The 1,153,433-nt window shown below is 45.2% G+C and overlaps 15 protein-coding genes and 3 long non-coding RNA genes across 39 annotated transcripts; 6 read left to right on the top strand and 12 right to left on the bottom strand.

Annotated features, from left to right (window-relative positions):
* Nucleotides 1-235,609: 235,609 nt before the first annotated feature.
* Nucleotides 235,610-276,594, bottom strand: MN1 (MN1 proto-oncogene, transcriptional regulator). The gene is made up of 2 exons (XM_055722931.1): nt 273,004-276,594; nt 235,610-241,148 (listed from the first exon to the last, which is right to left on the bottom strand). Exons 1-2 carry the CDS (start codon nt 276,443-276,445, stop codon nt 240,964-240,966), a joined length of 3,627 nt encoding a protein of 1,208 aa, XP_055578906.1. The 5' UTR covers nt 276,446-276,594; the 3' UTR covers nt 235,610-240,963.
* A 7,587-nt stretch (nt 276,595-284,181) lies between these two features.
* On the bottom strand, nt 284,182-296,242 carry LOC129735257 (uncharacterized). 2 transcript variants are annotated; one of them, XR_008730674.1, is made up of 4 exons: nt 294,987-296,242; nt 287,154-293,875; nt 285,289-285,369; nt 284,182-284,900 (listed from the first exon to the last, which is right to left on the bottom strand). It is a non-coding gene; the product is annotated as an uncharacterized LOC129735257 (long non-coding RNA). The 2 variants fall into 2 exon arrangements; XR_008730673.1 differs by having other exon boundaries at nt 287,154-296,242.
* A 1,081-nt stretch (nt 296,243-297,323) lies between these two features.
* On the bottom strand, nt 297,324-333,223 carry PITPNB (phosphatidylinositol transfer protein beta). Of its 2 annotated transcripts, XM_055711432.1 has the most exons (12): nt 333,098-333,223; nt 330,343-330,373; nt 329,340-329,485; nt 327,371-327,462; nt 326,926-326,933; nt 325,608-325,682; nt 324,338-324,421; nt 310,497-310,574; nt 305,703-305,813; nt 303,387-303,509; nt 300,154-300,238; nt 299,198-299,261 (listed from the first exon to the last, which is right to left on the bottom strand). In XM_055711432.1, exons 1-11 carry the CDS (start codon nt 333,115-333,117, stop codon nt 300,191-300,193), a joined length of 816 nt encoding a protein of 271 aa, XP_055567407.1. In that variant the 5' UTR covers nt 333,118-333,223; the 3' UTR covers nt 299,198-299,261; nt 300,154-300,190. The 2 variants fall into 2 exon arrangements, with proteins under 2 accessions (XP_055567401.1, XP_055567407.1); XM_055711426.1 differs by lacking the exon at nt 300,154-300,238 and having other exon boundaries at nt 297,324-299,261.
* A 6,053-nt stretch (nt 333,224-339,276) lies between these two features.
* TTC28 (tetratricopeptide repeat domain 28) lies at nt 339,277-530,788 on the bottom strand. 4 transcript variants are annotated; one of them, XM_055711377.1, is made up of 23 exons: nt 530,647-530,768; nt 518,195-518,473; nt 418,651-418,798; nt 415,710-415,982; nt 414,543-414,673; nt 393,099-393,606; nt 382,751-384,092; nt 381,843-382,366; nt 380,126-380,235; nt 379,717-379,846; nt 379,069-379,287; nt 376,881-377,046; nt 368,661-368,801; nt 359,964-360,108; nt 355,345-355,524; nt 353,500-354,220; nt 351,642-351,766; nt 350,183-350,414; nt 349,663-349,739; nt 347,518-347,541; nt 346,568-346,697; nt 345,356-345,463; nt 339,277-344,843 (listed from the first exon to the last, which is right to left on the bottom strand). In XM_055711377.1, the coding sequence occupies exons 1-23, from the start codon at nt 530,737-530,739 to the stop codon at nt 343,219-343,221; spliced, it is 7,431 nt and encodes a 2,476-aa protein (XP_055567352.1). In that variant the 5' UTR covers nt 530,740-530,768; the 3' UTR covers nt 339,277-343,218. The 4 variants fall into 4 exon arrangements, with proteins under 4 accessions (XP_055567352.1, XP_055567362.1, XP_055567366.1 ...); XM_055711387.1 differs by lacking the exon at nt 347,518-347,541 and having other exon boundaries at nt 530,647-530,788; XM_055711391.1 differs by lacking the exons at nt 518,195-518,473; nt 530,647-530,768 and adding an exon at nt 468,396-468,797.
* On the top strand, nt 469,149-473,223 carry LOC114015979 (uncharacterized). Its single transcript, XR_003560201.2, has 2 exons — nt 469,149-469,262; nt 470,032-473,223. It is a non-coding gene; the product is annotated as an uncharacterized LOC114015979 (long non-coding RNA).
* A 2,232-nt stretch (nt 530,789-533,020) lies between the features above and the next one.
* On the bottom strand, nt 533,021-557,651 carry CHEK2 (checkpoint kinase 2). Of its 4 annotated transcripts, none has more exons than XM_055711279.1 (16): nt 557,559-557,651; nt 552,753-553,007; nt 552,087-552,211; nt 551,659-551,806; nt 550,789-550,879; nt 549,718-549,826; nt 547,847-547,900; nt 546,997-547,058; nt 546,392-546,491; nt 544,605-544,691; nt 543,642-543,805; nt 543,308-543,423; nt 541,916-542,001; nt 534,575-534,655; nt 533,875-533,960; nt 533,021-533,247 (listed from the first exon to the last, which is right to left on the bottom strand). In XM_055711279.1, exons 2-16 carry the CDS (start codon nt 553,000-553,002, stop codon nt 533,238-533,240), a joined length of 1,569 nt encoding a protein of 522 aa, XP_055567254.1. In that variant the 5' UTR covers nt 553,003-553,007; nt 557,559-557,651; the 3' UTR covers nt 533,021-533,237. The 4 variants fall into 4 exon arrangements, 1 of the variants encoding a protein (XP_055567254.1); XR_003560192.2 differs by lacking the exons at nt 533,021-533,247; nt 557,559-557,651 and adding exons at nt 537,089-537,143; nt 538,284-538,437 and having other exon boundaries at nt 533,942-533,960; nt 552,753-554,273; XR_003560193.2 differs by lacking the exons at nt 533,021-533,247; nt 557,559-557,651 and adding an exon at nt 538,284-538,437 and having other exon boundaries at nt 533,806-533,960; nt 552,753-554,273.
* A 42-nt stretch (nt 557,652-557,693) lies between these two features.
* HSCB (HscB mitochondrial iron-sulfur cluster cochaperone) lies at nt 557,694-561,499 on the top strand. Of its 2 annotated transcripts, XM_055711355.1 has the most exons (6): nt 557,694-558,043; nt 558,111-558,207; nt 558,605-558,694; nt 559,233-559,377; nt 560,233-560,280; nt 561,354-561,499. In XM_055711355.1, exons 1-6 carry the CDS (start codon nt 557,829-557,831, stop codon nt 561,443-561,445), a joined length of 687 nt encoding a protein of 228 aa, XP_055567330.1. In that variant the 5' UTR covers nt 557,694-557,828; the 3' UTR covers nt 561,446-561,499. The 2 variants fall into 2 exon arrangements, with proteins under 2 accessions (XP_055567330.1, XP_055567338.1); XM_055711363.1 differs by lacking the exon at nt 560,233-560,280.
* Nucleotides 559,384-575,909, bottom strand: LOC102047910 (solute carrier family 2, facilitated glucose transporter member 11-like). 4 transcript variants are annotated; one of them, XM_055711313.1, is made up of 13 exons: nt 575,432-575,552; nt 573,636-573,734; nt 571,886-572,046; nt 571,130-571,254; nt 570,738-570,867; nt 569,371-569,519; nt 566,982-567,169; nt 566,355-566,465; nt 566,141-566,242; nt 564,538-564,613; nt 563,894-564,021; nt 562,795-562,896; nt 561,480-561,600 (listed from the first exon to the last, which is right to left on the bottom strand). In XM_055711313.1, the coding sequence occupies exons 1-13, from the start codon at nt 575,474-575,476 to the stop codon at nt 561,598-561,600; spliced, it is 1,419 nt and encodes a 472-aa protein (XP_055567288.1). In that variant the 5' UTR covers nt 575,477-575,552; the 3' UTR covers nt 561,480-561,597. The 4 variants fall into 4 exon arrangements, with proteins under 4 accessions (XP_055567291.1, XP_055567288.1, XP_027661761.1 ...); XM_055711316.1 differs by lacking the exons at nt 561,480-561,600; nt 562,795-562,896 and adding an exon at nt 559,384-559,862; XM_027805960.2 differs by lacking the exons at nt 561,480-561,600; nt 575,432-575,552 and adding an exon at nt 575,807-575,909 and having other exon boundaries at nt 562,484-562,896.
* Nucleotides 575,910-576,141: 232 nt separating this feature from the next.
* CCDC117 (coiled-coil domain containing 117) lies at nt 576,142-583,564 on the top strand. Of its 3 annotated transcripts, none has more exons than XM_055711326.1 (6): nt 576,142-576,416; nt 576,704-577,062; nt 577,787-577,837; nt 578,206-578,439; nt 579,889-580,026; nt 580,558-583,564. In XM_055711326.1, the coding sequence occupies exons 1-6, from the start codon at nt 576,147-576,149 to the stop codon at nt 580,808-580,810; spliced, it is 1,305 nt and encodes a 434-aa protein (XP_055567301.1). In that variant the 5' UTR covers nt 576,142-576,146; the 3' UTR covers nt 580,811-583,564. The 3 variants fall into 3 exon arrangements, with proteins under 3 accessions (XP_055567301.1, XP_055567298.1, XP_055567310.1); XM_055711323.1 differs by having other exon boundaries at nt 576,701-577,062; XM_055711335.1 differs by lacking the exon at nt 579,889-580,026 and having other exon boundaries at nt 576,701-577,062.
* Nucleotides 583,565-587,550: 3,986 nt separating this feature from the next.
* XBP1 (X-box binding protein 1) lies at nt 587,551-590,683 on the bottom strand. Its single transcript, XM_055711348.1, is given in 6 exon segments — nt 587,551-588,608; nt 589,441-589,545; nt 589,548-589,601; nt 590,026-590,154; nt 590,243-590,339; nt 590,408-590,683. Coding segments are annotated over 6 exon segments (1,140 nt in total). The 5' UTR covers nt 590,605-590,683; the 3' UTR covers nt 587,551-588,050.
* Nucleotides 590,684-596,637: 5,954 nt separating this feature from the next.
* LOC114015975 (uncharacterized) lies at nt 596,638-608,036 on the top strand. Of its 2 annotated transcripts, none has more exons than XR_008730623.1 (2): nt 596,638-597,503; nt 598,951-608,036. It is a non-coding gene; the product is annotated as an uncharacterized LOC114015975 (long non-coding RNA). The 2 variants fall into 2 exon arrangements; XR_008730622.1 differs by lacking the exon at nt 596,638-597,503 and adding an exon at nt 597,518-598,342.
* LOC114015976 (uncharacterized) lies at nt 599,971-608,862 on the bottom strand. Of its 4 annotated transcripts, none has more exons than XR_008730619.1 (3): nt 607,594-608,862; nt 606,398-606,465; nt 599,971-605,492 (listed from the first exon to the last, which is right to left on the bottom strand). XR_008730619.1 is itself a non-coding variant. In XM_055700618.1 (3 exons), exons 1-3 carry the CDS (start codon nt 608,615-608,617, stop codon nt 606,840-606,842), a joined length of 1,110 nt encoding a protein of 369 aa, XP_055556593.1. In that variant the 5' UTR covers nt 608,618-608,862; the 3' UTR covers nt 606,601-606,839. The 4 variants fall into 4 exon arrangements, 1 of the variants encoding a protein (XP_055556593.1); XR_008730621.1 differs by having other exon boundaries at nt 599,971-600,339; XR_008730620.1 differs by having other exon boundaries at nt 599,971-606,465; nt 607,594-607,678; nt 608,172-608,862.
* A 130-nt stretch (nt 608,863-608,992) lies between these two features.
* On the top strand, nt 608,993-705,189 carry ZNRF3 (zinc and ring finger 3). 2 transcript variants are annotated; one of them, XM_055718681.1, is made up of 10 exons: nt 609,247-609,386; nt 657,009-657,119; nt 669,290-669,415; nt 690,514-690,588; nt 693,948-694,079; nt 695,026-695,136; nt 696,364-696,531; nt 698,457-698,559; nt 699,384-701,132; nt 702,288-705,189. In XM_055718681.1, the coding sequence occupies exons 3-10, from the start codon at nt 669,290-669,292 to the stop codon at nt 702,329-702,331; spliced, it is 2,508 nt and encodes an 835-aa protein (XP_055574656.1). In that variant the 5' UTR covers nt 609,247-609,386; nt 657,009-657,119; the 3' UTR covers nt 702,332-705,189. The 2 variants fall into 2 exon arrangements, with proteins under 2 accessions (XP_055574647.1, XP_055574656.1); XM_055718672.1 differs by lacking the exon at nt 657,009-657,119 and having other exon boundaries at nt 608,993-609,386.
* Nucleotides 705,190-711,700: 6,511 nt separating this feature from the next.
* Nucleotides 711,701-743,140, bottom strand: KREMEN1 (kringle containing transmembrane protein 1). 2 transcript variants are annotated; one of them, XM_055700616.1, is made up of 9 exons: nt 742,725-743,140; nt 732,422-732,584; nt 728,307-728,398; nt 721,343-721,467; nt 720,731-720,884; nt 717,121-717,453; nt 716,351-716,509; nt 714,460-714,544; nt 711,701-713,519 (listed from the first exon to the last, which is right to left on the bottom strand). In XM_055700616.1, exons 1-9 carry the CDS (start codon nt 742,801-742,803, stop codon nt 713,357-713,359), a joined length of 1,353 nt encoding a protein of 450 aa, XP_055556591.1. In that variant the 5' UTR covers nt 742,804-743,140; the 3' UTR covers nt 711,701-713,356. The 2 variants fall into 2 exon arrangements, with proteins under 2 accessions (XP_055556591.1, XP_027661810.1); XM_027806009.2 differs by lacking the exon at nt 742,725-743,140 and adding an exon at nt 733,871-741,854.
* A 3,760-nt stretch (nt 743,141-746,900) lies between these two features.
* Nucleotides 746,901-774,942, bottom strand: SUSD2 (sushi domain containing 2). The gene is given in 16 exon segments (XM_027805942.2): nt 746,901-746,962; nt 746,965-747,014; nt 749,567-749,657; nt 754,794-754,976; nt 755,430-755,702; nt 756,782-757,030; nt 758,747-758,902; nt 760,418-760,561; nt 762,704-762,972; nt 763,580-763,665; nt 764,758-764,959; nt 766,489-766,663; nt 766,892-767,059; nt 767,554-767,705; nt 769,053-769,257; nt 771,517-774,942. Coding segments are annotated over 16 exon segments (2,532 nt in total). The 5' UTR covers nt 771,584-774,942.
* Nucleotides 774,943-775,121: 179 nt separating this feature from the next.
* On the bottom strand, nt 775,122-833,238 carry GLT1D1 (glycosyltransferase 1 domain containing 1). 2 transcript variants are annotated; one of them, XM_055711265.1, is made up of 13 exons: nt 832,756-833,238; nt 825,378-825,526; nt 821,782-821,887; nt 816,422-816,473; nt 811,529-811,565; nt 810,319-810,375; nt 804,426-804,482; nt 800,567-800,662; nt 799,508-799,557; nt 792,409-792,452; nt 790,778-790,898; nt 783,491-783,589; nt 775,122-776,594 (listed from the first exon to the last, which is right to left on the bottom strand). In XM_055711265.1, exons 1-13 carry the CDS (start codon nt 832,821-832,823, stop codon nt 776,448-776,450), a joined length of 1,083 nt encoding a protein of 360 aa, XP_055567240.1. In that variant the 5' UTR covers nt 832,824-833,238; the 3' UTR covers nt 775,122-776,447. The 2 variants fall into 2 exon arrangements, with proteins under 2 accessions (XP_055567240.1, XP_055567247.1); XM_055711272.1 differs by lacking the exon at nt 804,426-804,482 and having other exon boundaries at nt 832,756-833,227.
* A 4,642-nt stretch (nt 833,239-837,880) lies between these two features.
* Nucleotides 837,881-868,656, top strand: SLC15A4 (solute carrier family 15 member 4). The gene is made up of 8 exons (XM_005439575.4): nt 837,881-838,595; nt 846,671-846,966; nt 847,839-848,007; nt 849,070-849,147; nt 854,049-854,217; nt 858,527-858,682; nt 863,753-863,911; nt 867,259-868,656. The coding sequence occupies exons 1-8, from the start codon at nt 838,026-838,028 to the stop codon at nt 867,405-867,407; spliced, it is 1,746 nt and encodes a 581-aa protein (XP_005439632.3). The 5' UTR covers nt 837,881-838,025; the 3' UTR covers nt 867,408-868,656.
* Nucleotides 868,657-905,792: 37,136 nt separating this feature from the next.
* Nucleotides 905,793-1,127,383, bottom strand: TMEM132C (transmembrane protein 132C). The gene is made up of 9 exons (XM_055700710.1): nt 1,126,853-1,127,383; nt 1,064,224-1,065,112; nt 1,003,752-1,003,898; nt 961,419-961,602; nt 935,257-935,400; nt 919,831-920,036; nt 919,071-919,344; nt 917,816-918,007; nt 905,793-908,804 (listed from the first exon to the last, which is right to left on the bottom strand). Exons 1-9 carry the CDS (start codon nt 1,126,926-1,126,928, stop codon nt 907,608-907,610), a joined length of 3,309 nt encoding a protein of 1,102 aa, XP_055556685.1. The 5' UTR covers nt 1,126,929-1,127,383; the 3' UTR covers nt 905,793-907,607.
* Between the last annotated feature and the right edge of the window lie 26,050 nt (nt 1,127,384-1,153,433).

The following is a 1,153,433-nucleotide window of genomic DNA, read 5'->3' as shown; positions in this document are numbered from 1 at the left end:
ATGACAGAGAGCCCAGAGCCCAGCAAACACCCGCTGCAGCCCCAGGGCTGCTGCAGCCCCCCAGCCCTGCCCGTCTGTCTCTTGAGATCTGCATCCGAGCCTCAGCAGCGCAGATATCCAGCAGAGACGGTCCTGGAGATCTAAATATTCACCAGCCCCCCCTGAGCTACACAGTCAGCTGTATATGGACAACTATTTTACTTTTTTGAATGACATAAATCATAGAATTAAGAGAAAGAATCAACCCAGATGCTTAGAAGCTAACCAAAAATCTGACAAATGGGTATTCACCAGAAAACAGCTACTGAGACCTTGTAAAGGAGAGAATTTCTGTAAATGTCACAAACTTCTTGTGACTACCTTGTAAGGAGACGATATCTGGCTGTAAATTATCCACTCCATGCTAAAAGATGTGCCTTCCATTTCCAGAAAAGATACTTTTTCCAGAAGTCTCTTATTTTGTAATACAAAACAAAAATAACAGAACTTGAATGATGAAATTTGAGGTTGCTGTTAGGTGACAGAAGATGGTCAAACTCTCAGGGTTACAGAAATGAAGTGAGTGCCCTGGCTCTGGGGTGAAAGGAGGATGGACCTCAGTGGCTGGGTTTCCCCACCTTGTCTTCTCGGGGCTCAGCCCGTGACGCTGGATGTCTTCCATCCCATTTCCCCTCTCATAGAGAGTAAGAATCCTTCAAGTATTCCTGAAAATGCAAATGATACTGTATTTTACTAATAGTCTCCTCATCCACCCTGCTCTTGAGAAACAGAGAAAGTGTCAAGGTCTATCATGCCTCTTTAAAACACTCTTCAGTTTGGGGCTGATGGAGAAGGGTGAATGTCTGTATTGTGCACACAAGCAATTTCTGCAGCTCGGGAGCCTCCTCATTTCTTTTAAAATACAACCTTCGAGTATTCTCTTCATCGTTTTTCAAATCCTTTTGTAACTGTCTATTGTTCAGCACAAGAAGCTCTTAGGAGCTGAGGCTGTTTCATTTAATTACTGAAAGACAGAGTGAGTGGTGACGAACGCTGCCCGTGCCAGCTCCCCTGCCCTGCCTGGCGCACTGCTCGGTGCCTGCCCGGCAGGACCGCTGCTCAGAGAGAGGACATTCTGCAGAATGGGACAGCCCTGCCCCAGAGGCGCCTCCAGGACCTCTGAGCCCAAGTCCCGTGTTCAAAAGTGACCTTGCTGTCCTTGAAAATCGATGGCATTTACACCCCTGTGAGCCAAACCAATTTTTGACTGTGGTTTGAGCTTTTGCATCACTTAGGTGGTTTTGAAAAGGTATCTTAAGAGCTAAAAAGTGGCATCAGCTTGCGGGTTCCTGGGTGCTGGCTGAGCTCAGCAACTGCATCTGTAGGGAGAAGGTCAGAGGAACAGCCTGGGGTTTTTTAGCGGGGAGAGGGATGAGTGCTGTGGGCTCTGAGCACAGGGCAGATATACAGATATACAGTAAAGCGCCCTGCCACGCAGAGCTGCTGAGCATAGAAGCCGCTCTGCATCTCAACAGAATGGAGATGAAGCAAAGCAGCCCTGGAGCAACCATGTGCTTTCATTTACCCTTTGCAAATCTTTGTCCAGCAATTCCAGTATCAGAGCTGATTGCAGGGAAACCTGAGAGGGAGGAGTTAAGCAAAAAAACAGCAGAAAAATCAGTTTATTTTACTCCAGAGTGACAAATGTATTTTGAAATGAAATCCAGAAGTGTTGCCAATGAGCCTTTGTTTGCTCTCGCACAAAAGTCCCCCCTGGCCGGGAGCTGAGGAGCAGCAGGCGGGAGGAGGAGGAGAAGGAGGAGGAGGAGGAGAAGGAGAAGGAGGAGGAGGAGGAGGAGGAGGAGGAGGAGGAGGAGGGCAGCACTGCTGAGGCCCTTCTCAGCTGCATTCCAAGGGGCTTTCTGAAAAGAATGAAGTGTTGAGCGTTTGCCAAATAAAAGAGTGGGGCAAAGGTTGCTATTTATCCCAGAAAAGTAGCCAACATTATGTCTATTGATGGGAAGGAACCTGAAGAATTGTGGGAAGGAAGAAAGTTACTTCAGCTGCCAATCAAGGGCCCAAATTTCCATGAGCTGCCAATCATAATTAAAAGGAATGTGGCAGTTCAGGAAGGTCGCGGCAGCAAGGATCTCCCTGAATAAACACCAGGTCCCAACTGAAAACCACTCCAAAGGCTTCGAGTGATGAAACCACCAACATCTACATCGATAATTGTTGTTGTTAGTCTCTCAGAGAGACTACTATTTTTCCATGATGCCAGGGATCATCCCTGGACCTGAGCAGTTTATTTACACTGACACAGGGTAATTTACAGGGACACAGACCTGCGGTGCAGGTGGGCTCCGCGCTGCAGAGGAGCTGCGCTTGCTGCAGGCACCTGCTGCCCCAGCGGCATTCCCATGGGAATGGGGGCTGTGGGAAGGGCAGGGACTGGGGGCATTGCTCACACAACGCTGGGTACCCAGCAAGGGAAGACCTGGCACAGCCCTGCACTGAGAGCAGCACCATGTGCAGCACCTAGAGGGGCTCTGCCTGCTCTCTGGGACAAAATGGATGCTCCAGCAGCCCCACCATGCCGCGTGGGTCATGCTTTGGCCTATGCATAGCATAGCGTGGCGTCCCCTGGTCCCTCTGCCTGCCTTTCCTCAGCAGAGCCAGGCTCCCCTTCGCCACATCTCCCATGCCTCCCTAATCATCAAATCATAAAATCATAGAAACATAGAATCACAGAAGGATTGGGGTTGGAAGGAACCACAAAGATCACCTAGTTCCAACCCCCTGCCACGGGCAGGGACACCCCCTGCAGCCCAGGCTGCTCCCAGCCCCGTCCAGCCTGGCCTTGAGCCCAGCCAGGGATGGGGCACCCACAGCTGCCCTGGGCAGCCTGGGCCAGTGCCTCGCCGCCTGCACAGCTCGCAGCAGCCCAGCCCAGCTGGTCCCTTCCCAGCAGGATTTTGGAGTGGTTTTCCCACAAAGCTGCAAAGCAGGAAAACACTTGTATCGTATAGCTAATGGAAAGCTTTCCTAAAAGTGGCTGTGCCTGGTGCTGGCAGTGTCTGAACTGCTCGCATCCTCGGTCAGCCCAGCCCGTCAGCCCTCTGTGTCATCTTAGGCTATTTTTGAAAACAAGTGTAAATCCTCTCACCTCCTCTGTTCAGCACCAAGGGTGACTTTCATCATGAGAAAAAGTGCAGATGGACACAACACAGGGACTGCACAGCCCAGCAGGGCACTGCAAGATTCAGGCTATTTAGGCTTTGCTTGATAAACTTAACTTTTCTAGCTGACACTACAATTAACTGGAACAAAGACAGCTCAGTATCCCAGGCAAGATAAGGCTAAAAGCCACTGAGAAAGGCAGCTCTGCGGAAGGTCTGAGGCCACAGTGGGGTGGGAGCTCTGCAAGGGGCTGTGCTGCGGGCACAGCAAGCGGGCAGGACCAGGCTGACCCCACGCCCACCCATGGGGTGACACAGGCCCCAAGGATAAGCCAGTGTCCTGCCCTGGGGGGACAGGCAGGCTTTCCCAACGTGCCATGGAGCTCCTCTGTGAGCCAGCCCACATCCCACCAGCAGTTTGCCACCTTGCACCGTTTGCATGCACTGAGGTGAGGTGACCACCCTGCTCTGCTCTCAATATTGGACTGCAGTGGCCTGACAGCAGCTTTTCGACCAGGAGATGTTTCCCACCCTGCTAATAAGGAAGCCAGTAATTTGGGATGTGATAGGAGAAGTACCAGAAATAAGCAGTGAAGAAGCTTCCACCCCAAGAAAGGTTTAAAAGAAGACATCGGGAGCATGACACCAGCTGCCAAAGCTGCAAGCTCCTGCCCAGAAGAGCAGCCCCATGCATGCAGCCAAGACTGGGAGCACAGGCAGCCCTCAGCTGGCACACCAGCTCTCCAGGAGCTGTTCTCTTCCTACCACAGACTGGTAAAGAGAAAATTGTTTCTGGGCAAAGAACCAGCAAAGGGCCCCGAGGCTGAAGTGGGCAGGCACAGACGTGGGCAGGCCCCCCTGCCATGAGTAATTCCATCCTCACCAGAAAAATTCTCTTACACATTCAGGCTTTTTTTCGATACCAGCCTCACACTTTTCCCCCAGGATGCTGCTCAGCACCTAGCGATGACAAAGAAAATCTCTTTTGCACCCAGCCAAACTCTTTTATTCTTTTATTCTGGTCTGCTCTAACATGCCTGACAGTAAAGCAATGCAATGGGTGCTGCTGATGTTTAAATATTGCTTCCAATATGCACGCAGCCACCCAGTTCCGGTGTATGCACATCTACAAAAGCCACCAAATACCAACGGAATGGGCGGAAAGGCAGTATGCACGCTGTAAGTTAGGCACTGTGCAAGACATACCAATGCTTGTCTAACATAGCTGACAGTAATTCCCTGTGCTTGCAGACATAATGGACAGGCAACTCATATACAGACAGTGACATTCACAGCAGAGAGGAAAGCTCCTTTCTGTGTTTCTCCTGTGGGCTCTTCCAGCCTCCACATCCCCTAAGGTGAAATTCAGTGCTGGACATGACTTCTCCTGGTGCGGTAAACTGGGTTTAGTGAGCACAGCCTGCGGAGTACCGTGTCCAGCTGCTTCTAGCACAGGCATTTGTATGCAGGCTGTGCGTGGGTGTGCACGGCTTCTTTGGGTCTTCCCTGGGCTGCTGGAAGCACTTGACACGTGGTGATAATGCAATGTGACTTCCAGCTCCGCGCTGCCTGCTGCAACATGCTCCCCTTCAGACTGGCACAGATGCATGATATTTCACTCAATGCCTTTGGAGTCTTTTTGTTCTAAATGTATTTAAGAATTAGATGTTTAACTGCCTCTATGGAGATGGGGCTTTAGAGGCAAAAATGAAACCTTTAACATGTCTTTAACAGAAACAGTGATAAAATGCAACTGTGAGCTTGATTGAAAAAATATACTGTACAGTAATTTCCTCTGCAGCCGTAATCATTCAAATAGCCTGGCACTGGCATGATAATATTTAAAATAAATTGAAACAAACAAAATATTTTTTATGCCCACTCCTATCTTCAGCTGTGCATTTTCATGTGTGAAGGCACCTGGCAGAAATGTCACTAGAGAAAAGGACTTTAGGACCATTTATTGTATTGCAAAATTGTTGAGCAAAAGCCCTAGAATTGAACTTAGTGCCCCCCCCCGACTTGTCAGTGTGAGCATCCCCGGTGCTGTGCAAGGGGCTTTCACTGGGCAGGAGGCTGTGCTTCCCAGGGGCTGTGTCAGGCCCATCTCATCTGCCCTTGGTCCACGTCTCAGTCCCAGAAGCTTCCTTGGGATGTTAGCAGGTGCAGGGGATGGACGGGCATCTTTTGAGGGCAATGCACGTGACATCTTCGCACCCCCCACCACCAAGGCTCCTGTCTCCCTCTGTGGGGATGCAGAAATGCTGTCCCTGGGCCAGGGGTGCCTCTCAAGGCAGTTGTGCTGGTGGAGGGGTGGGGGGCTGGCCTCATCCCCCACAGTTGGCAGCACCACCGACCGGGTGCCTCCACCAGTGCCCAACTAACGCTGCGTGCAGGGCTCATCCGTCATGCCCTTGATGTTTAATTAGGAGGAAAGTCCGCTCCGTCTTACCGCTCGGCTTGCACCTCTGCGGGGCCGGGGAAGATAAGCTCTATGACATGCACATGATAGAGTACAAATAGTGTCTGTCGCATGATGTATAGAGCCATCTGCGCAGAGCGCGCTCCGCTCCCGCTCTCCCTCCCTCTCATTCACTCCCCTTCCTCTTTCTCCTTTTACGTTCATTTACTCTGTGGTCAGGTGCCGAGTGCATGTCTGGAGATGTCTCATTTGTCCAGGTGTCAGTGCCATTCATTGTGCAGGGGAGCACGGGGCGGGGGGGGCTGTGGCTGTGCACCCGTGTCTGTCCCACTCCCTGGGTTCACCACTTCCCCACCAAGATGGGGGCAGCCCCACGGGGACAGGGAGCTGCTGGGCACAGCTCTGCGGAGAGATGCCCAAACCCCAAGGCAGAAACTGTTCTTCATGCGGGTCTGGGGGTGTCCCTCTGTCACACCCCCCCTGGGGCCATCCTGGGGACTGCATCCTGCCCACAGGTCACCGTGACTGTGCCCTGACAAGGGGCACAATGTGTCCCCAGAATGTGCAGGGCCTTTGCAGCACCCCCAGATCATCAGACAGGGTTTTAGACACCATTTTCCAGTGCAGGTGGAGAGCTGGTCTTGACACCCATGGCCAAGCTGGACAGGTCAGTGCAGAGACCCTGGTTATAGATAAGCTATATAAATCTAAGGCCACGTAATACAAGAGTGGAGAAGGAGCACATCTCAAATGCATGATCATCTGAGTGGTGTTAACCCCAGCCTGTCCTGAGTGCAAACCTGGGCCCTGAGAAGCACGGACCGTGCTGGCGTGGAGAGGCCAGCCCTGCACCCACTGTTGCGCAGCCGCTGGTGCTGCTCCCAACCTGCGCAAACCCCCTCCAGCACGCACATTTTCGGGGGATGCTGTAATCTCACAGGCTGCCCTCCCTGATCCCTGGGGAGGTTTCGCTTTGCTCCTCCCTTCAGCAAGTCGGTAACAGCCCTCCCCATCCTCAGCTTCCACAGATGTGAGCTTTTAGGAACATGTAGCAGTATCGCATCGCCGCCAGCCTCGCGTGGGAGCGTGGGTCAGGGCTGGAGGCAGAAGCATCCCTATGTCCCAGCTGTGCCTGCTCGCCACGGGGTCACCCCCTCATGCACACCCACACAGGGACACCCATGTGCTCGCACCACAAGGGCATCAAATCTACACAAGTCTGCGCTGCAATGGGGTCTGTTCTCCCCCCAAGGTGCCAGAAATGGCTTCAGATAATCAATACCAGCAGTGGTCGGATTTACAAATTGCATATCATTCATGCAAATAGGAAATGATGAAAAATAACACTTAACTGCCCTTTGTGCATAGACAGCTGGAAAAGTTTGCCCTTTTCTTAGTGTTAGTTAAGGCTAACATTAAAATACTCTCTACATTCTTGGTGCCTGTTCAATATATTTTATATAAGTTTAATAAAAAAATTGCTAAGATCATTGGAAGGGTAAATAACTGCCATGCTGACATTGCTTCTATTTAAATCAGCTACACACTGCGTGCGTACATCATTTGCATAAAACAATATTCAAGTAGGGTGATTTTAATGTTCTGTGCTATTTCTGACTCTCTCTGGATTGCTGTTTGCATATATTTGCATACCCTAGGAGAATTAAACTAGGAGTATGTAAATGAGCTAGCAGGCTCTGTGGTAGAGGAGTTTCTTCAGTCCTACAAAGCAGCTCCTCCAGCCTCCCCTGCCGCTGGGCTGCCCTCGCCCCACGGCCAGGGCAGGGGCTGGAGCTGAGGGACCCCGCAGGCAGACCGTAGGCGTTGGGGAGGCTCAGGCAAGCCCAGCCAAGGTGGAGGCAGGAGCTGAACAGGGGACGTGCAGGGTAATCACCACCCTCAAGTTTCTCCCTCCTCCTGTGCTCGCCCCCCCCAGCCCCAAAGGCTCTCAGGTCTGCCGCACGGGGCCCCCGCTCTGCGCCTCGCCTGTCCCCTTGGGACCCAGCTCTCATTCCCAGCAAGGGCTCTGGACAAAAGGGCAGGCACGCACTGGAGAGTGGCAGAGCACACCCGCTCCTCGGCATTATCCCAAGGGGGAAGCAGGGAAAAGGAGTGATGATAGTTGCTCCTACAGGGACTAAGCAAACCATTCCTATCAGAATAACTCCACAACCCCCCTGCTGGACTGGGCTGCTCTGCACCCCACCACCCTTGCCGTACAGCACAGCCGTACAAACCACCGGGGCATCCCTGCAGTTCCTGGTTCCTGCTGAGACACTGAGGTCCAAAAATCCTAAACAAAGGCTCTTCTGGTGCTCCCTGCCCTTCCAAGGGGAGCGAGGATGGTGGAAACAATTTTCAGTGCTGTGTGATGAATCTCCAAGAGGCCACATGGGGGCTTAATTAAGCAGCCTGGTGAAGTCTCAAATTTTCCTACTGACAATTGCTGAGCAGCCTTTATACAGTCTGCCTTTCCCCACCAGCATGACTGAGAAAACATAGCAAGGGTCTTGGCCACAGCAGGGTCACCTCTTCAGTGTCAACAGCTGGATGCCCATCTCCCCCGGTAACACCTACAGAGCATCCCAGCATAAAGCACCGCACCCGGGCTGCACTGCTGAACTGAAGGAAGATCGTGCCCCTAGTGACAGCTATGCATTTGGGGAGATGCCTCTCCCCCTTGCTCTAAGACCAGGAACCTGGCGAGGGGACCCTTGTACACACCCTTTTCAGCTTCTGTCCCCTGGGCATTCTGGGATTCATCCCAAAGAATTAAGCTTCTGACTCCAGTGATAATTTAGAGGACATTCAATTATTTGCAGCAGTTTCCTGCTGGTCATAGAAAGCTGTGCCATAGCACAGCCCACACCGGGCACACCACTGGCAGGCAGCTGGGTGCTTTTGGGGAAACACCTGGCTTTTATGGACAAACCCACAGATTTGCTGGTATCTAAAACAATGAAGTGCTGTTACTTGCATGGAGAAGGGAACAGGGCAGGCACTCTGTCAGTGCTGCTCTGCACTCCTGCTGTAGCTGCAGAAGGGACAGGCAGTGGATGAGAGGAGGATTTGTTACTGCCTGGGAGCACCCTGGGGACGAGGCACATCTTGGGCAAAGTGGGTGTGTACAGGTGCCATGGAACCAGGGCATGGACAGATGGGCACAGACAGATGTGCGCAGACCAGGGCGAAGTGCCCAGGAGCAGGTCCGTGAGGACTGCCCAGCTTAAGGGCTGAGTCTGCCCCTCCTGTGTCCCAGTGAGACTGATGGAGATCCTGGGATTTGCAGATGGACCCTAAACTGTTCTTGCACTTGCACACAGGTGAGCAGCAGTGGGATGCCCTGCATTATGCACCACATATCATTCTTCTGTCCCTCATAATGGCCAAATACAGAGCAGCAGCTGCTGGCCAGGAGGCACATGAGAAATGCAACAACCTCTCCGTAAAGGAGAAGCTCCTCTGAAGCATGCAGTGGAGCGATGACCACAGGCCGCCCTGCTCAGCCCTGCACGCCAGTGTTTCACAGAAGGTGATCCTATGACTGCCATTCCCGTAGCCTGGTAACTCCACATCCTCTTGCTGAAGACTTCTTTTCAATAATTAAAGAGGTATTGGCTTGCTGAGCTGGAGAGATCATCACCGTGGAGGGAGTGGTAATAACTTTTCACCACAGAAGGACTTTTTCATTCTCCTGCTGATCATGACTTGGCTTTACTGTAAATTAAACACATCCTCACCGACACCTGAAGGTTAAGGGGGATTTTCCTGCACTAAATCAAAGCGGACACTGGTTTCTTCTGCAGGAAGAATCTGAACTGGCTTAAAAGGTCAAACAGTTCGACACAGGATTTGGGTGGCTGTTTAAGGTCATCAGGCATCCCACTCTTGTCAATACATCAATTATTAACAAGTCATTGGAGTTAAAGTGAATTAGTCTTTTCTTTTCCCATTCCGTTAACAGGATTAGCAAACAGTAAATAAAAATAATTGTGGAGGTAAGCAAATCAGGCACTCAGAGAAGCTTGTGCAGCTCAAAGGTGTGTGCCAAGGCAAGGTCCCTGCGTTCACCCATTTAGCATCCTGTGTGCTGTGTGCCTGCCCAGGGCTGGGTCCGACCAGGGCTCTCGAGCCTCTTCTCACCTGCTTACACCTCGGCACAGCTCACAGCACCCCGGCTTGCCACCAGCTGTGAAATACTTGCCAGCCTTTGTGGCCAGGGTGGCCTCTAAGCCCTGGTCCCTCAGCAAGGACGGATGCTTGCCACAGGAGCCATCACCCCTCAGAGCCCCGGGCCACCCTGGTGCCAGGCAGAGCCCCTCTCAGAGCTGCTGAGTGACTCTTAGGAAGGGGGTCTGCAGTGACATGCTGCCTGCACCTTGCACTTCACCCAAGACAAGCCACTGTTTTTCCAGAGACCACACAAAGTAGAGAGGGCTGCGGCAGAAATTTGGCGTTGGATAATGACCACCAGCTAACACAGGAGACAGAACGTATCTCCAGTGTGTGGGCTCAGCCCAAGCTGCAACAGCAAAAAGTAATTAAAAGGGCAAGAGGAGTGAGGCTGTGTGAGGGATTGATCACATGTTTAGCAAAACATGAAAATACATTTTCTTTCCTGTGCCCAGTTGCTGCAATAGCACTAGCATTACATTAAAATCTCCGGGTGGGATGGTGGGAGAGGGCAGCAATCCGCGGAACGCATCCATCGGGCCGGCGGGCCAGGCTCTTGGCTGTCTGCAGAGCTGGCGCTGGGATGGGCTCAGCTGACTCCGACACCCGGTGCTGGGTTTTGGATCCTCGTGCTGGGATTCTCTTTTTTTGGTGCCACCAAGCAAATTTACCTTTTTTCATGACATTTTTAATTTTTCATATCCAGTTCAGACCAAAATTTTGAAAACCACCAAAGAATTTACCTCTTCCCTTCTTCTCGGTGGCAGAGTAGGAGCACAAGGGGCTGAAGCAAATGGGAAAAGAAAAAAAGGAAAAGAGGAAAAAAATAAAAAGAATTATTCTTTCACAGGATTTGTGACATGCTTAAAAGAAAAAAAAAAACTACAGGGAAACTTTTTAATGTTTTAACAGTCTTTTTATCACATCAAAATTTTAAGATATATTTTTGTCTTGCATTAGTTTTAATAAATGTGTCTTAGTGGTTCATATTATCACTGTTCCTGGACTAATTAAATGTACACATACATTTTTAAATGTTCGCTTTACTTCAGCACTTTCTGTTTCAATTTTATTTAAGAGCTTATTTAACACCTTGCACAAAGCCCTTTGAAATTCCTTCCAGAAAATGTCACACCTTGCAGAGAGAATATAGCCTTTCAAGAACATAAAACTACATTTGTACTAACATGCAAATGCATAAATAGACGCGGGGGCGGGTGCCCAGATGCTCTGGGAAGGCTGCGGGTTCAATTCTTTCCCAGGTCCGGGTTGGTGAATTCTGCAGCCCCTGGGGGCACAGGGTTGCTCATTGCTCCCCAAAATCTGCTCGAGTGCCCTGACAGATGAGCCGGGGGCTGCGGGCAGTGCAGAACGTGGCGAGGTTCCTCCTGAGGACCAGGGCTTGGCCCCAGCACCCAGGGATGTGGGGATCCCGCTCAGCAGCCCTGCACCTCCTGGCACAACTGTGGCAGAGAGGAATTGTCCATCCAGCGGCACCACAACCATCCTGCTGCCCTGCTCCAGCCTTGAAGGGACCAGCACAGGCAGGGCAGCAGCAAACTGAGTGCGTATTAAAGCAGCAAAGTTAAAAACGAGGTCCTCTCTGTGGCTTTAGCATGAATTAAAGCATTTCTCCCCTACACCAGACTTTTCAAAAGCATCAGCCTGAACATGTTTACCAGTGCTTTCCAGCATCAGACAGCAAGTACCATTTGTCCACAGCCTAAAATGCCCCCTCTCTTCTCGAGATACCCCCCCTCACCCAAATCCCTGGTACTATTTGTTTAAAATAAGACACTGGAACTTGTCAGGAGACTTTTTGCAGCATATTGTTTTAAAGAAGACATTCAATTACCTCAGCTGCAATGCTTCACTGTGCTCTGATGATCTACTAAGGGAAAAATAACTAATATGTAGCATGTTGTGTCATAGACAATTATAGAGAACATCGCTTTTAAGGAAACAAGACTTGTGCCCAATTGTGCGGGATTTATTAAGTTTGCTGTTTTACAGCAACATGGCAAACTAAGGGAGGGGAACATATTTGCATTCCCTTCTGCAAAACCCTTGCTACAGGAGGGGAGGACTATTTTTTCCTCCCCTCATTAAAAGCCAAAGAGCTGGTAGGACTGCAAATGATTGAGATAAACATCTCAACAGACACAGGATAATTTCCTCCTTTAGTTTTACACAGCATGAGATTCTTATGTGGAAACAAAGTGATTTGGCTATAGATTTATGGAAGGAGCAAATGATTTGGTCCTACATGATGGAGCATATCATGCATATTTTGTGCCTTCGCTCGTGGGCATACTCAGCTCTGCACACAAGACTGATGGAAGGGAGGCAAGAGGGAGAAGAGCTTGGGAAATGTGACATTATGCACAAGAGGAAATGCTGCTAGGATTTCACAGCTCCTTTGGCGAACAATGTGACTGAGAAATGCACTTACCGGAAAGGATAACTTAATTCATCTACCATACAGCAAGCATCTAGGAACCCATACAACAGGCAGAGGGGCCAGGAAAGCACCAGGAACAGCAATAAACAGGATAGCGGTGCAGAGAAGCCCCTGACAGGCATACAATCCTTCCTGCCCCTGCTGCCTCCTACTCTAATACCCATTGACTGTGTTTCCTCAAAGACCAGGGTATTATCGTGACTGTTTGGGCAGTTCTTAGTAATGTTTTTTATTTGAATGCTAATCTCTACACACACAATGAAAGACCCTGCTCCAAGGATCTTACAGTTTAAGACCTTGATCCTGCAGACTTACGAAAGTGCTTCATTTTAAGCGCATGATTAACGCTGTTGACTCTGGTGCTTAAAATTCAGCATGCACATAACTGTTTGGGGCTTTAGCTGACAACTAGAGTTCTCTGGAGATGTTATTGTGCTTTAGCAGAAAACATAACAGTGCATCCATGGGAGGTGCCTACAGAGTCACCCAGAAATAGCACAAGGAACAGCTATTTTTTCCCCAAAAGAGGAGCCTGGGAGCAGTGATGAATGCTTTCTGTTGGAAGAGGCTGAATTTGATAGGCTTTGGGGTGGTGGGCATTTTTGCAAGCATTTGGATGCGAGACATGAAGAAGCTTATGGGGTATGATTGACGGGTGATTTGCAGTCTTCACTAAGAAAGCAAGTGAGGACTAAAAACAATGAATAAGTCTTTATGGAATTCAAAATTCCCACCAAACGCATTTATCTTTTCCGTTTGCTATAAATGGGCCGGGAGTGGGATAGCATTATTTCTCCATTGCTGGAAAGCGAAGGGCAGCCTTCACACCACCCACCACAGTGATAAACAATGTTCTCATGAGCCCACTGCTATTTATAGAAGCAATCCTATTTCTCACATATTTGCCTCTCGGTTACTGAGCAAGGGCACTTTCATGGCCCTGATAGATCTGAGCACATTCAAACGCTAATCCCAGGGGAGGGGTGCCATTCCAGGGATGCATTGCTCTGTGGCTGCATAAACCATCACCTGTTATAAGCAGGCTTTTCCCAAGTGCTGTGCAACGCGGGGTGTAATTCTGTAGCCAAAGCACATTAATAGCACAGGTACAATACACACATCTCTGTTCACTTCCCACCCATGCTGGAGAGACAGGAAGGGAGAAGGGAGGGGGGAAAGGGATTTTAAAGGATGAATGATCTGCTTTCTGCTGAGAACTCAGGCACATCCAATAACCTCAAGCAGAGAAAATCTCAGCCTGAATTAAAGGCTCTACTGGTCTGAATTCTCCTAAATATTCCACACTGGTTGCAAACACTCCAATTTCAGTTTCATCTGCTATCTCATTGTAACATCTCATGAGTTAGTGTCCTCACTTGCTCTGAAATGCTGTAGCCAGAAACCAGCTAATGTTTGGGGGAAGATGTGCCAGCAAAGAATAGACAAAACAGCTAACCGTCACTAGCAATGGAAACACTGATTGCTCAGAAAGCAATGGTTGATCTGCTGCCTCTCCCTGGGGAACTGGAACCTCTGGCACTCAGCTCCAACACCTTTGCAGGGCAACACAGGACAAGTGTCCCTTCCCCACGCCCCAGGTCCCAGCTGTTTCCTGAGCACAGGGATCAAGTCATCACCACCTCCCCTTTACAGGACCACATGGTGAGAGGGAAAAAATGAGTCAAAAGCCAGACCCAAGAAAAGCTTTAAACTGCTCACCATCACCATAACACCATGGCAGAGCGGCATGAGCACAACCCAAACAAGGCTTCATACAGCTCTTGGCTTTTCTTCTGTGTTTACTTATAAAAATCTCCTGCCTGGGACAGGAACAAAGTACACCCTTCTGGCCTGGGTGATTTATATCTGTGCTTTGCTTATCTTGTTATCCTCAATGTGATATGCAAATCCCCGCACAAGGGAATGCAGTGTACTCTTCCCTCCATAAATTTATGCTGCCCAGACCAAGAACACCCTCCTCAGCAGACAGCCCAGGAGACCCCTTTAATTAAAGCTGCCAGGCAAAGGAAGCCATTGCAGTATCTCCCTGGGATGTGGGCAGCTCTGCAGTGACACTGCCTCATGTTTTGCAGGTTGGGTTGTCTTGCACAAGATGTTTGAGCATTATTGGTTAATGTGATTTTGATGCAAGAAGATATTTTGCCCTGGGTAAAATCAATGTCCTACTATTTCATCTGTGGAGGTGGCTGTTTGAGAGAAACCAGCAACAAAAAAGGTCTGCAGCTGCACTACAGCTGGCCAGGAAACAGAAGGACGGCAGCATGGTCAGCCCCTCCTCAGGTACATGGCTGGGACTGGAACTGGACGGGAAAGAGCAGCTCCAAAGAGCTGTAGGCTTAAGGGCATGATCTGCTGATATCAAACCTCAGTGACCCCAGGGCCAGCTTCGTGCTGCGTGTGCTCCTGGCCCTGGGAGATGCTCAGCCGCAAGAGATGCTCAGCCCTGAGAGATTCTCAGCCGCAAGAGATGCTCAGCCCTGAGCCTGGCTGTGAGGACACGAGCCCCACATTCAGGTCGGTGTGTGGCCAGGTGCTTAAAATTTCTGCTGCCTTTCTGCATGGGAATGGAAAAGGGGACTCCAGAAGTGTCAGATCCATCTGACACTAGGAAAATTCTTATAAATAAAATAGTTCACATAAAATCTGTATGAGATCTCTACAGTCCATCTAATATAGACTGTAATAAAGGAGAGACATAGTAACGACAGCCAGAGACACCATCTTGTAGCAAGAACTCTTATTTTAAGAAGTATAAAAAGAAAAGTAATTTACTTGCTATTAACATTTTAAAAGTGTGCTAGCAACGAGGGCCAATGCATTACTGACACTTCTGGCTATCCAGAGAGCTCTAAGAAGCTCAGCTGGTGCAGAAAGCATTCCCATGCTGCTGGCAGGGCTGGGAACCAGCACATGCACTCCCGGGATGCAGTGACAGCAAACTGTGCTGGGCGGATCACTGCCACCACCCCAGTCACCATCCTGTTTTCTATCAAAGCCTGAGATGTCTTGCTTAAACTAACCCTCCTGATCAACCCGAGAACTAGCCAATACAACTATGGGTGAAAGTCAAAATCCAAACGTGCTCCTTGTTTTCTATCATCTTTTGCAAATCCGAGGCATTGCTCTGTCAACCCAAGCTACTCCTCAATTTCTCTTTCATAATGTCTGGAAGGGACAGTGGGTAATTACTCTCAATGCTACACAGATATTTATTCAACTCTTATAAGGCATGCCTCACCTGTTCAAACCTTTGTCATCAAAGCATTTAGAGCATGAAACCCAATTAAAGATAAACCTCTTGCTGTTACAATGGAATAGCTACAAGAATTAGCACTTAAGCTGCATTAGCAGGAGGCATTGCTAATGATGATGTACCCAAATTTGTCTTTGGTGATTACTCAGGGCATGCAAAGGGTAGCTCTCATTTCTGGGTGCGTTATCTATCAGGCAGCAATTTTTTCCTGCATCCCTGTACTGCACTGAACACTGTGCCTGCTGTTCACCTCACTACAGGGTCAGATGTTCAAAGTCATCCCTTGGGAGAAAGGAAGACACGGCACGAGAGGTGCCTGCAAGAGATCTGCTGAGGGATCTCTCCAGAGAAGCAAAAGGAAATGGGTGCAACAGCTGAGAGGGCTCAGAAAAGCTGAGCCCAGAGCACATTTGACCAAGATAGATTGGGAGTGATGCAGCAGAAAACGCAGAATAAAGGCTGGGTGGGAGCCCTTGCATGGAGGCAGCGCTGCCAGAGCACAGCTGGGGTGGCTGCTGCTGCCCTCTGAGCTGCCCCACACAGGGAGAGGGGAGCAGACGCAGGGGCAGCAGCGCTCATAAGAGATGGGAACTGCAGGTGCCAGTGACTCTGTGCTGAGTGTGTGTCTTAATAATAAAAATAATTCTCAGCACCACTGCTTCATCTCCAAAGCACTCTGTAAGCAGTGATTGAGCCATTCTGCCCTCTAGCAAAAGAGGTTAATATTATTCACTCTGGTCTGCAGAGAAGGATGCAGAACCATGGAAAGGTTATGGGCCAGATAACCAAAAATGGCTTTTAGTTCTGGGCACTTTCATTTTGCAGTGTCTGACCTCTGAGGTACTATCAGTCTGATTTTCAAAGGCATTGAGCAGATCCTGCTTTCATTGACCTTAAACATGGACGCACACAAAATTAAAGGCAACTATACAAAGTCTTGGCCAAAGCGCGCCACCTGCAAATCACCGGTCAGAGGGAGGAAGAAAGGAAGGAGCTGGAGGTCGCTGGAGCTGAGCCCCGTGTACATCCCTAGCCTTTTCGAGTTTCTTTTGCAAAATCAAAGGCCAGCACTGGTGTGGGAAAAGACAGGCATGAGTTGCCCATTAGTTTATTTGAACTGAAAATAGGAAGGAAGTTTTCTGCCATCAGTGTGCAGAGGTGCAGGAGCAGTGCTCCCACCTGCCAGCCCATCTCCTGGATGTCTTTCAACATGTGTCAAACAATGGTTGATAATAGGTTCGATGTGTGCAATGGGATGACAAAGGTGACTAAGGCCTTTTCCTCCTGCTGCCCACCCCAAAAAGGAGCACCCCACCTCCCCGTCTACCTGCGGTGCACAGCAGGCATCCTACCTGCTGAGCAGCCCCCAGGCATCACTGCCGCTCGGCAGGGAGGCTAGGCAGAGCATTTTTATTTAAGAGTTAAATAATATTACATGTATATTACAAAAGTTAGGTAAATTCTTCCTCTCAACTGTCATTACCTAAAAAGCTTCCCAACTCCTAGATTGTAATTATGTACATGAATAATGAAATTAACATATCCATCACCTAGCTCCCTGCTCACTGTAGATACAGGAGGCCTTTGTGGGAAGTCCTCTGTGCTCAGATTCCAGATCAGCCACAGCCTCCGAGTCCACTGTGAGATCTGCCATGGTTGGTTCTGGCTCCTGCAACTCATGGAAATCCAAAGTTTAATTGGGATGCACCGAGAAAACGGTGAAGCGGGGGGGCAGCAGCCTTGCAGTATCCGCGTTGCTTCCCACCACCCCAAGCATCCCTATGCCCCAGCAGCCGGGCAGGGTGCAAGGGGGCACGGGGCCAGTGAGGGATGCCAGAGGGCAGCTGCTGCCGGGATGGCACGGTGTGCCACGGCTGAACCAACAAAACCCTGCAGCTGATGCAGTGCCTGCATTCAGCGATGGGCGCAGATGGAGCGACCGCCCAAGCAGCAGCGATGTGAGTGCAGCACTGGCTCCATCTGCACCACACGCTGCCTGGGAAGGGCTGGGGAGCAGCCGATGAGCGAGGTACCCACACCCACATGAACCGGCACTGGCTCATTTGAAAACCTGTTAGAGTTTCAGGAATGCGTTAAGGGAAACATATATGTAGAAATCTCTTACATTGGGAACAACCTTCCCGTGCGCCAAGCTACGGAGACTGCTCCTTGACTGTAATTGGGGACCTGGTAATTAGATGATGGCAAAATGTACCAGAAGCTCAGTTTTCATTCTGTGGTCCAAATTACAAACCATCATATTTTGAAAGTGATGCTGACATTCCTCAGCCAGGAGGCTTTGCCAAAAACAACTCGAGCAAGGCTTGTCTTGGCACAAAATCAAACTCAGGGCCTCAGCAGCGAAACTGAAAACATTTACACAGCTGGACCCAAATCACCCTATTTTCTAAAGAGTTTGTCAGAGCCTGAAGCTCTTGGTATATTTCTGCCTTTTTTAAAGGGTCCTGTGTTCTTGCAATCTACCAGCTATCCACATATAGAAAATAAAATACACTAGAAAAAGTGGGTGGTCTTTCTATTACAGTCCAAAAAAAAAATCTAGAAAAACCTCATGGGGATAATGAGAACTAGCCCGGTATTTACTGGGTCCATCAATATATGTGCCAGACATATTTTATTTGCATATATAGATATGGAAACCTCATCATTTTGCTGTATGTATGTAATGGCTAATAAATGCATTAGCAAACCACTAATGAAAACAAATTGAAGCCAATGTCACAAATTACGACAGCGTGAGGAATTACCTTTCTGCATTTTTTCCTATCTAAATTTCCTGACTATATTTTTTTATTACATCAGTCATACCCATTGCATATGCATTATACATCAGTCACTATTACCAGGGTAAATATCATTCGGTCTCTTTAGCATCGCATGCGCCAGCAGCGCGTGCACGGGTGCAGGCAGAGGCAGGCAGAGCCACCCCAGCACCCGTGCCAGTGCTGAGCCTGCGGCTCGGATCCTGCCGGCACGGTCAGAGCAGAGACAGGGGTGCCACCCTGCCCGCCGAGAGCCCCCAGGCCACCAGCAGCACCATCCTCTCTGCCGGCATCAGGGGCCAAGCAACAAATTTTCATTTTGTGCCGGTTTCTGTGTTTGCCCATGGAAATTGCATTCAGCGTCACCTGATTAAGGGTACGGACCGCAGCAAACAGGGAGAGATGGCAACTCTCTGTACCACCCCTGCAAGAGGGCTCAACCCCTGCCCAGGTCTGTGGTGCAGGCTTCGGCTGCCTATGCCTCTGTCTCCCCTTCCCACCTCTAGAAACAAGTTTGGCATTGGACGTTTGCCCCTTTTCCTTTCCTTTCCTGCATGCTGCTTGATTTATTTTTTTTTCCCTACTCATAAAAGTAATGAAAGCAAATCCTCTTATGCACCCAGAGATAGCACAGAGCTGGCTTTGGCCAGGACGGGATTTCTGTAAGACATTGTAGCAGCAGCCCTCGACTTCATGTTGCCTTCGCAACAGAAAGTGGGATATGACAATTAGTGAACTTAGCTAGTTCGCTTATTCTGAAGGCATCATATTGATTATTTACAATTCTGTAGCACCCAGCAGTGGACTTGGTCACCACTCTCCAAATGCTGTACAAACACAGCACAAAAAAACCCCAGTCCCTGCCCCAGGAAATTTGTTTCTTCTTACAGCTGAGATAATTAACAGACTGTTTGACAGGAATCCTTCTTAAAAGCCCCTCCTATGCTCAGCTGTGATTGCTACCAGAAGACATGGAGGAGCCATTTTTTATAGCTTAACTTAAATTTTTGTGGCTATGTGGGGACCTCAAAATCTTGCAAAATTAATTTTTTTTTAATGCAAAACCTTTTAAGTAAAAATAGTTGTAATTGCAACCTAAAGCGATGTGGGATCTTTGAATGGCTCTCTGATTAATTCTTCTGCTAGGCTAGTCCTTTCTCTCTGTTCTACTGAACAAGCGTACACATATTATTGGGATTAATGCTGCATAATACATAATTAATGAAACTGCATAAATATGCAGATTTGCAATTGCAGATTGACTGCCATGGCTATATCCCCGAACACTATGGTAACTGATTGGATGTTCATTATTACCATATTTAAAACTGTTTCCCTGTGAACATGTGCAAACAAATAACTCCAGAAGGGCAGACTGCATTGTTTCAGGCATTAAGATGACTGTCTCCAAAATCACAGGGAAGGGTTGGCATATCTGCCAGGTACAGCCCCTTGGGATTGCGGAGAGCTCACATTCCCTGCAGAGGGTCTGGGGCACCAAAGTGAAATTATGCTTTCAATGCAAAATGAAAATAATGCTCCTTAACTGCTCACATTTACCACAGCCCTGCATTTCTGCAGGTGACTAGGATCCAGGATGGAAGTCGCATCCTCTGAACAAGGACTCCTCACACTCGTGCTCCTTAACAGAGCAGAGCTGGAGCAACCCACTGCACCTGGGGCTACAAACCTCCCCACGCCTCGACAGCACCTGGGAGAGCCCAGCTCTCCCCAGCCCAGGGAGAGGGGTGCAGGGGCACTCCCCTGCAGCCCACTGCCCACCGCAGGCAACTCCAGGTCAATGGTCTAAAAAGCTGTAAAATGGGTATATCTGGTGCTAGGAGGTCAGGATGCTGAGCAGCAGTGTCATAAAAAAGACAGAGAGGCCAGCCATGGAGGAGGGAGGGGAAAGCTCACTGGGGATCAGAGTCCAATAGCAGCCACAGGCACCAGAGTCCTGAAAGGTTGTGGAAATCTAGAGGTTTCTGGGCATTTCCTTAGACTGTTGGGATGGGGCATCAGCAGGAGACTTTCAACAAACATTTTCCCATCAGTTCTCAAATGTCCTCCATAACACCTCGACAGCCTCACCATTAATGACTCACTGAAGCTGATAAACATGCCATGCAGAACAAAGGAAGATGGCAACCAGTTGTTTTGGTTGGCACGGCAAAGGCTGCATCCTCCAGGATCAGTCTGTGTCCTCCTGCTGTGCTTTGCTAAGGAATAGAGAGAGATTTCCTTGGGTGGCTTCCAGTTCATGCAGCAGCCATCAGCTGTTGGGCTTTAATGCAGTGCTAGTGAAGGGACAGTCACGGGCAGAACCACAGAAGCTCCATGTCGGTGATGGATGTCCCCTGAAGTGGAATGCAGGAGCTTGGGATTTGCTGGTGGATGGAGGCAACTTAGAGCAGTCAGTGGGTAGGTTTCAGGTGTCTCTGAAGCAGTGGCAGATGGCTTGCTTCCTTCCGTGCTGTCTGTTTGCACTGTTGAGAATGTCAAGATTTATTGCATGCTGATTTGGATATTCAGATCTCACACAGGGAGTTTAATCTGTAGATCTCAGAGCCCAAGGAGGACTGCAAGCATCGTTCCCCTTCCTCACATTTACAGGATCAAATTCTTACTTGGAGAAAAGGAAAAGCTTCCCCAAGAGTTATTTGGGAAATGTTTTTACTTTAAAGTACAAGTTTCCTACGGATATCTTCAGATGTTTATTGAGGTGGAATAAATGAAAATGTAAGTACGTGCTGTCTTAGGAAAGATGAGAATTGCAGCTCTGTACCAGAACCACTCAAAAGCACAGCTAGGCACCTGATCCTGCCTGAGGTGACTTCTGCGCAGGAGACAACTTCCCTGAACAGCCAGGGCTCACAGAGAAACACAGCACTCTGCTTCCTTCAGCCACAAGACCTCGCTGCTCAGCATCGACGCACAGAGCAGCCACGCAGGCTGGGACACCTCCTGCCTGTCCCCTTCCTCCCCACCTCCAGAAGTGCAGAGCATTTATCCAGCAGTTTAGCCACTGCTGAGGGGGTATTCTGACCTCCCAACCGTACCTACTACATTTTTGGGCTGCCCTAAAAATGAGGGGAGCATCAGAGAGGCTCTGTGCCCAGCCGCAGCACTTTCCCTCGGCCCGCCGAGCTCCCCAGCTCCATTAGCTGCATGGCCAGTGCTGCTCCTCTATGGGTGGCTCCCAGTGCACCCCAGCTGCTCCAGCCCAGGAGCAAGTGGGAAGCAGGGGGGAGAAAATGTGGGGGGTTTACCTAAGTCAGGCTTAATTCTTTGAATGCAGAGCAACCTGTACTCAGTAATGAATTTAGCCCGATCATATTTCATGATGAAATATTAATATGTTAGCTGGATGTTTCAACTTCTTCTTTTGCTCTTTTCTCAAGGAATGTCTGCATCCTTCTTTGCAAAAGGACTTCCACTGCAAGTGCTGCAACTAACCCCTTTCTTCTGAGAAACATCATACAGCAAAACTGAAGCGGCAGCTTGGCCCAGGCTTTGGTCACGTGCCTGTGAGTTGGCTCAGAGATGGAAAGCTGGAAGCAGGTCTCCCGCAAACCCATCAATCACAACACTCGATCAAGGTGAAGACATGCAAGTGAGAGATGAGACCCTCAGAAAGAGAGGAGGGGACAGGTGACCTTAATTGGTCTACTGTTATTGATAGGCCAACTTGTCTTCATGATGCAAATTACCCTATAAATAAAAGTAAAACAACTACAGGAAACAATTTGCCACTTTGTTAGAGCCAAAGTAGACTGAAAATTAAATCAAGACATAGCATTGCTAATTCATGGGGTTCTCTGTAGGGCCTCGACAGGCAAGGCCAGAAGCATGGGCCTTGGAAGCAAAGGGTTGTAGCTGCTCCCATGAGGAAGAACAGGGCGATGCCCCACGCTGGCATCCAGCCCTGCGAGCCGATGGGAGAGGCATGGGCATCGCCCCGTTCGTGCTGCTGGCTCTTGCCTCGGCAATCGGGGGGGTATCTCTGCTACGTGGTAAACCCCCCAGAGAAGGCTGAGCTCTCCCAGCTCCCAGAGAAGGCAGGGGCTGTACCCTGCACCAGTGTGACCGACCAGACGCAGTGCTGGTGGCAGCCACCTGCACCCTCTGCGCTTTCTCCCCTGGCTCCAGGCACAGCCTCTGTGCCCAGCAGCTGTGGCTGCTGGTTTGCTGGTTTGTTCATGAGGTTTCCACTAAGCACCAGAGGTGACCTGGCCTGTGCCCCCCCAGGGACGATGTAATGGATGATTTTAACTGGCTTAACCACGCAGGAATACTGTCACGCAGAGAAGACCTCACCTCAGCTGCTCGTTATTGCTAATGGAAGAAACACACCCAAGTCACGAACACTTTGCTAAAAGCATCTTCTCTGACACCTTAAGTGGGTACTAACTCTTGCCTTACATTTCTAAAACACCTTTTAACTTACAGATCATTATTTCCAATATTAATTTGTCCATTGAAGGAGCAAGAGCCATGCCCAAAGGCTTCTCTGGAGAGGTCCTCTAGCTCTCTGATGACCACAGCCTGGCCTCTCTGCTGTAATGGGAACCAATCTAGTGCCACTGCTTCCTCATCCCTCTGCTTACTGTGCTTTCTACCTCCCAAAAGTGCCTGTGCTCACCTTAGTATGAATGGATGCTCTGTCATATCCCTTGCTCCCAGGGCCAGGGAAGGACCTGACAAGGACAGAGCAAAGGGAGCAAACGGAAGGAAATGAGAAGTTTGTTAGTTAGCTTTTGCCGGGGAAATGAAAATGCATTACTTTGTCACTAAGTTGCAGCTTTTCTGAAAATACTGGAAGTCACAGAGATTTTCTGCAGCCCCAAAGGAGCACTTTTAAGTGCTTCATTTTAAGGAGGTACTTCTTTCCCTACTTTTTAGGTATTTTTTTTCTTTTTTGTGTTTGTTTTCAAACCTGTCGGAAAGCAGTAATATTTCCAAGCTTTTTTGTTGTTTTTGTTTTCTTCCTCATCCTTATGTTTTTTCATTTTTGAACATCCTTGCTGGTTTTGAATGAGCTCCCTGGAGGCTGCACAAGCAGCAGGACTCGATCACGAATCTGGCTGCCTTGCTGGGTGAGCTTCTCCTCTCCTCTGAAGCTTTGAAGCTGCCACTTTAAATTCATGCAGATGGATTATGCTTTTGTTTCTTCAGGAAATTATTAAACACTTTGTGAAGCGACATCAATAGGAATAATAAGGACAGTGACTGCAAACCTTTGCAAACTGCAAACCCCCGGGTCCAGCCTGTCCCAGAAATGGTGCTGCCCACAGTTGGTGGGTGTTGGTTTAAGGGCCAGAAGAAGCCATCGCATCACACACCATGGCTTCTCCAGCACAGGCCGTGTCATTTCAGCTCTTTCCCCCTACCCTTAGCCAAACAACTTGTATAGCTCTCACCTAGCTCCCCGAAGGCCATGTTGCCTGTCTTGAATGTGCAAGGAGATGGAAAATACACAGCTTTCATGGGTAGTTTTTTCCAGTCAGTCATCACTTTCCCTCCCAGCAGACTGAACCTTATTGCCATGTTGAACATCTTGCTTCTGCCTGTAGTCTTTGGCTCCTGTTCGGCCTCTTCTCCTAGACTTGGGGCCCTCAGTCCCTGGTACTTTCTCTCTGAGAAGGTACTTCAGGATTTCATGAAGGCATTCACTCTTCTTCTTGATCTTGTTTGAGCTCCTCAGTCTTTTTTTCTGTAACTCATTTTCTTCATCTCATAAATAATTTTGTGGCTTGCTTTGACACCCCCAACATCCCTTTAAAAACGTTGACACCAGAGCCACAGGCAATATCCTAGTGTCCGTCTCACCAACACCATACAAGTTTACTATGCCATAAAATCGTTTCACCACTCCTGCTTACTAATCCTTTTCATATATCCACTGAATGAATTAGCTCTTTATCACAAGGTCAGGGAAATATGCCTATGTCCTCTGTCCATTGCAACCCTCAGATGCTTTGCAAAGGCATTAAGGAATGTGATAACACCTCCTGCTCTGGCAACAAAAGCATCTTTCTTATCCTTTATGATATGTACAGGTTTGTATTTATTTATATTAAAATACATTTTATTTCAAAGAATGCATTTATCTTTAGTAAATGCTCTTGAGTGGTGCCAGTTCTATCCCATTCCTTCAATTCTTCAAGTTGGTCCCACATCAACTTCCCCATTATTCTGCCCAGGACTGATGTCCAGTCTACCATTGCCCAGGTGGGGTATTGCACTCACCTTGCACACTCTCATAACACAGCCACTGGCCTTACACACTTTTAGCCCCTATTCCATGACGCATTAAATGTGAGCACTAGCAGCCCAGCGATCTCAGCCAGGTGTTTAGCACACTCCACGGCTAAGTAACAGGTAGCAATGACAAATTGCTCATCTGCGTCTTGGGCTTCTGCTCGTTCCAGTTCCCTCCACTTCAACTCAGGAGCAATTCATGAACACAAGTTCACTGGGGAAATACCAGGTATAGCTATTCAGTTACCCCTTCTTGTGCATAAAAAGGGATTATTCATCAGTAATTTCAGACTCGGGCACCCAAGAGAAAAGCCACATGTTCTCCTAAGCGATGGACAAACAAGCTTCTTGCCTCTTGCCAGGGTAGGCACCCAAACCCACCCACGTGGGAGCAGCCAGCAAACAGCCAGGCTAAACATGCAGCCTGCCAAGCCCCTTTATCTGCAGTTATGGGACATGGAGGATTTCCTTCTGAGCAAGCCTTTTCCTTCAGAGTTTTTCTTTCAAACATAAAAGTTCAGTGCACTTCATAAATAGTTACTTTCTCTGTAATTAAAACTCTTTTTGTGTGTCTGTCACAGGGGTTCAGTTCTTTTTTTAAAACAAACTAACAATATCTTTTTCCACAGAAGGAGCAGCATGGACTCTGTAAAAGGATTAGGAAAACAGCTCATGCAAATCTGTGCTAGACAGAGGTGTAGTTATGGAGTAAAGATAGTATGTGTGCCTGTTACCTTTTCCACCGGTGGAACGTAGGAAGAAAAGCAGAGACAGCATACCAGAGGAATAGCTCCTGCAGAGCCTGAAGTCAATAGCTCTCCAGACCTAGCCGTATTTTCACTGTCAGTATTTGATTTTTATTCGTTTCTATTAGATGGATGCCTTGTGGCATCAATAAGGGATCAATTCCCCCGCACCAGGCACCGTTCAAGTTGTACTACAAGGTAACGCATGCTGTAAACTGCTTACGGTGCAGGAGCAGGGGAGAAGGAGCATGTTGACACCGTGGTTCACATTGTGCCCAACACCTCCCGGCAGCAGAAGAGATGAGACCAGCTGAATTTAAAGATGCTGAAGCCAAAGTTGCCCATGGCTCATCCTGCCCATGCCCCCACTGCCACAGGGATGTGGTGACTGTGTCAGGGATGCCAGTGGCTGCTGGCTGTGGGTTTTCGAAGGGAGATGTGGAGGCAAGGCATGCAGTCAGGCAGGGCTTCCAGTGGGAAAACTGACGCTCTGCAGCAGCTTTCTACAAGGAAGAGCAAGTGTGAAACCTTGACTGCTTTTGAAAGGGAGACTGATTAGCTGATCACAGCCATCACAACAGCAGCAACTCTGATAGCACAGGACCTTGTGGGAGGGCCGAACTGACCGCAGTCATCTCCAGCTCCTCTGGTCCTGCAGCACTACCAATGGGACACAAGCACAGTTGGGATGTTTGCTGTGACCATCTCATGGCTGAAGGGAGCCCTGTTCTTTTCCTCCCCATGCTTGATGACCTTTGGTGCAGATTGCATGTGTTTGGGAAAGGGACTTCCTCGCGCCCAACACTTGCTGGGTGCCAGCCCCAGCGAGGCCCCCATCTCTGTAATGAACATTAGGAAATTACTTGCATGCAACACCCATACAACCTCTGCTCTCAGGTTTCCACCTCACGGAACAGATTTTTCTTCCTGCATTTGGGAATTCTCAGCGCTGGTCACCATCCATTATTTGTCGTCACAAGATTCAGTGCCGAGGAGCAGGAGGAGCTGGCAGCAGCCAGGCAAGCTGTCATCAGGGCTTCCACCGGGGATGTGTGTGGTGGAGTGGCTTTTGCATCAGTGAGAGGAGGAGTTGTGTCCAGGTCATATAGCAATAGGGCAGCAAATTATGACAACTTTGAGTATAGGGTGTGCTGTCATGTGAAATATGTGCGGTTTGTAGCCAAAGTATCAGTACGACCAGGGATAAGGGAAAAGGAAAACTAAAAACCGAGGAAATCCCTTACATGAGTAGAAACACAGCATCGTTTCAAGAGTGTTACAGCTTGTCTCCAGAAACAGCTCACCCAAAATCCTTCAGAGCAGGGCACGATGCTGCCCATCCCAGGTCTTCCCCCAGCACCAGCCCTGGCAGTGCAGGCTGCACCCTGGGACCACTGCAGAGATCCCAGTTAGCTCGGGGCCCATCTCAAAGCTCACCCTGCAGGGCAGCAGCACAAAAGTCTCACCACGCACCACCCATCCAACCACTGCGATCCAGTCCTACCCTTACAAGTCACAAGTTGTGCCAGTGCATTTAAAAGGGGATGTAAAAGGAAAGAGGAATATGACAGAAAAGGTGCACGTGAGGCCAAGAGTGGCTATGCCAGAGGAGACCTCGATGCTGAGCTGGCCTGGGGCTGGGGGCTGGGTGGAACCTCCTTTCTGAGACCAGAAAGCTGCCATCACACTAAAACCACTAGTAAGAGAAAGGAGATAAAACCGGAGGGGAAGGAGGGACACACACACGACACAATTACAATAACTCAAACATTGTGTTATATTTTAAATATTTTAAATATTTTTTTAACATTTAAACATATATTTTCAAATCTTATGAGTCTACATGGCAAGTACCTGATGCAGCAAAGGAGGAGAAGGGAAACTGAAGCAATAGTTAAACAATGCACAAGGCAGTCTGCAGGGTCTGTTTTGTATTAAATCCATTTGGAGGCTGAGTTTGCTCCTTTGACAGCTGGCCACACTCGCTCAAAGAGAATAAGAAAGTTTTTGTTTTTCAAAAAAGATGTGTAATGGGTTTCTTATGTACTAGAAAAGAAAAGCTCTCTGAGCTGTATCACCTATTTTCTTGTCAAAAGACTTTGGACAAAACCTAATCATGAATAAAATGCCTCGTGATTTTTCAAAGAGCTCTTTTATTTGAAGTCAGCTTTTCTGAAATGGGAGGCAGGACCTGGGTAATGCGGAGCAGGGCGGGAGGCAGCTCGCATGCCAAGCCTCCACACGGGGCTCCCCGGCCGTCCCAGCGCTGCCCATGGGAGCGTCCCGCCCCGTGCCAGCCCCGAGTACTGGCCCCATGGACTTGCTTCGGCCCCCCGATGAGGAACATCTTGCCCCAGCTCCAGGAGACTCGTGGCCAGCACGAAACACTGTCCCCACTCAGCCACTTCCAGGGCAAGCCCCAGCAGCATCATGGCTGTCTTGTTCATCCCCTACCACAGGGTCTTACCTCCATGGCTACATGAGCATCAGTCCCCGCACACAGAAATGGGGACATTAATTATGTCTTGGTCTGTCCTGGCTGTGTGCAGAGCTGAGCTGTGTCTGGGGACAAAGAGCAAAAGCCGCTTTCTCTTCTACACATACCACATGCCAAGAGCACAAAATACTAGCTCAGCCACTGCAGAAGGTACCAAAAGAGCAGACACATCTCCTGGGTATTGCTTCCCAGAGAACTTTTACATGCCATTTCAACTTCTGCTGTGCCAGGGCTCCAGCCCACCTCCAGCAGCATGGGCAAGACCTGATGCCAACCACAGGTGAGCAAGGAGGGCAGCACAGATGGACAGACCTGTGTCCGCTCTCCTGGCACTCCCATACCTGTTGCTGTAAACATGCCAAGCCCATGGGAGAAGGATGCACCATTCCTGGTCATGACCATGGCTGGACACCCAAACCAGTGTCGTGTCCATGTCATCGCATGGTGCTTGCCCTCCTTGCCCCTGCCTTGCCTGTCCTCACCAAGGACTGCTCCTGTTTCACCCCAGCCACTCACCCCATACACCCTGCCCTGCCCAGCGAGGCTCATCCAGACTGCCCACCTGTTAGCACCTGCTCTGCAGGCCTGGAAACCTGCCAGGAGAGGCAGCCCATCACCTGAGCAGCGCCTCTCACAATTAGATGCCAACCACTGGTACCTCCGCTTCATCATTTTAAAGGCAATAAACAAGCAACCTCTGCACAGGGCTGGGGGAACGGAGCTAACCCACAGACCAAACATACTACAAGTCAGTGCAGGGGAGGTATCAAATAGTCATGTACCAGCCACACATTGCATCTACACAGTCAATACACCAGGCAGTGAAGTGGTGGATTTACCTCAGCAGCGCAGCCTGGAGCCGGCATGTCCCTGAGCTCACTGGTGGTGACGGCTGTGATGTGTGAGGTATCACCCAGAGCAGCACTGGGGCTCTGGTAAGCTTCAGCCTCCGAGGACCAAATCTGAGCTGGAAACATCTCAAGAACAAGCTTTCTCACAAAGTTTTATTGATTCCTGGTTTCTCATGAGTTTTCCTGTTCAAGTGCTGGTCAAATCCAGGAAGAGCAGAGATGTAGGGGATGCAAGGGCAAACACCTTGAAAGCTGAACAGCGTAATTACACCAGCATCCACATCCCAGAACAGCAGCCCTTATGTGACTAATGGAAATGACACTTGAACTAAATTTGAAAGGCAATGGTCCAGGGGCGTAGGAACCGTGGCTATTTGGAAATGGGAGAGCCACGGTTTCCTTGCTCTCCCCCAGCAAACCCAGCTGGGATTTACAGGACTGTCGATGATTTAAAGCCTGCTGTTAATCATTCTGCCATTGCTCCAGCCGTCGCCCTCTCAGTCCTGCCACAGCTCCCACCGGACGCTGCAGCACTCAGAGGGAGTAAGAGGTAATGTAAAGAGACTGGAGGATGCGACCTGCTTTCGCCAGCTCCTCGGGGCAAACATCTCACACTCTGACTGATGCTGGGTAGTAAGACACTCACAATTACTTTCATAAATTGAGGTAAACCTGAGAACTGTTTTCTGGCTGTTGGTTTGCTGTGGTTTTTTTCTTGGCCTTTGCCAGTTTTTTATGGACAGAGAAGGTTGTCAGCCCTTTGTCATGGACACCCGTTGGTAGAGAGGACCACTGGAATTTTAATTGTCCAAGAGCTCTAATAGGTGTAATAGCCTTGTGTGTTACATATGCATTAATTAAGTAACACTGCATTTAACCCCAAATCATGCGGAAGGCGCGTGCTGTGTTTGCACAGACATAAATATCTTCTCAGTTAGAGTGCAGACTAACAGCTTTGCTCTCTTTGCATTGCAGTATTTCCATTCTGGTGAAAATGGGAGCCTCAGAAAAGCTTACCCCTGGGTAGTCCTGGTTCACTGGGTAAAGAGCTCAGCACTTCCACATGTTCTTCTCACACATGAGCTTGGGGAAATGATATGGCTTGGCGAATCTGAGTAGCTCTTTGATGCCTGCGGGTTCCAGCACAGGGCAAGCCCTCTGCAGCGATTCGCAAGTTACCGATTACCCCACTGAACAAACAAACTGCCTGGCAACCTGCTCAGGTGTCCCTCATTACCCAAATTCTTCAGCCCTTCTGTTTCACTGCAAATACCATCACTGCAGCAATCTGTAAGCTGCAAATACAGTGTTGTGTGCGACTGCAAGGGGAAAGGGGAAACAAAAGGATACAGCACAGTGAATATAATATATTCTCATCTTGATCCACAGGGAACTTCTGTGCTTTAGATGAGAATATAACACCAGGTTATCAATGGACAGCTGCTTGTTTTACACCCCAGTATTGCTGCTTTAGTCCAACCTCATTCTGAAACAAAATGAGAAGTTGGAATAACACATGTTGGATGTGCTCTGACACACTAGCTGGACAAATATTTGGAAGAGTATTCACTTTCACCAGGCAACATTATGCTCTGTGGATTAATTATACGGAATATGGTCCTGGCTTGGGTTTGGATGATTAAAGCTGTGCTGGAATTCCAGAGGATTACTTAAATGTGCAGCATTAGTGAAGGTAAAACATCTTCCATATCCCTTTCCTGCAGCCTCCATTTCCTTTATAGAAATATGCAGATTAGTGCTAAGTATTAATCTGCAGAGGCTCCCGGAGCAGGGCTCCTTCCCCTGAAGAGCATTGTGAGGTTTTGGGGAGAGTAGGGGGAGGGGTCTTTCAAAGGGAAATAAAAAAGCCAGAGAAATTTCATATGTTTGTAAAACAATAACAAGGAATGAGTGACTTACTCCACATGTTTTAGTCTGGGAGGAAGGAGCCTGGATGTAGGCAAAGTAAGTGCAATATGTATGTGTAATTAAGAAATGATTTCCTGAGATCTTCCTTAAAACATATCTGAATACAGATCTCAAATTTGCATAAATAACTTATGCCTTTCACTTTTTCCTTGTGGAAAACACATAACATTGCCTCTCGCTTTCTGATTTTCAGACCCTCCCCGGCTCGGGAGGAGGATTTGCCATATTACGCTATTCTTTCCAATTGTAATCAGCCTTAAATCTGAATAAAAGCAGCAAATGGCTGACTGGCACTCAGGGCTTCCCTCCCTCCCCCTGCCCCCCATGGAAGCGGCAGCAGCAACAGCATTGAGTCAGACCTGGAAAGACATGACTGCAGCTCTCAGTTTTCATTAGTATTCATGGAGCATCCGACTCCAGAGAGGATTAATAGACTCTGATGCCTAATATCCTGGAGAACAATTAATTTGCCCACAGTTTTGTCATGGTTGAAAGTCAAATGCTGGAACAGATCGATGCACTGAGCTGCAAGTTGAACACTGCAACCTTCTGCTGGAGCTGAATTTTAATTTTCCCATCATCATTTCCCTCCATTCCCAGCACACCAGTTTTCTAATAGATCTAAAAGCCTCTTACCTTCTTCCATCACATGTTGGTCTTCATAACAAAAGTCCATGTTGATTGTTCAAATATTAGAGCCTTGTATTGCTCTCCATTATGGGATTAGAGACGTTCAAGGCCCCTTGTGTTTTGACCTTTTCCTGTCTCATTTCTCTTTAAATTGCATGAAAAATGCTAACCTTTAGTAATTAAAATCAAAATAGAATGGAGGAATAAACCTTTTTTCCTAACAATGACTCAATATTTAGGTTTCCATTTTGGTAGAAGTGTTAGTGCAGAAATTAAGGCTGGGTGTTTATAAAAGCCCAGTCAACAGACCTGTTAGGAGCGGCCAGGGGTGCTGCGTCCATCCCTGTAACCTGCTGTAGCCAGAGCCGTTGCCCTGGGCTTGCACCAGCCCGGAGCTCAGCCCGGGAGCTCGCTTCCCTCTCCCACCACATCACCTGTCAAGTTTGTGCAAGCCCACTAAATTCCATACACACAGGGGGAAAAAAAAAACCACCCTATCAATAAATAGGCTTAGACAGTTGTGGGAAAGTAGTGCAAGTATTGGAAAAAAATACTGCTTATATTTAAAAAAAAAAAAAAAAGTCATAGATGGGAGTTAATTCTGGCAATGCCCAGAATCCACATTCCTGCATGGGTGAAGGGCGGTGTGCTTGGGACGAACCTTGCTGTGAGGGAGATGGCTTGGCAGCCCATGCAGCCTCCCTGGCCTTACCTTCCAGGAGTTGGTCTTCTCTGCTGGCCATCTGCTCAGAAAGCTTTGGGCAAATGGGAGAGGTGATGCAGAAGACATCGCAGAGCTACCAGGAACAGGGACCAGTCAGCTGGATGTACTGCCCCACTGGCTCCGTGAGCTGTGTCCCAGTTCTCCCAGTGGAAATAAAAAAGTGTTGCCAGTGGCAGATTTAAGGACCAACATGAAACAAGTCTGTGACACTGGAAACAGACTGAGACCCGCCAAGCACAGGCTCATACCCACTGTTTACTGCAGCCTCGGCTGGGAGCCCGGCGTAAACAGTCACCTGGGACTGGACTTCCCTGTCTTGGCTGGGAAAAAAACTGGGAGACACCGGCACCCGCTCTGATTTCATCGGTCCCTGAAAACAGGGCAACTGCTTTTAGCTGAAATCCTGAAGAGTGGAAGGCAGGAGAGTGTCCTGTCCTACCTCCCACTGGGCTGTGAAGTGTTGCTGGGAAAATGCCTTCCCTGGCACACTGGATTGGGGGGGCATGTCCTGGCATTGCCCCCCCACACACACACACACCCCGAGTGCTGTTAGGGAAGCTGCCAAAATAGAATATGCTTCTTTCCAGAAAAAAAAAAGGGTTTAATGGGTTAAGTCTAGGACTGTGAGACTCTCTCCTCCTCGCTATTGTGCGGTTCCCTCAGCATTTCTGGTGTCCAGGCTTTTGGGGTTTAATTACAGTCTGCTCCAAATGGTCTTAGCCAACAGATCAATAGATCAGGAACATTAGAATTGTTAATTTGAATGGCTGATTTGAATTTAAGTGCAACTTCAATTTAATCATTTTAAAAATGAAACAGTGTGTGAGGGCCCTCCTTCTCCTTCTCCTCTACCAGTGAAGCAGCTCCAGTGCCCCGTAGGGATCACAAAACTCTCTGACATGCACATTTCCCTTCAGTCAGGAGTTAAGCCCTATGAGCTGCTGGATCATAACAAAAGTGGGGGTTTTAGCAGCCTTTCCTACAAGCACAGTAATCCCAAATCCAACAGTGATTAACTTGGACTCAAAGCTCCACTGCAGAAATTAATTCTAAATCAGGGTCCCGGACCCTTGTCTCGCCAAACACTTTACAATGCTAATTGGCGATGACTATATGAGCAGGCATAAAACATCCCAGTTGTCTCAACTTTCCCAATTCATCCAGAAATTCCACAGGCTGCAGGGGTTGCCCCACTGCCGGCCTGGAGCATGCGGATCCTGGCCCGTTCCTCTGGGCAGCTGCCTGCAGCCACTGGAGCTGCCAGCCATGGGCTGCTGGAGACATGGGAAATGCAGGGATTTCGGAGTGCTGCCAACGTTGGCTCCTGCGGCTTCTGGCCAGGAGATGAGCTGGGTTCTGCTCTGAGTAGTGGTGCTGGTGCCTCAGGTGCAGGAATGGTAGCGTGCCCCCGCATCTGTATATTCACCCTTAGTGAACAAAATAAAATAGAAGCACGTAAGAAAATTTGAAAGGTAGAGTGTCTGGGGTGTAGTTTTTGCAAGTAAGGCTTCATAAAGATGTTAGTAAACAAAAACGAAAGGCATGCTCCAATCTCCTATAACAACAGTCATCAACTGGGTCCAAAACTCTGCTCCCGCTACACATGATGCTTTCCAACTATCACATATTTCATTTCATTTAGCAACCATGAAGTGCCAAGTGGGAGGAATTATTTTTCAATATATTTGTTAACCAGTGGAACTCACTGCCCCAAGATACTTGTCGTGTTGGAAGCACAGTACAGGCCAGGCAGGAGGAGGAGCAGCTGAGGCAGATGAAAGCACAAACAGCTACCATCAAAAGGGCAATAACTCATAAAGGGCCGTGGATGCTCCATGTGTCAGCTGTTAAATGCAAGGCAGCAGAACAGAACTTGTTCTTTTTGAGTGCATTCATGGGGAGTTCTTTCAGTTTGTGTCCCTGCCAAGCACAGGTCACAAGACTAGACAAACCTCGGTCCAATACAGCCTGGTAAGGTTTGTGCTCCTTTTTACTGCTGTGCGCCAGTCAAGTCAAAAAAGACATGTAAGCCCATACTTTTCCTGAAATGCTCAATAGTTCCTTTACCCCTGCACACCGAGTAAGCCAAAAGCTTTGTTTTCCTTTTGTCACATTCACAATTGCAATGTAGCTGTCCTGTCTAATTGCCATCATTACTGAATATAGCATTTGTGCTCAGAGCCTGAGCACGTGGAAAATGAGGGACAGAAAGGCATTTCTTTTTCACCTGTATTTCAGCACTGGTTTAGCATCGATACAAACAGGAGGATGCGGTTGTTCACCATGACACTGTTCAAATATAAAGTCGATGTAGCTCCTAAATGCAGGTTTCTTCCCCACAGTCATGTCAGAGTGACAAAATTTCAGCAAAAAAAGCCTGAAACAAATTTACTGTGCAGTGCCTTCAAGAGAATGATGTTTTAGTACCTGGGAAAGTGCAGTTGTTTATCCATGATGACCAGCACTTCCAGGGACTGAGATCACCCGAGCCCGCATGGCAGAGGGCACGGTCCTGCCCCTCACCTCCATCCTGGGGTGTGTAGCCCCGAGGAGGACATGGCTGCAAGGGGCCAGGGCAGGCCCAGGGATGCTGGATGCCTCCTGCTACAATAATACCTCTGCAGATCAGCAAAGCAATATCGGCCGTATCCAGTCAAAGGATGGGAAGTTTCTAATGCACCTTGTGCTGCTCTGGCAGCTGAGGTGGGTGAAGAGCTATTCACAGCTGCACCCACGCTGACCTGCACATTACTTCTGCCTTGGTGAATTCACTGTCCTTGGAGCTGTGACTACTTGTAACATCCCACTACTGACCCTTCTGATACCAACATAAATTCAAAGTCTCATTTCAAATGTTTAATTTTAAAGGTACTTCTGAGCTGATACAAACATGTTTATATTCCCTTTCCATGTTTCCCTTCATTGCTAAAAGCCCAGGCAGTGATACCTTGTGAATCAAACAAACTGTCTTGCCCTTGTGCAATGGTAACAAACAGGCTTCGTCACCAGGAGTCCTGGCTGAAGGGCTGCTCCTGCTCACAGGCAGGGGGGCTGTGCACCGTGCAGGCAGGAGGGCTGTGCACCTTGCAGGCAGGAGGGCTGTGTACCACATAGGCAGGAGGGCTGTGCACCACACACACAGGAGGGCTGTGCACCGTGCAGGCAGGAGGGCTGTGCACCATGCAGTGCTACCAAAACAGCCCACAGACGGGAAGCAAAAGGTCCCATTGACAACCTGCTTGCTTTGTGTGCTGCATTCAGCCCTTTCCCCAGTTCTGTGAAGTGCCTCTCTGAGCCTCCCGGCAGTGATGCTTACCCAGGGCAGCACATGCCTGGCTCACACCTGGCCAGCACACAGCAGGCACTGGCAGCTGTATGCAGATTTCCGTTGTCCTGCAGGCAGATGCTCAAGAGGCCTCTCTGCCTGTTCTGGGCCACCAGCATCCCACAGGCAGCTCCAGGTTTCTTTCCAGCAAAGGAAACATTCAACCAGCTTGTGCAAGAAAGCTGGGGAGCCTCACTGGGCAGGAGCTCTGCGCTGGAAACCTGAAAAATATTGGAAAATAAGTCTTCTGAAGATGGAAAAATGGGGAGGAAAGAACTCCTGGTTCTCTTATTTGCCACCCAGTATCAGCCCACTGACTTCAGCAGCACTGGGTCCAATTCAGGCAGCCAGGCTTGTGTCCAGGGAGCAAACATTTGAAAAGGTGAAAGACAGACCGAGTGCCCAAAGCCCAGCTCTCAAACTGAGTTTCTTCTTTCTTTCTTTGACAGATTAAACCAAAACATTATTCTCGTTGTTATTTTGTTGGCCTATGCATCAGCCTGAATGACAAGCACCGACTGCATCCTGAGAACAATCTGAAGGCAACCCAGGGAACCCACCCAGATGGTGTTCAAAAGCGTCTCGGAGCAGAATGGGCTCTGCTCGACGCAGGAATTTCACAGCAGGAACAAAGGGAACTTTGCAAACAGAGCTTTGAAACGGAAGTCATTTTATCCAGCATGCCTGCAGGAAATGTGAATCCATCTTCCAGCACAATCAAACGCAGAGCTGTGCATGGGCATAATTATTAGGGGAATGATGGCAACAGTAAAGGAGCTCATCAGTCAGAAAGCCACATAATTTCTAAACTGTCTCTTATGCTGAACCACCTGGATTTAAAGTAACATTTGCAGACAAGATGAATGAATCTGCTTACCGAACATGCCCGTATTAACACATGCAAGAGAAAGGGTCACTGCAGGCATCAAATGGGACTGCCTTGCTCCTGCGCTTTGACCGACATGTCTGTCTAACACCTCTGCAGAGCACCAGTGCCGGTGGCTCCCCTTCCCCTCCTTGCTGGTTCTTGCTTGTAGGGACAGATAAAGCCAGAGAAATTCTTTGTTTGAGGTGGGGTTTTTTTCAGAATCAGTGTCTCTTGATTCAAAATGCAGAGCAGTAGCTGCGGGCACGCAGAGGCTGGCTGTCACTGTGAGGGTCCGGGGGTGTGATTGTCTTTCCACCATCCTAAAGATGCCCCACGTCATACACAGCTCGGCATTTCTCTCCAAAGAAGGGACGGCTCACGGGTGGGCCTTCCTGCCTGTGACAAACAGGTTCGTTTAAATGACAAAACAAGGCTCTTGGCTCTGCTGGAAGTCATTAAAATGGACACAAGGAAAGGCTTGATCTGATGGGACTCCCACCGACACTTGTGCCAAGGCCAGAATGAATGCTGTGTCGTGACTGTGCCAGCCCCTCCCCAGGCTCTGCTCCGGCGGGATAGCATCCCAACATCCACCTGAGCTCTAGCACCAAAGGACAAGTGAGGTCTGCCATGCACAGCTACCAGGATGCCAGATTGCCTATAACCATAAAGAAAAACTCAGAATCTGCCAAAAAGGCCAACTCTAGCCTCCTCACCAAGCCTTCCTGTAGAAACAGCCCTAACCAGGGAGGGAGCTCAGAGCCACTGGTTACGGGTTTGTTGCAGATGTTTGGATGCCTGCTCTCAGCTACATGGGAACCGCACGTCTGTGGTGGTTTCTTCTGTTTCACACTGTTTCCTCAAAAACAGTGCAAGAATCTCCATTAATATTTAAGGCTTTCCTTTTTCAAGTGTTTCAGTTTTGTGGAGAACGGAGAGCTCTCTGTCCTGGGGACCTCATTCAGTGGGAAGAGTGGGATTAAGAACTTCAAAGTGGAGTTCTCCCCTGTGACAAGTTCTTTAGAAGAGACCCTGTCCAAGAGTTATCACATCTTTCCAGCAAGGGAAAAAATTTGCCATGAGAATCCTTCTGGGCTTGCGGACTTCTGCAGAGGAAGAGATTTCTGCCAGCAGCGGCTGCTCTCTGATGGGAAGCACACCCTCCTCCTGGAGGTGTGAAATCTCTGAAGAGGGTAGGCTTTCTTCCCACGTGGCAGCCGGGGAAAATGCCAGCAGAAGCATGTGCTATTTCAGGAAGGCAGAAAAGGAATGAAAAGGCTTTCAGGGGACTAAAAAGTCAATGTGGGATGTATGGAAGGATGACAACTGGCTCCAACTGAGAAAGAAAAACTGCAGGCCTTCAGAAGAGAAAAAGGGAATGCAGCCTCTGAGTGTGGGAAAAGGTTCCTGTCCCACCATGCTTCTGCCTCTGGGGCTCACGCCGAGGGTCAGGACATTACAGTCCACTTTTTCAGCTGCTGAGCTGGCCCCTGCCCCTGCAGCATCCCACAGGATGCCACACCTTGTGGTAAGCAGGCAGCTGCAGAGGAAAGATGAAGGTGCTAGTGCTAGCTGCGGAGGGGAGTGGGCAGGTTTTGTGCTCTTTGCCCACACTTGCTTGTTAGGAGGCCACCCAGAGCAGGTGACGTGTGAGCCAGCCAGGTATGTAGCCTGGGTCGGAATAGCTGCACAAATGCCCACAGGGAAAGGACCTTCTGTTCCCTCTGGTTCAGCAATAGCTCAAAGCCTTCTCACAGAACCCTTCGTGCAGGAGAATTAGGAGACCTTCTTACTTTGTTATATTTTGTTATGACTACACGGCATCATCCTTGGTCTCCTCCCTTTTGCATCCACCCCTGAGATCATGCTGCTTTTCAGCACAGTCTCTAAAGCACTCTCAGATCTGACAGGGTCCTCAAAAACGGTTCCCTTTCCTGCAAACAAAGACGATCCATGGCGATGAGACTCCAGTGGCAGACAGGGTGAGTGTAAGCCAGTCTTGCTCAGGGAACCCTCTCAGGAGGCCTCAACGCTGGTCTAGAGACCCCACTGGGTCAAGAGGCAAGGCATGGCACCTGCTGGCAAGGCCTTTCCTCCCAGGCATCTCTGCCTTCATCTGATCTCCTCGCACCCAGGGCAGGCCAAAGAGGAAAGAGAAGGCCTGTACATTGAATATTGAACACAAAGCTGCAGAAGTTTTGTGCCTGGTTTGACATGACCATCTCTATTGGCAGAGCTGAACAAATAATCTGCCATGAATGTTTTATCCTTTCTTTCCATGACCAGATTGTGGCTTCCTCAGATCCAGCCATTATTTAGCAGGATTTATGCAGCATTTGTAAGCTCATTTTAGTGCTAGGGTTTGGCAATGACCAGGGCTCAGCGAGAAGTCACTGTTCGGGCTTTGCAAGTGGCAAGTGCTGCTGCTGGGGGGCTCGGGGACAGGCATGGCACAGGCGGATCTGCCTGCACTGAGGAGCGATGCCTTTGCTGGCACCACTTTAGGAAAGGAGCGTATCCCAGTGCGTGAGCTTTGGGTGAGCACACGTAGCAGTAGCCTCTAAGAACAACATTATTAGCTGTTTAGTTCACTGATTAATCAAAGAAAACAATGTCAGCTCCTAATGGCTGATTGTGGATAAATGTTTGACTGTGGGTAAGTGTTTATTGCCTTATGGTGACTACTGCATATGTGAGCTTCTACACATTTAATGTCCCTGTGGTAAGTAGATTGTGGAGGGGGAAATGTTGAGATGCAAATATCCCACACCAGGCTCCAAGGGGCTTTTCTGCGGGTAGTGGCTTTCTGGCAAAGTCTCCTACATCCTAGGTGGGACAAATAATGATGCACTTGAATGATGAACTCTCTTTGACATCTTTGCTTTTACTCTTTCGCAGGAAAATGAAAGCAAATCCATTCTGACTTCTGCTGAATTCACTCCTCACCTCTGGGTTGTGCTTTAGAAATCAAAAGTAAATCCATTATTTTCCTTCTTGTCTAAGGACTCAGAATCTTTCAAAGATGTTAAGGTCACTTATAAGTTAACTGATTTGTATTTAAACCTCCTGGCTGTGTATTTTTCATGCATTTTAAGTACTGACAATAGGATAGGTAAATGCATGAAGTAAGCAAGCATGTTCACATCCTCCCAGATTATAAAAGGAACAGAAAGGAAAATGTATGTGTCCCTGTGTCCTGGTCATCCCAACCAAGGCAACTTCTCTCCAAAATACTGTCTTAAAAATCTTCTGGTGTATCTGGTGCTGCTTACAGCCCCCTTTCTTCCCTGCAAGTGGAAGAACCTTCATAAATTTCACCTGCATCTCATTTGTTGAGGCTGGATAAGAGGAAAGAAGAGATGCTCCTCTTCCACCCAGTGTGACATTCAACCACACTCTGGGCTTAGTCTTCATTCATGGTGTAATTCCGTTTCCCCTCTGAATTATGTACTCTTCGTAGCCTGCTTTGTGCATAAAAGATCCATGACGGGGAGCCGCATCATTCATTTTTTTTCCATGAGCAGGTGCAAAATATAATGTCCCCGATTTTCAAGATCTGATTAAACTGTCATAGATGTGGAGCAACCTCAATAACTCCTAGCATCTGGGAGGGACTGCTTATTACAACACTGCACCCTCTGATGCTGTCAATAAGAATCTCTCAGCATTTCAATCACAAACACCATTTTCAGGATTTGTTTATTTAAACTGGATGAATTCGGTGCTCCTGAAAGTCAGTGCCTATAATCCACAGGCTATAGTCCAGCAGCCAGTGTCCTGACATCCATGTGGGCCACTGGTCCAGAACGAGGATGTCCAAGCCATGCAGGGCAGCTTCTGGCAGTGGAAGCGCTGGGCACAATTATGCAGGTCACAGGTCCCAACCCTCTGGTGCACCCAGCTCTGCCTTTTGTCCTAGGCTCTCCAGTACGTCTGCTTTTGTGCTCAGTCATCCAGTTCCAGCTTCTCTCCCCAGATTCTCTCCCTCCTCTGATGCCAGAGCTGCCTGGGGGTGCATTTCCAGCAGCAGCTTTCTGTCTCCTCCTCACCTTTGCTGAATTTGCTCAGTGTTCACCTGTCTCAAAACCAACTTTATTTCTGTTCTCCAGGTTATTGGAGCACCAGGATAAGAAGGGAAAGGTGGGAAACATCTGGAGTTCTGCAAGAACTTGGACTATGAAGTGAGCAATTTGTGAAGCTGCTTCCCAGGGTGGGAGAAGTGGGAGCACCGGCGGGAGATTTCCCTCTAATGGAAATGGCAACAGGAACCACCTCTGTGTTTTGGGGAGAAAACCCTGTGTCAGAAGGTGTGTGACAGCTGGCCCCTGTAGCTAGTGAGCCACCAGGAGGGACGAGCTCGCGGGGCAGGGGCAGTCTGGCTTAGCAGTGACAGACATGCACAGCACCACTGAGCTCAGCAAGCCCTCCCTGCTTTTCCTATGCTGTTCTTTTGCAAAGCTGTTTCCAATATTGTAATTGAATGCTTAACTGTTACACTGATGGAATAAATTAGACCGAACCTTTTATCCCGAAATCTTCTCTGTAAGAAAGAGACATCTGAGGGCTCTGGCACACTGACAGGTATTCCCTTCCCTCAGGGCTGGCAGGGGGGTCACAGATGTCTTTGGCTGACGCCAGCCGGCACAGGGTGTCAGCGCTCCGGCGCTCCAGCACATCCCTCGCTCGTGGGAAGGGCTAGTCTGGCATGGGCATGGCCTGGCTGCGGGAGGGATTGCCTTTGGCAAGGGATCACTAACATTTCTCTGGCAAGTGCAAGCGTGATGCAAAGCAGCCTGCGCGGCGTTGCGCCCGATTTGCAACACGATGGGAATTAGCTGAATAATTGCTCTGGGACTCGGCATGCCCTGGCCACCCAAAGGTGTGGTGTCAGGCAGGAGATCTGCTCCAGCCACACCCAGGATGCTCTGGCACATCCCCACTGGCAGCACAGGCAGGTGAGGGCAGGCAGAGCTGCCTGCAGCAGCAGACCAGCTGTCTGCCACTGGGATGGGATGGGCTGGATCCCAGACTCACCTGTGCTGAGACTGGCTTTGCCAGTCCAAACTAAGGTGCAGCACTGGTGTCAAAATACGCAGGCAAGCTGACATGCCATGTCCTTGTTTCATATTGAAAGGTAGATCTGCTGATGCCAGAGCTAAAAAAAAAAAAAAATTGAAAAAAAAGTAATCAAATTAGCAATCAGTGCAAATGATTGCTCTTCCATTCCTGTCCCTGTTCTGAAAGAGGAGCTACAGTCTCTCTGCACATAAACAGCAAGCACACGCTCAGCATCTGATACCAAAGAAGGCTCCCGACACCATGAAAAGAACAGGGAAAAGGTACTGCAGAGTGGGAGCTGCCATCTGGGCTTGCATCTGTGAGTGTTTGGCAAGGCGCATATGGAGGATCCTTTTTTCTGCCTCGTATTTGGCCCTGGAAATGCAGGGATGATGGAATGAAGAAGCTCTGCCTGGGGTCTGGTCAGTATTTACAACTCACTGTTAATCCCAAGCCCACAGATGTTCCTGCTGGCCAGCGCTGAGTAAGGTGTCAGGTCAGACACCATGAGGACGTTGGCTGGTAATGCAGCTCCTCTGCTGTCGCTGGCAAACATTGCCGTGCACACCTGCTGCGGGGATGGTGGGGCAAGGATGGTACAGGGCGAGCCATCCCGCTTGTGAGTGCTCCTGACGGATGCAGCCCTGATGCTCAAAACCTCACAGTGTGCGGGATGAATTATGCACTTCACTGTGGCGTATCAGCATTAGGCTGTGCATCCTCACCTTCAGGTTCTCCTGAGTCTGTGAGGTGACAACTGACTTCCAAGTGACAAGAATGTGTCTGCCTGGAAAGGACAAGGATGTTATAAGAATAAGGAAACTTGATGCCAATGGCAGGAGGAGCTTAAACTCCTCAGAAGAAATACAGGGAGTTGATTGAAGCAAGTCCCTGCAAGCAGTGAGGTCTTTTCTCCAGGTCACAAGCTGGAGCCAAGCAACAGGCTGAATGTCCATGTGCTGGTTACAGGGGAGGTCTGTGCACAAGCCAAATGTGTCTTGAAACATATATAGGAAATAACAACGGCACAAAAATACTTGAGAGTTCTTTCCTTCTCCAAGAATGACATTTTTGGCTCTCTTTGTATAAATCGCACATAACCTAAATTCCTCCCTTTTCTCTTACCCTATTCATCCCTGATGAGGTTGGGATCTTGGGTCCTTTTTTACAGTTATTCTCTGGCACTGAAGAGAAATGCTTTTGAAGTGGAAAAGAATGAAGGACCGTCAAGGGTCGAGACTAGACAGCATGGGCAGGCACTCCTGCAGACACCAACTGCTCCCAGGACCTAGCACCTACCTTTCCAGAGAACAGCCATGGGGCTGATTCAATGATACCAAGATATAATTGGAATTAGTCTCCACTATCTCCTTTTGCCCCATCAACAAGAGAGAGAGTAGGAACAGCTCTGGGGAAAGAGCAGGAGAATATTTTCTGGTTTAATGTACAATATTCTGTGGCTATCCAGCACTCAGGGCTTCCACAAACACATATGATTATTCCCTTGCATAGGAAGGCACGTGTTTGACTGTCATTGTTTGAATTTAGCTCCTGCCGTTTCAGCGCATGGGTTTTGGTAGCCCGGCTAACTTCCCAGCATGAGGAGCTGATTTCCCCAGCTTTCTCCAGCTGAACTTCCAGGACTTATGTCTTCTCCTTCAGAGCTCACTCCTCAGTGTAAGGGCAGGGAAATGGGGAGAAACCCATTACATCCAATCTACAGCATCCTCAGAATCAAAAAACCAATTCAAAACATGAAGCCCTGGGGAGGCAGAAGCCTGAATAGGCAGAGCAGAAGACCGAGAGGCAACAGTGAGACAAATCAGAGAGGGAGTTTGAGCCTTTTTGGTGCCGGGCTAAACTGAGCAAGGAAATCAGCCCCCAGACAAGAAAGCAGTGTATATGCGGGGCCATGTGCTTGGGGAACAGAGGAGAATGCCTCGCTCAGCCAAGCAAAACTGCAGCACCTTGACACATCTCCTATATCCGCAGCGTTCCGTGACTCTAATTAAGTGCAGAAGCAGAAATGATGGAGTACAACTGAGGGCTTAGAGGCTGGCTGTCCACAAAAGCTTCCTCAGAGCTGGATTGTTCAGACGGAGGAATGATCTCATGAGCAGATGGGAGAGAGGCTTTGCTTGTTCCACAGAAATCTGGGCTAGAGCAGACATGAGAAAATGCAGCACAGAAAACTATTGTGCTCGAGTGTGAGAATGGAGCCAGCAGCCGACCAAGTGAAGGTGGTGGTGGGTATCTGCTCCCCCGCTCACCGGCAACAGCCACAGAAGTGGTCAGGTAGTGGAGCCCACAGCCTTCAACTTGGCTTTGAATCTGGCACGTCCATGTGGAGGGGGATCTCCCCTGGGCGCCGTGTCCACTTGGTGACAAGTGCTGGTAAAGGAAAGCATCCATGGTGCCAGCTCCTGACCCACAGGGCACATTCAAGGGAGGCTCAGGGACGCTGCTGTGCCCAACAGACAGGGAAAAGGATGTCTGTAGACAGCAAAAAGGGGTTTTTTTCCTTCTTTTAAATAAGGTTAATTATTTATTCATGCACAAAACACAGGTTATTGTTTGCTAAACAAATCTGTGCACCAGTCTGTGTTCATCATTCCTTATGTGCCAAACGCCCTGTTTCAAAATAAATTGTGTCTCAGTTACTTCATAACTCTCCTCTGCACCAGGCTGGGCTCTCTCAGGCCCTTGGAAGGTCAGAGCCCACCCCGAGGGGCGACAGGCAAGGAGACCTGAGTGGGGAGGGAAGAGACCCATGGCCCAGGCCCAGGGACAAGCAAGGACCTGGCAGCTGTTGTGTCACAGCCGCCACCATCCCTGCAACACCCAAGACCAGCCCATGGCAGAAGCACCGGGGCGGGAAGCGTCTGCAGGGAGAACTCTGCCTTTCCAGCTCAGGCTGCTCTGACCCATGAAACCATTTCAGAAACAAATTCAGGAACACCGGCATTAAGAGACTGCATCTCTGCAGGAGCCCAGGCATAAAACTAAAGCCTCACAGGGTTTTGTTATCACAACACCACACCGTTAAATGTCCTAAGCAATCTTTTTTTAAGGAAAACAAGTCTTTAGAAACAGAGGTGACCCTAGAAGTGATAAGTGAAGAGGTGCACCTGAAAGTCTGTTATCAGCTATTTGTGCCTGGCTCTGCCTCAGATTTCTCATTTCGATGTGACGGCAGCTGAAAATTGGATAGATACTGACTTCACCTCAAACAAGACTTTCTCTTTTTGTCTTCAAGGGCAACTTAAGTGCTTTACCCTCTGAGGTCGTAGAGAATCGCAGGAGGCTAGAAAAGGAGCATTCTGGAGAGGGAATTGTAGTGCTCTGTGCAACATATTTTGATAATTAAACCACACAGTAAAGTAAGTGTGAGGGAGGCTGGAAAAGCACAGATTCTAGGAGGCTTATTTGTTCTTAAAATTGGGTGTTGATGAGGTTTTCCTTGCAAACAGAAAGGCAAGTTTAATTTCCAGCACTGGTGACTGCTTCAAAATTATGTTCTACCACCACCACTGCCACCAGCCCAGGCCCCGTGCCCACAGATGGACACCAGCTCAGGGACACAATGCCTGGGGCTGGCTTGTGGGGCTGTCTCTGGCACCACCAAAGGCCCATCCTTGGGAGATGCTTGCCAGGAAAGGGAAGGGAGGAAAAGGCAAAATGCAGAGAGTCACTGGGGTCTCAGGCCCAAGAGCCCACTCCTCCATCCACAAGCGGGCGAGGAATGAACTGGGAGCTGTTCCCACTGCAAAGAGCAAGGGTGGAGGAGCCAGTGTGAGGGAGGGACCAGAGGGATGTTGGGATGAGGGGACATGGCTACTTCTAAAGGGGAAAAGCTCTGAGGCAGGCTCCACAGGAGAGGCAGTTAGAGAAGTGGAGAAGCATCTAACGATGCAAGGAGCTGCTGGAGATGAGATTTACACACTGGCAGAGACACTACTGGGTTAGCTGGGTCCCAGAGTGGTCTTTCAATTCCCAGGGGAAAACCCTGAAGCTGGGATGCTGTGGCACACAGTTTTATCAGCATCATCTTATTTTAGAAGCAGTTCTCAATACAAATGGACAAAGGCAAGAATGGCCTTCTGACTGCTACAGCAGAGCTCTGCAACGTGGCCAGGTAAAACATGAAAATAATCATTAGCAACTGTTTGCTGTACCCCTGTGTGCGGCTGGCGTGTGCCTACTGGGTCTAGTGGGTCCAGCATGTGTCAAAGCAAGTTGCGTGTGAGCAAACTGATCTGTTCACATGTAGTACATCTGCCTGCAGAAACGCAGAAATCTGGCAAACTCAACTGTCTCACCAAGTCAGCCAGACAACAGTAAATCCAGCTGGGCTCTCTGAATTAACAGTTTAATTCTTTAGGAAGCAGTACAATAAATACTTCAAAGAGTTCCTAAACACAAGCATCTTTTACTTTGACTCACATAAGCAGTATGATAATTCAGATTAAATCATGCAGACACCTATGCACATTCATCTTTCTTATTTCTGCTTTACAAACAGTTTGCACGTAAGCAGTGTTCTCTAGAACACCAGTACCCCAAGCCTGCTCACATTTTTTTTCTGAAGCACTGAGCTTTGACTTTCCTAGGACAACCTGTTTCCTTATCTCCTGACTGTTCTTGGTATTTCCCAGGACCTCCTTGCTGCGATCATGAGCCTTTCCCTCCCTGTCTGCTCCTGCCACTGTTCTGCACTCACACCCCAGCACCAGGCTCTTGCTCAGCCCCAGGGAAGCTCAGCACCGCAGTCCCTGCAGGAAGGTTCAGTTTGCCCAAGACATCTGGAAAAGTGACAACCACAAATAAAAGTTCAGCCTGACAGAAGCAGTCAGAGGGAAAGAGAGTCCCTGACACCAGGTAGAGCTGGTAAAGCTGTGTATTCTGCTCAAACTGTTGCATCCCCTGAAAGCAAGTGCAGGTGACAATCTAAGAAGCCCTTAGAAACTCCCTTAGCCTGAGAGTTGGAGTGCTCTCCCAACACAAAAACACCTCGTGTCTTGTTTAATCCTGAGCAGGTTATATTGAACAGGCTTCCCAGCACCCAGTGACAAAGTAATCTGCCTCACATTCTTCGTTTCCCAGTGTTCTTACTAATAGCAAGTGAATTTTATCCATTCAGGAACAGGGGAGGAAGGCTGTCACACATCTTTGACAGCAAGTGCCTGGGCACACTGCTGTTGAAGAGGCAAGTTGCAGAGGAGCAAAGGAACCATAAACAAAGCAGAAACCCCAGACAACTCCATGACAGAGAATGCAGCCAGCATGGTGGGAACACACCTTCACTTTGCTTCATTTCCACATCTTTCCAGAGCAAACCTTGTCCTTGTCTATCCTGGTCTTGGAAAAAAGCATGGGCAGTTGATTAGGAGGGAGAGAGCGATGCAGTGGGCAACCCAGGCACCTTCAGCCCTGCAGCTGCCAACAAGGTCCCTTTCCAGAGCCAGCCCAAGTGGGACCCGGTAAGCTGCTGTGGTTCCTGGGGAGGAGGAGAGCCAGGAGCACCCATCAGGTGGTAAACACAGCAACTGCTTTATCAGCTGAGCTAAAACATTCGCCCAGGCTGCCAGCTTCCCTTGATTTTTAATATTTCATTGGGGAAATTCTCGGTTAGGGGAGTTCATTTGTTGCTGGAATGTCAATATTTTCAAGAGGAGAACATCAATAGAGGCAGGTTTGATTCAGTTTTTATCTGTGCCAGGGCAAAGCTGGGTAAACAGGATGCACTTCCCAGCCCACTCCAGCCACAGGGAAGAGCAAGAGGGAGGGTCAGGAGCAGCAACGTGTGGGGAGGGAGCAGGACCCCTTGCACAGGCACCCAAGACTGGGCTCTTTTGGGACCCTGAGCTTCGCATCCAGCTTCAAGTCCTGCAAGGCACCTTCTTGGCTCCCAGAAAAGGGTCCATGGTCTCCACCACCACCTCCTCCTCCTCCTCCTCCTCCTCCTCCTCTTAAGTCCGCTGCATCCCTGGGATGCAAAAGGCAGAAAGCATCGTGCATAGAGGAACAGTCTTTCCCCAGAAACATGTTTATTTTTCAAACTCCAGTTACCACAGCAACACAATACAACTATTTAGCTGAAATTTTTTTCTCCCCCTTTCTCAGCTTAAGCTCTGTAGTAAGAGCGCACGTTGTGAATCAACACATTTTTTTCAGTCAATGTTTTTGTCTGTTTTTTTCCTATAAACACACATCAAATACAATGTGCGAAACTCAGACGTGCTAAGTGGGAAAGCTGAGTTTTATAGACTCATCCTGTGCTGGCGTAAATGGTGAAAACTTCCTGCGGGAGCAGCAGCTGGGAAGCAGCACAGTTACAGATGTGCTCTGCCACAGGCTCCTGGACGTCTCATGGGTGGAGCAAGCCCTACCAAAGCAGGGTCCTGAGTAAACCCCAAAAGCCTTGGGCTGGCTCCAGCAAAGCAGACACAGCTGCTTTTCTGCCTGGATCTTGGGCTGTGACTGGGAACTGGGGCTGGCTCCTGCAGCCGGAGGAAGGTGATCCCACCTAGAGAATCCCAGCATTGCCGGAGAACCAAAACACATGGTTTCCACTGGTAGCCACAGGAATCAGAGGTGGGAGGCATGCGTGGAGACTGCAGCCACCTTGGGATGGATGGACACCCATGTGTCCTGCCCAGGGGACAGCCCTGGCACCAGCTCACTGGCCAGCATGCTCGGTAGCATCCAACACCTCCCTGATTCTCCAGGAGACCTCAGTTCTCCCAAAGCCAAACCACCAGCAGGGACACAACCTCACTTACCGCATTACTTGAGCAGGGGATGCAGAAGGGAAAACAAACCACTGCAGGACACGACCCCACAGCGCTCACCCAAATGCCCTTTCTCCCAGGAGAGCAGCTCCCTTTCTCTCAGCAAAGTCCCCTCTCCCCAGCAAGCCCTACGAGTCACCTCCCATCGCAGCATCTAAAACGCTGCCCATGTTCACGATGCAGAGAGAGATGAGCAGTAAGCGATACTTCAGGATACTTAAGGAATGTTTCCCAAATACATGCTGAGCTTGAAAGACTGTCAGCTCGGCTCCACCACTTTCTGTAAGGCTGGTTTCAAACCAGACCAAAGGCCCCCTGGTCTCACTTCACTTTATAATGAGTTGTCTATTTTTACCATTACTTCAGTGGGATTTTTTTTTCCTTTAATACCAACAGCTGACACATTACTAGTAAAAGGAAGAGTTCACAGAATAAACTTCAGTGCATTAATTATTGAGGGATATAATCCAAATTTATTTAATGAATTAATAATAAGTCATAGGGGTATTTTAATAATGAAATACTTCTAGTTGTGTTTCAATAATTATGGCTGGCTTTCATAATTACACTGCTGCAATGAAAATAAAATCAAAATCAATTAGGTGGTAGCAATTTTGTCCCAAGAGAGTGCCCTGTGCAACTCTATGTAGATCAGGTTTAAAGGGACACAATGAAAATCGATGTCGGTTTAAACCTGAAGTATGCAAGTAGTTCTCTGCTTTGTCATTAGAAAGAAGTTAGGGCTTCCCTACATATAGCCGCTTCAGGAGGAGAGGAACAGCTCTCCTCAGAAGAACGTGGGAGCAGACTCAGGCTTCACACACTCCCTCCAGAGCAGCTCCTCTCCCCGCTGCAGCACAGCGCGGGGGGCGGTTTGGGCAGTGTCCCTGGGCAGCCAGGCTCCATCCTCACCTGCCCCTACCCTGGCAGGATCCCCTGCAGTGCCAGTCTCCCTCTCCCTATTCCCTCCAAAGTAACATCATTGGATTTTGTTTAATTTTATGCCTTCAGAGGTTATGTTTGCCAGGTTTCTTTTCTGCAAGCAGGAGGATTAGAAGCTTCCTTTTAACGAAAACCTACAGCTTCTCATAGCCATTGATGTCAGGAACTGAAGCTGGTAATTCTGTCGGGACCATTGCCCTCTGGCTTTGGCAAGCACTTAGACCCCAGGGCGCTGGAAGGAGAGAGCTGAAGAGAGACCACGCAGCTTGTTCCCACACCGGTTTTGTTTGTTTAGAGATAACACTCCCAGAGCATTCTTCCAAAAGGGCAGATGAAGTGTTTGTATCTTCTTCCCATCCCAGGGAACCTTTATCCCACCCTCCAGCTCAGCTGCTGAGCTAAGAAACCAGCTGGCTTGCTTTAACCTTTTTCATCTCAAGAAAGAGTGTTTAGAACGGGAAAGAGCTCCCAATTCAGCTTGATGAGTCAAGCTGTCACTTCCAGCAGCTGGGACCCTTCCCAAAGGCTGCTGAGCACCACAGCTGGGCTGGAGGGAAAATGCAGCCTTCCCTTCAGCTGCTCCAGCCGCCCCGGCAGCTGAGCTCCACAAAGAAACCTCCCTGTTTCTCCCCGGATCTGGCTACAAGGCTCTGCAGGCAGCTGGGATCCTGGTCTCTCGGTTGGGGTAGATGACACCCACATCACAGCACCCCAATGCCCCCATGAGCCCAGCCACCTTTCAAGGCACTGAGTGGGTCCTGCTCCAGCAAAGCCCAGCCGCAGAGTGCAGGCTGGGGTCCACCACCAGCACCCCCGCACAGCTGGCACACCTGGATCTGCTCCAGGGAGACAGCACGGAGCCCCCTGAGCAGCACAGCTGCGCTGCGGAGGGGGGCTTCAGCACAGACAGAGCAAACTGATGGAATTGAAAAGGTTACCAGGAAAGAAAGGGCTGGGCAACACTTCTTTTTGCATTTTTCTCATATTTCTAAGTGACTGTGCTCAGGTGAGCCTTTTCTGCCTAATGCAGTTGGCTTGTCTCTGCTGCTCTGAGTAGAGCTCCACAGTTCCCTCACGGAAGAGCAGTGCACCCTGTGTCTGCCTGCCTTCCCCTTGCACCAGGTGAGGATGCAGCTTCTGACCTCCCTCTCTTTGTAGGGAGAAAGCTCCCTTGGCAGCTGCCAGTCCTGTTTATGGTTCTCGCATCTTTAAACATGTACCTGCTAGACATCTGGCTGGTCCCCACTGAGGACATTTGAAGAATATCCGCTTCCCCAAAACAGGCTGCAGGCAGGGGGTTCTGTGACCCAGAGGTCACACAGAAATAGCCCAGAAGCAGAGTAATAGGGGGCTGCCCAAAATTAGAAGGGACAGAGATTTTCAGCATCAAAGATGAAGAGCCTTAAAATAGAAAATGAAAAATTCAAGTAAAACATTAAGGCAAGGCATTCATAAGCAGGAGGTCAATCAGGCAATAGAATAATTTTTCCAGAGAGATGTCCTCACCAGAGGTTTGAGCACAAATGAGATTTGACACTTGGAGAAACAGGAATGAGGGGCTCCAGTGCTGGTGTGAAAAATGGGTTTGTGCCTAAGGAAATCTGCAAGCCAGTGATGGGAAAGCTTCGGGTGTTGGTGCTCGCCCTGATGTCTGTGACATTTCTGTGCTGCTTTAGCACCCTTGCAGGCTGGACTTAGCTCTGGAAAGTCGCAGATATGGCTTCATTGAAATTAATGACACATTGGTATTTGTGTCCTGTGCAATTTAAGAGGAGACCAATGTTACCTGTGAGTTAATTACTGTGTAATTATGCATTCAGTATGCAAATTCCCATCATATGCAAAACCACCGCAGCTTTGTACCTTGATGCCACAGTAACGCTACTTGTGAGAGCTCGTATTTTGGATCATAAATGGAATACAATGCACTGTGCATTATGGCAGTGATCATTACTGAACAAATACCCATAATTCTGTCCTCTAAACAGTGGCGCAGGTCACCCTTGTTCTTTAGCTACAGTAGCAGCCAGGAATGCCTGTCAGTAGGGAGGCTTGATTGTAATCCTGTGAGAAAATGCGTATGAAGTCAACCTAAACCAGCTTAAATGTGGGGTTTGCTTTACCATAGCTTTCGCAATTATACTCAGAGGATACAAAATATTCACACTGAAGAACTCACGTACTTCCATGAGCAAAAATAGCGGCTAGTTAGGTAGAAACGGGCTTCAATTCCTGAGCTTATATTTGTCACTTAAAAAACAGTCCCCAGGATTGTACTCCAGCACATCAGTTATTACTTCACCATGCGCTGCTTTGAGCTGTTATTCAAACCATGTAGACTATCCTTTAAATTACATAGTACTTCTTCTAGCTCCTTAATTAAGACTAAGTCCCATAAGAAGATCTGAAGCAAGAACACATCATATAGAAATACTCTGCAGCTACGTATTCACAAATGCTTATTCAGCCCATGGATGCAGCTGTGAGAGGTGGGAAGGCTCCTGCCCTGAACCAAATCCAGAGATGCTCAGCACTTGTCGTCAGCCCCAAAAATGGGTAAATAATTCTGCACCATTTGCAGAGTTCTCAGGCTGCCCAGCCTCATGCAAGAGCCTGTAAGTATTCAGAAGGTACAAGATGTTCATCAATAAACCCTGCTGACAGGGAGGAACTTACAAAAGGAGCAAAGAGCAGCTGTGGCATCCCAAAGGTCCCCTCACCACAGGAAGGGCAGGAGGTGGCCCCAGGCTGGAAAGCCTTTCATGCTGCTCACAGCCAGCCCTCAGCACTCCCTCCACAAGCACCAAGGCCACTCCAGTGGACAGCGGGGACTGAGAAACTCCACAAAATCATTTCTTGCTGAAATGCCTCCAGCCAGCTGAATGTGTGCTGCCTGCCACGGGAGACTCAGACCAGGTTAGCTTTGCTGCAAGCACTTTCCAAGATGACATCAGTCACGTTTGCTGCCAGAAAAACAGGGTCCTGTCTCTGCAGCCACCACCACTACCTGGGTCCAACAGCCCCAGTCCCACAGCCCCTCAGCCCATTTTCTCAGCTCATGCCATTTCAGAAGCAGGCACATGCTGTTAATGACATGGCACGCAGCACTGTAAATCACACGCAGCATTCCCGATTTTATGTTGCCCTGCAGGTACTGGAGAGGACAAGCATCTCCGCTGATACCAGGAGAACAATATGCAAAATGAGAGTTGGTTCCCTCACAGGTTTCTGTAGACAGAAACAGCACAGACCCAAGGCAGAGCAGGGAAAAGCCTGTAAGGACTGAGCACAGCCCCAGCACTGGGGCTGCTCTGTGGTGCCTGACAGCACATGGTTTGGTGCATGCTGGCTCCATTTGCAAATCCACCCCACGCCAGATAATCCAGGGGTAGAAAACAGGGGGTGGGGGGGGGGGTGGGGGGGGTGTATGGGGTGTGCCGATTTTCTCCCTTCATCTAGCTCAGCTTCTCCATTTTGTCTTGCTGCAATTGGTTGTCCTCAAATAGACTCAAGTGCTGTTCAGTAGGTCAATCCATTTCATCAAGTCATTCAGCTTGACCTTTCACAATGCACAGCAGTGCAATTTATACTGCAAGTTAGAGTGCCGCTAAGCATCACACTCATCCAATTCCTAGCTGGGAGAAAATGAGGGGGGGTAAGAGCACGCCGCGGATTGTTCTAACTGCTGATTAGCAGGGGGGGTCCTTGTCACAGACCCAGCAACGAAGTGCCCTCAGTACTCGCAGCATAGCAGGAAAGAATGAGCAACAGGACTATGTAACCCTGCCCTCACTCCTGTGAGAAGTGACTCCCAGAAGAGGCCCTTACCCCAGGGACGCTGAGAGTCCTCCAGGCTCTGGCACATGGCAGGGAGGCTCTGAGTTTGCTGTTCTGCTCACACAGCAGAAGCACTGGCCACGGGTAGGAGCTGCCACCACCAAGGGGATCAGGGCACAAGAGAAACATGGCAAAGCCCTGAGCTTCACTGCATATTGGTGGTCCCCGGCTCCACCAAACCCACACACACTGTTGAAACCCAGCTGGTGAAAGACAGGCAGGGGAAGCTCCTTCTCATCATTTTTTCTAAGTAACACATAGGACAAACATTGTGCCTCAAAACATGAATTGCTCCTCTGTCAGTGCAGTCTTTGCACGAGAAGCAGAATACCACTTGGATGTAGGAAGCAGTCCTCAGCAGTGAGAGCGGTTCCAGTGCCGGAGCAAGGGCCATGGAATCTCCATCCCTGGAAATATTCACAATTTATCTAGAAAAAGACAGGAACAACCTGACTTAGCTGTGAAGCTGGATTTAACTTCAAAACCAATCCTCCTTTTAGCAGAGAGTGGGATGATGCATCTCAGCCTGGGATAAAGTATGCCATGGTGCCACCTGCAAGCAAGCAGCTTCTGTTGGTGGTGGGTCCTCCAAAGGCACCAGCTCTGCTCCTCCTTCACCATCACACTGGAAGGGGTCTGTGTACAGATAATTGATGCATTTTTAACTTGTAAATGTGACACAAACTTCCCTCAGGAATATCTAATTCACATTTTAAGTAACAAAAGGGCTCAAATCCCTTTCTTGCCTATTTAGTCATGCTGCATTTAATGTACGCGAGATGAAATGCTAAGCTCGAGGAAGATCAGAGAGAAATTGTATGATTTCCACATTATAGGATAATTCCATGGCTGACTTACCCAAATGTGTGTGATGAGACGCCACACTCAGACAACGTTCACTGTGCAGAGCTGAACTCTGGGTCTGAGAGTCAAAGGAGAATGGAGCAAGGCGGGGAGCAGGATGAGCAGGAGAATAATGGATGGGGCCTTAGAGCATCAAGGCACAAATGAGAGCAGTGGAAAGGCACCGAGACACAGGAGCCTGGCTGCAGCACCAACAGAGCAGTGCTTTGTGCAGCGCAGAGAAATGCTTTGGAGGGACAAGAGGAGGCACGGGCCAGGTCTCGGAGAAGTGACCCCTCCAAGGTGAGCTCACGTGTGGAGCACCCTTACTAGCCCCGGCCACCCACACTACCTACCAGGCATCACCCATGATGGTGCAGGCAGAGACCGGCAGAGCAAGGCAGCACAGCTGCAGCCCACTGGCAACCACAGCTTTATTTTTAAAGTGCATCTAGTCAGTGCCCTATTCATGTCCTCCCAACCAACCACTCAAGGGATTTACCTGCTCTGCCATGTCTAGACACTACTTTTCCTTCCCACCCCTTTCATTTTCTTTTGTTAATCAAACTGAGTTTTACCTCAAAACAGAGCATCTTTCCAGAACAGAAGGCTCAAATGCTTCATTTTGACAAAGTTGAAACCGAGCCTTTGTTCTGCCAAAAATATCCCTTTCACTTTTTATTTGTCCCACTAGTCACCAAATTAAATCCTGATTAACAAATATTGTCACTCATCCCAGAACTGTATTTTTTGGAAAGCCATCTATTTATTACAAAAATATCATCCTCTTGCCAGTCAGCCACACACACGAGGAGTGACTGGGAGTCTTTCCCAGCCCCTTACTCACCCCCTCACTGGGGCACACCTCTGCCTGTTCTCCCAGGCAGGGAAAACTCTAGTGAGCTCCTGCAAGCCTTCCCCTCTCAGACAGCATCTCGTGCTGCTCCCCAGTCACTGCTATTTATCTTACAACTCTATCAGTGGCAATAGCGTATTTATTACAGCTGTCTCCTGTGATTCTTAGGTGTGGTTATCTCTCTAGGAGAGCTCCTACAGCCCCACCACCACCAGAGCTGCTTCTCCAAACCAAGACTGGCTGTGGTGAGCCTAGCAGGAAGCACTTTCTACCTGAGAAGACCCCAGGAGGACCCAGCTGCACAGGGACAGACACAACAGGGAGAAAGCTTGATCCCACGGAGAAGCAGCTCATGGGGCTCCTGGCCAGGGAACAGTGCCTGTACTACTGGCCATCAGCCTCTGAAGACTCTGTACAAGAGACACTTGTAGCCACTTATCTTGCAGCCCAGCGCAATTTAATTACCAACTTGGAAGCTATCCAGCAAAGCATAAAAAGTCAACCCATTCCAGTTGTTTAGGTATATCATTGCCCTGCTAATTGAGTTTGATGGGAATTTCAAGAGGACTTTACAATATTTTCTTTAAGTGCTGTTACGTTTAAGTCTTCCTCATTCTGTGTGCTGCTGATGGCAAAGGAGGGGTGGGAGGGAGACCTCCCTTAGCGCTCAGACTTGGAACAGGAGGTAATATCGAGGGAGAAGAGTCCTTACTGAGCCACGTCTCCCTCCCTGAGAGCCAATTCCCATTTAAAGAGCATCGCTGTGGGCATTAACTCATGCCGAACTACAACCACCACCTCCCATTTGTGTCCGCAGTGGAGGAGGCTGCGCGTGAGGATTTCCACTAGTGCCAGGCGCTGAGGCCAGCCTCAGCAATGCAGAGGAGCCAGGGGATGTGACAAAGAACTCCCAGCAATGTTCTTCTACCTCACCCCAAATCATTTCGTCTCCCGGAAAAGTTCACCCTTCTACAATACTCAGATCGACGCTGAGAGCCCCAGCTGTAACCAGAGAGCCCAGATCCTTATCTCCACAAGCCAGAAGCCATGAGAAGCAGCAGTATAAAGGGGGCTTTGTCAGGGTGGCACTGTTCCCACAGCGCCTGCACAGCCCTGGATGTGGCCTCGCAGCACCTGCACCCTCCCCAGCTTGGGGGTCCGGCTCTCAGTGCGGCCAGCAAACAAGGAGGCAAGTCAGCCCCCAGCGGGGACAGGTGTGGGGGATGCCCCCCTGGGAAAGGGGTGTAGGGTTTCTGGAAAACAGAATCTGTAACACAGAGAGTCTGTAAATATTCTCCGTGCTGCTGTTGTTATTTAAACTCTTAAGGTGTTATAAGTCTAAGAAAATAAGCAGAATTACCAAATTTTTATGCAAAAACCTTTGGGAACTCTGGACAGCCTACAATATACATTGTGCAGGAGTCATTTTGGCTCAGCTGAAGAGGCTTTCATTAACCAAAACTCTCAGCTGTGACCGATGTGCCAGTAAGGTCAATGGGACAAAACAATATCTATTTCTTCCTGTAAATTCTGCAGAGCCTCGCTGGCCAGTTCCAGCTCTCCCGCTCTGGCTGTAGGCAGAGCAGGAACAGCATCGCTGCAGCTTAGCAAACTCCCAGTGTTCCCATTTTCTGTACAGGGATATTCCCCCCCCATACTCCAGCACTCCTCCCAGCCAGGCAGCGTGCTCTTAACTCTGCTCATTTCCATCCTTTTTAACAAAACCAGCACTATCTGGGAAATCCTAAGCTTTTTGCTCTCACCTGTGTCTGTCTAACACTGCTCTTCATCCATCTCTTCAGGTTTTCAGAACCTCCAGCCTTAGCTCCGGCCGACACTGCTGCCCCACGCTCATGCCTGCAGGGTCTGGCACACGCTGGAAGCTCACATTCAACACGATCTTGCTGCTCATCCTCACAGCTCTGGGAACTGCTGGGTCTCATACAACTGCCCCAGGCTCTGCTATCCCTGCACTTTCTGGGGATGCAGCTCTGCCTGCCAGTCCAAACTGCATCACTAGCACAGAGGCATCATGTCATTTCATCGGTGAAAAGCTGTCTGGAGCTTAGTCACCTGAGAACTGCTCCAAATGCCCAGTTCATCCCAGTACTACCGGAGAGCACTTTGGACAGGAATCCAGGCTTGGGATGTGATATGTTGTTCTAATACCAGAAACAATGTCATAACCAACAGGTGCAGCTGCAAAACTAGGTGCCGCTTTTCCCCTGGAAGGAGAGGGGGAAATGGTGTCCTCTGAGATGTCCATGAGCAGAAAGCATAGCTGAGAAGCTGGCTTAACCTACAGGATGCTGCTCAGAGAAACCTGCTCTTTGCTTCAGGGCAGGTCCCCTCTCTGGTCCCCAGAAGCCTGGTCTCACCTCAGGCTTTATCCCCATACTTCACCCTTGGGAGGCTCACCTATAAATCAAACAGCCTCCTGCAAATGCACGCAGTGCTGGAGCAAAAGGGAAGTTTTGAAAAAACACCAAGTCATTTCTGGCTGGGGGGCTTCCTCTGGGCCCGCAGTGAGGGGAGGGCTGACACAGCGGCTCCGCTCGCCTCAGGGTGCCTGTGTGCTGGGACGAAGCCAGGCTGACAGCAAGCATCTGCAGCCACCAACCTAGGTCCAGCCTTTGCTGGTCAGTCCCTCGCTTTGATTTTTTCAGCTAAATACAACGCAGTTTCAGGTCTTCCCAGCTATCAGTTGTTGGTCCTTGATTCGCGTTGCTTGCCCTGTGTGCAGGCCACATCACCCTGCATGCCAGGCACCTGCAGAAATGCTGGGAGCATCCCCCTGCGTGGGCAGCAGCTGGTCCAGCATCCCTCCCTGTCACTTGGTTGCTGGGCCCAGGAATGGTGCCAGGCTGATGGTATTTGCTGTGACGTCTGCTCTCCATCCACACCAGTTCCCAGACACAGGAGGAAGAGACACTTTTCTTTTCACATCAGGAGCGATGGCAGAGGCACACGTAATCCTCACTGGCACCAGATTCTCCATTTCTTGTTTGAATGATGCTGCCACAAACATTTATTGTCACAAAAGAGGTTATTCAAACACAAGCAATTAGGCAACTATATTAGCATATTTTTCATTGTAATATTACAACAAAGGGTATATTCCTCCCAGTGAATGTATTTATAGGCTTTCGGAGCTAATATTTGTTTAAATGATTAATATGTTTTTCAAATACATGTGACAAGTATGGCAGAAATATTTTTATCTCCACAAACAATGTTCTGAAAGGCAAGAGCTCACAAGTCTCCAGGAGGGCTGTTTTCCAGGTTCAGCCGAGTTTTTCAAGACATACAAATTAAATTTTTATCATAATGAATTCCAAGAGAAGGGCTTTCTGCGAGGAATGTTTAGAAATAGATTGAGGCTGCAAGACCTCCGCCCCAGCCTGGGTACCTTCCTGTACAGCACGTTTCCAAAGAGCCCCCAGATTATCTCTGCAGTTAGATTGCTGTCTTCATTCAAAGTGCATACGGTGCTCTTACTTTGATAAGAAAATCCCAATATACTGATGGTTAAGAGCAAGGCTCGGGGCAGCCCTGTGTGTCACAATTTTTTAACCAACACTTTACTCTTACTGAGCACCCTTCACACAAAGGGATGCAGGATTTTAATTGAAATTCTGGTGTGTGGTTGGTAGGAGTCAACTTCCCACACCCAAGTTATGTGTTCCTTTCACTGGTCATTACCTTGGGTAAGCGCATCCCTCGAACCTGAGTGATCTGCAAACTGCTTCTCTCTGTCTTTGCTTGAAAAACCAAAGGAAAAGAACAGAAAGAAGGAAATTCAAAAAGCTTAATTTTGGCATGCCTGAAGCTGAGAGGCTACTGCTGGAGGGAGCAGAGCTGAGCAAGCCTGGACCTGACATTAGAGCTGGACCAGCGACCCCCTCACTGCCCTCCCTGGACAGGGTGAGCTGATCATCTCTGCCCAAACCACCCTTCTGCCACTGGTATTTCCCCCTAATGAGTTGATGTTAAAACTCGTCAGACCCTGCTCCCTGATTTTAGGTGAGAAGGGGCAGGGCAAGAGCACGGCATCTTGAAATGCTGTTGGTTTTTTAATGCCCTTCACAAAAGCTTGGAAGAGATGTGAAGAAGCCCCACGGGCAGCTCCCTGACAATGCTATTTATTGACTCACATGTCTGCCCCATCATCTCGCATCCTGCTTCTCCGAAGCATGCTGTTTTCAGCAATGGGCTGGCTACAGCAGACCCATCTGGGACAACAACTTCATGTACCTGCAGTGTCTTTCCAAAAATTAAAAGCTGTGTTTTTTTACCTGAAAATCCATGTGTCCTCAGCAGCTTTCTAGAGCTGGAGGAATAAAGCTGACATTAACAGAAGAGTGTAATATGTCTATGATCAATACTGCGAGTGAAATCTTAGCCTGTGATTTTTCTGCCAATTCTAGTCATCTCCCCTCTTTCCTTTTAAATGACAACTGAGATGTTATTTACATTGTACTCAGCTGTACGAGGAAATGGAGTTTAAAGAGGAATATATTAACACCACCTGCGGAACCAAAATAGCAATCATCTGCAGAGGAAGCCAGGCTGTGGGGCTTCAGCCTGATGTTTCTGTTCAGGAATGGCGAACGTCAGCTCTACCACGGCTCCAGAGCTGGGTCCTGCATTTGGGGGATAAACGCTCTGTGATGCGCAGGAAACTGGCCAGGGAAGCTCTCTGGTGGCAAAGCCTGCAGCCAGGACCTCGCCCTGCATGGGGGTGCTGGTACCCCAGGCTGGACATTGCAGGTGACGTGGTCTGTTGCATGGTCTATCCAAACTGTGCCACAGACAGACATTTTCTCTGCTTTGAACCAAGCTTTAACCCACAGGGCTCCAGCTCAGCCCCCCGAGCTGCCTCCAGGCCCTCCTGAGACATGGCCCAGAGCATCTCGGGCAGGTCCAGCCACGTCTGACCCGCGGTCCCTTGGAATCTCCCAACCCCAGCAGGTACTTGATCTCTGCACCAAGGGCTGACCCAAAACTCAGCAGTGCTGCTGGCACAGGGGACACCACTTCATCCTCCCCAGGACTGCTCCACTGCTCCCAGACAGGCAGCCAGCAAGGGTCAGTGTCTCTGCGATTCAGAGAGGAGCTCAAAGGGCTTTCCAGCCAGGATCCTTCTCACAGCATTCTCTGAGACCCCCGTGAGCCACCACCATGGTCTTCGTGTCAGGAATCCTCCTGGCAGTGGGCAGGTCCCAGCAGGATGCAGCTTTTGGCAGAGCAGTTCATCCATCTAGATGACAGAGGAGGTAGGGAAGAGGAACCTCTTGGAAGCAGCAAGTGGAGATACCAGCACTGGGGAGCAATTCCTGCCCCTGGCTGAGCCCATCTGCAACTCCCTCACCTTTCCAACTAACCAGTTTCAGTTTCCAATGCTGCAGAACCTCCCTTGCAAAGAACAACTGTAAATGTTGATGAAATCCTTACAACAACAGACACCTTGCAACACGCTGGAAATGTGGTTTTCCACCATTTCTGCTATCTGCAGCAAGAATAAACTCACAGACAAATTCACGACCCTGGATTCTTTTGAAAATTCTCCAAACAGAGACTTAAAAATGCATGGCTTTGCTCAAGATCACCCTGTTTGTGTTGGTATGGGGCCAAAATCCATGAAAAATAGCATGTATGCCAAAAAAATCAATTTTATATAATAAATACAGATCATTTGGATACTTCTTGCCAAAAACAATGCAAACATATAGATCCTTCATGATTCTTATCAGAGCACAGCTGAATCTTTAATACACTCTACTGACAAGCTACTAAAAGGCAAGAACACGCAGTTCAATTGTTAAAGTTTCCTCATTTCCATCCACTACATTGGTTTTGAACAGTGAAAACTACGAAATCCAGGTTAATGCAAAAATTAATAAACCAAACCCCAAAGATTCATTCTAATTAAAAACCTAATTTTAATGAAGAAGGATCCAGTAGCAAAATATCTACATATTTGGCAGCACTAAGATTGTTTTATGTCGCTGCAAAAATGTTTACCAAGGAGTAGCTGATCTGAGCTCCATGTTCCAAATGATCTCTTGTACTTAAGGCACACAAGCATGTCAGGGCACTCTGTAGCATCCTATGCCATGTTCTGGAACGCAAACATGTTGCCACAAATAATTTAAATTCTCTATTACAACCTAGGTGGAATAAATAAAAAATTCCATCTGCCTAATGTGACATGCAGATCAGACCCCTGTGGGTAATACTGGAGTTTGCAAAGATGCGTATGGGATGCTCCAGCAAATTTAATATATGTAAAGAAGGTTGTTTTATTTTTTAAAATAACCTTTATGTTATCCTTGCTATAAATTATGTAAGAAGATGCTATTGAAAATGTGACACACATGCTCGCACATATGCACAGAGGAAAGCCAGCACTCGGCCCCGCAGCATTGCCCAGGCACTGCAGAAGATCCCACTGTTTGCAGTGGCTCAGGCCTGGCTGCAGCAGAAACAGGATCAGTGCTCTGGGCACCCGGCTCTGCAAGGACCGTGTCTCCCCCCGCTCTGCAAGGCTGTGTTAGGAGACGCTTTGTTTAAGGTATGAAACGTGCTGTTTCCTTTCACGGCTGGCATTTGTCAGCTGTGGCAGGGACACAGCCTCCGAGGACTGCAAAGCTGCTCGCTATGGCCCCTCTAATGCTGGAGCGACTCCTATTTATAGCTCTCCTTCAGTAAAACATTCCTTGGGCCGTCGTTCAGACTCAGCATTTGCTGTGCCCCCCACCACTCCTTTCCCCTCCGGAGGTGGCCGACCCCCTGGTCCCAGGCTGTTCACACTCTTGCTGTCACTTGAACTTCGCATGAGGACAGAGGCTGCTGCATGCCGGCTTGCACCGGGGACGGTGCAGGTGCACGACCTGGCTCTGCACCATTCCAACACTGTTCAGCCATCATCTGCATGCATCACTGTACTCTCTGGGTATGAATTACGGGTCTCAGAAATGTACACACCAAACTTAGGGACTGTTTGGAAATAGAGGCTTCTCCACTCCATTTAAAATGCCCAAATCATCATCTTTAATACCAAACAAAACCCCTTTTCAGCGCCTCAGTGCCTATAGGGCTGTGCCTGTGTTGTACGGAGGAGCTGAATGTACAGAATATAATTTCAGTTCATCCCCAGAAACTCAGATAAAATACAAACATGTAACTATATTAAGCAGCACCTTTTGACTGTGCTTACAGAAAGCAGCCTCTGGTGCAGTTCAAGTCTGACAGTGTACACATGCAGAAAGCAAGAGACCCTGCTCCATCCTGAAAGCCCCCTGCTCACCACCACGTACCCTGTCATGAAGGGGGCTTCTCCCAAAGCATCCTGTTGCCATTACACAGCAATTAAAGAAAGCAGCAGTAATGAAGGCCCCAGAGCTTGCCCTGGTCAATGTCCATGCAGTGCTTTCCCCAGAGCTGCGAGGCGGGGAGCTCAGGGGCACAGCCTGAACTGACACTGCTCCTGCTGTTTCCCAGAGGTTCACAAACCCAAGTTTTCTGAAGCATTTCACATGCTGCTGATTCCTCACCTGAGAAGCTGGCAATGCTAAAAGAGCCTGGCTGTTTAATTCACCTGCAGAGGATGTCCATCAAGGTCCAAGCACTGGAGCTATGCCCTGCCCCAGCTCGGGCGGGTGTTTTCCCCATCTCTCCCACTCCTGGTAACTCCCTGTGTCAGGAACATGCACAGGGACCAGGGCATCTCAGGTACTAACTTCCTCCAGCTTTCTGGGAAGCAAGTGCATAAATAAATAAATCAGAATTATTTTTCCAGAGTTGAAAATATTGTACTGAGAAATTATTTCCTTCTCAACATGGGAAAAGTAAATGCTTGGACCCACCACCGCCCGGCCAGGCAGTGCTGTCCCCACACCACTGACCACTGTGTAGCTCCTTCTGTGAAAGCAGAGCTGAAAAGCTTTTTTGAACATGGGTCTGGGTAGTTTGAGTCCTTTTTTTTTCCTTCTTTTTTAAAGCATCACTAATAGTTGGAGAGGCAGCATTTCACAGCAAAGTTTGCAAGAACTATAAGGGAGCATGTAACTGCTGGTGGTGGTGCCTAATGAAGTGTGTTTGAGATATTGAAGTATATGATAAACCATTATGTAAATTAAATTCATTGATAGCTCTGCTATGAAATCGCTCTGGTAGCAGAATAGTAGATAAACATGGAGCTTAGAAGGTGTCATTTATTCATCCTTAAAATGGATCCAAGTTTCTAGTGATTCATTATCATTCAGCAGAAAACAAAGAGAACATTAGTTTCACAACTAAACCCAAAAGAAAGACTCTCAGATTCTGCAAACATCCATGCCATGCTGAGGTTTTCAGATGCTGTGACTCTTGGTAAGCCAGGTCTTCTGCTTCTTCTCTGCAGGTCCCTCCTTCTCCAGCTGCAAAGGAAAATTCATTCTAGGGCTGACTGAGCCCAGAAGGGAATAGAGGAGTCTTGCGGGAAGAGGATGAAGTACAAGACCAAAGGTTCCTGCTGCTGCCCATTGCTGGCATTTGCTTTTTGGCAACCGGCACAGTCACCACCTAATGATGGAAATGGCACTTGCTGTGCTCCCTCTTCTGTCACCCACTGCGCTTCTCGCAGGCAGGGACTGTGCAGCGTCAATGCTGATCAGCTTCTTGCCTCTGGCATGGACACGGGAAGGAAAGCTGGGTCAGCCCTTTCTGCTGCAGCCATGGTAGCTTATAGCTTCACTGTTTCTGGCATTACCTACTTCTTTGAAAAGAATTGCAGGTGGAGATGTTCCTGCAGGGCTCTGCTGCAGAACAGTGGCTGGGGGCATGGGTCAGGGCATCCCACCGGGGAGCCTGGGGTAAGCTGCTGGGGCCACAGGGAGGACATCACCACCATGACTGTCCCCATGGCCCTGTAAGCCCAGTGTGGGCACACATGGCCCCTGGCCACAGGAGTAAGGTAGACACCGGTGTCCTCATGGTGCAGGGTGGGAGCGGGTGGGCGTGAGGGGTTAATGCTCCTGCAGCCGCCAGCCAAGCGTGCTGGGAAGGAGACAACCCGCTGCTCTGAAACTAATTTTACAGCTTAACTCCTATCAAATATCCTGGGCCCCCCTCAAAAACCCTCTTTGAGAGGAGTGCTCCTAACCCGTTGGAAAACCCGTGGCGTGTTTTGATTGGCAAGGTTTCTGCCAGACGGTGGGAGTTATAAATGAACATCTCAGCGGGGCCTGGAAAAGTCCAGCTCATTTTGCCAGCCCGAGACAGTGTGAGTGCCTCTCCACGGGGTCGGTCCCTCGCTGGAGCCCCTCCATCCCATTACATAAGCCCCAAACAGGACATTACTACATGTGTGTGAACAACTCATGTTACAGGAACAGCAACTCCTATTCACCGGGAAAATTGCTGTAGCTCTCAAAAGGCCCCTTTTCTTGCAGCTTTTCAGCCTGAAAAGCTGAGGGAGCTGCCATTTGCATGACCAGGGACAAAATACGGCTCAAACCCTTGCACCCGTTGCTCCTTGCTGGAAGCTCTGGGCAGGAGCCGAAGCTGCAGCATGCAGAATAAGGGGTGTCCTGCCTGCCCACACAGCCCCAGCCAGCAGCCGTCCTGCTCAGGGCTGCACAGCCTCAGTGTGAGCCCCAGAGAGCCAGTCAGCCCCTCCGCCAGGAGCAACAGTGGGGCTGCGTGCTGACCAGTGGCACCCCTCCATCCCAGCCCTGTTGCCCCGATGGGCAGCCAGCCCACTCAACCGATGGCCATCCATGGGTCACTCCTTAGGGATCGTCCCCATGCTGGCATTCAGCTGCCAGTCAGATTTATGGGGTGAGCATTGCAGCATGGGGACTGTACTGAGCACTGGGTCTCTTGCGATGGATGGAGACCCAGCTCAGTGCAGTGCCTGCCTTGGCAATCCTGGAATGATGTGCCCCCTCAGGGAGACTGATGGGGGCAGGGACACAGTCATACGCAGAGGTGTGCTCCTCCTTTCTGCCAGAACTAGGTGCCCTGGCTCATGGAGGTGGCCAGCAGACCCCCAGGATATTCCCCACAGGCTGGGCAGGGACACTGTGTTTGGTCTAGCAGAGCTGCACTGGGATGGGGATGTTCCCATGGTGACATACCCCAGCCCCTTGCTGCCTTCCCTGCCTCATATACCCAGCGTCCCTGGCCAAGCCAGGCCACAGGAGCCACGCTGCACCCAGAGGCAAGCTCCCCTGCCTGCTCTGCCCAGTCTGGTCCTGCCTGTGCCGGTGTTCACTGCGGTGTGCTGGAGCTTTGCTGATGTATGGTGCAAGCAGCGCTGGTCCAGTGATCGATTGCAGCCATACTTCACCAAATGCCGTTGCTGCCATGATGTGTTATTGCAATACATCACTGACATGACGGGTGGCAGGACCACGAATCCAGCAGGTGCCCTTCATCAGGGCATTTAAATCTCCAGCTCTCAACTTTTCTTCTTTCCCCAGAAAATAAAGACTGTGTTTACAGCGCGTGGGCTGGGAGGTTCCCAAGTCATTCCATCATAGGGCAGGGAAGTGATAGCAGCAAGTTTCAGAGCAGAAGCACAAACCCCTCTACATGACGAGTAGATTGGACCATCTCTCTGGCTGAGACCTCTCCCCACAGTTTAAAAGTCACCACTGGTTTATCAATCCCACTTTACCTTCCCTGGCACAGGAGAGGAAGCTATGCCTTAAAGAGGCCGTTTCTTTTGTAAGACAAGTTCTCCCTAAGTCCCACATCTAACACTGACCCCAGCCTGCATCAGTCCATGCTACTTGCCACGTGCAAGCAGAGACTGTGCATGACGGCTCTGCAGAAGGCAGTGTGCACATCCCTGCTGCTCAACATCCACAGTGCTGGACTACAGCTGCTCTCCCACCCACCTGCAGCTGGGCAGGTAGTCTCTGAGCACCCTGCAAAGCAGAGGCTATCAATAACTTTGGTTGTACAGAGTTAATCTTGTAATCATCTGCTGCAACTGCTTCTGTTCTTGTCCCTGGGACCACTTCAGCCAGGCGGGTCCCAGAGCTCTCCAGGATCTTTCCCGGTAGCATCCCTCCTGTGGGGGTTACCATTCCCCCACGAGCCCTGTTGCGACAGTTGCCACAACACAGACACCTCTGAGTCAAAAGTACTGTGTGACTCCAGGGCACACGGGGTCAGTCTGCAACCGCTTTAAAAAGAAGCTGAAAATACATTTCTCCACCTGAATTTCAGGTTGAATTCAGGTTTCATGTGTTATTGTTAAGGGTCCCCGGCTCCTCATGTCATTGCCGAGTAAACAGGAAGGGCTGGTGCCATGCAGTAACAATTCAATTACTTTCCGGGGATGCTGGGGAGAGCTGTTCTCATTTTCATGCTGTGGAGTAACTCATTTCATGCTGGAATTGCAAAGCACTCAGTAGTCCTGCACACACACGGCCCCTGGAGAGCCTTTTCCAATTAATAATCATTAACATTCACTGCTTCAATAAGTAAAATGATTTCTGCATCATCAAAGCGGGCTGGCTTTTTTTGTAAGTCAGGCAGCGTATTCCAGGCACTGGCACTCCGTCAGCCATGCGAGTCTACGGGGCACGTGCAGAAATAAACAGTCTCCTCAAATGAGCTGCGGAAGCGTGGAACCTACAGATACTCATCTATTTAATCTCCACTTGCTCTTGTATTTATCTTTTACCTACTCAGTATCATTCTTGCAGTGAGAAATTTTGGCCAAGTAGATTATCTTACTATGAATATATGGCTTTGGGAATGATCACTGTGACTAGAGTGGCAGATTCGGAAACTGCAGCTTCTCTGGTAAGAGGATTTGCTGCTCAGTATTTTTAACTGCAATTAGCTTGCTTTTGTAACATGCAGCAGAAACTGAAAACTGGCACAAGAACCATCCTTGTATGTTTATTCTCTGGGAAAATTTTATCGTGCATCTGTTGGCATCCAAATTTTGAAAGTTCATCCAATATTAATCATACGGCCATTTATATTTGTGCATGACCTGTTGTTCATCTGCTGTTGGCACTTAGATAGAAAATCGCACTTCTAATTTTAGGAGGTGGAGTCTGCCAGGTGTATTTCTGCAAACGAATTTTTGTTCTATTTTTCAGAGGGTGGAAGCTTCAGACACTCAAACCCTCACAGCACTAATGCTCAGCCAGCATCATGGACATCTCTTGTGGTATCTCTAGTAAACCCAGCCTGGGTTTCCCAGAGCAGCCATGCTGAGCAGGGATCTGGAATAGATTCACTGAGATCTGGAGCAAACAGAGATCCCGAGGCACCCCCAGCTCCACATGGTGCTTATCTACAATGATCTTCTTACAGAGCCACCGACTGCTGTCACCTTCCTGCTGAAGCTTGGTGTCCCATGGCCTTGTCCGCACATGGCAGCTGTGCAGTCAGGGATGTCTGGGCACAAGGGTGAAAATGCCCAGCTAGGTGGAATGGAGCTGGGCCACCAGCAGCCACTCTGCTAATCTGGGACCCAGAGCATTAGCTGTGAACCCACCAAAGCCTTGGCAAAAAAGGACTTGCTCCTGTCCCTTTTTTTCCCCACTGGAATCAATTTTCTCTTAGAAGCTGGAAAGAAATTTCATATAATCTGAATACCTCATCCTGGTCTGTGAGTCCAGTGGAGGAACTGGTGCCTCTTGCTCTGCTCCAGGCTGAACCAGCTGCACCCAGAGGTTCATTAAGTGGAAGACCATCCCCATCATCAGGTCCTTCCAGGTGGCAGAAAGAGGGAGAGGGGATGACTGTGTGTCCACCTCCTTGGCCAAACCCCCCTGAGCCTCCAGGCTGCTTTTCAGCACAGTCACCACGTGCCCAGCTGTCCCACATCCACTGTCCAATGGCTTGATGCTGTAGCCCTGCATGAGTCCTCTTCTGCTTCACCATCGCTGCAGAGCAGCATCACCTGCGGTGACAAAAGTGGTGATCTGTGACCAGTGCAGAGGGGACACAGAGCTGCCTGTGGCTCCGGGCACAGACCTGGGAAGGAGCCCCCGGGCTGGGACAGCCTTGGCACTGCCACCAGTGCTGCTGCTCCTGCTCCTGGCTGCCTGCACAGAAATAGGACAGAAACCTGGGGCTTTACAGACACCTGGGGTTTCACAGACACCCACCCCAAGACACTCATTGCAAAGCCTCAGTTCACATATTCTCCTGAGAAGTGATGAGGAAAGCCAGGAGGAATGCCCCAGCCGTGGACAGTGATAGACGGAGGCATGTTGCAGCTAAGCAGCTCACTCGTCCATTGGGACCCCGTCCTTCAGCTTCTGACTTTGTACAGCCCCTCTGGCACCCAGCACACCAGGCAAGCAGAAGCATGCATGAAAGCCTTCCCTGGAGACCAGCGAAGCCCCGACCTCCAGGCCCAGCAGGGAATGAAGCTCCCAGCTAAACAAAGCTCATTTCCACAGACTCATCCTGGTCCCAGAAGGCAGCAAAGCAGCACCAGCCTGGGGGCTGGGTGGCAAATGGGAATCTCATGCTCAGTGCTCATAGCACCAAGGGCGCAGGAAGAAGGGACGCAGCAACAGATAGCTTGTGAGGTCAGGCTTGGTGCCAGCTGGGCAGGCTGTAGATGCTCAGCATCAGGGTATGCCTCCCAGCATGCTTTGTCCGTGAGCAGCCCTCATGCCAAGTGCCACGGCTAGCTGGGAATAGGTCATTCACGCTTGAGCTGAAATCCCAGTCACATTATATCACTTACAGCTAATTAGCAGGCTCCAGGCACAATGCAGCAAGACACTGTTTCTTGCAGAAATGGATAACTCGGGACAGCCCTCAACACAGTGTTTGCTGAATCCTGCAGAAGCAGAGACCACATTCATCTCCCTTCCGCCCCTCTCGGCACGTAACCGCAAGCAGCGTTTGGGTATGAGCTACCTAGTGCAGGCTTAACCCAACAAGTGACAGGTTATGCTAGAAGACTGCAGGAAACCATTCCCAGAAGAAAGGCTGCATTGATCTGCAGGGGCAGGGTACCTTTTCTCACCCACATTCACAAAGTTGGGTTCCTCAGGACTTCTGGATGTCCAGGCAGCAGCATGAGCCGAATCAGCTTTGCCATCACCTCGAGGTCTGCAGCCGCGGTGCTGCCGTAGCATCGCTGTGTCCAAATGCCACTTGAGGGGCTGCGACGGCGAAGTCCCTCTGCTGCGGAGACGGCAGCCAGACTCCGTGACGCAGAGCAGACTCCATGGCCATGCCCTGCTGCCAGGGGCCATATGGAAATGCATTGTACACCCTGCTCCTTGCCAGTGTACTTAACTCCCCTGCTGGCACGCAGAGGGGCTGGGGGAGCATCTCTAGACCTGCAGAGTCTGCAGGATACACCAGAAGCATCTGAAACTCAGAGGGCAGGTAGAAGCAGAGGAAAAGCCTGCTGGTCACCCACCTGCAGACCCTGAGAAGGCAGGGCTTCAGCTGCCCAAACCAAGCCTGAATGCACATCAAGCTACTGAAACCACCAAAAAAGCAAAGGATTCCCCTGCTTCCCCTTTAGCACCTCTCTCTGCCTGGCTTGGCACTCGTAACGTCCTCTCATGACAGTGCTTTCCCTGGCTCAGGCTCAGAGGAGGATCCTCCTGTTCATGGAGGAGCCAGTGCAGACAGTGCAGGGTTGCATCCAGCAGTGGCAGGAGGGAGCTGAGGACCAGAGGCCCCTGGGGGGCTGAGCAAGGACTTCTCCAGCAAAGGATGGGCAACTTCAGTATAATTAGGGCCAAAGATTGATGCCATCTAATCCATGGGAGACCTCAAGCTCATTAATATCTGCTGATTTTCTGCTAACTTGCCCAGTTGAGCCATCAGGTGTCTGACCTTTACTTATGAGAGAACTAGAAGAGCTCCAGTGGAAATGGACCCAAGCCCTTCCGACAGAATGTACATCCCCACTTTTGTTTCAAAACATATTCTTTCTGAAGGTGCTCAAAGGGGATGGAAATGAGAATGTGGGAAGCATGCAAGTATTTTGCCTTCCATCATGACACACTCACGTAACTTGCCTATGCAACAGACTCCGGGTGATGTCCGATGGGGGCAATTAAACCAGTTTCTGCATTAGGAGCCACACTGCTCTGGGTCTGGAGAAGGGAGCCAGCTTTCCCACCATAGCCAGGGTCCCCGGGCCCTGCTGCCCCGTGCTGTGCAGTCTGTGCAGAGGAGCTAACAGCAGTTGTTCTTCTCTCCAACCACCGTTGTAATTCTGGAATTAAAGCATTTGTGTCCAGTCTTTCTGGAAGGTGATTAATTTAACCACACTCACCCCAAAGAGAAGCACTGGTGCAGGGTCACCGCCGTGCAGTCGCCCTGCTCTCCCACCACACGCTGGGTCAGCCGCCCAGCAGCGGCAGAGACTCCCGCTTGCACCCCAGCCTGCCTGGCCGCCCTGCTGAGGTCCCCGCTCCAGCCAGCAGCCCCCAGCAGCAGCAGCCACAGAGCAGGCAGGTTGGGCGTGAGGAGCAGATTAAAAGGTCCATCTTGCTACCCCTGTAAACACTTTAAAAAACCTTTCCACAGGTTTCCCGACTGTGTTTTCCTGCCGAGGAGCCGAGGAAATAACACACTCTGACAGGCTTTTCTTAATTCAGGTAGTATTGATCAAGACTTTTTCTTCCTTCATTTTATATTTTCTATTATTGCTATTGCTTTTGTCAGTCTGGATTATTTGCTAGAAACAAAGGAATTGTTTCCTTTTAGCCAAACATAGCAGTTGTGTAGACAGCTCAGTTCTAGCAGTGCTTCTTGGAGGATATTTCAGAACAGATTTACCTTGCTTTACTGCACGTTAGTGCACACTGAGCAGTCACATCTCAGTGAATTTTTTCTGTGCATTTAAGAGGGTATTTCTTTGGAGAGATGCTGGCTGAGCAATTTAACTAATTACTTGCAAAATCATTCTTTTACTTGACATAACAGCTACCACCTGTTCTAGTGCTGGCCTGTTTTTTGGTCAAGCAGTTCACTCAGTTGTTCATTTCCCCGTCTGGGAAAGTGAGAAATGCTCTATTTTTATACCAGTTATTTCTACGCTGACCGCTCTTAATACATGAATAAAGAGAGCACTCCTGCAGAAGCCAAGGATGTTGGAAACTTTTGAAATGCAGTTTTATTGGCCTTGCATGGAAGCAGAAATTGCAGGATTCAAACCCTGGACTTGAGGAGCATGGACATCTCCCTTGCTGCCGAGGCAGAAGCCTCACCTGTGTGCTTCTCTGGGGAAATTTTCTGATGGCCTGAACCTCAAACTGCTTCAGTTTCTTCATTAACTGTGTCAAGCCATTACCTAAAACATCCTGAAGAAACATTAGCAGTTAACTGCATCTCCGTGAGCCCCATAGACATTCCCCACACTGACCCAAAGTGCTTATGCTCATGAACTTGGTAAAAAAGTGCAACTCAAGTCACGCACCAAACAATGGTTATTACAGAAGCTGGCAAAGGGGGAGACAAAACTTCAGGGGCAATGAGCATGTCCAAGCACGTGAACTACCCAGCCTCCACAGCTGATGCTCAGCACCATGTCCCACCAGGAAGGGCTACGAGCAGTCATCGCTGGGGAGCCACACGTGTCCTCTGCAACCAGGGCAGCCGCGGAGTAGCCAGGGCAGGAGCAGATTGCTGCTGGCTTCTCAGGTCATAGTGGCTTCCAAGGACCTGATCCAGACAGGGACACAGGCATTCACAGCCACCTAACCCCGACACTTCCCAGGTCTCACTACACAGAGCTCTCTGTCCTAACATGGGGCTCTGGGAAAAGCCAAAGAAATGAGAAAAAAAGCCATTTTTGAGGCTGAGGCTATTTTGAGTGCTAGTGGATTATATTGTAATGCAGCCCAAGTGCCAAAATACACTCTGCTTGGGGGTATGTAAACTAATTCCCAAAAAAATCTTGGGACTTTATTCCACTGTCCTGTCCCTCCATCTGACACAGAGCCAAGCCCTGCACAACCCAAGTACCACAGCCTATTAGAGATTTTGCTCTAAGCAGCTTGAGAGTGTTTATTTGGTGTGCAAAGAAGATTGGAGCTGGGAAAAGCACAAAAAGGATTATTCTGTTTATCACTCAGCTTTCCCTGGCCAATCTCTATTCATGGAAAAAGTCATTTACTCGGGTTATCCACAGGCTTTGCTTGCCAGAAAGTGTTGAAAGCCCTGAAAATTAGAGAGATGCAGAATGGATTGGCAAAATGTAAGGCACTTAGGAGCATCTGACACCCAGAAATACACAAGCCGAGCGCAAGGCTTTTTCAATCCCAACTTTCCCCCACTGCTAATAAAAAACTGTCCAAGTCCCAGCACGTGCCAGTCAAACCCCTCCATAGGCCAAGCAATAATTAGATGGATTGTCACACCTGGCAGGTTGATTTTGAGAAGAAAATTAGAAACCAAAACATCAGATTGAGATAATGAGTTCTTCATTAATTCTTTTCTTTAACTTTCTGCTTTTTATATGGTCTACAATTGCCATTTGATTTTATTTCTATTGTAGCAAACATGAACCAGAAATCCACTGGGCTCATGCAATAACTACAGACAGAAAAAAAAGAATCAGACAAGCAGGATGGCTGCAGCCCTGGTTCTCAGCCCCTGGCACACAGCATCACCTCTGAGCACACGACCTGCCTCTGGCCTTGTTGTAATGGGAGAGACGCGCAGATATGCCATGAGATGCAAAACGCCTCATTGAGACACACTGTAATATACCACGGAGACAGACTGTTAGGATGGGGTTTTAAATCAGGAATGAAAATAAAACTTGAAACTAAGTCTTCCCCCTTTCCACTGCCCAAAAAAGCAAAACCCATCATCAGACTTTGTGCAGACGGACAACCACCATGCTGCGCTCACTGCGTGCTGCCAGGTCTGGGGCACCGCATGCTCCTCGTGTCCCGACGCAGCCACACCCCGCTGGCAGCTGTCCTTGGGGTAACCTTCCCTGGGAGCCGTTGCATCAGTGTGTGCTAAGGATGCACGACTGCGACAGCGTGGGTTTTCTGGGCCTGGTTCTGCACATTTGGTAGAACTGGGTAATGCTGAGACCGCTCAGCCCGGTCCTTCCCAGTGCCCATCCAAAAGCAGAGTTGGCTGTCCGTTACAGACTGCTTTGCACTGGTTTTGTTAAGAAAACTAATTTGGGGAGACATGTTACCAAGCCAGCTTATGCAGGGCCTGAGGATCTGCGTTGCATTGATGGTACACTTGAAGACAGAGAAATCCCAGCCTGTGATTGTGTGCGCAGCGGCCGCCTTTCCAGTGGGCAGCAGGAGCCTTGTGGCATGGGGCTGGTTTGTAACACCCATGGTGGCTGCTCGTCCCCCTCCAACCACTTCCAGCCCCTCCGCTGGGTTACAGCCGAAAACTCATGACTGTTAAATGCTGAAAAGCAGCAACGACAGAGCCATGGTAGAGCTGGCTAATGTTGATGCCAGCTCCTGCCTGCTGCTGGCTGCATGCCTGCGCAGCCCCAAGCACTTCCACCTCGCCCTGTGGGCAGCACCCTGGTTTGCACCAGGTCTGGGGGGGCCAGCAGCCCCCTGGGCTGCCAGGCTGCTAGTCCTCCCTCACTGGAGCGATGTCTGGGGATGCCCAGGGGCCGCACATCGCAGAGCGCCCACCACAGTGCCTCCCGCCGGCCCCGTGCCTCGGGGAGTGGGACCCCCGCTCAGCCCCACGGCCCCCTCATGCCCCAGAGCTCTCTGGAGCTGGCCAGACGGCTGGTCTGACACCACGAGGCCTCCCTGAAAAGAGAGATTGTTTCTCAAAAATAAATATTAAATAACTCTAAAATTTCAAATAATTCAGAGCTCTGCTATTTTCCATGCATTATGAAAATAAAATTGAGGGGAAAAGGTATGTAATACGTTTCCTATTTCCTGTTTCTGCAGCCCTGCATGTGCCCCGGGGGATCAGCGCAAGTGGAATTATCTATCCTCTGGCTGGGAGCGTTCATTTCGGGCCAAAAACACCAAAAAAGTATGAACTAATCCCTACATAGAGCTAGGGAAGTGTGGGATCGCAGGCCAAAGGCTGAAAAATGAGGCAATTTTCCCCATTTCAAGAAGTGACTAAAATCCCTCTGCTGTTTTCAGCACAAGCGCATGCTGTTCCACCCCAAACCACTTCAAGAGCCGATCGCCTCTCCCGAGAGCAGACAGCGAAGAGAAACTGGTGCACAATGCAAATACTGTCTCTCTCACCAGAGTTTCTGGATGGAGAAGGGGGCACTTCTCAGATATTGTTTCATTTTCTCTGTAATGCTTGGAGCAGCTGGAAGAGTGGCATTAAATACACTTAAAAGCACAGAAGAACCAAAGCAAGATCTTTTGGAAACTGATAAACTCATCACTGGAAGTGGGATTAGAGCAGCACAAAAGCACCCCTTCCTCGGGGTGGGGGGTGGGGGGGGGGGGGGGGGAGGATGCACTGGAGACACAGAGCTGGACCCTTCCTCAGTGCCACAAGCAGGATCAGCTGGATCAGGGCTGGGAAGGAGCTTCCCCACCTCTGTGAAAGGCTGACTTGACAGAGATGTCCATGGAAGATGCAGCCAGGCTGGGCAGTCAGCAGGGTCCCAGCAGCCTCGCACTCCCATAGCCCTGTTCACCCGAGGTTTTGCCCAAGCAGTTCGTATCAGAGCAGGGCAGGATTGGGCACGTCTTCAGAATCCCCCTGTGCAGGACAAGCAACAGCCAGCTCTCATGGCCACCACACCTGCAGTGAGAGGCAGAGCAGAACATGTGGCTGCTGGAACAGGGAGGATGGGGCGGGGGGCGGAAGGCAGAAATCACCTATCCTTCAAGAAAACACATGCCAGCCAAATGCAGGAGCCTGCACAAGATGCAAAAATTACAGGAATGTGGTGCTTTGGTTGCATAACTTTAAAAAAGTCAAGAAACACGGAAGTCAATACTCACACGTTGCACCCAGCAACAGCTCATGAACATTGTGCAATGAGTATTTTAACAGTTTGTACTAAGTAGTTCAGGGTAAATCCAAGACTTTGGATACATGCGTCTGCAGCGACTACACACCTGTGAGTCCTGTGTGTACCTATTCTGCTCTAATCACATATCCACAGCCAGGCTGGCCACACATCCAGCAGGTCTTTCAATTTGAAATGCATGTTTCGTATTTCCAAAGACTAGGAAACATGTACAAGGATATGCATGTTAATACATGATTTTCTGTCTGGTCCAGTTTACTGAACTGCACTTTTAACCAGAAAAATGTATCTTTTTAAAAAACTTTGTGAGCACCACAGAGGCAAAAGTCAGTGTAAGAATCCACCTTTTTTGTATTTCCTTCATTTAAAGGTGCAACTTCAATACCTCACCAACAAAGATCCTGCTTGTAACTTGCCTACTTTAAAAAAGAAGCAACCAACTTTAAAAGAAGCTGCCCAAGCATGAAAATTTTCAAAGTGCTTATCAGAGTTCTTTCCTCTGATTAACTATACATTTTAGGGAAGGGGGAAGTTCCCACCCTTTGGTTTTATCATTCTTACAGATGCCTTTTAATAAAACTTTACAGCATGGAAAGATGGTTAGAGAAATGGACTCTTGGTTTCCTGAGCATGTAACGAAACACACACCTCCTGGCTTTGCTGCATGGGTTTTTTTCCCTGATCTGGGGCTGCTGCCCCGCCGTAGCACCAGCCACCAGCCCTGCCTGCCCACCCTGCCCAAATGCACCCCTGACTGCTTGGCACCAGAGCAGAACCTGCACCTCCATCCACACTGCGACTGCAGAGCTCATGAAGCCGTACTAGGCAACACCAAAAAAAAAAGAAAAAGAGAGAAATCGTGGAAACGTAGAACATGCTCAAACAGAGTTACACCCTCCCCCAGCCCATTTTGCCCAGTCTCCCATTTTCTTATCCCTTTTTTCCTTCACTTTAATCTTCCCACTGAGGTACTTGGCTTGGAAAAAAGCTAGGTCCAGGCCAAGTTTTGAGGCTTTTCAGACTCCAGACTTTTTTCTGAAGCCCAGTCTGAAGAAGAAGGGGGGGGAAAAAGTAGCTAAAGATTTTCCAGTGGGAAGAGAGTATTTTCTCTTCTCCCATAACTCAGACACAGCCAAAGGAATTTTTCTCAAGCTTGGAAACAATTCACCTTCAGGCAAACAACAAGCATGGAAAATTTAAGCCCAGCAGGTGAATGTTTGGGAAAATTTTTAGCCTATAGAAATTCTCATGTAACCTTAACTATAGGGGTCGCTATATGGCATTGAACCATTATGATCCTCCACGCTGCCGGCTGTCATCAGCTTTCCCAGAGACAGCTACAAGTCTTGGCATGAGAAAATATGATCCTGAAAAAAATATGCACCCAACCCCTTGAAAGCACTGCACATTGACTGAGACTCTTCTCAGCATGTCGGTTCCCCTGCCGAGGGTCTCCTGCCAGCTCGCTGCTGGCTGCCATCGCCTGCCCTGGCTGGGCAGGGAGGGATTGCAGGCAGGCAGGGATCACGGGCAGGCAGGGATCACAGGCAGGCAGGGATCAGGGGCAGGCAGGGATCCTGGGCAGGCAGCCGTGGGGCTTGGCAGCCACCGTGCCTGGGACCACACAGGAATGCGCACGGGCCACAAATTCAGCTTTGCTTAGCAGCCTGGACTCAGTGTATATATTTAAGTTAATCAGAAACAACTGAACCACCAAGAGACTAATTTCACTGTAGTTAACTAGCCACTGCGGGACCATTGCAGGGAAGGCTGAAACACGTCCTCCCAGCCTGGTGATGTGAGCTACCGTCTAAGCAAACATCCCTGGGAAAAGCAAGCAAGCTAAGTATCTCCTTGGCAGAACAGTAACTCTGTGCCCACATGGCAGATCCACCATGTCCCCTTCCAGCTACGTGCCGCTGCTGCTCAGCTGATCATGAAAATTTGAGCTAAGATAAAGCTTCTTTCTTCCCCCACACTCCTTCCTCATGACATTCCTTTGGAAACACTCATCATTTTTAGCAGAGAGTATCCAGCTTCTGCTTAGCTGACCATACACCAGAATGGCAAGGCCAGCTTCATATGGAGATGTTCTGGTGCACCAACCAAGAGGAAAGAGTGCAGATCTTGCACCCCAGACCTTGTCTGACAGTCCCAGGCAGGGAGAACTATTTAATTAGCAACATGGCTTTGAGCCCCTCTAACAACGATCCCTTCCTCTGTGCAGGAGCAGCTGCAGTGAACAACAATGGCCAAAAAGAGAGGGGATTGTTCCACTGCTCAGAATTAACACTAATGAGTCATCTCTATACCACTGCTTTAGGGTGCAGAGTCACTTTGGAGGTGCAGGGGTACCTGCGCAGAAAGGACCACGTGTGTTGGGTCCCAGCCGGAGCACCCATGGAGAAGCAGCAGCAGTGTGCTCACATCTGCCTGTGGTGAACGAGTCAGCTTGTCCAGAGGTCCCAGCTCTGGCCACAGGGCAGCCTGCGGGTGTGGACTTACCAGAGCATCCCTGCTGCACAGCCCAGGGAGCGAATCATGCCACTCGGCTGCTGGCCAGATCCGTATCTAGGCACAGGCACAGTGTCCTTTGGGAGTGAAGATGCACAGCAATGTGCTGCTTGGCACAGCAGCCCACCAGACCATGGATCCCACACCCACAAGCAGGCCGGCTGGTCTGCTGGAGAATAAACAAACACAAGAGGTGATCGATGGTTCCCTTTGGAAAACACTAATCACCTGGCTGTAGCACATTTAGCAAGGCAGAGTGTGCATCAATCCCAGCAGCTGCCTTCAATCACAGGTGAGTTTAACTCAACCAGTTTAGGGGACTGCCATTAACCATCATCTGGTAGACAACGTACCCTTATTGTAGTAAACATTCATTTACAGCTGAAGGACAGCAGCACTTCTCATTGTCTCCATGTATTTGTGGTGCTCCAGCTGGTCTGGAGATGACTCGCTGAGCAGCAGTTGAAACGGTGGCTGAAGCACTGGTTGGGTGTAGTTACTGTTGGAAGAGGGAGATATTTTTAAAATACCATGGCTGATATTTTTATACAATAGAGACATCATGTACGTAGGAGGCCTTTTTATATTTTAAAACATAAACTGAATCACCAAAGATAGAAGATGAACAAACCTACAAGCATATGAGCGTTTACAAGCTCACAGATTTCTCCCCTCAGCGGCCCGGGGAGCCAACAGGCAGTGTTTGCAGGCAGCTCGCGGGCAGGAGCATCACCTCATCTCAGCAGGGAAGGATGGGGAGACAGAGACAGAAGCCCCTGGTTTCTGCCTTCCTCTTTCACTTGAGCTCATCCTCACACCAGGGCACCAGAGCAGCTGCCAGCACAATGAGAGAGGAAGCCTTTCCAAAGGAGCTAAAACATCAGGTGTTACCATCTGGATCTGGCAGCACATCCTGCTCTCCAAGCAGGCAAGTCAACCCAGCGAGCAGCCAGAGTAAGGGCAGACACAGGCGGGGTAGACAGAGCATGTCTGCAGCCAAAGAGCTCATGGCAGACCCGAAGGATGCCCAGGCAACAGCAGCCTCCATGCTTGGATCCTCTGTGCCCACCACGCTGGGGATGCAACAGCTCCATCCAGCCCCCACACACGGGAGCTGCCCCAGTAGATGCCACATCCAGCACCAGCTGCTAAAGATGCCCAGCAAGGTCCAGGCGAGGTTGTGTTTGGAGAGGCAAATAAATGAGAACCAAATGGAGGGCTGGCTACATGGAGCGGACCAGACTAGTGCTCCAAGAGGTTGAAATACATTGCACTTTAATTACAGCTCTTACCAATCAGGCGGTAATTACTGATATCCTTCCTGTAGCCTACAATTGCCTAATCTTGTTACTTGAGAGCCATCAAGATTTAAACAGCTGGCGAGCTGTGCCTGCTTCTCAAAAAGTCATCACTTGGCCCCGACACTGTTTAATCTGAAAACTGTGTGTGGCAGTGTGTGTTGTTGTCCCCTCTGCAGCTCCTCAAGTCTTTTGGGGGTGGCACCCTTTGCCACTGCCCTGCTGCCCCTTTCCAGGCCATCTGTGCCAGGTTTCACCCCAGCTCAGCTGTACAGCAGGCAGCTTGCCCCTCTGCTGAGTCTGCAGCTTCTCTGTGGGAAATCCCACCCCAGGACCCAGTGAGGAGAGGGGGTCTGGGCCGCAGGCTCCAGGGGCTCCTCTGCCCCCTCACCAGCAGCCCCAGGCAGCCAACACAGGGCACAGCCAGCCCTGGCTGGACCTGTGGGCCAGGAGGTGCAGAGCTCTGCCCAGTGTCCCCAAGCCCACTGGAGCTCATCTGGCATGCGCAGGGCTGTCCCAGCCGGCTCCCCTCTGGAGCAGGCACCAGAACAACCCAACAGCAGCATCCTCGTCTGCTGGAGCAGGCAAAGCAAAGGTAAAAAACATGCTACGTGGAAATGACATTTTGTGGGATGGTTTGGGAGGTTTCCCTGTGGGAACACTGCATCTCCCTCTGCTCACCTGGCTAGGGCTGTTCCCAGAGGGGACACTCGTCTTTGGGTATCTCCAGCAGTGAGCAGCTTCTGTATGTGTGATAGAGGCTTGGGCAGCAGATCATCTAAGAAGTCCAAAATCCAACTTTCACCATGTAAGGACAGATCAAGTATTCATATCAAACAATTTATTTTCCTCTCAGTATCAGACACTCCTGTTATTAGAACGATACCAGCTAAGCACAGTTATCCCCAGAGGTGACTTGTCCCCAGATCCATACTGCATTTGGGTCTCCTCAGGGAGGAGGTGCCATGGTGCAGGGCTGGTACAAATGCCCCACACAGCCCCACAGACCCTGTTCTGCTGCACCTCAAGGCTCACAGGGAGCAGACCTGACTTGCTATGGTTGTTGGTGAGCCCACAAAGTGAAGCCAAGCACAAACAGTCCTAACAGCTCTTAACATGACTCTGCTGAAAGCTGCAGCAAGTGGGAGTTCTGGAAAATGGTCCTTTCCCTTTGGTCATATTTAAGAATTAGTGCTTCATGGAAATGCTGATTATGTCTCCCCACCATTCTTCCTTGTATACTTGTGTGACTTATCAGCATGGGAAGTGGCTAAGGAGATGCTGTCAGTGGCATCCGTCTCCAAAGAAAGCCTGACATGACTGTGGCAATACTGCAAATACTTCGGGCTTTTATTTCCTGAGCATTAGTAATCACAGGGGAATACAGAAGTCTCTTGGCTAGAAACCTCAGCTTGAGAGGAGAACAGGGTTTGGGTGGTGCTGGGGCAGACAGGGAAGGCTGCGGTGAGTGTTAGCTTTTCCCCGGTGCTGTACAATCCCTGAGGTGGCATTGCACCGGGGACCCCTCGGCAGCCCAGCCCCTGGGTTTGAGCAGTAGTTCTGTGCAAGCCTCTGAATGACACGGGGGCCTCCAACAGCCCTTCCCGCTCCTTCAGCAGCTGCCCAGAGACACCACTGCTTTCACCTCTGCCTGGCCAGAAAGTGAGAGCAGCAGAGCGGGTGCCTGGGCATGCTCAGGGGTGTTGATTTTAGGGTTGCCTCCCTGGACATCTAAAAGGGCAAGTTCAACTGAGGGCAGACCTGGCCGCGAAGGGGGAGGATCAGGAAGGTTGAGCTTGTAGCCTCGGTGCCTGCTCCATCCCTGCCCTGCACCGGCAGAGACGGGCTGGTGCACAGGCTGGCCCAGGCAGTATCTGATTGCACCATCCTGCTAAGGGACGGCAACCTCTGACAGCTGAGCACAGTAACCCTTTAATCCGTTGCAGAGCTCGTCTGTCAGAGCTCCAATGCCCATGGGGAGGTATCAGTAACAAAATGCAGGAAAGAGAAATGAGAGTGGAAAATGTTTGGCTTTTTGTCTCCTTACTCACTAGAAACACAACTGCTTTTGTTTTGCTGGTGGGAGCATTTCTCCAAGGCAGTGCTCGGTGCCCCCATTGCTGCAGCTCACCCTGCCTGTGCAGAGGGTGCGGGTGGGAGGTCCCGTCCCTGCAGGACCCTGCACAGCAGCTGTAACTGCATTGAGTCTGCACCCATGGGTAAACAGCTTGGTTCGCTTCACCCGCTGTCTTCAACGCTGCACCCCAGCACGGGGCAGCCCCGCTCACAGGCAGGAGCCTGTGCTGCCTGCCCTGCCTGCACTGCCTGTGCTACCTGCCCTGCCTGTGCTGCCTACCCCGCCTGCCCTGCCTGTCTGCCAGTGCATGCAGTGGTGCTGGCATGAAGGCCCAGGTAGCAGATGGGTCCAACCTCCTGCTCCGGGGGGGGCTAGGGAGCTGCCCCCCCCACGGCTGCCCCAGAGTCACAGAAATCAGAGAGGAAGGAAGCGATAAAGCTGAGGGGAAGGCAAAGGGAGGGGAGGGGACCTTATTTCTGAGCAATTTAAAGGAGCAATTGACATTCCCATTTGGCCAGCGCATCCCTCTGCCCAGCTCCTCACCTAAACCAAGGCGAAACGTGCAACTGTGAGGGGGCGAGCGGAGGCTGTGTGCTTCCCCCGCTTGTAATCTGCGGATTATGGCTTGTATAACGGGATTACTGGAGGCTGAGGAACGGCAGCGAGCGGGATCCAAATCACACAGCGAAACAGCAGAGGAACCTGAAAGAATGTCTCGCACAGTACGAGTGCAAATACGTCCTTGCGAGACCACATTTATATTTTAATATCAAGTTTTCTGTAATGCAGAACATACTTATGGCCCAGCTCCCTTGCTGGGCAGCTGCTGGGTTTCAGTGTGGAGGAATTGGCAAGATCTTTTCACCAGGTGAAATAAATAGAGTGCTGGGCCCCAGATAGGATTACGGTTTGTTTTCTTTAGGTGTATAGAATCCGCGGGAAAGCTGAGCCCAAACGGAAACTCAACTCCTAAAGAATTTGGCCTATACCGGCCAGCTCCTGTCTGCCTGCCAGGCATGCTCTCCTTGCCTTGTATTTTGCTCTTTATCTTTTAAGAGGCTTTGTTAGCAAGGTATCAAGCTATTCTTTGTGTGCCTAGAGGACAGGGGGCTTCTTTTCAAATTATTTGAGGATGATAAAGTTACAAGGTATTACCTGGAAAGCTGTGATGAGAAAGTTCTCCTGGGCATTTCCAGGAACACACCTCCCTCCCCCAGCCAACCCCCCCAAACCCGATTCCCAGTGTTTTCAGAGCAAGCTGGGGGGGCTGAGCTCGGCTGGGGAGAGAAGCACAACCTGGCAGAACCTCACCCGTCTCTGAATCATATTTTCTGTTGCTAACATGTTTTTCTCCTTGTTGATTTTTATCTTTTGTCCCAAAAGGCTTGTCAAAATCCTGCAGTATCTCACAAAGGGAGAAAGTGCACGAGGTGCATATTGCACAGCAGCTTCAAGTTAGTGCTGCGTTCTGCCCCAAAAGAGCCGCGATGCAGGGGATCTGGACGAGGATGCTGACTCAAATTAACACCAGAAACAGAGACAAACACGGCCCCAACAAGCCCAAGGCTTACATTCAGGTGTTTGCTGCACGTCTCTGCTCTCTTGCTTCCCTTTGTTTCTCTGGTGAGCAGTGTTTGGAGGAAAAGCCTTGGCTAGCATAGGATGGAGCAGCTGCCTCCTCCCAGTTCCCTGTGCTGGTGGCAGCACACACCTCTAAAAGCTGGGCTAGGTGGGAGCAGCCCCATGGTGGGGCAGCCCTGGGATAGACCTGTTTGAACAGTCAGCTGTGGCCATGTGGCAGGAGGAGATGCAGGACCAGCATCGCTTCCACCAGTTCTAAGTGGAGAGTCTGGCTGGAGTAAGTCTAACTGCAATTAGACTTGGTGCAATAAGTGTGTTTTGGGGACCCAGAACAAAGGGGACAGATAGATGTGCCCTGGAACGGGCATGGGTGTGTTCAGTCAGTGCCCAGCACAATGTGAAATCTCCTTCAAACTCAAAGGAGAGCTATCGCCGGGGTCTTGACCCGCCCACTGCCCTCCAGGTCTGGGTGCCAACAGCCCTGCTCAGCCCCGCTCAGGCACTTCAGGCAGCACTGCCTGCATCCCAGTGCGTGCCACACGGGAAACCAGGATCCAACCCTTGAGATTAACACATACTAAAAATTCTGGGCTGCAGGACTTCTAAATCTACCAGTCCAATAAGATAGCAACATGCATTTTAAAGCATGAAAAAATGTTTAGTCGTGCGTTCCTCTCGACTGGATGAAAGACCTTGTGCCTGCAGTTCAGTCCGAGGGGCAATGCTGGGCACAGAGGACGTGCAGCTGCCTCTTCCGTTCTCACAGCCCGCAGCAGCCTTTGCTCTTCTTGATTAAAATACAGTTTTAAAAATTCTTGGGGGAATACGGAGGGGAATCTTGCACTGAAAGTATATACAGCTCACTGTAGCACTGCTTGCATTTTGATAGTTATTGCAAAGCTTTTTTTTTTCTCCTTGTGCATGACATTCTTTACCCAGATACCTTTAATTTGGATGTAGGAGGCAGCGCCTTATTTAGTTTGAGAAAATAGAGGAGGCAGAGTCACCTAACCCCTATCTAGTCCAATGTAAGTCTCCAACAGTAGACCACAGTGGTCTGAATTTTCTTCAGATGTTGACTACAGGAGTAATAATATGCATCAGCCCCCACCAAAACCACCCCATGGGGGTTGGTTGTCTCTCCAGGTGCTGCAACAGCAGATGAAAATGGGGCTGCAACTCCAGCAATCCAGGTCTCCACTATGGTAAGACTTGGGTGAAAGGAGGCTCTGAAGAGCAATTTAGGGCTTATTTTAGATTTTTCTGTGTCTTTCCTCCCACTGTGAAGTTGAGGCGGCTCCGTGTGCTGCCCTGACAGCATGCAGCCTGGCTGGGAGCAGCAGACGTTCCTGAAGGCGAGGAGGGGACGGTGGAAGCAGAGCTCATCCATCTGTACCACCGCCCTCGGCTTCACCACCTGGGCAAAAAATTTCAAGAGCTGCATAGACATGATCAGAGCTGCCTTAGGGAGGACGAGCATGGCCGAGCTCCTGTTGCTAATTACACACACCCGGAGCCGTAGGACTCCTCAGGTGAGCCCTTTGCAGGAACAAAGGAGCCCTTGTAAGGAGCATGCTCCGCGTGTGATCCTCAGACGTGTGGGACCCCAGGTTCCTCAGGGACTCCCCCTGCGCTCCCAGGGGAGGCTGTGCAGGGCTTCTGTCTTCCACCATGCAGCCCGCAGGGCTGGAGCCCCGGTCAGGAGGGGGCTGTTTGGAATGGGAAAGCAAATGTTTCTGATGTCCCTTTGCCCATAAATTGCTGTTTCACTTTTGCTGAAAAAAAATCACAGAAATCTGAACATGACCCAGCTTAAAAGCTATCAAGTCAGGAGCAGTTGATTCACAGCTTTAGGAACATCTGCAATCAGCAGATAATAAGAGGAACTGGCTTCGTACCATCAAGAGAGAGCGAGGGAGGCGGCTGTTTCCAAGCCAAGGCCAGCTGGCTAGTTTGCCACGAGTTACCTGGCTGGCAGGGAGAGGGGGAGTTCTCTATGAAATTAAAAGATTAGAGTTTGTTTGACATTCAGAAAATTCTCCCAGCCTCTGCCTGCTGCAGTTACAAGTCAGGACAATTGCTCATGTGAGCACTGTGAGTGCACTTCTCTGTGGAAGACTGTTTTTTGCAATAAGACTACCCACCTTCAAGTGTCAGAGTCAGACATGTGCATTAACAGGGAAAATACCAGGTCCGGACCCATGACAACTGCTCACCTAAGGCCATGCAAGTGTGGTCTCCACTGCCACAGCGACCACTCAAAACAGTACTCCCAACTGGTAAACATTGGTGGGCAACCAGTGTAGGAAACTGTTCCCCCAGCAGCTTGTGATGGAAAAACAGCCCGCTTTGGACTGGCACGCTGCATTTCCCCACACAGTGTGCGTTCATTGCGCTCTACCAGACCCACGGGCAGCTGGAAATGCAATTTGTAGGACTTCAGTGACGGGGGCTGCGAGAGCTGTGAGACTTTTAGTGCCTCAGCACACCAAATCCACAAAGAAATGGTCGGATCATGATATCACAGGGAACTCTCGCCAAACCAGCTGAAATCATTCAAACATTCAGAGCGTGCTTATGGGGAGTGGGGGGGTGGGGAGAACCCTCTGTTCTAAATATATTCCTTTGAAAGCAGCTTGTTATTTAAACTGCTATTGCAAAACAGGGTTTGCGTAAAGCTGCTCTAAACTGAGGAGGGAGGCAAAGCTGGTTGTGGGCACACAGTCACCACCCAGGTATTTTAATTGCAAATCCAAGCATGTTTTATAGATGTCTAGAGAGTATCTTTTTGCACAGGCTCCGAGGATTACAATAAGATCAGTCATGTTTTATATGAACCTAGTGACAGTACGTAAGTCCCACCCTGATGATGCTGAAGATGGGAGGATACCATGTAACAGCCCATCCACGGAGCCAGGAATAGTATCTCCACATAGTCTGAGGCTCCCAGGAGAGTTTATCTGAGTAGAGCAGCTGCAGGGCAGTGCCTCTGTCCTGCACGATGGAGACGTCCCACGATGTCTTCCCACCTGCCTCTGCTCAGCACCTGAGGTCCTGGGAGCATACGGTGCAGCAGCCCCAGCCGCTGTGGAGCCTGCCAGGGCAGAGGAGCCTGCAGCAGCCCAGCCTCCAGATCCTGAAGTGAAAGTAGGAACTGCACCTCCATTCCCAAGGGGCTCAAATGCCAGCAGTCAGTGTGGTAAGGTAATGTGGGATTTCCATGGCTTTCCTGGTGGGCTGCACCGCTCTGCACCACGTTGGCGGCAGGAGCTGGCAGAGAGCTGGAGCAGCTGGGCAGTGTCTGTTGTCCCTTCTTGCGGGCACTGCGTCTGTCCTCCGGGCACAAGTGCAGGACTGAGCCCACACCCAAGGCTTCCCCCAGTACACCAGAGCCTAACAGCTAGAGCAGAGAGGTGTGCTGGAGCTGAGCCCCTGAGGCAGCCCACTCACTGCCCCTGCCCTCCAGGAGCCCTCGACCTCCCCGCACCACTACAGAGACATGCGTTTGGCTGCCTTGTTTTCCTACACCCTCTCGGTACCGCAGCAGCAGACAGGACCGGCCCTGGGAATGAGCCAGCACAGCCAGCTCTGCGGTGGCTTTTCACTCTTGCAGCTGTGATGGGGCTCCTGTTCCTGCTATCACAATGCTCCCGCGAAAGGCAATGCTGCCAGTCTGTGCAACACCCTGATTCCTCCAAACCCTGCAGCATCCCAGCCTCAGCTCCTCGGTCCTACTAAGAGGCCATGGTTCTGTGGCTTGCTCCTTTTAGGCTGAAAAGCTCCAGTATATAAGGAAAAAACAAGGGCAGGACTCAGAGATGGTCTGCAGCAGGCGCACAGGCAGGTTTTCCCCACACGCCTGCACAACTTCCCAGCAGGCACAATGGGAACTGCTCCTGCGAGCCTCTGGCCATCGCCTCTCCAGCCCTGCAAGAGTGTTGTTTGTGCACTCCAGTTTTTTTGTTGTTAGTACAAACAGGGGAGTCCCAAGTGTGCCTGCAACCCAAATGCGAGATTCCCAATGGCAACCAGCCCAGCAGTCAGCAGGGGCAGCATGTCCCATTTGGCCTGACATGACCAGTGCATAAATGCTGCAACCTGCTACAACGCTTATTCCAGCAATCCCAGGGGTGCAATCTTTCTGAAAAGTATGTCAGTCTGTGCTTAGACAAAGGTTTTGCTTCCTGCATTAGAAAGCTTAAACAGAGATGATGGCAGGTCCACCGTGCCTCTGCTGGTCTAGGTAGCGATGCACAGTGTTGCTCTTTGGAGGAAGGCTGTGCCCTTTGTAGATGCATACCTCCATAAATTCCCACTTGAGGGTACCTAACTCTGCTTTTCAAGTACAGCACCACCAAGGGGAGAGAAACCCCTCCAAAGCGTGCAGGGTGAGAGCTGTGGCATTAGCCATCACTGACACCCAGCAGCACAGGCACAGGGACACAAAGGCACTCAACTGCCAGCATCAGTGTGATGGCTGTGTATGTGACATGAGTGTTAAAGGAAGATGTCTCTGTTGCTCCTCTGAAAACACTGGCCTGCGTATTCCCCTTTCCTGATGACCTCTGTCCTGACACAAGGGGCAACATTTGGGCAAATTCAAAACTAAGCTTCCATTCACCGAGCTCTGCCTACACTCTCCGTCCTCATGAGTGCTCATTGGAGCTGACGTTTGCTGTTAGAAATGCCCACATCAAATGACCTGCTGGCCCCTCACTGAGCTCAGCTCCTGATGGCCTGGAATTGGCTTTGGTGGAAACAGGTAACAGGCAACCTCAGCCAGCGCTGTGAGGGAAACCTTAGTGCAACCAAATGCAGCCAGAGGGAGGGCAGAGGGGATCACCCTGCCCAGCCATCCCTGATGATGCTGGCACCAGCCACCATCACTGAGCCAGGATGGGCATCATGGGTTCCTCTGGCAGCCAGGTAGCAGGACATGGGCATTTCACGGGAGCCTGCCCTGTGAAGCAGGGATTGACTGCCACTCCTGCAGTGCTGGAAAAGCAAGCATGAGAAAGCCAAGCTTCAGCCAGCAAGCGAGACGCCAGTCCTCCCCAAACCTTATGCAGGGTATCTCCTGCCCCTGGGGATGGACCATGGACCCCTGCAGCTCTTTGCCAGGCCAGGGACTCTTAACTAGCAGTTTTCCTATCTGTCACCTTTGCAGTGAAGTGCCCGAGGACAGGACGGCTGGAAAAGCCCCAAACCTCCCTGGCACCTGTGTATATAAAGTACTAATAAACAAGGACACAGCCTCCAGGGCAGCCACAAACACAGGCAAAACAAGAAAGTGTTCATGTACCAGTACAAAAGCATCATAAATACTCTCCCACTGCCAAAAGACCTCTTCAGTCTTTTACTAAATCTCATCACAGGAACAATTTACAAGCCAATAATGCTGAACAACTCCATTCTAAACTCTGTGTTAAGCTTTATTTCAGGCTTTCACACTTTATCATGTTAGCACCTCCCGGGCTGGCACTGGACTAATGCATGCCAAGTTGAGAGAGTAATGAAATGGGGCTTGTCTCTGCTCCTGAAGGGCTTCCAGTCAGGAAAAACTGCATTTTCATATGCACCCAGCTTGCAGGGTGGGCTTTGCATCCCCTTCCCAAACAAGTGCCTCGTGATGGAGACTTTAAGCCACACAAACCTTAATTGTTTTTCCCTAAAATGCAGCTCTTCAGTGAAAACTCTATCCTGGACAGCATCTCTTCCTGCAGGTATACCCAGGCCCTAGCTTCTGTGAGTGCTGGAGGCCAAGCACATTCAGGAAAAGCTGGATATTCTGGGCTCTGGGCTCTGATGATCACTGCACTAGGCAGATCTCCCTGTGTGCTTCCAGCCCTGCCAACAGAACCCACCCCACCGAAAGCCCCACATCTCCCTTTGGAGACACCTCTAACCCCATGCTCACAGCTACAATAGCCGTTGACCAAGAATCTAAAAGAACTACATGGGAACTGGCATGCTGTAGATCATGGAAAAACACCCTCATAGACTGAGTTTGAGAAGGGAACTTAATGTAATTATCTTAAATTAATAAGAGGAGAACATTCCTCTTTGGAGGTCATCTCCATTAACTAATGCAATCCTATTCTGTTGTAATGTAATTGTGTAAGCATTGTGTCTCCCATCCGAGAGCTGGGGCTCATTACAAGAACAATACAACTCTGTTACGTTCAGTGTCAAGGCATCAGTGTCCTTCTTAGCTTGCACGTTGATACCTAAGAGCTGGAAGACAGCTTGCAAATTTTCAGTAAACAATGAGGAGATGTAAAAGGAGATGGCTGCTGGAAGATCACCTGGGGGGCACTGGCAGGGTCTTTCCGAGAGCTGAGCAGTGAGGTGTGTACATCTCCCAAAGCTGGCTGCTCACTGGTTTTCCCTGACTTCAAAATATAGCAATGCTCTGCCACCCCCTGTACTGCCAGGTCTGCTTTTAGATTACACGACTGCTAGCGCACAGCAAATGTATACAGCAATCTCCGGTGGCTTGCCCTGGGAGAACATGTTACCAATAGCTGCTTAATTCAAATTGCAGCTTCTTTAGAAAATACTTCTACAAGCATTGACACTCCAAAAAAAAGCTCTCTTTAGCCTTTTATAAGCTAGGAGTTTATTTTGTTAATATTTTTCTGCATGGCGTGTTTCAAATGAGAACATTCTGAAAGTAAATTGGCAGAGTATTTATTGCTGTTTATTTCTAAGCAGCTATAAGCCAATAATAATAGAGAATCCTCTTCAAGTGAAAACTAAATTCCTTTTGGTTAAAATGCTCAGCGCAAAGTCTGAAGCTGCGTTTTGTCAAGCGGATGCAGAGTGTCACCTTATAACGCCCATGCTAATGGAATAATGGGATTGGAGCTGCGGCTAGCTACCCAGATCATTACGATAATCCTGGCCTAGAGAAAACAATTCTGCATTAAGCATTACTGCTCTGGAGAGAGTCCATTCCCCGGCTGGCCCAGCCGCTTCTGCTGCAGGCACACGCACACTCATATACACAAACACGCTGGGGTTAGCACTTAATCCTCTAACTGCCCACGAATGCCACAAGTATTCAGCGAAAGAGAGGTCTGGATCCCCCCACCGAGTCCTGACTCGCTAGGAAAACCCAGGCATGGTTCTGCTCGATTGCTCCTTGTTAGCAGGGGATGCTGCATGGTGGCACCTACTGGGGATGCTGATGGGGACGTGTGGACCAGCATGGCACAGGCTGTGGCTGGGCACTGCTGCAGTGCCCTGCCTCCAGAGCCTGTGTGGCAGGGCTGAGCAAAGACTGGGTTTTGCCCCAGGTGGCATGGAAGGAGTTAAGCTGGGTGGCAATCAGAGACCAGCTGAACCTGGACCAAGCAGCAGAGGAAAAAGGCAGTAGAAGCCTTTTTTTTTTTTTTTTTTTTGGGGGGGGCGGGGGTGGCGTGGTGTGTCATGGCGTGGTGTGGTGTGGCGTGCGGCAGGTGGGTAAGGGACCTTGGAGCTCAGGGTGCTCTGGACTGGGACTGTTGGCTACAGCAGAGGTGAGAGGAGTGCTTGAGCATGGTCTGTGAATTTGTCCCTAGGAGCTGAGACCTTGACTGCAGGCAGAAGGACCTTTCAGGTACAAACTGCCACCTTCAGGGCTGCCACTCAAAGGCAGCAGTCTTAGGAGCAAAGACCAGGCCATAAAGTGAAAGAGAACTGTTGAGGATTTTGTTTGTTCCTCCTGGAAAGTTACCAATTCCTGAGGCTCATGGCAAGCAGTGATGAGTCTGGGATCCCAAGGGCAGTACTTCTCAATCCCTTGGGAGGTTTCTCTGTCCCCATAGGCAGTGCAGCCAGTCCATGCTCCCTGGGAGAGTGCCGGGTGCTTCTACAGGGCCTCTTGTGTCAGTCCCCTTGCTTCTGCAGTGTGGCTGGAGGCCAGCAAGGCAGCCAGACTCACTACAGAGGGGTCTGGAAAGCCATGTCAGTTGGACACCTCTGCGTGCTTGGAGTTGTTCTTGTCTTGTTTCACCAGGGACTGAAGTGCATCCAATGCAGAGATCCTCAACTGCAGTGCTAGAGCCTAGAGAAAGAATGGAGCTCTTGCCTGCAGGGATGCCGGGACCTTTATGATTCCATTCAGTTCTGGTGACCAGCATGGTGCTCCGCACTGAGCAGCTGCCAGCTAACAAGAGTGTCCCCAGACCTGGTGAAGGAGCCTCTCGCTATCTCCCTGCGTGCCAGCAGGAGTGATTGGTGCTACCTCGTTTGGGCTTGCCCTCAGCAGCACCCTGCTACCAGGCTGTGAAACCTGGCTCTACTGCAGGTGGAGACAGGCCGGTCCTGTGCCCTGGCTGGGCCATTGTGGTTACCGTGCTTGCTAGATGGCAGGGCCAGAGGGTTTCTGCCTGGCTGTTTGCTCATCAGCTGCATATTCCTACAGACTTGGAGCTCTGACATTCCTGGGATCATTTCTACTAACTGCAATAGGCGTGCAGCAAAATCTCCTCCAGCAAGAGTTAGATACTGGTGGTCCTGCCTGTGCTGGGTGCAGGAGGTATCTCAGAGACATCCACCCACTTGACTGGCAGTAGTTTTCCTCCCGAAGTGTGACCAGATCCTGGATTTGCTAATGGCTTATACTGGGTGTTTCCTTGAGCTGAGCAGCACTGTGTGCACCTGTGACATCTCTGCACTGATACACCAGCACAAGTCACTGTGCTTCAGTGGGAAAGGTGCTGAGCAGGGTGCACAGGGCTACAAGAACTGCAGTGGAGACTTTCCCACCTCAGTGGGCAGCAAGGCAGAGCCTGGATGGTTCCAGGCAGCAGAGGACAGGACAACAAGCAGCCCCACGCTGGCTGGCTGGCTGGCAGGCCAGGTCCTGCAGGGCAGCTCTGCCCCAGCCTGCAAAGAGAAGTGACCCCTTCCCAGCCACACCGAGTTAAACAAACAGACAGCTAAACCACAGGCTTCAGCTTGGTTTGACCTGCAATGATTAAGAACAGGGCTGATGATAGTGGTTTGAATGCAGAGGAAGGAGGAAAATAATTCGTGAGCATGCTGGAGAGTCTGGCAGCTGCTGGCACTAGCTGGTGAGATGCAAAGTGCTGCTCTGTGCTTTCCCAGTCATGCACCCAGCAAGGCTGCTTCTACACAACACGAAGGTTAAGAAAGGAAGGATGCCAAACCGCTAACAAAACAAACCCTGCTGATGCAAGGAATCCCAGAAGCGTCTGGAATTTGCTTGTGAAGCTGGGCAGCCCCTGCTGCCCATCTGCTCTTCTGGTCTCTCCATTCACACACTCCTTTTCTCATTATTTTACAAATTAAATATTGCAACAGTTTCTCCCCAGGTTTGAAGCGAGTACATGGAGGCGGTTGGTGACTGATGTGACTCCCCCTGGCTCTGAACAGAGCCTGGTCTGTGCTTCCCACATCTCTCACCCAGACCAACCCATTGCCCTTGGAAGGTTGTCTTTCTCCAGAGGTACAAATGAACCTACCTGCTGGGTGAAACCTTGCTCAGCATAGGATTCAAGGTTGATCCAGATCCTCATTCTTTTGAACGGGTCACATTTGGATCCCAGGATCCACCTGGGATCTGACAGCAGTCTGGTACCTCTCCGAGGATGTGGCTTTAAACCCTAGAGGTGCAGGGATGATCCTGGGGCCCTGTGTGGTTACAGGCACTACCTGCACCACGCTGTGCACGTGGGCTGGCCAGGGTGAGCACCTGCTCCCCAGCCTGCCTTTGGGTCCCCTTGGTGCATGCCATGGGGCAATTACTAAAGGAGAATTCCTTTTATCCAGAATACAATACTCTGTTACCTGATTACTTGTTAATTGCTTCAATATAACTGGAAGTGGGTAACCTGTACATTTTAACCATTGGTATGCTGTTACTGAGTCAGTGACTTGCTTTGATAAGAGGTTCACTCAGCCTTCCTGGAAGATGCCTCATCACTGCATCTCTGAACACTGCCAGTGTGAGCAAAGCCCAGAGTGAAAATATCTCCCACACCAGCCCTGGGTGTTCGGGACTGGTGGAATTCACCATCTTCAAGTTCAGGCTCTGAGTGAGCATCTACTATGTGTTACCCATGGACCAATGCTGGGGGCACAGCTCTACACAGGGCTGTTTATGCAAGCCCCTTTTTTAAGAGGAGAAAAAAAAAAAAGAAAAGGTAAGTTTCTATGAAGAATGCATTCCAGCTGCTGACACACAATGCTATTACTAAAACTGGAAAATGTAGTGCTTGTATGATCAGCCTTTATCTTTAATGCTTCCTGAAAGAGTGAAGAAACTTGATTAAACTAATTTTTAATGTTGCCAATGGAGTCTGTGGGAGTCTTCCCCACTCCTGACAGACTGGGCTAATTGCTCATTGCAATGAACTGCAGTTTCCTTCACATCCAAGGGAAGAAAGGCTTCAAGACCAGACTTCCATGCCAGTGGAATTCACTCAGCTCTCTGCGTGGCCAGGGCCTCCAGCTGCTGAGCTAGACAACGCCAGCTCTACCGGGTTTGTCTAACCGCTTTGTGCTGGAGGATCAGCAGATGCCAGGGTTCCTGTGAACACCATTGCATCCCCAAAGTGCCATCTGGCCTTGGCGGGTGCTGGCCCTGTGCCTGCACCCTGCCAGTCCCGCTGGGAGCACCCCTGGCTCTGTTCCACTGCGGGGCTGCCGTGCATTCGGCAGAGGCAAGCCAGCCCACGTCCTGCACCCCTGTGCCTGTGCCTGAACCGGGCTCCTTGCGTGGCCTGAGGACTCCCCTTGGCACAGCAAAGTGAGTATGTACTGGTCACGTGTAGGTGTTGGAGCGTGACACATGTAGGGTTGGGAGCTTTCCAAGTGTGATGCTCCAATTGCTGTGCTGGGGGGAGGGCAGGCAGCAGCATCAGCGAGGGTCTCCTTGGGCCTGTGGAACATCAAACCCCCTACAAAACACTTCCATGTGCGCCTTCCCGCTCCCTGCATGTCAGTCATGCTTTATTAATCCATTGGCCGGCATGAACGTTGCTGTCCCCACAAGTGTTCTTTCATGTTTGCCTACAATCTCAATGTCATCGCACAAAATCAAGAGTAATTATGAACAGATACCAGTTCGTCACTCTCCCTCCCCCTCATGACTGCTCCTCAACATCTGGTTTCCACAACCGCTCTCGGGGGTACTCTGAGCTGCAGCTTCAGCACACAGACCCTTGGAGCAGCTCTGTTGGGAATTAAACTCCACTCCCCCTTTCCTACATCCCTCCCTTAATTTTTCATTTTGATTGGTGATCAGCATCGAACAGATCTTAATTCCCCAGCCCACCATTCCTGATGGGCTCATCCCAGGTATCCTGGCAGCACAGAGACACAGTGCACCAGCCCTTCAGAGGGACCAAATCTGCCCTGTCCTGCAGCAAAGCCCTTCCGTCCTGTCTCTGTCCTGACATCCTTTTGCCATCCCCATTTTCCATTCCAAATTCTGTTTTTAGAGTACCTGTGCAGCCTGCTGGCTGCAGAGCTCTGGGGAAAATAAATACTGCTGTGCCCATGTGCAGAGAATTCATCCATTGTCCTTCCACTGAGCCCTTCCATTTGGATTGACCTGTTGTCCCACCGAGACAGAAATAGGTTTCAGATTGGAGCACCTTGTTTGCTCTCCGCGCCACTTGTCGCTTCCATCTTCCTGCAAAAAAAAAGTCCCCTGAAATGTCTGCACAGTTGGTTATAATCTCCCTCCTTGGGCTTCTCCAGGGGTACACAAGAGCAGGTCCGAGTCTGTTCCAGTCCCACCCTGGGCAGCGTCCCTCTCCCACCACCGGCAACTATCAAACGCAAACTGGAAAACGCTGAATGCACTGAACACTTCTCAAGTTGTTTGAAACTGTTCATGTTTATGTTTGCAATCAAAGATGAACAGGTGCTGGCAATTTAACTAATCAGGTACCATCTACATCTCCTCTGAACTGATTCCTTTGCAATACGCTCCAATGGCTGCTTGGCCATCCGACAGCCTGCAATTATGCAAACATCCCGATTCACATGGTCCTTATTACGGGCGCAAGATGTGCCATAATCCTGTAATTTTTGCTGGGGCCTGGAACTTGCTGCATCAGCTTTTTGGGCCCCTTGTGCAGATGATTTTCCTTTACTGCCCTTTTAGGTGGGAAGGGGCTCTGAGGGGTCCCTGCAGCAGCAGGGCGGTGGGTGCATTCACAAAGGCGTCACCAAGAGCCCCAAGCATTTTCCTGACAATGCTCAGCCTGGGGTCAGTATGCCAAGCCACCTGTGGGGAGCGAGGTGGGGGTCTTGGTCATCATAGTCCTGGCTGCCACTGCAACTGTCCCACTGTCCCACCTTCTGAGCTCGCAGCTGCTCCCACCACCCACTGGTCCAGGCTTAACTTGCCGCCAGCAGAGGGGACGTTGCAGTTTGGCCAAGCGATATGCCGGGCGTGCTGTGCACACTGGTGTTTCCCCACTTGCCTGCATGGCTATGTTAATGGCCGGGTCAGAGCAACATGCACAGCGATCCTGCTGCAACATGGGAGCTGCCTCAGAAAAAGAAAAAAGTCAGATAATTACAACTTTTGTAAAGAAAGCAACTTGCTCCACCTCTCAGCAGCTCTGACCCAGCAGCAAGGTTATTATTTCACCAGTACATGAATTCCTCTTGCCAACTAGAGGATGCTCCCACTGCCAGCTTCTCTTCCAGGAAAGGGCTTTTGGGCTCCCCCACCTGCACAGTTCAGAGGGGCGGCTGCAGTGACAGGTGACATGCCCTGTGCTTGCTTCTCTCCACAGGCACCACTGTCTTCCACTGGACTGGGAAATACAGGTTATGTTTGAAATGAAGGAAGGAAAGGGAAAAAAATCTACTAGACATCATACATTTAACCAATTCTGACTTGACCAGAATCCAATAAAATGCAGTTCATACAACATTTTTATTGCTAATTGGTTTGACTGTTAAAATTTAAATGCATGAAGTTACTTTAATGACAGACAGAGTGGACCTTGTTAACCTTTAAAAGGGTCTTAATTAATTTATATACCTCCTAAAATGCTTTGCACTTCTCCCTCTGGTGCATGGCCCTTGCTGTCTTGGCCAGTCTCCTGCACAGCCCCTGGAGTTCTGCCTGCTGAGCGTGTCTGGAGAGCAGCTCCCAGAAGAGGTTATTAAATGCAAAACGAGGCAGAGATGGTGGCCAGCAAAGCGTGGCCAGTGCTGGCCAGGGGCAGAGGCATCACCGCAGGTGAGGACCCAGCACAGGGACGGGCTGAGACTCCCCGGGTGCATGTATGGAGATGGGCTGTTAAAACAGTTGGTGTATAACTTTGGTCGTCAATGTTACCACCCTAGAGAGGGGCAGAGGGTGGCCAGGGAGCCCCAGGCCGGTGCATGACCCGCAGCGAGCGGAGGCGTTGGGCGGGTGCTGCAGCCCAGCAGGCACAGAAGAGGCAGACGTGGCTCTGGTGCAGTGCAAGCTGGTGCAGCCCATCTTGCTGCTTGGTGGTCTGCTTCCCGAGACCCTGGTGTTGCCACCACTGGTGTTTTTCACAAGGGCCCGATGACCCCTGCCGCACACAGGTCCTGGTGTGTTCCACGCTGCCAAACGTTTTCTATTTAAATGCAAATTTTGACTTTTCACTCAGCAGCTCGAGAAAGTTTTTCACACTGGAATGAGGGTCACGATAATAATTTATCCACAGGCCTCGTTCTACAATTACTATTTGTACAAGAGAAGTGTTGATACTTGGGTGGCTGGGAGAAGACTCCCACAGCAGAGTCAGATGGCTGAGAGAAGGGAAGGAACATGGCCACGTCAGCGTCTGGCCATGTTTGTTTCCTTGGAATAATCTCAATGTATGACGTCTCTGGGCAAAGAACACTGTGATCCCCAGGACTCACACAGCTAACCGTGCTGTTTACTGTTGATGGGGTCCAGTTGCTGCATCTCTGGCTTTGGCAGAGCTGCCAGGCAGGGGCAACACTGCACTGAAGCCCACAGACAGGCTCGGCAGACCACACGCATGTGGGGGGAAATTCGTCTTGTTGAGGCTTGGTGAGGTACCTGTCCTCTTGCCTCGGCACAGACTGATGCACATGCAGTCGGATACCTGAACTGCAGCATGCTATGTTTGTCAGTCCCTAGGAGTCTGTCTGACATCCCTTTATAATTAATTACTTAATCCCTGGCACAAGTGGGCATCTTATGTTCCTCAGTGCCATAATGAGAAGCCACGGTCAAGAAGAGACTAGATGGGAGATAGTGCCCCAGGGAGGGTTAAGCTGACTGGAGACCTGGACTGGCAAATTACCTCTCTGCAACCTGAATTCCACCATGCTCTCCAGCCCATTAAATCGGCATGGCTCATCCCATGTCACCAGCACAGCTTGCCTAGGCCATGCAAAGAGTCCCAAACCTCCCACACCCACCACCCTTCAGAGATCCATGGCTCCCCGGGTGGCACAGACATCAGCATGCCATGGATTTGCTGGTCCAGGCACCCTGGCTCAGCTCCTGAGAGCCACCAACAGGCACAGAGGACAGATGGGCACTGAAAACTGCCTGCATCCTGTGGCTTTTTGCTTCTGAGCACCCCAGGCTCTCTGTTTTGAGGCATGCCTGGCTGGAGATCCAGCACTTCTCCATGCTCACCCCATCCTGTCTTCTGGATCTGAGGCTGCAGGAGCAGTTTTTCTTCTGGTTCTTGTCACCCTCTGGTAAAACACAATGAGTGCTGTGCAAACAGTTGGCTTTCAGATGTCTTCTCCATTGCAGGCCAGCACACAACATACAGTGCACTGAGTGAGCTCCCAGCACGGTCCCACCGGGATGCTAGGAGATGCCCTCAGCAGGTCCTGCTTTAAAGGTGTGCAGGTTTGTCATGAGTCTTAATTAGCAACAAGGGGTCTGAGCCTCAGGATGTTTTGCAGACTGTGGGAGCACGTTCACGTCTACAGATGTGAGTGAACTGTGCACGCTTCTATTTCTTCATGGGAAGAGCCACTGCAAGAGGCAGACACGGTGGTTCCTCTCTCCATGCCATGTACGATACCTTTCCAGAGCAGAGTCCACCACTGGCCTTGGGTTTGATTCATGTCTCCATGGTGCTGAAGCATAGGGGTCAACCAAAGCCCTTGGGAAGAGGGGGAAGAAGGCATGGAGCCAGCTCTGATGGCAGGATGGAGCTGTGTTGAGCAATTGTTCACCTGCCACAGACAAGCGCTTTGCACTGGGGTGAGCTGTGCCAAGGCAAAAATCACTCTGTGTTTATCTTTCCCGGGCCCACCTGGGCAAAAGGCTGCACAGCCCATGAGAACAAGCTGTCCCTTTGAAATGTGCAAAATGCAGCATAATTAAAATCACACAGAAGTTGCATCATTAAATAATGTTGTTGTTTCAAAGCCAAGCACACAAAACTTAAGAAATGTTAAAATTGTCTATCACAATCTTAATTCTGATTGTTCGCTCAGATGCAGTAAGAGGGAGATCCTAACTGTGGGATGCACAGGAAACTTCCTACAGTGCAACTCTTCTTCGATATTTGCCTTACTCTCGTTCCTCAGTACATGGCCCCTGCCAGAGTTACCATGTTTAAAACTGCTTGGAAGACAGAGTGTTTATTTGATGCGCCAGGGAGGCTTTTCTACAAGGCACATCATCACAGTGTTTAATATACACACAAACATATCTTCATTTATCTCACAGCCTTCTTACAAGGAACCAGGGATGGTATTTCACAGCATCATAAAAAAGGGCAGAGATGCAAGAAGATTAAATTCAAGTTTCCACTAATTTTGGATATCCAGTAAGTAGCACCTGTTCTTTCCAAACACTGAGCATTCACAGCAGCCTTTTTACTCGCTATCGAAGGGCAGATCTGGGCTGACTCTGGCCATGCGCTGTGAGCCCTCAACAGTCGCAGCCCACAGCCCCAGCAGCAGCCTCTGTGCACAGCCCATCTCCCAGAACAGACCAGAGACATAGAAGCCATGTCTCCTGAGACGGGCTGCACCTCCAAAACATCAGCCCCCCTTTCTGTTACTGCTCCACAAAGCATCAGGGCCAAACCACGTTACTGCAGGGAATTAAGAGAAATAGAAAATGCAGAAAGCCCATCACACGGCATTATCTCACCCCCTCCCTGGTTCATTAACAGGACAGGGATTATTGTAACTCCCACAGGGATCAGCTGGCACCTCGTGCAAGGACCTGTGTGAGCTGTGGCCCCGCGACTGTGCGCTGCATTTCCCTGCACTGCTCGCTGTCGGGACGGGGGAAGCAGCACGGCTGCCTCCCTCATCCCACCACCATGAAACACAAGGAGGAAGAGCCGTAGAAAAGGGATCTGGAGCCGAGGTCACATCCTTTTTCTAATGTGAATTAGTCTGAGCACTAAATGAGTTCAGACTTAATTGTAAGCATTTTCTGTTAACTAAGCAAGAAATCTTATAATAACACAATAAGGTGCCATTTCACAGCATCCAAATGGAGCAATAAGCTAGTGCCTCATTTGTATGTATTTTTTTTTTCACAGTGATTGCTGACGCTGCTGCTTTTAATATATTCACATTGGCACAGCCATTTGCATTCAGATGCAATTATGAGTTAGAAACTCCCTCTTTTCTGCAAGCTCCAGAAAGGGAGAATTTCAGCCCAGAGACACGTTACTGTTCATTTTGTGGGGCCTAATTAAGGAGTCTGCTCTGGCAGGAATCGAATTCCTATTGTTACCAAAGGGAGCGTCCTGCAAAGAAATAGATTAAATTAAGCCAAGCCTTTAAAATTCTTCCTTTTTCTCCACAAAATCTTATTGATCTTGAGCAGAAATAGTTATTTCCTATGGAAATAATGACCCTTTGGGGACAGAGGCCAAAAAGATGCATGAAGCGCAGCCATTCCTAAGGAGTGTGATCAGATTGCAGCTGTGCCACACACAGTCTGCCACTGGACAACCAGCACTGAGACCCTCTGTGCCTGGAGGGCTTGAGGTTGACGGCAAACCTGCTGCAGACCCACCAGACCTCACTCAAGACTGGGACCAGCAACAGGGTATCCTGAGTCCCATCGGCAAAGGCAGGGGACGAGGCTCTCAGGGGCAAGGCGGTGCAGACTTGCAAGAGCAGCTGAGCTGGGTGGCCTCCCAGCTCTGGGCTACATCTGCGAAGAGATCCCAGATCAGAGCAGAGAGCGCCTGGGAAAAGCTGGCATCTGTAACTTTCTGATATTAACACACCACAGCATGAGGCTCCAGAGTGTGAGCCGCTCTGGGACCGGAGGTATTCTTCACCTTCACTTATAAAGATGCTGCAGGCAGGCCAGCTGTATGAAAAACTGCAAATACAAATTCTGGCACTCTGCCTGGAACAAGGGCCTTCCCATATCCCCACAAGTTGCAGCTGTCCCTTGACCCCTCCTGGTCAGCTCATCTCCTTCCCCCAGTCTACGAATCCAGTGAGATTCTCACAGTTCCAAGGGCAGCCTGCCATCTCCTAAATGACCCTCCCCAAGACAAAGCCCCAACTTTTGGGCTTGAAGAGGTGAATATCTCCCAACCTGATGCCTGCAGCCTACACCTCTGCCCAGGAGACCAGAGGACACCCCTCAACCTGTATGCCTGTGCTGCTTCAGAGCATGCACTGGCCCTGGGGGTGGTTCGGGCAGGTCCCAGCTGCCTGTGGAGATGCAGCACCCTCCAACATCACACACGCATCCCCATCACTCCCTTTCTCTTTGCCATGGGCTCTATTGATAAGATGCCACAGAAGAGCAATTAGAAGTCAGCACATCCCTCCAAACCTTCCGCTTTCCACCTGAGGAACTAAAGCAACAAATGAATGAGGGAAGAGAAAAAAAAAGAAACCAAGAGACATTCAAGCTCCAGCACAGGATTTAGCTCCCTTCCTGCAGGGCATCGAGGCACCAAGGCTGCCCCGGCATGAGCCAGCACCATCCATGATGTCTGGCTGTGATGCCTGAGAGCAGCAAAGAGCCAGGAGTTTAGAAACACCCTGCAAAGATGTGGGGGGAGATGGAGTGTCTGTGCGCCTGGCACGGCTTTGCATCCCTCCCAATGAAAGGACCACATTGTGCTGTGCCAGGCGCTCACCACCCTGCTACTTCCACCTCCATTTCCAGGAATTGCACTAGGATTCTGGGAAGGCACGCACTGCAGAGCAGCCCAAGGGCCCAGCCATGCCAAAATCCCACCCTCCCTGGGGACACCTTAGTGTGACCGTGGAAGTCAGTGAAAGCAGGAGCCTCAGATGGTCCCTCAAGCTGGGTACCTGCCTCTTCTGCCACAGCAGGGTCAGAGCTGGACTCCTCAGGTGCTGGCCGATGGCAAGCAGCCTTTTCCTCCTCCTCCTCCTCCTCCTCCTCCTCCTCCTCCTCCTCCTCCTCCTCTCACCAGGAGGCAGAAGTAGCAGAGGGAGGAGGAGGAGGAGAAGACGGTGTAATTACTGCAGCACCTGAGATCTCATAAAGAGTGCCATGTAGATTACCTCCTCCCGACAGGCTGGAGCTTTGGTTTATAGTTTACACCAGCATATATCGAATTAACCTCAGAGAAAAAGGTTAAACTATCAATCACGAACTGCAGTTTAAAGAACTGCATTCCCTGTGATATATGGCACTGGCAGGCATGTCAGAACTAAGCCAAAGACTGCTTAAAAGTAACTGGGGATAATGGGCCTGGCTCCTTATGGAGATAGATGTGCAGTGTGTTGACTTTAATATGCTGCATAAATGAGACCCCGGTGTGGAAATATTGCATCACAATGTAAAACAATTTCCTCTATTCAAACAACCTCTAAGTAGATTTCTCCTATTTAATATTCGCTGGGCGGCTCCGCCAGCTCCGGACTGCCCTCAGCGATGGCAGAGGTACTGGTGGGGTGTGGGAGGGCATGCTGGTGGCAGGGGGGACCCAGAGCAGCACCAAGGCCAGTGGGGACCCGGGACAGGGAGCACCGGACAGTTGCTGGTACTTGCCTGGACCAGGGCCTCCTCTAGCAGAGGGCTTCTATTAGCTGCACATGTGTAGAGCAGCAGGGCTGTAATTTGAAGACATGTAACACAGACTGTTTACATTTTTGCAATCCTGGATAGTTATGTGCTGAATTTCCCTACTGGAAAGAAAAACTGCATGAGTGGGGAATGCAGAGAAGGAGGAGGCTTCTCCCCTCCGGAGCAAGGGGGTTGCATCGCATCTGGGAGCAGACTTAGGAGCGGACACGCATCCTCGCTGCCCCAGGCTGAGGGGCCCCTCACATCCCTGCTTGGCCGAGGTGATCTGCAGCCCATGGTGGTCGTGCTGGGCAGCCCAGACCGTGGGACTGCTCAAGACTTCTGGTTGCCCATGCCCTGTCGAAGAGGCCAGCAGCTCACTATGGGGACCTGCAGGGCTGATGGCATGCTGGCAGACATGCAGAGGTGGGGGTCTTAGACTGGGGTGGAGCTGGGACCCCTGCTCCAGCCACACTCCAGTGCTGTGGAGCCTCTCGCTGGGATCAGCTGGAGGCTGCTGTGCCCCTGGAGCCAGACCGAGGGGCAGCCCCTGCAAACCTCTGCACAGAGCCCGGCCACTGTCACCACCAGCCCTGTTTGAGATGGCATGTGTCTGCAGTCACGAACAGGGGACGGGCTACAAAGTTGATTTTTAATTGTAGTAACTATAATTGCTAGGTTTGGGCAAAGCTACGCATTACTGTTTCAGGAACTTAGGCAGAAGGATTGTTTGATACTCTCAGCCAAGGATAACACTGTCCGGTTTTCATTATGCACTTTCTTCTAATTGCAACAACTGCATAAAAGTCGGTGTTTTGGCCAAGGAATGGGAACAGTCACACTGACACCAGCACCTGCGAGGCCGGGTGGCTTGCGAAGCTTTTCCTGAGCCAGGACCAGCCACCCACACACCGGGAATGTGGCTCCCACCGCCGAGGGCAGGGAGCAAGGGCAAGCAAGGGCGAGCTCCCCTCCTCTCTGGGCATGGTGTCCCTGCCGTTCCTCTGGCCACTGTCCTGTCATCCCTGGCCCTGGAGAGGTCTGAAGTGTCAGGGAACACCCACATCCCCTCCAGCCTGGCCCTTCAGATCAGTGCTCGTTTGGGATGAGCTGAGACCAGATCCACTCCTTGTAACTCTTTGAGCCTTCCAAAAAAGGCTCGTCTGAGGTTAGTGCTTTACCTAACACGCTGTCTTGAGGAGAAGAAAAGGTCAGTGAGACTTTTGAAATAAAAATGTTTCCATCTCAGTTGAGAAAAAGCCCAGATGGGTGAGCAAAGTTTAGAAAAGGGAAAGAATTGAGCAAGCAAGCAATACTGTGAGAAGCTGATAAGAGGAGCTCTAGCAGGAGAATAGGGGAGCCTTGTCTATCAGCCTATTAAAGGCTATTCTTACAAGTTTTTTTTCTTTTCATTAATACGCAGGGTGAATAGAACATTGAATAAAAATCAGTACTTACTGCACAATTGTAGGATTGAAAGGTAACTGTCAACAGAAGGATTGGGGTGACAAAAGGGGCCATTTCAGTGCTTAGCAAATGATTTTCGGCTTGTCATTTCAATAGGCCGTGTTTTTCAGAGATTGTGTTTTTTTGAATAGCGTTTATTACCATGCTTTTTAAAAATTTCATGTTGTCTCTTTGCAGGCACCATTCATTTGCAGATGCAGTATTCCTTTTTGGTTGTCAGAGGGATACTGCTTTAGAAAAATAAAGTACAGTCGTCCAGTGAGAAAAAGGATTCTCTTGTGAAGCTAATGGCTGGGAGAAAAACAATCGGGGCAGCTCCTACCTTCTTGCCAGCCTGACCCAGTTTCTCCCACTGTTCTTTATTCATGATGGCGTGGGCCACCAGTTCTCTCCATTTCAAATTACAAGTACGATGCTGAGTAAGATAAAACTTTTTTAACAGAAAGCCATCTTCCTTAATGCTCCAGTTTTGCAGCGGGAGACCCTGAAATACAAATAGGTCTCCTATCTCTGCCTACAGACAAGAGGTCCAATTTTGCAGTCTTTATTCAGACAAAATCCCATTTACCTCAATGGGGTCTTTGCTTGAATAAGCAGTGGGCAATTAATGCTCAGACTTTACAAAAGAGATACGTGGGGTGTTTAACGCATTGTGAGTATGCCCAAGAGGAGAAGCTAAGTGACAAAGTTTTACGGTTATCTGCTTTAAATAAAATCTTTGAAAACATGTGTTGGTTTAATCGAAGTGATCATGTTCATTGCAACATAATTGCTCACATAGGTCCAGAATTTGCATGACACTGTATACTATGCAATAGTGGTTAAAAGGACTTGCATTAGGATTTCATATCATTTTAACAAAAACCACCATTTTTGGCACCCTGGGCTCCTAAGTAGAAAGTAATCTAGAATTAGTGAGAAATAGATTTCATGGCTTTAAGTCACTTTATAGTGTGCAGGTCTTGAACCCTGATCTTTTGTAAATTGAACCACTTGTGAAAAAACAAAGGGCTCTAATCCTTTTAAACTGCCACTGCACATCCCTGGCCCAGTGCCCTTGAGAAGTGATTTAAATGGCATTGAGTATGGCAGTTCAAAACATACTAAAATCTGTTAAGAGGCTGATATCTATGAAGGGAATGGAAGCGGGGTAAAAAAAAGCTAATTAAAAGTATTGATGAGTCTGCCAGAGAGAATAATATCCTTCAGACCACTGAAAATCACCCGGAGCAAGACCGGGATCCTCCTGAAACAGCTGCAACAACGAGAAGAGGGATGGTTGGAGGAGGAGGGTGCCAGGCGGCTGGTTTAAGTGTTTGCAGGGGCTGGAGAGGGGCAGGTCGAGCTCCCCAGGGGCAGGTCAGTGCCTCCTGTGGCACTGGCACTGGCCGGGGCCGAGCACTGGCACGCATTGCCACCTCTCCAAGGGATTCAGCTGGATCCCATTTCCTCAGTGGATCCCAGACCACGTCCCCAGCACTGGCATCCAGGACATAACTTGCTGCTTTTCCTCTTCCACAACAGCCTCTGTCGGAGGCAATTCAGGGCAGCCCCAGCTGAAACCCCAGCGGGGCCGGCAGCAGCGACCGGGGATGCTGGGGCAGCCGAGAGCCCTGGCCAGCCCCTTCCATGGAGCACAGGCTTCGGCATGGCTCCCAGCCCAGGTGGGCAGTGAGTGAGCTGCCCCCCGTCCTGAGGCTGCTTTCATCTCTGCTCTGCGTGGGGCCTCTCCTGCACATTAACAGCCCACGTGTTCAGAAAAATCTGTGCTTGCCATTTGAGACGCTGCTTAGAAGATCTCTGCCTGCTCTGCAGTTCTGTAGCTTGCACAGTCTTGTAGCCTCCGACCCAGCTCATGGGAGGGTTTTGCCTCTTGAAACCCTTTTTTCCCTTTCCTCCAAAACACAAGACACCACTTGTGAACTATCCCAGGTGACCCGGAGTTTTCTGTGTTAGATAAACATTACTAATTCAAAAGCACTTTTCTTTTCAACAGCTAGAATTAAATCAGAACTCTTTCCCGAGGAGCTGCAGCAATAATGGGTGTGTTAATGAGGATTATCCTTCCTGCCAGCCCCAAGGAACAGCTGATAAATCAATAGACCCATCATACAAGCACTCCTCCCCATCTCTGCAGTCCCTGGCCGGGTGTGCAGCAGCGGCGGTGGGGAAGTCTGAAGTCCCCCACCATGGCCACCGTGCCCAGAGGGTGCTGACCATGGGGTGGAGGGCAGGGGTCCACCCATGCTGTACAGCCCCGCATGCTGGGCAGAGATCTTGCCACTGCCAGCCACTTTGCCTGGCCATATCCTCCTCGTCTCGGCCAGCACGGCTCCTGAAACCAAACATGCCAGGCTGGCAAAGCATTGGCTGGTGTCACGCTCAGCCATCCTGCCTCTCCTCTGCATGCGCAGGGAAGGATGCTCAGGGAAGGATGTTTGGCCTATTCTTTTTTTTTTTTTTTTTCACCACCAGTTTGCACATCACCTTTTGCCATCCCCCTCTCAGTGCCCCTTGGGAGTTCTCATTACTCCAGGTACCTGCAGGGCTGTCCTGCCACCACTGCCACGTGCCGGGAGCGAGTGCACTTGTCAGCATCCCTGACCTCCTGCATGGACGCTGAGCCGTGTGTGGAGCTTTTTCCACCACAGCAGTAAGAACTGGAGCTAAAGGGCCAGCAAGGACAAAATGTTCAGTTTCCTCAGCAATAGTAGAAAAACAAGAATTTCACTTTGAAAAAGTTTTTTTTTAAAAAAAAAAAAAAAAGCACTGTTCTCTAACAAACCTGCTGTCTGCTCTTCTCCCAGGGGAAAGGCTGAGACAAAGATCTCTGCAATAGAAATGCCTGACTCGGTGTTTAAAGTGCCCTTGTTAGCCCTGCCTTGATGGCTGTCTCGAGAATCACAGATCCCATAGATATTTAAGGCCACATAATTTGCTTATCTCCTTGTACAGTCTTAAGCAGCCTCTGAAGAAAAAGACAGGCTGTTCCCTTGCAAACACTTTTGTTTCCAGCTGATATTCAGGTCACAGCAGAGGCACCCAGTTACAGTACAGGGGACCCCCAAGCAAAGCATCCCCCCTGCATCAGTTCCCTGTCCTCAAGCAACCCCATGGCACACACAGTGCAGCCACCACCAGGCACCAGCTGAGACCACCGGTGGCTGCTGGTGGCCAGAGGACCTCTCTGGCACGGGGCTGAGCCACAGCCTCGTGAGTGCCATGGCAGGGGCTGTCGGGGGTGCTTGCTGCAGGATTCAGCCTCTTATCCCATCAGAGAGATGCTCTGCCCTCCTTCCACACCGGAGCCATGTTCAGGCACCCAGCACCCTTCCCCTCGAGCCGTGCCCGTCCCACGTCAGCCCTTGCCACACAGCAGTCAGCGGTGGCTTCCCCAAGGCCTCGCACCGTAAATATTGTTGGAGAACCAGAATGAAAGGCCAAAGAGCCCATGTTAGAGCATTCTCTGGACATTAGTCAGACCAAAGACTTTAAAACAAAGTTCAATTAGGTGTGAAGGAAATTATGGGCTATGCAAGCAACAGCTCCACTGTGTGAATTAGAGAGATGTTAGAGCAGGAGACAACATGCAGCCCATCATAAACGCATTTGTCTTTGCTCCACACCAGCCTTCACTGCCAGCTTATGCTTCAAGCCATGCAAACAGAAGCCTCCTGGCATATTTGGAAGATAGTCAACATTTCCAGCTATAATATTTTAATTATAAAGCATGCTGTTGAGTCAGTTCTATGAAGTGACCGGCTCAGCAAACAGCCCCACGCTGGCAGGTGTGGGCTTTAAACAGAATGCTGGGATAATGTTTCTCAAAAAGAGCAAACGGTCTCCTCCCCACAGCCAAGGGCAGATCTTCCCCACCACTGCTGGCTGTGCTGCTCTGCCGACTCCAGACACAGTGCCACCGTTTCTGCCCAGGAACAAAGCTTCTTGCAGCAGACACAGCCACCTTACATCTTCTGGAAACCCCAGGAAGGGCAGCAGATGAGGATCTGCAATGTCTCCAGCACAGACAGAGTCTCTTGGGCAAAAGTCAGCTGAAGCATCCGCAGACTCTCTGGAGGCAGAAGTGGTTCCTGCTGCACCACTGTAAACCTTTGGCTGGAATTTTTTGAGGACTTTTCCAGCTGCCAGGGTACCTCCTAGATCCCTGATCTCTCACCTCCTCTGTGCCATCCATCCTTCCTTCCCAAGTATGCCTCTCTCGTAGCCTTTCCACAAGCACCAGCAGTAGCTCTGGTTGCAGAGCCATGGTACCTCAGACAAGGGCTGAGCAGCGCTGAAAGGCTGTCGTGTCCCTTGGCACCACTACTGGGAAACAGAACAGAGAAATATGAATTCTACAAGGATATACTAAAAAACCAGTCATTGTTAAATGCAACAGATGCTGAGTGCCCAGGGATAACATAAAAGGAACCTGAGAGCTAGAGAAATGATGTCCCAAAGTCCTGGGAGATTAAACAGGAATGCCATGTTGCAGTGCAAGGATTTTGCTTCGAGTCTGCCTTGACACTAAATCAAAGCTTGCAGAGTTCTCATCTGAATTTGTACTTGAGCCCTGGCAAAGGTGTCAGCAGTGAGCGTGCCGTGTTAAACCGTGGATGCCTCAAATGCCGCTTGGGCATGTATAGGAATCTGGGCTGCACAAATGCTATCCAGGGGCTGGACAGGGACAACTGATTATATTTTAATTGCAGGCCCAGTATGAAACAAGGTGTGGGCCAAAGTGCAGCTACAAAAGGTGCAGCGCCAAGAAGGATTTTGTGCCAGCAATAGATACTCTGGCAAACTCAGCCCTACAGCTCCAATTATGAGACTTCTCTTATACCACTGTCTCTAAACATTGGCTTCTGACTGCAGTGCCTTATGCCAAATTGTAATCACCCTCATTCTACTAATGGTCAAAACGCTTGGAGTCCAAACGGGATATAATAATCAACGAGGAGGAGAAAGCTCACTTCAGAGATTATGCTCAGCATAGCGTGTGGCAGTATATAGGGAATTGCAACATATGTCATTGCACTGTGATTACCTCACAGGATCTGGAAAAACACGCTTCTCCTGCTTGGACTCCAAAATGATCATAAATTCAAATGGGTTTTGCAGCTTTCTGTGAGGAAGACTCTCCAACAAACTCCACCAGCCAGTGAAACGCCAGAAAGGTACTGGCAGTGCAGCGTCATTCCTGGGAGTGCTAAGAGGGCCCATTGACACTGTTCACACCATCATAATAAGCCCTGATTTATGGCTTATTAAAATAGAGTGAGTTGAGATAAAATGCCAGGAATAAAAAAAAATATGACTGGATTGAGTGTGACTTGGCTTATTGAGTTTGTTTCCTATCTTTTTATAAGGGCTATAAAAACAAACAGCTCTCACTTGACTAAAGAAATCATTCATTAAGTTCCTCCACTTGCTTCAGCACATCCAGACACAGGCAAATAAATCCTGGGTGCCCCTTTCAGGAGCTCGTCGCAAGAACACTGGTGGAGCCTGCCCGGAGAGGCTGGCAGAGGCATGGCCTGCAGCCACAGCGGGGGTCCCGAGCTCTGCGGGGCTGCCCCCCAGCAGGGCTGTCTGCCCGGGTTGGTCACAGCCAGCCCGCTGAGACCTGGCGATAAAGAAGGGCGGGGCGGGGCGGGGCGGGGCGGGGCGGGGCAGGGAAGGGAAGGGCAGGGCAGGGCAGGGCAGGGCAGGGAAGGGAAGGGAAGGGCAGGGAAGGGCAGGGCAGGGCAGGGCAGGGCAGGGCAGGGCAGGGCAGGGCAGGGCAGGGCAGGGCAGGGAAGGGAAGGGAAGGGCAGGGAAGGGAAGGGAAGGGAAGGGCAGGGAAGGGAAGGGAAGGGAAGGGAAGGGCAGGGCAGGGCAGGGCAGGGCAGGGCAGGGCAGGGCAGGGAAGGGAAGGGAAGGGCAGGGAAGGGCAGGGCAGGGCAGGGCAGGGCAGGGCAGGGCAGGGCAGGGCAGGGAAGGGAAGGGCAGGGAAGGGCAGGGAAGGGCAGGGAAGGGAAGGGAAGGGAAGGGAAGGGAAGGGAAGGGAAGGGAAGGGAAGGGAAGGGAAGGGAAGGGAAGGGAAGGGAAGGGAAGGGAAGGGAAGGGAAGGGAAGGGAAGGGAAGGGTGAGCCTGAGCAGCAGGGGAAGAGAAGGAGGAGCCTGAGGCAAAATTTATTTCTGTCAACTGGTGGTCTATTTCCCTGATACCATTTCCTTGTATACAGATAAGGAGTTATCTTAAATGACCATGTCTTTTTCAATTTGTACTTAACAGTCAGTCCCATTTTCCTTATATGATACTATCACAGCAGGATGAAAAATGCATTACAATAATCCCTGAGGATCTTCATATATCAATATCAAATGGTCTGAAATTGACCTGTTATAAAAACCAGCCTTTCAAGTCAGAAAAAACTTAAATAAAAAAAGCAAATTTCAGAGCTTGCAGTATGCTCCATAACCCAAATACTCAGGCACAAAGAGCAACGTTTCCAGAATACTTAATGAAAACAAACCTTCAATATCCATGAAAAAAATATTCTTACTATTGATACATCTGCTTAATGTTTGCTGCACCTTGGAGGAATGCTAACCCTGGGTCGAACTGATGTATAAGCACCCAAATTATGTTAAGCCACTGATTTCAGGTCCAGAGATTTAGCGCCGGGAATTTCTCCCCCGCCTGCACAAGCTGAGAGTGGATGGCAGCTGGAGAAGAGGAAGAGAAAGCAGCTGAAGCCGACAGCACCTCAGCTCTGCCCTGGTCAAGTGCCTCAGTGCGTGGGGCTGCTGATACCCAGCTCTGCTGGGGCATCAGCAGGGGCAGAGGGAACCCTGGCACCAGGGGTTCAGGAACAAGCTTGTTGGCCCCAAGATCCCTCCAGCTTCCCTCTAGGCTGGAGGATCGAGGAGCACAGGAGACACGGCATTCAAGCCATGAACGTTTTTCCTGCAGCCTTTTAAAATGAAAATGTACCTCCAGGCTTTTCCACACAACGCTATGGGAGGATGGGGCACTTCTCTGGGATAACACCTGTAGCTGCACCGCAGGCTCCAGCTGGGTTTGCCCCTCGCTCCCTTGTAAACACTCACAGCAAGAGGAGTGGAGAGCAGCCTGGGGTTGCTTGGAGGCAAAGAGACTCTCTCCATTCAGCACATCTTTGCAATAAGTACAAACACCACATTATCACACCACTTTATTCTAGCTTAACTATCGGTATACATTTCCCTTCTCCCTATCACAGCTATTGGGGATTTGTCATCCAAATTAGAGCTAAAGATACAAAAATACCTGAACAGATCCTAATCAGAAGAAGCTGTTTCTGTTGTGAGTTATTGGCCCACCACAAGCTAGTAGGAAAAAAAAATAATAAAAAAAAAAAAGAGAGAGAAAAGGCTGCAAAGGGGACGTGCACCAGCAGAGCAGCCTGCGCCTAAAGTGAGTCTGAGGCAAGTTCCAACCACAGCCAACGCAGACGACGTCTGCTGCTGAAGGAGGTGCAGAGATATCTCTCACCATGAGGGAGGACGCAAAACTCCAGACCCCAACACCACAGACTTGGGGCATGTTGAAAATCCAGCAAGGGGCCGTGTGGTACCAAGTTCAGTGCTAGGGCCAGCATTCCCTGAAGCCACATCCCCTGCCATATCCTTGGGGCCAGATCTCACAGACCCCAGCACCAGCACCTGTCCTTAACGTTGAGAGCTGCTGGAGTCCCAGAGCAAAGTCCTGGAGGACCAGGCAGAATCGACGGAGGTGAGCACAGACAGGATAGGAAATCACTGCTCAAAATAACACCATTGAACGAGTTGGGACTCAGCAGCACTTTGTCCAGAGTTCAGGCATCTCTTCCTTTACTGCCATTTTTACTCTCCCGCTCCAAAGACTCTCCCACGTGGGGGATTAGGAGCCGCAGGGTTTACACAGCACCGGCTTTGCCAGCTCTGCCCCAGCACGGTGCTCAACCTGCTGCTTCAGCTCCCAGGCACTGCCCCTCTCTCACGCCCACCTCTGATTCATGTCCCGCTTTGGCACACGCGCCCTGCACCATATGGCTGCGGGATGCTTAGCACCGGTTTTAAATCTTCCATCCCTGCAGGATGCTGGAGCTACCACGAAGGAGACAAATCATGACTGCTGGAAAGAGCCTCAGCCTTGCTGTGCACAGGACAGTCCTGGAGACAAGGGCTTGCTTTGTGCCAAGCAGGGCTGTGGCTTTGGCTTTGCCCAGCTGCCCGTGTGCAGCATCCCTCCCACCCTGTGCCAACTGCAAAAACTGAGCTGACAAGGGGTCCTGGAGGAGAGTCTGCCAAAGAGGAGACAGCAGTGTGAATCCTGGCACGCGTCTGAAAGGAAGGCCGCCAGCTTTAAGTGAATTTCATGAGAAGTGCATTGGGCTACTTATCATTTTAAATGAGACCTGCATCTAAAATGAGAGACACGGGAGGACGTAAGTAATGTAAGAACAGAGCCCTTTATTAATTAATAAACAGGAGTGCAAGCTAAAAGCTTTACATCTACCACTGCTAAATGCACAGTTAAAAGCCCTATAATAACCTGTGTTCATAATATATTCCAAGCATTCTGCCTCGCTCTGAAGTGCATGTGATATGACACCATCTACCTGCTGCAGCATGCAATTAAAATTAAGAAGCGGTTCAGCCTGTGATGAATACGAAGTGAAACGCTGCACAGCAATATCACCTGGCAGATCAGCCTAATTGTCACGGCATCGGCAATGCCAGAGTTCAGCTGGAATGTATGTGTTCATTACAAATCCTGGCTTTGCTGGGATTTCTGACAGGGCGTTGTGCTCGCACACGCTAACTGAAGCTTGCTGGTGTGATATAGCTCTCAGCTGATCTTTTTTTAAAATAATACCTAAGGCTTCCCAAATCTTTTTAAAATCAAGGCACATTTTGATTTACTTGGGTTTCTTCTGCCGTCATAAAGAGCATGCCATGGTCATTACGCACAAATTCACATGCTCTTGTTCACCAAGCACAGTTACGGTAAGCAAACATGCAAAGTAGATATTAGCAGGCACACATGGCCACTTAGATGCCTGCTCATTTGCATATGCAAATACTCCTTTTTGCAGGCAAAATGTGATTTACAGAAAATGGACATCTAAATCGAAGTCCCAACACATCTACTAGCCCTGGCCGTGGTAATGGCTTTGCCACCGCTGCGGACAATATTGACATATACACTAAATTATTATGAGTACTGTTCATGAAAAGTGCTGTAAAATGGCCAGGCATTATTATTATTTTTACAGCTAGGGGGATTCATTAGCATTCATTAATTTTTAAAAGACACCTTTGGAGTGGGTCAGTACTATTAACTCCTCTGCCCTGGTCTCCCCTCCGTACAGCAGGAATACACGGCCTGCGCAGTGCCAGAGGAGGGGAGGCTGTGAGCCGTCAGAACTGCCCCCCTTCCCTTTCACTGTGCAGAACAGCTGATTTCCAACACATCCACCCTGTTCAGAGCAACACCAGGGAAACCTTTGAAAGGATTATGAGGACGGTATCTCTAACACTGACTTCAGGAGAGACCCTGGGAGCTTCCAGCAAGCGGTGTGTTTGGCAGATTCCCCGAGCATCACTGAGGCACGGCATTGCCCACAGCCCCTCTCACTGCGTGTGCTGCCCCAGCCACCAACGGGATGATGGTTTTGGTGTAGCCGTGCCAGTGGTGCTCTGTGGATCAGGGGCTTGGGAAGCACCGAGCACCTCTTTGTAAAAACAGCAAATAGGCAAAAGATGAGCCCTCCAAGCCTGAGGGAGGGGAATTCTCAGCCGCAGCTGAAGGCAGAGCCCATAAGACTAGTGGGAACCTCCCCGGTGACACCAGTGGGAACCTCCCCGGTGACACCAGGAGACCCACACCCCAGTGTCACCAGCAGCTCCACAGCCCAGTCATGTCCAGCCTGTGCTCCTGGAAGACAGCTCCTACATCCATGCCTCCACCACAAGGTTTTCCTGCCTTCCCAGACCTGGTCTTCTGCTTAACTCTTTGGCAGCCTGCTGAACACACGCTCTGGTGCTCTGCCGCACACAAAGAAATCATTCTGGGAAAGCCTGGCTTTCAGCATGACTGAGGTTTATAGCAAAAAGTGATCCCATTTTCAGGCAGATTTCCACTAATGAGTAGAGACTTGATGACCATATGCTCTCCACAGCCTCTCCTGCTTACTGCTAGCTCCTTCCACTTTCTTCTTCATAATGGGGAAGAGACATGATAAATTTCTGTGCCGTTTCAGTATTATATTAGGTCTGTTAAGCTTACCCACGTTAAATCAAAGAAATTAAAAATAACAGCAGGATATCAAACTTAATTACTTCTTTAAGACTGTGCTGTATAGCTTGATGGGCCAGCCTCCTGCACACTGGAGACCAGAGATCCCTTCCCTCCGACTACATGGCATTAATACAGTGCACATGCCGCAGGTGTGAGTGGAATTCAAGACCCTTTGTATATGTAACATCACACAATTATTTACAAATACATGTGGACAGAAATACAAAACAGTATTTCTATACAGCTGTATGTACAAAAATAGATACATCCTCTTACAAAATTTTTCAAGATATTGCAAGTCTCTGCATCCTATAAAAAAATACAGAATTACTCTTGCCTTTAGTGCATCTGATTCTATCTCTCTCAATCTCAGGGCAAGTGATAACTCTGCAAAGCTGGAAAAACTTCTTTGCCCTTGGCAACCTCATAAGTAATGTACTGGAGAGCCAGAGAGGTCTTTTACCTTACCACATGGATATAGTATCGCAGAGGTGCAATTTGCATTTCCCTCTCTTTGGCTAGGTATTATCATTCCTCTTTTAGGTTATATTTAGAAAATATGTGTTGGCAGTTAGACTTGGAATGCTTGTTTAAAAGCTTTAATAACAAGGTAATGGGAAATATTTCTTTGAAAAGGAACCGGGGTGTTTGTGTGAAATTCTGGAATTGATGAAATGCAGCAAAGGTGATCACGTTACATTTACAGGCAAAATTGCAGCGATGCTGTTGATTGCACACTCGGGTTGCTTACTGCAGGCAACAACAGCGCCGGGAGGGCAGGGGAGGCCAGCGGCCATTGGTCACGGCTGGCAGGTCCCTGGGGTGCTGCTTGCTCTCAGGGGGTCACACAAGCATAACGCCGTGTTTGTGCTTATCCTTTCCCGTGTCTCCAGCTGAGTTGAGCTGAACGGAGCACCCCAATATTCAAAGTGATGAATTAGATGAGGACGTGTGATTTACAAACAGGCTCTCTGGCTCCCAGGCTGGTGTGATGGTCAGAGCCAGATCACAGCTGGCAGCTTCACAAAAGGAAAGAAACAGATTCAGGACAAAGTTTGAAACAGTTCTTACAGTTTGTGCAACTGCTAAAGGCAAACAAAAAGTCAGAGAAATGCTCGCATGCAGTATGACACACTTTGGTTTATATTATAATAAAAGCATGATTTGACATTAATTCTCCACTTTCTGCAGAAAATCCCTGTGCAAAGCTTCTTAGTCACTAGCCCGGTTTGATGTGCAGAGCAGCCAGGCTTCACACAGAAAGGGTTAAAAGAAAATGTTATACTAAAAGAAATCTTTCTACAAGTATAAAAAAGCAAAATGATTGTAAATTCCACCAGGGGAATTCTGCCATGAATATGCTTCACCTTTCACAGAATCTCCCACCCTGCCTCAGAGGATAACTGACCTTTGGAGAAAAATAATGAAAAGAAGAAATTCCTTGGAGAAAATAATGTGGCCAGGCCTCAGTAATGAGATCTGCTCCCTTTATGTTGCCATGACAACCGCAGTCATTTTATAATACAAAATACATGAATGGGAAAGAGGGCCATCTCCTCTCACCGGAGCCGGCGCCTCGGCACCCTTTAGCCCTCGCACTTCTCGCAGGACAGCAACATGTTTGATTTGATTCGTGCTCTGCTTCATTTCCCTTTAATGCACACATGATCAAGAAATCCTACTCCTTTGAATGCTCTAATTACCGCTCATTAACTTGTTTCTGGGGCTGCAGGTGCTGGGGAGGGAGTGGGCACCCCAGCCCGGTAGGGCTGTGCCCGTGGTGCCCAGCCTGCCTCCCTCGCGAGGCACCTGGGCACGTGCCCCCTGCTCCCTCCCACAGCCAGCTGGAAACTGCAGGCCAGAGATGGTTCTTGGAAAAAGTCTCCTGCTCTCAACTTAAACCCGCAGGTTTCCTGCCAGCCTGGCTGAGTGGTGACACCCTGTCCTGGTGCATCAACCTCTGCCCGGGCTCGGGCTCCCATCTGCAGATGCTTCCCTCACCAATGGCCACGGGGCCATCTGTGGGCTCTAACATCCCAGTCCTATTTTTGTGACCTTCATTCCTGGTCCCCCTGCCTCCCTGCTGCCTTCCTGCACAGTGCCCATCAAGGCAGAGCACCGTAACTGAGCCTCCCAAAGCTGCAGCAGCTCGTGGCAGCAGCCAGCTCCATCACGTAACAATCAGTAGAAACACATCCATGATGTACACCCAGAGGATATGTGCCACAGCAGGAGCTGCAGACATCTCACCCCAGTCCTTCCCTCCTACAGCTTGAATTTTCCCCTCATCTCAGCTAGAAACCCATTATCTCTGTGTCTGAGTCTTTGCCTTCCTTGCCCGGTCTGGTGGGGTAGCTGGAAGAGGGCAGGGTGGCTGGGTGCAAGCAGGCAGCTGGGTGCAGGCAAAGCTGCTGGGTGCAGGCAGGGCAGCCGGGTGCAGGCAGGGTGGCCGGGTGCAGGCAGGGTGGCCGGGTGCAGGCAGGGCAGGTGGGTGCAGGCAGGGCAGGTTGGTGCAGGCAGGGAGTCCGGGTGCAGGCAGGGTTGGCCGGGTGCAGGCAGGGAGGATGGGTGCAGGCAGGGTGGATGGGTGCAGGCAGGGACACTGGGTGCAGGTAGGGAGGCTGGGTGCAGACAAAGCTGCTGGGTGCAGGCAGAGCTGCTGGGTGCAGGCAGGGAGGATGGGTGCAGGCAGGGCAGCAATGGCTGCGTAAGTCAGAAGGCACAGGTCCAAAACTCTGACAGGCTGAGCCAAGGAAATCGGGAGGTCAGGGGGAGAGGGGTATTTATTTCCCGAGAGCTATTTTTGGATTCACTTTCTGAGTGACCCACTTCTCCGAGAAATCCTGTGGTGGCTGAGCTGGACCTCCTGGGCAGCTGGGATGGGCCCCAGGGCCACCTCCACGGCACCACTGGGTGCTTTGCCACCCAGTGCTGCTGGCCAGGGGCAGCAACGGGGCTGAGAAAAGAGAAAATATGAAAACAACAGGAGCAGATATTTGTCAGGATCACGTCCAGAACTGCACCGGCAAAGAAGACACTTCTGCAGACGCCTGCATGTGGCCCATGCATTCCTCCCTGTCCCCCACTTTTAGTTTAAATTACACTTCATTTTGTACGCTGCTTGTAGGCTGGAGCTGTGCACTTCCAGCCACTGCACAGGGAGGGTAGTATTTCAAAAGCAGCGCAAGCAGCTCCATGCTGCAGACACAAAGGCAATTCCCCGATACCTCTCAGCCATGCAGAGGGAAGGGGTTTGCTCTTGCAGCTCAGGCAGCTGTGACAGAGGCGCATACACGTGCCGGGGACAGGGATGCGCAGCAGCCAAGCACCCAGCTCAGGTCAGAGGACGAGCAGCTACAGGGAGGTCTCACAAGTTGGTGGCTGCCAGCTGGTGCCCACACCCATTCACCTCTCAGGCCAGAGGCTCCTGTCTACAGAAGGATGTGGCACCAGAAGTGTTTCATCAGATCCTCCGCATATGCAAAATCCTGGTTTCATATTTTGAGATTTTGTGAAGAGGTTGCTGATACAATCTCTGTTCCTTACTTGGGACTTGGGAGATTTTCCCAGGTCTACAGACACACTGTGTTTGTGCAGGACCTTACTCCTCACCCAGCTGAGCAAAACATCACAAGCAAAATAAAGTAGCTTGTGAGAATGAGGAATGAGGGGCCAGACGGTGCCAGTCCCAGAGCAGGTTCGAAGCAACCAGAAGCTGCCTCGTGAGCACTCACCCTGCTCTGCAGGGCCTCAGAAAGCTGAGCTTTTGTCAAATCAGACATCAGAAAAGTGGGGTGCTGTGCTCGACAGCTTGAATGTACATCCCAGGCTTTTCCAGAGGAAGATACACTTACTCCTTGGCGTGCGGGGCTCTCCAGCTCGCCTCAAGCCACTTTTGTCTGAGCATGATTATGACTGCTAGGACTAAAGGCCCAAACTCAGACCAGGAGATGGAAATGGAGAAGTCAAGGGGGAACTAAATATGGTCTTTCAGTTAATCCAGAGCTTCAGAGCGTTTCCTGTTTCCCAGGTGGTCTGCTGGGAGACCTGAGCTTGCCTGCACAGTCAGCAGAATTGCCAGGCAAACTGGAAGAGTGCTGGGAAAAACTGCAAACCCAAGGTTAAAATGAAAAAAAAAAACCCAGCCAGAAAAATGAGGGAAACAAAGAGGATGGAGAAAAAGGAGGTCAAGAAGCAGGAGGGTCCAGTCCCTGCTTTTGTATAGCTCAGGCAAGCAGCAGCATGGAGGAAGGTGCTGGGGCTGTCTGATGGGATGGGGCCATGAGGAAGACAACGGTTACTTTCATCTCCCTCTCTGCTGTCCTTTCACGGTGACTTTTCCCAAAAAACAGAGGTTAGCAGGAAAGGGTGAAAAGCTGAGGGAACCAGAGTCACAGGCAGCCAAAATCCAGACTGCTAAAATCAACTGGTATTTTCCAGCCATTTCCAGGATGGTGACAGATGTTTCCAGGACAGGTTTTTGGGTCAACACCTCTGAGGATGGAAGCTGAAGTGGGATCTGCCTCTTCTCCAGGACCTGAGGCAAGCAGCACCACTAGCCAGATCTCTGAATCTCCTTTTTCCACTACAAAACACTTTTACTTGCCTCTGGTGACAAAGCCTGGGGACTCCAGAGTGATTTCTGTGGCCATCTAAGTATCCGAGCAAGCCAGAAAGGTGTCAGGAGTAGCCACTGCATCAGGACAGTTCTGAACCACAGTGATGCAGAGAGCCAAGGTATTTCCAAAGCCAGAGTAAAATTTAAGTTACCCTCTGACTGGTGCCCTCTTTGCATATGAAATTTGAATGTGACAGCAAGATCCTCCTTATATCAAATACCAATGCAAAGGCTAATTTAAATTCTTTTTATGCAAATGTTCAGTAGTATGGAACAGTAATAAATCTGGGAAACCACTGGAAAGATGTTTAAGAGGACATACAAATTCCAGTCACACATCAGCAATTAGGAATCCCAAGAAGGAGAAAGCACCTGTCTTGGCCTTTATTGAATATTATTCTCAATTAGAATATTCATCATATACACAAGACAATTCCTTCATTCAAACTTCCATAGACATGTTCAAATTACATCATACCTGCAAAACAGAGAGATGGAAGTTATCATAACCTGTCTCTGAATAAAGCATTATTGAAACTATAAATGGTCCTGTCTGAAGCTTGCTGAAGTGCAAAAGCCTGACAGATGCTGCACAAAAATATGACTGGCTGGATGATGTCTTCTGAAACAGCTTGCAGGAAAATGATCCCATTACACTGAGGCTTTCCCAGCAGCCACCGTGAATATCTAACATGAAGCAGGTTCTGCTGCAGGGAGGGCCACGCACAGCACAGCCAGCGAGGTGATCCTGAGGATGCTGCTGGCCCGTGGGAGTGCAGTCCCACCTGGAAGGCTGTCTAAGCATGTCACTGCGAGATTTCCCAGTTCAGGAACCAGGTAAAGCCACCAGGTGGGCAGCCACAAGTTCATGCTGGCTGGAACCAAAAATGTGAGCTTACCCTGTTGCTATTCATCGCTCGAAAAGCTGTGCCCTGGGCACAGTACGTGCCTCTGTCTGTGAGGTTAGTAAACTCTGAGGTTACTCTTTGCCTGGGGCTACCCCTGTGCTCACACTGGGAGCAGAGCTTCAGTTCAGAAATGTTCCTACCCCTGTCCCTTCCCAGTGATGCCAGTCAAGCTGCCAGGTGTTTTCTAATAACAGATCATACATTTAAGGCCAGAGGGATCCTCACGCTCATCTGGCCTGTGTTAAGCAGGAGATCAGACCTGAGGGCTTTTCTGTGTCGGTTCCTGATATAAATCCCATGCCTGTGCTTGAAGTTTCAACAGGAATCCTCTGTGATAAGGGCTGTTCCCCAGGAAGCAACCTGGAGACTCCCCACCTGCCCCTGCACGCCTTTTTCCAAGCAGTCGAACCAGACAGAGCTGCTGACTTCTCTCCTTATTGTGCACATCTGCCGCAGCCTGAATTAAATCCAGTGCCTCTCCTGTGGACCCTGCTGAGCTTCCCACAGCCTCTTGATGTCCAGACACCAGCCCCACACGCAGCTCTCACTTTACATCCTACTCGGTACCACCACGTTTATGTCTCAGCAGTCATGTTCCTGCCCTGCTCTCCATCACCTCAATGGCTCCGTTGTGGACCAACCAGACATAAACCCTCAATGAAATGTGAAGTTCAGGCTGCTTCCTCAAAAGCTTTTTTTTAACGCCTTTCATTCAGTCTGTCAATAATTTTGTCTGAGACTGTCAGCCAACAAACCTGTAACAGTTCAGTTCACCCTCCTCATCTTTTGCAAAATCTTGCACAAACTTTTGTCCTCTGGAATGTCCTCAGTGCACCAAACAGTATGCAAAGCTACTGTTAACAGTCTAGGAAGGATCTCATCCCGCTCTTCTAAAATGCTTGAGCACATATGTTAGCTGGTGCTTTAAAAGGTCCAATCTCAGTGATCTTTCCAAGGTCTGTCAGTGAACGTCCTCCTCAGCGAGGTCGTATTTTGTGCTGTATGGTAATGAAATATTTTCAGAACTACAGTGAAAATGAGAAGCATTTACTGAACACTTCCAAGGCTGTTCACAGCCAAATGATCTTTCTCTGCAAGATCTTTGCTTGACCCCCGGGAGCCAGTGGCACCAGCTTTTCTCACTGCTTGGTGTACTTGCAAATGCTTCCTTACATTTTCCTCTGCTGCTTTTCCTGCAGGTAGAACCTCCTGGTTACCACTGGAAAAGCCATGGGAACATTCTTTTTTTGATTTCTGCAATTTTTTTGTGAAATTCTCCACAAGTGCAGCAGCAAGGTTGAACACACAGCCTGACACCATGACCCCATGCTTCCTTGCACTTTCTGCTCACTCTTTGTCATTCCTACTACACAGCCCTTGTCCCTACAACGTCAGCTCTCCGAATGAGGACCACTGTAGTGGTACATGTGAATGCAGCTGGGGTACGACCCATGGCTGTGGTCTGCAGGTGCATGGACAATGTGAATAAATACTGATACTGCTAGGCACTACAGTTTGGCAATCAAATCCTATCACTGGTGGAAGGAATCAGATGGACAGATTAATCACCAGGCTTAGTCCTTGAAATGGGGCACAGCATCTCTAAAATATCCGGGTCCCTCCCTGGTACTTCATCCATTAAATTTTGGTCAAACTAGCAGAGGTAGAAGAATAAACAAGGAAGAGTTTGGAAGGACACAGCTATAATAAGAAGCAGTATTGATTGCCACCAAAAAGGCTTTATAAATCTTTCACGATCTCCATCCATCTGGACTTGCCCCACTGAATTTCCCAACGCTGCTTGTTTCTAAGGTGAGCTTTGAATAAACAATGGTTGATATGGACCAGTGGCTCAAAGAAATCCCATCTCTCCTTTCCATGCTGTAGTCGAGCTCGCTTCAGCCTGATCACCAGCAGTGCCTCTCCACACGCTCAGAACATGGGGTCCCTATGACTGGCTATGCTGCCCTCCCTGAGATGCCTCTTGGTGCCAGTTTGGAGGGGAGCAGCCTAACAGGGTCTCACCCAGACAGGCACTGTGTTTTCAGGTGCCGCAGGGTGGGTTTATGGGGTGACTGTGTCTCCAGCCCCACACAGCGGGTGTCCTCTACAAAGCAGAGGACAGGTCTGGGCTGAGCCTCTGCAGCGGGGTGACTTATCACCAGCCACAACTGGAAAGCCCTGGGATGATAATTCAGTTGCCATAGCAGCAGTGTTCGTTTCTGGATCGATAAAACCAGACCCCAGCATGGGGATGCTGCACAGCGATGGTGTTTGGTGGAGCCAGCAGCAGGACCCTCTTGCAGATCTGGACACAACCAGCTGCCGAGTCCCCTGCCCTGGCATGTCCAGGTCGGGACAGGTCACTGCACATGCTGTCCATCCCCACGTCATGCCCACAAATGCCATCCCCATGCAATTGTCTGGGGCTTGCCCACAGAAACCCAGCCTGCATTGGCATGATGGTCTGGGGAGGGTGGCAACACCATGGCAGTGGGGGACAACAGCAGCAAAGGGGTCCAAGCTCCCAGCCCTGCTCCCCCATCCCTAAGGCAGTCAGAGCAGAGGGACCCCCTGCCCTGGCAGCTTTTGGGTCTTGTGGGACCCAGGGCCAGGCAGCTGGTGCAGGTTCCATCCTGCCCACAGGGCTGTGGCTCTGGAGGCGCACAGCACACATGGGGGGGGAAACACAGTGCTTCCAACTCTGTCCTACACCAGCTCCAGGAGAAGTCATATTGCCCACCAAAACCTCAGTTTTAGGATAAAAAAATAAAGCTGAGATGTTGTGCTTTGAACAGAAGTCATCACCCTGGAGAGGGCTGCCCGACTTCTTGGACCAGCCAAAGGTGACGTAAATCCGCAATGTCCTCCCATCCCAATCGAGGCGGCAGCCGCACTGCGAGCGAGGTGCCACAGCGGCTGCCCAGTGCCGAACGCCGGGGCGGTGTGTCCAAGCAGCCGGGCAGGCCCAGCGGGGACACAGCTCTGCCACACGATCTGCTGTACCGCCGAGGGAGCCGGGGCCCTGGGGTGATGTCTGTGATCCTGCCCACCTCATAGATCTCCCGAGTCCCTTTGAACCATCACCTCTGGCTGCAATTTATCTGGCTTCTGGAGAAATAAAAGGTATTGAGAAAAATCAATGATAATTCATTGTATCCTATGATTTTTAAAGGCAATTAAGGCAAAGACAAGGTAAGAGGTTAGCAAAATCTCTCATTCTTTAATATATTGTATTTTCTCATTAATTCTTTAATCTTGTGACAAATTCTCCTAGGCAGAGGGCCAGCTTCCTGCCCACTTGAACTCTGGCTGAGTTATGAATGAAGCAGGTAAAGCCTCAGCCCCAGCTGCTGGGCTGGAGTGAACCGGCGGCACCGGCCACGTCCAGCGCTTCGCCTTCCCCACACTCCCCAGTTACATCTTGGGAGGTATGGGGGGCCCTATGTGGAATTTCCCCCGGCACAGGGAAGCACCAGCCTGCAAGCAGCTTGTCCCTCTCACCCTCTGCCTGCACAAGGCGAGGGGTTTTTCTGCAAACTGCCGCAGCAAACCAGGGATCTGGGCAGACGAAGTTCCGTGGGGATATGAGACCTGAAAGCAGTGGACAAAACGCTCCCATGCAAAAAAGAAGTCAACACTCCCCAGTTCCATCCCAGCTCATCTGCACCAAAGAGTTAATAACTAAATTACTGCTAATTAGGGATACTATGAATGAGAACACATCACACTTCTGCTAATCACCACTGTTTCTGTGTAATGTCTGGAAAATCAAAATTATTAATGAGGAAGTTATTTTGGAATTCAGAATTTAATTCTGCAAATTCTGGTTAATGGCAGTCTGGTTTGCCAGCTAATTTTCACATCATAACATCAGAACCCCTTAATTAATAGTGAACTAATTAGAAAACGCTAACTTAAAAGACAGCAGTAGAAGTTCCTTTCGTAATGAAAGATGGGTCAGAGCAAGGCAGCAGTGAGCCCTCCTGGTCCAGAAGGCGCAGAAATGGAGGAGGCAGCTGCAGGACACACGTAGATGATGATGGGGGTCATCTGGGCACCCTCACAATGCCAGGCTTCCTACGCAGAAGGTGAAGGTCACTGCCAAGTCCCTGGGGCACCAGCACTCCCAGCTGCAATCCAGCGAGCACCCACCCCTCAGGGCAGACCTTGCTCCAGGGGTCTGCCGTCAGAGACACCCCGTGGCAACCACCTTGGCCTTTGAGCACCCACCCCTCAGGGCAGACCTTGCTCCAGGGGTCTGCCGTCAGAGACACCCCGTGGCAACCACCTTGGCCTTTGAGCACCCACCCCTCAGGGCAGACCTTGCTCCAGGGGTCTGCCGTCAGAGACACCCCGTGGCAACCACCTTGGCCTTTTGGCAGGGCCGTACTGCAGGGACCGCCGCTGGTCTCCATACTTGTATGCCACAGCAGCCACAGCCGCCTGACCACGCTGTGTGGGGTGCAAGGCTTCCTCACCCGCCACATCTTGTTTCCACAGCCTAGGTTTGCTCTGCCTCCCACCCTCCCACCTCCAGGCTTTGCTCTTCTCACCAGCTTCCTTCCTTGCAAATAAAGAGCTGGATTGAGCTCAGCACTAAAATTCAGCTAAACACACCAAGTAGAATGTTTGATTGAAAACTCCCTGTTGCAGTTGTGCAATCGAAAACTGCAGACATTTTGCCCGGCCCGTCCTGTACTGATGGGTTATGGGCAAGGGGCAAGAGGAAATTCTCAGTCTCATTTTAGGCAAGTTTAAAATCGGGTGCTCTTTGGATGCCTCGCCACGCAGCCTCGCGTTGGATGCGCTGGGAAATGCCTCCTTCCCTCCTTCAAATTAAGGGTGAGGGCTCTAGCCCTGTGTAAGGCAGACACAATGTTAACACCCTAAATATTTACCTCCTTCATTCTGTGTCCTATTTATTAGGAATATTTTCCATTTCTCCACCTAACTAAGCAGAGTTTCCCCTAAAAACAGCAAATATTATGGCCCTTCATTCTACAGAAATTTATTACTACGGAGTAAAAAATGCTACTGTATTCCAAACATTGGCAAGAAAGCCAGGAGGCTCCGTTCCTGCCAGCTTTTAATAAGATACACATTTAAGCTGCATGTTGCTTGCAAGTTGCATGTTTATTTAAACAAGAATTTCCAAGTGTTTAGGGACAGAGGTTGCTACAACAAGTTCTTATCATTAAAAACAATGGTGCTGAAACTTTCAGGAAGGAGGATTACAAATGGAGTCACTCTGCAGAATAAATCACTGATAAACTTTCAGCACAACTAATTTTAACCCAGGAAGAAGTACTGCTGCATCTTAACTTTCTCCTAATGGATATGCACACACCTAGGATGGTTTGGGACCTATTATGAAATGAAATGATTTATTTAGGGATTTCAAATGCTTTAAATAAATCTTGCTTTTAGTCTCTGAATTATGTATTTTTCTAGCAGAGCCAGAGAGATGACACTTTCTCAAGGTAATTCTACAAGGCCAGGATTACCCAAACCTTTCCATTTGCCTGACAACAGAAAGCTCTTCTGTGACTTCCAAAAAATTAAGCGCAGAAAAGGGTGCTCAGGGGCTGACATTCGCCTTCAGTAGCGATGATAAATGAGGCTTCTCAGTTTAATTGTGCCAGGGGGCATTGTCACACCCAATTAAAACATTACAGGCACCACGCTTGCCAAAGAAACACTGTTTGGGCCACAGGGTCATGCTCTCCCGGCTGAGGAAACATCACTTCACAGCTGCCCATTCCAGCCTTACCCCAGCTCCTGAGCACCACCCGCGCGCCGGGTGTGAGTTGTGGGGAGAGGGGTTGCTACACAAGCTTGTCAACATTAATGAGCGGCTACCGAAGACCTTACACGGGGCCGGCTGGCCAGTGGGGTGATGAGCCTGGCCATGGAGGCTGCAGTTGTCATCAGCTCCTCAGTGCCCAGCACTGACTCGAGTCACCTGGGGAGCATCACAAGAGCACCAGCACTAATTCTGCTGTCGCAGCTTTGCACAGCCCAGCACAACCAGCTGCTTTAGCCTCTGTAACTGTAGACATAAACCATTGACAAGGGGACACACCACACTGGAGATGTAAGGCCACGTGGCTGGGGATCCACTGATGTCCCAAACACCCCAGCTGACCCTCTGCATGTCCTGAGGCAGCACAATGGTTTAGCCTTTGCCCCCCTCACCAGAGGAAGGACATGGGTCCTGGGCTCCTGGTCTGGACCCACAGGGCACGCTGCCAGCTGTCGGCTCCAGGGTCCCCAGCTGGTGCCTGGGTCGGTTTTGCTTTTTACACCTGAACCCTGTGCACCCTGCCTCAGTGCTTCCAGGAGCCGGCTCAGGGCAGAGGCACACGCCAGAGCAGCCCTGTGCCCAGTCCCGGCAGCGCTGGCTGTCACAGCTGGGTTCGAGAGCACCCGTGGGGCTTGTGGAGACCCTCGCGGGTGTCCCGGCGGGAGGGAGCCACACACCCCAGCAGCCCAGGGCGAAGGTGGGAGCGTGGCCCTGACGGGTACTGTCCCCGGGACCAGCCCTGACCCTGCGGCAGGAACCATGAAGGGCCCGGTTTAATGAGAACTGAAAGCTGCAGGAGCCGCATGTTGGTCTTGCGGGATCGCCGGCCAGTCTGCTGTGTGGGAAATCAGCAAAGATGTCAAAGGCGATCGGATCTCAACCCGCTCGCGTGTCAGAAAAGTGCTTGCAGACGTGAAACCTTCAAGTTTACAGCTCTGTAGTCTAAATGCACCCATATGCCTTCCACGTCCAAATTACCATCAATTGCCAACCAAATTGCAGGGGCGAGGGATAAAGTCTGCTCTCCCCTGACCTACTTCTGGTATCCACCATCGCTCGCTGACACCCCAGAGACAGAGGGGTAATGGTTTTAATTCACTTCCCTCTTACTAATCTTAATCAGGCTCCAAATGTGATGACCACTCATGTAGCAAAGCAGGACAGCAATGCAGGCTCCAGAGCTGCTCCCACAGCATGAGCATCACTCCTCTCCTTTCACAGCCCTGCTGCAAGTGCTGCACCACGGGCCACATCCAGCTATTGGCTCCAGACCGGCTGCTGAGGAACTAAAGAAAGATAAGTGATCCACTGCCACGGTGCCTACAGAAAACTGCTGGGGCTCAGTAAATAAAAGGAGGCTCTAAATATTATTTTTGGTAGGGATTTTCATATGAAAAAGTAAAATCGCATAAATCAGGCACAATGCTACAATCAGCACATACTTGTGAATAAATGCATCCTGTAGTACATTTCAGCATAAATTATAGCCATTTGATTTAGGCTTTGCTGCACAAAGCCGTATTATTTAAATTCAGCCAGAATTGAGTCCACTCACATTGCTACACATTTATAAAACATATTCATGATTATTGTCATAAACTCCTGAGAACTGCTGGTGAGTTATTTTGCCACATCATCATCTATAGTAAACAAGACTTATTTTACATTTCTCTTTTCTTTCCTGACTATCTGCTACAAAACGCTCTGCGGAATTAATGCCGAAGTTATGACCAGATTTTCTCCAGCGAGTACCTATACCCTGTACGACAAAGCCAAACCTGTGCACAGCCAGAAGCTTTAAGCTCGGCTGCCGAACCTGTGCAAGGTTTCCCACGCCTGCTCCCTCCCTCCCTCTCCTTTTCTCTTAAAAATAACCCAAGCTGGTACAAGCACAAAGTCCTGGAGCACTGGAGGAAAGGAGGGGCCCCCTCCCTTCCTGGCAGGTAGTTCTCTAGTCAAAAAGGGGGTTATCTGTAACATGGAGAAGGGTGACCAGGAAGTAAAAGAGAAAAGTCAGGATCCTACATAGGCAAAGTCACATTTCCTGGGGTCCTCTGTCAGGGTGGGGAGTCCCATGGGGAGCTGGCTCTCTTGGTCCCTGCAATAATTTGCAACTATTCTCAGCAGTAGCCTGCTGCATCCTGGCAAGCAAGCCTCTGGTTCATGAGTCAGCAGAGCCACCCCCGAGGAGCAGATCAGCTGGTGCCTCCGGCCGGCACACCTTGGGCACCCACCTTGGGAGTCCCAGCCACCTGGCCTGAGCACCTGAACACCGCTCAGATCTGCTCGGCGCTTTGATCTCCCACCTCAGAAGGGCAGGCTGGCTTCAGGAGGGAAAAATCAAATGAAAAGGTAAGGCTGTGGGGGGTGTTCCCGTGTAAGACTTGTGGGGAGGTGGCCCAGCGGTGCGCAATTGTAGAGGAATGAAGCTGGGTTAATTAGCATTGATAACATACAGCTGTGGGCTGGCTTCAGGGGCGGTGGGTTGGCCGATGTAGACAAGGTGCAGCTGTGGCTGGTTCTGTTAAGGATTTGGGCAGCCGAGGAAGAGAAAGAAGCAGAGAGAAGAGAGGGTACACCTTGGATGAGGAGAGACAAGGAGAAGGCAGCAGAGGGACTGGCATAAAGAGTGTGCTGGTATGAGATGGTAAAAGACCTTGTTGCAGCTTGATAGTTTGGAGAGTGCTGCGACACGCAATGGCACCCCGTAACAGCGGTGCCAGCAGTGTCCCCATGCCCTGCCTGCCACCCACGGGTAAAGCAGCTCCGTGCTGGGCTGTCCTTCCACCCGCCAGGCAGCCACGGTGTCTGGCCTGGAGATGAAGGGCTGGGATTATGGCGTCAATGCGTTCCTTTTGGTAGCAAAAGCATCTAATTTAGATACAGAGGTTTTGATTTGTGAAGCACTTTTTGTTTGCCACACAGAACCCATGATTTCTTCAGTAGGAACGGTAGAGACAGCAGTGAGAAACGAAGTGCACTGCTGGTTTAAGATTTTCTGAGTTCACCAGAGAAAGTCAGAGTATCTGGTCTGAATAACAAAAACTCCCACAATTATAAAACTGTCCGGTGCCGCTTTTCCCCCCCACTGCCGTGACAGCAGTGTTCCTCCGCTGGCCGGGGAGGATCAGTCACTTGCTGGCTTGCTTGTCTAACTAAATTAATGTTTTATATTTCTCCTCTAGTTTGCAAACTTTTAAAAATTAATCCCATCATTTCAACAAGTGTAACAACTAAATTATCATCTTTACATGATTAAAGTCTCGCTGCGTCTTTTCTTGGCAAACATTACATGCACATAATTTTACTAAATGTAATAAACCAACCATAGAACTATTAATTTTAGCATGGTATTCATAACAATTAGAAACGCATGAACCTTAAAATGATAAAAACCGAAATGAATACCAAAATAGCATGAAACACAAGAATCCAGCTCCTCAAACCAGAGAAATGGATATTACTGTGTGGTGTCACAATATCCATTTCAAGGGATAACCCAAGCACCACCAGGGGTGCCACCCTGCTTCCCAAGAAGGACGCCAGCAGTGCCAGGGACAGGGGCATCACCTTCTCTCTGCCACGTCCCGGCCACCCATGGTCCAGCTGAGCCCCCTGCCCACTGTGCACCAGCAGCAATGGGAGAAACCCCTTTTTCTCCAGGGTCTCACATGCTGGTGGGACTGGCACCAGCAGCACAGCACTCCCCAGCCCAGCTCAGCAGGCAGGGTGCATGGGCTGCAGCAATGAGCATGTCTGTCCTCAGTCCGGGAACCCTGGGGGCTTCAGTCTGAAACTGTCTTGGCTTCAGAACTGCTACAAGTAATCCCCACCCCACCCCCGGCTTCTCTTTGCAGGTGGGCTGGGTGCTCACAAGGAGCTCAAGCTCTCCTTGCATCAGGGGGCTGCCTTTCCCCAAGGCCCCCCCTCCACGCTGCTGGTTCCCCACACCTCCACAAGCCACCAGCCTTGCTCCTTCCAAAGACGTGGAAATTTTTCCTCTTAACTCAAAGAATCACATGAGTGAGAAGCTTCACAGTTTTCTTTTCTTTTACTCACTTTCAGCAGCTGACCTCTTTTTTTTAAAAAAAAAAAAAAAACAAAAACAAAAAAAAAAACCCACTAAAAAGAAAAAGCTAAAAACTACACATTAAGTATTTGATCAAAAGCCAAAAACAACCTTTGGTATCAAGGCATTCTTGAGCTGCTTTGTTTATAGATACCAAAATACACACACCATCCCACACTGCTGTAACCACTTAGAGCATAAAACACTTCCATAAAGAGCAGCCCGTCGTTACAAATCACACGCTGCTGCACTTCCGAGGCAATAAACACCCAGCAGCACGCGGCCGGGCCGGAGCAAGGCTTTCTGCGGATGGCACGGGAAAAGCCACTGCCACAGGGACGGCAAGGGCCGAGCCAAGTCCCAGTGCTCGCCGGCTTGCTCTGCTCGGAGTGTCCTAGTTTAGAGAATTCCTGACGGACTGGACGTTTCTGCATTTCCTTTTCCATTATCTCTGATTGCCAAAATATTTGTGCAGTGATGGAATTTGCCTGCCAGAACTAGAGCAGGAGGAGGGAGCTCTGCTTTCGTCTGACCTCAAGTCATGAGAGGTTCTGGGTCCCTGGATTGAACTACTGGAGCTGAGCTCTGGCAGGAGCCCAGAGCTCCTCATGAGAAGAGCCCAGCTGGGCTCTGCCTCCCCGGTGTCTGGGAGGGGACAGCAAGAGGGTTCCTGCCTCCTCGGGGACAGAGGGAGCCCATTGAAGCCACCAGAATGTTTCCACTTTGCCTGAGCGCACTAGGAAACTTTTGGAGAGAGGCTATTTTAGCAAAATATGCTAAGTGCCTCCAGATCGATGCCTGTGAGTAGGAAAAATCAGATAGCTTTGCCATCGTAAACAGCAGAAGGATGGCAAACAGAGGACTCCAGTGAGCAGTGGGACAAACAGGAAAGACTTGGAAATTTCCAGGGTATTGTTTGAAACTCAAGACAGAACATTCTGATCTACTTTTACTGTTTTGATGTTACATTTCATGTTTTAAAACACTCCGTGCTTTTACGGAAACTGCAAAGACGTCGAAAGAATTCAAACACATCAACTGCTCTTTATTTGGCTCTCTTTAGTTATTTCTGATCAGCAGCATTTTCATCGGAATGGGAATGAGACATTTAAAGACAGACACACGATGCCACTTTGCTTGCTACGTGGCCCACCAGAAGGACGGGGCAGCTCTCCTCTCGCAGGAGACACTGCAGCTTCCAGCTCTGGCTGCACCACACAGGAGGGCACCGCGCCCCAGGTTGGAGGCAGGTATCCCCCAAGCACTGCAGCAACACGCTGGGGCACAATGTTTTGTTTATGAGAACAAGCATGAACTTCCCAGCTGAGCAGTGACTCATTTTCCATAGAAGGGGCATGAGACAGATCAGCTGTTGCTGACTTGTGGGATGCCGGGAAGAAGAGACACGGCACACCCGCTGCCTCCTTACCAAAGGGATTTGTACCCAACGGTACAAGTGCATTCCTCAAGGCACCGAGCAGCTGCCCCATGCACCGTCGCTGGCTTCTCCTGCTGCCTCTGCATAACCATGGGCAGCCTGCTGCACTCGCTCCTGCTCGCCAGGCTGGTTGTGCAGCACCACGCTGCCAGTGCTGCAGACCACTCCTGGCATCTCGGCCGCGCAATTTCCATACTCCCAGCATTTTGAGTGCATAATACAAGCTTCACTCCTGGCTCAAACTTTAAGCAAATGGGCATTTCACTGTGACAAACTGTTTCGGGAGACGGATCAGGTGGCAGCAGCACCCTGACCTTCCCCATGGGTGGGGGCAACAGACTGACAGGAGACTGACGGTAGCCCCCCAGCAGTCACTCCCAGGCTCACACGTAAAATCTTAACCACAACATGCCATTCCCAGTGCCACCACTCTGCACAGGGAGACCCCATGTCCTTCCCTGATGGGCACATGGCTCGGCTGGTCCCAGTGAGGCTTTGAGCCGCTCGCCGAGGGCTTTAGATCTGAGGACACCATGGGTCATGGCTCCATTGCAAACATGTGTCCTGGACGCTTGTGATGATTTTGGCAACAGAAATGTCCTAAATATTTGTTCAAGAGTAGTGAGTGTCTTTGTCTGTCAGGCACAGAGAGACTTTTCTTCTGTGTCTGCTTAGCCATTTATACTTCTTTGTTGCTGCCAGTTGGAAGCTGCAGTTTGCAAACCAGGCCCTCCCAGAGCAGAATGAATTTTAATTCAGGCAGAGGAGTGTGCTGCCGAGCCCAAGCCCTCAGATTTGCTTTTACAATAAACGCTCACCGCTTTGTCCCGCAGCATACCTTGGCAGCAAGGCAGGCTCAGAGCCCGAACGCAGGCTGTGCTCCCCAGAGCCTCCTGGTGCACTGTGCCCTCCCTGGGGGGCTGCCCTCCAGCAGCGGATGCTCTGCGCCCCCTCCAAGGAACAAAGCCATTCCTCTGCACTCAGGACTGCTGCAGAGCACTCCTGGCATCGCAGCCGCGCAATTTCCATACTCACAGCATTTTGAGTGCATAATAAAAGCTTCACTCCTGGCTCAAATTTTAATTAAATGGGCATTTCACTGTGACAAACTGTTTAGGGAGACAGATCAGATTTGTTCACCTACCTAGTTAGTCATAGTATTTGAAACTATTATTATGCTCCCAGGAACATGCTCTAGTAGCTTACCACCAGGCTCAGGAGAAAGGTGGGAGAGTGTAAAAATCCTCTAATACGGTCACTGCACATGATTCACTGCCTCAGGCTGGAGAACAGGATGCTAGAAAGACAGAAGTGGCAGATCAGGCCATCTTACAAGGCATCTCATCACAACAGGCTTTACCCAGCTTTCCTATAACAGGCTTTTCAAAGATCGATGCAGTCCCGAAGATGACATCCCACCACCAACCAGCCAGTGCTCTCCCTTTAAGTGACGTGCTGTCAATGGATGAGCTTCTCCCACAGCCAGCGCAGGCAGGGAGGGCAGTGGGAGGCTGGAGCCAGGCAGGACATGACAATTATTTGTACATTCTACACTCTGGAGAGTTTTACTTTTTATTGTCTAGCCCTTCAAACACATATCGGAGCTGTCAAAATATAAAATCTCCTGACAATAAAAATACTTTGCAGAGGAGGTCCTGAGGCATTCCTGTGCGAAACGCTGTGGGAGTTGCAGCGGGCTGAGGGTCAGACCTGTCCTCGGTCCCTCCCCAGAGCTGCGCTGAACAATTAGTCTCGAGTGAAAATCAACCACAGAAGTTCAGGGTTTTTTTTTCTTCCACTTCCACAGATCACCTTCTGCTCTGAACATGGAAACCATATGGCAGACAGGTCCTATCCCCTGCCAAGAAATTCCTGCTTGATGAGATCCCTGTAGCTATCACTGAGGCTACATGGGCTTCCAGCAAGGGAGTTCACTTTCTGCTTCAGACAAACTCTCCAAGCAACCCGGGGAGGAAGAGCAGGGTCTGAGGTGCCAGAATTTGTGCTGTAGCTGTTGCCTGTTGAGAGTAATTGCCCTCAGAGGGAATATTGTCATGCTTAGATCTTCTCTGGCCCTCCAGCTGATGGAGACTCTGAAGCTAGCCCTGCTCTACTCCGCTGCAGGCAACAAGGGACACCTAGGATGGAGGCAGGGATCCAGCTTCAGACCCTCTTCTCCATCCAAGGGGCACGGGTGAGAATGCACAGAAAATGCTTCCCCCTGCACTAGGGAGCTCATACTGCAAAAGGCAAGTATTTTACCTATGTACATTGTCCAGGCTTTGGAAATACTGAGAATTTCACCATCCTTGACTAGCAAAGGAGTCACGTTTGTAGTGGAATAAAATTCAAAAATTCAGCCACATGTTGGGAAGCTTCATCTAAATACCATACAAATCCAGAGTACAGCCCAAGACAGGGAGGGATGATTGTGAGAGGTGGGGAAGTATATACCAAACACCCACAGTCACGTTTGGTCAGGGCAGAGCACCCACACAGCCTGTGTTTACGGAGACTGAAGCCTGCAATGCCAGCACTACCCCAGCTCCAGTTCCTCCTGTGGTGCAAGTACTGTTTCTCATGCTGGGTGTTCTGAAACAAGTGCTGATGTGGGCAGGAGTGATGTGGGTGGAGTAATCATTGGCTTGAGCAATTGCCTTGTGAAAAGGAAGGGTCTGGTGCATGGAAAGGCTGGTATCAGGGGATCAGTGTCTCTGCACATGGTACTGGCTCTTATCTGCATCCACGTCTTGTTTGCGGGGTGTTGGTGATGTGCATCCATTTGTCAGCAAGAAAATGATTTGCAAATACAAGTGCTGGCAAGAAGGAATCATGAACAAAAGCGATAACAAAGGAAGACACGGCCTTTCCTCAGACACATCCTCAGTCTGAGCCTGAGTCCTGTCTTGCTCCCAACAGCCTGGGCTGCTGGCACAGGCGACGGCTGAGCCCTGCCTTGGGAAGCGCGGCAAGACTCGGGTAGCCAGGAGCCTGCGGGAAGGGGGCTGCCTTGGAACTGGGGAACGAGAGGTGCAGACGCCCCTGGGGGAGGGGGTGGGCAGCGGGTCTGGGGAACCCCATGGGAGCCTGCAGCCATAGCCCGTCTCTGAAGCCAGGCTGAAGTAGGGTTCCTTGTCCTAAGGCCCCCCAGTCTGACAGGGCTTCCCCCGAGGCCAGATACCCACCCCCAGCTCCAGCCCCCTTGGGGACACCCAGCACACCAAACCGAGCAGCAATGCCTCCCGAGAGCAAAAACAGAGGGGAGCGGCGCCTGGCCCCCACAGCAGCAACACCAGGCTCTGGCCCAAGACCCCCCCCAGTGGCAGCTGGACCCAGCACAGAGCCAGGGCAGAGCCCCAGTCACCACCAAGCCCCTGCCCATGCCCTTGCCCACCACCTCTCCGGTGTCACCCTCCTGCCTGCTCTGGGAGGCAGCCCCGTGGCAAGTGTCCACAGGCAGACAGCTGACATGACCCCACACTTTTTGGTGACTCAGAGCTTTGTGGTAACATCCCGTCCCCAGGGGTGGGGGATCCCCACTTCGCTTTCTGGGGGGTTAACCTTGCATTTAGCTCCTTGGTGATGCATCGCGATGGCTTGTGACCATTGAACCAAGAGATTCACAGCTCTGCCCTCACTGCTTACAACAACACCGATCTGCATGTCATCTGCAGATGCTACCAGCAAAGGTTTTTATCATCACTGTTGTTAAATCACATATTAAATCATGTCAGAATGCTCCTTGGGAACACTGCGGGAAGCGACACTGCCACTAATGACCATACTTTGAAAGCTGTCATTAAGCCAATTCTTAATCCACATAATATGTGCTATTAGCTACAGGTTCTCTGGGCAAAATGTCAAACGCCTTCAAAAAAATTGAAATACACAGCACCAGCTGCATTATGCTTCCTAACCAGTCCCATAATTTGATCCTACTGGACTATTCGTACGTTTTTCCCCATCAAGAACTACCTGTCCCCACTTTGCACAGCACTGTCAGATCAGCATGAAAAGCGTGCCTGATGTCCAACCATTGCTGTAGTTAACGGTTTGTTTCTGCAAGGAACTCCTGAGTTTCTGCTCCTGGGCTGCCCTCTGCTTTCCTGAGCCGACGGAATCTCCCCAGGGTGTGGGACTTGCTCACTCCGTGTGCCCCGCTCCAGCACAGCACAGTGTGCCAGACACGGCTGTAAAACAGTATAAAATAGCCCCAGAATGGTTAACAGCAGGGAAAACCTGCCAGCAGCCAGATCCTAAATAAAATATATAGAACCACAGCGAACCTTGCACTAATCTGGTGAGTGTGCTATAAAATCCAACTTATTAGTCGATCATAGGTGATCGATAGTCTTCCCAGATGCCTGTGGCTTTTGGCCAGTGAAGGCAGTGGCTGCCAGGTCAGAGATCGCAGGGCAGCTGGGGTAGTGCCAAGCCCAGAGCACAGGCAACCGTGCTGGGGAGATACTGCGCGACTGCAGCAAGCAACCCAGAAAGGCAAAACACTCAGGGGACCCCGTGGTGCGAAGGCAGCAGGCTCTGAGCAGCATACAGTACTTTGCACTCATAAACCCCCAGTTTTAGTGGTCCTGTTACTTACTCACAGGTCTAACGCAGCTCGAGACTTTTTGCCTTCCCAGAGCCCTGCTGCACTACTTCAGCCAGTGCAAATGAGGTTAACAGTATGGATGGAAAACTATTTTAAGAATATAACCTCTACAGAAGCTATCAGGCTGGATCAAACCCTGCTCCTCTTGCCCCAAGCTCCCCACCAGCAGCACCAGTGCCAGCGGTCCCAGGGCAGGCCAGGAGCCATGCAGAAGGGAGCAGCAGGGCAGCCTGGCAAAAGGGAAATAAGCTCTTTACCCCAGAATCCTGAGGCTCTTCTCTGTCCTGAAGGTGCAGTTATTCACTCTGCCAGAAGTCCTGTTTTTATTTGCACCAATACCTCGGGTACAGCTTTCCTTGTTCTTTATGAAGGCACAGCTTTCCCCCCCTCTCCCCCAGCACAGGGTGGTAAGTGCTGCTGGCTGTCCAGGAGCAGCAGATCCCTGCTCTGTGCCGATGTACAGGGAGCCAGCAAACACCACACTCCGCAGATTAATTACCATAACTCCAAACACCAATTCTGTCAGCTGGGGACAACAGCAGGTGCCGGGAATGGGGGTGTCCCCACATCCTCCACTTCATGGGGTAAAGGTGACATTTTGCATTGTACAAGTGACTCACATTTTAACTGGAGGAAGCTGCTTCTCTTCCAGAATTTCCCACATATATTTGCTGTCATTTGCCATGGTCTAAGCTGTCACCTTTCCGGCCTCCAGCGGGACACCAGCTTGCTTTCCTTGCCCTGCCTCAGGCAGCGCCCGGACCCCCAGTGCCATTCAGTTGCTCTCCCCAACAGCGTCTTGCTGCTCTGTGGTGCACACACCAAACCACACCGGGCCAGTGCTTTCGGCAGAGGCTCTGGAGCACCTCCTGCCTCCCCTCCCTCACCCAGCCGAGGCTGTGCTGGTTTTTTCGGGGGGTTCTGTGCTGGCAGGGATCTGTGGCAGCTCCTGGGGGTCCCATGCTGGCAGCTGTGGTGCAGGGCACAGCCGCCCATCCCAGCTCTCCCAAGGGGGCCGGCAGGACCACGTTAGCTGAAGAGCTGGGAAGAAAATCAATGAAAGTGGTGCAGTCAAAACAGATCCTGGCGGAGCCCAAGCCATCCTGAAGTGAATATTACTTGGGACTAAATTGTTTTCCTTATCTAGCAGTTTGTCCTAAGGAGCTGGACTTAGCCTTCCAGCGAACCCAATAAGTCTTTCGGTTTGACTGGAAACTCCACATTTTTCCTTTTTAGAAAAATGTCACAGACATTCCTCTGTTTCATTACTCTCTGTTGCTTCTCCTTTCTCTCCTATTAAAGCTCCAGCAAGAGGAGGCTGAGCCGAGCGCCAGCTCAGAGCTGGACACAGGCCCAGACTGTCTGGACGTGGCTCAACAGTGGAAAGACCTATTGTTTTGCTTGGCAGGCTACTGGTATTTTTCCTTATGCCCAGAAAGGCTGCGCCAATTTACAGCCCGTGACCTGGGGAGGGGGAGGAAGAGCCAGACTTGCGTCCCACCCTTTTCCCCTCCAGTAATCTCAGTCCACAGAGGCACCGCACACCCTCCCGCTGGGCAGGGAGCATCGTCCTGAAAATTAACTCCTATATCCAGAGCAGCAGTCCTCCCCCCCAGGTATCCTGTGTCCCTCACTCGGGTTTATCATCTGGCCAGGATCTGATCCCGAACATAACCCCAGGGAGAGGGTCACCTCCTCGGCTCCAGAGCAGCCTCCCCAAGCCCTTCCCATGCTCATGGGACGCCCCGGGGGATGGCTGGCACGTCCTGCTGCTGCCCGGACAGAAATCCCACCAGTATGGCCCCCCGATGCTATCTTGGTCTTTCCAGTGCCGGGGTGAGCAGGAAGCACAGGGCTGTGGGAAAACTAAACAAGGAAGTTAGCTGAGGTTTCTCACACCACCGAGCAGGTTCGCTCCCTTCTTGCTGAAATTGCTGGGGACAAGTTCAGGTCAGGACTTGCCTTATCACGAATTGTTTCTTCCAGGCCTTGATACCATCAGCAACTTCCACCGTCCTGCTCCTGCAGCATCCCAGGCTGAGCTGCAGTCCCATGCTGGGGCAGCTGCAGCAAGGTTCCCTCAAGCCCTGCATCGGGGTAAGAAGCAAGGCTTGTCCCTAACCATCACACCACAGTGTGCTGCAGCACCCTTTCTCACCCGGTGTGTGCAGTGCATTGAAGCCTGGGGGATCTGGAGGCAGTTTCTGTGACAGGACCAGCACATGAGCTTTTCCCCTTCTCATCACTTGAGCCAGCACCATCAATCTGCTTGGCTGGCTGTCAGCAGAAGGAGCTGGGAGAAGCAATCCGCATGCCATTGCCAGCATCAGCCTGAGCCGCAACACCCTGCCACCAGCCATGGCCCTGGCACCAAGAGCAGCATTGACCAAGCTCACCTTCTGGAGGCAGAGCCAGTTCCCGCGGCACACGGTGCCCAGTGCTGTCCCCGAGCAGGGATCCGCGTGTTGGCAGCTCCCCGACCAGCTGCACACACCAGGCCAGCCAAGCCAAAGCTGAAGCCAGCCCTTGCCCCATGAGGAGTAGTGGTGGCGCAGGGAGTACAGCACAGGGTGCTGGCTGGTTCTCCCTGCATTTGGCAGCGGGAAAGAAACCATAATTCCACATCCACAGAGTTTACTGATACACAGAGTCTGCCCCAGGAAAGCTCCTTCTGCACCACCAGAACGCGGAAAAACTCATCAAAACACTTTGTCAAGGACTTGCTCCCCAGCCCTTTAAGACTCTCCCCACCCCAACTCCTGAATTGCCATTTACCTTCCTTAGACAGGCATTGCTGCAGTCCTTTAGAAAACTGAAAAGCCCTGCACTTCAGCAGCAAATCCCCTCCCCAGGGCTGGGGGAGGTTTGCGGGCCTGCCCTTTCATCCATCAGCAGGAGCAATGCTCAAAAAAAAAAGGAAAAAAAGAGATGAGTAAAGCAGAGGGCTTATTTAGTTTGTGCATCCCTCCAGCTTTCCACATTAATTACTCTTTCCTCCCAGGCCTCCACTTGCCAAACACTTTGCACCACAAGTCAGGCTGTGGAGACGCAAAGCCCCACGAGCCCAAACTGCCGCGTCCCCACTGTCCTGCAGCATGCGCTGGTAGCTGTTTGCAAAATCTGGGTTTAAAGGTGAACTGAAGAGCAAGTGTGAACCCAAGCCAAGCCCCACCATCTGCGCTGGTTTCTTAGTCCCAGGTTGTCCCGTGCCCCTGGCTCACACCACACATCGCGCCTGTCGCAGCTTCTGCAGCATGTCCAGCATGGCAGGGAGCATCACCTGGGAGCCAATGGACCCACGTAGAAGAAGGTTGGGTTTGGACCTTGCCCTGGAGAAGCCCATCTGTCCTCACTGCCTACAGCCAGAGCCTGAGGAGATGAGACCCCTCGCAGCACAGCAGGGCAGCAGAGACATGCCCGCTCCTCGGGAGCAAGGCAGGTGGCTGCAGCCTGGTCCCCATCCAGCGCAGGGTGCACAGTGCTGCAGCCAGAGCCAGCGGCTGGCCTTGCTCAGCTCTGGAACCGCTGAGCGTGCACATCAGGGAATCCGTGTTCCTCTGGTCCTCTCTGGTTTTTCAAGGACAGAGTGGGAGTAGGTAATCCAGACTAGGAGATGGCAGAGCAGTTGTAAAGACAAAGCTTATCTTGCAAGTGTTCTGTTTGATTTTATACTGGAAATGGTCCCAGAATCTCACAAATGCAAACTTAACTACGGCAAAGCAGCACTGGCAGACAGAGCTGACCACCCCAAGGCTTCAGCCGAGGGCTGGTTCCAAATCTGTCTGTGGTTGCATCCAGCAGTCATCCTCATCCTCAGAAGCTGCATCTGAATGCCCTGATCCTCGGGAAACTCTCTTGGAGACCACTTTCCACCACACAAAGGCAAATGTGGCAGGTCTTTGAAACCTGCCAGATATTTAGCAGGATGATGACAACAAACACTTATTACTGCTCAGGTCCTGCACTCCATCTACCAGATTTCTACAAGCTGCACAAAACACCCTAAAAGATCTCAGACAGGGACTTCCATGACCACAGATATGGATGGAAAGGAAGGGAAGCTGAGCGACAACGGGGCTAATCAGAAAGGAAATGGCCCTTGTAACTCAGCCAAGTCAAACTCTGATTGTCTCTTGGATTTAAAGTGCTGCTGAAGCAGGAAAGCTTTTTAAGAGGGCACACACAGTAATTGTATTGCAAATAGGACAGTGCTGGGCTTTCCTCCTCAGCTTTGGAAAGGACATAGCAGGATGCAATACATGGCCATCATCAAAGGTCACAGAGCAGTGATTCGGCATCCAGCAGAAAGCTCATTTGTCACCTCCAATAGCTGAGAGACCCTCCTGAGGCCCCTGAAGTACCTGCCCACCATGTCCTGAGCCCCAGCAACGCGCCCCAGGCAGGACAGGGCACCCCAGCAGGGCTGGGTGTCTGTTCTGAGGGGCTGCATCTCCTCCAGTTTGCAGAAGCAAAGTCCTTTAAGAGGTGATTATTCATCTTTCCGGACTCTCCGTCACACCTCATGGCAGCAGGACTGCAAAGCTGCTCTTGGCATTTCCATCTGTATTATTGCTGGCCAGGAGCGCAGCTTCCAGTCTGGCCCCTGCCCCTGCCTTTGACTCCTGCGAGAGTGGAGGCTCCTGCTGGGGACTGCTCCAGCTGTGGTGAAGAAAATACTTTGGAGGGATTGTTTTCTCAAACCTTTCTGTTGCCAGTTATTTTGATACTGTAAGTCATCCCTGCAATGGGGAGGGAGAGGCCTCCCTTCCCCTTCAAAGGATATCCACGCTTTGTCGGGAGGCTGCTGGGTGCCAAAGCAGACCTCATGGAAAGCTGGTCGAGGGCTGCTCCTCTAATCAGGGAGGTCCTTCCCGACTCCTTTTCAAAGCATTTTCCAAGGAAACTGGATGCAGTGGCGGCAATCTAGACAACTCACACAAGAAATCTCACTGGCTATGGAGGCAGACAGCTCCGCAAGATGGAAGGTGCGGGACATTTCTCGTTCTCGTAGCAAACTCCCTTCAAATTATTCAGTTCTGCCTACAGACAAGGCAAGAAGAGTTGAGGATGCTTTCAGCTGCAAGCCCCAAAACTTTCATCACCATTGCAGGTGAAATTATGCCACCAAGCCCCCAGCAGCTGGAGGGCTGCCCAGAGACCCTGCTGCCCAACAAGCCCTGAGCCCAGGCAGCACATTGGGCATCAAACAGGAGGCAGCACCTGGGAGGACCCAGGGATCATCCTCATCTGTGCTCTCCTGGGTGGCCATGGAGTTCGGCGAGCAGGGCTCTGCAGGAGAGGATGCAGGGATTCCATCTAAGGCGATGACAAGCTTAAGCACTTTGAAACAGGGAAAGAAAAAGTCCCATGTTATGCCAGATTTCCAGCTCAAGCCTTGCTTTGCCACAGCTTTTGGTCTGCTCAGCAGAGGCAGGAGGGAGAGGGGAGCTGGGGCCATATGGGGCTGGAGGTGGCTGCTGAACACTCAGCCGTGGGGCCAGGGCATGGTGCCTTCAACCCGGGCAAGCCCAGAGCCAGAAGCCCACCCTCCTGTATCTCAGGGCTGCTTGTGCTTGAGAATGCCTCCAAGTGGTCTGGGTGGTCTGCTGATCCAGGTCACGGCACAGCCTTTCTCCCCCGTGGGAGCACCCTGCCCAGCACAGCCTACTTTTTGCACAGCACCCTCCGCCTCACTTGGCTTGGGGACCATGGGGCGCACACAGCATCCTGCTGTCTTTACCCCAGGCCACAGGGGCAGGAAGAAACCAGGCAGCCCCTGAGCCATCGGCACCCGGAGCTGCCATCCCCTGAGCTCCCAGCTCCCTGCCAAGTAAAGAGTTAAGGGGCTGGGAGGAGAGCATCCAGCCGAAACACGCCTAGCAGTGCTGGAGGAGCATGACTAACCCCGCACAGCCGCTGGTAATGCAAGCTGGGACCTCGTACACCCCAACACAGGGGAAGGCGCCAGCAGCACCCAGCCAGTGTGAACACGCTAAGCTGGTGTAATTGCTTCAGAAATGGAATAAATAAGGAAGTGGCAGAGAAGCCAGTGACACCAGGCATGAGTAAACCCCAGTCTCACACATCAGCTAACTTTATTACCCATAATGGTTTGCCCTGCAGCTGGTATTTCAGATGTTCCAAGGGGGACACATCCGGGGCTGGGCTCTTCCCAGCTGAACCCCACGATCCCACCTGCTGCAGCCACCACGGAGCTTCCCCAGGGACCCCTGGTTTGGCCAGTTACAGAGGATTTCACCCCACTTTGGGAGAGGCAGGAAAACCCACAGAGTTTTCTCTCTCAACCGTGTGCTCACCCCCCAGCTGAGCTTCACACATCTCCAAGGGGCAAGACCACCATGCTCAGCCACAGGGCTCTGCCCCGGGCTGATGTCCCAGTGCGGTGCCCCACACGGGAACACCCCAAAGGGCTGAACTGCTGCAGGGACAGGTCTGCTACAGAGCAGGCTGGGTGCTGGCGTCGAATGCCTCCATTACCTGCCAAACCCAGCTCTCCTGTTCATCACACCAAAGCAGAACCTCTCTCAGGAACAAAGGATCTTTCCATTTGTGTATGTGCAGCCCCAGGTTTTTTGTCTGGGTGTTCTAGGAGGTCAGCTGTAGCTTTCAGAAAAGCTAGCACAAAGAAATGCTCTAAGTATATTCATATGCACACATAGGAAAACAAATTGTGATTTTTCAACACTTTAGATCAAATAATACTCCTTTTACAGTTAATTACACACCCCACAAGTACATCAAAGGGACCGGTGTTGTTCCAAAAGCCTTTTTCCTTGATTTATAGTGTGCATAGGGATTTCACACCCGACTTTGTCATACATTGCATTATCTTCTTGCCATTATTTAAAGGTATTCTGTACTGGGTGTGACTTCAGTGTCTGAGGAAAAACAATGACAAGGGTGAACTCAGCCACCTACGTGGCACCAACCAGAGGCCAGCCAGCTAATGGTTTTGAACACTGATGTGAGATGCTCTTTCACAGGCTCCTAGAAATTTATGCTGGAAGGCACCAGTAGATCACACTGTCTCATTTCCAATATAGCACAGGCTTTTCTGTTTTTACCAGTTTGCCCTGTATTGAGCCAAATAGCTTCTTTGGCCAAGACACCTTTCAGAGAAGCATTAATCTTCGTTTGAAGATGTTAGTTTAGAGCATCTGCCACTTTCCTTGGGCTTTTCCAGCAGTTAATCCCCACCACTGTGGAAGCACTTCCCTCCAACTAAATCAGCTCTCAGTTTGCTTTAAGATAAGCTAAGCAGCCTGAACTTTGCAAACTGCACTGAAAGACGTTTTTCCCCGGCAGGTCCCCCAGTCTAGAGGCATTTTCCATCACCATCCTCAGACTCCTTCATCACTACACTGTTTGGACTATAAGGTGTCTCGATCTTCCCAGCCAGCATGGCTGCAGGTGCTCCCCAGAAGCAACAGACCAAGGTCAATATCAACAGAAAGATCTCACTTACAGCAGGGAGTGCAAATCAACCACCAAAACCAAGTTAGTCTCAGCCTCGAAGCCATCGGCAGACCTTGCCTGAGGCACCAGGGACCACATTTCCCCCTGTGGCTTTGGAAACCAGCATCAACCCTCAACTAACGTGAGCAACAGTAATATAACAGCATTGGCCAGCATCAGTGTTACAAGACTCTGGGGCTGGAAAGAGCAACACGAGGGCATCAGGTGAGTTTCCCGTGCCAGGGTAAGCAAGGGCAGCACTGCACAGCCCTCACTGTGGCCATTCCAGAGACATGAAAACAGGCTGGTCAGAAAAACCACACTCTTTCTCCCTTGTCTCCATTGTCTGCCCTGCTGCCTCTGTACTCTCGTGGCGCTGGCAACTGGCTCCACAGTGCCCACTTCTCTGTGGAGGGTCTACCCTGCTCAGCCCCGCCCCCCCATCAGTGTGGCTGAGCTCCCATAAACAAAAGTGCAAAGCAAGAGACAGCAAAAGACTGAGGCAGGACTCTGCACCCATGCCATCATGTATTTCTAAGCCCACATGGGCAGCAAGCAAAGGTTTGTACAGCAGTCACAGCGCTCATCCCTGCCTGGCTGCCGGGGACATCGCAGAAGCCGGAGCACACGCAGCCAGGGCAGGCACCAGCCCCTTTTGCCCAGCTCCTGCAGCCCTGCTTGGCAGCTCACACGCAGTCCCACAGGAAGGCTGAACTGATTGATTTAAAAGAATTACAAGGGCTCTGTGGAAATGATTTGTTACCAATTAAGGCGGAAGTCAATTAAGGCAATTGGTACAGGTTAAAGAAGAGATGGCCTAAGAAATTCCTAATTGACAGGGGGAAAAAGTACAAAGAACAGCTTTCCAGAAGCACTGCATTAACCAAAGACTGAGGATGCTGTGAGGTTTCATGGGCTTATTGCATTTATGATCAGGTGGAATACAGAAATCCAGAGGCTTGCTGTCCAGATGAATGGACAAGAGGAGGATATTGCGTATCAACACTTGACTCTCAACTGCTTTAATTTTCCTCTATTTCCATTTTCTCCCACTCATTGTGTAAGCTCTATCTGGACTCTGACACTCACAGGTGAGTTTTCAAGCAACATAAAACAGCACGCAACCTTTCACATCCACCTACCCAAACAAGCAACATCTGTCATTACAATTCCAGACACATTATATCCAGCTCAGGAAACCCCCAAGCTAAAAATATTTGGAGGCTGGAAATATCCTGACATCAGTCATCTTTGCTCACCCTGGTCCTGCTTTCCTGGAACAGGCTTCTGGCCATGGCTCTCACCATTGCTCCCTCAGGGAGGAGCATCAGCCCACTCTACCCAGACCAAGCGCCCTTCAGTGGAGCCAGGAGCTACAGAGGCACCGGGCAGTCCCAGGGAATAAAGGGGTGAGGGCTGAAGTGTCAAAAAAATAAATAAATATGCAAAGACAAAAAGATGGAGGTAGTGCTGAGGAGACCTCCTGACCACTCCCAGAAGAGTTGCAAGGAAGGGCTGGAGAACCCAGGGTGGCGTGACCATGACGCTGCACACACTTCCAGGATCAGACCCCTCTGGAGCCAGGGACAGCAGATGGGCAGAGAGGAAAGCAAAGCCATCCCACATGCCAGCAGGGCAATGTTTTGAAGAAATCACTCCCTGGTGAAGGATGAGCTCCTGGTGCAACCCAGCCTTCGTCCTGGGGGAGAGGGTGGCAATGCTGTCCATGTGTGACCAGGAGCACCTCTGTCACCAGTGCCCTAGGGCTGAACAGCCACCCCATGTACCCTCCAGGAACAAACTGCCTTTGTCCCACCAGCGTGATGCCAAGCTTTGATGACCAGCAGAAGCATTTGTACCTTACCAACTGCTGTGTGAGCAGGTGATTGTACCTCAGCCTCCCCTATGACCCCTACAAACCATCTGCTGAACACCTCTGGCCTCCACCTCCTAGCCTGAGGAGGTCTGTTCCCACAGGTGCCAGCACATACATCCATTACAGGATCCTGTGGTCCTTTGCAAGAATAACTCTCATGTACTGCAGACTTCAGATGGGACTAAATCACTTGCCTAGTATGAAGGATGCCTTCCTTGGTGACATTTTTAACACTGTTTTTAAGGAGCATATTGCCCAGCTGGAAATGAGAATCCATCAGGCAATAGCATGTCTCGTAGGTCCTGGTCAGTAAGTGGAAAGAATTGGGGTTTATGGCTCAATAAATCATAGAACTTTCAATTAGATGAGTAGCTTAATTACTTCACTGGATTTAGCATCCTACCTCTTTTGTAAGATCATATTCTTTTAATGGCAACACAGCAGTTACACAAGAGCCTGACAAATTACACTTCATTCCTTTCCATTCAGCATCCGAACTAAAGCAGATGGGACACTACATCTTAAATTCATGACATAACTCCTAACATACAACTTCCTTTGACTTTCTGTAGATTATTCAAAATAAACGGCATCCCAGGAACCCCCTCTTCCACTGGGCAGAGGATTTGCTTCACTCTCATGATTCTCTCTAAACAGAAATGCACACGGAAAAAAAGAAGTGCACATTTACTAATGGACTTTGGGGTGCCTCAGTGGGACTGGACTCCTAATGCTTAGGCTCCTGGCCAGAGCCTCCAGGAGGTGCCCTGGCTGGCCCAGGGACAGTGCATGTGTCCCTGCCATCTCCTTACACAAGTCTCCTCCAAAGCCTGAGCCTCTTGGGACAGGCAAACGGGGCATGCTGTGGGTGAGCTAAATCAGAGGGAAGGCTGAAGAGATCACCAAGTACTGTCACCCAAAGTGTCTGCTTGCAAGGAGTTCAGGACACTTCCAAACGCAGTGTCATGTCAGAATGATAAATGACATAATTCAAAACACAGCGCTAGGACACAGTGCTAAACAGCTAGCTCCTTAAAAACATCTGAATGTCAGATTCAGCTGTTAGTGCGGCCGAGTCCCTATTGATCATCAATACAGATGGCATCCGAGCTGGCAGGGATAGATGAAGATGCACCTGATGCTGTGGTCCTAGTCTCACCCCCAGAGAGGGCTGGCAGCCACAGGCACCAGTGCCGGGGTCACAGCAGAGCATGCAATCACAGCCCCTGAGCATGCCAGCCCCAGCAGACTGCGTGCCAGCAGCCCAGCCGCTCCTCCAAAGGCTGGTTTTCTTAAGAAGTCATCCAGGTTTGGTCCAGGCTTGGCTTTGAATGTGGTTGAGGAATGCAAATGCAAGTACAAGAGTAGACATGAGGGAACAAAGTAGAAGAGGAGCTGTGTGAGGGGTTGTGGAGAGCCCAGAGCCCAAGGTTTGGGCAAGGCTGAAGGCAGTTCAGTTTGCAAGGAACTGGTCTAGTTTCATTTATTTTCCACATACCTCAATGCAAGAACACAAAGCTCTTGAAATAGGAAAATTAGTATCCAGCCAGGAGGAAAAAGCATTCCCAACAGCAAACTACCTTTTCCATTAGGAAGCATTTCTCTAGACTTTGACTGCATGTCACAGAACAGCCAGGACAGCCTTTGTCACCTTGTGTCCCTTAGGCTGCCCCTTGTGCTGTCAGGGGCTCTCTGCCCATCCCGGCAGCTGTGGGAGGGCAGGGGTGGCCGGAGCAGCAGAGCGCAGCCCTGCAGGGTGATACCATCCAGCCTCAGCAGGGCAAGAGCAGCAGCTTGCAGGTTGTCCCCAGCACCCACAGCCACACAGGTCTGAGAACAGCCACTGCCGATCCCACTATCTGCAGCAAATACCGTGGTTTAGTTTCTGATTTACCCGAGCTTGCACTGTACAAGCCCTTAATAGGTTTACAATACGAGGTGCTCATTCTGAGGACGTTCCCCTGTGTTACATAAAGGTTATAGCTCAGGTGAGGCTGGAAGCATGTCTTTCCTAAGCAAGTCAGGGCTGGCAGCTGGCAGCAAGCTCTGCTGTGCCGTAAGCAGCACACTGGCAATTCCCTCTCCAGCACCCGTCGTGCAGAGTGGGCGAAGAGAGGGGACAGGCCACCCACCACAGCATGGAGGAAGGCACCCACGGCCTCTGCAGAGCAGCCTCCTGCCCACAGGGTCTGACCGCTCCTTCCCTCCCCGCGACAGCACAAACCCAGCCCTGCACCAGCCCAAGCTGCCCCCAGGCTGCAGCCCTGCAGCCCCTGGGACCAGACCCCATGGGGGAGGCCGCGCACTCGGCCTCCGCTCCCGTGCCTCATCCAGAGCAGCCCTCCCAGCAAGGCAGCTCCCAGCACCCACGCAGCATCCCCCAGCCAGGGAGCAGAGGCTATGCCATCCTGCAGCCCTTGGCAGAAAGGGTCAAACCACACTTAGCTGCTGCCACACAGCTGCAAACTCCTCGCTGAGGAGCCCATACCACAAGTAACACTAAGAATTTGTAACTCTTCCCTGGATTTTAAGCATGGCTGAGAAGGTATGACCAATATATACACATTTCAAACACCTGAAAACTCCCTCTACCAGTTTCTGGTTTAGCTGTCCCATCTCTTTCCAGTTAGGTGCCAGTGCAGCACAGGCTGCCTGCACTGTAGCTGCTCTCAAAGATTAAATTTTTAACATCATCTAGGGGCTGAGCAGCTCCCAAGTGCTGCCATCACCACATCTCAGGGCAGGTTACTGGCACTTCTACCCATGGTGGGTGATCATCTCCTGCTGTTATCCAGCACACTTTGCATGGGATCAGGACGCTTCATAAGGCATAAGTGGAGATATCTGAGATCTTGGAGAGATCAAGCCTCACATAACTTTAGCAGTCTTCCAAAAAACGAAAGAAAGAAAAAAAATATCTCTGCGAACCATTAGCAGAGTACCAAACATGAATGGCATCCCTCCTATCCAAAGGAAAGCAGAGCTGCGCTTCCATCAAGGAACGTGGACATTTAGATCACCTCAGTTAAGGGCCCAAGGAGAGGTACCACGGACCTGCACAGCTCCCAGCAGCCCTCAAAACAACCTGGATGCATTTGGCTGAGAAGGTGTTTGCCAGCACACATATTCATCATTTACATACACATAAATACTGCTAAAAAGCTGGAGATAAACAAACACAGCTTTCGATACAAAATAGACCAGACACTTCTCACCCAGTCTGAGTGCTAAAGGCCTGACAGGCAGCAAGTGGCAGCGGGACCCACCAGCAAACCCAGTTCAGCCCCGGCACTGCAGGCTGAGCACACCACAGGCGAGAACTTCAGGAAAAAATCAGCAAGGTGTTTGGGGAAAAGACTGTCATAAATTTTCCAAAAGGATCTGCTGGCAGCCATCCTGCTCAGCTCTTCGAAGCTATAAAATTTTACTGGGGGGAAAGCTCTTGACTGTTAGCAGAGTCTGCCTGGATTAGGGCTGCAGAGCACACCCCGGGTGCAGGGAAGGGCTGTGCCAGCAAATGCTGCCTGGTCCTATCACCCTTCCCAGCCCAGCACCCTGCCTCTCTCCAGGGACCCTCACCCCACAGCATTCCCTGCACACCGCTGCCCTGTTACAGCCAATTTAATTGCTGCTCCCTGCCAGGGCTGTATCCCTGGCACAAACAAGGCTGCAAGGTCCCACTTGACTTTACATGCCCTGCTCTGGGGTGCCAGAACGCGCGGAGCGCCAAGGGCTGGGCACATGGCAAAGCAAACAGCGAGGGGCAATCACCAGAAGAGCAGCAAGAGGAGCCCCTGTCAGCACCCTGCAGGAGCAAAGAGTGCCTGAACCTGGTAACAGCAAGTGATAGCAAGCTGGAGGGATGTAAATCAGCCAAGTAATGCTGGCAGACAGGTGCACAGTGCCTAGAGGAGCCCAAACCTTGCATCTGGGCACCCAGAACCACCTGCCACATCTGAACATCTTGACCCATGGTTGTATCTCATCCCTCAACACCATCAGCCCAGAGGAGCAGCCCAGGAACATCTGTGGGGTGCACCAACCCCAGAGGAAGCTTTGGCAACTGGTGCCAAATGCATCTTTATCTCATTTTCACTTCTGAAAAGTCCGGGTTTTAATTAAAAGCAAGCCCTTCCCATATACTAAACAGACTATCTGATCCATGCAGAGTGACTCCCCTCCTCTCCTCACTTTCTTCCCATTGCACCTCATGAGTTATAGATCTTTCACACTCATAAAAGATAATCACCCTTCATGGGTGAAGTAGCCTCTATTTATACTACAGCAGCAGGATTGATAGACTGCAATTAAAACAGGAGCTGCAGCAGAAGGGCTGGGCACAGTTCTTATTAAAGGGAAAATCCAGTATTTAGGTATTATTTTAACCCCAGGGTAGAAGCCCAAGAGTCCAAGATTTCATCCCAAAGGTTAGCCTGCCGCTTCCCAAGATCAGCACTGCAGGAGGTGAGCACGATTCCCTCACATGCCCTCCTGCTGCCGCGCAGAGCCCCGTGCCCAGCAGCGCTCAGGTTCCTGCAGACACTCCGGCTTCTCCAGGGCTGCTCCCAGCGCCAGGAAAACCTCAGGCTTTCTGCCCCGTTTCCCACACACGGCGCCCTGCCCACACAGGGACAGGTTTTGCACGAGCAGCAGCACACTTCACACGCTGCAGACACACGTGTGCACGGCAGCTGCGCTGGGGCTGCACCACAGCGCCCGTCCGGGAGCCGCAGCCACATCCCTGGGCTCCCACCCAGTGGGACCAGGGGGGTGGGCGTCATCCCTGCCCAGCCGAGGCCTCCCCGGGAGCCTCAGCCCTCCGGGGGATCTCCGCCACATGCAGCTCCATGGGGGCATTATTTACCTTGTTAATTTCTGAGGGAGGCGTTTTAATTGCTCTAAATTACTGCTGGAAAAACTGGAGTGGTCAACAATCAATCAGGCTGATTTACCACCCCATGCCCACCCGCTGCGAGCCGGCAATCAGCTGCCGCCACAAGATCTATTATTGATGAACTTTGCAGGACTGCTAATTAGCTGTGAGCGCATGTCCCCGGCATCGCTGTGCCAGCGGCGGGTGCCCCAGCACAGTGTCAGTCGCCACTGCCCAGGACCGGGACCCACACAGCACGGGCAGCGTGTGGGGGGCACAGGGAGCGATCAGCCCCCGCCCCAGTGCCATGGGGCCATCCCACCCAGCCGGCCCCAGCGAGGGGCAGCCGCACAAGCCCACGCTGGCTCAGCCTCCCGGGGCCAGGCTCCCACAGGCTCTGCAGGCGGCAAGCCTGCCTGGTAAACAGTATTTATCACTGCCATTATTAGATTACTTAAGAAATCTTCTTTTGAATGGGGCTACGAAGCAAGAAACTCCCTTTGTGCATTGGGCATTTATCTCCTATACCATTAAGTGGAACAGCATTAGCGTTACCACAAATGCCTTAATTACTGCTAGTGCAAGTTGCTCCCAGGGCTGGTGACGTGCAGGGGCACAGGGGCTGCTCCACACTCAGAAGCATGCTCCAGCCCCTCGAGCATTTGGGGACCACAGGCTCCAGGGGCTGATGGGTCACTCAGATCCATATCCACTCAGGGCTGAGTGAAATGCCTCCAGGGACCACGGAGCATCCCTGGGGCCAGGAGCCAGTAGAAGGTCTGTGGGCAGGACCAAGGAAGACCCTGCCAAGCCAGCACAGTTTTCCTTCCCCATCTGGGCCAGGGGGAACCCAGTTCATAGAAGCAGCAAGGCACAGGCCAGCACGAGGGTGAAGGAGGCTCCACCACAGCCCAGCCAGCAATTGCAATTCTGCACAGGAAACCTAAAGTTCCCATCCCCTGCCAAGAGCACCTCAGCAGCGACAGGTGCTCGCGTGCCAGTCATCCATCAGCCCACTGATCTCATCCTTGATTTTCATGGACATCTTTGATTTTTCATCATAAATTCTCCTTGTTCCTCATTGGAGACTGACAGGGATTTTAAGTACAGAATGAAATGGAGAATATTATAGTGGCTGCTATTCTATTGTGCCTGTCAGCTGTTTCACTTTAAATGCTGTCCTTATTAATGATAACAACATAACACTTTAAGACCCTCAGCTAAGACCTTCAAGGACATTGATTAAATGCAACTTCCCCTGGAAGGCCCTTCCTTTTCCCTAAGTTCCCCCTGTTTAAAAAGGGATCAATGGAGGCACAAGGGTGCTGTTCAAGGTTGGGTGGGAGTGGAGCAGCCCCAGAGCAGCCATCAGCTGCCCTCAGCCCTCACTGGCTCCTCCTGCCAGACTGCTGCTGGGTGCCCCCGCCGTGCTGGTGACACCCATGGCCATGCTGGCCCAGCTCCCCCACCACCACCACGGTCAAGGACTGGACAGGCACTGTTGGCATGGGTCACGGCAGGGCAGATGCTGGCAGGGACATGACCAAGGCCAGGTAATTTTTCCCGAGCTGCAAGAGGCGGTGTGGGGCCGGCCAGGGCTGTGCAGCTCTGGCCATGTATTTCCCAACCCATGGGATGTTCCCCAGCACATCCCACACACCCCCCACCATGGGGACAAGGGCCTTGCCCCACAGAACCCCTCGTAGGACCAGTCCTGATGGGAGCTCCTTGCCGTGGTTCCAGGAGCCCGAAGAGCAGGGCCAGCCCTTGGGGTGCCTGAGCAGAGCAGCAGCACCATTCATGGATGCCCAAGCACAGGGAGCCCTGCCTGCAGACCAAAGCAGTCCCCATCCTCGCTGCCAGGGGTGTCAGCTCCCTTTCCACACCAAGGAGAAGGCTGCTTTATCATCCTCTCCTTGTCATAATCCCACCAAAGTATTGCTGGCCAGCGGCTCCCTCTCTGCGTGCTCTGTGCCTCTTCTGCAGGTATCCATGCAGCACCTGCGCCAGCCACCTCTCCAGGCAAACCCATCCGCAATTTTTTATCTCTAGACACAAAGCAGCAGTGCCCTGCAGCTTCTCCACTAACAGGTGATTAAAAGTGCATAAAGATTTACTCATTTCCCCTTCCTGGTGTCAGTAAGCAACATGAAAAATAAATATTCCAAGTACTCAGATATTAAGACTCCAGGTTCACAGAGGGAAATGACAACTCCAGGCTACAAGGCAGAGGTTTCCAGCCAGCTGCAGGAAGGGATTGTTTGCTAATTCTGGTCCACAACCACTTACTTGATGCTGCCATGCGTTTCTCAGCAAAGGTGCTCAACCTACCAGCTGTCAGCAAGGCAGAGCCACTGCATGCAGGGGAGGGTCCCTAGAGCGGGTCTGGCCTGTGCTCCCACGGCCCCCAGCCCCTCCAGCCACCCCCCACCCACACAGACACCGTGGTCTATCAGGGCACAAATACCAGTGGACCGAGCACACTGCTGCTTCCTGGGACAGAGCTGGACATGGAGAGGTGCCCTCCCAGGAGACAGGATCTCTGATCCAGGTACACAGACCAAGAGGTTCCAGCTGCAGTCCCCAGCCACAGCATCATGCCAGGATACCCTGGCAAGCGTGCCGGAGGTGGCCAGGCTGCAGGCATGTTGTTCTGGGTGAAGCAGCTTGGATGGGCGAGAACTACTCCCGTCTGTGCCTTTACAGGCAGGAGCATTGCTGATGTTCGAGTTTGCACAGCATTCCTGACCTGCCTTCAGCACTGCTTATCTCCACTGCGCATCTCACTCTGCTCCCAGGGCAGGAAACAGCCACAGTCCCAGGAGCAAGTGGGAGATTTTGCTCACACTGCATTTACACCTGAAAGATCTGTTGTTTATCCAAAGCTGTGCAAACTTTGTAGGCCTGGAAACAGGGCTGAAACCCTTATGCAACCACCCATCTGAGCCAGAAACAGCCCAACAGCAGCTGACACCATTATTCCCAGCAGTCTAAGGCTTGCATTGTTTGGCCTGGAGCAAGGAGGGTGTAAAAACTGGAACAGAGCCAAGAGCAGGTCCCTATGCTGAGCATCCCTGTGCCTCCAGGAGACCACAGCCTTCTAGATGGTGCTGAGGTGGCACTTCTGGGCTCCCAGCATACATGCCTACACAGCCAGGAGACTTCCTGGAGGCTGGAGAAGGGGAATCCCACGCGGAACAGCACCTCCAGCCTGTGCCCAGGTCTGGTGCTGCATGAGATCTCCCTGTGTACAGCTGCCCTCTGCACAGCCCCTACCCAAGGGGAATAAGCTGCAGGAGTCCCAGGTTTGAGCTCTCCATAAACCACTGCAGCCACTGCTGGACCACCCAAAACATTACCACACCAGTTCTTCCAAACACAGAGCATGGCACAACCACAGCATTTGGGCCGCGTGTCACGTGCCAGGAGGAAGATGTGACCATGTCCTCCTCACTGCTGCCAGTTTGTTTCCACCCTAAGAAAAATGCCGGTCAGTAGTCAAACACACCAAGATCCCCCAGCATAACATCTCTGCTCCCCTGGTCTCAGCCAGGCGAGTCACACCAGCCAGAGGGTCAGATACATCCATCCCCTGCAGCACAGAGGCGGGGAGCTGGGGGTACAGAGCCCCCAGTGCAGCCCCTCATGGGGGGACGGGGGGTGGGGGGGCTCCTTCACCAGCCCCAGGCAGGGGGACCAGCACCTTCCCCCAGTCGGGGCACAGCACTGCATTCAGACCTGACCCCGGCTTTCATCCTTAGCTACACAGCAGCATCAGCGATAGACGCAACTACTGCACTGATCCCTAGCAGTTTATCATCATCGCTATATTAACCTCCATAAAAATTACAATTTGATTTGTCTATTGATTTTTAAATTTTCAAATCAGCACAAACTCACTTCTTACCTGCTTCCTCCTTATCACTGCCTCTTGCCCCCAGCACTGCACCAGAGCCACCACCACCAGCTCCCTGGGATTTGCCTTCCCCTTCCCTGGCTCCTCTGTATAAAACACACCCCTGAAAGCAACACTGCACCATTTAGCACATTAGGGCTTCCTACTCCAGTAAGAACCCATTGGTTCCAGGGCACAGCTGCTGCCAATTACCACTACTTAACTGGCACATTAAACACATAGTAAGGAATTAGGAGTTTCAGTCTGCTCTCTACTTAACAATAACAAAGTCACTTGACCTTTTTTCAGCCACCACAATGGCTGTGTAAGTGACTGTTTGACAAATGCGCTTTGTAATGGTCTCTGTTCTTTCTCATGCGACTGGTGGAACAGTTAATATCTTGAGTCACAGCATTAAGACGAGTGCTCGTGATTAATTTAAGATGTCAATTAATCACCCCAAATGGACTGGTTTGTCATCGCTTCCTAATGGGAAGATGTTGATTTGTCCCACAGAATTTGTAATAGGAACCGAGGCTGAAGCCCCGGCTTGGGGCGGCGGGAGCAGCCGGGCTGCGTGCACCATGACCTGGCCGGAGCTGCTGCGAGAAATAAAGAAAGAAAGGAAATAAATGCTTCCACATACGACTGTTCAATTTTCTTCCCATTTTAAAATGACACCGTCCTGGGAAGAGCTCTCATGTATTTTTTTGATTTTTACTTTAGACAGCTTCTCCGAGCTATCTGACGTGCATCACCCACAGGCACCCTGCGCTCGCTCAGCGGAGTGACACCGTCCCCAGCCCAACGGGCAGCACAAGGTGCATGTCTCCGGCCCCACGCTCCATATCCAGAGCACGCGGTAACAGCTCAACAAGGGAAAAGGGAGGAGGCAGCTGAGCAGGTTCACGCTGTGCTGGAGGCCCATGGGCATGGCCAGAGATGGTCCAGGGCAGCCCCAGCCCTCTCCTCACTGGGATCCCTCAGAGGGAGAGGGGGCTGAGCATCGCTGCCTGCCCGCCTGGTCCTCCTCCATGCCCTTTCCTGCCCTTCTCAGGTCACCTTGTTGTTACTATCTGAGTGTGAAATCAAATGGGTTTCCAGCCAGCTCTTGTAGAACAACCCCGGTCCCACGTTCTCTTTGCTGGAAGCCTTAGCTGAAGTGAGAGGTCCTTTCTAATGTCAACTAATGCCTTATTCCTATACACAGATGAATGGGTTCAGGTGGGATTTTCAGAAGCGTCCAAGCCTCATGAATATAAATGAGACTTGTGCTTCTAGGTCACACACTTGGAAATCCTCTGTAAGTCCTTGCCTTACACAGGTTCTCATTAGGAGGGTCCTGCACGGCAGCTCATGCTGCAGCCACCCCAGTTCACACGAGAAGAGCAGGTGGGATGCCAGGGAAGGAAGGCATACCCTGTGCTTCAGACACTGCCCATCAGTGGCGGGTCAGCATTCACCCTAAGCCAAAGGAGTTCAGAGGTGCAATGCTGGTGCAATTCTCATAGCCGTGCTTTCTCACCTGTGTATAAAATTCTCTCCTGTTTAAGGTGTCCAGTGCATACCACACTCCAATTTTATATTGTACTGTTTGGAGACAAAAAATCCAGGTCCATTCTTTAGGAACCCTACACAACCCTGCTCTCTAGAGTAGACAGCAAGGATGGGGAAAATCTTCGATTTCAGCTGGACAAAGAAGACATTGACAATTTCAGATCCATCCTTGGTTTCTTTTTATAGAAACAAGACATGTGCAGCGATGATTCAGAAACGTAGCTCAAAAGAGTGCCAGTGCTGCTTCGTACCAGTTCCTCTGAGCTAAACCACAATCTCTTGCAGCCCCCTCCTCGCTCACAGCCGCCTGCCAGAGGGGGTCACGGGGAAGGAGCTGATCTGGGTCTCATCTCTCACCTAGTTGGATGCAGCCAGTAGCCCCGTTTCTGGAGGGCCAGCAAAAGCCCATCAGTCACTGAGAGCATTGCAGTGCTCGGCACTGACAGTCAAAACATGTCAGTCGATGTGACACAGAGTACGGTTGTTGTGGACAGGCGCTGCCGAGCCCTGTAGTTTTGTTCCATTTCTTAAAAATATGTTGTTTACTATATCTGCAGCGATTGCTGAACCAATGCCACTGTGACCAGCCAGCACTGCCTCCAGAAAGTCCACCCCTGACTTTAGATTTTATAAGAGCATCCTCCATTGGGAAATGCAAATGTCCAAAACACCTCTGCATTGGCCCTCACACTAGGAACGGGCTTCAAGTTTCCCTGTGCTCTAGATTAGGTAAGCAGGCTTTGTTTGAAAAAAAAAATCATATGCACTAGTGTGGCAACTGTGGCAAAAAGGAACTGCACCTTTCTGGATTTCAAGTGGAGAAGTTTGTACTCGATCTGCATCTCTTGACTTTCTGCAGCATAATGTTGATGGTGCAAAATCAGATCTGTGCCCTGCCCCACACTGCCCTCTGACCATGGTGGGTGAGGGGTTTCTGTGTCCCTCTGGCTGCCCACAAAAGCTGGAGAGGCCTGTGTGTGTGCTGGAGCGGAGGTTCACACCTGCGCAGGGCTGCGTGCAGCCATGTGTTCATTGTCACTCCGGGGGCAGGGCTGGCTGGACAGGGCAGAGCTGCCACATCACCGCACGACGCAGCAACAGCGGGTGACCCTGCCACACACCACCAGCCCTTCCCGCACTGCTCCCAGTCGGCAGGCAGCTGGCAGCAGGGCTGCGCTGTGGATGTTCACGGCAAACTGGCTTCAGAGGACCTGGAGCAGGGGGGGAGCCTCCCACCCCATCGCCCTCACTGAGGGCACTGGCAGAAACGACTTTGTAAAGAGGTACGGTGATGCGTGCGGTTACGGTTACACAGCTCCACCTGAGCAGCGGCACCGGGAGCTGAGCATCCTCCTCCCAGTGCTATGAGCTCGGTGCCAAGCCCTGGCCCTGGAAGTCTCTGCTCAGCCGGTGCGTGTGGGGCCAGGGGCTCTGCCTGCCGAGGGCTGGCTGGTGGCACCGCGGGGACAGCAGAGCCCTCAGGAAAGCTGTGGCCGGGCACCCAAGCTGGTGGCACCCAAGCTGGTTTTTATCTTTGCCTTTTACAAACGGCTCTGCTTTACACTCTGTCCGAGAGCACTGAGCTTTCTCTAACCAGCACGAAATGCCCTTTTTATGCACGTTACCAGCTGTAGGAGCGTCTGCTGTTTGAGTGTTGACATGGATGGATGTGTTGACAAACTTTCACCCACGACTAGTTGTTAGTACAACACAAACCTGTCTGCTGGGCCTGCTGATGGGATGTAAAATGTAAGGAGTGCTTTCCACAGACAACTGATTGACAAGTTTACAGAAAGGAGGGAAAAAGCGCTGGTTTGTTGGCTTTTTTTTTTTTTTTTTTTTTTTTGATGGAAATAGGAAGCAGGGGCCAAGCGCTGCAGCTTCCTCTTTCTGCTGGAGGAACCGGGCTCAGAGAGCCTCCAGCCAGCAGTGCATGTTTGCAGATACCGCCTGCTCCTGAATTGCCTCCTTGTCTACAATCTCCTGCACACTGCGAGGATGTGTATTAAAGCGAGTGTTATCGCAGTGGTAGGGCTTAATGAGCTCAGTGTGCCGGGAAGGCAGCGTGCCGTGCATCAGTGCGTGCAAGCCCCCCCCCCCGCGCGCCGCCGTGCCCCCCGTCTCCTCTGGTACCAGCCTTTAACTTTTATTGACAATTAATACCACAGGAAGGAGCCCTGCCACTGAGGCAAAGAAAAACCCAGGGCTGTTTTACAGTACCATCATTTAAATAGTTGTGAAACAGCTAAACAAAAATGCCAGCTTCTTGCAGATACAAAAAAAGATATTTCAGACTCTTCAACAGATCTGCTCCATGAGGCTGCCCATGACCAGACTTCACAGTTGCTGACGTTGCCTAAGACCAAACTGCCAGGGAAGCAATCCTCCCCTCCCCGATCACAGCAGGCACTGCGACTCAAGAGACAGCTAATGCCTGCAAACACCCTGACTTACTCCAAGGGGCTATTTCTTTGGCTGCACTTTTCCAGGATGTTTCTGGATCACTTGCTACCGTATGAGGCATTACCTGGACTCATGTGAGCTGTGTCACCCTTAATCAGTCTCACACTGTGGCCATAAATAGAGTCCAAGTAGAGACAGATTTTTTTTTCCACCCCAAAGTCTGTGAGAGGAAGAGCTGCTGGAGTCGGAGACAGAGCATCACCTGCGTCTGGCTCCCGTGCAGCTCCCAGCAATGCATAAAACTCCTGGCTTTAAGTTCACAAGGCACATTAATCACATAACAAAGAAGTCGCATGGGATGTTAGAAAATAAAAGCAAGGATGGAAAAACAAACTAGAAGTGGGCTGCAGGTGAAAAACCCCAGAGAAGGTGTAACAGAGATGTGTAATTGGGCTTTATCACACTGCCTCAATGTCTAGTAATGCCAGCCATGAAAACAGACTCATCTTTCCCTTTTCACTTGTTTTTTCATCCCACAGTCGTAGAGAGATGTGGGGGCTGGCTGGCACATGGACCCTCAGCCCCAGACAGCACAGCCCCCAGCTCACGTCGGCTCTGCTGGACCTGCAGATTGCTGTAAGGGTGTTCAGTACGCTCCAGCTCCAAATACAGAGACCTGGGGTGTAAGCATGCTCCAGAGGTTTCCTCTGGCTCACTCCTCGCGTTGCTGCTGGCACCGCCACATGGGCAGCCAGCTGCAGGTCTAACAGGGCTTCCTCACCCTCACACTGGCATGTGCTTTTCTTTAGCGTCTTTGTAGTGAGCCATATTTCCCACCCACCCCTCCCCGTGCAGGCAGGTGCCTCTCCAGGAGCAGAACCTGGCTCATTGCACGCCCAGGGGCCCATGAAATCCTGCTCTCCTGTCAAACCCTGTGAACCGTGCTCCTCTTCCCAGAGCTGCGGGAAACACGTACTCTTTCCCTACGAGTTCCCATGAAATCACAAAAATGTTGGGGGGCCTGTGGGGAGGAAGGACTGCCTTTCCTGTCCATTCACTGCCTCCCGTGGAGGAGGTTTTAAAACAACTGTCCTTCTGTCTGTGTGCGATTCGCTGCACAGCAGCCATGGGACGGGTCCTACTCGCTGGGCTGTGCGGGGCTGCCAGCGCTCGCCCCCCGTGGGGAGGCCACATCCAGGACCCCACGGTAAGTGTTAGGAGCCTGTTTCTAATGGGGTGACCCCAAGCAAGTTGAACGAACTCCCCTGTGCACACGAGATGAGCCCAGCTCAGGCCAGAGCAGGCACAGCATGGCACCCAGCATGAGCTCACTGGGATTTCTCCACGGCTTTCGCTGGCCAAAGCTCCATGACAAAAATGTCAAATCTGGAATTTTAACCCGTAACAAACCCATGAAATCTCATCTGCATTTCCATGAAAACATCCAGCTCCTTTCCTAGACACACATGGGCTCACGCTGCGGGATGCCGATGCTTTGGTGCCAGCACCAGTACCTCCAGCAGGGTCACAGTGTTGTAGCAACTGGTGCCAATGGGGAAACCAGTCTTACTGGGCAGTCAGGTCCCAGGGAAGAAGGTGCAGGTGGCACAACCCTTCCCACCACTCAGGAGCCTTCCCAAGGGTCTTCTCCAGCCATCACATACACTCACACACATATGCATGTTGGTCCCTTTGCCTGTAGAATTATTTCTCCTGCACACCAGCAGAGAAGTGAACCATGAGGTGGGACATGCTTCCCATCCTCACAGCCTCTGTGGCCAAACCCACTGCAGGAGGCGGGCAGAGACCCTGCATCAGGGCAAGGCCACTCCGCAGATCCTCCTCTCACACTGACAAGGAAGGATTTCAGCATGAAATCACAGAGTGTGAGACTACACTGCAGACAGTCGTATAAATTAGGGAATAAAACCTCCAATAATTAATTCTCTTTCTTTAAATTCACTCTTGCAATTGATTCAGAAAAAGCAAAGTTGTAATAATAAAAGAAAATATTAAACTTTTCATTATATGTCAAGCCCCTTAGAATAAAAGAAATTGCACAAAAGAGCATCTGGAGAGGGCCCAGGGAGTGGCAGTACCTGGTGGGACAGCAGAAATCAAGGTGAGCTAAGCCACAAACTCAGAAAAGTTCCTGCTTTATTCAGACTTTGAAGCGGCTGGAGCCGCTTGGCTCGCTGCTCCCAGCTCAGGAAGCAGCAGAGCCATCACCCACCGGCCCGAGCCTCAGCCCCCGCTGCTGGCCCACCCACTGCCTGCCCAGCTAGACGGTCCCCATGTGGGACACAGACACACCGACCCCACCATCAGCACCGAGCTGCTGTGCGAGCCTCCAGCTGCTCACGCAGGCACACAACCTCATGGAGAGACCTTTCTCTGTGAAAACACCAAGAAAAAGAGCATGTCTGTCCTTTGTGGCAGGCAGGATGCAGCCCTGCTCTCGGTCCTGCGCCGGGTGTGGGGCAGAGCTCGCCTGATGCTGCCCATTGGGTGCACTCACCTCACCCATTCCAGAGCCACTCTGCTTTTTATTTATTAGTTTCCATAAGGCAGACGCTGGAGCTGTAGCATGTCATCTCCAGCAGTGTCCTGGGAAGCGGCGGAGAAGCATGGCCCTGGGAGGAGGCAGCTCTGCTGCTCAGCGGCACTGCTCTGATCTAACTGGGAGTGACACGGTGGCTCAGGGTGCTCATCGGCACCCACCCCTCTTTCCGTGCTTCTGGAGGTTTTATTTGCAGCGCTGCAACAAGAAAAGTAGTTACAGCCCAACCCTAACCCCGGCTATCGTGGGCAGCCAGGCAGTTTGCAGGAGAAGGCTCTTTTGTGGCCAGAGCCCCACGGCACAAAGCAGAAGAGTGGTAACCCAAAAGATAATTTCCTTATTCTGATCGGGGATCAATTGACCACTTGCTCTTGTTTGTTCCCCCCTGGGACCGGCAGCCTCCAGCTCTGAATGCAAAGCAGTCACTCCTTATTTCCAAATGCAAATGAGGTCTGTGAAAGGCCTTCCTTTGAAACCAGTATTATTCCCTAGGGTCCCGACCCTCCCCGCCATGTCCCTCACCCCAGCCTCTATCTCTGACTCTAGGCTCTGCCTTCCCAGAGTAACAAAGGTTACGGGAAATAAAAGCAGAGCGATTACCATCTGGGAATCATCAAGCAGGAGCCCCGAGGGGAAGCAGCAGGCTGCAGAGACCGGGCTGACCCCGTGGCCCACCACCCGTGCATGCCTCAGCCCAACTGAACCCCAACAGCTTGGCAAGGGATGCAGGGACCCGGCCCTGCCAGCACCCACTGGGGCACGGCACGAGGGGCGCCGAGCCGAGCCACAGAGCCTGAGCAGCGCGGACGCACACGCTGCATCTCGCTTAGCAGGGCTGGAGGGAAGCGTGGATGCCACTTGCCTCCTCGCACCCCGGTGCAGCATCCTGCGCACCCAGGGCCGGGCACAGTCTGGGATGGCAGCGTATGGCAATGGCTACGGCAGGGCCACAAAGTGCCTGGCAGCTCTGTCACCCCGTCCACATCACACAAGAGGCTGCCTCCCTGGGGTCACGCACCTCGGCGCTGGGGGTCCCCTGGGCATGGTGGGGACAGGGCTGGGAACGGTAGGGCTGAGGCTGGGGACATCCCACAGCTCCACCCTCCCCGTGTCCCCTCGCAGGCGGCCGTCGCCCTCAATGGGTCGGCTGCTCCTCCCGCTCATCAATCAATTCCTGCTCTGTCCACTTTGGAGCCTGGAAATAAAACCTCCCTGTAAATCTCCACCACTGCTGCTCTGTTTTGGTGGCGGAGGGCCCCGCATTCCTGAGTTGCAGGCTGCAGCCACGTCTTCAAGAGCAGAGCCACAAGAGCTTTCTGATGGTTAATTGCTGGCACACTCTCACTGAAAACATGAAACACCCCCTGACAAGCCGTGTGATTTATTACTGCCCACTGCAAAACGGAACAAAATCAATTGGCTATTACCTCACTTAGCAAAGGCTTGTCACCGCCTGGGAGCAGGGTGTTAAAAATAAAAGCCAGGCACAGCCCCGGCAGCGAGCCCCGGCATTGGGGCTGCTCCACCTGCTCCGCAGCAGATAACACCAGGGCTGTGCCAGAGACAGGCTCTGCTTTTCCTAATTGTTGCCACACTGGTGCCACACCAGCTCATTCCTGCTTTGCAGTTATTAATTATACAGATGTTATCGTGAGTGCCACATACAGTAAATTTCACAAGAGATGCAGAGCAATGACAGAATATTGGTTTATGACAGAAATTTATCCAGTAAGTAATTAAATTCATGCGACCCTTCCCTGCAGAGGCAGAGCGGGCCATCCGTGCCCAGGAATCTACCCTGCGCTGGCCGTGGCACCAGCGGCTGGGACCGGCAGCAGCCTGGCAAGGGCAGGTTGCCTTTACTGGCAGGTGGAAAATGGCTACTACGAGCACCAGGGAAAGGGACCATTCACCTGCGTGCCTGTGTGCGACGGCAGTGGTCTTCCTTGGCTGTTTGCGTGTCTCAGAGCAGACAGCCTCGGTGTGTCCAGCGAAGGCTGCTGAACACCCACACTGTGGCAATGCTGATGCAGCCCGCCTCCACCTGGCATTTCCAACAAAAACTGGCGGCTTCCAAACACACAGGGAAACCCACACATTGCCCTAGAAAACCTACCAGACAGAAAGCTTCTTTTAACAGAAAACCACCTTTATTTCCCCATTGCCAGCTCTTTGCCTTAGCTGGAAAAGGGCACCGCCACAGAAGCAGCTGAGGTCAGGGAGCGCTTGCTACGGCCACCCACGGGAGAGCTCACAAGCTGAGGCTGACACAGCTGGAGACACTGCCGCTCACTTGGCAAGTGCAACTGGTGCCAGCGAGAATGTGCCGCACCCGAGCAGCCCCAGTGCCGTTGTATAAGAAGCAGAGCCACAGGAGGGTTGGCAGAGGCTCCGCTCCTGCAGACGTTTTTATGGTCAGTTAGTGCAGGTCAGTGTCAGGGGCCATGCTCTGGTGCATGCAGGCACAGCCTGTAGGGCGCTGGTGACAGCGCAGAGCTGGCCAGAAGCGGCTGAGGCACATGTGCAGGGTATTTCAGAAACTGGATGGTCCCTCTTTTTGCATTTCATCGCCTTTGTTTCATTCCCAAATCACTTACAGGCTCTTCCAGTCATAGCGGGGAGATGCTCCTCCCATGAAGCTCCGAAATGTGCAAAGCATAAAGAAGCTGCATTATTTATAGACTCTGGATAGATATTTCACACGCGGTCCGGCCCATTCCCAGCATTCCCTCCATTCACAGATCATTAAGTAGCACTTGCTGACATATAAGGCAATGCAAGTGGAGTGGTTAACTTTGAATATTGCCATCCAGCCCAGTGTTAAATGAGATTCAGGAAGTAATTGTCCAAAGAGGGGGACAGCTTTTGCCCTGCCAAGTAAAGCTTAGCTCAGAGCATCCATGGAAACACCCAGCAATAATGTTATCACAGGGGTGCTGGGCTGCAGGACCAGCGTGCTGTCCTGCACTGCCTGGTCACCGCTGTGGTGCCTAAGGTGACACAAAGGCCACCCAGGGCCCACTACCATCATTATTAAGCCCAAAAGGGTCTTTCCTCCCCAGTGGCCTCACCCTGGCAAGGTGATCCTCCTTGGGCAACAAAAATCCTCCAAGACCCTTGGAGCAGCACAGCACAGAGCAGCCTGTCCCGAAGAGCCTTAAGGGCAAAAGCAGACCCCAACTGGCTTAGCACAGAGCCCGGCAGGTACAAGAAGGGTCTCTGATGCGAGCAGCATGAGTAGATGGCTGTGTTGAGGGACGTGTGCCTCGGCAGTGCAGCAGCATACCTCTGATGGCCACTGAGGGTTTTGTGCCCCTGTGACTGCCCCAGCCCCAGCCCAGGCACCTGGAGCAGCCCGTGGCTCTGCTGCCAGCCCCCAGACCCCACTCTGTGCAGCTGGACACTCCCTGCCCAGAGCTCATGACCGCACATCCCCGCCTATGGTTACAGGGAAATACAGCGGGCACGTCTGCCTCTGCCTCTGTGGGCAGTTTCGAGTAGCCGCACAGAGACAATGGCAGGACGTGACTGTGGGGACATCTGTGTCTGATCCAGGAAACGTTTTGGCATCAAAATAGAAGTGGTGGGTTGTTAAAAAGAAAAAAAGAATAAGGATATGTGAGTGTGCAAAGATCTGGGATACATTCACAGGCTGAAGTGGAGCATTTTAGAAGAGGACAAGGCTGAGATTTAGGTTCCCAGGTAGCCTGCCGCTGTGTTCCATGGACTGTGCTGCTGCCGGGAGCCGGTCGATGCATGGGCAGCTCATGTCACCTCTCAAGGACTTGTCCCTTTGCCCAGGGGCAAAGCGGAGTGGTGGCTCACGCTCCTGCCCGGTACACGGCTGCTGTGCCTGCATCGCAGACTTGTGCCTCTCAGCAGGCACGACAGATTCGTGTCTCCTCTTGCTGCTGAAGGCCTGCCAAGGAGCGACACAGGGAGGTTCTGAGGTCTGCAGCAAACCTACATCCCCATCTCGAGGGTGGGTGCTACCACCAGTGTGGCCTTGCCACATGTGCCTCCCTGGGCAGAGCAACCTCCTGCTGATTCACAGGGTGTTTCATTTACCTGAAGGTTGGGGACCAGACACCATCCCACAGCTCTGTACCCTGCTCTCAGACGCAAGCCTCCCCTGCTGAGGCCAACACTGCTGGTCAGGGAAACTGTCCAGGTTATGCAAACTAACTGGTTAAGCACAGAGCACAAGGTTTTGTTGGTGCACGAGGTTTGCAGCAGCTTCTGCTCCAAGGAGAGCTGCAGCCTGCCCCATTCCCAGCTAAAAGCCACCCCACACTGCAGCACTTCCATTTCAGTCCATAGCGTGGTGTGCTGCAGCGACGGGAACTGTGGGGCCAGTGGAAAATGGGGCTCTGAGCTCATGCATCTTATTTTAGCTCCCCATCCTCTCTGGAAGCTATCTCAGGCATGTTTTGGGAATACAGCAGGTATTTTTATGAGTGGGATTTGCAAGGGTATTTTCATCTTAAACTTGGAGACAGCTGGGCCTGCTGCCAGGTTTAGGAAGCGCAGAGGCAGAGGCAAGAAACATAAAACTAGCAAGAGGTAGGCTTCCTACTGGGGCTTATATTTAGCTGAGAGGAGCAGGAGCACTTGAAAATGTTCTGCCAGTGCTCCCTGTGCCAGACAGTCCCTCAGCCAGTTCACGGAGGCCAACCTTGACCCGAGCCAGGAAAGGCAAGGGGAACATGTCCTGGACGATGGCACTTGTCCGGCCCGGCCCACCTGGCACCACCGAGACCCCGGCTGCCCTTGGGATCAACTGACACCGGTACAGTGGGTGCGGTACAAGGCGGCCATCACAGGCATGGCGGGGGGAGAGCTGCTGCCGGGAAGTGCTGAGCTGGGCTCACCGCACACTCTCACGGACAAGGAAAAGATGGGAGGGAGGCACACCGGCAGGACTGGTGTGCTCCAGGCATGATCGCCTCTGCATCAGTTTCAGACACGCTCTTGCCGAGCCGGCCGGCTGCAGCACTGAAGCGGTACCGTGCCATACGCCACGCGTGGGCTGTCGCACTGAGCTAATCGCACCGCTTCTGTGTGCTGCGTGCACTTGCTGTGCACATCTGCCATGGGCAGGGGACACTCGGCACGGCAGCGGGCAGGGGCTGAGGGTACAGTGACCTGCTGGCAGCCAGCAGTGGAAAGCCTTCCAAGGGGCCCTCTAGGCAAACCCTGCACCGCATGTCAGCCTGGTCTTCACCCCGCACCGCGGCCAAGCCGCTGGCCGGGACTCAGCATTGGCCCAGGGACGTTGCTGCTGCCTGGGCAAGCAGAGCCCAGCTGCCCCAGGCAGGCCGGCGTGGTGGAGGGGCAGGTTCAGCCCAGCATTGGCCCCCTCAGACCAGGCTCAGCCCCAGGGCCGGTGGCAGGGCAGCACGCAGAGCACAGCCCTGAGGCTGAACTAGTGTGCGATGTGCAGGGTCCCCCAGCCAGCGCGGGGTCCCCTGGGTGCCACGGGGCAGCAAGGTTGCCAGCCTGGCAGGGGACAACAGCTGATGGCAGAGCCGGAGGGGCCGGGGGCTGCACAGCCAGGGAAAAGCACGACCTTGCAGTGACACAGGGAGCACCATGCCGAGCCGGGCCAGGCCGTGGCAGGGGAACATGAGCGGAGCAGCTGCACAGCACTTGGCGGGGGGCCGAGGGGCATGGGCTGCTGGCTGCCAGCATGCAGGGCTGCTCTGCACCACCCCGCGAAGACCCTCCCCAGCAAGCATGGCCGGTTCGCTCCAAAAACAAAATACCTTCCTAGGGGGTGGTAAAAAAAAAAGAAGAAAAAAAACCCAGCACAGCTTCAACCAAGAAATAGCCACAGGCAGGTTTTGTTTTTAAAGCATTTTTATTTTATTCATTTTGAATTGAATTTTTATGTGATCTGTTTCACTGAAAATGGACACATTTTGAAATACCATGTGTTCCCTCCTGTCTGCCCAGAGGGAGGCTGGCTGCTGACCCAGAGCAGTGAGCTGGAGGGCTGTGCCTGCTGAGGAGGGACGTGCCACAAGATCTTCATTTTCCGTAGTAGCTTTGCACCTTTTCCAAAGTAAAGACAGTTGTCAGAAAGGGGGAAGCCTCAAGCGAAATACCCACCCCTCTCCTGCACCCAGTATTGATTTTATTGCACCTGGCAAAGGGGAGGGACAGTAGGTGGGTGAGGCAGAAGAAGAAAAACAAGATTTGTTCCCACCTTTTTTTTTTTTTTTTTAATAAAACTAAGTATAATGTCATGCCCACAAGGCAACCTAGCACCCTGCGAGGGTCTCAGGCCAGCACTCCCTGTGTCTTCCCAAGATTCTCCTGAACAACCAGCACCTGGGACCCCGCCAAGCCCCAGCTCCATCAGGGTGGCTCGGAGCAGGTCGCTATTCCTGCAGCATTCCCAGCCACCTCCCTGAGTGGGCTGCAAAAATAAACACCCACCTGCTGGTGGTCAGCACTGTGTACCGGGTCTGCCCCACCATCCTGCAGCCGTGCAGCACCAAGGGGACTTTGTCCCTCGAGCATGAGCACATGATGCTCCACCATTTTGGTGGCCATCCTCTGCACGTGAAATGGTGGCAGGCACAGCTGCACCCATCAGTGGCTGCCATCCTGTGCAGATCTACTGATTACATCTCAGTTGTCATGCCACTCAGTGAGAAGCGAAGCTAAATTAGAGCAACTAATTGCACGTCTCTTTGAAACAATCAGGATGACAAATCAGTGGTAATCTCTTCAGTTCTAGAGGGAAGCTATTGCGGCTCGCTTACAAGGATTAATCAGCTTTTCATCAGTGTTATTATACCAGCGCTGCCTTAGGAGGAGCCCTGAGGCCATACTGGCTGGGCTCACACCATGGGGACACCAAGGCTTGCGGCCACTGGTGGAAAAGGCAAGCACCACCAGGTTGCTCACTCCCAGCCCTTGTCCGCATCAGCAAGGCTGCCAGCTTGCAGGCTGTTGCAAGTTTTGCTGAGCGAGGTGAAGGTTCTGCCTGGTGGGCTGCTCCACGGGCATCTGAACGCTGCACTGCGCCAGGCAGGAGGATCAGGATTGGGCTCTAGGAGCTAATGCAGCTCCATGCTCAGCACAGAAGGCCCAGGTGAGATGGCCAACCTGCAGGAGACACCAGGCCAAGGAACAGCAAGTGGGGTGTCACAAGAGGGGCACCAAGGCCACCCAGCTGCCACCAGACCCACACTGACTGACCCTGCCAGCTCGGCCAAGGGCCCCAAGGTCCTGCCAGGACCTGACCAGTGGAGGACTGGGAGCAAGGTGGCACCCTGGAGCCAGGGAGAGATGGGCACAGCAGAGGGACAATGGGACAGCCATGACAGGAAGGAAACCAGCACCGCCACAGGGTTTCTGTTACAGCAGGTGACCGCTTTGTTTCCCACAGTCATTTAAACTATTTGTTAGATTTATGTGACCTAAAGGGAAGCCTAGAGGCTCAAGTCTTGAATGCACCCCTATCAGAGTGACTCTCTGATACACCATCTTAATTACTACAGTGGCATGTTAGAGATCAAACAAGGAGAAATAACTGCACAGTATCTCTCTTCTATGTAATGAGTTGCAGGAGATACCCTGGTACACCCTGCCCAGAGCACAGTGAAGGTTTGCTCCATGTGTCCTGGGGTTTGCACTGCTCTGTGTCCATTGTTTGGGGCTGCTCCAGGGAAGTCCCACACACCCTGTTGAGCTGGAGCTGTCAGCAAGCAGTGCTGGTGCCTTTCAACTCCTCTTCACCACCTGCAGTCAGTGGAAAAGCACTCGGCAGCATCCCTCTTTGGCTGATGCGCAACATCCAGAGGACACAGGCTGCTACGGATGAAGGACCTAGGCTGGGTTCTCCCACCCTCACCACTGCTCCACAGCATGACTATGCCCAATCGAGCCACTTTCTGCTCAACAAAAGCTGAAAGAGTAGCTCTACAGTCTCTCATGGGAACAGATTCATCAGCTTCTGCACTTCCACTGCACTTTGTGGCAATCCCAGAGTGCTTTGCATGTTAAGACCAATGGTGGCAGAGAACTTTTACTGAAAATGCCTGAGACCTTGTGCTACACCAAGTGGTGGTGCCCCTTGGCCAAGGCCCAGGAGGGAAGGACCCCTGAGGGAATATAAGCAATTCATGATACAACTCTATGGACAAAACTAACCCGTTTGCTTTTTGTGGATTCATTTTTTGACTACCAGAGGCCCTCCCATGGTCCACAATGGTCCCTCTGCCTAGTCAAGCAGGATCTAAACACACAAGCATGAGTGTGGGGTACACGAGGAGGAGAGGGGAAGGCCACAGTGCAAAAGCCCCCGGAGACAAATTCTTGCTCTTCCAGGCACTCAGACCAAGAGCCCTCGGAGCCCCAGACAAGAGGGCTGAAGCCCTGCACGTGGCTCTGCTGTGTCCTGGAAAAACTCTGCAGAGGGCATGTGGCATTTCAGTCCCCTGTTTCAGTTTACACAAGTACAGATCACTCCATTCCCTTCCCAGCACAGCCCTGCTCTCTCCGGTGAAGGGCTTGATGCAGGGCTAGGCAGAAGCCCCTGTCTGGCCTTTCTCAGTGAGTTGCACAGGGATGGATTTGCAGCACCTGGACACTGGACCTTGCCTCAGCAAGTATCTGTCTTATAAACCCCAGCCCACTATTACCCTGGAAGCTGAGGAGGAGGGGAAGCAGAGCCCAGGGAGACCTTTCCTGCTGCTGCCCCAGCTGCATCCCCTCTGTGGCTGAGGAGAGGGTTCTTCCCGCAGGAAGGGCTGGTAAGCATCTCCAGCCAGAGCCGAGTCCTACATTTTGCACCCTCATTCCAGAAAACAAGTTTGGGAGGCAGTCTCTGTGAAAGCAACTGGCTGGTGGCATTCATGCAATTAGGTTAGCCCTCCCAAAGTGGTACCGGCCCCTAGCATACCCCCACAAACCTATGTACACCCCACCTCGCTCTCTCCACCAGTGTGACCCTGGTACACCTGCCTGTGGGCAAAGGCTGGCTGAAACTCCCGTCCGTCCTGCCTCCCGCTGGGAGCCTACCAGATCTACCAGGCACAGGGCACGGCGCTCACTTAGGTGCAGGTCAGTGCTGCTGCCAGGGACCCTGCCCAGTATGGCAGCTCCGAGTGGGAAGCTGCCCAGCCATGCAGTGGAAGATGGTCTTTGGAGTCCAGAAGATGGTTGGCAACAAGGCTGGCATGGTGCTGTGTCGGGGCACTGTCCAAGCGGGTGTCCGTGTGGCTCTGGGACAAATCACCACCTGCAAGGGATGGAGAGCAGACAGGATTAGCAAAACTCAGCCGTGGTTATGGAAGCTCATTTCCCAGCAGCTCCACTGGGCTTCAGACTAAGTCCCTGCTCAGTCAGGAGAGAGGCTGACATTAAGGGGTCCTGGATCGGGGCCTGTTGCAGCATCTTCCATGGGAAAAATATCAGACTGCAGCCCATTGCTAGAGGCCCGTGAAGGGCCTCCAGACCACGCTGGGATCCTAAGGCATGCACGCCAACACACCAGCACCCGGAGCAGTTTAGCACAGCTCTCCTGTCACAAACTTGTGCACAGCAGCTTTGTGCCAGCTCTGCTATGTTACAGCACTTGGATTGCACCATAAAAATGCAATGATGCACTTGAGTTACATAAAGATCCAACTCTTGGAGGAGAAAGGGCTCTTGATGTTTCCCCACGGCAAGCTTTGTAGGGTACGTTATGAATACTATAACCATGGATGGAAAGTGCACAGAAGGGTGAAGCCAGGCATCAGGGCCCTCCAAAATAAAGTAAAATTGCTGAAAAACATACAAGGTTACATGCCTGCAACTGAAAGAACTCTAGAACATGTTTATATATTGTAAATGTACACTATACAGCATACATAATTATAATTTCACTTTCCCACTAGCATGTGTGTGGGCACACACCAAGTATAACATGCACATAAAATACTACAGAGATATATTTAAGTCATCTTCATGTGAACGTAAAGAAAGCATCCAGGCAACAAATTTCTCCCAGTGAATTCAAAATGCTCAACCAGGAGCTGTCCTTAAAAACAGCAGAGCCCTCTTTAACTCATTGTCTCTCACACCATAACAAGTACATCTGAATCCTTACGTTTTCTTCCCTTCTCAATACCAAATTCTCTCCTGCCTGAGTTATTAGAATTTGCCTTTCTGCTGCCAGGGCTTTGATGCACACAGTTTACCCTGTGGCACATTAAACTGCCCACAAAAGACAGTCCAATAAAGAAGCTGCGTTACAAAGCTGTATCTGCTCTTCTCCAGATGGATTCTCTGCAGATCCCCGCTCTCAGCTTTACTAGGGCCAAGTCAATTAGAAACGTCTGAAAGTCAAAGCATCATTTTTGCTTGTGTCTCAGGGATTTTCCCAGTGTCTTCCATGATTGGGGCTCACAAACACAACTCTTCCCTCGTGCATTGCTGTTGTTGTCCATAACAAAGACATTTCGAATCAAAGGAAAGGGTTAACCCCCATGCAGTCATCGCATTGAGTCTTGGAGGTCTGAGTGCTGCCAACTCCTGAAAAATGGCCACCAGGCAAGCTGCTGAGAATAATCAGAATAAGATTGGAAGGTGTCCACATCAATCAATCACTTGTTGACAGATGACTGGAAACCCCCACTGTGACCGTGGACAGCTGACCAACTCTCGGCTTAACCTGAAGTCTAACATTAGCCTGTTTGTTTCGTGTGGGTGGCTTCTGCGTTATGACCTTAATAGTCAATCAATCTTGCAATGAGTAGTCTGTCTGGCAGAAACATTAATTATCCATACTATTCACGCATTGAAAAGCTTTATCTTCAAAAACTCAGCATCACTTATGGAGGAATAACAGAACCCAGAGCAAGAAAATAAGCCTAGCCTCAGTTCCAATGGAGAGAACCGGACAGCAGGGGTGAGCTCCTGGGGCTGCTGCAGCCCCGACCACAGCCCAGGATCAGGGGATCAGGGGCACTCGGGGAAGGGCTTGGCCTTGCCTTTATTCCTGGTACCTATTCAGGCAACTTAGAGGCTGCTGCTCTTGCACCAGCAACTGCTAGAATCAGTGCCAAGAGGAAGACGAGGGGGAGAGATATAAAAGGACAACAAACACACATCAATTAAACCTTGCAAGCTGTTAGTCACACTAGTTAATAAGTTCTTTCTATCTGTAAAGTGCTCTTAGTGACAAATCCTTTAACTGGCACTCAGAGCATTATTATGGCTTTCAAGATGCCTCTGTCTTTCATGTGCAGCTTCTTGTACACATGTGAGTGCTCCCCGTTGCGCAGTCTGTTTACACTGGTTGTGAGAAGACATCATCAAAGCAAACTGAAAGCAACACTAAATGCTTGAGAAAAACAGAATTCATTCACTGCCGCCTGCTCTGAAATCGCCTTTCAGTTTGTTTAGAGGCAGCGGTCGCTGTGAACCACAGCAGCAGTGGGGAGGAGATGCAGAGCCAGGCTGGCACAGCCAGTGATTGGCCTCTCCAGGGCATTGTCACTAAAAGCACCCAGTTCTGGGGGCACCAGGCAGAGACCAGAGCCTCTTCCCACCAGCTATGACACAGCGGTCACATCTCCAGCAATGAGGAGTGCAGAGCTGCCCACCCCCTTCTGTGGTCAGGGCTCCAGAGCATGGTGGTCTGCTCACCAGAGCTGTGCTCAGCATGGCCAAGGGCAGCCCCTGCACCTGGGTGGTGGGAGCAGGAGCGATGCCCTGGGGCCATCTCCCCAGGGAGTCCTCTGGGGGTGCTGGGCAGGACAGATGCCCACTTTCCTGCTGCCATCCCGTTCCACAGCCTCTTCTACTCCTGATCATCGTCCTCCTGTCCTTCCCCACCATCACACCTGGGCACATTCATCCTGGCTGTCCCTGTGCCATGGGGGACCCAGAGGATGGTACAGGCTTTCTTTCAAAGAGCTAAACCCAGACAGAGCAAGCAAGGTGAAGGATGGAGAAGAGGCACCATGCTCAGGAGGGGTGCTCCCACCTTGCTCACCACCCCCAATGGCTGGAGCAGCCAGCCTGCCCAGTGCTCCGGCATGACTTCAGGGGAGAGGTCTGTGGGAGCAGCACAGGGTAGACTCGCTGAACCGTCAGAGGACATCATGCCTGTGCAAGGCCACTGTCAAGGCTCTGCAAGGATGCCCCTTTTCCAAACTTTCAAATTCCTCCCACATCAGAGGGCACTTGTCTCTGCTGCCCTGGGCACAGAGGTGGCTGGGGCAGAGTCCCCAAGACCAGCAAGTGCTCAGCAGGGCAAGGCCACAGGAACTCTCCAAGGACCAGTAAATTCAGTGCCAGCCCCGGAGGTCCTGTATTGTGGAGATCTGGCACAGCAGGAAGGGAGCCAGGCTGTGGTGCAACCCCACTGGTGCAGGCAGATAGCCGGTCCTGCCCAGTGTTCTCCCCTCTCCTAATGCTGCAAATGAATTACACTTTTCACCCAGCACTGACGGGTGTGGGCCAGGTTCTCACTCCAGAGGCTGTGGCATTGGCATGGCCATTTCAGAGCAAAATGTTCCTACAGACCTGTCAGGAGCCAGCTGGGCACCAGGAGACATCACATCCAGTGTCCCTCACAGCAGAGTCACACTGCCCTTCTCCTTCTCCCCAGGAAAACGCCCTCCAGCACTGGGCTGGTCTATCACAGGCCCATGTGAATGCCATGCCGTGTGTGCAGGCAGGGGGATTCCTCATCAGCCCCTTGTAATCAAGGAGGGGTCCAAGCACTACAAAAACACCACCATAGGCTAAAGATCTGCCTATTCTGTCCAGATATAGGAATGTGGAGACACTACTGCGTGCATGTTCTGCATCTTATCCTGCTGCCAAATGCTCTTGCAAAGGTGGCCCAGTCTCCATGACTTGCACTGGGTGGACAGTACATGGTGAACACCAGTGAGCTCCCCACAGGGCAGGATGCAGACACCCTTTCAATACCAGCTGGTCCCTGTTCAGATGAGGAGCAACAAGAAGTTGGGTCCACCAGCAGGCTATGTAGCACAAAAGCCAACCAGCATCCCAACAGAGCAATATGGAATGTGCAACAGCAGGTAAATGCACTGGCACAGGGGAGGCTGGGGACCCAAGCCCGACCGCTGTGCCCAAGGCCAGCAGCTGCACAGACAGAGCACAGCTCCGTGGGACACACTTACAGAAACCATCTTCTCTTTAGTCAAAGTCAAAGCAATTAGGCCCCTGCAATGTTAGATTAAAAAAAGAGACAGCTAATCGGAGACCGCCCATAATCTTTCACACTTGGGCTGCCAAAGCAGGGCACAATTCAGCAGCCCTTGTCTAGACTGATTATATTTCCTGAAAAATGAACAGTAACTCTTGTGTAGAAGCAAGTTATGTTTCTGCAAACTCTCTTCCACACAAATTAAAGTATTAATCACCTTAATAAACATTAATGTGGAATGGTCATTCATTAAATTCAGGAAAACACACGGCCTCAAAGCAATCGTTTCATGATTTCAGTACCTTGTACACTCACAACACAGCTCTTGTGCTCCTCTGTGCACAGCATGCCCTGAGCCAGCAGGCACCCAACGCCCACCCAGCTCCACCCTGCACCCACTCGCCAGCAGGCAGCGCAGCCATGCACCAAGAGCTGCATGGCCAAGCCCAAGCACAGCCTTCGCCATCACCACTTCAGCGCCGTACCATAACCTAACCGTGCAAAGAGAACAGCACAACACACCAGCACAGCCAAGGAAGTGGAAAAAAAGGGGTACAAAAGTAACAGCAGAAGTTCCATTAAGCTTCTCGTTTAAGCCCAAGCCCAACGATTTCCAGCTCTGCTGGTAACCGCGACTAGCGCAGCCCGAGAGCATGAAGCAGGCCTGCCAGGAGACCAGCCAGCCCCGTCTGCACAGCACAAGTGCTGTCCCCAGCAGCCTCCCAGGAAGCCCTGCCTGTGTGTGGCAGAGGGGCTGACCTGGCTCTGGCTCTGCTCTGCCCCTGCTGCAGCCAGGGCTTGCTCCCAGGCACCCTGCAAAGGGGGTCTAGAAAGTGGTGTCCACACTCGCCTTCAGATCGCACAGCTTGTGACGTACAGCAAGGAGGCAAGAGAAAGGGAGATCTCTAATGCCCAAAGGCCCCCACACCTCCAAAAGCCAGGGCTGCGAACAGCTCTCCACCAAATGTCTTCCACGGCTGCGTTGCTGCCTTCCTGTGTCACCAATTACCCATTGCAGCTGGGGCAACCCCCCCCCGCACACTGTGGTGCAAGGCACACTCATGGCCCCCATCTCTGCTCCATCCTGAGCAGCTGCTCCTGGAACCGAGGCCCCACCAACCTGAATGTGCAGCGTGAGCGAGGAGTGGTCCAGAGAGCTCTGCCCAGGGATGTGACCAGCACAAACCTGGAGCAGGACTGCTGTGGCAGCCAACAGCTCGTGAGTCAGGCTGCGACCCCAGCTCAGCTGTGCCATGCCCTGTTTCTGGCCAGCTCTGCTCAGCCACAACACGCCGGCTTGGCAGCCCACGCTCACAGCTCCAAACCTATGTTTAAGCATCTGTACACAGCGCGCACGTCATGGCCACAGCACCGGGTACCACACATGCAAGTGGCACTAGTAAGGCCACATTAACGGTAGATGTGGCCTGGACTCTCCCAAAATGCGGAGCACTGCTGGAGGCCAGCCTCTCATCACATCTCTTTCATTGCTGAGTGGCATGACTCAGTGCCTTGCTCCACACGGCATCTATCTCTGTGGCTCCTCCAGCAGCATGCCCTCTCCAGCAGTGTGCCCCAGGGACAGAGGGGGGCCGTGCAGTGGAGGAGCGGGGCGGCAGCATTTGGGAGGCCTCCAGGCTATCAGTTGCACACGATAGTGTTAGATCTCCTGCCCCAGAAGGTCCTCAGTGCAACCTGGCCTCCTCCGGCTGGCTCAGGGCTTCACGGCTGGTGTCAAGTGGCAACTTTCTGGATTCTGACCTTGTTGGAATTTGCTCCTGGGGGGTATACACCAGTCCATAAAGTTCCCATTAGCGTAAAAGCAGATGTAAGCACTTTGTTGGCAGAGTTCAGCAGCAGGGAAGCCTGCAGTTGATCAGTTCTGCCTCGCTGGTCACTGCAGTCAACAGGAATTACTACAGAGGATTTCTGTGCCCCCTCTCTAAAAGCCCACCCCTCTCCAAAAAAGATTTAAAGAAACCAGCCAAGCCCAGGCACCACTCCAATATAACGCAATAAATCTGTATGATGCATGCCGAGGGGAGTTGGCCCCATCCAGGAACAGCCAGCAGGAGAGCAGCATGAATTTGTTTATTGTATGAAACAAATCTGAGCGTGGGGGCTGGATGCCGCTCAACACAAGGAGCGAGTGGCTCTGGGGCATTTGTGCCAAGCAACTTGATGCAGGACCAAGGCGCAGGTGGGTGGCAGCTGGGACTGGCCTTTGCCGTTGGCTCCCCACGAGGACAGCAGACGCCTGGCACCCCCGGATCTTCCATAGCCAGGGAGCGTCACCTTCCCCTTCCCACAGGCACCGAGGACACGAGGGGATGGCCAGGCCCTGTGACGCTGCCGCAGGCTGGGGACCTGAGCACAGCCCTGTCCAGGACCCCGGCCCACCCTGCGGGGTCTGTGGGCCACAGGGCTCAGCTGGAGGGAGAAGAAAAGGCAGCAGTTAAGATGCTGCGCTGCTGCTGCCAGCTGTTTGGGGCCATGGCGCTTCCCATTGCAGGCATTACCAGTACCGCAGGGTGCTGGGGTTCACAGCACTCCCTCCTCAGCCCCCCACGCTCCCTCTCCATTGCGTCGCACTGAGAACCAGCACCAGCTGACCTGGTTTCAGCCAGTTTTCCTTCATGATTAACACTCTCTGGGCCCCTGCTCACTCTGTTATTCTCACCAAATTAAAGAGCAGTCCTGGATCCTCGTTAGATTTGCTCACATTTGAGCAGTGTCATGTGGTCAGTAGCCCATGGCAATACACTAAATTAAAGGCCTAATGCAGAATCCACCTACGAGCCTGACAACTAATGAATCGAGGGCTTCAGGCCCCAGAGGACCTGCGCTGGGATGAAGCCACTTCACACCAAGCCAGAGCAGAAGTGCAGTCCCTGGGCTGTCATTCAGAAATAAAGAGTTGTTTAATTTTATTCACCGCAGGACACAGAAACAACAGCATCTCTGTAACTAACAGCTGGTTTGCTGGAGAACCAGGCAGCGACGACCCCTCTCGGTGCCGATCCCTGGAGCACGGCAGCTGCAGCCTGCACACCATAGGTGTGGACAAATAGACTCCGACTTCGTTTCAATGAACTGGGTTTGAGTCCCAGATACAGAAAAGCTGACTCTCTTGCCTATGGTCAAATACCTCTGCCCATACCTCCAAACCAACACTGGCTGCTCCAGAGCACGCAACACAGCACCTCGCCATGTCCATGGCCCTGCACAGCTCTTCCTTCACACTGGCACCCTCTGCTCCCCAAAAAAAGGGCCCAAGAGAGCACAGCTACCCACGGTGCAGCACCCAGCCCTCACGAGTAAGCATTGCTGCCCACAGGCATCAGTCAACACCGATTGAGCTATGCATGAGAAAAACAGAGGCTATGGCTCCCATTTTGGGCTTTTAGACCCCTCTCTCCATGCTCTGACAGTGGCTGGGTGAGGAGTGGATGTAAACACCGGGTCCAGTGTAGCAGCCATCAATTTTGCTCTGAAGCATTTCAAGTTGGAGCTGGAGTCTGGAAAGGTTCAGCCTGTTGCATCAGACAGCTCCAGCCCTGCAAAGGTCAGGGCTGTTTTGGTAAGGAAATGTTTGCTGAATCCTTCCCCTCCCCCAGATCCCTGCTCTCGGCTTCACGCTCACACACTCATGCACACACACTCACGCTCTGCTCCAGCCTACAGAAACGAAGAAACTACACGAAGTGATGCTACTCTCCACAGAAAACACATGCATGCCCTAAAGCTGTAAATGCCGCAGCAGCTGTGCAGCATTCCCAAAGCACAGTGCATGGAATGGATTATCATGTTAGGGTTAGTGGTATTTTTTCAATCTCCCTCATACCAAAGAGACCCTGTCCCTCTTTCAGTGAACAGCCAAGTTAGCCCAGGGCAAAACTGGTGGTGAAGGACAATTCATGTTCCTAGCTGGCCCTCTGGTCCCCCTCTGCATGCCAGCAGCACTGGGAATCACTGCTCCCCCAGCAGCATGCCAAAGGGCTGCATGCATCGGGGGCAAATTCAAACCCCAGCAGACTAGGCCCATCAGAGGCCATGTAAGAGGATGGTTAGAAATACCTGTCCAGAGGAGACCTCTCTCCCATGATGAAGCCACCTCCTTATGGGTAATCCATGATCTCTTCTGCTTTTGTGCATGTCATCCCAAAGCCAGGAGGCTTCACGGCAAAAGGCACTCTGACTCCTAGCAGAAGGGTGACCCTGGCAGGCTTCACCTGCAGCTCACCTATCGCAGTGCTGCGCAGGGATGCTCTCCTCCTGTATCGGGAAACAGCCGGCCATGGACTACCTTGGCACAGCCACCAAAAGGCAGAAAAGCTGAGAGCAGCAGAGCCACCAGTGGTGGGTCAGACTGAGGGGGCAACCTCACACCAGTGGCTCTCAAGGTAGGCATAGTGGTGCCTAGTCAGGGCAGGGGAGGCAGAGAGGCAGCAATCCAGTGGTAGGCAGCGGTAAGCAGCCTGACCAGGCGCTGCTCCACCCTAGCACAGCCAGGCGCACAGGCACAGGATCTGTAAAGTTGGCTATTCAAGTTCAGCCTGGTTTAAAATACTGAAATAGTTTTAAATGCTGACACTGTACATAAAACACCTCAGAGGATCCCTTTCCCACCCCTGGAGCTCACCCAAGCCTGGGCCTCTGTCATGCCCCTAGCACCAGACACGCCAGCTTCCCTGGAGCCCCGCTCAGCCACAGCTCCCGTGCTGGACCTGGTCCTCTGAAAGGGGGACGCCAGTGAGCAGTCACTGCTGGAAGTGACTGTTTCCTAATTGCTGAGAAGTCTCTGATGTCCAAAGATCCAAACGCAATTTTACAACAGGCGGCTCTACTTAAGGTTCCTCATTGACAAATGCAGCTATTTATATGACACTTATAAATGTGCACACACAATGGACTCAGGAAAGCCTTGTGCCTAAATACTGTCAACACTCCGACAACATTTTTATTATACTAGTAAATAATTTGTTTTGTTGCTGCTTAATTTGGAATCAATACAGGGCCTATGTTTAATTACATTCCCTATTTCAGAATGGTTGGGATCAGTTGGTCTTTTTTTCTCCCTACAGAGATTAGGGACTTTGTATTTAGGATGCAGAGAGCACAGAGACTGTCTACAGGAGAGTACAGCCCCCGTAAAGAATTAGCAGGATCATTATTAACTATAAACAACCCACAGGAAGAAAGGTCAAAAGCACACTTACCCTTTCCCATCTGTAAACAACCAATTATTCATCTCATCAAACAAAATAATGCACAAGTATTTACATATGTGTGGTGGTCGTGCATGTGCGCATGTCTGATCAGGTGCATCTGGCGTAGCTATAGGAAGCCTACGACATGAGTGTGTGCAAAATCCGGACAGGGTAACTCAGCACAGGAGTGACGGATGAACCCCCTTCCTCCGGAGGCAGACCCCCTCCCACCCAGGGAAGAGGGCCGCTGCCCTGCTCTGCGGCTCGGCCAGGTACCATGAGAACGTGGTGCTCACCGGCAGGCACAGCACTGCTGCTCTGCCTGGGGGCAGGGACGCGTGTTTGAGCAGCATGAGAACGGTGGGGATATAAATAACAATATCCTGTGCTGTCTCAGAGACAGCTGTGTGGTAACTCTTGCAATTACTTGCTTGTAAATGGCAACCTTTACATGTGCTTGACTCCTGACATCTTTACGCGCTCCATCTCCAGAGAGCTCCCTGCACGGCTTTGCGGAGCTGCCTCCCACCGCAGTGCTGCTGCTCCTGCTGCCCACCCCACCAACACTCCAGCCAGGATGTGTGGCACTGAGGGACCCCACGTCCCTGCTCCACCCTGGGGCTGGCAGCTCTGTGCCCACCCCCCATGCCCCTGCTCCAGTTGGGAGCCCAGACAAGTCCCTGCCCAGGGAGTGGTGATCTCCAGCCAGGTGTGTGCTGCCACCACCACCATGCCTGTTTCAGATGGGCATGCTCATGGACCTAAAGCTCCCACCTCATCTCTGGAGTGCTGGCAGAACTGTGGCACAAGGAGAAAGCAACATACTATGTGTCTGTGGATGGTGCGAAATGGCTCAGTGCATCCCTACAAAGAAGTGGCCTTCCGAGAACCCCCTCCCCAGAAAGCACCACGCTGTGGACACAGGATACAAAAAGTATGGCCTTTGAGGGACAGGAGAATGCTCCCCAGTGACCCTCCAAAATACCGTAATGGGGGTGGGGTGGGGGTGGGGGGACTTGGTCACTCAGAGAGGGTGTGCAGTGCTGGGAACAGCCAGCAGGAACTGGGGAGGAAGAAGGCTGGCAAAACCAGCATTGGGCTCTATCATGGCCACCCCTCCCAGCCAGGCACGGGTGAAATCTTCCCTCTGCTCTGCTGCTGGCAATCGATTCATCCCCCACACATGAGGACGGCAGGGCAGAGGAGCACTTAAGGCTGAGACGTGTTTATTTGATGCTGTACACAGCCTACCCGCCCCACGTTTCTCCATCTGGACAAAGCATGACCACTTCTCTAGAGCAATTTTTTCATCCCTAATGCAAGAACTGCATTATAGCATTAATTTTTTTTCCTAGACAGACTTCAATCTCATTAATTTTAAGACACTCTAAGCTCTCTTTAGCGGTCTCTAACATAATTCTCCTAACTTAAGATACACTAGATAGAAGTAGCCAATCCCGTTCATAATTGTATATATGACCAGCAATTCAAATTCACTTCCCCTGATTTAATGTCCTATTTGTATTCTATCAATAAATGAAGTTCTCAGGACCGTACTTAAATGGAAACAGCACTATGCTCTGATAGCCGAAGCCAGTAAAAAAAAAATTTCATCACTAAACCAAAATGTCTTGTAGTATATGATTCCTTGACTTATTGTTCTCTCCTCTTCACTGCACTTGAATATTAAATGTTGTATTAATAGCTCACTCTTAATTATCCATGAGTAATGTACTACAACCAGAAAATTAATGGAGGGAAGCACCACAAAAATGGAAAAAAATTCTCACTATCCCTGATACATTTTCAAACAGCCTGTGAGAGGAAGGGAGACACACACACTGCCTCGAACACAGCCAGACAAAAGACCAGCACTGGAGAGGGGTCCACCGCTGAACCCTTGTGAACACAGCTCCTCATCCCTCTGGACATTGCACACTGTGGGAAGGAGATCATGAGCAGTGGTACAATAATCATCATATAAATCCGAGGGTGGCCTAGAGAGGGGAGGGCAGGGGCAACCGCTGCCTCTGTTCTGAAGCCCAAGATGGAGGAGATGATGAGTGAGACTGGAGTGAGAAATTCAAGATTGTTAAGGAAGACTTTTCCATAAACACATAATTCAGCTCTGGAGTTCACTGCTGCAGGAAGGTGTTGAGATCTGAACTTGAAAAGGCTGACAAAGGATTGGGTGTTTTTATGGATAATGTAGATTCTCAGAGGACAGGTGTGGGAGGAGATGCTACACCCCTCATCTCATCACCATTGTTTAAAGTGCTCTCTGAAGGGCACTGAGAGGGGGGACCCCTTGTCTCTGCCAGGACATCTTCCCCTCCCCAGCACCAAAGGTTCAGCTCAGACCCTGAGCTCAGTGGGTGGCAGAACAGACCCATGGCACTCATCAATTCCCAGGTTTCACGAGGGTTTGCATCCTGTGGACATAGGCCCATGGGCTGGATCAGCCAGGCATGTTTTGACCTGGTGATGCAGCTTGCCACTCACCCACCTAAATCCTACCCTGGGTGCCTGGCTGCTATCAGCCTCCTGTCAGCTCACCCATGCTGGGAAACTGAGCCCTGTGAGATGTCACAACTGACCTGCTTATATGGTGTGACTGTATATATCACCACTCTCAACGTACTGCCCTACTTCGAGTGCCTTTGTCTCCGTAGGTCCAAACACATCTGTCACACCAGCTGAATGCCATGCAGAAGGCAACACACCTATTCCTCTCCCACCACCAGCATGACCTCCGTTCACTGGAGCATCTCAGGTCTGTGGAAGCACAACCAAGGTTCCTAAATCACAGTCCTGGCAATACCACTGCCAGTGGCAGACACCGTGAGGACAGACAGAGCCAGCAGACAGACAGACTGACCCACAAGCAGAAAGCCCGCTTTATAAGTAAAACCAACAGCCTGCTTTCTGGAGCAGCACTCTCTAGGTGGGCTGTGATGCAGCCCCATGACAGCAGATGACAATTGGCACTGAAGAGGAAACAGGCAATAATATTCCTTTAACTCCACCACTAGAAATACTGCCTGAGGGAGGGAAACGCTGCAGAAGTAGTCTATATCTTAAATGCAAAGCACAGGAATCTTTGTGCTTTGGTACCCTGATCAGCTCTGAACTTTGTAAAGCTAGTTTATTGAACAGTTCAGCACAGGGAAGGGAATTAGTTACTTTGTCTCTTACTCAATACAGGCATTAAAAAATTAACAGGCCATTACTAAGTTTTCTTTGCATTTCTGCCTATTACAGTGTTATTTAACAACTTGGGGCTCTGCTCTGAGCTCATTCAGTACCATTGGTGTGAGAAACCTGCTGCCCTGGAGAGAGGAGGCAGAGAGGCAGCCCTGGGGAAACCCCCATCTCCCGCAGACCTTTTTGCTCTGAAACTGTGCGACGCTTTGGAGCCCTGCGCAGCACAAGGCTCCCAGGGTCCCCCCCCGCGAGCTGTGTGGTGGGCACCCCAGCACAAGCACCCTGGGACATGCCACCTTGCATCCTGGCAGAGAGTCTGTGGCACACCAGCCAGCCACAGCAGCACACTTCACTTTAGCTGATGGGCATGTAAAGTTTTCTTCTGCATAGAGAGCTGGCACAGTTGGTCATGCAACAGGGCCAGGCATCAATCCCTGCTGCAATTTGCAGGCAGGGCACAGTGGCACAGAGGTGAAGTGCAACAGGCCCCTAACAAGGTCACCCCAAGGACAGCATGGACTGAGGAGACTTGCTCCCCCACAGCAGCCCGCACAGAGTATTCCTGAATCCGGCACTCCTCCAAGGACAGCACAGGCTGAACTGCTCTGCAGCAGGCTATGCCATCCTGCGCTCTGACGTGGACCGTGTCACCCAGAGGGCTATGCTGTCAGACGTCCCTGAATTGCACTGCACCATGAAGCCACAACACACTGCCTCTGCCCCCGAGCCAGGATGCTGGGGGCTGCAGCAGGCAGGCCCACCGCAGCATCCACCTCCGTGGGTGCGATCCCGGGGCTGTTCCAGAAGAGTGAAACGGCGAGGTGTCTAATTAAATATGTGCCTCCCATTGCCAGAGCCCTGCAGCAGCCATGAATTATGCAGCGGCTCACTTACATGTCAGCAGGATCACAATATTGATGAGTTATCCCGTGTGTAATCTGATAAAAACCAAGATAAACTCAGCAAAAATTGAGTGTAATATGATCCTTTCCTTTCAATAAACAATTTCCAGCCCAGTGTTGGGAGCATCTCCATGCTCCCCTCTCTCCCTGGGCTCTCTCCTCACCTCAGGCAGCTCAACCCAGCAGCTCCTCAATATGGCCTAACACCGGCACAAATAAGCAGCCAAGCTGGCGGCATTAACCTACAAGCTGCGAGACAGCACTGGGTGTCTGTGAAGCGCTACCTGGGGGATATTTCCATGCCATATGGAATTAGAGGCTGGTGCTCTCCACAGCGCCGGCGCATTCCACAAGGTCTGTGTTTTGGCATTTAGATTAATGCTGGAGACAGGGAGGAAGAAGTTGCCATGTCTCACGCTGACTCCCTCCTCTCCGTCTGAGCAAATGACGGATGACAGAGTGCAACTCCCACTCAGAAATGCTTTCCAGTGCTCGCACAGACCCAGGTCCGACTCTGGCTCCCATGACAAGCTGACTGCTTTATAATCCTGGCCCAGATGCTTTTGGTACCCTGGGAACAGCCAGCGGCACAGGCTCCCACCCTCAGCCAAAATGCGTCCCACAAGAAACGCCATGAGGAGAGGGGAGATACTTGGTGCTTCTGGCCACGTCTGGTCACCAGGCCTGAACAGAAGGCTGAGGGCTGCGAGACAAGGATGGAGAACCCTTGGATGGAGAACACTCTTTGCCCTGGCAGTTCCCCAGTGCAGCAGGGACTGGTGCTGCTTGCCCCGAACTCAACTAGACCTTCAGAGAGACCCTGAGCCCCCAAGGGAAGGCAGTGCCCATCTGCACGGCTGCTCCTCAAGGCAGGGAGAGCCAAGTCCGCCCTTCTTCTGGACAGAGCCAGAGCCGATGAACAGCGAGCAAAGTGACTGTCCTCACCTTGGGGACAGGCACCTGTCTCTCCTCAGCACAGCCTCAGTCACAGTGGACTTGTACCATTGGCTGCAGGAACATAACAGAGCAATCACTTCATTGACAAGAAACAATAGGTGAAGTATGGACATGCAGGTTACACCAGCTGCCAGGTTTGCCACCCTCAGGAGGTGGCATGGGAATACCACATGGCAAAGCAGAAGCCAGCAGAAAAGGGGACCCCTGAGCCTGCCAGACACTGCTGGGAGCTGCATCCACCCATAAACCCCACCACCAGCCCCAGTGTTGGCAGGTTCTTGCAGAAGAGGTGATCACAAGTAGGCTTGTTTGACCTTCTCCTGAGGGATGTTCACTACAGAGTACAAGAGCAAAGCTTCAAAAGCAGAGCAGTGCTATTTTTCTTTTAAAATAATATTTCAAATCAATAACGCTGTTAAATAAAGAGAGACATGAAAACAGAAAGACAGAGAAAGAATCAAACTGGTAAGACAAGTGAAAGGAGGAAGGGAATCTTCCCAAGAGAACCAAGAAACTGCAGAAGAAAACCCAGTAAACCTTAATAACTTTAATATATGCAAAGGCCCCAGTATCAGAGCAAGTGCCCAGCTTCCAGCCCTGCTGCTTTTCTCTCCAGACCTCTCTAGCATGCTGGAGGGCATTATCAGGGTGAACCCCCGGCTGGAATAGCTCCCAACAGCAGTGGGGTGACAGCACTGCACAGCCAGCACCACGTGCCCAGCCGAGCACAGGTAGCCCCCAAGCTCTCCACAGCCACAAGTTCCTCCGGTTTAGCCCCGGTCATTGCAGGAGGGGTCTGGACGTGGTCATGTCCTCCCTGCCCCGAAGGCTGCTCTCCCCTGTGCCCAGGGGCTCTCAGAGGAATCAGGCCCAGCGGGCGTGGAGAACTGTGGTGGGCCAGGGCGGCTCGGGGTGGCCCAGTGCTTTCACAGGGGTCTTCAGCCCTGCTGGTGAGCCTACAGGGAGAGACAGGAATGGTGCTGCCTGGAGACACTTCACTTCACAGATGTGTCTGTCTGTGCGCGAGAGGAACTTTCACAGTTTTACTGCTTTTCAAATATTTTAATGCAAGCCATTTGGTGTAATTTTGAAAAAATGGATACCAGCATGAGCTACACACGCATTAGCAAATGTCTCTATATTAGTATAAATACAAGAAGCAGAAAAGCACTGTCTGACTCCTAATCCATATGGTTATTCCAAATAGATTGCATGGTCTTAAACTTTGGCTTATTAGACTGGATCTTACATATGGAAAGAATTAAAATGCTGGATTTACAGTGCAGGCTAATCAGAACATGTTTAACTTATGATGCCCCAGAAGACCCAGAAGGTCACAGCAACCCAGACACCTGGTGCAGAATCTGATTCTGCTCACACTGGTGTAAACCTCACAAAACACAGTGTTACACAGGCTTTACCACAGTGTAAGGCAGGGCAGGATCTGGCCCCCAGCAGTCTAATACAAGCAAGCTGCAAAAAGGAAATACCTCATTTCCCACTGACTAGTCCATACAAGCGCAGAGACAATAGGGCCAAGTGTACGCTGCCGGCAGCAATCCCATATAGGAGTGTTGGCCAGCGTTTGGGCTGCTTTGCCATGACTCTTTGTATCTGAAAAAGCCATCAGCCTGCCTGTTCCTTCACTTAGAATAAAAGGTCACTTCAGGGCTTTTAGTTTTGGGGTGTTTTTTTTCCAAACAAAAGAATTATCCTGATTTTTTTTTTTTAAATACTTTGCCCGGAGATCACAAAAGCTGTTAAAAGCAAGGCATGATATCACACCACTGTTAATGAAGCCAGAACTCATGGGACGGTGGATGTATGTTATTTACTTAAGCTAATTTATTTCTGGACAAGGCTAGACTCATCTCAGGTTCTTTAATACACGCATTTCCGCTACCACCGATGTAAGCGCATTGAACTCCCCCAACAAAAAGTCTCTCTTGCAGCAGTCTGAGCCTCACCCTCTTTGTTTTTGCATGTATTTATTCCACTGATGTTGTTCCCATGTGAGTCAGTTGCCTTTTTATTACTCCTCTAAATACAACTTTCTTCAGAGTTGTTGAATTTCTGGTCTTGGAGTGATGACAAAAGAATACACTGATTCACCCACTTTCACACTGCTCTGTCGGCTCTCGCTGTCTGACATCTCCCTACAGGGATCATTTCATATGTTGTCTCCAGTTTGCTTGTTTTTCCAGTGTTGTTTTTTCTATTACAAGCTAAATTGTTTGATTACAAGCACATTTTTAAGTAAAAGGCTTTAGGAGAAGCATTCTGCTTTAGCTTCAAATTGGCTCTCTTCCAAAAGCTACCTTTGCTTCATCTTTTACATGTAAGGAAATTGTTTATTACCAGCTTGAACAAACAGGCGCGCTGCTAAAATGCTTCAGCAAGGCTGTCCTAAAACCATGCAGCTTTCATGATGAGGTATTAACAACTGATGAAAAAAAAATATCCATTTTAACAACCTGTCTGCACACACACATCACATAGGGGCTAAAAAAACGCAGGGAAACTTTCAGTCCAATGGGTCACTGTTTTCAAAGTTGGTACAAAAGCATGAAGCAGTCAGGCTTTGGAAGAGCTGCTTCGTTCATATCAGCAGCATCTCTGCTGCAGCACTACAGAACTTGAGTTCTGAAGAGAGAAATTAGAAAAGAAAGCTTTCACTAAGCACCTCTTATCCTGGTGCTCTGGAATCTGCACAAAGCTGCAGAGTCTGGGAGCATTCAACCCTGCCACATGAGGTTATTTTCATCATCCTACTAAAAAAATAAGATGCGGTTGCTAGTCCCTGGCGGTGCTTTGCTAAAGGAAAAAATGCAGACTGTGTTCAGAAGTATCACTTAGAAAATCTTAAAACTGTGTGTTTCTTTTCCTTACTTTGACCAAATTGAGGCAAAACTGGCTTACCAGACCATCTCAAAAGAACAGAAGAATTTGTTGAGAAAAACACTTTCAGTGATGTCACCCAAGTTCACAGTTCACCTGCGTCCTGATGGCACAGCTCCAGTCTCAGTGCATTCCGTGTCTAGTTTTAATCACCACACCTGACAGTTACAGAAAACACTTGGTAACAGCACAGGGCAAAGGGAAGCTCTGAGGCAAAGCTGCAGCTGGCAGAGCCGGGTTGATGGTGCTGTGCTTATGTTGCAGCCAGAAAACCACACCAAAAACCACACCAGAGTGGCTCCCACCCAAACCGCAGCAGAAAACACACAGCTTCCCTCCACAGGTCCCCAGGCTCAGGTGCTCTCACCCCAGACAGCAGGAGCAGACTGTGCCTGAAGCTGCTGGAGATGCCTCACCTCAGGGAGGGTGGCGAGTATGAACTAGTATAAATCCAGCGAAGGACATGTGGACTGGGGAACTGGAACAGCCCTGTGTGCAGGCAGCCTCGAGTGTACTAATCCTCCTGCACCCAGCTGTGTCTCCAGCCCTCCTCCAATCCACCTCTCGGCTGACCCAGACAATAAACCCCAGCCCCACCACCAGGCCCAGCACTGGTCCCGCAGTGCCGCACCACCTGAACTCAGTTCCATGTGCCAGAGCCGATACCGTCCACATGAGTCCGGCTTCCTCAGCTCCATCCCGCACTTCACATTGTTAATCAGTGACGCTCTCTTTCCTGGAGGGTCACTGGAGGCTGTGCAGAGGCAGGAGGGGAGAGGGTTTTAAACAGCACAGCAGATCCCATAATGATTACATCAAGTGGCAAGTCATTTATTAGTCTCCTTAACTGCCAGAAAACACCAGCTCTGAGAGACCCGAGTGCAGCATTTAGCGTCTCCTCATCTCTCTCCGGTGCCAGGACATGCACAGCATGCTGAAGGACAGCCAATGGCCAGGGTAGCCGAGGAGCAGAAGCACACCCTCAGGCCACCCCTGCCCCCTCCCCACTCCTCAGCCCTGGCACAGGCCAAGGACTAAAGCCTGGGGTTGTAGAAAGCCACGTGCGAGGCTTCTGATGAGCACCTGTGATTAGGAGCAGAAGATAGCACCTCCGTGGAGTTGCACAGGGATAGCTCAGCAGCAGGAGCAGCAGCCAGGCCAGCCAGCAGCACTGCAGCCACTTGCAGGCTCCTGGGCACAGGGCATCTTCCTGGGCAAGTCCTGGGAGCGCAACTGAAACCCAGAACGGTTTCCCCATGTGGTCCGTGCTGCCAGCTGCCACAGAGGAGCACCTTACCTTTGCTGAAACCATAATCAGCTTTTGCTGTCGAAAGATGCAGTGAAATTTGGAAAGGCCATAGATGAATAACCATGCTCAAGCCATTCACTTTGGTACTGAAAGTGGTTCTGCAAAAGTACACGTTAACTCTGCACTATGGCCTAACAGGCTCTTCCTCTCTCCAGCCTCTCATTACTGAGGACCAGAAAAAGATAAGGAGCATGTTCTCCTTTTGGTTTTTAAGGAAATGATTAAATTGGGATCAACTTTTCATCTTTCCCACAAAAAAAGTGCTCTGTCATCTCATGCCCATTCACCTACGCAAAGACGAGATGACATCTCTGGCTACAGGCCGACAGTTCTGCACCTCCTTGTCACTTTTAACAAGAAAATAATCCTACAGAAACACTTGAAAAACAAATCGGTGTTGACACTCCTCATCTGCTAGGTACGTTTTATGAAAGGAAAGAAATACTGCATTAGCGTTTGACCTCCTCACCTTTTTGACATTGGAAGAAAATGAAGAGGGAGAGGCTCAGGAAAGCTGATGCTGGAGTAACAGAATAATGAGAGCAGGCAGCGCTCTGAAGGCAGCAGCCCACCTGCCAGACAGCGAGACCAGGCAGGGCAGGAGCCAGCCCAGGCAGAGGGAAGATGCGAGCCAAGAGCATGGAGGAGCCAGTGCACACCACTGCAGGCACCTCACAAGCCTTCGCCAGGGCACCGAGGGAGCTGCAAGGGGCACACAGGAGTTCCAGGGACCGATGCCAACCCTCACACTCCCTGCCACCCACCACTGACAGCTCCTGGCTTGCACCAGTGGCACCTTGTAGCTTGTGCTGGAGGCTGGGCCTGACTCAGAAGAGCACTGGAAACACAGAGCAACAAATGACTGTAGGGAGGTACCACCACATCTCTGCCTGCTCAGCAGCAAGCCCGGCACCCACTTGGCTCATTTGGAAAGAGCAGTTCATTACAAAATGAGCTTGCCCTGCCAAGAGCTGCTTCTGCAGGTGAGGGCATGAGGCCTGGAATCCCACTTCTTACAGAAGGGTCATACAGGTCATCGCCAGAAAGCTCTTCAGTCCTACAAAGCTCTGGGGCTCTGCACGTGGGCTGGAGTCCCTTCGTGTGAGCAAGCTGATGTCCTCCCACCATGCCTCATCCTTCCCCCACAGGAGCCCTGCTCCAGCTCCATCCTTGCACAATTACATGGCTGTGCAATGCCGAGGGGCTGCTTGCACTCACAAGAGAAGACTGCTCTGTCCTGCTCTAAATGCTTGTGAACCACTCAGCACGCTTCCAGCTTCTGATCTCTGTAGCCCATAGGCAGGAACAAGAGGGCTTCCTCAGCTCCCAGCGCCGCCAGCTGCAGCCTTCAGTCTGGGCATGGTGGATTTCACCATGTCCTCTCCCCCAAGCAGAGGTTACCAAGAAATAACTGAGCTTTGTCTTCTAAACAGCCAGCCACTTTCTCCATGAATGTACTACCAGCACAGGGAGGCTTGCCCTTTGGACACAACACTTGGACAGCTTATCCACGCACACGGGCACCAGATGGTCTCACTGCTTCCCCAGTATGGCTGGGTATAGTTTTGCTGCTGCCTTGACAGGCACAAGTCCTTGCCTGTAGGAGGTGGGGGCACTCCGAGGAACTCGGAGAAATATTTTCCCACTGGTAGCTGTCGGCCTGAGCTAATGCAACATGACACATATCTCGCTATGAACAATGCGCTGACATTCAGAGCCTGCTCGCCATGTTCCAGACCACGCCATTGTCACCGCAGTGTGATCGCAGGCAGGGGGATACGTGTCCCCTCTGAGCTCATTTCAAGCACCCCTTTGAGCAGCTGGTGCTGCGGAAGACCTGGCATTCCCCCTGCAAGACAGCTTTGTAACAGGTAGCGTGGTGTCCCTGGTAATGTCAGCTGGAAACAGGAGGGCAGAGAGCAAGGCAGTGCTGCCTGTACAAGGAGACTCCTGCAAAGCTGCTCTCGTTAACATCCAGGCACACCACCAGCTTCACATCCTGCAAAGACCAAAGACAGCCCAGCCCCTAACACAGCTACAGCTGGCCCTGGAAAAGGTGCTGCTGAACACAGGAGCAAGAGCCAGCCCCATGTGCCAGCCAGCCCCAGCCTAAAGACAACCTTTGCACCAACAGCGTGTCCTGAGAAACAACTCCGGTTACCACCCGCGATGCCACCAGGAAAACTGACAAGAAGTTCCTGGGACAGATCTCCTCCAGGCTGCACATAGGGAAATGCAGGGAGCACAATGCAGAGAGTGGCTGGGGTGCTGAAACCCTGACACCCGCCCAAGCCCTGCTTACACAACAGCGTTACACAACACAGCACTCCAGCAGATTGCATAAGGACAGGATGGGCACACCTCGAAACCCCAGAGCCGGCGGCATGCTGGGACGGCAAACCCCACTGCCAGTCACCCAAAGGCATGTTCCCCACCACGCTGCCTCCCCACTGATGCTTTCAGGCAGTTCCTGAGGGGAGGCAGCCTGGCACGGCATAGCCTGGCTCGCCTGGACACCAGGAGGCAAGAGAAGGAGATCTAACACCATGTGCTGGGAAGAGGCTGGTCTGACCCCAAATCACAGGACAGGGGAACTCCTTCTTGTTGGATAAAGAAAATGTTTTAACTTTTAGAAAATGTAAAGTCATTTTTGTTAGAGATCAGTGGAGGGGCAAGCAGCAGTTTTACACAATCTGCAGATTTCTGCTTGGTGGTAATGGTAGCACCGTGGTCATCAGCAATTCCTAACTACTCTGAACTGCTGTGAGAAGCACTGCCAGGACTGCCATATAGCAGATGTGAAGTACTGATCTCTGTTTCAACAAAAACCATCCAGTACATCCCGATGTGTAAAAAAACCAAGCAACTGCCACATGGCACCCAGAGAAGGCTGTTTGGAAGGATGAGGCTTGAGTTTCTCCCTAACTTCTAAAGTTTCTGGTTTTTGCACCTGAGCAAGATGCCTGCAGCCTGAGCAAGGATTTACAATGGAGTAGGCTTCAGAGTCCCTCTGCTTCTCAAGAAAGTATCAGGAAATAAAAGGGCAACTGCATTAGTCAGTCATCAGGAGTTCAGGGTTTCTGCTTGGTTTCAGATGACAGCAGGTAAAAAAATTGCTTAGCTGCCTGACTGCAGCCAGCAGTATCTGCGCAAGGCAGGAAAGTCCGCTTTGCAATGTGCTGCACACACCACACACTGTTTAGTAACTGAGCGGCCACACAGCAACACAACAGAAACATGCCCGGTTTCTGATAACCACCAAGACCAAGTTCAGGTAATTATGACAGCGCTGTGCCTCCCCCAGCATGGCAGGCAGGTCCTGGCACGTGCCAGTGCCTCACCCCAGGCTCTGCTCTGCTCCAGCGACTGCTGTCTGTGCAGGGGGTGGATGGAGCAAAACACAGCCCCTGAAGGGTGTGAGCATGCCCATGGAGGTCCTCCCCATCTGCAGGTTGGTGTGGGCCCAGCTACATCTCTACTGAAAACTCACAGTAAGATGAGATTTGCCTTTCACAGCTGCAGCCCTCCAGCAGCTCTGAAGCCCTCACCCTCTCACCAAGCAGTAACACCAAGCCCTCCTCTCCCCAGCTCCTCAGTCCGTGTTCTCAGCTGTGGCAGAAACGCCCATCAGCAAGGCCACATTCTTCGGAGTCCCAGCCCCTGCCTGGTACTCTACAGCCTGCTCATCAGGATGGCCATCTGTATCTGTCAAGAATGCCTTTCAAGGTTAGGTTATCATCAGATTTCATAGTCAAACTCTATGTTTTCCTTGCAACATGACTAACCAAACACTGCTATCCAGACCCAAGACTAATCCTTGAAAACCTCACTAACATTTGCCCTTCATCTTTCTCATGCCACCCTCCATACAGCTCTAGGTTGGTGACCACACAGCCAGTTTCACCCACAGTACTGTCCCCACTAATATGTTTCTTATCTCATATGACAACCCCTAAAAGGCCACTGCAAACTCTTTCAACAAAAACTGAGGTAGCCAAATCCAGCTCCTACTAGCCTCTTTTCCTCTCCTCCCCCCAGATATAAATTTTATACTTGAAACTACTAAAGTTGGCTGAAAATAATGATAACTGACAGATGCTGGGTTAAATAGGCCACAGTCTTTCCCTCGGGCCTAATTTAGACCGGATATCAAAATGATATAAAATATCATTGCTTGCCTTCACTCCATCAGGACATCTGCAGACAGACCGATATTAACTCTTTCCTAGGAGTGTTTTGTTTGCACTGTCACCTTGGAAGAAAAATCATGTTTTATCTAACCTCTTCCTGCCCTAAAACCCAAGCTCCAAGGTAGCTCCTCAGCAAAGTCACTGAAGTTAAAGCTCACTGCCAGGTGTTGGGCAAGCTGCACAGGCCTGAACCTTGAAAGGTATCTGAGTACCTTGCCACAATGCTGTCAAGGTGAGATGTTCAGCATACGTAGGGCTGCATGCCAACAAATAGCCTACAGCAGGAATAACAGACCTTGAGAAGGGTTTCAAAATAATAAAATATGAAGAAGAGGAAAATGGGGTGTTTTGCACCCTTTTCTAGACAGATGTTTTATCATTACACTTCTTTAAAGTAAACATTGCTACATCACTACACTTCAGCAGGAGTGGGCACCACTTCTGCACACTACCACCTTGTGCTACACTATCTAAGTGTTAACATCAGTCTTGCACCTGCCTTGGTTTTAAAGGCAGGTTGAATGTAAGCTGATGCTGGACACGGGGCAATCTGGCAGCCTGACGACAGAGCCCAGAGCTGCTCTTGCTCTTACCAGCAAAGCTGATGCTCATGTCTGGCCTATTACCTCTCAACTAACTAGAATCAGACATCCAAAAGCTGTCCTCAGAAATGGGTAAGTCACCTACCTCTCCTTGGAGTCCAGGCTTTGACTAACACCCGGTTTGAACTTAATCAGGAAGAGGCCCCACCCGTAATATCAAAGTGTCAGCACCATTAACCCTCTTACTGCTGGTCCCAGACAGACTGGAGAAGCAAGACAGCCATCACACAGCCATTGCAGTCTACTCTGAGTAATGTTTCATCCAGGTACTCCTGCGAGAAAGACCACTAGTGCCTGGTTGCACGTGACAGATGTTCCTGTTCTGATTTTCAGTGTGACTCTCCATATACCAGGAGCTATCATAACTTCTAAACCTAAGGAAAAGCCTCTTCATTGCACTAGTAAGTTCAAAATCCTGGTTGCGTGGATCAGCTGCATGCAACGATGCTGCAAGAAATATTACTGGAGCTTTAATTTATCAGCCCATTAAAGAGACAGTTGAAGGAGGCATCAAGATAAAACCCAACTAACACCAGCAAGAGCTCCAGAGCTATGGGTAACTAATAGCAACTGTCTGCTGGGTCACTAACTATGCCTTGCATGGATAGAAACTCCACTTGTGGGCAGCAGTGAAGAGGTGCAAGCCCTCACCACACTAAGGCAGCATCCAGAGGCCTTCTTTCCAAAGGCTATACAAGTTTTCTCTCAACAGACTTCATCCCCTATCAGCTGCATGGAGATGCTGGGCAGGGCAAAGAGCTCAGGTGAGCTCGTAACAGAGGAGCAAAGATGCCACTGAGATACCATACACTTCAGACTGGCTTTAAATAGGCTTAAGCAGCATATAAATTCAGTGCAGGCGCTCTATGAGAATAGGGATCACTGCTGGAGCAAAGATGCGGTGTGGAGGGCACAGGCAGGAAATCAGAAATGAAAAAGTCAATATAGTTCTGATGGTTCTAGGAGATCACCAAAGCTATTTCTTCCCATTTTTGTCTTATGTGCTATTTCTAATCAGAGAGGGATATTTTGAACAGCAGCAAAAAATTATTTTAAAAATCCTCTCAATCCATTTTCTGAGGCCAAGAAAGTTCAGCTGAGGACGCATTGCTGCATTCTGATGGCACTTCTTGGGTGGCTGAGCCTGCAAGGCACGTGTGGCAAGGGACTATGGCTCAGCTCAGAGCCCTTTGGGCCTCCTCATTCAGCTTAAGTCCATCATTCTGTGTTTGCACCACAGAAGGGAGGTGGGCATGGGCTGGAATTCCCCCATTTCAGTGGCTGAGGCAGCATAAAGGTCTGTCACCAGTCTGACCCCCAGTCTGTCTCAGGATGGGGGCAGAGCACACAGGTGGGCTCCTGTCCAACCCACCAGCTCACTTTGGGTACACACTGCCTTCAGTTCAGTTGCTCCGGGTTTGTTATAGCACCAAAAGAGTCAGAATTAAAAAACCAAATCTTAAAAGTGAACGTCCATGGGTATTGGACAGATGCAAGCAGCATCCCTGTCAACGTGCACCAGCAAAGTCACAGTACAGGAGTCAGACCTACCTGTGGCCACACAAAGGCAGAGCAGCACGTGGCTGCACAGCGAGGCACTCACATGTCTGACTTGGCAGAGCTCACGCATGTTGCAGCAGCAACCTTTAACTTAGCAGCCTCGTGGCCTCAAACCGATAACTCACCCACAGCATCACAGCATACAGTACAACGGAATATTCACTTCTGTACTTAAGGACACATGCAGCTCAGACAACTTAGGACATGTAATTAGAGACTGTATTTTAATGAATATGCACAAGGGGGCAGAGTCAGAGTTGTGCACCTGAGGTTAAGTTTTGCATATTTTAACTTTTCAACACTTAGCAGTGCAGTCTCACTTCATTAACTTGACCTACTGCATCACATTTCCTAGGAGGCTTGTTGGTTTTGTTTCCCTTAAAAGGAAAAAGAAACATTACGGGAGAGCTTGTTTCCATCAGGCACCCCTGGAGCCCTACCCCAGCCTTCCCAGCACTCACACCCTCGCCAGGCTCCTGCCAGGTCTGACCGAGCTGCACGCAGCACCCCCACCCAGCACCTGCCCGTACCAGAGGCAATGGTCCTACCCGCTAATAAGATTGTCTGAAATCTAGCTAGAAATCCTCATTTTCAGTTGCTTATAAATTTGCCGAGGGTTAACTGATCAGATCCCAGTTTTTCATGGCAAATACATCAGCCAGACAGAATATATTGATTTGAAGAGTTAATTCAGAACTTTGGTTATTTCTGAGAAATATTTCTAAGGTAAACTCTCCATCTCTCCCACTCTCTTTAATTTACACCGCAAAGGATCCAAGAGGACTGAGAATCCTGGCAGGTTTAATACCAGTAATGGCCTTTTTCTGTCACCCCATGAGAAACTGCATAAACTTGCCCACTTAGTCTTCCAAAAGCTCTTTCACTTTCCTTGCCAGCTCTCAGATTTTAGCAGCCAAACTCCCCCAAGACCAATCCCGCTTTGAGACGCCCAAAGCAAAGCATAAGCAGGGCTTGCCCTGCGCTTCTGCCCCAAGATGCTGGAAGCATCCAGAGCACCACATTCACACCCTGACAGACGATGGCTGGGGAGATGCAGACCAGTGCTGGTACCCAACACCCTGGCGAGGAAGCCATTCTGCTGCTGGTGAGGGACGTGAGTCAGCCCAGAATCAGCTGCCAGCAGGCAAGCTGCCCAGCTGACTTTCACCACCTTGACCACTTGCAAGCACATGCTGATGACTTTCTCAGCCAGTCCATCCTGGACTGACTGGTGAATCTGTGATGCTGGCAGAGATGAAAAAATAACTTCTTCTAACCTTGGGCACATTGAGTCAAAAGCAGGTAGGGGAGGTCCTTGCTCCCTACAAACCTAGCTATGGTGTGTCAAACAAGACTTCAGTAAAGATGGTTGCAATGTAAGAGGAAAAAAAGAGCTATGATCTTTGATCATTTTGAAAATAGGAGTTTGATTTACAAAGATATCACTGCCAGATAGTTACTGCACTAAACAGCATGCAGTAAATGACAGCTCAAAGTAGCATCATTACAGCCACCTCTACTCCACCTGCAGCTGCCTGCATGCTTGCAGTCCTTGGAGCTCTCCATCTCCAAAGCCTCAGAACTCCTGAGGTCTCAGCAGCACCCACAGAGCTGGCCAAGACTGAAGAAAATAATCGGTGCTTTAAAGTGAAGCTGAACTCGAAGAAAATCAGTTCATCAGTTTTGAAGTTCTTAAGTGTCAAACTTAGCAAGCGGACCATTTGTACTCCTGTAGATGCATAAAACTGTATTACACATTAAGCAGTATGTTAAAAGGACATTATTTCTATGTTTCAAATCCAGCATTCAGAAGTTAGGAATGCCTCTGCAACCTGAATTTGACCTTCTTGTTTCTTTCGATTGCAACAGACTGAGGTTACACTGGTTTTCCTCCTAGAAGCTGGGTGCAGCCAGTGTACTGGGTGCTGGAGCTGCTCTGTGAATGAACTGGAGATGCAGAGTGGTGGATGCTGGTGCCATTAAAATCCAGCTTTACCTGCTGGAGCTGGAACGTGCATGTATGGAATTAAAAAAAAGCTTGGTTGGTTAAGGGAAGACCGCATGCCTTCCCCGAGTGCTACTTGCTGTACTCACTGCTGGTGGATCTTGTGCATGGTGCTAGCTAGGCACTGCTGCCATGTTTGAGAACCCCATGGGGCTGGAGAGCAAGGCGCACCCCAATAGCAGAAGGGGGGATGCCACAGGCTGGCAGCACCCAGCAGCCAGGGAAGCAGCTTGTTCCCTGCAGGGCTTCACTGTGAGGCAGAGTGCGGCGGCCCTGCAGACCCAGCGTCTCTTCCCAACCCCACAGAAACTCTGCCCAGGGCTGGATGAACCCTCCTGCGCATCTGACCCACTTTGTAGGGCTGCAGGAAGACGCAGAGCTGCAGGGCGCAGGCCAAGCCTGTCAGCAGGCAGCACACACGCGGGAGCAGCAGGAGTGGCTGCACTCATCATGTGCTGACGAATTGCACACTTAACTGGACACCGAACAAGGCCAACCTGTCAGCGTGTCAGCACAGGGACTCCTAATCCGAGTCTGTGTCAGGGACAGCCAACGGCCTAAATATAATTGCAGGGAGGCACATGCTCACGATCTGGCAGCAAAGATGCTGCTACTGATCTGACATGATGGAGCAGGGGGAAGGTGGCAGCAGCCACCGGTGCTGGGCACCAGATCCTCCAACCTGCAGCACAGAGAGAAACCCCACAGCCCACAGAGCTGCCCCGTCTGCCCGCCAGCCCCACACCGCCCTGTGGCCCCCCACTGCAGGCTGCCAGGGGACAGGTCGCACCCCAGCAGAGCCATGGCTCTTGCTATAATTAAGCTCTTTCTCTTTCAGAGGGCAGGGAAACCAGGGATGCCACAGAAAAGGGATTGCCTCAGCCTGTGGGCAGCCAAGCAGTATTTATACCTATTTTAAAGCAACAGCGGGGTGTGCAGTACCCACTGCTCTGCCAGACGGAGCTCAAGGCTGCCCATGCAGAGATGTCATGTTAAAGAGCCAAAGTGTGTCATAGCCCCCAACAGCAGCTATGGTGGTTTTACTCACATTATTAATAATTACACTTTGAGATTTGGAGAAGAAAATGACACGGGTATTTACTGGCACTGCCGAGTGATTGCACCTTGTCCCCATGACAGAACGTAAAATGTACAAGACCAGGACTGCCTCCATTCTCACAGCAAAATGCAGCCTCCCCCGAGACATCACATGGGAAACACCACTCAGGGCCAGCTGCAACAGCAGGGAGAGGCAAGAGAGCAGAGATGAGTGTCCCAGGTTCTTCAGACCATGTGGATGGTTGCTGGGATTCCTAACATCCACAAGCAGGAACACAATTTGCCATCTTATACTCCAAATGAGAAACCCAGTTTTCCGTGAATGGTATTAACTGCAGACAATTATTATGAGGTGAATTGCATGGAACAAGGCGCTCACCCTGCTCCCCAGCCTCACATCACAGGGCTCCATCCAGGGCACGCTGAAGGGCGAGCACTAAGCTGACAAGACAGCCCACGGTCCTGAAAGGCACTGCTACCGAGCACCTTCCTGGCAGGAGAGCTTGGGGCCTGGATTTGTGCTTCCTACCAGGTGAGGCAGAGGCTCAGGTTGCACTAAAGCACAAGGAATAAATCTCCCCTGCAAAATGAAGCACTGCGCATTGCACAGCGGGATGTGCCACTGAGCTGACATCACCACCAGCTCTCAGACAGCACATCCATATGGCAGGCCGGCAGCGTGCATGTTCTTTCACTTACATTTCCCTAAAGTTTTGATATTATACCAGGAGCTACAGGAAAGCAGTTTAATGCCTAGGCTGATCATGTAGCAGGGTCGTGGTGAGAGGGTTTTCCCCAACAGCAGTACTAGCGGTGATGAGAGACAGAATTGCCCATTAACGAGGCTGTGCTAGGCTCAATCCAGAAACAGATGTCTGAGCAAAACCTCTCTCGACTTGCTCCAGCCGGTGCACTGATGGGCACCCACACGTATCTCTGCCCTCCCGCACATACATATTGCACCCTCCCAGCAAAAGCAAACACAAGTCCTTTAGCAAAGCCACAAGCAAGTTGGCTGTGTGAATGGCTGCACCTCCCTCCCCACCAGCAACGCCCAGGGTGCAGGCAGCCATTGTGTGTTAAGCAGCCCAGGGGTGTTCCCTGGAACAGATCCCACAGGGTCCTAGAGGGGCAGACCCAGACGGTGGGGTGCAGAGGGCAGGCTGAGGGGGCAGCCTTTCCCCAGACAGACACCTACAGGAGCTGCGTGCGTCTCACCTCCATGCTTGGCATGGCTCTCTTGCTGCCCACTTTGACTCAGCCCAAGCCAGGCAGCCCCATCCCTGCCTCTAGCCGCGCTCCAGAGAGAGTGAAGCACCATCTCTTCTCCTAGGCTGAGTGGTCTCTCCTCTGAGTAGACAGAAGGCAACAAACTATTTCATTTTTACTATTTGTATTTGACCTTTTTATATTGTTTGCTTTTTCCAGCATAATCTCTTAAGAACATGACTCCAATGATTTATAACAAAAGAATATCTCTATAGTGGGTGCCTTGCAAGACCTCTCTCCTGCTGCTTTAGAGTGATTTACTTCTGGATTAGCCCCTGATAGAGAAGGGCTTGGCTGACGGTTTGCCCTCGTATATCAAAAGGGAAATCCTTAAGACATCACTATAAAACAGCAGGAAAGAGCACCTGCCTGACTCATAAACTTATATGATGTGGTTTAGTCAGATAGGCCATCTGCTTCCCTTACATACCCATATGTCCTTCGCTGTTCCCTGCTACCTCACTGTTAACTTCAGTGATTTTCCTCTTCACTTCTGCAAAGCTAAAGAGAAATGAATCGAATGATAAACTTTCATGCAGATGGGAACAAGTGAAGTGGCCACTGTCTCTGCCTTCTAGTTAATGCAATAAATAACAACAGTGAAGTTGAGGAAACACACATCTTCTTTTAATTATATCCACATTATAAAATTAATGTGCCAAATCCTACCCTAGCTTACACCCACATAGCTCAGCTGACTCAGGTGAAGAGAGAAAAGACCTATTCTTTAAGTGCCAAACCCCGGGTGTTGACAGAGGGACAAGGTATGTCCCCTGGCATGGCCACACTCCTGCGCTGAAGCTTCTGCCCTACAGCTGATGGAAGGTTGCCCAGCCTGGGTTTGCCTAACCATGCCCTGTCCCAATGCTTAGAGAAAAAATACAAGAAACTGGACCCAGAAGACTGCCCCTTTCCCAGGATGGGGTAACACCCTCCTGCCTCGTTATTACCTACTTAGGGACTGACTGAACCAAACCATGTATCAAACTATCATCACTAATAACCACAAATGGACTTGTCCCATGAACTCACCCATTTCCCTTTTGAATCCATTTCTGCTTTGGCTTCTATAATAATCCATAACCATTAACTTCAGTAACATAATTAAACACCATGATACGAAAGGTACTTCAGTTTCAAAACTGCTGGCTAACTTCATTATGTAACCCTAGCTCCGGCTCTATAAGAAAGCAATTAATTGTTTTCTAATGAACCTTTGCTTTCTACCCATAACTATACATGGCTGGCTAGCACCCCCAGAACCAATGCAACAGTTCTTTCCCAGCTGGACAGGCCTGCTCTTCTAGCCTTCCTTGCACAGAAGCTGTTTCACACCACCTTCTCCTCTCACCGTCTTCAGAGATTTATTCTGCTTTTTTGTAAGACAGGGCTTGAATATAACAGCACTCACTAGATTTAAAATGCACATTCAAAGATCACTGCAACTTCTTAACAGTATAATTAATTTTGTCTGGTCCTCTATCCTCTTTGGCCATGCATGTGTCAAGCACTACAGTCCCATTAATGCCTCTCATGAGGAGAAAACCAATAGATCCTGACCCCAGCCACCATCCCAAGGAGATACCAGCGTCTTCCCCCAGTCCTGGCTGGTCACTCACCAGCTAGACCAACCTGAGGCTGAGAAAGGCAACTGGCGGAGTGGGACAGGACCTCCAAATCTTTCCCATGATCGGCACTGGGGTCCACAGGCCTCCTGGAGAGAGGAAGCTTTGAAAAGTGCACAGGAATCTGGATGAACACCATGGGGCCAGTCCCACACAACAATGCAGAAGTTCACAGAAGGGCTGGAAGTGAACAGTGCTGGTGCGTGCTGCTGGGCTGACTCATGCCACACCCTGTGCAATCATTTCAAATGATAAATGCATTTGAAGCAATCGTTGTCTGCTGGCAGATAATGCGTGGCCAGCAAAAGAGGCAGCATTCCCCAAGCAGGCTGCTTGCTCTGCCAGGCCCCTTGCAGGCAGGACCCAACGAGCTTTTCAGCTCGTGTCTCTGGAGGGTTGGGTAGCGGAGTATCTGCAAACAGCTCTGGGAAGTTGGAAAGTGTCCTCTGTGGAGGTGGCGGGAGCCATTGGTGAGCCTGGAGCAGGGTGCTTGTTCTGCAAGAGGATGTCAGCATCCACCCAGCCTCACCAGGCTGCTGCAGTGCAGGGAGAAGTGGGCTCAGACACAGACATCCTCTGCAGGCATGGAGAAATCAACCCCTCCATGGCTCAGTGGGGATGAAAAGCCTCCCATTATTTACATTCATTTTTTATGTTCATCTTGCTTTTTAATTTCCCAAAACCAAGACTCTGGGAATTCATTTTTTCCCCTCTGCAACAGAGTAAAGCAAGCAGAGGTTTTTCCAGCTCTCTGGAGAGCTGCCTATAGCCTACCACAGAGTGGATAAAAACCTACATAAAAAGACCACCCAAGGGACTGGGAAAAGTGGTCCTCACAGGAAAGAAAGAGGCATTTTGTTTAGAAAGGCTGAAGTGCAAACAATTACCAGAAGCAGAAAAACAACAGCATGAAATCTCCTGCTCGGCTTTCCCCTCCGCGCGCCCTGCCCAGGCGTGCCGGCCAGCACCACGCTGTGTGTGCCGCAGGTGAAGGAGCCACCTGCACAGAACAGGCACCAGGGAGTGTACGTGTGTGTGTGCGTGCACGTGTGTGTGCGCACCAGCATGTGTCCTTACAGAAAAGACAGGGAGCATCTCGGGCACAGGAAACACTTCCCTGCCCAAACACTTTACACACCACTTTCCCCCCTCAGAGACCCTAAATTAGTGCTCATTAACACCGTTGGGCAAATGACCCCAGTCAAGCAGCTGATCTCTAAAGACATCCAGCTATTGCAACACTCAAAGCAAGTTTACCCACAACATGTCCTCTCCGTCTGCTCTTACACTCCCGGCAACAATGGTCTTGCACAACCGTGAGGGCAACAGCCTTCCTGAGCACTGCACACCTCCCAGCCCTGCCACCCAGTCAGCCGGTGACACAGCCAGGGCGAGTGCCTGGCTGTCCTGCCCAGAGGGGCAGCAGAAGCCAGGCTCGGGAACGGAGCTTCCTGCCCTGCTCCCCACCAGCCTCCAAGGACATCCTGGAATTCGAAGAAATTAAAAGTGAAAAAGGCACCACATTAACCTCCTTAATTTTTCATTTCTGACACAGATTGTTTTCTCCTCATTTCAAAGAATTTCAAGTTAATGTCTGGAGGGCAGAAAAAATCCATTTCCCAATACGCCTGCTGCAGCTTTTTCACCAATCGACTGCCCTTCCTGGTACAATCACTGGGACATTGATTTTTTTTTTTGCTAGAGCATCATCCGAAAATCTATCAATGCAAACAGCATCTTTGAAAAAATACCAGCAATCTAAGACAAGCTGCTTTCTCCACCCTTTTAACCCCAGCACTGCGGAAAAAAACCCTGCCCAGTACCTGTTCCAGCAGCATCTAACTGTGCATGGCAGCGCAGCGGGGACCAGAGGCAGGGCCACGAAGCACACATCGGCAGCGTCTGTGGACCACGTCTCCTGCTCAGTGGGGTCAGTGCCTGCGGGAGGGCATCCCACCCAGGGGCAGCGGGCGAGGGAGGCATGCCAGGGCCTGGCTGAGAGGAGTCAGCGAGGCTGCTCCATGCCTGTGCACTGCAAGGGGCAGCACCAAAGGCTGGTATCTGGGGAAGACCACCGCAGGCAGCCCCCGGCTTGCCGCCTGCCCCCTGCCTGCAGACACACCAAGGGACAGACGCGGCCATCGCCCCAGGGCCACAGCCCAGTCCCAGGGCTGCTGCCTGCGATGCTGGGCTCACACTGAGACCGAGCACCTGCAGCCACCCTCCCCGGGGACAGAGCACTTCATCCTCCACCTCACTTTGGGGAAGCGGCAGCAATGTGAGCAGGTGACAAGCAGGCAGGAGGCTTTTCTGTCAGTGCATTGCCCTCGATGGGGCAGAGCCTGCAGCACACACTACACGAGGTTACATATACAATAGAGGCTTGGTTCTGGTGAGCCTGGCGATAACTGCCTCCTATTACTATGCTAAATAAACACTTCACTCAACAGTCTTGGCACTTATTAAGCACCTGGGAGAGAGACTGCCTCGTGTTGTCCAAAACACTCTTAATTACTGTTTAATCAAGATCTCTTCCCCTCTAGAAAAAAGAGGCAGCTAAACATTTGCATGTATTTTCCACTGCAATCACATTACACATCTCTGTGACAAGCAAATTCTTGGCAGTGCTTAGGAAGAACACACTGCCTGTGCAGGAGCATCGCAGCACAGCGTGCTAATCCAAATAGCCTTAGGTCTCCCCTTCTTTAGGTAAGAAAAAGAACCAGGAGGATTTCCTGGCACATGGACTAATGCTATCAAATGCTTCTTTTATTTGTTGTTGACACATGTATAACAGTTGAAGAATCACTAAATAACCTTGTAATATCTTGATTTATGGATTATTCTTCCATACGAATGGCACATGGTAAGGACAACATACATTCAGTTCTGCGTTGTATCTCTGCTGGTACAGGAACATTTGATTTCTGCTATTAAGCACCCGCAAATCCCAGGCAGCACAGGGCTGAGCTGCAGCGCTGTTCAGATGGGATGCCCAATCCCCCGCTATCAGAGTGGGTGAATGCACAAAACGCTGCGTGGGTGTTTAGGCAATCTTTCTTTTTCCTTTTCGTAAACCAACTCCTGGAGCTGGATTTTCTCTGAGCGACTCCTGCACACAGCTTTATAAGTGTGCCTGGTGATTTTCAGCTGTGTTTCTGGAGGCCAAAGGCCCAAGGCCAAAGCTCTGCAGTGTAGAGTGGGCAGAACCCGTACAGCCCCTCTGTCCTGACCTCCCCAGCCAATGCACAGAATGGGCCTGGGGTGTGAGACCCCACACAAGCAGAACCTCCCTTTTCCTCCACTTTACATCCAGCCCAGGCTCAGCTCTTCCTCAAGATAAAGGGGATTTGTCTCAATTGATTTAACTGGCAGTCACAGTGATCAGACAGCTCCAGCAAAAATGAATTTACATCTGAGTAGCGTGAGGAAGAGAAGGGCCTTTGAAACAGCATCACCACACTGCTTTGCGCTGAGGGCCAGGTCCCAAGTTAGTTGGACAGACAGGGCTCAGTCTGGGTTGCACCACCCCGGTATGTCTCCATCACAGCTAGAAATGCATCCAGCAGCACTAGTCAGCAAAGCAGGTGCAGCAGGAACATGTCCAGGGCACGTGCTCCCTCCCGGCAGAGCTGCCAGTGGCACCCATGTTCTGTTCTGCACCTGACACATTACGTTGAGTAAGTGACAATTACCCAGGAATCGCTGCTGGTGATAGATTATCAATGGCATATGTCTTTGCATTTTAACAGCTGCTAATCTTCCTGCTAAACTCAGAATATCAGGTTACATCACCTAATGTGATCTTTTGGGTAAGGTAAAGCAGAGTTCTATGTTGGTAGCATTTAAACATAGTTGCTAGTAAAATCATTCAAAGAAACCCAGCTGCAATATTTCAATACAGATGTCCACACTTTGTGCAAAGGGGACATCTGCACTGGAGAGTGGACAAACTGGCTCCCCAGTACCTTTTACTCTGTGACTTCATTCAGAAGATCCAAAGCTCTTCATAGCAACAGGCTTTGGGATAAAAGCAAGAGTTTTCAGAGGGGCTGGGCACAGAGGTTTGTTCCTCTCGGACACGAGCAAGATGTAGGTATAAGGATCTCAGAGTACACATTAAACACGGATTTATTTATTTTTATGAATGACTGAATTCCTGCCATTTCTCCTCCCCATCCCTGGTACAAGGGTCATCCTCATGCAGACAACAGGCAATCAGATACGTGCTGCGCATCCATGTTCCTGTGACAGCTATCTGACCAGGAGCTGCATGACTGAACCTAACAGCAGACTTCAGCTCCGAAGTAGTATTCAAATATGAACTGAGCCTGTGTCAGTCCTCATGTGCAAACCAGACTAGTCTAAGATTATCTCTGTTTTCAACCCGTTTACCAAATAGGTCTCGTGGTGAGCATGTGCTGACTCTTGATCTAGGGAACATATCCAGGGAAAACAGCTGCCAGAGGCTTCACTACGAATGAACGCTGTGTGCTAAAGGAGTCCTGCGCCTGACACGGAGCTGGAAAGCTGGCTAGGAGGTTTAAGTGGGGACAGATGAAAAGCCAAAGCTCACTCCCTCCTGTGCTATCACTGAAGGAAGCCACATATGGACACAAAGAACAGGGGTACCAGTTTGCAGCAAACCCCAGCCTAGAAGAGTCCTCTGCAGTCTGCACAAACTACTTCTGCTGTCCCTGGAGAAGCCCCTTCAGCCCAGCCAAACACACCTGCCATGCACCAAAGCCTGCCAGATGCCCTGCACTAGCTGTGTAGCACTGCCCCTGCCCCCGCCTTCCCTGCTTCAGCTCAGGGGAAAGATGGATGGCTCTCCATCACTGGTCCAACCCCTCCAGCCCCTGGGCAGCAGAGCCATGACCACCCTCTGAGCATCCTCCAGCCTGGGCAGAGTTTAAGGACAGCACTGTTCCATCTCTGCAGCGGGAAGGAGGGGAGCCTGAACCAGCACTAACAAACCTACTAATTAAAAACCTTGAAAGGGCTTAAAATTAACTTTCCTAGGGAATAGGAACAATTTGAAAAACAAAACAAACTTAAAGCTTTATGTCATGAACAGAGAGAGGAGCCAAGATATCAGCATGCTGCAGCCAGGAAAACCAACCCAGAGAAGGGGCTAGTGCCCTGCACTTCTCAGGCCCCCACCTGATGCTCTCCATTGCTGCACTGCAAAGCTTTATCACCATGGGCAGAAACACACCAAGGGAAATGGGCCTGCTGCTGCTCTGCCATTTAAATGAGACATATTTCACATGTTTCCAATAGAGAAATTAGCATCTGATTTCATTGATTTCTCCCACCCCCACCCTTCAAAACTCCATTTTCTCCAAGATTTTGAGAACCTACAACAAGGAAGATGGAAAGCAGTTCGGGGTACACAAAAGAAAGGCCAGCAAGTACATCTGGAGAGCTTTTAAAAGATAATTACTCATTTTCATATCCTACTTCCATTCTTCTGGCTTGGAGCACCAGACACCATGCAAACAGCCTTTCTTGGAGTATTTTCTTGGCGCACCAGGGTACCAAGGGTCTTCAGAGGAAGCTCTGAAAGAATTCAGACCTGGGCTGTGATACCCTTGCATCTCATCAACATGCATGTCCCTGTCAAAAGCCAAAGTCTGGTGTAGAAGGCATACATCCATTTCCCGCTGAACTCACATGAGGATTACTCCAGGCCTGTTTAGTGAAGTCCTAGCACAATAGTGTTGTAAGGCCCTTAATCACGCTGTGCTTTAGCAGCATTCCTTGGCCCAGAAGAGCACACCAGCAGTATGAGACATGAACGCTGGCCAAGCTTTGTTTCCATGTTCCTGTCTCCTGAGCCCATGAGGAACATCTGGTTGCCTTCCTTCCATTGCAGAGGGTGGGCATGGGTGGGTCTCCACTGACAGCAGCAAGGCTACAGCTAGCAGCACACCCCAAGCAGCCTATTGATCAACACAAGATGAGGCAAGACGAAGGACGTGCTTGGAGAGGTGCCTGCAAGACTTTTGCCATGCTGGCAGCAGAAGCAAGGGACACAGAAATTAGCATCTGCATGAATGTCAGCACTGCAAAAAAAAAAAACAAACCACCAGCATAATGCGAGATAAAAGACATTTGACCATGGCCTGCAGAGAAAGTAGCCAGCATTTCCTTGTCTCTACAGACTAAAGCAGGAACCATGGCACTTCACTGCAAGATGCTTCCTGGTCCCTGCCAGGACACCAGCATCGGCTCAGAGGGGCTTTAACCACATCAGAAAGGCACTTGGGCTCACAGTTGATTTGAATGAGAATGCAGGACCATAAACCAGGAGTCAGCAACCCAACATCCTGAAGTCTGTGCTTGGTCTTTGAAGGGTTCAGGAGGTCTCTTTCACAGAAATTTCACAAAAAACCTGCCTGTGCAAACCAGACACCCAGTCTTGTTTCTGAGGGACACTCACCATGTGGGACTCACATCACCCAAGGCAGGTAAGAACACCCCTCTTTCACCCAGGAACACAGCAGCAGCCAGGGCTTGCTCTGCTTTGAGGGGTTTTAAGCTCCAGGTTCACTCCTCCTCTTTGCGGGGGTTAGGTAGGTGCTCCCTAGGACAGGCATACAGGAAGGCTGCACACGCTTCTGTCTTTGAGAAAAAAAAAAATTCTAGAAAAAAAAAATCTCTATCCTGGGTTGTTCTACAAATAATTAATATAAAGTAACTCCATATAGTCAGCTTGCCTGTTTTGAAAGCCAAGGTGTAATTCAGAGAGAGGTCTGGGGGCTACGAGATCTTAGTGGGAGACGTCAAGTCCCAAAGAGATTTCAAACACATGCCTGCCCCACAGTTTTCTGCTGAGGAACTTGGGTGGTTCCCCTACCACACTGGCTTTTGCATGCCACATCTGCAGAGGCCCTTGACTGCAGAGCCGCTGTGACTGGGACTGGGTGTGCGAATGCAAAAGCCTGTCCATTAGGTATGCCATGCTCGGGGCAGAGATCTGGCCCGCTGGCACAGGATGGTGATGGAAAGGCACTGCCTTGGCATGCCTCTCCACCGACGTGACCGAGCAGTCTGTCCCAGGTCCTCGGGGGCAAGGGCCCTGCCAGCAAGTGACACGCTGGCTGCAGGCTCAGCAGCTCCATGCAGCCTAGAGTCCAGCACAGAGGGAAGCCTGGATTAGCTCCTGGCACTGTAGGAAGTGCGATAATAGCAGAAGCAGAGCAGCAGGCAGCAATTGTGGAGCCTGAGCAAAATCCCTTGTTTTCACTGGCTAGTTCTGGTTTCATGTTTCTGATCTTTTAAACATCAGGCACTCCCCGAGCCTGGCCAAGAGCTCTCAGCACTCCACTCTCTGCCAGTAGCCTGACCTGTGCCAATAGGTTTCCTGCAAACTGCCAGCTCCAGGCTGGAGACGGAGCTCTAGCCCCACTGTGTATGGACTGGCAGCATCCCTCAACAGCAAGAGCAGCTGGGCTCAGCTCCCTGGACCAAAGCGGCACCATCGTACTCTCCTCCAGCCAAGGTTCACAACAGGCAAAGCTACTTTTCCCAGCCCATCTCTACAAGCGAACCTGCAAGTATCCCAAACCAAGGCAGTCAAAGCATAGAGAGCACTCTGCAATGGCGAGACACAAGACCAATATAAACCAGTGCCAGTCATGGGCATTTACACATGCTCTGCTTTCAGCCCAGCCACTTAACCACACTGTTTTTTCCTGGCTGTTAAGGCAGCCACTAACACAGACCTGCCTGTCTCCCCTTTCAAAGGAAGAAGAGAGAAGGGAGCTTGTGGAAAATAAAATCACCCTCTACAGCCTGGAAAAGGCTGGGTGTTATGAGACCGCAGAAATTATGAGAGGTCATGTGGGCAGGTGAAGGGTTAACAGGTGGAAGTCAATGCCCCTCTACCAGGCAGCCAATATTTCTATCAATAAATTATGCATCAGCATCTAGTAATAATGACCTAGCAGCCAGAGCTATTTAAAACAAACCAATCAATGGTATTAACGTAATCCCCAGGAGAAAACAAGACACCACACACAGAGCTGGGACAGGGGCAGATCAGGCCAAGGAGAAAGGGACCTTTGGCTGAGAGAGCAGTCAGCCGCAGGGGAAGGCGAGGTCCCCAAGCTGAAAGGCCAGGCAGGGGCTCAGGCCAGGCCAAGAGCACAGAATAGAAAGCACCTCCCTGGCCCCTGTACCACAGCCACCACAGCCCTAGAAAGGGCTGGCACTGAGACCACCAGCCTGGCTCACACATGTGGCAGCTGCTGCAGCCCAACTCGATCTCCCAGGCCAGACCCTCCCCAAGCATGGAGACAAACAGGCACTGCACAGCACTGGCTGCTGCCCAAAGGTCTGGGCCACACCACATCCCAGCACATCAGCCACCAAGGCTTGGCCCCTTTGCAAGGACACAGAGCTCCCCTTAATACTGAGGCTTCACTCTGTATTCCCCATTCTATTCCTGTTCTTCCAAAACAGACATCTCTGGTGCTCACCTGCATGAAGAGATGCTGATAAACAGCCGCCCATGTCCTACAGGTGCTGGCTCATTCAGTGACACATGCCAACCGGTGGGCAAAGGACAGCAAGCTATAGACCTCTCCATGAGCAGGCAGTGACCGGGCAGGAGCTGGCCAAGCACAGCTTCCAGAACTGCTGCGAGCACCACGCTGCCCACCCAGCACCAGCCCTGCACAGAGGGCTCAAGCACTGCAGTGATGGTGGGGGGTCCTGAGAGAGGGAGGGCAGCCACAGCTCCAACCAGCCCCAGCAGAGCACGGGGAAGAACCATGCTCACCACCAGCCTTTCTCACTCCTCCACAGCCAGAGGCCTGCCCTCGCCTGTCGCTATGGCTACACACTGTCCTGGCACAGAGAGGTGCTAAGAGGCAGCACAGCAGGGTGACAAAGGCAGCTGAGCTGGAGGGAGCTGATCCAGGACCTCCCAAACATCCCTTGGGATGCCACAAGCCAGGAAGATTTACATTTGCTCAGATCTGAACGCTCATCCCTGACATTTACTGCTACTGAACACTAAAAATCTTATTTTCTGCATTCACTGTATAAGTAAAAGCATTCTTGGCTGTTGTTTGTTTTATCCTTTTCAGTAACTGGCCCAGATCTTTTACCCTATCTGATCAGCAGGTAAGTATCACAGGTGACTCCTTTAAACATCTAAAAAAGAAATCCTTAGATAAGACCAGCACACAGGATTGCTTCCCATTTCCTTGCATCATCACTGTACTGTCCCAAGAGCACATCCCACCCAGGGACACAGAGCCATGCAGAGAGAATAGGTATCGCTGCTGTTAAGGCAGGGGTTGTGCTGCCTGGAGATAAGGCAAGGAGCTCGCCTGTAAACACTGAGAAAAAGGTATCTAGAAATTGATATTCCAGGATCCTGACCTACAGTTCAAAAGGTGAAATAATTGGGGAAATTACATTAGTTTGCACCATTTTCTTCCGTTCTTGAAAGCTGCCAAATCTTATGCCCTACCCGCTCAGCAAGAGGACAGTTGGGCACTGAGTCTGCTTGCTGCTTATCTATAATGAGCATCTTTACCAGCAATCGGAAGCAGAACGGTTTAGTTTTGCTGTAGCCCTCTTGAATACTGCCCAGCTCACAAGTGCAAGAACATCCTGAAGGATTTGCCAACAGCACCAAGGCAGATGAAAGGACAGCCATCCCAACTGAGACAGCATCAGCACTGGGCAGAGCCAAGTCCCACATCACAGGGCTGATATGTCCACACACAAAGCTAATTCAGAGCAACACGGTAGGGGCATGGTGCTGGCCATCTCCGTTTCTTCTCCTGATGAAGGGGCTATGGCAGAACTTTGCTTTGAACAAGCAGTTCCTTTTCACCTGGCATAATTAAACTAAATCAGTTCCCAAGTAACCCTACAATAGCGAGACGAGAATCAGACATACAGTCCTGCATAATCAAAATGTGCAACTCAGTGTCCAGAACACTGGCACGTGGCAACAAGCGGTTTGCAGCTGAACTCCCACCAGCCACCGCACAGCACATGGTGTTTGCAAACAGCAGGTCTGGCAAGGCTGTGTCATGAAGAGCAACTCCAGCCCCTCCGCCTGGGGCAGGCTCAGACCACTCTCTGGAACAGACAGCTTCCATCTCACACTCCTTAATGCAGCATGTCTCCTCCCTTTCCCTGGGACTTGCACCTCTTTCCCCTTTGGGCCCACAGGACACCCTGCCTGGGTGCACACTGAACATCCCCCATGCCATACTGGCCCTTACTGCAGGGCAGAGGCCACAGTCTACCCATGACAAGCTGGATGTATTTAATACTGCTCATCCTCAGTGCTGCTCGCCATGCAGAGACACCAGAACCTGGAGGGACAACAGGGATGGAGGAGCCATCGCACCCCAGCAGTCCCACCCCACCCTCTGCTCACTTCCACCCTTGCTGTGGCCCAGCCCCAGGAGCACGGCACCCATGCACGAACACAAGGGCTCACCAGCCCATACATATAACACACTTCATGTGCATTCTCTGTATTAATAAATGGGGAAAGAAGGAACCATAAATCTATGAACTGCCAATTTGCACAGGACTAGCTCTTTTACTGGCTACGCACTAGCACCTTTTACAGCCCATTAATTACTTTCTCTAATAAAGTTTGACAAAATGATAACTTGCCCATGAAAAGTGTTGTAATAAATACATTTTCTCTAACTTTGGACCATTCTTGCATGTCTGGCTCATAAACCCCTCCCACGGTTCAGTAACTTAGAGGCTACCTGTACTTTTCAGGCAAGGAGGGGGCCCCGGCGTGACAGCACTGTGCATGTCCACCAGTGCCACAACCAGAGAGCAGGGCTCCTCCTGCAAACCTAGCAGGAGCCAGCCCTGGTTTGGTGAACACAGCCCCCACCAGCCCAGGCTGAGCAGTGGAGAGCGCTTCCCACGCTTCACACTGCACTTCCACTGCACACTGTAGCCCCTGCTTGCCTGGCCGGTCCTAGGTACTCCATAAAGCCCATGCCCAGGGCACCCCCCTTCACTTCCCGCTTCTCAGATCACGCAGAAAACACCTCTCAGCTCAAACCCCAGCAATGCCCATGGCAGGTTTAACCAGCTGCATCCACATCAGCACTAGCTCTCAGCTGCAGAGGGTCAGGGTATCCAGAAGCCCAGAGCGCCATTACCACCTCCAAGATGCCAGATACCTCGCTCCCACGCACGTGCAGCACCTGCGCTGCTTCTGCACACTCCTCGTTCCGCCTCTCAGACAATGCACCAGGAGGCATTACACTATCCAGCCTGATGCTCACAGCTTGGGGTGTTCACTGCTCATGGTCTTTCTTTATTTACATAAAGCCAGTTGAGCTCAGCAGAAGATACAATGGCTGAAGCTGTTCCTTCCTAATACAGAAACAAAAATCAATAGGTATGTTTTAGTCTTAATTTCAAATTATAAACTGTTTAAAGACTTTCTTTTATTATGATTCAGAGGAGCACTACGCAACACGACTCACCTCCTGACCCAGAAATTCAGATCTCTTGGTCAGCACAGCTGGGCATCACTGCATCCAAAGCACGCAGCACATCTGCCCTTGGTCCCTCTGCCTGCCTTTTGCCCTCATCCACAGCCAGAGACACTCTCAGCCCCAGCACTCTGCTGCTCACTCTTGCCTGGACACAGGCAGTGCTTGTAGAGCTACCACCACCACCTCTGCAGAGCACCAGAGCAAGTGCAGCAACTTCTAACAAAGGCCCGAGCAGGCTTGTGCCACAATGCCCTGGCATGCCCTGGCACACACCCGCGCTGCGAGCCAACCGCATGTACGCTGGGCAGGCTGTGCTGCACCCCAGGCAGATGAAGGTTTCTTTCCCTGTTTAATTAGTTGAGTGACTCTGCTCTGCCCAATAAAATCATCACCCCCCTCAGCAGTGCCATGCCGTGGAAATTTATGATCATAATTTAGAGTCTGAATTACCACTGTCAGTACCTGTGCCATATGAATTACTCAGTCATATTAAATTCAACTGTTGATTTTGCAGGGTTATATGAAGCGGGAACACTTAGAGCCAATGAAATAATGGTGGAGAAAGAATTATGGTCAGGGAAGTTACATTAGCTGTTCAAAGCATCCTATGCAGAGCCCACCTGCGCGGCCCTGGCCGAGGGCTGTCTGCCTGCAGCAGCGTGCTATGCCAGCAGCGCAGGGGCTCCCCTGGGACCAAGCAGCACTGGGACCTGCAGCTGGTCCCCTCCCCACTCCAACCTCCCGGCTGGCAGCAGACCCTGCAGTCAGGGCCCTGGCCATGCATGGCTCCACTGTCAGAGGATCAGAAGCAGGATCTGACCCTAACAAAGAGTTAAGGAACTCCATCAGAGGCCTGTGTTGGCATGAAGAAGTCCTTCCATTTTTGAAAATAGTGTTCCCCAGGGTACATGCTATGATAGGACTTTTATGGCCATAAACACACAGAATTTACTGGTCTGTAAAGCCCCAGCAGGCAGCTCAGGGACACTCAGTGCAGTCCTGTCTGCACAACACCAGGGACCTCAAATCCCAATATGACGATCTGAATCCAGCACTGACCTTACTTTCACAGGCAGATACTTTAAGAGAGTCACTCAGCCACTGGTGTCCCTACAAAATCAGATCAATGAACTTGAATTCTAGCCAGCCTAGACACACTCGGTCCAAAACTTCATGTCCTGGCAGCGCATTCTGACAGTACAGCTTGACTTGCATAGAGAAGACTAACAACCCTGAGCCCTGCAATGCCACAAATTGGAATTTAGCATTAGAAACAAATGAAAACTCTTTGACTTAAAAGCCTAAATATAAAGCAAGCTGATTTTGGAGTGATGACTTTAACAGTATGTCCAGCTTACAGGTAGGCAGGATTTCTAATGCACAGACAAAAGGAGAAATGTGCTTTGTATACGGAGCAAGTATTAAGCAACTGCTGCAGAAAAAAAGGCCCATCGACAAAAAAAGGAAGCATAAACATTCTCACTTATCTCCACTCACAGGCAGCTGGAGCTCTAATTCAGAACGATGGAGTATAAGGATGTGTTTTCTCTTATTTACAGGCAAGCTTAATTTACAATTTACAGTGGGTAGCGCTGCAGGGGAGAGTAGATGAGCCAACTGCCACAGAGAAAATGCAACATCAGAGCTCCCACTAACCGAAGGCTTGTCATTTTGTCCAGCCTTTCCTAGGTCCTCAAACTGCTCAGATCTCCAGCACCGTCCTTACCATTCCCAGCATGTCAGAGGGATGCTCCTCTCCCACCCCACCACAAGCACTTGCTGACCTCATGTCAAGGCACAGGAGCTGCTCTGCATGGGAGCTTGGCAATGCCCAGAGCAGCATGCTCACCCTCTGCCCTGTGGCCTCCCCAGGAAAAGTGTGGGATCTTGAATATTTGTGTTTCTAGGGCAAAAGGTGTGAAACTTCTGAGGCTCGGCACAGTGGGAACTCCCTGACCCACACAGAGGACCTCCTTTTCCACCCACAGGCATGGCCCTGAGCCTGTGACACTCCATTATAATCCTGAGGTTATTGGTATTGGCAAAGTAAGTTCCTTAAGTAAAAATCATGCAGGGCCTTCCTCCCAAGATTGCAAATTGCATTTGTTACAAAGCCTCATTTTATACAGATCTCCTAATGTCCATCCAAGACCTCTCTAATCATGGGGAAAAGCGTGTATAAAAATTCACATGCATGATTCTGATCAAGTGCATTTATCTGTATAGATAGCCTTTTTTTTTTTTTTTTTTTTTTTGCCAAGATAATGTCAGAAACTCTACACAAATCATCACAATTTACACTCTTCTCCTCTTTAGTATAAGGCAGACTCCGCCAAATCAAGGGCTGATATATCACATTATTTCTAGTAATCCAAGGGCTGCCTCCTGCCACATGCTTTATGAAATACCTATGTCTTTGATTCATTGATTCCTGCCTCACCTTGTGGATAGAAAAGCTTTTCTCCCTTCTTGTACAACTTTGTTTAACACACTGTGTACCATGCTGCTTGGCCAACACCAGCCCTCTGCCCTTCAAGCCAGGATTAACCCTGCCTGCGCTCATATAGGACCACATGTACTGTGGAAAGCTTGCTAAGGATTTATTTCTTAGAAAAGAAATAGAGTTTTTTCTTCTTCCAGGAGAAAGCGCAAACACATTTCCCCATTGCCACAGCTAATGCAGTCAATTATACATTTGAGAAAATAGCAGAGATGAGGATAGCTGGAGGGTGCCCCATCACTGTGGTGTCTCCCCTGCTGCCACAGCTTGCCTGCTGCAGCCCCACCCTGTCCAGCACCTCTCTTTTTGCCTAGTAAGAGCATACAGAGCTCAGGACAGAAATCCCTTTCTGGCCACGCAACACTGAGCATGGCAACAGCAGCTGTCACAAAAAACTTCATTTTTTATAAGCCTTCTTCTCCAGTTTACACATAGGCAGTCACAGAGGTTGCCTCCATGAACACAAAAACACCAAGCAAAAGCAACTTCCAGAGAGTCACGCTGAAAAACAAGAAATAAATTCAGTTTACCTGAGCACCTAAATCCCTGCTTTGGAAACTCTGCAGAGTTCCCAAGCCTCACAGTAATGCCAGGCAGAGCACGAGCAGAAGCGTGGGCATGGACTGTGGTGGCACACCAAAGAGATGGCTGATAGACACCCCATTTCTGTGCACTCACCAACCCCATCTCCTGGATGGATAGAGGGAACCTCAGTCACCCAGCCAGTGACCCCCATGCCTCCTACAGCCACTGGATGGATGGTCATACCCAAAAGCATTTGGAAACAGGATTTAACAGTTCTTTGCCTCTGCCAGAAGGGTTTGCAGAAGTGGTACTCATGCTGTTGAGAAGCAGGGCCTCCTGCAAGAATCAGCCATGTGATGGAGACAAGTTAGTATTCCAGCTGTGCATCTCAGCACCACACAGTAGATCGAATATGCACTGGTAAATACCACTTTTGGTGCAAGAGTCCACAGAGAAGTTATCAAGAGGAAAAGCAAATGTGTACAGCAAACAGTAAGTGCACCAGAGAACACAACTGCAATACAAAGCATGTCCTTCTCCTTCTGACGCCAGTTCCAGGATGACTAATTCTGTGCAAGGATGCCAGTCACTGAAAGACCTTAGATGCCCTCTTTCCACAACTCTGAAAACTGAAATAAAAGTACGAGACTGTCACTGTCTTGCAAATCTGACGCCTGCAGACCCAGGTGCTCCTGTGTATCCCCCCTCCCCATACAAACAGACCTGTCACTGCTCTTCATGCTAACTCAGAACTCTACCATCTCCAGTACAAGCACTCACCAGCTCTCATGAAGCCCCACTCCCCACCCCCTGTCACACCGCTGGGCTGGGAACAGCCTCACCTGTGCCCCACGTGCTCACAATGGCTCCTTGTCCAGACAGACTGGTCCTTCTCCAGGCTGCCACTTAATCCCCAGCTTTTTGAGTGAAAATCCAGGGTCAGTAGGGGACAGATACTGAGGTCAGTTCCTGGCCAGGTAGGTACTTTGCACTTTGTGTGTATTTGTCCTAGTTGCCAACAGCAGCCTAAAGCTCTGCACATGGACAGTAGTATCTAAGAGAACATCAGGGAGATGCACCAAAACATATACCAGTGATGCCTTGCAAGGAATGGCAGGGTTTCCAAAGTCAACCTGGATGGAAAGCATCCTCAGGTGCTGGCAGACTCCCACCCCTCCACCAGCTATGCTCACAGCTCCTAGAGATTCTAGATATTTGCTGCCAAGAGCCCACATCAGGCTTGCAGTCACTTTAAGCTTTGCCAGAGTCCAGCTTCCACAAGGCCTCACTGGCTCTTGCGAGGACTTGGCCACACAGACTTATCAGACCACGCTGCCTCGTCCACTGCTATAACCAGCAAGAGCTGTTGCTTGTCCAGAACTGGATTTCAGATGGCCCAGTACTGGGGAAGATCCCAATCATGCAGGCTCCTTAGTGTCTCCTGGTTCTCTGTGGCCTCATCATGGTTGTGCTCATCACCATTGTGCTCATCACAGTTGTGCTCTGCACCTGGGGTAGCCCAGAGGGTGGTCCTTGGCTGTGACCACTGCTGCACAGCACACCTGTTCCCACCACCTGGGCTGAAAGTATCTGCTTGCAGGGCCCTACCCAGCCACAGCCTGAGACTATCCTCCTTTTGGCACACCTAAGTGACCGGGAGTCTACAAAGGGGCATTTTACATATCAATAACGAAGTACATGACAATGCAAGCTGCAGGGAAAGGGGGAAAGGATGCAAGGTGGAGCATCCCCCAGTAGACAAGGGAGGCTAAGGCAAAATCCTAGGGATGTGAGAAGTGAATCCTTCCCCTCCAGAACTCAGGCTGGCCTCCACGCAGCCTTCCTGCCCAGAGAAGGCAAAGACAGCTTCCCCTCCCAGAGGGGTGAGGGTTCCTAGGTAAGAGGAGTGTGGAGGAGAGAGCCCCAAGAGAGGCCTTTGGCACTGAAGAGCATGCACCAGCCCACCTTACCTCATCCTTGTTCACCAGCGCCAGGGCACTACCCAATGCACACTCCTTCTGGCTGCATCTTGCCCACCAGCACCCCACCCCCCCCGCACCATGCTGGAGCAGGAGCTCAGCCCCTCACCTGCCCATTCCCTGTACCTGGCCAGGACCTGCTGGCCAGCCGAGGGCAGACACTGGGACACAGCATGCTCCTCCACCCACCAGCCACCAGCCTGATCCTCTTTCAGCCTTCCAGCCCCTCTTCCTCCATGGATTGGGTTGCAACCTGGCAACAGGGCTCCCACGCTAGCAGGTGAAGAACAGATAGCAAGCTCAGTATGGTTATTTCCTCAGGAAACAAGGCTAAAAACCCCTCAGTAGTTTCCAAGCCTCTTCAAGAGCCCCCTAGCAGGACCCTCCTCACTGTTAAGGATGTCACGGAAAGGAACCCAGCCTAAGCCCAGCCACAAAGGACCAGCTTTCTCACCTCCTGCTCTTTCACAGATGTCTCTGGTCCCTTTCAGCTAAAAATCTTACCCAAGTTTCTCTCTGGTTTTTCTAAAAAGGCTACAGCCCCACACCTAACAGCTTGCTGGCAAGCTTTTTCCTTGTGTTTTTTGATCTAAATGCACTCTTCTGCCCATGGCCATGCAGCACCCTGGGGAGCAAGGGTGGCTGCTGTCACACTGAGCCCAACGTGAAGGCACTCTGGGGCTGGGAGAGTGCATGAAGGGTGCACTTTGTCCACTTACAGTCTTTATCAAGGGCATAATTTCAGACATTTTTTGCAGATTAGAAAAAAAGGGGATTTATTTTACAGGAAGCAAGTCCAGGGTTAAAATCTTCCCTCACATCTTATGTCCAGGAGCAAGGTCTCCTCTGTTCATTATAATCTTCAGTGTAACTTCTGCTCTGCAGCTCCTTTAATCACATCAGATATGGGAACAGAAAAATGTCATTGTTCCTTGGCCATGAACAATGCCATTTGTGGAGCCATGAGAAAGCGCAAGATGGATATAAAAAAGGCAGGCTCTTGTCTCCCCATAATCTCTTCTACAAACTGACAAAAGAGGGTTTTGTATGGAGAAAATTGTCACATACAGAAACAAAACAAAAATAGAGCATGCGAGCTGGGACCACTTTTATCTGGAGAGGCACCACAGGGAGATATGCCAAATGTGATTCATTTTAACAAGTTTAGCCCTTGAGAGACAAGAGCAGAGCCCCCAGTTAAGAATGAGGAGGTTAGCCAGGAGGGTCAGGGGCGAACAAGGCCTGGCACAGCCAGGGAGAGTAAGTGACCCTGAAGACTGCTTCTTCCCCCATTACAGGGGCAAGGAGCTCTGGCATGGGACAACCACATAGGAAAAACAGACCAGGGTGGGAATGGGGGTGTTCAGGGTATTTTGCTGTTATTAATTTTGTCAGGTTAGCCTGTGCATTGGCTCATTTACAGTGGAGTAATTAAAGTATATAAACAGATACCAAGGTTCTTGCTGGCCCATCCATAATGGGCAACTAGCAATGATTAACTACATAACTCTTTGGGGAGACCCTTCCTCTACACAGGCACCTGAGCAAACACCCCAGAGCTGCCGAGCAGCTGTGTGCAAAGCACTAGAGGCTTTGCTAAAATAGCATACATGGACTCACATGTGTTTGGGACCAGCCCTCCCACTCCCCAGGCTCTGCAGGTAACAGAAAGACCCAGATCAATACAACTGCAAGACCCTTTGAATGAAATCAATGCAGCTGAACAAGCGTATAAGTCCTGGTGTCATCACATTATTTATTCCCCAAAGTCCCCATCCCGCTTCAGTCAGAGGAAGCGCTCGAGCACATTCCCTCCCTTTGCTCCGCAGTATGCAAATAAATCAGAGGCTCAGGTTCTGCTTTACAATATACAACGGGATTACAAACCGCTGGCACTAAGCACCCTGCTAACCGCCACCAGTTCAGAATGAGTAGGGATAATGGGGGGACAGTGGCACTGGAGCTCTCAACCCGAGAAGGTGAAGCCAGCACCCTCCTGCAAGCAGCTTTATGTCTATACTCCTCACAGGTTCTCCTCCTCCAGCTTTTCACTGCCTTCCCTGGGATGTCTCTTTGTTCACTGCCTCCTTTCAAGCCATTGTTAGTTTATTAAATGCTTTTTAAGACATGCAATTTTTGCCCCAGGAGAATGAGCTGCAGAGAAAGAGCTCCACAGTCCTGGTGGCCTTGCAGCACCAGCCAAACGTCACATCCAGGCCCAGCAGGCAGCAGCATGGAAGCAACCAGGGCCATTCCCCGCCGTGCCTCCAAAGAATGGGTGAAATGGGCACAGCCCCACCGCTGCGTTGCCCGCCCTCCATGGAGGAGCCAGAGCCGTGCTGCAGCACCAATAAAACTGTGTGGCATGACAGGAGATGGCCACGGGGCCGGGTGGCTGAGCCTCCTCTGGAGCAGGAAGGAGAGACACAGAGGTACAGCATGCCCAGCCCTGGCCCCATCCCACCCTGCCCCCTGAGCCGACGGGAGTGCAGCGTTCCAGCAGCTCCAGACTGCTGCCTTCTCTCCCAGCCATCGGCAAGGGCCCCATGCAAGAGGAGGCCTCCCCCAAAAAATCCACCAAGAGCAGCCACCACCTCTGACCTTCCCTCCTCTCACCTGCAACAGCACAGCCCACACTGGGAAAGGACTGACAGGGCCCCTGGGTGTGACTGCAGGAGCGAACACACACCAGCTCTCCTCGACACCAGCCCTGGTACCAGCACAGCACCTGGGGAGCCCCCAGCCAGGCGCTGCAGAGCTGTGGGGGAAGAGGAGACCCCTCTGGAGCACTGGCTCCATGGACAGGGATGGGGAGCTCATATACTCCTGGCCTGAGATGCTGCAGGAGCCCAGAAACACCAACAAGGTCCTCCTTTGCTCTGCTTTCACATACGTTAAAGTGCAGTTTAAGTGACTTGTTATGTAATTGTTACACTAGACCACAAACATTTTCCAGGTCCAACAATGCAGGGGAGCTAGTTCTTGACAGCTGTGGGCTGCACAGTAATTCATAAGCAGCCCATCGTCCGAAGGCCCTTCCACCAGCAAGGTAGCAGCTCAGGGCTCAGCAAAGGCTGTTGAAGGTAAGTTGCTGGGCTGGGGCAATGCAGGACAGCTGTGCAGGCACTGCCATCCCCAAGCCTGCCTCAGCCAGTGGCTCTGTTCCCCCCTGCAGCCCAACACCCCAGGGAAGGGAAAGCAATGGCTCCTCCAGCACAACGTCACAGCACTCTGCTTTGCCCCAGTGTCAGCTTGGACATTCCTTGTTCACCCTCCTGCAGCCTGCAGGCCATCAGCACCCACAGACTGCAGGTGGAAGGAAGGCCTGGAAATGCCTACTTGCTGCCAAGGATCATCATCAAATCAAGAAATTGTCCACAACTTGCACAACATAAATAACCACAGATTCTACGTGTGGTTATTTATCTACAGGTTTTAATCTCATTGCCCAAAGGCTCTGAAGGTGATTCACACCTCAAAGCCTCCTGTACTAGCAGCATCTCGCACACACTTCACACACGTTTGCTTTTTTCAGGTTAATCCATATTCCCACCCATGAACAAGTGACAAGTGTCTCACTTGCTACTTTCACCTGATCAAGTCAGCCAAATCCCTAGTCAAAAGCCACGTCACAAATTAGGTTATTTAGGATTCCTAACCGACACTATTAGCTAAATCCCTAACACTGTTAATTATGTTTCCTATCACCAATTTACAAAGTGACTCTATTGATCTTGCCCCTACTCTGCAAATTACAAAGAAATGACCAGAATTAAAAACCAAACATTCAGGAAGATTTCCCCCCTCCAGTAGACAGGAGGGCTGGCTGGGTCCCTGCACACAAAGAACCAAAGACGGGTTTGTCTGCAGGCACCAGCTCCCATGGGAGGCTGTCTGCCGGCCACCCTGGGGAACTGCAACACAGAGCCAAGAAGGAAGCTAAGAAACCAAGTCTGAACCAGTTGAAGAAATTATTTCAAATAAAAGGACGAGTCAGAAAAAACACAGCAACTATGCCTGCTCCATCAAGGCACCAGCCACATTCCCACAGCTACCACTGAAACCAGCCAAGCTGCAGGTCCAACTCACCTCAGCACCGCACTCCCCTGCTATAAGTCTCCCTGGAAGAAAGTCTGCATGTTGCCATTTTTTATTTGGGCAACGAAGCGGAGGTCTAAGAAGCAATATAATTTTTAGCTGTGGTTATAGCTTGAAATTAATGATCTTCCCACAAGCACGAATCAAACCTGAGGTAGAAGCAGCATTTTCCATTATCTCATTGAGAAAAACACCACAGAAAACATCGCTTTAAGTACACAGTGCAAGCAGATAGCCTGGGAATATGAGGGAAATCATGATTAGTTGTTCAGAAAATGTAGAGGTTCAATCTGAAATCGGGCAGTTTCCTCCTTCCTCAAGTAGGCAAATCCCCACCACAATCCCCCGTGACCCTCTAAGGACCCAGCAGCATCCCTGAGGCAGGTGGATGGGCCACGTGGCCAAGGTCAGCCCTCCCCTTGCTTCGCTTTGTGTCCGTAGCTCCACGTGGCACCAGGGCTGCAGACCTGGCTCCCACCACTGCCTGCCAGGAGCTGAAGTCAGCCCTAAAATCTAACACTCTCATGTCGTTTGCTCTGGTAGGAAAAGGTATTCTTTGTGATTAGCTCTATCAAACCCTTGTGCACACTGATCTCATTACAGCCAGAAAGCTCATTTAGACCTTCAACAACAACGGAAAATGAACAGTAATTCTGAGCACAACCCACCAGCAGACCACAAATCCTCTTACTCTGAGGATACAGTTCATATTATATCCAAGCAAGAAATCTACTGAGTCACTTCAATTAATTCCCCTCCTCTAAAACAAAGCAGGTGTGTGCACACTGGAAAGGTAACACCCTCCTGTGAGGAAGCACTGCCTACTCACCTGCCTCATCCCAAAATGTGGAAGCCATCCAGCCACAGACAGGACAGCTAAGGGCAGTGAAGGTTCCCACATCTGCACCACCAGGACAGCACCACATACCTGCAAAGGTCGATGACGGTGTCCCCGCCATGTTAGGCAAAGCATTGCCAGCAGGAGGGTGAGCACTGCCACATGGCTCACACCAGGTCCCTGGCCAGCAGCTGCTGGCCACAGGGTGACTGGGCACACGCACCCTGTTCTATCACTGCCTTGGCCACAGGGACCATTTCAGGCTGGTGAAGACTGAAGTGAGGTGAAGGGTCTCACACACGTCTTACATTGGGGATGCCTGCAGGAATGTGTCAGGGCAGAGCATGTGGCACTGAAGAACACCTACAGAGCATCACTCCTCCCTTTACTAGATTGTACAGAAATTTGCCTGCACTCCTTTCACACACACACACACACAAAAATGTATTAAAAAAAATATTAGTATTTCCTCATCTATTTATAGCTGCAGGTAGCAAAGCTCACAAAACACCAGAGGACACTCACCCAGAGCTGAGAAAGATGAGCCCAACCAGAACAGGGGCCAAGCAACCAGGATTGAGAAAGCACTGCAGAACCAACCCCACGAGAGATGCTAGCATCACCCAGCCTTAAAATAAGTGTGTTTGGATGCTTCACTGACAGTACAGAAAAAGAAAACCACTGGGAAAGAGAAGACTTATGGAAACTGAAGGGATGGGAAACTGTCATGGGAACACAGAAGGAGGAGCAGGCCAGGAATAAACCCAGGCTAGAGATCAGCAGGAAGCTTCTAGCAACTAGAACGAGAATGTTCCATAACAGAATATCATTTTGGCCCCTTCTTTCCACACATACTCCGTGCCATTTGTCAGTGGAGGCTACAAACCTGTGGCAGCGCACAGGGGCCGGTGGGCCTAAGGACCCTCTGAACCTGTTCTCCCCACAGCGCTCCGTCCCCACCACCTCCGCCCTCCCCGCTCCTCAGCCCCATCCACCTTCCTCCCCAGCCCCTCAGCCTCACGAGGGAGCGCACCCCTTCCCTCTCCCGCCCGTGTCCTGGCCTGCCCACGGCCCACACCAGCCCAGCAGCCCAGCCCAGCACGCCGCTCTCCCCCAGAAGGCTACCAGTGGAGCCAAAGCCAGCTCCACCGCTGCCTCACCACCTCCAGCAGCCCCGCAGCCACGCCGCCCACCGCAGCCCCCGCAGGGCCTGACCTCAGTGCCTTCACACCTCTGACCCCGACCCACCACACGTGGGGCGGCCTGGCAGAGCCCGGCCCTCCTCACACAGCCTGTCACCAGCCCTGACAGGGGAACCACAGCAAGTGCTTACCTGCGTGGGCATCTACACCATGGCAGCCCAGGAGCCCGCTCCTGCCTCCCCGGTGCCACCGCTCCCTTGGGCCTAGGCGCTGGCCAGGCCAGGTCCCCGCCGTGTGTGCCCAGCCAGGGCCCCTTGGCACGGCAGCCACCAGGCTGGGCGGTGCATGGCGGGCCCGCGCTGTCAGTGACGCAGCCCCACGGATGGTCTGTGGTCAGGCACCTGGGGAGCCAGGGGCAGGGTCCCCATGGTCACTGCCGAGACCCCCCCCGCCACCGCCTGCCCCACCAGCCGCCCCTCAGCCCGCCGGTGCTGGTGCCGTGCCCTTGGCGTGGTGGCTCTGAGGGGCGGCTGCGGCAGCCCTGGGAGGCACGCTAGCCCTGAAGGTGCTCGGCTGGCCGGGCCAGGCCTTCTTCTCCAGGAGGGAACTCAAAGTGCTGGCTGGTGTGCAGGGAGACCCCCGGAGGCAGGGGAGAGGGGCAGGAGGGCTCCCTGCTTTGGGCCCGCCACAGTGGGTTACACTGGCTGTAACTGGGCTCAAACCTCCATGGAAAAGGCAAGCACGGCAATAACAAGCCAAGTACGAGACCCCTGTAACACTGAAAAGCACTGCTCCTTTATCCGGAGTGTCCAAAGCTCAACTGAACGAGGACTTCAGAAAGGGAAGCATGCAGCACGGTCTTTAGAGCCAAGAGGACTGGAAAACTAAACGCAGACAAGATAAACATGGACATCTCTAGAGAATGTGAGGGGGTGGTGAGGTGAATGACAACAGAACAGCCTAGGAGAGGAATTCAACCCCACCACCTTCTCCTTCAAAAATTGTATGCCTTCATTAGCACATCTATCTTATGGGCATCCACTAAACGCCATACTCTAAGAGGGCAGATAGGGCGGAGAGAAACACCTCTGATTTCACAAAGGAGAATTGCTACAGTAAATCTGTCTGTCTGGCCATACAGACCAGACAGCACTGTAATATTCAAACAAATTCCCAAGCGTCTCCAATTAATATTGACTGATCCCAAAAGGCTGACAGATATTGTACAGGAAGAAGCCTGGGAGATGTTTTGGGAGATTTTATTGAAACAAAACTTTCCTAAATATCCTGAAACATTAAAAAAATCTTCATGGCTGCTAACATATTTGCAAAGCAGAAAGATTACAGCAGCCAGTGTACTGCCACCCCGCACACTCAGCCAGTTGAGTTTTCATTACAAATCCATTCAGCATCTCATTACTGTCCATCATGAGGGCTCCAACACCAAGACCAGATTCACTTAAGCAGTGTGAGTCTTGCACTGCACTTCCTAATGCGGCTGGATTAATGGGGAAAACATCTTAGGGGACATCCTCACCAAACAGAGGAAAACAGTAACATCCTCTGACAGTTCTTAGGCAGCAAAGCACAGATCCCCAAAGGGAGAGAAGTTCAAAGAATCTCAAGAGCTGATGGGGCAGGGACCTCGTGAAAGGCTGTTCATGACATGCCTTCCTCTCTGCAAAAAGATCTCACAGCTTGAGCTGCAAGAACAGGAGGTGAATTTCCACTCTGCAGACATGATTCCACATGAAAAGAAGATGGTACAATGTCAAACTCTCAGCACTGCAGAGTGGGAACAAAAGTAAGATGGAAAAAATACAAGTGTAAAATACAAATACAAGAACTAAATTACAGTAATCCAGTATGCTAGAAATTTTTAAGAAAACAAACCTCTGTTAGCTGAAGGACAAACATTTACTGTCATTAAGAAAAGCATTCACAACACAGATGAAAGAGACAGACTGCTATCACTACATTACCATCTACCTTGACATTATGCTTTCTCAGAGCCATGACAGGGACTTTGGGCGCTCAAATCAGCTGTGTTAACCATAAGAGATGCAATTTTTAAAGTTGTTGCCTTGCCTTACTGGGCATCTTCTCAGAAAATATGAAAAGAAACAATTAACTGCTAAAGCACAGGGTTTGGAGCCAGAGCTTCCAGCTCCCAGTCTTCTGCAAAGGCTATCAGTAAAAGTCTTAGATTTCAATGGCTATTTATGACAAGGTATGTCAAACTCACACCTTACTACTTCATTACTGGCGAGAACAGCAGGGGTGGAGGGGCAGATTTGCTCCATTGTTCATTGCCTTTCCCATGATGTTTGCAGTACAGTCTGGCTCTGGTACAAGACACCCGTGTCTGGTACTGGGAACATCCAGCTCTGATCCCTCCTTTTCCTGAAGGCACTTTGCAGCTCAGAAGCAGTCCCTCTCTCCATACCTGCATTGTCCTGCTTTCCAAATGGAAAATTCCTCGTTCAAGATGGGCATTTTGGAAGACTGATCCCCTGCTTTGCCTTCTCCAAAACTAATGAATGATATTCTAAGTATTAACATTTATGATGGAAGAACCAGGCATTAAGATGGCAAGTGATGGACAGGCAGCCTATGCATGCAGAGTGTAACAGCACAAGCAATGCTACTGCACAGACAATCCACCTAGGTGAGTCACTGCAGAGTTTTGTATGTGATTTCCTTAGATACATGTGCAGCCTTTAGCTGCGTGCCTCCCACATTCTTCCCAGATAAGTTTCCTCTGCACTTTTTGGACCTTCTTATCAGCCACATGATCCACCAGGTCTTACTTGCAGGATGTGAGCCAGACTGCCTGCTGATTCCCTTCCCGGAGAAGGCATGACCCTGCCTGAGGGATGCAAAGCAGAGCAGTCAGCCACACATAGCGGGAGTGCACCGAATCTGCTCCAAGGGTGGCAGCTCTGAAGGTGCATTTCCATAGCTTGCATTTCCATAGTGTCGTGCCGGCAAAGAAAGGAGAGCGCTGGGGAAAGATCGGCTCAGCAAGGTTGAGAAGAAGGCTCCTCTCCACCAGCCTTTCAGATACAGAGGTCGCAGGCTTGCAAGGGTCAGCAACCCCTCTTAATATTCACCAAAGTAGCAACAACAAAGGCAAGCTGGGGAAAGGGAAGCGTTCCTGTGGAGTCCCATCTTCACTCTGGATACCACTCTACAATGAAGTTATTTCAAACCGCCCATAGGTTAAGCTACGGCTTTCATCCCAATAGCAAAGTTCCCGCTGAGCTCTGCCTGCAAAGGCACATCAAGCAGAGACATTGAGATGACATCTAACCTCACCCAGCTCACTACAGCAGCCACCTTTCTCAGCCAGGCTGGTAATTTAGATAACAGAAGAGAGTGTGTCAAATGCATAACATTTAATAAGACCAGAAGAAGGTCAGCAGCCCTGTCTAAGCAGAACTTAAAAGCTCCCATCTGATATAAATGCTATTTTGGACATCAGCAGTGCTTGGTAAATAAAAAGGCAAGTTCCACCTTCCAAATTACATGAATGAAGCTTGCCTTTGATGATGATTCCAGGGAGGCAACTCTCTCTTATTTTCCCTTCACACACCTGGGCATTAACCAGAAAGCCAAGGTCACTTACTGCTCTCTCATTCAAGCAATCTGGATTATGTCTCCCTGAAATCATTACCGCGTTGTGACAGCAGCTGGGAAGCCCAGTGAAAGCACTTCCCTCTGCCATTGTACAGCTGCCAGGAGCACTCCTGTGATCCGAGTAACAGAGTGGCCCAGCCACAGCCACGAGCAGCCCACTGGAATGCAGTGGCAAGCAGTGATTATCCCAGCAAAATGACTGAATCCTCTCTTTTAGGTGTGTTGCTTTCATGATGTCCAAAGCTCTTCCGTATCTTGACACCACATAACACCTGCACTTTAAAGCCTGGGTGTCAACAAACCTACAGAGGACTGGCACCCAAAAGTACTCCCCTCCCAAATCATGTTTCTCTAGAACCAAGGATGTTGGCTGTCACTAGAACAGGTCACCTACCAGTTTTCTTCCCTTGGGTTTCCATTGTGCATCCAGCACTGGAGAGAGGCATGTGGCCAGCCCTCCACAGCCCCAACCCATGCCAGCCCCGACAGAGAGCAGTGGAAGGGCCAGCACTCCTGCCCCTGCACCCTCTGCTCCACCATGCCTCATGTCACCCACGTGGGCAGTGCACTAGCAGCAAGGTCTGTCAGCAGCAAGCACTTTGTATCACCCTCGTGCTTCACTGAGGCCGGCAGAGCTGTAAAAGCACATGAGGAGTTAAGCTTTTTCTTACAAACTGTGTAAAGATGTGGTCTGCACACTTGGTGAGCTGAAGCATTTGTGGGCCAAAACATCTTGCCGCATATTTCTGAAATTATTTGTCAGAAAAGAACGTCAATGACATAGAAAATGAGTTGCAGATGTAACCTTTTCAAGCATCAATAATAACTTAAGACATTTGAAACTAAATCTTAACTCACAAGTGACTACATCACACAGGGTAGTTTCTGAGGCAAGGACTAGCAGATCAGATGCAGAACTGTAACAGACCCCAGCAATTGTGCCCCCCCTCCAGCTCTCCCACTTAGCAAAGAACAATTAAATTCTTGCATTTGCCAAAGCTGCTTCCCTTCCTGGGACCTTTTTTCCTGATTCCCAGGCTGCTCCTGGACCCAGCAGGCACTCTTGGGTGGGAAAAGAGGCTGCCAGACCAGGTCCAATAGCCAAGTCCCACCATGCGCTGAAATTAGGATGGCCAGAGTCCTTTCTCTGGGGTCCAACATAAAGGCAAAGGCATTCAGCAAGAAAGCTACTGTTTTAACACTTCCTCATTCACACACACACTCCACTGCCACAGTGGCCAGTCCACAACCCAGACTCCTTGAGCTTGGCAAGTATGGCTTCTCAGACACACAAAGGATGAGGACACCCCCTAAAATACAGATGTGCACGCTGCAGCAGTGCTACCGACAGCGAAGGCCATTGGTGTGTTTCAGTACATGCAGCAGCATCCTCAGTTCTGCATGCTTGTGGTGTGGGCACACCTGCAGCCTGCATGAGCTTTCCTGTTGGCTCAAGGTCTGATGGACCGTCACTGCTACAGATCTTCTGAAATGGCCAGATAGCCAGCACTGCCACCACACTGATAGTTCTGTAATGAATATCACCACTGTATGCTCAGAGGCACATGCTTAAGGAATTTAACTACTTTAATACAATGGGCTCAAATTGCCAAAGAATGTTTGTGCATCAGTGTGAAATCAGAAATTCGGGGAGGGGGTGCTTTATCTGTCAAAGGCCAACATCAGGGGGCTGACAGAGCAGACAGTGGGAAGCTGGATTGCATTTGATACGCATCAGCCCATCAAACACAAACAGTCTTTAAAGTGCTGAAAGGCCGAGCCAGCCCTGTCACAGGCTGTAACGGCCCCACTGGGGCCCGACCAGGAACGCTCCCTCCGAGCTGTGCTGGACCAGCGTGAGTCTCCTGGCCTGATCTTGAGCCATAAATCACAGAAAAAGGGATACTTCTTAACAGCTCAAATTAAGATAAAATGCCTTCATTGTCAGGTCAGCAGCTACCTGTGCCATCCCTTGGCCACATGTTACTTCTGAGTGGAGTGCACAGGATGCCCTGCCTGGGCATGTGCTGGCCATGCGGGTGGCAGAACTGCTGCAGCCACATGTGGATGGACCAGCGAGCTGGGAGGCAGCGTCAGGACTGATCTCCCTCCCAACCAGGCCAGCAACCATCAGTTCAACAATAGCCTGCTCAGGATGGAAAGAAACAACACCCTAGAACAGACTGGGGGTGGGCTACTGGCACTAGCACATGCTGCCAGTCCATGAGAAAGGCCGACCTGAGATCCTGCTGGGATGAGCAGACATCAGCCAAGCATGGTCATCACCTGCATGGGCACCAGTCTTGCAGGCAGCACCCACATTCAGCTCAGCAGGGCTCAGCAGACCTGGGGCTGGCTGGGGAGCGGTGAGCATGCTCCCACTGCCTCACCAGTATCCCTCTGCAGTCCTGCTGGACAATGCCTGAAAAGAGCTGAACTTAAGTTATTCCAGGGGGGGAAAAAACACAAAACTTTGCCTTCAGATTAATCCTCAGACCTCCACCTTGAAAAGACCATTTCTGCAGTCCCCTGCTACCAAGGCCAGCCCTGGCAAATGGGCCCTGGCCCTCCGGCACAGGCTGCCCTCCGGGATTTTCCAAGGGGCTCTGCAGCCCTCTGCAGAGCATGAACACAGTTGAGGGGAATAAATAACATAGCCCCAACATATAAAAAAATAGCCTTTTCTTACAAAGCAAAGTCTCAAATAATAAGTGAAGGAAAAGGAAGGGGAGGAACATGCCTGCGTGACCCCTCCTAACCACCTCCAGCATGGCACAGCATCACTCAGCCGAGCAGGGTGCACGGCAAATAATACCCACTCTGCTGTTGCCCCTGCCCCAGCACCGAGACCCCACGCACCAGGCAATTCAGGTGAACAGATGGATTTTCCATGGGAAGGAGCTGCAACTGCTCCTTCCAGTCAAACATGTCAGCCGCGCAGAACCATATGTGCAAAACATTAAACCCACTCCCTTCACTAGGACAGCATCACCAGGAGAGGGCTTTGGGGGATTTTCAGAAGGAAAAGCTCCTCAGCCTGGCACAAGGCAAACAGGCAGCAATTCACAGGGGTCCGCAGCCAGAGCCTGAGCCCATTGTTTCTACGTTCCCAAACCACCAGGATTTTCCTCTTCCAGGTGCTTCTTGTTGATGAGATGCAGCAATGGTAAAATATTAAATTGCATTGAAGCAGCAGTAATCTCTCAACACAACAAGCTGCCTTCACTAGGGCTTGTAAGCAAAAGCCTTGATAAGGTGTATCAAGCTTCCATAGCAAACACGTTTAGGAGGTTATCCACACGCAGCGCAAGCCACTGGGGTTATTTCAGGCCAAAATCCATGCAGTGCTAGACGCAAGGAGACCTCAGAGCTAGGGGTATCAGCCGTTAATTAGGAAAACTGGCAAGTCCGAATCTCACTGCATCAAGAATAAGGAACCTTGAGGGTCCATGAATTGAGATAGTTTGATTTAAATACAAATAAAATAGATGTGTCTCTATTTTTATTAACTTTGGAAATCTAAATAGGGGCTGAAAAGCAGCCCCTGCCACTTTTGCTCACAGTGCTGCTGGGAGGGAAGGTCACAGCAGACATGGCATTTGTTTATAAGGGATTTCAGGCTCAAATCATCAACTGTTTCAGCAGTATTGCCACAGAGCTGCCAGCAGAGCTGGTGAGCAGTGGAGCACAAAGCCTGAGGCTGTACCAGGCACATGCAGAGGTACAGATAGTGCTGTGATCCAAATCCAGCATCACCTAGACCCACCACGACACACGGGAGGCCAAGATCTCCCTGACCCAAAATGCTCATGCCTCAAACAGCCTTGCCACCCACTGGTCCTCCTTGCAGCTAGGCTGGCTTCTCTGGAGCTGCAGGAACAGCTCTTGTTCGTGGGACCTGCCCATGGGCAGGGCAGGGAGCTTGCAAGAAAGGATAACTCATTCCTCACTCTTCTCCCTAGGAAGGTTCAACCAAGTATGCATGTGGTGTTTCCTTGCATTTACAAGAGGAGATGCAGTGCCAATGGGGCCAGGAGCACAGTCAGGTCTAGAACACCTTCAGTTCCTCTAAAAGAGAGGAATTCTTTTCCATGGGAATTAACAAAATGCTTCTTTAGCAGCAATGGGAAATAATTTCGAACTCTTAACTTCCATCACAGGTAAATGAAATTGCACACCAAAAAAGCAGCGTTAGAAGAAGATTAGGTCTGTAAAGTCAGAGGGCAGGAGCTGCCAGGGCTGATGCTGCCAGCAGCCTCCAGCCTTTGGTGATGCAGATCCCTTGTGCAGAAGTGCTGTCTCCAGCGGCTGGCAGGACATGCAAGTGCCCATCATCTGCAGGAGGCCCGTTCCATACGCAGGTATGCCGGGGTCCATGCAGAACACCTGGTTTTAGTCCCAAAGGACAGGATCCAATTGACTTGTGCATGAGCCATATTGCAAAAGGCTTGGAGTTTATTAATTGGGCACATTACCTCTCAGGGAGATGGGCAGTCTCACGCAACGGCTCCCTGAGAAAGGCACAGCATTATTGCTGTCAGGCAGCAGGAACCTGAGACAAACTCACAGTTTTTCTGGGTTTCATCTCAAAACACATTTCTTTGGGCTGAGTGATATGCTGAGTTGCTTGCCAGACCAAGACTGGGGAGCACAGGCCACAGAATTCAGACCATTTGAAATGTAAATATTCTAATAAAGAACCCAGAAGATCTTCCTAGTGTGGGAGGGAGGCATTTTTGGGGATAGGTCTCTAAAAGCAAAACATTTCCTGAGTAAGCTTTCCACCCAGAAACAAGAACAAATAAGGTTTCAAAGCTTAAACATTGCAAAAGGCGCAACTCCTGCTGCTGCAGACACATAGCACATGCATCCCTCTAACACCTCTCTCCACCCCAGTGTGCTGCAGAGCACAGGGTGGCTGGCCAGGACACCAGATGTAGCTGGGCCACTCTTGGGGTGCCTCCGAGGCACAGCAGGTGCAAAGAGGGGTGCCGGGGGCACAGGGCTGGCCTGTGTGCAGGGGCTAACAGCCCAGCTCACCTTGTGCCCTGCAGCATGGCTGAGAAGTGACACAGCTCTTCCATACAAATGCATTGGATGGATGAATGTGGGGAAGAACAGGGAGTCATTCAAGCAAAAGGGTAGTCCCAGAGCAGGAGCAAATGGATGAAAGCTTGCTCAAGCATTCCTAGGGAGGGAGCAGGACTGCCAGCAACGGGGAGTAGAGGACCTGACCATCTTCCAGCAGGAGCAGGGACACCAGCCTGGCTCGCTGCATGGTGCTTGCAGGCGACACAAAGATCTGCGTGGGCAGGAGGTGGCGAGCCCTGCCAGCCCTCCGCCATGTGAACATGCAGCACTGGACCTGCACCCTCACAGCTTGGAGGCTGCCAGAGGTTAAACGGCCTGTTGCAAAAGAATGAACTCGGCTTTGCAGCCCGGAGTGGTGTGTGGATGCAAAGGGACAGGAAGGGATGTGTCGGTGCTGTAGCAGCCCTGGCCAGCGGTGCCAGGCCACATGCCTGGTGCTGTGCACAGGTTATCACAGGAGTCCCACACATGTTCAAGCCTCCAAGTGTCCCTGCACACCACATAATAACCACGCTGAGCATGTCCAGCTTTGTTGTTTTAGCCATACTGTAGAGGCGTCTATTTACTTGGGAATCATATGTTTTCTGCCCTGGTCCTCACTGTATTCAGAACAGTTACTTAGCTTCAATAAACCCCTTGTTAAAGCCTTTTCCCTTCTGTAATCTCATCAAACTAACCAAAAGGAGTTTGTTCTGAAATAGAGTCCCATTTTGTAACCTGGCTTCCTATAGGAGATCTCCCCATGTGCACTCAGCCCCTCAGCCACAAAAGGGGTCTGCTTGTCCTAGCACACTAACAAAACACTGCCGTCTGTTTGGGTTAGTCAGCAGGGGGTTAATGAAAAGCCCGGCCCTGGGGACTCCCACCTTATCTGCAATCATGAATTTATTGAAGAATGTGTTAATGTGCTGGATTTTATTCATCAGGGGTCAGGGCTTTTCAAATTCTTCCTCCCAGCTCCCCCTCTTTCCATCCCTCCCCAGCAAGCTCACAATGCTGTTTAAACAAAGGGCTCCCAACACAAAGAGCAAATTTACACAGTAAAGTTTTCTTGCAAGCCCAGAGCAGAGTCTGGAAGAATTCCAGCTTTATAAAGAGAAAAGGGGGTGGGGGGAAGAAAGGGGGAAGGGAGAGAGGGGCATTTTGCAGAGGATAAAAGGAAATTGAGAAAAGTTCCCACCTCCTGAAGCTCAGCACTGAATATTCTCCGCCAGTTAACCCCAATGCATTACCAACCCTTGAGGGTATTTCAGCAGGACAGGAGCCCTCATAACACCAAACTTTCCAGCCTCCTTCTTGAAGAAGATTGACATTAATGTTTTAACATCAAATCTAGGGTGACATTTCAACAGCTTCTTTGTCTGTGGATTAATAACATTAGCCCCTAAAAGGACACAGCAAACATTAACCAGGGCTCACAGTTTTTTGCTTGTGCCAGTTTTACAGGTGGTGATACAAGCGAGATGTAGCAGGCAATAATGAGCCTCAGCGATGGCTTACAGGCTTTGCAGTGATTACGTGTCCAAGGCCAAGTGAGAACATGAAGGAGCCTCTGTTCCCACCTCCCGCATCCCACCCGTGCGCCACGCACCGTCCCAGGACCGGAGGCCATGGGAGCCCTGCTGGCAGCTTCCCTGCGCACCACCCGCCTGGGTTCTGCAGATGCACAAACCCGCCACTGTCTGCAAGTGCTAGAAAAAAGGGTGGTGTAATTCCAACACAGCTCATACGGCCGGCGAGCTCTTTTCCCCTTCCATCACTTGAACATTATCCCCACTCGACAGCTGGGGATAAAGGGTTGGTCGGTTTGGTTGTTTTTATTTTTTTTAACTAAAAGGTTAAGACCCCCCCCACTGCTCTGTCAATTTTAGTTGTGCTGGTCAGAGCTCTGGGAATTAGAGAACAGGGAGCAGTCCTGCACTAATTAACCAAAGATGACCTAAATGATTTTCTTCAGGTCTTGTCACCTCCACTTTCTGCACTATCATTAATAAGCTCTGGCAATGTCTCAGAAAGAAGGACAGCTCAGAACAGACATCACCTCTATTTCCACCTCTGCCCAGCAGGCACAGTATTACGGGCTTCACCTGAGCAAAGAGTTTTCAGACATTTTTACAAGCAAAATAAATGTGATGGTATTGGCCATAAAGCTAAAACTGCTGGGGAGGCTACAAATTCTGGTCACCATGCAGGAAAGTAACTGCTTCAGGCATGTAGCTTGGAGACTTTTGGAACTACTCAATTAATATTAAAAGAATCTCATCAAAATTCCATTTTCTAACAAGTTTCTCAGCCAAAAGGATGTAATCAACCCCAATTTTCATTCCTGTGTTTATTTACTTTGCTTTGCAGGGAAAGCAATGCCTTCTCCCATACTCTCATAAAACCAGCAGCAGTCTGTAATAGACAACAACCTGGGAAAAAGGGGTTTAAATGACTCTGGACTTACACACAGAAGCCCACAAAGAGCAACGCAGCACACGTTTCTGCCCGTCTTTGCTGTGCGTGGCTCTGCCCTGGCTCACACATGCATCTTCCTGCCACAGCCGGAGAGGTTGGGAGGGGATGCTCTGCAGGCAAAGGGTTTCTAACACCTAATGACCAAACCCATCTGAGAGCCGTGCTGAGCGCTGTGCCACGCTCGCAGCCGCCCGGCAGAACATCAGGCAGGCTGGGATGCAGGGCCAGAGCTGCCCAGAGCCGCACGGCTTCTTGTCTTCCCGGCTGTTGGTGCTGCTGGGCCGCGGGGGGGCCGGGCAGATCTCAGCACATGGGATCCAGCTGCGCTGCTGATGGATCCCTGACTGCTGAACATACAATACATATTAATAGGGTCTCCTTTGTGACAGGAATGCCAAAGCCTCGTGCAGAAAATAACTCAAAGGATATAATTAAATCAGTTAAATGGCTTGGGAATAAGAGACATGGCTACAGCCAGATTTCAACTCTCAGTACAGTCTCAGGGCACAGGGAACAACGATTACAAAAGCAAGAACTATAAAAGCTCTCTGACCAACTACTTGCTTTTCTTCAGTTAATAAACTATAATCCCTGCTTAACACTGACACAGACCAGAAATGAGCCTCTAGCACAGAGCATCAGGATGAAGGCAAGTCTTTGGTGTAAGCAAATGCAGTGCCAGCATCACTGGGGGTCATGACTGTTACCAGACAACAAGTAAAGCCAGTACAGAGAGTAGGAAATCAAAGATCAGCCAGTTTGTTTTCATCGGTTAACATGATGTGCAGCAACCAGCCAGCTCGTGCCACTTTTCGGAGCTGGGAGCTCAGAGAGGAGCACTGCTGGTACAGGAGGGGCAGCTCCGGCTGCTGGCAGCACCAAAAGGAGCCTTTGCACAGAAGATCTGGTTGTCGAGAAACAGCTGTGGCGCACCGGAGAAGCCATGTGAACCCAACTAACAGAGCTCATGGCCAGTTTTGATGGGACAACTAACCACTAAAAGGAGCAGCGCTGTGTTACACAAGCTGGGGTGTGTGTGTGTGTGTGTGTGTGAAGCTCCCTGTGGCCAGTCTCACCTCCCAGCCACTTGCCAGGCAGCACCAAGGTGGCTCCAACCATGGCCACGCTGTGGGAAGGTCTGTCCCCTCCAAGCTCCGGAGCCACAGGTGATAAGAGGAGAAAGAGAAATGCTGTGAGAGAGGGAGGGCACACCGAGATGAGCAAGATGTCCTGGAGAACTCCCCAGGGCAGCGTTTGGGCAAAGTGGCTGGGACTGACACTGCACCAAATACCTCGAATGCCCAGCAGCTGGGACGGTCCCAATGGTCTCAACACATGGGGTCACCACCTCACAAGCGACTCTGGGGATGGGCTGGAGAGAGGTTGGGAGCCACCAGTGGGAATGAGGAACACCCAGAGCTCCCTGCTGCCAAACCCAGCACCGGTCCCACAGGGGAGCTGGCAGCTGTACGGGGAAAGCGGAAGGTCTCCTCTTCCGTGGGTTTCCACTGTGAAGAAGGAACTGTGCAGCTGCCAGGAACACTGCTGACATTTCTCTCTCAGGATCAAAAAGAAGTCCAAACGTAAAAAACCCACCAATACTGAAAAAGTAATTTCAATAATTTCAATGGGTTTGAGCTGAAAGTTGAGGGGGAAAACGTGTACTACTTACACAGCAAGGAGCAAAAAGCTGTGAAAATAGATTCACTTCTCAGAAGGGTCACATACAGAAAAAAAGTAAGCAATTTATTTGTAAAGCTAATGTTACAAAGTATCTAACATATAGTTACCAGATTTAATAAGAGAGAATGTTTCAAAACAAAATAGCCTTTTATAGCCAAAGTTAACAAATTTCTGTCTGCTCTGTACCCAGCCACCATTACAAGAGGTGAGGTTTACATCTTTAAAGCAAATTACACTTCTCTGCCATGCATTGCTTTCTCCCTTCAAGAATATTAAAATCGGGGTTTGAAAATTAAGCAAAGCTTTCTCCCTCAATGGACTTGAAATGAATCTCAAGATAGTTTCATTTTTCCATGTGTGCTTTTCATGTTAAAGAACAACGTAGAGGGACGAGACCGAATACGTGTCTCAGACACAGAAAAGCTGGTGAGATGCGGGCAGAGCTCACAGGCTGTGCAGGAGATGCAGCGGCTCATCCTGTTACGCTGCACACCAGAACGTGCGGAGCAGCGCTGTGAGCACTGCACAGCTTTCTGCACCTCAGCACATGCCAAACAAATGGAAAAAAATACGTGAGGCTGAGCACTGCTTCTGTGTTTCCTGCAAGCATGAAAGTACAGAAGGTTGTTTCTTCAGTTCAAAGATGACGTGTTTGAACAGCGCCTGGGCTATTGCGCATTTGGGGTTTTTTCCCCCTTGGAAAATATCATACATTTCTCTTGCAGCCCTCCTTGGAAAACTCGTAGGAATGTGAAAGGATGAAGAGTTTGAAATCTGAGTAACAGAGATGAATGGATTTTTAAGAATCTTGGTAAAAAGCTCTAGCCTGTTTACCGTTTATTCACAGAATTCGGCTCAAAAATCTTACCAGAAGAAGTGCTATGGAAGACCCAGTGTTCCGGCTTACAATAAGGCCAGGAGGAACCTCCTCTTGTAGCTGGGATCCTCCGAACTCAGGAGGAACCTCCTCAAGGTTCAGCTCCTGAGGAGGTTTATCTTTGCTCATCCAGCCCCATTTACTAGACAGGGGCTCAGCAAACCTCATGGATTTGCTGTTCATCAGAGAAATGACTTCAGCTAAAAAGTAATTTCTGATCGCGCCGGTTAGTTCCAACCTTTGCGATCTCTGGGTCAGCCAGCATCTGAGCCAGGAGCAAGGGGCTGGACCTGGCTGCGGGGCTGCACCACGAGCTGCCGGGGCAGGTGGTCACCCTACTGCAGGTAGAGAGGAACCTGCAGAGCCCAGGAGCACCAGGAACGAACCGCGTCCCCACGCCTTCCTGTGGCCAGCGGCTCTGTGGGACAGCCCTGCCGGCGAGGGAAGCCAGCTGGAGTGAGGATTTCCCCAGATCACAGGCAAAAGTCGTACCAACCATCACAAGGGCCAGGGTTTACCTGTATGTGAACAGTATTGCTTCACTTCTTCATGTCTCAGGGGAAAAAGGACCTACTACAAAAATTAACAAACATGGTATGAAATATACAATAGCCACCATTAACATCATATTTATTGTTATTTAGTTGCTCAGTAAAACATATACAGATATGTACAATATGCATGAATACAGAAGACTGCACTTTACATATTTAAAAAAAAGGAAGAAAAATAACACTCAATTTCATGAGCTATTGTCACAGTCTTCCAACCAAGCATTTCAGAAATGAATTGAACAAGAATAAAAAAAAAAACAAAGAAAAAAAAAAGAAAAAAAAGAAAAAGATTACAGGATTGCTTAACACACAGCAGAGTCAAGTTTTCATATTTTACATGTGCAATAACATTTTTCAGAAGAGTTTGCTATGCAGTACGGATTACCAGTGTTTTGAGTATTTTTTTTTTCTTTTCCAGGAACCAAATTTAGTACAAAGAAATAACATTCTTTTGCTTAAGGCTGTTTTAAAGCTGTTATATTCTTGGGTAGCAAATAGTGATAAAGTTGTAACTGCCGGAAATCACAGCCTGCAGTTTCATCAGTCAGGATCTATGAGCGGATGGACTCAAACCAACAATTCTAATAGAGAATTTCTAAGACAAAATTAGACTATTTCCTCCATTAGCCTTAAGCAATAAAGGAGAAACAATTCTATAAAAATGGGTTATGCTCTTACACACCATCCATTGAACAGCTGTGAATCTAGTAGTTGAGAAAACCTTACACTGCAGCTTAACAAAAATAATCAAAATTCACCAGTTTTGTTTCTGTCTGCACCTCCCCCCACCTCCTCCAGCCCTCCTAGCAGCAGACGCGTTTCGCTGACCTGTGCTCACCTTACCCCTTCCTCCGTTTGCCTTACCAGTGGTGCCTGGAAGCCCAACACAGATTCCTGGTGTGGGAAGGCCAGCCAGCCTCAGAATGACCACGCAGACATACAGTATCTGAAACAGTCCCTAAATGACCCAGATGACGTGATTCTGATGCTCATTCCCTTCCACCATAACCACACAATGAAATCCTTAACTAAATAAAAATGAGTCTAAACCCTCTCCCACTGATGCTCTAAAAACCGAGCTAGAATAGCAGAGAACTAGTAACCCTAGGGAAAAGTGATCTGGAAAAAAATCGTAAGAGTATTTAATAAATAAAGCCTATTCTTTCCTTTTTTTTTTAATTTTTTTTTGGCAAAGAGATATTTTTATCACTCCTCCCAATTTAAATGCAAGAGAGATTTTCCTCAGTTTGCCACTACATTTTAACTTGAAGACTAAGTGCAGAGTTTCTTTCAGCAAACACCAAAGGAGTCAGCGAGCTGGGTCGGGAGGCCAGGGATGTCCACGCTCCCCGGCACCTGGGCACAGGGCTGCACGGGAAAGCCGAAGCCAGGCGAGGCAGGGAGACAGCTCCAAAACAAATGTGAAGCCCCATTTTTGCTGTTGTTCACAATACGAAGATTGTGCACCCCTTAATGGCACATCTACCACAGGTCCTTGACTTTTTGGTACAACACCCCTGCTATCTGGAAGCCCTATAGGACAAGCAGGTGTGAGTTTACGTTATTCTGGCTTTACCCACTCATTTGGGGAATATGTAGTTCTTCAAATTCCATCCTCTGCTGCCCCAGCTCACCCTCTGAAGGAAGCAAGCCTCGAGCCGTGCGGCTCAGCAACAAGCGCTGCGAGCAGAGGTCAGACCTCGGGTTCGGCTCAGCTCTGCCACCAACGTGCCCCTGACCCAGCTCGGGCTGACACTCTCTGTGCCTCTGTTTCCCTCTCCACTCTTGTGTGCAACTTACCTCTTGCACAACAGGCTTTTAACTACAGCTCTCAAACATGCCTCAGTTAGAAGTATTATTAATATTCTGAAAATTAACTCATTTCAATTCTTACCACGTAGGGCTATGCTGATATTTTATATATGTTAAAAAAAAAAAAATCAGTGCATTCAGTGCCAAATTAATAGAAAAAAATGAGCACAATGAAATTACTACAGGTGACACGAGCTTTGCAACAAAGTTGTAGCCTTCAGCATATGCTGCCAGTACCAAATACACCAGGTTATGAGCATGAAGTGATGCTCCTCCTGGTCAGTCATATGTACCGTTTCTGTTCTGATCTTTGGCAAAAAGCAAAGGAACCATGAAAACACAGGTTGGTCGTGGCATTGCTCACAGCTGCCCCAGTAGAGCTCCCAACCTCTCCTTTTGTTCAGTTGATAATGTTACTTAAATTACGCAAGACCAAATGGGCAGGAGGTTGGCAGGACGGCATGTGACCATGCTATTCAGCAAAACTACACAGCGAATTAAGGTCCAGCAGACAGCCAACCACTGTTTTTAACTCCTCACAATCTAAAAATCCTGTCCTACTGCTGCAGCCACCTGGGGCCAGCAGCGCCAGCCACGCAGGATGACCAGGGGCAGCCGTGTGCTGCAGCCCCGCACTTCCATGCTGTACAGCTCAGCAGCTGAACACGTGGCCCTGGCTTCAGTACAGCCCGTCCGCCTCATTTCATAGGATTCAAAACTGTTAGAGGACTCCACCGGTTTTTAAGGAATTGCTTGCACTTTATTTTTTTTAAGCAAGGAAAAAAGTTAAATTCCAAGTGGAGGGGAACAGCAGCTCCAGCAGAGGAGCACATGCTGCAGAGAGCAAAACAGAAGAAAAGGGTGGGTGAGACCAACAGAGTCACCACATTTCTACTTAAAGGAGGATTTCTCTTTAAAAGCGATCTGAAATCTCTAATGCAGTGTTCACTGAAAGGTCTCTCCCTGGTAGCACAGGGTGTGCATCCCTGACCTCAGGAAGCCTGAAAAACCTGTTCTCTTGAATACAGCAGGAAAAACTAAAAACAAAGAGGCAAGCCATCAGGGTTGCACTGCTGTGGGACAGGAACGTGCCACCCAGACCATGAACTCTTCCTAATTTTCCAGCTGTAAGTGCTGAAACACGGTATTGTATGTCTAGGCATGAGTTTCGCTAGGGTTACTCCAAGACTCACCCAGCTGGGATGGGTGGGAGCTGCCGGGACAGGGTGGGAGCTGCGGCTGAAGCCACCTCAGCAGTGCTCACCCCTGGCAGGCACAGCCGCCCCAGCCCTCAAGTGCTTTCCTAGGCAAGATTTAAAATTAATCACATATATGGGTGAACCGGGACTTAAGAAATCACAGGCACAGAGGCACCTTGCAGAGTGGGGGTTGACAACTATTCTACCAGGAGGTATTTTACTGGGGACGGTGCTGTTTTATTGCAGGGACAGGGAGGAGCTCTGAGCTTTCGGTGGCGCACGCGCCTGCAGAAGGTACAAAGCATCCCATCTTTTTGTTCCAAACCAAGCGGGTGCGAGGCATCTCCACAGCCAATTGCCCCAGGAGGAGCAAAAATCCTCATCCTCGTGGCAGCTCCAGCTTCAATAAAAAGTAAAATAATATTGAACATCAAGGTTCAAAACTATCCAAATTTATCCAAAGTCAAGTCACTGACCAGACCCGTAAGAGGAAATCAATCCATGCACGGTTAATAAGAGCACATTCAAATAACATTTCCAAACACTGCGAGTCTCTCTGAAGCCACACACAACCGAGTGAGGATTTCAGACCATCCCGTGCCATTGGCATTTTAGGCAGAAATTCCTCTCCATTGGTGTCTACTGAGAACATCACTTCAAAATAATTAAAGGCCCAGCACAATCATCGAAGATAAAATACAAAGCAGTCTTCAAACTCCATCCCTTGAGGAGGGACACATTTTGTGAATTCATGACAGGAGTAATAAATAACCCTAGAGAGGCCGACCTTTATTTCACAGCTAAAACCTAAATCTCCCGTGGTGGTATTAAGCTTCAGGGAGCAGAGGAAAGCGAGCTGGCCTGCGCGGGGCGGGACGGCTCGCGCTCCTGTACACAGAGGATACACAAATAATGCACAGCGTTACGTAAAACCACAGTAGTGTCGGCTCATCGTGTCAGTCGTGTATTTATCTGGTCTGCTTCCAACTTTCTTCTCGAATGAGTATTATCTATCACCAGCAGGGAAGTATGGTTTTCCTTTTATCGTATGCATCTATAACGCTGTTCTTCAATGCGTGGCAAAAACGGGGCCTCAAAGTTCAGGAGGGTCTAACGTGGGGTCTCCCTGCCCTGGCAGATCAGGCAATGCTGACCCTGGGAATACAGACCCCTGGGTGTCCCTCCCCGGGCTGTCCCCCAGCTGCTGCCACCGCAGTGGGACGGCCGTGGCAGGAGCCGGGGTGCCCTGCAGAGAAGCACATGGGACGCTGGACCCCGCTTCCCATTGACAGCATCTTCCTTCAGCTAAAAAGGGGTGACAAATGGGCAGGGTGCAGCTGTGCCACCTGGCAGGGCTTTGGGGACACCGGCCACAGCTGGCGATGGACCCAGCCGCACTGTGGGTGCCAGCTCCTGCCCTGGGACACCGTGACACCATGCCACAGCACAGTGCACACAGGAGGCATGCGGTGCCTCCGGGAGATTTTTCTTCTCTGGCAGTGATAAAGTGGGAACTGTGGGAGCATCACCAGGACCAGGAGGCTACAGCCACGCTGGGGAGCACAGCCCGCCCCTGCTCGCAAGCGGAGAGGGAGCCCGGCCATTCCGTGGGGGAGACAATGACTCTTAATTATTAAGCAAACTTCCTGTTAGACTTATTTAGAGAAACTTCTCTACACCTTCCCCAGCTGTGCCTGAACCAGCCCATTCATGACAGCTCTGTCTCTGGGCTTCAGCAGGGTAAATACAGGAACGAGCGTCCTCACCTCGCTGGGGAAGGCGGAGAGCAAACAAGGCTGAACATTATTAATAACAGAACATCATTTTCTCAGGAAAGGGCAGGCTCGTTGCCTGAATATTCAACAGAGCATTAACTGTTTGGTTTGTATGTGACTGGCAAAAGCTGGGTATCAATATAATATATAACATAATGATGACCATTTTACTTTAACCGGCGTTTATTCCTGAACTGCTGTTCTTCAGGATCACCATTGTAATAAGCACTGAACAAAGCAAAACAAAAGGAAAAAAAAAAAAAAGAAGAAACACAAAGCAAATGAGGAAGGAGGAGGAGGAGGATCTTTGTCTTATTATGACATACGTGACTTGGACATACGCTGAGATGAAAAAGGAAAAGGCCTCATCTATAAATGTATGCCAAAGTTACAGAATAATGGGAAAAAGTGGTCTAGCAGGAAAATCTTAAGCAAAAGTGTGCTAACTGCAGAAGGGTTAACACTGGTAACATACTGTGGCAGAAGATTAAAAAAAAGTTGAGGTTTACTTTAAATTAACCCTTTCCAGTCCATATGCCACTAAGCAGGTACCAACCTAGAAAAATAGTCCACCTAGCAGTAGCGGCCCTTTAAAATTAAAAAGAGAAAAAAAATAATTTCTTTTGTTCAAGTCAGGGCGGCCACAAAAGTCCCAAATCTGTTGGAGATGTCCGAGTGCAGGGACCTCCACGTCGGCACCGCAGTCCGGCCCTTCGCCTCGCCCACGTCGTCCGTGCAGTGGACCGAGAGGCACTGCAGGTGGCTGCCAGTCTGCGCCGTGGCCGAGGTCTTGCTCGGGGGAAGGTCGTGGGCTGGAAAGGGTTCACAGAGAGAGCGTTAGGAGAAGTGCAATGCAACCACAGCAACTCACACAACCGGCAGCATGTGGGAAGCATCTCAGCACCTGCCTCTGCCCCGTCAGCTCGCACCCCAGCTCTGGCACCCACAGTGTCCCCCGGCTTGGGGACACAGCATCCCCGCCACTCGTACAGCTCCCTCTTACCCCGCAGTGAGCTTCTCGGCTGAATTTTTCACTGTGCCAGAAAACCACCAGAAATATTCTCTTTCACATGCACTTGCTTTAAAGTAAACCAGCAGTATGTCTGAACTCTGGGGATGCACACACGGCTGATCATGTCTGTCCTGGATGGCAGCACAATGGGGAGTTTTCACGCCCTGCACACCCTCCACTATTTGAAACTGATACTGAAACCTCCCCAAACCAGCCCCGAACCCTCCAGGTCATTCCTATCATCAGGCTCTTACAGGCACAGGCCTCCCTGTTTACCTCTTTTAATGCAGCATCATGGTAACACTTTTCTTATAATTTCTTTGTTTTAGGACTTCGTATGATTTTTAGCCAACATTAGTTTCTGCTAACCACTGAAAGAGTTTAACTTGAACACCCTAAAGAATGTCCCTAGCTTTTTTCCTATGGATTTTACAGTTCACATGAAAAGTAGCTAAAACTGTTCCTTCCAAACTATACTACCACGTACTCGTGACTCGTTCCCACTGTCACTCCACTATTTTTCCTTGCTTCCATACTTTCAAGTAATCTGCTGCAAATACATTTTTCTCATCTTCAAAGTCTGCCTTGGTGCCCGTGCCCTCTCCCTGCCTGGCACAGCCAGGGACATCTTTTTTTGATAGAATCATAGAATCTTTTAGGTTGGAAAAGATCTTTAAGATCATCAAGTCCAATCGTTAACCCAGGACTGCCAAGTCCACCATGCCTCTAAGCACCACATCTACATGTTTTTTAAACACCTCCAGAGACGGCAATTCCACCACCTCCCTGGGCAGCCTGTTCCAATGCCTGACCACCCTTTCCATGAAGAAATTTTTCCTAACATCCAATCTAAACCTCTCCTGGCACAACTTGAGGCCGTTTCCTCTTGTCCTATCACTTGCTGTCTGGGAGAAGAGACCATCACTTTCTTCCTCTCTGAAATCAATCACTTCTTCAGTTCTTCTACCACTCTTAATCAAATCACACAAAAAAGCCAAAATGCAAATCACACCCCAAACTCCATCCCTCACCCTGTAGCTCCTCACGTTATCAACAACCCCTCCACGGGGTCCCTCTCACAGACCCTCAGGAAGGGCATGGCAGTGACTGGTGTCCACCCTGGCTGGGACTGGGCAGTCCAGCGGCCGATGCAGGCTGGGGCTTGCTCCTCTCTTCCTGCTTGGAGCCAGCCTGCCAGCCCCATAACACAGAAAACTCTCCTGGAGCTATTGCACCCCCAGGAACGCCGCTGCTTCTGCCAGGGAGGATGCCTGAGCCCATGCAGACAGCCCCCCCAGCCCTGAAAGAAGGGCTTTTTGTAGGACAAAAACAGTGAGTAAATAGAAGAACAGTGCAAGGCAAGAACAAAAAGCCAATAACATCTTGACAGCCAGCCTGTATTTCTTCCCATCCACCATTTCGTTCACATTCACCCAGAGCACAAGAGCAGACGTGCTGCAGCACTAGCAAATGTAGGGACCATAATTTCTGATAGACCCTGAGAGTTCCCGTGGCGCAGGGCTGAGCGTGATGCTGGAGTGTGCCAAAGATACCAAAAAATGGCTGTGAATGTTTAACCATGTTAAGACTCTACTTCACATCGTCTTTCTCATGTTCCACAAAGCTGAGCAGTGCGGATTTACCACACTTCATGGGGCAAGTTGTATTTCTTTCACTTAACCAGCTGCTACACCAGATACAAAACAGGAACTGAACAGCTTGTTACACGATCACAGTGACACTAAAAAATAATCTTAAACTAGTCTGCAAGTCCCTGATCTAAACTGGAAAATGCTTTTAATGCTTCATTATAGAATGTCAGAGATGCTCGTATTCAAAACAGTATCATCACACCATACAGAGAAACTAATTAGAACCTGGGGACACGATGCTATAAACGATGGGAGAAGGCACATGGCTCCAGGGCAGTGCCGCTGCCTGCTCAGCCATGCGCTGCATTAGTGCAACCACATGCAAAATCAACACAAAGCTCTGTTACACACCTCAGCCTAGCACAGCCGCGCTCTGGGTTTGCATTTCTGTAAGATACCCTCCTCCACTGCTCGAATAAAGAATCCAACATCAGCAGGTCAAAGACGCTCATGTTCTCTAAACTCCAAAGTCGATTACAGTCCCTGTAGCTGGTGTTGGGGTTTTTTAGGCAGTTTGGATAAATACGCAGTACTGAGCAGAGCTGAAGCACAGTTCGCTGCATGATACCCAAGCGCAGAGTTTTGGCAGCAGAGATGGCATTAGCACAGCCTGCCTCTGCGCCCATGTGGGGAGCTTCTACCTTTCCTTCCTGCTACCCCCGAGCCCCATCACATATCCATGTCAGCATTTCAGCTCAGCCCTTCACAAGAGGGCCATGGCCGTGCTGCGGAGCTGCCCCACTGGCAGCGCAGGGCAGGGCCACCAACGCCACACTGACATCATGGTGTCACTGTGGGACAATCACAGGGCAAAAAAACCTCTCTAAATAAATGCCATTTGATGAAGCGTTCGATTTAAACTTACTGTCCTGAATGTAAATACACCCGAATAACTTCACATTTATAAAATGTTTTAAACTCAAATGGGATTGTACAGAGAACTGAGAAAGGGAAACATTTTTCTTATTTGTATTTGTTCACGTCCCTTGCAATGCACACAGTACCCGATATTTTTTATTCTTGGGTCTCCCTGACTGTACAGGACATGCTGGTCTCGGTACAGGAAAAGCCAGCGCCTTGAGATTAGTCTCTGTGACAGCAGTTTTCTTCCTCTGTTGCAGAGAAAGAGGAAAGTGTCCCACTGTTGAACTGCTGCCACAAGGGGCCCAGAGATCTTGGTGGTGCTTCTGCAAGGAGTGTCAACCATCAGGCTGCAGGAGACCAGCCGCTGGGCTGAGGACACTGGCAGAAGAAACAGAGAGAGCACATTCCCGGCACAGGACCTGGCGCCCGGCTACACGTGCCCAGGCACACAGCCGGGATCAGAGCCAGAGCTCTGCCGGCACGGGCAGCAGCATCTCCATCGGCCATGCAGATGCCACCGACACCCGGAATGGATCAGGTCCTCAGCCAACAATGAAGTGAGGAAGTTCAAAAGCCACAAGCATCTCAAGAATAAAAAATCAGGCTTATTTACTTGTAAACCAGCAAATTATTCCTAAAACATTTGCTGTGGATAAAATTCAAAAGCAAACAACTGACAACAGAATCAATGCAAAATCTATCCTGCAGTGCTGGATTCGTTACCTCAGAGGAAAACCCAAGCAAACAAGGTAAGCAGGATCTGATTCTAGGTTTGCCAAGTCAATGCTGATTGCCACTGTCCACACGACGCCTAACTCAACATCACTGTGCAGGAGCTCAAGCTCTCTTGGTCTGCTGTTAAGGAGCACAGAAAATGATGCATTCAAATCCAAAACAAAAAGACTTGCATTGGCACAAGTGTTCTCAAAGCCAATCTAGAGGGAAACACTCAGTGCAATTTACTTTTTTTCAATACTTCTGTCTTAACAAAGCTATGATGCTTCTCTGAAAAAACCTTTGTATTAAAAAATTAAAGGTGTGCTGATCCACCTGATGAGAACTGTCCTTAAGCACAAGATACTGCCTGATGGTTGTCCAAAACAGTAACACTCTCCCTTCCCTGCTGTCTCTCTGCCTCCTTCAAACCAGCAGTGCCTCAGCAGGTTAAAATTAGTCAGGTAATGCAAGATGGTGTCATCACGTCATTGCCTCGCAGTTGCCAAGTTTCAGATAAATCACTGTCAGTTATGAAGGACACCTAATTGGAAGCAAGGAATTTTCAAACAAATTATGTTTAAACTGCACAACTGCCTTTATTAGCAACTACTGGAAGAAATCCACGTTATTAATAAAAGCAATTACCCTTCTAATAAGAGCCATCCTCCACACCCAAGACCTCGAGATGGTCTGGGTGGAGACTTCCTCTCCAAACCGAAGGATGTGACACAACAGAACCTGGGACAAATGCAAGTAAAAAAGACCCAGCTGGGATAGCGTGTGCTGCTTGAAAACAGCAAATGTTGAAGTACAGATAAGAGATAAACCGTCACACGTAAGTACACAATGTGTTCACATGGAAGGCATGAAACTCAAAGCAATAAAGCGACCAAAGACCAAAAGGAGTCTGTCTGGGAACAGCTCAGCCGTGACGGTACCGTCACCCCGAAGGGCGGTGGTTAAAGCACGTCCTGGCTGTGGCAGCCTGTGCCTCCCATATGTGATGGTGGGTGCTGAGCCGGGGAGGACTGTCAGCCTGCGACTGCAGCGGGGCTCCTCCACCCGGCGCAGCTAGCACCCCCTCGGCCGCAGCACCTTCTCACACACTGCAGCCGGGCAAAGTCGTGGTGGTCCCAAAAGTCAGTTACTGCACAGATCCAGCTTAAGTTTCTAGCACAGGAAACTATTTCTTCCTTTTACTTTGATTATACTGGCCCATCCTACCGTACCCTGCCCAGAGCAGCAAACCCATCCTCTGTATTTCAGAGGAAGATAAAGATGAGGAAAATCCGGCCCCGTGTACCCCAGCCAACTGTGCAAAATTGCTCACAGCAGAGAAAATTCCTGCAATAATCACTGAATGCCCTGGAAGTTAACATGGGGTTTGATTAGTATTATTAGCTCAGCTTGCGCACAGGCACTTCCAAGAGCCAGCCACAACATCGGGAAGAGCTGTGTGGCTATGGCGAAAAAATATTTGCAAACATTCATTGGAACATGAAAGTGAATAAAGTCCAGCCATTTTCACAGCCCTTACACGCTTCTGTACAGCTACTATTCCAGCAAGTTTGTTTATTGCAGTTCAAACTGCATGTTTTAGGTAAATACTTCAAAATATCCTCTGAATAGCTTGTAACATTCATCAGTTACAACAACATACAAAAGCAATGTTAAGAACCGTTTCAAGCAGTTTGGAGGAAAAAAATGCCAGGCTGCTCTCCTTTAGAGGGACAGACGCACACAGACAGCTTCACATTCCCAAAAGACTAAAAGAGCTTTTTTTTTTTTTTTAGAAAAACAATATTAAAGTTTGCTTTTAGGTAAAAGCCACACATTAAGCTTTTGAAGAGGCTTTACTCACACAAACACATTTCAATCATGAAGTCCCGAACAAACGAGCTGACAGACAGAAAAGCACAGCCCATGAAAGACTCACCCAGCCTTTCTCCCATGCCCCGTATCCTCTGCTCTGACCCTGCACATTTCCGAAGCTGCTCTTTCGTTCCGCTCTACTTTGCAAAGGTATGCATGCCTTCAGAAAATAAAAGGTTGCTGTTTGTTTGTTTACACGGCATTAATGGCAGCAGGGCAACTAACACAGGAGCCTGGCCAGTAGCAAGCAGTGGGGACACAGGGAGAAGACAAGGAGTTCTGCTCCACCAAAAAATCCAATAGACACACCACAGACTGCTTTTTTCACATCAGCTCAGGAAAACCACATTTCTCTCCAGTGAGATTAGATCCTGACACTCTCCTCCCTCCTGAAGACACCATGTATACATAGACACCTTCAATCCCTCCAGTTTCCTTCTCACTCCCTCTTTTTCCTTAGCCCACATCAAGCTGCTATGTAAAACCTCTTCCCCCATGTAACATCTTCTTAGGCACTTTATAAAAATAGGTGTTCTCTTAACTGTGACGACTCCATCAAGCATGTGCAAACCCCGATGTGTCCCGATTTTTAGGTAAGCTAATCCCAATAAAAATGAGTTCACCTGCAATGCTAGCACGGATTACGTGCATCGTCTTGTGACAGAGGAGATTAAATGAGGGAGGGATGGTGTGTAGTCAAGGCAACTGCGGATGCTACATGGAGGCACGGGAGTTTATGCTGCTCTTCAGGTGTTGCTCATGCTGTTCCTCTCATTTTTGCCAAAGCCACCACCAACAAAAGGAATGGGAGGCAGTGACAAGCAGGAGCAAGAGCGCAGTCACAGTCTGGTAGGGGTCTGGTTGGGAATGGGTTCCACTCCACATTTCAGCGTTCCTGTGAGATTGAAGTGACAAACAGGAGGTGAAGATCCCTGGAACGGCTCCTTGCCCCAGGGCTCATCCCTTACACTTCCTCACTGGCTCTGACAAAGCCTCGGCCGCCCGCGCTGCCCAGGGTCCGGCCGCCCAGCACAGCACGGCCCTGCCACCGCCGCCCTCGATGGCCAGCCGAGCGTGAAGCCCCTGGATTGCTACTGATCTTGTTAAGGCTAAATCACAGGATTTGGCCAAAAACACTATATTCCCTGATCAGAGATCAGTTTCCCCTCTACCATCTGATAAGCACTCCGAAAGGATGCGTTAATAGGCTTCTGTTCACTCTGCACCCGTTAAGCAGAGGCCGAGCTACCATAAGAGGGAATAGATTTGAGTAATGATCTCTTATGAGGCAGCAAACCTACATATAGTGTTTAAAATTATTCCCTTAGGACAAGATGTTTTTCACCAAATCTCCCACATGACAGTTTGACATATTGGTTCAGGCACATAGCTCCGCATTTGTACACAGTACAGAATCATCTTTTTCAGTTTTCAAGAAAAATAAGGTCTGAAAACATTTCATGTCTCCCTGCACACTGGACCTAGTCTCCACAGCTTAATTTACTCCTAAAATGGTACTTTTAAATACAACTAGTTCATTTGTGTTGATAAACAAATAAGCCACCTCTTCCCTCACCTCTGTAGCACTGACAAAACCCCAAACAAAGGCATTTTCTTGACCCAGGAGTACCAGTAAGCACATGTTTTGCATTTGTTTATAAACACAAACATGGCACCTGCCACCTGCTTACTCCATAAATTTGCACCACTTTCACCTCTGGCAACCTGTACCCTGCTATGGACTGGGTCTGTCTCTTTTTATTTTAAATGCCTCGGGCAAAGGCTGTCTCTGGCTTCGGATCCTGCAGCACCAAGCACTCCGCTGACACTCAATGCAAAGCCCCATCCGCTCCATTACCAAAAACAACTTCTTACTCTGATTTTACTCCTTCATTTATTTTGTGTAACCTGTGCAATTTTTAAAGCCCATAAGATGTTAAAGTCACTACCCTCCCCAAGATGAACAGAATTAACAGAAGCTGGAAGCATTCACGGTTAAGATGAACAGCTGATGCCAAGGACTCGTAATGGTGAGCACAGGTGAAATGGGAACCAGGCGATTCCCCTCTCCGCCAACCAGGAGGGCTGTGCAGAGACCCCCCCAACTCCCCAGCATCGGCCACATCTCACTCATTAACATTTCAAGAAGTCATTTGGCTTGGCCAGCCCGTCGATTTATTGCTGAGACCCAGCCAGCTGAGCTGCACTGTGAAAGCCTTTCTCACAAAGGAGGGAAGGCTCTTTAGCCAAAAACGTGTGCACAGCACCGAGCACCGTCCCACACCACTAGTATATCCCACAAACCAGGAATAAAGCATTTGGCTTTGCTGCAGCTAGGTAAGACACCGCTCACCTTAAAGACAAGGCAAGGCAAGGCATGGCCATCCCCACTTGCCGGGGCTGGGAACACGGCACATTTACCCTTAACGTCGAGTGGTGCCCATCCCTCCGTCAGCCCATCAGGTCTGGCGACGTCCTCCCACCCTCAAAGCCTCTTCCTCCACAGACAGCATGATTAATTAGAGGTGCCCGTGACTCTAAAGGGAGCATGTATCAGCCTATGCTGCAAAGATGTTTATTTTGCTTTCAGTGGTCTCAGAGCTGGCATGGAGCTCCATCAGTGCTCGCTGTTTGCACAGAATTTACATAACAGGAGACACAGAGTGCTTGCTGAGAATACATATTTTTCTTTTTTTCTCCCTTGACCTCCTTTCATGCTACTCTTTTCACCAGGAGCAACAAAAGGATGAGCACACCATGACAGGGAGGCTGCCCAAACCCACAGCAGTGTTAAGGGTTTGCTGTTAATGCTGTAGGTTTACAGCCAGACTGCTGCATCCTACCCTACAGCTCCAACAGCAAGCTGGGGCAGATATCACTCCAGGACAAACTCAAGACTGTTGGCCACATGCCGATGTCTGAAGAAAATGGTGAAAATACTATTAAGTAGGGAAAATGCAAACCCTATCAGTGGAAAAGGTGGCAGTCATCTTACACGTAGCATGACCTTGAAGACGCAGAATGAATGATGTGCGGATGAGGAGAGCGACATTGCTGTTTTAAAAAAAGCGTTCCCTACACGCTTCCAGGAGGAGACGATAACAGGGGAACCCGCAGCTCCCCATGGTGCTGCCCACTGCCCAGCAGGAGAGCAACACGCGTCCGTGGCTTTACAGGGAAGTGTGAAACTGCCTACATCTATTGATTTCCCTGGAACCTACTGCTGAATTGCTGCTTTCCAACTCTACAGCTCTCCGAGAAGAAATACAAGTCCTGTGTCCAAGGGGGAAGCCAGAAGCTCCACACCTTCGGACAGCACCAGCTCCTGTGCCCTGCTAGACAGCCATGGGGACAACAGACTGTTTTTAACTCATATCCTTCCTTTCTTTTGGCTACCTTCAGTTCCTCTTTTTGGTTTAACACATTAACTCTCAGGCTGGCTTCACTGCAAAATACGCAAACGGCAGGGGGCCATGTGCCTGCCCCCCTTGCAAAGAGGCCGATGTTGGGGGTTTGGCTCTCAGATAAAAGACCATTCTTGCAAACCAGGTCCCATCATAACTACAGTGCTGTGGTGCCGCTTTCTGCCAGCCTGCTCCTGCCATGCCCCACGCAGGCAAACCATAGCTCATGTGGAACGGCCACTAAAGCTGAGGTTCAGACGGCCAAGCTTTCAACCATAGCCTAAAGCCCACCCAACACACCTCATGGCCCTGAACCGCTGCTTGGGCTCCCCAGAGCCATCACCAGCACCATGCTCTCCTAAGCTCTGCACAGTATGAGAAGCTACAACCCTGCTCAAGTGAGGAAAACTGGCTTTAAAAATCAAACCAAACCAACTGCCACCAACAGTCAAACCATTTCTGAATGCTTCCAGGAGAAAAGAAACACGAGTCTGGCAACTGCAACCCATCCCAGCATAGTTGAATCAACACTCCCAACATTCATACACTGCCATCCAAGACCAGCAAATCCTCTGGGAGCTCCGAGTTATTTTCCAGGGCTTATTCTTCTACCACCACCACCCACCCCCCCTAAAAAAAAAAAACCAAAACCAAACACTTCTGCTCATCTCGGAAAGGAGTTACCTAATTCTCCATCAAATTTACACTCAGGCCTGGCACTGGGAGAAGGCTACAAACAGCTTCTCCTGACCCTCCCTCCCAAAGGACTGCAGCAGTCTCAGTCATGTCCCTACCTCTGCATCCAGCTTGTAATGCAAAAAGGAGAACTCCACGGTAGGAGTGAATATTGGCTGACTGATCCCATGTTTTCTCTGCTGTTGCCGTACATCACTCACTTGCGCTAACTAAATGCGGTGAGCCTATTTTCACCGAGGGTAATAACCCACACACCCCCGATGAGTAGGGAAATGCTGGGGTTTGCACCCAATACTTTCAAATTTATTTCATATGTGTGCTAATTATCACATGGCAGCTTTACGCACAACTTCAGCCCATGTGAAATCCATCTCTTGACAGCCAGAATGTGCGAGCAAATAAAAGGTATTTCATAAAATCCAAAGTGGAATTTTCTGCATGTACAGAAGTCATATGAAATTGTCCAATACTCCCTCATTTAACTAAAAGCAGTTCCTGGACAATGTCTAGTATTATTTCAGGATAGGCCGAATTGAAAAAAAGATGTTACTTAAATGTTCTGCATTAAATTGCCACCTAGACATTTAACAAGGAGCTAAGCTGATTAATGGTGACTAATGCCTGCCATTTCCCTCGTGGGATCCCCTCACAGACCTGCCCTCTCCTGTGGGCACCGCACCAGTGGCCACCACCAGTCCACACCGCCAAGTGCTCACTGTCAGCCTCTGAGCACATCAGGCTGCCTTCAGATGCATCCCGTTTCATCCATCCCCAAGCAGTTTTTTCCCCATTATGACGCAACCTTTTAATGCGTGTTGAATACTGAGAAATGGCTTGAGCTGGCCTGAGCTTCACTGCTGCTGCACCGCCACCACCTGCTTCACTCTTCACCAGGGGATGGTGCCTGAAAGAGCAATATTTACTTGAGCTGTCTGCTGATTCCGTAACCTGTCATATCATTTTGGTAAGTTTTGCAACTACTCGTTTCTTCTTGAGGACACACAGGTCAAAACCAGCAGTATCACCTTCAGCCTTTTGCGAGTTTCCATGCACAGGCCTCCAAAAATAGCACGAAAATGCCCACTCACACTGGCAAGGCAAGTGGGTGTATTAATGGAGTTTGTAAAGGCAATGAATAGCTGGTGATTATGCACAGAGCGCACCAGAGGAAGAAACATGTAAATTCCAGCTTTCTCTCATCAGATTTGTGCAAGAGCTTCTACATAATTGCTGGGGAAAAAATAGAAACGACAACAATAAGTACGATATTTAAGCCCTGCATATTATGCATGGAAATCTCTATTTTCCTTAAATGAAGTGAAAACAGAAATGAAAGAAGAAGATTCCCTTCAAAGAACTTTGTGGTCGCATAGTTTCAGGATGCAAATTAAATAAGTACTTGTTAGCCACATGTAAAAAAGGGAATTTGTCTCTCAAATAGTATTGGTCTCTTGTGAGGTGAAGGCTTGGATAGAGCTGGCCAAAGACTTTTATGTGTCCAGTCGCCTTGTTCCCTACAAAATCAACAGGAGCCATGTCCTCGTATCCCAAAGACAGATCTGCATCCAGCTTGGCAGCCTGGGCTGGGAATGGAGGCTCGCCCAGCTGCCCACCTCTTCCCTCCCCTCTCCCCCCCAGCCCCGCCGGCAGCTCCTGGAGGTGCCTCTGCCCTATCTATAACTCACAATTACGAGAGACCGTAACACAAAACTGCCACAGGCAAAGTCAATCTCTCCCAGGGGCCTCACACATCTGAGGCTCTTGCACACCAAGAAATGGTGATCATGTGCTTAATGCTCTGGGTTAAACCACACGAGTTCAAGGATACTCGTGAAAATACAACTGGAGTTTACCAAAGGCTAACAGCAACCAAGAAGAAACAGCATCCAGGATCTTTAGCTCTTTTATCCGGTTTATTTATAGAATTACCTTGAAATACATCCCATTCCTCTTTAGGATACTTCCAACTGCAGTTTTGTGTCTCAGAAGTAGCAGCTTATATGAGGGGACCTGGGGGAACAGCCTCCCTGAAACCAAAAGCCACTCAAACAACTTCACCGGTCACAGAGCGAGAGGAAGGGGAGAGCAAAGACCCCAGGACAAAGCCGGGTCTCACCAAGGCACCTGCAGAGACACGGTTCAGAGACAGACACCCCGGCCCGAGGAGCACAGAAGGCAGAGGTGTGACACTCCAGAAACAACCGTTTTCCAGTCATGGTTTCCAAGTCCCTAGTAATTCATGGACAATTTCTAAAGAGTCTACAAAAAGTAACTTAAAAAAGGAGAATTCTCAGGAAGCCTGAGTTTGTTGAATAAGGGTCAAAATCTGCAGGAAAACATTCCAGTGTTTGCAAATCGGACTGATACCTGATGCTATCAACCCAAAACACACTTTCTGGATAAATTCTTGCTAGGTCTTTTCTGTTACAGAAAAATCCCAAATTCTTGTATATCCCAACATTTATTTTGGCTACAGAAAGAGATGGAAATTTTGTTGTCACATAATGGATTTGGCATGTTCAGAAACATCCCATAAAACAGCAGCAAAGTGTGGTGATTAGCTGGGGGTCATAAATCTGATTGAGGACCAGGGTTTGTTTGAACAGCATGTTTTAAAACTAAATCTATCTCAAGGAAAAGCAAAGAAATCATGAGAAGAAATATGTAACTATGTGAAGGAGGAATGGCAGCAAGGGAAATGCATCTTAAAAAAAAACAACACACACAAAGAAACCTGGCTTTCTTAGGTACGTAAGTGCCACTATTACGAAAAGAAAAATATAAGCTCATCTTTTTCTTCCAATTGTCACATCACTGTGGAGAGTCTTCACGAAATTCTCAGAATAGCAACGAATCAGCAGCAAACAGCTGTTCAAGCAAGGAAGTCAGGGGTAGACAGACTTTCACTGCTTCACCAAAAAATTAACTCTAAAGTTTCACAGGCCAGTAAATCAACAAAACGGGCCAGTACAAGACAGGACAGACAGTCTCATCTTCAAACCCAAAGCTAAAATACAGGCCTGTGTTCCCTTTCTAGCCATATGCTCATGTGATTTATGACCCACAACAATTTCAATATCCCTGGAAAATGAGTAGGTGGCAGACAATTAGCTCGCCCCGCTGTGCTGGCAGTTGTGGGCTCTGCCCTGCGGCGCTCGGGGAGGGGATGCCCAGGAGCACCTGCTCCCCCGGCAAGGGCAGGGGCACAGGGCTGAGCAGTGCCGACACGCCGGCACACAGGAGCACAGCGTGTCCCTGGGGACCTCGCCGTGGGGGGCACTCTGGATAGAGAGACTGGACTTTATTCCTGTCCCATACACAACTACAGCTGCTTGTGCCAATGCTGTTAACCCGGCTGAGACTCGTTCAGCGCAGCAGCACAGGCTGCCCGGCCAGAAGGGCAGGTCCCTCTGACCACCCGGCCCATCAAAGAAGGGTCTCCAGCAGCAGCGACGCTCTCCCCTGCTGCACCACTCTCGGTCAGCAAGTTAACAGGGGATGGTGGAGGAAGGCAAGTTTAAAGCAAATACTGCACAGGTGCAGCGCTAAGCGAGAGGAGCGCAGGGTGCACAGGGAGGTGGGGAGCCCCTCGCCAAGCCCCGGCCCCACTGGGTGCAGCAGGAGGGGCGACAGGCAGCGCCCTCGTCCCCCTGCCCTGAGGGGCTATCCACCCGGCAGGGCTGTCGGGGGGAACGCTGGCACAGATGGCCTCATCCTCCCGGACACAGACGACACAAGTCCTTTACTCACGCAAGTTACAACAGAGAATCGTGCTGTGGCACATCCGCCGCCCCTATACAAAGCGGTTGTGTAGCACAGAACACCGCTGTTGGAGTGAGCTGATCAGGCAACAGCTAAATAACCTTCCCAAGCACGGGGTCTGCAAGGCCTTTAAAGCTCACGAACACATCCATAAAATCAGGCACAAAGCAGTGAGACCGAGACCCCTTTGTGAAAGGACTTTGCAAACACAACCCTGATGCTCACGGGGGGGAACTGCCATCGCGTGACCCCCACCCCGTCCTGCCCCTGCAGAAGGGACCATTAGTGCAGGCAACTTCCACACAAGCACCTCACTACTGAAATAAAGCCACATACAAGGAAGCTACCAGGTGGCAGCGTAAGGGCTACCTTGTGATCTCCACCTGCAACTGTCCCAAGCAGGGCACTGTTTGCACTTCGAGCTCTGTCCAACCAGCAGGACTTGGCCCCTCCGCACCTGCTGCACCGCTGCACCCCCCATGCAAAGGCGGCACCAAACAAACAAAATCCTCCACCCCACCGCTGAATCATACCTGTCCTGCACGCAGGTGGGGCGAGACACAGGTACTACAGCTGGAGGCATGCAACCAACACTCACCAAACCCCAGCTATCACCATGGCACCAGCCAGGGCTGCTGCACATGTAAACCACCGCACTACACACATCTTAAAGCCGGTGAGATACTCAGTCAGTCAGCCCAGCATCAAAACTGGTTATCCTGAAGGTAAGGGCATTCAGACTGGTCTTAGGTATCTTCTGAGTGGCAAACCCCGAGTCACGCCGCTGCTCAAAAACACACCTCTGAACAGCAGCATCGCGCCCTTTGAGGATGAACGCTCTGTTTATTGGAAAACACACCGAGAAATACAGGTATCGGTAATAGCAGTGCAACAAATCATGCTGCCCGCCATCCTTCTCAGAAGTTTGGATCCACGCAGCCGCATCCTCCAGCTGCATAGCTGCCAAGGCAGATGAAATGTTGGGCCTGCTGGGCTCAGATAAGAGGGTGAGTGCAATGACAGCAGGAACACCCAACAACAGGACCGCAAGGATATATGCATGAACAGAGACTCAGTGCCTTCACGTACCCACCTTGCCTCCAGTCCTCCAGGTTTTCCTGAGCAGAAGGCAGCTGTGCTGAAAGAGTTAATCTCGCCTGGAACCAGTGTATCTCCGGTTTCTCGGAAAGTCAAAGGCTGCACCATGGAGCTGGGCTGCCTGCTCCCTGCCTGACCGGCCTGCAGCCTGACCCCTGACATTTCCACTCTGCTTCTCCCTGGCATGGAGAACTTAACCATACACAAACAAACAGGTTGGGAGGACAGATAAATGGAAGACAGAGGAGGAGAAAGAGAGGATTTCTCAGATTCCTCATAATAGCCCTGATTAAATAATAGCAGCCACCACCAGGCGTGGGTGAGGGGCTGGCGTTTATCAGTAAACCCTGAAGTCTACAGCAAGACATCTCTGTTTAATTAATACTGAAAGGGTCCCTTCCCCCTTCTACTTCCCAGGGAGGTTTTAAGGATCCGCCAGTTTAAAGATACAGCAAGTCCTTTTTAGCTCTTTTCCTGACAAAACAGAAGGGCAGAAAGAGCCTGTTTCAAACCACAGCCAGGATTTACAAACTCTACGGCAAAGACTTCCATCACGTGGAACCACGGAGGCGAAGCCCACTGAGAAGGTACCTTTAATTCAATCGCACTTAACCCTCTGAAGCAACAAACTCATCAAGTAATACAATTTTACAACAACCTGCTGGAAGTGTGCACACATATCATGACTAGATGTGGGTCTGCAGATTTTACCTGGGCTGGGGTCTCCTGCCCCTCGCACAGCATACCCATTTTCCCAGGGATAACTCTGTTCAGTGCTTGATGCAGTGCTACTGTCCCCCATTTTTGTCCAGTTTCCCCCTTATACTGGTGGCATCAGCATCATTCAGTGATGGAAATGATTGCACATACACACGGCGCAAGACAATTGCAGATGCTCTGGGCTTCCACTTAGCTCAGGCGGACCTTCTAAGGCACCTTCCATTTCAGAAGGACCCCTGCCCTTTGATCCAAGGTGAACATCGTACTAGTGCAGCACCACAATTCAAGCCATTGACCATGAAAAGCCACAAAGCTGGCACATCCCTCCATTACTCAGCAGCAGTGGGAGAGGAGCTCTGCTTCTAGGGCACCTTCATCCCACCACTGTGCTCAGAGAGCCACAACATGCCAGCGAGCACCCATCACAGCAGTGGCAGAAACTCTTGTCCCTGGAAAGTGGTCAGACCACCAGTACACATCATATAAACTAAAAAACAGCTCCTGATGGAAGTGGCCTAGATGCATGCTTGCCAGGCTTTGAACAAGTCCTCAAAAGACAGCAGGGCAGGGAGGGTCTGGCAGCAGAGTGCTCAATCCCCAGGTCAGATAGCCACCTCAAAGGCACCCACCCAACCAAACGACCAACCTCCACATCAGCCCACCACCCAGCCAACCAACTGACCAACCTCCACACCAGCCAACTACCCATCCAACCAACTGACCAACCTCCACGCCAACCAGCCACCCACCCACCCACCCAACTGACCTCTACACCAGCCAACTGACTGACCTCCACAGCAGTCAACTACGCAACCAACCAACCAGCTGCCAACCAACTGACTGACTGACCTCCACAACAGCCAACCAACCACCCACCCATCCATCCAACTGACTGATATCCACCCTGTTGGACGGCATGCTGGAGCCATGCCTCCTCGACTCCTGCACAGCCACCTCCTCACCTAGGAGCAGGGATGTTAGACCACAGAGCTGGCCAACAGAATGGCATCACCAACACAGCACCAGCCTACTCATTTTTACAAATGTTTTTTCATTTTCATGGTATTTTTTTTAGAAGTTGGCCTCCTTTCCTCTCTCCCCTTTCCTCAGTAACCATAAAAATGAGTGTTAATGTTTATTTAATCACTTATCTCCCCCCATTTTCTTTTCCAACATTCCTTTTCTAAAGCTTTCCCAGCTTCAGAGAATAGTGACACACGAAATGGAAAAACCTAATTTTTCACATTCTTTTTTTGGTAAAAGAATAAGCATTATTTAATTTTCTAAACCCCCTTTTCCATTCTCTTTGGGGTTTTTTTCTCCAAAAACTTGTTTAAAGCTGAATAAACTGGTGGTGGAATTACAGAGATTCAGTCTTTTTGTGTAGTGTAAGCTGCAAAAACAGCAAATGAAAAAGTGGAAGAAAATTTCTGAAATAATGACTTCTGGTGCAATCAAAAGCAAAAAGAAGAGTGGGAGAAAAGGGAGATTTTGAAAGTCTAAGTTCAAATTGTAAAAGAAAGCTATACTTCACATCAGCTTTACAAAATTCCCAGGAAAATAAAGTCAAAACCAGTTATTTTCTTGAAGATCTATAGTCTTAAATACCTGTTTTCAACATAAGTCTCTTTTTTAAAGAAGTACTGGGATGGGGGATGCACTGTGATGAACTGAAAAATGTCTCCGTCTACCCAAAAAAATCATTATGCAATGACAAGAGACAATCCAGTATATAATCAAAGACAGAATCCTGACATGTTCAAAGAGAAAATTATTGTAACAGCAGTGACTTTGAAGATGAGAAGGGTGTTTTTTTTTGGTAGAAACAATGGCCATCAAGATTTTTACTGTAGCAACCAATGCTTAAATGCACAACTTAGTATGCAGTGTGCCTGCCAGGTACACAGCACCAAAAGGGAAAAAAAAAATAATTAAAAAATAAACCAGCGATGCATAGGAAATTTCTATCTAGAGTGGAATCAAGCAGCACCCTTTGAACAGCTAACCGCTCACACGGGGCAGCAAACACCTCCCGTGACAGGCACTCCTGTCCTAGGGCATGAAACCGCCAGCACAGAATCGGGCAGCAGCCCATGGCTTGCCTAGCTGTCTTGCATTTTCCTTCTCAGGCACCGAGTTTTCCATTCCCTGACGGTAAGATGGCTGCACAAGACCTAGACACCCAGGTTGAGCAGCACCTTTTCACCTGAGGAGCAGGGGAAGAGCCAGCGCTGCCTGATGACATGTCCTGCCCAGCAGGTGACCAGCGAGGCCTCTGCACCTGCCCGGGGTTTTGCCCTGCAGAGGCCTCTGTATCGGTCAGGATGGCAGAGCACGCTGAGTAATAATAAAAAATAGCACTCGGTGTAACACTATACACTACACCACCGAGTATATATATACTATAAGTAGCACCGATGAAAAAGCAAACTGTAACTATTCAGAAACGTTTGTCTTCCAGAGTTACTTGGAGCAATCATTTCTGTGGGCTTTTTAAAATTTCATTTTACACGAAATCTCAAGAGCCAATGTCCCATTAATCCAAGACTTGCAAGTTACAAAGAACTAGACCGAAATATTTAAATTCTCAACATTTGCTTCCAGGGGGATTGCATATTTGGCTGTAAAAGTCGCGATTTGCAATCTCTGCTGAACTCCTCTGATTCACAAAAAGTGAATCACAAAAGGGAAATTTTGTGACTGAATAAATAGCTGTTGCGTAACCCACCTGATGAGGGGTAGAGTATTTTTCTGTTCTTTGATTGGAAGAGTATTGGAAGACAACTGTAAGTAGTCAAAGCCTCACTGACTATAAACACCCCTTTTTCCAAACAGAATTTGGATTAAGCTCAGTGTTAGTTCGGAGTGAGAGTCAGAAAGAAAACAAACGGGTGCCAAGCCTCTGAAGTAAGGTGTCAACACGAACGGAAAGTCACCAATGCACAGCACCGATAGCTACGCGCTGCGGGAGCTCGGGAACACGTTTTGAATAACGAGCTGCAGAACTCTGCAATCCATTTCCCGGGAATCTGCAAATCGGCAGGTGGGGGAATCCGCTGAAGCTGTTCGTTTCCTTGCAAACGCTGCGCAGGGAGGAGTGACCAGGCAGTGGCGGAGCCACCGCGTGCCCAGCGGCGGAGCCACACGTGCCCAGCGGCAGAGCCCCGAGCAGGCGGCAGCGGAGGCACCGGCTGAGGGCTGTCCTGGCCCTGCAGCATGTGCACGGCTCCTACCTATCGAGTCTGAAAGACACGCAGTTTTAAACAGGGATCGCTGCTGTCCTCCCCAAAGGAAAAATCTGTCAGAACACCAGCTGCCTGTGCCCCGCGCCGAGCCTTGCCGTCTGGCTGCCACGTGCACACAAGCGGGGCCGGGCACAGCACCGGGTCACAAGCACGTAAGGGGATCTTCAAGAGTGTTTATTTGGCAATTCTTCCCCCAGTTCCCAAACACACACACGTGGACCTTCACAAACACCGTCTCCTGTACTTGCCTGGGCTCACGCTACAGTGAAGGCAGCAGCAGTACCCCCACTGACCACACTCACACAGCTGTGCAGGAGCAGACCCATTGAACGCAGGCAGGGAAGCAACAGCTGGGTAAAAAAGCCACTAAAACCCTGATGCAGGATGCCTGCAATAGCCCAGCCAGATTTTGAGTTCAACTAAGGTGTCCAAAAAAGAGAGTATTACAGAGAAGAGCTCCAGAGTAGCTTCTACAGGCACCAGAACTGCTTTGAGAAAAGGCCTTACATTTTTCCTGTATTTCATGTTTTGGGGGATATTCCAAGCACAGAGTCCCTTGAAGAGTAATCTGTCACAAAAGCGATGCAAAAGGCTGCTCAGCATTACTGCTGAAGTAATTTTTATTTTGCAAATGGAGACTTTGAGTTGCAACAACTAATATCCGTGTCTCCATCGTTACGAGTATTGCTTATATGTGGGAACCATTTTGCTAACACTATGAAAACACCAAACAATTTATTTAATAAAAGCATTTTCCCCACTGCAACTCAAAAGTAAATAGCTGCTTAAAGCAGGAATCTTTCTATTAGCCCTATTCCTACAGTACAGTTTTGTTCTCACTGTTACATTAAAACCCTTTAATGAAACGGAAACCATTAAAAAGCATGAATATATGTTTTGGGTTTCTGTTGGCTGGGACTGGCCTCTGCTCCAGGTGTGCAACAAACGCATGATGGGGTGACGCTGGCAAAGGCCACGATAGGCTTGACCACTCTCCTTTTTGGAGTATTTCTGACAAAAAATGACCTGCTAGGTGACTTATTCATGTCTCCATCACCTGGTGGCCACACGCCAAGTAGCAGAGCCAGGAAGAGCACAGCTGGCACGCTCACCACGTACCACCCCATCAGAAAGCACAAATCCAGACATGAAGCCACAGGGGTAAGAGCAGCCCCATGACGTGCGCCCTGCAAAGGGATGCAGAGCCAACCGGGATGCTGACCTTTAAGCCCAACATCTATTTTCTGTAAAGTACGCAGAGAGCCCTCAGTAGTCGTTCCAGTGAGATTTAACTAAAGTGGGGGGAGCACAGAGGATAAAGACAGATCAATTTTGCTCAAAAATTTTAAATGAAACACTCCTGTTTTGGAAAGAATTTCATTAAGGTGAAAATATAATATAGAAGTACCCATTTAGGAAGAATGTGCCATTAATTCTTAGCAGTGTATGCAGACGGGAAAATTGCATTTTTATCTAAATGGTTTTTCCTGCATAACCCATTTACAGTATTCTTTTACAGCTCAGTAATGGGAACTTTTCACATTTCTATTCGGGCCAGACCACGGTAGAAGGCAGAACATTTCAAATATAACCCCTTAAAACAGATTCCAAGAGAAGCTCCACAAAAAGGAAGAGAAAGGCCAGTACAGCACATCTTAAAAGGTGGTAGGAAAAGGAAAGGAAAAAACCCTCCACCTTAAAGATATAAGCCAAATTTTTGAGGCCAAGAGGAAAAAGGAGGTGGTTTAGGTGGGTTTTTTTTTTCCCCTAAGGGGCAAGAAAAGGTTTGGTCTTTTCCCCTCTTCTTCCTGGCGTGAAGCAGAAACAGCTCCTCTTCAGTGTAGTCCACAGTCCCAAACGCACACAAAGAGCACAACGGTGCCGCCGTTACCACTTTGAAAAAACACACAGATATTCTGAGCTGTAACAGTTGCTATTACATACAATGAAAAAAAATGTAGGCTATGAAAAACTATTTTTATCATCATAAACAAATGCTCATTTCTCACTACAAATAGTTTCACACCATTTGAAACTGAACATAATCTAAACAATAATTTCAAACAATTGATGCTGTGATCCAAGTTTGCCTGATATACTGCCATCAGGCAATGAGAATGAAGTCAAGTAAAAGCAAAAGCAAACTTGGAACTGACTGAACCATGTGTTACTGGGTTCACCTAGTCTAGCACAAATAAAAGCAAACATGAAATTCAAAGCTTTTTAAAGTCTTGATTTCATCACCACATATCTCAAACTCAAGTAAACACAAACCAAAACAGTACACTGGCCTTGTGCTTAATAAACAAATCGACTGATTCTCCAAATAATGTAGCAGGGCTCACAAAAGAAGTTAAAGCTGTGTGTTTTCTAAGCATTGTTCTTTTGACATTCTTCACCTCTTTTTTTTTTTTTTTACCCCTCCCGTGTTGGCTTATTAGCTTACTTCCAAAAATTAGTATAACAGAAAATTTTATCTTTCAAAACAGATGTTTAAAAGTGCAGCAGTTATGGAAATACAATTGGACAATGAATAGTTTTTATTCCCTTTACCTAGCCATACTCCTCACTGCAAAGCAGTAATTACAGGAATATACTTCTGTTTTAAGCTTTACTGTAAGCTCTTTCCAAATTTAAGGCCAGCAACCAACCCTTCATTATGCTTAATAGGTAGACATAAAAATGTAATTGTATCACAATCTCTCCAACTGCATGCTTCTCCAGCTCCTGAAGCTCACACTTGTCTGAAAGGAAGAGAGTTTTTATTCTTCTCTGTAACTGAAATGTTTCAGCACCATTGGCGCAAACCACTCTAGAGAAAAAGCTACACCAAATACGAATGGATTTGGACAATTATTTGGAGTAAAACTCCATTGCTTTGTTAAATACCCCACCTTTCCCAAGTGGTGTTTGTCAGCCCACCGCAGGCAGGCTCCTGGGCCACCCCAGCAGCCAGGCATCCACTGAGCCAGGGTGGCAGCACCCACATTACAGCAGCAGCACCCACATCACGGTGGCAGCACCCACACCAGGGCAGCAGCACCGCCTCACGGCGGCAGCACCCACACCAGGGCGGCAGCACCTGCATCACGGCGGCAACACCCGCACCAGGGCGGCAGCACCCGCACCAGGGCGGCAGCCCCAGGGAGCCCGCAGCATCCAGGAGCCCTGCAGCTGCCAGCAGCAAATTTGTTTCTGCAATTCCTGTAAGCACCCCAGCTGAAGTAAAATCAGGACGCAGTATACTAACTTGATTCATCTACATGACAAATCACTTTATCATGTAATATAGAATATTACTTTGCATGCACGAAGTCTGGAAGTAAAGATAACCCACATAACTGAGGCCACTCCCAGGCTCCCTGTGGCTTCTGCGGCCGCTGCCCCGTCCCCCAGCAGTTCCAGAGCCATCGCCACTCCTCCCCATTTTGCAGACAGCTACAACATATTAACAGACGATGGTACAAAACTTCCTATCGACAGCAAATAATAATAATAATTAAAAAGTACCGGAATGAAGAAATGCTTTGGTATTCTCTCTTTTTTTTGGTGATCTGCCTATCTTAAAATAGCTCATACGAGATTTTAATTATACTTTGAGACAGTCCTATTTTTTCCTCTGCCTCTAGAACGACAGCGTAGTGGAGAGAGCACAGGGAGTTGGGATGCTAGCTGTTTCTCCCAGCATAAAAAGAACAGCATGTGCCTATATTTAGAGGTAGAGAAGGGAACTACAGCATCCAGGGGGGGTGGGGGGGTGGATGAAAATCACACTGATTTTATCTTCAGAAAAGCACTTGTGTTTTTGGTTTGTTTAAATCAAGAATGCGTTGCAAGTGTTTGACCCTATATCCAGTAACAATAAAATCTGCTCCATCATAAAATACCAGCTGCTTTGCACTCTGAATGGTAACACTATTTTTAAAGTGTTTCAGAATTATTGTCTCATAGATTGTGGTAATTTTTATTATGATTACTGGGGAATTCCTTTGTTGTTGTTGTTGTTGTTGTAGAATACAAGCAACAGGGACATTTATTACTTTCTTGCTTTTAAAACTGGCATTTGGTCTGAAATTTGGGCTATGCTTCAGACCAGGCAAAAGAAGTTTTTCAGCCTAACATTTTGGCACTAAAAAAAAATACCAAAACAAGCGAGTCAGATCAAAAATACCTGTAACATCAGATGCAAAAAGTTACCTGACTGCCTTACGGGCCTAAGGGATGCCCTGTTTCTAGCAACGCTCCGTCAGTACCACCCTAGGTTTAGGTGATCCCGGAGCGCTGTGCCGTACCGGAGAGCTCCAACCTCGGGGTCGGGTCCTGGCCGGGCAGGATCCCCCTCACCCAGAGGAGAGGAGAATCCCACCCATGGTGATGCCTCCACCCCCAGATACCTGACGCATCTCACATCAAACTATTTCCACATCATTTTGGTTTCTTTTCCTGTTGCTCAGTCTAAGAAATTCATTTAGAAATTCACTCACATACTAGGTCAGAAGTGCCGTAACGGAGGGTTTGAGGGTTTTTTTCCAGGAGAGGAGAAATGCTGCAGCAGGGAGGGCAGTATGGCTGCACCATCCCCACCAAACACACCAGAGGAAGAAGTAAACAATGCAGAAATGAGATTACCAAGTGGGACGAGACGCTCTCAGCTCTTCATTCCCCATGCCTACACGCATTTCCCAAGCACCGCAGCTGGGCCCCCAGCTGCACGCTCCATTCCAGCACCGTTCAGTCCCAGCATGCCAGCCTTTGTCGGGCACCCAAGCGCCGAGACTCATCCCCAGGGTCCCTCCGGCTCCACCAGCGCGCGACCCCATCGCGCACCCCGCCAGCATCTTCTGCCACAGCCACAGTGGCACTGCGGTCATTGGGCCACACGGCTGCCAGCTTACCCATCCCCGGTAAAACAGCTGCGTGGCCAAACGACGCCTGTTTTATCTCATTTGGACGGTTAATCTTTTAGCAGTGGGAACATCTCCCAGGTTTCTAAAGCACCGTGTCAATTTATGGTGCAATAAATATGATCTTAAATAATAAAAATAATAATAGAGTGAGACCTGAATATGGACTCCACTGCGTTCTAAATCAAACATAAACCCAAGTATCCGTAAGTGCAATGGTAATGACTTGACCAACTGTGCCATCTAGCCAGAAGACTGGAACACTCAGGCAGACGCTCCCTCTCCGCCTGTTTCACCAGACAATCGAGCATCACCTCCAGCAGCGGATGGGAGGGAACACTCGGTCCTGATCCCCAGGGACCGGCCCTGCTTGCAATGCACTCACATCTGCGTCTCTTCGACAGCCTTCATCTACAGCATCCTCTGCTTTCCGTGACTTCTCTCACCCAAAACCAAAAGGCTTTAAAATGTCATTATAGAGGAAGACTATACCCACCCCCCCAAAAAAAATTAGTTGAAGATTTTTCTAGGAAAGAGATCCTAAAATTCTGACCAGATAATAACCCCAGTCCAGCCTTCATTTCCTATGTTAATAGATCAATTTACATCTTTCTAGCAAAATGGTTTCAGGCTACATTTAAAAAAAAAAAAAAAAAAAGTCATGCCTTTCTTCTTAAACTGCATTTTGGGAGAAGATTAAGAGGAGGAAGGAAGGATATGACTGTTTCCAGGGTTTTTTAGTGTATTTGCTTCACACAGCGAATTAATATTCCCAATTTTAAATCGGGAGTATATTCTTAATTAGGGTATGAAATGTTTTAAAATTTTCTTCACTTTACAAATGGCTGCTTTTTCAATTAACTGTGCTTCCTCAGCCTCAGGATGATCTTTCTATTAGCAATACAAATTCTTTCTAATATTTTGTGAATACTAATTCACAAAATTAATTAAATGCAGACTTAACTCCGCAAATATACATTTTACCACAAAAAAACCCGCTGTCTCCCAACTACTGACTGATTACAGGCTTGTCTGTGATCAAGAGTATCACGTCCTAAAGGCCCAGCAGTCGGAACTGAAGGTAAGAGAGTTAAAACAAAAAAAGGTAGCAACTCAGTTGCCTCATCTCGCTTTTCAAATGCTCCAAGCCAGGGGGAGGGGGGGAGCAAATACAAATATCCAGAAGTTCAGGCAAAGTGGCCATGAGAGCGCGGCTGCAGCGCTGCCCCTGCCACAACACTGCAGCCGGCGCAGCCCTTCGAGCTCACGCATGTGTTGTTTGTGTTTAAACTCAAATAAACTGTATTTATTTTAATGTAAAAAAAACCCCAAAATCCAACCCCCAACTATCAAAGCAGCACTTAAACATAACCAGATTTCTGCTTACCAAACAAAAAAAAGCTTCTTTAGACAAATCTTAAAAGCTAATAAAAATTGAGACAGCACAATGTCATGCACTGTGTTGTTACGTTCACATACTAAACAGACACAAACAGATTTCCTAAAATTTAAAATAAACAGACATAAACTGCACAACTAAAGGCTCCCAGCAGAAGCTAAATAAGCAGACAAGAAACAGTTCATTCTCAGGAGCTTCCCCTGACTGATACGTATGTGCATCCTGGGGAGTGAAATCATAAGATGTGATTAAACAGTTACTGTCTAACAGGGGCCAGACAAAACTTGGAAAAACTTTATTTAAAAATGGCCAGCATGGGTCAGACCCAGCCCTCTGGGAAAGGGATGCACCTAGCTTTGAGTCAGGTGGCTTGAAAGGGCACAAGCCCAGGATACGTGGCTGCTGAACACAAATACTCTTACGAATACGCTTGCACCATTACAAAAAATAACTCAAGTATGGGGGAGAAGACTACTAGAAAAACAGCAACCTCAGTATTTTTGCATCAGCATATAGATAAAAAGTGCAATGCTAGGAGAGGACATCTTTAGAGCATCAAGGCTTACAACTTATTACATCAACTAAGGAAAATGCATTCACTGCATACATATGGTTTTGTCATTTGCCAGGAGATGAGCAGAACATGAAGACTTAGAAGAGAGGGCATTGCCGGGGGGGGGGGGGGGGGGGGGGGGGCGGGCAGAAGAGGGGTTCTGATGAGGGGGGTAGCAAAGCAGTATCATCTAAAACGTTCTCTTTGAAGTATTAAGAAAGTCAGCTTGTAAAAATTAATGGATTAGACCTCCAGCTGTTCAATTCTCAGCTTTAAATTTAAAAGGCATTTCACTTTGGAACACTGGCACATAATCCACAAAATAATTTAAATTTGTAAAAAAAAAAGCTTTAAAAAAATGTTTGCACTAAAAAAGACTTCTAATATTTCCTAATGTTTTAACTGCACCTACACAAAAGTATTTGCAAAGGAAAAGCAGCTAACTACAAAGAATGTCAGTACCTTTACAAAAGCTAGTCGTGTCATCACTATGTGCAAACTGGCTCTATCTACAGAATAGCAAAAATTCAGATTTACATTTTCAAAGTTGAGAAATCGAACCAAGACCAGAAAAGCCAGAGCAGACCTTAAATTTCCTGGAAGATTCCACAGCCTCACCTATTTAATTTCCATAGGGGGTTCCCTGCCCTGCGTCCCTCACCCAAGAACCAGTGCTGAGGAAGTGCACAAGCAAGCCCCGTTCTAAATATACCTCATTAATGGAAGCTCTCCTTTTAAAAACATCCCTCGAACAAATGAAACAAGGATAATTCTGTATTTAAATAAACACCACATCAATCTTGAAAATGTCCTGCAAACCATAAGCGTGTCTTTACGGGTGCAAAATTGTTCTTTTCAAGGACTTAAGATTTGTCAGTGAGGGGTCTGACAGCAAGCGGCCGTGCTGGGCAGGCAGAGCCCGGCGCCCAACGCCCGCTATCCGTGCCACCTGCATTACCCGTGCCGCCTGCGTACAAAGCGCTCCAGCCTAAAACATGTTAAGGACGATCTATTTCATGCTAGTGATAAATCAGGGATGGGTCCCACTAGCCACAACTGGACCGGTCTCATTTAATATCCTCAATGTGTTCTAGGAAATATGTAATTAAAACTGTTTATGGTATTTCGGTAAATGTAGCATTCAAAAAGCCTATGTGTTAGGCCACCTGAAGATTCATTTCAGAGCTGGCTTTACACTTTTTGTGGATACTCTACTCTCGCTTGTCTTTAATAGAAATACACAAGAAACCACAGACTAAAACTGTACAGTAATTTGTCTAGTACTAAAATTTTATATGGTCACATAAAGAGGTTTTGCTGTACCAAAACCTCTCCCTGGTACAGAACATTGCGGAAGCTGGGAGTCAGCTGTTACAAATAAAAAGCAGCCCACATATTTTCAGGTCAGACTTTTGTTTAATGCCTTATCCTTTGCTCTATACAACTAACAATAAACTGTGTCTGTAGGTACTGTGGGTTAATAATGTTTTTTAGGAAAAAATTATTTGCAGTTCTATGGCAGAGCATTCCACTAGGTCATTGGTAAAAAAAACAGGTATTGCACATTAAAAATTAAGAGCAGACATGGTGTAATACATCACAGATCAGAATAAATCTATGCTGTCATCTAAGCTCATATATTAAGTCTAATTCATTTCCTTTTACATCACATGTAAAGATCTGAAGCACATTCACATACCAGTTTCAAGAAATATATCCCCCAAAGTCTGTCTCATGCACTCTCTCACAGCACGCATGTACAAAACAACCCAGTTAAAACTTACCTCACAACTAAACATGCCGTTATAAAATGGGCCGTGACATTCACAAAAGCAAGCATCACGATGCAAACCAAATTTGTGATCTGCATTAACTTGAATACAGCTAGACTCTCTGCTAAAATGAGCGGAACAGGTAAATGTAAAGATCAAAAATTAAGACAGACAGACAGACGAATGGATGCGAAGGCAAACAGAGGGACTATGGTAGTTACTGAAATGCCAATAAATTCACACACTTTCTGCATTCAACATCTTAGTGCATTATAGCAGCAGCATCAAACACTACTGAAAGCTCTGCCCCTTGCCTTCTCTAGTATTTGCCACAAAGGTCTACAAACACACTGCTGCAGGACGTTTATAAAACAAAGGAAAACATTTCTAAACAGGACTATTTTCTAGTAGAAAATACTAAAAATTATAGTCGGTCAAAGTAAACAATAGAGTGTCACTGTAATTTACATGAAGCCAAGCCAAGCAGGGGCAACTTCTCAGTAATTATATTTTTTTTTAACAGGTCGGAAGAGTTTAAAGGATCATATTAAACCCAAACCTAATGCCCACTGAACTCTCTCCTGCGATACGCAACAGGAGCATTCCTCCCTCATAAATCTGCATGCTAATCCAGATCATTTATTAAAGATGTGTATTTCATATCTGTGGAGTATATCGCATAACTTCTTGGCAAAGGCAACAGCATTTTTTCCCACTAACTGTTAAAATACCTCGTGTAAGTTTAAACAGCCCTTTCAAGCAAACAAAGCAGCACCGGGAATCACAGATCCATGGCTGCAAAGTGCGCTGAGCTTCGTCACTGAACTCATTTCCAGCAGCCCTTACTACAGCGCAAACCTGTTCCGAATCACATACTGCCTTCAGTGATATTGTTTGAAATGCCTCACCAGAGGTCTGACAAACTCGGTCTCGGTAAACAAACCTAGTCCCTTGGTAAAGCCTCCAAAAGAATTCAGCAGTATTTAAAATAAAAGCACGCAGCAGAACATACGAGGAAGAGAAAGAAAACAAAGGCTCCCAGCTGCATCTGGACCAAATTTGACCTTTGTTAATGTTATTTGGTAGTCATTTACCGATGTTACGTACTGCTTCGTCAAGAGTTCTGGCCTGCTGGCTCATTCAAATGATAGGTTCAGTGTTACGATGAAATATTAACAAAAACTCAAAGATGAAAACTAACCGTGCTGCACTGCATGTGCCCACCAGCGCGGACGGACGAGTCCAGCGGCCACCGAGCAGCTGAATATATTCTCAGTTTTTCCAATCAACGCTCGCACAGTTCTAGGTTACATATTGATGTCTTCACCTGACATCTGCAGCGTGGGACCTTCACAATTTCAATTAAAAACTAAAACAAAACCCCACCAGCACTTAATTACTGGGTTTCTAGAGAATACTAATCAACATTTCACTGAAAGGGAAATCATCCCGGTTCAGTCAAACCAGGCAAAGCAAAACCCCACCGAACTGGCCCTGCGTTTTAAAGTGAATTTGATCTGGTTATTCTTTGTTAGCTAGGGCCGCGGTGCTGGAAGTCAACACGACCTCTCCAGACTCAGTATTATTATACCTCACTCCCAGCTCTAGCTGCACGGCAGAGGAAAATATGAAATTCTAGAAAGCATTTGGGGGGGGACATGACACACCAAACCATCACCCACTTCACATCAAACATGGTAGCACAAGAAATGATGTATTGGAGAATACTCCTTATGGAAAATCACATTTCAGCGAAGATCAACATCCAGCCAGCCCTGACAATGTTAAATTCAGAAACAAAATGCAAACACATGCACAGAACTCGTAAAGGCTATCACCAAAGGATGTAGGTGTGTACTTGTTACACGGGCACCTACAGCTCAGGTGTCTGAAACAACATTATCTGCTCCCATCTACCTTTAAAATTCACAGCTCACACAGATTGCTAGATACTAGCAAATCATTTTTATGGCATTATGAGAAAAAAAAAAAGCAAAAAAAAAAGCAGTAAGTCTTGAGGAATCCGACCAGCCGTTAAAACAACTCAAACAAGTTGTTTCACCCAGTAATCCCAGCATTAACAGAGTATTTGAAAAGTTCCCAATTCTGTTGCGTTTTGGGGAGCCTATCCGTTCCCAAGCTGCCCCTCCACGGCCGGCAGCAAAGCTGGAGCCTGCGGTCCCTGGCGCAGGAGGAGCAGCGGGAAGGCAGCTGCCGTGCCCAGCACTCTGCTGAGGGGCAACCTGCCCTCTGACACCCGCCACCCCCTCCTCCATCCTGCCCCGGACCCGCTGAGCAGCCGATGCGGATCGCGGCAGTGCCACAATAGGAATAAATCACCGAATGCCTTCCCTCCCACCACGGCAGGTGTAATTAAGAAGCCCACCAACAATGCCTATGTGTTGGTGAGGGAACTGGGGTCTAACGACTAATCTCACCCTTAACAATACAGCACAGTAATGTGAAATGGTGAGCACTCCCCCAGCGCAGAACTGCAGCGCATTTAGGAACCGCTTGAAATTTGGAGGAGTGCTGTCTGAAGGCTGCGCGTTCAGCCTGCACGCATACACCAGGGAACTGCTGGAACAGACACCACGAATGCAAATCCCAGCCGACCAAAAAGGTTTAAAATCTCACTCGCTGGATAAATAAAGCCTTTTCTTAAACACAGTCTCAAACACTCGGGGGTATGCCAATGGAAAGCTAAATCATTTCTACTAACCGAGGAGAACAGCCTGTTTTGTTTCACCTATTGTATCTTTACCACTTCCAACAACAGTTAAAGTAAATTCTCCACTGGTCTGTATGAATTTCCTCATCTGAAGAACCAGCCCATTCAAATCCTTCAAGTGACTAAAGTGTGAAACAAAACGAGTGCCTCTATGCATTGTTGTAAAACTGCTTTGCTATTTTACGTTAAGCCTCCGAAATACTAAAACATATCCTTATATAGGAACACTGATTAAATGGTTTTCCTTCCAAGTGATGAACTGTTTCAACAGCAACATTGTGGTTATCGCAACCAGAAAGCAATTACTTATTTCACTAGATGTTACTAAGTATAGCGGTGATCAAAGTGAACGTAGGAGTGCTTAAAGGACATTAAAGCAAGCATTGCTCCATATGACACATATACACAAAATATACGTAATTTTAAGCCAGATTATGCTTTTAATAAATGTGCTGCTCAAGATTAAATCCCTGCTGAGGACTTTTTTTTTTTTTTTAAACCCATGAAATTAAGATCTATGGAGTAAGTTACTCTTAAAATCTAATTCTAAATAGCGCATGGTGTTGAGATCTGCATGTCTGTATGCGTGTGTGAGAGTGCACACATAACGGGGGGTGGTGGTGGTACGTGTGTGTGTGTGTGCGTGTGTTGTGAGAGAACGTATATATGTGTGTGAGTCTGCCAAGGTAGAAGTGACAGGAACTGTGATTTGTGCTAACTAGCTATTGATCCAGTCAGATCTAGATGTTGTGTACAAGAAACAATAAAAGAGAAGGGGCCAGGAAGGATGCTGTGTGCAACTCCATTTAAAAATGGAAAAGAAGGGCCCCAAACAAACCAATTTATGTCCTTGCCTGGGTGAAGCATGGAGAATGCTGATGGGCTTCCTAGAGTCTGCTGTGCATGCTAAACACTCCCGCTTGAAATGAGTCTCCTGCGCTGGGCATTAAACATGAACAAAGAGACAAACCATGGGGGCTAGGATTCACGCTTCAGAAACCCAAAGCTGGAAAGCCAACCAGAACTGGGGGTAGGAAATTGCCCAGTTTTCAAACCATCTCCCTTTTGATTTTCCTAACACCTTTCTCAGCAAAATTACTAAATGTGGAAGACTGTAAAAAGTCACTCTGCAACCACCAAACGTAATGAAAACAATTTCAAACTACACCAGCAGTAGCAAAACATCAACTTTCCTAGGCACAAATAATGAGGTTATATTGCGTAAATTACGCACGTGCACTTAGAGCACATCAAAAAATTGCCTGCGAGCATTCATACAGCAGGTACACGCACGTGCATCTATTGTAATATTCACGCACACCATCAGGCAGTTTGTAAAATATGGCTTTGATAAGAGAAAATAGAAACCAATTGAAGGTATAATCATCTTTATCTTAAACAGCGTTTATAATAGAGGGCTTTCCATTAAAATATTTTTTCCCTGAGCTTGGGGAATAATGGTGCCCTCTGGACACAGGGAAGGACCAAAAATTACAACTAATGTTGAAATTAAACATCTGTCAACTAAGCAAGTTTTATACCAGCAGACCCAGAGCTTTATTTTAAATTGCCTTTCTATTAAAGAAAAAAAAAAATAAAAATCTCAAGAGCTTTTCAGTCCAGTATTGCGCTGCTGGCAGGCTCTTATTGCAAGCGGGGAAATACCTGGAAGCGGAGGGACAGCACCGCAAACAAACGCCTGTGTTCACGGTTTAGGAAAATCACTTTGGGAGAAAAGGCTGGAAGGTTCAGCCAGCACGGGGCTCTGCGAGAGCCCCCTCCTCAGCACTCCGTGCCCAGCAGGGCTCTGCGGGAGCCCCCTCCTCAGCACCCTATGCCCCGCGGGGAGCCCCTTCCACAGCACCACCCTCTGTGGCCCCCTCCGCAACACCCCAGGCCCATCATCACAGCCGGGGCTCTGCCGGGAGCCCCTCTGCTCAGCACCCCGCGAGCCCCCCGAGCCGTGGCCGCCGCAGCCCTCGGGGGGCCGCTCCCCAGGTGTGATGGGGACGGGGCTGGCAGTCCAGCCGTCACCCGGGCCGGTCGGGCAGCGGGCACTTCGTCCCTGCCACTGGCCACCCGGCAGAGCCAGCCAGCATCCCACAGCCCGTTCCCAGCATCTGCCGAGGTCCCCACCGGGGATGGAGCGGGCCTGGGGCTGGCGTATGCCCAGCATCCCGGTGCTGCAGCCCCACCGCTGCCCCTTCCCCAGGCAGCCCCCCACGCCCTCCCCCAGGGGCCAGCACCCGCGCGGGACAGCCAATACCTTCTTTGCTGGGGTTCGGAGGCTTGGGCTTCTCCCAGGGCGCCATGGCCTTGTCCTCCTCCTGCCCCTCCATCAGGGCCTTCTCACCAGGCAGGTACCAGGTGGAGTTGTGCTCCGCCATCAGGGAGTCCAGGTCGATGGTGCTCATGGCGCCCTTGACGCCCTCTGAGCAGCAGCTGCCCAGGTCGCTGTCCCCGTTCTGCCCCGCGCACTCCCCCTTCTTGCTCTTCAGCCCCAAGGGCTGATCTTCCGAGATGCTGAACTGCTGCCGCTGCAGCTGGATCTGCGCCTGCAGGATCTCCAGGGGGTGGATCTCGTCCTGGGCCGAGGTGCTCGTGGGGGTCCGCACCTGCTCCATGCTTGGGGTGCCGGGGTGGGCGCCTGCCGTGGTGCTGAGCCCATAGCTGTCAGGGGTCGAGGTAGACGTACTGAGGAGGCTGAGGGCCAGGGGCTTCTGTCCGTTGAGAAGTGCGTGCTCCCCGCGGGGCAGCTTGGGCGAGCCGCTCAGCAGCGGGCTGCGGGTGGGCTTGGAGGCGGCGTTGTCGGAGCTGGAGGACACCTCGTCCTCGTTGCCGTAGCTGGTGCTGACCTCGTCGGGAAAGTCCACGTGCGGGGAGCTGCCATCCGACTTGGTCACGCTCTGGATGCCGCTGTCCAGGGAGGACATCAGGTCGGGCTGCTCCCCCAGCAGCAGCTCACCACCCTTGCCCCAGGAGGGTGAGGTCAGGGGCTTGTCATGCGGGGTGCCCCCACCACGCTCCGCACCCGGAGCCCCCGGTGGGCCCCCCGCCACCGCCGGCACTGCCGGCTGCCCCGGGCTGACACCGGCCCCGCCGCCCTCCGTGGCCGAGAACTTCTCGAAGAAGGTGCCGGGGCTGACGTGCCCGCTGTCCCGTTTCCGGCGGCCCCGCCCCCGCCCGCCGCCCGCCTTCCCCTCGCCACCGGCCGCCGGCTCCAGCGCGTAGCCGGGCGAGAGGCTGCTCTCGGCAGGCAGCAGCGGGGCAGCACCCGACGCCTTGCCCGCGCCGCCCCCGCCTGCCGGCGGCCCTGCTGGAAAGTAGTCTGGGGCGGCGGGTGGCGGTGGGTCGGGCTCAGCCTGGCTGAGCTTGCGCTTGGCCTCGGCTGGGCTCTTCTTGTTGAAGGTGACGTTGAGGTTGGGGGCACCCAGGCTGGCGATCATGTTCTGGCAGGCAGTGGAGAGGGCGGCCAGGCAGCTCTGCCCGAAGACGTTGTCCTTGCTGGCCGGCTTGCTGAAGGAGCCCAGCGAGAGGGCGCCCAGCTTGCTGGCGGCGGGCCGCGGCGGCGGTGGCGGCGGGAACTCAGGCGGGGGTGGCGGATAGGCGCCCGGCGAGGCGCTGAGGGCAGGTGCAGCCCCATGGGCCGTCGGCTGCCGCGCTGCCGCCGCAAAGGGGAAACTGGGCTGGGCGGCAAAGTCGGCGGGGCCGCGGCGCTCAGCGGGGGCGCTGGGCAGCGCCACACCACCGCCCGGCGACTGCAGCTGTGAGAGGCCACCCATGGCGGGCGCAAATGGCGGGTGGACACCCGGCGAGGGCAGAGCCTGCGCCGGCCCCTCGCCCGCCATCCGCAGCGGCTCCTGCAGCCCTAGCCCTCCAGCACCCGGCCGGAAGAGCACGGCGGTGCCGCCCGGCTGCAGGCCCAGCTCGTGGGGGGCCGCCTCGGCCGGCAGCCCTGGCGCCGCCATGCGCCGCGGCAGCAGCTCCCCGGGCGGTGGCGGCCCCGCAAACCAGGCGCTGTCAGGGGCCAGATGCGGCGCCGGTGCGTCGAAGCCGCGGCTGCTGCCGCCAGCCTCCCGCTCAAAGGCAGGCGGGGGTAGGCCGCCGGGCGGGCCCACCTCACCATGGTGCCCCAGCTGCTGCAGGCTGGGCGGCCGCAGGCGCTGCTGGCTGCGGGAGGCCATCTGCTTCATCACCAGGGCTGCGTTCTGGCGCTGCGCCAGCGCCGGGTGCTCGGGGCCGCCATGTGGCAACGGCCCCCCAAAGGCCTCGGGCGCCGGTGGGGTGAACTCGCCCGGCAGGCCAGAGTAGGCCGTCGGGGAGAGGTGGCTCTCCATGGTGGGGCCGTGCATGCCGCTGCCCCAGGAGGCGCAGCGCTCGACGCCGGGGTTGCCAGGGAAGTCGAACCGCGGCCTCTTGGCGACGCTCACGTAGGGGGCATCGAAGTGCTGCAGTCTTTGATTTGGTGGCTGTTGCGGAGGAGGGTGCTGCATATTAAACACGGGGTCGGTGTAGGGATGCATATTCCTGTTCTCCAGTCTGTGAATAGGGTATTCAAACTGTGCATGCTGGTTCTGCATTATGGGCCCATTGTCCTGCAGGTTGGGGTTGGGAGCGTTGGCTTCTGTTTGCTGTTGCCTAGGGATGGCTGGCGGGCAGGAGTTCTGTCTGGCCAGCAAGCCCGGCGGCTGCTGCGGCGGTTGCGGCGGCGGTGGCTGCTGCTGCTGCTGCATCAGCGGGTGCCTGGCGCTGGCCCCTGGTTCCAGGCCGGCCGACATCTTCCGCGCCCCCCCGAAGCGCTCAAAGAAGACGCCGTGCTGCTGTGGCGGGTGCGCCTTGGCCACGGCCATGCCCGGCGCTCGGGGCAGGGCAGGCGCCCCCGCGAAGCTGCCGCCCGCTGGCACCTGCCGCCCGCCGCCGTAGTGCGGCAGCTGCCCCTCGGGCTCCGACGGGGAGAAGACGGGCAGCTCGAAGTGGCCGGCGGGGCCGTCGCCGGGGTAATTGTATTCCAGCGAGTCCACGCCACCCTGTGCGGGCAGCCGCCGCTGCTCCAGGCCGTGGGGCTCGGAGGAGCCGGCCGCCGGCAGCCCGTGGAAGGAGGCGGCGCGGTTGGGGGACTGGTCGAGGGGCAGGCAGGGCGCCGGCACGGCGTGGCTGGAGGCGCCGGCGCTGTGGTGCTGGAAGTCGGGCAGGTTCCCGGGGCGCTGCTGCCCGAAGCCCTCGCCGCCCTGGCTCTCGGCCATGTGCTCGTAGCCGTCGGCGAACGCCGTCTGCCCGCCCAGCGCGCCGCTGTAGCCCAGGAGCCGGCCGCCGTGCACGCAGGAGGCGCCGGGGTCGGGCCCGAAGTTGCCGCCGAAGTGCGGGGGGTGCTGGTGGGGGTGGTGGGCGCCGCCGTGGCCGCCGTGCGGCTGCTGCCCGCCGAAGAAGCCGTGCACCGGGGGCTGCATGCCGCCGCCGTGCAGCTCGGCGGGGCCGCGGCCCGGGAAGCCGTAGGCGTCCCCGGCCAGGCTCATGTTCATGCCCAGGAGGGGCGGCTCGCCCAGCGCGCCCAGGGCCGGGTCCACCGCCGCCGCCGCCGGGCCGCCGCCGGGGAAGGCCGGCGCCTTGAAGTGCGCGCTCATGCTCAGTCCGGGCTGGCCGAAGCCCCGCTCCGCCTGCCCGCCGCTCCGGCCGCTGCTCTGCGGCTCGAACTGCTCCAGCCCGAACATCCTGCGCGGCTCCTCAGAAGGGCATGGCCGCTCCGCGCCGCGCCGCTCCGCTCCGCCGTCCCGCGTCCCCCGCCGCCCCGCTCGGCCGCCCCCGCTCACATCCTGCCGCGCCGCCGCGCCGCTGCCACCGGCCGCCCGCCCGCTCTCACCCCGGCGGCGGCTCGCCGCTCGCTGCCGCCCGGCACCGGCCGCGCTGCGTTGCCCGAGAGCCGACGGGGCGGCGCGCCGCCGCTCATAGGCTCCGGCGCCCGGGAGCTGCGCGCCGCATCGCCGGCCCGCCGTGCGCTGCCCGCGGCTCGCAGGGCTCCGGCGGCGGCGGGGCGGCGGGGCCGGTGCGGGCGGCGGGGCCGGCGCTGCGTGCGGGCGCTGGGAGGGCTGCGCCGCGCTCCCCGGCGCGCTCCCTCGCTCTCACCCGGCGCTGGCGGAGCAGCAACAAGTTTTGCATTTCAGCGATGAATTTCAGCCATCGGGGCTGCGCCAATGAGCGCCGCGCGGCCCGGGGCGGGGCTCGCCGTTAAGGTGGCTCCGCCGCCCCGCCCGCCCTCCCGCCGCGCCGCTCCCCGCGGCCCCTGCGCGCAGCCCCGGGGTGCTGGCGGCCCGGCCCCGCCGCGCGGCTGGCAACGGCCGGGGGGGCTCCCCGCGCCGCCCGCCCGGGGGACACCGCCCGGGGGACACCGCCCGGCGGCCGCGGGCTGGGTACGGAGCGGTGCCGCCGTCCCGCCCAGAGGAGCCCGGCGGCGGGGGCCGAGCGGCGCGCCCCGTCGGGCCCGCCCGGGCGGGCAGCCGGAGCCGCGGGCTATGTGGGGGGGAGCGGGACACCCGCCTGCGCCCGGCCGTTACCGGGAGCGGGGCCGGCAGCGGCCGGCCCCCCCGCGGGGCAGGGCACCCTTCGGGCGGGCGGCGCTCCGGGTGCCGGCGGCTCGCACGTGTCGATGGTTTAAAAAAAATCAAAATGAACATGACTCCCACCAAAAAAATGAGACCTATAAATAAGCGGCCGAGAAGTATTTGTATATGGCAGGAGAGTTTTAAAGGGATTTTTTTTCTGCAGGATCAGGATGCTGCGCTGTGATTAAATATTGATTTTGTGTAATTAGTTTTCATGTGAACTATCCTCCTTGCTGATGGCTTGGAGATTTCAGAACTGGAGAAGAAATGGAATTGGACATGGAAATTATTACTTAGCCAAGTGACGGGGGGGGGCGCGGGGTGCGGGGCTGGCACCGGGGCAGAAAATGAAGTGCGCGCGGCCCGGCAGCGGCACAAAGGAATAGGGGGGGGGGGGGGGGGGGCTCGGGAACGGCGCCCACGGCGGCGGGGTGTGGGGGTAGGGAGCCGCCGGCCCCTGCACCCTTGTGGCCCCGCAGAGCGGCAGCGGGCCGGGCCCACAGCGGCTCCGCAGCCCCCCGGGTCAGGGCAGGGCAGGAGCCCCCCCTCCGGGCAGGGCAGGGTCCCGCCCGGGCCCGGGGCTCCCGCCGCTGCCGCCGCGCACCCTCTGCGCCTGCGTGCGCGCCGTCGGAGCCGGCTCTTGCGAACGGGCACAGCGCCCCCTGGCGCCCGCCCCCCCCCCGCCGCCGCCCGGCCGCCCCCCCCCCCTCCTGGCTGGCAGGCAGCCGCGCCCCCGGGCCCCCCGACGGCGGGCAGGAGGGACGGGGCAGGGCCCCGGCGGGGACCGCCTCGGGGCATCGGCCCCTCCACCCTCCCCGGCCTGTCCTGCCGCGCTCGTCGGGCGGCCCAGCGCCCCGGGGTACGGCCCGGTCACCGCCCGGCCCGCTCTCCACCGGGGCCGCTCGGGGCTGGGGGTGAGGGGGGTGGGGGTGGGGGGGGGGGTGTGCTGGGGACAGCCCCCGGGGCCCGCCGGTGGGCGCAGAGCGGCGGCATCCCCGGAGGGCAGCACCTGTCCCTTGGGGCAGCGTTTAACGTAGCCGGGGGCATCCCAATGGCTCACACACACACACACACACACACACACACACCACCCACCCCCAGCCCCCCCAAGCCCCTCTTCCCATGCTCAGAACAGCTTTCTGGCTTTCGTGGGAGCCAGATCCTAGCCCAGCAGAGAAACTGGCTTCTGAAGCGCATGGGGACCTTCACTGCACTGAGCTCCAGGAAGCCTGCCCACCATGTGCCCACCGTGTGCCCACCACATGCCCACTGCGTGCCCACTGTGTGCCCACCAGGCCTCCTTCCACCTGCACACACGCCGGGCTGTGAGACGTGCTGCCGGCAGCGTGTTAGGTGTGGGGCACGCATGCCCTGCGCCCAGGTGGGCTTCGGCAGCAGCAAGGCAGGCACATGCCGGACACAAAGCCCACGGCAGACATAGCACTGCTTCCCGAACTTGGGAAAAGGGGGATGCTTTTGTTGAGGAGATACATCTATTAGTGCGGAAGCGATGTCTCTGTCACACAGCGGATCGTTCTGAAGTTTGTTCCTTGCAGGAGCGGCATTAACGACGTGCTTTGGCTTTTGCTCCCAAGGAGGTGGTGTCTCAGCAGTGAGAGCAGCAGGCCTGCCCAGCGCTGGGCTGTGGCTGCCAAGGCTGAGCCTGCAGGGCTCGAAGGAACAGCACGGCACGGCACGGCACGGCACAGCATGGCGGTACCTCTGCTCATCCCATGTACATACGTGGAGTGCACTGGGCTCTTCACTTTAATTTGTTACTGCCTCAAAATGGTAATAATTAGTTGTGTAAACTAGCATTCGCTTATTAGCTGGTATTTCACCGGCCAAAATGGCATCTGATTTAAATCTGGATTATATATAAAAAAAAAAAACCCACAAAAAAAGCTGGATTATATTTTAAGAGTGCCAGTCAAAAAACTGCAACAGAACAAGTAAAAGCATTGCAAGCCAAAACAACATTGGCGTTTTACTGCATGTCCTGCCAGTACAGAATTGCCCAGTGGGGCTGAGGCTCTCCGGCTGGTCAGTCTTTAACATGGGCAAGGAACGTGGTCAGCTCTTGCTGGGACAGATCGGCAAGCAGAGCGTCTACCTCAGAGGAGTAACACCACTTTTACTACAGCTAGAACCCTTTTTTTTCTTTCCTTTTGGTGTGTCTGCTCTACAGTGGCCTAAAAAGATACTTCGTATGTAAAGTGCTACGTGCCAGGTGGACAATATATCTGTCTGGAGTATTATTGGAGGGAATTACTGTTGTAATCATGGTGGGTTTTATTTGCAGTTGACCCTTTTTATCATGGCTTCATTGTCATGTTTATGTACAGGTGTTTCTCTGGGGAAACAGTCTGATCGCTCCGCACAGCGGGTGCCATGAGAGGTGTATCACAAGTGGCGTGGAAGAAAGTCGCTCATGTAAGGTGACTAGAATTCTGCTGGGAAGAATTATTTCTAGTGATGTAAAAGGACCTCAGGCCTCTCTGAAAACGCAGCTCTTTCCTAAGGCCGGGAGTTGTGCCTTTCATAGATACCTCCTGTAATGCTGCCTTCCATGGAAGACACCCAACGCTTCAGAAAAGACAGATTTTTACTCATTTAGAAGATTGACTTTGCATTTTCTAGGCAATTCAGACTCGGTTTGTTCCTCAAGTGGAGCAAGCATGGTCTACCTGAAAAGCAGAACGATGCTGAGAAGGAGGATACACTTAGGACAGCGACTTCCTTGGGCCGTGGGCTGACCAGCTTAAATGCTTCCAGGCAAGTGTTGATCCTCCTCTCTCCTCCTTCCTGTCTGTGCCCAGCGGCCGGAGCTGCAGGTGTCCCTGCCAGGGCCAGCGGCGAGGCTGGCCACTGGGTTCTCCAAGCAGCTGCTAGTGACTTTCCCGGGCTGCTTCACCCAAAGGCTCTTCTGCTCCTCCACTGCCAGCCCAGGCAACACCGACTGCCCGGAGCAAATTCCCAGGCTGGAGGTTTCGGCACAGTAATTCACCGGCAGCGCTGCCCAGATCCAGCTGCAGCTCAGCAGCGGCATATAACTGGCCGATGGCAAATATGGAGATAGTATCAACCTAAATATTTTGACAGTAAAAATAGTGATTAAAATGGCAAGGTCCTATACTAGCTGCAGCGTTCTACAGGCCCGTGGTGTAAACCTTCACTGTTTGTTAAATGTCAGAAGGCGGCTTAACCCTGCTTTCTAACTTGGAACATGTTCTGGCTAAAGGCGCCCTGGGGCTGGCAACCTGCCGTGCACCTCCTGGCTTCCCAGTGTTGGGGAGCACTGGCCGGAGGCTGCCCCTGGACCGTGACCAGCACCATCAGGAGCACTTTGGTCGCAACGGGTCACAGTCACCCAGCCGAGTAGAAGGGAGCCTCTCTCAAATTGTACCGAGTACTGAAAAGTGTATTTTACAAAATATATTTTTACTTTCAGTCTTTGGTCATCTTGGGGGAAGCAGGGAAAGGCATTATTTAAATAGTTGTAGCTGCAGGGGATTATATTCTAAATTAACAATAGTAATCACTCCTGCCAAATCCAAAGTTGAGGGGATTCATTTATTTCGACTTTCAAGACAATAGCACAATTTGGGGTTTCATACTGCAAGCTCTGAACACCAAATGGTGGGGCTGAGTTTTTTTAAAAAAATAATTCAAACAACATCAATTCATCAGACTTGAATTCAGTTCTTTCCACTGTGCCAGTTTAACTTGCACTGAGAAAAGTTGCTGCTCAGCAAAAAAAAAAAAAATAAAATAATTCCTTTTTAACAAAATGAATGCATCATACATAAAACATCACGAACCATACAATTAGTAAGCAAATGTAAGAGTTCAGCTCAGTTCATAATTATTCAGCAAACCTATTCAGAATGATTTTTTTCTCCCTGCAGCAATCAACTGTGTGGGCTCATTACCACTGAGAATCTAACGAAGAAACCACCACATAAACTGTACAAAACAAGCCCATATGCTAGCAAAACTTCAGCCCGGCTAGCCATTAGCGACAAGCCTTTTAAAGCCTTCCATGGAGCAAAACCACAGCTTACTTTCGGTGGTGTTTATACCCCCAGCTCTGTAAGGATACTTTTTCATTCATATGTCAGGCTTCAGGTGTATATAAATTTTAGCTACCAAATAGCCTGTGCAGTGTTTGGTAGTGCAGCCATCTGGAACAATACAAAAAAGCATTTGGTTGCTGCTACACGTTGTGTACCAGCCAAAGTGATGACTCCTGTCTTTAGAGCATGGGCTCCCAACAGTTACTTTGCAAAAAAAGCCGATAGTTGTTTCTTGGCAGTGTTTGCTGCTCCTAGCAGGGATATTCAATGAAAAGACTTTGAATATTTTGAAGGGCAGGTCTCTGCGCCTGGTGGCTGACATTATCAGAAAGGTTTTCAACATTTCTGTCTGCAAGTTAGGGAAACTATTGCATCTCCTCTCTCTCAAAGTTATAGCAAACATGGTGACTGGACCAACTCGGGGGGGAAATATATGAAATAATGAGATGAGCGTGACAGCATGGCGAAGGCGGAGCAGCAGCACGAGGACAGGCATTCCTGCAGAGGAGACGATGTTTACTTGTGTGCACTTGCTTTAGTTCCCAAAAACGGCCGAGTTTTGGGTACGGCAGTGCTCTTCCCCGGCAGGGGCTCCCTGGGCCCTGTGTGGCACAGGCTGTGCCCGCAGCGGGCAAAGGGCTGTGTCACACGGGGGTCTGGCGGCTCCGGGGGGGGTTTGCTCAGGGGCAGCCACCTTGCTGGCCTCCAGAGCTGGGAGGCACTGGGGAGTGCACTGAAAGGTGGAAACCTGTCCGGGAGTCCAGCCTCCTCTGTTGCTTTGTGTCCTTCCCTGCTTGAATGGCTGGAGGTGACTATTTAGTAATTGAGATTAAAGACAATTTCATCTGTAAAACCTGCTTTGCATTCAGTTTCTGAAAAGTTTGCCTCACTGATGTGAATATTTTATGCTTAGTTTTGCCAACCATGTTGTTTTCTGGAAAGTTTGAACCAAATTCCTTCAGACACTTGACTGCTTCCCATTTTAAAAAATGCATAACTGAATAATAAGAGTTAAGGGACTAAAACTGTTCCAGTCGTTTCCTGCGGAGCCGACAGCAATTTCAGAACTCAGCCCTTCAGAAGGATTTTCCCGTTTGTTTTCTCTGCAAGGTTGGTTTAGTTTCTTTGCATCTCTGCAACCTTAAGCTGTGTATTTTCCCTGTTTGATTCTTCAGGCAGATCAGTATGGATCATGGTATTTTCACAATATTGGTATGTTTTTCCATTGCTGCAAACAGCTTTTTTTACATCGAGTATATTAGGTCCCATTTATGTCATTTAGGTGAAAACCTTTACAGCACATGGGGCACTTGGGTGTACATGCTGGACACATTTAGATTTTTCCAATTTAGATCATTAAGAAACAGGCTAGTGCTAAAATTTTACAAAATTGAGATTACAGTTAGTAAAACCACTAGGAAACACTAAAGCAAATTTCCCCATGTATGACGATTGTACTACAGTATATGTACCTTGTGGGCTTTTTTTCCCCCCTTCAAATTCCCATCTCTAAAACACACACCGTAGGGTTACACACTTGGTTGCAGTGGGCAGAAAAAAGAAATTAGATCACATGTGTAGCACAAAATAATTAGTTTGGCTGCAGGAACACTAGAAGTTTTATATTTCCTAAAATAACTCAGTGAAACATAAATAAAAAATAGTACCTCTCTATACGGATAATCGGTATTTAACTCTCCTCAGTATTTTATGATGGAGTTTGCATGATCGACTTTGTTCTGTTGTTTTCTTAAACTTAAACCAGGTGGGAATTTATGTAAGCTTGGTGGAGCAGGAATGATCTTTGAGCATCTGGAAAGTCTAGCTCACTGTGGGTGATGCCAGCAAACCACTAAAATTAATTCATTTTTCATCGTCTTACAAATTGTGCTATTGTGAAAGCAGAGAAGCAGAGGCTGTTTTGTAAAGTCCTGATGACTTCATTTTCCCCAAGTGTTAACTTCATGAGAGCGTTCACCTTAGCACTTCCTTTTTACATCCCAAAATCCCGTGGCATTTTACACGTTGCCTTTGCAAGTCCTTCCCTTCTGTCACTCGCATGACAGTGTCCTCCTGCCCAGGCAGAGCAGGACCGCGCTGGGGGAGCAGCTGGGGCTGTCAGATGCAGTTTCAGATGTCGCTGTTTTGCAGAACTCACCTAGCATGGACCAGATTGGTGTCTCCCGGAGAACCTCCCACGGGGACCCACAGCGGAGCATCCCCACTTTTCACTGTCACCTAACGCCCACTGAACCGCCCAGCCTCGGCTGAGGAGCAAGCTGCGGGCAAGAGGAACGCTTGAGAACGTGGTGCCCAGAATGCAAAGCCACCGGCAAGTAGACCCTCCTGTATCTATTGTTTATCACGCTACTCCACGAGATTTCACAGAATGACTCGCGATGGTGAGCCTTGGCTTGTCGTCCTGTTTTGTCCAGGTTAAACCCCCCAGTGCCTCTGCCCAGGCGCAGGGTGAAGAGCCGTGCCAATGCAGCAGGCTCTCGGTGGGCAGCACGGCAGGGCAGGCAGCGGGCTGAGGGGGTCTGTGGCTGTGGGGAGATGCCCTGACACCCCCTGGACAGGGATCCCAGCTCCTCCTGGGCCTTCGCACGGGGCTGGATTCCATCCACGCCAGGTAAGGCGTTATTTGCCTTTTTGACAGGAATTACTGACGAGTGGCACACGCAGTAGCCCCGGGTACCCCTGCGCCAGCCACCACCTCCCCCGCAAGGACTCGAAGCACCAACCCCCCCCTGGCTCCCCGCCACAGGCACAAAGGGTTAAACATCTCCTGCCATCCATAACCCATCCTTCTCCAGGATCACATGGCCCCTCAGCATCCCTCTACAAAAGGCCTGATTTAATCCCGAAGCAGACTCACATTGTACTCCAGCCTTGCAGCGCTGTCAGGCTATCGGGTTTCCAACTCATATCCAAGGCACAGCCCAAGCACAGAGCAGGAACAAAGACTTCTTTGTTACTGGGGGGGGGGGCGGGAAATCCCCTGAAGATATTAGCAGTGCAGTAGAGTTCAAACTGTTAAATGATTCAAATATTATTTAATGAATATATTTGAAATGAGGTCTCACAACCCATAACACTTTTTAGATCATCATTTACAAAGAGCCCGCCTCTTCGTTTACTTCTTTACGAAGTCGTTGCTTTCAGTTTTTAATTATAGCAATTTTGCTTCCAAGCTTTTTCAGGGACTTCGGTTCTTTTTATGATACAGTTTAGCTGGTGACTACCGGATCTTTCACAAGTCCTTGTAATCACTTTCCCTTAATTTACCTCGCACCACATTTCTGTGGCCACAAGAACCGAGGGAGATGGAGAAGCAACAGCATTAGGTACTGTTCCAGAGGGTGTCAAACCCAAGCATTTAAAATTAGAAAATTTGTTGAATTAGTGTATCAGGATTTTAACTGGGATTGGAGAAGCACTGCAAAGTTCAAATACCTTGAGTTTCTTGTTCAGGCCTTGGATACACAATTCTAAAAGAGAAAGCCATAGAATTTTAAACAGAAAAATTAAAGAAACCAGGTAGAATGGGTGCTAGAAAGAAACGTGTCTCCAACCTGAGGACATAAAGTTTCAGAACTAAATTTGAGTTTACTGTGCTTATAGCAATGAGAAATCCAAGGCTGCCGTGAAGCACGGAAGGCAGATCCTGACCTGCAGGGTAACACGCTGGTGCATCCAGGCTGTGCTGATGCACGCCGAGACTGGCGTTTTGAAAAAATACAACACATCCAGGATAAGTGGGGGGAAGGAGCAACAAAGCAGAGTAAGTACAAGAACAAGTATCAAAACAAGTAGAAGAACACTACTTCCAGGTTCTGTCAGCAGAGTGCATTGTAAAGCAAAACGTAAAATACATACCCTCGGCACTAGCAGATCCTTCTCGTCTCTGTTGCCTGGGGGTGTGTGTGTTACATTCAAACAGCCACTTCAGGTGCATCTCTGTGGAGGGAAGGGGAGGAACATCAGAACCATAACCCACTACTCAAACAGAGGCAGCCTAAGTGAGACAAGATCCCGCATAGCCTTGAACTCAAGACAAATTAAGTGTCCAGCCTGTCCTCATGTAGGCAATGCTCAGGTGGAAGTTATTGAAAGCATGCCTCCAAAAGCTGGGTTTGACATATCCTTCTTTTAAATCATGGCAAGTGCCAGAACTTTGCTCTTGGCGTGGTTTGGCAGCAGGTAACGAGAAGGGGAGGAGGCTATCCAGGGTAGCAGTGGATAAAATATCCCCAGTGGCTACATGCCCCGGTAAGAGGCATGAGGCATGGCAGTCACCGTCCTCTAGATAATGTCTGTCTCATTTCCCACCCTCCTCAGATCTTAGAGACACTCTTTTTTCCTCATGCAAAGAATGCTTTCCCTCCTTTGGCAAGTTCCCTTTAAACTGTTCATTTCCAGCCCAAGTGTGAATAAGGCTGAGTCAAACCTTGCCAGGCAACACTATGGTCTTAACAATTAGTTGCTCTTGATTAAAATTAATTTTCCATATAAATTCAAGCCAGTAAAAAGTCTTTAGTAAAAAGAGTTACAAAACTACAAAGATATTATTTTTCTGATGTCTCTGTTGAGACATAATTCAATAGAGAAGACTATTGAATTGTATGCACTGAATGAAAAAAGAAAAAAAATCACAGTTACAGCCCCAAGTTTCAGACTTTGCTCTAAAACCACGGCACCATCCCAGGCACTCTCTCTTTTTTTTTTTATTTCTCCCCGCTGCCAGTGGCCCATGTAAGAAATATCATTCCCCAAAGGAAACTCGTAGAAAGATTAATTAATGACAGAGGCATAAATAGTGAATGTGCCTGCAGTTTTGCAATCGCCACCGCAAGCCCTGCCTGGGGCCGGGGAGTGGGGGGCAGAGCGCTCTGGGGGCAGGGGTGGAAAACGGGCAGAGCAGAGAACGGGAGCACCTCCGAGAGCCTTCAGTCGCCCGGCAGCACTAGCTCGAGCTGTCTTTGCAGAGAGCTATTCATTTTCTCCAGCCACTGTGTTGGTTGGGACCAAGTCCTTTGTGCATGACCTCAGAACAACCCTGGGTTTTGAAGAATCATTACAAAACAATTAAATTTCTCGGTCAGATTAATATAAAAACACTGATAGCAGCCACTGAAATTTTTGCAGTGGTCAACAAAAGGGTAGCAATCATTACCACTATGTTTTATTGAAAAATTTTGTTAAAATAAAAATATGAAAATAGAAAAAGTCTTTCAAGTAATTGTAGCAGAGTTCCTCAGAAAAAAGACCCTTGGGAAAAATGTCATTGCTACAAAATGTGAGCTTATAGAAAATGACACATTTCTACATCAGAAGAAACAAAGATGTCCCATAAAATTATCCAGAGCCTCTCCATAGATCATTTGATCCCAACCACAAAATCAGTAGGTTCTCCTGCCATGTGAGCCATCCGTAGGGCAGTGGTGCCTCCAGCAGAGCCCCCGGTCGCTGCCGCCTGCTGCACGGAGCTGGGCTCGCCCCTGCGGCACCCAGGGGGCACAGGCCAGAGCCCCCACCAGGAAGGCTGGCAGCCGGGGGACACCCCCCATCCTGGTGGGACACAGCACTGCCTGACCTGACCCTGCTTCAGAGCTGGTCCTCCTCCGAGCGGGGCTGGAGCCCTCGGCCGCCGCCTGAGGCATTTGGTGTGTGCATTTTTCCGGAGTAAAAGCTCCAGAAGCTGCCAAAATATTGGCTCCTCTTCCAAGTGAGAAAATACTCACTTGGTTGAGATGGGGTTTCTTGTCTGTGTGGCCACTGCCACTTCAAACCCACTGAAACATCCAAACGTGTCCAACAGCTGCTTGCTGCAGCGCAGCTGCAAACAGGATGGTCCTTCCTTCACTTGATTCTGCAAGCAGAGATGACCCCGGGACGTCAAGGCTGGACCTAAAAAAGGGATAGGATGGCTTGGGCTTTCACAATGCATCACCATTTCCTACAGCTAACATTAATTTAGGGAGACGCAATTATCTACAAATTAATGGAAAGCGAAAATAAATGTCTGCTTTAGCTAATTGCCCAACACAGATACTGCATAATAGAGCACAAGACGCTATAGATAAGGCTTTATTGGAATTTGAAGACTGTGTAACAAATGCTCAGTTATTTTTCCTCATCTAGCAGAAGTTGCAGAGTAACAGCCCGTATTTCATTTTGTCAGCCCTGACTATTTGGAAATGCTGGAGTCTGTCCCCATGAGATACTTGTTCCTAAAACCTACATCTGAAAGGGTTTTAAAATGTTTTCTAGCAATTAGGAATGTATTACGTGCAGTGAGCTAATATTTCCCAGTTACAATGTAAATGCTTTCGAGATAAGAAGATCCTCTAATCGACTGAATACTATTTATATTTCTGTTGTGCTAAAAGTTTATGATGCAGTCTCAAAATTGGAACAGCCTGGCTTCTGCCTGCTCTGACTTCTGATACAAACACGCACAGAGAGGGAAAGTTACAACACAAAACTAATGACAGATGCTGTATTCAGAAATGTAACTTAGCTAGAAACGTACAAAGGCAAGTCAGAAAAACTGCGAGTAACTTCGCCGAGTGGTGTGTGTGCATGCACACATATATATATACAGACACACACCTCATTTTCATAATTCTGTATCAGCAAATCCATTTCACCAATTTCACCAGTTTGTTTGTTTTTTTTTTAAATAAAGGCAAGTTAGTCCATCAGAAAAGAACATTAATGTCAATGGAAATTTAGAAGCAATAGATAATGCTTGTTTATTTGTATGACATATGCTGAATCCTGAGGTACTCAAAAGTATCTGCCATATATGACTGTTTCAGCAGTCATATTAGGAAATTGTCTAATGCTTACGTTTAAATCTTACTTATCTTGCTTCTTTCATCTGCTGGAAACTCATGGAATATATCACATTTGTTCCTACCTCAAATGGAGCAGGAGTATTTTTTGCATAAACAGAACAGCATAAATTGCAAAAAATACTGTAAATACTGATTCTGCTACCAAGAGCTTCAAATCAAAGACTATTTACTAGTATAAAGTTTCAGGAATCAAATTTTTAAAGAAGATACATTTCTGTGCAGTGACAAAACAAATACACACTACAAAAGCTCCTGGGAGCGATACACCACCACATGCTGCTGTACCCACAGTGCTTCAGCTAGAACTCTGCCTCCTCTTTTGCTTCCACAGGTATATCTGTATTTATTTTAAAGCAGAAGCAATTAGCAAACATTCCATGCTGATTAATGTCAGCTGCAGATCCTTTTTGAGGAAGCTGGCTAATCATCAGACACATGAGGAAAAGGTTTTGCTGATGGGCTTGTGGTGATCAGAGACATGTTCTGATTTTCTTCTCACCAGGTACTATGCACCAGGTGTGACCTGTTAGTGCTTTATAACAGAGGCTGGGGAGGGAGGTATTTACTGCAGGAACCACAGGACCAAAACTGAAGTTTACACTGTGTGTGTGAATGATATAAAATAAAGATTTTGTGCCTTTTAACAAGCTGCCCTACTAAAGCTTGATTTAGAGTATGTTGACTGTAAGAGAATATTTCGCATTGCAGAGATTCTGGCACTGGCAGGAAACGTTGCAAGAACAAAATACCCCCGTCACCGCTGAGGTATTTCATTTTCACTGCAGCAAGTTTTGCCAGATCGCAAAGGAAGCTGCAGGCTGGCGGGGCCCTGCAGCTGTAGCAATGCCGTTAGTGGTGTGGTTACAAAACCAAGAAGTGAGTGGACCTTGGTGGTCTTTGTTCCGGGAGGAAGCCAGCAAGGGGCAGCTGCATCTGCAAAACAAACACGTTAGAACTTTTCAAAAAGGAAATACCTTTGAAAAATCTCATGAACATTGCAAACTAAGCTAATCAAATGCTTTTTTTTTTTTTTTTTTTTTTAGAAAGCTTTGCCCTAGCAAAACTACAGGTGGGTAGTGACACCTGACAGTGGCAAAGGACAAACAAGCCCCAAAAGCAACAGAGGTTTCACTCTTGGCTGCTGCACCTGAACCCGGCAAGTCACGGGCAGCCGGTGGCTGCTGCAGAACTGCCTCGAGCACTTCTGGCCACCTCCAGCCTTTTTTTCCTTTGGACTGGTCACTGTAGGAGGGAGGTGCTGGCAGTTTTCCAGTTCCCAGCTTCGCCGTCGCTCAGTGCAGCTCCTGATGCACCTCTGCAGCACGTCACCTGCGCCCACCTAAGGAGCTCTGTGCGCCGTAACCTAGAAAAGAGCTAAACCCTCCACATTTGTGTGAAAGGCATTAATATTCATACACCACAGGTCTGCCAGGGAAGAGCAAATAAAAGCTATTAGACCTTATCCACCAATACACAATGTAACAAAACACAGTTTTAACATCACCAGGCTTTTCCACGTATCAACCGTCTCCAAACCCTCCCACGCCTCTGCAGGGATGAACACCAGCCACGTGTGGGGAGGTGCTGTCCCCCAGCGTAACCCACATAGGCATTTAATTTTTAATGTTCTATCATTTCCAACCCAGCAATTATGATTTAGCGATACACAGAAACGTCAACTGCTCTAACCACAGATCAGCCACAACTTCTTCCTCTCAGCCAAAAATATGACGAGAGCACCTGAGAGCAGGATGTGCAGGGGCAGAAAGCCTCACAGGGCTGGCACCAGCACCCACACATGCCTGCATCTACCTGCAGGTAGGGCAGAGCTGCAGCAGCAACCCCCAGGATGGCCCTGGGGACAAGGGCTCCAGCCACATGCAATATTTCCAGCTTTCTGCAAACCTGCAGGGTCTGCGCTGTGCGTCCCTGCCCACCCAGGGGCTCTGCAGAGCCCTCTGCACCTCTGCTGGCCACGACACACGAAGTGGTATTTCTAGGGTTTGGTTAGAAGGGAAGCAGAGAGAGGAGCGAGATGCCCAAGTGTGCACTGAGGTCTTGGGGAAGCAGAGGTGTCTGCAAGAAATACAGGTCCCTGCAGTGGGAAAGGGCTGTGGGTGTCTTGGTGCTGCTCATACATTGAGCAGGCCGACACAGAAGGAAGACGCTGAAATCAGTTGATGATCAGCTGAAAACAGCAATGGTGAACAAAAGGAACCGAGACCGGAGGAATCTGGCACCTGCTGATAGGCCGTTCCGGCTGTTCATAGCAGGACGGAGCCCGACTGGCAGCCACGGCCACCGCACACCCACCTGGTGCTCAAACCTCACCCCAGCACACCAGCCAGCACCAGCCTTTCTCCTAAAATCACAGCTCTCAGGTGAGGATGACAGCACCTAAAGGCACCACGTGGTGGTCAGTGTCGCTGAAGACTGGTTTGGGTCGCACCTGCATCCTTCGGGCACTGCTGACCATGACGTGCCACGTGCGTGCCCTCAGCCCGCCATGCCAGCTGCTCTGGCAGACGACGGAGCTCTCTCTCCGCTTCCCAACACAAACAAGGCGCTATTCCCATGGAGCCTCAGCAGCAGCTCGTTCTGCAGGAGCCCACCCTCGTGCCAATGTGCCCCGCACAGCCCAGTGCCTCTGGGGCTGCAGCCCCCCAAGGCACAAACCACCAGGGACCTCCCCGCTGTGCCAGCTCCGTTCTGGGTCCCTGCAGACCTCAGGCTTTAGCCAGCACCCAGCGCCCTGCCTTGATTAACCCCGAGCGACATCCTCCTTTAACACGGAGCTGCTGCGCTGCTGCCAGCGCCTGCAGAGCTAAGTGCTGAGGGAAACACGGTGCAAGCTTCTGCTAAGTTACAAAGCTATTTTATTCTTCCTGACAAGCATAGACATACTATTTCAACATTTCAAGCGAAGCACACACTTAGTCCAGCTCTTTGGGGAGGGGTCACGATGTTAAAATCCATCTGTCAGGCGCGCTTCAGACCAGAGCAGGAGTCAGGCCTTAAGGCAACGCTGCTCCAGGGTTCAAGGGGGGCAAAGCAAAGAGGTGGAAGCGCTTGTACAGCCCCACCACACCTGACACAGGATTATCTGCCCATGCAACACTCCGTGACCATCCTGAGGCGTGCGCCCGCCGGTGCCAGCCTTCTGCCGGTCACAAGCTCAGGTGCTGCAAACATGAAGGTGTGGGGTGACAGGAGCAGCATTCATCCTCCGCTTTTGCCGGTGGATGTTGGCAGATAATAGCAGCGTGCTGAGGTGTTACAACTACAGACCCACCAAGAGCTCAGAAAGCAGAAGCTGCACGCGGCAGGGTAACATTTTAGACTGATACCACCCGATGCTGCAGGAGCAGCCCCAAGGCAGGAACAGGGCTGGCCATGCAGGAGCCTTCACCTTGGCTTGCCAACAGCCCATCACCTGCCCTGACGTTCATCCCTCTGGCTTACCAGACCCAGACGCATTTTTCATGATCGCAGCCCAGCTGCTGATGGCAAGCGCTGAGCCTGTGGCACCGGCTGGGCTGGACCCCCACAGCCCAGAGCCAACTGCTTGCTCCTGGAGCTGCTGGTGCGGACACGAGTGCTCTCAGCACTGTGCTCGCCAGTACCGGTGGGAACCACACGCACCTCTGCGGAAAGCTGGTCCAGTCCCAGTGAGGGGGACAGGAGCAGGATTTGGGCTTTCAGTCTTGCAAAACTGTTCCGGAGCAGGATTTTGCCCTGTGGAGGGGTAGCCTAAGCACAGCAGGAACTGAATCCATTTCACTTTTTAGAAGCGCTATGGAAATACAACACAAATCCTTCACAGCCATTTTTCTCCCCCTCTTACTGTTTCACACGGTCAGTGAGAGTCCAGCCAGAACAACTGCTTTTCAGCAGGTGGTTAAATAATCCTCAATAAATCGTCAAAGAGATTTGTGCCATCGCAGCAAACTGTAAGGGCAGGCCCTTGCAATTCCAGCGTTCCCTGTGCCCATGCTCCCACTCTGGCACATGCCCACATGTGGAAACCTCCTCCCATCCCCCTTCCCTATTGTGCATCTCTCAGAGGCATTTATTTGTACACTTCCATGTGGTCTGGTGTCCTAAGAGAAACAAAGGTGTTGAACTTCTATCGATAGGCACCTTGTTGAGTTATATGTAGTTCTTTTAGCATGTTTCCATTTTCTTCCTTGTAGCCCAAATCAGCACAGAGGTTAAGGACAGTTTAAAAAGCATTTACAGTTGCTCCAAGACTCTGTCGCTGGTTCAGGAGACTGGGAAAAGGTCCTCGAGACACAAACTGGTGACCTGACAGACGAAAGGGCTCTAATACCTATCCTCAGCTCACAGGGGTTTTGCTACATCAAAACAAAAACTTTGCAGGAGGCTGCATCCTCCAGAGGTGAGGAGGCCAGGAGCCTTGCCTCGTACTTGAAAATTTCTGAGTTTTCCTCTGAAACACAAATTTCCAGCGCCTGGGGAAAAAGCTTTATGAAATACATTTTTTAAGGGAGACTGACGGGCAGGGAAGTGCCGGCGGCTGCTCACGGCCCCTTGTCCCTCTGGAGCCCCAGGACAGCAGGAACCTTCGCCGTGGCTGCTCTCCCCGTCTGACGCCAATGCACCTGCTGGGTTCAGCCACGACGGCCCCCAGCAGGCCCCGGTGCTGGTGTCGGTGCCGTGGGCTTGGCTCATGCCTGGGCGCCCGAGGCAGGTCGGGCGGTGAGTGGGCACGCTGTCTCGGTGGAAGCGCAGTCCCTCCATTCCTCAGGCACACGCAGGCAGCCCCGCTCAAATGCCTGCGCTGCCCCGTGACTGTGGGATCAACCGTCCCGTGCAGACGGACCCCGGGAGGGCAGGGAATGAGGTGGGAGATACGGGGAGGGGGAAGCTCCCCCGGGACCCACCACACATGGGCAGCGGCTCATTTGGAGCCATTTTCTCCTCAAGTTTAATTAAATGCTGGGGGGGTTCTTTCTTGCTTAGACTTTGTCAGCTTGGTGCTTCACACCCGCATCCCTGCCCATCCCGTGCCAATTTTTCACGGTGGTGCCAGAGGGCCAAGGCCGGTGCTGCAGGCACAGGCAGCGTGCGGGTGGCGGTTCCGCAAGGGCCCAGCAGACAGTGTCACCGCTCCTGCCACAGCACTTGTGTACACCGAGGAGTGACACCACCGAAGTAATGTTCAGAGGGGCTCGGCTTTTTTTTTTCTTTTAAAGAAGCTAAAAACAGGGGGAGAAACAACAAGTAACCAAGTGACCTGGCACTAAGCCCCACCGGTCCTGCCGGGAGATCATCTCGGTGCCCTCGGCACCTTCACCCAAAGGGGAAACAGGCAGTGCAGCCTGCCCCGCTTGTTCACAAAAATGGTGGAATAGTTGCTCCAAAGAGTGAAGAGGAGGAATAATTATACTTTAAGTACAGATGCTCACCTCTGGAAATGCAGATTTGGTGGTGATGGACCCATCAAAACGGGTGGCGCCAGAGTCAGAAATCCCCAAGCGGTGGGAAGGGTGACTCTGCTCACCCCTGCCGGTGGCGTGCGACACAGAGGAGCCAGAGCACCGCCAAGTAGATGATGGAGCTCCTAAATACAGCTGAATCAACTGAGTTTGGGGAAATTCATAGTAAGTTGTCTTACTGGAGACGTTTTCAGACTGCTCAGAGAGTGCTTACAAAGGCGTTAGGCTGGAAAACCCAACACACCCAAAATCCCAAAACACAAATCTCAGATTTTTTTTTTCCTGACGTTTCCCAGTCCACACATTAAGGCAAAAGATGGAAAACACTCCCCTTTCTTTTCAATGATTAAAAAAAATCCTCCAGAAAAAAACAAATCCCTTAGAAGTCCCTTTTAGACCACACTTATGTGCAGCCAAGTGATGGATTTAAAAGGTTACTGCTGGAATATGGTTCACAGCAGTCTATTGCAGTGAATAAATATCACGTTTACATATCCATTATAACAAAACTATGTTGCACTTCCATTACTTCATGTTGGTTTGCCATCTGGAAGCTAAACAAGCTGTGTAGTAAAAATAAAATAATTCCATTTTGCATTTACCAAAAGGAGCCATACAAGTTTCAATTTATAGCAGGCGATTACGGAACCTTAGCAGGCAGAAATCTGCCCACCGAGAGTGGAGCCGTGCCCATGTGGGAGGGCAGTTAACAGAGCCACGAGGGCTCCGCCGTGCCAAACAGCCCTTTGGAGAACCCATCTCACATGGGAGCATCGGTCCGGAGACCGGCCTGGAAACATGTTTGTGGGAAACTCGCCCCGCTCACCCTGAGCAGGCTGCACACAGAGCCAAACGCTGTCGGAGCCACCAAGCACTGCTCAGCTTGTGTCATGTTCAGGCTTTGTGTTACATATTCAGAAACTCCCCGAGGAAGGGGCACTTCCTTGCTCTGAGCCTTCCACCAAGAAAAAACCCCATGTGAACAGCGCTGCCCATCACCATGTGCCTGCCCAAACCCCAGGTCCCTGAAGGCAGGGGTTGGGGTGTCACCAAGCCCAGAGCACGCAGGGCTCTTCCCAGCCAGGCTGGGGCTCGGTGCCTCCCTCCTGCTGCCCCCCGCGGGACCAAACACCCCAACTTTACACGCTCCTGCTCCCCCGACACTGAGCGGCAGCTGTGAATTGCCCAGGCACCCAGATGGAGGGGGTCTCCGTGCACCCGCTCCTGCCTCAGTGCCACCCGCAAGGAGCTTTACCTGCTGCTGGCTGCAGGTTGCCAGTGCCAGACCAGGGATGGAGGCACCTGCATCCTCCTTCCTATCTGACATCCAGCCCTTTGACTTCTGTTCAGGTAGAACAAGCATCCTTCCTGCTGACACACTCACTGCTGAAAGCAGAAAACCAACAGTCAATTCTGAACCATTTTCTTGCCGCAGCTGCCAGCCAGCCCGCTCCCCACACGGACCGAGCATCAGGGCGAGACCCTCTGCCCCCTTCACCCATGGCTGCAGAGAGATGCTGTGCCTCTGCGATACCTCTCTGGACTAACGCATCACTCCCAGCATCCCGTAACACGCACCCACCGTATGTCCCAGAGCTTAGGGGGGACAGCAGCTCCTGCTCCAGCTGCCCCCACCATGCTCCGCATCCCTCGGCCGTTCTGCAGCCAAGCAGCAGCCTCTGCGGTCGGGGGGGCAAACCCCCAGCGCTGCTGCTCAGCAGGGACAGGCAGCAAACCCAGTGCCAGCAACCTTGACAGCAAGAGCTCATGTGCAACGAGTGCTGAGAAGAGGGGGAAAGAAGACAGGAGTAAAGCCTTGTTGCAGGCAATGCCGAGCAGCAATGCCGATGCCGGTTTAACTCAAACTTTCATCAAAAAAGGCTGAAAGCTGGGACCCGAGAGGAAAAGTTACTGTTGTAAAGTAAAAAGTAAAGCTGTTGTAAAAACTGCAAAGTGCCTTGCAATCTCCAGCCGCTGCTCTTAAGCCTTTCTGTAATTTATCAGTTCCATGATTGCACAGACTGCTTTTTTCCTGCCACAATTCTGATCGTTTCTCCCTCACTACAGCAGTTATATTATTTTAAAATACTTGACAAAAAGACCAGGTCGTTCCTGGGATGCTCCGTTACAAGAAGACTGAAGCCAGGGAGGGGAGGCCAGAGCCAGCTTCCAACGGGACACCGAGGCAAGCTTCAGTCCTGTACGTACCAAACACAAAGGCTCCTCCTGTTCCACCCTGCAGCTATCGCAGCACTTTCTGGGGCCTGATCAGGGAGCGAGAGGACCTCGCGCTACCCAACAATGACTATGTCTTTTCAAAAAAGCTTTTAAAAATCACAGATGCTCTCTGAAATCCAGCACCTTCAGCAGACCAGCAGCACGTGATCCATTTCTCATTTTCTCCTCCCCTGGGACGATGGTTTTAATCAGCATTAGCGAGCTCCTGCTCCTCGTCTTGAGGCCTTACCGGGAGACGTAGCCCATTGGAGATGCATCCCATCAGCAATGCAGCTGGGGAAGGCCAGCGCTGCTGGGCAGCAACCCCAACCCCAACACCCACCCCCGCCGGCAGCCCCTTCCCCACCCAGCTGCCCTGCTGCCCTCCCCGTGCTGGCCTGGGAGCCACCAGCCTGCGAAGCAAGGGCAGCCTGCCGGCGGGAGCCAACAGGGCAGAGAATGGGATCAGCTGGGCAGGGACCCCCGCATCAGCACCCACTGCCCGCAACCCTTTCTCCCATCCAGACTCCAGCTCGGGCGCACTGAGTGGCTTCACGTCCTGCCTGGGACTACCGCAAGCACTCTGGTACCCAACAGCCACCCGGTGCCACCCGATGAGGCAGCTGCCTATGTTAATTTTACATTACTTAATCCGTTTCTAATTATTTCTCCAAAAGTCTGTTCTGAAGCCTTGCGCATCACCGACACCAGACTGAACGTGCCGCCTGGAATTGCGCAGCCGTTCCCCCACACGCCATACATACATATTCCATACTCACATGATCTTACCCCAGCTTGAAAGGTTTCTCAGCCATCCTTGCCAAGAGACCCACAAATTTATGTGCTGCTCCCTCAGGTTCTGCCAGAGCGGCTGTTCGCTCCGGAGGAAACTGTGCTCAGACAGCCGCCTCCACACCGGGCAAGGTGAGCTCCGCGCCTCCATCCTGTCCTCTCCGCACAGCAGGACCATCCTCTCAGCGCAGGGGCAAGATGCAGAATCAGCAGCAGCTGTAACAGACGAAGACGGCCACAGGCAGAGAGCTGCTGCAGACTGAGAGCATCAAACGCCAAGTGTCTGCAAAACTGTCAGCCTGGCACGTTAAGGTAGGCAGTCATGATACACAACAAAAGCAAAAGGAACTCATCCTCCTCTAGATAGTGGCACGGTTCCAGCTAAATACGCATTGCTCAGCTTGGAGTCCTGAAACAAAAGAAAAATCACAAGCAGCCCTTCCCTCCCCCCGCCAGGTTTGAGCTCACGGCCGCCAGAGCGCATCCTTAGAGGACTTCCAAGCTTCTCACACAGCTCAATAAAACTAAATGCCAGCTCATTAGCGAACTGCAAATACTAATACCTAAGACAAGAGACAGAGCATTTTATGATCAAATTTATTTAATTAAATTTCATTGACTGTTTTACTGTAGGTCACACCAGAGACTGCCAAAGTAAACTAAACATTTTACATTCACTACAAGATTCTCTCAAGTTTTCACTAGTCCAAAAACATGAAAGTTGTAGGGTCCCTTTCCCTCAGTTTGCGTTATGACTCACATCAACGGCAGCGGGATTCGCATTCCAGCGCTGAAGAGAGAACCGAGCCCTTGGGTTCCAGGTGTGCAACAGCCCTCCTGGCTGCTCACACTTGTCAAATGGTACGTGTGCATGTATGCGTGCGCATCTCTCTATGTACATTTACAAAACCAACCTCCTGATGGTACAGAGGACAAAACCATTTAACTACCAATCCAGAAAGGAAAAAAAAAAAAATTAATTTCGCAACACAGAGGGTGGGAGGGTGCAATTACACCGGAGAGGGACAGATGCCCGCGTGCTGGCAGACACATCAGTGCCTGGCACTCACAGCAGACAGGCGTGCAGGCAGGGCAAGTTGCACGGCAGACCTGGCCCACCCTGGAAGTTTAGGAAGATTTTGTCACTGACTGTAATGAAAATCAGATCACTCCTCTTGTAAGCAAAGTAGGTCCAAAATGATGTCAAAGTACTTGGAGGTATGTGAGATGATGAAGATGGAAGCTTAAGCAAGGTTCACCCCACCGAGGCTTCTGGGGATGCTGGGAGGAAACCAGGCATTAATATAACTTTATCTAACTAGTGTTTTTAAAATAATCGTTTCTGATCTAGCAAGCATTTTGATAATATACATCTATGATATGCTCTGAATAGTTCCTTAAAAAATGCTGAAGACATTTCCCCTATTTGAGAATTATCTACAGGAGGTCTTTATTATACCATCTTTTCTTTTACGTGTCTACTCCTAACAAATATCAGAGAAATATGTCAGATGCTACAATTTAAACTTTCATCATATCTGAAAGTATACATCTCTTTTAAAGTGTATTTTCAACATGAAAAGAGCTAAAATCACAATTATATCCCATTGCGTAATGTGTGTGAAATCAAGACCATTTGCATAGCTTCCAAAGTGAAACTCTGGAGAACAGCGATTTCATTAACAGGAAGCATCACTTGAGGGAAGGGCTACCATCGCCCTCCACGTCCACAGATACACTTGAAATAGTCTACAAGTATTGCCAGTATCTTTGTCTAAAAAAGCCAGCTTCTGGAAAATTTCAAGTTGCATTTATTTTATAAATCACAAGCCATTTTTCCTTAATCTTGCCAATTTTAATGAAGAAAAAACATTAGCAATTCAATGTACAAAAGTCCAATAAAACACGATTTTTTTTCCTTTTAAATCAGTGAATGGGTAAAGTTTGGGTTAAACTTACTCAACAGTAAAAGTCTTCCAATTTCCACTAATAGAAATTTTTTTTTTCTGATTCGACTATAGGATAATGACAACCCAGAAATAAATAGCTATAAATACATTCATTGTTCCTATTCCAAAAATAACCACATAGGGAAGACACAAAACTGAAATTAACTTATTTGAATCTGTTTCTTTACAATGAGATATGGGGCAAGTTATAGCAGAGTGACTCAAGACAGGAAAAAAACACAAGTAGGGAATAAATTGGTCCAGTATTGACATTCATGAAACATACCAGTTAGCATAATTCATCCTTTAAATGACATTACTCAGTTGATTTTTATTTGCTTCGGGTATACATAATGAAAGCAGTTTCCTTTGAATCTTTGCTGAGGACAGGTATAGTACCCTGGAGACACTGTAACAACCCCCTTCAGTATGCATGTGCGTATATATAATTATATACAAATAATCATGCATCCACACACACATTTGTATATCAACACTGCATGTGACGGTTAAATCCATCATCATTCATCATTGGCAGCACTTGTTCCTCTGACTTGGCCTTGATTACGTAACTGTGGAGAGAGAAAATACATAATTAAGCATTAATAGTTTCCTCAAACGGCAAATTCCAAACAGGCAGTTTTATTAATCTCCAAGAAAAGTAGGGCAGAGCAGTCAAAACATCACCAGGACTGAGCAAATCACACCAAAGCAATGCAAGACTCGTTAGGGAATCTTAATTTGGGTGCTGTGCTCAGTGGCGGACAGCAGCTCCAGTCTCCGAGGAGCCCCACACTAATCAGCAGGATTTTAAAAACGCTTTGGCTGGGGACCCCATCTGCAGCATTAAAACAGTCACGGCGGGAAACACCCCCAGCAAAGTACTGGACACGCGCACTCAAAAGCTGGCAACTCAGGGACAACCCGTTTCCTGCAGTAACAGTTTTAACACAATTTAGTAACAATTTGTAAGTATCTGGGTGGAACTGAATTTCAGGGACTTAACAGGCTTTGACGACTACAGCCCATGGTTTCCCTAAATTACATGGACCAAGTCCACGTATCACTTTGCTGCTGGGTGTGCAGCAGAATGATGCTCGCGACTTCTCTGATCTGTGCCCAGAAGACTACCTGTGGGCTTCAGAGCTCAGTGCCAGCAGTGACACCAACAGGTCACGCACAGCGGGCTTCTGCGCTGGGTAAGCAGGCAGGACCAGGGGAGGTGGCCAACACCGCAGGCGTCCTGCCACCGCAGCGAGCGCCCCCAGCACAGGAGGTCTCTTGTGCACCCTGGACACCAAGGGTCATCTCCACATGTTGATCACCACAAGGTTATCAAACAGGAGGGAGGTAAGGCCCAGAAGTGTTATATGGATAATGTCCATTCAGGTGATTTCTGCCAGCAATTCCCATCCATCAGAACATTAATCACTTTTCTCCTTTTCCATCCAGCAGTTGACTTACACAGCTTGATTTGCCTCAGAACCTACAGAGAACTCCTCTAGACGTCAGCAGCCAAAGTGCCTCGAACGGAACCCTTCTTACGCATCTAAACGTAAAATAAAACTGTGAGCTACCACATAAAGAACCTATCACGCTGTTGGTTAGTCAGAGAGAAGTAATAACCTACATGACCAGGACCGCCTTTCCCTGGCCAGGACCAGAACCAGCCTCAAGCTACAGCTGAGGGTTTGTCTGGAGATGGGGGACACAGTGTTTCTTTTTGGGAAGGAACACTGGGAACTGTATAGCAGCTGTAAATGACACTTTTTAAATTTTTTAACAGCCCATGATGCTTCAGCATGGAGCCTCCCTGCTTGAAATACCCAATGTGGTGTTTCTACCCTCACAAAGACATGCAGTAGGTCGGTCACAGTGCTCTGGCAGGGTCAGATGCTTTTCTACTATGTACTGATTAGCTGATGTGTATTTAATGAAGCACACAGGTGCTCCTCATCTCCAGGAGTCAGACACATAAACCACAAAGTAAAAGATAAAGAAAATCAGTGAGAAAAGGATGGGCTGGGCTAGAGAAAGTCTGGAAGAACACTGATGACTATTCAGAAAGCAACAAAAGAAGTAACAAAAGCAGATATCCCGACCATCAAAAAAAAAAAAAAGTCAACTTAATATGAAGAACAGGACCAACAAAAGAACTGAAATGTGCACAGAAGCCAAAGCGAAAGATTAGCTCAAACCAGGAAGAAGAAAGGGTGTTAATGAGAAAGCAAACAGGAACAGAAAGCATCGTGTGTAAGAAAGTGTAATGCTGCCAATATTATCAGGTTTGCTTCCTGCAGGTGTGTTGGTTTTTTAAGCATCACAGAACTGCATAGTGCAATACTGTCAAAAAAGCCAACTACTCTGCAGGGATGGAAGCAGGAAGATACTCTTGTCATATTAAGCACCTTATCACTAAGTGTTCTCACTTCCCAGAGGTCCTGGCCATAAACAAAAGATGATGAAAAAAATAAGGTTTTGTGGTACATTTGGGATTTAGTGGAAGTTACTGTTTAGCACAACAGATGAAGTAGTTAAATCTGAAACAAACACGAATTATTTGGGATAAAATTGGCATTTGTATTTTATTTGGCAGTGACATTTTTGCCTTTAGGTTATTCTCCAATAATGCACTTCACCACAAAAACCTTGAAATTGCATCATTTACAGGCGTTTGTAGATAACTATTATAACAGTTGAGAAAAACCTCAAAATTTTAACAGTAGGTCCCCACTCCTCTCACATTTCACAGTGCACACAGAAAAGCTGTGTTAGTATAACTCATCAATACATTTCTCTTGCAAAAAGCTGACTTTTTCAACAAGTAATACACTTAAGTTCCTGATGGTAATGTCTTACACAACAAGTTATTCGAAATAAAATATTTGCATTGCTTTGCAAAACAAGAAAACAGTAAACAAACATGGTTGATATTTAAGAATGAGGCTAAGTGTGACACCCAGAAACATGTGATCTGGGTTTGGCTTAAGGTAAGAACTAAAAAGCAGCAAATATTTTGCAAAAAAAAAAAATACTAAAAGATTACTTACCAGCAAAAAATGTGAAACAGAACTTTCTCTACAAGAAGACAAACATCCACAGCGCACAGAAACACGAAAGGGAAATTTTCTCATGCACACAGATGTGCCAAGTGCTGCTTGCTCTCTCCAATACCACCTTGTATGCATCCCTCACACTGCCACTATCCTTTGGCACAGAAATTGGATTAAGTCGGTTTCATTCCAAATAAAGAACTATGGGTGTGCCAAAGAGAACCCCTCTGGCAAAAATCAGTTGGAGAGAGGAAAGTGGTTACTCTTCCTCCTTCACAGACACCTAGGAATAGGTTCTACTATAAAGTAGAATTAAAGGAATCCATGTCAGACAACTCTTCCCGTAACCAAAAATATCCAAATGCCAATGAAAGAGCACAACGTTTGCAAGAGCAAGTGAGTATCATTCTCTTCCAAAGCATATTCTGGGAACTGCCAAAGCAGACAAACCCTTCTGCTTATTTGAAAGGAAAAGTTTGGTTTTACCAGCTTAGAACATCAACCTATTAACACAAAGCACAACGAAGAACCACGTCTTCTAAATCCAGAAAACAACTCTACCCAATGCAAGATGGTTCCACGCAGTTTGTAAAGCCCAAACATGGAGAGCGCAACAAGTGGGGATGGAGGAGCTACAGGTAGTTTTGAAACTAAAAGATGTGCTAGGCACAAACCACAAAATGCGCTTCAGAACCACTGTCAACAGCAGGTCTAAAGCACCAGGCAATCTGGTTACAGATGTCTGGCGGCTGAAATGAGTTAAACCATGCAAAAAAGCAAGTTATAGCTGAAGACACATCGTGTCTTGAATGAACCAAGACAATGAAAGGAAAGTGACAAGCTGAATGGGTTTGGGGCATAAGGCAACTGGCAAAGACTGCCAGAAACTCAAAAAACCAGCAGGACTTACAATGAGAAAGGTCATGCTCTGGAATGGCACTACAGAAGGCGGGTGCCTGCCTAGCCTGGGATGCTCCTCTGCCTCGTAAAGGAAAGAGTAGAGAAAGTGCCCTATGGATGAGTTTCCTTCTAGACATCAGTCCAAAGACAGACCAGGCTATACGTTTTTGGTCCTCACAGCCACTAGAGCACGAACACTGACACTATCTCAAGCCTGTTAATTATCACTGACTTCCTTTTTGCAAGAACAATTCTCAGTTTTGGTGTGCTAATTGGGATGAGTGGAACAGCTGAAGTGACACATAGAAGCTTTCTTGAAGACACGTTTGAAGAGAAAAAGTAAAAAGATCTAATGATGATTAGAAAGGAAACAAAACAAGACATAGGATGGAAAAGCAAGATGACAACTGAATTCTAACTGACAAGTGACAAAAAGGCCCCAAATGGAACTTTGTCAATGGGTATGGCACCATAAGTAAAGGGGTCGTCAGGGCAGACATTCTGGATTTAGTGACATCAGAAATATTTACCTTACAGCCACTTCCAGCTTGACACAACACAGTATGCAGAAGCTTGAGGTGCACAGGTCTGCACAGGAGAACCACTAAAGGGCCTGTCATGTTCATCAGCACTTGCCCAAACACACAAACGGGAATGGACACAACGTAACTTGCGCCAATTCCCGAACAGATAAATCTACGGGTAGATAGCACACACACCTCAGCCTCAAAAAAGCATCCTTACCGCTTCCAGCTCCTTTTGGGTTTCATCCTCCATCCTCCTAATGTCTTCCATTGTCAGATCAATCCACTTGTCAATCCAACAGAACAGCTGGCGATGAAAGTTGGTAAATATCCTTTTTTCTTGCTTTAAGAAGATAAACAAGCATTAGATAATAGGCCTACATTTTGCCAAAGACTGGTGAAGTGACTGCAGCTGTTCAATTTGAGAAGTTATGATCTTTAGGTGCATGCTGTTTCACACTGCTACAGGTTCAGCCCCCTCATATTCCTGGATCCAATTTTAACTCATCTCATTTCTCACATGCTTTAACATGGAAATAAATTAACAAATTTCACTATAAAAAAATAAAGTTTTAAGAAAGTTCAGCAATTCATGTCACTTGAAAATGCTGAAGAATCCTTTCAAAATCTGTTCCAGCTCCAAGATAGCACTAAAGAAAATAAAAGCAGCATTGCAACAGCTAGAACATTTAGCATGAACTGTACAAAAAATCTACAACAGAACTGTTGCAGGTTCTGTGCTCACTGTTAAAAGAAACAAGAGCAGCCAATTCCTAAAGCCAGAATGAAGCAAAAAGGGAAGTAATTCTGACTCCAAAGATGGCATGCTTGTAATTTGTACCAAATCAGCATCCCAGTAATATCTGCCATGCAATTTCAGAGGTACAAAACCTTGACAGTATAAATATTCAAGCTAAGGCTTCCACAGCCTTTTCATTGAAGTACACCTCTCTGTGTTCTGAATCGATGACAGTAGGAATATTTTCACTGTACCTCTCCTACTTAAATTGGTAGGTTTCACATTTCAAAACACTCTCCATCTTCAAAACCACGCTGTGTTGTGCCAAAGAACTGCAACTTGCCAGCTCAGCCCATCTCTAGTGCCCTGAAATCTCAGCTTTTATAACAGCAACTTGGATGATGAAAGATGTATCATACAAATGATTTGATCTGCAAGATTTCCAGTACGGCTTCCGACTGCTCGGATAAAAGTAGTCACGTATATACAACACTGGCATCTATTTTAGTACTAAAACTCATGACTTCTGCATGCATTCAGCTACCCAGGCTGCCACCTGAAGTTCTCGTCTTGTTCATCTGCTCCCAGACGTTGCATCACTCAAGCTGCTGGCTGTCCTCAAAACCAATGCTGACCATATCTAGCATACCGTTCTTGACAACTAGCAGACAGAGATAACTTCCTCTAAACAGTAAGCTTCAAGTAAAGCAAGGAAAAAAAGAAGAAGTTGTATCTTCAAATACTCCTCATCAGACCACAGAATCGGTCTTGGCTCTTCCACTCAGCTTATTTCCTAACAGTGTTCAGTTTGAAATGCATGACAGGCAACTCCTTCCCAAACCCACCATGCTAAATGTGGTCTCCAATGTCTCTTTACCCTTACTTTATACTGTCGCCATCACAAACTTCCTTCTCCATCACATTTTTCAGTTACTATTGTTTGAAACTTTTTTCTTTTGCTATCACATTTATTGAAATCCATAAGAAGCACTTAATGCAGTTAGCTGTGTGGTCCACTGGGAGCTGAAAGCCCTGGTCACCACAAGGAAAAAGGTCTGGCGCTGGCTGTCCATGAGGAAACACGACGGCCAGCCGCTACTGGATGATCACATTCTGGTTAACCCACTGTTACAGCGTATTTACTCTGGACTGGAAAGAACTGGCATGATGGTCTAGATTAAACACTCTAGCTACACCTAAGTTCACATTCTAAATATTTCATTGTACTTTAGAAAATATTTTACTATTCATATGCTGGTGATACAGCAGTAACGAAATAAGACATAATCGTAAACTGACCAAACACCACGATCGCCAGCTACACCCTAGTGCACTGGATTCTACCGGTGTCATACCTGGTTTTGCAAGCACTCAATTCCAAAAAAAATCAAATAGTTTAGAATTAGCAGAAACACAAGAGTTTCATAAGAAAACTAGAACATAAAATACTAGAGAAACACCAGCACGTTTTATGCAACTTTCAACTTAGGAGAGAAAAAAAACCAAAAAGAACCACAGACCTCTCTCCCTGCCAAGTGTCGGTGCGTACCAAATCAAGTGCTAAACCTGCATGAGACAGGCTCTTTGCCTATACCTTCGCTTTTTTAACCTGGAAAGTTATTCTAGTGCCACCAATGAAACACCATCACTAGTAGATTAAGACACCAATGGTTGTACTTGCTGAAGAAATGAACAGAAAGTCAGCAACAGGAAATTTCATCACTCTTCCTCCTCAACCCCCCCCACCGCCACAGACCCACCTCCCCAGCCGCCTCCCAACAAGGCAGAGGCACTTACCTTTTGTATAAAGTTTTCAACTTTGTTCTGCAGTCCCCACCATTTAAATTTGATAGTCACCAACTTGTAAGCACACATTTTAGGACACTCTTCATCAGTTGCTAGCTCTTTCTGTTCATGGATAATGGGAAGGAATTTTTAATTTTATAAAACTTTACTTCAGTCAAATTCATTATTAGAAATTATAATTCCAAGTATTCTATTAGGATTACATTGTTAATTTATAGTAAATTAAATAATTGTTACAATTATAACTCTAAGTATTACTAGAATTATGATAGTACTTGGAATTCCAAGTATTAGTAAATACTTAGCACTGTACTCTGAACACAGGGCATTAACAATCTATCAGGTTAAATCTGTAAAACAATTCTATCCATGCTGCAGACATCTTAGTCTTGCCACGGATTTAATTTTCATGATTTCCACTGTAATATACTTTCTGACATTTTGAAATGACAATGAAGCTAGATTACAACAGCTAGCACCAAATTATTTTTACTTTTGGGTCTACTGTGCAAAGGCAATTATAATCAGAGTTGTACCAAGTTGCTCAGCAGTGGCAGAAACCCGCCCATCAGGTCTGCCTCTCGCAAAAGTACAAAACTTCATCTCCTTGCGGTTCTGCTCTGCCCACACAGACGCTGGCGTGCTCCCCCTTCTTCCTCCCTCCATCACATCCCTCTCCTGCAGACAGTGCCAGAAGGGTACGTCTGTACCCAGGGGCAGAGATAATTTCTAGTTTTAAGGTGTAATTTACATATTTATTTTTGCATACTGAATTGCAGACCTTCTGACTACTACCCTGAGAAAAACAGGGAGAGAATTTGTTTATCATCAATGTCAACAGGTGGTTGTAAAAGCAACTAAAGCTCCACTTAGAACTGCTTGGAAGCAGGTCCAGCTTAAGGACTTCGTGCAGAGGACAGATTCCCCAGAGGAATGAACGGAGGGAAATTCATGAGACGCCCACAACCATTTTGTCTAATTCCCAGGTTTCTTACAGTTCCTACATCCAAACAATTTTCAAGTACCTGTAACATCATACACAGTGATTTTCCTACAATTCGTGTGGTCCAATTTACATAATACAAGAGCCCATATCATGTTTTCAGTTCAACAAAGTGTGTTAGGTTATGCCAAGCCTTGTAAAAGAGGAAGGAAAAATAAGAAAGGAAACAAAAAAACCAAACCAAAAACGGAAGTTGACAGTAGCTTAAAAAAAACCTAAAAATCTGTGTGTGTGGCTTGAACAACAAACAATTACTAGAAGTCCACAGATTTTTATTCTTTGTATCTGCAACAAACTTCTAAGTAGGAATACTTTACATAACTTTAAAGCTAGATTTCTTTCAACCATGAAAAGGACAACTCCTGTTGGTCATGTACACAATAAAAAGATTACTGTGAGACATATCTAACGTATAAAAAAATTAGGTACGTAATAAATATTTAAGACAGATTTTTATTCACAAATACTCACCACCAGAGAGCACTTAAAGGAAAACCAGTTATAATCAGAAGACTGATGGTCTATTCACGAGCAAAAAACAAAGTGCAGCTGTTGTTTGGTGTTCCCAAACAGCACCAGCCTATGTCCAGGCGTCAGTAACAGGGCAGAACTAAATGGCACATGCAAATTCAGTGCCACCAGTTCCAGGCATTTAAAGTTCTCCTTATCATTCTACAGCTGTTTTTAAAAAACAAACCAGTAACTGCCTGCTTTCTTTAGGTCACGCAGGCTATTCCTGCATCAGCCTCCTCCTTCCTTCCTGAGCAGGAAGGAACAACGAGCTTCTAAGGCAGGATACACATTCTCAGCCCAGTTCACAAAAAAAACCCCTGTGACAATTTTACCCTGCTAGCAAGAGTACTTAGCCCAGGTAGAATGAGCTTACAATAATGGGAGTTCGAATACATGCCTCCCCTCGCCATCATTTTGGTACACGCAATACGCTTGTTTTATCATGAGATGCCAGCTAATGCTTGGGCCTAGGACAAACCCCACCGCTCAGACGCAAAGTCTACCTGGCTCAGTATTTCGACAGCAACTAATGGTAGAAACCTACGTAAAAAAGTAAAACGCAAAGAAGAAAATATTGATAATTCACTTAGAAACTCAATCAATCTCCAGCTACTCATAAGCTCAGAAACTTTCTGAAGCAGAGCTGTTTTCTGTCTTTGGACACACAAAGCGTGTAGGTATGTGTAGACTGCAAAATCATGGCATGGCTGAGTTGGAAAGGACTGTCCCTGCCCACCAGGTGCAGGAGCCTTGCTCAAGAAGGGTCATCAAGAGCAGGCTGCCAAGACTGTGTCCAGTCAGGTTTTGAGTATCTCCATGGATGGAGACTCCACAGCCTCCCTGGGGAACCTGGTCCAGTGTTTAATCGCCTTCATAGTAAAAAAGTGCTTTCTGGTGTTCAGATGGAATTTTACATTATTTTTGTGTCTGTACAGTCAGACTATCACAGGATCTTTCATCGTGTTGAAAAGACGACATTAGGAACAGCTATGGTGACAGCAAACAGGTCCATGGCATACACTGACTGCATCCCCAGCTCTCACCAAGACAAACTGAAGTACGTGGAGGACCCAGGAGGTACCTTTGCAAGCTTTTCTTCTGATAATACAGCATTAGTGGCAGCGACATGCCAGCTTTAGTTGCCCAAACCCTTTCTGATCTGTTGAAAATCTCAATGGTCCTGTTATGGCTCCCTGTGTTGCCACATAGCTTCCCATCCTCTCACAAAAACCTGGTTTGCTACTTTTCCCCCTAGGTTAATTACCACACAGCATTAAAATCACCGTAGCAGCAGGTACTAAAGTAGAGGAGTGACCAGTCAGCGCTGCACAGTGGTGCCCCTGAACCACAGCCTCACGCCACAGTGGGACAAGAGACACCTTACGTCCTTGAATTCAGACTGCGCCTATTAGTGATCTCAGGCCAGCTGGGAACGAGCGTGGTCCTGTGTGCTGGGACACGGGGCCTCCGCTCTGTCAGACACACCGGGCAGTTATCGGACATTTAAGACACAGGCCAAGCCTCGGACAGCAGAAGGGTGGTGTGCCTTCTGCCCACTTCAGCTCGCACAGCCACCTTGTAGCACTGGAAATCAGACGGACAGCTTGCTGGTCCAAATGCATCCCACTCTAATATCTGACGCTTATCTTGCTGCTTTGCAAAAGCCAGTGGTAAAATAACTAATGGTGACATCTAAAGTAATGAACTACAAGAAAATTCACACCTCTCGGAGAAAGTCCTCCACACTGTATTTTGACAGAAACATTCATGGTGCAGTCAGAACGTTTTTGGGTAATGAGAGACAATACTTTTACAAGAAAATTTCAGGAACTGGGGCACCTTTTGTAATATATTAAAAAACCCCTCAGCACAGACTTCAGCATAATTCATCACAATACACACTAAACATAAGAAGTAAAATTATGCTCTGTCGATGAAATATTTCATTTACAGTAACAACAAAAGTGAAAACCTATATCATAATTGGTAACTGAGGGCCTATTCCTGACAGACTGCCTGCATATTCCTTCCAGTATACACCAGTTAGCTTCTCAGTTTCTATGAGGATATGTGGTGTAGCAGACAGTGTATTTCTTTCTGGGATGGGCATATATACATGAATTTGGATGGCTGTCTGTGGAAGGGTGTGCTTTGTGACTGGGGCAGGGATGTGCTGGCAAGTTTTGCATTGCTGTTAGGTGTCGTTGGGTTCCATGTGGTATGTGCTGGTCCACAGGAAATGTGTTCCTGAGTTGAGTCAAGCAAGGTTCTGGAGGAAATGGAAGCGGACCCCAGGCAAGAGACTCTACAAAAAGTTATTTCAAGATAAGATCATATTTACGTATGCAGTAACTGTTTAGGCTAAATTGTTAAGAGAAGTACAGAGGCATTACAAAGGGTGGCACATACATATTCTGGCACTGCACCAGTACACACGCTACCTACGAAAGACTTTGTTCTCAAGCATGACTTTCCTGTAGTTGAATATATAAGCAGAACAAATTCACATTGGATGTGACTAAGTGCTAAGCTTTCACACTGCAGTCATACTGACAGCCACATAGGAACTGCTAAATGACCAAAGAATGTAGAAAACTGATTTCCCAAATCAACTCACATTACATATGCCAGACTGAAAATGTCAAGAACATGGTAGATGCATCTGTGCATGCATGTACACAAACATGCACAAATGCAAGCACGGTGCATTATCTCACTGAGGGAAAGTATGATGAATTACTGGAGGTTCATAGCATTTTGTACACACTCCATACAAATGAAAAATACCTAGATACTCAGTATGGTAAGGTGAAGACAGGGTTAGATTTAGTTGCCAGTCTTTTCTGCTAATTGTTTGGTAACTAAATAAAACATACACAGGTAGTAACTATTAGCCTGCTCTAATACACTGATATCCATTTAAACACAAGGAAATTTCCAACTAATTTTTTTTTCATTTTCAGTCACCTCCAGCGCACTGATGACTTCCATGGAATTCATCGCAGTGTATATTCACATATCAAACCTGAGTAAGCATAAAGTTCATCCAATTTAAATTTGCATAGCTTTGGTTATAGTAGTGATGTTAAACAAGTAGCAGACAGTACTTTTGCTTACTAACACATTTGGAATTTTAGCTGAATACAAAAAAGTATTCATTTCCTGCCCTTTGTTTTAAGACTAACAGTACTAGTGCTAGTCTCTAAGGAACCATGACTTTTTTTCTGCTGATAAAGACTTCACAAGGTTGTAACATCAGTTCTTAGTACCTTCCAATTTGGCCCCAAAGGTCCTCTCTTCGTCTTAACCGACTGGAATAATGCAGGGTCTTCATCAGCTTTGTAGTCCTATAACATAAAAAACCCGTGAGAGTCAGAAAACAAACCCAAACAGATTCAATACTCCACTATATTAAGCTTCTGTTGAGGACTACCAAACTGCTTCTCCTGAGTGATGTGCAGCAGAACAGGTGGAACACGTGTTAGGTTGATTTACATTTGTGTTGAATACTCCATCACACTCACCCATTCACTGTGTTATCACCAGTGGTGCTCATTACCAGTTCATACTACGACAGCACACCTGGGCTGCCTTCTAGCTCAGGATTTTTTTTGTGCTGCACACTGTGTGACATCAGCATTATCTATCAGTTTTGTGAACTTCTGAGGGGAAGAGATAGCAGTAATACAGAACCCAGTGATACAGAAATCAGTGCGCTAACATTTTTCCAAGCTGTAACATGTGTCCACTCCTGAGAACCCCAAAATGAAAGGGAAGAAGGCATAAGTGAGCTAACTTGCAAAATTAGAAACTGCATAATCTCAATCTGCGAGACATCAGCAGGCTAAGCACAGAGAGGGAAGGCAGCAGTCTGAGTGGCACTGCTTCACAACAGACATCCCTGCTTACCTAGTCATACACAATGGGACAAAACTATTACCCACAGAGTCAAAAGTGACAAATGCTTCCAACGTAGAGATTTACTTAAATTTTCCTAATGAGGGGCATGAAAATGATTACCTGATAAAGATGCTACCTTGGAAATTAGGAAAGGATTAAAAACTCTGACCTTAGTAATTGAAAACACCTAAGGTTTACACAATGCATGAAAAACATCAACCCTAAGAATAACACTACACCCACGCAACCGTGGAGAACCGTAAAAGTTTAAGTTGCTTTAAAGCAGAACAAATGCTTGATGGGTCCTACTGAAAAGCCCCAAGGAAGTTTAGCAGAGTTTAAGGTCTCATTTTGAAAAACAAGTTTCAATGAGGACAAAATTTGCAGAACATGGAGTGAAAGTAATACCACCAGAAAAGTAGCTACTGGCATCCCCCCACTCCTGCACCTGAGAGTTGTCAACAAGGAATCACGTTTGTAAACTGCTTCTAAGATTAATTAAAACTAGACCTTCACCCCTGTATTCAAAATTACATGCCATCAGCAGCAAGATAGATGTGAATTAAAAAAATGGCTCTCTGAATATTACCCACTGAAATCGTGATGTCTCTTCTGAAGCATACTGAAACCATCTAACTACAACCCTGCTGCAGAAGCAGTGTGTTTTGGAGAACTGGTTTCCCTAGATGACCAAGTTAATTCTTGTAGACAAAAGCATGAACATAAGCACACATGAAAAACCCGAACACCGTAACATGATCGAGCAGGAATTGTCAGACGGAGTTGTACAAGAGACCACTCTAATCTAATATTCTGTCTCAGTGGCCAGTAACAGATGCTTCATGGAAGGATGCAAACACCCAAGACAGAGCTGTCACTCCAAGCAATGAACAGTTTAGTCTTCCCTATTCTGTGTTGGGTTTGGGTTTTTTTTCCCAGAAAGGATATAAACTCCTCAGTTACAGACCATCATATAACTGGGTATTCCTCTCCACTTTTATTCTTGGCCTCAGTTCCCACCCTATGATAATTAGCACCTGATGAATTATCACCTGTGCAAAAGCATTTCCCTCTCATTGTTCTGAAGGGATTTCACATTTATTCACCAGGACAATCCCAAACGAACATGGGAAAACCAATCCACACAAAAGAATTCCCATCAACTTTCCTCAGCCCTCCCAAAACAGCTCCATTTCCCTACTTTTCACATTTAACTCATGTAACTTGAATTCAACAGATGGTGCTAGTGCATATACAATGGGGGAGCCATTACAGGAATTCATTGTTTCAGCCATCAGAAGTTTTTAAGATCCCGTGTAACACGCCAGTTTTCAAATCTACATTTTTCCATTAGCACAGAGGAATGAAGGCTACTTCTAGGCTGAAATTCCAGATCCACTGAGCAAGGCTACACAAATTAGCTATTAATGCTTTCATAACGATTTTGACATTTACAATGCACTTTTTGCAAGCTAGATGGAACTGGAATATCCAGGAGATCCTCTCAGAGGAATCTGATTTCACTTACAGAAAATCAGCTGTTATTCTCTGATACATTCTTCTCCCCAGTTTTTTCCTCATTGTTCCCAGTTCTTCTAATGTAGCTACCTACACTATGTATTAAAGTAGGCTGAAGAAACCTTTTAACAGATTTTTTCCAGCCTCTGTAATTAATATATCTAGAAAGCATTAATAGGTATTCAGATAAACTTCCACATTGAGTATTCAAACGTGCACTTTTAAGAATTGAGCAAGAATTTCCTAGAAACATCTGAGTCAAGACATTCAATCACATTGCTCACCAGTATTTTTTTATGAACTTCTACAAGTAGTATTTTCCTCTAAACTGAAACAGTATGTTTATTTAAAGAACGGATATCATGGCCAGACAACTTTAGCAGGGTGGTCCCACAGGTGCTAAGATAATACTTTGTCTACCTCAGGGACAATCAGAGGAATCAGCATAAGCACTGTATATAACATTTAAATTCAGCAACACTTAAATGTAATTTTTTTTATTACTCAGTATTATTATAATTGGAGAAAGACTAATAGCAGTATTTGTCACCTGAACTTTAGTAAAACCCTGCTTATTTATTATTTTACTGGACATGCCCTTTTTACAGACATCAAAAAGAGCAAGTAAGTGTGTGATGGCTTCAGCACCCAACACGCAGCCGTAGCTCCCAATTACTGCTGTACGGGAGCGCGCACCAAGCGAGCGTGCCTGCTGCCTTTGTGCGCAGCCTGTCTCCTCCAGGAAGCCAAGGAAGCCAAGGGGGAGGCGAGCTGAGGGCACACAATTTACAGTGCTCGCCACCAGCTGCAGACTTCTCATTCATTAGTTATTTCCAAATACTGTGGCTGAAGACAGCTGCAACCTACTCGAAACCCCAGGTCCTGCATATTCTGGAGGCTGAATGATGCGCACGACTTGTTTTTTTAACAATCCTTGGGTGGGGAAAAAAAAAAGAAGCATTTTCTTCACAAGTAAATCACGTTTTAAAAATATATGTAAATACTACGGCAGAATATTTTTACAGAAATATATTTAATGTTTTAAATTACTGATGATAACTGCGTTTAACAATTTCACTCAAACACTGGATGGAAGACACTAAGAAAAGGACCAAGCTATAGTAACGGATAAACAATTTTCCAATAAACATGTTGTTCTAGAGAACTAATTCCTGGCATAAATATTGCTGCTGTTCTGAGGTAGCGCTGTGCTAAACAGAACCACAGAATACAAAAGCTTCCATATTTTCATGCCAGTTTTGTAAATAAAGCCAGGTACTGGATCGAGACAACCCTGAATTTCTTAGTCTGATTGTCTGAATACTCTACCAAGGCAGAGCTCGCACCGCAGCGGTGCAGGGCACAGGGACATCCATACCATAAACTTCATTTGCACTAGTGATACCCGGAGGATGCTGCCTGGCCTGCTGTCCCAGCTGTAAGCAGTGTCTCACAGCACTGCGTGATGATACCATATTCAGGATGTTCTTAAGAGTATCTCCATGCTTTCTTTAAAGGAAAAAAGAAGAAACTGCAATAATTATAATGAGATTGCTGTTGTGCTTTCATGGATCGCTACGGAGCGCAACAGACCAAACCTAAAAGCAACAGAAAGGCAATATCAAAATGAGCCCAACATCTGAAATACATTGGGATATTAGGAAACCAGGCAAGAACATAACACAAAATACCTTATGAGACTACAATTCTGAGGTACATTTGTATTTTGAATATTACATTGATTTTTGGTATCCTTTTCTCTAAAAGAATACATTAGAAGTGGAAGAGATACAGAAGACAGCAAGAATGATTAATTATGGAACTAATTCCATTCAAATAACAAGGCAGACCATGAATCTTCAGCCTGGAAAAAACATGATTGAGAGGAATAAAAAATTGAAATCTGCAAAACCAGAAAGGGAATATATGTAGGTAGGGGCTGGAGCTAGTAGAAACTGAAAACCCCAACCAGGTAAAATTGCCAGCGATTTAAAACAAAAATTTTAAGTTACTTTCAACACAAATACAGGCAGAATACTGCTAACTCCATCAGAGGTCAATAATGATAAAGAAAGAAAGAAGGCACAGAAATCTTTTAGAGATTTTTGCTGAAAGAGAATTAATTGCCTTCTGATAGGCAGTGCTTGGCTGGGCCCAGGTGTCTGTGCTGCCACAGTGACACGTTTCTAGGCTGTAAAACATTTTTTCCAAACTGTTCACTAGAAGGACAGATAAGCTGCAGTTCCGACTCCTTACTAAAGCTACAGGAGTGCATTCTCATGAAGAACAGGATGTAATTTGGACTGTTCCTTTACAACGGCACACTCTGCAGAGATTTCTCTACATAACTGTCAAAGAGAAAGATTACATCAGACAACACAGCTCATCAGCACTGGATTTACCATGGAAAGCCCCAAGATAGAGAATGCAGCAAACCACTTCATTTTAACGACAAATATCTCAAATTAAGTGCAGCCCTTCTCATTAAACAGAAAAATAAAACACAATTTATTTGTCAACGTTATACTTGAGGAAAGGAAGTACAGGGAATTAGACTATTTTGAACAATTTTCTGACCCATGAAACAATTTAGGCTGCAATAACATGTGGAAGCCCCACGATGCAGAAAAAGATAGAAAACAGTACATCTCTTCCCCAATAATATCAATACAATATTGCAGAGATTATGTATTTGTAATATTGTTTATGTTTACACAATTTAAATTTAATTATACAGTTATTATTTTACATGATTACATATAAATAAAAACATGTATTTACATACCACAATTGTTACATTTATATTGTTTGTCTTGCTTTTGGTTCCAATTAGACAACGCTGAATATAATTTCTGCCTAACCAGCCCTTCCTACACCCATTCCACTTGGGAAGCAGGGGGAGTAAGCAGCACAGCGGAGGTTTCTACCTTCCTTAACATCCAGTGTTGATCACTACTGGAAAACGCACACTGTTGTGGTCCAATCTAAAAATGTCAATAGCAGTAAGAAAAATCCACAGGAGACTGCATGAATCACCCTGCATCAGATTATAAAGCACACATATTTTGACTAGGTGACATGACTTGTTACTAGACTGTACCTTTGTACTAGCTTGGAAGACCCAGGTCAAAATCATTTTCAAAGACAAAAACCCCTTCACTCAAATTGTCACCAAAGTAACCGCCATCACTCTTCACAGCCCTGTAGCATCCAGGAACCAGCACAGACGGGAAGAATCGATGTACTCCGAGAAGCTTACAAGGGACTAATACATGCCTCACAACACCAGCAAGATAGCCAGTGTTAAACACACACCAAAGATGAAATGCCTCAACTTGCTACAAGTTGCTGCAAAGCACTGTCAAAAACCTGCAAGCATGCTTATAGATACAGATATTTAACTGAGCTACTTTCCTTTGTAAGCACTACAATGTGAAATCTACATAAATATTAAAAACTTAAGAAGTCAGCATCCTTGCTTGAAGAAAGCTAAACGAACTTCAGAAAACAAGGCTTTTTCTCCACCAGAAAGACAGCTTCCACGTTCCATACAATGCAGAAATGTAAACGATCTTGACACGTGACTAAAGTGAAATATATTTGGCAACTTCTACATCTGCATTGCAAACCCCTTCCTGACAAAAAATAGTAAAAAGAAATAAAGCAAAAATACCAACAAACATCACTATTTCCAAGTAATAGACTGTTCATTCAAAATCCTCCAAAAATTTAATATTAAAAATTGCATTCGCTAACAAACCCTGTGGTATCTTGCATCATCAGTACTTCAGACCCGCACGTTATGGTATATACCACACAAGCTTATAGAAATGAACAGTAGGATGCAAATTTTCAAATATACAGTGATGAGAAAACTTGCTAAGGTAAGAACTTTGCTTACATATGCAATCTTTGTTTCGTCATTTAAACTAACCTATACATGCAACCTTGACCTGCCTCTTATATGTTGTGGAATTATTTGACTGGATACCAGAGGGACACCCAAGTCCACGTGACACCATGTAATTTGCCATCATACCTCTCCCTGCACAGGGACACTGGTAAAAAGCAACTGTGCTCTTGCATTTAGGACCCACATATAAACACAGTTGGAAACACTGGGAGGGGAAAAAAAAAATGTTACCTACAAGTAAAATACAGGAGTGAAAACAAAAATTTGAAGAAAAATAATCTAAGTCATGGTAAAGTTTTCTGTGCTAGAGACCACATACAGAGGCTTTGAACCAAGACCTTTCAGGACTCAGTTAACACAAATGCTGCTAAGGACAAAGAAAAAACTCTGTCTAACTTAAAGACGAGATGGACAAGAGAGCATTGTAGGAACTCTTCTCAATACACAAACCCTAACAGCATGGAAGGAAGAAGACTGGACTAGAGCCAAAGTACAAATAAACAACAGTTCTTTGCAGAGTTTAAGGAAAATATCTGTGCAGCAAGAGCTTAACTCCTGACAGCAACAAGTCCTTCTTAGGAAGAAAAACAGGCAGCTGTTGGAACAAATATTATGGTGAAAAAACCCTGAAGCCCTCTTGAAAGCTAGACAGGCAAAACATCATTACACAGCAGCATAACAATACAGAGGAGCCAAAAAACATTTCAAAGAAATATACAGATACCATTTCATAGGCAGTTTCTGCTCAAATCTCAATGTAATATGCATGAATGCAACAAACTGTTGTAAAGATTTGTTTAGAGAGACTGTGAGTCCTATACAATAAAGTAGTAATTGCAACAAACCTGGGATCTGGGTGCTTCTTTACAATTCTAATTTATAAGACCTGCTAGAAGTAGTAACAGTACTCCAGATAGCTCATAATTTACTCTATCAAGTAATATAAAACTTGAAAACATACATACAGGACAGAACGTATCATTTTTATGTTCAGTTCTAAAAGTTTTCAAGTCTGATGTCATGCCTGTAAATTCATGAAAAAAGCTTCCTGAACACAGAGTGCCGTAAGACCAACTAGGCAGGTGGACACAGTTTCTGGCTTTTCAACTCAATATGGCATTAGCTTTTTAAAAGGGAGAACATACATAATAGTGTTATTTTGCAGAAAACACAAAGTTGACTGGGGCAGGAAACGTATACTAGCACTTTTCCCCAAAATGATCCAGAGCTCTGTGAATACTTGTCCACAGCACAATAAAGATCAAGATCAGGTTAATCAAAGTATGTCATATTCCCAAGTCTCATAACTGAAAATCACTAGCACTACTGTCCACTTAACTGATATGCAAAAAAACATTCAAGTATTTTGGGTAGGTTTAGCTACATGGCTTTTAGTAACAGATACCTTACAGTCATCCCCATCTCCTGAAGAGTCCTGTATCTACAGGACAGCTATCAGGTGAACTACTCCCTGAAATTCCCTTTGAAAGAATGCCAAGGTTCAAATTTAAAATAAAGCCAGTCTTGTTCCATTAGCACAGATGTATGCTGCAGTGTTGTGCCGTGTCCTAGAAGTCAAAGGTCCCATGAAAGAGACTGAAGGACATGAAGATTTACAAGCACCCAGGACAGTATGAAAAAAGCCTTAGTTAGGGGATAGAAAACAGGGGAGGGAAAAAACCAGTTGACTAGAAATAAGCCCTATTTATACATACATAGGTTGTTCCATGGAATGCGCAGTTTTAGACGCATACTTGTAAAAGAAGCCAGAGGTACTAGTGAAGGGATTAAGCAAAATTCAAAGTGTGTACAGGTTATTCTACTTTCTATACCAGTAAATAACATCCCAATATGAAGAAAGGCTGATTCTGGAAGCAGGCTGAAGATTGGGAGAAAGTACCAGGGCCCTCTAAGAATCACATGAGCAAACAATCCTTTGCATTTTTATTCTAAAGTAGTACTGATGGAGGCTGAACAGTCATCTATTCAAACTCAGTAATTCAGACAAGCCTTTTTTGATAATACAAATGTCCAAGGCAAAGCAGAACACACACTTTGGGGCAAAAGTCAAGTCTGTAGCAGTCAGTATTTTCCATGCATTTCTGGATCTGACACTTCAAGGAGCCCTGGTGACCAGAGACACAGCCACAGGGTCACTTTCAGGCAGTACTCTGAGCACCAGACTGCCAATTTTGGCGCCTGAATCCTGACCACTAACGTATTTTTAAACAGGATCCACAATCCCCTGGATCTCTCAAGTCTCGTAAGTCACTGGGGCTCTCCTCAGCAGCAGGTCAATAAAAACTGACCACTCCAGACCTGTAGCCATTGTAGCATCCTTCTGCACATGGTGATTTTATAGACTAGACTGCAAACACCTACGGCAGCGTGACAGTGGAGCTTCACAAGGCTTGAGAAACAACTGCTGAATAAAGATAGGACTATGTGATCCAAAGTCAACTAGTTATCATCCACCTGCTGAGCACCAGTAGCGGTCCATACATCCACACACCTGCCTCACCTGGACACCAAAATGAAATAGCCCCGCTGAACTGAAGTCCAACAAAAAACAAGTTTAAAACAAGAGGGTTTTCTCATGCTTCTCCAAAAAGAAATGTTCTTGATTTTTTCAAAGAAACTAAGAGGTATATTTTGATCATTTTGCTAATACATAGTCAAGTCTATCACCCAGATAAGGTGTTCCAAGACTGTTACCAATAAAACGCATGATGATACTAAGCTTCTGGACTAGTAATATGGACTTTTTAGATGCCTATCACATGATAAGTTAGGTCCAAAATGGAAGAGATCCACCTATGAGAATAACAGCTCTGTCACTCAAGAATCTTTTAACACTCTTTACAGACTACAAACGAAGAGCATATCCTAGATGCCGTTATATTTCTTCAAATTGTAGGGCAAGGAATAATACTTACCGCACAGCACATAGACATCCTATCCCTTAAGGCACGCATTAAGTAATTTGACTGATTTGTATAAAACTGTATTTTTAGGTCTTTGTTTTAAGTAACATAACGAAGATCCACTACGACCTAGAACAAGATATTTAATTTCTTCATTTACAAAAATATCTACAAACCTGATTTCAATTTCTTTGTTTTCACTACACTCTACTTTCTTACAAATTGTTTCCAAAAGTGTAGTCTCTTCTGATGTTAATTGAGTGTTCTCTTCTGCTTACACTTTAGAAAGTCTTATTCTCCTGGGAAGTGATTTTTGTATACAAATCACATAAAGCTACATAGATTGTATGCTGGAGATGATTAAGAGAGGGCAGGGTTAAATTTATATCTAAAGAAAGCCACAGATGTCAGCCAAATTATTTCTATACATACTTAAATGAGCATGAATTAGCATATGCATGCCATTAGTATCTTAAAGAAATTTACTATTTTTATATTTATGCTGACTGTAGTTCTGGAACTAACATGATTGCTACACTATGATGGGTTGGACAAGGTTCAGTGACTGAATGAAATGATAAATCTTAAATATATGAAAACTTTTATCAAAATTGCTGGATTTGATAAATTAGATAGTTCCATTCTTTCAGTCATACTGTTACCCAAGATAGTACATTTGAGTTGCTTTTCCAGGCAAAACTGAGACCGAGAAAATAAATGTACAAATAAAACTTTCCTTTGGCCACACTGACTATCCCTCTTCCCTAACAAAAGGGGCACACCAAAAAACCCACCAGCCACTAAGAATGATAATTCCCAAACAACAAGCATCAAACCAAACCAAACGCCATACAACGCACATGATTTCAGAAACTACTCAGAGTAAACTAGCAACTGCTCTAATATTACTGAACAAAGATGAAGAAACTGTAGGAAAAGAACCTCTGGACTAACAGAATACACAGAAAACAGCTAATGCTTTCATAGGGGACATTTACTTTCCAAAACCAGCAGCCTTCTCTGAAGACATAAAGTAAGTAGATCAGGGCAATTTTGTTACTATGATGTAGCTGATCTTCCCCCAAAAAATTCCTCAAGTTCCATTACCTGAACTTCATAAAAGTATCTGCACGAATGAAAAGTCTCTCTCATGGAGTCATAAGCAGTAAAGACAGAGAAAACAAAGGCCAGAAACTGCAAATTTTCGTAACAAAAGAAACTACAAGAGTGGGTCCCAGAGAATTTCGGCTTAACTGTCTAGGAAAGGGTCCAACGAGTGGAGCGGGAAGGGCATCTGCCAATAGATAACTCAAGAGTTACTGAGGTCCGTGTAAGTGTTTGAATACACAGTCATCTGTTCAATGAAATCAGGACTTTGCAAAACAACTTCTGGGAGATGAAATGGAAATGAAAATCTGAATCACATGGTGAAAATTAGTCCCAAGTATTCCTACGCAATGAGGGGCTACACTGTGAGTTTAAATTTGAAGATATCTACTAAAAGCACAAATAGCGTTAAATGGTACTAAAAAAGAAAGAATGTAGAAACATCAGAAGAGATTTCAGACTCTGGATTAAACCACTCTGCATTTAGTTTTGATACTCTGTAGGTCAAATGTAAAAAAAGATAAAAAGAGGATAACGGACTGAAAATAGTTCCAAGGACTTCTACACATGAAATGGCTTCTACATGAAGATGGACTTAAAAGATAAGGACCCTCAGCTTGGAAAGGTATGCTAAAGAGAAGGTGGGGGAAGAAAAAGAAAATATGATCAAAATCTGTAAAATAAATTGTGCAGAAAATATAAACAAGTAACATTCCTCCACCCCCACCCCCCCCCAGTTAATTAATCAGGCAAAAAGGAAGTATTTTTCTCCTCCATAGCATCTAACACTCTACAGAATACATGATGCCATAAAGGTCAAAAGTATAAATGGGTTAAAAAAATGAATTAGATGTGCTCATGGGCATGTAAGTGGATAATGAATGCAATAGGACAGATAAAACCACTAGCTCTGAAGTCCTTTAAATACAGATTGATCTTTCAGAGATATGCACCTCCCAGCTTCCAGTATATACCTCCCAAGTTTCTTATCCTTCCACAAGTATCTGCTACTGGCCACTAACAGGATACTGGGTTAGATGGATCTTTGCCCTGAGCCAAAAATACAACTTCTTTTAGCACAGCACCATCTGTCAGTCTTCAGTACAAAGGAAACTGGCAATATCAAAGGCAGGCCATGTAATCTAATGGTGCAAGAGGGCATACAGCATGAGCAGTGCTGTTCACTGAAAGTACTTCAAACAGAATAAATACTGAAGTTCAACACACAGTAATAAGCACAACCCTTTGTTTACACATACTGTGATCAAGCAAGCACTCTGACAGATGACAGCATTGTAGTTGTCTGCCACAATTCCAGGCATGTAATAGGGAATGCACAACATACATTTACCTGCCAGTTCAGCTCTAAGGTCATATGGAATGTCTGAAAGAACAAGGGGCAGCAAAACGATTCCTCGCTGCATTAAAATAGGCAAGACACATTTAATTTGGTTTACAGGGAGGTTCTCCATACAATGTATTTTCACACATGTAAATCCACAGATCATCTGTTAACATCAATTAAGCAACAGTGCAATGTTGGTAATGCAAATGGAAATTTATGAAGCAGTAACCTTTCTCCTTCACACGACACAGCCTTTCCCCTTGTTCCCTGCAAAGGAGTCCTCTCCCACAATGCAGGATATCCAAGTATTTATTTTCATAAAATAACAATTAAATAGTATAAAGAATGTCTCCTTGCACAAAACTGAGAAAATCAAATTATTGTGTAAAAAAAATTGGTGTTGGTATTAGTGCATACCATTTTCCTACTATCCAAAAATTAATGATTACACACAGACCAGTCCAGCTGTTACAACTGAACAAACCAGACAACAATCCCAATAGATACAGAAGTGTAGAAAGCAACAGCAGTAAAAACAGGGAAGTAAGGCTGGCACATAAGTATGGTGAAGCTGCTCTCTAAAGCTGCAGAAACCAGCATCTACAATCAACATATCCTACCTTCTTACTCACATTAACCATATGCACTATGAAAAACCAGACATGAGCTGGCAACGTGTGCTCGCAGCCCAGAAAGCCAGCTGTGGGCTGCACCGAAATCAGCACGGCCAGCAGGTGGAGGGACGTGATTCCGCCTCTCCGCTCTGGTGAGACCCCCCCTCCAGAGCATCCAGCTCTGCGGTCCCCAGCAAGAGACAGACAGGGACCTGTTGGAGCGGGTCCAGAGAAGGGACACGGAGATGGTCAGGGGCTGGAGCCCCTCTGCTGTGTGGACAGGCTGAGAGAGGTGGGGTTGTCCAGCCTGGAGACGTGACAGTTCTGGGGAGACCTCACTGCAGCCTGTTAATATACAGGGGGCTTATAAGAAAGATGGAGAAACACTTTTTACCCAGGTCTGTAGTGACAGGACAAGAGGCAACAGTTCTGAATTGAGAACAGATTTAAGTTAGATATTAGGAAGAAATTCTTCCCTGTGAGGGTGGCGCGCTGGCCCAGGCTGCCCAGGGCAGCTGTGGGTGCCCCATCCCTGGCTGGGCTCAAGGCCAGGCTGGATGGGGCTGGGAGCAGCCTGGGCTGGGGGGGGGGTGTCCTTGCCCGTGGCAGTGGGCTGGAGCTAGGTGATATTTGAAAAACTCTTCCAACCCAAACATACGACTATGAGCTGGTTAACAAAATATTGGTAACAGAAGGGAAAAGAACAGAAACTGTTACAAATATTTAGTGTTAACCCTGTCAGCAAAATTTCAATATGGCAGATAAAGCTTAACTAGAAATCCCTTCATGTATTTACTTCAGTAGCATTTGATACAATCGCCATTCACAGTACCACTGTCTTCTCTGTGCAAAGGGCTATTGAAAAGGCAAGTTGAAGGTGCGCGTGCCCAGCACTAAACTTTGCCACACTCACTTCTTCATCTAGCTGCCTCCTTCCAGCACACATCTAGGCAAGCTAACACAGACTCCACACAACCTGGTATGGACACTCCTTCCAAATTTACACCTGTGCTCAACGTACAAATTCTCTGAGTAACCATGCACTCTTACTAATAAAATCTGTCCAAAATTTTTGCTTCTTCTATCATGATATTAAGCTTCAAGTTCTCAAGGAAAAGACCACAGGCTCCTATTGACAGACTTCTGAGTGTATCCAGGACACTTACGCTTGCCAAAGCAATCATTAAAGACAAAACTGAAGAAGTAATCCCACAGCTTTCAGAAGAGATGAGCAGTTCATGTCTTGAGAACTACCCTGATGAACAAAAGTTTAAAAAAACTAAACAACAAACAAGGTCTAGATTTCAATGGCAAAACCTGACTGATCCTCTTGAGATTGCCATAACCCCAGAATGCAGGATGTGTGGAGGAACAGAATGTAATTTAAAGAATTTGTAACCCAGAAGTAGCAGCAGAAGCATGGAAGTAGCTTGGCAGAGCCACTGTGCTCTGTCCCAGATGTCCTGCATGACCGATTCTGGTCTCACGCACTAAGACGCACACATAAATGCTTGCTTGACCAAATCAACTACTTTATCTACAGTTAAAAGTGAAAACTACACCTGTGCCACAAGTCTGTTGCCCTTCGTGTCCTGTGCAACCAGAAGTCAAATTGAGTAGACTGAAGTTGTAAATGCATTTACCAAGTGTGAAACTTTGGAAAGAACAATTCTATTCAAGACAATATTCATTTATCTGTTGGGTAAAACATGATCAACACCAAGCATCAATGTCATTAGCTGCATGCTACATGCCACATCCATACCCCAATAGCAGAGCATTTACTTACTCCTGGTTCTACTTGAGTTCTATCTGCAATGTCAATATGGACAATTTCAACACTCTTCCATGTGTTTGGATCTAAATTGTGCACCTGCAAGAAGAGAAAAAGGAATGATTTCCATGCTGCCACCTTACACAGTAGTGCATCTTACACAGTACATATATGCATGTCATGGATTTTTTTCTGGATTTATCAAGGCAGTGTTCTCAAAATCTGTGCTTTCGTCCTCTGCCTTTCAGTTACAGTTTAATTCACTCATTAACCAATTTTAAACCAGCACAAAGCCTTCACTTCTTGTGCATTCAGGAAACCTGGATTTAAGATTAAGCTGTATTCTTCTGTCACATTCATTAGTGCTAATGAAATCAAGCTCTAATTAGAAACATTACCTATTCAGTAATCTGCACGAGCTTTTTGATCTAGAAAGAAGCTGCACAAATTCCAAAGTGCAAATATGGCAGGTTTCAATAACCTGACTAATCTACAATAACCTGACTAATCTATAGGTACCCTAAATCATAGGGCTGCCTTTAATATGGACCAGATGAAGTGTGTGTGGTATGAAGATATATAAAGGTCTGAAGATGTAATCAGCTTCACACCTGCAGTCTGCTAGGCACACCTAAACTTATAATTATAGCAAGCAGAGCTGTCCAGGAAATACTCATCTTCTCTGTAGTACGTCTAGTGCTACAGTTCATCCAAGCACTGAAAACACTCTGACCATTATTCCTTTGTGGATGAGTTATAAATATGTTTGTCACTATAGATTAAAAAAATAAAAATCTCCTGAGACCTGTCAACCAAACCAACTGCCTAGGGAGGAAAGCAAGAGTATGGCCAGCCTGGGAAACTTACAGAAGCAGCTTCAATACATAACTCTACAGAAGCTGTACACAGATAAACTCCAACAGCCTCGGGAAACCTGTTTTCAGACAAACTTGTCAGCCCAAGTAGCACAGCATGCCTAAGGTGAGAGAACATGAAATTAAAAAGAACTTACTCAAAATCTATTTAAAGATTTGAGGGAGAATCAAGTATCTGCATTGACCTCAATATAGAAAATAAGTTTCTCTTGTTCTTACACCTTGTATAGGTAAGACAGCTTGACCACCTTAGAAAGATCTGAATAACGCTTTTCTTGTTTTACATTAAACACTGGTAGGGCTTTGCCTTTATCCAGTAATTATCCACCATTATCAGGTATAGAATGCTTTATCTGGATGACTATGTGGTGAAAGTAATACTAATGCCCGGTATACAAATCCCAACTCACGTTCTCCGATGTCCCCAAATCTGGTTTATGCCAGGTCTCAATTTTTATAAAGAAATCGTCTTTCATGTATTCATTCTGTAAGAATTAAAATCAAAAAGCATAGGGCTGATTACCTTCTCTGCTTAAAGTTTAGATAAATGGTATTCACATATTAGTCCCTACTAAGCCTTGACTAGCAACACATTTTATTTAAATTATACAAGAAATAGCCCCCTTACCCACATACAGAAATAGGTAAAACGAGATAACTAGTATCTAAATCTTAAGTATCAGCTGCAGCAGCAAGTACTAAATTAAAACCGGCCATGTTTGAGAAATCCAACTCTGACTCTGTGCATACAAATAGAAATAATACTGTCATTTACCATCCTTCTTCCTCAACCATGAAATTCTTTACCTCTATGTTCAAGTAATTTTCAAATTATTAATACTGCAGTTATGACAAAACAACTAAAATACATTTGCATGAAATTTTTAATAAATGATACTATTCTGAGAGGCAGGGTAATAGCTTATAAACATTAGATGCTACTGTATAGCACAACCTCAATCATAAAGGTCCAGCTACCTCTAAATTGCATCTCTGAAGACTAGCACAGAACATTTCTAATTTCAGAAGAAAGGTGTGCACACTGGTGTACGCTATCACAATGAGTCAAGTTAACAGTTCACAAACTCATTTGTTACTGCTTATGTTGCATCCACCTAGTGACAATCTAAATCGAGTTTCCAAGTGAGCAGATAAACCAATTTAACATTAAATTTATGAGCTTCCTAGGTCACCAAAATAAATACACAGGGAAACAGCCTTAATGATCTCTTTCCTATGCAACTTAAATAAAAAACAAAAAAACCCAACCCACCCAGCTATGATGGTCCATTTAGATTCTCAGTTAACCTGTTCTAACCTTACAGAAACAGGTTCTCAGACAGTCAGGGACTACTTGTATTTCATTGCTCTTCCTGCATTCAAGAGAATAGAAACCTCCAATTTGGCTTTTTTGTTTTTCTCTTTTTTAGCATTATATCTTACCAGGACAAACATTATGCAGCTGTAATGGTAAGTAAAGACATAAAAAGATGATGTAAAAAATGAAAGCATTTCTCTGACAAATTACAGTTCTTTCTAATTATAGCCATGTGTAGACAAATAAAGTAACAAGGAGGTCTATGCCAGGAACCCTGGCGAGGCACATATGCATATATAAAAGGTTGGAGCTAGCTTGCTAGAGTCAGAGTCAACTGCAGCAGTAATAAGAGAAAAAATATATTTAAAAAAAAAAACCAACAAAGGACTGATAGCAATTTAAATACTCACTGTCACAACTGGCCGTCGAAAACACATGCAAAGAAAATGAAAAGGAAAAACAAAGTGTTATTAGATACAATCGTTTTTGAGAAGTCTCACATCTAATGATTGCTTCACAGCATAAGAAAAATTCAAAATTACTCTAAGAGCATTTGTGTGTGTCAAGTCAGCAGAGTTCAGCAAACTCTGACTTGCTTGCCTTAGCCTCAGAAGTTCATTATAAGATACTTCAAATACTGAACAGAAACACAAAAGACATAGGGCCTACTCTTAGAACTTACTTCAATACTTAGAATTGAAAGTATTAAAACAAAGCAGTCACCTTATTCTAATGGACCATGAAGAGCTTTCAAACAGGCTCTGTTCTAGACCTTAAGAGAATCATTTCTCCCAAACCGTGTAAGACCATCCCTTGACTGAACACTGACAGCAAAACACACAGCAGGAGACCTACTTGTTCTACAGTAGGGATATGCGTTCCAAGCCTTCTCATGGAACACCAGGGAGCCTTCTGGAGCAATCATCCTTACAAAACCAGGAACTTTACTGTGAAAAACAAACATTGACAATGTTTTCAAAATTTCTGCCAGCTGAAGTTCCTCACTGATTTCTTCCACTCTAGTAAGAAAGGCACATTCTACCTAAGCACTTTAAAGGCAATGATGTACAAGTTATCCACAGGTAAACATGCAGGAACTCCAACATTGTTACTGATCACAAAATAATAAAGAAAAAAAATGGGGAAGGTAATAATAAGATAATGCAGAGTGACCTAGAAATATTTTTGGAAAAAAACTACAACAACAATGAAAGCTGTGCTTTCTTTTCTCTTCAAGAACAGCAAAGATAATTGTAGAGGGAGAGCACTGCATCAGGGATCCTGACTCCAAACTCTCTAGCAAAACTGGAGGCTGATCAGTGAGCAAGCTGTAACTTGGCTGGCCCACAACACAGATGGAAGGCCATTCAGCTATTCCAGCCACGCCTGAAGAGGAAAACTGCAGCTCACCATGAGCAGCAGAATTACCAGCTCTGGAACTGCCCTGTAGTCCAACAGAGGGCTTGTGACAGTTGCCCAAACCTGGATGCTTGGAAAAAAAGTAACAAAACCCGATACAAAGAAAATTTGGTATTACCTAGGAGAGTATTTGAGACTGGTGCCTTTAAGTCAGCAAGAAGTGTGTAAGGAACAGCCAGAGTTCAATCTGTGTAAGTGTTCCATCCTCAGTTTTCCTCCAAGGATGGTGAGTGAGTTCCTGTCCTTTTTTCTTTTAGATTTAAGGAAAAAAAGCCTACTGATGATTCCTTTTTTACGTTGCAGGAACCTTAAGTCCCACCCATCTGGGACTTTTTCTAGAATAACCAAACACAATTCTTACAGCTCTTCCACACCAGTCACGCTGCCCACACTTCTCTCTACCCTCCAGTTCATGCACATCTGAAAGTCCCATGCCCAAAGCCAACCAAAAGGAATTACGATTCATACCTTGTGTGCAGCAATCCCACACAACACCGCCCTGCAGTGAGCTCGCCTTCCTGTTTACTTTCACAGAGCTGAGACACTAAACACTCAGATGCTTTGGAACAGTACTGCTGTACAGTATTTTTTTCCCACGTCATCGTTGTGCCTCCCCCAGGGGAAGCCAACCGTAACTGTATTCAGTTCTTCAACTTTTAATTTAGATCTTTTTTCCCCCATTTATAAACATCTGGAACACTAATCCTCACAACTTGACAACATATTACAAACCCTAATGACATGGCTACCTTTACAGTACTGCAGCCCCCTGGAGTAACATCCACTGTTAATCCCTACATGTTCAGACCCCAGGTTGGTCAGATTTCCAAATAACCCTGGTTTTACCTGCTCTGAAACGCAGGTAACTTCTGAAAATATTCTTTAACTTACTCATTCTCTCTGAGAAAAAACTACCCTACCACACCACAAGACTTTGTGTGATTCCTTACAGAGTGTTTTTAAGGAGCAGTCAGGCCATAAGAACTCTTTCTTAAATACCAGATCATATAAAAACATTCTTCCTTTATAACACAGTAACCACTCATTTTCTCTATCCTTCTATATCAACATTCCTGTCCTTCAGGCTACCCTACAAAGCATCCGTGATACTAACCCATTATTTTGGCGATATACTAAGAATTCAAATTATTCCTACTTAGAGATGCATTTGTCTATTAACAAATGGGACATTTTGCACGGTTCTCTATTACTCTATCCCACATATTTAAAATCCACTGTATTTCACATTTTCCCACTCACCAGAACATTCATGCACAATTCAGCAAATTACAGAATGTAGAAAAATACAAGTACCCCCGAACAGTAAAGAATGGAAGGCTGCCCTCACTTTTACACATTTCTCACTCAACATCAGGTGACCATGATACATATCAGTTTTTCTCACCTCTTTAAGTGATAGATTTTGTGAGTATATTGTCCCTTCTCGCCATCCTTTTCATAAGGCTCATTTTTTAAGACTTGAATTCCTTCACCACCTCCTGTTTCATTTTTGCTAGCTTCTGCCACAGAATAAAGTTGCCCAACTTGATACTGAAAAATTAAGAGAAGTAAAATTTCTGTATTAAAGTTAGCCAAAACTTTTAATGTATAAAAAAATTAGCTCTTTCCAGTGAAAATTAGGTGTACAAACAAAATTATCAGGAAAGTAAAATACACCATGTAAAAAATACTTAGTAAAGTATGACAAGCTACTGGCAAAATTTATACATAGCTCACAAGTACCAGGTCTATAATCGGTTTGTTTCACATTAATGCAACACTTTGGTACAGCATAGCAAATATGCTGTTATTAATCTTTCCCACCCTAAAAGCAAAGTATATATGTTGTTCTTAATTGTATAAGAGAAATATGATTTTTAGTTTACAGATTTTGAAATGACTGATTTCCAGCACTCAGCCCCCCCAGATTCATACTTTTAACTAGATACTGCTCTCACAGGACCCATAAAATACACACTGTAGGGGAAAAAGTGTAACACTTTCACGATAGAATGTCTGAACATATTTCTGAGGGACAATCATTTAAACATATCTCAGTGCCACTTAAATTGCAGGCTTCAGATCTTGGAAGGCGATTCCTACCAGTGCCTTTAGGAAAAGGCTTGGAGTCACTCAGTGCCTTGATCAGCTGAAAAATTCTGCTGCCGTGCAGAATTGCACAAGTAAAGGTTCTCTGCCGGCAGGCATGTGCCTCCTTTGAAATTCACTGATCTACAAGAGGTTAACTCTGCTCACTGGTGGCTTACACATCTGGTAACTTACCTGCGCAGCCTGGTGGGTGTACAGCACAGGAACCACTTGGATCCAGGCTAGTCAGATTTAAATAAGACACTAACATCCTCCCACCCATCACCCCGAAAAAAAAAGCAGGTAGGATGAGGACATACCTCTTGCACTGAGCAAGGTAAAACCACTCGGCTGAAAGAAGAAAAGAGCAAATTCAACAAAATGAGTAATTATACTTCATCTGCAAGTAACAGACAAACTGTAACAAAGACATTCAAGAAGGAAGTGCCAAAATTCCAGTTTTCGTTTTAGAAATGCTCTGTGACAGTAAGGCTGCATGGATATAATGCAACAAACCCAAGTAAAAACCAACAATAGATACATTACAAAAGGAAAAGAAAAAAAAAAAAAAAGAGGGTTAAGAATGTTAGAACCTGCACAGAAGAGCCAGGAAATCTAGGATCTGCTTCCAGCTCTGCCATAACTTTGTATTGTGCTGAATTTGTTTAAACTTTGAGGTGTGAGCTTTTTTCACATGTTACACAGTAAGAAGTCCCATCTATACAATTTAAAAAGGCAAATGCATAGGCCCTCAGAGCCTACGAATTATTTTTGGCAATTACAGCTGTTATGCATTGTTTAAAAACCAACCACAGCTCATACCCCATGTAGGTGGCAGAAGCAAGTGCATTCTAGGCAAACTGTTTCGCTGTACAGTTAAAAGCAGCGTCAGGGACACAGAAGTTGATTTTTCACAGCAACAGTACGCTGCACAGACAGTATTTTCCAGTTTCACCTTACATTATAAAATGGACAGAGACGATGTAAATCACTATTATTGCAAAGCAACATCACAGAACATTGTTCCTAGTGCTTTTAAGTGATGTTACCTCCCTTAGTGACAACCTTATAGCCATTAAGATTCAATTGCAACATAATCATCCCAAAAGCATGAATATAAATTAAGCCTGCCCACTGTTCTAGAGAGGAAGAAAGTTACAGTTAGCTGATTCAACTATTGCTACCTGCTACTGTGTCTGCACTTTGTGAACAGTGAGTTTGATATGCTTTTGTTTAGGTACTGCTGTGAAAATGACTTCAGCAGCTAAAGTGCTCTGCTCAACCCCCACCCCCGGCAGAAAACGCCGCAACCTTGACAAGATAGAAATTATCATCCCTGCGGGTCAAACTCAGTCTTGCAATTTCCAAGTAACTTCTTCTTTATCCCTGACTGGACAAAGATTTTTCTATTTTAGCCTACTATGTGCCTCACTGAAACAATTTTATTTAAACTGTGAAACCTTCAGAGAGAAACTGAGAAAAACATAATCAGCCTCAAATGCTGGCAAGTGTCTGGCTGAAAGCAGAGCTTGCATCCAAACACAGAACGGCCAAATGGCAATCAAAATAAAATTCCCACAAGAAGCCCTAGTGTATCTTATTTTACCTGACAGAAAAGTCCTTAAACTATTTTTAAAGCTGGCTATCAAGACCAATACAGACAGAAGACAGCTGTCTTGGCACCAGCAGATGCTGACTCAATACCTAGACAGGACACATATGTGGCTTGCAAGACAGTACAGGAGATTTTTGGGCAACTTCAGTTTAGTCTTCAACATGACAATACGTAAAATAGGGGTATAATTAGGAAAACAGCAAACGTACAAGGGAAAGCAAGGGATTAAAGGGAAGAATTTGTAAGGAACAGGTTTTTTTGAACTTAAGAACGATGACACATTGTGATAATTCAAAAGAGCTGAGTAGCAAAGGAATCTGATGAGACCTTACCTTACAAATAAACACACAACCCACCGTTATCTTGCAGGAAATGCAAGACAGACAGACAGCTTCTCCTGTGAGGGCTGGTGTAAGCTTTTGCTAAAACGCAGGATGAGCGGGACACCTGGATCTCACACCACGCTGCCAGCTACAGCCCTGGTACCTCAGTGCTGCCCATTCGCACCTACTCTCCTGAAGTTTAGGTAAATCTTTGAAGTGTCTTTGGAAGCCCGTTTGGAACCTAACACACACATTTGCTACTATCCATCATTTTGAACATACACATCATCTTTACTGCTACAGCAGACACTACATATTACTAGACTTTGAGGTAATTTAAAGCCAAAGGGGTGGGAGGGAGGAAGGAACCAGTCGATGGCTGGCTGGCAGAAGACCTTAGGGGAAGATCTACCAAACGTGGAGCTCCCAGCACGACCAGGACAGATAACTGCAGCATGCTGCAGGGCCGTCACCACTGCCACTCCAGCTCCTTCCCAAGCGGAATGAGGTTCCAGCCCGACAGCTCTCCAGACACAGCTCTGCCTGCGGCGCCTGCTGGGACACGTCGGCACGGCCGGCTCAGCAGAGCCTCAGCCGCGAAGGGACGAGTCCGGGATTCATCGCGCGGGGACACGGCCCGTCCGCCCCGGGCAGTACCGCCTCGCCGGGGACCGCACACTCGGGGGCCTGTAAAGCCGAACGGACCCTCGCTCGGTGCCCTGCGGCGACCGCGGCCTGAAGCCCGGGGGGAAGCGGTGCGTGGGCGCACGGCGGGGCAGGGAAACATACAGCGGCCCCGCGCCCCGGCCGGCAGCGCTCCCGGCCCCGCCGCCCCCCGAGCCCCACGGCGGCCCGGCCCGATGGGTGCGGCCCCGCCGGGCCGCCAGACACTCGGCGCCCCCCAGGGCGCCGCCCGGCAGGAGGAGCGGCCGAGGCGGCGGGCCAGGCGCTGCCGGGCCCCGCGCAGCGGAACCCAGGGAGGCCCAGCGGGGCGCGGGCCGGAGCGGGCCCTGCCCCACCCAGCGGCGGCCGGGCCCAGCGGGGAGAGCCGCGGAGGGCTCCCGCCGCGCCGTGCCCCACCGTACAGCACCGGGCCGTGCCCCGGGGCCACCCCCCCCGCCACCGGCCCCGACTCACAATTCCTTGATCAGCACCATCTTCCCCTCGCAGGCCCACACTGCGCACGCGCCACCGGCACCGCCTGCCCATGCTGCACCGCGCGCTTCCGGGGAAGTCCCCGCCCCCGCAGGCCGCCGCGCCCAATCCCGCCGCGCCGTGCGGCCCCGCTCCTGACCCCAGCGCACCCTGGGCAAGGCGCGCGTGCGCCGGCCGTCACCAATCCGAGGGCGCGCAGCTCCCGCGAGCGCCCCACCTCACGCGTAGGCAGCCAATCGGAGTGCGCTGCCAGGCTGGCTCGCTCCCGGCGCCGCCCGCGTCTCGCGTGCTGGCGCGGTGACGTCACCGGCGGGCGCTCCCCGCCGTGAGGCAGGGCCGGGGCCCCGCGGCGCCGTGAGGCGGGGCCGGTCGGAGGGTCCTGGCCGGGAGCAGCCGCCCCCGATCGCCCGGACCGGGGCATTTCCGGCTGCCGGTGTCCGGGCTGCAGCGGCTTACCGGGCAGCACCCCTCCTGCTCTTGGCCTCTGGCGGCCCCGGAAAAACCGCAGCCGGTAATCAGAGCCCCGCTTGGGTCCCGCCTACTGACCGTGGCGAGCCGCACCCGCGGGGCGGCCGGCGCGCACGGCCCGGCCCGGCTCGCCGCCGCCTGCCGTAGGCCGGGCAGGGAGCGGGGCTGCGCGGGCGCCTCCCGAAGGTGCGCGGCGGCCGGAGCCAGCTCCCGGCCCGGGGGAACGGCCCGGCCGCGGGGGGCAACCCGGGGTGTGTATCGATGTCATTCCTCCCGCAGCCAGGGTCCCGGGGGGGCCTGTCCGCGCCCCCGGCGCCGTGCGCGCCCCCGCCTGCGCAGCCGGCCCGGGCACCTCTGCTGGACTCGCCGCCGGACCGCGCTGTGCTTTTTGCCTTTTTTTTTAAATTTTTTTGGGGAGGGGGGAAGCTAGAATGTCTTTCCGCGGTGTGTTGCAGGCAGAGTCCTTTCCTGGTGGATTGCTGTGGCCTTACCTCGGGGCTGCCCCCCTTTTGCCGCAGAAATGGAAACACGGTAAATCAGACACAGAGTTGCTAATGCCGCCACAAAGGGAGAGACGCTCTCACAGATGTAAAGGCTGTAACACAAGGACCCGCGATCGCTGCGTCCAATGCTGCCCTCTTGTGAGATAATTTATTTTATCCTGTATCACATTCAGAGGTAACACCACCACCAGAAGTTAAGCGACACGCTGACATACATAAGACGAGACAGCCGTTGCTGGGCTCAGACCCACCTGCACCCTCTGGTCCCACAGACCTGCTGGTGATATGAGACCATCAACTTTCATCAAAAGTGAAAAAACGAAAGCAGCTTCTAAGGCTCAGAGGCACTGAAAGCTGGCTGAAATAGCCTCAAGGGCAGAATACCCAGTGAAGTTCCTTGAGCCTGTAAAGAACCTGAAACTCGAGTCCTTGAGGAGAGAAACTGCCTTCATATCTCAGGGGGGTGCTGGTGCCCAGTCCCTCCACACCAGGCAGTGGACACCACTCAATTTACGAGTGTGTGTGGCAGGAGATGAGTTTTACTGAGGTACCTCACTGGGAGGCAGAGGGGTGGGACATGCTTTCACTGTACAGTGAAAAAGCGTCGACTCCCTTCTCATCCAACACATTTCTATTAACACAACAATCAAACAACAGAGCGGGGGCAAGAGAAATGGGGGGAGGGGGGGCAGGGCAGAGCAAACTAACTAAACTTTTACTCTAGGCATTTAATCCAAAAAGGAAAATATGCTGAGTTTCCTTGAGTCCAAATAAGGATTTCTCTAGTAGCAACAAATCTTTACGCAGGAGTCTCTCATGTACTGTGGAGACATGCAGCATTGAATTCCACAGCAAAAAACTGAAAATGAAGGTGCAGCTTAGAGACCTGGAATGAGGAAGGAATTATAACAATTGGTTCCAACTTGGCTGTTCAGAGCTCAAGCACAGCAGAACTAAGAGAATCCAAGACCGTATCTTGCAGTGACCTTATCCCTGGAATGAGGACCCAGCCCTGTTAATGCTTAAAGCTGCTGATAAACCACTGGGATATACCTGGCTCTTCCACACAGGGCGCATGAAGGACAACACATGTCAGCTTCTCCCAGGTTGCTTCTGGATGTTGTATTTGGCTTTATCGTTGTTTCTATGGTGATTAAAGTTTATCCTGTGGCAAAATGATGCTCCAAGAACAAAGCAGCCGGGTAATGACATTTCCATTTTGGGGTGCTCAAAAATCATAATTCAGGTACAACTATAGGATTTACTTAAAATAATGTACTGTAAATACATTTATTTGCTTTCCAGTTTCTGAGTGTTAGTTTTCGTTTTTTTCCAGATTTTTCTTCACAGCTATGCAGACTAGCCACTTCTGCTTTACTCTGAAACGTTCACAAGAGTGTAAGACATGGTAAACTGGAAAGAAAAAAAACCCCACAACGTTTCAAGATCTGACAAAGGCGAGGGTAAAACTCTGCAGTTTGGCACTGCAGAAAGATGATGATTCCTCCTCAAAAAATGGGAATATGTCTGGCTGTGGAACAGTTCACAGCATTTACACTTGCAGAGATCTTCATTGTGAATAATGCCACCCTATTGCTGACAAGAGAAAGGTGTCGTTTTAAATAGATGTTTGTGTCAGCTGTCAACCCATAAGAAGCTTACCTGCACAATTTTTATTTATGAGTAGCTACTGCATTTTAATTCTTCTGTGTAGTAACTCTTGATGTCCAAAACTGGCTAAAACAGTTTTTGCAGCTTGTTGAATTGTGGTCTCCTGTTTGGGTGTCAGTCTCCACACAATGCCCGTGCTCCCGTGCTTTTGAATTGCATCCTCTTCCCCAGAAGTGGCTACAGACCCCACTTCCAGGCTCACTCTTGCCTACCCGTTCCCTTGAGAAGCAGTCTTCCCCACGCCCCATTTGACAGTAGCTAAAACTAATACATTTACGTATCAACTCCACTAAAGGAGAGCAGAAATTCACGGATAGGAAAAATAAATGCTGCCAAACAACGCTCCCACAGATAAATGGCTTTAAAGAAAATCCTCAATAGGCTCTGCCTTAGAAAACATATTTTCATTCAAGTCTCTTGCGACGTGAAAGACTGATGCTATGGAAACGGCTGCTCACACTTATGCCTGCACTGGCTTAGTCTACAAGGCAAAGAAATTACAAAGGGCTGTGCCAGGGCACAGTGGTGGGGCTTTAAGTGTCTGCTTCCCAAAGTTCTCAAGCATTCACTATTTTCCTTTACTTAGTTTTTCAAAATCCTGGCCGAGTACAGTCCCCTGCTGCTGCTCCTTCCCCATATGGACAACATTTGTCTTTTGTTTACTCAGCCAGCTGCAATGTGTGCTCTCCCCAAAACCCTTACTCCCTTTGTTTATATCTAGATTATACCACACACGATAGTCTCATCGGAGTAGCTGCATCCTGCCGAGTCCAGAGCCCGTGTACAGACAAACCAATTCAGACCAGCCCATACAGTTCCACCATGGTCTCCACTTGTGGAAGGGATGCTACCCCAGTGAGCTTTCCTCACGGGAGTCCTCCAGCCTAGCCTTGCTCTGCGTGGGGAGCTAACGCTGCCCGTGTGGCTGCACATCAGCGGCTCCTGGCTTTTGTCAGAGGCTCAGCCTGCTGAGACATCCTGCTGCTTGAACACAGGTTTGCATGCACATGAAGTGGCATGGTGGCCTTAAAACACGAGGCCACCATTTCAGGAACTCTGCAAGGGGATATGCTGGAGGCATAGAGGGCCATGCTCCGTCCCACCACGTCCCTGGGCAGGTCCGTGCTATCCCTAACTTTGTGTAGAGTCATTAGGAGACTGCTCTAGGTCTGCGTGTGATGTCTAAGGCACCTTGGGACCATGCCTGCCTCTGAGGTTCCTTTGACCCTCTCCTGGTCTCCAGCACTGTGCTGTAGCACGGGCTTTGCTCTTGCTCCCACACCTTCCCACCGCTGGCAGCAGGACATCAGCAGCAGCCGGCCAGTGGGGTAAGAAGGCAGAAGCCGCAGCACTGTGCCACCAGTGCCAGAGGTGTCACTGGTTCTCTGAGACAAACTACTCCCTTCCTTCGAGTTCCCAGGCCCTTATTCCTCCTCCTGTGAGAGAAGAGGGATTTGTAACCATGGCAAACTTTTCCATATAATGAACTGAAAATGGGAATGTGTTTTTTAGTATTTGAATACCCTCTCTTTTATGCTAAAAGATCACAGTTGTGCACTTTAGCAGACAGGTTGTATTGCTGTGTGATTTAAGAACAGCAGAGGAGGTCAGTATACCCCAGCTCTGACACGTCCAAGGCTGCCAGCTCCTTTGCAGAATGGGTGCCCACATGCCTAACCCCAAGAGTTGGCTGTTTTCCGCTTACACCTCATAGTATCTTTTTAGGTATACCTGCATATTTTGGTCACGTGTGGGAGCAGCAAGGCATGTGTTCCTTCACCAGCTCACTCTCAGCCCCAAAGAACAGGAAGTCTGAGGACTGTGCAAGAGCAGAGATGTTTGTGATGGATACTTCCCAGGACTGCTGCCAGCCACTGGAAAACCAACATCCCTCTCCAAGGGCTTCTCAGAGGAGGATACGGGAGAGACCTAAGGAGAACGCAATTCCCCTGCGCACTTCTCGTTTGTACAAGTGGCAGCTGCTGCAGTTCCCTGTGTAACAGCTTACTTGGGAGTCCACTGAAATACCAGCCACAGACATTTACCAATAAAACCACATGCAAATGATGTCATCATGTAATAGAAGGCGGCTGGTACTTTTTTCTGACAGGGATAAACATTTAAGTTCTTCTCTTTGGAAAGTACATTAAAAAAACAATGAGAAAGCAAGGCTGTATGGGAAAAGTAATATGACAGAACTAGAGCTGGAGTGTTTGAGAGAATTGGAGAGAAGTCCACGACCATTCTCAGTAAGAAGCAAGGGCTGCCTGCGCGCTGAGATCACCAGGGCTGCAGGAAAGGGCACACACAGGTTTATGCTACTGGTCGCGTACATCAACGCACAGTATGAACGTGCGTATCAACACTCACAGAATGCTCCAGCCTGTACCTGACACAAATTTGCTTATTAAGTATTTGATACACAAATGTTCAAGGTCAGGCTTTAAGACACACACACACATATCCCCCTCATTTTTGCAGTGCTGAACTGACTTCATCCCACACTTGCTGTTCTAGAAGCATCTCTCTGAAAGGAAAAGGACTTTCTTGCATCCTTGCGATACAGTGGCAGTACCTTAATAACAAGGACAGAAGCCAAGGCACCCACACCAGCTGCCTGCCGATTCACACCGCACATGTCACCAGGCTGCAGGTAACTGTAAGGGCATGGCCAAGCCGCGGCAGCCACCTGTCAGACCTTTGCTGGGGGGGCTGCACCATCCACGCCTTCACACACAGAACTAGCTACTTCAGATGCACACCAGGGAGACTGCAGTGATTTACGTGGTTCAGATCACCTCATTCTCAGCAGATCGAGGATCTGGAGGCTGGAGACTGTAGGCCAGTAAGAGCCTGCTGCACCATGACTGAGGACCTGGTTTGTGTCTTCTGTCAGCATGGCCAGAGGCTGCACTTACGCAACCGGGGATGGGACTGGTGTCAACGGACACATCCAAGACCATAAAAAAGCTCAAATTCTGTTTAGTTTCATCTGGTCACCAACACTTTCCCTAAGCACAAGGGCACCTTTCACATGGGGGAAGAAGGAAGATTTAAGTCAGCAAGTTCCAGCTGGCATCGGTATGGGAAAATAGATCGTACCTGCGGCGCTCGGTTCTTCCACAGTGGAGGGATGGGGCTGGGCGATCCCTGAAGCTCCTTCCAACCCTGCATGTCCTTTTGCTGCTGACTACAAGACAGACATCGAGCACATGCTGACACTCCCACCACCTGCTAGAAAAAGGAAAAGCAATTTCCAATCATCATTTTTAAAGGAACACTCCAGTCCGCCACCAAAAGAGGAGGAAGTTCTCGATGACCCCTCGCTTCCACAGGGGACGCTGAGGACAGCTGCTGTAGGTTAGTCACACTTGGACAGAGAATGCGGATTTATACGTGACCTCTTTGCTTCTCCGGAGCAGGCTAGAGGAACAGTCTAGCAACCAGGTGGGTGCCCGGACAGAGAGCAGCGTGCTAACGCATTCCTTCCCAACACCCTCCTAGACCAAGAGACTGAAGTACTGAGAGAACTCATGCTTTAATAGACACTGAAATCACAAAGAAAGAAGGCCAAATGCCTTAGCAATTTCAATAAAAATATGAAAATCTTTTTACATGGTAAATTTCATAATATAAAAAGTTTAATGCTGTCTGGAAACAGAGTTTTAATTTACAAAGAAAGTCCGTATAGGCCAAACATGGCTAACACTGCATACAAGGAGAGCAAGTGCTAAAGGGCTGCTGCTTGGAAGAGTCTTTGCTGACAGTCCTCTCTCAGTTACCATCTTCAACGCTCTTTTGAAGGAGTTCTGCAACCAAGGGGCCAAGTTTTCCACACACATTTTGCAGCCTTTCTGGACAGCACGGCAATGCAACAAACCCGAAACTGCTCAAACCCATTATTACCATCTCGCCTGAAACTACCAGTGTTTCTTAACAGATTCACAAAGATTTCTGTGCACCTGGATCTGTTCTGCAACTTGAAAGAGATGTTCACAGAACGAGCCTGACTTAATGAAAGGAAATATGGCCTAGAGTGATATATGTGGGTGAAGCACCCCTTCAATGCTTTTTCCTTGTTTAAGTATGGTACAATTAAAAAGAAGGAAAATAGTACCAGGCCAGAGCACAGGCTAACCAACACAATCAAATTAAACAGGATTTTGATCAGAGAGATTGTTTACTGTTCCCATTTAGCTGAAGCTAAAGACAATAAAAAAAAAAAATAAAATCTGTAATCCCACACAGTAAAACGTACTGGGCAAAACCAAACTAAAATACATTCTATGGCCTTGGGGAATGGTTGAATGTGGCAGGTTTAATGTGAAAATGGATAATACCTAGTTCTTATTGCTCACTGTATTAAGCAGTGTTGTCACTTGTACCATGCACAAATACAACAACGACAAATGCATTTAAACTCCACAGAAGGAATTCTAATATCAAACGGAGAACATGTTATTTTCATTTCCTGAATTTCTCCACATATTGGGCAAACCTGATAAAACTCTTTTTTTTTTCCTCACAAAGGGGTTGTTTCTCATTCAGGGGGTGGAGGAGTGAGGCACAAGGTGTGTGAAGTGTCTCCCAGCCATGAGTAAGCATGCATCTTCATGGCTTTCATTAAGCCAATGGAAGTGCCCTGTGTCAAGTCAATGGAAACACATTTCCCAAAGGACTTGTTCTAGTGACACTCACCTTCCATATTTATACAACACCAATTTCCCAAATACTGAACTTCCTCTACATCTGAACCCTTCCCTGTTTCTAATGCTCCCCCCTTAAAAAAACAACAGAAGAATCCCCCCCACCCCCCCCACCCCCCTTGCCCCAGCCCCGATCTAGCTCTTTCTGAAAACTTTAAGCCAGTATGAAACTTGCTGGCAGCATGAAAATGGGTTGTACCAAAATGGCAATATGTAATTTCTACAGATTAAAAGATCCTTTAGTTATGGAAGTACACTACAAGTAAAGAGGCTTATTTCTGGCATGTTATGCAGCACTACAGGGAGTATTTGCTGTTGCTATAAACAAAAAGCTGCCCACTTCCATCCTGGATGTTCCTGGGATGTCGTTTTGAAACAGTTATGCTGGTTAGAAACAGAGTAGGTCACATGAAGTCTCTCAGCAGTCCTGTGACCGCAGCAAGCTGCACTGTCAGCAGTATCACCATCTACATGACGGGTAGACGCTGTACTGACTCATTTTGGCCCACTATTCCGATTTTTCCTGCCAAATGAGGAGAAGATGGTATCTAGCACCAAACCATCACAGAAAGATGTAATGTATAAATAACTTGCATCATATGAGTTGAGCAGATTTACTCAACTCTTTCGCTACATTGCTTAATACGAGTAGATGAATCACTACTCTTTTTGTGTTTCTGCACTGAAACTGTTGTGATCATCCGTCCCTTGTGAGTTGACTGTAACAACACAGCCCTATATTCTTTGCCTTTAGTACTTGTTTTAAGCTCTTGCAATGGCAAAAAGGAAAACATTCTCCCAAAACCAGTGGATTCTAGAATATACTCAAAGCAAGCACTTGATATATGCACCAAGAGTAAGCTGAGCCTAAGTAATTTTATATCCCGGTATCAGAACTGAATCCTCTGTCCTGCTATCATGCTTTTCCTCCAAGATCCCTAAGAAAATCACAAATTATCAGATCCGTATTTTCAAGAAGAGCATCCAGACATGGTAAGTGCAACAATTACCTGCATCAGCAATGTGCCCCTCATACATTTACAGAGCTGACTGCACTCACCGCTCAGGTAGTCAGTTGCAAGACTGGAAGTTGACTTAAGATCCAGCTAAAACTCAGGGCCTAATTAATTAAGCCTCACTACACCTCTGTGAGGTAGGTAGGTAAATATTACTATCCCCATTTAGATAGAAAGGGAAGACGAGGCACAGAGAGGTGAAGTGATTAGCCTTCAGTCGCTCAGCGAATTTTGGGAGTGCAGAATAGAAACCAAAAGCCTTGGTGATCCAGTGCTCCGACTTCATAGCACATGGCCTTGCTTGGACCTAAGTGTGCAGTGTGGCCAAGTTAATGCTACCACACGCCCACAGTTTTCAGTGCATGTAAATTATCATTTTGATTCTGATTACATCACTGCATTCAACAGCCGCTTAAAAGAAATAACCTCCACTTGATCCATAACACCTAAACGCCACCTAGCCTAGGAAAGCTTACTTTACACATCCCCCCTGGGGTGCTCTTGGTTCTCTTTTCTCCACGGATCAGAGGGCACACAGGTTCTGCATACAGCCACTCTGCTTGCTGCCTCATGTACGGGCTCTGACTGCACTGACATCTGCTTAGACTGGTATACTCGCTCCAAAAGAAACTTGCCTCCACAGCAGGGAAAAGTATTGCAGGCCTGCCCGCGACGAGCTGTGTGGAATGATTTAGCAGGATCAGTGAAGGGTTTATTTGGTCGGGTGATTTCTAAATCACATATACTGATGTCACATTCCTGCCTGCTGTGGAACTGTAAAACAACGTTCTGAGCTTCAGTGTCTGTAACCCTCTCCTGTGCATGCTTAGCAGACAGAAGACACCTGTGCTGCACAAACACTTGGCAAGACGAAAATTTCACCTTCACAACGCTGTGTGCCAGAAAGATCAGAGCATTCAATAAAACCAGAGCTTGTCTGTCTGACACACGCTTGCTACCTCATGCTGAGGCTCCCCTTGCTCATTATGCCCCAAACATGCTTTTTGAGCTGACCAACCAGCAAAATATCACCTGAAAGGCTTCCCTCCAGGAAAGAGTTACCCGAGAAGCAGGTTTTAGAATGGGGCACCTCTGTCCTCTAGTCTTTGTTTCACCAGCCTCTAAATGATGCAAGAGAACTGCCAGTATCATGCTGCTATGGAGTTTTACTGCCAGCGATTTCTTGTGTTTGGCTAACTTGGCAGAGGTATCTAGAGGTACGCTATCTCGTCCTCTCTGTCAGCCTTTGCAAGCAATCAAATAAATGGCTTGTACTTCTCCAGGCAGAAACCTGTGCATACTTCCTTTGTGGTATACACGTGAAAGTCTGCCTGCTCTCACCTCCCTCTCCAATCCCTGATATGTACGATTTCTGTATAAAAAGCCAGCTGGAAAACCTCCCGTTAGGTTAAGAAATACAAGTAGGTGGCTGAAAAGCTGGTATTTATGAACAGACAACTAGATTCATTGGACCTGTTGCTGCAAATACTGAGCGCTACGTAGAACCTGTTACCAAGTGAGTCTGGCCAAGGTCCTGAAAATGGAAACTAAACCCCATCTGTGTAAGGCCCGTGTTCCTACGCAGTGACAGACAGGGCCAATCTGTCACATCCCTGTGCGTTGCCAACTGTGGGTACGACTACGGCTTCTCAGATAATGGTTCTGTACTGATAAAGGCAAGTGGGCAGAAGCAAATACTTAAACATGACTGTAAGTCATCAGCTGGTACGCAAGACATTTCAACATTTGGAGGAAGGAAAAAATCTTCCCGGTGACAAAAATTTATAACCGTTCCCAGATGGCAGCCTCAAGGGGCGTGTGGTTCCTGGAGCGCTACTGGAGGGCGGAGAATGAGTTGATGTCACTGCATTTGTAGTTTCAGGGCGCCTGTGTCCATTGGGAGGGTTCTTTTGTGGAGAAGCAAGGTGCTGCTCAATAGACAGGTCCTTTAGTTCCAGCTTATCTGCACTTTCTTCTTTGCTGTGCCGCGGAGATAAATTGAGCAAGCTGAGGACATCTTTCTTAGAAGTCATTGTTCCAGGAGCTCCTCGGAGTATCTTTATCGGGCCAGTGGAGTGATGGGGAGTGCTCTGCCAGAACATCTTTAGGTTGTGAATTGCTTGCACTTTTTCATCAATGGCAGCCATTTTTAATTTGTCTATGTCTGGGGCATCAGCTGGACTTGAGCGAGCAGAACCAGCTGAGGAGTAAGAAAGAGCAGGAGATGGAGTGCTGCCACCAGGAGACTGATGCCCTGAGCTTGGGGAGATATTTCTGGGTGATTTAGAAATATGAGCGCTGTAGGGAGAGCTGGGGTACTTGAGTTTGAAGTGAGGCTGCTCAGTTAAGGACCCATGTGAATCACAACTTGGAGATGGCTGCCCGCTGTACTGGCCTGTGCCTTCTTTGTTTGACATCTCCGATGTCGTAGGGCTATTATAGCCAGAACTCACTTTCTGAAGGGACGAACTCCTTGTTGGAGGCTTTGGTTTCATTGCAAGAGGCGAAGACTGATTCTTCTGACTAGAGCTGACTGGGCGACTGAATGCACTGGTCTCGGAAGATCTGAACGCAGACACACCTGCCGGGGTGGAAGCCCCATCGTCTGAACTGTTGCTCTTGTTTATTTGGCTGCTGCTTCTCTGAAGACGTTCAACAGCAATGAGGTGACTCTGAGTTTCCTCTAGAATTTTTTGGGCCAACTCTTGCGGATCAAGCTTTGGATTACTGTCCTCCTGGGATTTGACAGTGCTGTCCGTCTCAGTGCTAGACTGGTCAGATTCCCCAGTATCAGAACTTGCAAGCTTCCCAACTTTTTGGAAAGGTGAATTTGGACTGGGAATAAGAGTCATTTTAACAGGAGAATTTGGGGTACTCATGCTCCCTTTGGAGTTGGCAGACTCTTTAATGCCTCCAGCCTGACCAGTTTTGGGTTGTTTGTGATCAGGGGAAAATCTTGGTTTTACATTTTCTTGGTAACTGGCCAAAGGCTCATTGCTTATTATAGAAAAACCTTCATACTCTTCCTCATCTTTGCTGGCTACAGTGCTGGTCTGTGGTGACAACTGGCTCTGCACTGCAGACCTATGTGGATAGATGTTCTTGGGCCTCTCATAGTCCTGGCGTCCTCTGTGCCCCACACCATCTGGCATGCTCTCTGGCTTGGAAACAAAACTCATGGAAGAAGCAATGGAGCTCAGGCTATACACAGAAATGGCATCTGACGCAATGCTGTCTGGACAAGTAGGAGAGAATGGAGGGTTTTGATACTGGGGTAACGGGTTGGAAATAGACTGAGCAGAAGCCAGTGACTCTAGCGATGAGGAACTGTCCAGGCTAAGGCGCTTAGGCAGCTCTGTAGAATCTAAAAAAGAAAAAAAAAAAAAAAGTACAAACATGCCCCCAGATACACAGTAAAATCAAACAAAACCAGGTAATGTTCTATCAGAATCAAGAGGAAAGGCTACAAAACATGCACTCAGACCCTATACTACTTCAAAAACCCCAACTACTATTTAGGTGAGAAAAAAAATGCGCACAACCCAGGAAATGCACAGGCAGGAACCTCAGTCCAGACATCGTAGATGAAACTTGTCAATTTGCTATCATTTTATATCTCAAAAACAAGAGAGAGTTACACATCTTCCAGTTGCTGGACTCTATTCCCACTTTTGGCCATAGCCAAGTCTTAATGTTTGTTTCCCATATAAAAATAACATTTGCTGCACCTGTTGTACGATGTATGGTCTGTATGACACGTGTGTGATGATGTATGTATGATCTCTGCAAAAGGTAAGAGTGCAAGATTTCAATAGAAGCCATTCTAATCAAATCATCAGATGATACAGGAGCAGAAAGTACTGGAAGTAGCTTTACCAAAAAGTGCCAGCAAGGATTGCAGAGCAAAGTGCATGGTCCTCCTATTAGCTTGTTTCCCAGTTTTCAGAATCACCTCCTCTTGGCCAACTTCACAAAGGTCGAAACCTGTAGTGGAATATGGAGAGAAAATGACACCTCAAAGAAAGATCCCATGTCTTAAACAAGCATGGCCCCATCTACAACACAAATGGAAAAAAGAGAAATGAGATCCTGCGGTGTCCTGGAGTGATGGCTCTTCACCTACAATGTACGGTTCTGCTGGTTTGTTTTCATTACTATTTAGCATGGCTTCTCCAGCAGGTATCGGGACCTTCATGGTGCTGGACTGTGAGCACGTACACAGAAACAACTCACTCCTGTCCAAACTGACAGACAAAACGCACTAGTCAGTAGTTTTTTAGTTGCAAATTCCTTGGCATTGTCACAGAATGATATACTAACCACATCTCAGGGAACGGTGTCCCACATGCCCCTACCATTCATCATTAATTCAAAGGTTTCTCACAGAAATGGGTCTGAAGAAGGGCACAGACCTTGGGATTCAGCAAATGAGGGCTGGGCTGCAGGAGGCATGACTGTGTGTGAGAAGATGCCTGGCTTTTAACAGCCCCTCCAGCAGTCTTCTTGAATGTTTGGAGTTTTTTTCCAGCGTTGCCTCTTCCCTGCAATGCCTTTTAATTAATTCTAAGCAAGGTCCAAGCTAGAATAAAATTTAGTTTGGTATTTATTTCTCATCTGTCTTTTCCACAGGATATAGACCCTGGTACATACTATCACCCTGGTATGTCCTACGGGTCTCCCTCTCAAAGGAATGACTGGTCAACTTCAGGTAGAAGGCCAGAAGTAAACTCAAAAGTATGTATTACAAACAAGAGGGGAACAGGATCCTGAAATAAAAACCGGGGTTAAACCAACTTCACAGTACCAAGCTGCTATCAACCCTGAAATCCATGTTCTGCTGACTGAGGAGGTGTTTTGGTGGATGAGACAAAAAGGCACCTTCGCACGGGCTTCCGAGCGAGCCAGAGCTCCGTGCGTGTGAGCCGGCAGAGATGTACTGAGCTGTCAGGGGTCACATCCAGAGATGCAAAGACCAAAGAGTACCCAGACAAACAAATCTAAAGCTGTGAGTCTCGTCACTACTTCAAGACACCGTACAAGACACTAGTAATAGTTTTAGAAAGACAAGGGAAGGAAGTGTTTTCCTACCTAGAGCTGCCAGAAACTCATGGCAGCCAGGCAGCCTCCAGAGTTGGACACTGATGGAAACCTGGATTGGTGCTGAGGAGAAATCTTGCTCCTTCTCGCCTGCCTGAAGTTGAACCAGGACTTGATGCAGCTGAAGATAACAACACAAACATTAGCCACTTCTTACAAATCACATCACTGCTTTCCCAACAGTCACAGCTAAGGAAACTCACTGCAAACTTTCCCAGTACACCCATTTATTCATCTGCTGCTCCGGAACGGAACAGTGAGATGAAAAGGTCTGGGCAGAGGGACAGTCCAGGGACAGCAGCAGTGGACAAACCTGAGCAGCAGCAAAAGGTAAGGACAGAACAGGGGTGAGGGTTGGGGGTGTGGGCCAGTGGAAACTGAGCAAGAAGGAAGCACAGCAGGAACATCTGTGAAGTGACAGAAAAGGAAAGAGATACTTTGGGGCTGCTCACAGAAATATACTAAAGCCCATTCCGTGACTGAGCCGTACGCCCTATGCAAATCCCAAGAAACTCATTCTCAGCATTTAACTGGGCAGAACAAGTCATATGAAACCACAGAAGACTTTCCTAATACCTCCGTGGCCTCCAGGAAAGAAGTTTCTCAACTGTGCCCAAGGGACGGGAGTAGCAAAGTAGAGAAAAAATGTGTTTATGAAGATCTGACACAAATTAAGGTGCCAGGATCCCATGTATTCAAAAACATAGCCAGGGCAGGAAGGATGGAAAGCCATTAATCAGGGCCCAGCTAACCTCAGGACCACCCATCTCTCACAACCCACAAAAGCTTACACAGTCTTTTTTCCACAGTAGCACTACGGAGCAAATTTCAGGCCTGAAAGCGGGTTGAAGACACTACACGGCACAGGGAAATGGGTCTGCAGTGACCAAGGCATTTTATCCTGCACAGCAGTGTCATTCCCCAGTGCATGTAATACTCACCATTCCCACCATATTTTTAACAGCCTTCGGGCAGCAGATAACAAGAAAGGAAAAGAGAAGGAGAAAAGAAAGAAAGAACACAGGTTATTCTGTGCTACAAAATGCCTGTGATCGGGAACCCTGCAGTGACACATCCACATGCAAACCAGCATCCTGACTGCAACGGTGCTCAATCCAGAGAAAGAAGGGAGCAATGGACACGGCCTGAGCTGTGAACCAGGAGTCCCACGGCGTGGGAACAGGCGGCTGGAATCTGGGAGTGCCCGGCTCATTACAATCAACTCAGACACTCGGCAGGCAGATACTCAGGCCAACCCACGTTCCCTCAGAAGGCTGAGAATAAAACAAGCCCTTCTCTTGTCTTCTCTGGGATGCATTATCGGCACGTAATGCAGTCAGCAATCCCTAACTTTTCCTTGCACATGTAGTAGTACTGATGTTCTCTCTTCTGTGGTTCCTGCTTTCTGGTTTGCACTGAAAATCAGCACTTGCTATCCGGAGCAAAAGATCAGGCTCCCTGCCTCACAGCTTCACTGAAGCCAAGTGCCAAGAGCACCTGCTCCCTTACGATGCCTACCACTCATATGGAAAAAACAGCTGGCAACACCCGCTGACTGAACTGTCAGTCTTTACACTTCAGGTTTGAACAAAGTCTTCTCTGCTTTGGGACAGGCAGGGCTCTAGCTGCTCACCAACTGACCTGCTGAGAGGAAGGAGGGGAAAAAAGCAAGTAACCACAGAGGAAGGGCGAGCTAAGCTGAAAACCCCTAACTTGTAACTGGATAGACTCTTGTGCAAAAGGGAATTCTGGGGTGTGGGCTATAGAAGAACATATGCAAAACCAATGCAAAATCCCTGACAATATTTATTGCAAGGGGCAGCTGAGGAAATGGCGAGTGCATCTTCTGTCAGTTGTGTACAGCCATCTGAATGTTCTTCCTTGGGTGATTTAACTGTCTGAGACAAGAAGACAATTGCGAAGTAATCTCATAGACCCTGTAAACACATTCCCATCTATCCCACGCTGTCTTGTGCTCATCCCCAGGCCCTTCATCCCCAGGCCTCCCTCTGGTGGCAATGAGGGAAAAAATAATCCTGCTATTCAACCACAGGAGTCTCGGGCCCTGAGAAGAGCCAAGGCAAGAAAGCAAAATGCCATAAAGGACAAGCCATTAGAGATATCTCATGTGCTACTGTAGATCATCACAAGAAACCCTTTCCTTGGAGCATACTCGGCCTAGTGGATTGACAAAGCAGGCTTCTTAGTGGGTAACAGCAAAGCTGGGGCTCTTATTTTGCATTTTGTGCAGAGACTCTACACGACAGAACACAGGGGAGCCCACTGAAGCTATGCAGAGATAATCCCAGCTACCCACCACGGTACTTCCCTAGAACACCTTTGCATGGGGAAAGGGGAGAAGAAAGTGAGCAATATGCCCATTCACTACGTGCAGCATGTTCATTTACTAAAGCAGGCAAATGACCAAGATAAACCTCAGTTTATCAGGACAGTAAGAAGCAGGTAATGGAAAGGCAGCTGGGCTGATGGCACAGAGAAAGCTTAGGTTAGGCCAGGCATGCTAGAAAGACTAGGGAGGGAGAGGAACGTGAAGGAGATTGGGGCGAGCAGGGAGGAGTCCCATAGCCATAGCCTTCCTCTTAAAGACCGTGAATCCTTTCAGCAGAGCTATGAGCACGCACACCAGGAAAAGCACAGGCTCAGCAAGTTTTCTGAGAGACCTTGCATTGTCCAAAGTCAGCTATACCCTGGGACTTTGGTAATCACAGCGGACAAAGACCAGCCAACATGGGCCCTACGTAGGATGGCGAAAAGCAATTAGTGGTTCTGCCACCCATTTCCCGTACTTTGCTTCCCCCTCACTGCAGCAGGCATCGCGTTCTCACTTCTGTCACTGAACAGGGAGACCCAAGGCCATGCAGCCCAGTACCATACCTGCATTTTTCTCTTCTGGACACACACTTTCATTTACACAAAGAGGCAAGCTTTAGAATTTCAACCCTAAAGCTTCCTAGCAAGCGCTGGGTTGATAAACCAGGGCATAAATCATTCTGCACACTTCTGAATTTACTGACCTGGGAAGAACCATTTGGAAACTGGTACTGGAGGAAAACCTCCCAACTCACCCTGTTGATAAGCTGTTCTCCTGTTTCTGAAGCTGTGATAAGCTTACAAAGTGCCTGAAGTGCAGGGTTAGGCAAACCTGAAAAACAGCAGCAGAAACATGGATTGTTCAGTATCTGTTTCTTGACTGCTAGAAAGGCAACAACCTGAACAGAATACAAACTTGCCTCATTCCTAAAACCTCTCCCCCACAGCACTGAACAGTTCTGGAAGCAGCAGCAACTCCCAGAAAGCAAAAGGTTTTGCCGCTTTGCAGGTAATTTCAGGTAATTATACCTTCGCTGGCTGAGAGCTGGGAGAAAGGAACAGTCACATCAAGCTGCTCAGGTATTAGACCCAGTAGTAAGTGATTCCCCTCTATGACAAGATTTTCAGTAAATATTTACTTTTACAACTTCTACCCTGTTAAATACTTGTATTTCATTGATGTAAAACATCACCAGTTTACAGGCTTGCATCAAAGAAGGGCAGGGAAAGGCAGATGCCTGCTTGGACAGAGCCGGTGGCTGAGCTGCCCCTTACCTAGGAGGGACTGTATGGTGGTGCTGCACTGCTGCAGCCGGTCCCCGGGGTCGGAGGTTGGGAAGAACACCGCTGCTGGGAGGCCACTGGCTGGAGGGTCCAGCCGAAATCCTACTGCAGTAAGTAGTGCCTGCCAGCCTGGAATGCCACCGACTTTATTCTCCACGCTTTGTTGGGAGGTATACATGGAGTTGTGCTGCCCATTCTGGATGCGCTGCAATGATTTTTCCACCTTTAGGGAAAATAATAACGTTAGCTCATTTTAGAAGAGATTTTTACTGACTGCCTCTTTTTACACAGTGAAGAGACGGGAACGGCAGGTTGAGCGACAGCAAACCCAGCGCTGAATCTGGCCTGTCTCACACAGAAGGATGTTAGCGTCCTTGGAAACAGAGGCTCTAGTAATTCGGCACTCACAGCTGCAAAATCACTGCAACGAGTGCCAGTATGCTCTGAGATGCTGGGGAAAGCAATACCACAGGAAAATAAGTGCCACTTTGTTTGTGACAGTTTCCTATAAGCCTGGCAGCTGCCTTTCTCCCCAAAATATGACTCAGGTTCAGGTTCCAGTCTCTCACGTACACTGCTTATTACCAGGCAACAGTTTGCAGCTACATGAGAAGTAACAAGATGTGTGTCCACAAAACCCAGCAACTGGGATGACTAGCAATATTCACAGGTTTTCCTGATGCTATGGATACTCCACGTTCCTGTGGGACCACAGAAAACACACGGGAAAGGAAAGTATTAAAAGTCAGGAGATTATTCTAGTCGCCTGGCAGTTTGGCATCAGTCCTGCGGCTCCCCACAACAGGCTACTGGCACGTACGGGGACCACAGCGCCTCTTACCTTCCACGTACGCAAAGAGACAGCAGTCACTGTGCTCTGCATTTCCATGACTGCGATGTTCCTGGCTGTTTTCTTGTAGGAACAATGAACCCCAACGATTATCTCAGTTTTAAAGCAGAGACCCAATTCAACAGCACATGCAAACCAGATGGTTTTGCATCTGGTACATTTATATACATGTTTTTTGTTTTTTTTTAAATATATATATTTTATATTTGCAGGATTTTGCACAATACAATGAAAGACTTCACTTCTTGCCTCTTTTTGCTCTGGACACTTCATCAGGTGTCCCAACAGTCTTCTTATACTGACCCACAGTTTTCACATGGTATGGTGAGGTAAGGGAGAAGGGTTGAAAGTATATATTATGTAATATATATATATAAATATACATAAATATATACAACACACTATATATAATTATATATAATAATGTGTATACTTATTATATATAATAAGTACATATTCTTATTATATAGGATATAACACATCAGAGTGTTTCTCTTCCCATTCATCACTTACAGATGCACACCCACAGGTAACATTATCTCACAGTTACAATGGCCCTCCGGGTGCCTGCTGGGTGTGGTAGCGTTTCCTTGATCTTACCAGATGTAGCAGGACACGCAGAGCATCTCGTGCCCTTTCAGGGTGCTGCAGAATCTCAGTCAGGGCCTGTCCTACTAGTGAAGAGGGGCTGTTCAGCTTCATATCACTCCCAATAAGCATGAAGCCTGCAGGTTTCAGAATAAGAGACAGTCAATCTCCTTCTGTTATGGAAAATGTTCAAAACAGCAGCAATATCCTCTCCCCTCTCAGACTAACGGAATGATGGTTTACTGCACCCTGCAGAGTGAGTCTTTTCCCAGAGCAGCTGCCCAGTCCCATAGACTGAACTTCCAGAAAGCTTCTAGATGCTTCTTACTGTCTTCCTCTATTAAATCAATAGTATTTTCCTGTTCAAGCAAGTGGAAAAAACACTGTATTGCAGCTAAACTTGTCCTAGCATGCGCCAGGTCTCCCTTACAGCAGTGGAAATCAATAGATGCTCGCAGAAACAGAACTCAAAACTGAGAGCTTTCCCTGTCTCAGTGAGAAACCTGTCTTGGCTTATGCACCATCTAAATACTAGATTCTCCAGATGGCAGCCCAAGGAGCCCTGCCTGCCCCTTCTCCAACACTGCGGAGAGGTACGCGGCTGCCCATCCTCGCCCTGGTTCTCCATCTGAGACTCACCGTCAAGAATCAAAGATGGAAGTCAGGGACTGTGTGTCACATACTACGGAAGGCGCAGTACTAAGGCAGCTTGAGCAGCTGGAAGCCTCTGCTTGGTGGTGATGCCACACACCCATGGCCATGCGCATTCTGTTTTGCCTAGGAAGCAGTGACTTTTTTTTATTTTATTTTAATGCCCTTGCCTTTTGAGACAGAAAAATCTTGGAAGGAAAATAAAATACAAACTGAACTGTGGACTGTAACCTAAACTCAGCATCCACCTGGTATTGTCTGAATCACGTTCTAACGCTGGACTCTGCATGCCTGAGATCGCTCTGTCAGACTAACTCCAAGTGTTCACATTAACAAGCTCTGGTGAGTTTCGCACTCCTCCAGCTACACAGAGTTTACATCAGAACCATACTCACAGCACCTTCCTGATCTAAAAACCATGGTACTGCTGCCTGTGCAAAAAAGAAAAAAAGCCATTTGGGGAATGCCTGCAGTTTTCAAAAACCAGGACTTGTGCCAGGGAAAAAAAAAAAGCAGGTTATTTGTACATATCCCTGTAACGGCACCGTTGAACTCCAAGACTTTGCCTTTCTGAATCTCAGCTCACTCATCTAATTGAGAGGGAGCAAGCCCCAGCCCTCCATCAGGAGCTCACACTGCTGAGAAATTTCCAGTGGAAGCAAGGGAAAACTTTCTCCTGAAAGGATCAAAGGAGTAAGCCCTACAAGGTTTATGTCACAGAAATCATAGCTACTGATTGCTGCTGCAACTTCCAGAAGTCCTACTCTTGGCTCTTTGTTGAGAATTCCCCTAAATACTCAGTGAGAAGGTTCTGAATATTTGCTCCAACTAACTCCATTCCAAGTACACAGGAAACGTGACCCTACAGGTTACAAACACAGGGAAGGAGTTATTGTATTGCATGTTTTTTTCTTTCCAGTCACGAAACCATTGTGATGAAACACACTTCACCACCTTGCAATTGCTTTAAATTATATCAAATTCATAACACATTTACTATACACAATGAAATACTGATGTGTTCCATGATGCTGATATTCAGCCACACTCAGCTGAGTAACAGGGTCTGAAGCATGCGGGCTGAATTCTGGGAGAGCACAGGGCACATGCTGCTCCCAACTACCTGCTAGCACTGCTCCTTGCTTAACTCAACCAACCTGGCATTAGAACACTGCCTAGAAACCCCTCCTCATTTGCCAAAAAGCAGAATTCTTCCTACCTGCCCAGTTGGATGGATGGGAGAACTGCTTGCTGTTCTGTACAGTTTTCATCGCTTCTCCAAGGGCTGCACTGGCTTTCATCCCATTTAAGAGGGAGGAATAGAAGGCATGCACAAACATTTTGGAGGCAGCCACAGGAACAGGCCAGAGTGACACCAGGACACACTGAGCCCCAGCAGCCAGGAATGCTCTTGTCAAGCCAATAACTCCATCAGCAGTGACTTTGCTGTTGGATTCTTGGTAAGAGCCAAGAACCACTAATTTGACAGGAAGCCGCAGATCCAGGACATCAGCTGCTGTAAGCAGAAACTCCTGAAGAGGAGGGCAGTCTGAGATGCTCTCCACATCACTGGCATCATCCTGCATCCGAAGGGATTCTGGGATTGTGTAGGGGTTCCCAAAGGAACTCTTGCTGCTGGCTGGATTGCTGTCAGTATTGGGTGTCAGGACCAAAGCAGCCAGTTTCCAGGAGACATGGGTTGCAAAATGGACACATTCTGCCTGAGTGAGGGCACTCATGACCCTCTCTTTTGTTGCTGCGCTGCCAACTAAGGGCTGGCAGCCAAGTAACTCAGATACCATATATGCTTCCTCTTCTGCAGAGGGCATAGGTCCCCAGAGCCACCTGTCCATAACTGCTGAAGGGAGCTTGGGATTTCCTATGACAGCTGCCATTGAGGTAGAACTGGAGTAAGCAGGGGTATTCTTCCTTGCATGGGACTACAAAGAGAAAGAGAAAATGGTGTTCAAAGACATGTTTGTTATAGTGCTGGTAATAAAACACCCTGACTCTTTGGCTCTAACCAGAAGCCTGGTTGTCATAATTACCAAAAAAAAAAAAAAAAAAAAAAAGCTATCTGCATTTCTTTAGTTTCTTCCACCTGACTATTCCAAGGAACACTTCTGCTTGAGTCCAATCAGGATTTCTATCCCCACATCTGGGATGAACAGATAGGTAAAAACAGAAAGCAACAGACTTAGCCCAGCTCCTTTTGAGGGCTGCAGCAGAGCTAGAAACATAAAGAAGATTACAGCTCTCCATTTTATGGGAAGACTACTCGTACTCACTCACTGAGTGGTTTCTTGCAGCTGTATTTCAAGGATCAGCATCATCACTGCCGGCGGCATGGTGCTGCACGCACCTGATTACTGGGGCCTGGTACTGAACAGAAAAGCCTAATTCCCACAGCGGTAACGCTGAGAAGGTTCAGACTCTTTCGCTGTTTCAGTGACTGTTTAACCCAGCACAAGCCAAGCCACACAGCAGCACACTGCTCAGCAAAAGCAGATGTGACTTAGGGCATTCTCCCTGGGGCTTAGAAATGCTGATGCCAAACTTCAGCATGAAGACACTTCTGCATGATTTGCCTGTGGCATTTGCTTTGCCTTTAGCTTCAGTGTCATGAGATATCAGCAGCCTTCTCCACACGGAAAGCTAAAATGTAGACGAACATACCAGAAACGTGATAGGACAGACAGCTTGGCAAGGAAGCTCAATATAGATCACCAACTCCTACATTTCTGCAGTCTGCCACCTAGTTCCACACCCTAGGACATGCTACCCCTCACATGAGGACATCCAAATGATCCATTCCCCTTGTCCTTCCTGGCACACCTGGGGCTGTGTTTTTGTGCTTCAGGAACTACATCAGAATCTACTTCACAGCTGTGGTGCTTAACGTGCTCATCAGAACTGGGAGTGCCTCGGCAGGGGGGTACATTTCTGTTTCTATTCTTGTGTCTGGCATAGCAGGGCAGAGCCGCCGCTTTTCTAGCAGGTGTAAGAACCCGCACCCCACAGGAGAGGTTCTGTGAGAGAGAGGTTTTATAAGGCAATGTCAGACCTTGGAGCTGGGATTCAGTGACTGGATGGACGGCACTGCAATGAGGCTGAAGCGCTCATAGAGGTACTCGTTGGAGGAACTGCCCTTCAGGAGAGCAAAAGGAATGAGGTACAGTTCCCCCTCCAGAACCAGTATCAGCTGGCGATGGCGGCCAACAGGCCCACTGGAATGCATCAAACCCTGAAAAGAAAAGAGAGAGCATCAGTTCGGCCCTTTCACTCCAGCAGGTGCCCCAGCTTGCACTTCCCAAGCATCAGGCTCTAGTCTGACCCCACGCCAGGTTTGGAAATATCCGTATCAGAGTTATGCTCCGTGTGAGCACAGGTGCGGCGCCAGGCGAACACACGCTGGCATTGGGCAGGTCTGCACGGCCGGACTGCTGCTCCCCTGTGCACCAGCGATCCCACCGAGCCAAACGAGCCTCGAGCGCACCGACACGCTGCGACCTCGGTCATCACCCCCAGCCCCAGCAAGTGCGCTGGGACGCAGCCTCACCGCAGCACAGCAGCTCCTCCCGCTCCACCATAACGTCTCCGCGACCCCAACCACCTACGCCTTGTCAATGTTATCACCTTATCCCTTGAAAGAGAATATTCTTTCTGATACTGAATTTCAAACTAGTCATTTCCTACATAAAAGCAAAAAATCTACAGGCTGTGCCCATGATCTGCGCTTCAAGACACTTGACACTGTCATTACCCAGAGCCTCAAGCAGGGCTAAACAGAAAGTACCCTACGGGGTAGCTGGGGCACCTTATGGGCCTTGCCAAGCAGGGAGAGTAATAAATAGGGAACATGCAGCTGGGCACAAAAGTGGCAACTGCTCCTGGTCCAATCTAACTGGAGGAATTTCACTAATTTATCAAAGCATATCATAAAAATAATTAGTTAGCACCCCAGGAAAGAGTAACTTCAAAGCACTGAAATTTGCTCCTGCTTAAACACTTGCAGCACACACCAAAAAAGTCTAAAGGACTCATGCAAAACAGCAGTAAATTTCTAAGCAATTCTACACCTTTAAGCTAGCGTAGCAGCCGTAGCTTGGCATGGCAAATAAACCATTCATTAGAAGATGAAACTTTTAGCACAAGCCTGGATGAGACCAAATCCCCAACCTGACATATTTTTGCTGATAACCAGTTCAACTAGTGTTGTTCTGTTGCTGTCCAGACTGCTCGATGTTCCCAAAGGCAAGCGAACTCTTCACTGTCCACTGCAGGATGGAGACAAGGATCCAGTACGCAGGACTAGATTCTTGTCCTTAGATTCTCAATTCTTTTGAGAATTTTCATTCTGGGCTATTTTAATTGCCATCAGATGTAGCAAACATCTGTTTTGACAGGAGACGAACAGCTACTCGGGCTGCTCAGCATATTAAGACAAAACTGCCTGACTCCATTCCAAGTGGATTTCTGAACTAGCTTCCAATGCCTCCAAACATTACCTCTTCCTGATGCAAATTCTGGAGCTTTAACAGAACAGCAGTAAAGGAAGAGTATTTTTCAAACATATGGCTTACATTTCATAAATAATAACCGCCAAAACCTCTGAGGTGCTAGCTAGTTACATTATTATCTGAAGAAATAACATCCATGTTCATCATTCTGTTATTTATCAAACATTGCTCCCTTTAACATCTGTGCTTTAGAGCACGCTTATTTCAGTCAAGTCCCCATTTAAGTCAGGGAAAGAATAATATTCCTTCTTTCACTGCCAGCAGTGAACTACTACTATGAAACGTCTAACAGGAACGCAGACTTGTGAAACGAGAGGGATGCAGGAGTAACGTCAGAAAATCTTGAAGCGTGGACATGTCAAACAACCAGACAGTGCAACAGAAAAGAAAGGGATTTTGTGAATTTTGAGGGTGAGTATTACTACTTGTGTGAAGCTTTATATAGAGAGCTCAGACAAATGCACCCTGGTCCTAACACACAACTCTTCCCCTCCGCCTTGCTCAGGGTCTGTCTGGAGCAGACTTCCAGACTGCACTGTGATGCACTGACAGCTGACAATTAATTTGAGACACACTGACCCCATCTCACTAGCAATCAAAGAATAACAGGAATTTGCAGTCAGTCTCAAGCTTTAGTTCTCAGGCAGCAGCAAAGATGAATGAACATCGCTAAAGAAACAGAAAAATCAGTCTGGCGTTCTCCTCCAAAGGGAGTCTGGGGCGAGTCAGAAGTACCAGAAAACAGGTCAGCTATGAGGGAGAACGTCAAACAGTAGAAGGTTGAAGAGAGACAGCAAGATGCTTTTAAAGGCTTCTTGCCATTTGAAGTGGGAACAAAACTGCTGAACGATAAGAAAATTTTCATTTAAAAGGAGTTAAAAATAGTTGCCGACCTCTTGCTGTTTCTCGTGTCCTCCTTACAGCTCTGGAGCTCACCCTGCCCCACAGACCGCAGAGATGCCAGGCAGCTGCTGACACACAGCAGGCTGGGGAGCCGTCCTGCCCGCCACCTCCGCTCCAGCCTGACATGCTGCCTACCAGCCCAGCAGCCTCGAGGGAGGCGTCCCTGGCATCGCTGCCTGGGGTGAACCAGGCGGCTGCACTTACCCGCCTCCCTTTCAGCCCTGCCTCCTTCTGCAGAGCCCAAGCTGACAAGCAGCAGCTTCCCACCAGGGCAGTTGTTGCTTTCCAGAAATGCTTTTGGAGTTTTTTTGGTTGTTTTGTTTGTTTTATTAATATATAATCCATTTTACTTACTGCTTCAGGAGCTTTAGCTGTCAGCAACACAATCAGAGAGCATCTAAGCCATAGTGACATGTGCCTAGCAGAATTTTTAGTTTGTATGTAAAACCCCTAGAGTTTTATTTTTTTTTCCTCGTGAGGTCTCTGTGTGCATTGCAGAAACAGAAATAAAACTATAAGGATAATTTGTGTTTCATTATGTCTCCAAGAATTAATTCTATGGTGCGTTCTACAAAAAAAACCCTCTTCAACAAGAAAAAGGAGACAAGCATGAACTTGCCGAGCACAGAACACGTGCTCTACTTCACAGCAACAATACCGGCTACACTGGTGATTTGTCACGAAGGTGAGAAAGGCGCTGGTCCACCCCTTGTGGGGCACGTGGCTGTGCAGGGTTAGGCTGGCTGACAGCTGCTGGCTTGGATGGGTCCCTCGCAGCTCGTGTAGCTGTAATTGGGAGTCTCCTTATCTTGGGATTGCCAAACCACACACAAACCTGAACTGCAACTTCTTAGAAAGCAGCTAGTAAGGACCCTGTAACAGCCAATTCTGCACTCTGAAAGCCCTGCCAAGCCCCACCGTACCCTGCTGGTGCCAAATTCGGGCCCCCGACACCCAAACCGACCAAGCAGTGCCCAGCCACAGTGTGTCCTCACCAGGAAGGAGAAGCAGCCTCCTGGGGTTCCCCACGAGGATTTTCTCCCAGCCTGTCTTACCTATTCACACTAGGGGCAGGCAGGCATCTAAGTCCCAGGTGAAGCTTTCTCAAGAATGTTGCAGAAGATGGAACAGAAAAGCCTTAAGCAGGGCTGATCTCGCCCTGCAGAGAGGACAGACGTGCCACCTCTGTAGCAGAAGGCCCCGCTCCAAGATGCACGGCGTGACCGCGGGATGGCAGGCTGACAGAGCTAACAAAAGCTCAGGCTCACACAGGTTATGCCTCCACAGCGGAGGTGACTTCTGCAGACAAGATTAAAGTGTCCAAACAGCCTTTAAAGTAACCCAGGGTAGAGCTGGTTTACCCTCTCACATGACAGAAACATGACATTTTGATTTGTTCGTTCAGCTGGATACAAACTGAGAAAAGACTAATTCTTGACTCAGCAACTTTACCTCCTCAAGCTAGGGATACGGTGCGACAGAGACAGGACTTGTTAATCTATCCTGCCACTGCTCCGTGAGACTGGAACCTGCCCCTGGCCTCCTGCATGGCCTGGCAGAACGCCGTGCCACGCAGCTCCCCTTGGCTTCTGCATTCGCCCCATGACCCACCGACACGGGACCCTGCTGGCAGGTGCACACCGCTGCAGCACTGCCGGGTCCCGAATGGCCCGAGTGCCAGGACAGTGGCAGCGAACCAAGCAGGCTGCCGAGCGCCTGACCAGCCCCAGCAGCAGCTCCCACCCACTGCTGCTGGCACCCACCAGGAAACGTCCACCTCCGTGCAAAAGCACCAAGCCCTGGGATGAAGAGGGAGCAAGGTCCAGCTTGCCTGGCTGTGGCTGGCTGCCAGCGTGGCACTGCAGGGCAGTGGGAGGCGCAGGGTAGGGCAGTGGGAGGCGCAGGGTGGGCCAGCGGTGCTGCCAGGCTCCCAGTACTGCTTCTTCCGTCCCCTGACCCAGACAAGAGCTCTGTCCGTAGACTGAGCTGCTGAGTTTGCCAATTAGCATCAGTGAACTAAGAATATGCTTCCTGCTTAGGTTCATCAAAAGCGTCATTACTGTGGCAGCTCACTGGAAGTGGTATCAACCACAGCATCCCTTGTGTCCACTTCCCAACACACCCAGCCTCACCATCTGGAAAGACCAAGTGAAAACCACCACGCTTCAGACACAGTCCCCAAGCTGCCTGTTCTTGCTTTCCCACACTGACAGAGGATTTTGTACGTGAATCTCTACATTTGTCCATGCCAAAGGCTTACTCCTTCCATAGGTCCTATCAGCAAGTCGTAGAGCGCACGGAGTGGGGGTTTGGTGAAGGATGTCTGCCTCCTTGGAAGAGATGATGTTCCATCCTTAACAGGAGACATGGTACTGCTGAACAGACTGGTCATGCTCTGACAGCTCCTGTGGGCAAAAGGCAAGTGAGAGGTTACTTGCAGAAACCTGAGGTCAACTACAGGTTGCCCTGACTTCGTAACACTGACCAACACGCCAGTTCCTGTCCATCCAGAGGACTCTCTTCTGTAACAGGCTTCACGGCAGGGCTTTACTCTCCCATTCAGCTTCACACCACAATGAACAATAACACTAATGGCAGGCTGAACCAGCTGCAAACAGCACACTAATTGCTACGGAGTTTCTCTACAAACTCAAGTGCCTGAAGTGCTGTTCACAGTTGTTACTCATACGTATCTATAGCAGGCAAACGGAGACGCATTAAGTATTGACTATAATCACAGGAAGACGTGTACTGGGGTTTTATACCAACTAATCTAGCATAGTACCAAAAGAAACTATGACAACAGGCAAACAACAAGACATGAAAGTTACGCTTGTGCTTGCTGCCACTCCTCTGAACGGCTCCATGAAGTCAGATGCGAGAGCTGACCTGGAGCCCCTTTCTGATAACCCCTCCAGACAGAGCTCTGCACGTGCTCTTCTGGCATCACCAGCCCCAAACACCGTCATGCTGAGGAGACCGAGATGGCATGGCTACAAAAAGTTACTGCCCTGCTGAGGAAATGATGTTGCCCCATTCCAGTCTCACTAATCCAGCAGCTGCGCTCCCCAGAAACATTATCCTTGGCTTGGTGCCATGAACAACCATTTTATGTGAAAAGGATAACTTTCCAGAAAGTTTTAACAGGTGGGCCTTGAAGAAAAGGCAGGGAGGGAAACAAGACATTGAACAGTAACGGTAGTGCAAGGTCTGAAGTGTAACCAGAGTAACCACTGGGGCTGTCCAGTAACAAAACAATCTCAAACATAAAAGGCCACCCATGAGGCAACACATGCCGCGTTGTCCTCAAGGTGCCAAATGCATTGGATGGAGGGTTCCATGAAATCCCAGTCCAGATCATGCTCTGATGGTGCCGGGCAGAGAAAGCCGCCCTCCATTCCTGGTCTCTGTGAAGCACAGCGCTGTTTTGCCTCTCAGACACCTTCCAACGCTATATGCCTTTGCCAATTTACACAACAGGAAAGCAGCTAGAGTTTCCTGATTCATGACCAAACTCATGCGCTTTATCAGGACGTTAGTCTGCAATGTCCATTTTTTAAGAATGCTCACTCTGATGAAATGCCTGTCTCTGTTCTTCACTTTTACCTCTTGCCTGAATCTATTTTGGGCTATCAACGGAGAAAAGAAAAGCAGAAAGCATCTGCACATCCAGAAAACCAAAAAGAAAACTCAGCATCCAACAGACACAATAATCAATGAGACATATTAACAGTTGATTGTGTATTTACTATAGGCATATATATTCATATGTATATGCATACACATATGCCTATAGCAGACACATACACACACACACAGGCACAGTGTCTCTTTGCACTACCAGATTAAGCCAACATGCAGGAAAAGACAAGGAGAGCAGAAGTATTGCACTCCAGTGCACTCCCTTACCACTGACAAACCACGGGCCTGAGACACCCCTGACCTTTTCTGACACAGACCAGACAGAGATTAAAAAAATTTCTCTCTTCCCTCACTTGCTGCAATGTCACCAGAACCAGCCCACATCATGTCTAAAACCTGTTCTCTAAAGAAAAAAACAATGCTATCACCCATGCTCCCCACTAACAATGAATTTCATCTTGTGAGCCAACAGGAGTCATTTAAGAATGTGGACCGAAGCCCAGTGTCCAACTGCCCCGCTCCCTGACACAGAGATTCTGGTGAAAGCGTGAGTGTGCTGCTGCAAACTTGACTGGGTGACTGCTGCAACACCAAGTTCACTGCAGGACCAGCATGGACTCAGCGCTGTCTGCTCCCCCCCGGACCCCTCTGCCTAGCTTCACTGCAGCAGCTGATGAGCCAAGCACACTCTGCAGCGCTCAGCTGCTTCTGTACTTTACGTAGCACAGATTTTAAAATCAGATCGGGAAATCAAACCTGTGCTTTCCCAATCTCACACGTTTCTAGTGCCCCGAACCCTGTGCTCAAAGTCCATCCCTCTTGTATCTCCTGCCTGATAAGCCAGCCTGGAAAGGCAGGGATACCCACCCCACTGCTCACCCAGGATCCAGCGAGCGCACAGAGCTTTAGCCCCAGCACAACAGCCCTGACCTTTCCAAGCAGCAGCTACTTGCCAGCAGGCGGCACTCGCCAGCCTCCCCTGCTGTATTAAGTTAATTTATTGCAGGGAACAGGGGCTTGATTACTCTAATCAGCAGAGCCTCCTTCATCTTAGTTTCACAGCCAAGCAGCTCTAGATTTATTCCTTCGCCACTTGGATTGCTTTTTATTAGAACAAAACCAAGGGAGTAACATAAATCTTTCGCATCTCTTGCCTGTGTGTTTGCGTACACAAAGAAGAGTAAGAAAATCCATACGGGGAGGATGGACAAATATCTTCTGCAGCAGGCAGAGCAGACCTGGAGCACTGGCCAGCCCGCTCCCTTCCAAAGCAGAGCAGCCCAAGGGCTCTCCAGGTGGCCTGTCAGGCACCTGAGTCCAGGTGATTTCAGTGTGACAACAGACTTCTGGCCAAACGCCCCTTCTACAAGGCACCAGTGCTGGCTTCTGGGATGCTGCACTGATCATTTTTACCTTGCTCTTGCAATGTAGAGGGGTCCCCTGATTTCTGGAAGAGTGAAATCTCTCCCCTGGAAGTCCCTGCACAGACTCCGCAGTGCTCTTTATTTATAACCCTTTGTGTAAGGCAGCCCGACCTGCGGCAAGCAGAGGAAACAGCACGAACTGGGGCTGGGGCTGCCTGCATGGAGCAGCGTGAACTCTGCTTCCGCCCTTTGTCTTGGAGATGCAGGAACAAAGCAATGGTCCCATGGCAATCTCGGAGAAAGGGGGAAAAAGCCCGTGTCATGCAAGCGTTGAGCTCAGCCTGGTCTGGCCAGCCACAAGCCCCACAGGGCCTGGCTCGGCTTGCTGAGGGTGAACATGGCCAGGCGCGGGCAGGAAGGGATTCCTACCAGAACCAGCAGAGAGCTGCTCTTGCCTTGGCACTCATGGGGACACACCAGGCACTATGGACAACTGAAATACTACCCATGACCAAGCACGGCTGTTTGGTTGGGCTGTGAGTCAGACTTACTGCCACAGTGATCTGGCAGCCTCAAGACAGTGGATGTCCATCAGGCCTCTCATTCTGCAAGCCTTCCTCAAAAAGACTCTTCCTAGAGATGCAGCCCAATATCCACATTCGGGGCCTTGACACGCTCCCAACAGCAAGCTGTGGGAAGCTCCAGAAAACATTCAGATATGGGCTCCCTGTGGATGCTTTCAAGGATCCGCAATTATCTCCAGAACCCACCAGTGGTTGCACAAAACCCACAGACCACCCAGCACTCTCTGCTTGTGTGGTCTGTACTGGGGCAGCTACAGCACTGCACCCCGCGTGACAGAGAACCAGGGAGATAGGGGACTCCAGCCGCTGTTCCCATCTGCCTTCCAAAGAATTCACTGTGTCCCAGACCAGCCAGCACCCCCGGTGCACCCCCACCCCTCTGCTCCACAGGGTCAACAGCACAGTTCTCCAGGGCAAGCTCTCCGGCTCCTGAGGACATTAATAGGCTTTTAATGAGCAGCGAAGCTGGGGCCCCCACCAGCATGCCCTGCCCATGGGCCCAGGAGCTCCATGGGAGCTGGGGCCCAGTCTCTGCTTCAGCTACGCCGCAGGTGTGCCTGTCCCCAGCTGCACCAGAGCCCTGCCCGCACCTGCCCATGAACCCTGCCCATCCCCAGCCCAACCCACCGACTAACACCCCCCGCGCTGCCCACTCCGATGGACCCACGCAGCCGTCAGCGGGCTGAGCCTGACCCCACGACTGCCACCAGACCTGATCCTGCACGCCTGGCTTGACCTCGGACCCACCTCAGCACCAGGCACCCCCCCGACCATGCGGAGTCCTGGCTGGCTCCGGCTGCCAGCCCCAGGTCTGCCCTGCTGGCTTCACTGGGCACTGTGGGACGGGGTCCTGCGGCGTGGCCCCTGCCCCGCAGGCGCTGCTGCGCCATAAGCACAGCCAACAGGGCCAAAATCAACACAAAGGCAGGGTCCCACACCAAAAGGAGAGGGGAGATATGCTCAGACATCGCATGATGGTCACCAGGATGAAACCACGAGCAAAAAAAATAATGAAATATCTTGGCAATAGTCACGTTGTTACTGCTGCTGAAGCTCCATGTGAATTGTAGCCACCTTGTGCTAGATTCCTCTGGCTGGATTTATAGAGACTTTACTCTTACCGGGGCACTGAGCTTGTTCTAGAAATTTCCAACAATGCTTGTAGGACTGGTCATAGACCCTGTGCATGCCAACTGTGCTGGCAAAAAACAAGCTCTTTGCAGCTGTAAGGGGGGCTGGGCAATGGCCCTGGCAGAAGTGAATTCTAATCTCAAGTTATACTGCTCCTTACTTCCCAATTTGCCTTTTACAAAATTCTCACCATGCTGCCTTGCAGAAATTGCCCTCAAGGAGGTGTATTTTACCCTTTGAGCAATGTCAGAGCTGATTCTCATACCTTCGGCAGGTACATGGAAGGAGGACAAACTGTGTCCCCATGATAGCGGAGAGGCCAAAGAAAAGGAGGAGGAGCTCTGTTCAGGTATGGGCAGGGATCAAGTCCTTTTCTGGAGCAGAAGACAACTAGCAGGGAGGAAATGAGATTTTAATCTGGAAACCCAGTGAAAGTCTAAGAGTCCCAAGGAGCACAGAAAACAGAAGCTGTATAAGGAATGAGCAACTGGGACTACCTTGGGGGCTGTACCAGTGCCACCCACAGCTTAGACAGCTATTGCCCAGTACTGAGATCGCTGCAGCATCCCCTCAGTGCTCCTTTCTCCTCCAAATGCCCATTTCTTCTCAGAAGTTCCCTAAGCTAATTGCCAAACCCCCACGTTCTTGCTTTTCTAAGCAGAACTGCTGAAAAAATCACATTATTCTCTGCTTAAAAGCCAGGTTACCTGATGACAGCAGCCAGAGGGCACCCATCCCAAACCAAGGGCTCCCTTTCCGTCACCCGCTTGTCGCCAGACACGGAGACTGGATGGCTCCAAACAGCCCCAGCATCTTCAGAGCCTCATTTTCTAACATGGGACCTTAACAGCATGTGCCACTCCTCTGCGTGAGGGAAGCTGCACTGGCCCCCAGCCATGAAAACTCCCTTGAGGATCTCCAACATTCAAGCACAAGATGTAAACATGCACTCAGGCCCAACATGAGGAATGCAGGGCTGCCTTGGCAGTAGGGGAGAGCAGCTCTTATTCTTCGCTCCAAGCAGGCCCTACTTCTCTTTATCCCCTGCAGTGCAGAAGCCAAAGCAAACACGCCATACCTTCAGTCACTGCTTGTGAGCTACAGTTCTACCGTCCTTTGAAGCACTACAGCAGCACCAACCCACTCAACGCTGACCGACGGCTGCATGACCTCACTCCAGCACTGGCTGGCAGAAAAGCCATTGCAAAGGAGGTGAGCTGGGGTCTAGAGCTGCAAGATCGCTTGTGCTCTAGCTGAACATTCGATTACGTTGCTTAACCAAAGTCTAAGAGCTCACAGCTCCCAGTTAGAGCTCCAGGCCAGTGCACAGAAATGCTGCCTGCTCCCATTTTATTTATTCATCTGCTCTCTTCCGTGCAGATTTTCATCTGCTTCCTTCCTGAAGCTTCAGGGCTCTTGGAAGGTTGTCCCCTTGTTGTCCCAAGCTCAGTGTGCTACGTGCCGTGAGCCACACCACTCTCTACACAGCTTAATTATAAAGAACCACACAGTATAGCAAGAGACCAGCTACACTCTGTAGCCTCCAGTTTGACCACCTACGGGACTGGAGCAGATGTTAAGTACAGGACGCACTCAAAGGCTTGGGCAGGACCACAGCATCTATCCTGAATTCAGGGCTCAGCAAACCTGGTGCAAAACAGCTGTGGCAGTGTTAGCAAAGCCACCAGAGCCCCCTGGTATGTCCCATCTGCAGGCAAAGGTGGGCAAGCAGGCCAGATAGCAGTGTCTTCTCATTCTCTTCATCTCAGTGCTCATGGTGAGAACATCAAAGACACAGCTACTTCTAGTGCTCCTCCTGATGCTCTTGTGAGGGTGCTTTAATGAAGTGCCCAAGTTGCCCCACCCCTGAGCTTCTCCTAAAAGCTGCAAACCAGTTACCTGACAAGGCACCTGAGATAAGCTCCCGGATGTGGGTTCAAGGTAATGCACTTGGCTCCTATGGAGCAGAAAGGCATAGATGCTGTATGGTTGGCCTCTGCAGTGTTCCTGAGGATTAGCATTCCCTGGAGCAGAACTGGACCATATTTTTCTCCTGTCATCAGAGGGCCATTCTCCTGTCCTTCTAAGCCTGATTGAAGCAGCAAAACATCTCAGCAATTCTGGGGATCTGCCTGTTTGATCCAAAACTAGCAAGTACTCACAGCTCATCATCAATGCAGCAGCTTGAACAGATACACACGTGGATTCTGGAAAGAAAACACAGGCCAGTTGTTGGTGCCACCAGGCAGCTCCCAGTTTCATGGGGATGCTGTTACAGCTCACAAGCTCCATGTGATGGCTCACAGCACTGCAGGCTGATGGCATTTTCTTTTCCGGCTGAGAAGGGCCTGGGGTATCCTGTACTCACAATCCATGCTGGAGCACAGATCTAGCCAGAAACCCCTGGTTACATCATGCAGCCCCTCATCACTGGGGCAGTGGTAGCACTGGAAAAATCCTGTCTTAAAATTTCATTTTGATTGCTTGCCCTATGTCCTGGTTTCAGCTGGGATAGAGTTAATTTTCTTCTTAGTGGCTAGTGCAGTGCTGTGTTTTGGCTCTGGTGTGAGAACAATGTTGATAGCACGCTGATGGGTTTGGTTGTTGCTGGGTGATGTTCATAGTAAGTCAAGGGCTTTTCAGTTTCTCAGGCCCTGCCAGCCAGAGGGCTGGAGGGGCATGGAATATTGGGAGGGGACACATCCAGGACAGCTGACCCAAACTAGCCAAAGAGGTATTCCATACCATACATCATGCTCAGTATATAAACCTGGGGGGTTGGCCAGGGCCTGCTGAACGTTGCTTGGGGACTGGCTGGGCATCGGTCAGCAGGTGGTGAGCAGCTGTATCGTGCATCACTTGTTTTCTTTCTTCCTTTCCCTTTGGATTTTATTCTCCTCCTCTGCCTCCTTTTTCATGATCCCCAGTCATTACTATTATTGTTGTTGTTCTTTCATTTTTATTCTATTTCAAAATTGCTCATATCTCAACCCTCCAGTTTTACCTCCCTTTCTGGTTCTCCTCCCCATCCCTCTGGGTGATGGGCAAGTGAGCAAGCGGCTGCATGGTGTTTAATTACCAGCCAGGGTTAAACCACGACACCCTACTCAGCACAGCAGCGTGAAAGACTGAGACCTGAGCAAGTTCTAAGAGGCAGAAAATGAGTGGAGACTGTGTGGCTAGTGCATAGCCCTGTAACTCTGGAAATGCAGCATATTCCCAGCTAATTAGTACAGCAGTTAAAATCAACAGAAACAAGTATTTCTGTAAGTGTGTAGCAAAGAGCTCCAAGCTCCGCACCTCACAGACAGCAGGGACAAAAGAGAGTTCTCCTGCAGTTGTTCAGAGCGCCAAAAGCAGTGCTTGGCCGGGTGAAGAACAAATTGGAAATGGCTGCCCCTCAGGACGGAGCTATCAGTTAATAATTGATGCCAAGTCCTTGCTGGCTATCACCCTAAGATATCAAATTCACCCAGACACGCAATGAAGATACCACCCCCTACATCTTCCAAACCAAGCTACTGAGCTCTTAAGTGAAATGCATAGTCCTGCCTAGGTCTCTGCCTGTGCCTGGGGTCCCCCGTCCCACAAGAGGCACAGTGATGCTTTCAGTCCCTGTCCTGCCTCATTCTGACTGAAAATTCCTATTTCTAAGGAAGGAAGCAATAAGGACCCCGTGGCCTTCCAGGGCCTGGCAGGGCTGCGTTTTCCCTCACATTCAACACTTGTGTATGTAGAACAAAACCAACCCCCACCAGGTCACCTATCCGTGGAAGACCACCAGGCCCCCAAGGCTCCTGGGCTGGATGCACATGCAACACACAAGGCAGTAATGGATTCCCAATCCCATCAGAAGCAAGATGCAGAGCTCTCCTGAGGGAGGGAGGAATTCTCACTGAACATGAACACAAAAGAAAAGGACAGAAGGGAAATGCCTACGGGCCCCTCTGCTCAGCAGGCGAAGTGCTGCACAGTACTAACACACAGACCTTATTGCCAAAAGGCATTAATGTTAATGCTTAATGTCCCCCGTACATCCATGCTGCGAGGAATGGATGCTTACTGCACCCATAAAGGACAGTATCGGTTTGCTGCTCTGTATCCCCTCAACCTGGGGCAACAAAGAGACCACGAGCAACGGCATCGGCCACACAATCCTGCCATTTAGAGAGAAACCCACCACCAAGATGCTTCATGCTGCTCGCTGATGCCCACAGTGCAGCGCTGTAGCCTCACCTGTTCAAGAGGTTGTTTCTGCTGACCATCCTCAGGAAGCCCGTCGGATCAGTCATTGAGTTCAGCTTGTTATTCATCTCCTCAAACTGCTGATCCATGATATCCCCAGCTTCGCTCTCAGTCTCGCTACTGGCACAGGCTCTGCAGGGGGAACAGCAGGGTGAAGGAGTCATTGACGCAAGACAGAGCAACAGCTTTGTGACAAATGCTCAGCCAGTTTGAGAGAAAAATGTCTTTCAGACACAACCTCAACCAAATGCTGAAGTCCTGTTTTCCCTGGATTGCATCGCCTCCTCCTGTTAGGCATACAAGAGAGTAACAACCCCATTCCCCTCCTCTTCTCCTGGGCATTCTTCAAGGTTTAAAGAGTGACACACGCTAATGGAAATACAGGACCCCAATTCCCATGCTCTGCAGGCATGGACTTTAGAAGCTGCAGCACAACAGAAAAGCTGAGGTCTGCAGGAAAAACCAACTCGGCCCTTGATTTGCCTAAGAACATGTGTTAGTGCATCCTTTTCAGATTTCCGCAATAACAGCTCCAAGCTCTGTATGCTTCCTTCACTGGCAAAGCACAACATAAAAAAGGGAGCTGTGCTGCTGCTCCTGTTATACAAACAGGGAACACACAGGGAGAGAAATTACCAATGCCACTAGGACAGCAGCAATAGAGACACAGAGATCTCCAAATCTCTGAATTTTCCATATCCTGACATTAATATCTAAATTATCGTCTCAGTGTAGATTTTCTGTCAAAATGCTGTATTTTGTCTTCTTTCTAAAAGCAGAAGGGAAACACAACTATTGTACGTGCATTTTTAACAACTCCTCCCTTTAATAAATAATTTGCATATTAGATGGTGCATCACAAACCTTGGAATTTGGACACTTATTAGCTAAACTGGACACATAGCTAAAACTGCTATGCTACCTGCTGAAGCTGCCTTGCACCTCATTTCTGTTTCCTTTTGGGCTCCTGACAACTTGCAGTCTTTCCTCAAGGGCACATTTTCCAACAAAGAGGACATGAATTAAATTAATGCACAACACGCACTTGTGCTGGCAACTAGGGCCATCCCTATGTTGCTGTATGCACCACAGGATATCTTGTAAGCATACTTCCAGGTCAATATAATTTAACAACCTGAAGGAATAAGTCCTGACAAAAGCCAATCACTTCATGAACACTGAAATGGGGCTAGCTGAGCAACAGCCATGGCAGGGGGAGGGAAAAAAGGCAAAGAAAAGGTTGTCAGCAGCTGCCTCCTGCCTGTTTTTCCTCCAGCTGCAGGCATGCTCGGTTTTGAGTCCTGGCACAGTTTTGAGTAACAATGACAATGAGTATTCAGAGCTCCTTAAAGAGGCAAAAATCTTGAGTTCATGAACCCAAGAGAGCAAGCCACATGCTCTCCCTGAAGAGCAAGGACTCTGTCCCAACACAAGTTCAAGCAGACTTTGAAGTCCCTCCCACTGCTTTTTGCAAGTATGCGCTATTTGTCAGCTTAATTAGACCAGCTGAATGGAACCATTTCTAGCTGAAAGCGAAGGCTGCAGTGTGGAACTGAGCACCACCACAGCAAAAATCTGATGACACATCCCGTGACAGCATCTCTTCCTCTCCAGGAGCAGAAAATGGGAAGATGTGCCACTCTGGAGACGCAACAGTACCTACATGCATGCTCACAGCATTATGGCAGGCAACGGCACTTTAATTTGAACACAAAAGCACACAACTACAGCACAGTTAAGCAAACGATGAACTGAGAACTCAGAGGTAAACAGAAGTTTTCATATGTGTGCTGTACATATTTAAATCCCTCTGTTCTTTGTTGGTAGGCAGAGAACAGGTTCCAGGGACTGCAGATGACAGCTTCTCCTGGGGGTCTGGCGTGCTGGAGCACGGTGGCAGTCTGCGATGCTGTAGGAAAGCACTTGATCCATGTGGGGAAGAAGTTTCAAAGTACAAAATGACGTTCACCCACATGGAACAGACAAGATTTGTTTGTTTAATTCCCTGCGTATAATTTTGAAGTGGGGAAAGAGCTTCTGCCTGTGATCATACCACACCAGCCCAATGATCTCAGAGACAAGCATTAAGCCCAGAATCCTTAACCAAAAACATACCACTACCATCACCCCGAAGAGAGGAGGAAGCTGACATCACAGTAAACTAAAAACTCATCCCAGAACCTAAAGACCAAAGGATTCCCTTTGCCAGTAGGAGAACCTGTGGTGACAAATGATTAATGGAACTGAAAACAGTATCTGCAAATCTGTTACACAAGGTGTAACTGCAGGTTGCAGTTGTGTATACACGTATCTACAGGGTAAGATTCAACCATCAACACGTGGAGATGTAATCTGAACCACACCACCCTGGTGCTTTAAGAGAAGGGTAGATGGAACCAATTCAGTCTGGGTTTTTCCCCTCTTGTCCTTCCCGTCAGTATACACACCTTGGAGGGAGCGACTCAGTTCTCCCAGAAAGAACAGAACGCTCATGGGCCACGTGCACATACAAGACAGAACGGGATGAAGCGCCAACATCCGGAACACATTTGCAAAACCCAGGCAACATGAAGGCTGGAGGGAGTAACTTTTGACATTTCCTTTAATGGGAATCATGCAACTCATTTTCAAGCAGAACCCGAAACAAATAGTTCAGAAGGTGTGACTGAAGCTAACAGAAGCAGAAGTCTCAGAACAGATTTTGTGTAAGAACTCAAAAACCCTAGACACCACCAAGGATAAGCCATTTCATAAATGCACCATTTATAAATTAAATTAGCAATAATTTCATAATAATATTTGGATAGCAGCGCTTATGTGCTTGTAGCTTCTCAGGGCTTTAATATGAAGGAAGCTACTCCTCTGTGCATGTCTGTTCCCTTATGTTTCGAGTACTCAGCTGGCTGAGAGCCCCTTTGCTCTTTCTCAGAGTACTTAAAAATCCCAGACTAACAAGCAGTTTGTTACTGCTTACAGTGAAATGAATAATGTGACTGGCTGTGAAAAATGTTTCCCTTCAGAAAGTCACTTCTACCATCATAAAAGGTTGTGCGCCTTTTCAGAAAGTACCAACCCAAAACGCACCCAAGTGAGATACAACTGTGAATCCAAACCAGGCAGATGTGGGGATTGCTTGAGATGAGTCGGCTGTCACTCCTTTTGGTTTCCAACTGTCTCAGCGTTATGAGCTAAGCACATACCCATCTCAGCAGCACACGCTGTTTATAGCACGCAGCGAACACAATCCTGCCAGTGCCCTTGTGAGATCAGTGGGTAACTTCACAAAATGGCAAGCTCAGACTGAGCTCAGGACAAAGAACGGGTCCTCATGTTAAGTTCACCCTGACTGCAGGCTCACTGTGCCAGATCCATCATTTCGGCTACCGAGAGCAGCAACTCACCTGTTCATGCTCAAAACCCATCACAGATACTGCCAGTATTTCAGTAACACTTACAAGGTCAGCATTAGCGAGGCTGCATCCCTGAACCCCTCCTCTCCCCGGATGCCTAAAGCTTGTCCTCCCTAACGGCAACACAAAATGCTCAGTGATGCTCCAAAGGAACTTCCAGATTCCAATGTCATGCTCAGATAAACAGGATCAAACACCATGTTCACCAGAAGTTTTCTGAATAGTAGTATGGATTTTTTCCAAATCGCTTTGTATCTTGTGCTTATGGATAATCGGTGTTGTAGTTACAAAACTGTTTATAGATAGCAGTAGAAGAACCAGAAGGGAAAAGAAAATCACTGTGCAGCTACTTCAAGGGAATGAAAACCCTCAGTAGAGGTATTAAACATCAGACCCCACGCCTTTATCGATCTTCTAGGTGCAGAACCACATGGATTACTCTGACATCGCTTCCCTCCTTGGAGAGCAGGGCTGTGAAGCAGATAAATTTTCTTCTAGATACACACTGTCCATCTCAGTATCTTTCGCCTCTTTCTTACTAAGTTTCCTCTCACCTGGGAGACCAGTGCGTGGCTCATTTTAGGTTTTTCTGGTCTGGGGAGAGGTTTACTTTCCTTCTTTGCAACCTGGCCAGGTCAAATATGGTCACAAATCTGCTTTTATTTGGCTGCTCACACCTCTTAAGAAAACACTATGGGTTATAGAGTGCAAGATTTTAGTGCTCTGAAGCAGCGTCTTATAGATTTTGGTCTGTCTTCAGTTTGTCTGCATGAAAACTCCGGGACTGTACAACTTGTTTAGCTCTTAGAAGATCAAGTTAATTTCAATAATAACAGCAGTGTGTCTAAAACAATCTCCAGGGATTGCAGAAACCCCCAAGTTAATTCATGTAGCAGGTGACTGGCAGTTTTGGGGGCAGATTTCCACTAAAAGAAGGGGAAAAAGCACCTTGTGTTCTTTAGGGGACTGACACAACAGCCATCATGTTAAAGCAAAACACCAACAAATCTAACCGCCCCAAAACACAGCAAAAATTCCTGAGATCCCCTCTCAAGCTGGCAGTGTTACGGACAGGCTTGTCTCTGGTAGCGCAGGTGACAAACTTCTTTATCCACGTTGGCTACAACACCAGTAACAGCTCTCGGGCCTGAAGGCATTATGTAAATATAGACAATTATTGGGAAATGAATTCCATTCACAGATTGCATATAAATGCCTAGCCAGCTGCCAAGAATCTTCCAAGCAGCGCACCAATATACAGATCCTTCTTTTTTTTTGTCTTTTTTTTTTTTTTTTTTACTTTAATGAGCTTTCTTGGCCAACGACTCTGAGCTGAAATCATGCGAGGCCCAGCCAGTGTCATTCTGCAGATTTTTTTCTTGACAGTTTTAAAAGTGTGACAATTCTTTTATCTCAGCTGTTCCTGGACCAGCAGGAAGAGTGGCTGCTTTTCAGCATTTTCTACGGTTGAACAGGAAGACGTTATTTCTGCTCGAACTCTCTGCTGTTTAAGCCCTTGTGCAGCCAGCGCGGGATGGCCGGCCGCGCTGCCCTTGCACAGCCTCAGCGTCCTGCCCGGCAGCACAGAGAAGGTGCACGCAGCCGCCTGCGGCCCCGTGTCACGCTGCCCTGTCCCCACACCCGAACCCCAGAGGTCCCAAAGCCTTCATGGTCTCGCCAGGGAAGCGGGGTACTGCAGAAGGGAACGTTTCCAGCCCAAGAGCAGGGTGGACAGCCCCATGGCGGACACCTCAAGCAGTCCCCTCGATGGACGGCAAGCCAGAGAGGCAGCGCCATTTTGTTGCTGCTCACATTTGCAGCAGTGGGCCAAGGCGGGAGAGCTGCCTTCTCCTTCGGAGAAGCTGGACAACAGCAGCAAGGCTCGGCCAGGCCTCCGAGGTCGCACACGAAGTATGCAGTGCTGATTCCTGACTCGCAATCCAGGGCTCGTACTAAGCAGCTTGGCAGTGGCTCTTTGAAACAATTCCTCAAGCTGGCCCAAGCCCAGAAACAGGCTCCAGGAGCAGGAGGCCAGGCTGGGGACCCCAGCACGTGCATTCCCCGGACTAGCAATGCCAGAGCACCGGGAAGCAAAGATATGCCTGGCTCTGTACACCACTGATTTATTAGACACAGTCACTTTTCCCCAAACCTTCAGAAATCCAGTATTTTTTTCTGGTTGTACCGGGTCTGGCTGAGCCCCGCAGCAGCCCACAGAGCACTGTGCTTTGCACTGGCAGCTAGCAAGGTGGTGATAACGCACCAGTGCTTTGGCTACAGCTGAGCAGGGCTGGCACAGCACCAGGGCTGTCCCTCCAACCTTCCCCCCTCACCGCTGGGCTGAGGGGCGGGCAGGAGCTTGGCAGGGGACACAGCCAAGACAGCTGACCCAAAGTGACCAAAGGGATATTCCACACCATATGACGTCTGCTCAGATATGAAAGTTAAGAGAGAGGAGGAGGAGGAAGCAGGAGGCACTCGTAATTTCTAATGTTTATCTTCCAGAGCGATCGCTACATGCACTGAACCCTGTTTCCCGGGAAGTGGGCGAACATCGCTTGCTGATGGGAGGTAGAGAATAACATCTTCTGTTTTCCTTTGCTTCTGCACACACAACTTTTGCTATTGCTCAATTAAACTGCCTTTATCTTGACCCATAAGGGTTCCGTCTTATTTTCTCCCCCACCCCACCCCCTGTTCTACTGAGGAGATGAGTGATAGGGGGCAGGGGGAAGAATCTTAGGCAGAGCTTTCTCTTCAGTTCCCTGAAGAAAAGTAAAACCATGAGAATGTGTCACCACAGCCTGAGCCCATCCTGCCCTGCAAAACTTTCAGGACACACTCAGCATCCCAGCAGACACACATTCTTTAGTTTACTTTGAAATCAGTGAAAAAGGACAAAAGCAATCTACTAGGCCTGAGCCCAGAACCTCTGATGGCTTCCAACTCCCTTCCAGCATCCGATGCTCCCATGAAGGAAAAAAACTGGAGGGACTCACTGTTTGTGCTGAGCACATGTGTCCACAGCCCTCTCAGAGCTTCAAACCCAGCCAGCTGACTGCAACCGATTTCATTACTGGTACTGGGGACGTAACATAAGCAAGTGTCATGTCCCCCCTACCCCAAAGGGAGAATTAATTTGTCAGTGAGAGACTGCAGCAAGCCCTGGGGAAAAGCAGTCGGGAAATCTGGTACCATTCTGCATAGTTGAAACACGTAATGGGAAACTTGAGGCCTGGGGTTATGTTCTTATTTTGATCTGATCGAAAATTCCTTTCCTGTCAGATTAAGGTGTGAGCGTCACGGGGCGGAAGCCAAGGACACTGCTTGTGAGCAGACTGCAAAGCGCAGCTCAGTTTTACTGCTGCCTCCTGCACAGCAATGCCCTAAGCGACACCACTGCAGCGTCAGCTGTGCCACTGCACTTGCTGCCTAAGGTGGCTGTAACAAAAGATGAACAAGGATTAATTAGGAGAGCTGAATGGCTTCCCAATTGCCCACACAACCCTGAGCACAACTGATCCGAGGGTCAATGCCATCATTTCGTCTCTCTTGGCCAACATCATTAGGTAGAACACCAGGCTTGGGTGTGCACTGCCTGTGGGACTGTGGGTCACGCACCCAGAGCGGTCTACAGGGTGGTTGCCTCTAACACGGCCTGCTAACAGCTCGTGGGGCTGCGGCGGCACCGGTAGCACTTTCACCATCAAAAGTGGGCAAGGAAAATGGCATTTGTCCACAGCCTCGGGAAGTCAAGAGTGTTTCACTCACAAATCTCGGTGCTGCAGAAAAACACACAACAGTCTGGGGGAAGAAAAAGAAAAAAAAAAAAACAAAACCTAAAACACAGTACAACCTAAAAGAGCCAGCGCCTCCACTCACACCGGTTTTGAGGGATGGTTAGCAAGTCAGCCAACACATACATTTTAAGTCCTCTTCACACTAGTAGTAAACAAGACCTGTAAACTGCTGGTGTGTCACTAACCCACCTGAAGTAAAGCCATTTATGACTACATAGCAAGGTTCACTTACAACAGCAAGCTGAACTGTCACCAAATCCTTTGCCCTGTATGCCTCACCCACAAAGAACATACGAGGACAGGAACATCCCCAATTCTGCTTTTCAGACAAAAGCATTCAGAGAAAAACTACTTGTAAATATCAGCATAGAAACTACATTCATATTCATCCAATCAATAAATCAAACCAAATACCATGAGAGATCATGAGACTGAGTATAAATAAGCAAAAAACCCTGATGTGATAAATCCATAGGATGAAAAAAATGAGGAAACATAGTTGTGGGACCTATCTGAAAAACTGCTTGGAGTAAGGTTCCTCCCTCTGCTGAAATTCATCAGACTGATTAATTAACTGTAAATTATTTACTCAGCTATAGCCACAAGGGAATATATTTGGAGGGGGAGTGGAATTCCTATGGTATTTGAAGTTTTTCATAAGTAAACCTTTGAAAGGGAATTAATTACACTGGAAGCTGTAAGTAGGATGGAATCTGCCCATACACAGTCAGACATGGCACTTGCCTCCTCATCCAATCTACAGATTCACTACCCAGTGTGTGGGTTCAAACCTTATTTGCATGTGCATCTAGAGTTACTTGGCAGAAAAATAGCCATGGATACAAAAATAAAGCATTTTTTTTTCGTTGCTGCAATGAAAATTTGCCCCTCCCTACTCTTGACTCTCAGTTCTCAGACAATGAGATCATCCTGAACTGCTATAAATTGCTTTCAGGTGGGAGAGCAGGAACCAGGATGCTGGACCCCCCTCGCCAACTTACCGGGTATAGTAGGAATCCACACCCAGAGCCTCCCGCACACTGGAGATGTACTGTTCCAGCGCAGAGTTTGTTATTGTTTGCAGGGTCACGCTGTTGGCTTCATGGAAGTCCCCGGCATTTTCTGTCAGGCTATCACCCAGGTAATACTCATGGAATTTCAGAATTCCTGCAAGGCACCAGAATCATGAGGTTATTTCTGCAGGGCAGGAACAATGCTGCCAGCAACTGCCTAGGAAGATGGCACAGCATTTGGCATTTCCAGTACAACTGGGGCAAAGCATTTTATGCCATGTCTCCACAGGGCTTTTCCAGCAGTCTGTAACAGCTTTGCTTTTAAAATCTGGTTTTGTACTTCGCAGATGATTGCTCAAAGGTACAAAGGCAGAGCAGTGCCTTTATGTGATGCTCAGAATGCATTTGCTATTGCAGCATTCTCATATAAATTATAAAACAGATCCTTCATACAAGCACCTACCAGAGTAATTCGCATTTCAATAGATGCATATGAAAAATACCTATTAACAGCCTCTGATCACATAAATTGAATACACAAGGCTCAAATGCTGAACAAGAGTGTTATTACTACAGCAGAACCTTCTCACATCACACAAAGATTTCTCATTTCACTCATATGCATGAAAATACATTCTATACAAAGAAAGAAAATTATGGATTAATGCATAGTAAAATATAAAGACAGCATTTCACAATGGGTAAACCAGACAAAGGACACTCGCTGTTTTGTTAAGAATATAACTATTACAGCAGATAAAACCTTACTCCACTCAGACTGGCATATCCTTCCTGATATAATTAATTCTACAGCCTGTGATCAACAGTAAAAGGCTGCTCTGGATGCCCTGTTTGCCTTGACAGCATAAATTATTAAACCAGTTAAGAAGAGTGGAGGAATAAAGCAACTCCTTCTGTAGCAACAGCAGCAAATACAGAATCGGCGAAGAGGGTCTGAAAGTACCATCTCACTGGGATAAATGAGGATCCTGGCCAGCCAGTGAAGCTACTCTCTCCGACAGCACTAATTAAACAAGAGGAGGTCACCGTGGCTGGGCTGGAGTCACTACTGAAGAGCTCCTCAGCGAAGCTGCTCAAGTGGAACCCTTGAAGCACCATAGCCCCTCTTCTTTCTGACACCTGGCAGTGCCTTCAAGGAGGGGGTCACAAACCCATGTACTTGAAGAATGCAACTGCTTTTCTACCAGACCCAGTTTCAGCAAGGAGGAGACTGGTCATGAAGCCTAGTGGCAAACCCTACACTTCTGATCCATATAATTTTAATTATTATTAATTGTGTTAATATTATAGCTTATTGTGCAAACTGCAGGCCTGAAGAGCCAATTAGTGACTAGATGCGTAGCACGACAACACCATCTCACACCTACACATGCAACATTGCAAAAAGCCCCCAAACAGCGTCTCTTTCAGTCACTGCCATCCCATCTGAAGTCAGAAATGTGTGAATGTTTGCTTCCCTTCCCAAGGAATTTTTGGTGCAGTCTAAATAGTGCTTTTTATCTCTTTAGCTTTGTCATGGTGAAGGGCTGCAATTATTACATTATATCCAGAAAGAACTCATGAAAATTTACAGTCATCACTTTATTAGATAATGAACAACAGCTGCCTGCAAAAAGCAATCCTCTGCAAATTAATCCTCCTTGCTCCTCTGTGATAAGTGTTTCCACATTCATATGAGGAGAACTCAGAAGATCAGGCAGTTCAATGGCATATCAGGAAGTGGGGACGCCCTTCTGTTTTCTGCAATCCACTTCAGTGAATAAATGTCAAAAGCTTTTGGAAGGATAAAGCACAGAAATATAATTAAAGTAGGGATTCTTGTGCCTAGAAGATTCTCACAGAGCCAACATACTCGGAATCTCATTACTGCTCTGCCCTGTGGGAAATATATACAGATTGGAGGTTGAAAAATGGAAATATTAAACGTGTGAAACATCTCCATCTCCAGGTGAACATCAAAGCCCTGAACAAGCACTTCTAAGTCATTACTGCTGTGGCTATGACAGTTTTCAGTCTATTCAGCTTTAAGGTACTAGATGGAAAGGATTCCCTCATACATTCACTCTGGTCTCCGGTTAATTCCTAGCTACAAATGACAACAACCCGCCCTTTGTAAGGCTTGCTCACAGGCTCTCATCTCCAAAAAGGACCTCACCTGCCCCAGGAGCCAGCAGCCAGCTGTACAGATAACCTGCTGCCAGTGAGTAGTAGAGAACAAGTCCCCTTTGGCCATTCACTGTCTCCAGGACCTGGTCAATGGTCACTGGAGAATAGGGATCAGAGTCCTGCTGCCCAGTCTGACGTTCCACAAGCAGGTCAGCAAATGCCCTCGTTCGTCCTCTCTCTGCTACTGCCAATGCTTCATCGTGGTGACCTGAAAAGACAAAGCCATCTGTCAGACCTGACACTAACGTGGCCTGCAGTGCAACGTGCAGGAGCAGGGACAGCTGCTATCCCAACCCAAACTAAAACCTGGGGAAGCAGGGTCACAGCACTTATTTCTGGAAAGAGTAGCCTCCGAGCTGGCATACAGTCCCACAGATCATCTTGGCTGCAGGCAATAACACAATGTATGGGAAAACAAGCCACAGCAAGGCAAACAAATGGAAGAAGCAAGAGAGACGATCCAAAGGTGCCTCAGACCCGACGCAGAACACCATTATTTCTGTCCCAGCAAGGAAATGCTGTGCTGTGTCAGACAGATGGGGAGTGAAGGATGTATCATGAACTCCCTCCTTGCAACTTCAGCTGAACTCGTTGTATGAGTTTGGAGTTCAGACTCACATATGACAGCATCTCTTACCGAGACTGACAAGTACTCGCTGCAGGGCCTGGTAGGAGGATGTCTGCAGGTCGAAGAGTGACAGCTTGTAATCTGTGCTCAGCTGCACCTCGTGTCGGATGGTTTCAAACAGTGCCGAGGCCCGGTACAGCTGGGGGGAGAAAACAGCTACGGTGACTTCCTTACAGACACAGCACTGCTGGGAGGGCAGGAGTACCCAGAGAAACATACCCTCAGGCAGGGGGTCTGCCTCAGACAGCCCCCCGGGATGGCAGCATCCCTGGCAGAGGGAAGGTGACTTTGGATGGAGCAGGGAGGCACACGGGCCTGGGTCAGCTCAGCACCTCACACGCACCACACATTTCCTCCCAAGGACAGGAACAACCCGAAGGGCTCAGAGAACACAAGCCCCCCAGCATGGAGCTTATACCTGGTGCTGAGACTCCTCCAGGTTCCCACTCGCCCAGAGGGAGAGGCCGAGGCCGTGGCGGATCTTGGCTTCATCTTCCCTGCGTCCCAGCTGCTCTGCCAGCCTCAGTCCTGCAAGGCAGTCAGAGTGAGAGAGAGGAAGGGGCTCTGGCAGCCCACTGCAGCACTTCTGCCCCAGCGGGCTGGGGGCTCAAGCAGGCCCTGGGGGCTTCGGCGGCAGGCAGAGGCAGCCGGGGAGCTGCCGAGTGGAGGGATGCCGAGCAGGGCAGTGCCAGCGCTGCTGACACTGGAACTGGCACTGGTGAGAGGTGCCTCAGCAGGACAGACGTGTGCATGGACCAAGACCCCCCTAAGTGAGGTGAAGATGCAGTCCCCTGAGTAAGTAAGCCCCTTCCGGGCAGTTCAACTTCTAAACCTTGAAAGCCACACAGACAAACAAAATCACACTGAGCTGCCAAACTTCCAGAAAATACACCTCCTGCCACATTACTGGCTCACTTCCCACCAGCTCTCCCCAGCCTTCTGGCAGGCTCCGCATGGTTTATGTACTGAGCCAGAGCAGAGGGCAGGGTCCCGGAGTGAACAATCTGGAGCTTGTTTCACTTCCAGAAGCACCTTCTGTGTTGTCCCCACTGCCACCACGCTCCAAACCTCTCGCCTCCGTGGGCTGGGCTGACAACAGGGACACCTCCGTCCTCTTTAGGCACCTCAGGTTTCCCATGGACTAGGGAGCGGGGGCCCAGGCCGTGACCACGCAGCTCAGCAGCAGCTAGTACTTACAGGCTTTTCAGGAATGCTGTGTCACACCAGGAGAAGGAGCTGTATTTAATTTCTCCCCTTCCAACTTAATTGAATTCCCTCAGCATTCTGGAATCCTGCCAAGGTCAGTTTCAGGAAAACCAGACTAACTGATGTAATTAATCCTTCGGCTTCCAGCTTCATACACTACAGTTACACTGCTCATCCACTCCATCACAGAGCTACCACCTTGAGCAGATGCTGCTTGCATGCAGGAATCCCTTGCAGCAGCACAACTCACAAGCCAGCACTGGCCCCTGCACTCAGCAGTGGCAGATGGCTTCCACACACCGAGGGCTGCACCTCCCTCACCTCCCTATCAAACACAACTTATTTTCACTCACAGCTTAGAGGACACTCACCCACCTGGTCTCACTCCCACTTGAACACAGAAGGACAAGCCAGGTGGCTATCGGCAAGGCACACAGCAAGGCGCACACAAAGGTTTGAGACCTGCTCTCAGGATCAGAGAGATCTATCACAACCTGCTGTGGTTTTCCCAGAGCCAGTTCCTGGCATGCAATGCTATTTATACAGAAGGTTTACAGCTTCTAGGCTCAGGCACAGAAGAGCTTTATAAAGAGCCTCTGCCAGATGCAGCCTGGACTCAGGCTCAGAGCTAGCCGAGATGCCCCCAGGAAGGCACAGATTGAGCTTTGCAATGCTTTGTCTACAGTACGCCAGGAAGGCTCCGAGTGACGTGGCAGGCTGACCATAACAGCCCGCTTGGGCAGCTACTCACACAGGTGCTCAACAGTAGCTATGGATGCCTGCAAGAGCTCTTGCATCAAAGGCTACTGTCAAACACATCCTCTTAGTGCCACGCTCACAGGACCTCGCATGTCTCCATGCCTTCAGGCCTCCCTCCTACCCCACCGCACGTCCCACTACATGCTGCATTGCACAATTCAGCCTCTTACCTTCCTGCAGGTACATCACAGCCTGAGAGTAGTTCTGCAAGGCGTGATGAGTCCTCCCCAGACTGCTGTAAGACACAGTTTTGGCTACAAGGTCATTCATTTGTGCTGCAATGCTGAGGTGCTGCTCCTGATAAACCACCGCCCTCTCGTAGGTGCCCAAGGACTCGTAGGTCAGGCCCAGGTTGCCGTACGCCCGGCCCTGGCAAGTGGGGTTGTTGGTCTCCTCCGCAATCTGCAGGTCGAGCTGGTGATACTGCAGGGCTGTGTCGTACTCCCCCATCTGCTGGTAGACCCCACCGAGGCCGCAGGCAGCATCACTCTCCAGAGCTCGGTCCTTCATCTCTCGAGCAATGTTGAGTTGGCGCTCCAGGCAAGAAATGGCTTGCTCGTAGTTCCCCAGCTGGCTGTGCAGGCTCCCCAGCTCCCCGTAAGCCTGGGCTTTGTTAAATGCCTCCCCCAGCTCATGTGCCACCACAAGCCTCTTCTCAAAGCACACCAAAGCCTGCTGCAAACTTCCCATAGCCCTACAAGGGAAGAAAACGGCAGCATTTATTTTGCCAGTATTTTCTTGGAAGGAGATGTCTTGCCATTTCCTCTAGAGACCAGCTCAAAGCTTTGAGGCAGAAACAAATCTCCCCCCAAGAGACAACCCTGGTACCTCTGAATCAATCTCCTTCTTCTGCTACCCTATAAACTTCTCTTCCTCTCAGGGCAGAGCAACACCGCTTCGTTATTTTTGCTGGTAGCACAGTCCCCAGCACCCAGAGGACTCTACTACTCGCTCCTGGGCCACATCCCCGTGCACGTGTACAGTAGCCACACAAACACCCCCCATCAGTAACACAACACATCCATTTGTACTTGTACTCCACTGTCTGTCATTAGAATACAGACGGAGCGCTCCTTACCTGTGCCCATTGCCCAAGCCCCGGTAGGCCTTTGCCTGGTCTTGCATACGGTTCAAGCTTTGAGCCACAGACAGGTACTGTTCGTAATACTTTATAGCTTCCTCAAAATCTCCCAGAGCCTCGTAACAATCTCCCAGGTTCCCATATGCTCGGCCCCGATCTAACACGGATTCATTTCCACTGAGCTGCTGCAGCATGGCCAGCTGCTGCTCAAAGTAGCCGATAGCTTCCTCCATGACATTCATGTTCATCTTGGTAATGCCCATGTTACCATAGACTTGAGCTTCTATGCTGGGGTCCTTCAACTTCTGCCCAAGCTCCAGCTGTTCTTCGTAACACTTGAAGGCCATGGTGTACTTCCCAAGTGACATATATACTGCAGCAAGGTGACCGTGTGCTCTGCATTCACCCGGCATATCTCCCAGCTCCTGGTACACCTCCAGCTCCTGTGTGTGGTAACCTAAAGCCTTGTCACATTTCTGTACCATTCTGTATGCAGAGCCCAAGGCTGCATACGCACTGGCTTCCAGTCTCCTGTCTTTAACATGATGGGCTAAGCTCAACTGCTGCTCATAAAATTTTATTGCACCATTTACGTCTTTTTTACAGACAAAAATATCCCCCAAGTTTCCCAGAGCTCGGAATTTGGCCTGGGAATTGTTCAGAGACTGGGCCAGTGACAACAGGTACTTCTGACACTCCTCTGCTTTGCTGAAGTCCATCAAGGCTTTGAAGGCCAGGCCCAGGTTGCAATAGGCTTTGGCTTGGCTCAGCTTGTCATGAAGATCCTTTGCTAAGGCAAGATCCTGCTCGTAGTACTTGACGGCTTCCTCGTAGTTCCCAAGGCAGTAATGGGCATAGCCAAGGTTGTGGCAAACCTTCCCCTCCCCCTCCATGTCCTGCAGCTCTGGGGACAAGCGCAGGTACTGCTCGTAGTAAGGGGCTGCCTGCACGTACTCTCCTCGTGAGCAGTGGAAGTTGCCTAAGTTGCTGAGGGCGCGCGCTTCGCTCTGGATGTCCCGCAGCTCCCGCGCGATGTTGAGATGATTCTGGTAGTGCTGCAGCGCGCGGTCATGGGCACCCAGCGCTTGATAGGCAACTGCCAAGTTCCCGTGCGTAGATGCCTGAGAGGCACGGTCATTTACTTCCATCGAAATCTGCAGCTCCTGCCGATGGTACTTGACAGCCTGGTCATACATGCCGAGAGCGTTGTAAGCGTTGCCCATGTTGCCGTAGGCCCGGCCCTGGGCCGCGTAATCGCTGAGCTCCTGAGCTATGGACAGGTGGGTCTTGTGCAGCCGCAGCGCAGTGTCATAGTCGCCCTTCATCTGGTGAATGATTCCTGAAAAATACAGAAACGGGCTCAACAAAAACACTCCTCCACAACACCCTGCCAGGCCAGGATGCTCGTGCAGCCGGCCCTCAGCAGCTCACGACGCAGCCCCTTCCTCAGGCCCCCCCTGCCCCGCACCCATCCCTTCCCCTCAGCACCCCGACACGGCCCTTCTCAAACAAACTGCCTCCTCGCTCCTGACGGGCAAATCCCAGAGAAGGGTTCATAATACACATGAAGCATCCCTTCACCACAACAACTGGGTGGTCTGGCCTTACAAAATGCCCATTTTCTTTTTAAATTATGCTATTTTTTTCCCCCATCCGTGATATCTGGTGACTCCAGTGCTCACACCCAAGAGGCTCAGCAAGAAAGCACTCCCACTCACTTTTCCATCCCAGTCACACCATCTTGTACTTGTTACGAGACATGGAACCAGAGCTCTGAATCTCCTAATGTCCCAACTTATCCTTCAATTAGCTCTGTGCTAATACATGTGGCTCCTTTGCAAACAATCCTGAAGAAGCCACCAGAGGCGGCCCTGGAAGCACAGACCCTGCAGGTTCGCCACAGTTACTCGATACCTGAAGACAACGTCAGGTCTTTCTCTGCCCCTAAAAGAAAACAACTTCCAATTTCCAACTCCATATCGCAACCAGTGTGTGGGAAGGAAGAGATGTAGAGGGTCAGGAAGCAACTGCCTGCCCCGGCCACTGGCAAGCACAGCATGCTGTCATTGGCCCTGCGCATCAGCCTACTTTTTGTCAGTACTTTTAAAGAGAAATTTGTAGACAGAGGCTTTCCAAGTGAGCCTGGAACATGACAGCCAAGATTTGCTTTCCTGAGGCAATTTGGACCTCGCAGATTCATTTTTTAAACTCATGCAGGACTGAAAACCTAAGTTCCATTACCTCAGCGTGAGGCACTCTGGCTGGATTACTTGTCTTTCTATCAAAGTCAGTCATTCAAAAATTCTGCTCATTTTCCAACTAACATGAGGCTTCAGGAGAAGGCAATTTAGAAAACACGGGCAGAACAAAACAGGATGAAAATGGCAAATGCTTGGTTGCTGCTGACAGTTCGTTTCCCTCCCCCTGCACGGCAATTGTGATCAAAGCCAGCGCTCATGGCAGGAGGGACTGGCTCCCTGGTGCCTTAGTCCAGCTCCTGGCCAAATCCTTCCTCAGCTCCAACGAGCCTGTGGCTTTAACTGATGAGCGTTAGCTATTGCGTCCCTGGCTGACGCATGCTGATGTTTCTCTCCAGCATGGCGAGGGAAGGTGGTGGCAGCACGGACAGGATGAGCCAAGCTAAGTGACCCCACGTGGATACTCTGGCCCCCCACCTCTGATCTGCAGGCAGAGGCAGAGCCGGGGCTCAGCGCACAGCCACAGTGCCACGCACGGCACAGCGCTCGCCAGACAGACCGCCCCGTTCTGCGGAAAAAGCACAAAGTCATTACTGGGGGTGGACTGGGACGGGGCACAAAGTGATGTAACTTAGAAACTGCAAAAAACAGTCTCTTTGAAAGCATCTCATTGCTTCACAAACTAAGAATTTGCTCAATCTTTCTCCTGGAACAGCAAGAGGTGTCTGAGCTGGATGCAGGCAGAACCAGTGCTGCCCAGGGAGCCCGCGCTCCCAGCCTGCCTCCCCAGCACGGCATCCCTCCCAGCCAGCACCCCGGGGTGCCTGGACCCCAGCACCGGCAGCCAACGCAGTGGGCTCCCCCTCTGAGAGCTAACACACGCTCATCGGAAACACCCCGAAATCCCGGCATGTCCAGATTAAGGGAGCGAGCAAGCTTTTCCTAATCACTTACTGCTAAACGGACAGATTCCTCATGGAGACCAGACATGCCGCTGCTCTCCACCAGCACCGCTGCTCCTCCTCGGAGGAACCAGGTGCGGGGAAGCACTCAGTTTGAAGTGACCGTAAAAGGGAGAGAGAGGACAGAAAACAGGTTAAAAGCAAATCTTTTTTGTTGTGATGTTCTTGTTCTGTGGTGAGGTGGTTCTTAATTACGAGTCAGAGAGCAGAAATGAAGACAAACCTTATCAAAAATTTTTAGTGGTGACTTTGGCACAAAGGAAGGGAGCGTTATTCAAGATATGCTGTGAAACCCGTTAAGAAGCACTGCTGACACAGAGAAGGATGGGATTATTATGGAGGAAGGACTGGATAGCCTTACGTACCACAGCAACAAGAATGGGGTGATGAAAATTAGCAGTAAACTATGCAAAGACATGCACTCCAGGACTACAAGGCCAGGGAGTCATCACATGGAAATGAGACAGAGTGATCCAGTGAACTGATGTATTTCCAGTACAAGAAATCCAAATGTGATTCCTGTTGGACACTGAAGAGTTAACTGATTCACAGACCGATGCTGGTGTAAACAAAGAGGGGCATCAGCCCTAGAAATTGTTTTCACCCTCAGAGTGCCAAGGCTCCAGAGCAGCCAAGCAAACAGTACATTACCATTGCAATGGCTCGTGGTCAGTTTACGAATCCTGGTATTTGTGTGACTTGGCATGTGCAGTACCAGCAGACTGGATGCAGCACCCCAGGAGGCATCCTTCACTTCTCTCGGTTTAACCACCGATTCCCCTGGTAACTCTTGTGTTTCTACAGCTTTTCTGGGAGAGTACCTGAGGCCAGCTGCAACCACTCACGGGCCAAAGAATTACACCAAGAACATGGACATCCCTTACTGCTGAAGCACACGCTGCCTCAAAAACACGCTGTTTGCCTCCCAGTTGCTGCTTGCACTGGCACGGTGCTGCAAGCACGCAGACTCTTGGCTTTTAGGCCACCTTCCCAAAAACGCTTACCACCCTCTCAAAAACACTCACACCACCCAGTCACAACTTCATCAACAGCATCCCAGGCAGAAGTGGCTGCTGCAGGATGTGAAGGAGCTCCTCAGCAAGCCTCTCTAAAAGCACATTCATAGCCCTAATTTCTAAGCATCCTCCTGTCTCCCTCCCATTGAATGGCCACTGTGTTTTCCTAACCTCAGGCTCTCCTCAGCTACACACTTAAACAAAATTCCTGCCAAAACCAGAGACAACCGTGGCCCTGGACTGCAGACACTGGCTGGCTCAGAGGGGATGCTGACTCCACACCTTTCTACTAGTTTCATGTATGTTTTATCTGTGAGCCATGTGAAGCCTGGTTGTTTCACATTCTTTCCCATGTCCTGCAGGACAAGCTCCTTCACTGCAATCTTTGGCAACAAAATAACTGCAAGAAACAGACCAGATGTCTCTTAGGAAAAAAGAGAGGCTCATTTTGGGCTGCAAGGGATTCTGCTGGTCTGGAACATGCAATAGTTACTTTCTTCAATACCCATCTCCCCAAAACTAGATCAGCTTCCACGCTGATACCTTAGAAACCAAGATGACACCCAGGCAGGTCTGGCCTGCCATTTGCTGTTTCTGTTGTCCACATGGCATTTGACATTGGAAAATTTAGGTCAACAGAAACAGCTGCAAAGCTGCCTGCCCGCAAGAGGTGTTGGAGCAGCATGGAACGCAAGTTCCTGCTTTTAGCAGCTAGTACATTAAAAAAAGTATTAAGAGATAACATCAGGAGCTTGGTGTTAAATCCGTACTTTAGCTTACAATTTCTCTTGTGCCCAAAAAATCCTTCTAAACAGCTCTTGTACCAGTGTATCCATTAGCCAATACGGTCCTCAGGCCAGAGCACTGCCGTGTGCAGAGCACAAGATGCTCGATCAGACAGGGGCTCCTCTGGCCACACGTGGATCACCAGCCTTAAGACACGAATCCCACTCCTGTCACAAAGTTCCTCTCCTTATTCTTCCATCTCAGCTCTCTTACCCTCCACAGATCAACATCTCTGGTAGTACTGGAGATTATTTTGGCAAATACTCAGCTAACTTGACAGAGAAGGAAACATCTCCAGTTTCCCAGGTCATGGAAGAGGCCCTAGTGAGCAGACAGAATGCCACAGCTCAGCCTCAAAGCCTAGGCACCCTGAAGAAACTCCCCTTCACTGTGAGGAACAAGAGAAGTCAGTGCACAGTGGTGACCATTAAAATGCCATTGACAGCTCAGGTGGTGTGTCCACAGGCGTGGTGGATGCTAGCGAGACGTCCTACACTCACAGTAATTACCTTTCTCTCTCAACATGGAGCAACTCACAATGGAGAAAGAGGCTGACCCAACCCGGACTCTCCCACTTCATACTGGAGGACAGGCAAGAAAAGGAGTCCCTGGCGCTGGAGATACTAGGAATTCCTGCGCCAGGACACCAACCTCTCCTGTCCTGCATGAAGGAGAAGGAAAGTGGGAGAAGAAGATGGCAAGTCAGACACAGAGCATGGCTTTGAAAGGCAAATGGCAGCCAGAGAAGTAAAATTCATCCTAGAGATCAGGGCAACAAGTTACTGCAACAGCTTATGGTGCTGCTCTCTGGAGAGGCTGTGGATGGAATTTCACCCTGGACACTATGTCCACCAGAAAGGCTGCTCTCTGTCAGGAGCCCTGCTCGAGCAAATTCCCAGAATTTCATCTAAAAAATTCAAGTTGCTTTTAGGAAAAAAGGAACCTGATAAGAGACCCCACACAGCACGTCCTGGTATGTTTCCAGCATTTGCCAGGGGTAGTTACAAAGGATGGCCCACGAAGGAAATGTTCTGACTCAGACTCCAAAATCATCACCTACCAAATATATTCTCTCTTTGTGCATTCCTCAACAGACAAAAATGAGGTTCGTAGATGGATGGGAGATGAAGCCTTCACAGTTCTAAATGATTTAGTCAGCCTCTTTACTGCCAAGAAAGGAGAAAAACAGTGAGCAAATGTTTACCAGGAGATACCCAGGACAAAACCAAGCAGCATAACAGAGAACAAAGCTGTGCTCTCTTCACCCATGGAGCCTGCTATCGTATTAGTTTGCTCAAGCTGTCACCCATCTGTTGTGGCACTTAAGGAAGAAGGATCCAGAAACACACTGTCACTTCAAAACATCAGCGTTCTGACTCATTCTTACAGCTACAATTATTGATTTCAAAGTACAAGATAGCCTTCTGGTCAAGCAGCTAGGCTACACTCCGGAAAAGCACACGAAGGATACAGTAGAACAGACCCAAGACAAGAACCCAGCAGACATGAGGGGAGATGGCCAGAGATGGCCTTTACTGCCTTATACAGCGTAAAGCACCAAACCCAGCACAAATTACGTTAACTCCCAAGTTTTCTTTCCTTAATGATGAATACAGTTAGAACCATGTAGCAACCTGTATAAGACATCAGCAAAATAATCATAAAAGTTACATTCTGCCTGCGCAAATCACCGATTTTTCCAATTCAGGCAACAAATCAGCAATGTGAGAGAGAAATTGTCAGCCTAACTTTGGAACAAAGAGCCTTTGCAGCTCCTGCGCTGGAGCCTGGCGGGTGGTTACAGCAGAAGTCAAAGGGACCTCCAGCCTCCTGCTAGCATCAGCCAACAGTGCAGAACAAAGCTCTGCGTCGTGCCGGGGTCACTGCTGCACCACAGCTTTCACCTCACACCGAGCTAACACCGGTCTTGACTGAACCTGCTCTTTCTGAATGAAATATGAACATGCTGAAAGCTGAAACAGAGCAGAAGTGGTTCTGAAGCTCACCCATGTGGTGGGAGAACCATGTCCCAGCCCCTCCTTGGTGCGGACAGGAGAGCCTAATGGCACCCATCGTCTGACGCGCGCTCCACTGCAACGCTGCTGGCTGGATGAGTGCACCTGTGAGCGGGCAGGGATAAGGGAAAGGAGTCCTGGGCGAGTTAGCCAGTTCTTCAGCCATCGGGGAAGACACGACCAAACGTAACCATTTTTTTATCCCAATTGCAAAAATGCTTCAAGAGAAAATACCTCGCACCGTTGGGCAACACACCCAAGCACGTGAAGACAGGCACAGAAGTTCTCTTGGAACTGTGAAGATGCTAAGCACCAAGGGAGAGACTGAGTTTTACTAATAATCTGAAGTGTCCCCTTCTCTTTGAGGGAGCAAAGGGAACCCTCACGAGCTGCAGAGGCTGAAAAGCCAGCTCTCTACATGGAGCCTTGGCATTTGGAAACACCATCTGCTTTGCAAAAGTTGACAATCTGAGACTTCTGGTTAAACTCCACATCCCCTTGTTGTGAAGGGCTTGATAACTTGTGACTTGCCCTCAGTCCATTACCTTCTGCTTACTGAGTCACAGAGCGCATTATATCTCCCTGCAGAGCACTGCAGCAGCTGGGCTATGTTATATTCCGTGCCTGTCTTGCTCAGCATTAGATAGTACACTTAAGAGAGTCTTCCATCTAAATCAGTGAAATGCAAACAGAAAATGTCTGTTGCTTCAGCAAAGAGGCCAACTCTAACATTCTGGCTTGGAAACACACATTTAGACACATTTTTTTGCCTGTCAGCATGGTTATTTTGACGAGGTTTTGTTTTGCATGTGGATTAGATGAAAGAGACAATTAAGACTTGACTTTTTAATTGGTACTGGATGCATTTTAAACAACAGTAATAGGCTTCCTCAACAAGAACTGCATGTTCTCTTTCTCCAGTATAACTTAACTCTGACAGAGGAGACATAAAACTATAGCCAAATAACGGCTGAAACGTGAGATCCTGCACTCAGAAGCTAGGAAAACTATTCTAATATGGAGTGTAGGGCGGCTGAGTCAGCATACCAACTGAAAGTTATATTTAGGCTTATATCCAACACAAGAAAAACATTCTCCGTTGCACCAAAACTCTTGCCCTCTTTTTTTTAAACAAAAATCCCTGGAATCACTAAATCCAAAGCTGCTGTAAGATTAATAATGATATTAAGATGAATTTTTCTAGGCCCAACTTGACTGATTCTGAGACTGCAAAAGGGTAAGAGAATTTAAACCACAAGCACCATGAAGGCTGAGGAACAAGAGCAAGTTGCTTCCTTTTGCAGTAGCGCTTGTTTTATTCTAAGATGATGCAAAGCACCTACAGCAAGTATTAGCACTTGCAGTGACCTGCTAAGCCCACTTTGCCTCAACATTTGTGTTCAGTTTGTTGGGTTTTCTTTTTTATGATGCAGAGTAGCACAAGAAAGCCTACTTTGAACATACAAGCAATTAGAAGAAATACCACAGAACTGAATCAAGCTTCCTCCTCGCAAAAGAGCTGTGGTCTGCCCAATGGCAAAGGGCTCACAAAAACAGCAGGAGACAATACGGAAAACCCAAGATGGCTCATCACTACGCCGACACAGGGAAGAAAACCAAAACCAAGTGACAGCTTCCATTTGCCCAGATTGCATCTCCTCAGTTTCCTGGATTTGCTCAGAGAGAATCGGGGCAATTCTCCAGGAAGCAGCAAGTGCTTCGGAGGGGAAGCAAATCAAATGGGTTCTATCCCTTTGATCGGAAAGGACCCTGAGCGGGGCTGCTCAGGGCACATCCACCTCACTTTATAGGCACTCACGGCTGAACACAGCTGTGCCACCTCCCCGTGACTGCGCCATCAGAACAGCCTGCACACCCTCTGCTCAGCTTTCACTGGAAACAAAACACATCAAGTTAAACTTCTCAGCAAGAGGAACTTTCCCTCAGTCCTGACCATGAGCTGGGAAGCCCGTGTGTTCCCCAAGCACAACCAAGGACATCTCCATCTCCTCCACCAAGGACCCAGAGTTCACCCCTCATCCTGCTCCCTGCCTGGACAACATGAGGTCCTGCTCCTCCACAGGGGCCCGTCTACCCCTGCCCCAGACCGGTGGATCCATCACGTCTCTGCATCTCCCTGGGACCAGCACCATGCTGGCAGCAGAGATGGAGGATATAGTTTGTGCTTTGCTAGAGGCATCTGCTGTTGTTCCGCACAAAAGCATAAACGTTACAGCAAGCCAGATGCAAGGCTTCATCCCCCCAAACCCTCTTGCCTGTTGGGTGCTCTGTCACACTAAAAGAAATGTTATCAATGCTCACTGTTCTTTAACGCTAAGTACCCCGCAAGTGCTTTTGCCTCACAAACCTATTTTGCCTCACACATTTACCCTAATTTGTGTAAAGGAGGAGATTTGCAACAGTAATTAGAAAGCTAGGACTGTTTTGTTTTCTCCAGCTCACCTTATCTCCTTCATTCAGCTTCTGAAGACTCAGCTATTAAGAGAAATTAAGTAATTCATCAAGCCCTTTTCAATTACCTGCTGTTGATAACATCAGAGTACAATTAGCATCTACAAATGAACCAAGTGCCAACTGCCAAGCAGAAACAGAAGCTAATTTACAGCGTGGGGCAGCCTGCAAGAGCTGAGATTCAGGGGCTGCCAGCAAAAACATGTTTTGTTATACCAGCAACGGCCCTGTTCTGCCACTCCCAGCCAGCTGAGAACACAGCCTTAACGACAGCTGGAACGTCAGCAGCACAAACAGCACATCCCACGGCAGAGATGGAAATGAATCTTTGGTTGCTTCCACATCTGGTGCTGTGAAGAAGCAGCAGGAACGGACTTCACTTTGATGTAATTCAGACCTTCCCAGCCTGCCAGAAGGATGCCAATGTCTCTCCTTAGAAGAACAAGACTCCTACACTCTACTATTTTAACATGTACATTCTGAAAACAAACTTAGTTAGGATTTGACCCATGTGTCTCCCAGCTTCCAAGACAGCAGCACATTGACATAATCCAGGTGACAAGCTCCCAAAGAAACGGCCAGGTCACTTCTGGCCTTATAGTACAAGACTCAATGTTTATTTCTGACACCTGAATAGCTCTTCAAATGCACTTCACCTTTTCATTCCCCTTCTGCCATGAGCTTGTGCTTTCTGGTGCCCTTCTGAGCAGGTTAATAATTGAACACGGGATACATTACGCTACACCACCACACATCTGCCTGTTTAATTTATGATGACAGTCTGGTGAAACTGGGGTAACTAAGAAGATAGTGCACAGCAAACCTCCTGCGTCCTGGCAGCAGCTCTGAGAGTCACGGCATTCCCTGACAAATTCTGCTCCATGTCAGGACCTTACCTAGGTTGGAGGAGGCTCTGCCTTCAGCAGCTCGGTCCTGCAGGCTCTCAGCGATGTGCAACTGCTCTTCATGGTACTGCTTAGCCCTCTCCAGGTCCTGCATACACCTAGCTGCATGGCCCAAGCCAGCATAAGCTCGCATCTCAATGGCCTTCTCAGCCAGCTCCTGGGCCAACTCCAACACGTAGTTGTGGTAGGACATAGCTTTGTCGAAGTTCCTCCGGTAGTGGTAAGCACTGCCTAGGTTGCTGTAGGCTCGAGCTTCCTCCCGCTTGTTCCCCAGCTCCTTGGCGATCTTAAGATGTTGTTCATGGCACTGCACTGCATTTTCAAAATCCCCCATTGCAATGTACACTGCTCCCATGTTGCCCAGCTCCCGTGCCTCAGAGAGCTCATCTTTGGACTGCTTTGCAAGGAGGACACACTGCTTGTGGCTAGCCAGTGCATTTGGGTAGTCCCCGATGGCTGTGTACACGTGACCCAGACTGCTCAGAGCTGAGGACGCTGCCTGCAGAGATAAAAGAGAAAAAGTAAGTACAAGTATTCATGGAAACAAGTCAGATGGGCCCAGTCCTAGAAATCAAAGCCACAAAAGGCCATTCTAGAGAAAAAAAATGTGGCTACCAGCTAGAAAAGCTGCTCTGCAGTTCTTCTACACCCTCAGGGCAGCTCAGGTGGAGGCAGCAGGAATGAGGTTGACTCAGGAGAACAGGGCTAGGATTACCTCTTTCTCTGAAGCGTACACACGGTGTGTATGTGTATCTGGTAGAGGGGAAGGACAGCACTGCAAAGACACAGAGACCACTGGGGAAACAGGGAGGGATCACTGCAGAAAACTGCTCTCCAGGACCAGCCTGAGCTGTCTCACAGAGCAGCGCTTCCCCTGCAGGCAGCTGGTCACCTCTCAGGACAACTTTAACTTCCACACCAAGTCCCGCTAACAGAAACCATCCTGTGTATGGTAGTTCTTAAGAAAGCTGACAATGATAAGCACCTGCGGAGAGCTGCAAACGAACGCTTGCTCTGTTCCAGCCTCCGCCAAGCAAGCTCAAGTCAAAGCAACAGACTCCTGAGACCCCACAGGCTGATGCCAAAAGCGCCGTCAGTGACCAGCAGCAGAACGTGTAACCTGACATAACCACACTGCAGGCTCAGCCATCATGCAGACTCTGCGGTCCCTTCTTTCCAGACTGAACAGCAGCTGAATACTGCTGCTGGAAAAGGTACACCCTTGCAGCCAGCCCTCAGCCGGGAGAAGGGAGCCGCTGCTGCTGTTTGCCTTCTGATACCAGCAGGCCAGAGAGAGCCACCAACATCTTCACGTGCTTCTGCTCGGCCACTCGCACCACGTTCCAAAGAGCGCAGTTCTTACTGCACAGCATCAGGGTCCTGCGACCACAACGTTGTTTGTTACTGAGCCCCAAACAACCTTGAGACTACAACAAAGACAATAGAATTTCAGCAGCTGGAGCCTCTGTGCCCTGGGGACATCTTAAATAAATATAGCTATCTGAAAACCTGAGTTCTTACCACCGAAAACCAGCTGTATTTAACAAGACAAATTATCTGAGAATCAGATTCTTTTGCCCACTGTGTTTACCAGGACGCAGCCCCTCCTTCCACCTGGCAAAGCCAGAGCGCTCACAGCCAGACAGCGGGGCAAGGAGCCAAGAGCAGGGATGTGCTCCTTCTGCCCAACACACATCTGCTGCCTCAGCGTGGCTGCTCACTCCAAAGCCCTGACCCCTCGTCCTCCATGCTCCCTGCACGTGCGTTTCCTTCCCTGCCCAGCTGCTGCTGTGACCCAATTCCACAGCAGCCATCTTCTCCAAAACTCCAGAAAGGAGCGGCCAGGGTGAGCAACTGCACAGAGATCACTCCCACCATTCCCTAGCACCCTAGCTCAGGAAAGATCCCGTCCAGCCTTCCACCGAGATGGTGACAGCATCTCAGGACACTTGTCCTTGCTATACGAAATGGCATAACCCTGTGCTACCAATGAAGGGGCCGCCTCACCCTTGTCCTGGCCTTAGCTGCGCGCTCGCAGAGGTTGGCACTCCTGCTCACGCAGCAAATTCTGCATTTCCTAACAGGAACAATCTCTGCACTGAGCAGTGGCGGGGGGAAGCAGTTCAACCGCACCACCAAGCTACGAGTAGGTGCGGCCCCTTCAGCTGTTGCTGTCAGGAAGAAAGGCATGCTCCCTCTGCTCTTGCTTTCTGAGCTCTGCCACCGGAGCCACCCGTGTGGCCATTACTTCCATCTCATTTTGCTGCCCCCCTCTTGCCATGACTTGCGTGGCCCCCCGGCACAGCCGATACCGGTGCTTTTTGTTTAAGGAGCCAGCATGCTTTACCATCCCAGGCGCAACAGCCTGAGGCACCACACCAAGAGCTCCCCCAGAAAAACGGGATCCCGTACGAGCGCACAAGGAACGCAAGGGAAAGTGCCTCACGGGTCGTGCCAACCAGCTCTCTCCAACATGAACACCACGGAGCCAGAGAAAGGCTTCAGTGCGATACTACTGATAAAAGACACCAGACTGCAAGACAAGCTGTAAAAACTGAGCTTCTTGCTCTGCAGGCATGAGACATGACTCAGAGCACAGCTCCGCAGCAAGGCTCAGCCAGCCAGCGGCCTGCGGGGGATCAACTCACCTGAGACTTTGCAGGTCCAAGCCCACCTCTTTCAGCTGTTGTAAGCAGCTGCCTCTTCCGCACTACAAGCGCACAGAAACGCACTCTGACATCAGGGTGGGAAAGAAACAAGTTTGGGAAGAAAACACTCACTCTAATTAAGCAGCTGGAGTAGCTAAGGGATGGTGGTGGCTCCCTGTGAGTGGCCATGACGAACCTCTCTAACCCACTCAGCATCAGCCCAGGGAGCCCTGGCACTTCTCCCCGGCAAAGCCATACATCTGGCCCAGGAGCAATGCGAGTCAGAGAGCTTTCCCTCTTCCTGGACATTCCCTTGGGACACTCCCCTCAATAAATGGGTACATCCCTGCTTGCCTCCCACCTGCAGACTGGCTATACCCCACAGATGCAGAGCTGTAATTCCTTTCCCCAAGGCAAATGAATAACCTCTTCTTGGATACGCTATCTAGAGACCAGATATAAAAAGAAAGCAGATCAGAAAAATCTCTTCTACAGGAGGAGAGTTGTGTCAGCCCCTCTCAACTGGAACCACATTTTGCTATTGAAATTGTGTCCCTGAAGAAATGAGCCTTTCATGACTTTAAAAAATGGTAGCAGGAGAAACCTTCCTAAAGATTATTTTTACTAAAATTATATCACAATTGGAAGAGTAATGCAAAGTCAGAAAGATCTATGGGCCAGAGCAAGAGGCAGAGAGCCAGAGGCAGCAGCATTAACAGAGCAGTACTTCCACACTGAGGAACTGTAAACATGCTGTGCTGATTCAAATTAATAGGGAAATCATCTTTTCTGATACAAGAACCTGAGGTGACAGATTAGCTATTAAACACAAATTACAGGTCATAAGATAGAAAAGTTATAAGGAAGCTCTCCCTTGGCCAGCTCCGTAAATAGCCAAGCTGCATTTGTTCTCCCTGCGGCATCCTTTCAGGCAGCTTAATTATAACGGAAGAACTGCCAGAATTCAAAATGTCTTAATTTTTTTCACTTAGCGTTGCAGACGAACTTCATTCAACGCAAGGGACAAGGCAAGAACAGCAGCGGCAGCCCGGCAGCATCCCTGCGCGGCTGTGGGACTGCTCCGCGTGACAGCGGAGGGGAAAGCCTTGGGCTCAGTCCCACAGATGGGGAGAGCGGCACTGCATTTCACGCTGCCAATACCCAACATAACCAACTGTAAGAAAGTCGCTTTTGCTGCTGTAATTACCACAGATCAAGGAGGGGAGCAGCTAGCACATCTCGGTGACATAGCGACAGGCTGGGGACAAAGCTACTGAACATGCTGCCAATGGACAAATGGTTTCTTGTGCTTGGGAGGTGTTTCTCCAACAGCCAGCACCACAGGCGGTGTGAAAACCAGCTAAACCCTCCAGAAATAAATAATTTACAGCCTCTGCAGAAGCACAGGCACTTGGCTCAGAATATCAGGGACCAAAGCCATACCCACTCCAAAAGCCACCTCCGCAGGACACCCCGCGATGCGCCGCTACCTTCACTCCACTCCCACCTCCCACAGCTCCTACTCCCAGTGGAAAACCCCCACATCACCAGCTGGAGCTGGGACCCAGCCGGCCACCACAAGACGGGTGCCCAACGGGACAAGCACGTCTCGGGAAGGGACCTGGACCTGCCCCTCACCGGTGCTGCCACAACCACACCGGCTGCCCCCGCGCCTGCAGGAGACCCTGCTCCACCTTGGCTGGACACACTGCGGTTTGGCCCTGGATGGGCTCTCAAGCAGCTCAGTGAAGTAACTCCTTGGCAGACATCAGTGAGGAAAAGCTCTTATCTAAAGGAGGGTCCGAGGCTGCTACAAAACCCACATGAATATTTCTGCTCTGGATTTTTATCCATTTTTACACAAATCTTCATGAAGATTAATATATACATAGTATTGAGTCATTTGCAATCTCGCTAATAAAAAAAAAAAGGGGGGGGAAAAAAGATAGTTGCGTGCAGACATCTTGCACAAGCCCAGACCAAAATACTGCGTGGGGCCCGTTATAGGCTTCAGGGTGCACGGGAGCTCCCTGCGCCTTGCTGGTGCGCAGCATGCTTGCTGCTGCACAGAACAAACTGGCTGGCTGTCCTGGGCAAAGTTAAAACTCAGCACAACACAATCAACAGAAGTGATTCAGCAGCCTCAATTAATCCTGAAAGGCAGGCCACCACCACCAGCAGCACTTCTGAGAGAACTGGGAAGAGAATGGAAATGTCTTTCTGGAAAACAAGGAGTCAGTGAAAACTGGTGTCTCTTGGGGCTATTAAAAAAAAAAAAAAAGTGGACATTTATGCGTGCAGATTGCTGAGTAAGATGAGCTATGGCAAAGAGCCATCTAGATGGAGCCCCAGATGATGTTATTGGGCTATGGCTAAGGAAAAGGCATAAACGGAAAGCAGCACATCTCGGACTTTCTGTGCAGCAGAAAAACTTGACAGCTGCAGAGACTGCTCATACTGTACATGGGAAGAAATCTTTAGGAGGTCTCCTAGACTGGGAATCAGATCATAGGAAGTGAAATTGATGTGGCTGGAGACGTTTATTCTCAGGGCTCCTAATCCCTTTGCCCAACAGCATTTCCAGGCTCACAGTAAAGCTCAAGAATGAAGGGGACAAGCTTGGCAACCGTTCCCAAGGCACGCAGAAAGGCTTGGCTTACACATCCGAGTGCCCAGGGCCAGACTGTCCAAACCAGGACGTGGGAGGAAGACAACAGAAAAGGTAAATAAGCAGAAGGAGACAAAAAGAGAAGTGGAAGACAAAGGGTAAAGGGCTGACAACAAATAGCCTGACCTGATTAAAAAGATAGGGCTGTTTCCAGAGGCTCAGCTGCTGCTCCCAGGGCCAGCCAGCCAAAGGCAGGAAGGCTGCCTCTACCCTCTGACTTGGCCGTCACACCAACACTCCCCACCAGTTTTGTTCTGCAGCAGCCCCCGCTGTTAACTCATCCAAGTGGTCTGAGAGAAGCACTTCTCAACCACGGCAGAGCCTGCCTGAGCAGAGCCTGCGGCACTTCTGGCTTCCCCGGGGCTGACTCCGTGCAGCATCTCTCCAGCAAGACCACTATCAGGACTTGATGTGCTTGCGGGGGCAATCAGTGGCAAGACCCTGGAGTTTGACACTAAAGCAGTGTTCAGGAACAATTTGGTGATTACATCTGCTGGGGGACACCAATGACTTACATCAGGGGGTTAGGATTCCAGAAGATAAATTCATCACTGTATACTTAGTAAAATCTTCCGCATAATGGGATCCACCACGAACTCTAAGTGGCTTGTGCACTGGGCCAACAAGATAGAGGTATTCCCAGACGCGCTGGCAGGAGAGTCAAAACGTTGCAGTGAGAGCACCAAGGCTGACACGTGAAACAGGCTCCAGCTGTGCTAGCACAAACCTCTGCTGGGTAGCAGGGCGATGGGAGACTGCAGCTTCACACCAGTGGGGTTTTGCATCAGCAAACAAAGAAAATCAATGCTTTATGTATCTGACAAAGATAAATTTTACAGTGGGGCTTGCTTACACCTCCAATTATGCAATTTATCACTTTAATAGAAGGCAGATTCTTCTGCCACTGAGATGAGGCACAGAAGGGAGTTCGGAAAAAGGTTTCTAATTGCTCTCTTTTTCTTGGATGCAACAGCCAGCTTACATTTTTCAGCTGAATAAGGTAGAGTCTGATGTTAAGCAGATGTGCATCACAGAATGACAACTAATAGGGACCTGGTGCTTCGGAGAGATGCGTTTCTTAGATATTTCAGCCTCGCCAGATAACGGTCATTTCCCAATTATGTTACATTTAAACAATTATTTGACTGATTGCACAGCTCCCTTAAATGAGAACACCATACAATAATTCTAAAATGGGCAAAGTGAAAATGCTCTGCCTGGTATCTCACTATAAAGTAGCCTTAACCCCCAAACACAGAGACCAATTTGGATTGATCACAGATCGGCTTTTACAGCCAAGGTGGGGAAATCACTGGCACGGACTAAGCATTTGTGCATTTCAAAAGCCTGGCTGCAGCGTGCTCTCACATGCTGTTTCTCTCCACTCCATTCTCCCTCTGGGCACGCGGTAACAGCAGCGCCTGATCCTACACGATGCAGTGGAGCTGTATCCAAAAAATCAGCCACGCATATTCCTAACATTTGCCCCCAAGACAGCCAGCAGTACACTCTTTTCAAGAACCAGTGTACCTCCTTATATGCAGGGTCTTGCTCTTGAATGCAAGCAAAGGTTTCCTGGTTCACCGAGTGTATTTTGGGGGTAGTGAGGGGAAGGCAGCTTCTACAGATTGTTTCTGAACACCTACACACATGCACGCACACACACACACAGAAGAAATACTTCAATTTGAAAGCATTAACAGGATGAGTTCTGCTGGCTTCACCATGAGGAGTAAAATCTCACCGTATCTTATATCAGTGCAACTTTTCTGTGTAGGAAGTACAGAGTTTGGCTTACAGTCATGCAACGCTGTGTAAGCACTTAAGCTTTCTGTATGTAAGCTCTGCTTCACAGGTATGGACTATGTAACTGCTGTGCCCACAGGCAGGACAATATCGTAACAGGGATGAGTACTTTCAGAACTCAGCAAAATGATCCAGTGGCTGTAAATTGCACTTTACCTCCACTTCCATTAAACCCATTCATCATTTCCTCAAAATCCACCAGTATTCCAGCTAGGCTTTGAGATCTATTGAAGCGTGCACTAATGCAAGTTTCACACCCAAATACAGTAGGTGCCCCACCACCATTCAAAGTTGCCCTTCCCTCCTCTCTCAACAAGCCAGGCTGATGTGCCAGTACCACATCCAGCTTTTTCCTTTGTGTGGCATGCTTTTGAAAATAAGAAAGGAAGCAGCAGGCAATCTTATCCTCCTGTACATTATCTGTACACAGAAAGAATGAACAGATTTGCTTTTAGGTAATTATTTCCTGGGGGAAAAAAAATAATCATGCTGGAATCAATATCCCTGTCAAATTCAATTTATTTGTAGAAGGTCTCAGTCTTTTACATAGAAACTACCAAGAAGCAAATCCCAAAGAAGCCAAAGCCATGGATCAGAAGCACTAGTATCTGAATGGCTGGAGGGAGCTCTGTAACTACCGCTAACTGAACGGGAATAACCAGGAATTAATGACACAATAGAAAAACTCAAAATACACAGCAGGAAGAGATAGCTCCAGTCCCCTCTTGATTAATGGATTAAATGCACAGCTCTGCAGGTGTCAAGGACTTGCTGGTCTTGACAGAGGCTGCCATGAGCTGTGCTTACGATCCACCCCACTTGCTTCCTTACTTATTCAGGGAAATGACAATGTCCTAGAGGACTGATCATTCTTCCAGTTTCATGGCAAAAGAATCACACCAATTATGTGAATCCAGGCAAACCTGATCAGCACCACGGCTCGACTGTCAGGTTATACACCATCGGTCACTTTCCTGAAATCAAAGGCTTCAGAGGGAACGCTGACCTTCAGCTGCTCATTTGAAGATCAAAGTAATGCTGCTCCAATGGAAAAATCCATTTACTGTATCTCCTCCGTTATCATTTAGGAGCTAGGTGTCCAGTTCTGCTGAGAAAACTTGTAAAACCAAACCTGAGTTACTCCCTTAACAGACCTGCAAATATTTTTGACCAAGTTAGCAGGGTTTTGCTGGAAAGCAGAAGCAGCAACTAGTCCACACCAATGCCCGTTTCCGAAGAGTAAAACCACTCGTGACTCAGTACTGAAAGGGCTGTTCACATTCACTGTGCGAGCTGGCACAGAACCGCTCACGGTGCGAAGGCCGGGCACCCCGGGGGAGCATGCTTCTTTTCTGGGGCAGGCTCTGCACCACTGAAATCTCATTCCACAAAGAAGAGGAAATCACACAAAATGCACCAGCCCAGGAACACAAAGCAGACCTCAGCATCAAGTTTAAGCATCACCTGGGGCTCACTTACCTTCACTCTAAGTAGCCAAAACTTGGTAGCTTTTTCTAAAAGGCTTCTGTGTGAAATCACTTTAGGGAGGATGGCTGACTTGACATTTTTAGTGATGATGTAAGAAAAGATACCCTCATTTAAAACCACAAGCTCCTCTGAGACAGTGACTCTGAGCAGTGACTCATGCCCTGGTCAAAGTCAGTCCTGGAAGAATAAGCCAGCGTGTTACAATCTTGGACCCCACAGAACCCAGAGAAGTTCTTTGTGCAGGCAAAGAAATCTCCAGCTCCCACAGTGGCATGCTCACCTGTGCCAACCCTAACACTACTCCTGCTCGTAAAGCTGGATACCGCTTCACTGCAAAGTCCACGCAGGAAAGCCTTGGCTGAGGTGGGCTTTCGGAAAACCCAAAGTGTGCTGCCCTCTGCGTTGCTGCTCTTACACATATTTTCTGCTTCATTTCTTTTACTGCAATCAGGTACAAGCCTCAGCAGAGTGCTAGGTTTTGCAGATACTGTGAGGGGTAAGTAAAACCAGAAGACTGCATTTCTTTCAGCTAAAACCCCGTGTGCTGTGGAGGTCAAGTGGGGACATTTAAAGGAGATCCTCAGGAAGTATTACATTTCCCTTTTGAGTCACAAGTCCAAAGAAAACAAAGCATATGGCCTTTTAGTGCATTCCCAAATTTCCTGCCCTGGTCAGATTTCCCTTTGTTTTGCTTAATCCTATCACATTTGAACCGGACAAACCTGTACGAATCCAGTCAAGCTGACTTTCTCTAAAAAGAGCTGCTGAAGACAGAAAGAGAAGGGCAAAGAATTCACACTTTCTTACACAAATCCACCTACTCGATGCTCAGGCACTGTGGTTGCTCACATCACTTGAACTCCTCTCAGCCACGCAGGTAATTCAGTCTAAGATGTAATGCAGCAATAGTGCCCTGGAAGACCCAGAATCCTCAAACCAACCCATGTGGCAAGTGTTTTCCTAGCAGCTGGTACTTGGCCTTCCTCCAGGGTATGAGGGAGATTGCCCCGGATCCCTAATGAGAGGCTGAAATCAATGAGGCAAAGGAAAGCACCGCACTTTTTAATGAAGGTTTCAATGTATACCTACACCACAGGTCAGGGGTTTGAGTCCCAGAGGCCCCTCAAAGACCAGCTGTTTGAAGTGTAACTATACACGGGAACAATATGAACTGGGAAATGCATATCTGTAACTTTGCTCGCCCAACAACAGAGCCAAACATCTGGGCCAGACAAAGGCTGAACTTCAGTGAACTGAACAATGCTGCAAAAAGCGTCCAGGAAAACATTCTGCAGATGGAGTCAAATCTCTTACAAGTCCTCATTAGGCTGAAATCACACCACCTGCGGAACCTGAGACTTCAAAGGCAGTACGGGTAAAAAGAAAGCTTCTGTACCATTAGGAAGCCTGGAAAACCAATCTACCCCATCCCCACTTAACTCTGTACTGGCTGCTTCACACCCCTTCCTCAGGTGCCCTCCGCAGAGGGATCCAGCACCGTGCTACCCTGATCGGCCAGCCAGGCCTCCCAGTAAGCGGCCAGTGTTGAAGCTTCAGTTCTATAAACCGGATCACCCTCAAAGTCTAGTAAAAATCAGCAATGATTCCAGAAGACATGGACCAGGATCTGCAAATGCCTCCTCAAAAAGCCAGGAAAGTGTTAGTGCCTGTCTCCTGGTAAAGGAAACAAACTCTTCGGTCCTGGGATGCCAGGGGCTGAAGCTGCACGCTGGGCAGGGAGCGACTCGGCAGCTTCCCCCGGAGTAATAATGAAAATACATATAAGAACCAGCTTGAGATCAGCAAGAAAGCTCTGTGATGACAGGCTCCATGCTAGGGCTTGGATTAGACAACAACATTCAAAGGAAAAGTGACCCTTTCTCTCTGCGAGTATCCAGTCCAAGCACTGCAAGGGCCTGATATTTTTACCAGTTTCTGGTTTCTGCGGGTAATTTCCCATGGAGTTCCTAGGAACTGACGCTGGTCTCTCACCTCTTTGGAGAGCAGAGATTGGGAGCAGTCTTTTGCTTGAGTGGTTAGCAGCCTGATCAACCATTCTGTTGTTTGTCAATCCTGTGTAAAGTGTCGTGGGATTTGGAAAGCTGTTTCTCATGCAGAGGCTGAATCAAAACCCAGCTTGTTTCAATTTCTTGAAAGTACCTCCAGGACTCAAAAGATCCCCTAAAAGTACCCCAGAGAAAAACAGAAAGCATAATGGAGAAACAAGAGTGAAGAGGTAACCCCACGCACTAAAAATGTTTATGAATACAGACGCACCACAGTCACCTATTTATCTTCTCGGTGCTTGACCTTTTTGATAAAATACTGGTGGGTTTTTGACAAGAGACCAGGAGGACACTCCTGCAAAGTTACTATCTCTGCAATACATACACATGGGGCTGATGCAACGGGCTGTTGTCTCTTGGTGTTCTTGTGGTACCTGTAACAAAGACATACTAATTTCATAACTAAAGCTCTCACGTTGTTTCCCATCTCTTCTCTTGAAAAAGCTCAAGAAGTGAAAGCTAATTGCTGTTTAACACAGTAGCAGTGGTCACACCCTAATGTTGTCATTCCTGCACTTCTATTAGCAGTGGCTGCATTAACTGCCAATATAGATTATCAATTAGCAAAGCCCTCCTCAGCCTGTTCCTTACTTCTGGAACTCCAGTCAGATGTGATAAAGCTATAAGGAGTAAGGTGTGTTCTCCTCGTAGTCTTTCCTGCTCATGTTGCTACAGGCAGCAGATAATCCACTTCCAGCAGACAACTACGCAGTAAATTATTTTGAAGCAGTGGCTTCACTACGGAAAAGGGGTCAGAAAATAGAAAAGCAGTGAAACAAATACCTTCTCTGCTCGTTTTCTGCAAAGCTCTGTTGCTTACTGCAGCAACTACTACTTTCCCACTTTTGCCTCCACAGCCCGTTTCTGACATCTTAGTCAATGTTTTCATGCATGACAAATTGCTTTAGCCTGAAGACTCTTTCCAGTTCTCATTTGTGAGGTATTTATATCCTGTCCTCATTTTCCAGACTGTTTGCAAACATAAGAAAATAACTGTGGTCATAAGATTTTCAGATTTTTCCTTTCTGAAAAACCTGCGGGCCCAGGGACAGACCACGTCTTCGTATGGCTGAGCCCCGCACAAACGCCAGGGGCAGAGGAACTGCTGCGGGCTTCCTCAAGCTGCAGTTAATGAATGAATTTAATTCCTAGCGTGCCATCTGAGACTGACGATAATTAAGCACAAACAAGGAAGCAAGTGACCAGGTGATGATCACTTCAGGATTCTCAGTGAGAAAGAGACAAAGCTGGCCCTCTAAGAAATTGTATTTTAAAACACCTGAAAGCCACTCGAATGCAATGGAGAAGGATCACTGCTATGAACAACCAGCCATGCAAAGCTAAATTCTGCACAGAACAGGAGCAGCACCCAGCCTGCTGCCGTGCACCCCAGTAACTAACGATACAGGAGCAGAAAGGTAACCAGAAGAGGTTTCTTGGCAGCAGTTAAGATCCTGCTCAGAAGAAGATGCAGGCACAGAGTGAGCCTGTGTCACTACGCAGTATGGAAGGTCTTGGCGTGCCTTCTATTTTCCCAAAGCTGGGCTACAGAAACCAGAACCTAACATCAATGAGATTTTCCAAACACGTTAGCTAACCAGAAGAGCCTTTACCTCACTGCATACATTTCTCAAACTCTCTTTATCAACAACGGTAAGAAAAACCACACATGCACACCACGTCTCATGCACGCTGAGCTCAGGCTGTGGCTGGGAAGCGCGATGGGGTAGTGACAGACCAGCCCATCGCACAAGACGGGCTACAGGACTCAGCCAGTCTGCAACAAGCTGGTATCTCATGAAGCCTTCCAGGATGGCATGAACCCAGCCAAGAGAAGGGACAGCACAGTGCACTGCCACGCCACAGAAGCCAAACAGCTCAGATATGACTGCAGGGGCTAAATCAGTAACAACAAACAGCCTTCCACCTCCTTCTCCACATCACCTCTCCAGCCTATACAGGTAAGAGACACGGAGGTTCAGCACCCTCTCTGGAAGCAAGGGACCATTGTTCCTGGCTGCTCTGTTGTCCCCACAGCCCCTTTTTAGCAAGATTATGCTCTTACTAGTTGTTCTCCTGGCCTTCTCCACAAAATACAGGATGTAGCACATGCAACAAGACATTTTTCTCAACAGATCACTGCCCCACGTAGCTAGGGACAGAAGTGCCACATAACCCATTAGCAGAGTTTAAATCAGCCCCAACCACCACTTAACACATGTCCATCACATAACTGAACATTTACGTTACAAACGCGCTGGACTGATTACAAGCAGTATGGAGAATGAAGACCAAGAAACTGAGAAGACATTCTGTACCACAGAAATACCATTCTTTGCTTCCTGAACATACGTGGCAGTACAGAGCCGAGTGCGCCTCTGTTTGCTATATGACTGCCAGCCCAGGTTTTTGGTACAGGCATGGAAACCTTTACCAGTACCGTGTCAGAAAAGTCCTTTTTCCAAACCTCATCTCACAGTTGGAACAGTTCCTGCTCAACACATGTGCCCTTAGCAGCCACGTGTCTCCTGGGGCCTGGCTCGCACCAGGATGCCAGCGGTGCCTGCCCTGAAGGAATCGACTGACCCCTGCGTGCTCCGAGAAGGCGATGCACAGGTTCCTCGCTCTCGGGGCCAAGCAGCTGCAGCGGGGCTGAGGAAGCCGTTCACAGCTGGAAGAGCAAAGCTCTGTGAAGCGACTTGGCTTGCTCCAGGGAGAACAGCAATGGCAGAGCTGGGCGAGAGGAGAGCAGCACCACTGACTCTGTGAAGACGTGGCACAGCACACGGAACGTGCCGGCTGCTTGCATCCTGGCTGCCAGCTCAGCACCAGCACTGTGGGGAGGAAAAGCTGTGCTGGCTATTGAGCGTGAGCTCTACTCTAGCCTCATCTCTGTGACAGGCTGCAACAGTATGACCCCGGGGGAAGCCTACGCAGCTGTGGAGGGACTGTGGATGCTTGACAAGGTAAGCAGGAGGGGAAACTGGCCCACAACTAATCAGCTGCACATGTTCTGGTGAGCTCACTCCACACTGACATGCCCCATGATGGCTTCTCCAGAGAGGAAGGGTTGCACAGATTCAACGCTTCCAGCCAAATCCGCAGCACAACTGAAGCACAAACAGTTGTAACTTCACCTCTGGCAGGCCTGTGGCTGCCAGCACAGTCCGAACACAGAAATCATTCTGGGCCAGGAAGGGATGCGGGCAGCAGCCAGGGAGGCACCCCACGTGTGGGAAGAGCTCCTGTGCCATTCATTCAGAAGGAAGTTCAGCCAGGGGCACGCACCTTGCTCAAGAGTGACTCAGAGCTGATACCACCCTGACACATCTGCTTGGAGCCGGGCAGCTTGCAGTGCTGAGGGTGACCAGTTTAGGGCACTGGCAGCACCCCGGGCTCAGCACAACCACCCTGGAGCAGGGCAGCTCAGAGCACGGCAGGCAAGGTTCAGATCGCACTGGAAAGCCCCTCGGCTTGTATTTCAGGAAGAACGAAGCCAGAATTGTTCCTGAAGGACAGTTGTGACACTAACTCAGACTGTGTTCCAGTCTTTTTCCTTATCCAACTTAGCAGAATAGATATTTCTAAAATGATTGGCAAAGAACAGGAAGAAAATCTCTTTTCTTTTACCCTGCACCATAATGCACGCAAGAAGTTGAGGCAAAAGGCTAAATACTTACAGCTTTGTTATTTGCTGAAGATGTGGCTTGTATAGACAAAGCACGGCAGGAAGGACACCTGGAAAGCATTTCCCCTTCCCTTCAGGAAGGGGCAGAAAACCTTGGCTTTACAGAATTTACAGATTTCAGTAGAAAGGAATGATCTATCTTTCCTTCTGCATCTCCTTCTGGAAATAAGAAAGTGAAATTTGATATTTGACTTGCACAGCCTGACAGTAAGTAGCTGTAGTTTACAAAATGTAGGAGCTTTATGCTGTGTTTGATTGCTGGCTCAGGCATGCTTTAAAGAGGACTGGGAAAAAACTCCTAGAAATGCAAATCTCAGTAACCACCAGCAGCTGAGCTGCACACAAAGTACGTTCAGACAGTTGCAGAATCTGCAAATTCCCAAGTGAATCCAGACACTGATTATGTCTGTCACAGCAATCATATTTCACTAACGCTCCTCCTCTGGAGATGCACAGCAGCCGGTTACCCGTCAGCCGTCCATCGAGGCAGTCCTCTGCTGCCAGCAACGGCCCCTCACTGCAGCCAGCCCCGCGGCAATGCTGCCGCTGCAGTACAAAGAGCAGCACCTAACCGGCTTCTTGAGTCTCCTGGGCTTCGAGCCCGCAGTTTCTCCTTATAATGGGAATTTCTGCATTCTAATGTTTCCCCCCAGCACACAGGAACTCAAGCCACATACGCACATGGAGACATCCAAGTGCAGCAGCCAGTGGCCATAGAAACGAACAGTCAGTAGCAAGAGGGCATTGAGCCCTACCCAGTTCTGCATCTATTCCTTCCAGAAATAGCTGCTTCTGGAGGGGAGGTGGGGGGAAACCCCTTCAAAGCCAGGCCAAGAATGACTGCTGCAAGCTGTTGGGCATCCTGAGTCAACACGAGGTCTGTCAATCTGTCCTCAGCTCTCCCCCGTGACCCACCGCCCTCCCTGTGGTCACACGCCCCGAGAAAAGGGGCAGCAGGAAACAGACACGAGTCGTTCAGCTGCACCCTCATGCCAGCCCTGGGAAGAGCTCAGGGGTGCACACAATCCTCCTCACCCAGCGCCTTCTGCCCATTCCTGCCTAGTGAAGAGGGTGCTGCATCTCTAACAACAGGCGCAGTGCAGCCCCGAGCGTGCCGGACAGCCAGCACGCAGGAGCTGCCAGCACCCAGTGGCTTTCTGGCAACTTCATCCTTCCCAAAAGCTCTGTGCTAGCAATGCACTTTCACACAAGCATTAATTTTATTATGGTTAGTTTATGATTTTGCCTTACTGCCCTGCTATTTTTGAATGTGGGGCTGTAATAGAAGGCGTCTGACGGCCCAGGAGAGAGGGGAGCTATTACACTGCTGCGTCCCTGCGGTATCAGTGGTCTCTGCAAGTCATGATGCAAGCACAGCCGACATGAGGGCTTGGACTCTAAACCCGAGGGGTCCACAGCTTTTCTTTCCCTTTCCATTTCTGCTCGTCAGCCCTCACAGCTTCAAAAAACTCCCTCAAGTAGTACTTTTCCAGATGAAATGCTTTGGAAGGAAAACAGGTCCTTTCAAACAGTCATCAAAAAGGGCCACTCCAACCTGTCCTGAGACATCACCCACGGTGAGCTCTACCTCTGCACTCTGCCTTACAGAAGGTGTAACACAACAGTTCTGCACACCTGGGGAGCAGCTAGCAATTAAGAGGAGATTAAGAGGAATAGGGACACAGGAGACTAGAGCCACAGGCATCGAAAGCTTTCGCTTTTACTTTTAGACTCCAGTCTTCCCTCTGACCCTGCCAGAGCTCATCGGTTGCGTTTCCCTTGTCTAAATCACAGCTTATGATGAGGCATCAACACACGTTACGTGGGTTATTGGATGGCTTTCAGAAAGTCAGGTTACCTAGTGTTAAAAACAAATTAGTAACTTCAAAAATATAGTACAGACATAACATTCTGCATATCCGTTTATTAAAAATAGATAGATTTGCAGTGCAAGACAACTGACATGCACTAGCTATCCTACAAACCCCAACAGAGGCCAGACACAAACTGCTTTTGCCCTGAGGCAGTGAAGCGAACTCTTGGTCTTCCATCTGCCTTACAGCGGCACGGACATACCCATACGAGCCAAAACTCTGCATGGGAGCCAACATCTGACTCGACCCTCAGTGTCACCTGGCCAGTTTCTTGCAGCAAAGACAGGGTCAGACCAAGTATTCAGCCGTCATGCCTTGAAGCCTACCATCAAGGAACCAGGCCAATGAATTTGGCAAAGGAATTCGTGACTTCTGCAATTTATGATTTGAAGGCCATGGCTTCTCTGGCATCCTTAGGTTCTTGAAAGACAAATTACCTTGTAGTACTATTCCCAAGATGTAATAATGTCTTGCATTGATCTTGTAACAGGCAGTCTAAGAGACTGAATTCACCACCTATTTTTCCTGGGAGGTGATCACAGGACACACATTTTACGTTCAGCATCAAGTTCAACTCAGCAAGTTACACTAAAGGTTAACTTCACCCTCCAAGTGAAACCTTGCCTTGCAACCCTGCTCCACTCTAACTCACACATACAAAGTATTTATATATGAAGACACAGCAATTCATTAGAGTTTATTTTCTATCTGGACTTTAAATAATTACTGAATCTGATCTTCTGCCCCCCACCATCCCTCCCTCAAAGCATCAGTTTGAGTTATCCTGTTTTGAGAACTCTGTTAGCTGGAAGAAAAATAACTCTTCTATCAGAAATCCTGTACTAGCATAACCGCAGGCCTTAGTCCTCTCTGAAGAAAAACTCAGAGGCTGCAAGCTTCTGATGCTCAGAGCCAGCTTCTGTGATGGGCAAAGGACAATGAGCAAGATAATGTAACCCCAGCCTTCCCTCTTAACACGGTCTGTCACTCTTCCTCCTGCACATCACGAGTTCCTTGGCTGCTGGCTTAGGGAACTTCTCTTTGTAGAACTCCCAGACCTTTCATGGGCACTGTGCAAAGACTGGAACCAAGACCAGCAGCCCAAGATACCAGATCTTCCTCTGCAAGTTAACAACAACGTGCACTCACATTTTAGTAACAGAAAGTACAGAATAAGTCACAAGAAGGTGAGGCGACTGCCGGTGCAGTACAGGGCTCTAACCCCTCAACCACACCTCATCAAGCAGCAAGGAAAGAAAGTCAACATTCTGCTCCACCGTAGCCTGGCGGGCTTAGAGTGTGAATTCCTCTCACCCCTGTTCAGAAACAGTGACCCCCGAGCAGGACAGCACACCTTCATTTCCAGACAGGAGTGGTTGAATTCTAACAGCCTGCAGCTGGCTCTGAGAGCAAGCAAGGAAGAGATAAGCCTGTGGCCCCACCATCCTAAGAGTGTTTTATTTCCACCTCTGTGAGTGAATTAAGGGGGTCTTGGTTGGTGCTAGTGCTAATGGAGCTGCCCAAAGGTAGGCTCCCCAGGGCACGCACGTTGCTATGGTCCCCCTAGCCACCAGTCCCTGCAGTCGCCCCTTGTTCAACCGAGCTGCGCAGCATCCCCCGCCACCTCGGGAGGCATGGTGACACTGTGCTGCGACCTCGGGACTGTAAAGGCACCATTCAGTGATGTCCACCCAGCCACCGGTGGCACGGCTGAAGCACAGGTAGGTATATCCACATCAGCTTCACTCTGGTACAGGAGACAACTGTTAAAAGAAAATCTATTTTGAATTAAGAAATTGAAAATGCTGAAGCTGCTAACTGGCAGGCCTCAGCACTTGAACAGCCCTAATCCAAGGCTGGTTTAAAACCCAGTCAAGTTAATCAGTGGGAGAACAGAGAAACAATAGATGGTCAATTGTATACACAGGTGCTCTCAGAAACACAGGTGTTTCTAGAAAAATTAGTATATGTGAATAGGAATTGCTTGTTCAAAGTGTGCTTGAAGGATTGTGTGAGTTAAAGCAGGCAGAAAGAAGATCAAGATCCAAGGAGGAGCATGGAACCAAGGCAAAGACTGGAACTGAATCGATGAATCACCTGGGACAGTCAGGTGATGGATTCGCAGAACTGACAGGACCAAAGGGAACTTCTAAAAACTTTGGACATTGACCAACGATTTGGTAAGTGTATATAAGCTGTGCTGTATCCCTTTGTTCTCAGCCATCCACTGAGGTGGTGGCCCAGCTCTGAGCTGCGATTAAAACAAACCTTGTGGTACCCACGTCTGTGTGAATTTTTCCTTTAACACACCGTTGCAAGCAGAGCGGCAGCACAGGCTTCATCAGGATTCTCAACTTGAGCACATTGCCAGGGCCTGCAGCAGGCCAAGACAGCCCACGCTGAAATCTGCTCTGCTTCATCTTCGCAGAGAAATGACAGACTACCAAGCTGTGCTGCTATTTCCTCTTTAACTACATCCAAACAGGCTCAGAGCTGAACTCCTGCGCTCGCCTCCATCAGAAGAGAGGCAACTGCCCCTCTAGACGGTCCTGCCTACCTTCCACCCCTGCATGTCCCTTCGGTTGTCACCCTTTTCCAGATGGCATCCTACTGACCACAGTGACCATCTGCAAAGCGCCACAGGAACCAAAGAATGCACGGAAAGAAAGACCGAGTCCCTCATGATTTCTAGTTTCCTGAATCAACTGTACTTTTAAGTCTGCTAATTCTTTCAGAAACAATCTCACAGAATTAGCTCATCTGAATTTCTTGACCAGCCACTGCAGCTGGTCGAAAAATCCAAACCATCACTTAACTGTGATTGGAAGCATTGACATGGCACTAGAGGCGGCTATTTCACGGTGCCCATCGCAGTATCTTGCTATGCACCAGTCTTCTTGCCCGTCTGCTTAGCCCAGAACCACACGTACGTTCAACAATACCCCAAGGCATCTCTCCAAGATGCAAGAGGTATGCCAGCTACTTCTGCTCCGCTCTTTCTCTGGGCACAAGTATCACAAAGAGCCTGAACCTTTCCCCACGTTGTGACTGCAAAGAGCAGATGACCTGTCCGGCCATACAGACCGTGCTCGGTACGATACGGTGCCTGTAGCAGAAGCTGCACAGACTCCCTCTGAGGGAGAGAAAAACATTGAAAGTATTCAGTCCACCTGAGCAGCTGACATGACTCCCTGCTCAGCCGACAAAATTTCCCTTCTCCAGGCTCAGGGGGGGAGGACAGACCCGAGCGCTCCAGCCAGACCCTCCGCAGCTTCCTCCTGGCTTCACAGGTGATGCAGCCCAGCAGAAGCTGCCGGTACAAACGTTTTCGCTCCCACAGCCTCCGACCCCAGCGCAGCCTCTGAGGGCAGCAGTGTCCCGTACAAAGCAGTGCTTTTCACCTTCCCTGCCAGCTTTCCGTATGGTCGGAGGTAAAACAATTACCTCATTACAGCCGCACACCGAATTCCCTTCTGGTGGAATTCACATCAGCATTACTGCAACTTTATAACATTTGCATTATAAAAATGTCTGCAAAGGAGGCCAAGAAAAACAGCTTTTTGTTCAGAGGAAGCTCTGTGGTCAAGATGATGTCATCAGAAAGCGCCAAATTAATTTCCTGTGGTTACATCCTACAGGAAATCCAGGCAGCTCAGCTTTCTTGCTAAACCAAGTAGTCATTTGTTGTCAATAACTGTTAATTATGTGCCCAGATGTGTCAAACTAAGAACAATCACGATTAGCCTTCATTCCCTGGATTCCTCCCAGATCGATGGTTGGGATCTGTTTAGATCAGCAGCCTGCAGCCTGTGACATGCACCAGCACCCGCGTCCCGGGGCCAGCTCGGGGCTCTGGGGCGCGGGGGCTGCTGTGCTCACACCACGCACCAGCACGGTGATGGTGACCTGCCGGCTCCTTCAGCCCCCTCCCCGCAAAGGGGCTCTGCTGCTTAAACACCACACAGCAGAAGCAGCTAGGGAGGTTAGACTCCTAGCAGGAACAGAGACCCTTAATCAAGAAAACTATAAAAACGATGAGTAACAGCTTTTCTGCTCTGCGTGAACAGAAACAAGGAAATCAGGAGTGATTCAGGAGGTTTTCCAGCTGGTAAAATCACCGTGAGGATGCCTAGCAGGTCCTCGCCCAGTCACAGTCCTTCCACAACCTACGGAAAGATTCACCTCTGCAAGGCTCACTTGGATTTAACTCATAAAATTAACGCTTCAGTAAAGCACTTAGCTACTTCAAATGGATTTTTCAATGACTTATCAGTGGGAAATTGATCTCCCCCAGTCATCAGATCTCCCCAGACTGGTATTTACATGAGGTCACACCTGCCCTGCTGCCTCCAGCCACTCCACCTGCTGTGCAACCCACCCCTCCGCCTTCCCATGAGCAGCACAGGGGAATCCACTGCGGGGCAGGAGGAAGAGCTTTTGCATCTGTAACTTGCACTAAAATTATGATCCTGTCCTCACAGTGAACTTTCAGTAGAAACCTCTTGGGACAGACTCTTCGTTCCATGCAGCACGCTTCCCTGGACTGGCGGGGAGCCCAGCATAACTTCTCAAAAGCTGAATGGTGAATGGTCAAGCCAAATCAGATCTAGTCCAAGCAACCCCTACACTTTACACAATGTTGTATTTTCAGGTTTGCACGGATTCTTTTTCTTTTCCCTACTTTATTTTACGTGAACGCTGGGGACAGGGAGCTAGCTCATTACTTGTCCAGAAAAGGCACAACAGAGGATGCACCCTAACAGAGCTCCAGTTGGTAGCACCTGCATCACAGGGTACAGCAGAGCGGGTGACAGCCAGGGCTGAGCTGCAGAGGTGTTGTACCGACACCTGCTCAGCAGCAGCTCCCACCCTCGGACCCCAGAGCCTGTGCGCTGTGGGCAGAACAGACGGAAAGGGTAAGGGAGGCGGAATGACTTGCCCAAAGCCACACGGACTAGAGACAGGGGGAGGCCAAAGGACAAACCAAGCACCCTGCCACTTGCACTCACAGACTGTATCTACTGTACCAACAATTTCCTTAACACAGTAAGTGAACGGCTGGGAAAAGAAATCGCGTCGCTTCCAAACTCTCAGGATAACATGGGGCAGACAGACAAGGCTTCTTGACATGTTCACATCTCTCCAGAAAACCATGCAGTGCTGACTCCCAATTCAGTCCATTGAATAAGCTTCCTACCTCTCTGTCCTTGAGTTTCATGGCGAGCACCAGCTGATGTCTGTGGTTAGTAAGGGCCTCCCGGTAATTTCCTTTGGAGAAGAATGCGGAGCCCAGATTTCCATGAGCTCGGCATTCTCCCGTCTGGTCACCTGAGTCACATGCAAACAAAACAAAGGTTAGCTAACAAAGGCATTGCTGGAAGCATCCAGCAGAAGCACTGGGACACACTATACAAGCAATGCTCCAGTATGAGAACCAGCATCAGCACAAACTCATCTTTATGTTTAATACACAGCCAAAACTCCTCTTTGCTGGACTTCAGAAACCTCTACAATAGCCATCAACCTTATTTTTAGAATTGTTTTAACTTCTTTGGCCTAACACTTGGCAATTTCCCATTCTCCCATGTTTATTCCTTGGCTGACATCAGCAATTTGTTTGTGAAAGTCAATGGGCCAGGATTAAAACAAGCAAAGAGCATGCGAGCTTTCTCCAGGAAGCAATTCCACAGCACAGCTCAGCTCAGACACAAAGCACATCCACTCCTGTCTTCAAGACCGTAGTCCCTATACTTTCAGAGAACTCTCCTAGCTAGAGCCCTCAGTCACTATCTTCTCCACTTCTGCAAGGTCATGCCTTACTGCCTCACACTCTGTCTCCTCTCCCAGCGCGCCCCAAAACCCTGAAAATCTCAGTGTCGTGCAAGGTATACGAAACACGAGAGGGATTTTCCAATCTGCTTATTTTTAGACCCTCTTGTTCATCCATTGTCTCACTCCCGATTTGTTCCTTCCCTGGCTCACTGCCTCAGAAACTCAGACTGAGAACCTTTTTCCATCAAATTCTTGAAAAAAACAGATTGCTTCATTTGAGACTCGTTTAAGGTTTGGAGCCCAAGTCTACACAGAGGATAAGACCAGTTCCCGCACACGACACCATAAAATTACAGGACCCTGTAAAACCTTGGCACGTTCACTGATCATCTGCCCCTGCAGGTACACAGGAAAACAGGGCTGCACAAGCCTGTCAGTTTGCACATTTCAGAAATTTCAGATTTGGGTTAGCAGCTTATGAAATCCCACAGAAACCTGAGCGTTCTGGAGGGATGTTGACCATTAACACAGCTATTAATTGGTTCCATCTGAACCAATCCAGCACTCAAGCAAGTGAAATGAGGACCCTTACCTAAAGTCTTGGCTACATCCAAGTCCTGCTGCATGTATCCAGTGCTTTTCTCCGTATTCCCGAGGGACCAGTACGCACTGCTCAGTGCCGAGAACACTGATCCCCGCAGCTTTAGGCTGCAAGTGCCGATCTTCAGGGCAGCCTCTAGCACCACCACCGAGGCTCCATGGTGGCCCGCAGTCAGGAGTTCCTGGCCAATCACCGACACCACAACAAAGGGGCTCTTGTCCAGCTTCATCTTCTGCAGTTGTTGATAGGTGGGCTCCAGGGACTCTGAGACACAAAGCCAAAAGCAGAAGTTATTTACATCTAGACATCACCTTCACAACTCATCTTCCTTCTCTGGTAACCAAATGACAGGCGAGTTAAGGACCAGAGTGTCCAAATCAAACCAAGATTTATTACAGAGCTCAAATGCACCATCTAATACCTACTACATCAAGACAGATCAACTAGGAAGCTTCTGTTTTCCTTGCAGAAAGCACTTCAGGAAGACAGCACAAGCATGCTGAGTAGTCTCATAGTGAGCTCTGAAAACTGGCCTAATGGCAGAAGGAATAGAGAAAACATGTGTAGGGTTTTGTAGGGAACTGGAAATGGGCCGCCAGCAGTGTGTAAGAGCACTGCAGTTTCTGCTTCTTCAGCACAAACTGCAGAATCTGTGCCTGTCCAGACGCCACAGCACACAATGTACTCCAAGAGAGGTGACGGAAACCGCAGCAAGAAGCTCCCCCTTATTCTGCAGGAGGTGGTACTCCTGCAGAATGACAGCACTGGACCTGCCAGACTACTTATAACTGGTCTAACTGCCTCCATCATTCAGATGATAAAACATCTTGGCCACGTGTTTCAGTCATGACATCAATATAACAGGACTCCAGAATCTCCTGACCAAGTGTCATTTCTTGATTAGATGTTCTCATCCAAATCAACACTACCACAGCAACCTCAGAAAGCCACTTGTTCCCCGTTTTCATCACTTCTGCCTCTCTACGATCAGCAAGTATATGAACAACAAAAGAGGATTTCAACGCTTCTTTGAAGATGCAACCAGTGTGAACATGATGCCTGTTACTGACATCCGAGTAGATCCTGGGATTAAAGGCAGACCTAAGAGGACAGAAATAGTTGCTGTAACGTGCCACCAGTTATGTTTATCACTGCAAGAGCAGGTATGAACTCAGTTCTTGTCCTAAGGGGCTTACGACCCCAGCCAGGCAATCCAGGCAAACATAGGGAGAGAGGGGTACAGACAATGAGAAAGGACAAAAAAGGAAAACACAAGGGAAGTACTCCTGGCAACCCTGAAGTCCAGTACGAAAGGGAGAACCAGCATGGTAACAGAAGGGCAGACATGGAGCTCACTACTGCTCTTGTGTAATTGCAAATGGTAAGGCAAGAAACACAGCCACAGCTGGGTGAAAGATGCAGCAACAGTGATTCAGTTATTGGAGAAGGGAGTTTCATCTTCACCTCTACTTACTGTGGACCCGTGCTCCCCAAATCCCTCACTGACTGCGCTTAGTGATCTGTAGCGCGCCAATGACACTTACAGCCTTCTTCCCTGCACAGTTGCTCCTCTTCTTTCTCTGAATGCAAGTATCCTGGAAGCTACCACTCACATCAGCCTATCATGGCTTCAAGCAATCTGTTATCCTGGTGGAATCAAGCCACAAAGGACTGGCTTTACACCACAGAGAGTACCCGGGGAGGGGGCCAGAACATCAGACTCTGAATAGTCATTACAGTGGTACAGCATACACACACTCTCAAACTAAAACTAGTACTTTATAAGCAAGGCTGATCTAAACTCTGCCAAAGCGGTCAGTGGGAGGGTAACAACTGGAAGGCAGCAACACTGAGAAGCACAGCAGGGAGCAGCAGCACAAGTGCACAGCCGCAGTGCAACAGGCCAGCCAGATCAGCCAGCCAGACTTGGGGATGCTTACACAGAAATACTGTATCACCTGCATTCTAAGCAGCAGCCACAGCACCGCTGGGTATCAAATGAAATTACCTTCACAAGGTAACTGCTATATAGGACAGAAACTTCCAGATGAATTAATTTTAAAGGATGAAGAAAAACAGTGTAAAAAATGAAACCTACAGGGACATTTTTTCATTTCAGCGCTTCTTGGCCCCTAAGCCCTGGGGCCCCCAGCAGCATCTGCTGAGGATGAGAACTGCTGTGTTCCCTCCCGGGTAATGCCATTAGGACACCGCAACACAAAGCTTGCTAAAGAAGGAGAGCAACAGAGAAACAGAGCAGAGACTACCTCCTTCGTCTAGAGCAGAAAATCCTGGAAATGGGGACGTTATGAAAGAGGCAAAATGTTGTACAGCTAATATGGCTTCAAGGTCTGTGTGATTTCAACACTGTTTCTGAATATAAGTGAATGAGCAGAGTAGACTTTTCTGCTTTCTGGAACAGTGTTTTGAGAGATGTTAGTACCAGGCAAAAGCTGCTGACGTGCTCTTCTGGGCAAACACTGGCCTGGAGCACTTAAGACTCCCTGTTCCTGATGGTCCAGCACCAGAGCAGTGTGGGAAGTTGTTCCAAGTAATAATAAAGCCAGGGCCTCAGCAGCGCACACCTCTCTGTCTGCACTGATAACTGACAAGAGACAAACGAGCAAGGTCTTCATTGGAACTGCTGCACAACACCAGTCTGATTCATCTCCAGCACCTCTCGAGCTGGGTATCACCACCCTGCAGTTCCACTGAATCAGGAGAATAGTTTTTTGTTTGTGCTCCAACTTTGGGGTCCTTTCTCAGCACCTGTTGACTCAGCACGGAAGCCAAATCCTGAAATCTTTCCCTTCAAGGCCTCCAGCTTCTCCCCCCTGTCAGATGCTGACAGAGTCACCCACGGAGTGAAACTACTGCTCCTAAGTATCTCAGCAGCAGGTCACCATCCTCAGGAGGACCTCCTGGTGCTTACCTCGCATGGGAGATTTCATGGCGGCCTCGACCATGCCAACCAGAAGCTGAAGGCTCTTGGGATCCTGAGCCAGTCCCGACGCGAACGCTGCCAGTGCATCTGCATGACGTCCGAGATACTGCAGGGCTACACCCTGTCGGAAGTATGCCTGCAAAGCCAAAGGGAAGAAGAGATGCCAGTTACTGACTTGGTACAAGTCACAAATCAGGAATCCGGCCGTGACCTTGTGTTGGTGGGTGCTGGGCTACACGCTCACACCCTGGCTGCTCCGGTCACACTGGCTATCATCAAAAGACTCCCAACACCACAGTCTGGTTTGTGACTGCCACCCAGTCGCTATCCCTTGGGCGAGATGGCTTTCTCAACTTTTGCAAGGCCTCAACTGTTCTGGAGACCAGGGATGGTAATTACCATGAAGGCAAAGCTTTCCCCTGGGACTTGGCCAATTACTTATTCTTAATTACTTATAATCAAATGCTCATTCTCAAGACCTCCACTGCTGCTCTCTCGGCTCCCACAGCACACAAATAACTTGCTTCCTTTCCCATCAGCTCTTGCCAATGAGTCCAATATAAACACCCAGTGCCAGGGGAGACCAAAATGCACGGAAAGCTCAAGGTGCAATGAAACACAATGCAAAGATCCAGGCAGGAGCCAAACCTTCTTTCTCCACACTCATCCCCTAACGTGGACACCACTCAGCACTGTCCCACCTGTCGGGTACACCATACACACACACACATAGAGATATATATATGCACTTCTTCAATTGAGGCAAAACACTTGTAACTTTGAACATGTTTAGAAAAGCATTTTTCTTTGTGTTTTCCTTTCCAAGGAAACCATTCACAGGCATGTACAACACCTTCAAAGTAACTTAAATCTCTTGTCACCATGTATTTCCATTTCCACATCAGCAACAACACCGGCACGCAGCTGCAAAGCATTCCCAAAGAAAGCTCCCGCATCTCCCTGAACGGGAATACCAGGAACCGACACAGAACGCAAGAAAAGCAGAAACATGTTTGCTCACACATGAAGCAATGGCAAAGCCCCAGCTCAAAGGGCACCCAGAACTTACTTAGGAGCTACTGAGTAAGAGATCAAAGAAACTATAATCCCATCTTCACTCAAAGTACTCGCGTATATTTGTAGTCCATACATCTGGACATTATGTTATAAAAAGCTTTTGAATCTTCAAGCACCTTTGATGCCCATTGTTCAGGTTTTATCTTCACGTCCAGCTAGTACCACTCTGACAAAAACTTTGCTGCACTTTCGGTTCATTCAAAGCTACTTTGACAGCACAAATAAAGCTGTCAGAACAGAAGATAAAACATTATTTGTATTTCTTAAAAAGTGCTTTAAGAACATACTACTGGTCCTTCAGACGGGGTCCTAATACCGCTTTCAAGGACAAGACCTCACCACTATTTCTCTCCATCTGTAATAGAAACCTGTCCTGAAGACACATTAAGTATACATCTGTGGAAGTCTTTTTACTTAAACAGGATAAATCTCCAATTAATACCCAAACTGGTATTTCATTAGAGCTTTCAGACACTTTTGGAATCCAATCCAGGGAGGCAGAGATTAAGTAAAATCAGAAATGACATGAGAAATTTATAGACATGAATATTTAATCTCTTTTCCATTAGTAAGCCTTGATTGTAGAACCACTTTTAATGAATTCGATGAAAGCAAAATTCTTTTCATTAACCTTTAGTATAAATGTGTTCTTATTGAACCAAACAAGCTACTGTACTGGAAACCCAATTCAACGTTAATTAGATTACTAGCATGAAGCTTTAAATCAAAGAAAATACAAAGATCTAACAACGAGCAGTGGCCATCAAGCATGAGCTCTCCCAGCAGTGAAAAAGCTGTCACCTAAATCACGGCATACACTTTTAAGTCCTTTTTTCCCCCCGATTTATCATTTAACTACTTTCTTTGCCACCTGATGACAGAGGCAGTCTGAGGCAGCGTGTCTCTGACGGGGACCTTTCCAGCCCACAAGGCTGGTCCAGGACAAACGTGCCTGCCTGATTCGTTATCAAGGATGAGGGCACGGACACGCAGCAGCCAGCAATGGAGGCATCCCCGACACCTCGCGCTTCGCAGGAAGGCAGCAGCCTGCCATCCCCCGCCTCGAAACGTGCTACCAGGGCAGGTGGTCCAACAGGGAACACGCAGCTTCCTTGCCACTGCAGCAGGTCAGCTAACCCAGAAACCCCAACCCACTTCGCCACAGGGTTTCAAGGAAAAGGCAGGAGGGAGACGGGTGCTACGGGCAATGCAGACAGGCCTCCCACAGCCGGCAGGAATATCACAGCATCCGGTCCCAAGGTTTAGGAGGGACCCCACAGTGCGATCCTCTCTCGCAACCTGTCCTATACGCACAACGGTTGTAGGACAAGAAGTAACACACTCCTCAGGTATAGGTACAGCAACAACTAGTTCTCATGTCTCCCGGGAAGGAAAACAGCCCCTGCGAGGAAAACTGAGCTAAACCACACGAGGTGAAGCCTCTGCCCTGCTTCCAGTTCTCATACGGAAATCCAAGGGCACGTCCATTCCCAGCAGGAGAACACACACCGCAGGTGCAACATCACAAAAAGTGGAAGATAAAAAAAAGGAAAAAGGAAAGAAAAAAACCCAAGTCTGGCCACGGGTCTCGGAGCACCCCGCAAAGCAGCGCTGCCCAAGAACCCCAGTGCCTCCAGTGCAGGAGGACCCTGCCCAGCGGGGATGCACCGTGGCCGTGGGGGACACTGGCCTCTGCACTGCCTGGCCACCGCTGCCCCGAGCAGCAGCATCCTCACCCCCGAGCAGGCGCCGCCGGTTCCAGGTGACAGCAGCAAACAAGGCAGGGATGAGATTCACAAACAGCATGCAATTCAGTACCGCACATTTCCAGCGGCCTTTCTGGAATGTGTTTTTATCCCCTCCCCACATCTATTCCTGGAACTCCCCCCCACCCTGGAAACCGCTTAATTTGAATAGAAACACAGCATTCAGAGCTCAAAAGAAAAACCTATTAATCATAACTGAAAGAAAGATTTTGGCTGGTTTTTCTCCTGCAAAAAACCCTTCCTTCCTTTCTCCTCCAGTTTCCAGCATATACACAACCCGCCCCACACACTGTGTTCCACGGAGACCTTTAACAAAACAAATAAGAAGCATTTACATCACCTATTTCCTCCCCAAGAGGCATTCACAAGTTAGTTTAGCATTGGAACGAAGACACCATATCAAGGGGAAAAAATCTACAAAGAGGAAACGGTGAGAATCACCCTTTGGAAGAGGAGAGGAAAAGGAAAGGACAGGAGCCAGCAGCTGCAGCTGAAGGAATGAGACAAGGAGCAGCTTTCCAGTCCCGACAGTCTTCCCACGGCTCAGAAAACTTTACATTTTTAATCACATTATGCAAAGATAGAAAAATACTCACTCTATGGTAAAAGTTACATGAATTTTCCAGTGATCCCAGGTAAGAAAAACTTAGTGATTCCTTTTAAGAAGATTAAAGCAACAAGAGAATGATGCTTTGCTAAAGACAAGACAAAAGAACAGCAGGTGTTTTCCAGCCCATGGCTCTTTGCATCCTCAATGTAGCTGGAACCACCTTTTTCATTTTTTCCCAATCTCTGCATCATACTTTCCAGGAACAAGGTACTGTGCAAAAAAAAGTCTCAGCTGAAATCTGGCACTACATCTCCTTTCCTTTTTATCCATCAAACCACTGAAAGCACTGTTCATATTCTGAAAGCAAAAAAAAGTTCTTCTAATTAATCAACTTGAAAAATATATTTGGCACTTGAGGCTTCAAAGCCATGCAGAAAGCTGGCCCTTAACAGGCTGCAAGTCCAAGTACAGAATGGCAGCAACGCGACGTCGCATCATCCCCGGCACAGGACCCATCCAAAAGGTAACACGTCTTCCCGCTTCACCCAGATTTTGCCCTCCCCCTCCCATTTTTTCCGATTTGCCTTTTTGCCCCCTGCTTTCCAGAACCTGCCATGTTTTCATGGCAGGAATATAGTTTTCAGTGCTTTTCTCTACCCTTAACTTAATTTTACAAAACTCGTATGAACAGATGAAGAGCACGGAAGCCCTCCCTACTTGGACGCTCCAGTTTCACGGAGGTGGCTGATGGCTGGGCTGCAGCAGAGCCCACGTCTGCCTAACCAGGCGTGATACCTCTCTGCAATTCTAAGCACGAGTCCTATTTGTTGTGCTCAATTTATTGACCGGTGTAGTTTCTGTACACGTTAGTATTTTTCATCTGTGTTTATTACAGCCCATTTAATGCCCAAGGAGAATTTCTATCTGTCCTGCCAGGAGTTGCCACTGGACTGACTGCTGCAGTGTCCAGGCAACGCAAATACAAACAGGCTTGTTAGTTTTCTGACCCTCATCATCTGAGATCCCATCTAGGTAACTGTCTAGACCCCAAATATTAGATTTTCATGTGCAATCTGAAACAGGATTAGAATGTAAATGCCATCTTTGAAAGGGCCTGTATCAAGAAGGGTTCTGAAATTTCTGTTAACCCTTTTAATAGCAATGTGCAAGAACTTTCAGGCAGAGCAATAGTAATTGGTTTATAATTAATACAAAACATGCAATGAAGATAAAAATACACCACAAAGAAAGAGCATATACGAATATGAATGGGACCTCTATGTTTCCCAGGATTCTGCTAAACAAAAACAAGCCCCGTAAAGGAAGCCCAGAACAAGTCAATGTTTTTCTTACTGGATAAGTATCAAAATTTAATACAATTTTTCAGACCAGGGATCTAGGCAAATACTCATGCTGCACTGGCATCTGTAGCAGGGTCTGGTACACCTCTTTGGGCTCACATCATTTTGGCCAGTAGAATCCATGGCAATAAATTGTTCAGATTCTTAGCACGTCTCATAGACAACGTCTGCAAGAGTTAGAGGGAAGCAGCAGCTGCAGGAGCTCAGTCCTGTCTTACCACGGTCTCTCGTAAGTCTGAAGCATGAGCTCATGTTTCTGGAATATGATTTACTGCCAGGGTACATGCATTTTTCTAACAGTAGCCCGCATTATAGTCTTTACTGGGCAGGATGGGTATATCGCTTATAAATTTTTTACAACAGCTAGATTACCTGGCACGTAGGAGCCCTCTGAGAGCATCCCATCACTCGGCTGAGCTGGGCAGGCAGCGCCGCGGGAGCCCCGACCTTCTCCCTGAACAGGGTGACCCTTTCAAGAGCTCTACGCACAGACAGCACGTGCACGGCTGCTCCTCTCCGAGCTCTCCAGCAGAGACCCTCCTGGCTGCCCACAAGGAACACAGCGACAAAGGCTATCCCGGCTTCGGGATGTCCATCTGCCGAGGGTCAGGGGATGCCCGGGGGCTCCTGCCCCTCCAGCTGCATCCCCCCCGCAGGTGGTCCCTCGGCAGGTGGTCCCTCGGCCATCGCACAGCGACACTGCTGCCCTCCCGCGCCCACGGCGCTTGGCTGGGGCGCGTCCGAGAATTCTGTCATCAAACTTTACGCTCGGAGACTCATTTACATAACGAATTGCTGGCTGATTTGTAAGTGGATAATGGCGACAGAAGAACGAAACTGGAACGGCATCAGAAGAACTTGGAGCAGAAAATTACTGTCAAACAAACATGGAAAACTTGGAAAAAAGCCTCCGCCTTAGACAAAGGCTCGCATTGTACACAGGGGAGGAAATTCAAAACACCTTTATATTCACGTCAGCTTCAGACCCTGGACAACCAGCTATCTGGGCAGGAAAGGCAAACACATAGAAAAGGCTTTTTCCACAATGCTCCCTTGGTTTGCCAGATCAGGAGATGATGCCAAAAATAGCACGAATAATCTATGATGCATTTAATAGGCCTGTTGTAAGCCTGCAGAACGAATGCCTCCTGGATCCGTGCAGGACCCAGCACCCACCGGCCAGCCCACCCCACCAGCTATGCTGCCCGCCACCCAGCACACCATGTGTGAGGAACGAGGAGGAGGAAAATGTGGGAACAGCCACTACAGCTTCCTGGGGCCAAGCACCAGGTTGAATCTTTCCTCTCCCCTTGTAACTGCTTCAGAGCCAAATTTTAGAGAAAACTACAGGACAAATCTCTGCTGTGGGATTTCAGGAATGTGAGGAGAGGGAAGAATGCGCTTTAATTCAGAACACATGCAGCACATGCATAAATACTGCTTGCTGTCCGTATGAACCGAACTCCCGCTTTCACCAAGCTGAGGTTGCACCCCAGGTGACAATTCCTCACGGTCCCCACGCTCAGCTGGCACCCGAACCACTACCACCGGCCGTCCTACCGAACGAGCAGGAAGCTGACCGACTTGCTGCCGCTGCAGCATAGCTGCCTTATCTTCTACCCATCTCCAAGGTGTCCCTTACAGGAGCTACGCTACTTGGAAATGGAAATTTCCTCTAAGCCCCATTGAGCCGACACAGAAACCCAGGATGGCCCTGTTTTAGCCAAAGAGCATTTAATTATTCTTATTAATTGTGCTTCCACTACCTCCAGTGGGAGACTCTGCATAGATTGCTTCTGCATCTGAATTAAATGGAATCACCAGTACTAAAGAGTCATGTCTCTGCTTAGATGAAGCTAACAGCCCAGCTTTTCACTTAGCTTATTGCTGTTGCTCCATTCTTGCCCATTCCGGGCTCACTCTAGAAAGAGCAGCTACAGCTTAGACCCCCTCTTCAGGGGGCACCCCCACCTGGCACAACAGCGGCTGGTAACAGCCAGTCTCGCTGTCTTCATCAGCTATAGCTCTGAAGCCTCATTTAACAGCAAGAACTCGCCGTGCGTTGGGGGAAGCGCTGCGGACTGGCAGCGGCCAGCCTGTTGATGCCCAAATGCGGCACAGGAGAAGCACAACCAGCCTCCTGCGTTTCAGGTGGACAGGCACAGATGCAAGTACAGCATCTTCTGGAATTCCTCCACAAGTCCACGGCAACAAAATTTTGACCAATTTCTGGTTAAGCAACTGGGTTTAGAAATCGCAGAAGAAAAGATAAGCCACCTTTCACCCCGCTCAGAAGTAACACTGACCTTGGTAAGATATTACTAGAGATTTAACAGATACAGTACTACACTAAATTTAAAATAAATGGATTAGATGACACCTGTAGGCTGCTTCTCGGTGAAGTTCAGGGCAGCGGCAGGACTGTTTTTAACACCGTATTGCCAAGTGCTTTATTTAGTTTCAGCACTGTACTGTGATTTAAATTGTATAAAGGTTTGATATTTAACTACCAGTGTACATCTGCACGCAACTCTCCCAATTCTAACAACGCTGAAAGTGTTGAGAACCTTTGCAGAGCTCAAGAATATACAAACAGATGCTGCTATTTGTTCCTATACCCTTAAAAGCAAAAACAAATGAAAAAGCAGTATAAAGGGAAAAAGGGAGTAATAAAAATCATGTCCTAAACTGGAAGGCATCCACCGCAAGAACTCTTCTTGCTATTCGGCCTGAGCATTCCAGCACAGAGTTTCATTGTCTCACTTCGAATTACTCATCTTAGTAGCAGCTCAGATGACTCCCCCCACGCCACCCCCCCAGCATTTCTCCATTTTGCACGTTGGCAGGCTGTGCAAGTTTAGGTGGATCACACTGCAAACCCCCCACAAAATCCAGAAATGAGACATTAAAGCATCTGGTCAGCCCACAGTGATGAGGCTTGGCATTCACCACCACCCCAGCAGGGGATATTTCAAAGACCCACATTATCTAGCACAGCGCCTGCGGAGCAGCCAGACAGTCCCGACTTCAGGCGACCTGGATTCACAGCTCAGACAACAGGTCTTACCCCAGCGCGCGACCGCTGATTAAACTAACACTGCGCAACAATTTGTAATTGTCACCTTGCAGCGAGACTACAGAAGATTGCCAAAATCCTGACATCTGGACACAAGAATAACTAACGCTTGGTTGTTGTCAGCATCACTCCATCCTTCCCAGGCCAGCAGCCCCAGCAGACGTTACTGGCACACACGCAGGCAAGGTGCAGCACAGGGCAGCCAGCTCTCCGGCCCCCGCAGCGCCCGCTCCAGCAGCACACAAACCACAGGACAACACACTGGAGCGGCACCGATGGGAAAACGCTGGCAAGCGCCTGACAGCAAAGCCTGCTTTTGTTCTCACACCATGCAGATGCCAGACACCCTGCAGGCCAGTGTTTCCTATGCAATGGTACCTAAATTACTAGGAGACAAATTCATTACAGTCCCTGTCACTGCTGAGGTAGTCCTCAGGCTGCCTGGATGGAAGCCATCAACAGACCATCTTCACCAAGAACAGCCAACCGCTTTGCCACCCCATCCCCACTCCCACTGCTCCCTGGCTCCCGTGCTGCACTCCAGGCGGGTCCCGGCAGTTCGGTCTCTCAAAACTACCTCCACACTTTTGGATTTCTCCAAATCCAGGTAGTCTTCCTCTGCCCAGAAGACTGGACCCTTTTGGCTTCACTCTCGGTCTATAAAATCCCTCCGTGTCTTGCATTTATTATCCACAGTACATCAGTCTGTTCTCAGCTGCTGTCCGATTGCTGCCACTCTGAAAACTATTTAGGGCTGTTTTAGAAATGCAACCACTCGTCCTCACTGAAGTAAACCAAGATACAATGAGATTCACCAAAAAGACAGCTGGAAGGCAGAGACAGCAACTCGCACAGCAGCAATCTGGAGCCAGAAAGCACCATCTCCAAATTTGAGTCCAACAACTAATAAAACATTTTTGTTTTCTGTCAGGTTTCTCCTGCTTCGTGATTGCAGCTGTGATCTCCAAACCCGAGCGTGCTTAGGTCTAACAGCTGTAAAGGCTGGCCATTCCACAAAGGATGGAAAGCAGAGGCCTCCATGGGTACAGGCTGCTTAGTCACACCAGGTATTCCAGGACTTTGCCCGTTTACAGAGGCACTTACCCATGCAGAGCACCGAACCTTGCCAGATTTCAGATGGCTAAAAACTGGTAATTACGAAGGGAAAGTACTGAAGTCATTGCAAAGACTAGCTAGTCTAGCAAGATTCAGCCATGATAAAAAGAAAAGCAACTTTGTTCTCAGCTATCAAGAAAATCCTAGAGAGAGAAGCTCCCGTTACAGCGGAATTTCTTTCTGTTCCCTTTCCAGCATTATAGCAGGGGTAACTAAAGTCCCTTCAAAAACCACAGCTACTCACCTGGACTGATTTTAATAACAAATACTTCCGACGAAGGAAACAAAACACACATTTAATGTAATCCCTCCATAGAAATCTTATGCTGGCCATACAGCTGATACTGTAGATAGACTTTCACTCCACTGACAATTAAAAGCCACAGGCAGGGAATACAGTTGCTTCATTTTTATTTATTTTTAAAAAAATGTTTCTAGTAGAGCCTTGGCTTTTCTCTAAATCTCAAACTTGGTATCTGAGAATTCTTGTTTCTCTTTCTGAGTCACTCTGATGGAGCGTACCTGAACTCTGAACGAAGACGCACAACAGTTATTAGTGAATTTGGGCAGCAAGTCCAACTCGTTAGCTCAGCTGGGGCACGCAAAAGTTCCATCTCTCCAGAACAGAAAGAGTGGGAGATACAGGCTCTGCAGGAACAGCCAAGTCTCAGCACAGTACATTTTCCATATATTTCAGTTACCACCGATGAACTTAGGAAGAGGAAAAGCACAACCATAAAACAATGCCTATCTGCCTTAACTCACGGAGAATAACATTCAATTCTGTCTGTGCTTGTTTAATGCCTGAAGTCACACCTAAGCTATTTAACAGGTGAAAATTAGGAAAAACAAGTACCAGAAATAATCACAAGCCACAGCAGAGACAAAGTTCCCTGGGAATTTGCCTTTCAAAGGAAGATCAGCCACGTGTCCCTTACCCTCTTTCTCACATGCTCCATCTAGATTCAAGCCCAACCTCAAAGTCAATTTCAGGTATTTTGATTTCAATTTGAAAAGAAGCAAAGAACTTTTGGCCAGGGGAAGCGACACAGCCAGACGGCACCAAGCGGCACTGCAGAAAGGACCCTGGAGGCTGTGCTCAGCAACGGGCAGCTCTTAACAGGCTCTCAGCAAAACCAGAAACTTTGGCTCCAAAAAAGCCTTCATTATACTGAGCCCATCAAGCACTCTTGAAAATAATGACTTCTGAGCGATAAGTCAATTAGGGACCCGACTACCACCACCTGCTCAGGAACCCCGCCAGGCAGGTGCCTGCCCTGCCCGCAGTGTGACTTGTTTCTCCGCCAGCCGCGGTGGTTGCTGTTACCTGCTGAGCGCGCAGGCTGCACCAGCCACGGCGATGGGCGCACGGAGCGGCGCGGTTCCGTGCTCCAGAAGGCAGCCACTGCCCCGGCACAGCTTCAGCTCTGCCTGGCCTCTCTGGAGCACTCGAAGGGACTTTTCATAACACAGGTCATTTCTGCACCGAGCTCCTATCTCCAGGCATCACTTCCAGCAATGGATTTGTTCAGGATCGTGGTGTTTTGCTTCCATGTAGGTGACGGCACCAGTATAACTTAGTGAAAGTACATTCAGACTGGCAGAGCAGACCTCCCGGGTGAATTATAGCACAGCGTACAGCACAGGTCAGGCAGTGAGACAGATACAAACAATAGGGATTAAAAAGATTAAAACTTGGTAAGGCACTGTGGTATAACCTTACCCAAGCGTTACAAAACAGAAGACTGACTAGATGGGCTGTGGAAAAGCAGCATAATGGATCTCCCCAGCTTTCTAGTTTTCCTTTGTTTGTGACAAAAGGACAGCGCTCAAAATTATTTCAAGGTAGCGAACCACCGGCACAGACCAACCCAGCAGCAGCTCAGCCTCCCCCTCAACTGCACACCAGTCTGGCCACACCACCGAGCAATCAGGTATCTGTCAGTCATCTTACAAACTTAACTCAGGCACATAAAAGATGATCTGTTCAAAGTCAGTTAGTAAGAAAATTAAGCTTGCTAGTTACATACGTTGTGATCAGCTTACAGTTTCAGCACCACAGTTGTGTAGCTTAAATGAACACTGGGAAATCAAATGTCATCTTCCTGAAGCATCCCATCTGGAAAGATGAATCAGATGAGGAGAGGTGACAGCTCAGCATTTCCACAAACCATGCGTTCCCTGATGTCCCCAAAGCGCCTTAAGCAGACTCCTTCCGACCTCCCACCAAGCCGTCCTCCCTCCAAACAATCACTGAAGGAGCACAGGGGACTTCTGGGGTCATCCAGCAAGTTCACTCCTCATTTTCACCTGGAAGTATTTGCTTCAGGATTGTTAAGAGAGAAGTGGATGGATATTAGGTGCAGCAGTCACAGTAGAGTGAAAAGATCCAGCAGAAATCCTCTGAGATTTCACTAAAGCCACCACAGTCCTAAGATTGTATAAAAAGGTGGGGAGGGGGAGGTGTAGAGAATCAGGTCTCTTATCTTTACCACTACTCACAACCTCCACAACTACTGCAAGTCAGATAAAACTTTGATCAGCATCAAACGTAAACAGCAATTTGAATGTCAAAAGAACTAGTGCATTACAGTATTTTAAACAGGCATTTCAGGATTTTAACAGACTGTTTTCCTAACATACAACACACATTCCACTGAAACAACAGCTCTGCATACAAGCAAATATTCCTAGAGGTGCAAGCATGCTGGAACGTGACTCCAGAAATATGCTGGGCTTTGTGGTAAACAAGCCCTGAAACCATTTCCCTAGTGTACACCTCCATGGGTCCCTTCTAAAGACTGCCCTGACCTTCAGCTACATCCCTATCTCAGAACAGAGACAAACGAAGAAGGAAAAAGAAAAAGAATCAGAACAGTACGATCTGCAAGAGTTGTCAAAATAGAAGACAAAAAAAATTAAGATGAAATGCACAGCAGTAAAGGCGCAGGGTAACGGTGACATGCAACGTACCCATGCCCAGGTGCCATGCAGATGGCCCAAACCCCAGAGAGGTGCCTCGTGCTCCGGAGGGACTGCGGCAGAGAAGCCCAGCACACATCTACTGCAGACACTGGCTCCGGCCCCTGGGCTCACAGTCCCCCGTCCTGTCCCAGCCCCGACTGCGCTCGGCCAGTGCTGCCTGCCAAGAAGGACAAAGCTGATGATGGGTGAAAGGGGAAAAATCAAATTTGCAAAAGTACTAAATATATAAATCTCTTTGGCCAAGGTGAACGTGGGAAAAATTCTTCAGGAGGGGCGTCACATTTAGCGAGTTTTGCCAGATCATTACTCTTCTAATGCAAAGGGGAGAAACAGCAACACCATGTTTCCTTATAATGACTCGCCTCCTTTATCACAGATCTCTGAAGCACCAAGTAATATAGTAGTTGCTATGGAAACTGCTGGTTTTATTGAACAGCCCTGAAAGGGTCAAGAGGTACCATCGAACTGGCCAACTGTAAATTATTTTGCTGCTAAACATCTGCTTCATTTCACTTGCCCTACCACTTCTCTGCTTTGTTGTTAGAACACTATTTGGACCGACTCCAGAATAGGTGTCTCATTCTTCAGTGGGGTGCAACAGGTAAGTCCAAAAATAGCCGTTTTCATGCCCTAATACACTGTAAAATCCCTCATACAGGAGCCACACCGAGGGCAGAATGGCTAAGAGACTGTGGACTGCTCCTTCTCCCACACATCAGCACTGACATGAGACAGTGGGAACTAGCCTCGTTGAGGAGTTAGTTTTCACCATGATCCTCAGAGGTTTCAAACTGCTGCTTACAACAGCCATGAAATGAATAACCTACCAGACAGCTCCGCTTGTGCCTTCAGAGAAGGGACGCAACGGAGCAGCAGCAGATGCCCATCCCAGCGCTCCGCCTTGTGGCCCTGAGACGGGGCAGCCTGCCCTGCCAGCACGGCTCCGGGAACACAAACCAGCACACTGCCTGCACTGCACTACCAGAAAACAATGTAAACTACCTTCCTTTATTCATCACAGAAATTAACACCTGAAATTACAAACACCAGTTAGCAGCATGTGTTCCTACAGGAAAGAACAGCAAGAGCACTGGCTGTATTTCCAACTGTGCTATTAACTCACTGGATTGTTTCAGTGTCACAAAAGTGCCTTGCTTCCCCAATTCCTTGTTATCCCCACTTCTTGAACGTGTGTCTACTTTAAACCCAAAAGCATCAGCAAAATTAACGAAGTGCAGGAGCAAGGTTTCCTCTGACAGATGCAAACAGCTTCTCCCGGCTTCTCTTCCATGGCCAGAAAGCTGCTCCAGGCAGCATCACCTGGGAATCCTTATTCCAACATCTTGTACCTTCAAGTCACAACTGTACTTTAAATAACTGGGATGGGCAGAGAGAACATTTTATTGCAGAGCAAACCTGAAGTTCAGAGGCTGCACACTTTCTAATGACAACCATGCCCACGCTCTCTGCCCAGGGTGAGTAAAGGGCACACTGCTCCTTCCCCACACGTTCTCTCCGTTCTTCGTTTGGCTGAAGTTATCCAAGTGATGACGAAGAAAGGAAAAGCTACATCTGTGTAGACAAGTTCTGGTCTTTCTCACATATCCCATGAGCTCCATTACTTCTGTAAAGTCCTGGCTTGGAAGAAAATATTCTAAACTCTGAGGCATTTGGCGTGCCTTGGTATGGAGACTCCAGCCCTTATTCAGACTTTCCAACCCAAGGAACCCCAGGAGAAATGAAGATATTTCTCTGCACATCCATAGGAAACATTTCCCCTTCATCAGGTGGTGAGTTTGTAATATTAATGTTGGTTCTCTTTTCCAAAATTAGCCAGCGTGCACTAAAAGTCCCAGACACCAGAGCACAGCACATACCTTAGCACCGCTTTGCTGGGACATGCTCAGCAGAGGCAGAGCTGGAACCAGCTCTTCACAACAGCCGCTGCCGCAGCCTCAGGCAAGGCTGGTGCCTCTCACAGTGCTGGGGCTTTCCTGCTCCCGGAGGATTAGATCTGGCCTCCTGAGAAAATTATCAGTGGATGGGTCCGTTCAGACCAGGCCGCCATCCCTCAGAGCACACGCTCAAGTTCTTGCGTTACCAGACTCTTATTTAAGGCTTGCAATCACAGCCTCTTCGGGAGGCAGATCCCCCAGCGACCTGCGTGACACCCTTCAGAAAACCTCCCTACGCAATGAAGACTAATGATTTTAACTGTAACGGGAGTCTCACGACTGCTCTGCCCAGCGGAGACAGGAGGTTGCCTGCAGGGCTCAAGGCACGAGGTGTGCCCTGCACACATCCTCTCTGCGATGGCACCGCATCACTCCCAGCCGGCAACGAGCACGGTCAGCCGGCCCCCAAGATGTGCCACAGCGCCAGGGACGGGCTGGAGTACAGGGTGCCGGGCTGGAAGTGTCTGAGAGAAGGGACCAAGTGCACGCTTAGTTCTTTCTAGTAACAAAAGGGCTCTGCACAGAACGAGGGGCCTCACGGCAGGCGGAGGGAGGAGCAAAACATAGGTCAAGTGAGATAAGCCCAGAAGGTGCAGAGGGTGAAGGAAGGGACCGTCTTCTCATAGTTGCTCGTAATGTTAGGACCGTACAGAAACTGCAGATTGTGCAGACACAGCTACAAACACACCCAAACCGAAGAGGAACGTTCATGCATCACTGTTTACTTCCAGCTAGCAGGAGTTCATTACATCGGGACTCTGATGCAGGCAGGTGGCAGAAAAGCTTCCACACATACGGCAGGACTTGGCCAGCAAAGAGAGGTCATGCATGCCCAGAGGCACGGACTCAGGAATGCCGCAGGAGAAAGCCAGGCACTGCCCTCCCCCAGGGACAACGCCAGGCCAGAGAATGGCAAGTCCCAGTTTACTGAGGCTGCTCAACAGCGGAATGATCTCAAGTGTTAATTCTCCCCCGACTAATAGACACAGCAAAGCGTCCCTACAAAACCAACAGCGTGAGGTTTTTTGCACTGAGGATCCGTTCGGCATTCAGCAACGAAACACCTCGCAGTAACGGCCCCCGCACAACCAGCTCCTGCTTCCACCAGGAAGGTGGAAGAAACCAAGCGCGTCCTCGAGTGCAAGGCACACACCACCCGCAGAGACCTCCTCAGCAATGCTCCTGAGGATAAATCCTTCGTTAGCTGCTTCTTGCAGCTTCCTCTTCCACTGGCATTCCCACAGGAGATTTTCTGAAAAACAGTATGTTGCTGTTTCACTGCAGCATTCTTGCAGGACAAATGCAGCGATGGCAAAAACGAAAACGTACCTCTAGGGAAGGAGAAAGTTATAATTACAGTTTGCTAAGGAAATCTCCAGACTATAGGGGTGGCTGTGGCCTCTTCACTTTATGTGAATTATAAAAATTTGAGTAACTTTGGGCAAGGGGTTAAAGACAGTAAGCAACAGGAAAATTTCCTCCACAAGATACCAGGAAAAAGCCATGAGAACAAAGAGCAGAAAGCACTGTCTGCTGCTTGCCACCAGTCTACAACTCCATCAGGGTGCCAGGAGGTGAACAAGCAGGCTTAGTGAATAATTGAAGAAACAATAATGAAACCTCAGAATGTCAGAGACATAATACAGTTTTGGAGGTTTCATCACGAAGCCTCTGAATTCCCAAATAAGACACACTGAATAATTTATCCCTGTGTCAATACTGGGTCAGCAGCTGTTCGCTCATAGCTAACGATGGTCCAACACGCTTCAAGACACTTGAATGAGTCTGAGCAGATTAACGAGCAGGGTCCGGAGGGAAGAGGTGATGGAAACTCAACCTACTCACCCTTCCAAACACTAAGCTCAGATAAAAACATGTAGACCCAGCAGTCATGCCCCGAGCACTGCTCCAGTGCCACCCAGCACCAGCAAGGGAGCAGGAAGGTGCCCCATGCTAGGCTGGCACCCACCACCCTGCCACCAGACCCGTGCTCCAACAATCCAAGCCCAGAGGCTCACCCCAGTTTATGGTGCCCTACCAGTTGCACCAGCCACAGCACAGGGATGGGGGAGGAAAATCAAGCCAAAAGAGTCAGCCCCCTCCCTGTGCTGTAAAGCACTCTCTCTCTCACACAGCTAACAGATATGCATCCCAGGAACCCGACTTAATGGCCTTGTTAAGTAGTAAGGTAAGTATATTTGGGGAAAAATAAACATGACTGACAAAATGAACTACGAATCTGCTTCTTTTAATTTGGAATACCCCCTGCAGGCTCCTGGCTTCACAAGGCAGCGTCTGCCGCCCTGTAGCTGAGCCCCTCCAGCTGCACACCGGCATGAGCTGTCCCCGCAGAACTGCTCCACGAGGCAACGCCACGAACCCCTCGTGGACCCGCTGCACTCCCACGCCAAGTGCTGCCAAACAGAAACGTCGCATACTGTGTTGCGGCCTGATGGACAAAAACTGTGAGGAAAAAAAAACAACCTCACACACGCAGTTTTATTAGGATTCCACACCAGTTTCCCAGCTCTTCTGCAACTGCCTGAAGTACAGCATTTGCAGCTCTGGCAGAGGTCGACTTCATTTAATTATGCATGTTCCTCCCAGCATCCAAAATGAACGGCGGAAAAACAGCAGTCCCCAGTCACGGCTCTCCAGTATTAAGTACTACCCACTCAGCAGAATCGGCTGCGTCCGGCACAGCAGGTTTCGGTACCTAATTGTATGTGAAAAACCAGGTAATACACCAAGTCAAGAAGAAAGTGTGAATGAGGACAAAGACCCCACTGAAATACTAATTCTAGCATGATGAGCACTGCACAGCCTTTGTCTGGCCCTCATCTGGAACTTGCCAGGCATTTATGTGCATTCAAGATTTTAACAGCTGATTTTATTGGTTTAGGTTTAATTTCTTCATGGGTTTAGCACTCACTGATGGGCAGGCACACACGCAGCAATCCATAGCTGCTCTGTTTAACTGTATGGCAGCAGGTACAAATCCCTCTATTTCCAAGGGAAATCCCACAATTACCACACCCAACCACCCATGATAGGATCAAAGAGCACCACTTAATCTGCCCTGGAAATCTGCTTTCCTAGAAATCTGCTTCAGATAATACGAATACACGGGCACCTAACACCCACAACAAAGCTTGCAGGATTTAAGTCAATTCTCAACCACCAAGGACTTATCCATACATAACAGTCCTGAAGCAGCCCCCATCAATACTAACTGACCCGGTGGCATGAGTAATTACCTCCTAGTTCATCCTTTAAATGACAGAAGAATTCTTCTCAGCTGAGCTATTCCCCTGAGCATCTCCCTGGGAGGAAAGAGCAGCACATCAGAAGCAGAGCTGTGCGCTCGTAGCTTTCCCTGCAGAAAAGGCAAGCACTCGCTAATGAATTCCCCTTTCCACCTAGGCTTACCTTAGCTTTGTAAAGCATCAGATTATTTGGGGGGGTGGGGGGAAGTAATACATCTAGACTGTGCTCACATTCTTTTGGCTTTGCAATAATAAATGCTTTCTATTGTTTCTCTTAAAAATCTTTTTATCATTTAAGTAAAAAAAAATAAGATATTTACAGTAAATTTCATGAGGTATTAGTTAAAATTTTTAAGATACAACAAGTTCTTCAACATGAGATCTCTTGGTCTCCTATGCTAACCAACAGTCGCTGATTCTGCACCACCTTTTAGGAGAGGTTCCTCTTCTTTCTCAAAACTTGACACATTCCGGCTGTTTCAGACCTTGCACGCAGCCCAGCTCCGCTATGTGCTGCTAAACACAAAGCAACCGAAGACGGCCACTCCGCGGGACAGTCACGCTGCGAAGGGCTCCGGTTCCTGCCTAGGGCTAATCCCTGGCAGCTTCACCTCGGTCAGGCGGGTTACGCAGCCAGTTCCGTGCCCATCCCTGCTTCAGGCCCTGGCTCACAGCTACCACGCGAGGTCTGGAAGCTGCTCGCAGGACCTCACCAACGCCACTCAACAATTACTTTATTTATGATTATCAAGATAAGTTACAATAATGCTGAGGAAAGCATCAAGTGCCCAAATACCTACCGCTGGAGAGTAACCAGAATTCACTACTTGTGCAGAGAAGCCAAACCCCTCGTTGTGCATGGGGAATGTCCATGGCACTCCGAACGGTCCTGACAGCACTCAGTTCAAAGGCTCCTAGTGCCACCATGGATAAAGTGGGACTGTGCCCCAACGATCTTCAGTAACGCAATACAGAGAAGATTCAAACAATGCCTGGATGCTAAAAAGGGGAGATGGAATGTTTTTAAAAGAAACATTAAAAGTGAGAATTAAGAGTCTGGAAAGATTTGGTCATCTGAATAACGTCAGACAAAGGCAGAAGACAAGGAATGAAGAAATCAAATTCAGCTAAGCGTGCATGTGTGTGCGCTCATGCATATGTAACAGAAAAAGACATCCAGCCACAGACCAGTCGTGCTAGCATCATACTGACATCAGAAAACTCAGATTTGTGTTAGCATGTGTACACTGGCATAGAAACAGGGACTAAGGAAAGGTGTAGTTGCCACAACTGCACCAGGGTCACTATGTCCCTGTTCTGTCCCGCAGCAGTTTTTCCTGCAGCTCCATTAAGCAGTCCTTTATTTAATTCTTGCATAATGAAGTGTAAAACAAGAACATCATTCTTTAGGTCTTTGTTAAATACTTCAATAAATAATTCCAAGCTTTTCACTGTATGTCAATCTTTCAAAGGCACCTACCCTTTCTCATCACACATCTTCAAATGTACTTTTTGCCATGTGACAACATGGACATCGCTGTGGAAGATCACAACCACCACACTGGCCCTGACAAAAGCCCCTCCAGACCTGTATGTGCTTCTGGCAGTAGATTCCATGGGCAGAACAGGGCAAGCGTGCAGCGAATGCCACCAGAGCACCTCCCCACACTCGCCCTGTCTGTAACTCAGTACCACCTGGAAATAAGAACATGCCCTACATTACTCCTTTATTGTATTTTTAACTCCTTCTGAAGCTTTAATGCCGTATGTTTCTTCTGCGGCACTGCTGCCCGCACCTGTATGCTCCGACAGCTGCTGGAGATTGAGGATGTACCAGTGATGCCCGGGGAGTCAAGGAGGATTGAAAGCAAGTTTCTCCAAGACAAGAGCTGCTCTAACCGCAGGCATAGCAAGACTCCTTAGTAGCTGGAGACATCTCTCTGTCACTTCAGGCAACCGGATTTCACAGCTGGGGACTCAGACAACCAAGCAAGTGTTAAGCTCAGGAAATATGCCGCGATCTGCCTGCTGGACGGTGGCATTGGACCTCACAGACAACCGGCTCGATGGGATCCCAGCACTGCAGCTGAGCAGACCTGCAGAGAACACCCACCACGCTCAGCACCACAGGGCGCCTGCGTAAGGACATGCACGAAGTGCTGTTAAGCCGGAGACACCAGTCCCATCACGGCTCACGGCATTAGGCAGCAGAGCTCTGCAGAGGTGCATTCTTCATTTCACCAGACAATAAACACGGGAAAGCTAAAAACTCTTCTCTTAATTGAAAAATGAAACAATTAGGAAGTGCCTTTTTTCTGGGAACATGCTGCTTCCACTGCAGCATGACAGAGGTTATTTTGAACTTATTACTTTGGATTCAGCTGTAAGTAATTAAATTTAGTCACAGAAGTCTGATCTATAAATGGAACCTACAAAAGCAATTACCATAGCTTCCATTAGATCAGTAAGCAATAGCAGCTCTGTTTGATGTAAACTGAAAGGAGCATTATTTATACTGCACGAGAAATCACAATAACTCAGTCCTCTTGCAGAGGTTTCCTTTGAAAATTACAGTTTTCAGTGGAGAGTGTCACAGGTTATAAATTTCAGCCATGCTCTGCTCTTTTGAGTTTAACAGCCTCATGGGCAAAAAAGGCAATCGCATCACACGATTTAAAGGGACCTGTTCTAGCTCCTGTTCTGTACTCCGAAAGCAGACAAAGGAAAAGCTAAATTAAATATGCAAGAGACAGAGTGACTAAGCATCAAGATTTTTTGTAAAAAAAATGTATTTTTATACATGTTTTGGCTGCTGTTGCAACCCCAACTATGCAGAAGCTGATGGACCTTTGAACCAGTTGGTACCTCAGCCCAGACCCTGAGCATGCATGTATCCACTTCTCAAACCACCACTGCAGAACTCAACTTGAAACGTGATTTTGGAACGGGAATGAAACAAAAACACCGAACACACCAAACTAACAGCCAGGATACTGGGAAGCGCAGCCCTCCGCTCCCACCGCACCAGCAAGAACAGGCAAGTAAAAATGAGCATGTGACAAAAGCACCTGTCCCAAACACACCAGCAAGGTGCGAATACAAAACTACGTGTCACAGCAGAGCAGACAGCACGTCCCAGAGTTAAGATGACAACCTGATGCCTCCCATTACATAGGCTCCATTTTCTGCCACCTACAAAATTTTGCCAAAGTGATACAGCTGAAATTTCCCATACTGGTTATTGACATGAGATTAATTACCTCAAAAAAGGGCGAAATGGTACGGCCGTTTCTCTGAGCTGCATTGTGGGGATTTTTTCCCTCTGAGTTTAAAAAATAGGTTTTTTTAAAAACCTGCTATTTATTTTCCCTCTGCCTCCTCCAATATTTGGAGCCAGAATCTGAAAATAAGCAAGGATGTCAGAAGTAAATTTGGACAACCTGGAGATCTCATACTCAGGAGTGTCTTGCTCCAGTTCAGCAGTCACCCAACCATCCGAGTCCCTTACGGGTGTTTTTTCACCTCAACGCTGCAAGATATAGGGTCAAAGAAGGACAGATGTTTGGGTCTGGGTGGGTTTTGCCTTTATGTTTTTTTTTGAAACACATCTGTTGAGTAACACTAACAAAGTAAATTGAAACAATATTAAAGTATTGATTTATTTTTTAAAATCAAATTAAAAATGTTAAAAAAATGGCAAAAACAAAGGTGTGCAGGCAACCAGAATTCAGGCCTTCCATGTATACATGGTCTCTTTCCCTACTCATACCAACACATCCCCTCCTCCTGGCAAACTGTAAAAACACTAACCAAGACCAAACCCACCCAAAACAACCCAACAAACCACTTGCATTGGGTTTGCATGGCAAGGGTTTGGTAGCAGCGGGGCTACAGGGGCGGCTTTTGTGAGAAGCTGCCAGAATCTTCCCCTATGCCCAATGGAGCCCACGCCAGCTGGCTCTTGGCTGGACCCGCCGCTGGCCAAGGCTGAGCCCATCAGCCATGGTGGCAGTGCCTCTGGGATAAAGTATCTAAGAAAGGAGGAAAAAATGGCACAACAGCAACTTCAGCTGGAGAGAGGAGTGGGAATATGTGAGAGCAGCAGCCCTGCAGGCAGCAGGAGAGCAGGAGGGGCAGCAGGGGCTCCCAGCACCAGAGCAGAGACACACACCCCCCACACACAGCCCAGGGGAAGCCCACGGCAAGGAAGCTGTGCCCTAAGCCCACGGGGAGCAGATCCCCCCTGCAGCCTGGGCAGGACCCCATGCTGGAGCAGGGCAGAGGGTGAGGACCCTCCTCCTGCAGAGGAAGGAGCAGCAGGGACAGCAGGTGATGGACTGACCACAGCCCTCTCCCATCCCCCTGCACCCTGTGCCGCTGGCAGGGAGGAGGGGGAGAATCTGGGAGTGAAGTTGAGCCTGGGAAGAAGGGAGGGGTGATGGGAAGGTGTTTTTAAGTTTTGGGTTTATTTCTCACTATTCTGCTCTGCTTTGACCGGTAATAAATTGAACTAATTTCCCCAGGTCGCGTCTGTTTTGCCCATGATGGTACCTGGTGAGTGACCTGCCCGTCCTTACCCTGACCCACGAGCCTTTCGCCGGATTTTCTCTCCCCGGTCAGCTGAGGAGGGCAGTGATGGAGCAGCTTCGGTGGGCACCTGGCCCCCAGCCAGGGTCACCCCACCACAGCGCTATAAACACTCTGGCATTTCCTATTACGAGAAGGGTTGTTTGACCCAGCAGCTTTCAGGTTTTACAAACTCCTTCGTTTGTTTTCAATTCCCTTCTAGCGATCCCGCTAGTCTTTTACTTTTAAAAGTCAGATTTTAGGCACATCACACTCCCTATCTCACCCAGCAGGGACCATATAATGGCAGCTGAACATAACAAAACAGGATGTTCCTTTAGTATAATAAATACAAACCTCTGCCTGCTGCCTCGTCCCTCACAAGGGAAATTCCAGGCTTCAGCGTGCATTACACCCACCGCACAGACGAACACAAAAACAGAGGGAGAGAAAGGGGAGTGATTTCCCACTCTCAGGAAGACGTCAGGACCCTGTCTTTGCACGACCACTCACCCATGAGCTCTGTACTCACGAGTGCGTTTATATTGCACGCTGCAGGTAGCAAGCGCTTGTTCTTTTTAGTCTACAAGCTGGGAAAAACCCTGAACAACCACAACTGCGCAGCACCAAGACTGAACTAATGGAGTCTCTGTTTCTGCTGGGCTCATTTGCAGCAGAGATGGAAGGCAGGACAAGCCGGTGCCTGCTTGCAGGACATAGCAGTGCTGCCTCAGAGGACAGCGCTTCACACCCTGCACGCTGCCGCACGAAGAGCCAGCTCCAGACACTGCACTGTCTGAGATGTCTCCTTTTCCCCTCCATTTTCTATCTTTCTGCACAGGCAAAGACATGTACTGGAAGCACAGCAGTGACTGATGCCAGAGAAACAGCTTATATGTGCTGCCTCTTGTCAAGAAGACGAAGAGCCTGCTTTTTGCTGGAAGTGAGATCTGCCACATGCTCAACAAATTTGAATCCCCAGCTGGAATTGCAATCCAGGGAGCCAGGTAGCAGAAGGTCATTGCGGTAAACTCCTCTGTGCTCAGATATTAGTACCGCCGTCAATATTACAATGCTCACCTTCATGGTACTGGCAAGGATAACCATGTACTTTTCTTTATTGCAATTCCTTTTGCTTCACAGAAGAAAGCAGAAAAAATAGTTTGTTAGCAAGGACAACAATTAACTGAGTAATAAAGATCAGAAGCACTGCACATTGTAAAGCCTTTGCTTGGTTTTAAAGGAGTTCTTTGACTATTAATGACATTGTGCAATGAGGTCTGCAGCAGCACGGCAGCATTAGAAATGATTCACTGCCACAAGTCACTTCTCAACCAACGTACCCAGGAATGCACAATTCCGCAAGCTTTTCCTGATCAATTTCTGTGCATAAAAACTCAGGGAAGGCACAGGATCCATGAGGAATGAACACAGTTGTTACAAATATCTTACAGGACATTCACTATCAGATGTTCTAATTTTCCATGCAATTCCAAAATTGTAATTCTCATTTGATAACATGCTGGAGTCATTCTTCAGCGGGGCTGAACACACAGGTATTGCACATGTTTATGCTCCTGTGGGAAAACTGTGAACACATAGCCTGGAAATCTCTGGTAAGTGGGCCATATGACATTTTCACACAAGAGAGTCTGCAATCAGAAAACAAGTCAAATGTACATTAGTAGATCAGGAAATCCTCTAACAATCTCTTCAGGACAACTGCTTTGAACTAGAGCCTGTTAAGCCTGACTAGGACAAAATTATTCTGAGGACCATCTTGGTATTTGCAGTCGAACATTGTGTTAGAAGTCTCTCCATGAAAAAAAAAAATACCAAAACCAAAAAACCAAAACAAAAACCCTAACAATCCCAAATTAAAAAAAAAAAAAACAACCCACAATACACACCCCACCCCCAACAAAAAAATATTTTAATAGAAAACCTGAAAAATTTACTGTCTGGAAAAAACAGTTCACCATAAGACCGCCTACTTGCTAGTGGAACAACCGCTGCCCTACATTAATATCAGCAAATACCCATTTGGTTTCTAGGCTGACTGCTCACACATCTTCCTTTGGGGAGATGGAAAGCTTAGAAAAGTGGCATATCAAACAATGATGTTGAGATGTTATTTTGTGACTGCATTTCCTAAACAACTGGGAGATTGGTATAGTTATCCAGTGGAAAGGCACCCAACAGCCACCAAATCCTCAACAGGAACATCTGCTCCGTACGTGGCAAACACAGTCTCTCCCCTCACCTGGCATTTTCATGCCAGACACAGTGTTTTAACCCTGCAACCTCTTATCACTAATCTATCCTAGATGGGGATGCAGTAGTTAAATAGGGATCTGGGTAGCTCTAAATGTTTGTTCCTTCAATAGTAGTTTTATTTAAAAAAAAAGAAAGAGTAATTCCTCAGGGTCTGATGGTTTAAATTTTAATCATCTCCCTTTTGCCCTTCCACATGACTGTTCCCAAAGGAAATTCAGCTTCAAAGCACCACTACCTCAAGCACCTGAATCAATAAGCTTTGCTCTGAAATACACAATAGCAAGGGAACACACTATCCCCATTCGCTTTTGAATACACGTCCCCATCCTACACTCATCCACTGCTCCCCGCTTTCACCACACACGCACTCCTGTCACATCGGACACACGCACCGCTTGCCCCATTGCTCCTAAGCTGCTTCTCACTAGCACTGGCCTGCGCCGGAGCTGAGCTAGCCGCGGCAGAGGCCAGCGGGTGGCCGGGCAGCACAGCCGGCGGTGCCGCGGGGAGCACGTGGGCATCGGCTGGGCGAGGGGGAGTTGGGAGCCCAGAGGTGAAAGCGCCCTGTGCTGTTCTCGCTGTCCACAAGTCGGAGGGTTACAACGTGAGGACAGGGACAGGGCAGGCTCACAGAGGAGCAATACCACAGGCATGCCAGCAGCAAGCCCAGGACCCCTCACGCCGGCAGGCAGCAGGCAAACTTCCAAAGTGGCTCTGGCATTTAAGAACCTGAATTAACACCAAAGTGGAGTCTTTCTTAAGCCCAGTTTCCCAGCTCTATCTGCTACACCCTGTCTTGCAGGGTTGGTGCTGTGGCTTAAGGCTGGCAGGCGGCTCAGCCCACCCAGCCGCTCGCTCACCCCCCACCCCCCCCAGGAATTTGCCCACTTCTGCAAAGAGAAGCAAGCGCAGCACTCGGGAAGGCACTGACAGATCACACTGCTCTGAACACGTGCATACGTGGGCTCACGCGCCTGTAACTGCAGTTTGAGAATTATAAGCCCAGTCTTTCCCTGAACTTCTCAAAGGTTTAATCCTGTTTACCAGTCACATGAAGCATACCAGTCCACAGCAGTTGTAGTCTCCTCAAACTGAGGATTTATTATTCCCAGCTAGACAGGAAAAATTAGAGTGCTACAACAGCTTATACTGGCAAAGATATGATAGAGTAATGTAAAAGATTTGCTTTAAATTAACAATGGAATAGAAAATGCAGAGTTAGTGATGACACACAGTCCTGCTCCCAGGCTTTGGTACTATAACCAGCTGGGAAGGAAAACTTTTAAGCCAGCCCAAAAGACCCCATACAGCCACCACTTCAGTTAAAATAAATTTTAGCTTGAAGGCAAAGATTCAGCTGGAACTTAAGTCTGAAATTGCCAAAATGTGTTCTGCATTTATTAAGATATTATTAACATCAGTAGAAAAAATAACCAATCAGCTCATACAGAAGCCTAGACTCACTTAACGGTTGTTAGGAAAGTGATTCAGTGGGAGAGGCATGAATGTAACTGCCACGAGGTGCAAGAGCACAGGACACGCCTGGCAGAGTATACACTCTGAAAGCACCGTCCTGGAAACATCACCTAAAACATCACTAATCCCTGCAATTGCTAATTCTGAAAGTAAAGTCCTAGATCCCACCTTAATATCTAGGCTGTAGTCCAAACTTCTGAATCATGCAACTCAACTACCGGCCCTGCCCAGTACTTATCTTTTGAAATCCCAGATAGCCGCAGAAGGATGAAGGGTACAGGCAGGTGACCTCCATCAGCCCGATTACGTTAATCCTGATGAAAAAGCTGGGAAAGGCCTGTTTCTCACCATGTCCTACCTGCTGCTTTGTCCAGCAAGTCTCACCTAAATCAGATGCTAGACCTTGTAGACGTGGCCACCAAGGCTGAAGATACATACAACCACAGGGTGAGTAATTTCTGCACCAGGCTTGGCTTTATACTCTTTACCTCTATCTAGAACATTTTATGTGTGTTCACCAGTGAAACTAAAAGCAGTAGCTTAAGATGTTGCATTTATAGCAAGAGACAACTAAATACCCTAACATCTTATTGTTGGGAAGTTTCCCTATTTAACAGCTGTCTCTCCCTTGCTAATGTAATCCCATTCCCCCCATCATCCCACCCTGAATAATCTCCCCCCGACCCTTCCCTGTTTATACACGTTCAATATTCACAGACTTTCATGTTCCCGTTCACTGTCAGTTATCCAAATGATACAAATTTAGCCCCTTTGATCTTTCCTCATACATCAGTCCCTCCAGGCCCCTAATCACTTTTTTCACTCTTCTCTGAACTCCCTCCAGTAATGATGTGATTCTAATCCTCTGAAAGGAGAGGCTTTTGGCTGCAGTTCTTCACACAGATGCGAGCAAACTAATTCAGAGAGACTTCACAAGCTCCGTGCGTAGCACTGTCACCAGCCGCCAAGCATTAAACCACGACACTGAAACAAAGATGGAATTGTCTCATGAACACTAGCCATGCCAGAAGCTGAAAAAAAACCACAACGAAGATTAAAACGATGAACTGATCAGCACTTTATACAGCCAACAGGACTTTGTGTAAAAGCCACGTTTAGGAGACAGGCACAGTTGCCTGGGGGAGTCCCAGGATCTTACAAACCTGCAGTTTATGTAGCAGCCTCACAATAAACACAGCAGCTGAACGGTGGAGAGTAAGCACTGGGGTCTTGCTCACAGCGCCCCAGACTTGTTTAGGAGTCACCACGTGCCATCTTGCAGCGGCTGCATTTCAGTGACAAGTGACCTGGACCCTGCTCGTACCAGCAAAGCGCCTGACAGCCCACCAAGGGAGGAGATGCTATGAATGCTTCCACCGAAGGCCCCAAGGCGGCAGGACCTATCAGTGCTGTCATTCAAGTCCATTTTGGAAGAGTTTCCAAATTTAAAGATTTGTTGTTAAAGGAGTTAAAGCCACATTTTTAAAAAACAAATGCACATGGGTATATTTGTAGCTGACAAAACCCATGTCTTAGCATATACCAGTTGGTGTAGCTGGTGTACCACTTCCCTTCTAAAAATGCCTCTTGTGTATCGATCTAGACAGACCACAGACATGAGGCACGAGTAGCAAGTATAACATAACCATGGAGAAAAGAAACCAGAGGTGCTATACACACCACTTGGTAGAGTCAATTCAATAAAAACTAAAAGACAGTGAAGTAATGAGCTCTAACTTTATCTGCTCAGTTTGGAAATAACCTACAAGTTGGAAAATAATATTAAATCTCTCCCCAAAAACACAGCAATCCAATTTTTAAAACTTCAATTATTGTTAAAATATTGCTTTAATTAGTAGTTCACTGGCTGACTGCAGTAAGTAGCGCATCTTCATGCTGTAAGAAAATTTTGAGAGTTTTTTGCAGTTTTCCTCCTTTTATCACAAGTTTCTTCCTCTACCACCTATGAGACAAATGGAGGGGATCTGAGACAACTTCCTTGCACAAATTAGGAACAAATTTGTCTGTATGCTACTTCCACGCATTTTCACTACAACCGGACTGCAGCAACACTATGACAGCTCCAGCTCCTGCCTTTTCCTGCGCAGAGCAGGGACCCAAGCTCCCCAACTGCCCCAGCCAACCTTCTGCTTCCCCACACAGTCACCCCCGGCTTTAGCAGGCAGGCTGCAAAGGAGATGGAGGAATAACTAACACCAAACACGCTGCACGATCAGATTTGGGATGCGGAGGACAAGGAAGGAAATGCATTAACCAAGAGAACCAGATGAAGCCGCAGCTCCTTTTGTCTCCCTTCAGCACAACTCGTCTCGAAAGCGGAACAAAGCAGCAGGATGTAAGCACTGATTGCTTCAAAGAGGTGGTTATATTAATTCCACTGCCCAAGAGACCTAAGACTACTAATCAGAAATTAATCCTGATGCAGGGAATCTCACGGTAAGGAAAGACCTCATGTAGAAAATTAGGGACACGACACAGTGCAGTCAGGCTACACAGACATTTGTGCCCATCTGAAGGGCACCAAGCTTGCCTCGTGTTCCAGCGCCAGGCTGCCTAGCTGAGTCAGGAACAGTTTCCCACAGTCAAATTCAAATGGACAAATGACTACTGACCTGAGAGACATTACAGCATGTTTCCAGGAAACAACACAAGGCACACTTTAACGCTAACAAAGAGTTCAACAGCAAGGTATTCCTGCTCTCCTGCCTCAAGAGGAACTGATCCAGGTCACACAAGCGCATGCACTAATCTGTGTCTGGTTCACTGACCATCAACAGTACAGCTCCACAAACATCTGTGCTGGCCCTGCTGGCACGGAAACCATCCCTGAGCAACGAGTCCCCTACAAGAGCGCTAGCAGCATACACCTGCTTATCCCGAAACCACAGTCTGCAGGGAAGGCAGTGTTTTCAGAGCACACTTCATGGCTTCACGTACTGACTGGGGCAGACTATTCCAAACACGCTGCGCATCACAGCGGGTTTCTGACCGCTGAACAAGTTTTCACGCTGTACAAACGCACCAAAGCCTGTTTGCCACATGCCAGTACAAAACACAAGGTAACTCTAAGCCATCAAATGAAGGACTCTAACTTGACTCCGTATTTCTGCTTTGACTTAAGGATTCTTCCAACTACTCTACATTATCTCTCTCTGATTAGAAATCCATCAGCAATGGTCCCACATCCATTTGAACCGCAGCAAAATCTGAATTCTCCCTATTCTTATAACCACCAGGTAATTCACCCCTAAACCATTCTAACCCTCCCAGTGTATCTCGCATCTACGTGGAAGTGCGTTTAGTCAGCGTGCAAACGTTTCTGTGTCCTCGAGTATCAGACTTGCAAACTAGTTCAAATGCCTCACCAGTCATGCTGAGCAGAGCTTACCTGCAGCCTTCAGGAACTCCTCACAATCGGAGCCTGCAGGGGCAATGCTGGGGCCTGGGCACCCAAAGGCACTGCAGGTAAAAAAGCACATGGCATTGCTACCGACATCTGAGAACCAGACAGCCCTGAGACTCCGTCTGCTTCATCGGAGAGGACACAACGAACCACCCATGCTCCACACAGCCCAGCCGCTAACCAGCCAGCGGTTCGGTAACCAGCGGTTACCGGTTAACTAAGCCAAATCACTCCAAGTCTGACCAAAAGAAAGGGGGGTTTGGAGCAGACAACCTTTAAAGGTGCCTTCCAACCCAAACTATTCTATAATTCCATGATACTACAATAAGTAAACTAAGTCCTGAGACTCTATGGTCACTGAGGAACAAAACCAACTAATACGGCATTACGAATTTCCAGCAGAACAGCCTCTCTCGGTGGTATTTTCCATGTTCATAGCTCATTGCTCACAAGGCTCAGAGGACCACAATCCTACCCTAGCTTTCACACGAGTCAAAGCGTTGATACAACCCCTCTGCCACCCCATCTAACTCCTTACATGCTCTTTACTACACAGCAGCAGTCCTCGGTATTTTAGACTGTTTCCCCTAGCGCACTTTCTAGTGAGCACATGAATAAACTATGACAAATTGACTAATTTGACAACCAGTAAGTAAATATCTTTTAAATTCTTTCTGCAGATGTGCTGCCTGATGAGCGTATTCTTCGCTACAGTTAAAAGAACAAATTTCTGACAAAGTAAGGCATATTTATCAAAATCCACAGGACTCTGCCTGTCACAGAACTTCCCACTTAGTGCACAGGGTCCCTAATCATACCAGAATTCCATATACTCCTGTCTGATCAGTTACCCTCTCATAGCTGGACCCCACGTGCACACCAGCACTTCTTCTCCGGGCAGGATGCAGATCTCCTGCCTCCTCACACATCATGTGAAAGCCAGGAGAAGCCTTATGCAAAAAGCAGATGGCAGAGACAGATCACAATGCTGCATTTCAATGATTAAAAGGTATCAAAGGACGAGCGAGTCAGCTTCTGTTGGGCCACAAAGTGTTACATCCAAGCGCCATGTGCCTGGAAGGGCACAAGGTACTGCGCTCATAGCACGGAGGAGATGGAATTCATCAAAGCAGGATTCAAACCAGAAAAATGCTGACGGAAGCGCAGCGATAGGAGTCACAGCAGAGGGAGACGCCATCTCAGCGCCAGTTTAATGGCCACTGGTGATACGTCTCCATGGCAGCGAAGGCTGCAGCAAAACTGCTGCCGAGAAAGGATGGGTCTGATCACTGAGGGCTGGGAGGCTCCACAACAAACACCCCAGCTGCAGCAGTCTGGCTCGCTCCCTTCTGCGTCTCGGAACGGCAGACTCCAGATAAATAGAAACGGAAACCCTCTGGGAGCCGGTCCACAACAAAGACAGCTCATGAACCTCAGCACCGCAGACCTGTCCCTTCAGATGGGGGCTCAACAGAGAACAACCAGGTGCAGGGCTGCAGGGTATCAGCCCTGGGACAAGAACCCCATGAACAGGTTCGGGTGATTCAGGGACAAGTGATTTTAATGCAGATTTAAGTCATCTTCTGCACAAGTCAAGAGCTTCGATGCCATCTGCACCCAAACCACCTAACAAGTCTGGGCTGGACGCCTCCCAGGAGCCAATGCTGTTCAAAGGAGAACGCTGTTTTCCAACGGAAGCAAGTATCAGGGCAAGGACGTGCCTGGGTTCCACTGGAACCTGCATTTGTCAGATGGGTTCAACTGGGCACAGCGAGTCAAACAGCAGCAAACATGGAGGGGAGTGGGGACACCTCCCTGCACACTTCTGCCGATTCCCAAAGACCCAGACAGACCTGGGATGCAGCCTGACATTAAGACAACCACTGTTTTGACACTTGGCACAAACGGCACTAGGCACATTCTGGCCCCAAAGGGATGGACTAGTACATCGGTGTACATGGCACAGATTACCTTGGGCTGGGGTCCAGATTTTTTTAGAAGCTACTAGGGAAGCCACAGATTTTCCACAAAAGTGGATGGGTCAATGACCAGCAGGACTGTACAGATTCTAATAGTCTGGCTAATAATGTCTCTGGAGATACCTGCAAGATCTGGGGTCACTTATGCTGCATTGAAGCACAAGTCTACAAAGAGGGTACAGGTTAATGCAGCTCACAGGAACATCTACAATGGGGTGAATCCTAGTTTTAGCTGCTTATTGGAACAAAAACATTAATCAGTCAATGCTGAGATGATTAACGGGATAAGATTAAGGTTAAAACTAGAAAATCTATTAACCTATTTAAGAAATAAATGTTGTACCTGGCAGGTCATAAGTCTTTTAAGCCTCAAGGGTTTAGATGCTCTAAGCAAACAGGAGACTGACTCATGCAGCCAAAGGCTCTGCACAACCAACTGAACTGCATTCATCTTGCCACATCAGAAGCCACATTATCTTCTCCCTAAACTGAGTGGGGTGTGCCACAGACCATCGCTTCAGCTTCAGCTGCCACAGACATGACGTACCACAGCCACCGCATGCGGTGGGACCTGGGAGGAAAGTCTGAGCTAGTAAGGGATCGCTACGTACTGCAGGAAGCAGGGAAAAAAACCAGAAATCAGCATCTGGAATGGCAGATTCAACTTTATGTCTGTATCGTAACAACTATGAATTCAGCTCATAACAGAAGTTATAGTCAGAAAACTAAATTCACCCAGTCTGCATATATGCTTGTCATTCAACTGCCACACTTATCCATTCACTGTATGTTGTCAGAATAATTGGAAGGAATTTTAATTATGCCTCAGAAGGCATATCTTCTCATGGAGACAGCGACACACACAGAGACAGGTCCACCTCCATCTTTCAGTCTAATTTCCCTTAGGAAAATTTCCTTCTAATGCATTAATTCACATCAGACAACCTACACAGAGCAACTCTCCTGACTGCACTAATTGTCAAAGTTTGGTGTTTATCACTTCCTGCTTCTGAAAGCCACGTACAGAGCCAGTCAGGATTGTGAGAGCCCAAAGACGACCTATGCAGGAGAATAAAGAACCACAGAAATGAGAACAGAAATGCTGAAGATGCCAGGGGTCCAGTACTTTCAAAAGGCAGATTTAGGAATATCAGGAACTTCATCACCTTGATGAAGAACACAGCTCAATACACAACCCGTACATGAAATTCCATAATAATCCATACCCCAGCCCTGATGAGAATGCTCAGTTGTGAGATATAATGTAAAAATATAGTTGGATAACTGGAATCAAATATAGTGCATTGCACTTTTCACAAGTAACTAGAGGTTGTCATGCCTGCTGGATTTTGAGGTGTGGGCAACAAAAAAAAAGTAAAGAAAAAAAAGTCCAAAAGGCTCAGCTGGAATTATTTACTTCGAGACTTATGACAGATGGTTTTCCTCAACAGCAGAACTAGTATATGAAGAAGTAACAGGAAAACAAGCGAAAGGGCTGTCAGTCCTGACCAGGCAGCCCCTGCAACTTATTCTGCACCCACTGTTCAGTAGGACTGCCAAGCATCTCAGAGACAGCGCCATCCAGAAGAGACAGCAGTTGCCAATGCTTTTGTGGTTTGGACCTTGGAAAAATGGAGAATAAAATGACAGTGAGTCAACCTATATCCAGGAGTCTCAAACTTAAGCATGACTGCAATTAACCATGTACCACCACAATGGCATCAAGACCTCATCTCAGGTGAAACTGGACACTGTTATCTTTGCTGCCAAGACCCTTGTTCTGCAACAGTGCAAACCAAAAAGCATTCCTACTCTCCGAAGACTAGAAAACAAGGGAAAAGCTAAAGTAGTATCTGGAGAAATTAGTAATAGGAAGAGCACTGGACTTCTTAGCAGAACTGTAAAAAATTTACCTTGCCTTCCTCCTTTACTCATGCATCACATACTAGATTCTCTTCTTACAAAACCTGCTTATTAGTCACCAGACTAATGATGCACATGGCTGTCCTCAGCAACGTGCCTCCCCACACCAGCTGTCTCCAACACCCGTGTCAGTCTGATGAGCTGCCATCATTAGCCTCCCAGGGAGAGCTCCTCCACCTCGCTGGAGGCCAGATGACGGTCTGGTTCCCCTTCACTCCCTGGGTGCCAATCACAGTGACGTTTGTCAGCAGCTCAGACTGCCCAGAAAGGCTGACACCAAAGCTCCAGCGAATTTCACCTCCTGAACCAGGAGGGCTGGTGACAGCATCCATCCCGCCCCCCGCACCAGGCCAGCCAGACCCACCTGCCAAAGCACCCCGAGACTTCGCCCAGCTCCCACGCTCCTTCTAGAAGCCAAGTCTTGATGCAAAGCTTCCACGCACAGAAGAACAAGCTACATCCCTACAAAACCTGTTCAAATGCTTTTTTACAACCAAAACTGTACATTTCTTCTATTTGAAATGAAGCTGTCAACCACGAGCCCTTGTTCTGCCTTACCTCAGGACAAGGCTGTTAGGTGACAAGGGACTTCACAACACAAACTCTTCCGCACCCGAGCGCGCGGCAGGGCTTTCACACCTGGAGCCCTTCTCGTGGTCAGCAGAAGGGCCAAACGCTGAGATGGGAGTTGTAAGCACAAACCAGCTTCTGTTCACAGGGTCGCTCCCCAGAACCCTGTCAGCTCGGCCCAGCTGTAGGCCAGGAATCGTGCACGATGCTGTAGTCTGACACTGCAACCAACACATCCTAGTAGGCGAGGTCCCCGCTAGTGACCCAAGGACCATGCCTCGTATTGGTCTGCCAATTCTCAATCATTTGATCACGTCATGGCAGAAGAAGACGACATGCATGGGAAGAAAGGAGTAACTCCCTGCTTACTGCAAGCTACATGACACTGGGTATCCGAGGAACCTGCGAAGACTACGCACTACCTGCGTTCCCCGAGAAACCACTGACAACCTGCAGCAGCCAGCAGCTAAGAAAAACACAGACGCTCACCCGCTTGTCCTGTGAGTGGAACAGAAGAGCAGAGGCAAGAAGACTCGTAGGTCAAGGCAGTTTAATAACCAAAGGAAAGGGAAAGAAAACAACACACGAAGCAACGCAAAGGCAATCACTCACCACCTCCCACAAGCAGACTGATGCCCAGCCAGTCTCTGAGCAATGGCTACCCCCCTCCTGCCTCCATTTCCACTGCCAAGCGCAACGTCATATGGCATGGAACATCCCTCCAGTCACTCTGGGTCAGCTGTGTCCCCTCCCAGCCCCCAGTCCACCCCAGGGGCCAAGCAAAAAACAGAGAAGGCCCCGATGTTGCACAAGCCCTGTTCAGCAATAGCCGAAACACTGGTGGCCTTACCAGCACTGCTCTGATCACAAATCCAAAAGACACCACATTCCACCATAGCCAGAGCCCTCTGCCAGACCGACACAACCACCCCAACCGTCCTCCTCAGCATGGAGCTCACCTATCAACCACAGCACAAATGCTGGGTTTCATGGCACACATAGAAGAACAACCAAAAACTCCAGGCACACAGCTGGTTTACCTGTGCCAACTACGAATGAACCCAATACGATGGCCAGAATCTCTGTATATCATTAGCACGCGAATGGCTTTACCATCAGCCTTCCTAGCCGCTATGTCTGTAGTTCACTACAGTCAAACATGGGCAGTCAACTTACTAGTGAAGTACTGAGCACATCAGGGCACAGTGTAAACTTCAAAGGCTGCCCCTCTGGGATGAAATAACAGGCCAGAACAACTGTAGCTTTGGGGAACTTTACATCTCGCTCACTGAGCGCCTGTGAGAAATGTTAAGTCTTTCTCTACATTTCTTTACCAGCCAAAACATAGGTGTATTGATTCTAAGCACTGCACACATCCATGTCCAAAACAACAGACCTCCAAACTTTGGGGAGAGAGGACTTCATAGGCACATGGCTGCAGAAGACAGTAACCAGGCCACCGGAGCACCTCCTTACTAATTATCCCAGAGTGGCCATTTACTACATAACCAAGGAAGAAAGAGTGTCAGCCTTCAGCAAAGCTGTCCTCAGCAGCTTATGGAAAGCTTCTCTAAGCCATGATGCAATTAACTGTCAAGAAAGTGCTGAGGCAGGCAGAATTAGGAAGCTATAACAAAACAAGTATATAATCCTACACCATTTACATTTAAAACCGCTGAATTGCTTATAACAAAGTGCTGTAGCATGTTTACAATTTTATTTCATAAGATCTAGATGTCTCATCCCCTGAGCAGGACAAATTGAAACAATCCAGCTTCCAAGCCAAAATGGGAAAAAGACTCAAAAAAAGGCACAGCTCCCTGACCTGGGTGCGAACACTCAGCACCCTGAGCCCCCAGCACACCCCCAGAGTCACCGTGACAATTCAGAACCACTAAAGAAGCAGTTACCCCAGAAGTTCTTGATTAGCTCAGAGGAGATCTGACTAATGTACAGTACAGAGATCACCGGGTTCAGAAAACACTTTTGCATAAAAAGAAGGGTGCAAGAGCTTCAACATCCTTGATGCAAAATCCAGTCAACTGGCAGAGAAAGAAAAGCAACTGTTGCTAAATTGTTAAAAAGCCTTGAAATCTTGTCTGTTTCCTCAGCACTGAAACAGATACCAGAGGGCACACACAATCAACACAGTAACTATCCTTGAAATTAATTTATAGTATAAATAGCCTATCCCTTCTTGCCTTAACTCTCTAAATTGTAATTGTCAAAATGTTATCCTCCCTCAGTTCATGTATTATCCCGTGACAGAACACCAAGAGAGCTCTTTTGAATCACTAAACTGTACAAAATTTCCATTATCCTAAAAGCCTCACAGTACACTAGAAGACACTAGCTTCTTTTAAAAGGGGGGCGGGGCAGGGGCATAGGGTGAGGGAAAACAGACATTTCCTACAGACTCTGAAGACTTCTATTGCAGTCTATTAAAAAGGAAAAAACACACACACAAAAATGCATCTTTCTTAAAAGATAGTAGAGGTATGACAAGGTCCTAAGCTTAAGCTACAATGTCAGAAAAAGAACATGCACTATTCACGCTGACGCCTTCGGCAGTCCTGGCATAAAAATGGTAGGGCAAATCCAGATCCAACAGCTATCAAAGCTGATGGGAATTTCACTGCTTACTCAGATGAGTTTTAGATTGGACTGCTGGGCTGAAACTGCTGCTACTGATTGCTCAGAAGATAATGCCTGTTTGCAAGGAAAGCAACACACAGACCCCACAGGATGCTTTTAATTTCTGCCAGCTACACACAGGTACAGAGTAAACATTTAAGAAAAACATAAAAAGTGACACCTGTACTCAAAAAAACTCACCATCATACAACCAGCTGCACCAAGATGTGTGACACACCATGACCTAACGCTGAAAGACTTTGGTAGCCCTAACAGCTGGCCTTACCAACCCTTGCTCCGACAGAAGGCAGGACACAAAGCAGAGCGGGGCTCCCTCCCCAGCGCTCAGAGCAGTCACCACCGTTTGTAACGGCCGGCCGGCATGCCGCACATTGCAAGGCGTCAGGTACTCGTTCAGGGTCATCAGAGCTGAAGCACAGCGGGGCTTATGCCCATGTGGCAAGTTTCTTTCTTTAATGCAACTCTGATACAAGATGTGTTAAATCTTTGATTTTATTGGCAGATGCCGACTGTATTTGCCTAACCTCTGATGCCTGCTGATTGACAGTGCTAATGCACTTTTTCACAGATGAAAAGGGAAACGACAGCTTTTGGCTCGCTTTCAAGCACGATTCTTCACTGCAAAAACACCTTATAGCTCAATCTGCTTTTCATACAACCTAACAATACAAATTATTCTTTATCGTGTTGCTAATAAGTGGTGGCATACTGACAAAAACAGGAGCTGTATAGGAATACTTACTGCAGGAGCCACTTCCAGAAAGAGAGATGTTCTCTTCTTTTCTTTAATTGGAGCTGCATTGACCCGATCTCAGAAAATCCCAGACAGAAGTTAAACATTAGTTCAAAATAATTTCTCAGCTTTCTACATCAAACAAAGTTTACCCCCGGACTTTTCAAGAGCAGCTATGCTAACAAGAAGCTGGTGGTCCAAGTGTCAGAGCTCATGTGCATGGACTGCTGTCCAAAATAACACCTCCAAGGGCAGAGGGACTGCATTTTTACACATGAAGGAAACTGTTCATAGAATCACAGAATGGTCTGGGTTGGAAGGGACCTTAAAGACCACCCAGTCCCACCCCCTGCCACGGGCAGGGACACCCCCCCCAGCCCAGGCTGCTCCCAGCCCCGTCCAGCCTGGCCTTGAGCCCAGCCAGGGATGGGGCACCCACAGCTGCCCTGGGCAGCCTGGGCCAGCGCCTCGCCGCCCTCATGGGGAAGAATTTCTTCCCAATATCTGTCTCCCCTTTTTCAGTTTAAAGCCATTCCCCGCTGTCCCATCACTACAGGCCCTAAATAAAGTCCCTCCCGGCTTTCCTGCCAGCCCGTCAGGCACTGGGAGGTGCCGTAAGGTCTCCCCGATCCTTCTCTCCTCCAGCTGAACAGCCCCAGCTCTCCCAGCCTGTCCCCACAGCAGGGGGGCTCCAGCCCCTGACCATCTCCGTGGCCTCCTCTGGACTCGCTCCAACAGGTCCATGTCCTTCTGCTGGTGACCCCCGAGCTGGAGGCGGCGCTGGGGGGGGGTCCCAGCAGAGGGGCAGAGCCCCCTCCCTCGCCCTGCTGGCCACGCTGCTGGGGATGCAGCCTTGTTCTTTGTTTAATGCAACAGCAGCTGACGAGTCCTCATGATGGAGATTCAGCTAATGGGAGAATGACTGTGACTTCTCCAACACAACTCCTTCTGCACACCCTTCAGCTGCCTTGTGCCCCACTAGTTTATGAGCACTGCAATACTATATACGGCCCAAGAAAAACAGGCCCCCATTACTCCTGGCACTGTACACACTCACACAAAGCAGCAGCAGACATACATCACTTGTGGCTTAAGGAGAGAAAACATGCAACACAGAGGGCTGAACAGAATAAAGAAGCAGAAGTGTCATGGTCAAGAATTGCATCCCAGTAAGACTTTATTCAGCAGCAGGAAGTGAACTGGTGTTAGATAAAAGTGCATCAGTTTAAATGGATGAGCAGTAGAGAGGAAAAGACTGTACTGTCTCTAAGCACAAAGTTCTGCTTTGTTCACCCCTTTCCTAGGTGGGCTAGAGGCTGAGTGACCCCGTCTACCAAGCTTCTGCAAGATTAGGCTGCCAGGCAGGGTCTGCAGAACATACAAGGCCAACTGAACAAAGGCAGGCAACACGGCAAGAGACCACAGCACAAATCTGCCTCACGCAGTCTGCTACAATCGCAGTACAAAGCAGGGACCACAGACAGTGCACCTCCAGCACAGCTTTCAGAACCAGGCCTGTCCAGTGCACGTGTAGACACTTGTAACTGCCTGCAGATCCCAACCACATACCTCCTCTGGAAGCTTACAAGTCACCTTCTCCATCTGTGTGCCTCTCTATTTCATAAAACCATAGGACAATTCAGGTTGGAAGAGAGCTAACAAGGCCATTAACTCACATCCCCCTCTGCCTGTTCGCCTCATGCCGCTTCTTTCTGCATCCACGCACTCAGGTCCAGCTGACACATATCCACAGTGCAATGCTGAAATGATTCGGGGAGGGCAGGAGGAAGGGCCTAAGAATGAAATAACCACTTGAAAATGCAGAAAGTTCTGTAAACAACCTAGGGGCCTACCTTAGCTGCATATGCAATTCTCCCTGCTACAAGCAGTTTGATTATCACATCAGTAATCACAGAAAATACCAAGATGCAGTCAGATTATTTAAGCTGCCCTCAACTTCCAGTGGATGCAATCCTATAAGCAAACAAAACTGTTCAGAAATCCAGACAGATTTTTTTTTTTAGTACCCAAGCAAATTGGGACAGAACAATCTTAAAGCCTCCCTAGGAAAGTAAGGAATTTTTCTGACAACTAAATTTGTTATGGACATCCACAGCAAACTGAGACACATCCCTTTTGGGATTCCACAGCAAGGAATCTCCTATAATACATTTAAGTTGTATTAAGACTCTGTTGAAAAAATACATTAAAATTTAACAGAATCTCATAAAATGAGAACTCTGGTACCGAAGATTGTCCCTCCTTCTCTACTGGCTGATACATGAAGCTTCGTCAGACCCACGCAGGCTGAGTTTTGTTGCTCGCCTCTGCCCTGGCCACAGAGCATGCTGCCATTATCAGGACTCTCCAGGTGGGGAAGAAAGCGCTGAGCCTTCTTGGGAACATGGCTGGAAGCCTACCAGTCATCCTTTACCCATCCTTAAGACTACCAAAGCTATCTGCTCTTTTGTGTCCCTGAAACCATCCTGGAGTCTGAGCCTAACTATGAATCTCATTTTACTCTATGAATGCCAACCGTGATGGCACCTGCTGTTGGCAGCACCCATTGCATAGCAAAAGCCTGACTATACGCAGGCCTAGAAGCCCGTGACAGGGCAAAGACGACAATTAGCAGAAAGAGAGCCTAACCTAATTCAACAAAAGCTGGCTCTAACAGTGGCCATTTTTTTTGCAAAACTGCCTATCTAGAAGGTAATAGCGAGAACAGAGGCAGAGTTTAAACAAAAACAGCTTTTCTAAACACAAAACTGATGGGGTTATGAGAGGTCTGGCTGGCTGTCCACGGGACTCCAACCCACCAACACTCACCAGCATGGTAAGATCATAACGAAGGAAGCTGTGTTCCAAAGTCCATTGCTCTTCCAAGTCCTGTAACTCTCATGTCTTTTATGGTAACAGGACCTGTGGCTAAGGAAGCCCCCACTATGCAAGAACTCGTGGCTTTACAGCCCCTTGGTACTTCACAGGTATAGTCAGGAAACCAGAACTCCCACTGCCAGGAAGGCACCAGGGATGTGCCAAGAAACCAGCAAGTCGGGGGAGAGAAGACCCTGTGGTGTGCATTCCGCACTGGGACAGACTGGCAATGGGGCTTCCCTGCCCAGACATGCCAGGTATGGGTCTGCATCTGAGCAAGAGCTAAAATTCAGAACCCAGAAATTCACGAAAGAGCTATCCAACCATCACAGTTTAACATTTCTACGGAAAATGGGATGGTGCCAAGCCATAACAGTCCCTGTAAAGTCCTAATTAACATGAATAACACAGCTGGATATTTTTATGTATCAGCTTTCTAAGTCCCTCCTTCCTGCCACTTAAAGAGTAAAAATAGTAGAATTTATGGAGGTTAATTCATGGCTGCTTAGGTGTGATTCCACTTTTAGAGAAGGCTGAACTGCTCGCCCCTCGAAGTCACCCACAAGGGAGGCGTACGGATAGCCTGCCTTAACGGTGCTGGCTGCAGTAAGCTACAAAACAGCAGGTTTGCCAGGGAAACGTGGGCACCTGGCACAGTATCAATGGAGTTACCTTTCCTTCCATTCCAGACTTGGGTTTCAAGGCAGATGAGCTGGTATCACCACCTGGCAGGTGTACAAGATCCTCACAACAGAGAAGAAAATAATAATGACAAGGTAAAAAGAAGAAAGACAGAAAACTGAAAGAAAACCAGCATAGTTCACCGTGAGATCAGACAGTTGTTTTATCACTCTGACGGCAGTTTAGTTTAGAATATATTTGGGCATGCTTCTTTACAAATACGTAGCATCTGAATTAATTTGCGGAGATGGCAGCTCCCGGAACTGCAGGATTTTAATCGGGTCCTGTACCAGCAGAGCTGTCCCAGAGCGGTGCCTCAGCTGACCAGCACCCCGAGTCCAGACAGAGGAGCCGGAGCCAAACAAGCACGTGCGTCCAGGAAAGGTCAACCAATTTGTACACTAACTGCAAGAATGGCTTTTACAAACTATTTTCCATTAAAAGGACAGAAATTGTTTGCAGCTAAAGCCACAAAACTTAATTCTGATGCTAGCATTTCAGATTAGGCTTTCCCATAAACATGCCCAGCTCAGCTGTAATTTTGTGCCAATGTAGTGTTCATCAGGCAAGAAACTAAACAAGTCTAGATCTGAGCTATTGCTGAAGTCACTGAACTGTTCATGCTCCTGGGAAAGGCATGTAAACACAGTCTGTAATTAGATGTCACACTTAAGTTCATCTCACAATCCTCATTTACTCCATTAAATGTAGCAAGCTCGTAAATAATAAGATTAAAAGAAACGATAAGCAACTTTGATAGGAAGAGTCACACTTCCATATAATGGGGAAAAAACCCACTTTTTTCGAAAACTGTCAAAAAAAAAAGTTTTGACAACTCATTGTCCAAAACCAAACCCCAAAACAAACCAACCCACCCAACGCAGTAACACCAAGACGAAGCCTCCAAAGCAGCACGGCACTGCCAGGGCTGGCAGCAGCTCCTCCCGCCGGCTGGGCAGCACCGCTGTGCCCTGCTCCCCCCTCGAGCTGAGCTGCCGAGGGAGCCAAGCCCCCCAAAAACACACGTGCTCCTGCGGGGTCACTGCCGGGTGGCCCAGCAGCGTCAGCATCGATGCCAGTGCCAGGGTGTGGGGCTACGGCAGCGTTTGTCTAGATCAACTCAGGTCACACAGCCCTGCCTTTGGGGGGATGACTCTGAGCTACGCTGCAGGCACAGTCCCTACAGCTGTAACAAATACTCCAGGACAAACGCTGCCGCCGTTTCTATCTGTGGCTAACCGAAGAGTAACGGTCTCGGAAATGATGCCAATCAAACTGATGACACAGTCAGGTATTTTATTATTTATAAAGTCCTGATTTTCTCAGCACAGTAGAAAGCAATCAGACATTTCCCTACTCGTCACTCAAAACCCTTTTAAGCCAGCATCCCAGCAAGAAACCCCTGCTATCCTGGGCTTCTGCTGTTATCCCATAGGCATTTCTCTAGCCTTTGGATCATCTTTTTCACCTTCTGTAAGGAATCCCACCCTTCAACAGGCAAGCTCTCCTTCCCAGATACTTACTCGATGGCTGAACCAGCCCACCCAGCCCATATCAACGAACTGTACCATCTCCCTTTGCCTGCATTTTGTCAGATTTGCATGCTTAGCTGTTCCTGTCAAACCAACATTCCATGTTTCCAGTTGGAAATACACTTGACAACACAAGCTGCTGCTGTTCTTCCAAACCGACCCAGGAATCCCTATTACGAGGGTCCGTTAACCAGAGCAGGGGATAAACTTCTGCTTAAATAAAGATGCACAGAGAAGAATATTACAAATATGCTAAAAAGCGCTGATCTCATCTGGCAGCCAAGGACTCAAATTTTTCCACCTAACATTGGGAAGTGACGTTCAAACTTGTCGGAAAGACTCCAAATCATGAAATTCTTTTCCAGCGCTCAATTCCAATACAGAAATACGATAAACATATACAAAACAAGATAACAAACCATGCAGAGCAGTGTTGACAAGGCAAATTTGACCCAAGCGTAGCTCTCTGCAACGGGGGACGGAGACATCGGCCTTTCGGCAGCTCTGCAACGCGGGGCGCAGCAGGGACGTCAGCCTCGCTGAGGGGCAGGGTGCCGGTACCTGCGCATGGCACCGCATCCGAGTGACCTGGCAGGCAGGCAGAGCGGGTTCACGTCCTCTCCACACAGGGGAAGAACACGTCACACTGACCTAGCAAAGCCAGCAGAGCCGTACCCATTTCCTCAGCCCATCTGTTTACGCTGTTACGATCTTCTCCAGTTTGCCCCGCACTGAAAAGGCTTCTTACCCACACAGCACACAAACCATGCTCGAGGATGTGCTCTGACTTGGCATCAACGATGACCAGAACATGTCTACAATGTGCACGTCTCGCACCTTTGCTATAAGGAGTAAGTTCTTACCTTTTTTCCTTCACCTTCACCCACATCTAACCCTCTTCTTGTGCTCCTGTATGCTCATCTTTAACCTCTTTTATCAGCTTTTGAAATAACAGACCCAGTTTGACAGAAGCTTTGTGCATGTTATTGATTTTTCTTCTAAACCAAACTAAGTTTTAGTAGAAATTCAAACGGATGAGCAAGATTAAAAGGGTGATTTCAGATATACCAGAAGGTTACAAAGCCCATTCACAGTAATGAAGGAAGATTGCATTAATCTCCTAAAAGGATTCAAATGCTGCAACTAGAGCAATTCCATTTCTTAACAGGAACAAATTAAGACAATTTCCCTTGCAGAAATTTCCATAATTACAAGTAATTATCTTCTACTCTGAACGTCTCCAGTACAGCACTTACTGCAAAGAGTATTCCTATCAAATACTCTATTTAGGAAATATAGGAGGAATTGTTTCTTGCTGAATTGTATGTTGTCATCACACTGATTAACCCACAGTTCTGCTCTGCCAGAATATGCATCTATCTCTGAGAATAACAACAAGGATCACCAATCCCTATCTGATGACCCTATCATTAGGTTATTATGAAAGCCTAAAAAACCCAGACTTTTAAAAGGGCAGGCAGAGAAGACAAGGAATAAACAACATCCACAGATGAAAGTCAAAGGAAGATCATTTAAAATACTGCATCGGACAACACAGTTCTTTTCTGCCAAGTAAATCAAAGGCTTGAAGACAGCATTTTGATGAGCATTCTTTTCAGGCAATAAGGACAAGTATGGCAACAGCTGCTGCAGCATTTGTGAAAACTGTATGGACTCAAACAAAATACCAGAGGTTACAAGAAACTAAGCTTTGCATTTGTTTTTCTTGTGCATAAGGAAAATGTATGTCAGTTATTCACTATTTTTCATAAGAAGACATGTATAATCCCACGTATCTTGTCACCACACGTGGGAACAGAGTCTGCTGGACTGCTGCTGCCTCTGCACGTCTGTTGCCATGTAATATCCCCATTTGTGCTTTACTCCTAATCCCAGGCTGCTAGGGCACAGACTGGGCTTCCAGCAGCACAGCAAAACGGAGCCTGCTCTACGCCTACGACGAGAGGTAGCGCGGCATCCACTGAACTTTGCACTACCTGAAAAATCAGTGGCGAATTGAACTCGCTCATGGCAGACCATCTTCTGAGCATTTTAGACCATCGGTTTTCAAAGGAAGCATATCAGAGCTCATGCTCTACCCAACAGTTAAATAGCACTACCAAAGGGCCAACTTTTACCATGCTGAAAGACCCTAAGTATTCACAGATGGGTGGAAGTCAGTAATCCATGCTGCAGAAGACCATGAAACACAAGTACCAGAGATGACAAAAGGCAACAGCAATCTGATAGCAAAGGACAAAATGACTATGTTTGTGGGGGCTGTCCCTTCAAAAACTGCTGGCTCTTCACAGTACAGAAAGAGAGTCTGCAAAACCAAGCAGGTGTCCCCTACCTTATTACATCTACGAGACTGAAAGTCTGTCAAGAGAAGATGTAGAAACTCTTATCATGTATTAAAAACTTAGAATGATGCACTGTAGTCACAAACTGCACATTACACCCCACCAGAAGGTGCGGGGTATGGGGCAAAACTGACCAGGACCCTCCCCTCCCGTGCCAAGCAGAGATTACCGACACCTTTCATGGCCCACCCACATATCACACCACAAAAGAATAACACTTAGCGAATCAAGAACAAATCAACAAAATCAATTGCTGAATATTAATTTTTTGTTTTGAAATTCTGTGCTCTTCCAGAAGTCTGATCTACTACTGCACAGAACACTTCACAGACACAATATGCTACTGGCAAGCTCTCCTCCTCTCACCCATTCACCGCTGAAGCATCCAGGACCCGACGCAATTTTAATCACTGCTGAAGAAAGGGTATACTCAGGCAACACAGCCTACTCAATGGTATAAATGAACAAAAATGTAAACTTAAGCAGCAGTAACTGCTAGTCATGTGTTGAAGTTAGACATAACCTTGTTGCAATATTTGACAACCTTCGTTGTAAAACATTTTCTCCTCGTACCTAGTCAGAATTTCCTATATTCAGCATTGTAGCCACTGCCTCCCATCTGCTCTCCAAGGAGAGTCTCTCAATCTCCTCTACACCCTCTCATTAGGTGCCTCCTTCTGCTCACACAGCAGCAGGATCTCCTCTTAGGCTTTTCTTCCCAAGGCCTTCTCCTTCAAAGCCACAAGCAAAACAAAACAACCCAAACCACCAAACAAATAAAAAAGGCCACAACCTTCTGAAATCTTTATCCAGCAAGCCTCCTGCAGTCAAGGTTCGTAAAGGTTTGGAGATAACGTTTATCCTGCAAAGTCCAAAAAGCAAAGCCCTGTGAGCAGCAGCTAGCTCAGCCGCGGAGCCTGCACCACCTTAGACCCGACAGCTTTGGGAAGAAGCTGCGCCATCCCAGGTCCGTTAGAGGAAATCAGGACAGAGCTCTATCACTCCGCAGAAAGACGGATTACCAGCTCAGATCGCTATGAATTCAGGCGTAACATCATTCCAGAGCCAAGTACTGTATGGCCTTAAATGGAAAAGATCTACAATATTTAACAGGTCAGAAATACTCTCCATTTCTGTTTGTTTAAGCGCATAAGAGGGTAGATTTAGATTTTAAAAGCCTCTTAAGAAATACGAGATATGAAAGCTTACTGTGAATGCTTTTAGGTTTAAGTGCTCTCTGATAACTGCCAGTTATAAAACTGGGGGAAAGAAGCAGGGGTGGGAAGGGGAGGAGAGTCAAAGAAAAAGGAAAAAAAAAAAATCAATTTACTTATTTTCACCCTGTGTGAGCAGAAAACTGCAAAACAGGTTTGATTTTCCAGCTTCAAAAAACAAGAGCACTTGCCACATCAGTAAATCCTGATGCAAACCGCAACCCACTGATCTGTGGAGAAAGGAACCTAAGGGTCAGCTGAGCTCACACTGCTCTGCAGAAATTATCATTGTCTGTCAAGTACTCCTCAGTCCTTCTCCGTTCCGTAGCACAACTCATTTCACCCTGCTACACAGAGGGAAAAGGTTACTGTCACACAAGCAGCCTGCCCATTCCATTCCCTACGGAAAAGAACTCCGCAACCTGTGACATTTTACAAGCGATACAATAGAGATTGCATTCACCACATTTCCCCAACAGCGCTACTGCACAACAGGCTGCGCGAGCACCATTACTGGCAAGAACAAGCTCATGAAAAGATACTCCATTGTTTCTGACGAAATTAATAAAGGCTGCTTCATGAACCCAAACACCTCCTATTCAGACTCCAACTCTAAATTCCACAGGGAGGAAACTGTTCCTCTCCATCCAGGCAGAAGTGGACGTGTATGCCCAGATTACACAGCAGCATGGACAGATGGAGCCATGAACTGTGGCACACAGTTACAAGCTAAAAGGGAACCTGAAAAGATTAAAAAAAAAAAAAGAAACAAACAACAAAAGACTGACCTTTTGGATCTGTTACGCTTCTTAAAAATGACAGTGACCAAACTGAAATGCACTGTTACAGTCTGTTACAGTCTTGAGCACATATTTAAAATCCTAACAGAGGATTTGGACATATGTGGATGTATCATAATACTATAGATCCAGATTTCACAAAAGCAATACAGGGCTTAAAAAGGTTAAGTTATGGCAGAAATATAACGATACGTGTGAATTTACTAAGAGCATATTTTTTTCTGTGCTGCAGAAAAACCAAAAAAGCTACTATAGAGAAGTTAGTACATATGAATGCATCCTCTTACTGAAACGCTCTTGGTAACTACACCTAACTTTTGCACGTCAGTAACAAAGTGATACGGCAGTTGATCACTGTGTTGTTATTAATGATTTATTGAATCCTTCAAGAAATCTGCACCTGATACAGCCTGTGATTTCAGGTTTTGTCCAGCATTTAGGCATCACAGCTGAGTGGCAAATGACTCCCATACACCATTTTTTTTAGCACCTGAAACAGTTTCTTTTATCAGGCTTCTTAAGCATGCAAAATTTACCACATGCTCCTGCATAACAAGCGAGGTACATTGAATAAACTTGAAGCACCACTTTTTCCAACTTTGCTGGCTTTAATTATTTTGAAAGTAGTCCTCTCTCACCTGAACTCCAGTATTCCATTATGTGATCACAAGTATAATGGCTATTATTATTATGCACAGAAAAAAGAACCATCCAAGCCATTCTCTCCTTCCCTCAGCCGAGAGGCTGCAACAAACCTGAGCCAACAATGGTAGGAGCAGGCTGAGGCAGGTCCAGGGAGATGTGATCTAGCAAAAAGCACCATGGTACAGACAGTTCATTCGCTGGGAAGCCAACTGAGCAAGCATCCCCAGGACAGTACACATGGCACACTCAGCCTTCCAGCAAACCATTCCCAGAAGCAGAAGGAAGCTACAAAAAGAGGTTGTAGTAAGGGACACACTGGAAAGAAAGATGTAATTACTGCAGCCTGAGCCATCCAACGTATTAACATGGCTCGGTTTATGCTTTTCAAAGACTATAATCAATATAGCACGTATCCAGATCGCATATAATTTAATTACTAGCCTCCTGAGCGTTTGTCATGCAGTTGTGCTCACCCTAATGCACTGAACATCTTACGCTTGAATTCGAGCCCGGCTTCCCACGGGGAGAGGCCGACACATGGCACCGGCAGCCCACCTGTGCACCCACCCCAGCTCCCACGGCTGCTGGGCCCGCTGACCGTTTGCCAGAGAAACATATTCCAGTGGCAGTGGCCACCCAGGCCACCAACACACGCTCACTCTGGCCAGCCACCTGCCAGGCAGCGACGCAGGGGGAACCCGAAGGGGAGTCAGGGACAAGTCGCACAAGCCCACAGGAAAAGGGTCTATTAGTTCTGGTGCTTGTGGGAAAATTTAGGAAACAATTGTTCATAGTTAATAAACTTCAAAAAATATATGTGGTTTATAACAACAACAACAACAACAAAAATAAGTCCCATGCAAACTTTTCCTCATTAGCTGAAGGCAAGATAACGCCTTACACGCCACAGGCGATAGTCGCATCTTAGCATCACCAAACAAAAGAGCTTACTCCGGGTTTACACACAGGACTAATAAACTGCATGCGATCCACAGTATAACAGTTGTAAAAGCAAAAAATCCTCGATGAACGAAACACCTTAAACATCTAACGATATAAACAAATAAACAGGTAAAGCAAAAGAACATGAGTACAAATATATCAAACAAGACTCCTAATTCAGCACAGCAGCACACGTGTTCAGCTTTTGCACTGACAGCTCTTGCATTTGGGCATTTTAACAGGGAAGAGGCAGGCGAGTCACTTTCCAGAAGTCACTCACAGAAACGACCAACAGCTACAAACAACCGAGGGCTACAGGAACGCCAGCAGCTATACTGTCTGTCTCATTTTGTATCCCGTTAAGACCTGGAGCAGCAGTGCCTTCTCGAGCGGTTTGCATGAGTCATTTTGTTGAGACCGCTCTGTAAAGCACATGACTGCAACACCACAAAGGCGGCCAGGCCAGGCCAGCAGAAATCCTGGCTGCACCCACGTGAGTATGCTGGCAACACTGACGAAATAACCTCTGCTGAGATTTTACTGGTACTACAGTTGAAAACAGAACCTATTCCAACATGAACATAGTTTCCATCACATCATAGCAGGAGTAGGAATTATTTTTTACTGGGAGTAGTAAGCTGTCTGACAGTTCAGGCAAGTTCAGCTATCTTCCGTACCCTCTACACCATCACATTTGGTTGCCCCAAATCAACTCGATTTAGACACAGATAATAACGCAAAGAAAGAAAAAAGAACAAAAATCTGACATCATGATTTAAGCGCAAGCGGGTGGGCCAATACTGCAGAGTGAATCCTGACACTCGAAACGGAATCTTCCAGAGCCGAGGAGTCCAGCCAGCAGCCAAGAATAATATTTCAGTGGTTCAGTCGATACTGCTGTAACCATGGCCTGGAGGGGTTTCCATAGCCATAACCACAGGAGCGACTGCACATTCAGTTGAAAATAGTAAAAACAGACATTTAAAAATCTATAGCTTGTAGACATCTTAAAACCAGTTTGAAAGGCAGCACAGAGGAGCTTGCAACAACGCACAGACGCTCCCAGCGAGCTTGACTGTCATCTGCTTATCCTGCTGAAGACACAATGATCTGAAATAAGAGCTCCTCTCACTAGAAGCAATTGCCTGCTTGCAAAAGCTAAAGGGCGGGCTTGGGAACAGCTGAAAAGCGGAGGTAGGAGTGACACGGAGCCCGAGGGATCACCCCGCGGTGCGGGCGGCACAGCTCCCACCAGGACCCCCCGAAGCACCGTCTATTCCAGCCCAGCGCTCGGAGAGACGCTCTCATGCATTTCACATATGATTCCTATTTCTGCCCTGATGTAAAACACAGTATCACACATCGCTCTACAAAGAAAGAAGGAGCCCTGCTGGTTCAAGCAGGTTTTTCCAAAAGAAAAAAAAATTAAAAAAAAAGGGGGGGGGGGGGGGGACACGTAGAAAATAAAAAGTATAATAGCCTACAGCTGCCAGGAGCAAGGGGTCACTGCTGAGGGGGGCGGCACGGCTCGCTAGGTTTTCCCTTAGAAGAATGTCAATAAAAAGCAGCGCCAGGCGCGCCGGGAGAGCGCGGTGCCGAGCCCCGGAGCCCCCGGCGGGCAGCGGGCAGCCCCGGGCCCGTCCCGCCGCGCTCCCGCCCAGCGGCCATGTTAGGGACCGGCCCGGGGCCGGGCGGGCCGCGCCGAGCCGAGCGGGGGGCGCCGGGGGGCTCCGGGGCGCCCGAATCCGCGGCCGCTTCCCCTCGCCGGCCCCGGCGGGGCGCGGCGGCCGCCGGGGGGATCGGAAAAGTTCGCGGCGCCTCCCGGGACGGGGACACGCGCGGCGGAGCGCGGCCCGGCCGGCCCCGGGACACACAGCCCGCCCGCGGGACGGGGCTCGCCCCCCCCCTGCCCCCCGCCACCCACCTTCTTCCGGGGCTGCCATTTCATCATATTTGTAGAGCGGGGACGCGGAGCATCAAGGTCGCGCTTGGGTGCCGGCGGCGAGCGCAGCGGGGCGGCAGCCCGCGGTCATGCTGCCCGGCCCCGCCGCCAGGCCCGCGCCGCGCCCCGCCGCGCCCGCGGGAGAGGAGCCGGCCCCGCCGCGCCGGCCATAGGAGCGGGGCTCTCCTCCGCCGGCGGCCGCCAGCCGCGCCGCCGCCTCACGCCCGCGGCCCGCAGGGACCCGCGGCCCCCAGGCGCATCGTGCGCGGCCGCACCTGCGCCGAGTGCGCGGCCGAGAGCCGCCGCCGCGGCACGGAGGCAGAGAGGGGCGCGGGCGCCGGCAGAGCCCCGCCGGCAGCGCCCCGCCGCCCCGCTCCGCTCCGCGCCCCGCCCCGGCCGGGAGCCCCGGGACCGCCCCCCGCCCCGCCCCGCCCGCCGAGGCCCCGACGCGCGGCCTCCGGGCCAGCAGGCGGCCGCGGCGCACACAGGCGGCGGTGCTGCCCCGCGCCGGCCGCTCGCTGCGGGAGGGACGGCGGGACGGGCCTGCCCGCCGCCCCGAGGGAGGGAGAGAGGGAGGCACGGCCCTGCCCGCCGCCCCGCCCGGTGGTGCCGCCGTGCCCCAAGGCGGCCGGCGCCGGCCGGGCTGCATCCCCGTGCGCTGAGGAACGGCCGGAGGCGGGCGCTGGACGAGCCGCAGGGCCAAGTGCTGCGGTTCTGCCGCTGGTTTTGCCACGGTGAAAGTTGCAGACGCCACCGAGCGCCCGAGACGCGGCCGCTCCCGCCGTGGTGCCGAACGCCGAGTGCCCCGGCCTCGCACCGGCAACAGCGCGGAGCTGCGCCTCCCCCCCGGTACGTCCGTTCCCCGGGGGGCCCGGGACGGTGGCTCAAAGCAGCCCGGGATGGGGTTTACAAACGCAACGCTCAGGGTTCACCGGGGGAAGGAGCGTTTGGGCTCCTGGACGCGCCGTGCGTTGCCGCTCGGGGGCCGGAGCACCCCGCGCACGAGGGGCGAGCAAACGCGGTGTAAAATGCGATCGGTGGAGCGGGCAGCGGAGGGTGTTTCAGGGAGAGGAGCCTGTCCGGTTCCTGCAGCTCACAGCCAGGGAAAAGGGATAAACAAACTAGGATGAAACTGATTTTCCCATGAAACTCCCTATTCCGTGCATCTGTTTCTTCTGCTCATCCTGGACTGTCCCACGTGCATTGAACCCGAATTGCCGCGTGCTGCTGTTACAGCGTGCTGCTGTTGGGTAGGACCTGCAGAGCTTGTTAGATTGAAAACAATCCCAATTCATCAATTTCTCAGCACTGAGCTTTGTTTCATCTGGATAAAAAAGATCAAAGATTCAAAAGTGGTCCATAAAGTGCATTCTTAACCAACATCCCCCTGTAGGATGTAAGATCTGATTTGATTCTATGAAGCTCTGGCTTTTCTCCCTGTAATAGCATTATTTATTTTTCCAAAATGCAGATTTTCTCTGGTTAAAGAGAAATCTCTCTGTCTTTCTTTTCCCCAGTAAATACAGCAGAATAAACTTCTTGCAGCAAAGTGGGCCACCCAAAAGTGGGTTACACCACGTGCTGTAATCTGCAACCTAATGTTTTACTCTCTCATTAGGATTCTTCTAAGAAAAGGCAGCTGTTTGTTCTTGGGAGAGGATCACAGAGAAGAAGGTCTGTCAGCATCCCATTCATTTACGCGCTGGGTCAAGCATGACTTGTCTGTGATGTAAAAGGCCACCTCCCGCTGGCTCTCAGGCAGTCGGTGCCTCCAGCTGAGCCAAGATCCAGCACGGTGGTCACAGGTGAAACGCAGTTAGTGCACACAGCACTCCTCCTGAACGACTGAAGACACAAGGCAGAACCACAGACAGATGCAGCGTCTTACCTCTTGTTGTTTGCTTGTTCAAGAAATTTAACCCTAAGTTTATTACTGGAATGCCTGTGTGGTTTCAGCTTTATATTGTGGTCGGAGTATTTGTTCCCACTGTGACTTCCTCACTGATTAACAATGCTGCACGCAGAAGGTAAAGCTGGGCAGCTTAAGCGTTCTGACCACCTCTGAGAAGTAGTTTATGCTGAAGTTGCACAGCTTTAGCCTGAGATGTTGGTCCCGAGACCATTCTCAAAAAAACCAGAGTATCTCAGGTGACTTAAAAATCCTTAATATGTGAACACACCACCATTTAACTGGGTTTTACGTTATTGAAGTGGTGCAGAGTTGTAGTTTTCATTGCTATGATGAATGACCAACAGTGCAGCATCTCAGAGGTAAACAATAAATGTAATGGCAAATGTAGCATCCAAACCCAGATCAACAAACACTCGCTGCTGGGCCCCTTGGAAATAAAACAGTCAGCTGCTTTTCACTGCAGTTCCTCAGTCCTGAAGGACAGTATGCCTCAGACCACGCGGAGGCAAGAGCAGCAAACTCACATGGGCTGTTTCAACTCGGAGCCTCTGTGGTCAGAGGCTGCGTCCCTTCCACAATCACTGCACGTATCCTGAAATGAAGCCAAACCTTGGGCAACAGTTCCAGAACACATCAGCCTCGGTCGCAAAGCTGCCTTCGGTAGTTCACATCTTGTCCTGTGCTACCCTCAAACACCTGCTCTCAGTTTGGTGTTTCTGTTCGCCCACCTTCATCTGGATTACTGACAGCTTCTGGCAGCACGCTATAAATTAAATCCCCGAGAAGATGCAAGTGAAAAATAAAGCTTTGAAAAGCAGCAGGGACAGAAAAGAACAGGTGTGGCAGTGCAGAAAAGGAACTCCATCTGGTTTTACTCATCAGAGCTAGTGTATCATGGAGCTATGCCCTTCTATTACACTAACAGTAGAGCCAGTGTGCCCGGAAACTCATTGATTTCCACATATTTTAAAACCAGCATTGGCAATTTTGAAGAGTTCTCTAAATGGCAGAGTCGGTACTCAAGTAAAGAAAATAAACGCTCAGAATCAGACAATGCCATTTACCATGATGCTGTCAGAAAGAAGCTTAATTTAATTCATGGACAGATTGGGAAATGTGTTGTTTTGACATGATCAACAGGAGATTTTGAAATTCTTCCTGCCTAAAGATAATTAACAGGAAGCAAAGCAGGAGCTGTGCATATACACCTGTCACAAAAGGGAGTGAGCTGGTTCACTCCTAATCTTAAGTCTTACTCCAGTGATTGGCATTTCTGCTATATTTAAACTGCTTTTTTTTCTGCTGTTGAAAAAGGAAATTATGTTGGCACTATTTTCAAAGCCATAGAAAATACCCAGAATAAAGGCAGTATAAATGCCAGGTATCTGAAGGAAATGGCAGACAGTCTTTACTCTTTCAAAGTCAGAGAGTTGTCTGACTTCTTTAAGATTAAAGAAAACGCAGCATGGTTTTTTGTTTGCTTTTAAGGTCCCAGTTTCTCTTCCCAGGTTGGAAGCCACTCAGTATGTCGTGATTCAATCGCCAGAAGATGCTGAAACCATCCTCTTATGCTGGCAGCTTCCATCTCCTCCATCATGAGAACAGAATCCTCATGTCCATTTCAAAGTGAACCAATTCATTTTCTCAAGTAATCAGCAAAGCCCAGAAAATTCAAGTGCAAGTGCTTCATACAGTTCAGACTGAATCAGTGGACAAGCCATGTAAGAATACGAATATGAAGCAGAAGATAACACTGGTCCATCAAAGTTAAATGCCTCTCAGTTCATTAAAGGTGAAATGGCTGAAAAGTATCAATCAGCTCCCCATCCCAGCATCCCTGGCTCAAAATATTGCTTGTGTGTGGAGAGCCAAGTGCCATCATTTCCCATACAGGATTATGCCCCAGTCATAGAGCCTGTCACAGGTTACCGACATCTCTTCTGCGTAAGAAACACCATGATGAATCCATTCCGAATGAATGGTCCAGCCTTCTGGACACTGTGACAGCAGCTCCCAGAGAACAGCGTTTTCTCTTCCAAATGTACATCAATAAGGAACAAACATATTTTATTCCTTCCAATATTTGTGAGTGAATAACGGTCAGTATTTTGGCAGGCTGGCACAAAACCATCCACCAAAATGACTGGCTACACCAATACTGTCCCCTGCCCAGCCCCGGCCCCATTTCCCTGATTTACTGGTATTTTTAAAATTCAGACTGTGGATCTGACAGTCCAGTATATTGTGCCAAACACCTGTTCCTTCTCTCCTAAAGATGCTGACTAACAGAGAAGAAAGGGGTGTGTTATTAAGACATATCCAATATCGGAGCTCAATCTTACAACTCAATGAAAAAAATTGGAAAGTGTCTTTTTCAAATTAATCCTTGATAAGAACCTACAACTATTTGATGTACTACCTCTCTTCTTGCAAAACACTTCATTTTCAATAAAGTTCTAATACCTTTGTACACCTTGAAATTCCCTCTACTCAGCCAAAGTGCATCACCTAGAAGCAATCACATACACTGCAAGTAGAAAAATGTCCGGTTGGAGATGGCTTGGTGAGAAGAGTGCAACTTTGGCTAGCCAAAGCATATCAGAATTTAGTTTATTGTGTCATTCTACCATTTAGCAAGCAGCTAGATCTGACAGTATTTGGCACATACATAAAGATTTAGAGTAACCACTTGATCTTAGGATGTATGCTTTCCTGTGAACTCACTGGACTGGTATCCTGACAGATGCCAGCATTTTAACAGTTAACAATACACCAACACAGCAAGAGGGATGTAGATCAGCCTTCTAATAGCAAAGTCCCCTGGCAAATTCATGAAGCATAATAAAATCTAATCCTTTTATTTCTGAATTTATTAAAGCAGCTTTCAATTCATTACAATGATTCTGTGTCTTATTGTTTTGTCTGCCTCAAACTAGCATGCTGAATGCAAACATGGCAGCTTGCAATTGTTTAAAGATACAGCACACTTGATCTGAGCAACTGCAGCTGCTAAAGAAGGGAAAGGGAGAAAGTATTTCAGAAAATTCTCCTGGTCTGTGAGCAGTTAACTCCCCTGAAGCGTAGTAATTGGTGTACTGGAGTTCTGAAAAGAATCTCACTCCTCTAAATTACCAGAAATCAACAAATCCTAACTCGTCTCTAGGTGTCAATTTATGGCAAGTACTCAGGCGACTTAGAATCAAAATTTACTTCCAGCCTCCTCACTCCAGGTTCTCTGGGCACGCAACCTGCCATTTCTTTCTTACATGGGAAGAGAGAAGTACCAACTCCAACCGCAGGTGCTGGCGTCGCTTGGCATTACCCTGGCGCACACCTCAGAGTGCACGCTGAAGGGTGAGAACACCGCAGGCCAAGGAAGCGATTCAAGGTCCTTCAAAGTTTTTGCCGATTACACCAGCCTCTTCTGGTCCATCTGCCTTTTGTTCCTGTTGCATTTTGCTACTAGACTGAACCATTTCACCCTGTTCTCTTGATAATAAAGATGGATTGTTCTGTGCCGTACAGCAGTAGCGTGGATTATTTTCATTATTAGGTTACCTGGGGTTCACATCTCAGCAGCTGACTCTCTTCAAAAGACTGAAAATCACTTCAGAAAATGCTTAGTTTAGTCAAGCAGAAAAAGCTCTTTTCACAGGGGTATAATCCAGGCTGAAACACCAAGGAGAGGGCTTTGAAAAATGAGGATATACCTATCTGGAACCTACCACTTCTGACAGGAGAAGCAGGTGAGAAAAACTGGTTGCTTAAGACTAATTAGAGAGTTGTAGCACAATTTTGTTCAAGGAGATGCAGAACTGAAATGAAGATAAGGAAAGAGCCTTCAGCATTTATTACTGGCAACTGCATTCATGAGGGGTAAGGGGGGGAGGTGATCACACAGGCCAAATTGTCTGAGGGCTGTAGGTGCCTGTTACTAATTACAAATCATTCAGAGGTACCACAAAATGATCCAAGAGGTTAATACAAGATTAGGGCTAATCTTGTTGTGATAGAGTGCCCTCTCAAGCACTGACATCTGAGCTAGGACGTAGGGAACAGACGCTTGCAGAGACCCCGGCCCCACGCTGGTTGCAGGGAACACGGGACACTGCACTGCATGTTTTGCTCCTTGCGATCCATCACCCTTGCTTCCAGGCACTCATTTGTAAGTATTTTCTTCACACACACAAAAAAATATCTCTTGGAGTAGTATTTCCCTAATACCAAGGGGGTAGATTAGATGGCCTTCAAAGCTTCTTTCCAACCCAAACCATTCTGTGACTGCATGGCTCTGCAACACAGCCACAGACGAGCAGGAACATGGGAGGCAGCCAGCATTCCCACCAAAGGTTTGCCTGCAGTGCAGAGAGGGGTACGCCAGGAATGTGTATGGAAAATAAACCCACCAAGAAACACTCATTTTTGGAAGGCATGCAAGTGTATGTCTGTATTTTCTACCTCATTTAGGGCTTTTGCCCTAAAATTAGGCAGTTCTTTTTTAATTCATAGACCAAGCCTTGTGATAAAACTCCATCCCTTTCCCACCCTTTGGGAAATAAATGGTGAAACACTGCATCGTTCCTTACACTGCTCTTTGGTATTCCAAATGAGAGCCCTACTCCTTACTTAGTAAGAGAAAAGGTGGGGGGAGGGGAGAATGAAAAGCAAAAACAGGGGGTGGGGGTGGAGGAAAAAAAAACCGGGGAAAAAAGGAAAGCGAAAAAAGAGAACAGCATACTGCCCCACTTCATCATCTTGCTTTTTGCAGCATAGCTAGAGAGTCGTTGTTGGCACCCCGATTGTGACTGTAAGCGTTTACACATGCACATTTATACACATAAGAGAGAAAAGGTGCAAGGAAACAAGCACTATCGCAGGGTGAGAGAAGGCCTTGGTGCTGTGCAGGCACAGTTCAGCAACAGCTAGAACATTTGTGTGTTACCAACACTCGTTTGGTCACAAATCCAAAACAAGGCACCATATGGTCTGCTATGAAGAAAACCAACTCCATCCCCACCAAACCCCGGTACGCTCAGTGTCCAACACTTCAACAAGGAAGATGCATGTAGAACACATAAATACTTCCCAGGTCTCCACATGAGGAACTAGAAAGAACCGTCCACACAAGGGTGGGTCTAATATTAAACACAATAACCAGCCAAACTCATCTACAGCAGGAACAAAGAGTGACAAAACATGGGGAAGTAACTAAACCCCCATGGAGGCGGCACTCAGATTCTTCATGGGCACACACTTCAGTCGATATTCTAAAATATTCAGAAATGAGTACGGGGGAGAGGGCAAATCCTTCTTTATTTTGCAAGGGGGAGGCGAATCATACACAGCACCCTACGAGGCAGAGGTGGGGAACTCCCAGATCAAGAAGCCTAAGGATGCGAGCAGGAATCTTCTGGCTAGTGACTGTATTCATCAAGAGAAGCAGTTGTGCCTGTGAAATATTTATGTGATAGTCTTACGGCAAAACAAGTACTTCTGTAGTTTATTGGACAGGAAACAAATCCTAACTGTATCTTACAAATTTTAACTGTATCTTACCAAGGAACGCGTTTGCTTTGGAACTGTTGGTTGTGACTCCGTTATTGGCTTAAGAAGCTTCAGCTCTTCCATTACATGATTCTGAGAAGAAAACATCGTGTTTGGGACCTGCTTCTAATTATGGCTTCCCCCTCCTTTTTTCCATAGGAAGCACAATTACTGCTGCTATGGAGACAAGTGTAATTCAGTCAAGATGTGGGTCAAAGCAATACTTGGGAGGCAAAGATCTACCAAAAAAAGTATCCTTTCTGCTATCTGTCCTCTCCCGGAGAAGAGTCTTCTCTCAGTCTTCCCTTGCTGACTTCCATCACCCTCTGCTGCCTCAAGTAAGAAATTCTAAGAGACAAATAAATCACCTATTTAACACATGCATCACACCAGGACAATAGGGCAACCCATCTGCCCCGCTCGCAAGGCTGGTGACACTGTGGGGATCTGCCCATGCCACGGTGCAGCCACCAGCTGCCACAGGGGGACTGGCACCCTCCCAGGGACAGGTCCAGTCACCTCCGCATAGATATTTCTGCGGATCCTAATGGAACGTAGCTTGAGGTTGAGGGGGAACTTCCTTTCACCTCAGAGCACTGAAACGGTGCCTTATTTCTCAAGGCATGTTATTTATCGCTTAGTAATGGCAGAACTAACTGCATGACAGGCACCTTCCAAGTCTTTAAGGACGGTACTTTTTCCAAAGAATCCACAATACTACACAGTGAGCCAAGAAGAGACATTAAGGGAAGGAAAGTATTATTATCTGGGCATGCTGGAAATTAATTGATTTTAACTAGTACAGGATGGCCCTATACATGCCCATAACAGGAGTGGAGTGCCACCAAGTCACTCCTGTAATTCCAGCCAAGCAGTTTAATATCAAAGGAGAAAATTTCATGTAGATTCCTTCTAAGCAAGGAGAAAATTCACGCAGCCAAGACTGCACATTCATCCATCCCAGCAGGACCATCTCACTCCATCTTTTTCCTTGCCCATCTTTATCCTGAGAATATAAACTGATGGAAATGTCTGTTGCTACAGACGCTGCAGTAAAACCAACTGTTTTTCCACGACTCTTTGGACTTCCTCACCTTACGTCATTATTTACTAGGATGCTCTGAGACTCGTAATCAGTTTAGGCTCTTCTTCCCCACATGTCCTGAGCGCTCATTTTCCAATGCTGTGGATACAGGGGTGATCTGATCAAATTGCAGGTGAAAAGTGCTACCCAGCTTTAAGAGCTCTTGTGTTTCTTCCCTTGAAACAGAGATTCCTGTACACCTCACTGCCTTCAGTTCTCTTTTTTTTCCCCCTAACATCCGTAAGTTACACAGGTCCACTTCTAGCTGGTTACGCTAAAAGGTCTGGCAAGTAGATTTAGCACAGAAAAGAACAAATAAACAGCTGAGAGGAGGAAACTTCTAGTGAGAACCAGCTGTCAAGGAAATCAGTCATTTCTTTAGCGACACTGCTAATTTGATCAAAAAACTTGACAGATACAGTCTGACATCATGCACAGGCGAGACTTTGGGTCAAACTTGCGTCACTGCTCCAAAGCAGACGCAGGCAGCAGGGGGTTGCCCACTGGAGAAGGCAGAAGTGCCCTGTCCCTTTGTAATGCAGTTCCATGGTATCTTTCCGAATGCACAAGTTTAAACAAGCCAATAAACACCCCAAAGGAGGCAGGTTCAACTCGCAGGCTGGTTTTCTTGCTTCTCCTGCCAGAAACAAAGGGGCTGCAGCACAGCGGGGCAGGAGGAGGAGGAGGAGTAAGGAGCTGGAGAGTGAAAGCACACACAGGAAAAGGAGCAACACATCAGGGAGGGGAAGAACAAGAGAACGGAATGTGTGCATGGGCATGCCCATGTCTGCGCATGCTCATGCACGTGTGGGTATCCGTTCTTGCACCCATGCTTCATCGCACTCCGCAGCACCTCGTCCACCCGGTTAAACAGCAGCACTGATGAGCTTCAAAGAACTGGCAGCAATGCTGTGGAGCCAAGAACAAGGATTTAGACCAGGGAATACACAGGGAGTACTGCCAGTCGGACCTCATCAGCGGGGACTTTAGAAATAAATAGTTTTGACGTTAAGTAGCCAAATTCAAAGGCAAGCACAACTCCATTCCATGTTCCAATATTCACAATACTCCCTCACGTCCCCGAGAAATCTTCCCCAGTGCTGTAGGTCTTTGAGGAAACTGTCCCATTTCGCAAGCCCGTGATTTCAGGGGGGGATGCTGCTGCTCATCCCTTCGGAAGCTGCTCTCCCTCCCTCGCCCCCCACCCTGCTGCTGCTTGTTGCCAAGCAACTGGCCACTCCGCAGGGCCTGCCTCCCAATGGCCAGCAGCTTAAGCCATTACCATTTACTGAAAAATAAAAATTTAAGAATGAAACCAGACATGGCTAAAACAGCAAAGCCTACTTTCCTTTAGCGCTTGGATCATTTTGTGGGAACCTTGGAGGCTGCAGTTTGTCCGCAGGCAATAAACCACGGACTCCCAGGAGGGCTGAGGTGGGAACGCATCTCTGGAGGTAGGTCACCTCCTCCAGCCTCCTGCTCGGGCAAGCCACCCCGAGCCATGTCCAGGGGCTTCTGACCACCCCAGGAAGGGGGGTTCCATGGCCTGGGCAGCCTGTGCCACTGCTCGGCTGTGCTTCCCAGGGAAAAAGTGTTCCCTGATGTCCAGAGGGAACCTCCTGGGCACAGGTTCTGTGCTTTGCAGGACACAGAACATACTTTCTAAATGTAAAGAAATGCAAGGTTTAATTTAATTTTTATTTTTTTTTTTAAGTTTTCTCTGAAAGGGCTACACAATAAAACTATTGTGTTGTAAAAGATCTGTTTTGTCTATTCAAAAATTTCTCTTCCACACAGTGGAAATGCAGGTATATTACACCAGCTATCCTACTCCCGAGCCCTGAGATACTCAACAAAAGATCCGGTAACAGTCAGAAACAGCACTTGTAACTCTCTCAGGAGTCTTCTCTTACTGATTTACAATGATAGACAGTCCTACTGCTGAACTTTCTTGTAAAATGTGGAACAGGAATTCCGTTTGTGTCTGTTCACATATTCAGTTGGGACTCTATGAATAAGAGATGTGACACAATTCATCCATATGCAGTATCATCTTTTCCCCAAACCACAGTTGCTAAAGCTACAGAGCAGCCCTTTCCACTGCTACAGCATTTGAGAACAGAGGAAAGGAATAAACAGAACTTCTGTACAACTACAAAGTCTCTACAGATAGACAGGCAATGAGGTCTCAAAAAAAAATCAAATAACTCTTCTTTAGAAAGGTGTTCAAAGAGCAATTCTTTCTTTAGGCTACAGTTAATGTGAATAATAACTTGTCACTGCCATGTCAGAGAGAACCATTTCAAAAGTGGGAAACAACATTCAGGTGCTGTAAAACTGCACAGTATCACTGAAAGCACTGCGGCAGGGGCCGTCTGGACCCTGAGGAGTTACATCGAAGGTTCTTAGAACAGAACGGTTCCAGTTGGAAAGGACCTACAACAACCATCTGGTTGGAGAAGCATATCCAGGTGGAGGTTTACCTTATGTTGTCCTGCTTACAAACACCGCTGTCAGCCCAGATCTGGCCACAAGCTGTCCACAGCCAGCAGATGTGCCTGGCCCGAAGGGTGCAGCACCCCCTCCGCTCTCACAGAGCCCAGACTCTCAAAAAGGGGGTGTCTCTATCAGATGAGTAGTTGTAGATGTAGTCTAGGCCACTTCACCACCATGACGGCGGGTTTCTGACGCAGTTTTATTTAACTTCGCTACTTTGGCCAGTAAGCTTAGGGGAGCTCATCAAAATAAGAACATAAGAACCTGCCAGTGATGAAGGCAAGTCTCGGCCGGCTCCATCCTGCAGCACGGAGGCCAGCACGCCACTACAGCACAAAACACTTATGCAGAACCTGACTTGCAATGACATTTTTCAGCATAAAGTTGTGAGAGCATTTAAGAGTAACTAGGACAGCTGTTGGCTCCAGCCTAAAAATACGAAGAATATAGCTACTTCATTTAACTTTGTGTGTTCAAGCATTCAGCATGAAAGAACATAAGGCTTAGAGAGGTACTGACATTTTTCTGCATGGAGAAACAGAAGGACCCAACCATGCAGCAATTTCCATCCAAGGCCTGACAGGAAAGGTGAGGGGTAAGTTATTTGCAAGAACCAAAAATAAGAAAATATTTGATCCGTGTCTACATAAAAGTGGTTACTGATGATAAAAGATTAATTTTAAATACTTTCTAAAGCAAAACCAAACTGGCTAATGAAAGATTATGTAAACAGACATTTGCTCCGTAATCTATTCTTGCAATTAGCCTCTTTTCTTACTAGACTTATTACAAGGGGTGATCTATTACAAGGGATGAACTCACAGCAGACCCAAAACGACAAACTCTACTTGAAGCGTCACCTGTACTCACTTTACCTTCCTTTTTCTCCAGCGCAGATTTTGCCGTTTTAAAAAAGTGAGATTAGCAGTGGATGCCGCTGAAAGAGAGGGTCCTTGCACATGCACAAAGCAGACAGAAAAGAGTGAGTAATGTTATAACACTCTCCGCAACATCATTTCTGACACATCTGAAATCCTCAGAATAAAGATTACTTCTTGCGTCCACAGCAGAACCCAGTGCCCAGGCTCCACAAGCCACTTCATGTAGGACCCCTGCTTTGACTACCAGCCAGCTGGGACTATCAGCCAGAACTGCTTAATGCCAGCTGAAGATGCAGCTCCTCTCATGCAAATGCCATCTGAACAGACCACCAAGCAGCCAGCAACTTCTCACAAACCTACCCTTTTTCAAACCAGTGACCTGTGTGTGAATGTCTAAATCTATACATTACCAGTCCCCTCAGACATCCAACCAACCTGAAACTTTTTTTTTTTAAAATCTTTATGTTAAACCAAATCACACTGAGCTTGTACCATGATAATACAGAGCACGTTGTAATGCAGGTCGGTAGTTGGTAGAGGTCTTTTCAAGCTGTGCCATGGCAAGTAAAGCTGTCATTAGACTTGAAAGGATCAATAATTTGTTTTATTTGCTAAGTTTACAGACAGACCTTTAAAATTAAGTCTTGCCATTAAAAAAAGATCTGGTTTATGCTCCTGGACTTCATAAAACTGTGATTAATTCAAAGCAAGGAATTTTTTTTCCTTTTGAAACCAGCACATCAGCAGAGGAAAACATGGCCATACTTCCTTTCCAGAGTTAGCTTTGAGGAAGCATATTAACGGTAAAATTCCTTTATACCATTTCCTTTCTTCAATTCACATAATCACACAGTTAGAAGTAACTACTTTAATGACTGACAGTTCCAGGCTCCTGTGACTTGAGCATTAGTATGCACAGAAACCAAGGCTTTATCCAGTTCAAACTGCTGAACAGTCACTACGAGCAAACGTAAAAGGAATAAAGGAATAAAAATAATGTAATGACCTTCTCTGTTACTTCTAAAAAAGGATTCTTTTCTAGCCATGTGTAAATCAGTTCATCAGCAGTTTCGCATCGAAAGTTCTACTGATGCAAACCAATTAAACCTTGATACTCAATGGCAAAACCAACTGCAGAGCAACTGGGAACTGAAAGAGGTAAGAATTATAACCAAAAGTCTTGAATAGCTGCAAAACACACCATTTTCATCTTTTACTATGTAGATTCTACCACAGATAGGATGATCACGATAACATTTTATTCCAGTTCTAAGGCAGCCTTGCTATTCCTCTGCTATTGCACCCATTTCCAAGCACTTCACCAGGCAGTTACTGATAATCTAGAAACAGCACAGAAAACATAAATAGAACTGAAAATGTAATAAAGGAATCATATATGGAAAAAAAGATGTGGCAAGAATCTTTAACCTGATAACGCTGCAGCTCTGGCAGCAGATATTGGATGCGTGTCAGAGATTAAAAGAGCAAGTGGGAATGAATTACTCAACTGCTACAAGTAAAAATAAGAAAGGGCAAGAATGAACTAAAATTTACTACGTAGATTCTATCATGGATAGGATGAGGGATGGAAAAGGCCCTCTAGATCTTGAATTTCCCTGTTACATGTGATGCCTTCTTTATGTGCTGCATATACAAGCGATGACAGACAAGTGAAACACAAATTAGTGTGATCTATTCTCTCTGCCTGGTCACAGACTCTTACTCTGTTCTACGTGACAACGCAGCGGGCTGTCAGGAATGGGGTGACTCAGTTTTCCACATCACTACCCAACTGCCATTCTGTAAGTGTCATAATTTAGGTAAAGTGCTGCCAATAAGCTCATATTTGCACGTAGGAGAAGCTTACTATTATTCTTCTAGTTAAAAAGCCCCTTCTAATTAACCTGCGTAAAGGCTTAGGCCAAACAAGCATAACTTGAAAGTCCAAAACCTAAACCAATTTTACAATGGTTTATTCCAAATCATTGAAGCCTCAATTAAAAGAAAAGAGAAAAGAAAAGAGAAAAGAGAGAAAAGAGAAAAGAGAAAAGAGAAAGAGAGGAGAGAGAGGAGAGAGGAGAGAGGAGAGGAGAGAGGAGAGAGGAAGAGAGGAGAGGAGAGAGGAGAGGAGAGAGGAGAGAGGAGAGAGGAGAGAGGAGAGAGGAGAGAGGAGAGAGGAGAGAGGAGAGGAGAGAGGAGAGAGGAGGAGAGAGAGAGAGGAGAGAGGAGAGAGGAGAGAGGAGAGAGGAGAGAGGAGAGAGGAGAGAAGAGAGAAGAGAGAAGAGAAGAAGGAGAGAAAAGAGAGAAGAGAGAAGAGAAGAGAGAAAAAAGGAAAGAGAAAAGAAAAGAAAAAAAGAAAAAAAAAAAAGAAACACGAAAATAAAAAAGACAAAAAGGAAAAAGAAGAGGGCGAGGGAGAAAAAAAAAGGGGGGGAGTTCTTGTTGCTGGACTGAACTGAGCTGCTACAGGAACCACATACCAGAACAGACAGGTTTTCCCTAAATCCCGTAGCCTGGCCTACTAAAATCAGCCATTTAGCTTGCTTGGTCAGGATCCTTCTGGCACAACAGACAAAATCAGTCCAATCAGTCTGGAAACATACCTCCCACAGATCTTCCTTCTATAGAGTGATATATGTGCCTTGTATATGAGGAAGAAAAACCCCCTTCTGATGCCACTTGGTAAAAGTTCATGCCTTGGAGCCTGAAGCCTGGGAGCATTTACCATGTCTGTCCAAGCACAGTGACATTTACAGGGCTGTGCTCTTCCTTATTAAAATGGCACAGAACATCATTGGCCTCCTTAGTTGGAAGCTGAGGAGCAGCGATGCATACGCTGACAGGGTCTCTCTGCCCGCCGCTAGTTACCGTCTGCCTGGCAGAGGTGCCCGGTATCCCAGCGAGGAGGGAAGCGGATCCCTTTTGTGGTGCATGGTCCTCAAAAACTCAGCAGAAGAACAGTTTCTACTCAATGAGCATAAAATACAAATCTCCCCCCAAGTCACAGATGTCACATTCCTCTGAGGCAGTGATCAGGGCACATCTCAAACAGATCTTTCCGAAACAGCACAGCTCCAAAGGTTTCAGAGTGGCAATTTCTGTGCGTAACTGTTACAGGAGACTTGTTTGTAGTCTTGTATACAGACCAGCAAGATTACAATACCATCAGTTAGCAATAATCCTTTTAGCAGGAAAAACCATCAGTAAACATGAAAAATAGCACAAATATACAAAACAGAATAAAGCTCTCAAGCTTGAAATGCTGTCCCATTTGGATAAGGAATTTCTGACCTTCTGTAGGCGTTCTCCTGCTGCTGCCTTCCAGCAGCTGCCCTCCTCCCTTTAATCTCTCACAGCCAGTGCAAAAAGGAAGAAGCAAAGCCAAATTTAACTCTTGGCACACCAGTGACCAGGTAACATATACTGTACTGGACACCAATATTCTTAGCTGACATCAAAATCTAGAATGAAATTCTATTTTTGCCCCAAAATACAGAAAAAACATAAACCCACCTTTGGTTTTACTGCATGTGAAGCACTGTTGGGTAAGAGATGGAAATCACTCCTGGAAGCCTGGTGAGCTGTAGAGAGGGCTGTGCATCAGCAAAGAGAGCAGTGCCTGGCACCAGAAGCCTCTGCCATAATAACGCTGTGACCATCCGTAATAGGAAGCAAATGAAAAGTGGAAACTGGAGTGAATGGACTCCTTTCATTCTCCTCTGCTGCAAATAATTCACACTAAGATGCTCTAGAAATGTTCTCTGGGTAAAACAGGAGCTTCCCAGAGCTCACCTCTGAACAACAGAAAAGCCCTGACTAAGGCCTTCCATACGGAGGGCTCCCAAGAGCAGAAACCTGGGGTTTAGGGGTGAGAAACCCTACAGAGTCTATTTTACTGTGGCTGAGACCAGGCTCCGCACAGGACATGCTTATATCATTTCTTAGTATCTTTATAAAGATGGTTTTTCCATTTCTCAAAGTGCGTTCCAGCACACACATCTGGCAGCGCGCTGCAGTGCGAACAGCATTTACTAGCTCTCCGTGCATATGTTATGCATCCAATGACATCATGCACTCCTCGGCTTGCCAAGGCTCAGTCTCTACTGTACAGACCACCAAAACAGAGCCTTGGAATCCCCATGGGGAAAAAGGGCTGACTTCCAACCCAAAAGGTTTTCCCCTTGCAAATCCTTGCTTAATACTTCATCTGTTGTGCCGTGTTCTCTTCGGCTCACACCCATTCTACTTCCCCATCTACTCAAAAACAGTTTTCAAATCATTTCTAAATTGCTTATGTTTTATCCTGCCTGTAAACATTTTCTCTTTGCACAAGGCCTTAAGCTCTCTGAATGGAACATGCTTTTTTCCTTTTCTTCACAGTGGGTTTTTAACTCTTTAGCAACCTGAAAACTGGAAAATCTGCATTTCCCCAAACCCCCTACGTTATTTTTCCTTTGCTATGGGTAACACTGGCGATGCAGGACAGGCTCATTGTTCTCTGGAGATGAGATCAATGGCTCACCTCGCGTAATGCTCATCACTTATCATTGTCTCCACGGCGAGGAAGCTCTCTAGTGCACTTAAGAAAATAGGTTTTACCTTGCAGGGCAAATCGGAAGAAAAATAATTCTATTATCTGAAAAATGTTTGTGTTCAGCCATAACTAAATCTTTCAAAACCTTTTAAAGGCAGATAGACATATGCCAAGACCAAAGGCCCATGACCTACACGCTCACCTGTGATGTGGAAAGCCCCGAGCTCAGGAACAGCTGCAAGGTTAGACCGAAGCCCACCCACCTCAGCAGCCTGGCTCAGACAGTGGCGACTTGACGATGCCTACAACTCCAGGCAAGTCTAAAGCAACCCTTTGCAACACTCAGCCAGCTCCTGGCAACCTCGCATTTTTGGGACTTCCTAAGGCACATCCGGACCATTACGTATCATGCTCTTCAACAGTCTTCTCATCTATGAATTTATCTAATTAATAGTGGAACCCAAATACTTCTGCAAGCTTCTACCACACCCTACGCTTGCATATCCCACCGGGTAATTAAGTTGTGTGTGGAAAAAACACCCTATTTCCACACCCGCAGCCTGAAAGCTGATGGCAGCACTGAAATTCAGCCATTACAGCCCTCACCACACGCGCATAACCAAAAGAGACATTTTCTTCCATTCGCAACTTGACCTACAGTGACGCTGAACCCTCACTGCCTGCTTCCCTGAACTAGCTGTCCTCCAGTCTCTGACTTGAATAGCTTATCAGAAAAATACCTAGAAAGCTACGATTTAATTTCTTTTAACCTATTGCTTAATCATTTCATTAGGTGCCCTATTCTTCTTGTACTACAAAAAAACTCTAAATAATCATTTCTTATTCTCTACACATTGATGAGTTTATAGACCTTTTCAAGATTATCCCAATTATCTTTTTATTCTCTACACATTGATGAGTTTATAGACCTTTTCAAGATTATCCCAGTTATCTTTTTCCTGAGCTGAACAGTCCCAAGTCTATTTAGCATCTCCCTACATGAAAGCCTTTCTACACCCTCAATATACTTTCCACTGTATTACTTGAAGCTCTAATATCTCTTTTTTTTGAAATGGACAGATACTGCATTCAAAGCATTCAAGAAGACAGAAATACCTTATTTTTGTCCTCTCTTTTTTTCCCAGTTATTCCTGAGATTCTACCTGGGGGCAAGGAGGTTAGGAGGACTGGAAAGCGGGATAACTGCTGGTCAGGCATCAACTGGAGTTTCAGGGAACCACCCATACAGACTTCAAGCGTGTGTCCCACCTGAAAGCCATGTGGCGACAGCTAACTTAAAAGCCTGTCACAACGTCTGTGCAGTCAGGGTTGGGTTTTTCCCCACGAGCATTACTTTGCACTTACCAGCAGTCAATACCCTAAAATCTTACCACCCAGTCATTCAATGAATTGTTTCTCCACAAGCCTTCACGTTTTGATGTTTTTTTCTTCCAAGTTCACCATTACAGTCATCAATTTTTATTTAATCTAGCTACAAGGATGCTGAATTCTGTCGCGGTTACAAAGTACCTTTCTGAGAGTCACATCCTGAATACAGTCTTGCCAACTGTTCGGGACTTTGTTCTTTTAACACTTAAAATAGATGGAATAGAGCCAGTCAAAAGCATTTTTCAGTGAAGTTGTCATAGATTGAAAACACCGCCTTATAAAATTTAGTTTTTCATGGGAGTTGCTGTTTCAATGCAAAATTAATAAAGGGATTTTTTTCACATCCAGGAAGATTAAAGGAGACAAAAAGATACCAAGAGATCTGATAACCCAATGTTTAAAGAATTCACCTAGAAAACTGGGAAAAGAAACAAGTAGTAACTTGAGAAATGCATCTCCAGCATCTCTGGTGAAGGTCTTAAAAAGCTGTAAGATTCAGTCTATCACTCAATAAATAAATATTTATAATCAGTGGTATGTACCCTAACTGGTGCTGGGTTTTAGAGTCAGTCTTTCTCAAGTTTCCTTCTTATACCTCTTTATTTTCCCATCTAGCAAAGTGTCAGATGGAGCCACCACCATGAATTTGCACAAGTTCCAAGGAGGATCCGGTTCGGGGTCACAGAAATTTAAGCTGGCTGTTGCCCACTTTTCTTCTTGTTACCTGTAGCTCCCAAAAAATAATAGCTGCAGCCAAAAGATCTGAGAAACTTCAGCAATCTTCAAAGTTGCTGCTTTATCTCAACAAGTGACAGACAATTCCTTCCTCTTATTCCACACTTTGCACCAAACCCCTTGCCCCTCCAAATTCTACCTCAAGACATTATAAAGCTCTGGCTGAGCTTTTTTTTTTCTTTGAGGTAGTCGGGAAAGGTGGGCAAGACACACTGAATGCAAACAAATATTTATTTTTGCTTTCTAATGTGACACCATCAGTAAGTACAGTATAGAAACGAAAGCAAACTAACTGTCATTTATTCCTTCTTTATTTCTAAGCTACAACATAATAGGAGGATTGATTGGGTTTAAAGGACTCGGGACACACTGACACATAGTTTCAGGTTTAGAAAACAGTCTACCAGGGGCAAAAGCAAAGAGGCAACTTGTAACCACTTTGCTAGGAGGGGAAAGATGTTAGCAACATGTTAAATGAGAAAATACTGTTTTCCTACTTCAGCATCCCCATTGTGTTTGAAGACTTCCCTGAACAATAATACATCCTAAGGACCTGCAGTACAAGTTAGCATATAACCCTCTAAAGGGTACATATTCCACTATACATGAACTGGCTGCACCGTATTATTTAAGAAGTTTGTACTTTGTGCTTATTATCCATTAGGTCAAGAATACCTGAAGGACTTCTAAAGCCAGTAATTCATAGCTATTTATCACTTACTTTTCCTTTGGTTTACTTCCTATCACTTTTGCACACATTGAGGGATACCATATGTACACACGTATGTATTCACACACACAAAGACATACAAACACATGCATTTTCTTGAAGCTTTTCCAATCTCATTGCAAAAGAAAGAGGAAAAAGACCTATCGAAGAACAGGTTTATTTATCATGCCATTTCACAAAGCTGCCTGAAAACGTTAAGTAAGAGCACATACAGGCACTAGCATATTTCATGTGGATGCTGCCTTTTCTTAAGGTGCCTTTTTTTCTGCTCATTTCTTACAGCAGAAACACACTGTGCATGAGCCTTCACTTGAGTCAAACAAGGAGGAGGATAAATCCCACCACTAGACCCAGGACAGGAGCTTGGTCTCTCAGATCTGCTAGAGCTCTGAGGCTGACAGAGAGAAGTCAATAGTCATCATAGTCTAGCCTGTCATGAAATGAAGACAGTAGCTCTAGGTAATTGAGGAAAGTTTTATGTGAGCCCAGAATTTTTGAAAAGAGCAGTCAGTGTTTTAATAACAGCATCTGAGCAACGCTAAGCCAAATGTAAGACCAAAGGGCAAGAAGCAGCTGGAAACCACTTGCTTGAATGACAAGCTCTGGAGTGCTGTAAATGCAGAAGGTTGTGCAGTTTTCAGCGCTCTGGCGTGGGATGCCACTCTGATTTCCTCATTTTCATCTCAAGTACATGGAAAAAACTAGCAGGGACTTACCCACTCCTTGCAGGACACTGTGTTGCCAGGACAGCGACAGAGGCAACATGAACAACCTCTAACTGGTTTACTAGAGCTCTCTCTCACATTACAGCGAAGAACTGATACCATGAATGCGTTTGTCTACCTCTGTATACACATACTGCCTCCCACTACCACAGAAATTCTGGGATTTACCAGAACTTGCTCTCTGTTTCACCTCCTTTTATCAATCCCAAAAAGGCCAGTCAGAAGGAAACACATACACAGATACTGCAACCGGGAACAAAATAATGATGAGAGGTAAGCAAAGACTGTAAGCTTTCCCTGCAACAATCTCTAACAGAGGTGAAAAACACAGTTTACAGGTCTGATTCCAACTCAAACAGGCTTAATTGTGAACTCGAAAGCAGCTCAAAAGGTGGAGAAAAAGCACAACAGATTGAGGTTTCAAAATGAACAATTCTATTTTCCTCTCATGCAAAACAGTTTCATGTGCAACAGAGCCAACTCACTCATCAGTCAAGGGTCACTCCAAGGTTACCCACAGAAATATGACAAAAGCTAGAAGCTAGATCTATCACAAATTAACAAGCATGTTGGCTCAAGGCAACGGCAGCCCATAAATCCCCTTCTCCCAAGATACTACTTGCATTTCTAGATCTAGCGATTCTGTTGAAATCTCCCTTGCTTGCCACCAAAGTGTTTCCAGATATCAGTCTAATGTTCCAGAACCGAAAAATGAGGGCATTTCCATGATGTCAAGTCACCCTGCTTCTAAATGAAAAAGCGATTTTTTCCTATTTCCTATGCTAACTAAAAGGCTTCCAAGCTTCAGCAGCTGCACTTGGCAGCAGTCAACTGTACTTACTAATTGCAGCTACTGACGGTTGCTTCAGACTGCTCTTTAACAGGTCAACTGCAGAGACACAGTTAATGCCAACAACCTAAACAGGCAAAAGAACAGGTCTAAGAGCAATTAGTTAAGCCCGGCATTTCCAAAGTAGTTGGGCCTGATGAAATCCAGGTTAGCAATGTAGAGAGAACAGACTAAGAGCAATATGTATTCCTGAAAGATGGTGGGATTAACATTAATTCCTGGAAAAACACCGGAATAAGAAATCTCACAAATATCCTTACAAGGATATGGAAAACCCCATGACATGCTTAACCAGTAGCTAAGTGTGTTTGGTTTTTTTATCCAGCACAGATCTCAAGCTAAACTAATTTCTTCCTTTAACATGGTAACTGCATTAAGGATAGGAAAATTACAGTAGGTGTTGCGCTTTCACTGTAGCAGGGCTTTTTGACAGTACTACAGATGCCTCAAATATAAGAGAAATGTGGTCAAACAGCACGATGCAGAGAAGCTTGGTAAAGTGCAGACACAGAGTTACCCAGAAACAGTTCACTATCAAATGAAATAAGTACCAGTGAGAAGTGAAGAGGTTTAGGCTTGATCAGTAATTAATCGATACCTACTCAAACAGCTTACGTGATAAAATGGAAGGTATTTTTATTAATTTGTAAATCATGACAAGTTAGGCAAAACTAAAAGCATTACTAAAGACAGGGTCAGAACAGAGGATTTTTTAAGAAAATGATAAATTGCTGTTAAAACCAATCAACAAAATTCAATAAAGGATAAAACAATTTCATGAAGAAAAAACTATGTAAATAAAACAACTGACTATGCAGCAGTACTAATTGAAAATTTAAAACAAGAAAATATAGCAGATTGATTTTTAACAATGTGATAGTATAGCAAAAAAGGGCAAATCTCTACATAGGATGCATTTACATAATTATAAACTTAAGGCATAGAGTAATTATTCCATTCCACCAAGCAGTGGAGAGCCTACTGGCTACATCAGTCAATCAAGTTTTGTGCAATTAAAACGAACATGAGAGAAGATAAAAAATACACCATCTTGAGAAACACAACACAAAAATATTGTCAATTAGAATTCAGAACAGGTAAAAAAGTTAAAAATAATAGAGAAACATTTCTGAAATTGACTTCAAGAGGCCATCTATCTAATCCTGCAGCGGAAAGGTGTCATCACCAAGGCCTGCACTGTATTTAACAGAAGCTTGTTCCACCTCATCTTAAACACCTTGCTTCGTTGGTATTTAAGAAATCAAAAATCACAAGAAGCAATCACTCCTGCTTCTTCCAAAATTTCTTTTTGACTGGAAAACGTATCATGCAGAAGCTCTTTTACCAACCGCTGCACTCCGCACAGGATACCCCTAGGCACCAAATCATGCCATGTACGGATCAGTATCCACAGAAACATTCTGAAAGAGTAAATGGTTTCTTCAGATTGTTTGGAAATCAAAAAACGTTCACATGAAACGGATTTACACTCACTCGTAACAACTACTTTAAAAGGATCCGCTATCCACTGATCAGCTGATAATTTATTCTGCCCATCCTGACTCACCTGCAGAGTCCCTTTTCACCCAGTATTATGCCACATAACGAATGATTATTCTAGCATTTTTTCCAGTCATGACTAGTGTTTAAACTAAACCGTTTGCTTCATATTTGTAAAGACAGATATGTATTTGTTTATAACTATGTAGTGCTCCACAGTTCCACACTGAAATACAGACGTTTTGTTTCCATTTCCTCTTCAATGAGAAAAATCTCAGATTGTCACATACGATACTCCAGTGATTATGTATTTTCTATTTTACTTTTGATGGGGAAACACACACATTATACAAAGAGAATCCCAATCGCAGATAAAGTAAAAAGACCTTAGAAATACCAGATTTAAAAGACACTGAAACAAGGAAGAGATCCTAAGGGTCAGCCTTGCACTCCTAAACTTATTGTTACAGGGTTAGTTTGTTTTAACAACACATCAGGGAGTTCTGAATATTTCTGGTCCTTCCTCACTTGTACCAGCAATTCAGGGGGAAAAAACGTAGCGCATGTCAGAGGAATGGAATTTGTGTTCCTGAATTTCAGTCCTGTATCTGTTTTCATGGCAAGTTACTCCTGACAGAGTCTTTATAGAAGGTTTAAAGAAAAACTTATCCTGTTATCTTACAGATGGAGCACTAATGTGTTTAATTAGAATGCGGTGCAGCAACCCTAGATGGAGACATAGCCCAACATGATTAATTACCCTGTTGGAATGGCTACAGCAAAATAGAGGGGGCTAACGAGGCCATCGTTTAATAGCTGCATCCACTCACCTTTCCCCACGTGCACCAACCATATGCTTGGCTATCACTGTGACAGCTGTGGACGGTGTAGGTACCAGCTCAATAGAAGATAATCTTAATTCATCACCTTCTCTATTAGCAATTACCCTTGTTCTTTTCAAAATCAAGGTCGGTTTTATTTAGCAAATTTATCTTTCAGAACAGTGTCAAAGTTCTGAGTACTACTCATTACTCAGCTAGTATTTAGTTACATAAAAACTGGAATCTTCACAGGATTCTTATTTCCCAGCTAAGTTTATAACCACGTCCAATCAAACTAATTCAAAAATTATCTCGATTAACCCTTTGAAATGCATCAGCCCGTTTCCCCACTTCACTCACAGTTACAACAATAACAAAAAAATTGAGTTGAAAATATATTTGCTTGATTATTTGTACATTTGCTTGATTACTTTTCAGGACATCTTGTAGAGCTACTTGACTATAAAAGATATCTGAAGCAAATCTGGAAAGCAGACTGCAGGTTAACCCACAGCTGCCTGAAGTTTACTGGCAGTATCCTGAAAGCTGTCACGTCCCACAGTTTTAAGATGCCCCTGACGAGGGTTCAGCCACGCACGTTAGGGACCAGAACGCGCCACCCGTATGCCCTGCAGCCCCCGCAGCCAGCACACCGCCCGCTGAACGCACGGCTCTCGGCCCACCTCCCCGTCAGGCACTGAAATGAAAGATTTTCAGTTATAAAATCTCCTCCATATCTGAGGCAGACTGTTGTACACCCCATACAGATGCAAAGCATCTCCACTACACGTTTGCTTTCGGTAGTTCAGGTTTGGACTTGCTGGTCTTTCGAGGTCCCTTCCAGCCCAAGCCATCCTGTGGGTCTGTGATCCTGCGTTCCCGTGCGCAGGGAATGGAGAACTGAAGCTCACAGAGGGTTGAGTTTTGTACTGCTGCGGATGACAGAAATTTCATAATAGTCTTCCCATGGTTTTCAGTATTTAACATGCCCGCAACATGTGGTAGAGGCCTCCTTGCTGGGTATTAAACTTGCTATGCATGCAGTATAGGCATGGTTGGAATGTAAATAGTTCTCACATGGTTATTTCTGATACAGGCCTGTCTATACCACTTAGTATTATTGAAAAGTACTACTAAACCCTACTTACGCCTCTCAGCATCTGCCAAAAAGCTGCATACCACACCAGCTCCAGTTCAGCTCTTCCATTTGCAGCACATCTAATGAGCAGATGGTTAATTTTTGTGAGGGGGGAATAAAAAACAAAACAACTTTTGTTGGTGCAAGTGATTGGGAGAGCTTTAGTTTTTAAAAGCCAGTTGTTTCGGACATCTGCTCAAATTCTTAACTGCAAATTTAGCTTTTTCTACATTACTAGAGAAAAATTCATATCCTGAATTTGTTTTCAAGTAAAATAAAAACCTATTAGATATTGTTGAAATGGTTTTAGATATTTAGCAGTTGGGAAATACTCCAAGACTAACAACAATTTCTTGTGCCTGTTCCTTAAAGTCCTTGTACCTCTTGATCACAAAGGGTATGTGTTTTTCCATCTTTACTATTGCCACCTCATTAAAAGACAGCAGATGAAGTTCCCCTACAACTGTAAGTACCTCATCTTCAGAGTGCATTGCTCAAATACAGTCTTAGACCGAACCTGAAGGCTACACAACACCCAAAGTGTGACTATGTGAACAACACTGCTGTTCACTCCTGTTGTTTCTTGAAACTAGATATAACAAGTATACTGGTTCCCAATTATAATTTTTTCTCAATTCAGCTCAAGAAGCTAGGGTTTTATTCAGACATTGAGGGACTGGGGTGTTCCCCAAAGTAAGGGAAAAAATTAGGTAACAAACTTTCTGTATGTCGTACTGTTAGGATTTTGGGGGTTTGTAGTAATATTGTAGTCATTCTCAGAGGTACCTAAAGTAAATCATAAACACCACCTTTATCTTTACTGTGATAAAATGCAGGAAAATAGGCTAAATGAACATAAAAGCCTCTTTAGAGGCCTCGGCATTTGAAAGAGCAGCTAGCTTACCACAGTTACCTTACTAGAAAAACTGTCTTCATTTCCCAGGTTAATAGAATGAAGATTTGCCACATTCAAGTTGCTTCTTTCTGTTCTACAGTGTGATTTTATAACACATGAATTCACAGAAGCTACAGTAAATTTTTAATTAGTGAAATACAGATGGTTATTTTCATACAAATTTTAAATTTCCCTGTTTCATTAAGCATCAAAACCAACACATTGAACAACACATTTACAAATGCATAAAAATATTTATAGCTCCAGAAATGATTTATCACTGTACTTAACAGTGCTGAGCACTTTACATTACCAAAACTAAAAATTACTTTTCAGGTCTAGTTTAAGCACAATTTTGTGTGGCGAGACAGGAGGAAAAAAAAAAAAAAGGCATCAGCATTTAGGAGGAGAAATTGTGTGAGAGCATAAGAGACAATGGATGTTTCTGAGCCAGAACTGAGTTGCTGGTTTGGATCACTACCTAATAGCTCCAACGCTTACTACTCCTCTACACAGACTTCAGAATCAGTATCATTCTTCAGTGTAGCCAAGCGTGAGACAAAGCAGAACAAATGTGGGAGGGCATGAAATCATACAGTCAACTGATTTCTTTTTTATTCTCTGGAACATTAATTTAGGGTCTTTAAAAAGCTATGTTTACTATACACACTCCTCTTATTCACATTCCTTTTCTGCTGCATTCCCTATTCTGTTACAGCTTTCCAAAGCCTTAATGATTGTACATTGCCATACCAAACGCTTCCCTCTGCAATTAAGTGCACATATTTTCTGCTTTTAAACCCTGGAAGGTTCAGAGCTATAGTTGTCCTTTCCCAAACCATCACAGAATCCATTATTTCTAGGCACACTTTCATAGTGCAACCAAATCCAAGAAGGTGACATATTTTATTTAGTACCCGTGGACTATAATCATGAAATATTTACTCCCTGAAATACAGTTGCATGCATTTCATATCCACCATACTCATGATAAAAAGTAATGTCCTTGAACACACTGGTAACAATGGTAACTTAACAAAATGTATCGACATAAAATAAACACGAGCCTGTAGCACATCTGAATTCTCCGGAGTGAAACTACTAGTCCATGTTCTAGCAAAGATTTAAATAAGTAAATAAGTAAATTAAAAAGTAAGAGGCCTCAAAGCTTGACACATATCTCCAAAGGCATGGGAGAGGATTCAGGGAAATTGTTATTGAAATAAATTGCTATTAGTGACTACAAACCTCCAGTAACTCTACAGCTCACTGCAGGAGAGCTATCAGAGGCAAAACCAAGATGCCCAATGAAAAACAAAAGATAAACAAGCAGCTTACATGTATTCTTGTCTGGTAACTGAGGAAGGCTAAAGGTTACATTTACAACAGAATCTAATATTAGATTACTTGTGTCCTACCCATCTGGCGAAAGGAAAGCAAAGGAGGACTGTTATTTTTTATTCTGGACCAGTGCAGAATGAATTATGATCTGAGAAACAATAACAAGAAAATAAGAGAATCTGTCCAGAATTCCTGTCCTGAATAATTCCCGAAGTCCGGCCAAGTGGCAGCGGCAGGACCCATGGATGCTCTGCCCAATTCACGGGGGAGCTGTCCAGCAAAACACAACCTGAAAGTTAGCACGATAACGGAAATCAAATCACGTATTACTTTTTTCACACAACACTTCTAATTTAGTTTCATAATTTTTCTACTAAGTGTTATGGTTCTATAGGACAAATGGGCTCAGAAGTGGCTAAGTTCTTGAGGAGAAGTCCATCAGTGATAACAAAAATACAACAGCGCAGATGCAACCTTGAGGTCAGAAAGCCCCTGAAACTTTTTTTAACAGCTGGGAAGTAGAAATGTTTGTTCACCCCGCACATCCCGCTTCCTTAAACTTCTCATACCTACCAGCATTTAAACTCCATTATGCGGGCCTTCAGTTCGATCTTGCGTGGCAGCTCTTATGGAAGAAGAGTTCACCATCTAGCAGCTGAAGGGAACAGAGCATTCCAAGAGACAGAAGGCGGCTTTTTCCCCTCTTTGTTTTCCACACCATACTACACTGTGGCTGTTCATGCTATCAACACTGTTTGTTCTTTCTTAAACAGAAAAATAGAAGATGACAAAATAAATCCTTCAAAGAGGAGTTTAGGCTGAACTGATGACGTTGTCGGCAGGATTCTGAGCATTCCCTTTCTGCTAGGTGTGCCTACTCTGCTGTGATCACACAACGGGCTGCTCGTCCTGCAGCCAGCACAGCCACGAAGGACTGACTGCTTTTGAAACAGACTCTCTGTGTGCACTAGACAAGTAAACTGTCCTATTTGTCTTCTACTTTATGACCCTCATTTTGGATCTGTCTCTAGCACCTGAAAGACACCGCCTAACTTCAGCTAAACATCAAAGAGCAGCATAAGCAAGGTCAACAAAGAAGTTAGGAATATTCAGTAAGCTGAGACACATTAGGTATTTCATGCTATACAACAATTTTACATAAAGATACGGCCATAACCACTCATTGCAGAGTAATGCAATTTTTGTTCGTAACAAAAATATTAATATTAGTGGGAATTTGAATTGAATAGACACATGCATACACAGAAGCTTTTGGAGAAACACCACAAGGGAAAAAAAAAAAAAAAAAAGAAAAAAAAAAAAGAGTAGTATAGATCAATAAATAACACCATTTTCTGTTACTTCTCCTAGCAGTAACATTGAGGAGCGTACTGTACTATGGGATGGCCACAAGATCTATATACTCTAACCAGACCACAGCACAGATGACTGATTGGCCCAAGACCCCGTACTTTAACATGAGGATAAGAACAAATCTGAAGTACATCACGTATGCCGTTCCTTCTCCCATCAGTCCCCCAGGGAAATCAGACATATATTTCAAACACGGAAAACAGACAACAAAAAGCAATTTTGCCTACAATTTATGGAAAATCAAGCAAGTAAGAGTGTGAAGCAAAGGATCACACTGTAACAACTATTGACTTCTAAGGCATATAAAAAGATCTGTCCAAAGACTTGTTCATTGCTGCCAGCTGAGAAGGACCCAAGAGACACAGTAAGGACTAGACAGCCAGCATCCCCTGTCCTCCCTGCTGCAGAAAAGTGATGCTGGAAGAGACTACTTGCATACATGTGTCTTAGTGCTTGTGAGGATGTGGGTTTATAAAATCATCTTGCTTGAATATTTTTTGGAATATTCACTATTTTTGCGATATCGCACTCCCCTTTCTGCTACAGCTTGCATTGGCTTTTGTGTTTTGTTTGTGAAGGGCAAAAGCCTACAAGCAGACAGCCATAATGAGTAAAATACAAACTACTTAACCCATGGCAAAAAATTTAACCTCCTTTTTCACTCTGAAAAAGGATGGAAAATTATGCCCAAAGTATGTATTCAATGAAGTGTTTCAGGACAGTTCCTTTCCACTTCACATATGAGATGAGCTTCTATTAAGAAAGGTTTTATCAAAGTACATTCTCTCCCTGTTAGCATCCAGAATAACTAGGACTCGGTATACATTTTTCAAGAAGTCCATTAAAAATGCATCACAAACCCATAAATTTAACATTTATCCAAATAAAAAATAGGTTTTCCACTAGGGGAAGTGAGCAGAGATCTGTCTAACACATGACTGCACTGTATTAGTTCTCGCACAAGAAAAACTAAAGGAATAGTTTTCAGTTACAGGGCTCCTGAGCACATTGAACAGGACTCCTACCAATGCAAGACTAAGAAAATACATCAGATACACAGTTTGGTGAGAGTAATCTCAAATACTGGAACACTAACAAAAAGGATGCCTTTATTACATTTTTTATATACATCAATATTCACATGATGTATTGTTTCTATGAGCTGGCTTCTCAACAGCTTTAGAATGAAAAAAAGCAATATAGGAATTTGCATACCACTGCCAACTTCTGGAAAAGTCATCAGGAATTATAAAAATAACTGCACTGTAAAGCTTACAAATCTTGTATTTCATGTTTGGGATCTTACAATAGACTTCTAGTACCTTCTAGAGAAACTGTTATTTGACTTCCAGGACGCAAACTTGACATTCCAAAGCAAAGGGAAGAAGGAAAAAGAGTTCAAAAGTAACTTAAAGACAGAAAATAAAATCAAAACTAGAGTGTCTATTCCCTATATGATAGAAATTACAGTTTTGTTCAGCTTTTTTTTTTTTTTTCCTTTTTTCAGCTTCAGGGGTAAATTCTCTGTTAGTGGATAATAGCTAAACAATTACTAACTTATTTCTGTTGTTCCATGTAACAGAAGGAGCTTTATAATTTTCCCTTTGGAGAAAAGGAGAAATCATGTACAAAGACACTTGTGGCAAAAGGGATGTGTCACCTGCTTTGTTTAAAAGTTCAGACGAGGACTTGAGACCGTAGTGCTCTTAGAAACAAACGGAGAGCGATGACTTTGAGAGAACAATGGATTTATAGAAATAGTAAGAATTGCTACAAATGTCTTGCTTGTTTTCATTAGTTTGACCTGTCATCATGTTTTTGACTCAGGAAATGTCTATGCTCAATGCAGAAATTATCCCTGAGCTGCATTTCCTACCTTTTTGTCACATACACTTCACATGTTACTTGGCTGCAGGGAAGTAAGGTGGTAGAACCGTTACCCCAGCGCATGCTGAAAAGGCCACTAAGGCAAAACCGCTAGGGCATACACCTACCTTCAGTTGTTACGCAGCTCTCAGCAAGCCCCACCACTAATTACTTGGGTTTTCCTGATCTTGGCACAGTGCAGTATACTGTGTAAATGGCATACTTAAGTGTTTCCTACTGACTTGTTAGCCAAGGCAATTTTCTGTTTTCTCAATTTTTAGTATTTTCTCTTGTTACTTGTTCTCCCAAACTCTCCATTTCATTTAATTTCCTCAGAGACTGGCTGAGGTTGCAGGTCTGTGATAAGGATCCAATGATGTCCAGACACACCAGGATGTATCAGACCATATACCCAAACAAGAAATGCAGGTTTCCAAGGGCATTCTTGTCTATTGCAGAAGAATCCAGGTCCAGCATCCTAGAATCCCCTCCTATTCTTTACTGCCATACAGCCACCTATTGGTAGCTCTCAAAAACTAGGTCTCACTGGAGGCCTTTTAAACCACAATGGCTAAGACACTCTTCCTTGTGCTGCTCAAATTCTAATTCTTGGGCAGCCAGAACTATAGCACAAATTTGGAGAGTCAGGAGAAATCCAGGATGCTAAACACCTATCAAAAATAGGGCTATTTGCTGCAAAAGAAAACAAAATCTGAAGCACAGTTAATTGTGATTTGATTAATCAAAGCAGCAAGTAACATAAACGCAGGAAAAGAAACAACAAGTGAGAATAAAGGGCCTATGGACACTATGTTAAAAAAAAACAGAGCAAACAATAAAAATGCAAAGAAGAACAAACGTATATGTATAACGAGTTTTAAAGCAAACCATCCCAGAAAGCACGTGCAAGACACGGCGGCTCTCCCTCCGTTGCTCTGCATCAGCGATACCCATTACAAACTGAGGGAGCCCAATTTATTAGCACGTCACACCAGCGATAGCCAATTTGATGTCAGAGAAAAAGAAAAGGCAGTGTGAACAGGGCTCTGAAAAAGAGTTAATGAAATGCCTCTTACAAATATCTTACAAACGCGAGTATCTGTAGCCAACTTAAAGCAGACGCCGGTCAGGGCTCCTGCGATCCCTGGGCACGGAGCGCCCCCTCACGTGCGCTCGGTCCCTCGTGGCTCTCCACGCTTCTCAGCCCGAGTCACCGCTATGATGGTATTAAGAAAGAAATTCATCTCCAGCTCGAGGAAACTCAGTCCTTGTACGCTGGGAAAAAAAATGAGGAATAACCATCTCATTTTTAAGAATAAGCAAACTGGAAAAAGGAACCACTGATGAGCTGAAAGCTGATCAGAAAAGTCACCTGGCAACTAACTCCTGAGGGTTTGGGGAGGTGGGAAAAAAGGTAACACCACATGCTAAGGTTTTAGGCTAAAACTACTGGGTACAAAATCCAGTCCTGTGTAAGCAGACAAAAACAATCCAAATTTCTTAAAGTTCTACCCAGCGGCTGTGTGCTTCAGTCTCAATGAGCAGGTAACAAGATAGGTTTTCTTAACTACCACCCTTGCAGATAAACATTCACTTCTAAAATTCAGAATTATTTCTGCATTTGTGCATAGGATATTCAGATGTATGAGGAATAAAAAGCGCTACACTATCCCTACACAGTAGTATAACTAGTTCCAGCGGGAAGAAAACTGTGGAGTAAAAAACTATCACCTTACATAAAAGAAATTGACATTACAGCATTCAGAATAAGTAGAAAAATTGCAGTTGAATTCCAAAAAAGAAAATTCTAAATTGTTTTCTTCCCTATACAAACAGGTTCCAGAAAATGGAGAAAGGAATAACGAAACCCTCCAGTAAATACTCAGAAATTTTGTGTTGATTTGTTCCATGCTAAGACTCAAGTACCTCTGTAAGGTTTTCAAGTTCTAAGGCAGTAAGCTGGTTTCTTAGAAAGGAGCAGTTTTTCCTGTATATTTGTCTCAGAAAGATGACGATTACGTGGGAAAAGATTATTTCATTTTTTTTAAGGATGACATAAGTGTAGTGTCATTTGTCCATCAGCTCCCCCTGCGCCCATGTTGTACTGCTGCTGCTCTATGATTTTAAAAATTTAGGGAAAGAAGCACCTATAGAGCTTAACTGCACAACAGCTGTCCTCTGGTAATCCCATGGCCATCACTTCTGGTGCAGAGATCGTCACAGCATACTTCTGCAGTGAACTTGAGCATTAGGAAAAACACTGACCCCATAAAGCTGTCCAAATGCTACGTGATGCTCATTATTTAAATATCTAATTAGAAAAACACCTGAGACGGAGAAAGGGATGATCCTGCAACGAGGACCTGGGTTAAACTTAGTATTTCACAGACTCCCTGCCTGACTTTTCAAAAACTGCTTAAAGTGTGTGCAGCATTCCTAGGTCCAGAACCAAGAGCAACACAGCCACGTCAACGTGATGTAACGCGCCAGGGCAGATACATTAGCTCCGGTTACAGCACGCAGTCACGCAGCTGTGTAGCTCTCAGATCCACGCTAGCAAGACCATGTTACATGGATGCAACACCACAGCTTGGCACTAACACGAGTGATCACTAAACAACAGAACAAATACTCTCCCTCTCTCTATTCCCAGCTGGTAAAATGAGAACAGAACTACCCCACCCATTTTCCAGCAGCAAGAATGCGTTACGTGAAATGCAGGGAAAAAAGATTGTGTACACATCCTACTATAAAGGGCACACAAACTTGCCATTATATTCAAGGGTATTATCAGAAAGCAGCACTAAGACAGAGGGAGGGTGCAGAAAGTTGAGACAACAGCCGTCCCTTAACCACAATAAACAACACACACTATGAATCTGGAGATCCACCCCAACACAGACCAAAGAGGAAAAAAAAAAAAAAAAGTAAGCAAAAGTGTCTTGATACAAGTAAATAGGCAAAAATACAGAGCATTCTTCCAACACTGTATTAGTGATGCTCACTTTGGTATGTGGTCCAGCTTGTCTCTACCTGGGGGGGAGCACGGGGAATTACTCAAAAAGGAGAAAAGGGAAGGGATAGGAGAAGGCACTGACAACAGCAGCAACATAAAACCCTAACAAGTAAATCTATACATAACAAGAATATAAAATAATAACCTATCTGGAGGGCTATGACTAGTTCTGGGCTCCCCAATACAACAGAGAGGGACAGACTGGACCAACATAAGAACATGATAAGAAAAGCTCACAAAGATGATTAAGGGATTGGAGCATCAGTCACATGAGCAGAGGCTGACACCTTCAGTTGTTTAACCTGGAGAAGGAAAGGTTTCAGCAGAGTGAGCTTTACTAATGTGTATGAATGCCTGATGGGGCACAATAAAAGAACAGAACCAGACTCCTCTCAGTGGTATCCAGTGAAAGGACAAGAGGCAATGGGCACAAATTAAAAGGAATTTCTGGTATTGCAAACAGAAGAAAAAAAATTTTTTGCCGAGGGTTGTCAAACACTGGAACAGGTTGCCCGAAGAGTTCATGGAGTCTCCATCCTTGGAGATACTCAAAACCCAACTAGACAACATTCTAGACAACCTGCTCTAGCTGACCCTGCCTTCAGCAGTGGGAGGCTGCACTACGTCATCTCCAGAAGTCCCATCCAGCTTCAGCTATGCTGTGATTCTGGGAGATGAAAAGATGGAAATAAATGCATGAATCTCGGGATGACGTAACACAGCGAGTTCTAGCAAAGCCAAAAAAATCCATTAAACAGTTTTATGCCTGAAAAACTGGAATGCATCTTTCTGCAAATTAAAGACAGATTTTAAGCCCGAGGACAGGACTGGAAAGTTCCTTGCTCATCAAATTAAAAACAAGAGGCCTATTCATGAAAAAAGTTACGTGGTCAATTCACATTCTCTGCTCAGAAGTTTTACGTGCAGCTGAGGGCAGGCACTCTACTTGCAATTCATTGAGAAACTTCAAGGTTGTTATGGATTGCTACAGCGCACGGGGGTACATTTATAAAGATATGCAAGCAGTCAGTAGAAGTACAAGAGGATGAGCAAATGTCCCTTTTCCTTTTAAAAGGACTGGTCACATGACCAACAGCTGGAGTCATGTGTTTTTGAGTCTTACTAATGATGTATGAATCTTTATTAGATTTAATTAATTAAAGACTTACAAAGCACCAGCACAAGCTATGTTGTTGAATTCCCCTACAGGTACATGACAGCATCTAAAACCCTCCTGCGTTTCAAACGCCCAAAGACCTCATGGCTCAAAGCCCTCGCTTCTTTCTGTTCTTTCAAGATTTCTTCTCTGTCTACATATACAAAACCACATTTTTAAATGAAGTGGGGGAGACAGACAAAGATAAGAAATCTGTGCCTGATGAAAACTAGTAGTAATTCATCCTGGTTGCTTTTAGGTTACACACACACAGGGCATTCCTTTTCCATCAACTAAATTCTCTAGCCTATTCACCCTTTCGCTAAAAGGTGTCGCAGCTCAAAAACAGTTTGATATGAAAAAGTGTCCCTGTTCTAAGAAATAACATTTTTGCCTGCTCTGCAGTTTAAACAGTTGCACATAGTCACAGACCACGGCTGCACCCTGATCTTCTAACCTGTTAGCCAGCCTGGCTTCCCTTCATTCAGCAACACATTGTGCCCTTCAGGGAACATCGCTACTCAAACACCAGCACCTGGGGCTTCAAATAGCACAGTGTCACTGGACTGTTCACTCAGCATCCTCCTATGCACGTAGAACAAACAAATAAAATCATGGTACCCCTCAGAGTGCCGAGAACATTCAGCTGGGTGGCCCTTGCTTCCATGTTAGACTTTGGTTGTGAGCATCCTACTAGCCAGATGCATTCAGGTTTGACGAAGTCATTTCACCTCCTGTTAGCGAACAGCTTCTCTGTTGGAAGATTAAGAACAGAAACCAATGCCAAAACCAGTTAATTATTCTCCCAAAATACCCCTGCTCCTTCCAAAAGGCAAATCTTAGATTAAGAGAGGTTACTTAGTCCTTAAACAGAATTCCATGAGGCATAATCCACTTTTACATTCATACTTGTGGGTTATCAATCAAGATCAGAGCTTTTTCTCCTCGCAGTATCTGTGGGTGGGCTGGGAAACACAGTCTCAATATTTTTGAGCTCAGGCAGTACAGAATGTTTGCCAAACACCTCAAAGCAGTATAGAAGTTAACCATGCCTAAGTAACAAGACAAACACAGCCACTACAAGCTACGTACAGAAGCAAAATGGCACAGTTACTTAGTAGAATTAAGGAAATCCAACAAATTTCTTAATTTGGCCACGGTTTAATTAACTCCTGTTTTTCACACAACGCTCAGAAAAAATCTGGGGGTTTTGTTTTGATTTGGTTGGTTGTTTTCTATGGTTGGTTTGTTTTTTTAAAATCACAAGACCTATTGTCAAGGGCCTGGTTAAACTGATTCCCCTTGTGAAGGGGCCTGTTTTCCCATGCAATCAAACCCATTATCTAGTTACTGCCAAACGTGTCACCTCGCTATGGAAGCGCTGTAAATGGAATGTGATAAGAGTTTGCTCAGATCACATTTGGCTTTCCTTTTGTATCTAAAATGATCTTCTATTAACCAGAGGAAGCTCTCTCAGGTAAAATAAATTAAACATCACACATTTAACAGAAATTCTGATTGAACAAGCTCCATAATGAGGGGTTCCCAATTAACTTGTATATAGACTACACTCAAAACCCTAAAAAATAAATATGCCTGTATACCATTTATAGCTGTCTGACAACCTAATTCCATCACAGAACTAAAATACTAGAACAACCTCCAATTCAAAGAACAGGAATTTAAAAATCCACTTTTTTTTTAAATAGAGCTTATTCAATTTATGAAAGGGACTGTGTGACAGTTGTCTAGATGGGACTGGATTAGATTATTTGATGTGCTCCTTTTCAGCCCTGTTCCACCTTCGTCACTCAGTATTCAGAAACCCAAACTCCAAACCAAAGCAGTTCTTCAGTTATGACAGCTACCTATTTGGTGGCTTCTGTTTCTTTGGGCTAAACAGAATAATACACATTTCTAAAGAAAATAAACCCCGCAAACACAAAGTTAATAGCTTAGTGTCTTTCATATGTCAAAACAGAATTATTGTTGAAAATGTTCCCTCAATCTCCGTTTCTGTATCAGGACCCAGTGGACCAAATGAGCCTATTCATCTCTCACAGCGACTTGTTGATAATCCAGAACTAATGGGCCCTCTGTACCAGCGGAGTCTTTCATCTCCTCAACCGCACAGACACATTTCAAGAGAGTTTTTTAAACCTGGCAGGATTTTACTAGCTACTAACATGAGAATGTCTCTTGATATCAAACAGCAGAAAGTGTTCTACCAGTGGGATTTTCTTTCTGATTCAAGGAGAGACAGCAGGCTGAAAAGAAAATGTCAACTGAAAGAGCAGTGAAAGTACAGTTTCAAAAAGATAATCAGGTATCATTTTAAATTATTCCGTAGAAGTTCACACATTATCCTTGTATAACCGTACTGATGATGCGAAACAGTAAACAATATCCATGTTGTTGCTGGATTTAGGTTATAAATTCTATCAGGTAACAGATTTATAATCTGCTTCAAGTTACTTTTCGTATCGGGTCTAGCCTTAATTCTCTACCTCTTTGTTCCAAGTAGTTCAAAGTGCTGAATTGGAAAACTGAAATCAATAAAGACTATGGAGTGACAAACTCATCATTGCCGAAATTGTAATAGCATCAGCTGGAACAGGAGACAAATAAATTCAGAGAATATTGCATGTCTGAAGACTGGATACTCAAAAAAAGCCACCCTAAAAAAACCCAAAGACACATTGCAAGATGATGAGAACTATAGTGATGGACAGAAACATCTCTGACATCACCTATCTAAGAACTGCCATGAAATACAAATAGGAATTTTTACATCATATACATTTCATAATTAACCACACATGGCTGGACACAGTTCTTCAATATTTACCTACAAATCACTTTGCACACTACCACTTCTGAAAGGTTCTTGTGAAGTAGCTACCATTCCTCAAGTAAAAGAAGTCTAACAATTGGATTTAGTCAGAACTATTTCTTATTGAACACATGAAGTTGCTTAAAGGCTTTGAGCTTCCCCAGTAAGAAAGATCACAAAAAGGAGCCTTCACACAAGTTACAGTGAACAGCACACATTTGGTGGTAAAGCTCACGCTCTGATTTATGCTAGTAGGAGAGTGATGAAAGGGAACACAGGAACAGAAACCAAGCCTAATGCTTGCAAAAAAAACCCAAAAAACCAAAAAACATCCATGTATCCACTGATGCTATGAAGATCTAAAACAAGAAAAGGAACAGCATGGGAAGTAGTCTTTTGACTTCTGGCAAGCTGTCTGCCCAATATTGTTACTAACTATTCTGCAGCAACCTGACCAGAGAGTGCAAGAACAAGCCTTCATACCTCCTGGTGAAAGCTATAAAGAAAAAGCACATCAGTAAGTCACACCAGGTACCTGTAGTCAGTCTCTGCAGCCTCCTGGAGAGGAGAGAGCCCACAAAGCTGGGCAGCCCCCACGTACGGAACCAAACGCGCTGCACTGGCCCACACCGGTGGGAAGCAGCAGTGACAGACCTCGGCACGGCACGAAAAATGCACAGAGGCAGCGGCTCTTACACCAGATTATAAATGGCCACCTGTGGCATCTTGTAACCAAAACAAGGTTCATCCTTATTTTTGTGACCTATTTCTCCCCAGCAATAAGACAAACAAGATCTTTATTGAAATTTCAAAAATTACTCACAAACCTCCTCAGCCAAGACAAAACACTTATTTCCCGAGGAAATAAATGATCATAATAAGCTCAATGTTTATTTACCCAAGTTTTTCAGTACTAAAAAGTTCACACATTAACGCTGTCAAGAGAGAATATGTACTTAAATTACTTTTTACCCCACGTAAAGTTATTGGAAACTTAAAACATTTCCGTGCTTCTGAAGAAATTGAAGTCACAGAGGCAAATCAGTTGGCAGCAGAAGTTAGGAGCGTAATCTTTCCCCAGTATTACATACAATGTTATCATTAAAACCTCCTTCTGTTCTCCCCAATTAGGTATAAAGACACATATGAATTTATTCTTACTCTGCCACATGTTCGTAATTTTTTCCAGTAGCCTGAGAACTGGAATGATGCAAATGCTCAGACATTTATTTTAAGTAAAGCCAGCTTTTTTCCTGTTAGGCACTTTGAAAACCAAAGGAAAAACTACTCTCACCACCACGTTGTATTACCTCCTGCCCTGACACCTGGACACAGGTTACCTTAATCAAATCCCCACACATGCCTCCAAGGCTGCTACCTTCCTACCATAGAGAGGTTTTTGAACATCTCTTTTCCCAGTTGGTCCAAGGCAGAAAACACTTCTGCAATTAGAAAATTCCACAATACTTAGACAATGCCACAATAGCATTTACTATTAAACTCTCTGCAAGCCACAGTTTGGTTGTTGTTGATGGTTTTGTTTTAAAGTTACTCTACCGAATGATTCTTTTGGTATTAACATCTTCTAGACTGTCTACGTACATCTGGAGGCTTGCAAAGGGCATACTAGACAAAAAGTTTGTTTGGTTTTGTTTGTTAAGTTTGGCTTAGCGCTGCCAACAAAAAAAACCAAGCAGATAGTTAAACATGCCAAGTTCTAAAGACCAAAAAGTGCCTGAAAATATCTGTGTGACTCAGACTGTGGAAATCATGCACTGCCCAAGTAGAGGGGCAAGAAATCCCTGTATTGATTGCTACAACAGCAGTCGTAGTACTTAAACTTGCAGCAAATTCCTAAGTGATTATACATAAGTATACACCAGATGCAGCCTCAAAACACAGAGCAGAACTCCTGATCACACAGATGGGTGCAGCACAGCCACCCACGACCAGAGCCACGGGGCTGGGAGGCTGGAGTGGGCACCTCGGGGTGCGAGGCAGCTGCACCCCAGATGCACAGACCCCGTGGCAGGCGAGGTGAGCACCAGCCGCTCCTTGGGCTCCAGAGGTACTCCTGCATGTTGGGCCAATGTATTAACAAATCATCTAGCCATTCCTCATGAAGACCAAATTCAGATTTAGTGCAAAAGAATAAGTGACAAGGTTTTTTTTTTTTAGAAAAAAAAACACCACTGTACAACACCCAAACCCCGGTTCTTAGATGCCTGAGGGAATGTCATGCAATTCCAAGAAAGTACTTCTCAGCCACCACATCTTAACGTAACAAAGTGTTTGCTCACCTTAGAAACACCTAATGCTTTCCTCCTAGCACAGACTGAAACACACCGTTAGAACTCAAGTCACACGTGAGACCAGTGCTCCCCCGCCAGTCGCTGCCTGTGACGGATGCTCATGAGAGTGACACTGGAAAGAGAAATCTGAGGAGACAAGTTAGCCTCCTCCCTCCTCCGCCAAAAAATCTGCACTAATGAGTGACTCACGTCCCAGAAATTAAAGCTTAATTCTCACCCATCTACTCCGTCCTGAACTTTTTTGTAATTCTGATACTCTCATCAGCTGGCAGTTTCCAGTCCTTTCCAAGTATGGCTGCACTAATGTTTTCAATAACACACTGGGATAATCAACTGCCACGCATCAAGAATAAATTATTTGAAAACAGTACCTCTTTGCATCCATTTGAAATGTCACCTTTGAATTCGTTCAGATACTTCTTTATGACTTTATTATAAGAATGAGCTGTTCTGTGTAATTCTACAATGTCCTGGACAACCTGCTCTAGCTGACCCTGCTTTGAGCAGGGGTGCTGGACTCATCGATCTCTAGAGGCCCCTTCCAGCCTCCGCAATGCTGCAATTCTGCAAAAGTAGAAAGTTTTTTTTCTTTAAGACATTGTCATTCCCCATCCCCCAAAGAAACTCTGAACTCGGAAAATGCTTCATAAAATCTCAGAGAATGTGAAGATTGGAACCAGCCTCCCACAGGGGTTATTAGAAACAGCAGCTGGGGAAAGGAAGATTTGGGGGAGGGGGGGTGTTAATGAAAAATTCCTTTTTTCTTTTAATATGAAGACATAAACATCGAAATGTTGCTCTACCAAATGAAAAACTGTAGTATTCACTGTATCTATTTTATATTACAAAGATTCAAGTAAAAATACCCGAGAAGTTCAGCAGAACACACTGCACAGGACTGCATCTTTCATATAGAGACCACAGCTACGATAAACACTGCTTCACGTAGCTGGGTCTAGCAGAGCGAAAACAAAGAACACATGACACGGGTTAAGTATGTACACTTTGAAGTACTTTGTATACTTGGACTGACACAGTCAAGCCCAGTCAATAAAATATAACAAATACAGCTAAGCAATTGTTGGATCTGAAGAATTTTTGACAGGTGCAGCCGCAGGCATTTGCAGTGTAACCGAACTGAAAAAGAGGATTTCCAAAACCTGACGGCCAGAGCACAGATCTTTGATTATAATGAGTCTTTTTACCATACAGAATATTGCCACTTTGAATATCAGGAAAAAAAATTGTCATTCAAGCTTTTCTTTTAATTATTTTGGAAAAAAATGTATTTTAAGTGCTACCTTTGCATGTGCCCCATGTTTCTTCAGCATTTATAGATCTCAAACAGCACTGTTCTAAGCAGCATGATACTTTCAAAGAGGCATGCTGGATCACTCAAGCCATGCTTCATATATTTTTAGAGATGCATTCAGGCTGCTGCTTCTGATGCACAAAAGCCAAGTGGGAGATTATCTGTGAAACATCAGCTAACTCCGTAACATCGATTGACCAGTAAGTGACTGCGTGGCCCAAAGGAGGTTGAGACTTCTGTAGGAAAACAAAAGAGTAAAGAGAGAAAGAGATTCGACCAGTGTATGCAAGCATGTATGAACATCAGGGGGTTCAGGAGCAAGATTGTGAGTACAGCAGCATGAGAACAAGGCAAAATACTGCCCCAGAGGCTCTGGACAACTGCTGCCACAGAGCGGAGCTTCCTTCTGTACCAAAAAAGAGCTATCACCACCAGAATTAGTAAGAAAAGAGCGGGTACGTGAATATACTTTCAGTTATTCCTTAAGTTTTAGCTGGTCTTTCTGAGAAAGCAGAACTTCAGCATACGCAGCGCAGCCACCATTTCTGACTCCTGTTGCTGTCTACCCTCATTTCTTCACCCTGCATTTCTTTTTCTAGAGCAACTCACAGTCCTTCCCACAGAACTTGGCCAGTTTTCCAGCCCATCTGTTTAAAATAACAAAAATCAGTGATAAAAACATCGACAACAATTAAACATTTGTAGTTAGATTGTGACATTAACGTTTTTGTGATGTTTGAAAGGAAGTCTCCCCAGCTAAATCTAGAGCTACCCAGATCAAAAAAGGTTACCTAGGTTCAAGAAAGTAAAACGCTTCCATTTATAGTTGCATTACACTTGGAACATTTCAGCATATAAGCATAAACAGTTTTAAATAAGTGTCTTGCAGAATCTAAATAAAACCATCCCCAAAATACAAAAATGATGGTGTTGTACTTTTGAAGATGCTTGTTTGTCTATAGCATCCATTAGTAACAAGCAGCCAAATCCAACAGGAGTCTGGTTGGGCTCAGGGCAAAGTAAGCATGCCGCAAGTCTGAAGTGACGCTCCAAAGCCAACCCTACAACGTGCAGCGGAATGGTTTTATTGGGGATTAGTGAAAAAACATATCTTACATAAGCATTTTTGTTTTCTTACTAGCGGCAGGCCTTTCACACCTTTCTGTTGGCTATCACTGCGCTGACACCAGTTTGCTGTAATTGAGGCTCGAATGAGCACACGTCTGCAACTGTTAGTGAAATCTACATTTTAGCACAGAACTAGGCCCAAATTTAAACCATTTAACCCACAGTATATCTTTTTTATATCATGTGAGGCTTAAAAAAAAAATCTCAAAATCAGCAGGAACTAAGAAGAGACAGTTCAGGGTCAGAGTCACAGAATATATACATCCCTCTATTCTCATTCACCACACCTGGTTCATCATCTCATTCATCACACTCAGGCTGCACAGCTGTGAAGAGAAAGGGAATAAAAACTTTCCAGAGCCTCATCAACAGCAAAACAAAGAAAACTGTTTGGTGGGAAATCAACCAGAGCCTGATCCACCTGATTTGCCTGTGGGGTATTCCCAAAATGCAATTTAATTCCTGAAATACTCTGTTACCTTTGCATTTCCCAGTGATATGTACACAAAATATTTTACAAATAGCAGGACATCCAAGCCAACCTCTCAGACAAACACTACAAACAGTTCATAAACACGCGGCCGTCGCACACTGCAGCACCCCCAGTCAGTTATCCTGAAATGCTGCAGGTGAGAACATTCCTTCCATCACCTTCTCACTTGTGTGTTTGGTTTGAAGTTGCAGTAGATAACCAGATGTATTTGTATACATATACTCGCTTATTACTCAACATGAATGAATGCTTTAAAGACAGATTTTCGGGTGGGGAGGGGAGCTATGCTAAAGAGAATAACTTTCAGCTGCTGATTTTCATATCTAGCTTTTTTTTTTTTTTCAAATTAAGTTCAAAAGAAGGTGACTGCGTTGGGAGCACACACGTCTAAGAGGAGCTCATTTGGGGATGCAGTACACCACCGTGCCTCAGTGCAGAAAGAAGGGAAACAAAGTTATGTTACTTTAAAAGAACATTGCTCAGATATTGCAGGATTCAAAACAAGTGGGGGGAAAAAAAAGAAAAAAAAAGTACCTTGAGAGAACAGGGCCAGAGGGAGGAGCATGAGGGATTGGAACTTAAATTAACTCAAAACCCTAAATGGAAAGATAAAGCTGCATGCAAATTAATACACGATGTATAAAAATATAAGCTGTATGAAAATTCAAAGTGATAGACAATTGTGTTTGAAAGCATGAGAGCGGGAACAACCACTTTCTCGCTTTCTACACTGTGTCATTTCACAGCTTTATTTCACAATATTTTTTGGTTTGGTTTGGTTTCATTTGCTAGCCTCTGAAGAAAGGTTCGTTTTAGTGAAATGGCCTGGTTAGAGAGTGAAAATACATTTATTTCAAACACATTTAAGATTATGATATTCGCCCATTAACACTGTGAACGCTGATGATAAAAAAACAAACAAAAAAACAACCACCAAAAAAAAAAGAATGTAAGATTTAACCATACCCAAGATAGAGGAGGAAAAGAAACAAAGAAATTTACATTTAGTAGCTTAAATCTCAGCAAACTTGGATTGAAATTAGTTTTTCAACTTCCTAAGTAAAAGGCAACTGGGTTGTGTATTTAAAAGTCAGGCCTTTCAAATAAAACACCAGCTACACCTGTTAAGCTCCCTCTTCTGGCTAATTAATAAAATTGCTTAGATTTTGTATGCGTAAGTTTCAATTTTCCCAGTTATGTTCTATCACTAAAAAGAAAATAATTATATTTTTTGTAATCTGTGAAGGAGCTTTGATATTGAAATACGCAACATAATTGTTCAGCTTTAACCAGTGCCCTCCTGCTTGCTCACACTGGCAAGCTGCACACACGTACACACACATGTACACACACACACGTGTGTACCCAGGTGCTAGTAGGGACAGCTCTGCAAACCCAGCTGTACCAACCAACCATATCATCCCCTAAGAAGTTTATCAGCACCGCTGCTTATTTTCTGATATCCATTCCAGCCCAAAATTTCTGTGTTCAAAACATAGTTAATTAGTCCCTAAAGTACACCTTTCCTTGCTCTGGCTAAAATTAGATTTAATTGTGTAGTAAAATACAAATACACATTTTAGAAAATGCAAACATTGAAAATGAGGAAAACACGCCACACAAACAAGCTGCCTTCCTCCCGGGACTGCCCATCTCTGCTGTGATTTCCAGAGCATTCCTGTTGGAGAAGCACGGCTCCCAGTGATCCGAAACACTCGAGGAGCACACGGCTGCTACCTACGGTCCTGCTGCGACCACCCAAGCAGAGGTCTGGCATGGCACGCAGCAGGCAGGGGGTGCGTAGCCACCCTGTTTATCTGTCAGTAAACCAGGAAGAGGGACTAAAACATACCTGGCAGCCAGGTCAGCATCTAACTTCGCCTCTGGGTCATCTGACCAAAAGTTGTTTCCCAGTTCAGTCAGAAAACTCAAGTTATATTTGTGTCCTTCAACTAAATAAAAAAGAAACAAAGACTCCTCTGTGCTTTTTCCATGAAGGAAGAAGAGTAACCCAAGAGCTCCAGCTACTGCAAGCACCAAAATCCCTCTGTTGCACTGCTGCTTTCTGTCACTGTTCCATGGAAATGCCAAAACCAAAAAAATTGTAAAATACAGTTCAGCCTAGAAAGATGTAGAATTCATCATCCCCTACAAGCAGATAAACAGCTATCTCATAGTGGTAAAATAATTACAAGTAATTACTGTTTATCTTATGCACCAACTTATGTTAATCACACTAGGACAGCTGGTATGATGAAAGCAGTATTTCACTCTGTCTCTGTTAACAGCTCCAAAAATTAGTAGAGCTTAGCTAATAAGGGTGGTTTTCACAGTTAATAGGCTTGCACTTTTAACTGGGCGTTCAAATGAGCTTTCTAGATACTGATCCCTTTCTTGGCCCTTGCTGGTATTTTATGGAAACAGAACTAACATGAATTACTTTTAAACAGGAAAGTATCACCAACAGATGTCGGTATGTCAGATCCCTTCATCCTAGCTAATATTTGAATTGAAATTGTCAATTTAGTTGCACTGTTAAAAATTTGCAGATGTGGAGACAGAATTTATTCTACCAGTAAACTGTTCTGTCACCGACAGGGATTTTAAGCCTGCTCACCTAGCTTTTTATCACTGAGGCAGTTCTCATCAGCATAGCCTACAATGATGCTATCCTCTTACAAAACATCCTGCTGAAAAGTGTCACGGCCTTTTCAGGAAGAAAAAGTACACTTTCTAATGACATTCAGGATAAAAACCATATAAAAAATTACATTCAATTCCAATTGTATTTTAAGACAGATATTTCACTGGTTTCAGCTCCCAGTATGCCCTTGCTTGTCACAGACATGAAAGGAAGAAAGTATTACTTCAGCATCCAAGAGCAAAAAAGCTGATTTATTAAATAAATTATTTGAAGAATCAGGGAAACTGGGGCAAAAATGGACACTCACCAAGAACAGGAAAGGGCAGGTGAAGAGAAATGAACAGCTCCACAATGGAGGAAACAAGACCGAGAGGGCTGAAGGCTGGAAAAGGAACATTTAATGGGGAACTCCTCCTGGGACGAGACTGGCACAGTCAGACTCAGGAACTAAAGCAACTATTCCTCACCAAACTAACATAAATTCATGAGACAGAATGAAGATGTAGTGGCAGCAACTGGCCTCAATTTGTAGATACAGATGTCTTAAGCCAACACTCACCCTCACTGTGGAGCAGGCAAATTAATAACAAACAGAGCTTGGCAAAATTTTTCATTTTCTTCTGAAACCTAAGTCATTGCAGATGATTTCTGTGGAAACAACAATTCAAAGCAAAAGGGAAGTACTATGTAGAAGAGTGTGAAAATCAGAATTCCAGATGGAATGAACACTCAGAGGATAAAAAAATAATTCATTCAGCTGTGGGTTTTCATTATCTCAATTACTGTAGTAGCATGATGGCTCCTTTTTAAAAGCCAAGACGCGCTCCCTGCCAAGCCATTTTCACGAGACTTCTATCACAACTGTGTCAATGAAGGCAGACAGTGCAGTCAAACCCTGACCTCTACAAATTATTGCCTGTTCAACACCTTACTGACCTTCAGTCCAGTTAATGAAAGGCCTTGAAGGGAAATTCATTTCATGTTTATGCCATTGCTGTAGCTTCAGCCCAACTGAAATCAAAAATCTATTTCTACATACAAAAGCTTAAAAGAACCATGACAATACAAGATCAGATCTCGCCGAAGATCAGGCTTGAAATACACCCACCATCAGAGATGACATGTCTGAGGCACAGCCTCTGCAGTAAAAAGATGCCAGATGATCTGATGATTCACATTAATTCTCATTACAGTCTGTGAAAGTTAAGAGTAGTGCTTCTGTCATGTATGTGGTTATGTAACCCTTGCAAAACTCATTAGCCTTAAACCCAACAATTCTAGATACTTGTATTCATATGATTATTCCTCAACTCTTCTAAGAGCTTGGCTTCCAAGCCATGAACTGGGGGCTCCGAGATGGCACCAGCTGGCTGGTGCTGCACCCTGGCAACGCTCGTGTTCCAGCGGTCAGTCGGTGAGAGGCAAACCCACCTCACAGCTCCGCCATGAGTGATGCACCAGGTTACAAGTTCAGCTGGCCGTGGACCTGTGGGGCATTTGTTGGCCGGTGGCCATGGAAAGGCTAACCAGATGCCATCAGCCAACCTTGGGCTGTAACTGAAGGAAGAAGTGATGGGATCAATACACACGTCATCTAACAAACTGCCTCAGGACCACAGTGGATTGTGCATCAAGTCTATACTATTTTACAGCACAAGTTTATAACGGCAGTTATTATAAATATTGTTTTTTGCTTAAGGTCAAATAGATGCCAGAAAGATATGCTTTAACATTTGGAATTCTTTAGAAAATGTTCAAAATTCAGATACATTTTTTTTTGGTTTGGTGGTGGTGCCAGGGTGAGGGGATAAGCATGTTCTTCTTGAATATCAATCGCAGACATACAGTACTTCTGTTGCAAGACAGTAGCTCTGATTCATCTACATATTCTCTTATTAGGGTGCCATCCAAGAACATGTAAGTGGGAATGTTCTAAAGGAGCTCAACTTTGGCTTTTTTTTCTCATGTCAATTAGAATTATTTTTTAATAAATGCATAATGCTCACTGATATGCCACATAGAGCTGAAAAAAAAGCCAAAAACTTTTTTTTTTTTTATTGGTACTCACTTACTTTAAAAAAAACATATACTGTACAAGCAAATCTAGAACAACAAAAAAACACCAAGTTATTAAAATCAAAAACCAAAAGATAGGGTTCTGAATGGGATTCTGGTGGTTTGGCAGAAAAGAGGAGAGTGAGTGAAGCACTGAAAATCTGACAAACTAAAGACACCACAGTGAAAAAATAAAAGAATAAATACAGAGACTGAGGATGGGCTTTATACGGGACAAAGCCTGCAAAAGCTACTTTGACTCCTCTATGTAAGCATTTTGTATCACAGAGCAAGAGAGCCTTTACCCACTGATACAATAAAGCAAGAGCAGACGCTACTTCATCATAAGAACATCACTTAGGTGTTCTGCTACTTTTTCCATCAGTAAGGTTCAAAGTGTTCTGTAAAAGCAATTCCTGGCCTTTTTACAAAAAATGAATAAACAAAGGAATAAAGTTGGCTCAAGATGAGGTGGACATTTAACAGCAGAACTAGAATCAAAGCAGGTATTTCATGCTTTTAACTCAATAATACAGTCTACCTGAACATTAGTAAAAATGTTGGAGGTTAGGGGTTTTTTTGAAACTATTCCACCTTAGTACTGCATCAATACATAGTCTATTATTTCTGTATTTAAGAAACTGATAATAATGCCTTCATTTAACACAACTAGTCTTTTAACTAGTAAGTCTTCTTTTCCATCTTATTTTCTATTTTGATCTACAAATTTATTCAAATGATTAATGTCAAATGTCTTCTTATACTTCTATCTATGACTGGCATTTTGAAAATATTCTTTTATGAAGTCTTTTCATAACTTTTCATCTAAGTGAGCTCTATAGTAAATCACTACCAGACTTCTTAGAAACAGGATACAAAACTAAGCAAAAGCACCCTTGCTTTTATGCTCTTTAATTCCCTGCATTCAGATAACTGACCTGGAAAATTGGAGTTTAATGACAGTAACGCAATTTTCTTTCTTTAAACACAGTCCTTCATACAAACCTTTGCAAAATCTTTTATGCCATTCAGTAACACAAGACCGAAATCACAAGTATAAAAGTGAATAGAAAAAGAAAGTACAAAATTTAAGTGTGAAAATAAAACACAAATTAAACCGCTGCAATTCAAGATGGCAACGCCAAAAAACAGCATCAACAACAGTGAAGGATCTCCCCTGGCCCATGGTCTTCCTTTGTGATTATGAGTGGGCAGAGATTTAGAAAACACTTTCAATAACATCTTTCTAAAGCAGTTTTCTGGTATCACTAAAGACAGAAACTTAAAATGGGAAAGATTGTGTAAAACTGCAGTTTCTTGACTCCAGAAATTCCAGAGTTAAAATACTAAATTCTGAAGGGGGGGAGGGCAGGGGGAGAAAAGTCAGGCTCTTTTCCTTCAGAAGGTGCATCGCATTAAAATAGCTGCAGGATGCTCTCTCTCCTGATGAGAGGATGAGCGAATTGCCAAGGGCAGACAAGCCTAGCAGTCCAGCAGACAAGCTGTCACAGCGTGGAAGGCTGAGACAGAAGTGATGCTGTGTGCACAGATTGTACTGATGAGAAGATACCACCAGCTCTTTGCCTTCAAACATACTCAGACGTTGCAACCCCCCGCCATTCCTTCCCAGGCGGAATGAGCAGACACATACCTTGTTTAGCAAGATGATGTCTTGGGAGCTGCAGAAGCAGCAGAAGCTTTCACAGCATTGAATCCTCAAACATATACATGTATCTAGGAAAATCCTGTCTTTCAAGTGGAAAGAACACTATTTTATGTATATTTTTTATACAACAGCTCCCACTTTCCACATGAAAATATACTAGGCAGGCATGAAAAAACATGTGTCTGTCTACTTACTGCAGCACAGCAAACAAAATTATGGGGAGTTTGGAAATGTAACTGCTAAGCAGCTGGCCACTAGACTAATGCTCATGTTTTTAGTTAACAGACTACTCAACATACAGACAAGATACAGACAATGGACCAATGAGAAAAGGAAAGCAAGCAACGTTGATTTAAAGGTATACAACACAATCTCAACACATGGAGCTGATAACGAGTAGAGCTTGGATTTGTGCTTAGAGTACGGGTAAAGTAATTAACGAAAGTCTTACAGAAGCATATGATAAGGCTTTTCTAGAAGCTAATAAACAACTGAAAATCAGAATACAAGACTTCAAGTGATCTGCTTTGAAATAAAAGGAAACAACTTCAATAGTTTGGAGTTCAGCAGATGGAGAACATTATGCTTGCTACCTGCCATAATTTCTGAAGGGAGGAACTGCATGATGAATCGCTCTTAAATTGCTCCTTTAGCTAAAGTGGCTAATAAGACTGTGTAAGGGATTACCAGGAGAAATGGAATCTGGAACAGACACTGTTAAAATTGATTAGCATGTAAAAGGCTGGTCCTGGGCTAGACAAGGGTGACAGTGACTGAAGCAACCAATTCCAGCTAGTGGGGAGCAATCCCAGAAGGAACAGGCAACCAACACCATTTACTCTTTTCAAAATGTTTCCTTGAGTAGTCAGATCTTGCCAAGAATGCTAAGATACACATTTCTTCAAATGTTTATCCAAAATAGATTACACATGAACTCTCTTTGGACACTATTTTGAAAGGCCTTACTGCTCCATTACTGATAATCTCCACGCTACCTCTCGAGAAGTTTTTCAACAAAATATTCCTCGATGCTACTGAATGCTGACCGTGTTTTAACGTTAAAAGAGATTTCTGGTCTTCACAATCCAGAAACGACGCTGGTTTAAAATAGTAAGATAGTATCATACCCCCATTGAGGAAAAGTAAGTTTACACAGAAAACAGTTTAAAACCCAAAAGGAAATTCAAGTCAGACAATTTTAAACACAAAAGATATTATTATCTGGAGCTTTTAGCAAAACCAGACTTTAGTACAGAAATATATACACTTGTGTTATATATTAGGTGTTACAATGTGAATAATTATCCCAATAGAATTACTCCTTTCTCAGAAGACAAACACACTTTCTTACCTTTGGCCATTTGGGGTTTAGCAGTCGTGCTTTGATTGCATCATCCAGGGCCTTGTCATACTGTTGGATTTTCATGTAGGCTGCCGAACGGTTACTGTAGAGAATGCAGTTCTGGGGATCGACTCCCAGAGCCTCGTTGTACAACACGATCGCTGTATGGAAGTCGCCATCATGGCAAGCCTGGTTGCTCTGGCGAACTTTCTCAACAAATTCAGCTTTGCTCAACATGGGACTGTCAGGACTTCTTCTTCCAACAGATTTTGATCCAAAGAAAGAAATCTGGGAGGGCAGGAGGGTGAAATTGTACGTTAGTGTTAAGAAACGCTACTCAAAAAAGGAAAAAAATCAAAATATTAGAAACTGTACAGCAGAAATTAAAGCCACCAGCATTACTGCCAAACAAATTATGAATTCAGAATCAGATTATTAAAAAAGTCAATTATCTGATTATTGGGGGCAGGGTGTGTGAGGTGGTACAAAAGTAACAGGAAAGAGCCTTATAAAACATACTCCCTCTGAAGGATGTCTTTTAGAAGACATATCGCCTTCTTCAGGCAAAAAGACTAGCTGTAGTCTATTTTAGTACACTGCATGCCACAATTCCCAAGTTTTTCCTCCTCAGCCATACTATTTGATTCTACAAGCACAGTCACCAGGTAAGGAAGTTTATCTGAACAGGTGGCAGGTGACAATGTGAACATGCAGGTGTATCCGAAGTTTGATACACAAGTCACACAGAAGCACACGTGTGCACAGACAATGGAGGAATGTATAAATACTCTTCAAACCAAAGAACTTGCACTGGGACATCCGCTCACAAACCTCTATCTCCAGCTAACTGCAGGTTGCAAATTGTTCATAAATAGGAAGGGAAGGATGAACCCCTGGATGTATTTCTATATATCTGTGAGTATACTCACAGAAATTAGCAGGGCATGCTACTTTAGCAACAGAACAGTCATCACTGGCAGAGCCACCTTCCAGATTGCCAACTTCAGGCAATACAAAATGACAAAGAAAAGCAGGTTTACGCCTTCTAATTATAAAGGTTATTATTTAAAGCAAGCTGTAGAAAATCCTAGTTCCATTGATTCTGGTACACCTTTCCTCCTCATTTAACCTTCTACATTCCGTGTTTTCTTCAGCCAGTCATCTGCAGTCAGTAACTGGCTTTGTCATGCACACCCTACTCTCTCCCACGGACCTCCAGAAACTCAGCAAGAATATCTTTGTACAGCTCTGATTACAAGGCAGTTGTGAATTCTGCAGTAATTGTATTTGGCAACAGGCAACACGTACATACAGTAACATACAAAGTACTTTGAAATATTCATTAAAGGTTTAGGCGACTATAATTGAGACTGGTGTCATCTATTTCCAGTCCTGCAGACCGAAAAAGGTTAAGAACAACACATATTGTTACCACAACACAACAACTGCAGGGCTTAAATACATTAACAGAGCAAGCCGGGCGTATTTTTAAGTGGAAAGGGAAGCAAGCTGCAAACTGACATCCTGTCTCAAACATCAAAATGGTCTACAGACTTTTTTTTTTTTCGCCCCTTAAGTCAAACAACAATAGAAAAGCATTAAATTAGAAACTACTGATCTCTCCTTTTCCTTACAATTACACTTTTTTTTCCTGACAGGTGTTTGTCCAAACTGTTTCTAAACTTCTCTCCTGAAGAGGACTCCATGTTTTACTCAGGCAATCTCATTACACTGCTTCATTGTTTTCGTCATTAAAATATTTTTCCTAATAAGCACCCCAACCCTCCTTTGTATCAGTAAATGTAAAATTGATTATCCTGCCTACAGCAGAACAAACCAAAAACTTTGTTCCTTTCATCTGTGTACTTGTCCTTTACATAGTACTCCTGCTAATATACGCTAATATGTACCTTGTCTTATTATTATTATTATGAACAGCACTATAAAAAGCAAATTTCTGCATCCCTGAAAATTCTTTCCATATGTAGTACCTCTTTAAATGCACTGGCATACTTCTTCGCTACTTCAATCGAGTTTACTAACAGCAACTTCACATATTCTCAAGTACTGGCAGGAAAATCGCTCTACCGTGAGCAATAGCCCAAATGTTAAGTGCTGAACACGCCGCGGCGCTTGGCGTAAAGCAACAACTCACACGTTTGTGTGTATTTCACCATAAACTTCATCATGTGGTCAGTTTGCTGTGACCTGAGGAGTTGCAAGAGCAGAATATGAAGATTGAGCAGCTACTACATGAGTAGATGTTCAAACAGAAAGATCGGGACACCCTGAGGAAGCCAAGTAGTGACCAGGAGGGCACAGATGGCTGGAGGACCTGTAGGGAAGCAGGGCTGGTGGGTTCCCAGGTGCCAGGGACAGCACAGGTAACTACCCGGAGATACCATGAGTCCCATGTAGAGTTGACTTGGTGTAGGAAAATAAAAGAAGCCAAAGGAAATCCTGTTCTTCCCCCATTTCCTTTCATCTTAACCTGTGTTTTTTTTCTGTAGCTTCAGCAGCTTCTTTAATTCCAAGAACTTACACTCCTGCCTACTCCTGAAACCCACTGAGGTTAACAAACACGTGGCCATTGTGCAAGATTCTTCTAAAATCTAAAACTACTGTGCAATTTTTCCGATCACTACATTCAGAGCAGCTAGTGAATTTTCACACTGTACTTCCGCACTAGCCTTTGTTCCTAGAAATTACCAGAAGAGTGGAAAATTTGATTTTATACAACTTAGAACCAACACTTCAGAGCCACTACAGGCAAGAAAATCCAATGCAGTCTTATGGAAATGCTCATTGTATACAAGGAGCACAGAATATCTTAACCTGAGTAATATTCTCCTGGGGGTGGGGCGGTGGGGGGGGCAGTATGACCTTTATGTGGGGCCTAAAAGGAATTTAAACATATCACAAATTTCTAAAAGCGGCTGAACTTTCATGCAATACACAAGGGAACGCCGGGCTAACAGCTTACAGAACTCTCATACATCATTTTTCAGAAGGATCTGAGGAAATGAACAATCATAAATTAAGAAAAGTATCAGAGGGCAAACACAAGGTGAACATCAGAGGGTGAATAACAGACCCAGTGTAAGGACTCCGGCGATGCTCTGTGATGTCAGAGATCATCCTGACCCACGATCCTTGGAAACTGTGTTAACAAACAAGCAAACATCCCCACGTAGACACCCTTCACCCACCCACCCCCAGTTTAAAACGCCCCCCTTTCCAAAGCTGCCAGCTGTAACAGCAACAGACGTTGCTTTGATCTATGTACATTTACCGGAGCCCTTTGGAATCCTGCTACGTTCCTAGCTTCAATAGCTTCCTGCTACAACTCTGACAAAACCTGAGATTTTCATCAGCAAAATAAACTTCTGCAGTGCAAATTCAACTTATTTAAGTACAGGTAGGTCAGGTAGCACAATCCAAATTTCTGGCACAGATAATATGGATAATATTTGTGTGACTTATTTAACTGGTCACAAGGACCAAGTCAGTCTATCAGAAGGAACAGACCTGCACACTAAGGAAGAGATACAGTTATCTTCTCTTTTGACATCTTCCACAGATAGAACTGAAGCAAGATTCTCTCCCTGGTTTCCAAATTACATGATATTTTGTTTGTGCCACAATTAAAGGATAAAAAATAATATTTGTTTTGTTCTCCTGTCTGGTCATGACACCTACACTGTCACTGTGACTTCCTCCCATACATACTGCATTCATTTATAAATACATCAGTCACGAAAAAAATTTTTTCACAGTCATCATAGAAAGTTTTGTCAATCCCAAAGGTGAGAGGTCTCCACTCAGAATATCTGAACTCCGTAAGACAGATAGGTGATATCATCTTTGCAGAGAACAATATGTTTCAAATTCTTAAAAACTATAAAGCTACCTTGATTTAAATAATCAACTCCAACTTCCCTTAACAGAACTGGCTGCACTGACCACTAAGTGACTTAATTCATCATGATGTGTTAAATACTGCCAACCCCCATCAACAGCAAGAGTTGAAAAAGCAGGGAACAGACTAGAGTAAATTAACCTGACCCATTGGTCACAAACATCACCAGATGTTGTATAACCACATAAACACACACCTCTCAGCAGAAAGCCTGAATATTTTCTTCGGGTTCCTCCTTTATTAGGTTGTCCAGTGCAGACTTCAAGGGAAACAGCTTTGCTTCCAAAACTTACTATTTTGAACCGTTGACCTCAACGTATCAGTAACCGCCCACAACAGATTCAGCCAAGGTGATCTCTGGTTTAAACACTGCTTGTGTTGTTCGTACAGTAAAACAGTTATTTTGTTAAACAATGCCAAGTGCCAGGGTGCAAGGTACCAAACAGACTACTCCAGTTCCTCAGACGTGTTTGTAAAGGTGGCCTCTGTCCCCCTGCCACTGTATTTTCTGGTGACTGGCTTGCATCAGGGACAATGAGAAATGCCAAATGTTGCGTAGTTCCCATTCTTTTATCATATTCAGAGCAAACGACTGCAACATCCAGATGCAGGAGTACCAGAACTAGTCATGAACTTATTATAGAAGACAAATACTTCAAGGAATAGATTCCTTAACAGCTATGGCCGTAACTGCTGCCAGCTGGAGGCTCAGCCTGGCAGCGAAAGCCCAGCCAGCATCACACTGAAGATGCCACCTCTGGCTCGGCAGCGGGTGGCATCTGTCCCACTGCCTGCCCCTGACCACAGGGACCGATGCTGCCACAGCCACAAAAGCAGGTTGCCTGGACGCAGCCTGCACAAGCCAGAGGTACTGAGCACCAGGCACAGGTGCTCTGTGAGGGCATGTCTCATCAGGCACAACCTCAAGCAGCACCAGCAAGACTAAAGAATGCACAAGTCAGACAGTAGCCATCTTTTTGGTCTGCTTGTTATGCATGAACAAATGAAAACACCAAGTTGTTAATGATCTTCCCAAAATCATACTGTGAGTCTGTAACAACAAGGAGAATCCGTGAGGAGATATCCCCTCAGTCCAAGTAAAGTGGTTTCTGCCTCTAACATTCTGTGAAGCTAAATAATTTCATGAAAAAAAATGAAAGTCTTTTAAAGGAAACTATGATGGTAATTTCTGGGATACATTATTATTTAATTCTTGCTATCATGAGAATTACATAAGGCAGCAAAACATCATTAGGTAAAAGAACAAACCACAGAACAAAACTGACTCACTCTGGGACTAAACCACAAATAAAAAAATATTGTTACGATGGTACCAACACACAAAAAGTACTCACTAAAAAGCCATCCCCACCTTTCAGTCATGACTGCTCTTCTCCTGCTAAGACAGTGGACAGTGATGGCAACACACATATTTAGGCTGTGTAACACTTTGCTATAGAAAGTAACCCTATAAAGTAATGCTGAAGATGAAGCAGAGGTTCCTTAGCACAGTGGAATAAAAAAGGTTCTAATGAGGTGCAGAAGAGGATCTAGCAGAGACAGTTTAAGACAGGAGCTCATGTATTTCTAATAAAGAAGATGGCACACACTTCTCAGCATCACTTCTCCAAACCAGCACAGGGCACCAGAAACCAGCTCCTACTACAGAGGTCACATTAGACAGAAGCTCCCACAAGATCTGCTTCAGATTAGATTCAGCAATTAATTCCCTCCTCTGGGGGAAAATCTTCTCCCTCTTACAGAAGGTGCTCAAGATTCAACCTCACTGACCATTCAAGATGAGTGTTAGAAACACAATTTTCTTTGGACTTTTTCAAGAACAAACAAACTCCCAAGCCCCAAAGCAAAAAGTAAGTTGAACACACAGAAAAACCTACATCACAGGAATGTTTGTCTTCCAACACCAAGCTTGCTAAACTTAGTCCTCTACAGAACACTTAGAAAAAAAAAAAGAAAGAAGCAAGTGCCCATACACGCTGAAAGATCTGACTGCCTGAACTGCACTTCGCTATCCAAAAAACAGCAGGGAGTAGATTCCCATTGACTTCCAATTAGATGAGTGAGAAGAGATAACAGCAAATCCAAATTCTGCTCCAAGACAAGAGGACAAGGGAAAACAACGTGGTACAACAGCATGAAGAGAATGCTCCATCAAAGAACAATGAATCTTACACCTCTCAGCTTGTATGTAATCCATCTTCTTTAATGCCACACAATTCAAATAAACATGGTTTATATAGATGATGTCTTGGGTGGCAAGTCCGTAATTAAGACACCTTTTAAAAAAAAAAAAAATCCTTTGTAACTTTCACAAATACTTTAAGTGGGATACTCAGCATTTTTATATTTAAATTATCGAAATAGCTCAGGATCATCAATGAAGCATTAGTAAGAGGAAAAACTAAAAGAGGCAAGCAGAAAAACTGGCATTCCAAATGGACTCTGAAAAAAGTGACAGTTACTTATTCTAAATATGCGTTTCCAAAATCAGCTTAAATCTGTAACTGAGCTTTCCTTTCTACGAAAACATCTGTAGAACATCTTGTATTTCGATCTGTAAAATGGCTTTATGTTTTTTTCACTCCATATTCTGGGATATTATTGTTTTTCTGTAACAGAAACTGTCTTCCACAAGAGTCCAAGAGCAGATAAAGAACATGAAGTTTCTCCCTGTAGCCTCCCCCCTAGCAGCTAGCACTCAGTGAGTCCATACTACGCCTCTGAGCAGACACGGAGCTTTGCCAAGCCACATGCAACCTTCACGCAGTCGGAAGAGACTTTTAACAGAAACAGTGTGGGAAGAAATGGAAGGCCACTGACTCTGAAAGTCTAAGCCACCGTCAGATGTGCACAACAGCTATCCAGGCTGCTAGATTTTTCTAAGCTGGATTTTGTCTTCACAAACTGTTATGAAATACTGCTGAGAGTACGTCCCCACAGACACAAAGAAAACATCTCCTTAAGTCTCAGCAAGATAATATATACACCCCGTAAGCGGGGCATCAACAACCTGGTCAGTGACTATTCCCCATCCTTAAACCTTCAGGTAAAGGAAACACCACTCGATGGGCAGTTACCGAAGGGTCCCTGGAAAACAGTCACTCACCCTGCAGACTGCTGGCTAAAATACGCCCGTGCAATGCCAATGCCCCAATGAAAACACAAACCCTGCCGCCACCCAAGAGGCATACTGATGAAGTTACCTTCCACCTAGTAGAAGCAATACGAAGGAAATCCTGCAAACTTCTGTTGCTTCGGCCATTTCCATTGTCCTGCAGTTTCTGAAGTCTAGCATTTACTCTGTGTTAATTATCAGGGTATCTAAACTGACACCTATTTTAGTCTAAAGTACTCCGACAAGTGTCAGTAAGTATTATTCTGACAGATAGGGTTTTAATTTTCCCTGGAAAATCCACATTATAGGGGAAAAAAACCACACCAAGTTAGATTTTCACAAAGTAATAAGTAAAACAGAAGTCAAACTTCCAACCTCTAAAATAAAGTTCCAAAAGGGATTTGTTAGATGCTCATGAAAATCTACTTTTATATCATAAAAAAGCTATAACTTATATAAAAGCATAAATAAATCAAAAGGAATAAATACCTTGAACATAAAACCACAGCTTACAGTACTATTCTATAAAAAAATACCAACCACATTTTAGCAAGTTTCCTAATGGAATATATGTCTAGGCTTCTGGAGCATATTGTTCTGCTAATGTTCTACCAATTCGGTTTTTCATTGTCATTAGAGACAGAAATATTTTAAATACAAACTTATCAACAGGAAGAAAACTGGTATTTTTTCAGACTGGCGTCTATACAAAATTTTCTAAAGAAAAAGATGTCTTTTCTAAAGAATTTTCTAAAAATGAGAAGCAACTGTGAGCTTCCAATACTGAACTTGGAGAGATACACAATTGTAACGTCAGTTAGATCAACTTTAATTTGAGCTATGCTACATGTTGCTAAAAATTGTAACAACTATGAAATTCATAGCTAAATTTAAACAGTACTCCTTGGTTCATACATAATTTTAAAAATTAAAGGTTATGCAGACCAAATTATGCCCTCACACTTCCACAAAACACTCCAGTTAAGAAACAATATTCTATTTTCAAGTAAATACTCCAAAACCAAGAAAAGAACTAAGTTGTACAGATGCTATTTTTGAATACTACTGAGAAACCAGCCTGATTTCACTGCAAACACACTCTAAAATACTATTTGGATCATGTGTGCAATGCAATCTGTTCACACATCTGGGGCCAAATGTAATTATTTGCAATAACTGAAAAGCTATGACCAATATGCATCAAATTATTGCAAATTCTTTATTCCCATCTTCCTCAAATAGGTGACTTCAAAGCTCTTCTCAGTCCTTAAGAAGTATTTCAAGAAACTATTAGACCAACTAATGATGAGTAAGGAGATGGCCAAAAGAGACCATGACCATCTTGCTATATATAACTTTTTATAGAAAGTTCTTCAGGCACGATAGGTCAGCCTCTGTTATAGCTGCTCTCCCTCTCCCAGTTTTCTGATTATTATACCTACTGGTTACACAGCACAAGGTCCTTGAACCTTCTGGACCGCATTGTACTAAGAGATAATTAAAAATATGGTCCTTTTCATAAGATGAGCAGTCTCACAACACAGGATTATTTTATTTTCCATCATATATACTATTCATTATGTATAATTAAACCCTTCTTTTGTGAACTTCCAAGAGAACTGGAAGCAGGTTAATGTTTCAAACCTTCCATCAGTTACATGGAGAGCTTGCTAAGAGGGATATATATTTCCCAACACACAACTGGTCAGGCAGGGTCCTTTGGGTTTTACCTTATTCTAAAGGATTAACCACCAAATAAATAGCTGGAGACAATTTATCTAAACTCTAAAAGGGCATCCTGCAGCCTCTCAGGCATCTGCTGGTGTCTCAGGTGTTTCTCGATCACGGTCATGCATCCAACCAGACTAGGAAATGTATACAAAGGTGTATTGGCAAGGACATTATCAAGAGAGATAGCATGAGCGTGGGCATCATTCACAAATTTCTGGGCAAATCTGCCTAATGAATTCAAGCCATTGGCAACACATTTGTCTTTCTCATTTTCTGACTGTGGCATATAATTTTCGGGGCTTCTCAGAGACCTAACCCAAACTGCTTTGTGCAGCGCACAGGTGAGCTACTGGAACTGTACGCCAAGGAGGCAAAGTTGATAATCATAAAACAAGGGCCCAGAGCACAGAAGAATATTCAGTATATTCTGGGAAATAAATAGCAGGTGACACTCAGCGTCAGTAAATACAAAGTGATCGGGGAAAAAAAATAATCCTTAGCTGTTATTACAATAACTGACCCCAAAGATACCCTTACCCCTCACAAAAGACATTTTAAGAGTCCTTGGAGAAATTCTCCTGGAAACACTGTCTCTGTGCTCATGAACAGCCAAAGAAACAAGTAATATAATGAGAATCTTTGGGAAAGGAGAAACAGGAAACAATTATGCCATTCTAAAAACCTGCAGTAGGAAGTGCATTTTGAATGTCACGTCCAGTTTCATTACCACCAGCACACAAGCACATAAAGATACATTAGTAGAAGAGGTAAGAGATGGGTAACAGATAACCAGATAGGAATCCATCTCCATTTCCAAAGAGAGACTAAGACAGACGATGAAAGTTAGAAAAGAATTCAAGGGAGTAAGTCAAAGGTCTATAGAAATTTGGAAAAGCACAGGGAAAATACAATTGTTCATTATTTCACAGAAACAGAGAGGCATCGAACAGGCAGAAGATAAAAGAACATCAACTGAAGTAAGCTTACACATGCAGTGCAGTTAGAATGCAGAATTATCCCAGGTGTCACAAATGACAATAGTAATAATGGCTTCAAAAAAAGTAATTAAAAGCATGAAAGAAATTCACAAAGTCTATTGAACATGGAATTGAAATTATGCATACATCTTGAATGTTCAGTAAGTTCTAACTGAACTCTCAAGTGCTGTAAAGAACATTAAATTTTTTCAGAAAACTCACTCTGAAGTAAAGAACAGTGCTTTCATCATGCCTTGTGTGACACATTTACGCAGCCTGCAAAACGACTCAAACTGAACGGGGGATACTTAGCTTTTTCCTCTCCTCAGAAAAAACTAAAATCTAGCTTAATTGGTCTCAGAGATAACCTTCAAAAGTAAATTAATAACTGAAAACTCAAGTTTGTATCTGAGCATGCTGAAAGCCCAAAACAAACTCAAAAGTTCCAATTTTCCAGGTCCTTGCTAATCTCATTAAAGAGCCCCTTTACAGATCAGGAACAGTCCCTCAACATCAACATACAGTATATTAGTGTCAATCGTTTCAAAGGAACAATACGAACGAGTCAAAATTCTTAAAGAATGGAAGAAACAGAGTGAAAACACAGCACAGAAGTGGAAAGTAATGCAAAAATTGAGATGAAGAATGAGAAATGAAAGCAGAAAGGGGCTAGTTTTCTCATTAAGAGATAGCCAGTACGACGCCAAAACACAGAAAAGAAATAAAAGTTGACATCCTCAGTCTAAAGAGTCATTTGCTCCCACAGCCACCCAACAGACGTATCATTAATGCAAAAGAAAGATCTAATGTAAGCTAAAGGGAGCACAAAACCTTGAATTTAGTTACCGTTAATAATAACAAACTATAAATTATCAATGAGGAATCTGACCTTTTCTGCTAAACCGTCAGTTAGCCGCAGGGAGACAGACACAATAACGATGGACTGACAGAGCAGTAATACAGCAAAAGCTGGGGCTGAACAGGACAGTCGCTTCAGGAAGACTTGTCAGTGCAGCAGGTGTACGTGCTCCCCGGATTTTGTTGTCTGCGACAAACTGTTCAATTGTAATACAACTGTTGTCTTCTCTGCGAGGACGTGTGCCGTCTAGAAGCGCAGGTCTGTCAGCACAAGGGCAGTAGCTGCGTCCCCCGTGCACAGGTAGGTCGGCACTTCACCTGCAACCTCTCCGTTATCTCAAGTGACCTGCCCAGCAGGAATGGAAGCAACTGGTATCCAGGTGGGGAGGAAAGGATATGCAGTGGACGAGGAAGAGGCTTTCAACATGTAATACAGTGAGGCAGCCAGAAAATGAGACTTGATCAATACGCAGCAGAAATATATACAGACTGCTACTGTCACAGCAGTGGATTTTGGCTCTTAAAAATTAAGATATGGATAGTACAGAATATGAGTAATAATAATAATTATTGATGCTATCACTAGTAACAATGATTACTCTTACATATTATCACAACCCAGGACTTCAAAAAAACATGACTGTCTGTTCAGACCAGACAACCCTCCCTCCCCAAACAAAGGGAAGGTTTCCAACCCTACTGCTGACAAAAATCTTCTGATATTCAATGCATACCCACTCATCCATTTGCCAAAAAACTCTTTCCGAAGAGCATATAAAGGGTTTAATTAGCACCTGAAGAGCTCTTGTTCAGTACCAGCAGAAAGCGCAAGAGGAATGACGTTGTCTGAGATGGTGCAAACCTCCAAGAAAAATGAAAGACATCCAAAAATAAACATAAATAGCTCTAAGGAAAGAAGAAGAGGAAGGACAAGAAGGCTTCAATACCCAGCCATTTGAACTCTACTGGGAACAACCAGGGACATCCCTACGGCTGCAACATCAAACTGCAGGCGCAACAGGGATAATACATCTCATCCCTACAGGTCGTGAACGAACAGAACCGCGTTAATGACATCTGCTGTCATCCCAGACGCACCGACTGCATCCAGCCTCCAGATGCCAAACCCTGGCAGTAACAAAGCCTTTACAACCGAGTTACCCACAACTTTCCCAGCGGCCGGCAAGCCCAGCGCCGTGCCGGCTGCCCGCAGCGGGGCTCCCGCAGCCCCCCCGGCACTCACCGGCAGGCCGCAGGGTTCGGCGCGGTAGCCCAGGCTCTGCTGCCCGGGGGCCGGCAGTGCGCCCCTCGCCAGCCGCGCTCCGCCCGCTGCCCGCTCCGGCGGGCCGACGGCGAAAGCACGGACACGGCCACGGCCACAGCGCCCGCGGGCGGCAGCGGGTCCCAGGTCCCAGCCCCGCAGCCCCGGGGCAGGACGGCCGGGCCCGCGGGGCTGGGCGGGCGGCCCGGGCCCGCCGGCCGAGGCCCCCGGGGAGGCAGCGCCGCCCGGCAAAGAGGAGCCGGGCGGAGGGAGCCGAGCGCTCGGGCCAGGCGCCCGCGGCGGCACTCGCGGCCTGGCGGCCCCGCAGCCGCGCCGGTCGCCCGCCGGCGCCTCCCCCCGGCCCGCACGGGGAGCTGCCCCCCGCCTCACGCCCCGCCGGCCGCGGGGCCTGCGCCCGCCCCTGGGCTCCCCCTCCGGGCCGGGACGGCGGCCCGCCCGCGCCCCAAAACTTCCCTCCGACGGGCGCGGGCAGCGATCGCGCACGGCCCGGCGCCTTCCCGCCTGCTCGGCCGGGCCGCGGGGCCGCTCCCGCCCGCCGCCCGCCCGGCGTCAACTCACCCGGGGAGGCTCCGCGTCCCGCTCCCGCCGCCGCCGAGCCCGGCCCCCCGCTACGGCCCCCGGCGGGGCGGGCGGCGGCGCCTGTTGCTCCATCGCGCTCCTCCTCCTCCTCCTCCTCGGGGGGCCGCCGCCGCCCCCCGCCGGGCCGATCCCACTCCGGCCCGCGGCGCCACGTTCCGGGCCCGGCTCTGAGGGAACCGCACTGCCCCCAGCCACGCCTCCGGGGCCGGGCTCCGGTCGGACCCCGCACACCCCCCGCCCGACGGCGCCAGGCCCGCTCCGCGCCGGACGTCCTGCGGCGGGACCGCGGCCTCCCCCCGCCCCGGGCGGGTCCTGCTGCCCCGGGCCCTGCGCGCCGAGCGGCACCCGGCGGGGGGGGGGAGCCGGGCCCCGCGGACGCGGCCCGCTGCCCCTTCAGCCGCCCCGCACGCAGCGCGGCCCCCGGTGCAGGCTGGCTCCCCGGGGCGGCCCGGGCCCTGCCTGAGGTGAGCGGGGCCCGACCGTACCTCGGGCCGGTCGGGGCGGCCTGGGATGGAGGCGGGCTCGGCCCTGGCCCTGGCGTGGTGTCCGCGCCACCGGCGGCCGAGCCGGAGCCTTCCTGCACGGCAGCGAGCAGCTCCGCTGGAGACCCTCGCGCTGGGAATGAAGAAATAACTTCTTGTCCGAGTGGAAACTGGGTGCCACTCCACCGTAGTGGAATCTAGGAACACCTCCCAGTCTTACTCTTTCGTGGCAAAAGTGTCAGGCTCTGAAATTTCAGAAACGTTCCTGCAGCAAAGGTGAACACACGGCCACCGGCTCAGAGGTTTGACTGCAAAGAAGTGAGATCAGCGTTAAGGTTTATTAGAAAGCAGGTCTTGATCAGGACCCAAGGAAAGGATTAATGATTCAATCACAGAATGGTCTGGGTTGGAAGGGACCTTAAAGACCACCCAGTCCCACCCCCTGCCACGGGCAGGGACACCCCCCCCAGCCCAGGCTGCTCCCAGCCCCGTCCAGCCTGGCCTTGAGCCCAGCCAGGGATGGGGCACCCACAGCTGCCCTGGGCAGCCTGGGCCAGCACCTCGCCGCCCTCATGGGGAAGAATTTCTTCCCAATATCTGTCTCCCCTTTTTCAGTTTAAAGCCATTCCCCGCTGTCCCATCACTACAGGCCCTAAATAAAGTCCCTCCCGGCTTTCCTGCCAGCCCGTCAGGCACTGGGAGGTGCCGTAAGGTCTCCCCGATCCTTCTCTCCTCCAGCTGAACAGCCCCAGCTCTCCCAGCCTGTCCCCACAGCAGGGGGGCTCCAGCCCCTGACCATCTCCGTGGCCTCCTCTGGACTCGCTCCAACAGGTCCGTGTCCTTCTGCTGGTGACCCCCGAGCTGGAGGTGGCGCTGGGGGGGGGTCCCAGCAGAGGGGCAGAGCCCCCTCCCTCGCCCTGCTGGCCACGCTGCTGGGGATGCAGCCCAGGGCTGGGGTGGCTTTCTGGGCTGTGACCATATATTGCTGGGCCATGTTGAGCTTCTTGTCAACCAACACCCCCAAGTCTTTCTCTCAGGGCTGCTCTCAATCCATTCTCCACCCAGCCTGTGTTTGTGTTTGAGACTGCCCTGACGCACATGCAGGAGAGCTTGCACTTGGCCTTCATGAGGTTCGCAGGCCCACCTCTCAAGCCTGTCAATGTCCTTCTGGATGGCAAAGCAGTTAAAAAAAAAATCTAACAATAGCGGGATGTAAAAAAGATGGAGGAATAAATTATGGAAGTTCTCTCTTTCTGTTTAAAAGGCCAATTACAGTTAACTTGCAGTGTAAGGAGTAGCTAGAATTATTTTCTTGACTGTAATGATGCAGGTCTTTTTAAAATCACTGGTAAGCAAGTCTCAGAGGTACTGGTTCTGGCAGTACACCAGTTCACAAACCTAGCCAAAACACACCAAGTCCTTTATGATTCTTCTACCCAGCATATGGCAGCTGAGTATTCCCTTTTACTTCAGATGGGCTGCAGTAAGTACCAGAACTCTTTGAGGATGTCCCAATCAGTCACACCCATGCACGAGAAAAGGCACATCAGTGGAGGACAGACAGGCATTTCTTCTGTTTTATCACCCCTGTGTATCCGGAGTAGATTTGAACCAGTGGTACTTTTTTATACAGATGCCCACAGATATTCCTCCATCTGGTCCATTAGGAAAAATATGAATGTACAAGAATTGCCATTTTATCATTATCAATGGTTATTATCAAATATCTCAGAACACACAAGATCTCTGCAATAGGCACATCATACGGGAAAAGCTGACTCACAAATGTCTTGTCTTAATTCCTACTTGCACTCACTTATTTCATTATGCATTAGGGTTTATTCTTTCCAACTCAATTTACAGGAAATGCCTTTAACCAGAAAATGCGTGTTTTAGAATAAAGTTACTAAATTGCTCCCCTTTAGTCAATAATGAAATTAATATCATTTAGTAAGAGGCACACAGTCGAAAATTTTCACTTAATGGACAAGCAATTAAAAACTGCTTATCTCTCGGTTCAATTCCTAGTTCTTGTCTGGCAGGAACTTACACATCTTCCTTACATCACTTGTTATCATTTCCTCTTACTCAGTCCATCCTAAGTGAAATAAACATAGTAAACACTTTTCAAGAAGAAACTGGTTAGAAACAACATGCAGATGGTAACTTTTGATTTGAAAGCCTTCAACCACTTCACAGATCACAACACTGTTGAGTCTGCCAGCCCAGTATTTAGTATTTAGCTTTAGCTGAACTCCTAAGTGCCTCAAGCTCCATCAGTAGTTTTACATCAGTATGTGTCCTCAGAAGTCTGTGGGCAGCATTTTGTGTCAGGTAATACTGTGTCTCAGGCAAAAGCTCAGCAAACCTAATATTCCTTTTTGATCTGTGAGGTCTAAGCACTATTTTCATGCCTACCCTAGAAACTGGAACAGAAGAAAGAGTGTAGGTGGTGATGAAGCTAGCCTAAAACTTTTTAGTGACTTAGAACACGCATTTTTCTCATACTCGCCTTGAGTCAGACAGCTGGATGGAATGGAACATGACTATTTGTGTAGATCCTCACACATACACAGCAGTCACTTCAGCCTTGCAAATTTATTTTTATTTAGCAATTGCATCTTCAACGGTTTTTCCATTATTAAGATTTTTCTTAAATAAAAATTCTGCTTTCTGTAAAAAACTTATCATTAACAAAGTCACTTTCTCTTTTTTTTTTTTTCACCTCATTTTCTGAAATGATGTAGAAGGAACAGCATGTTTAGAAGAGCCAGATTCTTCCTCATTTTCATGGAGACGCTTTCTGGTCGGCTAAAAGAAAGATACAGCAGGATGGCTACATGAAATCAGGTAAGACAGAGCCAAGCTGTTTTACTTGCTACAGAATTACAGATGTTGGATAAAGTCTCCTGTGACCAAAAAAACAGCATGACTAACAAATGTTTCTCTACCAAGATCTATCTAATTATATTTGATCCTTCTCATATAAGATTACTGCCCCCAGTTTCATCTTCCACTACTGTTTAAAATTCTCCTAATTAGCATCTGGTAATGAATGTCACAATAGCATCCTTTCTTTCTTTCTTTCCATTACTTTCAGTAATATGAGAATTTTTCCTTGAATACTTAAACATTGTGACTTGAATCCATCAAAACATACATGTTCAGCAATTCAATTTTAAATATATGAACAATTCTTTAAAGCCTAGGAGACTGTTTCTATACATTTAAACAAAGTGCCTTGCCAAAGCACAGAAGTGCTTTTCTATTCAGAAAGCAGAGATCATTAGAAGACTGCTACATACAGCCAAAATGCACATTTCTCTTAAGTTCTCAAAATTAATTGATTTTCTTATTATGGATTATTACTTCAAAATCTAGTTTATGCATCAAGTAGTAACCTTCACACAATCTGTTACACATACCATTTTTGATGTTTGAGGTGGATTCATACTGCCATGTGTCTGAGCAAGCAGCTGTTCAAATGTATTCTTCATATCCTCATCCTGTAAAAAAAGCCGTAACTCTAAGTAGTATATGGAATATTCAAGGGAAAAGCCTACACTTCGGCTAATGAAATGGATCAGCAATTAAAGAATGAATGGATAAAGGAGAAAAGGAGGTTCCCCCACTTCCCCCCACATAAACACCTTCCTAATACAGCTTCACCAAGAGCAAGTCCTGCCTGAGCAACCCCGTGGCCTTCTGTGACAGGGTGACTACATCAGTGGACACAGGAAGAGCTATGACATCGTCTGTCTGCACTTTTGTAAGGCCTTTGGCACAGTCCCCCACATCTTTCTCTCTAAATGGGAGACATCTGGATTTGGTGGATGGACTATTCGATGGATAAGGAATTGTCTGGATGGTCGCATCCAGGAGTAGTGGTCAATGGCTCAATGTCTGGATGGAGATCAGTGACGAGAGGTGTCCCTTAGGGGTCCAAATTGGGACTAGTACAGTTTACTGTCTTCACCAGCGACATAGGCAGTGGGATCAAGCGCACCCTCAGCACCTTTGCAGACCACACCAAGCTGAGTGGTGTGGTTGACATGCCTGAGGGATGGGATGCCAGCCAGAGGGACGTGGACAAACTTGAGAAGGAGGCCCATGTGAACCCTGTGAGGTTCATCAAGGCCAAGTGCAAGGTCCTGCATGTGCATTAGGGCAACCCCAGGTATCAATACAGGCTGGAGGATGAAGGAATGGAGAGCAGCTCTGTGGAGAAGGACCTGGGGGTATTGGTGAATGAAAAGCTGGCCATGAGCCAACAATCTGCACTCACAGCCCAGAAAGCCAACTGTATCCTGGGCTGCATCAAAAGCAGCGTGGCCAGCGGGTTGAGGGAGGTGATTCTCCCCCTCCACTCCACTGAGATCCCACCTGCAGTGCTGCATCCAGCTCTGGAATTCTCAGCACAGGAAAGAAATGGACCTGTTGGAGTGAGTCCGGAGGAGGCGACAAGGATGATCAGGGGCTGGAACACCTCTCCTATGAGGATAGGCTGAAAGAGTTGGGGTTGTTCAGCCTGGAGAAGAGTGGGCTCTGGGGAGACCTTAGAGCAGCCTTTCAGTACTTCAAGGGAACTTACGAGAAAGATGGGGACAGACTTTTTAATAGGGCTTGCCGCAATAGGACAAGGTGTAATGGTTTTAAACTAAAAGAGGGCAGATTTAGACTAGATAAAAGGAATTATTTTTTTTACCATGAGGGTGATGAAACACTGGCAGAGGCTTCCCAGAGAGGTGGTAGATGCCACATCCCTGGAACGGCTCAAGGCCAGGCTGGACAGGGCTCTAAGCAACCTGATCTAGTGAAAGATGTCCCTGCTTAAGGCAGGGGGAGTTGGACTAGGTGACCTTTAAAAGTCCCTTCCAACCCAAACCATTCTCTGATTCTATGATTCTAATACACAGCACAGCAGCATTTTGAGCAGGTGGTTTATGTACAGTGCTGGTAAGAAAAAGCAGTTCTATTTCATTCAAGAAACAGTTTCCCCTCAATAACCACTTAGCTAATACTAGTCATGCTAAAACTGAACTTGCAATATCATTCAACAAAGTGTAACAACACTGAAAGAACAGAACATACAGGCTAGACGTTTGTGCAGGTAATTAATTAGTCAGCCTTATCAGAAGAGGCCTCATCAGGACTTGGGGCCTGCTTTCACCAAAACAGAGTTAATTACTCTTGAAAAACAAGTATTTCCCTTACAGATTTACATTCTGTTCTCATAAGGACTTCCCTTTCTAACAGCATATTTTCATTTCCACTAGCTTAGCTTCATCAGTATCCCAAATTTGGGCAGTTTTCATTACCACTCCCCTGCCAAAAGCAAACCTGTTGTACACAGTAGGTACAGAAGAATCAAGTAAAACAAGTAAAACACCTATAGCCTAACAAAAAACACCCAACACCCCAACAACCAAAAAACCCACAAAACACCACTGAACACGCACACAAAACTTTAAAAAAATGCATTATCTTAAAAAGCATCCTTCAGTTATCCTTAACATAAGTAAGTCCGCAGAAACTATGAAACGTTGTAAATGGAAACATCTGGAAAGCAAATATTCAGAATCTGGCCATTTCACTGAAGTTTCCCTTTTGAAAACCCAAACAATTATCAACAAATATTGCATCTTTATAGAGCATTCATATCTCTGCAGAAGTTCACTGGATAACACCATTCATTCTCTGTTTACCCGAAGTGGTAAGCCAGAAGCTGAGATTAGCGGAGGGAAAGTGTCTGGGAGAGATGCATTGCAAAAGAAGAGGACTTATTAGTCTCTATCGTGCACAAACAGGCCTGGCTGCAGAAGCCTTAGGAGGAGGGAGGGATGGCACAGGGGAGGGAAAGGCAGCAGAGACTCTGCGTTAAAAACAGCTAGTTTAGCAGAAAGTCAGGCACATTTCAAAAGAAAAAGCTAGCATGTAACCTCATGCTGGTTCAGCTGCCAGTGAGCGGGGTGCTCTTGGTATATGCCAGGCAACCTCAGGGAACAGGAAATCAGTGTAAACAAGACATTTAGTTGACACAGTCTACTCTCTGTTTTAAAAAGAAAATCTCATTCTCTAGTTTCAGCTATTTCTCCTGCAGGAATTTTATTAGAATGGGTTGCTACAGATATCCTGCAAACCCTAAACTGGACTTCCAAACCTGAAATCAGGTCTTTAAACCTTTCCCAGGACTCAATGAAGTAGCTGCTCGTAGTAATTTAATACAGATCATTTCCTCTGGCTGAGCTTTGAACACTGACTGTGTTCACCAACTGAACAACTGATTTAGAACCAAAACCAGACATTTATTCTGAACAACTGACTGAAGCTAACAGGTTGTATAATTTTGTTTCATTATCACAGTAAAGACTGGGAAACTGAAAGAGAAGTGAATGGGGACATTCACTAATACAGACAATTAGAAATAAGGATCATCGAGCTCCTAAGGATTTCAAACATTTTAACTGTTTTTTTGTGTAAAGGCAGGGGAGGGGGTTCTTTTTCTAAGCTACGGAGTCTTGCAGTATCTCCTTTTTTTGGTTTAAGTATGTTTAAGCACTACAGAAAGGCTTTGATGTAAACATCCAGCTTATTTTATAAAGAACTGGAACTTGTCTTTCTTTTCTAGTGTCACCTGTTTTGACGGTGGGTACATTTGAGTTGATGGGTAAAAGAAGATAAATATTTTTCCACGTATATAACAGACACCTGAGGTTTTCTTCAGCATGCAACCAAACTAATCTCATCCCATTCAAAAGATCCCAGTGAAGTTTTCAGAGGCAATTGTTTATATGCCTTTGAAAAATGTTTTATCAAGTACCTGGCAAATACAGGTAAGAAGTCTCCACTGAGTAGTACTTTGGTTTAAGCAGCCCACTAAGTTTTAAAGTTTTAGATTTAGGCAAAGAATGGAGTAAACAGCACAGGTATTCAAAACAGTAATTTGAAAGTATTACTGGTTTAAAGAAAGCTGTAGAAATTAAGCTTTGTTTGGAGAACATGCTTACTTTTAATATCTTAAAAATCCTGTGGTGGACCCAAAATCATTAGAGAGGCCTAACAGGCATTAGCTGAACACATAAAGTATGCGTCTGTTGTGGTTTTTCCATACTAACTTTTGAAGACAATACTTACAGACAACACAAGAGGGAGTGGGGAGCCAGTAACTCCTTCTCACTACTCACAGTAACAGCATTCAAGGAGCTCTTTTGGTGGTAGTATTCACGTGTGTGATATCTAGAACTGAACATATCGGATGTTGGCCTTCCAAGCAGGCAGCATACATCACCTATAAACAACTGATACTCTTAGTAACAGCCCGTGAAGGGAAACAGTTTAAAGAATGGAATCTGAATGGTAGATGACATTTGGATTTGCGAGTATGATGCTTTCTGAAACTTTTTGTCCTGTCTTTGAAATTAAACATAACAGGAAGAGCTGTCCCTAAAGGGAGTATATAATCAAGATGCTAACAACTTGAGTTTACATACTGAAATATCTCAAATTCTTAGCTTGCCCAAATCACTGTCCTGTATTCCCCCTTTCCCACTACGCGTACCAGCGATTCTTACAATCAGTGTAGCACCATTTATCAGTAACATTTCCTGCTCAGAATTATAATCTAAATGCAAGAATGTACATCTGATTAACTCACTGTAGAAGTTATACACAAGACTACAGCAGTAAAAAACAGGAATGCCAGGAAGAATCTTCTGATGCCCAGCAGTATAATTAGGATGAGTTAATGACTTAAAAAGTCATCCAAATACATTTCTTGTCTTATGAAGCTGCCAGCTGTTGAGCACCAACCGATACTCCCTTGCTCCCACCCTGTTTATTATGCTCTTTAGCTAAGCATCTGAAACCAGACACTGCTCCCAGTGGGAGAATATCAATAGCATTATGCTCGGAATGAATAAATAGAACCCGTTGTGTGGCTCAGAGGTGGGCTGGGTGACTTTCTTCAGCCTCCTCAAGCAAAAATACCCAGGAAAGCTCACAGGCCCAGTGGTCACCTCTAGAGTGCCAAAATCAATAAAAGACCACCTAAAGACTACCTCTCACAAACCTATTTAAACTGTAACAGGAGGCTGGGAAACCATCACCTCTTACTCAGAGGGTTCCCAAACCAGTGATACTTACTCATACTCATCATAGTAAGAACACAGTAGTACTGGACACTTGCCAGAAACAAACTCTGCTGGATTCTGTATTGCCTGCCCACACAAACAAGATGAGGAAGTGGGACTCTGTTACAATGCTCAGAGGAAAAGGTCCATCCTATCAGAACCACAATCACACTTGGTCTCTAAAAAACACATCTTGATTCTCAGATGTTAAAGAGTTCTAAAGGTTGTCTCAGAAAGGATGCAGAAGCTGCTGGTTGTATTGAAAGAAGGCATTCAGCAGAGTACTCGATGCTTTTTTTTTTTGCAGTCCTCTCTGCAGGGACTAAAAACTTGAAAGCACAGACTAGCTACAGATGCAGATTGGGCTGTATTTTCTGAGAAAAAAAATCCAGAGATCCAGGATTTTCCATTAAATTCAGAGCAGGTCATGGAAGCATACAAAGGGTGTTGAAGCAGGACCAGAGTATGGAGAAGAGCAGCTTAATACCAGTATCCTTCAACAAAAATGAAGATAGAGAGGCCTGGCAACCTCTGCTGTTGAGCTGGCACCACACCTTCTAGCAGATGCCAATTGGCTGGTGTGAAAGAATTAGTGACAGAAAGGCTGGCATTAAATAGAGCAACAGACTTGCAGCTAGGTGGATGGCACAGCACAGAAGCAGGAAGATACCTATCACTTGTGCTTAACCACACCACCACTGATCTACAGTGCTGACCCAGGCAGATACTTGCAAGCTCTACCTACTCCAAGCCTCCCCACGAGGTGCTCACTGTTGGTATTTACCATTAGGACCACTGAAGTCCAGTTCTCTTAACATCAACATCAGTTTCATCTTCCTCCCACAAAGAAAACACAGCTGTTCCGATGGAAAGGCCAGAGATGACAGGACTGCAGGAGTCCTTACACCCTACTCAGCTAAAGGCGATAGGCTGGAACAGGACCTAGTTTAGCCTGACAGAACTCTTCAGTACCCTCTACAATGCCTATCAAATATGATCCAGTCAAACATCCATGGGGTAACCACAGAACAGTGAACATATGAACTGTGAAATTCCTTCTTTCAGCTGGACAGGTGGAAAAATCACAGAATCTGAGTCCTTCTCCCTTACCTGAATGCAGGTTACTGCAGAGTCATCAGCCATGAGATACTGCAGATTTAGTCTGAGAGGATGACATTACTTGGCAAGGACCTAAGCTGTTCTGAGCCACCTTTATATGACAATGTAACAAAGATCATGAGACAGAGAAAACAAAAAGCTCTCCTATACAAGTTCTTATGGCTGTTGCCAAGGATCCTGACACAGTCAGCAGTAAGACACATCATTCTAGCATGGGTCAGGCTGCATCAGGAGTAAAAAGTGAAAAGAGGGAAAATTTGTCAAGGCTGAGAAATGCCCTCAGCCTGTGCAGAGAGGGCCTAAGTTGTCATGTGAGCTGCAGGGCTGTTAGATAGTTAAGCCACAAAGACAATGCGTTACCCAGATAATAAAGAGCAAAGGCAACAGACACAAAACCAAGGATAGTGTGACCACTTTGGAGAAGAGATGAAGCTACTTTTTCTCCCTGGCAGAAGAGTGTGCGATGTGGCAAGGTAAAATGTACCTATGGATACCTCATGACAAAGTAGAGGGCAAAGGAGAAATCAAATTAAGCAAATCAAGCAGAGGTGTTCAGGGTGGGAAAAGGCACTGAACAGCATCAGGCAAGGCTACAAGACTACAAATAGCAAGAGCAACAGTTGCAAAGAACCCTGTGGCTGAAGGACCAAGAAAGCATACCAGGCCAAGAAGATAAACACATTGAAAAGCAACAGGGGGTCTAGCTGCTGTTGCAAGAGGAAAAGACAAGAACAGGAAAAGAAGAAAATCCGTGTGCTGCAGAGACAGCATTTACTTGTTGGGAAAGCAAGGACGCAACTCTGTTCTGTACACTGCAAAGAAGAGAAGGCTCCATCCCACAAAGGCTTTGACACACAACAAGGTGCTGCAAGATCGTCTTGCTTCCAACAAGGAAGCAGTCTGTTCAGAATGCTCACTCTGTTTGGTTTAGAGCTGTCCAACAGGAAAGTGGTGGCTACAGCATCTGTCATCCTACAGGTTGGGATCTGATGGCTCCTCTTACATGTCATTGACAATGCCAGTAAAACAAGTAATTCCTAAGCTTATGGCCTTTTCCTTCACTCTTCTCTTTCTGTAAGTTGGCAGCAGGATCTCTCTGGTCTTACAGCAGCCAGCAGAAACTGTATAGCCAGCTGGCAGAGGCGCAGCTCATGCCCGTAAGAAGCATGAAATGCAGTTGCTCTTCTGTTGGCTACTGTCAGAGACAACCTATGGACAGGCAGACTTAAGCTCTGAATTAAGGTAACAGTTGCTATTCCCTTGAAGCTAAAGAATTGAAGCTCTCGTTGCCCATCACTGTATCCCTTTTACAGTGTTCTCCACAGAAGTGGATCAGGCACCATTACATCACTGGTGATCAGAGCAGCCAGCGTTCCCCTGCTTCCTTGCAGAAGTAAATTACACTGTATCAACAAAACCTCCCAATATTCAGGCTACTGAACTGCCTTTGACTTCACATCAAGAATATCCCCAGAACAACCCATCTGTGCTGCACTTCAGTTAAGACTCAGTTCCTACCTGAAGCCAAGGATGCTCTAAGGCCTCCTCTGTTTTAAGACGTTTGCTTGGATCCACTACTAACAGCTTCTTCACAAGATCCAGAGCTAAGATAATAAAAAAAGTTGGTTGGCATATGATCAGTAAATTCATTACCTGAAAATAAGTTCTGCAATATGCATACACCAAAGCTATGCGCAATGGTGTGTCTTACAACACTTCAGAACAATGCCCAAAAATACTGGCTGGGCAGATCGCTTTTCTTTTTTCTATGCACAGGGAGGGCTGCAGACTGTAACCATTTTCCTTCACATACACATGATTCAACACCTCCCAGTGTGCCAAAATTACCAGCAGATATACTGGGCATGTCCACAATTTATGTTCTAAGCATGAACGGGAAGTTCAGTGTTTTCCTAAAAGCTTCAGTATTACTGCAGCCAAGCAAAGACAGCTTAATTTAGTTTCCTGGTTTACAGTGTCTTAGAAAGCAGATTATCCATCTGGGAAGATGGAAGAGTCAAGACATACACACGCATGTTCAACGTTACATATTTTCTTCAGAAACTGCTTAATAGACACTGTGAAAAACACGGTATTTAAAGAAATTTTGGCAAGATTTACTTTTCATTGCACTGCATTATTCTGTTGTACATACCATCAGGAATATGTATGACATTAACATAATTTCCATTCTCATATGTCTGACTTATTATTGAATAAGCTTCAAATAATTCAGGAAGGAGTTATATTTGGTAAAGTTATCAGAAAAAGAATGATCACATCATTGATTAGAAACTCCTCTGCATGTACAAAGGAGTATCCAAGGCAAACACTACAATTATTTTGTGCACAAGAAAAGCATGCAGACAGTAACAACCATTTTTGTTTGCTATGCAAAAACTCAAATAGTTTTGCAGGCTACTTAGCTTAGAGTGGGCCATACTTCATAGCCAATTCCACAAATGTGGCTGATATTTTAAGCTCAAAGACCAGCACCATGAAATTATTCTTAACATTTCTCTCTCAGAATTCTAACTCATATCCCTTAAATCCCTGGCATTTTTTGTTCAACATTTGAAGAGTCTTTGAGCAGGGCAAAGTCTGTAGACCAGCTTGATAAAATCGGAAGAAAAAGCGAAAAGAGGGAAAATAGACATATGTCCTCACAAACTCTGTACTTCTGTAGTTAACGAAGCTAAATATTACTAAGAAATCTCTTTAATGAAAATATATCTGCTCTTTCCAATGTTTCAACTTTGAACTTAAAAAAACCAAAACATTTTAAGAGACTACTTTAAGAACTAAACATATCAACATGCAATGTGCCATACAGCTGAAAGGAAGTTAAAGGAAAACAAAAACTACAAGAAAAGAGCTAGCTATTCTACTACCCCCGTAATGGAGTCATACCCATGTCTGATACATGCTTCCATTCTTTTGGAATGAACGTGTATTCTCCACGAGTGATTTGATCTTTCAGAGATAGCCGAGTATTTTGCTCATTAAATGGTGGATATCCACACAAGCTATATAAAAGAAGAAAACAAGTTAAAACACAGATTTTGTCATAGTGACTGAAACACTAAAATCACACATTTTAAAGCATCTGCTATCATAGCGTCTTTTAGATGTATATAGTTTTAAACACATTTTTGCTTCCTAATAAAGATCATGAGGTTTCCAAATCTCGAGCCATGTATGTTAATGACTGCCCAATGAAGGTAGCATCTACACAATCTCTTACCATACAAAAAGAATAACTCCTAAACTCCAGCAGTCCACAGCTCGGCTGTATCCAGCAGTCCCAAGTGAACTTAGAACCTCAGGAGCAAGGTACGTGGGAGTACCACATAATGTTTTCATAAGAGAAGTTTCTCCAAGAATCTTGGATTGTCCAAAATCTGTAATCTTGTATTTAAAAATGGTAATGCATTACATATTAGGATTGATTGTACTAGAACATATCATACTGTCAACATACATCAGGAGGTTACATTAAGTTTCTTCCTTCCAAGTCAGTTCCAGTACATGACTATGCAAAATTTACTCCTAACACTATTAAGTATTCAGCAAACAACTAAGAACAGGAGAGGAGGAGTAGAGAGAAATATGAGACAGGATCACACTTTACACCAACAAAAAGTACTCTCAGATTTGTATGTAAATAGACAGCCAAAGAATAAAGGACCTGTAACTTATTGGAACAGATTACTTGCAAAATCAGCAGTTTAGAATGCAAATTTATTCAATGCTTTATCTTGGGAAAACAACCCAACAAAACAAAACCACCCACAAAAAAAACCCAGCTCTACCCTCTCTGCCCTCTGCCCCCCCCCAAAAAAGAACACAAAAAAAATCACAGCAATGAAAAAACCTGTCACCATACAGCCTGGATATTTGTGGAAATGCTGTCTGTAGTTGAAGAATTTAGATTTTATTGAGAAAAAAAAATTCAGCATTTGAAGTTGTATACTCAATTAAATGCTACATAAGCACAACACTTCTCAGTTGTTCTTAGGTAAGTGTATGGGTTGAAACATCCACAAAAATAAAACTAAAATTATTTTAAAAACCCTCAATGTTTTAAGTTACTTCATAGTTTGAGTAATTGCGTAATTTTTTCCTGTGTTCAACTAAACATTGAGAAGAATGGGAAGGAATACTCCCAAATTTCTAAATGAACAAGAAGAAATGTAAGTTTCCTTACCTTTATAAGACATGTCTCTTCAGAAGATGAAAGTAGCACATTCTCTGGCTTTAGATCGCGGTGTATAATTCCATTGTCATGGAGATACTAGACATATTCAGATATATAATCAAAGAAAAACAGACTACCAACTTTTTAAAAATGTAAGCTTTCCAATTTTTCATGTAGCAATAGCAGTATAACTGAAATGGTTGTGCAAGAAGCATGCATGCATGTGAAGCTACATAGCTTATGACACTTAAAAAAAAAAAACCACAAACAAACAAACCCAACCACCCCAACCTTAGAAACCATTATGCTTCAAATGCCAAATCTCAATGCAAGCACAGCATGTAGACCGGGAAGGCGTTCCATCCTTCCCATTCTGGAAAGCTAGACTTCTTTCTTCATGTCCGCAAAAGCAACAGCACTAAGGAAAACCAAAGTTCTATGCTGCCTTTGTAGGAACTCTGGTTTTCCATACGTCTCTTCTTTCTTTTAGTCATTATTATTGTGTGACCATACCCTCTTAAATACGAGTCCAAGTTTCAGTTTGCAGAGACAGTTAAGTTCACAATGCCACAACAGTCCTCACACTGGTGAGTAATAGCAGACAGATTTAAAAAATACCTCAGTCATCAAAGAACTGGAGGCTGAAAAAGGGTTCAAAAACTTGATAATATAACTAGGAAAACTGGGCAAGGATGAGATAGAAGATCAACGTCAGGTTAAATACACAAAGGATTTTGGAAAAAGTTAAGTTTCTTGAGGCAAGTGTAGACTTGTTCCCTTATCTGTAGTTCTGAAGCCTACATGTGGGTCTGCTACCCAGTTTTCTACTGACTCCAAATCTGAGAACAGACTTCTGGCTTCATTAGGAGAGCATTTCACAGCAAGCAAGAATCAAAGTTCAGTCATAAATGACTGGCATATTAAGATACAACAAAGTCTGTGTTAAAACTAGGAACAACTGATTCTAACATTATAATAAGTAGTACAAAATACATACTAGAGATGTCTTCACATTTACACTAAAGGGAAGCTTTTCTTTAGTATATCTAAAAACATCGTATCATTATGAAGCAGAAGGTAATGACACCGCTTTTATTACATGACTGGCCGTCTCAAAAATGAGAATTGGGGAAAAATACAATAGTTTACTCACTAATGAGGGAAATAGTTCTAGGTTTATTATTTATTAATACCTACTACAGAACAACTATTAAGTTTCTGGTTTTGGCAATTGCAAGATATTAAAACTGAGCCAAAAGAAAGAAGGAAAATAATTGATCTGAAAGCATAGTCAGGTCCAGACAATTAAGTAGAGGTAGAAAACAATCTTGCAGGTGTTACTAATGAAACATGCTTACTTACCATTTCATGAATTTAGAAGAAATTTATCTAAGGACCCAATATTTAGTATTTCAGACCTATTAAAAGTAGTCTTGAAGTCAGTTGTCTACTGAACTGAAATGCTTATTCAGGAGCGCATAGTAAATCATCTGACCACTAATTTTTTTGAAGCCTGCTACACTGATGACTCTGCCCACACACTGCTAGAAGTCTCACAATAATCCTGCCACCAGTGAGCACAGCCTGTAGTATTACGTTCGTCCCTGTTTATAGTAAGAGTGTTTGAATGTTCTTTGGCTGCACTGAGGTGAAGAATTTTGTTAAAGTATCCTATGAAAAGCACTGTGTTGATTGCTTGCACAGATTTCAGAAGTGACAAATGACAAAAAAATTTCTTCTGACTGACATTCATATGCATAACTGTATTTTTCTGGGAAGAATTCATGATTATGTACCTTTACAGCCAACAGCATCTGATAAAAATACAACTTGCAGGTAGCTTCTTTCATCTTGATTGGCCTTGACACTCTGTCATACAATTCTCCTCCTTCCATCCTAAAACAAATGCAGGTGTTAAATATATTCAGGTCAATATATTACTTCCTAAAGTTTCATCTCATTAAACAAGAGAGAGACCAAAACATCTGGCTATTTTGGCTACAGAGAAGGAATATATTTCCGAAAATGAGTGAGCAATGTTGTAAGCACAGCACACACTGCTGAATTAGACCTAATCTCCCAAGTCTGCATTGGGCATTGCTGCAAGAGTTTTGATCAGCCTCCTCTTAGGACTCAAAATCAAAACAGTGGCAGCAATCCACAACAGGAGCATAGTGGGTAGCTATCCAGGCACTAAGTGCCTTCACACCATTGAAGGATTACTCACCTGGTTATCCTAGTTCCTAATTTTACAGAGGTTTCAGAGAGCAGTGGAAGCCAGCAAAAGAAAAAACAGAACAAACGAACCCCCACACACACACCGAGTTCAGAACTAGACACATGCTCTGCGGCTATGAAAAACATTTCATTTTATGCATTTACTTTCAAACAGGTAACTTACAATTCCAAAACAATGTAGTAATCCTCTGCTTCAAAGAAGTTTTTGATCTTGATTAAACAAGGCTAATAAAAAAGGGAACACAAATGGACACACAGAAAAAGGTAGAATCATTTGTAAAAACTGACATTATCAACAGTTTATCATCCTAAAGTTCCTATTTCAGTATGATTTCAACCATGCCAGTTAAACTAACACTTAGAACAACCAACTAGCACCCCAGGCTTTGGCAAACACTTAATATTCAAGTGTGTTGTCTTCTCCCCTGTACCTACACACACAAAACCATTCAACTCTTGCACTGAGTACAGCTCAACAAGCACCCTTATTTTTTCCAGCTGTGAGTTACCATACCCTCAGTGTTTTCTTTATATGCAATAGTACATTGGGAAGCAAGGGCAAGTTCATTAAGCTATACAAACTTTCTACTTAAGGAAGTAAAAGAAATGCCTTTTGCGGGGAAGGGGGGGTGAGGAGGGGAAGCAGGAAAAAGAGGGGATACAAATTCAAGAAATTGCCAGTGGAATCATTATATTTGGTTATCTGGCAGTATTTACAAAAACACGCATCAAGGAAAGATTTCAACAACAGTGTTTCAGGTTGAAACTTCTGTGAAGTTTCTTCTCAGATTTACATCTCTGTTACTCAAGGTTTTAAAGCCTCCAATCTGCAAAGATACAGTATACTTAAAAGGAGAAAAAAAGGAGCACTCAATAGACTTATTTACAGGAAAAATTACATGCATCCTTTAACATTTCCTAAAGAGATAAAATTTAATTACTACACTAAGGTCAGTGAACTACAGAAGTACAGTGGGCAGCAAAAAGGAATAACAATGTACAGTAACACTCACATGATCTATTTTCTTCAGAATTTCAATTTCCGTATTGATATTAAAAGCTGGGTTCTATCAAAAGAATCAAGTATCATATTGGGTAAGACAGTGTGTTCTGGAATAAGACACATTAGAAGTAAGACAGTACCAGAAGAGCCATCATTCCATGTCCCTTGCTACTTTAATTGACCATAACATATAATCTTTTTCCATAAACTGATCAGGTGCCTTCAGTGAAGTAAATGAACAGTCTGCTGTCACTAGCTGTACCAAGATACTGCTCCAGACATGTAATTTCACTGCAGGTTAGAAATCTCCACCTAATTTCCAAACTAAAAAATTTAAAAATCTTGGCAAGTATGTATCAATATTGTCCTTTAAACAGCTTTCCTCCCTCCAAGATGCTTTCCATATGGGCTAACCCTAAAATTAAATGCTATTCTCATCTAGCCTTTATTTTGCAAGATAACATGAAGAGATTCTTTTAATCTGTGGCTTAGGCTCAACTCATGAAATTAACCCAGCGGGGTTTTTTTCGTTCTTCTTCCAATCCAAATCAATTGTCTTTGAACACACACGATCAAATCCATATACAACATTCCAGAACCAGTCCTATCTCTCTTTTGTACGATGGCATTTCTTAATAATTATAACTGGTAACAGCATCTCTTAATCCATATTAGAAGTGTTCCAAAATTACATTTTGCAATTTTCAGTCACAATGATGTCACATATTCATCTGCAAATAAGTATATCTACCTCCTCCTCTGAACTAGAAAAGTGCAGATTACAGCAAAAATTGTCGCTGATCTTGAAGCACACAATCTTGCACCATTAAACATTATCCAACATCTGTTACTCCAGCATACAAAAGTAGCAGTTCTTCATACATGATACTGCAACCTTCCTTTCCATCAACAGAGACTTTGAGTCAGTGCCAAAGAGCTGAATTAGTATATTCCCACTTTTTGTGCCACGATCTTTAAATGTAATAGTCCAGAAGACTAATCTCAAGACAAATTCTCAAAATTTCCACTAGTAACTAATTCTGCTCTCACTGAAGCCTCTGGGCATCCTTTCCTCAGCCACCTTTCCACCTTAGAATTTATGTCTTTACAAAAATATTTCCCAGATCGAGCAGTAGTTTCCTATAAGGTACACGATGAAACACTTTGTCAGTTTGGACAAATTCTGTATATCATATCTGTGCTCTGAAGTCCATTTTCTCATCAATGAAATTAATAAGGTTAATCCAACCTGATTCAACTTTAGTAAATCCACAGCAGCACAACTTACATAACTCCTTCTTCCGTGCACTTTTGCCTCTAACTGTACTTTTCTTCAAAGTTTATCCTATACCCTTCTATAACATTAAAGTTAGAGTAATAGATAGGAAGTTGCTTGGGTCTCTTTCTCATGTTGGAGTAAAGCCACTTGGCTTGTTCTTCTCCTTCAAATTCAGGCTTCTGCTACAAGACTAGACACATGAAATCATACAATTTTATTAAAAAGTATTATGATGGAGAATACAACAAAATTAGCAGAGTTTGTAAATTTTTGGTCAGACTCTGCTGGTTATGATGTTCCCATCTGATGCATTTTAGGAGATAAACCCCACAAGACTCCCCACCACCTTTTGTATATATCACATTAACAAACAGTCCTAAATTATGAACATAATGCAACATGGTCAAAGAATAAAAGCAAGCATTTTCTACAGAATTCTATAGATTCTGTAAGATCAAAAGGCATTTTGAAATTACATACAGAAGACATTAAGTAAGAAAACCCTCTGTAGCTGAAGAGAGCTGGGGAGTCAGAGTGGTTACCAAATATTTCAAGACCACTGCAAGATGGCCAAAAACAGACAAACCAACCAAAATACTTACTGCCTCTCTAATACCACTTGCCATGAACTTCCGCTTATTGATTATCTTTACCGCAACTTTGTTACAAGTGCTCTTCTCAAATGCCAGTTTGACTTCTCCACAGGCACCACTAAGGTAAAAGCACAGCTATGTTAATGCTTACAAATACTTTTCAAAAATCCGCTTAACAAGTATAGACAAATGAAATGAAAGCACTGGATTACACACAGTTTGAGGGTGCTGCTTTCCAACTTTCCAACATGAATATGGCATGTTGTCAAAACTTTCTCAGATAGCATTCAATAGTTAGGAAGTCTATTTAAATAGCAAGTGATCCCAAGGGCCACCCATTCAAAAATGCAGGAGTAAATATTTAAAGCAACTGATCTGTTTGTACACGGTACCAGTGAATATCAAGGACAAGCTCTGTCAGCATTTCCATCACAAAACTGCATTTAAGAGAAGACAACCTACTGAAGAGTTCTATCAGCACCAGGCTGCATAAATCTGAAGAACAGGTATGACAATACTTCTATTTTTACTAAGTAGTGATTTTATTACAAAAAGAGATCCTTGTATTTTGCACTTGGATTTGTTTCCTCTTTAACCATTCTTGTCCAAATTCTTCACTGACCATCTTTTTCCAAAAGATAAAAAAGTAGCCTCCACCTAAGATAGCCTCTCTTTTTCCCAACAACAGTTCTTTCCCCTTCTGTATCAACACTGATTGTAGAAAGCTATATTCTGACATAAAGCTCTTCCTTCTACTTCCAATAACTGAGTAAATTAATATACAATTGAAAACTTGTCAAAAATCTACAGACCTTATTCTCTTCCAGAGAAAAAAACCAACAAACTGGGTTTCACAACTAATGGTAGATTACAAACCCCAAGCCAATTATAGGAATAAAGCCAAAATTCCTGTTTAAGCTGTTGTAAAGAACAGGTTTGCTCAGGTGTTATCACTCATTCTTTTCTTTTTTTTTTTTTTTTTAAACAGCAGCTCAATTAACAGTAGTAATCATTCCAGCACAAGGTACTGAAAACGGTAACAAAATCAATGCTTAATACTGCAGAAAGAATGATGCTTACCTTCCCAGAGTCTTTGACATGATGTATTTCTCTCTGAGTTCTCTAGGGAACACCAACTGATCATCCACCGTAAGATCAGAAAATACAAACACTAGGAAGATGAGTGGAAATCATTTTCCTGTTATTAACTTTAAAATTTTGTTGTAATAAACAACTGTGCTTCCTGAGCTTTTATAGTCAACAACGTAACTAAGAAAATGCTGCCTGCTAGAAGAAAAACATAAATATATAAAAAGTTAATTGATGCTATAAATGACATCAGCTATTGGGTTAGGTAGGTGATCTTATTACTGAAAAAGACATCTTTGGTATTAACTTCACAACAGAGCTTGATCGATTAACACTATGTTTCAGGACGAAATAGGTAAGATTTCTGATGTCACAGCAGGGAACAAAGAGAAGTGACAATCAGGATGACAGCATCTTAGTGGGAAAGCAAAGATAAAGAAACAAACCCCCAAACCTGCTAATTTTTAAGAGGGTTTTTTAATTATTATGCAGCACCAGTAAGTACTTGGGATTTTTTCAACTTCCCTTGAATAGTCCGTTTCCCCTGTTCCCACCCACACAGACACAGCTACTCAAGCACAAAAATGTTTCAAAACCAGGAAAACAACAATCAAAGTTTATACTCTAGTAAGGTGATTCCTGACGCAGCTTCTTCTAAATTTTCTTCTTTTTTTCCCATTTTTTTCTAGGGTTGAGGTGGATATGGGTAGTTTTTATTCAAGTACTAAAACATCGATTCATAGCTGTATTTTAACAGCACACATGAAGAAGCTCAGTTTGCAAGAAACATACTCAAATCACTGCAGAAACGCGCTCTTGGTCAACACATAAAGAAACTACTTATGTTATAGCACATTTTACCCTTATTAGTCTGTATAGACAGTGCAATTTCAGAGTTGTGAGTCAGTGGAAGCTTCTTCCCTTTTCCAATGAGCTCTCTATTAACAAAAGTTCCATTTGCGCTGTGGTCTTCAATGTAGGCAACATAGGAATTTTTTGGACCCATTTCCTCAAAGAGAAAAAAAACCGGGAAAGATAAGAGCAGGGGAAAAATTACTTTACTGTAAAGATATGACAGACTATAGAAATTCACTATTGTTGGCTCAGGAAATCAGACTACTGAGGTTATTTCATAGACCCCGATAATGGAGCATTGCCAAGAGTCTTATTAAGGGAAGCAACAGTGAAGGTACTTAAACTTTGAATTATTTAGCATCCACCCCCACCAAAGACAATCTTTTTCAATTATGCCAAGATAGAAAAAGAGAGTTAACCTGCTTAGCACCTACCCTGAAAATTCGGAAATGCTTCTTGCTATAGTTTTGGTAGAAGCCAGTCTCAGACAAGCCTAGCTTAGAAAAACTATAATCACAGCTTTTGTCTCTTCCAAACCAGTATTCATCATTCACACAGTCTGCAGAGAAAGCGGAAGTAAAGCAGAGAGAAAACATAAAATTGCAGGAAGTTATTAACTGTGGCACTACAGAATGATGCCAAAGGGTAGTGAACAGGATAACAAAGACGAGATTCTTCCTACACAATCAAGTTTATTTGTCTTAATTCAGACAAAGCACCATGCACTATCAACACCTTGTACCATATTTTAGTAATTTTACCCTCTTCAGTAATAGTTGAGTTTTCAGTTCACCTTCAGCAATACTGAGACTCATATGATATATAAACAAAATGCATTATGAAATGGAAAAATGAAGCAATTAACGAAGAATATGAATACCTCAGAACTCCTCTAAGTCTATGGAAGCTGTGTATCTGGGTACTCAGTGTGAACACAGGGATGTAGCATGGTACAACATCACTGCAAAAGTTGCAGGTTTGTACTTAAATTTGCTTGTACTTAATTTGAAAATGAAAAGACGCTGCTCTCTACCAAGCTACTCAAAACTTCTCTGAGGTACTACAAATGAACCAAGGGTCTTATTACAGTATGCACATACCACAATTGCTGAAACCTTTTCCAAGCGCGAAGAGTCGACCCCAAGGCTGAGGAACAAGTTCTTCAGATTCCTGGTCCTCGGGGATCGATGGAAGCTCCTGAGTGGGAACAGTGTCCAAAGAACTGACGGTGCCAGAACTTGAGGAAGACTGACTAGCACTCTGTGACCCACTGGAAGAGGAACTGGTACCACTTTGTGACTGTTGAGCACCTTGAGACTGCTGCGCTTCACTTCCAGTCTCTCGAGACATGTTGGCTTCAAAGAGAATGTTAAATAAAAACAATTACTACAGCAAAGCAAAACTGACACACCATACTATTAATGTCCATGTCTGTTCTCAGTCTTCAAAGCAAAACTTTCCAGGAAAGCATGCATGTGTGCATTACATGTAAATCCCCAAGCATTTTGCAAACCATGATGGTTTTCCTTTTGAAAAAGCACGTGGTACTCCCTCTACTGGTTCCAAAACAACAGTTAAATCTTATCCCCAGATTTTCACTCGAGCTCTTCAGGGCTCACGCTTTATTTCCCCAACGCATGTGCAGCATGCTCTGACGAATCATCCCCACACAAAGCAGTAACCATTGCAGCTCTCCAGGCACAAAGGGAAACACAGAACAAGGAAAACTACGAACTACAAAACGATGTTTTCTTGATGCTGAAAGTGCCCAAGAGATTTATCGCGTCTATACATAATTGATGTACAAAACTGCTACTCAAAGATACACACCGTACCCCTAGCAGCGGCTATCAAAGACAGCAGCAAGAAAAGGCAACAAACAGCACCTACCTGCCCTGTCAAGCCAGGGGAATTTGCAACTCCGTCGTGCCTTCCTCCCCACCTTAAACAACCTACTGGCCAGCTCATCTTTATAGCTGGCTTTCTCCAACAGCATCTGTGTTCATCCTGCCAGGGGGCTACTATAATGTCCGTGAGCCTTTCCAGGGTCCCTGCCATCCACTGGGATCACCTGCACTTACCTATCTGCTTGCTTCCTTGGTTTACCAGTGTATCTTGTTTTTCAAGCTGGTTGCCATACAGCTCAATGTATAACCCAGACTAATTCAAATCTCCTTGCCAGGTTGCCACCTTTCATTATTAGCCATAAAAACATAACAGCCTCCTCTTTACTTTCTGTGTCACTTTTTTTACAGAGGTGTTCAGAAATGCAGGCAAGTCCAACAAACACAGCCCCGACAGCGTGGCGTCCATCACAGCAGCTGCTTCACTCAAGTGCTGAGGCACAGCTGCCCACAGAGGGAATAGAATCATAGAATCCTTTAGGCTGGAAAAGACCTTTAAGATCACCAAGTCCAACCCTTACCCCAGCACTGCCCAGCCCACCACTAAACCATGTCCCCAAACGCCACATCTACACATCTTTTTAAATACCCTCGGGGATGGTGACTCCACCACCTCCCTGGGCAGCCTGTTCCAATGCCTGACCACCCTTTCGGTGAGGAAATGTTTCTGAAGACCCAACCTAACCCGCCCCTGGTGCAGCTTCAGGCCATTTCCCCTTGTCCTGGCCCTTGTCACTTGGGAGCAGAGACCGACCCCCGCGGCCTACAGCCCCTGTCGGGCAGCTGTAGGGAGCCATCGGCCCCCCCAGAGCCCCCTCCTCCCCAGGCTGAACCCCCCCGGCTCCCCCCGCCACCCCCCACAGGGCTTGTGCCCAGCCCCTGCCCCAGCCCCTGCCCGTCCCTGGACACGCTCCAGCCCCTCGGCGTCTGTCCTGTACCAGGGCCCGAACCTGAGCCCAGGGCTCGAGCTGCGGCCCCCCCAGTGCCCAGCGCAGGGGGACGGTCACTGCCCCGGCCCTGCTGGCCACGCTGTTTCGGACACAAGCCAGGGGGCTGCTGGCCCCCTTGGCCACCTGGGCACATGGGGGGCTCATGCCCAGCCGGCTCTGACCAGCCCCCCCGGCCCTTTCCCGCCGGGCAGCCCCCAACCCCCGCCCGCAGCTCCTGGGGCTGGTGTGACCCCCGGGCAGGGCCCAGCCTGCCCAGCCCCCCTGCAGCCCCTGCCCCCCGGCACGGCAACGCTCCCCCAGCTGGGCGTCCTCTCAGACTCACTGAGGGGGCACTCGATCCCCTCACCCAGATCATCGATAAAGACATTAAACAGGACTGGCCCCAGCACTGAGCCCTGGGGACACCCCGTGTGCCCAGCACCAGCAGGATGTGACTCCATCCACCGCCGCTCTCTGGCTCGGCCAGCCCAGCGCGGGGGCCCCCCGGCCCAGCCAGGAGCAGCCAGTTTCTCCAGGAGATGCTGTGGGAGACGGTGTCCAAGGCTTCAGTGAGGCCCAGGCAGAGACCAGCCACAGCCTTTCCCTCAGCTGCCAGGCAGGTCACCTTGTCACAGCAGATCAGTCCCTCCGGCAGGACCTGCCTTCCATAACCCCACACTGGCTGGGCCTGACCCCCAGCTGTCCCGACGTGCCGCATGATGGCCATCAGGGTGATCTGCTCCATCATCACCCACCTTCCCCATGACGGCCATCAGGGTGATCTGCTCCATCATCACTCACCTTCCCCGTGATGGCCATCAGGGTGATCTGCTCCATCACCACCCACCTTCCCCGTGATGGCCATCAGGGTGATCTGCTCCATCACCACCCACCTTCCCCGTGATGGCCATCAGGGTGATCTGCTCCATCACCACCCACCTTCCCCGTGATGGCCATCAGGGTGATCTGCTCCATCACCACCCACCTTCCCCGTGATGGCCATCAGGGTGATCTGCTCCATCACCACCCACCTTCCCCGTGATGGCCATCAGGGTGATCTGCTCCATCACCACCCACCTTCCCCGTGATGGCCATCAGGGTGATCTGCTCCACCACCCACCTTCCCCGTGATGGCCATCAGGGTGATCTGCTCCACCACCCACCTTCCCCGTGATGGCCATCAGGGTGATCTGCTCCATCACCCACCTTCCCCGTGATGGCCATCAGGGTGATCTGCTCCATCACCTTTCCCGTGATGGCCATCAGGGTGATCTGCTCCATCACCTTCCCCGTGATGGCCATCAGGGTGATCTGCTCCATCACCTTCCCCGTGATGGCCATCAGGGTGATCTGCTCCATCACCCACCTTCCCCGTGATGGCCATCAGGGTGATCTGCTCCATCACCCACCTTCCCCGTGATGGCCATCAGGGTGATCTGCTCCATCATCACCCACCTTCCCCGTGATGGCCATCAGGGTGATCTGCTCCACCACCCACCTTCCCCGTGATGGCCATCAGGGTGATCTGCTCCATCACCCACCTTCCCCGTGATGGCCATCAGGGTGATCTGCTCCATCACCTTTCCCGTGATGGCCATCAGGGTGATCTGCTCCATCACCCACCTTCCCCGTGATGGCCATCAGGGTGATCTGCTCCATCACCCACCTTCCCCGTGATGGCCATCAGGGTGATCTGCTCCATCACCTTTCCCGTGATGGCCATCAGGGTGATCTGCTCCATCACCTTCCCCGTGATGGCCATCAGGGTGATCTGCTCCATCACCTTCCCCGTGATGGCCATCAGGGTGATCTGCTCCATCACCCACCTTCCCCGTGATGGCCATCAGGGTGATCTGCTCCATCACCCACCTTCCCCGTGATGGCCATCAGGGTGATCTGCTCCATCACCCACCTTCCCCGTGATGGCCATCAGGGTGATCTGCTCCATCACCCACCTTCCCCGTGATGGCCATCAGGGTGATCTGCTCCATCACCTTCACCGTGATGGCCATCAGGGTGATCTGCTCCACCACCTTTCCCGGCACCCAGGCCAGGCTGACAGGGCCACAGCTCCCGGATCCTCCTTCCAACCCTTGCTGTAGATGGTGTCACACTGGCTGACCCCCGTCTGCTGGGCCTCCCCAGTTTGCCAGGGCTGTTGGTCGATGATGGACAGTGGCTCGGTGAGCACTTCCACCAGCTCCCTCAGCACCCTCGGCTGGGTCCCATCCAGCCCCACAGACCTGGCTGTGTCTGAGTGGAGCAGCAGGTCGCTGGCCATTTCCCCTTGGGTTACGGGGGCTTCATTCTGCTCCCGCTCCCTGCCTTCCAGCCAGGGCGCTGGGTGCCCAGAGAACAACTCGTCTTGCTATCAAAGACTGAGGCAAAGGCGGCATGAAGTACCTCAGCCTTTGGCGCCGTTTCCCCCCCGCACCCCACACAGGACCGAGGGGCCCTGATCCTCCTGCTCCTGAGGCGTCCACAGGAGCGTTCCACACCGCCCGGGCCGGCACCAGCCAAGCCAAGTCCCAGCCGGGCTCTGGCCCTTCTGGTGTTTCCCCCGGCACAGCCTCGCACCGCTGCAGCCCCCGGCCCGCTCCCCTCGACCATAAGCCCCCCGGCCCCCGGCCAGGCCCCGCTGCTCGGCAGCCTCCCGCGCTCCGGGCCGCCCCGGCGGGCAGGGTCGAGCCCCGGGCCCCGGACGTTTCCGCGCCTGCGGGGAGCGGCGCGGCTGAAGAGGGAGCAGGGGCAGGGTCAGGGACAGGGGCTGGGGCAGGACCCCCGGCGGAGGGGACCGGCCGTTGGCACCGTCTGCCTGCGCCCAGCCCGCCGCGCCGCTGCCACCGGCTGAGGTGCCAAGGGGCCGATATCCAGCCGCGGCGCGGGCGGGGTGGGGGGGGGAGCACCGCCCTCAGCACCGCCCCCCCCCCCCGCTCCGCAGCGCCCCCGGCCGCCCCGACCCTGCACTGCAGCCCCGCAGCGCCCCCCGCCGCCCCGACCCTGCACTGCAGCCCCGCAGCGCCCCCCGCCGCCCCGCCCCAGCACTGCAGCCCCGTGGGCTGCGCGACCTCACCGGAAAGGCGGCGGGGCCGGCCCGTAGCGACCGATACCCTCGGGGCGGGGCGGGGCGGGGCGGGGCGAGGCGAGGCGAGGCGAGGCGAGGCGAGGCGGGCGGGGCGCAGGCCGGGCCGGTCCCGAGCTCGCGGGTGGCGGAGCCGGCACCGCTCGCCGCCCGCGCCGCTGCCGCCTTGCTGGGCGCGCACGCGCCCCGCCACCCCCCCGCTACGAACGGAGCCAATCGGGGGCGGCCGCGCGGGGGGTGCCGGGAGCGCGGCGCGGGACCATGCAGGCGGCGCTGCGGCGGGGGCTGGGCCGGGCGCCCCGGGTGCTCCGCGCCGCTGAGGCGGCCCCGCGGCCCCGCTGCGCCCCGCCGGCCCCGCGGTGCTGGAGCTGCGGCGGCGCCCTCCCCGGCGGCGCGGGGCTGCCGCGCTTCTGCCCGGACTGCCGGGCCTTGCAGCCACCGGCGCCGCGGCCCGACCTCTTCCGCCTGCTGGGCTGGTGAGTGCCGGCGGGGCGGGCCGGGCCGGGCCGGGCGCGGTCTCACGCCGCCTTCTGTCGCCCACAGTGACCGCTCCTTCCGCCTGGACGTGCAGCAGCTGCAGCGGCGGTTCCGGAGCCTGCAGCGCGCCCTGCACCCCGACCGCTTCGGCCGGAGGCCGCCGGTGAGCGCGGGGACCCGGCCCCCCACCCCCCGGTCGCGCTTCCTGGGCGGTTCCCGGGCAGGGGGGACGGGCCGCGCCGCCTGCCCGGTGCCCGCGGAGAGGCCGCCCCTGGTGTCTGGCCCAGCCGCCCGCCCCGGGGGGTCCCGGAGACTCTCCGTGTCCCGGCTCCCGGGCCCCGCTCGCGGCGGTGCCCTGGGGGTGGCCGGGGGGCTCCCCTGGCTGCGGGGACCCTGGCTGAGCCCCCCCAGCCGCTCCGCGCCCATTGCCAGTAACCGTCGGCTCCCGGTTTGATACCCGCCCGGTGGTGTGGGACTGAGTTGTGTCTGCTGGTGACAAAACCTAACGTGTTCTGCCACCTGTGAGTAACTCGTTACTGTTATTATTCATCCCTTCGCAGAAAGAACAGCACTACTCCGAGCAGCACTCCTCCTTGGTTAACAAGGCCTACCAAACCCTGCTGGACCCGCTGAGCCGCGGCCTCTATCTGGTAAGGGCTGGGGCTGGGTCTTGCCCACGCTGCTGTAACTGACCACCGGTGGTCAGCGATGGAACCGGACTTTGACTCCATCATTGACATGCTAATTTGTGTTCCTCCAAAGAAGAGGATTACCAGGGATCGAAAGGAGTCCAAAACCAAGCTTGTCTGAAAAATTAATTGGCTTTTCCCCTCTTTTCTTTAACGTTTTACTAGTTATTACCATTTCATTTGCCACTCATGTTAGCACTAATTTGTTCCCTGCATCACGTGTTGTGTTTGGACACACACATTTCCTTAGAAATTTCAGTCTGGCCCCTGGCAGCCTTCATTAAGGTTTTTTTTGCTTTGCTTAACTGCTGATTTATGGTCTGCCTATGGAGTTAATTTCAGGACTGACTCTGTTCATGCATATTTCATGGAATAAAGCGGAAGTTTATCAGATATGAATCTGAGTGAGCCCCATTAAAAGACTGAATAGTCAAGAAAATCATTCACACAGAAATAGATGCGAGAACGCCTATTTCCAAATTCCCATTTTCTTCACCAGCTGGAGCTGAATGGAGTGGAGCCGGCACAAGAGACAGACTGTGATGCGGACTCAGAGTTTCTCACAGAAATCATGGAAATTAACGAGAAATTAGCGGAATCTAAAAATGAGGATATCCTTGAAGAAATTGAAACTTTAATTAAAGGTATGTTATGATTTGAGGGTTTTGTACAGACCTAACTTACTGTATCTTGTGCGATATGAGATCCTTCTGAAGACTCGTAACTTTTTCAGTGTTATTTCTTCTAGTATCTCTAACTCGCGTTAGTCTTGAATTGACTCACTGCAAGAGCTTCCTGCCCCCAGAAAAAAGCCTGTTCCAATTCATGCTGCTTAAACATCAAGCCTGGCTTGAGAAGATCTGTATAACGATACCTGTTCTGATAGCAAAATGAGTGTGTATATATTGACTGTAAAAGGGAATTTACTCAACCTTCAGTAGATCGGGACAAGTAGACTGTTCCAGAAGAACCACTCATGAAGCTTAACAAAGTGTTTGACTGACCATGTTAAATAATGTCATTTGTACAGATGTTGTATTTCTTTCACCTTCTTCAACGTAGCAACCATTATGTTAAGTGGTTACTATCCTTATACAAGCATCTTTATTGTTTATGATGTTGGTGACACCTGAAACATTGAGTTTGTTGCTGTATTTAATTCTTTGCAGTAACAGTAGTGTGCCAAAAGCAATTAGAATAACTAGAATAAAACCTAAGTAGAATAGAAGAAAATTAATTGCAGCAGGGTAAACTGATAGACAAAAGTGAGTTAGTGCCCATTGATTTGTATTGCAGTTGTTGCCTGTACACCCATTTAAACAAAGAAATACAGCTGTTTGAAACTGTAATTAAAAAAATTGACAGCGATATTATGAAAAGCAGTCTTAGCTCCCAGAGGACTATGAGACTAGTAATTAAGTTTCCCACAGCAGACAATGCAGTAGTATTGAATATATGAAGTATGTAACAAAAAGTGAATAAAATAATTTGTTTTACAGTTAAACAAGAAGAACTGACCAAAGAGGTGACTGCAGCTTTTGAAAGAGGTAGCTATTTCTGTAAAGTATTTAGCTGCCATACATAGCAGTTAGAAATGCTTAAAAAGCCACATTCTCTTATTGGCAAATATTTCCTGAACTACAGAACAGAAATACTGCATAAACAAGTGTTCTTTGTTTGGTATTTAGAATAAATACTTCTAAGCTGACCTTTCTGCTGATCTGGGAAATTCAGGACCTCACATTAAAAAAAAAAATAGAAAAGTTGTAATTAATTCAATTTGCATCAAAATGACTGCTTCAGGTGGGAATGCAGATCCTAAGAAATTGTGTCCCGGAATACTGGGAAGGACAGACTCTGCTTTTAGTCAAACTTAGCACCTGTTCTGAGGTGTCAGACTTGAATTTGGGAGATCTTGTTCTGCAGAGTTGAAGCTGTCAGCAGAGTAGCAGGTGCTGTTCTTTGCAGTGAAAGTCAAGGCAGAACAATCCTGCTGCTTACCACTGATGCTGTGTGGCAAGAAAAGACCTGATGCCCCATTTAGTCTAAGGTTTGGGGGCCTTCCTGGGCACTACTCAACATAACTTTAGTCCACAACCAATTGATCAGCAGGAGCTTGAACCATTCCAGACTAGTTTCCTACTCTGGGAAGAAACCTTTACATTTCTTTCCCGGGTCTCAGAATGCTTTCATTGCTTTCATTTATGTAGCAGCATGTTGTAATTGTAAAACATCAAATATCAAAAGCATCAAAAGTAGTGCTGGCTGGGCCTGCACATGAGGAATTCCTCCCTTAAGATCCATCACTCTTTGTACTACAAGAGTTAAGGATTCTGTTGTGTCTGTCCTTTTCAATAGGTGATAAACTACCTTTCCCCTCCAGTTGTTTCATTAAGGAGAAACTTGTTTCAGAATCAGTTTTGGCATTGACACTATGCATTTCTAAATTGTACATTGTCATATGTTCTGTGGAACCCCTCAGCAGCAGGGTTTAATAGTGGATGGGTCCTTACAACTTGTAGCTCTGAGTAGTGAAATGGGCGCTGCCCTTGAAATCTTCACATTCATTTTGAAACGAAAATTCCCCTGTGTAAACTAGTAATGTTTTATTTCATTTCAGATGATCTTCAAGAAGCTAAGAAGCTTTTAGCCAAAATGAAGTATTTTGCAAACTTAGAGGATAAACTAAAGAACAAGAAGATCCCTCCCTGATACTGCTTCCTTTAAGAATTATTTTCAATTAAACAGCTGATTTCACTACCAAAATGAGAAAAATGGTGTTTGCTTCCTACATTTTCATTAAAAGTTTTAATTCTGAGAGAAGGAAGATAAACATAAAAGAAATCCAGCGCTTACTGTAGCACTTACTAAGTAACAGAGGTAATCAAGAAATACTTACAAACCAGGAAAAGTTGGAGTAAGGTAGAACTAGTGTCCTAGCAGTTACAGGTACAGAAATGAGTATCAGAGGGGCACGCAAACACCACCTTCGTGATTAAGATTTCTTACTTTTTGACTACACTAAAGAATGAAGAATTTATTTTAAGTTGAGAAAGTCCTGGACAGATGGGGATTAGGCAGAAAGCTCATTCAACAGGTCCTTGGAGCTCTCTGTAGTCCCCCTTGCATGTGTTCTATCAGACCATGTTGGAAAACCTTTTAAGGGTGAGAAGTATTTAATTCCTATCATCTGTCCTCTGCTACTCTGTGCTTTTTGTGATGTTGACCTCAGTCTGCTGGGAATTGACCTTCAAAACTGGAAGCCATGTTACCCTTCTGTTAAAAGGGCTAACTGTTAACTGTTGCACAGTTTAAAACATTAAGATGCTAGGTTAGGGCAAAAAAAAACCCAACTCAAATGCCAGAAACTGTTTTATTAGTATAAGTACCCTTCCAGGAAACAAGTCTTTCTAATAAAATTTATTACAAATAACAGTAATTCAGATAGGTGCTGTACTGTCTTTGTACAGTTACGGTAGTAGGACTAGATGAGGAATGTCCTTAAATCTTTGAAAGATGCAAGTGACAAGGGGCAACTAAATACCCCAATTACATATAAACTAGAATATTTCAAATACCAGTTTCTCGGTAGGTCAGTTCCTGTTTGGGCTTTAACGCCTCAGAATATTTTAGTCAAAGTATTAACATATGCTTGATTACATGAACTGAAGAAGGGGCTTAGAAATCTAAAAGCTACCAAACAGCCTGAAGAAATCTGCTGCGGGGAGGAGTTCATTGAACACCCTCTCCTGGCATTTCTGCATCCCTGCGACATCAAGTTGTAGCTAAACATCCAATCTTCTACGTCTAGTATGTTGTTAATAGTGTTTCAGCAATATATGTTTTAACAGCATTTCAGAGATTAACTTGCCTTTAATGAATATACAGGAGGATTTAATAAGCTACTTGTTCATTTGCAGTAAAATTCTGTAACAGCAGTGAAGTTACACAGAGTTTTTTTTAAATTCGTCATGGAATTGTTGTCTTTCATAAAGCTCTGTTTCCTTTTTTCTGGTATTTCTTCCAAAATTAAGCTTGTGAAATTCCTTTTTGATTTCCAGAAAAGATTTATTTTTTGTCTCAGGAATTACGAAGAAGAGGAACACAGCAACTAAGGAGCACTCCGTTAAGAACACCACAAAACAATACTGCTTCAGCCCATTCTGAAAATAAAATTTGATTGCAACGTATTTCAAGTATAACAGTGAGTTTTGGAAGATAAAAAGCTTTTTGTTTCCATTCACACATAACATTGCTGCTCAGATATTTTTAATAAAAACATCTTCAGCCTATCCTTGCTTTATATGTAGCTTTTAAAAAAATTTTAGATAAGACTACCAAGTGCTGTGCAATACGCTTGGTAGACTTTTATTTAAAAAAAAATTAAACACTAAATTCACAATGTAATGACAAGTCAGCATTTGCTATTTAGCTGTGTCATATTTTAAGATGATATGATTTCTTTTTTCTGAATGTTTGTTAATATTTTTCAATGCTAGGCATTAAAATAAAGCCCAACTGTCTTACTGAGAAGCAAAGTTCAACCAAGAAGAAAGGACTGTCACACAGATTCCCTGCTGCATGCTGTTCCTGGCGTGTTGTGCTCTCAGGTGCTAAAACTGAAAATACAGAGCTAGAAATGGGAGCTTGTATTGGTTTTTCCTAATAATCTTCATGATCACAGAACCCTCTGTGAGTTTAGTGAGCTCTTGCAGAAGGTGTGTACCACTAGCCCCATGTACTTCTACTACTTTACTTTGACATGAAAACATAAAGCACTATTAAAAAACGTTATTTGAATCTCAGCATCTGAATAAGTTTTTCTAATTTTGTTACCTGCTCTGTTTTTTTTTAATCTGACATGAAAATTACCGCTGTGTATTCCTTTTCATTGATCATGGTTTATTATTTTTTTTGTTGATACCTAAAAAATACTTTCAGAGGGACCAAATCTAGTTATACTGGGTTGAGGGGTAGTGCACATCCTAAAAAATACTTTCAGAGGGACCAAATGTAGTTATACTGGGTTGAGGGGTAGTGCACATCCTATGTTTAAGTGTTACTGTACAAGAAGAAGCAATTTGATGGAACCTGAGAGCAGAGGAAATGAGGAATTAGGAAAATGTGAGGCAATTAGGAAAATGTGTTATGCATACTTACCACTATAAAGGGAAAGATCATTCCAATTGTGAAGAAACTAATCCAACTAATAGTCCCTCCTATCATATAAGCAGCTGGACGTGAAGACTGTATAAATAATTCTGCTGTCAGGGTATTTGTTATGCCACCTGCAGGAACGAGTGTCAGAAACAGAACAGGTTATTATGCTGAAATGTCCATTTGTGGTATTTCCAGTGGTAGAAAGATTGAGTTGCTTTTGAATATGCCACTGGCTGAACTGATTCTATTTTAAAAAAATAAAAAACTAACACATTTTGTAATCTACTGCCCATATAATAAGTGTCCTAAAAATTGTTCTTTCAGCAGCATTGTGCAGGGAGCAAGGGCCTCTTTAAAAGCATAACAGGCTTTTTCTCCCTTCTTGTATGACTCAAGGGACTTGAAGGCCAGAACTAAGACCCCCTCGTGTGCAGCTGGCCCTGAGACACGCCACGGTTTAGTCTCAGCTTCAGGCTGCAGGAGACTAAACTGTTCTGATGCGGTGGGCTCGCTTGCGGTGCTTCAGCAGAGCACCGACAGCCCTGTGGTGAGCCCTTGCTGCCCGCCCTGGGCAGCCAAGCTGCTGGCGCCCCACCAGCCCAGATACGTTCCACCGCGTCCAACCGTTTGTCACTGCGTCATACCTGGTCCCAAGCCAAAGCTCAAGATGAAGGCAAATATAGATGCCATGCTCACGTAAGGCACCCATGGGTACAGCTCCTGCCGCAGAAGAGAAGGAGAAGCTTTAGTTCAGATTTTGATAGTCCAGTTTTAAAGTTTGGCTTAACAGTTAAATTTCCTTCTGCTATTTTATTGCAACTGAGACCAACAGTCACTCATGGCTGTTTACAGCTAATTTATTTAACAATACTGCTTCAGAGAAATCAATATTGTTCATTTAATAATTTTTACTAAATGGAGTCTAGTAGTTCTATCAATATTTATAATTAGTCCTTTGAGGCTCAAAATTTGCACCAATATTGAACACAGCAATTATGTGTTGTTAGTAGTTTAACATTTTGTCTGTGTTTATTTTGGTATTTTGTACTGATCCCATGAGTTAGCGGTCGTTAAGCACTTCCATAGCATGAACAGACTTATCATATTATTTGTGTATAAGTAAATTTAAAGAATAAATAAATAAAATAAGTAAATAGTGCAGTGAGGACACAGTAGGATTACTATATACATATGAAACTAGGCACTTTAGACCAAACCTGAGCTTTGAAATCCCGTTATTCAAAAGCAAACCAGGAAATACACACAATACAAAAATTAAACCTAGGCCTCAGCCTAATGGCTGGCTCATTCAACTTCGTGCCTCACCTAGCAGCCTGCTTCACACCAACCACACAGAAATTACTGTCAGTGCCTCTTCTGTGGCCTGCTTCCCAATCGGCACAGCCCCTAACCCTGCCATCCCTCCAGACGTCAGAGCTGCAATGTGACTGCATGATCCACCTGTCTAAAACCAGCTCCAAACACTGAGGGCATGGGTAGGGCCAGAATTGCAGCTCTCTAATCCCACCTTTGTTGGATAAGGGCTTATCAGGCAACCAAATACTGACTAAATCGAGTTGGTCACTGTTGGAGCTACACCTGTATCATTTTATTTGGATTACCAAAGGTAACTATAAATACTTACTACAGCACGGTCTGCCAGTGTAGAGGCAGATCTTCTCTAAACATTCATTTCAGGAGGTTTGTAGGGCTGCCTTATTTGAGTTGGTATGGTACACAGATAAATTTATGATGCATCAAAGAGATATTACATCAAAAAACGAGGCAGGATGTTGTCTTTGCATGATGTATTTAAGGCATTGTGAATTCAAAGTTTCCAATAGTTTTTGTGAATTTACACTTGATGGGTTTAAGTGTCTTGCATTTCAGCATCTGTACAGTATTTTCTGGGTTTTTGCTTTACAATTAAGTGACTGAAGTAGACTGATGCTTAATTCCATTGGTATGTAGTATTTTACCCTAAAATTACTTTAAAACCTAGAATACATGCCATTTTGTCATCACTAAGTTTTGTCAGCATTAAACACAGCCGCAGCTTTAAGACATACACGATCAAATCTTAGCTGAGAGCATTCTCCTACTTTAGGCTGCTGAACTGATCAAATCTCAATTTTGTCATCTTTTATGCTGCTGTTTAAACCTATGCAGCTCTTCCAGCTTCTTTCAAGCATCACAGATTTTCACTCACTATAGTCATATCATGTAATATGAATGAGTCCTTTACACCTGGTAAGTCAGAGAGAACGTTAAAACAATGCTCCAAAGGGTCATAAGGAGATAGCCCCCAATGATGAGGCATCTTCTTCCCACGTAGTCTATCAGTAAACCCTGTGGACAAGACATAATTTTCTGTTACTATATTGATCTCATATTTACCAATGTTCTTCTCAAGAAGAATCATTACCCTTTATGCTAGGACGTAGAATAAATTGTTACTTACACAGGTGAGGGCCGTGAAGCATTCACAAGCTCCAGTGCCAAGTGTCACATAAGGGATCTTTTCTGCTGAGATCCCAGCTTCTTCAAAAATATAAGTGGCATAGAAATATATCTATAACAGAAAAAAGAAAAGAAAAAAAAAAAAAAGAGGTGTTGCCAGCAGTTAAATTGTCGGCTGGAAACAAAGTCAAGTTCATACTAAACACAGAGCTCACTGTATTTTATACTGTGAATTATTAATTTGACACAAACAGCAATAAGAATGTTAAATTCATGTCTAGGTAAATATATTGCTATCATAAAAGCAAATATAATGACTCAACTTACTGAATATATTTCACACTCTTAAACCAGCCACAATGGGATAAGCTGATCTACCTTCACTTACTTTTTTAGAAGAATGTAAACACAAGTGTTAAGTCATTCTTTAAATCAATTTACAGACCAGAAACACAGAAATGAAAAAAAAAAAATGGAGGGGGAGAGAAAAAGAGAAATAATATGAAGATATTCTTTCCCACTTAACTAATTTCTCTGAGCTTCTCTATGTGGATCCTTTGTGTTAATGAAAGGTTGAAAAACACATGGAAAGTAACTATTTAAGCTGTTTGTACATACGAAATCTTACAGCATTTATTCCACTGAGCTGCTGGCCCATAGTCATCACAATCACAGTAATGAGTTGCCATCTCACACCACGATCAGTGAATAATTGCCAGGGCTTCCTGGGTTTCTCCCCTTCTAAGGCAAAACATTCCCGCTGTATGTCTTCCATCTCCCTCTGGTACTCTGAAGAACCATGAAATCGCTTCAAAGCTAAAAAAAAAGAAGAAAATAAATTCTCTTATGTTCACCTACTGACCACAACTTCTGGAAAAATATCTCTCCATAATGATCTGGCTTTTGCTAGGATAGGAAAACTTCACTTTGTGACTTGTTTTTTGCTTGCTGGTTTTCCAACATTTTCTACTGTGGTGACTGGAGATTTCAGTGGTATGACTTGGCTTTTTTTAGAGGAATATCTGACTTTCAAACACGCACCAAGCAAAATATTTTAAAGTGTTTATATCTGAACCACAGACCTACAAATAGTTTTTTTCATTAAAGGACACTCTAACCAGTTTGAAGTCTTTTGCTTAAATTCTAGGCAGATATCAAGTCTTTTGTTATGTCCCTGTCTTTAATTTTGCCAGTGGAACACATTTAGTGAGGTGGAGTGAAGATGGTAAGTAATTCTTCTAAGGCAAGTATTACCAGAAGTTAGTTGGATGTGAGACTAAAATCTTTACTAACGGTCGTGAAACCTGTTCCTAAAACGTCAGTTCCTCTAAAATCTTCAAGATTAAATACATCATAAGTGACAATTTGTCATCTTTAGGGCAACGGTAGAACTTGTGATGATCCCTGAAAGCAAACTTTCCGGTGCTGTTGTTATCACTAACAGCATAACCAGCTGCAAGCTCCAGCCACTCTTCAGTATCGGCTCAGGAGCAGCCACAATTCTTGGAAAAAAAAACAATACACGATTATGTTACGTTTTAAATAAAAATTGAGAGGGAAAGATTTGAACATGATACAGAGATTGCAAGCTTCACTTACATTTAGAAAATTACATTTAATGAAGAAACTAGATCTTAATCTGAAAGGGACATTATGGTCATCTTGTCCATGACTTTCAAATTAGACAGAATTAACTCTATAGCTCATTTGTAGTTACTGTGCTTTTGCAGTTGTGATAGTCTAGGAATATTTTTGGGCAAGGTAAGCAAAGAGAAAGTTATTTTTATTAGATCAGCTGACAAACTGGGGCGGGGGGGGCAGGGGGGGGAAGAGGCCTGCAGGCACACAAATGGCTTTATATAAAACATACGTTTTTTGTCTGTTTGGGTTTTAATTACCCAGTACAATACAAGACTTCGCTGTCTCTGTGAACCCTGCCTCTTTTGTAATTCCTAAAATTCTTACCTTGGCCTAAAGTCTTCCACAAATTAAGCCTCTTTAATTTCCTTTGTTGAAGATCCTTCTTCAACATATGCTGTTCTATCTACTAATACCTTTCCTAGACAGGTAAAAATTCATATGCTCATCAACAGCATTTCAAGAAGTGTTCAAAAAGAAGGAACAGGAAAAAAAAGCAAAAGAAGTGGTTTTCCTTTCTTTATACATAAAATGGAAATGGAATTAAATATAACCCTATCAAATGCTAACAAGGTAAACTTCCTTTCTTCATTTCTCTTATTTATTTAGCATTTTAAGTGGAAGATCCATGGATCACAAGTGTCATTTTATGTCACTATGAACTACATCAGAATTAGCATATCAGGCCCCAACCCCCTGCAGTCCTGGGTTGAAAAAAACTGGCAGTTGATTTGTGCTCCATTGCGCAAATATTTCAGCCCAAGGGAAAATCCAAGCACTTTCTTTTTGACTTTTTAAAGAAAAATGCTTACTGTTGGGACATTTCAAAACTTGCCCATCATCACTAAAAAGGATGGTGAAAGCAAAACATAGAAGCAAAATATTGCAAAGCATTTATTGTAGATTGCATTAAATATTTTGACTCAAAGGCATCAGGGTTTCTCATTTGCCAAACATGTAAGACCATACTTCGCGTCCAACTGCAATGACACTGTCTTTACCCTCTTTGGCTCAGCCAGCGAAGTCTGGCAGCTACACAGCCTGTGACTGTGTGCCCCAAGGGGCGTTCAAGTATGTTACTACATCCAGTATGTTACTACATCCAGGAGAAACATTATGAAACATCTAGAGATTTCATTAGAGTAAAAAAACATGAACGTATATTTGAAATGAGGTAATAAAAAGTTTTGTTCACAATCCATTATAGGCTTCTGAGTTCCACAATCGCTTTTTCCATATAAGCTCACTGGAGGAAAAAACATGGGTGAAAAAATCACTAGGCTGTGCTGTGTTGATAAAGATAAAAGGAGAATCTGGACCCCAATACACTCATTGCACACTTCTGAAGACACAGAGAAAGTACAGATGCTGTAAATTACCTTTGGCACAGCTCAGCTCATCACCTCTGTCAATAAGAAGGTATCTGGGACTTTCAGGAAACCATGGCAGGAATAAAAGTTGGGCAAATGCTGGGAAACAGCTGCTGGATAGCAACACAGGCCAATATGTTTCTCCACCTAATAATTCCCTGGGAGAGGTGTGGAAAAAGAGGGGGAAAAAACCCAAGTAATTAGCTATTGGTAACTATTCAGAAGAGTTTTGGGAGCAAGGTGTTTGTCCTTTGAGAACAGTTCCCTTGTAACCAGGTACCTACATCTTGTGAATGTCAGCAGGAGGAGGCTGGGAAAGTATTTCCCAGCTACTCTGAAATCAGGTTTCACTCAGGAAGAGGCGAGCAATGCTACTTTATGGCTGCTTATTGCTGTGTTGGTCCTAAGCATTATTTTCATGTTTGCCAAAGCAGTGTAGTCTAGCAATGCAGGAAAGTAAAAACATACGGACTTCACCTGAAGGTTGGCACCAGCATTTGCTTTTGAGAGTCACACAAGAATTTAGGACAGAAAGGAACTCAGAAGGTCATCCGATCCCCCCTCCCATTCAAAGTTGATCTGATGAGAAGGGCTATTACATAGAAAGGAATCACTAAAATTGGAATAGTTAGAATCAGCAGGATGATCTACTGTGGACAATGTAAACCTGTTAAATTTTAAATACTGGGCCTAGATTATGCTGTCTGAGGTTTATGTTCTACGTATTTTGCAGCAATTCACACCTAAAGTATCTAGCAAAATCAGTTAATTCAGAAGCTAGTAATAAGGAAAAAGGAAGAAAAGTGCTTTTGGTAGTGGGACACAAAAAACAGGTAATGTGCTGTTACTTGGGCTACTAGCAGTTGCTCTTAGGGCAGTGGAAGGCTTCTAGCAGACAAAGAAGCTTTTCATCTCGAAGTTGGTGCAGTCTCTGTTCTTGGAACTTTTTAAGATCCAACTGGATAAAGTCCCTAGCAGCTTCATCTGATCTCACAAGGGACAAAACCAACAGGAGTGCTGCAATACAGAAACTGTGAGTCCTTTGCTCTCAAGTCCTGTCTTACAAACGTCCGCTGTCTCCAGCAAGAAACCAGCAGAAAATACGAACCCAGCACAGATGTACCTGTTTTACCGATGCTGTTCTGGCTGACCCACCTAAACTGATAACACTTCCCTGGGGACATAGCACAGATGGTTTGCAGTTGTAGGAATAAGGTGACAAAAGCAGGCGGTTTCTTCTTACAGGTAGACCTACTGCGTGAAGCTGAATCACTAACGCTACAATGGCCACAATGAATGTTTTGCAGGGAGCTGCAGGGAACTAGAATTCTTTACATACAATTAATGCAAGGCAGGAAAAAAAACGCATTTCTAACCTTAAACCAATTATTTGTCCTGTCAGAATCCCTCCAGTCAGAAAGATGGAACTCCCCATGGCCATGCTACCTCGAAGATGTTTTGGGGCAACCTCCCCAATATACAGAGGCTGTACACAGAGCCCAATACCTGCAAGTAAATAGAAAAACATCTTCCTATTAGTAGATTTTACTGTGAAAAGAGTTAAAGAACCAAAACATGCAAGCAATCAGACTTAGTTAATTTCCTATTCACGTAGCTGCCTTGATTACAAGTTAGACTACAGAACATTTTTGTCATCATATCTACAAAAGAGCATACAAACACATATCATAGTACCTAAAGAAGCAGCAGTAACAATAATTTAGCATTCACCATAGTTTACTGAAAGTAGGAATACGAAATCATTCACCTGAATTTATGCCAATCAAAAACCTTCCAGCAATCAGTAACTCAAACAATCCTGTAGGAAAACTGATCCCCATTAAAATGGAGGCCACTATTGCTATAATATTATTCAGCAAAAGAGCTCCTTTCCTAATGAGGAGAAAAAACAAATAATTCAGGAAATCTGCAGTAACATATTTATTAAAAAGTTTTCCTTTTTGGTAATATGGAAAGAAAAAATGGGCTTATACTGAAGAAACATGATAGTCACTGGAAATCCAGGTATCTGATACAACTATTTACTTGTATTTAAAAAAAAAAAAAAAAAGTCTAACCATAAGGATAACACATAAACATGACAGCAATGCCTGACAAGGTAGGAGTGGGGTTTTGTTTATTTTTGCTGTATCTATACAGAACGTGCACAAAACATTACAGATTACACAGCAATTCCTTACTGGCATAAAGGCTGCAAATGTGTATGGGGGACCCGTGTTTCCTACCCTACGGTACGTGCACACTCCGAACTTAGAATTCAGTAAATGTAATGGGAAGACTTGACTGGAAGTCTGTAATTCAGGGCTCATCTTTTAAAGTCACATTGGAACAAACTGTAAAATTCTACCAGAAAGCTCTGCTTTGAAGTGAAAAACATTTATAGTCACCTAAGGTACATTTTCTTACACGCCTTCCCCATTTATTTATTTATTATTTATAATATTTGGAGAATTTATTATTCTCCATTTAGACATGCTGCTAAAGGCCTGTGGCTGTAACTCACCTGCCTAGCTGAATCGCCATGCTGCCTCCGATAAGGGCTCCACACAGGCCTCCGAGTGAAAATATAGAAGCAATGACAGACCAAAGGAAAGTCAGCAGATCTGGATTTAGTTCCTTGTGATAACGACTACTCCAGGTTTCATTTAAGAACCTATGTATATGCTGCAGTAGAAAAGAATGATGAATGTGTAGCATCATGTCTAGCCCCACAGCGTAGCACTATAACTTGCACCTCAATCCTGAAAACCAATTCTAGGAACTAACAAAAGGTATCATCTCAGTTGTACTGTATCAAAACCACCAATGACTAGCAGAATCTACCTTGACCACCACACCATTTCCTACTCACCATACATCTCAAAGACTGCTGAGTAGCTTTGTTTTTGTATTCTACCTCAGGAGAGGCAGAGAAACAATCTTTCCACACACTGCTACAAAAGAGCTTTGCAGTCCTCCCGAATGAAGCCAGGGCAGGGGGTGGATACATAGCTCCTACTGGTTTTAGGAATATCTCAGAGCACAGAGATCTCACATAACCTGAAAAATGTTACTGTCAGAAGACCCTTGGTTTTGAACTTCATGCCTTAGTGTAATCCCACTATTCATAGTAAAATCCCTTTCTGCAACTCTAATATTCCTCTGCCTTCCTTACAGTATTCATGTATTAGAACATTTAAACTGTTATTCTACACACTTGGTTTCCTAAAATTTGTCTTTAGAAACTCTTGAACTGACATACATTACTGTAATCAGAGGCTCCTGTTCTTAGCCTGCAAAGACATAACAGAAGAACAAATTTCCTGGGCTCTCCGTTTCCAGCATATTACATGTTCTTCCACAAACAGCTTATTTTAATCTTTGTAGAAAGCATACAGTGTTGCAGCAAATTCACTTTTCACAGTTTCACAAGAAAATAAATCAGCAGACAGCAGAAAATGATACTCATCACTTTCACATGATCATTTGCTCAGATCCTCTTGAGTCATCCATAAAATATGCAGAATTCTCCAAGGCCATGGCAATGGATGCAGAAGTACCAAGTAGGTGAAAAGATGAGATTCTCAGACACTACAGATGCCACTTTTTGAGTCTCTAAGGCCTTTCTCAGTAAGCTGCCTTGTGATGGACAACTATAACTATCCTTTCTCTCTGTTATCCAGCAATAGGACGCATGGGAATGGCTCAAAGATGCGTCAGGGGAGGTTTAAACTTGCCATGAGGAGAAATGGTGGTGACATTTTACAGAAAGGGTGGTCAAACCCTGGAACAGGCTTCCTAGAGAAGTGGTCGATGCCCCACACCTGTCAGTGTTTAAAAGGCATTTGGACAATGCCCTTAACAACATGCTTTAGCTTTTGGTCAGCCCTGAAGAGGTCAGTCAGTTGGACTGGATGATCATTTTAAGTCCCTCCCAACTTAAATGTTCTGTTCTATCCTGTTTTAATGTTTTGGGCAATTTTAGTAAATTGGTTAATTGGAAGATGTTGCTTACTGAGTTAATCCTTCTAAAAGGGACTTTAACAGAGGTATTTATGTGGCATATCTGGCACTTTCATCTGACACAGAATGCTCCTGATGGGAGGTACTCACAAACAAATTCACATGAAACCATTCTGGGAACCAACAAGAATACTTAATATGAGAGGAAGCCTGCTTTGGTTCCCACTGCAATCACATCTGGCCTATCGGCCAGTTAGTCAGGATGCTCCATTACTGTAAAACAACCCTATGAACAAGAGACAATATTTTACCTGGGTGGGTGCATTGATAATGGAAACATTATACCCATACTGAAAAGTCCCTCCAATTCCAACAGCACAAACAGCCAAAACCAAGGTCCAGCTGGGGAACTAGAGAACAGAAGAAAGTAACTGGCATGAAAAGAGACAGGGTCTTGAACCCACATGAACATAATATCTAGGAGAAAATTACAGTGGAATATATCATGTATTTAGTTTTGAACAGTGAAAGAAAACTACACAAGCTCTCAAATACGTGCAGCAGAAGAAACCTTTCACGCTGACTTTGGCCATGATCACTAACGTCTTTTAGGAATGCAACAATTAAAAGTATCCAGATTCAGTGTAGGCAACACAACCATTGCACTGCTGATGGCATACTTACTGACCTGTGTAAATGCTTTTTGCACGAATCACACCACTCATGGTGTCTACTGTTTATGAAAAAATGCTAGGACTGTTTATGTTGGGTGTCACAGGTACAATGACTCTGTATAAGAATTAACCAAATCCCAATTCCTCTGACTGACATTTCATCTGAGATGAGAGAAATAACAGTATTTTATTTCTCTCAGCAAGTCCCGAGGTTGATTACTGGATGTCTGCAAGTTAGCCGGTTCGATCTCTGGAGGTTTATACAGCGTCTGGCTTTCTGATGTGATGCTTCTTGATTCTACTTTTTATTTAATATGATAGCACTAAAAATAACATCCAGTTCAAATGTTTAGCAACCCTTTCATTAAAAATCAGGTCTTAATTTCATCTTATAGCATCTTTTAGCCTAAATTCCACTGGACACAACAATGACTCCTATACTAACGGCACTTCTGTGATCAAATTTCCTCTTCCTTCACAGACAAAGACTGTACATAATTTTTCGTTATAAGCTTGTACTCCCTGAATTTCTCGTTGTAAGGTACGTAGACTAGTTCTTCATCCTTCTCATTCTTGGTCCAATGCCCAGAAATGTTGAGTTATTCCAGATGCTGTATTGCATTCTGAAAGAGCTGTGCCTTTCCTGAAGATAATTAATCAAAACTTCCTTCATTCAGGATTGAAATTCAGAAGTTGAAACTGATCTTAATGAAGTAAAATCCAATTAATATTTCCTTATGGTTTCCTGAGAGTAAAAAGTGTTTCCCTGAATGACAACCAAAGCAATGAATTAAGAGTCACAAATAAGGGCTGCAGCATGTACAGTAGAAAAACTAGAGGTGGTAAATACAGGTAAATATAGGCACTGCACACACAGAGTTTTCTATTAAATACTGCCAGCATCTTTGTTGTGTCACTTGGGTACAACCTGGAGTCTAGAACTAGACACAGAAAACAAACAAAGAAAAAAAAAACCAGAATCATTAACATACATCACACAACTTATGTTTTGTTATGACAGCTCTGTTCTTCCTGCCCAAATCAGTCTCTCATTACACTAACACGCTCTGTCACATTGGAGTTTGGGCCCAAATTTCTAAGAGAACGTATAAGAGCCTCACCTGTTCTGTAAGCTATTTAACTTCTGACAGTTTGTAAGTACTTTCTCCTCACTTCACAGACATGCGACAAACAAATTTGAATTTACATTCAATCTAAAACATAGGAATCAGAAAATGTGCTTTTACAGCTTGTGTTTTATAACACTGCTAGGTGCCTAAGGAAAACACAGAACCTTACAAGCCTGATCATCTAATGGATTTTTACTTAAGGTAAACATGAAACAATCAGAGAATTTCACATTTGTGCATCACTGGAAACGCTACAAACTCTCTGCAGGATCCATCTTCAGAGGCCAAGACAGTTCTGCTTACCTTGCTGTGCGTGCTAGACCCTCTCAGCAGGGGCTGGGACTCCATTCTTAGTATGGCTGCATTTGAGTTCCTTTGCAAAATTTAGTAAACTACACTACAGGAATAAAAGGTGCTTAAGAAATGAAGTCATTACTATATTAAAACACAAGATTTTTGCCTTCCAACTAGCCACTGGGATCCTTCTCAACAGTTCACAACTTCTTTATGACTGGAGTGTCCAACTTCCATAGAGCCTTACAGGAGCTACAGAGCTTTCCCATGGTTAACATCACAGCACACGCACTTTCTTCATATAAGTCAAAGCAGAAACCACGGCCCGTTAGCCACCCGTTCGCAGGGGGTCTCAGCTACTACAGAAAGCAGCTGGGCGATTACCTTGTGCGCTGGCGGCATACCTCCCGAGGCGCGTAGCTGCCCCAACCGCCGGCTGCTTCCCCGAGGCTGCAGCCCACTGAGTGTGGGCAACGCTGCAGGCTGAGCTCCTCATCTGACTGGGCTGCTGGCTGAGCTCCTCATCTGACTGGGATTTGGCAGCTCCACCGGTGGCACGGCCCAGCCCAGCCGTTCTGGCTGCCGGCCACGGGGATTACGCAAGGCCACAGACAAGAGCAGCTCTGTCTCCAGGCTCCCTGAGGAGCTGAGGCTTGGCCCGGGCCGGGGAGGGCCGGGGCCTGGGAGAGCCGGGGCCTCCCACCCCAGGGGCCCGCATTGCCCCATGAGCGCCACAGCCACGGCGCTGGCAAGGACTTCACACCCCGCGGCCGCCCGAGCCTACAGCCCCCAGAATGCCCCGCGACCTCCAGGGCCTACAGCTCCCAGAATGCGCCGCGGCCTCACGGGCCTACAGCTCCCAGAATGCCCCGCGCCCGCCCGGGCCTACAGCTCCCAGAATGCCCCGCGGCGCCTTCTCCAAGCGCGGCGAAAGGCCTGGAAGGGCCGCGGGCTCTGGCGGAGCCCCCAGCCCCGGGCCCGGCCCGGCCCGGCGGTGAGCGCTCCGCGGCGCGGGCGGGCGGGGGCGGGCAGTCAGCCGTGCCTTTGGGTTGCGGCGGGGCGGGCCGAGTCCCGCAGGAGCCCGGGGCGGCCGACGGGGCCCGCTCACCTTGGCCGCGGAGCTCGACCCCAGCGGGAGCGCCTGGGGCCGGCGGCGGGCGGGCGACTGCGGGCTGGGGTGTCCGGTAGCGCGGGGGGGAGCCGGCCCCGGGCCTCTGGGGTGGTCGCCCCGCTCGGCGGTGCGGACGCGCGGCGTTGATGGCCTCTCCCTCCCCGCAGCAGGACATGGCGGCGCTGGGCAGATCCTGCCCGGGCCTCCCTGCGGGCCCTGCCGTGGAGTTTCCCCAGGCCCCGGCCGCTGCCCCTGAGCGCCACGGCCCGTCGGCGGGGACGCGGCACGACCCGCCGCCCGGAGCCGTCGGCCACAGCCATTTCCAGCCGCCCGTGATGATCATGGCCGGGAACGGAAGCGATGGTGCCGACGGCGGCCGCTCCTCCGGCCTGTACCTGCAGAGCAGCCTCGACCTTGCCTCGCTGGCCGCGCTGGGAAGCTACAACGAGGGCCTGACGGTCGCCCCGGTGGGCTCCTTTACTAGCGCGGCCCCCTCGCACGGCCTGCACCTGCCGCAGGGCCACAGCCAGTAAGTGCCAACCGCTGGCTCAGGGGCGGGGGGAGCGGATGGCTCAGCTGCGCTGGCGCCGTGAAATAACTTTTCTTTTCAAGGCGGGTTGGAATTTGTTTTTCTCCTGGGAGTGTTTTGCTTGTACAATGTTAGAATCGTATTGTGCTCGTCTTGGCGGCCTTGAAGTTTGTTGGTGGGGATGAAGAGGCCTTCTAAAAGGAGAGAAACGTGATTAAGTTTACCAACATCTTGACATGCTTTTAAATATATGTACTTTTTTTGACTTTTTTGTTTTAGTTTGCCCTTTCTTATACGTGAGCACAAAAAACTTAAATTATTCCATTAAATGTTGTTGTTTAGTCCTATTTAATTAGCGTATGTCACTGTGAGACAGTGTAATAAGAGACTTAAGTTGGATCACGTGTTGCTTCTTGAAACATTTTAATTTTGTCAAAAATTGCTCTTGTCCTGTATGGAAAAAATAAATAATGTAAAAGAGGAGAAAGCAGCATGGAAATCTGCTCAGAGAACAGAGTAATTACAGCTGCCTTTGACTTTCTTTGGAGCAAAGTGGTCATTTATTGTCCAGAACTTCCACTCCCTTCACAGCCGGTGATACACTGTGATGGTGGCTCTTGGCTGCAAGTGAAATTTTAAAAGGGAGGAAAACATCGCTTGAAAATTTCAGCATCACTGGAAGTTATAATCAGAAGTTAAATGACCATTTATTTTTCTTTTGCAGTGTCTCTGTTCGCTGTGGAAAGAAGCATAAGCTAGAAGAAGAGGCAGAAGGGTAAATTAAATTTGTCTTTTATAGCCTGAAGAATCTTAATTTGCTTTTTCTTTTCTGTAAAGATTTGAGCACATCCTATCTACAAAATATGCAGGAAGGGAACCTCTATCACTCTTTGCATTTGGAAAGCTTTCCCTGAATTGTACATGACCCCAAATCCATTTCAGTTACCTAATTAATTGTGTAGCACTGATTTTCTTTTATGGGTACCTGCATTTTAAGAAGAGCAACGCAGATTTGTTTTCTTTGTGGAGGTTGTGTTTCCATAGTATGTCAAATCTGTTGACATGCACATGACTTTCTGTAATGTTTTTTCCTGTAGAATGCTGCTTTTCTCTTTTGACAATTGTAAACTTACTGTTTCCTAGTTGTCCTGTGCGGAAGAAGAGACTGACAGGAGCCAAAAATTGTCCTTTGAATCCCAACACTGAAGAATGGATTCTCTGTGCAGGTCAGCAGGCAGCTGGGGAGGTGGCAAGTCAGTATGGTGGCAGCGGTCCTGAAACTGCCCTGTTAGAAATTCCCTGTGAAGAAATGGATCAGACAATGGGGGAACAGCAGTGCGAGGTTGCTCGCAGGAAGCTTCAGGAAATTGAGGACAGGTAAATGCAGGGATTGAGTAGCCTGGCTTTGTTGAGCTTTCCCTTTTTTGGTGGGCATTAAGGGGTAAATCTAGCACTTAGCAGTTTGATAATGGTACTGTAAGTCTGAGATTAACCTTCTGTTCGAGTGATTCCTTTTTAGGCTACTTATGGTCCTATGAGTCTTGGGGGTGGTACTGTGATCTGAAATTGAGGGTGCTAGAGCAAGAGATGGTGAAGAAATAACCACCTTTTCACAATCACTGTGCACCATCGGTGTACCGTAATGGGGTTTTATGCTCTTTTGTGAGTAGCCAGAGCTCAGATTTTAACTGGTGAGCTCAAGTCTGACCAGTGAACAACTTTTTTCAACCAGCTGCAGCTTGTTCAGTGATTAATACTTCTAAATGCTCGAGGTAGATGTGATTTTGTCAAGTGTAGAAAGTAGCATGGACCAGAGACATCTCTCTGCACATATGCAATAAAGCTGAGGTTCATCTTGCTGTTAAATACCAGATAGCATGATACGGGGGTGATGGGGTGGCTACAGGCACTCACTTGCCAGCATTTAACGAATGCACTGTGCGTTCTTGCCTTTGAAAGATTTCTGGGAATGTCACATGTATGTGTATCGGTTGATTGCAGTTGAGCTAGTATTCCAAAAAACCTAAAATGACTACTGCAGACAGTTGTTAGAAAAGCCAAAAGTTTTATAAATTATAAAACAAGATTTTTTTTTAGATGATTACTTCATAGATGGTGCGTGAAGGGAACCAAGGTACTGTTAGATTATTTTATTTTTTCATGGGTGAATCAGTGATGTATGTCTGTATTCTCTGGCTATATTTGCATTACAAAGTCTGCTTTGGACCTCTTGGAGGATTGTTCCCCATCCTTCCCAGCTACTCTGCTAAATTTTCTTTAAAAAGTTTACCAAAACCAGCGGAGATAACTCTGGCTTGTTCTGAATGCTTCAACTTTTTGTGCCTTTTTAATCTCTGAGAAATCGGTGCAACGTCACTGAAGGTTAGGAACTGTATTCAGCAGCTTTTCAATGATTTGCAGAGTTAAGGTACGGGGAATCAAGCCGGTGAAACTATGGCATAACTGAGACTCGCTCTTGTAATGTGACTGAATCATACAGTTTCCCCTGAAGTGAATTTATTTATTTTCTCGTAGTGGATACCTGCGTTGCGTGCTGCTGGATGATGCAGGGATAACAAAGCTAGCTTAGGTACCAGAAGTGGCATAGCTGCTCAAGCGGCTTCTGTGGTGACGGTCGTTCTTAGGGTGTATTGGCCCAAGAGAGACTGGTGTTAACGTGGCCCCGCTGCTTCTGGTACCCAGCCTGGGTCAGATCCCTACACTGCACAGTGCAGCGCATGTAGATGTAACTGTAGTCTGCAGTGGATGTGCCTGTTAACAGTATGCTCAATAGTGTTTATTTCCCTCTTCCCCCTCCATTCCTAGGATAATTGATGAAGATGAGGAAGTTCATGCTGATGGAAATGTTAGCAATCTGCCCACTCTTATCCTGTCAGATACCCTTAAAAAAGGGATGAAGAGGGATTTTGGTGAAGGCCTGACAAAGAAAATAATAGAATCTATGTAAGTTCTGGAGGAAATCATGGTGCTATGTAGCTAACACATGCAAATGAGAAGAGAGACCCAGTCTCATGTTTGTGGAGATGTCCTTGGTTAATGCACGGTGCAGCCCATGTGGTGTAACAGACCATTTGTTTGGTCAGAAATAGGAACAACTAATGTAAAAGAGAAGTTAAGTGTGACTGGTGGTCATCAAGCTGTCTGTTTTGTACTCCTCGTTTCTACACAGTGAAATTTGTTGAATAAACCCTTGTATCTTGATTTTTATGTATGTGCGTTTCCAAAAGAAGGTGGTCCCAAATTGTGACCGACAGTGGTCGTCGAGTTTGGTGCAAAAGAAAAGAAAGAAAATACAGGGTTAGAACTAGAAGTAATGGAACTAGTTAAGGAAGAGGAAATTTAATAGGGGGAAAGAAAAAAAAAATGGACTCTGGAATAAGAGTTCCAGACTAGCACAAAGGACTGAGATAACTCACTGGTTTTAGTAGTTGTGATTGGAGAACTGAAGTTTAATTGAGACTCCATCTCTTCTAGGAGCCGTCCATCTATGGAGCTGGTGCTTTGGAAACCTCTTCCTGAATTTCTCACAGATAAACTGAAGTCCGTTTCTGTTAAGAACGTTAAGCAGCAGAGTACAGAAGGGTGTCAAGCTAAGCAGTCAACACCAAGAGCTGCTTTTGACGCACAGACTGAAACATTCCCTGAATCACAACAGACTGCGATGTCTCCAGATCAGTATGCTGGTTTGGGAACCTCTGGGTGTGCAGAAGAAGAGATGGAGTTGTAGATGCCAGATTTCAGACTGGAAGTGGTGATCTTCTGGCGTTTTTTGTTGCTGTTTTTTGATTCCTTCTTTCATTCTGGTTTGATGTGTGAATCTGAAGTTTTATTATTTTTGGGGGGTTTTCCTACTAACAATCATAAGAATGTGGATTGGCCAGACACAACTTAAGGGAACTGAAAAAATCCGTAAGATTCCATGCTCTGATCTGTTAAATAGTCTTGTTTTTACTGAGAAGGTAATCCAGAGGCCTTTGGAACAAGGAAGTAGCTTTCCATTTTGCTTAATGGTGAAATACCCTCTTAATTGTCTTTTGGTAAAGTTTAAAAATCCAAATATTGAATGTAACTGTGGCTTAAGCTACATCTTTCATTTACTGAGCCATTAAGACTTTCGTGCCCATGCTATGCTTGGTCAGTTGGTTTAATTTGGATTACAAAAAGGTATGGAAAGGAAGAAACACTTTTGCATTCAGTCGCAGATTGAAAAGCAGTCACTTTGGAAGTACAGCTTTCCACAGTATTTCATCTGTGGCTGGTCTGTACTTTATGTCCACTGAAATGTAGAAATTACACATCTGTGGTGTGGTAGGGAAGGAATGTTACAGCTGAGCACAGGCTTCTTGTTTTGTATGAAGTAAAATCAGCTACTAACTTGCAAGATACTTAATAACTTTAGTCATCTTTGATTCACTGGCTCCTAAATTGTGTTTGTGGGTTTTTGATGCCCCCCTTTCCCAAAGTCCAGAGAAAAGTAGTTCTTGGTGGATTGATTCACATTTTACATTGTGCTGTGATTTTTTTTTTGTATGCATTGAGTTGGCAAGTCAGTTGAAGACAGTGTACCTTTTGCTTAAATAACAGGCATCCTTTAATTTTTATAAACGTGGTAAGTAAATCAGATAACAGGGAGCTGGTTTCCGGCATAAAGAGGGTCAAATACTGATTATTGTCTGTAACCAAGTCCCAGATTTGAGGCTGCTGGCATTGGTGGTGAAGTAAGGATGATGGTTGTCTTCTTCCTGGGGGAATCTAGACTTAAAACTTAGCCAGAGCATGTGCCATTAACATAACATCATGTAGTTTATACAGATGTGTATGCCAAAAGAATTCAGTGTGTTAAGAAAAGGGATCCTCACTTGGCTACTGCTTGTAACTTTCCTCAGTACACAACAGTTCTGTTATGCTTAAAGCCCTTAAACAAGGCAAAGGATCTTACCTTGTGTTCTTAAGTCCTTGAGCTTTCTCAGAGATAACAGAATTAAGGCTTTTTGTAAGAAATTCCTTTCCCTGTAGCAGGCTCAGTTCAGGGCGCTAGCATCCCAGTCTGGCTTTGACATCTTGCTGACGTAAAGGAGCAAGTCCACAATAACGCAGCTGTTTGCGTAAGAAAATCTACTCTTCCTTTGCACAGCTAATTGATAATCTTTGTGATGGTATTTTTGTTGGATAACTGTTGAATAACCCATAGTTGATAGTTTAAAACCAAGCTTCTCGCAGTCATCCTTTCTTTTCTTTTGGCTGACAGCAGCAGCTTTGTTCAAAAGGTACCCCTGTTTGTTAAATCCTGTCGATCTTGCTGCTCTCGTCGAAGGCTGTGTGAAATTTGCTGTCTCTTGCTAAAACATTTCAGAGCTTCGTTAAAAACATTCCAACATGAATAGGTATTACTCTGTAAACTGGTGTATAAATTTACCATTCTGGAAGAACATATGCAGCTTTATCTTGCTGTTATGTCTGATTTCATCTAAGAGTCTGTTACAAATCTCTTGCGTGTACTGCATAACATTTCTCATATATTATTAAGCTGCTGAACATGCTTAAAATCTACAGCCTTTGACGTGCTACGTTGCTTGAGTATAAAGTAAAGCAATGCAGTTTGGAGAAGGCTGTAGGCACTGCCGGGGAAAATGTGGTGCCTCCAAATAACAGCCTGGTTTTAAACTTGCGGGATTGTAACGAAACCTCAGGGTTGGAACTGTTTTAGCTGATAGCTCTGAATCCTAAATAAACTGAAAAGAAAGGATAAACAATTCAAAAATTTGACAAAACCATCTCAGCAATACTAAAATAGCGACAGAAGATGTATAAAACTGGGAGGCCTAAATACATCTCAATGCAGGGATTTTTAAGAGGAAAAATTTCAATTGTGTATCAAATTTGCAGAATTTTTTGCAGTTGGCTTTTAAGCATACTTTATTGCTCTTATGTTTGTACCAAAGGTTGATGTTCAGAAGTGTGTTTCCTTTTAATTGTTTGATGCTCATGGCATCACTGACCCCTGTTATTCTGCCATCTGAAACAAGAATATAGCAGTAGACTATTGACAGAGACCATGAGATGAGAAGAAACTGCATCCAAGAAATTTGGTTTTGGTAGAAAACACTAAATTTTTTGGTAATTTGTTAATCCCCTTGTGATAGGAGAGAAGTTTGAATTGTTTGAGTTGATGGAAGTGGAGCAGAGCAGGAATCGAGTATCTAGGAGGACTGAGCAAGATTCTTGCCATAGCAATCACTTGGAGAGAGAGAACCAGCTACTTGGTGTTTTCAAACTTTTGTGTTTGTAAGAGTTTCATTTGTTGTTGGCTTCCTTAAAAGACTTTCATTAAAGCTGTTTACAAGCGGGATGGCAAATGTGATGCAGTATTAGGTAAAACTTTATTTTGAGTTATGGAATATCTGATTCTGGTCTGTCTTCTCTTGGGACCAAATCGCCCTTTGTATGTCAGTTTTCAATAAATTTTCTAAAATATTTTTTAGATGGTTGTGTTTCATTCCCAATAAAAGTGAAAACTTTGAAAGCATATGTCCAGTCCTTTGACTGGAGGGTGAAATACTCTTCTGGCCTAAGAAGATATTTTTTTTTAAATTTAACTGTGTAGTCCCAAGGGCATGTCACTTCTTTCCTCCGTGGTGTCCAACAGGACAGAGGCACAACAGTGGGGCAGAGCGAGTGTGAAGCTGCTGGAAAGGAAGAGTTGCTGCAGATCTGCTACGACCCAAAGGCCTCTAACAAAGCAAAGGAGTCCCAGGTGTTGCTACAGCTTGTGTTTTCTGAGCTTTCATTTTATTTCAGACTAAAACTGAATGCCTAGCTTGCCTAGTTCTGTACAAAATAAATTAAAACAAATTAAAATTTTATATAATTATTTTCTTGGAATGTACTTTGTTCTTTTGTATAATGCCCTGCGTTCAAAAGTTTTTCAAGCAGCTGAAGGGTAAAGATGGGTGTGCTACACCAGGATTGCCTTTGCTTTCAAAATGAGAGAAAAACAGCAAAAAAAACCCCAACTATATTAATAAAATAATAATAAAAACGTGAGGTTTCTGGCAGAGTCAAATATTGACTAGCTTAAGTTGTATTCTGGATTTAGACAAGACTTAAATATTCCTCCAGTGCAGAGTCAGAGGGAAATAACTGTAAAACCCAGCCCCGTGTTGGGGTTGTGTGAGGTGCTCTGGCTGGCAGAGTCTCCCTGGGGATATGCCTGGGGGGCTGCAGAGGGGGGAGGGTTATCTCCATTACTCCTCCAGCCCTGCAGGGAGGGGCAGAATGTATTTTGGCACAGACTTGGAACCAGGCTCATGATTGTTCCAGAGCCTGTGTCTTGTATCAGTTAGCCAGAGCAGATGTGTGGCTTCCATCACAGATGATTTATTTAATCAAATGCAGATGTAAAACACATGTGAACTGCTGGGTCTGGATCCACACTTGTTGCGAGGTGAGTAGGAGTCCAGAAGTTGGAGCAGCAGGAAAACAAGTCTCCTCAAGGACACGCACTGTGAAATCTGCTGCTCCAGGCACGTCCCTCCTTCCTCTCCTGCCCCAGCTCTGCCTGGGTTTGGTTTAACCTGGCATCTCTCATCTACAGGAAGATGGCAGATAAAGGTCCTCTGCTGACAGTTTAAATTCTCACACTTTAATCTGTGAATGTTGAAGTGCTATATAAACATATATACTAAAAAACTCCCCTCATCCTGCCTTGGTAGCACGTAAGTGGACTCGAGGCTTGTAAAAAATACGAGCACTGACAGAAATTCCGAACGTCAGTAGGCTTCCAGGTGCCCAGCAGGAACCAGTTGTATGCTTTTAGCAGAAGAGAGTACGGTAAATTTTAGCAGCTTGTCTTGGAACCTAACGCTGCCAGTAAGGCGGGATAAAGCCTGCCAGGAAATACCTGTGAGGTTGAGGGAGGGGAGCAAACCAGCGTAAATACAGCTTCAGTGAGCAGCTTTGCTGACTGCACTTCACAAGGCATGGGGGTGAACCTGTTAAACAGAGACCATCTCCCATGATGGACGTTTTTTAGACATTAAAAATTCATTGCTCTGGGACACAAAATGCATCCAGCCGTGAAGCAAGTGAAATGATGCGCTCTTGGAAGCGAGCAGCGCCTGCCCGTGCCCACCAAGCCCACAGAGCTACCCAGGATCACGGGCTGGCGGCAGCACCAGCAGCACAACTGGTAAATGGCTCCTGGGAAGTACTCTGTAATCGGTATGGAAGCCGTTTCTAACAGGCAGCATTGAGGATTATCTGTTTTGCTTCATCTCCCATCCCCCTCACCCTTCATCCAACACCCGGTCCCAAAGGCTGAGTGGAGGGGGCTGGGTGGTGGCTCCAGGCACCCACAGGAGCTGCTTGGGCAGAAGCACCATGTCTGCAGGCAGCTTTGGAGTAAGGCAGAGGGTGGCAAAATACCAGCCCTGCCAGCCGCCTGCTGCAGGAGAAGAGGGGGTTGGAGGTGCAGCAATGGTGAGGTGCTCCAGCCCCACATGGAGGGGTCTCAGGCCACAGGACAGGCGGCTTCCCCCACCTGCCAGGGCAGCAGCAGGACACACTGTGGTGGGAGGTGGCCCCCAGCAGCAGACAGGAGCTTTCTGCTCCACAGCACTCACCCCTTCTGCCTGGTTCTATCCGTGGCAGCACCACGGTGATCCCAAGGGGTCCAGTGCTCTACTGCATCAGGGCAGGGAAAGTGGGATCCAGGCCACCACTGCCTCCTCCCCCTGCCCATCACAGCCCTTGCTTCAAAGGGAGGAATTAAAAAGATGTCCAGGCAGCAAAAGGATTAAGTTTATAGCTGACTTCCTTATTTAGTTGAATTTTTATTTCTTTTGGCAAAGCTCTTGCTTTCAGTAGCTACTAAAATGGTTGGTTATCAGTTGTCACACTTAAAGTGCTTGTCTGGGAGCACAGAAAATGCATTTCTAATGCTGGATATCACAAGTGAAACTGGACTGAGCATCCCTGATAACCTGAGATACCTCAGGGGAGGTAGCATGTATCACTGACAGTTCTGCTTCATCTACAACTGGGAGCAGCTCCTGAAGAAGCAACAGCCTCAGATGGGAACAGGCCACCTCCAGCAGCTCAGTCTCCAACATCACACTCACAGGAACACACGCATTGCCTAGGAGTGCTGCAGCACCAAGGAGACACAGTCCCATCACTTAACATGTTTAGCTTTCTACCGCGCTGCCTGTTCAAGGCCAGGTGTCTGCATGGGAACAGGGAGAACTGCCACAGAGGACAGGGGGGAGGGCTGTGCACCCCCAGCACAGGGTGCGAGGAGTCAGGCTTCCACAGGTGCTGCTTTCAACTCCTCCAGGCTTGTTCCTGTAAACTAGGTCTTTGACTTCTAGGCTAGAAAACGTAGAGCTGAGTTTTAAAGAAATGAAACTTCACATTAAAAAATGAAATTAAGTACAGCAGAAATAATTGCATATGAAGTGCCAGTAATATGGACAAAAGCAATGCAAAACCATGGATCAAATTCTCCCTTGCCTGCTTGCTTTTTAGACTAGATGCTAGGTACTAAGCGTTCTCTTGCAGTCATCCCTATTTGCCAGCTTGAACATAAAGCAACTTATTCTCCAGACTACTTAAAGTTTTATCTTCCTAGTCCAAGTTTCTGCTGTACTGCACAGCTGTAGTTTTACTGCTATCCAGTACTCAGGTAGAATGCTTTAATGCAAGCTACATTAAATTTGTAACCCAAAGCACCTTGAATGTTAGTGACCAACACCCTCCTGTCCCATCACCCATTTCCTTCCCTCCTCCACCTCAAGTTATTTTTGTCACAATTTCACACAAGACACAAAATAGCACAGAAACCAAGACCAGCTGTACCAACACCTGGAACAGCTCTCACTTCTGTATGAAGTTTCAGTTTCTTCTCTCGCTCCAGTTTAAGTGGTTTTAATACTGTCACATTGGAACAAATAGATGGATAAGGACAACAGAAAAGAGTCCTCCTGTGATATTTGAGATGAGCTCCTGCAAAGTTACTTTATGCTTCAGCAATTCCTGCAGTAACACAGAATCTGCACCTCTTTCACCACATATTTCTCACACTGCTTCACCAACACCAGCCACCACTTTAAGCGCACCCACCTTCACTCAGACCAAGCATTTTGCACAGTTAACTGGCCAATGGCAAATACTACAGTGATTTTATTCAGACATCAAGCTACTGCCATCTGTGTTCCCCATTCAGGCTGCAGATTTTGCTCTAGCTGCTTTGGCCATCATACAGACCCATCCACCTTCAATGGAATTTGCACCCCAGAAAGCTGCTGAAGCATCCAGCTGCTTACACCAAAGTGCTGCTGGATTGCTGCATTGAGGTGGTTTAAGTACAAGACACCAAGAGACCCAGTCTTCTAAAACTTCTATACAGTTTTGAATTCTATAAGGCCCAGATACTCTCCCCTCCCCACTGAGATCCAAGGCAAAAAAGGGTCAGTGAGCTGCACTGCACTTTAATTGCACCAATACAGTTAAATATTAAATGGAGAAAGCAACTCTACATAGCAAATGGAAAACAAGCATTTACATAGTAAATCTGTAAGACATACAGACTATTCAGTCTTAACCCAGTTGTCTATACAGGAACATCCCACTACAGTTTCCTGTGTTAAAATAATTTTAAGTGGGAAACTAAATGAACATTTTCAGGTTCACACAGAATCGTCAAGTTACTGAGAAACAAACTTTCCTCCCTCATGAGCCAATACTGATGGGGTGGGTGGGAGGACAGGACACCCTAGACTTCCTCCATACCAGGAGAAGCACATTGGCCATCACTCCATCTACTAGCATGGACTGAAGTGAGCAATGCTGTTCTGAATACACTTCATTCCACACCCCACAAAGGGGCATTTATCCCATTATCCTGCCAGGATAATTTTCCAAGGGAGTTAACACTACAAGTTAGACACTGACCAGTTGGCACTACAAAGCTAGACACTGATCAGTTGGGGAAAAAGTTCATTGGCAAAGCTATCCTCCCACACATGGTCAGTGTCAAGTGGAGAGGACATGTCACTGAAGGGTGACAGGGATCCTTCATACCCAGAGTCACTACAGGCATCCAACAGAGAGCTTGAAGCTGCAAGGCTATAGTGAGAGGAAAGCAGATGAGAGATGCCCAGTTCAGGCATGAAGCTGTCTACAGGTTCTTCTTTCACAGATACTGGGATCTCAGGGATAGCTTTGTCTTCAGGTGGAGAGAGAGATACTTCCTTGATTTTCACTAGCATATCGGTTTGGTCACCCATTTTAATAGGAATCTCCAGTATTAGGGGCTTTGTGTACACATGATCAAACCTTATCAGTTCATTAATGGCCTCCAGCTTAGCTGATGGGGACCCCAAAGAGGGAGAGGAGGAGGTTGGTACGGAATTTGTTTCTCCACAGATGTCTTCCTCCAGCTTTTCCAGGCACATTGACTCTGAACCAGCGTATGTGAGAAGCATCTCTGGGTCCAGACAGTCCAGAAAGCCCAGCAGGAGATCAGACTGCAGAATGAAAGAACGGTTTAGGAAGACAGCCTACTACTGTTACAGCAAGGCATCAGTTGCAAAATCTATTGACACTCATCTGAAAGTTAAAATGCGCTAATGGGATCATGGACCTAGGAATTTTACCAAGATCACCATCAGAACAGTTAAAGCAATTTCTCATCTCAGATTTTTTTTTTTTTTTCTTTAAAAGGTACTGGCAACCTACATGCATTTGATGTTCACTGCCTTTATCAAACTCCTCAGGACCTTGGACCCATCAGGTACAACCACCACACTACCTGCTGGCTCCACAGAGCCAGTACCAAAACCCAGTTTAAGCAAATCTGCCCATGACCAAAGGTGGTGCGGTTGTTACAGGTTTTTGTTGGGGGGTGGGTTGGTTTGGGTTTAATTGGTCATTTTTTTTTTTTTAAGTGAAAGATGCCTGTCCTTACATTTCTGGAAGTTCATAAGGGGCAAGCTTTAAGTCTGAACGGCTTTGCCAAGTGCCAGCTCATCAGCAAAATTATGAAGTCTACTTTCAACAACAGGAAAAGCACAGTATGCTTTTGGTATTTGTACACTGTTGCTGTAAGTGCCACCAGGCTGTTTCAGGCAATATCCTCTTAAGATTTTATGGAAACTGGACTTGAACCAGTTGCATGAACTCCTGTACTCACTGGATACAGCCCAACACAGCTGTTCTGAGCCACAGGTATGGCACTCCAAGACTTAGAAACCAAGCCAACCACAGAAAATTACTTTATGTCAAGAAGTTACAACACTAGTCTTAGATCCACAGTGGTTCCGAGTTCTGTGTGCATTTTGGGTAGGAATGGATGCTTACCTTAGAGTCTGAATCACTGTCATCAGAATCCATGTGGAAGTTATCAGAAGTGGTGACTGCTGGGCCTGCACCTGCTGCAGAGGAACACGTAGTCTGAGTGCTGCGGACTCAGCGGACCCGGTCACCAATCTAATCTCATCCACCTGTGATTCCTTTACAACCTGCAGGCAAGGATAAAACCCAGTCAGTCACCACAGAGATTCTAGCAGACAGTACAGCACATAACCCTGAAGATCATGGTCTTCCTGCAACAACTTCCAACATCAGGTGCTCCACTGGCTTTGGCAGCAGGAACCCAAGGGTAGCCTCAAGGCCCACGTGTTTGCAGATTTGTTTTGTTCACTGCTTAACTGAAAGCCTGACACCTTCCACTATGTCCCTGGTCTTCAGAGACAGCTGTATACGACTGACAGTTACTACTTCACTTCTAGAACAGATTGTAGACCAGCAGATGAAACTGCCTCGCAACAGCTTGGGACCAGGCAGTGGACTGCCCCCCACCCACTGTGGGCAGGCATCCCGAGCATCCCCGGGACCCCCAGCGGGGAGGGGGCGAGGGGGCTGCCAGCGCGGCGACGGGCTCACCTGGGGCTCGCTCCCCTCCTCCACCTTCAGAGCATCCAGGCCCAGGCGGCAGCGAAGCTCCTGGTTCTCCAGCGCCAGGTTACATGTCTTCTCCCGCAGGAGCTGGTTCTCCAGCAGCAGCCTCTGGTTCTGCAGAGAGCCGTGAGGCAGGGCGGCCCCGGGCCCATGCCCGGCTCCCCCCGGGCCCACACCGGCCCCCTCCAACCCCGACCCCTACCTCCTCCTCCAGCTCCACCACCTGCTGCTCCAGCTCCGTCATCCGCGCCTTCTTCCTGTCCCGGGCGCTCTGCGCCGCCACCCGGTTCTTCAGCTTCCTGCGGGGCAGGGCGGCTGTCAGCGCGGCTGCCAGCGCGGCGGGGCCCCGCCGCCGGCCCCCACTCACCTGCGCAGCGCCTTCTCCTCCGGGCTCAGGTGCGTCAGCCGCTGCCGCTTGCGGGCCTGCTGCGGCGCCTCCAGGCCCGGCGGGCTGGCTCCTGCCGGCAGGACGACGGAGAGGTGGCGGCCGGCCGCGGGGGGCTCGGCCGCTTTGCCGGGGATAAGGAGCAGCCGGGGGGCCGCGGTACCGGGCAGCGCGGCCATGGCGGGCGCGGACGGAGCGGGACGAGCGGCGCTGCCCGGCACCACAGCTCACAGCCGTCTGCGCCCCCGCACGCCCCGCCCGGCTTTCTACTATCGTGGCTCTTCCCCATTGGCCGGAGCCGTATGACGACACGCCCCGGATGGCCCGTGATTGGTCCGAGGCCGAAAGCAAGGGGAAGGGAGGGTAATTGCATCAGCCGAGGGGGTTGGGGCTTGGTGAGGTGTCAGCGCGGGCGGAGGGGCGGGGCCGCCAGGGCTCGCGGGGGCGGGCGGGCCGCTCGGCTCTGCTCGGATCGGCCCCCGCTCGGATCGACTCGGCACCGCTCGCTGCCTGAGGCTCGCTGAGGCGCCTGGAGGAGGGACCGGCCGCGGGCGGTTGTCTCTGCCCTGCAGCCACCTTACCTGAGGCGATCTGTCCCACACAGCCAGAGCGGGATCCGAGGGGGAGGGACAGCTGCTGAGGAGCCCGAGTGCCGAGGACGGGCTGTAACTTGACATGAGGGTGGGCTCAAGAACGAGGGAGCAGGGAGAAGTCGGCGCCTGATCGCAGAAGCTGCAGAGCGCGCAGAAGCGCCTCGGGGGCTGCACTTGGCATCCAGCCTGTCCCAGTGCAGCAAGTACATTAGTTACCTGATCAAATGGGTGAAGTGGCAGTGCGGGCGTGGAGTGAAACGCGGGCACTTGGTGATGGCCAGAGAAGGCCTCGAAGGCCGCGCCGCAGGTGGCAGCCGCGCGTGTCCTGGAGCGCTGGCCTCCACGGCCTCCCCACAGCTCCCCCTCGTCTTGCTCGTGGCAGTTGCCCGCAACCTGAGTAGTTATGAAATGTTGAAACTATGGCTACTTACACGTCTTTCTGAAATCCATTTGGACGCTGAATTTAAATCAGTTAAGATGTTAAACTGTAAAGGAAAAACACCAGGTTTAAAAGTTCAAAGGCGCTGGTGTGCTGGTTTGGCTTTACTCCAGCGCTGGAGTCCTGCCAGGCTTTCATGATAGGAAGAACAAACTGCGTTTGTAAGTTTGTGTTTGTTCTTTCCTTACTCACTGCAGCATGACATTTAGTTAAGGCTGAGAGTTCACCTTTCTACTTTGACACCTTTGTGAAAAATGCGGCAACTTTTTGATAAGTCTTTTAGTCTGAGTGTAAAAAACCTGTTTGTTCTAGTCCTGCTAAGCCCCTTGGATACCGGTCATTGGAAACTATCTGCTTCTCCTTTGTACATCACTTTTTGGTTTGGACATGTGTTTCTTCTGTAATTCTAATTCCCAATTAAAAACTCATTACTGTTATCTAACAAAATGCAGGTCCTGTATTAATATCTTTTCCTGATTTCAGACATTCATTTCAAGTAAGTTGCCCTGTTTTACAACAAAAAAATTGAACGGGCTGTCCCTGCTTGTGCTGCTTTGTGATATTTATAGCCATACTGCTGAGACTAGCTGTGATGTGATTTGTCATATAGATACTCAGATTTCTTAGCATTATGGTTGAAGAAAGATCCTAACTTTCTGCCTGTACGTGATTTTATTTTCCTATTTCATTTTATATGGAGCCAGAACAAAAGCATCTTTCTCCTTTTGCAACAAACAATTGTGATCGTGAATAAACTTCAGAAGTGCAGAGACATATATACTAGTAGTGGTATACGAGTCACTTCGCAGTGTCCATACTCACTGACTGTAATAATGGCACTCATTAACATGTCTAGCATTGGCAACAATAGCTGGCAAAAGAAGGGCATGACACCCTGCAGTCTAGTCCTGTTGATTAATTTTAGTAGCACTGCTAGGACTAGCTGTGATGTAGTTACTGAGAACACATTTAGGCTCACAAATAGTACATTACTACCATTAGGATACATAAAGCCTTTTGTTAAATAGAGGGTTAAGTCACTGGGTAAAAAAGTGGCAAAGGAAAATTCAATAAAGCTGGTATTGTACTGAGACACCCTTTCAGAAAGCTTTAAAAGACTTCAAGGTTCATTCTGATTTCCACCTTTTTTTTTTCCCCCAAAAAACCCTCACTGTTTAAACATTCCAGTTTTTGTGTTTTTCTTTTTTTCACTCATTGGATTGAAGCCTGTGATCCACATGACAGTGCTGTAGTTACTCAAGAATGCTTCTCACCCTGTTTTTTAGTGCAGCACAACCATCTATCTAAAGGATGTGCCAATGAGGATACTGTTGGCTGTTCTGCCAGAAACATTAGTTCCTGCTAACATAGCTTTACGTAGTATGTTCCAGGTGGCCAAGCCACTGGAGGAAATAATTTTGTTTAACAAAGGTGGAGAGGCTTTGCCCTTGTGTAATATTAGATGCAGAGAAAGAAATGCGAGCTGAATGTTATCTGCGTATGAAAAAAAAAAGGGGGAATAGAGGAGGGAAAGAAAATGGAAGAGGGTGTAGAGAAAAGGTAGCTTAACTAACAAGCATGGTCTGAGAAAGAGCTTGTTTGCCCAATGTGCCTCTGAAAACTCTTGGAAAGTGGCCCAGGGCCCCAGGGTGGCGTCAACAGCTGGAGTATTCCCAGATCTGTATCAATAGCTGATTAAAAGAAAAAGGGAACTGTTCTGCAGCCTAAAATGAGGTTATTCCAAACCTGTAATGTTTGTCGTGACCTTTGTATTCATTTTACTTATTCTTAAATTTCATCATTACACATTGGGATTCAAGAGTGCATCTCTCAAAATTCCAGCACTCCCCGGCCCAAGGTGGAAAGCAGCCATTACCTTCCCCAAAGAGACGCTGCTGACCGAGTTGCCAAGTTCATCGTCAGTTGGAGCAGGGGAAGAGTTTCACTTCAGCCACATTATTCAGTTGTCTGGGGCACCAGCAACACTTCCTGCTAGCCTTAACGGTTCAGGCTTTTTGGGAACATACACGGGGTTCACGCCACTCCTCTTGCTCTGAGTGGAAGGGTTGCTCCTAGTTGTTGCAGTGGGTGGGGGCAATTCACAGGCAGCGTGATAATAAAGGAAATAAGCACTTTCCGGCAGTCTGGTGAGCCTAGTAGGAACAACGACATACCTTTTCTTCAGCAAAAAGGTGATATTCCTACAGCGTGGAGAATTATGCAGAATCTGTGTCCTTTGCCTGCCGCATGGAGCTGCTAACCTGTCTGCATGCTGCAGGAAGTGGCACTGGCTTTGCCTTCTCTTAGTGCTGCCACAAGCAAGTCCTGCAGAAAGGTGACTTTTTGCTTAGCTATCATCCCTTCTCTGTAAATACTTACTGCTGAGACTGTACCTCATTGGCCTTTATGATTGTTTCCAGTATACCACTGGAAAAGTGTGGAAAAGTCCCAGTGAGTCCAACCTTGAACCCTGACTCCTGCAAGCATCTTACAAACGTGTACCTTGCATTCCAGTTCCTTGTCCTCATGTTCCACCCACATAGATTACCGTCACCTGTTATTACCCAGAATTACAAGGAGGCCTGCCTCAGGTCCATCTCACACCTGTGTGGTGGGCCACAGGTGTAGGCTGGAGGTTCTTACTTTAATCAACTCTATGGCTCGCTCCTTTGACCTACCTGATTTTGTGGTGAGGGAGAGATCCCATCACACTTGTGCCTTGAGTGCCTCCTGTTACAATTCTTCTTCCAGCACCTTCAGAACTTCATGCTGGAGTTCTCACTGTATTTTCCCCACAGCAGTGTGCAAATCTCTACAAGCAGCATCAGTTGACTTGGGCAGCATATATCTTGTGACAGATCACGTGCCTTCACAGTAGGCTGCTCTGTCATCCCGTCCCAACAGAACTAGTTCTGCCTTGCTTCTGATTCACAAAAGAAGTCTGAATTAACTCAGACAATGCTGTTAGTGTTTCAAGAACAAAGATATTCTGGAAGTTGGCTAGAAACTGGGCATTTCACAGGGCTGTTTTTCAGGAAAAGAGGGTCTCCCTTCGCTGTCACGGGAGTTCCCAGCAGCCACAGGCACAGCAGCTCACCTTGGAGCTCTTCTGGGCGGTTTAGCGGCATTCCTCACATTCAGAGAGGTTGTGCCCTCTTCTAGGTTTAGCAGTGGCTTAGTAGCAATACATTTCACACCGTACCTCATCAAAAAGCCAAGTGGGAAGCATGCCAAAGACCAGTTGTAGATGCATGTATAGCAACTGATTGACTTAATTTTTAACAAATATGCAACTCCATTGTTGCTCCCCCCTGCAGTAACCTTTCTGCATCACAAGATATTTTTGGCAGCAAAATCGCCTCGTGCTTCATGGCTTTTAACATTTTGTGTGTGCGATTCCTTTTTTTTTGATGTTAGGGAATGCAAGACAGGTTTTTCTTGACAAGGTCTAATGATATAGCATCTCTTTTTGGAGTGATAACAGCAAATTTAAGATCAAGCAACCTATATAAAGATCTCAAAACACTCCTTGAATCTACACAGTATCTTCTTTACCCTGAATTTCCCTTGCATCGTAATTCCCATTTGCTTCATTGTGTTAGACAACTCTGAAACTCAAGAATTCTCTGGACTTCGGCAAGACCGGAAATTAACTAACCTATCTAATTTTGCAGCAGTTGCAATTTTTTGCCAATTTACTACTGTTTTTTCCAGAAACCCGATATGCTCATTAAACAGCAGAGGTCTCAGTGTAGAGGCAGCCTCTAATCCACACTCTCATCTGAAAACTGATCTCCCCCTCCTGCTGTCACAGAATGCTGATTATAAAGGGAAAGCCTACCTGTTTACCAGCATTTTGAGATAAAGATCTCTGGATTTGATTTGTTCTGTCAGACTCAGAACCAAATTTTTCTTGCACATTCAGAGACTGGAGCACACCCCTCAGGGGAATTTAAAAGAGGACAAGATACCCGCACCATAGTAAATGGAAAGGCTGGCTTCCCAGCAACCCTGTGCTACTAGTTCTGTAAAAATGAAACATTACTGGAAAGCTTTGCAAACGTTGGTCATGTAAACAGGTCTTTATACATAGTGACTGAATGCCCTTGGGAGGATTTATGTCATCTGCCAGTCCCCAAGAGACTCCACCTGGGAATCTAACAGTGTTGGATCAGCTGGCCAGGGAAGCAGGCTCAGGGTAGGGAATCTGTTTGGTGGGTGCTCCAGCTAGCTGATATGTGAAGGAGGTCAAGGAGAGGTTCTGGTTGTTCAGTGGCTTACTTTGGGGCTTTGCTTTGTTGTTCTGGCTTCCGTTTCCAACCTGCTTGCTTCATATTGAGCCCATCCCCTTCCCACGCTATTCCTCTGTCCTTGAGTCTGCTTCATTGCATGGGTTCCCTTTCTCTTTACAAGGTCTAGCTCTTGGCATCGCTGGTGCTTGGCTGTGGTCTTTCTGTCTGTAATACCTATTGCCATGCAGTAGTCCTAGTTTAGCTCTTTGCCTGTTTTCTTTCCAGCTTGGACCCAAGCACAGTGTTTCCCTGCAAAGCTCTCTTCATAACGATGTTGCAAAAATGCGAACCAGAGACTTGTGCAGGTTACACAGAATTTGGAGGTTCTGGAAGATGCCATGTTTTAACGTAATTTCCAAATGTGATTAAGGTCTTGGCTAAACTAGGGGATAGAGTTTGTGTGCTGTGAGTTCTGTCTTTAGAGGTGATGTTACTTGAGAGATATTGTCCACCTTTGTACATTGATGCGTGGTGATACATTGGTGGTGGTAGTCACAAATGAAAGAAGAAAGGTGAAGGTACTACACTGAGTTGAGGCGATGCAGTGAGTGCATCGCTGGGGCTGATATTGCAGAATATCAGGCCATACAAGAGACTGAGCTTGCTCTTGTGCTGTCCAGGTGAACTGACAGCCTGTGTTCTGAATTCTGTGTATGTATTTCATAGAATCACAGAATGGTTTGGGTTGGATGGGACCTTAAAAATCACTCAGTTCCCACCCCCTGCCACGGGCAGGGACACCCCCCCCCAGCCCAGGCTGCTCCCAGCCCCGTCCAGCCTGGCCTTGAGCCCAGCCAGGGATGGGGCACCCACAGCTGCCCTGGGCAAACTGTTCCCATGTCTCGCTGCCCTCACAGTAAAGAATTTCTTCCTAATATCTAATGTAAATCTGTCCTCTTTCAGCTTAAAAACATTACCCCTCATCCTATCACTGCATGCCCTTGTGTTTAACATGTTGAGCAAGCTCTCTGAGGAAAACAGCCAACTGTCGAAATCTCACTTGCCCAAAAGCTCCTGTTCCAGTAAGTTTTTCTGTTTGCACATCCTGGTACAGAATTGGAACCTGTTCTCGGAAAATACTCTTGGGAGGTAAACAACTGTGCTTAGGAAAACTTGATGACTGCTTCCTATTGACAGAAGCAAGCTCTTCTTTGGAGCAGTGCCAGCTTTTGAAAGGAAAAACCTTATCTTATTTCTTAGCCATTCCCTGGGCTTTGAAATCCCTTCAGAAGTTCAGAGCCCCTGAGAGTCCCGGCAACTTTTGTTTGTAATTTTGAAATTATTTCCTTATACTCTTTGGTTTAGGTGCCTTCACCTAGTTCCTGCCTTTTGTATGCAGAAGCCTGCCTCCAGCTGTCCTAAGAGACCCTGCTTGAAAAGAGGCAGAGGAAAGGAGATGTCAGGTTAGGAACCAGCTCTACCTCAACAGGGGTCCAGCATGACCCAAAACATGAGGGCTGTGGTCAGGATCATCTGCCTCCTGCTCATATGGGTTTGATTTGCTGAATGCTCTGAGGGCACAGGCTGACAGCTGGTGTCCCCAGAGGGACGAGTCTGTTGTGCTTCCTTTCTGGTAGCCTAATTTATTTGCTCTGTTAGCACTTGACTTTAATGATAACTCGTATGTAAATGGTCAGGGACAGTTGGAGCCTTTTATATACTAATTAAATAGAATGTATACTAGTACATGAATGTGGAAAATGCGGTGCTTTAAGGTGATTAATTCAAAGTGCCAGTTGGATCTTGTAACTCAGGTGAGTCTTTAACGTAACAGATAACCTAAGATGAAACAGAGTAAATTGTTTCTTAACTCACCTTCATATGAATGACTCAGTTGTTAATGCAGTAATTCCTTCATTTTAGCTAGTCACATTTTAAGAATGTTTTTTGCTTTTGGTAGTCAGAAGTGGCAAAATCTATCTGTTGTTTTTAGTCATAGGAGTTCTTCATGTCACAGGGTTTATCCATTGCAATAAGTATCAGTAGCTGATACATTATACACTTTAACTGTGTGCTTCAAATTTATTTTGTGTAGCTTACCTATTGTTCACTTTAAACAGTGTATTGCTTGAAGTAGGGCCGCATGAACAGCAACTTGTACCATATATTTACCACAGAAATAGCAACAACCATGTTGAGGTAAATACAGAAGTGTCAATATTTAGGTTGTATGCAAATGTGATTTCCAGAAATATGCAGGGTATGTTATTTTACATTGGTTGCTTCTTCAGTATTATGAGAGAAGAAATTACTAAGCGTTGACATAACAAACATGTAAAATCAACAGCAATCTAGGATTTCATGGTGGTGTAACCAGGAGGGAGTATAGCTGACACAGAGCGATCTCAGGGGTGCAAGAGCACAGTGAAATACATTTGTATGGATGCATTTGAGGGCCCCTCTTGCAGAATGAATGAATGTGGAGAATCTTGGAAGATATGGCTCCAAATTTTTTCCAAATTCATTCTGTTCCCATCTATCCTTGCAGAGGATTTAGATGATCAAGCACCATACAGCAATGATTTCCTAAGCATATTTCTTAGTAGTCTTTTTTCTTTCTTGGGTAACACGATCTGCTGTGCCTGCGTGCTTGGTGAGTACCCTGAAGGAATGCATCGTGCACATCTGTTGTGTTGCAACTCTCATGTAAACTTGTACGGTATATTGGAAAAGAGCTGGCAAAAAGAAATGGCTGCAGTTACCTAAATAAGGGTATTCTTAGTGCAGTTTAACCTATTTCAGTTCTACAGGCCTAATAATTCATTATTATCTTTTCCTTTCAGTAGGCATTGGCATGTACAGAGAGAGTGAAGGGTTCCCACGTCAGAGTGCTTCCCCTTCATAAAGATTTCAAAAGACTGCACATTGTTTAAAACATCGGAAACCTTAACTTTTCAAACATTAAGAGAGAATTTTGTTCACAAATAATTTTTTCTACTGAAGTGGTCGTGGCTAGTCTGTTGGTTAATTTGGGTTGCTTCAGTGCTGGTTTACTTGGATAAATTGTGTTTCCAAACTTTAAAAAGAAGCAAAGCAGCAGCGGCATGGCACTTTTTCTTAACGTAAATCTCCACTGATTTTTCTTTTTTGGTCTTTAATTAAGCTGCCAAGTTACAATAGTTTGCTACTTTAATTTAGAATAATTGATGATAATGATGGAAACATGGCTTCATAAATACAAAACCATTTTGTCCGTTACAGTTGGCTTCCTGTGGCAAATGGCGATAGGGGAGTTCGGCCGCATGGAAACGAGAGGCTGCGGGAGGGGTCTGCAATGCGAACTGGTGGTTCTGGACACAGTTCGGCATGTGCTGCACATACTTGGTGTGCTTGGCCAGAGCTCGCCTGGCTTTTTGAGCCTGGGAGGTCACCTGCTGGTGGCTCAGCCTCGGTGCACCCCGACACGGCTCCCGAGGCCGGTGCCAGCAGCGCCTGCGGCTGCTGGGGACCCCCCGAGCCCCGGCTGCTGCCCCCGGAGCGGAGCTCCCCGAGCGCTCGGATGTACCAGCGAAGCTGCCGTCAGCACCAAGCCTTCCTCTGGGCTGGCCAGTCCTGTCTCCGGAGGTGTGGAACAGCAATTTTATGTGGTGATGAAAAAAGGCAGGCACGTACATAGCCTTGAATTTACTGGAGAAAGGACAGCTCTTGCTTCTGTTGCTTATTAGGAGGTATAGCAGTATCATTTGTTTATAAAATAAGCTGTAATAGTATTGGCTTCTGCAGGGCACAATGCTAAAACACATAGGGAAGGTGGATGGTAGTCCGTTATCAGTTATGGAAATCATCTGGAAGGGCAGATGTGGGAGTGTGAATGAGCCATGCAGCTCTCCGTGTCCTGCTGATGGACACTAGAATTTGCTATGAGGACTTCTCTGATACAGTTTGATGGATCTTAAGTTCGATTTAAGAAATGCTTTCATGAAAAACTCTCTGCTCATCAAAACCTCATTCTCGTTGTGCAGAACTGTCTGGTGTGAGGTTGCTTCTGATACCTGTTTAAAGTTAGCATAGGTGTCACCACACTGCACCGCGCAATGAAGGTATGTCCTGAATCCCTCTACAACGTTCTTCAATCTACACAAGGGTACCTCGGACATGCCACCTCCTTCTTAAACTCACGTGTCGTAACAGCCCAGGATTCCAAGGTAAATGCTAAATAAATATCTGTAATGTAGGAGGAAGCTGTTGAGTCAGGTAGTTTACAATTACACAGTGGGACCCTTTTTCCTTCACTTCAGTTTACTAGTTTGGTTGAAGCAAAAGGCAGACACTTCTTCCTTTAGGTGGAACGGATATAAGTAGAACTATATCTCAGCATAAACAGGCTTCAAAGGGAAATTGCTGGTCTTAGTTAAAACAAACATTTATAGCACTCATAAACCATTAAAAAGAATATTTAGAATACTTTGACTTACTTTTAAACAAGGGTTATCAACAAATGTACTGGTACTATCCAGACTTGCTTATTTTGGTGGTGTTTAAAATGTAATTGGTGTATCATAATTCTTCCATTTTCATCCAGTGTACTGGCAATTTTCTTCTTGATTAGTCAGTGATGTTCTTTGCAGTTTCTCTTGTGTTTCAACTGGACTTTGAAAGGAAAGACAGTGTCTTAAGCATGGGCAAACAAATGAATCACTGTGATCAAGCTGGCATCTGAATTTATAACCTATAAATGTTTGAGGTAACTGTGTGTATGTTTCCATCCTCTAGTTAATGTGAAGTAATCTCATGCCACAGTTACCTGGCAGTAACTTGTTCATGTGCCCACATTCTCAACTTCCCTAGGTGCCTTGGAGCAATAATGCAGGAACTAGCCTGCCTGCCTGCAGCCATCGCGCACAGCCTGATTTTCCAATTCAGTGTGTTTCAAAATTAGTATTTGAAGTCTGATGCAGAAATGAGATTTTATTGTTCTTAATTGGGGAAGGAAGGAGGTGATTCTCTATCAGACTGTTAATATAAAACGAGTGCATTACATGGGTTGCTGATAGGGGCAAACGGCACGCACACAACTGTTTCTGTCAGAGCGGTAAAGTTCCTCGGTAATGATGGTAGTAAAGGCAATTCCTTAGAGAATTTGATCATTTTAGGAACCAGATTGAAATTTTGTGTCCATGATAACAGAAATCTGGGTTTATTGACTCAGGTTCTTACCAGACCTAAGCCCCCTTCTCACCAGCTTTCTGCCCAGGACTTCAACACTGCATTATCACACAGGGATTATCCGAACACAGCACAGCACACCTCTCTCTGGGTCCTCTTAGAGGAAGCTCTCAAATTCTGTGGGAAGCGTACAGAGGAAAGGGAAGACCTCCCTGGCTTTGTCAGGAGCCAGGGACAGCATGCCCACCCCCCGCCAACCCACCAGGGCCACCATGCTGGCCTCTCCAGCCCCAGAGCAACTGGGAATTGCGTGCTTAAAAGCAGCCCTTCATGGGCTGCAGAACATTATTGACTGCAGTATAAAATGTTTCATGCTGTAGCCTTTCTGGCCTTCTTTTGGCCACTGGTTGTAATCTGGTCATATGTAAATAAAGTTTTCATTTTATTCCACAGTGAGATTACAGAACTGTTTTTCACTGCTTATGTTCTTCTGCTGCACAGGAGTCTGACAAGTGCTTTTATGGAAAATACGTCTTAGTCAAATAGTGTGTTTTAATGAGTCTTTTAGTTTGGTTAAGTAAGAGTAACTGTGTTAACGTAAAGAACTAATATTTCTATCCAGTTCTTCTTTCTTTAATTCCTTACCTAGTCTCAAATACCGTAAAACGTTTCAGTGAGGTATGTCTGTTTAACAAGGAAGTGCATGAAATAAGAGAATAGAAGGTTAGTAGTAATAGTGGGATGAAATTCTGATTGTTTCAGAGCTAGCAGGGCAAGGCTTCTGCTCACAGAATGAGGCCAGAAGAAATTCCCTGTGGTTATTTAATCTGAGTTTCTTATAATACAGGTACATACAGTTTCATCAAAAAGATGCCTTCATCAAACCTAAATGTCATGGCCTGAGCTAAAAGAAAGGGTAGTCTTGCTTGTTTATTAATTACTGAAGTGATACAAAAGTTACCATCATTGCTAGCTAAGCTTGCAACAGTAACCTGTTGCCTTGTTTAAAATGGACCCTGCCTGCTGCTTGAATTGATGCAGCTTTAGTTTTTAGCCAAGTTCATGCTGCATTTCCTGCCTGCACTAAATTTTCTGCCTGGACAGATAATCCATGGGACCATGATCAGATTACTACTTTAGTTTTACTTGAATAAACCGAGTAGGTTGAGCCTCCTGGACTCAGCTGTTCCTCAGGCCACAGAACTGAAATGCCCCTTGGTGTTCCATCAAATAGGACTGCTGCAGTATCCCTTGAGTGGCTTGGCTACGTGCTTTTTTCCAGGGATCCTTTCCTCACCTTGCGGTTCTGCAAAGTAAGTCTTCTTCTTGTTGCAATGAATATTGCGACAAGTGTGATGATTCGATTTAATGAGATTTGCATTTCTAAACATGGTTATTTTTATGCAGTGTTGGCTAGCACTATAGTATCATGAGTTAGACTACTAAATCAGGACTAAAGTAGTTCCTGGTAGGGATCAAGAGTCTGGATTTTGTTTCAGTTTTGTTTTTCTTACGTGTGCTGCCACTACACTGACTTCTCTTAGATTGCGCCTTGTGTTCCTTGGTGAGACTGAGGGAATAACAGATCTTACTAACTCAACAGAGTATGGGGGTACCTCATAAAATTGCATCAAGAATAAATTTTCTTAAATCACGAAGCCAGTTATTTATCAAACATAGGCAGTTTCCATTGTTTGAAGCTGGGTCAAAATACCATCTCACTCCAGCCTACTGTCCTGGGGAAACTTCAAGTCTGCTGTTTTGGAATCACTGAATTTCTTTACAGAAATCTCGCATCTCTCCTGTATCATCACAGCATCACCATGGAAACTAATAATATGCTCCAGTTTTCAGGAAATGCTCTCAACACTGTAAGATTAGCTGTTTTAAATGAGATAACTGGGCTCAGCGCCTTTGCAAGTTGTTTACTTTGTCATAGTTACAGCAGCAGCCTGGAACCCTGATTATTGTCTAACTTAACCTGAGGATGTACCCACTTGTATATAACCTTTTTTATGTTCATTATGCCGATGCTCAGCTCTTTCAGCATCTTATTTAGTGCCACTGGTAGCTCAGCACTTTAGCTGGAATTCCCTTGGTGACTCGTCACTTGGGTCCTCTGTGTTGGGTGACAGTTCTCCTGGGACATTACGCCTGTTCACCTGTTCATGCTGGGTACGAGCATAACCTCGCTACTGCATCTAAAAGCCTGATGATGCTTTTATGACTTCAAAGACAAGAGAAGAAATGAGGTGTCTTGTAGTCATCACCGATTCTTTAATTGCCTTTGTAGAATCAATAGGTAGGAGGATGAGAAGCAATTGTCTATGATCTGAATTAATCTGTGCAGTTATGGGAGGGATAAACTGCTGGTTTTTCTATCAGCCCTTCTACAGTAGTAAGAACTGATGGAAACCAGTTTTCCCAGGAATAAAATTTTTGTTCCTCAGTTGTCATTGTCAAGAAAAGAAGGAAATTAGGACCAAGTTGTTCTACTAAAATATGATCCATTTTTTCACATAGAGCTTATTCTCAGCCACCATTCCCTTTTGCCACTGTACGTTCGGAACACTTTTATTAGTTGGAGACAGCAGTGGTGGTTAGTTAGAGGTTTTTTGTGTTTTTTGTTTGGTTTTTTTTTTGTTTTGTTTGTTTGTTTTGGGTTTTGTTTGGTTTGGTTTGGTTTTTAAGTGGCAGCTTGTGAAATGTACATTGACTACCTGGTAGTTAAAGGGAAAAACAATCAGTATTCCCCACGTGGGTACAGTATTACCTGCAAATACTCACAGCCTAAATATGACAAGGTGGTTGCTCGCCAGTGGGAGAGTCAAGTCGTCGGGCTCTGCAGTGACAGGCTGCCCTCACCCTTGCCAAGGGGCCTCCCACTGAAGCGTACCCACGCTGCATTGTCATCTACTGCTATCAAGTCACTTCTTATGACAAATCATGGGTGTAAGAACCACTTTTTCTCACTACTTAACATATCTGGGTGGCCCCTTGTAAGAGATTTTCTTTTTTCTGTACAAAGTGGATGAGAGATGAACTGTGCTGCCAACAAGGTCCGGCTGATACCAGAGATAATCTCAGCTGAACGGAAATTCAAAAATCACAGTGACTAAAATACTTTTAATCCGTGCCCATTGGTTAGTTTGTTTCTTTGAAAAAGGGTCATCTTTTCCTTTATTATGCTAGAATCTAAGAAAATATACGAGGAAAAAAAGTGTATTTAAAAATGCACATTATTGCTGGCTGAAAGTTCAGGCGGTCTTGTGAGTTCTGATACTGGCGTACTTACTGCAAACTGAATCGTCAGGGACCAACAGCATTGCAGACTGGCCAGAGGCTGGGTTTTGGTAATGTGTCTTAAGAAAACACTTAATGGAAAATGTCATCCGCTCTTTGCTACACTAATAACTGGTACTAGGTTTTGGGGAGGGTCCCTCAGTACCAGAGGACAAATGAGTTAATACGAAAACAGCAGAGCTAAAGATGGTTTGTTTCAAAGATGCATGTTCTTAATATCTCTGGGCCCCTGCGCTTATCACCTCCCTTCAATAACCTACGTTTTTCTTCCCTTCCTTTTGCATTCCTTAAGCATCCTCATCAAGGAAAAGACAACATATGCTGTGACTAATCTGCTGCTGTGCATACAGGTTTTTTTGTGGCTCCTGCCATGCAGAATGTGTAACAGCTGAACTGCACCAACCTCTGCCCCCTGCCCCCTGAGCGACACAGCTCCGTACCAAACATTTACATGCACACACATTTACTTTATGTCCTTTCCTGGCGGCAACCCCTTAGAATGCAAATACAGTTACAAAAGCTTCATGTTAATTAAGTGGGATACAATTAGAGTGGATTGTTTTATTTTAAAAATGTGGACTTGACAACTGACTGCTCTTTGGACGGTAGAATTGAAAACGCTCAGTTTCTCATATGTTTTCCTGCTGCCCTTGCTTCCCCCATGTCTGTTTTGGATACTGCTGCAGTACCCAGAGTCCAGAGCCTCCGATTTTCACAAAATTTGCAAGAACGCACTATCTTAAGACCTCTGTTCTGCCCTTAAGCTTGGCTAAAATTAGCTAATAGGTTCAGAAGAGCAACAAGGCTGACAGGCAGATAGCATATGTTTAATTTCATTATGAAATGAGGCTAAAAGAGGCTGTAGAAGGGATTCTCCAGTGTGCTGTATTTGCGGTTGACTGCACAGATGCAGTGACAGAAAGCAGCTTTCATCCAAATGTATTTTCGATTACAGGGATGGCAGTACCAGGGCAGCTGCATTCCTGCCTCCTTTAATGGTGAGAATGGCCGAGGGACACGTGGCCAGTGGCTCGCAACTCAGTGTTGTTTTCTCCTTGCCTGATGTGCAGAGCTACACTCCCCACGCAGTATTCCAGCACCGCTCTCAGCACAAAATAATTTTGGTTTGGGCTTTTTCTATAGCATTCATCACAGTAGCACCTGGGTACTTACACTGTTTTCTCTCAAGAGCAGTGTGGGGTGAGGAGGGTTCTGTAATACCTGTTTCTATGCAAGGGAAATGAGAGGTAGGATGTTTTATGTCAAAAGCATCTTCTAGTGTTGATTGCCCTCTTCCGAGATAGAATCGTAGAATCATTCAGGATGGAAGAGACCTTTAAGATCATCAAACCCAACCGTTAACTCAGGACTGCCAAGTCCATCACTAAATGATGTCCCTAAGTCTTTTAAATAAATCCCTCCAGGGATGGTGACTCCACCACTTCCCTGGGCAGCCTGTTCCAGTGCTTGACAACCCTTTCGGTGAAGAAGCTTCCCCTGCCAAGATCCAATCTAAACCTCCCCTGGTGCAGCTTGAGGCTGCTTCCTCTCATCCCTCCGTTTGTTACTTGGGAGAAGAGACCAAGTGCCTAGGGCATGCTTTCTCAGGCCATTTGGCATTACACATAATTTCATTATGTTCAAATCACAGCTCTCACTGTCCTCAGTTGCAGTTATAAATGCTTGAGATTGCTGTATTTCAGACCCTGGGCCTCAGTTTGTTATGCAGGGGAAAAAAAAAGAAAACATATCTGAAGTACGATGGCAATAACTGAATTGTGAACTGTATGCTGCCAGCTGGGAAGGAAGCCAATTAGAAATATCTGATTGCTTTAATGATAGACAGTCCATTCTCTTCCTGCAACCTCCTGCTTGGATTTCTGCCCCAGTAGAGGGAACTTGGTGACCTGAGACCTAGTGTCTCATGTCACTCCCCAGTATCCCACTGCAAGGCTACCGCAAAGGCGGTTTCGCTGTGTCTGTAGTCCAATGATATGGATCCTTCAGTGGGGTGGCTCGGATCTTCAGCAGCTTGTATTTTAACAGTAGGGTGCTGTCCACTTGTTATAGAGAGGCCCCTTCCCATATTTTTCACTAGTTAAGTTTCCAGATTTATTTGCCCTGCCATTTCTGCATTCCTGACTCCCAACCTAACCTGGAGGGGCCCTACTGTTTCCCAGGGAATAGCCGGAAAGTACTGGTGATTCCATTTCATTAGCAACAGAGGCAGGGGTCTTACCTGTAACTTTTTTTCACTGTACTTCACTGATTTTTATCGACAGTGGGATCCTCCTGTGAAGCATGACCCTGTGGGAAGAACGGACCCATCTAACAGAAGAGTTTCACAGTATAGACGGGCAGGGGACAAGATCACTGCTGAATTGTCTAATCTGGATAATTCCCATTTTCTTGATATTTAAATTTGAGATCTAATAATATCTCAAGGTTTGATGTTTATGTAATTTTTAAAGATTAAACAGAAAAAAAGAAAAATAAATAAATACATAGTGTTCACGGATGCCTCATGAGGGGCATTTAAATTTGATGCAATGAATCTTAAGACCGTCAACTGACATCTGAGCCCTGACACCGCTGAAGTAAATTGACATCCACTTTGTTGACCAGCAGGGACAGACGCAGCATTCTTGACTTTTCGGTTTCACGGCTAAGAATCAGGAATCTCAGGTTCTTCCCAGTTTTTGTGGGACTAAAACTGTGTGTTCCATGCACACTGAGCTCTTGTCACGGTCTCTTACAACTCCTAGATTTCCAGTTCCCACCTCCACTCCTAAAACTGTTCTTCCCAATACTATTTTAGCTTGCTGATTCAGTTTAAAACTAACCTTCTCTGCCCCGTCCCTGTCCTCCCTGCCCCAGGCTCCTTTAGCCCTGGTCTCTTCCCTGATCCAGTTTGCCACGCAGCTCCACAAAAGCAGCATGGGCATGATTTTTGAGAAATCATAGAAATGAAACAAGAGGCAAGGGAAGAGCTGTTTAAAATAAATACTTCTCCCAAAACAGACAATCTTTTGCCAAATATGGCAAGTCATACTCAACAAAAAGCTCATCAAATTGGTACGTCCAGTTCTGTGGCTGTCCTGCGGCTCCAGGTGCGCCTGGGCCACAGGGGGACAAACACCATGACGCCGGGCGATTCCTCCAACTGCGCCAGTGTCCGACTGGCAGGCGTTGTGTGTGGGGCACCATTCATTCATTACCCTTTGTGTGACAACTGGTGCGCACCCCGCTGTCCTGCAACACTGAAATTCCAACCCTTCTTACTGCTGATAACCTGATGACATACCTGTCGAGTGCAGGACAGCTGGGAGGCCTTGACCTACAGCAACTTATGACACGAGCTGTTTACTTTTACTAGTAGAATGTTGAACAAACCTGATTACAGTGGCATAAGGACCTTTGCAAGAAGGGAAATACTTGGTGAAGAAAGAAGGCATCCTGAATCCGACATGCAGGGCGTAAAAACCTGCCGGTGACTGGAAATGACTTGCTGTTGCCTCTCCTGGAGGGGACGAGAAGACAGAGGATTGGAAAGTCTGGATATCATTTGCCTAGACCACCGAAGTTAGGGAGGAAAGAGAGAGAATTAGCGGAATGTCAAGTGACTTTCTGCTCATGAGACAGGCACAGTCCAGGTTCACCATGACCCTCTCATCACCACCACGGTGACCCCTGCACACATCTCTGCTTTTGCTACAGATCCTGAAACCATGTAGCTGACTCAGCGGGGAGCGAATCTCCCCAAGTTCTCAATGTTTAACCTGTTCCTGTGCCGATTACGACATAGGAAACCCTGTGTTGTCCCAGGCATCACCCATTTGCTTCATGGGGGAAGGGAAATAAAGCAGCGGTTGTTTGCACTAAGGGATTAAAACGCTTCTATTTAGTACGCTAGGTGCCCTGCATTGCTGAAATCCTACTGAAGCACGCCTTAACCTGAAATTCGCACCGTTTGCCCACCAGGTCTGTTTGCATAGTGCTTTCCCTGTTGTTACCCGGCTGGAGCCCGCTCCCGCTCCGCGTGGCGCAGCGCTGCGGCCCTCGATCCGCTGCACCCAGGTGTTAGGGTGTGCGAGGGGGCGTCGGGTATTTGGTGGCTTGTGGTAGAAGCCCAGAGCGTATGTTCCCGTGATCCCTTCTTGACCCTTCTCTGCCGAAGACACCTCCAACGGTTTGTGCCGCTAGCGTTGCTCCCCGTGCCACCCAGGGTCGCCCCTTCGGCTGTCCCCCACCTGTGCGGCTGTCCGGTATCTTTCCTGCACCCGGGGCCGGAGCTGGCGCCCGGCAGCCCGCGGCGCTGTCCCCGCAGCCGGGGCAGCGCTCGCCCCGACCCGCACCGACTTCCAGGCCCGTGCCCGGCGGGGCGGCCCCCGGTGCCGATCGCTGCTCTCGGGCGCCGCCGGCTCCGCGTCTCCGGGACCCCCCCGCGCTGCACGGCCATGGGGGTCCCCGTCCCGCCGCCTGCGCCCGGCGCCGCCGTGCCCGGGCCCCCGCCGCCGGCTCCGCAGCCCTGCCCCGGCCACCCCCGGCCCGGCCCGCTCCCCGCCGCGGGGCGGCTGCGGCAGTGGCGGGAGGGCGCCCCCCGCTCCCCGCTCCGCCGCGGCGGCCAGGCCGCGGAGCCCCGGCGGGGCGGCGGGCGGGCCGGGCGGGGGGCGGCGCGGCGGGGCCGGGGCCGGGCGCCGCGGGGCCCTGTCCCGTGTGCGCCGAGGGAGGGACGGCGCGGGTCAGGCCGCGCGGGGCGGGGATAACCCCGCGGTGCCCGTCACGTGGAGCAGATGAAAGGGAAGCGGCTCGGCGGGGCGGGGAGCAGCCGGGGCGAGGGACGGGGAGCGCGGGGCAGGCGGCGGCGAGGAGCGGGGCGCGGCGCGGCGGGAGGGCCGCTGCCATGGGGCGCTGAGCCGCCCGCGGGCCCGGCCCCGGAGCTGGAGCCGCTGGGGAGCGATGCGCGGCGGCCGCGGGGCGCCGCTCCCCCCCGCCGCGCGATGAGGGGCTGCGGGGCCGGCGCGGGGCCGGCCGTGCCGCCGCCGCTGCTGCTCGGGTTGCTGCTGGCCGCGGCGCCGGGCGCGGCGCTGGGCAAGGAGACGGCGTTCGTGGAGGTGGTGCTCTTCGAGTCCAGCCCCAGCGGCGACTACACCACCTACACCACCGGGCTGCAGGGCCGCTTCTCCCGCGCGGGGGCCACGCTGAGCGCCGAGGGCGAGATCGTGCAGGTGAGCGCCGCCCGGGGGGCGACCCTGCCCCAAGATGGCTCCGCGGGCCCGGCCGCCCGCACCTGGCGGCACAGAGCCGGGCCGGGCCCGCCGCCCCACGTGCGCCGCGCGGCCTGGAGCGCCGCGGTGACAGATGCGCGGCCGCGCACAAAGGCCGCACCTTGCCGGGCCCGTGTGACAGCCGGGGCGCGACGGCGGGCCCCGCTCCCGCTCCGCGGGCGGCCGCGCACCTCCCGCCGGGCGCGCTGCCTGCGCGGCGGGGCCCTGCGCGTTGCGCGGGGGCGGGGCCGCGCGGCGGGGCTGCCCCGCGCTCTCCCCGGGCCCCCTCGGCAGCCCCTGCCCCGGCGCGGTGCGGGACGCCCGGGGGCTGCCGCCGCCCCCCCCCCCGCCCCCGCGCGCATCTTCCCCTCCCCCCCCCCGCATGCCCCCCGCGCATCCCCCCCCCCAGCATCCCCCCGCCAGCTTCCCCCCCCCCCCGCGCATCCTTCCCCGCGAATCTCCCTGTGTCCCTGCGCATCCCCCCCGCCCCCCCCCGCACACCTGGCCGTACCTGCCGCCCCCCCCCCATTCCCCGCCCCCCCCCCCCCCGCCGCTCCCACCGCAGGGATCATTCCCGTATTTCTCCGCACTCAGCTCCCCCTCAGCCCCTCCGCGGCTCCTGAAGCGCTTATCTCCTGCCTTTGTAGTCGCTTGTGATTGTTGACTTTATTTTTTTTTCCCCCTTTGGCTAAGTAAAGAAAAACGACTTAAATGGTGTTTTAATAAGTTTGAGTGTGAAGCGATTGCCAATAGCGATCCCGGCTCTCCTTAACAGCTGCGCAGCTTGCTCAGCTTCCCTGCGCGCACACTTACATGCAGGGATGAATATATACACGTAAAAGTTTAAAAAAAGCCAGCCGTGGCAAGTAAGTGCTCAAAGCGGCTGTTTAACCTCTGCAAGCACAAATACATTGCTATCGAAATAACTTTTTTTCCTCCCCTTTCATTTAAAGTAAAGAATCCCACTTGTTATTCCCAGGCGGTTTCAGCTGGGAAGGGTTCCTGCAGGAGTGCTCGTGCAGGCGGCGGAGTTGTGAGCGCAGCGCAAGCTGCTGGTCCAGGGGGGTTTATTTCTTCTTTTGGAGAAAAGAGGGCCAGGCTGATTAACTTGCATGTCTGACATGTTATAAAGGTGGTGCTGTCAGGGGCCGAAGTGGATGGTGCCATCCCTGACCCCTCGGTGTGGTGTGGGTGCTGCGTGCGGGGTGTTATGCTGCACCTCGGGGAGCTTCTTTTTGCATCAGGTGTTTGGGACGGAGCAGGGGCTGTTGGCTGAGGTCATGGCTTTCCTTGGGACTCTAAGTTAGAGTGGAGAAAAACCATACTCTTTCGTTAAGGCCCAGGTTTGCGTAACTCAAAACAAACATATTAAATGGACTTTTGTGGGCCTTGTTATGGGTGACACCGACAGTCTGCTCCCTCTGAATACCTGAAGGAGATGGCCCCCCCAGACAGGAAAGGCCATGGTGAAAGCCAGATTACATGGCAGATCTTTTACAGTCACTTATCACTCGAAAACTGTTCTGCTTATTCATCTGTACGTATGCTAGGTAACATGCATCATGAGCAGGCTGGTCTCGGTTCCCTGAGCCGCCGTGTGTGCTGGTTGTTTTTCCGGAGATGAGAATATGGCAAACACTGAGACATGGTCCCAGGGCAGCTAGACTGAGCGCTGTCAGTCATACCTGCGCTGCTGAGAGTTTGGATCACATGTAGCATTTCTTGCCAGTGTCACGCTTCCTTCATCTCCTCCTGAAAGTGAGTTTTCCAGAGCCAGAATTATTATAAAGGTTTTCACAGTGTTGCCTTGCCTCCCTTTTTCAGCTAGGCTCAGTGTTTGTGGAACGATAGGAATCTGCTGTTCTGGATCATTGTTTAAAGCTCACTGTGAGATTTGGAGAAGGATCATGAAGCTGATGCTGCTGGGGACCTGTTTGACAGCCGCTAGCGGTACATCAGTCAGCGAAGCAAGCTCTTCTCGGTCCCAACCACTTTGTCAGTGCGCACAGCTCTTTCACGATTAAGATGCATCTTTCTTTAAAATGAAATATTAGAGATTCTTGAAAATCAGGCACACATTAAAGAATGGATCAAAGGAACTGTGGTTTTGGGACTACACAAAGACTTACTTTTGTTTATGTTAATAGCATCATTTACTCATTGGTCTTGGAAGTCTGAACAACAACAAAAAAAAGCACACGACAAAACCTTATGAAACTATGCACTTTCAGCTTTCAATAGGTCATACATTCACTCCTAAACTGGTTATTGGTCAGATTCCTATCCAGCCATGCTATGCTATTACATTGTTTCTCATGTTACTGTGAAGAAGTCTTATTAGGGTCAAGTGTCTACCAGAATAACTCTTCAGAGAGATGAAATGTTTCTGTCTTCTTTCATGTGGCCACAGTTTGTATTCAGCAAACTCATCCTTAGGTTGCTGTGTCAGCTGGTCCTTAAACTGCTCGAAGGTCTGGCCATCTTGGTGGTAGTGGGCATACTGGAATATTGTGCCTTTCTTGGGGCAATATCCTGGCCATTAGTACCGTTGAGATTGGAAACTGGAAAAGTCTGATTAGAAAGTGGTTGCAAAAACAAGACTTCGTTGAAACCCCTAAAATGGTGTTTTGCTTTAAAACACGTTATGACTGGTGAACTCCTTATGGTTGCATTTCTTCTTGTAGTGTTCAGGCCAGAAGCTCAGGTGCGGTTCTGTGTCAAACGAGGTGCTGCAGGGCCACAGGTGTTCAGTCCTAGGACAGTAGGTGCTGCTGATCTGACTGGCAGGGGCTGTTTTGCTCGGTGGGATTATGTGTCTTAGTTCTGCTTGCGCTTGGCAAGATTCTGTTCTGGTTACTTATCCTGCTTGGGAGTGAAGGTGTGGGGCATCAGATGCCCTGTTTCTTAGAAAGTCGTGGTGGCGATGGTACTGCTCAGGTGAGGTGCTGGGAAAAGGGGATCAAGCATAACATTTGCTTTAGATTGCTTTAAAAACTCTGGTGTGTCAAAAACTTTAAATGGTACGCATTCATCATTGCCAGTTCTCTCAGTCCTCCTTTTTGCTGCTTACTCCTGCCTTAGACCTGCTGCTGAATGCAGTAGCATGGGTGGGTTACCAGTAAGTAGGATTTTAAAGAGAAGCAGCGTGGAGGAGAGATCTAGGAATATTACGCCTGGTTTGTGTGATAAAAATTCTGGGTTTTGGTTGGTTTGTTTCTGCTTGGAAGCCTCGGCCAGGGAATAATGAACTTTGCATGGCCATCGAGCTGGGGTGATGCATACATTACATAATGATCCCCGGCTGCAGGTATTTTTTGTGCTCAGAAAGTAACAGTTTGGGGAGAATGCGTATAACGCAGTGCTTTAAGCTCTGGGAAGAAAACAGAAGTGGGAGGCTTCCCAACTTCTTGCACGGCAGTTCTTTGTGGCAATGCTACTGCCCATCTTTCTCTTGCAGAAGATGGGGAGGCTTAGAACTGGAGTGCAAGATGGTGCACCTGTGCCTTCCTTCCCTCTGTCTGCCTGCCACCCCTTATTCGCTTGATCAGCTTTGAACCTTTCCTCTGCTTTCTCAAAATGCAAACATTGCTAAAGACCTTAAACTTTTGTCGGGTGGGCTTCACACTCTGAAGTGTTGGCAAAAGTTTTAGCAGTGACGAGGTAACTGCGCAGGTACATTGATGTCTGGCAGTGATCAGAGGAGGCTGAGTGAAGGGAATGTTCATGTCCTTTGAGAATGGAAAACAAAAATGTGTATTATCGGGGGTGGGGTGGGGGGGTTGTCTTGTGAAGAGGCAGTTTAAGTTTCTTCTTGCTCGAGTTGAGTGCCTGAAGGCCATTCAAAATTGAGGAAGTGGAATTACTTGTGGCTTTGAGTCACTGTCTTGTTGGATGTTTTCTTTCCTAGTTATCCTCTTAGAATATGAAGAGACCTGTGATTGGGTTTGCGTTAGTTTCCGTACCTCAGCTATAAAGCTGTGGCTTACAGTGATGATCCTGTGGACATCAGGAGTAACTCATTTCCCTGGTAAAACCGAGTTCCTAGTACCAGTTTTTGGGGCATCAGGCTTGCTTTGTCATTGTGTCCTTGGAGTGAAGTGTCTTGGAATTGAGCTGTCATTGGAATGTGGCACTTCCATTCTGATGGACAACAAAGAGCTGACACCCTGCGGATGCTGAGAGTGGGACGAGGAGAAGGGCTGTTTGGCATTTACTGTCCTTCTCTGCTCCAGTACAAAGGCAGGAGATCTGGGACATATCTGTTGTGTCTTGTACGAGAAGTGGGACTAGGTGACAGGTTTTGGCCTCTTCGGTCTTTGATGTTACGAACAGCAGCTCACAATTGGCAAGTGTTGTGAGGCAAGTGAGAGCAGTCATCTTGGAGATGTCCACCTGCAGCTGCTGACTGAAGCACAGTCACTGTTCTGCTGGGGCCGCTCGTCTGCCCGTGTGTCGGGCAGAACCGTGGGTCCCACCACTGTTCAGAAGGCCTGCTGGAAGAAAAGGCTGAATTGTGAACAGAAGAATCTTAACTGCTGCTGTATTAAAAAAAAAAAAAAAATTAGAATCTGAGCATTCACAGTGCTTATTTCCTGTTTTAATTTTCTTTCTTTAATTATTTATTTTGATAATGGCAAGTCACCGATGGCTTCTTTTTGGTTATAACAATGTCAGGTGTGTGTCTGTTGCTCTGTAGCCGGAGCACTGAGTTGTTCCTGTGCTTGCTGCTTTGCCGCTTGGTGGATCAGGGACCCTGTTGCATCTAAGCTTCAGTCTCCCTGGTGTTTTCTGGTTACCGCTGTGTTAAGACTTGACTGTCCAGCTGGTAGGAACAACTCTTCTATGCTACAGCCTTATATCTATATCTATGCATGGAACAGCTAAATATTTTACAAGGTTTTGCTTGTGTGTTTTCCAAAATCTTGGGTCTTCAAAGCCTGTGTGCAGGTTTTGCAACCTGAACTGGCGGTTTCAGTTTGTGGCGGCAGTTGGCAGGGCTTGTCCGTCCTCCCCATTATGGGGGGAGCTGGTGGGTGAAAAGGAGCTGAAAGGTGCAGGTTTGGGCCGTGGGCAGCAGGCCCCTCTTGCGCGGTGCCTGTGGTGTGTGGTGCCTGGGCTGAGCTCGGGGGTGCTTGTTCTTCGGTAGTTTCTGGCAGGAGGGTGAGGGCTGCCCCTGCCCAGGGTGGGGGTCCTCAGGTGGGGGTCCCCAGATCAGCCGCAGGGTGCCTCTTGCGCTGTGCAGGGGAGCCGTGTTTCGTGGGAGTGCAACAGGTGACGGTCTGCAGGCCCGGGTCCTCGGCGGGAGAGGGCCAAGGAAGCCTAAATCACGTTTAAAATAAGAGATCGCTGAGGTAAAGACTTGCTGACAGCCTTTGTGGGGCGTGTGATGTGCAAACAGCTCGCTCGCAGCAGAGGTGCTGTCCCAGGCTCCATCTCGGGGTAGATCAATTTCCCGATCTCCATCCCTCCCCGTGTTCCTCCCCTCCTTTCCGTTCCCATTGCAGCCATGCTTTGCTCTGCAGCGTGGGCTGGCGCGCGAGGGTTGCTGAGGACAGCCCCTGCAGCGTGCTGCGCAGCTCGCTCGTCCGCTGGTGCCTTGACACCGGGCACTGTCCTCACACCCAAGCTCAGCCTGTCACGCCCGTGCTGCTCCAGGTCACAACATGCTGCCTGTTCTCGCTGCCTTCCAGATGCATTGTCGTAAATCAGGATCCTTGTTTTTCATTACTTCTTCAATATTGCAATGTCCAAGATGCCTTTTAGCATGGATGGTGGTGGAAGGAGCTGGTGCCGCCTGCAGCAGGTGCTGGCTGTGGTGTGCTGTGCCTGCTTGCAGCCGTGGGGGTCGGCTTCGAGAGCCCGGTACCCGTGCTGCCCCGTTAGCGTATGCTGCAACCCTGCGGCAGAATTTAAGGTGGTGGTGGGGACAAATTGCATGGTGGGAAGGGGCACGTGGCTGCTTAATCCTGCTGCGGGAACACTTTGCTCTCCTTCAGCTGGACAGTTGCACATCTTCTTTTCATACCTTCTGGAAAAAGAAACGCCCTATGAAAACAGTTAATATAAACCCAAAATGATCACAGGATTTTAAGAGCTAGTGAATTGTGTTTACCTAGTTTAAAACTTTGGACTTTCAAGCTTTACACTATTACAATAATTACAGCATATTAACAGGGAGTTTGGGACACCTGTGCAAACTGTTTCTAAGTGAATCTGAGGCAAGAATAAATAAATAAATGTTTCTAGGCACTGAGAGGGCGGTTGGAAAGGTGTGGTACCCAACTCGGTGATGAGTTACCGGTTTGGGGGATGCTTGGATGGCTGCGGTGCGCGCACGGAGTTGCAGCGATGCCAGAACCCTTCGGGCAGAGCCTGGCAGTGCGCAGGGCAGGGATGGTCAGAGGAGGTGGGAGGCGCGGGATGAGAAAATGAGGTGAAAGATAGCTAAGTATGGAGGAGAAAAAGAGCAAAAACCAGTAATGTGACCTATTTAGAGGAGTAAGAATAAAGTAGGTTAGGAAAGTAAATAGCAGCAGAAAGCTTCCAGCACCGAGTCCTGTTCTCAGGCCAACCAGTGCAACTGGTGTTCACCCCCCTGTAAAGGTGGGGGAGCAGGTGGGGGACAGGCGGTTTGCGGGACCTCAGGTGACCTCTCTGCATCATTTGGGAGTTGGGTTAAACCCCTCCACACAGACGTTGAAGGTCCGTATGGTCATAAGCCTTGCCCTTGCCGGCAGGATGCTGACTGCTTCCTTTTCCATGTGCTCCTGTTGCTTGTTTGGGAGGTGGAACTAGGGAAAAATCCCAGAGAGGAGCAGCGGTCAGAAACTGTTAAACATGGAGCCGTTGGGAGAACTCCTTTTCATTTATATATATTTATGTTGAGACTGGATCTATGCGCCTGGGATGGTTTAGATGTAATTACAGCCTGCTTCACAGCGTTAGCAATGCTTGCGGCCGTGCCCCGCGGGTGGATTGGGCACTTGCCCCCCCTGCGCGCCCCCAGCGGGTGGGCTGGTGGGACCGGGTGGCTGCTGCGATGGCACTGTGAGGGGCGGCTGGAACCGCTCCAGGTGACGCGTGCGGAGGTCACCCACTGCTTGCTGCGGCGCAGCTCGGCGAGAAGGAGATGCTGGCAGCTTTCTTGCAGGCAGATCTTATAGGAAAGTCCTGAGTAGTTGTATAAAACCGTTGATTAGCATACATAGTAATTTTCTTCCAGTTTATACCATCTTGTGGTGGAGCGTGTATTTAAAAATGCTCCCTTTTTTTTTATATTTTATTACAGTCTTCTATTCCTTGTTTTGGAATTTCAAAGTGAGGCCCTTCTGGACCAAAATAACTTTCATAAACATAGTTCTTCGGAGTGTGGGTGCTTTCGAGAGGCCAGCACCTTACTGGTTAAGGAAAGGTAAGGTCCGCAGGCAGTGACCTGCGGTCGGTTCTGCCCAGGTCCATACGTGGTACGTGTACATTTGCATTAATACCCTTACAGTGGTGGAAGTACTCGATGTAGGAAGTATTCAATATGAAGTTGTACATACTATCTCTTCTTTTGGGCATTTGCACGTCAGTGTTCCAATGTGGTCAGGCCAGAGCTTGTGGTGCCTACATATGAGAGCAGAATGGATGCGAGTTGAATGCTTGGCCTTCTTTCTCATGTTTCCTGGCTTGAAGGGAGAGCCTTTCACATTAAAGGAGATTGGCAAAGGAAAAAGAGATTGTTTTTTAACAAAGACATGTTTTGAAATTGTTAGAACAGCAACAGAAGATTCATGTAAAAAAACAAATATTTTTTTCCCCGCGTTTTTCTTGACTGCTTGACGCTTGAGCCAGGGGTGACCAGGGGAGCGTGATCTTGCGGATACCCGGCAGAGGCTGCCAAAAATTGCACTTTACTGCACTTACCCCATCGGTGGAGCTGTGCTTGTGTTAGGATTGAGTAGTAGTGCTCAGGAAAATAGGGTTCTGGTGGCTTAGGGTGTCCTCTTCAGTGATGAATTGCTTTCATTCATTTTTTTGATTTCCTTTTCATGCTGCTTTAAAAGACTTTTGTTGTTGCACTTGGCTTTAAGATGAAAAGCCAGTTTACAAAGGTTGATTAGGTGCCTGTTATGTTCCAGACACAAGTACACCCTTAAATATGTAGCTTAATATATGCAGACTCTCTAGGCTTCCCAGACCCATGTTACTCCGTGCATTAATGTAAGGATTTTAGTTGTTTTCTAAAGCTGCTGGCCAGCTTAAGCTTTCTGTTGGTTTTCTTGAGCTTAAGCTGTTTTATTATTTTGCATCATTTTCAGTAGTAAAGCAAACTGAAGAATCAGTGGGGAGGTGACTGGCCTGACAAAGAACTAAGGGGCATATTTTAGAGTCTGCAGTCATGGTTTGAGTACAACTGTTTAATTAGCTGTACAGGCATGCATGTTGCAAGTACGTGCCTCCTACTGTGAATTTATTGCATGTGCTTGGTAAGCAACTTTCAAATGCTTCTGATTGTAGTGTTTGAAAAATTGCTTTTAATTCAGGAAAGACCCTAGTTTGTGCCAAGATCTGTTTTCCTACTTCGAGGCTTTTGATGCTTGCCTGCTTAAAAAAAAATACAATAAAAAGTGTATTAAGTGTGGGTGGGAAAAATCCTTCTCCTCTATTTCTCTCTTTATCCATTCCAGCCCCTGCTCCCCCCCCTCCCCGCCCCAAGCAGAAGAGACTCTAACCACACTTTCCATTGAGTTCACCTTTGGAACTGAAAGTTTCCAGCCTTTAACAGTCCCCTTTGATGACAGATTAAGAAAAGTGGATTTTGAGGACTTACTTGGAATTGTGATATATTATTTGTTTTTAATTATTTTTTTTTCCCCAGTAGGGGCTGCCCTGAAAGATTCATAGACTTCTTCTTTGGGCCTGGCTAAATGGTAGCACTCGCAACTGAGCCTTGATAGGTTTTACCTTAATATAATAAACCCAACAACAATAAGAATATCTGTATCTCATGGATAAAACATCGATGTTCTGTGCATAGCCTGCCAGTTGTGCGCACTAGTGCTGTCCTTGCTGCGCGGAAGTTCTGCCTGTCCTGGCTGGCTGTGGAGGTGAGGATGGAGGTTAGGATAGCACTTGCTGCCCTTCTCCTAGGTGGGCTGCGGTTTCTCCTGAGGCAGGCAGTCTCTAAAGGGTGTGCACACTGCAACTGGAAAATGTGTTGGTTCCCATTGCAGTGTTGTATTTTACAGGGGTCCAGCATATTTTCTGGTGCCAGTTTTGTATTTATTTAAAAGCCCTTTAGAGCAGACACCGTCTTGCGTGCTGTGAGAATAAAGGGGAGATGAACGCTCTATAGTCTGGATGCCAAGCTGGCAGATTCCTGAGTGATGTATAGGAAGGCTGGGAGCAAGAAATGAACTCATGAAACAGAGCCAGGAGATGCTACTGACTTCAGTATTTAATAGGAGCCAAGGGCTAGAGACCTCTTTTTGCTCAGAGGCAAGGTATCCCCGATCTGCTAGCTGGCAGTGTTTTGCCTGTTTAAAAGATACTATCTCTTGCATCCCAAAACTGTGTCTGAGGAAAAGACATTGCGGACGAGTTAAGGTGTGATCCTGTTTGGGGTTTTTTGCTGGTTGACTTCTGAGAAAGCTGCGCTGCCAGCCTTCCTTCCCCGCCCCCCCCCCCCCCCCCCCGCCCCCCCCCCCCTGCTGTAACTGTCAGGGATAATCTTTGTAGGTTTTGGTACTGGGAATTCATGGAGATTTTCCTGTTGTGAAATAACGGGATTGTAGTTGCAGGTTGGGATAAGTTTCTCAGCCAGGCTTATTTTGTTTATGTTCAGTTGCCACTGGGAGCTGAAACTCCTCTCAAATAACAGAAGGCAAAGTGACCTGGTCTCCTTTTGTCCACCCCTTGTGTTGGCTTCAGGCAGCTATGAGAAGCTGAGGGAGGTTTGGCATCTTTCGGGACAGCTTCAGTATTAAACATAGATCCCCAATGCGGGATCAGCCAAAATGTGTGCACACACGTGTGTATGCGTGATGTATGCGGTAGGGTTAAATCCAAGTTACACTAAGGTGACACCAACAAAATCTTCGCTGTTTCTGAAGGCTGCATGAGCGTTTGTTTCGGGGGCTTGGATAGGGATGTTCCTGGAGCCTGGAGACATCCCAGCTGTGGGAGTAGTATGGGAAGAAACTACCGTCCTTGTCAGTAAAGGAGCTGAAGTGTCCTGAAAGAGTTAAGTTCTAATTAGCTCACTCGTAAGGTATTTAATATCCTTATTAAACTCAACTGCTGGTTCGCCTTTTTTTTTTTTTCCCCTTCTTATGGTAAATAAAATTTCTTGAAGAGCTGAGCCTCTGCCTCTCAGATCAGAGGCTCACATGTTGAAGCTGGCAGTGCTAGAGGCTAGTTCCTATCTGTGTGACAGCATTTTTAATTTAACAGGACCGGCTTTGATGTTCTCGAATATTTATAGGCAGCTTCAGATCACTCCAGTATGTACTCTTTTTAACTAGAGCAGAAGTTCCTCCTCACACAACCAAATTTCTTTCCCTCTGTTTACTCTTGGGTCCCTTTTGGATTTGCAGCGATCAGAGCAGTTTTACATTACAAAAATACTGCTGAAATACTTACTTGCGGGAGGAACCGCTCTGTTTCCCCTCTGGTTTCTGCAGCTGGGGTGTGTGTGTGTGTTGCTGCGCCCCGGCTCCTGGCTGGAGCCCCCTGCAGACCCTGCTGCTGCACGAGGGGGCTGTGGTGGTGGGTCTGAGCGAGGGGCAGTTGGGGGGAACCCTTCGGGGGTTCAGGTGTGCCCATGGACCGTCAGCCCTGGTGTCTCAGGAAGATGTCTTGGGCACCCTAGAGGAAGATCAGGCTGGGCTGGGGGTTTGTGGTTTGTTAAAGAGGAGCTGGACACTTGAGGTGATGCTCTCAGTGGAAGCTGGTCAGAAATGATGGAAAAAAGTTTTGGGCTGGAATGTGCCTATTTATTAGACCGAATGGTTCCACTTGGATGGTTTGACTTGCATGAAACTGACCAAACTCAGGCAGGAGTCTTAAAAAAAAAAGACACCCGGTGGGTCAGCGATCAGGTGAGATCTGAGCCCCATCTGGGCTTCGTGTTGTGGATCTACCTCACTGCTGATGTTCCAACCCACAGAAACCTTGTCGTGGCTGACCAGGACAGCAAAGCTATGGTTTTTTTTCCCCTAGAACCTTTCCATGTGGATGTGATAATCCAGTTGGATTTCTGTACCCTGCTCCGCCGCACTTGGTTTTTGTTGTGAAGTTCTGTCCACTCCACGTTACATGTTGATCTCCTAACTAGATTTCCCTTCTTGCAGGCTGATTTGGAGCTCCGTTATCGAAGCAGCAGGTTTTTCGTGTGTTAATTTGAATGGTTTCGCTTTGTAAAAAATTCTGTCTTTCAGTGAGGATAATTTCTTTTAATGCATGACCTGCAGTGGGGAAGGGTTGCGGGTTTAGGCATTCCTGCTATAGATGCGCTGCTTTGTTGGTACAGCCTTTTCTAGTTCAGCAAGTGAAATCAATTATGTCACTGCCTACATAGCTGAAGAGTGCCGGGAAGCAGCCACAGGAGGAAAGTGCTTGATTGTCTATTTGATGTAAATAGTTTGCTCAAGGAGTAAGGCTTCTCTTGCTGTGGAAATGCAGCATGGAAGCAGAGACCTGTAACTGACTAATGTAGCAGGGAGAGTTCCTACAATATGGCAGTAAATGGAATGGCACTAACATACAAAAGTAGGGAAAGATCTTGATACTGCTTCTTCCGGAAGAAAGAAAAGAAAGAAATCTGCCTGTGGCATCTAAACATCACTTCTTCACAGTTAATTTTAAAGAAAAGGCCTATGTAGAATGCAAAGCAGCTGCCTGGTGTCTTCAGGAGGTCGGTGTTTGTACGTGCTCTGCTAATCCTGGTGTGATGTCATCACCTGAGCCATGTGGGTGCTGGAGCGCGATGGCAGCGCTTGCATAGAGGTGTGCATGAACGTGGCTGTGACTTCGTTTCTCTTTAGTTCCCTCCTCCAAAGTGGTGTTAACAAAGATAGTTTTCCTTCTCCCTACATACCTGGCAATATCCTTGTGAGGCAGGAAAATTTATGAAAGGCTTCTGCCTCTGGGAAGGATTTATCTGACAACCGCAGTTTAGTTTTCCTTTGGTTTTGGTAGATCTTTGGTAGAGCCATAGTAGAAAGCGGCTCCTAATGCTCTGGGGTGGTGCTTTGGTAAATTCCCCTCTGTCCTGCCTCTGACCCGTGGAACTATGGCTAGTCCAGAAGAGTTACCAAAAGTGAAAGAAACAAACCCCATGCCACGTGTAGTACACGTGTGAGATTTTCACACAGGATTGTAGCCTTTTCCTGAGGGAAGGGGGAATTCCCCCACGCGTTTGGTTTTTCTCAGGCTTTACTGTTCATGTAGAATTCACATTTGCTGTGAGTTTAGATGCAGTAACTCCTACAAATGTTTTGGGATGCTTGCACACTGCAAATGTTTTGGGATGCTTGCACAACCTGGACGGAAGGTATAGCAGCAAAACCACTTGTTCAGGTTAAAGAATCAGCTCTAAACCTGTCACTTAGGGGTGAGCAGTAAGTTGTACTAAGTTGTACGGAGGTTGTGGCCCAAACAGGAGTGTCGTTGCAGTCTGGAGTTTAACTTTCAAATATCTTGGTCAACAGAAAGTCTGTTGTCAATTGAAAGCTGGTCCACCTCATCACGGCTGTGAGCAGAGTTTCCTTTGGAACGAGGTCCTCGAGGCGTTCTGAAGGGTGCCCCTTCCCCATGACCTGGGACTGAGGTGTCAGTTAAAAGCGTGGCAGGCGGAGAGGGGTCACTTGGCTCCTTATCGCCTCTTAACGCGATGTCAGTAACAGTCAGTGTCCCACACTAAGATGAAACTGCAAGTCAAATTAAGAAAAAAAACCCAACAAAACAAACCAAAACCAAAAAAACCCCTGATTTTTTTCGGCTTTGTAAAGCAAGGCTTTTAATTTTTGTAATTTCTTTACTGTTGCTGGTTTAAGATAGTTTTACAGGCCTGACGGATGCTGTTGACATGTCCCTGCACCTAGTGGCTGCTTCTGCTGTGCAGGCCTTCCCCTGCAGCAGCTGCTGCATTGCAGCCACCTCAACGGAGGCGCGACAGCTACGTGCGCTCTTCCCCTTCCCCAGCTGCAGAGTAAAGTGTTGTCTTAAATACCAGGGGGGAAAACCCGCGGTGGCTTCACTTGGTGACTTGAGCTGGCATCGCTGGGAAGGGCTTTGTTACACAGCGTTACACGTAGCTTTGCGGCAGTAGCTGTGGTTGTACCGGCAGCTCTTTTGCCGACGAGCGAGACCCTGGGTGCGGTGGCTGCTTCCTCAGCCTCGTGTCACTGCTGCGGCCTTGGCGACTCTCTGCGGCTGGGACGGTGCCTCCTCGTCCTTGCTTAGGTGTGTGCTGGTCCCTCCTTGCTGCTGGGCCACCTGGCCTGAAGTCATGAAAGCCAAAGGGAAAGTTGCTACAAGGGCCCAGATGCTCTTCAGGGCTTCGGGCAGGTGGTATCCCACAAGGCATGGAGCAGAATTGTTTCTGTGTGCAGGAAATCGCTTTTTCCTTGCTCCTTCCCTGCCCTTTTCGAAAGTGCTTTGAAACAGTATGGAGTATTCAGGGGTTGGATGGGCTTAGATGAACTCAGGCACCAAGAGGATGTTCCACAGGAGAGCGTCGTGGTTGCACCCATGTTGTCTCAGGGTGCAGCTGTCGTGGTCCAGGGTTGCATCAGGGAAGCATCATTTTTGTGCTAGAGCAGAGACCTCTGTCCCATCAGTGTCCAGACTTTGTTACCGCCACAAATGAGAACTTTGGGTTCTTGCTCTTTAATTGTTCTTACCGTTTCCAAAACTGTTTCTGTAGTGAGTACGTTTTTGGGTGACACGTGTGGTCTGAAGGCGTTGATAAGCATGCTGCCGGCAGTACCTGAGCTTTGCGGTGGAGTCTGCAGCTTTGGAGCCTTCCTCCCAGGTTACTCGCTGTTTGTACCCTGTAAGTGAACTGAGCGGTGTGCGCTCTGCTTGTCCAGTGTTGTTCTGCCCTGTGTTCAGAGAAAGAACGGGCTTGGGAAAATTCTTCTGCTTCCGTCAGATGAAGGCTGTGTAGCATCTCCTGTGATAGAGAAAAGTTAGTTTGGAAAGTGTAATGCTTACATATGTAAGGTATATTTTTTGAGATTTATTTTGCTGGGCTTTCAACTTAGTAAAGTTCACACTGTTTTAAAGTATGATTGTGTGGGGCTTTAGACTTGGTTGGTGTGTTTTCTGACCCAATGCATTTGTTCAGCTCCGCTTAGACTATTCTCTTCATATTTAGCATGATTTTACTGTCACATAAACATTATCTCCTTCCACCTTTTTCTCTGCTGTGTCATTGTCATGCATGGGTCAAAAGGCTGTCAAACAGTTGCTGCTTTGGTGGTTTCCATCTTGTTACCTCAGAGTAGAAACTTAAAAATACATATTTATTTTTTTAAAAATATACAGATGCCCTAACATTTTTTCCCGTGAGAGTATTTGCTTCAGTGCATCACTCTTAAGCTTATCTGCGATGGACCTCCTTATATTAATTGTTTCTTTAATGTATCCTTCCTAAGTGATCTGCAAGCTGCAGGTTTACACCTTCCTTTGAGGATGCTCTGTGCCACCTGCGTGAAGGGGGACAGCACCGTCACCCGTTTCTGGGTCTGGCTAGGGTTATAGAAACACGTGTGCCAGTGCTGACATGTGTTGTTGTGGCCCTGTGAGGACACAAAATGAGAATATTCTGGGATGTGTTGGGTCGTGACTGATGGTGTAGACCCTGGTATTTTCAAACACTTCTAAGCAGGCTCCACAGATGCTGTTTCCATCTCTCCTTGCATTAGGAGGCCGTAGCAGACAGTAGCATACATCCAATGCAGTCCTGTTGCAAAGGAAATTTTTTCAAATCAAATAGAAATTATTTTCAATCCTTAACTTGAAGTTAGTGTCTTGGAATTGGAAGTGGTGAAGCTAGGAAAGGACTTGCTCCCTGTGTAAGCCATATAGTATACTGTTGCTGGTAAGGTTCCTGCTAGGGGGTAACCTCCTAGATAAAGAGACTAGGCTGTACCACCAAGGAAGCTGAATTCTGTTTTTTAGCAGCATACTATCCAAGTGCTGCTGAATCTTGAAATCTTGTTTTTATAAACATATTCCAGATAAAACGGGCACTGCAGCCTTCAGAACAGAATACACAGACCCATGCAGTCTGTTCCGGAGATGGATGCCAAACGTATCCTCAAGGCAGCAGGATTCTGACCTAGGTTAGGACTAGTTCAGTTAGGAAAGGCTGAGGAAAATAGGGGGGTCCTGAATATCTGTCAAGGGAAGGCTGTGGGGCAGGGAACTTCAGGGTTTTTGTGGCATTCTTGCCAGGAAGAAAATAATAAAAGATGCTCAGAAGACTAGAGAGAGGCTGAAGAAGCTGTAGGAGAGCCGTCTGAAAGCAGTCGCTGAGCGTGTAACACACTGTAAAAACTGAACAGCTGGAGAATACCCTTTAGCACTTCTGCTGCCTTCCGAAGCATGGTAGTTATGGCTACCCTGCCGTAAGGAACGGTTCATGAACTGTGTGATAGGGGAATTTAATCTTTGTATCAGTACAGTAATGTGGCATATCCGTGCCCAACTGTAGCCTTCCGTTTCTCAGCACAGAGTAGCATTGCAGGGACTGGAAGAGAATCTGGAAGTGAATTCACGGATTTTCACTGTTGGTATTATGTGGAATACAAAGGCACAAATGGTGCCTCTGGGAGGAGGAGTTGGTTTTATTTACCTTTTCAAACTGAGACTGCTGCTAGAAGAATATAGTAATTTTTTATTTGTAAAGACAGCTCTTTAGAAATAAAGTAACTTATATTTGCATTAAAAATCAATTGCAGGCATTTTCCCTACGTCTCCTTCAGCTTCTTACTCCTCAAGAATACAGAATACCTTTGTAAGTGTCGAGTCATTTTGAAAGCAATTAAGAATGTGCTGTTTGACTGGAACTTTATGGGTACTTGTGGTTTTGGTTTTGTTTTGGTTTGTTTTACTGTCTATGTAGGAATCTGTCAGTGCAGTGTCCTTGCGGATGCTGAGGGATGACTGTTACCAGTGAAAGAGGTGAATTCATGGCGAGGATGAACAAAACAGGTTAGAACAAAACGTACTCTCTGCTTTGCTACAGGTGAGCATGTGCTGCTTGTCTGGGGTGTTAGGAAGGACAGCTTTTGGTTCATGCATGTTTCGGGAAAATATTTATGTCTTCTGATGTTGGCCTGTTCCTGTCTCTTGTCAGCTGGTAGGGAATTGCATCGCTGATGTTAAGACTTGAGGATCATATTCCTGTTAGAATATGCAGGTAGTGGGTGAATAAACTTCATTAACGCTGTTTAAAACTTGGCAGCTAATCCTGGCAAAGCAGCAGTGCTCCCCTGCTGTCCTCCAGAGATCCCGATTGCTTTTCCAAGCCCACATCCCTGCTTTCCAGGTGGGAGGTGGTGACAGTGCCTGGGGAGGGGGTGGGAGCAGCTTTCTGAAGGGGGGCTCAAGGGGGGTGGCAGGCTGGGGCGCCTTGGCATTGTGGGCACAAGAGCCCCCATGGCTGAATGATGTTAAATGTGGATGGGAGAGCAAGGGGTGAAAAAATTTAGGCTTGACCTCTGATTTCTTTCCTGGTGTCTTTTTCTTGCCTTTGATTTCTTACTTTCTGGTTCCTTCTTGCTCCTTCAGTGCATGACCATGGACACATGCTACTGTCTCTGAACTCCGAGGTGAAACTGAATTGCGAGGTAGAATATTAATTAGAAGTCTGTGATCCTGACGTTTTGGCCACACTTCCCTGATACACGCTGCTGCTCTGCCTTTGCACTAGGCTGAGTTAGCTGAATAACTAACTCGGCAAAGATAGTAGGAGCCAAGACTGCCTTTAGGAGTGTGGTGAAGCAGGGGGAGGATAAGCAGTGGTGTATGGGATGAGCTCTGCTGGGCATGGCGCCGGCGGGTTTTCATCCTGAGTCTGATCTGGGCATTGCTAATAAAAAGTTTAAAAAAATATTCTATTTGATTTGAAAACAGCTAACAAAAGCTCTTCGGCTGTATAAGTTAAGGAGTGGAATTGGCACCATGGTGCTGTGGAAGCAGGCTGAGAAATGCAGCAGTTCGGAGCGTAAGTGAGGATCTTTTCTTGCTGCCTGGAAGGGACGGTGATACGGCACGTGGCGCGGCAGAGGATGGCTGAGGACCAAAGGAGGAGGTGTGCCTTTCTGTGTCTGAGATGAAAGTGTGGAGACCAGAGTTTTCTCCTCACTTACCTGTTGGAAGGGGATACGAGCCTGGCTGATAGGGCAGCTGCTGGGCGTCAGTAGGTGGTTGGGTATGAGGACGAGGAAGAGGTTACCTTCGCTGAAGGTGCTAAGAATGCACAAGGTGCACAAGAGCTGTGCCCTGAGGTACCTTCTTTCAGCCATGGTTCTTGTTACATGCGTGAGGTATAGATCCTGGCGTAAGGATGGGCTTAAGGGGATAACGGGAGTTCGTGGCTCCCTGGGCTGTGTTCTGTGAGCTCCTGTGCATGGCTAGCAGCTGGAAGGAAACCGGGAAGGAGACGGGATGCTGGGAAACGGAAGGGTGATGAAGAATGAACCGAAGGACTCTATGATTTGATGGCTGGGTAGTATGTGAAGGAAGGTTTGTCTAAAGCTCCTGTAGCTTTAGTCTGGGGACATGATCCTGCATCTTGCAGATTTTGCACATGTGGAGAGGGACCAGCAAGAGATTACAGTGGCGACATGTTGGTTTGGAGAGGGTTGGAGCAAGGGGAGAAGCTAGAGAAAGGGTTGCAGCAAGCTTTGCTGGTGAGCAGTGCTTTGACATGTTTGGCAGGGAGTGCCGTACCGGGACTGTTAGACCAGGACGAAGGTTTTTGAAGAGATGCTGGAGGCTGCGAAGGCAAATGGTGCTCTCTGCTGTGGAGCCCTAGGGCTGTAGGTGCCATCAAGAGGTGATGGTAGAGTTTTGGGCATGGAGTGGGAAAGGTCCACGTAAAGGCTTGCCTTCCGTGCTTCTGGCTGCAGCATGGGTCTGTGATGAAAGTTAGTGGGGTGGGCTTGCCGTAGGTGAGACTGAGTGGGTATGGCACACAGGGTGGGTGAGAGGTGGGAGAGGTCTGCAAGGAAACGAAAGGTGGTAATACTGAAAATTGTGCAGGATGCTGGGAAAAGGGAGGTGGTAGGCTTGTAATGGCGCTCTGGGTACGGTGAGGAAGAAGTAAGAGTGACGGGGTCTCAGCGCTAGAACTGTGCTGTGGTTTGTTCCGAGCCGTGTGTGGTCCTCGGAGAGTCACGCTCAGATAAGAGATGGGGCTGTTGCTGCTCTTGAAACACTGTCCAGGCTTGGGGGCACTGTTTCTGAAGCAGCTTCTGCACAGGGCAGCAAACGCTGTTGGAACGTTCTTAAAGCAATCTTAATTTTTCCCCTTTTCAAGGGGTTGTTAGAGTGTGTCTACGTGAAAACCTGCAAGCCTGGTGTGACAGCAGGGTGCAGAACTAAACCCTGTCCTACGAGTGAAGAACACAACTTCCTAAATAAAGCTTCTGCTCATGTATATGTGGTGCATTTTTTGTTTAGGTAGTGGGAGTACTCTAACCTTAAGTTTCTTGTGATTGTGACATGGTGTGAAAATAAAGCTTATATTAATAAATCCAAGCAACCCCCTTCCAAATTATTTGTCTTGCTATCTGCACTGATATGGAAAGCTGGAGAAGATGAAAACTTGGAGTTTTCAAGCAATCTGCTTCTAAAAATACACTTTGAAATGGACTACACAAAGGAGAAATTCCATGTCAGAGGTCTTTCTTGAACAGGACTGTGGTGGAGGTCTTTGCCCCTAATTTAAAGGGGACTTTATGATTTCAGTATCTGTCGTGCAGTAATGATTGGTGATTAGTAGGTGCTGTGGTATGTATGGGTGGGGGATGGTCTGAAGGAACAGTCCAGTGCCCAGCTTTCCAGAGGGTCAATAACTACTGGGTGTCTGTCTTTCGTCTTCCCTTGGAGCCGTAGCACTGAAATAGTGCATCAAATTTTTGTGGAAGATCCAAGATAAGATTAATTTCTGATGTAAGATGACAGGTTTTACATGCTTCACCTGTGTGAAAAAATAAGCAGGCAGCACAAATGTCTTACTTCTTCCATATACATGTGGATATTTTTATACAGAAGATGCTATTTACTTGAAAGAATCTAAGTGGTGAATCACTTAAATTCTTGATTCAAAGACATACTAGAGCAGGAAAGAGTATCAAGGAGTTGGATACCTTATCTCTTCATTTAAATTTGTCCTTCTATAGAACAATCTTTGCAAATGTTTCCCTTGAACAGTAGAGTAGAAGACAGGAAAAAATGATAATAACCCCTGACTGATTCAGAGTTAATCTTTGTGTAGCTGAATTTCTCTTCCTGTTTGTTTTTGATGGTAGAGAAGGAAGCTTTGGGTTGTTTTGAAATGTGATGCTTTTGGTCCCATGCAGTTGGAGATATCTGATGGAAGTTAGTTGCCTTTGTTATATCTAGGCGCAGGTGTGCAGTGAATTAAGAGTAAAGAGGAGGGAGAATGTCTTGTATGTGATGTAGCATTTTAGTGTAATGTTTTGTCATGGGTCCTGTGAGATGGACCAGGTCTAAAAGGACATTGAAGAGAAGTGCCAGGGCGTTGCAGAACCTTGGCATCTCAGCCCACCCGGTGGGGCCTGTTGGAGTAACCACTGGTGCCTGAGTCACAGTTATCCTTTGTGATGGTGTCATAAAAGGGACTATTTCTGTCACGTTTCAATGTTTTGTGATGAAGCTCCTACCAGATGGGTTGCAGTCAGAGAAACTAGGGTTGGTACTTCTTATGTCAAGAGACCTTACCTTTCTTGAGTAAAGCTAATGAGTAGCGCTTTGGAAATCGGTTGTGTGCCCTTCATAAAGTCGAAATTAGGGATTCAACAGAATTAAAGTTCAAATAAAGTAGATCCAAAGGCTAGCCACTGGGGCCTGCATGTCTCAAAAGTTGCAGCAGGATTTACTTGTGCTCTAGTACTGCACAAAGGAGGGGTCTTACACGTGGACAGGTGCATCAGTGTGCTAGTCCGTTAGGTTAATAAATGACTTTTGTGGTCCATATTGTAGGGTCTTACGCTGAAATTTTGTCATCAGCTTCTCATTTTGTTGCAAATTCTGTAACACGAAGTGTTTGCCTGCTCCCTTTTCCCAGCTTGTTTGCCCAAAGCAAGTTTCTGAAATCCCAATATGAGGTTTAACTTGGGTTGAAGGCGTTTCTAGAATGAAGTTGTCAGTGTCTGAACTTTGCTTTCCCACTACTAAATATTAAAACAATTCTTCAACTTTCAAAATATGACTTAATGGCACTTTTCAGTCTGGCTCATCCCTCTGCTTCAGTCACCCATGCAAAGTGCAAAACTGTTCATCTGTATTGCTTTCTCCCTGCCCCCCCCCCCTCCCCCCCGTAATGATTATTCTGTTCATAAAGATCGCCCGTGTAAACCTAATGCAGCTTCCAGGTAATGGTCATCTCCTGTTCCCTTACCAAACATTCTGGAGTCTTGTCTTGTCTGCCAGTTCAGCCCTGGTGAGGCTTGGAGCATGAGAATCCATCTTCAGCATTGTGGGGCGTTCAGCCGCAGGCATCACGGCGTGACATCCAGATTCCCCGTGACTTGCTCTCTCTTGTAGCTCTCAGTCCTAGCCCCAAGGTTTCACAGACAGCTCTGTTTTTTCTTCATGCTGTGGCTCAGCTGAGCGCTCTCTCTCTGCTTTACCTGTACGGAAAACCTGCTGTAGTGATTTGCCCACAGCTGTCTTGGTTGTCTTTAGAAGAAGAAGGAAAATTTTAGGGGTTCCTGACTGTCGGGTTTGTGCTGGCTCTTCAGACTCTGCCGGGGAGTGAGTGGTGCAGCTGTTGCAAATTTTAGCTGGTAGTTGTGAAGTAATCTGGCACCTGGAACATGGGACATTTTGAATTGGGATTCAGGAACCTGGGTAACATAGAAGTGGCTGTTATCTCTGTATGTTCTGTGTGAGCTGCTTACTCACCTTCTGTAGAGAAGATCGATGAAGGACCTCTTCAGACAGCCATGTGATTCAGATACATTAGGGGCAATCTTCAGCCAAGTTCAGGTTTGCATAGAATTGTTTGACACGTAACTTTCCAATCTGCAGTTAAATGAGGAGTTTGTATAAGCAGAAACCTCTGTAAATTTGCAGTCCTTATTTCGTTTGTCTCTCCATCACATGTACTAAGATAGGTCTTGTAGAAAAATATTATAATGAAATTGATGACTATCACATTAAACATGCACGGAGGGGCAGAACTGTACAGGTTATCTTCAGTTCTGACTGTTCTTAACTTGGAAACCATGTTTTTTTCCCTTAAGTAAAATCCATTTTGAAATGGATCTAGCAACTATCCTGTCACGAAGTCTTTTGCATCTTAGTAGACAATGTGCTAAATCTATGGACAACTAGAAGGAACACAAAATACCCAAACAACAGCAACGAAAAAAAAAAACCTTTTACTACTGTTGGTGATTCCTGAACAAGCTTCTTACAGTGCTTAGTTAGTCTGTTCAGTTGTAAGCTATGGAGTTTGAGCTGCCTGTGCTCAACATTCCGCTCGGGAGGCAGGAGAGATGGGGATGTTGCTCAGAGTTCTCAGTGCTCCCCAGCAAGTATTGCTGCTTGTACCTCTGGAGTGTGGGAAGGAGAACGCTGACCCACAGGGAGGGGAGTCCAAAGACATCCTCGGAATCTGTGGGACACAAGGACACCCACAGAGAACAGTGCCAGAATGTCGGTCTCCCCTCCGCTGTTCCTGAGCTGGCTACTGAAGCGTTACTGGAGCCTAACCCTGTACCTAGAGGAGGTGGAAGAGGCAGCTCAGGGACTGAATGTTGAAGATGTGAAGAGTTTTAGGAGCACAACTCCAGGCTGTGCCTCTGTCCAGGACATTCAGGTCTGGGGCAAAACCAGGTGGCTCCAACTCTTGCCTAGCTGGCCCGAAGCATGTGCATTTAACATGGGTGCACCCCTTGGTGCTTTATGGCTTGTGCTTCCCGCAGGGGCACCCCTGGCTTCCCTGGTGGTCATTCTGTCCTGCTCTTACGGCTCTGGCACTGGACGTCAGTGGGTGAAGCTGCTGAAAAGGAGGGGAAGGAAAGGAGAAACTCCACTGCCACCAGCCAGAAGGCAACGTGGGAAGCTAACTGCATGTAGTTATTTACTGTGGCAAGTTCTGTATTGTTATTATTAAAACTATTTGTAATATGTTCTGAAAAAATAGCATGCCGTCTGGAGGGTGGTGAGAAATGAACGCTGTGCTCTGACCTTCTCCATCCCTTCCCAGGGGTAGCGCTGCCAGGGCCGGTGCAGCATCACCCCTGCTCTGCTGGCCCCAGCCCTCCCTCCGGGGAGGGGGTTGACTCCGTGTGCCCGCAGCACTGCCGTGTGCGCCCCTGTGCAGGTATGGGGGCACAGCTGACAGAGCAAGGAGGGCTTCAATGTACCCAAGCTCTAAGATCAGATGATGATAATCTAATTCTATGTGTTGTTCACAGAGATGCAGTTGTTTGGAGTATCAGCTCCAATGTGTATGAGAGAAAGAACTCAGTTCAAAAGTAAACCGTCCAAACCAAAACCACAGAGGTATGTGCCCAGTGGTGTGATGGGGATGAAGGCTTTGGCAGTGAACCTACCCAGGTTTTGAGTATTTTGATGTGCCTTAGTAGGGGTGTTGCTTTAGCTTGAGTGTAATGCTGTACAAGTACAGAAGCCAAACGAGCTCCAGTACAAAAATTAAAGTGTAGAGTAGCAGCATAACTGGAAAAATGGCATGGACTGCCTCGCTGTAAGCAAGAGTTTTGTGTGTAAGTGATAGACAACCTCAGTTGTTTGATAACCAAGCAAAAGAAGCTGGGATCCATAAATCCTGATGGGTTTTGCAGGTTCTGTAATTGAAATACCTGCGTGTGTATGCTGGCATTGGGCAAAATGGAGTGGCTCGTTGAGATCTGCAGTTAACAGAAGGTTGGGTGCCTTCCCTAGGGTCTCTGTGTTGGTGGCAGGCTCGTTCTAAGTGTTTGCATACAGTTGGCTGCGAACCATCTGAAACGGCGGTGAGAGGCAGGGGAAGAGCAGCAGTGGCGGGCAGGGTCACCTGGGGAGGTGACCAAAGGGAACTCCAGTGTCAGGAGGAGCCCCAGAGCCAAAGCTGTTTTATTGACCCCATTTGCCAGTAAAAGGAGCATCATCAGTGTCTTCCTCTACCTTCCCAAGTTGTCTCCCGGCATTAAGTCACCCAGGCCATTTTAATATTTCCTGCGAAGGGTTCTTTGCGGTTTGGCTTGTGAGGCGGCCTGTCCTCCCGCGTGGCACCGCTGCGGGGGGCAGTGGGAGGCCATGGGGGGCCCCGTGTTTACTGGGGTTTGTGGGGTCCTTTGGTCCAGCTCGAGAAGGTATTTAGGTACTTACAGCTGACCCTACATGGCTGAGAGGAATGAGGTCTTCCAACCGTCTGGGCACAGTTCTGGTGTGTTGTAGGAAGTGTCCGTGTGACTCGTAAATTTGTTTTAGAAGTTGTAGTTTCTCTGCCGTGTCCATCTCCTCCAAAAAAAGAGGGAGGGGAAATGGGGATGCCGGTATGTCACTTTTCAGCTAAGCCATTAACACAAGAAACTTAATTTTTAGGCTCCTAGTGATTTTTTTTTTTTTAATTTTTTTTCCTTTATGCACACATCCCCTGCTGAGGGCACAGCACATTGGGTACTTAAGGGTTAAATCATCTTGCTTTGGAAGCAGCTGGGCAGTTTACACTCCTTGCTGGGCTGTACAAAAATACTTTTCCTTTGAAGTGCTGGGAGGAGCGGCTGAGGGTAAAACCTGGAATGGGGCTGCAGCAGAGTGGGTGTAGGGGTGTAGTAGGCTGGTTGTAGTGGGCTCCGTGGGCGCGGGTAGCTGCCCACAGCTGCAGCTTGGGGTGGCGGGGAGCTACGGCTTCCCCACCTAGGCGTGAAGGCTTTCTTTCTGGAATTCTTCAAACGCTATTTAGTTCTTGGAAAGTTCTTGGATTGGGACAGGCTGCAAGAAATATAGGTTAAAAATATCCTTTCCCATAAAGGCAAGCCAAATATAGGGGTCCTACTGGAAGTTCCTTGGTTGCTTCGGGTTTGATCTGGTAGTGAAGGACAGACACCGCTGCTGTTGGGCGTGAGGGAGACCCACCTCCCCTGGCTGGTGCAACCCCCTCGGAACAGGGCACGTTCTGGAAAGAGCTTCCAGGAGTCCTTTCCTCCACGTCCGCTAGAACCTGCATGTTCCCAGGCCCGGTGCCATGCCTCGGCCCCGGTGGCTGCAGCTGGGTTGGAGCTGCGGTGCTTGCAGGGAAAGGCGCTGCAGCCACAGGGCCCGCTGCTGTCGCGTGTGGCGGGCGGCACGGCTGCGATGGCACCGCTTGGCATGGCTGCTTGTGGGGCAGACCCGCCGGGAGCCAGGCCCCAGCCTGCTCGCCGTTCCCTGCCGCCAGCCACACAGCTTGGCCGCATCCCGGGCTGGTGTTCCAGCTTCACACTGCGCCTGGTACCTGGTGATACCTGTAGGTGGGCTTGGGGAAGGTCTGAATCGGAGAAATACCGTTGTTTACTATATGTGGAACTAAAGAAATTTCCTTTCAGCATTCGGTGCCACTGAAGGGACAATCAGAAGCAGTTTACCCACCAGCTAATGAGGGGTAACGTCCAAATGTTCATCCCCACCATCAAAACTCCTGGCTGTATCTGTTGAATAGATTACAGTAGTGCCATATGTCAGATCTCCAAATTTTGAGTTCAGTTGGTCTTAGCTGCCCTTAGTAATCCTGTCCTTTCATCTTCACTGGCTAAAGGATCTGACACTTAGCTGTTGGTAGGATCTCCAGGTTTATTTCCCTGCTGCTCTGCCACTCGCCCTTCAGCTTTCTACCTTTGCCTTTTTTTCTTCACAAAAAGCATCAGGAATTTAGTTGCTAAAATAGGCAGAGTTTTCCTCCAGGGTTTCTGCTGTTGTGTGGGTTATATAGAGGGTTCTGTCCTTGAAATCCTTGCTTATTAATACCTGAAGTACCTTGCTTTCCCATTTAACAATTGAAGTGCCAGGGAAAATGCCTGGTTGAAGAATCTCAAAAAAGATCATCTGCTTTCATCCCAGAGCTGTCGCTGAAAATCTTCACGTATAACCTCCACCCAACACATTCGTTTCCTAGAAAATGAGGGTTGATGCCATGGCAGAAGGGAAAGTAAAAGATCCCATAACGGGATTTGTGGGATATTGTGTTTTATTTTGTATTGTTTTTTCAAGAAGCTGCTACCTGCGTTAGATCCCTGGCTGCTCAGGGGGTTGCGGGCTCCGTGCGTGTTCGCTGTGCAGGTCTTGCTGTGTGGCTTTGCATGTGTAGGAGTTAAGGAAAACCTCCAGTCCGTTGGCAATCTGGGGTGGTTTGTGATGACTGACATGCTTCAGCTTGATGCCAAGGATGTTTCCCACTTCTGTGTTACAAGAGATGTAAGCTGATGGGTGTTCATATTATTATTATTATCATTAAATATCCTTAACAAAATGGAGCTCAGAGGAGTGAGAAGGCAGACCTCCGAGCGCCTCGGTTGTGCAGCTGGCATACAGTGACTTTGCTTTGTGTAGCCAAAAGACTTAACAATAAGTTGTCACACTCAACTACTTTTTAACAGGAGGAGAAATGTAGTCTGTCCAAATGTTGTTACAGTGGCGTATGCGCGTTGACTGTGTGTTTTTATGTGTCTGCCTCCGCGGGGTCACGGCGCGCAAGCCATTTCAGCGCCTTAACAAAGCTGCTCTTGGACAGGAATGGGTGCTACTGCCTTTCCCAAAACTGTGCAGGCAAAGCAGATATTATCAGTGCTGGCCCTGGGGCATAAAATAGAAAGATCAAAGCACATGGCAGCAGCACACAGAGGCTCTTCAAAGCCTGAGTAAGGCAGGATTGATAGAGAAAAGGAGAATGCTCTTGCTGATGTAATCACAGCCTGTGAGACAGGTTGTTTTTTTTTTTTTTCTTCTTTTTCTTAATTTAAACAAAGACACAAAGACAGTCCTTGTTTGTTTAGAGAGGTGAAGCGTGTGCCTCAGAGATAGAGCAGGGATACCTGAGTATATAGAAGGTTTTCATGGGCAGTATGGAGCTCAAGTGTTTTGAAATAACTGCAGGCTTGCAGTTTTCCTTATTTTACTTTGCACAACTTCCCATGTGGTATGCTCTCACTTGTGGTGTCCATGTGGGATGAAGCAGGAAAATGGCAAAGGAAGGAATGCTTGTTTTCAGGCTGCCTTCCTTATTAAAATGGAAACTATTTTGTTTTCTCTTGAGAACTCCAGTTGCAAATTTCTGGGATTTGTATGAAAAGAAGTTGAACACAGGCAAGGTGGAGTTAGAGGTGTTGCGATAAGCCTTATCCCTTGTCAAGAAGCGCAGGCTTGTTCAGGCACAGGCTGCGGACAGGAAGGACACTGTTGTCCTGCCCCCCTGTGTGTGGAGAGGAGGAAGGAGAGGTGTGACATCCCTGGAACAGATGTGCAGGGATGGAAGGAGTTCCTAGCCTTCTCCTTTCCTAACCTCACTTCTCGTTATATGCTGCATCTGCAGAAGTGTGTTTCTGAACTTCCGTTTTGATTATAAAGGCAAGGGATAGAAAACAGCTTTTCCAAGGGAACCTTGTGAAATGGTCAGCCAGAGCACGGTAGTGCAGCTTTCCCACCGAAGGCGCATCTGGACGCTGTAGGGCAAACGGCCTGAGCCGGCACAGTCTGATACCCAAAACCTGCATGACCTTGTGGGCATGAGGCAAAGCCTGAATAAGTAAGAATTACCAGAGAGGCAACATCTATTAGTTAATGTAGTCACATTGATTTTGTACATGTTTGGAGCTCAAGCAGAACAAGCTTGATGCTTGAGCTTCTGCTTGGACGGTGAGCGAAGTCTGTGTGCATCTGCTCGTGGGCTAGAGGTGGGGTACCCCTGCGTGTGTCTGGAGGTTGGGTACCTCTGTGTGATGGAGAATCTGAGCCCGTCCCTGTGGGAAGGGGAGCTGTTCCCGTTAGTCTGGGAAGCTGTTAACTCCCAAACTGAAAGACAACTTCACCATTCTGCATTGCTTCGCTTACTGATTGGTTTAGAAGGCGGCCCTAGTGGGATTATCTCAGTCCCAAAACATATTCCAGGAGGCCAGAAACCACAGTGGTTATTTCTATCTGGCAAAATCTCCAGCTTTCCTTCCCCGATGGCTGTGAGACCGCTTGCAGCGCAGGGCAGGGCAGCACCCAGAACGGTGGCATCTGAAGCCTCAACATCGATCACCAGGGAAAGGTGACTGCACATGTGGTTAACTTTTGTGCTTCGTTCCGAGGTCGAAGCTACATTTATAGTCTGCTTAAGCTGTTTATTACCTTAATAAGAGGTCCCTGCTCAAAAAGGGATGCAATCTTCTTTATTGTGGAGTATGTGGGATGGTACTGGCATTCCTACGTTGTCTCATGTGGAAATCTCTCCGTTTTGCTGGTCAGCATCAAAACTTCTCCCCACCCCCCTGGATCTCTCTTCTGCCATGCCTCTTCCACAGATGTGTCTGATTTGATACTTGACACTAGTAGAAAAAACTTCAGTACACTTGAAATACTCCGATTTTGGTTTCTAGTTACCAAACCTTCAGGCACCAGGAAATTTACACATCTTACAGAGCTCCGAGATGGGCTCTGACATGTCCTTCTGTTCCTGCTGCAGGCACTTTCCCCTCATGATACGGAGAGGCTAGAGAAAAATTCTGGGGTGGGAATCCTAGCAGTTACCATGACTTTCTGGGAACTTGGGCATTTGCTTTAAAATATTTCCTTTTTGGGAACCCTGCCCAGGTATGTGGGAGACAGGTTGTTCCCGTCTGTGGTAGTAGCCAGCAGTTAGTAAAGCAGAGGTGTTTCTCGACCTGTAGAAGAGGATGAATTGGAGGGTTCTGCCATCAGTGTGCATCAGCATCAGTATCCCCATGCTTTTGCTTCTAGTGAGCAGCAGAATGAAAAAAGAGGGTTTAGCTGATACCCTGTATGCTCTACTGAGCTTGTGCGGCCACTTCTGTCAGCAGTATCCATGGCCTTTTGATTCATGCGACCAAGTGAATTAACACAACTGCCATGCCAAGTTAACAAAAAAAAAAAAAAAAAATTCCTCTGCTCCAGTGACTCTCTGGCAGAAGCCAGCAGCAGATACTTGTGAAGGAATGTAAGATTAGAGCAAGCACATTGTGAGAATTCTGCAGTACCCGCTTCCAGGCTCTGCCGGCTTGTGGCTCAGGACGCCTGTTAGCATCAGCCAGGATGGGAGAGCCCATGGTGGCTTTTTCTGCACATCTTTTCCCAGCCCGTTACTTTGCTGGTAGCTTTCTTGTCCGAATTTGAGAGAGCAGAGGGAAGATCTGTTTTGGTTTTGAGGGCCCTGTGAGAGTTGCTGCATGCTGTGACATTGTCCTTGCCTTTATTTTTGGAGAGCAAAGGAGCTCGAGTTGGTGCGTGTAGTGCAGGAGGGCTGGGACAGCAGTTTCGCTGGCATCCCTGGCAGGTACCGGCTGAACTGCGCGCTGGCAGGAATGGAGGGAAGGTGATGAAATCTCCAGAATTTTTCTCATTCTCGTACTGTTCAGCATAAGTTTGGTAGAGGGGTTTTTTTTGAGCTGCAGGGGAAAAAACACTGCCAGGAAGTAATTGTTCTTTCTGTCTCTTTCTAATTCTGTGCAGCAGCTGCCTGGTCTTTAGCTGCTATTAATGTTCAGAGCCCTTTGAACAAAGGAGCGTTGGGCTGATGTAACTTCTCCCTCTGTCAGGCATTCCCTCTGAAGCCATCTTTTGTCTCGATGGCCCTATTGTAGCCATTCATATCCTGATGAATGAACAGGAAGCTGATGATGATACTGAGCAGATGAGTTTGATCTTGAACAGGTTTTGCTCAGGCGCCAGCGTGCGGGAGTTTGTATGGGAGGGGGGCTGTACCGCTGTCAGCGGCAGTGTCGGAGCTTTTCGTTCCAATTCTTGGACACTGGAAAAAGTTGTTAATCTAGGAGAAAATGTGTGAGTTTTTTTATTGTGTGACAGTATTGCAGGTACAAATCCAGGAATTCTGTCTGGCATCTCTTCATGCAAAGAGAAGTTTACTTGAATGGCTGGATTTTAATTTTTGGGACCGTGGGTTCTGTCCTGTTTGATTGGAGATGATGGGCTGCCTTTTGTTGACCTGTTTGTGATGAACCAGCTTCAAATGCATCCTAAAGATGCTGGGGAAGATAAATTATGTGATTTGTGATCAGTGGGGAGAGAGGGAGAACTTCTTCCCCCCAGCTCTTCCTCCACACATGTTTTCAAGCGTACTGCTTTACCCTGGTGACAAAACGCATCCTTAAAGCCTAACATGAGCAGTGCTGGATGTGGTCGTCTTGGCCTCTTCCTTCTGGACCTGGGAAAGGGTAGCAAGAGGAGTTTACCAGCTGAAGGGCCAGCAAGTATGTTCACAGTGCACAGTATTAATTTCCAGCGTAGTAAGCTAGTTTATAATGTTAGTCACTGAGAGGTGATGCGGTATTGCATGGGAAACTTCTGTCAGTGCACATGAATGTGTGCATCAGCAGGGAGCTGAGTGCCAGTGCTGGGCTGATGCTCCTTTGAGAAGAGTGGCAGGGGAAGGGGCTGGCTGCTGAAGGGCGAGAACATTTCACTCGCTTGCGGCTCCTGCGCCTGAAATTATTCCCTGTTCTGGCAGTAAGAGGCAAGTTTGAAGTCAGCAATATGTTATTTTAGTACTATAGTAGCTATGATGGTTTGAAGCGCTCCGAAAAAAATCAGGCAATGCTTTGTTGTGCTATTAGGTACTAGAAAGAAGCCAAGGTTTGGTAGAGGGTGTTTGAGTTGGATTATTTGCCTGAAGACTGCTGATAAATACTTTTGTCTGCTATTAGTGACCTGACAGTGGCTGTACGTGGTTCGACAGTCACTGAAGCATCCTGCCCACACGCGTTTAATGCAGCTTTTTCATATGGCCTTCAGTGCTCACAGTATATGTTAGCTTTCTATAGATACATAACTAATCTATTTTCAAAATGCCTGATGAAAGGAAGAGGCTTTTACATGTATTTTTAACGATAAGCACCAACAGTTATTTAAATACCATGGACAATATTAGCTGTTCCCTAGCAGAGGAGTAGAGAGGGATGCGTTTGTGAGTGTGATTGTTCTTTCACAGTGCCTGGCCTTTTCTGTTTATTTCTGTGATTGGGCACAGATTCCATTGACCTTGTTTTTATTTTTGAGTATGTCACATTTTCTTCAGACCCTGCTCTCTGGCTGAATGTGCCATGTAAGGACCTTGGTTGAAGGGATTCTCTCCAACAAGTGTGTGTGTATATATATATATATGCTGTATATACCGTGGGTTACATATGGGTGTTGATCTTGGGAAGGGTCTTGCTTAATCATAATGGAAGCTGGAGGCATGTACCAGGAGGAACAAAGAGGGAATGTCAAAGGCTTCTCAAAGTTGTGGCTAAGATTTCTTTTCCTTCTTAAGAATAAAGCTGATTTTGAAAGCCTTACCCTGATAGAAGGAACACTGGAAATTCCAGGAGAGTGTTGCAGTTACTAGGAAAGGACCAGAAAGCAAAGCAGAAGACCTTGTGGGCACCACTGGGCTCTGAGAGCTTGAATGTTGTGTACGGTTCAAGTCAGCACATGGTAAAACTGGAAAGGGAGACTAGAAAAAGGAACAGGTAGGTGACAAGCTGTGGATCAGCCTTGTCATGCAGTGGAGTGACGCTCACTGGAAAGGACTGAATTTTACAGCTTGGAAAAGAGGCTGTTGACGAGAGACTTTGGGTAAAGTCTGATGTAGAGGCAGTGACTAAGGAACAAGTTTTGGCTGTTCCTTGCAATACAAGTGCTCCGTGAAATTCACAAAGCAGCTTTAAAGTCAGAAAAATAATGTATATTTTGAAAACAGTAAGTTGTGCTACTTCCTGTAGGATGGTGTAAAAGCCAAAAGTATGGGTGTCATCCGAAAGGAATTAGGCAAAATCATGGAATGTAGATGCATTGCTTGCTATTCAACACAATGTTCTGCGTGAAGTCTCAGCTCTGGAAGTCTTTTAATCACCGACAGCCTTAATTAAGAGGCTGTATTGAAAGAAGAATCATTCTGTATCTGTTCTACTTTTCCTGTTCTCCAAACTTCTGCAGCTGGCCACTGTTGGAGATGGGATGCTGCGCCGACTGGGTTTTTGGTCACACCCTGTATGGCTGTTTTTATGACTTGCCCAACATTGCATCGGAGCTCTGCGGCAGAGGAGGCGATCCAGTCTCTTGGGAAACATTCAGCTGCTTTAACCACAACACTATATTTTCTTTTCTCATAGTGTCTTACCTCCTTCACTGCACTGTCCAATTTTTCTCACATGTGAGGGAAATGTCTTGCAGACAGCATACGTTCTCCCCACGCTGCTGTGTTCTTGGAGTACGGTTTACACCATTGATTTCCCAGTCAGTGAGGCGTACCTCCACGGTGAGGTGTGCCAACACGACATACACGGTGCTGAACCCAAGCCAATAATTTGCTGAATTTACCGAGCATGGGATGATTGCCAGTGCTACAGGACTTGGTTAGGGGGGAAAAAAAAAAGGTAAAAAAAAAAAAAGGTGGTGGGATGGAAGAGAAGAAGGAAAGGGGTGGTCTGGAAGAGAAATGAAATTAATGGCCATAGGAAGGTGGAATCCAGAAAGAGATGGGGAAAGAAGGAGGGAAAACTGTTGTATCCTGAAATACAGCACAAGTATCTAAAATTAAGGCTGAATTGGGCTACCTTAAATCTCACACTTAAAGTATGAAACACTCGCTGCTCTAGCCTGAGCGTTCCTATATAAGTTCGATAAAAATGAACATGTGGAGCAGCGGTGCCAGAGAAGAGTATTTGGACAAAAGAGCTTAGGTAAATTTTAAATTTTAGAAACTTCTGATACCTTGGTTCTCCCTCTGCCCCCCATATATAGGGTGCTGTAGTATGATAAGCTTGTACATTAATATGGTGTCAGAGAAGCAGCTGAGGAAAGCTGTTTTGTTTACAGTTCTGTAGAACAGTTAAGTTTTGCAGGTCTGTATTCAAAGTGGAATAGAATTTTGCTCTTAGATGAGGGAATTGAGCTCTTTGTAATGAAAGGGGGAGTATCAGGTCTCCAGAATTTCAGAAACTTTCATTATGGTTAGTTTGACTTTAAATAATCTAAAACGAATCCTTCAGGCACCAAGCGCTAAGTTTCTAAAGATGCCTTTGGAGGGTGGATGAGAACGAAGGACCGGTAGTTCCTTGAGTGCGGAATGGCGTTCTGGTTGAGCATGCCAAAGGCCAGAGTGTGAGCAGCGAATGGAACTGTGCATCGGGCAGCCTTGCACGCCGACAGTGCTCCGAGTGGCGCGCTGGCCTGAGCTGTGGACACGGCCGTACATCGAAGTTGGTCATTTGCTGTGCAAAATAGAACAGGCCGAGGCTGGAAGAGAGAAGAGGAATTTCAGAGTGTGTGAGATGGGAGTATTTGCAGTGACTATTTCAGCAATGTGCTACGTTAGAATTAAGAATAGCTTTTTATTTTGAAGTCATTCTCCCTACTACAGAACATTCCTCAGTGGTGACTCAGTGTAGAGCTGATCTCACTCAAAATGGTTGCCAGTTGCCACTTGGAACAATAGGACTGAAGCCACAGGCTGCCATCAGGTGGCTGTTTTTAAGAAGGGCATTTTTTCCCCGCTGGATTTGAGTGTTTCTTCCTGTCTGATAACACAGAAAGTCTCAATATCCACTGAATTCTTACAGTGGAAGACTTTGAAAACAGTGCGGCTACTCATTACTTTACCTGAACTGGAGAGCCCAGTGCACCAACTTTTCTTTTATGTAAAGAAACCCATTAAACCTTAATCCGTTTTCAGGAACAGCTCTTTGCACCTGATTTCTGTGCCGTAATACCGGCCAGTATTTTTCTTTTTTTTTTTTTTAAGTACTTGGTTCCTCTCTGGGCAGGGGCATCTTTTCCCTGTGCTGTGGATGAGGCGGTTGGGCGGAGGGGGAAAGGAATGATTCCGTACAGTCATGCAGGGAGGTGACTTTGCTGGGGTGGGAATCCAGCCGTCTCCATCCTCTGTTTGGGTGAGTTGTGGCAAGCGGGCCGGCCTGCTCTCCTGGCCGTGGGGCAGCGCAGCGGCGTGGCACAGGGCTGCCCGGGTGCTCCTGGGCGCTCCTGGGCTGGGGAGCCCTCACGGGAGGAGAGTGGATGTTGCAGAGGCTGCCCGGCATCTCCCCAGGGGCTGCGTTGCTCACACCGGGGGCTCAGAAGTGGGGTAAGTGGCCCTGGGAGAATCCTGGGAGAATCCAGAGGCCACGGGGGGATGCATCCCGTGCTGACTGTGGGACAAGCCCAAGTGTGATGGGAAGGTGACCTCACCTCCCAGCGAAGGAGGTCGCGTTCCTTTGCATGAGGCATATTCTAGAGCCTCATCTCACCTAGCTGCAGCAGCAGCTTTGGCTTCACCTGTATTTCCATTCTAAAGAGGTTGGAGAGATTATGCCAGTGCCTGTCAGGGCGCTGGACCCGACAAAAGCGTGTGTGAAACTGGATGTGGCGTTTGGGCTTGGTGTGGTAGATGCGAGTGTGAAGCAGGGGCAGAGCATGAAGGATGCGGTCGAGGCAGTTTCTTGAGGACTTGATGTTGAAGGAAGAGGGGACAGTCTGGAAACAAGCAGGAGGCCGTATCTGGAGACTTTTTGTCTTTTGGAGGTGCTTTGGGCATCCGTTGGCTCCTTCCCTTCTATAATTTTCCTAACCTTCAAGTGTTTTCACATGGACAGAAGCTGTAAATTGGAAGCAAACCCGTTGAAGTGTACTAGGTTGTCAAATGGAAAAAGACGTCAAGTGATGGGCCTTGGAGGTGAGAGTTAGAGACAGTTTGGAGGACAAAGTGGTGAAGGTGGGATATGAGAAGGTGTGTGGCTGCTGGAGTTGGAAGCCCAACTTCTGTAAACTTTACCTGTCTGTGTATTGCTCCAGGATGGCTTATACAATGTAAACAGAAATCTGACCAAAATGTAAACTCTGAAATATTATTTAAGATGGAACTTTCTGTCTTCAGGCTGCGAAAGATGTCACGGGTGGTTTTTTGAGCTTTTTTTGGTTGCTGCAATGTAAGCTGAAGTTAAATGTAGAGAGCGGGAAGGTGCTTTGTAATTTGTGATAAAATTCAAGATGAGAATATGATAGTTATCCTCAAGTCATCTATTTATGGATATAGATATATTGAAGACTAGAAAACTTACAGGTTAATCTTCAGAGAGATGCATTAAAAAGTAAGAAGAAAGGGGAGGTGTCCAAAACAGTCCAAGTCTGTAGCAGAGTAATGAAGGAAAATGTGTGGTTAAGACCCGTAATACCCATAGCTGATTTCAGTATTTTTCTTCCTCTTGTGTCGTACCAGGGATCTGTGAAGAGCTGTGCAGTAGGCTGGGTCCGAACGAGGGGCTGGTGGCAGAGGAGAGAGGACAGAGTAGACAGAGTATGCAGCACAGGAGTCCCATATCAAGACAGAGTAATAAATAAGATTCCTTAGAAATACCACAACACAGGGGGAGCAGCTAAGAGAGAACACGGAGGAGAAGGTCGGGTGCTGGCAAGTCTGGTCCGGGTGGTGAGAGCAGCAGGTGCAAGAACCTGACCTCCCCTGGGCTTGTGTGTCCAGGAGGTGCTGCTTGCATGGGGACCCAAGGAATCATCGCTCCCGCCTCCAAGCTGCGAGCCTGTCTCCCAAGCACCATCTCAAAGAGGTGGCGGTGGTGGGTTTTTTTCCCAGAGAGTAAGTCATGCTAGGAGTGCTCAAGAGAAGGAAGCCAAGCTGGTGTACAGTGCTTCAGTTCTTAAGGAAGGTCTCCTGGGGTGCTCAGCACGTTGAAGATGCGGTGGCAGGGATGCAGGGATGCCCCACAGCCCCACCTTTGGGCATGGCATCTGTGGGGTAGGTGGCGTCAGGTCTGCTGTGTGCGCAGGTACAAACTCTTTACGCTCTGAGAGATAGAAAACTCTGGATAAACATCCGTTATGCAGGGTTTTCAACATGTCCTTGGTTTCAGTCTCTGACAACGCTCTGGTGATGGTGCAGACACATGCTGAATTTAAGTCTGCTGACAACAGGCATTCATTTCTTTAATCAACTTTCGCACGTCACTTTGAAAGCACAGGCTCGGTATTCTGTTTTAGGCTGTTTAACGTGCCTTGCCATGGTGGATGGCATCAGTATTTTTGTCCTAGTCAAAAACTTTCAAGGGCATCTTTTGAGGCACAGGCTGAAGGAGCTTCTGTTAGCCAGAGATCATATGGTTTATAGAATCTTGAAACAGTCTTTATGTAAATATTCAAAGCTTAGTTCACATGCTGACCTAAGGAATAGGGTACACCTTTAGGGTATGAACTACTGTGTGTCAGCCTTGAAAAACTTCTCATGCTAACACGAATGCAAGTCTGATATCATTATCGCTGATGTGCCTCTTGCTTTCAGACTGGCTTTCAGTCAAGGTGGTCATCCAGAACTTTCTCAATATTCAGCCTTCCTTCCTGTCGACCTCGGTGTTGCCACCCTGAGGATTCGTTCAGACCATGTAACTGTGCCATTTGAGTTTTCACTCGTGCTGCCATCACCTGCTGACTCTGACGGAGACGTCACACTCCAGAATGCGTGCTAAAGCCGTGCGGCTGTTTGTCCTGTCCTTGGCAAGTGCCAGCTGCTTCCCTTCTGCCTGTGTTTTGGGGAAGATTCTAGGCATGAGGTGGGAGGTAAATATAATGAAATTATTTCTGTCCTACCACTACCTGATAATTCAACGACTGTATTTCGAAGCTCTGTCAACTAATTAGGCCACTTACTAGGGGAAGTTGACAATCAGTTTTCTAAAACAGAGTAGCTCCTAGCTTCTGGGAACCACAGAAGTCAGAGTTTTAACATTAAAGTTTTTGTTTATAATAGAGCGATTTTGAATTCCTCTTTGTTTTCCAATTTTACTTAATCTGGTAGATTTCACTGCTTGCATTTGCAGCTTCTTTTCCTGTATTTGAGGACTAGGAGTTTTAATTTGTACAGGTGATCATCATGTGTATGTTTAATACAAAGAGCTAAAGTTCTGAAATGCTGAGAACCCGAATCTGTGGTTGTTGGTACGTTGGCTTCTAATTTTTTAATGCAAATGTTGCAGGTAGCTAGGAGTCTGTGTTATTATCTCATACTTTCTCCAGGAAAAATGAGACATGCTTTGCCGGGTAATATTTGCAGGCAGATTTTTTGTGGGACAGTCTTACAGGCTCTGACTGTGAAGATGTATTTGTATTTTCTGTGAGAAGCAATGAAACTCCAGGAGGCTGCATGTTATCCGCGGTGCCTTGTCCATCTCCGTCCTGCATGTCGTCCCTGAGCCAGAGTTCGAATTCTGAACTGAGCAGAAAGTTGATTCTCGGTGCTGCCTTTGCCTCCTGCAGCAGTGATTCTGCTGTGTGTATCCTGACGAGTTTAAATGGTGGTTCAAGTGTCTGGAGTGCAAAACTGGGCGGAGAGAAGGATTAAAATACCATAACCTTGCTCTCTTATACTTTCTGTATTGCCAAGTGCAAAGCTTCCCATTTTATATCGCTGACTAGAGCAGCTCCGGCACTGTCCTCCATCTCTGAATTTCATTGCAGCCCCAGGGGAAGCTGCACCTCTGTGGCTCTCTCACAGCTGCTGGACTTTGATGGGGACATGCCTGCTGGCCTCCCTTGGCAACCAGCCCTTTGAAGATGACCTCTTGCTGTTTGCCTGTTGTCTCTCTTGTGTTGGATTATAGATGAGAGGTTGGCATGAGGGGAGGGGGATGGGATGGAGTGTTGTGTGTTTTAAGCCTCGTTGCTTTCTGCATTCTCAACTGTTTTTTTTCCCCTCTGTGGCTTGTACCTCTCTGTATGGATAAAGTGTCTTGCACATGGAAAATGGTTTCTGGCAGAAATGTGCAGTTTCGGTTTGGCGTTTGTATATAGGACAAAGGAGGTTTGATTAGTTCTTTGGTGAGGACATTGCATTATTCCTGTAACAATCCACTGGCATTAGTTCCCCACCCCTCTTTTTAAGGACAAAATTGTTCTTAGTTATAGGGTGTCCTTTCTCTGTGTGTGTCCTGTGTCCCCCTTCCCTCCCTCTGGCAGCGCCCTCGGGGACAGCACAGGGCACAACCCCTTGGCAGGGACAGCTGGGATGCCCTACAGCCCTTGCCTGGGCTGCATTTTTTGTGGACACTGGCTGCTTTGGGGTGTCTGAACAGCCAGGCTTTGCTAAACACTGACAAAACCCTTCATGAGAGTCTTTCGTGAAACCGTAGCTGGAGGGAGAGAAGTGAGGTGTTAGGAGGGGTCAAACAAAGCACAGGGACAAGTGTCCCATTGTCACTACAGTAAACAGGTGAGGCACTTTAGTACAGAGCATCGTGACTAGCAGTGTTCACCCACTTTTACAGATTTTACCATCTCCTTTCTCACTTTTTTTCTCAATGGTGCAATCACTGCAATCCACCTGTGTCAGCGCTCAATCTGCTGGAGGTTTCTTCAGGCTTTATTAACATCTGGGCCTGGGGAGTGGGATGGCAGTTGCAGTGGCTGTTGAATATTGATGAATAACGTCAGGAGTTACACAAGTAACAGGGTATTTTACAACAAACATGAAGAAAATAACTTGGATGTGCCTGTGTATGCAGTGGGAACCCCTCAGTGCAGCATATCACCCCAAATTAGAAGAATCGGATGTAGGAGGTATCTGCAGGTAACTAGTTTATCCTTAGCTGGAATATTGCTGGATCACCTGGTATTACCTTTTTTTCAGAAAACAACCAGCAAACTCAGCCTCTCTCCTTTCACCCCAGCTAGAAACAGTGAACAGAGATGTAAACTTGTGAAAGTAATAGGTTGTTCCCTTGGAAATAAGGGACTTCATGGGGCAAGGGCAGCGGTAAGTTTGTGTTCCCTCTGCTACTTCTCTAAAGGAAACCCAGCATCGATGCGTCTTTTCAGTACCTGCCGCCTTCATGTAATCTGTTTGTTCTTATACAGCATGAGCAGAGGTGAGCATACAGATCACAACTCCGTGTGGTGTTCTAGGAGCTGCTACCGTGGGCTGGGTAGTCTAACCCATTTTGGCAGTTGCTGCGTACCTAACTTTTCAAGCATGATACTTACTGAACTTCATTTTGTAGTCTTCCTTCAGCCTGTGCGAGAACATTTCCCTGCCCCTCTTGGGTGGGCAAGCTTACCTCAGCTCAGCTGTTGCATCGGGACCCGTAATTACGTTTGCCTTGCTGCCAGGACGGATGCGCTTGGAACTCGGGTAGCAGGTCGTGTCACTGGTCTTGGGTGTGAAACGCGCAGTCAGGGGGGCTGCGGTGCTGGAAAAGCCTTCCAAGTGCTTTGACCAGAATACAGATCGGTACACAGAAGGGTTTTGCTTCTGGGCAGGCAGTTAGAATGTGCAGATGAATAATGGAATAATGTTGGAGTTTCACTGATTTTTTTTGACTGAAACAAGATGGAACTAACCAGCAGGTTTGCTGTAGCAAAGCCAGGACTGCGCGAAAGAACAAGTCTAGCTTTAGCCTCTCTCATCACATGGACAGGCTGGAAAAGGAGAGGGAAGGAAAGGAGGGATTGTGCAGACTGAAACATCGAGGTGCTTTGTGGCATGAACAATCCCCTACATTCAGTTTTAGAGGAAGATTATGGCTGTGTTCTGGCTTTGGAGACAGGGCCATGATCAAAATGAGAGTTTCTGTAACAGCCTTTCCGCTAGTGCAAAGTCAGACATACACAGAGTATTTCGCTGGAGCAACCTCTTCGCTGCTAAAATGCAGCCTTGAAGTTGCTATCCTTGTACGAACTGTTGAACTACTGCAGTAAGTGTGATGAAGGGTTAACGAGTCAAACAGCACGCCCTTTTCTGCCGGTCACCTTTCTAGTCCATAGATAGCTGAAAGCCTCTCCCGAATCAAAACAACTGTACCTGCTAAAGAATTCTTACCATCTTTAGATCAAATCGTCATGTGTATATGCCACAAGTTCTTTGCCTTTGTGGGAATTAACCTGCCTTACTCTACATGTCTGGAGAAGATGCAGTTCTTCGAGCCAACTTCAATGTTTAACTCTGTTGGCACATACCACCAAAAGCAGAAGTCATGGAAGATAGGATCGCTGGATAATGCAAGATTTCACCAAGAAAAAGTGCAGATCACAAATGGATAAGAATATACCAAAGTTTTTTCCTTTAAGGTTTTGCCCCCACCAGGCTCCCCATGTCAGCTGTCTGTATTGCTCAGAAGTCTGCTGGCAAGAGCTACAGTAGGCTGAAATGAAACTCAAATGGGTTTCCTTCATTTCCTGGTATAACTTGTCTAGGTTAAGGGAGCTGATTTTTGTCCAGGCATGGAATCACAGAATGGTTTGGGTTGGAAGGGACCTTAAAGACAACCCAGTTCAAGCCCCCGCCACGGGCAGGGACACCTTCCACCAGCCCAGGCTGCTCCCAGCCCCGTCCAGCCTGGCCTTGAGCCCAGCCAGGGATGGGGCACCCACAGCCTGTGCCAGTGTCTCAGCACCTTCACAGTAAAGAATTTCTAATCTAAACCTTCCCTCTTCCAGTTTAAAAACTGTTACCCGCCATCCTGTCACTACAGGCCCCGATAAAGAGTCCCTCCCGGCTTTCCTGCCAGCCCGTCAGGCACTGGGAGGTGCCGTAAGGTCTCCCCGATCCTTCTCTCCTCCAGCTGAACAGCCCCAGCTCTCCCAGCCTGTCCCCACAGCAGGGGGGCTCCAGCCCCTGACCATCTCCGTGGTCTCCTCTGGACTCGCTCCAACAGGTCCGTGTCCTTCTGCTGGTGACCCCCGAGCTGGAGGCGGCGCTGGGGGGGGTCCCAGCAGAGGGGCAGAGCCTCCTCCCTCGCCCTGCTGGCCACGCTGCTGGGGATGCAGCCCAGGGCTGGGGTGGCTTTCTGGGCTGTGAGCGCACGTTGCTGGGCCGTGTTGAGCTTCTCATCCTGCAGTACCAGCAGGTCCTTCTCTGCGGGGCTGCTCTCAGCGCGCTCCTCGCCAGCCCGTGTCCATGTTCCCAAGACCGCCCTGACCCAGGTGCAGGACCTTGCACTTGGCCTCGTTGGACTGGATGAGGTTTGCAGGGGCCCATGTCTCCATCCTGTCCAGGTCCCTGTGGAGTGTCAGCCACCCCATTGAGCTTGGTGTCACCCGGAACCTGCTGGGGATGTGCTCAGTCCCACTGTCCGTGTCCCCAGGAACGATGTTCAGTAATACTGGTCCCCGTATGGACCCCTGATGTCCCTGATCTCCACCCGGACGTCGAGCCGTTGACCACAACTCCTTGAGCGTGACCACCCAGCGCATTCCTTTTCCACCAAGTGGTCCAGCCCTCGAATCCGTGTCTCTCCATTTTACAGACAGGGATGTTGTGTGGGACCATGTCACACGCTTTGCACAATTTGGGGTTGATGATATCTGTCATGTGGTCATTCATGCAAGTCCTGTTGCGTGCTTTTTTTGATGCATGGCATCTGTTGAGGTTACTTTGTTTATCTCCAAGGCATCCTCTGAGTTTTAAATAAAGAATCTGTGTTTTTAACTTGCCTTTCTCTTCTTCCATAACCTTCTCCATTCATCTAGCACAGTTTCCCGCAACTCTGAATCCAAGCAAACCAGCTATGCTTGTTAGCAATTATTGCAAAATACACAGAATAGTATCTTCTCTTGCCAGTGGTCCTAGAGGCCTCTGGAGAAGGATGTCGGCTCTTAATCTCCAGGTGACATCAAGAACTTCCTGGAAAGCCAGGGTCCAGACCAGATTATGCGTCAGAAAATGAACTGTACTGGGTTTGGAAATTGGTCACAAATGAGTCTGCACATACAAATAAGAGTTACTATTGGTCTGGAGATGTACAGTATGGTGAAATTTTGCGTCAGCATGAGATCTGTCAATTTACTTGCTAAGCTTCCTTACTAAAATGGAAGCGAGTAGCTCAGAGATCTTTACAGAGTTGTGTGCTTTTGTAAACTGAAATACTACCTTCTCTGCTGCACACACATGTGTGTGTTGTATTTTGATTCCCTCTTAACACTCTTGGAATTTTCATCCCAGCCAAATTCATTCCTTTTCTAAGCGTGCATCATATGTGCTTTTGCCAAGGGAATGCAAATCGAAATTCCTTTTAGGGTTCCTTACGTGAACAGTTTAAATCAAGTGGGGTTTTTTGGCTGCTGGATAGTTATATTCATTCTTCTTGTGTCCCAAACACTCCCTGGGGTTGAACAGATAGACCCCATTATGTTGTAGAATGTTTGTCAGGGTGTCTTCATACTTCCTACTCATATTTTCTGCTAGAAAACTTACTCGCAAAGTATTTGTAACTCCATTATGACGTATTTAACTTGAGCTAGTGAGATGGTGTGGCACTGGCCTGGTACTTGCAGTTCCAAGTCCCCACTTGAGTGCTATGGGACAACTGTAGTTGTTCATGAGATGTAAGGTAATCCCATTTTCCCCAGCCAGTTATGATTATGTCTAAAATTCCGGTCATCAGTGCATTTTTGGGGCCTGTCTTGTTCTATATATGGCCAGAACTCTTGTTTTACTATATAGCTACTGGCAGCCATCTTCTGCCAAAGTAATCTATGAAGGTATCGTTTTACTCCTAATTTTCTCTCCAGTTTCCCCCGTCCTTAGTGGCATTGTGCCTGCATCTTTTACCAGCATCCGTCACCCATTTAAGAACACAACTATAAACATGACTTTGTTCCCCTTTGCTCTGTCAATAGTGTGGTACTGTGGTAGGAGAATTCGGTGTAATCAAAGCACTTAAATTCTTGAGAGAAGAAATCTGCCCTCAGATTATCTTGGGTATGCACATCTTATCATGGACTTCTGCTTTTGAGACTCTTTGAAGGAAGGAGAGGCCAGCTTTCTGTTTGAATGGACGAGGAGCTTCCCTTGCAAAGTGTTTGGAATAATTAGTGTCCAGTTGCTTTTTGTTGCAGGGGGTGGCTCAGCGGCATAGTGTGGGCAGTGTGCTCCGCCCCTGCCTGTGCAGTAAATCTGGTGCAGATGTGCTGCGTTGACAGTTCTGAACACATCTGTTACGTGCATGTGCTGCGGGTGTTTGTAGCAGCGTCTCTCTGACTTGGGGCAGTCCTAGCAGGAGGGTGTCTGGGAGCATGCTGCCATGCCAGGCATCGCTTTCTGTCACTGCCTGGCAGTTTTCTTCCTCTCCCAAGGGATTTGAAGCTGCGCTGTGGTGCAGCTGAATGGCTCCCAAGCGTTTCACATGCTCTGTGTGACGGGCCAGGTATCCCTGTGTCAAAGGAGTAAGGGAATGATGCTGCTGCTCGCTTCAGGTGATGAGTGTGCTGGTCAGCGAGGTCAGTGGCGAGGTCTGCTTCCCGAGTTCACAAAACCTATCCTGGCTGCTCTCAGAGTTTACTGCTCCTTTTCACAGGATCTGGAGGGCTGTGTGTCGGACTGGCCTGCCTGCCTTGTGGAATTGTACTGGCCTTTTCCGCACGGTGGATGCGTTCAGCAGCGTATCTCTGTTTTTACATTTAATTGCAGCATAGGCTGGGTTTCTCATCATCCTGTTTGGCATACTTCCTGGAGTAAAGTGGACTGCGAGAGGATTTCAGGAATGCTTGGTGCTCCTGCTATGGAGAAAGTGCGGTGGAAGCCACTTGTGGGCTCAATGCTAACCGCTGGGTTGGACCGCACAGTCACAGCTGTGAGCCAGGAAAAGCACACTGCCGAAGCGCTCTGGTCCTGTCATGTTACATTGTGTGGTGATCTGGTTTTTGGCAGGATGCTCTTCTTCAAAACAACAACAACAACAACAAAAGAAGTCTGAAAGCAAAAAGAAACTGTGTTTTAATGGAGTTTTGTACTTCTGCCAGACATTCCTCCCTGCCCAGCAGAGCCGGTCTGGATGGGCACGGGGTGGTGAGGACTCGCTGCCGGCTTTCACCTCTTCTAAAAAGCCTGCTACCTCCCAGCTGCAGCCAGCATAAACCCTCATATTTTACCAGGCTGCAGAGACAGTAGCAACTCCTACCTGCTTTTTTAAAAAAACCTGATCTTTAGCTCTTGAAAGACGTAATTTTTTTCCCATTTATATGATTTTGGGTTTCTCATCTGTGATGGCACATTCTGATGCCTTCTTCAAAAAGCACCGATAGAGAGAAGCTACAGCCTGAGCCTCTTCTTGCTGGTGGGGTCTTAGTAACGCTGGATTGGAATATTGCAGTCAAGAACCTTTAATCACTTTTTTTGGCAACGGGTTGCTCTGCCGGTACAGAAGAGTGGACGGAGATGGAAAAGTTAAGTTCTCCGTTCCACTGTATTTGTAAGTAGGAGGAACAAATGCAGCCTTGCGGGGACGCAGTTGTGCTAGTAGCCGCATCTTTGTTGAAGGTCAGAATCATAGCAGTGGCAGCCATCGGTGGGAAGTCTGTGTCAGCTGAGATGACTCAAGTCTATCCTGGAGGATAAGTGCAAAGGCATTTTTGTAGTCCTTAAGAAGCAGTTTCTCTTTTAATAGGTAAGAAGGAAAAATTTCAAGAGGAAATGCAAAAAATGAGTGCTGCTAATGCTATCTTTGCTATTTTGCAGCCTTCTGAGTCAGGGTGTCATGTTGATTATTCCAGTAGAGCTTATATATTAAAATACTTTATACAATTAGTCCAGTCACTGTTCTCGCTGAGGGTGTTAGCCAGGTATCTTGCCTTTGCTCTAAAAAGGCTTACTTTGTGCTGATGGAAACTCCTCCGGATTGCTACTTTTTCCTCCCTACCCAGTGCCACGTTTTTGCCCTGGGCTCTGTTCTGTGGCCCAGTTGAATTTCTTCTCACATGAAAGAAGTGGAGATTTTTTGTTTTTTAAAGTAATGGCAGTTAGGTGTTTTTCAGTGGCATTAACGAGTGCATGGGTAATTGTTCCATGTCATAGAGCTACCAAATCTGTAGTTCATGCTGGGACAAAGCACAGACTTTATTGCACAGGGCTGGGCCAGTTTCTAGGCTGTCTTGGTGCGGGGCAGTGTATGTAATGAGCTGAGCTCATCATTACTCTGACAGAAATTTTCCATGTTTCTCACCGAATATGAGCTAGTACTCTGTGGTTTGTGTGGGTTTTGTTTTTTATGTTTGGTTGGTTTTGGGTTTTTTTTTTCCTTTTGATTAGTTGTCACTTCTGAGTGGAAGAATCAAGCTTTGTTCTGACCTGTACTGCTATAGTGAAAGTGGGTCTCACTTAACATCCTTCACTTGTTTTCTAATGTTTTTTGAGTGGGAAACTGGTAACTTGCCACAAGTTCCTACTTTATTTCTACTTCAAGCATCACTACGTGCATGATATCCCACAGATTCCTCATCTGAGGGCACTGAAAGATTCAGATTAGAGCCAAGCACTAAATAAAAAATGTTGTATAAAAGCCAGTAATTTGGGGCAATCTGATTGGGGAGAAAGGTCTTCTTCAGGAGAGGTTTAGTTCTGTAGGAACAGAAGGCAGGACAAAGTGAATGCATTGTCATAACCTTTTTTGTTTGCTCAGGCAACTGTTTTTTGTAGTTCCATAAAGTCTGCGTTTTTGGCCAGCCAGTATTCCAGTGTGTCTGTCTTTGCCTTTACTGGCATGTCTGGTTCAGTTAGGGTTAGACCTTGCTTTGGGGCTATCAGAAACATTTTTCATGCGGATGAGTAATTTCTGGCATTCTTAAACACACATCTTGTACATCCAAGGCTATAGATGAGGAAAATCAGAGCAGAGATTAGCTGTTCCGTTAGGTGTAGAAAGAAGTTTAGCAGTATGATACCCAACACAGTAATGCGCTGTTGCTGCTAAGAAAACATTATCACTCCAGTGAAAGGTAAAATCGAGAGCAGAATCTTCCAAGGAAACTTGAAATCCACCACTTTCACTGCAAAGTTCTTGTAAGTGTCCTGTGGAAGCAAGACTTGCAGAAAACTTTTGAAATCCGAGGGTATGTTTTTTCAGCTCATTGTGACAGCTGTATCAATAGTGTGACTGAGCCAGCACCAGTGCTCTCCCTGCCCCGCAGCACACCCAGCAGCTGGATGGAGTTGGACAGTTGTTTGCAGCCCAGTACGTGGGTGAAGCCGGCCAGCACCAGCAAGGGGCAGACACCAGATAGCGGCAGTTGTGTTCACTCAGATTTTCTTTTTCCTGCCTTTACAATTTGGTTGTTGCTGAAGCTGAGTTTAATATTCAGAACTTTCTTACTCGGTCTCACTCCTGACCCTGTCACTTTTATGATGCTTAATGTGGTCCTTCCCATTGGCAGTGAATGAGGATTGAAGCTCTGCAGAGCGTTGGACCTTTCTACCCTACTGAGTTTTCCTTCTATACAGCTGCTTAGTCTGCTAGTCCAACAAGTCCAGCTTTAATACAAATAGAATTTTATTTAGTGGGATGCTTAGTCATAAACCAGTTGCATGTCTAATGGGCTATGTGCATTGAACCATTTCAGGAATGTGACAACAGCTTGCTGAAGTTGCAACATGGCAAGTCTAGCTTTTGCAAATTGTTTTTACCTTGATTTGGAGGATGGAACTTAGAATCAAAGAACGATAGAGAAGTCTAGGCTGAGAGGGATTTCTGGACGTCATCTGATCCAGCTTTCCATTGGAAGCACATCCTTAGCATCGTTGTTATCCAGGGCCTTGTCAAGCCAAATCTTGAACATTTCCAGTGGGGGATGTTCCACCACTTCTCAGGGCAACCTGTTCCACTGTTTTATTGCTCTTAGGGTGAAGAACTGTTTCCATGGATCTGGACAGAATTTTCTCTGAGGTATCCTTGTGCATGTTTCTTCCTGTCTGGTCATCATGCACCCTCATGAAAAGACAACCTCTTGTCTTCTCTGCAGCTGCCTGTAAGGCTGATTGGATCTCCTCAAGCCTTCACTTCTCTGGGCTGAATGAATGGAATTCTTTTGACCTTTTTCATATGTCAAGTTCTCCAACCCTTTTATCATCTTGATGGCCTTTTGCTGGACCTTCTCCAACCAAAACTGGACACATTATTCCAGGTGTGGTCTAACAAGTGCCAAGTATGGTGGAATAATTGCGTTCCTTGATCTGCCAGCTGTACACGTGCTCCAGGTGCAGCCTCAGCTGTTTACTCGCGCGTGGTTCGCTGTCTGTCAGCAGCCTCATCTCTTTTCCAGCAGAGCTACGCTGCAGCCAGTCAGACCATATGCAGCCTGTACTGCTGCTCAGTACCACTCTATCCCACATGTAGGACTTACATTTTATCTTCATTCAACCTAATGCAGTTCTTGGGGGCCCAGGCTTGCAGCCTGCCACAGTGGCTGTGTCCCATGGCCCTTCCTCCGGGCCTATCTGCTACCCCTCCCAGTGTGTTGTCAACCGCAGGCTTCACTGAGAGTGCATTTGGTCCTCTCGTCTGGGTTGTTTATAATGATATTGAATGGTATCAGACCTCGTATTGACTCTGGAGGAACTCCACTTGTGCCCAGCTGCCGCTTTGAGCCATTAACCACCACTCTGAGGTAACTGCAGACTCTGAGCCAGTTTAGCCAGTTTTCTACCATCTTATGGTCCAGCTCTCTAGTCTATATTTTAGCAGCTTGTCCGCAAGGATGCTGAAGTATCAAACGCTTCACTGAACTCAAGGTGGATGACATCCATAGCTCACCTCATTCATGGAGCAAGTTGCTTCATCAGAAAAGGTACTGAGATTGGTCAACCATGATTTATCCTTGGTAAATCCAAACTGGCTTTTTCAGTCACCATCTTGTCCTCCATGTGCCTGGAAAGAGCTTCCATAACAATATGTTCCGTAATTTTATCAGGCACTGAAGTGAGGCCAACTGCTCTGGGGTTTTCCCAGGTCTGTCTTCTTGCATTTTTGCAGAGAAGTGCAGTATTTTGCCCTTTTTCAGTCATCAGGGGCCTTCCCCTGTGATCTCCGTGACCTTTGAAAGGTAGTAGAGAATGGCTCTGCAATTATGACAGCCACATCTCCTTCATGGGACGCCTGGATGCATCCTCTCAGGTCCCACAGACACCTGTGTGCCTTGTTTGCATCGATGACCGCAGTTCCACCCTCCTTTACTACCAGTTGTTTGTTGCTTGCTTTCCTATTGCCTTGTGCCAGCCCCGTTCGGTAGCAGACATATATTGCTTGCAATTCTTCTTGCTGTTAGTAAACTTACTAGTCTTGACAGCTGTGGCCAGTTGGAGCTCCAGCTGAAATGAATGCTTTCCTAAATGCATCTGTGCATCTCTGAGCAATATTTCCGTATCGTCTTCAGGAGCGTGCCCCTCTTCCCATTGCTCCTTCCCATCCAACTTGTGGAGATTCTAGCAGCGGCATCCTGGATTGTCTCTGAATCAGGCACGCCACATCCTCTGGTGTTTCAGTGGTGAGTGAAGAAGCTGTTCTTTGTTCAAAATCTGCTTGGTGACCTAGGTTTTTTGCATTTTGAAGAAAACATGTACGCTCAGTCCACTTCTTGTGTGGAGTAAGCCTGGTTTGACAGGGGAGATACTTAGGACACGAGTCCCAGCAGAAGCATACCCAGGTTTTTTCTCCTCCCTGTAAAAGTTGGGCTGTTTGGTTGCCTTATTTCACTTGAGCCTTGATATACTCCAGGCTTTGGATCCGTCTCTTAGAGAGCTTCCACAGACGACGGAGCTGGAGAAAGGAAGCGAGACCTAGAGCCTCGGCAGTGCTGGCTGGACAGCGGGGGGTGGGTGACGGAAGCACCCGAGTTAGCTGGCCCTGCGCCCGCACCCTGGGGTGGGCAGGGGGCCAGGGTGCAGCTCCCTGAGCTCGCTGCCCTGCAGGTACCAGCTGCTCCCACACACGCCAGGTCTGGGGACAGCTTTGGGAAGAAACTGCATGTCCCTGATGATAGGCTTCCCGTTCAGGTTGGTTTGGTTTTGGGGTTTTCGTTTGTTGATTTTTTTTAAATTTTTTTTTTCGATGCTGCAAAACCTCATACATTTTACTTCAAAAGCCTGTCTGGTGAAGGAATGTGAATTCGTGTGGAGGGAGACAAACCCACGCCAAGTGCATTCCGGGTGGGAAAGCCGTATGGTAGATCTGTTGTTTCAGGCCCTAGAGCAATAAGGAATTCAAGTCTTCACAAAAAGACTCAATAGTTCTGCTCCATTTTAGAGGCTTTGTGCAGCGCAGTGTGTTCAATTTGCTTTTTGCTGCAATTATTTGAAACTATTGATCATAGAAAATAATTGGTTTTATTGTTGCCTTCGTAGTTTGTCCATGATATGTTTTGTTTAGTGTGTCTGAAGTGAAATGTGTCTGTGATCCAGAAACACTCTGTATCCACCCCGAGCCTGAATTTTGGTCTAGATATTTTCATTCAGCCTTATCCTTTCATGTCCTGTGATCTGTTTAGGCTTTAATGTGGGGAGAGGCTTCAACCTGTGTGACGTCGTGGCCCCGCGCCCCGGCCCCTCGGCTCTCTCCTTTCCGGGGCAAGGTGAGGAGCTCCAGCCTGGGGTGCCGCATCGCTGTGGGGTGCAGAGGTGCTTCCCCAGCTTTTTTGAAAAAGTCAGCGTCCCTTCACCTTTTAGTCTTGTGAAAATGAAAATGAAGTCGGTGCCTTTTCTTTTGACTTTGTCTTAATTTATACAGCGGTGCCTCCAGCACACCTCTGCGGCGGGGGCCGGGGAGGTGCTGGCCACTGCTCCCAAGCAGGTTTCTCCCCCGAGAAGACACGTGTTGCCGGTGTTGCCGTGCTGTCCCTGTCTGTCACACCACAGCTGCGGTGCTGCCTTTGGCTGGGGTGGGCTTCATTTTCTTCACAGGAGCCAGCATGGGGAGTTTTGGATTTGTGCTGGATAACACAGGGATGTTTTAGTCATTGCCGAGCAGTGCTTGCACAGCACCAGGGGCTTCTCTGCCCCTCACCCCACCCACAGTGAGAGCTGGGGGGGACACACAGCTGGGACAGCTGACCCCAACTGACCCGAGGGATATCCCAGACCACATGGCATCATGCCCAGCACGTAGAACTGGGGAAGAAGAAGGAAGGAGGGGGCATTGCAAGTGATGGTGGTTAGGTGGGATGGAGCCCTGCTGTGCTGGGCACAGCTGAGCACCTGCCTGCGGTGGGGGGTGGTGGATAAATTCCTTGGTTTTGCTTTGCTGGCGTGCGCAGTTTTTGCTTTACCCATTAAACTGTCTTTAGCTCAACCCAGGAGTTTTCTCCCTTTTACCCTTCTGACCCCCTCCCCCATCCCGCTGGGGGGGGAGCGAGCGAGCGGCTGCGTGGGGCTCGGTCGCCGGTCGGGGTTACACCAGGACAGCCGCCTAAGGACAGTGCAGGGGAGGGGATTCTCTGACCTTTTGTATGTGAAGGGGCAGGGAAGCATTTAAACTGGAAGGGAGGGATTTTTAGTTACGGCAATTTTAAGTACGGCAAGACCGACACTTGGAACTGGCACTCAAGTTGGTATTTGCGGAGCTTGACTTCCCAACTGGAGCTCAACTTCACTAGCGAGCCTGGCAGAGCCTGACTCTTCGCGTGAGCTGCCTGCGAGGCAGGAGTCTGGGTCCGTATGGCCACCTTAAGTGTCCTGGGATATGGAAGGGTTCCTTGGGGAATGATGCTCTTCTCTACTCAGCTCCTTCCCAATCTTTTATTAAGGTAATATGTTGATCTCCGTAGAATTTCTTTGGCTTTAAAACAGAATAAGCTACCAAATCGATTGACTTGTGTCGGGTGGGAAGGACAGAATTGAGCTTTGATAGTGGAATGATGTTTGTAGAGGAGGGTCAGGGCTGCTGTTCCTATTTGATAATTGTAATTTTTGATTTGTAACCTGGTACATATGTAGGGGAGTGCTTAAGTACAGCCCACACGGACCCTTGAGCAAGGTCTCAATTCCCTCTTTTCCCAGCACACAGGTGCATTGAGATGCCTCCTGCCTCCTGGAGAACCTGCTGCAGAGTTGGGTCAGATGTTTACGGTGCAGTTCAGTGCCAGAGCCATGGCATTCTCTTCACGTCAAACCAAACCAAACCACCACTTTCTATCAAGCTGAAAAACTCCATTCAAACATTAAAGTTCCACACAGTTATTCCAGTTCTAGATGTTGCTTTCTGGAAGTTCATGCTAGAAAAAATCCTTAGTATTTCAGCACGGGTTTTAATTTTGATTTTCTGTTCATTTTGGTGGCCTAAGTCCTCATGCCACAGTGCCATCATCCATCCTAACACTTCTCTAGCCGGGCAGTGAAGTCCGGTCAGACAGCGGATCCTATTGGCATTTATTGCACAGACATCTTCCCAAGGTGGAGAGTCAGAAAGCCACTGCTTTGCTGGAGGGTCGGGGTTAATTCACTGGTAAAGCAGCGCGAGGATGTGACAGACACTGGGGGCCCTGTGTAAGCACCACCTGCCCCAGCAGCGGGGGGGTGGTGGGGGTGGTTTGCCCCATCCAGGCTCCTGATCAGCAGAAGTTACACCAGTGTTTCAAGCTTGAATTCTTCAATTCGCTAGCTCAAATTGCACTTTTGGTTGATACTCCTCTTTTGGAAAATTGCAATACGTGCTGTCTGTTGTGATCTGCTGAGGCCGCTGCAGTGTGAGCCTGTGGAATCCGAGCAGAATCCACTGACTACTTCTGGCTTGATGTGGTGGAGTGCTTTTGTGGACAGAAGAGGTTTCTGTCGGTGCAGCCCATTCTTACTGGCCCTGGTGCTGACTCTCTGGATTTTTATGTGTCTTGAAGATGTGTTTTTCAGAATTATGCTACTGTGTTGACACTTGTGATATGCACCTTGAGCATAACGTTGCTTTTTATTTGGGAATGCAGGCAAAAGCCTGCCCTGCCTGTCTTATCCTCCTCATTTATGGTCTTCAGGACAGGGGTAGGTCCCCAAAGCCCTTCAGTGTTATTTTGAGGTCTCAGGTGGTCTAGAATTTGTACTAACTTTGCTGCTACAAAAGTATATTTCACTCTTATCTGCTCCTGGCGTGGATCTGTGAGCCATTTTTAAATCTCTTTTTACTTTTGCCCTTTCTTCTCCTGCTGGGTAAATTTTTGCTTCTGCAAGTAAATCGGTTCTGCATGCTTGGAGGGATGGTGGTTGCCCAGAGGATGGGACCTGGGTGCTCAGGGTAAGGTCAGCCCCCCACCCAGTCCTTGCCCTTGCAGCAGCATCAGTTCTGGTTACTGTTGCAAAACCATGAGATTTTGTTATACCTGGGTCATCCAAATCTTTCTGTCCCAAACAGGAAACAAAGGGGGAAATACTTTAGTTTTGTATTTCAGAATGTGCGGGTACGTTAGAGGCCGGAAAGCCTTAAAAGAGTAGAGATACTGCTCAGGGCGGGGTGTGATTTTCATTCAAACAAGCAGTATCGAGTCCGGTTCTGCTAGATTTTATAGAATTTTATAGCCCATACTCCTTCGTGACCATGCAGAAGTCATGCTACAGTTTTTCAGAAGAGGGTGCCTTGCTACCCTGGCCTTTGTTTCATGAACTGAGAACTGTATGTAACGTTCTCGGCACGTTCATCCTCTGCCACAGAAAGCACAAAAGTCCTTACAGCAGCATTACCGACCGAGGCTCCAGATCGACGCAGTTACTTTGGCCCTCTGACATACATGTAAATCTTTACCTGGCTTTTCAGAGATACTTTTATTCATTGTATGTTCAATTACGAATAAAAGTCAGCCACAGGTTCTGTTGGTGCATGTTGCGTGTGAGATGGGCTGACTGCCTTTCGTGGTGCCCTTAGTGGAACAAGGCGAATAAGCAAAAGGTGTCTGGGAGACTTAGTAAATCCAAGAGATGCTTTGCTTTTTTTTTTTTAATAATCAAGTCAACCTCAAATACAGGATCAAAACCCCAAAATGAATGAAAAATATATGCGCTTTGTATCTCTTCACTTGTTATTTGTCAGGAGATAAAACACCTGATTAATTATAAGGGGTTAAGCACAGGGGGGGACATTGGCAGCCCAGTTTGGAGGAAGACAAAATATAACTAGGAAAAGAATGGGAAGAATAAATAGGTAATTTTAGTGAAGAGATTCTTGTTTAACTGGACTGTTGTGGATCTCGTGTTGCTGTGGCCAGAGCACATGTTCTGAGCGCCGTGTGTGCCTTGCTGCGTGCCTGCGGGGAGTCTGTAAGAGGAGCGGGGCTCACGCCGCTAGCGCTGCGCAGCTGCTCCGTGCAGGACGCCTGTAACACGGGCAATCTTTCAGCTGTGTTTTTTGCCCAAAGGGTGGAGGAGAAAGAACGATGTTTTGTGGCTTGTGGGATCGAAAGAATTGAATTTATAATGAAGAAATCAACCAGAAGAAAGTTTGGGAAGGTAATGCTCCATCTCAAAGGCGTGTTATGGAAGTTTTTAAGACCGTCCAGGTCTCGTTATCCAGACCTGGCTTGTATTCATTAGAACGGATGTCTTGGCAGGGAAGGGGAAGAGTTGGGAGCTGTTAGGGTTGCGTTGTTCTGTTTTCAGTGGAACTGAAGTTAGGAAATCTGTTTATAGTGCTGACATGCTCTGTCTCTCTGCAAACTGCTGGAACTGTGTAAGACACAGAAATGCCAGCCTGGTTTGTCCAGGCTAGCACAGGCTCCAAAGCAATATAAGGGGATCACCCTGATGTGTGTGGAGATGACTGTCCTGCTGCCCCACCCAAGCCAATAAACATCTGGTGGCATGATACACCATGTGGATTTAATGGCTTGAAGGTTGAACCTCACTTGTGATCTCCACATGGTGTGAATATAGCCTTTGTATTATTTTTTTTCTGTTTGTTTGTTTAGGTCCTTTGGGATCCTTAATTGTAGTGTAAATTGAAAAAACCCAAACCAAATAACACACCAAATAACCCTATGACTGGACCACTGAAGCTGGCTTTGCTGTTAGCATGAATGAAATCCTGTTGGCTGGGATGTGAAGCCAGAGAGGAATTTATGCAGAGAAGAGATTCCTGCATAAACTACACGCTCAGAGTGATGCACAATGAGTATGATGCTGGTCAGAAAGGTTACTGCAGGGCTTGGTGTGTTCAGGGGGAGGGAAGTTTTAGTAGGTAAGGTCAAAATTGGTGAGTTGATGTATAAAGAAGAGATGTGCGTTCCCTCTGGAAACAAACACAATGAGAGATTTTTGGAAGAGTTGTGAAAATGTTATCAAAACCCCAGATGTTTGTTTGAGGTGGGGGAAGTGAATGTCTTCTCTTGGCAGGTGGGGTAGGGACAGGATTTTGAGGAAGGTGATGAGATTGCCATTGGTAATTTATCCGTGAGGTGTGAGATCAGGACGAGGTTGATGGAGAAGCTGGCTTCAGTGGAGTTTTAAACAATCTGCAGTAAAAACCTGAAATCTGAATGACGTGGACAGGTGAGAGCACCCGGGGAGCATGTGAGAGGAGGACTGTCACAGAAATCCACGAGGAACCCAGAGAAGGTGCTGGAGAGTGGGGACAGGCGTGCTCCCCATGTTCTGATCCTGCTAAGATCAGTAAATCGGTGGATTGTACAACCTGTCATTGGCTTCATGATGCCATTTTATTAAAAGAGCTGACACTGGGTACTTGGATATGAGTTCCCTTGATATGTTAATGGTTACACAAAGCTGATGACTAATGTGTCTAACATCCCTTAGCGGAGTATTTGTGTTGGCCCTGTAGATCTTCAGAGTTACTGGAACAAGTAGTCTAGGAAGAGTTTGGCTTTGCAATGCACATGTTTTTAATTGAACAGTGCAATGTTTTTGTCAATTGACCCTTCCTGAAGCATACAGACTTTGAGGGAGTACTGCTGGCATAATATAATTTGTTTCGTTAATTACTCTGGTGAGATTCCAGTGTGATGCAACAAAATCCTCAGGAGTTTGTAGCCTGCAGATGTACCTAGTAAGTTCTCTACATTTGCCAGCACAGAGCCTGCGGCACCCTATTTGTTTTGCTTACTGCTTACACTGGGGTTTGCATTTGGGTTTGAGGTTTCTCATGTGCAAGATCATTGTGCCATTGTGTGGTGGTTTAATAAATTTCAGTCTTCTCCCTGCTTCAGTCACCTATGCACCGGAGGAAATGTAAGGTAGACATCCTGCGCCTGAGTCGCTGGACTACAGCATGGAATCCAGTTGCTGGAGTCACGTTTCTCCTTGCACAGCAATGATGGCCAGCATGGCCATGCTGGAGGAGAATTCTTCTGTGACAGCTGTTGGGTTTCGTTTGCTAGTCAGAGCACAGCCACCTTCTGTTTACTAGGTCATGATACAGCCTTGCTATAGTTTGTGAGTAAAAATGTGTGTTCCAAGTGCGTTCAATTTACGGCTTTGGACAAGAATTTGAAAATTTCTTGCTTTCAGGGTGAATACAACTGTGTGAGTGGCGTGAGTTCTGTACTGAGGAGATGAGTTCCTGCTTCAGTTTTTCCCCCTTTATTGACAAACTTGCCAGGAATTCCTTTTTTAGGTTTTTGCATCAGGATAGAGTTCAGAGACTTCCCAGGAAACTCAGTTCTCTGCACTAAGTTCAAGAAGAAGGGGCTGCTGGTATTTGGAAAAGGAGTTTCAAAATGCCATATAGCGACCAGTAAATGCTGAGCAGAAGTCACCTCTTGCCAGAAAAATAATTGGTATTTTTCAGATCTCATACAGTGCTTCATTCTTACCTGTTCTGCAGTCCAGCTTCATACCCCCCATTCAGTTTGAAGTCTTGTGCAGCTTTTAAAATAAACAGCTCATTTAGTTACAAATATTGGTCTTGGGTTTAGTGCGTGTTCCAAGATTCAGTCTCTGGATTTCAGACTTAGTGCCTGATACCTACTGGTACCTACAGCATGATACACATGCCTCAGGTGCAACTGGCGAATATTGTCATGCATGTTTTGTCCAAGGCAGCTGTAAGCACATGATGCTCTCTGAAATCCTTCTTAATGGATGCACTTTCTTGTTTCTTGGCTGATCTGGTAAAGTGAGATGAGAGGGTTTTCTCTTAAGATTTTCCTCTAGTCTTTGCACAGCGTATTCCTCTGCTGGAAGGGAGAACGTACTCGATATGCAGCCTGTTCTTACCTTCTTCTGGTTGGAAGGTAGGAGCTCTGCAAAGCTATGCTGCAGGAGTGGCCATCCTTTATGATCTTGGAAGCTGCATATCAGTTTTTTCATACAAGAGGGGGCAGAGACCTGTGGTTCTATCATGGAGAACCAGAGAGACAACAACTGTGGTTACCGGTTTGTCAGAAAGAGCTGAGTGCCTTTGGGGGTCTCATTAATCCATCTGGGTTGAAGCTAGAGTCAAAATGATCTGGTAATTTCAGCCTCTGCAGCTTCTGCTGGCTTATGGTCTGCTGGAAGCAGGAATCAGATGATGTGACAGCCTTAATTTCAGCAAGACTCTGCTGCTGGTGTGTGATGGGAACCTGGAATGAGTTGACAGGAGCCACAGGCTGGTTTGCGTCCCTGACTGCTCTGTTTTTTTGCTGCTAATCATAGAATCTCAAATGGTTTGGGTTGGAAGGGACCTTAAAGACAACCCAGTTCAAGCCCCCGCCACGGGCAGGGACACCTTCCACCAGCCCAGGCTGCTCCCAGCCCCGTCCAGCCTGGCCTTGAGCCCAGCCAGGGATGGGGCACCCACAGCCTGTGCCAGTGTCTCAGCACCTTCACAGTAAAGAATTTCTAATCTAAACCTTCCCTCTTCCAGTTTAAAAACTGTTACCCGCCATCCTGTCACTACAGGCCCCGATAAAGAGTCCCTCCCGGCTTTCCTGCCAGCCCGTCAGGCACTGGGAGGTGCCGTAAGGTCTCCCCGATCCTTCTCTCCTCCAGCTGAACAGCCCCAGCTCTCCCAGCCTGTCCCCACAGCAGGGGGGCTCCAGCCCCTGACCATCTCCGTGGCCTCCTCTGGACTCGCTCCAACAGGTCCGTGTCCTTCTGCTGGTGACCCCCGAGCTGGAGGCGGCGCTGGGGGGGGGTCCCAGCAGAGGGGCAGAGCCTCCTCCCTCGCCCTGCTGGCCACGCTGCTGGGGATGCAGCCCAGGGCTGGGGTGGCTTTCTGGGCTGTGAGCGCACGTTGCTGGGCCGTGTTGAGCTTCTCATCCCGCAGTACCAGCAGGTCCTTCTCTGCGGGGCTGCTCTCAGCGCGCTCCTCGCCAGCCCGTGTCCATGTTCCCAAGACCGCCCTGACCCAGGTGCAGGACCTTGCACTTGGCCTCGTTGGACTGGATGAGGTTTGCAGGGGCCCATGTCTCCATCCTGTCCAGGTCCCTGTGGAGTGTCAGCCACCCCATTGAGCTTGGTGTCACCCGGAACCTGCTGGGGATGTGCTCAGTCCCACTGTCCGTGTCCCCAGGAACGATGTTCAGTAATACTGGTCCCCGTATGGACCCCTGATGTCCCTGATCTCCACCCGGACGTCGAGCCGTTGACCACAACTCCTTGAGCGTGACCACCCAGCGCATTCCTTTTCCACCAAGTGGTCCAGCCCTCAAATCCGTGTCTCTCCATTTTACAGACAAGGATGTTGTGTGGGACCATGTCACGCGCTTTGCAGAAGTTGGGGTTGATGGTGTCAGTCGCTCTTCCCTTGTCCACCAGCACTGTAACCTCATCACGGAAGGACACTATTTTTGTCAAGCACAATTTGCCCTTAGTCTTGCCCTTAGATTTGCCCTTAAATCTTGGCTTAGATTTAGCCACCTCTGTTTCCTGTGAGCGTTATCATAGTTTTGAGGAATATCTGCTCCATCATACTACCAAGCAAAGAGTTGAGACTGACTGGCCTGTAATTACCCAGGTCATCCTTTTTTCCCTTTCTAAAAATGGGGATTTTGTTTCACCATCTTCCTCGCTTGACTAGTTCTCACGTCTCTTCTGGTCGTGCTACTTGTGACAGGAAAGAGAATTTATTCTGGGCAGTTACAGTCTTTCCATGGGGGTCTAACCATGAAGGTCACCTAAGCCCTATAAACAGTAGTTTGCTGATAACTGCTTTGGAGTGCTAAATCCTGTGCCTTGCTCTTCCCCTCTTAAAATACATCAAGTTAGTATTTATTTGTATCGTGGTTGAAAAGCTCTTTTTTTTTTTTTTTTTTTTTGTATTCAGTAAAGTCTAAAATCATAAGGGACTGATAGCTGTGGCACCCCAAAGGTCTAGCAAAGCTTTTTATTTTTGAAGTGATGTGTCAGTTCTCGATAGACGTATGGAGGTTATTTGAGTTTTGAGAGCTCTGCTGCTTCCAGGCCTATGAGTTTTGTCTGCTAAGCTGTGCATAGGTCCCTTTCCAGGCCACCTGGCTTTTTGAAGAAGACAGGAATGTTCAGAAATGCAGCTTTGATTTTGCTATCTTCCTGGGTGCTCCATGCCATGTAGGAGACACCCAGGTGTATGGAGATGAGATGCTTGAGGTAGGGCATGCCAGGTGCTTGACTGCTGCACATTCCTGACTGTCTTGAAAACCCCACTCAGAAACCTGTAATATTCGACACTGCAGATACTTGCCTTTGGAGTTGTGTGTAATTCACAGCTTTTTTGCCTTTAAATGGGAAGGCTGTCTTGTCAGGTGTTTGGGGCATTGCTGTTGGAGGCAGGGTGTCCGCCAGTGTTGTCACCGAGAAGGGACAGAATCACCAATTTCTTTCTAAAGGTGGGGAGGCACAGGCACTGTAAGAGGAGGAGAAGAAGCTCTTTCAACTTTGAGCTTCTCCTGATTTCCAGGGACATAACTGCGGGATGGCTTTGGTGACTGTGATCTGAAGGGCTGTTCACGCTTGGGAGCTGTTACGGAATAACAGTATTCTGGAGGAAAGCAGCTGTGGAAAGAATTTTCTGTTATTCTTGGCCTTCTTCCAAGATGTTTTCTGGACTAAAGTGGGTAGAGACAGTGTTTTTTGTATGGTTGGGAAAAAGAGACCAATACTTCATCTCATGACAGTGTATAGAAGGATCCTGAGTGGTTCATACGGTGGTTTGTCACAGCGTAATGCCGTGTCCTGGCAGACAGAAAGAAAAGGAAAAAAGGGTGGAAGTTTTCTTTTAATCATCAGGACTTTTTTGAGGTGATAGGGTTACAGAGTGAAATGTTCCTCCTCTGTTAGTTTACTGTTTGCCTGCTCTGTAACACTAACCCACTTAAAATTTGTGCGGCTCTTTTTGAAGTTATTTTAAACCCTCAGCAATGCATACAGATTTTGTAACCTTGGATAAAAGCACCTGAGCCGTGGTTTCAGTTTTGCCCTTTCAGGCATGTGGAAAGTGCCCCAGCACATTTCAAGGATTTTGAACTAGAAACTTCTTAGATATGTGTTATGGTTTCAAAGCTTAATTGATACAGTGTACGTCAAGGGAATTACATCAAGGGAATGGTTCTCTGTTTCTGAAGATACTTAATACAGATTAAAGTTTTGTGTTTATTTAAAGGATCCCACGGACTCCTTTTGGGGTTAATTATGTTGGAATATATGCCCTGGCAGTTTTGGAGAGAGAGCTCTGCCTGACTCCCTGCCCTGTCATATCTCTCAGCTGAACAGTTCATCCATCCCATGCTGCGTGTAAGGAGATGATTCATCCTCCAGTGATAGACTTGTCCCAAGGTTTTAGAGTGGGTTGAACTGCTCGTCCGTGCGAGGCTGTAGGCAGTAGTGTGTAATAGTAACTCATAAGAAAAAAAAAAAAGAGGAAGGATGAATTAGGAGTTGGGCAGAGGATTCTACTCTGGTATTGCGGTGGCCAGTTTTTTTCTCAAAATACAGGTGGATTGGTGATGAATTCTGAAAAATGAGTGGTAGGAGAACCTCTGTATTATGTCAGATCACCGCCGTGTTTCCCATATTTCACAGTAGTTATTCTGAGTCACACTTGAGTTATTCGGAAAGTCAGGGCCCCACAAGATAATATAAATAGCTCTCCTTGTGTTGAATGACTTGCAAAATGAAAGTCAAGGTACAAGAGATGGGAGAAAAGGACAAAACGACAAGCTGGTGATGCAGGAGAGATGGCAGGATTAGTAACCATTACATGGTGCTACTTTGCATGGATTAGTGAGAGAGAGATATGTAAATTACTGAGCAGTATAATCTCCTACTATTATCAGCTACCAGAAAACAAAATTGTCATAGTGTTGGTAACAGTTTGTGGTTTTCTTTAGATTGTTTGGCAGAAGTGAGCTTTAAGGAAAGGCATGAAGCTGGATAAGGACAGACTTTTTTTGCAAAGAACTTTTTCTGTGTATATGTTAGAGCCTGGGCAGCTCTTAGGCAAGAGTCTTCACTGTGAAAAATCTGAGATTTTAGCTGAAGGAAAAAGAGAACAAGGAGAACATAGTAAATAGTGTAAGGATTTAAATGTTTCACACCCTAGTTTATACACAAAGATATTACCCTCATGAAGGGTAATAACCAAGGTGATGTGCTGATAGCATGCTTCAGAAACATACTGAATCCTTCATATAAGCAGCCTTCTGTTTCAGTTTTTCTGGTGTATCTTAATATGTAAAAGTGTATTTGTTATAAACCAAGGTCCTTGAAAGCAATCTGTATGTTTTTTGAATGCTACTGATTGGCTAAAGGTTTCTTTCTGATTCTGTTTCAGATGCATCCACTCGGGCTGTGTAATAGCAATGACGAGGAAGACCTATATGAATACGGCTGGGTAGGAGTGGTGAAACTGGAACAGCCAGAGTTGGAGCCTAAGCCATGCCTCACTGTCTTAGGAAAGGTAAGGGGGCGGTTTGGGGTAAATGCTGCATGGAACTGTTTCTTGGAAGGGTCAGTTCCTTTCTGAGAAAAATCAGCAAGAAAAACCAAGAGAAAACTCCCTTTACTCCTCTAAATACTCCCATGTTGCCTGTTTTCACACTAGATGCTTCAGGGAAAGATAATGTTGTAACTCACTTGACAGGGACAGCGATGGGGAGCTGAGCGCACACGTTCCCTTTCTGAGCTCCGTAGGAGCCTAACAAAGACTTCTGGAAAAATCAGTTTAGCAGAAGCAGTATTGGAGTAGAAATAGGGTGAACTGCAGGTGTGATGCTACCTCAATCAAAGGAAACTTCTAACCAAAAGCAGTCAAAATAAAAGCATCTTAGTGGTTTTCCTTGGGTACAGCTTTCTCAGAAGACACACATTAATTTCCTTTTTTGGGGGAAGAGAAGTCTTCAATCCTGGGAGAGATCTCTTTGCTTTAATTGCAGGATAGGTATCTCTAATAACAAGTGAATCTTACTGTATTGGTTGGTCAAAGAAATAGAATTTTTCTTCTTGCTGGAATCTCCCTGTGGAATACAGCTTCTGGAATCTAAATTCCTTGCAAAACATTTCCCTTTGTTTTATGAGCTGAAGTCTTTAAGATGTCATTACTGCTGTCAGGTAAGTTAAAAAGAAAACCAGAAAGCTGTCCTATTTGTGTGTTTTATTTTTTTATTAGAAGCAATCTTTATTTTTAATAGCTTAGAGTTTTTGAGGATTGAGGTTATTATGTGTTGATATTTGAAGTCTAGAGTAGTTGGAAGTGTGTGAAATAGCATAGGCCACAAGTTCTACCAGTAACTGAGTAGTTGAAAATGCTTAAAATCTCTGGGGTTCATTCTAAAATCCAGCTGGCTGAGGTTGCTGAGTCTTTGGTAGTATAGTGTTGGTGACTTCAGGTGAGCAGGGAAAATGTAGTATATCGGGCAGAAAATAAAAACCTAGGTTGACATTTTGTAGGTAAAACTTGTCTCTGTGTATTTATAAACAAAACTTCTAAAACCCCTATATTTCAGAGGAAATGGGAAATCATCTGCTTGTCTAAAATCCACTGGGAGTTTAGCTTGTACATGGTGAGAAACATCTCTTTAAGAAGTGAGTGCCCTTTCTATTGAATTTTGGCATAATACAACTTTTTTTTCTAACTTGGAACACTGGTTTTGTTTCACAGAAATTCCAGCTGATGTTTCTTTGCTCTTAGGGGGTAAAATCTGAGAATACGGTCTCATGAGGATGGGAATTAGAGAAGACTGGGTACTGAGAGATTCGTAGTAATCCATAAGTAAACTCCAGGAGTAAATTGAGTCTTGGGGAAAGCCATTTAAGGGAGGTATTTGTTCAGTCACATCTGTCAAGCTCTGAAAAGCATGTGAGGAAGTAGGTGTGCAAAATGGATGAAGAAAGGGGAAAGCATAGATACCCTGCACAAACAATGTTATAAGTATTTTCTAACACAGTGACGCTGTTAGGTACCCAAATCCCACTGTGTCCTCTATACTCCCCATGTCCCTGAAGCCACACCGATCTCTAGAGTGGGTGCACCTCAGTATCTGCTGATCTGAGCTTCCTGAGGCTTGGCCTGCTGAACAGCAGACCCTGGCTTTGCTTCAGGAGCTCTGTAGCATCTACTTTGATGCATAGCGTTGGTGATGTGGCCCCTGCGTCCTGCACAGCGTGTATCTGGAGAGTTTGGGCACAATGTTTCCTGAGCATCAGTTTATGTGCAGCAACATCAGGTGAAAAAAGACTGTCCAATGTTCTAGACAATACTTCCTTCTCAGTAATTGCAATGCAGCTCCTCGTTCTGTATTTTTATTTATCATCATTTATCCTTCTCTTCCTGGAATATTTGTTCCCTGTTTCATACTTGCTGCTGTAGTTTCTCTTCTCCCATCTTTTCTCTGCAGCCCTTCTGCTCAGTCCTCCCTATGCTCAAGTTACGGCCTGATTTAGAAGGACTTCTCAGAATTCTTGAAATATTGTTGAGTGCAGATAGCAGCAGGAGCATCAGCCATGAGCTTCTTGCAGGTCTGTCAGTTAAGTCAGCCTGGTTATCTTACCAGCGGGAACAAATTGCATTGCAATTGTCTGGGTCTCTGAAAGGTTTGGTTTCAGTGTGATTTGGTGCAAATGGCTATGTAAGTATTCAGTTTGGCCTGTAAACTGTTTTGCCTGGGTCAGTATCAAACCTGCTGCATGTGTATATGAGTCGTCTTCTGGTTGTTTTTAGGATTTGGCAGCTGCTTGACTTAAAAGAAAACATGAAAGGGAAAGGGAGAGGGGAAGGGCGAGTAGGGGAGAGAGGGCAAGGGAGGGGAGAGAGGGAGGGGAGGGGGGAAATGGAATGAAGAGGAAAAAGAAAAGACAAGGAAAGGAGAAAGGAAAGGGGAAAGGAAAGGAGAGGGGAAAGGAAAAAGCAAAGGACAAGAAAATAAAATGAGGAGGGGTGGCCTTGAACAGCAATGGGAAATTAAACTTCTTCCATGTAGAAAAGGAGGAGGAAATCCAGGAGTGCAAGCCTACTGTTTGCTCCTCATTTAGTCTGATTTATCCTGCCCCCAAAGTGGCTAGTCCTGCCTATCTGATCTTCCAGACGAATACTGTGTTTGCCTTTCGGTAGAGTTGTGGCAAGCTCTTGCTTTTCCAAAATTCTGTGAAGCAGGCCTGCCCAGCTGCAACACCTATCGTGGAGGTAGTGTGCATGTTGCAGGATGCGAGGCTGGCTGATGCAACATTTCAGAAACGTGCTGGCCTCTTGGGTAGGTGAAAAGTTGTATTTCAGCTTTGCTGGTGTTGCTGGTATCCATATATTATGCAAGTGAGATAAATGGCAAAGCAAGCCCTTGTTACACACACATCTGCATGAGTGGCTCAGGTGGGCAACACAAAGACTTCACTGAGTGTGAATAATCTTACCGCCTTAACAGGGGTAGTTGAGTGCATAAAACCGACTGTATGGGGCAACTGAACGTTCTGCTTTGTGTAGTGAAGTGTGACTATGTGGTCAGCTGTACCTCCTGCTGGAAGCAGGTATATCCATCCCCCCTTTTCAGTTCCTATTGCTGAAATTGCCTTTGGGATCTTCTAGTATCCGTTCTTAGATCTTCATTGCATTAGAAGCCATTCTGTGATGTGCAAGCCAAATTGTGTACATTAGTGGTTGTGGTGTGGTGTGACGTGGTTGGATCAATATGACCAATTGATTTGGTAGTAGGAATAAAGTTGGTGCCAGGAAGGTGAGAAGAGTTCGGGACTTGCTTTCTTTTAGAACTGCTGTGGGCATGATTGAAAGCCTGCCTTAGCAATTTAGGGCAAAATCTAAACACCCTGCCAGGGCAGCTGTCTGTCTGTCCCTTTCCAGCTCATGGCACATGTGGGCAATTCTGTTTCATTTTGACACTTCTCACTGAGAAATCTAGTTTGGATATCCTCATCTTTGCAATGAATCAAGAGGATACACATGGAGGGTTACCTGGCTCAGGTGACAGTTACTTTGTCCACCTTTCTTACGTACGTAAGGAATGGATAAACTTGTCAGCTTAAGCCTAGCATAAATTAATGTGTTTAAAAGCTCAGACTAACTCAGACCATGAAAGAGTTTGTAAGTCCTATTTTAAAGGAGCCAATTTAATCTTTTTTTCACTAAAACTTGTGAACATTTGTGTTGAGCAATACAGTAGCAGAAGCAAAGAGGTTATTGCCTGTGTCTGTATGATGGAATGCATGCATATATATGAAGGAATAAATCATGAGGTTTTGTTTAATAGTAAAGGAAAAGAAGGAGAATAAACATGATACTGTAGGAAGCTTGGAATATTGTGAAGCAGAGCATAGAGACTACTTAAAAACTGTTTGTAGAGCTAAATTCCATGGCACACCAATCTGGTATGAAGATGCATGGTTTTATTCTTATTGTTGTTTTTGGTTGTTGTGGTCTTTTTTGATTTGGGGTGTTTTGGTTTTTGGGTTTTTTTGTTTTGTTTTGTTTAGGGTTTTTTATTTTGTTTTTAGTAAAACCCTGGTCTTTGTTTTCAGAAGCTTCACGACACTTGTTTATCTCTGTGCTAAATGGGACCGATAGCTGTACAGAATTTAATGTGTCCATTTCCATACTGATTTTTTAATTGCTCATCCTTCTTAGTCAGATTTATACGGTGTAATGGAAATGAAAGAGTTTAAAAAATGTATCTCCTGTTAAGAGTGCCTGTGAAAACTGGGCCCTGGTTGGGAAAGGGGTGTGTGTGGCAGCTGTGATTTAGCGTTGCCTTTGATCACAGTGCAGCCCTGTTTGAGGCGATGCTGCATGCAGGCAAAGCAAAGGCCTGGGTTTTACTGATCTCATGAGCTCCTGAATAGGGCTAGAAGGGGAATGACAGAGGAAGAAGAAAGCTTTGAAAATGAAAAGGAAACCCTGTGAACCCGGCCAGCATTATTGGCTGGATTTGCCTACCAGGGAGCCGCTCAGTTTCTGCCAGGCTAATTCTGCCCCAACTTCTCTCCCCCACACCCCCGACCCCACCTCCCCCTCTCTCTTCCCTTTCAGTCTTTCAGACTTTTTTTGTTTTTGAGGCATGGCTGTAGTAACTCGGTTCTCAGGCTGGGAACCCACTGAGCTGTTGCCATGGTCACTGGGAAGCTCTTCGTGCCATGTGCTTCAAAGGGAACCTTTCCCCTCCTGGAATTCCTGCTCCTCTGCACACAGCACAATGAGGCTCCTTCTCCTTTGCCTGCCAGTGCACGCGTTCTTGTGCTCCAGCACTGCGGCTTTGCTCGGGATGGAAGGGAAGAGCGGCGTTGCCTGCAGTACCTGTTGCGTGCTGCATCCACGGCACTGGGGTGGCAGTACCTGCATGGGTCCCACACGCTCCAATACGCAGCACTTTCTTCTTCTCCCACCCCGGTCGATTTTTGAGCAAATGACATCTGTCAAGGCAGTCAGATACAACCCAGCAGTGCCAGTGATTTTTTATTGCAGCGTAGGATCGCAAGAAGATGCTGACGATTTGCTTAGAAGTAGCACTTCTTCCCTTTCTGCAGGCTCGAAAGTCCACAGGGAAGGATTTTGTTCTTGTTTGTTTTCCAGGGACTGCTGAAGGGACTCTTCTTTTGTGTTAGTAGGATGTGTGTAGTTGAGGATATGCATCCGAGTAGAAGCTAACAAAGAGAGGATGTCCCTGCTACTACAGCTTCCTGTTTTCTTCAGATCAAAGGAATCTGTAATATGAGGAAATTCCTGACAGTTCTTCCAGCATCCATTCACTTCTTTTTTCTCTTTTAAGAGTTCATTTACAAAAACACTGACACAAATACTAACTGGAAGAATTTCTTGTTTTGCCATGTCATCACTACAATTATACTACTGAGGCTGGGGCCAAAATCATCATAACTTGAGTCTGCATTAAACAGCCCAGCTGTGATTCCTAACTTTTTAACAGTTTAGTTTAAGTATAAAAATTCTTACAAGGTAGTTAAATGAGAAATCATGGGGCTATGTTGGTAGTTTAGTTCCTGAATAAAGAGCGATCTGTTCTAAGACTTGAGAAACAAGAGAGCCTGCGGGGAGTCAGTTTTAATCCTTCTCTTTTGGAGTTACTGAAAGTAATAAAAAAAGAAGGCAAATTGAACAAAATCAACTTACACCTTTATAGTAATAGCCTAAATTAAGCATGCAGGTATGTGTACAAGTTAGAATTACAGTGACTATATAAACATACCTTTTGTTTCTGTATAACATTAATAATTTTATATACGGGTTAGATAATTTCCTGTAGAAACGGATTCAGTTCAGTTGTAGAAGTGCATACAGAATTTAGGCAAATGCTTTCCCATGCTGAACTTACTCAGAAATTAGGAATGAGCCATGCAGGAGATAAAGATCTAAAATTACTGAGAGACATGTCCAAAAACATTGATCAATGTTTCCAAAACTTTGCTTGTTCAGATACTTCCAGCTGGTAGGGACAGCTGCAGCAACCCACACTGTGATGCGTCTGTGCCACATGCGGTAGAAGGTACTGTCGCTTTCGGAAAACTTCTTGCATCCATTTATGGTGGATGGATGGAAAACTTCTTGCACCCATTTATGGTGGATGGACGGAAAACTTCTTGCACCCATTCCACCTGTGGTATCTGTTCCACGGTTCGGGGACCTTTTCTGCCTTCTGTTTCTCAGCCCGTGTTTCTTTGTAAACAGCATCTAAAAAGCATTTGGACTTCATTTTGAGGCTGTAGTCTCAAAATTTACAGCAAAGTTTAATTGGTCCGACTGAAAAGTAATAGTATGAGTGACTTTTAAGCTGGTTGGTTGGTTTGTTGGTGGGTTGGCTGGTTTGTTTCACTGTGTGACTACATGAAGGTTTGTGTCGGCAGCGTAGTGTCCGGTGGAGGAAGGAACAAGTAAGAGAAGGAGTCTAAAAGAACTGCTCTTTCTGATGGCAGTGCTGGCCTAAGCGCAAGTAAGACGGAGACTGAGAAAAGTTGTTCAGTGCTGGGAACTTAATATTGGTTGCTTTGAACTCTCAGGCGTTCTGTGTTAAGGAGGAAGTTGATATGAAGCAGAAGTTTCTTGAATGAGACTAGACTCCCTTGGTTGTGGACTAGTTGATAGGTGCCGAAACTGATCAAACCACAAACTACGTTGTTTATCAATCCCATTGTTCTGTAATGAAAAAAAGAGTGTGTTTTGAGGGGGGAAGTAGCATCCTGGCTAGTGTTAAAGAGACTGACCTTCTTAATCAGTCATGTTCTTGAAGAATCTCCACTAACTTTGCATTTAAATTTTTCATTTCCATGGTCTGTTGTCATAGCACTGCCTAAAATTAGAGTTAGCTGTGAAAAGAAGTAGTATATGTAATTGTAATCCCTGCCATGCGCATGTTTTTCTCACTGTATTTGTTCTAAAGAATATTTTGAGAAACAGAATTATCATTTTTCTGAAGCACCAAAGAAGAGTGTAGGTGCTGCAGTGTTGTGCTGGTTGTTTCTTTTTATTCCTCACTTCATTATAATTTATAATGTCCAGGACACCTGAAATGTTAACATCCATTTTAAACAACCCATAAGACGTCTTTAAAAAATGATATTTGAAGCGATACTGTTCCTTGTGCAAATGTTTTTGCTGTCATTTATCTTTCTTCTGACATTCTCTTGTTTCTTAATTCCCCAGTGCTAGCACTGTGATCAGACCTCCACAGCATATACGCATAACCGTTTCTAAGAAAATTGTGTAGATGAGGTCAGAAGAGGGGATGATATGTTGTTTTTCAGGAAGAAGCTGGATTTTTGTAATGACAGACAGAAATAGTCCTCATAACCTTCTGGGTGGGGATGAGTATGTATTTTTGAACAAAAAGAAGATGAAAAATCACTTAAAGTGAAATGCTTTTGCCAAAAGCTCAGTGTATTTCTGTTTCCCATCTCTTTGTCTCTTCTTCCATGCCCCATAGACCATACTCTTTAAAAACAAGCCTATTTTAACAGAATAAAGATGGGGAAAGAAAGAGGAAGAAATGTTGCACGTACAAGTGTGTGGCTGAAGTGTGAAGCGGCGGTCTCATCACTGTAGTTGAGTCTTGAGTTCGTTTGTACCTTTTTACATCCTTCTGGTCTGTGACTACTTGCCACCTTAATTTCAGCAGGCCCTTCGAGGAGAGAAGGGAAAAGCTGAGCACAGGTAAGAGAGCTGCGAAGCAAGGCAATTAAATTCTGGAGGCAGAGGAGTGTACGGATCATACGGTAAAAGATGTAAAAGGGAAGAAAGGAGCTGGACCAAAGCCAGGGAGGGGAGCGCTCAAAGGAATGGACAAACAAGGGCTGAATCAGGTTATGCAGTTCAGAAGAAGCAGATCTATCAGGTTTTAATTCATGGGTGCTGGCGGGCCCCTTCCGCTGGCAACGAGTGCCAGCAATCTGTTACTGTATTATTTTACTAACTTCCTTTTTGTGTTCACTGCTCAGTTAGGAAAACCAACAGCTATTTGTGAAGAAAGGCTGTCTCTTACGGTTCTCCCTCTGGGCACTCCTTAGATTTGCTATTGTTGGATTGATTACTTTAAATAAATGTCCACTTTTAGAGCTGAGTCCTTAGCAGTCCCCACCGCCATCTTCACCCCTTCCCAACCAACTGTGGAACACAGCTGCTTCTCCCTTTAAGCTAAAGAAGCAGCTGTTGTTGCACATGTGTTACCGGAGTCTTTGCTCAGTCAGAACTCTGAGATTCAGGGAAGTCCAGGCTGAGTAAAGACTGAGGAACAATTCGTTATGTTACGTTGCACATGATAATAATAATGATAATAATGATGATGATAATAATAACAACAACCATCATCATCATCATCATAAGTATTTTTATATCTCATAAGTTTTTTGACCCTCATGATTCTATGTGCCTTGTAAGCCCCTCAAACATTGGGAGATATTTTTATTTTATGTGCAGAATCTACCTGTTTCTCTAACACGAGAAATGCCCAGTGGCAGCCATGTTGGAAGAACTACAGAAATGGAATTTGAAGCAGAAAAGTGAGTGGGCATGTAAGCGCAGCTATGCTGGAGAATAGAAATGAGCACAAAAGAAGGCTGGCAAGCAGGATCAGATAAATGGATCAGAAAGTGAAGAAAATAAGAAGCAGATATGGAGGCAGGGAATGGAATTATTAAGGACTTCATAGATGAGTGACACGCCTAATTTTGGTGCACTAAGAGGCAGAAAGCTTTGAAAGAAATTGGAGAACTGGGGAATGTAACCAGAGCTACATCAGAAGGACTCCAATATTCACTGTAAAAGATAGGCAGATACAGTCAGCTGTGGTAGAAAACAGTGGATCATAAGAAATTGCAGACATTAAGTGGGAGTGTTTTGCAGTGATTTTCACAGGATTGAAAGGGAGGAAAGAGAAAAACTTAATAGGACACAAATTGTGCCTCATATCCTACTCTGTTGAGATAATTTGACAGAAGCTGATTTTCTGTTCTAAGCATTTTGTGTTCATGATGGCCAGGTGGACATTATCTAGAGGTGTTTGTTTGGATGATGTGATGATTAAATGTTTGAAGGAATCAACTCCAAATGAATCAAGTGATCATACTGTGAACTCAAAATGAGTATGAAGTGGGCTTTTTGGTCAATGTAGGGAGCACTGACCAAGCCAGTTGCAATTCTGGCAGGTTATTTCCTGAAGATTAGAGCTGGACATGTCCGTGGTATGAATTCTCTAGACAAATTAGGTATATATTATCAACATTTGCATAGCTCTTGCCTTAGAATTGCTCAACATGCATATGAAACTCACGAAAAATCAGAAGCATGTATGTATTCTAGTGCATTAATGTCCCAGTTGTTGGCCCATTGGTGTTTTGTTTGGTTGGTAAGCCAAGAGAATATATCACAGACATCTAATTTTTCAAAATGCTCAAAGAACTTGGTCATCTTTGGATAGGAAGAAGGATGGACCTTAGTGCCAAGGGTCCAAATTATGAGGGGCTGGGGGGCATTTGTGAAGAGCATAGAACACGTAGGCTCCCGAGTCCATGAACAGTGTTGAAACTCCCAGAGGGTCCCTTCAGCTGACTGCAAGGGACTAATGAGCCAGCCTGGCTGTTTATGGGCTGTGGTTAACCTCTTGCAAGTTAGGATTTCCTGTCGCCAGCAATGAGCTGTGACCGCCAGCACCACAGTGTTAATGATGAGGTAGGGGCTGATGAATGGCTGGACTCCAGACAGCAGCCTTCACTGGCAAAGAATCAAGTGGCTAGAGGGGGAAAAACATTGATGTCTACAAGAGAAATAATGCAAACTCCAGAACCTATAATTCCCATGTTTAAAAAAAGAAAGGGAGAAAGAAACTGGGGACAAATTCAAACCAAGTGGAGCTTTTATCTCTGCATTCTGAATAGAAGATTGTTCTTCAGCAAAACTGGCTGCAAAAGCCAGGCCAGTTAAAACAATATGCAGGCTGCTTGCCTCCAAGTAACCAGAAATTGTTGGCTCGGAGTAGCCTGCTCTGAGGAGCCAACCTGCTGGGAGACGTTATCCAAGCAACGGCCTGAATGTAATTCCTCCTGCTGTGGAATGGCTCTTTGGCAAATGAAGACCCTAATTAGAGATGGAAGGGTTTCTATTTTGTTTTTCTTTAATCCTTACCCTGAGGCCTCTGCAATACAGCCATGTCTCTGCTTGTGTGGAGAGAAGTTTCCAGTTTCCCTTTGTAACAAAAATCCTCCACCTTTTTTATTCTTCCCCCCCCCCCCCTTTTTTTTTTTTTTAAAAAAAAAGAATCAACAGCTAATAATAAGGGCCCACCACAGTTTGGGACCTCGAAACTAATCTAATCTAAAACCAAGGATCACTGTTTGAAAGCAAGTCCATGTCATCCTGTATTAGCCAGCCCATGGAACGTTGCTAGATAAACTGGAATACTGGCCCACCATGCATCTTTTTACTGCTGAACTCCCTACCCAAGCTGATTCTTCTAGTCAAGAGGGAGAGGGATGATCTCACTGAACCAGTAGTATTCTACTGAATTCCAAGGGGATTTTACAGGCCTTCGTTCACTCAGAAAGATTGAAGTCCCTTAACTGGGAGTTACATACATATTTTGTAGTCTTGGATGCAGATGCTTATCCCTGACCGAGAGGACAGAACATCCAGGGGAATGTGCAACAGCATTTTTAACTCTGATGTGTGTAGAAGTAAAAATACATTTGCTGCTTGACAGCTCACCTTGCTATGTGTGATGTCGGTCAGAACATACTCTCCCAGACCGCGGGCAGGCACCCAGTAACACTGCAAAGAGCACGGCATTTTCTGTCACTATTGAGACTTGGATCGACTGTTTCATCACTGCAGATGATGACTGTGTTATCTCCAAAATGTCATTGTTTACGGTGGATATCAACCTATGGATGAAGGCCAGCTACTTGAGAATGAGGCTAAGCAAGGCAGATGATACTAAGCAGAAGACACTGTGAATTCCTATCAGTTTTTACATTTGAAAATAGGTATATATCCAAGATTGTTCCGAATCACTACTAACTTTTCATGCTTGGTTATGCTTGCTTTCATTTCTTCTCCGTACACTTCTTCATACTCAGATCTTGTCATACTTTCCAGATAGAGGATAGCAGTGTGATATTAATAAGTGCAAAGCTCTTCAGCCTTTCAAATGACTTTTGGTTAATTTAGACATGTCGGTACATCTTGGATAGACTACTGTAAATGCCTCGGATTTGTTCTGTTCTTTACATCATTTCACAAAGGCTGAATCTGTTTGAAATTTCTCCTCTTTCCTAAAATATTTACCTGAAGCTGCGAGCTGGGAACCATGGCCCAAAACTGCTGTTTGGTTGAAAAGACCTTTCTGCGGTAAGGTGAGGCTTGTTTCTCAGGAGGATTGAACTTCCCCATTGAATTGACTGATCGGGATGGAATTCCTGCAGGACTTAGAATTTTTGAAAGTTTTGCCATCTCCTGTTCTAAATGCAAGACATAATTCCTGCAATTCTTTGTTTTCCCTTTGGATGTATATATGTGCCAATCTATAATATTAAGGTAGTGTTCTGTTAGAGCGCATGCCTTGTTTATCTGAGATAGGAGGAGCTTTGGTACACGCAAACTATTGACACAGCTTTGGTACTAGAGGGATGGCTTCTTCCAGTAGTCTAGGTTAATAGTTCCTTTAATTTACAACTCCTCCAACAGTTTCCCATATCTCCATTTTTTAATGGCTTCTCTCAGCACCACAGCATGCTTGTATGTATGTTTATGTAATTATCTTGGGTCCAGTTTGCTGTTTCTAGTTCACCTACTTTCAGTACACCTTCAATGCAAAGGTAAGAGTTATCTGGGTTGGCTGCAGTGATATTATCTAGTATGTGATTCTTTAATATGTAATTTCCAAAATATACTCATTTTGTGAGAATTATATTTAGGAGGTAACTTTATACAGGAATTGTGTTGCCCTGAAAAAGCCTGAAGGTTTAAAAAACGTAACGGGATATCTGTGTAATACCGTCAGTTGTCATGATTGCATCCATGCCGTTCTTGCTGAGTCTGCGAGGTTCTCTGCGAATATGTTACCTACTTCAAGACCTCAGTCCCCTCCTTCGCCCTTTTCTAGCACTCACCCTTCTCTCTGGGACCGTGCCTTCCGACGGCAGCAAGCCTGCTGGCCCGCGGAGTGGGCTGTGATGGCAGAGGTGGGTTTGGGGAGCCGTGTCCCGTGGCTCTGAAATGTGTCACAAGAGATTTACAACCATCAGGCTTCCCCCTGTCCAGGATTAAATAAATGTCTTTTTCATGTTTTTTTCACTTGGTCTAGACTCAGAACTGATCACAATGTTTCTCCCTAATCCCAGAAAAGAGAGATACTTCTGGTTTTTTTCCTTCCTCATTTTAACTATTTGATAGCCTCTCAGTGCCGAGTAGCATGGATCACATTGGTGTGTGTCTTAATGTGATTACGTATTGCACGAGGTGATGTTTTTCTTAAACTGAAGTACATAGTTTGTAAAGTTTTAAATTTTTTTACAGAAAAGTACATTGGTTTTTAATTGTGATTGTTTTCAAATTTAAAAATATTGCTTCATGCTTTCTGTCTTTATACTTCTTAATCAATAAAGCAACTGTCATAATGCCATATAATGAAGTATCTATAGGCACATGAATAAAACATATCCCAAAGTGCCAGGGAAGTTGAGTTGACTGTTCCAGTCAGGACGGGGTTTTACGCTAGGGATTTGACTATCTCGTTGTGATATTCTGCCTTTGCTTTCAGACAGAAATCTGAAAGTTCCTATTTTTGTTATCTCAGGAAAGATTTGAAATGGCATCCTGCTTATGCTTGGCTTAAGGTAGATTCTGGAATTACTGGGGAATTGTACATTAACAGGGCTGAGGCATCAGTTGGTTAATTTGTAACGTGCTGTTTGCAAAGTAGATGATGTCCTTTTCTCCTTCCTCCTCTGCCCTGCAGGATTGCCCTGTGGCCTGCATTTTTAGCTCCAGTGGTGGTTCAAGGGGCAAGGTATTTTTGGTGGTTGACTGAGCCTGATAGCAGTGCAGGGGGGAGAGGGGGGATGCCTCTGTTGTGCAGATGTTGTCTGTATTCTCTGTAGCTCTGAGAGAAGAAGAGGGTTTGCGGTTTGACAATTGTAATGAAAAAGTGTATTTGACATAATGCTGTGGGGTTTGTGCAAGATTCTCAGTGGCAGGTGGGGTGCAGCAGACTGTTTCACTCCAGTGTCTTTGCCTGTGGCTGATCTTCCATGCTTTTGCAAGTACAATTTTGAGTCTGCCACAGAAATGGGTTTTATTCTGCTGAGATAACGTTATATTTTCTTTTTGCCAACGGTAGCTGCTGCTAACTGAATATGTTGTGGGTAGTCAGATGTTGATAGGAAACACCATCCTTGCTTTAGGAGATAGGGGTCCAGATGTATTTTCAAAATCATCTGAATAGTAGTAGCCACTTGTAGTTGATGTTTTAGCAGCCAATGTAGTCGTGTTCTTAAACGTACTGACAGATTTTGCTGAGCTGTTTTGGGGGCTTTTTTTCCTCCTCCTTAATGGGATGTCTCTTTTGGGCCCAGTTATGGGGAGGAGCATCTAAAGTATTGCAGTGAACAGTACTTTCCTTTTTGCACTAGTAAGTATAGTGCTTTAAAGCCTGCTGGGCTGTGATACGGAATCAAGGTGGAAAGACCTTCCTGAAATCCATGTGTGTCTTGGTCCTGATAGGAGAGTACACTTGGCTTGAAGACAGAACCTTTATACCAAGCAGAAGTCTCAGTCATGTCAAAACACAGGTTTGGATTTTATTGCCTAGCTTCGTGTGATGGCATTTGTGTCATATTGAAAATCTAATGCTGCCTTCCGTGGAATGAGGGTGCAGCTCGTACCCACTGCTCGGTTTAAGAGTTCTTTAAGCTATACCTCTTTTCTGAGGAAAGGCTTTGAGAGCATGAGGGTCAGACCACCATTCAGCTGACTGAAATGGCAAACTGGCAATGGCAACATCTGCTTGTCCAGACCTGCAGATTCATCATGCATTTTATGTAAGAACCAGTGGTCTCTTTCTCATCTATAGAATTTCCTGGGTTTGCCCATACTTAACTGAAAACTCCTTTAAACTCAAGAGTCTCTGCAGAAGTTAAACCCTGATAATGTAGGCTCCCAATGCTTATTTTAGCACCAAAGTTGTCCTCTGCTAATAGAACAAAATCAAATGAGGACAGGTCTGTGGAAGGCAACTAGAAAAGCCAATATTCCAGAACCTGGTACTGACTGCATTTTCTGTGTTGTAGCTCTGGTAATATTGTCTATGTCTTTGTGGCCTCACTTCTTGATATGGAGAAAACAGGTGCAGATCAGTTGCTTTGTGAGTGCTAAAAATTGTTGGAACAGATTTTGCTGCGTTTGAGTCTGCTCAAGAAAAAAACCATGACTGCTATATTCCTATATTCATCATTTATTTTGGTGAAATATTGCTGATGGAAACCTCATCCGTTCAGCTGTATTCCCTAGCAGTCAAGATTGTTGAAATCCTTGACCTGCCTTTCCAGACCAGTAAAGCAAGACACTGGACCTTTTCATTGAAATCGTGTTGTTGTTGCTTGCTGCTGAGTGTTGCTTACATGTTACCAATATGCTGTGTGAGAGGCTGACTGCTTATTTCAGAGGACCAAAGACAGCTGATGAAAGAATTTGCTATAAAAAAGACTTACCTTCACACCACTGGCATAACCCCACTCTTCTGGCAGATTAATGACCACTAACTCCACAGCGTGGAGAGTTCTGACAGAATATTGGATCTGATGGGCTGAGTTAAACAGAAAATATGCCTCATGTTCAATGATTTTTAGTTCATAGAGAAATTGAGGGGGGAAACCTCAAAAACTGACAGAGGGAATGCAAGTTTGGTTAGGCTGGCTCAGTTCTTATCTAAATAAGGATGTATAAACCAATTCTCTTGACTGCTCTGTTCAACAATCTTTGCATAGAGTTAGAGCAACCCAGTTATCATATTTTCTGCCCCAAAGAGCATGAGATGTATTGAAAAAAAATGGAAAAGAAGAGGGAAGGGAAAAAAGTCACAGTTACACCTCTTGGACCTGTGCTGTTTCCCTCAGCACTGACTGGGAACACGGTTTTGCTTTTGGGATCCATAGGACTGTTCTCTGCATGCTGTGTATATCTGCTTCCTGCCTGGTTCATTTTGGAGGACCAGCTAATAGTACATGCTGGAAGCTGCTGGAATAGAGTTGGGAGAATTTGCTAAAAGCAGTTTACTGGCATCTGTACTGGTTACCACCTAAACTATTGCCCAATCTTCCTCTCCCCATCTTTATCATTTTCTGAACCCAGAGAATAAATCAACTCTCTCATGTACCACATACCATAGTTAGAATTAGTATTTGTTATTTACAGTGCACTAAGTTCCAAGAGGAGAGTTCCTAGAGTTGGATGAATGATCCAACTAATCCAGAAGGCTAACCCCAGGAAGACAGATAGTTCTTAATGCAAGGGCATTTGTGAGAACATTGCATTAGAACAGCAGGATGTATCCATGGGCTTACAGAGGCAGCCAATACTTGTAAAGCATCTTTTTCTCCCATTAGTTCATCGGTTTTATCTAGGATGCTATCTTAAAAAAAAGGAAAGTGTATTTATAAAGAGTAATATGGGTCTACCAATAGCCATTTCCAACAGAAGGTATTGAGTTACTATCTTAATAAATGTGTAATACCTTACTATGTTGATGTAAATGACAGAGCCAAGAGTGATTAATGAACTTTGATTTCCCCACGTATGGTTCCAAGCCTCAGTCCTTCTCTCATCTGTAAGTTATTCAGTCTCTGCAACCCATTAAGAGCATCATGTCCTCATATGTAGGTAGAGCTGTATATTGTGAGGGAATTCTAACTCTGGCGAAGAAGTGCATATAAGGAATAAAGGCTAATGTTGTTGCATGATTTTTTTGTTAAACGGGGACTTTCTTAAGCAACTTTTCTTCTTAAGTTGGTTTCTCCACTGTTGCATAATAACTGACATAGTGATTGGAATGAGGCCATACTAAAAAGCAGAGGGGATGCTTGCAATGTTCGTATCTGCAAGCGTATAAAGGTCCTTCTAGATGTCAGCAAGTGGCTGACCTTCTTACTGTTCCGATTGTTGCTGTCCTACCTGATTAGAATGAATGAGAGGAAGCAGTGCACCTGCTTAATAATCGTCAGGTCCCTCGGGTTGAAAGTTTGTCTCATCAAGGAAGTTGTTGCTTCCTGATTGTGTTAGCCTGGCCCCCAGGGAGGGAGTGCAGGGCTCTTCACATCTTTGGTTTTCTTTGAGGTAATGACTAAAATTTCCTCAGGCCCGGAGATGTGAGGAGATACTTTCCCCATACTTCTGTCATATGCGTTTCCTCTCATCTTATCTAGATTGCAGGGTCTAGTAAATTCTTCCACATTTTAATCTGAGAGAGTATTTAATATGCATCTTGCTGGTAATGGTTATCAACAGTGAGTTTGTAAAAAACAGCTGTCTAAAATACACTCTAAAGTAACTTTTTGTCAGCCTTCTCCATGAACTATGACAATTTCTGTGCAAATGAAAACACTACAGAAACATGGATGAAGACGGTATTATGTATTTATAATAAAAATCCTTTTAAAATGTGTAATCAATGCTCTGTATCCTTCTGTTCACATTTTTCTTTGAGTATCAAGTAGCCAAATGCGTTCTTCAGTAGAGGGCTTCTGGTAGAGCCCTAGGCTGGTGATGTTTACAGAACTGAGGAAGGGCAAATTCAAAGGTGGCTTCTGTATCCATGGTCACTTTAGGTCGTTACTTTAGAGGCACCTACATCCAGCATCCAACTAGGGAAGGTGGTCCAGTGTCTACCAGCTGTTGAGTGAAGTCTAGCCGATGGCAGGTCTCTAAGGTGTCACTTGGAAAGCTTCCTAAAGGGGCTGAAGCTCTTAACGATAGTTATAGTCAAGGTGCATATTCTCTATATTTTATGGTACAGGCAAGTACAGGTACTGTTTAATGTCTTTATCGATGATCTGGGTGAGGGGATCGAGTGCCCCCTCAGTGAGTCTGAGAGGACGCCCAGCTGGGGGAGCGTTGCCGTGCCGGGGGGCAGGGGCTGCAGGGGGGCTGGGCAGGCTGGGCCCTGCCCGGGGGTCACACCAGCCCCAGGAGCTGCGGGCGGGGGGCTGGGGGCTGCCCGGCGGGAAAGGGCCGGGGGGGCTGGTCAGAGCCGGCTGGGCATGAGCCCCCCATGTGCCCAGGTGGCCAAGGGGGCCAGCAGCCCCCTGGCTTGTGTCCGAAACAGCGTGGCCAGCAGGGCCGGGGCAGTGACCGTCCCCCTGCGCTGGGCACTGGGGGGGCCGCAGCTCGAGCCCTGGGCTCAGGTTCGGGCCCTGGTACAGGACAGACGCCGAGGGGCTGGAGCGTGTCCAGGGACGGGCAGGGGCTGGGGCAGGGGCTGGGCACAAGCCCTGTGGGGGGTGGCGGGGGGAGCCGGGGGGGTTCAGCCTGGGGAGGAGGGGGCTCTGGGGGGGCCGATGGCTCCCTACAGCTGCCCGACAGGGGCTGTAGGCCGCGGGGGTCGGTCTCTGCTCCCAAGTGACAAGGGCCAGGACAAGGGGAAACAGCCTGAAGCTGCACCAGGGGCGGGTTAGGTTGGGTCTTCAGAAACATTTCCTCACCGAAAGGGTGGTCAGGCATTGGAACAGGCTGCCCAGGGAGGTGGTGGAGTCACCATCCCCGAGGGTATTTAAAAAGATGTGTAGATGTGGCGTTTGGGGACATGGTTTAGTGGTGGGCTGGGCAGTGCTGGGGTAAGGGTTGGACTTGGTGATCTTAAAGGTCTTTTCCAGCCTAAAGGATTCTATGATTTTACACGTCAGATGCCAGGTGACTTCTCTATCCTATAAAGACCTACTTCTATCTAACCTGTATTTTCTGTTTTATTGTATTTATAATTAAGGACAAAATAATTTTCGAATGGCCAATACAGGGCTTGCTGAAGATTGTTGTTCCTTCCAGTCCTGCTTCTAGGACCAAGGCCCACTTAGTACTTTCTTCATCCGCGTTTTTGCACAGTTGAGCCCTGTGTTACTACACATCGGGCAGGCAGTTGGCTTGTGATCTATATGTATAAATTCCCTGGAGCTCAAACAGGGATGTGGGAGAACTTTACAGGACAAGTGGCAGTTGTGACGGTGGTGCTTGCATGCAGCAGCCATGCGGAGCGGATGGGCCAGCTGCGGTGTGGGCTTCCAGGCTGCACATGCAGAGGACTGGGAGGTGCTTGTCACTGTGAAGTGATCATTGGAATTACTGAAACTGCAGTTGTTGATGTGTTTTAGGTTTTATTACACGCTATAAAAAAAGGAAGAATACTTCTATGTAGTGATAGTTGTTTATTTTAAACCAGGGAATGCAGATAATCTCAAAAAAGGATATGCCTGGCACCTTTGCATGGGAATTGAGTTGGGCAGTGCCCGTTTGCTTGCTGCGGATATCAAAAACTTAAAGCATGTACCAGTACAACTGGTTTTTTCTTCCTCCTCATCCAATGTGTGCCCTTATTTTTGATCTAGGTTGCGGCCACTCTGCTTGGAAAAATGGTTTCGGGGCAGTCTGTAAATGCTGGATAGGCCAAAACGGAGCAGTCACATGCTTGTTATAGATGGGCATGAGCTGAAGCGGGACTTGCACCGCTGTTATTCCGAGCTGGCCCGAGCAGCGGGCAGGGTTATTTCCCAAGGGGTTTTGGTGTGAATTAGGCGGCCGGGCCGGGCCGGGTGCGGGGCTCGGCTGCCATCTTGGGCCGAGGGCAGCGGGGGGGCGGCGGCGCTCAGGGGCCTGCTCGCACTCGCTCGCTGCTCGGCAGCGCCGTGGTTTTAGGAAGGAGCTCGGGGAGGAGGGAGGAGGAAGGGGAGCGGCGGGCTGTGGTGTGCTAGCGGCTGCTCTCTGATCTCCTGCCAGCGAAACCTGGAAGGTCAGCCTGGCTGACGCCAAGCCGCGGAGCCGGAGCCCCGGCAGCGCTGGAGCGGCTCCGCAGCACCTGCCTCCCTGCCCCCCGGCCCCCTTGTGCCACCCGGGGCCTCCAGCACCCGGGGCCTCCGCGGGGCGGGCTCCGCAGCGCCTCACGGCCAGGGGCCGCGCCGCTGCTCCCCTCGGAGCCGGGCCTCGAACCGCGGCCTAGCACCGCGGCCCCGCCGAGCCGCCCCGCGGCCGGGCCTCGCGTCACTTCCGGGGACGGGGCGGCCGTGTCGGGCGGGGGGCTGCGCCAGGCCGCGCAGAGCCCAGCGCTTGTGCCCCCTGTCGCCCCTGACCCCCTCTGTGCCGGCCGGCGGGGTGCAGAAGGCCGCGGGGGGGCTGCCCACGCCTGGGGCCTGGCAGGGGCTGCGGCCGCCCTTGGCCGGGGTTACACAGCTTAGCAGGCCAGCTGGACGGGGGAGGGGGCAGACGCTTCACCCCATTTGCTGCTGCCTTCTCCAGCACCATGTTTGAAGTCAGTTGGTTCTTCTCATCTCTTTAACATCTTGATTTTGCAGTACAAAGTCAGGAATGCAGATTACAACAGGGCTGGTGGAAACTTAATGAATTGCTGCGCTGTATCCTGCTCAGTGTGTTCACAAAATTAAGGGTTTCCTCCTGAACCAACCTGTAAAATCACTTTAGAAATCCCCTTCAGAGATCAAAGTGCTTTGCTTGTTGACTGACCGTCCTGAAAGGAGCAATCTGAACGGCCTGAACAGTTCCACAAGCGCTTCATGTCTGTGAAAGGTGCCTCCTAGGGAAACCTGGATGAGCTTTCACCTTGGGGCCACTGCAATGGAGAATGTGTAGCAGATTCCTTTTAACTTTTCCTCCCCAAGAGCTATTAGTGATTAGCCAGGTGTGCTGACTTCAAAGGGGACAAATACCTGCTGGGCTGAGAAAGAGACCCCATTTGGGAGTTGGTTTCCCTTGTGTGCTGTCTGATGGGCTTGGTTGATTTACAGTGAAAACAAAGTAATAAAGCAAAGAAAGTGACCTGTAGGAGTTCAAACTAACATCTCTGTACTGGCTGACATTCTTGGAAAACACGGAGTGACGTTTCATGATTTATCACTTTCGTATCTTTCTTCTGTATCTCAATTGAAGTTTGGGTTCTGCCAGTCTCTATGAAGAGCCAGTGACTTCGTGTTTAGTACTGTGATGGTGATACCTGTCATCGCTTGGAGAAATAGTTACTTGCATTCTGCACCCAACAAAGGCAGTAACAGCTTTGAAAAGTTACTGGGAATGTTTGCTCTGTGGAGCAACATTTGAACAGAATGTACAGAGAGAGGCACAGTGACAGGAACTTAAAAATTTCTTAGCCTTTCTTGGCCTCCGTGGTTAAAATACTGTTTCCTCTGGCCCAGAGGATTTGAGTATGTTCCAGTATCTCCTCTGTGCTGTTGGTAGCCCAGGTTAGGACTGCCTATTTGATGAAAAGCCATGCTCTTAAATAGGTCTGGTCTTATCTGCAGAAGAGGCGGTGTGTGCAGCAGTTCTGACCTCTAATGGTCAGAACGAACAGTACTCGGAGGCACTTTTTGCGAGGACTGTGCTATGCTAGTTTGAAATGACTATGAGAATGCCACTGAAAAGGTGTCACGAACCTGGTCCACCCTTATTTTCTACACTAGCGAGCTTGTCTCTCCACCCCAAATCACGGGGAGAATGGTTCTTGATGGCTTCTTTAATGGCACTTCCAAGTAACATGGAGAAAAAACCCCATAATTTAATTTTTAAAAATTCTTATGTTTAAAGTCTTTAGAGATCAAAATCACATTTGAATTTCCTTAAAAGCTTGTTGAAGGAGGAGTTTGAGAAGGAAGGGACAGAGAGGACAGTGAAGTTTAACTACATTCCATGCCGGTTCAGGAACTCCTGTATTTGTAATTACTCTATTTTAACTACACAGAAATGCAAAATGTTAAGTTTTCTATCTGGAGATGGGGAGAGGGAGTAATTTTTGAGGTAAGAAGTCACCTTTTGGGGTAGGACTGAGGATGCTGTCTTTCTTATTGCAGGCAAAACGAGCAGTACAGCGAGGAGCCACAGCGGTCATCTTTGATGTTTCTGAAAACCCAGATGCCATTGATCAGGTACGAAGAAGGGAGCCTAGTTGTACTACAGCTTCTGTTGGGTTCTTTTAGGGTTGCTGAGGCAAGGCCTGAGAGTATACAGGTCTCAGAGCACACCTGCCTTAAGATATGCAGCTACTGACCCACGGTAACATGGTGCTGTGGTTTTCTTGCTCATCTTCTGGCAGGCAGGAATCAATGGAGGTGTTGAGAATGTGGTAGAAAGAGAAGAGGCTGGGGACTTACATTCTTCTAGCTTTTGCTAGAATCCAGAATCCAGGTCAGGGACTGAGGGTTTGAGAAAGGATGGAGGCAAACTTTTTGTGGCTCAGTATCTAGTCTAGGAGGTTTTCTTTGCCCAGGTCTGTGTACAAAACAAAGGGTGTTTGACCTTACCCAGCCTGTGATCGATAGTGTTGTTGAGCAGCAGCTATTTTTGAGGTTGCAAAATGGCTTTCAAATCTGGTTCTGAACAAGTTTCTTACAAAACTTATAAACATTTATTTCTTGTTTACAGCTGCTGATTTCTGGCCTACATATTTTGTGGACAAGCAGCTTTTTTTCTTTTTTGGGGGTCTTGGTACAATTTCCATCTTTCATTTGAAGTGGGTGAGGTGGTATCTCTGAAATGCTTTGACAAGATCCTTCCATTCTGAGTTATCTGAGGAGAGAGAAGAAACATAACGAGCACAAAAATAGTCTGCATTTGGTTTCGGTTTGTTCTGTCTTGAAACAAAAGTGCGCTTCTGCTACAGCAGAAGCAAGTGAAGCTGAATGCTTTTAAAGTGCAGCCTGAATTTCTTGGGGAAAAGAGAGACCATCAGTGTTTACATTTTAAAAGCTGGCTTTAATTCTGAAATGAGCATCTGTTGGGCAAAGGAATGCAGACCCTGTGCAATGGATGCCTTGAGAACTGCGCTCTGCATGTGCATCAAGGCTACAGCCTTGATCTTGCAAATGTTCTCAGGGATATTTTTTCTGCTTTTATGCACAGAAAAATTGTGTGCACGAAGATGTAATCTGTCTTTTCCAAATTTTTTCTCTGTATTACAACTTCCAGTTACTTTCAGCCACACTGCTCTGAACTTGCAAAGCTGAGCTACTGCCCCTTGCTCTCTTCCCTCTACCAGCAACAGTTTTCCTTCTTGATTCTTGATAATCAACTGGGTGCAGCTGTCCTCAATAGCTGGGAAACTAGTCTAGCGAATGATTGAATATTTTGGGTGTACCAATAACATGGAAGTAGGTTAGTGGCTTAGTGCAGTAGCTTTCAAAGTAGGCTCTTTAGAGGACAGAGCAGCAGCCTATGCAAACACAAACAGGAGAGGAATAACTAGACCTAGCTTTCACGTTCTAAACTTGGATTACTTGATTGGCTCCCTTCTCATGCTGCTCTGGATACTTGTGTTTCATGCATTTTGATTCTCAGCTGAAGTCTTCAGAGCCCTTGAGGTTGAGCTAGTTAATTTGTCTTTTAAATAAATACTGTTTTAGCACTCACAATGGAATTGTGGAAAACAATGGCAGATAGGTTGACAACGGACAAAAAAATGGCATGAGTTGGTATGGAGTATCTTTGATCCAAATGGAAGTATCCTAAGACAGAGGGGAGCTGTTTAGGAAGCTTTCCCAGGTACGCGTGTTATCAAACAACAAACAGCTCTCTCGTTAGAACAACTAAGGGAGAGTGCTTTGAAAAGGAGGAGTAGAGTATTATGAAAGATGATCCTTCCTGCCAGTCTGTGAACAGAAATAGGAAGCAGGCCTCACCAGGAGAATTGTCTTCAGACAGTTTGGTAGCAGAAGTGCTACCAAATGAAAAGGCTTTATGTACAGATTTTGTGGGTTTTATTCCCATTGGTCTGAGTGTCTTCTGCTATAGACTAAGAATGAAGTTTTGATCTTTAGAAATGCTCTGTGAAGTCTAATTTGTTTCTTAGTTTTACTTTTACATAGTTTGAAGAGGAGTAATAGCACTCAGAGCATCATGGTTAGCAGTGTGCAAAAGCTACTGAGGAATCAGGTGAATTCTTTCTTGGACAAGAAAGCTTTAGAGAAAGTGTGTGTCTGGGATCATTTGGACAGTGATTGGATTTGGCCTTAGGCCAGCAAGCCTTCTAGACACATGGGATCCCTGGTTTGGATTCAAGTGCTAGTTTTTAGCTCTTCAAAAGACGTCTGTCCTAAAAATAGTTTGATCAGTGTTCTCAGAAGTCCAGTCAGATACTAGGAAGAATCTGTTTTAAAGTCTCAGTGAAATCTGTCACCATTGTCTGGACAGATTAAGTAGAATACTTTGTAAAAAGGATGGTAGGCCAGTCTGTTAGTGATCCGTACATGGTTTAGCCAGAAATAACAGGTAAGATACCAACAATGTAGATGTGGTATCTCTGCCATACGCTACTCTTGTTCAATTTGCTCACACTCCTGTCATCTCATTCCAAGGGTACCACTTCCATCTGCTTGTCAGTGCCTTGCTGGTTTTATACCAACCAGCCTTTATACGGGGATTTTTTTTGTGGGTCAGAATAAGCTATATGAATTTATCATGATGGTGCCATTTTGTAACGGAACAATTTGCTTGTCTTGTTACTCACTTCTCTGGTATATAGTTCAGTAGATTGTTTTTCTGGTTTTGTTGGCCACAGAAGTTACGCAGTCTCTACGTGTGAAGGCTTTCAACTGGATAATACCTGGTCTGATACCATAGTTGACCCTGCCTTGACCAGGAGGTTGGACTTGTGAGGTGCCTTCCTGCCCACATTATTTTCTAGTTCTGTGATTTGGCCTTCCAAAAAAACATAGCTGGACCTGGAAGGAAGTTTCAGGGTGAACTAAGCTATCTACTCATGCCTTACTCTTTGAGGCCTCCATCCTGTAATCAGTAGCTCTAGTGGTTGCTAGAACCCAAGTAACTGTTTGAATGAGTTTGCTGAGTTAAACTGCAGAAATTACAGAAAATAGAGATGGAATCTGTATGTGAATAGTATATCTCCAAAGCTGAAATAACAAAAGGTTCAGAAAATTTTGCAAGGCCAATTTTTTGGGAATGTGCAGATTTGTATTCTTCATTATGAGGTTTAACTTGCTACACTATTAATACATACACTGGCACATAATGCAGTTAAGTTAAAGCTGCTGTTCAGAAATAACATTTGTTTATCCTTAATCTTAGTTTTAGTCAGTTGGAAAAAAAGCAGCTTAAGTCAGAAGTTTAGTTTGGGTTTAACTCTGTGGAATACTTAAGTGAAGGTCTGTGCTAGAAGAGAACAGTTGGCGCTTGAATCAATTCCACATTTATATTCCTTTTCTCTCCATTGTCCAGAAGAGAGGTGTTTTACTGAAACGTGCCTTTTGAGTAGATTATTTTTTTATTCCAGCTGAACCAGGGCTCAGAGGACCCTCTGAAGAGACCAGTGGTGTATGTGAAGGGTGCTGATGCTGTCAAGCTAATGAACATAGTTAACAAGCAGAAAGTGGCACGAGCCAGGATTCAGCATCGCCCCCCACGGGTGAGACTTTTAAGAAACTTTATCTAGATCTTACACTGCTGTTACTTCATGCGGTGGTTGCTAACTGCACTGAGTGTGAAGATGTTTTGATGCTCCTCATGTGCATTAATACGTGTGAAATTCTGTTGACCTAAATAAATTGAGCAACTGCACTGTGGACAAGCAGCTACACTTGATGTAAGTATAGAATCCACAATGTGGCATCTGCTGTCTTTCAGAAGGATTCTTTTGAATATATAAATGGCTAAGAATTTTATGTAATAGATGTTTTCCTTCTTAATTAAATAACTTAATTATTTTGTACATCTGGTAGTTCAGATTTGTAAGGTAGTCTGCCCTGTGTTAATTAACAATTCTGTGTAGTATTTTAAACATGGATTAATTATTTGATATCTGATATTTGTAATTGTAATAGAAAATATTTTTTCTAGAGGTTTTTTTTAGTGCTTTTTACACATAGTTTACAGAAGAAGAACAAAGCTGGAGATCAACCATGTCCCAGTTACCACTTTGGTTTTGTTGTATTTTTATGGACTTCTTCTCTTAAGAAATATGTCTGAGAAGTGAGCCGTTCACTGAAAATTCAAATGTTGATTTTCAGTCACTTAAGTATACAAGCAAAAAAAACCCCAAATAAATAATGAAAGTTTGTGTTAGTGTGATTCACTCAGTTAAAAAAAACTGGGTTTTGTGGGATCAGTTCAGAGATACTGTAAATATGAGATCTCGTGACAGGCATTCTATGTATTTCATCCACTTGCAGTGACATACAAAACCCAGGTTGTGTCTCATAGAATTCCATTTAACCAACAGAACAGTGTACTTTTGCCATTGTGACTGTCTACATTTGACAATGACCACTGAGAAAGTAGAACAGAGAAAGGAACAATAGATTTGGATATGATCCAAAGAAAGAAAAAATAATATTTTTGTTTTAATTTTTAAGCAACCCACGGAGTACTTTGATATGGGAATTTTCCTGGCTTTCTTTGTGGTTGTGTCTCTTGTTTGCCTCATTCTTCTTGTCAAGATCAAACTGAAACAACGACGTAGTCAGGTAAGAGCAGTAATGCAGTATTCAGTGAGTGCGGAAAGTTAGTTTCTCTTACTTTGTCCTAGAGGTTGCTAACTAGTTTTGGAAATGCTGGACACTGACTTAGAATAGCCATCTTTGTGAAAAGGGCTTTATCCATGGCTGTAGGCCTTTGGAAAAATTTGGAAATGTCTTCAGTGGAGATCTGCATTGACCTGTGATGTTCATTCAGTTAAATCCCAAAATGAAAGAGCATTTTTGCTTCTTTCATTTCATTGCAGTCCATTTAGCCATTGGGAAGGAAGAACGTTTCTGGTTATTCAGGGGTTGGTTATCAGTAGCACTGATGTACCTCTGAAGAAGTCCAAGCTCTTGTTGCTGTGCTGTGCTGTGGGGAGAATGTCTGGACTGAAAATAAATTGCAACTCCTTTCAATAGAATAACATCCGTTGATTTTTAATGGGAGAGGTTTGCCAAGTAAAAAGTTTGGTTAGAAGAAATCCTAGGTGAGATAACTCTGAGTTTGTCCTGACAAATGTGAAAGGGAAAGCATATGGAAGCTAATGGACTCTGAAGTTTGTAGTTCAGTCCAGTGTGTGCAAGTAAAAGGAACGCAAAGCACTGAAGATGCTTTGGACGTACTGAGTAGGAATCCAAAGATGTTATGGGCCAGCAGCAGTGTTAAAAAGGGGGATGATAAATTCTGCAGTACAGTGTAAACAACCCACTGCCTTCCTAAGCGTCTACTAGTAAATAAATTTGAGGGGAGGGGAAATGGTACAGCTCATTTAGTAACATTTCATTTTAATCCCTCTCTTCAAGTATTGCTTCTGGTAATATGGTGGTAACAGCATAATGGGGCATTACAGTCAATACTGACAGTTCAAAAAAAGTTCACGGCCAAGTCTTGCATGTTGCCTTGAATTCTTGCTGCCCATCAGCTGAGCAGTTGTGGTGTATCCCAATTGTCAGCACCTTCACCTTGTTTCAATTCGAAGTAGCTTACCATTCTCACTGCTGTGTGTGGTGTACATTCTGTTCAGGAGGCTTCTGATCTAAATTCTAATTAGCCTTTTCAGTGCTTAATTTATGAAACTGTACATTAGTCTGGGCCTGATGTGATTTGGTAAGGTACATTAATTTGAACATGGGGGTGTTTCTCTGCTACTACACTGTAGTCCCATATGCTGCAGCATTGCCTTTTTTTCTTTTTTCTTTTTTTTTTTTTTTTTTCTTCGTCTTCTGTTGTAGAATTCCATGAACAGGCTTGCAGTGCAAGCACTGGAAAAAATGGAGACCAGGAAGTTTAAGTCCAAGAGTAAGGGACTCCGGGAAGGTAGCTGTGGAGCGCTGGACACACTCAGTAGCAGCTCCACTTCTGACTGTGCCATCTGCTTGGAGAAGTACATTGATGGGGAGGTAAAGCATAAATGGTTTCTTCAACACGGGCTGAGAATGTCGCTGGTTTATTTTAGCACTGTGGTACGTGGCTGGCTCTTGGGCCCATTGTGTACAGGGGCCGTGCCACTTGCCAGACTGATTGCGTTGAGTAGCCAACACAGCCTCAGCTGCATTCTGCAAGCTGCTGCCTCCATCAAGTTGCTCGTCTGAGGAAGAACTCGTAAAGAAATCAGGGTCGCCTCACCATTTAGTTCTTTGGGTATTTTTAACAAATCCCAAGGTGATGCGCAAGCTCTGTTTGTTGGACATAAAGGATACATTTTGTGTTTTGTTAATCAAGCTTTGATGGCACCTTGTCTTTAAAATGTCAGGTACACAGCACTGCTGGGAAACCAGAGGAAGAGAGGGAGGAGATGCCAGAAGGCTGAGGAACCATGTTTTGACTCCTCACCATTGCTGTGTTTATGTCAGTGCTTGCCTTCTGTGACACAGTTCTATGCAGAGGAAGCAGCGAAAGGATGGGATAGAAAATAGGCTCCTTAGAATAGAGGCAGTCAATAGTCAACAGCTTTAAACTTCCTATTTGAAGACATTTTATTTTGAAATTATTCATAAAAGATTCTTAATTTTTAAGACCATATAAAATACCAGCCTCAGTATTTGAGTGCTGCAAGTTACAAATAGTGCTAGAAATAGAAGTTTAATGGAGTTAGCTGATGGGAAATTATTCAGAGTACCAAGGATGAAGGCAGAAAAGAACTTCAGAAGGGCTGTACAGAAGACAGGGAATTGATGCATGAACTTCAGCACGAAGTGATATATGTAGGTAAGAGCTTCACGTGCATTAGTGGTGGGTTGTGGGGCGAGCATTACTGCTCAGGAGCAAATCTTGAAGCTGTTTTAGCTCTGAAAGCAGATCAGTGCTTTGTGGCAGTCCAAAAGGCAAATCAGATATGAGATGGGGAAAAGAACCGAGCAGGAAACATAATTATGTCACAGTCTAAGTTCAGTCATGCTCTCACATTGAGTACTGTGTGCACTTTGATCTCGTTTCACAAAAGATACGTTGGAAATGAAGGTGCTTCAGAAACGGGCAGTCACAAAGTAATCAATGATTTGGAATGGTTTCTGTACAAAAAATTGACTGAGTGGGCTAGGACTGTTTAGTTCTAGATTACCTGTGGGTGGAAGGAGTACAAAAGTGGGAATGGAGAGCATGAACAGGAATCAGAAGTTAATTTTTTTCCAATACAAGGTTGGATGCAATTAAATGAAACTGCTAGGCCCCAGTCTGAATCAAAGTGTGGTGGTTCACCCCCCAGCAGGTAGTAGCCCTGTGGAACTTCTTGCTGAAGCATGATACAAATTCAAAACCTGAGCTCATGGGGAGAATTGAGCAGTACTTGGAAGAAAGATCTGTTGCAGGTTTCTGATACCGGTAGATATCCAGCAGGCTCAGGAAATCCTATAAACAGATAATAGCTGAAGGATGAGAGTGCTGGGCCAGGGAAAAAGTATTGTATACCCTCTGTTGTTTTTCTTTTCCCTGAATGTTTTCCATTGCTATAAGTTGTAGGCAAGATGTATCTTTAAATGGACGCTATTGTTTTTTAAGTTAATTTAATTTATTAAGGAAAACTTTAATGATTGGCTCCTTCAAGGTGTTAGGTCACAGGGACACGCAGGAAAAGGTGTCCTAAAGAAATGTAGTATACCTACATGGAGTTCTAACGTGCCTGCAGACTACTCTGTTAGTGACAGCTGCTCACTAGCTGTTGTACTTTTGGCTGTGTTGGAACAGAGGGCATTTTTTTCTTTCGTACCACTTTGAGACTAAGAATTGATTTGTTTAGTAGCTAGGTTGAAAAAACTAGGAATAAGCTGTGAAAAATTCACTCGTTAGGAAGGAGTACTTTTTCATGTTCCTTCATCTGTTCCTGTAGGAACTGCGTGTCATTCCCTGCACTCACCGCTTTCACAAGAAATGTGTGGATCCTTGGCTACTGCAGCATCATACCTGCCCTCACTGCCGCCATAATATCATAGGTAAGTGCTGCAGTACGGATGTCTGTTGTATCGTCCATTTTGGATTTAACAGTTTACAAGATGAAACAGAAATTGTGCCTGTTTGTAAGTCTCCGTAGAGCTCATAGTCTTTATTGTAATGCAACCCTAGAAATACAGTTGGGATTAAGTTCTTTGGAAATGACTGCATGCCCTGGAATAACAGGTCACATACCAGGTTTTTGCTTGTTCCGGGTGCGATGCCCAGCAGAGTGTTGGTCAGCCTCTGAATGCAGGGAGGACAGGTAGATAAAATGGATGGGTATGTTTTGTCTTGGTAATTATAAAGAAAAGACGATGGTTTTTATTTTTCCGTGGTGTTGTAACTTGGAATGTGGTTTCCCTTATTTGCCCTCTCCCCCTTCCATTTCTCCGTCTTGAAACAAGTTTTCTATTAATACCCATTTATATAAATGTGTAAAGTGAAAACTCAAGCAGTGACTGCCAGCCTTGCTCTTAACGTGCAAGGTCAGGAATCCTGTGTAAGGAGAAGGTTTTGCATATATGAGAACAGTATCTGACATCACTTCTTTTTAAGCAAATACAATTGAATGTTTCAAAGGCTTCCAGGCAGATGCTCTTGACTTATCTTCTTTGTTTTGTTATTATTCCTTCTGTGTAAAAAGTTATCTGGTTTTGTGGTTGGGTTTTTTTGGGGGGGGGTTTTGTTTGTTTTTTTTTGTTTAACTCTGTTGTATGTGTAACATAATGAAATTCAGAACAAAATATCCTTCTGTCTTGCATGAAGTATATTCCTTTTTATTGCCCCCTACTTCTACTTCTCCACTCTTATTTCTCTTATTCAGAACAGAAGAAGGGAAATGCAGGCCCAGTCTGTCTGGAATCCATCAACCCAGCACGCAGCCGGCAGCAGAGGGTGATTCTGCCTGTCCATTACCCAGGCCGAGTGCACAGAGCAAACCAGATAACAGCGTATCCCACTCGGACAAGCATGGACCCTCACGGAAACCCTATCACAGTACTCACGGTTGAGCGACACGGTGAACAGAGCCTCTACCAAGCGCCGTCCCCAGCCTATATCCGAAGTTACCAGCCTATTCATTTGGACCATGCTTTAAACACGCATCACTGTAGCCTGGAACACAGGGCTTACTCTCCAGCTCACAACTTCCGAAGACCCAAGTTTAGTGGACGCAACTTTTCCAAAGCAGCGTGCTTTTCCCAATATGAGACCATGTATCAGCACTACTACTTCCAAGGCCTTAGTTACCCTGAGCAAGATGGACAGCTTCCAGCTGGCATTTCCTCAAAGGGTCCTTCCCGTGCCTTTCAGCCTGGTAGCAGCATGCTTTTCCCTCCCGTGGTACATGTAGTGCCCTCATCCCGCTTGGAGAGTGGCAGTACCTCCAGCTTTAGCTGCTATCACGGTCACCGTTCGGTGTGCAGTGGATATTTGGCTGACTGCCCTGGGAGTGACAGCAGCAGCAGCAGTTCTGGTCAGTGCCACTGCTCCTCTAGCGACTCCATGGTTGACTGCACTGAGGTCAGCAACCAAGGCGTTTATGGGAGCTGCTCCACCTTTCGCAGCTCTCTGAGCAGTGACTATGACCCGTACGTTTACCGCAGTAAGAGCCCTTGCCGAGTCGGTGAGGTTGGTGGTGCAAACAGGGGTGCAATTGTTCTCTTGGAGGGCCCCCACCAGGATGAGCTTCCAGCTCATGGTCACGGCCTGGTGGGTGCTGACTGCCGGCCTGTGCCAGCTTCTTCCTCAGGGGACCAACTGTCTAACTGCAGCATGGATATGAACTATAGCAGTAATTCCTCACTAGAGCACAGGGATCCAAATGGCACTACCTCAGAGGGAGGACATGAGGCCACTCCTGGTGCTGCATTGGATGTTAAAAGGAACTGGAAGAATCCAGAGATAGCAGGGCCACTTCTGGAGCAAGCATGTGCATGCTGCTTTGAACTCCAGCACTCTGCCCTGGAGCCTAGCAGTGGGACGGCTGACTGTAGTGCACTCTTCCTTGGCTCTCCGCTGTGGGGGACGTGTGGCCCAGGAATAGAACCACAGGCAGGGAACACCCCGGGCTTGTACAGTATTAACTCAGACCACTTGCATAGGACAGATGGGGTAAAATATGAGGGGTTGCCCTGCTGCTTCTATGAAGAGAAGCAGGTAGCCTGTAGTAGCAACAGTGGCAGTGGAGGTGGTGGCTGCTATACAGAAGACTATGCAGTGAATGTGCAGTACACGCTTCCCGATGACACCTTGCCAAGCTGCTGTAAGGGTGTATGTGATCTGGGTCAACGCATTCCCATAATTCCTGAAGACAGAGACTGTGAGATGATCCTACCTACAGAGTGCCAAGGGACCCACACGGGCGGCTGTAGTTCCTGGGATGGAACACCTGAGCTGGATACTTACCTGCACTGCCAAGGGATGGGAGAGGTACAGGACGAGAGGGAGGTGTGCTACGAGGCAACATCATTCCTGCGGCAGAACTACTCCTCTCAGGAGGAAGAAGCGGGAATGCTCTTTCCCAGTCCCCCTCTGAACGCCCAGAAGCTGATGACAACCACAAAGGCCACAGGTAATTTCTGTGCTTTTTTTGATTACTCGCTACCACTCTGTCATAGCATATGAAAGGCTTCCAGCTTCCTCGTTACCTGCAGCCATAAAGGTTGCTGCCATCCTTTGTGTAAGAGCAGGTTATTGACTCATGCTTTGCCCAAAAGTGTTACTCTCTCATAACCTGTGCTTATTTGGTCCTAGCTAGAGGAACAGAAGGTATTCGTTTGCTATTTAACCCTGTAAGAGCTTTCATACTCGTCCTTTGTGGGGAGGGGAAAAAAGTGACTGCTAGTACCCGGCCCCTGTTGGAGCTCCCACAGCTGGGAACACCGTGCCAGTCATGGCAGCTGTGGTGAGATGCTGAAGTAGACAAGGCCACAGTGCTGGGAGGGGACAGACAAGCTGAAGGATAATAAAAAAAGAGTGAAAAGCTTGGAATTACTGTAGAAGAATACGTGGGAAAGTCTTAGCTGTGGACATACACAAGGGGCAAAAAGAGCCACTTGTGGAACGAAGGGGATGTTCCTTACCTGCCTTGCCAGGGCTGGTTTTGAGGGTGTTCATGGCGTCACAGGATACCCTGTGTCGGAAGGGACCTCAGGCCGCCATCCCGCCCAGCCCCCTGCACGAGGCAGGGCCACCTCCGGGGTCAGCCCCCATTGCGCCGTTTGCCGACCAGGTTTCTCCGGCCCCAGGGACGCAGCGCGTTCCTCACTGGGCCCCCGCTCCCCGCTGGCTGCCCGCGCGGTGGAAAGATGTTCCTTGTATCCCGCCGGAGCATGGCGTGTTCCAGCCCGAGCCCCTCGCCTCTTGCCCAGGGCGCGTGGCCATGAGGGCGCTGGCTCCATGCGGTGCCGGGCTCCATGCGGTGCCAGGCTCCATGCGGTGCTGGCTCCATGCGGTGCTGGCTCCATGCGGTGCTGGGCTCCATGCGGTGCTGGCTCCATGCGGCTATTGCAGCGCTGCTTGGGGGAGCCCTGATGCCTCGTCTGCTGCAGGCTGAGCGAGCCCCAGCCCTCGGCCGCTTCTCCCCAGGGGCCGGGGGGCTCCAGCCCTCTGGGCATCTTGGCGCTCTGCTGAACTCGCCCCCGTCAGTCAGTGTCTTGTTCTGGGGGCCCCAAAGCTGGATGCAATATTGTAGGTGCAATGATCCTTAGTTTTCTTTATCTTTCAGGTGCTGGATCTCATCCCCTGGAGAGAAGCCAAATCGGTGACTAGGCCTGTCCAGATGATCCCAGATGGAGAAGCAGAGCTTATCAGAAACTCCAGATTCTCTTGGACTTCAATTTTTTTTAAGCTTTGACAAACACACAAAAGTGGTAATGTGGAGAAGTCCCTCCCCCACTTCCTCTTCCTCTGTGTCCGCATCAGCTTGATTGTCTCCTTTGTCCCTCTTGCCTGAAGCCTTCAGGCCTCCATTTGTGTGCAAAGCCCATGTGGGATGTGGCGTGGAGCATTTCTGAGCTCTAGTGCCATTTCTATATTAATGACAAAGTGTTATTTATATTTTCTTTTTAGAAGTGACCATGTCAGCTCTTGCTGAGGGGTAACACGGTGTGTTAAATAAGCCAGGCTTTGTGTAGATGCTGTTATCTCCTACTGAAAGGAGTCCAGCCTTCTATAAGCTCAGGGCTACACCTGCCTTAGAAACCAGATAGCACCTTGAAATATAGTAGTCCAGAGGGATACAGCTGCTGAATGGATGCTCAGATACCGACTAATCCTAGTAGCAGATCCTAGAAGCCAGCAAGTTATATGAGCAATTTTGAGGGAGGTGAAGCATCGGACCGTCTCCTTTCTCCTCTCCCCTCCTCCCCCTTTCATGCTGCTCTGAAGATTTGGCTAGGAAGGGCCTCCTGCCATTAGGATTAGTTTTAACAGAGTGGGGGTAGGGAATCTGGTAGCTCAGAACGTTCTCATCCTCACTTCCTGCTAAACCATGGACCTCATTGTATCTTCTGACTGGTTAGAATGCTGGGGACCCCTCCCTCAAACAGATGCTGGAAGAAAGTGCTTAGAAGGGGTGATGATCCCTTTGTAGGTAACGAACCTTGCCTTCCATAGGAAGATTTTCAGGCACCTGTAGCCCCTGTTCCAGCTGTGAGGAATGCTGGCATGCGCAGGAAAACGGAGCTTGCAGGGTGCTTGCAGCTTGGCTGGCTCAGTTTGGGAACGGGTCTTGTTTCCTTACCGACTGCGAGCATGCCTGAGGGCAGCGGTGCTTGTCACCTTTGGTGCACGGGGGAAAGTGAGGGACTTGGTTTAACCATGATTTTCTTCTTTGCTGTGGTTGATGTAGCTTCCATAGATAGATCTGTTTTAAAGGTTTTGTGGGGCCCAGCCAGCTGTGCTTCATTTTTGTCTTGTGTACAGAGTGCTCTCTGTACCCGTTAGCCTGGGCACATACTTTTGTTCTTGTGCTTGTACTAGTGAGGATATTTGTTATCGTGAGATAATGCATGTCGTCACTTCTGATAGCAATTGTTTCCTGTGGAAACAGCAGCTTCTGAGTAAGAGGCTACCATAGCATGGTTTAAATTGCCTGTCATGCTGCATGTGCCTGAGGACACAGTGTCATCCTGTCTGGTGTATTCACAGCAGGAATTCTCCTAAAGGGAAAATAATTATTTAATGCCCACAGTGCCAGTCTTCCGAAAAGATTTGTCTGAAGTTCAGTACGCTTTGGAGATACTTAAGAGACATGAAAAAGAGATGTACGCTTCATGTTACGTTTTCTGCCAAAGTAATGTCCTTGACAGCACTGGGCTAATTGTGAGAACCAGCCAGGTTAACTTGTTTGCTTTATAGTCCCAAATGAAATATTTTGAAAGAAGCAGACATCTAAGAAATAATGAATACATTCATCTGTTTACTGTTACTTTCTGTACTGAATATGTTAGGAAAAAATAATTATATTTAAAGGAATTCACGTTAAATCTTTTTAAATGAACAAACACCAAAATCCAGCTGTTCCGAGAATTAATTCAAGGCAGTATCTGGGTATAACTTTAAAATAAAAATCCCAATAAACACATTTTCTGTGTATAAAGCTTATTGAAAACTTACTCATTCTCTGAATGACTGAAGTAAGTGGTATGTGTCGGGAGAATAAACTAAAGGTTTGGGTTTTTTTGTTTTTTTTGGTTGTTTTTTTTAAGTCTTACCTTTCTCCTTGCTCCACTCAAAAGAAATGCGTTGTAGAAGCTCTGGTATACTACCTTGGTTATTCTGCTTGGTGTTTTGTGAGGCACTGAGGCCACCTAAGTTGCATTGTACTCTGTAACTACACAGCATGTTGTGGTAAAATGTGGTTATAAAAAAGAAATTGGAATATTCTGGCTCATGGTGTTCCTGGATGTACTGGTCTCATTCACGTGTTGTGGAAATCTCAGCCAGTACAACAGTCTCTGCAGGCCTTACCACAGAGGTACCTACACCTGGTTTCTGTGTTTGGTTTTATATTCGATGTTTAGTTAATTCCCCGCTACCTGTCTGTCTGTACAGACTTACAGGCTAGCTGGCCGTGATAGATGGTTTTTATAACAAAAAATGCCTTTCTACTACTTACATGAACAGTTGTCATTGTGTTTGGCTCATGAGGCACTATTTAAAATGTTTTTAATTAAAGTTATCTTATAGCACTTAAAATTGTTTTGTATAAAATTTGCTGTAAAGATTTGTAATATGGTCAAAGGGCTCTTTCTCCTTCATTACCATTTTTTAAAATGTTTTAAAAGCTAGAAAACATCTTGTATATATTCTGTATATGTATAGCAGCACATTTCATTTATGGAAATATGTTCTCAGAATATTTATTTACTAATATATTTATCTTAAGCCATGTCTTATGTTGAGAGTGTGTGACATTATTGTAATAATCATTGAAAATCACTAACATGAGGCCCTGTAAATACATGATAATTGCACACAAAGATTTTACAGTACTTGCCGACCAAAAATGATTTAAGAAAAGTTGTAGTTACCTGCAGTTTTGTAAGAAAGTGTACAAATGTCTGTATTAAAAAAAAAAAAAAAAAAAGGCAAAACCACACAAAAATACAGTTTTATTGCATATACATGTGGAAGTTGTCCTTCTTGTTTTGGGGGAAAGGACAGGGATAGCTGTGGTCCTCAAAGTATAGTCCTAGATGTACTGAGGTGAAGTGTAATACGTATTTTTTCCTTTTTTTAAATAATAGGTGGGTATGTATATACATACACACACACGTACAGATCCTAACACAAATGACCATGATAAAAAGTTCGAAAGTGTGTTTTTTCTGGAGGCAACCCATGATGTTCTTAGGACCATTCAATGTTCAACAAGCACCACAGCTGTGTATCCACCAGAAATTTGTAGATATTGACTAATTTATTTTTAAAAACTATTTATTTTTTTTTAACGCGGTACTGTGTGCAGTGTCTGCCCAGTACTTGCCAGTTTTAGCTGCCTTCCTGGGAGTGTCCCCCGGTCACCTCGCCCAGCGCCGGTGTTGTGAGGGTGTCCCTGATGTCCCCGGTGTCCCCACTCACGCCGGCCGGTGTTGCTGTGGAGGGGGAAGCAGGACAGCAAAGGTGCCGTGGGAAGGCAGGTGAAGGCGGCGTGGGGGCAGCGCACCAGGGTACACGGTGAAGAGATGGGGTGAAGGGCTGCGCCAGGGGAAGCAGGTGAGCAGCTGTAACGGCAGCACTTGGGCTGTGGTGTGGTGTGGTGTGCTGGGATTGGGGGGGGGGGGGGGGGGGGGGGGCGGTCTTGCAAGCCCCTGAGGCCTCCAGGCACGTGAGGAGTGACACATCAGCTGGAAGGCATCCTTATTTTTGTGTGGAACCTTTATTTCTAGTTTAATTTCAGCTATAAATAACGTATAGTCCTGAAATAAAACTGCTTCGAGACCCGAGCCAGCACGACCTGGGGGGACACGGGTGGGTGACTCCTGGCTGGGGCAGGCAAGGGGGGGTGACGGCACTGGTGCCACTGGTGGAAATTGGTGCTTTGCTGCTCTCGTCGGTCAGCAGAGGGCAAAATTTGACCGAGGATGTTTATGCAGGCAGCGAGAGGGGCTTGGAGGCATGTGGCTGGCAGCCCGCGCGTGTACATATGGATTGATGTAAAGTGTGTTTGTGTTTTTGGGTAGGCGGTTTGCCTCCGTGCATTACGTATGTCCCATCCAGCGATACACACCCAACAAGCCTTTCCAGTCTCCCCCACTTCCTTCCTTCTCCCAAAGATTGTCCCTGGTAATCCCCTGGACACCCCGCCGCTCCTCTGTGTTCACGTCGCTGTAACTCGGTCACCCCAGAAGTCAGCCAAGAACTGAGCCCCGCTGCCTCCAGCTCCCTGTCCCGTCTGGGAGCTCCCCGGCAGGGCTGCAGCCCCCCGAGCTGGGGCGTATCGCTGTGGGGGGGCTCCTGGGGCTGGCATCCCCCCGAGCTGGGGCATATCACTGGGGGGGGGTCCTGGGGCTGGCATCCCTCTCAGCTGGGGGGTATCACTGGGGGGAGGGGGCTGCTGGGTCTGGCAGCCCCCCGAGCTGGGCAGTGTCACTGTCTGGGGGTTCCTTCTCGCGTGCGGCTCCGTTGTGGCCCCCGCGCTGTGGGAGCCGGGGGGGCGGGGGCGCAGGAGTGGGGGAGCCGCAGTGGAGGATGTTGAGCAGCACCAGCAGGTGCTTCCCAAGCAGAGCAGGGGCCCTTTTTGTGCTTGGCCAACAGAATCCTGGCAATTGCCGATGATTGTAGATGCTCATTTCATTTGAAAATCAGTTCATTAAGCAACTGTTCTTAAAAAAATACCGTAACGCTCACCATATGCACCGGGCTGGTAATGCCTGTGTCACACTGGTGTTCCCTTCCCTCCAGGCCCCCCCAGTTTGCTGTTGCTGACTGGTGGATTGTTTTACCAAGTCTTGTTCTGGAGAAACCGGTGAGGTGATGGTGCCTGTAGGACCGTGCCATGCCCTCCCCTGCTGGCCCACCAACCTGGGGGGGAGCCCAGAGCCCCGCTCCCCGCGGCTGCGGGCTGCAGCCGGGACCCGAATGTGGTGCTGGGGGTGCTGGTGGATGCGTTCTGTCTTTTCCTCATGATAGTGTCTTTTTTTTTTTTTTAATGTCTAAATGTAAACATTTTCTATAAAAAACATGAATCTTTTCATATTTGACGGGGGAGGTTCATTTCAGTGCTGAGGTTTGGTATTTCAGGCATGGGGGAACCCTGCGAGCACCATAAACCCGCGTGGAGCCTCCATGGGGAACGCGGCGAGCAGGACAGCCTGGGCTGCAGGAGCCCCTGCGTTACGGGGACACTTGGTGTTTCTGTAACACTACCTCACTTTTGCTGTAGCAATACTGGGTGCATCTGTCAGATCCTGTGACAGCTGTTGGGTAACAGGGGCTGTTACTTGGGCAGCATGAAGAGAAGTGTCCTTACAAGGCCGGGAACCAGCCCAGGCCGAGCCTCCGTCTGGGAGAACACAGCGACACAAATCCCGGGATTTTCCCCTGCCATGGAGCCACGCTCCTGCTGCTGAAACGCTGCACAGAAAAGTGTCTCTTTCCGAATAAAGAATACATGTCCCTCACGGGGAATGAAACCGTTGCTTAGGAAACAACCGAAAAAAGGCAGCGGTTCCCAGATGGACACAAGTGTAAGAGGAGCCCGGTGACCCGATCGGCAGGAGGGGGGCACGGGACCCCCGAGCCGGGGAGGCTGGTCCCCCGCGGCCGCCGTGCCTCTGAAAGAAAATGAGAGTTTGAGTCGGGACACAAAAAGCTGGAGGGACAGTTTTGGTGTCTGACACTGCTGTTCAGGTGTTCACATAAAATGTAGCTGAGGGTTTCTTTGGGAGAGCATCGTGCTGCTTTGGTCAGGAGTTAATGAAAGAACAGGTGAATCTCGAAGGCGGGGAAGCAGCGTTACGTGTTGCTGCGATCTGTAGAGAAAACACTGGAAGAATCGTTATGGTCGCTGCCAACGGTCTGAAAACACGTAAATGGAAAACTTCACTTTGCTGTTACCGCCGAAATCGCTTCCCACTGTGGTGCCGCATGCTCCGCACGTACCACCCTCAGCGCCTGCAGCCCAAACGTTCTCCCCACCCCACAAGGCGGAGGCACCGCTGGAGGCGGCTGGGGCACTGCAGAGCGTCTGCCTCCCGCGCTCGGCACTTGCCCAGGCTTTAGCAACGCTAACACAACTCCTGCTGACACTCACTCTATTTATTTTTTATAATTATTACCTACACCCATTTGCTGACCGCAGCATGGCCACATACAAACACAGCACGTGTGTCAGCGGTGAGATATTTGAGGTTTGATTCATTCTGTTCTCTTTTGTCGGTCGTCTTTGGTTCATGTGATAGTTTGGATTTACAGTAAATTGTCCTGGGACTGAAATTCAGAATGCCGGCTTTCATCCCAAAGCACAGGTGCTCAGTAAAGTTGAGCAAGTACGAGCTGCATGAGATGTATGTGTGTCAGGGGGTGTGTTGTTACAGCAAAACCGGTATGCTTTGAAGGCTGCTTCTTTTTTTTTTTTAATCTCAAGATCTTAAGGTAGCAGAATGATAAGGCTGCTCATAAATGTCTAAATATTCAGGTGAAACTGCTGCTGGACTGTATTTCATTGGAAGATTGTGAAATATCATTGCTTCAAGGTATCGAGAACTAGCTGGACAAGTATTAGTCAGGAGTTGTTTTGTAGTTCACCCTTCAGGCAAAGCGGCGCGCTAGAACAATCTGTCGGTCTTCCCACCGCCCAGGAAGCGTTATTAACCAGGAGCCGAAACTGGAATAACGAGTCATGCTCACCCACTGGCAGCCCAGTCTCCGCTGATGTGTTTGGCCTGTAGTCATGCGGGCTGCAGATTCAGTAGTTTCCAGGGCTATCAGGAAAAATCTCCCATTTATCCCATCGCTGGGGAGCTGGGAATAGCGAGGCACGAATTCTGCAATACCACTGGTGTGGCTGTGTGAGCGATGGGGCAGAAGCCCCTCCGCATTGCACTGGCTGTAGGAAATCTGACAGAAACAAGCCCCCAAAAAGATGATATTGATGCTTGACCGAAAAAGCCGATGACATGTTTGATGTTAAAACGGTCCAGGGAGTATATGCACATGAATTTGCAGAATCTGATGAACAGCCCAATACAATTACAAGCTAGAAATGAGACCCAAAGGAGGAAAGCGCATCTTAAAGCAGCTGTTTCATCTGAATCGGCATCTGCCACAAAACTGAGTCCGAGTTACCCTCTTCTCAGCACTCTTCTAGCATAGAGACCAATGAATTATCTTTGATTTTCTTCTATGGTTACAGTGTATAGAAAATTTATTTTTCCCAGAGTGTAAACTAACATCTTTTCTTCCTATAAAATGTTAGCAAGATACAAGCATAATATGCTGTATTAAATAACGCATTTCCTATACATATATAAATATATATATTACTATGATAACATATCACACATATTTTTAAATAACACAGTCTCTATTCCCCCCCCCCCAACATAACAATATTAAGACAAAAGTACATAGAAAATCATTCAGTTAACACTAAACTAGTTTTAAATGTAGATTTTGAACGAGAGGGGCCACTTGTCCCGCTGGCCCCCTTCCACCTGAGGTCCACACGCACTGTAGGCTGCTGTAAGTGATGCTGTGTGGCTTTGGCAGGGAGGCAGCCTGCCACGCTGCTACAGGCAGGGCCAGCGCGAGCGCTCGGTGCTTCTGGGGCCGGGAACTGGCTTTTTCCTGTGGCTTACGGTCCACTGCGGTGGGTCAGCTCAGCTCGCTCTGCAGCCACCCCAGAAACAAGATCAGAGAGCTTGTCTCTGTGAGAAGTAACTCAGGGAAGAGAAAGCGATGGTAATTTTTAACCTGATCAATTTATTGCACCACCACACAGCCGGTCACACCAACACCCCAGGGAGGAGGGGGCCGCAGCCGGGGCCGGACGCCCCTGCATGAGAAGGCAGCGCCTTGTAACAGTTTTGCTGTCAAAATGGTCGCTTTTGAAATTGTGGCCAATGCCACGTTTGCAGCCTGTCCAGCCTGTTGGAACTGCTAGGTAGGAGGTCAGAAGGCCATTTGGATACAATTCCAAACAAATTCTTCTGCAGTTATTTTCAATTTGTTGCAGAAAATGCTGTAAACACGAACATCCCGCGGTGTCTGCACCCTCCAGCTGTCAGCACTCAGCTGCTAGTGTCGCAGGGGCGTTTCTGCATGCTGAACCATGTGGGATTACAACAGTTGTGCATGTCAGACTTTTCTTCCTTCTCTCCCCAAACCCTTAATAGCAAAGATCAGAAAGTGCTACATTAATGGATACCGGCTGTGTTGGCCACGTACCACCATGCCCCTGGAGTGTTTGCACCGGGAGTGCGAGTGACCACACTTTGAAGAAACCTACAGCAGAGACCTACGTGCTCTTGGTGGCCCCAGGCCCATAGAGTAAGAAGTGCTACTTAAGGGACGGACCCCATCTGTGCATTTCTACCTGTTGGTCTGTTTCCTAGTATCACAGAGGTATCTAGAATCAGACAATCTGAAAGATTTGGGGGGAACATAACAATGTCCTCTCTGCTTTTCTCAGTGTTTACCTGTGCACTGTCCCAATACCTTATGCTTAGTCATGATCATTGTTGCGGTGGCCAGTTAATCTGCTCTTACTGCTGGTTTTATGGGTCTTTCATACAGAAATCAGATAAACATTCCATAAGAAAGACCCTCAAAATACGATTTTATCAGTTAAAAAATTGTTGAGGAGCTAAGGGACCGATGTAAAAACTCAGTTTGTAAATTTTCCCAATTTTGCATTAGTAGCATCAGTCTGTCTTTGTTGTTTGTAACGGGCTTTCTCTAATTTTATAGTCAAATTCTTTAGTGAAGAAGAGAAGCTTAGCAGTTCTGTATTTTTTCCTTCTGCATGAGGCAGAAATCAGTCATAGGGTGCTCCTGACGTCTCTTCAGTTTATAACATTAGCTAACTGCTTTATGAACATCCCTTTGCCTACGTATCTTTAACTGCTCAAGAACATTCCAGAAGGCAAGCAGACAAAGCTTCATACAATGCACTCGTAACGTAAGGGTCCAGGTTTACACTCTCACTCACTCCTCCTGGTTCTCCATTAGTGAACCATACTAAGCACACTTAGGAAGCAAACTAATCTGTTTTGCTACAAATCTGTGAGGTGGACTCCTTCCCTGCACAGCACGATGCAAAACCTGACTGCTAAAAAGGCAATTTAGACATTTTTGTTGGGTCTGAAACAGACAGTGCTTTTTGGTCCAACCTGATGACACGTAAGAGATAACCAGCACATTTTACAACTCGTTCTGTCTTGATTTTAGGCGATACTATAATTATCTTTTCCTGTACTCTTTCCAGCAGCTCATGCAAGAAAGTACTAGATATTCCTATGATATTCCGTTTTTGATTCGTGAACAACTCCATAAGTGCTGGCTCAGTAAAGTCTTGTTTCTATTAAGCATTTATTGCGGTACTGTTCAGCTGTCTCTGGCACTTACCTGTGGTACATAAATGGAGCTGGAATTAATTCAATCCAGGTAAAAGACTAGACCTACAATGGCAAGTAAGGCACAAATTTCACTGTTTAATTCTTAGATGCCCTGTGTTTTCAAGTAAATCTATAGACCTCATGAAGGGGATGGAGTTACATGTTAAAAACAGAAGGGCAGATGCTACAATGAATTTAAACTCAGTGACGCTTTTCTTACTATTCTTAGTTGACTTTTGCAGGTGCATTTAATGGTTGTTCTCTGACCACAGGCCTGGTATACACTGGTGTATGTTTAAACTGATATTAATTCCTTTTGTCTTAACCAGAATTACTGTACTGTAAGGGCTCTCGCTGAACTTCCTCTAGCTTAGTTGGAGGAGCTGCTCACTCACAGAACTTTTCCAGTCAATTTATCTGACTTCTGTATTGTCAGTTTTTCCTAAATATCTTGCTTTCCCAAATATCTGCTGGTCTGGACTTGCTGAGACTGAGAGACTCACTGTGGGTCCCCAGTAGTGGGATGAGGAGTCTGAGCATTGTGGGTGAACAGATACGCTACCAAAGAGAAAAAACAGTTAATGCTGTCTGTTACAATCAAAGAGAAACGATTTCACAGATCAGATCCTCACTGATGTTCTAGTTCTTTGACAGGTAAAGGCATTAATCTTAAAATGCAGTTCCGTTTTAATTTTGCAGGCAAGACGACACTTTCCCTTCTCAGAAGTTGAGCATCAAGGCAACTGGGTACCTGTCCAGCTGCACAGCCTGGCATAGGTGAGCTGTTGATAGCAGGCTACAACTTTGTAATAGTTTAGGCTGCTCAGATCAGTATCTTTAACTTCAGAGTAAGAATCTGTGCTAGCCACACTTTTCAAAAATCCAGTGGATTTACAATTTCTTTGGATAATCCTTAAAGAAGCCCTAAGCTTATGCCCAGAACAAATGCAGGACTTCAGACAGGAGCATGATGGTTTTCTGTGAACAAAATTATCATAATCCTCAGCAAATTATGGGTCAGACACAGTCATTTAGAAGTCTTCATTGCTTGAGCAGCCCTTTACCTGGTGAGCATTACCCCATCAAAGCTCACCTTTGCAGCTGGAACTCCACAGAGTGTTTGCGTCCTGAATTTGATTTGATTTTTATTTGTGCATCTCTGCTTGTAGAAACAGCAAATGTAGAAACAGCAGAGCACTGGGCAACCAGGCTGATGGTTTCTCCAAGTCTTTGACTCCCACGTTATTGTACAGCACCGTTTAGACATGTTTACATTAAGGCAATAAGCTCCGGTTGCTGTGGCAGCTGATGGGTTATCTGTACCTACCTCTGCCTTCAGCCCCGAGACCAAAGGGGCTCCAGACGCCTGGCACAGCACAGCGGTGCAGGGAGAAGGACACGAAAAGTCCTCAACCTGCAGATACTCATTCAACTACCTTTGGCAGGGGCACAGGGGATTTTTAACTTTACAGGTTTTTACATATATCTTAAGTGCATTGGTTTAAAGGCAGTTATTAACAGCACTACAGATCTGATGAGCACCAGATATTCCAAAGTTATTGCCACAATTAAATCTGTTGTCACTACTATACCCAAGAGAACAGCAGATAGGTAAAGTCACTTGAAGGCCTTTGGAAATGGACTTTTTTGAAAACGAGTATGAGATTGGGAGAAAAAAAAATCCAGTCACCTGGATTTTAAGGAGATTGATTCTTGTAAAATCAAAGACACTTCAATTTCCCACTAGCGGGTTGCAATCATCTTGTTGGCTTCGAAGCTTTTTCTTGAAGATGGATATCGATGTGGATGGCTGGTAAAATATACTCCAGATCTCGCCAGCAGTCGTAACCTCACTGGAATCTTCTGTTTCAGTTGCAGATGGTGTCTGATGGGATCTAGGAAACAAGCATTAATTCACTGCAAGTGTTAAGGTGCTTGGGAAGCTGCTGGTACCAGTGTGTCTGTGTTACTGCTACACTGGTAATGCCAGCAGCTTCCATGGCAGCCGTGACACCTTTTCTTTCCATCACCTCCTGCAGTTATGGAGGTTTTTGGAGCATTTTGTTGGTTGTTTCTTGACCAAATGCAAAGTCAGGCGTTCTGTTGCTAGAACACTTGCTACCCTAATGAAAGCAGTGACGTTGAGCTAAGAAGCCTGTACATATTCTGTTACTAATTGTTGTTAATATAAATTTATTTCCTTGTCTATTTAAGCCTGTTTGTGATATGCAAATATAATATTCAGCATCCCCCATCATGTCATTCAATGAGTGTCCATCTAGAGGACACAAAAATCACTTGCTGTAAGTGTACAGAAATATAGTAACAAAACTATGTTGTTTCCAATAGCCAAAAAACCCTATAACATGTAAGAGTCACACTATAATACAGATTTTCATTTTTGTGATTCTTTTTTGAACCATTTTCAGTATTTCAGTAAAAGAATCTAGCCTACATCTAACTTTTTTCCCCAATCCCCCAATCTGGGATGAAGTTTCAATTTTTTTTCCCCACAAAGCAGTATCTTAATCTGACCCCTTCCCACCAATGCCAAATGTCTAATTACATCTGCCTCGTTACGTAATGTCACTCAGTATAAGAAACCTTTTTATTCCTTATACACAAATCTTGTCAAAACAAGACCAAAAGAGATATTCTAGCAGTAAATGTTACTGTAACAGACTGGGAAGTTAAAAAATGTGCTTATTACATATTTGTATCTTTTATGAGGATTTGCATATGGCCAGTCTGACAGTATCAGAAGGCAGAAGTGTACCAGGTTTGGTGCAGAGCTGAGATGTCAGTTCTCCAGGGACAGTTTTGCTCCATACTCACCTCATGGTAATGTGGAGAAATATCTTTGCTGTTATGGCTGTAACACTTAGGATGAGCAGTGCTGTGAGACTATATATTGTCCACTCTGTAAGAGAGAAGAGGACGGAGAGGGGAGGAGAAAGTAAGAATATTGCACAGAAGAAACACATAACATTCTGATGCTTTATTCAAAACTAATTTGAAGATGCCTTAAACCTTAAAACAGTATCTTCTGCAAAGACTGGTAGGAACATGTAACTCTCAGTCAGAACCGTTTTTTTCCCATGCAGGAATGTTCCCTATAAAATTGAGAGCTGGGAAAGTCCAAAGCATATGCCAGTAAAATTATCTAACTAGTATCCAGGAAAGGAATCAAAAGTCACTCAGAGGAAAATTTAAAAGCAGATTAAACAACATACTAGAATATATGCTACCAGTAGTAACTCTGTATTTCCAAGGAGATGGACTAGTTTTGTATCAGTAATTACATAAGTAATCACTAATGGAGTTTATTTTCCCTTTCTAGAGTCTGCTGAGACAGGTGATCAGTGTTTGTGGTCTGTTATTTTATCACCTTACACTGAAGGCTCTTGGTCATTGTAGGTTACATTTCAATTTCGTTCTGGTTTGGCTCTTTTAAGTCAAAGAGGCAAGACTTAAAGAACAGCTTGGTAGATTGTGACATTTGAACAATTTAAGAGATAGGGGCTCAAAAGGAGCAGATTTCTAAATAATTAAATCATCTTTTAATTTGGACTTGAATAATCTTGCTGTGGGAGGCTACAGAATGTTGAGGTGGGAAAAGGATGGCACTCGAATGTAACTCTAACGTATTTAGCTAAACTAAATCTAACTGAACTGCCTTGCAAGGACCTTGAATTATTATAAACAACTGAAGAAAGGCCATCACTCTCAAGTCCTGAAGCTCAAAGGAGGAACAAAAGGAAGCCTAAGTTCCCTCCTACCCGGTGCCCCCTCCTCAAGACACTGACAGTTCATGACGATTTTAGTAGTATTTTCACAACCACACAAAACCCAAGGGTGCAGCTTCACCTCCGGCCGGTGTACCCAAGCCAGTTTAACACCAGGCAGCTGAAGCGCAGCTGCAGTACGTCAGGGCCCAGCACCAGCGCACCTGCCCCAGCCCTGGGCAGTGCTGCAGCCTGACTGCTGAGGGCAGACGGGGCTCACGTGCCCGCGTGGTCTTACACTTCAGGTCGGGGATGCAGACAGCTGCAGGACTACACAGCCATGAGGGTCCTTAGTGTGAGCAAGGCCCAGCTTCAGCAACACGTAACAGCAGGTGCCCAGGGTAGTTTATAGACAGGAAAGACCAACGGTGGTATTCACCACGAATCCATTTCCAGCCTCCACTTATCTACAACTCAACAATTTCCTGAATGAAGTGATGTCTTGAAGGCGAGTTCTAGACACAAGACAGTTCTCAGCTGCATCTCCCCCATTAACTTACTTCATCCTCCTATAGCCCTCTCTGTATGACTGCTGTAGCTTTTGTGTACTGGGGTAACTGGGAGACATCCAGCATGCAGGCCATCCCAGACTCTACCAAAGCTTGCTCTTTTTTCAGCACCCTTTGCCACCTCTAAGGTACGCACCGGTCCTCGAAGCTGGTGCTAGTAAGAAGGCTGCTCCGACTCACATCTTACTCTTACGTGCTTTCATTCTCAAGGATTCACCACCTCCATGCTATTTCCAACTGATTTATGCTCAGGAGTGAGTTTTGAAAAGTAATGAGAGCAGCAGTTAGTGGCAATTAGACTAAATGAAAATTAATTTATTAGTAAGAGGCACAGTGGATCAGATAATGTGGAGGAGAAGGCAAAGGAAAGAGTGGCTCTACTTGTGCCTGGGCAAAATGTTTTTCTGTTTCCACATTTTCTTGTAACATTACCAGGCATGGAGCTACTAGGGTGACTTGGGCTGGTTGTGATGACATAGAGTATCTTTGATGACCGGGCTGCATTGATGCTGAGATTTGCTTGTTCATTTATCTTCTCTGAAAGGCTCTGATTCACTGGAATCTTGTTTTGATGCACGTTGTCCTTCACAGCTGAAAACACAAGAGTACAATTACAATAACGATTTCTTAACAGCTGTGACGACTTTTCTTTGCGCTTGTGAACAGGCATGTGCTGCGCTCCGGTTTACTTACAGAACTCAAATAATCAAAGTATGTCTGATGCAAGAACAAGGCTGTACTTGACCAAGCTGGGGTTCTCAGAATTTTTCTGGAAGCTAATTGTTCACCATAACAGCAGGTACAACTCAAGGAATAAAATGTTTTCTCCTGATGACTTTCAATCTGAGTGGAACAGACTGTTGGAAAGAGCCAAGATGAACCAAGATGCAGATGGGCTCCTGGGTTTTTTTGTTTTGTTTCAGCTTTGTCATTTTCCAATCTGTTTTGACAGGCAGGTATGTATAGGATTGAATTTTTGAAAATTTTAATTCTGCTATTTACAACAGTTGACTAGAATGTTCCAAATTTAGAGAAATTTTAATGAAGCTTTTACCCACTGAGCAGTGGCAACAAGATAGATGAAACACCTGTAAACACAAGAGTTAAAATATTTGCCCTTTTTCTGCCACTTCAGACAACTCTGTGAATTAAATGCTTTAATGGCTCACTGAAAGGTAGAAACAGTAACATTAGCCTCTTACCTCTGTATCTGATAGCAAATCCCTGGGCTTGATTGACTTCATCTGAGAAAAAGTACAAAATGACAAAATCCAAAGAGATGTTAAAGGTGTGGGGAGGCCGGTTCTTGCCGTTAAAACGGGCTAGAACATGATAGGTATAGCCGTCCAGCAATTCCACCATATCTGTGGCATCTTTGATTTCAAAAAGGGCAAAGCTGAAGTGGATTTGAGATGCTCCTGGAACTTGTATCGTCCAGTAACAGACTTTGCCTGTGCCGTATGTGTCAGGAAAATCTGGGGAATAGATCACAGCTGTGGCAGAAGTGTAATTCCCTCCACAGGCACCAATAAGGGCTGTGAAAAGAAGAGAACAAGAAAAATGGAAGTGAGGGGAAGAGATTATATGTTCATTATGCACAGCTTCAGCACTCTGTAGATTCTAATACCCAAACGTGACTGGAAGGTGCAGCCTTCCTACCCCGGCAGGATGCACCAGCTCTCACACCAGTATTCCTTACCTCCCACAGCACCGGGGGCATGGCTACCATATTGCATTTGTTGGGGACACATTCTGTCTCATTACTCTGAGACCTACGTATCAATACTGAACACTGCAACTCTCCTTTCTCTTTGTATGCAAGCACGTACCCCTTCCCGCATCCTTGCAGGCACAGGACAAAAGCTACATCACTGATTTCGGGACTTGGATTCGATCCCTGCCGGGCAGGCAGGTGCATTAGTGACTGTAAGTCCCACTGCTGAATTCCTGAAATCCCTTCACAACACTGCCAAACTGAAAAACCAAATCCTCACAGCGCAGCTGAGGTGGAAGGCACCCCGGGACATTGCGCAGCCCAACCCCTCTGCTCCAAGCAGGAGACGTTGTCTAGTTGTGTCTTCAGCCTCCACAACCTCTCCAGGCAACCTGTTCCAGTGTCACCCTCACCATAAAATAACTTCTTCCTTAGGTTTACACGGATTTTCCTGCATTTCCATTTGTGCCTGTTGCCTCTTGTCTGTTCACGAGGTGACAATGAGGAGAGTCTGGCTTCCTCCTCACACCCTCCCATCAGTTATTTATACAACATGAAAAGATCCCCCCTGAGCCTCCTTTTCTCAAGGCTGAACGACCCAGGATCTCTCAGCCTCCCCCTGTATGAGTGACGCTGTAATCCCTTGATCACCTCTGGGGCCACTGATACGAGCTTTTTAAGCGTCCTGTCTTTTGATCTTGTCCAGTTAATGTTTGACCTTACCTTTCGCTAAGTCACTTGAAAAAGATCCCGTTACAAAGTCAAAAGAAAACCTTTCAGGTTTCTTGCTACCTTTTATACTCAAAACAAGCACATGCCCAGGAAATCCTTATATTCCTTGACACCTACCCAGATTCCCAGTGCAAACTTATTTACCAATGAATCCAGAGAGAAACTCAAATGCCAGTCAACTGACTTGATGCATATATATATATGATCTATATGTACACATATGTAATTTAAAAAATGTATTGTATACAGGTATATATGCATGTATATGTCTTTATATATATCCCCTATATACACGGTATTATATATGTATTACACAATAACTTATTTAACGGCAAAACTGTTTGGATCAGAGTTACTGCTCCCTCATATCATAGGCTGAAGGACTGAAGAATCGAAGTAGAATTATTTTCTCTGAAAGCTTAATTAAAGCCCTGTAACAGAAGCCTGTGAGAATGGAAATAAAGGAAGCTAAGTGTTTTGAAGCGTCTCAGTTTTCACAGGCCTCTGAGAAAGGGCTTTAATAAATACAAATTAAAAGGGAGCTGGGGGAACAAGAACAAGAAGTAGCATATGTCTGCCAGAAAAATCACGTGAAAGCATTTCTCTCTTTCTCTGGAGCAAGGCCTGATCATGGCCTGAGCAAACCTCACACTTCAGTGCCATGCTATGAAAGACCTTACAGAGGAACTGAAAGGATATGAAAGAACAGAAAGAATGTGACAGACCACACAGAGGTACTAAGGTCCACAGAGGGGTTTGTGTTTGGCTCCAGGCGAACCAGAGCCGCTGATTGAACAGAATAGATAGAATTGTTTCAATAGATTGCCTTGATAGAACTGAAACTCGTCACAGATATCAAACCTCCTCTTTGCAAATGGCTCACAGGTATTGTTACATTTGGCCGTGCTGTTTGTAATTACCGAGTCACATGATGTTCTTCAAACCGGCAATATTAACTAAGAATGCCAATGACTAGTGCTCCGCAGATGCCTAACAAAAGTACAGCATCGCCCCATATGGAATGGGAATGCTTTCCCTCTCTCATTTCCTTCTAGCGCTGGCAGAGTTCCGTGTTGTGGGCCTGAGTGTTATAGCTTTAGCCCACGACAGCAGCACTCAAAACACGCCAGCTTAATGGAGGGTGTGTGTGTGCACGGGGATCGGGTGAAGGTTCTGGCCATATGACATAATCTGGAAAAAAGGAATGAGATGAGCAGGTGTTGCTCATCAGCAGAAGAGTTACTAGGATGGCAGTTACTAGAATGACTTCTCTTACCTGGCCATAGCTGTTTACCACAAAAGACAGTGCAGGTCCTCAGGGTAACATCGTGCTGAGCCCTCGGTCATTCCAGAAAAGGAAAGCTACGAGGGAGCCTTTACCCATCATGGATTTAGGAGACCAAGAGCAAGAGGGAACAGCGGATGCTGCAGTGTGACGCTATGTGTTATCTCAGCGTTGGAAAGCAACGTGCAACTCTGGTGCTTCTTTTCGTATCTTGGGGAGAATCTGGGAGTGAGCAGAGTGACTAATTCCTGTCTCGGCTGAAATGTCTTTCTGTCTCATGAGCTGGGAACCACAGTTTTAAGAGTAAGGAGAAGGGAAGTTTGGTTGCATGTTCAGAAAGTGGAGAACGATGCCACTTTGAGTTCCAGAAAGTTTAGAACTTGACTTAAAAGGTAGCTTCTACATCAGAGGCAGCTGAGATCTGAGAAGCAACGATATATCAGTGCCTACTGTGAACTCTCCCAGTACTCCCAGCTATACTGGGAGCCTGTACTGCAGCCAGAGAACTGGGTTCTCACAGCTTCAATCTCTGAAGTTACGCAGCTGGCACTGGTAGGTACACTGGACAGAAGAGCAGAAAGCAGGATTTCTATGGGTAAGAAGTTATGAAATAATTAATGGTCATAATAGCAACCTCATTCTACTACGCTGCTTTGTGATGCATTAACTGGGTTATAGCGAGCCTTGTCTGGTTTAATTAAAAAAACCAAGATGGTGTAGACTGAAATTTTATTTGAGGTGCCTCATCTAATCACATATCTACTCTCTGGTAAGGTCAGTTCTGAAGGCGTCTTTCTGTGACATGCTGTCTGTGATGGCCAAGTCAGTGGGGAAGTAAAAGACAATCCTCGGAGCATGAGTCAGTTGCCTGAGCAGGCATCATTTCTCGGAAGAGCTATTTCACGTCATTAGTGGATGTGAATTTTACGCAGAAATGGAAAGCAGCTTGATTTTATACAGAATTTAGGTGTTTTGCTGTTTCGCGTGCAACAGTTCTCATTGCATTTAAACCCTTTTCCCTAATTTGTTGAACATTTGAGGCCCCTCCTTTGGGAAAAACTGAGCCTGTTTCAATACTTACTGTCAAAAAGAATGACTCTGCCATCCCCACCGCAAGGCTGAGTATGGTCTCCAAAGCAAACACTGTTGCATTCCGTACTGGCTGCCTCCCCATATCTCCAGTAGTCAGGATTATTTCCACAGAAACAAGCATAACCTGATTCCATGCCTGCAAACTTTGACAACAAAGATGCATAAGGAAAGGAGGGATAATATTTAAACAAGTGACAGCAGGAGGTTTTATGAATAAGAAAGCTGGCAGCAGAATATGTGTGTTTTGGAGAAGTGTGATTAGTCAGAGGTCACAGGGCCCACCACAAACTATTTTTGTTTGAGCTGTCAGGATGCTACTTAAGACTAGCGAGAAAGATGGGATGGAGGGCCATCAGGGCGCCTAGCACTCATAGCTGTGGCAAGCAAGCATACTGTCTCCTGGCATCCCGGCATTAGTCGTTTGTCCCGATTGCTCTGGATGCAGAGAGAAGGCTAGCTGCCCCGGAGCACGAGTGAGACCTTAGAACTCCTAAAGGAAAATAAAACAGGGGCAGGGGGCAGAAATACAGGAGTGTGCTACAGGCATATTGCCATCATCTGTCCTTGAAAACGTTTTGTAAATGTACGTCAAAGAAATCACCTTAAACTGTTGACTTCGGCAGGAACTGATGCACGTTTGGATAGTAAGTTTATTGGAGGTCTCGCTGGTGCCAGTCAAAGGTGGTGGCTCCCCGTGGTCCTTGTAACAGCCCAGATTCCCCGGCACTGGCAGGAGTAACAGACAAGAGTCACTCTAAAGGTGTGCCCGAGACACCCAGGACACAGACCACTTCACGCACCACCTGGTTCCTAAGCAGCTCTCTACGTGCTCTTGCCTTGATTTCGCAGCATGGGAGATGTTACTCTATGCTAGATCCTTGTCAATAATTTTCCAAACATGCCCAGGGATAAATGACAGGTTGTGAAATCGTAACTTCTTAGCAATATACCTGCAATACCCTGTAGTTGGTTTCTGTAAGCTGCAGTAACACAGACAAGATAAATACTTGGTTCATTTCTCCTAATAGAGACAATGAAAAAAAAAAAAAAAAAGGCATTAACTGGGTTCAGAGGTTTTGTGGCCTTTTTTTGACTATGATTGTACATATTCTAACCATGTTAATTAAACAATGTGATTTCCGTCTGACCTTCAAACCATTCTGGAAGTTTTCTAAACAAGATATTTGAGGAAAGGAACGGGAACTCTTTCAGGATGATGTGTGGAAAGTTTTATGGGAGGGACTATATACTTATATAGGGGAATTTCCTAATACTTAAAACTTAAAATTCCAATATGAATTCAAAGTATCATATTTTATGGTACGTACAAAAAGACTCAAAATGAGCAATATTTCTGTTGTAAAGGAACACCTATTTATACTGTATTAATATAATGTTTCAAGGCGCCTTGGTCACTGTGGGAGGTCAGAAAAAGTTTTCCCCCTTCAGTGCATAATTTGTCCTCTGTTTTTGTTTTGGTTTGGTTTTGCACTTTTCATCAAAGCACTGGAATTTACCCATGACTACTAGAAAGAGGATGTGGGGTACAATACAGTGCTGTGGAATGGCATAAAATTATCCCTCGCCTACTTGTCATATCTGCTCACATACTTGGAATTAAATCTATTACCAGCTCTTGTGGTCAGATGATTTTTCTCCCCGTGCCAGGCTGACAATGATTATTTTTTTGCCCACCTAACCTCCACAGCTCTGGGTTCTGGAAGGCCCATTTCTGGGATTTCTTATACATGTCCATGTGCAGCAGCCATTGAAATAATGCCCTGATTTCAGAACTTGTTTGTCTAATTCTAACAAAGATGGTCTCATCCCTATTCTTCTGGAATATTAGATAAGGAGCTTGTAAACTGATGTCAGCTCACCATTAAATAGATCATCCTGACACCTGGAACAGTCAACAGGTCTGTCTGAGAACCAGCTCCCAGGCTACGTTGCCCATGGCAGCCTCCTTACTTTGAAGAACGAGGTTAACCCATCTGTTAGCGACCAGCAAATATACTAGTGTGTACATGATTATACTCTTAAGGAGGATGATCACAGTATTATAAAGAAGAATTAATGAAGTTGGGAAGATAATTCAAGTATGTATATTTCTTTAATAACTAGATAATGTTGCTTGAAATTCTCTTCATAAAATACTTTGGTTTTCTAAGAATCATACAATTTCAATTATAAACGCTTGCACAGAGTTATGGCTTTGATGTGCCCTGCAGCAACCTGAATATAAGTACTGAGACGTCAAGTTGCAGCCTGATTTAGCATACCTCTGGAAATCCCCATCCGCAGCCGCACCTGGCGCAGCGCAGCTGAGCACAGAACTCGCAGGGAGCTCAGCTTTTTGCACAGCGCATGAAGGATTTCACTGCCCTGAAAAAGCTTCCTAGTTAACCAGCTTAGCTCATTTTCCTCGGAGAGCTGGGATTTCCTAAAAACATATATTTTATATTTTAATTTTTTTTAAAAAAAAGTAGCTCTATTGGTGAGACACTTCAGCCTTGTCTCCAGAGGATTATACTTCAATATGTTCCATGCTAAGAAACCAGACCGAGTAATGTGAAAATTTCTTACATTTTGTAACTAAATCAGGCATACCATTCGGGTAAATCCTAAAGCTAATTAGTCTCCTTGGTGTCCCAGCAGTATTTTAACTTTCTTGTATCTAGCAAACAAAATTAGTGTCATGCGATTGGGAATAAGCAGGGGAAGCATTGATATAGCCCAACAGCACACAGTAATTTCCATGCCAGTGCCCAGGATACCAAATCAACAAACTACACGAGCCCAGGGATATACGCTCAGCTAAAAGCACTTTAGTAGTCCCACATCAAATATATGATTAAATATTCTTCCGAACTGGGACAACACAGACAAAAAAATGACTCCCCTGTATGCGCATATGATTTTGACACACCGGTTCTTCCTACGGCTACTGACGGGCTGGCTCTGAGCCTGGGGCACCACCGAGTGGCTACTGCAGCGTAACCAGAGGACGTAGTATAAGCTTAACAGCAGAGAGGAGAGTTGGAGAAGCTCTAAGTGGCAAACGCTGTTCTGCTATCAGATCCACAGTGGTCACTAATTACTGCCTCTTCAACACCACTTTTAGTGTATTAGAGCAATACACTCCTCATTCACACCATATTAAACCGAATCAGGATGCATGCATAGGGAGCCACTGACCATGTCCCCAAGCCAAGACAGTATGTTCACGCGTGCAGAGCAGCTCTGCAAAAAGGCCCCGGAGGTCCCGACAGACAGAGCTGGATGTGAGGCAGGAGCTGGATGTGAGGCAGGAGCGTGCTGTGCAGCAAAGGCGCCCGCAGGTCTGCACTAAGCTGGGCACAGCAAGACAGCAAGGGGAGTGATGGTTCCAGCCCGTCCCTGTCAGGACCACATCAAGACTCCTACGTCCAGCTTTGGGGCCCCCAGAACAAGACACTGACTGACGGGGGCGAGTTCAGCAGAGCGCCAAGATGCCCAGAGGGCTGGAGCCCCCCAGCCCCTGGGGAGAAGCAGCCGAGGGCTGGGGCTCGCTCAGCCTGCAGCAGACGAGGCATCAGGGCTCCCCCGAGCAGCGCTGCAATAGCCGCATGGAGCCCGGCACCGCATGGAGCCAGCACCGCATGGAGCCCGGCACCGCACGGAGCCAGCACCACATGGAGCCCGGCACCGCATGGAGCCCGGCACCACATGGAGCCAGCACCGCATGGAGCCCGGCACCGCATGGAGCCAGCACCACATGGAGCCAGCACCACATGGAGCCCGGCACCGCATGGAGCCAGCACCGCATGGAGCCCAGCACCGCATGGAGCCCGGCACCGCATGGAGCCAGCACCGCATGGAGCCAGCACCGCATGGAGCCCGGCACCGCATGGAGCCCAGCACCGCATGGAGCCAGCACCGCATGGAGCCCGGCACCGCATGGAGCCCAGCACCGCATGGAGCCAGCACCGCATGGAGCCAGCACCGCACGGAGCCCGGCACCGCACGGAGCCAGCACCGCATGGAGCCCGGCACCGCATGGAGCCAGCGCCCTCACGGCCACGCGCCCTGGGCAAGAGGCGAGGGGCTCGGGCTGGAACACGCCATGCTCCGGCGGGATACAAGGAACATCTTTCCACCGCGCGGGCAGCCAGCGGGGAGCGGGGGCCCAGTGAGGAACGCGCTGCGTCCCTGGGGCCGGAGAAACCTGGTCGGCAAACGGCGCAATGGGGGCTGACCCCGGAGGTGGCCCTGCCTCGTGCAGGGGGCTGGGCGGGATGGCGGCCTGAGGTCCCTTCCGACACAGGGTATCCTACAACCCTGTGTGCATGTATAAAACTATATATATATCTGTACATATATATATATGAAGCAATGAACAAACAAAAGTATTCCCTAGACAGGCAGTGACTGTTTAGTTACTCTGACCTTTAACAATTTCCAACATAATCTTTTGCCCTAATTTGCTCTTAATGTTCAGCCTACTACGGAAGCACTGCGGAAATGAGGCAGTAGATGTTCTGCAGTTACTGTTCGCGCTCATCAGTGATGTCTTACTGTTACAGTCTTCACCCATTTGTATCTATTTGTTCTCCTGTGCTTATAAGGTCACCTCTTTTGGGCAAGCATGCTATTTTTCTTTTTAAGCAGCATCCGACATGATGAGGTCCTGGCAAACACCAGAGCTTCTGCATATTACATGTTAAGGAACATGTATTAAAACACGGAATTCATCCTTTTAAGCTCAAAACCACATGCCAGCTATGCTCATTGAGGCTTCAAGAGCCTCCTAGCTTTTTGCAATGGTAGCATGCACCACCTCAAATTGCACAAGCTACTCTCTTTGTTCTTGCGTTAAAATGCAGACAGGTCAGTCTTAGCAAGTGATTGATACAGCTCTGTATGACTTACCTTGCTCTGCCATTTAACACTTCATCAATACTTCAGTCAAAATTTTTACATGACCTACATGCACACAGGAAATACGATAGCAGTAATGAAATCTGTTTATGTTAAAAGACTCACGCGGGCCAGAAACATGGAGATGCAATTACGTGGGACAGCAAGCCTTACTTTCTTTCACCTTCTGGGAACGTAAGTTGTTATTTCCTTTGAATTTCAATCTAACCGCATTAACAAAGAGCCCAAAAAAGTCAGGAATAGCTGCAACATTGCAAACAAACCATCTAAAGCATTCAGTTATGAACTCTCTGTGCGAGATGCACGTGTTCTCTCAGGACTCAGTGCTGCCTTGCCTTCTATTTTGTTTGTGTCCACTCCAGTCTGCTTAGCAGACAAGCCACCAAGAGGAGAGGAAGAAAAGGAAGGACTAAGCTCCGACCAGCGTAGCTACCACTGTCTTCTGTGATTATGCCCACCCATGCTCATCAAACACTGCTGAACTCTGTATAGCATGTTTACACATGCAGAGTGCCAGAACACATTTCTGAATGAAACATTCAGTGTTACATATAAATATTAGTGATCAAGACACATGATATAATCATGTGAAATCATCATAATGAAAAATTCTTAACTGTAGGTTCTTAATTATTGTTACAGTGCATCGTTGCATGCAAATCTCTCCAGGCAATCAAGACAGTTCACGCTGTTGGCATTGTAGTGATATTATGTGGGTATAGTTTATAGGTAAATTATGCTCCAGATACTTGTCTTTTCTAGTAGTAAATATAATTATGGAAAAGAAGCTTATATAAAACGATTTTTTTACTTCTCGAAAAACTTCAAATAGGGTATTTTTACACAATTGCTTTTGTGTTCCATCACAAAACTTGGTTTTTTATTATGCACTTCACAAGTTGGTTTTGATAGTCCTATGATTTAGCATCATGCTTACTGCAAACAGAAAATCTGGTAAAGAATAAAAGGTTTTTTCACTTACACAGCTTCATAAACCATGAGGTTTGTATTAAGACTTGGATGGGCTTGCAATGTACAGTTTGTTCTAAATTGCTGCAATTCCTTTTTCTAGTATCCAGTTTCAGTGCAATGCTTGAAGCAGCTGCTACTGGTCAAAAGGACATTTTGTAAATGTAAGTCTGGATTATCTGTGCAAGTAAGTGTCCAAGCTTAAATCTTCTGCTCCCCACCACAGAGAAAATGAGTGAGGCTGGTTTTAAAAGGATCCTTTGTGTAGAACAAATGGAGTGGAGAGAATTTGCCTTCCAGCTTTTTTACTGGTGCCATATCCAGAGAATTTGTTAACATCTGTGGTCTTTAAAGAAAATGCAAAATCTTTCATTTTAGACCAAGATAAATTTCTTAATTAGGAGGGTCATGTTTCCTAAATAGGACCTGGTATATTAGAAAAATAAGAGTAAGATGTCCTCTGAACAGTAAGTATCGGCATGCCGAATGATTTTGTGTTCTTTAAATTAGACTCCTTAATCTGTATTTAAGTCTACGTAAAAGTCACCCTACTTAAGGCCACACTTAATGTGTTTGTTTGCCTAGCTTGAAGATGTGAATCACTTGCTCACATTCATAAAAAAGGAAAACTGTGGACAAAGTAAAAAACCACTTTAGATCTATTTTTCTTTGTTTGCTTTTCTAAGCTTCAAGTAAGAAAGGTACTTCTTCCCATCGGAAGTATGCTGCATAAGGACAACTGCTCTGATGCTTAACAGTATGCACAATAAGTTACCCTTAAGAAACAGAGAGTACTTGCACAGAAGTTAGGAAAGCAATTAAAGGCATTAATGATTAGACTTCATAAAAGATGTAGTTAGGGTTGCTTGTTAACATGCAAAGCTGGAATATCTTTTTGATATTTAGGCATATTTTAAAGAATGTAATTCTTGGGAGCACTCAGGAACAAAAATTGTTGGGACATACTGGCACCCATCATGACAAAACCTCCATGTTTTGGATAAGGTAAATAATACAAAACATTAGAAGTATTAAATGCTGGAAGGAAGCTTCAGGTGAATAGCTTGTGAGTTATCGGTTAAGAAAAAAATCGAACAAAGTCCAGTTTGTGGTTTCACAGCAATGCCAAATATATGTACCTGCAAGGAACAGAATTCTTGCCCATATACCAAAGAAACAGCCACCTTTCCCCTATGTCCTCTCACACCGTATTTCTTCCAAGCATTTCTGTGTATGATGTGTTGTACATATTAAACTAATGGCATCTATTTTCCAAGCTAACTGAAATGACTGTCACATAGGTATCTTGTAAAAAAAAATAAAATCTCCCATTCATTTTTGTCCTCTAGATTTTAATAAATGAATGACATATTTCTACGGATTGAAAAAACTAGCAGTACTTCCTAAGTTTTGAGTGATTCTCTGTCTGGTATTATTCATAAATAATATAATTGAGTATTCTGAGATGAGATGAAAAGGATAGCAATGGAGGAATGATTCAGTAAGCTTGTCATTAACTCTAGAGACCCATTTAGAATACTGCTTAGTCTGCAAATGAAAATAAGCTGATTGGCCTTTTACTAGTTTCTGTTTGAAAATCACTACCCACTGTTGTATAACTGCCAACCTCTGTTCAACAGAGATGCAGGACTAAAAATACTGCATGGTGCTCTTACTTCGGCAGGATGGAATCTCACAGTATTTCCAATATATTCCATCCTCATGCTCTGCAATGTAGCACCATGGGCTGACATCTCCATCAGGGTTCCTGAAAGAGAAAAACAGAGAGTGAGCAAAAATCATCAAATGTTTTCAAAAACCACATAAAAGTAAATCTTACTAAGCTTCAGCGTCATCACTATTTCTGCTCTAACACCCATTGGATATTTAACCCGCTGGACTTACATACCAAGAAAAATGCAGAAGTAGTCAGGAGGTTCAGATAACTTGGGTTATTACAGTACACAGCAAGCATAAAATGTTAGTAATGTCTAAACCATAACTTTTTTCTTTGAGACTAAAAGGTGCAGAGCTATTTCTGGACAGTACTGAGAGAGAGGAAGATTTTCAGCCCCACATCCTGCCTGCAGGTTCCTTCAGACTCCTAAACTTGATTTTTGCCTTGGAACAAAATAGTCCAGACTCCGACTTTCTGTACGTATGATGACAAAAACATTTACCTGATAAAGTCTGGGAAAGACCGAGGTTTTTTCTTCCCCTTCAGTAAAGATGAACAAATCCGTTCCAGTGATCTGATATATTGATGGACGGGATAATTCTTTATGTGTCTGTGATTATTCTTTGCTGTTATGTAGCATCATTACAAATGCATACTTAATTAGTCGTTAGGTTATTTAAAGTTTTTTCTATGTACACTTTGAAAAACTATTCACATTGAAAAGATCAATTTAAGAGAATAAATTGGTTTTTTGGACAGTCAGGTTGAAATACAACCTTTTCTTGTAACTAGGGCCAAACGCAATCTTCTCATCACATACGTGGGCATGAATTCTATTAATGAGACTCCCTATACTGAAGTGTCACTTCACCTGCACATTGTCATTTGGGCATATTAACAACTCTTCGTGGGAGATCCAATTTTAGAACTGCTGGGGATGTTTTTTGGTCAAATAACAGAACACTGAATACAACTGTTGAGTTGAGTTCAATTTAGCTGATTAAAATGCTGCTAGTTAGGCTTTCAAACAGACTAGTAAATGTAGTGGACAAGGAAAGCCTGAGAGCAGTGTGCTAGGAATTTAGGTGTAACAGCAGAGCTTCCACTGGCTAAAGAAAGTAGAAGACTAAAATCACGTACTCGCAATAACACAATTTTCCTTGTTGTCAGAGTTACAGGAAAGTTTGTGTTTACACCTGCACAACAGAAATCAGATGTCTGTAACTGGATCATGGTAATGGCACTCCACATATAAACACCTTAAAATACAAGGAAACTGCAGAGGAATGTCATTAATGTCTTTAGGAATCTTTGCCTTGAACCTCAAAAGTGCATACAGTTAGAAAACAATTGAGTGTCTTTCAAAGTTTCCAAAAACTTCAGTCTGTCCAATTTTGTTATGGCTGAAATGAGGTTTAGTGGAACATTATGAAGCATTTCCATCTTAACAGGGTGTCTTGCAGTAAACAAAATATTCCAAGTAAGGACCACCCATGGAGAGATAACATGCTTCTGATTAATGCTTTAAGTGTAAAATTAGATTATTCAAATGATGTCCCTGAAATTGAGCCTCAAAGCAATGCATTATGCCTTAAAAAAGCCTGGTGAGATATGTGTTGTCTCAGAGAAGGGAAGATCAACTTGTCCCTTGTCACCAAGCAAGTGAATGGCAGAGAAAGAGCTAAAACAGCAGGATCTTCACTCACAAGGCATCGGCAAGATTTGCGTGCTAAAGATACCCTCTGACACTCTCAAAACAGAGACTTTTGGAAAGAGACTTAAAACAGTGACTTTTTTTTTCAAGAGAATGTGAAGTTAAAAAGCATCCGTTAGTTAGCCCCATCATTCCATGCACCTGTGAGAATATTCCTGGGCCAAACGATACAGCACAAGGAAGGGAACAGCTACCCTTCCAGTCAAACTCCATCTCAAAGAGGATGATCTAGCACCTAGCAGACTGAGGTTAAAAGACTGTATTTGGTAACTGAGTTATTTCTCAGGCTTACATACCAGATTGTAAGCTTTTGCTCCTTGTAACACCAAATTCTCATTTGCTAAGCAAAGTGAGACTCTAGCAAGGATTACTTGAATACATGGACAAACATTCAGATTTTTTATGCACACTTTTGCATAGCTTGCACATGTCTTGCTTTCTACTAACCTAAGCATTAGCCAGACTTGACTGACAAAAGACCCTGTAGATACACTCTATCTAGGATACTGCCCTGCAGCAACAAGCAAAATTACATTCTTGATTCTGCTGCTTGCATCAGAGATAATTCTGTGGCCACTGGCCTTTTTATAGCTCTGTATTAGTATGCGTACTGAGAGATACAGCTCTCCACGTGTCACAAAAATTGTTATGCATTTGGTGTTGTTGGGCTGACGGAGGCTGTGAAATTGGTGTGAAATGTTTTCGATGGGAAGACAGTCCTTCCAGTGCTCACATGCTGATCTGATACTAGACAGCTTGGTGGGCTTCTTTGGTTTCCAGGTCATTTTCTAAAGAGAATGCCCAACTTCTATGGAGTTTCTCTTGTAGGTGCCCTTTTCTTTGCCCCTGTAAGACGCTGAACTGATTCAAAAGACAGTCAATTCAGAACTTGGCAATAACTCTTGCTCCTTCTATGGCTAAAGAGTCCACTGCTGCAACACACTGAACAGTGTTAATTTGAAGCAGTGCTGCAGCCACTGGAAAAGATCCCAAATAAGTCTTATTCTTCTCTGTCCTTCACCAATGTTCTTCACCAAAAAATATCCTCCTGAGCCACCAGATACTCTGGAAATGCCACTGATTCCTTTCATCAATGTTCTCATCCATCTGCTGCATGCCACAAGACCTCTATTCTGTGCTTTCTTACTTATTCTCCATTAACTGGCTGGCTCTGGCCTATTTTCTTGAATGTCTATTTCTGATTAAATATGGAAAAGTTCTGGGATCAAGAACCAGGACCCTATGTTCACGACACAATTGTGCTGAACCCCTGTGTGTTAATTTTGCCTCATTTACCCTGATTTATACTGCTTACAGTGAAGTGATTTCAACATGAAGGTGGCAAGTGTATAGGCTCTACCCTAGAAAGCCTGTAACCTGCTAAGTAAAAGCATCTCCCAGGAGAGCTGAGGTGTGGTTTGAACCTTCTCACAAAGGAGACATTAGAGCTTTTCTTGCTATGCCCCAGGGAATTCAATTCTTAATTTGTTGGTTCAAACATCTCTATCCCCATTACCCAGTGAGGAAGAGACACCACTCAACTTTACATATCCTAGACGTGCTGATGATTATCGCTGTTTAAGGAATGTATCTATCGGGTTATTCCCTACTTGTTACCATAGCAAGTACAGACGGGCATGCAAACCTTGCTGGTCAGCCCTGCCAAGGCAGAAGGGCACGTAACTTCCCAATGCACAGCATCAGGAGCTTAAACGTTGGTGGCTGAAAAGAGCCTGCAGAGCCTAAACATGTCTGAACTTAGCTTCTTATTTGGCTCCTAAACTCTGAAGTTCTTACTGAAACTTCATGCTGAGTTCTATCCGTAGTTATGGGGGGCTACTCTGGAAGGCAGGGAAGCGAAAGTGGATCTGCCATGGTATAACCACTGACAGTCGAGCTTCTGCATTCAGGTAACATCTCTAAGTCACTGAACTCGTGCTCACTCAGTTTTTAGTGACTGTAACTTTCATTGGCACAAAACTTGGAACCATGGCGTATAAAAGAACCAGACTTGTGGGTGAGGATAAAGCCCATAACATTTCAGAGGCTCCTACAGACATTCACTATGCTTCTGTACTTCTGACTTGGATTTTTATTATTATTAATTATTATCTCAACCTTTTCATTTAAGTAATCTCTAATCTTTCTCTGTCACACCAAATTAAGGATTGGATATATGATAAGAACTTTTGAGTGAGAGCTGGGTTGCAAAAGCTATTCTCCCAACGGTGCTTGCAGACCCTATCAGGGTACTGATTACAGAATAAAACAAAACCTGTTCGATATCCAGGCCTCTGACATTCTTTGCTGTATGTCAGGAAGTTTCCTAATTTTGTGTCAACTGTTTATAAAGTAACACTGGCTATACAGGCAATGTTCGTAGCAATGAGATATCTTACCTGCAGTAGTTATGCTCTCCAAGCCCTCCCTCCCCATTGGGATATTTCAGAGTATTATAAGGATGCTCAAAGGTCTCATTCCAAAAAAGACAAGGTTTCCCTGCATATTGGGAGGTCTGGTTCTGAGTGCCTCGATAGTCAGCCCCATTTGCTGTGTAACATTCTGGGAAGAAATGGAAATGGAAAAAGAGAAAGAATGTATGTAGGTTTAGTGTTCGGTTGCTCTTCCCTCACCCTCCAGCCCATCCCCAAGAGACCACATTTCCTTTCACTAACATCTTTCCTGTATTGTTTAGGCAACAGAAGTTAACTGTCTGGGATTTGTTTTCTCTCAGAGTCAAGTCTCTATTGAAGAGATTATGAATTCAGTACTTTACTGAGCAATGTATAAGACAGTTAGGTCTAAAGAGTGGTTAATACAATTAACATGCATTTTCTGAATAAGCTCACTGATTTTTTTATTGTTTCACTCATTAAGATGAATCTGTAACTTGTTAATTTCCCAAAAATGAAATTAGATTATGTTATCAGTCTGCCACTTATCAGCACACTACTAGAATCTCATGCCAGTTTAACTAAAGTTGTGAATATCTGTACTTTATAAAAATGACAGAATTTGTGGACCTTGCAAACATTTACAACCTGATTTAGAAAAGTTTTTAGGCAGTTTTTTCCTCTGGTCTGAACTGCCTTAGAAAGGGACCTTCTTCGGTAAAGTATAATCATGATGCTGTGATTTGCTACTAAAGTATTTATACTTTCAGATTAAAACTTACAAGTCGGTATTCTCTGGCTTACTCATATATTCTCTCGTTTATATTCATTTTCCTAGCTTCCTAATACTCAGCAAGTTAGAAATCAAAGCAGAGAGTGATTTCTCTAGTCATTAAATACAGTATCCCCTTCTCAGCTAACTACAGATCTCATGCTGCCTGGCTTTGCTGTGTCTTATTAAATAAATGACATCTTCCGATCAAATAAATATTCATATACATGAACGATTTTACCTTTATTAAAAATGCAAAACATTTTTGATTAAATTATGCACTGTGAGGGTGACAGAGCACAGGAACAGTCTGCCCAGAGCGGTTGAGAATCTCTGTCCTTGGAGATATTCAAAAGCCTTCCAGGCATGGTCCTGGGCAACCTGCTTTAGGTGACCATGCTCGAGCAGAGGGGCTGAACCAGATGACCTCCCGAGGTCACTTCCAACCTCAGCCACTCTGTGACCATCTTTCAGAAACAGCCACTACAATTCATGTACCATAAATAAGTCCATCTTGTTTATAATTAATACTTGCTAACATTTACCACCCATGCATTTATTTCAAAACAGTATTACAATACAAGAGTCCACGACAGAATTAAAACTCCTGCGTTACGCTGCTGTAAACATCTCTTTGTACCAAGCAGCATTACTGAGAGAAGTCATGAATGCTTCCCACTCACTGCAGGCTGTGCAACGCTCTGTTTCATGTGACCGCCTGCTCTGCAGAAACCCGCGGCAGCTGCAGAGATGTCCCACTGCCCTGAGGGAGAGCGCTCTGAAGGGGGGTATGCTCATCTCAGGTGTCCCTCACGAGACATGCCGTACAAACAAAACAAGGTTAGAGAGACTGCGTGGCTGCAGTTGGAAGCTTAATCCTGACACTGACACTACACCTTTTTTGTATTTAGAAATACTGTGGGAGAAGGGAAAATGTATTATTAAAACCATGCCTTTGAAATTAGTTTAGTCTGGGCCCACAAATATCAAAATGATGCAATTATAATGATTATTTCACAGTTTTATTACACAGCAGATGAAAGCCGATGTTTTTTTGCCTTCGCTGCGCATTTTCATGCCTAGGCAAGTTAGGATTCCTTTTAAATGGAATTTTGTTGCTGAAGGCACACAGAAGAGGTGTCTGCACAGCCATTAATGCACACTGCTATCATCCACGGACGGAAAGCTATCTAATGTAACAAAAACAAGCCAATACTCCTCCTTACTGCAATTTACCTGTGCCTTAGCCATGGAGGTGAGTTACAAACATTTACTTGAAAATGCAAATCTGCATTTCCAGTATTCAGGCCACCACAGATATTTGCATAAACATATGAAAAAAACCCACTTTAAAGTCTCCACAGTGTTGCAACTTTCTTCAATACCTCTCTTGCTTTGCAGTTAATGTAAAAGTTTTTCTATGTCATAGCTAAAAGATGTAAGGTGATGAATTTGGCAGAAAAAGAGGAAAACGTGATTAAATTGGATAAACAAAATAACATACAGTATAAAGAAGCAGTTGTGAGAAGTGATAAACTTATCCAGAAAAGATGTCTACTTCAGCTTAGTGCTATTGCTTTTCTGCTTCTCACTTCTAAATGAGAAGCAGTATGTATGAACATCTACTCAGAAATGCAAGGAATGCTACAATACCTGAACGCAACCTGGCACACAGACTAAACTGAAGTTAACATCAGCCCACTTGAGGATCTGCTAAGACTGGCCCATGCTTTAACTTGCAGTAGCAACTGCCTTTCATTTTCATGTCAGCTTGTTTTTCTTAATAGACTTTCTTCAAACCACTGCACTGGTACTTCCCAGGGCATGGCACAAAAGGAAGAGCTCTCTTGGTTCCTCTTATCTGTCGTTTTTTGTTCCCCACACAACAGGTAGCTGCAACAGTGCCTCTTATGTTCTTTTGCACGACCAAGAGGTTTGGGAAAAACCGAGCTCCAGCCGAGTTGCAGTGAAGCTCCCCTGGCTTTGTGGGCACCTAGATGTGGAAGGGGGAGGCAGTGAAATACCACATAAAATCATTGACTATCCCAGAAAAACTGAAATGAAAACTTTCAAGTTATGGAATTTAGCAGCTGTTACCAAATGAAATGCACCCCTTTTTGGGTTACAGGGAATCTGCCAGAAAATTTTCATTATGTTAATGATTAATAATAATTTTGCCATAGCACTGGAGCACAATCTTTCCAAGTAAATATGGGCATTCAAAAATCAGGCCGTCAGTCCTACGTTCTTTTGCCTTGAACAATCTGCTCTGAGAGCTGCCGAGATGCATTTTGTACAGTTTTCTCTAGAATTCTGAGTAATGTGGATAGAGAGCTCTCAGCATATCCATTATCTTTGCAGTAAACAGATGAATTCTTCTATGTATCACACACAGTGATTTTGCCATATTTTGCTGCACAACACTTTGCCAAAACACTACTTTAGCAATCTCATTGTGAAATTAATATTCCCAATGTGCTGAAGGTGCAAAGTGAATGTTTCATCACAGACAGCCCACTGTCCTCTCCATTTCAAATCCACGGGCTGCACTTTAAAGACAAAAGTCCCAAGAGATTCGGGAGGAGGGTAGAACCTCCATCCTTCTTTTTGTCTTACACCACTAGCACAATAATTCTATGAAAATATGAGCTTAAAAAAAAAAGTCAGGCAGATTTGTCTGCAGAAAACTAATTCATAAGAGGCCACTGCAACAGTCAGAAAAGAGTGGACTGAACACTACAGGAAAACTCTTGGGCTTACTCAAATTATCTGATTTCTCTTTGGAGGACTACAATCACGTAGAAGGGAGGGAGTAAAAAATAAACCAACCATCAGCAACCTCCTCTCCTTTACTTCTGGACCCACTGGATCCAGCTGCTTTGTGTCGGTTGATGCTTCTGTGTTACTTCAGGCTATTCAGCCCTTTGCCTGAAATCTAACATCAGAGCAGACTCAAGTGACACCGACACCAGTTCTATGCATTTCAGCAAGCCTTATTCCTTGAAGTTTTGGAAAGATGGTGGTAACTATGTCAGAACTCGCACTGTATCCAAGTCCCCTCCCGGTGGCACAGATGGCAAGGGAAGAACGGGCACTTTGCGGAGGCTGAAGCTGGCAGCTTTCTAGAAGGCACCGGAACCCCACTGTCCCTGACAGAGCTGTCAGGTGGCTTCTGTTCATGCACCCAAGGCTCAGTTTAAACCATTCTGTCAACCATAAACCATAAACCTTAATTAAACCACTAGGGCTTTCAATGGGGCACAGAGGAAGCGGTGACCATTCAGATCTTGAAGTCTCCAACCTCAGATTTCTTAGCTGGGTTTCAGTCACAGTGCGAAGCAGAGGCCTGTGTCACACCCATGATGAAAATCAATGTCTGCAATGATCTCACCCTATTAACTGCCTGACGACCCCACTGCTTCTACTGTTTGGTGGGGATGCATGCGAACAGAATTGATCAGAGAGGGAACCACTGCAGTGGTTCTAGCCATGAAAAGCTGGAAGGTTCCAGCAGGTCCTGTTCAGGATAATGCTTACGAGCCTCAGCGAGCAAACAGACAGCAGTGCGTTGGCAGGGCTGGTTTGTTTTCAACACATCAGGTGCCATGGTTGACAGAAAAATAACTCCTTTTTAAAAAGAATGAATACTGAGACTAGATAAGCACATACTGAGTGGGAACTGCTAGGAAGAAACAGCAGAGTGAGCCTGGGGTTGGCTGTCCACTACGAGTGAGTACAGTGTGTGATACAGGTTCACAATTAGTTTTATTAGAGCCAGATCAACATTTGGAAGATCAAACAGCAGCTGTAGTAGAAATTTTTTCCATCTGTCTTGGTTTCTTCTTCGATGTAGGGACCTTACAATGATCATTTCTGCCTTTGTTACACTGGGACGGCATGGCTGCCTGCGCTCCACATGGCCGCCACTTCAGGATCATTCGAAAAATTAAGGTAGTGCAGCACATAACAGCCTGACTTTTTCACTGAATGAAGCGCTGACGGTAAAACACTAACATTTCAGAGTCTGCGCTGGCTTTCAGTGATTGTCACTTCCAAATACTGGGTTTAATCTCTGAAGTCCTCAATGGCAGGAGGCCCAGTAACATGAGAAACTCTCATCCCGTGCCACATCGCCACAGACAGAAACAATACAAACGTCTGAATTTCACCTGCAGCCTCTTCTGTACAAACGAGGATGAAAAGCAAAGCAAACAGCTACCTGCTCAAACACTCTTCTAGCTGACAAGTGGGAAATCTTACAAACACTAAGCATCCTCCAACACCCGTATTTCCCAAAGACATGCATTTAGTGACGTTACAAAGTGCAAGCTGAAGAGGTGGAGGTTTCGGGATGGTGTAAATGCCTTCTTAGAGTACTCTTCTAAGTTTGGGGCATGTAGGTAGCTTTCGAGACTGATAGTTCAGAATGACAAAGCTGTTACTATTTCACTGAAAAAAACGAATTTACTTGCTGTATTTCTTTGCTTTAATTTCTGGAAGCTACTCGGAGTGCTGACTAGTGGCCAGAGAGATTAAAGGTTGGCGACAATTATCAACCAGAAACTATCCTACCGGCTACTGCCCGGCAAGCAGCAAGGTCTTCTTTGAAAAATCTGCAGATTAGTGAGAGGTAAATGAAAGTGGCTGCTATTTAAATCTTGAGTTTCAGTACAGCAGTGTGGACAGCCAGAACATTAAACGTTCTGTAGGGCTGGAGCAAGAAATAAAGGTTCCTTGACTTCACATGCTGTAACTGCTCGGTTCTCACTTGTTTTTCTTACAGCCTTGCAGAAGAGTCCGAAAAACACTTCAGGAGAACCTAAGGACATGGAACCAAAGGTGCTGGGTCTGGTAACGACTAGGCACCAGCTGCTTGATGCGTGTGCTTGCACAGTGTTCGAAGAAGGGTTTTCAAGTCATCTCCGTTCTACCTAAACTGTTCTGGTTCCTGCTTGAGATTGCAATTTAAGCACTCCTCCTTAAATGAAAGCACTGTATCTAGGTGCAGATGGCAACAGTTACAGGCACTAACCAGATGCTGCAGTCTCTAATTTGATTGAAAGGGTATAATTAGACAGCAGAAACACTTCAATGAAAGAGTAATGCACAGAGGAAAGGACAGAAACCACTTAACTGATGCCAAGATACCCCAGCAGTAAGGGAGGCAGGGGCCCACGGGTGGAAGGGGCAGAACACCACATTACCTTCTTCAGACGAGAACATTTCTGTTCCCCTACGGATGGAATAGGGATTCTATTATCATAGGTTGCCACAGTTCTTCATGTGGGAACACTGATTAAAACCAGAAGAAGCTTCAGGAGATCAAAGAGACAAATATGGCTTCTGTGGTCATTATTAAAAATATTTTTAGCAGTGCAATGGTTTTCTTTGAAGATGCAGTTTTATCGATTGAACCGAACGTTCATTTGCATACCACTACATGATTGGCCAGGCCAACAGAACCTCACGCCGTATCGCGATATGACGCAAAAGAAAGGTCCTGGGGAAGGCCAAGGCTGCCCCGGGCCTCCGGCAGGGAAACTGCTGCAGCACCTTCACATCACGACACCATCCCGATTAACACTCACGTAACAAAAGACCTTGTCAAAATCATCAGGCTTGGGTGCCTGTACTGTAACAACACAAGAGCTGACACGAACGACAGCAAAAACCTCAGGAAACCGTGACCTTCGTTTAAAATTGCAGTTTTCAAAATTGCTAGAAAATAACTCCCCATGTGGTAGATCAGCCAGTTGAGTTCTGATGTGATGCTATGAGGGCACTTGGTTGGCTGGTGGTTTCTCCTTTGCAGCGCAAAGGCACTCAGCACGTAGTTTTAAAAATCATCTCTTGTTCTACATACCCACACAGGCACGCACACACACACACAGACACACACATACAATTTTTTCAAAGTCCTCAAATGCAATCATGTTTGCTGATCAGAACTAGAGTCTTATCCAGCATTGGTCCAAACCAGAGAGCAGCCACTGAATACTCACCTGACATTTAACCAACCCTTGACCTAGGCATCTGTCTGTAAGAATGCACATTCCTGGAAATGTACAGACATGTGGAATTCCATACTTGTGCTCCCTGGCAGTGTGTGAGTTGTTGTGAACTTGCTAATCTTTTGAAACTTTGAATACTAACCTTCAATCTAATAATTTTCTCACCACTTTTCTTTCTTTTGTTTAAAAAAGTTAAATGCTATCTGACTGGCCAGAGTCTTTCTGGAACATGTCGGAAGCAGGCAAATTAGGACATGAGCATGAGAGGCAGTCACCATTACTTCTGATGCTTAAAACTATGAATTTTGTATCTTTTTTCTTTTTATTCATACAATACAAACATGCTATATTAGCCACAGCTTTGCAGCTGCTGGCTGGTCCTCAGCCTCAAGACACAAACACACTTGCTTGTCCTGTGATCCTTTATCACTGGAAATAAGAATGCATGATGTGGCCCCATAAGAATTTCTGCTCCTTAATACACCCATTTGTTTTCTCTCTTTGTGAAGTTTTAAAACTGCTGTTCCATTGTCAAGCGTGGCAGACTGAATCCCTTTGGAAATTTTATCAGGATGGGCCATAGCCACTGTGTGGATGGAGGGAGTGGTCAATTGCACAACCATTATGGTGTGATATGACAAAGAATGCAAATTTTGCAGCTGGCAGCATGTAATCCCTGCCTCCCTCCCACTTCTTTGGCTCCATCCTGCCTAAATCCATTCACATAACTCTGGATTTTGAGTTACGCTTCATGCATGTACAAGCATGATATGCTGAAGTGTCTAACTATTTCATTTTCTGTCTGGTTAGAAATGCTTTTTTGAGTATTTCTGTGACAATTGCTTAAGGCATATCAAGTAGAACTGCTTCTCCGCATCAGCAAGACATAGGCAGAAAAAGATGACAAGAGATACAAGGTTTGTGAGAGAAGGCTGAAACAGCAGCTCAAAGGGAAGATGCAGCTGTGAAGAAAACCAAAGACACAGTTGAGCCGGTATTGCCAAATGGAAAGAAAACAGAGAAAGGAAAAAGGGGTTGATAATCATATAAATTTCTGATGGGGAAATCAAACGAACGCTATAAATACAGAAATTAGAAGTGAGAACTTACTGCACTGAGTATATAAACTAACATTTGATCACCGAAAGTAAGATTTGCTGAAGGCATTTCCATCTCTTTGGCCTTGTAATACAAAACTCACCAAACTCAGACAGTTCTTTAATGTTAGGCAATCTATTCACCCATCTCTTATTTCTGATTCACTTGAGAAATGTGGTATGACTGAAGTTTGAATGCTGCAAATGTCAGAGTTTGGATTACTAAAAACTGTTGGGCATCACACAATAAAGCAGAAACATTCTGGGAAAAGCAGCACAGTACTATGTGCAAAAAGGATTGTTAACTTGCTCTCATTTCTGACAATTAGAGTCATTTTTCATAAGGCAATTCCAGAAGTTAAAGCTTCTCTCCTATCTTGGCAAACGATGGTGTGATGTAGTCTGTATTTTGACTGCACTTTACAATAATAAGCTTATTAAGACATGCACTTGATAACAAGGGAATAGGCATTAAAACCAGCAACCTGACCCAGCTGATCCTGTTTCGGTCGTGTGGGATCAAGGATCAAAATGCAAGGTTTGTGCAGATTAGCAACTCTGCAGATGTACATGCCACACAAATTACAGGTCCTCGCTGAAGCGTCAATGTGCACTGTTGCCAGGTTCTTTTATCAGAAGACACACAGGTGGCAGTGCTTTCTAGATCCATTCTCCTTTGCTACCCCTTCACTCAGAGGCATTATATATATTCTTCTCTCCTTCCCCTGCCTCAGCTGCTTGTGCTTAGCCATCTCTGTCCCCTTTAGTGGCTGCCAGTGCATGCAGCCAGAAAGTGGCTAGAGGATGGAAGCACAGGTGCGTAAACAGGTAGAATCCTCTCAGTAGCCTACGAACCAAACATTCACACTGGGATATATCTTCCACTTGCTGTCATGCAGCCTGCTGTGCGGGACATGGGCACACATGGAGTGTTCTGCTACAGTTCTGGTCAGAAACCTAACAAGACTATGTTCTTCCAACTTAAAGGCAGAGGTACGTACTGTGTGCACCGAACACCTCCTGATGGTACGTGCAATGGACTGTTAGACATGGTCTAGGTAAGTCCCTCTCTCGGCAGCTCTCTGCATGCTTATCTGAAAATACTATCACGTTTTACTCTCTGCAGGCAACTTCTGAGAAGTTGTAGTTAGCCTGCGGAGTTCTCTCTTCTGGTAAAAGGCTTCCCCCAGCCCCCGCAAAAAAGTCTATGTAAGTATTTTACAAATATAATTAAGTGCATCTACAAAACCTTGATGAGCAAGTATCTGTTCATGGTGAAAGGAGGTAGACCAAATTCTACATTATAATGAATAACAACAATTAGAATACGCAAAACATATCCAGAGGGACCATGTATCTGACAGCTGTGACACCGTGATCATCTAGAACAGCCGCTTCAGAGCTCATGAGGCAGGGCCAACACTGACCACAGGAGAAGCGTGAGACTTGAAATCATTAGTAACAGAACTGAGTTGAGCACAAAAGGCTGCAGAGAAGTTGTAAGTGAAACCCCAGCACGAACAGGTAGCAAAGCTTCTGGCTTCCACCGCTCATCGCCTGAGCAAGAACCTGAAGGCAGAGCCTGTGCCTGAGAGGGAGCTGAGGCAGCGTGCTGCAGCAGGCGAGCTGGCCACCCCCAAGCCCTGGGGCCAGTGCCCCCCAGCCCTGGGACCAGCAGCCCCCCAGACCTGGGCCAGCACCCCTCAGCCCCGGGCCAGCACCCCTCAGCCCCAGTCCAGCACCCCCAAGCCCCGGGGCCAGCTCCCTCCAGCCCCGGGGCCGGCTCCCCCCAGCCCCGGGGCCGGCTCCCCCCAGCCCCGGGGCCGGCTCCCCCCAGCCCCGGGGCCGGCTCCCCCCAGCCCCGGGCCAGCTCCCTCCAGCCCCGGGCCCGGCTCCCCCCAGCCCCGGGCCAGCAGCCCCCCAGCCCCGGGGCCAGCAGCCCCCCAGCCCCGGGCCAGCAGCCCCCCAGCCCCGGGCCAGCAGCCCCCCAGCCCCGGGGCCAGCAGCCCCCCAGCCCCGGGCCAGCAGCCCCCCAGCCCCGGGCCAGCGCCCCCGCCCCCCCGCAGACGCTCGTGCAGACGCCGCCACCAACGCTCCGCTCCGCTCCGCAGCCACGCGCCGCTGCCCCGCGCACCTCCGCACGCGCCGCGGGTCCGGCTCCCGCAGCGCAACGTGCCGCTCGCCTGCCCTCGCCTCCCGCTGTCGCCCGGGCTGCCTGCCGCACGGGGGGACCCCCGGGACCCGCACGCCGCAGCCGGCCCTCGCCCCCCCGCCCCCGCAGCCCCGCAGCGACCTGGCGGGCAGGAAGGGCCGCGGCCGTGACCCGGCCCCTCCGCGGCGGGGTCCGCCGGCCCGCGGGGCTCAGCAAGGCCAGCCCGGAGCGGCCCCGAACGCGCCCCCCGCCCGGCGCCCCGCGGCGCGGCACTCACCGGGGAGCGCGGGCTCCCGGCAGCAGCTCAGCGCCAGCCCCGAGAGGGCCAGCGCGGCGGCCAGGGCGGGGGGCCCCATGGGCGGCAGCCCCCGCGCTCCGCGGCTGGGGTGGTCGCGGCCGGCCGGGAGGAGCGCGAAGTGCGGGAAGCGGAGGCCCTACCGCATGTGTCCTGTGAGTGCGCCCCGGCGAGGTGCCGAGTGGCAGATGAGGGATCCTATTACCAGCCATGTGACAGGAAAGGATAGAGACCGACATCCCAACCTGCTGCAGCGCGGCACCGCACGGCGGCTGCCAGCCCGCGGCCGCGTTCGGCACCGGCAGGGCCGGGGCCGCACAGGGCCCCGCTGGGATGCGGGGCCGCCCCGCCGCCAGCGACCCCACGGCCCGGCGACCCCCGGCCCCGCTCCTCCGCCCCCCGCCGCGGCCCGCCCTCGGCGCCCCCCCCCCAGCCCCGGAGCGCTCCGGGTCCCCGCTGCGGCGGCGGGAGAGGCCGGCCCGCCAGCCCCGCGACCTACCCCCGCGCTCCCCCCGGCCGGGGCCCCGCGGGGCTGCTGCGGGCGGCGGGAGCGCGCAGGTGCAGCGCGTCCCTCGGCGGGGGGCGCAGGGGCGGGGAGGGGGCTGGCGGCGCTGCCCGGCGGCTCCCGCCTGCCTGAGGGGACGCGGCGACCGGGCGGCGGGGACGCGCCGGTGCGGCCCGTTCGGGGCCCGGCGGGGCCGTGTGTCCCCCGCGAGCAGCTGGCGGCCGGGCCCCTCACACCTGCCCGGGGGCTCGCCCGGACACGCCGGGGACCACGGCCGCGGAGACACGAGCCAGGGCGGGCGGGCAGGGAGGCACCGGGCCGGGGGGGGCACACGGGGCCGGGGGCGGGAAACACGGGGCCGAGGAGCACCCCCGTCTCCCCCGCCCGGTGCTGCCGCGGGCCCCGGAGCGGCACCGCCGCGGCAGGCCCTGGAGCCGAAGGCAGAGGTGCCCGTGCGGGCAGGCAGCACCTTTTTCCCATTCACAGGCAGACGCAAAGGGCAAAAAAATTAATAATAATAATAATAAAAAATTATAAAGCTGTTGCCTGACCTTCTACAAAGGCTTATTGCCTGACCGGCGAGGTGTTTTAGCAATGGCAGTGCTGCTTTGCTAAAAAACCCCAACAAACAAACAAAAAACAGCAGAAAAGGAGAAAAAACCCAATTCCAACATTAAAAAAGAAAACCCAATTCCAACAGCAAAAAGAAGAAAAAACCCCCAATTTCAACATTAAAAAAAAAGAAAAAAACCAATAATTCCAACAGCAAAAAAGAAGAAAACCCCAAATTCCAACAGCAAAAAAAACCCACCACCATTCACATCGTCTCTGCGCGCAACAAACAGAAGGGCAAAGGCTCCGTCCGTGCGGCTGCTCTGTGCCACCGCAGTGCCCTGAGCGGCACCTGCCCGCGGCCAAGGGCACAGGGCACATCTGGCATCTGCTGCCTGGCCGTGAAGCAGCGAGACCCTGAACGTGAAGCAGCTGGGTGGGCTTCATGGGCTTGAACCGCTGTGTTGGTACGCGCTACCGTATGTCTTGCCTGCAGCACACAGAAGCCTCCCATCACAGGGAGCTGTAAGGTTGATTTGAGGAGAAAAACATGCTTAAATTACTTCTGGCCTTTGCAAGACACATAGAAAGCAGAAAAAACATCACATACTAGCATGGCTATATTAAAATAATGTGTATTTTAATATCACAGCATAATAATGTGCCACGTTCTTACTTCTTTGAGCTGAAATCCTAGCAAATGTAGAATTTTTAAGCTGATGAAATACTGAAAAACAATAGCACTCGTTCTGTCCGCTTGGTGTTATGTTTTTTGTTTGTTGTTTTTTTTAATGGTAAATGCTGAAGTATTTAGTTCCTCCTCACATGTACAATATATAAGTATGTTCCGTTATTTAGCTCACAAATTCTGGTAAAGTCCCTGATCCTGACCTTTGGTCGCACAAGAGCTCTGCCAGCAGACGTGGTTTTGTTGCCACTGAATATATATGTGTGTGTGTGTGTGTATGTGCGTGTGCACATGTGTGTGCACAGCCCAGGGAATTGGGGATCGCTGCGATGAGTTACCGAGATGGACCAGAAGGAACAGCTTGTGGTGGTGGGTGTGTGTTTGTTTTTACCACCACTTTGTTTATGACGGGCTAAGCCAAATAATTCTGATTCATAGAAATTGGCTGTATTCTCAGATGAACATACAAATTCTTCAGGAGGATTGGAGTTCTAATTCGTTCCATATATTCCCTTCCCAGCCTGAGCTGCTGGCATCGAGTGCTGCTGGCATTCCCTTACAAGTCATTGTGCCTGCACGCAGCACTTCCCTGCGGTACATGCTGCCCAACAGCGCACCAGGCATTGCTACTTTGTGGTTTAATGACCCACAAAACTCCCCTCTCCCAGGACTGGGACCCCACTGCGTTACCCATTCACTCTGTTTTGATTCCATTTTATCTGGCTTTCTCTTCCTTAAAGACACGAGAGCAGAGGCAGCTTCGAGATTTTTAACACTGTATGGATAACAAAGTTCACAAAAACAACCTTCTGTACCTCCAAAAGGCCAGGTCAGTCCCAGCATCCCTAAGCAAAATGACCATCACTCATTCTGCTGCCCACTTTCTCCACTAATCAGTTGCACAGACAGTTGATACATGTGTATACAGCAGTTGCACTTATACATATATATATATATAAAATTATTTTTTTTAATGTTAGCACACTGGCAATGGACAGCCAGTTTGTTGCCAATGATCGTTCTCCAGTCTTCTTTCACAATGCTTTTTTTTTTTTTTTTCAAGATTTTTTTCTTTCTGTTGTACAGAATTGTTTGTATTTCAACTTACAGCATTCAAGATCGCTCGTTCTCATTTTCTAATTTTCTGCTTGTGGTTTGTGGTCTCTGTTTACAAACAACAGCAACGGCACCAGAAACAGCAGCTAATAAATAATGAATAATATTATACTTCATAATACATGGTCTGAGGCTTTACTTTCAATTTGACTTTTTTTCCATTATAATGTAAAATCTGTAGTTTCACTCATTTAGTTTTTCCTTACATTTGGTCGTTTGTCCTTGCTTTTTGAAACCAGCATGATTTTCCAGTAGTTTATGAATTAGAGACCTTAGAAAACCAGACCAAACAACCTACAAAAGTCAGTAATTATTTCACTATCAAAGAGGGCCGCACAATACAGAACTGATTTCACCAACCCTTTGGTATTTAGGCAAAAGCAAATGGTAATATTTTTTTTGGTAAAAGGACTCTGTACAAGGTAGTGGTTCAGAAATCACTTTTTAATGAAGATAATGAAACACGCTATAATACAGCTAGGCATTAAAAAAGGAACAGTATGCATGTTGTGGTTATTCAAGGAAAACACAAAAAAGCAAATTTTGCAAAACACTTCCAGTGCAAGTAACAGATTTTTTTTGTCTTGAAGGTGAACTCTAACTGGACAGCTACATAAAGATGGATTAAAAAAATCATTATAAATTAATCTGGAAGGAAAGGTTTAATTTTCTAAGTCTTACCCTCCCTTCCCCCCAGTTGTGTTCTTTTAAATTTAGGTCAGAACTGAAATAAAAATGTCTGCATTCAGAGACTTGCCAAAATGTAAGAATGCAATGTTTAAATATCTTCACTATCTCTCCTTCCCTACTAAAAAACCCTCAACAATCTGCAAATTCAGCCCAACTTGCCAGCGGTCCATCTGACTGTGCATCCACTTCCACATCTCGCAAATCAGCCTTACACGTCCCCAGAGAAGGCAAGCGTTTTGCTGATGGTGGCGAGCACAGAAGGCTGGGATTCTTTTCATTTTACCAGCTTTCAAGTGAAAAAAAAAAGAAAAGCACAGAGTAATCATGAACTCTTTTTGATTTTGCCAGAACTCTGGTCCTGCTGGCAGAGATGTGACTGTTAGAAGAAACTAATACCCATAACTTTGAGGCTGATGTTTGCAGCAGCGTTACTCCTTGCTCGTGACAGGCAGTGGGCTGAGCCTGCCGTGATACCATCCCAGGAAACTGGTTAGCATTTCCCATAGAATTCAACACTCATTATATTGAAAGCAGAAATCAAATGATAGCATGCTATACGAAACCATTGTTTGTGTTTGGAAAGTCTATCTTGGTTGCTGTGGACGGTTTAATCCTCTGCTATGCTTTTTCTGTATTTCATTAAAAACTCCTCTGGAATTTCATTGTTTCTTGTTCAGATCCAACTGGAACCTCTGAAACGAGTTTCTGGTTGCCTTTGTGTCTTTGGGAGAAAAGATAAATAAAAAGGTTAAAACAAAACCCCCAAAAGGCTAGAACTGGTAATTGGGTAATTATGCAAAGGTAATTACCATAAAGTCATTGCTTGGATCAAGGCGAGAACATTGGCTCAGGTGGCCTAGCAATGTTGCGCCCATTTTTAAAGTACCAGTTCCAGTGCATACCTCCTCCAAAGAACAATATCCCTCCCTGGTCATACACCACTGGAAATTCAAAAATTACTAAAAGTAGTGACTGGAGGATATGTAGCACTCCTTCTATTGGAGCAACATTTGGAATTAGGGAACACCAAAGGTTTGCTGCCATCCCTGTGCAGCAATCCATTGCTGTTCTCCGGTACAATGGTTTAAATTATAGGAGCAAAAGGAGAAACTGGGCAAATGTCACTGGTTTGAAAATGCTGATAATGGGGGGTCTGAAAGAAGGTTGGGGTTTGGGTACAAAAAAGACAGAGGAAAAAAGTCTGAGTGAGCAGGGAACTCAGGATTCGGTGGTAAATTCTGGCCCTTATGTTGGCTTTTTTTTTTTTCCCCTAAGAGAAACATATCACCAAAATATTAATAGATACATTTGTGACTGCTTAGCAACCCTCACAACTAACGGAGGGGAAAGCATAAATGAATTTACTGAGCACCTTGGTATTTTGATTTCCTGCAATTTTTATTCTAAAGACCATGATCCCCCTCCTCCCTCAGTCTCTGCTCATAGAATCGTGTGATTGCCTGAGAAATTCAGCTTTTTCACTTTTAGGAGTGAAAGGTGGCTGGGGAAACCCTGAAAATACAGCCCCTACCTCTTCTTCTGTTTGTTTATTGAAGGAGAAAGAAATCTACGAGCATATAGCATTCAACAATTAGGATTTTTGTGCATTTCTATTGACCTTGCTGCTTTTTAAGATACTTCACGCTGTCTTACTATACCAGCGAGCAGCTCCTTCGCTGGGTGATGGGCAGAGCTGGGGGCAGAGGCAGTGGTTCCTGAAGCCCTGCAGTGTGTAGGACTGCTTCTGTCCCTTCTGATACGAAACGCGACTTGTCAGAGTCACATTTACCCTGGGATCCAGAAGAATATACAGTAGATGGCAGACTTTCATGATTCAATAATTATCTAATAAGCCTTCTCTAGTTAAAATTTACCTGTTCGGCATTTGTAACTGCTGCAGAAGGGACTGCATCCTCCACTGCTGCCCAGACATATGGGCCCGCTGAGTGCTATGGACTTTATTACTCACTCAAATTATTTTCATGAATTACAAGCTTTTGGTAGCGCATGAAAATTACCTACCGATTTGCAAAATACACAAGAGTTTAGAAGGGTTGATGGCTTCATTCTATTTTTTTAATTAATTTTTGATATACAATGAGTTTAGAGAAGCAGTTCCGTAAGCTGCTCCCAGGCGTGAGAAGCCTATGCAGCTGTAGTGTTTCAAACCAGTTGGGTTTATATATGTGGGGATCTGGTGTGTGTAAAACTTGGCAAATACAGCAGGTGTCCTTTGTCTGTCATTTTTATGTATGCAAAAAACATTAATTGCTGCAGTTATCTACCCTGTGTTGAGTATCCTTTTTTTTTTTTTTAACAGGGAAGGAAGAAATAGTGTTTTGGGTACTAGTGTTCTCTGTGAATCGTAGAAAACAACACTTATATGATTTAAAGGGAAGGCGCAAATTTAGCAGCATCTCTGGCCCTCTGATAGACACAGTTAATTGATGATTGAGTTCAGAATCAATGGGCTGTATTTTCAGTGATGGACATGGCTATCATACTGGATTCTGTTTCAAGAGTCTCTGCAGTGAGGAACCTGCTAGAAAGGCACAGAGCCAAAAATATTTTTTTTAAGTGTCTTGTTAGCACTGGCTAACAGAATGAATTATACGCAGAATATATGAATCATAACAACCTTTTAAAACAAAGGACTAAAACTTAAAAGAAGTAATATACTAGCCACATAACATTTTGTGGAGATTTCTTTTAAAAAATTGGTTGTTTATTTACAGTTACTTTATTTCCATGTAGTAGAAAGGTTCCTAGAATGGGGAGCAAACTGATATAGCTTTAAAATTCCATTCACCTCTTTGGTACAAGAGTCATATAAGCATTCTCTGGGCAAATTCATGCATGCCTAGAAGTGGGAATACGTTCAAAGGTAAGTGGAAAGTTATGGTATCATGCAATGCATTCCTTAGATGATACATCAGCTTTACCTATTGCTATCAAAGGCACACCTGTTCTGAAGCAAACACTTCTGATCAGGTAGCCTTATCACTCAACATATAAATTATTTTGACCAAGAAGTCCTGTTCCTTCTCAATCAATTAATCAATCATGTTTGTGTCCTGCTAATACAATTCCAACTTTGCTTCATAGTCTTCCAGCAGGATACAAGGACTATCCAGACTTGATGTTTTTCATAAAAGATAATAGCAGGAAAATATGTCTGATTTCTTTGTCATTGAGCAAAATGATTAAAAAGGTCATAACACTTGCTGTTTCTATAGCAGGTTCATTTCTGTTTTCAGTTCCACGGAGTCTTACCTCTCCTTTCTACATAAGACAGTCAGACGTGCCAGGACTCCAAGACCAACTATTCCAAATACACAGCCAAGAAGAATTACTTGATTGATATCTGAAAAACAGAGACCGACCACAAAAAAACCCCAAAAAACAACAAAAAAAAAAAACCCAAACAACCAAACATAAACAACAGGGAAGACATTGATACATTTCTTCATATCTGTTCAAATGTAGTCAGACATGACAATTTCTGAAAGTGCACATATAGTGTTAACTTTACAGTTCTTTGTGGAACAAGCTGGTACAGAGTAGGAAGTCATGTAATTCCTACATTTGACAGGGCAGGTGGCTGCAAAAGCTGTTCTAACACAAAGGAAGGATAGCTAGTGGTTAATATATGGTCAACACCATGAATGTACAGTATTTATGTGGAACTGCCAATCCCAACAACTGACAGTTTTTCAATCCTTTTTCCATACGGTTTGATTGCTTTAAAAATCACCCCTATTTTGCCATTAAAATTTTGAAGCTGCCTCTGCTGCTTGATGCTCTGTGTGAAAGAGAGCAAAAGTTACTGTTCTGGTGTGGGTACAGTGAACTGCATCAGACAGGGTGAACGCGCTAAAAGTGTCAATTTAATTCTGTGACTGCGTGATAAGGACATGATGAAAGAGAGAAAGAAACCAGATATGAAATAATTTTTGAATAACAGATCTCCTCTTCTCATCTTATTCTGCTAGGGAGCTGCAGGTCACCGGTTCCACCCCTTTCCTGCTGATGCAGCACAGTGCTAGCAGGACACTGCATGGCTGCGGTCTGCCGAGTGACCAGAACCCACCACTGGCCTCGGTAGTTTGGCCCAGTGGTGAATTGCCTCTATCGTGAAATCTTTGTATTTAATTTATAATCTCAGGTTATATTTCTTGATTTTAATATGTTTTGCAGCCAGGCTCCTGGAAACAATAGACAGACAACAATTCCATAATAAGGCAACCTAATGTTTTTTGGCATCCTCATCTGAAAAAAAAGCGCAAAAGACTAACGATATTTCTAACAACTTTCCAAAAAGAACTGTATTTACCCAGAGCCTGAACCTGGAAAATGAAACCTAAAAGTGAGAAAGGAGGGGAGGGGAAAAAAACACCAAAAAAACCCAAACGAAAGACAGACAAAACCAAATTGCACTTAGCACCACCAAATTATTGTCTGTCACAAATAGGCTACATCTACAACTATTGCTAAGATTTTATAATTTTTAGCTGCATTTTACTTCTGATTTTACTAGATTCTCCTTTTTGCTTTTGCTGGATGGTTTCTTTTTTCTTCTTCTGTGTGATATTCTGTGAAGGGAGGTTGCTGTGGTACTGGCAAGACTTGCAGTGGGATTGTAATTAGAAGCATAGCAAAATAATTATTAGCAGAGGATTTCCATGGAAACTTTAATTCAAGGAAGCAAAACTCAAAAGCAACAATATGCAGGCCCAACAGCATAATTTGTATTTGAAATTTCAACTACAGAAATGGATTTTGCAAAATAACTGGTGTTCAATTTTCTTGTTTCCGCCTCTCTTCCTATGCAGTTTTCCTAGTCCTCATGCCTTTAACTGTTCCAGCTTTTGAAAAACAGAAGCATATAGCAATTAAAAAACTTTGGTGATTGCATTTGAGCTTGATTTTGATGTGCCACAAAACGGCAGCAAGTAATGGGCACAGCACCATAAAGAAGTACCCCTGGAAGCTGAGGATCGCCGAGGGCTGGGCCCTGTGCTCCTGACCAGCATGAAAGAAATCATTTGAAAAAGCGTGTTTTAATAGTTCATGCTGGAAGTAAAAATGTGACCACTAATCACAGTGGCTAGGTCAGTGGTCACCCACTCAGGCGCCCAGAAATTTGGAAGTGCCGTCCATTAATTTTGCCTGCATTTTCCTGGCGTGGGGAAGGCCACCCGCCACCGGGCTGGGTAAGACGGGCACTGGTGGAACAGCAGCGTGTTGCTGCGTAAAGCGGAAAACTGAGGCAAAGTGACCTCAGTGACAATGGTTTGACAGCACGAAGACCTTTCCTGTACTTATGCTGAATTCAGAATCAACGCAACTAAAACTGGCACTGGATTCCAACCATGGCTTAGACCAGAGGCCGAAATGTGGAAAGCAAGTAGGAGCTACCAATGCTATAAAAACACTCAAGGTTTTAGACGTGAGAGGAACTTTGGGCTGTTTTGCCTGTCTTCTCTGGAGACACTTGGACCTGTCAATAAAATAACGTTCTCAGACACAGACTGATATCCAGCAGCATATCTCATGATGCTAAAGGAGGAACAAGGCTAGGAATGAATGCCATTATTAGGGCAAAGCAGTAAAAAAAAAATATTAATGAAGAACTGTGTATGCAATTGGTGTTTTACATTGTCTCTCAGTTGTCACTGTTGTCAGTACCCTGCTGCGACAGGCAGCATTGCCATACTCCAGCCTCCTGAGGCTGATCAGAATCATAATTTTTGGCTCACATTAAAAATGAGCCCCAACCGCAAATATCAAATAGTAAGGAAGGTCTTTGTTACAATCAGATCAATAAAATTATTTCACACCTTGTGGGTCTTTGTCATCTGTCAGGAAACCATGTGCTAGAAAACATTGCGGGTTTTGTTTGCTTCTCTGTAAAGCTGCGGCACGTCTCCATCATTCTGAACGTAGTCAGTCCCTGCGTATCTTCCAGCTCCTTCCCTCGGATCTCTCCGGGCTGGCTGTTTGCCCCCCTTTCTCTAGTGTAAATGTCAGCATCCGGTTTGCTTATTGAGACTGACTGGCTCCTGTCCAGTATGTGTGCGGTTGATGGCAGCAATGGAAAAATGTTCTTAGCTTTCAGCTTGGCAAAACTGTTTGCCACTGACTTTTTAAGATCTGGCCTTACTCTGTAAAGATTTCGTTCCGACAGACGATCTATTATTACTGTGAACTATGAAGCGTGCTAAATTATCTGCTAGACTGCTGAATCTCTCCTATTTTCAACAGTTAACTAAAGTACTCCATATGCACTGGCCTGTCATATTAAACAGAAATGTTTTGGGATACCTCTCCTTTCACTCTTTCAAAAATAGCATCACTACTGCGATTGGCCCCTGTGAGCACCATCACTTGCGTATTGATTACACGCAATGGCTGGTCGAAGAAAATGTTCCATAAACGTTCACTGATCTATCTAAAACTAAACGAAATTCCCCATTTTCTATGTGCAAAGGTTCAATAATCATTTTTTATGCTGAAGTCCACAGGCTGCTGCCCACATTCACTAAGGTTCATCTCACAAATACCACTAAACGTGCAGAACTGCGACGGACATGCACACCGATGGGTGCACGGCTGCCGAGGCTGGTGCAATGTGTCAGCCGGCCAAGAATTCACCGCTGGGGTGTTGTGCACTTTCCACATTTGTTTGGGGCAAGCCCCGAATGGAGAATCTGTTGATATGAGTTATTTGATGAGTGCTTTCGGGAACAATTGACTCAGCGTTAGAAGTGCTTCAACATGCCGTGTGGCCGTGCCTGGCCCTGGCGCTTTGAAACATTGCCATCTTGCGGGCGTTTGCAGCGTACGTGGCGTGTGAACAAAACTAAGTTGAAGCTGTTAGAAAATATTGGGCAGTTTCCTGTAAATTTTTGAGACAGCCTACTACAGTAAACTGCTACTACATCCAACTACAGTCCCAGGCTAATTGATCTTATAATAGCACTGACGAAAAAGGGGTAATAGATTTGTGTTATTTATACCAAATACTATTACATCACTCACAGCAATTTTACTGCTGCAGAATACTACTGTTCTGAGATAACATCATCCTTTAAAACAAAAGAGTGGAAGACTTGCGGAAGCGCAGGCTGTGTCTGCTCCCGAATCACAGGACGGCTGAGCTGGGAGGTCTCGTCCAACTCCCCCGCGCCAGCTGGGCCACCCAGAGCCGGCTGCCCAGCACCGTGTCCCGACACCTTTGGAGCATCCCCAGGGAAGGAGACTCTGCAGCCTCTCTGGGCAACCAGTGCCACTGCTCACAGTAAAAAGGTGTTGTTTGGGGTTCAGAGGGAACCTGCTGTCTCAGTTTGTGGCCATTGCCCTGGGCACCACTGGGAAGAGCCTGGCTCCTGTCCTCTGCACCCTCCCTTCAGGTACTTGTACATAAGATCTGCTCATACGCCCCCCCACAGCCCCAGCCTTCTCTTCTCCAGCCTGAACCGTCCCAGCTCCCTCAGCCTTTCCTCGCAGGGCAGACGCACCAGTCCCCCATCACCTGCGTGGCCTGAGCTGGACTCCCTCCAGCATGTCCACGTCCCTCTTGTGCTGAGGAAGGCAGTGCTGGACACAGTACTGCCAGCGTGCCCTCAGCGGTGCTGAGCAGAGGGGAAGGACCACCACCCTCCGCCTGCCGGCAATACTTTGCCTCATGCAGCCTGGACACCACAAACCCTCTTTGCTGCAAGGGCATGTTGCTGGCTCGTGTTCAACTAGGTGCAAAGTCTTCTGCACAGTTTCTCTTAAGGCACTCATTTTATAATGTGTGATTTTATAACCCTCTGATGGCTCAGGCTGGATATACATTTGCTCCAGTTAGTTGCAAAGAGTTAAAACTGTATTAACGATGGCAGAATGAAGGATGACAATACATGCTTGGGGGTTGTACCATCATTTATACTTGAAAAACAGCTCAAATGATGGGAATACTAAGGGATTTCAGTAATCTGCAGTTCTCTGTGTGTATGCGTGTATGCTTAGATTACGTATTTCTAAAGCTGCTAAAAGAATATTACATATACTTAAGAAAATTACATGAAAATAATGCTGTAAATTAGGATTCTTTTTGTAGCCTTTGTATTTTTGCGTTAGGAATCATTTTTAGCTAAGTAGTACACTTTCCTGTTTTTCTAAGACTGAGTTTGAAAGTTGTTCCAAGTCACCCACTCAAGAAGCGTGCCTACCCATTCCTTTCAGCCAAACCTAGGGAAAGGGAAGCATGTAGCCCTAAACCCTTAGAAAGAGTAGATATATGAAATTAAAAAAAATCCCAAACCACCATAAACCACCTGTTACTTAGATCTGGATATTAGTCTTTCCAGAAACCCAGGGATCTCATTGCCCAATGTCTTCCTAAGTAAGAGAAGTTGTTTTTATCAAGGGCCATCATTGTATACTGAGATTGCCTTGTTTGTAATCATGATTTTTTGAATGTCGATTTGTAACACTTAAAAAGCAAACAGACCTGTTTGCAGGACACAGCTGGGGGTGTCTCCAGACCAGGTCCCTGTCACTTGGCAAATTCTTTCCTTTGGCCCAGTGAGTTCATAGCCCTGGTCGCAGATGAAACTGATGGTTGAGCCCAGCAGGTATTTAGTTCCGTTCTTCCGTCCGTTGGCTGGATGATCCAGCCAGCCACAAGAGATCACTAGTGAAAGAGACATGTCTGGTTAATGCACTTTGGATTTGGACCAGCAAATCTCCATCACAATGATTCAATTCAACAACAATTCAAATGGCATTTTAGTGGCAACTCATGGGAAGACAAAGATTTTTAGGTTAACTGAAAGACAATACTTTCTGATTTTTTTTAATTCCTCATTTTTAGGTTTGAGGAAGATGGGTGAAGGCATAGAAAAGATAGAAAGATAAGGGTTCTACACAGTGGGCTAGTAGTAGAAGAAATGGAAAGAAATTTATTTTCTGTGTGCCTACGTATCCTACCAGTGCAGATTTTTCCTAGTACAAGGACAATTCCTCCTGAGAAGAGTGTTTACAGGTGCATGAACCCACAATTGAGCAAAGCCTCCTTGAACAGTGTTAACTAGATGCCCTGTAGAAAGAACGGCAGGGATGGATGCTTTGTGGAATGTTGTATCACCTGGCTTTAGATTTTCTACCCGCAGCTTGTGACTTTGATGAGCTAGTCTTGTGGAACTTCCCACTTGAAGGCTTCTTGTTGTTAGGACATCGAATCTGCAGAAGGGGTCAGAGCCACAGACCAGGACCATCTCCTTCACCAGGGGATCGGCAGGGTCTTCATAAGGAAAGAACACGGGCAGAAAGGAAGCATTGTGCTTTTCCCCATAAAAGAAATTGTTCAGTAGGAACTCCGTGTCGTAAGTAAAGAGAGAAGTTCCATTTTCAACAGCCCCTTGGGAGACAGAGGAAGAAAAAGAGAGAGATTCAGATGTAATATTGCCTACAAAGCTCCACCATCTTCTGCTACTAATCCAAGCACTTATTGATGTAAATGTAGCTAGAACTGGAAGAGAACTACTAAGCCCTACAGCTTCCTTCTGGCTCAAGATTATTTTCCTTTTCACAAGCGGCCTAGTGTTTGATGAATTACCTAAAATTAGATCCAAATAATTGTGTAGCTATGATTTCACACAAATATGGTTTCAGATGCCTGATGGTGAAATGATGACAGTGAAGTACCTCAGACAGAGCTAGCTAAACCAGATTACAAGCAACACAAATCCTGATCCTCCATGTCTCTACATTTGTCATGTCTGTGGCCCTGCTTTTTGTTTTCACTCTGCTAAATCAGAAACTCCCTGCAAGTAGGAGCAGTGAGACTTTTCAGTATGGTCTGAACCCTGGAGTACAGCTACACTGTGCTCGATACAGAGACCGACTGGTAGCCAGAGGGTATTTTGCATCATGTTTCTGGCCCGTCTCCTAACCTGATGTCAGCAGGAATGCTGACCAGTCCAGCGCTGCAGGCTAGATACAGCAGCCGAATCATTCTCATTAAATGAAAGCAGATATTCTTTTACACACACCCCCACCCCTCTTTTTTAAAGGGACAATTATTAAATTGCCATTTCATAAATGATTTTTAAAATTGTCAGCATGGTACTGGATGGAAACATTGCTAATATTCTGGAAAAAGACAGCTGACCTTGTCTATCGCTATACTTCTGTAACACTTCAGTCTGGCGATGCTGTGTTAAGCTGGCTATAGTAGATGGAATTCTCAAAGTGCAAACTGTGAAATATGAGCTCTGACTCTTGAAGGAACAAAGTGCAGGATGCTCCATCACGCTTCTGCCTTCAATCATTTGGCTAGGTATGTTACCCACATGGGTAGAGGGCATACTTCTCTTACTCCCTTCTCTTCCCCCTAGTATAGGCTGCTTAGCACAGACTTCATTTGCTAGTCTGTAAACCACAAGCTGTTTTGAATTTGCAAAGAAAAAGTAATAACGGACCAGTGGAATGACTTACAGTTTGCTCCAAACTCAAACAGCTCCTGGGGATTTGCATGAGCTGACAAGGTGGTTTTATTCTTGAAGGTATACTCATCCTCTGTGTGGCCATTCATCACCCCAAACAGACCCTGAGTGTGATTCATAAACTTCTCTGGGAGCAAAACTGTCACGGTCAGAAATCCTCCGCTTCCCCTTATTTCCACTCCAGACCCAGAAGAGAACATCACTGTGATGTTCTGGTCAGGTGTAGAATGGAGGAAGAGACCTGTAACGACAAGAGGAGGAGAACAAAGCAGACAATCATCCACCACGAGCAGGTTGGTGTGTCATCAGCGTTAACCGTGTCCCAAAAAGCTTTTCCTCCCTCCCACGCTAGGCTGTGTTCTGGGAAGCACGTGAAGGGAGGTCCCGCCTTCGCACCTACAGCTGTGGTAAGAGGGCTGCTGCAGAGTAGCAGCAAAAAAAGCTCCACAGCTGGTACCAGCTGCAGTGTCTTCTGCCAGCATCCGGAGCAGCAGCCTTAGGGTATGAGATGGGAGCTGGAAGCACCACTCTCAGTGCTCACAGGTTTCCTCTGCTTCTTGGCTGCCTTGTAAACACCTCCCTAATACGGCTGCTCCTCCCAGCCCCATCACTGTCCTTTCATATTATTTTTTTTCCTTCCTGCATCTCTCTGCTCCTGCAGCTCCTTGTCGACGTGGCCTTCCCCCTTCCTTCTGCTCTTCATTATATTTCCCGGCCATTTGAGGAATACTAATTGCCAGCCACAGAAAACTTCCTCTGCTGAACACGAGGCTTACTGTTAAAATTCCAGTGATGTTTAGAGTATCCGTCAAATTATTATAAAGGCTAATCAAATGATCACACCCCTGGAAGAAAAAAAGACAACTTTTCATAGCCTTTTCAGCAGAAGAATAGAGAAATAACAACTGACAAACTCAGAGAGCTCCTGGTAGGTGAATGTGAAATTCAGTTATATTTTAGTCTATATTTTGGTTATATTTCACTATATTTCACTTTGCTTGGTCGGTTTCATTGCATTAGGAGCAGTAAGCTGAAAGCAGAATGTGGAGTAAAGTTTTTCATTCCATTTCACCCTCCATGGATGGGATGAGAGGGAAAACCATTGCTCTACAAGCCCCTGAAAGAGGACACAGAAGACGTGGGCATTGAAGCCATCTCTTAAGACACTTCGCTGTCATTGCCAGGATCGCGTGCCATCCCTTCACGATCCTCTTACACCCCAGAAAGTTCAGGCAAGCACCAGGTGCTGGTACAGGTTGTCATTTATGTTGTGGACATTCTGGGAGAGGAGCATGTGCCGCAGTCCAGCCGACTGGCAGATCAGATGCCTCTGCCTCCTCCTGGGGACAGCAGAGGTGCTGCCAGCTCCAGCTGGGCACCCGCCAAGCCATCGAGAAGCAGGAAGGTTGCAGGTTCTGGGAGCCATGACCCCCTGCTGCACCTCTCTGTGGGAGCACAGACGGCAGGCACAGCGTGCTTCTCTGCAGCACCGTGATCCGTGGCTGTTTGGAAGGAGATGTGTAGCCCGTACTCCTGCTGGCTGTACTCCTGCCCATACGGTAGCTGCAATCAGTCTCACAGGCCAGAGAAATCCGTGCACTGGGCTCGTATGAACACAGGGCGAGGTAGGCAAACGGGGTGGAAGCCCATTCTTCCCCATGCTCTCTGTTTTATTTCTTTCACCGAGGCCCACGCCAGCTGCGCATTGCCACGATTCTGCCTCAATTGGGCAGCAACTGAAGAAAGTAATGTAATAATAAAATCAAGTGAAATGACCTGGGACATTGCCTGTCCTTCGTTTTACTCCTTACATCATAATTTCTGGAGTGACCTGCAGCCTGTTTAGCAGAAGGACACTGAAAAGAGCACTGATATGCACACATGTGGAGATATTTTTAACTGTTCATGGGCTCCATCAGAATAAAAAAAGCTTACAAGGCTGATATTTGTAACTAACCTTTCAGGTCCATCCAACTTTGCTCAGAGAAGCTGATGATCTTCTGGTTCAACAGGACCTCCAGAGTTAAATCCTGTGCGTAGCGTACCTCAATCACGTCTGAGTTGTTCTCCCGCATGGCCACCGCAGACAAGCCTGTCACCTGAGCCCCAGATCCTTCCAAATAAAAAACAACCCCCCAAAATACCCAACGTGATATAAAGGAAATATGGAGGGTTATAATGATACAGGTGGGGAAAAAAACCCAACCCCAGACCAACTCAGATATTTCCTAAAAATAATTAAATATGATTATTTATATTGGAGGAAATTGCTAAGCATGTAAGTCACATAAAACCCACAGTATAAGTCTCTTACCAGTATGGTATATTGAAAGCAGACTGTTTAATGCTAAAAAAGTCTGGAAATTCTAAGTTACTGATCCCAATGGCTGTGGCTAAGCTGTAAGACCAGCTGATCTCCTTGCACATTCAGTCCTGTGAGTAAGGCCGGGGAAAATGAAAGGTAATTGCAGAGAGGGCATGACAGAAAAAGGAAACAGAGTGAACAAAAGTTTAAGAAACTAATTTTTGGAATGAACTACTCAGTGACACATGCCACTCCTACCACAAACACAGTAAAATCTATCAAGAGCAAAATATTTCCATGAAAATCTCCATCCTATGCAATGCGGTGTTCAGTGTGAGCATTCACGTCTATATGGGTCCTGAAACACATGGACAACTTTTAGTCCATTCTTATAATTCTACCAGAGTACCAAATCCTCAAAGCACACCCTGAGGCCAGACGCAGTATTCTTTCCTGAGGCAAGCCTGCTGGTTTATGCCCCATAAAATAGCACTAGATACAGGAAAAGCACGAACAAAAGTATCTGACGTAAGACTTTTCAGGGTGTCATGAGAAGCATGATCCCAGTCTGCTGTGTCATACTCTATTTCCCCCCATTTTAAAATGCAGGTGTATGACAGCCTCCTTACAGGCTGGTTTGCAATCTGCCCATCCAAATAATGTAGGCCACTGGTGTCTCCAGAGAGTTTCTTCTGCCCCAAGCCAAAAGACCAGGACAATCAAGTCCCTAGAAGAAAAAAAAATGTTCCCCTCAACCAACTTCTCACCAGATGTTCTGTACTTTCCTGCTGGCTTGAGGTGCTCAGAAAGAATTTTTTCCCCATCCAAAGTTTTTCTCAGCTCCTTCTGGGACATTTTTGCTCAGTCAACACATGCATGCATATACACCTAACACAAAAAGAAAATAAAGCAGGGCACACACTTACCTGCTTTCTATTAATTTTCAGCTACACCACTATGAAAATGCATCAGCCGCGGGCTGTGCCTGTTGGCTGATTCCTAGAACTGACCTTACGCTTCCTTACAGGTGGGAACAGGCATGGAGAGAAATGAGAATTGTCTTCTTGAGCTCTTAAACACAACAGAAAACCTTACTCTTGCCTTTGTCATAGCCAATAAAACTAGCAAATAGTCTTTGATTAGGAAGTTACCTTTTTCCTGACCATTTAGTCTGCCTTCTGATTGGCTTCAAAATGTTAACCTTTCACAAACGGCCGAGAAAGGACAAGACCAGAAGAGAGAGGAGGAACGCTGCAAAGTGCAGATCAAGCAACCTCAGAAGCGATTTATTTGCCATCACTGCTTCCTCCCTTAGCAGCTCACCATTGGGCAGGCGTGCCTGCTCTGTCCTCCCCTGCACTCTTAGGGACGTGAGGTCAGACTCCACCAACGTGTATTCTCCTTGGCCTTTGAAGGTGAAGTTCAGACCATCAAATGTGAAGAAGTGAGGATCCCCCAAAGCAGATGCTGTTTTTAAAAGCAAAAAGAGAAATAAGACCAAACAAAGACTACAACCCATTACTCTTCTTCTTAGGCTCACAAGAAAAAAAGAATTCATCGTGGTGATCCGAAGAATGGCCTTTTAACAAAGGGAAAAACGCAAGGCTGATCTGTGGTAAATGTCACATGAAGAACGGCCATGACAGCCTTGCAGAGCAGTGTGGGAACAGTGAGGAATGGCCTTCCCGTCACTCTCCTCGGCATTGGCCAGCGCTTGGGGCTGCCCTGCCGCAGGGTTATTTATTTATTATTAAATGCAGGCTGTTAGGGGCAGCAGTGCTCACCCGGCAGACCCGCTACCAGGGCCCTCACCGGCAGGCCCCAGGCCTGATGTGCAGGCGTGCAATGTATGGAAGGTTCTGGACACCGACACAGCAGCAGCTCACCAGGGCACTTCCACATGCAGCTGAAGTGACAGTCAGGGAAATGGGATGGGGCTTTGAAGTCTCTCCTGGCCAGAACAAAGACTGAGGGCAGCAGTCCTCAGCCCCAGAGCCCCCCTGGGCTTCAGTAGCTATCTGTCCTGGTTTCAGCTGGGACAGAGTTCATTCTCTTTTCAGTAGCTGGTGCACGCTGGCAGCTTTGGTTGCTGCTGGGAGTGTTTACAGTCATTCAAGGACTTTTCAGTTTCTCAGGCCCTGCCAGCGGGAAGGCTGGAAGGGCACGGGGAGCTGGGAGGGGACACAGCCGGGACAGCTGACCCCAACTGGCCAAAGGGATATCCATACCATATGGCATCGTGCTCAGCATATAAAGCTGGGGGAAGAAGAAGGAAGGGGAGGGACGTTATGGCATTTGCCTTCCCAAGGCACCGTTGCAGCCTGATGCCTACGACGTCTGTAACCAAGCATGATGCAGCATAAGAACATTTGAGAATCTTTTTACAAGACCACATGCTTTACATCCCTCATTGACGTGTCTTTGCTTCCAAGAGGCATGTTGTAGTCTTTCTTTCCCGTAGTGGAACTGTCAGTGCCCTGAGCGCTCACAGGCCCTAACTGCACTGAGCAGTCTCACACCAGCGTCTCCATCTCCTACACAGCCCTGGCCGTGCCTGGCTGTGAGCCCTGACCTGCACACAGACCCATGACTGACCTTCTGGCTTCTCGTTGGGCATGCCCTGTCACTACAGACGTGCCTGACAATCACAGGGCTGTGTCTCACCCTGGTTACCATCACTGGACCAGATCTTTGACCTTGTCCAGCAGACTGACTTCTCAGCTTTCCTTTGGACCTGCCTGGTCACCACAAACTCATCTGGAGATCTGGACTCTCAACTGACTGCTGCTGCCATCACCATGTCCACTCTGCTCACCTCGTTTGGGACTGGGGGACTGGGCCACGGGCTGCCCAGGACCTTGTCCTTCCAACCTTGTTATCACACTTGGCTCCCAGCTCCCTATTCCTTTGTTGCTTCCAGATAGGAAAATTTAGTAGGGGAAATCTGGGAAGACTTCCACTCCCTGCTATTGCTAGTCCTGGGAGAGCCTCATGTTGTGCCACATCACGTCCTAGCTACCTCCTTCAGTGCCTTCTGCAGTTTTCTGCTTTTTGCCTGAAGCAAACTGCTGCTTCTTTGCACCTTTCTTTGTGGGAGGCCACAATCCTGCTGGACACCTCAACACCCCAGCAGCACAGAAGGCAGCAAGACATGCAGCAGCAAGAGATATGGCAAGACCTGAGGAGCACTTAAAAGCAAGGGGCAGGGACAATAGACACACTTGTAGACGTCAAAACCTCCACATTTGATATCAGTGGCATTTTTCTGCACGACAACTTTTCTAGTACTGCCAAGCTGTCATTAATCATCCTCAACCATCTTCTTTCTGAGAAAGTGCCCACTGACCATAAGAAGTCACGGACATTGCCTACTAAACGGTAGCTATTTAGGTTCCAGGCGTTAATGAGATACTCCAACAGCAGAAAATCTTGCAGGACAATTAAAAAACACATCTAGATTTTGCCACTGATAGATCGATAGACACCTTCCATGGAAATTTGCCACCGGGTGTTGTACCCTCACCATTGTCAACCGACACACACACACACACACAAACACTCTAAAAGCCAACACAGCCGGACTCTGTAAGGGAGTTCTGAAGTCCTTACCAGCGTGAGGCGGGCGGTACGTCTTGCAGTCGCTGGAAGGACGCCTCTTCATATAGAAGTGACAATTGTCAGACCACAGGCAGCAGTAGTAGAAGCTGATGACATCGTAAAGCCAGTGAGAAAAGCCAGGTATCCGTGGCGGCTGCAGGAACGGCGGCGAACCCCAGTCGTGGCCCCGGTCGGGCGTGCTGCCGCCGATGGAGTCACGCGTGAGGATCTGGGCCCCCGCAGAGTCGTAGCAGCACTGCTGTCCTGCCCCGAACTGCCGGCTGGCGGAGGGAAGCAGGGGAGAGGGGTCACCCTTCAGCTCTGCAAAGTCCGCTCCTATTCAGAGGTCACCTAAATTGCCTTTTTATGGCCATAACTAAATGTTTTCGTGGCCAAGCTCTATGTGATGTCCAGAGAGAATACCTCCCAGCCAGACTTCTCGCCCCCCGTTCACATAAACGAGATCGGATTAGGGATAGGGCCATAGGGTGGGAGGGGGGGTTAACCAAGGTGGTAAGGACGTTCTGTAGGCATTAGAGCCACACAAACACTCTTTAAAATTGTTCCAATAGAAAGAGTGCAAAGAATAACTTGCTGGACTTAAGTAGACCAGTACAGGAGGGGTTTAATCAAGCCTAATCAAATCTCTTTCAGATATTGGTGCTTGTTTAGGTATCCTAAGGTTTAGCCCAGTGCAATTAATTGTTTATTAAATCTAAGGCCTTAACTTCATCTCAGCAATGAGGGCCAACACATCAATAAGAGGGAAATTATGGTTGCTGCGAACCTGACAGCTGAGTCTCTGCAACTTCCATGACACCATGACACTGCCACCTCTCAGGTGGAACGAGTCATAAAAAATATGCAGTTTTAAAAAATGGACTTTACCTGGCTTGAATGGCTCTTACACAATGCACAGCACCTGGGTGGTAAGTACACACACTCCCCTTTTCAATGTCACAGCCATAATCCGTCTGAAAAAGACCGACATTCACACTTAATGGGGTCCTTGCCCCACCAGCCTTTCCATCGTTGGGTCCCTTCCCCACCCTCTGTCCCCGCTGTGTGTGTGAAGTCCAAGCGAGCTGGTTGTGGCCATGTGTTGAGAAGCATGGAGCGATAGGAAAACCAGTGAATTTAATACCGAGGTGACTGGAGCAACACGTGAGCCTGACCCGAGTGTTCTGCAGTCTGTTACAACAGACCTTGAAGAGCAGATGCTGCTGGATGGGGAGGTCAGCCGTAAGTATGCAACAAACATGTCATGCCAGACCACGCTTAACTTCTGCCCTATATTCTTAGACAGAGGCAGGGCAGTAGTTGTAAATTATTTTTTTTCTTCACGTGCTTCTAACTGTATAATGTAAAATATACATCATGTTTGGAGCTTCATAACCAGGAAATCAATCAAGGAAATAGTAATCAAAATTACTTTTTTTTTTTTTTAAATACATGTAAACGCACTGCCACCATTTGGTATTGTGAATAGGAGAGAAGTTACCCTGTCTGGTCCTCAAAGCAGCACTGTAAGTGAAAGTGTGCACTAAATGGCAATGGCTTTCTCAGCTTTTGTCAGATCTCGTTAACAGTGAAGCTGAGGAGGAGGGAGGAAGCAGGAGGCAGGACATCACGGATCACAGCTGTGGACTTGAGCTCTGAAGCACAAGGCAGAAGGGTTTGCAGCGAATTATGACATACCAGGCAGAAATGTGGCCTGCTTCTTCTGGCATGGGATACTGCCTGCGCACACCGACTGCCACCCAGCGGGATGCTCCCACCTCCACAGGCTCGCTGCCCTCCCCAAGTACCTTCTCTCTACCACTGAACTACTGTCTAAAGTGATTTTGAAGGCGATTTCCATCTGCTGCCCTACAGGCACTTCTTTCACTCATCCTGCCTGGATGAGCTGTATCTGCCTCTGCCATTTGACATACCACTTGTGCAAACTGAAATATAATTTCATTTCCCTGTCATGACTTCTAAAGAGGGAACAGGGGTGTGTAGGGAGTGTGGCTAAGCTTCTGCTTGGGACTGTGACAAGCCAGAGGGATGGAATAATAACTTACATGGAACCTGCCAGTGTCAGCTCTTGCCTGTGCCAAGGTGCAAGGGCAATCTGCAATTTCTTCTATGAAGTTTGGAAGCTTTTCCTCCTTTCTGTCCCATTCTATACATTTTGCAGTTGCCCATGCATTTGGGTCATTTCTGAAGTCTTTCCCAAGGTGCCAAGCCAATGCATGCTCTGAGCTCCAGACTGACGGAATGTTGCTTGAAAAAAAAAAAAAAAGAGCCATAAAATAGATCTGATAGCTGAACAAGCACTGTTTTGACAATAACTCTGTGTCTTAATCACTAACTATAATTACAAAGAATCTTTCAACTTGCAAGTTGTTCTTTCACTACAAAGGCCACTGCTTTCTTTTTCCTGCAAAAAGTTAGAGCAAGTAAATATTTTCCTAACTTAGAAGGTGATGTAACAGCATGCAGCAAGGATGCAATAATCAGAATATATTTTAGCATTTGTGATTCTGGCTTACATGGATCTTTTCAGAAACAGGTTTTCTATTCATGCCTGTTCACCTCATAGTTCCATTTAGGCCAGAGTGAAGAACATCTGGAATCTCTAACAGAACCTGCCCCTGTGCCCCAGGGGTATCAGGCGCGATGGCAATAGATGGGGAGAAGCCATTCAGAATCCTTAAAACATTCCAAAGCTACTCTGCTCTCCACCCATGAAAAAATATGTTACACAAAGTATAATAAAACACCCTCTAGAAAGAGAAAAGGTTACCTTTCTGTGGGTAGTGACTCCTAAATGCTAAAAAAGGTTCTGATTTATTAGTCCTATGTTCTAATGCTGAAGAGGTGGCATTTATATATTCACAGGGGCTACAGCACCTACATCAAAACCTGCAGACAAGTGGAAGAATTATGGAGGAACATCCACGCCATCTCAGAATATGTATGGAGCACTTACAGCAGTAAGTCACCAAAAATCATGGGGAAATAGACAATGGAATAAAAGGAAGTGGGCATACAGTTTGTAGGACTGCAAAGACCTGCATACAAAATAGGAAAAAAAAATGCAGAGGAAGGCTGAAGTGCAGTCACTGGCTGCAGTGACAAAAGTTCCACAATTAGGGCTTCCTCCGCAGCTGTGACAGAAGGAATCAGCAGGTCCCAGTTTGGCCAGGGTACTGGGTTTGGCTGAGGTAGAGGAATTTTCTTCACAGCATCCCATACGGTGCCATGGTTTAAATTTGTGACCAAAGGAGTGCTGATAACACACCCATGTTTTAGCTGTTGCCAAACAGTACTTGCACAGTGTCAGGATCTTCTCCCTTTCTCATGCTGCCCCCCAGGGAGTAGGACAGGGGTTGGCAAGAAGCTAGGAGGGAACAGAGCTGTGACAGCCAGCGCAAACTGGCCAAAGGCACATCCCGTGCCACAGACCATCAGCGCAAACTGGCCAAAGGCACATCCCATGCCACAGACCATCTGCGGCAGCGTTTTTCCAAAGCAGCCCTCACTGGGTGACTGGGCATCAGTCTGCTTGTGGCAGGGGTGAACCACTGCCTTTGCATCACTGCCTCCATGTCTATGCCCCTCTTTACTTAGTAAACTGTCTTTATCTCAACCCATGAATTTTTCTCCCCTCTACCCTTCCAATGCTCTCCCCACTTTTTCATGCGAAAGGGAGACTGAGTCCCGATTTTAAACATCAAAGGAGGCAGCAGCTTCGATACAGGAAGCAATAATAAGGTACCTAGAATAAATAAATGTTGTGATGTACTTGCCTCTGCCCCTCAGAATAGCTGCTGGGTGCAATTCTCAAAATTCCGAAGTCCCACGTATTGTAATTCCCTTTAGCGGGTACAGGAATGAAAGAGAATTTCCCGGTGTTGGGGATTTCTTTTGCCAAAGTGTAAAGGTATTTCCATTCGGCCAACCAGTTTTCCGAGTAACTATCACCTGTCACACAGGAAGAAAATTACATTGGACACTGGAAATGACCACAAGATGTCTCCACCCATGTGTAAATGAAGAGGAAATGCTGCCGTTATTGTCGTGAGTTATTTCTGCTTGCGGGTCCCTCCTCAGGGCCTCGGTGGAGATGTCCCCAACACCGAGCACAGCCCTGCCCAGGAGGTACCCCCGTCCGTAACTGCCTGTGTGCAGGTAGGAAAAACGTCCCTTTACCTGTTTCCTGGTATCCCCAGACTTCTATGTTGACGTGGGTTGTTGCAAGTGTCTGCTGCGTCCAGGTAAGAGTTAAGTTCCCGTCAGTGTTGGGGGTGCCATAGTACTGCCATTTTGTCTCATTTACCAACGTGCATTTTTCTGCATCCGAAACTTTGTTGTGATGTACTGCACCGCAGAACAGAAAAACAGGATTAATGACATTTCTGCTTTGCATAGCTCTGGAAAGGTGTCACTATATTATTTAAGACTTAGCAGTACTTCCCCTGTGCATGTTTACTAACAGGATGCATGATATAAAAAGCTGAAGCTGAAAGAACGCAACCCTTACTACTGTCTGTAGTCCTTAAATTATACCACCGCGATGCAGTTATTTTCCGACAGAAGTAGCTACAAAAGGGAACTGTCTTGGTCAGCCTCATTGGTAAGCAGGACCTTTAATGAGTTAATGCTGCTGCTGCTGCTCTATAGCAGCAGATCACAACTGCTGTGGAAGTTCGTCTCTCAAAACATGAATTATCACAAGGGCAGCAAGAATGACTTTTTGAGGTCAAACAGCCTGTTAAAGAAGAAGAAAAGTGATCAAGAAGGAAAAGCTTATATAACCTTGCATCCACGGAGCACGAATATAGAGAGGGATACTGTAGGTTTAAGTGAGTAACCTGATAACCAAGTTCCAGAGTATGGAAACATCAGCCCATCATCTGCAGAAACGTCAAAAGGGATGAAACCAGTCTCGTACAGCAATGGGGAGATGCAGTGGGCTTTTCCATCCTTAGCAACATAGCCACTGGTTTTGATTTTCTGCTTGAACCTGTTGATGTTGAAAACACTTTTCAGTGTCACCATTGAGAGAAGGAAAATTCTGAATGTCTCAGTTGTGTTTCATTAAGCAGCCTCGTGCCATGTGTAGACCCTTCCAAGTCCCGTGGCTGTTTTGCTTGTAGCAGTGAAAATCAACTGAAAAATCCACATGTGTACTTTGTGCTTCTTACACCGGTGCGGATTGTGCTGCGCATGGCACAAATACACAGCAATCGGCAAGCCTTAGATTTACTATTTAATTACTGGGGGAGGAGGGGCATGATAAAATAGCAACAAATAACAAAGGGACAGCCAGGAAGACAAAGGTGATGTTATAGGATGAGTAGGATTACAGGGTGGCTGACACCGACCGTGACACGCAGGCAAAGCAAATTTCTGGGTTTGTGGGGTTTTTTGCCTGTAAGCCCAGTGAATGCAACACAGGTAATTTCATGCTGTTCTAGAATTTCTGTTGCAGAGATTAACTCAGAAATCATTTCTCGTTATTTAACCATCTGCTCCCAGTTAGGGCTCTTGCCCAGTGTGCTACAGTATAACCCACCCGTGACTCTTCAGGGTGGATGTATGACGACTGCATCATTACCCCAGGTACCGTTGGGAGCTGCAGCCTGCCAGCAAGGTGTGCCTTTGCTGGGCTGCACTGACGGCTGTACTGGCTACACTAACGCAACTGTGCATGTAACTCAAAAGTACACAGTTGTGTTCTACAGTATGAATGCCTAGGTCAAAGGTTTTCCCGATGAAGAACTAAAAACCTTTTCAGGTACTGCTATCTAGATGGGAAGGCCTCCAGAATCTCACTCAGGACCTTCTGTGGAAAGAATGTCAGGGCATGGGGGTCAGTAAAATTCAGTGTACTGTCTGTATTGCATGTGTGACACATGTACACGCTTAGGATCCACAGCTTTGTCTTACAGGAAAAAGATAAGCCGTCCTACCTACATTTCTTTCTCATTGCTTTCTCATTCAGATTAAGAAGTGAATACTTCTTTTTCACAAAATGCTAAAAAAATATTGACAACAAAAAGTCCCAAGAGGAAGCTCTTTTAGAAGTCACTGTTTTGCTATGTTAAGGGATGAACTAGCAGGGTCATGATCATATTGCACAGTAACTTGACCTAAATTAAATGATCCCGTGCAGAAACACGGACAACGCGCACCTTTGGGGGTGAGGGTCAGCAGAACCTTTGCGTGTTTCAGGATTCTGACAACTTTACAAAGCAAGTTTTCAGTCCAGTATAGCCTAGTCTTGTTTTGTGGCAATTACCTATTGTCAGAAAGTGGGATTAGAAAGGTTCACCTCCCTTTGGCAGAGGAATACAAAACCATGGCCCACCTGCACGTTATCACAGAAGAGGCATTAAAAGCTGTATTTTCAATTGAGAAGTCTTTGCCTCCCATCAGAGATCCTGAGTATGGAGAAATCTGAAGGCAAAATTCTTTATAATCAGGACAGCAAACCCCCAAGGACTGGCACGTTGCTTGGCAAGAACAGGTACCAAGGAGCTCCCCACATCGGTATGCGCAAGAGTCTTGAGCTCCTGGTTAAAGGAAGGAAAAAAAATAGTTATTGAACCCTTATAGATGTTCTCTGAAGCAGAAGTACATCACCTAAAGCACTACTGTAAACAAAGCAGGCTGGTTATGTTAGTTTAGGAATGTATTGGGGTGAAAGCTACATATTAAGGTTGCTTCATTTTGAACAGAAAAATACACTTATTTACCCCCCAGCCAGGACATGGTTTCACCTACTCCATGGGTATTTTTACATCTGATAGAAATATAAACCTCCAGAGCAGCCCCTTGGTGAGTATTTATTTCTGAGAGTGGGTCTTCAGCAACCCAGAATGCGGTCCCGTCACTGGCAATCCTACACAGGAGTCAGCGACAGTGGAAAGCCAGTGCTCTTGGATGAACGGAAAGCTAACATTAGCTCCAACGTGAGATTATGAAAAGCTACTGAGGCACCTTACTTTTGTGCATTTTATTTGAGTCTAACCTTGGCAAGGTAGCTGCTGAGATGAGTAGGCTCACAGGGAGATGGCTAGGCTCTTGGCCGAGGTCTTGCTGGACAGACCATGAGTAACTGCTGGACATGACGTGAAAAATGGCTCAGCCCAAATAGAAGAGTGAGAAGGTGACACGTTGCAGTAACATTGCAAGGAGCAGCTCGGTTTCACAAACAGTTAAGAGAGAGTTAAGTGAGATGACCAAGCGAGGACCTTTGGGGGAATGGAATCTTGCCAGGGCAATGCTCCCTGGGGCACTATATCCATAACACCATGCCATGCTGAGGTGACCTAGGTAAGTATCAGAAATTCTAAATTTGGACATGGATGTAGCAAAATTAGGACCAATCATGAAAAAGTAATTAGGGGAGGGTTGCTTATTTGGGAGGACACAAGCAAAAAGAAAAGAGGGGTCAAGGTGGATGGTGACGAACAAGGATGGGGAGGTGGGGAGAAGGGAACACAACAGGAGCCATCACACGTGAACAGGCTGCTGGTCAGCCCGTTTCTCTGACCAAGCCCTGCACCTAACCACCACAGCCATACTGCAAAATCCTGTTGCTGTTCCCTGTATTGCCTCGTGTTCTCCGGGCTGTGTGCGTGCACATGTTGCAGTCATAAGGGAACTTCAGGAGGAACTAGCCAGTCTGTAGGAGACCCACGCTTGGAAAGACCCAGGGTCTGAGCTGGAGACTGCGTAGGGGGCCCTGGATCTGGGCTTAGTTGACAGGCAGATTTAAAGCCTACACTAGCATGCAAGGTACCTGTGGGTGTGGGGGTCTGTGATTCTGGAGGGAAAGGGTGTGCTTGTGTTTTTGCTAGCGACCTTCCATCATGAACAGCTGGAGAGGAGAAGAGCCGGGTGGTACGCAGGGTCACGGAAGTGCTGCCCGTGTTTATTTGGCTGCGCGTGGAAGCGCTGCTCGGCGTCAGCACGTGCGGCTGGCGGGGTGGGTGCCCTATCTGCGTATCTGCCTCCGTGTTGGCCGGGCCACCAACAGGAGCAGGAGTGTCCACATCTGCGGGACTGGGTTGGGAGGAATTTCCTGAGGCTGTGCGTACGGCAGCTCTGAGCTAGGGGACTGGGAGCTACCCACCAGCCGCTGGGTTTACCAGCTCCTCAACAGCCGTTAACAATGTGTGGACCAGGCTAGGAGAGAAGAAAGAATTTGCAATTTAGAGTCACCCCTCACGGGGCTGAAGAGCAATCGCCTGCAGCTCCAGGTATGTCAGCTTCTGTCAAAGCCAGGGGGAAACGGCACCGAGCGTTGTTTTGTGTGCAGGGGGGATGACGACAGGGAGGGCTGTTCGTTTTTTTTGGTAGGATGGAGAGGTCAAGGAAAGGAAAAGGTAGTAAAAGCTGTTTTTCTCTCTCTGCTGGCCTTCCTCCTTTATCCTGGGATAATACGTGTGGGTGTGTGGCAGGAAAGAACAGGAACGGCAGCGAGTCAGAAATAAAAGTCAGCTGTCATTCTATACCAGAAAACTTGCCTGTGATGGAGGCAGAAATGCTTGTTCAATATGGGGAGTTAGAAAGTTCTTCTGTGTCTTTAAATATATTTACTGCATTCTCCAGGTTGGTTGTTTACTTACAGGAGAGATCCACTGTCCCACTGGAAATTACAGAGGAAGGGGCTGCAAATGAGTCGGTGCCATACGAGCCACCCCGTGTGGCTTTGCTTTAGCTTGTGAAAATCGTACCAGTGCATGCTTCCCAAGGTGCATGCTCTGAAGTTCAGAAATCAAAAAACTTTGCAGGTAAGAGCAGCAAAATTTCTGAAAGTCACTCACCTGCATTCCAAAGAGCAATGAGGGTGAAGAGAGTGAAGAAAGCAACATCTATGCCAAGGAATTTCATATTTAGTCCAGCTGATGCAGGATGGCCGGCTGTGATAGCCTTTGTGCCTGCTTGGGGAAAGCTCTTTATAGAAACACGTGTCCGGAAATAAACAAGATGCTCAGTGTTCAAAGGTTTGTTGTAAATTACTGAAGCAAAACGAATTGAAGGGGATGCTCCTTTTCAGAGGTCACCTCCAATTCAGGAAACGACGGAGGGGGTGGGGGAGGTAGCCGGTAGAACTACACATTATTATAATAGTTAGGCTTTTCTGAAATGGAAGGAGATGTGTGCCATTTTTACAAGCATTTCTGCTCCAAAGTTCAAGACCACAGGGTCACTGTCACAAGGTGTATGTTTTAATTTTATTGGAGAAACTAAACCCAGTTATCAGTAAGAGGAACGATAAAGAGCAGATGCTGACAGTACAGTTTTGTTTCAGAGATAACGAGACATTAAGAAGGCATGTTTACTGCACACTGTGTGCTGGCATGAGGGTTGTAAATGAGAAGTAAAAAGATGTTCTGAGGAAGGTGTAACTGCACACAGCAGCACGGTGTGGGAGCAACGAAAGGGACTGCAGAAGCCTTCCAGCAGAAGCACGAGGATATTCTGGCAAGGAAGGGGAGCAGAGCTGAGGTGGTAGCAGCTATGGTGTAACTACCTGTTTCAACAGCACAGCAGGATTTTATGATGGACGGGTTTTAGGGGATGTGGAAAGAATGCAAGGCACACTCCACCGAGCCGGTGTGTAGTATATCAGTGCATAAGATAAGAACTTCCTTGCACTTGATTATAGCTGGGTAGAAGAATGAAGGTCAGTGTGGAGTCCAGAATAATGACACAGGAGTTTTGGGAAGCAAGGCTATTCAGACCTAGATAGCTATATCCGTGGAATCATATAAGGCCGCGATTGCCTATAATTTTGGTATAGATGTGGTGAAACTGGGACCAGCGGTCAAAAAATAATTAGGGGCATATTGCTTATTTGAAAGGCATTCAGGTAAAGAGGAGGATAAGCAAACAGCAGCAGTGGGCCCAACTTCAGGAAAAAATGGGAGTATGAGGTACAGGATCACAAAATAATTCAGGTCAGAAGGGACTTCAGGAGGTTGTTCTTGTCCAACCTCCTGCTGAAAGCAGGTTTAGCTGTGAGCTCAGACCAGGCATCTCAGGGTTTTACCCAGTCCAGCCTTGAAAACCTCCAAGGACGAAGATGAAGACTGCACAACCCTGGTTCCTCCGTTCCAGTGCTCGGCTCTCCTTATCATGAAGAAGTTCAACTTTTGCTTTCTTAAATCCTTAGAGCTATACATCTAAATCCTTTCCCCTGTTCTGTCAGCCCACACGATGTCCCTCCAGACGCACGGTACAGTCCACTCTAAAGCACTCTGGTCATTGCCGGGGTAAGCTAGCTCGGCACAGCCTGCTTGGAGTCCAGAGGCCGGTGCTCAGAGCCAGCTGCTGCCTGTGCTACTGGCAAAGGACAAGAACCTGACGAAGTTTGTGTGAGCAAAGACCCCGCTGCTTCCTACTGAGACCCTCTGCAAGGGGTAAGGGCAGCTGCCTGTTTACGCTCTCCACGGCAGGGCAGGGGCAGGGGCAGGGAGCGCAGCGCTGGCCCTGCTGGCGGGGGAGGACAGCAGAGCCAACACTGCGGAGGTGGGAGCTGGTAAATCCTTGCTGGTTTCAGCCAAGTCTTTTTGCCTAGGACCAGAAAAAAATGGGAAGATGTAACTCAGAATCAGTGTTCATAGGAAACAGACTGGTTAGGTCTGTAACAGGAATGCAGAGACTAACTCTAAAAATTGGAATATGTACTCTTTAGGGCTAATTAAAACGAAATCCTTATTTAAGAAGCTCTCATTCCACACACCACAGGCTCTAGCTGGGTTTGCCCCACACTACCAAACTGTCTCTACTTCTGAAGTAATTGTGCCAAGACAGGAAACAGCACAGTAGTCCCCATTGTGCAGGTCCACTGCTTTCATTCCGCTCCTGTGGATTCAATGGCAGAAATAATTGCAAAATAAAATGCATTTAGTTGGATTAATTAACAGTACATTTCAAGGTCTTGAAATACAGAATTAGCTACAGGCTAAATGCACAGTGCAGGTTTTTCCTGCGATCAGAACAAGCGCTATTTTTGGAGTTGTATCTGTATCTCATTGAGGTGTGCCTTGCTTAAAAAGCTGCAAGAGTAAGAAATGGGGCTTTGAAGGGGGAAGATAAATACTATAATTAGGGCTGCAGGACAACAAAAGGATTAGTTTTAAATATAAAGTCATTTGAGTGAAGTTGCTTGAAAGATAATTGCTTGCATGGGTCCAATATTTTCTTTACAAGGACTTGCAAGACTCATTGAATATTTATGGGCCTGGAACATAAGACTGGATGAAATTGAAAACATAAATTCAATAGCAATTCATTGCGACAAAATTCCTCAGCGGTTGTTGCCCCAACCTTTTAGCCTTAATAGACAGGATTCATGTTGCAGAACACAAACCTGTGTGATAAATGACATCAAAGCTGAACGCCCTTGATCAATGAACGCTGCCTCATTTGATGACTGAATAGTCATGAGGCTGATCTCACTACTATTTTGGTTGTTCTTTTTTTTTCTTTTTCTTCTTAATGCATATACTGCAGAAGTGTTGTTTGTGCTTCTGGTATGGTTATCACATGCAAATGAGCATGCTGTTTCCCAGATGCAGATTTCATATATATAGATTAAATACAGCCTGAAAAATCATATGTTAATGACATGCTGCGGGTGTAGCAGAATTTCTCACTTGAACATGTTTTGTTTTGCTGGAAATAGAGGAAATTCCAGATCAGTGTATCTAGTTGCTTGAAGCTTGGCAATAAATGTATCAAGCTTTAGAAAAAGCTTTCTAGTCATTACCCATTAGCTCAATGCTTAGACCTCTATCCCATGTTATGTATTTGCTTGTTTTTAATAATCTGTATTTCTCAGAAGACAAACAATACTATAGGAAGGGGGTGAGGGAATGGCTAAGGATCAAAGCCAAACAAGCAGAGATACAGTGGCAGAGAAGATGTGAGATTTGAGAGGAACAGAACTCCCTGAAGCCAGCTCAGTTAGCTATAAATGGTCTATAAGGTGTCCCATACCACATATGTCATGCTGAAAATCCACGTTGTAAGTGTTCCTCCTTTAGCAGATTGCTTGCTGTGGCCAAGAGAGAGTGCAATGCCATGAGAGGCCTCACTGGTAACAGAGTTGTCCAAAGAAATATAGTTCCTCCTGAGACAGCAGGGAAAGAAAACCCAACAGGCTGATCTGGTTGCAGATGTAGAAACTGTTCAGCGGTAGATGTTGGCTGGTAGATGTAGATCTTTAAGCTGAGAATTAGCACAGATGTCAAAGGGCACGCCAGAAATATTTAGGAAAAATTTGCTCAAAAGGGAGTGTGGCAGGTCTTGGATTTCAGATCAGGCCAGTTTACCCTTGAGGACTGTGTTATCGAAGGCAATGCTGAGCAGAAGCCCATTACAATAAAAGGGGGGAAAATTCTGGAGAAGTCAAGATATGACATTCAAATTACTTTCTTGTTTACTGTCTCAACAGTTGCAAATCATCAAGAATAAAGAGGAAAGCTTAAAATACACAGTAAACTGCATTATTACAAAGAGAAGTCTGACGCAACAGCCATTCAAATCAATCGAAAACATCCACTGGCTTTCACTGGGGGCGGGATCAAGCCTATACAAAACAGACTTTCCTAATAAATAGTTAAAAATACAACCTTCTTTTTCTTCTATATAAGTCCTTTGATGACCAATTATGGATTCCAAGATAAGTCCATAATGACTGGGCTGGCAGGAATGATTAGCATGGACTTCCAGCACAGGTAACTCTCACTTTACAACAGCCTGCTGCAGTGTATTACAATATATCCTGAAAGCCACAAATTGAGGATGAACAGTAGCAAAATACATAGTAAATGGAAAATATCTTTTCCCTCTGCTTCGTCCCTTTTTACAGCTCTCATAAATCCTTTAGTAAACAAGTAAATCACTGAGGTACCAAAGAAACTGATAAACTAAGAGGTAGTTTATGTAACAAAGCATCTGTGCCTGCAAGCGCATCTCACTGCTGCGGGCAGCACTGCGCGGTTCTGGACTCCGAAGCCATGCGGCGCCGTTGGTGCTGTGCCAACCTTCCTGCTCTAGCCCCAGGACCTAAGAGAAAACGCAGGCACAGGACTGTGCAGCCAGTTCAGGTACTCAGAGGGCAGGACAGAACACACCCTGTGCTCCTCACTTTCCCCAAACACCAACAGTCTGCTTTTTGGCCCCCTGATCATTACACACTCAATAGATAATTGATCTTTCATCAACTGATCTTAAGAAAACGTTCATCTTAATAATTTTATACTCTATGTAACTAATCTTGGCTTTATGAAGACATATGTGCATGTCGCATGCCTGATCACATTCAGACTGGTACAACTAGAAAGAAAACTGCTGCTGCAGTTTGGTTACGATGCAACATGAGCTGAACATGATGTAAGCTCTGTGTGATGGAGGGCTCCGCTGCGTCCAAGAAACCATCCTCCCTCTGAGGCCTTGGAACAACAAACACTGTGTGTCTGCTCAAGTAGTGTATTTCTCCTGTGTGATCTTACAAAACGATACCAGTCTGTGATTAATTGGTACGCTAGAGACAGCGTGCTAAATTAGATAAATTTGATAGTTTGAAGTAGCAGGCAACCCCTGTGATGTTCGTATATTTGAATAGAATAATAATGTGTCTTACTATCTCTTCTAAAAAGGAACCAAGAGAAATCCAAATCTAATTACACATCCATCAGTGAAGTGCTCTACATAGACTGCTGGGTATCAGCTGTAGTCTTGCAATTCACTGGAGTCTCAGGACAAGATCCTGATAGGCTTTTCTTTCACTTTCCCATGAATGATGTTTCTTCACGTAGTCTTTGGCCCTTGTTGCAATTTCTCTTCCCATAATGGGGTCATTCATCAAACTCTTGGACAGCAGAACAAACTCCTAAAAAAAGATTAAGAAAAATAATATTAAAAGTTCCTTGAAGTTCTGACGATACTGAAATAGCTTGTACCCATATCTTGATTTCAGTAGAGCACTTCAACTGTGAGCCAATATATGAAGCTGTTCATTTTTCAAGGTCAAGTACCATAGTTATAAGGAACGATCAATAAATAATTATTTTACATATTTTGCACAGCCCACCAACTAAGACAATATCAAAGACAATTCCAAGAGCATTAAGACAAATATGAACAACAAACTTAATGACACAAAAATTGTTGGCCTACCCAACTGTTAGAAAACCAGGCTGGTTATAAATTAAATAATTCACCTTATCTCCTGCATGGAGGACAACTGGCATCAGATGTTTGAACTCAGCTCAGCGATACTTAGATTTCTTTGCTACTGTGACATCTTTAGTTAATTTTACGGTAAGACTAAAAAACTCACTACATACACATAGTCACGGTGTAAAGATACGAGCAGGCATGCAGCAAAAAGCTTTTCGGAGTAACTGCGCCAGGGTGCTTACAGACAAGAGCCGTGTCAGCTCAGCAAGCTCTGTAGAAAAGTCATATATGAATTTCCTTTAACTTCACTGGGCAAAATACTAGACATCACACGTTACAAGTATTCCTTTGCCGGTTCTTCTGCCACTCTAGTTCTAGGGAAGAGACACTGTGAAATTCAAACATGTGAAAGGAGATTCGATGTCTAAACTAATCTGTTCTGAGCAGCTGGTCTAATTTTCTACCAAGAGACAACTTCCAGTACTTCAGCTTGATTACAAATGTGTTCAGAGCTCTGAAAATAAGTGTCTTCGTTCAGTTCAGAAAAACAGATAGCTATTGCGTCAACGGAAAACTAAGATAACGCATTACTACCCAATTGGTAGTGGAGATCGGTGCAGAGGGACGTGGAGGAAAAAAGGATGCGAGGAGGAGATGTATTATTTACACACTCACAAAAGAAAATAGCACAAATAAGATCAGGGTTCATATCAACCTAGGTTAACTAGCAAACTATATTGAAAACCTCAGTACACAATGTATATAAATACATACAGAGATATAAAAATCTTGGTTACCACAGAATCAGTGTTGCTGCTGTAACGCAAGTGATGGCTGTGCATAATGCGTAACTGTAACGTGACCCCGGGGAAACACCGATATGTGAAAACATCCTGTACATGTTATAATCGCTGCTTTGACTCTTGTTGACAAGACAAACTACCAATATACGCATCACTGATGTGAAATTTAAATACTCAAGAGACGCACATCAATTCCGCTGGAAAGGTTTGTAACAAGGATGATTTTCATACATGCATATTAACAATAACATCCTATTTTACAGAAAATCAGTACTGCTTGTAATCTTTGCTCTGTCCACACAGCACTGAGAGTGACATCTGGAACAGCCAAGACGGCCACCTGCTTTACATCCAGCCTGCCTTCCATCCACAACTACCTTGCATTCAGGTAGGTGCTGACTAGTGTATTCAGTGCCTGACTTGCAGCCACGGGGTCCAGGAGGGTGTTTTTCCAGCTGCTCTGAGACTGTCCCAAAAGAAGATGGTGAGGCTGGTCTAGAGAGTAAGCTGAGGCTGTGCCTACCAGGCACTGCAGACACTCCAGCTACTCCAGCTTCAGAGACACGTCCTTTTCCTTCCTCTGTATCCGCCAAGAATACAGAACAGGGAAGGTGGCGAAATCTTACATGACTTATGCTGGCTTCATCCAGTTGCCTGTATAATCACAGTAATAAATACTGTTCACACTGAACTACATTCCAACTTTAATTTTATGCTCCTGTGGAGGATTTTATTTAAAGTAATGTTTAAAAATAATTCATGTAAACTACCTAAGAACAGAAGCAGCAATGTAACATTTCTTGACAGGTAGTCCTATTAGCATTCTTTTAAAATGTGGATATAGAGGACAAAAACTTGGAAACACATAAATGATAGAAGAAATGAGATCCTTATTCACAGTTACAGTACTTAATGCTGGGGATGGTTTCAGGAAAAATGCCAAACTGAGTCCAAAGCGTAAAAGTTGAGAAACTGCAGGAGAGAGAAAAAGCAAATGGAAAAATACCAGGAGATGGAGAATAAGAACTTCTCAGCTCTATCCCTACACCTTCTACTCATCAAATGTGACCGCCTACAAGTCACCTGCACTGTGACTGGAGGCCAGTGGGAACATTCACTGTGACTTATCTGGGTTTTGCCTCGTACCCTGCAAGCAGCTGACTTAGCTTGTTTTCAGTTTTGGATGCTCAGCTTTAGATAGCGCTGACTTCATTTTTCAGGTGTCTCCCTTATCTACTACTGACTTGCATCTCAGTTGTAGTTTTGTGGTGTGTCTGGGGCTTGGGCTTCCACTTGCAGAATGCAGACACTCAGAACCCAGAGCTCTTTCAGAAAATCAAATATTCTTCTCTTCTAGAAGCCTATGATATACAAACTACTTAACGGTGTGATAACATGTCTCTTTATCAGCTGTTATGCTGCAAGTATTTGTGCACACTCATATTTTGCTGTAGATGTGAAGTAAGCTTCGCTTTTAGTGAAAGAGGGGCAAAATTCACAAAATACTTTCTGATTATCAAACATAAGGGTATGCATTTCAGCAGCCAAAGTGAAGGAGGTAATATGCATGCTAACCTACTACTTGGGGGACATCCATATTTCTAATAAGCCTTTTATTCACGTACAGGGAGGGCTATAATTACTATACATGTGACAGAAAAACACAGTGTAAAAGTTGAAACCTCAGCAGTCAGCCACAACTCAGCAAAAACAGGGGAGATCATCTTATGTACATCCAGAACTGATATCACACGTGCCCTCTTTACAGGCAGTACTTCACTTCAAACACCGGCATTTTTCAACAGCAACATCCATATTTTTCTCCTGGTAAACCGACTGATGATCTTTAAAGAAAATCTCAGCTTCTCTATATAGTACCTAAAAGAAATTCTGTATAATATTTTGCAGAGACCCAGAAATACAGCTATCTGGGAGATAAAGCTAGAAAATGAGTGCACCGAGTAAAAAGAATGAATACTCCTTTAATTACCACGAGAACTACACTGGTGCCACAGCTCACACATGATGAAAATAAGATGCATGGTTAACATATTATTTATATAATGCAAGTAAGGCTGCAATTAAAGCATCTTATACCAGCTTCAGCAGATAAAAGAACATGATTCTTAAGCAACACAGAATCACCCCAGGGAAGGCAAACACCAGAGGTAAATTCAGAACAGCGACAGATCTGCCCGGTGGCAGGCAAAGCTCAGGAGTTAGCTGGCCCATCTGTGTGCTTCGTAGGGCAGTGGGCCACTATTTCTAGGTGAGCATGAACAGTGATTGCTGGCACTGCCAAAAACTGCAAATGAGTCTATTTGGTGTCAAGGTTCAAAGCTCTAAAATCTTGGGTTATATTCTGGCTTGAAGCCCTGGTCAAAATGGCATTGGCCCATGTCTGGCAGAGGAGACAAATGTACCTTCAATGTACTGCTGCCTGTTACTCAGCTGAGCTGCGTCTCCCTCTCACCGCTGCAGAAGTTGTCTCTGCCAACTGTGGTCTCTCTAGGTCCGTCTCTCTCAAATGTTTAATAAAATAAAAATAAAATAAAAAAAACAACCCTCTGTTTATGCTCAGCCCCTCTCTTACTGGCTTTGAAGTTTTATTTACCTCCTCCTGTTTATTTAGCTCGTTCTGTGAGCTTTTCTAGATGCTGAACATATGATTTTGAAACTTAGAATGCTGAACAACTTTGTGTCTTCCCTTTCAACTGGTTTTGCATTATTTATTGCTCTATTCTTGTCTCTTACTTATTTTTTATTTCAGGTCCCATTAACTCGGTGTCAAATATTCCATAAACGTGCAAATTCAAGTAGTGGCAGGATCAAACCACGATTTAAAAGTAATGTGCACAGATGATGTAGCATCAAGGACAAAACGTTTCATAGCTTTCACTTTTACATTAACTATTTCCATCTGAGAATTGTCTCCAGCGATTGGCAAGGCTTTCACTATTTCCAGTCATGAAACCTCAGCCTACATAGAAATGGTTAGTTATGCACAAAATTTCCTACTTTCCACAAAAGCTCACCTCCAGCAAGAATAAAAGAAGCAAGCCAACAGCATTCACAATTTAAAACTGATCTCATTGTGTAACAATCAATTTATATCCCTCTAGTTTAACTTTCAGAAGATAAAGACAGTCCACAAACCAGACACAATTGCTCACATCTAAGCAAACTGTATTGTACAGCTTTCCCTCCCCGGATCAGTAACAACTTGAAAATAAGTATTGCTTCCTACTCTGGAGCTATGATACCATCTGCATCATCACAACCAGATAGGATCCACTGAGCAATGAAAACTTCTTTGACGTTTTCTAATCCTGGGTGGTCCAGATTCTTCAAGACAGAGACAGACTTTGCCAAGCACCCACAGACAGTACTAATCTCTCTGTATGATTAAAGGCATTTTCCCTAACTAACCTGATGCAACTGTGGTTACAGCAGAAAACAGTTTACCAGATACCTAAAATAGAAGCAATCAGAGTAACAAACCCCAGAAAACTTCTTACCAGAACATATGTTTTCCAATCCCTATTGTCAGACTGAATCTTCTCAGGCAGTGTTCAAAGTGGGCTGACTGTTCCTTCTTCCAACGAGCAAAATATGACATGTACTTCAAAACTGTAAGTGTTCTAACTTAACTGCATTGCTCTGACCTATTATAACTCTCAACCTCTGACAGGCTGTGTACAGGGGTTTAAAACCGATATTTGATACAGTTTGGGGAGATAAGGAATAAGAGTAAATGGTTAGTGTATCTTTAAAACCACGAGTGATGGCGGTTGGCATCCTGAGCTCAGCTCTGCAAGGAGAAAGTTCTTCAACAGCTCTGCAGTGTGATTAGACTATTACCCTGTAAACAAGTATTTTCCTGACCCATTTGCAAACTTTGATAGTTTATACATTATTTAACACCAATAAAAGTATAAAAAGGGCTTTAGTTAAATGAGTTACAACTGCTGTTTTACTGAGAAAGCAGGGATATTGCTTTCCTTTCTAAGACAGGGTAACTGCACAAACATTAGTGATTCCAGTATAAATATGACCGAGGAGTATGACAGCTGATACAGTAATGCAAGTTACTGTCTTTGCTTAAAAGATATTTTGAAAACTTCTAGAGAGAAAAAGCAAAAAGGGGGTCAACCGACAGCAGTAGAATAGGGAGGTTTCTGATCTGTGGCACAGCACATTGCAGAGAAGGGAGCTCGGACGGAAGGGGTTTATATCAGCTAAGATTAGAGCATTCTAGACGTATGCACAGCCTGCAACTCTAGTTCTGATAGAAAAGAAAGTCCTCAGCCATTTGTACAGAGTCACCGGGACTACTTCTGTGCTTCACTTGTGCTGTGTATTTCCTCACTCGCAGGGAAGCGCATTTTCAATCAATCTTGCATTCCAAATAAACACTTGGAATGTTGGATGCTTGGAGATCACAGAAGAGGCTTCTTACAGCGATCTATGACGAAGTTAATTGGGTCTGGTATGAATAACATATTTGAATTCCAAGCCAAAGGTAACCAGCATGTTGAGGGAAACAACGGAATGTATAAGGAGAGCCATCGGTCCGTGTTCAGCATTATCATATATCCTCAAAGTTTTGAAGAAGCGTGTGGAGGTCAATGGGCTTTTTGCAGGGAATACATGTGCAAAACCAGCTTTACATCTCAGCCTCCACTAGCCTGGAAGTACCCCATTTCCAAAGGATACTGCAAGAAGACAAAACACTTCCGCAACAAAATCAATTCCAGAAGTTAACAATTTTTTTTGTAGAAACCACTGGAAACATTAAATATTCCAGGAAAAAAAAAACCAAGACAAAACAAAACACAAACCATGAGCTACATGAACTTTTATATTAAAAAACCCTCCAAAACTAACCAAGACAATTTACTTTGCTGAAACACAACCTAATAGGATGCTTTAATCACATGCTCCCCAAATTAAATAAATATGGTACATTTTCTACTTTGCAAAATTATAAAATGGACTAATTGTAAGGGGTTTTTAATCTTGAGTTGGATAAAAACACTGAGGGAATCTGTGTCTGAAAGTCACCTTCCACAACATAAATGAATATATAACAGCAAAGCCATAGTGCAGGAAAATATACTCAAATGAAAATTTTTGGCATTTAAATATGGGCAGATTTAAATTAAATTTAAAATGAAAATTTCTGGCATTTAAATATTGGAATTAAATAAATTCCCTCTCTCCCCACGCTTACTTATCTTCACAGAAACTCCATTCTAACAATTTACTTAATTTTAGTCATCAATTATTTCCTGACTGATTAGTATCTTGGACCTACTAATGCTTTATATTAACACTTACTGCTAGAAATTATAGATAATGTATTATCTGAGACATCAGGCTCATAGTTGTCTTCTGGTTAGCTAGTGCTTGTCTAATGTGAGTGCGTACTTCAGTTAGTAGCGGAAGGGAAACAGGCCACGGGCACAGCACTTCTTCCAGAGTTTGCTTATGGAATCTTAAAAAAACCCTAAAAGTCAAGCAGCTGGTGAGCGCCAAGCCCCCCCAGCCCCACGGCAGTGCTAGGGCAGCCCCGGCCAGGCAAACGCTTGGCACGGCTGACACCTGGGAGAGGTTTAGAGAACTGCAAAATTCATGTGAGAACAGTGAAGCTTCAAGAAACCCAGTCTAACCCAGGTTTTTAGGAGAATCTGAGAAAAGCTGCTGAGAGGATAAGCCAAGTTTTTCGACAGACACAAACAGGTAAGGGAAAATGCACCTAACCTTCAGAAGGGAGAGGGCTAAGGGTTTGTTGTTTTCTTACCTGGGGGGTTGAAAATAGCAATCCTGTTTCCTTATGTTTTATTATTGCTGCATTCCCAGGAATGTTCCTTGCCAGCACTGGAATATCTAAATCCATTGCCTAGAGGAATATAAAAAAAAGGTAACAACAGTTGATTAGGATTCAGGGATTTTGAGATGTTAATGACGACAATTTTAAAACGTAAAGCAGAAACAACAAACCAAACTTCTCTCCCATCTCTCCAATTGTTTAGTTGAAAAATACCATGTCTAAGGTGATCTCCTCCATGGGACTTCTCTGAAATAGTCTGTTTATATTTCTGTTAGTCTTGTAACTTTTAACATATTATCAGAAGCAATCAATCCAGAAAGTCAGTGGATAGCTGCTTCATCCTTTATTCTTTTCCACCTCCAAGTACACAATTAGTTTCCCATTGGAAGCTTCTGACCTATGGCAGCCTCGAGGAGGAAAACGTTTATGTTCAGATCAACGGTTGTCACTGTAACTCCTACCGTTAGTGTGCACAGATGAGAAGATTAGTTCATAGCACAAAAAGACAGTTCTCCCCAACAAAGTATCTGTTCTCTTGTTCCATTAAAACACCTTTTTCACAGATTTTCTATAACACGTGCAGAACTGGAGAGATGTGGGCAGTTCAACGACAAGGAAGGTGACCGTGGAAATCATTTGGCTCTTTCTCCTCAGCTCTGATTCCTACGGGTCACATAGGGCTCTGGAAGGAGCTTTTCTTTTGACAGCATCTGTTACTATAGCCTGTCTTGGACTTTGGGTGTTCAGGGACTGCAGGGAAGTATGCAGTGATGCAGCTTCTGACTGAACTATACCAAGGAGAGGAGAGAAAAGGTTATGCTTTCAGAACACATTACACTTTCAAAACATATTATCTCCAAAGCTATTGGTATGGGACACCTCAGAGATGAATGAATAAACCTGAAGTAGAATTTGATTCCACTTAAATGATGGGCTGGTTGCTTGATGTATTTATTCATTTATTTGTATGTATATGTATGTGTGCGTGTATGTATACACATAAAAAAAGGAAGGGAAGTGTGGGCTCTCACAATGGCAGTAATTCAGGTTGCCTGCAGAATCAGGAGCAGAGACACAGCACAGCATCTGTTCAAAGCTAGTAAACCATTTCCAAGAGACCTAACACCTGGTAACTTTAAAGAATACGGCTTAGATTTTGGAGTAACTAGCACGCAAACCCTGGCTACTCAGCTCTGTTACTCATGCATATCCTGATCTGAAACTTCAGTTCCTATTGATGAATTCAGAAGCCTTGAGATGCACTGCCTGTAAAGCCTGAAAAACTCATATTGTACAATTGTTACAATGTCAAATGAGAAAGAAACTCACCCCCCCCAAATCTTCAGTCTGTTTCATACTGATTCCCTGTCACTTGAGAGCAAATGTAAGAAAGCAAAACTCCAAGGACAAAACCATGCTTTTTTAAAGTTGGGACAAAACTGAAGACAAAAATACTCTGGCTGATAACATACAGCACCAGTTCTGTTTTGAACAGTGAGAGACTGCTGTGACCTAGCAACATGTCTTAACAGCTTAAAATATCCAAGAGAAACACTGTTTATATCACCCACTGCGGGTGAATTTACTCTGGACATAGAAATTCTATAGTCCTCCTGGCATGGACATCTGCTTTACAGCAGTTAGCTCTAAAAATAATAATAACCCTCAATGAAATAACCTGTTCTACACTTTGTATCACAAACTGCTGAATCAGCTGGAGGTAATTCAGACAAATAGATTAATGAAGTGAACACAAACCAGAATAAATAAATGAGAAATATAAAAACTACAGACCAGATTTCTGAATTTATCCAAGTGTCTAAAGCTGCTGAGATAACAGCTGTTTTTAAAATTAAAAGAAGTCATTTTGCTGAGAGGAAATACAGGTTTTGGTCATCCACAAATTATTTTGTTATTTGCTCTGAATTCAGTATTAAACAAAACAAATGTTTTCTAAAGGTAGATTTACAAAACCACAGCAGTATCTACTTACCAGTACAGCAAAGCTCATAGAACTGCAAAGTTGACCCAGGGAATGGGAGCTACAGGTGCCCCACTCTGCCTGATGGGCTTGACCCTGCAGGATAAGGAAGCTGCTTTGGGCTCTAATTACCCAGCTACGGACCTCACGTGGGGCCCCACGCAAGCAGCAACGTCTCCAACAGACAGAATTTCTGCTTCAGCTCTTTTTCAGCCCTTCCGACTGACAGGCTTAGGTGCCCGTGTGCAGTCTGCTGGCTGCTGACCTCATTCAAACCTGCTCCATGGACAGGGAATGAAGATACTTTACTTGAAATTCTGAACTGAAAATCAAGAGCTTGACAAGAGGCAATGAAGTGTGTCAGCATGCACCGCCACCTGCCTAAGGCCTTCTCCTCTCCTCTCTGTATTTCTCTTTTTAAAAAAAACACCTTGTAGGAGTATCTCAGGTCTGGCTACTTTCCAAACAAGAAATTGTCCATTCAAGGGAAAGATTGTCCATGCACCAACCATTCAAAAGAAACAAACAAAACAAAACAAGACAGAATGAATGAATAAAACACACAAAACACAGCACAACCACCCAAGGACTCATGGTTTGAAGTGTCACTGTCCCCACAAAAAATCCAGATGCCAGACGCAGTGAACATTGTGCCGCTGGGCTGCACATCGGTGGCGATCATCAGAGGTGTGGGTGGCCTGTGGCAGCTCTGTGTTGGACGGCACCTAATGGTGTGGTCGCATAGGCTGGCACGGTATTGCTGTGCTGCAGTTCATATTGGACTGTCATGCACATTTAAAAAAAAATAAACTGTCTCTAGATATATTCATTCACTTCTATCCCTGAATGCCACATAGTTGATGATGCATTGAAGTTGATCACGGAGTTTGTAATTTTCTGTAATTTCTGAATTCTAAAGGGAAGGACATTTGTTCTGTCTCATAGAGTTGGAGGGTTGTAACTGCTACAAGAAAACTTTTAGGTCCCCGAACACATAGGTACCAATGAATTATAGCTACTGAAAGACAGAACAGATGGCCAAATACATAAGATGAGGGGCTGCCTTTATACGAGCTAGCCTTAAACAAAAGGATTGAGCTGTAAATAATTACTGCATGAAGTGGCTTAGGATTTAATTCAGATACTTAGTCTATTTTTAAGCAGTAAGAAGAATCATTTGCATCGTTGAAAATATGTATAATTTACTGACCTAGGTTCCACAAATAATAGCATAAAATAACATTTTAGTCAATTGGCCATCTGTTTTGTTCCATTATTCTGACTGAAAATGTGGTCTAATGCTATTTCAGAAGGATGCAGGGTGTAAATTTCAGCTGCAGAAGCATGTTACCCAGTAAGCATTTCTAATCAGCAGTGTAAGGCTTTTAGAGTAAATACAGGTTTTATTTACTGTTTTGTCTTCTGGCTTATCCCTCATTTTCTTCCTCCTAGCCTATGCATCTTTTTGTGGGTCCCTCTTCAGTTTTACTGCTCTACAACATCCCTTCATTTTGATGTCTTTAGTTTTATAGTTTGCTGTGGCTTATATTCTGAACTACCAGGCCTGCACTTCACATGTTGTCTAAGGCTGGATTTTGCCCTAGAGCAGAACAGAGTCTGGCCATCTGCCTTTTCTATGACATTTTTTAATGGGCTTTTTTTTATTTAAGCATAACAATCTAATGATTTTTACAACAGTTGGAATACTCTTGAAAGCACAGAAAAAGTACTCCAATGAAATGGTGCTGCAGTCAAAACCCTTTTCTTACCAACTATATAAAGAACACATACACTTCTCCAGTAGCAGTGCCTTTCTCAGCATCACATGCCCAGGAACATGAAGAACTCTTGAGCTTTTCGAGGAAGACATGTATTTTAAATGCTTGTTATAATGCTTGTTTTCTTTTCTTCAAATGCCAAAGAGAAAATAGATCAGTTATGGCAAAATCTCTGAGCTCTCACTAGTGGACGACAAAGTAATTAGTTATGGCTTCTAGTTCTTTCATACCTTAAGGCGGGTTGAAATAGATATGATTATATATTTATCTATCATATATTTATCTCATACTCAAATACTGTTTACAGATTTATGACCCTGTTAAGTGCTGAACCTTCCAGAGAAGGAAAGCTGCATTTTCAAATTCAAGCAAGTTGTCATCTCCAGCCCTGGACCAAAAGATTTTTATACCTGGTTTTCTGCCTCATTAATTTAACAAGATCTTAACAGATGGCCCTTCCTACTGCTGGCCATCTGAAGCAGGGATTTGACTTTATTAGATGGACAGTTCCTCTGAGACAGAGATCTTACAGTAGGATGTTTTTTAAGCTTGTCATCAAATCCCACTGTACAACTGTCTAGTAAACAGACACACAATGCCAAACCCCTTATAAATTTAGAAGAAGAATTCAAACAGGTCTGATTATGAAGAAGGGCAGGCTTCAGGTAGTTTCTCAAGAAATAACTACAGACCTAATTCTGCTTGTAGAAAATCCTGACTCAGCTGGAACCAGAGCTGTTGTGTCACACCACCTGTGCCATGTGCACCGGACTTCACCTCCTACAATGCAAGATTTCCGTTCACACCAGTAATCTGTAACCAATATGCACCTGAACTAGCACGCTCAGGCTTCTGAACGCATGCCAGCTCTTCTCATCCCTTTTACGTGACTTCCATGATAAACTCCAAGTTATGAGCTACCGGGTCAGAGATGAGGCTGTCTTTCCTCCACTAGCCAACAACAAGGCAGTACAGGACTGAGGCTGCTGGAAAGAAGTGGGTTACACCGGTGGTTACAGATTTTCCAGGAGGAAATATTCCATTTCGGAATATTTGAAATTGCATTTTATCTTCAACAACTGATTATGCATCAACACAAACCAAACCTGACTATTAGGTTTGACGTTATTCCAACAATGTAATAACAGAATCTTTTCTTTTTATGAAAAAGTTATCACGTGTAAAGAAATAGTTAACAGCCTACTATAGGTCAAGTCTTGCAATTAGAATTTAATTTTTCTGCTATGGTCAACTGCCACTTTATTTCAGCATGTTTAGTGGTTAAACTCAGATTAAGACTTAAAGGTAGATTAAATGTTGATTAACTTTGTTTTTAGTAAAAGTAGCATCTTCAGTAGAATTAAATGTATCAACCATAAGCCTAGCCTAGGACATGATGTGCACAGCTACATGTAAAAAGCAATACTAACTGACCTACCATAAATGTATTTATAAATATGTATGTATTTTTATAAGTCCAGCATGAAAAATGAAAAGTAATACTTCTTGATGATTCATCCTAAGAAATATTTTTTCTGATGTAAGAAAAACATCAAAATGGAGAAAATAACGTTGCAACTCTATAGAAAGAAATCTTGCATAGAATGCTCTTTTGCCAGAATAGTTTTGTAATTCTTAAAGAAAGAAGAAAATATAACAGGAAGCATCTACTATTTTGTGTTTGTAGTAATTTTCAGTGAGAACAGTTGTTGGAGGGAGGTGGCTTTTTTTTCTTTCCTTGTTTTTTTTTATTCCCCCTTTTTTTTCTTTTTGTTCCTTCTTTTTTGTTTGTTTGTTTGACAGGTCTGGGTATGAATTGGGAATAAATTACTCAACAAAACTGTGTCATAGAAACTCCCAGGAGCAGCTTTCCACTAGGGGTGGTGTTGGACTGTTTAACAGCCCTGACAGCATATAGCTGAATAGTTCAGCCACACAGAGAAGAGCTCAAGTAAAAACTTTCCTTGTTGATTCAATGTTATAGTTACCAGATTGAAAACTTGCCAGAACTGTAACTTCAGAGCAGGAGAGCAAAAACCACAATTCCTGAAGCAGCCTCAACACTACCTCTGAAGTAAACTGGCATTATCTTTTTGCTTTGAGCTACCACATACTTGTTAAGACACTGAATTTACAAGATTGCTCCCTCTCCTGATAAAAGCTAAGGAAAAGTGCCTTTTAACTATTCAAAGCTGACAGGAAAATTCTGGGGAAAACTATACCAATTGTCCTGTCAGCCATGAGTTTGCATGACAATTTGTATCAGGCCAAGCACACTCGCACTTCTGTTGCAGATGCTGCATCTCTTAAGTCTCTGATTTGCTTCCCCCAGCTTTTTTTCCTCCCTCCTTAACTCACTGACACTCTCAGGAAATAAATTAGATTGGTATTTGATCAGCTGTTATGTGAGTAGCCCTGAAGGGAACATGTAAGTGGTGAGGAGGAGGCGACAGTTACTTCTCTGAGTCAGTGACTTAGCTGTGGCTGTGCACTGTGTTGCTACACGCCCGATTCAACATCTGAACATACAAGATTGCCTAGCCTGCCACACTGATTTAAGTGTGGAAATGACACAGGCTGTAGTCGTCGTTTACAGAGTACTGCTGCTGTGAAACAGCATCTACTCCCACCTCTGAGCACGGGCGTATTAGAAAGGAAATACACACTCGCTATCTTACCATCATCTAAATTTCATAATTCTTACAATGTTCACTTAGCCCTTACTTATGAGGACTTCCAGATGTGTGGAAGAAAAGCATGCTGGAAATGCAATATGTGATTACTTGTTGGAAACAGAAATAGGAGATACATTAATACGAATCATATAATAGTTTCTGTGATCTTCTGAGATCATCATGAACCAACATTCGGTAGTCACCAAAAAAAAGGGAATAGTAAAAGGTGTCTGCCCTTTACACTTTACTAAAGTGTAAGTGAACTTACACTTTAAGTAAATTTATTTTTTTATTAGAAGGCATTTGATGCTAAGCAGCACTCTACTTTGACAGGTATGAAATAAACCTGGTTATTAATTTTCAATACTGATGGCAAAAAAATTAACTAAGCGTGTCATTTATTCATTGATCATTTCAGAATTAAATAACCAAATACAGCTCTTAGATTGGTTTTTGAAAGAATGTAAAAAAAAATAAAGGTCTATTCTAGCAACATTATAAGGAGGTGGGATATTGAACCAAGAGCAGTAACAACCCCAGTAAATCAGAATGATTCTTATATCTCACATTTGTATTGTTATTTTAACAGGATTGATAAAATTGCATTCTGTCCTTTAAAAAATAAATAGACAAAGCATACAAACCTATCAGTTCAAGGAAGAAAACCTTAATTACTAACACCCGCAAAAAGGAATATTTTAGTTTTGTCTTCACTAGCTTTGAAATGTGGACATAAAACATTGACACACATTTTCAGTGATAAAAGGCGATTTCAGATTCACTGTAACCTCACTGAAGAACTTTACCACTAAGATGCAATTACCTCCAGAATTGCTGCAGACATCCCCTCTGAAACGGAACTGTTCACCACAGCAAAGCACCTTTTCATAGCAGCATGAAGATCGTCCTGTGGCACCTCCTGTAATAAATGCACTCCAGGTGCCCTAGAAATAAAACACAAACAGGACACCTCCTCAGAACATGCTTTAACAACTCTTCATAAAACTTAGGGTAATGATGGAAAGGTGGTCAGAGCAATTCAGGCACGTTCTGATGTTAACAATTGCTTGCTCACGGGCAAGCCACCTTACCATGTTTTGGTTAACTTTCTGTTTATAAATGCAGTTATAAACTCCATACAGTATACACTGCTGTCTGCCACTTCATTGTCTGCTCTTCTGGAGTTGTACAGTCCATCACTTAACACCACGCTCTGTTAACCACAATCAGTCTCATAAATGAAGGAGCTGAGTTAATGGATAGGAGTGCCATTTTCCCCTCAAAAAAAATGTGTAATATAGGGAGGATGCATGCACAATTTAAAATAAACGTGGTTTAAATACTTAGGAAAACGGAGTGCGATCATCAGAATGGTCAGCTGCAGGAGATGCTGACTTTTCAGATGCTGGCTTTTGGGGATGGAATGTGGTTGTGCAAGATCTCCTCTGATTCCTCTTTTGCTGTAAGTGCTCTTCTGTTCTGAATGGTTACATTTCTACTGACCTCATCTTTCTCAGGTTAATCAAGGCCAATTGAATCAAGGATGAAGGGTGGAAAAATAGGGTAATTAGGTGTTCAGTATCAGATGAAGTGAATGAGATTTTTAAGACTGGTGATCATTATTGAAAAGCCAGCATCTCCTCTGCTTGCTGAGCCTGCTCCTGCCTCTTTAACCTCAACATCAGATCACCAAGCCAGACAGAAACACAAGTGCATTTGACAGTAAGACCAGCTCCCTGTCAACTAGACTTTGTTAAGCATTGCTTTTCTGATTGTGCAGTAACATCCAGCCTCCGTAGAGATAAACAACTATATCAACCGGAGTATAAATATATGATTACAGGTGCCATGTTTCCTATTAATAACCTGATAGAAAACAAAAAACTTTATATTTTGCTCCAAAAATGGAATTGCAAAACATATTTTATGCAAATTTTATTATCAGATATCAATCAGAGATAGCATGGTTGTTCTGTTCAAGACAGACAGTTCTAGATTCTGTAGACACACACATAGAAAAATCTAATTTCTCTAACATTTATATCCTTCAGTCAGGAAGCATATAAACTAGGGACAGAAAAAAGTTATACAGGGTTATCTTGTCCATCTACTCACTTACCCACCACCAACAAGCATACAAAAGCTTGCAGAAGCCAGGATGAAAAAATGAAAAGCCCCAAAAGAACAATAAATATAAATCACACTAAATCAGATATGATTCAACGCAAAACATGAAACAATCTACTGGTTATTCTAAAATTTAAGATGTGTAGAATACTTACTCTGAGAATGTTACATCCCAAGTAATCAGAACACATCTGTTAGTCATACAGAGGGTTGTGCATCTATGTTCATTAGTATATACAAAAGAGCAGTTACGCACACTAGTTAAAAAAACAGACAGCCAGGTGCTTCCATTTGGAGCAGACAGAAGGCTTACTGTTAACTTCTTACCTTTTAACTTTTTCCTTAACTTCACTTGTAAAAAGTGGATCAACCTAGAAAGGAATACACACACACGACACTACTTCAGTGCTATAGCATGTTCTGAAATACCCAGAAAAGAAAAATGAATCATGGCATATTTTTAACTGAAATATTTAAATACATGAATGTGCTGAGCTTTAAAATCATACCACAGATCTGTAGCTTGGTGGCCACATTTGACTCTTCAGCCAAATGCTCTTGTGAGTGATTGACACTTAGAATACCCTGCTCGGGGGGTGGGTGCACAGTATAGCAGAGCACGAATTGCCTACTCCACTCTAAACCTTTGAGTGACTCCTCCAACGCAGCGTAGCTTTGGGCTGCTGTCAGAAGGGGAGGTTCTGTTTCTTCTCCCCTGACATCCCTCTGGCTGCAGGTTCTAATTAGAGCTAGATCTGTTTAACATGAATGAATGTTTTCAGCTGATTCTGCTAAGTCTAACATGATTCAAATGACCGATTTGACAACTTACTGTCTAAGTGAGGAACAACACACTCGTGTGCCAAGCAATTGTCTGTCCTTCTACGTATGCAGTGAGTAATGTGAGGAAGGAAAGGAACTTTTCAGGCTTTAGTTAACAAGAGGGAGCAATCTGCCTGTAAACTGAGACAGTCAGATAGATGTTTTGCAGTGCCAGAAACATTTTTGAAAACTAATAAACACAAAATTCTAAAATAGAGTCTAACATGAAGGCATGCTCGCGTTATTAGAACATTGCCTAAGCTGGACAATTAACTTCAGCAGGTTTATTTACAAAGCTTAACTACATCTGCTATTGCCATTTAACATGATTAAGCCAAATAAACAGAACTTGGAAATCCTTAACTAAACATGAAGAAAAAACCTAGACTATTTTTATTACGGCTGACTATGTTAGATTAATTCATGATAGCTTGCACAGTGTGCAGCAGTTGTAAATATTGGGAACAACATGGCTTATTTTTTTTAAAATGCGTGTTAATATTTTCATTTTCTTTGGTTTTTTTTCTTTTTCACAAGAGACAGATAACACTCACAAAGCATTTGAGAAAGCTTTTGGAAAAAACCCTCAGAATGTATTTTATAACTATGATTGTTTACTTTGAACATATGATGTTCATATGTTCATGTTTCATAAAAACAGTTTCACAAGTTAAAAGAGTCAAATGAATCACTCTTGCACTAAGGAATGAATTCCCACTGAATGCAAGAAATAAAAGGCTTGCATAACTCCTTAAGAAAGTATTTTTGGTAACAGGAGGGGGAAAATCAAGTGCCCTTTCCTGAAGCACTACCTGATCCTGGTAACAAAGTATGATAGAGATCCACACACTAAACCAGTATGTCATGTCACAGGTTCCTTGGATATTTCATACTGAACTTCACAATTGCTATTTCTATATAAATATCTTTTCAGCTTTTTCCCCAAAGTACTACTTTGATGCTGAGTTCCTCTCATGAGGAACTATACTCTGTTTCCATTAAAATCAATGGAGTACTTGCAAGTGATTTAATGAGCAGTACGATACGGTCTTTTGCTCTTCTACCTTTAGAAGGATGAGAAAAACTACAGCTTGTGAAGTGATCCATAAAATTTGTAAGGTACTAATTTCTATCCCATCTACTTCAGTGGAAGACAAGAGACTGCCATCTGCCTCATGACCAGAATAACCCTTCAAGCTGCACTCTTCTATTGGTAAATATTGCAAGAAGCCTGGCCTCAGTATGGTGATTCAGTTACAATACTACTTTCAGGATGGGTGTAGCAATGACTTAGCTAAGTGATCCCCCCGAGCTACATTTAGGAACTCGAGGAGGCACAGTTATCTAACCACAGGTTCAATATAACAGAAATTAGATACAACATAACCTGTTTAGTAAGTTGGAAATGCACTTAAAAGATGTGAACGTTTCCAGAGCCAACTGACTATGGCAGGATGCCTAGGAACTTGGCACAGTCTCACAAAAAGCTACTGAAAAGAAGGTTAGTTTCACCCAAAATGTCTCCATGATCCAGTTCTACAGGTAGCTTGTTTGTCGCCACATTTTATTTTGTTACCTATCAACATAACAGGCAAGTATGATCATCAGTTATCATCTTTTGTTCAAAAAAATTATCCATCCAGAGGAAGAACCTTCAGAGAGATGCAAATTTCACCAATTTAGCAGAGATCAGAAGAAAGCACCTTACTTTGTATGAAGAGTTTCTATCAAACAGCTGTGATAATATGACATATGGAAAGTGGAGTAGGGACATAGCAAGGACCCGTGCCTAACAGGACCAGATAGGCTATTAAGGAGGTTCTACTCTGCTGACAGGCAAAGAAACATCTGAGACATGTTTGACAGGACAGAAAATCATAGAATAAATGCTGCATGAAGATGAAGGTGCCTCTTAAGCACAGAGCCTACCATGATCCACCATCAAAAACTAGGAAATCTTCAATAAACACATTATATTAAACTGCTGCCATATAAAAAGTAACTCAGAAGCAATGGTCCAGAAACATCTTCATGATAATGCTGGGACTACTGTGTCCCTCCAGACTTTGCAGGGAAAAACGGGTCTTAGTACATTTAAAGTACTAGCAGAATATCATGCAGAGTACTAACGCATGAAAAGCTGTAGCTGAGAGCATGTTCAATACAGCTAGGAGGAATCTGCTCGATTGCTTGGGTTTGTGAGGGTTTGACAGCATCACTGTGAAAGGAACCAGCTTTACTCGCAGCAGCAGGTGACCCCACATTACAACTTCCACCTGATGAATTGTTGAATAGGCTCAGCAAGACCAAGGCTCCCCTACAACTGAAAACACAACTGTTGTCTTCAAGGCAACACTATCTGCCTGCAGCAAATGCACCAGAAATTAAGACCCTTGTGCTCGGACATTCTGCATCATCTCTTCCATAGATTAAATGCTTAAGGAAATTCAGTGTTTTCTGGCTCAGCATGTAGCTCTACTACTGCAACTTGGGACAATCAACAACTTATAAAAAAAAATAGTTTTAATTCAGCTGAAACAATTTGGCAACTAGAATCTAAATTAACAAAACTTCAGGTCTAAAAGAAAAATATAGAACCTTGTGAAGAAATAGGCAGCAAGTTTTTATATGGGTGCAAATGTTACCATTTCTAACAAAAGTTTCATTTTCAGGGAATTCTTGAACAAGCAAACAAAGGGTTAGAAGAGTTGTCAGCTTAATAGCAACACTAGCTCTTATCTTTTAAAAAATGTCTTAGTGAGTAGGATATTTATTCAAGATATAGCTGGCAGATTTTCATATTCCTCAGCAGGCTAAAGAATTTGAAATTGCATCTTTGTCTTCTATGTGATTTTCCTAATTACTGTGCTCTAGGATATTCTGGAGCAGGTTATTAGACTTATTCTAGTTGCTCACTTTAGTTGTGTCAACGGCTGTTCCATTTTAGACCCAGCCCTGAAAACACAGGGTAGGTAACAGCCGTCCCTTACCAAGAGATGGGCTGCACAACCTGATCGGTCTCTCCATCTGTGAAGGCAGTTACTCAACTGAAACCGTCTTGCTGGGCATGGAAAGACATTGGACAGAGGAAAAATAGCTGTCAGCGGAAGACAGGATCATTACAAACACAGCAATATTCTGTACTGTCTACAAGAATGGTTAAGAATTACGCAGAGAGTACAAAGTGGGCTTCAGGGTTACCCAACAGCTGAATGTGGCCTTAACTTGCCTAATATTTCATAAGCTTCTATTCTCGGAATATAGAGCTGCTGAAAATATAGAGCTATTGTTTCAAATTTCTTTACAAAAATGAACAAAAGGAGAACTGGAAGAGGTGATAAATGCTAAAAAAAAAATTTACATTATACAGGACCCAGTGCTGCAACATTACTTAGATTGCACCACTTGAGAAAATCATGCATATCAAATGCAGGGAAAAGGTTATAATCTTATGAAAGCAAAGCAGAAAATCGTGTGTGGGCCTTTGTTCTTTATATTTAATATAATCTTAATGTGTGTGGGTTTTTAATATTCACAATAAACATTACTTGCTTCACAGATAATGGCACTGATTTTCTTAAGGTTTTATGATTTGAGAAGTAACATGAATAAGAAAAGTACAGCTAAATACCAATAGAGCTGAGAGATATTTTCATCCTTCAGCAATATTTTAGTACTATGGGAGAAATACATTTTTAAATGGTTTAAGGAGGTTCAGTCCTTGATCCTGCCTATGCACTGCTGCAAGGTTATTTCTGGTAGCTTACTGTAAAGACGTTAGCTTATGAAAAAGCGAAGCAAATTTTAAAAGACCACTAACATGTTTAAAATCCTCTCTGGAGGCAGCAAGTACATCTTTTGATTCTAAAGCACACCTTCATTATACCCGCTATAGATTTGCTTTCCACACCAGTTCCCTTCCAAATCATTTTGTGTATTAGTGTGGAAAAAAAATGCACATAAAATACAAAAGTAAAAACAGCTCTTAAAAACAAAATGCTAAGTCCCAAAATTTACAAAGAACTAAACTGAACGAGAAAATAGAAAAATAGTCCTTATTTGCCCATTCAGATTCTATTTATTTTCTCATGAATCAGACTGCCTACAAGTTTTCAGGCTCATGTGAAGATGAATCAGAGATAAGACTTACAGAAGGAAACAAACACATCACCCAGATGAAACAGTGGAGCTTTTAGTAACCTTTTAGTATCAGCAAGAGTTTGCTTCATATGACACAGCTGCCTACTCACACCTATCCACTGGTGTAGATTAAGGCTATAGGCTGCCTTTTCAAGACTTCTGCTGCTATGGAGATCCATGTAACACAACTGATTTCTTTCTCAAAAGTCCTGCAATTAGTTTTGTTAGTTTGATGTAAAGTACGTCTCCCTGAGGTAGGCACACACTAGAAGCAGAAGCAGCAGAACACTCCCTGCAGCCCTACCTGGTCCCTGTGCAGGGCTGTGGGAAGCTGTGGGAATGAACCTCACTTTGCACAGAGTTAGGCGCAGCGCTTTGGTGGCTCAGAGGCATCCTTCCCCCTCTCCCCATTTAACAGTGCAGTTGCTACTGTGAGGATCTGGCCCAGAGCAGACACTGTGCTAGCAAATATTTGGGTAGGGCACTGGTTAGACCGAGATGTGGGAAATATTCATCTTTCTCTCAGGGTTCTGAAAACAACCACCCATTTTGTAGTTTTGCATTTTCTCAGCACTGTACTTAACAGATATCATAAAAACATTTAGATGTTCATGGGTGGTTCGTTTCTAAAGGCCCCAGTTTCTGCAGGTGAAATCAGACAGATCTCTCAGTGGAAATAACTGGAAACACAGTAGATGCTCAAAGCTTTAAGAGACCATTAGAAAAGAAAGGACTGCCAGATAATTTATGCAACACTTTACTTCCTTTTAAGCACCCAGAACAGAGGACTTGGCTGCAGTGGGGAATGCTTCCCTCTTCAGAGAAGTTCAATCTTGTTATTTCCTCAAAAATCACGCTACTTGATTTAAAAATGATGGGGTGCAGTTGGGACTGTTCAATAGGTTTTTTTGCTTATATTCATGGTTCATGAGCCCACATTTTCAAAGCTTTCTCTACAACTAGAAGAATATTTCATAATAGCAATTGTGATAGTTTTGGTTTTAAACTCTGTCAGGAGCTGGTGCTTCATGAAAAGCAAACCATTGCTGAGAAACTCATGACAACATTTTGAGATGGCAGCCCAATGTTTTATCAAAAAGAGAGTCAGCAATCACAGAAGAGCTGCCATTTAACTGACTGACCCTGCTGTGAAAAGAAGAGAATCTGAAGTTGTAACTTCCAATTTGATATACAGGATCTTTATGACTTAGCAGGGACAAAGTGAAATCTCACAATATTGGCTAGCACTTTTACAGAAATACATGTAATTAGTTTGGAAGGAATGATAACTGTAAGCTTTATCTGAGATGTGAACATGTAAGAACAACTCAGTTTCTGATTTTATTTATTTCAGTCAACACCACCCTCCTTCTCAGATGTCTGTATCCCAGGCTTTAGCGCACTCAGATTCTAAAAGTGAAACAGGCTTCACCCATTTTATTTGTCAGCTCAAGCTCTGTCCTTGCTGCCTGGTGTCAGACAGAAACCTAACACCATTTTGCACCTACTGGCAACTGTTAATTGTGTATAAATTGAGACTACCAGAAATAGCATCAAAATCTAAATGGAATGGAACAAAGACTCAATCCTCCACGTGAACATAACACATAAAAACAGGGATAACGAGCATCTCATATCACCTTCACAGTATTAAAAATCCTCATTAGCAATACCTGCTACAAATTCTCCTAGATGGCAACTGTTGCCTTTCAAAATATTTGATAGGCTCATTTATAAATTATTCATATTGAAATAGGCATTTCTAATATTTGATTTGTAGGAGTTTTAGAACTTTCTGATTCTGTACAAAATTTTGTACTATCCCACAGGTATAAAACCAGAAGCCAATATTAGAATCCAAATATTCTGATACTTACTACCTTCAAAAGTTCTTTCAGTAGTCAAATGAAACACTAAATGCGTTGTTCTAAGAGACATAATAGATTAATAGCATTATCAAGACAGAAAATTATAGTAATACAGCTTCAGATGCCCTTTATAAAACCAGCCCAAGCCTTCTAAAGAAAAAAAAAAATCAGTATATGCAAAACCAATCTACAGTGGCAGTAAACTATTTTACTGCTATTGATAAGTCTGCATTAATAACAACCTAACTGGATAGAGATGGGCTACCTCAGTGCAGATCCTCTTAGAAAAACTCTTTGAGCTGCTTTCCCTTTGGCAAGGCAAAAGCAGAGCACATGCTGAGCGAGGCGGCCTTTTAGCTGATAGCAGGACCCTGAACGGTGGAAGCCTGAGCACTGGAATATCTTCCACTTCCACAGTTTAGACCTGTTGCAAACAGCCTTTACAATGGCCAGGTTTGTACCTTCTTATCGCTGCAACAGTTAGAAGTCCTCTGAGTTAGGTTCAGTAAGGGAAAGAATTATTGCGGTATCTCAGGTGCAAGTAAATGGAAGTATTTAGGAATAAACATACAAATAAAACTAAAACACTGACTTACTGCAGGTCCCATTATGCCCAGATGGACACTAGGATCCTTTCTGTGCCAATCTAAAACAAAAGAGGAACATATTTTTTATTAACAAAAAATATTAATTTTTAATTTATTTTTCTCTGAAATCAGTGTAAATAGCTGTATGAATAAAGATTAGGCAAATATTGTATTACTACTTAATAGACTGAATCTGTACCAGATTACACGCTCAGCCCTCGCATTACTCCTCAGAAGTTAAATGATTAGCATATCTGAAAGTTAGTATTTAGCATTTCTGCTTCACGCAGATTCAAGGGTTATTTAACTAAGCTCAGATGTTAATTTTGAATCATCTCAAAAGAACAATGCTCTATATCACCCAGTGACTCTGGCCACTAAAGACAAAATTATTTGAATTTTTTCGTATGTAAAGGAACATGTGGAAGTAACTGCAACCATTGCAGTTAATACTTTAGTTACATGAACAAGAGAAAACTGCTGATCTCTCAATACCAGAATAGAACAACACCAGTTACTTGACTTTAATAAACTACATTTGTTACTAAGTGTCACAAGAAATACCTGAAACTTTTACAGACACAAGCAGAACCTGCCAAAACATTCACATCTGGGAGGAGGAGAAAATTTCAGCCTTGTTTACAGTGTTGAGCCATAAGGGTGGGTGGCAAAATTTGCTGGTATCTTCAACGATATTAATTAGCACACATGCAAATCAGTGTAACAGCCTCAGGACAGTAAGATAAAAAAGCTATTTTGAAGTAGGTGAACTCTTCTTTTGTCTTCCATTAATATTGTATGTAATAGTAGAACAGGTTTTCCAGCAAGTAAAATAAATGCTGCTTTGATTTTAATGCTCTGTTATTCCCAGCAGACCGGAAAAGATGCAGTACCGAAGTAATGCATTGAACAGATCAGTGGTTACATAAGCATCTCCTTTTTTAAATGTAGATATATTATGAAGTTTTCTGCAGTGAATGAAACAGCTTATGCCAAACTTACAAGCATCAAAAGAAAGGCATCTGAATCCAGTGACAAAACAAGGGTATTCAAACAGCTGGTACTCACCTGAAAACACATCTACTAAATACAGAGGGTCTTTGACTCTTCGAAGCCCGCATACCAAAAGAAACACATGTAAACTGCCTGTGTCTGTAGGAATGCCTGTAACACATAATTTTAAAAGTCTGAATGCAGATAAAAAAGCTGAACATGCCAAACTGTGTCATGAAAGAGCACATACAGTGGTAAAAGCAGCAATAGGGTGGATTCTGAAAAATTCTCATTATTGTCCCCTCTGTTTCTTGCTCTCGCATCAATCCTCAAACCAACACAGTGGAGAACATAACCGTGCACATCATTTAACGGGGCACAGGAGGTTACTTCCCGAGGCAGTGGCTGTACAGGATTTGGAGAAAAATCTGGTGGCCTGCATTCTTGAGCACCAGAAGTCAGCTTTGACTACTAGGCAACTACGCAAATCAGGGTGTTTCTCAGTATTTCCACCCATTAGAATAAATTTGCACCCACGCAATAACTCAACACCTATTTCAAGAATATCGTGAAGTTTAGTTAATCGATGGCTGTATGGATTAGAGCTCTTGATCTGACACTTTCTGTTATACAAGATCAGGTAAACATCCCATGGTTATCTATCCCTAATATGTCAGCAATGCTACAGAAGAGTTAACTAGAAGCTCAATTATTGCAAAGCATTTATTTTAACCTTATTGCTAAGCAACACAAATGAAAATTAAAAAAAAATTGGGAAAAAATCTCAACATGGGAGTTTTTAACATTGAAAATCTCTCTTGCAAATACACAGCAACAACCCATAAAACTAATTTTGTAGGCTACCTTAGAAAAAGAAGATCTGATGTATGACACTGCAGTTGCCATTGGCTTCTATGACAGCGCAGTTAATTCAGAATGTCGTTCTGGAGAAGGGTCACTATGTGACGTACTTTGGTAAAATGTGTTTATGATAAACCAACATAATTCACAAATTGCTGAATGAACACACATAACAACATAATTTAATAAACACTAGAGGAGTTGAAATGCTCTTACTTGATTTACTGTACTGAAAAATCTGTTTGCTGTCCTTCACCTATTTGTTGAGCTCATGGCAAGGGTGGATGACATGTATTAGCTGACGCTAGGCAGTTCAACAAGGAACAGCAGGCTCTTCAGCAGCAGCTGTCTGTGGGACATTAACGCACGGGTCCTGCACTGAGACTATGTCCCACAGCTACCAGGAGGGCCATGCCACACAGTCAGAATGACTCGGTGGGATTTATGACTGACAGAGGAAGGCAGGACAGTTGTGGTGGCACAGTGACCTGCTGCTGCTGAGCTCCCTTCTCTGAAGCTGCCTCCTCCTCCTTTTCCCTTCCACTCTCCAACACTTGCAGAAACAACTCAGCTGCTTATACAGCATCACTGAATTGCTGCAATTCGTAATTTCAGATCACTCAAACTAGGGACCAGCTTACGTTCACTCATGGCGTTGTATAACTTCAATATAACCCTTATAACAGGGTCTGCTCCAAGCCCTGGAAGAAATATGCCAGGAATAACTCCCCTCATGTCAAGGAACTGGATTAACATGAGCTCTGTATCCAACCTCTCTTTTGTGGGAGGGCGAGAATCAAAAAGAGTGGTCATTCACTACATACTCAAGCACTATTGCTTTTAAAATAAAATCCACTTCAGGGACTTTTAAATGCTCCCTGTCACAGGGTTCATTATTGTTAGTTTCACTTAACCTAAACAGCTCAAGTTGTCAAGAGTAGCTGCAGCAGACACGATAAGTAACATTTTACTGGTTACTGAATGAAGAAATAATTTATAATTTGTAATACACAAACATTTGGACTGAAAAAGCCATTATTCTGGTGCAATGGGCCATTAATACTGTTTGTTTTTAAGACATGCAGCAGTTGTTTCAATTCATGACAAACTCACACAAAACAAATTACTAGAAGACATCAGCAAAATTCAGATTGCGCATTTTAACTATTCATGTAGCACAAATGTTCATTTTAAATTATGAACTCCCACCTATCGATGTTCAGCTCTGGGCACTTTGGAACACACCTGAAGCTACCGCTGATCAGTCAGACAGCAGTGAGAAACCAGGTCTGCTGTCACTGAGGTAGAATTATTGCACTCTTGATGTGACAGTACCCTAACCAACATTAACTGTGCTTGAAATAACTGCTTTGTTTTACTTCTTAACATCTTTTTGTTTCTGTCTTACAGCTTTCTGTCTTTTCGTTTGATTTGATAAGGGTTTAGGGCGCTCCAAGGAACAGCCCCGTTCTGTGCGGTCCCGACTGCCGTTCTGCTCCCTGTCCAAAGGCCTTAACTCGAAAGAGAAATAAGCAACTGGCCACAGAGACAGTAATTCTGCTTTGTAATTTGCCATTCAGTTCCTGTGGCGTTTGAGTTTCTCTGGTCTTGAGTCTGAGACTCAACTGGTCTTGAGTTTCTCTCAAGAAACTTATCGATAATCATCTAATTATTTCACTACTGAGATTATGTAAAAAAATATCAATAGCCCACTTATTTGACCTTTATTATATGGAAAAGACATTCACAACCTTGATTTCTCACTGCAGACTATCCCCTCCATGCAATATTACAAAGCCCTACTTGTCTACCATGAAATTTTATGCACTTTTCTCTGAAACAGCAGATAATGGGGCACACTGGTCTACAGACTGGATCCTACATGGCATTTCGAAAAACTCATAGAAGGGCTAACCGAAAAAGGATTTGCCTCTGCCATTTGATTTAGTGAAGTGAGAATCAACTGCAGTTTTATTTTATTTTATGCTGTTGATCTTAGCCTCACCTAATCCATTTTTACAGGCAGACTTCTCCCACGGAATCCAATTAGAAGCATATAAAGACATTCCTGAGAAGACTGCATTACTGGCACATCACTGCCACTCTTTAGTGCTAGGGGCTTACTCATTGGCTGTCTACTTCAGATCAAATTTCAGCAACACTTGTGTATCTTTTTAGCTTTCTGATCATTCACTGAAAAAGGTTAAATCCACACATCAAGATAATGCCTGCATCAGTGTTTTCGCACTTGTTGCTTTCTCAAGCCTTGCCAGCACTCCTGCTGTGGAAAAAAACCCCACAGAACAGTAGCCATTTGTACAAGAAAGCAATCATTTTAGTATGCTTTATACTCACAAGAACACTGAAAAGGGGGAACATATCAAAAAGATAACTGCAATAGCTGTCTTTACTGGCTACTACCATCAGCTGGGTGAAACCTGGTATTTGAAAGAAGACTTTTTTTTTTTCCTTGAGCTTAAACAAGACTTGCATTATGTGAACGTTTGCTATCATTCTGTCTTTCCCAGATAGGCTACTTAATCTGTAATAAGATGCTCCCACCTCATGTGATTCAGTTCTGAAATGGAAATACACCAGTATGGCACAATCAACTGATTTGCTCTTTTGATACATTCATTGTGTCACTATCTTGTTTGAATGACATGCAAACACCCAGATAACAAAAAAATACTTGTGCTTGTTTCCCCCCATTCTTGTTAGTGTTACAAAAGCAAAGATTTGAAACAGCACACTGTGCTTCATTATCTCTTAGCTCATGCATCCTCCTGTTTGCTTCACAAAGAAAAGAGAGAATGGAAAGATTTGTACCTAATCACTGGCAATAAAAAAAACCCAAAACAACCAACACCACAACAAACCAGTCTGCACGGTATATGTTTTCCAGCCATTCTTCAGAACCACTATAACCTAAATGCAAGTCAAGTCTTCCCACTGTAACCGATGTCGCCTTCAGTGTCAAAAACTATTGCTCAATGTCAGTAAGATGCTCCTTTAAGCATGCTTTGTCAGTATTTGTCTGCAGCTGCAGTCTGATCTGTTACATCGGCTTTACCTATAACACCAGCCGCGCACCGGCCACAGCCGCTCCTGAGCCTGCTTAGCAGGTCACCTGTGGAGCAAGATGTGAGAGGTCAGAACAAGAACAGTGGTTGATAGGATTAGGAAAACTCATTCCCCTCATCAGCTAGATGGCATGCTGTCCTGGTACGCCACACAGGACCATGGGGACCACAGATGAACTGCAGGTGAACAGAAATGAGACAGACACAGTGAAGATTAAGCTTGCCATGGAACTCCCCCAGTCATGCAACTCCTTTTTGATGAGGGAGCAGAGGCAGTATTATGCTGCTCAAAATTTAAACGCAGCAAAGCACTAGCACTTAAAATGTCAGAGTGGAATGGCATGATCAAAAGGGTATCCAACTGCTGTGCCAGTGTGTTTGTTGATAGCACTGGAACCTAGCACATAACGTACTGGCTAATAGATGAAATGTGATTAATACTGAGGATTCATGTTCTGCAGCTGGCTATGATTCCAAGTCATAGCATGGCCTAGAGGAAGTGAGACAAATTACACTTCCATCTAGACTTACCCATCCATCTGCAAGCAGGTTTAATAATTGCTTGATATGAAGCAATAGCACTGGGTTTAACTCCTGGTAAACTGTTTGGAGATCTTCAGTTGCAAGACAGAATGAAAGAATGGAGTGGAAAATATTTTCATAATGCAGCACTGGAAATAAGCAGGTTATTATTGAAGATTTCATTGGCTCCTAGTTTGTTCTATACCTGAAACTGTATAACTGTCACATCAACTCTTTTACTATTATGACACACTACAATAGTTCACACTTCGGCCTTTATAAAAATCTGTACTTAGATGCGAGGATAGCAAAACATGAAGAGAGGCAGCTAACACAAAATCCTACATCATTCCTGAAACATTAGTAAAGACATTGTTTTTCTAAGAAAGGCAAGAATAAGTAGAAGTGTTATCTAAACAGATTTGGAAAGAGCAGATTTATTTAGCTCCATCCCTCTAGGTACTAGCAGGAAAAAAATGTAATGATCATTGATGTACAGTAAAGATAAATACATTACTGCAAATCTTTAATCTTACTGAAAAGTTGCTGGCCTCTAAGTGAATGAGTAATATCAAGCATTAGCTTGCTGAGAGGTAAAGAAGCCATTTGAGAACATCTGAAGTAAGCAATTTTCTCACCACTTGTTCAAAAAAAGAAAATAAAAATACTATTCTTATTTAGAATTCTTTACTGTGCTTTTATAAGGTGTTTTCGAAATCTCTGGAGAGGAGAAAAATATAAAAAGGGAAAATGTGATTTTTTTTATTCAAAGTTATCATTTTGGCCCTGAACCAACAATCTCACAAAGCCTAAGTTCTTAAAATGTGTTCACTCCTTTACGACTTAAAATCCAATTTGTACTAGAAATTAAATATATTTTATCAAGTATATAAATATTGGACTTCGAGTTTATAATGTAGGATACAAAGATTGCCCAGTAATATAAAAAAAACAGTCCACAGTCGAAACATTTCTTATTATTATTAGGTCAAGGATGATAAAATATTTTAAGATTAATTTTCCAACCCCTGAACAGACCTTTAGAGAACAATACTAAGTCCGTATTATTTGGGCTTAGTCATCCATTTTTGGTGTTGTTCAGAAACAAAATCTAAGCCATGACAAGATGGTGAGGGTGGGTAACCTTTCCGATCTTCCTTCCAGTCCACTTTGAACCACAGCAGGTCTTTCACTCCTCTTGAAAATTATTCATCTATCCATCTCCTATGCTCCTGAAAACATGAACTGATCTCTTACAAAAGGAAATCCATAGGACTGCAAAGAGATTTCAGTCTTTAAAATGGTTATTTTATTTTCTTGAGTTTGAAACGTTAGACAAATATTTCCAACTCTGGCATTTAGTTTTGATACACTAAATCCTGCAATTTGTAGTTACTCAGTACATTCCCCTCCCTACACACAGCAGAAATACCATACATTAGCTCTTTTAGTCTCTTAGCACCAAGAGTTTGATTTTGTGTCTTTCACAAGTCAACTATTAAACACAAACTGCTCAGACCAGCCAAGTTTTCCTGTTTGTGTGACATGGTGGTGTCCTACTGCAGCACAGCTTCAACATGCCATCCTTCTTTATCCTGACTCTGCAGTTCCTTTCACTGAAGTCATTGGTGACACCAAAATTTGGCAATTATTAGCCCAACTAGGTCTTATTTCAGCAACATACTTAACAACCTGCAGATGTCAAATATTTATTACTGGTTAATGAAGTTGAGCTTTTATTTTACAAAGCGATTTGTTTCTTCGAAATTAAGGGGAACTGGAGTTAAGAACTGTATTCAAAGTGTTTATACTGCTATTCACATTCAATAGTGAATAATTGCTGGAGTTGCTGATATGCTTGTGAAGACAACACAAGTTAAACGAACTTGTAACTTCCAAGGACAGGCTACTAATCCAGAAAAATTGGGATGCTAAATTCTCCAGCAATGCTCTTTTCCCCTGTTTCTCATTATTCCTAACAGATCAGACAACAAAAATGCTCTATGCTTTCAGATCTGTTGGGGAACACAGAACTGCTGCTATTGTATCGTTATTTCTACAGTCACCTGCACAAACTTTTACTATTTAATTTTTCTTATGTGGGTCTTTTTTTCCAGCATAGCTTCAGCAAAATAGAATGCCTCTGTAAACCCTGTCTGTGTCATGACAGGTTATGTAAACTTTTCAAGCTCTGAAAATAGCCATGCTATGAAGCAGAAATTATCTGAGAGTAAAAAAAAATCAAAATACAAAAGTACATTGCATATATTTTTTGATAGTGCAAGAAGAATCTGATCCTATGATTTGATGTCACCTTCCAGGAAAGCAGTTTTTAGTCTTATCTGTTGGGTAAATGAGCTTTCTCAGGTCGTTAGTATAGACTCAGTTATCTACATCTTCTAATCACATGATGTCTATGTGTTTATTAGGATCTACATCTTCAAAGCTTCAGCCACTTTCCACTGAAATCAAAAGGAGCCTTTCATCATGGTATGATGACATCAAGTTTGTCTGTGATCTTAAGTAGCTATGCTCCACCCTTGAGCTAAATCGTTAGAGATCAGTCTCAGTTTTTGCATTTACTTAGACTGTCTTGTGATTTCCTGTCAAGCAATTTACAGCAAAAGCTTGAACTTCCAGGGTCTCTCCCAAGTCTATAGATAGGCATCTAATATTGATAAAAACCCTGATTATGTTGTATATAGATTCCTGTACTATAAGGTCAGGGAATGACATTTTGATCATCTGGTCTGACCTCCAGACTGACACTGGCTGTAATACTCTCCTAAACAGTCTGAGTTACTAAATATACCGAAAGCATTGTCTTCTTGAAGTCTGTGTGGAAATCTCCACTTGGTTCAGGTTTCTTGTTTAACTACTGTTACTTACAGTCTGTCATCCTACATAAGACAAACTGTGAAGCTGACTGTTCACCAGAATGCAAATTAACTTTAAAAAGTTCTTTTTTTGGTAGATTTAGCCAATAAATGTTTTAACAGCCAGCCACTGAAAATACTGCAGCTAGGACCTAGCACACTAACACTACACAAATATCACCTCTGCAACTCTCAATTTTGCTGCTAAGACTATGAAAAAAATTCTAATTCCATGATTTTTGTACTGAGATTGTATTGCACCCATAATAACAACAACAAAAGACCTTTTACAGCACTTCTTCAGTTTGTATTAGGCAACTGCTGCTTATGGACAGATGGCTGGATGGATGCCCCATCCCTGGAAGGGTTCAAGGCCAGATCCTGGTCTAGTGGAAGGTGTCCCTTGGCAGGGGGGTTGGAACTTTCAGGTCCCTTCCAACTCAAACCGTTCTGTGAGTCTATGTTAGCAACCCAAACTATCAAATGAAATGCACAAACGAAAGGTACAAAAAGGTGGGATTCTTCAGCTTTTGGTTTAGTACCATTCACATTTCGGGGCTGGGGTGGGTGGAAGTCTCCCACAGTAAAATGTATTCCATGAATTCTGCCACTCACTTAAATCTACAATTAAATTATTTTTGCAGCTATTATACTACTTGAAGAGAATGTACTGGTGTTATATTAAACAAAAGTCAAATGTTAAGGCTTTTCTATAACTGACAAAAAATCAGTTCAAAGAATATTCATAAGAAGTCTGTTCCATGAAAAAAAGTCTTGAAATATTCTGAAGAGCCTATTTCATTTTAAAGAATAACTTGACAACGTATGGCCTGATCACCAAGGATGTTTAACACTGATGCCTCAAATGTATTATAATCTGCATTGCAGGGCACGTGCTGTTTCTTTACATTCAGTCCTGGGAATCCTGAATTTGACAAACGTTCAAGGATACTGAAACAGATGCAAGCAAGAGTTATCCGGAGAAATACTTGCCACAAAGATATGCTTTTAGATATAACATAGAACTTCATGAAAAAAGTCCTTGAATTAAAAAGAAAGATCATAAATGCTATGAGGTGAACAAGATTGGACAGCTTTATCTGCATAAAAGCTAGAGATCCTTTAAAGTGCACTTCATTGTGCAAGCCTATACTATCAAAATCATATTCTTCTGAGCAAAACTGCCTTCTGTTTTTGATAGTTTTCTACTAATTGCTCCACGTTTAGTAGAATTTTAAATGCTGTGAAACTGCAAATCCCCAGAAAAGCGATTCAGTGGGAACTCCTAATTAGTCTGTGGTAAGTGCAAAGGTATGGCCAAAAAACCCGCCTCCATGTGCAGTATTAAAAAAGTGGAAATTGTAGGCTGCCACCAGAGATGGACACAGAGACAAAACTGATAAGATAAATGAGATGAAACAGTCATAAAAACCAATACTGAATAATCTGATGCCAGCTTTCAAGTTATTATTTAAAAGGCACAGATGTTAGAGTCACATTTTAGTTTGCTGTTCATGTACATACTGAATTATTTTGCACTTTTGCATTAGTACACATTAGGCAAAAAACTGTCTCTAATATATTAGATGAAATGCACTTTAGGGGGAGCTTTCCCCCCTTCAATCTGTTGACTGCTCTTTTAATCATAAAACGCTTGGGCATGAGATCCAATCAACACTAAGGCTGCGCTAGCAAGTGACAAATCATCTCACTTCAGAAAATTATTAATCTTAGTGGCGCTGTGCTTGTGTGCTGTGATTTACTGAGAACAAAATAACCTCACAATGCTCAATTTAAAATTGGATACCAGTTTTGAATAATGGCACACATTTACTGATGTGATAAAGCAATTGACTAGTGAGGATTCATTTGTTACAGGGGAAAAGCTGTACTATCAGAGATCAGATTGATGAATATAATATTGAAATATTTTTAGCACAGTAAAATGCCTACAAATTCTTCTTTTGGGGAAAGGCAGCTGGAGCAATTAAATCCTTGCCAAGATCAGGTGACTTTAAATTAGGTCATCTGCCTTACATGCCATTACTTTACCAAAAACAGTGACAGGCTCTACATCAAGGCCAAATAATAAAACATCAACACATTATTTCCCTTCTTCACCTCACCTGCTTTCCTGCAAAAGATGTCCATGGTTTCTATTGCACAGCTGTAAAGCACAGCATGCTCGGGTATTGCTGCTTCAGCCTAACCTACCCTCTAAGGGACACCGACCCACATGTCACAACCATTTTATCTTTTGGTGAAATTCAGCCCTGGACAGACCAGAAGTCTGGAGGCAGCCTGCGTAGTTACTAACCAGACTAATCTGATCTATATTCTGCCTGAATCTAATATTACAGTTTTCCATTTTTCATATAATTAATTGTATTACATAATAAGTTATAATCTTTACATTATAAATTTCTCTCATCATTGACATCTACTAAGAATAAGCGTAGTGAATACAGAAAAAAGTGAGTTTTACCTGCATTCTGTAGAAATCTATACCAGTCAAATGTTTCACTGGGTGTAGTCTTAATTCCTGTGTTGAAAAGAAAGAGAAACATAACACATTTGATTCATCCCATATTTGATTGCCCTAAGAAAAGAGTATTTTTGTCAAGCACACTGAATTCATATACAGCTGTTCCCATCTCAAGCTCTTCTCGTCCCAACCATATCAGGTTGTCTGCACAATCCTTCCACACCCATCAGATTGAAATTCAATTGAAAGTTCTGCACAATCACACGGTGTGTGAACTTCGTTAGCAACCCTGGGAATTCAGATCAGTTACACCATGCTGAAATTGGCCTTTTAAAATCTACACACGAGGTAATATTATCTGAGCAAGCACATTTTTCCAAAACAGATACAAGTCAGCTAAGACTCAATCCTTAATGTAAAAGAAAGTAAATGCAATTTATATCAAAATTAAACATTAATCTAAACTGAATATAAATTTATTTGTTTTCCCTTATGTTAAAGACTAATTATTTTACTAATGGAACTATTTTATTAATGTATTTAATCTCTTAGTTAACTATTACCTCACAAAGGGCTTAAATATACACTAAATATGGGCTAAATAAACCTCACAATGAATTACTTCAACATAGCAGTTTTGAAAATAATTTTACTTCCTTTGAAAGTGAAATACATGCAACAGAATGAGGTTTGGAGTCTGCAGAGAGTTATTTTTAGATAAATAAAATCAGGAGCTGTAGCTTAAGTAATCACATCTAAAATGCTGAGGTTGGCATTCCCTAGACTACTCACTTAAGTAATACACTTTGGATTAGATACTTGTTGGATGTCATTAATCTGGGAAGTCAAAGCATTTAAAGGAATTTGGAGTGTCAGAGAATAATCAGTCAGCATCAAAATTTCCATTTTGCATTGAAAGCTCAGTGTTTCCATAGGTGTTACCTTACCTTTCAGGTTCCTACTGTAACATCTGCAAAAACTTTTTTTAAAAGCACAAAATGAGTTGAAAATTTAGGCTAAGAGACTGAAGTACTGCCTCAATTAATGTCAACAGCAAAAAACTCAGTTTCTGTGGAGCCAAGACTTCAAACCCCATAGCCATTTAAGCAAAGTATTACTGGGTCAAAGAAGGTAGATACATAAACACACAAGTACTAAACACATGATTCAAATAAACTGAATGCCTTAATGGATATTTCAAAACTCTCACCTTGAGTTTGGACATATATTTTCTTTCTTGCATCTGGCTTTAAAGAAAAGGAGAAGAAAAGTAACTTTCGTGGTTCACCATAAAAGACCTGTTCAATCATAAAAAAACCCCAGACAATATAATAAAATGCACATTGGCATGATTTTGACTATTAAAAAATCAAAATGGACTATTAGAAAGATGCATTTAAGTAACATCAAAACCCGACAGCATGGTAAATTACATTCACTATGAGCACGTACTGCATCAATGAATTTTGCATTGTCAGTTTTGCAATTAACACTATTACCAAGTTAGTACAAATGTATTTTTTAGTTTATGTATGTATTCTTTGTTACAATCATTAACTTGTTTATTGCATAGAGAAAATATTTTCCTCGAATAGAAAGATTTTCCCCTACAGAACAGCCCTTGTGCCCAAAAAATTTTAGTCCTGAAAGAAAAATCATAGCTGGTTTCGAAACCACATTCTAAATTTATGTATAATAGAATTGTTACACACATCAGGCATGAAACAAACACCATTTACCTCTAACCTTTTAAAAAACTGCTGTCAAATACATCTAGACTTGTCCATACAGGAAAACTGGCCAGTAGTAGTAATTGCAGAATATTCTCAAATAAAAATTGCACAAGAAATTATTTTAAAATAGCTATAGTATAAAAGATAATTACTACACTACCAAAGTTATTCCTGAAGTGCTACTATGCTAATTATTTAATTTAGGCTAGTAAATAAGCAAGTTGCTATTTAAATATCTTTCTATAACTCCAACAATGAATTTGTGAAACACATTTTTTTCACAAAAACATCAAAATATTCGTGGAATCTTTCCACACTGAACAAAACCCAAACCCAACACTCCTGCAAACAGAGTTTCTTGAGCTCAAAGTATTTGCAAAGCTTTGTGTTCAGCCAGTCCCTACCTGTTCTAAAAGCACTGGTTGCAATGCCTGTAGAGTCAGGTAAGGAAGGTGTTACTCAACTGGTGTAATCTCCAAGAGATTTGCTCAATATAACCATAAATGTTTCAGTTTGAAATTACATTCTTTCAAGAACTTCAGCTAATGCTATTGCTTAATTTAACATCATAGCATCAGGAAACTAACAACCTTCTTTAGAGCACCAGCCTTTGCTATCTTGAGCATAAATCCTGCCTCCTTTTGGGTGCCAATTTCATTGTGTAGGCACAGGCATAGCAGGCTGCAGCTCTCCCAATCACTGACTATTTGCCTGCCATGGCTCTTTCTAAAGTGCAGATGGAAAAAGGACTATGAGGTTGCCCCTCCAACCATTCCACTTTCAAATGGTGGAATATACTGGTGATACACCACTGAACTCATCAAGCTAAACACTGGTATACACGTTTGCCTCTTAATGTGGAAAGTTGCTGGAATAACATAGCCAGAGTTAACCAAGGCAGAGCATCGCGCATGGCAGTGCATCATGTCAAGCTGCACTTTAGTCCTCCCTTCTCCTCTCCCACCCCACGCCATCCTTAACAGATTCACCTGCAGGGCAATGACTTGAAGGCACGAAGAGAACTTGTATTAGAAGACCAAGAATTAATGTAGAAACAAACTATTAAGCAATCAATTCCTGAACCAGTCAGCTCAGGAAATAAGAAGCCAAGGAACCAATTTTTTTTTTTTTTTAACTTGCAAACATTTTGGTTTTCCCCTATCGCTCCTATGTGATTGCCCTTCCAGTCCACTGCCCAGTCATAAGTATTTTAGTTATTAAAAATGAACTGGTAAAATAAATGGACAGAAAAGAGGTCATAAGAAAAGTGAATAGTCATCAACAACATCCCTGCTGTTCACAGATGGGAAGGAGGCGGTTTCTGAGAATCAAGCGTGAATTAACTAAGTCACAAAAACTATGTGAACAAGCAGTAAATCCACACATAAACTCAGAGACAACTAAGAATATTCTATGGACTTTATCTTCCAAAAGCTATATGAACCTTTGTGTTCAAAGCATTTAAAAATAAGAAAAAAATGGTTGAATAGGTTATTTTATTACTTACCTTTTCTTGATCCTTCTCTTACCTATGAATAAGTAGCATTTTAAATTATATTGGATCTTCCAATCCTTAAAAAAGCCTTGCAAACAATGGAGACAGCATTGCAAGCTGGAGGCCAACCTTAGAATTTAAATTTTCAGTACAAGTAGGATAGCTGAAATTCATTGCTAGGACTTGGACGCAGCAAAACATAAGGTGGAAAAAAGCAGATGGGGCAGAAAGCAGCTTAAGCCAGCCTTGCCTCCCCCGCTGAGATGCTGCACAGCTCTGCCTCAGACTCTGGTGGGTGAAGATAGGCTTTTAGTTCCCTAAACCCCCTAAGTTTCAAAAATAAGCTCAAGTTAGGTATCTGGTTTCATGCTCTGCTGCATCTCTAATGGCTTATGGTGAGTAAAGATAATCCTGCCAGGGCTTGGATCATCAAGGAGAAAGTAGCAGAAATACAATGTAACAGAGCATACAGATGTATTCACATTTTATAGATCAATTTTCCTGTTATGTTCTTTATTTTAAAGAGAGAGTCTTCAGGAGAATGGAAGAATAAAATTGAATGTTAATAAAACGATCTTAGGTAATTCTTATGCACCAGTTTTACACTACTGAAGTAAAACACTGACTGTACGCACAAGATCTTTTACAGCACTTCAAACTCACTTGGAATACAGATGATTACAAATGCTGTATTATGTATTTCATAATTAAAGATAATTTATCCAATGTAATAGAAAATACTTTTGCCGGAACACACAGCCCTTGAGCACAGTGCAATTGCTTACATGGTCATAATTTAAATTCTTAATTGACTGTAACTAATAAAGCACACAGAGGAATAATGACTTTCACATTACTGTGAGTTAATATGTACAAAGCGTTAATATTCTGTGACCTAGGTATGGAAAGATGTATCTATATTCTTCACTGTTTGAACATGAATGTGTGGCATTTGCTCTCACCCTTTACATGAAGATACATCTAGAAAAAGAACTCAAACCCCCAGCATCTAAGATACAGGTCAGCAGGTGGTATTTCAGTTTAGGACTTGACAGACTTGCCTCCAACTCCCTGTCTGCCCTAGACCTTCTCCAAAACACCAAGTGAGTCTCATAGGCCTGAAGCACAATGGTGTTTATGCAAAATCAATCAAAGTTCAGTACTAAAAAACATTTGAAGTGCTGATTTCAAAAGGATTTCAAAGTTCAAGTTTGTTTCTCCTCCTTATACTCTATTACTTTTGCATTTTTCTTGCATAAGATCTATTACAGGAGCTGTGCCCTCTCATGTTTACTACAATGAACTTCATTATGGGTAGCTATTAAAAACAAGTTATATTTGTAATGTAAAATCCAGATCCTATGTCTGCTCATGTATCCTTTTAATGCAAATAGATTAAAAAAAAAAAATCAATTCATGCTGAAACAAAGTATTGAATATTAAATTGTTCTGTTGTGCAAGCTCCATTCTGATTTTTTTTTTCTTAGGTGAGGGTGTATTAATGATTATATTATAATGCAAATCAAAACTGGAAAGATACAAAGCAGTTTCTACTTTTTGCATTTACTGTTCAGCTTCAGCTGATGTTTTACAAGATGAGGTGAGTGAAGCTAACAGCTCGCTGCAGCTGGAAGAGGGTGGTCCTGCCTTGCTCCTTCTGTCCCAGTGTGTTGCTCCTTACTGTCAGCCAAATTGTTCCTGCTTCCCCTTCACTGGATCTGGTGCTCACTGCAGTTCTCTATGATCCAGTACAAGTCCTTTTCCAGCTAACTTGTTAAGTAGCTAACCTTGCACAGAAAATCAGCTGTACTAACGAACTAGATTGGCGAGCCCTGCTACCTGGTGTGGAGTGTTTCACAGATCACCAGTGCCGCCTGACACCATCCAAAAGCATTCCTTGTAGTCAAATGACTTGGCAGCTCTTCATGGTCTTCGGAAACCAGGATTGAGCATTGTTTACTTCAAGGATTTGTCTCAATTTTCTCCACTGGGAGTCTGCCATCAACTCAACCATGTAAGGGTGAAAACATTGACCCAGTCTATTTTCAAACAGGAGCATCAGATACTAAAAATAATTGCACTGAAGGTCTGAACTAGACTTGCAATACAGCAGATGCAAGGTACCTACTAAATGAAGAGAAAGAGAGCGAACCGTTATTGCTCTCATTTCTTTGCTGGCTAAATGGTCTCCTTCAAATACATTGCCAAATGTATTTAAACACCATACCGTTGGAGGAAAATAATTTTATTCGGTATTTTTCCATATATCATTCAGCACAGTGTGTTTTGTTTTGTTTTGAGAAGGAGATATGAGCTTAAAGTAAAGTAAGTGCTACTTGTGTGCTACATATCCCTCAAGGCCTGGTCAACATGGCTGTGTATCATATATTGCTGGGCTTAGCATAACTTCAATTTTACCTCTGCAGTTCACCTTAAGAAGTTCATTCTATTTCCAGTGTTGACAAAACAAGTATTTTCAAATTATTCTTCCAAATACTTTACTGTAAGCAAAGATGTTTAGTGGAATTTTGGCAACATGAAGTTTTTTAAACGATGCAAAAGAAACAATACATGCATATGGCATCAGAAGAGACTTGATAACAGCAGCAATGATTAATTTTAAATGTTACAGAGAAGCACTTCCTAAATGGCTGTATACTCTTTTCAAATATTAAACAGCTTCTAAATGTTACATCTATTTGACCTGTTCAAGTACATAAATATGAAATTATTTCTCTGAAAGTAAAACAAGGAATAGAGAATACGAAGATTATTGCAATTCTCTAGCGTTATTTATAGCGTTACTTAGAAAACATTTCAGGAGAATGCATAGTTGCTGATACTTTTAAGTGTCACCGTATTAATACAAACATACCCACTCCGCTGCTGCCAGTTCCTTCATTTTCACCGTGAAAGCCACTGCAAACCTAGTTAAACAGACAAAAATAGTTGGGATCATCTGCTAAAAGTGTTTAAACATAAACCTGGAAAAGTACTTCAGAAAAAACATTTCTAAAAACAAAGAGCAGAGGCTTATAAAAATGATTATGGATGGAAAGACAGAAAGCAGGTTTTCTATTTGTTTTGCCAGAAAATACTGGTTAAACAAACGGTATCTCTTCGGGCTTTACAGCTGGAGGCTCTTGGGGAGTTAAAGCGAGGACTTCTTACCAATTAATGGGAACATCTCCCAGTTTATCTCGATTAATATGTACTGCTGCAGTAGTGAGTGAGCATTGCTGTTTCTAGATCACTGCAAGCTGCAACAGCCCTCCTCACAACCAGAAAGGTGGGTAAGAAAGGGCCTCAAGCCCAGTTAGTTTCATACCATTGTTGTTTGACAATACACAGTCCCACTGTTTGCAACTCATTGCAACAGAGTTTAATTCAGACAAGCAGATGGATTTTTCTAAACCTTTCCCCAATGTTCTGTGTTTATTTCTAAGTAGCAAAAGCTTTCAATGAGTAACAAACATCTGAGAGACCAAAACATTATTCTTCAGGAAAAATATCAGAATTAAGTACACTAAAAAAAAGAAGAAAGATGACCCAGTGACTAGGCTTTGACTCTGGAATGTCACAGACCTGGGACGCTCAGCTCCATAGCTCTGAATGTTAGGCACATGCAGTGGAGATGAAATCAGCAATGCTGAGTTGAGACACCTGATATTCCTTTATAATAAATGGTGAAGGTGCCCAGAAATGAGATTTACCACAGCCATCGTTTCAGGCAGAGACTGTTACACTAGCCAGACTTAATACTGACAGAAGCGCATTTTGATTGTTGTCTGGTTCAGACTTTTCTTTGTTAGCAGAAGGGAGTTTAAATGAAAGAACTGTAGAATAGCATACGAACACCATCTACTCCTCCTCTGTGAAGTATATAAATCATAATGCCAAAGTAAGCAAACAAAAGTGTATTTGAATAATGTAATGGTTAGGATTTTCATCTGGGAGGTAGAAGACAACTAACTCTATTCCCAAGTCTCTTCCCGCTTTTTCCCTTAAGGCTGTTTATAATGGCTCATCAGGACTTGTACTTCCACATAACAGGAAAGTTACGTCAGAGACCATTTAAAAGCAGCATTGATACAAACAGTTCTCATTTTTGGGTGTCCCATCACAAGAGGGACTTCAGCCACAGAAGTCTGATTTCTAAACATACTAGATAAACAAGTTATTCTTACTGGGCACTTGGTGTAATACCAAGAAGTCACATGAGATATTTTTATGGGGTCAGAGTTAATAAAGAATCCCTTTTCAGAAGAGGTCTTAAAAACATGCTGGGCTTTAATGTAGCATTTAAGTTGTGATGAAATATAAGCACATGCTTTTGACTTTCTTAAATGGAACGTTCGTGTTAACTGGAACCACAAACGGGATCATTTCTTAAGTCCATCAGTCCTTTGGCATAGAAATGTTTGAACATCTCCCTCATATGGGACATAATGTGTCTGCTCAGCAAAATTCCCTTTTTTTAATTGCTTTTAGAGATACTGAATGTAAAACAGAGGTTATCACATTACACATATGATTTGGTGGGGGTTTTATAATAGAATTAATGTAATCTTTCTGCCCTGAGCCAACCCTATGACATCTCAATGGTTAGAGATGAAGCACATTGCTAAGTCACAACCAGAACAGTGGTTTTCCACTAGAGACGTTATGTTATAATTTGAGGAGATGAAATCACAATCATTCATTAGAAGTCACATAAATGCTGAATTACAACTCCTACTTGAAACCTTATTCCCACACATTTGTTTTGTAGTATCTGCTTTATGGTACTACAATGAATTTCACATACACAACTTGACAGGTTTAAGGTTATTAAAGCCTTTGCAAATGCTTGTTTTGTCAAGTTGCACATGCTCCCTTTCCAGTTTTTGCAATTATACTTCCAATACATCACATTAACAAGCAGAAAAAACAGTTGCTCCTAAGTCTACAAAATACTGTTTAATAGAAAAAAATACCCTAGAGGAGTACAACCACCATTTAGAGGTATTTGATTAAAAATGAAACACTCATTATAAAGACAGACAGTGTTCAATACTTTGTTTTATGGAATGTGGTGGTATATTGTACTGGACTAGTAATCTACAATTCATGATACTTTCTGCCTAGAACCCTGAAATCAATAAAGGAAAAAAAATAATCAATGTTTCTTTTAATAACTATGCAATGAATAATACTAGTGATAATACTGGAGAAAAAATCCATTCAGAATAACTTCTAGAAAACTGAATTGCTTTTTCTGTAGCAGAGAAAATACTATGAACTGCAAAAGGGTGCAGCAATATATTTTGAAATATCATAGGAAATCCAAGCTACTAAACTATATTTCAAGTTACTAACTTAATTATCATCAAAAAAACATTCAATAAAGCTGGTTTTGCATAACCAATACTAGCTATATTTGTGACAGATCATATTTTAAATATAAAACTGGATCAAATGGGCAGTCAGATTCTGGGTTTTATATACTTTGCATTTTGCACAGTGCTGAAATTTAGCTAACATATTGGATACCTTTCCTCCCTTTCTTCAGAGCTGTTTAAAAAGTAACTTCTGATTATTTGATAACAAAAGTAAACAAGTATATAAATTTTGTTTTGAATGGGTCCTGAAGTTGCTTTTCAACTACAAATCACACTAAGATGTAAGAACATGCCCTAATGATTTTTCAATGAGTGTGATTAAGTGCTGTCTTTAAAATCTGTTTACCTACCACATTTTATAGGGCACTATAGACAGAACAGCCTATCTATGCCAGTGTTGTTAGCTAATGATAGCTAGAACATGCAGTGGTATTAGCAAAGATAAAACTACAAGATACAAGCCTGCTGCAGATTCTGTATGCGTTTCCTCATTGCTAACATCAGCCAAACTCCATACCGCCGTATCTGGACCACTGCAGTTATCTGCCTTAGCTAGAACGCTGTGATGGATGAGCAGAGATAGTATCCTCAGCAAGCTCTGTTCAGCAAGGTATTTAAGCTCTCCTAGAGTAAGTATGCAAACAGTAGCACTGGATTTGATAAGATGTTCCAGATGCTTAATCTTTATTTATGGAGAGCTCGGTTCTGGAGTGATGACTCTTCAGAGTACTCAAATCACCAGCTCAGGCACAGTATAGCTCCATGAGGCTGAGTGACCTGCTGTAGCAACTTACTGCCACCAAAAAACCCTCTTTCTCCTATCCTTCCACAAGCTGACTTTTCTTACTGAAGGCGTAGAAAATTAACTTGGGGAAGGGAAAAAAAAAAAAAAGCAGGCTAATTTTACACCATTTAGTGAGTTAAACCTGCTCAGCAAGCAGTCCAATGGTGGCACTGGATGGATGGATCACAGCCACAAACAAGAGAAAGGAGAGGGAGGGGAAGAGAGGTAGCAGTGGAGCCATCCCTGCTGTCAGTGAGCTATTACGCTATCTTGGTAAGCTTTAAACTATTGATTAAAATTAATTTCACCCATCGGAAGCTTTACACACATAAAATGCTTTCATTTCCAATAAGAAAAGGGCTTACTGGCCCACCATGGATGTGATCAAATGCTGCTGAAGACAACAGACCTTTGGATCAAGCAGAAAGAAACTTCTCTTCTGGGGATGTTAAAACAATGAGAAAAGCTGCAAAAACCTTTTTGATTTTCAGTCATTTTCTCCAATTTCTGATCAGTTCTTGAACTACATTTGATGGTTACATTGACATGTCACTAGAGCTTTTCCAGACTTTAAAACACCCTGAAAATACTCTCTTGTTAATTCACTTCAAACGCTGAGCAAATTCACTGAAAGATTTTTTTCTCTGCTTTTCAGCAGCCTCTGCTTCTTTGTTCATGTATCTAGAGAAAGGATCACATTAGCAGGAAACAAAGAACAAAAGCTCTTTATACTTGAGTCTTCTGGTTTTCAGTCAAGCACTCTGTCCACAAGCTAAATGTGAGGCCTCTGACAACAGGTTTGATTCTTTGATGCAACCGGACAAGGTTTGATTCTTTGATGCAACTGGACAAATGACAGTTACTTTTATTTGTTGTCTCACTTAAGTCCAACTGCTGGGCACCTTGGTCTGTATGTGCAGATAGCACTTAATGCATAAAGTGTGTCAGTTCCAATACAGAATATTTTATGTGTTTGAATGTATGTTACATAAACTAGAATTCACTAAGAAACAGATGTTTAAAAAAACCAACAAAACAAACCACAACAACTTGGAGCAAAATCTAGCACTTCCAGCACACAGCCTTGGCAAATGGGGTCCAACCTTGTTTACGCTAATAATATTACCACAGTAAGATTTAATGAGAATATTCAAACCTTCACCACTAACAAAGATTTGCTATTTAAATAATCATATCTCCACCACTAACTCACCATTAACCACCTCTACTACTAAAGAGTCCCTATTTAAATACCAAATACCAGTTATTTCAGGGACAGGATAGTTCTGTACAAATGAGAACTGTATCGATATTGTTGGAGATACTTAGATGTGCGTTTCTTTACCTAAACCTCTGCAGACATAAACAGTCTAAAATAATTTTGATAAGAAATTAAAACTCGATTGCATAAAACTGTATCCATTACAAACACATCAGCTAAACCACAGTCAAGTTGCTACAGTCCACAGTTTTACCAGCCATCAAAGGCTGTCTTTAGAATGTCTACCTGTAAAGTAGATCATTCTACAAAGCAACATCCTGCCAAATCCCAGGTTAAGTATTCTTGCTATTATTCTTCTCATTACTTTTACCTGCCTTAGAATTTTATATCCTCATCACATGCATAGTTCTATTACTCAAGAAAAGAGTTATGATTCAGTAGACAAAGGACAGGATCAGTTAGCAAAAGCACAGATTTCATTAGCTTTTCCTGGGGTTTGAGTCTTTCTGAAACTTCACAGCCCAAGAGACCAAGTTTCAGCACAACCTCTGCCAACTATTCCACGGACAAGTACGATGAAATGATTGTAACAAAGGAAATATAAAATTAATAGACTGCACACAGACTATATTTTATGAAGAAACTGTCCTACTTCCATCACTGAATCATAAAACAACATGTAAAGATCATAGGGATTTCAAGTAGCCTATCCTTTGTCTACTGGCCTACACATTTCCCAGTTATTCCAAGCACTTATGAACAGTTTGTAAAAGATCTGCCATTACAAAAAATGAAATGATAAAATATAACATATAAATGAAAAATAGATCTTTCACACATGCTTTTACCTGGCTTCTCCTAGCACTGCTCCCATTACCCGATGTTTCTCTTCACATTTGATATCTTCATTTACATCTGTCCCACCAAAGATGATCCCAAAAGGAATTCTGCTACCTGCAAAGCAATGACTACAATGAGAAGCTGACCAACATGTAAAGGTAATGACTAGAAGGCGACATTAAGAGTGAAAAAGTATATCAATAACGCTGTACCACGATGTAAGCAAAAGCCTTTGAAACAGAAACCTGGAGAAACTTTAATTTTTACGGTTTTGGCACTGAAAAAACTCATGCAATAACTATGCACTTTAACAGCATGTCAGTGCTGTGTAGCTATGAGCTTTTCTTTGCCTTTTCATGCTTAGTAAAAAAAAAAAAAGATCAATTATTTTCTACATTTGGCAGCCAACCAAACAGCATATATATTTTAAATGTTACTCAAATTTTAATCAGATTGCAAAATTTGGTCCCAGGTATCTAGCCTCAGTCACTCATTCACTGCCCCCTCAAACATTCCAATACAGTGGTTTGGGTAACCATCCTGCAGAGCTGGTTATTGAAATTATTTACTTATTTTAAATACTGACTTCTGAAGCCGATTTTACTGCTACAAAAAAATGTAGATGGAGCCACACCACTGAAAATGGTCACTGCATTATATAAGGCAGTATATGTGAGCCTGCAACCAAAAGATGGATCCGTGTTTATAACTGGCTGTTCCAAGACCTTCTGTGATCACCCAAGTTATGCAAGTTGTTTTAGGATGCCTTACAGTGCTCAGCACAGTAAGAGTACAGGAAGGCACACTGGATGTCTGACCTTATCAACATTCAAATTTTAGAGTACCAACAAAATCATATATATCCTAGTCATGCCTGCACTCTGGTAAAAGCCTAGTTTTGATACCTCAGAATAAACTCCTACTTGCTTAAGGGTAAAGGTACCAAAACAAGGTAGCGTAGCATTTCTATGCTAACAGTAGCTAGTCTGACACGGACAGGGCCAAAGACTACTTAGATAAAAATACAGAAACCAATATCAGTATAGCAGTGCAAGTTTCCTTTCTTATAGTATTTATTTTATTTGAGTCAGGTTATTTTAAGTAACTAACAAGTTACCAGTAATGTTTTCCCCTTAAACTAATCGAGAGAGCAGACAATAATGTTTACTGTTGATTGTTTCAGCACTAAAACCAATTAAGTGGTCAGTTTTACTCCACATTAAGCCAAGAAATAACAGCCTCATGGTGACTTAATTACTACGTGCAGAATACAGTTTTAACTTCCAAATGGGACTGCAGTTTTGAAAAGAAACAAGTCTCCAGTAAGACAGTCTACAAAGCCTGTTACTAAGGTGACCAATTTTGGGGATTTTGCAGATTTCTGTTAGCTGTAACAGACGAAACCGAAGTTTCCTTCTGACTGTGAACAAGAATAAGCAGTTAGACTGTGTTGCCACTACATGCTATGTACCAAGAAAGGCAGAAAATACGCTTTGTTTTTTCCCTTTTGCTGCGGATGGAAGGGGTGAGGGACCAAGGACTCACCTCAGCACTGGACCAACGAGCAGGGCACTAGAGGTTTCTGTGTTGATGGAGGCTCTTGCTTTTGAGAGATAATATAACTGACCTTGAATGTTCATGGCAGTGAAAACCACTGATGACATTTTCTATAGCTACCCACTGTGTCTCAGGGAGTGGAGGGAAAATGCTAGGCTAAATTCAGTGTACTCTCATAATTAAAATTCATTATTAAAAACAAGCACATAAGTAAATCTCAAAGCAAATGGGAAACAAAATAAATACGTTGATAAAGATACAAAATGTACTATATGTTTCACATTTATACTTTAAAATTAAATGAGCTGTAAGATGAGGCTTTATTAACGTTGCTAATTTCCTTAGTACTAAATGAAAGAACAATAAAAAGAATGAAAGACTAATTGCAATTCTGGTTGTTTAAAGACCTTCATTGGCATGTTTAGATATTATATACTAGTAATTGTAGGTGAAGTGAATTAATGTGCACTATCAAAGTACCACAGCACTAATTTTCAAGAGACTTTCTGTAATACCATATAAAATATATATTGCCTTTCTAATAAATAAAAAAGTAAATAATAATTTATATCATCTATAGCATGTGTTGCTCATACATCCCCAATCATGTATACAAAGTTTCCAGGACGAGGCCCAAAAGACTGGTAGTATGGTACTAATGGTCATATGACTGCAATCACTTTTAGGTAATTTCTTTTAGGTATTTCTTAATATAGGGTATGGAAAGATGAAATGTTACAAGAACCAGGAATGTCCTTTGAATCACTTTTTTTCCTCCAAGAAGTCTACAATAACTTTTACACTTTGACTAGGAACACCTCAGCAATACTACCTACTGTCTTGCTTTTCACAGATTTCTGTTTTATTTTTCTTTCAGTTATTGCAGACGCTTTTTGGAACAGTGTGACTCTGATTTATTTAAATTACTGAGCTTTTGTAAATCATTCAAGTATCAGGCTTTGCAGGTCACTTGGGATTTTGAAAAGCTAATAGCAACAGCATTCAGACAATGCTATGTTAGTCAAAACTGCAATAACGTTTTAACCAGATATTTAAAATCCAATCTTATATTTTGTTCCTTAGCAAAAAAAATAAAAGAGAGTTCTCAGGCCTTCCATAACCCTTTTTGAAAACAATTCTAGGTCCTGTCACAAAAACTTTCGCCCCTATATTCCAACAAGAGAAGCCTTAATACATATGTTAGCAGAGATCATCTTACAAAATTATTTGTACTCTGAAATCAGAGCTCCATTATAACAAAAGATGCACAAGCATGCCAGACATGAACAATTCAGGCTTTCTGAAAACCCACCAGCACAAACGGCACGGGGACTTCTGAAGTCTGACAACTAGCACAACAGAACTTACACTGAGAACCGATGACAGTATCAAATTATGTGCCTTTGTTCAAATGAGTAATTCGTACGATACAAAGGTGATCTCAAAAATGGATACCTGCTTGCAATTTCAGTAGGTGACAGTGGTTGTAATTCTGAAAGCTCGTACTTCCAGTGTATCATTAATGGCAGGCTAAAATTTTGTTCTACACGGCTAGATACAATAGAAAATTGTATTATTTGTTTGGTAACACTCTGTCCCCTGCATTTTAGCTGGCATGAACATCATCTCAGTTATATCATGTCCAAAAAACTCTGACTCATTTTTGAGCATAAAAAAATCAAATTAGCCTCTCTGCTTTCTTCTATTTGACCTCATCTGTACTTAGCCAAGCCATTGTCCTCTGAAAGAACACATTTGCTGAAAGTACCTTAATGTTAATATAATGCTCTTATCTTAATTTAAAGTACTAAATTATGAAATGCGCTATGTGCTTTAAAAGTACATTTATTTAGTTGTCTCCTCTCTGGATCAGATCTCCCACAGAGAAAGATTTTCACCATTTCAGAACATTTGTTGAAGTGGATAAACAGAACAAGTACATTACAGGTGGGTTTATACATTTATAGTAATTTATAACTGTTTGTATTTATTCTCTTTTGGTATCTTTTTAAGAGCTATTTTTATTGCAAAATAGAAAGAGGATTACCTTGCAGAAGTCTGCCTCCTTTATAAAGATGAATGGCCAAGGCTGCATCAAACTTCTCTGTGGAGGTCAGATTTGCTATTTCAGTTGGACTTTCATACATGAAGGCGTCTTTAAGAACACAGATGTGACCTGCAGCATGTAGATGACTCCTTCATTATTGGAACAAACAGAGAAAGAATAAAAAAAGATATTATTAATGTTGTAGGCGTGCCAGAACATTAAATGACCTTAATCAAAATGTTTTTCCTTAATAATTATTGCTCTGACATTTGCCTTTATACTAACTTTTTTTTCAAGGAACCATGGAGCTATTTACAAGGGGTTTTTTTCCTGGAAAATATTTGTTACCTTCACCGTTGTGAAGCCAATACACTTCCAAGCAACATAATCTGCATCCATTTTAAGGCCCAAGCCTACAAAGTATCAACATCACAGCTGGAAATCAGCAGAAGTGCAGCATGATCAGGATCCTTCCTGATCGGGCTTCAGTTAACAGGCTGAAAAGACTCCTTTTGAACAGAGTGTTAGACCTTGGTCTTAGAGGTTATCAGATTCTTGTTCTCAGGCCACCACATGAAGAAAGCACCAATATGTGCAGCTAGTCAGTGCTATTAAAAATACAGAACGTGCAAAAAAATGAATACATAAGTAAAACTGGAGAGTTGCAATTGTATTCCCTTTCTGTTTGATTGTGGGTTTGATTGCTAATCTTACATTACCCATTTGTAAAACAGGCACAGGATGATTAATTATAAGAAAAAAACTACACAAAAGTAATTACACAAATACTTTTACAGTCTTCTTTAAAAACTCAATCGCTAAAAAGAAAACAACAACCATCCCTATTCTAGTGTCACCTTACCCCTTCATCTTTAGAGGTTCCTCATACTTAAGCACAGATGCAAAGATTGCTGAAGTCAAGAAATGATTGATTACAGGGAGCTTTACTTTAGGCATTTCAGTGAGCTTTTAGTCTTTTCTTCTATACTCTAGGCTCGTAACTCCCACCACTAAAACCAGAATCAGTTATCAATGTTTCCAATGACATCAGCCAAAAAACATACAGGAGAAAATCTGAATTTTGACAGAAACTAGCACACTGTGTCTGCTGACATGTAGTGTTTACATTTTCAGTATTATGAAAAGACCACATGAATGTTTTCTGCTTATTACATACTGTTCCCGTTGATCTATTTCTCACAGTGTATTAATTGTTCTGGCATTAAAATCCTGCTAACTTAATAGCTTCTTGGATAATGTTGGTTCTTTCATTTCATGATCATTTCATATCCTCCCAAGGAATGTAATTTTCTGTCCTGCAGAAGTTAGTCATTACTGCAAAAATTGGTGCTAAAATGTTATAAAATGTCTTGAGGCCTTGGAAGGAACATATTAGTACTATCAGAAAGCTCCATTGGCGCTACATATGGTGCTGTATTTCTTCCTTATTCTAAAAAGAAACTCATTTCACTTTTAACTTCCCTGTTTGAAACAAGACCAATAAATTATAGTAAGTACTAATAAATAATATAATACAGCCAGATTGTAAGCTCCTTGTTTACACTGCTGAGCAATTATTTACATCAGTTGTCCCATGAACTTGTTCTGAGTACCTGCTCGCCTTCAGAAAGAGGCTCTCAATTTCTATCTAAATAATGATGCCCAAATCTCACAGCTGTGGAAAGAAAAATCTCTCGGGCAAATAGCTGCGATGCTCATGTGTGCATTCCATAATTTCACAGGTGCTCATTAAATAGTCTAGAAGAATTTTTCCCCATCAGTATTCCAATTACCATAAATCACTATCATGTACAAGCAGTATGTTTGCATATTACAATTAATTTGAAAAATAACTCTCTCAGGACATCAGGAATCAAAGAAACTCAGCTAGGATCTAACACATCTTTTTTAGAAAAAATAGTAGGAACAAGTATTTTTAATTTCCTCCACAGTTTTGACAGCTCCCAGTCTCACAGCTGAATGACAGATGATTCTGCAGTAAATAAAAAGGGACTCATTCAAGTATTCCAAGGGTCAGAAACTGTGGATTACCTCTATTACTTCAATATTTTTTTCAACATATGACGACTCAGGAGCATGTAAATTTAATATGTTACTAATATTTAATAATTAAAAATCGTATAATTTGCATTTAGCTTAAGAAGGAAAAATTATCAAATTATTCCCAGAATAATTCTAATTGCCAGACATAGAGGCGCCTTAATCCGATAAACGTACAATTGAATTCAATATGATTAGTCACAGGCTTCAGATTATTTGTATATATGGAAATATATGTGCATAAAAGCAATTGGGTAGTATTTAAGTACTGAAATTTACAATGATATTTTCATATTTTCCAAATGACTTTTGGTCTTTACAATGAAAAAAAAAGCAGACCAAGATTTCCACACATATGCTGTTATCAAGGAATATGATAATAGGGTGCTACAAAGCTATTGCAGGAGATTTTTCTTGAAGTCACAGATGTCCCTGAATCAAGGCAAGACAGAAGAGATACATTAACCAGATCTTTTCTCCTGGCAACTGGGTATTCACATTATTTTACCATTTCATAAACAAATACTTTCTGAATGAAAAATAAAAATGAACACATATCCTGGTCTCTGTGAATGTGAGAAAACACTGAAAATGCTAAATCTCAGGGCTACATTTTCTCTTTATCGCAGTTTTGCATGTAGCAGATAAATTTCCAAGTGTCTTAACAACCAGTGATTATTGCTTGGATCCAGGATTTGCCTTGCCCTGCCACATCTTTCCCTTCTGCTGAAACTCTGGAAATGGAAAGCCAAGGCCATTACTTGGGGGAACAATATTTCTAAAATGGAGTTTGGCTGTCAGATTCCAGATTGTGGGTGTTTTCCTAGTAACCAAACAGGGATAACTTCAGTCATTCAGAAGGTTTGAAAGATCATTTTTTAGAGTACATTATATTAGTCACTGCTTACACCAAGTTATTTATACATATCTGACTACTGGACAAAATATTTCCCAACCCCACTGTTTTTTTGTTGTATTTTTTTACACTCTTCGAAAATCATAGGTGTGTAAGTGAAACTTGTCAATCTATACTGTATGCAGAGAGATATTGCTAAAAGGTACAACCCTTTTCTAATCTTTATTAAAGATTTCTGTAAGAAAACATTTTTTCTCTAACACAACTGTGAAATACCAGGTGATGTTTTACAATGTTTCATTTTTTTATTTCCTACATTATTGATCACTACTTGTCACTCATCCTGGCTAGCAGTCTTCCTTCCTTCAACCTGAATCCACAGTTCACGGGTCTTCACATACACAAACAGTTCCATAGTTCCAATCGCAGCATGGCTAAAGCTAAGACACAAGAGAGTTAAAGGTATTCTTAGCTCTAAAGTATGACAGTTTTGAAATTATCTTTATCTTATGTGATGTCTTCCTCTCAAAAACATTTATGTTCTAATTTTCAACGGATACCACAATGGAATTAATTGCAGACAAAGAATGTTTGATTTCCAAAATGTTCCTGGTAGGTAGATACACTGGCACTTAAACAGCACAAAAAAAGGCTGCATCCAAAAATACTCTCCCTTTCCCTAGACTGTCTAGTCTGTAAAGCAGCTATGCATCAACTACTGTTAAATCTATACAGCACAATTCTAAACTTACTGAGTGAGCAGTCACTTCCACTGCCTTTTCTGAAGCTTGGCCAGAGCTGAATACTTGTAATTCCCACTGAAGCTGAATTACAAGAGCTGAAACCCTGCTTGATCTTCTCTGTTTTTTCATAAATTATCTTAATTTTCTTCATACTTATTAAAGTACTCTTGATTTTATTTCTCTAACTTATCCTTTAAACACCACAGACAAATTGTGTGGGCATGAATGAATAAAATCCACTGTGAATAAGAACAGAAATTAGCAACGAGTGAAAATGGGGAGAGAATCCTTCTGTCTCTATGTTCTGAAGTCACTAAGTATCCTTTGGAAGGACAAAATAACTGTGCAAAGTTTAACCCTGCCTTCTAAATAGGTCTAGCCGTGCAAAACACTTTGAGATGCAGCATACGCCAAGTGCAGGCCATGTAAATGACGGCATCCCGGCTCCAAAGGTAGATGATGAACACGTGCCTGGCAGCTGCCCTGCTCTGGGAACGGCCAGGCAAAGAGCAGCAGAACTTATCAGCACCTGTGCAAACTGATGTAGGCAGGTAAAAGATCTCTTATGATCTATCACGAAGAGAAGAGGATCCCCTGCTGTATGAGTGCTCTTCTGTGTGATTTTAACGGAGGCAGATAGGGTAAGACTAAACCAAAGAAAAGCTGGGGCTCAGAATTACTCCAATAAATGACTAAGCTGAAATATAATTGTAAAGAGGAATGATAACCATTACTGAATTCGTGGGTTTAATTCTCTTGCAGTTGATTACCTGGAGATTTACAGAGTGGCTATCTATCTCAACTGTCCCATTTCAAATGAGAACGAAATAATCTCTCCCCCTCCAAAAAAATTTACATACTGACATAATACTTCATCTAAATCTTTCTAATTAACCAATTAATTCAAGATTTCTATTCCTCCTTACCACCAAGCAATAAAAGATGAGCAGAACATTTCAAGGGGCAGAGAAGGTTCATATATTTTCTTTCCTAACACCCTCTTTGATCTCATTTCTAAGGCTGAAGAATGGCAGCCTAGCCAAAGGCTTTTGCTTAGTGTTTTATTCTCTACTCATTCCTCATATTTTTTAAGGTGATTAAAGATTATGCACACCAATATGAATAAAGCCCACAGCACATTCATTATATTGCTTGTTTTAGCAAGCTGATTTCTAGCCAAATTAGATTCTGGTATCTTTGTCACCAGTAACTTTAAACCCAGGAAATGAACATGTTATTTACGAAAAGATGAAGCAGTTATAGGAACAGCTGTAATACCATAAACATAGTATATCCAGTGATATTAAGCCATAAAACTAATCTGTGCTGGCAAGTGTCCAACCTGGAGACAACTTCATTCTTTCATTTATACCTAACCAAAAGTGCCATAGTTCGATATATTTAAAAAAAAAATACCGAAAAAATAAATTCATAAGCATGTATGCACATACAACTGAGGCAAAATATTAGCTGGAATATACATTTTCTGTGTATTAACACATACGCTACAGAGGTTACCATATGCAGTTAACCTCAGGTATGGCAGATTAGTGTGAGAAGTGACACGTCCAAGCCTTTGGCTATAGACACTGATTTTTATTGGTTTTTAATGGCATAAAGTCTTAAGAAAACCCGTATTAGATGGAAGTATCTGTTTAGGATGGTTTTAGTGATAGCTGTCACCTGACTAGCCTTTTAGTCAGGAAGACAGATTTAATTGCTAGCTAATACTTTTTATCCTGATCAGACTTCTTTTTTTTTCCTGAACGGGCTCGTTTATATTACTACTATAAATAACATTTGTAGTAGGTGATAAGATAGCAACTAAACATTACATAAGTCACTACTTGCAAACACTATTTCTGTTAGAATCCTTTATCATAAACGTGAATTAAACTGACCTTTCACTCTTTATTTTCTTTCTGTTTGAAGGTCTATGTGCATGAGAAAGCAGCATCCACTTTGTACAAGGTACGCCTATAAATCAACAGGATGCTACAGCAAGTCAGCGTACTCTACACAGATCACTGCAGCTATGTTCACAGAGCTGCAAATGATCGCGTTGGCAGATGGTTTATCGTATTACCATGTTAACCATGCTGTTGCATCTCACCAAGCCTATGCCCTCTTTCATACTAAAACACATTATCTTAGGCCACCTTGCAAGAGTCACAGCTGGGGAAGGCTAACCACAACTGCTGGTTACTGTGACTCCCGTAAAAACACTTTGCTAAACCAGTGTCTCTTGATGCAGTATGCTCCCATGACCACAATCAGCCTCGGTGTAGTTAAAAGACAATTTGAAATAATATCTATACTTTTGTTTGTCTGGTTTATTCAGGCTTAGCTTAACTAGAAATAATGTAAAACCTGCTTTCCACTAGATTACCTCTGAATGATTCCACAGTCTAAATGTTTGTCCAGCTTTACTCAAAGCTGAAGATGAAGGTAAGTGAATATTTAATTTGCAAAGGTAGAAGAAATAATCTGATGGAGGAAGAATAAGCATTGATGTCCCCAAGAATAACAAGTTTTGTATTATCCAGTGAGAGCAAAAGTAAGAGATGAAAGGAAACGCTGGATGCCACACAAACCACCACACGTAAACTCTGTGCTGACACATACAGGCATAAAAACATGTATTATAATGTATTTGGGTTATGTCAACATTTTATTAATAATTATTGTTTTAAAACACAGAAAACTTTCTCTGGTCCAGCTTTCTCTGGTCTTCATGCTCCATTTGTTTGTATCTTCGCTGCCTGTATGAGTGACACAAGGCGGCAGGTATGTTCTGCCTTCCCGTACAGCAGTCTTGCACAAAACTAAGACTGAACTTGGCGCGACACGAGTGTGAAAAGCTAAACAATGTCAGGGCACTATTTCTATCTATGCATAACCTTAACAGTGTGCGAATGCGCAGATCAAGGTTGGGCAAAAACTTGCAATGATTAGGCTACCCTGCGACATTTCTAAGAAAAACAGCTGCACTGTGGATGAAGGTAAGCAGCAACCCAGTCCTTACTTCGGGCCCCAAGAGGACAAAACCATTTGGAAATTGTTTCATTTTTGTGGTGATGATTTGTATTTTTTTTAACAAAGCGCACACCCACACAGCAAAGCCCTCAGACGCGCTGTCAGCCATATCCTTTTTCCACATCACAGAAGTTAATTAACGGGGACATTGGGAATATTTATGCAGTTCCGCCCGTCCGACACCCTGCAAAGCACCGACTCCCGCCCGTGCTCCCACGAGGCGCCCGCTGACCGCCCGCACCGCTGCGGCAGCCCCTGCACAACCGCTGCCCGCGGAGGCGCCGCCGCAGCCCCCCACCCCCGCCCCGGGCACCGGCCCCCCCCTCCCCCGCGGCGCTCCTGCCTCCGAGCCCGGGCCGCCCCGCAGGCGCCACCTGCGCCCCTGCCAGCCGCCCGCCCCCGGCACAAAGGTCTGCGCTTTGGGGACGGGGATGTTTTGGGGGGGGGGGATTCCCCTCGGCTCCCCCCTGCCTTACTCCCCGGTCGGACGGGCCGAGGGGGGCGCGCTGCCCAGCCGCAGCGGGGTTCGCCCCCGCGCCCAGGGGCTCGGCCCCACCGCTCGCAGGCCCGGCTCCCCGGCAAGCGGCCCGCGCCGCCCCGGCCCCGGCCAGCGCAGGCAGGAGGGGGGGCGGGGGCGGGCGGCGGGTTCCCCCCTCCGCTCGCGCCGCCGGGCGGCACTTACCGGATCCTGGCCGCGGTGGTCGCGTTGCCGGTCTGCGCCCGGAGGCACGCCAGCAAGAGCAGCCTCATGGCGGCCCCGCCAGCCCGCCCGCCGCCTCACCGAGGGGCAGCGCGGCCGCCGCCTCCTCACCTGCCGGCGGAGCGGCGCGGGGGCCACCTGGCCCGGGCCCGGGCCCGGGAGCGGAGCCCTGCGCGGGTGGCGCCGCCCGCGGGGCTGAGCGCCAGGGCCCGGCCGTGAGGGGCCGGCCGCGGCCTGGCCAGGTGTGGCTGCTGGGAGGGCACCCGGCAGCGGTAGCCCTGGGTCCCGGCGGCGGGGGTGAGCTCCCACTCGTGCGCCGGGAGCCTTGGGGCCCCCCAGCAGTGTTGTGTGTTTGCACTCAACAGCGCAGAGGTGACTGCTCAGATCATGGCCTCGCAGAGGCCTGCGAGAGCTTCTGAGAACATCAGCGGAGGGCTGGTATCGGCCGCCCTACGTGTCTGCTGGTTCATATTCAGTGCAGGAAAGGAGAAAAAGCTAATTGTGGATAAGATGCCAGCAACCACAGAAGCCAGAGGAATGTGCTAGAACAAAGCAATGGGAGGGTCAAAGACCCGCACTAAATGTCAGGGAAGGCTGTATGACGAAGCAGAGTCAAAGGTGTGTAAGGCCAGGGGAAAGCTCTGGTGAGGAATTGGCACAGGAGGAATTTTATCAGTGTGCTTTCTAAAACTCCAAACCGAGTATTGGAGAGTTTTGTCTCTAATCAGACATGGTAATAGATAATGGTATCAGAACCACCGCCTCCACGGCAGCAGGCAGAATCCAAAGATACGACAAAGCAGGGAAGAGAAACAAGAATAACTTGAACTCATGATGAAGAAAGCTGTATCCCAAACCATGAAGGCAGTCCTCAGGATAAACCCCAATTATAGCCAGAAATGCAGTGAGCAGCCCAGATCAGACGGGCAGCGGGCAGTAAGACAGAGGCCAGTTTAGGGCGTCAGTTGGGAGATTGATAGGGCCAGGTGACTGACTATAGATATCCATGGCCTTGAACTTGATTCAACATTTTGTAAAAACATTGAGAACGCATGCAGGATGTTTGTGGTCATGAGACAGATAAGGAGGGCTTGATCTAACAGAAAACTCACTTTTTTTGCTTTTATCGTAGTCTGGTGCCCTGGTGTAATTCACTACAGGGCCACATGGATGCTTATGTTTCCCCAAGGCTGCAGAAAACAGGGAGAGGTGATCTGCAAACTGTAGTGCCTGTCTGCCGTGGCTTGAATTACATTTCAAGTCTCAGTGTCAGGTAAAGGGAGAAAAATAGGCCACATACAGAGAAAGGCTCTTAAATTTAGTAATTTTTAAAACAGTACTTCTTCAAATAACTTGTGTGGAACACTGAGGATGATCGGTATTCAGGAAGTGAGGGTTCAGAAGTGATAAATACTGGAGTGTATTCTGGCAAATTGTAAACATTTTGGTACACCGGCTCACATTTTGCTAATGGGTCTTTGTGCTGTAGAGCTATGCTCACCTGTCTGCATCTCACTGAGTTATCACTTAGAAAAAATTCAGTACAGCATTTTTCAGGCCAGGTTAAACTCCACCAAAACTAAAAAAAGAGGGCTACAACTTAGAAAAGCAACAAATCTTGCTTAAATGCTAAAAATAGCATAAATGCTAACTTAAGGGTAGGCAAGACCAAGCTATTTGCATCATCATTTTAGACAGCATTTCTGGCACTTCCTGACCCCACCAAAATTTAGAGGGCTTTTGTCAGTCTGACTAGGGTGCTAGCCTTGACCTACGTGGCTTATATGACGTGTATTTGGCCTTTTGAGGGCATGTACCACCCTCAAATCTAGCACCAGCCATCTCTGTTAATCATGGCTGTCCAACTGTCAGTCTAACAGACCTGTAATGTATGACACAACTGCACGAAGCTCATGCAGCTGCCTTTCAATCTCCTGATACATTGCTGCTCTAAATGCTTCCCCAACAGACCCTCCTCCTGGTTCCAAGATCTTCCACGCACACCATAGCTCACCCAGTTGCCATCCCACTGCATCATGCTGAGAAAAGCTGTCTGTGTGCGTGCCAGCCAAGAAACACCTTGCCAGGTTGCTGCAACCCTGTACCTAGAGCAGCCTAGGTAATCCAAAGTGGGATCATTCCCAATTTGCACAGCCTAAAGCAAGATATCTGATGATGCAATGCACAAAGTCATGTTGTGGGTTAAAAGGAAGCTGTGGTTTTGATATCTGCATGAGATACCAAATTAAAAATAGCTCGGCCATTGTAACTTTTCACCACTGCTAGCTCTAAAACCAGACAGCAGCTATCCAGCACATTTAGTGTGTAACACAAAAAAGACAAAAATGCAAACATCAAAGTAAGACAAAGCCTGCTCCATGAGACAAATGAGGAAACTTAAACAGTCATCTGGGAAATAAAGAGAAAATAAAGGAAACATTCCAAGAAGTCTTAACATTTTATTACTATTTATGGTAACTCTGGTTTTTAATGCTGTATAGGCCTTAACTGCAAAAATTGAAAATCTTCAAGTCTATGCGGCATTAATATTGTTATCTTTGAAAACATGTACATTCACTTATGTATCACTGCATATACATAGCTGCATTCATTTTACTCAAAGAGAGGGTCATGGATGTATCTTAATAAAGAAGTTTTAAATGTGCTGTAGCTAACTGCTCTTGTTTGGAGGAAAATTATAAACCACCTTCCTGAAGCTGCTATACTTCCAGAGAGAATGTTTGGGTTGTAACAGTAGCGTTTGAATTTTAGTGAGACTACCTACTTCTCAATACTTGAAGATTTAAGTAACATTTTATAATGTACATTTCAAAGACTGTTCAGCATTGTTAGGTGTTTGTAACAGTTGTTGAGTAGGCCAGTACAAAAATCTAACCCCCCCTCAGAAAGGGAAACTATGAAGGCCCTGGAATGTGCTATCTGTATATATTAAAACACGAAATAACACAAAGTGTGCGTACTTTGTAGCCTGCAGCCAATACTACTCCTTAGAAAATGTAATCACAATTGATATGATATACTGTATTGAGCTGGGCAAAGCTGAAATGTAATTTTTTAAATTACAGAATCAGTCATGTGACAATAGTGCACAAAAATCTCTGTATAGCTAGTTGCATTTTCCTCACTTCCTCTGTCACAAAATTTAACTAGTTAGGAAAGCAAATATATTTAATGAGTCATTTTATGGCATGTTATTTACAAAAGCCTATCATTAAATGAATATATTTACTTTTACAAGCATCACCTGCTCAATTACCAACACTGTTCCAAAAATTTTAAGTCCTACCTAGATGTTGGGTGTAACTATATGATGTCAGTCTGTTTACCGAAAAAACACACAACCAGAATTATCTTTCCCACTTTGTTCTGGCCAAAAATATGATTTTAAGATCTGCTGTTGAAGGCGATTACGTACTTTCATGACCTTTAGCTCAACATACGTGATGTGGAACAAAAGAACATCTTGGGGCCTCGATTTTGCAGCCGCTAATTTGTTTTCTCATTTTAATCATGCACTTTGTTCCATTCACATCAAAGTCTTCATTCCCCACATGTACTTATGACATATTATTACTGCAGGTACATCCAGATAAACGTAACTTCAAACACTGGGCACATGACCCACATCCCGCTGCCGTTCGCCCATGGTGGGGCGAGCACCGCCGGGCAGCTCCAGCTGTTTTGCTGATTGACTGGATACAAGCAAAAATTAATTCCAAATCAAATGTAAGAATAAATGCAGTTTATTATATTACAATAACAGGAAATAGCATGCAATATAATAAAAGGAAACAGTACTAGTTATTATGCATAATATGATAGAAGAGCAATAGGAGTGAAGCATCAGATCATTACTGCAAAGCGTTACAGACAATAAGGAAAGGATACATCACTAGTTACCACCTTAACATTGCCCAGGTCCACCCCTTCAGCTGGGAGCCCTGTTGCAGCTGGCACCAGGAGTCTCTTGGGAACTGAGAAAATTCCATCACAGTGCATCCACCCGTAGGTGAGGCTTCTGGCCCAGTCCCAGAGCTCAGCCACCTTTATAATCAGTGAAAAACAGAAATAGTTTACGCACACAGTGTGTGTAAACTCTGAAGTTTAGGCAAAGTGCACGGCTGTGAGGTTCACGCAGGCCAGGGCCGTGGCCCAACGCCCGAGCGCGGCACAGGTACTGCGGTGACGCAGCTGCACACAGCACTGGGTGTTGGGATGGGCCTGCTCACATCTTGCTTGTCCAGGGGCTCAGGACAAACACCACCGGCTCATTAAGCTGTCCTTGAGCTCCCTGTCCCAAGTTAAGCAATCCCTAATTAAAGATGAAGCCTTTTTCATAAGCAGTAATCAATTTAATGAATTTTTACCATACCAGCACAGGTGGCCAGGCAGCTTCACGTGCCAGCACCATGGTAACACCAACAACAGCACAATTTACAAGGCACATTTGCATTTTTCTGCAGGATGGCCATTTTACGGGGACAACCCTTGCTCTCACTTTTCCGGCTGAGACGCGAGGTCGGGAAACCAACTGCATTTTACTATTGCTGCCGTTGCTGCTACTGCTGGGTAAGGCCAAGGAGAACATAAGGGCTCTGACAGAAGCCAAGTGCTGCATCTGTGGCATCAGTAAAGTCGCTCAGCTCCAGCTAAGGCCTAAAACGTAACTCCCGGCCTGAGCTAACGCACAAAATAACCATAAAATAAGTTTTCGCTGCTGCTGCTCCTGCAGCCCCTCCCCCCCGGCCTCTTTACCCCGCCTGGAGTCCTAACGACAGCGACGAGGGAAAACCTGCGGGGAGAAAGCTGCTGCCTCCCGTCCGCAGCGGGGCTCCGCACAGCCGGGGGCGCAAGCGAGACCCGGCTCGGCTCGGCTCCGCTCCGCTCGGCTCCGCTCCGCTCGGCTCCGCTCCGCTCGGCTCCGCTCCGCTCGGCTCCGCTCGGCCCGCTACCCCGCGCCCCCTCGCGGCCCGGGCTCCCTCGCGGCGGCGCCCCCGGCGGGCCCGCCCCGCAGCTTCCGGCCCGCACGTCCCGCCCCCCGCTCGCCGCTCGCTGGGGCCCGGCCGCCCACGTGACGGTGCCACCGGCGGAGCGACGGCGCCCTCAGCTAATGGCGCCGCGCCGCTCCCCGCCGGGGCGGGTCGGGCCGCGCCGCCGCGGCCGCGTCTCCTCGGGGTGGGCCGGGAAGCGCGGAGCGGCCGCGGCCGGGCCGGGGAGGAGGAGGCCGCGTCATGGAGGAGGCCGAGCCGAGCGAGCGCAGCCCCTTGCTGAGCAGCGGGGAGCGCGGGCGGGCGGCGAGCGGCGCTTTCCACGGGCGGCGGCTGGCCTGCGCCGCCGTGCTGCTGGCCGAGCTGCTGGAGCGCGTGGCCTTCTACGGCATCACCTCCAATTTGGTGCTCTTCCTCAACGGGCCTCCCTACGGCTGGGAGGGTGCCCAGGCCAGCCAGGCCCTGCTGCTTTTCATGGGCATCACCTACCTGGTGTCGCCCTTCGGAGGCTGGCTGGCTGATGCCCTCCTGGGCAAGTTCGGCACCATCCTGCTCAGCATGGCGCTCTACCTGCTGGGCATGCTGGCCTTCCCTGTCATCGCGGCACCGCACACCCGCCAGGGCCTCTGTGGGGACATCCCCTTGTTCCCCATAGAGAACTGCTCCTCTCCGGCGGCCAACGCCACCGTGGCGCCTTGCTCCCAGGTGGGAGCCACCCGCTACTGTGCCAGCGCCACCTTCGTCGGACTGGTCCTCGTGGGGCTGGGCGTCGGGTCGGTCAAGGCCAACATCACCCCATTCGGGGCGGACCAGGTCAAGTATTTTTTGGCAGCTGCTGCCAAATCCTTTGTGGGTGCTGATCCGAACCAGGGGATGGCTGTCAGTCGTGCAGGGGGGCTTGCCTTGGTGGGGTGGGCAGTGCACCCGCAGCCTCCAGGTTCTGTACGTGTTAAGTCTCAGGGGGAATCGGGTCACCCAGCCTTGTGCCCTCTGCAGTGCTGGCTGGTAACTTGGACCTTGTTTCATAGAGTTTTGGTAGCTGTGTGGTGTCTGGTCTCTTATGACCCTTGGTTTCCTGGTAGCTCTGCCTTACGTGTGGTACCTGATTTGGCTAAACCATCACCACCTTGAGGAGTTGGGTTGAACAGCCATTAAGTACCCAGTTAATTTGACCTCAGAGCTCATCGGATGAAATACCTTATACACATTTTATCTTTGACAAGGATGACACGGGCCTTCAGCGGCAGCATTCAGAGGCCTTTATCATCCTGTGATAAACGAAGGCTAGAGAACAAACAAGTCTTTTATGCTTTAGGTATTCTCTGTGCTGCACTGCCCTTGAGTGGTATTTTTGTTCGAACTAATGTTACATGACAGGTGGGAAGGTGCTCTCAGTGTGATAACATATTACCTGGGCTGTTCTCATAAGGACATAGCCTGTCAAACAACCTTACTCAGATGCACTTCAGTGGTATCATTCGTTGGATCATCACTGCAGAACCAAGTGGCTTTACAGAAAATATTTCAGAGGCAGCTCATTGTTCAGTACCGACTGGAATGTGCTGTTGCACCTACTTTTTTTACAATCTTACGCTAAGGTAGTAGGCTGACTGGATGTTGGAAGTATAATTTCTGCTTTACAGATTGAGAATTTCAGGTACTTAGGTACTGAGCAGCTTTTCTAACCAAACTGTTTGATTGATGACAAAGCAAGGAAAATACCCCCGATCTGGTTGCATGTCTGTTTACTGGCCCATTGGGTTCTGGTTAGAGCAGGTATCAGAAATGCCATGAAATTCTTTGTGCGAGGTAGCATCTACCACAATAACATACCTCAGTCTCTATTGTGCAGTTTACATTTGTCATTCTTTGGAATGACACTGTGTCCCCCCAGCGTATTGGTTCTGTTTAAGATAGCATGAGCCCATCAAGTGAAGTGGCTTTAATATGACTTTATCTTGTAAGGTGTTTTTCAAAACTGACTGCTTATCCCCAGAACACTTTATGAACGTTAAATATAAGAGATAAATAATGGCAGGAACAGGGCAGAAGAAGAGCCATTGCCAATGGAAGTGTAGCTGTAACTAGCTGGATTTTCTAAAGGCTTTCCCCTGAGGATTTCACAGAAAGCAAGTTTTGGCTAGATTTGCAGATAATTCACGGTGATTTATGTATGGTGAAGCAAAAGAAGTACACCTTTCTGGTTCATAATAATCAGTAGAGCTCTGCCGAGGACTGAATTTTTTCCCTTCTCTCTTTTTCTGGATTATCATTACAGCATACCACTTACCTTGTTGTGCGGTTTAGGGTCCTCTGGGGTGCATTCTACCTGTATAGGAATGTAGCAAACTGCTGGGTAGGTGGATATATATTGCTGAGAATAAAGTCTGTCTCTGAGAGTCACATTCTTGGGACACCAGAACACAATGCAAACATGTTTTGGCTGGATGTGTGCTGATAAGATTTGTCCTCTTTCCCTTAAATACCAAACAAAGGAAAATATGACTTGTGTATCATGTACTTCAGCTGATATGAACCACCTTGTAAGTATTGTTAATTACACTTCATTGTAATGAATTCAACAATTAACATTCATAAAAATTACCATGTAATCTTTTCAGTTTTAGCGTATGATCTGTAACTTGGCTGGAGAGCCTAAATGTAATGAGGATTTATTTATTTGGAAGAAAAGAATTGCTTTGTGGAAAACAGGAAATTAAATTCCAATACTTCTTTTTCTCCAAAATTAAAAAAGATGTACTTTCTTAATTTCTGTTAAATGGGTGCTTTTAGAACTGGTGTTACAAGTGACTAAGTAGACATAGTATAGAGTAACTTTTGCCAGTCAGCCTAGGAAAGAAAACTACTGCAAACTAAGTATAGACCAACTTTACTTAACTGTGTTCTAAATGAGAGCTGTTTTTCTAGAAGTTGCAGGTTGGTCCATCATACAGGTCTAAATCTGGTTCTCAGAATAGTGTTTATAATCATGTGATATGTATAACCTGGCATTTTCAGTTCTGCTTTTAAGCGCCAGTGTTCTGCAGTCACTTCCTGTTCAGTGTGGCAGTTTGTGACCTTGTTTCGTTAGGAAACAATATGACTGTCCCTCATTATTGTGAAAGCTGATTTAGCTTCAACGTTGAAGCCAATATTAATAGTAGACTTCTGATCTGCTATCAGCTACAATCATTGCTCTACTTGTAATCTATTGTGGGGTTAGGGTGGTTAGAGGTGCTAGGTTTAACCCTATGTCTTCTTTCTGAATTGCCATCATAGTCTTTAAATCATCAGCAGTCCATAACCTGCCAAAAATCTTCTAGCTTTGCTAAAACCATTGCTAATGGTAGCATCACCAGAGGCAGGATGCTGTTGGAAATTGCTGCTGTCGAGATGGCTTTTTAGTGTGATTTTCAACCTTTATTTCTTTGTAGAACTTTGATTTTCCAGCCTCTGGGGAAGGATGGGGGACCATGTATAAAGACTTGATGGTCACTAACTGCAAGTTACTGTGTTGTTGAACTTCTTAGGAGACTGCGGACATCTAAGACTGCAGGTGTTTGAAAACTGAAGTTGTGGCATTCACATCGGCAGTACTAACTTGTTTTTTTGACAGAAACAATGGATGTACTAGCGAGGGGAAGCAGACTTTGAGGACTGCTCAGATTTTAGTATAAAAATCTGAAATTATGTAGCAGCTCAGTAGTACTGTATTACTGAGCTCTCTCCAGATGCTTTCAAAGAATAACTGATGCCTGTAGTGATGGATTAGAAGGTCAGAATTCTGTAGGAGTAAACCTGACAGGAAAACGTCATTGTGCTTTTCTTTTGTAGGCTAAGGACAAGGGCAAGCTTCTACTTTTCATCCTTGCTCTGTTGCGTGGCTGCTCACATAGTTGGCTGGGATAGATTTGGGGGGTTTTGTCACATTTGCCACTTGTGACTGTCAGTTGATTGCAGGAACAAATTAAAACTGCTGATGTCAGTAACTTTTAAATAATCGTTTTCCTTTTATGAGAGTCAAATAGGAGGTCATAGCTTTGGATCTGTCACAAAGTGGAAAGGGAGAGAGGCAATATGATGACACACTGGAACTCTGAAATGTTGGGGTTTAGGAAATACTTGAGATCCTTAGCAGATGATGTCAGAAATCAGATGTCACTGCGGAATGCTAGACTCCAGATAGGTAGTAGCTGCTGCAAAAATAATTCCTGCGGGTAATAATTTCTTTGAAACAGACCTAGCTGTAGAGAGCTGGGTAATTACTTTGTGACAAGGCAGAGCATCTAAACATAGAAACTACGGGGAAGCAATGATGCTTTTATAGATTCCTGGCTCTTTACATAAAAATCAGGAACATCTAATAGAATCTTAATACTTGAGCTGTGTAATATTTTTGGTTTTGAGCTGTACAAACTGCTTGGATTAGTACTTGGATCATCACCTAAGAATGATGCTGGTGTTGAAAAATCCAGGGGAGGGATAATTCAGCAAGGGATCATCTTTCTTCCAAGTCAGAATGAGGTCTAAGTGTTAACTGCAGGGATGGCTGTGCTGTGGAAGTTGCTGTCGGTCAGATATTTGTAATGACTTTTCATCAGATGTTGTAACTACAACTACTTCTTTACTGTAGTTGCATTTAAAATTTTGTTTTGATTGTAAGATGTTAAAACTCCTATCCTACATGAGTTTAGAGTATTGCACTGCAGTCACACAGCTGATGTGTCCTCTGCTGAAAGTGGCTGTAAATAACTAAATGATTACATAATTACCATAACATAGTGTTCCAGGCACTCAGGATTCTTTATCGTGAAGACTGTAGTTGTAATTATATCTCACCTGACCATAATTAGTCTGATATGTGTTTTGTTTTAGAAATTTTTAATTTTGAGAACTATTCCTTTACTATTTTGAAATCCAGTGCTGTGTAAGTCCCAGTTAGAAAACACAGAATGACACTGTGCTTTTCTTTCTGCATTTGAATTAACTATATGTAAATGGTAGTTATCAGATATAACAAGAAAAAGGACTTTTGGACTGTACAAAAATCAATTGTTAGGTTAGATTTTCTTTTGCGGAAGTTATGTTAGATGTCTTGAAAGTAGCACAATCATTTTATTTCCTCTTTAGAGGCCACCTGAATGCAGGCAGCATTGACATGTGGCCAGTTACCGACAAAGCAGCTGTGGCCAGAAGGCTTAAGAGTTGCTCATTTCCTTCATTTCTTTGTAGGTGGATTTTTTTGGTGTGGGGTTTTGTTTTTTTTTTTTTAGTTTTGGGTGAGGGCTATGGGGGAGTGGGAGGCTTTTGGGGTTTAGTTTGGTTGGGTGTGGTTTTTTTTTTTTAATTAAAATGGTTTAATTAAGCTTATGGTTTAAAAATGTAATTTTTTAAAAAATTTAAATGGTTTTATTAAACTTATGGTTTAAAAGTGGAAAATCTGGGGCAATTGGGATGCTCCTTGTATGGTACAGTAGGTCATTCTGTATTTTTGTTGAAGTAGAAGCACTACTGGAGTGTTCCTTAGTGTTCTTGGAGAATGATGTGGTATCCCATTTAGTAGGGAAAAAAGCTGTGTAAGATTGAGGAATGCAGACTAGTGAACTGGAGACTCAAGGTAGGATATTTTGCAGTGAGAGTTGATCTAAATAAGTGACAGCTGTCCAACTCTGCTAAATTTTGTGGAAAACGTCTCAATCTGGGCTGATATGCAAAACAATGTGTTATCTTGAGCATATAAATTGTGTGTATTAGATACTTGCTAATATTCATTCAAGTTAGGGCACCTTTGAAACAGTGTTACTACAGTATTTGCATTTGCTGATAGGAAGCCTTGCACGCTAGCCATGGCATTTTGCTGCTACTGTTTGCATTTTCCTGTTGTAGGGAGTTTGACTAAAACGTGATAAATGTAAGAAGGTTACCTTTTTCATACCTTTTAGATTTTGTTATGATGGGGGCAGAATCTTGTAAACATACCTATTTTGACCTTTACTGCAGGGATGTGGAACCCTTAGCCCACAGGACAGGTTCGAGCCAGGACCCACACCATACTTGTACCATTTATGTGCAGAGTTTTCCTGCTGCAGTTGCTGGTAGGACATTAAGAATATAATGAAGCTGGTGGTGCTGGTACCACAAGGAGAGTGTGTGCTTGAGCACTGATGAAATTGAGCTGAGGGAGTGATAGATTTTCCTTTCTGCTTGGATGATTGAAAATAATGTAAGCATAAGGGGGGAAAGGAGACATCGTGCAGTTTTGAGAAAAATACTTGTCCCTGATAAAAGTAAAATAATAAAATTCCAACATGGTTTTCTTCTTGGTTCCTTATTAAAATGTAGTGTGTACTTATGAAGAGGATAAACCAATCTATTTTGTGCAGTCACACAACTCAAGTAATAGTTAGAAAGGGGAAACCTTGAGTCGTCTGCTGTAAATGTAATATAGCTTATATTTTGGGCAGCTGACGTAGTGCTTGAAAGGAACTACAAGGATTGCCTTTTAACACTTGTTTTCTGGCTTTGGTAAGAAATCTTCATGGCTGTTCCGCTTTGACAAGATATTCCACCAGCTAGTTCAGTGCAATTTTTATTAAGTTATTAATGTTTGTAAATGAAATGCTATAGTGGCATTTCAGACGTGGCTGTGATGTGATTTTTAGGCTATATATACCTTGACAAAGAAGCAGAAAATGGATTATTTTCATTGTAAGCCTCTGGTGGGTCTGTCCTTTGAACATTGCATTCCTTTTTGGTCACTGTTTCAAAAAGGATACTGGAGATGGAAGTTTCAGGGAAGGGCCATGGACATGTCAGTAGTTCCCATGCAAGGAATCAGGAAACAGTCTGCAACTCTCTCTCTCAGAAAAGGCAGCTGGAAGGAAGATATGACGGTTTGTGGAAGTAGTGGCTGGGGGAGAGAGGCAGAACTGGACCAGGGGTGGGATGAAGCTGTTGTCTTCTGTTGTTTCCTGGAACGTGGTAAAACGAGTGGGACTGGTACAGGGCAGGTTCAAAACAGACAGATGGAGGTGGTTCTCCCCACTGTATAATTAGCTGGGGAACTCTTTGCCACAGGATGTTACGGATTTAAAAGCTGACCTGGGTTCAGAGGCAGTCTAGACAAGTTCATGGAGGGGAGACCTGCAGCATTTGTTAAGTAGACAGAAGACATCCTTCGTTCATGAAGTTTCTCAGGAGCTAATGGTTGGAGGCTCGGATAATACTCGATAGAAGCACTGTGCTGTGCTTGCCCTGTTCTTGCCCTGTTCTTACCTGTATCGAAGTTCAGTTTTGTCTGCCAGCTTTTCTTTGCATAGACGTGAGCAAGGTCATTTGTAGGAAGAGTGGGAAGCATCCTCCTTGCAGAAATCATAAGAAAACTGAGATTTTATGATGAAGAAATGGAAACTCTCTAAAATAGATTGCTAACTCTTCATATAAGTGGAGCATTGTGTTTATGATATAATGATTTGTTGCCACTTAGGGTTGAGAAGGAATTCCTAGCTTGATATGTTACTGCAGGTGATGACTGTTAAAATTACAAAATGGGTACCAAGTTGAAACTGGAAAGGGAGAATTTCTTGGATTTAGGCTTCAAGATTGTATTTGATATGCTAACAGCCCCACCTGAATGCCTAACAATGCTATTAACCATGCACTGGAATAGATGCCTTGATATTTTTTTTTGTTAGGCTTGGTTAAATGATACTGATGGGTTTTTGCACCACTGAGAAACTTGAAGCTGTAAATCAGAACTGACAATGCTAAAAACTTACTTCAAGACATAGCTTGCTTTTTTTATTGGCAGACTAGACACAGATTTTTTTGAAGATCTGACAGATGAGGAAGGGAAACTTGCAATTAGAAATCAAGAGCAACTGACTCAGCAAGACTGGTGCATGGCACTGACTTGCTAGTCGTTGTTAATGGCCTTTCAGTTATAAAACAGTGACAAGTACGGTATTATGAATTCTTCTACAGACTAGTTGATCTTTTTAATGTATTTCAAATTTTAGCTTGCATAATTTCTCCTACATCACACCTTATGAGTGATGCTGGGTTCCTGTGACTTAATTGCAAAACATGGGGTGACTTATGGTAGGCAATACAGAATAAAGAGTGATGCTGAAAACTGTACAGGGTAATTCTGTAAACCAGGGATGTCTTTACTTTCACTGAAAGCTTCTGAAAGACGCTGAAAGCTTCAAGCAGAAAAAGAGCACTATGAACTAGTGCTGACCTAACATAGGAGTAAATGTTTACTGGGATCTTGTGACACCTCAAGCAACCCAAATGTAATTATTTCATTTTTTTAAAGGTCAGAATGGCAAGTGTTCAGTTTATGTTCTGATGAGAGGCATTAGGACTGTATTAAAATTTAAATGTCTGCTTAAATTACCAAGTAGTCATTTGAGGCTTAGAAAACGGAATATGATTAACTATTTTGCATACACAGTTGGAAGAAGAAATTGTTGCAATACTATTAATACATTAATTTTTGGGTAGCTTAACTTTTTTTTACTAAAAAAAAAAGTCCACTTCTGTGGACTACGGGACATTAATCTGAGTGATCTTTGTCTAGAGAAATGATCAAATGAGAGACAGTGCAGTAGAAATAATAATGAACTCTATGGGAAAACGATGTAGTTTAGTATTGTATGACTTTTCTATCCCTGTGCTGAACTTCTAGAAGGTCACTGATGTAATGGGGTAGCTCAGTAAGGTGTCATTTCATCAAATACCATGCTAAGCCCAAAACACTTCAATCATTTCAGTATGACACTAAATTAAACCTATACCCTTCAGTGCATTGAACTTGATTGAAGAAAATTAAGCCTGTTTATCAGAATTCAGAAATTAAATGACTTGTTTTTAATCTTTTCCAGGTCAAAGATCGGGGTCCAGAAGCCACAAGAAGATTTTTTAATTGGTTTTATTGGAGCATTAATTTGGGAGCTATTCTCTCTCTGGGAGGCATTGCATACATTCAACAGAATGTGAGCTTTGTTATTGGATATAGTATCCCAACAGTTTGCATTGGGATTTCATTCATGGTTTTCTTATGTGGTCAGAGTTTCTTCATCACAAAACCGCCTGATGGTAGTGCCTTCACAGACATGTTTAAAATTCTCGCATATTCTTGTTGCTCAAGAAAAAGACATGTGGAACATTCAACTAATAGGTTTGTAATGAGCTCTTTTGTATAGTCTGAATTCAGTGAATCGGCCTAAGAGTTGGAACGGGTTAGTTCGAACTAGCTGGCAGTAAGTCACCCTAGAGAATACACTAGAATATGCAGTTTTGCTTTGAGAACTGAAACTGGAAAATTGGCATAATGGAGGTGCTTTCTGGGAGTTCTGGGATAAAAGAGGGGCACGTTTTGAGATCACTGATCTCCATGCTGCAAGATCATCAGCTGTTGTCAACTGAGTGCTGTGACTTGACAGTTCAGTTTCTGGAAGTGTAATGTAACCTAAGTGTGCTGGTTTTAAGCGTTAGTTAACTTTCTACTTTCTTCTCTACTTAGATATGTTTAACTTCTACTTTGAAAAACATGTCATCTGTATTTAGTGTCGTAACTGGCTTGATGGCAGCCAAAACATATATTGGCTTTTTGCTTTCTAGATGGTTTTTCCCCTCTTAAGAGATACCCATGGAATACTGGTGGCTGATTTTAGTCAGTGATGATAAGAGATGTCAAGTGCCTCCTCTGCAAGGGCTTTCGTGTATTCACATTGCAAATCAGTTTAATGAATCAGAATAACCTGTATTTTGTGATACTGTTTCTTAAGTTCTGCATATTGCAGAATATATAAATTATATTTGTGTGTGGTGGTGGGAGAATGGGAAATAAGGAAACCTTTATAATGGAAGTTTTCAGCTTGTGCTTTAATCTGCTGATGACTCATTCTGGCCTAGTTTTGCTGTATTTTACAGGAATAGCTAACTCATTTTTGAAAGGCATGAGTTTCTTTATAACGAAGTGTCACGAGTTTGCCAGTTGTGTCAGTTTTTGTTGTTGTTTGACTAAACGTTTCAAATTCTTTTCAAAAGTGAAGGCCAGGGAATACTTCAGCAACCTCGCAAGCAAAGCCTGTTTGAGATGGCCAAGTTGTCTCGTGGGGGCCCATTCAGAGAAGATAAAGTAGAAGATGTGAAAGCTCTTGTCAAGATTATCCCTGTCTTTTTGGCTTTAATACCTTACTGGACAGTGTATTTTCAAGTGAGTAGTTCCAAACGGTTACATTTTTATTTTACGCATCTAAAAAACATCACTTTTAATTTAAGGCCATAATTTCCTCTTCTCCCAGTTGCAGTTGAAAGGTCTTAGGACACTAGCATTCAGTTGCAGTTCTGAGTCTGTGTTACAAATCTAACTCCTGTCTGAAAACCACCCCCCAGATCAGCTGCCAGGAGGAAACATAGAAAAGCTTCAAGGGGAAACTGTTCCATGAGGTCTATCACAGTTAGTGTTCAGTAGCTGTGATTCTAAAGAAGATTAATATTGAAAAGGATTTTTCAGAACTCTAGTATTGACAGTTTGACTTGTTTAATACCCGTGTGTTCAATACTGTCAACTACTTGTCTTTCACACACCTGGGTTGCATCTCAGGAGTCATTTAAGTAATATTATGTTAACAAAACCAATACTATGTGATGGTAGCTGCTTCTGAATTTTTTTTATTTCCTAGATAAAATTGTTGTGGAAAGCTGTATTAGCTTACCAGTATGCCAAAGTGTCTAATTTCACCTTTTTCTGGGGGCTTTCATAAATATGAAACTCTACCCCGAAGCTGAGACATGAATAATGGCTACTAAGAATACTTCCAAATAATATTTTGACTTAATAATAAAAAAGAAAACAAAAGCATTAAAATGATAGTTAAAACTAACAGTTGTACAAATTAACGTATCTTAAATGCTGCGCTCTGTTTCATCTTGCATTTGATTCAGATAGATCAGGGTAAGTGGTCTAGATTTCATTTTAATTACTTCCTTTCTGTTTTTTCTGTCTTAATGAGATGAAACAGGATGGCAGGTAGGTTTTTGAGGGAAGATAAGCAGAAATTGTTTTGAAAGTCACATGAGTGATGCTTTGTGTTTTTAATAAAAATAAATGTAAAGGTTAAAAAATCTTGACATGTTCTAACAACAATTCTTTTTGTTTTGCTATATTAACACTTTACCTCTGGTATAATCTTTGTTAATTATTAAAAATGTAAAAATACCTTGCTCTTAGTACTATCTTGTTCAAGTAATCACAACTTATCTTTCCTAATGCTAGATGCAGACAACATATGTGTTGCAAAGTCTCCATCTGAAAATTCCTGAAATATCAAACGACACCAACTCAATTCATACGGTAAGCAGGGCAAAGCAAGTGAAAAGTATTTTTTCTTTAGTTGAAATGCAAAATGGGTAAGTATGGTACAAAAATTCCAGAAAGTTAAGGGGAATCGATAGCCACAGACGTGGGGCATTTAGAAGCATGACACATAGTACAGAGATTTTGGCACAGCTACCTGTGTATGGAGTTCACACCATTCTGTTTTGAATGTATTTAGGTAACTTTCACTGCTTTAATTAAGAATGTCTTTATCCTTCAGTAGACAAAGTACGATCTTTGAAGAAAGCTTATAAATCTCTATGCCCTAAGTTTTCAAAGTCATAAGTAGTACACAAGCATTCCTAAAAACTCAGGAGGAATACCCATACTGAACTGAAACATTAGTATTTGCAAATTTGGAATCTGAGATACATTTGTAACTTTATACTGCTTAATCAGTATTCATTTTACCTTGATTCAGTTTAGCATATTGAAGGAAGTTGTTAGATCAATATTTTTCAAGAAAGGCTGGCATCATGTAATTGCAGAAATGGTACTGAGGAATAAAAACGAAAAGTATGAATGTAAGTTGTTAACAGGCTTACTAAAACGTTCTTTTAAAATCAAGTTTCTTCTGTTTTATTTCAGATTCATATCAGTAAGACAGAATGGCTTCAGTCTTTTTTATACAGATCAAAAATACAAAATGCTGGTGTTTTATTTTTCTTTGAACTTGTCTGAAAACTGAGCTGCTTCTGAATCACAGCCAAAGGCTTAATGGAAGTTTTTAAAATATATATATATATATATATAAAAATATATAAAATATAGATATAGATATAGTCATACTGGCTAAGTAAGACTTCTAAACCAACCAAATGATAGTTACTTAGTTTTATACAGTTAAAAAAACTATAAAGAAAGAGTAGTTTGACTTTTTCAGTTAAATGCGTGCTGTCAACAAAAGAATCTAAAGCAAATTTCCTCAACTGAGTTCTCTGTGGATTTTTATTTTTTTTTTGCATAGCTTTTGGGGACAGAAAGCCATTGCCACTTTAACTTCAGGGTTCCGTTTTGTGGTGTTTGAGTTCCATGTTCATTTAAAAATAAGATATTTTCTTATTTCAAAATCCTAATTAGTCTGAGGCTTCTGTTTTAGTTGCATCAGTTTTAATTGTGGACCATATTCAGGGTAATTGTGTTAGATATACCTTATATATATATATATACACACCTAATAAATATATACACCTAGTTTTACTTTAATACAGGTTAGTACATTTACATTTGCTCTTTTCTTTGAGCTTTTTACTTTTCTTTATTGCTTGAGTATGAGAGGGGACTCTTAATATTTTTCTGTTATTATGAACTATGTGACTCTTGTTAGAACATTGTCGTCGTTGGACTAGAGAAGTGGATTTTCTTTTTTCTAACAAAGTGCACACAAGACTTCAGTGTCCCATTGTCAGTCTGAAAATTAAAAATATTGTCAGTCTGAATATTTATTGTATAGAAATTAACATGGAGCTTTGTTTATCAAACTGAGCTTTCCTCACCACCTTTTTTGGGCATTAGAGTTGTTTTCAAGTTGTAAGTAGAGCATTATGTTTAGATTAGTTAAAAAAACAAACAAACAAAAAGTTTTCATTGGTGTTGCTGAAAAGACTTTAAAATACCACTCATGCCATGTAGCCACTTTGTCTAATTTAAAAGTGTGCCTTTAAAAGTTAGTTACCTGGTTTTAGTGTTTAGTTAAAATATGCAGAATTTAAGGCAGGGACAATGGAACAATGATCCTAGTCTCTCTTGATACTTCTAAATCATTTTTTTCTGTCTTGCTTAACTGACTGGTTCCTTTCTCTGCAGCACATCTGTTGTGTTGTTCTTGTCTTGTTTTGAAATACTCTGCTGTGATCTATCAGCATTAACAGTGTAAGTCAAATTAATTAGATTTTTGCTGTCTTCATTGGTATGTGGTTTACCTGAAGGATGCTGACCTGTAATCTGCATTATGTGGGTAGTATCTTTGAAAGTGATTCTGACTTGTTTGATTGCTCCAAATGAAAATTATTTGTGGTAATTAAGAAAAGGTGTGGTACTACAATGTTTTACATGAAAAACATTGTACCTTACCAGGTCTAGGTTTTCCTTAAGTTCTTTTAGCACCTCTGCCCAATAATAATAAAGTCTTACTACCTCTTGATTTGAAAAGAGTGAAATATGTGTATGCCCTTTTAATTTGCAGGCTCCTGATAGAGTAGAAAATGGAAAACCATACATTTTAAACAACCCCCCCCCCCAAGTGAGTGCTTGTATGAAATACAGCAGTGCCAGAGGCGTTTGGTATTATTCTTCTGTCTTACCAGATTCAGCAATGATAAAACATTCCTACATCCTTGACTCTTAATTACACAAATCAGTCTTTGTACAAACTGTTACATAGGTTAATGCTGATGTGATATTTGAAGCAAATGAAAAGGTGAGTGGGAGAGGGAGGGATATTGAAAGTTTTAAATTGCTAAATATTTCAAAATAAGCAAGAGTTTGACTCGGCAGAAGTCATGGTGCATTTTTCGAAGTATGTGAAGATTGCTAAGCAATGTACATAACCTTATGTATCAAACTGCCGAGTATTTTTATATAGCTAAACCAGCTTATTCCATTTTCAAGTCTATGATCTTGAAATGCCCGGGAAACATTAAGTAGAGGTTGGGGTGAATTGAGTTTTACCATCATCATCATCATAACTTCTTGGGGTCAGCAAACTATGAACCAGAAAGCATTTGCCAGGGTTCCTTGGAGAACTGCAATGGCAACTGTCATGCACAGCAAGAAAGCCGTAGTACTTCTAATTACTGTTGTCACAACGTATCTGCGTGCAGAGTGCTAAAAATGTGCCACGTACATATGCTCATGCTAGCTGGGGATTTTGACAAAGCCGTGTGTGGACACAGCTTGATGTCAGTCAAAGACTTGGTGCACTGGCTCAAACTCCTGTGAAAGTGCCAACTCCGGCTTCGCTTATGCAGAACTAAAGGTTCACATTTTGCTAACTCCTTGTTTTTGCAGTGTGTCATCGTCACAGCCATACTGGAGTTCTTGCAACCGGCCAGTGAAACGGGGTTCTCATCTAGAATGAGGGATGCATGCCCCCCCCCCCCCCCCCCATGTTAGAGGCTCAGGGCTTGGGTTATTGAGATTCTTGCAGTGGTTGAGATTTGCAGCCTCAAGGGAACGTGGCTGTCTTCCTCTTACTGTGGGTGTAACTTCACATTGTCACAGGCCCCTTGGTCATCCTGCGTAACCTCTAGAAGAATATTCATCTATTCTAACCTTGAGTTTACACACACAGGGAAACAGTTTAGTATCAAAAACTAAATCTGCATCAGAAACGCATAGTTCAAGCCGTGCTTGTATTTTGGGTCAAAGAGTCAGTGCAATGCACAGTACAGTATCACGTTGTTCTAAATGCAATTTTAAAAAATATTCCCAAACCAGAACATTTTTGTAAGTCTTCCTGTGCTGTCTTGGTTTGTTAGCTCAGAACACAGTACAGTATCACGTTGTTCTAAATGCAATTTAAAAAAATATTCCCAAACCAGAACATTTTTATAAATTTTCCTGTGCTGTCTTGGTTTGTTAGCTCAGAACACAGGCTAAATATTAGTAAGCTTGGTAGAAATTGTCTCATTCATACAGACGGGAATCTTACTGCCAATTACTGAGTCTTGCAAATGAGAAAGGATGCAAGTGTTACACCATTCTCTTTGTTCATTTGACAAGTGTAGTTTAATTTTAATTGAATTTTGTATTATGTGACTAAACTCTGTTTCTACTGTTCTGTGCCATAATTCTGAAAGTTCTAAGCCTAATAATAGAAGATCTATAGAACCTGGCTATTAAATGTTTTTCGTGACTGAAGCAGAAAAAACGTTTTAATTCTGTCAGACTAGTGTATATCACTGAAAGCAAAATAATAGGGACTATTTAACTGCATTAAATCATGATTTGCATGCCATTAATACTGACTTTGAATGCTTTTAAAAATGTATCTTGGGGTATATTCACTTAAATAGTCTGCACAATTTTGTTTACTAGGTTTGAGTGGCTTAATCAATCATTCCTCAGACAGGTGTTCTATGACTAAAAACATCTCAACCGTAGAAAAGCTCCCAAAGGATAGTGATTTTTTCCCATTAAATGCATTTCAGGATGCATGCAGAAAACCTCACGTTGTGATAATGCTAATGGCTTCCTCATCTTTCAAAAGGAATTTGTACAGTTTTAGTTAGATAGTTAACTTTTATTTTAAAAATAAAAATAAAAATTGAGTAAGGTCCTAAAAAAAATTTGCAAAACATCTTTGCTGAGTTCTACATTTTGTTTTCTCAGAGTACTCTCTTCATTGGCCCAGTAATTTTTTTATTCCTGGTTTTCTTTGGAACAATGTGCAGTATTTGCTTTTTTGAAAAGAACCTTTTTTCTCTGGGCACTTGACATTGTTCAGTCCCACTGGAAAGCTCCTACACCCATCCATCCCCCCCAAAAAACCCAAAACCAAAACCAACAAAGCAAAACAGAAAAACCCACCCAACACCCACCTCAGCCCAGCTGGAGGTGCATCTATAGTGTTATATATTATTATAGATTATATAGAGCATAGTATATATTCGTCACTATAGTTATACAGTGGGGAAGCATTTGTGCTTCTGAGCTAAGAGAATTATGAACTGCCAAATTAAAGGAAAACCTGAATAACTGATGGTTTTCCTCAGCTTTTACATACTCTTATTTTTCTTTTCACAGTAGCTATCAGTACACTGTGGTTTATTTTGGATCTCAGTCTTCCATCAAAAATATTTTTTCCTTTGTAAAATAATAGGAAAAATCAACCCTTAAGTAGGAAATTACTAACTTAAGTCATCTTATCTTTTCAGTTTCCAGCAGCCTGGTTGACTATGTTTGATGCAGTACTTATTCTGATCCTAATACCCTTAAAAGATAAATTGGTGGACCCCATTTTAAAGAGGAATGGCTTGCTCCCATCCTCACTGAAGAGGATTGCAGTTGGAATGTTCTTTGTAATGTGTTCTGCATTTGCTGCAGGTAAGAAAACAACTCTGAGATCTACTTCCATAGTTATTTATTCAGCTACTTGCAATAGCATTTAAAAAAAACACCTTTGTGAATCTTTAATTTGAGATTATTGAGAAGTCTTTTCCATGGGATAGTTAGAATGCAACTGCATGACTGTATTTCCCACAATGAAAGATACTTGATCCAAAAACTTACTGTTTTGAATGTTTGAAATAAAATTGGACCATTTTGCCTGCCTGCAATAGACTTTGAGTATACCTTTTAAAACCAATTGTCAATTAAGGTTTTCATATACAGTGTTACTTTCTAGTATGCTTGGTAGAGGAGAACTATTTGTCTTCTGACTGTATTTTCTCAACAAATGCCTTAGCTTCATGATCAGTGTTTAGGTTGTCTGAACAAAGTGTCCAGTGTTTGGGTATAAGGCTGTTAATCCTCTTAAAATAATCTTTATGGTATTGTTGAGGTCCATGTTGTTTGATTTATTAACAATTTATCTTGAAGCTGAAAATTTATTTACCTTGAAAAACAAATTAGTTCAGAAATAAGTATGTTCCTTCATATATTTGACTTCCAAGTATTAAAGCAGGGAAAGAATTTTAGGTAAAATTTCACTTTATCTGAAACAATAAAGTTAGGTTATAGCTGAACAAGAATTTCCTCACACTTTGGGTTTTTTTCTCCCCATCTTAATGTTCCCTAATGTTTGGGAATTACCGTAGTGTAAAATAGCTTAGCTGTAGCATGAAAGGAAAAAGATGACAACTCTGTTCAAACCATAAATCAGCTGCTTTTGAGATGATTTAAAGTTGTTAAGCACTGCTGATGTGGAACTGAACATCTCTGAGCAATGCTTCATAGAACCTATAGCCTTCACCTAGTATCACTGTAATGAACATATTGATAAAGCATTATAGCATTAAATAAATTAATTTCAGCAGTTGTAATCTCCTATATTTTAGAGAGGGACACTTTATATGGCTATTAAGATTTCTTTCAATGAGAGAGATAATTACCTTATTAGGCCAAGGTCACTTTGCGTGTGGGCAAGTAAAGCTCTTAAAGCAAAGTCATTTAAACTTAAAATAGGAATTTTTCTCTTATTCCATGTTAACTTAGGACACTGCTACCAGCAAAAGAAGATGATGTAGAACAGTTAAATGTCAGGTCTTTAAATAGAACCTGCTGGCTCACATGTAAGTGAGTTCAAACCCAGCAATATCTGTCTTCATTAGTACTGGGGGAAAAAAGCTTATTGAGCTACAATAGCTGAGTTGGGGAATGGGTTCGCATAGCAGAACTCTTAAAAATTTCAACTACTTGTTTTCTATTCACCTACAAATGTAACACACAATTTTGTTGTTTGAGCCTCTCCTAACTCTTCCACAGTAGAAACTGAGAAGGTAAATTCTTCGGGTGGTTATCTGCAATCTGGTTGGAAAGTTTAACCTTTAGACTAACTTAACATCCCTTCATCATAGCATGAATTTAAGAGCTTCAGTTGCAACAAATTTGGGGCATAGGAAACTCTGTTTATTTTAGCAGGGTGGAAAGCTTCTGTTGGTTCGTGTTTCATAAAATTTTTATTTTCTCATTAAATGTTAGTTATAGAAGCCATATTTTAATATTCTTAAAATACAACATTAATTCCCACCATTTCTGCCTAGAGGTAGACATTGATTAACATCTTAAAAGTATGAAGCTGTTAATGTCTTAACTTGCAGTCTTGGAAGTATCTTAATAATTTTTTGTGTGCCATATTTCCATTTTAACTTACTTATCTAACTGGCATTAGTTGTGGATGCTACTTTAGGCTACCTATTAGATTTTTTTGGCTTATTTTAAATACCTTACAAACTGTATGAGAATACAACTGATTAGATTTAATGAACATCTGCAGTGCTTCATGCATTTTATCATAAATTCTGAGCAGCAGTATATAAGGTTATTCAACTGGAAAATCTACTTCATTTATAGAGTTTAAACAATTGTAGCAAGCAGTTAAGATTCTTTTAACTACTAAAACTGTAAGATTAAACTTGAAGCTTGTCTATCAAAGTCTAAGAAAGAATTCATAGATTCTAGATTCTGAAGTACTTGGCCTTGAAGATAAATTTATGACAACGCTTGGTATGTTGTAGTTATGCTCCTGTGTGGTTAAACACCTCCTAAATCTACTTACGTTAAGAAGAGTATCAGAGGCATTAAGGATCACTAGATGTTAATGTTAGTTAGCATTAGAGGTGCAATAATTTTGTGTTGAATGCATATGAATGAAATTATGTCTGAGTTCTTAGCTGATTGTACTGCCTTGTTTACATTTTAGTTAAGTTCCACTCTAAAATGTTTGTCAGCTGTATTAAAACTAAAACACCAAGAAATCCAGGTTTATTTTAATGACATCAGCTTTTCACAGTTCAGAGGGCACTGAGGTGGCTGAAAAGCTAAAGAAAAGTACTTAAAAATAAGATGGGTAAGTGGTCACCTGAAAAGAAATGAAGGTAGAGAAAATGTGGTGGCTTGACACTAAAAGGTACTAAGTTCAGAACAGTCTTTACCTCAAAAACAGATGTTACTAAGGAAAACATACTTTTTAAGAAACATTTTGGGGCCTCAAGGTAGTATTTAAGCAAACTTGAGTAATTCTGTTTTCTGTGTGTCATGAGATTAGGCTGTAGAGCTGTTGCAAGATTTTGTACTTGAAGAGATTCTGGACTGCTATGAATGAGTAAAGACCCATTATATAAATGCAGCTTTCCATCCTTTTCAAAGTACTTTCCAAAGTCACTTGTTCGTGTGTGCTCCCTCAAGTCTGGTTTTTGGAGTTCCAACTCCCTACAATAACGAAATGCAACGTTATCCTTAAGCATGTGATTTCTAGAACGTGTTCAGTTATGGCCTCACCTACAGAATGCATATAGGGACTACAGGGGGGTTTGGGTCCCAGCTTGGGTCCCTCACCATGGTCAGGACTGATAAGAAGCTGCATGTTGTGGTGTGGAGGTGTTTTGGCAAACACCACTCGTTTCCCTTGGAACACTAACTTAGGAGAGACATGGGGATCTGCTTGGCCCCCTCAAGGTTTGTATGTCATAGATCTCAGAAGAAACAGGAGAACAGATGTTACATTGGGCATTAAAAATGGCTTGTGCTTTTTTATATGAAAAGTGCTGTCAATAGGTTCTGTCAGCATCGTATTAAATGTCCATGTCATCCTTTGGCTGCCTCTAGGAAAGAAAAAGCTAGAAGTGAGGAAACAGATGTAATCACTTGTACATAGTATGATATCCATGAAGCATCATGTCTGTCTTCTAAATCTTGTACAATTTTGTTTTGTATGTAAGAGGAGTGATATTTTGTGCCCCAAGATTAGGTGGAATCTTGGCTCAGTAAGCAGAAAGAGACCAAAACGGACAGGCACAAAATGGGAGGCCGTGTGTGTATAACGTGTATTACAAGTAGCAGTGCCATTGACTTACTGTTGCTCCTCTGAACTGGTGATTAATAAATTCCCCTCATTTCCAAGGATATTGAGAATTCTTTTATAGAGGTCCTTTTTGGGTGAGGCGGGGAATTTTATTAACTATTAGCTATTCTGTGCATTTTATGTAACAGTGCGGCAAATCCTTTAATCTGGGCAACTTCAACAAAAACCCTACAGCATTATTTGATACTCACTTTCTACTCTAAACTGTTGTGTTGAGCAAGCTAAAAATGGTTATATTTTACATTATCATGTCTATTTTTCATTCTACATGAAGTACTTTCTCTGCAATGTATTGCTTGTAAATCAAGCTCTAATGAGCTTTTGGATCTCTTGGGATGATAAGTGTCATATAAATGTCATGATCATACTCACAGAGGATTTTCATAGTTCTACAGGACTAGTGTAGCCATTTCAATAAGGAAAATGGGTTCTCGTTTATTAATACTGTGGTGGCAGGTGCAGTGGTTTAACACTGCAAAGTAGTAGTTTGAGAAAATGAGATTCTTTAAAAAAACCGAACAACATAGTTTGTATGAGAAGGCTCTCAGCTAATCCATCTGGAAAAGGCTTAAGTACTTATAATTATTGCTACTGAATAAGAATATAATCACTAATTCTATGGCAGAACTGTATGTCTTGAAGTAACAGTAGCAAAAATAATCTGAAATGCTTTATGTTAGGAAATAAGGAGATATATATTCCTGTTTTATAGTTTGTAATTGCACTGCAGGACTGAATTGTAATGTAATTCTTAATATGTAATTTAATTCTTAATATGAAGAAACAATGTTTGCATCTTAGGTCAATCTTTTTTACCCCCCCTTAATGCAGGAATTCTGGAAAGCAACAGACTGAAAATTGTAAAGGTTAAAACAATTAATCAGACAATTGGAAATGTTACATACCATGCTGCAGATTTGCCGATATGGTGGCAGATTCCTCAATATGTGCTGATTGGATTCAGTGAAATATTTGCAAGTATAGCAGGTAAGAGTCTTTGTGTGTTTTAAATCTGCTTTCTCATCTGTCCTAAATGATGGATTCTTAAAAAAGAAATACTTACTTCTCAAATCATTATAAATAAGCTCTAATGTTTCCAAATATAATACTATACCATATAACTTAATATAAGTGGCAAAGCACACAATTGTCTTTCACATTTGAAAATTTTTTATATGAAAGTATGTTTTCAAGACTGAATTTCAAGTAGAGCAACACTTAAAATATTTGCATGTCATCCAGTTAGAATTGGATATTTGCAAGCCCTAATGGAAAACAATATACACTTTCAATATTGTATTTTAAAGAATAGTTTTGATGCAGTGTTGTTTCCTCTGAATCTTTCCCTGTGTTGCAAATAAAATTTCTGCTTTGTAATTTTTTTGGCGTAAAAACTGAGCTCACAATTTAGAAAGTGAATTAGTAAGTGTCAACACTTTTCTGAGGGGAAAAAGAACCATCTTTAGAAAGATTTGTCACTAATTTAAATTCATATTACTTGACTTTTTACATCTCCTGAAATAACAAAATTTGTAACGCTCAATTTAAACTACTTTTTTTGTGAATATTAGTAATGAAGTAGCTATTTTTTATACAGTATCATCTGCTTTATTTACAGATCAATTTTTCTATAGTTGTTTTAATACTTCAGTGTGATAGTAGGGAAATGGAAACACTGTTCAGAATCTTGCCTTTCAACAAATGCAGATCTTAAATTTCTTAATGCTGTTCTGTGTGGTGTCGTGGACAGCTGTGTGATTATACTGATTTTTAAGCTGAAAGTGAAGTGGGAGGAGAGGGTGAATAGAACTACAAAATCTTATTTTCTGGTCTGTTTCATATACACGCAGGGCTCATTAGCAGGAGGAAAGCACAGGCAACTTACCTGTTGTCACTGTGCTACGCCTAGCACAGGTGTCCTGGATTAAACAGTGGAAGGGTATTGTGAGTCTCTTAGCACAGTGCTTGCATGCCTAGTGCTTGGGAGCAATGCGTAGTTACCAGTAAGAAACCCGTCATGATCGTAGAAGTAGCTATTCTGATCCTACTTAAATAGAATGCAGAGTTCCCTGAGTGGAACTCCTCCAGTGGCTTGACTTAAAAATCATTTAGTATTTGCTTAATTATAGTTACTTATTAATGTGTCGAAGTACTGTTTCAGAATATTGAACTTTGAAGATCATCCATTCAAACTGGGATTACATATAGGTCTTTTTTCTTCGATTTCTTGTAACAGAATTTCTTGGTTTCGTTTCCCGTGCAGGAGGTTACTGTCATTCCTCACTCTGGGCAAGCCCAGTGCATTCAAATAAGATTCTCTAACGTCCTGTTGGCGGTAGCCCAAGCTGTCTGGTGGCCCATTTGTTCCCCTCTTAGTGGAACAGAGAACTTCTCCATCAGGTTTCTGGTTACATGTCATCACAGTTGTTAGGAAATAAAACAAAGGTGGTTGGATTGCTTGGCAAGTAGAAGAAAAGGTGGTGTGTGGCTTTTTGTTTTGTTTTTCTATCTCCTCATTTGCTGTAAGCTTTTCTTCTAGCTGTCTGGCCTGGGATTTCATGTGACTGGAAGAATTAGACGTATCGATCACATATTGAACTACTTTAGTTATTCAGTATGTTAGAGGAATTCTTTTTAGATATGGCTTTGATTTGTGTGTATTTGTAGTTTTGTGGCTTGCATTCAAATGCCCCACTAATGTACTCTTTCCTTCCTGGTGGAGGGTAGGTTGATGTCTCATGCCAGGTTGCTGGGAGTGTCCCATTTGCAATGGGAATGCAGCGTCCTCCAACAGTTAATTCTGTGCATGCACAGGGCATGTACCTGGAAACCAGCACCTAGCACAAACTCTTCTGACAGTAAATGCAACATTTGGAAATAAGGTCCTACTGTATTGCACCAGTTGAAAGCCTAGTTCTTCAGGTTTTGTAGTGCAGCAGTTGGTATTGGAGATGAACCCCTTAAGTGGCGAATGGCTGAAGGTCTGAGGTCACTGAAACCTGATAGGAGTCCCAAGACACTGAAGACTTTAGATTCTTAAATGGAAAGTACGCTTTGGCAGTGCAGTTGGTACATATCCTTTGCTAGAGGATGTATCTGCATAGTCACTGCTGTCCGATAGTACAATACATTTCATTATGTGTGAACAGTAGCCATCACAAATCCTAACATACAAAAATCTCAAGATGGAAGTCTTGTTAATTGAATTACTTACTAAAACTAAGGCTGTATTTAGCATTTTTATCAAAAGAGTAAAATGAGTTACATTTATGTGACAATTAAATCTGGACTGAGATGAACAGATTACTTGTCAGAAACGCAAGTCTTCATGCAAAAGTAAATTTCTTCCCTCTTACACATTCTTGTTTCTTTGTCAGGCACTGTTACTAGTTTATAGGTATTCCCAAGGGCAAAATAACAAACCTGTCTGCAGGTCGTGAAAGGTCAAGGACTTGATGCATCCTCTGTTGAACTCCAGCTGAGGGTTGGTTTTTTCAGCTCTTTAGTGGATGACTTTGTAAGAAGTCTTTAAGGCTTACACTATTCTTATGTGAATACTCTTCTGTTCTGCACTTGCAGGGTCTGTACCAACAGCTTTATAACTTCAAAACCTGTTGGTCAGTTTTTTTAGGAGAAATGCAAATGCTTCTTTCTTTGACCAGAAATTCTATGCAGATCTTAATTGCTTTGTGTGTTACACTTACATTTTATTTGTTTTACAAAGCTTTTTTCCCTGCCTTCTAATTGTTATCTAAACTGAATTCTTAGTAAGAAGGCCTTTCAAGATTTCATAGAGTATACTTTAACAATTTGATATTAAAAGTTGATAAAGGCATCTATTGTGCTATGAAATTCAGCTTTAAAATAAGCAGTGTTAATGGTTACAAAACAATAGTGATTTGGAAATGTTTATGATGAACAAAAGGGGACTAAATGTCCTAAGAGCAGAGACATATGCTTGCTTTTTTGTTTACTGTAAAACTAAGCATACTTTTATTAAGCCACATTAGTTACACTTGAGGTACCTTTAAAAAGATGACACACATTGCGTTAATCTTTTGTATTATTCTGTCAATCCTCTTAAAGCACCCTTATTTAACTGGGAATCGTAATCTCACGCGACACCACCAACTAGAGAATTTCATTTCAGAACAGCTTGTTTGAGGTAGCGTGAAATCGTTATCAATGGCTGCCAGCAGGCAAAAATATCTCTGAAGGCAAAGAAAAGATTTTATATTCTTTATGCCAGATTAAATATTCGGGCTGTTGGAAACATTATTCAAGTTTAGAAACATGCCTTATTTTTTTGCAAAAAGTGCAGTGTTCCACCCATTTTGGGTTTTGTATGAGCCTTAAGATCTGTTTCCAGCAGTAACACTCGCATCCAGTATATCTGTAAAATAAACAAGAGAAGCAATGGGCCAGATCCTTTCATGTAACATGCTTGAGCTTAACTTGTACAGAATGTACAAAAGCCTGGTAATGGCTGGTACTCTGGAGACTTGCAGCAGCTATGGTAACTTAACAAGAGGTTACAAAACAAGCTACTGTATCCTGAGAATAGTCTACTGCTGCTTTTTTTTTTTTTTCTTTTTTTAAGTGAGATTGGCCAGATAAATACTCCTTCAAAAATCCAAATTGTTTTATTAATGGCAAAACCTAGGAAACAAATTTGAGTTCTAAATTCTCAAATATAATTTTGCCCCCCCTTCCCCATTTGCAGATCTCTCTCCATGTCTGTAGCGATTCTCTTCTAAGGGTTGGTGTTTACAGGAACCCACACGGCTGAGTTGCACAGAGAATGTTTCAGTTCCTGTGTGGAAGTACAGACAGGTTGCTGTTGGCCCGTTCTGATGTTTTGCGAAGGAAAAAGAGCCTCGCAACAGGCACATCGACCTGTCTGGCTTGAAGTATTAAGCCTTTTCGTGAAAAGAAATGCCAGTATGTTTGTATTAGACTCTGTTTGGAGCAGCAGAAGTCAAACACCAGTAATGGTGTAAATAAAGCATACCTTTATTACGCAAGTCATAAGATTTGTGCCATTTTCAAGTCTCTTACCGCTCTCTTTACTGAGAAGAATGTTAGATGAGGTAGCATTAATTTTCAGTGTGAAGCAGACTGTTTTGAAACAAGCATTTCACCTGTCAGAGAAAAAGCGCTGCACAGAATGTATTTGACTGTCTCTTGTGAATAATCCCATTTGATTTTTGACAGGAGTATTATTCTAAAAGGGAGAGTTAATCATAGGCATTAGTCTTTGCCAGGCAGAGCCTAACCCAGTGTGTTCTGTTGGTACTCAAATTCAGTAACACAGATTTTCAGATTTTTGTCACTGGTATGTTTTTCTTTGTTTTACTGGTTGAAATTTGAGTAAGTATAGTTTTAGAGTTGAAGTCCCATTTCTACAAGTCTTAAGAAGAGTGTGTTAGCAAGCAATTCTCAAAGCTCACAGAATTAGAGATCAAAATTCTATTAAAACTAATTACTGCCTTTCCAGTTACAATTAATTTCTCTTGTCTGCACATTCAGAGATACAGACACTGAGTCTGGGAGAGATAAATGTTCGTGGTCGGTGCAGGAGGGACATTCAGTTCCAGGGGACTTTGTTCTCAGCAGGGAATGCCGTGTGCTTTGTGAGCGCTGCACAACAGCCAGGCAATACAGGAACAAGTGCCAGGGGGGACATAGAACTTGCCAGGTTGAAGTTAGTTTAATAAATTTCTTTGAGTATAGTTTTAGACAGAAAAATGAATATGCTGCCTCAGAAGATTTCTTGATTTTACCCATGTAATATTAATAAGATCAAAGTGCGCATCTCAAATGTTGTCCGTTTAATGGGTTGGTATATTGATGACTTTTAACAGGGTTCATAAAGTAAATAGAGGGAACTGGGAACTGATAGAGATTCACTACCTCAAGTCCCTGTCTCCTGAAATCCAAGGCTAGTATTAATATACCAGAAATAGTATACACCTGTAACTTGTATAGCACTAAACTAGAATGAACAACTATTATTTCTTAGATCTTCCAATAGCATTTTTTTATCTTTTAATACAGGTTTAGAATTTGCATATTCAGCTGCTCCCAAATCTATGCAGAGTGCTATTATGGGGCTGTTCTTTTTCTTTTCGGGGATTGGATCATTCGTTGGCTCTGGATTGTTGGCACTGGTGTCTATTAAAGAAATTGGCTGGATGAGTAATCACACAGATTTTGGTAAGTTATTTTCAGTCTATTCATAGTCTATGAAGTAGAAGGCTTTGTCAGAAGCGGTTAAGCATCAAGCATGTGGAACTGTTGGGTCTTAGCACAGTTATTATTTTAAAAATATAAATTTGTCTACTGTTTTGTTAAAGACAGTTTCATTGTGCATGTAAGGATGAAGTAACGTGACTGTGCAAAATGATACATTGCCCTCATGAAAGAATGGAAAATAGGCATGTAGTATTTTGCCTCTGTAAGGCCTGTCAAATACCTGCTCAGCTGCTAACTGCATTTCATCACTAGATAATACTTAGAAATTTTTTTATTTTAATACAAAATATTTAAATTATGTGTGGAAGAAGAATATATTTCATGTAAAGTACTGAAATTACTTTCTGCAGTTGTGGGGAGTAAAATGTACCCATCTCTCTCTTAGTTTCAGCTTCCTAGTTTCAAGAGACTTCACTGAAATTGCCATGAGTTAATTTTGCATTTCTGTCTGCTAGCTATTTATACTCTTTTTAAAAAGTCCAACATATTGTCTGCTTTTTATTGCCAGTTGAAGTTAAAAATAATTATTGGCACCAGTAGGTGGCACCTTGGGAATTTCAGAAGATCGTACCATCATCAATGGGCTAATGAATTCCAACAGAAGGAGCATGAAAAGTTAAAATGTATGCCAGACCTACTGTGTATACGTGGCTTAAAAGTACAGCCTAAGCTTACTTTAAATTTGGTATGAAAGAATTTGCCATTTAAACTTGATTTGCATGCTAACTAAAAAGCAGTGTTGTCTGCAACAGCACATTTAACTCAAAGATGACAACTTGTGGCATTAAGTTGTTCTTTAAAAAAACTGCAAAAGGTGACAAGTAGCCTTGTGTGCTCACCAAGTGAAATTTAATCACATTGAGACTTTTTTTCCCCAGTCAATTTCAAAATTAGAAGAGCATCTTTTTCTGCAATTCTGTAATTTTCCAATTAATATATGTGATATTTGATGGTACTTTTTTTAGGTTCTTGCCTTTGGATATTTGATGGTGCTTTTTTTAGGCTCTTGCCTTTGTTTTCTGAAGCAGCTGCAGCCTAGGCGAAGACAGTGCCTAATATTCCCTCTGTAAAATACTTAAGTTGTGATAAATATATCCAGAGTTGGCTAGAACTGGAAGATGTTACCTTTCATGACTCACTGGTCATCTCTTTTGAATAAGCTGGTCAGCTCAGTGGATTGTCCTTCGGACAGCTGTCAGAACTGGGATTTCTACCTTTCTTAGTTCAAAGACACCACACAGAATTGAGCCTTCTCAGCAGCTGTATGTCAGGCTGAAGGCTGCAGCACTCCGTGGGTGGTCTTGATCTGTAGTATCCATAGTAGCTACTGTTTTAACTATTTATATCAGTAACTGTTTCTAACTCGATTTTCATTTGGTATAATGTTATGGAAAGTTAGCAAATTCGCATCTAAAATTGACTTAGGTCTTCCAGGGCAGGACTTGTAAAGAGGAGTCTTTATGAACAAATGACTGCTGAATTTTTCAGTAGATGCTGTATAACTATAAGCACGTGCACCAAGCTTCTGGTATTTGTGCTAACTCATGGTGCCATTTGAGGAAACTGACTGTCCCCAATATCTACTGAGAAAGTTCACTCTGCTGGCAGTTCAGTGTTGGTTGCTGCCATTGAAATGACTGTTACTTCTCTACAAAAACTGAGATTTCATGGGTTTAATATCCCATCTCATAAAGGATAATCACTACTCTTTAAACACGTCTGCTCTTGAAATGGAGATTCACATGTATATTGTATTTTAAATGTCAAGGAAAGACTCTTTAATTTTATTGCAAGTTCATTTAATTGGATCTTAAGTTTCAGTAATTAAAGTAATTTAATCTGAACATTTATAGCCTGTTGGGATCAATGTATACTTCACTGTTTTTACTGTCTTCTAAACCTTTTTGATAATCATAATGGTCCAATTGGCTGTGGCTCATGTGACATGTTGGAAATGAGCCACAATATATTGTTCTTGGAAGTACAGCAATAGTTAGCGCACATTTTTTAATACAGGAATAATGTTTTAGCAATGAGTTTTCTTAATTTAACATTATTTAATGTGGTAGAAATCACTAAGTTATAACAACTTTGAGGGGATGTTAAAGGTGAATTGAACCAAAAAGAAACCACGTATGTTTTCATGAATTCTAAACTTTGTTCCAAAGGAAGTCTGAGAGAGAAAGTCTCAGTAATTCCTTTATTTATATCTACAGAGTTGCCAAATTTTTCCTTTAATATCATTCATTTTTAAATTATTTTTATTTTGTCTTTGACTTAGTAGAGAAGGGAGGTACAGGCTTCCAGATACAGAAAGACCATGTAGCGTTCAGCAGGGCTAAAAAGGCTGCAGGAGGGGACTCTTCAGTATATGTAGTACAAAAAAAGAAAAAAACACAGAAGAAATCACATTTACCAGTTTCAATTAAGCTGTAAAACAAGAGACTTTCTTTTTTTCCGTTGACTAAAGCCTTATCACTACATTGTATGCTCCAGGCTCCTTAAAAATGTATCTAGTGAAAATGGTAAAGGCTTTAAGTTATTCGCCTCTATGAGTGTAGCTTTGCTTCCACCCTGACTGCTGCATTTCACTGGGAGCTGTTTCTGAACAGTTTACTATCCAGGGCTTTATTTGCAGAAATTTCTTTTTCAAGTCCATTTTGTGGCCACAGCACAGGGACGTTTTCTTCTTTTGCTTTTGAAAAGAGTTGTCTCATTCAAAAACTGATAAGTGATCTCTATTCCTTACATTGTGAAGAAAGTAAATTATATATGGAAATACATATTGAGGTTTTTAGCTGTTTTATCTTGAGTCAGCAAAGCATTGTAATTTTGCAGCATAAGAAAACAGACTTAAAAAAAAAGAGGCAGAGGGGAAATAAAGAAAGATTATCAGCCAGTTAGCCTTTCAAAATTCGTTTGGCTCTCATGAAGCATGCCCAGTGCTATTATGTATATAGACTTTGTTTGCACAAAGGTCTTACAGTGGTAGAAGTAACTTCCAGCAATTTATTTTAAGTAAGAAATCGTATAGTAACAGCGTATCAGCTCCTTTAGGGACCTGACTTGTTTTAAGGCATTGAAGCACAAAAGAAAGCAATCCTTGTGCTGTGTGCATCTTCCTCAGAAGTTCCATCTTCTGCTCTGGATAATTAAAAATGAAACTATGCTGTTGGATGGAAATGGGATTTGGTTAAGTTTTGTCCATATTTTGCATAAAAGTCTTCACTGCTTAAGCTTGAAAGGATTGACATTTTTTCTTGTATAATCTTTATTAACTTTTTTTTCTTCCCCCCAATTCTTTCTAGGTAATATTAATGGCTGCCAATTAAACTACTATTTTTTTTTGCTGGCTGCTATCCAAGGAGCAACCCTCTTGCTTTTCCTTATTGTTTCTGTGAAATATGATCATCAAAAAGCGAAGATCAATGAAGTGGCTGCCAACGGAAGGATCTGATAACTGTTACAGAGCAGACTTTGTTACGGCAGCACACAATAAAGTGGCAGTGCGCCCTGACTCTGCGAGATCTTATGTTTTCTCCAGTGAGACTCTTCCTAGACTTGCATGTCACGAGAGTTCTCTCCCCTGCCCCTTCTCGTGTAACATAGGTAAGTGCCTTATGTTGGCGGGGCTCGTTTCTTGCACTACGTCCTAGAGGAGGACAAACACAAATCTTGGAAGTGTATGAACTCTTAGGCATTCAAGTTGCTCTTTGTGAACCTTGAGGTGTTTACTTAACTCTTGAACGTTGGGACGCTTGCGCTTGGAAAATTAATATAACGAGTCACATGTGACATGGATCGTTCCAGACTGAAGAACTCTGCTTGGTGAAGAACAGCAGATCTAGAGAAACACTCAACAGTCTCAAGCCTACATTGAGGACACAGGAAAGAAAACATTTGAGGGAAACTTCAAGTAGTGGTTACAAGAAAAAAATCTGGACTCCTGAGAGTCATTTTGGGGGGGAGAAACAGGGACAGATTAAATTGCAGATTATCTCAGATTAAAAAGAAATGTAGTTTTGTATTTGACCTTTCACTGATAGTGTCTCAAGGATTTAAGTCCAGACTTGCAGTCAAGAGTATCCAATACTGAAGACTGAGTTATATGTCACAGTAGCTTTTCATGTCGCTGCTGTAAATTTTGGTGCAGAATGAACGCTGGGTGGGACTGAAAAGTTTTTACTTCAGAAATGTTTTTGGGTTTGAATCTGCATTAGATGTATTAGGACAATATGGAAACATACATCTTTTGACAAACCACTGTTCAGTCTAACGATGTTACTTCCCTAAAGAATATTCTAAATATTTGCAGAAAAAAAACTGAGATTGAATTCTCAGAAGATGAATGCGCAATAACAATTTAGAAGCCTTTCAGCCAATTCCTTCAGTCTTGTGTCTTACTTCTAGCTAACATGCTACAGGGTTTGTATCTTTCAGCAACACATTCCTATAGCAGAGCAAATAGTTTTATGTTCAGCCTCTTGGATTTTCATGTTTCTAACAATTGTACTTAAGACTGTGTGCAGGCTGGTGTGGAAGACGCAAGGAATTATGCAGAAAGAAAATAAAAACTCAACTTTTTATTAATGTGTTGAATTTTTATAATTTCCTTTGTCTGCATTTATGTTGTTAAAATGTCCTCCTTTTGTACATGGACATCTTTTTAATGAGTTTACAAAATAAAATTAATTTCCATGCTGTGACTTTTGACTCTTTGTTTCTAGGTGAATAAAATGATACTAAAAATATTTTGTTCTTTAGCCTTTATTTCCTAAATATACAGTGGAATGCTATTAGATTTCTAAATGTATGCTGGCATCCTATTAGTTTTGTCAGATAATATTGCAGTATACAAGCTGTTCTGTCTTTGCCCAGATAAATCAGTGTAGATGCTTCAGCTATGGCATTACTTAGTATGATTTAAAATTGGAATAACTAAAGAAAAGCGTAAGCAACATCTCATATGAGGAAAAGCTAGTTTCCTTTTCTAACTTTGTTTTAAAAGCTCTGTATGCTATGTTTCTGGAATATCCCATTTATAAAGAGCTAAAAAAGACTAATATTAAGATGGTATAAGCTGCACAAGGAACAGATGGGATATATGGGGACCAAATAATTTCTTTCCTGAATGTATGCTGTTTCAGCGTGCACTTCTGATATCGGGATGAATCTGTACTAGTTTCATGTTTATTTCATTAATTTCCAAAGCATAAATAATCACAAGAGAGCGCTGGGTTGTGTCCACTAAACAGTATGCTACTAGATTTATGAAGATTTTGCTTTTAGAAGTGTTCCTTCTTCTGAAGGGCTGGTACTGTTCTCAGAACCTCCAAGAGGAGTGTTGCTTCTGGTGTTAGATGTCATCAGCTTTGGTGTCTTGTGTACTTTTCTGGTAAGTGAACTTAATTAATTGCACTATTTTTTTTCCCCAAGATCTAAAATTGTTCAACAACATTCATAGATCTCCTATCTGCTGTTGGTCTGCTGATTATAGTTAAAACTGAGTTTAATGAAGAATGGAGAGTAATCTGCAGATTACCAAAGAAGCTAGGTGTCTAACAGGAACTGTGACATCTGTGTGGGCAAGCTTTAGTGAAGCTATTATTTAAGGGAAAAGATAATCAATAAATACTAGGTTAGCCTGCTTAATATTTAGACAGATGTCTTTTACCCTGTTACAAGGTACAGTAAATGTCTGTATGTTTCTGTACGGCTGTGGTGGCTCTAACACTCTAGAGATGAGACTGAACATGCAATCAGTTGTATAATTTAATTTTTATTTGGAATGACTTGGCTGAGCTCCAGGCAGAAGTAATTATGGCCATTTATGAAGATTAATCTGACACTTCTCATCAAAGGGATAAGGACTTTTTGTGACTCAAAGGCTTAGCTGATTCTTCCTCCCTGCCTTACCTTTTAGTGTTGCCACTCCAGTCACAGAAAGATGACTAATCAATTAACTTTGTGACTGAGCACTGCACCTCATTAATGAAATACCTTGAAGTGTATGGTTTTAATGTAGTTACATTCACTTCTTAGATTGTTCCAGTACAACAGGAGTCACCCCAGTGGACATTTCTAAGCCTCTGATTTTCCAGGTGTCTTAAATTCAAAGCACAACATTGAAAAGTAAGTACTTGTTCAACATGACAGCAGGTATCTGATTAAAGGTCATTACTTAGACTTATGAAGAATTATTAAAAGAATGAGGGTGTACCTTATAATGCCTATGCAAGCTATAATCTCATCATGTATGAAAAATGGGTGCCTGGGACGCTGTGTTTCTTTTGAGCTTGAGGTGGGTGCAGTACTCATGTAACTGGATCTTTCAAGGGTACAGTAGGACCTGTTTTCTCATGCCTCTGTGTCTGTGGTCTGTACTGAATATCAGAAAAGGGGAGTCTTTTTTTCATTTCTTCTGCTGATGTAAACTTCCAGAGTGAGTTTAATTACAGTAGCTGAGGCATCCACCAATATTTCCCTTAAAAGCCTGTAGTCAACTCTGAGTTGCTTTTTGTTTTGTTTGGGTGGTTTTGTTTTTTTAAGAAAAGTTGCTCAGGGCTGACACTTGTCAGACAAAGTGTCAGCTTAACAATAAACCTGTATTAAAAGATGCATGGAGTTCTTACTATTTTTTTTTGCGTTTGAAATTGCTTTTTGAAAAATGTTATCGTAGTGATTTTGTTTATATGCAGGTGAAGCTACGTTCCTGCAGCCAGGCCCTCTGGGGAAGCAGATTGCAATGCTTTCCATCTGAACAGTCAGTAGCTTGAGATGCAAATTCATTTCTGAGGAAGCAGAGAATTTGTAGACCAACACTCAGCGCTGCTGGTAGAATGATGCACGTACCTGAGAGCGTTGTACCTGCTGGCCACAGAGCAAGGGTGTAACTGCAGTGAAAGGCAAGAAAAGAGAACTAAGGTCAGAAGCTATTAAATGGTAAGTATGCAAATAGACACTTTGCTCCAGGTAGCACTAAGTTCAGAACAGCAATGAACAGCACTTTCAGTCAAGATTGTGACAGTTAATATAATCGGGCCGTTGGGTGTTTTTTCCTGTCATGTACACAATATGGTTTAATAGTCCTTTCCATCTTGGAATCAATTTTTCCATCACAGTATTCACAGCATAGATTTTGTTCTGTAAGTCACTGGAAAGAATAGTTGTCAAAGCCTAGTTACTCAGTAATTGGATCCACTTACAGTGGTTTTCAAATGAGCCTTACTATGTGACTAGTAATCTCTAACCTACAGTCTGTTGGACTTAAAAGATCATAAAGAAGGATGAAAAACATTACACTTTTACAAGCACGCAATTGGGAATTAATTACAATCCATCCCACTGACTACAGTCTGCCAGTGGCTGTAGTAATGCTTGAAAAGGAGATAGACCAACCTAGTGTATTGAGGAACGATCAGAACAGAAGGAACTAGCAAGTTTAAGTGGCTCCTTTATATCCTGAAGGATGCTTGCTCTTCTTTCCATTCTTTGATTAATTCTATACTCCCTTATCTGTATCTTTTATTATCTTTCTTAAACACGCTTCCTTTATCAGAACATTCTCCTACAGTGAGTAAGTTCAAAATACGTAAGTAATGTTAATGGATGCCCTTTAGTGGAAGGAGTATCTGTGCTCAGCTGAGCTGTGACTGCATTTTCTGTAGACAGTCCTGAGCTAGCTAGGAATCGGAAGAGCTGCAGCACAACTCGGTGTGGATGATCCTTGGCTGGCTCCGCTGCTTCACAGCAGATGACAGTACATATTGTTAGCATCCAACCAGCAGTCTGAGACCCGTTCTACAAAAACTGCAGTGTAGACATGGAGACTGCGGTGTAGACATACTCCACCACTGTATTCCTCTGCTGCATTGCTACCATACAGTATTTTACTGATAAGACTTCTCATCCCCCTTACTAGGGAGTATTAGTCAGTAATGAGATTGAGTGATATAACCGAGTCCATAAATCACTTTTGACAGGGAACAGAACACTTTAATGAACAAAGGAATACAAGGTAAATATTGCTTAGGCTTTTGAAGATGGAACTTCAAACGGATGACATGCCTTCTGCAAGCTGTGAGCCATACTTGACTGTCTCTGCGTGTGCAATGCTGTGCAGCGCGGTCGCTGCCCGTCTAACCCATCACCTTTCCGAGAGTAGTTTTCTCTTGGCTCTGAACTGTGAGGACACCCCCAGGTCTTGAATTGTTCTGCCTGCTGTAGTGATGGAAAATCCCTTAATACCATGTATCAACACAAAATGACTATAGCATATTTAAGTAGTAGTAACTATTAACTTGATCATCGTGACAAACGGCTTTACTGTCAGGCAAGATGCTATGAACCACTAGGCTGCAAACTAAACAGCTGTGAAGAGCAGCGTTCTGCTTAGGGTCAGGGTAAAGGGGCCTGAGGGACGAGATGCTGAAGAGTGGTGTATAGCTCCCAAGTTTGAGGCAGATTGCTGTGTAGATGCTGCAATAATTAAAATGTGGGGAAGGGTTTCCATTCATTAATTTCACATTAATTTCAGAACTTTGACAAAGTGATCCAGAGTTAAAGCACAAGTTCTTAAAGTTATCTGGCAAATTAATGTCTTGCAGGGGAAAATCTGGATTAAGTTCCGAGGGTGAAATAATTAAGATGGCATGTTGGCAGACTTTGAAGTGAGTTTTCACCCTACTTGTAGCTAGGCAGATGATAGTGCAATTGCAATAGTTCTAGAGCCAAGAACAAGAGTGAGATCCTAGTGATGCCTGTGAAGTGCAACTTTACATTTAAATTCTTGTTCTTTCCTTTGAAAGGTGTCCCAAGCTTTTGATAAGCTCTGTCCCTTCCATTCCCAACATGCTGCCACCTCTGGGAGAAGGGTCACAGAAAATGGAGAGCGGTCAGTCAAAGGATGGCATAGAGAGAGACACAGATGCACAGCTCTGTGTGGCATTGCAAGAGACGTGGTACTTCACTTCCGAGCTTTGCCCGGATGTTTGGGGAAGGTGCTTTTTTTTCTGTCACATTAGAAAATTGTCTGAAGACTATGGATGACTGCAGGGCACTGCCTTGGCTATCTTATTTGGAGGTTTAAAAAGTAAAGCTGTACTAATAAAAAGATTTCTAACAGTGAATTTATCTTTCTTTTAAAAAAAAATTCTAATGTAACATTGTCAGTGAAGTACTACTTGACAGCTTGATGACTCAGTATGATTTCCCAATAACAATTATACTCCAGCATTAAGCTCTTGGCTTGATAAATGTGTGTGCCCTCATTGACTTCAGCAAATTCCAGTATTGCTCTTGTGTTAAACATCAGGAATTTTTCTGCTTGTTTCTTAAGACATTACTGATTGATAACCTCCATGCCATCTGAATATCTCTCCACTCATCACAAATTAAAAAAAATGTGGGTTTTGGTAGGTGTCCCAAAATTTCCTAGGTTTTCAATGCAGAATTTAGTGTTGTCTTAGATGTCACTGATGGAAGGAATTCAGTTAACTGTTACTGTACAAAAATCAGTGGTGGTGGCGATTTCTGTCGTTCCTGCCTGCTGCCTCTCTGCTAGCTGGCACAGAAAACCTTAGAAGCACTGCAGTGTCACGGCAGACGGTTGATGTCTAGAGATGATGGTCTGGGTTTGAGACTAGAGTTCCTGGGGTAAAAGAACGAATGTGCCCTTCCCCTCCTCTTCCAAGTAATTAAAGAAATGGCCAAGTGATCCTCTGGGGGGGCTCTGTTTGTGGGTTTAGGTGGAGTGAGACGTGAGGGATGGGACCATGTCATCTGGGCTCGCTGCAGACAAATGCTTCTAACTTGTATGGCATCTTGTGCAAGTGTCTTGAAGCATAAAAGCCTGAAGGATGTTTCAAAATGTTGAATTTCTGAAGGTCTGAAACCCTGCAGACTAGCTAGTTGTGTATTTTGTCTGTTCTGCATGGAAAAGAAGTTTCTAAATGCTGCAGCTTGCAGTTTAAGAGTTGATACATTTAATCTTGATTCTTCTATAAATGAATTCAAACCAACCCAAACGGTTCTATTTAAAAACCTGAAGGACTAAAGGGAGGTAGATGATTAGTCTCAAAGAGCCGGCATTTCACCTCAAAGGCATAACTCTGAAACACGAACCAGCTGTTCCTCTGATTGTAAACACAGCACAAGGACTAGAAGAGGTAAATTACTTATAATGGCAGAAGAAAAGTTGAATAAAAGCAGCAGAAGTAATCTCTGCTGTTACCCAAGCTTTTCCAATCTCACTTATAATTAAATGGTGAGTAACTTTAAAATTAATTAGTTATTATTGCATTTTGTAAGTTCTTTGCTGTTTGGCGGTACATGAAAATCCTGTGGTTACTTCCACAGGGCTGCACTGCAGAAGATGCACAAATCACTGGCCATGCTTTGGTTTAGTTTATCATTGATGCTAACAGATAATACAGGTAATGTTTGGGCTTTTTTTTTTTTTTTTCCTACAGTTACAATGAGGTGCAACTCTGTAGTGGCCAAGTTACATGATTAGTCATACCTGCCTTCGCTTACCGCTGTGGATTACACAACCCCTTGTTATGGTAATTATTAGCATACAGTCTGCGCTACACAGATTATAAAAATAACTGTTATTCAAATATAAAACCTTAGATTTGTAAGTTAAGTAGTGATGGGAATCATGGGCCATTGGATTACACCTCTGCTCTGTCTCATCCTTCAAAGGTGAAACTATTAATGAAAAAAAAGACATAAGAGGTTGTTTGGATATGATGGTGCAGAAGTTCTCTGCAATGGTTCAGTGGTGGATTTGAGCATGGTGCTCAAATCTTAACACCTGTGCTTGAAGAATTACTCCAAATCAGACTAGAAGAAAGAAGTACAGGGAGTAATCATAGAGTAACGGACTAAATAGGGGCTTGTGTTGGGGATTGTCTACAATGGCAGATATCTAGGAGCATATCGATTAGCCTGTCAATAGCTGCTCTAACTGCTCGTATTGATACTTATTCTGTGCTAGTTTTAAACTGCATTAATTTAAATGAGAAAAGCATACCTAGTATGAAGGAGAGCTTAGAGACATGTTTGAGTCACCTCTGCCAACCCAGTGGTCATCAGCTGAACCCCTGCTAATTGCGTGTCATTTTAATCTCCCAGTTGTGATGGAGACGTAGCTGAACACAAACCGTGCCCTTGCGCTGTGAGTACCTTTTCTGCTGCATCAGATTGCCCGGGGGCAGGCTGAGCACCCTCCTGCCACTGCTGGCAAGAGCTCTGCTGACATGTAATAACTTGCTCAAGTGCTGCGGTTCAATCTTTTCTCCGTAGCGAGTCAGCATAGGCAAGTGAAGATGCCATAAAATAAGCAAACCTGAAATTTTAAACCATCTTGGCAGTGTAGAGAAGCCAAACAGATACTAAAAGTCTAGAGAAACACTTAAGTCCTGTTTAAACAGACTAGAATCTTGGTAGTTTAACTTCTATAATTTTTCCCCTCTCTACTGCCTTGTGGTAGCCCATGCTTCGGTTGTGTAGTGGTCTAATATCACTTAAAGCTACTAACTTAGCCCAGGAACAGTGGAGGATGGATGGTGGGTAAAGCCTGTCTGTGATGCTATTGTAGGATTTCAAAAGTCTAAGAATTCAAAAAATTACATTGTGCATGTCTGCAACCCTCATAATTTCTAAGTTTCAACTCATTAAATGCGATGATCTCTTATGTTATCAAATTGGTCTACGTGACACAAAACTGTCTGAATTCAAGTACTTATAAAAGCATAAAGTGCTGCAATAATTTAAAATAGCTCTGTGCTTTGCAGTGCACTGTTATATTGCTGGGACACTTCAAATATTTTTAGAAGGATGTCAAACTGGAATGTGGTCAAATAGCCTTTTGAAGTAAAAGCGGAAGACATCAAAACACGCCACAGGCTGAGAAAAGCACTTGGAGTGTCTTGAAAAATAGTAATTTCAGCTCATCTCCAGCCTGCAGCTTTCCAAAGCAGAAGTCTGGATGTTGATGCAGTTAAAGCGAGAGATTTGTTCCTTATGGATGTAAGGCCAGGAGTTCAGGTCCTGATACTGCAAACAAGCATTCACTTCATTTTTTATTGTAGACCTACCTCTGACCCCAAAGCCCAGCATGTTTTGTGGCTTCCTAGAGGCTGCCACCTCCATCAGTTCTTTCAACAAGCCACGGAAAGTTGATGTTTGTGGGAGTTCATGCTCAGTCAGCATTATCCAACCAACATGGTGAACCCAACTGAGCAGGGAAGAAGAAATGTTCTCAAGCACGGAGCAACGCAGTCTGGTATCTCCTTCAGCTGTAGTGAAAGAAAATATAATCTGCAGATTCTACATTGTCCTAATTCTTACAGATTTCCATATGCAGGGCAGCAGCTGGATGGCGATGGAGGTTTACCTGCTCCCAGCTATCACCAAAATCTGCAGTCTCAGCTACGTCTGGCCATCCATGTAGCGTGCCTGCCTGTCTGCGCGCCAGAACAGTTCTAAGAAACTTCACATGATTTTGCAGCAGTTTAATGTATGCTGAATCCAGCAGCCTGGTTTCCTTGTTTCTTGGAGAAGATGGGTAATTTGGGGTTCAAATTAATACTGTTCAGTTTTGCACATGTGCGTAAGACTTGACAGGAGCTGCCTCTAATTAAAGTTGTGCTACTGCAGACTATGTAGTAGGAAAATATGCCACGATAACATCCTCCTTCAATTTCCTCTTTAATTTTTAGTACAATGGATGTATTTTCTTCTGCTTTCTGAAGAAGAGGCTAATGCATCCCTGAAGCTAATAAAATGATACGAGGTCATTTTTATTGAAAGCAAGCTAAATGTCTGCTATGCTGCTATGTCTCTTGCAGAATATTAAAAAATATTTTATTATTCTCACTTCCTTGACCCGATTTGTGTCCCTGGCAGGCAGAGAGCCCTATTGTCTGCTTTTTATATACATGTAGCGATTTAAAACGTGTCTGTGAAATAAAATCTAGAGCTAGAGACCAGCTGCAGATACAGGCAGTCAAGGGCAGGTGCTGTTAATGGTCCCTGGCTGTCCTGTGTACACCGCCCAGCTCGCGAGCCCTCCCTACTCCTGGTCAGCGAAAGGGCATGTAGAAATTGGGAAATTGCTTCGGGGACATCGTGCCTTGCAAAGGAAGAGTCCTTACAGCGGGCTGCGGTGTTGGAGAAGGGGCCGCAACCCTCAGCTGCTGCAAACTGCGTTGGTGCTTTGACCAGACCCCAAGTTTGCATCCTCCGCATCCAGCAGCAGCGCCATGGACAGCGGGCATATGTTGTAAGTTTGCTCAGAGTTTAATCTGCTCCGCTGGCACAGAGCAGCTAAGGGCTCACCAGGAAAGGAACTTGGCAAGTCTAGCAAGGGATGCAGCTGGCCACAGACTGTCACCTGGGCAGCAGCATGCGGTGAGGCAGGGCACCGCGACGGGACGTGCCTGCACCTCTGCCAGAATGACATGGGCGCCCAAGAGGTCTGCCTGCCTCGGGTATTTAAAGCAAACCTAATTAAACAGAGCAGCAGACCTGCTCGGAGTCTTTTCCATCTCTAGCAGGGGCAGGATGCTACGAGCTAGGATGCACGTGGTATTGTTTTGAGATTTCTTTTATGCAATTCATGTTTCTGCAGTAGGTGACGCGCTTTGTTTAAAAGGGTTCTAAAGGTTTTTTGCAGATGGGAAATGAAGACTGCTCCTACCTGAAATGCAAAAGGTCTGCCCACAGGAAAAAAAAAAAAAAAGGTGAAACTCACCCAGCTGTGAAATGGCAGGCCCGAAGGAGCAGGGGCACCGCCGCAGCCCGTGGTGGGAGCTCGGCCTGCCGCCCTGCCTTCTCCACTGCAGCCAGCCCCCGAAGTACAGGGAGGGGCAAGGAAAGAGGTTTGGTGTGAGGAAGCTGCTTTGGGGTAGGATTTGGGGTTCTTCTGAATGTGGGAAATAGGGTAGCACTGCAGAAAGACAATGGTTGCTCTCCCTTAAGCTTTGTTGAAATTGCAGCAGTTTTGGTAATGCTTTGCATCTGCCGTGGGGAAGCAGGTGAGGAAAAGGCAGGCAGATGAACAGTTTCAGTCATTTTTCATGCAGTTCTGATGGAGGCTGGGAGCTCAGGGACAGGCTTGAAAGAAGAATGCCTCGCTTCGTATTAACGGTTCCTTATGCCCACTTAAAAGCCCTGTATGTGCCAGCCAAAAAATCCTCACAAACAGAACAGTGGGATGAGAGCACAAAAGCGCCGTGAGCGGATGGAGCTGTGCTCAAGTGCAGTTTATGGGGGGGGGAAAGGAGTGGCTGGGGCATCTGCCCAGCACTGGATACTTTATAGAGATGTTTGCCCCTAGTTGCCAGGATTTAAAAGAGATTTGTTTATAGTGAGCAAAGTGACTATCTACTGAGAAGCTGACAGTTACAATTAAGCCGTCATTGTTGGCATAAGATAAAAATTAAAATAGGTGGCAGGTTCAAATTAGAAAATGCCCGTTTGTTCCACTGCTGCTTTTTCTTAAATAAAAGCAACTGAATTAAAGTAACACCTGTTCAGACCAACGCGGTGCCATTGGGCAAACCCAACACTGAACTCCGATGCTGGCATCAGCAGTGGTGTTACTACAAGCGCAGCCTCCCAGCCAAGGAGGAAAATGGGTCTGAGGTGCTGCCGTGGGCTCTGCATGCCCCTGGCACCCTGCCGGCCTCACCAGGGTGCAAGAGAGGTTTAACCTAGTGCCACCAATTCCCACCTGTGGAATTTGACCCTGATGTTGTGACCCAGCAGGCTGCTGCTTCAGAGCTCTTATTGCTACGTAGGAAAAGCAGCCCCGGCTGCTCGCAGCGAACCCCGGCCGTTGCTTCCAGCCCAGCCTGTGTGGCACCGAGGGATAAAGCCTTTCGGGACACAAGAGAACACCACTGCCCTTTCCCCCATCCATCCCCTCTCATTCAGGTCTGTCATGATTGCTCACAGTTAAAAGATAACTTATATTTATATCTTTCTCAGAAATCAGCCTCTCTGCTAATTCACCTTTTATTGCTGTGATGCCTATAAAAACAAAACGGGCAAACAGTGCAGCTGTCTCCCGTGTTAATGTCACCGCATCCCTCTTCCCCAGCTCGCTCTCATCTTGCTGTAAGCCAAGTGTGTGTCTAGAGAGAAATAAAAGACAATTCAGTTCAGGATTTCTGCTTGTTCAGTGCTTAGCACATTTCCAACTTGTCTGTTAGGGATCTCCTCAAAGCAGTAATGTTGCTGATGGAGGAGTCTCCAGCCTGAGACTGCATCTGAGGCTGCCCAAACCTACTGCTTTATTTGCATTTTGTCTTGGTTTTGGTGTAGCAAAATCCTACATATTTGAGTGACAGCAAGAGGCCTCATCTCCCTGTACCAATGTGGTACCATTGCATAAAAGCTTGTGCTCAGCATAAACTGAATATTCCCTTTCCTCCCCCAGTTCCCACTGCAGAAAGGCTTCAATCTACTCATACATGTCTTGCAACTTCTCCATGATGGGACACTGGGGCAATTCACCAGTCACCTCAACTGTAATTCAGAAAGTAACTATTCTCACTGCCCCTTCTCAGTGTCCTTGAAAGGTTACACAGCAGCCACGGCCCAAGATGCAGCTGTACGGCGAGTTTCAGCAACATCATCTACTCAGTATCACAAGCTCTTTGCTCAGCCCAACTTGTTGCTCCCTTCTACCGTTACTGCTGGAAATAGTGCTGTAACTATGGAAATGAGTGATTTTGTGTTACGAGCATGGCTTGTGGAAGTCACTCCACGACCCGTCCAGAGGTTTATCTGTCAAGGCATGAAAGCACAAGCTGTGCAGAGCCGGGGAGAGGGGCCCCCGCCACGCCGGGCAGCAGCGGGAGGGATGGGGAAGACCTCAGTTTGTACCTGACATCACTTTGTCAAGGTCAAATAACAAGCTCATGGCAATTATCTGTGCCTCAGATCCCCCCCAGCTGTATGATGAGCATAATGATTCTGATAGATCTGACAGGGGCACTTTGAGGCTTTCTTCAACCCATTAATGTGTTAATGCACCTTGAGAGTCTTTGTTTTAAGGGATTAAAGTAAGTATTAGAATAGAATCAACATCTTGTCAGATTCAAGATTTCTTCATGTAAACTGTAATCACAGGCTTAGGTAATCATTGTGTTTCTTTTCCAAGTGTGGCAAAATAAGAGACAAATAAATAATTAGCATAGCCATGTGTGAAATTCTTCTAGCAATTAAAGCTTTTTCATACCCCTCTTGGGAACCAAAGCCTAACCATGTACCACAGCACCTCGCTAGCCACCAAAACTTCTTCTACACTCTTTTCTCACCCAACACTAGAGTACAGAAGCCTCTGCACTCTCCAGTCCACAGCTTACAACGGTGTGTTACACAACGTTACATACACTCAGCACCATCAGCTGTGCATCACATGCATCTCAGCCATGAGAATTCCAACCTTCAGCTGCAGAGAGGCAAGACTGAGTATCTAGTACTGGAGTATTGTACAGTTCATAGATTAGAAATAGGGGTAAGTCCACGGTGTGGCAACACACATGGCTTTTTAGGATTTCTACACCAGACAGCCAAGTCCAGAGCCCACATGTTCTGAATGACTTTGTTTGTGCCAGGGAATCTAGTCTGACACCTTCCACCTAGCCCATGTGTCCTTGGCCAGATTTGGCAGAGGGAAAAGCTTTCCCTCTGTGAATGAACAACTCAGTCTGGCCTGGTGCTACCTGCTCCAGACACTCGGTATGTGTACTTTCCCGCTTGCAAACTGCAAGATGTTACCTTTCTGGTGCCGTGTCTACTCCCTGTGCGATGATCTGCATTTGTGCCATGCTTCCCATCAGACACCCAGCCTGGTACCAGTGACGTGCCCTGTGGAGCAGCCAGCAGGCAGAGCCTGGCTGCCGCCCCACTCACTCATCATGCTCCCCCCGGCACGCCGCCTGCCTTTGAGCCCCTGGGGACCCTGAGCTCCAGGCACGGCCGGGCTGGCTGAGCCCACCCTCTCCTGGTGGCAGCAGTGCTGGCATCTGCATTGAACTCTGGGTTTGGGTGCTTCAGGCTCTCTAGAAAAGCCAGCTGCAGGACATTGTCTGGGTTTGGTTGTCCATGACAGGGCTCTGAACTTCCAAGCCTGCACACTATGAACCCCTTTCGTTTAAACACTGTGGGGAGCAGCACCCCGCTTTGGGTGGCCAGAATGGATCCACTGCCTAAAGTGCAGCTTCTTCAGGGACTCCTGAACTGCTCCCGAGCAGTCTAGTCCTCCTTTCCTTGCCTTCCTTCAGTGAACGTGGCGGGATCCAGCTTTCCCTTAACGGTCACACATAACTTACAGACTTGCACCAGTTTCGCTATCCTACCTTTTCTGTTTGCTGTTCCATTCCCAGGGCCAAACCACTGCTTTCCGCACAGCTGCGCCATTCCACGAGCAAAGGCAGCTTCTGCTCCCAAGAGGAGTCTTTCCAGACTTCATGAGATTCAGGAAAAAACTGAGTAAGAGTCGCTGCTATCAGCCCAGTATCTGTATATTAGGAACCATTTGAAGGAAATACATTCTCCCCCCTACCCCTTGTTTCCACCTAAATCCTTCACGAACATCAGAGTGAAATTTTCCAGCTGGGAAATCAAGCTTCGTTTTCCCCCAGGGCAGCTCAGGTGATAACTGCTTAGCCACTAGCAAATTTTATTATATTGAGAGGTATTCCACTTTTGTTTTCCATCAAACTGATCTTCCAGCTCCACTTTATAGTTGATGCATTTGTTTATTTCTTGCTTGTCAGCTATGCTATGCTGTGCTTCACGTGAAGGTGTGAGGACCGTGGAGCAAGGCTGAGTGCTGCTGTCACCTGAAGGGACACAGGCAAGGCAAAAACTTGGGGAACTTAAACATGAAAATGCATGTGTTAAAATACTAAAAATCTTTTGGGCTTTGGGCGTGCTTTCAGAGTTTATGGTCATATAGAGGCAATGATGCATTAAATTAGAAAGCTATTTTATTGAATAACATTGGGAAAATTAATTGTGAACAAATAGAGGTTGGGGGACTACTGAGCTCCACCAGTGGCACAGGCACACTTCAGCTAATTCATTATCTCCCAGTATCCTGGAACTTTTAACTGAATCAATGCATTTAAGTAAAGAGATAGATAAATGTTATCCCCCAGTTAAAACAAAGCCTAGGCTTCACCCCAGCATACTCCATGTGCATCATGACACTGCAACCACAGATTGTATCACAAGTCAAACAAAGAAAAGCAGCCTGATCAGGGATGCTTGTGTAAATCTGTGGGTCACAGGATCTCATTTTGCTCCCTCCAGGAAACCTGGAGCAAGCACATTCCGGTCTCTGCCAATCACCCCCAGGGAACAGGGACAGACCTGAAGTGGAGGCCTAAACTGCCCTTTTTGGGGAAGGAATTAATTTAAACAGTCAGAAGGATCAGCCTGGCTCCTGCTAAGGTGAGATTGGATCTTCTCTGCATCTCATCCTACCTATCACTGCTTTCTCTGCACTAGGAGGGGTAAGGCTTGAGAGGTGAGGATGTAAGCACGGCAAAGCCTAAGCTGGCAAGGAAAACCACACGTTAGCAGAGGACCACCACGTCTAAGCAGGTAACGGGGCTTGGTGGGGCAGTTTAGCAAGACTCAGATTCCACCCCCATCCCCATCTTCCAGCCTAAGACCAGGAATAAAGGGTCCCGTTGTGCCTGACTTTGTACAAGAACACAACCCAACCAGCCACCTCCCGTCCAGGCAGGCATGTCAGACGGCAAATGCTGTATCTACAGCCCACGTGCAGAACCCAAGGGGTAAATCATTTGCCCAAATCACCTAGAAAGCTTGGGGGAAGATGGACAATTCAAGCCAGCTCTCCCAGACCCCTACTTAGTGCTCCCTGCCCTCCCTCCTCCCCCTGCACATCCCAGCCCATGCCCGGGGGACCCCTTAACTCCAAATACACCTCTGGGGGCTCAGCCTCACGCACACTGCGGGAAGGGCAGGTTACTCAGAGGACTGCTGGCTGCTCTGCCATCTATTTGCTTTTTTACTATCTCTGAGAAGCCAAAAGCCTCCCAGAGCTGGGATTTTTCAGGACACTTCATTTTCATAGTGACTGTCTTCACAAAGGTAAAAGCCTGATGAGGGAGCAATCCCCGTGCACAGCGGATGAGCAGCGGGCTTGCTCTGCCTGCGCATCACTCAGGCTGCTGGCTTTTTCCTGGTGCTGCCCAAATACCGGCTGCGCTCGAGTGCCACTAAAATAACAGTCAGTGCTTGTGCAATCACTTCAGGCTGTGGAAGCTCGATGAGAGAATAAATATTTTGCTGGAGTGCTGTGCTGCTTAGAAAAACCACAAAAAAACCCAAAAAACAAACCCACAACACTTTGAGAAGAGTGTTTCTGTCCCACTGTTTTAGAGCAGGACCTGAAGACGTGAAGCATGGGCTGGCCTGCACATAACCCTGGGTGGGATGAAGGAGGGAAGGGAAGGAGGCGAGGAGCCCCACAGCAATACAGCCTGGCATCGTGGAGGGGCTGGGTGGCCTGCACGGGGGCAGGGTACACTGGAGAGAGCTCGATGTGAGCAACTGGATCCCTGTAAGGAGCAGCAGGACGGGCCAGGACAGCAGAGGCCCCCAGAAGGGCAGAGCATCGTACAGACCGTGCTCATGCATGGTTCTGGAAAGAGTCTGGGTTAGGGGGAACAGGAAGGGAGAGGAGAAGAGGGAGTTCCAAAGCCAGATGCTCTCTGGAGGCTGCAGCCCCCTGCCCACTCCAGCAGCTCGTGAACATTCTCCCAGCAGGGAGAATTTCAGAGGCCAGAGCAAACCCACAGGGCTGCAGATTCCCAGAAACAAGTAACTTCCAGCACCACGAGCAGGGCTAGTGCCACAAAGACCATCCATAGAGCTATTATCCTGATACCAGAGCAAATCTGATGCAGAACATTCCAGGCTGCTGCACCTTTCAGAATATTTTTGTTCAGTAAAAGACGAGTTTTGAAGAAAACTTTAAAGCAAAGCATGAAATTCTGCTGCTCCTGAGGCTCTCTAAGGCTGGAGTCCTTCCCGCTGATGTAATGAGCAGTAGGAGAGGTGAAATGGCACGGATAATGAAGAACAGAAAGATAAATAATAAGGAACAGGAAAGTGAATGAGGGAAATAACTCTTCCATCGTTAGAACAGTGCTAGTGGCAGCTTTATAGCAACTTATAATTTCTATTTAAAGTCTGGTTTGGGGGCTGTAATCTCTCAGCTGTTTTCTGTACCATCTGGCTGAAATTTAGCATAACATTTGTTATCTCAGAGGTAAATGTATTTTTTTCTCTTTATCAAAATTGCAGTATTTGGGCAAGGAAATTAAGATATAGAGACTCACAATCAGGAGCGTTTTGATCAGCTGAGGGCAATCTTCCCTTTAAAAATATTCTTCAGATATTGGAACAACATCCAATTCTTCCACAATATTATTCAGCATTGTCTGTACATGCTTTCAAAGTGGCATGTTTGAAGCCTCAAAGCTGGATGTGCTGAACAGCCCCACGAGAAGCTGCCCCAAGGTGCCGTACCCAGAAGGGTCCCCTCCTGCCTCCCCCGGGCCACTCGCCAGCGCTCAGAAGCAGAAGCCCCGTGGTCCAAGCCCAGGTCTGGCCACCATGGGAAAACAGCACAGCCAGGGCTCGGGGAGCTTCTGGGAAGAAGCTTGCCATGGGCTCCTCAGGGCAAATCCAGCAACTCAGGGCTACTGGAGCCACACACAGCCCGGCACTGCATGCGCTGCCTGGTCCTATCTTCCAGCTCTGCCTTTGCCCCAAGTTTACTGTGTCCCTCGTCCTGTCACTTCACCCCTCTTGCTCCACTGCCCTCATTGCGTTGACTTCAGTAAGCACTTGGAGACGCCCAGGAGGAAAAGCTCTGCTCCACTCTTGCTGTACCCATCAAGTATGGACAACGTACTCACACCTTGCTCCGTCTCTGTGACCACACTTGGGAGACCGCGCGTGCCCTGCAGGGAGCACGGGCTGGCTACAAGTAGCCCTGGGACGTGACTCTTAGGAGTCAGTGGCTGCTCACACGCTCCTTCCCCTTCTGTTAACCTGGACAAGGGCTTCTCCCAGTCCCAGCCAACTCACAGGGATGGGAGTTGCCATCTACCCACTTTCCCCACCAAGTGCATTAGCTCCCGTTTCACAAGCTGGGGATGCTATAGCTCCGCTTCCATGTTTCACAGCTGAATGTTTCCTTTTCCACTAAACCCTAGCACAGGGGTCCTCAAACTATGGCCCACAGGCCAGATACGGCCCCCCAGGGTCCTCAATCTGACACCCGGTATTTACAGAACCCCCACCCCCCGCAGGGGGTTGGGGGGGAAACCAAGCAGCCGCAGATGACTGCCTGCCACTTCATCTGTGCGCCGGCCCCCTGGTTAAAAAGTTTGAGGACTCCTGCCCTAGACAGTTACTTTCTAATTCATTTTACATTAACCTGATTATTTTCATGCCCTCCACTGCTTTGCCCCACTATCATCTTCAGCCATCCTTTCAGCTAAAGGTTTATCTGCTGGAAGAAGTCTCTGTTTTCCAGTCTGGACTTCGATTATGCAGCAAATAATACAGCTCAGTGGAGGAGGGCTGTTGGAATAATTTGTATCTTTTATACAAACTGATAATAAAAATTTAGCTCCTTGATGTATTTTTCTCCCTTAAACCGTAGTTATGTTTCCTTGAATAGATAAATGCAAGATAAATTCAATTACAGCATAATTTGTCCCAGGATGAATAACCTTTAAATCAGCTCTGATCTCAAAACACATTATGAGATAACATACTGTCCATTACATTGTTGAAATTGGGGCTATGGCAGTGCCTAGACTTGTCAGTGTGAATATCAAATTATTTATGTTCCTCTTTGCATCCTTGAATACCCAATAAGCTCCGGCACACTGACAGCAAGCAGCCCTGTTTAAACACTGATTTTCAGCGGAGGCAAGAGGTGCTTGCTTGACAGCTCTCCCAGCTGCAGCGCACTGTTAATCACAGAGATGTGCAGCCGCACTGTGAGCTCCCACTCTGCTGTCACCTTGCCGAGAGTTTCCCCTCCTCTCGGGGAATGGTTCAGAAATGAAAGCTCAGGGAAACCTTCCACTTGGCTGACTGTGCTGCTGCCGCTGGGATGCAAGGGGAGCCCCGCAGCATCCTGAGCGGGTACTTGGGGTTTGAGCTGTTAATCAGGAGCAGTTCCGAAGCGCGTGCCTCTCCCCACCGCCGCAGCCACAAGATTTAGGAGTTCTCTTTACCTCCTCTTCCATTTTACAAGCCTGAATATTCAACACAGCTAGGGTCTGCTTTGGGGGGATGCTTTTGTCAAAACAGCATGCAGGACGAAAGCAGCACGCCTTAACGCAACCCCTCTGCAGGTCAGCAGCCTGGCACACCGGTGGCTGGGTGCCCAAGGAGAGCCACAGTGGCTCCATGCACCGTCCAAACACGCGGTGCTCTGTGCCCTGAAGCTTCCTCCCTGCAGGTCCAGTTAACCCCACATGAAATGTGACAGAGCTCCAGATGGTCCAGCTTGCTGGGAGCAAATGATCCAACGTGATTTGAAGTGCAAACTTGGGAGAAAGAGGGGATTTTTTTTTTTTTTTTCTTTTTAAACTAAAGGGTAAGCCTGCTTTCACTTTGGAAACAAACGGAGAAGGGTCTTGCTCAAGCTAGAAATCTGCCAGGTCACATTCTGCAAAGCAACTTCTGTACAGGTGCTTTGAGACTCCCCTTCTGAAAAGCCACCATCCAACAGATACAGTTCAAAAAAATTTTAAAGTCATTTGAACAAGAATCTGGGCGATAAAAATCTGTTTCAGAACAATAGCGTGCTTATGAGTGTTCTTAAACAAGAAGAAGTTTAATAGTTCATTTCACACCAGAAAAGCCAAACCAAACCATGAACCTGTAGTGGACTTGTCTTAGTGGGATGGATGAAGTAGTTTTGGATGGACCGCAGATAAAATCCCCTTGGCCAACCACCTAACTGTCCAGTTTGGGCAGCGAGTGAAAACTACAACTGAATTACTAACAAAGCCCTACCAGCAAGCTGTAGGGTACACTGGAGCTTTAGAAAGCAGCCTTTTAGCTCTCTGGCAGTAGTTTTCTAATTTTTAAGGGCATCAGCATGTCAAGCAGAAAATTCACTCAGCTGCAGAGAGCTGTAATTACCAAGATTGTTTACAAGGAGCTTTGATGGCAACAAGCCTCTTGTGCAGGAACAAGTTTACCAATGAAACAATCTGAGTGTCAAAGTCACCAACTCAAGTGGCCAGGTGGCTTGTTACCACCTAAAAAAATGATGGGGCAGAGCAGGAGGTGCTGTTAGAGCTGCTCGAGGCAAATAAGCATGAAAGAGAAGAAGCCTGGAGCAAGGAGCATGGATCACCGGCTTCTGCAAACCTCACGGGAGCCTGGAGCGCTGGCAGCAAGCTGAGCGCCCAGGTCCGTGCTTCCCCATGCCGGTCGCAAGAGCCCCCGCAAGACCAACAGATGCCAGAAGATGCTCTGAGCTGGTCAGCAGCCGCCTCAGCGAGGGGTGTTGTATCCTGTGCCAGGCACGGACAGGAGAAAAAATACTGGCTGGGCAAAGTGTCGGTGGATACGAGAAGAACTGAGAGGGAATGGGGGAGGGTGGGACTCTGCTGGGAGGAAATAGTGGTTTGTTTAATGCCCAGACAACGGGCAAGAGGATTGTCTGACAGCAGTGCCTGGAAGCTCCTATTCCTGGTTTTGTTGTAATCTGCGTTTTCTTTTGTTAAATACTTTACGACAAAGGTAACCTCCTGGGAATTCAGTACAGCTCTGGGTTTAGCCAGTCTATTTATATGAATAAGGTCATCTCTTATATTTGGTTGTCCTGGATACCCACCAAGTAATATTTTTTTAGAGACACAACCTGGACATGAATTAAAATGCAAGCACGCCAGCCAGCTGAGAACACCATGAAGCTGCCATCTCCCCACAGACCTGGAGAGCAGCAGCTCCTCTCTCTTCGTCCTCCCAAGGAGACCAGACAAGCACCACGCAGGCTCTGCTTCGCTCAGCACCCAGCAGCCTTCTGCAAGCCCCGTGCAATGTGTTTTCCATCTCCTACAGGACACAGCTACCTCCAGAATCAAAGCCTTGGTATTTAATTCAGCACACGCAGCCAATGCCGCTCGCAGGGGGAACACAGGTGGCTCTCGGACGGGAACAAGCTGCTTTCTCCAGAGCAGGAGCTGGACTTGCCAGTACAAAAAGCTCCTGTCAGTCACAAGGCAGCAAAGGGCCCAGCTTTCTCTTGGTGTGAATTTTATTAACACCCGCGCGTTGCTGGTGGTGATGCGTGGGGCAGATGCAGACGGTGCTGTGAAGCTGGGAAACGAGGGTGGTCCTCTGGGGCTGGGGGGGGTGGGGCTGTGGCAGAAAAACACCCCTGTGCCACAGGAGGTGTCATTTTTAGGGCACAGCGAAGCCTCTGTGGCAGCAGAATTACGTGGCAGTAACCTGCCTGAAGGGACCCTCAGGTGGGGGGAGAAGGGAGAGCTCGTCAGGAGTCATTCAGCCCCTGAAGCTGGGAGCATTTCGCACTGAAAGCACACGGGATAGGTACCGCCTGTGTGTTCTGTAAAGTCATTTTGCTCCGGGTCAGCCACAGGACGCCAACCACATCTCCGCAGCGAGAGGCAGCACAGGTCAAGGCGCACCCAGAAGGCACAAGGCTCAGGGTATGTGCCTGGTCCCGGAGCAGCTCTGGACCATCTGATGCTGAGAGCAGTCATTTTGCACCTTAGCTTCAGTTTCCCTTCATTTTCAAGGGAGCAGTGACAGCTTTTTATGCGACTTAATGAACTTTTTCAGCATCTTAAAGCACCTAACACAGGTGTGTCTGTCTAGCAGAAATTGTAGCTGAGACCAGGCTGACCCCAACACAAGGCTACAACCCTGTAGATAAAAAATTCCATAGTAAAAGCAAAGCCTGGCCCCAGATAGCACATCTGCCGTCCCTCTGCTGCGGCAGAGCGCACCCACCCGCCAGGCTGAGCTGCGCATGAGCGGGGATGGGGACAGTGGGTGGGAAACAGCAGTGGGCCACATCAGCCCAGTGACAGCGCTCCTGGCTCCAGTGGCATCGCAGCAGCGTGACCCCACACCGCGCTGCCCGGTTTGCCAGGCACAGACTGCGTTCAGAGGGCAGCAGGCAGGCACGGACCCGGACTTGTATCAGCATCCAGCCCCCTCCCCCACCACCCCTGCAGCTCAGACGCATGGATTTGGCTGCTCCATCCCCAGCCTGGGCGCGCAGCTCACACCGGCGACACGGCAAGCGCTTCACAGAGGACGTGTTCTGCCCACCTGATGGTAAAGCTTTCGCACCTTTGGCTGACCGGCCGTTATATGCACACTCTTTGGTACTTTAGTATGGGACCAAACTGAAGTGGGGTGAGAGCTGGCAGAGCCATAGCCCTGCCTGCCCTCCACGGTACCCGTTTTCCACTGAAAAGGTCAGTCCTGTGATCAAGACTTTGCAGGGAGGTCCAGATTCTTCCCAAAGCCACGGGAAAGTGACTTCCACTAACATCTGCCAGCTTCTTAGAGATCTTTAAATCTTGCAGAGGAGGAAAACATGATCAAACCCCCTTTCTACTCCTCTGTGCTTTGTTTTATTATTAGAAGCAGCAGGGGAGCTGCCTGCCTCCTCTCAAGCTTCCTTAATTCTGCAACAACCTTTCTGGGAAAAGCTTTCCCGCGCCGTGTACCCCTAACCACCCAGCAGCATCCTTTCCAGGGAGGTAGCTCCTGGGCACAGCACTCACACTGAACTAGAACAGCTAAAGCCAGAGCTGCCTGAGGACTTTGCAAGTGCATCCACTGCCTGAACCATCAAAGAGCCCTAAAGATGAAACAAAATAACAGAAAATCCCCAAACCCCTCCAAACAAACAAAAAAACCCACAACCACACAGCAATAAAACTGGAATCAACCCTAAAGCATTCACCTGCTGCATGGACTCACTCCAGAAACTTACTCTGATTCTAGCCACTTGCTACACACTAAAGAGTTGAAAACCAGTTTTACAATAAACCGAACTTTCCCAAACAGCTTTTGTTTTATTCAGAGTTTTGGTTTGAGGCTGGTGTTTTTCATTCATGAAGATTTCAAACGCAAGCCAAGCCCGACTCAAGAAGGCACTTACTGAAGAAGCTTCATCAGGGAGAATTATATCTTTAGACAAACCGTCACTTTACCTCTATTACCTAATGCACCACAAGTGATTTAAGAAAGACAGTATGGAACTTCCAGTACAGAAATTAATCTACTTTATGATAGCAGATTGCTCTACAATTCTTTTCAGAAAGCACTTGCACAGTAATTAAGCTAATACTGACATGATCAACAACACACCGTCTATTTGATCCATAAAGTTGTTTCTCCTTTAACTGCCAATACTTACCATTTTTACTTTGCAACTCTATAACATCAAATGACACAAACCTCAGTGTAATGTTTGTGTACACACACACAGTTGTGGCAACAAACTGTAGAACAAAGCTTTCAGCAGCAGAGGTACCTGGGGGGTTTGAGGGACTAAGTATCTGGCTCTTCCCTTTCCATCTTGATTACTAAAGGCAGCAGAACCCTGCCCCAAAAGCAGCCGTCCCTCTGCCCCTGTGGCATTCTGCTACCAGGCTTCGGCAGCTTTGCTGCTTTTTTGAGCAAGGAAAGAGGGAACCTCACCGTGCTGCCGCGTGTTCACCAGGGAAGACAAGAGTAAAGTTTGGTATTTATTGTACATGATGATAAAAAGCATTGTCCAATTAAATAAGTGATAGTACACATACATAGAAGTCACATGCATGACTTAGGGAAAACTGTCCAGGGTTATCGAAACGCCACATGAACAGCACAAGGCAGTTCTGTAGATGTAATCCTCAAGGAGCTAAGAAAGATTTCTTGTATTTTCCTGTCAAGTCTGGAAGCGATGGGTGACTTAGGACTCTTATTTCTGCTTGCAAGAGTCATTGAAACCATATTCTAATAATACTTCATATACAACAATAAGGACAGAGCAAGTTTTACGAATCATTCCTGGGAAAATATGGAATTTTAAAATATTTCTAAAAAGCATTGTTTTTTTTGCTACGTGGTCTTCTGATACTTTATAAATTACCTCATCTCTTACATGACACATGGCTTTCTCCTGGAATTAACAGCCCTTGCACGTGCCCTGCAGATGCACTCAGCCGCCCTTTGAGCTCAGCGGGGTTAAGCGTGGGTGGAACAGGGCACTCACAGGAGACAGATTTTATTTACGCTGCTGCAAGCTGCCCGAACACAGCAGAGATGTGGAGTTACAACCCTTTGTGAGAGCAATTATAGGCAGTGTCCAGGGCAGCGGCACAGTGCCAAGGGCCATGAAGGACCCGGCGAGAGCAGGAGAAGGGCGCAGGCAGACGCATCGTGCCCAGGTCCCAGCCCCGCACCCCGTTACCTACAGGCACCGGCCGAGCAACCTGCCCACGACGCACCCTCCGAAACGCCTCAAGATGCTGCGGACAAGATCAAAGTAAGAGCCCAGTATGGTGACAGAGCTTCAAACGGTGACCAAACGTCACAAGTGCTGTCACCGAGGCTGGGACTCAAAGGCAGGGTTCATGAGGCGTGTGTCAGAGAGGCTCCAGGCGACACTGGTGGGACTTCTTTCTAAATGTCATTCAGGATCTAAATTTTTCAGTCAACATCTGTATTCAAAAATCAAATCCCTGTTTTTACAAGAAGAAAGAGAATAAAAATGTAAAATTATTCAGAGCAGAGTCAGAGAAAAGGAGAAGAGACACCCTGGCAGCTGGGGCAGAGATCAGACGATGGATATAGGTGAAGTTCTGAAGAGGAAACACAATCAAGGAGTATTAGAAGTGGCAATCAAACTTCAGAAAACTGCTCACAATTCAGTCTTCCTGAAAAGGTCATGGTATTTCTTTTACATTTGTGGGTTTGGTTCCACACACCCCCTGCCCTTAGCTCTAATTTGTCTCTTTTTTGGATCTTCCCTTCCCTTTCTCTGTAACACAGCATCTCACTTTGCTTTTTCCAAGGTTTGTTTTGTAGTGACCACGAAGGCTTGAAAACTGCTAGAGTACCCAAAAGAAAAAGCCCAGCCAGGTACTTGGATCATTTGTAGAAAAAAAATCACTGCGCATGCTTCAGAATACACAGGCATATATGCTCTAAGAAAAAAAGTTAATCAAAAGTAAACCGGTCCATTAGACCAAATGGATATTTAAGAAGGACTAAGTAGCTGTGAACCTGGATGGAAGTCATGGAGCCATGGGTCATCAGAGACACAGTTAGAGCTTCAGCATAACGACAGCGGAGCTCTCCGCCTTCTGTCACTTCTGCCCTTCTACCAAGCAGAAATATGGTAGAAGCTCAGGCTCTTCTCTAGCCTAAAGCGGACAAATCCTTGATAACCCAGGGGGGAGTTTTTACCATTACTTCGGTTTGTCAGTTGTATTTCGGTCTGCTCCAAACTGATCAGAAAGGGCTGGCTGGGGAAGGAACCATCTCTGCCTCATTCCAATGCACGAGCATCCAGATTTAACTGACATCGGCATTAGTTTCATGGAGCCTGAGGACACCTCCTCCTCCTCAAGGACTACAGAAGAGCTCCCTACACCCAAACCCTCACCAGAGGCAGCAGAGCCATCCCAGAGCCACCCAAAAACACAGGAGGAGAAGCCAACACAAGTGACCCCAGTAAGGTGGCACATTGCAGCTTGATGACTGTGCAACCCATTAAGAGCTTAATAAGTTGTGGGAAGTGCGTGAGCATAAAGGGGGCCCAGAGGTGTACGATCACAGGCAGGCTCCCTGACGAATTAAGGGAAAATGAGATCTATGTTTCGGCTGTCACTCCGATGCAGTGGCTTGGAGAGCAGCCAAGGATTTGCGGGGACACGGGGACACATGAGTGAGCCCAGGGAGGCAGCACAGTCTGCCGGGGCTCCTCAGTCCTACCTCAGCGTTCCTGGGCGGGCAGAGCGCGGATTTGTGTTGGGGCATGTGTTTGTATGTATGTGTTTAGGCTGTTTACAGGGAAACAGAAGAATTACACGCCTTAAGAAGAAAACTGTAGCAGCACTTGAAGTGACCCCTGGTCCAAGGCTGTTCACCACCCCCTAGAACACAAGCACATCTTATCCTTGGCATAATCCAAGGCAGACTCTGGCAGCATTTAGCTAAACCAAGCACTGATAAATAATAAAAAATTGAAGTTCACAGACCCACATTAACTTCAATAGGCTGAACTAGTTGCTCAGATGAATTACCCATCTTGGGATTGCTCAGCAGGTGTGCTTGGATCTGGAGATGATTCTTCCAGAATCGTAACTGGGAACTTGCTGCCTTTCCTGGCTTAAGCCAACCTCCTTCATCCTTCACAGGTCTCAGCCTCACTGGCTACTCATTTAAATGAGCCACTTGACCTGTCTTTACTCCGTAATCAAGAGCAGTGCATGGGAATCAGGATGAACCGAGGCTGTTCACTAGCCTTCTGTAATTTCATTTAGCTCAGTAGTGTGATAAAAGGAAATCCATGGAATCAGTATTAGCAATACCAAGCCTGAAGCCACTGGTAGTCGTTTTATTTTCTTAAATTCAGCCTCAGAAGAATGGTTTCCAGATAGGAAAACTAAAGCATGCCAACATTATAGCAATGGGATTATTTCCCCAAGTGCTGATGGAAGGAGAGAAGAAAATGAAAAAACGAAAAATAAGAGAATCGTTAATATTTGGGCTTAAGCACAATGGAGGCATCTGCTGGTAAATGATGAGGGAGAGTAGTGTGGATCTGGCAAATTTTGGGTTCAAAATACTGCACAGCTGTGCTCACCCAAGTGCCCAAAGATGAGCTCTGGACAGTCTTCACAGTTCCTTTATTGCCCTGATATTAGAATTAACTTATTATCCTTAACTACAATTCTGCTTGACGCTGAAGGGAAAAAATGAAAGATTTTATTGTATTTGCAAAGCAAAAGTCATTCTCTTCCACTGCTCACAAACTTTATGTGCTTTTAGCTTAAGGGAAGTCTGCACGGATTGTCCATAATGCAGGAAAGAAAAGGGTAACAACCAGGGATGAGGCGGTGTTTGCTGAGGAGGGAAGAGTCGTCTGTGTTAGAACTTTTTATCACTTACTCTGCAAGGTAGCAGCTGGAAGGATCAGTTACTCCTGGAGCATTCCCCAGGAAAACATGTGGTATGGAAGCTGGTACTGCATCTCCCAGATTGCTCACAGCCACCGATGGGGAAGGGGAACCGATGCTTCGCTGCTAAGTGGGGTGTCTGTCCTCCGTTTCCTGATCTCTACCATCATGGAAAACCACCCACCGAATCCACGCCCCGGCCACCGCTTCAGGCTCTGCTCCATTGCACGTGTAAAACACAGCAATTAAAAAAAACCACATTGCACGTGTAAAACACAGGGGCGAGAAGGATGCACTTCTGGGAAGGGACGTGGGCAGCCCAACGGGAGAATGAAGAGAGAAGGGGGGGGCGGCACATCCTCAGCCCTGGTTTCCTTTGCTGTTCATCTGTGGATGTAAATATGATTGAAAAGACCCAATTTACAATGAGGTATCATGCAGAACATCCTATGCCACATTGTAAGTGTTAGGAGAAGCAGCAGCACAGTAACCCTGGACCCACAAGCCCCTTGGTACATCACCGAGCCCCCCCACTGTCAGGTCCCAGCCCCTTTCCCTGTTCACAGCTCATGTTCTCAGCCAGGTACGGACGTGCAGGGAGCCCGGAGCCTGAAAACTGCTGTTTTCATACAACTACCTGTGCTCTGCAGAGATCATTAGCAACTAACAGGAGCTTTTGTGACATCCTTTGCATCACACAGTGATACAGAAAGCAGAGAGAGCAGTTCTACATGTTTCTCCCTCCCTGCCCCCTCCTTAAAAGTAAATTTTCTGCTGACAAGACACATTATGAAGTTGGTCACATTTTGTCACTACTAAGAGCTGCAGTTCCACCTTAGGTATGTCGCATCTCTGTCATAATCACGGTTTTCATCTTCATTTTTAAAGACTTATTCACCCAAAAAGCACTTTGTTTCTGTCCCCCCGACCCGCCCTGACTCCCAGAGGCCCCAAAGCTAGCACGCCTGCCGTACTCAAGGTGCAGCTACAAAGATTGACGACACTGTGTCTGTATTTGCAGAATGAGGAATACCACTGCAGCGGAACTGTGCTATCTCAGGGCAGATCCCACTCCCCAGGGGATACAGAGCAAGGCTAGAATCGTGCAACATGAGTCTCTCAACAGAGCTTGCAGTAACGAAGTGTTTCAGCAGTGACTTCTTGTTTGCAGGAAAAAAAAAAAAAAAAAAAAAAAGCACCAAACACACAAAACTTGTTTGCCTGGATCACAGACCCCTTTGAGGCGTAAGGATGTAGCTGCTTACAAAACCTGAGGCTGTACCGATGGTACCCAACTCCATCAGCTCCAGGTCTGCATGTGCCTAAACTATTAGCCAGGAGATGAGCAGCCAGCAGCCCAAACCAGGTAGCATGGCATACTTTGAGTGCCATCTTCTGGCAAACAGTACATGAACGAAGGCACGCAGTACAGGGCAGTTGCACAGTGCTGATGATGCCTTGACGCTGGTTAAGCAACTAACCACCTCTCTCAATCTTCTGCCCAGCTCTCTGCCTAGGCAAGCACTCAGCAGTTTCCCTTTGCTGCATCAGGTCAGCACTTAGTTCCCAAGAAATTTCTTCTTGGCTATTTCAGAATACACCAACACCAGCTCCACTCTTCCCCACTATCAGCCTGGTTTTCATTAACCTTGAAATCTTAGGACTATCTTTTTCTTATAACAGATGCATTAGGATTTTTATTTTTTTTTCATAAACATCATAATGACGAAACCTCTGGCTGGAAGCCCAGGACAGACAGTGCCTAGTCCTAAAGGGCACTGCAGCGCCAAGCGAGCCCAGCTCTTTCAGCCTGAAGGTTTTCTGCCAGGTAATTGCTAATATTTCTGCTAGATGGAGAGCTCAAAGCAACGAGCTCAAGGATCAAGATTTTCTGGAGATGAATTTCACTGACTCAGAACTGGGTACTTGGCTCGATTTTAATAATTTTCTACTAAGATCACCTCCTTGAATCCAGGAACATCAAGTTCCCATTTAAACCAAAGGATTTAGGCACTTAAAAGTGAAAGACTTCACATCTAACCCAGCCCTCGTTCCTGCAGCGTTCAGCAGCATCCCTGCAGCGTCCCTAGTGCACCCACAGCCCACCTGCCCGAACATGGCTGAGGGGAGGCATCTCCTACAGCTCTGCCTTCACCAGGGACCTGCAAAAGCCTTCAAACTGCATTTTTAACCCTTGTGTCACCAGTATCTGAGGGAGATTCAGGAATTCCAGTTCTTGCAGATTAGCAATGCTGCATGGAACTGAACTAATTAAACTTGTTTAATTAAGCTACGGAGCTCTGGTGGGAAATTGCTAGCAAGCATATTTGCAGGCCTGTTTAGAACCCGAACTGCATCAAGCCTTGTTCAACCATCCATTTTCATTTAAACATGCAAATGCAGTGCTTGTGCCGCCCCCTTGATGGCTTTTCCCTGGGGCAATTCCTTCATTACCTGTAAGTGGATTCCCACTCTCCAATAAAGGGTTTGTTTTGACCTTCCTGGTTATTTCGGTTGCCTCATTTTGACCTTCCTACTACAGGGCCATAGGCTGGTTTCCGAATCCCGGCTCCCCTGCGCCAGCTCAGCACAATACCATTCCCTGGTCCACACAGACACGAGGTGGACAAAGCTGCAGATGGAATTTGAAGTGAATTTATTCTGAAGAGCAAGACAACTTGTGCTAGCAACTCCAAAACACAAGTTATGACATTACTTGCATTGGTTTCTTAATTTAAGGCAGGAAATAACTTGTTAGAAAAATGGTTGATGAGAGAAGAGACAAATGGGCTAATTAGGTTAATACTTTTTCTTAAAGTGACTTCTCAGCATATGGAGATTTTTATGTCCATTACCTCAGCTAGAGGCTGACATCAAGCTTCCTGGCTGCCTTCCCCCTCTGCCCTCACACTGCTGTCAGAGTATTTCTGAAAGAACATATGCTTACTGCTAACTGAGCAGGTTTCATGAAGGAAAAAGGTCATTTATTTTATATATATATATATATATATATATATTTTCACTGTGCCATGGAAAGATCATGCTGGCAAGGCAGGATACTGCTTCACACAGCCCCCCATCTAGAAGCAGGGGAGGTGGGAAACAGCAACCTCCTCTCCCCCCAGACTCCAAGCATCTCTGTGATACCTCCAGACACCACAGATGATGACAGCCTTCAGCTCCCCTCCCTCCCCCATAGACACACCCTTTTTGCTAAGAGTAGGTCTGTAGTAAAGACTGGCCTTCATACGTTTAGCAGCAGTACCCCAGAAGGGAACATGAGGCTGTGTTGTTTGTAAAATTACTAGAATCAAGCCAAGTACCCAGTTCTGAGTCCGTGAAATTCATCTCCAGAAAATCTTCACCCTTGAGCTCATCTATCTAGCAGAAATATTAGCAATCACATGAAAATTCCCCCTTTCTCAGCCACCAGGAGTTCTAAAGAGAAACTGGGTTGCCTGCAACTCCCTCCCTGTCTTGAGCAAGCCTGCTGGAAGATTCAGTGCGACTGGAGGTAAAGGAGGAATGGGAGAAGAGAACAAGAGCCAAAGAGGCCATGCATTTGCTGCAGACACTGGTAACTTCATGCAAGATACACATGCAAATCAGTTTTCTGTGCTTGTCTGCACTGAGGTAGATCCCTGGGAAGGGTTTAATTTAATTTCCCATTTGCTCCCACTTCCCATGTGCTTGCGCCCTTTGCCAGCTGAAGGACCACACTGGCCAAAGCACTGGTTTAGATCATCAGTTGCAAGGGCTTGGCTTCTCTGTATGTTTTTCCAATGAGACCAACACAGAGCAAGTCCTCTGAGCATCAACTCTATCACTGAACCTGATTAGCTGCTGGTTTAATTTGGTGAATTGTTAATTTGTATCTACTGATTTATAAAGTCAGTTTTAATAGCAGCCTTTGATTGCTACATTATTCTATTCTGGTAGTTTAGGAAAATTGTACTGGATCAGTTCAGCAATACGCCTTTTCCATTTTATATTTATTCGCTCATCTTTTTAATAAAACCTGTAATTACATAGAACTGGTTATTTTATCAAAGCATAACCTGGTTCATAAATCCAAAGCTAAGGGCAATTTAAAGTAGGGTATTAAAAACACTGAACTAAGACATGACAAAAGCTGGGAAGATATATGGGCCTTCTGCTCTTCCCACACACTTTCACTTTCTCCTCCCCGCCACTCCCCAGCAGGTCATGCAAACGGGAACACAGCTTGCCACAGGTCCACACAATATATGCCAACCTACTTACGGACCAGAAGAACGCAGGAACACCTAACCACAGTGCAGCTGGCCATGCCCTGCGTGTGGGGCTCCCATGGCACTGCCTGGCCCCCCGGGTCCTACACCCCACCGCAGCAGTCCCTGTGTCATGGGACATCCCCACACCCACCCTGGCGAGCAGAGCGGCGCTGAGCACAGGACATCAGCATCTTTAGCCTTGTGCTTCCAGCCACCTCGGTTTAACTAGCCTGGGTATCTCAGCCCTGCTTGGCCCCACTGTACGGGCGGCGGAAGCCTCCGCATCTTTAGGCTTTCCTAAGCAGAACCCTGTTTTGACCTGCTCCTTCTACAGGCGGCATCTGAACAAACATGAGCCCTGTTATAGCAGTTACTTCATGGACAGATGATGCTACTGGAAGGACTGCCAGGAAGGAACCTGGCACGTGGAAGGCTCTCCAAAAACCTGGATTCCAAGACATCTGCACTCACAGACCTCTGCAAACATGAAGTTCTGCGAAACCAAATGGGAAATGCTACAACACGTAAGTGCCTGTGCCATGAGGAGCCCCAGCACTGGCGGACAACCACGCATCGGCGCAGGTGACAGTTCACTTCGGCCACTCCTACGGTGTGACACACTCCTAATTCTTACCTAAATTTTTAATTTCTTCCTACTTGAGATGAACTGGTACCTCATTAGCATGCACCTAGGAATCTTCTCTTTAGCCACAAGCACCAGGTCAACACCAGGTTGCGCCCCCAGAGTCCACAGGCTCTTGCTCGGAGCGCAGGAACCAGGGCAGCCTCGCAGGGAGCTGAAGTCAGAGCACATTCAGGTTCCTTTATCTCCTCAGAGCCATTTGCAGCTCACGCAGCAACAAAACCCTCACTCGCACGTACCCAGCGTAGCTACCGGGTCCCACTGGTACTGCCCGTGGGAAAAGAGCAGCTCTACAAATGACACCGCAGAGCCCTGCCAGTCACAGGTAGAGCTGTGGGCAACACCACTCCCTGTATGGGAGAAGATGTCTGGGCTTATAATGGTTGGTATAAAATCCAGTTGGGAACAAATCCATTTTGCTCAGCATTTGGTGGAAGCTTCTATGTTAGCCTGCTTATCGGGTTTTCGGAAAGCCCTGAAGTTGTCAGTTATCACACCTGCTCGTTTCCCTCCTCCCTCAACATGATCTTGCATTTTATTTAAGTAATAGTAGGCTTTAAAACAGTAAGACACAATGCCCTAGAACACAGGGAAGATATTCTTGGAGCACTTAAAAAAAAAAAAACAACGTAAAACTCACACCATGCTGATGGATGCGGTATGACGAACCTAGAGGCATGATGGAAAAAGTAAATGGCAGATCCCAAAACACAGGGGTGGAAGAATGGGAAGTGGTGACTTGATTTGCCAGAGTGTTTCTGTTAAAGAATATTAATCTTTTCAGACAATTCATGAAAAGGCCCTGTAGCGATATCATATTAAATTAATAGAGTCTCATCATTATGGTAACCTCAGCTCAGCTTTACAAGATGTATAGTGTCATCATAACCAAAGAAGAGTCCCCAGATAATTCTGCTCCTACAGCAATTGCTGCTAAATGGCACTGAAGTGACAACCCTGAGCTGCCCAGCATTTTGGGTGCCCGTCTGTCTCGAATGGGGCTCTCTGCCTGGCAGCGCCGCCGTCCAGCCGGAGCTTCACAGCTGCACAGCTCCATCCGGGAACCAACATCTTCCCCGTCATCAGAAAACATACAATTAGTGACTTACTCCAGGGGCAGGTCCTACCACATACAGCCAGATTATCCACTGTACGGAGAGCCCTTACCAATGGGACTGCTCATCATACAGCTCCTCTGGTGTTAGCACAGTGTCCTGTGTACCTGCTGTGCCGCTGCTGCTCCCTGGAACGAGGGTCAGGCAACGGAGCCATCCCGAGCCCGGGGAGGCTTGTGTAGATCTCAGCCCCAAACCAGGGAAATTATCCCTCCAAACCAGGGAAGACCACAACAGTCAGGGAAATTACACATACGTTACAAAAGCAAACTAAGAAAGCCGTCCTAGTGTTCATACAACTTCTTTATCTTTTCTCTCCTGGGACTTTGGTCTCGATTCTTCAGTTCTGCAACATGAACTGCCCATGTCTCCTTCCTCCTTCCACCTTCCCCCTCCCCACACTCCACAAGAGATCCAAACAACATGGATTTGTACCAGTGGCTTTTCATTAGTAATGCTGAAAGTTAAATCGGCAATCTCAGGCAGCGAGGTGGCAGTTTACAATACGCAGGGTGAAAGGAGCAAGCCCTGAAGGAGTGAAGTTTGATGGGGCCGACAGAACCGGCACCGTCAGCCATATGCCTCTTCCATGAGGCCACGGGCAAGATGGTGGCAAAATTACCAAAACCTTTCTGTGAGATTTCCCTCCTCCCCTTCACTTGGAGCCAAGCAGCAGTGCCCAGATAATTATGGTGCTGCAATCTGTTTCCAAAGGATTCCAAGCCAAATCGTGGCTTCCAGGAACTCAGTTGCCACTCACATTATTTTATTTCAGGGGACTAAATTCAACCCTCGCAGCTGTCCTGCAGCATGAGGTTCAGAAGGGCTGAGAAGCTGCTCCAGCAGCCCCAGCACAGAGGTACTTCAGCATCCCCTGCACCCACCACCCTAAACAGCCACGCAGCCTGCTGGAAACTGGCTACCTTGAAAACTTACAGGTATAGGCTCGAGGGGAAAATACAGGGGTGCAAAAAAAAAAAAATTACCAAAAATCTCCAATAATGCTACTGTGCCTCCAGAAAGATGCACGATTGGCTGCAACGTGCCTGATCCTGCACCAACCCCTTGGCTGCTGGAGTGGTTGCTCTGTGCACTGAGTCTCTGCAATTCGATGTGGCTCAGCTGAACATCAGACATACTGACTTCACGATGCTCGTGGCTGGCTTTGACACCATCGTTTCACACAAAGAGCTTTAATCCCTCCCTAGCATAAGCATAAAAAGAATGGGTCTGAGTTTGTCCAAAATAAGTAATCAAGAGGGAGAGTTATCTGGTAATTTGCATCATTATCTGTCTGCTGCCACATCTTTGCTGCCAGCTGATTTTTAAGCACAGAAATCCAGTTTAGAAGTCTTTCAAAAGAGAATAACACGCTTGCTGCTATGGCTACTTACAGCTTGGCAAGAAGGGAAGAAGAAATACATGTGCGCGAGCGTTGCGGGTCACTGTCCTATCTCCAAGCCGGGTGTACACCAACTAACTGCATCCCTGCTTTCCAAAAGCGAGAGCCTTTTTTAGGTCATCTCTCAAATTTAATTAACATCAAAGTATTTCTAGAAGCCGACAGCAGGTCGGCATGCTCCATGGTTGAAGGAATATGGCCATCCTAGAAGTTAAGCCGCATCAGGAGGAGTCAGGATCCAGGACACACCACGCTGACTCCACACTCCCAGGCATTCCCACGCATGCGCATGCCAGGCAAAATGCATCTTACTCCACCAGTAGCAACCTTCCCCTTGCCAAAGGTAAGGCATGATCAACACACAGTTTCTCTTGCCGATTCCCAAAGCTGGGACACCTAAGCACACAATAAGATTTCTCCTTCCCTCCAAACACATGCCAGTAATGAGAAATCCACAAACAAAACTCAACTTACTTTTTCCATTTGGTGCCAGCAGCCTCACATCAACAGGCGAGATTAATTTCTTCTCTCACCTTCATCCACTGCTCCTCCTCCTCCTTCTGCAAGTGCTACCCCCCCCACCTCTCATGGCCCACAACACCCCCCACCAGCTGCCCTGCCTTCACACAGTGCTTGACCTCCACCTGCAACAACCCAAATGCCGTCCTCTCCCCCAGCAGGCTGGGCTCCTCCTTACTGACTGCACCAGGTGATTGCACTAATTACCTCCCTGCAGCAGGCAGGCCAGCCCCCACACAGGTACAGCTGTGCTCCGGGACTGGAGAAGGGGAGCGCGTTCACCCGGCACCGTCTCATTTGAGAAAACAGGGCTCCTTCAGCCTGCTCACATTTTTATCCTTTACCAACAATTGCAAGTCACTGAGCTGCTCAGATGAAAGGCTCTCCTCTAAGTGCAAATTATTATTAATGAATTTCCATCTTGGCTCCCTGACAGCAAAGCGTACCTTGCTGCCTGTTATCTCTGCAGCCACGCGCCCCTGGCACTCCTCGCTCCCCTCATCTGGCACGTCAGGCATGCTGACAGGAGCGATGCTCTGCACCCCGTCCCAGCGCCTTTGTAACTGCAGCACAGCAAAGCTTAAGAAATGTAAATCCTGGCATTTGACCCAATGTGAATTTCTCAAATAAATGATATTTCACAGCCCGGTGGTTTCCTCCCTGCTGAGATGATCATTTATGGTGGCTCACTCAGAATTGGGCTTTGACAGAATTTTTGGTCAGTGGAAGATAAATTGAAAGATTTCAGTATCTGTCTCTGAAGCACCATGTTCTGTAGTTTCAGAAAAATTAAATGTGAAGGCAGGGCTGAGTTTTTCCCTTTTTTTAATTCCCTCTGTTGTCTCTTCAATTACAGCCTGTCTTCCTTTGCAAAGGCCACATGACTTTGATGATATGCTCCTGTTCAGTCACAAGTTACAGGAGCCAAAATAACGGCCTCTTCTGTGCTTCCTCTGGGCTGAAGACCTACCAAGAACAGAGAGAAGCACGGTGCCAGGATCTCGGGGAAAGGGAGTGAGCCCTCCGCAGCTCAGCCAGCCCTGACCCAGGCAGTGGGTACGCACAGCAGCAGGAGCCGCTCTCCCTGCAGCAGCCAGGCTGGCAAGTGTTAGCGAAGCAGGTACCATGATGCATGAAACAATTCCAGCTGCTGAGGAAGAGAGCAGGCTGTGCCAGGAGAGGCAGGCACTGCCCCATCCCACCCCAGTCTCCAGAGCACTCCTGGTACTCTTACCTCTTCCCACTTTCATGGCAGGTGCAAACAAACCCCTCATCCTGGGAAACACACAGTTCCACCATGTGGCAAAGCAGCTTTAATACCCTTCCTGGTCAGGGAATTCTCATATATATCACATCAAAGGTCCAGGCTCCTGGCTGGTGCCAGCCAGCACGGCTCTGCCACGCGGCTCCGATGCTGACGCGCAGGTTGGCAGCAGGTGTGGGTCTCCACACAAAGGCTGCCGTTGGGACTAACAAAGTATTGGAAGTGCAGGACCTTGGGACCGGAGAGCCTTCCCAGCTCCTCCTCCCACCACCCTTGTGCCACGTGGGCCTGCTGTTAAACAGATCATGCCCTGGCTGAAAATATTTTCCATGTTTCAACTACTATCACATATACAACACAGAACCTGGAGCAGCGGTTCTTCTTCGCCACAGAGCGATGCCATGTTACGCCAGACAGTGTGTCAGGTGCCTTCCTCTTCCAGCTTTACGCCCCCACCGTGTGCCCAATGTGCAGACCGGCTGAAATCCATCAGTTGATAACTCAGCTACTAGAAGGCCATCAAGAACAGGCATGTGTTAGCAAAAAAAGCACGAGAAAACCATTTTCTGTGCTTCAGGGATGTTATGTTGCCGTTTAACTGGCTTTGGGCAAGTGGCTGCGCTGACCGCCCCCGAGTCCTGCAGCAGAAACTGCTGCTTAAGCCTCTCCCCTTGGCCACGCGTGTGCTCATGTTGGCAGTTGTACAGATTATCAGCGTTTGCAAAATGATTATTAAGGCACAGGCAAGATAATGAGTAAGTCAGAACTGTAACGAATGCCCAGGGTCCCCTGCTGTGTGTGTAAATGCCGCACGTACCAGTGCAGGGCAAGTGCTCCAGGCTGCAGTCGCCGCGCTGTGTGCACACGAGCCTCTGAAGCCACTCGCTTTGGAGAGAATCTACAGAGACTATTTTTTCTCATTTAAATATAATGACAAAATACTGTCACTGAGAACTGGCACATGGCTAATAGTCAACGAAATCTTGCTCTCAAGGAGTCATCCTGGGTGTATTGGCCAATGTCGCAAGAATCACCCACTGTACATTACAATTAATTTTTCCAACGGGTAGTTATTTCAGACAAACTGCCTAAGCCTGAATCTACAGACCGAGAACTATACGTGCAGTCAACAAAGCAAAAAATAGTGATTATTTCAGTGAATACTGAAACAATGAATAAGCTGTAATTTTCCTATTCATAACAGAAGAGCTCTGCTCGTCTTTGGGAATGCTGAATCCAGTCGGAGCTGCATTAATACAGCAGTGTGTCTTTCAACAAAAATGTACATCACTGTTTTTGAAAAGGAATTGCAAAATAGTTTCTCATGGGAAACTCTGATTTCCCCTCCCTTTTAATTTCATGAAGACATGTTTTTCTCTCTTGAAAAAAGCACTTGAGCTTTTGAGGGTGAGGTGAATTAGGAATAATTTTCATTCACTGCGGAATACTTTTTTTAGACAATACAGTGAGATAGCAAGACCAAGAGAGACATGCACGTCATCGTGAAAATACAGAGCAGGATGAATCCTCCTCAGAAGGTTTTGTCTCAGTAGCCAACGGTTTGTGTTAGATGGAGCTACCCTTTCCTCTTCTGATCCTGTAAAGTCTCAGCTGCCAGAAGCAAAGAGCAAAGTCAGGGTGCAGAGACTACAAACCCTGAGCTGGTCACCACCCCCCTCCTCTCCGCCAGCGCTGTGCTAGTGCCCCTGAGCGAGCCATTTCACACCTGCTATAGGAGGGGCTGTTCAGCACATCAACAGCCTTCTTCAGAATGCACTTTGAACAATTACATTCTGTGCTACCATGGTGTATTCTTTTTGCTCCATACTATTTTTCTTGTTCCTCTGCTGTTGTATTTTGCAGCTCCGTGCTGTAAATGCCTTTTTCACCTCAGAGACACCTGCGTTTTCCCAAGAAGATATACGGATCCCCGAGGTGTGGCTGATGCATCACTGTGCTTAGCTTGTAAAGTAGCTTGGGGTCCTTTGGGACACAGGGTGCTTTGTATATGTCAGTTGTGATTCAGTGAAACTTGCTTCCATCTGAACCTACTGTATCAATCAGAGAAGCAACATAATTAATTATGACTGGGCTGCTTGAAAGTTGCACACATCAGAAGCAAGAGTCCTGGAGTTGTTCATGCTGATGGTGGGCATGAGGATGAACAAGATGAATAGTGACACTGCCCTGAACTGTGCCTGACTGCTGTCTTCTGCCATCCATCATCATCACCACGTGTTGGGTGGGAAGGGGAAGCGTTTCACAAAAGAAGGGTCAGAGCAGCGAAAAACTTTCATACATCTCTGTTCTCTCTTCTGAAAGTGGCTTACATTTTGTGTCTGCTGTTAGGCAGTGGGCGCAGTACTGCAACACTGCAATGACAGAAGGAGACCCCTCCCCTCAGAAAAGAGAGGTTAATTTGTCAAGCCATTTAAAGCATTTTAATTACAATTTGTATAACATGTATAAATAAATATTACATTCTTTCAGTCTACAATGCATACTAGGCATATCTTGTTAAAACGTCCATCTATGTTACTGGGTGGCAGGATTGGTTTTGTCCAAGTAAAAAAAAATCAAACTACTGAGTTTAGTAATAAAAAAAAAAAAAAAAGAAGAAGAAATACATGGTAAAGACAGGACAATGCAAGTGCTTCTGGCTAACAGTCAGGACATAATACTGATTCCCAAAGGGCTGGATATACCATCTTCCTTTTAGTTACAAAAGGTTTTGGATGACAGTGGTTTCCTCATTGTATAGATTTTGATCCATGTCCTCCACTCGTGTAAACTGGCACTGAGTCAAGACAGTTTACACAACAAATCTATGACAGTATTTTTTATTTGCTTCAGATTTATTACTTGTTTTGTATTTGTTTATTCAAAATCTCAGCTTCACAATCTAGCCTAAATTTTTCAGTCTTAGCTGGTCCAACGGCCAAAAAAAAATCCATAAAATAGCTCCAGATATTTCTTGATCTTGCTTCAGCAATATTTCCCTCCCTTCCAACAGGCTGTCCAGAGGCCAGCTTTCCCAGTAGCAGGAAATAAAATTTTGGGGACAATCAGTCTTTCTGTCCATTCTTCTCACTTTCAGAACTTGATGAGAGCTGGTGACATTAGAATAAACAGAAAATCACAGCACGAAAGTATGAATTCATGGACTTGGCAAAAAAATCCCCAAATCCAGGCTGTACATATTTGGCCTGCGATGCTCTCGGTTCCAGGTACATTCAGAATGCACCAGTGGGGCATTCCCATCAGCTGTTACTTCTAAAAGCTAACAGAAAACAGCACCTTCTTCCCTTGGTGAAACATGGGAACTTTGGTTGTGGAAATTTAAAACAAACAACTAAATAAACAAATCAAACCTGAAAGTAAAATGAATACTTCTTCCAAACAGAACGTATTTCTAGCTAGGGTGAAACAATGGAGGCTTGGGCTTTCTGAAGAGATACCACATGGAAACTATCAGTCAGTACTTATCCCCTGAATTCTTCAAATGACAGGAGATTATTTATAGCCAACTTAGAAACAAAATATTCTTGGTCCACTGTGAACTTAGTGAATTTAGAATTCTCCTGCTTTCAAAAGAAAAATATGAGAGGGAAAACTATTTCGTTTCAACTTACAAGACAAACAGAAAAGTAAAAATAAAACCCCCAGGTAATTTCTTACTCCTTCATATGTAATGCCGAAGACACATCTTCACTTCAAATGAAAGAATAAAAAGAAACAGCTTGAGTAACAATCTAAAAAGTCTCCTTGTGGGTCATATGTCCGTAATTGTGATGTTTCCTTAGAAATACAGACAAGTTATTGTTTGTCTCTTGCTTATTCTTTTCATGCTTTTATATTCTATCTTTTCTTTTTACAAATATTTTTGGTACTTTGAAATATTACTATCATTATTATTTGTATGACCCATAAAACAATTTTCACAACCTCATCTTGCCCAGTTCATCATTACCGGTCATACCATTTCCTTGCTCCTTTCTGCTATTTATATTCCATTCCTAAATCCATGAGTAGCAGAAAAACAAAGTGAAAACCAAAAACAAACCATGGACAGTTTGGCAAATTTCTTTCCCTGATTATAAAAACTGCCTTATCATTTCTCCGGGTGATTCCTTCCCCTCCCCTTCTTCTGTCCCAATATATACTGTAGAACTGAAGGCATCAAGGTGTGGTTAAACCCAAAAAAACCAGCAAGGAGTTACACTTTTTCTTTGAACTTCTCCATGTAGTTTCGTATCTCTTTGGAGTCCCCCAGGTCCATATCCTGGCACACCCACTTAATGTCATCATCATTGCTACTTAGGATTGAGTTGACAGTAGGACAACCGTCGTCGGGTGGGATGGTAGTGAACGTGGTGAATTTTACCCGCTTCCGTTTGGATGTCGGCGAATGTAAAGGTTCAGTTTTCTGTTCCTTTCCCAGCTTGCCCCCTGAGTCAGCACACCTATGAACCTGGCTCTGAATGTTCTTCTGAGCACTGCCATTGAGGAGCTGGTTGCTCTCCTCACTGCCCGAGCCTCGGTCAATAATAGTTGTGTGCTCATCCTGCTGGGGTGATGCATCTGCTGTGTTCTCCAGCAGTTCCGCTTCGTTTCCCAGCCAGACCCAGTCATGGGAATGGGTCATGGTAGCCTGTCCTTCCACCAGAACCTGCTTGTGACGGTACTTCAGTGCAAATGTGGCACAGTTTATTAGGAAGACTAGAATTGCCAGGCAGAAGACCCCTAGCAGAGCATACATCCCGATCTCCAGATCGCTAAGGCCCCTCGGTGTCTGCACCAGGTCATTTTCCTCCATGCCCGCATTGCCTTTTGGTAGGTCTACTTGAGCAGGGAAGTTGGTGAAGTCTATAGGAATGTTCTGCAGCTGGCTGTCGTCCGAGAGTTTGCCACCATCCAGCCTATTGTTTTTAATGACTTTATTTTTTATTATGGATTTTGCTGTGGTGCTGACTTTCCTGATGGCGCCTTCCTCTCGCTCTGCTGAGCTACCATAATATCGTCCATCCTGGCCATACCGGTCCTGGTCCGACCCTTTGTGCCGCCGGTCACTAGCATGGTTTTCAATCTCATCAGCATCATAATCTCCACCTGTATCAGAGTCTGCATCATTCTGACCAAACTTGACTTTGATGTTGCCATTCCCCACAGCCAGGACACTTTTCCTTTTGGACTTCTGGCAGGCCTCAGAAATCATCATGTCCACCTTGATTAACGTGCCCTGACCTTCACCTTCTGCTGCCACAACCGGCCATTCTAAGGCAGCGTTCTGGTGGATCGAGACAACAGCTTCGTCTAATGACACAGCAGAAAGGGAGAAGTCCTTAGAGTCATAAATGTCCAGCGGAGTAACAGAGCTGTCACTGAACTGGATCCAGGTGCTTACCACAGCTTCCTGCAAAGAGAGGGTCATGGTTAAAGACAGGGACTTAAATAAAGCAGCTTAATCCACAGCAGCTCATCCACCTCTCAGCTCTGAATGGCAGCTGGAGGAGACGGAAGCCAATGGCTCTGCACTGCATTTAAGGCAAACCAAGCTTCAACGGATGGGGCAGGAAAATGCTCACATTTTTGACTAAAGGTTCCACTGTTAGCCTTCCTGCAAATGTTCTGCAGAAGAACATACAAAACACTTGATATGAGTTGTCCATAACACCAAAGTACCCATTAACAACCTACAATTTACATGATGTATAAAGAAAGTAATTTCTCTCATTCAAAAGCTGAAAGAGACAAACCAGAAAAAATTACTAGAGGCACTTGACAGAACACTTATTTTCTTCATGTTCCCAATGCACAGGTGTCACAGGGAGCTGTCAAATTAAGCAAGGCATAAACATCTTAGCAGGAATAAGGAGCTACCAAATATCTTGGAAATGACTGGAGCAGAAGAGTCACTTGAAAGAAAAAGACTCATAGAACAATTGCCATTTTGCTGGAGATGGGTTTGTTTTAAGTAAAACACACTTTATCCTTGAAATAATTAAAAAGTTCACCACATTTCTGTGTCAAGGAGAGGAGGACGGAGATGCTGGTATGATCTCTGTGATAAAATGCAGATGGCCTGGATTTAATTGGACTGTCTTTGTTCTCTGCAGGTAGCACCGTTAGAAGTCATCATTAGAAGCAAACACAAAACTAGAGGTCAGCTCTTTGGCATTTGAAATCCCATCCAGATGATAGAGATATTTACTCCTCCACATCTCAGTAGCTTGCTTTGCAGGAGATTTCTTTATTTTTCCATTTGCCCTATGCCTTGCCTGTTTAGCTGGCAGACATGCAGGCAGGTTGCCGGAGTGCAACTTCACACAAAACTGAAGTTTTTTTCTTCCCAGACTTACACCGCAGATGGCCCTAATAACTTTACACTTGGGTACATCAGAACAACCGGGCTGAAAATCACCATCGGGGAGAAGCATTGCCACCCTGTTAACATGCAGTCATAATACAAATTTACAACCTAATATAGTTCTCTATTGGCTACAATTTGTTACGCTATGGTTATAAACAAAGGGAATTGCTACCCTTCTAGTTAAATTTAAAGCTTTTCAATGTAAGCAGTAAGGGGCACTTAGCTGTGCAGAAGGTTGGACTATACTAAATATTTGATTTCCAAAGTGCTATCAGCAAGTTCTTCAGGGACTGAAGGAAGAAAAATAAGTTGTGGCACCACAGGAAAGAAGGCAAAGTTCTTGGTGATACAAATGCACTTCAAACAGCTGAAATGGAGAGAAGTGGGGAAGGGTGAACTGCTAAGGAAATTAAAACAGCTGATCTTTCATCAGAGAAACAACCCTGAAATGGCTGAACAGACAGAAACATAAAGTCACAGGGCACGGATTAAATTTATATCATAGAAACCTACAGTAAAGCAAACCTAGTCATGGGAAAGTAAAGGGTTTTTTTTTTTTTCAAATGGGTATGTACAGAGAGAAAAAGACGAATCTCCTCTGGCATTTCAACACCCTGTTGCCTTCCTCCCCCCTAAAACAAGAGCACAGCCTCATGTACCACCAGGGAGGTGTGCAAGATACACCTACTTTTCACCAACCTACGGAAGGAAAAACCACCAGCATCATTTCAAACATCTGTCGCAACAGGCTTGCTGTCATCTGCCGGCGGTGCTCTCTTCTGGGAGCAGGATGAGAGAACAAGCGCGGCACAGTTCGTACGGTGATGGCTGGGAATGAGGAGGCCTGGGCCTCCTGCAGCTACGGGGGGCAATTCCACAGCTCCACATCTCTGCACAAGGACTGACATTACTAAAGGTAACCAGCATTCCTCAACAGCCAAACACAGCGTGCCTAGCGTGGCAGAGCCCCAGATCCCACTGTGGCCCTCACTACACAACTGGGTTTTACTGGTGGTAGAACGGCACCTCTGAGGGATCGGGGGTCTCTGTCCAGGCACGGGAGAGGAACACATACGAGGAGGCATATATTCTTCTTTTCTTCTTCAAGATATCCACATCTCTGTTTGGTTTCCTTACCCTGCCACCTTTCCGCTTTAATGGCCCTCAGGCACCTCTCAGGTTCAGAGGTAGGCCAGCACAGAAAAATTCAGACCAAATGGCTAGAACTCGACAAAAATGTAAGCAACTTCAAAACAACTTTTACTCTTTACATTGTTTCTGCACTATTCTGCATTCCTGGTTTTATGATGCAGATAGAGAAAAAAAAGAAATGGCATCAGCTGAAATTTGCAAGTGCACATGTGATTTACTAGGGATAACAAAGGTGTGCAATAGTTTAGCCATTATTTTCAACCAGCATTGACATTTTTTATTTCCAAGAGACCCCTTTTTCACAGAACCAATTTTTTCATGACAAGACACAACACAACATTGTCATGCTTATACTACAGACAACATTAATTAAAAGGGAAAGAAAACAAATGAGAGAGGGACAGAATTTCAGATCCTGCCAAAGTTTATTGGATCAGCCCAAATATTCTATTTGGCAAGAGATCATCTCCTCTCATTCACATCATTAAAGGAAAGCTGAAGGCAGGGGAAGGAAGTGAATTTCCCAAGTGATTATAAATTCTGAAAAGCTGAAAAGAAAAAAAGAAAGAAAAAAAGAAATGATTTACTACCATGTCCTTCAAAGAGCTGTTTCTGCAAATCTTATGTACTGCATCAATAAATCCCCTCCAAATCTCTGACAAGGTCCTCCAATTACTATCAGCAGATGAAGATGGATTGGAGCCTTCTTACCTGCAAAATTGCTGCCCCTAGTCCGATGCCCTCAACACTGAGGTGACAAATCCTTGTGTTCATTAATTATCAAGCATAAACAAACAGTTTGAGGGATTACCTGGCCATCCAGTCTTTTTTTCCTCCACTTTTCCTCCCTCTGTCACATATGCACATGCACGTGCACACACACACACTCAGCTGCACTCCCAGAACACATGAACCACAACCTCTCTTAGAGAGCAGGGTGATTTGTACAGTGACTGCGATGATGTGCAGTGAGTCAGATAATGTACATTACATCACATTAACGACAGCACAATCCAGGCCAGATGAGATGAAGAAACTGTTCTCCACAACCACTGTTGATTATTAAATATAATGCTTTCCTTAAACACATAAAAAACTTTATCAAGACACATTTTGCCTACATTTTCCCTTGTGCCTTTGTTGTTCTCCTCCTCCATTCCGTGCGCACCTTCAGCAAGCTGGCCAGTTCTTGATCTGCTGCAGTTCCACCACCTCTCTGGCCTTGTATTACATTGCTGCTTATCAGTCCAAAGATGCCACTTGATAAATCTTCTTGGGTAAACTTGCATTTTGCTTTTTGTTAAGTAGTTTTATCTCCCTTGTTACCCACTTGTTATGTTTAGGTGGGTAAAACAAGGGGGAAATTACCAGGGTACAGAAGGCACATGGCACTAATGGAAACCAAGAGTCCCCGAGGAACTCTGTACTGCCTGACCTGGAACACGGCAAACCCTGCCACGGGAGTCACCACAAACACTATTGTTTGCTGGCCGTGCCTGTTCCACCCAGATAAAACAAGGAGGCTCATGCTCCAGATGGCAACCTGACTGGCTGGAAGCAGAGCTGGTTTGGAAGCTCAGTAGAAAGCCCATCGTACAGAGATCCGATGAGTCCCTCTGCGCTGGGACTCAACAAGTGAAATTCTGGGAGCCACAATGATAATTATTTTGCCCTCTAAAGCATCATACAGGATTTGAAAGTCTGCTTATCCTGGGATATTCCACTGAGCCCATCCGTGGCACCACAAAGTGCCCTTCAAGACTTCCTCAAAAAAGCTGGGGTCAGCTTGCTACCAGGGCATGCTATCCTGTGCTCTCCAAGCAAAGAACAGGGGAGAAAAGTGTGTAGGACTGTTGGCATTTTAGAGAATTCTGCTGCTTAGGAACAGTGAGGACTGATCAGTAGATTTAATTTTATTCCACACTCAGAATAAAGAGGCCTTTTAAAGTCTTCATTCACTTAAGCACAAATAAAAGTATTTGTGAATAAGCCCTCAGTTGCTGGGGTCAGCTGCAGTAGTCCTGGGGTGAGGCAGGACACCAAAGGAAAGACATGGATGGCTGGATGGCTCCAGAAAACAAATACATCCCTCCCTCCAGCAAAGGCGAGGGAATACTGTTCTCAGCAGCTTCTTTTCCAACCTAAACGACTCTATGATTCTATTAGACCAGCTCTGATTGTTCTGTCCGGGGACTTGAATGCTGAAATGGGTTTCCCTAGCAATTTTATCACATGAAATATCAAAGTATTACATGTGCATTTACTTTTAAGCCTGTGGCTTATGTAGTAAAAAGTGGGCTTGATCGTTATGATGTGGAAATAAAAAGGCAGCCAAGACTCAGATCTTAATTCAAACCATGCATTCTCCTACCGTGTATTTCCTTTTCTCCTTTTTTTCCAGTCTGCTAATGTGGCATTCCTTTCCAGTGGGGATTCACTTGTATTTGCAAGGGAAGACTTCAGAGTTTTATCTAACAATACATCCTTTCTCCCTTTCCCATGCTGCTCAATTCCTTTGCCATACTCGTGAGCCCTTACATTACTCTGTCAGTTTAAAGAAAATATAAACACAATTTAGGTGTAATTTATACTGCCAGAATGGAGCAATGAATCCACACCATAAAAATACTCCTACTACTTGTGAGACGTCAGTGAGCCCTCAGAACTAGTTTGCAGGAAGGGCACAAGCTCAAACAGGACAGGATCATGTCAATGCACAAGGGACGCACAAGTAGCTCTAGTCTGTCCCCTGGTTCAGGTGGTGCTGAGCACCCCCAGCTCCCACCACAGGGAGACTGGGTACCTTGGAGGACACTCCCTGAGGTTACGGATGGTCTGGGTCTACTCAATGCTGTCCACAGGAGCTACACACGGGAAAGAGAAGAACTTGGCCTTTAGAAAGTGCTGATATTGCTCTTTTTCTCTAAGAAAATGTCTGCAGTTTTCCAGCAGCACTGAGAGATACATTAATACAGCTGTTTATTAAAGGCTTTCTTCTTCCTTTCTTCACTCTCCCACTTCAGTTCACTAGACCACCCTACAGTGATGAAAAAGCTACGATATGATATGACTGTCAGTTTCCCTGCAGAGCCAGCTGAAATTTAGAGTCCTTGATGATCACTCAGATCAGAAAACACTTAAACACTGTAGGTTTTCTTTTATTTATATCTTGGAGAAGCCTTTAAGATGGCACTGTTGATTTTAACAACCATCAGCCAGCCAAATGAAACAGCTTTCCTGCCTGAGCAGGTGGCCACTAGAAACAGACCGCTCAACACTATAGTTTCCAAATTTTCAGAAGACATTCTAACTTTGATATTTAAATGTTGGTCAACCTGCATTTATTTTTAGGAATCTAAAATACTGATCCATTTTTCAGTGTCAATGTACTTCCCATTGACTAAAAAAAAAAAAAAAGGAAGTATGGGCTCAGCATAACTCAAGGTCACCGTATCACCTCAGGTAATCAGTTGCCCAACTTAACTTAAGGCATCTAAGATAAAAAAACATCACTTATCTTCTTTAGCTTGCTAAGTATTTGGAGAAACTGCCAGCTTCTCAGAACTTGTGTCTTGTCTGCTTTGTGCTGCTTCTGCAGATGTGGTGTGGTCATTACAATCCAGGAACTAATGGAGTCATTATATTCATTGAAAGAAAGTCACAGTAAAAATACTAAATTCATTCCTATGATATTGAAGGATCTGTAATAGCACAATCTGTAGAAAGCTTTATCTCTTCCATTGTACTCTACAGATGTACTACTTAATCTGTGAGGGACAATTCTATGCCTGCCAGAGCACCAATTACCCAAGGACATTTGCTAGTCGATGTTGAAGCTTGGCTACCAAAGGTGCTAAAGCAGAGCCAAGGAAAACACTTGACTAAGAACACGCTGACTGTTTTTTCCATATAACAATGCCGAGACATACACAAGCATTCCTGAGAAAAATAAAATCTTTGGCTATCTTAACTTTTATTTTGTCTTCCAGTTGCATCAATACGGTTTGCATGAATTATTTTGGCCTTTTTATAAACTTGTTTGAGAGGAAAAGACACAAATAATTACATCCTTGCAACATTCAAGTATATGCTTAGTTCTGGACTGTCCTCTTGAAAAAAACTCTCTTTTGAAAGGGCTTGATTTTCTGAAAACCCTCAGTGCTTGCCTTCTGAAATTCCAGCTCAGTAAGGATCTCAGCTGATACACTCAAAATGATGAGTCACTTCTTGCAAAATTTAGACACAAGCACTCCTGCATTTGCATTAATTCTTCTAAGGGCAAGTGACTTAAATGTTACATCCTTCATTCAAACTGCAAATGAAAGGGGAAGACATGACACTCTACAGGCCACTCCCATGCCAAGACTATTTCCTCCAATGTATTTTCTAGTGTGAAATCTATTCCCATCTTATTTTTTGGTGACACGAATGCCAAGTCCCTTAGGTCCCTTTTCAACCGCCCTTCCTTGGGCAAGGCCTGTCCATAGGCTGAGTGAGATATAGGCCTGAGAACAAACGAGTGGCTTACAGTAAGGTAGGGAGGGAATTGCACAGCATGTGTAATTAGCCCAGCCCCCCAACTGCCAACGTGCCCCAGTAACCAGGGACTGTGTTCAGGACCCACACGGAGCTGGCATGACCAGGATCAGGCCCACAAACACTCACAGTGCTTGAGCATGAACTGACCCTCACAAACTCCCCAAAGTGAGAAGTGATGCTCCCAGCAAAGGCTCCAGTTGAGAAGCGGCCAGGATGCTTCTCCTGCTCCTGGTGAAGAAGAGGTGGTGGGAAGACAAGCAGAGGCAATGGGGATGGGCAGGCTCCAGGCTGGAGATGCTGGCAGAAGAGGCAGAGGCTGAAGCGGGATCCCACAGGAACATGCTGCTCTACGCGTGCAGGAAGCCGGGACAGAAGGCACGGACATGGGAGTGGAAACCCTGACTAATTCAAGACCACTACTGACCACTACATTTCCTTGGGCATTCCAGATCCTGGTGCAGAGAAGGTTTCCCACTGCCTTCTAATAGAGTCTAGATCCTGTTTTTCTTTTCTCCAGATTCCATCTGGAGAAGAACAGATTTTAAACTTCTTTTACTGAGAAAAAGGTGCTTGATTTTCTCTTGCCTCCTGCTTTACAGTTGGTATCTTCAAGTGCACATGATGCCACAGTGCTCTCTGTAGGCCCAGGAGGACAGCAGGGACAGCAGCCCCCACACTGCCCAGCAGAACCAGGAGCAGAGGGCATTGCTCACAACGACAGCCTGACATGCCCGGTCACTTCTGTATTAGAAATGTGCTGCTTTGTGGAAACTGAAATTACCTCACAAAAGAAAATCAGCTTAAACAAAAGGTTCCACTAAAATCGTTCCATAACAGAGATGCTGGGAAAAATAATTTCAAAACAAACCACCTTTACACTTTCTTACTCTTTTTTATTACTTCAAAACTTGCCAATCGTAGTGATAGATAATGACACATCATATCATACTGCCACACCATAATACAATATGAGATATCATGCCATGCACTACCGAAATGCCCTGTCATACTCTGCCATTACCTGATGTTAATATCATCACACACTCAGGACAAAACGTCTATAAATCTGAGAAGTTGACCATATATCTGTGCAAACTTTCCAGATTCACAAACCCTTTTATCTGCAATCGAAGCCACAATTCTTCCAATGATGCTGCAGGACAGATGGTGCTCCGTCCTACAGATCAGAATTGGGTTAGGTGTGCTTTAGCTTTTGCTTTTACAGTCTTTGTCCAAAGACAATGTCAGACATGGTTTCTAAGCCCTGGAGAAGGGTATAAATGGGTTAATTACATAAGATTCTTACGTTTACAGGACACAGTAAATGGAACAGATGGGCAACAAGTCCTTCTAGTCTGGACATTTTCCCATCACTAAGTTATAAACCAATCTAAACTATTTTTATGTTCCAGGAAATTAGGTAGCAAAAATCATGAAAATGGGCCATAAAACTTGACTTGAGATCTCTCTATATCTATGTGAGATGAAATACAGTTTCTGTGAGAAGAGTAGCTGTGGACAGACTTAATTGCATGGTCCCAACTCCCACTCTTCAGATCAACTGTCTGCAAGAGCAATGAACACAGATTGTTCCACTGCTACTGACCCTTTTTTTTTAAAAATCTGTTCTAGAGCAACCATTTGCCTTGATCTGGTGATGTTCTCCCCTCTTCCATGTGGGTTGTGACCTGAAACATGTTGCTTGAAAGATTCCCTTTACAGAGATGGGAATTCGCTGGCTTAAATTCAGTAAGATCAGCATCTGAACTGAATGATGAACCCCCCAAAACCCATCTAAAAAATGAAAGGATAGAGGAGCCTGACAGTCTGCTGTGACTCCAGGAGGGAAAAGACAAGTACGTGGTTACCTTCTGCCTCTATTTTACAGTTCTTCAAAATATTAAATTGTTGTGACACACAGAGCTCTGTGCTCTGGGGCATGGAAAACAAAGGGCATGCTCGGTTGGCAAACAGGGATCACTGTCCAAAGACTGCTTGTGTTGCAAAAATAACAGATGTTGAACCATTTAAAGAAAGGGTATTAAAAATGTAAATATCAGGAACTTCCGTGTAGTCAGAGGTTTTACTGCAGACTAAGTCCATATTTGAAGGGAAGAAATGAGAAGACAGTTCCAGAGTACCTCTAGAGGAAAGCGATTGACACAGACATGTACTACACCTGTACTTTAACGTCTAACTTCTAACCTTGTTATGAAGTTATATATGAAGCTGTGTCTGTGTTTCTGTGTGTCTGTGTGTGTCTGTGTGTCCATGTGTGTCTGTGTGTGTACATATGAACCTGTACTTCACACTGGTAAAACACTGCCCCACCCCAAAAGGCAACATCAGCAAGTGTACACTACCTGCTTAGGAGTATGAAGCAACTCTTGGGCAACAGTTGTAGCCACAATAGCCCGACTACTTGCTGCACTGGGCTGAAGAAAGAGCGAAAGTCCAGCCACCAGCTGGACTCCAAGGTCTGTTATGGTCACTTTGTCATCTAGCACAGTGACTGTCTTTTCTGCCAGGATGGAGTCAGACAGGGGAGACAAAACCTTTGGAGAAACACAAAAGAATCAACTTAGGAAAAGGCTGATCAATTAAAATAACCTTTCTTAAGGTCATCATCCCTTCTTGTCTCCAAAGTCTTATGCATAGAAATGAAATGGCAGAGCACACTGACAAGGCAGCCTGGTCCATTAGGAGGGTTGGAAAAACATTTAGTAGATTGGTTATGGCTGAGAACGTTGCATCCAATACTGAGTGCTATACTATCTTACATCTGTTATTTGCATCATTTACTAGAAGAGTTGATTTAAAACTTTCTTCCCCTGTTATTCTGTGTCCCAGTATGGATAAGCTCATCAGCCTTACTTCCCAACCATTTCAAAGGGAGGTCAGCAACGTCTAGGATGTGTCCTTCACTTCTTAGCTCGGTAACTCTCATTTCTCTCTCTTTTCTGTTTCTGATGGAACATCAAGCTAGGAGGATAGCCTTCCCTTTAATGAAACTAAGGGCCATACTCCTGTCTTTAAGGAACTAAGGATAGCTAGTTCATGCATGTACTGTCTTCTCCACCTTCCTCATCTCATACCTACAGCCTAGATTAGCTTTATTCACTCTTTACGCATTGCCTTTCATAAGGATTCAGCTGGGGCAGAACTAGGATATGGCGTTGGCCACTTATGACTTTCAGGGTTATTAACCAGAGTGTAGGTTTTTTTCCTAAATTAGTATTTAAATAAATCAAAATAAACTTGGCACAATCTAAAGATCTCTGTCTCAAAAAGTCAAAATTGTGCCCATCAGATGACTGGTGGTAACGTGCAACATGTGGGGCAAGGGCTCCAACTTCTCACTGAGCGTGGAAACGCTGCCTCTCCTGGACATGTCTGAGGACTCTGTGGCTTCCAGCTCCTGGCCATGCCACATGCCTCAGATCACCTCTAGCCTGGACCACTGTCGCTGGGTTAACGCTGTGTGTGACACTCCCGAAGGTCACAGGAATGTAATCGGAAATTACTCTGTTCCAAGATGGCAGAGCACTGTACTGGATTTATGCCCCCACACAGGTTCTCTATGGGAACGGCAGAATGTGGTGGCCTAGAGCACAGTACCTGCATTGCTGTCATTCCTACTTCCCGTCCGATCAAAATCCTGCCGTCCTGCAGCTTGGCAATGTGAGGATCCTCCAGTTTCATAAAATCCATCACCAGGTCTGTAATGTCGAACTGCCAGTCTGAGCCCAGCAGGTAGCTCAGCTGACCCCAGGGGCTGGAATCCTCAGCTACAAATTGTGTGAGCACTCGCACCATGGCATGCTGATACTGCAGAGTGCATCCTCTTCCCTTCCGCTCATCTTCATCCTCATCATCACTGTCTCTGGTGGGTCTTTTTTCAAAAGAGAATGAAGCATAAAGAAATGTTTTCAAGAACATCAGTGAAAACTAACATTAGAGTGCTAACGGAGAGTACTCCCTTAATAAACAGTTTAACTTTTAAAATAAATAAATAATTTTATATAAATAAATTTAAATTAAAAAACAACAGATGGTTGTTGATTCATGGCTACCTAGCATGACGAAGGACTGTGCAAATGGCCTGTACCACTATTTCATGTAAGCAGGTAACTCTTCTATAAGTGGACCTTACTGGAGTACCACACTGTGCTCTGCTGCACAGGACAGACCCACACACAGAAGCAAAACTCCCACAAACTTTAAAAGCTTTATTACACCTGTCCCGTGCAAAGCTGGGGATTCCAGTACTGCTGCTCCTCAGGGAAAGATGCTGCATTTTGGATGCAGGTGCTGCAGCTGTTTTTGCTAAGAGTTAATTTTACAAAAACACCCAAGAAATTTCACAGTTCAAACCTACCTTTTGTTGGAAACGACTGGGACTCGCCAGCCTTTTATTTGGCTCAGTTCTGTGTCCGAAATGTCGATCTGAAGAGGCAGGCGTGGAACCCAGACTGTGATTTGCAGAGGAGCGCTCAGATACTGATACGTGAAGTTCACAAGCGCATTCACCTTGCCTTTCATTTCTTTGCCATTGACAAAAACATAGTCACATCTGTCAGAAACCTAAGGGGAGAAAGAAAGAGAGAAAGAAGAAAAGGTAATCACTGCGACAAAACAAGCTCAAAGTGTAATGCTGGCATCTGAAAACCAAAAACCAACAAAAAAGGCTCCCTTCTCTTGATGCATGTTAATGATTGCCTTTTGCAATGGGAGCAGCTGAGCACAAAAATCTTTCATTGGCTCAGGAGGCATAATTATGCTCGAGATGCCTAAAGACTGGATAGTATTTATGAAGCTGGTGGTTGATTTTCTATTTGTTATGCAGTGAGCCACCAGCCCATCACAGTGCTGTGGAATTTATAACGAGCATGGCTCCTTCACAGCTTGGTCAAGAGGAACCCAACAAACCAAAACAAGTCAAAATAGAGGCAAGCAGCAAATCAATGCTCTGCCCTGATGAGCACCTTCATCAGACGTGAAGACAAAGCTGGCTCTGGAGTGGGTTTCATCCACTGAAGAGTAACAGAGTCTACTCATTTCCTCTGCAATAAACATTATCTGTTTATAAATGTTTACATTTTGATTAAAGCTGTAAAGTATTTCTAAACACTGCAGTAGATTTATCATTAACATGTAAATGCTGTCCTGAAATATAAGCAAGCATTATCATAGTCATGTAAGAGTTATATCAGTAATCGCTTCTTTAATCAATGTTGTAATTTACAGACCATTGAGTTTTCTCATTTATTACGTTACTGAGTACTAGTGATAAAATCACTCTCGAAAATATAAATCATTAAGAGGGATGCAGATAGTATGAAGTGTCTCCATGTGATAAAGTCATTGTCATATCTATTCCTAAACGTGTCATAAATGTCTGGGGAAATCCTGTGGCACATTAATCATACATTAAGTGGCTAGCAATGGGAGCTGTTACCCTGCTAAATGAGCTGGTATGTCTGCAGAAATTAACAGTAAATCCAGCAGATCTCCTCAATTCCTGCTCTTGCTCCCATCCCGTCAGAATTCTATTTCATCACCCGTAACGAGTATCGTTAGTGGTGGCAATGTGTCTCCCCACCTGAACATATATTTATATTATCATCTGCTCCCTTTTATTCCCACTCCCATTCCCGATATCATTTTATTCAAATGAAGATTATCAGCTGGAAATGCTTATGTTCCCAGGTTAATCAAACAGATGGATGTCCTCTGTGACCACAGATACTGCAGCTAAACTGTTTCCAGTTTGACATACAGATCCCCTTTGTATCCTCTGTCAGCTTTAGGCACTGCTCACATGCCGGTGCAATATTCGGTGGTGAGATTGCAAAAGGAAACTTCAGATAACATAAACCAAACATTTCTTTGACTCATTCTCTAAGGGGGTTGTGCTGTAACTGGGCTCCGTTGACTGAAAACAGCCCTACACGCTACAATACCTGACCCAGCCGGCTGTTTAGGCTTCTCCTTCAGACCATCTAAAACAGGTTTAACAGTCTGAAGGAGGCAGAAATGTCTTTATTTTATCCGCAGGAATGGCATGCCGTGTGTTTACAAGTATTAACTTGAATGGCAATACAGACAGGGGTTCAGCTCACACTAGGTTGTTTCAGAAAGACTATTTGATCTAACGTAAAAGTACTATGCAGCAGAGGTGCATAATGTAATATAATATAATATATAATACCATGCAGTAATTTAGAACCTGTTCCTAGATGGGCTGCTCTTTCTACAGTGCCATTGCATCAGCTTTGCCCTGGGAGAGAAAACATCATGAAAATGTTTCTCACGAAAAAAAATTCAACTGCACGGGCGAGCAAGGGCTACTTGCCAGGAGTTACAGCCTTGATGTCCTGATCACAGAGGCATTGCTGCCTGGAGCAGCATGCAGCCAGCAGGATGTACTGGGGGTGTACTGGGGGCATTCAGCTCCTGTGTGTGAGCTGCTGCTGTCTGACGCCAGCCCCTCATCTCGCTGCTGTCTCAGTGGCAGGGGAAGAGGAATGGCCAGTGGGTGACTCTCCTCTCTCCATGCTTGGCAGTGTCACTGCCCCTCTCCCTGCAGCTATCTGTCTCTCCACCAGAGATGGAGACCCTGTGAGGTATCTTAGACCAGACACCTAATTCTTAGATGGATGAAGTTAGAAGGAATTCACATCTAAATAATACACCACATATGAATGTTACCTATGGCACAACATCCTCAAGGAAGTTCAGGGTACAAGGAAGTCCTTGCTGACACAGACTCTAATTTCTGTCTTCCTCTGTAACCTCAGGAAAGTAAATTCAATTCTTTCTGTCCATTTTCCCCCACTAGTGTAAACCACAACCCAGAGAGCCTTGGTCACCCACAGAGAGCTGCACTGCGCTTGTAGCACAGAACAACTTCCAGAGCCAAATGGGAAGTAGCGAATGTGCCTGGAGGAGAAGACCCTATGTATGGAACATTTCACAGACTCAGGGAATGGTCAGGGTGGGAAGGGAGCTCTGGAGACCATCTAGTCTGTCGTCCCTGTCCCCCTGCTGCCAAAGCAGGTTCTTCCAGAGCAGGTTGCACAGTTGCATCCAGGTGGGTTTTGAACATCTCCAGAGATGGAGACCCCCCCAGCCTCTCTGGGCAGCCTGTGCCAGTGCTCTGTAATGCTGAAGGTGAGGAAGTTCTTCCTCAGATTCTGATTGAACTTCTTGTGTTGCAGTTTGTGCCCACTGCCCCTTGTCCTGTCACTGGGCATCACTGAAAAGAGCCTGGCCCCATCCTCTTGGCACCTGCCCTTAAGATATCTGTAGACCTCGGTAAGGTCCTCCCTCAGTCTTCTTTTCTCCAGGCTAAACTGTCCCAGCTCCCTCAGCCTTTCCTCATCAGGGAGATGCTCCAGTCCCCTCATCATCCGTGTAGCCCTCCACTGGACCGTCTCCAGTAGTTCCCTGTCTCTCTGGAACTGGGAAGCCCAGAACTGGATGCATCACTCCAGATGCAGCCTCACCAGGGCAGAGCAGAGCGGGAGGATAACCACCCTTGACCCGTTGGCCCTGCTTCTGCTAATGCACCCCAGGATGTCATTGGCCTTCTTGGCCACCGGGACACACTGCTGGCTCAGGGACAACTTCTCCGCAGAGCCAGAGACAAAGCAGCCTCAGCTATGGCTCTTTGTTCTTTAGCCCTATCTTCCTCTGCGCAGAAGCTTTCGGGAAGCTTGTCAATAAGATCCAATCTGGTTCTCCTTGGAGCAGCTTTTGGGAGGCTTGTCGTAAGATCCGATCTAGTTCTCCTTGGAGTAGCAGCTGTTGCCATCCTGAAACAGGTTCCGCCCCATTCATTTCTGTGGCGTTCACCCCAAAGACAAAAGTATGAACTTTCTGAGCTGTACATGTTGCTTATTTATGCACATGGTAAACCACATGCACATGCTGATAAAAGGTTTCTGATAACATCCAGCTTCAGACAGACCAGGTCTGGTCTAGATGTACGATTTCATATTATCTAAGGCCCAGTGTTGTCAGTAACAGAACAAATGAGACTGTCTGGGAAAAAAACACAGTAACAATAGGAACAAAACTGTAATTCCTAAATGGTTCTGGGCTGAGATCCAATCTCCATCTGTGTTTGTAAAGCTGCTGTATGCCTTCATGGGTATGCAACAAACAAATGGCTAAACAAATACATACAGCATCCTAAGGAGGTGGCTGTTGTAGGAACCACACAGTCCTTAAAATTGCTACAGGTTAATATTTATTACTGGATGTGCATCAGCAATAGTGGCAGGTCTTTATGAGTTGCATTGAGAAAAACATTACTCTTTTCACCAAGTACAAACATTGCTAATGTCCTTACACATGCTTTCTTCTGTTCCTGTATTTCTGATAATGAGGTAGCGCGCAGAGAGTACCAGGAGGAGCAAAGCTGATGTTGTATTGTATTATCGTATGTGTTTTAACTGTTTTGCTTTCAGGTATCCATCCTTGAAGCAACACTGATTGCTTTTGAGAAAGAAAGGCAACAGACTCCAACCAGCGCTGTAAAGGGGATGAAAGGGAGAAAGTGTCTCAGCGTGCATCACATACAATGTGCGTGTGCTCTCCATATGTACAGGATTAAGGATACTCCTTCTCCAGAAACGTTCAATTAAAACTATTCCATAGTCTACAGCTTCTGGAAGCAACATGTCTCAGCTAAGCTTAGCTGCAGCAGGCTAGCAGAATGAGAGCCAACGGGCTTGCTTCCCTTGCCCTTGTCTGAAACAGTATCACTTCAAAAATAAATAAAAAGGATTTCTCAGCCTCAGAGAACAAATGCAGATGTACTGATTCTGCTACAATTTACAACATCAGCAAGCCACATGTAAGGCCTGATTTGCTAAGCAGGTGCCCCTCACCAATGAAAGGTAGGGGTTATGTGGGGCAACAACAAACCCCCCTTCACTCAGATTAACTCGGAAATAATGTCACAGTCAACTTGGTTTTGGAGTTATTAAACACAGACTTGGCAAAACTATTTTGATTTGTTCTCATATGAGGTTAACAGATGAAAACACAGGAATGGACAACCTAAAACTGTCACATGGAATCATGAAGGAAGGATAGAAGGGAGATTAAAAAGAGTAATAAATTAAACTGGATCACATTAGAACTCAAATTCTTATTAATTGAAAAAGTGTATTTGCTTAAGCATTTTTGATAGATAAAAGTATCTCTCAGCTTTCCTCCAGGGTTTTGCAGTGCTTCTGGAAGGTCACTGAGCAGTAAAATGACCACAGTAGTCCAGGGAAGTTTCTAGCAGAAGCTAGAGATGCTGTGCACAGTGATCCACCTCTCATCTCCTGTAGTATTTATGCTTTTACTATAAAAACATCTTCCCTCTGAAAATGCTTTTTATCTTTGGCATCAGAAGTAAAAGATGATAAAGGGAAAGCCTACTTAGCCACCACCTTTAAGTGATTGGTTTTTTTCTAGTCTTCATAGCAGATCAGCAAGAAGTTCTGCATTTTAAAGAGCTTTCTGATGCTATTTCAGCAGTTTCTTTCATTATTAAGCTGCATTCAGCTACTTTCCCCCTTTTTTCTAGTTTTCTAACTACTTTCTCCAGATTAAAACTCGAATAAAGAAGCTAGACAGCAAAAGACAGGGCTAAGGACAATTCCCTGGAGGTTTCTTCACCTTTCTTTTTGCTGTCATTATATTTTTGTGCCCCTTTGTAACAAAGGCCATTGCCTTTCTAAATGACTTGGATAGATTCTCTCTGCAACAAACCACATTTTATTGAGTTGACAGAGAAAAAAACACTGTCTGGAAATCAAGAGTCACTCCTGAATCACCACTACCTATGGCACTACGTGATCTGGGGACGTACCTTTCCACCTGGTAATGAACACATCAGCTGCAAGTGAATATTAAGGAGATTCCTGGTACCAGCCCAGTGCAGAACCTCTGGGTCTTCTCTACTTACTCCTTTCAGTTTAAGGTCTTGGTCCCACCATGACCTCTGTATCACAGAACTGCCAGAAGAGAGCATGAGCTGCCTGAGGTCCCCATGAAGGATGTGACCACGCATTGCCCTGGATCTGCAGCCACAAAGGGGCTGTTGACATTTCTGTAAGAATATCGGCTTGGCTGGTTACATTCTCCTACAGATTTCTGAGAAATCTTCATTCAGTGATGGTGGAGACAGATAATTTACCAAAGACAAATTTCATGTCAAATATAAGCTAAGACTGTCTTTCAAAAGAAGGTGACCTCAAAGCACTGTCTGTTTCATTCCGCATCTGTTATAGGCAGGAGTGGAAAGAACAACCATAAGACCTAAAAACAAACTAGTGGTCCTGGCTCTGTGCATCTAGTCTAGTCTTAGCTTGTTTATTCTCCTAGTTGTTCTTCACCTCTGGACATATCAGGCCAGGCTCTGAAGGACACTTCTGGAGGACAAAAAGGGAAGTTTTTAATATGGCGACCCTGCCAAGTTTAGCTACACTGACAATTTGGAGGCACCAGTTCATTTTCTAGGTAGAAGTCTGTGTGCTTTGCCCTTAATTAAGCTTCCTGAGGTTCTAGAAGTTTCAGAACTTTACAGCTGAACAGAAATGAGGAGATATGATAACGGTAGATGTCCTGCTTGCTGTATTCATCAGGTTCAAAATCTTGTATTTTGGTGTGTAAACCCATTTACCCATTTCTGTTCTACTAATGTAAATGTTGCTAAAATATTCAAAGGTTACATAAATGTTTAAATATTTATGAAAGCACTTCAATGAGCAAAAAGATTTTTCCAGTATCTCTTAAAGGAATCTCAATTTCAATGAAAAAATTCACAGGATAATTAGTAAAGAATGGTGATGTTCAGCACTTTTCAACTATATGACACTCCTGGTATTTCAGCTCAGTATCAGCGCTCTTATATACCAGAAGGGTGACTGAGGGTCGTGGAGGTTAAGCTTAGTGAACAAAGTCATTCATTCCATTAACGAATAAAGAGCACCAGAATGACTTACCCACTGGACATATTGACATTTATAGAACATACAATATTAGACAGTGATAATCATTCCACAAGCTTTTTTGGACAATCTTTTCAAAATTTGTGATATTCACATCCTTACTACAGAATTTCTTCTAGGGGTTTTTGTTAACATCCTCTGTAGAGAAGAAATTATCCTCTAGTTAATTGTAGAGGTTTTGAGAGAGACTCTATACAGCTGTCCAGCCTTGATTTCAACTAAATGCTATGGTTTTATACATAAAGGAAATACTATGCCACATGAACATTAGGTGATGGCAACTGCTTCATAAGAAGGATTTCAATGCCTGGCTGCACAATCCTGAATAATCAATAACCTCCCACTGGAAAATGCAAGCTGTCTCCAGGCCCATACTACTCATTTTTTCACGTTAAACTGTTTAAGCCTGATAAGAGTTAAAGCTTCAGACCTGAGCTCTTCCACGACCTCTGGAATGATATTTACAGCTCTGTGACACTGTTAGAGCAGCCTTTAAAAGTGAAGCATCCGTTACAGGAGTTGCTAATTGCTAGTGTGCCTTGCCTTGCCATGCCACCCCTGCTTCCCTCTGACGGCACCGGAGCCCGGCACAGTGACTCGGGAAGTGCCGCCGTACAGGTAAACACAGGCTCCACACCGGTAACGCTGTCATCTTCATAACCAAAAGGCTTGGTTTTTCACATTACATGCAAGAAGAACCCTGAGAGTTGTTTTGACCTACAACCCACCAAAAGAAAAAGAATAAATTTGTTTCTTGAAACAGTGGAGGAGTAATTACTCCCAGTCTGGAGACGGTGACAAAGGAGCAGGGCAGGTATGACACGGTAATAACTGAGTTGAGCTTCATTCTGCCTCTCTAAGCGCTAACTGTCTGCAGTCTCCAGCGGATGACATGGCTTGTGCGTTGGTGTTGCTGTGTGCTTGTAAACAGCTGCCACATTCCAAATGCAGTTTCATTCCCTGCAATCAGTCCTCAGGCAAAGTTCCCAGCAACCCGCACTAATGACATGGGGATCAAGCCCTGAGCGCTGGGTAAGAGAACTCTATGTGAAATCGGGGCCATAGCTTAGAAGCAATTTGGACTCTGTGTTGCAAAGGGTCTGCATTTGCAGTATGAGCAGCCAGATTAGCAAAACAAAGTAGAAAACCCCCAAAGCTAGACAGCGTTTCTTAGGGAAAAGGCTGTACATTATCTAATCTCATTACAAAGATTTTGCTGGCAGCTTTGCAGAGCAGAAGCAGTACATTTAACTAACCGAATATCATTCACTACGACAGAACTGAGAGAGTAAAAGGGGCACAAAATGCCAGCTGAGACTGGAGGGCATCTATTTGCTCCCAAATGCCCAGCTTTTGAAGCTGAACTGTAGCTGCAACGAGCCACAGGAGCTCTCTGCAGCTAGTGTTATCACGTACACGAAAATCTGTCCTGTTTTGTGCACTCTCGAGTCAAGTAATTTCTGAAAATGGGGCTGAACAGAGAGTTTGGCTCCTACTCACTAGGGATAGACCAGACCATAGGTGCAGCACAGCCCCAGATACCTTGCTTGGCAAAGCAGGATCACAGGGTGAATGCAGAGACTTTTAATTCCATCGACACACTCTGGACAGTAGCTGCACATCTGAGAACATCACAATGCTCGTCATTTCCAACTTAATATGTATCTACCATATACAAATTCACAATGTGTAAATTACAGCTATTGGCAGAAAAGGAAAGGAGAAGCACACCATTAATTCTTCTGACTGTATTACTCAAAACTGGAGAAAATTGCTCATCTTCCTATCATATCTATAGCTGTCACAAGACTAATGTTATTTCTCCCATTTACTTTCCTGGTCTTGATCTTGCAGCTTTGAAGTTGATTTTGAAGCACTTTCTGTGGAACTTGAGGCACTGTTATTGCCACTCTGCTTTGATTTTCCTTGTGGGATGTATAGGTTCTCCATCCTGACATCACTAAAGCAGGCAGTGAGCTGGGTGAAGGCATGAGATGACAGGATAAGAAGTCTGCATGGATATGGTTTAAAAGTTTCTTCAGCTGCCCTTGAAATTTTTGCATATTATGCGATGGCAAAGTATTTACAACTTTTATTGCTGAATTTAAGTATCTCAGACCATGTCAATTTTGAGTTTCAATTTCCACAGAGGCTGCCTGCTTGGGGAGTAGTGGTATACATTAATGATATAACGTCTTCTGTGAAAGCTCCACACATCGCTGGCCTATATGCCTATTTGCATCTGACAGAAGTGTGTGGTAAAAGTTTCATTTTTCTAAAGCTCCTCTGAAGTTTTTCCACTCTACTGATGTATATTGATCCCAGTAAATCACAGGACTATCAAAAGTATGGAGGAGGGCAAGGAGGTTGGTTTTCTATTTGCAATTCTGTTCAGAACAGAACAAATCTACCAGAAGAAAAGACTATAAAGTCACAGGGCTTCAGAACAGCGAAACAATGGAATGTCCATGCTGTGACTGACTTGTTTTTAAAGCTTTTCGATTTCACACACATCACGGGAACACACAGTATCAGAAGAGGAAAGAGAAGCCACCAGAGAAACAGGCTGCTGGGTTTGGACTCCCAAAGAGCTACAGCTTCTGCTTTTGAGGGCTTTCAAACCTACACCAGGGTGCGGTGAGCAGGAACTGTGTTTGCAGGTCACCAGCTACCCAACATAAACTTCAGGAAGGTCGTTTGTGGTGGCCCTGGAGGTTATCTGCACAATGCAGCAGATGTGGCAGAGCTCCCATGCTTGTTCTGAGCCTGCTACTGTGTCCTTACAACCCCACGCAGAGACCCCAGCTCAGGACCCCGAAGCAGCATCACCCTCCGGGTGGTGCCACATGGACTGAGCTTTTGGCTCCTGATCCCGGAGCTGACCAAGGGAAAAGGTGCAAGCCTGAGAGTGAACACACAGGCACCTCACAAAGAATAGTCCAACTTTTCCCTGTTCCTTCCAGAAAGTTATACAACTACTCTATTTTTTTTCCAATGAGTACCGCTACAATTTTGACCGCATGGGCTTAAGTATCTGGAAGAGGCATCAACCCTCCCCGAGTGGCTGCCCACACGTTACAGCGAGGAGGGCTGGCAGTAGCTGCTGTAGTTTAGACTGACCCCTCCACGCTTTCACTGGAACTCGCAGGACTGACATACAACCGCAGAAGAGAGCACTACATCAACGTGACTGCACAGAGTACGGCCGGTCTCTTGTTAGACCACACTGTATTCCTGGAAAACCCATCCAGTGTGACTCTTCATTTCTCCCCTTGTTTTACAGGTTGAGTTAGGAACGAGACTTGTTTTAATCAGAAGTTTATCCACCTACTCATTATTCAGCATGCTCAGCCCTACAACAGTTGCACCTAGTTAACAAACTCCAAAGAGAGTTTTATTTAACCTAAGTAAAAAATGAGCGATAAATCAACTGCATTATATTCACTGTAGAAGCATTTTATTGGAAGTTAGCGTTCTTCCTTGATCAAAATAGCTGGTAGGAACAACCAGCTCTTTCTAGTCAGCCCCTTGTTTTTATTTGCTTCTATAACCTGCACTAAAAACATAATGTGAAGCCTTAAATCCTCTGAGTCTTGAAGGCTTTGCAATAAAGCCCCATACAAAGAATGTATGTGTATGCTGAGGTGCAGAAACGTGATGCAAGTTTGGATGCTTACCCTGCCGTATGCAGCAGGAGCTGAACGGTATGAGAGAAAATGTAACGTGCCCATGACGTGCCAGGGTTTCTAATGGAACAAAATCTTCTGAAAATTTGCTCCCCCTTGAAATCACCACCTGCATCACACTTCATCACAACCCACCACATCATTATTTGCCTCCAGATGCTGCTGGTAAGAAAGCACAGGGAAGAAACTTTAGATGCTATGGGAAGCATTGTTTTAAGCAGACTTGGCTTTCCTCTGACAGACACTTATGAGATCCCTCATTTTTATATTTTGGAAATTTCTGTTAAAATGTTTTACTGAACTGAGTACAATTATCACCAAGTCACGTTTAGCACTGATTCTCTACCAGGTCAGTTCTGTAATGTGCATTCAATTTCCATAGGAAAAGGACCAGGTCTTGAATTAGCCCAGTGGAGGGCAACACACCAGATATTTAGGCCCTTCCTTAACGATCTTGAGCATTTCCACATCCTTTAGTACTACAGTGCACCAGTAAGGACAGTCACACCCCGATTCCCATACAACATCACAAGGTTTTGACAGACCAATGTATTTTGGCACTAGCACTTTCTTTAACGCAACGCTTCACACCCTTCCATCACGTCACTCTTTCTGCCATCACCAGTCCCCATCTCATCGTTCCCTGGGCACCTGTTTTGCTGTCTCTTGGCTGCATGTCTGGAAAGTTCAAAGGGATCCAGGGACCAGCTGAGCCCTTACAGTAAGTAGCTCAGGTAGCAGAAGCTGGTGCTGCAGCAGGACATCGTCCCCCACCAGTCCGGCAGCTGTGGGGAGAAGGTGACACCCATTCTGGTCAATACACTTACAGAGCGTGGGGACCTCTGCCCTCACTAACAGAGCACCAGCCTCGCTTATGCGTGGAGAACCACACTCTTCTAGGTAGGGCTAATGCAAAGCAAGGGCATATGATTTCCCTTCGTGGTGGAGACCTGCTTGAGAACTACGGTCCGGCATCCAGCCCCGACGCTCAGAGAGCAAGCGATTGTGCTGCCCCAATGTAACGCTCCTCATTCGAGTCACAGCGTCTCTCTATGTGGTGCCTAAACGATGTGATGAAAGGGCATCTATAGACCTTACTCTGGAATAGCCATGGTACTCTGATGATACACTAAGGAGCCTGAGGGACTGTCCCCATCCCATTAAAATTTCAGGGTGAGCTTTCCTGATGGCTTTAATGAATGCAAGATTGAGGCTGAAGAGTTCGATCCATGAATACCTGCCTGTAGCTCAGCCACTGAGCTTGGAACTGCATTCAGCCTGCTGGCAGAAAAATACATAACTTCTAGTAAAAATACCTATGGATACTGCCAACTACTGGCTCCTCTGCCTTTCAAAGTGAAAACAGTGCTTCTGTATTTAGTTCTTCAACACAGCTCAAGTTTTGCAAGTAGTGGAAAGTAAGGGAGAGCAGTGAAACGTCTTTGTAGTTAAATAAACAACTGAAGAGGCCGAAGCATAGCCATTTCTGTAAGATTGTGTCTATTAGGACAATAGCAAAGTATCATCTAAATAATGAAGTGCTGATGACTTTTCCTTAGTAAATAGAGTACTGTGATATGGTTCCAGACATATATTAAAATTATATTACATAGAATACATTAAAAAATAAGTTACTATGATTACTACACAATTATTTATTTATATCTTCTGAGTAAGTCCATCTGTCAGCTTCCTTAATGGCAAACCAAGACGTTCCTGCACCATGTGTTACACAGCACCCAGACTGATACTTAATCTGAACAGATTCACAAATGGACAGCAGGCATTTCAACAAGGGTTTGTGTCTATTTAGTTAGTATTAATTTCATTTCATAAACTGTTTCCACCACAAATGGCAAAAATCTCTTAAACATTTATGAATCCTAAATGACTATTTCATATAAGTATGTTCCCTGATGTCAGCAGTATTCACACTAAAGTTACTCATGTGTGTAAATGGTTACTGGATTGGGCTTTCAACAAGATCTGTAACCTTGGCAGGTGCCTGTAAGTCACAGAATCACAGAATCATTTGCATTGGAAAAGACCTTTAAGATGACTGAGTCCAACCATTACCCCAGCACTGCCAAGTCCAGCACTAAACCATGTCCCCAAGCGCCACATCTACACATCTTTTACATACCCCTAGGGATGGTGACTCCACTGCCTCCCTAGGCAGACTGTTCCAGGGCTTGACAACCCTTTTGGTGAAGAAATATTTCTGAATACTTCATCTAAACCTCTCCTGGCGCAACTTGAGGCCATTGCCTCTAGTCCTATCACCTGCTATTGGGACCCATCACTCCTGCTGTGGAAGTGTTGATACCAGCAGTAGTTCCAGCCTTTTCTAGCTGTTAAGCTAGAGTTCATCCATAAAATCCCCCAGCCAGCTTTTCTGCCCCCGACAATTCACTGTTGCTTTGATCTGGGATTTTGTTTCAAGTCACTGCAATAAGACAGGGACAGCTGTGACACTCTGTCCTGGATTTTAGCTCCTAGCAGAAATTCCTGACATTCTTGCAGTGGCCTTTACCTGCCATTAATGTCATCCTCTACTCATCAGTCCCAATGAAGCCAAAGCTCGCTGCTCATTAACTACTGAGGGACGTCTTAAGGGTAAGATCCGTGGTTCTGTTTCCAGTGACAGCCACAGCAGCTGCATGTGTGGACCAATATTATCTGAATCCCTGTTTTGACCTCAAAACATCTCAAAGCTATTAATGTCATTTAAAAATGAAAAGAAACTAGTAAAGGAGGTCTTTAGAGTATCGTTCAAGGCTAATACAGTGACACTCATATCCACCTTTTAATTTACCAATTATAAATAAGAGCTATACAATAGTAACACAATACCATGTATATCCCCTCAGGTATTGACAGGATATAAGCTAGTCCAAGAGTGATGAAATACAAATGCAAAATGTTTATAGTACCTCTGAAAGACATGTAGCGCTGAAGATTTTTGAACTCAGGTTATTTTCATGGAAAGGAAAGCATTTCATTGAACTCTATTTTTTTAACGAGCTGTATGTTTTACAGCAGTTAGCACTCGTGTCACAGACGCATTCCTCAAGAGATTCTGCGTATATTTCTAAATACACAGAAGATCATATCTCTATTCATCTGAACAATTCCAAACCATTTCTGAAGAGAAAGAAATTACACCTGAAAAATTTCTCTAGTTGAGTCCAATAAACACTGTGTGTTAGCCTCCAGTTATTTGTTTCACTTCAACTTGAGAGTGGCTAGACAGGGAGGCTTCTAGAAGCCACTTAAAAATGTTCCAATAGTGCAAACAGGTTCCATTTTAAGAAACCCTTTTAGTGGAGATAAATTATTTCTGTAGAAAATAAGAGACGAGCACGGCAGGGTCCCAAGTGCTAATCAAAGGACATACTGCTTCAAGAAAACATTATTTCCAAACAAATTGTTGGAGAACAGCAATAGTCCAGGCTGGACTGCAATTACACTCTCTTTTTTTGTAAGATTTGGGAATTCCATTTCTCCTTGATCGATATGATCCAAAGCTGTAAAACCCAGAAGTCTTTTTTGCAGAGGGATTTTTATTTAGGAAATCATTGTGCTGTCATTTCCTATGCACCATCTGGTGATGTGTAACAAATGCCCATCAGATGTATTTTTTTTCCCCTGACCTGAGTCTTCCTCTGAACGGCAGAACTTAACACTGGTCATTTTCCCTGTTGGAACAAAGACATCCCCAAGGGGCTGGAATTATTTGGTGAAATTCTGTAAGCTTTTAAAGCAAGATGGCTAATCTGGATGATCACAGTAGTTCTTTTCTGAATTTATTTTTTTGATTTGTGAATGCTACCTTGTACTTTTTTTTCTTAAGGGATTTGGTTTTCCAGTAAGGTCACAATCAGGATGACCCCTAAACTAAATTCCAGCTTTTAATTTGATTTGTAGTTAGGTGGCTACCTTAGGAAAAAGGTTAAGAGGTATTCTTTGAGATTAAAAACTCTGTAAAGCATGTGATATATGGGAGCATTTCAGGCTCCAGCAAACTGGGGACATTTGTTTGGCTATGAAGGATCCGATGAAAGCAGAGAGCTTTCCGTAAAAGTCTTCTATAATGGCTTCATTAGTTCCAAGTATGACACAATAAATGCTTCTACGTAAGTTCTACAACAGTGCAACAAACTGTTGGGTCCTGCAAGTTCACAGGAGTTTTACTGCTTTCCACAAACCTACACGCTGCACTGACTGTAATGCATGGTGCTGCGGCATTGCTATTTGTATACTATACACCCAAGAGAGCTGACAGCACATTAAAGGCACCTAAAGTGTATAATCACAAAGCCCACTGTGCTATATGCTGTAAAATCACAGAATGTATTAAAATCCCGTATTCAAAAGAGCTTATAGACCAAGGGTAAAAATCCCCCTTGCTCAGACCCCAGGTACCGTGTAAGTCCTGCGTGCAAAGTGCAAGGGGCTGCATGCAGAGCGCTGCCTTTGTACTGACTCCCTGCACAGCTGTGCGTTTCCTTCAGGGCTCCCAGCACCTACTCGCAGCAGAAATAGCTGTCTCGCCTCAAGACATCACTGCCCCGCTGGTGCCTGTTACCGCTGCTAGTGCTAAACTGATGGCCCAGCCATGTAAATGCTTTTGAGCCACGTCTGTGCAGAATCAAGTTGTTAATTCAAAACAGCTCTCAGCAGAATGTGGAGTCGACCAGGATGACTTTGCATTGCAGTTGCTGGGGAACACTCATCCAATCCATCCCACTGATGCAGCTGTGGAGGTGATCATCACAGCTGGAAAGGTGATAAGAAACATCTGGAGAGGCAGCACTAACAGCGAAGCTGGTTTTGCAGTGAATGAAGACTGTGCATAGAGGACTTGAGGTGATGCTACCAAGACCTTCTAAAATTAGGACACAAAATTAAAACACTGATCTCGGCATGGTGGCTATACTGTTGCACCTAATACTCTATTTTCTTAAAAAATCCTCTCCTTATGCTTTTGAAACAATAGTACAATTAATTTTGTTGGAGTTGATTTAGTGGTTGTTCCCAGGCTACTAGCTTTTTGTGTATAAAAATACATGACATTTCAGAAGCCAATACAAGGTGTGAACTTACTTTAATGACGTCTTCATCAGAGGATCTGCACTCAACTGACTCAGAGATGTCTGTCACAGCACCGTTCTCCTCAATGGACACTACTTTGATGGGCACTGCCACTGTTTTTCCTGTGAGAATTGCAGTATTCAGAATTTCCATGTCCTGTACACACACATGAAAAAAAAAAAAAAAAAAGCACAGTGCTGTTCAGAGACAGCTAAAGAAATCTCCATAAGGCAAGCATCACCTCTTCAACTGGACTCAAGAAAGATGCATTAGTTCTCAGTGCCTAATGATGGAATCTCATTTTCAAACAGGTGCAACCTGGTAAAATATAGTAAAACCCCGATTACATTTGATCTGCTAAATAAACACCGTCAGATGCATTGCACGCTGCTAAAGAGCGAGCTACATGATCACAGCTAAATTCAGTCCAGCCATGCCCACATCACAGGTAGCTTCTACTTTGTACTTACGTGGGGCTTTTTCCAATATTTACCTTCCAAAACATGAGTTCAGAGTTTTCACTAACTGGATTTCTTTGGCAATGTTTGGGATAGGAGCCTCAAAAGTAAAAACATTACTCTTTGAATTTAAGCCCATTGCAAAGAAGGGTCCTCTCTGTGAACTTTGTATCTGGAACTGTCTCAAGATTATTTAATTTCCTTCGATATGGCCATTGAAGCAATGTAAGGAATCCAGAAGGAGTTAGTGATGCTATTAAACGCAGGGAAAATAACAAGGAAATTTGAAGTTTGGACTTGAGTCATGGCATGTAAAAGCCTTTCAATGCATCATCGATAAAGCTAACTCTTCTAACTCCTGCTTCAGCATCACAGTATTCCCAAAGATTCCCAAGCAGTAAGGATGTCAAAGTTTTCTCAAACTTTTCAACTTCCAATTCTATAAAGTAAATAAAATATTCAGCAAAATCCTCAGCACCAGCATCATGAGGACTGCAGCCACTGATGTCAACTGCAGCAAAATGGGGCACTGATACTGTATTCAATCCAAGTTTAGTGAGTTTGAAATCTAGGTCAGATTTTTTCATCTTTCAACTTGTTATTTCTCAGGTTCTCCTACAGCTCTCATAAGAAAACCCACCAAACTTAAAAAAAATTCTTAAAGAACGTTGACTGTTCTAGAAAAGTAAGAACCCTAAATAATTCTTATTCCAAATATGAAAACAAAGCTACTCAACACGGTAAATCAGAGCCAGATTTACAAATAATATTACTGGAAAGTCTCAGGTCATTCTCAGGAACTCCTGACTGTCAAAGGTAGAGCCCCCACCCCCCAATTCTGCCAGGTACCTGGCATTTCTGAGCAACAGAGCACTGCAGTGAAATGCATGGCTTTTGGACCTTAACTGTCATGTAAACTTAACATTTTGCTCTAAAAGTATTTATTTCCATGTGCTGGCATGTTGATAAGTCCAGAAACAGATGTAAAGGAGCAGATCTGAACATCTGTGAAAAAACCTCAGTATCAAACCCAACTGTTCCTCTGCCTGCAGACTTCCAAAGCAGCAAGCACTGAATAACCCATGCAGGCTCTCCTAAAAGCAGGTTCAACCTATTTTCTATTGTGTATTTGGCTACTGGAAGTGCTGTATGTCCTCTGAAATTAATCTTTTGCCTTGATCCCTTAAAGCCTTATTTTTTGTGACTCTGAGTGTTAAACACTGCGAACCGAAGACTCCAGGGCAAAGCAGCAGCAAGAGAGTTTGTGGAAATGACAGGACATCTTTTCAGGCTATCTCAGCTCTGCTTTGAAATTATTCTACTCAGATCCAGTTTTTTTCTTAGCAACTGATACGTATTACTGATAGAGAAATCTAATTTAAAGGGACAGGTTCAGAGGAAAAGAAATCCCATACATAGAAATGAGTTTCAGATATAAAACATATTCTGTGGCTCGCAGATTTACCCATATTTGCATTTAGTGGTAATTTATGAAGCTCAAGCCAAATCAGAAAATCGCATACACACAAAACAAAAACTGAAACAAGCCCTGCACTACTGCCAAGCAGATAAGAACACAGATCTGATTATGCAATGAGGTGAAACTTCTGTGCCACACGCAGCAGAACAAATTCATCACCCAGGTTTACATTGCAACGAACCGCCTGAGCGCCAGGAGAACTCCCTGCAGCTCAGCTCTGCTCATGGCTGCAGTCCCAGTCATCAGTGGCCTCAACGTGAAGTCAAAGATTAAGGAAAACAGGCGAGAAGATAAGCGGGGAGCCCGGCAGAGGAGACCACCAGGCGTGAGGATGCTGGGCTGATCTCCCACCCTGCGGACCAGCAGAAGCCCAGCGCAGCCCCCTCCCAGCCCCCCGGCGATGGTCCGGCTGCCAGCGGCACCGTGCTGAATCACGCTGGCTGCACCACCAGCCACGGCCAAGCGCCAGCCTCCACCACGGGAACACGAGAGGTCAGGATTCAAATCCAGTCTTGGAGACAGGGTTTAAAAAAATGGGATCCAGTAAAGTTACATGCAAGCTGCTTTTCCATAGGTCAAATGCTAGAAACACAGGGTGGAAAAGATTCAAGGGGAAAAGCTGCTCTCAGAAAAGCATTTGGGGACTGGAGTAGATCACAAATGGAACGGAACTCAGCAATTTGCACACTGTTGTTAAAAATCTGAACCCAAACAAACCGAAGCAGCCTCCCGCGCAGTGAAGTGCATGGAGAGGCTTATCATGCCGAGGCGCGAGGCAGCCCTGCTCAGCACCACCGGGCCCCAGCTGCAGGGCTGCATCTGATTTTGAGAGCTAAACTGCCCTGGAAAACTTCTGCAAGTGAAAAGAAATAAAAAAGAATAAGGAGAATAAATCAAAGAGTAGAAAACAAGATCCATGAGGAGTGACTGAAAGAATTAGGATTGTTTAGCCTAGAAAAGATTATGGGGAAAGACGGTTACTGTCTCCATACACATAAAATTTTTCAAGAAATGAGGAAGAATAAACTATTTTTCATGTTCATGGATAGGGCCTGAGGTAATGGACTTAAACTGCAACAAGGAAGACTTGGTTGACATTAAGGCAATCTTTTTTTATAAAAATAATGACAGAGAATTGATGGGATAGGTTGTCTGGGGCAGAACAAATGCACAGCGTGGCCTAAACGATCTCCGAAGAAGCGGTTATACACATCACTCAGCACTAACAGGGGTCGGATGAGCCAAGCAGAAGAGGCAAAGCAGCAGGTGACCCTCAAGGATCCCTCCACCCCTCTATCTTGGTAGTCTCAGTTTTTTCAGAATTGAATGATAAGGCAATAACCTACATGTCTTGTATTCAAAATAATCCTACCCTGCTTCACCCAGCTTAAGTAAGATGATCCTTCTTCACTGGACAAAAGAAAATGACCTACACCTTTAAACCAGGACAGCCTGACAGGGACATGTCGTGGATACCCCCGCTTTCCGCACGATACAGAGCAGGGCTGATGCAGCAATTGGGAAGTAATCATCTGTCACTTCTGTTTCCCTCTTCCCAACAGGTCATTATTGGTGCATCTGAATTCTAAGTGGCTTTGATCTAAAGCTATTATTACAAAGGTTAAAAAACCTTTGCAAATTTTCCAAGACCTTTCTGAAGAGAAGACAGAAAATCTGACTATCGGCCCATTATCAGCAATTAGAAACCTCAATCTTCTGCCCTTTGCTAATGGTTTCATTAAAGGAAGTAGTGTGCATCTGAATGAATTTATTTTGATTAATTACCTCAGAGATGCATCTGCCCCCAAAATTGTAAAAGGCAGCATTTCTCATGATACTAGGCTACTGAAATTTTACATCCCTTCTCTGCATCCCAATACGAACTTTAGGAATTTCAAATTCATGATGTGCACGTCGTAGATATTAACTAATGGCTTCATAGCTAGTACCACCACAATCGTTAGAGATCCCCAGCACTGGGAAGCAATTGGTAGCCACCTAGCTACAGCTTCGAGCAGAGATAGAAACCTTCGAATTTCATCTCCACTGAAAGCGGTCATAACTCATTGCTATTCTACAGACTAAGAAATACTGAAGTATAAGCAATTAATATATTACACACTACGTTAAAAGCAATTTTCAAACCGGCCACTTCCCTTCCTCAGTCTGTGAGTGCCCTATGCTATTCAACTGTGATATTAAAAAAAAAAAAAAGAAAGACCAAAGAACCAAGTCTTGATTCTATTGTCTTTTTGTTTAGAGCTAAAATGGAAAAATGTGTGTCCTATATCCCTGCATATGGAATAGCCTTATGGCATAACTTCTGCCTCCTCTGTGTCTCCTTTATATTGCTGCAATAAAGCCACAGGCTTTAATGTTAACGGAGAATTGACCCATTGTCTGCACCCATACACAAGCTGTTAGGCAGAAAACCCTAAATGATGTATGAAAGGCTCCATGGTCCAAGACTCCTCAAAAGCTGAACTGAAACTCATAAAAGTAAAAGGAGCTTAAACAGACCTCTGTCTGTCTGTCTGCTCGGCAATACTGAGCGCTCCGAGTGTGCGCCGCAGCCAAGGGCTCCGATTCAGCACCCCAACCTGCTCCTGGCACTCTGCCACCTCCTGGAACACCCTTCATTCGCCACTGATCAGCAGAAACAGTAGCTGAATCTTAAGGGTATGTCCAGCAACATTAAGAAAACACTTGTTCTCACATCAGACCAGGAAATATGCTAGGTAGTCTAGGTGATGATTTTTACATTTTATTTTTAAATGCAATATACTATCCCATTTGCAAGCTAATTTGGGAGTATACAACCAAGATTACGGAGAAACCTTTAGAGAGACTAAGAACTCATTTAAAATGTAGGCACTTTTCAAAATCACAATATCTTGTCCATTTCCACATTCTTTAATTTTTAAAATCCCCCAAGAACTAATCTACTTTCTGTGCAGGCAGCAACTAAAGTTTTAAAATCAAATTTCTCTTGTGTGGCAAAAGACTGAAAGCATCTGATAGCAATGTTTGGACCTGTTCCCAATAAATTAAAAAATGGGGAAAGTAGTGTAAAGTAAATTGAAAAAAAAACCCAACAAAAAAACCCAACAAAAAAATAAAAACCAGAAGGAGGATGAGTTATAAGTAAGCTTCAATATCCGGGTTGGAAAGGAGCTTCTGTAAGTGTATTACAACTCTAAAAAAGCAAGGGTTGTAATTTCCAAAGTCAAAACGGAGAACTACACATGTAATTCTCATTGACGCAGAAGGGAGATTTGAGTCCTGAACTTCTTTGGAAGCCTCAAACTATCTTTGCAGCACAATGACCAAATCCCAACATCTGACCGATAGTGCAGAGACAGTTGGCCTTCAAGAACTACCGACAACGTCCCGATTAAGGCAGTTCTCTCCTGTTACCAGGGCATCCCTTCAATGAATACAGCATATGAAGGAAATAATTACTATTTAAACATATTTAGTTAACAAATAAGAAAAATAAGAAATAATAAGCAAATAAGAAAAAATAAGAAATTACTTTTAAAAGTATTGGTAAATTTTTACTTGAGGCTAGCTAGATCTCCTAAACAGAACTGAGTAACTGTCTTCACCCAACACAGCATTTTCATTATCCACTAACAAAACACCTACTCTTTCCCAGCTTAGATGGCATCTTCTGTACCAGCCCAGCTCCAACCAGCACTGTGTTTGCTTGCTCAAAACCCCAGCCTCGTGCAAAGGACCTGAACCGTCAGACTCTGCATCAAGGACACAGAATTGTACCTCCTCTACCCAAACCTTCATTCAACATGCTTCAGTGACTTTGGGAATGAAGCCCTGGGGTCACAACTGGATACCTCCTACAGATAAAGAGAAGTTTCTCTGCTGGAATATGTATGCAGCAAGTGTGGTATGAAACCTTCATAGCAGGAGCAACTTCTACTGTCCATCTGCCTTCCCCAGATAAACAAATAAAGTAAGAGGGCTGGGTGGCTTGCACACCTCTTTATAGATGTGCACTTGATAAGCTGTGACTCAAGTGTAACTAGTTAGGACAAAGAGGTACTCCCATTCACGTCCCTGTGTTCTTGATTTGAAAAAAAATATAAAATTAATTAAGAAGCCCACAGGCTAGAACCGGTGGGTTCTGGCAGCCTAGTGGCTTGGCACTCATCTGGGTGTGCCTGTATCAAGTCACCACAGTTACAAGTCTTGCTACTACACTTGAGTAGGTCAGGAAAAGAACTGGCATTTCAAAGGAAAGTGGTGAGATTGGTGTCAGGCAGGGAATCCCACTGCATTGTATCGCACTGAGACCTGAGTGCAGTGAGACCATTAAGCAGAATTTGATGCCAGTATCACCGTTCTGCAGGAAGACTGAGCTGTCCTGCTTGGAGCTGATGTTACAATAAACTTTATTCATACTCTGGTCTCGGTTACATCAGAGTTAATTTAGGTAAAGTCCACTAGCAGTAGAATTGGTCTACACATTTTCTTCCACAGCTGCACTCATTGTGCTTCACAATAAACTTAGCAGAACTGGTTTTCAGCAAAATCAAGACCTTTTTGAGAAAGGGAAAATAACATCCATAAAGCGAATGTATGCCAGCCAGAGCTGAGAAGAAGCATGTGCTCACATTTGAAGACAGGTAACACTGTGGTTGAATCTGCAGGAACCTCACATTTTATTCCATCCCTGTTTCAGTCAGGGAACTTCCACCGATGTCAGTGGGAGCTCTGTGCAAAGAGCAAGAACGCAGAATGCAAGCCTTAGTTGCTTGAATTTAGCCAAAGAGCAAACCTTATGTTCATCCAACCTCTCAGTTCTAAGGCAAGCATTCAGCCATGACTAATTTAGGAACTAATTCAACCTTAATTTGCGGGAGAATGAGGAAGCAAAGTGACAGCTGTTTAATTAAAGTCTAAATCCGATTAGATGGTGTTATCAAGAGAAATCCATGGGAGCCTGAGGTCATGAGAATGGTCCTGTTTAGAGGCTGAAAACTCTGCAAGTGGAATCTCATAGAACGATGTTAATCATAGCTTAGCATTAAGATTTTCCTCCCATGCAAACACACTACCTCTTGAGTAGCAAACCTATGCTGTAGACCTGAAGGAGTGACACAGAAAAGCCAAGTAGGTTTTAATTTATAGGGAAAGTTTCTTGAAAAAGTTTTTGGAGAAGAGGCAGTTGGGCACTGCCTCCCTTAAAATCAAACCAGTATTTGTCTTACGGCAACAGGACAGAAGCAGCGAGCCCCTGCATGCTGCTGACAGCACTTGAATCAGTGGGGAATGCCTATGCAGGAAAGCTCCAGGAGCTGCACTGCACTTCCAGCCAGTGCTCAACCCATCACCCTTGATGAACAGTGACACTCTGGCAACACATTTACAGGAGAAGAAGATGGAGATATAAAGTAAACTCCACATACGCCAGTTGTGGACACCATAAATAGTCTGCCACTGAGCACTAAGTTATGCATCACAAGTTTCCAGGGCACCCTGGTTAGCGTGATGCACAGAGCTGCCCTGCGCTGCAGGCAACGGTTGTGCTGATTTGCGAGTCTGGTAACACAGTGGTGGTAGATTTGAGTTATTAATACTACTAAGATTACAGCTGATTAACGAAATAACATTGTTAGGCATCAGACTCTGTTTATCTACATAATCCTGTGATTAAAAGTAAATTATACGTTGTGCTTTCTGCCAACTGGATTCTCTGACACTCCGCATCCACAGACAGAAAGGAAAGAAGCTGACATTCTGCTTTTACATTCTTAGCACACGCTCCAGAAGAACAGGAGCATTTCTACAGACCAAGGAGTTTGCACGACTGAGGACCTCCCTGAGGCAGACTCACTCCACGGCAGGGTTGGATTTTGGTTTGCTCTTTGCTTTTTTCTTTCACTTGATTCCAGTGCTATTGGCCCACCATATGTAAATCCTGCTCTGCTTCATTCCTCAGTTTGTACCTTGAGGACTTTTACTTCGTGAGTAATATCACATTGCAAAAGAAACGGGGTAATGCCATTGAGCAGTAAAACCAAAGGGGGACAACCTGCTCACTTAACAGCATCCCTCAGTATTCAAACATAGATCCAGATGGTTTCCAGGTACCCCAGGACTCTTCAGGTCCATACTACCAAGGACAATGGAAACTAATGAACAAATTAACAGTGGTGAAAAATTAGACCATTGAAAATCTACATAAATCTACATAAGAAACAGACTTATTCAATAAAAGTTGCCGTTTCTGCAGTCTGTTTCTGATGAGGATAGTAGAACAAAGAACTTCAAAGCTTCTTTCGGATGCTAATTACTTTCAACACACGACAGCACTGTGAGGTATCTTCTCGTTATTAAATCTTTGTTAAATGGCCAACAACATACATGGCACAAAAATTAAGGACAAATCTGTCCTGAAGAACAAATAATGCAGAAGTCAAACCCTGATAAAACACCACCCATGGAAAGACCCAAAGGTGGATGCTGGCACAGTTCTGTCCCTAGCTCACAACATCTGCTTGAAGACCTTGGTCCACATGATGCCTGTGGGTCTCCAGGAATCTTAAAGAAGGTAAATGGAGGAAATATGGGAAGAGGGACATAAGAAAGGGATTCAGACTCACATTTCTCATCTCCCAGAAGAGTGGCTTTGACCATCAACAGTACACAGGTAAAGCCCATCAGTGCACAGGCTATGCTGGGGCCCCTCACCCATTTCTCCTGGGGCTGGACCACTGCAAGGAAAACAGTGGCAGATTCCTGGAGCCAGAAGGAGAGAAAGCAAATGGCGCTCAGCTGGGATGGGAATGTCTTGGGCCCAGCACAATCTTCCCTGTAGTTTTCGTGAATCATGTAATTTGTGACAAAGATCTGAGTGTCTTTTCAAAATGCAAACTTAAGTGTTCTGCAAAAGTGATGTCTTTTTAATCCATCATCGTCTCTGTTTGTTTAGTCTCCATATTGAGATAAATCTTAATTACTGGTCCCTTACATTAGCAACAAACCATTCCATTTTCTTCCCTGCTTGTATGGTTTTCAAATACCCTGCTAGTGCAATTTTTGAGTCCAGATAAATTACGCTCTGCAGACAGAAAAGGGGAATATAGAATATATTAACAGATAGAGAAAAAATATCTTCGGATCCTTGGATGACTAAGCCACACTTTCCTTGCAGTGAACTTACCCTGTTAGCATTCAAACATGCAAAAGGGAACATAGCCAATGATTGCTCTGATTTAGCAGATGCAAGCTGCATTGCTAAATGTAATTCTATCATCACTCAAAAGTGAGCACCTCTTTTAAGAAGTAAGAAGAGACTGGAGCAACTGAACAAAATTAACCATACCTTTAATTGCTTTGTTCTGTTTACAGTTAGTGATGTAAAATGATGGAAAAAATGCTATAAAGCCATTGACCAGATCTGGGTATTGGTATGAAGGCCACATCGACTTAAGGTCAGGTACAAAGGTCTGGACTCTACCCAGGTTATTATGACAACAGGCTCTCACTTTTTATTGATTATAATTTTGAATAAAAAAGTAAAATCTTACCAGCATAAACTTCTCATTTTCCAAGTCTGCAAACAGTATTTTGGCTAGCAGAAGAACGAGCAACAGACACACCCTGCTTTTGAACCCTCCAAAGAGGACAGTAAGAAACATTTTGCTTCAAGCTGTGGTCTAATGAATGCCCTTTCTTCACAGCTTATGGGAACAGCAATTATACCAGCAGACAAGATTGCTTTCTGTGATCTGCTGAAGAGGGATAACCCGTCTCTGCCTCTTCGCTTCCCATGGGTTTGAAACTACGTGGAATGAAGAAACTTATTAGTCAGTAGGTCCAGAAAAGTGTAACACCTCTGAATGTTCTGCCAATTCTTCCACTTCTGAATAACGGAGAATCAAATTCAGATTGCTTTAAAGAAATCTGTTTCAGAAGTAAATATTAACTTTACTGTATTTGTTATACTAAGTTTATCATATGCAGTTCACAATACCATTCAAAACTTGATTTAGGAGCTGTAATAGTTTGCCACAGGCACTGAGACTAACCAAGAAATCTTATCTCCTCTCCCTTGTGGAATCAGGATCCAAGCGCTTCCATTAATATTTCTACCAGTAAAGTTCCACTGCCTGAATATCAATACTACCTGTACTTACTACTTCTAGAAAAGTAACTCCATCCTGGCTCCGTGAGAGCTGGATCTCAATATGCTGATCAGTGACTATAATAAGAGGCTGTTTCTACACCAAGGAGGAAAAAAGAGCAACCATCAACTGACTCTCAGAACATCTTGGTGAATAACTGATTCTTGTGGTTTTCTGAACAGATCTAGGGATGAGAAAAATCATTCCCACGCCATCTGACACAATTTGGGTTTGGTTTTCTTGCTGAATAAAATACTTCAAAAATATTGAAGTGTTCTAGGTTTTTTTCCATTTTATTTTCCAAAAACATTTTGGGAAAAATATAGCCCCAATGTTATCTCAGAACAAAACAAAACAAAAAATCAAATTCCTTTTTTCTATAAAGTATGGACCCCCAAATACCACTTCAACTAGTGGGTGTCAATTTGATCCCTTATGGCTCTTCCAAATTTTTGATTTATAAACCCTTTGTTTTCTTTTATCTTCAAACCTGTCTTTACCTAAGCATACAGCAAGGTGGGACGAGAAGCGCAGAGTCCTTTTCCCACAGAGGGTTAAAGCAGCGCTTACGGATGCCTTAGGGAACCTGCACCCTTGGAGGAGCTCAGTAGATCCAGATACCTAAATTGTGAGGGACCAGACTAATTCATGCTGGAGAAGCATTCCCAACAGCAGCAACAGGCAGCAAACTTTCTGCAAAGAAAAAGACACCGGACGGATTCCCCCAAGGCTGCGGGGGCACAGTCGCCGAGACTCCTTCCTCCCACCTGCCACAAGGTCCCTCACGCCGCTGGATGCAGGCAGAGGAACACACTCAGCTCACACATGGCAATGTATTCCACTTGAATTCAACACCGCTTTTTTCATGAATCAAGTCCTCAAAAAATAACTTCAAACCTTCCTACCACCCTAAATTACTCTGACAAGATGATCTTATTAGATAACCTAACCCCCTAGGTGATGGAGAATGCAAATTAATAAGGACATGAAATAAAATGAACTGAACGTTTTCATGCTTGATTGTGCCTTCCTTTACGATCTTTAAAGCTGTAAATGTGCACAATTTGTCTTTTTAAAGTGTCTATCATAATCGACGCGTATCAACAACAACTGAGCCTCTGGCTGGGGGCCTCTCTGTTCTGTTGGAGCTGTGACACTCTGTTCAGATGGGGACAGCTCACTGACAGAACGAGTGTTACACCAAAGCTGCCGCTAGTTTCTGTTGACTACAACAGATACGTCAGGATCCAGTGGCCAACATCTATTTTCAAAGAAAGGTGATATTTCCTGCTGTGTGGAGGAAGAGTCCGTAACTGAAGCTGACTTCAAAGGAAACAGCTCTGGAACCACTTAAAAACAGAGAAAAAGTTTTAATGACAACTGCAGGAGATGGGAAGCAGAAGCCCACACTTCATCCTTCTGTAACCACTTAGAATATAGAATAAGGACATAAAGGTGACTGGAGAAGATGGGAAGCAGAAGCCCACATTTTATTTCTCTATACTTAGACATAAAGAAACAACACCCCCGATTTTGTAAAAGATGTGTATGTGTAACTCAGGAAACTACCTGCTCCCCTTCGTGAAATTTCATTCCTTACTTTCAGCATTTTGCTAAATTGACTCAGAAATTAATGCACTTACATAGGAAACCCATTACCTAGAGAGAAAAAATTGTAGTTATGAGTTGAAATGTGAGTGACTACCTGAGATATTCCAACTGCAGCATCATTACTAGCTATTTTGAGCGCAGAAGATGCAAACAGATGAAAAGCTGTGCAGTGACAGGTTAAAAGCCCTTATTCTGCGACTGCCATACTTAACCATTGCTGCTGTTGTTTCAGAGCACTGCTACTTATGGATATAAGTATACTTACAGATACTTACACAGACACTTACACCTGATGAATACAAACAATAAACTGTCCTAAGTTCTCTTGAAAATTTATGGTTTTACACATTTATGCAGTGCATAAATTACACATATTTCATCTATAGTAGACATAGGGCAACATTTACAGCACATACTCATATATATGATTTTTTACCTAACGATCATTCTTAGAAGAGTTAGCCACGTGCTTGGAAAATAAAGTGGAGAGAAACATATTAAGGGCATTAATTTGGTGACTGTAGCTACTTACAGTACTCCTAGGAAAGGATAAATATTTGTTACGGACACCAAAAGCTACGTCAATAAACTGGCCTCGGAAACTGCAACACATTTTTTCCTTTGTAATCACAAAAATAGCTTTTCATTTACTCAAACATCTAAGGAATAATTGTCTGAGACAGCCTTCAGCTATGATGAACACCTCTCATGTTTGCTCCGTTGCTGAATGATCCTATTAAGTTTATCACAGATGGGAGTGGGAATATCGGTAAAGCTTGAATGGGAGAGAAAGGCAAGAGCCACCTGGTGATCTTGTAATGGAATAGTTCATGGATGCTTAAGCAGCCATGGATGGAGCCATATAATATTTTCTTGCTGAAATAATTTCATTGTTTACAGTTCTCTTTTGTTGCAAAAAGACTAATACGTGAAAAAATTCAATTTAAGGGCATTTTCTGGGCTCAAGGTCTGTCATTCATTTACTTTCCTTTTCCATGAGTCTGAGGAAGTTATTTGGAAATAGACCCCCAGGTAAATCAGGTTTGCTCTGCCATTAGGCAGAACCAGCACAGCTCTGGTGATGCCTCCAGTCTGTGATGGCTGTGGGAATATAGCTGGTAGTAAAAAGGCAATTTTCATTAGCAATTTGAACTTCTTCCCATGTTCATTTCAATTAAACCTGCGGCCCTGTTATATAGTTGCCTATATATCTGCAATAATATTGCTGTAATAACTGTAATCAATAGACAGTTGCAGGCTGAAACGTAATAGGACACATGCATGGAGGCACACACAATTACACACTGCATGTATATATGTGAGTAATCTATATGCACACAAATACATACACAAGTACAGCAGAAAGAAGATTACGATGCATTCTGTGTTAACAGAAGCCACATACTTGGTTCTAGGCAGACAGAGGCAGTGCTTTTCATTTTATATGTAGCACATTTCTATCCCAGGTATTTCTTACTGTCAGTATTTTGCAATTTTCTTAAAACCTGACCCCACTGAAACCAGCAGTGATTTTGCCAGTGGCTTCAGTAAAGCCGAGGCCCATTCTGATCAGCAATACGGAGTAAACCTTACAGAGTCCTCCCTAACGTGCTTTCTTTAGTCAGACCCAAGCACTTCTACAGCCCTCCGCTGACCTCTCCTGAAGGGCTGGGTTCCTACTCCTCCCAGCAAAAGTGACCAATTCGACTGGCTGTTATACTACTGAGAGATGACAGATACAAGATGTTTCCATCACTCAGTGATGATCTGGATCACAGAGATATTTTGGTTGTTGTTGAGTTCATCCCTTAATGTGTTGCAGATGTTCACTGTGGTTGACATGAAACCTGCATCGTCACTGACATGGGTGGAGGCTGCAGAGACACGGTGTGTGATAGCTGCAAGAAGTCACGCTGGTAGCAAGGATGCAAACCTTAACGTGGTTTCTGAATGATGGGAGTCAAGAACGGCTCAAAGGAGCTTTACAGAGAGGGCCTGACGTTTGCATATATGTACATTTTTTTCTTTGCTTCAGTTTGTAGTGTTGTATAGTTGTGTAGTAGCAGGAAAAGCTGTCAAGGATGTACAGTTCGATGAATTAAACTATATGCTGCAGATCTCCACATAGTTACAGGCAAAGAAAAAGATGGCATCTCTGGGGCCGTGCTTCACAACAGATCCGATTCACAACGTGCAGCTCTGGGAGAAGACTGAAGTGCCCAAGAGCAGAGAGACATTCCCACGCTCTTAGGTACTATGCCTGGCCTCCAGGTGCTCTTCTGTAAGGGCACAGGTCTCCTGTAGGTCCTGTGCCATACCTGGTAGCCCTGGGTGGCTGGCTCAGTCTCTGCAGCACCTTCAGTGGTATCAGACACCTATATGTAAGCACCTGGATCACCTCCTTCTTTCTTCTCCTTGAATTAACTTGTGCAAGTTGAGCTTCCAACCTGCCGCCCTTGTGCTTCAGCTCCCCGTTTACAGAGGGGCAGCTGCCCCGGCTCCATGTGTTCACAGTAGAGGGAGAAACTTTTGCACAGTCAATGAAAATATGGCGCCTAGCGAAGCCTATCAAAACTCCTGGAATTTCAGGCGGAGCCCCCAGTTTCTCCTGAATATGAACCACATTGTACATAGTGCTACAAGCCACACTGACGATGAATAAACTGTTTAGTTCAGAAAATCAAGGTAAAATCTTATCTGGCCTGAGTGTTTCAAGGGAATGGCACAGTGCTGGTCGCAGTGTGGGGTGGCATGCAGTCTGTAGCTGGGGTGAAGGAATTTTAAATGCTTTATGGACTTTAAGAATTAAGTCCCAAGGACAATTTCTTGCTTTAAGTAACTGGGGTACTGCTTGATACACCGATGATTTTTATGGCTGCCGTGGAGGGTTGTGAACTTGTTTTATTTGTGTAGATTAATATGTCACGGATTATTAATGAGTTACTTTCTCCTTCTAATTGGCAGTATTCATCTTCTACAGATTCCTTAAGGCCCTCAATTTTTGGCTGTGGAGTGCACATGAGCACTTGGCTCAAGTTCGTGGATGTCAGAACCCTGTTTAAACCACAGTGGGAGTGCAGCAGGCAGCTTCTGCTAAATCATTTCCATTTAATTCATTCTACTTTGAAATCAGCAAAAGAAAATTTCTACTTGATCTTTTCTTATTTTGGCTGTACAGTTTTAATTTTCAATAAGCAAAATCTGTGACAGGCACAACAGAGATTCTTATGAAACTGCTGTGAAAATGCAGTAATATAAATGCAGAAAATAGTAATTATTATTTCCTATTTTTGCCTCTTAGATTATTATTCTTTTCCAAATAGATTATTGATTTCACTGACTTCATAGCAGGTCCACATAAGGAAAGCACACAGAGGGCAGGAACAAGATTATTGCATTAGTGAGAACTGACACTGCACAGACATCAGAAACTTACTACAGTTAAAAAGATGAGTGACACAGGAAAACTAAATTATTAATCAGACATGTCTAACAGACTGCTGGGCCTTATAATATACAGGAACTAATCCCAGCATATATCTAGAAGGAGACAAAGTAAATATATGAAGTATATATAAAGTATAATCACTGATGCAATTATCTTCCTCTTGCTCCAGCAAAAACATATTTTACCTTCAGGGGTTCCTTTGCAAGATCATACTGGCTAGAGGTTCATGGCTAGAGAAGCATCCTTGAAATAGGCTGCTATGATCATTGTATAAGTCAGTGATATGAAGGACAAAGGCATCAAATCCATTTGTTTAAAGCAGTATTTTATTTGTTAGTATAACCTGGAGCAACCACAGTGACCATTATCCTTATCTGAGCATCTCTAACTCACAACACCAAAAGAGGCTTGAAAAAAAGATTTGTGTGCTTGAAAGCTTGGCTGGTTTTTCTAACTTTATTGGATGGCCTAATAAAAGACATTACCTCTAGCCACAAACCTTCCTTCACTTATATTTCTATTCTTCAGGACTAGAACAGTGCCAGTATTGAGTAAGGGAGATCGGCATTTTCCTTTATAAAGAACCAGCCATACAGAATGGCCCTGTAAGCCAAATACTTGCATTGTAACACGGGAAATATTAACTACTGTGTCCACTTTAACGGTGAGTGAACTCCTGTGGCCCTGAGTGCTACCAAAGATCCAAAGGAGACAGAACATAACTCCAGACAGGCGGCGCTCCCTCCATCAGACAATTCCTGTCTTTGCGTGTCAGAGTCTCACCGTGCTTAATGAGTGGCCCATAATTTGAATGAGGTAAGAGCAGCGAGGAGGAATTACTGAATCTCCACTGACTGACTTATTACCACACAAAGCTCAATCCTGAAGCTTCCAGCCATTCTTAAAACATATGCCGCAGGATCCCTCCTGCCAGCTGGCAGCTCCACTGTTAGTCACTGCTTTTCAATGCTTGCAATTGACATTTTGTCCCTGATCCAGAATCTAAAACATAGTCTTCTCCGCTGGCTCAATCAAAGCTTCAAGCCATAGAAAAACTTCTTGCTATTGGCACACATGCACGTAGTACCCTGTACAAAATGATTCCAAAGTACATCCAGGTCTTAGACTGATCACTTTGGTTTCTGCTGCTGACATAATATATGCAGCAGGAGGCCTTCCACCTTCTGTTAGCTCTCCAAAACGAGAACTCAAGATCACAAAGAGGTTATAGCAAGCCCTTTGGATTTCACTCAGTCGTGCACTGTTTCAGAACACAAGAGCAAGAGAATCCACCTTTCAATCACACAAGGTGATTCTGTCCACATGCTCCTTGCCCAGCTACATCCTGGTAAAATCTGGTTTATGCACATGAAAATAGAAGCGTTATGCCAAGGTAAAACATTTCCACATTAAAGAGAAAAAGAGATAAAGTATTTCTCCCTGGATTGGCATACTGAGAGAGAGTAAAACTGGAGGTTTGAAGCGTCAGTAGCAGTTGGGGGGCAGCAGGCACAGAGGAAGGGGCTGTGCTGCAGAACCACATTGTAGGTGAGCACAGCACGCGCCAGGGTGTTTTTCAATATTGAATTTACAGGCTAATGTTTCCCTCTATCACTTTCTCAAACTCTCCAGTGAACTTGAATTATTTTTCTACACTAATTTAGTTTAATCAAAATACTCATTTCACAACCTCCAAAACACGCAAAGCTCTGGTCCTATAGGGCCTCGGAGAGCCGAGTACAACACAGTCACTAATCCTGCTAGTGACAGTCAGCATTCAATATTCTAGTGCTGTAATTAATAAAACTGCGCTGTTGCTATTTTTCACTAATAGAGGATTTCCAAAAGCAAATTGCAGCAATAAATTACACCATTACAGCCTGTATTATTGTTCTGTGAGGTAACAAATCTTGCAGAAAGACAATCAGCTTTGCTAAGAGAAAAAAAAATACAGAGGACAAATCAGATGACTAGGACCTGATTAAAATTAATGTCAGTGTTACTTTTGTTTCCATTTACTTGCTGAAATTCCCACTCTCACCAGCCCGCTGGCTTGCTGATGCCCATGCTATGGGGCTGGTCCTTTAAATATTAGGCGTGATCTGTTTCTGAGAGGAAAAACAATCTTGATAGGTTCACTGTCTGTGCCAAAGTACATTGCCAGGCCCTGCAGTTTAACTATGGTCTAAATCACACATCACAGCAATAGGGCCACCACCACAGTGTGGAAATTTTGGTCTGTTAATTCATTTAGCCTATGTGCATCAATCTGGAGACCTTGGGCATCGCAGAAAGACCTTTGTGTAAGCCCCTCCAGCGTAGCAAAGTAGGTTTCAGGCTACCAAAGTTGGTAGTCCAGGCTTTGGTGCAGTCTTGGTACCCTTTTGATACTGGGATTATGAATAGATCAAATCCCATCATCACTGCTGCTCCCCCAGTCTTTACAGCAGCTGCTGCACAGGCGAAGAGAAAGTGGCAGCAACACGGCGCTAGCCTTCTCCCCAGGGCTGGACTGAGCCCTCTCCTGCTTTACCCACCTCAAGCAGAACTACTGAGTTTGAAGTACAGATTCCTAATGAATTCGATGACAAACATCCTTAGTGATGAGCGTCTGGCTGGATAATGAACTCTAAACTGGAAGCAGGGCAGGCAAACATGCATCTAATACAAACCAAAGGTGAAAGTTGCTGGGTTTTTTAATACTTGGGGTAGCTCGTTATAACACCGAGGCTTATAAAAGTCCTGGTCATTTTTTTCCCCATGCTCACTCATTAGCTTCCATTAGAGTAAAGCATCTTCTTGTTGTCTACATAGTTGCACTGTCAAAGCTGGAGCACCTCAGAACCTCATTAATTAAAGTTCAGCCTAAACAATTCGCAATTCTGCTCAGTGAGTATCTCACTGGATTGTGAAGAATGAGGTATTCCCCAGAAATACTAGAACTCTCTTTAAAGATCAGATAAAAATCATCGTTAGAAGCTGCCAATTAAGAGTAATTGTTCCTGTTTTTTGGTATGGGTCACAGCTAACCAACTTAATGCTTAAGTTGGCTGAGAAACTGCTGTGTTTGCAAACACACCTGCTCCGTGCTGGCAGGTGCTGCTCAGCCTGTCATCCCTTTGAGGTGACAACACGAGAGGGTGGAGATGATTTTACTCTCTAGGGTAAACCACAACTGTTCGTTGTCTGGAAAAAGTTTGGGCACTGCCTGGACTTGTATTTATCAGTTAAGTCAAGCCAATTGATTGTTAGCTAAAGCTAATAAGAAAGCTCTAGTTTAGATGCAAACTGGTATATTAACTTCCATAGGAGAGGGCAGAACCTAGCAACTGGGACTACTGAGGTTGATTCCCCTTCCAGCGCGGCCAGCACCTCGTGAACAGAGCTGGGCAATGTTCTTCCATCTCCCTTTACATTTCTTCCAAACCCTTTGCAGCCGAGGTGCAGTGCCGCAGGAGATTCCATCAGGCACAGCACGTGCCTCCCATCGCTGGCCATGGGGGAGCTCTGCTCAGGGGCTGAACCGCTGAATACACGCTACAGACCTAAACCCAGTAACTCCTCTGCCTTCACATTCCAGTGCTGTTTGAGCTGCTAATTTTTTGCGGAGTATCAGCCTCTGAAATTGGTCTATTGCTCCTGCTGAGAAGTGCTTCTCTGTTCTCCTCCATCTGATCTGGCAGTGGAGGCGGCAGGAGAGGGCATGTGGGGCGAATACAGCCCTTAGCAGCTACAGCACCAAAATACACAGCCCTGCAACGCCCTTTTCAAGCACTATCAACTGGGTCCAGTGCTCACTTTCTGGTGGCTCATTACTACGAGGTCTCTGCTCACGTGTGTGTGGCAGCTGTGAAATTGCCTTTCTGGTTATGTCAAACAAGCAGAATTTTAATCAGCTCTCATTTAAAATATAAACAGTTATTTAAGATGTCTTCTTCTGATAGAGCAGTATCACAAACCTGAACCAATACTTAAAGCAGACCCCAAATCTTGCCCAATAAATCACAGGAACAAAAGAATCTCGAGTTCACCTGTTACACAACGCAATGCCGTATGAACCAACACCCAAATTATATGCAGCAGAACGTGGACTTGACTCACTTGCAATGCTGAGGATGAGTGCGGAGGCACTGGGCTGTCCCCACGCGCCCTGCACCGTGCCGTGCTGTCAGCAGAACTGCAGGACTCTCCCAACGTGCACAAGTGATCAGTGTCAAGGATCCTGAATCCCTATGCCTGCTGTCGTAGGACAGAAGTGGGATTCTATGTCCCAGTGCCAGCTGTGCTGTCCCTCCTTTCCCATTCATGGAGCTCAGTTTTATCCCACCTTGACCAACATCTTGACCTTCATCAGCCTGGCTTGCTGGCTGAGAATCTTCTAGAGGTTTCTGACTTGTCTGCCTTCGATCTGTGCAGTGTTAATGCCGTGAGACACTCCTCTTCCAGGGGAGTGTGCAGGTACCACCGCAACACCAGGCGTCCAGTAACTGAGTCACTGGCTGTCTCACGGCACATTCTTGTTGTCCTGTAATTTTTCATTTGGTTCACAGGATTTCTCTCCTGTTGAGGCTGAGAAGCGTATATATTAAGCTTCATGTTAATCTCGCTGTGCTACAGGCAGGAAAACTAACAAAGAAAACCAGAAGTTCTCTACATGGTAGAGATATTTAAAAATCTGGAAGCTAGCTGACCCCATCTCTCCTCAGCATTTTAAAAATCTCCAAGTAATCCATTCAACAGCATTGTCAGATATGAGGGATGCTGGAAGAGGAAATTATACATACTGTTGTGCTGCACAGAAAATGACATAGAACTCGATCCAATGGAAAAATTAATTCCAGCCAGCTGAGATAGCCTTATTGATCCATTCTCATTTCCTGCAAAAGGTAGGACTGAATGTGATTGTAGTAAAGAAAACAGAAGCTAGAAGCAGAAGTGCAGTGGTTGTAGAAATGATGACTGGGACTTAAAAAGGCACTGTTAAGTTGAGCCATTCTGAATTCTTTATGTTGTCTGCATCTTCTGACCAATTTAAGATAATGAACAACAGTTCATCCTTTTTTTTTGCTTTTGTTTCCTGATGGGCAGACAACAAAAAAGCCAATTCTTAACAGATAAGATTAATCAATACGCGCTGCTAGTCGCAGCTCAACGCACTGTGGGAAGCGGCCAATTTATAAGCGGGCATGCAGGCTCCCGACTTCATTGCCTGTAAATATAGAGCAATGACACAAACTTTAGTGACATTATATTCACCATAAATCTAAAGGAAGGAACGCTATCCTCTTTTAAACAATTGTAACCTGCCACGATGGAAACTGCAGGCACAGAAGTAATCTCTGTTACACCAGAGAATTGTAACTCTGGTCTTTCAGACCCAGCACTCTGTTGTAACTGAACTCTAAACCCTCTTGCCTTCATGGTGTTATTTAGGGCTGCACAGTTGATTCAAGTTGTCCCAGTTAGTATTACTAATAGCAATAGAATAGTTTTACATCAAATACATTTCCTTCAACTTGCGTTTATTGGAGGTGATTCACAATTAAACTGAGACAATACCTGCCAGCTGAAAACTTTGATATGTAGATTATCTGTTTGTTTGTTTGTGATAAGAAAATCAGGAAATGGATGTGTTTATATGGCCTCAGATTTTATCTTCTGGAAAGATCCTCAGTGCCCGTTGCCCCCTGCTTCATTCAAGACTGAAGGATTAACAAGAGTGAAAATTCCAGATGTCTGTGACCTTGAGACAGAGCTCTACAGTGTGAAGTCACAGACTGCGCAGGGATGAAAACCCTATTTATTTAGGTCCGTATTTTAAAATATTATTACAGGGACTTCATTACAATGAAATACCTTAAAAAATCTTTACCTTAGGGAATGGCACACATAAATGTGCATATAAAATAACCATTGCTTTGGAAGCTAAATTTTCGATCACCTGTATTTTAACGGAAAGCAAGTTAACAAGCACACATAAAAATGTCAAAAAGTGGTTTTGGCTGAGTCACAGCTCTGCATCTTAGATGTCTGTTCACTTCTGCAGCAGAATTGTCAACACATTGAGTTCTGAACATAAAGAAAGTTATACGCAAACCAAGCCCTTCCTAATGAAACCATTTACCACTGAGTGAAAGGAATGTGTGGAACTGTACTGCTTCGCGAGAAGCTGGGGAGAACCTCAGTGACACATCACTGCTGGGTCTGCCAGGGTACTCCACATAAAAATTCTGAACTTCGGTTAACCAGCAGTTCACAGGATGATATTATGGAAGGAAAAGATAGAGTTTACATCAGCAGAAAGGCAGGACGTGTAGAGACAGGTTATATCTTTTATTAGACCCACTGATACAACTGGGGAGAAAAGACAAAGTTTGAGCACGTGAGGTGTGAAACCACAGCAACAGCCCTTAAGAAATATCTGAGAGTCATTCCAGCTTGGATTTGCATGGAAGCAGTTGTCAATAGATTACAGAGCCTGATACATGAAGGCTGAAAGACCCACTGAAAATTTAGTAGTGGTATTATTTTAAAGAGGGAATATGCATAGATGAGCAAGTTGCATGGCTTCCCATGGTGACAAATGTCTTTTGGAGTGAATTCAGACTCAAAGTCTCAGAACAGACTCCTGACACCAGGTTTATGCTTCAGCACTTTAAATACCTGGATGTCATGCAAGTGACAGTTAAGAGATAAACTAATTCAGAGGGAGTTTATCCTGCTGTTGAAGGACTACTACTTCAGTTCCACCCACAGGGACCCAGATGGTCTTACATAAATATTCAATCATCGATTCCCCATCTTCCTCCCATGAAGGAGTTCTCTTTTAATATTAATGTGCCTTATGGGCATCAAACAATGACCTTATACACAGGTCTTCTACCTTGTTCTATCCCAAAGCACAATTCCATAGTATTAAAAAAATGTATTATCAAAAGCATGAGAAGAAATCTCTTCATAAATTGCCTAAAACACGGCCTCATGCCAAACACAAACATACAGACTTCAGTGGGATTAGTATGTGTGTGTGGGCTACAAATGTGGACAATTTTGGGTTTGTTTTTTAATCTAGCCAAGTGACAAAATCAATATAGTTGGCCACATTTGCTCATGACAGGATAGAAATTTGAGGAAAATGTGGAAAGTAAGTTGCAACAACCTTGTACACCTTAATTGGCAAGTTCTGAGGTTACTTGTGATTAATTGAGGAGGTTTTAAAAAGCAGCTTAGCAGATAATTAATTAAGCTCCTATGAAAGCACTTTCCTGATTGATTCTGCAACATGTAACATGAAATAAAAAATGCAAGAATAGGGCACAACTCAGACAGTAGATTTTCTCTACTGGAAGATTAAATCTTTGGGGTAGATCCTCCTCTCAGCAGACAGTAGGATATAGTTTCTGTTCTGCCTTAAGAAATATTTTTATTTTCTTATTTAACTCTCCTTCTTGATGAATTTTACAATCCCCAGTTCTGTAGTATTTTACAGCTGTTGTGATTTAATTGAGTCAAGAGATCTGAAGAAGGGATCGTGTGCCTGGAAGTGCACCAATGTTTTTCCATCTATATCAGATGGTCCAATAAATGACATTACCTCTTTAAAATGTTGCCTAAGTTAATCATTGCTATTCAATGATGGACATATAAATTTAATCTCATACTTTGAATGAGACATATAGAACCTCATTTAGCCTGCAAAAAAGATATACTGAGTGGATGGTTGCACCAAGTGCCATACTTCAGATCTTGTAGCGAGGGTATTACACATGTCTGACTAGGATCTATGTTTGATGTATCCTTCCCCACAGTAATTAACTAAAATTCTGGTATGTGAGAGTTAGAAAGCAACAGAATCAGTTAGAACCACATTTTTCTAACTTTTCTGCCTCATTTTTCTCTCTAAATACCTTGAAGGGTGAAATGTCCTCCAAAATTACTCAGATTGATTAACTTCTGAGCTCAGAAAAAAATCTACTTATCTCAAATTTACATCTTATTTTTTTCTGGGGAAAAGTTATTACACTTATTCTCAGCCCAGTAGTTTTGGTATCTCTTGCTCCTCATATTTCACTGTAGTATTCACTGTAGCAGCATCACGGCATTGTTGTTTCTCACTGTATACACTATTTAGCACAGTAGTTAGGCACACAGAATACAGGTTCTCCTAAAACCCTCTGCATGATGAATTTCCATTGATTTTTCAGCAGCTCTATCCTACCACTTGCTCCACTGATTCGAGTCCTATAAGGCGCTTTTAAAATTCTAGGTTCAGTTCTTACTGACAATGTCAATTCTTTAATCTCTTTCATTCCAAAATACTGCAGCAACAATTGAACTAACCTTTTGAAGACCCACTTGATTTTGTCTTGCTACTTTTTTGTAATGTAATCAGGCATAGGGCAATAAAAGATATATGATTGTTCTTGCTTCGTAAGTTTGGAACAGCTCACATGAGACATGCTTTACTCTGGGAGTCAGAAACAACCTCTGTGTTACACTCAAACTGAGCAAGTTTGCTGCTTCCACCCTTGGAAGGCTGGCTAGGATGCCTATCGGACCAACAGCAGAGCCTCAGTCAGATCCTACACCCTACTCCAGTACAGTATCTTCGGGCAGCTCCTTCTTTCCCTTTTTTTTTTTTGGCCACCTTTAAAAACTCTGCCTGCCAGATTTTACTTTCGATGTTAGCAGTTTTGCGGCAGGACCACTCCATGCTTACATCACCAAAATCTACTTTGCTCTCTAGAGGCTTATGAAGCACCCACCCTTGCTGATAGACCAAGATCCACTCTCTGTATGCAGTGCCGGCGGCTCTTCGCAGGGAGCCTGGAGATAAAGACTGGGCTCTGACTTCTCTGTAGATGCAGTATCACCCTCTCTCTTGTCAGTGTGACTCTTCTCTCTGAACAGGAGAACTGCCAGGTAATCAGCTCAGCTAGAGATTAATGCCTAAATGAAGAAAGCCCCCTGGCTGGATATGCAGCGTTAGCTAACAGAAAACTCTGAAAATTCCCTTTATCTACTAATATCCTGCTAGCAAAGCAAATTTTGCATTGGTATCCCATCTGGCTGGATTCTGTTAACACAGTATATTTTGGCTTCAGCCAAGTGTTATCACAAGCTACAGAAATGAGATAAACAAACATAAGAAAGCTTTGCGAAGAGAAAGGTTTAATGATTTCAGTATCTGAACCCTGTGCACAACCCAAATTGCCTAATGGTACATCTGTTGGGAATCAAGGACCTCACCTTACAGGGTTTATGCAATGCTAAATTCATTCACTTCTACCTCCAGTTCTTAAAGGAAGCCTTGTAGGCAGATGGATTTAAATCTAGAATAGACACAAGTCTGCAAGCAAATCTTGAACCTTCTGTGCAAGTGCAAAAGTGTTAGACTCTGATACGAGATATTAAAATCTTGATTGCCTCCGATATGGAATATGGAGAAGAAGCTGCTGAATTCTTTCAAGAAACGAACAAGAAGACGTTAAGTCTGCCAGCAGACAGATGTCTATCATTTGGTACTGGAAAGCATCTACCTCAAAATAAATCTGACCACAGAAGCCTTCCTTACACACGTTCTCACATCTTTAGAGGACAGATGTGCAAATATGTATTCCCTGTCCAACCCCACAGGTAATGAGGACAATTATTTCCCTCTCAGATCTGGAACGTAGCACAGGCTTTCTGCTGACTTAAATGCCTTTGGATCAGGAAATTGCTGGGCATGACCTCATTTGATATGAGCAGCAGCTTTACTCTTCAAAGGGAAAGAATATATTGAAGACTAGGACTTCCAGGAAATAATACTCATCTAATTATCTGCTGCAAACCACTGAACGCTGTTCAAAGGAAAGACTGCCAGCATTTCACCACCAAGACTGTGCACAAGAGAGGCAAAATTCACAAGTGGGATGGATATGTCTAACTTTTCTTCCAAATCCTAAGCTCTATCACTGACTCATGGTGGCACGGGTAGTTCCTTTTATTAATTGCCACTCGGTCCTGTCCTAGGTAGCTGGCAGCTTTGTGCTTCTCCCTTTCCTGAGGTATGGCAAGATTTCGAAAATAAATGCTCAGTTCCTACTTCACTTGTGAACACAGAAAAAGTTCTCAACAAGTACCTAAATCCCACAGAAAATAAAATGCCTACCTCAAACCAGTGCACCTGAGATGCTGGAGATACCACTGAAATTTCTTGTTTGCAGGAACTGGACCCCAGGTCGTTCACTTGCAGGAGGGGGCCCTGACTGCCAAGTCTCGGCGCTCCCAGGGTCCCAGTCTTGCTCTGCAGAAGTGACTGCGTGTTCACTGGGCCAGAGGATGAGGTGGAGACACTGCTTCCACAAATCATTTTTTGTGAGCCTCGTAAAGACAGGCAATAGGTATGATTTCACAGGCATGTAGGTAGCCCACAACTGGTGCTACAACACTGAGCGGAGCAAGTAGATTGCAACCCAAGGCATTTTTCCACACGGAAGTCTACACTTCATTTTTCTTAAATATATTTAGTATTGAGGCTGTTACTATTTTCTGTTTCTTCCTGAAAACCACGTGTTCTTCCACTAGGGAAACAGCCAGCAGAATCAGTATCAGCTTCAGCCTACTAAGGACCGAGCAACTTAGGCTGTAGCAGAACGGTGCTTGAGGCCCTCTGAAGTTGCTCTACAGCTTGCAAGTTCCAGCCGTGTAATGGCAATTAGAAATGGGAAGGTAAATGTACGTAGCTTTGTGCTACGAGCTGGCAGCCTGGAGGAAACCACGCCTGACAGAAACCCAGGATTTAAAGCCTGAGAGAGATTTGTGAAGTGGCATCATCCCTTTCCTCTGCGGAAGTTTCTAAGAACTGAACCCATGAGGTGTACGGACCATAAGTGAGGGCCTGATTTCAGCAAGGAGTCCTGCACAGCTGTGCAGGGGGAGGCAGGGCAGAGGGGAACCCCCCGCGCGCCTGTCTGAGTCTTGGGGTATGTTTTGTCAGACCACATACAGATTGGACGGAGCAACATGCTGAAACAATTTCTTACCATTGCCAATGGAACAATTCCAACAAGATCCTTCTGGCAGATGAAGATTTCAGACAAGGTGATGTCTGTTGTCCCCTTCCGAGGGTATTCCACCTGCCAGGTGATGGGCTGCGTTCCAGAAAGGGTGCTGAAACTGGCTATTTCAAAGTTCATCTGCACGACCTCATTGAATAAACTGTTACTTCTGAAAAGAGGAAAACAGGGAAAGGGAAGAGCTATTACTTTTGCTGAAGAAGGCAAATGAAGTGAATCATATTAGCTACTGGAAAATGCAGCTATTTATATGCAGATATAACACAAGGCCTTTTCCAATCTACAGCTTCTTCAGAGCATACAAACTGGAATTATTCAAAACGGGTCAGCTGCTCCTGCTATGAACACTATGTTCATATGAGGGATAAAATCCACGATATTGTATCTGATGAAAGAAAAATATACTTATTCCATTACATGTTTTTTATGATTTTACAAGTATGATTCAACCCTATCACAAGACGGATTTGACCCTGATCAACCAAAGTTAAGTCCAGTGCAGCTCATGAAGACTGATGAGCCCAGAATCAGTGTATCCAAAACCCAAGATTTGTTGCATATCTCCACTATCACAATCACATAAATCCTCAGCAATGAAACTCAGTGTAACTGAAGTTCATATATGCTGCATGGATGCCGAGAAAAAAATAACATGATTAAATGGCAAAGTGACAAGATTATTCTAAACTTAGAGGTATGCTCTGGAAATTAAAAAAATGGGCAGCTGAGACCAAACAGAAAGAACAAAGCTATGTCAGGTAAAATACACCACGAAGTCAGGAGGCACAGGATAATTTGAATAACAAATACGAAAAGACATGCTGAAATTCTTTCCCTTGCATTATATTTCTTTAATTACATCAGAAATAAAAAGAATATATGAAAGAAATCTACCAAACTATCTGCTAGTTTAATTAAAAAAAAAACAAACCCAAAACCCAAACATGTTTGCATCAGAAATCATATATTAACATTTCTGGAACTTTCCAAATGTCTTTCCACAGTCTAGAAAGCCTTACTATTTCACAGAATATTACTTCAACCTAACCCTACGCTGTAATAATTTTAAAGTGAAGAGGAAGACAGGCATCTTCCTAGCTTCAGTAACCCAATCCCAGCTGCATCACACCTTTGGATGCATTCATCACATAACAGCTTCAATTTTTCCTCTTTTTTTATGCACAATACATGAAGGCCCATTTCTGAGAAAATCCATCACGAGCTGATCATGTACAAAGCACTTACATTCTCAAGTGCTAGACTTTCTTTTTACCTCTGAACAGAAATCACCATTTTTTATTACTGAAGACATATTCTGTGCTTCACTTTGCATGATTACTTTGAAATCAAATGTGTTCCCCTGATAATTATTATTGTGATTATGGGTTTTCATTTGGATGGCTTACTCTGAAAAGCCTTAATACTGTCTAATGCTTTAAATTTATATCTTTGCTGTTTTCTTGCTGTGTCAAAGGAGAGACACTGTAACACTTCTGCAACAGTGGTACATTTCCTCCATGCATTTAAAGAGGGACTTTGGGTAGCGGTGTGACAGACGGATGGGTTTCGCGATTCGTAACTCAAGAGCAGCCTACTCCCGTGTGAAGAGTTCCTACTAAATAAATCTTACTGGTTGTAAATACAAGCCAACTGTGACAACTGTAGTTTACACAGTTCTGGGACATCTCAAAATGAATACATACTGGATTGAACTTCGTAATTTATTTGAAAGCATGATTATATGCAAAGATACCTGAATCACCTGAGCTACAGCGTTCATTTAGCTGTTAAAGGCACAATTATGCCTTAGATTAATGACAGCTGAAATGCCATTATTTTCACCATTTCTAGATCTGATGCTTAGTAACTGACAGAGAAAAAGTTTTTACATGTGATTGACTATCTCAGTGCTTTCACTTACGATAAATAGAGAATAAATTTTTGCACATATAAAAGCCGTTCTAAGAGATAATGTATGTCAGGGAAGTTTTCCTGATCATGAAGTCTGCACTTCTCTAAATAGCTTCTGAGCAGATGTGGAATAGCTTTACAACAAAAGCCCCGCAACCCTGCTGGTAGGATGGGAGCTCTAGGTGGGCAGCTGCAGGTGGGAGAGCTCATCGCCAGGCCACCCACTGCCGCGCATGAGGGCTGACCACCTCCTGGCTCCCAGCTCTGGACGCACAACACCCCATTTTCTCGGCTCTTCAGACAGCTTCAAAGCGTTGGTTGCCTGGGGTTCTGCTCATGACTGTCTGTACTGCCTCCCTGCAGCACACGCTCAGCCTGGCTTTGAGCTACACAGGGGAAATACCAAGAACAAAACCTCTGGGCAGCCTGCTGCTACGCAGCACCCCACGGCATGCTTACCACTGCGAGTGGCCACAGCTGTGTACCCACTCACCCTTGGAATCGTGTCCTAGTGTCAAAACCAGGCAGTATGAGGTGACCACATCTTTTCTTCGTGGTTCCTGAGATCACCTGCAGCAGGAACTTGAGCTGAGGCTGGCTACAGTTAGCATGCACACATGCAGGCGCGTTTGGGAAGCTCTCCAGGGATCATGTGGCTGGCAGGGATTAGTCAGCTCTCAGCGTAGCCACAGCTTTTTAAAGTTACTGTCTCAGTATTTGTATTCCATATTTCATACATGTGTATATATCCTGTAGTTTACATGTGAAGGGATTCTTCTGCTACTCCAACCTAACAACACAGAGGATTCTAGTACATCTTTTGGAATTTGTATTTTAAGTCCATGATGGTCAATGGACTTTGATCATCACAATCAAAGAAAATGTCAACATTTTTTAATCTATTATGAACTCACATACACATCTGGAGAGCCACATGGCAAAATGCACAACTGTAATGTAAACTGCACTTGACTTGACTGCTATTGCCTCAGTTGCATTCTCAGCAATGTTATCTTCACTGGAGCCACAAACAACAGCCTGTATCTCTAAGAAGCACTGAACTCCACTATAAACATGAAGCATTGAACTCCACCACAAACAAGTCTAACATAAACCGACCACCTTCCTCCCAAATGTAGAATTATCAGAATCACTCCTCCACCACTGACAGTTATATCTGCCACTGTGTGATCTTCTAGGACTAAAATAAGGGACTTACTGTCCATGCTTTAATTACGGACCATCTGTTGCAGTGGGGCTTGAGAGTCGTACACTCCTAAACCTCTTCTCCATTCCGCTGCAGACACAGCTATCTCCATTTTGCACATGAGGCCTGAAGGAGAGGCTATGTGACACACAAGGATATATGGAAGACTGGAACAGGGTAAGGAACTGACTTGTGGTTTTCCAAATCTCTTGTTAACTGCTGGACCATCATTCTGTTATCGATGGAAATGGGAACCACAGCTCATGATCCCAGTCTTAAATGGTCTTCAGTGCATGCATCTTAAATTTCAACATCATTCTGTATATGAGGCACATTTTTTGGTAATTGATGAGGTATTCTGTGAAAGAAATCACTGCTATTACCTTTTACAACACTGCCTCAAAAACACCTGTTTAATTTGGTTTTCCAGTTCTCACCAAGCACTTGGTACTACTCACTGAGCTACTTAGCCAGTATCTCCTTGGTCCGTGACAAAGACAGGTTGCTTCTTCCCAAGGTATCAAGCTGTAGTGGTGGAGATACCACAAAAATGGTACCAAAATTCTTTTATGGAATTCTGTAAAACATTGCTAAAATATTTCTTCCGTAAAATACATGATACAAAAATGTCCAAAAATATGCATGGTATAAGATAAAGGTTTTATTGGCACTTTTTCAGGATGACCTGCATAATTATTTCAACGCCTGCATTTGTGAGTAATGCACCCGTCTCCCTCCACAGTGATAAAGCCTTTATGCAATGTCATGCCATCATCAGTTTCCTCCTTCTCTCTTCATACAGAAGAAACAGAGAGATGATCAACAGCTGGTAAAGCATCCACTTGAAAAAAAATATGCCTTCAGAGATGTGTAATGGCTGAGAAAAAAACTTCTCATGAAGCAGATTTAATGTTCAGAGCTTGTTCACTGACTGAAACAGCAATTCCTTAATATCTAACATTTAGAACTGTTCAGCAGCCGGAACAACAAGTAATTATAAAACTTTCCTAAAGTACACAGCACGTAGCGCTTACAAATGAAGCTGCAGGAAGGCAGGGCTTCTAAGGAATTGCTCTGGGGTAGATATATGAGTCTAATTTGATTGGATTGAGAGATCCCCTGGGACAGTTCACTCCTCGGATTTATTTTAATTTATGAATATGCTAATCATTCAGGGCTGGATTGGACCATGCGCTTGCACAAGGGAGTAAGGACTCCCTTTTGATCTACGAACAGCCACCCTGGCTCCAGGTCTGAGCACGCAGGCGTAAGTGAGGAGCACTGAACCCACAGTTACTCCTTTGCTGGAGCAGATGGACAATGATTAGGTGCTACTTATTGGTTACAGCAGCTGAGCCAGCAAGTTAGTGATGGGGTTAGTAATTTACTACTGGCATACGCTAGCAGTAAATTACTGCCCCAGGAGAAGGAGAAGGAACTGTGCTGCAAAGCTGTGTGAATGCTTCTGAGGAGTGCTCAATTTTTCTGAAACTCTGAGTTTTAGAAAAAGAAGGTGGAACAGAAATACTCTGTTAATGGAAAGATAATAAAAAAATGCATAAAAGGCAAACCAGAAGCGACACAGGGAGAAGCTGCCATGGAACTCACCAGCTCTTGTCAACTACATGGCCAGAACACACACTTTTGATATCAGCTAGTGTTAATTTAACCAAGGTTTTTGATTGATTTTAGAATATTTTGGGTATGATATTAAGCATTCTTTTGCAACTATTTACTGATCATTCAAACCTTTAATGCCCTGAAAAATATTTACCCTTGGAAGGAGATTTTTCTTACCTGGATACAGCTGTATCAAAAGCTGTACTTAACCCTCTCTTCAACATAGGGGATCTAAACCATGGTATCACATAGACACAATCCACACGTAAGCCCATGGATAGACTCATAACGTGGGTAATACCACAGATGCCATAACGCAAAATAGACTTTCTTTCTCTGCAGAGGTCCAGGAAGAGCTGGGATGATGTTAAACCTGTCAGTGCTGGAACAGCTTGTACTGGCCGCACACAGCCAGGGCTCAGCCGAGCCCAGAAACAGTGAACCACAAGCCCAGCACTGCAAAGGCTTCCACAGGGTGCAGTGGGAGCTGGCAGATAATTACTAAGAAAAGCAGTGCAGAGGTCTCAACTGATGTAAGATCCATAAACAAATGGAAATCTTTGTTGTTGAATGCCTGTCTACATGTGCGGACCAGGAGTCTCTGATGAGAGATTTCAAAGCGCTGGGTTATTGCTCTGAGTAATAGAGCAGTTTCGATTTAAATGAGTGAATCTTTGGACTGCTACGGGCTAAATCAATAATTTTGATTTATTACAGTGGCTCTCAAAAGAGAAATTTTAAACAGTCTAGATTAAAAACATTTTTTAGCTATCCTTTATTCCACTAGATTCTTACTGAAAGTGCCTAGGGATCTGAGAATACTTCGACCTGCTGAAAATTTAGCAACTCTTTCCTCTTTAATGCTACCCAGTTTGACAGTGACATCTTAATGCAAGATCAGCACTTACTAAATGACATAAAAAATTGAAGAGTACAAACCCCATTATCCCTGAGTTACACTGCACATCTTACTCTTCACTGAAATTAATATATTGAAGTACGTTACTACCAGGTACAGAGACAAACTCCCATCAACAGTCAATGGTCAAACTGGACCTCAGAGCAATCTGTACTTGACCCCACTTAGATGTATACACCAATGCCTCTTCCCATCTTGGAAAAGACTGTAACAGGGTATAGGACATATATTCCTGCAATTTTCAATTTCTTGCTCCTCCTGCACCTTTTCCTAAACACATTTGATAACTGGGCAATTGTCAGTGGACACACCCTAGGATCAGGATGAATCACAGCAATTAAGAAAACCTAACAAAACAAAGAGATTAGAACCTGATCTGGAAAGTGTGACTGACGATGACTTTAAAGATGACAAAATTACGTGGGCAGCTTTTTACACATTGATTCACTTACACAGTCAATGCTAACAAAGGGTGGGTCATCAGCAACCCAGACTGCTTTGAATCAGTCACCGATGAGCTAAATGCTGTAATATCCACTGCTGGGACCTCAAGCTGTCCATTTCCCTTCTGAAACACTTGATCAAATGGAGTACAAATGGTTAATGTAAGTTTCTTCCACCAGGTCCTTAATCAGAGCTGTTACAAAGTTAATCCCTCTGAAAAACTGTGCAAAGGATGTAGTAATTAAAGAAGAATGCCAACTACTGGAGACAAAATGCAGTTTAAACTTCAGATTTTGCACTATTAGCCTAGCTTTCATCTTTAAACCATAAAACCAGCAGAGAAGAAAGCAAAGGATGATCTATTTTGTCAATTAATAGATAGGGAGGACATAATTTCATGGAAAACTACCACATTAAAAGTATTATGAAGGTCTTCAAAGGAAAATACCCGAGGTATAACTTAGCGAACTCCCAAGCAACATAACATATATATGTGTATCTTCAAAAGGATGATATAATGCTGTGCTGGATTTCTTCATACAGCCAGATGAGAGTTAGATTAGTTAATAAGGTTTCTTAGCTTTCTTGTCATAAACTGTGATATAAAACATAGCTTTTTGATGAAGGCATTGGACTAGGACAGGAAATCTCATTTCACTTCCAGCTCTTCCACAGCAGCCTTTAATGACCTCAGGCAAGACATGAAGATACAGATCCTTACAGCTAAAACAAAATCAATAGGAACTAGGAATCACAGAGCTTTAAAAACCCTTTGGTGTCTGTCTGCTACTTTAGGCACCTGAACACAGTACCCTTGGTCCTGAGCTGCTGGATCTCAGCAGGGTTCAGCCACATAGAAAAGAGTCAGGAGACCACTCATGGTTCAACTGCTGCATTATGCTGAGAGCTCCCACTTGCAAGAGAAATTCTTACCTGGTGAAATACGCACTGTCTGAGTGGCATAAAGCAGAGATAACATGGGGTGTGATTTTTCTGTGCCTTTATTTCCCAGCTGAACAAGGTGACTAATACTTTTTTCTTCTAGTCTCCAAAACAAAAATTTAAGAGTAAGCAGTGCCTGACTTCTCTGTACAAGCCTTGCCCACAGATGCTAATCTCAGTGATGTTAACTGCTATCCTAGAACAAACAGCAAAGTCATGTTGCTAATAAAGAATACAGAAAAACAGAAATGCTCCTCTCTTGGACTGGTAGAAAGCTGAACGAGATAGTCCCTAAAGGAGGGAGACCTGACTGGGGATCACAATAACTCACCAATTTCTTCCTTCTTTGCAGAGCACTTTTTTTAGAGTCACTAATCACCAATAAATGCTGCAGTCAACACAGCAGGCTCATTAGTCTTCCCTGATACTACATCACATCCAGGCACAAGGTAGATGAGATTGATTTTTCCCTTGTCCCAAAGGAAGCAGGCATGCGACCCTCTGCCTCAGACTGGTGCCATCATGTAAAGGCTAGGTGCAAATCCCAGTACTGAGCTATCATCATCTCCCACTTTTATTTCATCTTCCATTCAGTTTGCACAATATATTAGCCTGCTATATCTTCATTATAATTTCAGATAACAAAATACATAGGCAGATTGGTCAAGAAATAAGCTTTTGCAGTGATTCATCATCTCTTCCTGCCTCTGAGAAGGACATTTTCTACTTAGTATTCATTCAGCACTGGAATCCCTCCAGAATCACTGTAAGCAAGCAGTATTTTCCTATTTTGGAGACGGCAAATATGTAAGCACTGAAAATCTTCCAAGGGACACCACTGGAAAGGAGACCCTGAGCAGAGATTTCCAGAGATCCACTCCAAACCCAGTGCTTTCCACTGGAGAATGGAAGTCAGAACCATCCCGATCATCAGCATTAGATTATATGGCTCTTTCAGCCTGCTAAAAGCAGCAAGATGAGATCAAATACACAAAAGCATGCTTTATCATTCACTTTGAATTGCTTGCTTTAATAGTTTGGGAACAGTCAGTAAAACACTGAGACAGGAGAACGTCTTTGAAAGAGCTGCCTATATAACAGATTTTCTGATTACAAATACCTTGCATGTCTGTTTTACTCCATTTATAAGCAACGGTACCCCTGGAACTGATACAGAACAAGGCACTCCATTTACTAAATCCATTTATGAGTTAGATGGACTCAGCCTCCTCTTTCAGTCTCCACTTGTGACTGGTATTCATACCAAGCCCTACCTGCAGATACCACAGTGCAGCACGATGCAAGAGACAGCTCACCAATTCCCTGAGCATGCACTCCCAGGTGCCAAACCAGTATCCTCTGGGAGGATATACAAAAATCAGGGTACACACGATTAGTAATGGGATTTTGAGAGTATGATCCAAATGGCACGGAGATGTAGAAGGGTCTGGTTACTGGAGTAGCCCCAAGCAGGCCACCCCTTCCAGCAAAGATGTGCCAGTTGCTGTTGACGTGACCAGTTGGTTTCTGCAATAACTGGTTACTACTACCGGACTCTGCCAGATGCTTGTGGTCGGTTATACCCTCAAAATGACATGTTGATCAAAGAAAGACATGCAGCCGAACTGCTGACTGCTATGCATAACTTCCCTCCAGGTATTGCTCACGTAGATGTAAGTGTATCAGGCATTTGCACCTGTTTTGAAACAAACTGAAGATGAAACTGAATTATGAATCAAGGTGGCAAGACAAATCATATTTATTTGTAACTGCATATATAAATCAGATGTGTGATATGCTCATCTAATTTACAAGTCAGGTATCTTCAGATTCCAGTACCTATAGTTTTAACTTTGAAATTTTTTTTTTCACTATTCTGCTAGCCTCCCTGCTTTTGGGCATATTTGTGCATAAAAATCCCCATTTCTTTTCAACAGGGTAGCTGCACGTGCCTACTGGAAAAACACCTAGAAAGTTAACCATTCACCAGGCATGGAAAGTTGGTAAAACACCTGCATTTCATAGAGGCAATGGATGTAAAGAAAGCACGTGTTTAATGGCACAGTAAAGGAAAAAAAAGTAAGTGTTGAATATTATGGTGAAACAATGAAGAAAATAAGCCAAAAGTGAACTAAAGTAGTGTTTCAAACTTGCTGCCCACATGGGGCAATGAAAAGTCAAGCTTGTGGGTGACAGCCCCATGCTCTCCCCTACATTCCATGTGGGCAAGACTGCAGCTCTTCAAGTTCAAGTGCACAAAGAAGGTAACGGGATTTTTCAGCTTAGAAGCAATAAGCAACAACTGGTTGGTGGTAGCTATCTGAAGAGACCTCCAATTTAGCTGAAGAGCTTTTCTAGGTGTCTGTGAAGCTGCTTGAATAAAGAGTAAAAGATCTTGAAATGAGCTGTGTCCTTTGAGAAATAAGCTCAACAGCTGCAATTTCATCACAGAGCAAACTCGGTTTGTGCAGAGTCCCTTGGACTAGAAGCTGCAGGGAATTGAATAATGCTGTGTACAATCTAGAGCTAGAGAGTACCAGCCTGGGGAAGGTGGAGAAGTAGTTTTATTTCTAGAAAGTCAATACATTTTTGCAAGCTTCACTAAGGAGCATCTGCAGCAGGAATACATTCCTCTTCCCCAGTCTCAGGTCATATCTCCCGTCTCAGATCGTATTAGTCCCCTTATTAGCATTTGTAGAATATATGATATACTCTTTTAATCGTACTCTTTTCTTGTAAATTCTCTTTAATGTTGTATGCTGCTCACATGGTCTTTACTATGCTAAAGTAAAATACAGTTTGGGTAAAGCAGAAACCCAAACTAGTCTAAGGAAAAGGCAGTCTGAGCAGTAACAGCAGGATAAATACTGAGCTCAGCTGACACTCCATGTCAACGAGAATGACATAGGCAAAAACTGACAGGAGAGCAGAGTCAGGTACGGTGGTTTAATTTGGATGTACTGATTATTTGCAGGTATACTTACACTTCAGAACACCGTCCTGAATAATTGCAAAGATTGGTCCACTCTGAGTACATACGTCCAAAAGTTATCATCACAATGCTGAGCAGTAATATTTTGTTCTTTCACAATCTCTGTAAACTGCAACTATGCAGTATGATCTTGCAAGGTCAAACTTGCAAGGGAATATTTTACCATCTCTTGGCATAGCTTTGCTGCAGTGCATTGAGAGTTTACAGTATAAAACTGTGAGAAGCACTGTATAACCAAGGCTGTGCATAGAGAAGTGGGAAGGACGGGAGGGTGAGGGGCATTTTGAAAGTGTTGCTCCCATTAAACCTTCTATCCCCCAATTCACTATTTTGGCATCCTCAGGCTGACTATGACTACATGGTGACTATATATATAAAAAAAAAAAAGTTTAGATATCCAGGAAGAACATATGTTTAATACCCCTAATGTACGTTATGCACGCAGTTTGCCAAATCTGTCCTCAAAAGATATGAAAGGAAAAAACCCGAACCCAAAGCCAGAAGATCATAGGGTAAGGTGCACACTGAGATTGACCAAAGAACTCCACTGAGATGGGGAAAACAGTAAGGCAACACATCCCACACTGAGCGATGTCCAAAAACCCCGCCATAGGGAGGGAAATTTCCTAAAGTAAGACGGAGGCAATATATTAGATAGCAAGAAAAAGGAAGTTTTAGCTATTAACTATTTCTCTCCCTTTTTCCTTCCCCTGAAGGGGCAAAGAGGGAGAGGAAGCTGTAGGAGCCATCTTAGACAAGGAATCTCTGTTTTAATTTCACAGTGGAAAATCCTAAAATGCCAGCAGTTGGTTGCTGGGATTTTTTATTCCACTTTTCCTTTCCCTTCTTCTTCCCTGTCTGTTTTCCCTTTCTTTTTCCCCTCCCTTTTGTTCTGCATGTTTAAAACAAAAACATGATGCGGAGAGCTGATGATACTGAGTACCCTGGAGAAACAAGACAAAAATGTGACCAACTTCTTCAGTCTGCAGTTATAAACCAGCTCTTATTAAAATTTACAAAAATCATAGACTCCAGGGCTTTCAGCATCTGTAGTTTTGAAAGTCTGATAGACAAACCTTTATCTTACAGTTCATAAAGCAAAGTGTAACAATGTTGCCTTCCTTATACCATCCACCACTCTCACTCATGAATTTAAAAAGCAGCTTATTAAAAGCAGAACCAACATAAATATTGAAGGTAGATCCATTACATTTCATGATACAGTTACTTGGTGGCTAACTCTGGTAGTTCATTTCTCCTGCTCAAGGATAATAAAAGGAAAAATGTCCCCATGACATTCAATGGCAGAAATGTCATTGCTGAAGTGCCTATGATGTGCAATTAACATTTTTAAGGAGTCATTTAAAAGGATACTGTCAAGGCTGATAGATTTGAGATTACACCAACTATCTATGTTTGGATTTCTGCATAATTCAGCACCTCCCTAGCAAGTTCACCCTTTCACTTCTGTATATTTGTATTTTTCTTTCTCCTTGTGTCTACTGTATCGAGGGTACCATATGTATTTATCATTGACTTCTCTCCCACTGCAACATTACAAAGTTGTGTTACAATTGCAATCATCGGAGTTTTGATTCAAAAAAGTTTTAATTTTTTAAATGTTCTGCTTTCCTGAAGCAAGTTGTAATTTTCACAATAAAAAATATTTCATTTTGGAGAAAAAAAGAAAGTTCTGGGGCAAAAGCAGTGCAGTGTTAGGGTGGAGTTAAACAAAAAGTGAAGTCATTCTGTATTACTAATGAAGACATTGTCACCAGCAGGATGGAGACTTCAGGTGTGTTTGCATGGAGAAAAGAAGTCCTGGATCTTTGTTTCTTGGCAGTTGTATCTGACACTTTTGCATAATAGAATGAAAAAGCAGGGTAATACAGAAGATGTTTGCTCTAGTAGAAAAACTGTCTTTAAGCAAAATGTTAATCAAAGTTTCTAGGAGATGCCAGCTACTTTTTAAAGATTTCATTGGATGAGGACTGAATGTTTGTATTTGCAGCTAAAATGTTTCTTCTAAGAGCTGATAGCACACATCAGTTTTCAGGCAGAGTGCAGACGTTCCTGTCTGACTGTCAGCCACATGAAGAGCAATGTGTCCTCAATATTTCAAGAAGACAAATGAAGGAGACACGATCCTCATGTTAAATGGCCTGTGAGAAAAGCAAGTGCCTACTCGACTGACAAAACACTTAGAGATAAACTCCAAGAGCAACTCTGAAGTTACTATAACATCTCTGGTTCTGTCCGAATCCGGTTTTTTCCCTACAGCACCTTAATTAGAAACTAGCTGTCTAATTTGTTGGGAAGTCTCAGCTTCAAATTCCCTAAATCAGGCCCCAATTCAAAGCAAGAAAACACAATGGATTTGGATGAGGCTTTTGAGAGATGTCGTGCTCTGTAGAGGTGACTTTCCATTGCTAGGAAAAAGTTTTCCTCTTACCTTGACCCCCAGGAAGAGTGCAGGAGTGCTAGGAGGAACCATAGGCTGCATGATATCAGAATGCTCTTTAAACAACAGCGAGTTTTTTATAGCAGAAAGTAATAAACAGGAGCCTAGCACCGAATCTCTATGCACCATATAGTTATCCATTTGTCTCACAGCCCAAAGCAAAGATTTAAAAATCTGCTGTGACTTTTTTCCAATCATTACTGCCTTTTTATACACTTCTTTCTATGCCTTTCTGCACTAGACAAATCAAAATAGGTTTCTGTGTAATTATACAAATGACATTTAGGGGACAGTATCAAAAGGAGGGAAAAAAGAATCTGAAGAACAAGCCTTCCCTTTGTTACAGAAATCTTCAACGATATTAGTCACCGCTCCTGCTCTCTGCCGACTTTCGACACTTTGCTTGATCAGGCAGGTGGAATGAGACTGATGAAAGTCCGGCTTTCCAAGGCTCTGAAGAAATGCAAATCCAACAGGAAAAGCTCGTCTGCACACATAGGGTGTGCCCGTGGGATTAGTGGTACAATGCTCGGCGAGATGAGAGCGAGCACAAGGAAGCAGGATTAATCACGGCCACAAGGAACATACAGGTTTAAGATAGCACACTTGGGATAACGCTATTTCTTATGAAATCATAATCAGTCATCAGCAGCCCGATGGCAGCACAGGCCTGAAATAGCTATTTGGGATGCACAGGAGGGAGTGGTGGAGGTTGATGATGGGTAGCCACGTGGGGTGACATTCACCCCCGTGTGAATGGGTCCTACACAAACCCGCGTATCGGAGCTGCGCTCAGACAAGGAGGACGCCCGCCAGCTCGCTCCTGAGGCACAGGCTGGCTTCCTGCTGCTGCTTCCATCTAAGCAGCAGATAAGTCCAATCAGTTTAATTTCAAAACTAAAATTAAGGGTTATCTTCTCCCTAAGTGAAAATGGAACCGGAAAAGAGTAGAAAATCAATCCTACAGGGAAATCCTCGCAAAATTGTACATTGCCAGATTCACAGTCCTCCTCTCCTGGGCAGTGCTCGCAGGCGGCGAGGAGCTCCATGCGATTTGCAGGGGTGACAGTGCCACGTGCGCAGGTCCCCTGCCAGTTTCCAAGGGCAAAGTTTACTTTCAGAAAACTGCTCCCATCCCACTCTGCACTTTACACTAGAAATGGTGTAAGTTTCATGCATAAAGGTTTGCTTCATTTTATTAACAAGATTTAATTTGGATCAGTAGTATCTACTTGCTAACTCTACTACATCTCTAGATCTCACATCCTATCAGTTTGTCAGTCGGCCACCTCTTGGCCCAATCTGCCCCCCCTGTAATCCTGCCTCAACTACTTTTGCGGGAAGCAAGAGCTTGATGCCAGCAGACATTTTAAAAATTACAGATGTCATTAGCAATTTCTTCCTTACCCTCAGGTCAGAAGGCCTGGCCTTATGAGTGCAAAGGGCCACGCTGCTGTGCATGGCCGAAGTACCGCTGAGCACTCGGCTGAGTCCCAGTGGTTCATCTCAGCATGCTGTTCAACCATGGTAATTCAAATGCATTTTACACCTTTGTCTGCATGTTACAAAAATTTCCTACACCTGTTAATTGCTCCTGTAGGAGAACACCAGCAGAATTGACTCCACAGCTGTGTGAATGCAAGATAAGAGACAATTCTTAAAGACAACCGTTAGCCGACTGTCAGCCCAAGCTGTGCTGTACTCTCTGAACTGCCAATGGGAAAACGCACTTACGGCTGTATGCAGAGAACATCCAAGAACACTGTCATGGATTCTTATATGATAAAGCAGCCTTGCAGGAGCAATATGAAAAGAAGGTTAAAAAGGGGGAAGGATGACAGCCAACTAGACCGGGTGGTCTTGGAAATTAACTGCACAAATATAAAGGAGTTTGCCCCTTCCAGCCTCCTCCCAGCTACAGACCCTTAATCTAGTTTGATTTTCCTGGGGTAGCAACCCGTCAGATGCATCGCCTTCAGAACAAGATCATAAAAGGAGTGAATCATGGTCATATTATTATTCCCCGCAGCATGCGGCATTTTTTCTTTAAATACAGAAACCATAGTGTGCAGGAAATGATCCATCTATTAAAATTTGTGTCAACATCTCTCAAAACTCTTGAAGCTGTACAGTGAATATTGCTAACCATTCTCCTGTGTCTGAAAAATCAGTATGATGACAATGCTGAAACACGTTACATGCGACACTTCGGTCCTGACCTTACCTTCACTCCAGTCAATCAGTGTTCTGCTTTTGATTTTGATGGGAGTGGGGCCACTGTTCCATTGTCACCTCTCTTGTACCCTCAGGCACCCTCTCCAGCAGCACTGTCAGCTTAGAGAAGCCAGGGCAATTTCAAAGTATTTTCTGATGCCCAAGGCAAACCAAGAGATGACCTTTTCCACCAGTAAAGAGCTGCTTACAGGCTGCTATTGAATATTCCACCACCAGTAATGCTCTGCTCCCAGAGATGACCTGACTGCACTGCATATGAGATGGGTTTTCCTTTTGCTGTCTCTTTCCCCCCCAACTCAATGAATTGGGGTCACAGTCTGATTCTCCTCTCTTCTGCACCTTTGTCATTACTTTCACTTGGGAAAAGTGAAAAAAAGCCCTGTGCTTTAGCATCACTTGGCAGATTATTCAGCATCAAGCTGCAAAAGACTGGACAACAAACAGTAACCCTTTCCTTGCCTGGGGATTATTTCAAAGATTTCAGGAAGGCACATGGCTGAGTGATTGTCCATGCTTAGCCATGAGAAGTTTGTGCCCAAATTTTTTTTGACATAGAATAAGACAATAGTTGTAGCTGAAGTGACCTGAATCGTTCAGGTTACCTGAAATATCCTGATCAATAAAGTGCCTCAATATTAGAACAGAAACAGAGGTGTTGTGTTTCAATGGGATTCATGCTAAAATCCCTGAACAAAAACTTCCAGAGATTTTAAGTTCTGGCTAATGCAGAGATAAAATCTCTGTAGAGCAATATGACATTAAGAGTTGAGTTTGCAGGGGTGTTCAGCTCTGCTGCTCTGGTGTGGGAGCAGTGCTAAGCCAACACGGTACACACAGAACTGTCACACACAGGTTATAAATAGCTGCAAACATCCCGCTGTTGCTGACTGCAGAATATACAATTTGCACCAGAAAGAAAGAGGTTAATGGATTCTGAATGGGATGGTCTTCAGACTCCATTATGCATTCTAAACATTCTCATTTGTACATGACATTCAATCTAAAAGATTTCTGAAAATAGACAAGTATTTTCTTAATAATTTTCAGCAGCATTGCCAACTCTTCCAAGAATTAGGTTTCACTAGGAAGTCAGTTGTTATTTTTACAGATAGGATGTCTGTGCTATTCAGTTATTTCTATCGAGAGACTTGGCCTTTATGACTAATTTAAAGGGTTTCCCAAAGCAAATGGAGCGTTTTGAATATAGAAAAAGGGATTTACAGGAATACTGAGCTCCAAGTATTTAAACATAAAGACAAAATTGTGTCTAAGGTAATACTGGGAACTAAGAGGTGCTCTAGGCTATCAGAGATTGTCTCTTCATTCTCAGTAGATGTCATGTGGTGTAAATTGACATTATTTCCTGACATCAGTGGATTTTTATTTGATTCCTCTTGCTGGTGACCTGGTTGGCAGAATGAAAATGTCTTGGTGAAATGGACAGAGGAAGGGAAGAGAAGAAACAGAGAATATCTTAGCCAGCTGTATTAAATTACCGTACACTACTTCCATGTTCTACCTATGCCAGCAGACCAAAAAAAAGAAGGCTTCTGGAATCACTGATGCAATTTACTGGCAAGCACAAAAGCATCTGTGAGAAGCCAAAGAACTGAGAACATCAAACTTGTGAATGAAATGCTGTGTGTATGCGTGTCTACATGTATATACAGTGGGAAGTAACAGAGACACAGGAAAACATGTTGGACAGGCTGGATTTGTCAAGCTTAAATGACACCTACTTCCCTTCCTCACTCTCAGTTCTCAAATTATACAGCAGATTTATGTTGTCCTTAGCTAGCCAAAATCTCCTGTCAGCCTCCTATGATATTAACCACAGCCCTGGGCCCTCTCCACGCAAGGGACCACTGCCAAAGGGGATTCAGATCAGATCTTCTATTTGCAGACAATTCTCCTGCTTGCTTGCTGCCCCTGTCTCCCTCCCTACTTCAAGGCTCTGCTGACCGGGTTAAGCGGCAGCATCTCCCCAGCTACACGCCGCTGGCTTGCGGAAGCACCACGTGCTCTAGTGTTAAGAGTCTGTGTCAAAGCCCTTTCTGGGGTCACGGACTAACTGTATGATCTCACACCAGACATTTGTCTTGCCTCTCCTTCTGTTAAGCTTGTCAAGAGAATTGGCTCAATGGAAGAAAAACAGGAGCTCCTTCAAAATGTATTGGCACAGCTGAGTTGAACTTTTTTTGGGTGAAGAAGCTATAAAAAATGACTCTGTGGTGACTTTGAAATACCAATTTGTTAAAGAGGCAGTGATTTCCCTTCCTGAACACCACCTTTCATGGTGTGAAGCCTTGAAAGGGAAAATGATGTGCATTTAGAAACATTTTCTCAAGTATTTATATGAAGGACTGAGCGATGAGAAACGTTTCAAAAATTATTAAGGCTGTCTAAATATCTGTTCTCCAGGAAGCCTAAGTTACAGTTTAAATCCTGGCAATATATTTATCAGTATTTTCATTCCTGGCTGCATTTCCTGACATTTATGCCAAAACAAAATTATGCAAAAGGCCATAACAGGACTCAAGTGTTATTAAGTGTATGATCTAACAAACAAAACAAATGACCTTCATTCACACTTGCCGGATGGTTCTGTGAACTCGCAAACACTAGAACCTGACCACTTTCTCAGACTCCAAGAAATACCCAACGTGGGTGAAATCATCCATATGCAGAGAGTCAAGAGAAGCTTTAAATGCCTCTAACATACTTCAAAGCAGGACTAAATTATGGCTTAGACTCTTTGTAAATATTTTCTTTTCTTTCTTTTTACAGTATTTTGCTGAATACTGGCACACGATTGTGCTAAGTGGTATATTACATAGTAGGAGATGGTTTTGCATAGCAGGAGACCTTGCAGCCTACTCAGACAACACAAACAAGAAAGAGTAAAAGGATGTTTGTTAGTTCCATTTATAAACGGAAAAAAATATAGCCCAGAGAAAACAGAGTGACAGATCGCACCAAAACCCTGCAGCAGCTAGAAACTGGCCCCAGTCCTCGTACCAGTGCCCAGCCTGCAAGGGCTGCGCCTTCCCCTACGCTCCGGGGCAGCACACAAAGCTCGCACAGCAAACCTGCGGGTGATGTGTGAACTGAAGCTCTATCTCCTAAATCTCTGGTTGCTGCAAGACTAACCTTGCATTTCCTTTTCCATGAGTACATTTCATTTCATTTCTCCCACACTGCGTCTCAGACTTTGGGGAAATTTCATAATACCACACCAAAAGCTCCCAATAGCAGCCAGAATTGCTTTTAGTGCTGTTTAACACAGTATTGAATTTAAATAGCTAATGTATATGCTTCTCTCACACATGAACACAAACTGCTGCATAGCAAAACTTCAATTTATCAAATTAAAATGCACTATAGCACATATTTATTGTATCACTGCTCATAAATGTTTTTATGCATTTGATTTTTTTTTTTTTATCTTTTATAGTTTTGGCAGTAGATGGAAAGCAATCAAGGTTCCATTTGAAGCAGCCGTGTAAGCAATTCTCATTTAACAGAAGACAACAAAAAATTAATCTAAAATGAGTGTAACTAAGTTTTCATAGAAACAACAAAGCCACTCAGACATTATCATCCTCAACAGCTGTTTACTGTCTTCATTTACAAAATTACCTGTCAAATTTCACTATTTCCTCCAAGGAAAAAAAAAAAAGTCAACACCAAGTGCCTTTCTGAGTTAATAAAATGCTCCACATGTAACAGGGATATTAAGGATCCCTTTCTTGCAATCATAATACTTAGCAGGGATGATTGAGGTGAAGTAATGTTCTACGCTTTTAACTACAGGGAAAAAAATTCAAACATGGCTGATTGGTAAAGGCCTGTGTGTTTTCCTCTTTATCCTACTCTGTGGAACATCTGTCTCCTCTTTTCAATGGGCAAAGCAACATTTGTCATTCCTGGAAAGCTGTTGACTACAAAACAATCATAACTTTCTCAACATAAAATGCAAACACTTGAAGAAACTACAAAAAGGGATAATAGCAGAACGGAGTATTTTCCTGGTGGAAAGCTTTATCATCTGGGGATGCATCTCCCAGTACCACTCTGTTTCAGTGATGAATCTGATCTGAAGAATTTGTTTAGCTGGCAGAACACATACAGTTGGTTAATACTATGCAATGTGCATGATGGGCAGGATGCTAAACAAACATCAGAAGGAGATCAAGGGGTTCAGGGACCATGCTGCCCTGCAGGCTGGTCCCCTGGCACAGGAGTTAACAGGGGATGGGCCAACCTGCTGATAACCACAGAAGTGGGCGCGCCCAGCAACAACAAAGCCAGCAGCATAGTGTCTCAGGAAAGAGAGGAGGACATAAGAAGGCAAATACAATACGGCTGAATTAATTGTCCCTCACATGGGGACATTCCAGGCTGAATGCTCTCAAAGGCTGTCTCAAGTATTGTCGCTGTGCCTGACTCCAGCTTTAGGAGATGGGAAAGGAGTTAATTATTGAAGTGTGGCTACAGCCAGTGGGATGCACAGCTCCTATTGACTTCCTTAATGGTAGTAAAATGTGCAAATCCTGTGAACTGTAGCTGAATTAAAATTACAATGATTACAAAATACAAAACCTAAAAAAGAGGATTTATACATGAGTAGATTTAGCAGAGACACAGACTCCCTCAAGACCTGCATTTTGTTTACATGCAAAGTAGACTATGCCTCCTGCACGACTTTAAATCCTTGTGACAATTATTTATATATCCATCCATCCATCCTCCTAACATGGCTCTGAACCATAACTCCTGCTGCTAAATGCCTCAGGGAATATCTACTAGTTACAGATAGGTTCACCCCTATTTTCTGGCCATTGTCCAGCAAACCACTTGCAATGTGTAAACACTTCTGCTGCCTTCATTGGGTCTACTGATACAATGCACGAGACCATAAGGACATGTTACTTAAATAGATATGTAATATTAACAGCAATAGCAATACATTTCTCTCCCTGATTTCAGACAGAACTTTATTCACAGCTCTCAGGCGTACAGTACTATTGGCCTATTTTATGATACACAGGCTGGGGAACAGATAAATGAAGTGACCTGCCCAAGGTCATACAGGAGTTCGTTGGAAAAATGAGGACACAAACAATAAGCACATGTTTAAATTGAGTCCTGAGGATTTTGCAGAGCTCTGCCTACTATGTGGTTGAGGCTTTTGAGTACACTGACATTATTATAAAGGAAATCAGCAAGGCTACATAGTAGGAATTTTTGCATCTACTGTCACGTTAACAGGTCTGGTTCCATCTTATCCAGAAAGTGCGATGGATATTTAAATCCAGCTGCAGGAATAAATTTGACCACTTTCCATTGTTACAAATTCTTTAACAACAATCAATACACAGTAAATCATAATGGATTAGAAAAAAACCCCATGTAGTACCATCTTTAAACAAAACCTAGTAGCTTAAAAGGCTTTAAATTCTGAAAGTAGGACATATTTCTTGAGAAAGAGAAATGGTGACACACCCAATAAAGCTCCCACAGCTTCCTACAAAAAGATTTCTATCCACAGCTGTATCCATATGTATTCATGCTCTCTCTCAGTCGTACCTTTTGAAGACTTTGTATATGGTCAGGCTGACTGGTGTGGGACATGTGAAGAGGAAAACCAGCTACAACCTGTATGCAGTAAAATGAACCACAAGTAGACTCAGATGACCGTTCTGTCTGGATTCCACTGGCACATTACTGTAATAAACCTTGGCAATATGTATCCGTGTTATCTGGATCCCGGAGTAAGAGTGAGCACTGGCTGCTATTTGCCAACTAAATTTTTGTCGTAACAAAATGCAATGGCATCACAATAGAACTGTTCCCATCAAGCATCACAATATAAAAAACCAATGTAGTGCTCAAAATTATATGGACTTCTGGATTTTATTGTCCTTCTGGTCAAGAAATATCACAGGGGAGGACCAGTAAGAAGTTATGTTCCTTATGTCTTTGATCAACAAATACAGTTTCCAAAGCTCTCAAAACAGCCACTTTTCAGCAGCATCAAATTCACTATCAAATTGAAAAGGAGGGAGGATGACAAGTTATGGAGACCGTCCCCAAATAATATTGGGTATTAAAACATTATGAAGATGGGCCAGAGAACAGGGAGCTCTTATTATGGGCTTCCCCTGATATTAAATGGCCTGGAGATGGCTGTTCAAACTGCATCGTGTGCTGTTTCCCTAGAGTAGCCATTTCCTTCAAGGCACAAAATTAAAGCAGTGATGGATGGACTACTCTGCTGTTTATTTGGCCCAGTTTCACAATGTGGCAGAGAGGAACTGTTGAACTCCAGTTAAAACAAAGGAGGTGCAATAAAAATTTCTATGAACATCCTTATTGAGCTTAAAGGAAGAGTTTATTATTACTAAGTCACATAGCAGAGAATGAAAGATGGGAATAAGGATTGTCACCTGCTTACACTAGAAAAGAACAAGAACAAACATGATTATCGATTTCACATTAACTTGGCTACTTTCAGCTGTCTCCCTGCTCACTGTTCCCCCTCCCGCCTCAGACAGCATGGACACCAGCCAGGGCACTCTGAGCAGGCAGCACAGTGATGCGCTGCTCCCGAAGCGTGTTCAGCACAGCCCTGCTTCCCTCTGCGGCTCCACCTGGCAGCTCTGAGCACGTCCCTGCATGTCCTCTCTTACTTTCTCCATTTGAATGGCATGGTTACTTCTTCACACTCCCCCTGCTTTGACCCACATAGCTCCCTGACTCTCATGATCTCATGGATGTTGCTACCACTCTTCCTAAGCCAGACTTCTGAACCACCTATTCTTTTACGTCCTCTACTTCTCAATCTCAAGTCTTCTGTCTTGCCTGTTGTCAAGTTCAAAACAGAGCTCTTCTCCTAATGCAAAGTTCTCCCGAAGTCATTCTTGCTATTCCTCCCACGTTCAGTTTGAACTGGTAACAGAAACAGCCTCCCCAGTGTCCCAAATGCCCGTATTTTCAGTCTCAACTGTGTCCTCCATGCACATTCTCAGAATCTATAGACAAATTTGCATAGGTTTCTATTATGTATGCTACCATGTCACATTTCACTTTTCTACTCTATTTTAAGAAATACTCCTTGTTTTCAGGTTCTGCTGTCAGATGTCTGGCCGGGATGGAAGTACCTTAGTTTCACTTCCAAAAGTGATGGGGTAGCTCTGGGGTTTTCAAAACCACAAGCACCTTTCAAAACCTGATTGCTTTCAAACACATCTGCTTTCTCACCGGCAGTGGGATTTCGAGGCCCCAGAACTTCTGAAAATTCCAATAGGTGTCAGACTGTTGAAATAATTGCTTTTTTAAATTTAGGTACTACAAACTATAGTCATCAAAGTATTTATGCACTGCTTCACTTGGCGCTGCAAAGCCTAAGTGAAACATATGGCCAGCTCAGGTTTCCAGAAGTGACTCAGATACTCAGGAGCCCGACTCACAGAGGAACTCAATACCAGTTAATCTTCTAAATGTCAAATGGCACTTTGGAAAACAGCACTTTCTGTTACCAATAAGGACCTGAAACTGGGTGGTTTTTAAATGTTTGCTTTGTACCAAGTAATACCCCAGGCTCCACCTGTCTGTCTTTTCATGTTCAAAGGAAAAGGGAATACCTGAGTACTGCAGCCCGTACAGCAGGGCACCTGCAAATCAGCTCTGTGGCACCATGATTTCTTCTTGTAAAGGGCATTTTTAGACAACAAGCTTAAGGCTTGGTGAGGAGGAGAGAGCTAAAGAATGTATATACTTAGAATTAGCAGCACAGACTTCCCTTGCTTGCCACAGCTTTAGCAATAAAGTGCAGAGACTGCAACAACCCCACATAAGAGCAAAGTTCTTATCTTTGGGGGCTTAATCAGTGTTTAACAGAAATTTAACCTGAATGGAGGGCTGTGTTAAGACAAGCCTGCATGGCCTTAATTACAATGGGTCATTAATACATGGGCACTGTTGAGGCTCCTTCTAGATCCCCAGTGACATGTAACACAGCTCTGCTCCTGCACAGCACTCCCGGAGCACAGGCAGCTTCCTGGTCATCGTTGTGCAGTGGCAGATACCATGACCCAGACAGAAGAGGCTGGAACACTAAAAATTAAAAAAATGTTTGGATGCTATTCCACAATGCAGCACCTAGGAGAAAGTGCACTGGGTTTAAAGCAAATGTCATAGATCCGGGACATTAACCATTTCCCCCTTCTGACACTCTGGACCTTGAGATCCGCACAAGCCAAAGCTCTGCTTGTGATGGAGCGTTCCCATGCATCAGCCATTAAACGATCTACAGGTCACCTGAGCAACTTTCAGTACATTTCTGCTGCAAATGGGTAATTAATCAAATATATGTCTTCCCCAGAAACGGACTGAAGCTAGAGGGAGGACTGAGTAGAGTGCCTTTGGTACTTTTAAACTGGTATGTCAAGTAGAGGAATAATGGCCATTATCTCCAGTATATATCTTAGAAGAGGGAGAAGTTAGGGAGGTGATTTGTACCCACATCAGTAAGTCTAAGACAGAGTAAAAAGACAGATGAACGTGGAGACTGGTTTACAGGAGAGACTAGAGCGATGCCAGTCCTACAAAGACTTTGAAGGTTAACTTTACACACTTCTAGGAACCTCTGGGAAAGCCTGCAAGTTCCAAACTTGCAAACCTAAGTTTTCAGGTATTGTCACAGTTTATTTCATTCTCAATACAAACAGATTTGTGTTTGGATATTACATTCCCTTGTACAAATGTCAAATACTGTCACTGACACTCATGGAAACTCACTCTGTTTCTGCAGCCTTGTGGGTAGGAATGAAGAGAAGGAAGCCAACACCATAAATGATACACTGTAAACTAAAAAGTTACATATTTAAAGTACATATCGCTCTCTAAGAACTTACATCTTTATTCTTTACTTACTGCTATGCTGTTTTCAGTGCAAACAAAGAACCTTATGGTATTAGCCCCAAGGAGAAATGTCACTTCCCTTAAAAAAAGAACCACTACTATAGTTTTGGATTCTCTTCCACGAGTAGTAATTTCAATACCTTTGTTTAAAATTTAAATTACATCTAGTTAGCAAGAAACGAATGACTTTTGGCATGTTTTTCCTGCATCTAATAACTTCCATTCACTTAAACTATCTTTTCTCTACAGCGGATTATTGTCATTAAGCTACTTAGAGCGTGACAATAATTGAGAGGTTTTGGCTATTGGAGTCAGAAGCATTAAGATTTGAGTAAGAGTAACAGAGCAACATGGAAGACACAAGTTGAAATGCTCACATAATCTACACTTGATTTTAATTAGAGGCAGAAAACTTTTAAAGGCTCAGGAGAGATTTGGTCTGGACAAGCACCTCTTCGCTTCTATCCTACTCACGGCTGTGGAGTCCTTCTCCTCCCTTCAGCCCTGCCAAGCCTGACCACTTGGTGACCCAGCTAATTAGGCCCTCTGCTTCTTTTTTTTTTTCTTCAAGTCTTCACTGCTGAGATGAGGTACACAGGGTCTGGTGCCTTAGCCCATGGTTCAGTGCTAATCTGCAAAGCGCCTCAGGCTCTGAACTGTGGAAAAGCCTTGGGCTATGAAGAGCCAAGATCTGTGCTCTTAGTAAACTGTTTAGCATGTTTTACACAATGAGTAGCCAGTAACGCGGGCAGACAGGCAAGCGAGTTTCCCATAAGCTCCATAATGAGGGTTTCAGGGCTGTCTGTTCCTTGTCCCAGATGCTTCACAATCATTCCTGCTCATCCTCTCTCACACAGGTGTTTCCAGACATGAGAATTCTGGCTGTTAGGCACTGCTAAGAAAACAGGTAGCACTTACCCACCAAGAAGGTGGGAACAAAAAGGTGCCTAGACAGCCCAGTTCTGCTTTGCACGTGTGAAATGAGGGCGCTGTGCTGTTTGGGAGCGGGAGGTGTCCCCTAATGATCAGGCTGTGGTCCTACAGCACCAAGACGGTGACTGCTCTCGGTAGCTGAGAGCTCTTGAACTTGAGGGGCAAGAACCTCGGCACTTCAGTGTCTCAGAAAATCCCACCTCTCTCCCTGCTTAAGATGTAAAACCGGCAGCGACTATAAAATTCAAGGGTTTACACACTTCCTTGAATCCCTCTTCAGGGATATCTGGAATAGTTCTAATAAACACGCTAAAGAGAGTATTAGATCTCAACAATTACTGACTAATTATATGTATATATGTTTAAATAGCAGCATTTCTAAGTCTTGTAGCGTACATACTGTAAAACATTCATGTAAAGAATTTTTGCATAGAAAGGAATCCTCAAATCCTCTTTAACATCTTTATTGGAACAAAAGATCTTTCTGTACGCTCTTTGACATTACTCAGGAAGCAGCAAATTATCTGATTCAATCGGCTCATGAGTAAAATAGTGTGCAGCAATTAACTCTTTAGAAACCAAGTCCCCCTATGAGAGGATTCATTATAAGAAAAAAGTTATATATACAATAAGAAATAAAAAAAATTAAACAGAGAAATACGTGAAGAAATACAAAATAAAAATAAAAAATATTCTTAAATATGAGAAAAATTTCTCACACAAGGCTGAGCTACTCAGCAGCCATTAACATTACAAAGGGTCGAAGTCTCCAACAATCTCAGTAATCTGAACAGTTAAGTGACCCACCACAGTCCACAAAGACATGGCTTCAAAGTAGGCAGGATTAATGGTCTTGCTTCCTGGTAAAATGAATTCATGCTTATAAATATATGTGAAAAACTTCACAGAATGCAGGAACAGCTACAATAGAGCCTGACAAATATTTCAGTCAACTGTTTACCCCAAATAAGCTAGGGTTTTTATTTTGAGAGAGTGTCACTGAAACAAAGTCTTCTCTTTCTAAGGTACATGGGGAACTCAAAATGGGAACCACAGAAAATATGATAGATATTGATGAATACAAATGATTTACTGCACTTTGGTAGTTAAAGCATCTAACCAGCCAACGTGTGGGTCACAGCCACACTGCTGGGCCTGCAAGCACTCTCTTGCTCATGTGTCTGTGCGTGTCCATGCCACATTCTTGCTCCACTTGCATTGGTGTGTGACCTAAGTGCCAATCTTTCCTTCCTCTGCTCCAAGTTTGATGGGGAGTGAGCCAGACCACAGGCCAAAAGGAGCCTATAATGCTCCAGCCAGTATCTCATCTTGCTCATGAGACCCTGGCAAGAGCTGTATGTGCTTTCTTAGAAGCAGGATCATGTGGGTTCAGATGATCTCAAGAAGAAAGGAATAAACCACTGGACTCCCACAGCTGGCTACCAATCGCCCCATGGAAGCTGCTGCCAGTGGCTGCTTGGTGCACACTGAGGGTAGAACTGGATGCTGGTTTTTCTTCAACCCACAGCTAAATTTGCAGAACTGTAAAAAACGAGGAACATCTTTTCTAGCAACCTAGGAAATTACTTGAGAACTTGGCAAAGGAACAAATAGATCACTGGCATGATGACAAGTTTACATTATAAGCCTTGCAAATATAAATAAATAAATACATATTCACACACACAAGCATTAAAACTACTCTGAAAGGCATGTTGCTGTATTAGCCACATGAGGGGAAATTTCCACATACTCTTCCCTCTTCCAGCATCCATAATTCCAGACTAAGACTTGATTAATACTGTGAAAGAACTCATCAGTTAATGCAAATCTCCCCAGTGGCTGGGAAAGTGGGTATCGTTACACAGAAAGACCACTAGTCCCATAAAAGATTAGAGAAATATCTGCTAGGTTATTTGACAGGATACAAAGAGAAACTAAGGTCCTAATCCAGACTGGAAGACACAAAGCAGATCCTGCAGTAGATGTTGTCATTATACCAGGAATCAATCACAAATTTAATCCCAAATCTTTATTTTGTAAGAAAGGTAAAAACAGGATATGGTGAAGTGGTAAAGGTTCTTAAAAAAGAAAACAGAAGGAAGAGGGATGTTGGGGCCTCCATATTGAGCAGGTCTAATAAGAGGGCTCTAAAAGGACTTGAGTGGGAAAACCTGAAGAAAACAACTGAGAGGTACTGAAAGGATATTTTTTTCAGCTTCTGTCCTTTAGGCAGCAATTAACTTGTGCTCAGTGGTGTGCATCATTAGTAGTTGTGTTCTTAAACATATTTAGGATGTACAAACTGTTCTAAAGTTGTTCATGGAGAGCAGGACTCAAAGCTAATGGACAGTCTTCTCCAAACTTCACTGAACACTGAATTAGGCTCCAAATTCAAACCCTGGTTATTTCGTTCTGTCCTGATACGTAGGTGTTAACTCCCATTAAAAAAGTGTAAGTTCTTCTATTGTGAATTACAAACACATTTTCCCAAAATCAGCTGTCGATGTATAGCAGTCGCAGCAAAGCCAGTGAAATCAGTACTCCTCTGGGAGCCGGTAATGGTGCAGAGTCCACAAACATTTACAAAGTCAGAGCCTATCCATGCACATCATGGTCAGCAGGGTCTGTAAAAACCACTGCCCTTGAATGTCCTGGGTTCTGCTCTCAGTGGAAGTCTGTTCTGTGACTCTGGCTATCTTCTGAGATTTATTTTTTTTTTAAATAAACCCACACAGTGAATTTATATGTGATCCACAGCAAACCACAACAAATCTCTACTGATCTGCATCACTGAAGGATGTGGCAGTTATATGATGTTTGATGACTATGTGTTTCATTTCACCTCAGCAATTCCACCGGCTCCAGGAAGAGTGAAAAGAGCAGGAGGCTGCCTGTCAAAATCATTAACGCAGTTTTCATTAACAGAACATGGCAACAACCTCCTTCTCAATTGGTTCTGGGAGTAATGTTAGCAAAAGCTGAGTTTCTAGCCAGTTCTTACTGATCAAGTCCCCTACACTTCCCATGACATTTCTATGTTAACTTTTTTAAAAGTCCTGTTGGGAATGGCTTGTATTTGTGAGGCATTTAAAGAGTGCTCATCTGCAATGCGCAGGACTTTACTAGCTTGTTGTGAGGAAATCACAGCATGTATAACCGAAGTGTGGAACGACGTACATACACACAGCCGAGCAGATATGCAGCAATGAACAACAGCTGTTTTAAATATTCCTTCCCAATCAGTCTCATTAAATTTCTAAGTATTTCTCAAGATAAAAATTGACAAATAGCATCTCCATGTGGAGAGCCTCATCGTCCTATCATATTTTTTCAAAGATAACAAAAAAGCAGTAAGAGATGATAACCAAATGCAACTAAACCCACTAAACCTAGCTGAACAATTGCTAAACTAACCAGAGAGATTACATCCCCTTGAGGATTGTCAGTGGTACTTGCTGAGCTCTGATTTAGTTGAAACCCAGTAGTTATAACAGAGTAGTTCATGCAGATCATGTATATTACAAATTTTTGTTTAGTACATTCCAATGAACATTGCCACACAGAAGCTGTGAACTATTCTTGGTAAGAGGGAAGATACAAACACTGAAATTCCTGTTAGTTGGTCTGTCAGTAATGCTTTGGGTGTCAGGGCACCTTGCCTTCAAGCCATTCAATGAAATTGCGAAATATGCCAGTCTCATTAAAAATAGTTGAAATAGGAATGAATTCAGTGGCTGAGGTCGCTCAAGTACTCTGGGAGAGTCATTATTGAATTTCTACTAGTGTGATTACAAAGAGTGCACGCTCAGTCCATTAATTTGCAGCATGGAAACCAAAAAAATCAATGGGGTGCTACTTAAAACTCCTTTTGTAATAATTACCACCATGTATGCAGGTATACACATGGAAGGGGAGCGTGTAAGCCTTGAACAGGAAAGAGATTTTTTAGTTTTCTGAGCTGTATGTCAGAGAGAAGGAAGAAGAGAAGAGTAAAAATTTATTCTAACCTTGGGGTGAAATTCAGACTGTAAAGCAAATTTTGCCATTTGCTTCAACGAAGCTAAGGTTTCTTCCCTGGAAATTTAACTGGAACTGAAATTCCTGGCAAGTAATCAGGAATTCAGCATTGATCTATCCAAAAATTTCTCCGCAAGCATCTCAATTTTCTTTAATAAACTTACTTCCCCATGAAATTACTAGCATGTTGGTAAAGTAGTAACAGGGAAGTTGTAGGAGTTTTTTTGTGAATGACAGTGGGACAAACTGGTATATATTGTTTCAGTAGACCTACACAGATTTACACCAGTTGTTCACACTCCTCATTCTGACCTTTCAAAGTAATAAAGACACATCATCGATTTTTCCAGGAAACGGTACTGTATTTCCTTGCTTAAGGAAAAAGTGCTTTCAAAAACCTGGCAACTTTTATATAATACTGCTACTCTCATTTAGTTTTTTGTTCTTAATTTTGGAAGTGTTACAAAGAATATACTTACAGATCTTAATTGTCCACCATCGTCTACTGAAAGAAACAGAAGCCCAGGGGTCTTATTTAGCCAGGACTTGATGGACCATAACCATTTTTTTGGAGAACTCACACACATCCAATACCTTTCACAAGAGCAGCCCACCTCTACCTTGTTCAATTGCCAGAAAATACACAGTATCCTCCAAACACTTCCTATATCCCCTCTGACGCAACAATTTATGTAACAGAAACCAACTCAAACCAGGTGATTTGTACAAACACTTGACACAGCAAGACAAATTCTACACTGATTTACCCTTAAGGGACTGTGGCTGCACAGCTCTGAAAAAAAAAAGGTTGCCTTTTAAAGTGTCAGTATTTGCTGATACCCACCATGAAGTGGCAGTGAAAAACCCCAAGATCTTCCTTCATTCCCAGACTGTGAAATGCCAGAGGTCTTCCTGCAGCCTTAATTGTAGATAAATTATGACTTGCAAATTATGACTTATAGAAGCAAACAGAGTAACTACTCTTTCTTGTGTAAGTCAGTTAGGTGTAGAGAACTGCAATGATCTCCAAAGCAAGCTAGTTTTTTAGACTACAGGAGTTGCTTTATCTATAACAGGCAAAGATTTTTACTTTCTAAGCTTGTAAAGAAGCATGTATTATCTCTACCTACCCTGTAAAATGTGCAGGGGGGATCAAACAGAATCCATAGTAAAAGAATGCAAGAAGTCCTTGGTTTTGCTGAGTTGTGCTATGCCCACCTTGAATTACATTAACTATTGTGTTTGCTAAGAGTGCTCATACGCTGTGAAGTCTGCAGAACAATAATGATGCTGCTTCATTCAGTCCGAAGCATTGGTAACGTGCCCTGCTAGTGGTTATGTGATATATTAGCGTTACCCCCATATCACCCTGCAAAAGTTTCACACATGCTTCACACTAGGAAATGGATCCATTCAACTATTTTCAGGTAGAGACACAGAATTAACCACATAAAGGAGGTGTTTATCCATTATTATGAAGAGTAGAAGCCTTGTCAAAGGCTAGGACCCTGCTGCATATTGTACAAATAATGAACATGCTGCCTGCTTCAGCAAGCCTGCTAGTATGGCAGAAGAGAGACCGCAGATGAATGGAGACAGACAAGAGCACACTGAAATATGGAAAATACTAGAGAGCTGTAGGAAAAGAGCTGTGTTTGTTAGCAGCCCAGCTATCGCAAACATTCTTCTAAGAAGATCACTGAAGAGCACCAAGGTTTTCTATGCCTGCGATGCGAGTGTCCCAAAGCAGAAACGCACCTGGACCAAGGCACTAACACCACCTGACAGATCAGGTCTTCCAGTTGTTCAAGTTCAGCACCTCCTGCTGGTTTGGCATTCAAACAATATATTGGTAATTACAGAACTGGATACTACAAATGAGTTTAAATAAACATCTTAGTATTGTGTAAGGCTCGATCCTGGTTTAAATTTCCAAAGTGAGAATCAGCAGATTAATTTCATTCAACTCAGCGGAGCTAAACTAATGTAAAACTGGTGCTAATGAGACAACAGTTAAGTCTGCCAAATGTTTATGAAGAATTCACTTCCTCTATAAACCCTCTATCAATCCTGTAAGAGATTTTAAGTGATAATTTTAATGCACTGATAAAATTATTTTTTTATTACAATTACCTCCAAATGGAGGACATGTGATGGATATAATGGCAGAGACTAATGACATGCATTTAAATTCATTTTGAATTTTAAAAACAAAGAAAAATAAATCACAGTGTGTAAAAGCCACCTGAGTTCGTTCTATTATTTAGGCCTGGTGGGAAGTACAGCAACAAAAGACAGGCTATGTCGTCTCTGAACGAAGAAGGCAGCAGGAGTAGTGTTTAACCATACAAGTATCATCAGTTATTTAATTACATACATGGGTCAACTGGGAATAGAGCTCAATGATCTGAACAAAAGTGACACCCAGGAGTGGTGACTGGAGGGACAACTCCGCTACCAGCAGGGAGTAGGAGCTCACAGCACCAGCAACACACTGTAAAATCCTCCGAGTCAGCACTTACTATGATCTGCTGGTTTTCTTACCTACCCCGCTTACCTTGTAAGACTTACAACAAAGACTTTGCAGCTATATAATAATTTTCCCCATTTCACAGAGCAGTCACCGTTTATTATATAACAAAAGAAAGAAACAGATTTTTATCTGTACTTCAAGTAGGCAGTAACACATCAAACTAAAGTAACTGAGTAGAAAAGTAAATCTTGGTAAGTCAGTGCAGAAACAAACGGTTCACCTGTATAATATATTGTGCTTTGTCTAAGGAAATGTAAATGTCTCAGATAAACGGTGATACTTCACCACTGTCAGTTGGTTAGCTGCTACTGATCTGACAGAGGCATGAGATCAGAAAAAAGTTTAAAATCATCTTATTCTCTTTTATGAGATTGCAGCCTATTTTCCAGAGGTCTCTCCTGACCAGTTTTAAGTGTCCTGAGTTCAGAGGAGTTTTTGTTATTACGAAATTCCTCAAGCAGCAATGGTACAGAGGTCTTACATGTGTAAGAAACATATTTCAATTTGCTCTGCCGAATACTAACAAAGATCTTATTCACTTTATTCTAGAAAGGTTTGGCTTCTGGCACTTTTTCCTAAATTTTCTTCATTCTTTATTGCCTGACTGATTTATTTCCTCTGCTGTGAAAGTTACAGAGGAAAGCAGAGTTGCTTGGCAGCATGATGTGGTATTGCTGAACTCAGCTGTTTATGGTTTTCAGCAGATGTTTCTGCTTCAAAGACAGTGTGAGAAAAAATACACATGCACAGATTCCTCCTCCCTAGTTCTGCATCTTTTGTCTCTTATCTTCCACTGCCTCCAAATCACAAGCCAGGCTACATGACAATAGCTGCTAAAGCATCCAAACCATGCCAACTGTGGCAGCTAAATAAGAGCTGACCTCACCCCAAATTAGAACTGATGAATTAAAGTGCAAAACCAAAAAATAAACAGAAGGGTCAGTCCATTAATGTGTTGCATCAGAAGGAGATTTTCACAGATAACCCCACTATGAATTACAGTTTATTACAATGGAAAGCAATAGGGATTGCTGTGTGCAAGAGGGAAGAACACAGCAGCTCTGGGCAGAAGATGCAACTGGGACAGCCAGCCTTTCCTGCTGCGCATTCTAGGAGCTCTGCAAAACACATGTGCAGACAAAAGTAAAAGGCTGAAAAGTAAACTCTTTTCTTGTCACTCTCCAAGAAATTATTACTTTGTCAGATATAAAAAAAAAAAATCTTACCGTGGACTTACATTCCAGAAATTACAGTCATTATTGAACCTCTCTATCAATTTGGAATAGCTAGAAAGCTGTTTTCCCATTATTCCATGATTGCACATGCTATTCTATTTAATGTGTGGGGCTGTACTCTTATTTACATAATAATGAAATAAAACAATATATGCAACCTGACTGGAAAGCAGGGAAGGAACTGACAGCAGCTTTCTCAGCAACGCCGGGTTACTGCATGCACTGGCTAAGCCTCCCACATTTGGTTTTGATAAGCATGTAAAAAGCTTTTCCAAACCCTACAGATTTGCTGAGCAAACAGATTTGATGCTTTCATTTGGGCAAGAAATATGTGAAGAATGACCTTTCTCTTGGTGCTTCAGCTCTTCTGCTTCCCAACAGACCCAGGAACTCCGAAATAGACAAAAAAAAAGTATAACAAATAATTTATTGCAACTGGGCTGGAACTTGTGTATAGATCATGGATAGATCTCATTTCATGCTTTCGTTATCTCATCTCTATTAATTAATTTCTTTTGTTGGAAAGAAAACCCATGGGAACGCCTTACTCCATGGCTAACACTATGTTAAGTTATTGGTACAGACTAATGTATTTTTTGAATGGTCAGGACCGAGTCTTAACACTGGTTCTGTTGAAATCCAACATGACAATCCATTTCAGCAGTGCCTAACGACAGGCTTTCAAAAACCTCAGACTACAATATCTTGCTTTGAATTTCAAACAGAAGAGAGAATGTTGCGACATACCTGATAAGAAAGAAAATACTTTCCATTTAGTATCTTCCACAACACTTGTGCAGGCCCTGTTGGTTTTCTGATTCAGCCTTTATCTGTTAGAAAGCAGGTACTTATGCTGATGACAAGCTAAACACAAATTTCTATTGAAACAATTGACTGATAACAGCATTGTTGGATTGTGGGAGGGCCAACACTCTAGTCATGGATCAGGGCCTCCCAGCGGTAGGTGCTAGATGAAAACTAGACAGATGTATGTTGTTGCCATGACAATTACTACAGTTATCTCCAATTTGATCTTTCTGAACTTGCATTACTGGAAGTAGTGAAAAGAAAGGGTCCTTCAGGCTCCGTGAGAGTCCTTGTCCACAAGGGCTCCTGCCAAACTCGCTTTTCTTAATGCAAGTGAGTGCTACCCATTAAGTCAAAGCCACTCAGGATTCATAAGGTTCAACAAGTTGCCCTGCTCCCGCAAGTACCCAGTAAGACAGTAAGGGGTAAGAAAGAAATATTCCCTCTCAAGACAGTTTGTGCCAGACACTCGCTTAGATACTGCGGCAGAGCAAGCAAGGCACAGCAGTGGAGCGCCCGCCTCCGCCCTGCAGGCAGCCTGCTCCTGAAAGAGACACCAGAAACATTCTCCATCCTTCCTCCCGCCCCAGCTCCCAGCTTTGATGAACACTCCTGACATTCAAAGAAGCAAAAGAGGAGCCACATGAAAGGCTCCTTCAGGAAGCAACCTTCTAACCCTCATGTTCTGTGCCCTAGAAAAGATATTGTTACAAGGCACAGCTGGCTGATCCTCCACCACATGAGCAGATGTCCAGTGTGTCTCTGGCACCTACACCGTATGGAGACATCTGTGCCATAAGTTGACCTGAAGCAGGCATGCTAACATAAAGAGAAATCTTAAAATGCAAAGATATCAGGCAGAGATAAATTATTTGGAAAATGAGATGAGAGAGGGTGGAGGGAAGGGATCTCTAAAAGCAGTAGGTAAAAGCTTAGCTATATTATTCCTGATCCTGTTATTGACCGCTACATGCCAACATTCCCATGTGACGTTTTAAGCAGACAGATGCATGTCACCAGATGGACTCACCTTGGAAGCTCTGAGGGTTGCACTGGTAATTTGCCAGCAGCCCAAAACAGTGCTCCTACTTTGCACCAAAATATGCATGATTTCTAAAACAAAATACTCAGGAGGCCATAATCACAGAACCATTTAGGTTGAAAAAGACCTTTAAGATACATCAAATCCAACCATTCACCCAATACTGCCAAGCCCACCACTAAACACCATGTCTTTAAGTGCCACATCTACATGTCTTTTAAACACCTCCAGCAATGGTGACTCCACCACCTCCCTGGGCAGCCTGTTCCAATGCCTGACCACCCTTTCGGTGAGGAAATGCTTCTGAATACCCAACCTAACCCGCCCCTGGTGCAGCTTCAGGCCGTTTCCCCTTGTCCTGGCCCTTGTCACTTGGGAGCAGAGACCGACCCCCGCGGCCTACAGCCCCTGTCGGGCAGCTGTAGGGAGCCATCGGCCCCCCCGGAGCCCCCTCCTCCCCAGGCTGAACCCCCCCCGGCTCCCCCCGCCACCCCCCACAGGGCTTGTGCCCAGCCCCTGCCCCAGCCCCTGCCCGTCCCTGGACACGCTCCAGCCCCTCGGGGTCTGTCCTGTACCAGGGCCCGAACCTGAGCCCAGGGCTCGAGCTGCGGCCCCCCCAGTGCCCAGCGCAGGGGGACAGTCACTGCCCCGGCCCTGCTGGCCACGCTGTTTCAGACACAAGCCAGGGGGCTGCTGGCCCCCTGGGCCACCTGGGCACATGGGGGGCTCATGCCCAGCCGGCTCTGACCAGCCCCCCCGGCCCTTTCCCGCCGGGCAGCCCCCAGCCCCCCGCCCGCAGCTCCTGGGGCTGGTGTGACCCCCGGGCAGGGCCCAGCCTGCCCAGCCCCCCTGCAGCCCCTGCCCCCCGGCACGGCAACGCTCCCCCAGCTGGGCGTCCTCTCAGACTCACTGAGGGGGCACTCGATCCCCTCACCCAGATCATCGATAAAGACATTAAACAGGACTGGCCCCAGCACTGAGCCCTGGGGACACCCCGTGTGCCCAGCACCAGCAGGATGTGACTCCATCCACCGCCGCTCTCTGGCTCGGCCAGCCCAGCGCGGGGGCCCCCCGGCCCAGCCAGGAGCAGCCAGTTTCTCCAGGAGATGCTGTGGGAGACGGTGTCCAAGGCTTCAGTGAGGCCCAGGCAGAGACCAGCCACAGCCTTTCCCTCAGCTGCCAGGCAGGTCACCTTGTCACAGCAGATCAGTCCCTCCGGCAGGACCTGCCTTCCATAACCCCACGCTGGCTGGGCCTGACCCCCAGCTGTCCCGACGTGCCGCATGATGGCCATCAGGGTGATCTGCTCCATCACCACCCACCTTCCCCATGATGGCCATCAGGGTGATCTGCTCCATCATCACCCACCTTCCCCATGATGGCCATCAGGGTGATCTGCTCCACCACCCACCTTCCCCGTGATGGCCATCAGGGTGATCTGCTCCATCACCCACCTTCCCCGTGATGGCCATCAGGGTGATCTGCTCCATCACCTTTCCCGTGATGGCCATCAGGGTGATCTGCTCCATCACCCACCTTCCCCGTGATGGCCATCAGGGTGATCTGCTCCATCACCCACCTTCCCCGTGATGGCCATCAGGGTGATCTGCTCCATCACCTTTCCCGTGATGGCCATCAGGGTGATCTGCTCCATCACCTTCCCCGTGATGGCCATCAGGGTGATCTGCTCCATCACCTTCCCCGTGATGGCCATCAGGGTGATCTGCTCCATCACCCACGTTCCCCATGATGGCCATCAGGGTGATCTGCTCCATCACCCACCTTCCCCGTGATGGCCATCAGGGTGATCTGCTCCATCACCCACCTTCCCCGTGATGGCCATCAGGGTGATCTGCTCCATCACCCACCTTCCCCGTGATGGCCATCAGGGTGATCTGCTCCATCACCTTCACCGTGATGGCCATCAGGGTGATCTGCTCCACCACCTTTCCCGGCACCCAGGCCAGGCTGACAGGGCCACAGCTCCCGGATCCTCCTTCCAACCCTTGCTGTAGATGGTGTCACACTGGCTGACCCCCGTCTGCTGGGCCTCCCCAGTTTGCCAGGGCTGTTGGTCGATGATGGACAGTGGCTCGGTGAGCACTTCCACCAGCTCCCTCAGCACCCTCGGCTGGGTCCCATCCAGCCCCACAGACCTGGCTGTGTCTGAGTGGAGCAGCAGGTCGCTGGCCATTTCCCCTTGGGTTACGGGGGCTTCATTCTGCTCCCGCTCCCTGCCTTCCAGCCAGGGCGCTGGGTGCCCAGAGAACAACTCGTCTTGCTATCAAAGACTGAGGCAAAGAAGGCATTATCCCCCTGCACCCAATAAAGGATATAGGTACACCTTAGCTGTCCCTTTGTTCATATGTTATATATATGTATTTATATATATATATATATATATATAAAACCGCTTCTTCATATGTAACTTTCTCATAAATGAGTGGAAATTGTCTCTGTTCCCAGCTTCAATGGCAAAAGAAATCCACTGCCAATGTCTTCCTCCTAAAGTATCCCTGCAGTTCATGCAAATGAGCTTCTGCAGACACAGATGTGACCTCCTGAAGACATACACAACTTCCCAAGGATCTACTACTGTAGCAGTGGCATGTGCCAGCTCCGATCTGCTCGGATCCTGCCTCAGTTATCAGTCAGAAGGATATACAACTGCAATGAAAAAATCCTGACCCATGAACACCCGAGTCCTTGTGAAAACCATGTCCTCTTCACAGCCTGCAAGGTTTTGAGGTCAGCAGGCACCACTGCCACTCTGCTGAGCTCTGCAAACCACTCTGACCCACAACTGTGCCAGGGCAAGATGACCCAGATTCTAAGAGAATTAATAACAACTACCCTGCTCATAATGTGCAAATATGCTTCTTTGTGTCCACATATTGGGCACAGACTGTCTGTCTTCAGGTATATAGCCAGACACGTACACCACACTGCTTACTGTTTTTCGAGTTATGTTGTACATACACACTTTAGCTTTTTTTGTTTTCCCAGTCACAAGAGAATTCACTTCACTGACTTCCCTTGGCAGCATATGGTGCTGCCAGACAGAGGAGGGACCTACACAGAATTGTAACGGCTTTGTTGCTTTCCTCCATGCCCCACTGATATGAAACACAACCTGGTAACATCATTAGCTGTTTTCTTGTGAATGTAATGATACCCTGACAGTGTAAAAAAAACCCCAAACCCAAGAAAAAAACCCACCAAATCCCCCCAAAACAACCTCACAACCCAGAAAAATGTGTGCGCTTGTGGCAAGGGAATAAGTGATTGTGACACAGTCTGAAACATAAACATAACATCTGGAAGCACTCTTTATCAGACAGATGGCTGGAGAGCTGTAAGCCCATGGGCCTCTCAAAAGGTTCAAGGCCAAGAGGATAAAGTGCTACATCACAGCAGTTTTCCATTATGTCAGTTTTTCTAAATGCCTCTTCCTTCTCCCACACTCAGTTTCTCTACCTGGTGACAGAAATCAAAACCACTGGGTGACTCTGTTCCTCCACAAACCAAGTACAACATTCACTGGCAGAAACATCAGCCCAAGAACAGACTGAAGGCACCTGGTTCCAGGCCTTTCCAGGCTGGAAGGAGCACGAGGTGATGGCCCTGGGTTAGCCCCAGCCGCTCCTTCTTCGTTCTTGACACTGCCATTGTAGCATGCTCTGGCTTTGATAGAGAAGTCAGCTTAAGAAATTCCCCTGAACCTTCCTTGCTCCTACCTTTAATCCATCCTTCTCATCCCCACAGCTGACAGCATACCAGCTGATAGAGGTATGCTATTAAAAACAAATAAAAAAGACAATGAAAATCACTTAGGTTAAAAATAACCCTTGCTCTGTTTTGGAACAGCTCTTACACCCTGTGATTGCAATCCAGAAAAAACTACACAGCAAATACGAGCCTTTTCACTGAAGCTGTTCTCAGGGTAGATGTGGTCTATCATTGATCACCCACACAAGCCTCAGGCTGGAACCAGAGGCAATACTAAGTAATGGAAATTGTTATAATAGTAACCAAAAATATCTCTTTTTCTGCCCTGAGGACACATTTCAAACCCACCAGCCTCCCTCCAGAAACAAGAAACAAAGGAAAACAAGTGACCAAGCAGCCTACGACTTGTTTTCACTAATCAACACTGTTGTTATCCTCATCAATAGCTACTGGAGTCTCAGCACAAACTGCGTTATGAGGCACACAAACATTGCTAATTTCAAGCTGTTTTCAGTTACTTGCTATAGTGGTAAGGTAATTTTGAAGAAATCTAAGTTAGAAAGCTACAGCTCTTGGCTTTAGCAGCATGAACTCAGAGAGAACAAATAAATAATGGTAAGCGATTGTTGATGTGATGTATCTAAAATATGTCCCTTGGTTTTTATTAATTATATAATGTGAAAGCTATATTAGCTGTTAAGTGGCATTGCATTCAGATACAAGCTGCTTGTTTCAAAGCGCTTACACTGTAATTATTTCCATACACTAATTATAGTACAAATATGGAAGAAAAGAAAAGCAACATGGCAACAAAAATGAGTAGTTTTATTGAGTATGGGCATCTGTTTCTAGGGATACGAAGGTGAAAGAGTGCCATGGTTCTCCATGGTGCATCAGGGAGATTCCTGAGTAAATGAGAGCACATAGAGAAAGGCCAGAATTTCCTGTCCGTGTGCTTAACAGCTCACCACATCACTCTCCCCATTATAACCAGCATGAATCCTGGATACAGTTTTATCTAGCTACCATAAAATAGTCTGTAAGAGGCAGCACTCCAATGCCCTCAGAATCTATTATGAATTTAATTAATACTCGGACTGACCTCACAACCAAGTGGGGCCATGTGACAATACAAGGGGAGAGCCAAATCACTCCTGTTGGTTGCAACAGAGGAGTAAGGCACAACTGTACCAAGGCCCTTCATTCTCCTTTCCCACTAGCTGATTCTCTGAGCTGTGCTAGAAATGGCTGGTCATGTAAAGGACAAAACTATATGATCATCTTCTTGAAAAGCTATCTGAATGTTCATAAAGCATTCAAGAACTACACTTTTAATTTACTTGCTTTTCAGAAGCTCTTTTGCAAAGACAGCGGAAAACACCTCTCTGCTTAAATTAACTAACATATTTATGAGTTGGCTGAGTTTGCTGCAGGAGACTAGCCTGTGTCGATGCTGGAACTCCAGAACAGTACACTTCACATCTACGCTGACCTTGCTACAGAACTGCACATCACCCAAATGAACTGCACTGCTAAACTAACCTGAAAAAGCTGGTGGCAGCACAGAAAGAACCCATTAGGGACTTGCAATTCTCAACCAAATTTAATTAGCTTAATAGAATATTTGTGCTCTGCGCAGAGGGCTCCAAACGATGCTTAGAAACTCAGTAACTGTAATGCCCACTACACTGTATGCTTTCCCCTGGGATCTCACTAAACACATGCCCAGGTTTCCCTATCCTGCTCTTCCTTGTACGGAAACATTTCAAGCCTAGGTTCGTCATGCTTTCAGAAGACAGCGACTATTTACATACACAAATGAAAGAGGCATTAATTAAAACATTGACTTTTATTTGCATAATTAGTGCTAAAAATATTTTTATGGGTTAATTAGACTTTATGTAAATTGGATTGAGAAGATTTAATTTGGGGTTTGATAACCTGACTCTTATAGTTCCGCAGTTGCAAATACACTCAGAGTTACGTGCTGTTCTAAACCTATGTCCTCCCTTCCATACCGCTTTGGTTTTCACTTCGCGCAGGCTCAAAGGACCTGTTTTTCCTTTCATTTTACCCCAACAGAGGCCGGGTGACCCTGCTTGAGGGTCAAAGCTGCTCTGTCACTGCCCTCCTCAGCTGGGCCAGGGAGAGAAAATCCAGCGAAAGGCTCGTGGATGGAGATGAAGACAGGGAGAGATCCCTCACCAGTTACCGCCATGGGCAAAACAGACTCCACTCGGGGAAATTAGTTTCATGCATTAGCATTCAAATCAGAGAAGGGTAATGAGCAATTAAAAACTAAATCTTGAAACACCTTCCCCCCACCCCTCCCTTCTTCCCAGGCTCAACTTCACTCCCAAATTCTCTACCCTCTCCCCACCAGCAGCGCAGGGGGACAGGGAATGGGGCTGGGGTCGGTCATCACCCGCTGCCTCTGCTGCTCCTTCCTCCCGAGGGAGGGTCCTCACACTCTGCCCTGCCCCAGCGTGGGGTCTCCCCATGGGAGACAATCCTCCATGAACTTTTCCAACCTGAGTCCTTCCCATGGGCTGCAGTTCTTCACACACTGCCCCAGCGGGGTCCCTCCCGTGGGGCGCAGCCCCTCAGGCCCAGCCAGCTCCAGTGGGGGTCCCCATGGGGGCCCCAGCCCTGCCCCCGCCCGGGCTCCTCTCCAGGGGGCCACGGGCCCTGCCAGGAGCAGCCCCAGCGCCGCTGCCGGTGGGTTACAGCCCCCTGCGGGCACCCTCTACCCCGGCGTGGGGTCCTGCCTGGGCTGCGGGGGGGAGCTGCTCCCCTGTGGGCTCTGTGGGCTGGGGGCACAGCCTGCCTCGCCGTGGGCTTCCCCATGGGATGCAGGGGAATCCCTGCTCTGGCTCCTGGAGCCCCTCTGCTTCCTCCTGCACTGACCTGGGGGGCTGCAGGGCTCTTGCTCTCCCATAGTCTAACTCCTCTCTCCAGCTGCAGTTGCTGTTGTGCAGGTTTTTTCTCCTTCTTAAATATGTTATCCCAGAGGCACTACCACTGTTGCTGATGGGCTTGACCTTGGCGGTTGTAGGTCCATCTTGGAGCTGGGTCCATCTTGGAGCCAGCTGGCATTGGACATGGGGGAGGCTTCTAGCAGCTTCTCACAGAAGCCACCCCTGCAGCCCCCCGCCCCCCCCCCCCCCTTACCAAAACCTGGTCACGAAAAGCCAACACACGCCCCCACAACCTCTCCACTGAAAATCTTGCTAACTGCAATGATATCAAGTGTAAATATATTGAATCAGTAAGCTGCTCATGACAAGAGACATTTCCACACTTTACAGAAGCCTAATGTTTCCCAGGCACTCTGACTGGGCACAGAATATAAATGTTAAATCTGCTCAGGTTTTCTGTGCCTGAAGACAGTACAAACCAGCTGCATGGGAAAGTAATAACCAACCCAGCACCCACCAAAGATTTTATGATACTCTTCAGTGAGTCCAGGTTTGAGGCTAATAATAAGCGCAGGGCTGGGGAAACATTGCTGGAATCTGTACAGTGAAAATGCTTTGTGTGGACTAATGTACAGCAGTGATGTGAGAAATTGTTAAGATGATACCCAGTAAAAGCAAAATAATTTCCACTGAAAGTAGTAATATATGACTTTACTACATGCTGCAGAAGACAATCACACTTACTGAAAAAGCACCACTTCTATGCCTGGGTACAACTCGACCAAGTCTCAGTAAAAACATATTAAACAGGAAAGCAGGCACAGGCAGGCCAGTTCATACCAGTGCTCCCTGGAGTGCACCGCTTTTCCCCTGACAGTTACCTGTGTATGGCTTAGCAAAGGAACCTTCAGTTCTGGAAGAAGTGTTTCCAGAAGGGGATTCTTCTGTATTACATACAAAACACTAAATACTGAAAGGTTTGAATTATCCTGTACCAGTGCTTGAAAGCTATATGGAAGAATTCACTGCTTGTTTGATGAACCAACCACAGAGGCTGTGATCTGTTCAGAGAAACAAGGTCAAAACTATCAAGCCAAAAAATTATGTTCAGTAAAAACCCTTAAAATTAAGGACATTCATATTAATGCCAAAATTACACCCCGTGTCCGTCCGTTGTCCCCTGCCCCCAGCATAGGCCTATTCTATTCATTTTTTAATTTAAACTGATGAATTTTATTACCTGGAAACTGAGATGCCCTGTTATAGATCAGCAGATGGTACCGTAGTTAACATAAGTGTCTCCAGATTTCCAGGCTACAGGTTTAATAGCTGTGAGTAGTGGCAATATGAGCCCTAAGTCTTTCAACCAATGAATGGTATCATGGATATAAATGAGTTTAATGTGCCGAAAATATGAGGTTTCATACCTGTTCCTTGAACTTGGTGCTATCCTCTGACAAATAACCGTTGTGGTTGAATGCTTGCCACCATTCCCCACCTCTTGTTTCACGTCCCACTGCCGGGGGTCACTTGTCTTTGCACCGAGAATGTTCACACCTTTCTTCACCTTTGCCCTGTTGGAAACAGCAAGTGTAACAAGTTACAAGAGTCAATCATTCAGGACTGTGGTCCTCCCAATGTAGCTCAGGCATGGAACTCTCAATATACCAGCTTTAAGCTAAGTATTAAGCATGTTTCTAATCCATCAGTAAACATGAGAGCAGTATCATGAACACAGATCTAAAGCAACACAACTCTTTGGACAGAACCAGCTAACTGTGTGCCTTTATTTGTTCTGTCAGCAGCAGGCTAGACTTACGATTAAGACTGAACCTGTAGGAAAACCTGCACTCAAGGTTCTTTATTCTGGCAAAAATTTCACCCTAAGAGAAATTTATCCCAACACAGAAGACTCAGGAAGGTTCTGTTCATCTGTATCAAGACAAACTTGTGCTTCCTTATCATATAAAGAAATACTTCACTGCAGTTTTGTAAATAACCCATTTTTATTCCATATGATACTCTTCTAGATATTAGAGGACAGGCTGTTGCTCTCCTGTCTGACAATTCCCTCTTTATGACAGATTCCCAAGGAAATTTCTGTTTGAAATCTCCAGCCTGGAGAGAATACAGCTGTTGGTTAAGACAAGACTTTCTAACTCAGAGATGCTCTTACAGGATACAAATTTCTTCCACTGTTAGTTGTTCCATCCTGTGGAAAAGTTAACTACTTATCTAGTGATGCTAATAACATCAGCAATAACTGTATGGAGGGTTAATTAAAGAGTACTTGCCTAATTAAGGAGAATTTGTGTAAAGAACTCCCAGCAAAAATGTTATTTGGGTGCAGAACATTTAACTGCTGACCTTCATTTCTAGGAATGAGAAATAAAGATACTTAGACAGCCTCTCTCTTCAAAAGACACTGAAGGACAAACTCCTTAGCCCACACGAGACGATGCGAATGTGAGGAGCAGGGTGCCAGTTCAAAGCACATGGCTCTGCAAGTAGCTTGGCATCAGCGTCGGAAGGAGAAGGCAAAGGGCTGCCTCACGTCACACCGTCAAGAGTACGGTCACTGTGGCCTCTACTCGGCAGGAGCTGGCTTCTCCATAGCAAAGAGGCTAAAGCATGGGGAAAACCAGAATTCTTCTAAAACACTTAACGCAACACAAAATGATAGTTGCTGAGCATAAATCATCATCTAACGAGATGCTGATATCACCTTCACATTTATGAGGACTCAGCACCCAAGTTCCTTAGAAAAAACTAGTCTTTTTGCATCTTTAGACACTAAAACACTGTAAATGTAGTCATGAATGACTGAGAATACTTCTCTTCTTGTTGCAGTTTTTCAACAGTGAGACAAAACACAATTTATGGCATTGAAAATATTTTTCCCTCAGTATAAAAGCATAAGTGCTTAATTCTCTCATTTGTAACATGAAATACCATAGAGCTTCACAGATTACTGTCCTGCTCTAGTAAAACTAGCACAAACCTGATGCATCTCTAATGCCTTCAGCTGAATTACTCAGAAATGAAAACAGAAAAAGTAAAGGGAGAATGAAATCCATTACTGAAGGTTCATTAAAGCTTTAAATCCCATTAAGTTTTCCAGCATATTACAGTTCAAGTAAGTGAACAATACACAAACATTTCATTAATAAGAAAACACTACCACCAATCTTGAAATCTGTATAAATTCATCACTGTGTTTTTGGCAGTATGTATTTTAGGAGATGTCTGGATGTATTTTAGGATACTGTTATTCAGCAACTAGAGAGAAGTAAATACTGATAATTTAGATACTCTGTTGAGCTGTTCCTTCAGATAGGCTCTGAAATGGCATAACATCAGTCAAAATGACGTTCCTCATGTTCGGATTTTCAACAGAATTACAACTTTGTCAGCAGCTGCAAATTGCTCTTTCCACCATGTAGCTTGACATAGTCAATACCTGCGCTCCTGTTAATTAGGACACACATTTTGTATGGCCAAGGTTAGTGGTAAAATACACTGCCAGAGGACGAAAGACCATGGCTACAATGCCATTTTGTTAATTAACTACAGTATGGGGCATTAAGTTGAGTGGTTTTCACATATGCCATTATATAAAGCCCATTAAAAAAAAATTCCATCCCAGGGTAAAGTAGGTTATGTTTAGTGAGAAAAATCAATGTTGTGATTGTACTTAGCACTGGAATTAGGGTATGAACACCCAGAAGATTGAACTTCCTAAATAAATATGCAGAAGCACAAATTGCAAATCTCCCTTTAAAAAGGGCATGGAGTTTTATATAACAAGGTCAATGGATGAATCAGAATTAAGTCAGACTGCAGTGAGCCCCATACATTTTTAAATGCAGTCTGTACGCATATGCTACAAATGTTTTCACTTAGATTTTTATTTACTTGGCGTTTGAGTGCTAGCAAGGAAAAGCCTATTTAATTCTTTACCAAAGATCTGTTGACCTTGTATGCTTGTGATTAAATATTAATTTTTTAAATCAATAGTGCCAACTTTGTACGTAAAAAAAATTAAGTTATACTACATCAATAAACCCTGAGACCGAGGACCTGGAGCCCATATGACTTGATAGTCTCCTGTATTTACCCACCTAATCTATGCAGTATATATACATTCACCATATTTACTTAAGGGAGGCAAGTATGGTGACAATAAATGGAGATGACGAATAGCTGAAGTACTCCAGGTTTCCTTAGTGCAGGGCTCCCAACTCCAACTGGAAAATTCTCTCCTTTGCCATGCCTACTTATTCATGAGTAGATGGTTGTCCTCACACAGAGGCTTTTCTGCACAGCTCTGTAACCTGCCAGTATCCACCAGCCATAAGCTGTCAGCGTGGGCACCCACCCAAAGTGGAGGCACAACCTACCCCTCCAACACTGCTGTAAACAATTACTGCATTTTCTGTGGGAGTCACTAAATTGCCTCTGTCACTTCAGCTATGTGTTCTCCACAGCGGTAATAAGCAAACTACAGCCCCGAGTCTGCTGCCCACTAGCAAAAATCATCCTTTCACTGGATATAAATGCAGACCCCACTAAGCTGAAGTCATCTACATACGCATAAAACCTAAGGGCAGCAGCTCATTTATTGAAGTTTGATTGTCTATGTGCTGAAAGTTGAGCATAGTTTTTGATCTTCTGTCACAAGCAGACCTTGCAATGGAAAGATGAAAGAAAGACCGTCATTAGGAATGGCACAGACCACCAGAGGTCAGCTTCAATCCCACACTGGAGAGAGGGCTCCATCTGAATGGGCTTTTGAAGCTTTATGAACACATGGTAGCCAGAAGAGTGAAAGACTTGCCTGCTTGAACTTCTAAGGTTACTAATGCATAGCACAGGAAATCTCTGCCTCAGCTTTGTCTCAAAGTAACTGTCTCTCCAAGTCTCTCAAATGGAGAATTAAAACATTTTGCCGGCATGCGGAACAAGCAGCATCTCAAAGGCATTACAGAAAAAGTCTCCAGCAGCTTATGTAGAAACTATTACTTAATTTTTGTCAAGTAAGAACATTTACTTACACAATCTCACAACAAATGCACTTGCGTAAATGTGCCATTTCCAAACAAATATTTCATTTCCAAATGAAAGCTTTTAGTTGTATACAAAATTTCCATTTAGCACCTTATCTTCCTATACATGTCAAACTTAGAAATTATGCTTCTAATTAATAAATTCTAATCAATTGCAGATGAAAATCTACCTGTTCCATTTCACTGTCCTCAAATTACCAAGAAATCTCAGCAGTATTTAGACATAATACTATACAGGTGATAGAGACGGTAATTGAAAGGCAACTGAATCCGCAACAGCCAGAGCTGAAGATGTGACTTATGATTTCAGGACCTCAAATTATAGTTTCTTATTTACATTTAAATTTTAATCTTGCAAAACTGCTATGGCCATGGAAGGGTTCTGCCACCTGCAGCAGTGCTATAGAGACGGCAGCCTGCCGAGCACTCCACGCGGTTCTTCACGTGCTGTATGGTTTTGCTAATCCTAGAGAGCATCGTCACCTCTCTTGCTCCAGAGAAAGTCAGCCCCAGAGCACAGACCCAAGCACAGTTACATCGCTTGTGTGTGCTGTGAGACAGGCAGGGGATCTGCTGGCAAAGGAAGGATCTGAAGTTACAAGTAGGCTAACACCACGCCAAGCTGATGAGGAGCCCATGGCTGCAGAGGTCCCCAATTCCCTTTAGCTTGGCACTAACACCCAGCCGACTCACTGGCAAGCTAAATCAGTGTTCATCAGTGGATGACTTTGCTTCCTCATGGCTCACTGCAAGATCAGATCGGCGGCACCACCAGTGCCAGGGAAGCGCAGAAGCACAAAGTGAGGGGCAGCGGGGGTACCAGGGCAATGCGCTCAGGAGCAGCAGGTACCTCTTAGGTGGGGTTAGCATTACTGTCAAACTGCACTCCAACTGAAAGTTTACCCAGGAGCTTGGGTAGACAAGGCTGCCCTAAAGAATAAAAAGCTAAATCAATACCAAATTCCTACAATCAGTGAGCTTCATAGTATCTGGAATAATTTTCCAGACACTAAACCTTCTGGTTCCTGTTAGACTGTTTGTTTTCAGCAGGTTATACTTAGCTCTGCATCTTCTGTGCTCTTCATAAATGCCATGCTATTCTTGCCACGCTATACTTCGATCTGAGAGCAGCCTGGTTTTAGATCAGTGCCCACTGCTTTGCATAGACAGTCTCTTCAGCTCACATCTGCTGTCCAAGCTGCTGTACCAGAAGACTTTTCTTTAGGAAGTATTCAAAATGTAAACATTAGAGACAAATGCAGGTTCAGTCTAATGGGGAGGATCAGCTCATCTACAAGGTAGTCCCTGGGCCACAGGAGCCAAGCGTGGGCATGCTATACCTCGCTCTGTGGGGTGAGGGACATGATGCCCCTGACAAACCCTCTGCATTTCCATGAGTAAATCCTCGTATTTGTCAAGTTGATGTTTCAACTGAATAAATACTGACCCCTTTTGGCCAGTCTTCTCTGGAGCCTCAATGTTTCTTGTTATTCCTCACTTGCCCAGACTAGTAGAAGCCCTTGACTGCAAAGGTCACGTTGTAAGAAATTCTTTTACTGTACCTCCTGAAACCCAGGGAGCCTCTCCTGGTGGCCTGTTTCTGGCCTGCACTTTACAGTAAGCCTCTAACCTTCCCGAGTTCTGCCAAAAAAATTTCAACTTCTTCCTGCCATGATTTAAATTCACTCCTTCCCTTCTTTGTTCCCAGAGTAAATCAGGAGATTAAAGCCAGCTGCAGCAACCCATAAAACCCAGGCAGGAGACTAACCACAGCAATTAAGCAAGATTTGTTTTATTAAGTAAAGCTTTTCCCTTTCATCTTTCTATGTGAAATGAGTTACTACATCTCACTGCAGCTCTGAATGAACAGGACAGACATCTGCCTGGCAAAGCAGAATTCATTAAAAGCCTCATTGCTGGCCTTAGTTGAGAAGCCAAAAACAGAAGAACATGACCTGGTTAGCCACGTCAGCCTTCCAAATACGCTCCTTTAATTTGCAAAATACAAGGACAGAGTAACAGCTCCGCTTGGGGAATCGGGGGGGGGGGTGTGTGTCAGGTATCCGCTCCAGGCCCCCTCCTGCAGGACCCCAGCCATGGAGCCCTGCTTGCCTCCCTCCTCCAGCAAACAGATTTCCAGCAGAGCTCTACACGGCCACCTCTGCCACAGAGGTTTTCATTTACAAGCCATATGCACAGGTAAGCGGCAAGAGAGAGCCCCATCTCAACCCGGGAATTTATGTGCTAAATTTATTAGGTAATAAATTACTGCTAATAGTAAGAAGGCTAGTCCAAAGGGCCATGCACGCAAGAATTTTCTTTTCTTTGATTTCTAGATTTACAACATGGGCTAATCATTAGTAAAAGGCAAGATCTTGCTTCTCAGAGCATTCTTTCTCCTTCAGGCATTTTCTTTCTCAGGGAGTATTCAGAAAAGGCCTTCAGGAAACGGCTTTTGTTAAAAAGGGTAAACACTCTTTAAAATGTCATAACAACAAACTCTAGGTGTTTAGTCCTTGCCCTTCCCTCCTTCCCTTTTTCCTTTCACTTCTTAGAATGCTGGTCTATTTGAAAAAAACTTAAAAAAAAAAAAAAAAGCCATGTAAAAAAAAAGAAGAACTTGAAATATTTTACTTTGAAAATGCAGTAATCAAATCCTTAAGAATCTCCAAACCAGAATGCTTAAGCTTCTTGAATATAGGTGTAATTCTGCAAGCAGCTTAAGCAGATTTCGTTATTTCTGAAACCTCCTCTCTCAGCTGAATTGGACTAAATTCAGCTTCCCCAAAATGGCATCTTTTGGTGACTTCACTGTCCAACAAAATTATATAAATTTCTTTCATTGCCAGTGAGGAATCCTGGGATTCAAAACTGCTCTCCCAGGCTGTTCTTTCATAGCGTTTCTTACATAACTGCAATTCCCTGAGACCCTAGGGAAATCAGCTGCCTTCTATTTCATGGGAATAGGTGCTTCATATCCCTTAGGAAGCTTTGAAGAGGTCAGCTGCAAGGCACGAGGTGGATGCTGTCAGCTGTATTTCATATTTTCTCCCCCAAAAAGAAATCCAATGTGCTTTAGGATGTTTCAGTGACAAGAGTTCTTTGGTTTGGCTGACTCCTGCGGTTAACTCTTTGTTACCATTACCAGCCCTCTGGAGGCGTCAGGTATCCCACTCTTTATTTTAAAAGAAAAGAAAAAAGAGATGCTTTCTGTGAAGCTTGGATATCACCACTTAAGCCACAGAGATAGTCATTTAACCTCCTAACATATCTCATGGCAAAACTGCTTTCTCTGGCACTAAATGTTAATAGCACTAGTTAAGGGATTACAAGAAAGGCAGGAGGAAAAAATAAAATAAAATAAAATAAAAGCAGGAGGGAACTACACAACACAGAGAATCTGGATTTGTCTTCCAAGCTGAGAGGAAACCTAATCTGAATTTACAACCCGCTAACATTCAGCCTCCAGCAAAGATAAACACTGTAAACTCCTGACATTCACAGAAGCTGTTATGGAGCTGCTACTGCATTTAACTCCAGCTCCTCCTGCTTTCAGAGGAACAACCATATTTCAGCCCAGATATTACTGAGGGGTTCTGGCTGAGTGTTTAAACCTCCAGCAGGCTCACAGGAGCTCAGAACATAAGGGAGCTCTTGCAATGGCTACCAGAAGCTCTGCTTGCCCTCTGCCTTGGCTAATTGCATTTATGGGGCCACTTGAGTGGCAAACCACTGTTATCGAGTTGAAATTATCAGAGCAGTAACGAGATAGGACACAAGATAGTCCAAGGTAGAAGAAAGCAAAATCATGCACCAGGTAACTCCAGTTCAGCATACACTTTCCTTTTCTTAACTCCCCAATCCACTGCTTCAAGAATTTCTTTGGACAGAGTAGTTGTCGCCAACTATTACAATTTTACATGAAGTATTGCAGGGTTTAGATATATTATTTTATTTTATTTAACCCTAAGCTCCTATAGTCATTTGGAAGGAATCCTCACTGATATTAAGAAACAGGAAAGACAGAAAACTGAAAGCAAAAGAGTGTTTTCAATAACAAGGACCTCACATTTGTTCTTTTTGTATTCCTTAGTATTTTTGTAACACTTGAAGTTGGCATCCCAAAACACAAAAAAGCATTCCCATTGAGAAGGTTGGAGATCCCCTTGTGCTAAGCACTGTCCCAGTATGGCACAGAATGATCTCCTTTCCTCAGAGATTATAAGTATTAATCAGCAGATGGGAACATATAATTTGGGAGCACAAAACCACAGGGGACAAGACTACTCATTTCAACCCCTTTTTGGTTGCTCTTTACCTGTTACTCATGGAATCAGCAAAAAACGTGGGTTCACAAGGAAACTCTTACTGAGAAGACCAAGGTCTTACAGTGCCCAAGAGGTGCTGCAGCAGTGCTTTAAAACTGTTGTACTCCTCATACTAAGCATTTTAGATGCTTAACCTCAACTGACTAAGGAACAGTCTGAGTTTTCTTATGACTTACTCACCCTTTCCATTTCCTTAAAAAGTGAATGAGTAGAAAGGCTCTTTTATAATCTGAAAATCAAACTAACCAATGGGTTGAAGTCAAAGATCTGTCTCATGGCCTCTGCAAGGAGCAAAGTTGATGCACAATCACATCTAGGTAAGGTCCCTGAAAAGTCTTTGCTACGGGATCACTATCTGCATGAATACTAATTTATAAATTCCTGATACAAGGAAACATTGGACACCACGCTCTTTGCTTTGCTGTCTGTTAAAAAGTGAGTTGGAACAAGCATCTGTCTCACACCAACACATGCTTGCCGAGAGAGGCAGAAGAGAGAGACAGATAGGGGTGTTAAGTAAACAAAAAACCCAGCAGGGTGAATCCACAGTGCAGATTCAGCTGCACATGCTAAATACAAGCTCACTGCCTCCACAGATCTATTTTATAGGACCAGAGACACTTTCTCAATAAGTCAATGCTTTGAGATTATATTCCCTACTACATGCAGTTTCTATTATTACAAAAAAAATCTCTAAGCTGTATAGTTGTGACATTCCCCCAGCTGGCAGAGCAATAGCAGTGCTGAGGAAAATACTTACTGTTTGCAGTGGTTATTAGGATTATTACTTAACCCTAAGTGACTTTCTGAAGTAATCTTCCCGTGCAGTCCCTTTGTATTTTTAATCCCATCTGCACTCTCTTCAGCAGCTGTTATGAATACAATTTTGCCATCAGCCATGCAGCTACGAGGGCTGCGTTTCATTTTCCCTTAGAGGAATATAATATTGCTGAGATCAACCGCTAGGAAGAGGAAGGGGCAAGTGTCCTTAAAACACCAAGAAAAAGAGGAGCAGTTCAGTTGAATAATTGTTTCAAATGTTATGTATTATACTAGGTATTTGCACAAGCGATGAAAGAAAAGACTGATTATCAGGTGGTTCATCCCCAAGGTGCAGCACTGTCTCATTTGTACTCTAATTAGTCTAACTTAAGTTGACTCAAGGATGGAGCATTTTACCACTGCCCTGGAGAGAACTCCCCACAGACAGCAGGGGCTTTGCTGACTCTGCAGGTGCTGTAATAACATGTGCTTCCATCCGTTCAGTCCTGCCTCCTCTCCCTCTCTCTTTGAAGTACCGAGCAGGACCAACCAGGGGCAACCTTTTAGCATAGATGAGTGCCTAACTGCGATCAACAAAGCGGAAAGGCCGCCAGGAAAGGTAACTGCAGGATAAAGTAAGAACTATGGCAACATGTTTCCTCTATAGCCCCCCCCCCAAGACTCCAGTATTTGGTAACAGCAAAGGCTCATCATAATCCCCACCCCTGCACAGAGTCACATCAAGGCATGTGAGCACTGCTGCTATTCTTCATTTCGCTTCAGAACAAGCACACCTTGCGTAGTAATCGGTATGCAAGAGTGTGATAGAAATGCGACAGAGATGGTCTGGGGGATGCAGCAGACAGAATTGCTAGCTTTTATGTCTGAATTGAGTCTTAATCTAGTAAATGCTGGCAGTGATCTGTACTACTGCTTCCAAATTGGGTTCTTTCATGCTTTAAGTTTACCCAACAATAGCACAAATCCTTGCGCCCTGAGGCAGTTGCTGGTAGCTTGTGTATTTAGGAACAGATCTGAAGCCCCTGAGACTTCAGTAACTCAGCAAGAATACTCCTGCTGACCTCAGGGGTCTTGGATCAGCTGCATGAAGCACACGTGGGGTTCTGTGGGGTCACCACCTGGCCCACCAGCACCAGTGGGCACTATCCGCAGGCAGGGCACGTGGTGGAAGCTCACAGGGCTCAGGAGTGAGAAAAATGCTAATGAATTACTGTTAGGATGTGGCTCAGGGAGTTCAAATAATATAGAAAACTACTTTCATTCTCCTGCAGCTTCTTTTGTAATTTAAACAAATTTTTCTCTTTTTTTTTCCAGAAGTGACTGGGACAGGCAGAATTTTGTAATCACTAAGAATTACTTCACAGCCTGGTGGGTTTTACCTCGTATGCGCATGTATACACTGGCCACAGATAGACACACACACACAGAATCTCATACACAAAGTGTTCCTGTTTCTCTCCACTTAGTCTTCTTCCTCTGTCCCTCCACATTTGCTTTCTCTTGGCTTCATATACCTCTGCATCTCCTCTTGTAATATACCTTTTTCACATCTCACATTTATTTTCAGCTTCCCCTTTCATTTAGAAATGTGCCTAAACCAGCCGAGTCACCACTGAGCTCCAATTTGCACCCATCCATCCCTGCTCTCCTTTAACTGCCCTGGAAGGGCACCCTGAATCCAGCCTGAGATCTTCTTGTTGGCCTGACTTCGGTTTGCAGTTGTCACATCGCTGTGCAAAGGCATTTCTTTTATTCTACTTTGTTCTCCAAAAGAGACATGATGCCAAAAAATATTATACAGTTGTTTTCAATAAGCACGGACTCATGGCCAATTCACCAAGGCTGCCAGATGATAAAACCACAATGAGAGGTCCTCTTTAGACTGGGAAGTTTTTGTGTCCAAAAGCATTTGCTAAGTTAAATGAAAAATTTCTCCCAATTCCTACACAATTCCTTAGTGGGGAAACTACGCCTCCGCCTCATGATTACGCCTGCTGTCCCTCCCAACCAGTTACCTGCCCCTCTGTGGGACACGCTGTGTCTGGCTTTGGGATGCACTGTCAGAAAGCTGACTTGGCTGGATCTGAATAGCCTTGACTAATGTATCCCAACAAGGGAGCCCCTTAAAGTCTTTCCACATTAGGTAAGCGGTGTCCAATTCCTGTTATAGAAAACCAGAATAAATATCAACTATAAAAGAAACGAGCCTGTCCAGCTGTAGGACTGTTACACCAAAGGATTAGGTACAAGAGCTTGGGAAGCAATTCATTTGGAAGTTGCTTTCCTTTTTGTATGTTTGGTTTATCTTACTCCAGGCTCAAGTATCGAATTGTAACAGCAATTACTGCCCCAGAGCATCTCGACCACCTCTGCCTTCTCCGCCCACAGAGGGCTGTCAAAGCCATCTTTAATACTAATTACAGACCATCAAAGACAGGGCTTCTCCTATAGAAACTCCTACAGAAGCAGCGAAAAAGAAAGGGAATAAGAACTACAATCAAGATAAAAGCATAACTTGACACTTCTAAACAAGGCGCTGTTTGCCCTTTCCACAAGGCTGGAAAGTTTTTGCATGGCGACGGGGTTGCCTAAGCAGTGAGCGGGCTGGGGTCTGTGCTTTAGAAGCTGTACAGTCACAGGACCAGGTTTTACACCTTTAACTTGCCAGACCCATTTAGGTCAACGATATTATCTCAACAACCATTGTTGGATGTGCTCAAGGGCAACGGGTCCCTTGGGCTATCATCAGCTATCTCATCAGGACCTTTTAAGGACCCCCCCCCCCTTTTTTTTTTTGAGGCTGAGCCTGCACTAGAGGCCAACTGTGGACTCTTTAAGCCATAATGAACAGAGTCAAGTCTTGAGAGGTCAGGAAACTGCTGAGCTCCTTTGACATATTGCAGTAATCAGCAGGAAGAATCTGGGATGTATCAAAAGAAAACTAGCTGTTGGTGAAAGTCAGGAGCAACAGCTTGTTCCTGGATGCAGATATTAAGGTCATGATATGCTTAAAACAAGAAAAAAACACCCATAAGATAAAATAGATCAATACCTTTGTAACTCCTTGTGCTTATTCCTTCTCTTTGTGAGGATTACAATCAGCATAAGTAATTTCCCCCTTTATCACCTCCTGGGGAGTCTTTCTTTTCCCCCTCGATGACTCTCCCCAAAAGTCACTTCAATTCATCCAACTGCAGCCAGCTACTAACTGCAGGGATGAAAATAATTTTGTTTCAGCTTGGTGCAGCAGAAACGCACTAGACCTAAATAGCATATGACAGGGCACAACACACGCACCTGATTTAGGACTGCACAGGCTTCAGCAGCAACAAAGGATTTGCTTTCTGAAAATGCTGAAGCAGCTTCTCCCAACACTGTCTGTATCAAACTAATAACAGTCAAAGAGAAATGCTGGGTAAACAAGCGCAGGCGTGGATAGGTGAACGCACACACAGAACAGCCCTTGCAATCGGACCTGAGGCGCTGCTACCGAGCCTCGATCATGCCCTCTTACCTTTCCAACCTTCTACACAACTTCTGTTTATAGTTAAAGACATCTCTAGAGACAAGAGTCTTAGGCTGTGGAGATGAGGTTGGCAACGTCATAGGTACGTTATGACACTTCAAACAGCAGTCACTGAACAAAAGGACCACTAACACATAGCATTATACACCCTCCTGCTGCTTCCTTCTAATATGGGGGCACCTAATTCATAACTTTCGGATGCTCAGGACTGGTAAAATTGCTCCATGTTCTTTTTTGGGCCAAAGCCCAAAGCAAAGCAGTGTGGACTTACAGTGATGCTCTGCTGCATTTCTGTGCTCTTCTGCCAAATGGGTGAGAAACACTTGGGTCTATAGGCCTTCTCTTGTTATAGGAATAACAAACCTCTCACCATGAAGGATGTTTTAGCACTGGCCCCCATCTGCCAGGGAGCTGACGGGGTTGCTGAGCAGCCACGGAGGGTGGTGTTACGGGGCTTGCACACTACGTATGCCAGTCTAATGCCTTAGCAAACCTCTACTCATTTCCTAAGCCATTCACTTCCTTCTTTGAAAGGCCTTAGATAAAACCACTAAGAGTTATGGGGTATACAACAACCAAGGATATAGAGAAATGACAAGTACAAAGAGAGGAATATGAATAATATACAGAAGAGGCCATTATTCTATGTACAGAGGGAAAGTGTTTCTGCTCCTTACAAAAGGAAGGATTTATCTTCCCCGATCAGAGGTGACAAAGCTAGAATGTTAATGCTACAAAAACACGGGGAGGGCAGGAATAAGGCTGCCAGCAATTTCACTTTGATTTCATCAGCCGATCATGCAATTCTACATTTATTTTTTTGTGAGCAGCAGACACTTTCACACTTGAGTATCCCAGGGGAAAGACAAATTACTAAGTCTAACAGCTTTCTCTACAAAATTCCGCACACTTCAGTCAAGCAAGACATCGATGTTCTCGATCTCCTGTCCCTTAGGCCTGACACAGCTCGTGCTACTGACTTTAAAGGGGACGAGACTGGTCAGCAGGTACTAAGTCTTCTCTCAGTGACAGCAGTTTCATGCAGACGTAATTCAGGGCCAGCTCTGATTCTGCCTTGCTGTGGATGACAATCAGGTCAGGCTTTTAGTACCTAAGCTCCCTTAAAATTATGGCACCTTCTCTCCATCCATCACTAGGTCTTCTGCTCCCCGCTCCAGTCCATATGTCCCTGTGAACTTGCAGCTGGGGATGCTTATTAGCTCCCAGCAATGTCTACGATGTCAGAAAACATCACATAAATGCAATTATAGTACTTCTACACTGAAGCTAGCTCTGCTTTAATGCTCACAGTGCTGAGTTTAATGTAAATGCAACCATGTCAAACATGCTTCTAGCAAACACAGGGGTGATAAGGCAACCCAAACAAGACCAGAGATTAGACCATAACATTATTATCAGCAGAAATAGCAGCCTCAAGAGAAAAGCTCAAAGCTCTGCTATGCTGCCATACTAATGGGTTATTAGAGAGTTTACACCCTAGAAGGGTTTGTTAAAAGGAAAAGGAAGGGGAAAATTCACACCATAAATTGCTGGAAGAATCCTGACTGTGTTTGGATCAAGCTACTATTTGCACATGGAGTTGAAAATTTATCACAGTCCCATAGACTGTTTTTTCTGTCACTGGCAGGGAAGGTAGGTGCTCATTTTCAGCATAAAGAACCACTAGGCTGAATAAATATTAACAGTACAGTTGCATCATATGGAGCAAAGCTGCCATGCAATTAACATGCAGAAAGTGCGCCAGCCTTGCAATAAACCAATACCGCTATGCTGTAATACTGAACTACCCGCAGCAGTATGCCTGTCCACAAGATCATTTGTGACTTCATTTTATGTCATATGCTTGGAGGCCATTTTCTGCTTTTTTATGATATTTTAAGGCCATTCTTTCAGCATATAAAGAGTAGTAAAAGAAGATGAGCCAGACTGTTTCAAATGCTTCATTATTGTTACTGAAGGGAGGTGGTGGATTCACCATCCCTGGAGGCATTTAAGAAATGCGCAGATGTGGTGCTTAGGGACGCGGTTTAGTGATGGACTTGGCAGTGCTGGGTTAATGGTTGGACCTGATAGATTTCAAAGGTCTTTTCCAACCTAAATGATTCTATGAAAAGTAGTAGTGGGAAGTACCTGAAAAATGTTTCAAAAATAACACTAGCTTAGGTACTTTAGTTTGGTATGTAAATTTAGGACACCCTCCCTAGCACCAAGTAGGTATACCTGAGATACAGGGGTGGACTGCAGGATTGCCTTCATCAGCCAGCTGGAACACAGCTACTAAAGTATACCCTTAAGTTGTCACCTAATTTAGTCTTCCACTACCAACCTGCTCTCTCAATCCAATTTGACTAATTTTTAAGAACCTCTGCCCTCCTAATCTTGTTATATTGGTGATTTTTAAAAAATATTTTTCTGCAAGGATGCAGAAAACCCCCGCCCTTCTTGCCACCTGCTTCTGCTCCTTCTCCCCTCCCTCTAAAATTATGACTTCCCACACTGAAACCCAAAACCTTTGGAAATTTTTTGAAAATAGATGCTTATTTTTGCCTTTTTGTGCAGCCCTTTTAGCTGGAATTTCCCGGCCTCTGTTTGCAAGAACAGCATTTGGTAGACCAATGACCTATTTTTTATTTTTTATTTATACCTCTGTTATTCACAAAGCTTAAGGCCCCAGGATGAATGCATCTTCCCCAGTGCGTGCCGGATCCTCTGCTGGCTAATGACGTTTGTCTAAAGCGTCTGGTAAAAACAAGGACTGTGAGCTGAGCTGCAGTAATACCAAGGGTAACGCAAGGTTCAAAAAGGCAATAAATCCATCATGTGAATGGGAGCGGGGAGATTTACTTCTTAGTGATAAGGCAGAAAGTTGAGTACTGAGAGGTTATGAAATCATTACTGGATGAGAAAGGGGTTTAAAAGAACAAATTTGTTGTATTTCTACATTTATATTAAAATTTTTACAAATGGAGTTGAATGAGGGAAGAAAAGCCAGGAAATATTCACGGAGTATTTTAATTATTAGGATTTGCCCTCGACATACATGTTAAATGAGGCTTCGTAGCAGCAGTAAATAACGTGAACCTTACAAAAATACGAAGTCACCTTGCAGAGGCAGAAGGAAGCACGTGAGCTGATCTGTGCCTTCTCTATTAGGATTTCCATATGAGAATGAAAAGGCTGCTTTCACAGGCAAGGCTGAAGCCTACGGGCACACAGTCTGAAAAATAACACCACCTTTTCATTTGTAATCTGAACAAATTCAATGTACAAGCTATTGATGGAAAATGAACTTAGAACCTCACATTTCTATTTTTTCCAGGGTAGAACTGCACTTTAAGTCACAGGCTTTATTAATGGAAGAAGTGCATTTGTCTCTTGCAGTCCTGAAAAATAAAGCATGGAGAAGTAACATATGGAATATGCCTTGGGCAAGAGATTTTCTTCTGGTATTGCTGTTTTTCTAATAAGATTGAAATCATGGCATGAGTGCACACATTCCTATAAAGTGTTTCACAGGGGGTGGCCTAAAATAGAGGCACCCAAAACTAGACGTTTTTTTATAATATTGCTAATCTCAACTGTTCAAAATGCAATTATCTGAGATCCCTAAACTCATGAGATGTGCCGTTCTTTTTACTTCCCTTCAAGTTCTCCACTTTCGAGTCTGCCCTTCAAGTCAAATTCTTGGAGAAATTTCTCTGAGTTTCCCCTGTAAATATAAGGGCTCCAAAATTGATTTTATAATAGGAAGTTGCAATCCTCCTGCCATCCCACAGCTGCAGCAGGGGATGCTCCTATAAAAATAATCACTGTGATTGAAATTGCTTAGGAAATTGTGAAAGTTAGCAACACTGATATTAAAAAGCATGGTGGGTGCAGACTTAACAGCTGATAAATTCAACTGAGCTTGTTTCCAGGCTCTTTAAATAACTGCGAGGAGGTGTCAGAATTGTTCTTTGGGTATTATCACTGCAGAGACAGAGAAGCGGCCCCCAACCTACTCACACGCACCTCAGAGAGCCTGTATCAATTTAAAGCTTCCCACTAGTACATCTTAGCCCTTTGAATCTTTCCGCTAAGATTTAAAGGTACAGACCTATTGGTACCTCTTCTGCTTCTGACAGTTCTCTGCCTTAGTTTCCCCACGTTCCTGTAGGCAGAGTTTCACTACCTGGCCCCCAAGCTGTGTTGCAGTTTTTCAGTCAGTATTAGTAAAGAGCTTTAGGGCAGAGGAGCGATAAGCATTGCAAGTACAAGGACTACAGAAGAGCCTCAGGCACTGAGATTACCTTTACTTTTGAACATCTTTGATGCAAGGTCCTGGAAAAGCAACACAGTTGTCTTACGCTCAGTAAAAATTTATGTTCTTCTGTTCTTGTTCTAAAATCTAGCTAAGTCTAAAATTGAACAACCCAGAAAAAAACTATTCCAGTGAGAAAATTGTATTGAAGAGGGCTTCACCTCTTGAAAACTGCAGTGCAGTGCGTCTGACTGGTTAAAAAATGCCCCGGCAAACAATTTAACTTCCAGGGAATCTACTTTGATTTCAAACTCACAGTGTCAACAGCTCCAAAGGAATGTGCTTGCTGGTTTCTTGTTTCAAATTACAGAGCAGCTAAGTGAAAACCGAGGTAGAGAGAGAACTGAAACGCTATGAAACAGGCAAGTGTTGCAACAAACAGTCTGATACAACATCAAACCACTCAGAACTGCAGAGCCCATCACTGTCTCTTATTTTAGCTCTTCAGTTACACACAGTGATCCACCAGCCCTAGAGATACTGCCTCTGTATTTTTCCCCATGAAAATGAAGAAGAAATCAAATGGATACTTTACAGCTTCAGTTTTAACTGGGAAACAGTTATCACATGAAACAAAGTTGAGTTATTTCTTCCAAGTCAATGAGTTAACAGCTCATATTTTGGTTTAATAAGTTTGTGTAGGAACCATAATCTGAGTAACAACCAAAGGAGGAAGCCCCGAGCATCTTTTGTGTGTGCTGAATGGAGCCACATGTCTCGTGGCATGTTCCTCAATCAGAACCAAGCTGTGCCCGCAGCCCTGGGCACACAGCTACACCACAGCATGACGCAGAGAAATGGCATTGCCGGCGACAGCAGTGCCTGAGGAATGTCAGAACTGCAGCGCATCAGTGCAGGTTTGCCCTACCACTCCGGACAGCGCGTTACTCCAAGGTGTGCTGTTGCATTGATACAAGGGTTCAGCCTTCAAGGTCTGAAAACCTGCATAAAAATGTACTGAGCAGAGACAGCAAGGGCTCCACTCCAAGGTAAGCAGAAAAGACAGGGTTTTAGAACTGTTCAGCCCCCAGGTAAAAAAGAAAGGTTTTGTGAAGAAACACCAGATATACTACAAGTCATATTTATGATAGTTAAGAGAATCCCATCTAACACTGAGAAAGAATACATGTCTGTGCTGATGCGTAACTTGTAAAAGAACAACTTAGCTAATGAGCAAAAAAGCTGGCATGGAAGTTTCACTCCTCAAGGTTTCAAAATTCCTGGCTCTAAGAAAACGCAGAAATGTCATTTGCACACACCCCTCCCCCTTCTTTCCACTGTTAGTACCAGATACTTCAGGAAATACCTAGCATGAACCTATATGATGATTCCCATCAGGAATTAACCATCGGGAGCTTGTGTTAATACAGTGTGTGTATATGGTATACAGGGTACCTGATGTAGAATAGTTAGTATCAGCAAACATGTCTTGTGAACTGCAAAGTATAAAACCCCCTCTATTCTGTAAATGTTTTGGCAGCAAAAAATGTTTGGTTTGTTTTTTGGTTTTTTGTTTGTTTTGTTTTTTTAAACTCAAGATTCCATGGGTACATATCACTATCTGAAAGGACATGTGCAGTTCTTCTGGATCTGAAGCAGAAATATAATTAATTAAACGGAGGAGGCAACAAACAACAAAATTCAACAAGCCAAGTTGTGATTAATGTCCTGTTCCCTTCCTAGAATTTAGGTAATGAATCTGATTTTACACTTCATGTTTTCAACAATGTCCACAGAGATAAAGTAATGGAATGTTCATTACCCTGATGTAAGATTGACATATTCTCATAAAATGTTTTGTTATTGTAGAAATAGCATCAAACAAGGAAAAATCAAGAGCATATAGCATGTACAAAATGTCCATAGACACTTCATTTTTTTCTATTCAGCAGGAAGCAGCAATACAAGCAGAGAAGTGGAGAGTATATTAGAAGGCATTTGTGCATTTCAGCATTTCCGTCTTACCTGAAGGTGCTAGATAAATCCAATGCATATAAATAAAAAGCAGACAGAATGGAGCACAGGTGATCCTTGGTGCTGATGCCGACTTTTCATTGCTAAGGTTCTAATTCAAATATGGCCCGTATTAATATTATTTATAGATTATCATCAAAGGTGTAGCACTTGCAGACAGGAAAAGCATTTTTGTTTATGATCCAAGCCGCTGTTTTGTAGAGGGCAGGCAGCTCAAAAAGGCTGAATGACTTACCCAAGGTCACACACCGACTCAATTGAAAATAAAGGAGCAGAATGTGTAACACCCGATGCCCTTTCATGGGCTGTCTTGTATGCCATGAAATCTAATTGTATCAAGTGACTGGTTTGTGTATTTGAGTTGGGATTCTGTCCACTTACAGCCCAAAACATCTCCTGTTTATCGGACTCTCAAAGCAAAGGTCAAAGAGCAAATAAATGACAGGGTTAAAGCAAGACCACTCCACTTCAGCTATGAAATGCCTGGGTGAGATACTACTGATTAAACTTAAGAGTTTTCCTTCATCATACTCCACGGCCGTGTAAACAGATACAGGATTCCAGGTCAGAGGCATTTCCCAAACCAGCTGCACAATCCCTGGCGCAAACAAATCATGAAAGCTGAGTTTTCCAATCGCTCCATTGGTCCAGAATATTAACCTGTTTTTTTGGTTACAACTGATACTGACATGGTAATTTTCTCTCTTATTCTGCAAATTACTCAATTTATGAAACTGTCAGTCCTTTACGACACCCGTGGCAACTTTTATGAGATGGATATCAATATTTTTTTTAGCATGTCAATGTCGAATATTTTGTGAAAGTAGTTGGAAGATGTGGCATTTCCAAAAAAAGCTTTAGAAATCGTGCAGTCATTTCCCCTCCCCACTTCAGGATGGGACAAGCTTAATGAACGGTACAGAATTGCACTAGAATAACCCCCAGCTTGTTTCTGATGAGACTAACTCACCTGGAGTGCAATTCGCTCCCTTCCACACCACTGCTCTGAAGCCTATTCACCATCTAAGTCTTCAAAATAGGATTAGCTGATTGAAGTAGCACAGAAGCTTTGCATTTTCTATCTAGTTTCTTAATGAATTTCTGCATTAATGGAAGTGCACATTACAGCCAAGCATACAGGTTTCTCAACAGGGCTGTCTCAAGTCTTTGGAGCAGACAGTTCCAACCACAGAGGATGCATGACCTCCCAATGGGGAGCAGCAAAATGTTTGCTTTTGTGCTGAGACAGGATTTGAACTTGGATACACAGAAGTAAAAAACTAAGTGATGCATTTTTCCTACCTTTAAGGGATTTTTTAGCTTGCTGGTTTGGAGTTGGTACTCAAATAGTAGCTTACTACCTACTATCCTTTAAATAGATCTAACTTAGAACCAGTTGTTGACAGTCCCAGCAACTCAGATCACATAAACAAAGGTTTTTAAGGGAGAAAAATGAAAAGCCCACATTAATTAGCAGCTATTTACTCGTTTTAATCAGTAAATGCATAAAAATGAAAATGGCAAGTCACCCCATCATCCCAAACCACGTTAATGTCAAATACCCTGCTACACAAAAGTCTACAATCTATGTTTCTTGGCACTTTATGCACACATGTAGGCAGACTTTTATCTAAGGATCTGAACACAGTGTACAAGCATTAGCTGATTAGATTTCTTGCAACTACTGTAATACCAGAAGCACTTAGAAGAGAGATAAAGGTAGGGTTAAACCACAGAAGCAGGTCTCCTGAGACCCGGGTATCAAATGGAGCTTTACCTCAGGCTGCCCGCACTGTTGCTGGACTTCTCCTACTATCGGCTCCATCACAGCATTTTTTCCAGTTTTCATAGGTAGGTTCTTTGTTCTGCGGTATTACACGCCCAGAGGCACAGGCACAATCAAAACACTAGACAAGGCAGGAGGAGAAATTTCTACCCGCACATCAAGGTGACAAGTCCAAAAGACACAGAGTGCTGCACCATGCCCAGAGAGATGAACCGCTTTGTCTAACTTGCCCAAGTCTGCAGGAGAAATGCAGACCGAACCCTGTTTCCAAAGTCCTTACTTGCCCAGATCAAAAAGTCCAGGATGCCCTGGCTTTGCCACACACACACAAATTACCTGTGCAAGGCCACCCCGGCAAAGTCTGGTACAGACACATTTGTTGTTGCACATGCACGATGTAAAATCTGCACACACAGAGTTGTATCTAGAGTGCAGGAAAAGCTATTAGGAATCACCTCTTTGCATTCACACAATTAAATCTCCTAGGTGGCTGCTTAATGCTTGGATGGGAGTAGAATGCCAAAGAAAGTAGGAGGTATATGGAAACCTGTAAAAAACAGTAGCCTTCCACTCCCGACTAGCAGAGATGAATTGTACATCTAATCCCTTAAGTGCAGTATCAGCTTATTACCATTTTTTCAGATTTGTGAAGTGTTAGGAAATAGTCTTTTAGGAGCTAAAATGTAAGTACAAACTAGTCTCACTAATTTGCAATTCACTGAAGACAAGATGTCAAAAAAGGAGTGAAGGAAAGGGACAGCTAGGAATGGAAGGAGGCTGTCCTAGTTCTCTTTAACTTCATGGAATGTTTGAGAAGACGAAAGAATACATGCAATGTGAGAATAAGGAAGTCTAGCCTCCAAACCAGACATATGCCTGCCTCTCATTAGAGTTCCTGGGAGATGCAAGCAAGCATCTGTCAGGAGAACCAGACCCTATGAAAGAGCAGTGATATAAAATCCCAGATCACTTCAGGGAGGCAATAAAAACAATATGGAAAATTTATAACAATCCAGTGTAATTGTTCAAAGGTAATGGCTTCAAGGACTCTTATGAGGCTTGTAAAGGTTTTTCAACTGATAAAAAAGGTACACCGTTTTTAAGATGGGAAAATTTAAAGCACTATTCAGCACAGCTTTGCAGGATACTGCTGAGCATGTGTTGGCTGCTGACCTTCTAAAAGTAATTTAAAGAGAAAGCATTCTTGCTAAAAGATACCATGATATTTATTTTTGCACAAATAATTTTTAAACAGAAAATCCCTTCAAACCCTTTAAAAATCAACAGCTAAACACTAAAAAATAAGTTTGCAGCTCCTAGACTGACAGTTTTGTTTGGCTGGGTGCAAGAAGACATCTACCGTCTTAATCTACGACATTTTCAGAGCCTTATACAAGAAAGATGCAACATCCATACTGATCCAAGTACTGCAATGACAGCATAGCTTGGCGTGTTTAGAGGACAAGAATGCCCATCTCTGATCACACAGGTCAGGGAAGCTATACATTTGGTACCTGCAGCTGGGGACCACGAGTGATGTGGTCCTTTCATATTTGCTCACCCTGCAACCAATTTGTTTCACCTTTTTATGCATTGGTCTACCCTTTAAATAGAAGGGGCATGAACATAACTTTAAATACCAACCAGGTACACTGCTAAGGCTTAAAAGAATACATTTAATTTTTAACCAAAAGTCACTATAATGTTGCCTAACAATAACAAAAATTTGAAAATTATCACAGAATCATTTAGTCTGGAAAAGACCTCCAAGATCATCAAGTCCAACCATTAACCCAGGACTGCAAAGCCCATCACTAAGCCATGTCCCTAAGCACCAGAACTACACATTTTTTTAAATGCCTTCAGGGATGGTGATTCCACCACCTCTCTGGGCAGCCTGTTCCAATGCTTATCATTGTTTGCAAAGAGTCCACACCATTTAGAATTTTATTCTATTCTTGGAAACTGTATTATCACTTGAAAAGTTGTTTTACACGTCTACTTTATAGGTTACATATAAAATAATTCCTAGCTTCAGGAGATTTAAATTTAAGATATTGTTTTTACTTTGAAAGTATTAATTTCCCTCTGTAAGGACCTTCTTAATCTATTCAATTCCTTCAGAATTTTTCTCTGTTATTAACAATGCATCACTTAGTCTCATTTTTCTTTTAATCATAACATAGTCAGGCCAGGTGTCTACGCCTTTCTCTGGTAAGTGTCTTGCTTCGGTGTGTGAATATATAAATATTAGCAGAAACCAGCACAACAACCATTATATTTAAAAAGAAGCAGTAAATATTGTGGGGTAAAAGATCCCTCACCGGGAAGGAACATCAATACTGAAGGCATAAAACATACAGTGGGTCTTTTACAGAGTATTTATTTGCAATAATACAGTTGTCACGTTTACTTGTTTATGCTTCCTTTGAATTTTCTGAAATTACCGCTGGAAAACATTAAAGCCAAAAAGGTAATTACAATCACCAAACCTTGCCATCAGTGATTCAAAGAAATGGAGCAACGCTGTAAATTGTAACAGCTTAAATCAAGCTCTGGGCATGAAAAGTAGCATAAACTACAATTATACTCTTTGGCCAAGCCACAGATGAAGGGGGGGGGGCAAGACAGCTGCTCCCCGCAAAACAGCCAACGTGCTGCAAATTAGGTGTCAAGGTGTTCACATATTTCGGCGAGCCTTCGCCAGCATCCTTTGCTGCCTAGGAAGCAAGGCCCCAGAACGCTGTGCAAGGGTGTTATGTGTAGGCACTGCTTCCAGCTCTGGGAACAGGCAGTGTGACTACACAAATCATACAGATGCACCAGGGACATTGAGGGAGCCTTTGTCTCCCTACCAGCACAAGCTCTGCTGTTGTTGTGGCTATGCACTTACCTCTTCACCAGGGATGCAGCCTGGATTTACTGGCCTCCTCTTACCAGTACACTGGGAACAAGAACTCCCACGTGCTGGATTAAGTCCTGGATAGCTATGGACCAATAAATATCCCAAGGGGCTTTGCAGAGAGACAAAAGCCTGTCATTTTTCTGCTGCAAAGTGAGGCTTTTTTATGTGCTGGAAATGTCGAGGTTTAGACTGAACTACTTAAAATTAGAAATACAGAATGCCAGAGGAAAGACACTGAGATCATTATATATTTATAGGTACCTTAATATTCCATTGACAAGAAGAAACAGAGATTTAAAAAGAAGGATGGAAACGTGGTAGCCAACAGCTATTGTATCACAGTCAAAAAGCAAAAAGGGTCACAGTTATTTGTGAAAGTCACCAGTAATTCCTGGTCTGACTTAACTTGCTGATCTACTTTTTATATTATTTGGCAAAAGAAAAGATGATACATTAATACAGATAGTACTTAAACGATCCCCATTTTATTATGGGTAGCTTTATGCTCTCTTGTACATCTGTATTCCCATTCCCCTCCAACCTTCTCCAGATCTCCCTTCTCATTAGCATGCTTTGCATAGCATCACACAACAGTGCCGGGCAAGGGACCGCGGGAGACACCTAGTCCAGTGCCCTCCGCAGAGCAGGGCCAACACTGAATCCAGACCAGGGTACTCAGGGCTGCTGGATTTTGAAATCCTTCAAGGACAGAAATTCCTCAACCTCTCTGGGCTTCCTTTTCAATCTTCCCTCTTTAGGCCACGCAAGCTCAGAGGCTACCATGCAGGAAACTGATTTTCAGACCTCGCCAATGAAAGACTTACTTCCTTGCCTCTTCTGGTCTTTTGCTTTAATTCCTACACTAAGTATGAAGCCCAGCCATGTAGCTGAATCTGAAAACTCCTGTGACATTATATAGAGGAAATCCTGATGAGGACTCTTAGCCTGCTGACATGCATCTGAGATACGATGGCGTACTGGTTTGAAAAACTTGAAAAACTCTAGAGGCAGCACTGTATATAAATTCCCTGCCTGCACACAAGACATCTGATCATAGACTATGTTTGAAAAGTGAGCACTGAGGTTGAGATCAGCTTTTTGACTCCGTCTAGATGAATCACTGTGTTGTCCATTTCTGAAATGAAATCAACCAGCAGCACATCAACGCTGTCTTCCAAACATGAACTGAAATATTTGAGTATCCCTGGGAAGGCAATTTTTTCTTGACTCAACATTTGGCCATCTAACCTTGAAATGCTAGATGTTGTAAATATGATATACTGCTGCTATAAAAGTGGGGGAAAGTGTCTGAAATTCAAAATGAGAAGGCAGCGGGAAGAGGATTTCCTCCCACCTTACTGCTATATCATTCTGATACTTAAAATCCCAAGACATGATCTGCCACTACAGTAGTAGTCATTTGTAGTAGTAGTCATTTGTACCTATTTGAAATTGCCTAAGTCGATATATAACGCTATTGTCCCAGTCTCAGAACATTTCACATTCCCTCTGCCCAGATGTAAAAGTATTAGTGAACACTTGCTGCAATCAATGGCCACCCTGTCGATTGCGGTAGCCTTTTGAGCAACGGAGGTATTTTGCAAGGCACGAGGATCCTCTGGACACATCAGAGAGAAGCACAAATTAATCAGTTTGGGATTCTTCTTTCATATTTCATATCAACAGGGTATTGTAGCATAATCAATAGGCCTAGCGCTGGCTTCTTTTGTTAGCAGCTTATCTCTCAGAACAGTAAGAAATCTGTGCAGCTCCTATATTGAGCCTCTCTTCCCTTGCTGAGTGTTCAATGCCTTAACACAATATGTATGAAATCAGAAAATAGCTGATGGGGCTGGGCTTGTACTCTTGACACTTAATAGTCTTTGAGGCAGACATCAACAGAAATGGCTACACATCCGTAAATGTAGGGTGTTGGTTTTCTGTCTTGAAAGAGCATCTTTAAAATAAATCATGGGTAGAACTTTTTCCCTGAAAGCCTGTACAAAACCCTTTAAGTCCTTAAAAATATCCTGTCAATCATTCTGCATTCCACTGACTAAATAGCAGCATTACATCCATGAAGAGAGTTTAGTCTCTAATAAAAGTAACACATCTTCATGCCTTTTTTCTTTTAAATTTTTTAACTTTAGTGTTAGTGATGAAGGAGTTTGAACTGAGCTGTTAACTAGTACACAGCATACCCTCTAAGCGTCAGAATTCTCAAGGTAATGTCCTTTATAAGTGAATGGAAAAATTCCATCTTCCTGGCATTATTTTCTAAGGAACTAACAGATTTTTTTGTTGAACTGCCAGCTGTCACTCAATACACAGATACTCTCAAACAAATGAAGATTTAACCGGTCCAATCCAGGACAACTCCTGATCGGATTCTAGATATCCTTTGCTTATGCATTTATTTGTGATTCACTTTTTCCTGTTTGTGAACTGCTAATAAACATATGAATACTCATTTCTGTTTGAGAAGAAAAGACTCAATCCAACAGGAGAGGAAGGTGATGTGTTGTTACTTAGGCCATTTCTAATCTTGATTGCAGCCTCCCCATCACAAGCCCCTGAAACCCTACATGATGTTCACCACAGAACAGTCACTACTTCAGGTATTAGCAGCCCCAGGGGTTCGTTACTGCCCCAGTACCTGACAATGGGTGCTCTTCTGTAACATCTTGAAGAAACCAAAATCACCAGGTGCTTCTAATGAAAGCCCTATGATTATTGCTCACATTGAACCCACCAATGAATGACAGAAAAAGACATTAAATGACCTTCAGATAACACCTCCGTTAAGTTAGAGAGAATAATAGAAGAAAAATGGGCATATTTGGCACATCGATTTAGAATGACTGATTGCAAGCTACTAAAAAGCCGGATTTGTTTGGCAATTTAGGGCAACAGATGGAGAAGCCAACTGAGAGGCACATTATTCTGTAGCACAATAATGGGTGAAGAGGCATTCTCATATCTAAACGTAAAATTGAGCATAGTGCAGGGAATACAGTGAAAAGGGGAAATATAGCAACCCCCTCATCTCCTCAGGGGCGCAGGCAACCTCCTTGAAAAAACTTTCTATAAAAGAGCATGAGTTATTCTCAATGGTGCTTTATTTGCAGTTGTAGCAGCTGCTGCTCAGGGCCATGACTGTTGCTTTGATGATAATTTAGGAGGATATTTTGTCATTTTCTGTAACAGACACTAAGATTATGGATAGTATTGCTGAGTCACAGCGATCAGTATTTTGTAATATCTGGTGTCTCCTTCAATACACTAGAAACGCTGTATGAGCATACCAGAATACCAGCTGTAATTTTAAAAATACATTTTCTAAACCTCGTAGTTGGGACAAACAGCACTTGAGCATGTAAAACTCCTATATCCCAAATAAAAACCCAAATGCAAATCTGCATTGTAAAAAAATTATCCTCAAGCCAGTTTCATGATTCTGGGGGGCCTGGGACTTTGTTCTGAAATGCCTGAAGTAGCCATCAATGTATCGTACTTCGAATGGGAAGCAGGTGAAGGTAAGCAGAACTGCAGAAGTGAAATACTAAATAGCGTCCTGGTAGGAGAATTTGCTGTTTCAAATGTCTACAGAATTCCCAAGTTTTCCTTCTACTGAGGAAACCAAGGATTCAGGACCACAAAGCCTTAATGAGATTCAAATGCTTCTGATTTTGCCTTATATAATCTATATATTCTGTACAACTGCTAAAAGGCTGCCTCCTCTTTCCTCCCCTGCTCTGTTATCACGAACAGCTGGATGCTGGAAGCAAAGGGAAATCAACACAGAGACCTGCCCTGAGTTTTTAGGATATGGTTTTATTTGAAAGTGTTTGCTGGAGGATGGTCAGAGAGATTCAAAGCCCAACTTTAAAAACAGTCCTTGGGGAACACCGCAGACAATCTGAACTTGCACACCTGCATTTTCAGTTAACCTCATTAATACAGAATTATCTCAGTGGAAACAGTAGAGGCTGATACAGAAATTTATGGAATTTTAGAAAAAAAATATATCCCTTCTGCTTCTAAAGAGTCTCACTACAAAACACAGAGCAAAAAGTAGATGAATAAGGACAAAAAGAGAAACTTTCAGCTACCCTACCCCAAATGCAGGAACACAACCCCCTTTACTGACAGAACTACTTCTGTTTCTAAACTTCTTACACTTCGCTCCACCATCCACCCCCCCTCCTGCCCCAAATTTGTCTATAAATAATTCTGTAATGTCTGGCTGGGGTATAAATTACATCAGGTTCTTCAGGACAGACTCTGCCTTCCAGTATGTGACACCTGTCTGGCACCCCAAGGTACAATATTTCTATGAATATTTTTCATGTAATAGAAGGCATTAAGTGATTGCCATTTGTCAATGATTTCCTAAGAGGAGTCTAAATAACCTTATTTAAAGAGCAAAACGTGCCACACCAGCCAAAAGAGAGCTTCTAACACCGTTCAGCCCTACCGCAAGTGTAAACTGAAGTGGGGCTCTTTGAAGTCCCAGGTCTCCAAGGACAAACTACAGTTTCTGTGCTGCTCCAGGGGCTGTGTGTGACACTCTGTCAGTGCTGTGGCCCCAGCTGTGACTTCAGTCCTGCTCCTGCTCATCACCTGGCATCCTTGGCTCTCAGGTCCTACAGCTCTTACAAATTACAGCGATCACACTACTCCCTGGCATACCAGAACCATGACAGACTCCTTTATCCCACAAAACCACAATAATTCTCCAGTATCAAAGAAGCTGCTATGGCTATGGTTAGCTGCAATAAGCAAAATTTTCAAATTTTATTGAAATAGGATAGGTTACATGATTGATTAACTCCCAGCTGCCCTCTTTTTTTTTTTTTTTCTTCTTCTTTTTTTTCTTTTTTCTCTATTCTTTTTATACTGGTCCATAAGCACAGATACATGTCAGGCATAAAATGGATGGAACCTCCCCTGCAGCAAAAGCACAACAACTGTCTGACCAAACATGAGTTGGTTAATTGTTTGATACAGTCTTAAACCTCCCAGACAGCCACAAGTCAATGCTCAGACACCCACAAAAATTGGGAAGATAATCAAAGGAACTGTGGGTCATTCCCAGAGCAAGATAAGCCATCTATTAAAACACTGGTCTGCTAAAATGCCAACTTGCACGTTTGCAAAGCTTGTTGGAAATCACAGGCTGCTTCAAAAAGGAGCAGAAAAATCCCTTCTAAAATACACTGCTACTTTACTACAAGGTTTCCTCACAAGCTATGGATTTTGCACTATACACTTAAAAGTCGAGGAAGAAATAGAAAGCTTTGTGGAAAATGGTTTAGCAAATGGAATGGCCAGTGTGTCAAAGCGTAAGAGGTAGCAAGAAAGCAAAGATGAATTTAAGAAAGTTTTTTTTACTGCCAGTGTGAAATCATGGAAGAGCAACTGCATTCTCGAATCCTTGGCCCAATTCCAAAGTAGTAACAACAAATTAACCGTAACAGTGACTTTATATGAGCCTTATCACCACAATGATCAATAGATTCACTTTTATTAAATAGTTTCATGCTCTCATGTTAACAGACAAATCCATGAAGAATAAAGGCACTCCAGAGATTTGTTTATCGTAACACAGAATTCGGCAGCAAGACAGGAAAATAAACTCCGCAATTTCAGGCAGGTAAGCTGTTACAGATCAAAGGTGCCAGATGACTCCCTCACCCCATCTCTGAGGTGAGGGGAGAGAAAGGGGGTCGGGGGGACTGCGCACCCTCCACTGGGCAGGGAGCTGTACCAGCCACCGTGCTGCAGATCTCCCACAGCAGCAACCGCAGTGCTAGGGACCTGCAGTTCTCATTTTGCTGGGTTATTCTAACTACAACTGGTTGTAGCTTTTGAGCATCTCTAAGTGGACAGGAATCCAATGTGAAAACCAACAAAGCTGCTGTATTACCAGGTTTTTCGCTTGTTTATGAGCGGTCCTGGAATTTAGCCTGAACTTCTGACTTTAAAAGGAGACGAACCAACTGAGAAGGGTTGACGTAACAAACGGATGAAGAAATGATGGAAAACTTACCCTGATGAAGATCAATCGGTACTATACACATTTAATTACTAAAAAAAAGGGAGGGAGGGAGTTGATTTGGGACAGAACAGAAAATCAATCATAAAAAAAAAAGGAGAAGATAATAAAGCAGTGTAAGGTAATTGGGAGGGGGGAAAAATAATCTTTTTCTTCGTTTTCTGCATATATAACCAAATAACTGCACTATCAAAGGAGACAGAACAGCAGAATTCCTTACTGGTCCAAACCATCCACATGGTTTGATCTCTTGACTTGCGCTTCAGTGCTGACACCCATAAACAGGCAAACTGAATATTAATGTTGCTCTATCCAGCCCCTGAATAGGAATTTCTGATACTGGATCCAAAATTAAAGTAAAACTGTTTAACCTCTGTATTTTACTACCTGACCTTCAGAGCTGATAAAAGCATATATTTTCCCTTGAAAAGAAACAAAGCCATTAGGGACCTAGGAAGTGCTTTATCTTTGTCTCATGCCTCTCATCCAAAAGCTTGCATTACATTTTTCTTTCTCATTTGTGCCAGTTTGGTAATGTGATTAAGCGATGGTGTTACTGGCTCAACCATGGCCACTACACAAAACAGCAGAAACTTGCCCTGCCTTCCAATAGAAGAAAATCCATGTGAAAGATACATACAAAAATAAAATGGCACTAGTCTGAAGAGTCAAAGGGAAATTTGGTAGAAATTTTATATCACTATGTACAAACATAACAGTGCTGAAGTAACAGCATTTAGATTTCTTTCATGTGTAAGTATCATGACAATTCTCTCACAGAGTAGTTGTATGATACCATCTTTAACAAGATTCACATGCAAAAGCAGTTTCTTTCATGATGTGAGTGTACAAAATACAACCTATGTTATAAAAGCAGGTATTAATGCCTTCAATAACATCTTCCATTTAATTAGAAGTGTGTGGGATTATGCAGAGGGAAGTAGAAGGGTTTAGACCTCCAAGTAGGTTGTGTTTATTTAATAGAGAAAAATCACCTGCTTTGAGGAGAGGGTTTAATTTGCTGTGGAACAACCTGTCACCTGCCATTCTACAGCTGTCACCCTATTTCACTGCCCACCAAAGGCTTTTAGAGAGAAAGTAATCTTGTAGGAAAAAAACAGAAAACTATTAGAAGAGTTTGGGTAAGTTGAGTAGATATAGCAGAGATGGTTTATTTCATCTTTAAAGGAAATGACCACTCATCAGGAAGATAAACAGGAATCTAAAAATACTCTCTCAGTGTGACCACAACACATCATGCAACATACACGCTGTGAGTTCTGCCATGTCTCAGGAACAACAGCCTACTCCTGCTCATTTCTAATGCTCCGCTTTTTGGACATGGTAAATTCATCAGTCACCAACAGTGGCAGAGGCAAATCACGTCCATGCGACTGCAATCTGCCATTGGATGTAAAGCCTAGCTTTGCTGGAAGCAAGAGTTTATTTACTAGTTTATGCATTTGTCTGTTGAACATCCTAATCTCTAACGCCTGCAGAAGGTTTTGAAGCAATGTCTCACTTAGCATTTCTATACCCTGCCTCATCATAATAAGTTAGTGTTCATTAGTTTTAGAGATTCTTTGTCTTGCTAGAAAGAGAATGCCTGAACCAGACATACATTGCATCTACTGAGGTTTCTACTTAATGCTGCTCTTTTTGTTCTTGCAGATACTGCTTGATGCCAGGTTTTAGGAGATTTTGTGCCACCACCTAAGATACAAATTTTGATTTTGCTGAGGGAGGTTACAAAGATGCAGGTTTTATCACTTGACTTTTTCCGTCTCTTCTATGTTTAGATTATCTGTGCTGTTACCATCTCAAATGCTGAATGCTCTCTGCACAGCTGCATGATGTATCACAGATGCACAGTAAGCTTCTCTCTATATAGCAGCATTGTGTCACGGCACAGTGCAGTGGATAGAAGCTATTTCTGGATACGATACCAACTTCTTGTCTGACATTGGACAAGGCCTCTTAACCTTTCTGTTCTTCATCCTTCTCCTCCAAAATGCTGATGATAATATAAACCCACTTGATTGCAAAGAACTTGGAAATCAAAGGAGGAAATTTCAAAATAAATGCTATTTATTCCTCTACCAAAACACGCACATCTGTGATGAAAGATGCCACCGCTCTCCCTGTCTCTGGCTCCATCCAGCACTGAGATCTGGGTTTTTTTCCACCTTGGTTTTCTCTCCAGCTCTCTCACTTCCTTCCTATCTCTCCCAGTTTAGCTATGGACTTTGAAATCTGGCCCTAATGTTTTTTTTAAAGAGCTGAATGAACATCTGGTCTAAAACACAGAACTTCAGTAAACATTGGACCCCCATTACCACTTTAGTATTCAGACCAATCTCCTCATTTAATCCAGAATCTACTATACTTATTTTGTATTCATTGCTAATACATCTCTTTCACAAAAGCCTCACCCAAAGCTCTTTAAAGTCTGTAATACCACAGCATGCATGTCCTTCAGTGCTCAGATGCGGGAGAACGGAATTTTGACCTGGCCGCACAGCAGTTACCTTGGAAGACAATGAAAGAGAAACTCTTCTGCTTACGGTGACGCTGACCCACAGCTACGCGTGACCCTTCTCTCTGTCCTGACAATGGTACCAACCCCACAAGCAGTAAATAATACTTCAAAGGCCACTTAAACCAAGGAAACCTGACATCTGAATGGCTCCCCTGCACTCTAAACAGAGCTCTTGACAAAGGAGAGACCTATCCAAAATTTACCACTCTTCCCAATTTATACAAACTATCACCTACCAGCAATCCATAGAACATTACTCAGGTATTCAAAATAATAATAAAAATAATTTTTAAAAAAAGGATTACATAGACCATTACAAAAAGTCCGTGCTGTAATTTCTCCTCTAGAGATGTCAGAACTTTCTCTACTTCAGTAAGTAAGTACCCTCGTGAGAATCAAGAGAACTCTTGATTCTTTCTCGGTCATTATATATTACTTTAGATTTCACATAATCACACTGAAGAAAATATGTGTGAAGGCACCTAGATATTTTGAACATGCCATACTACCTCTGAAAATCATTCAGCATCACAGGACTCAAATGGATCTGGTACCCAAGTTCAGACATGACGACACCGAAAGGCAATAGCCACCCCAGGAGAAACCCTTGCTTCCCAGCTCCAGAATGGAAACTCAAACTAACTTCTCTACCTTTCTTTTATCCCTAGCTCAATCACACAAATAATTTAAAGACTAATAGCATAGTCTGCAATGAATCATATTATTTTTGGAAAGGCCATGAACTGAATATCAAGCTCTAATGGAACTGAACCCAAAAGCAACTTCTAGCCCCTGGTGCCACCAGGCACCCTGATTATGGGAGGACACAGGAGGAAAGTAGTGCAGGTACAGCTTGTTCCCCACTGAGCAACGTGTACGTCAGAAAGGAAGGTGAAAAAAGCCAATGAAGAACTACGTGATGGCTACACACACAGGGATATGGGGTTAAGAATAATCGACCATTGTTTACACAACCCATCAAGGTTAACACAAGCATGTCCTCCAAAGGGAGGGAAAAACTGCAATGCATCCCTTGCATACATAATTTTCATTTTATTGCAAGCAAGTATAAAAAGAAGTGCAAGACGAGGCTGAATCTTTTTCTTCTAAAATACATTTTTAGATTTATTGGGGAATCTAAATGAAATAGACTTATTTTGTGTTCAGGTTAATCTCTATGGCACATTACTAAACCATTGTGCGTAACACAGAGCACACAACAGTCTAAGTATTAAACATGGTGCTGGGTTAAGTCATCCTGAAAAAGGCACTAACAAAACCAGAACAAAAATAAATGCAGAAATCATCCACCTTTAAAAGAAACTTTCCTATGCCATTATTTGACCTATGTGTTGCTTTCTGGAAGGCTCAGGAAGGTTCTGAGGATAGGTTTGGAGAGACAGGAAAAACATTTTATCAGAGGATTCATAGTCCTGACACTTCTATAGATGTCCTGTTAGACCCTGGGCAAGTCATTTAGCCTTTCTACACACCTAAGCCAAGGGCAGAATTATTTTGGAGCAGGGTGGAATAATGACAGTGCCAACTTCAGAGCAAGCAAATTACTGTGAGACCAAGAGTGCTTCTGTTCTTCCAAAGAGCGCCTACTTTGATTTCATAATTGTTATCTGAAGATGCTTTTATCAACTTGGTCTTAAGGGATAATCCTTCAACAGGGAGCAGGCATATTCGACATGCCAGTTATACGTACAAAAATGCAGTAACTGTATCTCTAATTGGCAATCACATACATCGGTATGATCAAACACAAGACACAATCACAAGTGATGGGGCTTGTTTATCAGACAAGGCACTATTTTCAAGATCTAATTAAACTGTGCAGGTGTAAATGGGCAATTCTCCATCTAACCAGCTGCTGCTGCATACAGGTATCAGATAACCAAATTAGGCAGGTAAAAGTCTAGTAACTGCTTACTTTGCAACTTCATTAATATTTAAGATGGACAATTGCGTGAAAATAATTCGTAAAGCCATTGGGAATTGTAAGTGAAATTATGGGAAAATAAAAGAAAAGTATGCTCAGTAATGACAAAGAAATGGAGTGACCATTTTCAGGCATAATCCCAGAGAACCCAGCACAGCCAGTAATTTCTGGGCCAAATTATAACTGCACATCAGTCCTGGACACGTGTCCGTCCCACATCAGCCTAGCTCCACGGTAAACATGAAACAGAGCAGGCTTTGCTGACTCCCCAAGATCCCGGCAACCTTGCCTGCCTTGCTCAAGGACAGGCCGTTTCCACCATAGCTGGAAACGAACCGTTTTTGGGCAACAGAAAGTGACCTGGGCAAAACTCAGCACGTGAGACTCCCGTGGTCTGGGACCAGCAGGAATACAACTGCAAGGGCAGCAGCTGACCCAGCAGGATACTTTAAATTGCAGAAAGAACTCATAGCGTTTTTAAAGGATATTAAAAAGTAAAAGCTCAATAATAGAACTTCATGAGTAATTGATTTGGGGTTTCCTGATCAGAACAAAAGTAAAATTATTACTGTCGATGTAGAATGGTTTTGGGGGCTGTTGCTTATCAGAATGCAGGAAAAAAATGTTACTGGATGAAGTGCGTAGGGTTTTTTTTTTTTTCTTTTCTTTTTTTCATAAACTGAAAGGCTTTGTTGCATTTTCAGGTTGTTCAGCTCTTTCTTAAATTAAAATTTGACATATTAATTTCTTTGGCTGCCTCAAAATTGTACTCTTCACTGAACACATCATTTTGCCAAGAATTTCAGCCAAACTCAGATCCTAATAATCCTGAGCTATAAACACCACAACAATGAAGTTTTTTCCATTATTGGAAAGAGGGAGCTATATAGCATTTTACAGAAATAGTATTCAAGGCAAGAGCAGAGCTGTTTATAGGATGGCAACTACAGAAAGGATTTTGAGAAGATAAAAGGTATGAGGTATCAAAGACAATATGACATTAAAACATTACATCTGAAAAGGAGGAAGAGGTTTTAAATGACCATAGCTAGTGAGGCTTTAGATTGCATCTCACCTGAAAATCAGCCTCTATCTTGAAAATCGGACATATTTAAATACTTAGAGAAAAAAGCTGTCTCTCCTGATGCACTCTATGCTTCAATCATATACGGTAGAGCCCTCATTTATGTATTCAAATGGACCAACCAGATCTTGCTATATTCATGAGAACCGTAAGGCAGAGAAGTTCAGACTTTTTCTAAATTTTCTGTTCTCATTTACAATGCCAGCCTCCATTTTTTGCTTCTGTGGTAGACCATGAACTGTCCTAGGAAGGGTATTGCAAAATGATAAATACTTGAATCTAGCATTATGTATCACCCTTTGCTACAAACAGAATAGTTTTCTGTGACTGTGAAATACATTACTTGCAATCTAGCAGACACGGTCGTTTGTTCAGTTCAAAGCAGTTAATAGAATATTCATACTTCATATCTTTTATGTTGATGGTGTATGAACTAATCAAACTTTCATCTTATCTGGGCCCTATGAAACAAAGCTAGACTTTACATACATTAATTCCAGCCAAGATTTTTCCGACTCAGAAACGTCAGATTCACAGGTGAAAACACTTTGATTGGCACTATGTTGTCATAAAATGAAGTTCTGATTGTAGTTGTCAACCATGTTAAAAATTGTACATAGATACAGGTTTCATACTGGACTCAAGAGTAACACACGATCCTGCTCAGTCCTTCTAAAAGGCAACATCGCTTTATTCTTAGCATTTATGCCCCATGCAGATAGGACTACTGCTTTGATGACTGAATTATTTTTGTTTATATTTTGATGACATGATGTATCACAGACTGTTATAGGGTGAGCATTGTAAAATTCAGCTCAAAATTTTCTTTTGCTGACCTATAATTAGAACTAGTGGTAACATGCAAGTTGGTCTCTTACACATCTGTCGTTTTTCCTGTGAATTTCTACCTGCTTCTGTATTGCTGTTTTTTGCAACAGCATTTCAGAGCATTTTCCTGCTTGAAGGAAAATGAGGCTTTTCAAATGCTTCTAACTGAGCAATGGGATAATCAGCTCTAGCCAGAGGAGCAACACTGACTGTCTGGGGCATAGTACCAAATTCTATTGCCCACAGAAGGAAAGTAATTTTTGCAATGAGTAAGAAAAAGACAGACCTGACTTTTCTGTTTATCATCATCCTCCTCCATAGGAAAGACAGAGAGGCAAGTTCCAGTTCTGAGCTCAAACATTTGAGTAATAATTTTTGCTAGATAGACTCGGTAACTATTTTGTGATAAATTTAAGAAAAGACCAGTTATCTGTAGAGACAACACACATGGGATACCTCACCTGAGAAACCAAAGGTGTATGATGGACAACTTTTCCAGTTAGAGTGTCTTACATTGGCCATAAAAAGAATGATTTCCAAAATCACAGTAAAACCTACCCAGATTTTAAAAGGCATTAAAACTGCTAAAAATCTAGAAAAGGGGTTCTAATAAAAGATCTAGTCCTAAAAAGGGATGAGCACTCAACCTCTTGCCAGGCATCTCAAAAAGATAACCTTCCAAAAAACAGATCCCAAGTTAGTTAATGAAAAGGACCTGCATTTCAAGTTTTCAATATTGTATTTGGCCTCCTGGGGAATAGATGTGTTTTTATCACGATGTAACTATAAAAACTGCTGTTGGAAGGAGGTGCTTATGGTTTCCTCATACAGCAGTAGAATCTAGCAACCCTCCTCAGAGAATGAAAAATGGAACTGACTTGCGCTGTCCAGTGGTAAGAACAGGAAAAAAAGTTTAAATAATGGAAAAATATATTTTAGACTTCCTTAATTTTGCAAGCTTGTCTATTCCATATGGCACAGGGGAATAAACGTAAAAGGTGAAATCACCCATGACCCTATTCTTCAAAGACTGCAAAAATATCTACAAACCGGTACGTGAAGAAGTTGGAGATGAAGGAAGAAAAACTACAACGCTAGATTACCTTTGAGCACATCTGATTTTAAAAAGAGAGAGGTAACTGTGCCTAAACTGTACTCTGAGAGGAGCAGGATGTCTACTTTGCAAATTCTGCCACATCAGTGACCAGGAATTTCTGTCAGGGACCTTGCTCCCTCTGACCCTGTACCGTACCTACTCGGTCATGCTAAAATATATAAGCCTAAGTGTAGGGTAGTACTACGTGCCCTTCTCTCTTATTCTGCTATTTGTACTACAGATGTTTAAGGATGCTTTTACCACTTGGGAAGTAAGAGGGGGCCAGCCATGTAATTTCACGTGGTTCATAGTCTGAGTGGCATGATCATTTGTCTTTTGTTACTATGGAAATCACTGCATAAACTGTGCGTGGGCAGCCAATTAAAATGTCAATAAAAGTAAATACATATAAAGAGGTTATGTCCATGCATTATGCAGTGAGCAAGTGAAAGGCTTATATTTGTATCATGCTAATTAAATTGACATGGTTATTGTAAATCATTTTGTTTCACCTGGAGCTGTAATTAAGTGACACCACTTAATGAGAAGGAACCAGTGCTGACGGAACAGGCTTCTGTAGTAAAGCTCCTCTGACAATGAAGGATGTTTCTGTTTACATCTCTTATCATTTCATGTTCCCAAATGCTGATGTCTTTCCACTGAGGTAAACACTGTTTTTTAAAATACAGAAGCACAAGCATTTGTAATTTTGGGCAGGCTCTAACCTAGCTTTTCACAAGCTATGCTGCATGTGGAAAAAAACCCAACTGAATCTACAGTACTAGTTCTCCTAAAGACAGGATTTTAAAAGTAAAGCATCAACACAAAAAGTAAAGTCTTAATTGCCTTTCCAGTATGATTTATTTAATCTGGACATACTAGGCCAAATCCTGTTCTCTTTCATGGTGACTTTACTGGGACTATTCCACATCTAGAGCAGATACGTATCAGTTTGGCCCCAGAACTTCCAAAAGAAGTTAGTATAGTCAGAAATTCAAACCTGTTTGTATTAAGTGCTTATATAGTACACAGAGATGACAGAGACACTACCAAAGCTCAATGCAACTGTTTCTTTCTACTGATGTCTTTTGCTTTGAGCTGCAGTCTTTCACCTGAATGCAGAACACACACCAAGTTTATTTTAAGGTGCAGCAACAGCTTCTGCTGACATCTCCTGCCACTACGTGGAAGTGTGATGGATGGCAGTAAGATGACGTATGAACGAGGCTTCAAAGGATTTTGCCAGCATCAGCCACACCAACCATATGTCCCTAATTTGCATAGCCAAACTTGGCAGAATTCTTTTATTACAGTTCATTTTGTGGTCTCTGCAGATCTCATAAATATTTTCCTACATAGAGAAGCCTTGCCACATTAATTATAATAGGATTGCTTTGCTAGGCAAATGGGAATGCTGCCAGGATCCAATAATTTGGCATCTTGGTGCTTAATATTCAGAACAACTCAAATACGAGATCTATCTGGAATGCCTGCTGGATCTTTCCAGTGCACCATCAAATTTGGAACTCTGATGATTTATTTTTTTTTTTTTATGTTTTCAAACTTGAAAGTGAATTCAGTGCTTTTAGAAAAGAAGGATAAATAGAAATGCTCTGAGCCAGGAACACTGTTGGCAGGGTCTGTGAAAACTCTTTCACCCATTTCTGTGAGAAAGATACTATTTTTATCCTGGGCCGCTCTTTAAAAGAAGACCATCCTTCAGGTTTACTGTGTAACGCAGTCAGAACAAGACTGAGAAGGGAGTCCGACAGATTTTAAATTATTACGGAAATCATATTTCCTAAGCAAAATCTAGGTGTGTCTGGAGAGCAGTCTCACTAGAAAAGGCTCATTACAATGCTTCATCCTCTTTATTATTGCTCCTAGAGGTAGCTCAGAATCTTTTTAATATTTTCATGTTAGCAAGAATGAATTTTCTTAAATCTGTCTTTACATGAAAGGCTGAAACTCAATACTGATAAAATGAAGTTGTTATGACATCAAGATGTATGCATCCAAACTAAAGCGAATGAAGATGAGACCCAACTCTAAGGAACCCTGGAAGTGAATTAACTCTCAGGAGGAAAACTGATTTCCATCACTCAAAGTAATAAAAATCTCAAATACATCTAATAGTTGTGCCATTTTGGACTTTGAGAGCTCAGGAGACTTCAAGAACCAAAATCCAGCACCCACCAGTTCAATACAAAAGATCAAATTCCATTTAAATGAGATCTGCACACAAATGTTGCCTCCATGGCAGACTGCTGAATCTTTCAGTTTGAGTTTAGCAGCAGCTATGAGGAAATCTTTAAAGAATAAATATGTCTCTCCCTAAGTAAAGCAGCCCAGCAGTGGTAGCAGTTTTTTTCTCAATGTGTGTAAAACATGATTTGTGCATGTGTACTCCCTTATCAGTCACCCAAAATCAGGGAAACAGTCCTGTAACAATAACAAAGTCAAAATTAGATTTTAGGACGTACAATGCACCGGGAGCCCCGCTGTGGATGCATACCTTTGTTTAACTTGATTAGGAGTCATTCAATATCCGCTTACAACAAGGCACTGTCAGAAGTCGGAACAGCAAGATTCAGTCACTTCATTACCAAAGGTGGGCAACCAGTGTTCTCACAAGACAGACAGGTGGCCATACTGAGATCTGTCACCGGTACTACATACTAACAAGTGCTTGCAACCATCCATCTTCACAGGCAGATCTGTCTGCAAATCACTAAGCAAACGGGCAAACAGCCAAAGCCTCTGCTCTTTCTCTCCCCCCCTTTTCTTGGGCCAGAGAAAGGAAACAATGCCAAGACAACCTTGGCAGTTCTCCCTGCATTTGTCATTACTGTCTCTTGTTTCAGCCATTAAAAGTTTTGCAACATACATACAAAGGCAAGAAGAGCATCTGCGTGGAGGGGAAGGCAAATGCTTTGACCCACACGCCCTACTCTTTGCTTACATCTAGTCCCAGACGCTAGACAGCATGTTGATAGGGGATCCAAAAGCAACGTGTGAGGAACGGGAATCAGCCTTTTACATACTTACATTAAAAGTCTGGTTTTGGTGCTTCTATAAAAAACATGTATATATGTATGCATCTGTATACATATACATTTATTTCAGTAAGCACCAAGGTAAGAAAAATGCAGACCAGGAGACTGAAGGCATTCTACTGCTGGCTAGAGGCTATTATTCTAGCTATGAACTTGCCCATCCTTTTTGCACCAAGGCTTTGAAAGGTTTGTATCAATTCTGTTGATTGTAATCCTTTGATGACAGTCACAATCAGTGTTTTAAATGCACTTAACTTGATTAGATCTTAGTGGATTGTTCGCTTTCCCAACTATCATATGCTTAGGAAGAGCAGGATATAAGCCTGGCCAGCTCTCAGGCATTCTTTTATTGATCCTGACTCTCATCCTGAAGGTGGTGAAGCTTCCACTGACATCAATGAGAGCTCTTTGCCTGTGTGAGAGACGAGTGTGTCATATGTTTATTTAAAAATAAACGAAGTGAACTGAACAAAGAGATTGGTGGCTGTGCAGCATCAGTATTTGTAAGGGGAAAAAACCCAACCGAAAAACCAAAACAAAAACCCCCTTTATTCCAGCCCAGGGAAGGGACTGGAACCAGAATGTTTCAGTGAACAGGGCCTGCTATGACTTCATCCTATCCCACCTTCAAATGTCAACTCTGCTAATGTTTTTAGCATTATATTTTTGGATAATAAAAAAAAAAAATAGCATATTTTAGGAAAGCACAGCCAGAGAGGACTCCTGTGTTACTGCTACCCAAATGTTTTCTGTAATAGCCAACCAGTTTTAATGATGACTTTCAGTAACTCAGGAGTCCTCAGGTGGTTTCAGGCCCACCACATCCTATAGAAAGGTTTTACAGTATAGCCTACCACCAGCGCCCCTACTCCTACAGACCTTTGCACGTATAGTATAATCACTGAAGAAAATTTCTTTTAAGCACCTTTTCTTTCTCTTTCTAAAAAAGCAACAACAACAAAACCTTTTCTTTTAATCCATAATCCCATTTAAGCTTAAAATACAGCCAATAGGAGCAAATAAAAAACTAACTACAAAAGGCACGAGTTAGAAGTCACATGGCTGAAACTAATAGAGACCATATTTATGTTAAGTATGTCTAAGTGTTTCAGGTTTAGGATAAGATCCCCTCTGCCAAAAATGCAGCAGCTATATTTGATAGCCTCCATGGGAAATGTTATATAGAATCAAAAGCAAACAAATTTTCCTTTCAAATAAACTTGACCCATATGTTTTAAACATATGTTTCCCTTTGAATCCTTGTCCTTCTTTGATGGTGCTACATATTTTCCCCCCTTTAAGACCAAATACTTTGTTGTTACAGCAATGCTTTCCCACAATTCTACCACAAGGGCCTCCCTGCTTTCTGAAGCCAGAGCTTGGAAGTCATCTTCACTCCTTGCACACACCTTCTCTGGGCTGGATGCCCCAAGCTCCTTCCATAGTTCTGGATGCAAACCTGAGCTACTGCACTGCCATCATAACACGTGGTGGTGGGAATATCTGAGTGGTGTATAACTCAGTGTAGAGGGAAATAGGATTCACTTCTGAATGATCTATAATCCCTTATACTTTTCTGTTCTCTCTTCTTGTACACTAATTAACACATTTTTCTGTTGTTCCCAAGCTCTTTGTGCGGAATTAGCTCTACCACTCCTCTTTTAGATAGGATAAGAATTTTTTAAGATATTGAAAAAAAAACTCCTTTGTCTCACTGTAGCTTACACAACTTCTAGGTTACTAACAACATACTTGTTCGCCTAGAAAGGAACCCCACCAAATTAAAACATTGGGCAACAGGCTGTCCAAGCACCATACTGGACTGTCCACAGCAGGACTGAGCACCGGATCAGAAGTAGGAAATTAACATTTTCAAGTAAAAGGACTTCAACCCTTTGTGAGCAACAGCAAGTTTAGACTTTGCTATAAGGCCCAGCCACTACAGAGAGATAAAGGCTCACTCTAGTGTACTCCAGAACTGTATCACTTACTCCATTGTATTCCAGCAACGGAAAATGTATAATTAACAGGCGGTGCTTTCCCCAACTCATTTCTGTATCAGATCTCTCTTGCCTCTGCTCAGCCTCACTGTACTTCTCTCATTAGCACTCCTGGATGAACAACGCCACAGGGAGTCTGGCACTTCAGAAGTTACTTCTCTTTCTGGATGTGTCTTGTTCTAATTATCTGTTTTTAACAGGATGACTAATTGCTGAAAAAGGAAAGTGGTTATCAGGAGTTGGAGTGTGGTGTTACAGACTACTAGTCCTTAGCACAAGCACTCAATCGTTGACCTGATCACGGCCTCACTGAAGTCAATGGAAGCTTTGACACGGATTGAAATTGTCACAGGATCAGATTTGGGATCAATTGAGATCTGTGTCATTAACAGTAACCTTTATATAGCATTTACATGCATCAGTAACTGAATTTTATGGTACTGTCACAACACCCTGGAAAATCCTGGGTCAGAGATGTGTCAAGTCATTAGCCTGAAATAATTCCTACTAACACCTATAGTAAGAATTTATCACTCATTGCAACACAGTGCATATGGTGAAAGTGTTTTTGTTTTTTGTTTGTTTTTTTTTTTTTAAACAAAGAACCAAGATGATTACATTTAATGAAAACCACAATTTTTCTCCTCCATCTCCAGCACTGTCTGTTTGGAGTTTTGTCAGTGTGGAAAGCTCACATCTGGGAATGTCATGGTTTCCCAGAAAGCCGACCAAGCCCTGGGCTGCATCAGAAGCACGACCAGCAGGTCGAGGGAGGCAATTCCTCCCCTCTACTCCACTCTCATGAGAGCCCCCCCAACCCCTGCAGCGCCGCCTCCAGCTCGGGGGTCACCAGCAGAAGGACACGGACCTGCTGGAGTGAGTCCAGAGGAGGCCATGGAGATGGTCAGGGGCTGGAGCCCCCCTGCTGTGGGGACAGGCTGGGAGAACTGGGGCTGTTCAGCTGGAGGAGAGAAGGATCGGGGAGACCTTACAGCAGCCTTTGGGTACTTAAAGAGGACTTACAAGAAAGATGGGGCCAAACTTTTTAGCAGGGCCTGTTGCGACAGGACAAGGGGTAATGGTTTTCAACTGAAAGAGAGCAGATTCAGACTAGATATAAGGAAGAAATGTTTCACCCTGAGAGCGGTGAGACACCGGCACAGGATGCCCAGAGAGGAGGTGGATGCCCCATCCCTGGGAACATTCAAGGCCAGGCTGGATGGGGCTCTGAGCAACACAATCTAGATGAAGATGTCCCTGCTCGTTGCAGGGGAGGTTGGACTAGATGACCTTTAATGGTCCCTTCCAACACAAACCACTCTATGATTCTATGATTTCTAAAATGAACATACCATGTGAAAAATATTTCTGGATGAAACCACTTGTTATAACAGGTATTTCAACAGAGTTCAGAAGGAAGCACGTCCCGATGAGAACCAGAACACACTGTGAAGTACAAATGCATCATGAGAACACAAGATTGTTTGTATTAATAAAGTTGTAACAGGGCAAAAAAGGTCCCAGCCAGGACCCAAGTCCCATCATACCTGTCACAGTACAAACACATCCCCAGACATTTTTCTCCTGACACTGTGCTCCTAGATAAAGTGCACGGAAGGAAAAGACACTAGCTAGGCTGCTTTGCAGCATGAAACAGATAGCTCTCAGGAGAATTTCACCTTGCAAAATAAATGAGCACGGATATCTAACAATCAGTTACATATGTCATCTAAAAGATGAGCTTATTTAATTTCTTGTACAGGCCAGAGGCTGCAAGAGAAATCTATCCTGCACTTATATTGCTCTTCTAGTTTCTCCTCACTTTCCCATCTTCCATCTATCTCTCTATCTATACACATACAGAGGAAATAAATTTCTCCTTCATTTGGCTGTTGCACAGGGACTCAGCAATCAGCTCTGAGACTGATTAATACACAAACAGTTTCCAGAAGACCACAGCCAAGGTATAAACCATGACTAGTCCCCTTCCCTACCTTCTCTGCTGACCCTAATAGGGTCACTCACAGCAGTAGAAACTCCTGGTACCACCAAGATGCAGACTGGCTAGCTGAACACTTGCCTTCTAATCTATTTACACTATAATCTCAGGGAAGACTGTTCCTTGGGAATGACGATGCCCTCTGCATGCAGGACAGCCAAGATGCTCAGCAGGCAGGATTCAAATATGAACACTGGCCCTGGAAAAAGTGAACATCAGCTTTTGTTAACTCTGTTAGATATGTCCTCTGCTTGTACATTCTTACTTGAAGGTCAACACTCAAAGTATTCTATACTTAAGCTATAATTAATATAATATATATAATAGTAAAAGGTATATATTTCATATACATTATATTTATATTGCATGCAGAATTATCTTAAAAGTACGCTTACTGGTCAGTCATGTACTCTTTGGATCTAATGAATTTTCATTCAATAAACAAAACCAGAAACCCCCAAGAAAACCTCACGGATAAATGTGCCTGTTCACACGGCTTTCACTAGCTGAGTTCAGAATGACAAATGAAAGACTTCAGATCCATTTTTTGTTTTCAATAAAAATCTTGTTTAACAGTGTCATGAATATTCATGTTTTTGGCACAGCTCCAGATTAAGCAAGAAGAGCCAAATCAAACAAGAAAACAACAGTCCACTTGGCTCTACAAAAGGATGCATTGGATTTTGTATGCTAAAGCATGCACTTAAAAAAAAGGTACAAATCAAACTTTCCTGTGACTGTGCTCAAAGGGAAATAAATTCCCCTGACACCAAAACCACTCTCTTCGTATGCAAAAATAGTAATGCTGGGCAGCAGTTACTAACCGATCCAAAGTCCACTGGCATCAGTAACGTGCCACACACTTACATCCCAGGAGTGCAAAGGTCAAGGAGCTGCTAGCTCGCAGCTGCTGCTCGCGGTGGCAGTGGTGGCAGAGGTGACCCGCAGCAGCAGGGTCCTGGAGGCCCTTTGGCCAACACAGGTGTGTTGCCTCTGGCACTGCTACAGAGAGTGGTCTGAAAGGTGCTGCCCGCAGACACCCAACTCCCCCCCACCCCCTGGTGCAGAGGCGACGAGATTATAAACTGCACTTTCTTTGAGGCAAGCTAGCAGCTGTCTGGTGGCCTCACCCCGTCCTTGTATTTAGGTAGGTCAAGGACTGGATTTGCAACTAAACCTTGTGCAACAATAGCAGAGAAAAATTACACCTGGCACACTTTTTTTTTCCTCCCAGGTCTTTGTATCCTTGCATGGAAGAGTCACAACCCCTCTCAGACGGATCACCAGATCTGTTGTGAGTGGGTTAAGTGTTACAGTCCCAGTATGCTGATGGATGCAAGACATGGAAGAGTCAATCGAGTGACAAAAGACTGCAGTCTCATCTAGTAACTCTGGGGATGGCATCTTACTCCATGACCTACTGCTTTAACCATTCCATAGTACCACTTGCCCAGCGGAGAATACTTTTTCATACATTTACGTAATAAACATGTAACACTTCATTACAACAAAGGATAAGAGAGATAACTTGTCTAGAAGACTATTATTTTAGAGAAGTCAGTGTCATTCTCACCATTATTATTTTCCAGCCCAACCATGTGGAAACTTAATATACAAACACTGGAACTGCGATAACATTCTGTCCCCTCTCATCACATGCTGTAAAGATATTATTACTCCTGTATAAGACAGCCCAAGCAGTATCATATCAAATGCAAGTCTCACATTGTGTTTAATCAGACAAGAGAAACTGCAGATCGAGTCTCCATATTTCTCTCTCCAGTGAGAATGTAAGGAGTGGAAGATGCACATAAAGCAAAAAAAAACCTGAATAAATTGCTTAAAGAGAAAGACAAAGAAAACCAAACACAGTTGGGTGTTCACGAGAAGTAAATCTCAAGTTTAGTGCAACCAACACTTATTTACTTACATAAATGTACTTGTATCATAACATAAAGCTTAAATGATCCCATCAGGATCTGCACAAGAAGCATACTAAAAGTTTAACACAAGAATTAAGGTTCAACTTAGGAAAAGCTGGAAAGCATCATCCTGTGTCTCTAAACTATGGAAAAAAGCATACATTTTACAGCTGCTGCTTCCCAATCTCTGTTCCACATATCCACATCTGACAGCTACACTTCTGCAATGACATCGTACTTGTGCCTATAAGAAAATCTGCTCTAAATATATTTCACAGCAGGGCAGGGGTCCCAGCAAAGGTTGTTCAGGGACTTGTGGTAAGTCTCTCTCAAGCACTCACAAGAGATGGTCAAAGCTTTTGCCAGGTTTGAGAGCGGTCAAGAAGGCAGCAGCACACACTCTCTGCCAGGGCAGCAGCGCGGAGACGTCCTTCTGCACACATTTACCCACAGACCCAACGGAGGAAGAGGAGGACCTGTCTTTTGCCCAACCAGTAACTAACAGAGCAGTGTGGATGGACTGTGACAAGGAGGAAACAGGATACTGTAATGGAAAAATAAGGGGGTAACACTAAGACCGTGGAGTTTCATGGTGATGAAGAGGTGTGCCTGGAGCTCGATTCAGCTCAAGTTTTTAATCACCTACCCACACACTTGAGCTGGGCATCTCTAACCTACATGATATGGACATCTTAGTTCTGGATCGCCTCTTTCTAAAGCATTTGAAAAACAGCATGAAGGCACAGCACTCCATAATTCCTTCCCATATCTTTCAAAGGCTCTTTACTCAGATGAGCAATCTGTACCCACAGAACCTGCCCCAAAAGTGTTACAACTGTCCACATTAATCTGCCTTGATGATATAAGGATTTTCAGACTCAAACATTGCCAAGGCACTTCTTATCACAGGTGACAATTAAAGATGCTTAGATCAGGAAAAGAGGAAAAAAAGAAGAAAAAGAAAAAAGTCTGACTATTAATGACAATCAGCTTTACCTACCAGGTCAGGAATACTCATTTGGAATCTTACAAGAAAACACTCTTCTAAGGGTGTTTTAATCCTTAGGTAACATACTAGAAAGATGTAAGAAACACAAATGGCATGATTTAAAGATTCCCTACCAAAAATCAATCCAGATTCCAATCTTCCTCCAAAATACCTATCCAGAATGAATTCCCACACAAGGGGCTTTTCTGCTTTAAATGCTGAAGCTCTAAATTTGAACAAAGAATAGTTTGCCATTTTTCTTTTCAGATGACAGGAATATGCTCAGACTGAGTTAAAGTCAATTTGTGTTTCTTACTTTTCTTTCCTTTTTATATTTACGGAAAAGAGAAATAAAAGGTAAAAACAGTTATTCATTGAACAAACACTTGAGTAAATGTGTATTTCAGAGTGGCAACTGTGATTTTAATGTAACTGACTAATTTCATTCTGTTTGTAAAGATTCACTTACTACAATCCTCTGGCATTTTTCCCCCCTCTTCTTTAATGTTTCTGACTCTGAATAAATTGAGTATATGGCAAAAAGGCATATCATAGAGCCAATGTAACTAGCCCAGGGGGCCCCTTCAGCACCATTTAAACAGTTATCAAAGTAACATTCCTTATCCACTGAGACTTTTTTTGAGCAGAGGACTCGCAGATGTTCCCTTGCTCTTGCCATGAATCTGTTCGCTTGCTCATTGCCATCAATAAGTTTCCTCCTTGAATAGCTAGGACTTAAATAAAAAGACATAATAGAAATGAACAGCAGTGGGATATGTGGAGGCGGATATAATTATGCAACACAAGACAATCATTGCCTTTCTGAACAATCAGAACTTCCTAGAACAAGAAGTTCTTGCCCGTTTCCCATTCCCAGGAATCGCTCTTACATCCAGCCGCGATCTAGCCGTGACTCACTCTCATTTAGCGCTACGAGAACAAGAGAGTTGTTGTGGCTCTTTCTGTCGAGCCCTCTTACCTAATACGCCTACTGCACAGTGAGGCAAGGCATCCCCAAACTGACACCTTCTGGTATTAGTTTGACTAACACAGAAGAAGGGAGTACTATCGCCAAACCAGACTACTCAGTAATACTTAAAACACAGCTAATTATATGATTCTTTTACATTAAAGTAACTGTGTAGAAGTAGGAAAGTATCATCTAACGCATATCAAATGGGTAAGCAGTTAGATCCCTTTCAACAATATTCATTGCAGTACACAGCACATTCCCACCTGCAGGATTAAATGGCATTTCATAAAGCATGATCTTGATTTTTAAAGTTATTCCACATACTTACCTTTGGACGCAGCACATACAGCTAAATGTACGAATAGCCTTTTTGCAGAACTGGGGCTTACAGCTTCAATCCTGCAAACACTTAAATCCATGCACAGAATTTTTAATGTCATCACTCCCAATAGAATGGTCTATCAGACTAAATTGTGCTTGATTTTAGTGGAAGGTGGTGCAGAGTCATTCCCTCGTGGGAAATCCCTATAATAGTTAATAGAGATGAACCCAAGAGGGCTGTAAAGATGTTTAATGAGGTTCCATCTGAATCACTCTAAAAGCATACAGAATATAATACAGAACATGCAAGCCTCTTCTTATAGGTATGTTTTTATTATTTTTTTTTTTACTTTAAACTGCAAAGATAATTGCTACATTTATCAGATAATTGGGATAGGGAGCAGGGAGAGCCCTACAGAACACTTGCAGAGAGTTTTTCCAACAGCATTTTTCTTTTCAAGAAGAGCCAGACTGAGGTGGAGGTGGCAGAGGGGCTGTTGGGTGCTAGGGCTCAACGCAAATCACCTCCCCTGCTGTGAGGGAAGAACTGGTAACGCTTCCTTCTGCGTGCGCATCACTCCACACAGGCTCTGAGGAATGCAATCCGAAGGGAGCTGGTTAGCGGAGCCTCATGGAGGGGACTCAGGCTACCGCAGTTTTTCATACAGCTTTTCATGAGCCATTTGGTTTTTTTGAAGGCAACCAAAGAGAACCACTAACACAGGGAAAAACTGCTACTCCCATCATTCGAGTTCAGAAAAACGATAGGAGGGATTTTGAACAACTGCCAAAAGTTCATGGGATCAATTCAACTTCAAAACGGAGCTGTTTAAGAGCAAAAACAAAGTTAGCATGCCTCATCTGCTATTAGATCCCACTTCCCTTAAGCACTCACCGACAGTCAGGGACTGTTTCCACCCTGAAGTATTTGAAATCTAATTAAACATGGCTAGGAGTAAAACCAGAGTTGAAGTAGCTGACATAAAATTATGCATGTGTTGAAAGGCGAAACCAGTTATATACCAGGGCACTAGACTTTCAGCTGACTGCTCTCTATCCACTACAACCATGACATATTTGCACAGCTACAGCATCCATTAGGTGCACACAATGGATCAAAAGAACATGTTACAGTGGGCTTTATATCAGTGTTTACTTCAACTAAGAAATAAAACCAGCTGTTACCATAGCAATGGACAAAGCACCCAGCACCTGAGACACTGTGAAAATTAAAGAATGCAAACTACAGGTGACAGCACAGCCATGCTTTAGAAACGTGAAGAAAGATGAGGCATATTAATTTCTGAAAAAGTATTGAGGACTTCTTTAAAGACCTTTCAGAAAATATTAAAATTAACCAGCTGTCACTGCCTATAGCCAGCTGATAAAATCTTCACTCAACTATGTCGATATTTCTGCCCAGTGTTAATCACAATAGCATTGCCTCAGACAGATAAGAGAAAAATTCTAAAGCAGTACCCTAGAGTTCTAGAAAATGGAGATTACACAGAGCCTTCATGCATTTCTGTCCAGGCCAGGTTGCTGCTTGCAATACTCTATCTAGGGCATTGAGCGCCTTGATTTAAGATACTAACACTTCACCACAAAAGTCACTGGGCAATTGCTTTGAAGCCTAATGTCACCTAACTCAGACCCTGGTGGACCTAAGCCACAAGGCTGCTGTTACTTCCCTTCAGAGACTCTGCTGTGAAGTTGAGCTTGTTACGTCTGGAATCACCACTTTCCCATCTCATCATGACCACAGCCATACCCACCACAAAGTCCAGTGTCAAGGGCCCAAGTAATCTACTTGAATGCTGCCGTGATGTTACCTGCAAGGTTGTACGACTCTCCTGACACTACAGCCAACCTGGGTATCACCACCTGCTCTCTGTTGTTGCATTTGCCCTGAGCCTCTCTGTTCAGACCAGCTCTGTCCTCTTCACAGTGTAGACAAATGAATCAAAACTTTAACGCCATCCTTTTATCATTTGCTGTCTCAGAAAACCATGTTACAATACCTGTAAGTGTATATTGTCCACCATCACCATGATCAACACAACAGCAGCTAACTACACACACACAAAAAAAAAAGGTTTGGTCATTCCCTTCAACTGGAAAACTGCAATTGGGCTGCTAAGGAAGAGAAAAGCAGAAGCTGATGCTAAATTGGCCTCTCATGAACATTGCAAATCCAGAGGGATAAAAAGCAAACTAAAGCCTGTGAATATTCTCATTACTTTCAACAGGACTAATTTGAGTATGTTCCTAAGTGACAGGCTCCTATTGCGGGTTGGTGTTTCCTTTCCATAGGAAGAACTCTCTGTGCAATCAGGGCTTTTTCCAAGCTAGACATAACCTCAAGTAGAAAAATTTTTTTGTTGCTACTGGTGGTATTTCTACAACTCGCTGCAACCAGGCACACCAAGTGACTCAGCGACTCCAGCAATTAGCATCAAGCACCTAATTTTTTAAAAGCTACAGCAAAGCTCAAGAGTGTTGAATAAGCAGCCATGCAATCCATTGGAAAATTTAGTTTCCTCAAAATAGGATCGACAAATGTCCGATATGCCAAACGAGGAACCAACCCCCTTAGGCTGGTCAGCAACATTTGTGCCTTAATGATCACCTGTAGGGCTGAACTGCCCCCCCCCCCCCCCGGCCCCAGCACTCGTGGGGCAAGCGAAAGGTTAAGTATGACTTTATGGTCCAGTATGTCAGGCACACTTTTTGTCTGTGAAACCAGGTTGTGATTCATGATCCACAACTATTTCTGTGTTCTGTTTAATGACTAATTGGGGAGCGTGAGGAGTTGAGCTCTAGACTTTGGTGCGTAAGTACCACATAGACCCTTTTAATGAGCCTGTCTCTCCTGTACAAAGAGCTCAGCCTCACAGCACTTTGGAAATCAAGGCTTACATCTTACAGCCAGAGCTTGTAAGAAAAAGCAAATCTTTTTAAGCAGCCTGACAGCTGAGAATGCAGAGGGCTATGTCTGAAATGCTTCACCCCCATTTTTCTTTTTTTTTTTTTTCCCTTTTTTCCTAAGATAGGCGCTGTTTCTCAAGTCGTCTTTTCTCTAGTCTTGCTGATCTAAGCAGCAATATGAAAACCTAAAATGATGTTGCTGGAGATGATTAGGCTGTTAGTGCAAATTAACCCCCTGGCAGCTTTGCTAATAGAGACATTTTGTAACACACCAGGAACCAGACAAACAAACAAAAAAAAAAGATGCTGAATTTCTTTTTATCCAGTCTCATGTAAACTATGAATTAATCAGCTTTTCCATGCATTCAAATTTTATAGAAATGCAGCTTTCTTCTCAAGAGAATATTAAACATAACAGCACATACCTCTCTGAAGAGGCAACACATACAGGGCACGGTGGGATTTCAGTGAAATACAAAGCACCCCAGTGGGCTCCCAAAGGAAACAGAGACAAAAATTGGAGTCAAACGCTCTATATGTTATAGGAAAGGTCAGTATTCTGTAGAAATTAACTCCTGGGTGCAGAGCAGCACTTCCCATCATCCCCATGCCTCCTGTGGAAGTTTTAACTGTGAAGTGCCATTAGAACATGTAAACAATTTAAGTTCTTTGTGTATGTGCTGCCATGAGTGAGGAGCAAGTCTGCCGAAACAGAAACTTCCAACCAGTCTGACATTTTCTGTTTTAAATAATAAGACCCACAAGCACCAATAAAATAATACAGATAAACACATCAGATTTTACAGTTCTGCTAGGCCAGGCACCAACTCTTGGATTACTCCCCATACTTCCACCCCACCCCAAGTCCCCCCCCACTGCAAGCCCTGAGCTATGACTTACTGGCATCCCTCTCCCACTATCATTCCAGCAAGTCCCTACTGCTTATACAGTTTTAACAGATGCAGTAGGTTTTAAAGCCTTCTCATACAATTTTTCTTTTTTGATTCAAACTTACAGGCTCCCATGCCTTCTTGCTTACAGTGGCCTTGGAACCCAACAGCTTGTCAGATAATCGCACTGAGGATTCCCAGGAGACACCCTGATGCATTAGGTCACAGCCTTTTTCAGACAGCTAGAAAACATTATCTTGGTTCAACTAAAATCCACTCCCAGTAGTATGAAATTTCCCTTCCTACTGCTGGTTTGGGACGACTGGGGTTTATATGGTATGATCTTTTAACGAGCCACCATTGTTTCTAATTAGGCAAGCAACCAAATATTTAATTAACTGTTGTAACTTGAGTCACACAAGTGGCTAATAGTCTAAACAGAAATTAAGTAGAGGTGCCTTATCTCATCTCTAAGCAGCACTGCACATGCACAGGCTTCTGCAAAGGTCAGGCAGAGCAGGAGCGAGCAGGGGACACACCGGAGCTCAGGGCACCGTCTCAACACAGAAGGACAAGAGCCAGAGGCACCAGTGCGTACTGCGCAACACGTGCTGCAGCGTTTGCCAGGAATGACTTCACTACTTTGCCGAGACTAACAGGGATGGGAAGGAAAACTACTTACAAGAGCGGATTTTAACAAGATACCTCAACACAAAGTTTCTGAAACACCAGTGTGCATGTGCATTTGCCAAAAGTTCACCAAAATCTTCAGCTCCAGCACTTGAAGCAAGATTGATAGCTAGCAATCCTCTGTCTGGCTGCTCATGCGATAATTTTGTTCTCTTCCATTGATGGTCAAACCCTACAATGACTCCCATCAATTCCTTCTACATTTCCGATCACACTCAGGCTGTTTTTAAACATTGAAGCCTGAAACACAGGTCCAAACTTGTCTTATACTTGGGTCGTATAAAGTTATTCTATAAACTATGTGTATATAGTTCAGGTTTGTCTGCACTCAGCTGATTTGATTTCATGTCTTAGACTGCACCTAGAAAAACATGGGTGTTACCTGTCACAGAACCAGGGAGGCTGACAGTCGTACAGGCAGCCCTGAGCTTGGCTCAGAGAACCCAAACTTCAATTGGACATGCACTTTGGAAATCCCTGCTCACATGATAAAAAGAACATCCCTACAACTATTACACCACCAATGTAGTTAATTCTTGTAGACTTCAGCATGATTGGAATTCCACTGTAGGGGCAGCTGAGCAGGGTTTTGGGGGTAACTGTTTCAAAAGGGAAGCTGTAACTTTTGATTCTTGGTGCTGAGTACTCTGTGGACGTCACACCATTGAACTCTACCGCTCAGCTCCTGAACATAATGGGGGCTAAAGCTTCTTCCTGGTTCACTGGTTGCAAAGCTGTGCTCCAGCAACACTGTCATGGTCAATCAGCAAGTGACTTCCAAAGCAAGGAACACAGACTCAGCCTTCTAACAACAAATCCATAGTTTATCCTCAGTACTAACAAGTACATTGCATTGAAGTGTCAATAGAACCATTCAGAAAGTTTCTGAAGCACCACATTTTTTTAAAAAGAGGGTCAGGGAAGAGTGCCTCTCCTCCTATCTTGGTAGCTTCAATTTAGTTAATAATCAGTTCCCTTTAGAACTTTACCAAACCTGATTCACTGCTACTACAGGCACAAGTGAGCTCTTTACCTCTTCACTTGTTCTAGTGAGGAACAGCGTTTCTCACCCTCTGTTTAGAGGGCATCCTTACCGGCTTGGCATTTTTGAGAATGAGTCATTTGTTTGGAGGACCCAGCTGCCTCTGGTATGACACCGATGTCCATGGAAAGTGCCTGCGAAGGGCTAATGAAATTGAACTACCTGGAGTGTGACAGCATTCTCTCAAAATAGCAAAGACGTTCTCTTCTTTGAGGAAAAAAAAAAAGTATTTTTTACATCAGAAATGCTTTTTAAAGTTATACTGGAAAATATTTACCCTTTTACTGTTAGTCTGTCAAATTCTCTAGTAAATGACAATTAGGAGTTCTTCAACAGACTGTCTCCATTGCTTACTGAAGCAGAATATAAAAAATGATAGCACATGATTGCCTTGAATTTCTAACCACACATTTACTTTGGAGAAATCTTAACAAAGCACTTGCAAGGTGCTATTACACTTCGTTACTTGCAAAAACCATAATCCCCGCAGTGTAACAACTTATGTATTATTTACTGTCACTTGTACTACGTAATACACAGATGCCCTATGGGGCTCAAAGGCTCTCTGTACTGAGTGATGCACAGAGCGTGGCCCAGTCTCTTCCCTGAATTGTGTATAGTACAGACAAGCAATCTGAGAATGAAGATGTAAGCAGAGATGTGCCTAAAGTAACACAGTAAGTCCTGAACAGAAGTACAAAGAGTATCCAGGTCTCCTGACTTCCTAATTAGTGCACAATAAGGACTAGACCACCACCTTTCTTTCATTAACCTGCTTCACTCTAGACCCGTAGCTGAACTGTCATTAGTCATTCTGTAGAAGGAAAACCCCAAAAAATCAATAAGAATTAAAGCTTCACAAGGCTAAGCACTGGATAATGAAATACATAATATGCTTCGTCAATGAAATACATAAAACCCCTTCAAACCATAATTCACAGCTCTGAACACTTTTGCAAACCACTTCTGGCCTAGCACTGACTTTATGGGTCTTACCAAGACCATAAAATAACTGGGACCCCCCTCTGATGAGCTGGAAGACTGGGGATATGTTTCTCCAGTTTCTCTGAACCCTGATGAAAGGTTCACAAGCAAGCAAATTGCTTTTATTTCCAGTCCTGGCTTAGTAATTTACTTCACTGAAAAAGAAATACAAAGAAAAATGTGAAGAGAATACTCTTGGAAAGATCTTAGTCAGCAAGTTTGCATTTTATTTATTCAAGATGGAAACATGAATAGAGAAACTGTATCTAAGATGAGAACAAACTGTGGTTTGCTACCCAGAGTGCCCAAGATACATACTTTTCTTTATACAGTGTAGGAATTAGCTACTTACAGTTTTATCTGTGCCTCAGAATACAAGATATATGTCTAAAGAGAAGTTTTAAGGCCCTATAAATGTAAATCTAGCTTTCAGAAACTGTATCTGTGTTACTTTTTACAATCATGCAATAGGTAGAACTGTGGGTCTGAATTTTTGAAGACGAGACCATCTTTCCAACTAAAAAGTACCATGACATAATGAGACAACAGAAGCAAGTATGAGGGCTTCACAATCCTCTTGATTCAGGTTTCAATTGAAATGCTTTTGTGCAGTGGAATCACTTTTACATATTTAAGTAATGCAAAGCTGCATAGGAAATGAAAAATGTTTTGTTGCACTTCACATCTGGAGACACACATGTATGCCCAGAAGAACATCCCACCAAATTATTCTCTCTCTCTCCATTTCACTCTGAGCTGCATTAGTTTTAAAATATGAAGCAGTATAAAAAAATTAATTTCACAGTTGGAAATCAGCATTCCATTTACTGTGGAAAATAGGTACTTGGGATAATATGTCCCAAATTATGGGTTAACACAAAATGTAGAGTGAACTCAGCTCTGGTTTTGGTCTTTTATATTCTGGTTAACTTCAGCTTCAGTTAGTCATTACCGTGTCACTTGCATTTGCAGTGATGCTACCACATTAAAAACTGATAAGCCAACAATTAAGCATGGGTAAATTTCCAGGTACTAAAGATTATTTTATCATACGGTGAGATTCAAATCTCAGTATCTAAAATTCAACACTAATTGCTTGAAAATTTTATCACTTTTGTTTCTTTTATGTAAAGCAGGTATAACAGCTGAGGGCAGTGCTAAGCAGAGACAGCTCCTCTGAGTGGTTTACTCCCTAGGGAGGCTCAAATAGGTCTTCCGTGCAAAACAGGCAGAGTTAGTGCTGGAGATCCCAGTTTTTCATGGCCAGTTCCTCCAAAATGGCTATTTATAGCCAGATCACAAAATCCAGTCTTTAAAATACCAAGATTTATAAGCAGGCAGTGCATAGATGTTATGATCATAACTACTTTTTCTAGCTATGGCGATTCTGTAGTGCTACTCTGTGTTGCATCTTCCTCTAGGTTTTTAGCTGTTCTTAACATTACCTAACACAGCACTGCTGTCAATACTCATTAGGAACTGACATATAAAGCTGCCTCAGCTGATGGGTTTAATAGCTTTCCTCATTGCATTTATCCTTTATCCTTCTTCCAATCTGTAGATTTATTATTACTAGTAATTATCCATTCTCTTGGGCTGATTTGTTTGCTGGACAAAGGTAATGCAGTAACACTGTTTACAACCTACATCCCTTCAGGTGCAATGAACTGCACTGCAAAATCTGTATTAAGCCGCTGGGTGGGGTGGGGGGCGAGGGGTAAGTACAACCGTTTTTCACCTCTTTTCTCTAATCAGGACAGATAATAACTTCATCCCCTTTCTCTTTACTTATCCTGCTCAATAATTACTGTAAATTGGGTTATCCAATGGTTCAGCACCTTCTAGAGCGAGTTAGAGGTTAGCCGCTGCCCAGCAGAGTAACATAACACGCTTAGCACTCCTACACCTTTTGCTTTGGCCCTGCGCTATTCAGAGCTCTGCCAGATCAAATGTGGCATGTCACGCAATGAAAAACAGATGGAAGGATCCTTTAATGGTGTAGTAGCTGGAAAAGTATTTAGAGCTACAGAACAAACACAGCAATGCACACAGGCCAACCTTTCCAGTGCTGCCTAACTCATTCAGCTCACCAACTCCCCAGCATGACAAATAGAAATCAAGTGCCCAGCTCCCTACTTACTTTCACATATTTCAGCATACGCATGCAGCTACGCGTTACTTTCTGAAAGTTAACCTGACAAGAACAGCTTATTTTCAGTATAGTTATGATTTTCCCCCTTATTTGTAGCCTGCTGGGTGTGAGGGCGGTCCGTAAAAGCACTCAAGAACAGGGTCTTGCCTTAAGGATTTTGCTTTTTAATCCTTACAGACAACGCAGCGAAAATGACTCTGTTTAGAAACTCATGTGTACACAGCAATTGGTGAAGTGGCAATCGGTCATAGCAGCTCTGCTGAAGCCATTGGTGTTAATTCAAAACAGCCCTGGGAAGTACACAGAAGACCTAAATGGCCTTTATTTTAAATATTGGCAGGTTTTTGCTTTTCTGTCTTATACTGATGCTACTTTTCTTCTGTTTGTAGTTCACCCAACTGCTAGAGGCAACAGTAATTCTCCTTACTAAGCAGTCAGCAGTAAGTGTAATTAACGTCTCTTTTGGGGGCCCAGAAATCCTTCCCAATGGTAGGAATGCGGTGCAATATTTTCTTCCCCTGTCTCTATTTCTTACGCTCTTTTATCAAGATTTTCCTATTCATATAACTGTTGACAATATATGGCAAACGTGAAACCCCATCTTTTAGGAACAGGACTGAAACAGGCTTCCCACTCCTGAGAATGATGCTGACCAACTGTTCACATTTTCTACGTTGCATACAGAAAATGCCTGTGAAGACTTCCCAGAAGCAACACAGCAGGACAGGAACAGTGCTGGGAGCAGAGCCTATATCCTATAACCCAGCAGTATTGTTTCAACTGTTTTCACAATAGCCCTGTGCTGACTAGATGCAGGAAAGGGAAGATCTGCGTTTATTTAGACAGTGTTATAGTGTTAATGTACTACCACGCATAATCCGCTTCATTCCCTGCCATATTAGTCATTCTGTTTGACTTTACTGGTGTTCTTGGGCTGATAAATTTATAGATACAGTAATAGGATTCTGAAATAAGACACAATTTAAGAACACAGTTTCAATTGCAATGATTTGTGGTATGAGGTCATTCAGACCAGTCTACTTTCCTCTTGCCAAAGAAGATTTGTAGCTATTATTCCCGCCCCCTGCGCCCCGCCCCCCCCCCCCCCCCCCCCCCAAAAAAAAAAAATAAAGCAATGATCACATGCCATTTGCTTCAGCAGTGGATGCTACAATACCTCAATGAATAATATACAAGAAGCAGAAAAAAAACAAACCCACTATGCCTGGGGATAATGCATGCTGTGTTTTTCTTTAGGATGATTAAATGTGAATGCATGTCATAGGATGCAGGGATTACTCTGCTGGGAACCCATGAGTATGAGAGCGTACAGCCCTCTATCTAACCAGGCAAATGGCCACGGAGAAGGTTAAAGGAGCCCCTAGGCAGACCCAGCATATGCACTGGCTACTCCCTGGCTGCTGTATTCACTTGGCTTTTTTTCCTGTAAAATACAGACATTTCATAGATTCCTGGGTCAAGTTCCACACTCTTTCACACCTAGGAAGTTTCACTGAAGACAACAGCTTTCTACCACCGAATCAGGAAGCTTAATTTGGCTTTGCCAGCCTTCCACCAGCCCTCTGCCACTAAAACCACAAAAGAAACCTTTGCAGCCAACAGAATAAGCCACACAGTTCATGGCTCATGGGCTGGTCACACACAACTTCCATCAGCAGCTGCCCCTTCCTATTGCAATGTCAGGAATACAGTTAAAACTATTTCCTTTTCTTTTTACGTGGACTTAACCTCCTGTACACCTGAAGCAAAGCTTCCATCTGATGCCTTAACAACTGCACAGATCAGCATCTTTGGTAGCTACCAGAGACTCACATGCCTGCAAGACAAAGTGTTCAAAACCAAGACTGCTTTGGAATATCTCACATGGATCTTCTTGCTTGTGGAGGAAGCACACTGAACAGTGCTGACTTTCAGAACACGAGTCAGCCCTATACTACATCACAAGACAATGACTACCTGCACATATCCAGTAGAAGGAAAGAAAAAGACGTTTTCAAAAGAAGTCTTGGTGTCTTCAGCCTCTTGTGGTCTTGTGTCTACTTCAAAGTTATTTTAAGCAAAAATACAAATCCTCTTTTCATCAGAAGGGTGTTTCAGCAAGAGAACATGGCCTGAGCTCTGCATTTGTGATGACACAGAGCAACCAATATACCAACAAATGTCAGAGTACTCAACTTCAAATGAATCAGTCACCTGTTCTTAAAACCAAAGCCAATCCATTTTGTTCATAACAGCAAGTCACATAGGCAACTACTAACATCCCACATAATCACATCTATTGCATCGCTCAGCATGCAAACAGTATCTGATATGCCTAGGCAGTCAGATTCATTTCTGAGCAAGAGAAATACATCACCAGATTTCAACAAGCTTGTTCATCTTCAGCTCATTTTTTAAGAAAATAAAGACTGTGACACAGACCTTCAAAGGGTGATCCCCTCTCCCATCCACCCAGCAAACACCCAGTTCATTGCCTTTGGATTTCTTCTTTCACCACAGCTATGCTTGTTATGTGGAAAAGTATTCTGTTTCTACTACTTTGTGAAAAAGGATTTTCAATAAAAGATAAGCAACAACATCAGAAAAGACTTCTATAATGGAGGTTTCACTCAGTAAACAGGTGTCTGGGAGATTATCTCACCAATTTAACCAGAGCTGCAAACATCAGAACGATTCTAGGATGACTAAAATCCCCTCTTTTTAAAATAAAAGCCTTTTATCTGCCAAGCAACACTTCCCGTTCTAAAGGCTGTTCTACTCAGCAGTTGTCAACTATGTATTAATCCAATTCATATAAGACCTAGAAATAAATACTTTCATGTGCAGAATCTTTTGGGAAACTGATTCCCTGAGGCTTTAAAGAGCAATTGTTGCTTATCACCGTGGAAATTTCACTCGAATTTAAAGCCTGGTAACAAGGAAAAAAGATCCATCAAATATTTCAGTGATTAACAAGCTTCCCAGTCTTTGTCATCCTCAAAGGATTTTCATCTGATCGGTAGGGAAAATGCTAAAGAAGAAAATGAAAGGAAAGCAATCTGACCCAGTAAGGCAGTTCTTGTGTTCCCAGGTCCTCTATTCGCCACTCCTGTCCATAATAATAGCACTCATTTCTAACAGTCCGATACAATCAACAGCAATATCAAACACCTTGGGCCTTATTTTAAAGGGTATATGTGTTGGTAAAGACAAATGCTATTTAACTACCAGTAGATAGTTAAACCCCTCCCTAAAGAGCTCTCATAACAAAACCACCATGTGTGGGAGAGGCAAAGCACTGCCAGAGCACTTAGAAGAAAAGCAGGTAATTGAAGTTTTGCTACATTTAAACTCCATGCCTGTGCAATAAAAATGTGATTTTAAAAGCCCTGTAAAGCACAGAACTTTTCTGGTGCCTTACTGCCTGTCACTGCCCAGAAGTGGTCCCACTAAAGCAGTGAATAGCTGCGTTTTGTGTATTGTTGTGTAATGTGGGCATGTGATAAATGGCGTGGCATGGCATACATGTCAAAAGCCTCCTAGTGATGGAGGCTTTCAATCCTCTTCACAGCATTCAAGGAGGAAAATAATGCATTTCGGTGACTAGGAACAACCTTGGGTGTGGATTAACTTCCAGCTGGTTGAGATTCATCCTATGCCCCCAACATCTTTGTGTGCTAACACATTAGAAACATGCAGAAACAACTCACCATACCTGAGTATGAACTGATCCACAGTAGAATTGTTGGCAATTGTCACATAAACGTTTACAACCTCTCCTTGTTTGACAGGTTTTGAGGGCAACCAGACAACGATATTACTGTCCAGCCGTAGCTCTGTTAGCCGAGAAGTCTCCTGCCCTCGGTAGAGACTGACAGATCCAATCCTCTGTAAGTGGGACATGGTTTCATCCATGCCATCTTTTCCTGGCCGGATAGCATTTCCCTTCCTTACATCCTCAGCAGTACACTCTCCCTTCTCGTCTCCTGGTTGAATAGTATAGTAAAGCTCCACAGGGCTCCCTTCAAACTGATCCGGTGGCTTCTTACGGCCCGTGACAATTGCAGGGGGGTTAAACCAGCTTGGCAGGAGCTCCAGCTCTGCCACACACAACCCCAGATCCCCTTTGAGCCGGCAGCTGCCTCTGACTTCCCGCGTCTCTCTGAAGGCAAACACACGCAGGCAGGGCAGCCGCTCTGTGGTGCTATAGTCATCCCAGTCCCTGCCCACGATGTAGAACAGGACCTGGACTTTGGGCTTGCTCAGGTAAATTTTGTTGCTCATTATGTAGGCCTGAAGTTTCCAGTTGTAAGTAAACTTGTTGGCAGATCCAAAGAAGTTGGAAGTTAACATTAGGTCCTGGGGCACAACTTGTTCAACAGAAAAAGGTCCGTAGCTGGCGTTTAATATGGGCGGTCTCTTGGCTTTGTATGGGAAGAACGATTCCACCCTGGACTGCAAACTGGAATTTCTCATGAAGTCCTGGTTGGCTTCTTTGAGAAAGAAAGATGTCTCAGCACTGAAGATCCGATAGCTCACAGGTAGGTATGTTGGTAATGAAGAAAATCTCTGATTATTGTCCAACACCCCTCGACATTCTGTCACTAATAAAAGAAAAGTTGATGCGAGTTAGATCAAATCTGCTTATAGGTTCAAAGGAACATTTACTACAACTTTAGTGAAGCTACTTGCTAAGTTAGGGATAAGCATTATTTCATGCAAAAAATATTTACAGCATAGCTACATGTTTAGATGTAATTAATTATTTTTTTGCATTACATTTGCAAAAGGAAAAAAATATGCAGGCTTTAGTGCTACCCTGCATTTATCTATGATACACGTTTTGTTGCACAGGTGATATACAAAGGGTTGTCTGCAGCACGATTAGTTATCCATGCTCCTGGAGGGAGTAGGAGGAGGAAGGTTCACATCGCAGAAGCAATGCTTGTCCCAATAGCTATTTTAGATGGCTGAACTGTACAGCAGCAGTGCTTTGCTAATATGCAACAAATCTATAAAATACTCACTGAATGCTTCAACTATCACCTGGATGAAAAATAAATACATTACTTGTCACTCCTATGCAAAGTCTCACCTCCCTAACAAAACTTCAAGCAAACTTGCATAAGTTTGCACACACCGGTTTGCTTAAGGACTGGCTACAAATCAAAGTCACAGCCTTCCAAAAGCAGTTCTCTAAGAACAGGGTGTCTTTTTAAACCACCCACATGCTCACCTTCCCCACTCTTTTTCTGGTCATGCCATTCCCTTGTAAACTTTCTGCCCACTTAGAAACTTCCCTCCTGTCTTTCCAACCTTTCTGTTCAGTTACAGCATGCGTAAGGCATTTGGTACATCAGCATGGTCCACTGAACCACAGTCCCCGAAGGACTGCTAATCACTACCCCTGCAGGAACACTGGCCAGGAGATCAAAGGTAGTTTCTGTTCTACAGCCAAAGACAGAAACTGCTTTTCTAAGGACTGACACACACCCCGTTTCACTCTCTTCATCCATCAAGAAACCTTGCTCTCGTGTTACTGATTCTAGCACCACAATCTGCACCTCTATAGTTTAACATTGCCAGTACCTCAGCTTTCTAAGTTATTTAAATGTAGATGCACATCACAGGCTAGAAATATTACAAGTACTAATATATTAAGATGCACACAGAAGGAAATTAGTACATACTTGCCTACTTTAAGTTTCAGCTGAATATCAGATCCCTTTTGACCTAAATTTTGTTTTTCTGTTATAAAGATTAACACCATGTATTGTCGAAAAGTAAAATTTATTACCTAAATTAGGGTCGATACCAATGAAGAACATGTTGATTATATAATACTACTCACAGCCCATCTTCCTAACTCCTACTGAAGATAATAACTACAGGTAGAGAAGGTAGATGAATGACAATGAATCTAGTGCTAGACTGCCTTTAATATTTAAAAATAGATCTTGCCCCCAGACATATGTCAGTTCCAATGCCCTTGGGGAATCCCATCACTATTTAAGGTTCTGTGTAAGTTCAGCTTTTTAAAGAAAACAAGCCACTGTAAGGGCAACGCATAATGCACAGATTCATCTGAAACTCAGGAACACCTGAAGATCTCTAAAAAACCCGACTGAGACAGGCTCTTTTATCAGCTTTCTCAAAGGTCTGCAGCTTGAGGATTTGTGCAAATAATAGATTCACTGCCCTTCTAGCATGTGTAGCTGCTAGTACACTAATTATGCAGTCAGATTTAATTAAATGTTTTCAAGTAATAAATAATCAATATCTGTCATTACACCAAATGACTACTGCCAACAGACAACTTCCCTACAAACCTTTGAGCGCATACATAACCAGTGTGCTGGCACTACCTGCTGCTGGGGAAGCAAATAGCTTTGGTAGGCAGGTGTTAAGCAATTAAGAAAAAAGGAAAGAAACAAACACGGAGGAAGGAGAAACCAGAGCTCTCAAAGGACAGCAGCAATACATTTGAAGTAAGAAATTAAGATGTGTTCACTCATGTTTAATTCATGCACCTCCACTTGATGGTAGAATTAGTTCTCATAAATGAGCAAATTGCCATGACTGGAGAGAAAAAAAAAAAAAAAAAAAAAAAAAAAGGTAAAAGGCCTGTAATGAAACGCCAACATGTAGTGAATTACCAGCACTACACTCTCTCTGTCAAGTAGATTAAAATACACATTTAAAATATAACATCCATTTAAGCACACAGTTACAATCCGGTAAACCTCCAATCCCTGGCATAAATTTTAATTCTGCTGGAAAGGAACCTACAAATGCCACCTCCTGAGCTGATTGATTTCCCCTTAGCTGAATCAAAATATTGATCGGTTAGGGTTACATCCCGAAGTGCTATGACACTTCAGTAAGGAATGCGAAGAAGATCCAATATGGATCATGGACCTTTAAAGAAAATAGCAAAGCCTACAAGTTTCTTCTGGCCTGGGAGCAGAACAGGACCTTGTTTACTGGCATAGCGGCAGCTTGGTGTCCCGTCACCCTTGGAATCCCGTCCCCTGCCCCGGCCAAGCCTGCCGCGATGTGGTCAGCCTCCTGCAGCCCTTTGGGAAGGGCAACCATCACTGTTCACACACAGATACCACCCATCTTTTAAAAACACCTGGTTTGCTACAGAAGGCAGCTTCCTACCGGTCAGTTTAGCTACTCAATCTGACTTGACAAACCATCAGAATTTCTTTATTAGGCATCCTCTTGTCTCAGGCCAAGGGCCTTGCAATATTAGAGGGCAGCAAGATCTAGCTGAGGAAAGCACATACCCTCTTCCGTGAATGTAAGCATTAACTGACTTAAGCTCACAGGTACCTTTTGCTGAAGTGTTTCCATAATTAGAGATATTCTAGATTTGGCACCATTGCTACTGAGGGAACACCTTTGCCTTCAATAGATCTGCAAAAAACAAATAAACTCAGCAGGCTGCAGAGACAAGGGGAGTCCTGTGATTTCAAAGGGCTGTTGATGAGGATCTGTGCTTGAAACTTAACAGCTGTTTTTCTGCAATTCCCAGGACTTTTGCTGGAGCACATTATACTCAGACAGACAGTGGTCTCATTTTTGCAGGCACTCCATTTATCCCAGATCAATCACATGGATGAGGTATGTAGGACTTGGCCTAATACTAAGAAGAGCCATGCAACTTTTGCTGTAATAAGCTGAAGGCAAACAGCAAAACCCATGTGGTCAGATTGACAGCAAAAAGAAGAAAAAGCTTCTCTTTTTTTATTGTAGTCTAAAGATTTCCACCCACTTTCATACCATAAATAACAGAGTGCTATATTTCTATAGTGATGGCTGTACTTAAATAAATTGTCTAAAGCACTTTAAGCCTTTTACTGATAAAACTGGTAGTTAAAATTGTCCATTTTGTTTTAGAATCCCAATCATGTGCATCAGCAACTACATGCCATCATTTAAGGGATCCGTCCTATACTCTTCATCTCTACCCAACCACATTAATGCCCTGCTATAATTACCAATGTTTCCAGAGAACTTTTTTGTGTGCTTGATCAGCTCAGCTACAAAGTTCTTTAATTATCTATTTAAGTAAGATGCCAAGGTTTTTCTGAGTTTCATATCACAAGTTATTATTTTACATAATCATTAAACATAAGATTATTTTGTCTACCTGAAGAACAGACTGCCTGTAAGGATGAGAGAAAAGAAAAAAAGGCAAAATCAGCCATGCCTATAAGTGTTTTAAGGTGGTCTGAAACAGATTTCTCCATTTTAAACTTTTTTCTGCTCAACCACTGAAACACATTTCGAAAGGTTCATGTTAAAGCAAGGTGTACATTTAAGCATTTTATCCCAATGACAGTGTCGGTTGTGGGAGCAGCATTTCACTGCCAGTTCAGCCTCCAACGTGGGCACAATTGTATCAGTAAAATGCAACTGGGTCTCTGTGACAAGAGTGCTATAGGCACATCTATACAAATATAACTTACATCATGGAAGAAGTAGAACTTCAAACAGTTTAGCTAAAGGGTATAAATATCCTGAGAAAACCTTGGATGCCTCCTCTAAGAGTCCTGATCCTTAAAGAAAGATGCTTGTTGGCCTTCCAATGGGTTCAAATAAGTGAAACTCCCATTTCATGATAGGGCTTTTGCAGACTGAAATGGAAATCAAGAATGTGGACAACGATGAGAAAGGAAATGCAGAAACACCATTTCCTGTACTGAAGACTACCTCTGATTACAGCAGGCCTGACTTCCAAGTGGGCAGTAAGTGCCTTACCCCTCCACATTATCAAAAAAAGAGTTACAACTTGTCCAGAAATAAGTCCAGCATGGAAAAGATTAAGAACCATTGAACAAAGCTAGTATTAGCCAAGAACAAAAGCTAAGGCTTACAAGTAATTACTTCTCCTTTGTAACAGCCTGGTGACTTTTTAATCCTTCTTCTGGCATCATATGCTTCTGCAGCACTTCATCTGAACCCAAACAAGCATCTGTTAAGCACATCATGAGCTCCAGTGTGACAGACCAGCTCAAATTCCTGTAACCTAGCAAGTTCATTTTGGGAGTTGGATATGAAATGGTGAATTCTGATCTGTATTATTATTTCTTGGATTCCAGTGCAGAGAAGAATTTTCTTTGGGGGGATTTCATATGGAGATGGAGCCCTGGGTGCTGGATTCACTGGAACAGTCATAAAAGCTTAATATTTTTTAAGCCATTCTTTTATGAGGTTGGTTTGAAACAACTTTCTTTTGGGCTGGGAATGAAGGGTTTAGATTGTGGGTGGGAGATTACTGGCCAATGGCCATGTATCTTCACTGACTGATGTTTGATGAGCCACTGAGCCTTCAAGGAAACCATCTGCCTGTCCCCGCAGCCAGAAGGCTCCCAGCCAGAGAAAGCCAGTGAGAAGCAGAAGACATCTACCCATGCAAAGGAGTGATGTGAGAAGCTTTCTCTGCACCTTGTATGGCCCTCACAAAAGCATATTTATAAGTATTCCTTCCAGGAAACAAACCGTATGAAAGCGGTACACAAACTGCTATCCCCCCGTGTTCTCCTGTTACCCTAGCACACCAGTACAGCTGAAGTTTCCACCAAGAATTCTGTAACTTTTAAGGGAGAATCTTCTCCTTCCTTTTATACAGCTTTACCCACTGCCTTGTTCCTCCAGTCCTAAACATAGCTATAGTTGAATGTTGTACCATACTGATTAATTTTTTCCCAAATTCCATGCCACTACAGTCCTAAGAAAAAAAACCCTAATGTTATTTACAGCACTTCCATCACCTAAAATCCTGCAAATCCAGTAAATACTATCCCCCCTCCTTACACGGACTCCCATTGCCACGCTGCAGAGACTAACTGTACTGTACGTGCATTATACAAACCAGCTCCTCACAAAGTCCTCACCCTTGAATTCTCTTCTGTGACTCCATCTTCCACTACAAACCTGTCCTGCTCTTGCACAGCAAATCACATATTCCAGCTCAGGAAATACAGAGCAGGGAAAGAATATAAGTAGAAAAGATGCACTTAAACCAGCGCAGATACTTCCTTCGACATGAAGTGTCAACTGCTATGTTTTCTGATTTGCTCTCCTGTAAATTTCTGTATCAGCCCTGCATTTAATGACTTTGGAGCATACAAAATCTTTGTAGCAGGTATTTTGCTTAGAACTAGAGCTCAGCAAATACACCCATTTAGACCTCTGAATGACCATAGTTGTACTCTCATCTCCTCCTGTTTCTACATCTAGAAAACGGAGGTTTGCTGTTAGAAAGGTGGAGTGCAACGTAAAACCAAACAAGCTCAAATTCAGAATACGGAACATATTTTTAATTTTGAGGTTGAGTAACTATTGCAACAAAGGGAGCACTGGCTTGTCCATGTCTTCACATCAAGACTGGACTCCTTTCTGAAAGGTACTTTTATTCTCAGCACAAGTTGCTGTTGAGGTACAGGGACAACTGGAGTCTCATACTCCTTTCTGGCTTAAAATCTATAGATTTGTGCCCATTCAAAAAAAAAAAAAAATGGAAAGCCTACATGACAGGGTAATTGCAGAAGCCACATTTTCTATTTTTCATGCTTGCCCATCAGATATGCTTCCTCATCCAGTCAGAGGACAGAGAGACTCTTTGACTAATTACACATAGGCAATGTCAAGCATCAAATGCTTATGGTAAATGCTTGAAACCAATTTGTGAGGTTAAAAATAAACTGTGGAAACAAATCTGCCAAAAAAATCCATATCACAAACATTCAGGGGAAATTGCAGTCTATTCTCAAATATTCTGTGAGCACCCAATGAGGGCAATTTTGTCGAATAAATGATTGCTAACAAATTTATCTGCTCGGCTCTTTTTAGAATCCGGGTTTCATTAAACTGAGACCTGAAGCCCAAGGATAAGTTTGTAATTGCAGTGGTTTTTTTTATTCACCTGGGATGGTATATTCTTATTCACATAGATGGGAGCATATACCTTTGGTAACCAACCACACATATTTTAAGCCCAGATGTGGATGGAACCTTATTTAGCCTAGATCAGAGTTCAATTAAACCACATCACAAAGGTTGTCAGGAGACACTATAATCAGTTATTTTGAAAAAAATTCCTATTTTATTCCAGTAGGACAGATTAACTTATACCATTCAGTATATTGTTAAAAACTGCAATATTCTATTAAATAGGCTTCTCTCATACTGAGAGTATAACCTTAATGAAATTAATCCTCTGTATATTACTGCAATCAAAATCTTCACTAAATCTTAACAGACATTTGTGGATTTTGTACAAAATTCAACACTTCCCCTCTCTTCTCTAGCAGAGGCAGAAGACAGTCATTTCAGAACTATCAGGAAAATTACAAAAGTACCTAAAACAATGAATGAACAAAGGTACACCAGGAACTTCTACGTGTCTTTAAAACACCAAAACAAAGGGACAGTCACTGAAACTAAATGATGGGAATTCAAAGTGGATAAAAAAAATATTTCATACAGTGTAAGGTGAGATGATAGAGCTCACTGCCAGGGAAGAAGGCACAGAGGTCAAGAACTTAGCTAGACAAAGTGAAGATGTGAATGGTTGGAAAGATACACAGACCATATAGAGTAATGTCATTAACTACATGTAAAACTCCTTGTTTTAATATTTATCTATTAGAATCCAGGATTAGACTTCTGCATTATAAAGCATTATCCAACATCTGTCAGGTTGCTCCATTTTCCTCGGGATTACTGACAGTGACAGGCACATGCGTATAAATCACAAATAGCTGTTTTGTGATGCACAGCCTTTTCACAAACAGAAAAAGACTCTTTAAAGTCTAATTTGGAAGCACAAGGAAAACTTTCAAAACCTGCACATTAGAAATGCATTTCCAATCTTTTAATGACAGCCTGCAAGCTCCACTTTTTGATGGTCACAGCTCTATACGTGTCACCCTTTGACTGCAGAAATTCCAAAATATCCTTTTTATTGCAAACCTGTCTTCTCTATCACCCTCAATTCATATAACTGAGATGTGTTAGTCAAAGACTGTCTGACATTCAGGACTGAAATCTATAAACTGTTTTCTCAGACTGGTTGATGACCTTAAAAGTCTGTAAAACAACAGTGTATATGCAAAGGTCAGTGAAGATTTCAGAAATCACTCCCACTCCCAGTGCTGACATTACCGCTTGCCTGTACTGCGGAGGCCATCTGACATATTTAAGCTAGTTTACTGTTTAGAATCAAAGATAAATATCTGGACCTCAATTTCTGCTAACGAAAGCTTGTGTTACGAGATAAGGTTTGGAAAACCTCTATATAGACACCATTCAGGTACTCCGGCTTTCTTCCCCTTGCCAGAAGCTGCAAATGTCAGTGTCCTGTGAGGAACATACAGTAGGTAAAATGTCATATGATGGCCTTTCGTTCCAATGCCGTTTGCCTCATTGTGGTAAACTCCATGGATCTTGCATTCACTCATTGTGTCAGCACTAGAAGTCCACAGCAAATAACACTTAAGCTGATTTTCTCTGATAGCTGTAGAGAAGAGGAGAAGGATTTAGGACGTCAGAGTTTATTCCCAGCTCCATCAAAAACATATGGTAGCGACAGGAAAACTCCGCAACCCAGTTTCTCTAGCGATGAAATGAGAGAAGCTATCACTAAGTTTGGTTAACTTGTGATTAAAACACACATTGAGTTCATCAGACAAAGGCTAGGTAAAACACTGCTTGGGGTTGTTTTTTGTTTGCCTTTTTTTTTTTTTCTGTATTGTCTTTAAAACAGGTAAAAATAAGCCAGTGGAAGTCACAAAGTGGGGAATCGGAACACAACACGGTCTGGATTTTCTAACTTAACCAATAACTTTTCAGAGATCTGGACTGTTAACCTCTCAAAGACGACACTTTGCCAGAGAGGCCTAATTTTCATGGGAGTACAATTACCTGAGAGACTGGTCTCTGCAGAGGATGTCTCACATTTAACCCTATGAGACAGCTCACACACACCCACCCTGAAATTTCAAACCTTGGCCAGAATGTCATAAAGATCAGTTACATGAATATCATAGATATATTTTTTTTAAATTACTCAAGTGTCATAAAAACAGGGACATGTAAGATGTAAGGTACAAATATGAAACAAATAGTTCTGGCCTTGGCAATGTATCAATTCCTTGCTCTCTGTCTCTTTCTCTGGTTTTTAATAGCCCTGTGCTTTCCTCTGCTGTTTAAGTCTTTGTTAGATGCTGATAGGCACTCAGACCTCTGTTTAGACGTTAAATTACTTTGCACAAGCTCCTTGTTTAAAAAGAGATTAGGGTCCTACAGCCTGAATGGCTCAATTTGCTCAGCACTCTCCACTGCCACAAAAATCAACAAGAGCCAAAAGCACAAAGCTCAGCACAAGAAGTGCTCAGATCAGGACGGAGCCTTCACCTACATAGGTGTGGAAAGTGGACACAGAGGACTCAATAAATGAATTACAAGGCTTTCCCCTTTACTGCCCAGTAAGAAAAAGGGAGAATAATTTTTCTTGTAAATAGGTACATTTTGAGATGCTAATTAAAAATCAAGCCAACCAGCAACAAGAACAACAGGACTTTGTATTACATTAGTGCCCAAAGGCCCATGCTGAGATTCGGCCTGCACTGTGCTCTGCATTGCACAAGTACAAAGGGTATTACTCAAAGAGCTAGGTATAACCTGGCAGTGAATAATTCCAAGGCTGAAAAGGAAAAAATGATTTCTTGCCATCAGATACGAACAAGGCTTTCCCTGGGGTTAATAAAATACTTTTAGCATATATCTTGACATGCTCATAACTGGCATCTCATGTTTCAGGGTCTGTATTCTCAGGGTCCTGGACTTTGCCATGAAATAAAACCCTTCCAGACCCATCATCCCACCTCAGCAATGAAATATACAACAGATGGAAGAATTTATTTCACCATCTAGATAGGGAACTGAGGCAGTGTAACTAAATTGAGTTTTCCAGGAGTTTCTATCAAAGTTACGCACAGAAGTCAGACATCTTTAGATTCATCTGATGTTGTTATCCACAAATCCAATCCCTCCATTCCCAAACCTCCTTTACACATAGATTGATAACAAACATGTCAGAAGCCACATGATTTTTTTAGAGGTTGGGCAATTTAAACTTGCTCCTGCTAACAGCCAGTAATCCCATCACACTCCATGTGCATCAGGTGAAAGCAAAGCAAGACAGTCTAAGAAGGTAAGACAATGTAAGAGTCTTACCACATTAATGTATGACACTTGGCAAGACAAGGTAGCAAATGCTTCCAGGATTAGACTCTAGTCTGTCAACTTTTCCGAGTGATAACTAAGTGCCTTAATTTCCGCTACTTGACGTCTCCAGGAATCTGTGCAAATTTGGTGTAGAGTTTCTAATTTGTGGAGAAAAGGACCATGGATCTACAGACTTAGATTAGCTTTAACTGTTGCAGAATTTCAAACCCTTCCTAAAGTTTCATCACTGGTATAATCAATAAAGTTGCATAAAATTCAGAAAAACTACTATGAGCTATACTAGCAAAGTCCCAGCCCCCAGGATTTTTTTCTAATTGCTTCCTGAAAAAAAAAAAATCAATTAAATTTACATATAAATTATAAAGAGTGAAGACAGACATTTACCCTTCTTCACTTTCTCCTCCTCCATGGAGGAATTTAGAACAGTAACAGATGTAACACATGTACTTTTTTTAATACTTGCATGCATGTATGCAGTGACTTAAAATATGCCAGAATATCCCAATATCCTGGCTATAGCCCTGCTAATCATCTCCATTTCAAAAATGCAATGAGGATTTATGAGGAGATTGAGAAATGAGGCTGCAGGGGTGGGGGATAGCCTTGCCCATTTGGGAAATGAACTTAGTGTCACCTTTAACCTCCAAGTAATTCTTTGTCACAGAGCACAAAGCAACTCATCATACCAGAACAGCGGCAGGACAGAAACCAAGTGGAAATCTATCTGGTTAAACACCTTCTTTCCCAGGGATTAATAAAAGGGATCGCTAGAACACTGGTGTTACTGTCACAGCACCTCCAAGGGCTGTTTTTAAGCTGACAACTCCTAAAAGGTGACCTAGCTGCTGCTGCTAACAGAGCAAAGGCCAGGGGATACTAGGGTGAGTATACTGGGTTCCCCAACCCCCGAGCTGCTGCTTCTCTCGAGTATCCTGTCCTGACTCAAAAGCGTTGGGTCTCTCCACAGAGGCCACTGGATGGTCTGCTTGGTAACTACTGGTATCGAGGGGCAAAAGCAGGAGGGAAGAGGGTCCTTAAGTCCTAGTTCCCAGAGCAGTGGAGTTTCATCCATTCATTAATCTCTCCTCTCCAAGTTTACCTGCAACAGTGGTTGTGGTGTTAGTACTGGGTATGGGAAAATCAGAACTACAAGAGGAAGAATGAGATCCAGAAGAAGGGATCCTCCAGAGGGACACAAGCAGACCTGACAGCATGCTAAATCGTAGTGAGGAAATGCAGAAGAAGAATTATGTACATGTGGTTTTAATTCTGGTTTTATCATTTAAGGTAGAGATGATGATTTAGAAGTGCCTCTTTAAAGTCTCTTTAATTTGTTCTGATTTTCTAGCTATAATCTGCCTGGAAAGGGTCACACCAAAACACATCATCTGTGCCATACCTAAGGAAAGTGTCCGGGAGAAGACATCTGGCAAGTCCAGTTTTGTAATTAGGATGCAGAAGGCAACGAGACAAAGTTCTGCTTTTTAAGGCAAAGTTGGTACCAAAGGAATAAATTCAGAAGCCAAAAAACAAGGCATGCCTGAGATGAAGATACCTTACAAGAACATGGATCCACTGTACAAAGCAAAGCAACAGTCTCGTGAATCTTCAGGAGGGATGATGGAGTACCTTAAAGAAAGAGGTACAGTTAGCCTGCACATTTCTGAAGGTAACAGATTAAATCTGTATTTTCTGAGGCTGGTAGAAAACAGTATCCTCTTCTAAGAATCCTACCTTACTGTTGCTTCTCAAGTGTCCTTAAAGTCATTGGCAAAGACAAAAGATGACAATGGATGCAAGTTTGTTATGCTGAGTGCCACAAAATTACACCAAGCAGAAAGGTGGTACAAGTCATTTACGGGGTTCACTGTGTCATGCTTCTAAAGTGCTGTTGCTCAAGAACAGGCGAGACCTCCCTGCCAATCGGAATAGAGCCTTGATACACATTTTGCAAGTACTATTTCTGTCCTTTCCTAATATAACTTACAAACTTTCCTCCTCCCCCATGACCCTGTCACAGATCCTTAATTCACACAGCTAAAACCACAAAGGGCCTCCTACAATTTTTTCCAACAGGTGCAGTCCTTAAAGATAAATTAACTTTTTTCCCTTTCTTTGAAAATCATCTTCATTCAGCCTGGCTCCTAAGGGAAATTAATGAGTGTTCACTGAATATGTTTACATAGGATCTCATCAGAATTTATGCTATTAAGCATTAGGAGTGTTTTAACCTGCCCTCTAAGGGACAGAGAAGCTGATGTGGCTGCCTAAAGATGTCTCAATACAATGAATGCTGTCAACTTACTACTGGCAGCATTAGCTGCACTAACACACCACTGCTGTTGAAGCAGGCAACCACGTCAGCTCTGGTGACGGAGAGACCAGCAGCAGAGGATGGGGTTACAGCTGAATAAAAGCTACTGATTGAATCAGAAGTGTTCAGGGTTCTGTTCAGTGAGATGCCCCAAGACTAAGACATACTCAAAGCCCAAGAGGCTGTAAGACTGTGGCTGTGAGTACAGCTCCCTCTCCCCCTCCAGCTGGGCCCTGGGCCACCATGGGTGGCTGTCCCCATTGCCTGCAGCGGTGACACGGGAGGGAGGCTTGGTGTGTATTACTGCAGGAGTGCAAACAAGCCTGGCACATGAGGGAATGCAGAATCATGCGTTTGCTCACATAGATCTACGCTGGACCCCAACTTCTCGTTCCCAGACAGGGTTTCTCAGAAAAGTCTCTCTGCCATAGGAATTTCATCACTGACTGTGATTTCAAGTTCCTAGTGGACTACACAACCACAGTTTGGCCTATACTATCTGATATAGGCTCCTCTGGAGTTAGAAATAATTCTTTTGCTGGTTCTTATTTACATAAAAGACACAATTCTTTATGTAACAACAGTAGTATGTATCATCATAGTGAAATATGTACTTGTGCATGGGAAAACATACATGCAATACATATTTGTGCACACACACATAAATACAGCTCATTTCTACTAATTGATAATAAAAAACCCCCTAAAAACCTGATTATAAACTGTAAATCCAACCCTTGAACTAACTCTCAGACTGACTGGCCCTATCACATCTGAGAAAGGAAAAAGTCAGATATCCTCTCCCTGTTATAACTCTTCTGAAGCCAGATGTCTTACATCAGAGAAGACTGTAGTCTTGCACGGCTATGGGATCAAGACAATACAATTTCAGCAATGATTAAAGCCTGTGGCTTCTGGGCATGCAGGAACAAAGGAAACCCTTTTGTTGGACCAGAGGATAGATAAATTCACTGCTGCCTCTGCATTTGCAGCTTTGTCTCCTTCATTAGTTATCAAAACAATAGACTCAGATCAATAAAAAGGAAAAAGAAACTATTACTATACTGGGCAGTTACAACACCTACCCTGCAGTTCCTTTTGACTCCATGTCTCCCCAGGTAAAGCTAGCCAGCTAAAGCAGAGTGGTACGAGAGCCATCACTTCATGCGAATTTAAGAACATAAATTTAGTGGAAATGATTTTTGCTTTCAATAAAGAAATGCAAAGCCAATGCCACCCTGAAGTCCCAGAGCACTGTATTAACACTCATCAGCTGTAGGGCTTTTGGATTGCTATATATATTTTTTTTTCTTTTATAAGTCTGTCTAAGCCTGTCCACATTTCAGTTTGCTAAAGCTGTTTAGCCACGTATGAACTCCATTCATGGGCAGCTGTAATAAATATCACATGCTGTAACCCAAGCAGGCAGTTGTGCTAGTCTGGTAGAGATGCTCATTCAAAAAAAAAAGAAAAAGAACAAGAGTAGTTTTAGAGATGCTCTAAATGCTGAGCTGCTTGCTCTTTGGGGAAAGTAATGCATGGTACTTGTTCTCCACGGAAAGACAAGGTCTGCAAATGTGTGTGCGTGTGTGCGTGTGTGCGCGTGCGCAGAGGGGAAGCCTGTTTATACCAGGCTCCTCTGAGCTAACAATTTACTTGTGATCTCTTACTTTAGAGGCAATTTTGTAATTTGAAAGACAGATACAAGTATCTTATACCCTTGATGGATCCCGAGCAGACGTAGGTAAAATTCCTGCCCTGTGGGCTGTGTGGCACAGACACAAGTCTCCTCTTGGTATAAATTTAAAGGGAGGACCTACAATATGGAGAAATCTTCAAAGGCCAGTCAGGTTTCCAGTCCAACAACCCTGCCAAGTGTTCCTTTAATCCTTTATTTACCAGTAAATCTGCCACCCTGTTCAGCGGGCTTTTACTGGTATTGGGTTTCAGCTTGAAACCCCAAAGCCGTAAGCATATGCTGTGTAGCCCTAATGAGAAACTCAATCTATTAATGGGCAGCCCTTCTCCACAGGACCAGGTCTTGGCAACATGAGTCAGTTCCTGAACTTTCACCTCCCACTTGGCAGCATACCAGACTAACTCCACATCTCTCAGCTGGCTTACATTATCAGCTCATTATTAACATACATCAGGGCCAGATCTCTTTTACATGCACCCAGCAAACAGGAAACTACACAAGGGGAGGGCTCCTCATTTTTGTCTGACTCTGAAGCTCATAAAAAAGACTAATTAGAACCAGCCATAGCGGAGGCACTCAGCAGATTTGCTCGCATGTTCTCTCCCTGCTCACCTTAGCCCTGACTCAGGATAAACACCATGGAACACTGTCGCAGTCCGTGGCTGGCTGCAATAGTCAGGCATCCCTTCCCTCTGCCACAGTATCTTACCCCTCTTATCGCCAAGGGCTTATGCGAGGTAGAGACGTGCTATTCTCCTTATTTCACAGTAAAGGAAGCATTATGCAGACAGAATAAATAATTTGTCTAATGTCACACACAGTCTACAGCAAAGGCGGCTGAGTTTCTTGAAATCAGTTCCTCTGCATGGACTCCCCCCTGCAGTAGCGGGAGCTGTGGGAACTCTTTGCAGCCAATTGCAAAAGAGAGGTGTATATTTTAGATCTACACGCTTGCATGGACTCAGAGACCTAGGTTCAGAGCTTCACTTTGAAGTGGCCTGCAAACCACCAACAATGTACACACCACACTTCGGGAAAACATTATAGGGAGTCTCTCATGATGAGAGCTGTCTCTCGTCAAGCATGGAAGATGATTCTCTTGCACAGTAAGCACTACCCTCAATGACACGCTGCTGTTTGAGTTTTCCCCATTTTCCTTACACGATTAGTATTCTTTGTTCTCTACTCCCCCCCCTCCTTACCAGGCATCCTTATGTTCAGAAGATTTTGCAAAACAAAAAAGAATCTCTCCCCTCCAGATGCCTGGTTCCAATCCAGTCCAGCCAGGCAGTAACCAGAAGCTGCATCAGCCTGATAACTTCCTGTATCGCCTGACCACAGCTGCCAGCGCACAATCAGTGCCCACATCAGAAAATATAAGTGGAGACACTCAGGGAGCAAGAAAGGTCAGAAAAGTCTCCTCAGGTCAGAAGGTGGGGGATATTACCAATGTGGATTAAACTAATGCTGTTACATAGCATTCTGTACCTGTAGTCACCTTAGTACCTATCTCCTTTTAATGCACTGAGCTCACACCAGTTTTGAAACAAATTTTCAAGAAAACTAGCCTTAACACAAATCAATATAAAATCTGGCAAAATCTCAGAGCCTGCACAAGTCCCTAATTTTCTTTGGCTGCTCAAAAGGTAGCCATTTATATTCCTTTTTTAAAATTAACTGTGGTTAGTATTATTTTTCAGAGCTGATCTCATTTCATAACTTGCCTCCTATTCAAACTGAATTTATGCACAGATGCTCAGAGCCAAAAATCTGTTCTCATTTAATCCACAGCAGAACAGGTAAAGAGTAAATATATTCATTCCACACAGGTTCTTGCCTTGCTGCTTCAGCCTCCCATAGCACGGCAATAGGCACGATCCACTTAGTGATACAAGAATTAGCTGCCAAATGACCTGCTGCTCCAAGAGGTTTTTGTCAGCTCTGTTCCTCTGAAAGTTTTCATGCTGATAACTACAGAACTAATAAAAAAAATATTCTCATAGGACCATGATCTTTCAAATGCAAAAGAGCTGCAAATATATTTTAACTATTTAAAATGCATGATCTTTCTCAAAACTATATAGTTCAGAAACCCACAGTGATTCAAAAGCTAAGTGACTCTTTGTGGAAGCAGTGGTGATCAGAAAAACAGAATGCTTCAGATAACTGGTCAAGAATAAACCAGGCAACTCTTCACTGTAATTACACTAAGATGGTAAACACTTTTAAGGTCAGGATTTTATTAGGTAATGTTAAAGGTAATCGCACAGTAGAGGCAGTGTATCTGCTGTTTTCCTAGAGCTTCTGAATTACCTTAGGCCACTCATTGTTAGATAGAGGTCCCAAGTATGAGAAGTAAGAATTCTTCTACAGAAAGAAATGCCTGGGGCCTCAACTAGCGTTCAAAAAATGGTTTGGGACTTTTGAAAGGGTGGTTATGTAATGGAAATTGGTATTATTAAAATTATAAAAACCAAAGACATTAAGATGCATCAATATATTACGGTCAACTCAAAGATAAAATGTATATTTAAACATATTTTTATAAAACTTTAATCCATTCATGTTGTTTTACATGATGACAGATGCTAACATTAATACAGGATGTAGAAGAAGAGACACTAAAATTTGTTAGATATTTGATACCAGTCTCATTACAAAAAGTTAAAAAATTTCCTTCTCAATAATGTTTTATTATAGGTAAAGAAAGTCTAACTCCTCTTAAAAATAAGGGTATGATACTAATCCACTTAAGCTGATGAACTTATTCCTTCTAACTTTCTTGCTACTTCAGACTGACCTGTGAAAATCTAGGCAAGATAAATTAATAACTTTTCCAATATATAAAGCTACACTTTCTTCTCATAGAAAAATAATCTGGATTCCAATAACATTTTAAAGTTTTCCCCAAACCACCATGCAAATGTAACTGGTGCCCCATGGCAGGCACCTACACCTAAGAATGAAACCAGCCTCTTTATCTTAAATACCTCTATCAGCGACCTGACTTCAGAAGTGCTAAGATCCCTCAAGTCTCAGCAAAATTAGCCCCATCAAGAAACAAATCACAGTCTGGTGCCTACATATGGATTTAGCAATTTTACTTTCGGTTACCCAATTAGAAAAACACTGGCTCTTTTCCTTTCCTAAATGCTTTCAAATTAATGAAGAAAAATCCATGCAGCAATGGCTGAACAACGATCGGTACTTGATGGAATTTGCTGTAAATCTGCCGAGATTCAATTTTAGGTAGAAGCAAACTTAAGCAAACTGTTTACTGCTCAGCATTTCAAACTGCCACGCCAGCCTTATCTTACAGTTAAAGGTTTTAGAGGCACTGATACAACTTTTCATTAGCGTATATGGTGTTTTCAGTTGGAAAGCTATAAACACTGCCTTTTGCTGAATAAGCTACCAAATACCATCATTAAAACTATCTGCCCTAACACCACAGCCAAGCACAGCAAAGGAGGTGCTGACTCACAGCTGTCCTGTTACCGTTATCTGCTCTGTCTATCTCAGACTTTCCCACCCTGAGGCTGAAGTGGCAGACAGACACAGATTTGCAGCCAAAGCCCACCCTGCCCTGGCTACCAGCCAGCAGAGAAGCCCTTTGAGGAACTCAGCCAGCAACTTTCCTGCAACACCAGGGCTGCCTCTCCAGCAGGCCACACGGCAAAACAAGTTGGTGTGCCTCCATACGTCTAGATCAGACACATCTTCCGTAAACTATCTGAGAACAAGTACTGGCACAACAGTTAACCTTTCTCCTACCACTACTCCAAACCACCATTAATGGATTTCTGCACCGTTAGGTATTGCAAAGCACTGCTGTGTGATGACTGTTAGTGCAGGGTAATTAGGTGACCAACACCCTTCTGCCCACCTGGTCAAGCCCCTAACAGAGAGGGCATGCTCAGTCACAGAAAAAAACGTTACAACACTCATTTAATATCTGATTTCCATTAACTAGAATATAAGAAAACTACTGGAACACGTTCAAGAAAGCAACCTAACCAGAGGAAGTTCGATAGTCCCTTATCACTTCTGATTTTCTTCTAAGTCCAGAAGAAAATGAACAAGTCTTGACTGTAGCCAAGCAGAAAATCTGAGAAAATAAACATTAATCAATTAAGTAAATTGATTATACCATTTTTTTTCAAAGTTGGAAATCTAAGGAATAACCTATATGCAAATCTTAAATACGTGAATCTTATTCAATAAGTCCATATTGTCTAGTTAAGTATACTACTGATTTCAAAAAGATTAATGGCAATTGCCAAGCTTCCAGCACTTAGAAATTGCATTTGTGCTGTCAGTATGCTGCAGGAAAGAGACCAGAGATACCCACAGCACTACTACCTCCTCAGTCCTTCAGAACAGCCTTCTCAATTGAAAAAAATGCATTCTCAGCAGGAAATCATCAGATCTAAACATTTCACGCAGTTAATCTTTCTTTCTAAACCACTTCAAATCCCACATTTTACATATAAATCCTTATTCCCATCTCCCAGAATACCCTTACATCTACTATGAAAGTATCCCGAAACACTTGGGGGAGCAAAGCCCAACAGTTGATCAACACCATGATTAAACCAGCATGTTTCCATGGTAAGTTTAGATTTGTCTAGGTTTTTCTAACCACAGATATGACAGGGGTTACTGGGTGCATCAGACCTTATCAGATGTGACACTCAAAAGCAAAGAAAGAGTTCAAGAAGCAAAAAGACAATTGCTTTAGGAAAAATGAAACCCAGCCACACGAACAAAGAGAATGAACTTGCAGCATCTCTTCTTTTTCAGTGTGCCTGTGAGGTTGAATAAGGCACTCTTCTAATGGATAATGTTTATTTATTTGTTACAGTATGTCTGCCAAAGTTCTGAGAAATACGCTTTGAGTATTTCCTTACTTGGGCTTCTGAAGTGTAAATGACAGTAGAACCTTGCCACTATATACTAAAAAATTATTGAGGATTTAACTGCTAGATTGTCACCAAAACCAAATCCTTTCTAGTCCTCCAACATGTTAAAACTGAATCAGTGGGTTTTTAAATTCTGCTAGATGGGGATAGGAACATTATGAACAGCTTTTCAGAATCAATTCCAGGCTCAATACACAGCAAATGCACAGATCCATTCTAGAATGGGAAAGATAATACAGTCTTTTCTTTTTGTGGGCTTTTCATTATTTACATCATCTGCCAAGAACTACATACAGCCCAATGTTGGGGTGAACGTGTTGCTGTGTCTGCTTCTCCACAAAAAGGAAGAACTCTGAAATAAACATACCATTTATTTACAAGTACTGCTAATCATGCTGTTTAAATTCCAATCATTCACATTTTACTATTAGATGCATCAGCTATACTTAAGAAATGCAGACCTGATGCAAACACCTGTTACACTTCAGGATCACTTCCCTTCCTAGTGGTGATCAATATCATTTCCATAGTTTTACAGATAGTGAAACTGAGGAACAGATGAAAACTTGCCCAGCTCATGGCAGCAACAAGGCCAAAAATCTATCAGAAATGCTGGATGGAAGGACCGACACAGCAACTGCACGAGACTTCAGTCAACAGGGAGAAAAATGCCGGTTTGAGCAGTTTTTCTTTTATGCAAAGGACAATCATATTCATACATATCAAAATAACTTCATTTATTTCACACGTATCACAAGAAAACTTCTAGCTAGCCCTAAACCACAGGGAAGTTAACAGCCAGATAAGATTTAAAATCAATCCTCCTATTCCAACTATTTACAGATTTTCCCCACTTTTTCCTTTAAAGACATCTGAGATTACTGCTCCTCTAGTTCTTGCCCCCACCAGAAACTTAGCTAAATTCTGTCTTCTGGGTATGTAATCACTGCACATTAATGTGCCAGTGAAACAGAAGGCTGTTCTGGTGTTAAATTCCCTAGTTACCCAGATAACCGCTTTCTCTGTTCGTTTGCTAGTTGCTAGGAATCTGAAGGTTCAGTGGTAATTGCCGTGGTTAAGACTTCAGTGTTACTGGAAATGAACCAAAGTCTCTGAAGTGCAGCAAGAGGTGCAGACTGTCCTGTATAGTCACTGCTTGTGCTGATAGTTTCCTCCCATCATTAATGATTGTTTTATTATTTCTTTTTCTTAATAGCAAGGCGTTTGCCTTGAAATTTTTAAGTGATGCCAGAAAACGCAATGGCCTCTTCCTTCAGTAAGACATGCTCAGGAGATCTGGAGAAAAAAAAAATTCTGGAGAAAAAAAATACCCTGAGGGTAGAAAGAAATACATTTGAACTCATGGATGACATAACAATTAGAAGGAAAAGAGCATAATGCATCATTCATTTTACTGCTTATTTTGGGTTATTACACCAGATTCAAATAGAAAAACTAGTCTCTCTACAGCTTCCTAACAGCCAAACAGACAACAATGTGTTTACATTCAGAGCGTTCACAATGGGGGTTTGATCCCTTTTTAATTTTTTTTAATTTTTTTTTTTAAAATGAGATCATTCCTAGAATGGTTTAGGAACCTCTAGATCTGCTCTAGAAAATCAAAATAAAATACCAGAATCCACCGAGAACCTTGTAACACCTAAATAAACATAGTAAGACAGGTACTACCCACGTAAAAATAAAATTAGTTTTAAATATGGTTGCATACATGCTACAGAATGTAATACTGAACACATATTCAAAGTTAGATATAAAAACTATGTCAAAATGATTATAAGGAAGTGACAAGATTGATAAATTAGGAAGTGCAAGAGTTTGATCTGTGTGCAATCTTAATTTCCCTATGTAATTCTAGACTGTATCAGTACCCAGCATCTTCACAGTACCATGTTCACTGCACATAATGGCATGAAAATGAACCTTCCCACCGCTTTTGAAGTCCTTTCTCTTCAGAACACAAAGGCTTTGAAGAGCCTAAATGAAAAGATATTAATAAAAGGTTATCAGACTAAACAGTTGTCCTCCAATTTCTCCCTCAAATTGATAGCGTTCACTTTTCAAAATGGAAAATTCAGTCAGACAGCTGGTACAGAAAATTTCACTTGTAATTATGATGTACTCATAGACAACAGAAAAAAAGGCCCAATAATAAAGAAATAATAGGCAGCCTCAACTCTAGATGGCGTTGCCAGCTCCTCTTAGAATTCATTAGCTTGCTCCAAGGTATCCAAATCATTGCAAATTAGACTGATACAGCCTTAGCGCAGTCAAAAAGAAGCATTTTTACTGAATTGATTGAAAAATTAGAGAAGTGTCTGTTTAGTAATTTTACAAGTGATGGAAGAGTTAAAATGTATGTACTCATTTTGTTGAGAATTACTACTATATTCCCAAAGGACTGAATAGTTATTAACTATTAGAAACTCTTGATATATTTCTGCAGAGAATAATTATGCCAGTAGGCACGAACTGCGAATGTTTGTAATCCATGCTACATTGAATAGGCACAGGCCAAACAGTATCACTTCACTTCCCTGATTACATGATTCACACAGGTTAAAACCATGAGTGGACTGCAAATTCCTCAAAGAGACCCCCTGCAGTTTTCATTCTGTGACAGATGATTCACCCAAACAGGAATCCCCAAATACTGCAATTCCTTATATACTTAACCAACACTACTGCTGAACAAAAAGCCTGATCTACTTTTCATCTCTGCTTCCAGCAAGGTGATGTCTTCTAAGAGGTACAATTACATATCTCATCTTTGCAAAGGTCATAACTTTCAATCTCTGCTGATGTGGCTATAATGAAGGAAAGAAGTGTACCGGAGGAGAATCAGGCAGGGCACGTGCTTACCAGGCTGGGAAATGGGGACTTCCAGGACAGTGAAGGCTAGAAGCTTAGGACTTCTGGCACCAGGAGGAAGGTCCCTCTTCACCTGCTGATCTCCAACTACAAAACAGTTCGGTGCTCTGGAGCAGCAGAGGGGCTGGGAAGTCTGTCCACCAGAGCATCAGAGCTGATGAAGCCCAAACCACACAGAAGCACGGGGTGTAGCGGGAGCCACTCTGGGAGGGACAGAGGCCTCCACGTGCCGCTCTGATCTGCTGTCCAGTGAAACCTGCTCCTTGCCAGGGACACTCTGGAATTGCTGCTGAGGTCTCTCTGGCCCTCAGACCGTTACCTGCACTGCTCGCTCACACAAGCATCCACTGCTCATGGAGACCTGGAACACATCAAGCATGATACATGGCTCTAGGGATGAGTGTCAGGGCATGATGGTCAAAATGATTTTTCTCCTTTATCTCACCAAAGGTGTCAGCAGCAGGTTGAGGGAGGCGATCCTCAGCACCAGCGAGACCACACCAGCATTGCTGTGCCCAGTTCTGTGCTCTCCAGCAGGAGACAGACACACTGCAACAAGACCAAAGGGCCGCTAAAGGGATTAAGGGACTGGAGCATCTGACACACAATGACTACTGCTTCTAGGCTTTGCATCCTGGCTACTTCTCTGCACTGACCAGATATCATTTGACTTCCTCACAGATCAACTTGAAGTTCCCACCACTACTCAAAGCTCTCTAGTCCTCACGACTAAAATGAGCGGCAGCAATTGTACGGACTTGGTGTGAGCTGGGCTGACCTGTAACTGCTGATCACTGAGGAGGGAAGGTTTACAGTACGGAGACGGTACGGAAGGGGAAAAGCTGAATGCAGTTTCAGTACCTAAAAATCAGTTAGTGAATGTTTATAGCACTCGGATCTCCTAGTCAATTCAAAGCAGTATACAAGGTAATGATGCCCTTAAGTCATACTTTTTAAAAAGTAGAGATGGAAAAGAAAATGTAAATATTCTTTCAGTTTGGCCCTGACATTCATTGTTTTGAATTTATTACTGTTCTGCTGCCACATTTCTTTATTGCTGAGAATCAGTTCCGCAACAGAAATAGCTCATACAACCAGCTGGAAATGATACACTTACTTTGCGCATGTTTCCAGGGCAGATGCCAGGAGAGATCTGGCTGCCTTATGATCCCACAAACGACACCTCTCTAACTTCCAGAAGGAAGAGATAAATCATGCATAAGTGATGCCTGGGCACTCAGGTGAGTGTGACCAAGATCTGATGACCTTTTCTTTCTGTCTGAAGAGGAGATTCTTTATTCTGCCCACTGTGCAACGGCGCCTTTGATACTACATTAAAATGCTGCTTAAGTCTACTTCTGTGACAACTCTATTTCAAATGATTGTTTATGAAATTTAATAGCAGCAGTTCATTCCTGGGTGATGGTGTCTTTGACACAGAACACTTAAAGTGAAATGTGAGTGGCATATTAGTATGGCTTCTGTACTAAATACGATCACATCCCTGGCTAATTAAACTGCAGATGAGCTGTCATTAGGTCTGTATGAGCTAATTGCCCTTCTCAGGGACCAAAATCCAAGTTACAGTGCATCTACAGTGCAATCTTGCAGGGTTTAACTTGCACTACTACACTTGGGAGTCTAGTAGCAGCCAGCACCCAAAGGCAGTAATTCTGAAACTCAGCCTACAGGGCTCTAGAAATTTGGTCATTTCTTTCCATATTTACTTGAGGGCTAAGCTCTTTTGAAAATCTGGCCTCTGGGGTTTAAGCAAAATTCAGTCTGTGGTGTAAACTCCTTATTTTGCAGTTAGAAGTTTATGTCTATGATTTTTCCACATACTGAACAAGCAACTGACATGCAAAGTGTCTCCTCACTATAAATAATCAGAGGTACAGACAGGATTTTTTTTTTTTAAACCTTTTTACTTCTAACCTTACTTGATTCTGTCATATCACTATTAATTTACTGGTTTAAACAAAGTGAGCTCAAAAATACTGTAAATTCTTTGCCTAGACCTAAAATCTAAGCCTTAAACTTTTAAAACTCACAAACAGCTTGGTTACTCAAGTCTAGTAAAAAACTTGCAGGTTTTGTACCAAATCTAGACGGGAAGCATAAAACCATCTACATGAGAAAAAGCCAAGATAAAAAAAAAAAAAGCCCTCCAGTACCAATAATCAGATACCAAGCAGTAGCAAAGTATGAAGAACCGGCTGCAACAGAATGTAACCATAAAATGGCCATGTTATGCAGACTCAAGAGCACGTTCAAAAAAAAAAAAAATAAAAAAAAGGCATACAACTCTTCTCTGCTCCCCCTCCCCTGGGCTTTTTTGGTTTGCTCCTTTCTGAAAGGATGAGTCTCTCACAAATTATATCCATAAGAAAAATCATTGAATCACTGCTGTGATTGTCCAGGGTCTGGGCAAACACAGAAATTTCAGAGAAATTGTAGACATTAAGATAGCTAACTGCTGAACAATCTTAATATTTATGGTAGTTTCTTGATGATGAGCTACTTTTAATAAAAAAAGCTAACAACAATCCAGCAAACATTTTTCTAAATTATGCACATTTTCCCTTGGTTTAGGTGCTTACAGGATATACCAAGGCGGAGAACCACGCCGATGCCTGAACGCTGGCGTTGCCTAGCGTTAGCCTTTGTAAGCTGTATTGAATGTCACCTATTTGCTGCTACTTTCAGTGCAAGTTTAATACATCCATCCCCAGCTAAATCCACTCTGCTAGATTCATTCATTCACTTTTAGTTTTGCCTTTAAGCATCTCTCTAGATGTCTGAAAAGAAAGAGATAAAGCAATTACTTGATTTCATCCTTAGGATTTTAGCACTCAGCCTCGGCATGGTGCCTCTTTAGTGCTTGATTAGTGTCTAAATTCTCCACAGATTAAAGAGGGTTGTCTTCTTTCTCAGTGCATTATACACATGGAAGAGAAAAGAAAAATCAAAGGGGTCCAAACTTCAGCGGGCATAAATCAACTCAGTTTCTTTCAGCTCTGGAGAGGCTGTGCCAATTTACACATGGTAAAGATCTATCTCAAAATATTTTTCAAGCAGATGTATACATTTAAGTATGCTATAAAAGCTTAGCTATGATTTTAGAGTCTGAATTAATTTCATAATAGCCTCTTTTAAAGATATAAAAATGCTCTCATGAAGTCAGCTTCTAGAATAAACTCCACAGGATGTTTTGAATCTGTGCCCCAGAGATCATTGACTATAAATTGGAAGAAGAGAAATTGTTTGCTCAATACATGAAGTAGGGTTGAGCACAGAAAAATAATTAAAGAAAGCTACTGTTGTGGTTCTCTGGTTTATTTCTGTCTGAAAGTCCTTGAATAATGATCCAAAACACACCACTAGTGATTACTGTTTCCCAGCGATTAATCAGCTGCAAAGTCATCGTCTTTTTTCTTCTTCATCATCTCCTTGAGAACAGAGAAGGAAGCCGTGCAGTGGCTTTTTGAAATGAAGCATTTTGTTCAGCTACTCTGTATGAATCCCACATGGGGGCCATGCATTTCAGACTTCAGCCCCTCTTTCTGGTCCAAAATCTTTAATCTGTGAATTATTTGTACAAATGGGGATTAAAAAGAATTTGCCCTCTTCCCCCAAGTCTCTTAAGAGTCTGCATTTTTAAGACAGCTTTCAGAAGCACTCCTTTTCTGCTCTGTAAAATGTATGCAACAAATGCAACCAACTTTAGGTGTCAGAGGGAACATCATAGATAAGAACTCTCCTGAACAAATTCCAGTCGCACAAGAGAGATCAGAGCTGACCCCTCCAGCTATTTTCAGATCTCCTCCCTCCATCGCAGGATGGTGGTGTAAGCATTACTGTGACATACTGAGGTCCCCAAACTCCCAGGCCCAACTGGACTGGTTCAAAGGACTCCCTAATTTACACCAGCTACTTAGTCAAAGAAAACAGCAATAAGTTCAGATGTTCTTCCTTTTCTATGGCTCATAAGTACCCACTTATTTTACTGAAATTAACATTTTAACCTAGTATCAAGGAATCATATATATATATAGGTATATTAATTGTGAGCAACAATCCACTCAAGGTTTGTAATAAATATTCTATCAATTCAAAGTATACTTTTATTTTTTCAGTTTTTGATGTGAATACAGTTTCACATCTTTTAGAAAGCCCACAAACGAGATTATACATTAAGATGACTGATCTGATAGAAATGCAGCAATTAAGTAGGAATACATAATAACATGCAGAAATGCTAATTTTCCAATTAATTTTGCTTAATAAGGGGCATTGTAAATGAACTTACACTGTATTCTTGATTTTATAATATCCTTGTATCTAATAGGAAGGATCTTACTGATGGCACGCCAAGATGTACTGCGCAAACTTTTATTACAGATGCTGGGGGGACAGTTCTAACAGCATTCCTGCTCAGAAACATACTGCAGCCCATGTTTATGAGGCTTTTGCTCTTACCAGCAAGAGAATTCTCATTGACAGAAGCCCTGTAGTGTTTTCTGAATGGCTGTCAAAATTAAGAGGCTATAAATTCAAACTCAAATCCTTATCTGCAGTATAGTTTCAGATAGATAACGTGCCTACCTGTCAAAAGCTTAACCCTGCTTTGATACCAGAGGTACAGACACACTATCGAAATAATAGAAGAACCAAATGTTATCCTAAACCCACATCTCTGACAAAAATACTCCAAAAAAAACTCCAAACCACTGGCATTTAGTACTCTGCTCACTAGTAAGTCATATGTTAAACAGAACAAGCACAAAGTTAATACCAAAAAGCAAGAAATCCAGACGTGAACCTTATAAGGAAAAATACAGGATGTAGGTTTCAAGAACAAGAGCTGTAAGAGAAGTTTGAAAATCATTTCCAGCTCCACAGTGCAATGTTACCTGATGTTTGCCATTTCTAAAATAATGGCTGCAGTTAACACATTCCAGCTGGGAATCAGTAGTAGCATGATGTTCAAAAACTCAGCCTTTGATGCCCTGGTGAAACAGACCTTGGATTTCTTTCTACATTTGCAAACTAACTTTACAGAGCACTGTCAGGTACTTTAATCTGTCATTTTGGTCATTCCCAGCTGAGATCAGAATTACATGGCCACAGGATAACTCCCCCCTTACACCTGGAAGTATAAAGACAATAAAGATCTAATCTATGGATAAAAAGAAAGAGATGGAAAAACAAGGGGTTTAAAATGTATTCATAAAATAATAACTAGAGTGCTAGTTCAGCAGTTCTGTCATTATATTTCATGGATGGGAAAAAAATTTTGCAACACCCACATTAACTGCTTTAAAAATATTCAGAGGCGGTATATATTGTAATTTGAAAGGCACATTTCAGCTTGCTACTCATGTCCCCGATACCGTGATAAACTGCAAAACAAAAGTCTTCTGGTCAGCTGTTGACAGGTTTTTGTTTTAAAGACAGACACATGAAAATCATAGGGAACCTCTGTGCTTCTCTCCCTTCCTAACATAACTTGACCAGAGAATTCAAAGGGGTCAGACCACACAAATACATGAACCACATTTGATCCTGGTTTATGTAAGTCAATGGAGTCATACCACAGATGGCCTTTAAATCTGCTCTGACCTGAAGGACTGATCAAATATACTGGTTAAAGTACACTGGATATTTTTTTGCCACTGTCACCATAATATTTTAATCTTGAACGTGCTTAGTTTCAAAGCACCCCTATGAGACTATATTATCCCTTCTTGTATCAGATGAACACAGACATGATTTGCCCAAGGTTACACAGCTTGTGGTGGCACAGCAGGGGAATTATCTACATCTAATTTTACATTTACAAATGTAATACCAGCAGAAGAAGGTAAGATACAAAGTTTTTCTTACTGATAGTAGTGAGCCCTTATAAAAATTACTCACTGGCAACATACAGACTGCCTAACGATGGTGATCATGAGTCTATACACAGGCTCAACAGCACAGACTTTATGTTCTTCTTATATCATTCCATAGGTACTTATTATAGTTTTTATTTAATACAATCTTATGAAGGACTGTTCCAAACTCTGTAATTACAGCTTCTAATTTTTAGTTAGTCATTTTAGGACAAGGTAAACACAAGTAGTATTAGTGAGGTAAATATGTTATTCTACATCATGAAGTGCAGCTAAAATGAGAACTAACCTAAGAAAGATCAGCAACAGAATGTCATTTAAATTCAAAGCCACAAACTCAGATCAGATGCTTTTATACCTTAAGGGTAGCCCAAGTTGGAGATTTGTGATGAAACTCAAAACCAGGTAAAGTCCTATGTGCTGTTGCCAACACAACCAAGAGAAGAAAAAGCCACAGAAACTATTGTGCATTTTAAATAGAAAGAATATTGTGGTTCTAGAACTGTATCAGCATCCATCCTTTCAGAAAGGAAAGTCCATGTGAAAACTGCTAAACAGAAGACAAAAAAAAAAGAAAACAACAAGAAAAGGGATGGTGGGAACTGAAGAAATCTGATGAAAGAGAATAAATCCACTTACAGAACAAAATTGATTTGGTGTCATACCCCCCTCGCCCAGTTTTAGGCATAAGGGCAGATCCATCAGCCTTCAGTAGGAACCCAGGTGATTATCTCTGCTAGTCACCTTGGAAAATTCCACTCCCATCTTCCCTACAGGTTCATCTACTCAGGCTCCAAATAAATTACATCAAAGATTTTGCCTTCTTTCGTGTCTTTAGTGAAAAGAGTATATATACTTGAAGTGGCCTCACCCCATTTTCTATTTCATTGAAAGTAGGGGGGATGAGGGTGAAAGCACTTAGTTTAGATTTTCCTTTTTTAAATCCACATCTTTCCTCCCTGCGCTCAGCAATGGGAAACAGATTCAGCCAGCCTTAAAACACTATCTCAGCAACAAAGCATGCAATGTGCTCCATCTCATCTCTCCACTCCAACTGAGTTTACAGCAGTGGGTGGTTTTCAAACCTAACATTTGATCAAAATGAAAAACCGGGCATTCCTTTCACCCTATGACAGGCAGGCTGATATAAATCACAGCCTTCCCAGCAAGGGTTCTTCCACAGACAATGAGTTGTGGCAGTGTCTCAAAGCTCAGCCCTGGCCATTGTAAGAGAAAGTTTCAGGTTTTTAAAGCAGGCCTGGGCTTTTTACAACAGTACTAAAACCAAAAGGGGGAGAAAATTTATGGTATGGTTGTTTGAGGGGTGAAGAAGGTGTTTCCCTGTCAGCCATTGTATTTTCAGTGCATTGCTCTGGGTAGGTTTCTGTTTCTATTATTTGTATTTCAATAGCACTGAAATCTCCAAATTGGGGCAGCCTCACAGCATTTTACACACATATATATATGCATCCACATACTTATAGGGCAGAGCTCATTCATTGCTCCTTCATTGTTTTATCAGTCAAAAAAACCTGCTTCATTAGTCACCACCTCCAGAAAAAGTTCTCGGATCTGTCTGCTCAAGGGAGGACTGTATTGCTGACACCCTCTGATTCTGATTTAGTAATACAGACAGTGTAGGTAAGTGTTAAGTAGTAGCTATTAAATTCATCTGAGTGTGTGTGCACAACACCACAATATCTGATCAAAGCAAAGCTGATGCCATACACTACTGTTGCTTTTCCTCACTAACCCAGTAACCTATTAAAAATGCCCTCCAGTCTCAACAATTTTAAGCTTCGACTTCAAAAGATCAGCTTATCCTGCAGGGCTAAGCTGACTGACAGGTGGGGGTCAGGAAGAAATCCAGTCCCCTCCCTCCAGCCTGATGGTATAGAGTTGCACAATTGGCTAAGCACGTTAGGGGGTTTCTCCTGCATTCCTTGGAGACATCTGAAAAGGGCCACCTCCAGAGCTGGGACACTGTATTTGATGGCCCACTCGCCTATCCCTCTATCCTGGCTTTGTGTAACACTAGCTAAGTTTACATGAGGGCTGTACCACGAAGAAGCAAGAAGTTGGTGCTATTGTACAAACCAGCTATTACGTTGTGCCAGGAGCCGCAGCAGTCTAGCTGCCTTTAGAGACCTACATACCTGCCAGAGGTGGAGGATCTATGTGAGGTCTGAGCAGCACTGTATGTATCAGCTGGTCCCACTTAAACAGATGCTTTCTCAAACCCTTTGGGAACCCAGCAAGTACTTGAAAGGATGCCTATCCTAAAAATCTACTGTGCTGCAGAACAGCAAGCATTAATAGCAGTAAGAGTACAGTGAATATAATGAATGCAGGCTAAAAGAGGAATGAATTAAAGGCAGACAGCTTAAGAACATGCACTGAGGAAAGAGGCAATAGCAGGGAAAAAACCCACACAGTGCACACAGCAAATAGGGAGAAAAGATCAGGCACAGCGATCTCGGTGCAGAGTTTTAGAGCCATCCACTGAGGTGCACATGGAGAGGCACTCAAAGGTATTCTCTTTTTTCCCCTTGGGGAATACGTATCTGTGATCAAAAGGTCAAGAACTACTGCAACAGACACCATGGTACAACTGTCTATCATGCTCACCCCCAGAGGGAGAGTCATGAGCTTTATACTCTGCAGCTTTGTGGCACAGATGATGCAAGTCACACCTGGTCTGCATTATTTTTAAAAAAGCACACCAATATCCTCCACCATGAGGCTCTAATTGTATTTTTTTCACCACACACTCTTCCTAAAAAGAAGGAATATTAGGACAGGGCAAGAATCTCATTGAGTTGGAGACTTCTGTGCACTGAGTTGTTCATCCATACTGACATTCTGCATGTTCCTTTCTGTCAAGAATACTTTTTCTTCCCACAAGTGTATCAGCTTGAAGCACTTCGCTGACTAAGCAGAAGACAGGGTTATATTCGAGCAACACAAGGGCTGTTTCCATCAGCTGGGAATGCACTCTGCTCTACCTTACCAGGTTTGGCCACATTACTAGTATTCAAGTAACACATTCTCACGCAAACCACTTGCACCGCAAAATGTAAGAGATGCAACAGTAGAAACACACCTCAATTTTTTTTCCCCCACAATAAACTGGATGCCAAATTTCTCTCCATAAATCTTGGGACCCAAGCCAGGCAAACAAGATTAATAATTACCAGTGAATGTAGAGTCTTGTTTCTCTGAGAGACTAAAATCCACTGTACAGAAATCTATAACCACATTTTCTGCCACAAAATACAGGAATCTAGAGGAAAACCAAGAGATGACTTACTCAAAATCCAGATAAAGGCAAATCAAAATTAAAGGAAAACCAGCTTGTCCATCTTCAGAAAGATATGTACACAAAGCTGGCTTTAAGAGCCTTTTCCTATTTTCAGTCGTGAATTAGGATTTCTGCAGCCCACTGCTACACAAACCAGGCCACAGCTTCGAATTCAACAGTCAATTCACCAGTACCAGAACTTTTCAGTCACTGAACTTCAGCTGTGTGTAAATTCTGTGACCCAGTGTTAACTAATGCAGGAATATAGGCACAAGTCTTGGAGCAGCAAGCTCAGCGTCCTGCAGTCACAGGTAGCTGTGATGGAATTATTCTAAAGGTCCACAGGACACCACACACATTATTGCACATCACCATACATGTCTAATAACTGATTTTTCATATACAAAAAATAAGCATAATGAGCCACAGGACGAGAGCAGGAAAATAACACAGGGATATGAGAAAAACAGCTGATCAATTTAAGGTCTGTGATTGGCAGCATTTTAAAAAGCAAGGAACAAATATGCCAGGCTCCCTGAAAACTCATGGTAATGAGGTAAGAGAAGAAACAACACTTGTCTGTACTCATATTTAAGTATGTTTAAAAATAACATTTCCTTTCTCATATCAGCATCATGTCAATACAATCTGGTGTGTGAACTGATGCTAATACACAGGACCAGATCCTCAGCTGATTTACATCACTAACTTTAAATAACAATGCATGAATGGACAAAGTGCCTGTTTTATAGCACCCTCCCTTTCAGCTTTTCCCTTGTCTCAGTTCATTTCCCCATGGCATGCTTTGTTCTTAAAGCAGTCTTAACCACTCATACATCAAAATATTTAATCAACATTTCTTAGTCAGAAAATAATCCTGCTTTAGACTGATTCAGTGGGAGACTGCAGTGGATTCAACATAAAAAAGGGTCAGAATGCATTTCCGAGGGTGCTTTAGAAAAATCAATGCTGACATGTTTTTAATGAAAATCAATAAGTGACATTAGATAATGAAACAAACATCCAGCAGCATTGCAGGCAGGCCATTTAGGCAATCAGATTCGGAAGCAACCAGTGAGGTGTTAGCGCTTGAATGTGCAAGAAACGTGTTTAAATAAAAGACTTTTTTTTTTAAAAATGAGAATTTCAAAATCTGTTTTCTGTGAACAATGACTCAAGGACTTACAATTTCACTTCTCCCCGTTCTCTCACCTGCCCCCCCAACTCCAAGTAAATCAGCCTGAGGAACCAGTGTCACGGTTCCTCTAACACTGTCTCTCCATTGGGAGCCACTGACCCGTGGAGCCGCTGCGAATGCTTTGACAAGCTGCGGTGCAGCCTCAGCAGGGGAGAGAGTTCCATTAAAAGCTGAAGTTGTGAAACTCTTTAGAAGAGGCCTGTCCCTTCTCAGAGTAATTAATTCTTTGACTGCCACACTGAGATGCAATGAATGAACACATACTCTCAGGAGTAACAACTATGCTAATGGGGAGAAGCTGTGCAGACAAAGAATACAAGTGCTCACTTGAATTGGGTTAGACTCTCTATATGTAAACCGACAGTGCTATACACATGCCTGAAAATCAACAAAACTCGGAAGAAACCTACCTCATAGACCAGTATTTACAATGGACATTAGTTTACACTTGCATATTCTTTATGCATGTCCTGCGGGAGCCACCAATAACACTTCTGCACAATCGATAACAATCCCTGCATCAGTTTGTACCCTGTGAAGTACATTCCCAAAGCTTTGGATGTAGGCTCATGCCAGGTCTCTCCCAGTCACAAGGATGGTCATCTCAGTGGGATGACAACACAGCCACTGCTCCATCAAAATAAAACACGCAGGCCTGCCGACTGAAGCCGTGTGCTTGAAGAACATTGCTCTGGCCACTGCAGAACTCACCGCAGCATATAAACGTGACAGAATTGATCTCACATGCTTTTCATGTGGGGGAGGAGGGATTGCATTTATTTAGGCTCTGCGCATTTTATGAGAATTTGAAGAAGTCATTCTCAATACCAAACAGCTTCTGAACTCCGTCAGTATCTTCCTGGGTCTAACCATACCCATGCAAAATTATATGTTCTGTTTGCAAGTTTTAAACAAAAAGTAGAATGAAATAAAAACAAAAATAAACCAACTTGGTAGCAGAAAATTGATCGATTTGAGGGAAGCCACACATACAAAAGTTACAGATCAGAACACACAAACAAGTGTTCGTACATTCATTATTAAATGACCCACCAAGAAACTGGTGGCTGCAAAAATAAGCCTTTCCACATAAAGATGCACAAATCTCCACCTCTGTGCTAGTTCTATGTGCAATTCATAGCTTTAAAAAAAAAAAATCAAAAAAGAAATCTAAACTGTAAAATATAAACAGCTCTACTCTGTTCCACTGTTTAAATCCCACTGTACCAAAACTAACAAGGAAACAAACAAAAATTTCCCTAAAGGATGCAAAATACTCACGCTTTCCAAGAAACTTAGCAAATTGAGTACACCCAAGCACAAATGTAGGATGTATTATACGTTTCAATGAAAACTAGCAATATTTGAGAACAGATTTGGAACAAAAGCCTACCCATGGAGTCAACAAGACGACTGCAAGATTCATTACAAAGTCAGACATGGTGTTTTGGCTTCTGGCTGGACAGAAGGCTGTAGCATTAACACATGGTTCATTACAACAGAATTAGAGCCTGGTTATTCAGTACTGCAGAAATTAGGGATGGTACACATCAAACTGATTTTCCCATGAAAATACAGGGCCTCCAGTCCAGCCCTAGAAAATCACTAATTATGGTGCAGAACCTATTTACATTCACAGAATACAACTTCTGTTTGGCAGTTCTTTATCTTGATTTTTTCCACTGCAAAGGATTTCAAAGTCATCTTCATAAAAAAGATGTGATTGAGTATTTTTTTGCATTACAACAGAAATTTGAACATAATTAAGATATAAAACTATACAGTAACAAGAATGAATTTAATATTTTCTCTTCGCAAGTGTACAATGATGTTTTATTAGCAGGATAAATTACTTTGCACCTCATAAGCAGTGACTGTTACATTGAATTACTGTTGCAATTCAGACAGTTACATGTCATCAATCAAAGAAGATTTTAAGTCATTGCTATTTAATAGCCAATTCTTCAAAACACAAAATATGTGAGCTCATGCAATTAGTCTCCCTACAAAACGAAAGTAATGAAGATGTTGCAAAAGAAGTAAACATTTGAAAGTAAAGCAACCCAAAGATCCTGGGGAAGAGGGGAGCTTCCTCAGTATTAATAAAACACTTTCAAAATACTTCCAACAAGTACAATTTTCTATATTGATTTCTACTGAAACTCTCATGGTAAAATACGCTATTCAGCATAGTGAAGAACACTAACATCTCATTTAGCAAGTTAGGATGCATTTGAAGAGCTTTTACTGAAAATAGGTTCAAATCACCAAGAGCGGAAAACATAAAAGTATGAATGTCTCCATTTTCTTAACCACTATTTATAGCTGATTACAATATTTAAATACCAGCCAGAAAAAAGGCTTCTTACACACACACACAAAAAGCATTAAAAATAACCAGCTTTTAAGCATCCTCCTTGTTATCAGTCATTTATATAATATCAGATTTTCAATTGGTATAAGTCAAAGAGCTCCTTCACTATTAACAGAGATATCATATTTTTTCCTCCAGCTAAACTATCATGGCATTTTAATTATACACAAGGTTTTAGAGAAGATACAGATAAATGAGGCAGTGTCTCAATAGTTTACATCTTTTGTTCTCCATTTCCTTCTGAAAAGAAATGAATGGTTTTAATGCTGCTAGCAACCCAGTTTTTGCAGTTCAGTTTCCAGTGCACTCAGAAGCCCGTTTCAGAGGGCTGCTCTCCTTGGCTGCAAATGTGAGCCGGCCGGGGTCCTCACTGACAAAGGCAGGATAAAAAAAAGTGCTAAGGGATACTAATACAGGTGTTTCCATGATTCACAGTTGAAAGTACCAGGAGTTTTCTTTGAGTTCATGAGCCTTTATGGAAGGTGAGAAAAGGGTAATTGATGAGGGATGGTTAACAGTATAGAAAACAATATGAAAGGAAGCAATACAGGAGGAGCTGGGAAGAAGTGGGCTCAAAACCAATGTACAGGGCTTAACCCTGCCACATTGATCCACATACAGGTATTAACATGAAGGCGTAACCACACTGGAATAAAGAAGTATGCTGCTGAATGTTTATAATTTGAAATGACACATTCATTGTAGTTATTATACTTGTTGTCACTGATTGTTTCCCTTTCACATGGGCTACTTTATCTAGCAGGCACTTGGTCAGTTCTCTTCTTGACACTTGCTAAACTAATCTGATTAACTAAATTAATCCCCAGAAGCAGCTAGCGCATTTTCTAAGTGGCTGGCTAGCTGGAAGGTTTCTCCTGCCTTATTGCTATAGCTGACTCAGCTGGATGGATGGCTGCCTCTCCCCAGAGGACAGCCAAATGAATGGCTTTATAGCCCTCGTTCCCCTGGCAATCTGTCACTGAGTTTAAAAGCAGCCTTCCCATTCCTCATCCCTACTGGTTATAAACCAGTGCACCATTAAAAACAAACAAACCTGAAGTAACATCCCTGCCACCTTTCAACATAGATTTGGCATGCACAAGTTCTTAAGTCAGTCACAGAAGCAGTTCACCAAAACACTTACATGGATGTTTATGTACATATGTATTTTGAATACATACACACTACATACAAACACAAAGATTTTTTTTCAGAAAGGGAAGGAGCAAAGGGAAAATTCAGGGACACAGTTTGAGTGTGTATTTTTAGCATTAAAAAATGCCAAAGTAAACAGCTAAATTAATGTACTGGTTTCTCTGACATAATTTATCTTGTTTATGGTAAAGGAAAAAGAAGCCTCATCCTCTTATGAAAAGAGGAGGATAATGACTTCTATAGCAAATTTATCCACTCCAGTGCAACACTTACATGCTCACCTCAGTTTTCAGTTTAGGTTTTACTTTATTTTCAAGTACCAGGTGAGGAACATCCAGATTATAATAAATCTTACTCCAAAGCATCACTTGGATCTAGCCTCTCACCCATAGGCCCCAAATGCCATTCCAACAGTGTCTGGATCCAGGATGCCTGAGGTCAGACCCCACTCAGAACTCACTACCTTTCAGTATCAGCTCCAAAGCTCTACAGACTCATTATCAGCTTTGCAAACTCTACTGTTTGCCAGCTTAGTGATATATTCAAAGTTATTTTATTAAGCAGTAGCAAATATTTAATTGCACAAGAACGATAAAAAAAATATTAACTCCGGTGTGTGTGTGTGTGTGCAATCTTAAATGATTAAAATCTTCCCTTCTTCTCCCAAATAACATGATTCCATTTCATACAAGATCAAGAGAAACCTTATATGTCAATCTGTACTAACAAAAGCATAATGAAAAAGTCAGTCACTTTCTGTTACTGTGAGGAAACATAAATGAATCCCACAAAGGAACAACTGAAAGCAATCAGATTCACTTTCCGCACAGTCGAGAAATGCAATGCTCTTACTTAAGAAAAAAGGATTTAAAAACCTCTTAAATTTGCTTTCTTCAGAACCATCAATCCATTTGAATAAAGAGAGCCCACCTTTCAACTACAAATTAGCATTAGTAGTGAATCATCACAGCAAATGCTGTGCCCTTCAAAGCTACGATAGAAAAGTCCTCTAGGCTTTTCAGAGGTAGAACTCCCTCTACGTCTTCAACACTCAACATATTCCTTTATCCACAACACACTACTGCCCTTGTTTGTTTACTGTGGCTGGACAGAGGTCACAACAGAACACACTGCAAACTAGATGCTCTGCTTATATTCTATCTCACAACTACAGTTACTAGATCAATTTTCTTGCAAGTGACATTTGAGAGAATCCTCCCAGAGGACATCATGTATCTGGCCATATCGCACCATACATCAGCTCCACAGCTGAATGTATCTAAACAGTCGATTCTCAATGAAAGCATCTCCACACTAACTACTGAGTACACCCAACAAAAAGCCCTTCTACACAATTCCTTCTAAACAACTCTTTTAAGGGCTTTCTGTACCTGGCAATTTGGCGAAGAGGTAGACACTCAGCCTCTCTCCAGCTCACTCTTTCCAACCTAGCAGGATACAAAGCCCTGGCTCACATGGCACAAAAACACCTGTCAGGAAGGGCTGGCTGAGAGGCAAAAGGCAAACAGCTACACTGTTCAGCTACTACTTCTGCAATTAGCCTGACGCAATTCACCCAACCTTCTCAGCCTCCTGACACCACGTGGAAGAGCCAGTAAGGAAAATACATCTGTTGATCAATTAAACTTTCTTCACTGACAATGGCTGATGTCTGGGGTGTACAGGATTTGCCAGCCGTGTTATCCAGTCCAGTCATGCTGCCAAGCTGCCTAGATACCCTGACTAATACCTTTGTACAGTAAAGGTACCGAAAACCAAGGAACCTAGACTTCCCTTAGAACTGCATCAAAGCACGCTTCTTGATGCATAAACTTCTGAAAGGGGAGTTGAAAGGTCAGGGGAATAACTAGAATCCACTTAGCACAGATGAAACCCACCGCTTAGCTACACATGAAATGGTGAAAAGCACTCACTAATGAAATACTCCAACGGAACAGAGTAGACCCAACACAGTCCTTCCCACACTGAACTCAGACTTCACTAATGAATACATTACACCTGGGACTGTAAAAAGTAAACCCCAAGCTGAGTGAGCTTCTCATCTTGACTAACAGTTTCTAGTTACACCAGTCACAGATGGCAAACAGGATCACAAGAATAGCATTCAGCAGTGCTGAAACATTTTTACCAAGAACAGCAATACCTTTATACCAGGTACATGAGTACTGCAAGCTAGCCCAATCAAATGGAGATGATTGCCAGTAAGTATCAATGCTGTATTTTCACAGGATTACAAACAACACACCAACCCTCTCCCCATAGTTCATCCCATAAGCTGCGCACCTAGTAAAGAATTAGAAGGAACTGGCAGACGATCAAGCACTCAAGACACAAATGAGTAGAAGCCTGGTTCAAGAATCAGAGGTAGGTATACATAAAGATAAAATTTCTATTCCCCACACAACTGTTCCTATATATCACATGCAAGTAAAACAGCTACTCATCTGTATATAAGTTTCTGTAAGCAGCTACCAAATTATTTTAACTGCCATGTAGATTTTGACCTTCAGCTGGTGGCAGATATCTTGGCAGCATGGGATCGGACACCCATTTGTTTCTCTGGTCTTCACCTGCTTGCCCAATGCTCAGCTACAGGAAGTATCACTGCCCATGACCAAGTGCTCTCTCAGCACCAGGTTTCCACCATTACTGTGTGTGCCCCCAGTAAAAAGAGTTTTAAATGGCAGCTCACACAGGGATATTGAAGAGGAGAAAACAGATTCTACCAGAAGAGAAGAGAATGGAAGATGATAATTTCCAACCGAGGTTAACAAGATGAAGTGGAAGAGCAAAGCTCCAATTCTGAGCTGTTAGAAGTGATCTGTTAAGTCAGAGATACCCGTAAGAACACCAGTGATGAACAGGGAATGACGTGCTGCATACCACTTGGATCCACTTCTCCCCCTTGACACTCTGCCTTCCACCATCCCATGTACCCAGCAGTATTCCCTAGTTGCTCACCAGCTGCTGGAAGACAGAATACCAACTCTGTGCAATCTTAAGGCGGGGGGGAAGGGATGGAACAAAAGTGTGATGCAGAATTACTTTTTCATTAAAATGTGAAAAAACAGAGATCTGCGTGGGTACAAGTAAGGGCAGAACAGAGCCTTAAATATTTAGTCTTCTCTGAGGCTTTCATACTAATCATTTAAGACAGCCCAACAACTTAGAAAATCTATGGAATTAACCAAAGCCTTTCCATTAAGCTAGTACTAAGGATACAATCAGTTCCTCTACTGCCCTGACATCACAAAAAGCAACTCAGGCAGCAGCTAATAAATCTAAGCCCCTGTGATAGATTTCATCTTCCATGGGAAAAAAAAAAGCTGGAGAGGAAACTGAAAAATAAAAGAGGATCTGAGGAAAATCTATTCATTGATCAGGGGAACAAGAGTATTAAATTCAGCTGGCAAACAGCAGCCTGGCAAAGGACTCCTCAAGACCACTTCCCAGTGTACTGCGCAGCTTTGTCCTGTATTATATCAACTAACACCGTGAGAAGCGCAACAAGTTTCTATATGCACCCACCCAGTAGTGCAACAGTCAGACCTTTGAGATCCAATTTTTTGATTCATTCAAAATAGCACTTTCCTGAACAAATTGAGACTCAGATGCTAAAATTTCTCAATGCCAGAAATGTGTCAAATGACTAGCTCAGCTCTAATTGTTATATTGTAGTGGAAAAATCCCCACGTTCTATTAACAGAAGAATTATCATAATTTTTGCTTTCTCACAAAGGGAAAGATAGTCACTTTATTTTCACTGATGTCTCCAAAAACCCAGTGATCTCACATTTTAAAAAAATAATTTAGAAGCCATGAAAATAAGCAGCCTTTCCCCTATACTGCAGAGGATTACACATAAATTCAAGCACAATCTGTTGAAGAGTGGAAGGGGTTAAAATCTGTTAAGAATGAGAAAGAAAACTAAAAAACACTACTGCAGTTGATGTTAAAAACACTAATTTCAGGTCATTTGTGCATTCAGAGGCATTCTGGTTTGAATTTCTTTGCTGAAACCAGATGTCTTCACTGATCATCAGAATGTGTATGCTACAGCATAATCAGCTTGTCCTGGGCACAAACTACCACACACTTCGTGGCTACCACGCAACTGAAGAAACGAGAGAATCTCAGAGAGGAAGCAGCCAAACACGTAACCTGACGGTTACTCAGAAACACTACTTTCAGTGTTGAAATTGGGATGAGGGATGGAAAAGAACAACAGCAGTTATGACCCCTGAGCAGTGTTCAGAGTATGAACACAACTGGGAAGAAACACACACGCTCGAGACAAAAAGCTTCACAGGGAATTAATGCTATCTAGTTGCTCTGTCATTGCATATAATCAAATAGATGTTATAATACTGAGACAGCATGTTATGGAGACAGCTGTAATTAGAGCTTGTTAAAGCTCTAACACAAAACGCTACAACATGGCAGTGTCATGATCATCTTCACTCTCAAGCTGTCCAACTGAGAAGGGAGGTTGTGCTTATATTAGCTTATATTAGCACACCACTTATCTAGTTTCTAAAAGCAGAATTAAAACCTTCTGCCATGTGCTGACACCTGGCTGCTGTCCAAACTCATACTTCATTTAGTATTATCACTGAAAAATGGAAGGCTTAAGCAAACTGGAGGGAGATGAGAAGAAAGGCAGTTGCCCATTACTGTCAGTTCATTCCACGTGCCCACTCCTACAGCCTTCAGGAGATAGGAATCCCTCAGAAATCACGTGACAAGAAAAATTAAGTTCACTAAATTGACCGATTTAAGCTATTGGTCCCCTTTATTTGTTCCCAAAACTTATCACAACATCAATTCTGTGCAATCAGCCTGGATGCAAATTAAGTATCAATGATGAATTTTCTGGGTCTGTAATACATGCTTTGTGCATAACCAACATGCCTACAATACATTTCCTGACTTCAGAAAAACAAGATGAGCATTTTCTGGAAACATGAGTCCCACACGTAGGCTTTGCATAAAGTTTCTACCATTGTTTCCCACCAGCTGACTCAAACAACACTACTCCAGGGCTACTCCTAGCACAAAAACAACCTGTGCAGCTCTGTCCCAGCTCCATCCAGTGATCCAAAGGAAATTGTTCACTCTGGGCTAGGCTTGAGTGCACTAGCTCAGCAACAGGTAAGAGTTTCTAGCTCCTTTTTTTTTTTTTTTCTTAACCACAGCGTATCTGTTTCATTGTTAAGTCCTCTTTTCCCCCGTTTTGCACATTACTGGGAATATAAAGCAGTAGAAGAATTATCATTTAATTAGTTAAAGTGAGCCTCCAGCAGCCCTTTTTTCCCACATTCCAGAAGTTCCTAGAACCTTGCCAGAGCCATCAGTGTTTTACATGCTAAGCACAAGTAGATGACAGAAACATGAATATGGCAATCTGTCCATCAATTTGCACGTATCCAATAAGGATAATATGAGGAAAGCCATGAACAAAGAATATACCAGTCAATAAAAGGCAAATAAAAGATCAAGCAGGCAGGGTCATGCATTTCAGCAAAGTTTCCTACCTGTTTATTAAGAGAGACAGCTTTTCAGAAACTTTTAGAGCAACAGGGTTTCTCATTTATTCAACATGAGCACAATTGAACTGCTAAAGACCTCTACCTGGAGGGAAGTATTTCTGCCGTAAGACCAAAAAAAAAAATCCACCAAAACAACAAAAAAACCCACACACTTCCAAAGAAATGGAAAGAGCTTGAAAGGAGGAAAAGAGGTTAAGAAAAATACCATTTTAGTCTGTCATGAACAAATAATGGTCCTACACCAAGGGGAAGAAACCTGGAAACCTGTTCCACTCTCAGCTCTGCGCTACCTGACCTGCTGGATAACCTAGTCCATGAAGCTACCATGTTGCAGTGGCTGTTCCCATATCCTTAGAGATTCCAAACAGAGCAGGACCTGCAAAGTACCTACACCCCAACACATCTTTACATCAGGAATGCCATTCATGGCGAAAGGAAGGATAATAATAGCCAGGATCTATGGTTTATCATTCTCCTGACACTCAGGAAGCAAGCCTGAAGTGCGCTCCTTTTATCCAATCCCACCCTTTCTCTCACTGATTCTGTCTAGTACACAGGGATAATTAAAGTATTTTACTACCTGACAACCCAGTGCTCCATGAGCTGCAAGACTATTGTACTTCTAAGGCATGCATATTCCAAAAGAAACGTGAAGAGAGCCATAGCAAAATATTCAGCAGCCATCTATATCAGCATTCCTAAAAATCAGGAAACACTCTGCAGGACTTCCCTTCCCCCCCTCCATTGATTTTTATATTAAAAACCAAATCCAGTCTCAAGCGAACAAAGGTAAGACCATGAACGTTCTAATTTTACTCTAAGCATTCAATTAGCTAGCGCATTTTAGCTGAAATTCCTGCTTAGTCACGCCTGACACAATCTAGTCTTTTAGGCAAACATTCCCTCCATTCTATGTGCTATGGCTGCCAGCCAGTTTTCAGTTGATGTACCCAGTGTTTTTCTGCTTGTATCCAAGCACAGCGAGATCTCTTAAACCTGCTCTCACACAGCAGTTTTATCCTTGCATATGCTCTCCATTTATAAACAAAGCATATGCATATTTATGTATAGGCAGGTCTAAATACGCGCACATTAATTTTAGAGATATCAAACAGAAAAATGTCAGATCCTCTAACTCAGGCTACGCTCAGGAAATACAACATCTGTATGTCCAGAAACAAATCCTTCTGCAAACAGCAAATGGACATTATTCTTCACTCTGGAATTAAAGCTTTGGTTTAGGTTGATTTAAACGAAAGGCTTTGTCTCTATGCAAAAATACTAATAGAAAAATACAGTAGTAATTTCCATTTAAATAAACCAAAACCAAACAATTTTCAAGGCTTCCACAAAAGGAAAGTGAAAATGAGGAACGGACCCAAATCTTCTGATTAGGTATCAGCCTCAGAAATTCTGTCACTGAAGATACTGCTCAGTAGTATCTCCTTCTCAGATAACTTCTTTGAAATCCACTGAGATCACAGACAAGATTTTTGTCAAACAAAAGCAGAAAAGACACCCAGTGTGTTTGACCACTAACTGATCACCGTTCTCACTACCACGTCCTGCCTTATTTAGCTAATTACTCAGTCTTGATATTAGGGGCAAAGGTGACTAACACGTTCAGAAAGAAAGGAGCAAAAAAAAAAAAAAATGTTCCTGTTACCTGCAACAGTGCTCTTTGGATGGTGGATGGCAAAGCGGCTTCCAAAAAAATCCTGCCACATCCATATAGACAGGTGGGAATTGGAAAGTAAGGGCAGAAGGTTTAAAAAGTCCAACTTACAACCCGCTCTCACTGATGCTGAGGTGAAGCTCTGGCTCTTGGCAGGTAGCAGGTAATTCCACTGGAGTCAAGAAAAGCTGGGGAAAACTTCTTGCCCCTTCAGGCCACCAGTAACCTCTTCTACTCCTGGTAGAATACAGCCATGCCTTGTCCTTCTCAATAATCGGGACAACCATTAGATCTCAGACCTCTTCCTATGCTATTCTTAGCTTTCTGATGCCTGAAGCTGCAAGCATAGTAAGTTTCCTTAGGTTGGAAGAGCACTGTGAGTATCTCCAAACATTCAAATCTTTCTTCTCTTCTAAAAGCAGCAAGTCCCTTCCTCAATTGTGCCTGCTCAAGGTTTTCCAGAGAAGCAGCAGAATAGCTCCTGCTCTGGTAACTACCAATTGTTCCCCAAAATATGATTAATTTCTGAGTGATTGTTTTAAGATAGTTGGTCCATTGCCTCAGCTCTAATTACATTTCTCATGTCAATTAATTAAAATCATGGTAAATGAAATGCCAGTTTTTATTTAAGGTTTAGGGGGAAAAAAATCATGGGACACAATTAGATGTTACCAGACGTGATCTCAGCAGGTTTTCAATTATTCTATGTATAATAGGTCCCTAATTCAATACAAAGCTGTAATTAAGAATGTAATTAACTTGTGGCATTCTACTGATGTCATACACCACAAGAACACATAATGAGCTACAGTTTTTAGTGCAGAATCCTTAATGGATTGGTCTGTTTCATTGAGAATGAATTAAGTACATAAAAATAATTTACTATGGGAACTTGGCCAACATAATAGCCACATTTAAAAAACAAGCAAATTATAAAACAAGAGCAAATAAACTTTGTCCTGTCATGGCCAACCTGGCCAGAACCTGAATTTACACCTGGTACCTGTGGCATGGAATTGGTGGACTTACCTTCATAACTAGCAGAGAGGTTGCTGGCTGTAGCTACACAGCTCTTGCGAACAGGTCTAGGGACTGGTAAGAAGCACAGTGTGTTTGCAGATGTATCTACTTATAATCTGGATGTGGGCAGCCTGTCAGGATAGGAATACCAGAAAATTAAAACTGCCTGATGTTGTTTTGGTGATACATCAAGCTGTTCTATGCATCCGTAATGCATCCAATCTCTGTGCTATCACACCACTTACGAAACTTATGAAAAACCCTCTAGGTTACTTCTGCTTATTAAAGGAAAGCTTGTGCTTCTGTAACAGACTGTACTGCTGCACTGTCTAAATCAAAGATTTTTTTGGTTTTTTAAATAGATGACATTTAAGGAGAAAAAAAGCAAGACTAAGTTTTCTGACAAAACCAGAACAAGTTCCTGAAACAAGCCATCAGAACTACAAATAACTGGTCTACGTTCACATAGTGGAAACAAAAAATCCTACAAAATATTTATTTTTCTTTCAAGTAATTTGTCTTGCAAGAAGGATATGAGGAAAAGTGCCTGATTTATCAGCTAAGGAATCTCCTGCACTATAGTTAGCTAGTGATGAAAATATAACCATGTAAGGTACTGACAGGCACTCTAGGAAGTATCCAGGACCTCTATAACTATTGAATAGACTTCTCAGGTCTTTAAAAGAAGACACCTCTGTTTTTCTTTGTCTTAATATTTCCCTGTCTCTTGGAAAAAACATGAAGTCATTAATGGAGTGTCTTATTACCCTATTTCTGCTACTTGCTGAAGGAAATTAACACTGACAATCAAATAACAAAGTTTTATTTTGTAAGCTAAGGAACTTCTTCATACAACACACAAAGCCATTCTCAAAACATTAACCACTACATTTATAAATATATTTATTTATAAATATTATATTTGTATTTATAAATAGAGTCTTCCAACTCCACTCTAAATAGCTTCATTACCAGGAATATTACAAAGATCTTAAAGGAAGTCTGACTGCTTTCTTTGTAGGCACCTAGAAAAAAAGTTTAAACGCAGACCTAAAAAATGCATCAGATCAAGAACTGGGAGAGGTTCTTGTATTCTTCTTATCAATCACACAGGTCAGTACCATTCTTGACCTTGAACATGCTCAGCCTTTCCTGCATTGTGTTGAATTCTCATTCCCTGTCAGCTGCAAAGAACTTTTAGGGGATTCTATAGCATCTGAAATCTGAAAGGGCGGGGGGGGGGGGGGGGGGGGGGCGCGGAGGAACATATATATACATTTCTTCTGCATGTAGTGTAACACAATGGCATGCAATAAAGAGGGAAATAATAAGTGTCTGCACAGATTAATTCCATTAAATCTATGCATTTAACTCAGGTTCTACTTCAGCACTTCCTACAATCAAGGCAGAAACAAGGATGCTTCCAGAGAAAGTCTGGAGTCCATTATCAGATGGACAAAATGACTATGCAGCATTGTCTTTCAGGCATGTAACTTTTCTTCTGAAATAAGGTAGCTCCTTAATAACACACCACAGTTAGTAACTGCGATCAGCTGAAAAGAATCTACTAACTGACCTGCTCAAAAATAACTAAGAATTATTACAGAACAGCAGTATTAATTGGACTTAGTAACTCCCAGCCACTGCACTGTACTACCTGCAAGTCCAATACCAAGGTCACTGACCTTGGCAAGATCAAGCCTTCAGCTGCAGCTTTGGCATCTATGTTGCCACAGGCTCCAATTTCATTCAATCCCAGCTTCCCAGGCTACACTCGTGAGAAGCCATTATCATTTTTATTGCAAGTTAGTAAAGTTACACAGGTAAGAGACAAAGTTTTATCATTTGTGTACAGTTTCTGCTGTTCTCTCTCACCAAAAAGCTACAGAGATCAATCTTACAAAAGCATTCCTAAACACTTCTGAAACAACCCTGAGCACATATAGCAAGTCATAAACATGGCCACTTGACTATTTTATAGGGGACATCACTTTGATTTTCTCTTTTTCATGCACACTGTTCAAGGACCCAATGAAAAGAAGCCAAAAAGTGACAGGTTCTTCCTCCCATGACCTCTGTGGTTGGTAAATTTCCAAAACATGCCCTGTACCAAGCTGGTTGCACTGTGAGTCTACCACCATCCCCTACACGTGTGCTAGGCATTCTAACATCCTTCCACTGAACTCTTCACTTCCATTTTCTTTCTGTTTCCTCACAACTTCATTCTCCTACGATGAGCTGCCACCTAGTAAAATAGAAACACACATTGGCCTACCCTACATCAGGACATTAATCACTTGAATGTTACTAATATAAAAATGTTCTTGAGCTCATCTACCCATGGAGATTTTTTTTCTCTAAGTAGTTATCACATACAGATATGTTCAAAAGTGACCTGAAAAATCTCTTTTACTTTTCTAAAACATCATTACAATAAACCTGATCCAGATGCTGTCTTTATACACTTTGCTAATGCTATCAGTTTTTAATCAAAATGGAACTGATTGAATTAATGTCCTTAATTAACAGTAAAGGTTCGTTGAATCACAAGATGACTCTTTCAGATCAAAGTGGCACAGAAAAAGTCTGAGTTCAAATCTATTCCCATGTATCCAGGGTCTTTCTTTAGGATTCTTACTCTTTTTCCACAGCTCAAGATGTTGGCACTTCATGAATCAATCTCAAAGGATATTAAAAGCAGCAGGAATAGCCTACAATGAGCCAGAAGGTTCCTTCACAAAAAAGAATGTTAAGTTTGCCAAGGAAAGCACTAAAAAAGTAATAAGGAAATCCAGACTTAAACTTAATTCATCCCCACATACATATGCATTAAGATACAGCCTTTAATGACATATTATTTCTTCCAGAGAACTTCTGCCTAAGGCTGACAGAATGGACAGCTGCTCACCATTTCTTTATCATTATGTATAACTCTATGTGTTAATTCAAGACACAAATATCCGAGTGTTGCACTAAATTATTAAAATTCTGATAAACTTTTTATGCAGCTTATCATGGTACTATACAGAACACTTCAGAAGTACATTTACTTACCCAACACTTTACTGGAACAGAATTTTCTGTATTTTTGAAGGGGAGAACTGCAACACAGCAAAATTAGTAGCTACTCTCAGAGGCATCTGCTAATACAGACGCCTAATTTAGAAAACCTGTGGCCTGATTTTCTGAAGAATACAATATTAGTTTATATTCTGAGCAAATCTCTTACTTATGTTAGGGACAGCTATAAAAAAAAGAAAGCATAACAAAAATCTATGCTTTTTTTGTTTTTTAAGCACAGCACTCTGTGGCAGGAACAAGAACAGAATATAATTTCCCAGAGTGTTACTAAACTCCTTTTTATCTTCCTATAATCTTTTCTTCTTCCACGAGATACAAGCTAACCTGCAAACTTATTCAGCATCTTTGGCTAAAGCAAATAAAGATAAAGAAGGGATTCAGAAAATTGAATCCTGAATGCCAAGAAGTTTTGGAGAGGCAACATAAGATGCTTAGACTAAACCAGATATCCTCTGCCTATCTTACTTCTGTAGTTTGCATTTGCCTCATGAGGACAATCTTGTGGTCTTTGAAAGGCTATTAAAAATATGCTCTAGGATGCTGTCACCAATGCTGGATATCAAAAACAGTGACAGCCACAGAGGCTGTTTATACTCAAAAAATGCCAAAGGTCCTCTCTGTATAGATTCAGAAGTTAAACCCATGCTGAGCCTGTTACATCTACACACCTTCCAGCTTCTGTAACAAATGAAGCAGGAGTCCACAGACAATAACCTCCTTCAGTACAAAAACTGGGATTTTTTCCCAGGAAGCTATCCATCCTGTGTACAAAATGAGACAGCAGTCCCGTAGATAACCACCTGTTCCTTAACCCTTGTCATGCCCTGAGATTGCTTCCTCCTCCTTTTCTGCGTGAAACAGAATAGAGGAAGGAGGCAGTCTGTGTAGCTCCACAACTTTTGCCGTGGAAACTGGGCCCATGATGGCTTATGACAGTTAAAGAGGAACATACCCAAGCAAATCCGTATGCAGCTCTGCTTTCTGAGATGCAGCGTGCTCCATAAAGCCAAGATTCTCAGAATAATGCGGCTGCCACCCTCTCAATTCTGCATTAAGAACAGACTAAACCCAATTTTCAGACTTAGAAGTCTGGTAACTTTAAATAGATTTTTCATGGAATTAGACCAAAAGCTATATGGCTTCAAAAATATTTTTATCCCCTTTTTTATGGGCCTTTTTAATGCAGGGACATGTTTGCAGGAGTTATCTGCAGTCATGAATCTTACTTAGTAAAAATGAATGCTAGCATTCATACATAATCTTTCTTTCTGAAGTGATGATGAAGGAAAACATCATCTATCTTTGCCTCTAACAGTGAAAAATCACAGGATTTAACCCAGCCAGTGCTGCTCATGGAAATGATTCTAGCTGGCTAGAACTCAGGATTTCTAGCTGGTTTTGTTCTCAGAAACAACTAAACCACTTCAGAGAAACTTTTCCAAATCAGTCTGAAAATATGCAGCATGGAAAACTTCAGCTAAAACTGTTACAGCTTGAGAAAAATCCCATTTTAAAAGGGTATTATAGTGAAAAGTGTTGAACATTTAATCTAGATGTGATTTTCTGATATACAGGTATCTGCCACTTTTTAATTAAAAAAATAGTTTTATCACAATTTTTTAACTGCCAATTCAGACCAAAAAATCCCCTCATTTTTACTGTACTTCCCCTACTTCTTTTTCAATGTAACACTGATCCATTAGGAAATATCACATATGCAATGAATTAGATGACAGACCTTTCATCTCAAACTGCTTTGAAATGCTGCTTAGTAAACCCACTGGAGTTTGTTTTTCCAATGAATAAAGAGTTCTTCTCTTAAGTCTTCACATTATGAGTATACCATGTGGTTTGCATTTTCTGTTTCTTCAAAACAGTTTCCCAAAGCTCACACTGTTTGATTTCATTTTCAGTTAAGAGGAGCTAAAACCTGAAATGTGGTGAGACAAATTCAAAATTACAACGTATGGGGGGTGGGGTGTGTGTCATATTCACCCTGTACTCACGTAAAGTGCCATTTACTTTTGTGCCAGGTTAGTACAGAATTTAAATTTCAATATAAGCCCAAGTATATTTCTTCAAAGATGATCAGAAACTAACAAAACTGTAGGCTAACAACCCACAACTCACTTTGAAAGAGGTTGGAAGGCATACATCAGAGTAACAGCTTTGGATAACCAAAAATAAGAGCACAGGTAATAGAAAAGGGAGCTTTCCAGCTATGTCTCTTAGCATTTAATGCACAGAAACAGTAACTGATATGCTCCACTATTTTTCAAGTTTTGGGGATGTTTTTGTGTGCATCCAACTTCACTCACATACACCCAGATTCATCCCACATAACTGAGGCATCTATATATGGACCTTACTTGTCCAAGACTTTGATGATGGAAGAATAAATGGCCCTTTTGGAGTCAAAACATCACATCAATCTGCATTACCCTCTGAAAGCATTTCTTACTTGTCTGTGATCATAGGAACACACAGTAATTTAGGATCTTACATACTTAAGAGTATGAATCTGTGCAAATGGGATGGATTTCCATAAAGTGCTGGCCACTTTAGCTACAGGCCCATGCACTCTTTGAAAAATAAGCATATATGGGTTAAATTAATCTCATCTTTACCTGCAATACTATAGTATCAACATCTACGTATAGATAAGCTGTTGTTCCCACCATGGTCAAAGATATAGACAACACTTTCAGTTGAAACCCAGAGAGCAAAGCACCTCACGCTGAAGCAGACACCTAGGTTTGGTCAGATGAATCACCCTCCTGAACACCAAAGACCATTAACTAGATCACCAGGAACAATAACTGCAGCAATGATATTGACACTCCAAAATTAAATGAGTTTTTAGCCCCAAACACCAGTCAGAATTAAACCATCCAAACTCTGTAGTCTACTAACAAAAATATTGTCCTTTCCATACCCCCTCCCAACTTCCCTATCACTCAGCGGTTTCACATGGAGAGAATACTAACATTCAGGAGCACTCAGCACTAGAGGAAAACAGAAACCACTACACAAACTATTATTTGATAAATCCATAGATGATAGGAACCACTGCTATGCTGATAAAACTTTGGACAAGTCTTCCACTAAAACATCCGAGCTTCCCCCTCTGCCTCTGGAAACTGTGCAGGGCTACTGCAAGACACAGGGCAGAATGACTGAAAACTCTGGTTACATACTATGTTAGTTTTTACCCCTAAAGAAATAAGTAACCAATGATAAATAAATTTTAAATGCTTCTACCTGTAACAGCCAAATAATCTGCATTAAATGTGCTTTAAATTATTTGTACACATCTCAGTCCATGAATTGTTTTAAACATCTTCCCATAAAGGATGCTGAAATAGAACTATTTGAACTGCAGCTATGACTTTATAAACATAGACTAATTAGCAGGAGAGAGACACATTTCCAAAATCACTTCAGCTCTGACAAGGTCTAGCAGTGCCAAATTGTATCTTACATCCTGAACTAGCTCCCCTCTTCCAGCAAAGGAATATGTAAATGCTGTAAAGAAGAATTCACACAAAACAATTATTTGCCTGCAAATAGCACTCCGAATGCCATCTTCAAATCGGTTTCCCTTCATAGGAAGGGAAATTGCATGGCAGGCTGAGAACATTTTACCAATGGACCATGAATTGTTAGATATATATATATACACACATACACAGAGCAATATATATGTAGGTTGAAATCTGGATGAATGGGAAGACTCCTACTGAAATAAGTAGAACCAGGATTTCACTTGCCATACACAGGGCATGACAGAGTGCCCATGGAGCAGAATTTGTTTTATTACAAAAAAGCTAGAACTTGATCAGCTAACAGCTTATGCCAGAGTCTTGGCAGTTATTCATGTATAGGTTCCAACACTGAAATCTAATCTTTAATTTCAGAAGAGTCCAAGTCATAATGAACTACAAAGTCAAGAGAAACTAGTAAATATGGCAACCCAAGGCTTCAATTTGACATACTCTTATTAAATGATAAATGAAGACAGTAGATACAGGAGCCACAAAGTACAAAAATGGTCAGAACATTCCTAATGTTTAAGTGGGTTTGGGCCACTGTTAGTTTGATTCAACATACAGAGCTGAGAGATCTATTTCAGGGTCTAGATCAGGATCCATAATTTTACAGGCACTCAGCACTGTAGATTAACTCAACTTTACATATCTGTAAAGATATGTATCCACTGACAGAAGTGGATCCTTTTCCTCTCCCCAAATAAAACAAGAACTAATCAATATAAGTAATCTTCAAATAAACTATTTGCGTTTTATGACTTTCCTGAACAGTACTGCCTAAAGGCATGATTTTTACCTCAAACCTGTTCTGACACTACTGCATTACATGAACGTGTTTAAATGTCATCTGATGATTCCTATTAAAGTGCCACAGTTTCATCACTATAGCTAATTTAATTCTAAATTAATTTTCAAAACCAAGACTAAAGTTCAATGGAAGCCTGAAGCTTTGAGGACTTGCAAAGCTTTGAGCCTGAAATACAGCAGTATCCAACTTTAATTAATGAAACAGCCAAAGCAACACCATGCATCTATGGTTCTTTGAATAAGTGTATAATATTATAAAGTAAGACCTTCCAGACAGACGGCACTATAGGTGTTTCCAGACCAGCATTTGTCTTTCAAGACCAGTCAGCACCCTTCTTTCATCTCCAGACTGCTCGTGACATTCCAAAGGAAAAAAGAGAATATACTAATTCCATTATGTCACACACAATTGGAAAAATTCCTTCTACTAGTTTGCTGACTTTTCAAAGCACAACACATTAGCTTATGGAATCAATATGAAAATATGACTAATGAGCACCTGCAGTGAATTGCTGAGTACCATCATGTGAAACTGATCTTGTATCAGAGTGTTTTTTCCCTGGGTAAAAATGAAACAGTAATTCACATTACTATCTAATGAGTTGCAGATATTATTGTAAAAAGAACTTGCAGTTTTACCCCAAAGAAGAAAATATTTTTTTCTACCTGCATTATGATAAAAAAAGATAATCAAGTGCTATAGTCATTCCCATTTTACATATGAACAAATTAAATCTGAGAGGTTACCTAAGCATTCACATCTGCACATACAGCTGGCGAATTAAAGACAACAGGAAACCCTACTTACAATTTCTTGCTTTTCCCATTAAAAAAAATCCCTTTTCTCACTGAGCTGGAATGACACGAAGGCATGCTAAACAAATACATGGAAAGAGAGTTCCCTATTTCTGAATTCTTTTAATAGATTTCCTTCTGAAATTGTCAATGGGATGATTGTGAACAACAGAAGCACAAAGGCATTTTAAACAGTATGAGCTCAACAGCATCTCTCATAAAAGACTGTCATCTTGAGTACCCATAAAAGATGGAAAATGTAACAATTATTCACCCTGACAAATAAAACACAATTTATTATTTTTAATAGTAAGCTAAAAGACTTAAGATTCGAAGATATACAACAAAGAGATACCAGCACAAAGAGACCCAGTCAAGAATAATCACAAACTCATGTAATGTCACATCAGTTTTTCCAAAAGGCATAGGCTTTACACTTACATGAGGCACGTGCAGCTCCCTTTGGCTATCAGTGCCAAAGCACGTCACCTAGAAATTCACTGAACAAGGATTTTATAGCCAAGACACTGTCTCCAGAAAATGTGGGGCCTTCTCTAATTGTGCTATCCATATACTGTATGACCCGGGTCCAAATCCCAAACTACAACTACAAAGAGAAACAACTTTTGCATCTAAACAGTTCAATACTGAAAACCTGAAGCTGTAAAACACATGATCAGGTTTCAGAATACCCACCAGAAGAGCAAAGCAGACAAGAAAGAAATTCTAAATTAAACTCATGTTCCTGCATTTTAAATGATGAGGAATGACAATGTAAATTTACTAGGAAGCATGAAAGAAGTGTAATACAAATTGTTGCCCTGCAAGTTTTTACATAAATCTGGTACAAGACTGAAACCCTCATGGGTTTTCAGGCTAATGCTATTCACAAGCAGGTGTCCACCCTCACTACAGGTGGACAAATTCAATCTCCCTCTTCCCTGATGTTAATTTTCGCTGATCAGAACAGGTACTGAGAAGTCAATACTATATTACCTTCTCCACAGTAGTTATTTATTATATTTACTACTGTTTATTCCATGCCAGCAGAGTGATAGGTCATTTGATTCTACCGAGGAAAAACAAACATTCTGGCTCCTTCTACAGAGGCATGAAATTAAAAAGATAAAAACAGCACATCAGTAGTGCAAAAATGAATCATGTTTGAAAGAATAAAGATGGATAAAGCGTAATTACTATCTTGACCAGCATATACACACCACCAAGCAAGCAAACACTGAACATGAGTGTATGGAAGAAACACGCTGTAATAGCGCAGTAAACACAGGCCACAGGTCAGTTGAGCCAGTGAAACCTAACACAGGTGAAGAAAATAAATAAATAAATAAATAAATAGAATCAGAAAACAGTTGGCCCTGACTCCATACCCACAGATGGCAACAGGAAGGTTCTACCTGGTTACAACAGGCACTGGAGCAGGAGCCATTACAACAGGCTTGTGCCCCACCTGTCCAACTCTGTTCCTTCTCCATATGCAACACATCACTACTACAGGAATGCATTCTGCATCCCAGGCTCTGACAAAAAAAAAAAAAAAACAAACTGTACCCTCCAGCTATGTACTTCTATATCCATATTGTTCCAGCCTGAACCCTTTTTTCCATCAACATGACTGAAATTCATATATGCTCCCCAACATACTTCTGCTCATTTTGTCACTCCAGCTCTAGCCCTGGCTTTCCGAGATGTTCCCTTACACAACCTTCATCTTCCTTCAAAGTTTCTCTCCCAAGGTTCTTGCCTTCCTATAAACCCCCATCCTCACTTTTTCCACCACACCACCTTCTATAGTCACTCTTCCCCGATTAGTCTTCTTCCTCCTTACCCAGAAAGCCTGACTCCCCCTCCCACCCATCCCTGTCCTTGCCAGTGTCCAGACCACACTGTCCTGCACCATTCTCCTTTTGCCCATTTCATTTCCCACCTTAAGCTCCAGCTTTGTCTTTTCTTTATTCCAATTACGCAGTTTCCTCTTCCAGAGATCTCCCCCGCAGCCAGGAAAGAGGATGGAGCATAGAAAGCACAAGGATGGACACTGCCCCTGCCCACAGCTCTTACACTTTGCCCAGGTCAGACATCCACAAGGGAAGCAGAGCTCACCCTGACATGGCATATGCCCAGCACATAGCAATTTTCATAGAATTTAGCTGTAAGGACACATCAAATTTTTCCTTGTCATAAGCAAATTCATTCTTTCAAATGTTGCTGCGTTGACATCCCATCAAATCAACCGTGGACTCTTTCCTCAGCAATCTCACAAGTCTCCTCCTGGCAAGTTTCATCGGGGTATCAGTGCTTCCTAAAAACAGGTCAGCAACTATTTTTAAACAAAAGGAAAACCGCAGCCCCCCACCCCCATCCCACCATCCCTCCCCCAACTCTCTTCTTGTAAACCACTGAACTCTTGGCTGAAGTTCTGGAAAATAAAAAAATGTATTCAATCTGAGGCAGATGCTTGGCATGGAATATTTTAGCTGAAACAGTTAACGGTTGAAAAATTTATAAGAAACTAAAACCAAACTCTTTTAATGGCAATTCTAATATGAAGAAGTGTTACCACTCCTGTTTGTAGTAATAGTGCAAGAAAGTTGGGAGGTTGGGCTTTTTTATGTTGGAGGTGGGGCGGGGTGGTGGTATGTATTTGGTTTGGTTTGAGTTAATGAAGATAGTTTAATCGTAAGCATCAAAAAGTACATTTTTACCTGCATGAGGAAATGGTGATGCATTAATGTAAGCCTCACTTTATTTGTTCAAAATGATACAGAATCAGCAAAATGAGAAAAAATACCCAATACAGAAATCAAAGCTGCATCATTTACCAAGTGCCCCTCATATTCTCTAACCTCTCAGTGTTTAATATCCTGCATTGGACATACAATGTAAGCAACTCCCGTAACAATCTCTCTCTTTTTAATTTTTACTAGAGTGTCCCACAAACAAATTAAAGCCATACCACTGCAAGTGCTAGGCTGCAGTACTGCACTTGTCTAAGCTGTACCCTCCCCCATTAGGCCCATCCTCTTTTCTGCTTATACAAGCAGTAAATTGATCCCAAGGTGATACAAACTTATCCTTTATTAAAAAAAAAAAAAGAAAGAATATTTTATATGCTTTATCTCCCTGAAGCAGCTTACAGAGGAATTAGAGGCATGCTGGAGTTGGCACAGAAAAAGGGTTGTTCAGTTTGGGAGAGGGCAGAAACCTGGCAGCATCAATTTACATTGGCTCAAGCTGGTAAGGAACTGCACCCTCAGGCAATACAACTGGTTGGAAAATGGAATTTCACAAGGACAGAAACTAACATTTTGAAATTTACTTTCATTCTCAGTCAGAAGAAAACAAAATTAAATTGTTACATAAAGTTAAAATGCTTTTCAAAAGTCATTTGGAATGATAAATCTTTTCATAGCAGTTACAAAGAGCTGGTTCATTTTTGTAATATCAGAGCAGTATTATAGACAAATATTAATGATTTGCTCTATACAATATCTACACTATAATCAGTTTATTTGAATACATCTAGTAAAAGTCAAAATGATAATTTTATGTGAAATAGTTAAATACTAAATTATCTAAGTTTTAGATTTAAGCACAAATTTCCACATAAATTGTTTTGTAAATTATATCAGTTTCAAAAATATTTTCAAACTAACTGCTCAGTTGAGAACTTATCAAGCAGAAAAATATAGCAATTACAGGAGTAATACAACATTAGATGTATTGGTGGATATATTTCAACATCTATACTCGGTGACTGCATGTTGGAGTTAATGAGCAGAATCTAGTGGAGCAACCCCTCTATTGCATCAGTATCATGGGATATCAGCTCACCTTTTGTTTACTTAAGATTTCCTCTTCATGCACAGAGAAACTGACTTTTAGATGTGCTCAGGAGATCAGTAAATCTTTTCTTCCATCGAAAGCATAAACTTTATTCAAAGTCTCTTTTCATTATTAAGCAAGCTTCCCCCCTTTTACATTCTTATTTAACTTCGAAGTTTTCATACAAATGTCAAATTCCTAGCCACTGTTGTGGGGCTTAGTGTTTGCTTCATAGTATTGAAAAGGGCAATTCACTCACAGTCTCCCCTTGCAGCAGGTTTGTGTTTCCTGATCTTAAAGAAGAACATACAACTAAAAGCATCAAATGCAGAAATTCTGGTAGCAACAGACATGAATGTGTTTATGCTAAAAAAATTTTAAAATTTCACAGCATCCTGCTACAAAACTATAGAAACTTTATAACAACTGTAGAAGAAAATGAAAAACATTACGTGAGAAGGAACAACCACCAAAAAGGCGTTTGATCTTACACGACACTTGTAACACTAGTGGATGGCAAAAGCAGATTGAATACTTACTGCAGTATATAATAAAAGAAGTATCTACTTAAGGAGACTTGTCTAGCTCTTTAAATCTGTCAAGCTACTAGAACTGTACAGTTGCAAGAAAATGCTTTTGATAATGACAGTGGAACTACTATTAGTATGACATGTGTTATTCAAGCAAAAGAAGTGCCAGAAAAGGTTGTCTCCAAGCACAAAGTTACTCACCCAAGATGTCAGTGATGCAATAGTAAGACATTAGCACATTTCTTAAGTGTGGTGGCAAAGAACCACTTAGTCAAAATGTACTTCCCGAAAGAAAAGTTTGCCTCATTGACCGGTGCTGCGAAGATGCCTGTAATTTTAGTGATGGGGATGACACTTTGTTTATGGAATTCAAGCTCAACAGATTAACATGCTTTAGAATAGCAAATAAAATAGAAGAGTCGACTCACTGGGCCATTTCACTAGATATAGTTGAAAAGAAAAATGGTGACCTGAGGCTGTGTATTGACCCCCAAAACTGTGAACAAATAGCAAATGGAAATACTCTCTCTTTATCTAACTAGAACAGACACAGGCACTAGTGGACTGAAATTATTACCAAAGCTAGATGCATCCGCAGGCTTTTACCAGATACCTCTAAGTGAGGAGACTGCAGAAGCTATGAACTTTCAATGCACCATTTGTCCGTCCCTGTTTCAAAGGGGTCACATCTGTCACTAGAGCCTGAGCCAGTCCACAGAACACAAAACAGTACAACTGCTTGAAGAGCTGAACACTGTGAAACTGTTTTGCCAGGGTACTGCGTCTGTAAGGAAGACTGAATAAAATCTAAAGGACTCAGGCCTGTAAGAGCAAGTCAGGACAAGAGTCTGAACTAGACAAAAGCAAGTTTTCTGGCCAGAAAGTTATTGCTTATCACTATGAAGGACAGAACACTCAAATTTCAGCCAAACACCTTAAATTCACGCCCTACAGCATCACAACATACTACCTGTATTTGTATCACCATAGTGTTTAGACTGTAAGCAAATAAAAAGGTCCCACTGGACAAACCAGCATCAAGTCTTTCACCATCAAAATGGCAATCAGTAGATAAGAGACAGGGAGAGAAAGGAGGAAATGACCGATCCAGACAGCAAGACAGAATTATTCCTGACAGTAGAGGCTAGGTCTGATTCCTGCTACACAGCTTTCCTTTCACTAAATCCACTTTCCTCTTTGGTATCAAACCTACCTAGCATACAGTAAATGTCTCCTTCAAACTGATGGACAAGTATTATTTTAAGTCACCCACAATATGCATTCTCTTTCTCTTACATCCTAAGTTTAGCTTTTTAACATCTGTATTAAATGACTTTCAATTACTGTCTTTAAACACTTCAGTACTCCAACTTGTCGCCATTTTACTTTTACATCTTTTATCGTAAAATCCTTTTTGTCTCTCTCAAAATAGCTAAGACACATCTAGTGCAGCCTGCCAGATGTGAACTACTGCCAAAATCTCAGTGTGGCAGCACATGAGCAAATCAAAGGGTTTACACCAAAGCCTTGGAGAAACCTGGGATTCAGCACAACAAATCTCCGACTCCTCTTCAATGACGTGATCATACTCTGAAGATTTCCAACTTCCATGTATTTATTTGTCTCTCGACTAGCTGCCTTAAAGTAGGCATGACCTTAACCACAGTTACGGACAACAGCTCAGATTTACTGTAGATGGGCATTACCTTGAAAACTCTATGCAGGAAAGTTTGTATACCAACACTTCTAGCAAGTTTGCCGTTACTCATAGAATTTCTAGCCATTCCTTATAAGCCACCTTTCCAGTGGTGCTGAACTACTGCTTCGTCAGTAGTTTAAAAAGAAAAACGCAGAACAGAACCCACATTCTCAATAAAATCCCCATGCTTTCATCTCAATGAACAGTTTGTCAATACTCACGAGTATTTAGCCGTTTAAGATAACATAATGGTGTGCTGTTTATTATTTCGTTTCATACAAATATTTAGTTCCCCAATTCAAGAGCCATTTATGGACAGCCATATAATGGAGACATTTATGCATTAGAAAAGCAATTACAGGTATGACATTATATATCATACAGTCACATTTAGAAGTGTGCTTCAACAGACATTTATAATACAGCTACTGGCTATTTTACTTTATAAGTACAGCGTCTAATAAACTTTAAGATTTATCACCAAATATGAAAACAAAGTAAATTAGAATATTAATAGCACTATCTCCATTTTGAAAGCGTTATATCCAAAAGAGAAATTAGCCACTTAAACTCCACACAGTTATAATTTAACATAATGCAAGTCCCTGCTGTGTTCTTCACTAGCACTAATGCGATGAAATTTAAAAAAAAGAAAATTTAGGAAGTTTTCCATAACACTAGAGCATGCTGTGCTGCTGAACTTTCAAAGATATAAAAAAAATTTCACTGCTTGAATAATTTAAAATTATAACGAAACAATAATCAAAATAAAGAGACTCTATCAGTTTCCATGCCAGTATAACTAAACCAAGGAATTATACCACAATTGTGTCGTAAAGAAGAGCAGAACAAAAGCAGGTACTATACCAAGCTATGGATGCACAACTGTTTGCATTTGTTTTCAAACACTTAAGTACCTAAAATTCTGGTATCTCCATGCGCCTTTAACATCTGCTCATTTCACTACTTTCTTGCCCATATGTATTTCTTACGCAAACAAATCAATCCTCTACCTGTGCATCCTTAAACTCTCTTTTAGGACTTCATTAGATTCTGTGCTTCCAGTTTCTAGGATTCTTGTTCTAGTTCACAGCTACTACAAAACTGAGGTTTCCCAGTTATCTATGCATTATACAATAAAGTAAATCTGTACACTTGTGTTCACATTTATGCTCTGATTCAAGAAAACAATTAATAAAAATTAAAAAAACAACAAACCCCACCTTACTTCAAGCTCATGAATACCTCCTATTGCCTATAAAGAGGCTTAAGCACATGCATTAGCACTTTGCTGAAAAGAGGTCATTTCCCGAAAGGAACATATATACACTCGAGATTTACTTATGTAAATATGATTTCATACACATTCTCTCCACCTAGGGAACAGGCATCCAATAATTGCTACATAAAACATGTGCTTGTACCTAAATGCAAGAGCACTTTTGCATGCTGACTTTTTATACATCCTGGTCTGACTAGAGGCATGGCTTAAATTAAATGCCAAGCTTCTTTCTTGAGATTGAATGAATTAACATTATTGGCCAGATAATAACTACAGCATAATGGCACACAGTGAAGCCTAAGGCAACATTTCAGGAGAATTTTCTTAGAAATTCAGGCCTGATAAGAGATGTTAATGAGTTCGGAGAAGTAAATATAGCTCTTTAAATAGCAAATGACAACTTGTCTATAATAGTAAGTTTCTCAGCACATTTACAAACGTTTTTGCTTGCAAGCTATAAAGTGACTTTCATTTAGTTGGACTTTAGCTCTCAAGAACAATCACTATCCTAACACACCAACAAAAAGAGTGCAAATACACAAGGGGAGCGCAAATGAAATGCTTGTTAGGGCCTCACAAGGAAACTATACAAACACCTTATTTAATAAGTTTAATTAACCGGCTCTTTTCTAAATCTTACTGTGCCTAGCAATGCTGAGAGGCAAATTCCCTGCTCAGAAGCTCTGCTTTTCTTCCCTGAAGGAAAGTTATATTTTCTCTTTTATTCTCAAAGAGCATAGCCCAGACACCCCCAGCAGCTGCTGCTAGTAGCAGCTAGCTGTGGCACCACCGCTGACTTTTTTTTACAGCATGGCCAAGTCAACACTGACCCACGTTCCAGCAGAGAGAAATGGCTTAACAAGGTTGGGTTGTTCATAACCTCTTGCTGTAGCACTTTTCCCACCCTTAAGCAGCAGCATATCCTACATATTTCTCTTATTATTCTCAGACAGAGAATGCCCATATATCAGTGCCTCACTCAATATACTAAACCTAATGCAAGCGCTTATTGGAGAAGATGCATTTTTGACTGTCAAAGCTGTGTGGCAGAAAAGACGCTGCCCCAGAAAAATGCCAGAGCCCTCTTTACAAGTCTTAATCTCGAGCGGTCTCTGAAGGTGAACGCAAGGCTAATATAATTCACACCTCCAGGACGCAGCAATCAAAACAGAAAAGTGTATTTTAGATTCTTCACATTAGCACTTTCAGAGCACGTTGAGTCACTAGGATGTCCATTAATTTTAATGTAGTGTATTAAAATGACCAGCATTAAGAGGCCATGCAATTTTCTGCCAAGTACTTTGTTTTCCCTACCAACCAGGGTGGGAGAAGTCCCTTTATGAATGACTACTGCTTCTGCCCCTGCTTCACTCTTGAGATCCTTCTGTATATCTCACAGCTGCCTCTACAACCAGCTACTCCGGGAGAGAGGCTGGCAGGACCGGACCAAACTAAACAATGAAGAGTCTTTTGTTAGTAATCTTCTTATGACAAACAGCATCACTAATACCAACAGGATAAAAGACAGATTATTTTTTTTCCCCCCCTAGGGATGGCAACAACAGCAGGAACTGCAGAGTGTAACAAGTTTCCACCCCTCCAAAGGGAGAGAAGGGTATGTTTTCAGAAAATACCCCCAACTATCATGGTCTGAGCAAGAAAACAAGAAGTGTCGATACACGGCAGTCGCCTGCTATTCTGCACAGAAATTCTTCTCTGGATCATGCACGATCTGCATCCCTCAATCACTTCACAGAATATTTGCCTTTGTCAGAGGGGCTCTGTGATCACAGAAGTTCAGTGATGAGAAAAAACAGCAGATAGTTCAAATGACCTCTCTGCTAAGACAAACCTGTTCCTCAGCCGTCCCTTTAATCAAGATAATAAGCACCCTGTCCAGTCCAGGTAACTGGGCTTCTAGTCAGTCCCTGGAGCTACCATCGCAGGACTCCAACGCAATTTGAAAGACGCTATTCCTGAGCACTGTCGTGTGCTCCTGGTGCCCATTACAGCTCCCAGCGCTCCCCATGTCCTGCTCCAAGCTGGGGCTAGGACCCCCTCACCCACAGAAAAGATCCCTTAAGATGCATTTGTAAATAGCATCGTCGTTGAGACTGGAAGAAGGGAAACTTTCCCTGTTTCTCATTTCAGCCAAATGAAAGCCGGCAAGGTTTCCTACCGTTCAAATCAACGGGAGGAAAAAAAAAGGGGTGGGGGGGTGCAAATTGTACAGCAGCAGAGGCAGGATTTAAAGGAAAAGAAAAGGCAAGGGGGAAAGAGGGAGGAAGGAGCGATTTAGTTCACACGCCGCTACGGTGGGAAACAAGCCGCTGGCTTAGGAAGGAGTTCGAGCCTCCGCCGAGCAGCTGCCACCCGCCCGACGCAGCCCGTCCGCGATCAACTGGTGACTCCGCTGCGCGCCCCGGCGCAGCCCCGCCACTGCCCCCTCCCGCAGCCCCGCCGGCGACAAGTGCCGCCCCGCTTACCTCCGCAGAGCAGCGCTCCCAGGAGCAGCCGGGCCGCCGGGCAGCGGGGCCCGCCGCCGCGGGCAGCCCCCGCCATGCCGAGGAGCCGGGGACGCGTCCCGGGCGCGGCTCCGGGGGGCTCCGCCGCCGCCGCTAGCTCTCCCCGCCCGCCGCCCGCTGCGGGCACGCCATCGCCCGGCCCCGCACGCACACCTCGCTCCGCAGCGCCCTCAGCCCCGCCGCGGGCTGCCGCCCATGCCGGCCCCGGCTCTTTCCCTCGGCCCCGCACGCCCGCCGGCCCCTCCGCGCCCTGCCCTAGCGCCGGCGGGGGCGGCCCGGCGGGGCAGCGCCCATGGCGGGCTGAGCCTGACGGGCGCCCCGGCACCGCCGCGCTCCCCGGGCAAAACTTTCCAAGCGGGCGAGCGAAGGGCGGGGAGGGCCCGGGAGCCGGCGGGGCTGCGTCGCTCCCCGGCCGCTGGCTCCCCCGCTACACCCGAGCGCCCTCCGCTGCAGCTGCAGCCGGCTCCGCTTCCCGTGCCTTTATCTCGGGGCCGGCGGCGGCAGCGCGCACACACACTTTTCCCTCAGAGGAGGGCGGAGAGGGAGGGGGAGGGAGGGGGGGACCGCTGAGCTCGAGCCGGCGGCCGTTGGCGCTGGCGGTGGGGGCGGGGGGATCCCTACCTACGGCCGCCCTCCGCGCGGGCGGGAGGCGCTGAGGGGGCGCAGAGCGGCGGGCAGCGGCTGAGGGGAGGGCTGCCCGGTGCCGGCGGAGGAGCGCGGCCCGGGGTCGGCTGAGCCCCCCCCGGCCCCGCCGCGGCGGGAGGAAGGGCGGCTGAGGTGAGGCGGCCGCTCAGAGTGCCGGGGCTGCCCGGGAGGAGGGAGTTTTGCCGAGCCGAGGTGGCCGGAGAGGGGCAGCCCGGGCGCGGGAAGGAGGGCAGGGAGGGTCCTCGCTGCCCTGAGGGGCCGCCGCCGGCCGCGCCGCCCCGCGTCTGCCTTCCTGCTTTCTCAAGTCCTGCTGTAAAGCGACATCTATTAAGTACAGAAAACCAAAAGAAAAGAGCCTTACCCAAACACGAAGCTTTACTATGCGCACGTGCTTCCCTCCAGAGAGAGGGAAGCCCACTGCAAACCCTAAAATGGAAGAAAACCACTTGACCCACCTGTATTTCACCCAGTTCCAGCCCCGTTATCGCCTCCTCACCCTCTTGTTTTTCCCCTTTTGTATGCACACTTCCTCAGTTTCATCTAAACCTAATGCACAGCCCATATTTTTAGTCCTAGTCATTTAATTTGGTGCTTTCACCTGGTTATCCTGTATAATTTCAGCTGGCATCTCTTACTCCTTCTTGTGGCAAAAATTGTGAATATTCGTGGCCCAGCAGTAAACATACTTTTAATAATCTTTGGTGCAGCTGTGGCATACAGCAAGCAAGGTGCAGTTTAGTAAGAAGTATTTTAGTATTGGAAGAATTTTAGTGTAAGAAGTACTGAGTGCAGAAATCACCTAAGCAGGAAACCGCCCCCATTCTGTGACAGGGCAACGTCTTAAAATGATGACTGCTTTTACAACCCGTTGCTTTTATCCTGAGAAATTAGGTTCTGATCCTTCAGGCAAATACAGTCAGTCTGCTATGGCTGGCTAAGCAGCTAAAATCAGTGAGGTTCTCTCCATTTGTGGTCAGTTACTGAAACAGGTGTCAAAGTTTATCATTAGATATTATCCTAAATAAAATCAGGAAAACACATTTTGGCTGATCCTTGAAAGCCTGTTGTTCATGCAAGACATTATTCACAGTCTGATAAGCCAAGCCAAGTCAGGAAAGACTACCTTAACATAGAGATTTCTGATGAGAAACTGCAGAGAGCAGAAGTATGTTTTGTACTGTCATGGTTTACCAGGTAATTCAAATGTGGAAAAAGCAGAAATAGAATATCATATCAACTTTAACATAATTTTTTCTCAGAAGAATATAAAGAAGCATTTCTCTTTGAAAAACTCATTCAAAAATGTGGAACAGCTATATTTTTTTCTGCTTGATTGTAAATTCTGCTAAACACTACAAATACTTGTTAGAGTTTAAATATAAGAATCCAGCAATCAACAGTAAAGCACAGCAGCTAACAAACATTTTTGTCCTGTACTTTAATTTGTGTATAATGTGTGTATATGATTAATCTGATTTATAAGAGAAAGCAGATACAGCAAAGACAAAAGCTATTTCTTTCCAAGGCAACTTTTACTACGGGACCAGAAACCAATCCCATCATTCATAAACTACCAACATTTGCTGTCTTTGAACTGTGAAGAAAATTTCAGTCTGATGTAAATTAGATGGAACATGAGATTATTTGGAAATACTGACAAGTAGGATCTGTCCTGTTTATCAAATTCAAACAGGAGCGTATATGTTATTTGCATAATATGCTCTGAAGAAAGTTCTGGAAGTTGCACATAGAACACATTGGCAGAGATTTCCATGGATAAGAGGTAGAAGTCAGATAACAAGGTGATAAATATGGTAAAGAAGTCTGGACAGAATAGATTTTGCTACAGCTAGTCTTATTCCTTTGAAATTTGATTTCTTATCGTTGTAGGTACAGTATTTCAGTACCAGAATTTTCAACAGAAGCTATGCCTAAGATGAGTTTTTGAGGCTAGCATTTTGAAAGGAAACCGAAGGAGTTAAATACACAAATCACACTCAGATTCAAAGAACCTTAGTTTATTTCTTAATGCATGTATAATGAGAATATGGGTTGCTGTGAACGATTTGTAACAGCCCAATTAACACCAAGCACAAAACCACAGAAGGGGTGTGTCTGAAGGCAAGGGAGAGTGTATCAGGAGTCCTGAAAAAGGAAACTGTAACATTGAGATTAAAAAGTATGGAAAATATTATTACCTACCTATGATACAGTCCAAACTGTGTCTCTAAACCTGCAAGCAAAGGCATTCTGTAAATGTTAAATTAGATGCAATCCTGAATCTGTTTGCATTTTTGTGATTTTTCTGTTGCTCCAGAGGGGGTTTGTATGTTTAAAGTTAGATTCTGACATTTTATTAGTGTTGATTATTACAGTGCTCCTCAAATTATCCAGCTGAAGTTAAGAAGGTTAGTTTGCAGAAACTATGTAATATGAATGGATGTGAATTTCATCCTGACTGTTCAATTCTGGTTTCACTAATGTTTATGGAAATTTCATCCCCAAGGCCAGGTCTTACTTTGCCAAAGGGTTACTTGAGTGAGTAAGGAGAATTGGTAAAGTATTTTTGTTTCCAGTGCTTTTTACCACTAGCTTAGCCCTAGACTTGGCACATCCTAGTAACAATGTGTCAAAATATTTGTCTTGAATGTAGCAAATGAATAGTACGAACTTCATTTTGAATAGTATTTAACTTGATTTTGCATAGATTCTGTCACAATTTTTTTGTTTTCTACTTGTAGTAAATATCTCATCAACAGATACTTTTAATGTAGTTACCTGACTTTGTTTCTCTGAAGGAATCTCAGGGCTTTAAGTCTTTATGGGCTCCTGTGACTTGTAATAGTCAAAACTGAAATTTTCAGTCTTAAGTGTAGCATATTCCCTGCAGTGAACGTAAGGAAACAAGGAACATGCTCAGAAACAGTGACAGTGAGCCAAAGCTGACTTCTTAGGGTCAGTCAGCCTCCTAAAATTTTCGAAAGTACCATACAGGGTGCATTAGGCTGAAAATGCAACCTGCACTGAAGTCTCTCATAACCCCCTCTTTATATTTTGCCAACCACAATGTTGAAGGCGCATGCCAATTCACTGACTCAATGCTAAAAAATGAACGCAAGAAAAAAATAATCCATCAAATCAAAGCTCAGATTGCTGTGTGCAGATAGCAACTGATAGCGGATCTCTCCAACCTGTATGCAGGCATTGAGGTATTTTGTACAATTTGTATTTTGTCAGTGCATCTATTGCAACCATGCAGAAGTTTTGTACAGCAAATATATCTCATCAGCATTTCTCAGGTGAAAACATGATCATATACTTTGAGGAGTAACATATTGTGTAGATGATTGAGTGTTACAATAGGTGCTTACATCTATCCAAATTGCTATTTTTTGTTAGAGAATGAAAAAGCTATAAAGTTGTCTCATACTGAGCATGGGGACATATAACATCCATCATAAAATGGAAAATAGTTGAAGTACAAGATTGTACATATTTTTTGCCTAATGTGAAAATGCGAGGGTTTTTTAAGGACACCCCAATCCCCACCCCCAATTTTGTGCTATGTAAACTTTCAATAACAAAAGAAAAAAAACACAAAAAAACCCCCAACCTGTCAACCAACCCTAGACTGTACTGGAATCAAGAGTGTGTCAGAAGGAATAATCTGATAGAACTTTAGAAACCAGATATTGGGGATGTTGCCAGCAGTTTAGCGCTCATGACATAAGTGAGTATAATAGACATTGCAGCCTGTAATCTTGATTTTAATAATTCCTTAATGAAAACTAGTCTTTGACCACTACTCTGTAATTTTGCCAAAAACGTAGATAGTCCTTGATACATGTGAGTGGTTTTGGATGTGATCATTTAGCACTATGTCTGCTACTCGAAGGCCCATTTAACTTGCCATGTTTTAGCTCACCATGTACTGTTATCCTTGGCACTATATCATACAAATGGCTCTGTCTTTCAGCACGACCTTAAACAAGTCACCTACTCTATCCCTCGGTGTCCTTATATGTATAATGGGATAGTGACACCAAATAGTTTCATCAAGTGCATGGACACATAGAAGAAAAAAGCTACATATGTATTCTATCGTTCCTTAAAATTAATAGGACTAGGTGAACAATAGCTTTCTCATTTAATGTATGCCTCTCTGCCTGCTCATTTGTAATTATTTAGAATTATAATTTTCTCAACTAATTTTCTTTAAGTATAGAATTTTAAATCCTTAGAATGTGATCGTGCCCAGATCACTGCAAGTGTCCATACTGAAACTGCATTCTGTATTGTTCCATGTATACAAGATCCCAACAGAAAGAAAAGGAGAGTGGTGCACCCCAAATTCTGCCAGAGATCTGAAGTCGCAGAAAGGAATAGAGTGGAAAATGTTGAGCATTCGGTTTTATCCCATCCTTGTACCTGGCACATTATCATCTCTCTTCTGTCTTCTGTGCTTTGTTTTGCAGTTATGGGTATTGCCATTTAAAGTGGTTTTATTATACTTCAGTGTCAGCATTTATCCTTGAAATAGAGATACAACTTGTATCTCTTACGGTTATTCATTTGTGTTGCATGCAGACAGCATGGCATGGGTTTACATTCAGTACATCTGAAATATTTTTTTCTACCATAGTGCTTGGCGTTGCCATCTTTGTGGTTGACAAATGTTTTTAACAGGGACTTAGGATCACAAAATACCATTAGTTGCAAAAGGAACCAGCTCACCTAGTGTTATCACCGTGATCCTTCCTAGCTATTATACTCATGACTGTAAGCAAGGTACACAATATCTGTCTGTTGCATGGATCAAAAATTTGGGGTGCCATGGGTGCGTACCCTTCAGTTTTAGGTCTGAAGGCATGGGGGTTTTTAGATCACTCCTCCAAATACAGCTTAGAATATAAAAAAATAGTACATATTCAAAACACTGATATTGAAGAGATTAAATATGTGGCCTTCCGTCCTACCATTCAACACTACTACCAAAATGAGGTAAATTTTGTTAACAGTGGAGACAAAATGCCATGTGGCTACCATGGTTTTAGGTATTTATTGTCTATTTCTGTTCACAGATACTTTAGCAAAATAAGGGAAGTATCTTTCCTCTTACTCCTCCCTTTGCCAAATTTATCAATGAGAAGCTTCATTGAAACAGGTCCAGGAAAGCAACTACAAGGTAAAGGACCTATCATTCAAAATGGGGCATTTGATAAAAAGCATATAGGGATCTGTGAATCTTTTCAACATTTTAATTCCTGGTTGCAAAGGCTTCATCTGACACATCAGCTTTATAAAAGTCATGCCATTAGCTGGATGCAAATTGAATTTTCTGTACTTATATAAAAAACTTACTCTATGTGCATGCAAAAGTTTTTCCAAAATTTTCAATAACTGAAATTTTTAAAGAATCTGATCTTTTTCCCTCGATGTGCTAAGAATCTCTATAATAATACTAGCTGCACTGAGTCAGACCAAAGGCTCACCTAGCTTGTTTCTGACAGTGGCCAGAACCAGATGCCTTGGGAGGAGTATGAGAAGGCAAGTGTGCAGTGGTAATCCTTTCCCAGGCTCTGAAGACCTGAAGCTCAGAGAATCCTTGAGCCAAGGATTGTATCAATGTATTTGATGGATTTCTCTCCCCTGAATTTCCCCAGTTGTTTTTGAACCCATCTATGTTTCTAGGCATCCACAAATCTGGTATATATTCTAAGGGGGTTTTAAATTTTTTTAATTCCAAAACTGTGGTAACTATATTATAGTGGTCAGATTTTAGAGGTGTCCATACTTGTAGTAAATATACAAATTACCAGTAACATTTGTGACTATTGACTTCCAGAGACATAAAATGCAAATATAACTTCATCATTTGTGGAAAGCAAATGTGAGCAGAATTTGAACAAAGCCAAGACTAAGTACTTGTTTTCATATAGCAAACACTGAAATCCCTGGCAGTACTTTTTTTTATCTGTAATGTTTATTCTTTTTTTCTTTGTTTTATCCAAGAATTATAACCTGAGACTACATACTCTTGGGAAAGAGCTTGATGGACTAATTATGATCTCTAGGTTCTATTGCAATAGAAATCTAAAGCAATAACACCCATGTCTTATGTAGCATTTTTCATGAGTATATATTGTAGCATTTACATACATGAATAACCTTTGGAACAATTCATCCCCAAGTGTTTCTGATACCTCTTATTCCTTCTCTTATATTTGTATACATAAAGTAAAATAAATCAAGATATCTGGATAAGCTTTAAATACATACACCATGAATCACTCTAGCATGTTTTCTGCAATGTGAATTAGTTGTCTGTAATATGTACCTACTAACTTAAGAAACAAAAGTTCTGTCAGATACAATACATTTCAAAGGTGTTTGTCACTTTACTACTGCATATTTTGATTTGCTTGAAGTTAAGGCTTTGAAATACTCAAGGCACATCTGTTGCAGGTTGCATTCTGAAAAAGGATAGCTACTTCAAAGTGCTGTGCCCAGGATAAATTGCTAATCCCGGTGAACCCCTTGACACTTAGCTTGAATCCAACCATTACTTTAAACACATGGTAACAATTGTTAGACTCTAGAGTTGTATCCAAAATACCAGATCTGTTGTGACTATACATGTGAATGGTTATGTTAATACAGTATTCTCAGACAGTCACGACTGGGGTGACAGCATCTAACTAGGAGTCACAGAAACATCTTTTAAGGTGGATTTAAGATCGAAGCTGTGAGTGAGTTTTGTTCTAAGGTTTCAAAGCACGGGGACTTTTCCAGTGCAGCACTCGTTTGCCGAAGGCAAGTGATTGCTTTTGCAGGGCGAGCAGTTAGTGCCCCCTCGTGCATCAGCCGCGGCTTCCTGCTTGCGCTGGAGGGAACAGCAGGAGCAGAAGGTAGGCTTGCTATTTTTTCCAATGCATCTGGTACTCAAAAGCAATATGAAAGCGCCAAGACTCATTAATGTGGCATACAGATAAACAATTTTCGGATCATTCTCTGTCCATGATGGATTATTTGGTCATAACAAGCATATTATCCTTGCTTAATGAATGGAACATGCCATTTCTTCCTAGCTATTGTCAGTCTTTGATGCACTACAATTAGCAGAGGTTCTCATTTAATTATCTAGCATAATAGGACCTGAAATGCTGAAATTCAATCTTTCATATAACTACTGCTTTTCAACAGTTCTCTAGGCTAATGAGGATAATGTTCCAACCTAATGCATATTATTTATAAAGAAAATGTTGCAAAACAAATACAGTCTTAGAGGAGTATAATACTTCAAATTGCTTTAGGAGCTGTTTGATTACGGTGGCCAATAACTGTTGTAAATTGATGAAGATGCAATGAAATAGTCCTAGTTCAAAATTAATAATAATAATCTAGTGAGGAGTAGGAACTTTTAGATGTTACTTCTGCCTAGTTTTTTTTTCCCAATCAAGTGAAGGAAACTGACAACAAATAGATTTGTAATGACATTTAGATATAGCTGTCTTCTTATTAAGAAGACTGCTGACTCTTGCCTGTGTTAGGACAGTGTAAAAAAAAAACAAAAAAACAAACCCAACAAAAAACTAGGGAACTAGTGAAGTATTAAAAAACAGTTTAGGCATCTAATGGATTAAAGTAGCCATCTAAACAGATTTTGAGCAACATGCCCGTGTGCTGCAGAACTCTTGCAGCCTCTTGGCACTTTTGAAGATCTCACAGACTTTCTTCTATGTTTTGCTTTGACTATTTACTTGCAATAACTTCCTCCAAGTACCTAAATCATATCATAAAATGAAACATTTGTAGATCTAAGCCGTACCTTATGACTCTCTCCAGAAAATGAAAAACTTTCAAAATTCACTTCACTATACAGTGTTCACTGTTCAACCTTTTCATTATATATTAATTAGTTAGTAGGCATGAAACAGACTACAAAGTTCTTCTACCAGGGCAGTCCAGTTCTCTGCAAAATACACTGAAATCACCTCAGCTATGAGTCCTATGTTGCAGGGGCTTGTGACAGATGCCCTCCAGAAGACTCTTTCAATCTAAACTACTCGATGATTCTGTATCATTATTTATGTGAACCCAAAAATCACCAAGTTACTTCATGAGAAGAAGATGAAAAAGAAAAGAGTGATAACTGTCCATGCTGTGCTCTCAATAAATATCTCAGACTCATTTATATGAACATCAGAGCAGAAACAGGAGGAACCTTGTTGTGTTTTGATTTGCAAGTGTCGCCAATCCCATAGAAATCACTGGCACTGAGGGTGAGAGGTTAAAGTGAGGGAAGAACTTAACGCAAGAAGCTTTAGGGAAGCAAGTCTTTGGATCAATGGGCTACAATCAGCCCAGAACATTTCTTGCAGAAACCATTATCACTGCCACCATAATGAGACTTTTAATTAAGAACAAAAGGCAAAATGACTCTACAGATAAGCCACAAAATTTATTATATTCCCATTAAATATTTGAGGTCTGAAGAACACGGTTTGGCAGCCTCTGACATCCACAGAGTTATGATGTACACTTCATAACGTCCCCTGAGATCAATAGGATTTCATGAGGGACTGTGTAAGTCTGTCTGCACTTCCTTCCTTCGTAGCAGATACATCAGACTTTGCGGTTATGAAAAGCAGCTCAGTTTCCTGAAGTGATGTGTTTTGTTTAGTTTGAGCAGATCAAGGCAGAAAGCACTGCACATAACTCTTCTGTCAGTGCTCACTGCTTTTTTGAATATCTTTGCCAACAGGAATTAGAAGAAAAGAAACTTAAAGATGCCCAAAGTAAATAGACTGAAGTTCTAGCTCTATGAACTGATCTTTGAAGCTCTAGGCTGCATCCATTCAGCAAACTCTAAGACTCCTAATAGATGGTTTAATAGGCCCATGTGTGAACCAGAAGTTTATCCCTTAAATATCAAAGATAAATCGCACTATTGGAACAGGAGGACTTCTGTCTGTAGTACCAAGATGGAAATTTGGCTTTTTAGGCTGAGAATTGTCTTTCCATTGAACTATGGCCCACACATTCAATGCCAGAAATAGATTATACATGAAGTCATTTTTCTCTGCTAACCTAAAAAGCAGCTTTATGGATGAGCTCACAGATGAGCTTTTTTTAAGCATCCTTGGTTTTACTGTTTGCTCAAAAATCTAGACTTAAGGCCAACATAATGATTTATGTAATATCAGGAGTGTTGCTTCCCCTCCTGCCCCTTCATTCACAAAGTAGGAATTGTCCAAATTTCCAGAACTGCATTCAGACATGTATTAACCTAAGTTAAAACTACTCAATGAGACAACCTTTACATTTTGCCTGCATTGCCATCAGAATTAGCTACAGGGTAAGAACAGTTAACAGTTAAATTATGGTTTGCAGTAGAGATGATTAAATGGCATAAATAATGAACAATAATGTAAAGGTAAATCAAGAATTTCGTTAATTTAAAAATTAATGCAAGGCCAAGGAGACATTCAATACAATTGCAAGACAGCAATTTTAAAATTGCCCTTATGAACAGGGGCAATGTCTGTGGAACTGCTTACCACAGACCCTATTAGGGGAAGAGATTAGTATTATTAAAAAACATATGGGAGATTTATATTGACAACATCTGAAATTACAACAGTAGCATTTTCAGAAATTTTATAAGCTCTCATTCATCAAAGTATTAGCCACCTTTTAACCAAATAAATTAAGGTACTCTATTTTTTGGTAAATTAGCTTGTAACAATATACAAGAATTCCTCATGCCTTACTTTGAAGCAGACACAAGATAGTATATCAGAAGAACTTTGTCAATGACTTCCTAGGTTCATAACAACTGAAAAAAATATTTCATTAAAAACAACTAAAAAAGATAATTTCCTGGCTTTTAATAGCTAATTTAATTTGTAAATCTAACATTTAATTGAATCCCTTTTTTAAACATTAATCCGAATCCCTTGCTGCAGCTGCTTCTAAGAGCGTTGAATGTGAAAGCTTTTGCTGCTCTTTCCTAATTTTATTATGAAGCTTCTTCTAAAACTACATATGACAGCATACTAGAATACTTCAATTTTATTGTCAATACAATAGAAACATTTTTATTATTAAAAGTTTATTTTTATTGTCTCTTTTATAGTATATGATAATATGTATTGTTATATATCATTTTAGTAGACTTTTATTATTAATTCATTATATTGCATTGGCACCTACAGGTTGAGATACCATGTTTGTCCTAGGCAGGATACAAAACTGTATTCAATAAGTCTTAGACACAAAAGCTTGCAATCAGCAGTGTAGGAATTCAGCTTCTCTGTAATTTTCTGCTAAGAAGGCGTGTGTTATACTTTCAAAACACTCAATCAGTGTTCTGATTTCATATGTCAACTGCATTTTCTTGCCCAAAACACAGTAACTTTCATCCAGAGGAAGCAAAATCAACTGGATACTCATAACCTGTCTATAAATAACATCCCTGTGTCTTTTGTGCAGGACTTGTCTCTCTTTGTTCTGTGGGATGTTTTTCCTTGGCAGAACAGACAGTAGAAATTTTTAATGCCCCTTTGTTTCTCCTTAGAAGGCAGCAGCCTCAGTCTTGTTCTTCAAAACATCTATAAAATCTACCTCCTGACTTACAAGGACAGGAGCAGGTCTGAAGTGTGCACCGTCTTCTAGAATATCAGTTAGCAGACATTTGTCATTTAATTCACAAAAGGTTACAGTGTTCTTTCCTTCTGATTGGTGGCAATGATTTAAACGTCATGTTCTGCTGAATATCCTATGCTCGCTGCTTGGATGAGCAAACCAAATCAGACATTGATCTTGTTGGTTTATTGTTTCGCCCACCATTCTTAGCTACCCAAGTTCTGTTAGTTTGAAGGATTTGATAAAAAGAAAGTTTGAAAAAATATTTCAGCCTCTCAGTTCCATTTAGGTACTAAAGTAAAAGAACCTGGACTTACAGTTTCTCTGCGATACAGTTCTCGACATTATAGGAAGTAGCAGCTTTTCCTTATCCTGTCAGACACTGCAGGGATTCTGTTGTAAAGCTTGCAGGTAACTATAGCAGTTAGGGCTAGTTATAAATTTCAGATGAAGAAACAGTGGGAAAAGAGCATGATTACCTTTAATCTTCTTCCAGTTTCATTTCTCAGCCTTAGCAATTGTCACATTAGAGAGAGTAATTTCAAAATTCTGCACATGCGCAGTTCCAAGACCACAATTCGGTCATGTTATGAAGTAAGAATTTTATTTAATGCAGATTGCATCTGAAGTGCTAGGAATATCAGAACAGTATTTTGTGAACAGATTGAATGTGTTTGATATTAACAGAAGAGAAAAAAGATATCCACTACTTAAGCTATCAGTATGTAGTCTGAGCATTTAGATAGCTGCTTAATATAAATAAAACCAATCCCATAAAATAGCCATATAAGATAAATTAAATTTTATTTTGTCTAATTTATGTTAGTGAAAAGTGCCTATACATTTTAAGACATTCTGACTGAGGTTAATGTTATCTACAGTGCCTTACTAAGAAGCTTAATGTCAATTCAAAGTGAGAAGCTATTCAGACTCAATGGTAGTTCAGTACTTTCTTCTAGGTCAGACTTTTAATTGGCTCTAACTTTGGAAAAAAAGAGGTGGGGGAGTATAGAGAGAGAGAGGAAGAATATTGGTGCATTTACCTAGTGACCAGACAGAGCAATATTTTAACGTGGAAAAGAAAAAAACATCAGTTTACACTGGAGATTGTAGTAGGTGGTGAGGTATCTGTAGGGAAAGAAGTTTCTCAGCTGTATACAAGCTGTATGAATAAAGCAAAGACTAATTAAGTCTTCAGTGACTGCTGTTCCTTCATAGACAATCTCCTGAATTTCAGACCTACAGAATTATTGTATTATCTAAGGCAGAGGATGCTTAGTCTAAGTATATCTTTAGTTTGTTTGCGTTAGAGGATGTAATGTGTACAGTACTAAGGCTTTCCTCTCGTGGGATCCCAACCTGCTGAACCTGGTGAACATGGCTGGCTCTAAGCAGAGCAACAGCTTGCTGGTTGCTGGAGATCCTGCAGAAGATCCCAGACATAACCCTGCTTTGGTTGTATCATGCAGCTGTTGCTACAGCAGGAGGGAAGCTCAGGCTGGGTCGGTGGTGGGAACATGTCCTAGGAAAGAGGGCGGGAGGGTTGGCTCCTCCTTGCTGCAGTGGTCGCTGCCTCCTCTGCTCATAGAACAGCCATACCCCACGGCTTTGTTCCCCACCGTATTTCTGTACCAGCCTCGCTGCTTTTCTTTACCTCCTCGCTGCATGTCGGTCCTGGTTCCCTTCCACTACAGTTGGTGTTCAGTGGCCCCCCACTAAAATGATTCAGCTCACATGAGCAGCAGGGGAAAAAAAGCTGATAGAAAAACAGCAAATACTTTTCTGCTTGGCTGACAAATTAAATCAGTTCAGTGAAGATTCCAAAAAAGCACCGCAGCCAGTGCAAGGGAGACACAGCTGTCAGTGGGCAGATGAGAAGGCAGAAGCAGAGAAGAAGGGAAGAAGAAAGAGGTCTGTCCCTTTCAGGTACAGCAAGCTGTTAGGCTGCCTCAGCAGTGCTGTGGAACCCCAGGGCACAAGGAAAGGTCGAAAGAGTACTTTCTGCAACTGTTACAGTGGACTAATAGAATCATTGGCAGCAGTGTATCAGTAGTTCACAAATACTGGAGTTAGGGTATTAATTGTCATTTTTTTTTCTAATTTCAGAGTTCAGTGAGAGAAGTATTTTCATCTATCCTAATTGGATTTAGAACAGTAGCTGAAATGAGCAAAGTTTCCTCTTAGGAGGGATCTTTTTACTGTGCATTCCAGGTGCCTGTTCTTTTCTCTTTTGATCATGTGAATGTTTTACTTCAACTTTCATAAACAAACATTTGCCTTAGATAATATAAAGAAGCCTTCGAGTATTATGAAAGCACATTCCAGCACTACAGAGCACTGTGAATGGCCACATTTACAAGGTCAAGCATTCTTGCCAAAAGACCAAAGAGACATATATTATTTAAACAGAGAAACAAAGGGTGAAAGGGCTCAGGCCATTGAAAAGGCTATTGTCTCTCTTTCAAGGGACTGTGGAGTTCAGTTTATGAAACAGAAATCAGATTACACCAAGATCGAGCCAGACGGCTTTGCCACCTGACAAGGTTAGGTGATCTGTCTGACCTTGTTAGGAACCCAGAGCGACAAGTAAATAATGCCCACTTGCCACTTGCTCCTAAAAAGGTTTTTAAACAATAGCGAAAACCTAACATGTCAAATATGCAGCTTACACTGCTAGAACTAATGGGAGGATAATTTTACTGACCTGCTATGTTTATTCCATTATTACCATGAATTGCACGGCAGAGGGCCCTGTAGTACAGCTGCAGATAAAGAATGTTATTTTATAAAGCTTCATTCATTTTCTGATGCTGAGATAGTTGTTTTAAGCAACTGGAGGCTTGCTTGTGTTTGTCCATATGCAGTTGTTTTCTGTCATGGTGGAAATACCAGCCATTAGTAAAATGATGAACAAATGCAGTTTTATTAAATTAAAATTTGTTACTCCGTTGAACAAATAATATTTTCTGGCTGAGGGAGCGCAAACTAGGAATGGCTTCTCTAATAATTCATGTAATCTTTTAGATTCATGCAGAATATACATAGTCTGTTACAAAATCATAATAGTGATATTATTCCACTTTACTGAACAGTATAAGAAGATTCAAAACCAATAGGGTTTTTTGAGTAACACAGTGACACATCAAAAGTGGGCTGGAACAGTTAGCAAAATGTTTTTGCAAAAAGCTGTACAAATACATGAACTAATTTCTCAAGTACTATATCTGAAACAACTTCTGACTTGTGTCCCAAGACTGGAATTTTGCAAAGCTTATGACTGCCAGGAAGGTTACAAAATATTCTCTCATGTAGTAACTGGAAAAATGCAAAGAGATTTAAATGGTCTAAATCTGAGGCTTCAAGAGTTGTGGAACACTGATTCCCAATGTTTCCATGCTATGATCCTCATGCTACAACCACATTATGTTCAAGGCCCTTTTTTGTTCAGCCACACAGAGCTCTTGTGGTCATGTAAGCCCTTGCTGCAGTCTCTGGAGTGAAAGACTGTGGGTTCAGCAAATTAGAAGGTAAAGGATTCAAAAAAGGGCAGAAAGGAGTGGTATGTAGGTGTGCCAAGTGTCTGAACCACAGGAGTGTACCCCAGGCCAGTGGAGTTCCCATTCAGACCATCACCCATAAGCAGAAGTGAGTGTCTAATGCAGACATTACTTACACTTCTTCAACATTTGGCCAAGAAAATTACCTTGAGGCTGTTCTGTACTGTTTTTATGAAAAAGAGAAAGGAAAAAGGAGATTTGGGAAAAGGAGCTAGAGGAAAAGAGTTAATGCTCCTCCTACCTACCCATAGTAAGAGTTAGACTTACTGTTACTTGGACTTTAAATGTTCTGGGTGCATTTTGAACCTGAGCACTTGGGAAACACCTCATACTGTCTCAGTTAACCCTTGGTAAATGCAAGGGAATTCAAGGTAGTGTGTAGGGTTCTGATAACCAGGTGCTCCTCAATGAATAGGCATTATTAATCTGTAATTCTCTCTTTTTCTTCCTTGCAATTCCCTTTTTTTGTTATTGCATAACCAGAAATTTTGCTTTTTCATTTCTTTTCCAGATCTTCCTTTCCAGCTATAGATAGCTAGTACATTCCAGGTTTCTTGTTTGTGTTAACATCTAAGTTTGAAGTTTATCTCCTAACCATGATGCATTGTTTCGATGCACTCAACATCCTGCTGTCTGATTCATTGCATGTAACTGCATCCACAGGCTTAGCTCTAATGCCCTTAGTGTCAACATACTGTCATGTCTATGAATTTGTATTAAAGAAACACAGAAAACTTCCATATGCATCTGGCAACAGGAAAAAATGTATGCCATTAGTAAATTCTAACATGATCTTGCCTCCTGATAAAGTTTGTGAAGGTGCATTAAGAAAAACATAACTAAAAGTCAACAAGAAAAAATGTATTACATGGTATCCAAATGGCTCTTGCACACAGAGTATTTCAAACAGTCTGAAAACACTGGTGCCAACTGCTACTATGGGAGAAAGTAAAAATGAAGCTTCCACTGTGATATTGAGTATGTCTTTGATACAGTAAGTGTTAGACTTCATTAAAAATGAAGTGAATCATTACAGTCTTTGGATAGCGAGGAAAAGGACAAATGCAAATTCATCATTGCATTAACAAATTATTTAAAATCTTTGTACTGATACATTTTCACTCTTAAAGATGCTGGTTTGGGATCTAAGAAAATGAGATTGCTTATAGATTAGGACCTGTACTGTGTGAGCAGGTATGGTAGAAATGTTATGAAATTTTACTAACATCTCTTAGTTTCTTGTTCTATGATTAATGGTCCTGATCAAGACTGAGGTCCCACTTTAGCTGGCAGCTGGCAAGTTGAGTTTACAGCCTAATTAAAAAATGTAAAAAGTAGAAGAGAAACAGGGAAGTACCTTCTGCAAGATCACATAGTATGTCAGATAAAGCCAGTGAGAAACTTGATCCTGTTTATAAATGTAAGGGTGCAGCCAAAAGCCTGGCTTGCCTCTTTGGAGCTAAGATGAATGGCGGTCTGAAAATAGTGTTGTTCTTGGGCAATGTGAGATTATGATTATTTACTAGTTTTGGACTGGAAATGGCTTCTTGTATGCTGTTCTCTTCACTGCTAGATAACAGATTGTTTGCTCAGACCTATCAGTAAAGTAGTGGTTGGTGAAGAAGTCTTCAAATAATGAATTGTGGAATTTTGTTTGATAAAGACTGGAAAATCCTAAGAGGTTGGGACAGAGTTTACTTGATGGATAAAAGACTTTTCATTGACTTTCAGAAACAGTAGATCAGGTCTGTAAGTGAGGCATCAAAATTTGTCCCTTCAATAGAGTGAATGCATATCTAAGTTGATGTGCATCTGGATTCTAATATACTTTTCATTATGCAAATTCAAATAGCAAGAGGTATAAATTTGCAGATGGAAATAAATAGATTCTAGGCTATAATTTGTTAAACCTTTGCTCATAACACTGCAGCTTAGTTGCTTTTATACAGAACTACAGCTGCAGAGAGGCCAGAAGAATTCAGCAATCAGATAACATAGGAACAGTGATTTCCAAAATGTCACAGTAGATGCCCATTTTACTAATTTTCTTCCCTTGTATCTTCCAGTAGCAAAAGCAGCAGTAGGCTTAGATTGGATTCCTCTCTTCATCTCCAGAGAAAGTGGGACTGGTAAAACCAGTGTGACCATCCCTTCCCATTTTTCAGAAGGTGAAGTTGTCATGGATTTGTGGAGAACAAATACACAGAAACACTCCTTTGCTTGCCTAAGGTCGTTGCTATTCCCTTTCTTTCCAAGCTTCAATAGTGGCTGTGGGAAGCTGGTGGGTTGTCTTGTCCACTTCATAACAGTATAGCAGCATGTTTGGCAGAAGTATTCCTCTGTGATTTTATCAACATGTCAGCTCTTCTAGAATGGGAAGGATCTCTTCCAGATGAAACAAGCAAATACACTCTTCCTTCAGTTCTTGCTTTTTAAGCCTGGTACTTTTATTGTCACAGTTCCTAAATGTGATTTTTCTGATGTGGACATTATAGGTCAGTGATACTTGCCCAAAGCACATCACAGTCCAAAATTTTTTTTTTATGTTGTACTACATGAACCTTGGATCAGTTTCCTGGAAAACTGATACTCCCAAATAATTCCACATAGACAGAAAATGTTGGTGACCTCTGTATTAACTTTGTGTTATCTCTGGAAGCCTTTCTGCAAGTGGTTTTGCCCTAAGAAATGCTTTTCAGGTATTGCAGTGTTGGTATTACCTGAAGCTTCTAGTCACTCTGGAAAAGACATCTGATATTGTAATACAGATTGTTAAAAAAAGTCAGTAATTGTCAGAGATGAATAATGTCTGAGATATCACTGTCATCATTTTGAGCACAGTGTTACTTAGTTCATAGCATACTGAGAGCTCACAAGCTAACAGCTCAGGCGAATCACTGAAAGGACAAGCTTAAAGATCTCCCTTGCCTTCTGATCCTATCCTACAGCTGTCCACAGATGGCGAGCACTGGTAAATTATTGTGTACAGAGTACAATGACATTGGTGGTATGTGAACAAAAAAAGAAACACTTAAAAATTGTGCACTACTTGAAAAATATATCTTAGCCATCAGGAAAGAGGCTTGTGATCCTTTGTACTTCAAAGACATGATGATAAATCTCACTTTTTAAGGATTACACATAAGTATCTTATGGATATGAGGGACAATAGGTCAGGGAATTACAAAAAAAAAAAAAAAGAAAAAAAAGAAGAAACCACCCAGCAAAATAAGGAATTACCGTTATGAATCATTAAACAAAATTCTAGTTATGTTTTATGTACTGTTGAATAAAGAGCTCATCGTTATTTATTAAAGTACCATCATTACCTGATAAACCATGTTAGAAGAGGATGGATTTATTATTGTTCCCATACAACTAAAAGGTTAACACCCTTCTGACTGCAAAATAATACACTTTCAGCTAATGGGAGCGTTTAGCATTTAACAGAGCTGGGAAAAAAATGTCCTTGATATTTATGAACAGATCAATACCACATTCTAGGGCAAGCTCCTAAAATCTTCAGACACCAATATGAGATTTAAAGCTTTTGCTCAATTAGTTTGAGTATTCTACTTGCAAATATTAATATATTGAAAGATCAAACAAAAAGTATGGGCTCATATTGTTTCAAAATTTCCTTTAATGGAATTATAAACAACAGATAAGTTGAAAAACTTGCTCTCTGTTCCTACGGTTTTTTTGTTAATACTTTTTAAGCGAATAGTATGTAAGGTGTTATGGCAATGATGCAACTATTGAAGTTACTCTTTCAAAAATCACTGGTTGTTGGAGGTTTTTTATTTACGATGACTTAATCTCATTCTAATCAAAAAAAGGCTGATGAAGCAATGAATCAGCCATTTTCAAAATGTTCACCCATCTGTCAGTGGGGAGTCTCAGCTAAATCCAACAGCAACATCTTGTACTACTGTTACAGGCGTAACAGAGTGACCTTGGTGAATGGACTGTGGGCACTGAGTTTTATCACAAGCAAGATATAAACATTCATGTAATAGCAATTGTAAAGAGTAAGAGAAAAAATTCACGACATAGCTAATTTATTTACATCCTCTGGGTAAGAACACTGAGGTAACCAGATCTGTCCAGGGCAGTAAGACATCCTGCTCTTACTAATTCAATAGCAATAGGTGTACCTCCTGTGATGCTGAAATCCTCAGCCTAAAATTTTTAATCGTTACATCAGAATTCAGGTATGAGAAGTGATCAGTATCACTTCTCTTGCACTGTCTTGGCCAATCAGTGTTGTCCACTGACACAGAAGTCTGTGAGGTACATCAAGTAGTCTCTCAAAAATTGTTTCTTCCCTTGTGTAAAACAGTTGACAAACCTCCTACAGAAGTAATGGATGTAAGTACCTGTGTCTTTTCTACAAAACGAGTTTGTGTGGAGAACCCTGGAAATGCATTCTAAATGTGAAATGCTTGGACATCAACATTTCCCAAATCAGTATTTATTTTCTTTGTTTCTTTGTTATGGAAATTAGTTAGATATAGTGATTTTTTTTCAGTTCATAGACCACATGTTGATGGAATACAGACATCTCCTGGTAGGTGTGAAATAGTTTAAGAAGAAAATGTGATGAAATATGCATAGTCTTTCTGTAGAAGAAAGAAAGAAGGGAAAGAAGCTCTGTGTGGAAGGATTTTTACTGTCCTTCAAGTTAAAGAAAAGGTACACTACTTGAACTTTTTCACCCACAGCCTTCTTTAGGGACTTAGAAGATAAAAGTAGGATCTCTTTGAACATTAAAACCTTCAAGTTAAATACGATTGTTTGGTACTTAGTAAAAGAATTCAATGAACTTTTACTATTAAGTTCCTCATAGATCTTCATTTGAAGCACTTGCAATATACCCTAATATATCCAGCAAAAGTACTACCTGTGTTCAAAGGAAACTACTTAACACTTTGTACTTTTGTATGTAAATTAAATTGCCTGTGCCATTAACACGTTAGAGAAAACATTGGAGAAGATAGTTTTAAGTAAGTTGCAAATATTACTTCATTCCCATAGGCATTTCACTGAAGCCTTTTTGTCATTTAAAACTAGGGGTTTGGATACTGTGTATTTCTGTCCTTGTGTTTAAAATCCTGTTCTCAGTTATGAAAAAGTGTGTTTCCTAGGGACTTTACATTATTACTGCAACAGTATTATCCATAAATAAAACAAATATATATTTGCTGGAGGTAGAGCTAACATCTGATACAGATCACGCGTTAAGTATGACGTGATATGGTATCCAGCTGGAGGGAGCTAATTAAATTTGGGAGAACTGTACTGAAGCGAGGAGGCAAGAAAACACTGCAAACTAAAGAGAAGCTACTGTTTAAATGTTTGCACTTTAGAAATGGTGGTATGGTTTATGTTCTATTTTTTTTTCTGCAGGGCCTTATATAACCACCACCACGACAGTAGTGAGCTGTATTCTGATAGTGTATCATGTGAAACTGCCAAATATCCAACGTAAGCTGTTCTAGCCCTCTTCATTTCCAGTCACGGACCATGGAAATTTGCAAAAAAAATGTTTTGTATCAGCTCACTGGACCCAGGAATGTATTGATACACCACTGAAGTAAAGTTATCTGTAGATGTTACCTGGAAATGGAAATTAGTCCTGTAAACAAAATTCACACTTGCCCCCAGTCAGGGGGGGAGTACTGCAGAAGTTATTTAGGTGCCTAGTGAAATCAATGAGACATTTTATCATGTACTATAAGAAAGTTTGGCCCTGTGATTTGCTAATCCCTCACGGATTTCTGATACAATCTCAGAACAAAGATACTGCATTAGATGGAAGCCCTGCTGAGATGTCAGTTAGGCTTAGGGGGAACACCAGCGAGACTAAAAAAGCTATTTTGGGGAAGAAAGAAGCTTGCCAGGTAGTTACCTTCTTTTGGAGAGGCACGAGGCCCAGGGCTGAATTAAGAGTGTTCTATATGATTGAGATAGTACTCTGTTTAAAATCCTGGTGGTTTCCCTTTCCTTAGTAAAATACATTACTTTTTGCTGAAGCTATCTCTGTAAGAGAGACGTTCTACTGGCGTTATTCCCTGTGGATAGCTAATATTCTGCCTTCTTTACCTAGCCCCAGAGAGTATCTTGAATCTTGAACTCAGCCACTGTAGAGGTTTCAGACAGTTGTTGCATAACTAACGTGATTAATCCATGGAGGGAAGAAAACATGTCAGAACTAAGACGGTATGATAAACTAAAACTGTAGTGAAAAGTAAATTAGTGAAATCAGAAAGCCATTTTCTTCATGACTAGCTACCATGATGATGACAGTAATTTGCTATTCACTCAGCCCTCTGTCAGAGCCTCATGTACAGGGAAGGGTCCATTCATCAAAAAAGGAGCATGTTTAATCAATTCAGGCTACGTTCCACACTTTACTTGATGTAATGTTTTAACATTGTGGTGCAACATAGTCACACCCACCCATATAATAATTAGTGGATAATTTATTTTCCACAGTGGCAGCCATAAAAAGTCAATGGGCCTCAATGTGCAGTAAAAGCAGAGGCATAAAAGGATACATAAGATTTCCCAGAAAGGGGACTGATCCTGAATTGATTGGAGCTACTGGCAAAATTACCTTGATTTAAAGTAAAATAGTGTTTAGCATTTGGTATAATAGAGAAAATGTTTATGCCCATTTCTAGCTTCAATGCACATGGCCACAAAATGCATTAGAAAGATTACTAAAAATTGTTTTCTTATTTTCTAGATGGGAAATCCCTTTCACAAGCAGTGATCCATCTCTGTTTTTCTGTAGGAATGAAGCCATGGATGTCTATAGCTAAACCTATGAGGCAGAAGCAGAATTTTTTGATCTGGAGACAGTAGAAGACTCAACTTTGTGTCTAGTGATTATAAAGGTATTCCATTATATTATGTACGCCTTTTAGCTACTGTGTCACAGCCGTATGTCAGCTCCATCACAACAAGCAATAGCTAATCAGAATTTTCACTCCTACACCAATCACTGGAATGAGAAATAGGAAAAGTGAGAACCAGGAGACTGCAATAGGTCTTTGGCTGACTTTGACTGAATTTTTACTGCCAAGTAAACAGCTCACAAATCCTCTCTATGTTTAGACAACTTTAGGAAAAAACATTAAGGCTGAAATTTTAGAAGCAAATTGCTGACTCCTTTGAAGTTGATGCCTCCTGACATAAAAACATAGGAAACTTTTAAAAAACATTTCCTATAAGAACATTTTAAAACTTGTTTGATGTGATTCATATATTTATTAAAATATTTACTTTCAACTTAATGCAAATGCTTCTGGAATTATCACATACATTGGACCCTCCTTCACCTTTGGTACAATATTTCCAAGTAGGTATTTCACATACAGCTCAATGCATAATAGAGTGGGGAATATCTGTCTATACAGGTTTAAATACAAATTTTAATTTCTCAGTTTTTCTTTTGTCATTATGTCTTTCTGTATTCATTCTCTTGGCTAAGAAATCACTTGTCTTTTATGAGTGCAAATATTCACAAAGAGCCAATCATTCATTCTCCCACAGGTGAAATTCACTTGAGGTGTGGGGAAAAGTACAGAAGGACTAAATCTCTCTTGCATTGAGATTAATGTTATTACTCAACCAATAAAATATTAATGAAAAAGGTATTCAGTCAGCTCTACTCATTGCCAATTTTCAGATTTTCATCTAAGATCTACTCAGTATATAATTTAGGTAAAGAGATTTGAATGTTTCTGTTATTCTGGTCTTATGTTTGTTAGGATTGCCTTTTACAGGTTACTGTGGCTTTTTTGGTTATGGTACTCAGGATTTTATTTTGTAATTTTTATAGGTCTGGCTAAACCTCTATTCCTTTTCTGGTTCTACATAGTCTGTTTTTATCTTTTCTGGAGTGAAAATGCCAGAATTTTTCACATTCCTAGATATTAGGCTACAATATCAAGATATCAAGCATCCCTATGAAATATATGGCTATATTCAATGCTTCTAGTTATTCATTTTTGGGCTTGTCATCAATGATCAGTAGTTCTTTTCTGAACTGTTGGTTAGGTCTCCTGTGCAAGAAGCTCTACAGCACAGTTGAATTCCCTAAATAAGATCTGCTGAAGGAACCCATGGCTCATTTCTGGCCCACATGCTCAAGTTTCTTGTCCAAAAAGATGGCAGCTAAAGGTCATGTTTGCCTAGGTTTCATACTGCCATAGAGTTGGGAGGTTGCTGGGATGTTTGCATGGTCCAGACTGCTGTTGCACAGTAGAGGCATAGCCATCGTGACCATTTAAAAATCAATGTCTTCATTTTACGGACAGGAACAAACCACATGAGGGAAAAATTATTTTCAGGCAGCTGTCTATGTTCATAATTATCTTGTTGAAATTTAGTATAGGGCATTGACCTAGGTTCTTCAGACATTTTGCTGCTTTCCTGTGTTAGTCTGAGCTGCTGAAATAGCTTCTCTACAGCTGTTCCTCAGTGAAAAAGGCAGGGAGAAGGAAAGAATTTAATCCAGTTAGAATGGCTTACTTCTTGTTAACTCCAGGAATTTTTCCTCAGTATGTCCACAAAAATTAAATAATTTCAGCTATGTACTGAGTTAAGACTTCAGAGCAAGTTCTGCTACAGTCTTGTACGCCCCAGTGGTTTGCTTAGGAATGCCTTGTTTGGAGCAGTTTTCCTTCACCTCCTCTCAATTGTTTCTCTTGGTTCCTCACCTTTAAGTGGATTAATATACAGTCTAACAGCAAAGCTGATATGTGATATTAAAAGTGAACACAGGGGAGTTTCTCTGGTGATTTTGTGTGCAAATTGAGATTGGATCTTTAGAAGTGACATATATGTTTCCTTTTCCATCCCTACATGCCTAAATTGATTACAAACAAAGCAAAGTGTCATTCTGATAGTTGAAATACCTTGTCCAAGACCAGTGTCCAGAAAGAATATTATTGTCAGTGCCTTTTTACTTACCTACCTGTTTTATTGCACTTTATCTGTCTTCCCTCACCAAGTATCAATAAAATATCTTTTGAGTCTCTTCTATGAGCTTTCTACACATGCTACTCTTTCTTGAATGTTCTGATGGTAAAGCACTGCAGCCAACACCAGCTTGTCACATTTTGGAACCTAGCATATAAACTGCACCGCCACTTCTCTAAATTAGTCTTCATCATAAGGCATTGTTCATTTAAACTTCTGTCACAAAGCACACCTCATTACAAAACTTTCACAGTATTCTGTCTCAGACTTCATTAGATAAGGAGCACAGCCTACCTGTGACTTTTGCACTTCTGCATTCAATAATGTACACTTTCAAAATGTTTACAAACCATCTGGCTCGTATTTAATTTTAATTAGTGTGAATCTGTGAAAATAACTCATGTTTCTTGTAATTACATTATCTGGAACAACAGTGGCAAAATGTCAGATCTTGTTATAGATATACTAATGCCTTCTTCACACCTAAAGATACATTGCAAATTGCTGTAGTTGCTTAGAGGTTTTGGAGAGTGTTTTCAAAATGCCTTAACATTGTCTTAAATTTTCTTCCTTGGACTTTCTGGGAGTTTTATAGTTGAATTTAATTGGAGTGGAGGGAAGGCAGGTGGTGCTCAGATCTTTTAAGACTCAAATATTTTCCTTGTTCTTTCTGAGTCAAATAAGCATTCCCCGTGGCTGTTTTGCTGCTTGGGTTTTTCAGTATGAGAAGGTTGTCTGAGAAAGGGCTGCATACAGTCCTCACAACTGAATCCAAGAAAAGGGCTCACTAGAATTCCTGATCCGGATTTAACTGAAATGTTTGGATTTTTGTAGGAAACTTACTAACTGATGATTTTTATATAATTATGTCTTTATGAGAATCTTACTAAAAGGGGCCCACAGAATTTCACCATACATATATGTATGCAGAGGAAAGGAAACAAAAGTGTCTTATGCTGTTCTAGATTATATGCATGCATCTGTCTAATCTCAGAACTAGTCCGATTTAATGGAAATCATTAAGCACTCCCACTGACCTACCTGATTTAATCACTACAGAAGGAAGATGAAACAGGTGCTGGAAAAAAGATAGTATGTTTCTTCTCATCAGGAATGCATTTTTTGTGTTAAGCTGGTTCAGTCCTGTTACAAATATTTCCGTATTTAATTCAGTATTGCTTCCTGCCTGCATGGAGAGAGTTAAATCAAAGCAGAGTATAAAGGACTTGTTAAAGGGCCAAAGAGGAAATGTAAAACAATGACACAGATAAGAATAGCTTCAGATACGTGGCTTCAAAGTAGTTAAGATAATAATGGCTGGATCATCACTTGGAGAAAAGCTAATGAGCTGGCTCCATCCAGGCTAGAATGGGTACTCTTTCCAGGGCTAAGTGGGGGATCAAAGAAGCCTAAAACCTCAAAGAACTAGAAAAGGGAGGGAGGTTTGGGTGAGCCGAGAGAGGTTTCCCAGAATGTGTCAATTACAGAGCTGACAGGCTGGGAAGACTCACAGACAGAAAGAATGTGCTGCAAGCATGTAGGCTGTTCCTCCTGAGAGGGAGACTAATCTGGATTTATGTAAATTATAGCGTGTGGAAGTTTACACTGGGAACATGGATGTAAAAGAAAACCATTATTTTTTGTGTTAACACCTGGGCCTGCAATCTTTGTTTTCTTTGAAATAATGAACAAATAATATTTTGCTATTAAATAAGTGTGGTTTGGATCTTTCTAATTAGCCTCTCTAGCAAAACTTCTTCAGTAACTAAATCGCAGTTGAACATACTGAAGTAATCCTGATGGTTACCCAGGAACTGTTACCCAGCTACAAAAGGGCATACTGCCAAATTTCTGCTTAGGAACCTGGGTACCCTGGGCCTGACACCACTGTAAGGACATAACCTTGAGAAGGGACAACATTCAGTAACCATGAGGCTTTCAAACAGCAATGGACCAAAATGTGCTATGAATTTTTAAGCAGATCCCCTATGAATGAGAGAGAGTTCTACAGTAAGGCCTGGTGATAGCCCAACATTGATGTACAGGTCTGTATTCTCAGGTACATGCACTTAATTTGTTCAAGATACTTAACATTTTTAATGGGGATTTTTATCTCGCATTCCCCACATCTTTTAAGGTAACTAAGGCATAGGTGAAGATAAAAGATTATTGTGAGCTTCTCCCCAAACGCTAGATGATGACCATGGAAGGATCAGTGAATATAGCAAGGGTGTGGGTCATTTGGGCAAAGCACTGTTAACTTATTTTCACAAAATCTTCAACTAGAAAATGGCAAATAGTGTTATTTGAAGAGAAGGAGATACCTCCGGAGAGTTGTTTATTTTAACAGACTAGAGAAGGACTGGGGCACTTTGAAGATTGGTGTGTGGTAAAAACTCCTCGCTTTGTGCTGCCGTCATACCTTACAGGGGATCAACAAAGTTCTTTGCAGTTTGGCACTGACAGCAGCGTACACTAAACTACAATCTTATGATGCCGAAATGCGATAGTGCCATGACAATGCCAGATGAAATAATGCAGCTGCTCTCTCCATGTTCTCTTTTTGAGAATCCAGTATGGTCTGTTGATACAAACTAGCACTTGGATGGAGACATGCCAACACAGCACATTGCTCAAGTGAAACAAATGAGCATTGAAGGACATCAGAATGCAGAAAATTACTTTTTAGACTTGTTATGCTA

The sequence above is a fragment of the Falco cherrug genome, chromosome 1, assembly GCF_023634085.1.
Source record: "Falco cherrug isolate bFalChe1 chromosome 1, bFalChe1.pri, whole genome shotgun sequence".
Classification (NCBI taxonomy): Eukaryota; Metazoa; Chordata; class Aves; order Falconiformes; family Falconidae; genus Falco; species Falco cherrug.
Note: the sequence above shows the minus strand (reverse complement) of the source record. Positions and strands in the feature narration are given on the sequence as shown.

Coding starts and splice junctions, on each gene's coding strand:
- MN1 (XM_055722931.1), bottom strand. CDS start 276,445: ATGTTCGGGCTGGAGCAGTTCGAGCCGCAGAGCAGCGGCCGGAGCGGC. Junction 241,149..273,003: donor TCCGAACCCCAGCAAAGAAG/GTATTGGCTGTC, acceptor AACCCTTTCCAG/CCCACGACCTTCCCCCGAGC.
- ZNRF3 (XM_055718672.1), top strand. CDS start 609,159: ATGAGGGGCTGCGGGGCCGGCGCGGGGCCGGCCGTGCCGCCGCCGCTG. Junction 669,416..690,513: donor GCCTCACTGTCTTAGGAAAG/GTAAGGGGGCGG, acceptor TTCTTATTGCAG/GCAAAACGAGCAGTACAGCG. Junction 701,133..702,287: donor GACAACCACAAAGGCCACAG/GTAATTTCTGTG, acceptor TTTATCTTTCAG/GTGCTGGATCTCATCCCCTG.
- SLC15A4 (XM_005439575.4), top strand. CDS start 838,026: ATGGAGGAGGCCGAGCCGAGCGAGCGCAGCCCCTTGCTGAGCAGCGGG. Junction 849,148..854,048: donor ACACCAACTCAATTCATACG/GTAAGCAGGGCA, acceptor TTATCTTTTCAG/TTTCCAGCAGCCTGGTTGAC. Junction 863,912..867,258: donor GAGTAATCACACAGATTTTG/GTAAGTTATTTT, acceptor AATTCTTTCTAG/GTAATATTAATGGCTGCCAA.
- KREMEN1 (XM_027806009.2), bottom strand. CDS start 733,985: ATGAGCATACCCCCCTTCAGAGCGCTCTCCCTCAGGGCAGTGGGACAT. Junction 732,585..733,870: donor AGAGCGTTGCACAGCCTGCA/GTGAGTGGGAAG, acceptor ATTTCTTCCCAG/AATGTTACACAGCAAATGGG. Junction 714,545..716,350: donor CCCTAGTAGCTCCATGCCTG/GTAATGTTACAA, acceptor TCTCTCTTACAG/AGTGGACAATATATAGTCTC.
- GLT1D1 (XM_055711265.1), bottom strand. CDS start 832,823: ATGAGGCTGCTCTTGCTGGCGTGCCTCCGGGCGCAGACCGGCAACGCG. Junction 821,888..825,377: donor AGGAGGCAGACTTCTGCAAG/GTAATCCTCTTT, acceptor ATTGCTTTGCAG/GTAGCAGAATTCCTTTTGGG. Junction 790,899..792,408: donor GTTAAGGAAAAAGTTAAAAG/GTAAGAAGTTAA, acceptor TTTTATTTCTAG/GGCACCTGGAGTGCATTTAT.
- LOC102047910 (XM_027805959.2), bottom strand. CDS start 575,476: ATGGAGTCCCAGCCCCTGCTGAGAGGGTCTAGCACGCACAGCAAG. Junction 571,255..571,885: donor ATGGCGATTCAGCTAGGCAG/GTGAGTTACAGC, acceptor TCTCCTCATTAG/GAAAGGAGCTCTTTTGCTGA. Junction 567,170..569,370: donor TGAGCTGAGCTGTGCCAAAG/GTAATTTACAGC, acceptor CTTTTTTTTTAG/CTTTGAAGCGATTTCATGGT.
- TMEM132C (XM_055700710.1), bottom strand. CDS start 1,126,928: ATGGCGGGGGCTGCCCGCGGCGGCGGGCCCCGCTGCCCGGCGGCCCGG. Junction 1,065,113..1,126,852: donor GGGAGCGCTGCTCTGCGGAG/GTAAGCGGGGCG, acceptor TTCTTTTATTAG/TGACAGAATGTCGAGGGGTG. Junction 908,805..917,815: donor TGCTTCATACTCCTAAGCAG/GTAGTGTACACT, acceptor CTCTCTTTGCAG/GAAGCTGTGGTAAGCACCTG.
- TTC28 (XM_055711377.1), bottom strand. CDS start 530,739: ATGGAGCAACAGGCGCCGCCGCCCGCCCCGCCGGGGGCCGTAGCGGGG. Junction 418,799..518,194: donor TAAACCCCAAATGGCCAAAG/GTAAGAAAGTGT, acceptor TTGGCTTTGCAG/GCATACTTCCGACAGGGTGT. Junction 350,415..351,641: donor TGCGTGTCCTGCTACATCTG/GTAAGATCAAGG, acceptor TTTTCCCTAAAG/GTGGAAAAATCATTGCAGCG.
- CCDC117 (XM_055711323.1), top strand. CDS start 576,147: ATGAGCGCCACAGCCACGGCGCTGGCAAGGACTTCACACCCCGCGGCC. Junction 576,417..576,700: donor GGGCCCGGCCCGGCCCGGCG/GTGAGCGCTCCG, acceptor CCCTCCCCGCAG/CAGGACATGGCGGCGCTGGG. Junction 577,838..578,205: donor CTAGAAGAAGAGGCAGAAGG/GTAAATTAAATT, acceptor ACTGTTTCCTAG/TTGTCCTGTGCGGAAGAAGA.
- LOC114015976 (XM_055700618.1), bottom strand. CDS start 608,617: ATGGCCGTGCAGCGCGGGGGGGTCCCGGAGACGCGGAGCCGGCGGCGC. Junction 607,679..608,171: donor CGGGAGCGGGCTCCAGCCGG/GTAACAACAGGG, acceptor CGTCCCCTCCAG/GAGAGGCAACAGCAAGTCAT. Junction 607,419..607,593: donor ATGCCTTCTTTCTTCACCAA/GTATTTCCCTTC, acceptor TTGGAATTTCAG/TGTTGCAGGACAGCGGGGTG.
- PITPNB (XM_055711426.1), bottom strand. CDS start 333,117: ATGGTGCTGATCAAGGAATT. Junction 329,486..330,342: donor TACCTTGCTCAGTGCAAGAG/GTATGTCCTCAT, acceptor TTAATTTTTCAG/TATCAAGTTGGGCAACTTTA. Junction 299,262..303,386: donor CCCAAAAGGAGCTGGAAGCG/GTAAGGATGCTT, acceptor CTCTCTCCACAG/TTACGTAATCAAGGCCAAGT.
- HSCB (XM_055711355.1), top strand. CDS start 557,829: ATGCAGGCGGCGCTGCGGCGGGGGCTGGGCCGGGCGCCCCGGGTGCTC. Junction 558,044..558,110: donor CTCTTCCGCCTGCTGGGCTG/GTGAGTGCCGGC, acceptor TGTCGCCCACAG/TGACCGCTCCTTCCGCCTGG. Junction 560,281..561,353: donor GACTGCAGCTTTTGAAAGAG/GTAGCTATTTCT, acceptor ATTTCATTTCAG/ATGATCTTCAAGAAGCTAAG.
- CHEK2 (XM_055711279.1), bottom strand. CDS start 553,002: ATGTCTCGAGAGACTGGAAGTGAAGCGCAGCAGTCTCAAGGTGCTCAA. Junction 549,827..550,788: donor ATGTCAAAGACTCTGGGAAG/GTAAGCATCATT, acceptor CTTTTACCTTAG/TGGTGCCTGTGGAGAAGTCA. Junction 547,059..547,846: donor TTCTGAAGAAAATAGATCAT/GTGAGTGTTACT, acceptor CTTTTTTATTAG/CCTTGTTTAATCAAGATCAA.